Here is a 1,126,521-nt window from a genome sequence, read left to right on the forward strand (position 1 = left end):
TTAGTACAGTCTTTTTCCTTTCTTACTAGTAAGACACACTGCGTAAGTATACAAAAATGCTGCTTTTACAGAAATGTTACATCAGGTATATCACATGTTCAACTTTTCATCAATATCTATGCAACACTTTGTAAAACTATGCAACACTTCCAAAGTTCACCCGTGCCAGGATATGCATATTTGCTGCTCAAGAATAAAGGTATGAAAAAAACGTGACGTTGCTTTAAGTAAGACAGTGTCATGTAACATAATACCAGACATTAGCATAGCTTTCTCTTAGGGTGGAGCATTACTCAGGCTATATATAGAAGATTTCAGCTCTCAGCCAGCACACTATATATATGTTATGGATTATTTTACCCTGTTTCTGGGGGGCTTTGTGCTTCTTTTGTTGCTGCGATGGAAGTTGTCTCGGCCAAAGGGTTTCCCACCTGGCCCTTTAGCATTGCCTGTGTTGGGGAACATGCTACAGATGGATTTCACCAACCCCCTAAAGGATTTAAAATCGGTGAGCATTCCACCAAACATTTTATGTATACATGTCTCAAATGCTAACTTTCATTAAACTGTCAACAATAATATTCTTCTGTAAATATCAAGAATCAGATACTACCTTGATGCGGCAAGGTGTGCAATTCTAGTACTTCAACCGGCAAAAATATTCTAGTGTTTGATTGGATGTGCAGCTGACTAATTAGATGTCTCATCATGTCTTTTTTTACTCTCCTGCTTCCTTCTTCTCGTCTTATGATTTAGTACCAGTTCTCATTATCCAGAAAATGTCAAGTATGTACACATAGATGCAGAAGAGTTTTATATTGAATGCCGATGAAGATTTTTTATTACCTTTCAAAAATGCTGGGGATCATATTAACCACTTAAGCTCCGGAAGATTTTACCCCCTTCCTGGCCAGGGCCTATTTTGCGATTCGGCACTGCGTGACTTTAACGGACAATTGCGCAGTCGTGCGATGCTGTACCTAAACGAAATTGACGTCCTTTTTTTCCCATAAACAGAGCTTTCTTTTTGTGGTATTTGATCACCTGTGCGATTTTTTTGATAATGCCCTTAAACAAAAAAAATAGCGTCAATTTTGCAAAAATAACAATATTTTTCACATTTTTTATATGAAATTCCCCAAAAAAATGTAAAAATCTAAATTTTTTAACATTTTAGGCCAATTTGTTTTATGCTACATATGTTTGGTAAAAAAAATCGCAAAAAGCGTATTTTGATTGCTTTGCGCAAAAGTTATTGCGTTTACTAACTAAGGGAAAGATTTTTGTCATTTTTGTTGTTTTTTTTTTTAACGAGTAATGGTGGCGATCTGCGATTTTTTTTTTTTGCGGGACTGAGACATTGCGGCGGACAGATTGGACCCTTGACTGACATTTTTGACACTTTTGGGGTTACCAGTGACATTACTACAGTAATCAGTGCTATACATATGCACTGTTACTGTAAAAATGACACTGGCAGTGAAGGGGTTAACTTTTTTTTGAGAAGGAGGGGTTAAGTGTGTCCCTAGGGGCGTGCTTCTAACTGTGATTGGATGTGGCTTGAGGTGTAAGAACAGAGATCAACGGTCCTACATATCAGAACTGTATGATCTCCATTCTTACACAGGGGAGAATGACAGGCGGCTTTGTTTACATTAGCCGCCTGCCTTTCTCCCGCTGTAACGGACAATCGCGAGTGCCGGGTCCGCCGGGCACACGCGCGGGGGGGTCCGTGAGCGAGCGGGAGCGCACCTCCGGCGGCGCGCGCTCGCTCCCTAGAGCCTCACAGGCTAGCGACGTAGTCCTACATCGCTTTGCCTGTGAGGGGCTGACCCCCGCAGTAAATAGTCGTGCGGCGGTCGCCAAGTGCTTAAAGACACACCTTTTCTGAAAGACTGTTTGGGCTGTCATTGTCAATCCCCTTCTGAAGATGTTAGTTTTTGGTCAATACATTGCGCCAAACTTAGTTTAATAAGGTTTGAGCCACTTGCAGTGGCGGCTGGTGCATGATAATTTGGGGGGGGGCAAAACCAACACCCCCCTGGAACGGACGGACAGACGGATGGATGGCTGGCCAAACGGACGGACGGCTGGCCAGCCGTACAGCCAGCATCCTTACCTCTTCCTTCCCCGAGTGGCTGTGAGTCTCCTCTGGCCATGCGTCTTCTCCCTCTTCCTGGCCAATGGCTAGTAACATCACTTCTCTTTTCAGCCAATCGGGAAAGGGGACTTATTTCCTGATTGGCTGGGAGGAGAATCAGTGTGATAATAGCTAATATTTATTCGCTATTGTCATACAACTGGGTGGGCTCAGGGCGCAGTGCTCTGTGCCCCAAACCCACCCTTTTTTGAAGCCTATTAGAGCCTCTGGCTCTAATCAGGTGCTTAATAAAAAAAAATATAAAAAAACCCCTATTGAATCCATGCATCTGGCACCCTGCATGTAAATTAGGGTGCCGGAAGCATGGATGGGGGGCAGCGCCCCTGCGCTCCCAATGGACGGGCCACCACTGGCCACTTGCCAGAAACAAGTATGGATATACAGTGGGGAAAATATTTTTTTTGATCCCCTGCAGGTTTTGTAAGTTTGCTCACTTAAAAAGAAATAAAGGGTCTATCATTTTTATCATAGGTGTATTTTTAATAATAAAGACAGATTATCAACCATAAATCCAGAAAAAAAACACATAAAACAAATGCTATAAATTAAGTTGCAGTTCAGTGAGTAAAATAAGTATTTTATCCCCAAGCAAAACATGATTAAGTACTTGGTGGGGAAACCCTTGTTGGCAAGCACAGAGGTAAGACATTTCTTGTAGTTGGTTACAAGGTTTGCACACATCTCAGTAGGGATTTTGGTCCACTCACTTTTACACATCTTCTCTAAATCATTAAGGTTTCTTGGCTGTCTCTTGGCAACTCAAAGTTTCAGCTCCCTCCATAAATTTTCTATAGGATTAAGATCTGAAGACTGACTATGTTACCCCATGACCGTAATGTGCTTCTTCTTGAGCCACTCCTTTGTTGCATTGGCGGTATGTTTGGGTCATGCAGGAAGACCCATCTACAACACATCTTTTGTGTTCTTGCTGAGGGAAGTGCATTCTAATCCAAGAATTTACAGCACATGGCCCCTCAATGCAGCAAAGTCAGCCTGTACCTTTAGTAGAGAAACAGCCCCAATGCATCATGTTTCCTGACTGTAGGGGTGGTGTTCTTAGGGTCATAGTCAGCATTTTTCTTACTCCAAATAGAGTCTAATTATTGCTAGAGCTAAATTTTGGTCTCATTTGACCACAGGACCTTCTCCCAATCCTTCTCTGAATCATTTAGATGTTCATTGGCATGACTGTACATGTGCCTTCTTGAGGAGGGGGAATCCACGTGTTTGAAAGGAAAAAAATGCTGACTATGACTATAAGATCCCCTTCCCTACAGGCAAGCACAGAGGTAGAAACATTATGCTTTGGGGCTGTTTTTCTGCTAAAGGTACGGACCGACTTTGCCACATTGAGGGACCAATGGAGGGGGCCATGTATTGTAAAATCTTGAATGAGAACCTTCTTTCCTCAGCCAGAACACTGAAGATGGGTCATGGATGGGTCTTTCAGCATGACAATGACCCAAAACAAACCGCCATGGCAACAAAGGAGTGGCTTAACCACTTAAGCCCCGGAGGATTTGGCTGCTAAACGACCAGAGGGTATTTTGCGATTCGGCACTGCGTGACTTTAACGGACAATTGCGCGGTCGTGCGACGCTGTACCTAAACGAATTTGGCGTCCTTTTTTTCCCACAAACAGAGCTTTCTTTTGGCGGTATTTGATCACCTGTGCGATTTTTTGATCACGCGCTATAAACAAAAAAAGAGCGTAAATTTTGCAAAAATAGCAATATTTTTCCCTTTTTTTTATATGAAATTCCCCCCAAAAAAAATGTAAAAATCAAAATTTTTTAATATTTTCGGCCAATTTGTTTTATGCTACCTATTTTTGGTAAAAAAAATCGCAAAAAGCGTATTTTGATTGGTTTGCGCAAAAGTTATTGCGTTTACTAACAAAGGGAAAGATTTTTGTCATTTTTGTTGTTTTTTTTTTTAACGCGTAATGGCGGCGATCTGCGATTTTTTTTGCGGTACTGCGACATTGCGGCGGACAGATCGGACCCTTGACTGACATTTTTGACACTTTTGGGGTTACCAGTGACATTTCTACAGTAATCAGTGCTATATATATGCACTGTTACTGTAAAAATACACTGGTAGTGAAGGGGTTAACTTTATTTGAGAGGGAGGGGCTGTGTGTGTCCCTAGGGGCGTGATTCTAACTGTGATTGGCTGTGGCTTCAACTGTATGCAGAGTGATCAATGGATCTACATAGTAGATCCATGTGATCAGCTCTCATACGGAGAGGAGAATGACAGGCAGCTTGTTTACACAAGCTGCCTGACTTTCTCCCTCTCCCCCGCCGATCGCAGAGTGGCCGGCGGCGATCGGGTCCGCCGGTCACACGCGCGGGGGGGTTCGTGACCACGCGGGAGCGGGAGCGCGCCTCCGGCGGCGCGCGCTCGCTCCCTAAACCCTCACAGGCGAGCGACGTAGACCTACGTCACTTTGCCTGTGAGGGGCTGACCGCCGCCGTAGATAGTCGTGCGGCGGTCGGCAAGTGGTTAAGAAGAAGTACATTAAGGTCATAGAGTGGCCTAGTCAGTCTCCAGACCTTATTTGTAGAGGGAGCTTAAACTTTGAGTTGCCAAGCAACAGCCAAGAAATCTTAAGGATTTAGAGAAGATATGAAAAAAAGAGTGGGCCAAAATCCCTCCTGAGATGTGTGTCTGCCTCTATCATTTAAAATACACATACTGTATGATATAACTTATAGACTCTTCATTTCTTTGTAAGTGGGCAAACTTACAAAATCTGCAGGGGATAAAAAAAAAGATTTTTTCCCACTGTACGTGAAGTCAGGGGACATTTTCCTACCAAGATTTATTGTATTAGATTTCAGAGACAAAGGTACAATGGGCTAGGTATTGCCAATGGAGGGCGTCCAAAGTGGGGCACTTTGAGGAGTAGCTGCATAAGAACCTCTTTTTTCCTCATTTCCTGATGGTATAGCTGGATTTCCTTTGTTGGCCAACCTGCCTCTGATCCCCTAAACTAGGAGCCGCGTTAGAGGCAGTTATCTCGGTGCTAAAGTAGCATCCAGGCTTGCCTGCAGGCAACAATCACCTGCAGCATCTGCACCACATCATTGCTGACAAAATCAGCGTCTGGGATGAAGCAGCCAATCCCAGAAATGAAGACCCAAAGAACTATTGGGTGGACCTCAACTGCCAAATTGCTAATGCTTGTTGCTGGGTAGATTCTGTGTTGTGCCTTGAAGTTTGTGGCATATTCCATGGCTACAGCACCGTGAATGAGTTACGCAGGAGAGCATGTTTCTATTGCTGGACCTATTCTGGTACTATTTGGTATTGGTAAAACCAAGCTGCTTACATACTGTTCAGCTACTGAACAATAATTGTGGCTATTCTCTTTCAGACAATACACTCTAATTATGATTGAGAAAAATACCATTAGGTGTTCCCGTGCAGCTAACAATGAATCCCCCCTCCCTCACAGCTGCTTGCACCAATTTGAATTACACAACACAAAATTATAAATAAATGATCTAAATTGTGCAGTGCTCTGTGTAATGATTATTACATAAATACATAAATAAAAGATAAAGTGTAAGAAATTAAAAATACCACAACAAATGTGAACAATTCTATTTAGTTACTTTTCATACATACATATAGGGTACACAGTGCATTCCAATGCAATTTCAATCTTTCAAGTACTCATAAAAGCAATAAACTAAAGTCCATTTGTGAAACATTAACACTTGTCATTCAATCAACTCCTTCAGTGCAAGACCCCTCATCAACCATGATACCTTCACTCACACATACGGTTATATTCTCATTCTGCTTTTAAAAAACCCTAAGTGATAAGAGGTCTAATGTGGTTTAAAGATCTCCAGGTATAATATCCTTTGGTGCAAAGCATATCCAGCTACAGTCACTGTAAATATTTAGTAAATAAGTAGAGAAAACCATATAGTGCTCACTGCTCACCAATTCCACATTTTATTAAAGGTTAAAAGATTAAAAACACTCACATTAAAATCCAAGATCAAGCACTTTTACATAAACTGATAATCCTGCCTGTCCCAGGGAGCTCTCTAATCCCCAGTCACTTACCTATGCATCACAAAATATTGAACCTTGGGTAAATGGCAAAGTTGAATGGCCATCCATGAGATATTTGCCCTTTGACAAACACTGTCCGTAGTGGCTGTCTGTCACGTACTTGGTCAGAGGCTGAAGTGCTGAGAGGTCTTCCCTTGTGGCTGAGTGCAGGGCACCCCTGAAGATGGTGACAGGGAGTGCTATGACCAAAGAAGCAGGGGTTGGCATCTGCGACAGGCTGAGTGATGAGATGTCTGCTGCATGGCGGCTGAATGAGCAGGATGAACTACTGGGCAGGGGTCCCTCAGATGTACCAGATGAGACTTGCCAGGAGCAGGGTCAGGAGCCAGGCAAGTAGTCATACACTACATTTTAGCCAGGGGTAAGGCAGAAAGCAAGGTCAGGAGTAAGCCGGGGTCATGCACTGGTAATCAGGTAGCAGCGGAGTCCAAAGAGCAAGCCAGAGGTCAAACATGGGTCAACGGACAGGAGTGGAGTCAATGGAACAAGTCAAGGGTCAAAGCCAGGAATGGAGACAAGACAGGTCTAAGGCAAGCTGGGTCGGTAACAGGAAATCCTATAATAACAGGAACAGAAACTTGGTAATACATGGGGGAGCTGAAGATCATCCAGCAACTAGTGGCGAGGGGCGTGACCAGGCGGTGTAACCAGGCTGTGTAAGAGGAGTTTGGATTACCCAGAAGGCGCGGCGCCCACGGCGTGGAGCCTGGACATCATCTCCCGAAGGGCATCCCTCCCCTATTCGTGACTGTTTTTTTGCGTTTGATGACATACAAGACATGTGAGTGTGTTACCTTATGTTTTATTTTTATTTTAATAAAACCCTTTTAAACGGTATCACGCTATTGGGATTATGTTCTCTCCTCCCCATATGCTGTTGAGCTTTTTTTGACTGCGCTGGTGCGATTCCTGTTGTGGATACTCTGGACCAGTGACCATCATTATAAGCCTGAATGCTCAAACACGAAAGTGGGTTGGGCCACAGCATCTGGTGAGTGGGCAATTCTCCTCCCCCCTTGGAGCACGGTGGTGGTGGTGATCCTTTTGAGAAACACGTCTTCGTACATTATCATCCCAGGAGATAGAGTGAAGGATTATGGACTGTTTGAGTCATTTCTGAACTTTTTCCTGCTGCCTATGTGACATCTATTGCATTTCGGACTTTTGTGCAGTGGGCACAGTATTTTTTTGGCACTTGCTTCTTGACAAGTTTGCGCTACTATATATATATAGGGATATTGCTGAGTATCTATCTATTATATATCTTTCTCCATATGTTTAGTTAAGTAGCTGCATAGCCAATTTATTTATTGGTGAGTGGTCCTCATTTGAAGCGCTTGGGATAGCTTATACCTTTATTTGGTTTTCGTTGGGCATTTAAGCTGTCATATTATATAGTGGCTCATGCTGCTGGCTTTAAATAGGCCACTGGGCGCCAGAGTCTGTGCACAGTTGCACATTGCCCTTCACAACAGTTTGCGCCGTGCGCGCAATTGCACTATCGAATTACTATGTGCCAGTCTGCAGCTCGGCTGGGCATTAGCAGATGTGCCAATTCTTCTGCAAACCGTTCGTTGACACTGTCTATCATGGTGAGATGGACAGGAAACTATGGGAAGACTGTGGAAGTGGTAGACAGACCACTTCATTAGAAGGTTGGGAAAGGATTAGAACATGTCAGGTTTTTACTTCGTTTGCCTTCCTTACGTAATGACTCCTTCCTGTCATGCTTTGTTCTGCTATCACATACAGCAATATTCCCATTGAAAATAGCAAACTTCAATAAAACCTGACAGGTGTCATAACACTTCCTTACTCTCTTTAATTGTTGACCTCCACTGGAAATCTTACAGTTGGAACCTGATGGTTGACTAGCAGGACAGATAAATAAGTCAATGGTTTTTAGGAAGCACTATTGCCATGAAAATATGTACCTAGTTAACAATAGCTGATCTGATTTATAAAAACTTATAGAACTGTGTGCTACCACATAACAACCACAGGGAAAACGACAGATGTATTGTTTCGGTTGCAGGAGAAAAAAAAATAACAGCCAGACACAAAATGTTGACATTTTTGTGTAATCCCCTAATGGTGTGTTTTATGTTCTGTGTAACTCAATGTGAAAAGGTTACTGGGTGCAGCAACATCATTAGTATGACCAGTTATATCAGTAAAGGCAATGTGAACTCAAGAAATTCTTGGTTACCATGACTATGCATTAGAGCCTGCTATCAGATGATTGTCATGTTTTTCAAAGGCATACTTCTGTTTTCCCTCCACCCTCATGTCAGCTTTGTGCGTTCCCACCTAATGACTGCTCTGTTTAAAGAACATCTTTTGATCAAAGTGATAAATTAAAGCCTCGTACACACGCAACGATTATCGGCCGACCGATCGGCCGGCTTTTGTCCAGTGTTGTTGTGTTGGTTGAAATGTGCTCTAGACTGCACACAAATTTTCTTGGCCAACAAAAACCAACTTCAGAAGTGATGTCTTGTGCTGGTTTACTTTCCGTGTGTTTTTTCTTCTCTGAGCATGCCCAGTCTTGCTCATCTGATTTTTGTCTGCCGAAATCTGTACTGACTGACGGAAAATCGGCCATTCTGTTGATGGCCAACAAAAATTTTATAGCCTGCACACCAGATTTTATTTGGCCGAAAAGTCGGAGTCGGTTGTCGAAAGCATCATACCAACAAGCCGAAAATCGGCCGATCAGACGTTGGCAGAATATTCACGGCCAACTATCGATGCGTGTGTACGAGGCTTAAGTATTGAGCAGAGGACATGAAAACATTACTAGGAAAAGAAAAATAGCAAGATACAGAGGTGGGACCAAGCTGGGATCTCCATTGCAAAATCTCTTTGCAAAAACTATAAAGGGAGTTTTTAGTTTTTTCTTTTTTGCACATTACATCGTTATTAGGCATTTTCAGATATAACAAATACAGTATATTTTTAGAGCAGGTGATTTTCAATATTTTGGAAAATCACACTTCACAGACTGTGAAAAGAATAATTATCATAAAAATGTCAAACTTGAAATTCAGAAAGTAGAAAAGGTTAGAGGATAATTGCTAGTCCAAATCAACTGTTAAGTATCATGTCAATTAGCTAGTAAAGAAAAGGCTGACATGATTAAAAGGGAGAGGGATGACTGAAAGGGTGAGAAAAACATGTAACAAGTTGTCTGATCCCATATACTTACACAAACTGAGTAAAAGCCCGTACACACGATAAGAAAATCGGAAGGGAAATTTCATCCGACGACTATCTGTCGATTTTCGGATTGTTAGTATGGTGCGTTTTCGACAGCCAACTCCGACTTTTCGGCCGACAAAATCCTGATGTGCAGGCTATATAATTTTTGTCGTCCGTCAAAACAACGTCCAATTTTCGTCTCATTAGTACGGATTTCGACGGAAAAAAATCTTAAGAGCAAGACTAGGCATGCTCAGAGAGGAAAGAACACATACAAAGCAATCCAACACATGACATCACTTCTGAAGTAGAATTTATACGGGAAAATTCATATGAAAATAACCTCTTCACTTTCCACATCAGACTAGCATGCCACAAAAAACGGACAACAGATCGTTCGATAATCTTATCGTGTGTAGGGGGCTTTAGCCAGGAAGAGTATCTACCGAGAAAGAAAATGTACTTCTTGGATAGATCGCAGTGTAATTCTTCCTATGGCCTACTTTTATATGCTAGTAGTCTTGCAAAGTTGCCCTGTACATTGACATTAGATATTAGTTCCATTATATTTGGGGAAGAGTTGTTTTTACAGTTTCTAATGATAAGCTGTCTCACTATATTAAGGATAACTGTAAATAAATATACATACAAGCGTGTATATATGTCCGCGCTAATGGATGTGGTAAGAAATAATAAAAAAACTATGTGAAATAGTGAAGTTTTTAGGTGAGGTTGCTGCTCCTTTAAAAAGTGTGGTGCCTTAAATCATATATACTGTGTGTGTGTGTAGCAGAATCCCCAGCCATTTTGCTGGATGCGGGTCTGCCAGGGTTGCCACTAGCAACAACAGCACATTTAAGCATGTTCTCCAAGTGTGAGCACTGAGACAGGAAACAGTCCAGCATCTTTGGGTTTTGTATTTATTTAGGAACTTGGATGGGAGAAGGGAATGAGTGGGATACTCCTCTGGCTCAGCTATTTACAAAGTAATGGGACAACTGAGAAAAATGCCTCTTGACGCTGACTTGATGCCGGCTGAATGCCGGGTAATGCCAGTTGGCGCTTGTTAACGCTGACTTGCTGTCTGTTAACACTTAACTGACTTTGACACGCCCCGGTGACACAAAGTCCTTTGTACTGCTCCCTTTGGCCTTCCTGGCTGAGGTATCTACATGTAAACACTGCTGAAACTCTTAACTCTTCAGGGCCCACACTGGCACCCTCTTTACAGACTTCTTTTCAGGGCTTAGGCTCTGGCACCTCCTTTCTAAGCCCCCTCTACTGGCTAGCTGCCTCCTGGATTCCTCTGGCCTTTCAGAGTGGTCCCCCCTGGGCAGTTTACAGTACTCACTACACTGCTTTCCTGGAAACGTCCGCCCCCACCCAACACCTCCACTTGGTCCTCAGCACACTTGATCCCTTCCTGCAGCTCAGCTCAACCTGTTGTCCTCTAGGCCGACTGCCCAGGACACCTTCCTCATGCTGACAGGAGGAGAGACAGCTGTCACCCTCCTCCTGGGACTCTGCTTCCCACCAAAGACACTCTGTCATGTGCTCCCCTCAGACTTATACCCCCTCCCAGGAGGCCTTGCAGCATATTCTGCCCTCTGGGATAGATACAAGACCTGGTGTGCTATTGAGCAGGTTTCCTCCACTGTCCAAGGAGAGCCCCCATTGGACTCAGTGGGGAGACTCCCCAAGCTCAACAGGCACACCTGGGAGCACATGACAGCCTAGCTGAACAATCAAAGCCCATCTGATAAGCAGACAAGGCCCCCCTTATAGTTTGCCTAGCACCTACCTGTGAGGGTGCTACATGTGTAAAAAGGGCGCTCCCACTATGAAAACCTAATATGTGTAAACGGTAGCATAAGCTCATATATATATATATACACACAATTCAAAGTTCAAAAATCAATAGAAGTCAAAATCAATAAAAGTCCATCATATAGGGGAGAATTATTGCAGTTCTATCACATTTACAGTGGTGAGGTGCCAAATGCTGTAAACAAAATTGCTGCAATCCGTGCTCCCCTCCTGTGTGCCCCCTCACTCCCATAACAGAAGTCATGTGCGCTTGCAAAACATCTCACATGCTAGGATTAGTAGTCCTCCAATGGAGCTCCTGATAGCCTTTGATAACGTCCTGTGGAGGGATGAAACGCGCCAGTTGACGTCAGATGACGTGGTGACGTCTGATCCGGCTGATGACACGCAAGTGGCGACATACTTCCAGTTCCCGGTTTTATGCTTGTTTTACCTTGTACAAAAGTGAGTGCAATATTGTGTTTTTAGTATTATTTTAATAAACGGAATTATGCTATATATCCTTTATGTCTTCTGGTGTTATACTATACATGAAGGGAATCCACACCCACAAAGAAGGAGCTCTGTTGGAGGCCTACTAATCCCAGTACCTGCACATATGACTTCTGTTATGGGAGTCAGCATCTGAGATGTTTTGCAAAGCACACATGATCCCTTGCTGTTATGGGAGTCTATGGCAGCTGGTGACTGAGTGGGCACACAGGAGGGGAGCACGGACTGCACCAATTTTGTTTACAGCATTTGGCACCTCAGCACTTTAAATATGATGGAAATGCAATAATTCTCACCTATATGATGGCCTTTTATTGATTTTGACTATTAATTCTTGAATTTTGATATTGTGTGTATTTATATGAGTTTATACCAACGTTTACACCTATTAGGTTTTCATAGTGGGAGCGCCCTATTCAAACATATATATTAAGGATAATGACAACAAATACCCTAAAAGTGGGAGGCAAATTGACAACTCCAAGGCTCAGTAAAGCCAGCTGTGGGGGCAGGTATCAAAAAGTAGCTGGTGGCTACAGAAGTTTTTTTGAAAAACTGGTTTTCAGAAGCTGGTCAAACATGTTCAAGACCAAAAGACATGTACAGTGAAGGAAAAAAGTATTTGTTCCCTTGCTGATTTTGTATGTTTGCCCACTGACAAAGAAATGATGCCAAAATGACTAAACACATGCTGTGGAATACTCTTGTAATCAGGCCAGAACTGTAGTTATGATGTTGGGCAGAGATCAAGTGCATTAGTGAACATGCAAGCTTTTAAAAATGGCACATAATTGCACTTAATTTCATTGCTGAATGCTGGAAAGGCAGTACAGCTGGCACTGCTGTTCACAGAGATTTGGTGGTTTCCTGCAGCATCCCTGCAGCTCAAAGCACAGACACTCTTCCTGGTTAGGGGTTGCTAGGTTAAACCCTTAGGCCCCTTTCACACGGGCGTTCCGTATTTCCGTATATCACCCCATCCGTTTGCGGTTGATATACAGACATAATGCATGTCAATGTGATTGCGGATGTCAGCGGATGACCATCCGCTGACATCCGATTTGCGTCCTTTCAGTTCTGTTCCGTTTTTTGGAACGGAACAGAACCCTATTTTTTCTTCCGTTTAAAAAATCGGATGTCAGCGGTGTCATCCGCTGACATCCGCAATCCCATAGACATGCATTATGTCCGTATATCATCCGCAAACGGATGGGATGATATGCGGACATACGGAACGGATGACACAAATGTCATCCTTGTCCGTGAAGAAAAAAAAAAGTGCCGGAGCGGATCGCAATATGGTCCGCTCCGTGTGAAAGGGGCCTAAATATGGTTAACTAAAGAATACTAATACTTGTAAAGTTGCTTTAACTGATGTAACATGCAGATCAAAAGTCACCTATTATAAATTAATGGAATTGTAAATACACTGTAACAATTGTTACATTTTTATTACTTGCTGTCACTTGCGTTCTATCTACCAATGTCATTTATGCAGGAGTGGCTGCCTTTTGACAGTGGGAAACTGCTGGTAATAGCAGTGATATAGCTGCAGTAAGGGTAGAAGAGCAGGGCATGGATGCACCCACCTCTTGTATTTCTGCATTTAACTCATTGACAAATGAGGGGATTATATGTAAGGGTAGGAAACCCCTTAGGGAAATCATCATTTCTAGAAGGGTAGTTTCCAGAACATGTTTATTCAGGGTGCTGGGTGAGAAATTCATTATTAGGTCTCAGAAGAGAGGTTCTTCATTATATTTTGCCTAGATTTGGTTGGAAGAGGCAGGAGATCAGGGATAAGGATACTGCCTCTCATTGTTAACAAATAGATAAATTATTGCGCTCAGCCAAAGAAAATAATATGAACTGCTGGAACTCAAGTATCCTGAATACTGGGCCAATAAATAATATGAGAAAAAATTGGTGCGATGTACCTTTAAATCTCAAAAACAACAAGTTACTATTTCATGAATAAGTGCAAGTGTATAAACAAACGTGTGTGTGTGTAATGACACTTAAATCATACATAAATCAATGCAAACGAGCAGATGCAAATTAATAAATAAACAACAAAAAATTCTAAAATCATATGTGAAAAATGCAAGTGCAAATAAAAAATATTAGGTAGATCATAACGTGCAATATTTTTCAAAAAACACTGAAAAGTGACAACCCCACCACGCTGGCAGCACCACCCGGTCGCCAGGCACAAGCACCAAGCGATCCTCAGCAGAGAGGGAGAGGACCCCACCAGACTCACCACCCAGCACCCCCCCCCCGGCCCCCATCGCCAGCTAGCGCCCTGCCCCCACCCCAGGAGGTGGACCAAACCACCCAAACAGCCCCAGCATATGTGGAGGGGGGTAGGATGGGGGACACAGGAAAGGGGGGCTGCCTGAGGGAAGGAGGGGAACCCGGAGGTCCGACCGTCCCAAGGAGGAGCCCACATCCACCGCAAAACCCTCCAGGGGGAGCGGGGGATAGCTACTCACCCTACCAGGAACCAGACGGGCACCGCTCCAGACAGAACCCCTCTCCATCTAAATGGGGGCTGTCGGCCAGGAGGAATGCTGCATCTCGGGCCGAGACCCGGTCATATGCAACCTCGTGAGGCGTTTAACTCGCAGGCCAGCCCCTTGTCGAGCGGGGCCATGTCGCGGCTGACCTAGCGTGGAGCGGAGGTCTGCGCCCGCTCACTGGCCAGACTGGGGTGACTAGCCTGTCGCCCAGTCCAGCAGTTGATTGTAGATCTCACAGGAAAAATCCAGAAGAAAAAATTTCTATCTAAAAAGAAAATAAAATTGCTAGGACCAAAGATCCCAGCAGGGAACTAGGTCCTTATTTCTGACTAGGCACAAAAAGTGTGCCTATAGCAGAGAGAGGGAGTATACCCCTGGGACTGCTCATGGGCGTAGCCAGAATTTTTTTTCTGCCTAGTGTCCTACTCCTTTAGGGTGCAGTATAACCCAATGGTTAAAAATATCAGAAGCTGCGTGGAAATGAACGAAAGAAAAAAATTGGTGCCTCTTACCAAATGAAGTTGATCTCGAATTACAGAGATCAAAAGTGTACAAATTCCATCTCCAAAATGAACTTTTTTACTTGCCAAGGAACTTACGATATTGCACTGTCAACAATGGATTACATGAACCCACCTTTTGGATTCAAAAAGCCGCTCTCCACAAAGGTATCAGCAATCTTATGCGGTTACAGGCATTTGTTGCCCATCAGAGGTACAGTAGTTTGTTCACTTTTATTTCCCTCCTGTGTCACTTGATTTGTATACCCCTCCTGTGAGATGCTCTCCACTCCTGGTTCAAAGTATGAGTTAAAAGCTCTCTCAGCACTGCTGCTCTCTCATACTCATACTTTGAACCCATGGTGGAGCTAAAACAGTCACTTGATGTTTTTGAGATTTAAAAGGTACAGGGCACCAATTTCTTTCTAATATTATTTATTGCCCCAGTTTTTGGGATACTTGAATTGCAGCAGTTCATATTATTTTCTCCCTCATTATTGGTTGTCCCTCTTGAGCAGCTCTTTGTGTTTCTCTCCCTGCACCAGCATGTGCAATCTGTGCTGGGTGTAGAAGATGACTTGCCACTATTATGGCTGCGCCATAGATCTAGGTGAGGGAAAAATCAGTCAGCCTTCTCATCCTCCCCCAGTCCTTGCACGTCTTGGACATGGGGGGTGGGTAATCCGGCCCAGAGTGCCTACTGTGATCAGCAGGAGGCCATATTACACCTTTTTATTTTTTAACATTTTGGCTTTACCTATTGTAGCACCCTACAGGTAGGTGCTAGGTAAATATATAGTGGGCCTTGTCTGCCTAACAGCAGGGCTGTGATTTGTTAGGTAGGGTGTCAGGGCTTCCAGATGTGCCTGCTGAGGGGAGAAGTATCCCCACTGGCTGCTGTGAGAGGCTTCTCATAGGGCAGTGTGGGAAGCCCAATCAGGGGACACATCCCAGCTAGTAACTACCCCAGAAGGCAGATTAGGCTGCAAAGGATTCTGGGAGTGGGTATAAGTTTGGGGGAAGTGCGTGACAGGGTGTCTTTCGCAGGAGTCCCAGGAAGGAGAGTGCGGCGTCTCTCCTCCTGTCTGAGGAAGGTAAATGTCTCGGGGTGTCGCCTGAGAGTCCAGAGCGTGCTGAGCTGAGCTGAGGGGGATCGGGTGTGCCGAGAGTCTGTGGAGAGAGAGAGGGGGGTCCAGTCCCAGGAAAGCCTACACAGGTCATGAGTACTGGGGATTTCCCCTGGGGGTCTGCCTAGTCAGAGGGGACCACTCCGGAAGAGGTTCAGGGATCCAAGGTCAGCCAGCTGTAAAGGGGGTACCTAGGTTGAGGACCCTGAAGTGTAAAGGGGGTACATAGTCAATGGACCCTGAAGAGTTCAAGGAGCAAAAAGGGGGCACCAGCAGTCTGGGCCCTGAATTGTATTGTGTGTGCCAGTTACAGTGTTAGCTATTTGGAGTTCTACAAAATACTACCTCAAGCTGTACCAGACGGGGGGGAAAGTATTCAAAGACATACACTAAAGCAGTGTCAGGAGTTCTACAGTTCTCAGTTTTGGATCTACTGGACTATAGGTCGGGGATTTAACGCTTCTTCTGTTTTACAAAGTGTTCTCAGAGTCAGTGAGCGTTGGCTGGCGCTGGCTAGCGTCAAGGAAGCGCCAACAGGCATTTTTGCAGGATCAAGGTCCCAATTGTAATTAGTTCAAGCCGAGAGGAGTATCCCACTCATTCCCTTCTCCCATCCCCTTAAATTATAATAAAAAACCAAAAACAACGATGCCGGAGTTGTCACTGTCTCAATTGTCACACCTGGGGACTCAGCTCACATGGGCTGGAGAGGATTCCGGTACTAATGGCAGACCCGCATCAGGCCATAGGCCTGGAAACCTTGCTACACTATACTTTAGTGTGGACCAAGCATCAGCCAATTGTCCTGCAATTCCAAGCAACTTGTGATCATAAAAACATCATAAAAACAACCAAATAGATAAATGCAACCAACCACTACCAATTTCTGTCGACTTTGTGAAATAATCTACAGTGTTAGTGATTGGTTATGTTGATTGGTTTGATTGCTTTTATGATTGAAATTTGTATTAAACTAGTTGAAATTGCCTGACAATTCTGTGTGGCCAAAATTAGAGTATTTGGGAGGAGGATTGTAAACCAGTCAACATAGAGATTGAAGTTACCTTTTAAATACAGCCGTATTCCACATGGCCTTCAAATGTCAGTGAATTGGTTTGTTTGTGATATTATTCCACTATGCTTTGCACACAGCATAACCATTGTATTTCTGTGTCAGTTCTCCAAGGTGTACGGACCAGTGTTCAGCATCTACCTGGGGTTTACCCCAGCTGTGGTAGTTCGGGGACTTAAAGATCTAAAAGAAGTTCTAGTGAATAAAGGTGTTGATTTTGCAGACAGACCTCAGAACAGACTAAATGACCTTGTAGCTGGTGGCAAAGGTAAGAATGGCATTGTAAAATCATCTAGTTTATATGTTAAATCGAGAAATGATATGTTAAATGTTTCCTGGCTCAGGAAAGGCCTCCTAAGATGTAGGGCTTGGATAACGAAGCCTGTCCTCTTTTGCTTCACCTGCAGAATTGTGGGAATGGAAGACCACTTTGCCAGAGTTTGCTTTGCCACAATAAGCAAAAATGTCAGGGTGGTGTACACTAATTTGTACACACTGGATCATAACCTCTTTAAACTTATGACACCATACATGTGGGAAGCTGCCCAGAGAATGGCATCCCCAGGAACATTTGTCAGAAGAGGTGGGAATGAGCTTTGTGAAATGTTGTGGGACTAAATATCATTGCAATAAAAATTTGGAATTGATTTCTGTGGCTAATGCATTTATGGAGCAGTGGGCTACGGTCTGCCATATTTGCTTCCAGTCCTTCTGGTCCATACCATTCCCCAGGTTCTTCTCTCATTTTGCTATGCAAGCAAGAGGGTTGGGTACCAGCCTTTCTACAATTGAGGCATAAATAGTAGAAATAGTCGCTTTAGATGTGGGATACCATACAGAAGTATTTTCAGCTAAGGAAATATGTTAACTAGAGCCAAAATATTGCCACTCCTGCATTGCACCTGTATCATTGTTTTCCCTCAGGTGTGGTTCTTGCTGGCTATGGCCGCTCATGGAAGGAGCACAGACGTTTCACTCTGTCCATGCTGCGGAATTTTGGCCTGGGGAAAAAGTCCATGGAAAACAGGATCTGTGAAGAAAGTATATTCCTGATTAGGGAAATGAATAAAAATAAAGGTATGACTGCTTTATAACTGTATAACTGTTATATATATTTCCTATACTATTACAGTAAATATTTACCAAGAACCCAATTGGCATTACTGATACTTTTAAAGGTATAAGTATGAAGTGTGAGATAGAAGCCTCTTCATCATCAGTCCGAGGTCGAGGGATAAATTTGTTCCAGAGCAGTGAGCACACGGTACCATTGTGTCAGTAGTTTGTAATCATTCTCTTGTGTTTTAGAGAATAGAGCTAAAGTGTGTCAACCCGTGTAAGTGCAGCAACTGCTCCTCAGCAAATCCTAACTAGAGGTCAAGCTCTCATTCCCAAATGTGTGCTGGTTTCACATTGGGGGTGGTTGAATTAAGCATTTTATATAGTTCAGAGATCGTGTGTGGAATAGGATCCTTAGCCTTACAGAGATGCTAAAACTGTGTGAGATAAGACAGAGCTTGCGTAGAATGACCCTGGATGGAGAAAAATGGTGGAGTTGGTGATAGCGCCAGAAGTTCATAGGGAAGCTACCATACTGCTCCCCGAGGGTCTCAAGTGGGACCAGTCCCCTGTTCTCCATAAATTTACTGCAACATATGTTCCCATCATAGGTCAACAGACCAAAGAAGGCAAAACGTTCTCCAGGAGAAAACCACAGGTAGCCCCCTATTGGCACCAATAGAGATAAATAGTGTGCCAGGGAGAATAAATGGTTGAGTATATCCCAGACATTAAGGGTATGAGTCGTCAATAGGGATGTATTCTCGGAGAGATCTCCGGGGCAGCCAAGGGGCATAGGATGGATTGCACTACATTTTTTAACTGGGACTCAAAGTTTAGTAAGAGTGTGAAACTGCAAGTTCAGAATCCCCTGAAAGGCAACAACCTTGTAATATTGCTGTATGTCAAGTATACCGAATCCCCCTGATTGCTTGGAGCGTTTTAGAATTTTCATTCTGCTCCTTCCATACAAACTTCATGAACAGGTTTCGGGTTAGGGCAGGGGCACAAATACCATCTGCAGGAAAAATAGTATACTAGGTAATATGTTCATCTTAATTATACTAGTACACTCTAACCAAGTAAAGAAGGTTCTGTTTCAAGGCTGAACGTCATGCTGTACTGCACTCAGTAGGGAGGGGGGGGGGGGGCGGCATAGCTGGTCAGCAAGCTTAAACCCTAGGTTTTGTCAGAAAAAAGGATGCCAAGGAAAAAGGAAGGCTCTTTTAAGATTGGAGGCAAATTCAGAAAGGCAGGGTAAGGGGTAAAAACTCAGATTTAGAATAATAATTTTAAATTCAGAAACTGAGCCAATTTCCTGTAGTTCCCCCAGGTTAGGCTAAGAGACAAGGTGAAATAGAAGATCAACTGCATAATCCAAAAGCTTGTGTCCAACGGTGCCGACAGTTATACCCCTGCGGGGTAAAATGTACCATTAACCTTGACCGGGGGGGTAGGTGACTTATACAGAGCAGAGATCCTGCTTAGCATATGGGGTCCCAAATCAAGTTTCTCCAAGACAGCCATGAGATAGGTCCAGTCCACTCAATCGAATGCTTTTTCAGCATATGTCGATAAATAGAGTGGAAGCATTCGGTGTGCACACGCCCAGTGGATAACCCGGATAACCCTGGTAGAATCGTCCCTGGCCTCCTGCCCTACAACAAAGCCCATCTGGTTGGGATGTATCACCTTTGGGAGAAGACAGTTCAACCTGTTTGCCAATATTTGTGCAAAAATCTTCAAAGCTGCAGTGAAATAGTGAGGTAGTTTTGAGGCGGAGTGTGGTCTTTGCCCTCTTTCGGGAGTACCGTAATATATGGGCCAGGAGGGCTCCCTGCGGGGTCGAGCTACCTGAGGAAACAGAGTTGAAGTATCTGCACAGCAGCGGCAAGAGTAATACGCTTTGGTGTAACCATCGTAGCCATGGGCTCTTACTGTTAGGCAGGAATTTCACGGTTGCCGCCACCTCTGTGGAGGTGATGGGCAGCTCTAAGTGAGCCACTGTGATTAAAACGGTTCTTCCCCAGAGTTAGTGCAGAGACAGCCAGGCACACAGCAACATAATCAGTCTAGCGGATGTATTTTAGGATTTTTTATTTCTGAAGAACTTGTGTGGTTGTAGGAAGATATGGGTTACTCTAGATTCCCTGATTCTTTGCAGGGGGAGGCTCCACCTTGCTAAGTAGCAGTCTCTATGCAGGAACAAGTAAACATTGCAGGACTGAGCCCCCTTCTTAGAAGCTATCCCTGGCAGGAATACTACTGGCTTGTCCACCCAAGGGGTACAACACATAGTCACTAGAACCTATAGCCCAGGTCTGTACTCACAATGTCACAGGACCACAGGATGCATCCTTCCAGTATCCACCAGACACTCTGGGAAAGAATAATGCTTACAATGCCACAGAACAGCCAGACTCCTAACTTCCACTAGGAAGGATATATATATATGTGTGTATATGTATATGTATATGCTTGGAAGCCTACAGATCCCTCCCCACTTCGGAAGCAGCTGATTGTTCCGGTCCATTCCGAGAGCCATCCCTGCCAGCTTGATCAGTTGGGGACTTCTAGACACAACAAAGTATATGCTCACATCTCTCCACATTGTGGTAAGAGTCCACTCCTAACACTGGGTGTCCACATGTGTATATCAGGCCACTGAGAATCACTTTGGATCATTTTTTGGGACGAGGCCCCACCCACCTCCCAACACTCCCTCACCTTCACTCCAACTTGAAAAGAAAGACTTTTTTCACAGTTTTTGCACTTTTGTTTTGGACTGAATGCATATGATTTTGATATAAATCCGGATACCATCCATGTACCTTTGAACACTTGGTTCATTATTTGTTTAGCGCACTTTGGTAATGTTTTCTATATTGCCATCCTCTCACGTTTAATTCAAATTTCAGTGCTGCTTTCACTTCACTTCTCATCACTTCAGGACCGCGCACCTATTTTCTTTCACAATGTATTATACATGTTTGCCATGTTCAACTGTAAAGTTCTGTCAGCGGGTCAGTCCACATTGTCATTTTCAGGGGCGTGAGGGTGGTACGAGAAAGGAAATGTGCAGTGGACTCACTGCTCCACTTACCTGCCACCTCTGAAACCGATGTCCCCGGGCCTGCTCCTTGCGTGCTGGCTGTGTCTGGCTCCTCTGCTGCATGCTGCTGCCTCGCCTTACCGGTGACTCCACTGATGTTGTCCACACACTCTGGGCCTTCAATAGCATAAAGCATGAAACATTTGTGAAAAATTGGCCAAATAAAGACAAACATGAAATATTCCTGACAATGGGCATCAGTCACGAATATTTCATGTTTATATATTTGAAGGCCCAGAGCATGCGGACAGCATTAGCGGAGTCACCTGTAAGGCGAGGCAGCAGTACGCAGCAATGGAACCAGACACAGCGAGCACACAAGGAGCAGGCCCGGGGACATCGGTTTTAGAGGTGGCACTCGCACTAGTGGAGCAGTTCAGCTCAGCTGTAAAATAAATTCTGTCAGCATGTCAGCCCACATTGTATGAGGGTGGTATGAGATGCAAATGTGCAGTGGACTCAATGTGAGACCATTGCACATTTGCATCTCATACCACCCTCACACCCCTGAAAATGACAATGTGGGCTGACAGTGACATGCTGACAGAATTTTACAGCATTGTTCAGCTGTAAAATTCTGTCAGCTTCAGCTTGGCAAGTCAAGCACTGTCCACATTGACAATTGCTGGATGTGCCTGAGGGTGGTACAATGCATTACAAATGGCTGGGCTGGGCATTGACTCACCTCACAAATGGCCTGGCTGGCTCCTCAGTCGGCTCCTCAGTCACTCCTCCTGCATGCTCCACTGCTCCTCAATCTGAATCCTCCACTCCTCCTCTGCAGTGCCAGTGCTTGGCTTCCTTGCTCTTGCTGACTCTGCTGGGCTGGCCTAGGCCTTAGGCCTATGCTTGCTGGCTGCCAGTCCTGGTCCACTCCAGACTCCAGAGAGAGAGACGCCATGCCACTGTGAGTGTCTTCTTGCCTTCGGCCGCCTCGCGGCCTCACCGTCACCGTCTGGACTGGTCAGTGGTCCCGAGCGAGTCCCGACTCCCGACCGTCCCCGTCCTGGACTCCCGGTCCCCGACAGGACACAGACACTGTGTGGACTACACTGGACAGCCCGCCGCCAGTCACGCCACTCCCGTGCGCGCTTTCGGCCAGGCTGGGGCGGGCTGGTGCGCACTGCTCCCCTGATGTCATGCCGCTGAGCTGCTCCGCTGTGCACCGCCCCCTCCGCTCGCTCGTCGGTCCACTCAGCCCGCTCGCCGTCCTGCTCCTGCTGTGTGTTGGAGGCGCTGAGCGGCGGCGGCGGGACGATTAACGATTTGTGATTGTGTGTAACTAGTTGTTGTGCTCATAATTAATTGGGGGGGCACATGGTGGGGCACAGAATAATTTTGGAGGGGCCATGGCCCCCTCTGGCCCCACCCTAGTGACGCCACTGTCTACATCTGATCTCTGTGTACTGACTTTGACTTGTTCACCTGACCATCCCTGTCTGCTTGTTGCCCCGACCTTCGGCTTGTCCTTCTGACCATCTCTGTCTGCTTGTTGCACTAACCTTTGGCTTGTTCTCCTGATTATCCCTTGTTGCCCTGGACTGCTGCTTCCAATCATCCACCAGAGCCAGCCCTGAGCCTGAGCTGGGAGACCCTGGAGGCCGTGACCTGGAATGAGCTGAAGCCAACTCCATCCTCACCATCAGAGACTCTGGTGAAAGCCTGCTGGCTCTTAGACTCCCTTCCTTGGGGAATCTTATGCTCTAGCTCCCTGTCCAGGACCGTGGCTGTGACCCTGTATAGCTGCTTCTCTGAGCCATCGACCCTCAGCAATCAGCCGTTGGGTTCACAACCTCCATGGTGAGCTCCCTGTCACTTGATCCCGCAGGTGCTACTGACAAAAACATAATTTGGGAACTTTACCTCAAGCTTAGAAATCTTCAGTTTTAAATTGTTGTTCCTAATAGCTTTGTGATTTTCAATAATTTGACATTAGGATATCTGTACAGAGTGGGATTCAGTATATGACATTCATGGTTGATGCCTAGCAGCTATGTTACTGTAAGAATCTTTACAATGTGGGATTCATACCATGATCCTCCTGCACAAAGTCCATTTCAAAGAAGATAATGTTTAATATGAAACTACTAATATAATGTCTAAGCACATCCGAGCCTTATGTGGGAGCCTCTCTAATGGTTCTTCAGTTAGTTAATGGTAACACCATCATTCTGGAAATGGGCAGTGCTGTATTTAGGTTTTGTGCTGCCCTAGGCCTGACTAAACTTGTGCACCCCCTAATTTACATATGACCCACCCCTTCCTGTAAAGGCCACGCCCTTTACTGTTTACGATCTGCCCTGTCATCTGTGAACCACAGACCACAAGTCTATCAGGGCCCATCAGCGTAGCCTCATCAGCTCCCACACGTTCAGCCTCATTAGTGCTCATCTGTGCAGCCTTATCAGTGCCTCCTCATTACTGCCCATCAGTGCAGCCTCATCACTGACCGCTTTATGGGGGTGCCAGACCGATTTGCCTCCTGGACTCTGCCCTCTGGCCCAATTCACCAGATAAGACTGGCACTATATTAAAAGTGTAGTGCAAGCCGGCTGAGACCCTTTTCGTGCAGCTCCACTCGGCACTGCTTGGCCCAGCTCGGCTCAGTTTGCTTTTCCACTGCGTGGTACGATTCGGCACCTTTCAGCACTGTATAGGCTCTACTCAGCTCAGTTTGCTTTTCCACTAAGTAGTAAGTGGGTGGGATTACAATGATTCTCTGACCAATCAGTGGCTAGTAGTGACAAACAATCAATGCTGCATGCAAAGGATTGTGGGATATGGTATCGGTACGGCCTGCTTGGTACCCCAACCGAGGTGGTACTGTTTAAGCGAGCCGTACCGAGCCGTACCATGTAGTGGAAAAGCGCCGCTGTACCAAACCGTACCGAACCGTTCTAACACGTACCGTGCGGTACCATGCAGTGGAAAAGCGTCAAACCGAGCCAAACCGATCCGTACCATGCAGTGGAAAAGCGCCATTAGTTTGTTCCTGGTTTATAAACAAGCCAAATTAATTATAATTAGACACACAATAATGATTGGGTTTCAGAAATGGTATGTTTCCATCTGCTTACTGACTATTTTTAGTATTTTTCAGATACTCTGTATGAGCCGCACTTTGTCATTGACAACGCCGTGTCCAACATAATTTGTGCCATCGTATTTGGGAGGCGTTATGACTATGATGATTCAACACTCAGAGACATTCTTAACCTTGTTCATGAACACTTGAAGATGGTAACTGGGTTTTGGGCTCAGGTAAATCTATTAAATCATTCTTTGGGACAATATTTTATATCCTTGGAACCATTTTCAAAGTTACTGTGATGTAGTAACAATTCTTTGCCCTGACGTTTGTCTTTAATACGCGTCGCTAAGGCATCCTTTCCCAATCTTTTTGCCACAGAGGAACCCTTAAAATAATTTTCTGGTCTTGGGGAACCCCTGCTAAAAATGAATATACCTACAGCTCATGGTACATCAGTGTGATTAATAACTTGTAGTCAACTTTTAATTAAAATAATATATAATAATATGTATAACATATACATTAGATAGATAAATACATAAATAAATAAAAAGTGGTATAACTAGTGTATTGGACACTTTGGGCAGATAGTTTTTAACACTCCCTACCCATCCCAATCATTTTTTTCAGTAATGAGCATGAACAAAATGTATTAAAAAAACAAAACATATATGTTAAAAACTGTGATGTTCCCTACATTAAAACTGTTAAAGCGATTTTTATTTTTTTTCTGCAAATAAAAAATAAACATATCATATTTACCTGTTCTGTGCAACGGTTTTGCATGAAACAGGCTCGATCCTTCTCTTCTGGGGTCCCCAGCCAGCCTTCTTGGCTCCTCCTCTTTGGCAAGTGCCCCCATAGAAACCCGCTTTTAAAAGCACCCTGTTTACATTGGCTCATCCCCGCCCTCTGCTCCCTCCTCACAGAATTTAATTGACAGCATCAGAAGCCAATGGCTCCCACTGCTATCATTCTGCCCTGTGAGGAGAGAGACGCTGCTCTCATGCACAGCTTGCAGGCTCAGGTAAGCATCTGGGGGGGGGGGGGGGGGGGGGGATCCTGGACACAGAAGGTTTTTATATCTTAATGCATATAATGCATTAAGGTAAAAAAAAACTTTAGTCTTCAGAACCACTTTAAGTTTAGTGAAACATTTTACTTTTCTTGTTAGCCATTGTTAGGTAGTAGACCAATTAACCATTTCTCACTGCTTAAGGAACCCTCGGCAACTTCACAAGGAACCTGGGTTGAGAAAGGTTGCTCTAAGGCTAGATTCACACTATTGCGGGTGTGAGATTGCCTGTAAATCGCACACGTTTCTGCACCCGCAGGCACCCACAGCCAAAATTTGCTGCTTTTTAGCAAACACATAGGGAGGACATCAATTGTTAATGGCATCCACACACATTGGAAAACACTGCACATTTTCAGGTGTGTGAAACTGCATGGTGCCAAAGCACCATGCAGTTCCATATGGCCACATTTTAGAGAAGGAGTCGGGGACTTTTTTCCTGAGGGAAACGCAGGTACAGCAGCCCATTTAAATGAATGAGCTTCTGTGCCTTTGCAAACACACACTGCACCACCCGCACAGATGTGAACCTAGACTAAGGGTTTGTGTACATGTATAAGCGCCTGCAGAAAAACATGTTTTCAAGCACATTTAGAAACATTGGGCTGTGTTTAAAATGCAGACTTCTAGTTTTGTTCTGCTTCAAATCCTATCTCTAGACTATCTTTTCAGTTTTGGACAGAATAGGGAAGTAGTCAAACCCAGGGCTTTTTTTCAGCTGGAACTTGGTGGAACTCAGTTCCACCACCTCTGGCTCAAGCCCTCTCCTCCCTGCTCACCACTTTCATTTGTAAATACAGAAGGCTGGCTTCTGGGTTTACATGTGACAGCTTGTCTCCCAATGGCTCCCACAGATCTGATCTCCTGAGCGGCACCCACTGAGTGTAGGATGGGGAAAAGGGAGATGCAGGTGCCATGAGGATGCTGTCACCCCACTGGATGATCTCCCAGCAAGTGAGAGAGTTTGAGCCACCTACAGTGTGCAGGGAGGTACTAGAGCTGGCTGGATGCTGGGTGCGTCAGCAATAGAAATAAGACATGTGGAAGATGGTGGAGCTTTTAAGGAGAGGAAAAAAGATGGGGGCAGTCAAGGGGGATGCATTGCAGAGGTCAGAGGTAAAGAGGGGTGAAAGTGATGTGTGGATGGAGGATGTAGAGATAAGCAGCTGTGGAAGAAGAAGGCTGAACTCTGCATTCTGTATGCAGCGTACCCCTGAACTCTGCACTATGTACATAGTGCACCCCAAAAATTCTATACTTAGTGCACCCCTAAATTCTTCACTCTGTGTGTAACCCAGAACTTTGTACATAATGCACTCCTGGTATTTAATGCCCCTTTAAGACCCTCCCACTGTTAGTGAAATTTGACCATACCCACTATTTGATGTGGTTTGGAGGGTGTTTGTGGGGGGAGGGGAGTTGTAGGGGGTCGTAGTTGAGTTCGCTTCCCCCTTTTTCTGAGAAAAAAGCCCTGATAAAATCTTTGCCTTTTGCTGTCTTTTTGTTATTTTAAGGCAGGGGTCTTCAAACTATGGCCCACCAGTTGTTCAGGAACTACAATTCCCATCATGCCTAGTCATATCTGTGAATGTCAGTTTTACAATGCCTCATAGGATATGTAGTTCCACAATAGCTGGAGGGCCGTAGTTTAAGGATCCCTGTTTTAAGGAGACTTTCCCTAACTTTCTGTCCTGGTGACAATATTGTTAGTGTTGCAGGAAGTGAGAGGAAATATCTAATGGGAATAGAGAGAGCAATAAAAAGCCTGGGGGTCTATACTTGAGAGTTCTAGAGATCACTGCTATTACTGCCCCTTTAAAAATCGACACAACCGCTACTGACTGCTATGGTCCAAGTACTGCACTGGAAACACCAAAGTGCAGCAGGTTGCAGACTATGGTTTAGACATTACTGTGGCAGTGTTAGCAGACCAAGAGAAAAATAAAATACACGTAGCTGGAAAGCAAAGGTAGGCGATGGCCCGCTGTGATAACTGAGCTGTAGATATAGAAAGAATCATCAGGGTGGTAAACAGACAACCAAAGTTTGAAGACCCAACTCTAACATGCACTAATCCAATCTTTTTTAAATACAGTACAAGTGTTGACTGCTGACACACAGGAAATAAAAAAAAAAAAGTCTTTATATACATACACCAAAGATTAATGGGGCTCCTTCTGTCCCACGGGTAAAAGTGGTGAGGTGGAGATTCCAAGTAACTTTAAAATGTGTCAACAAACGGAAATAAAAAATATACACAAAATATAAAACCAATAAACTATTAAAATGCCATCTTAATTCTCTAAAAATGCCCAGTACAAATCCATATGCAAAAATTAAAAATAGTATATATTTTAAAATAACTCCACCCTAAGACCACTTACCACAACAACATCATAGCAAATTTGTAAGTACCGACAGTATATGGCTGCTAATTCCACCCACTATCCTTATTTTTCCTTCCTCAGAACTTCAAGTCCTATCAACTGCAATATACTATATATATATATATATATATATATATATATATATATATATCCCACTCTCTTTACAAGAAGGGGGCAATAATCCTGGACTCAACAAGCATTTGATCCCCCCACTTCTTGTAAAGAAAGTAGGATATCCCATACAATAAGAATATTTTTCGATAAGAATATTTTTCAAATACAGGTTGAGGTCTACATTATAATTAAGTTTAAAAAGCATCCATAACCGGTTGCCAACCGCCCACCACAGTTATACTGCAGCAGGCAGCCACTGCTGCGCAAACCGACGTAAGTATACGTCGGTCAGTGCCTGCAGCTAGGGGGCGAGCGCGCGCCGCCTCTGGCGCACTCTCGCCCCCGCTCGTCAGCAGGGAAGCCGATGCACGGGGCAGGCAGCGCTGATTGCCACCTGACACCCGTGATCGTTCCCCACTCAGAGAGAAGAACAGTCAGCTGTTGTAAACACAGCTGACCGTTCTTCTCCCTGGAATGATAACAGAGCGCCTGTGATCCTTCTATAGAGGAACACAGGTCTCTGTGATCATTTCACAAGCCACGCCCCCCACAGTTAGAGTCACTCCCCTAGGCTCACATTTAATCCCTTGATCACCCACAGGGCTAACCCCTTCCCTGCCAGTGTCATTATTACAGTAACAGTGCATATTTTTTAGCACTGATTACTGTAGTAATGTCACTGGTCCCCCCAAAAGTGTCAAAAATGTCAGTCAGGGGTCTGATCTGTCCGCCGCAATGTCGCATTCCCACAAAAAAATTGCAGATCGCTGCCATTACTAGTAAAAAAAAAAAACAATAAAAATGACATAAATCTTTCCCATAGTTAGTGGACGCGATAACTTTTGCGCAAACCAATCAAAATACGCTTATTGCGATTTTTTTTTTTTTTTTTTTTACCAAAAATATGTAGCAGAAAACAAATTGGCCTTAAATGTTAAAAAATTTTGATTTTTTTAATTTTTTGGGGGGAATGTTATATAGCAGAATGTGGAAAATATTGGTTTTTGTTTTTCAGAATTTTTTTTAATTTATAGCGCAAAAAATAAAAATTGCACAGGTGATCAAATATCACCAAAAGAAAGCTCTATTTGTGGGAAAAAAAGGACATTCATTTTATTTAGGTACAGCATTGCACGACCGCGCAATTGTCCGTTAAGTAACGCAGTGCCGAATCGCAAAATACGGCCTGGTCATTAAGGGGGCAAATCCTTCCGGTCCAGAAGTGGTTAAGCAGAGCTTAAGAATAAAATTAAAAATTCCACCTCCAGGAGTCTTTACATTTGAAGAATTCTTTCTACCCCCGAAAAAGGAGAATAAAGACCTACTCTATCTCTGATCTGTTCCTGCAAAAAATGTTAAGAAGCATGGGATGATAGGATGCTTTAGGGTTAAGTTCCCCACAATAGTGTTCACCTACAGTGTTCTTTTTTTATAGATGTGGTTCAAGAAATGATATATTAATGTACTTCTTAAGAGGGAAACCCCCACCTGTGACCATCAAATGGAGCCAAAAGAGTAAAATGTCACCATAGGAGATATCAAACTAAAAGGAATATGTATGGACCCAAATGTAGGGGCTTTCTTACCTGAGAACCAACTCCTCTTCCCTGGTTAAAAACAGCTGACGCAATTCCGCTTACAGCTTTGTTCACAGCATATTCACAAATGGAATGACCCTGGAATGGTGATTCCATTGTGACTATGCTGTGAACAAGGCTGTATGCCGAAACGCGTCAGACTTGTTAATCTTGACCTTTATGTACTGTAGTAATGTCACTGATACCCCCAAAAGTGTCAAAAATGTCAGTCAGGGGTCCAATCTGTCCGCCGCAATGTCGCAGTCCCGCAAAAAAAAATCGCAGATCGCCGCCATTACTTAAAAAAAAAAACAATAAAAATTACCTAAATCTTTCTCGTAGTTATTAAACACAATAACTTTTGCGCAAACCAATCAAAATAGGCTTATTGCGATTTTTTTTTTACCAAAAATATGTAGCAGAAAACAAATTGGCCTAAAATGTTAAAAAATTTAGATTTTTACCTTTTTTTGGGGGATTTTCATATAAAAAAATGTGAAAAAATTGTTTTCCTGACAGACTCCATGGCAGCATACGTTCGGGTAGGCCCCGCCTCCTCTCCTACCTCATAGGACCCCACTCCCATAAATCTTTGCTCCCTTTCAGCATCAGTGTTCTTTTTTCGTCCTCCTCATACATATGGTTTTATGTTCCTACTGTTTCAGTCCTATACCTGGAAGCAGAATGGGTCGTGGAGCCTCCGCTAAGCCCTGGCTATTAGCAGGGTATGGAGGGGGCAATAGAAGAGACCCTCAGCAGGAGCTCTGTGGTCTGGCCGAGAGAGCCCAGCTGCCACGGGTGGCCTAATTTTGCCCGAAGATACAGTCCGGTGGTGTACCTCTGGGACCCTTCTCTGCTTGGGCAGGGTGGTAAGCCCTGTTATAGGACCTTTCATTTGTTTATTCTTATTGTTGCGTTGCTACTTGTGTGCTAGTCTCATATGTCAGGCTATTTTACTCACTGTCTGGTATTTGGTCCGCCGTAGTGTCTTTTTCCTGCATTGTCCGGTGGCTCCCGGTCCCGCCGCGGCCGCGATCGCGGCCGCCGCTTCCGGGTTGCGCGTCGCTTCTGCGCATGCGCGGTAGCCGCCGGGCACTAGATTCGGTGCGCATGCGTGGGAGTGATGCGTGACGTCACTCGCGCATGCGCGGCAGCGATCGGCGGCCGCGAGGCGGCATATTTAAATCCCTCAGTATGTCAGAGCTGGTGGGAACATACATACATACAGCCTCCCCCAGACTCTGACTGTCGTTCTGAGAGGTAAGAATCCTATTTTAAAAAGGCTTATTGGCAGTTTTTTTGCTTGGGGTTAAAGCTTAGCTCTATGTGTATTCCTTTTTGCTTAGTTGTGAAGAGTTTCTTCGCCCCTTCTGTTGCATCAATAATGGACGCTTCTCCACCCCCTAGTGGCCAGCCCGCTCATACCAGGTATGTGCTGGGCATTGAGGTGGGGGGAGGGTCTGTGTGTTTTTCTCTTATATATCGCTACATGTGTCTGTCTCCAGCTCTTCCAGGTCTGAACACCAGCCTAGCGCACGCAGCGAAGACAGACATTCAAAGTCGCATCACCGGCACTCCTCGTCTAGGTCCAGGCGCAGCTCTCCCCATAGTAGGGGACGTGATGGCAAATCTTCTGGTTCAACACATCATGGCCGTTCAGAGCACCCGCATGGAAAAAAATGCTGGGGATGTGGTACCATGGTAACAGATGGCTCCTCTCTGTGTAAACCTTGTTATACCCAAGCCACGGGTGAAAGGGAGAAGTCAGACCATCATATTGAGGAAGTGGTGCGCAGAGTCCTCAAAGACTCTCTAGCTGAATTACAGAAGCCAAGTACTTCTGCAGGGCCAGAAAGAGATCTTCTGGTTCAAGATCCTTTTGAGTCCTCCCAACCCAGCCATCCTTCTATCCTTCCGTCAGAGTCCGAATCTGATTTAGATGACTCCGGTTCAGGATTTGAGTTCAGCCTTGTCTCCCCTCTAGTGAAGGCGGTGAGAGAAGCCCTTGAATGGGAAGAACCAGCTGTCTCCTCCCTGAAACAACGAAAATATTTCAAGCAGCTATGCAAAGAGCGCTTGGACTTTCCATTTCTAGGGGAGCTGGGAGATATAATTACAGAAGAGTGGAGCAAAGTGGAAAGGAAAAATTCCACAAAAAAATTGACCACAAAAATGTCGAAGTTGTATCCATTTAAACAAGAAAAGGTGAAGTACCTGGAATCTTCCCCAAGTGTGGATGCAGCTGTGATGCGTTTGGTCAAGCATGTCACCCTTCCAATGGAGGATACAGCCTCTTTTAGGGATCCGTTGGATAGGAGGATCGACGCTGACCTTAAACGAGCATATCTTTCGGCCGGCATGGCCTGTAAGCCAGCTTTGGCTTTGGCTACAATTTCTAAAGCCATGGAAGTCTGGATTAATGCCCTCGAGGGCACTCTCGGAGGAGTTTCGGAAGAAGTGCTCCAGAGCTTCCCAATCCAGGAGCTGAAGATGGCTGCGGGTTTTCTGGGGGAGGCATCTCTAGACACCATTCGCCTTTTGGCTCGAGTTATGCTGGCTTCTGTTACGGCTAAACGCGCCCTGTGGCTTAGGCCTTGGGTTGCTGATGCTGCTTCCAAACAGGCATGGTGCCGGATTCCCTTTGAGGGTTCTTCCCTCTTTGGGAAAAAATTGGATGCAGCCATATCTCGGGCCACGGGTGGAAAATCTGGGTTCCTCCCTCAGGATAAACGCCCAGGCGCTCAGAAGTGCTCTTTCCCGAGAAGACAAACCACCAATCGTTCCAGGGAAGCACGCAGCTACAGACCAGGCAAGTCCTATGGAAGAGGTTGGAAGTCAAGGCAATCCACCTTCCAGAAAGGCTCAAAAGGCTCTTCGTCTGGTGACCGGGAGGCCACCAAATCCTTTTGAGGTTGGGCCCGTCCAGGCCTTCCTGGTAGGGGCCAGGTTGCTTCAATTTCGGGATGTCTGGGCGGCCTCGATCCAGGATCCCTGGGTGTTAAACATCGTGTCCCAGGGACATTCGTGGGCGTTCGACAACGTTCCCAAACCCAGGTTTGTCGCAACCTCACTTCCTCCTTCGGCAGAGAAAAAGAAGGTTCTTCTCGCTTACGTGGACACCTTACTGGCTCAGCGAGCTGTTGTGCCAGTTCCCGATGCAGAACGAGGTTTGGGAGTCTATTCACCTTTGTTCCTCGTCCAGAAGAAGAACGGCACCTGGCGCCCGGTAATAGACCTTACATATCTCAACAGGTCTATCCATCAAGAAAGGTTCAAAATGGAGTCCCTAGTCACAATACAGCATTCGATTCTCCCAGGAGATTGGTTGACATCGATCGACCTAAAAGAAGCGTACTTCCACGTTCCTGTGGCAAAAGAGTACCATCAGTTCCTCCGGTTTGCTGTAGGTCATGCTCACATGCAATTTACGTGTCTTCCCTTCGGGCTCTCAACTTCGCCTCGCACGTTCTCCAAGACCTGCTGGCAGTTGTGGCTCTCATCAGGACCAGAGGCGTCAGATTGCATCATTATCTGGACGATCTCCTCCTTCTGTCTCAGGACAGACGTCAGTTACTCTTGCATCTGGAGCAAGTGATCTCTACGCTTCAGGAATTCGGTTGGATTCTGAATCTAGAAAAGAGCCATCTGGTGCCTACGCAGTCGCTGGTGTTTCTTGGGGCACTGTTCAACGCGGTGAAGTGCACCATTTCCCTACCAGAAGAGAAAATTCCAGTAGTCCAGAGCAGGGTGGCTCGCGCTCTCGCTGCCTCTCGTCTCACTGCTCGTCAGTGTCTAAAGGTAGTAGGGACGCTCGTAGCCACCTCACCCATGGTGAAGTGGGCTATGTGGAAGCTGAGACCCTTCCAGAAGGGGTTTCTCCAACAGTGGACGACGGAGAACTTGTCACAAGTTATTCACCTGACCCCATTCATGAAGGGATGCCTTCCCTGGTGGTTACGCCGTACAAATCTGACCAACTGCCACTCAATCGCTCCAATTTCCTGAATTACGATAACCTCCGATGCCAGCAGTACCGGTTGGGGAGCCCACTGTCTGTCCGAAGTGGCACAAGGCAGATGGAACTTTCCCGGTCACGGAGTGGTGTCCAACATTCTAGAACTACGAGCTGTCCTCAAAGCCCTTCAGGCTTTTCACCATCTAACGCAAGGGGCCTCAGTGCTGCTAAGGATGGACAACACCACAGCAGTGGTTAATGTCAAGAGACAGGGAGGAACGCGCAGCATGTCTCTCCTCCAAGAAACAGACCCGATTATGACATGGGCTCAGCATCATCTGGCCAATCTTTCAGCGGTCTTTGTTCCGGGAGTGTTGAATGTGGAAGCAGACTTCCTATCCCGTTTCCAACTAGACAACAACGAGTGGTCCCTCCATCAGGAGGTGTTCAACTGGGTGCTGTCCCTGGGAATTTCGCCAGAAGTGGATCTGTTTGCGAGTCCACGCAACAAGAAGCTTCGGAAGTACTACACGAGGTTCAGAGACCCTCGAGCCTTCGGAGTGGATGCCCTCACGGACAGATGGAACTTCCAGTCTGCTTATGCTTTTCCACCAGTACCAATAGTACTCCAATTCCTGTGGAGACTGAAGATGGAGGAAGTAGAAATCGTGGCAATAATCCCCTTCTGGCCCAACAGGCCATGGTTTCCCTTGCTGTCCCTTCTCAGCTTCAGGGATCCAATCCCTCTACCTCTCAGGTCGGACCTTCTATCTCAGGGTCCTACTCTGCATCCATGCCCTGCACGGCTGCACCTCAGGGCTTGGTTCTTGAGAGGGGGAGGTTGGAAGCTCTCGGATGTCCAGAAGAGGTGATCCCGACTCTCATGAGTTCAAGAAGACCTAGCACCAACAGGGTATATGAAAGGATATGGGCCAGGTTCATGAGTCATCAGGCCCAGAGGTCAGGTCCAGTAGGTACACCTACTATTCAGCAGATTCTAAGTTTCTTGCAATCTGGTCTGGATCTGTCCCTCTCAGTTAGTTCTCTCCGGAATTCAGTGGGCAAGTCATCATCTGATTCAGCAATTTTTTAAGGGCGCAGTCAGGCTCAGGCCTCAGAGAAGGCCGGGATTTCCAAAATGGGATCTTCCATTAGTTTTGGACTTTTTTTTCTTCAAAGGAAGTTGCCTCCATGTCAATCAAGGAGCTTACGTTGAAGACAGCATTTTTGGTGGCCATTACCTCCGCTAAGAGGGTTTCTGAGATACACAATTTAGGTTACAAAGAGCCTTTTCTGACCTTCTTTCAAGACAGAGTGGTCCTAATCCCTATGCTGGGGTCAAATCCAAAAGTGACCTCTGTCTTCCACGAAAATGCTGAGATAGTTCTTCCCACCTTCAGAACTGATGAGGAATCTCCAGTCCATCCTCTAGACGTGGGCAACACTCTAAGTCAATATTTGGAAGCCACATCCTCCTTCCGCCAATCGGATTTCCTTTTCGTTCTTCTCCATGGCAAAAAGAAGGGTATGCGTGCCTCTTCTAGAGCAGTGGCTGCGTGGATTGTTCAGGCTATCCAATGGGCGTATAGAGCAAAGGGCTTGGCTCCTCCAGAGGCGATTACAGCTCACTCTACAAGAAGCGTCGCTACGTCTTGGGCAGCTTCCAAACACGTCGCGCCTGACGTGATCTGCAAAGCAGCATCCTGGTCATCTGTCAATACCTTCCTTTCCCATTATTGTATTGAACCTGCTGCTTTATCTTCCGTTAATTTTGGCGTTCAAGTCTTGTCAGTTGACAGTGCCAATTAAAGTTTTCTTTGTTCAGCATCTTCCCACCCGGGAGTGTATAGCGAGTTATTTCCCGTACGTATGCTGCCATGGAGTCTGTCAGGAAAATGGAAAATTGATATCAAATACTTACCGTAATTTTCCTTTCCTGATGGACTCCATGGCAGCAGGAGTCCCCTCACAATTCCTGAGTAGGCTAGTTACAGAACACTGATGCTGAAAGGGAGCAAAGATTTATGGGAGTGGGGTCCTATGAGGTAGGAGAGGAGGCGGGGCCTACCCGAACGTATGCTGCCATGGAGTCCATCAGGAAAGGAAAATTACGGTAAGTATTTGATATCAATTTTCCGTTATTTTTTTTCAAAATTGTCGCTCTTTTTTTGATTATAGCGCAAAAAATAAAAATCGCACAGGTGATCAAATACCACCAAAAGAAAGCTCTGTTTGTGGGAAAAAAGGACGTCAATTTCGTTTAGGAACAGCATCGCACAACCGCGCAATTATCCGTTAAAGTCACGCAGTGCCGAAATCGCAAACTGGGCCCTGGTCTTTGAGCATCCAAATCCTCCGGGGCTTAAGTGGTTCAAACAACACATACAATCATTTAAAGGCTGGATGTTGTGTTTTGTGTGAGAAAACACTTGTGGTAGTTAAATGTTACATTTTGTATAGGAGTCTATGCTACGCACCAAAGTGGGGTACAACTGAAAAGAAAGAGGGATGCGACATTTGCTTTCCAAAGAGAGGCAGTTGAGAGCTATAGCTAGGCCCTTGTAAGCCACAGAGCAAGAAGAATTTACACTAACCCAGGCCTGTGCTGACATCTTTAAAAGCAATACAAAAAAAAAGATGGGAGGTTACATTTTAGAAAATTGATTGGTGTTTCTTGATCTATAGAGGTAATTTGATTAGGTCCTGTGGTTGCCTGTTTTCCAACTGTATTGAGTTGAGCATTGTTACATTATTTTCCTTCAGCTCTTTAATGCATTTGGATTTGTCAGACATCTTCCTCTACCACATCAGAAGATTTTCAAAAATGTAGAGACAGTTTTTGGGTTTCTCAGGAAAGTTCTAGAGGAACACAAGAGAACCAGAGTGCCTGGACAACCCAGAGACTACATCGACTGCTACCTGGAAGAACTGGATAAGGTAGAGTAATTATTTATTATCATGACATCAAGCTGACAATCTGTTATTTTTATGAGTTGGTATTAACATCTGGATTTCAATAGAATATAAAGCCTAAATATATTACTTGATTGCAGGGTTGTTTATATTATGGGGTGAGAACCTAGTGTTAGGTGGCATCTACTTATATGGCATAGATTAGAACAAAGCAGGAGATAACAGCACTGAGATCCTGACCTGGGTATCCTTTGGTGCAGATGGGGCAGGCTTCATTGCAGAGGATCCTTGCAAAAAAATAAGTAAATATGCAAACACAGGTTAAAGCGGTATTAAATCCAAAACCAAAAATGTAATGTATTTCAGCTTACCAATCATTAGATGTGGTGGTTGCATTGGTTTTCTTATTTTCTAATGCTTTTTTCCCTCTGTTTTCTCCTGGTGACCTGGTCAGTAACACACTTCCTGCATGATACAGACACCCCTCTGGATGAATGATCACAGGGGGTAGATCTGAGCAGCAGAATTATCAGTGTGGGGGGGGGGGGTGAAGTGTTAAATGTATTAGCAGATTTCAATACAGTAACAAATTGAAAATGAACTCTAGCTAATACTTTATAATCAGTTACAGCAAACAGCTTTTCCTTTTGGGATAAAAGTTTACATAAATAAAAGCTGATCATTTTAAGCATCCTTGCCAGTGTTAAATGATTTGTCTCACCCCTATAACTGCAAGAGAGCTTTTCTGTTTAAAAACAACAGACTTACTGGCTGTATCACCAGATGAAAATAAAACAAAGAAAGCTTTAAAAAGGAGTTAGAGTCAGTGTTACAGAGAAGGGTAGTGTCAGAGTTATAGGGTGGGTTACTGTGAAGGTTACAAGAAGGGTAAATGTTAGTTTTACAGTGTACTGAAAGGGTTAGTGTTGGGGTTACTGTGAGAATAAATGTTAGGATCGCAGTGAGGGTTAGCATTAGGATTACAGTGAAGAGGTTACAGGGAGGGAGATGCAGTGCTAGGGCAGGGCTCGACAAACCCCTGGAGCCAGGTTGCATTGGCGACTAGAATTAGCGGCCTGGCCTCTGGGCTACACTGTGGCAGGTGTCTTCTCCTCATGCCAGACATCCCAAGTCTCCCTGAAACCCGCAAGAACCGTGGGATATCCCACCTCTAGGCCTATCAGCTGTCAGAACAGAGCCGATGCTTCCTGTATAGTCCCGGTTCCGTCCTGTGACAGGCCAAATTATATCAAATGCACTCCGTCTGTGAGAGGAGAGATACAGGAAGCATTGGCTCTGTATGCTTCCTCCAGCGCCGTCCCTTACACTCCGTTGATGTCTCTCAGAGGAGCGAGCATTTACTGCCAGCAGTAACCATCAGCAGTACCCACAAGCAGTACTCGCCAATAGTACCAGCCAGCAGTACCAGCCAGCAGTAACCGCCAGCAGTAACAGCCAGCAGTACCCACCAGCAGTACCAGCCAGCACAACCTACCAGCAGTACCAGCCAGCAGTACCCACCAGCAGTACTCGCCAGTAGTACCAGGCAACAGTACCAGCCAGCAGTACCCGCCAGAAAGAACCCCCAGCAGTACCAGCCAGCAGTACCCACCAGCAGTACCAGCCAGCAGTACCCACCAGCAGTACCTGTCAGCAGTACCCACCAGCAGTACCCATCAGCAGTACCAGCCAGAAGTACCCGCTAGCAATTGAGTTAAATTGGTGGGGGAAGGGGAGTGCAGGGTGCCACCTCCCTGAAATTAGTTTTTGCAGGTTGGGATGTCTGCTATGCAGCCCCTGCCCGCAGGTGTAAGGACTAAGATGCCGCCAATTGTGGCCGCAGCTTTGCGGCCTGCTGGAATGAGACGCTTACATTGGGAAACTGGTGCCCTCTTGTGATGGCCGGAGCGGCAACAAGTAGTCACTGGCGGCGCTGAGGGCTTCCCCTGCCTGCACTCACTGCCCGCCCATCTCTTTCAAAAGAGAGGAGGTTGAAAGTGTTGAGGGCTCGATCTGGCACCCTGTTCTTACTGAGGAGTGGACAGGGAGTGTGGGGAAGCTGGTTGGAATGGCCTCAGTTCCATTTACAACCTCACAAAGATGGAAACAGTTTTTTATTATTATTATTTTTTTTTTCATGAAAATTCATTTTTCATTATTTTGCATTCTCTCCCTGTCATGCCACACAGCCGAAGGCCCCTTTCACACGGGCTGTCGGATCAGGTCCGCCTGTCAGTCTTTCAGGTGGACCTGATCAGACCCTTCAGTCTCCTCTATGGAGTGGCAGATGTTCGCTGACAACCTCCACCTTCTGATCCGGTCTGCCAAAAACAGACGGATAGTGGTCCTATTTTCAAATTTATCAAATTAGATGGCATCGGATGGAAATGGACAGGCAGTCTATTTCCATCCGATTGCCATATAGAGGAGAGCGGGACTGTGTTAATGTTTGCTCTGCATAGTGGAGCGGGCAGGACTTGTCACCCGCCTGCTCAGCTGGGATTAGCGGAGAAATCCCAGATGAGCAAGCGGATTCCGCTTAGCGGAGTTGCCCGCATAAAAAGGTGGCATGAGTTACTGGATCTCCCATCACCCCCACCTTGCTGCACTGTCCTTCCCTAGTGAGCCACTGCCCATCACACCTTAAAGCCAAGTACACATGGGACGAATGCCAGGCAACATCAGCCGTTTCAATAAAAACTTACCACCATTCGGCCCGTGTGTATGGCAGGCGGTCCGACAGAAGCCGGCCATTCTGCATGCGCGGAAAAAAAAATGGCTCCCAACTTTTTTAGCTGGCTCCTAGATTCCAAGCAAATTTGTCAAGCCCAGTGTTAGGGTGGCATGGAGGATGAATGTAAGGTTACAAGGACAGTTAATCAGCACAACTTTTTTTTACTGATAAACATGGAAAATTTACTGACAGAGCACATTTTTTACTGACATCCTGAAATATGCTAATATTATATTATTATTATTATTACTATTATTATAAACTAAGGCAATCCCTAATTAAGCAGTATAAACAATGAAAACTTCAAAGCAGAGTGACAAAATGTGAGCATGACTAGGTTTATGAAAGGCCTGGGCACCCTGGGATAAAATATAAAAACAAGTTCTGCGGGGTGTGTAGCACGGCGATCTGTATGCATGCCCAGTGGGAGGGTCTTAAAAGGGAATGAATAATCTGTAACAACATAAAAATGGTCATACTGGCGCATAGAAGACAGGAGCTAGCCCTCATAGGTGATAGAGTGGGACAAATAACAAGTTGATTGAATTATATAGTCCATCAAAGAGTCATTTAAAATAAAAATGTAATTATTCAGAGTTGATTGAAGATGTGTACTGGCTCTTTAAGATGGCTGCTCAGTGTGCAAGCAAGAAGGGGCTTGTGGATAACTGAGGAAGAAACACAAGCACCATACTTGAGTAAGAAAGGAAGCTTGTGGCATTGTGTGGCAATGTCCCCTGAAGGGAGGGATGTATAAGGATGGCTTCGGCGGCTGCAGCTGACCAGGACACGGCTGATGGATGTCAGCCCTTTCGTAGTATAGCAGGGAGTCCACACGGCTTCTCGTATCATCAAATTCCAGGTGCAGGGGGGTTGCCAAGGCGGTCTTCTTACGGCATGATACATCCCTCCCTTCAGGGGACATTGCCACACAATGCCACAAGCTTCCTTTCTTACTCAAGTATGGCGCTTGTACACGATTCCCCAGATTTCCCTCTTACATCAGAGTACCCAGAGTTCACCCTTACATCAGATTCCACATAGCCCCCCCCACCACCATCAGAGTCCACAAGGCTATCCCCTACGGTGCAAGAGGGAACACTGTGGACACTGATCTAAATGGGAGCACTGCGAACCGTGATGTAAAGAACTCTGATGACAGGGGGTCTCTGGTCACCACAGCCCCCACTTACACAAGAGGCCCCAAAGTTTCCCCTTCCATCTGATTCCACAGAGTTCCCCCTTACATCAGTGTGCTCAGTTTTCTTTTACATCATAGTCCACAGATTTCTCCCTTACATCAGAGTCTGCGGGGCAACAGTTCAATGGGGAACTCTGATGTAAAGGGGGATGCTGTGGACCGTGATGTAAGAGGGAATGCTGTGGACTCTGGTGTAAAGGAAACTATGATGTAAGGTGGTCTCTGGTCACCTTATATAAGAGTCTGCAGAGTTCCCCCTACATCAGAGCCCGCAGACTTTCGCTTTACATCATGGTCCACAGCGTTCCCCTTTACATCAGAGTTCCCAGTGTTCCCCATTAAATGAGTGTCTGCAGAGTTCCCCTTTTCATCAGAGTCCACAGAGTTTTCACTTGTACTGTAAGGGGGAACCCTGCGGACTCTGATGTAACGGGGAGCTCTGAGGACACTGATTTCAGGGGGAAAAATTGAAACTTCGATGTGGAGGGGGGAATCTGGTGACCAGAGACCGCCTTACATCAGAGACCGTGGAGTGAATGTGGGGGGGGGTTACTGATATTAGGCGGAACCTTTACCTTACCATAGTGTATTCACTCCCCCCCTTACATTAGTGACAGACCCTTTATGGCCTGGAGCTGTGACACTGACCTCCTCCTCTAGCAGTAGCAGCCTGATTTTATGCAGAGCCTGAGGCCAAGCCAAACTTAGCCAATTAATAATAGGCCGGCTCCAGAACTGTGCATACACAATGCCAGAGCCAGCAAGTGACCTTTTAACAGGCACTTTTCTGCTATTTATGGACATTTACAGACAGCAGAAAACTGCCAATGTTTTACAAACTGCCTGTAAATTTATGGATGGCTGGCAACCCTGTAGTTATTATGAGGGTTGCTGTCAGGGTTATGGGGAGTGTTAGTGTTTGGGAGACAGGGAGACTCAGTGTTAGGGTTATAGTATATAGAGGGTTAATGCTAGGATTACAAGGAGTGCTATTGTGAGGGTTAGTGTTGGGTTTACAGGGAGAGATAAGCGTTTAGGGTTACAGGGAGGAAAAGTGGAAGTTTTACAGGGAATACATGGAAGGTTGTAGGATACAGCCCTAGGATAGGGCATCACTATCAACACCACAAGCTGTTGCTAACAGCAGGCAAAACAGAATTCCCAGCATTAAATACTAATACTCATCTACTTATATACTGTATAATACTGAATTCTACTACTATACGGCATCAAAATAGGAGTGCTATGATACAGGTGCAATTTTCATTTTTGTCAGTCAGTGGTAGTCTGCGTGGCCTACTACAATCTCTGGAGAGGGATAGGAGGCATTCGTGTATGTGACAGACATTTCTACACCCACAATTCTGTATAGAAACCTTGTTTTCATTATTTGGATCATAAACCTCACTATTTGAGTTTTCTTGATTGGTTCATCATCATAGATGAGCACAGGAAAATAAAATGAGAGCTAAGCTAGACCACAGGCCACTTACCAATCTCACGTTTCATGACATGGAGAATGCCTCCAAAGAAGGAAGTCTTCTCATGTACTTGTAATATCTTTCTGTTTTCTACTCAGGAGAATCAAGATGGTTACAAATCATCTTTTGATGAAGAAAATCTGTTTACATGTATGGTAGATCTCTTTGTTGCTGGGACAGAAACCACATCTTCCAGCCTGGAGTGGACTCTGCTGTACATGATGATGTATCCAGATATTCAAGGTACAGATATTCAAGCCACTCTTTTGGTTATGTAAAAATATCACAAAATAAAACTATGTAAATAGCTATTAATGTGACCCACTGCGCTTCAGGATATATAGAAACCACAATCCCTTAAGGTAGAAGTGGTCAAGAAAAAAATAAATGAATCAAACTCTTTTGGTTATGTATATTTAACTAACTTCCTTCTCTTTAACCACTTGCCTACTGGGCACTTTTACCCCATTCCTACCAAGGCCAATTTTTTAGCTTTCAGCACTGTCGCACTTTGAATGACAATTTTGCGGCCATGCAACGCTGTACCCAAACAAAACTTTTATCATTTTTTTTTAGATGGATAGAGCTTTATTTTGGTGGTATTGAAACACTTTCTTACCGCTGGATGTCATATGACGTCCTGGGCTTTAAGTGGGGAAATCTGAATGATGCCTGCAGCTGCTCATTTTTTTTAGCCAGCGATTTACTTCACCATAAGAACAATGATAGCGGCTGTTCAGCCCTCCGGTGCGTCTACCGGCTCATCCGTGCGATTGGCGAGCTGGAGAAGGAATCCGCCAGCGGTGGAAGTACACCTTAGAGTATACCGAGGACCAGATGGTGCCCGGCAGTCTCAATGACTTTCGGAGGCCCAGGCGCGATGTTATGATGTTATATCTGCCCTGGCATTTGTAAATACTGCCGTGATCTCGGCTAGATAGCCGAGATAGTTTTGTTTTTTGCTTTTATTTCAAGCTTTCTAACATGTAGGAGAGATCTGAGGTCTTATTGACCCCAAATCTCTCCATAAAGAGGACCTGTCATGCACTATTCCTATTACAAGGGAAGTTTACATTCCTTGTAATAGGAATAAAACTGCTGAAAAATCATTTAAAGGGAAAGTGTAAAACTAAAAAATTAAATAAACAATAAAAAAAATTAAAATGCCCCTGTCTCAGCGTGCTTACACGCTGAAGACCTCCTCTGTAACTCTAAACTGGTAACGTGTAAAAAATTTTTGCCTATGTAGATCTTTAAGTACCGAAATTTGGCGCCATTCCACAAGTGTGCGCAATTTTAAAGCGTGACATGTTGGGTATCTATTTACTTTGCGTAACATCACCTTTCACATTATATAAGCAAACTGGGCAAATTTTAGTGTTTTTTTTTTTTAATTCGTGAAACAGTTTTTCTTCCAAAAAAAAAAACGCATTTGAAAATTGCTTTGCAAATACTGTGTGACATACAAAGCAATGACCGCCATTTTATTCCCCAGGGTCTCTGCTAAAAAAAAACATATATAATGTTTGTGGGTTCTGAGTAATTTTCTAGCAAAAAATTATGATTTTTACATGTAGGAGCGGAGAGCCAGAATTGGCCTGGTATGGAAGTGGTTAATCACCACTGGGTTTTATATTTTTTGCTAAACAAATAAAAAAAGACCGAAAATTTTGAAAGAAAAAGTTCTTGCTTTCTGTTATAAAATTTTGTAAAGTCATTTTTCTTCTTCACTGATGTGCGCTATTGAGGCTGCACTGAGTGGCACTGATAAGCTGCACTAAAGAGCATTGATAGGTTGCACTGATGAGGAGGCACTAATATGCAGCACTGTTGGGGACTGATAAGCAGCACTGATTAGAATCACTGATAAAGACTGTATGGCATCACTGCAAGGCACTTATGGACCTGCACGGATGATCGGTGCATTGGTTATCTGTGCAGATCTTCCCTGTGAGGAAATGTAGCTAATTGGCTTTCACACGCTGTCAAAGTAAGGGTAGGAATGCCGTTAACTGGCATTTTCTTGTTCACATGTGATCAGCTCTGATCGGACACAGCTGATCACATGGGTAAAGAGCCTCATCATCGACGGGATGCACAAGCGCAGTGAGAGTGTGAAGAACTCATATGACGTGGTCTCAGAACAAGAGTGTTCTCCCCAGCCCCACATTTGACAATACAGAGGGCGAGAAGCAGTTAAAAGAGAAGTCCATCCAAAGCTTGTTTGGCTTTACTTCTCCTGTGGATCACAGGAGTGCAGTTTGTTCTGCTCTCCTGTGACCCGTTTTCAGCATACAGTGGGCTGAAGCCCACTGTAGGCTGATGTCGCAGAGCTGGTCTAGGCTAGGTAAAGATCGGGATGATATGGTCGGGATTCACCCAGACGCCTGGACTAGAACCAGGCTTAGCCTCTCAATGAGCTCCCACCCCTCCACAGCCCAGCGCTCCAGTGAGTGCGGGGAGGGCAGAGTAGACAGCGGTTATTGACAGTCACCAGCTCTCTACTCACTGAGCAATGAAAACTGAATGAAAAAAACCCTGAAGAACTCAGGAGTAGTCGGGGGACTGTATTCAGTTGTTTGTGATGAACACACATTTCAGAATAGGCCTGTTCTTCAAGTAGTTAAAGTGGACAAAACCAAAAATGACATATATGATGTAGTCTGTCAGTAGCATGACAGTAGCTTCCTTCTCCCCATAACATGGTTTTATTACCTGTTGCTCCAGCCAGTAAGGGTAGAAATAGATGTGTATCTAAATATCCCTTGCCACTGAAGCCGAAGCTTCCAGATCATGCTCCAAAGACCACTTAGAGACAGTAAGGAAGCAATGCCATGCCTCCTCACTGCCTATATACAACCCATTTTTGCTGACAATGGTGCTGCAACCGTGAACAATGCACGCAGTTGTGGGGCATTTGCCGCAGTTCCCTATCGACTTGCATAAGTAGCTTTCAGCAGGCTTTGCCAATCACTACATGTCAGTTCATCTTAGCAATATAGTACCTCCCAAGTTTTTGAGATGGGAACAAGAGACACCCATTAGCAAAAGTATGTAGGCATAGGACACACCCCTGCCATGCCCCCTTAAAGGAGAATTCTACAAACAAAATGATTAGTTAAACCCACAACTGTTTTTTTACCCATACTATTCCTTAACCACTTTACCGCTGAGTACTGGAATAGTACTGCGGCAAAGTGGCTCGTTCCCGTCTGACGACGTAGACCTACGTCGCCAGACTCCTCCCCTGTAGGCGGCGCTCGCGCGCCGCCGGAGGCGCGCTCCCGCTGTTTTCATTCACAGCGGGAGTCGGGCCAGGTGAGGAGCAGCGGCGATCGCCGCTGCTCTGCCCCGATCGTCGGTGATCTAGTGTGGAGATCCGCCCGCCTGTGTAAACACAAGCGGGCGGATCTCCTCAGTGACAGGGAGTGACAGATCGGAGTGTTCAGCATAGCTGGACATCCGATCTGTCCCTGTCTCACTCAGTCACCTCCCCCCCCCCCACACATCAGTAAGCACCAGGCATACATTAACCTTTCCCTCTCCAATAAAGTTAACCCCTTCCCTGCCAGTGTCATTTTTACAGTAACAGTGCATATTTATAGCACTGATTACTGCAGTAATGTCACTGGTACCCCCAAAAGTGTCAAAAATGTCAGTCAAGGGTCCGATCTGTCCGCCGCAATGTCGCAGTCCCGCAAAAAAATCGCAGATCGCCGCCATTACTCGTTAAAAAAAAAAACACCAAAAATGACATAAATCTTTCCCTTTGTTAGTGAACGCAATAACTTTTGCGCAAACCAATCAAAATACGCTTATTGCGATTTTTTTTTACCAAACATGGGTAGCAGAAAACAAATTGGCCAAAAATTTAAAAAAAAATTGTTTTTTACATCTTTTTTGGGGGGAATTTCATATAAAAAAATGTGAAAAATATTGTTATTTTTTTCAAAATAAACGCTCTTTTTTTGTTTATAGCGCAAAAAGTAAAAATCGCACAGGTGATCAAATACCACCAAAAGAAAGCTCTGTTTGTGGGAAAAAAATGACGTCAATTTCGTTTGGGTACGGCCTCACACGACCGCGCAATTGTCAGTTAAATTCGCACAGCGCCGAATCGCAAAAAGTGGCCCAGACGTAAGACAGCAAAATGCTCTAGTGGTAAAGTGGTTAATAATGACTTTTGGAATTTCCAAATGCAACAACTAAAAATTGGATGAAAGGCAAACACTTTTTGATAGATAAGTAGTGCATTTTATATGCAACTATATAGATCAGACCAAAGTAAGGGACAAATGAGGAAAGAGGGACAGAGGGACTTTGTTCCAAATCAGGGGCAGTCCCTAGAAATTAGGGACAGTTAGGAGATATGACTTAGCAGCAGTCGCGAAGCATTGTGGCCACGCCATGTAAACATCTCCCTCCGCTGCCTACTGCTCAATTGCACACCCCCACAATCATTTACTTAATTGAATTCTGTGATATGTATTTACTATGCCCTGTCAGTAGGCACTGCTTTGTGGGAGGAGGAGTTTCAGGAGGCGGTGTCAGTGCAGGGATCAGTTCCTGCAGGCAGCAAGGTACCATGGGATATAGAGTCCTTAGAAACTGAAATTAAAAAGCAGAAAATAAGTTGCAATACAAGCAGCGTGCCAAAGGAAGTTGTAGAAAGAGATGGCCGGCAGACAGGTAGAACTGACAACATGAAATGAGATTTCAAGTATTGTATTGTCAAATAAAACTATTGTGTCAGTGTCATCTGCGGGACCATGTGATGGGCAGCGCACCGCGGAGGTTGTGAACCCATTGGCTGACTGCTAAGGGTTGATGGCTCAGAGAAGCAGCTACACAGGGTCACAGCCACTGTCCTGGACAGGGAGCTAGAGCATAAGATTCCCCAGGGTGTGGAATCTAAGAGCCAGCAGGTTTTCACCAGAGCCTATGATGGTGAGGATGGACTTGGCTGCAGCTGACTCCAGGTAACGGCCCCCAGGGTCTCCCAGCTCATGCTCACCGCTGGCTCTGGTGGATGGAGAGGAAGCAACAAGCAGACTGGGATTGTCAGGTTAACAAGCCAAAGTCAGTACACAGAGATCAGCTGTAGCGCACACGGCAAAAAAAACACTCAGGGAAGCCTTCACACAATTGTTGCTCAGGCAAAGCTGGCTTCAAGTGCGTGGGTATTATAGTGTTTCCTGCTAGAGGCTGGGTTGCAGCCATGCTGACAGAAGATTACTTAAACACACAGGTGTGATTGCACGGTCCCTAAAGCTGACACACAGACCAGAGAGGTAAGGCAGACAGTCACGCCATGAAACATTACTGCAGATTCATAGCCTATTGTTTGTATTATTACAATGCTGATATTTTAAAATGAAAGTGTATTCTCTCGCCATAAAACTCCTTTAAATAGGACACAGAATGTAAAAAAAACAAAAACTGACAGGGGTTGTAACCATTTTCTACTCTATCCAAGATGGGAAAAATGACTAATAGTTTCAGCCTGTATTTATGCCTGGAAAACCCAAACATTTTTGCTTTTTAGCAAGTAAATCTTGTATAAAAAAAAATTGATAGAGTGAATGAGAACTGTATATTGTGTAACATGCCGTCTCTTTACAGAGAAATGTCGGGAAGAAATAGATAAAATTCGAGGAGACAGAGACTATCTTGACTTTGAAGACAGGTTAAGGATGCCGTACACACAGGCTGTTCTACAAGAAGTCCAGCGCTTTGCCTCAGTGGTGCCACTAGGCGTCAATCACTCACCCATCAAAGACATGCAGCTGAATGGATACACTATTCCAAAGGTGAGCAAAGAATCCTCTGAAAAGCTCTCTGTAGTTTCAGAGGCGTTTGAAAGGTAAGGAGGTGATATGTTGCCTCCTCACCACCTGTTTTAACCCTGAAAATACTGCACCACTGCATTGCAACTGCATTGCATGTTGCAGGGTGGTTTTGGCACGGCCCCGTTACTAGAATAGGTTGTGTTTGGAGGCGGTACTGCCTGCCAAATGCAACAGGGGGGATTCATTTTACTGCAGCATGTGTACACCACCGTCTGCTGCTTTTGCAACTTAAGGTAGTGAGATTGGGGGAGGAGTGTTAAAAACATGGCTCAACCACTTGTTTTTGATGTCCCCCAACCATAAGTATAAATAAGGCCTAGGAGATTTTGAAGAAAAATGCAGATAACTGCACTCAAAAGACATGCTGGAAGGTTAATTGGCTCCTGTCTCAAATTGGCCCTAGTATGTGTATGTATGAATGTGAGTTAGGAACCTTAGATCAGTGGTTCTCAATTCCGGTCCTCGGGACCCACCAACAGGCCAGGTTTGCAAGATAACTAAATTACATCACAGGTGATCTCATTTGCTGCTCAGTGATTGCAGTATTCTAGTCTGCATCCCCCAAGGTAATACTTAAAATCTGGCCTGTTAGTGGGTCCCGAGGACCGGAATTGAGAACCACTGCCTTAGATTGTAAGCTCATTGAGGACAGGGACTGATGTGAAGGTACACTATACTGTATATGAAAAGTGCCGTATAAATTGATGGTGCTATATAGGTACCTGTAATAAATAATTTAAAAAAATTAAAAATCATAACATGAACAGACCCTATAGGAGATTGTGCAACATGTGGATTAATGTGTAGACAAAATAACTAAAAGTTAGGCCCATACTTAATACATTCTGTGTGAAAACTGGGAAGGGGGGGGGGTCCCATCTCAATCCCCCACAGGCAGCCTCTGGACTGAAGCAATGTTGTGACCTATGACCTTGTGATTCTTGACACAGTGTGCGGTGGTTGCAGGAAAGAAATTTGCAAGATTTCCCCTATCAACACAGGCAGTGTTGACAGGAGAATCTGCAATTTTCTTTTCCTGGTGTGGAGCGGCGGGGGAAAAGTCATCCCCTCTGGGAGAAGACAGTAAGTATTGCTAGTGGCTATAGCAGCAATGATTGCAAGAGAATCCGGTAGGCTGGTTGTACCCAAGTTGATACTTTCAGCCTGTCCATTAATGGTTTGAATCTCCAGCCTAAGTTATGCTTTGTTTACTCTGTTTACTGGTCCTCTAATGTATTTAGGTAGATGTTTGAATACACAGAAAGGAATCTTTAAAGGAACACTGCCATGATGGATGATAAGAGTTGCCATTTTAGACTTGTCTTTAAAGGTACAGTCAGTACTTTGTGTTTCACAGCCCTTGAATAAGCATGTGCCTTCCACCTTTGTGACTCATCAAGTAATGACAAAAGGATAAGGACGATGTTAAAACAAGTCAGTAGTGGAGTTCTAGTAATTCTATCTTTGCAGATTCCTTTAAGCCTGGTTCACACCTATGTGCGTTTTTAGTTTTGCAGAAACACACTACAGTCCATTTAACATGGTTTCCTATGGGTCATGTTCACATCTGTGCATCCAGCAGGTTATGTTTTTGGTTCCATAGACTTCAATTGATCAAAAACGCTTATTGAAAAACACAAAATGCACCTGGAAAATGTATCAACTGCAACCTGCATAGGTGTGAACCCTGCCTTAGGGTTCATTTATAGCAAAAGACTGCAGTAATATATAGTATTTCACAAAAGTGAGTACACCCCTCACATTTTTGTACAAATTTTATTATACCTTTTCTTGTGAAAACACAGAAGAGATGACACTTTGCTACAATGTAAAGTAGTGAGTGTACAGCTTGTATACCAGTGTACATTTTCTGTCCCCTCAAAATAACTCAACACACAGCCATTAATGTCTAAACCACTGGCAACAAAAGTGAGTACACCCCTAAGTAAAAATTGGCCCAAAGTGTCAATGATGTGTGTGACCACCATTATTTTCCAGCACTGCCTTAACCCTCTTGGGCATGGAGTTCACCAGAGCTTCACAGATTGCCATGGGAGTCCTCTTCCACTCCTCCATGATGACATCACAAAGCTGGTGGATGTTGGAGACCTTGCACTCCTCCACCTTCCGTTTAAGGATGCCCCACAGATGCTCAATAGGGTTTAGGTCTGGAGACATGCTTGGCCAGTCCATCACCTTTGCCCACAGCTTCTTTAGCAAGGCAGTGGTCGTCTTGGAGGTCTTTGGGGTCGTTATCATGTTGGAATACTGCTCTGCGGCCCAGTCTCTGAAGGGAGGAGATCATGCTCTGCTTCAGTATGTCACAGTACATGTTTGCATTCATGGTTCCCTCAATGAACTGTAGCTCTCCATTGTCGGCAGCACTCATGCGGCTGCAGACCCTGGCACTCCCACTACTGTGCTTGACTGTAGCTAAACACGCTTGTCTTTGTACTCCTCACCTGTTTGCCACCACACATGCTTGACACCCTCTGAACCAAATACGTTTATCTTGGTCTAATCAGACCTCAGGACATGGTTCCAGTAATCCATGTCCTTAGTCTGCTTGTCTTCAGCAAACTGTTTGTGGGCTTTCTTGTGCATAATCTTTAGAAGAGGCTTCCTTCTGGGATGACACTCATGCAGACCAATTTGATGCAGTGAGCGGCGTATGGAGCACTTACAGGCTGACCCCCCCACCCCTTCAACCTCTGCAGCAATGCTGGCAGCACTCATACATCTATTTCCCAAAGACAACCTCTGGATCTGATGCTGAGCATGTGCACTCAACTTCTTTGGCTGACCATGGCGAAGCCTGTTCTGAGTGGAACCTGTCCTATATAACCACTGTATGGTCTTGGCCACCATTCTGCAGCTCAGCTTCAGGGTCTTGGCAATCTTCTTATAGCCCAGGCCACCTTTATGTAGAGCAACAATTCTTTTTTTCAGATCCTCAGAGAGTTCTTTGCCATGAGGTGCCATGTTGAACTTCCAGTGACTGATATGAGAGAGTGAGAGCGATAACACCAAATTTAACACACCTGATACCTTGTAATACTAACAAGTCACATGACACCAGGGAGGAAATATGGTTAATTGGGTCCAATTGGGAAATTTATACTTAGGGGTGTACTCACTTTTGTTGCCAGTGGTTTAGACATTAATGGCTGTGTGTTGAGGTATTGTGAGGGGGACAGCAAATTTACACTGTTCTACAAGCTGTACACTCACTACTTTACATTGTAGAAAAGTGTAATTTCTTCAGTGTTATCACATGAAAAGATATAATAAAATATTTACAAAAATATGAGGAATGTACTCACTTTTATGAGATACTGTCTAGAGGAAAACAGATTTCTTTCTTCACCGTAAGAGCTGTGAAAACGTGGAATAGAGTCCCTTCAGAGGTGATTCTGGCTAGCTCACTAGATTGCTTTAAAAAAGGCCTAGATTCTTTCCTAGGTGTACATAATATAAATGAGTACTAAACATTTTTTTAGGTAAAGTTGATCCAGGGAATATCCGATTGCCTCTTGGGGGATCAGGAAGCATTTTTTTCCCCTGCTGTAGCAAATTGGATCATGCTTTGCTGGGGGTTTTTTTCGCCTTCCTCTGGATCAATTGCGGGTATAGGATTGTGTATATGGGATTGTATAGTTTGGTTTTCAATACAGTTTTTTTTTTTGGTTGAACCAGATGGACTTGTGTCTTTTTTCAACCTGACTAAATATGTAACTATGTATAAACACAATGAAATACTACACAAATCTGTACAAATTATTTCTATGAAATGTTATCTCATGATGTTGTATGCTACATACACCCAAAACAATTTTAGTTTTTGGTGGGTTGAATAATTTGTGGCCTTGCTATAGCTCTCAGTGACTTCACTTGTGCCTGCTCCTAGAGGTTGCTGTCTCAGAACTGCTTCATCTGTTGATTAAAGATGCCATTGTGTGTGTATGATGCTATAATCTGCTTGGTAATGTCAGACAGTTTTGGTAGAACTATGTGTGAATCATGTTTAACAAAGCACAAATATATTCACTTTATTATTATTTATTATTATTTTTGTCTCCAGGGAACCGTCATCATCACAGATCTGTCCTCAGTGCACTATGATGAGAGTACATGGAAGTATCCATATGAGTTTAATCCAGAGAACTTTCTGAACAAGGATGGAGAGCTGTTGAAGGCAGAATCCTTTCTACCTTTCTCTGCAGGTAAAATTGGTCACAAAGTATATGGTAACAGTGGGAACGGTTTACTAAAACTGGTGCACACAGAATCTGGGGCACCTGTGCACAGTAGCCAACCTGCTTCTTGATTTTATCGTCAAAGCTTAATTGGGCAAGCTGAAGTTAGAAGCCGATTGGTTACTATTTACAGCAGCATCAGATTCTGCGTTCACCAGTTTTAGTCAATTTCCCCCATTGGGTCAACAATGTTATAGACATAGCTGTATTTAGACATCTTGCTTGCCGCTTATGGAGCACAAAAAACTGACATGCACTGTGCACCTCACTGAAACATCACATGTTCATCTGGGTGGGGCTGATCAACTGCACGGTACTACTCACTATGTAGATCATATAAAAGGTAATTAGGTATTAACTTAGGCGCTGGTAGGTGAAGCAGGGTTGTGATTTAACATGGTGGTCTTCTGTTAGTTCATGGAGCTTGTGCAGGAGGAATGCATGTCAGGGTGGCTAAGCTGAGCCTCCAAAAAGCCATGGGCAATGCTATAGGTAGGAGCACATACTTTGAGTTTTTTTTTTTTAGGACAAATGTAAATATGTTTTACACATTTATTGCAGTCCTTTTTTTGCTTTACATTTTATTTTAAATGGATCACAAAATACCATGATTCTGTGAACTTCCTCTCCCATCTGGTCAGTAGTGGTACATCATTGGAACATGCTTCGTTCTTCCAGCAAACACTTCTTAAAGAAGAATTCCAGGTATGTTATATTTTTCATAGTTACAGTACATTGGTAAAGCTTGGACCAATGTAACTTTGCCTATACCATACCTGTGGGATTCTTGTGAAAACTGGAAATCGCTTTTTCTGAATGACCGCAAAACATTCTCTAGTTGGATGAGGTGGCACCATTGCCCCACCTCTCCGCCTCCAGTCAGAGAATTGTTTGCATGCTGAACTTCATGAAAACAATTAAAACAGCTAAATATCAAGTTAAAGTACATGAATATGGACTGTCAGATCTGGCAAAGGATTTGTAATTTTGTCCAGCTACTTCTGTAATTCATACCAATCTTTCAGACAGCACAACAAGTAGGATGACCCCTCTTTCTCTGTTAAAGTGAAGGAATGCAGGACCCTTAGGTCTGGTATGGATTTTAGGGGAACCCTGGGCCAATCTTGTTTTAAAATTCCATGGGGTCCCCACAAAAATCCATACTAGGCCCTTATCTGAGCTTGGTTGGTATGAATTAGGGGGAGGACATTTTTTTTTTAGGCCAACCAGCATGTCCATGTAGTGCATACTTTCCTGGGGTCCAAACTATCTTCTGCAACCAGTGTTTCCATAGTCATGTCATTAAGGATCTAAGCCCACTCCAAAAGGTGAAGGGATGTAAGAGATTTCCAACAATGAGATATGGCTACCCGGGCCACTAATAAGCAATGCCTAAGGATGCCCTATTTGATTTTGGAAATGGACCCAGGAATCATCGACAGTAGGGCGACCCTGGGAGAAGCTTGGATGTCAGATATAAACATAGAGCTAAAGGACATACATATGCTATGCCAGAATAGGGAGAGGAGCCTACAACCCCACCAAATGTGGCGATAGGAGCCCTCAGCCTCGAGCCCTCAGCCTCTAGACAGTGCCAACACAAAATAGACGTGCAGGGGTATATATGGTGTAGGTCAACTGGGGTCCGGTACCAAAGGGATATAGTCCTTTAGCTCTTCTCCTGAAAATAAGAAGACATGGATAATTTATGAGTGAAAATAAAACAATGTTTCCAATCTTCCTCAGAAAAAGAGGTGCCTAGAAACTTTTCCCACTTTGGAGGAGGGAACAGCAGGCCCCCTCTCTCCGAATGCCAGAGTTGTGACACCGTGTGAGTAGGAGGTAAATCCATCCTGGGAGAGAAAATATTCCAGGGAGTTGAGATCAGGTACTACTCGAGTGTCTTTCTTAAACCTGCAGAGAAAGACTGACAGTTGGAATTGCGTAAGCCAAAGTTGGCTATTTAAAATTGTTTAATGCCGGCATTAATTTTTTACATTCTGCTGTCAGCAGGGAATCCCGCTGACAGCAGATGAGATACGGTTGTTAAGGACAGAGCAGCTGCCCCCTCCTTAACAACTGGCTTCACAATGAATCCGAATGAAACTAAATTAACAAATGCATTTTGTTAATTTCATTTACATTTTTTTGGATTTGCTTACATTCATTATTATGTCAATTCGGAAATTTATATATATCCGAATCCCTGAAAAAATTTGATTTTTGACTTACCGTATAATCCATTTCTCTGATGTTCATTGACGGACACAGCTCCTGATCTTCTTAACCATTGGGTTATACTGCCCCCTACAGGAGTAGGACACTAGGCAGAAAAAAAGTCCAGCTATGCCTATGGGCAGTCCCAGGGGCTATACTTCTTCTCTCTGCTATAGGTGCTCAGTTTTGTTACAAGCAGTGTCAGAAGAATTACAACTCCACAGAAGGGTGGGTGCTGTGACCGTCAATGAGCATCAGCGAAATGGATTTTACGGTAAGTCAAAAATCCCATTTTCTCTTTCGGTCATTGACAGACACAGCTCCTAATCTTCTTAACCATTGGGACGTCCCAAAGCAGTGTTAAACATGAAGGGTGTGAACAGCGAAAAATAAATTCCCAAGGTTAACTATAGCCAACCAGGTAAACAGGAGCTCAACCAAAACAACTGGAGCTCACGTGAAAAAAACAATACACCCTTAAAGAGGACCAGATCCTCTAAACAGCAGCCTGCAAAAACCTTGCCAACACATCTGAGGTAATCCTCTTGCCAGTTTTCCACTCCGGGAATGTATACGGCGGAGAGTGTTGGAACGAACCATTCTGCCTACCTTAGAATGCCGACTACCTCCAGAGCCGCCCGAAACCCGTTTTGTGCCCCCCTGGTGACTGACATAAGCCACGGTCATGGCATTGTCCAACTGAATATGCACTGGACATCCCTGAAGATGATCTGTCCAATGTTCCAGGCACAGTCTGATCGCTCGGAGTTCCAAGACATTGATCAGTAGTCTGGACTCTTCTAGTGTCCAGATCCACTGAGCAGGATATTTGCCGAGGACGCTTCCCCAAACGAACGAGCTGGCATCTGTGGTGACCACTGTCCAATACAAGGGGAGGAACCAGAGACTGTGGATTCTTGTCCCATTTAGCTAGAATCTCCCTTGCAGGGATCTCGTATGGAACTGTGCAAATGGAATGGCCTCGAAGGTAGACACCATCAGGCCCAGCACCCGCATGCAAATCCGGAGGGATGACCACCTGCTGGACAGAAGCAGACGAATTGCAGCCTGTAGTTTCTGGAGTTTGTCCAGAGGAAGGAGCACTCTGGTTATGGTCGGTTCCAGAGTCAGACCAAGATATTCCAGCATGTTGACGGAACCAGAGCAGACTTCTGAAAATTCAGAATTCAGCCAAACTCCCTCAAGCTCGTATAGTGATTTACAGGTTTTCCACCAGAGCAGTAGGAGACTCTTCTCGCAGAAGGAGGACATTCAAGTAGCCCAATACCGCGATCCCCCATTGGCATAACAATGAAAGCACCGGGGCCAACACTTTCGTAAAGACCCAAGGAGCAGAGGCGAGACCAAAAGGTAATGCCACAAACTGAAAATGCTCCACTCCCAAGGCAAAGCGGAGGAAGCGCTGGAGACCGCTACATATTGGAATGTGAAGGTAAACGTCCATGATGTCGATGAAGGCAAGAAAATGCCCCTGATGCAGGGAAGCCACCACCGTGCGAATGGACTCCATTCTGAACTTCTGCACCCGCACAAAGCAGTTTAGCGTCTTCAGGTCCAGAATTGGACGCATCTGCCTTCTTTCCTGGGGACTATAAACAGGTTTGAGTAAAACCCCTGAAAACATTTCGAAGTCGGAACTAGGACTATCACCCGTAAAGAAAAGGTCTTGCACTGCCCCATAGAGCCTATAAGCAGACAAGGGACAGTTGCACGTTGGAAGGATGAACCCTACTGGAGGGTAAGAATGAAACTCGAACTTGTAGCTGGACCGAGTGACCTCGTGAACCCACTTGTTCTAGTACCAGGGGAGTCGTCCCCCCACCCCAGATGCGAATTGAGAGCGCACCTTCCTGCTGAAGAGGCCGTGTCTGCGGGTCTGGAGAAGCCCGCACTTGACTTGCCAGAGGAGGCCCCAAAGGGCTCCGATCCCATGTAAGTCGACCCTGAGGGACAAATCAACTTCCTATGAGCCGAAAAGAAGGGCCCACGTTTACAACGAGGGTCCTTGCCCTCAGTGGCCTGCAGAAGAAAGGTACTCTTCTCCCCTGTGAGACCTTTAATGATGTCATCCAGGGTAGCACTAAACGGGTGATCTCCTTGAAAGGAAAGATCATTCAAGGCCTTGTAAAGTCTGGTCCTTAGACCAGCATTTGAGCCAAAAGAACGCCGAAGGACCACTGCCGAATCAGAGAGCCAAGCAATTAGGGGAGCCACATCCAAAGAGAAATCACAGATAAACTGCAGCCCCTGGACCAGCTGGTCCACCAGCTCAGCAAAGGCAGGGGGGAGCTACTCCCCCTCCAGGTAACATCGTAAAAGCGTGTCACTCGGTCAGAGTCTGTGACACCAGGGCAATGGTGAACATTGGCCTCAGTGCTGAACCAGCCAAACTACGAGCCACAGCCTCCGCCTTCCTGTCAGCCAGGTCCTTAAAGGCCGGGGACTCTTCAACCGGAATCATGGTTGCCTTGTTTAATCTGGAAACCGGAGGGTCCCCCACCTGTGGAACAGTCCACTTCTTAAGAAGGGACTCCTCATAGGGGTATCACCTAGCAACTCACTTAGGGACCCCAAGGGGATGCTTTGGTCATCCTCACTCTTCAGTGACAATTCTGTCAAAATAGGAGGGGAAAGGGAATTCCTTTTCTGCTCTGGATGGCTTGTGAGTGCCAAAGGGAACTTGCGCCTCTGTCGCAGCTGCAGCTGCGTCCTCCAAGTTAAAGTCTCAAGCACAGATACAATCAGTGCATCCACCAGCGCCCTTACGTGCGGGGTTGCAGAAGCAGAGGAATCATTTGAGGATTCAGGGCGTGTGGTCGTAGACAAATGAGGAGACAAATGAGGCAGGGGAAGGGGGGGGGGGCTTTTTCATGCCAGCCCGTTGCCCAAAAACCACCTCCAACCAGGAACACAAGGGACTCCAGGACCGCCATCGGTGCATCGATGGATGGATGGAACCCCGAGGACCCCGCAGCCCCAGAGAGGGGATCAGGTGGGGAGATGTGCTCCAAAGACTCCATGAGTCACCAGAAGACCCCACCAGACTCACCACCCCACAAAAAAACGGGCACCGCAGCCACCAGGAGAATCTGCACTGCACGAGCAGCGATCAGGAAACTAAAGGATCCAGGAGTCAGCATCAGGGGATGAGGAGGGGCTCCCACCACCGAAATCGCCACGCAAATGCCTCCACTGTCATGGCTGCTGTTAATTTCAATAGCAATCCACTGCGAAATGGGCGCTGGACTACACAAACATGACCGGCGTGCATTGAAGCACAAAGGCTTTAAGAAAATGGCGGCACCACAAGGCTTCCTGGGACCCAGGAGGAATCCCTAGGCCTCAAGGACAGACCCAGGCAGGACGGGGAGCCCTGGAAGGAGCATACACCAGGTACCTCCCCCCCCCCCCCATGCACAGCCGATCGTCTAGTCGCCGGCCGCGCACCCCCTGCCCCCATCACCAGCATAGCGCCATGTCCCCTCCCCAGAAGGTGGCCAGCCCACCCACACAGCCCCAGGCTAAGTGGAGTGGGGATAGGATGGGGGGACAGATGAAGGGGGGTGCCTGACAGGAAGGAGGGGAACCAGAGGGTCCGACCATCCCAAGGTGGGTCCCATGTCCACCCCAAAACCCTCACAGGGACAGCTACTCACTATACGTATGCGACCTTGAGAGGCATTTAACTTGCAGTCTAGCCCCCTTCCGGTGGGGTTATGTCGCGGCCAACCTAGCACGGGGCTGAGGTTTGCGTGCGCTCGCAGGCCAGACTGGTGTGACCACTGGATCTAGATTATCCTCCCTATCGCCCAGTCTGGCAGTTGATTGTAGATCTCACAGGAAAAAAACAAGAGAAACATTTCTATCTAAAAAGAAAAAATTGCCAGGACCAGAGATCCCAGCCAGGAACTAGGTCCTTACTCCTGACTAGGCAGAAAAAAACGAAGTACCTATAGCAGAGAGAGGGCGTATACTCCCTGGGACTGCCCATAGGCGTAGCCAGACTTTTTTTCTGCCTAGTGCCCTACTCCTGTAGGGGGCAGTATAACCCAATGGTTAAGAAGATCAGGAGCTGTATCCGTCAATAAACGAAAGAGAAATGAAATTTGTGGACGAAAAACAATGCAAACGAACTGAAACGCACATCTCTAGTCACAGGAGTGCAGAATTAAGCACTCCTGTGACCCATACAAGAAGTATGGCCAAAAGAGTTTTGGCCATACAGTACTTCTCCTTTAATGTTTATACACAGCCCGAGACTGACTCATTAGAACCAGAGAAATTAAAATGAGAACACAAGGGAGGCTGTTGTCCATAGTGAATAATTAAACTGCCTAAACCACCCTGATGGGCCGTATTGACACTCTGGCTATTGAGTGCGGCTTGATCAGACAAGATACTGATTAGTTCAGGGGCCAGTTGTCTGCTGCTGAGTCCCAAATTTCAGGACACCACCCCCCGTGATATTGCGGGAATGCAACATACAGTGAAGCTTTTAATAGCCCATTCAGAAGACGCAAAAAAAAAGACTGCGCCAAAATAATGTGCGTGTGGTGGGACTCCCGGAGGGTTCGAAGGTATCAAATCCTGCTAGTTTTGCGGAAACCTTCTTTAAGGATATCCTGAAGCTGACGCAAGTGGCCTAAATTGTGGAACATGCCCACAGAGTCCCAATGGGTCCCAGACCACAGGAGTCACCACCGAGACCATTCCTAGTCTGATTCCTCAATTATCGGGACCGGGACCTCATACTTGCTGAAGCCAAGAAACAACCTCAGCTCAGGCAAAAAATACCACTCTCTATTTTTTTCCTGAGCACCAGAGGTGTCGGCATTCCTTCTTGGACGCGAGGAAACGGATGCATAAAAAAGGGATCTCCTGCAGTATGCTGAACCCCAGCATACTACATGTGGAGCATCTGGGATCTGTGAAGTTCTTTGAATAGCCATCGGATTTCTGAGTGGTTGGATACCCTCACCTAATTTTCTTCTTACCATGGCTGAGCGTCTTGTGCCATTACTTCAGGCATTATCTAATACCTGGAGGGAGGGGGTAATTGATTTCTTGCGTGCTTTCGCAAGCCTGGGCGACATGCATATACTGCGTAAGGGCACATATTATCCTTTTTTAATTTATCTACCTACCCCTTTTTCCTTTTTGTGGCCCTATGTCTCCTTTCATGGAACATTATGCGGGGTCCGGAGTAGTGTTCTGTCAGGTGATTTTTGTGGACTGGACTCTAAGACTTAAACTTTCCCCCTCCCCCTCTACGGTGTTCATGAAGTAACTCCTCAGCGGTGTATATCCACAGTTTTTTGGGATTCAAGTCCTCCAGCTTGTTTTTTCTTGTTTATCAAGTTAGTTATGCTGGCGAGGCAAGGGAGTAAAAACTTTTTTGTTGGGATTTTTTATGCTGACCTACGTTTTTTGCACTTGTTTGCATTTTCTACTAATTTATTCTGCTTATGCATTTTTTGCATATTAATAGGTCCCCTATGTTCATGGGGGAGGTTTTCTCAGGATTGATGGTTTTTCAAATGTTATAAGTGTCATTGTTTGCCTATGTTTCAGCACTGCATATGGATTTGTATGGCCATAAGCTCAATTTGTGGTCCTAGGCTCCCATCTAGTGGTTATAATTGGAATTACAGTCATGTCATCAGGTCATGACATCTCCTGGAATGTCAGGGGACTAAATTCTAAATTTAAAAGAGCTCTGTTATTGAAATATCGTCAGGCCCAACACTCCCACATAATATTCATTCAGTAAACCCATTTGATGTGTAACAAAATACTTGCCCTGCGACACCCTTGGATACAACGAGCCATACATGCCACATTTTCTTCTTATGCGAGAGGGGTCTCAATCTTGCTACATAAGTCTCCACTGTGCTTGATAGATGTGGTACTTACAGATCCTGGAAGTCCGTATGTGGGAGTAATTATTGTAGTCCACTCACATACATACTCAGTACCTGAGTGTCAGTGAGTACCTGAGTGTCAGTGAGTACCTGAGTGTCAGGGAGTACCTAAGTGTCAGTGAGTGCCTGAGTGTCAGTGAGTGCCTTGAGTGTCAGCCAAGTGCCTGAGTGTGAGAAAGTGGAGTTAGGAAGCTAGAAAACAGCTACACAGGACAGACTTAAATTTCTGAATCCCCATTAGAGTAGATAGTGGGTACAATGCCCGGTGGGTGTGGAGATGAAACTCGGTGTACATCTTGTGGCATGTATACGTTCCTCGATCAGGCGATCGAGGGCGAGTACAGCTGCACAAAATGTAAGCACATTGCTTCCCTGGAAGCTCAGGTCCTGAATCTAGGGAAGCAGCTGGCAACACTGAGAAGAATCTCCGCTGGCAACACTGAGAAGAATCTCCATACTGAAGGAGAGCTGTGAACGTACCCGTCAGGTGCAGCCAGGGGCCTGCACAGAGGAGGGTGGAGATACAAGGGTGCAGGCATTAGAGCAGAGTAGTTGGGTGACAGTTAGGAAGGGTAGAAGGGAACAAGGCAAGGAGGCTGGTCTGGGCTGGAGCATCCCAATAAATATGCCCTGTTGCGTGATGTTGGGGAAACCAGTCAGGGACCAGCATTCCTGGATCAGAGCGACACCCCTGGCTGCCAGGGGAAGAACTCCTCCAGTGAGGGCAGGAGCAAGGGAAAGGAAAGACAGGTTCTGGTGGTAGGGGACTCAATTATTAGAAGGACAGAGAGGGCAATCTGTTAAAAAGACTGTAAGTGCCGAACTGTCTGTTGTTTACCGGGCGCTCGGGTTCGGCACATCACGGATCTGGTGGACATATTATTGGGTGGGGCTGGGTCTGGGTACCAATAACAAAGTCAGAGGGAGATGGAGAGTCCTAAAAAATATTTCAAGGACTTAGGAGCTAAATTGAGGAGTAGGACCTCCAAGGTAGTATTTTCACAAATACTACCTGTACCTCGAGCCACGCCAGAGAGGCAGCAGAAGATTTGGGAAGTAAACAAGTGGCTGAGGAGCTGGTGTAGTAAGGAGGGTTTTGGGTTCCTGGAGAACTGGGCCGACTTCTCAGTCGGCTACCCGCTCTTTAGTAGGGACGGATTGCACCTAAATGAGGAGGGTGCAGTCATGCTGGATTAAAAGATGGCCAACAAGTTAGAGTGGCTTTTAAACTAGGTGATGGGGGGGAGGGTACAGATGTAGAATTAGCCAGCGGGGAGCAAGGTTCAGCGGGCACAAATGGAGACATTAGCAGTAGGGTGTTCAGAGTTCCTAAACCCAAGGTGGGTATGGGGAAAAATCGCAAGTTCAGCCTAAAAACAACATCAAACGTGGATATAGTATGCAACCGGACAAAATTACGAGGTTTGTATACCAATGCTAGAAGCCTGGCCAACAAGACGGGAGAGCTGGAGCTGCTGATGTATGAGGAGGACTTCAATTTTGTGGGGATTTCCGTGACTTGGTTTGACAGCACTCATGATTGGCGGGCGGCCATTCAGGGGTATTCCCTTTATCGCAGAGATAGAGAAGGTAAAAAAGGGGGAGGGGTATGTCTGTATATTAAGAACTGTGTACAGGTAAATATGAGGGACGATATTAATAATGGAGCTAAGGAGGAGGTAGTATCCCTATGGCTAGGTATTCAAAGGGAAGGCACTATGGGGAAAGTAATATTGGGCGTATGCTATAGGCCCCCAAACCGGAGGGGGGGGCTAACCTCCTTTCACAGATTGGAATGGCAGCAAGGATGGGAAATGTAATTATAATGGGGGACTTTAATTATCCAGATATAGACTGGGCAGACGGATTCATCCAAGACTCTGCAGTTCCTAAATGTTTTGCAGGACAATTTCATGGGTCAGATGGTGAACACACCGACAAGAAACAATGCGGTACTAGACCTACTCATTACCAACAATACTGACCTGATCACGGCTATAGAAATACAGGCAACTTAGGAAACAGTTACCATAGGTCAATTAGTTTCAGTATAAATTATAGTAATAGGAAACACAAGGGTAATATAAGGACACTGAATTTCAAAAGTGCCAGCTTCCCTAAACTGCGCTCTTTGCTAGACAATATCAAATGGGATAGAACCCTGGGAATAAAGAACATGGAGGAAAAAATGGGAGTGCTTCAAGAACATACTAAACAAAGGGATTGTCCAGTGCATTCCAAAGGGGAATAAATTTAAAGGAGCAAAAATAAACCCTGGGTGGCTAAACTCCAACATAAAAATTCATATCAATACTAAAGAAAAGGCCTTCATAAAATACAAGGCTGAGGGGTTATTGCCAGCATTCCAACATTACAAAGAGTGCAATAAGAAATGTAAAGGCGAAATCAAGGCGGCTAAAATAGAACACGAGAGACATATAGCGGAAGAGAGTAAAAAAAAACCCCAAGAAATTCTTTAAGTATATAAATAGTAAGAAAGCGAGACCAGAACACATTGGCCCCATAAAATACGACAAAGGGAATCTGGCCATAGAGGACAGAGAGAAGGCAAAAGTGTTAAATAATTTCTTCTCTTCGGTCTTCACAAAAGAATTTGGGGGCTACACCAACCCAGCTTGTAATGTTAAATTAAATAATACACCTCAGGAAGTACCCCCAGAAGATAGAGTTAGAACTAAACTAGAGAAACTTAACATAAATAAATCACCGGGACCGGATGGCTTGCACCCGAGGGTTCTTAAAGAACTCAGCCAGGTGATAGCCAGACCGCTATTCTTGATCTTTACGGATAGTCTACAGATGGGAATGGTGCCAGCTGATTGGAAAAAAGCCAACGTGGTACCAATATTTAAAAAAGGGCCGAGATACATCCCGGGTAACTATAGACTGGTCAGCCTAACATCAGTAGTCTGCAAGATTTTGGATGGGATGTTAAGGGACTATATACAAGACTTTAGTAATAAAAACGGTATCATTAGTAGTAATCAGCATGGATTCATGAAAAATCGTTCTTGCCAGACCAATCTATTCACCTTCTATGATGAAGTGAGTTGCCATCTAGATAAAGGAAGGCCTGTGGATGTGGTGTATCTGGACTTTGCAAAGGCATTTCAAACAGTTCCCCACAAATGCTTACTGTACAAACTAAGGTACGTAGGTATGGACCACAGGGTGAGTACCTGCATAGAGAACTGGCTCCAGGGGCGAGTCCAGAGGGTGGTGATAAATGGGGAGAACTCCAATTGGGCGATTGTGGAAAGTGGGGTCCTCCAAGGATCTGTCCTGGGACCAATTCTGTTTAATTCATTCATAAATGATCTAGAGGAGGGGGATATCTAGCACAATCTCAATATTTGTGGATGATACTAAACTAAGCAGGGCAATAACTTCTATGCAGGGTGTGGAAACCTTACAAGTAGACCTGAACAAAATAACCCCCAATGATGGGTTGGATAATAAAGACCTGAACGACACTTGTTACAATTTTTTTAATCTCAGTGAACAAAAATTATTAAGCCTGATAATTTTAAGGAGGATTGCTAAACTTAAAATCCTGGAAAACAAAATACAAGATCTTATGGAAATTCTTAACCCACATTTGGGGAGTAATGACTATAAGGATAAGATGAAAAATATTCAAGACCAAATATCCAAACTCAATAGAGATACGCAGAAAAAGAAAATAAAAAAGTTTCATAGAGATGTCAACGATTACAAACAAGTGAATGTATACAAATGGCAAGAGAATATGAGAGAGGATAATATGGACTCCAGGGACTCCTCACCAGAAAGGGAATTTATACCCAGCACCAATACTTACCCGGCAGAAACACCCAACAGAGGAGCCAATCCTAATATTTTTCCACATTCTAGTAGAGAGAATAGCAATCATTACTCTAACAATGGACAAAATAATTACTACACACCACAGTACAACATACCTACTCATAATAGGTTTAATCCCATTAGAACCTACACACCGTCTCCCAGACCGAGAGGCCCGCCTCAGAATAGGCCGTATGAACAACCATACCATTCCCCTTACAGAGGCCCTCCACCCCACAGACCATGTGATCGGCCACCCAATTCCCCATACCGAGGGGATTTTTGGGACAGAGGGTATGGGAGACCCCATTGAGGGGACACAGAGGGAGGGGAAATTATTTGGGCTCCCCACGGGGACAACCCCATTATTGGAGACCGAGAGGCCAATACAGAGGACATCCCGTAGCATCAGAAGAAAGAAGAGAGGATGTAGAGGAGGTAATAGGAAAATGGAAAAGAGAAACTTAGGCCAAGGAATTTTTTAATCTTAGCAAAGTGATTTTTAATGAAGAGGAATTGAAAATAATTGATCTTGGACTGAAATACGCACCACATAAAAATATGGATAAATTTAAGATTTTTATTGATTTACATAAATTTGTGAGGAAGTTGAATATCAAAAAATTTTTTTTAATAAGAAGACGATACCTGATGAACTAGAAGAATCCTATATACACAGTGAACTAAGAAATAGGTCAACCTTCAATCCGAAGAATAGCAACAACCAATGCTTGCATGTATTCAAACTAACGGTTGAACAAGATTTGGAGAACATCGATATACATCCGATTAGAGGAAACCGTATGGTCAAATAAGGGATTAGAGCACTAGAGAAAAAGAAGGATATTATTATCAGACCAGCTGATAAGGGGGGGGGGGCTTAGTGGTCATGGATAAAGAAGACTATATTGCTGAATTGAATCGTTTGGTAGAAGACAGAGACATTTATGTGAAATTGAGATGAGACCCGATCAATAAACTTAAAGCTATGCTAACTAAGAAAATTAAGAAGGCTCAGAAAGAGGGTATTCTAGACAAAAAACAAGCAGGATACTTAATTCCAGAGGCTCCAAGAATGCCTATTATACTGTATATCATAATCCAAAAATTCATAAAAGCCTTAGTAAACCCCCCAGGGAGACCTATTATTAATGGGGTAGATTCATTCTATGCAAGAGTTGGTGAATATGTAGATCACTTCCTACAACCACTGGCCCAGGAGTTTCCTGCGTACTTAAAAGATAGTAGAGACCTTATCAATTATATTAGAGGTTTAAAGGTCTCAGAGAACACTATCCTGGCCAGCATAGATGTGAATACGCTATATACAAATATCAAACAGAAGGATGCGATTAGTGCAGTGAAATGGGCTTTGAATAAAGATGGACAACTCCCCAAACAACAAATTCCGTTTATGTTGGATGTCTTAGAGACTGCTATGAAGAACAACTATTTTTGGCATGATAAGCAGTTCTATAATCAGATTAAAGGAGTTGCCATGGGAGCAAAGTATGCTCCCACGGTTGCAAATATTTTTATGAGCAAATGGGAACACGAGAGTATTTACCATATAGCTCATCAATGTTTTAAGGCATACAGACGCTACATTGATGATATTTTTATTGTCTGGGAAGGGTCAGAACAATCTTTTAAAGAATTTATTGAATATATTAACAGGAATGTTTATAATATCTCTTTTACTGCAAATTTTAGCACATTGGAAATAAATTATCTAGATTTAATCATTTTTAAGCAAGGTGATGAACTGTTCACAAAAACATATTTTAAAGATACAGATAGAAACCGTTATATCCCTACTAGAAGTGGACACCACCCGAAATGGATATCAGCGGTCCCTAAGGGTCAACTGTAGAGAATTAAGAGGAATTGTAATCTACTATCGGACTCTGAGGAACAGACCAATATATTGATTAATAGGGTTGCAGAAAAAGGATATAAGAAGTCCCATTTGGAAGAAGTCCAACACAATATCAGTAACATGGATAGAGAAGAACTGTTAAGAACTAAAACAAAAGGACAAGAAGAATTTGATATTGTCTTCTGTACGGATTACAATCAGCAATATCAACAACTTGAAAAAATCGTGAAAACCCACTGGCCAATTCTGTTGAGAGATACGATAGCAAAAAGTGTCCCAAACCCCCCCAAGAAACTGGTCACCTTCTTAGATAAAACTGGGTTTTTCAAATGTGGAAGATGTGTCACTTGTAGGACGTGCAAAAAGACAAACAAGAAAATCACACATTTTCAATCAAATTCTACTGCACGTAGCTATGAAATTACCCAATTTATTACGTGCCATAGCACACATGTTACATACTTGCTGGAGTGCAAGTGCAGACTCCAGTACGTAGGACGCGCCACCAGACAACTAAAAGTGAGATTAAGAGAACATGTCAAAAATATTAAAAAAGGCTTCCAACAACATAGCCTGTCTAACCATTTCATGATTTATCATAATAGGGACCCAAGCAAACTTTCATTCTGTGGAATTGATAAATATAATGCACATTGGAGAGGTCAGAATATGAAGCGTGCCATATCCCAGAATGAAACAAAATGGATTCACCAATTGAAATGTATGGCACCTGCAGGCTTGAACGTTGAACTGGATATCAACTGTTTTAATAATGATTTTTAATATGTATTTATTTATGTTTTTAAGTAGAGAGCCATATATTACATAGCCACACATATAGAGTGCAGGTACATATTTTAAGATATGTCGTCTTTGGTCCCAGATAAGAACAACAGTACGGTTCCTCACAAGTATTAGTTCCGGATAATAACAATAGTAGAATTTCCCACAAATAGGGGTGATATACTATATTTATACAGCCAAGATTAAGTTAAATATATTTTCAGAATTTTTAGTATATTCATTTTTTATTGATTAGTGTTGAGCGAACACGGACTGTATTATTCGTGTTCGTACCGAATAATTGGATTTTTTGTACCCGAACACGGACACGGACACTTTACTGTATGTTCGGGTAAAAATCCGTGTTCGGTCGTTTTATTTCCGGGTTTTGCATGCTTTGGCGCTCTTTTCATGGCGGGCTTTCAACAGCCAATCAACAATCGTTTAACTGGTGTGCCTTAAGCCATCCCAGCCATGCCTGCAAATGTCTCAGTAGCTGTGATTGGCCGTCTGAAGCATGTGACCAAGTCTTTATAAGTTCGAGGCAGCCGCAGCGGCGTCATTATGCTGCTTAGATTCAGGGACAGAGCACACATCAACGTGCTGGCTGCTGATTAGGGAAAGATAGGCAGGAAAAAACCATTTGTGTCCGGATAGAATTGAGGGACAGGTCGGAGTGTTTAGGCAGGGCGAGTTGTAGGCATTTTAGGGATAGAGTCTGCTGAATTATATAGGGTCAGTGTCTTCTACAAACTACAATCGATATTGCTGTGTGGGGGGTGGGGTCTGCACTCAATCCTGATCTACGATCTCTTCTCAATCCTGTTAGGGACAGAGTCTGCTGAATTTTAGGGAAACTGTGTTCTACAAACTACAATCGATATTGCTGTGTGGTGTGGGATTGGAGATAGGCAGGTGTCAGTGATCCACATCCATTTTTCTGTGTGTGAGCTGCAGTGAACACAATCTTTTTGGGCTGCAGTGAACACAATCTTTTTGGGCTGCAGTGAACACAATCTTTTTGGGCTGCAGTGAACACAATCTTTTTGGGCTGCAGTGAACACAATCTTTTTGGGCTGCAGTGAACACAATCTTTTTGGGGTGCAGTGAACAAAATCTTTTTGGGGTGCAGTGAACACAATCCTTTTTGGTGTGCAGTGAACACAATCTTTGTGGGGTGCAGTGAACAAAATCCTTTGTGGGGTGCAGTGAACACAATCTTTTTGGGGTGCAGTGAACAAAATCCTTTTTGGGGTGCAGTGAACAACATCCTTTTTGGGGTGCAGTGAACACAATCTTTTTGGGGTGCAGTGAACAAAATCCTTTGTGGGGTGCAGTGAACACAATCTTTTTGGGGTGCAGTGAACACAATCTTTTTGGGGTGGAGTGAACAACATCCTTTTTGGGGTGCAGTGAACAAAATCCTTTTTGGGGTGCAGTGAACAAAATCATTTTTGGGGTGCAGTGAACACAATCTTTTTGGGGTGCAGTGAACACAATCTTTGTGGGGTGCAGTGAACACAATCTTTTTGGGGTGGAGTGAACAACATCCTTTTTGGGGTGCAGTGAACAACATCCTTTTTGGGGTGCAGTGAACACAATCTTTTTGGGGTGCAGTGAACACAATCTTTGTGGGGTACAGTGAACAGAATCTTTGTGGGGTGCAGTGAACACAATCTTTGGGGGGTACAGTGAACACAATCTTTGTGAGGTGCAGTGAACACAATCTTTGTGGGGTGCAGTGAACACAATCATTGTGGGGTGCAGTGAACTCAATCTTTGTGGGGTACAGTGAACACAATCTCATACTGAAGGTTTGAGGGTGCTGCCTGTTCCATACTCCCCCTACTCCTCATCTAGCCTTTTAGGGGTACAAACAATAGTAATTGGGGCCTAGTGTGGTTGTGTACGTGTGATATACATACACTTTTTTGGGATCATATTTTCTATTCCGCTATTTAATCAAAAACCTTTGGGGATCAGTTAAATTGGGGGATAGTCTGTGTTGGTACGTGTGAGAGAGATCCACCTTTCCAAGTTGTTGGGGTTCATCTCATACTTCTGAAGGTTTGAGGGTGCTGCCTGTTCCATACTCCCCCTACTCCTAGCCTTTTAGGGGTACAAACAATAGTAATTGGGGCCTAGTGTGGTTGTGTACGTGTGATATACATACACTTTTTTTGGATCATATTTTCTATTCCGCTATTTAATCAAAAACCTTTGGGGATCAGTTAAATTGGGGGATAGTCTGTGTTGGTACGTGTGAGAGAGATCCACCTTTCCAAGTTGGTGGGGTTCATCTCATACTTCTGAAGGTTTGAGGGTGCTGCCTGTTCCATACTCCCCCTACTCCTAGCCTTTTAGGGGTACAAACAATAGTAATTGGGGCCTAGTGTGGTTGTGTACGTGTGATATACATACACTTTTTTGGGATCATATTTTCTATTCCGCTATTTAATCAAAAACCTTTGGGGATCAGTTAAATTGGGGGATAGTCTGTGTTGGTACGTGTGAGAGAGATCCACCTTTCCAAGTTGTTGGGGTTCATCTCATACTTCTGAAGGTTTGAGGGTGCTGCCTGTTCCATACCCCCCCTACTCCTCATCTAGCCTTTTAGGGGTACAAACAATAGTAATTGGGGCCTAGTGTGGTTGTGTACGTGTGATATACATACACTTTTTTGGGATCATATTTTCTATTCCGCTATTTAATCAAAAACCTTTGGGGATCAGTTAAATTGGGGGATAGTCTGTGTCGGTACGTGTGAGAGAGATCCACCTTTCCAAGTTGTTGGGGTTCATCTCATACTTCTGAAGGTTTGAGGGTGCTGCCTGTTCCATACCCCCCCTACTCCTCATCTAGCCTTTTAGGGGTACAAACAATAGTAATTGGGGCCTAGTGTGGTTGTGTACGTGCGAGATACATACACTTTTTTTGATCATATTTCCTATTCCGCTATTCAATAAAAACCTTTGAGGATCAATTGAATTGCGGGATAGTCTGTGTCGGTACGTGTGAGAGAGATCCACCTTTCCAAGTTGTTGGGGTTCATCTCATACTTCTGAAGGTTTGAGGGTGCTGCCTGTTCCATACCCCCCCTACTCCTCATCTAGCCTTTTAGGGGTACAAACAATAGTAATTGGGGCCTAGTGTGGTTGTGTACGTGCGAGATACATACACTTTTTTTGATCATATTTCCTATTCCGCTATTCAATAAAAACCTTTGAGGATCAATTGAATTGCGGGATAGTCTGTGTCGGTACGTGTGAGAGAGATCCACCTTTCCAAGTTGTTGGGGTTCATCTCATACTTCTGAAGGTTTGAGGGTGCTGCCTGTTCCATACTCCCCCTACTCCTCATCTAGCCTTTTAGGGGTACAAACAATAGTAATTGGGGCCCAGTGTGGTTGTGTATGTGTGATATACATACACTTTTTTTGGATCATATTTTCTATTCCGCTATTTAATTTAACTGGGCCTCCATGCGAGACCTGTGTGCCTTGTTGCGCTGTTTTGAGTACTCCACCAACATGGCCAGTGGCAATGACGCCGTTCTCAGCTTAACTATCCCACTTCCATGCCTCCTTGAAAAAACAATTCGGGCGATGATGGAAGAGGATGTGGCACAGGATGAGGAGGAGGAGGAGGATGAAGAGGTAACATTTCCAAGGCTTTCAGGGCAGTCATTCGCAAGGGGCTCCGAGGGTGGGTTCCTGCACACGCAAACGCCAGGGACGCAATTGTCCAGCAGGGGCACAGTTCTGGAGGATGAGGAGGATGAGGAGGAGGAGGAGCTGGAGGAGGAGATGGAACCATGTTCACAGCAGGGTGGCACCCAGGCCAGCTCATGGCCATCACTGGTGCGTGGCTGGGGGGATACAGAGGACACGGACGATACACCTCCCACAGAGGACAGCCTTTCGTTGCCTCTGGGCAGCCTGGCACACATGAGCGATTACATGCTGCAGTGTCTCCACAACGACCGCCGAGTTGCCCACATTCTAACTTGTGCTGATTACTGGGTGGCCACGCTGCTGGATCCCCGTTACAAGGACAACGTACCGTCCTTAATTCACTCACTGGAGCGCGATCGCAAGATGCGCGAGTACAAGCGCACGCTGGTAGACGCCATGCTGCTGGCATTCCCATCTGACAGCGGGGCCACAGTGGAAGCACAAGGCAGAGGAGGAGGAGGAGGAGGTCGCCAACGCAACCAGGGCACCGCCAGCACCTCAGAAGGCAGGGTTAGCATGGCTGAAATGTGGAAAAGCTTTGTCAGAACGCCACAACAAACAGCAGCACCAGCAGCTCAGATGGAACGTCTTAGCAGGAGGCAGCATTTTACCAACATGGTGGAGCAGTATGTGTGCACACGCCTACATGTAGTGAATGACGGGTCTGCCCCCTTCAACTTCTGGGTCTCCAAATTGGGCACATGGCTTGAGCTTGCCCTTTACGCCTTGGAGGTGCTGGCGTGCCCTGCAGCCAGTGTATTATCTGAACGGGTATTTAGCACGGCTGGGGGCGTTATAACAGACAAGCGCAGCCGCCTGTCCAGAGACAATGTGGACAAGCTCACGTTCATTAAAATGAACCAGGCATGGATCCCACGGGACTTTTCCGTACCTTATGCAGAATAGCAATGGATACCGACCTTACCCACCCATTGTTCCATTTTTGCTCTTTCTCACTCTTTTGGGGTGTACCCTCATTTAAAATTTTTGAAAAGAAGCAGTGTTGGCTACCTCGTCCTCCTCCTCAGGGCCAGATTAATGTAGGGGCTATTGGAGCTGCAGCTCCAGGCCCCTACCTTTTATATAGGCCCCGGGTTGGCCATATTCACTGTTACCGCTCTTCTGTCACTTGTAAACACAGAAGTCTGGCTTCTATGCTCGTTTCCCCAGGCAGCACCCTCAGAACCTCCCCACACAGCGTGAAGGCCGGACAAGGAGGGACAGTTGGCGATGCATGGATGTGTTTATGGGCTTCAGAGACAGCATCCCATGTTGAATTAGGCATGCATGGCTGCACCCTTCCTCCTCTGGGTGCATGGCAAGGCACGGCCCTTAAGGCCCTTCAAAATCCTCAGCACCAAGCCCATGATGCTGTTAATCCGGCCCTGGTCCTCCTCCACCGCCGCTTCCACCTACACCGCCCATAGGTGTGCGCAGCCTATTGCATTAAGGTGTGCACCCCAAAGTTGAAATACACATGCATGTGTTTGCCAGCAGGGAGAGTAATGTATCGGGGCCATGTACCTGTAGGCAAGGAGAAATAGAGCAGAGCAGGTCCCAGGGAGATCTTTCCCATCTCCTCACTGGCAATGCTATGTGCCCTAGGTGATTAGGGTGTGCCCAGGCACACCCAGCACACCCTGTGCGCACGCCTATGTCACCGCTAGGCTTGTGACGGTATCAGATTTTCATGCTGCGATTAATTGATTAAGGTTTTGCCACGGTATACGGTATTATCACGGTATTCTATTATTAAATTTAAATTATTAAATTTCCACCTCACTTCAATTTCATTGCTGAATTTAGGGGCTTTGGTTCACTTATGCACATTATTATATAGTCAGTCAGTACAGACTCTGTGAACCAGGCCTAAAATAGGTCATCAAGCAGTGTCTGGCCTAACTGGTGATAACTGGTTCTGGCGCTCGGCTCCGATCCGATGGCCTGGTCATTAAGAGGGCAAATCCTTGTGGTCAAGAAGTGGTTAAACCTGAAGGAGGTGTTGTTTATAAATTACTTTACTATTGCTTTAGGCCTGGTTCACATGTATGCGGGTTGGTGGTTCACATTTGCACAGGCATAGCAGCCCATTGATTTGAATGGGCTGCTATGCCCTCATTTTCCGCAGAAAAAAGGTGCATGCAGCATTTTTTTAAAATTCAGTGGCCTTGAAATCCATCCTGCTTTTGCACCATGCGACTAACCTGCAGTTCCTGCTCTGGCAAGCTTTCTGCATTTTTTGTATACGTGGGCACGGCATTTAAAAATAAACAGTTTGCGTGTGCAGCAACGGCAGGTAAGTCGCATGGTGCAAAAGAAGGATGGATTTCATGGCCACTGCATTTTTTTAAATTCTGCATGCACCTTTTTTCAGCTGAAAACGCAGGCATAGCAGCTCAAGCCCATTCACATCAATGGGCTGCTATGCCTGTGCAAATGTGGGCCCCCAACCCGCATACATGTGAACCAGGCCTAAAGCAATAGTAAAGTCATTAATTGGTTAAACCTGCAGGAGGACCGGTGTTTTTATCTATTAATGACTTTACTATTGCTTTAGGCCTGGTTCACATGTATGCGGGTTGGGGGCCCACATTTGCACAGGCATAGCAGCCCATTGATGTGAATGGGCTTGAGCTGCTATGCCTGCGTTTTCAGCTGAAAAAAGGTGCATGCAGAATTTAAAAAAATGCAGTGGCCATGAAATCCATCCTTCTTTTGCACCATGCGACTTACCTGCCGTTGCTGCACACGCAAACTGTTTATTTTTAAATGCCGTGCCCACGTATACAAAAAATGCAGAAAGCTTGCCAGAGCAGGAACTGCAGGTTAGTCGCATGGTGCAAAAGCAGGATGGATTTCAAGGCCACTGAATTTAAAAAAAATGCTGCATGCACCTTTTTTCTGCGGAAAATGAGGGCATAGCAGCCCGTTCAAATCAATGGGCTGCTATGCCTGTGCAAATGTGGGCCGCCAACCCGCATACATGTGAACCGCCAACCCGCATACATGTGAACCACCAACCCGCATACATGTGAACCAGGCCTAAAGCAATAGTAAAGTCATTAATAGATAAAAACACCGGTCCTCCTGCAGGTTTAACCACTTCTGGATCGCAAGGATTTGCCCCTTTAAAGACCAGGCCATCGGATCAGAGCGCCAGGACCAGTCATCACCAGGTAGGCCAGACACTGCTTGATGGCTATATAATAATGTAATGTGGGCTGCTAGGCGTGTGTGTGTGTATATATATATTTATTAGAGCTGCACGATTCTGGCCAAAATGAGAATCACGATTTTTTAGCTTGGAATAAAGATCACGATTCTCTCACGATTCTCTGTGTAACAAAAAAAAAAAAAATTGGGATAACTTTACTGTTACGTTTTTTTTTTTTTTTTTTATTCATTAAAGTCTAATCATTGCGTTTGAAAGACTGCTGCGCAAATACAGTGTGACATAAAATATTACAACAATCGCCATTTTATTCTGTAGGGTCTCTGCTAAAAAAATATATAAAATGTTTGGGGGTTCTAAGTACTTTTCTAGCAAAAAAAAAACTGATTTTAACTTGCAAACAGCAAGTGTCAGAAAAAGATCCAGTCTTTAAGAGGTTAAACTTCCTTTCTCCCTGGCAGAGGGAAGGAAAAGATACAAATGTAATCATTTTTGTTTATAGTTAGGAGACTTAATGCTGAAAGGTGTTAGCTGAGTGAGTGAATGAGTCATCCAGCTCACTGAAATGTATCAATTCACAAGTCAGGCAGACTTGACAGAGAAACTCGGTATTTTAAAAATGCCACAATAACAATACCGTGGCTATGCAATACCGCGATATATCGAATTACCGAAAACCGGCATATGTCTAGTCACCGCCACATCCACCACCACCTCAACCTCCCTCCTACTCCATATGGGCCTCGTCCTTCAGAGATGAAGAAGAACATTGTTTTATTTTTCTGTTTTTTTTTGTTGTTTTAAGTTATTTCCCTATCCACATTTGTTTGCAGAGCACTTGCCATGCTCTTAATTACGTTTTGCTGCCATTTGCAGCACTCTAGCCCTTTCCTTTGGTGTTTTAGAGCCATTTTAGTGCCTTAAAGTTCGGGTCCCCATTGACTTCAATGGGGTTCGGTGTCCGGGAAAAGTTCGGTAAAAGTCCGGGACACGGACCCGGACTTTTTTTTAAAGTTCGGCCGAACCCGTCGAACACGGACATCTAGGTGTTCGCTCAACCCTATTATTGATTTTATTATATTGAGTCTATGTGTAATCTATATAAGCTAACATGTAATAATTAGATGGTATGGTATGTTGTATTTAAAATGTATGATGGATTAATTTTGATGGCTTTGGTTTGGGTACCATGGCACATGGTAATTTAATGTAACTTAATGGAAGCAATATGGTTCTTTTAGTAGTTATCATAAGCAACTTGTATAGGTTTGGGGTTGAGACTATATATTGCTGACAGTACAGATTGTATGGAAGTAGAATAATGGAGTCCTATGGGTTTCCAGAGGAGTAATATGGCGGCGTATTCACTTCTGGTGGACGTTTTAGAATAATCTCCTGATGGTAATTAACCTCCCTGGCGGTATGATTATGTCAGGAATTCTGTACCAAAAGCGGTACAATTTTTTGCATGGAAATTTGGCGTTATGTATTATAGGCCTACAATTCTTAGTAATTACTGACTTAAACCTGACCAAAACAAGACTCTAGTAGACATCCCAGACGTGATAAATTTGAAACACAAACGCATGAACTATAATCTAATCAATAATATAATTTTATTATATAATATAATATATATATATATATATATATACATATATATATACATATATATGTATATAATATATATATATTATATTATATAACAAAATTATATTATTGATTAGATTATAATTCATGCGTTATATATTATATATATATATATATATATATGTGTGTGTATATACATATATATGTATATATACGTATATATATATATATATACATATATATAATATAAATGTTATGTGTTTGTGTTTTGTGCAACGTTCAACGTTTGAATTTCCCTCCCTAGTTCCGCTCCCATGCAGCATTGCTGCTGCAGGGAACGGAACCAGGAAGTCATCACACCGACGAACGAGCAGCGGGGATCATCGCTGGATCGCCAGGAGAAGGTAAAAGACACCGCTGAGCGCTTTGCACATCTACCCCGAGCGTGACTCGGGGATACCAATAACAGCATGGAAAATACACCCCGAGTCACGCTCGGGGATACCGCTAGGCAGGTTAAAGAGGTGGAGCAAGTGTAGTATGTCCCTATTTAAGTCAGACAGACGCATGACGCAGTAGCTTCAGAGGACGCCCAGTGGGAGGGGCGAAACATGTCAAGCTATGAGTTGTGCGTCTGACGTCACATCCGTTTCTGGTGGTTGGAGCGCAAGCGGTGTACGGCGTCCACCACTCTAGGAAGAAGCGCGATTAAGCACGGAGTGTTTGTGAGTTTTACCTTGTATCTTGTTTACAATAAAAGCTATTTTAAATATACTACACTATGGGAGAATTCTCTTTCTATGGCGTATGGTATATGGAGATGAGGAGGAGATGGTAATCCCGGAGCACAGGAGAATCTGAGGGGGACATACGGTGGAGTGATTGATATCCCTGGAGGAGGTACATTGCAGAATTGCCATTGTAATCCTATTGGGCTCATACCTTACCTATATCTGGTGAGTAGGGAGGAGAGAGGGGAGCACTGTTTACAGCACTGGACACAGTGAAGAGTGTGTTATGTCTGCACATTGCTGGTTTATAATTTAACCAGTTCAACTTCTGGTGAGTTTACCCAGGGAAGTTATATGAATACTGTGGTGGAAGAACTTTCACTCAAGAGCACTGAAAAGCACTTTATAATTGGATTATCAGCACTACTTTCACTTTGTCACTGGAAGATTATAACGAGGATTTTTATTGATGAACTTTGTGTTTTCATTTATATTGATTGATATGAAGCATTGCACTATATAAGCACTTTTCCTTTGATGTATGCACTTGCACTTTGTTATTTGAAGAATTTTTGATGATTTATTATTCATTTTGGTTTGAGAATTTCACAATCCATTGATCGTAATTATATAGTCACATCAGCACTTTAATCAATCTATTTATTTTCAATTTATATACATATTTTTCACAAAATATTATTATTTTTTTTTTTACCTTATAGTCATATTTTGAATTATAACACACTTCTAAATAGTAATTTTATACTCACAGTGGTTGCACTGATTTCAATCCTTACCCTATATCTACATAGCTTTGCTATGGTGTTTGGATGTACCTCTGTTTAAATTACTACTTAGTCAAAGCCTTTTTAATTTTTTACCACCCAAAAATTCCCGTGCGCTCATTCCTTCCTTCTCCCACTTGTCACTTTATTAATTGACGTTTTGCATAGTGATCGACCGATATTGTTTTTTCGTTGCCGATACCGATATTTTGCCGATCGCATATCGTTATCGGCCGATATTGGCTTATAATTTCACACATGTAAAAATTACCCCAAAAAAACACAAAATTCGACACAAATCTCTTAACAAACATGTTAATCTTTATTTATTGACATTTTTAACATTAAGTGCTCGTTCTTCACACCTTAACTGCATAAAAACTGATATGAAAACTTAAATTGCAAGGAGATGGACATTGGCATTTCACATCATCTGATTGTGCATTATGCATAATAAAGTGCTGCAGTAGTGGACTCACTAACTGCAATATAACATTTTTAATTCACTGCTGCAGTGCAGTCAGCGCAAAACTGCTAGGAAAAAAACTAGGCAACAAGAACAGCTACACAATACACATACACACTGCACAACTGCTAAAAAAGAGCAAGGCAACAGCTACATAATAAAATACACATTAAACACTGCACAACTGCTATAAAAAAAGCAAGGCAACAGATACACGTCACAGTGGATTGGACTGGACTGGACTCTGAGTCAGTGGAGGACTATCTGCACTGCAGTATGGCACTCACTGCAACTACTGCAGTGTGCAGTCAGTGCAATACTGCTAGAAGAAAAGCAAGGCAAGAAGGCAACAGCTACACATGTCACAGTGGATTGGACTGGAGTCAGCGGAGGACTATCTGCACTGCAGTATGGCACTCACTGCAACTACTGCAGTGTGCAGTGAGTGCAATACTGCTAGAAAAAAAGCAAGGCAACAGCTTGGGCACTCACTCATTGGAATCATTTTAAATCACTAATGCACTACTGCAGTACTAGTGATTTAAAATTATTGCAGCAGTGAGTGGCGTTATACTGCAGCAGTAGTCCACTGGCACTGACTCCAATCCACTGTCTATGTTTTTTTTCCATCACTTTTGCACTGACTGCAGCGCTGATATACACACACAATCATCCCTGAAGAAATCTTTCCTTTTTTATCAGCAGCAGCCCACATTAGCATTGTGCACTGGCATACAATTTAGAGCACTGCGCAGGTCCATTCTTTTTTTTTATATTTTTAGCACTGATTACTGTAATAATGTCACTGGTACCCCCAAAAGTGTCAAAAATGTCAGTTAGGGGTCCGATCTGTTCGTCGCAATGTCGCAGTCCCACAAAGAAAATCGCAGACCACCACCTTTACTAGTAAAAAAAAAAACAATAAAAATGACATGTCTTTCCCGCGATCATTTTTGCGCAAACCAATCAAAATACGGTTATTGCGATTTTTTTTACCAAATATGTAGCAGAAAACAAATTGGCCTAAAATGTTAAAAAATTTTAATTTTTTTACTTTTTTTTTTGAGAATGTCATATAGCAGAATGTGAATCCGTTAAAGTAACACAGTGCCGAATCACAAAATAGGGCCTGGTCATTAAGGGGGCAAATCCTTCTGGTCTTAAAGCGGTTAAAGTTACAGAAGATGTGTAGCGCTATAATTATTGCTCTTGCTTGTACGTTTGCGGCGATACCTCATATGTGTGGTGTGAACACCTAGGTAAGCGTTCGCTTCTGCCCGCTAGCACAGAGGGATGGGGGAGCTTAAATTTTTTTTTTATTTTTATTTTTTTTACACTGGCCCTTTAATTATTATTGTTTTTTTTTAGCACGTTTATTCCTATTACAAGGAATGTAAACATCCCTTGTAATAGAAATAAGGATGATAGGTCCTCTTTATGGAAAGATCTGGGGTTAAAAAGACCCCAACACTCTCCTGTACCTTTGAAAGCAAAAAATAAAAAAAAGATCTTTTACTTAAACAATGAAAAATTGCTTACCCTGGACTGGAAGTGATGCCATGATGTCGCTCCAGTCCTCCAAGGCCAAAGAGGTGATCAAAAAACTTCTAGTCTTTTATCGCTTCTGTGACCAGCGAGCCACACCAGCAACCGGTGGGAGGGGACGTCCCCTCCAGCCGCTTCTAAAATTATTCCAGCAGCTCATGAGCCGCTCGGAGCAGTTTCATGAGAAACCTAGCCGTCGGCTGAAGAAAGATACCGGGGATATGGCTGAGGGCTGATGGCTTACCATAACCTATCATACGCCACAACTTTGGATAATAAGTACCTCACATACTCATCTACAGGGCTGGTTCTCTCTGACCGACTGTACACTCAGAAGATTTAGGTTTTCACAATATCTTTTTCACAACACATAAGCTGATCAAATCCTGTGAGCAAAGAGTGGGGAATGGGACGGGCCGTGCTGTGTGTGTGTGTCAATAGACGCACACAGCCCTGCTTGAGATTGAGCCAACAAGAGGAGCAGCCAAAACCGCCCTTGGAGGGGACCCCAGAAGAGGATGTTCAGGGCCACTCTGTGCAAAACCATTGCAAAGAGCAGGTAAGTATGACATGTATGTTATTGAAAAAGAAAAAAAAATAAACCTTTAAAAACACTTTAATTTCCTGATCAATGTTCTGATCACTCAAATTTAAACTTTACAACTATGCAATAATTATTATTTTGCTCTCTTTCAGGTCCTCGAGTTTGCATTGGTGAGAATCTGGCCAGAATGGAGATCTTCCTCTTTTTTACTACTATGCTAACACACTTTGAATTCCACTTGCCAGACCCCAAGTCTCCTCCAGATCTCACCCCAGTATTTGGCGTCTCTCAGGCTCCTAAGAGTTTCAAGATGAGGCTGGTTCCTCGCACCTAAAGCTAATCATCTAGAGACAAACAGCACAAACAATCAACCATCTGAGTATCTCATCCTTCAAAATGCACTCAGACTCAATGTGCTATGGAACATACCAATGACTCTTTGCAGCTACTGTGTTGTTTTCAGGATCAGTAATGTTAAATACGATTTTCTCAAGAGTAAAGGGTATAATCAGATTGCACAAGTTCACCTAAAAAAACAACCCATCCTCCGTAGCCCCCTAACCTAATGGAATCTAAGAATTTACAAGTTGATATCAGTTTATAGCTGAATTTATATCACCACCTTCCTTCCAGTCAGTGTGGCTCAAACCCTATCACTTCTATTGTCCTCTAGGGTAGGGGTCTCCAAACTATGGCCCTCCAGTTGTTCAGGAACTACAATTCCCATCATGCCTAGTCATTTCTGTGAATGGCAGAGTTTTACAGTGCCTCATGGGATGTGTAGCTCCGCAACAGCTGGAGGGCCATAGTTTGAAGATCTCTGCTAATCAATAATAAATTGCATAAAAACATTTAAGGCATTGCAGTGGCCAAAACACTCCTTCGTCAGGGCTAACAAAAAAGACTATGACTTGAAAGGGCTCAAAAGAAACTATAACCAGATAAATCTATATTGGAATCAGGGGCGTCACAAGGGGGGTGCAGAGGGGGCGGACCGCACCAGGGTGTCCACCGGGGGAGGGTGACACCCAGACCCGGATTGGCCAATCGGGAGAATTCAGGACTGGTTGCTTAGCTGAGAGGAGGTGGGACGGAGAGAAGACATCCTCGGGTCTGAGAGGAGGCGGGACGGATTGCTTAGCTGGGAGGAGGCGGGACGGAGGTAGAGAAAAAATGTAATCAGCTAGCTCTGCATTATTACAATTATCCTCGACCTCTGTCCCGCCTCCTCCCAGCTAAGCAATTCGTCCCGCCTCCGCCCCGCCTCCTCTCAGACCCGCGGATGTCTTCTCTCCGTCCCGCTTCCTCCCAGCTAAGCAGTTCGTCTCGCCTCTGCCCCGCCTCCTCTCAGACCCAAGGATGTCTTCTCTACATCCTGCCTCCTCCCAGCTAAGCAGTTCATCCCACCTCCACCCCGCCTCCTCTCCGTCCTGACTGTCTCCTCCCAGTCTCAGCTAAGTAATCGGTCCTGCCTCCTCTGTCAGCAGTGACGTAATGGCGCCGGCGGGGCGCCATTTTTAAATCTCAAGTAAAATACTGCAGTGGCCCACGACGGCGCGCGCCTCTCATCACGGCCAGGTAAGACCCCTCCACAGCCTCTGACCACCTCCCCCTGTACCATGTCCGCAGCCTCTAACCATCTCCCCCTGTACCATGTCCGCAGCCTCTAACCATCTCCCCCCTGTACCATGTCCACAGCCTCTAGCCATCTCCCCCCTGTACCATGTCTGCAGCCTCTGACCATCTCCCCCCTGTACCATGCCTGCAGCCTCTGACCATCTCCCCCTGGACCATGTCTGCAGCCTCTGAGCATCTCCCCCCTGTACCATGTCTGCAGCCTCTGTCCATCTCCCCCTTGTACCATGTCTGCAGCCTCTGACCATCTCCCCCTGGACCATCTCCCCCCTGTCCCATGTCTGCAGCCTCTGACCATCTCCCCCTGGACCATGTCTGCAGCCTCTGACCATCTCCCCCCTGTACCATGTCCACAGCCTCTAACCATCTCCCCCTGTACCATGTCCACAGCCTCTAACCATCTCCCCCTGTACCATGTCCACAGCCTCTAACCATCTCCCCCCTGTACCATGTCCACAGCCTCTAACCATCTCCCCCTGTACCATGTCCACAGCCTCTAACCATCTCCCCCCTGTACCATGTCCACAGCCTCTAACCATCTCCCCCTGTACCATGTCCACAGCCTCTAACCATCTCCCCCTGTACCATGTCCACAGCCCCTAACCATCTCCCCCCTGTACCATGTCCACAGCCTCTAACCATCTCCCCCTGTACCATGTCCACAGCCTCTAACCATCTCCCCCTGTACCATGTCCACAGCCTCTAACCATCTCCCCCTGTACCATGTCCACAGCCTCTATCCATCTCCCCCTTTACCATGTCCACAGCCTCTAACCATCTCCCCCTGTACCATGTCCACAGCCTCTAACCATCTCCCCCTGTACCATGTCCACAGCCTCTAACCATCTCTCCCTGTACAATGTCCACAGCCTCTAACCATCTCTCCCTGTACAATGTCCACAGCCTCTAACCATCTCCCCCCTATACCATGTCCACAGCCTCTAACCATCTCCCCCCTGTACCATGTCCGCAGCCTCTAACCATCTCCCCCCTGTACCATGTCTGCAGCCTCTGACCATCTCCCCCTGTACCATGTCCACAGCCTCTAACCATCTCCCCCTGTACCATGTCCACAACCTCTAACCATCTCCCCCTGTACCATGTCCACAGCCTCTAACCATCTCTCCCTGTACCATGTCCACAGCCTCTAACCATCTCCCCCTGTACCATGTCCACAGCCTTCAGGGGGAGGTTAGGGGGGCCCTTCATGTTTTGTGCACCGGGGCCCTGAAGGTTGTAGTTACGCCACTGGCTATATGATATTGTAATTTAAAGGTCATTTTAATTCTCCTAGTTATTAATGTTGCTATTTCCATTACATTTAGTGTTATATGCTATGATTTACGGAAAAAAAAACAGAACAAAAAACATTATTAAAAGGGGTTGGGGTGACGCTGTGAGTTACCGCACCGGGTGACACCAACCCTAGTGACGCCACTGATTGGAATGAATTATAAACTAGAAGGAAATTTAGCAACCAGCATCTGTTGAGACAACAGATACTTTGGTCAGGGGTATTTAACATACAGTACAGCATAAAGATTCCAGCAGATATAATTATGGAATAAATTTCCCCTTACCTGGACATTGGAAGGGAAAAAATATTCCAGCGTATGTGGTTAGAAGGAAAAAATGTGTGGCTTTATTAGTTAGTGGAAGGAAAATGGCCATCGTTATTGGTCAGTAGAAAGAAGCCTTGTCCAAATGTTAGTGGGCGAAAAAGATCAGCATCCCTTAACACTCACATTCCACTTAACACTCAGACCAATCCGCCATCCTTCTTTAAATTCCTCTTTAGACCTCAGATCAGTCTCCCCGCCCCCCCCCCCCCTCTTATACTACCTTCAGACCTCAGATCAGATCCATCCCCCCAACCCTTTCAGACCAACACGGCACTTCAATTCACAGTGAGTGAGTCTATTCCCAGACTTACCTTGCGACCTTTTGTTTTTTGATTAGAAACAAAGTGAGGATAGATTTCCCCCACTCTTCTCTACCAGCAACATGCTGGTCAGGAGTCTGATACATCAGGTGGTGGAGCAAATAATAGTCATGTCTGTGCTAGGCATTCATGGTAGGCAACACATTACAGTCCAGTTTAAGACAGATTAACACAAAGCAGACCAGTTAGAGAAAATGCAGGTGGGTCACAAAGCCTCTAAGGCTTGGTTCACACCTATGTGTGTGACTGCGGGAATTGTAGCAATTCCCACACCCGCAACCACATGCAGTGAAAATGCCCTGCTCTGAGAAAACACGCGGGGCTGCCATTCATTCGGAACGGCATCCCCACCCATGTAAAGTCGCAGTGCATGTGCAGAAACTGCAGTGAAATTGCATGGTCAAAATGACCATGCGATTTTCATGCGGGCCACACTTTGAAAAAGGAGCATGCACCTTTTTCTGCGGGACACACAGGCACAGCAGCCCATTCAATTAAATAGGCTGCCGTACCCGCGCAAATGCGGCCCGCAGAAACCTACAGATGTGAACCTAGGTTCTAAAACTCTGTTAGTAAATGGGTATCAATAACTAGTCATAAAACAGTCTAGGGCAATACACATCTGTAGGTCTGGTTTAATTTATACTACAATTAAAATGTATTAGGTCGAAGGCTCTCAACTCTGGTTCATGTTACATAATTCCATGTGTAACGGAGATGTTGTCATAAAATGATTAATTAGATACCAACCACTCCTATGTTAGCAGGTTCAGCAGGCTAATGAAACACATTAATTCTCCTAAACAATATATGCATACAATTTAGATCATATTTGATGTCTATCAAATCAATCATACTTTTATTCTGTTCAAGAATACAGTATGATGGTTGCCAGATTGTGAAACCTGGTCAGATGGAAACAAAGTTATAGTTGGAGCAATTGGCATTAAGGGAATGTCCAGTGGGGCATAATAAAACACTTCAACACCCCTTCAGCACACCCTTCAAACCCTTTAATTGGTTGTATAATGTCTGTAAACCCCATCTTCAGAGACCACAAAAGATGACTGCGCTTGCTGTTCTGTAGCTCTCAAATTATATTAAAAACAGCTAAGGATATTGGGAGAGCCACATTTTTCATTTTGCAAATGAATTAGGCTCTACACAAAACCAAACACCAGGCAATCTTTGCTAAGTACTTTTCACGTATATTTTTACTGTTGTTTATTGTCTGCTTTCTTTTTCAATAAAATTATATTTAAAATTGTTTAGCAGGGATTTTGAAATGGAAATAAAAAAGGTTTGCCTCTGCGCTATGGTTGGGCGGTAGCTAACACATATAAGTAATATACCAAACTTGTAAATAATCTTGAGGAAAAATGTGTAGCGCCAAAAGCAACACCAATGAATTGTGAATACTGTGTTCTAAATGAACAGCACGTTGAAATAAAGTCCATAAATGTTCTTAAGTGAAAAAAATATATATAAGTCCAATCTTGAATGAAAATCAACAATAAAAACAAATACAATGAAAAATATAGATTTAAATGCACAGTCCCATGATAGGATCAGCAATATAAATGTTTTGGTGAAAGCAAGTTCAGTGCAAAGATGCGCACAAAAAATAGTGATGACTGGAAAAGTAAAAAAGTGATCGAGTATAAATCCAGTGCTCCAGAATTATCCACAGCATCACTGTGAAATGGACACTCTCCGGAAAAGGTGGCTGCCATTACAGCAGAAAACACCCACTCAGTATACAGGTCCCTCTCAAAAAATTAGCATATTGTGATAAAGTTCATTATTTTCTGTAATGTACTGATAAACATTAGACTTTCATATATTTTAGATTCATAACACACAACTGAAGTAGTGCAAGCCTTTTATTGTTTTAATATTGATGATTTTGGCATACAGCTCATGAAAACCCAAAATTCCTATCTCAAAAAATTAGCATATCATGAAAAGGTTCTCTAAACGAGCTATTAACCTAATCATCTGAATCAACTAATTAACTCTAAACACCTGCAAAAGATTTCTGAGGCTTTTAAAAACTCCCAGCCTGGTTCATTACTCAAAACCGCAATCATGGGTAAGACTGCCGACCTTACTGCTGTCCAGAAGGCCATCATTGACACCCTCAAGAAAGAGGGTAAGACACAGAAAGAAATTTCTGAACGAATAGGCTGTTCCCAGAGTGCTGTATCAAGGCACCTCAGTGGGAAGTCTGTGGGAAGGAAAAAGTGTGGTAGAAAACGCTGCACAACGAGAAGAGGTGACCGGACCCTGAGGAAGACTGGGGAGAGGGAAATGCCAAAATGCCTGAAGTCCAGTGTCAAGTACCCACAGTCAGTGATGGTCTGGGGTGCCATGTCAGCTGCTGGTGTTGGTCCACTGTGTTTTATCAAGGGCAGGGTCAATGCAGCTAGCTATCAGTAGATTTTGGAGCACTTCATGCTTCCATCTGCTGAAAAGCTTTATGGAGATGAAGATTTCATTTTTCAGCACGACCTGGCACCTGCTCACAGTGCCAAAACCACTGGTAAATGGTTTACTGACCATGGTATTACTGTGCTCAATTGGCCTGCCAACTCTCCTGACCTGAACCCCATAGAGAATCTGTGGGATGTTGTGAAGAGAAAGTTGAGAGACGCAAGACCCAACACTCTGGATGAGCTCAAGGCCGCTATCGAAGCATCCTGGGGTTCCATAACACCTCAGCAGTGCCACAGGCTGATTGCCTCCATGCCACGCCGCATTGAAGCAGTCATTTCTACAAAAGGATTCCCGACCAAGTATTGAGTGCATAACTGAACATAATTTTTTCAAGGTTGACTTTTTTTGTATTAAAAACACTTTTCTTATATTGGTCGGATGAAATATGCTAATTGTTTGAGATAGGTATTTTGGGTTTTCATGAGCTGTATGCCAAAATCATCAATATTAAAACAATAAAAGGCTTGCACTACTTCAGTTCTGTGTAATGAATCTAAAATATATGAAAGTCTAATGTTTATCAGTAGAAAATAATGAACTTTATCACAATATGCTAATTTTTTGAGAGGGACAACACTGAAGAAATGACATGTTGCTACAATGTAAAGTACTGAGTGTAGAGCCTGTATAACAGTGTAAATTTACTGCCCCCTCAAAATAACTCAACACACAGCCATTAATGTCTAAACCGCTGGCAACAAAAGTGAGTACACCCCTAAATGAAAATGTCCTATTTGGACCCAAGTAGCCATTTTCCCTCCCTGGTGTCATGTGACTCGTTAGTGTTACAAGGTCTCAGGTGTGAATGGGGAGAAGGTGTGTTAAATTTGGTGTTATCGTTTTCACTCTCTCATACTGGTCACTGGAGGTTTAACATGGCACCTCATGGCAAAGAACTCGCTGAGGATCTGAAAAAAAGAATTGTTGCTCTACATAAAGATGGCCCTGGCTATAAGAAGATTGCCAAGACCCTGAAACTGAGCTGCAGTACGGTGGCCAAGACCATACAGCGGTTTAACAGGACAGGTTCCACTCAGAAAAGGCCTCGCCATTGTCGACCAAAGAAGTTGAGTGTAGGTGCTCAGCGTCATATCCAGAAGTTGTCTTTGGGAAATAGAAGTATGAGTGCTGCCAGCATTGCTGCAGAGGTTGAAGTGGTGGGGGGGGGGGGTCAGCCTGTCAGTGCTCAGACCATACGCCGCACACTGCATCAAATTGGTCTGCATGGCTGTCATCCCAGAATGTAGTTTCTTCTAAAGATGATGCACAAGAAAGCCTGCAAACAGTTTGATGAAGACAAGCAGACTACGGACATGGATTACTGGAACCATGTCCTGTGGTCTGATGAGACCAAGATAAACTTATTTGGTTCAGATGGTGTCAAGCGTGTGTGGCGGCAACCAGGTGAGGAGTACAAAGACAAGTGTGTCTTGCCTACAGTCAAGCACAGTGGTGGGAGTGTCATGGTCTGGGGCTGCATGAGTACTGCTAACACTGGGGAGCTACAGTTCATTGAGGGAACCATGAATGCCAACATGTACTGTGACATACTGAAGCAGAGCATGATCCCCCTCCCCTCGAAGACTGGGCCGCAGAACAGTATTCAAACATGATAACAACCCCAAACACACCTCCAAGATGACCACTGCCTTGCTAAAGAAGCTGAGGGTATAGGTGATGGACTGGCCAAGCATGTCTCCAGACCTAAACCCTATTGAGCATCTGTGGGGCATCCTCAAATGGAAGGTGGAGGAGCGTAAGGTCTCTAACACCCACCAGCTCTGTGATGTTGTCCTGGAGAATTGGAAGAGGACTCCAGTGGCAACCTGCAAAGCTATAAGGAACTCAATGCCGAAGAGGGTTAAGGCAGCTCTGGAAAATAATGGTGGCCACACAAAATATTGACACTTTGGGCCCAATTTGGACATTTCCACTTAGGGTTGTACTCATTTTTGTTGCCAGCAGTTTAGACATTAATGGCTGTGTGTTGAGTTTTTTTTGAGGGGACAGCAAATTTACACTGTTATACAAGCTGTACACTCACTACTTTACATTGTAGCAAAGTGTCATTTATTCAGTATTGTCACATGAAAAGATATAATAAAATATTTACAAAAATGTGAAGGGAGGGGTATACAGTACTCACTTTTGTGAGATACTGTGTGTGTGTGTGTGTGTGTGTGTATATATATATATATATATATATATATATATATATATATATACACACACTGTTTTAGAATTAACACAAATCAGTGCTATATTCAGTCATCTGTACTTTGTGATGAGACTTCTATTAATTTACCAATAAACTGCGAATCATGTTTACTATAAGGTAATGGCAGTGGTGTACCTCATTTAAAGTCCCAGGGCATACTTTGTTTCTTCTAGGATATCATTCACTGTTGGTAGTGCATTTGAAAAGTTCATGAGGTTCATGAGACCTTATTCATATCCTCTAAACTTATGTCTGGCTGCAGTGCCTGGCTACCGGGTGAGAAATGTGTGACAGTGTTTTTTTTTTTACAGTTGGTTAATCTTATCACCTGGGCTGGGAGAAAAACAGATGGTCCTTAGTCCAGTGCCAAGGCTTATAGTTAATACATTTATTAATGGGCACTATTTCTGGTTAAATGTTTACTTTTGAAAAATGCTTGAGGTCCGGTTCACACTTATGCGATGCGGGAAGGCTGCGAATCCGCAGCCTGTTCCCGCATCGCACACGCACCCCCGGCAGTTCACACTGCCATATGCGATACGCTGGGGGTGTCAATGTAATCTTAACGACACCCCCAGTTTGATCGCATATCGCAGTGCGATCTTGCAGTTCGCACAGGATCGGATCGCACAAGTGTGAACCGCTGTGCGATCCGATCCTAATGCGGCTGCAAAAAAGGGTCCTGTGCGTGTTTGCTGCGGGTGCGGTGCAAGTTTAGCCATACAAAGTGTATGGCTAAACTCGCACCGCACAGCCGATCGCATGTAATGAAGGAGCAGTGCGCTCCGACATTACATGCGAACCCCGCACTGGCATAAGTGTGAACCGGGGCTAAAGGATACGTTTCCTTTTTTTTTTTTTAATTATGTGCCCCTAGTACTCTGAGCGCTGCTCACTAGGTTATATCCCTTCAGCCCCAATCCAGCAATCTTTACTGTGCGTCCCTACTCAGCCAAGCGTCTTTCTCCCAAAAATGGCCACTTTCTTCTGCAAATGAACAGTGCCGCCCCACTCCTTTGGTCAAGCTGTACTCCATGAAGTCAACTGAGGCTGCTGTGAGCACAGCTTTCCCATAGGAATTAATAGGGCTGCAGCACACATGCGTAGTATGAAGTGGCCTTTTCTAGAAAAAGGCTGTGCTGCTCAAATCGAGGTTGCACTGTGAAACTTGTTAGATTCAGACTGAAGATAAGTATAAGACCCAGCAGCAGCATTCGGGAGGGGGGCTTTGTCTGCTGGACACAACAGCTGAGATCATTTTTGCTTTACTCCAATGCAAGGTATCATGGCCATGACATATGTACAACCCCCCCCCCCTTCTGTCTTTGCAGTTTAAGGGGAGGAATTAAAGGGGACACGCTAATCTGCATTTTTATGCTCCCCCCCCCAAAAAAAAAAAACAAAAAACAAGTGTAAACGAGGCCATAAGTATATTTATCTTGTATTCAATGTCATTTTTTTTGTACAGTTTATTTATCAAGCTGAACGGTGGCACACTCTTACTTTTACAAAACAACAGTGTTCCACAGTTCTAAGAATAGATAAATAAATCTAATCCAAGTCAGAGCCTTGTGATCCACATGTGGCTGTAATGTAAAATTCTCAGCTTTATAGCCAATGACATCTGGGGCTCTTGGGGCTAGTTTAAATGTAAAGGTACATTGCTAAAATGTAAAGGTACTTTTAAAGTGACATTAAAAAATGTTTTTGTTCTACAAAAATAATCAATTTGGTTTATTAGTATTGGTTAAATTATTTAATTAATATTATTGATTTATTTTGTTAGGTTAGGGTTAGGATTTACTATTAGGGTTAGGATTAGGGGTTAATATTAGGGTTGAATATTAGGGTTAGCATTAGGGGTTATAAGTGTTAAGAATTAGGATTGATATTAGGGTTAGGATTCATTTTAGTGTTTGGAATTAGGGTTAGGGGTTAATATTAGGGGTTGGGGTTATTTTATTTATATTTTCATTCTTATTTATTTTATATGTATGTGTTTTATTTATTATGTATGTGTTTAATAATTATAGTTGTTTTGAAATATTTCATTTGAACAGAAAAAAGCACAAAAACGCAATAAAAAATGTAAAAATGCACAAATTAAGCATTTCCATGCGTTTCTTTGGAGCAAAAAAAACGCTTCAAAAATGCACCAATCTGCCCGATTTGAGCTAAAAAAAAAAAAAGATCCAGAACTTTTTTGAGCTTTATGCGTTTTTCTGCAGACAACTGGTAATGGAGATGTGAACCAACTTCATCAAGAATAATACATTTTTTTTTTTGCATCTTCAGTCTTTTGTAGTTTCTAACTACAAATCGCTGAGGTGCGAATGGAGCCTAAGTCAGCGTATCAGTCAAAAATGTAGATGATAAATAAAACAAAAATAATATCTGCACTTGGTAAATAGGTTAAATGGAGGCAACCAGCACCAATAGGTAAGATTGTGACCCACAAAGAAACAGTAAGCAGCGCCAATACATTTAAAATTAAAATTCTCAGTCCAATAAAGTAAAGTCCATGGATAGAAGAGGCGATCTCCACACCAAATACAGTGAATCTTAAAAGCACACGTCACCACGGTCAGGAGAAAATCCTTCTTACCAGAAAGTAATGACCCTCAAGCTATAGAGTGGTCAAAACGAGTATGTGGAAAGCAAATTACCTCAATCTGCAATAGAACCGGATTGACCCTGTATCCTCACAAAGCCAGCAATCGGTTCTCTTCTTCTCCAAAACTAGGGAGATCGCATACTAACAGGCAATCGAACCCACCTTACAGGCAAGAAGCACTCACATAGTGTAGTAGTTCTTATGGAAAATGTATTGCCTAAAAAAACAGCCAGATGCACTCACATGTATGCAGCTAATAAAAGACGTGTAAATGGATAAACAAGGATGGCCGTGGCATATCGTGCTTGCGCCGTGCCACTTACGCGTTTCGCTATCAGACGTCATTTCGATAATGTCTACTTATGACGAAACACGTAAGATGCACACAGCACGACGGTTGGTGTACGATCTGCCTAATGTTGAAGAGGAGAACCGATTGTTGGCTTTGTGAGGATACAGGGTCAATCTGGTCCTATTGCAGATTGAGTTCATGGGCTTTCCCCACACTTGTTTTGACCACTCTATAATTTGAGGGTCATTACTTTTTGGTAAGCAGGTGGTGACGTGTGCTTTCAAGATTCATGACATTTGGTGTGGGGATCGCCTCTTCTATCCATGGGCTTTCCTTTATTGAACTGAGCATTTTAATTGTATTGGCGCTGCACCCTGTTGTTTACTAAAGATATAGATGATACCTACATAATGATAGAGCTGTCCTTTTTAAGAAGAAAGCACATACAGGCATTATCAGGTTGAATACTGCGATCTCTGTTGAGATGTAATAAATATCTGTAAGTAATATATTTACACATATTACTTATCAAGCATGCATTTACATGTTACATTTAAATAATATATCTGTTGATTGGTTTGTTTCAACAGCTTTACCATTCTTAAAGTGATTGTAATTGATCACCTTTTGTAAAACTACCAATTTAGTTTAAAATAGAAATTAAAGGCAAAACATTTTTGTATAGATATAAAAAAAACATTATAAATACTTTTGTTTTCTCTTTTTTTTTTATAAATGATCACCTTCCCTCTGTTCTCAGCTGCATAAGAGCTGGGGGGAGGAGAATCAACAGCACACTGAGCTTGCCAGTGAATGGCTGTGCAGCAGGGGCGTGTCAGGACAAGTCTGATCATTGGAGGAGAGTGCACTGCGTTCCAAGTATAGCTAGAGAACTGACCACAGTATTAGTGCTTAGTGTGGTCAGTTTTAAATAGGAAAGCAGAGGGGTTGGCAGGAACACCAGGGACTTCACATAAAGGAAGCAAAACAAAGAGAATAGGATAGTTTCTCACACAAGTACATGGTACAGCAGGCACATTTCAGTTATACAGTACGAAGTGTTAGGGTAACAAAAGCTTTAACTGGCTAGGCATTTGATCATGTGGGTAGTACTGACATAAACTTACAGCTGAGCTTTCTCCAGGAAAGGTGACATATTCAACCATTCTATTACAGTGTATCCAGAAAGTATTCAAACCACTTAACTTTTTCCACATTTTGTTATTTGGCTAAAAATGATGATGTCAGCCCTGGAGACAGTATCTATACCCACATCCAAATAATTACAAGAAAGAAGAAAATAAGACAGGCATATCACACTATGACATGGTTTTAAGACCTAGTCGTGATATTGCCTAATGATTCAGGACTTTAAAGGCTATGAAGCTGTCAAAAAGCAGGCGAGCATATATAAAAAAGAGAATTTTATTGAAAATACAAATTTGCTAAAAACATTTCACCGCTGTAACATTTGAAAATTACATCATATGTACAAACTGTATGAACTGTAGACAGTGACATAATAAGCCGGTTCAACGCGTTTCGCAAATTGGTAATAACCAATAGCTGCTTCGTCAGGAACCATGAATATGGCTATATCATCTCTACAGACTTGAAGAAAAAGAGAGAATCCACAATAAATACAGTGCATTGCGAAAGTATTCACCCCCCTTGAACTTTTCGACCTTTTGCCACATTTCAGGCTTCAAACATAAATATAAAACTGTAATTTTTTTTGAAGAATCAACAACAAGTGAGACACAATCATGAAGTGGAACGGAATTTATTGGATATTTCAAACTTTGTTAACAAATAAAAAACTGAAAAATTGGACGTGCAAAATTATTCAGCCCCTTTACTTTCAGTGCAGCAAACTCTCTCCAGAAGTTCAGTGAGGATCTCTGAATGATCCAATGTTGACCTAAATGACTAATGATGATAAATAGAATCCACCTGTGTGTAATCAAGTCTCCGTATAAATGCACCTGCACTGTGATAGTCTCAGAGGTCCGTTTAAAGCACAGAGAGCATCATGAAGAACAAGGAACCACACCAGGCAGGTCCGAGATACTGTTGTGGAGAAGTTTAAAGCCGGATATGGATACAAAAAGATTTCCCAAGCTGTAAACATCCCAAGGAGCACTGTGCAAGCGATAATATTGAAATGTATTATTAGAGTATTAGACCACTGCAAATCTACGAAGACCTGGCCGTCCCTCTAAACTTTCAGCTCATACAAGGAGAAGACTGATCAGAGATGCAGCCAAGAGGCCCATGATCACTCTGGATGAACTGCAGAGATCTACAGCTGAGGTGGGAGACTCTGTCCATAGGACAACAATCAGTCGTATACTGCACAAATCTGGCCTTTATGGAAGAGTGGCAAGAAGAAAGCCGTTTCTTAAAGATATCCATAAAAAGTGTTGTTTAAAGTTTGCCACAAGCCACCTGGGAGATACACCAAACATGTGGAAGAAGGTGCTCTGGTCAGATGAAACCAAAATCGAACTTTTTGGCAACAATGCAAAACGTTATGTTTGGCAGGGAAGATGGTTAAAATTGTTGGGAAGGTGGATGGAGCCAAATACAGGACCATTCTGGAAGAAAACCTGATGGAGTCTGCAAAAGACCTGTGACTGGGACGGAGACTTGTCTTCCAACAAGACAATGATCCAAAACATGAAGCAAAATCTACAATGGAATGGTTCACAAATAAACATATCCAGGTGTTAGAATGGCCAAGTCAAAGTCCAGACCTGAATCCAATCGAGAATCTGTGGAAAGAACTGAAAACTGCTGTTCACAAACGCTCTCCATCCAACCTCACTGAGCTTGAGCTGTTTTGCAAGGAGGAATGGGCAAAAATTTCAGTCTCTCGATGTGCAAAACTGATAGAGACATACCCCAAGTGACTTACAGCTGTAATCGCAGCAAAAGGCGGCGCTACAAAGTATTAACTTAAGGGGGCTGAATTATTTTGCACGCCCAATTTTTCAGTTTTTTATTTGTTAAAGAAGTTTGAAATATCCAATAAATTTAGTTCCACTTCATGATTGTGTCCCACTTGTTGTTGATTCTTCAAAAAAAAAATTACAGTTTTATATCTTTATGTTTGAAGCCTGAAATGTGGCAAAAGGTCGAAAAGTTCAAGGGGGCCGAAAACTTTCGCAATGCACTGTATATATAAACATATTTCATACATCTTTTCCTTGAATATAATATTATTTAAAGGGTTATGAATCCAATAATACATAGATGCTCACCATGGAAAATGCTTAAAAACGTATATAACTGCGGTTATTAAGTCAAGCATATTCCACCAGCCCATTAAGAAGTCATAGTCTCCAAATTATCCCCACAGGAGGCATGGTGTACACCCACCAAAGGGACATTAGTTTCCTGATGTGAACTGGACCGTGCCTCAACAGGGTAAAGTGGCAAGCAGACAGCAGACACTGTAGACCCCATGGATGGCGAACCCCGTGAGATAAGCACAGTATCTGGGTAAATATATAATATACATGTATATCAATTCCATTTGGCCACATATATAAAAGTACAAATCAATATAGTCCCCACATAATAGATAGTGCCATACTTAATAGTAGGGGGCTAGAGGGTGTATAGATGTGGATAAAGATATTGATGCATTACAAGGAAAATAAACCTACTCCCCAAAATGCTGATTTTGTTAGAAACAAACAGGAATTGATACATCTGGAAAACTTTAATAAAAATCTTATACTTAAAATGGAGTTCCACCCATTTTTGGAACTTTAGATCTATGTAATCCCCTTTAAAATGGCTTTTACCAATGGAAACTTTTTTTTTTTGCTAGTAAATACCTTAATTTCTGCTTTATTCCTCCTCTCCTCACTTCCGGGTCCGATCGGCGATGACGTCATTCGGCGATTCGCAGTGTGTGCTGGGATGTATTACATTCCAGGAGCTGGAGCTGAGCTGTACTGAGCCGTGCCTGCCCCGCCTCCGCCCCGCCTCCTCTCATTGAGTTGTACTGTATGCAATGTATTCAGGCCGTTCTCTGCCCCGCCTCCTCTCATTGAGTTGTATTGTATGCAATGTATTCAGGCCGTTCTCTGCCCCGCCTCCGCCCCACCTCCGCCCCGCCTCCTCTCAGTGAGCGAGGACTGAAATCATTATATCCTTACTGAGCTCACTGAAAGGGGGCGGGGCTGAGGCGGGGCAGAGAACGGCCTGAATACATTGCATACAATACCACTCAATGAGAGGAGGCGGGGCAGAGAACGGCCTGAATACATTGTATACAATACAACTCAATGAGAGGAGGCGGGGCGGAGGCGGGGTGGAGGCGGGGCAGGCACGGCTCAGTACAGCTCAGCTCCTGCGAGATTTCTGGAATGGAATACATCCCAGCACACACTGCGAATCGCCGAATGACGTCATCGCCGATCGGACCCGGAAGTGAGGAGAGGAGGAATAAAGCACAAATTAAGGTATTTACTAGCAAAAAAAAAAAAAAAAGTTTTCATTGGTAAAAGCCATTTTAAAGGGGATTACATAGATCTATGTATTCCAACCTATTAAAAATGGATGGAACTCCGCTTTAAGAAGGATTATTAATTTCACAAAGATAAACTAGCTTTTGCAGGCGGATATGCATACAAGTGGCAGAGGGGACCCTGGTCTAGAATAGGGAAAGCTACTAAAACCAGGATTTTACAGGATTCGGATCTGTCAAGATCAGAATCAGATGTATCAATGTCTTCATCTGCCTCATCACAGAAACCTCAGTATACGGCACAGAGAGGTAAAACGGGTAGGGGACGACTACCCAAACGTGGGACTGGAGGGAGATCTGACCCTCAATACACGAGTAAACCCCAAAAACGTACGGTCTCACCACATGAAACCACCCCAAAACCGAAACAACCTAATAATATTGATAGGGGTCAGGGGAATCAATATGGACAGAGAGGGGAGTCAATGCAGATGTCCATGTTCAGTCCCAATGTAGGCCCACCCCAGTTACCGCATCATAATTCGGGAGCTATCCCTAAAAACAGTAAGGACTCCCCAGCTTTAGGACCTAATGATTCCCCTTTAGGCCAGCGCTGGCGGTATCATCCACACAGCCAGTGCTGGGAGAGAGGAGAACCGGGACATTGGACCCATACATGATCAAGCACAATTACTGTAGATGCCTCTACACTAGATGTCATTAATTTATCTTCCTATAAGCTATCTCAAGATGAAATTGACGTCCTGAAACTTGGATTGAGTTTTTGTCCCCTTGATAGGCTCAATAAATTTGAAATGATCAAGGACCTTCATTTATTTGCCAGGAACCTTACGTTCAAGTATTTATTTGACAAGGAAAGAGGTACAACATCCACAAGGGAGGAGGATCTCTATAAAGGCTTCAAGGTACAAGACTTCCGTGTTTTGAAAATTCTTATCCAACTTTTGGATGAGAACGAACAGAATATGGACTGTTTAGATTCTGAGTCCTCATCCTTCAGTGATGAGGAGGCAGAATCTATAGGCAGTCATGTCAAATTTAAAGCAAAATCCAAAAATTTCTCTAAATTACAAATTTTCCGGCAGTGTGGGCCTTCCTAAAACAATCCATGAAGGACATTGACAAATTGTTTACCTCCCTGCCTTTTGTCTCCAATCTGACGGTGGCGCAAAGAAGCCCACTTGACCAATTGATCCATAATGACCACATTATTATCAAACCCTCTGACAAGGGGGGAAATGTGGTTGTTATGAATCGTAGTCAATATGAATTAATGTGTATAACTATCCTGTCCAATCATAAATGGTATAGTCCAGTATCTCCCGACTTGATACAAGAAAAGGCAGCTGCATTCAGGGCTCTGATTGTGGATGCACTTTCTAATTGTGTGTTCGATCAAGATCTTTATGACTTTTTGAATGTTAAGTGGCCTTTTGTACCAACATTTTACTCACTACCAAAGGTCCATGAGAGTCTGGACCAACCACCAGGACGTTAAATCGTATTTGGGATTGGATGCTGTACCAACATTTTACTCACTACCAAAGGTCCATGAGAGTCTGGACCAACCACCAGGACGTTAAATCGTATTTGGGATTGAAAGCATAACTGAAATGGCCAGTAGGTACGTTCACAGCCAACTCCGACCTCATGTGATGAGGCTGCCCTCGTACCTTAAGGACACTCTCGAGTTACTAAAGATACTGGAAGGATTGAGGGTCCCAGAAAAATCTTTGATAGTTGCCATCGATATAGAAGCACTATTTTCGAGCATACCACATACGCAGGGGATAGAAACCATTACTATGTTCCTTCGGGAACAGGAGCGGTCCTGTTGGCCGATGGCAGACTTTGTGCCATGTCTGCTGGATCATATCCTTCGGTCCAACATTTTCACCTTCAATGGTGATACCTACCTCCAGGTACGGGGGTTGTGATGGGGACTTCCTGTGCCCCATCGTATGCCAACCTTTACCTGGGAGGGTGGGAGCGCTTCCTCTTCTCTAGTGACACCGCATCAGTGTTTCTTTATCAAATATTACTTTGGTAGCGATATATTGATGATGTACTGATGGTCTGGACCGGTTCATCTCAAGAACTCTTTGAATTCATGGAATTCCTGTCACATAACCAATTTAACCTTAAATTTACCATGCAATTTAGCGATACACATATCCCTTTTTTGGATATCACGATCTTTCTCAACAGAGACGGATCGATATATACTTCCTTGTATCGTACGAATACAGCAGGGAACACTATCCTGGATTTTGACAATGGTCACCCACGTTCTTTGGTACAAAATATACCATACAGCCAGTACCTAAGATTGCGTAGAAATTGCACAAGAGATGTTGACTTTGAACGAGAAGCAGGTGCGCGTTAACCATGGTGAGCATCTACGTATTATTGGGTTCATAACCCTTTAAATAATATTATATTCAAGAAAAAGATGTATGAAATATGTTTATATATATTTATTGTAGATTCTCTCTTTTTCTTTAAGTCTGTAGAGATGATATAGCTATATTCATGGTTCCTGACGAAGCAGCTATTGGTTATTACCAATTTGCGAAACACGTTGAACCGGCTTATTATGTCACTGTCTACAGTTCATATAGTTTGTATATATGATGTAATTCTCAAATGTTACAGATGTGAAATGTTTTTAGCAAATTTATATTTTCAATAAAATTCTCTTTTTTATATATGCTCACCTGCTTTTTGACAGCTTAATTTCCTTTAAAGTCCAAAATCATTAGGCAATATCATGACTAGGTCTTAGGACCATGTCATAGTGTCATATGCCTGTCTTATTTTCTTCCACATTTTGTTATGTTACAGCTTTATTCCAAAATATAATAGATGCATTATTATCCTCAAAATTCTGAAAACAATACCCGATAATGACAGTGTGAAAGAAGTTTGTTTGAAATCTTTGCAAATTTATAAAAAATTTAAATAAAAAAAAAATCACATGTACATAAGTATTTATAGCCTTTGCTTAATACTTTGTTGAAGCACCTTTGGCACCATGTACAGCCTCAAGTTTTTTTTGAGTGATGCTACAAGCTTGACACACCTATTTTTGGGCAGTTTCTCCCATTCTTTCCTTGCAGGACCTCTCAAGCTCCATCAGGTTGGATGGGAAGTGTTGGTGCACAGCCATTTCCAGATCTCTCCAGAGATGTTCAATCGGGTTCAAGTCTGGACTCTGGCTGGGCCACTTGAGGACATTCACAGAGTTGTTCTGTAGCCACTCCTCTAAACAATGATTATAACAATATGTGCAGCGCTACTAAATGATTACCCTTATGGTAGCCATTAATAAATCCTTAAACCATGTGTGAATTTCATATATGAAATAATCAAATGTTAAATCAATGTGGAAATAAAGAAATGTGTTAAGAATACCCATATGAGTATTAAAACATATATACTTCAATAAATGTGATAGCAAAATTGTGACACGACACAACAATGAAAGTGACATGACATTTAAAAGGTGCAAAAAGTAAAGTCCATAAATAAATCCAAATAAGTGTATATAACAGGAGCCAAATTGCAACCTGCAGCTTTGGGAGCTTGTCCCATGGGAGAAACACCCTTGCTGAGGCCAAGTCCAGAGGCAGACCCAGATAGTCAAACTTGGTGGACGGAACTAGAGCAGATTCTTGGAAATTCAATGTCCAACCAAACTCCTGCAGAGTACCCACAATAATCTCCAGGTTGTCTGTCAGAGCAGTCAGAGACTCTGCTCGCAGAAGATGATTGTCCAGGTACTCAGTACCGCAATCCTCCCCTGGCGCAATAATGCCAACAACGGGGCCAACACTTTATGAAGACCCGAGGAGCTGAGGTGAGACCAAAGGGTAATGTCATGAATTAATAATGCTCCTCGCCCACGGCAAATGAAGGAAGCGTGGATGACCGACATATCGGAATATGGAGGTAAGTGTCATTGATATCGATAGATGTAGGGATGCCATTACCATATGAATAGACTCCATTCAGAACTTCTGTACCCACACAAAGAGGCTCAGAGCTTTGAAGGCCAGGATTGGACGTACTTTATCTTCCTTCCTGGGAAATGTAAACGGGTTTGAAGAAAATGTTCAGATTCTGGAACCGGAACAATCCCCCCTTGTAGTAGCAAGTCTTGCATCTCCCCGAAGAGACCTTGCAGGCGGTCTGGGGGTAAACACAAGTTGAAAGGAAAAAACCCCTCTGGAGAATAAGCACGAAACTCGATCTTGTAGCCAGACCGCATCAGCTTGTGGACCCACTTGAGTTGAATCAGGGTGGTCCACAGGTACGGAAGGACCCGCTCTCGGCTTACCAGACCAGGTCCTATTGAAACCTCCAGGGGAGGTCCTTACAGACTTAGATCCCTTGTCTTGAGATCCTGCTTAATGACATCATCCAGGGAGCATCTGAACAGGTGATCCCCCCACAAAGGGAAGATCAGATAAGGCCTTCTTGGAAGTCTGGTCCACAGACCAGCATTTTAGCCATATCCTTCCCCCGAAGGACCACTGCTGTCATGGGCAGCCTAGAGACTAAGGGAGCTGCATCCAGAGAGACATCACAGATGAACTGCAACCCCTGGACCAACTGGTCCGCCAGCTCCGCAAGGCAGGGAGAAGCGGTTTCCCCTCCAGATCCTGGCGCAAAATCTTTGCCCACTTCAACAGAGTCTGAGACACCAAAGCTACGGTGAACACCATTCTAAGGACCAAACCGCCCACAGTAAATATGTGGCGGACCAATTTCTTGGCTCTCGTGTCAAAGGGATCTTTAACCACTTTACGTCTGCTCACAGTAATACTACTGCGGCAGAGTGGCTCGTTATCGTCTGACGACGTAGTATTAACGTCGTCAGACACTCCCCCTTCTGGGCGGCGCTTGCGCGCCGCCGGAGGCTCGCTCCCGCTGTTTTCATTCACAGCGGGAGTCGGGCCAGGGGAGGAGCAGCGGCGATCGCCGCTGCTCTGCCCCGATCGCCGGGGATCTAGTGTGGAGATCCGCCCGCCTGTGTAAACACAAGCGGACGGATCTCCATAGTGACAGGGAGTGACAGATCGGACTGTTCAGCATAGCTGGACATCCGATCTGTCCATGACTCACTCAGTCACCTCCCCCCCTACACGTCAGTAAGCACCAGGCATACATTAACCCCTCCCTCTCCAATAAAATTAACCCCTTCCCTGCCAGTGTCATTTTTACAGTAACAGTGCATATATATAGCACTGATTACTGCAGTAATGTCACTGGTACCCCCAAAAGTGTCAAAAATGTCAGTCAAGGGTCCGATCTGTCCGCCGCAATGTCGCAGTCCCACAAAAAAAATCGCAGATCGCCGCCATTACGCGTTAAAAAAAAAAAACACCAAAAATGACAGAAATCTTTCCCTTTGTTAGTAAACGCAATAACTTTTGCGCAAACCAATCAAAATACGCTTATTGCGATTTTTTTTTACCAAACATAGGTAGCAGAAAACAAATTGGCCAAAAATTTTTTAAAAAATTGGTTTTTACATCTTTTTTGGGGGGAATTTCATATAAAAAAATGTTAAAAATATTGTTATTTTTTCAAAATAAACGCTCTTTTTTTGTTTATAGCGCAAAAAGTAAAAATCGCACAGGTGATCAAATACCACCAAAAGAAAGCTCTGTTTGTGGGAAAAAAAGGACGTAAATTTCGTTTGGGTATGGCGTCGCACGACCGCGCAATTGTCAGTTGAAGTCGCACAGCGCCGAATCGCAAAAAGTGGTTAAAAGCCGGAAACTCCTCCACCAGAATTAGAGTGGATTTATTCAGCCTTAAAAGCTGAGAGTCCACCACAGGTGGGACTGTCCATTTATTTAACAGAGACTCCTTAAGAGATGCCATCTAGAAACGCTTAGGCACCGCCATATTGCGTTTAGGACAACCCCCCTGACTCGTGACAACTTTGTCAAAGTAGGCAGGAAAAGGGTACACCTTTGCCGCTTTTGAGGAGCTGCGGGTACCAAAAGGGGACCGGCGCCTCTGATGCAGCAGCAGAAGCTGCATCCTCCTCAATTTTTAAAGTTACCCACACCGATACAATCAGTGCATCCACCAGCGCCTTTTCATGCGTGGCTGTAGTAGAAGAGGAATCATCCTCACTATCAGAGCGCACACAGTGCGTGGACGCAGATCCAGTAGGGTCGCTACATACTAAGCTCACCCCAAAACATTATAATCAGGGGAGGCCGCCGACTGCGATCTTGCAAGAGAACACCGACCAAGGGTCCACAAATGGACCACCCATAGGACCTCGCAAAAAAAACAAGGGGATCGCCCTCCCGAGCCCACCAAAGAGGACATAATAGGACATAGCCCCCTTAAAGGGGGGACGCCCGCCGTGATGCGGACGCGTAGGCAGGGTACCTTTGCCCACACAATAATGGCGGCAAGACTGTCACTAAAAAAGAAGCGCCTCCACAGCTAACCTCACTGAGGCCGCCCCCAAACAGCGGCGCCGAATTTGACCGCATTGCCTAGTAGGCTGCAGCCTAGTAGGCTGCAAGCCATAACCTAAATTGTTTAGGGCGTCCAGCCGTCAGGAGGCAAGCCAGAGATGAGCTGACCACCCAGGGCAGCAGAGAGGAAGACGGATGCACAGGCGGAAGGCAGTGGCTTCAGTCATCCTCACAGGGGCCACCTCACACAGGTTCCAGTCAGCCACTTGGTCAGCAGCTCAGTCAGCAGCCCGGTAAGCAGCTCAGTCAGCAGCTCGGACAGCCGACAAGTAGGCCGCAAAGCTGCGACCTAAATTTTTGGCCGGATCCAGCCCATGGATGGTAAAACATCTGCTCCCTTAGCCCAACAACAGCCCATCACTGCCCTAGTCAGCAACCCCAGGATGATGCTCAACCCCCCCCCCCCTGTACACCAGGAAAACCCGGTCATTAGCAGCAACTCCAACCAGCCCCTCTGAAGAGCATGGGGCAACAGCCAGCTTATAACAACACCCATGAAGGGGGGGGAGGCCCAATGTCCCACAGTGGCCAAAATTTAGAGGGGCTGGGGGGAAGGGAGGGGAGCCCTGGGGTCCGACCGTCCAAGAGAGGGGTTCAAGTCCACCCCGAAAGGCCACCAGGGAAGGGGGGACACTACTTACCATACCATGGAACCGGGTGGGCACCACTCCAGGCAGATCACCTCTCCAATGGAATGGGGGTGCTGCGGGCCAGGAGGCACGCTGTGACTCAGGCCTGGACCAGGTCGTATGCGTCTTCGCGAGAAGTTTAACTCACAGGCCAGCCCTTGTCCATTGGGGCTATGTCGCAGCCGACCTAGCGCAGAACTGAGGTCTGCACGCGCTCGCTTGCCGGACTGAGGAGATCATAAGTATCTAGAATATTCAGTCTGTGGCCCAGTCCAGCAGTTGATTGTAGTTCGTACAGGAACAGAAAATAACAAAGAGGAAAAAAAACAGTTTAAAAAAAGAAAAAATGTTAGGACCAGAGATCCCAGCAAGGAACTAGGTCCTTACTCCTGACTAGGCAGAAAAGAACTGAATGCCAATAGCAGGAAGTGGGAGTACACCCCCTGGGATGCCCCATAGGCGTGATCAAGCTTTTTTCTTCCTAGTGTTCTACTCCTGTGGGGGGCAGCATAACCCAATGGTTAAGAAGATTCTGGAGCTGTGTCCGTCAATGAACAAAATAATTAATTTAATCCATTTTGGAATAAGACTGTAACATAACAAATTGTGGAAAAAGTGAAGCCCTGTGAATACTTTGCGGATGCACTGTACTTTGTTTATCCATCTCAGCAATCATTTTAACATTAGTGTACTGGTCCAATTTAACCAGGTATCCCAAGTCTCCCACGAGGTGAGGGAGCCTCCCGCATAATGCCTGCGGCTCACTGACAAGATATCCTGGCTGCACTTGTCAACCGTCAGCGAAGAACTGTCAGTGAGAAGAACTGAGCAGCGCCGCTGCTTCCTGTAAAGTTTGGCTCCTCCTGTCACAGGCAGAGTGATATTGCATTCCGCCTGTGACAAGAGGAGCCATAACGCGATTGGCTGAACAGAGCGCCACTGCACTCTGACACTTGCAGCTGTCATGTCAGTCCCCTACCTGGAATCTACTTCCACGTGCTGATAAGAGGTTGGGATGGGACCACAAGCATCCCAAGTCTCCCGCGAGGTCTGGGAGCCTCCCGCATAATGCCTGTGGCACACTGACAACCGCAAACACCCGCCACTGCACTCTGACACCTGCAGCTGTCGTGTCAGTCCCCTACCTGGAATCTGCTTTCACGTGCTGATGAAAGGTGGGGATGGGACCAGCATGTGAGCAGACCTGATGAAGAACACACAGGTAACCTAAGATGGGTCACCCTGTATTGGTTACATTTCAACACCTCTACCTAGGTAGCCAAGTCACCTCCTGTTCATGCCATGCCTCCTTCTTCATCATGCCTTGTCTCCTTCTTCATGCCATGCCTCCTTCTTCATGCCTTGTCTCCGTCTTCATGCCTTGTCTCCTTCTTCATGCCATACCTCCTTCTTTATGCCTTACTTTACTTCCTTCTTTATACCATGCCTCCTTCTTCATGCCTTGTTTCCTTCTTCATGCCATGCCTCCTTCTTTCTCGAACCTGTAGCACCCAGTGGCATTTGCCAACCTCCTTCTTATAATGACTATAAAGTGTGACTTACTCACCTTGTATTAATTATCACCATGATCATGGCATCACCTCTCCTTTTCCTGCCTGTAACTATTATATATTCAGACAGTGCTACAGGTACCAGGGCTACACAGTTCCAGTCTGATGAATGCAGCAGGTACAAAACTAGTTTGGCAGGCATAGTCACCCCAGGTCTTCTTCTTTCTCCTGGAATGCAGTAATAACCCAGCCAAGTCAGTACACACATTAAAGATGAAAGGGTCCAAGTTAAAGTATAATAAAATTCTGTCTGCTTTGCAGCAGGTGTAGGTGCCCTATACCGGTTTTAACTTTAAAGTTTGATCAATTAAACTGATTTGTTACTAATATGTAAGGAAATAAATATTTCAGCAGGTGTACTGCTGCTCACTTTCAGGGCTGATGATGGGAAATGAGAGGACGTAGCAGTTTACTAAGATTATATATACAGTATCTCACAAAAGTAAGTACACCCCTCACGTTTTTGTAAATACAAACCCGATTCTAAAAAAGTTGGGGCACTGTACAAATTGTGAATAAAAACAGAATGCAATGATGTGGAAGTTTCAAATTTCAATATTTTAGTCAGAATAGAACAGAGATGACATATCAAATGTTTAAACTGAGAAAATGTACCATTTTAAGGGAAATATAAGTTGATTTTAAATTTCATGGCATCAACACATCTCAAAAAAGTTGGGACAAGGCCATGTTTACCACTGTGTGGCATCCCCTCTTCTTATTATAACAGTCTGAAAACGTCTGGGGACTGAGGAGACAAGTTGCTCAAGTTTAGGAATAGGAACGTTGTCTCATTCTTGTCTAATACAGACTTCTAGTTGCTCAACTGTCTTAGGTCTTCTTTGTTGCATCTTCCTCTTTATGATGCGCCAAATGTTTTCTATGGGTGAAGATCTGGACTGCAGGCTGGCAATTTCAGTACCCGGATCCTTCTTCTACGCAGCCATGATGTTGTAATTGATGCAGTATGTGGTCTGGCATTGTCATGTTGGAAAATGCAAGGTCTTCCCTGAAAGAGACGATGTCTGGATAGGAGCATATGTTGTTCTAGAACTTGGATATACTGTACCTTTCAGATTTGATGGTGCCTTTCCAGATGTGTAAGCTGCCCATGCCGCACGCACTCATGCAACCCCATAACATCAGAGATGCAGTCTTCTGAACTGAGCACTGATAACAACTTGGGTTGTCCTTGTCCTCTTTAGTCCGGATGACATGGCGTCCCAGTTTTCCAAAAAGAACTTCCAATTTTGATTTGTCTGACCACAGAACAGTTTTCCACTTTGCCACAGTCCATTTTAAATGAGCCTTGGCCCAGAGAAAATGCCTGCACTTCTGGATCATGTTTAGATATGGCTTCTTTTTTGGTCTATAGAGTTTAAGCCGGAAACGGCGAATGGCACGGTGGATTGTGTTCCCCGACAATGTTTTCTGGAAGTATTCCTGAGCTCATGTTGTGATTTCCATTACAGTAGCATTCCTGTATGTGATGCAGTGCCATCTAAGGGCCCGAAGATCACGGGCATCCAGTATGGTTTTCCAGCCTTGATCCTTACTCACAGAGTATGTTCCAGATTCTCTGAATCTTTGGATGATATTATGCACTGTAGATGATGATAACTTCAAACTCTATGCAATTTTTCTCTGAGAAACTCCTTTCTGATATTGCTCCACTATTTTTCACCGCAGCATTTGTGGGAATTGGTGATCCTCAGCCCATCTTGACTTCTGAGAGACACTGCCACTCTGAGACGCTCTTTTTTTACCCAATCATGTTGCAAATTGACCTAATAAGTTGCAAATTGGTCCTCCAGCTGTTCCTTATATGTATATTTAACTTTTCAGGCCTCTTATTGCTACCTTTCCCAACTTTTTTGGAATGTGTAGCTCTCATGAAATCCAAAATGAGCCAATATTTGGCATAGCATTTCAAAATGTCTCACTTTCAACATTTGATATGTTATCTATATTATATTGTGAATAAAATCTAAGTTTATGAGATTTGTAAATTAGCCTATTCCTTTTTTACTCACAATTTGTACAGTGTCCCAACTTTTTTGGAATTGGGTTTGTATTTTATTATATCTTTTCATGTGACAACACTGAAGAGATTACACTTTGCTACAATGTAAAGTAGTGAGTGTACAGCTTGTATAACAGTGTAAATGTGCTGTCCCCTCAAAATAACTCAACACACAGCCATTAATGTCTAAACCGCTGGCAACAAAAGTGAGTATACCCCTAAGTGAGAATAACCAAATTGGGCCACAAATGTCAATATTTTGTGTGACCACCATTTTTTTCAGCACTGCCTTAAACCTCTTGGGCATGGAGTTCACCAGAGCTTCATTCACCAGAGCTTCATAGGTTGCCATCAGAGTCCTCTTCCACTCCTCCATGATGACATCACAGAGCTGGTGAATGTAAGAGATCTTGCCCTCCTCCACATTCCGTTAGAGGATGCCCACAGATGCTCAATAGGGTTTAGGTCTGGAGACATGCTTGGCCAATCCATCACCTTTACCCTCAGCTTCTTTAGCAAGGCAGTGGTCATCTTGGAGATGTGTTTGGGGTCATTATCATGTTGGAATACTACCCTGTGGCCCAGTCTCTGAAGGGAGACTGTGCTTTAGTATGTCACAGTACATAAATATGATAAAATTGCTGCGCTAAATCATAAATGTTAAAATAAAAAAAACAGTATAATCAATACCAGTAAGACTGTTAAAGGAAAGCAGCTGACACAAAAAGACAAGAGAACTATATCTTCAGTAAAATGGCATGGAATGGTGTCGCGCTAGTCCAAAATACACAGAAAATGTTGATATACAAGAAAAAGGCAAGTCCCAAGTGTACTGGCAAAGTCCACATAGACTGTAGATATGGAGGGGTGCAAAACAGGAGAATCCACCACCAAGCAGTATAATAGGGTACTCTTACCAACTTGATAGACCCCACAGGGTCAAAACACGCCCAGAGTATATTGAAGACAGTGGCAGGAAAGGACCGATCACATCCAAGCAACTCCTCTCACTAGCGACCAAATTGGGTAGCCCCAAAGTCCCCTTCAGATACTCGGGAAATATAAAGAGAGAATCCCCTCATGGTGTAGCATATCAAACAATTTATCAAGCCATAAACGAAAAGCAGCTTACATTTGGGTAGTTCAAAATCAGCAAACAGCAGTGAAGTTGTGTGGATATCCCACCATCAAGATGGCCGCCGCATCCCTCGTCTGCGCATGCATCAAGGCGCCAGCCAATCCCATCGGCCGATATTATGTACATTTAAAATTTTGAAAAATAAGACAATTTTTGACACAAATCTGGTACTGAACATGGTACTTTTTGTTTAATGCTTAATGGCTGGCTTGCAGGCATCCTGTGGTGGGTGGCTGGCTGGCACCCTGTGGTGGGTGGCTAGAGACCAAAATATATTAGGGAGGTTAAGTGCAGGGAAAGTTGTTCAAGCATTTCAGAGTTTTTTTATCAGAAAAACAAAGTCTGACAGAGAAGGGTGCTAGAGCTGAGGTGTACTTTACATCTTTCATTGTTGAGCATAACCTTGTCAATGCAGGTGTGTAAGGACACAGGCAAGCTATTCAGGAAAATGTTTCCAGATTCAGATATAACAAAAAATTATGCCTGCTCATAAACCAAGACAGCAGCTATTGTGAACATGGCACTGGAACCTGAATGTTCAGAAAATCTGTACAAGTTCATCCGGACAGAAAAAATACCATACAGTATTTTGGTTAACGAAAACAACGATATTATGTGTGGGAAGGAATGTGCCATTTTAGCCAGGTACTATAATGAAACTTTGAATAAGGTGACACTTGGATTTGTAGACATGCCATTGTGCAATGGTGCCAAAGCTGAAAACATATTCAACAGCATTGCATCAACAATGCATGACAAAGGCCTTGAATGGTCTAATTCTGTAGGATTTAGCAGTGACAACTGCAATGTGATGATTGGCAAAAATAACTGTATTGTCAAGAGTGAAAGCACAGGCCCCTCATATTTACAGTGTTAGCTGTCCAGGTCACCTGGTCAACATTTGTGCCAAAACTGCTGCTAAGGAACTCTCAGTGTCACCTGAGGAACTGCTCATTGACTACTACTACTTTGAGAAAAGTTCCATACAAAGAGAAAACCTAAAGAGTTTAAAGAGTTCTGCAATGTTGCCCAGCAGACATTCCAAAAGCATTGTCTTTACTTGCTGGCTTTCTTTAGGAAAAGGTTTTGACTATGTGCTCCACCAATGGCCAGCTTTTCTTTCATATTTTGAGTCAAACAGTGAGAATCAGAAGTCAGCTCATATTCAGAAAAGGCTGAAGGATCCCCAAATGAAACTATGCATGCTTTCTCCATAACGCCTGTGAGGGATTAGCTCGGTGGTAGGCTTGGATGACCCCTTGGGGGGTGCGTTTTCACAGAGAGATAGCCGAGAAGTGCTTGCAAACAATAGTTTGGTTTATTAATGCAATTTTCTTCACCAGACTGCAAGCGTCAAAAACAGCAAAATAAAATAGAACACCAAAATAAATCCTTGCCTCTGTGGGCGGCTACCTTCTCACACTGGAACCTACCTAAGAGTCTGTCCCCAACCTACTGTTGGGCAGACTTTCTTATCCTACAGCGGATACTCAACAGTCCATGTTTTATCTTCCCACAACAAATGTCCATTGAACAGGTCCCTTTACTCTTCACAATGAGAATGTCTCTTTGCTTGTCTCTTCACATGGCAAACATTCCTTTATTTCTCCCACATAGAAATAGTTCGTTTTCTCACCTTGAGAAGTCTTCACAACTGGTTACCCTCCTTAGCGCACATCACTTCAGGGGGTCTTCTCCCAGGCTCACACAGCTTGTCGGGAGGCACACATCTGACTGTCCTCCTTCTCCCAGCCCACACGGCTTCAGGAGACAGCTTCCGGAGGCAGCCCTCCATAGACTTCCCTTGGACAAATTATAGAGGCCTTAACTTCCTCATTCTGAACAGCTGAAGTCTGTTCAACGTCTTTAGACACTTCTGCTGGCTCCTGCAGCCGACACCCTATAGTAATTGGTGAATTGTATCTCCAATCTGCGACAACACTCACAGATTTACCAGACTTCCTGTCACATTTACTTGACGTCCTGTCACATATCCCCCCCCCCCCCTTTGTCTCAACCCTGGGGTTGGGACACAGTTTTCCAGGCACACATGTGTCTGGCACTGCTCTTGACTCTCACTGATAAGCCTCCTAGTATCTTCCCAAGTAATGTTCAGTCTATGCTTGACTCCCGATTCTTTACCTGTTTCAGCTGCCAGAGATACATCCTTCTGAGCAACCTGCTTTGCTTTTTCCATCAGCCACTGTTTTTTTATGCTGATCTGACTTTATTTCCCTCCCCAGTTCATTAACAACTGCTAACCTTTGTTGAAATGCTTGTAGGGGTGGCTCTTTCTTTAGGTCCGTTAGCTTGTCTATATACACTTGTTTTGGCTGATCCTCTTCATCTTCATATAGCCAATTCTCTGTATCTTCAAGCTTCAGGATAAAACTGTTTCTGTCATCTTCATTCACAGATTTCTCATATACATATTCCTCAACTGCATTTTTGGCATCATTTAGATCCTTCTCAAGTTTGTCCTGCATACCCATCTGTCCTATTCGCCATGGAGGACCGTGATCCATAGGCAACTCAATTGTGCTAGTCTTAATGTCTTCAATAGTCTTGAGCCGCCTTTCTCTGCAATCAATGAATGATTTCCACAAAACTTTGAGAACCTCTGCCTCACTTAGCTTTGTTCCAAGTAATTTCTGTACTTTTTCTGGTGGACCCGTTTTGTCTTTATCCACGCTGACTGTTCCCACTACTGTTTCTTTTAAGGTTTGAAGGACCCCTAGAGAGTCTGCATGTATTCTTAAGAATTCTCCTAATTTGGACAGGGACTCTTGACGTACCTCTGTGACTTGAATTGCCTCTCCATACAGCTGTACACAATCATTGACTTTTTGTTGTAAAAGGGAATGATCTTCCTTCTTGAGCTTGGCTTGCTCTAAGATGCTGTGCAGAGGATCTTCCATTTGCGACAACAGGCTGTCACACATTTCTTCAAAGTGACCCCTGTTCCTTTTTCCAGAGACATCAATATCACTCACCAAACATTTCACACTTAGAGGCAGATCTGAAGCATTTGCACTCATCAACTTCTTAAGCTTTTCACCCTCCTGAGCGAGTCGCAGTAAAGGCCTAATATTTGATTTGATATCCAGTTTATATTTCTTGCCAAACTCTTCACAGAAGTAGCCAACCAGATCATCATCAACTTTCCTTCCACCAACATATGGGTCAAAGGCAACAACACAGTCTATTACAGGTTTCTTCAATGCACTTTCTGCTACTGCACTATTTTTCCCTTGTGGCGTGATTTGGTTGAATTGCATATCTGCTGAACTATTTGACCGTTCAAGGTCACCTAGTTCCTTTTCTTTATCTGAATTCCCCATGGAATGCAACTCAGGATCACAATCAAACTTTTGCCACCTGTCTTTCACCAGTTCAATTTTGGAAATATTCCCGGAAAGGCACTTATTAATTTGCTTCACGTTTTCATCAACAGTCTTAGTTCTCTCCACTAGGTGGCGTTTGCTTTTTTCTCCAAGTTTTACATCACTTGCCTTCTCCACTAGACTTTCAGCCTGAACTGAGAAATCATCACATTTCTTACACAGCTCCTTTGTTTGCTGAAGTTCTAATGATGCATTTTCCAGTGCTTGAAGTTTTTGAAGGAACTGTTTATTCCAGAGGGGTGATTCAAGCAACATGTCATCAAATTTCTGATGCTCATTCAGGACCGACCCGAAAACACTGTTCCTTTTAAAAACTGTGTCAGGCACACTATCCCGTCTTTGGGAAAGATCCTTTGTCGCCTGTAATTCCTTTTCAAGGTCTTCCAACTGAGTCTTCATCACTTCTACTTGCTGTTCTAAGGCTCGCTTAGACTTTTCTAGCTCCTTAACGCTTTTCTCAACATCATCCTTTCAGCTCCTGAACGCTTTTCTCAACATCATCCTTGGAGCTGACCAAATCTTCCATCTCTGTACACATCTGTTTGTTAACTCTTTCTAGTTCAACCTTACACTCTAGAGCTTCCTCCAAGCAATGAGCCAAGAACAGGGCTTTGCTCTCTTTCTCCCGCGCCTCCGCTTCTGCATGCGTTTTTCTGCATATTTTGCAGACACAGTCTTCTCCTCACCAAGCATCTGATCAAACTTCTTTTTCACATCTTCAACATTTTCTAATGCAGCAACGCTTTCTTCCATGCGTTTTTTCATATCTCCTATCTGAGCTTGCAGTGTTGCGACTTGCTCTGATAGGTTTTTCTTTGCTTCCTCCTCCTCTTTTAATTGTTCCAGGACACCATTTTTCTCATCTTCCATTTGTTTGAGTTTTGTGCTAAAACTCAGCCTCTCTTCCTGTAAGAGCAGCTGCGATTCCAAGATAGAGAAATCTTTGGCAATTTCTCTAGATTTGCTGTCTGTTTGAAAAAGCTGATTTGTGACATTGTCCAACTCAACCTGCAGTCGGTTTGCCTTCTCTGACAGCTTAGCACCCAATCGGTCACTTTCTGACACCTTAACTTGCGATTCCTGCAGCTGTGCCTCTACTTTTTTCCTCTTGTGTTCAGAATCTCCTTTTCCCTGCATAAGAGCCTTCACCTCATTGGCTAGTTTCTGGGAATGAGACTGTAATTCTGCTACACAGGCTTCTTTCTTTTTTAACTACTGCTGGACACGTTGGGCTTCAGCTTTCCAATTTTCACAGTCTATACGTAATTCATCTACCACATTGCTCAAAGTGGTGAGCTCATACACAGTACTCAGTAATTTAGCCTCTCTCTCATTTTTCTCCTTGCCGCTGAGAGACAATGTCGTTTTCAGAGCGACATTCTGTTCCTGCGCCTCCTGCAGGTCTATTTTTGTAGCTTCCAAAGACTGAAGACTTTTTTTCAGCTGATTACGCAATTCCAACATATCACTCATACTTTGCTCCTGCAAAGTCTGAATTTCAATTTCCTTTTCCATGAGGATGATATATTTCTCCATTATAGTCTCTCTATGGCTTTTCAACTCGGAAAAAAAGAAGAGCAGTGGTTTCTTCCCACTGTAAGTGTACCTCCAGGGCTTGTTCCTTTTCCTCCATTCTCTGTTGCAAGGTTTCCAGCTCAGCCCTGCACACATACTCGGTTTCCTCCAAACCGAGGGCCTCCATCTGTTGCCAGTATCTCTGTTTCCAGTCTGCCATGCTCTCTTGGTGAGCCTGTTGTTGATCTGCAACGCTCCGTTGGAAATCTGCATTTGCCCCAGTGTTGCTAGGGATAACAACCTTTCTCTTTAGCCGATTCCGTTCAGGCATGGATGGGGCTGGTTCAGACGGTAGCATCCCCTCCATCCATAGAATCCGGTCTCTCATTTCAGCGATCTTTGCATCTTTCAGGCGTTTTGGTCGCCCCATCTTTAGTCACTCCACAAAAAAATGTTTTAAAGTCCAGCAAAACTTTTAAGACCACTGTCTCTTTAAAACTTAGTAGTTTTTCTCTCTCTTGCAGGATCTCCTTTCCTGTACACAGTTTGTGCAGTCTCATGCACCAGACACAACAAAGTTAAAAAAAAATGTTTTTTTTTTTTTCTTTCAGGATCTCCTCTCCTGCACACATAGATTGTGCAATCTCATGCACCAGACAAAGTTCATCAAACATATGCACTTCCTTGCAGGGATCTCTGCTTCTGCCCACTGCATACCTCCACCATATGTGAGAGATTAGCTTGGTGGTAAGCGTGGATGACCCCTTGGGGGGTGCGTTTTCACAGAGAGATAGCCGAGAAGTGCTTGCAAACAACAGTTTGGTTTATTAATGCAATTTTCTTCACCAGACTGCAAGCGTCAAAAACAGCAAAATAAAATAGAACACCAAAATAAATCCTTGCCTCTGTGGGCGGCTACCTTCTCACACCGGAACCTACCTAAGAGTCTGTCCCCAACCTACTGTTGGGCAGACTTTCTTATCCTACAGCAGATACTCAACAGTCCATGTTTTATCTTCCCACAACAAATGTACATTGAACAGGTCCCTTTACTCTTCACAATGAGAGTTAGCACACATCACTTCGAGGGGTCTTCTCCCAGGCTCACACAGCTTGTCGGGAGGCACACATCTGACTGTCCTCCTTCTCCCAGCCCACACGGCTTCAGGAGGCAGCCCTCCATAGACTTCCCTTGGACAAATTATAGAGGCCTTAACTTCCTCATTGTGAACAGCTGAAGTCTGTTCAACGTCTTTAGACACTTCTGCTGGCTTCTGCAGCTGACACCCTATAGTAATTGGTGAATTGTATCTCCAATCTGTGACAACACTCACAGATTTACCTGACTTCCTGTCACATTTACTTGACGTCCTGTCACACGCCACACAATGCTTTGACAAATTCAATTTGATTTTTCAAACCAAGGCACCTATCCTCCTCAAGTTGCATCTGAGTGTGCAAGAGCTCCTGCATGCCATGGCAAGCAGATTTATAAAGCCAAAGGTATTGAGAGAACAAAACATTCAGGAAATAGATGTAAGCAGCAACACTGAAATTCACCTCCCAGATGAAGAGCTTTTTATTGGGTACCTGGCAAGGAGGCAGTTGCTAAGTGAGGAAGGACAAGATATGCTCCCTTACAAGATAAAGCAGTTTTTTAAGATGTCAGAGCATTCTATGCTAGGAGCTTGAAAAAAATCTTGGAGAAGTTCCCAATGAAAGACCAAATTTTGAAGAATCTGTCTGTGGTCAATATGGAGAACCAAGATGAGGTGAATCCAGAGCAGATTTTGATTTTGGCAGAGAAATTTCCAAATGTGATCAAGACAGATGACAGAGAACAGCTCCACTTGGAAGTCCGGGATTATGTCTCAACTAACCTAAGGGACTGGTGCCAAACTACAAAAGTTTGCCAGTTGATGAATTCTTGGGGAAGCTGTGCAAAGTAAAATCTGTGAGCACAGGACAGTTGAGATTCAAAGAGCTCTACCAGTTGATGAAGCTGCTTTTGGTCATGCCAAATTCTAATTGTGATGCGGAAAGGGTATTCAGCATTCTATGTCACATTAAAATGGAATTCAGAAGTTAGCTGTCTCACAAAACTCTTGTAAATCTGATTTCTTGCAAAATTAACACATTTATTGACACAGACTGCTATGAGGTTGAGCCTTCCAGCAAAATGCTCAAATATGCTAAACAAGCAGCTGCACAGTACAATGACCAGGGGGAACGCAGTTCCGGCACCTCCAGGACTGAATGTATGTAATGGCAAGGGGTGCTGGAGGTGTGCTGCAGGGTCTGTTGATGCTGGTTGCTTGGGATCTATTGCCACTGGAGGGAATCTATTATTGCAGGGGGGGTCTGTTGCTGGGGAGATCTGTTGTTGCTGGCCTGGGATCTATTGTTGCTAAGGGTGGATCTTATGTTGCTGGGGGGGTCAGTCATTTCTGGGAGGGATCTACTGTTGAGGAAGAGGTCTATTGTTGCTGGCTGCTGGAAGACATGTTGTTGCTTCCAGGGGTCTATTGTTGCTGAGGAAGGGGTGGTATATTCTTATAGGAGGTCCATTGTTGCTGGGGGGGGGGGGAATCTATTCTTACAAAAGGGTCTGCTGATACTGGCTGCGAGGAGATCTGTTGTTGCTGCTAGGGAGGGGGTGTTTTGTTGTGAGTGGTCCATTGTTGCTGGCTGCAGGGGATCTATTCTAGTGCTTTTCTTGTTATCATTAACAAGTTCAATACAAATTAGTTAGTACCACAAATGTTACTGTATTATCTATAAGGGGTGGTCTTCAGAGGTGGGTAATGGGTGGAACCAAGAAACAGTGGTCGGAGGTGGGTAGGGGCGGAGACAAGGGGTGGCTTGAAAAGGGGGAGTTCTGGCACCTATTCTCTGAGACAAAAAGCCCTGACAATGACAGTCTAAAAAAGTTGTAGAAAAGGTATGTGCATTAGCATGTGTAAATTGTTGCAATGTATGTTTTTCAAAAGCTAGTTGTGTTCTGTTATAATAAAATATGTTTTACATACATGAACAAGGAATTGACATCTACTAGTTTTCCAGGGGGGAACTGAAATGAGTTTGCCATCTCCCTGAAATTCGTTTTTCCAGGTTGGGATATATGACTTTAACCCATACATACATGGCTCCATTATCATTACCGATGCTCTTGGTCACATTGATAGCACACATTGGGCCATGTATGGACTTCTTACAAACATCCTTCATTAAAATCTGCAGCTTATCACTGTTCTCTATTTTTCAAATACACTGGTGAGAACAATACCAAGGAAAAAAAGTGTTTCCTGGTGCCTTTGTGGTTATCTGCATAGCTGTTTGTGCCAGGTATAAGCTAATAAATCCATATCTGAGGACACGGAACACGTTATTCCACAGCTCGGTGCCAAGGACACTTATTGGTATAAGATGGACAGTTCCCATGCTATATTCCTCATTGTGCCAACATGAGACGCTGCGTCCTCCTGACTCTGCTCCTAGCAGGTAAGACTGATGAAAGAAGATTGGACTAAACACATATTTAAAATCAAAAATTTTATTGAAAAACAAATCATTTATGGGTAATACGAGTGTCTAGCATGCAAGTTGGCTAAATGTCAAATGGTATTTATTTTAAATTGGTTATACTGAAGAGAAGAGAACTTAAAGCAGCATTAAACCCACAGGAAAACATATGTATTGCAGCCTACCAATTCTTAGATGTGATGCCTGCGTTAGTTTTCTTTTTTAGGCTCTTTTTTTTTCCACCTGCTGATCCTGCCAATAAGTATGTTGTTTTTCAATAAAATAAGCTGTCCTGCAAATGTAGCAGTTAGGGGGTTGAGACAAACCATTTAACTCTTGACGGTGTTGCTTACCATAATCAGATTTTATGTAAAACCATTTATCCCAACAGGAAAAAAAAACTGTTTGCTGATGCCTGCGTTAGTTTTCTTTTTTAGGCTCTTTTTTTTCCACCTGCTGATCCTGCCAATAAGTATGTTGTTTTTCAATAAAATAAGCTGTCCTGCAAATGTAGCAGTTAGGGGGTTGAGACAAACCATTTAACTCTTGACGGTGTTGCTTACCATAATCAGATTTTATGTAAAACCATTTATCCCAACAGGAAAAAAAAACTGTTTGCTGTGACTGCTTTTAGTATTAGCTAGACTTTGGCTGCAATTTGTTATTTAAATCTGCTAGTCCATTTAAGGCCCCTTTCACACTATCTGTCCGTCGGACGGACTCCGTTTTTCTCATTTTTTTCTGAGCAGGAGAATGACAGCTGTTCTCTGCACTATGTGCAGAGAACAGCTGTCAGAGCCCCATACATCTCTATGGGGGAATCAGATAGGAACGGACCGTCGGTCCGTTCTAGTCTGATACCATCCGATCCGCTGGATGGATGGAAAATAGGGTTTCCATCCGTCCAGATTTGATGGATCGGATCGGATGTCAGCGGACATGTCTCCGCTGACATCCGATGCCCCATAGGAATGCATGGGGGGGACTGTTCAGATCCGCCAAAAAACTGACAAGCGGATCTGAACGGTCCGACTGTGTGAAAAAGCCCTAACACTACCCTTCCCCCAGACTGACAATGCTACTGTCCACAGGTGTCTCTATTGCTTCTTCATCCACAGTGTATGGAATAAAATGCAGGTGGTGTGCTACTTGCCAGATCACCAGGTGAAAACAGAGGGAAGGAAGCCTAAAAAAAAAAAAAAAAATGATTGCAGCTACCACGTCTAATAATTGGCAGGCTGCAATATATTACAGTTTTGGTTTGGGGTTAAATACTGCTTTAAGGCCCCTTTCACACTTGGAGTCTGTCGGCGGACTCAGTTTTTCTAAGCGGGGGATCGATCCACCGATCCCCGCTGAGCAGGCGGATGGCAGCTCTGTCTCCATGCTGTGTGCGGAGACGGAACTGACAGGTCCCGCTCTTCTCTATGGGGGAATCGGATGAGAACGGACCACCTGTCCCTTCCCATCCGATCCGCCAGACGGATGGAAAATAGGGTTTCCATCCGTCCGGATTTGACAGACAGGATCGGATCAGATGTCAGCGGACATGTCTCCGCTGACATCTGATGCCCCATAGAGATGCATGGGGCATCCGTTCAGATCCGCCTGAAACACTGAAAGGCTGATCTGAATGGTCTGCAAGTGTGAAAGGGGCCTAATTCACAAATGTATGGCATTTTTAATTACAATTGTAAGGAAAAGAGAGTTTTTTTTTAAAGTGGACCTTCACTCCAAAATGAAAGTGACGCTTTTACTCCTCCCCCCCCCCCCCCTGCACCTAACATTTTTAAGACAGGTACCCTCTCCCACTTCTCAATTCTTGCCCAGGCAAAAATGACTTTTGCTTCAGCCTGCAAATGCCCCCCTGCCACCTGAGATGTGTCACATTTCCCAGAAGGCTGCAGAATCAGTCCAACAGCTCTGCATTATCTCGTACATGCGCAGTCAGGAGCCAACTGTCGCTCCCAAATCCAAGATGGCAGTGCCAGAAACCCTGCAGTGGTGAGAGTTGGCTGTGGGAAGACAGCTCTGGACTGCAGACACTGGTAAGTACCTGATTTGTTTTATTGAATATTCGCACAAAATGTAAATCACTTTCAAAAAGAACAAAAAATCATCCCTAAGAAAAAGCTACCTGCTAGTGGCAGTTGTGGCAGAGTTATCCCTGGAGACTTGTTCAGAATAAAAAAGGGAGCCAATAGTGAAGTACTGTAAGGCTGATAATTTATTGCACAGTACGAAATATATTTACAAAAATGAAGATAAAAACGAGCAAGTTAAAATGCAAGGAAACTTCTGGGAACACCGTAATCCTCTGCTTGTCACCTCCATTGCAAATCCAAATAATATAGGGTTTATGCTTCCTTGTAGGATAATAAACACAGTAGAGCTACACAAATCACACCTTTATAACGTGGGTCTAACGGTGCATCCAGAATTGCTGGTCTACAGCCTGATATTACAAACTGCATATTACATAGTAGTTGAGTTTGAATAAAGACAATAGTCCATCCAGTTCAACCTGTGTAGGTGTGTGTGGCCGTATTCATTTCTCATACCCCTGAATGTTCTGATGCTTGAGATGTACGTCCAAGAGTCTTTTAAACGTAGCCATACTCCCCGCAGTTACTACCATTTGTGGCAGAGAATTCCATAGTCGTATAGCCCTTACTGTAAAGAACCCCCTGCATATACAAGGACTGTTTTAGGAATTTGGCCATCATCAATGTAGTGTTTGGAAGAATAGCTATGCATCTATAGAGTACAGCTGTTTCAGGCTTTTGGCCATCCTAGATGCAGTGCATTGCTTCTATAAAGTATGAAAAGAAATGTCTTTATAGAACAAGTAGTGTATGGGTAGTCCATCTGGCTCAACCAATAAAAAACAAAAAAAAAAATAGAGAAAACACAACCATACAATCCCATATCACAAAAAAATGTCACTAAACATAATGTCTATCTAGGTACATTTAGCTAATAGCATTTAGCAGCGCTGATGTGTCTCTTTAAGGGTCCATGTACATTGCAACTTGTAAACGGCCATTTAGGAGCAGTTGGGCGTTTTTTTCAGAAGCCCCTAAACCCTCCTCTATGTTATCTTATCTGTCCATGTACACAGGGTCGTTTACAATCATTTACAGGCAGTTGAGTTCAGTGTTGTTTTTTTGGAAAGCAATTATTTGCGTTCAGGATGTTCAGAACATGTGTTTACCGGCGTTTCAAACGCAAAAACGCGACCCAACGCGATCACCCGCGTTTAGCGCTCGCGTTTTTCCATTTTAAAGTGATTTTTTGACCTCTAGAAACGGTTCTGAGCGCAAATGCCCGCTAAACGCGGCTGCAAACGCGACACAACGGACGTTTTAAACGTCCTTTAAATTCCAGCGTTCAAGGGACTTTTTAAAACGTCCCGTGTACATGTAGCCTAACATGTCATCCCCATTTAGCTATAATGAGGTATAAACAAATAAGCAAAAAGCATTAGTAGACAGTTCTTATAGTCCATAACATTGGTGCTCATCCAGGTGTTTGAAATGCTATCACAACGGACAGGGTCTTCCTCCACCACACCATGTGTGCTCCCCTCTAAGGTAATGGGCACTCACCAAATGTTAATATACGCAATATTTTGCGCCCATCGGGACTCCCCTCCTCTGGGTATAGAACTGGCCACCATACCAGAAGTATTTATAGGAAAGGCAGAATTCTAATGCCATTCCCAAAAAAATCTTCTGGCTATGGGGGAGATCTGATCTTTGGCTAAGAGCCCAGTTTAAAGCCAGCAGAGCATCCTCGTGCTGTATGATTGTATAAAGGGACGGCACGTCCGCCGTTACTAGGAAAATGTCTGGTACATCAGGTAATATCATCCCTTTAAGTATACACAAAAAATCCTTAGTGTCTTTCAGATAGGCTTTTGTGCAGACTACACTTTCTTGTAAGAACCTATCAAGGTATTCACTGACCCTAGCTGTCACAGAACTTATACTGTTCACAATAGGCCTGGTGGGTGGATTTAACCACTTAAGCCCCGGAGGATTTGGCTGCTCAAAGACCAGGGCCTATTTTGTGATTCGGCACTGCATGACTTCAACGGACAATTGCACGGTTGTGCGACGCTGTACCCAAATTAAATTGACGTCCTTTTTTTCCCCACAAACAGAACTTTCTTTTGGTGGTATTTGATCACCTGTGCGATTTTTACTTTTTGTGCTATAAAAAAAAAAAGAGCGACAATTTTTAAAAAATAACAATATTTTTCATATTTTTTATATGAAATTCTCAAAAAAATGTAAAAATCTAAATTTTTTTAACATTTTAGGCCAATTTATTTTCTGCTACATATTTTTGGTAAAAAAAAAATCGCAATAATCGAATTTTGATTGGTTTGCGCAAAAGTTATTGCGTTTACTAACTACGGGAAAGTCATTTTTATTGTTTTGTTTTTTAACTAGTAATGGCGGCGATCTGCGATTTTTTTTGCGGGACTTCGACATTGCGGCGGACAGATCGGACCCCTGACTGACATTTTTGATACTTTTGGGGGTACCAGTGACATTACTACAGTAATCAGTGCTATAAATATGCACTGTTACTGTAAAAATGACACTGGCAGGGAAGGGATTAACTTTATTAGTGATCAAGGGGTTAAGTGTGTCCCTAGGGGCGTGATTCTAACTGTCAAGGGGCGTGGCTTGTGATGTAACCACAGAGACATACAATCCTACATAGCAGGATCGTATAGTCTCTGCAGTTACACCAGGGAGAATGACAGGCGGCTGTGTTTACATTAGCCGCCTGCCTTTCTCCCTCTCCAGCGGGAGATCGCGAGTGACCGGCGGACATCGGAGCCACCAGTCACTCGCGCAGGGATGTCAGGGAATGAGCGGGGGCGGGATCGCGCCCCCGGCAGCGCGCTTGCCCCCTAGAGGCTGGTAGGCAAGCGACGTACTGGTACGTCGCTTTGCCCTGGAGTGACAGACTGCCACAGTATATGTACTTGCTGCGGTCGGCAAGTGGTTAATTGATCCTTATGTACCTTTGGTAAAGTGTATATGGGGGGTTAAAATTCTTTTAACAAACCCAAATTCAATCAGATTATTCAGATCTTTTCTATACGCTCGAGTCGGATCCCTCTCAGGCAATCCATAAGTGGCGGTATCATTCAGCATATTAGACAATTATGTGTGGTAAAAGGATTTATCTAAAATCACTACACCCCCTTATGATTACTTCTTTTCGTTTCTCTAAGGCCTCAATGCCTTCTTGTATGTACCTTGGATTAGCATCTCTTCTAGGTTTCATTTTTTCAAGGTCCCTAATCACTAATTGCTTGAAGACTTCTACATGTTGGTTCGAAGATTGTGGAGGATTAAATAACGATTTGATCTTTAATCTGCTATCAACTCCAATTGTCTGTCTTTGATTTAAATTTGGATTCATATTTAAGCTTGGATTGGTATTTAGGAAATATCTTTTCATATTTATTTTTCATATATATTTCTGAATGTCCATATAGACATTGAACTTGTTCACTGGCTTTTTAATACCACACTTTAAACCTGCGTTTAAAACGTTTATTTCCTTTTCATTCAGGTCCACTCCTGCCAAATAATATATACCTTGTAGTCCATTTCCTTCCTTCTTTTGCTGGACCCTTTGTCCTGCACGACATCCCCTAAATGTTGTTCCAACTGGGGCCAATGTCCTTCCTGAGTTCTTTCCCAATGAGGATACTGCTCCTCGGTTGGTCCTCTTGGTGTCGGTTGAATTCCCCATGGTCTGCCTCTCTATGATCAGCCCCTTCTCCTTTGACCCCACCCCCTCCCGCCTCTCCCTAAAAAAGGACAGATTGGGGACTGATAGGAGTCCTCTATTCTCCTTAAGGGTTCATATCTATTGAATGTGTGCATCCTATCAGGATATTGATAGTATCCCCCATTATGTCTGTTTCTTCCATCAGGCTCCTGATTTTGAGAGTTTCTATAGTGAGGGTTGAGACTCCCATATACACAATCCTATACCCACAGTTGATCCAGAGGAAGGTGAAAAACACCAGCAAAGCATGATCCCATTTGCTCCAACAGCTGATCACCCGATGTAAACAGAAGCTTATTATGTGCTTTTTTTCTTCCCCTCATGCTGACAGAGGGAGGAGAAAAGAATAAAGCCGACACCGGCTTCTGTAAAAGGGATATTGGTCCCAACATTTGCCCAGCAGTGCCACCTACCAGTGCCCATCAGCACTGCTAATCACTGCTCACCAGTGCCACCTATTAGTTCCCATCAGTGCCTCATCATCAGTGCCACCTATCAGTGCCCTTCGGTGTTGTCTATCAGTGCCCATCAATGCCAGTTATAAGGGCAACCTCATCAGTGCCTTCTGATCAGTGCCACCTCATCAGTGCCCATTAGTGCCACCTATCAGTTCCTTTTACTGCCCATCAGTGCAGCCTCACTGGCACACATCAATGAAGGAGAAAAATTACCAGTTTGCAAAATTTTATAATAAACTATGAAAAGTGTTTTGTTTTTTTTCCAAATTTTCTGTATTTTTTTTGTTTGTTTAGAAAAAAAATAAAAACCCAGTGGTGATTAAATACCACTGAAAAAAGGTCTATTTGTGTGGAAAAAAATGATAAAAATTTCATATGGGTACAGTGTTGCATGACTGTGCAATTGTCATTCAAAGTATGACTGTGCTGAAAACTGAAAATTGGGCTATGCAGAAAGGGGGTAAAAGTGCCTGGTTAATCAGGGACTTTTTGTTAACAAGTTCCTGAGTAAACATCAGTAAATTATGACACCCGTGTGCAAGGGTCCCTAAAGATGCACTTACATGGCGCCCTCCACCGTGTGTACTAAGCGTCTATAGATTATGGGTTGGTAACAAGAAAGTATATTCAGATAAAGTAGGATGAAATGGGTCAAATCAAACAAAAGTTATATTCTTCCTCTCCCCCCCAAAACAGGACCAGTTTTGAAGCACAGCAGAGCTGTGTTAATGCAGAAAGCATCTTCTGGGCTGTAAATCAATCGTTCTAAATGCAAAGCTGGCCCTGGGGCACTTCAGATCTGTGATGGAAATGAGACATGTCTTAAGATGACACAACTGTGTTTTGCAATAAATACTTAAAGCGGAACTAAAATCATTGTTTTAACTGTTTCCCAAACCAGTAGTAATCAAGACATGTGTGAATTATAACTGTAACAGTTGCTTTCGCTCCCATTGGAACTGTCAAGCCATCAAATTAATGGTTTCATCACTGATCACGTGCAGTACCACGGCAACTGCAGATCAAAGATGGCAGCTTCATTGGCTGTAAAGGATAGGATGGTTTAGATCTCCTTTAAGTGTTATCAGGATACACATGGGATCCCCTATCTCTCTATAGAGCTATACAGAACTGGTTCACAGAGGCTGTAAAGGGAAATTAAATTTGAACATTCCCTGGCATAGTGGAGATCCAGGGCAGTGTAAATTGGGTCTGCATTGCACTGGCTTTGGGGTAAAATAGATAAAGGAAGGGGGCAGGGGAACCCATCAGGGCTGTCTTTAACACAGGGCAAAATGGGCAGCTGCCCTGGGCCCAGTCATTGTTGTGGAGCCTAAAGCAGCCGCCTGTTCAGCCCATGCTGCCTGCAAATATTTGATAAGTGGATTCAGGGGGGGCCAAGAAAATGTTTGCCCAGGGTCCAATCAATAATAAAAATGGCCCTGGAACCCAGACAGGGCTTTTAATACAAAGTTACACCTATACTTTGCTGAAGACTATTTCCTACTTTCATTTTATCTAACAAGCACTCTGATGCAAATTTTCTCTGCCTGAATTACTTGCTGTTTCCCATGACTTTGAATCTGGCACCTCCTGCCATATTCACGATAAATACAGGAAAATAAATAGTCACTAACAAGACTGAGATCAGGTAGTAATTAAGTAATTAAGGTGATTAGGGTAGTCAACTACAGGGAACAAGGACACTGTAGATATAAGTGGATTGTGATTCACCACACCACATTACTTTCCACTCAAAGGCTCAAATATTTGAGAGCACCTTATATCATTTGTTTGGGCTCACCTTCTAATATTAATTATTTTATTACCTAAATTTCCTGTTCTGTATCTGCAGTGTACCACCCACATTTCTGTTTACTTTTTCACAGTGACAACGGTCTCTGGCAGACCTCAGTCCAGGAATCTGCTTCAGTTCCGAAAAATTATCAAATGCACAATACCAAATAGTAAGCCACTGAATGAGTACAACGGATATGGTTGCTATTGTGGGCTTGGGGGCTCTGGCACCCCTATGGATGATTTGGATAGGTAAGTTTATTAATTCTATCTAAGCTATCTTTGCACATTTATTCTTTCTATCTAACATGGAAAGTCCTGGTTTGGCAGTCTGTAATATGTAAGGCCCTCTCGTCAACATGAAATCCTCATACGTACTTGTTTAAATTACTGTGTAAGTTCCATGTTTGGAACATTCAAATGCATTGGCCAGACCATTTAAAACAAACAGGGCTGCCCTAACACAGTGTCCTATAATGCATGATAACATGCAGCATTAGCGCTGGTGCGTTAATTAAGTTAGTCATTTACTTATAGCCCCAGTTTATAGAAATTGCAACTGTAAATAGTCTAAGTCCCATTCCAGTTAATTATTGCAACGGCATTGTAACACTTATAAACTGTACTAACAGAATAAAAGCTGAAATCTGAATGGATAAGACACAGGGTTACAGTCACAAATCAGATTCCCCTTTTTATTTCAGCACATCTTTTGAAAAAAAAATGGGTTTAAGTATTTTCAATAAAAAAAACACAGATAATTCTCCTTTTAGACACTTTGATCTAGCGTCCAGCATGCTTACATGTCACGGATATCCTTGTTCTCCAAAAATAATCCATACACTTCCACTACCTATTGCCTCTGTAATCTATTTTTCATTAAATTGTTTCTTACTCGGGCGGGAGGTCGCATCGCCCAGCACGGGCACAGCTTGTTCCCTTTACGGGGTGCCTGTGTGCCGGCGGCGACAGCCCCACCTCCTCTCATCCAGGTTACTCGCGGCTTGCTCTTGCAACCGCCTGTATGTACAGTTGGGTTTTGTATTTATGGTTCCTGTAACACCATGTTATTCTGCACATTGCTGTATTTATTCTTCTGTTCATTGTTCTTCTGACGCTTCTCTTCACCTGTAAACCTTAATAAAACGTTTGAACAAGAAAAATTGTTTCTTACTGTGTTTTTCAGACTTCTTGTAACTTCCTTCCTGAGCTCTTGAAACTCTTCTCCCCACTTGTGTTTGTTTAAAAGGAGCAGAGCATGTTATTTGTGGTCATGTACACTGCTCTGTACGGACTACACATCCCATAGTCCATAGTACCTAGTCCAACTTGGGAAAGAACAATAGAGGGTTGCCACCTCATCCCTTTAATTCAAGACACATATTATTTACACAGGTTCTGTGGCTGATTAAGGTGGTAATTAAACTCACTTAGTGCCTTATGTGCATTATATTAGCCTCAGAACCTGTGTAATAATATGTGTCCTGGTTTAAAGGGAAGATGAGGCAACCCTAGGGTGGCTACATTCCTACATACAGAAAAACCATGGAGAAGGAACGCAGCCACCCTCTAACAGGAAGGAATTTGGAAATTTGAAGGAGGCTGCGAACAGTAGAAGTTACCTGCTTCGATGAATGCATCCTTAACCACTTCTGGGCCGGAAGATTTTCCCCCTTATTGACCAGGCAATTTTTTTGCAATTCTGCACTGTGTTACTTAAACTGACAATTGCGCGGTCATGCGTCACTGTACCCAAATAAAATGGATGTCCTTTTTTTCCTACAAATAGAGCTTTCTTTTGGTGGTATTTGATCACCTGTGCGATTTTTATTTTTTTGCGCTATAAACAAAAAAAAAAAAGGCGACAATTCTGAAAAAAAAAAAAATAATAATATTTTTCAGTTTCTGCTATATAACATTCCCAGAAAAAAAAATGTAAAAATCAAATTTTTCATAATTTTAGGCCAATTTGTATTCTTCTACATATTTTTGGTAAAAAATCTCAATAAGCGTATTTTGATTGTTTTGCACAAAAGTTATCGCGTCTACAAACTAGGGGACATATTTATGTAATTTTTATTTATTTATTTATTTTTTTACTAGGAATGTCGGCAATCCGTGATTTTAAGGCTCCATGTACACGGGACGCTGGAAATGGCCGTTTAGGAGCAGTTGGGCGTTTTTTTCAGAAGCCCCTGAACCCATCTACATTTTATCTTATCTGTCCATGTACACCAGGTCGTTTACAGTCATTTGCAGGCAGTTTCGTTCAGGGACTGTTTTTAGAACGCAATTATTTGCGTTCGAACGTGTGTTTCCCGGCGTTTCAAACGCACAAACGCGTCCGAACGCGTCTGAACGCGTCCAAACGCGTCTGAACGCGATGACCCGCGTTTAGCGTTCGCGTTCTTCCATTTTAAAGGGGAATAATTTTTTTGACCTCTAGGAACGCTTCTAAACGCAAACGCCCGCAAACGCCCGCTAAACGCGGGTACAAACGCGACCGAACGGACGTTTCAAACGTCCTAAAAATTCCAGCATTCAAAGGGACTTTTAACAACGTCCCGTGTACATGGAGCCTTAGTGGGACTGCGACATTGCGGCGGACAGATCGGACCCATAACTGACATTTTTTACACTTTTGGGGGGACCAGTAACATTACTACAGTAATCAGTGCTAAAAATATGCAGTTACTGTAATAATGACACTAGCAGGGAAGGGGGTTAACCCAGGGGTGATCAAAGGGTTAAGTGTGAGCCTAGGTGATGTTTTCTATCTGTGGGGAGATGGGCTTGTGAAATCAACACAGGGACCTGTGTTCATAAATAGGAGGAACACAGGAGCTCTGTATTGATGCCTGTGAGAACAACAGTCTGCTGTGTTTACAACAGCAGACCGCCATTCTCTCTTCATGGGGAGCCCGCGGCAATTGCGGCCGCCTACCCCGTGGATTGGCTTCCCCACTGGCAAGAGGGCGCAATTGCGTGCCCCCAGGATCGCTTCCGCTAATCGCCGTACCTATATAACTGCAGGGGCTGGTCGGCAAGTAGTTAAAGAGGAAGTAAACTTCCATCTTTAAGTTTTTCCTATAGGTAAGCCTATGTTAAGGCTTACCTATAAGTAGTGTAAATATCTCCTAAACATGCACCATTTAAGAGATGTTTACTGAGTTAGCAGCCAGCTACGTCACTGGCATATGTGCTCTGAAGGAACCGCCACCTGTGCCGTTTCTTCAGAAGAATGTGCCGTGACTAGGGGTTCCCGCGCGCAGGTGCGGGAGTGACGTCAGTGCGGCTTCGGCCAGTTACGGAGCCAGAGCCGCGAACCCGGAAGGAAGATGTAGAGATGGACGCTGCCTTCAGCGATCGCATCGCTGGAACACTTCGTTTTCAGGTAAGTTTAACATAATGTGCTAGTATGCAATGCATCCTGGCACATTATGCATTTGCCTTGCAGGTAAGAAAAAAAAAAAGTGCAGCGGTTTACAACTGCTTTCAACAGACTTTTTTTAAAACCAGAGTGTAATGTTACTTTAAAACTCTTGATGTACGTTCCTATGAAAATCTGATAACTGTCTCTTCTTTTGTGTGCAGGTGCTGCCAGATTCACGATAACTGCTATAGTGAATGTAAATCCATCGCAAACTGTACCCCCATATTTGATAGTCCTTACACAGAGTTCTATGCATACCGTTGTGAAAATAACATTGTGACCTGCACAAGTAAGCTTTACAACAATTTTTTGCAATCTCCTCTTCACACAATTAAAAACATGCTTTAGGAGACCCTATGGCCAGAACTCTTGGGAAATAAAAAAAAAAAAAAACTAAGCTTGCAGTGCCCCCCCCCCCCTAAACTGCAAGGGTTAATTGCTCACCTGTGTCTAGAGTAATAATAAAGAGTTTTACTTGCCTTACCCTTCGCTCCCACAGGCTCCTCCTATCTGGGTAACCGGTCCCCTGAAGCCATTTCATTTTTTGAGCCCCATCTGTCAGTCAATCTCTGGTGTCATCATGTACAATGCAGGCCAGTCCTGCATTGTAAGTGAGGACACAGAGGGCCTGCCCACAACCCAGAGCATCAGAAAAAAGGGGAGTAAGGGATAAGGTAAGTTAAACTTCTTTTCAATATTCCCCTGGACAGAAATGAGCTGAACTTAGGGCTCCCCCTACACTGTAAGGGGAGGTTTTATTTTTTTTCTTTTTAAGAGTTCAGCTTTATGCCTTGTAACAGTAGTTTCTTAACCACTTTACCACCGGAGGATTTTCCTGCTTTACGTCCAGGCCACTTTTTGCAACTCGGCACTGCGTGACTTTAACTGACAATTGTGCGGTCATGCAATGCTGTACCCAAACTAAATTTACGTCCTTTTTTTTCCCACAAACAGAGCTTTCTTTCGGTGGTATTTGATGACCTCTGCGCTTTTTATTTTTTTGCAATATTAATAAAAAAAGAGCGAAAATTTTGAGAAAAAATGACATTTTCAACTTTGTCTTTTAAAAAATATCCAATATACTCAATTTATGTAATATATTTTGGCCAAAATGTATTTAGCTACATGTCATGGTGTAAATACTAGAATTTATGCAGCTTTAATTTCTGACTGCCTATCTCAATTCATGAAGTGCTAAAATGGCAGGGCAGTACAAACCCCCCCCCCCCCCCCAAATTACCACTTTTTGGAAAGTAGACATCCTAAGGAATGTGCTGAGAGGCATGTTGAGCTCATTGATATTTCATTTTTTTGTCACAGGTGTGAAAAATATTTTTTTTTTTTACTCAAAGTTGTACATTTTTCATTGCATTTTCTCACTACCTATAATTAGTATTAGAATATATTATATTTTGCCACAGGTTTTGGGAATATTACAGTTTTCTTTTTAATTTTTTTTAACACAAAGTTGTCACTAAAAGATAAATTTCTCACACATGCCATGGGTATATATGGAATGACACCCCAAAATACATTCTGCTGCTTCTCCTGAGTATGGGGATACCATATGTGTGAGACTTTTTGGGAGCCTAGCTGTGTACAGGACCCCGAAATTCAATCACCGCTTTCAGGTTTTCTAATGGTGTAAATTGTGCATTTCACCTCCGCACTACCAAATGACCCCACGCATGGTGAGTCCATGGAATATTTTATATTTTGCCACAAGTTCCAGGAAATATATTATTTTTTTTTGTTCTTTTACACAAAGTTGTCACTAAATGATACATTTCTCACATATGCCATGGGTATATGTGAAATGACACCCCAAAATACATTCTGCTGCTTCTCCTGAGTACAGGGATACCCCATGTGTGAGACTTTTTTGTAGTCTAGCCGAGTACAGGACCCCGAAAATCAATCACCATTTTCAGGCTGTCCAAGGGCGTAAATTGTTGATTTCACTCCTGACTACCTATCACAGTTTCGGAAGCCATAAAATACCAAGACAGCACAACCCCCCCCCCCCCCCCCCCAAATGACCCCTTTTCGGAAAGTAGACACCCTAAGCTATTTGCAGAGAGGCATTCTGAGTGTTTTGCAGATCTCACATTTTTTTTGTCACAAAGTTTTAAAAATGGAAAAAAATGCATTTTCCTGTTTTTTCTTCATTTTCCAAAAAAAATTAGAGCTGCAAAATACTCACCATGCTTCTCAGCAAATATCTTGGAGTGTCTACTTTGCAAAATGGGGTCATTTGGGGGGGGGGGGGGGGGTTTGTGCCATCTTGGCATTTCATGGCCTTCAAAAGTGTGATAGGTAGTAAGGAGTGAGATCAACAATTTACGCCCTTAGAAAGCCTGAAGGTGGGGAATGGTTTTCGGGGTCCTGTACGCAGCTAGACTGCCAAAAAGTCTCACACATGGGGTATCCCTGTACTCAGGAAAAGCAGCAGAATGTATTTTGGGGTGTCATTTCACATATACCCATGGAATGTGTGAGCAATATATCATTTAGTGACAACTTTGTGTAAAAAAAACAAACAAAAAAAAAAATAAATAATAATTTATTGACCAATATAACCGCAATTTATTCTTTTTTGGAATGCCCGTGTTAAAGGATAGGCCCAGAAAGATTCCAGGCGAATGGTCTGGCAAGGGGTGAATTTGGGTTGGCGGCGATGAATTGTTGTGCGTATAAATTTGATTGATCCACAATAGATCTGAAAAGATCTTCAGTGAAAAACAGCTCAAAAAAGTTAATGGGATTAAAACCAGCTGTTTCCACTCGAATTCTGGGTTGGGCAGTGAATGGGGGAAGTACTAGCGCTGTGGAATCTGTGGGCTGCCAATTAGGATATGCCAGTGCTTCAGGGAGGGCACTATGGGCTCTACGGACATGGTCAGTATACTTTAAGCCTCTTCACTACTGTACCAACGTTTGGTCATTTTAGTAACTAAATTTACCGGTACAGTAGTGTGACTAACAGGTAAAAAAGCACCTGGTTGTCAAGGACTATTTGGTCGCTACAAACAAAACTGCTAGTGCTAGCAGAGATCAGGCCTGACTCTGCTAATGCAGCGGTTTTGTGTGATTTGTGTTTTTTGGAAGTGACAGTAATCTATTGATTACTGCACTTGCCTGGGTAGGGTGGGCTGGGCGGAGGGGCTAAACGCAGGTGCTGGCAGGAATCGGTGCTGATTGTGCAAACACTGCGTTTTGGGAGCGTTTTGGGTTTGCTATAGGCCACCCAACCAAAGGGAGGAGGTAGATCTGGAATTTATATCACTATTGGGTAAAGTGGCAAAACTGGGATCAGTCATCATATTGGGGGACTTCAATTATCCCGACATTGACGGGGAAGAGGGGACTACACACTCACAGAAGGCCCGTCTATTCACGGAAACCTTCTAGGACAACTACATGTCACAGTTGGTGGATTCTCCTACTAGAGAAAATGCAGTCCTGGATCTATTGATCACTAATGACCCAGACCTAATCTCGGAGGTAGGAGTCCAGGACAACCTGGGCTCTAGCGATCACAGGATGATCGCATTTAGCGTAAATAACAATATAACAAGACAAGTGGGGAACATAAGAACCCCAAACTTCAGAAGGGCAAACTTTCCAAAATTGTGCTCATTGATGGAAAGGGTAAACTGGGACCAAATCCTGGGATCACTGACCACTTTGATAACGCCCAAAGTAGGCGGGCGAAATGCGTCGACGCACTTCCGAGCAGCGGAGCATCACGACGTCATTTCCTGAAACCACCGTGGAACGCATGCCGGCAGCGTACGCGGAAGTGGAGTGACTTACAGTGATTGTAAACCAATGCTGATTACAACTTCATGTTTGTGAGTACCATTCTTTTACTTATTACAATAAAACACCTACGGCTTCACCATGTTTGGCTTCTTCCCCTTCTTTTAAACATACCGTTGGGGAGAAATTGGAGAGGAGTCATTAGAAAGCTATTCATAAGAGGCTGTGTTGGATCCATCCATCCGTCCAGGGGATACTGTGTCTGCTTAAGGCTTGTGTTTATCCTTGATTTGGTGAGTGCATCCCCATAGGGGTTTTTTCTTCCTGAGAGCACCTGGGTACCTATGTGGATTACCTGAGCACCTTTCCAGCACTTTAGTTCCTCTGAAGGGAACCCTTTTTTTTTGGACTGCACCTTAATATATTTTCTGCACCTTGCATATGGTTGCACAATGGACACATGATTGCACTTTTTTCATGCACTTTAATATGTATAAATTTTGTATTTATTGATCACAATATGCACTTTATTTTGTATGTACCTCAATATTTTGATCACAGTATACACTGATGTATTTATTTATATATACCTGTTAGCGCTGCCTTTTGATTGATTTTTGATTACAGAGGCAGACAAAGACTGAAACTGCTCGGTCCTCCTCTATAATATAAGAAACAGTTCTGGTTTCCATAGGCGTAAACTGCACCATTTTTAAAAATAGAAAGCATTTGATCACATGGATCTTGTTGTGATCAGATGCTTTTAGGAGCAGAGGAGGGATCTGGGTTCTTATTGATCCCAGACCTCCTCATAAAGAGTACCTGTCACATGCCTATTGCTGTCACAAGGATGTTCACATTCCTCGGGACAGCAATAAAAGTGATTTTATAAAAAATTAAAACGACAGTGCAAAAATAAATTAATTAATTTTTATATTTTTTTTAAACCCCCCCGCACGCGTCAGTCACACACGCACACAACGATCTTCCCACAAATGTGAGGCATCACTGCGGATGTTAGATCATGGGCAGTAATTCTAACACCAGAACTCCTGTGTAATTGTAAGTGGTAACCTGTAAAGGATTTCAAAGTGTTGCCTATGTATAGTAAAATGTAAGCCATTTGCAGGCAGGTGCAGTTTTCAAACGTGGGATGATTAGTACTTATTTACTTGGTGTAACTTCTTTTATATTTTGCCAAAAAACTAGGTTATGTATTGTGTTTTTTTTATTAAAACAAATTCAACAAATTGTATTTTTTCAAACTGAGTTTTAAAAACTGCTGCACAAATATGATGTGCCATAAAAAAATGCAAAAAGGGCCTCCCCTTTAAAAAAAATTAATTTTTGTTTGGGAGTTCTAAGAAATGTTCTAGCAAAAAAGAAGAAAACATTAAAGGTTTAAGTTACCAAAAAAAAGTCAATTTTGTTTTTAAAAGCCCCAGACATACCTAAAAAACCTAAAAAAAAAAAAAAAAACACATCAACCCTTTACATTTTTTTTTTTTATCAGGAAAAGTAGATTGTCATGAGGTACAAATAGATTGGGACCCCGATTTAGTCCCTTGGACAAGTAGTTTTTTAAACAATTTCCACACCCCTGCTCTAGAGGTTGCTTGGAGCTGTGATTGATTGACCAACGCCATTTGGCAGAGTCAGAGGCATGACACCAATGATCTTCTCGTCTGTCTGTAAGGGTTGTATTCTGACCACCGATGTAAGGGACATTTTTTTTTGGACTTCAGACCCCCAATAATTTACTTCAGGAACTTACTTAATTACTTCAGGTTCCTGAAGATCTGAAATTTATTTCAAGGGTTCCTCTGCACTAAAATGTTGAGAAAGGGCATGCAATAGGCATTAGGCAATTTATACAAGCCTGTTAAAAGCAACCTCAAATCTAGTGCAAGGCTACACATGGTTAGCAACCCTTCAGTTGGGAGCCCCTTACTATAATACAGATGAAGAAGTAAGCATGGTTTTACCTTGTGTTTTTCCTCTCATGCAGATGATAACAATCCATGTGAGATGCACATCTGCGAGTGTGACAGGAAAGCTGCCCTCTGTTTCTCCAAAGCAACTTATAACGAGAGCTACAAGAACCTGGACAAGAAAAAATACTGCGAGTGATCGGAGGAAGGCACCGAGCAGTCAAATGTGTATTTATTGCATTCATTACACTGCGTATGTTATGTTTGGAACCGCCTATTTCTTTAAATTACAATGTACTGCATTGTCAGTATATCTCTTCTGCTTTTAAGCAACCAACATTACACTTACTTCTACCAATAAAAAGCAAACGTCAAATTCTTAAGCAGACAGACTTAATATGTCATAATTTTATTAGTTATATTAACAGTACATATTAATACTCCTAAGTTTGTGAAATTAGACAGAAGGACGTTATTTAGCATAAAACAAGGACACTTCTCCATCACACCCCTAGTTGTACAGACCATGAAGAATTATTACGCAGAAAATTATTAGTTAAAGCATAACTTGCGGTTCTAGAGTAATAGTATAATATGGCTCTTACTGTGCTAACTGCCACATAAATAGAAAGCTGCCAGAACATCAACCAACATATAGTTGTCACAATGATAATACAAATAAAAGTACAGCACTAAACAATAACTGATACAATCCAATGATCGTGTATCCAAGCATAAGAAAATAAAAGGAAATACATAAGAAACTTAATAATGAGTCCCAAGTGTTGAAAGGTAAAGCATAAACGTGGAATCATCCGACCTTGCACAGGTGAACAAACCAGGTAAGGATCCCCACACCAACAAAGTGAATAATAAAATCTGCTCACCAGAGGATGTGGACCCAAGTACCCTATAGCAAATGGGTCAGCAAAGCTTGATATGATCCATGGATTTCAAAATCTGTGGTTATCCCAAAAGGTGGTATTCAAAAATAGCAGTAAATCCCTGGAAGCAGATGGCTAGGTCTCCCAATGTATTAGCCATATGTAAAGGTAGATAACACAGACATAGTGTAATACCGCTTTACAAATATTTTATTAAAAAGGATTAAAGCAACTTACAAGCATTCATGTAAGATCAGCATAAAAATGACATGAGGATAGGAATGATGGCAGGTGGCAGATAACGTGGCCCTGGCGTGTTTTGTCATATGTGACTTCTTCAAAGGTTATTGAGTAGCCATCCACTGTAGTAGGTCTAAGAAAAACAAATAATAGAAACTTTTTTTTTTTTTTATAAATTCTTTTTATTGAAAAACATTTTTTAAGTACAAAACAAAGCCTGTGGGGCATACCCCGGCTTACACAACCACAACCAATAATAACTAACACTACTACCGACAAAAAACAAGTTGAGGGTCACAACTGTAACCACCCAAAATCATACTGCTCAATGCCCAACAAACTGATAATATAAACAACAGAGCACACATTATACATCGTCAGGAGACTACATTCCCTCCCCCTCCATTTTCCGCTGCACAATCCCACCAGGCCCGACAACTGGGATCAATGCCAGGAGAATTACCCACCCGGGCTCTAATCAATCAGCGCTGCCCATCAGAGGGCTATCTACCATGCAAACACCAGTCACAGAGTTTTGATCATCCACCGTCAGTGTAGACGCTATCCATACCTGCCAGACCTTTTCATATTTTTTGGGGCAACCCCTGGAAATGTAGGTCGCCTTGTACAATGGCACCACAGTGTTAACTAGTCCCTTCCAGAAACTAAGGGTCGGGGGGAGGGACTGAAATGGAGGTCAAGCTCGAAATGAACCGAGACACCTCCAGCCAGTAAGAAGCGATCAGAGGTCACTCCCAAAAAATGTGGGAGAAACCCGCAGAATCGCAAGTGCATCTCCAACAGGAAGCCGAGACACTAGGATAAATATGATGCAGCCACCGTGGAGTATAATAGATCCTATGCAATATTTTAAATTGAATCAAGACATCCCTGGTAGCTACAGATGGCTGAAACGGAAGGTCCCACATGTCCTCCCAGTCCTCATCATCCAATCCCTCCTCCTCCGCACACCACACCCCCTGCAGCCCATCCAGCCCGGCATGAACAGAGGGCAATAAAGCCTTGTAAATTGTGGATAAAGGCTTGTTCAAGTCAGGGTCCCACAGGATGGACTTTTTAGTAGGTTAATTTCCCAATAAGTGATAATGGGAGATGTGACCACGCCTTTAAGCGTTGTGTACACCACTGTACTTTAGGTTGTAGATTGAGTTTGATAAAATCCTTGGTGTCGGAGGAGATATGAATAGCAAGATACTTAATGGTATGGGCTAGCTTTAGTGGGGAGGAGGGATCCCAGAGGGCGGCAGCCCCCGCATCTATAGGCAAGACTAGGGACTTGTCCCAGTTAGTGTGCAAACCCGAGACGGTCGCAAACTGAGCCATGATCCGCAATCATTCAGCAAGCGAAGGACCGGGGTCCCCCAAGAAAAGGATGAGATCGTCCGCGTACAGCGCCAACTTTTCAACAGTGGAGCCAACACAGATCCCCCTCACCCACGGCGCCCTCTGTAACGCCCCCGCCAGTGGAAATAGTAGAAACTTTACCAAAAAAAGAGGAAACAAAATACCTTTCAACCTGCTTACTTTAGATGAGGGTAACGTCACTCAATATTCTGGAAGCCTGGAAAAGCTAAATATACCATATCTCTTAAAAATGTGCTCTTTGACCGTGTACATAATAGATAATTAATAATTTCTATAAAAAAAAAAATCTCACTCAGACTGAATTCTAAGATTTGGTTGTGCATTGGCTGGATTAAACACTGGTGACAATCCTCAGTAATGTGGTCATGCCATCCTCTCTGGATAAAATAGAGTTTGTGCTATTAATATGAAATGAAAGGCTACATTGTTCAGTGTGTAGCCTGGTTGAACAGCAGAGTGCTCCATGAGTCTGATCTTAACCAAAAAAAAAAGGCAAACGAGGAAAGGAGGGTTACTGTCATTGAAAACAGGGAGACGTACAATATTTAGGCTACAGACCAGACCCCTCAGGGTAAGGTGGAGTTTTTTAACCACTTGGGTTTGGTTTGTATATATTCCCTCATTACTAGGCCATTTTCCAGTTTTTAGTGGTGTTTAAGTTTCACTGACAATTACTTGGTCATGCAACATGGCACCAAAATGAATTTTATATAATTTGTTTTAAACAGTGAGAGCTTTCTTTTGGTGGAACTTTATAACTTTTTTTTTTTTTTTATACTATATAAAGAAAAAAATGGAAAACATTGGAATTAAAACAGTTTTCCTTACTTTCTGTTATAAAACATATCAAAGCAAAAATTCAAGGTAAAACAAACATCTATTCTTCGAAAAGTACACCCATCCCCAAGGTATTCTTGTTTTTTGCCACAAGTATTTGGAAATGAAAAAATATGTTGGTTTTGTGGTGGATAAAATCTCCTGTAGCTTACCCACTTGTTTAGGGATTTTAGGTTCAAAACTTGCCCGATGGTTTCTTCACCACGAAAATGTGTGAATAGAAACCTTGATTTGTCTCTTCTTGTGGCACCGGAACAAGGACCTGCTGATCCATCAGGTTGCCAATTTGAGACAGAAGTGCTGACGCCTTCTGAGGATCTCTGGGAGGGTAGGTCAAGAACCTCCTTGCAGGCGGAGTGTTCCTGAACTGGATCCGATAACCCTCTTTGATGATCCTCAGAATAAACCCATTTGGGGTAGCTTTTTCCCACTGTGGGAGGATCTGCCCCAACCTTCCTCCTACTGGGACCCCGTCACTTGAAGGAACACTATCATTGTTTAATTGTTACAAACAATGTAACAGAATATGTAAAAAGGAAATCACAGACGCAAAAATTCAAAATGAACGACAGATTGAAAAAGATAGTAGGGCAAACCCCAAGTAATTCTTCAAATATATTAATAGTAAAAAGGTTAGGTCTGAGCATGTAGCCCCTTTACAAAATAATCAGGAGTCGGTGACTGGGGACAAAGAGAAGGCAAATGTATTATATACTTTCTTCAGCTCTGTGTATACAAAGGAGCATGGGGGAGCTCATGACCATAATAAGGATGGTATCGACACAGCCCCAAATGATCCATAATGGCTCAAAAGTGATATGGTCCAGAAATATTTAGAAAGAATAAGGGTGGATAAAGCACCTGGACCAAATGGCATCCACCCACGCCTCCTAAAAGAATTGACCTCTGTAATTTCAAAGCCTATGTTTCTAATTTTTAGGGACTCATTAAGGACTGGAATAGTACCACTGGATTGGCGTAGGGCCAATGTGGTGCCTATATTCAAAAAGGGATCAAAGTCTTTGCCAAGTAACTATAGACCTGTCAGTTTAACTTCTATAGTCGGGAAGATACTGCAGAGCTTAATAAAATACCACATAGATGAGTTCTTGCTGTAAAAAATATTTTAAGCAACAGACAGCATGGATCCATGAAAGACAGAAGTTGTCAAACAAACCTGATTTCTTTTTATGAGGAGGTAAGTAAAACCTTCGACAGAGGGGTGGCTGTGAACGTAGTATACTTGGATTTTGCAAAAGCGTTTGACACAGTTCCCCACACATGGGTAATGTGTAAGGTAAAGTCTACAGGCTTGGAAAGATCAGTTTGTAAATGGATAGGAAATTGGCTAAAAGATAGAATTCAGAGAGTAGTGGTTAAGGATTCTTACTCTGAATGGTCTAATCAGGGGTGTACCCCAAGGTTCACTGTTGGGACCCTTACTTTAATCCCTTTATAAATGATATAGGGTCAGGAAATATCCGATTGCCTCTTAGGGGATCAGGAAGGAATTGTTTTCCCCTGCTGTAGCAAATTGGATCATACTTTGCTGGTTTTTTTTCGCCTTCCTCTGGATCAACTGCGGGTATAGCATTGTATATGGGATTGTATGGCTGGGTTTTCTTTACTGTTTTTTTATTGGTTGAGAGAGGTGGACTTGTGTCTTTTTTCAACCTAACTATGAACTATGTAACATACAGCATTCAGTGGTCATGAGTAGGTATAGGGAGACACAACCTACAGAACGCAATGGTCAGGAATATGCAACCTATGGCACAGCATACTGAGTGCAGCAGTCAGAAATATTCAATTGACGGCACAGCGTACAGAGTGCAAGGGTCAGGAATATGCAATTTACGGCACAGCATACAGAGTGCCAGGGTCAGAAATATGCAACTTAAGGCACAGCATAAAGAATGCAAGGGTCAGAATTTTGTAACTCATGGCACAGCATACTGAGTGCAGTGGTCAGGAATATGCAACTTACCAGACAGCATACAGAGTGCAGCGGTCAGAAATATGTAACATACAGTGTACATTACATACTACTGACTTCCATCATCTGTATACTGTACTCTATGTGACAACCACCTTACTGTTGTACTATACATAACTATGGCTGCTGCACTCTATACTTCATTGTACATTCCATGCTCCTGACTGCCATGCTCTGTATGCTGGGTTGAATGTTACATACGGCTGACAACTGCACTCTGTGTGTGATCTGTATATTACACAGTCTTGAACACTGCACTCTGTATATTGAGCTTTATGTTACATACTCCTGAGCAGCTCACAATGTATCTGTATGTTAAACTGCACTCTATGCTGGATTGTGTTTTCCATACTTCTGACCACTGCACTCTGTATTTTAGGCTGTATGTTGAATTTTCTTGACCCCTGCACTCCGTATACTTGGCTGTATGTTACATATTCAGAATCACTACACTCCTAACACTGGGCTATTAATGACATGATCCTGATCTGCATTCTGTAAACTGGATTGTACATCTTCACTCCATATACTGGGATGTTCGATATAGCTTCCTCCAATTTAGCTCTGAACACCTGGCTGTACATACTGCTGACTCCTACTGTATACTATGTGTTCAGGTCTACTGTATGTATTGCATAATCCTATTCACTGTTTGCTGTGTACTGAGCTATACAGTACATTACATACTCCTGACTTCTGCACTCTTTTATGCTTTATTGTAATTACATTCTCCTATTGTTTATTGTGACATGAGTTGCTGGTCAGTAAGTATTCCCTGACTGTTGTAATGAAGTTCTTCTTTCACTAGCTCCACTAGGTTTCACTTAGCTCCACTTTAAGGCCTCTTTCCAAAGTTATCCTCCAGGACAGTCACATGAGAGAGAGACAGGCTCCTCCTCCTGCAGGAAACTCAGGCACAGATATGTTTAAAATGGCTACCCACTGACTACCCCCCAGTTCTTGTGTTTCCTGTTCTTCATGTATGAGCTGAAGATGACATTCACCCCCTTTTTTTTCTACCCTGTCCATGGCAGGCATCCCTGGACACCTCCTCCCTCCTCCTGTATCCTGTATTCAGTGGTCATGAGTAGGTATAGGGAGACACAACCTACAGAACGCAATGGTCAGGAATATGCAACCAGCCTTAGGCTCTTGGGGTGAGCCCTGCGATCTTCACAGGACTCCCCTTCTTTTGCCTTGACTGCCCTTTTGCACCAGGGGGTGTTTATTTATTGCAGGGGTAAAGGGGTCTGGTGTCCTCTCAAGGCATTTTTTTCACTTACCTCTGCTCAGGCTAGTCTAGATTAGTGAGGAGCCCAGGGGTTCTTTTCAGCCAGCCGGAGGTCCTGTGTGAGGCTGCCCGTCACCCCTCTTGCTCAAGCTCGTGCACTGGGCTCCAGGGTCTGGGGATCCTGCGTGCAGCATGCCAGCTGGTCGTGTAAGTGACGTTTTCAAGATGGCGCTGCTACCGGAAGTAGCTTGGCGGCCATCTTGAATCTGAGAACGGCTGCATATCTGTAAAGGGGGAGGTCCCCTCTCTGAGATTAGCCAGCGGCTTTGCGAGGGGGGGGATTGGTCCGCCTCTCCATCTCTATTTTCCCCCTCCTCTCTATATATACTCTGGACCAGACACAAGATGGCGGCACAGTCTATCTTCAAAGGCTGGCATGCTACCTTCCCTCCAGGTGGTCCCAATGGCGGAGAACCTTGCCCCCCTACCCCCTGAACCAGGCCCCAGTCTTGCTGTGGTAAGTGGAGGGAAGGTAATGGTTGGAGTAGTACCTTAGGAGGCAGCTGCTCTGGGGGGGGGGGGGTAGCTTTTTTTCATGCTGACCTATTTTCCCTGCTGTCTGTTGTTCTTTTTACTCCCAGCTAAGTCACAAGAAGCTACAGAAGGGACAGACAAATCCAAAAAGAATTAATACTGCCGCACTTGTGGCGTAAAGATCCCCCCGGATACCGATAGATTTTTATGTCACAGATGCATAAAAAAGATTATTAGCAAAGAGACTAAACCATTATCGAAAGATTTTCTAGATTTCAAGAAAGAAGTAACCTCAACTCTAAAAACTCTGCAGGCATTCATTTGCGAGATTAAGAACATGGATCAGCCGTCCAATTCATTGGCCATCCCTAGGAGTGCACACCGAGAGAGGACAGTGAAATCTCCAGCCGTTCCTCTTCCGCGGCTTACCTCCTCTAACTCAGAGTCAGATGAAGAGGGGAGACTCCTGTTTCAAGACAGCTCTGATTCCAACGAACCAGACCGGCAGTGCCCCCTAAGATAACTAAACACTTGTTTCCAGCAGAAGAAACAGAGAAACTCCTTAAGGCTATCTATATCACAGAGGACATACAGGAGATCGAGATCCCTGACTCCATCGGCAACCGGTTATATAGAGGTCTGCAAGAGACCAAAAACAGATCCTTTCTGGTCCACCAATCCCTAAAAAGGATAATTAACAAGGAATGGGAATGTCCAGAAAATAAATTGTTCTTTTCTAAAACATTAAAGAGAAGATTTCCTTTTAGAGAGACGGAAGGGGTCCTGGCTGAATGCCCAAAGCTGGATGCATCTTTGGCCAGGGTTTCTAAAAAATCAGACTTGTCCTTTGAGGATATGGGTCATCTCAAAGATCCATTGGATAAGAAGATCGACGTGACGCTAAGAAGAGCGTACGAAGCAGGGGCGGCTGGTTTTCAGCCCAACATGGCTGATACCTGTGTAGCGTGGAATGTGGCTTTCTGGCTCCAGGGCCACCTGTAGAAATTCCCTGGAACGGAAGAGGCACAAGACTCCCTACTCTTAATTGAAAAAGGAGTGGCGTATATGGCCGATGCTTCTGCAGAATCTGTCACTTCACTTAAAGAAAGCCATGGAGGTTGCGGTCACGGATCTACTAAACGAGAAAGTGATCATAGAACTTCAGCCTTCCAAGCATACGTCGAGCTTCTACTGCAGAGTTTTCCTCAGGACGAAACCCTCAGGCAAACATCTTAAACCTAAAGGGTCTCAATAGTCTAATTCAATACAGGAAATTCAAGATGGAGTCGATCTTTTCAGTGAGATCCTTGCTCCCGAGGCAGCCTTTCTTGTAACCCTAAACCTGAAGGCTGCCTACCTCCATGTCCAGATTTACCCCAGTCATCAGGTATTTCTGAGGTTTGCTGTCTGTATGGAAAGGCAGATCCGTCTGTTCCAATACCAGGCTCTCCCCTTGGGGATTTCTTTAGCTCCTCGCATATTCACAAAAATTGTGGCATAAATCATGCAGGAGCTCAGAATGAAGGGAGTCAAGATAGTTCCTTATTTGGACGATTTCTATGGTCTGACAAAAGCAGAAGTATAAACAAACCTTCAAAAGTCTTTAGTGCTCAAGGCTCTCACCAAGGACCTTTTTGAACCTCTCGTGGATGCTTCTCAAATACCTTACGCTGCAAGCTCTGTCCATAAAGGAACCTTTCCTCACGGTTTTTCCAGATAAACTGGTACTCAATACAGACCCCCTGTTCCTCCCTAAGGTCACATAGGCTTTTCATCATTTACAAGCAGTGGTGCTCCCATCCTTTTGCTAAAATCCTTCTGACCAGGGGGAAGAACTTTTCGCTATGCTAGACGTCAGGAGGTGTGTCCTGCACTACTCGGAGTTTACTAAACCTTTTGGGAGGGCGTTCAATCTCTTTATATTGTTCAGAGGCGCTCACAACGGTAAAGCAGCTTCTAAAAGCTCTATAGCCAGATGGATCAAGTTGGCGATAGGAACAACCTACTCGACCCAATGTCAGACCAGTCCTCCAGATGTCAAGGCACATTCCACTCTCCCTGTAGCTACTTTCTAGGCAGAAAAGCCTGAGGCGTCTATTGATTAAATTTGCTGGGCAGCCACTTGGTCCAGTGAGTCTACCTTTGTGAGACACTACAGGGTTGATCTGGTCTCTGCCCAAAATCTGACCTTTGGTCGTAAAATACTGCAAGCGGTAGTCCCACTCTAGTTATGCATCATTGGGGTCCCATTATTACCTGATAACTCCCTTTCCAGGAATCCTCCAGGACGGAGGACCCCCGCTCTGTTTTATGGATAATTGTTAGGTAGTTATTTCAGGCTAAAAGCCTATGCTGTCCAGGTCATCTTTATACAACTGAGAGGAAGCCGGTGGGCGGCCATTTTAAACATATCTGTGCTTGTGTTTCCTGCAGGAGGAGGAGCCTATCTCTCTTTTCGTGTGACCGCTCTGGAGGATTCCTGAGAAGGGAGTTATCGGGTAATAACTCAGACTTTTTTTCTGACATCTCTAACCCTGTAGGCGGCTGTTTGAAGTCTATTAGGACACAGCAGCTGCATGGAAACAGCTGTTCATCCTAATGAGACAGGTGTGCAAGTGGGGGTGAGTGGCCCCAAACGCAGACAGTGCATTGTGTAGCTGCTGCATCCTAATAGACTCTAACAAGCTGCCTGCACTCGGCACCTGGGGGTTAGAGACCCTGGAAATAAAACAACCCATTCACACTATACAGGGCTCATCGCCTGCATGAACTAAGCCTAAGAGCTAAGCTTGCAGGGTCTTTAACCCTTTCCCGCCCAGCCCTATATATGTACTTGTAGTATGGTTTAGAGGTTTTCTTGTTATGTTGGCCACATCCCTATTTTGCAATCTTTACCAATAATTATAATTTCCCCATGGGTTGGTACTTTAAAGAAGAAGGTATTTTTTTCGTATATATATATATATATATATATATGTATACATTTTTAATAAATATACAGTAAAATTGGGTACACAGAACAATATTTAAAATTCCATATAGTAAAGCGCGAACACAGGATCATATAATATGATACATATAGACTAATCTTTATGCAGGTCTTGCATATTTTTTTCAATGCGTTTCAAAGTCAACCGCCACCATTGGAAAATGTCCCTGGGATTCCCCTGCTTCGGAGGGATAGCTGTTCACTTCCTGTTTTGGCTATGGGACAGAAAGTGAAGGGAAATCTCCTCAAAAGAACACAGAAGGCAAAAAGAAAACTGATGGGGATTATAACCCTACCTTACTCTATCCATATGGAAAGTTTTACCATTAGTTCTATGTTAAAGCAGAACTCCGAGCAAATTTTTTTCACATGCAGTGGGGCTGTGTCTGCACTGCAAGGGTTAATTGTTTCTTCTGTTCTAAGAAAGAAAACAATGGAGATATACTTACCTGAACTGCAGATCCTTCCCACACAAGACCGGTCCAGTACCCCTGGGTTCCAGCGGTCTTGAAAGTGGACTGTTCCTGACGTCAGCACACTCCATAAAGAGTAACATTCCACAGCTGGAGTGTGGGGAGCGTAGTTTCCCAGAGGATCGGTGGATCAGGTGAGCATGAGCTTTCTGCTGACCTCTAGAAAAAACAAGCAGTTGACCTATGCAGTGCAGATAGAGCCCCACTGCATGGGAAAATTAATCTTGCCCGGAGTTGAGGTTTAAGCGACAGAATAAAATAATAGGCTCAAGTTTGAAATTAAAAGGTAATCATAAAGTGACACCTAGTGAAAAGTATGAAAAATGCAGTGTAAATAGTATTTCAGATTATTGTATTTATTACGTTATCAATGAAGAGGAAAATCAAGATAAAACTTTTTTTTAATCATGGTGGAAAATTTATAAGAACAATGAACATTTTAGGAAGTGAAAATATTCAATATCAGCATGTTGAAGCAGTAGGCTCTTCAATGTGTGTTAAAATAAATCAATGCAAGTGTAAATGAGCCCTAAAGGATTTTAAGAAAGGTGATAGAAACTGTAATGTTTTGTGAGTTGTGTGTGATGCTCTTTTGACATTTGACCAATAGAAGTTACTTCATACTGCATCCATTCTTATCTAAGCATGGGGTTTTACCATCATATATAGAGTTAATATGCACGCGGTATCCCTAATTTTCTGATGGGTTTCACCTACTGATTTATTTACAGACTAGAAAGGGTTAATATGCAGGCATTTTATTTATAGGGGTCATATTGTACTGCCAGTTACCTTTATAACATACCAGGTTTTAGGTTGTTTTAATGTAGCCATTATTTTATTTAATCTCTTGTTTTAATATGCATGTTTGTTAGATTTAGATTAGCTATTACAGAGAGACAAGCGTAGTATATGCAGTAGATCACGCTGAGTGGCAGAGAAGACGTTACCATAGCAATGACAATACAAATGCCGAAAAGTTTATAATTCCGGTGTAACGTTAAAAAACCCTACCGCGTTAAAATTCTCTACCCTCGTCACTTCCTATTCACATACGGCATTGGACAGCTGAGCAGCTTATCAGTGCGCATGCTCACAGCTCCGGAGGGTAGGGAATTTTCGCGGGGTAGTGTTTTGTAACATTACAACGCATCACCTGTTGCCGCAGGTACAATAAATCATCTCCGCTGCAACATTAAATCATTTCCGCTTCTACCCCTGTGACTTCCCTGAACTCGGCTACTAAATGTAAAAGCGGCGGGTGTATGAAAATATAAATCACGGAGATCTCGGCTTGGTGATTTATATTTGCAAAGACCCGCCGCCGCTTTTACATTTAGTAGCCAAGATCAGGGAAGTCACAGGGGTAGGAGCGGAGGTGATTTAATGTTGCAGCGGAGATGATTTAATGTACCTGCGGCAACAGCTGATGCGTTGTAACGTTAAAAACCCTCCCCCATGAGAATTCCCTACCCTCCAGAGCTGTGAGCATGCGCACTGGTAAGCTGCTCAGCTGTTCAATGACGTATGTGAACAGGAAGTGACGAGGGTAGGGAATTTTCACAGGTAGGGTTTTTTCAAGGAACACCGGCTTCTGTCACTGAACTCCTGCCCTGAGAAAGTCTCGTGTCGAGTGACGCAATGCGTAGGAGGAGTGAGTGATGTCAGACTCAGCTGTTGTATTGCGATCTGACCAAGGGAGTCGGTGACCTGGGCTCCCTCGGGCACACATCAATAGGACAGCTTTTTTGATTAAAACCACTGGCTTTACACTTTATGCTAATAAATGGTTTTAAAAAGATACTGCACTATGAAATTATCTCTTTCATTTCCATAATTGTGGAGCTGTTCCACCTATAACAGAGGAAGGATTACAGGGAGATTTGAGAAGTCCTTTGGTTGGATGGAGATATATGCACAAACTCTTTGTGCCTCAAGTGAGCGCACACTGCACACTGAGGTGCAGTGCTAAATTACAGCGCAACAAGGTATTAAATAATGAATAAATATATAAAATTACCATAAATTAGTGGCTAATAAAGTGCAAAGTGCAGTTCATATACAAAGAATCATGTGGTGCCCCCACTCCGGGGTTACTGAAATAATGCAATAAGTGAAACTACAATAAATATATAAATAGTGCCAGTCCAATGTAGTAATATTCAAATAAATAAATAATATCATCAAAAGTCCCAAAAAGTGCTTGAGTGCCAAGAGAAAAGTGCAAAATCATGCCATCAATCCAGTGCAGTGAATAGTGCCGATCCTCCCCCTTTGAGTGTCAACTTACCGGACAAAAATTACCCCTGAGCTGTATAGCTAAAAGGGTCGGCAGAGCTTGTGTCACAGTAAGGAACCTGGTATGGAAATCCTTACAAGGTATCTGTGATTTTCAATGGTTCTCAATGACCCAATGCACATAAGTGGAGAAAGAAAAGATCACAATAGTGTAACTCCGATATAAACTTTTAATGTGTAAAAGCAAGAGTAAAACTCACATTAAGTAGCATAAATTCAGGCAGAAAGTGAATAAGGCAAGTCTGGAATCTTCCTGGCCGCGGTGTGCGTTCCAGCGTACCGGAAGTGACGTACCGCTAGCCGTAAACCGGAAATTGCGTCGACGCGTTTCGCCCTCCCCTTTGGGCGTTATCAAAGACGTATTTCTGGTCTGCGGCAATGGAGGTGATATATACAGTAATCCCCCGCTCCATCGCGGTTCCGTTTTTGCGGTCCCGGTAATTCGCGTTTTTTTTGTAATGTTATTTTACTATATAAATCATTAAAAATGAAATATTTTTGTGTTTTCCATAGCTCTTGCTCTGTCTCTTAGTATCTTTTATGTGTTTAAATTAGTTTCTATTGTTTTAAAAGTGTGTTTAAAGACCTTAAAATGCTTCTACACGTACAGTGACAGTAAAATAAACATGCCTACAATGCATTTTAATAGGGTTTTTCTATTTCGCGGAATTTCACTTTTCGCGGCTGGGTCCGGAACGTAACCCCCGCAATGGAGGGGGGTTTACTGTATACCTCCACAACTAATTAGCTAAATCAACTTCCTGTTCCTGTTGGGTGCACTAGGCTTCATTTACACCCAAAAACAACTGGTTACTGTCCACACCTGTAACTGGTCTCTGCAGCAAGGAGCATTGGAAGGGCGATGCATATAACAAGACAAAAAGATTTCCAAGCTCTCCTTACCGACCAATCTGCGACCAACCGAATTGACCTGTCCAACAGTACGCGTTAAAAACAGGGGTTTAGTTGCACATTTGCAAATACATGTGTAAGCCACAGAGCCCCGTGATTATGTTCCAGTCTAAAATGGTTGGACAGATTATGCTTTTTAAAACCATTTTTAATATTTGTTACATGCTCCCTTAGCCGGACCCTCAACTCACGAGTGGTGCGACCCACGTATGGGTGGATGCGCAAGTAATAAAATTATCTATTTTAAAACTGGTTCATTTACTAATAGATGAAAATTGAGTTGTTTTCCGAACTCGATGTTTGGAAACTTTACATATTGCACAACGCCCACATGAGAAAAAAACGGTTTGGTCAAGGAATGTCTTGGTAGCTATAGGTGGATTAACAACATTTTTGTCTAGTTTATTTCTTAAAGTTGTTGGTTTGGTGTAAACAAACTGTGGCTTTTTGGGTAATAATTTATCTAAAATGGGATCTTTTTGTAAAATGTGCCAGTGTCTTTTAATTATTTGTTTTCTAATTGCTTGTACTGTCTTGAAAAGCCAGTCATAAATGCCATTCCGTGTCTGTTGGTAGTATTTTTAGGACGAGTCTCTAACATTTCCTTTCTGTTATACCTACGAACTTCTTCTTTTATTCTCTGCAAAGAGCTTGACTCATATCCTTTCTCCTTAAATCTCCTTAGGATCGTATTTGCTTGTGTATCGTAATCCTCATCACAGTTGGGTCTAATTCTTATTAATTGGCTCTTTGGTACTGTATTGAGCCATCCTGGATGATGACAACTGTGTACCGGAATATATCCGCTGCGATCCACTTCTTTAAAATACATTTTTGTACAGAATTTAGTACCATTTTTGAAAATCCCGAGATCCAGGAAGTTGATATGATCTTTACTCCACTGGTCAGAAAAGGATATGTAATAGTCGTTAATTCTGATCTCTTCCATAAATTCTTGGAATGATTCAGCACTCCCATCCCAAACTATCAAAATATAGTCAATGTAACATTTATATAGACGTAACTGTGTTCTTGATTTGCTAAAAATTACCTCCTCTTCCCACTTACTGAGGAAGATATTTGCCACTAAGGGGGCATATTTTGCCCCCATTGCAACACCTTTGATTTGTTTAAAATAATCACCGTTGTGCCAAAAAAAGTTTTCACTCATAGCCAAATAAAGTGCTTGCAGTAAAATTTCTACTTGTTGTGGCTCCATATTTCAGCCTTCAATTTTTAACAATTATGATAATATATATATATTTTTACTATTTTAGTTTCCATTCGAGACATAATAATATATATATTTTTAGGATTTTAATTAACTAATTAATTAATTTTTAAATGTCTCTTATTTGTTGTATTTTTTGATTGGCCCATCATATATTCTAATCTACTTTTTAATTTTAATATTATATTAAGAGTTCATGTATTTATATTTCTATATTGGTGTTCCTATATTAATATGCCGGTTTGAGCTGGTAATTTATATTTATAAGGAATAAATGTCCCTAATGTTTGTTTTTATAATGTAATTATTTCAATTATTTTTGAATTGCTCCAGATTGTTTTTAAGTTTAATTTATTGAATCATGGCGGCTTCAGACTTCCTGTTGGGTGTAAATGAAGCCTAGTGCACCCAACAGGAACAGGAAGTTGATTTAGCTAATTAGTTGTGGAGGTATATATATCACCTCCATTGCCGCAGACCGGAAATACTTCTTTGATAACGCCCAAAGGGGAGGGTGAAACGCGTCGGCGCAATGTCCGGTTTACGGCTAGCGGTACGTCACTTCCGGTACGGTGGAACGCACGCCGGGACCAAGGAGAGATCCCGAGTGCACACCGCGGCCAGGAAGAATCCAGACTTGCCTTATTCACTTTCTGCCTGAATTTATGCTACTTAATGTGAGTTTAACTCTTGCTTTTACACATTAAAAGTTTATATCGGAGTTACACTATTGTGAGCTTTTCTTTCTCCACTTATGTGCATCGGGTCATTGAGAACCATTGAAAATCACAGATACCTTGTCCTTAAGGATTTCCATACCAGGTTCCTTACTGTGACACAAGCTCTGCCGACCCTTTTAGCTATACCGGTCATTTTTGTCCGGTAAGTTGACACCCAAAGGGGGAGGATCGGCACTATTCACTGCACTGGATTGATGGCATGATTTTGCACTTTTCTCTTGGCACTCAAGCACTTTTTGGGACTTCTTTGAACTTTTGATGATATTATTTATTTATTTGAATATTACTACATTGGACTGGCACTATTTATATATTTATTGTAGTTTCACTTATTGCATTATATCAGTAACCCCGGAGTGGGGGCACCACATGATTCTTTTATATGAACTGCACTTTGCACTTTATTAGCCACTAATTTATGGTAATTTTATATATTTATTCATTATTTAATACCTTGTTGCGTTGTAATTTAGCACTGCACTTTGAGGAAATTTGGTTATTACTATATTTTTTGAACAGCTGCATTTAGGTATAGCACGTTATATATCCATAGCGCGGTACACCTTTATTTTTGCACACTGAAGTGCTCAGCGGGTGAAAGGATTGGGCACATTAAGCACTATTATCTTTGAGTGAAGAAGCACTGCACAGAGTGGAAGAATCACAATATTTTATGCCAGATTATAATGAAAAAGCACTGCATGTGTTTAAAGACTCACATATTTTAGTTTATCATTCCAAAAGGGATTTTTTTCACAATGTTTCACTATGTGTTCCTGGATGTCATTAAGGAGCAGATTAAGCACTGAGAATTGCGTCTTTAACTAAATTCTTATGACTGATATTTGTAACCTTTTATTATTCCAATGAATAGCGCACTATTAATACACTTACACTAAAAAAGTGATTTTTTACTGCATTTTCTGATTCGAGGCATGAATTCGGGAGATGCAGGCAATCCACATAGTGGTAATATTTTTCCAGATTGAATGAGCAGGACCACTGCATGGATCAGTTTGCCATAGCGTTACAGACGCTCCTGATTTGTACTGCTCACCTGGATCCTCCCACTGTGGCTGTTCTAGTACAACAAGTGTTGCAGGCCTTCCCTGCTGCTACTCCAGTCACTGCACAGGCACCTGCCTCAAATATTACCTCTGTAAGAGGTATGTCTGGTTCCGCTCCACTTTCCCAGCATTTTGGGGGTGATCCAGCTCAATGCAGAGGGTTTCTCAACCAGGTTGGCATATACTTTGAGATGCTGCCCCAGGTGTTCCCCACAGACAGAAGTAAAGTAGGCTTCATTATTTTTTTGCTTTCTGATAGAGCCTTGGTCTGGGCAAACCCTCTTTGGGAGATGCAAAAACCCACTGTCCTGAGCTACCCAGAGTTTGTGGCTTCCTTTAAAAGGGTATTTGAAATTTCCACTAGCCCCACTTCTGCTGCCAAGAGCCTCATGTCCATCAGAGCGGGGAGCGATCGCGGGTGGCCGACGGCAATCCCGGGCGCCAACCCTGTGCATCGGCATCCTCGCTGCCTAGTGGTGGTGGGAGCGCGCCACCGGCGGAACGCGCTCACCCCCCAGCACCAGGCGTGTGACTGTCGGAGGGGCTGTCTGCCACAGTATAACTGCGCTGGGCAGTCCGTAACTGGTTAAATACCACCAAAAGAAATCTCTATTTGTGTGAAAAAAACAATAAAATGTGTATTTGCGTAAAGTGTTGCATGACTATGTAATTGTCATTCAAGTGTGACAGCAATGAAAGCTAAAAATTCTCCTGGGCAGGAAGGGGTTGAAAGTGTCCGGTATTGAAGTAGTTAAGGGGATGTAAACCCTAACAATTCATTTCTCTTATTTGCTTACTTTTGGTCTGTTAAATATACCAGTGAAAGGATATTATTATATCTGCTTGATAAATACATGAAAATGCCTGCTGATCTTGTCAGAAATTCAGTGATCTTATAACTTTGTCTACTCACTGTCTATGCTGCACTGAAACTCCAAGCAGTGTTGTCAGCCATGCCACTATCTCGGTAGACTATAGAAAATTTCTTCCTTATGTTATGGAAAAGAGGAGATAGGGCTCTTTCACACGGTCCGCTCCGTAGGCGGATCCGTGTTGCTCAGCAGGGACCGATCCGCAATCCCCGCTGAGCCGGCGGATGACAGCTCCGTCTCCGCTTGCAGAGCGGAGAGGGAGGTGTCTCAGCCCCCGCTGCCCTCTATGGGGGATCGGATGAGAGCGGACCGCTTGTCCGCTCTCATCAGATCCGGTCCGCTCCGATCACTGAACGGATGGAAAAATAGGGTTTCCATCCGTCCAGATTTCAAGCACAGGATCGGATGCGGATGGCAGCGGGTGTCAGCGGAGGTGTCTCCGCTGACACCCGCTGCCCCATAGAGCTGCATGGAGGATCCGATCAGATCCGCCTAAAAAACTGACAGGCGGATCTGATCAGATCGCCCGTGTGAAAGAGCCCATACAGAGGTTTTCTGTAGTTCCAATCAGGAGCAAGAGGCCTGGGATAACAACTTTGCCGCTTTATAGATACAAGAAAATTATGTAAGAGTTGTCACCCTGAGTCCAACAGCATGTTACTTGCAGAATCACCAGGTAAAAATAAAAACAATAAATAAAAATTAACATGGTCACCACATCTAATGACAGATAAGCTACAATTCGTGAAATTTTTGCTCTTGGGGTTAGCTACACTTTGAAGACACGACATTAAAATCATACCTTTTTACTGTTTTGACTAAAAGGAGGATCATATTGGCAGAAGACTCATTTTTAGGTTGCAGGTTTTATGCATACTGAAAAATGTAATATCTGCTTTCAATGTTTTCAAAATAGGTAAGACTTAATTGAGCTGAATACTTGGAACTAAATAAGGGAATTTGCAGCATAGTGAATTGTTATACACATCACAGTATATTGAACTCTGACTGCTGCTATATGAAGAAGAGGATAATGATGCCCTGAAGGACAAAGATACTACACAGTCTACATCAAGATGTGTTTTTTCACATATTGTGTTTAAAAGAATTTAGTGAATAGGCTGACCACATAATATTCTTCACCGGTGTACTAAAAACCACGATACTCCTGACTATACACTTGGCAGAATTTTAAATATATGCAGATATTGGATAGCATGTCAAATGAATTGTGGTTCTAAAAACATCTGCTTTATAGTGTATATTCCTATAACAATGGATTATCTTCAAGCATAAAAACATCTGCCATGAATTGCCGCATAGTTTACACTGTATGGCGATTTCTGAACACCTGCACTGTACATTTGCCAGATTTCTCAACATCACACCCATGGGCATTATCAATGTGTTGCTCTGTCTATTAGAACTGTTTGCTATACATCTGAAAAAAGAAAACAGTTATATGACCATCTGCAAAGGCTACAGGTATGTTTCATTATAGATTCATTTAGTTTCAGCATATGTGAAATCAAACAGGTATTAACCACTTTACCACCGGAGGATTTTGCTGTCTTACGTCCAGGCCACTTTTTGCGATTCGGCACTGTGTGACTTTAACTGACAATTGCGCGGTCGTGCGATGCTGTACCCAAACAAAATTTACGTCCTTTTTTTCCCACAAACAGAGCTTTCTTTTGGTGGTATTTGACACCTGTGCGATTTTTACTTTTTGCGCTATTAATAAAAAAAGAGAGTACATTTTGAAAAAATAAAAATATTTTTCACATTTTCTTATATGAAATTCCCCCAAAAAAATGTAAAAATCTAAATTTTTTTAAATTTTTGGCCAATTTGTTTTCTGCTACCTATGTTTGGTAAAAAAAATCACAATAAGCCTATTTTGATTGGTTTGCGCAAAAGTTATTGCGTTTACTAACTAAGGGAAAGATTTCTGTCATTTTTGGTGTTTTTTTTTTAACGAGTAATGGCGGCGATCTGCGATTTTTTTTGCGGGACTGCGACATTGCGGCGGACAGATCGGACTGACTTGACTGACATTTTACCAGTGACATTACTACAGTAATCAGTGCTATAAATATGCACTGTTACTGTAAAAATGACACTGGCAGGGAAGGGGTTAATTTTATTGGAGAGGGAGGGGTTAATGTATGCCTGGTGCTTACTAACATGTGTGGGGGAAGGTGACTGAGTGACACAGGGACAGATCGCAGGTTCAGCTATGCTGAACCCTGCAATCTGTCACTGTCTGTCACTTAGGAGATCCGCCCGCTTTGTTTACACAAGCAGGCGGATCTCCAAACTTGATTCCCCGACAATCCCTGCCGCTCCTCCCCTGGCCCGACTCCCGCTGTGACTGAATACAGCGGGAGCGAGCCTCCGGCGGCGCGCGTGTGCCGCCCACAAGGGGAGGAGTCCAGCGACGTAGGTCTACGTCGCTGGACGGGAACTAACCACTTTGCCGCAGTAGAGGTCCAATGAGCGGTCGGCAAGTGGTTAATAAGCCTTCATGTTCTTCTGAATTTAACTTTACTTAAAAAAAAATTATGTATGATACATGCACTAATGATAGTTGCCTTGTTTAGAAGGCAAGCATTAAAATGACCAGCTTACAAAATGAGGGATGATATATCTACAGATTAGAGTAGGAACTACATACCTTCTTTGTTAGAGTTAATATGGTTATATATGATAGTATAGATTCATATACAAAATGCAGGTATCCTTTACTAATACTTTGTACTTTTGGGTCCCGTATGGCTGCATAATTTGTACAGAAAAAATATGTAGGAACAGTAATAAAAGCTGTAGTAAACTGCACCTTTAAAAAAAAAAAAAAAAAAAAACCCTGCAAGACAATGGGATAATATACTAGTATGCATTGCATACTAGCACATTATGAAATACTTACCTTAGAGCAAAGTCCTCCAGAAGGCATGCTGTCACTGCTGACAGGGCTTCCATCTTTACCCAATCTTCTTTCTGGGTTTGATTTCTCCAGCCATCTGAGGGCCATGCCACAATGACGTCACTCCCTGGCATGGGCGCAGGAGTCGTGGCCTTGGCACAGGGCTCTAAAGGGACGGCACAGATATGCCGTCCCTTCAGAGTGCACGCACCGGTGACGTCACTGGGTGCAAGCAGTGTGAATATCTCCTGAACAGTGCAAGTTTAGGAGATAATCACGGTACCTACAGGTAGGCCTTATTATAGGCCTGACTGTAGGTACAAGTAGAAAAAGAGACTTTACTACCATTTTAAAGAAGTTTTTACCCTGTTTGAAAAAAAAAAGTTAACCGCTTCAAATACTGTAGCTGCTGACATATATTAAAAAGGACACTTACCTGTACAGGGGTCCAGCACTATGCCCACCTGGGCCAGTTCTTTACCGGTCTTCAGGTCCCTGGCACCAGCATGTTAAAGTGATACTAAACCTAAAAACGTTTTTTACCTTAATGCATTGCTTACATTAAGAAAAAAAAAAGTTTTTAGTTTCCCTTTTCCCCCTCCCCCAAACTGCTTGCCACGGGGACATAAAAAGAAGAAGAGGAGCCAAGATCGCCGCCAGGGACCCAAGAAGTGGAGGAACAGGGACGCTCTAAGCAATACCACTGCAAAGAGCAGGTAAGTATAAAATGTTTGTTATTTTAATTTAAAAAAAAATTTAGACTTTAGTGTGAACCTAGGCGGTTTTGGCAGGAAGGAAGGGGGGGAGAGCTTCTGGTGGAACCGTCTAGGAGATCCGACCGGAAATGGGCGCGGGTACTTGTCAAAATAAGGTACTCCCTCCTCTCCCCAAAAAAAAAAAGTTTCAAAAGAAAAAGGGTGGGGGGCATAAAGCAGAACTTCCCCTTTAGGGTGAAGTCCCAATTTAAGCTACTGTTTCCTTCAGGCAGGGGTGTCAAACCTTTTGACCTTCCTGGGCCACATTGTAAGAAGAGGAATTGTCTTGGGCCACACATAAAATACACTAACAATAAGGATAGCTTATGAGCAGAAAAAGTTGGACAGATCACTGATATAATGTACATATCCAAGTAATAAAACTTCATTTTTTGGAATATTTTTTATTGTAAAAGAGGGAGAAATAAAACTAGTGTGATATTTGATACTGGTTTTGATAAACTAACACATCAATATCTGGTTGGATGAATGTAGTAGCAATTCTCTACGTGTTCTTTAGTTATGTTGGTTCTAATTTTTTCCTTTGTGTGCTCTATCCTTGAAAATAGTTACTCACAAATATAGGTGCTGTGGAAAATTAATGACGTGAATAAGGCATGATTGTTAAGAGTGAGATACTTTTCTTTGTGAAGATAAAACTTAGAAAAGTCCAGTAAAGAGACACTAAAATATTTTTTCGCCCACATGTGTTCACTAAGTGTAAATGTATTTCTACAACCCCTCCCACCCCCCCCCCCCAAAATAAAATAAAATTAACATTTCTAAGAAAGTTTGCGATTTTGTGTTGGGCTGCAATAACAGATATTTTGGGCTGCAGGTTGGACACCCCTGCCTTAACCACTTAAGGACCGAGCCTATTTTTGACACATTTTGTTCACAAGTTAAAATCAGTATTTTTTCCTAGAAAACAACTTAGAACCCCCAAACATTATATATATTATTTTAGCAAAGACTCTGGAGAATAAAATGTCGGTCATTGCAATAATTTTTGTCACGCGGTATTTGCGCAGCGGTCTATAAAGCGCCATTTTTTTGGAAAAATTTAGAAAAATCACATTTCACTGCATTTAAAAAATACTAAACAGTAAAGTTACCCCATTTTTTTTGTATATTGTGAAAGAACATGTCACGCCGAGTAAATAGATACCCAACATGTTACGGTTTAAAATTGCGCCCCCCCCGTGGGATGTCGACAAACTACGGTCAATAGAGATCTCAATCTGCGACGCTTTAAATTTATTTAACGGTTACCAGTTTAGAGGTAGAGTGTAGCTCTTTTTTTTAAATTATTGCTCACACTCTGGCGATCGCGGCGATACCTCACATGTGTGGTTTGAACAGCGATTTCATTTGCGGCTCGACTTGCGTATACGTTTTTTTTTGTGCGCGAGCTAACGGTGACGGGGGCGGCTAAATTTTTTTTTTTCCCATTTATTTTATTTATTTTTTTAACTTTATTACAGTTTTAAAAAAAAAAAAAAAATCTGATCACTTTTATTGCTGTCACAAGCAATGTAAACATCCCTTGTGACAGCAATATGTCGTGACAGGTACACTTTATGGAGGGATCGGGAGTCTAAAAGACCCTAGACCCCTCCACTACACTTCCCTGTATGCAAAATGCCAAAAACGGCGTTTTTGCATACAGCCGATTTTCAAATTTGCCGCCTTTTGCGGCACAGTAACCCGGAAGTGACGTCATGGACGCCGCCTCCGGGTTACGTCAACGGAGCCCCGATCGATGCTGTTTCCGGCATTCATCGGGACTCCATCCAGCCGGCGGACGCGCCGGCTGGGTGCTCGGGGCTCCCGGTGGGACGGGAGCCCCGAGCAAAGCCACGGAAGGCGGCGGGAGGGGGGGGACGTCCCCTCCCGCCCCCCAGGTACCGATCGAGCGGCTCCCGAGCCGCATCGGTCGGTACCGACGGAAAGCCAACCGTCGGCTTCAAACCACGGTACCGGAATGATGCCTCTAGCTAGAGGCATCATCCCGGTACACTACCGCAAAGTTTACTGACGTAGACCTACGTTAGTATGCGGTAAGTGGTTAAGGTAGATACCGAGCTACAGCATGGAGTTTTGTAGGTCCTTTTTGTTTACAAATTGGGCACTGCTATTCTAGGCCACCACTGAATCAAGAGCAATCATCTTGTTTTTATTAATCAATAAGTAACTAAATTACATACAACGTCATCTACTATCATCATCAAGATTCTACTTTGTATACATGACTGAACATCACATGTCCCAAACAGCACCACATATATTTTAAATAAAACAATCATGGCAACCTAACAAAAGCAAAAACTGGGTTTTATTTTGGCATGAGGAACAATTAAAATGTATACACATTTTATAGTAAACATTGAACAAATAAACCAACAGAGAAGGCTCCTATAATATGGAAACCTGCCAGCAGCTTGCTACTTAGATACAGCTGTGTTTGCTGTCAGAGAGTCTTTCTTGGTGTACTTCAGTAAACAGATTGGAATGGCCTGAAAAATAAACAAAATTCAGTGTTGTTCTATGAATTTCTTTAAAAGCAATCACATTACACACAAGCAAGAACATAATTTACCAGAACACTTTACTAAAGGCAAAAAGACTGTTTGCAAGGGAAGTTGCACTTTGAAGGGGAATTTTCCCCAGAGCTTGGTGAATGATTTAAAACTCTGCTGACTTCCATCATCCATGTCCAAGCAAATATGCAGGTTTTTTTATTTTCCTTGAATGTGATTGGGAATTCTTTTCAAAGTGAAATTTCACCACATTCACTAAAGTCTAGGGCAAATTCCCTTGTACAGTGCAACTTCCCTTTGCAAGGTGAACAGCCTTTTTGCCTTTAGCAAATCAACCCTTTTGTTTCTATGTGTTCCAGTCTGCCCTATGTCACTCTCCAAGTCCTGTGAATGGCATGTTCACTTTTAACCTCCCTGGCGGTATGATTATGTCAGGAATTCTGTCCCAAAAGCGGTACATTTTTTTTCATGGAAATTTGGCGTTATGTATTATAGGCCTACAATTCTAGTAGACATCCCAGATGTGATAAATTTGAAACACAATAGCATGAATTATAATCTAATCAATAATATAATTTTATTATATAATATATTATATATATATATAAATATATATATATATATATATATATATATATATATATATTATATTATAAAATTATATTATTGATTAGATTATAATTCATGCGTTATATTATATATATATATGTATGTGTATATATATATATATATATATGTATGTGTATATATATATATATATGTGTGTATATATATATATATATATATATATAATATAAATGTTATGTTTGTGTTTGTGTTTTGTGCAACGTTCAACGTTTGAATTTCCCTCCCTAGTTCCGCTCCCATGCAGCATTGCTGCTGCAGGGAAATGAACTAGGAAGTTATCAGACCGACGGAGGACGGACGAGCGGAGGGGATCTCAGATGGCTGGCGATCACAGCAATGGGAGATCATCGCTGGATCGCCAGGAGAAGGTAAGACACCGCTGCGCGCTCTGCACATCCACCCTGAGCGTGACTCGGGGCTACCGATAACAGCATGGAAAATCCACCCGAGTCACGCTCGGGGATACCGCTAGGCAGGTTAAGCTTGACTTTCTCATGACATAAAACAGCAGTTAATGCAGTTATAAAATATTTTTTAACAGTCAGTACATTTATTTATTGCAGCCAGTGAGAGTGTCTGAATTGGCTCACTATCAGCCTTCAGCAATCCCCTACAAAGAAACTCTCAGACTACATGAACAGATTGTCTTAATTTGCCTGCCAGCTCATCAGCCATGGGGTGCAGGTGACTCTGGCTATATATTGCAGCGCTGTAAATGGTAAAAAAATTGAAGAACTATCTCCAATAAACAATATATGAAAAAAAACGTCTCTTGTGATATAAGTTCATAAAATTGATATGATGATATTCAGTGGGTGTAGTCCAGTGAACAAATGGAAACAATGATGAAAAGGAAATTGATTTCTCCACCACCAAAAACGAGTGAAATGCAAACTCACCAGAGCCAAATGCTGTCTAGATTTAGGACAGCAATAGAGTATTGTGCGACCAGTCTCAAGATCTTTAGGACATCAATGTAGTCAGTAACCTCCGGCCTCGTAGATAACCTCCAGTGCGTTGATTGACTCAGCACGTCATGCAAGGGTTAAATTGCAAAAATGGGAGAGGCCCATGGTGTAGTATGAAGTAAAAATCAATTTAATCAAAATAAAATAATGTGTATTACTGGTACAAAATACAGTGTACATAAAGAGTAATATAAAAACAAATAACAGTAACCGGAAGTGACGTTCCATCTCTAATCTCAGCAAGGATACACGTATAGTTTGATCGGTATAAATAACTATTACGGTATATAATTTATTCAACATACCGCTCACTCTACTAATATTAACACTTCTCATCTTCACATTTCATTGATTACTTTTACCTTATTAAATATCCACACTTTTAGCATAAGACTTCAACAAAATGGTGGCCAAAACTGGAAATGAGAATTCCTCAGTGACCCCAATTACCACATGTGGTCTGATGACCTAATTAAACACACAGATATATATATGTGCTTGTTTGAGATGATAACTGCAAAGCTACTGAGGACGCGTTGGACGTGAAACAGCCGTAGAGCTTGTTATCTCAAATACCTAAGGTCCAAGCCATCACTTTTCATTTTAGTGGTGGCTTTATATGTGAGTTCTTTTTTTACAGTTATTTGTTTTTATATTGCTTTTTATGTACACTGTATTTTGTATCAGTAATACACATTATTTTATTTTGATTAAATTGATTTTACTTCATACTACACCATGGGCTTCTCCCATTTTTTGCAATTTAACCCTTGCATAACGTGCGGAGTCAATCAGCGCACTTGAGGTTATCCACGAGGCCGGAGGTTGCTGACTACATTGATGTCCTAAAGATCTTTAGACCGGTCGCACAATACTCGATTGCTGTCCTATAATCTAGACAGCATTTGGCTCTGGTGAGTTTGCCCTTCACTCGTTTTTGGTGGTGGAGAAATCAATTTCCTTTTCATCATTGTTTCCATTTGTTCACTGGACTACACCCACTGAATATCATCATATCAATTTTATGAACTTATATCACAAGAGACTTTTTTTTCATATATTGTTTATTGGAGATAGTTCTTCAATGTTTTACCATTTATCAGCGTTGCAATATTTTCTTTATTCTTGTATTTGTGTGTATGTATATTTTACACTTTTTTGCTAGCTGTTTTTTCTAATCACAAGCGCTGATTCACTTTTTATTATTTATGACTCTGGCTATATGGCAACAAAGACGCCATAAAAAACAGGACTAGCCCTAACAGCCAGATCAGTGTCCTGATTTGTAACAGACAGGGCACCTATATTGTACTATAGCAAAATGTAAAGTAGGGGTACCTGCAAGTGACTGAAAATCACAAACTCTGTAGGCCACTTTCCTGGAATCTAGGAGAGAGGAAAAAAGAGAAGGGCTCAGAATGGACATGTAGTCTGCGAGTAAATAAGAAAAAATCATCCTACTACAAAGGACATAACTCAAGACATTTAGAAGAGGAAACTGGTAATTAATATGTATATAATCACAAGGGTATATTAGCTGCCTATTTGTTATTTATATAGACCTGTAGCTTAACCTGACTGATTTTCCTTGAAGTGAATGTAAAGGCATTTTTTTTTTTACTTTTTGGAGAGTAAGTAAGGGTCAGACATTTTGTCAAGTTTTTACTGTTGTCTTTGCCTCTGTTGAGGTGTGAAGAATCTCCAGAATGGGGGAAATAATAACCGGATGGGAGTTTTTTAAGCATTCTTTATTTTTGAATGATATAATACTGTGGTTACAGATTTAAATGGCAGCATTAAAGCAGTTACAAAATACTTTAGTGTATACCATTTGATAAGAAGTATTCCTGAGCAGTAGTATAAAACTTCAATAGGACCAAGTTAACATTCACATAGATCATGTTAGCAATGCTTCAAAGCATACCCGATAGAAGTTTTAACCTTTTCCTACTTTATCAACAAAAAAAAAGAAAAAAAGTTTTGGCTTTATATACACCTTAATACAACACATAGTAGGTGATGACTGAAGAGTTGAAAAGAGGAAAAGATTGCAGAAGCTCACCTGAATGGAATCAAACCCACTTGGTGGCGATGTCCTGAAAAATAACAAGATGCAATAATAGGCTGCAGTTATCACTAATTAACTTTCAAGTGTATTCAAATCTAGACAAACCTAACTGTGACCTACGTTAGGAAAGCTATACAGCTGTTCTGCAGTATGCACACTAAACTTACCTACCCTCCAATGCTGCACCAGAGATCTCTGCGTCCCCAAACCCAATTAGCCTATGTTTGGAGGCCTCTGTAGACCTCCACTGTGTGCCCAGAAACTTTAAATAAGTGATGTTATCACTTTTTACCATATTATGATATTTTTCTTCTGGGAAGCAAATCCCGGTACCAGCACTGCGGGTAGCATTTATAGACAAAAACTAAAATTCAGTTTTGTATGAGGACAGGTGGTTTGAATTATCTGTCAGCTTCTCAAAACTCTTGAGACCCCAAAGAAGAGATTTCCATTGAGTAATGTGTGTTTCTACTCCTTCTTTAAGGTGGAATGTACCACACATCATCAGTCTGCTTGCATTTGCCGTAATGATGAGGCAAAATTCAGAACTCTAATAAAGGGGTCCCTACACTGGAGACTCAGAGAAAATGGTCAGCATTAGTCAATAATGACAAAAACTGAATTATCAGGTGTAAGTGAAGCAAAGATCACTAGGTTATTATACATTTATTTGGAAAGAATTACAAAGGTAGAATTTTGCTTAAAAAAACATGGCTTCAGTCTGGGAAATTCAGTCTGAGAACACTGACTTAAAAGAAGATGTAGGAGGCTGGAGGAGAGTGACCAAGTTTCACGTTTACAAGTTTATTGTATATAGTTTCCACTGCCTAAATCTCTGAATCTACAAATTTTCAACAAGACATTTTCATTAACAGCAATCTCTGATTTTTCATGACATAATCCGTTTAAATTTCCCAAGTGGGTGATAGGTTTACTTGATTTCCTCTCTACTTTAAAAGAAGAAATGTAAACCAATTATAATGTGAAATCAGGATTTCATACCTGTTTGCTGACTTCACTCCATTAGTCTGTATCCTCCCAATATACACATCTGCTACAAGCACATGATGGGCCTACAGGGACAAACAAAATTGGTGTCATTAGAATTTTGTAAACACTGGAAGGGGAAAACCACTTTCTTTGACAATTGACAAATTGGTCTGTTCTCATCCAGTCCGATCCGATCCACTGGACGGATGGAAAATAGGGTTTCCATCCGTCCAGATTTGACGGATCAGATCGGATGTCAGCGGACATGTCTCCGCTGACATCCGATGCCCCATAGGGATGCATGGGGGGACCATTCAGATCCGCCAAAAAAACGAACAGGCGGATCTGAACGGTCCGCCTGTGTGAAAGGGGCCTTAAGCTTATATGGAAATGTCATAGCTCCTCAAAATTCTTCAATCTAACTATATATATGTAGTGGAGTTTCTGCTTATTGTAACCCACTTGAAAATAATATTTGACTGCTAACCAAATATTATTTACACTGCTTAGGATATTAGGTCTGCCTTTTCATATTGTGTACATCAGTTCCCATGGAGATCGAGTGTATGTTATATTACAAGTGCCATATGGCATTACTATGATTAAATCTTTTTCTCAAGGTCAACCTTCTACAGCTATATACAAATAAAAGATAACCAACCATTTACGAGTAATACAACAATTCTGATTCATATAGATCAAATTGTAACAAGATGTTTCTTTTTCATTTTGTTTATTTTTTTCATCATTAATTTTTAATTGGTAAAATATACTATATTATGTCATATGCTTATAAAGGCTGAGAGAGACTAAAGATTATATCTCTTATTCATTATTGTACTATTCAAGCACCCAGGGATAATTTGCTAACACTGGCAATTGCCAGAGCGGCAGACAAGCAATAAAATCCTTCTGCTTGTTAGCTTGGAGATACAAAGGCCAGGCAGTTAACTGTATGTCAAATAAGAACATTTTTAAGTTGCGAAAACAAATATAAAAGTGTGCAGAGAAATCCAGAACATACACTATATTGTCAAAAGTATTGTGACGCCTGCCTTTACACATACTTGAACTTTAATGGCATCCCAGTCTTAGTCCGTAGGGTTCATTATTGAGTTGGCCCACCCTTTGCAGCTATAACAGCTTCAACTCTTCTGGCAAGACTGTCTACAAGGTTTAGGAGTGTTTCTATGGGAATTGTTGACCATTCTTCCAGAATCGCATTTGTGAGGTCAGGCACTAGTAGTATTTAGCCACAATCAGCTAGACTAGAGCCTAGTACACAATATTCGTTTTTTATCGTTCCACCCAACGGGCTAAAAAAAAACCTGAAGAGCTCAGGAGGAGCTGCTGTACTAACTATCCAAAGTTAGTACAGTGATCTCCTCCGCTGAGCTAGTGTGTTCTCATGCCCACGCCAGAACATACTAGTCCGCACTCCCAGTCATTGGCTTCCAGCACTGATTGGATGCCGATCAGCAGACCTTTTTCGGTCATGTCCCTTCGACAGAAGCCGGTCAATCAGCTGTTGGACCAGCTGCCATACACATGGGCCGAGTGTTGTGTATTGTTTCTACTGAACTGGCCAATGCCACCAATATTTGACCCCAAGTATACGGCCCTTTATTCTTTAATGTTGAAGACAATTTGTAGCGTCTCCAAACCACTTTTTCAGTTCAGAACTGAAAAAGTGATAAAAAAGCTATGAATTGTCTTCAACATTATAGAATAAGTCTAGCTGAATGCAACTACTACTAGATATATTTTGACCTGGATAAATGAGAACCTTCACAGACATACTAGTTATCTGGTGGCAAATGTCAATTTCCTTGATTCAGACACATTGGATTTCTTATACACAAAGCTATTAAGCACAATTTTGTACTATTTTACTTTACTGCTTTATGGTAGTCCTCAAAGGAACTTACCCATGGTAACACTTCCTTACTTACTTTTGGATGTGTCTACAGAGTTGTAGGGTAACTGCCCCAAAATGACTTGAAAATGATCTAAAGCTTTTTTTTCAAGCCTAATTACAGCCAATACTTTCTTTTTTATTTATATTTATCCTCACTTTCTATATCAACACCCTATCACACCCTTATACAAAATGTGCCACCAGGAAAAAAGTCAAATCTCCAGGTTGGGGAAATGTACCCTTACTTCCTGTCTTAATGGCACCAAACGTCTGCAGCTACAGAATATTGTCATATGGGACCTGAGCTCAGCAGTAGCTGTTTGTAAAAGCAAACAGTTCTTTATTAGTTTCTCCCAAACAGGAAAGCGAATATAGATCCCAATGGCTTGTTGCTCAATAAACAATCCAGGGTTTTGGTTTTTAGTGTTTATTTTGGAACTTGGATGGGAGAAGGGAATAGTGGGATACTCCAACTGGAACTATGTATATTGGATAAGAACAACTCTCACTTGGCCTCACCAAGTTGCTTGTGGAAGCAGCTGCACTGCTTGAACCATACTGCCATATGTATGGAAAAGGTTAAGTTTCCTTGCTCTTTCTCTCCAGCAATAGACTTGGCAATCTACATTATCTTCAGGACACTCGTTAGCATCCCCTTTACTGACACCCATCCACTGACTCTTCTAGCTGCAGGGGTGGCCCCCCTCAGGTCAGGCCCCTTGACACAGATCTATACTCACTGTACTGCAGAATCAGATCCTTCAGTGTCTCCCTTTTCAGTCAGCTTCACAGGACCGCTGGGTTCAATTCCTCTCTAGGCCCTCAGGTTGACTATCTGAGGCCATATGGCACCTCTACAGAGGAGGAGCCAGCCGCCCCCTCTCTGTTATCAAGACGAAAGACCCTTAACACAATAGCACATGTGCTCCTGGCTTTTATACAGTATCCCAACATGCACCAAGGCACTTCCCTCTGACAAATCTCCAGGGTGGTTTTAAACGACTGTGCACTCATTCGTCAGGTTTCCTCCCACTTTCCAATATGCCTCCCTATTGGACCAGCGTGAAACACTCTGCAGACAGACTGAGTTGCACCTGAGCACATTGAGCAGACCTCACTAGCAGATCCTGCTCTCTGGTAGGCAGAGAACAATATAGATTTACCTGCAATCTCTCTGGTAAGCAGACAGGATCCAAAAACTATACTGTCTCTCTAGCACCTACCTAGAAGGGTGCTACATATATATATATATATATATATATATATATATATATTAATACTGTACACAGTACATGAATATTGTATATATTATAAGCTATTTATACATTACATGCAGATTCCTATATTTTTAAGACTTGCCTATATGCCAAAATACATTAATACATGTATTTCTTCTATTTGTAAAGCACTGCCATATTACACAGCACTTTACGGAGTGCATAAAACCATTTGCATTATTCCCTACACCACACTAATTTAACACCTATAAATCTATAATTATGTTTTGTTTAATGGGAGGAAACCAGGAGGTAAACCACATAAACAGATAGAGAACAGAATCAAATCTGTCAGGCAAGGGAACTAAGCACTTAGCCATCATATTTAAATTTTACAATCCTCTGGGGGAATACCACAAGCCACATCAAGCCAAAACATTAGCAGCAATATTATTATGTGATAACATCACTTTAGTTTTATGCATTAAGGCATTTATTTACCTTTTACCTACAAAGCAAACACTTCATTCACAAAGCTTTTTCATTTGGTGAAAGATATTTTTTGGTGCACCACAGTGCTGCTAGTAGACTAACAACTTCACTACTGTTTAAGAAAAGACAATATGTTGTGGCGCTTGCAATTCCTCAATACAACAAAGTAATACATTTCCTTCAGTGACACCATACACATAAGATTTACAATGCAAACACAATGTTTCAACTATACCAATCACTGTGCAATATAGTACATGAATAATGTACACAATATAAAAAAATAAGCAACACAGAAAACTGTACCACAATGCACCTACCTCAGCTACATCCTTAACCACTTCAGCTCCAGAAGGTTTTACCCCCTTAATGACAGGCCATTTTTTGCGATACAGCACTGCGTTGCTTTAACTGATAACTGCACAGTCGTGCAAAACTCTGTACCCAAATAAAATGTAAGTCTTTTTTTCCCCACAAGTAGAGCTTTCTTTTAGTGGTATTTTATCACCTCTGCAGTTTTTATTTTTTGTGCTATAAACAAAAAAAGAACCACAATTTTGAAAAAAATATATATATATATATTTTTTTTTCTACTATAAAACATTCCCAATAAAAACATTTAAAAAATTCAAATTTTGTCATCAATTTAGGCCAATATGTATTCTGCTACATATGTTTGGTAAATAAAAATCCTAACAAGCATATACTGATTGGTTTGCGCAAAAGTTATAACATTATAACTAGTGTTGAGCGAACACGGACTGTATTATTCGTGTTCGTACCGAATAATTGGATTTTTTTTACCCGAACACGGACACGGACACTTTACTGTATGTTCGGGTAAAAATCCGTGTTCGGTCGTTTTATTTCCGGGTTTTGCATGCTTTGGCGCTCTTTTCATGGCGGGCTTTCAACAGCCAATCAACAATCGTTTAACTGGTGTGCCTTAAGCCATCCCAGCCATGCCTGCAAATGTCTTAGTAGCTGTGATTGGCCGTCTGAAGCATGTGACCAAGTCTTTATAAGTTCGAGGCAGCCGCCGCAGCAGCGTCATTCTGCTGCTTAGCTAAGGGACAGAGCACACATCAATGTGCTGGCTGCTGATTAGGGAAAGATAGGCAGGAAAAAACCATTTGTGTCCGGATAGAATTGAGGGACAGGTCGGAGTGTTTAGGCAGGGCGAGTTGTAGGCATTTTAGGGATAGAGTCTGCTGAATTATAGGGTCAGTGTCTTCTACAAACTACAATCGATATTGCTGTGTGGGGGGTGGGGTGAATCTGCACTCAATCCTGATCTACGATCTCTTCTCAATCCTGTTAGGGACAGAGTCTGCTGAATTTTAGGGAAACTGTGTTCTACAAACTACAATCGATATTGCTGTGTGGTGTGGGATTGGAGATAGGCAGGTGTCAGTGATCCACATCCATTTTTCTGTGTGTGAGCTGCAGTGAACACAATCTTTTTGGGCTGCAGTGAACACAATCTTTTTGGGCTGCAGTGAACACAATCTTTTTGGGCTGCAGTGAACACAATCTTTTTGGGCTGCAGTGAACACAATCTTTTTGGGGTGCAGTGAACAAAATCTTTTTGGGGTGCAGTGAACACAATCCTTTTTGGTGTGCAGTGAACACAATCTTTGTGGGGTGCAGTGAACAAAATCCTTTGTGGGGTGCAGTGAACACAATCTTTTTGGGGTGCAGTGAACAAAATCCTTTTTGGGGTGCAGTGAACAACATCCTTTTTGGGGTGCAGTGAACACAATCTTTTTGGGGTGCAGTGAACAAAATCCTTTGTGGGGTGCAGTGAACACAATCTTTTTGGGGTGCAGTGAACACAATCTTTTTGGGGTGGAGTGAACAACATCCTTTTTGGGGTGCAGTGAACAAAATCCTTTTTGGGGTGCAGTGAACAAAATCATTTTTGGGGTGCAGTGAACACAATCTTTTTGGGGTGCAGTGAACACAATCTTTGTGGGGTGCAGTGAACACAATCTTTTTGGGGTGGAGTGAACAACATCCTTTTTGGGGTGCAGTGAACAACATCCTTTTTGGGGTGCAGTGAACACAATCTTTTTGGGGTGCAGTGAACACAATCTTTGTGGGGTACAGTGAACAGAATCTTTGTGGGGTGCAGTGAACACAATCTTTGGGGGGTACAGTGAACACAATCTTTTTGGGGTGCAGTGAACACAATCTTTGTGGGGTGCAGTGAACACAATCTTTTTGGGGTGGAGTGAACAAAATCATTTTTGGGGTGCAGTGAACAACATCCTTTTTGGGGTGCAGTGATCAAAATCCTTTTTGGGGTGCAGTGAACACAATCTTTTTGGGGTGCAGTGAACAAAATCCTTTGTGGGGTGCAGTGAACAGAATCTTTGTGGGGTGCAGTGAACACAATCTTTGGGGGGGTACAGTGAACACAATCTTTTTGGGGTGCAGTGAACACAATCTTTGTGGGGTACAGTGAACAGAATCTTTGTGGGGTGCAGTGAACACAATCTTTGGGGGGTACAGTGAACACAATCTTTTTGGGGTGCAGTGAACACAATCTTTGGGGGGTACAGTGAACACAATCTTTTTGGGGTGCAGTGAACACAATCTTTGTGGGGTGCAGTGAACACAATCTTTGGGGGGGTACAGTGAACACAATCTTTTTGGGGTGCAGTGAACAACATCCTTTTAGGGTGCAGTGAACACAATCTTTGTGGGGTGCAGTGAACAACATCCTTTTAGGGTGCAGTGAACACAATCTTTGTGGGGTACAGTGAACAGAATCTTTGTGGGGTGCAGTGAACACAATCTTTGGGGGGTACAGTGAACACAATCTTTGTGAGGTGCAGTGAACACAATCTTTGTGGGGTGCAGTGAACACAATCATTGTGGGGTGCAGTGAACTCAATCTTTGTGGGGTACAGTGAACACAATCTCATACTTCTGAAGATTTGAGGGTGCTGCCTGTTCCATACTCCCCCTACTCCTCATCTAGCCTTTTAGGGGTACAAACAATAGTAATTGGGGCCTAGTGTGGTTGTGTACGTGTGATATACATACACTTTTTTTGGATCATATTTTCTATTCCGCTATTTAATCAAAAACCTTTGGGGATCAGTTAAATTGGGGGATAGTCTGTGTTGGTACGTGTGAGAGAGATCCACCTTTCCAAGTTGTTGGGGTTCATCTCATACTTCTGAAGGTTTGAGGGTGCTGCCTGTTCCATACTCCCCCTACTCCTAGCCTTTTAGGGGTACAAACAATAGTAATTGGGGCCTAGTGTGGTTGTGTACGTGTGATATACATACACTTTTTTTGGATCATATTTTCTATTCCGCTATTTAATCAAAAACCTTTGGGGATCAGTTAAATTGGGGGATAGTCTGTGTTGGTACGTGTGAGAGAGATCCACCTTTCCAAGTTGTTGGGGTTCATCTCATACTTCTGAAGGTTTGAGGGTGCTGCCTGTTCCATACCCCCCCTACTCCTCATCTAGCCTTTTAGGGGTACAAACAATAGTAATTGGGGCCTAGTGTGGTTGTGTACGTGTGATATACATACACTTTTTTTGGATCATATTTTCTATTCCGCTATTTAATCAAAAACCTTTGGGGATCAGTTAAATTGGGGGATAGTCTGTGTTGGTACGTGTGAGAGAGATCCACCTTTCCAAGTTGTTGGGGTTCATCTCATACTTCTGAAGGTTTGAGGGTGCTGCCTGTTCCATACTCCCCCTACTCCTCATCTAGCCTTTTAGGGGTACAAACAATAGTAATTGGGGCCCAGTGTGGTTGTGTACGTGTGATATACATACACTTTTTTTGGATCATATTTTCTATTCCGCTATTTAATCAAAAACCTTTGGGGATCAGTTAAATTGGGGGATAGTCTGTGTTGGTACGTGTGAGAGAGATCCACCTTTCCAAGTTGTTGGGGTTCATCTCATACTTCTGAAGGTTTGAGGGTGCTGCCTGTTCCATACTCCCCCTACTCCTCATCTAGCCTTTTAGGGGTACAAACAATAGTAATTGGGGCCCAGTGTGGTTGTGTACGTGTGATATACATACACTTTTTTTGGATCATATTTTCTATTCCGCTATTTAATCAAAAACCTTTGGGGATCAGTTAAATTGGGGGATAGTCTGTGTTGGTACGTGTGAGAGAGATCCACCTTTCCAAGTTGTTGGGGTTCATCTCATACTTCTGAAGGTTTGAGGGTGCTGCCTGTTCCATACCCCCCCTACTCCTCATCTAGCCTTTTAGGGGTACAAACAATAGTAATTGGGGCCTAGTGTGGTTGTGTACGTGTGATATACATACACTTTTTTTGGATCATATTTTCTATTCCGCTATTTAATCAAAAACCTTTGGGGATCAGTTAAATTGGGGGATAGTCTGTGTTGGTACGTGTGAGAGAGATCCACCTTTCCAAGTTGTTGGGGTTCATCTCATACTTCTGAAGGTTTGAGGGTGCTGCCTGTTCCATACCCCCCCTACTCCTCATCTAGCCTTTTAGGGGTACAAACAATAGTAATTGGGGCCTAGTGTGGTTGTGTACGTGTGATATACATACACTTTTTTTGGATCATATTTTCTATTCCGCTATTTAATCAAAAACCTTTGGGGATCAGTTAAATTGGGGGATAGTCTGTGTTGGTACGTGTGAGAGAGATCCACCTTTCCAAGTTGTTGGGGTTCATCTCATACTTCTGAAGGTTTGAGGGTGCTGCCTGTTCCATACTCCCCCTACTCCTCATCTAGCCTTTTAGGGGTACAAACAATAGTAATTGGGGCCTAGTGTGGTTGTGTACGTGTGATATACATACACTTTTTTTGGATCATATTTTCTATTCCGCTATTTAATCAAAAACCTTTGGGGATCAGTTAAATTGGGGGATAGTCTGTGTTGGTACGTGTGAGAGAGATCCACCTTTCCAAGTTGTTGGGGTTCATCTCATACTTCTGAAGGTTTGAGGGTGCTGCCTGTTCCATACTCCCCCTACTCCTCATCTAGCCTTTTAGGGGTACAAACAATAGTAATTGGGGCCCAGTGTGGTTGTGTACGTGTGATATACATACACTTTTTTTGGATCATATTTTCTATTCCGCTATTTAATCAAAAACCTTTGGGGATCAGTTAAATTGGGGGATAGTCTGTGTTGGTACGTGTGAGAGAGATCCACCTTTCCAAGTTGTTGGGGTTCATCTCATACTTCTGAAGGTTTGAGGGTGCTGCCTGTTCCATTCTCCCCCTACTCCTCATCTAGCCTTTTAGGGGTACAAACAATAGTAATTGGGGCCCAGTGTGGTTGTGTACGTGTGATATACATACACTTTTTTGGATCATATTTTCTATTCCGCTATTTAATCAAAAACCTTTGGGGATCAGTTAAATTGGGGGATAGTCTGTGTTGGTACGTGTGAGAGAGATCCACCTTTCCAAGTTGTTGGGGTTCATCTCATACTTCTGAAGGTTTGAGGGTGCTGCCTGTTCCATACCCCCCCTACTCCTCATCTAGCCTTTTAGGGGTACAAACAATAGTAATTGGGGCCTAGTGTGGTTGTGTACGTGTGATATACATACACTTTTTTTGGATCATATTTTCTATTCCGCTATTTAATCAAAAACCTTTGGGGATCAGTTAAATTGGGGGATAGTCTGTGTTGGTACGTGTGAGAGAGATCCACCTTTCCAAGTTGTTGGGGTTCATCTCATACTTCTGAAGGTTTGAGGGTGCTGCCTGTTCCATACCCCCCCTACTCCTCATCTAGCCTTTTAGGGGTACAAACAATAGTAATTGGGGCCTAGTGTGGTTGTGTACGTGTGATATACATACACTTTTTTTGGATCATATTTTCTATTCCGCTATTTAATCAAAAACCTTTGGGGATCAGTTAAATTGGGGGATAGTCTGTGTTGGTACGTGTGAGAGAGATCCACCTTTCCAAGTTGTTGGGGTTCATCTCATACTTCTGAAGGTTTGAGGGTGCTGCCTGTTCCATACCCCCCCTACTCCTCATCTAGCCTTTTAGGGGTACAAACAATAGTAATTGGGGCCTAGTGTGGTTGTGTACGTGTGATATACATACACTTTTTTTGGATCATATTTTCTATTCCGCTATTTAATCAAAAACCTTTGGGGATCAGTTAAATTGGGGGATAGTCTGTGTTGGTACGTGTGAGAGAGATCCACCTTTCCAAGTTGTTGGGGTTCATCTCATACTTCTGAAGGTTTGAGGGTGCTGCCTGTTCCATACCCCCCCTACTCCTCATCTAGCCTTTTAGGGGTACAAACAATAGTAATTGGGGCCTAGTGTGGTTGTGTACGTGTGATATACATACACTTTTTTTGGATCATATTTTCTATTCCGCTATTTAATCAAAAACCTTTGGGGATCAGTTAAATTGGGGGATAGTCTGTGTTGGTACGTGTGAGAGAGATCCACCTTTCCAAGTTGTTGGGGTTCATCTCATACTTCTGAAGGTTTGAGGGTGCTGCCTGTTCCATACTCCCCCTACTCCTCATCTAGCCTTTTAGGGGTACAAACAATAGTAATTGGGGCCTAGTGTGGTTGTGTACGTGTGATATACATACACTTTTTTTGGATCATATTTTCTATTCCGCTATTTAATCAAAAACCTTTGGGGATCAGTTAAATTGGGGGATAGTCTGTGTTGGTACGTGTGAGAGAGATCCACCTTTCCAAGTTGTTGGGGTTCATCTCATACTTCTGAAGGTTTGAGGGTGCTGCCTGTTCCATACTCCCCCTACTCCTAGCCTTTTAGGGGTACAAACAATAGTAATTGGGGCCTAGTGTGGTTGTGTACGTGTGATATACATACACTTTTTTTGGATCATATTTTCTATTCCGCTATTTAATCAAAAACCTTTGGGGATCAGTTAAATTGGGGGATAGTCTGTGTTGGTACGTGTGAGAGAGATCCACCTTTCCAAGTTGTTGGGGTTCATCTCATACTTCTGAAGGTTTGAGGGTGCTGCCTGTTCCATACCCCCCCTACTCCTCATCTAGCCTTTTAGGGGTACAAACAATAGTAATTGGGGCCTAGTGTGGTTGTGTACGTGTGATATACATACACTTTTTTTGGATCATATTTTCTATTCCGCTATTTAATCAAAAACCTTTGGGGATCAGTTAAATTGGGGGATAGTCTGTGTTGGTACGTGTGAGAGAGATCCACCTTTCCAAGTTGTTGGGGTTCATCTCATACTTCTGAAGGTTTGAGGGTGCTGCCTGTTCCATACTCCCCCTACTCCTCATCTAGCCTTTTAGGGGTACAAACAATAGTAATTGGGGCCCAGTGTGGTTGTGTACGTGTGATATACATACACTTTTTTTGGATCATATTTTCTATTCCGCTATTTAATCAAAAACCTTTGGGGATCAGTTAAATTGGGGGATAGTCTGTGTTGGTACGTGTGAGAGAGATCCACCTTTCCAAGTTGTTGGGGTTCATCTCATACTTCTGAAGGTTTGAGGGTGCTGCCTGTTCCATACTCCCCCTACTCCTAGCCTTTTAGGGGTACAAACAATAGTAATTGGGGCCTAGTGTGGTTGTGTACGTGTGATATACATACACTTTTTTTGGATCATATTTTCTATTCCGCTATTTAATCAAAAACCTTTGGGGATCAGTTAAATTGGGGGATAGTCTGTGTTGGTACGTGTGAGAGAGATCCACCTTTCCAAGTTTTTGGGGTTCATCTCATACTTCTAAAGGTTTGAGGGTGCTGCCTGTTCCATACCCCCCCTACTCCTCATCTAGCCTTTTAGGGGTACAAACAATAGTAATTGGGGCCTAGTGTGGTTGTGTACGTGTGATATACATACACTTTTTTTGGATCATATTTTCTATTCCGCTATTTAATCAAAAACCTTTGGGGATCAGTTAAATTGGGGGATAGTCTGTGTTGGTACGTGTGAGAGAGATCCACCTTTCCAAGTTGTTGGGGTTCATCTCATACTTCTGAAGGTTTGAGGGTGCTGCCTGTTCCATACCCCCCCTACTCCTCATCTAGCCTTTTAGGGGTACAAACAATAGTAATTGGGGCCTAGTGTGGTTGTGTACGTGTGATATACATACACTTTTTTTGGATCATATTTTCTATTCCGCTATTTAATCAAAAACCTTTGGGGATCAGTTAAATTGGGGGATAGTCTGTGTTGGTACGTGTGAGAGAGATCCACCTTTCCAAGTTGTTGGGGTTCATCTCATACTTCTGAAGGTTTGAGGGTGCTGCCTGTTCCATACTCCCCCTACTCCTAGCCTTTTAGGGGTACAAACAATAGTAATTGGGGCCTAGTGTGGTTGTGTACGTGTGATATACATACACTTTTTTTGGATCATATTTTCTATTCCGCTATTTAATCAAAAACCTTTGGGGATCAGTTAAATTGGGGGATAGTCTGTGTTGGTACGTGTGAGAGAGATCCACCTTTCCAAGTTGTTGGGGTTCATCTCATACTTCTGAAGGTTTGAGGGTGCTGCCTGTTCCATACTCCCCCTACTCCTAGCCTTTTAGGGGTACAAACAATAGTAATTGGGGCCTAGTGTGGTTGTGTACGTGTGATATACATACACTTTTTTTGGATCATATTTTCTATTCCGCTATTTAATCAAAAACCTTTGGGGATCAGTTAAATTGGGGGATAGTCTGTGTTGGTACGTGTGAGAGAGATCCACCTTTCCAAGTTGTTGGGGTTCATCTCATACTTCTGAAGGTTTGAGGGTGCTGCCTGTTCCATACCCCCCCTACTCCTCATCTAGCCTTTTAGGGGTACAAACAATAGTAATTGGGGCCTAGTGTGGTTGTGTACGTGTGATATACATACACTTTTTTTGGATCATATTTTCTATTCCGCTATTTAATCAAAAACCTTTGGGGATCAGTTAAATTGGGGGATAGTCTGTGTTGGTACGTGTGAGAGAGATCCACCTTTCCAAGTTGTTGGGGTTCATCTCATACTTCTGAAGGTTTGAGGGTGCTGCCTGTTCCATACTCCCCCTACTCCTAGCCTTTTAGGGGTACAAACAATAGTAATTGGGGCCTAGTGTGGTTGTGTACGTGTGATATACATACACTTTTTTTGGATCATATTTTCTATTCCGCTATTTAATCAAAAACCTTTGGGGATCAGTTAAATTGGGGGATAGTCTGTGTTGGTACGTGTGAGAGAGATCCACCTTTCCAAGTTGTTGGGGTTCATCTCATACTTCTGAAGGTTTGAGGGTGCTGCCTGTTCCATACTCCCCCTACTCCTAGCCTTTTAGGGGTACAAACAATAGTAATTGGGGCCTAGTGTGGTTGTGTACGTGTGATATACATACACTTTTTTTGGATCATATTTTCTATTCCGCTATTTAATCAAAAACCTTTGGGGATCAGTTAAATTGGGGGATAGTCTGTGTTGGTACGTGTGAGAGAGATCCACCTTTCCAAGTTGTTGGGGTTCATCTCATACTTCTGAAGGTTTGAGGGTGCTGCCTGTTCCATACCCCCCCTACTCCTCATCTAGCCTTTTAGGGGTACAAACAATAGTAATTGGGGCCTAGTGTGGTTGTGTACGTGTGATATACATACACTTTTTTTGGATCATATTTTCTATTCCGCTATTTAATCAAAAACCTTTGGGGATCAGTTAAATTGGGGGATAGTCTGTGTTGGTACGTGTGAGAGAGATCCACCTTTCCAAGTTGTTGGGGTTCATCTCATACTTCTGAAGGTTTGAGGGTGCTGCCTGTTCCATACTCCCCCTACTCCTCATCTAGCCTTTTAGGGGTACAAACAATAGTAATTGGGGCCTAGTGTGGTTGTGTACGTGTGATATACATACACTTTTTTTGGATCATATTTTCTATTCCGCTATTTAATCAAAAACCTTTGGGGATCAGTTAAATTGGGGGATAGTCTGTGTTGGTACGTGTGAGAGAGATCCACCTTTCCAAGTTGTTGGGGTTCATCTCATACTTCTGAAGGTTTGAGGGTGCTGCCTGTTCCATACCCCCCCTACTCCTCATCTAGCCTTTTAGGGGTACAAACAATAGTAATTGGGGCCTAGTGTGGTTGTGTACGTGTGATATACATACACTTTTTTTGGATCATATTTTCTATTCCGCTATTTAATCAAAAACCTTTGGGGATCAGTTAAATTGGGGGATAGTCTGTGTTGGTACGTGTGAGAGAGATCCACCTTTCCAAGTTGTTGGGGTTCATCTCATACTTCTGAAGGTTTGAGGGTGCTGCCTGTTCCATACTCCCCCTACTCCTCATCTAGCCTTTTAGGGGTACAAACAATAGTAATTGGGGCCTAGTGTGGTTGTGTACGTGTGATATACATACACTTTTTTTGGATCATATTTTCTATTCCGCTATTTAATCAAAAACCTTTGGGGATCAGTTAAATTGGGGGATAGTCTGTGTTGGTACGTGTGAGAGAGATCCACCTTTCCAAGTTGTTGGGGTTCATCTCATACTTCTGAAGGTTTGAGGGTGCTGCCTGTTCCATACTCCCCCTACTCCTAGCCTTTTAGGGGTACAAACAATAGTAATTGGGGCCTAGTGTGGTTGTGTACGTGTGATATACATACACTTTTTTTGGATCATATTTTCTATTCCGCTATTTAATCAAAAACCTTTGGGGATCAGTTAAATTGGGGGATAGTCTGTGTTGGTACGTGTGAGAGAGATCCACCTTTCCAAGTTGTTGGGGTTCATCTCATACTTCTGAAGGTTTGAGGGTGCTGCCTGTTCCATACCCCCCCTACTCCTCATCTAGCCTTTTAGGGGTACAAACAATAGTAATTGGGGTCTAGTGTGGTTGTGTACGTGTGATATACATACACTTTTTTTGGATCATATTTTCTATTCCGCTATTTAATCAAAAACCTTTGGGGATCAGTTAAATTGGGGGATAGTCTGTGTTGGTACGTGTGAGAGAGATCCACCTTTCCAAGTTGTTGGGGTTCATCTCATACTTCTGAAGGTTTGAGGGTGCTGCCTGTTCCATACTCCCCCTACTCCTCATCTAGCCTTTTAGGGGTACAAACAATAGTAATTGGGGCCTAGTGTGGTTGTGTACGTGTGATATACATACACTTTTTTTGGATCATATTTTCTATTCCGCTATTTAATCAAAAACCTTTGGGGATCAGTTAAATTGGGGGATAGTCTGTGTTGGTACGTGTGAGAGAGATCCACCTTTCCAAGTTGTTGGGGTTCATCTCATACTTCTGAAGGTTTGAGGGTGCTGCCTGTTCCATACCCCCCCTACTCCTCATCTAGCCTTTTAGGGGTACAAACAATAGTAATTGGGGCCTAGTGTGGTTGTGTACGTGTGATATACATACACTTTTTTTGGATCATATTTTCTATTCCGCTATTTAATCAAAAACCTTTGGGGATCAGTTAAATTGGGGGATAGTCTGTGTTGGTACGTGTGAGAGAGATCCACCTTTCCAAGTTGTTGGGGTTCATCTCATACTTCTGAAGGTTTGAGGGTGCTGCCTGTTCCATACCCCCCCTACTCCTCATCTAGCCTTTTAGGGGTACAAACAATAGTAATTGGGGCCTAGTGTGGTTGTGTACGTGTGATATACATACACTTTTTTTGGATCATATTTTCTATTCCGCTATTTAATCAAAAACCTTTGGGGATCAGTTAAATTGGGGGATAGTCTGTGTTGGTACGTGTGAGAGAGATCCACCTTTCCAAGTTGTTGGGGTTCATCTCATACTTCTGAAGGTTTGAGGGTGCTGCCTGTTCCATACTCCCCCTACTCCTCATCTAGCCTTTTAGGGGTACAAACAATAGTAATTGGGGCCTAGTGTGGTTGTGTACGTGTGATATACATACACTTTTTTTGGATCATATTTTCTATTCCGCTATTTAATCAAAAACCTTTGGGGATCAGTTAAATTGGGGGATAGTCTGTGTTGGTACGTGTGAGAGAGATCCACCTTTCCAAGTTGTTGGGGTTCATCTCATACTTCTGAAGGTTTGAGGGTGCTGCCTGTTCCATACCCCCCCTACTCCTCATCTAGCCTTTTAGGGGTACAAACAATAGTAATTGGGGCCTAGTGTGGTTGTGTACGTGTGATATACATACACTTTTTTTGGATCATATTTTCTATTCCGCTATTTAATCAAAAACCTTTGGGGATCAGTTAAATTGGGGGATAGTCTGTGTTGGTACGTGTGAGAGAGATCCACCTTTCCAAGTTGTTGGGGTTCATCTCATACTTCTGAAGGTTTGAGGGTGCTGCCTGTTCCATACCCCCCCTACTCCTCATCTAGCCTTTTAGGGGTACAAACAATAGTAATTGGGGCCTAGTGTGGTTGTGTACGTGTGATATACATACACTTTTTTTGGATCATATTTTCTATTCCGCTATTTAATCAAAAACCTTTGGGGATCAGTTAAATTGGGGGATAGTCTGTGTTGGTACGTGTGAGAGAGATCCACCTTTCCAAGTTGTTGGGGTTCATCTCATACTTCTGAAGGTTTGAGGGTGCTGCCTGTTCCATACTCCCCCTACTCCTCATCTAGCCTTTTAGGGGTACAAACAATAGTAATTGGGGCCTAGTGTGGTTGTGTACGTGTGATATACATACACTTTTTTTGGATCATATTTTCTATTCCGCTATTTAATCAAAAACCTTTGGGGATCAGTTAAATTGGGGGATAGTCTGTGTTGGTACGTGTGAGAGAGATCCACCTTTCCAAGTTGTTGGGGTTCATCTCATACTTCTGAAGGTTTGAGGGTGCTGCCTGTTCCATACTCCCCCTACTCCTCATCTAGCCTTTTAGGGGTACAAACAATAGTAATTGGGGCCTAGTGTGGTTGTGTACGTGTGATATACATACACTTTTTTTGGATCATATTTTCTATTCCGCTATTTAATCAAAAACCTTTGGGGATCAGTTAAATTGGGGGATAGTCTGTGTTGGTACGTGTGAGAGAGATCCACCTTTCCAAGTTGTTGGGGTTCATCTCATACTTCTGAAGGTTTGAGGGTGCTGCCTGTTCCATACCCCCCCTACTCCTCATCTAGCCTTTTAGGGGTACAAACAATAGTAATTGGGGCCTAGTGTGGTTGTGTACGTGTGATATACATACACTTTTTTTGGATCATATTTTCTATTCCGCTATTTAATCAAAAACCTTTGGGGATCAGTTAAATTGGGGGATAGTCTGTGTTGGTACGTGTGAGAGAGATCCACCTTTCCAAGTTGTTGGGGTTCATCTCATACTTCTGAAGGTTTGAGGGTGCTGCCTGTTCCATACCCCCCCTACTCCTCATCTAGCCTTTTAGGGGTACAAACAATAGTAATTGGGGCCTAGTGTGGTTGTGTACGTGTGATATACATACACTTTTTTTGGATCATATTTTCTATTCCGCTATTTAATCAAAAACCTTTGGGGATCAGTTAAATTGGGGGATAGTCTGTGTTGGTACGTGTGAGAGAGATCCACCTTTCCAAGTTGTTGGGGTTCATCTCATACTTCTGAAGATTTGAGGGTGCTGCCTGTTCCATACTCCTCCTCCTACTGCTCAACCATCCTTTTAGGGGTACAAACAATAGTAGTTGGGGCCTAGTGTGGTGGTGTACGTGCGAGATACATACACTTTCTTTTTGATCATATTTTCTATTCCGCTATTCAATTAAAACCTTTGGGGATCAATTCAATTGCGAGATAGTCTGTGTCGGTACGTGTGAGATCCACCTTTCCAAGTTGTTGGGGTTCATCTCATACTTCTGAAGATTTGAGGGTGCTGCCTGTTCCATACTCCTGCTCCTACTGCTCAACCATCCTTTTAGGGGTACAAACAATAGTAATTGGGGCCTAGTGTGGTTGTGTACGTGCGAGATACATACACTTTTTTTGATCATATTTCCTAATTCGCTATTCAATAAAAACCTTTGAGGATCAATTGAATTGCGGGATAGTCTGTGTCGGTACGTGTGAGATCCACCTTTCCAAGTTTTTGGGGTTCATCTCATACTTCTGAAGATTTGAGGGTGCTGCCTGTTCCATACTCCTCCTCCTACTCCTCATCCATCCTTTTAGGGGTACAAACAATAGTAATTGGGGCCTAGTGTGGTTGTGTACGTGCGAGATACATACACTTTTTTTGATCATATTTCCTATTCCGCTATTCAATAAAAACCTTTGAGGATCAATTGAATTGCGGGATAGTCTGTGTCGGTACGTGTGAGATCCACCTTTCCAAGTTTTTGGGGTTCATCTCATACTTCTGAAGATTTGAGGGTGCTGTCTGTTCCATACTCCTCCTACTCCTCATCCATCCTTTTAGGGGTAGAAACAATAGTAATTGGGGCCTAGTGTGGTTTTGTACGTGCGAGATACATACACTTTTTTGGATCATATTTCCTATTCCGCTATTCAATAAAAACCTTTCTAGGGCAAGATCTTAAATTACAGAAATATGAGGAGACCGTCAAATAAGGGCCGTGGCCTGGGTCGTGGTGCTGCTGGTAGAGCTCCTGTTGCAAGGAGAGGACGTGGTCGATCTGTGCCAGCTACACGCACAAGTGAAACACCTTCCTCAAGTGTGAGTAGGCGACAGAACCTGCATCAGTATTTGGTAGGGCATCAAACGCCCCTAGAAGTGATGAGGCCAGAACAAGTTGAGGCGATAGTAGATTGGTTTGCTGCTGACAGTGCCTCCAGTTCCTTCACATTGTCTCCCACCCAGTCTACTGCAGAAAGGTCAGAGTTGGCACCTGCAGCCAATGTCCAACCGTCTTTCACCTCACCCCCTTGCAAATCAGGCCAGCAGTCTGAGCCCCAAGCCATACAGCAGTCTCTTATTCTTTTTGAGGACTCTGTCAGCAGGGTTTCCCAGGGACATCCACCTAGCCCTGCCCCAGAAGTGGAAGAGATTGAGTGCAGCGATGCCCAACCACTTATTTCTCAAGATGAGTACATGCAAGGATCATCGCAGCACGTCTCCGATGATGACGAAACGCAGGTGCCAACTGCTGCGGCGTTCAGCATTGTGGAGACCGACAAGGAGGGCAGGGGTGAAGACTGGGTGGAAGATGATGTGGAGGACGATGAGGTCCTCGACCCCACATGGAATGAACGTCATGCAGGTGACCTGAGTAGTTTGGAGGAAGAGGCGGTGGTCGCACAGAGCCACCAGCACAGCAGAAGAGGGAGCAGGGTGCAGAAGCGGAGCGGCCGTGCCCTAGACACTACGCCCGCTACTGCCCAACGCAGCAAGGGAACGAGCGCACCAAAGTCAGCTCAAAGGAGTTCTCTAGCGTGGAAGTTCTTTAGAAAATGTGCTGATGACAGGACACGAGTGGTTTGCACCCTGTGCAATCAGAGCTTGAAGCGAGGCATAAACCTTCTCAACCTGAGCACAACCTGCATGATCAGGCATCTAAGTGCAAAGCACGAGCTGCAGTGGAGTACACACCTTCAAAACCAAGAAACGTCTCTGGCTCATCCTGCTTCCTCTTCTGCTGCAGTCTCGGCCGCTCCAGCCACATCTGTAGTGATACCGGCACCTGCCACCCCGCAAACAGACGATCTGTCAGCAACACCACCACCTGGGTCACCAACAACCATCTCCACAATGTCCCGTGGAAGCGTTCAGCTTTCCATCTCCCAAACACTTGAGAGGAAGAGGAAGTACCCCCCTACCCACCCGCGATCCCTGGCCCTGAATGCCAGCATTTCAAAATTATTGGCCTTTGAAATGCTGTCATTCCCTCTGGTGGAGACGCACAGTTTTAAAAACCTTATGTCGGTGGCTGTCCCACAGTACGTCGTGCCCAGCCGCCACTACTTTTCCAGGCAAGCCATCCCTTCCCTGCACAACCAAGTGGGGGAAAATATCAGGTGTGCACTGCGCAACGCCATCTGTGCCAAGGTCCACCTAACTACGGATACGTGGACCAGTAAGCACGGTCAGGGGCGTTATATCTCCCTAACGGCACACTGGGTAAATGCAGTGGCGGATGGGCCTGAGGCGGATAGCAATTTGGCGCATGTCCTTCCACCACCGAGGATTGCAGGGCGCTTCAGTTTGCCTCCTGTTCCTAACTCCTCCTACTCCGCTTCCTCATCCTCTACCGCCTCCTCATCCGGACAGCGTAACACCTTCACCACCAACTTCAGCACGGCCAGGGGTAAACGACAGCAGGCAGTTTTACAACTTGCCTGTTTGGGGGACAAACCACACACCGCGCAGGAGTTGTGGAGGAGCATGGAACAGCAGACAAATGAGTGGTTGCTGCCAGCGAGCCTCAAGCCCGGCCTGGTGGTGTGCGATAACGGGCGAAATCTCATAGCAGCTCTGGGCCTAGCCGGTTTGACGCACATCCCTTGCCTGGCGCATGTGCTGAATTTGGTGGTGCAGAGGTTCCTTAAAAACTACCCCGATATGTCAGAGCTGCTGCAGAAAGTGCGGGCCGTTTGTGCGCACTTTCGGCGTTCTCACCCTGCTGCTGCTCGCCTGGCAGCGCTGCAGCGTAACTTCGGCCTTCCCGCTCACCGCCTCATATGTGACGTGCCCACAAGGTGGAACTCCACCTTGCACATGCTGGAAAGACTGTGCGAGCATCAGCAGGCCATAGTGGAGTTTCAGCTGCAGCACGCACGCGTGAGTCGCTCTGCGGAACAGCACCACTTCACCACCAATAACTGGGCCTCCATGCGAGACCTGTGTGCCTTGTTGCGCTGTTTTGAGTACTCCACCAACATGGCCAGTGGCAATGACGCCGTTCTCAGCTTAACTATCCCACTTCTATGCCTCCTTGAAAAAACAATTCGGGCGATGATGGAAGAGGATGTGGCACAGGATGAGGAGGAGGAGGAGGATGAAGAGGTAACATTTCCAAGGCTTTCAGGGCAGTCATTCGCAAGGGGCTCCGAGGGTGGGTTCCTGCACACGCAAACGCCAGGGACGCAATTGTCCAGCAGGGGCACAGTTCTGGAGGATGAGGAGGATGAGGAGGAGGAGGAGCTGGAGGAGGAGATGGAACCATGTTCACAGCAGGGTGGCACCCAGGCCAGCTCATGGCCATCACTGGTGCGTGGCTGGGGGGATACAGAGGACACGGACGATACACCTCCCACAGAGGACAGCCTTTCGTTGCCTCTGGGCAGCCTGGCACACATGAGCGATTACATGCTGCAGTGTCTCCACAACGACCGCCGAGTTGCCCACATTCTAACTTGTGCTGATTACTGGGTGGCCACGCTGCTGGATCCCCGTTACAAGGACAACGTACCGTCCTTAATTCACTCACTGGAGCGCGATCGCAAGATGCGCGAGTACAAGCGCACGCTGGTAGACGCCATGCTGCTGGCATTCCCATCTGACAGCGGGGCCACAGTGGAAGCACAAGGCAGAGGAGGAGGAGGAGGAGGTCGCCAACGCAACCAGGGCACCGCCAGCACCTCAGAAGGCAGGGTTAGCATGGCCGAAATGTGGAAAAGCTTTGTCAGCACGCCACAACAAACAGCAGCACCAGCAGCTCAGATGGAACGTCTTAGCAGGAGGCAGCATTTTACCAACATGGTGGAGCAGTATGTGTGCACACGCCTACATGTAGTGAATGACGGGTCTGCCCCCTTCAACTTCTGGGTCTCCAAATTGGGCACATGGCCTGAGCTTGCCCTTTACGCCTTGGAGGTGCTGGCGTGCCCTGCAGCCAGTGTATTATCTGAACGGGTATTTAGCACGGCTGGGGGCGTTATAACAGACAAGCGCAGCCGCCTGTCCAGAGACAATGTGGACAAGCTCACGTTCATTAAAATGAACCAGGCATGGATCCCACGGGACTTTTCCGTACCTTATGCAGAATAGCAATGGATACCGACCTTACCCACCCATTGTTCCATTTTTGCTCTTTCTCACTCTTTTGGGGTGTACCCTCATTTAAAATTTTTGAAAAGAAGCAGTGTTGGCTACCTCGTCCTCCTCCTCAGGGCCAGATTAATGTAGGGGCTATTGGAGCTGCAGCTCCAGGCCCCTACCTTTTATATAGGCCCCGGGTTGGCCATATTCACTGTTACCGCTCTTCTGTCACTTGTAAACACAGAAGTCTGGCTTCTATGCTCGCTTCCCCAGGCAGCACCCTCAGAACCTCCCCACACAGCGTGAAGGCCGGACAAGGAGGGACAGTTGGCGATGCATGGATGTGTTTATGGGCTTCAGAGACAGCATCCCATGTTGAATTAGGCATGCATGGCTGCACCCTTCCTCCTCTGGGTGCATGGCAAGGCACGGCCCTTAAGGCCCTTCAAAATCCTCAGCACCAAGCCCATGATGCTGTTAATCCGGCCCTGGTCCTCCTCCACCGCCGCTTCCACCTACACCGCCCATAGGTGTGCGCAGCCTATTGCATTAAGGTGTGCACCCCAAAGTTGAAATACACATGCATGTGTTTGCCAGCAGGGAGAGTAATGTATCGGGGCCATGTACCTGTAGGCAAGGAGAAATAGAGCAGAGCAGGTCCCAGGGAGATCTTTCCCATCTCCTCACTGGCAATGCTATGTGCCCTAGGTGATTAGGGTGTGCCCAGGCACACCCAGCACACCCTGTGCGCACGCCTATGTCACCGCCACATCCACCACCACCTCAACCTCCCTCCTACTCCATATGGGCCTCGTCCTTCAGAGATGAAGAAGAACATTGTTTTATTTTTCTGTTTTTTTTTGTTGTTTTAAGTTATTTCCCTATCCACATTTGTTTGCAGAGCACTTGCCATGCTCTTAATTACGTTTTGCTGCCATTTGCAGCACTCTAGCCCTTTCCTTTGGTGTTTTAGAGCCATTTTAGTGCCTTAAAGTTCGGGTCCCCATTGACTTCAATGGGGTTCGGTGTCCGGGAAAAGTTCGGTAAAAGTCCGGGACACGGACCCGGACTTTTTTTTAAAGTTCGGCCGAACCCGTCGAACACGGACATCTAGGTGTCCGCTCAACCCTAATTATAACATCTACATACTATAGGATACATTTATGGACTTTTTTTGTTTTTTACTGATTTTACTAGTATTGGCGGCGATCAGCGATTTTTAGCAGGACTGCGACATTGTTGCGGACAAATTTGACAATAAGTGACACTTTTTGGGGACCAGTGATCATTGCTAAAAATATGCACTGCTACTGTATAAATTACACTGGCAGGGAAGGGGTTAACACTAGGGGTGATCAAGGGGTTAAGTGTGTGACTAGGGAGTGCTTTCTAACTGAAGGGGGACTGGATTTTCTAGAGGAAAAGAGAGATCTTTTTTTCAGCTTAGCTGAAACACAAGATCTCTCTCTTCTTTTGTGACAGAACAGCGGTCTGCCTTGTTTACATAGGCAGACCCGTGTTCTGTCATTTTGCCAACCGATCAGTGGGTTCCGGCAGCCATTGCGGTCGCAGGACCCGTTGATTGGCTCCTGCTGTGTCCTGATGACGTCAAATGACGAAACGCATAGAGCGTCCTTCCGTCACTTCCGCTTGCTGTACCTGTAAACCGCATTTCCGGTGTTTGGAGCGCATCGCGTTCCGGAAGTAACCCGGGAACGGACCCACGCTATCTGTACTACTGCTTTCTTTTCACCGCTATATTGTGAGTAACATTTTAACCTTAATAAAGCAATTAATATACAGTACTTCACTATATGAGCCTTTCCTCCCCACATATGATCGGGACCTACATCTTATATATGACCGCTATATTATGAGGGTTATCACTGGACTTTACCTGCTTTTGAACTGCTGTTTTATTTTATTTAATATACTTTTCATTTTTATTCTTACACACCTGATATTTTATTGTTATATACAAGGGGTTGGCAGGAGGGAAGGTTGCCCTGGGCATTTCTTGCCCCATTTTTTTGGGACATATCTTTATACTTTTCTTCACCGTATCACTTTATGCGATTTGAATTCCTTCACTATTTGGCTCTTTTCCTTCTATTTTTGCCATCTCAGGGGGTGCCCCTACCCCCCATTTTTTTTCCACATAGGAGGAGTGTCACTTTTTCTCTCTTCTTTTGCTACTAATATATTTTTAGCACTAGTCAACTCACCCCACTTGCTATATCCTCTAGCACCTAAGTTTTATTATTGCACCTATCACTATTGCACTTTAGCGATTAATTTGGGGGTATTGTTTTTTTACTAATTCATCTGTTTATACATGTATTTATTGTGCATTGATTTTTAGGATTTTTTATCAATTTTTCTGTTTATTGCATTATATTGCACTCAGCAGTTTAACACTTACATCATTCCATTGCAATTTATCGATCAATTTGGGGACATTGTTTTTTACCAACTTATTTGTTTATACATGTATTTATTGTGCATTGATTTTTAGGACATCTTATCAATTTTTCAGTTTATTGCATCAAACTGCATTCAGCACTTTAGCACCTGCACCACTCCTTTGAGAGATACCTACACTTTTTATCAATTCCCTACATTTATTTACACCTTATCAATTTGGCAGCGCCCAAGACCTTCCCTCTCTTTCTTATCGAACATCTATAGCGGGCTTTCTCAACCTTTTTTCCCCAAAGTAACCCGTGAAATAATTTTTAAATCTTGAGGAACCCTTGCTAAAACCAATACATCGGAAGACAATGTTAAAAATGCTCCTCACATTTGTCACCAGTGGGAAGAATGCCCCCTGTACAGTGGTGCTCAGAATGCACTCGCTTACAGACAGTTAAAACGATTATTGGTGTCATGCAGCTGGCTTTGCCAAGTGGAGTTGGACCTGGAACTATGCATGCGCCATAAAAGGGTAGGTCAGCAACAGCTTGAGGAACCCCTGATAACCTCTAGAAGAATCATAGAGTTCTACAGAATCCTGTCTGAGAATGGCTGATCTACATTATATTCTGATCACTGCCTTACCATACTGATAGCTGCTGCAGGACTGGCTGAGAAGTATATTCCATTCCCATATTCTCCTTGCTGGAAATCTAGAGGAGAAAACAATTTATAATAGAGAATTACACATCCTTAAAGAGCAAAGTATTAAAGGTGATTACCAAGTATAATGGAAATTCCATGCACAGTAAAGAGGTTAGCAATAAATCCACTATTTGCATGGGGCCTTTTTCTGAGTAAACAAATAGGGGTCCTCACCTTCCACTGTTTTGTAACAGCAGTAAAACTCCTATGTTTCCTATGTTTGCAGTGCATGGTGAGCTAAAGTCTGACAATTAAAATACAATAATTGACATAACCATATCTTTAGGTCATGCTCAAACACACCACATTATATCAGCAGGTGGTACTGCAGATGACATCTAAAAATTACAGATTCACTTCCAAGAAGCTTCGCTCTTGAGGCAGGGCATCTTCACCACAGTGTCATAGATGTACCTCAGTTACTGGCCCCCTTATCCACATGTTGTGGCATTGCCCCAAACGTCACTGCTACTGGGAAAATATATTTACAACTGTTATTCCGTCAAGTGTTCAACTACTGTGGTATTAGATCCCAAATTTGCACTCCTGGGAATCATCCCAGAGGATCTACTTCCAGAAAAAAATGCATATCATGTGGATAAGATCCATATACTTAGCTCACAAACTCATATTACTGAAATGGATATCACCCACATCTTCAACACACAACCAATGGCGTGAAATTCTTAATTTCATATTACGGAGAGAAGAGTTAACTTATAGCGGGTGCCCTAGAACAGTGGTTCTCAACTCCGGTCCTCGGGACCCACCAACAGGCCAGGTTTGCAAGATAACTAAATTACATCACAGGTGATCCCATTTGCTGCTCTGTGATTGCAGTATTCTAGTCTGCATCTCCCCAAGGTAATACTTAAAATCTGGCCTGTTAGTGGGTCCCGAGGACCGGAATTGAGAACCACTGCCCTAGAAAGCCCCAAACAATATGGTCCTGGTGGTTGGACTGTAATGATTCGTCTCATACCCCCTGTCTTGGGCACAAAGGAAACCATCTAAGATAACATTGTCCATTAAGTGGATGGAGCCTGGATAGCGATTAATAAGTGACAGGCAGGCAGGATGAGTGGCTGGTTAAAGTCACAATGGTGACTTCATCTAAAAAGAAAATATTGTCTATGGTATTCTTAGAGGTGAAGTTGTGTTTTTCGTTGTATACTGGATTTCTTTTGTTTACTGAAGGATCTCTGAGTCATACCCAGCGTACAAATGCTTTACACACTCATTTGAGTATGTTCTTAATACATGTACGTGAAATGCTTTATTTGAATGTTTTTTGTTATTAGCTGTTTTTCCTTTTGTATTTTTTTGTTATTGTTTGATTGTCCTTTGTCTTTTGAAAATCTGTTTAATAAAAACTACCTGATTTAAAAAAAAAGAAAAAAAATTACAGATCACAAACCCAAGAGGTGTTTACAGGGAATACACAAAGAGGGAATTTCCAGTTGTTTAGGGAAACATAATAATCTAAAATAAACTTAGCTGGTAAAGACAATATCTTTCACATAAATAGCTGAAAATTTTCTTATTTTCTCTTGAATGTAATGTGCTTTTAAAATAATTCACTTTAGAACCATAAGAGACAGATATCTTACCATGATGTTTGTTAAATTGAGATACTCCACTGTGTAGCAGTTTAATAAGCTGCGATGAGGAGTGGAGATGGTTATTCCAAAACAAACAGCCATAAGGTGCTATAGAAGCACCCCACTGGTGGTTTGCAGGGCAGCCGTCAGAAATTTTGGGGCCCATTACACGAATTCAGGTCTGGGGGCCCCGGGGCCCCCCCCCCTGCCCACCCCCTGCCCCCCCCTCCCCTCCCGGGCCTGACTACTGACATTCTCCACATCCCGCCAGGCTCCCCCTAAACAATTTAAAGTCAGCAGCTACAAATACTGTAGCTGCGGACTTTAAATTTAAGGACACTTGCCTGACCAGGGATCCCACAATGTCCTCAACCGAAGCCACTGTTGGAATTTTGGAGGCTCCGTGTGTAGTAATGACATAGTAGGCGTTCCTGTGGTGTTCTATAAAGTCTCCTTAGAGAATTGTAAGGAAGGACACGCACACACACCTCAGAGGGGAGGACATTGAGAGAAGGACACACTGCCTTATAAAAGCTCTGTCACCTCAAGCACAGTCTCCATCCCTTATTTTACCTCAAAGGGAGCCTCCATCTCCTCACTCATAGCCTCCTCTCCCCTGACAGAACTTTTCCCTGCCATCTCAGAGCAGGGTTGCTGCGCTCCCATTAGACATACTTCATGAGATGATCAGAGACTGCAGATATATTACAGGAGATGATCAGAGACTGCAGACATACTACAGGATAACAAAAATGAGATAGAGAAAGATGGGGCTTTACGGGCCAATGGGAGTAGAAGGATCACACACAAAACCAGTTTATATAAAGCAATTTAACATTTTATTGAGTCAGAGATAAAAAACATGGGCAAACATGCACATGTTCACAAGGACAAATTGACATAGAAAGAAAATTCCTTATAAAATCAATCAATAAGAGTCATTACAAATATAGAAATACATCCCGTGAGGGAAAAACCAAAAGCCTGTGTAGGATGGAGAATAGGTCTCAGAGTGGAATGCGGTCAATGTAGGTCCCCAGCAAGCCGACGCGTTTCGCTCAAGGCTTCCTCAGGGCCTGAGAGACCAAAACAGACCGGTATTTCCTTTTTAAATGATTTAGAAGGGGGCAAGTTGTAGCGACACACAGAATAGTAAATATAACTTCTTCAGTATTCATATACAGCCTCCATATTGTACCTATATTCACATGTTTCTCTAGCCTCGCCATCACCACAAGAGCAACGCTTTTTATACTAGAGAGGCAATATATTCTAGCTTGATTGCCAAGATTCTCTGATATATTCAAATATTTTTGAGGGTATAGGTGACCAACACTAATAGCTGCACTTCATATATCCACCTATAGTTTCCTCTTCTTTTAAACGAGCCCAGTGGGGTAATAGTTTTGATATACACTTAGATATATACGGTGGTTACAGCCTATTATGGTACACAAGTGGCTTCAGGCAGGAAAGGATAGCATCACAGCATCCTATTTCAGGGAGGGGGAGAGGACAATATGTCCTGGACCCAACTAATCCTTTATGTGGTTCACGCCAGCGAGTCTGTCTCCCAATGAAAATTTTTTTCACCCCAAAAGGGTGTATATCGAATAGCGGAATAGAAAAAAGTATATATAAAAAGGTGTATCTCACACGTACCGATACAGACTATGCCGCAATTTAATTTTTTTCACCCCAAAAGGGTGTATATTGAATAGCGGAATAGATATTTTTTTTATAAAACGGTGTATCTCACACGTAAAAACACAGACTAGGCCCAATGGAATGGTTCACAAATAAACATATCCAGGTGTTAGAATGGCAAAGTCAAAATCCAGACCTGAATCCAATCAAGAATCTGTGGAAAGAACTGAAAACTGCTGTTCACAAACGCTCTCCATCGAACCTCACTAAGCTCGAGCTGTTTTGCAAGGAGGAATGGGCAAAAATTTCCATCTCTCGATGTGCAAAACTGATAGAGACATACCCCAAGCGACTTACAGCTGTAATCACAGCAAAAGGTGGAGCTATAAAGTATTAACTTAAGAGGGCTGAATAATTTTTCACGCCCAATTTTTCAGTTTTTTATTTGTTAAAAAAGTTTGAAATATCCAATACATTTCGTTCCACTTCATGATTGTGTCCCACTTGTTGATTCTTCACAAAAAATTACAGTTTTATATCTTTATGTTTGAAGCCTGAAATGTGGCAAAAGGTTGAAAAGTTCAAGGGGGGCGAATACTTTCGCAAGGCACTGTAAGTTAGCCCTACCACAACAGCATTTCATCTTTCCATCTATTAAATCCTCTGCCCTTGTTGTTTTACCTTTGGATAGTAAAACATTTTTTTTCTGCTAGTAAATACCTTATACAGCCTACTTCCTCTTTCTTGTCTGGTAAAAAGCCTAGGCTAATGCACAGCTCTCTCTCTCTCGTGCGAGTTTGCCAGCAAGGGAGGAGGGATTAGTCATAGGAAAGCCAATAATAGCTTCAGAGCTGGAGGGGGCTGGATGAGGGCGGAGATAACGAAGAGACTGCAGAGATCTATTAATAATGTGTAGGCAAGTGATGTGTGTGAGTGTGTCTGTCTGTAATATTTAACCACTTAAGCCCCAGCCCTATTTCGGACACTTTTTGTTTACAAGTTAAAATCAGTATTTTTTCCTAGAAAACTACTTAGAACCCCCAAACATTATATATATTATTTTAGAAAAGACTCTGGAGAATCAAATGGCGGTCATTGCATTATTTTTTGTCACGCGGTATTTGCGCAGCGGTCTTTAAAACGCCATTTTTTTGAAAACATTTTGAAAAATCACATTTCACTGCATTTAAAAAATACTCACCAGTAAAGTTAGCCCATTTTTTTGTATATTGTGAAAGATGATGTCACGCCGAGTAAATAGATACCCAACATGTTAAGGTTTAAAATTGCGTGCACCCGTGGAATGGCGACAAACTACGGTCAATAGAAATCTCAATAGGCGACGCTTTAAATTTTTTTAACAGTTACCAGTTTAGAGTTAGAGTGTAGCTCTTTTTTTTAAAATATTGCTCACGCTCTGGTGATCGCGGCGATACCTCACATAAGTGGTTTGAACAGCGATTTCATTCGCGGCTCGACTTCCGTATACGTTTTTTTTTTTGCGCGAGCTAACGGTGACGGCGGCGGCTAAAATTTTTTATTTTTTTTCCTATTTATTTTATTTTTTTTTAACTTTTACAGGTTTTTTTAAAAAAAAAATTAAATCTGATCACTTTTATTGCTGTCAGAAGCAATGTAAACATCCCTTGTGACACCAATATGCAGTGATAGGTACTCTTTATGGAGGGATCGAGGGTCTAAAAGACCCTAGACCCCTCCACTACACTTCCATGTATGCAAAACGCCGAAAACTGTTACCCTACGTCACTTTGCGGTAAGTGGTTAATGTGTGTGTATAACCAAAGAAAGAGAATATAAAACCAAAGCCCAATATCTCTATCACCCTGCGCTGGTAGGAGGATGTGGACGTGCTAAACTGTATAAATACAGTAAATTAGCAATATCTAGCAGCTGCCTTGATATATACAGATAGATAAAAGGATGTGAATAGCCTCAAAGTCTAAGACAAGGAAGTACCACATAAGCAGCGCTTAAAATTAAATGCATACATATACAATATGTGCAAATTCAACAATCAGGTGAGAAAGATGCACTAGCAGTCTGTGTAAGAGTCCATCTGACAAATCCAAAGGGATGACCCGTCACCATGAAGTGAAGCAAATATGGATGACAAACTTCCACCACACCTCGTGACCCCTTAGGTAGTCAACACTCACCAAATGCCTGCAAACAATGAGCCTTTATAATGACAGTATAAATCCCGGATCGCTCCACCGGATACTTAACACTAGCAGGTGTTCAGAAGGATCTCACTCGGGAATGGCTCAAAGATGACTGGAATACTCAGAGCGGCATCACATGTGTACATATAAAGGGAAAAACGCTCATAGGGCAGTAATTCTAAAACTCTTTATTGTAACAAACAAGCCCCATCCCCCTCACATTAAACTCACATGTTCAGTACAAAATTAGGCATGTAAACGAGTGGAGATGACCAGAAGCTGTGCGGCCAATAGCTCACCAGTGCCTAAACGTCCCCGGAGATGAATCCTGGATCGGGACACTGCCGCTACTCCCCGGACACTCAGACTACCTCGCTCGCCTAACTCCGCTCCGCTCCACTGTATTACGGACACTCCGTTGCTCTCGTCAGCGTTCGGGAACTTCCGCCTCCACCTCGCCGACAGCACGTAGTAGTTGGGGTGATAGCGTGCTCACGCCCTGACGCGTTTCGTCATTGGCTGACTTCAACTGAGGGCCTGTGTGTGTATGTGTCTGTATATATACATATATATATATATATATATATACAGTAATCCCCCGCTACATCGCGGTTCAGTTTTTGCGGTCCCGGTAATTCGCGGTTTTTTTTGTAATGTTATTTTACTATATAAATCATTAAAAATGAAAGATTTTTGTGTTTTTCATAGCTCTTGCTCTGTCTCTAAGTATCTTTTATGTGTTTAAATGAGTTTCTATTGTTTTAAAAGTGTGTTTAAAGACCTTAAAATGCTTCTACACGTACAGTGACAGTAAAAAAAACATGCCTACAATGCATTTTAATAGGGTTTTTCTATTTCGCGGAATTTCACTTTTCGCGGCTGGGTCCGGAACGTAACCCCCGCAATGGAGGGGAGTTTACTGTATATATATATATATATATATACACACAGTGGAGATCGAAAGTTTGGGCACCCCAGGTAAAAATTTGTATTAATGTGCATAAAGAAGCCAAGGAAAGATGGAAAAATCTCCAAAAGGCTGTAAATGACAGATTAGACATTCTTATCATATGTAAATTTTTCCTTCTACTTGTGAGATGTTCCCTGTGCCACTTGCTGCAATACAACCCCAAAGCAGGATTGATCCACCCCTATGCTTAACAGTTGGACAGAGGTTCTTTTCATTGAATTCTGTGCCCCTTCTTCTCCAAACGTACCTTTGCTCATGCCGGCCAAAAAGTTCAATTTTAACCTCATCGGTCCACAGAACTTGTTTCCAAAATGCATCAGGCTTGTCTATATGTTCATTTGCAAAGTTCAAACGCTGATTTTTGTGGTGAGGACATAGAAGAGTTTTTCTTCTGATGACTCTTCCATGAAGACCATATTTGTACAAGTATCTCTTTATAGTGGAATAGTGTACCACAACTCCAGTGTCTGCCAGATCTTTCTGGAGCGATCGTGCAGTCAAACGTGGGTTTTGAATTGTTTTTCTCACAATCCTGTGAGCTGTTCTGTCTGATATTTTTCTTGGTCTTCCAGATCTTGCTTTAACTTCCACTGTTCTTCATGACTGCCATTTCTTAATTACAGTCCGAACAGAGGATATTGACATCTGAAAACGCTTTGCTATCTTCTTATAACCTTCTCCAGCTTTGTGAGCATCAACTATTTTCATTTTCAGTTTTCTAGACAACTGCTTAGAAGATCCCATGGTGCTGATTGTTGGGGCAAGGTCAGATGAGTCTGGGCATTTAAAACCTTTGAGATTGACATCACCTGGTCTTCCCAGACGATGATTGAGAACAATCCATGACACTGGCAGGTCTCAGCCTTGCAAAGGGGGCAGTGCATGCAATAAATTCTGCAGGGTGCGCAATTTTTTCGTTTTCTGCAATTTTGAAAGTGTCAATGATGGAAATAAAATCTAACTTTTGTTGACATATTATAAGAATGTCTAGTCTGTAATTTGATGCCTTTTGGATATTTTTCCATCTTTCCTTGGCTTCTTTATGCACATTAATACAAATTTTTACCTGGGGTGCCCAAACTTTCGATCCCCACTGTGTATATATATATATATATATATATATATATATACACACACACACACACACACACACACAGTATCTCACAAAAGTGAGTACACCCCTCACATTATTGTAAATATTTTATTATAACTTTTCATGTGACAACACTGAAGAAATTACACTTTGCTACAATGTAAAGTAGTGAGTGTACAGCTTGTATACCAGAGTAAATTTGCTGTCCCCTCAAAATAACTCAACACACAGCCATTAATGTCTAAACCGCTGGCAACAAAAGTGAGTACACCCCTAAGTGAAAATGTCTAAATTGGACCCAAAGTGTCAATATTTTGTGTGGCCACCATTGGGCATGGAGTTCACCAGAGCTTCACAGGTTGCCTCTGGAGTCCTCTTCCAATCCTCCATGATGACATCACTGAGCTGGTGGATGTGGATGCGCTCTTCCACCTTCCGCTTGAGGATGCCCCACAGATGCTCAATAGGGTTTGGAGACATGCTTGGCCAGTCCATCACCTTTACCCTCAGCTTCTTTAGCAAGACAGTGGTCGTTTTGGAGGTATGTTTGGGGTCGTTATAATGTTGGAAATACTGCCATGCAGTAATACGGCCATGTGGCCCTGTCTTCAAAGATCATGCTCTGCTTCAGTATGTCAGAGTACATGTTCACATTCATGGTTCCCTCAATGAAGTGTAGTTCCCCAGTGCTGGCAACACTCATGCAGCCCCAGACCATGACACTCCCACCACCATGCATGACTGTAGGCAAGACACACTTGTCTTTGTGCTCCTCACCTGGCTGCCGCCACACATGCTTGACACCATCTGAACCAAGTTTGGTCTCATCAGATCACAGGACATGGTTCCAGTAATCCATGTCCTTAGTCTGCTTGTCTTCAGCAAACTGTTTGCAGGCTTTCTTGTGCATTACCTTTAGAAGATGCTTCCTTCTGGGACAACAGCCATGCAGATTAATTTGATGCAGTGTATGTTCTGAGCACTGACAGGCTGACCTCCCACAACCTCCGCAGCAATGCTGGCAGCACTCAAATGTCTATTTCCCAAAGATAATCTCTGGATTTGGCGCTGAGCATGTGCACTCATCTTCTTTGGTCAACCATGGCAAGTCCTGTTCTGAGTGGAACCTGTCCTGGTAAACTGCTGAATGATCTTGGCCACCGTGCTGCAGCTCAGTTTCAGGGTCTTGGCAGTCTTCCTATAGCATAGGCCACCTTTGTGTAGAGCAACATTTTTTTTCAGATCCTCAGAGAGTTCTTTGCAATGAGGTGCCATGTTGAACTTCCAGTGACCAGTATGAGAGAGCGACAGCAATAACACCAAATTTAACACACCTGCTCCCCATTCACACCTGAGACCTTGTAACACAAACGAGTCACACGACACCAGAGAGGGAAAATAGCTAATTGGGCCCAGCTTCAGCTGCCCACAGTTAAGATGGCTGCAGCCAGACTTAGTGGAGGGAGATTTCTGCAGCATATTTGGCAAGTACGGAATCACAGTATATATAAAATAATATGCAAAGTGGTTGGAGGTAAGCTTCAGAATAGCAAAGATGTTTTTATTACATATTATGTGAGCAGACTGCAATTCCCCTTTAACGGTTTCCGGACTGCCCGCCAAAGATATACTGCGGCAGGCAGCCCCACCTGAGCAAACCGACGTAGGGCTACATTGGTCGCGCGCCTGCAGCTAGGGGTGAACGCATGCCGCCAGTGGCACGCTTCCGACCCCACTCGGCAGCGGGGACAGTGGCAGCTGGTGCGTTGGGGCGCAGGGGCACTGCCCCCCCTATCCATGCGTCCGGCCCCCTATTGATTGATGGGGGCACACTGGTCATTCTGCATTGAAAGGGGGCACGCTGGTCTCTCCGCTTTGAATGGGGGCACGCTGGTCATTCTGCATTGAATGGGGGTGCGCTGGTCATTCTGCATTGCATGGGGGCACGCTGGTCTCTCTGCAATGAAAGGGGACACGCTGGTCATTCTGCATTGAAAGGGGGCACGCTGGTCATTCTGCATTGAAAGGGGGCATGCTGGTCATTCTGCATTAGAAGGGGGCATGCTGGTCATTCTGCATTGAAAGGGGGCACGCTGGTCACTCTGCATTGAAAGGGGGCACGCTGGTCATTCTGCATTGAAAGGGGGCACGCTGATCACTCTGCATTGAATGGGGGCACGCTGGTCATTCTGCATTGAAAGGGGGCAGGCTGGACTCTCTGCATTGAAAGGGGGCACATTGGTCTCTCTGCATTGAATGGGGGCACGCTGGTCTCTATGCATCGAAAGGAGGCACGCTGGTCACTCTGCATTGAATGGGGGCACGCTGGTCTCTCTGCATTGAAAGGGGGCACGCTGGTCACTCTGCATTGAAAGGGGACACGCTGGTTACTCTGCATTGAAAGGGTGCACACTATACCTTGATTACTGAAGGCCCCTTTCACACTTTTGTGACCTCAAAGTCACGCAATTTTTTACAGCGTTTTTTGCCGCAAAGCAATGCCTATTACATTTTTCTGCTTGCGCCCCCCCCCCCCAAAGATTTTGAGCACCAGCCGCCACTGAGCGGGGACCCCAACGCACAGGGCAAGTGGCTTTGATTGCTGCCTGACACCGGCGATCGCTCCCGGCTGAGAGAGAAGAATGGTCAGCTGTTGTAAACACAGCTGACCGTTGTTCTCTCTAGAATGATCACAGTATGCCTGTGATCCTTCTATAAAGGATAACAGGTCAATGTAATCATTTCACAAGCCCTGCCCCCATACAGTTAAGATCACTCCCCTAGGCTCACATTTAATCCCTTGATCACCCACAGTGTTAACCCCTTCCCTGCCAGTGTCATTATTACAGTAACCGTGCATATTTTTTTAGCACTGATTACTGTAGTAATGTCACTGGTCCCCCCAAAAGTGTAAAAAATGTCAGGTAGGGGTCCGATCTGTCCGCCGCAATGTCACAGTCCAGCTGGAAATCGCAGATCACCGCCATTACCAGTAAAAAAAAAAGTTAGTAGACGCGATAACATTTGCACAAACCAATCAAAATACGCTTATTGCGATTTTTTTTACCAAAAAAATGTAGCAGAAAACAAATTGGCCTAAAATGTTAAAAAAAAATTAGATTTTTACGTTTTTTTGGGGGGGAATGCTATTTAGCAGAAAGTGAAAAATATTGTTTTTTTTTTTCAGAATTGTTGCTCTTTTTTTGTTTATAGCGCAAAAAATACAATTTGCAGAGGTGATCAAATACCACCAAAAGAAAGCTCTGTTTGTGGGGAAAACATTTTTTATTTGGGTACAGCGTCGCACAACCGCGCAATTGTCTGTTAAAGTAACACAGTGCTGAATCGCAAAAATCGGCCTGGTCATTAAGGGGGCAAATCCTTCCGATCCAGAACTGGTTAAGCAGCTTCCCCTACATCAGGTATTGCAAGAAGCATCGGCGTACACTGTGTGGCATGTCATCAGGGGGCCAGCTGCTTAAATCTGAAAGAGACAGCAAGCACCATGATGTCAAGAAAGAAGATTGTGGCTTGAGACCCAGCATGCAGCCGCTGAGTGCAAGATCACTTCGGGACAACATTAGATTCACTGGGCATGTAGAGTATGTGAACTCATTAGCTCACAGCTCACTCCATTTAGCAGTCACTCAAAACATGCCCCACATTGTTCAACAATACATGCTGTGCTTTTTAGGATTTTGCCACACTACTTTATTTATACAATGTTGTGTACATTTTTTTCTGCACACTTGTTTGCGCTATGCAGTGCGTTGGATGTAATAACTTCACAGTTGTATCACAGTATACACAGTACACTGTTCTGGAAATGTTATACCCTGTTACATCCTGTAACCTGTTCCTCTAGTGCTTAGATGTGTTAAGCCACATTGCCTTGTTAAACTGAAATTCAAACATTTACTATGGGTTATTAAAGGGTTACAGTTTTCACTTTACTATTATGTTTGCTGCCTTGTTTATTTACTTCCTTGATGGTACAATAATTTAGTGTTAGCCAGGAAGTCTGTCATTTATTTGCTCTAAATGAGCTGTCTTCTTCTTTACAAACCTCCTGGAGAGAATCCTTTGTTCAATATATCCACCAATGGCTCCAGCTGACTTCTCCTGTCGCAGTAATACAGTCTCTGGTGCACACCAGTGTCATGCAGCTTTGACACGTAAGTTTTGATTCCTTCAAGGACTTGCCACGAGAGGGCAGTCTGACAACACAAAATAAATTTAGATGTTAATAATACTGGGCAGGAAGCTGTAGACATGCTTTCTACACCAACACTTTAAAGCTGAACTGTCTGTGGACATCTAAAAATGTCTTGCAGCTGGAATAGGTTTTATTTCTGAAAATGCCACCCCTTATTGTTTATTTGTTACTAGTACAAGTATATGATCTGTAAATATAATGCTGCTGTAAATTAAACTACATTGATGTCAAATACAAAGCCAAGCAAAAATACATTTCACAACATAAATTTGCAACAGAAATATAGATTATACATTTAGCGAAGCACAGGCTATAGGATTGTGGACCTGTGTCACCTATTTGTCACACCTAAACAGTGAGGAGCTTAGGGGTAAATGGCTGATTTGGAGAAATCAAATTTGCCGTTTACTTAAAATATTTGGAGGTTCTGTCCTGAGTCCTGGAACCTAAAGGCTTTGTAGAGCTTCGGGTGGGAATAAGGCTCCAGTCCTAAGTCCACATCGTACATGCTATCCAGTCCTTGTTATTGGTCTCAGCTGTGCACAGGCCCATGTGGGCTGATTAATGCTTAGGACTCTCCTGATGGCTCTCTTTGCTTTGAGATCCTGCTGCTGGGTGAAAACACTAGGTGCTAACAGAACACTAAACATGTACAATACATGTGTTACCTGTTTTAGTTGAGGAACCCATAAGGGGACACCCTGTTAGTCAGGAACTGACTGGAGTTTAGTTAGTTGTTCAGATACAAAAAGTAACTAAGTTCTGATAGGATTTCAAATGTCAATCCTTAATAATAGGTAAAAAAAGACAGGGTTATTGGGTATCTATCCCTAACTTTGAACAAAAGATGATCCTTGGGAGGGTCAGTTTATAGGGGAACAGGATTGTGCAATACCCAGACAATGTAAGTAATGAAATAATAACATGAAAGGTGAAAATATATATAAAAAAAGGTTTAGTATTTTTATTATACACAACATTAAAAAGGAGAATTACTCCCAAACAAGCAGTGAAAAACTGTTGTATATACAGTGGGGATCGAAGTTTGGGCACCCCAGGTAAAAATTTGTATTAATGTGCATAACGAAGCCAAGGAAAGATGGAAAAATCTCCAAAAGGCATCAAATTACAGATTAGAGATTCTTATAATATGCCAACAAAAGTTAAAATGTTATTTCCATCATTTACACTTTCAAAATAACAGAAAACAAAAAAATGGCATCTGCAAAAGTTTGGGCACCCTGCAGAGTCAATATCTTGTACTGCCCCCTTTGGCAAGTATCACAGCTTGTAAACGCTTTTTGGAGCCAGCCAAGAGACTTTCAATTCTTGTTTGAGGTATCTTTGCCCATTCTTCCTTACAAAAGTCTTCCAGTTCTTTGAGCTTTCTGGGCTGTCTGTCACATACTGCTCTTTTAAGGTCTATCCATAGATTTTCAATTATGTTGAGGTCAGGAGATTGTGAAGGCCATGGCAAAACCTTCAGTTTACGCCTCTTGATGTAATCCCCCGTGGATTTCGAGGTGTGTTTAGGATCATTATCCATTTGTAGAAGCCATTCTCTCTTTAACTTCAGCTTTTTCACAGATGGCATCAAGTTACCATCCAAAATTTGCTGAAATTTTATTGAATTCATTTTTCCTTCTACTCGTGAGATGTTCCCTGTGCCACTGGCTGCAATACAACCCCAAAGCATGATTGATCCACCCCCATGCTTAACAGTTGGACAGAGGTTCTTTTCATTAAATGCTGTGCCCCTTCTTCTTCAAATGTACCTTTGCTCATTCCGGCCAAAAAGTTAAATTTTAACCTCATCGGTCCACAGAACTTGTTTCCAAAATGCATCAGGCTTGTCTATATGTTAATTTGCAAAGTTCAAACGCTGATTTTTGTGGTAAGGATGTAGAAGAGGATTTCTTCTGATGACTCTTCTATGAAGACCATATTTGTACAAGTTTCTCTTAATAGTGGAATAGTGTACCACAACTCCAGTGTCTGCCAGATCTTTCTTGAGGGATCCGGCAGTCAAATGTGGGTTTTGAATTGTTTTTCTCAAAATCTTGCGAAAGATGGAAAAATCCCCAAAAGGCATCAAATTACAGATTAGACATTCTTATTATATGTCAACAAAAGTTAGATTTTATTTCCATCATTGACACTTTCAAAATTACAGAAAACAAAAAAATGGTGTCTGCAAAAGTTTCGGCACCCTGCAGAATTTAGAGCATGCACTGCCCCCTTTGCAAGGCTGAGACCTGCCAGTGTCATGGATTGTTCTCAAGCATCGTCTGGGAAGAACAGGTGATGTCAATCTCAAAGGTTTTAAATGCCCAGACTGATCTGACCTTCCCCCAACAATCAGCACCATGGGATCTTCTAAGCAGTTGTCTAGAAAACTGAAACTGAAAATAGTTGACGCTCACAAAGCTGGAGAAGGCTATAAGAAGATAGCAAAGCGTCTTCAGATATCAATGTCCTCTGTTCGGAATGTAATTAAGAAATGGCAGTCATCAGAAACAGTGGAAGTTAAAGCAAGATCTGGACGACCAAGAAAAATATCAGACAGAACAGATCGCAGGATTGTGAGAAAAACAATTCAAAACCCACGTTTGACTGCACGATCCGTATAGTTCATATTCCTATCGCACACCTTCCTGGTTTGTATTCTCGTGTATATTGGGTGCTGAAGCGATCACCAGTTGGCAACTGGATTAGTTACAAGTAAATACATATTCGCCAGCACACCAAGGATCTTGCAAAAGCAGTCCAAAAACTTTATTCAAGTTACGATCACATCAAAAAATAGTGCAACGTTTCGGAGCCGCACAGGACCCCTTCGTCAGGCATGTGATACAGTGCAGATTGTGAGCAGAGAATATATAGAGACATACCACCAATAGAAATAGTGCATAAAGATGACACCCACCTGTGATTACATCATTCTCCCGCCTATTGCACATAATAAACAGCATCTAATATCCAAAATCAGTGTTGTTATCACAAAATATAGAGATCGCCATACCTTGGCTAAATGTGGTGATAGATTGGTGCTGGTCTGTGCTGACAGCGACGGACGCTGTGCACTGGAGGGCGGACCATCCAGCACACATGTGACCGACGTGGCGCGCCGTGATTGGCTACTGCTGCGCAATGCTCTGCAATTACAAGACTCGGCTCTTCTTGTTTAAGGGGGATCGGGATGCATCCCTGTGATCAGCCCATCCATTCATCTGAATGTCATCTTTATGCACTATTTCTATTGGTGGTATGTCTCTATATATTCTCTGCTTTTGCAAGATCCTTGGTGTGCTGGCGAATATGTATTTACTTGACTGCACGATCCCTCCAGAAAGATCTGGCAGACACTGGAGTTGTGGTACACACCTCAAAATCCACGGGGGATTACATCAAGAGGCGTAAACTGAAGGTTTTGCCATGGCCTTCACAATCTCCTGACCTCAACATTATTGAAAATCTATGGATAGACCTTAAAAGAGCAGTGTGTGACAGACAGCCCAGAAATCTCAAAGAACTGGAAGACTTTTGTAAGGAATAATGGGCAAAGATACCTCAAACAAGAATTGAAAGACTCTTGGCTGGCTCCAAAAAGCGTTTACAAGCTGTGATACTTGCCAAAGACGGGCAGTACAAGATATTAACTCTGCAGGGTGCCCAAACTTTTGCAAACACCATTTTTTTGTTTTCTGTTATTTTGAAGGTGTAAATGATGGAAATAAAATCTACTGTAACTTTTGTTGACATATTATAAGAATGTCTAATCTGTAATTTGATGCCTTTTGGAGATTTTTCCATCTTTCCTTGGCTTCTTTATGCACATTAATACACATTTTTACCCAGGGTGCCCAAACTTTCAATCCCCACTGTACATATATCTATTTGGTAAGAACAAACACAACTTGTATACCCTACAGCATGCAGCAATATTATTAATCTGGTATGGAACAGAGCATGTGGACAAGGAGACTCCAGCGCGTTTCAACACAATGTCTTCTTCTGGGGGAAGGATGTTCACAATTTACCAAGGTCTGTAATTAACGTTTTTTTTTAAAGAAAACAATTAGTATCAAGAGCTTATACAGTCCAACCGCAGTTCATATATATATATATATATATATATATATATATATATATAGTATCTCACCCTTCACATTTTTGTAAATATTTTATTATATTTTCATGTAACAACACTGAAGAAATTGCACTTTGCAACAATGTAAAGTAGTGAGTATAAAGCTTTTCTAAGGAATCACTCCTATCAAGTCTGTGTTTCCATTATTGGCTGTTTGGTTGACCCAATTGTTTGGACACTAGAGACTATTATTTGCACGATTGACTTTGATTTAATTAAGAATTCGCTGTGATTTATTTGTTGAGCGCTACAAATTTATTCCTTTTTCACTTATCACGTTTTTCACGTTTATGTGGCAGCTTGCATTGTGGGAGATATTCCACCTGAATCAAGTTTTAGATTATTTACTTTATTCATTTGCGCAGTTTTTTGGTTCACCCATTTTTTTCACATAAAGCTTGTCTAACAGTGCAAATTTGCTGTCCCCTCGAAATAACTCAACACACAGCCATTAATGTCTAATGTCTAAACCGCTGGCAACAAAAGTGATTACACCCCAAGTGAAAAAGTCCAAATTGGGCCCAAAGTGTCAATATTTTGTGTGGCCACCATATTTTTCCAGCACTTCCTTTACCCTTTTGGGCATGGAGTTCACCAGAACTTCACAGGTTGCCACTGGAGTCCTCTTCCACTTCTTTATGACAACATCACGGAGCTGGTGGATGTTAGAGACCTTGCGCTTCTCCACCTTCCACTTGAGGATGCCACACAGATGCTCAATAGGGTTTAGGTGTGGAGACATGATTGGCCAGTCCATCACTTTTACCCTCAGCTTCTTTAGCAAGGCAGTGGTTTGTTTGGGGTCGTTATGTTGGAATACTGCCCTGCGGCCCAGTCTCTGAAGGGAGGGGATCATGCTCTGCTTCAGTATGTCACAGTATATGTTGGCATTCACGGTTCCCTCAATGAACTGTAGCTCCCCAGTGCTGGCAGCACTCATGCAGCAAGGTCTCTAACATCCACCAGCTCCATGATGTCATCATAAAGAAGTGGAAGAGGACTCCAGTGGCAACCTGTGAAGTTCTGGTGAACTCCATGCCCAAGAGGGTTAAGGCAGTGCTGGAAAATAATGGTGGCCACTACAAAATATTGATACTTTGGGCCCAATTTGGACTTTTTCACTCGGGGTGTACTCACTTTTGTTGCCAGCGGTTTAGACATTAATGGCTGTGTGTTGAGTTATTTTGAGGGGACAGGAAATTTACACTGTTATACTGTACAAGCTTTATACTCACTACTTTACATTGTAGCAAAGTGTAATTTTTTCAGTGTTGTCACATGAAAAGATATAATAAAATATTTACAAAAATGTGAGGGGTGTACTCACTTTTGTGAGATACTGTAAATATTTTGATGTGGGTGTCCTCAATGAGAGGGTTCAAACTTTGGGATATATCCTTATATATATATATATATATATATATATATATATATATATATACACTGGTAAACATATATCATCACTATTGTTTTTTTTTATATATTATTCTCCCTGAATAGGATTATGTTTTTCCTGTATGCCTTGCTGTCCCTTGTGTGGCCTTAATTATGGTCTAGGACCTCCATGCCCATCTTTGAGCCCTTGACATGCAGCCTTTTCTCAGTTAAATATATCACTATTCACTATACATGCTGTGATAGAATGTAAGTATATGTCTATATGATCTGTAAAATAGGATATTTTGTATATGAACTGTGGTTGGACTGTATAAGCTCTTGAAACAAACTGTTTTTTTTATAAAAAAAATTAATTACAGACATTGGTAAATTGTGGACATCCTTCCCCCAGAAGAAGGGGGGAAGGATGTTGGGGTTTCCTTGTCCACATGCTCTGTTCCATACCAGATTAATAATATTGCTGCATGCTGTAGGGTATACAAGTTGGGTTTGTTCTAACCGAATTGATATATCTTTATACAACATTTTTTCACTGCTTGTTTGGGAGTATTTCTCCTTATTAATGTTGTGTTTAATAAAAATACCAAATTTTTTAAAATATATTTTCACCTTCCGTGTTGATATTCCATTACTTACATTGTCTGGTTATCGCACAATCCCATTCCCCTATAAACTGACCCTCCCGAGAATAATTTTTGGTTAGTTGTTCGGATGTTTTATGCTATGGACATGCTGTACAAAGCCCTCCTGCACTGAATCCGTTTGTTTGCGGGTTTGCCTCATAAAAGTGCAGAACAAAATGCTTAGACTGTTCTTAGGTGTCCCTGTGTTTTGCATGGTTTAGGCTGGGTTTACGCCTATGCGAATTTGATGCGGGTTTCCCTGCATCCAATTCGCATGACAGGAGAGTCTGACTGGCTCACAATAGAGGGCCCCGTGCGTCTTTGGCTCCGTTTCAGGTCCGAATTCAGGCACAAATTCTGGCCTGATTCATCCCTGAAACAGAGAACAGGGATGCACCAGACCCGGTGTAATCCCAGCCTTACCGCTGCCACTGCTAGTTGAGCCTGCCCCCTTTACAACAGCCTATATATATATTTTTTCATACAGTGGTTGAAGATTAAAGCCTATTTAAAAACAAAAAGGCATAGTATTAAACATGCTGCATCTACATACAGCCATTGCCAAAAGTTTTGAGAATGAAACAAGGCTTCTTTGTCCTTTTCACGCTCCCTATCCTCCACTGAAGCACCTCACCACTACTAGTGTAGAGCGAGCAGTGCCATAATGTCTGGTCACATGCTCCACTCTATGCGTACTACAATTCCTAAATAGCTGAATGTGTCTGCAGGTAAATATGTAGTCCATTTTAGAGGCAAGCAGGAGAAGGTGGCTACTTTCACATACACAAGGGGCGCATAGAAAACAAACCCTAGAACAGAAAGTCTGAAAATTGCAGAAATAAAAGCTTGCATTTCGGAGATTAAACATAGGATGAGAAATAGAAGATGCATTCTACTTACATAAAAACATAATTTTATAAAAAATGTGAGTTCAGTGTCACCAAAGATCTGTGATCTCTGAAAACGATGCTATAGTTTTTAACTGCACGATTAATCACAATCTCAATCCCCCCCCCCCCCCCCCACTGATCTTAAAATGGCATGTCCTCGATTCTTACAGAGGTGTTCTGTGCTCACTCATAGCTGTCATAAAAAAAAAAAGAGTCGCCGGCAAATGGTTATCAACATTGTTAAGGCTGCTAGATAACTATAAACACAATGTTTTACAATGTATCATTTCGTTCTTGTAGATCAAAGGAAGGAACTTCCATCTGTTAATGAGGGCAGTTTAACCTCTTAAAGTGGTTGTAAACCCACCTTTATAACTTGTACCTATAGGTAAGCCTATAATAAGGCTTATCTATAGGTACTGTAAATATCTCCTAAACTTGCACCGTTTAGGAGATATTTACTGTATAGTGTGCCAATGACGTGTGCCATTTCTTCAGAGACCTGTGCCAAGACCGGCAGCTCCCGCGTGCATGCGCGGGTATGACGTCATACGTCTCTGCCCAGTAATACAGCCGTCAGCAGACCCGGAAAGAAGACAGGTGAAGATGGATGTGGCCGCCAGCGGGGACAACACGGGCTTTGTTTGCAGGTAAGTGTCACATAACATACTAGCACATTATGCATTTACTTTGCGGGGGGGGGGGGAAGAAAAAAAAAAACGGAAGACTTTACTTTCTCTTTAAAGACCAAGCCTTTTTCTGACACTTGTTGCTTACAAGTAACAATCAGTATTTTTTGCTAGAAAATTACTTAGAAACCCCAAACATTATATATAATTTTTTTAGCAGAGACCTTAGAGAATAAAATGGTGATTGTTGCAATCTTTTATGTCACACTGTATTTGCGCAGAAGTCTTTCAAATGCAGTTTTTTGGGAAAAAATACACTTTAATTAATCTTAAAAAAATTAAACAGTAAAGTTAGCCCAATTTTTTTATAATGTAAAAGATTATATTACACGGAGAATCGTGATCTTTATTCTAAGCAAAAAAATTGTGATTCTCATTTTATCCTTAATCGTACAGCTCTAGTTGTTACTGAGACAACAATCTCATCATTTCAACTCACAGCTGTAGTTACCTGAACAATTTCTTCCAAAACCAGCTTCTGACCTTCTACTTCAATCTCTTTAACAGCAATGTCTTGTATTATCACAGGCACATGATTTTCATTTTCCTTCTGCTCCCCTATTTAAAAAATCCAGAAACAGGTTAGAAAAACAGACTGGAGTGTAGATGTGCATAAACATGCTTTGCTACATTTTAATTTTCCAGTTAGTTTATTTTTCAGAAAGTGACTTAGACACTGAAATGGAGAAGGAAAACTGGCAGTTCCGGAAAGCAGATCTAAATATGGGAATTCCCTAGAGATAAAAACAGCCAGCGGATAGTTAAGCCCCGTACACACGTAGCGATCGTCGGCCGAACGATCGGCCGTCTTTTGTCCAGGGCTGTCCTGTCAGTTGAAAACTGCAAAAGACTGCACACGAATTTTGTCGGCCAACAACAGCCGACTGCAGAAGTGATGTCATGTGATGGTTAACTTTCCGTGTGTTTTTTCTTTTCTGAGCATGCCCAGTCTTGCAAATCTGCTGATTGTCGGCCGAATTCTGTACTGACTGGCGAACAATCGGCCGTTCTGGTGACGGCCAACAAATATTTTAAAGTCTGCACAACAGATTCTGTTCGGCCGAAAATGCGCTGTCGGAAGCATCATACTAACAAGCCTACAATCGGCCGATCGGTTCGGCGGCCGAATATTTGCGGCCGACAATCGGTACGTGTGTACGGGGCTTTAGGCTCATCATCATCTGCCCATAACTAAGGATACATTTTGGGTGAGTGTAACTAGTAAGGTGACACTGTAGGTAGCATATGTGAGTTTTATTGTGCCTTTACCAAGCAGATTGCAAAAAAATCTACATATAAAATGCACAAGCAGATGCAGTAAGTAAAACATTATAAAAATATATGACAATATGACAATGTTTAGGTGCAAAGAGATGGCTCTGTATTGTGATAAAATTAAATCTTAATGTTTCAGATGCTGTTTGTGCTCTCTTGTCCAAGAACATAAAATGCCTTGAGCACCAAAACGTCTTACCTAGCTGTAAGGCTGCAATGTTCTTTATTTCCATGATCTGGTGCTCAAGAATGTTCTTTTCTGTAAAAAAAAAAAAAAGAATAGGGGTGGGGGGACTAAAAAATAAATATGAGAACAAGGAGGAATTTACTTAAGTGTTCATGTTGCTCCAGTCATCCAATCTTACTTTTGTGTTACTGCACCCTATATGTAGATGTATTACATCTGTTAGAGCACCCTGCAACATAAACAATTGCCATGTTTTTTTGTTTTGTTTTTTTTATAAATTACTGTACTGTTTTAATTGTTTCATCCCTTGTAACATTAAAATGCTGTTGATATTCATCAGCCTTTTTGCAGCCACTTCCTACCTACATGCATGCACTGCAGCAATGGCATGGCATTTCTGAGGGCGGGATTACTAATGGTGACAACGGTATAATGTGTGTTAAAACACCCACTTGTAGTCTCCACAGGAAGCCCATGTGACAGTTTGGCAACATAGAAGCACAACCAGGAGACAGAAAAAGAGCTTCATCACCCCCATGATAGAGAGTGCCTTAACAAGGACCTTCATGGCAGGATTGCCAGGTATTACATTTAAAAAGGCTGCAAATTTAGGAACATTGAAAACTACAATTGGGTTTACACATATGTTTAGTGTTCATAGAAATTCCACTGCCCTTCATCCTACACAGCAGCTATTGAGAATCATAAACTAAAGATGATCTGAAGTGCTAGATCACAGTAACTAGCCTAGTCCACAGTCCACAAGATGACCCAGGAAAAATCATGGAGAATAATGGCTGCGCCTGGTGCATGCAGACAGATGGATAATCTATTCTAAGACATCTTCTAGCATATGCTAGTGTGTGTTGTCTTCAAATATTTATTACAGGTACTATAGTGCCATCAATTTATGCAGAGCTTTACACATTTATTATACATCCACATCAGTCCCTGCCTTCAGGAAGCCTACAATCTAAGGTCCCTAACTCACATTCATACACATAGTAGGGACAATTTAGACAGGTGCCAATTTACCTATCAGCATGTCTTTGGAGTGTGGGAGGAAACCGGAGTACCCAGAGGGAACCCACACAGACACAGGGAGAACATGCACATTCCATGCAGGAGGTGCCATGGTTGGGATTCTAACCGATGACCCTATTGCTGCTAGGTGGTAGTGCTAACCACTTTGCCACTGTGCTGCCCAAAATATTCATACTCATAAGATATGACTTTTCCTTTTCTTTCAGAGTAATTAGTTCAGAGTGAACAAATTAGGAGGGAAATCAGGACCCAGATTGTCCAATCCAGAAGCCAGCACCATTGATAGCAACTAGATAAAACCTAAAAAGTTGGGCACCAGTTGTAATTTTTAAGCAGCATTGGTGTAGCTTCCTGCTCAGTTAGTGTAGGTTGCCCGGTAAATTTAGTTTAGCTCCTCTGTAATCTTTGGTGCAGGGGTTGATTGTTCTAGTCTGTGTTTCACAGGCTGCTGGTCTAATTACTTAAGCATAAGCATGTATTTTAGAAAGTTCTAGAATCACAATGGGAGGAAGAATGGGAGAGCAGCTTGATTGTTTATGGGGACCTGGCCAATTCCTGAAGCGGTCAGTCCAGAAGGTGGTCTGAAACCTAGAGCCTAGGGGCTCTTTTTGGATCCTGGGTTTAGCCTTGCCAGAGGAGTCCCTTGTCTGAGAGGCTCTGCCCCTCTGGGCAGTCTACTGAAGATACTGCTTGGAGGTTATCAAGGTCCCAGCCATGGCAAAGGCTGAGGGCCTATTCACTTAAGTCTGGGTTGTCTCTTGTATGATCTGGAGAAGCACACTGCAGGATACCAGGTGGAGGATGGAAGAGGGTCCAGTGGTTGGTGGTATCGCGAGTCTGGGCCTGCTTTACTAAGAAGCATTCAGTTGATATCAGAAGGTGGCAGCTGATGGTCCTAAGGCCTTGTGAGTACTGACCTAAGTCCTCTGCCCTAGAGACAGTATGCAGTTCTCAATTCTACACAGAATCAGGTCCTAAACATTTCTTCGAACAAGTAGTAACTCTTTGGAAGTTCTCTGAAAGGATAGTGAGAATAGAATAGTCCTTAGTTATTTCAGGTCTTTTGGGGTATTCCATGTCTCCCCTATACCTATTCAAGTTATATCCAGCAATAAAAATACAAAAGATACCCCTAGACTGTTATTTAAGCCAGTGAGAGAGAAGAAAATACTGGCTATGTGTGCACTCAGTGGGGAGAAGGTACAATTCAAAGTCAGCGGCTCCTTCGGAGGTGCGCTACAGGTGGGGTTTCTCTTTCAGGATATTTCCCTTTATTAAACAAAGCCATTGCCATTAGTAACCATGATTTGATCGAGAACTGGAAGACTATTTCTCTTTCAGGCTCTTTCCCCTTAATAAACACAGCCGTTGCCATTAGTAACCATGAGTGAATCAAGAACTGGAAGACTACAGTTCGCCCAGTATATTCTTAGAGTGGGGGCGGATCTGCTTTTGTACAGTTTGCTGAGAGTGATTTATTTGAAACAGCTCAGTATACTGACATTCACTTAGACCAGAGATGGTGAAAGTGAGTTCCTTGTCGGAGAAGAAAGGGTTAATATTTGGCGCAGGAAGGCCCTGCTCTGCAGTAAAGGAAGCTGGAATCTCAGGGTGGGGCTGTGATGCATATTCTGGAGAGACAGTACACCCTGCACATGAGAAGAAGCAGCAAGATGGTCGCGCACATCCAATTTTTTAATGCAGAGCGGGGGTGGCTGTGGGGCAGACTGTCGAGGGATTGGAAAGGCCTGGAAAGGTCCAGTTGGTCTAAAAAGCGGATTTGCGCTAGGCATGGTCAGAGGATCGGCTGTATCTGATCTGTGGAGACTGTGGGAGACCAATAGCCATGGTGAGAACATGGGCAAGATGTGGACACTGCAGCAAGCTGCTTATGGAGCTGACACCAAGCAACCTGCGGCTGGTAACCTACACTGTAAACACATTGACCGGTTTCTATGCAAAAATATTATAGTCACCTGTTTGGCCGACATACAGTGTGAAGGGCACAATGATGTCAGTACTATGCTGCAGAAGAGAGTCAGCCTGGGAGTCAAGGCAAAGCTGGTGGTGAGGGAGTTCATCTGCGCTCAGGGTAGGAGACCCACTGCTGGCAAGGGAGAAGCATCGGTCCCACAGGAGTGAGGCACAAAAGCAAAAAAGGAACTCCAGGAAAACCGGAAGCTACAATCCACCCTGCTCAGAAGGAGTCAGATCCTACTATGCTAACAGGTGAGCCAGCGGGTGTGACAGTGGCAAGGGACAGATACGGGGTCCCTAAAGTTTGATGCAGAGTACGAGTCTCTAGAAGAGGAAATGGGGAACTGGGACTCGCCCAGTGTCTCAGAGAGAGTAGGACTAGGGGGATTGTTGGGGGGAACAGTAGGGACACTGTCAACAGAGTCACACAAAAAGGCAAGTAGCCCTGATGTGGCAGCAGACAGTGAGGCAACAGCACAACTTTTGAGGAGTGCCTAGGTGGTAAGGCTTGAGAAATCGTATGTGGATGGCTGGGTGCAGTCAAAGTCACCTGCTTCTTGGGCACGAGTAATGGCACAAAAACAGGCTTTTAAAGAACTGATCACAAAGTCATCCAAATATTGTGTCCCTCCAGACAGGGGAGATATTCATAAGCTGCCAAGGTTCTTCCACTTTCAGCACAAAGTACAATGAAGAGTAGCTTTGGAATATGGGCTTGAGTACCCATATGTACCTCCGCAAGTAATGGATGAGGCGGAGGCTAAACATCTTGAATGGGAAGAGGATCTCATTTTGGACTTCTTGAATATTCCAAGGCCTTTCTGGGCACCTCACTTCCCCAAGGTATGGGCTTGGTTCCATGACATCAAGAAGGAGTGAAGCCTGGGGCATTCGATCCATAAGGACAAGGTGGTAATTGTGAAAGAGGGAAGGAAGGACCGTAGCTAACTAATCAACGCCTTGGGCCCTGACAGATGCATGGTTCAGGTCCCAAAGTCAACCTATTATGGATAAGCTGGTCCACTCTTTACTTGTTTCTGCATTCAATTAACTAACTTTATGGTGGAGACCCCAGCTAATGAGTTGATAGCTCCAGAAAACAATTCCCAGAGAAGTCCCCCTGTGGAGAGGACCCTCTGCCCTTTCTTTTTTGGATTTTCTGATTAGCCCAACCCCCCCCCCCTCGTTTTGAAGAAGTTTTTGAGTTGGCGATAAAGTTGGAAGGGTGGGCATGCTTCGGTTTGTTGTTATCAGGGGGACATATGTTTATTTTCTATGCATTGCTTCCCCAAATTGAATGTTCTTGGACTCTGGGTCTGCAGAGCCATTACCTTGAAAAGAAAGACATTTATATATGCACCTATATCCTTGCCAATGGAGTATTTGTCAAGGTTTTACCTTGCCTTCCTGTTGGCAGCCATCTTGGACATGTGCAGACTGCTGTATCTTATAAACTCTGTTTGCATCATCACTTGCCTGCTGCCTGGGCGTCGCTCAGAGATGATGTTGCACACCTGACTATATATATCACCTGGGGCCCTGCAGTCCTTGTCCTTGTGTTTGTGCTCCAAGGTGCATCTATGTTAACAGTCTTCTGTTCTCCGTGTTCCTCCGTGCATGACCTGGCTTGGCTGATGACTTTCCTGGCTCTCGATTCCGCATCGGCAGATGATTCTGGCATCGGCAGACTACCCACTACTGGACTCAACCCCTGCTTGCATGACTACCTGCTTCTAGACTCGATCCTGACTTGGATGACTACCCGCTCCTGCACTTGACCCCAACTGTTCCTGATTTCGCTCCTTACTCTTGCTGTGCATTTATTGTTGTTGCCCTAATAAACTGCTAAACTGTTTTTTTACTTGCATCTTCATGTGGTCTGGTATCCTGGCACCTTGACAGTACACAAGGGCCATGAATCCTGACAATGCAGGTGCTCCTACGCTCTCCATAGTGGTTACCAGGCTCGAACAACAAGATCACCTTTTAGGTCACTTCACTCAGGCATTGCAGACATTGCTTGAACGCACAGCACGCCTTGCTCCTGGTGTTGCTAGGCCAGTGGTTCCTCCTGCTGCTGCTCTTGTTGCCGCTCCTGCAGCTGGAGTCGCTGTTACCAGAGGGATGACTGGTTCAGCCCCCCTCCCGCAGCACTATAGAGGTGAACCGAGTCAGTGTCGTGGCTTCTTAAACCAAGTGGGCATTTATTTTGAGATGGTTTCCCAGGCATTTCCCTCTGACAGGTCCAAGGTGAACTTCCTAATCTCATTGCTCTCGGACAAGGCCTTAGCCTGGGGGAATCCCTTATGGGAGAATGATAATCCTGTGATACTCGATTACCCGAGTTTTGTTGCCTCCTTTCGTAGGGTATTCAGTGTGCCTGCCCGCTCTGCCTCTGCTGTTAAGCAGCTCCTGTCCATTCAACAGGGTATACGCACTGTTGCTGAGTATGCCATCGAATTTCGTACCCTGGCAGCAGAGGTGGGCTGGAATAATGAGGCTCTGATGGCTGTCTTCTCTCATGGTCTCTCTGATGCATTGAAGGATGAGATTGCAACCAAGGATCTCCCTGACAAGCTCGAGGCTCTCATATCTTTCCTGATTTTGATCGATACCAGGCTCAGGGAGAGACCCTCATTTAAGGAGTGCCTGTGGAGACCTCCTACTAAATATCATGAGTATCAAGATGTATTTGACAAGGTGCGCGCTGGTACTCTTCCTCCTCATCCTCCCTACGATTGTGCCAAAGACTTGCAACCTGGTGCCATTCCCCCTCGTGGCAGGGTTTATCCTCTTTGGTTGCGGAGAATAAGGCCATGAAGGAGTACCTGGCAGATGCGCTTGCCTGGGGGTACATTCGCAAGTCCACTTCTCCAGTGGGTACCGTTTTTTCTTCGTAAAGAAGAAGGGGGTGAGTTGAGACCTTGCATTGATTATAGGGGCCTTAATCGCATCACGGTCAAAAATGCATACCTGATTCCGTTGAATACTGAATTTTTCGACCGCCTCAAGGGAGCAACATTACGAAAATCTAGTGATGCCCTTTGGCTTGTGCAATGCGCCCGCTGTCTTTCAGGAGTTCATCAATGATGTCTTTCGTGATATGTTGCAGCAATGCGTGGTAGTCTATTTGGCCAACATCTTGATTTACTCGGACTCCATTGAACCACATTACCTAGATGTCAGATGAGTGCTGCAACAATTGCAGCAATTGTGAGAATGGGCATTCCTGTAAGATTGAGAAATATGAATTCCACCTGCCTCAGGTTGCCCTTTTGGGCTACATCATTTCTGCTGAAGGGTCCTCCATTGACCCTCAAAAGGTTTTGGCTGTTCTACACTGCCCTCGCCTTAGTGGTCTCTGCTCCATTCAGCGTTTCCTTGGGTTTGCTAAATACTATCAGAAATTTATCAGGAACTTTTCCTCTTTGGCCAAACCTATCTCAGATCTGACTAAGAAGGGCAGCGATCCCCACAAATGGACGCCTGCTGCCATCCAAGCTTTAGAGGCCCTCAAGTTGCTTCAGCCCCTATTCTGTCTCATCCTAATCCTGGTTTACCCTTTGTCCTAGAGGTGGATGCGTCTGAGACGGAAGTAGGCATCCTCCTGTCTCAGCATCGGACACATGATGGACTCTAACTTCCTTGTGGGTTTTACTCCAAGAAGCTGTCTCCAGCTGAATGCAATTATGAAATTGGGGACAGAGAGCTCTTGGCCATTATCCTGGCTCTCAAAGAGTGGAGACACTTGCTTGAGGATTCTGTGGTTCCAGTTCTCATTCTCACCGATCATATGAATCAGACGTATCTCTCAGAGGCCAAGAGGCTCACACCCCGTCAGGCCAGATGGGCCTTATTCTTGTCTCATTTTAACTATATGGTCCCCTATTTGCCTGGCTCCAAGAATGTTAAAGCTGATGCCTTGTCTCGCCAGTATTCTGTGTTGTCCAGGCAGGACTCCGTGCTGACACCGGTCATACCTTCGGATCATATCCTGGCTGCCATCCGCACCAACTTAACCTCTCCTCTTGGAGAATAGATCTTGGCTGCCCAACCTGATGCTCCCACAGAGAGACCTGCTGGCAAATGTTTTGTACCTGAGGGGTTGCGCATCAGACTGTTGCGCACGTACCACAATTCCAAGACTGACGGTCATCCTGGTAAGAACCAGTTGTCCTGGGCTATTTCCCATCAGTACTAGTGGCCATCTCTCCGCACTGGTGTTGCTGCTTGTTCGGTCTGTGCCCAGCAAAAATCTCTGCGGCATCTTCCCTTGGGCCTACTAGATACCATTGCCCCTGGTCTCACCTGGCCATGGATTTTATTGTGGAACTTCCTGCGTCTCGAGGTTACACTTCATGGTTGTCGAACACTTCTCCAAAATGTGCCACTGTGTTCCGTTTAAGCGGCTGCCTACAGTTTAAAAGCTTGCCAGGGAGCATTTCCGCTTACACGGGTTGCTTAAGAAGATTGTCTCGGACCATGGGAGACAGTTTTTCTCTAGGTTCTGGCATGCCTTTTGCTCCCAGTTGGGTATTCAAATCTCCTTCTCCTTGGCCTACCATCCGCAGTCAAATGGTGTTGCTGAACCGTTTATAACCAAGCTCTGGAGCAATTTCTCGGCTGCTATATCACTAACCATCAGGACAATTGGATTGATCTGATACCCTGGGCAGAGTTTGCCAGGAATACTGCTATCAATTTGTCTTCTGGAATGTCTCTATTCATGGCCAATTATGGGTTCCATTCTGTTATGTTGCCTGAGTTGTTCTCACCACAGGACATACCGACTATGCAGGATCATCTTTGTGCCCTCCGTTCCTCTTGGGTGCAAATTCAAGAGTCTTTCCGGGTCTCTGCACAGCGTTAGAAGCTCCAGGCAAACCGCCGACATTTATCTGCTCCTTTGTACCAGGTCGGGGAGAGGGTGTGGTTGTTGAACCGTAATCTCAACCTCAGGGTGCCCACTCCTAAACTGGCACCACGTTTTGTTGGGCCTTTTCGCATCCTCCGTAAGGTGAACCCGGTAGCCTATGCCCTTGATCTTCCTCCTGGCATGCGTATCTCCAATGTCTTTCAGGTGTCACTTTTGAAGCCGCGGATTTGCAATCACTATACTTCTTCACTTCGTCGTCCTTGGTTAGTAGCATCTTGGATTCTCGTCTGTTCCGAGGTCAGGTTAAATACCTGGTGCACTGGAAGAGTTATGGTCCTGAGGAGCGCTCCTGGTTTCCATCCACTGATGTTCCTGCTCCCGCCCTGCTCTACGCATTCCACGCTTGCTTTCCTCAGAAACTGTTTTTTGCTCTGCGGAGAAGGGACCGTTGAGGGAAGGGTACTGTCAAGGTCTTACCTTGCCTTCCTGTTGGCAGCCATCTTGGACATGTGCAGACTGCTGTCTCTTATAAACTCTATTTGCATCATCACTTGCCTGTTGCCTGGGCGTCACTCAGTGATAATGTTGCACACCTGACTATATATATATCACCTAAGGGCATGCAGTCCTTGCCCTTGTGTTTGTCCTCAGGGTGCATCACTGCTAGCAGTTTTCTGTTCTCTGTGTTCCTCCGTGCATGACCTGGCTTGGCTGACAACTTTCTTAGCTCTCAATTCCACATCGGCAGACGACCCCCCATCAGCAGATGATCCAGCATCGGCAGACTACCCGCTACTAGACTCGATCCCGGCTTGCAGGACTACACACTTCTGGACTTGACCCTGGCTGTTCCTGATTTTGCTCCTCACTCTTGCTGTGTGTTTATTGTTGTTGCCCTAAAAGTGCTTTATTTTACTTGCATCTTCGTGTGGTCTGGTTTCTCGGCACCTGACAGCATTACTGTTGTGCAGGATTTGGCAATGCTGTAGATTGTTTGTAGAGTAGTTAGAATATTTCTTTCATATTTCTGATTTATTTTAGGGACCTGGAAGACAATGATGTGTCAGAATCAGTTGCACTTTTATTGATTGTCTTAAATTAGGTTCATTTGGGTACCTTAGTAACTTGGCCTCTAGGTGTCCATATAGTTATAAGCATTATGTTTATGGACTCTAGAACATAATGCTTGAGGTATTTGGGAAAAAAAATGTGTTAAACTACTGATTTGATGGTAGGATTATGTCTGCAGAGATAATACTCAAACCTTATGATGTATTGCAAAAGTATAATTAACTCTCTTTCCTTTCAGGAGATCAACCTGAAGACTTGTGCTGTGACTTGGTTTATAATGCACTAACCTCTTGTATATACGTAGATTGTGATAGGGCGTTTTCGTTTTTCCTAGGATTTCTGTAAATATGTTATGATAATCCGGATATCTGGGCCGGTTCTGATTTGATTTTCCATTTACCATGCGGAATACCATATGTCTGTTACTCTGTTTATTCCTTTTTTCCACTCCTCATCTTCATCATAATGGTATACGCTTGCTCTTGACAACAAGTGTCATTTCTGTGCCTGGGCCCATGAGAACAGTGCCTATTTTTTTAGTCGGGGGTGGATGTAACTCCCTCCCCAGTTAGTGTAAGTTGCTAGATACATTTAGTTTAGCTCTTCTGTAATCAGTGGAGCAGGGGTTGACTGTTCTAGTCTGCTCAGTGTTTCACAGACTGCTGGTCTGATTACTTCCCCATGCATTCTAGAGAATTTTAGAATCACAGTGGGAGGAAGAATGGGAGAGCAGATTGAATATGTATGGGGACCTGGCCAATCCATTGGAGAGGTTTGTCCAGAAGGTGGCTGGAGAGTCCATAAATAGGCTGAAGCCTGGAGCAGATGGGTTCTCCTTGGTTTCTGGCTTTAGTCCTGCCTCTGGGCAGTCTACTGGAGATGCTGCTTGGAGGTCATCAAGGTCCCAGCTATAGTTTAGGCGGGGGGCCTATTCTCTAAAAACTGGGGTGTCTCTTTTATGTTCTGTAGAAGCACGCTGAGAAGGATGCAATAGTTTGGGCCTTTTGTAATGTTAACATTTTGGCTGTGACTTCAGATGGTTTGTAAGTTTCAATAATATGTGTTACACTCTGTATTGTTATACAGTGGGGATCGAAAGTTTGGGCACCCCAGGTAAAAATTTGTATTAATGTGCATAAAGAAGCCAAGGAAAGATGGAAAAATCTCCAAAATGCATCAAATTACAGATTACACATTCTTATAATATGTCAACAAATATTAGATTTTATTTCCATCATTGACACTTTCAAAATTACAGAAAACAAAAAAATGGCATCTGCAAAAGTTTGGGCACCCTGCAGAATTTATAGCATGCACTGCCCCCTTTGCAAGGCTGAGACTTGCCAGTGTCATGGATTGTTCTCAATCATCGTCTGGGAAGACCAGGTGATGTCAATCTCAAATGTTTTAAATGCCCAGACTCATCTGACCTTGCCCCAACAATCAGCACCATGGGATCTTCTAAGCAGTTGTCTAGAAAACTGAAACTGAAAATAGTTGACGCTCACAAAGCTAGAGGAGGCTATAAGAAGATAGCAAAGCATTTTCAGATGTCAATATCCTCTGTTTGGAATGTAATTAAGGAAGTATCTCAGTAAAAATTACATTTTTGTTGCAGGGAATGCCTGAAATCTAATTTGTATCTTAGTGAATACTTCTGGGAAATCAGTGAGCCAATCATACAAGCAGGAAATGCTGTTTTTGGGGGCATTCTGTATACATTCTGTGTACAGAACACCTTCAGGTAACCATATTTCTTTGCATTTGCAGAAAATGACAGCACTGCAAATTGAAAAGAAAAGGTAATTTTTTAATAACCTTCAATTACAATACGACTTGTGTCGCAATTGTATACGCTTTATTATTTTTTTCGTTATTTGCTATTTTTTTTCTCCACAAAAGTCGATTTACTCTTTAAGACTTCATTACTCACGCAGCAGTTTTTTCTCCTTTCTTTCATTTTCTAAATCAGCTGTAAGCTTCAGAATTTCATTCTTCTGGGATTTTACCTAAAACATGGAACAAAAGTTGTAAGATGTTAGTGGTCACTGCTTACTTTTTGGTTCAGTTAGTGTTCCTCCTAATTACTTTAAAGTACACTGCCTGGCCAAATAAAAACTCACCCCGCCCCAAAAAAAAGATCACACACGTTGGACCGCCTTTATCAAAACTTCTAATTTTAATTGAATTTTATTTAAAAAAAAAAAAAACACATAAAGCAGAGATACCACATTTCCAGTGAATCAGAAATAATACATTGGCATTGAGAAAATGAGAAAATCTGCACATCATAAATCAACGTATGTAGAGAAACTGCCAAAAGTATAGCAAGCAGCTTGCAGAACCCAATATTAACCACTTGCCGACCGCCGCACGACTATCTACGTCGGCGGTCAGCCCCTCACAGGCAAACTAACGTAGGGCTACGTTGCTTGCTTGTGAGGGTCTAGGGAGCGAGCGCGCGCCCCCGGGGGCACGCTCCCGCTCCCGCGTGGTCACGGACCCCCCCGCGCGTGTGACCAGCGGACCCGATGTCCGCCGGTCACTCGGCGATCGGCGGGGGAGAGGGAGAATGTCAGGCAGCTTGTGTAAACAAACTGCCTGTCATTCTCCTCGCTGCAAAGACACTGATAAAACGGATCTGGTATGTAGATCCGTTGATCAGTGTCCTTACAGCTAGAGCCACAGCCAATCACAGTAGAAACCACGCCCCTAGGGACACACACAGCCCCTCCCTTCCAAATAAAGTTAACCCCTTCACTACCAGTGTATTTTTACAGTAACAGTGCATATGTATAGCACTGATTACTGTAGAAATGTCACTGGTAACCCCAAAAGTGTCAAAAATGTCAGTCAAGGGTCCGATCTGTCCGCTGCAATGTCGCAGTACCGCAAAAAAAATCGCAGATCGCCGCCATTACGCGTTAAAAAAAAAAACAACAAAAATGACAAAAATCTTTCCCTTTGTTAGTAAACGCGATAACTTTTGCGCAAACCAATCAAAATACGCTTTTTGCGATTTTTTTTACCAAACATAGGTAGCATAAAACAAATTGGCCGAAAATTTTTAAAAATTTTGATTTTTACATTTTTTTTTGGGGGAATTTCATATAAAAAAATGTGAAAAATATTGCTATTTTTGCAAAATTGACGCTCTTTTTTTGTTTATAGCGCGTGATCAAAAAATCGCACAGGTGATCAAATACCACCAAAAGAAAGCTCTGTTTGTGGGAAAAAAAGGACGTCAAATTCGTTTAGGTACAGCGTCGCACGACCGCGCAATTGTGCGTTAAATTCACGCAGTGCCGAATCGCAAAATACCCCCTGGTCGGAATGGGGGTAAAATCTTCCGGGGCTTAAGTGGTTAAAGGTCTCTGTACCCCGTGTGCCAGTTTTTGCAGTAGGTGTCATATAGACAGAGAAATGGAAAGAGCTGACCCGAAGGTCTTGAAAGGAATGGAGATAGCAGGGTAGAAGAAGAAAGGGGGAGGGAAGAGAGAGCAGAAAAAAATAAACTATATAAATAAAAAATGAATAAAAAAAAAACAAAAAAACAAAAAGGGGGGGTGTGGGGACCCAAGGATTTACCCTCAACATCTCCAGTCAGGAGAGCTTAAGTCAGTAGCTTTTTGTATTCCTCAAAATAGACAAATTTGTGCCAGTAGAACCATTTTTTAAGGAGTTTTTCCCATAGGCCTTTTTCCATGGCCACGAGGTCTTCCATCTCATTGATTTTGGCTACTTTTTTCAGCCAGACGGCTACCGAAAGAGGCTGCATCTGCTTCCATAAGAGCAGTATGCATCTCTTTGCTGCTATAAACAGTAAGGGTAGAATGGACTGCCTGTAGGATTGGTTCTGGAGCTCGTAGTGGTGCAGAAGGAAGAGCGCTGGGTCCAGCCGAAGCCTGTGGCCACTGAATTTTTAGGTCACACCTAAGACTGCAGTCCAGAAAGGGTTGAAGAAGACACCAAGACCAAAAAACATGAAGAAGGGAGCCAGACTCCTCTCCACATCTCCAACAGAGATCAGAGCATTGAGGGAACATCCTATGAATCTTAGTCGGTGTATGATACCATCAGGTCAAAACGTTAAACCCAGTTTCCTGATGTTTGGAACAAATAGAGGTTTTGTAAGGAATCCTCTCTACCTGTTTGTCTGTAAAGGTTAGTCCTAGGTCTCGTTCCCAAGCAGAGATATAAGGTGGTCTGTAGTCAGGATGCAGGGATATAAGCAAGTGGCAGGTCTGAGAGACAGCGTGGCGCAGAGATGATTGTTCCGAGCATAAGAGCTCAAACGTAGTCAGTCACCTTATGAACGCCGATGGTGGGGGTAGAGAGCCAATGAAGTGGGCTAGTTGAATTTTTTCCCAGAAAGAAAGTCCCACAAAAGTCGGGTCATTTATGATTTGCTGTCTGGAAAGTCGTTGTCCATTCAAGATGAAAGGTTGGGCCTGAAATGACCCTGCAAACTTCAAGTCCTGAAATTGAGAGTCTGCCAATCCAGGGCTAAAGGTCGGGTTGCCAACCACTGGGGTAAGCGGCGAGGGGCAGGGAGCTATAGAAAAGTACCAGCATGCTTTAGAGCAAGTCACCCCCACTGTGGGATGAGCAAGGACCCGGGTGGGAAAATTGGTTTGGCACCAAGGTAATTGCAATCCAGAGAGGGACTGCTCAATCTGTACTCACTGTTTGAGGGAACTGTTTGTAGGATAGTTACTGCATGCTTAGTTTAGTTAGTTGCTTAGTTAATTCCAGGTGGCGACTTTTTTTTTTTTTTTGGCCAGGCAGTGTATAACTTCACTTTTGCCAAGAGAAAAACAATTGCCTCTGAGTTATCCACATCTACATTGCAAGGATTTTAACAAACATATTTACAGATTTTCTGTTGTGAAGAAATAGCTGTTTGTTTTACCATGTCCTTTTTCAGAATGGGGAGAGGTCTGTGTTAATTATAAACACCCAAGCAAATCTCAGTGTTCTAATGAGGAAAGCTGCAGTGTTTGCATCTCTCTAGTAGACAAGCCTAGGGAGTAGCCCACCAAAAATGAAACTTCTATTGTAGGAGATATCAAAAAATAAGGAAGAAAATTACAAAAACAAGAAATATTATTTCTGGGGGAATTGTGTACAATATACAGAATTCCTCCAGGTTGCCATATTGCAATAAATATTTTTAAATTTTTAGAAGATTAAAAAAAAGAAGGAATTCTTAACATCACATTACAAAATGGTTTGTGTAGCAATTTTGTCTGCTATAATATTTTTGTAACAAGATTTGAGTTTTCCTTAAAAGTGTATATATTGCCAAAACTTTTTCTATAGTAAAATCACTTTGTGACAAAGGAAGAAGCTAAAGGAGCACAATATGTGCTATTAGCTTCAATGGAAGGCAGGTGCGATATCAGGGGTCTAAAAGACTCCTGATGTCTCATTAAAGACACAAAGAGTTTATATCACATAGGGACCTTTTTGTCTCTTAAGTGATATCAATTTTTAATGGAAAAATATCACAAAATGCACCGGGCACTCCCTACAGCTTTGTCGGTATTCCATTCTCCTGAAGGTGGCAGTATAACAAAATGTTTCAAAGTACTATCCTGTGTCCCATAATAATGTGTATGAATAGTACAACTGGATTTTTGTCTTAACATAAAATCCCTTTCTCTGAGGTTCACTGACAGACACAGCTCCATGTCTTCTAGACCCTTGGGCTTATGCTGCTCTCTCTTCAGGAGTAGGACTAGGCAGAAAATTTTTTGGCTATGCCCCTGAGGCAGTCCCAGGGGGTATACCATCGCTTCCTGCTATAGGACTTCAGTTTGTAACCAGCAGTGTCAGAGGAATACATAATTCAACCCAACAGAGGGGTGGGTGCTGTGTTCATCAGTGAACCTCAGAGAAAAATCCAGACATATGCCACTGCCGTAGCATTGTCTGATTGTATCCTCACCGGGCATCCCTGCAGAGGATCCATCCACTGAGACAGACAAAGTCTTATCGCCCAAATCTCCAGGATGTTGATTGGCAGTCTGGACTCCTCTCAAGTCCAAACACCTTGAGCCGAGTATATTCCCAAGACACTTCCCCACCCAGACAGACTGGCATCTGTGGAAATCATTGTCCAATACAGGGGAAAAAAGGACTTTCCCAGGCGATGCGCCAGAGAGCAGAGCCACCATATCAGAGACTCCCTCGTACCCCGATTCAACAGGATCAGATGGTCCAGCGACTGCGGATCCTTGTTCCATTTGGCAAGAATCTCTCTTTGCAGAGGTCTGGTATGGAACTGAGCAAACAGAACTGCCTCAAAAGTGGAGACCATCAGACCCAGCACTGGCATGCAAGTGCTGAGTGAAGGCTGAGTCCAACGTCAGGCCCAAGTAGTCCAGCTTTGTGGACGGAGTCAAAGCCAATTTTTGAAAATTCAGTGTCCATCCGAACTCCTGAAGAGTATGCACAGTAATGTCCAAGTCGGCTTTTCGAGCCGAAGAAGATTCTGCACGCAGAAGCAGATCGTCCAGGTAACCTAGTACCGCGATCCCCTTCTGCCATAGCAAGGCCAGCAGGGGCCAAAACCTTTGTGAACACCTGAGGAGCTGAGGTGAGACCAAAAGGTAACGCCACAAATTCATAGTGCTCCTTGCCCACGGCAAAACAAAGAAAACGCTGATGCCCGACATATATTGGAATATGAAGGTAAGCGTCCTTGAGATCAATAGAAGCCAGAAGATCCCCTTGATGAAGGAAAGCTACTACCGTGTGGATGGACTCCATCAGAAATTTCAGAACCCGCACAAAGTGGTACAGAGCCTTGAGGTCCAAGATCGGGCGAATCTTGCCTTCCTTCCTGGGAACTGTAAACATATTTGAATAAAAACCTTGAAAACGTTCCGACTATGGAACCAGCACAATGACTCTTTGTGCTAATAGGTCCTACACTGCCCCATAGAGGCCCTGTAGCCGACCGTGAGACAAGCGCAAGTTGGAAGGAAAGAATTTTGCCGAAGGCAAGGACCGAAAACTATGTTGTAACCAAACCAAATCAACTCGTAGACCCATTTGTCCTGAATGAACAGGGTCCACGGGTCCAAAACAAACCTTGAAAACGTTTAGCGAAGATGTCCCCCCACCCCAGATGCGGGTGAGGGAGCCCCTTCAGGCTGGGGAAGGCTTGCCTGCGGAAAAGGTAGTGCCCGCTTTTGACTTACCATTCCAGGGTCTCTTGAAGCCTCCCGCAAAAATCTCAAACCCTTTTTCTGCGATCCAGACAGACGAAAGGGCCGCTTGTGAGTCGAGAAAAAAGGACTACGTTTACGCCAAGGCTCCTTTCCAATAGCAATCTGCGGAAGTAATGTACTCTTACCGCCCATAAAGCCCTTAATGGTCTCTTCCATAGAGGCACTGAACAAACGGTCACCAACAAAAGGTAGATCCATCAGCACCATCTTAGAAGCCTGGTCAGCCGACCAGTACTTCAACCAAATCAAGCGGTAAAGAATCATCGCCATCACAGATACCCTGCTGGCCAAGGGGGCCATATCTAAAGGTGCATCACAAATGTACTGTAGCCCCTGGATCAACTGATCCACCAGCTCCGCAGGAATTTGACCCAATTCCAGATCCTGGCGGAAAATTTTTGCCCATTCCGTTAAAGTCTGGGATACCAAGGTGATAGCAAACACCGGCCTCAACATTGAACCTAACATGGTGTAAAGGTAACAGACCAGAGCCTCAGCTCTCTTGTCCACAGGATCCCTAAAGGATAGAGAATCCTCCACCGGAAAAAGTGTGGCCCTATTTAGCCTGGAAACCTGAGAGTTCACCGACGGTGGAACTTTAAGTTTCTTTAGGAGAAACTCCTTAGAGAGATATCTTCTAACGAAGCGCTTAGGTATTCCAACCATGCATTTTGGGGAACCCCAGTGACTAGTGACAATCTTGTCAAAATAGGCAGGAAAAGGGAACACGTTCGTCACATTGTAAGATCTGCGAGTGCCAAACTGCACCGGCATCGCCGACTCAGCATTAGCTGAGTCCTCCAACTTTAACCACTTAAGGACTGCCCACCGCAGTTATACTGCGGCAGGCAGACCCTCCTGTGCAAACCGACGTAGGTATACATCAGTCGCGCGCCTGCAGGTAGACTCCGATGCATGGGTCAGGCGGGTCTGATTGCCGCCTGACACCCGCAATCATTCCCCACTGAGAGAGAAGAACGGTCAGCTGTTGTAAACACAGCTGACCGTTCTTCTCTCTGGAATGATCACAGAGTGTCTGTAATCCTTCTATGTAGGATCACGGGTCTCTATGATCATTTCACAAGCCCCACCCCCATACAGTTAGAATCACTCCCCTAGGCTCACATTTACCCCTTAATCACCCACAGTATTAACCCCTTCCCTGCCAGTGTAATTATTACAGTAACAGTGCATATTTTTAGCACTGATTACTAGGGCTGAACGATAGTCGATATGATATTGACTATCGTTCTACGGCAGTAGGCGATATTCATATCGCCGAGGTCACAATATTTGCATAGGCAGGGGGAAGGGACTCGGAGGAGGACAGGAGGACTCACAGACTTCTGTGTTAGGCAGGGACTCGGAGGAGAACTCACACATCCATCCCACTGCAGGCTGCAGCCCGCCCACACGTTTAGTGAGTCTCACTCTCCGCCCTAGTTTTCTCAATGGCACATTCAGGGAACCAATCACGCCGTGAGCAGCTGCACAGCTAACCAATCACGCGTGCCTGCACCCTGAATGTGCCATTGAGAAAACTAGGGCAGAGAGTGAGACTCACTGAACGTGTGGGGCGGGCTGCAGTGCACGAGCGAGTCAGTGTATGCGGCTGTGCTCCTTTCCCGGCTCCTAGTCCACCGCTCCAGCCTCCTACCACCACTGCCAGTATATATGTGAAATACAACAAATAATCTATATTGACATGGTGTGTATACAAAAAGGGAAAAGTAGATGTATGTATGTATATGTAGAGGAAAATAAATTATTAATAATTCAGAGGGGATTTATATATTTATATATTAATATTTATATATTAATTTTATTTATTTATAATTTACACACCATGTCAATATAGATTATTTATTGTATTTGACATATATACTGGCAGCACCAATCACTTCCTCTTCCTTTTTATAATCTATTATATAACCCCTTCCAGGGTTATATTCTGAAGTGGGCTGCAGCCAACCTCCTTTATATTTCTCCATATAAAGGACGGGTCCCTCAATATCGCAATATATTTCGTTGGAAAAAAAATATTGCAATATATTTTTTTTCCAATATCGTGCAGGCCTACTGATTACTGTAGTAATGTCACTGGTCCCCCCAAAAGTGCCCAAAATGTCAGTTAGGGGTCCGATCTGTCCGCCGCAATGTTGCAGTCCCGCTAAAAATCGCTGATAGCCACCATTACTATTAAAAAAAAAAAAAAACAATAAAAACGACATGACGTAGTTAGTAGACGCAAAACTTTTGGGCAAACCAATCAAAATACGCTTATTGCGATTTTTTTTTACCAACAATATTTGGCAGAAAACAAAATTGGCCTAAAATGTTAAAACATTTTGATCTTTAATTTTCTTTTGGGAATGTTATATAGCAGAAAGTGAAAAATATTGAATATTGTTTTTTTTTTTCCAGAATTGTCGTCACTTTTTTTGTTCAAAGCGCAAAAAATAAAAATTGCAGAGGTGATCAAATACCACCAAAAGAAAGCTTTATTTGTGGGAAAAAAGGACACCAATTGTATTTGGGTACAGCGTCGCACGACTGCGCAATTGTCTGTTAAAGTAACGCAGTGCCGAATCTCAAAAAATGGACTGGTCATTAAGGGGACAAATCCTTCCAGTCCAGAAGTGGTTAAGGTTTCCCACGCTGACACAATCAAAGCCTCCACCAGCACTTTTATATGCGTGGCTGCAGAAGAAGAGGATTTGTCCTCATTGTTAGAGCACTCAGGGTGCGTGGACGCAGACCCAGTGGGCTGCCCCTCATCCGCGGTGGCCAAATCCACCTCAGACTCTGAGGAGGCAGAGGATACAGGTGAAGGCGGGGGGCGCTTTTTGGTAGGCCATCTTTGCAGGGCCATATCAACCTTTGACACAATTGACTTCAGGTTCGCCGTCATGGCTGCCAGGGCAGACTGAGACCCAGAGGGCCCTGCGGCTTCAAGGAGTGGGTCAGGTGGTGATACACTTTCCAGAGGCTCCATGGTTAATTGGAGCCGCACTGTGCACAAAAAGAATATGTTTTCTTTTTTTTTAACCTCCCCCTCACACACTGCTTGGAGCACCACAAAAATCAGCGCACCCGTAGCACTGTATATCCAGTCAGGTCCATAAATATTGGGACATCGACACAATTCTAATCCTTTTGGCTCTATACACCACCACAATGAATTTGAAATGAAACAAACAAGATGTGCTTTAACTGCAGACTTTCAGCTTCAATTTGAGGGTATTTACATCCAAATCAGGTGAACGGTGTAGGAATTACAACAGTTTGTATATGTGCCTCCCACTTTTTAAGGGACCAAAAGTAATGGGACAACACACACCTGGCTGTTCCATGGCCAGGTGTGTGTTATTCCCTCATTATCCCATTTACAATGAGCAGATAAAAAGTCCAGAGTTCATTTCAAGTGTGCTATTTGCATTTGGAATCTGTTGCTGTCAACTCTCAATATGAGATCCAAAGAGCTGTCACTATCAGTGAAGCAAGACATCATTAGGCTGAAAAAACAAAACAAAGCCATCAGAGAGATAGCAAAAACATTAGGTGTGGCCAAATCAACTGTTTGGAACATCCTTAAAAAGAAAGAACACATCGGTGAGCTCAGTAACACCAAAAGACCTGGAAGACCACGGAAAACAACTGTGGTGGATGACCGAAGAATTCTTTCCCTGTTGAAGAAAACACCCTTCACAACTGTAGGCCAAATCAAGAACACTCTCCAGGATGTAGGTGTATGTGTGTCAAAGTCAACAATTAAGAGAAGACAGAGGGTTCAGAGCTGGAGAGCGCCAAACAGACTGCCACACTGCGATCAAAAGGAAGAGGAAGCTCCAACACTGACACTAGAGGCCCCCGGACTATAAGAAAATGGCCGCCACTATTTACAGTGGGAAACCCAAAACATGGCCGCTGGACTACACAAACATGGACGCTGAAGCCAGTGAACACCATCTACGGCAAAAAGGCGGAGCCACGCGGGACCCCACTGGAACCCAGGGAAATAAGAATCCACCAGGGGGGAACCCCCAGGGGCCCCCCCCGCAGCACCAAAGGTACAGGCACCCCCAAAGGGGGGCCGTCAGCAACACACACCCACTGCCCTCCAGCCCGGCACTAGTGAAGCCCCCCCAACCTAAAAATCCCCCTTACCCACCATAAGGGGACTGGGGGGGCAGGTGAGGGCGATCAGCGCAGGGGAACCCTGCTGGGGGGGGGAAGTGTAAGGAGAGGAAGGACACAGAGGGGGGCCTAACATCCCCAGGGAGGGCCCGCGACCACCCCAACAATTCCCAGAGAAACGAGGGGGGACACTACTCACCATACCTTGGCATCAGGCAGGCCCCACTCCCAGCAGTCCACCACACCATCTTGGAATGGGGGTGCTGAGGCCCAAGGTATGCTGCCACTCTGTTCGTGACTGCTTTCGTGACCAGGGCTATGCGACCTCGTGAGGTGTTTTACTCGCTGGCCAGCCCCCAACCTAGAGCGGAGCTAATAGTTGGGTCGCACTCGAAGGCCAGACTGGGAAGACCATAAGGATCTAGAATATCCACTGCATCAACCAGTCCGGCTGTTTATTGTAGTTCACACAGGAACAAGTTGATTGTAGTTCACACAGGCATAAAAATAATAAAGAAAAGGGAAGAGAAAATACATTTAAAAAGGAAAAAATGCCAGGACCGCAGATCCCAGCAGAGAACCAATTCCTTACTTCTGACTAGGCAGAAAAAAACTGAAGTCCTATAGCAAGAAGTGATGGTATACCCCCTGGTAATGCCTCAGGGGCGTAGCCAAAATTGTTTCTGCCTAATCCTACAAAGCAGCATAAGCCCAAGGGTCTAGAAGACATGGAGCTGTGTCCGTCAGTGAACGAAAGATAAATCAGGTTTTTTTTTTCGTGCACTCAGCTTTCCTTATTAAAAAAGTTATTTTACTAACAAAATCACACTTCTAGCCAGAAATTCAAAGACACTGGAAGATGAAATCTTAGTGTAAATGTTTTGATAATATGGAACAGCACATGACCTGCAGCTACAAATGAAATGTGCATAGATGTTTGTGAAAATGTCTTTATAAGTCCTGCTGATGTGCACTTGAACCTTACCCTAAAATGTATCACAGCTGATTAACACACATTTTACTAAAATAAAGGCCATGAGGTGGTAATAATATGATTATACTTTCTATTACAAAGGGTCATTTTGTTCAAGATGTTTGTAATTAATTTTACTGCACCTTTAAATGAGGGTCGTAATTTATAATTGAATATAATAATTTAGCCCCTAGAGGACATTGTTTTAATGACATTCACTAAACAGAAACCCATACAATGACAGAATATATTAACTACTGCCTGTTAGGTTCATTCAAGTTTACTTACAAAAAAATAAAAAACATAAGCACTTATGATTGATATATTCAAGTAAAGATGTGGTGAGTCCCTTGAAGGCCATGTGCTATACTACTTCGAGGAAGACCTAATGAAAACGCAATATTTCATTTTTCATATAAATAAATCTTTGAAGTTAAGAGCAATTTAATGTCTACAAAGAAGCTAAAAAGCTCTATCAATTTAAACATGTTTCAGATTTTCCTTTTCTGTTATTAGGACCCGAATGAGACCTACATCTACACAGTACAAACATTAGCTAGATGTTACCGAGGGACTAGATGTTTTCAAACAGATATGTAGCCATAGCACCCAATTGTCCCTGGTTTCGAGGAACTGTCCCTCTTTTGGAGCAAAGTCCCTCTATCCTCCTCATTTGTCCCTAATTTTTTTATGATGTACATTCACCGGCCACTTTATTAGGTACACCTTGCAAGTACTGGGTTGGACCCCATTTTGCCTTCAGAACTGCCTTAATTCTTTTTGGCATAGATTCAACAAGGTGTTGGAGACATTCCTGAGAGATTTTGGTCCATATTGACATGATAGCATCATGCAGTTGCTGCAGATTTGTCGGCTGCACATCCATGATGGGAATCTCCTGTTCTACCACATGCCAAAGGTGCCCTATTGGATTGAGATATGGAGATTGTGGAGGCCATTAGAATACAGTGAACTCATTGTGATTTTCAAGAAACCAGTTTGAGATGATTTGAGCTTGTGACATGGTGCATTATACTGCTGGAAGTAGCCATCAGAAGGTGGGTATACTGTAATCATAAAGGGATCGACATGGTCAGCAACAACACTCAGGTATACCGTGGCATTTAAATGATACTTAATTGGTACTAAGGGGCCCAAAGTGTGCCAAGAAAATACCCCCCACACCATTACACCCCCAGCCTGAACTGTTGATAAAAGGAGGATGGATCCATGCTTTTATGTTGTTTACACCAAATTCTGAATTTTGCAGCTGAAATCGAGACTCATCAAACTAGGCAATGTTTTTCCAATCTTCTATTGACCAATTTTGGTGAGCCTGTGCGAATTGTAGCCTCAGTTTCCTGTTCTTAGCTGACAGGAATGGCACCCGGTGTGATCTTATGCTGCTATACCCCATCTGCTTCAAGGTTCAATGTGTTGTGCGTTCAGAGATGGTATTCTGCATACCTTGGTTGTAATGAGTGGTTATTTGAGTTACTGTTGCCTTTTTATTATCTCGAACCAGTTTGCCCATTCTTCTCTGACCTCTGACATCAACAAGGCATTTTCGTCCACACAACTGCAGCTCACTGCATATTTTCTCTTTTACGGACCATTCTCTGTAAATGTAGATGGTTGTGCGTGAAAATCCCAGTAGATCAGCAGTTTTTGAAATTCTCAGACCAGCCCATCTGGCACCAACAACCATGCCACGCTCAAAGTCACTTAAATCTCCTTTTTTCCCCATTCTAATGCTTGATTTAAACTTCAGCATGTCGTCTTCACCACATCTAGATGCCTAAATACATTGAGTTGCTGCCATGTGATTGGCTAATTAGCAATTTGTGCTACCAGGCATTTGAACAGGTGTACCTAATAAAGTGGCCTGTGAGTGTATTTACCTGCATAAAAAATGCACTATTAATCAATCGAAAAGTGTGTTACAATGCTAAACCTTTCATCCAATTTATAAATTGTTGCATTTATAGATTTCAAAACCTGGTATAAGGGAATAGAAGTAAAAAAAAAAAATGTGTGGGTTTAACCAAGTGTAGCACTGCCCCCTTGAGGACAGCTGGATATTACACTTTCAGGTCTCCTGGGTTACCGTTAGCAACTGCAGCATGCACGATTTAACTCTCTACTCTCTAGCTCAGTCAATGAACAGTCTAGGAGATGTAATTGTTTTTGTGATTTTATTAAAATTAAGGATGAAAGAAGGGAATAGTGGGATACTCCAAATTTAACTATTCACAATAGATGAGGACTCCTGTCTGAAGATGCAGCCAGGCTGCTGATTCACCTTGCCGCTTAGATTAATTTAGGATTATGTGTCAGGATGAATTATCTTTGGAATACACTCCTAGTACCCCCTTTCACTCCAACTGCTGACACCCGTCCTCTGACTGTCCTACACTGGGGTGGCCCCCCTCAGGTCAGGCCCCTAGACATGATCCCCTGTACTCACAATACTGTTTTTTTTCGAGGGTCTCCAGTGTCTACATGAGTCCCTTTTGATAGTCTATGACACTAGAGAATCCTGGAAGACAGCCCATCCCCTCCCCCTCAACCACACAGCAGGGGATTGGCTGCATCAAATGTTCATATTTTCCTATGAGACTGTGTAGATGGCAGTGTTTTCTTTCCCTCCACTCAGGTCTCAGATTACACTCAGCTTCCTGCTCTATACTGTCCAAGTGTTACATCAGATTCTGTCCCCCTGCCTTCTGAAACTCAGATATGCTGTGTAAAATCTGTACTTTGAATGGGTATAAAGGAGAGAGGCTGCAGATAAACGTGTACAACTTACGTAGGAGGATTTTTTTTGTCTCTGTGTATCACCTAAGGCTAGTCTCTTTAGTGTGTATGCGAAAGTGTTAACAATCACTTTGCTTATCCCTGTAATGAGGGTCTGGCATGGGGTGTGCCCTTTCCCTACATACTTTTTTGCTAATAGGTGTCCCTTTTTCCATCTCAGAAAGTTGGGAGGTATGATGTAGCTAATCTGCTCTGGTGCAAAACCATACCATGTGGCATCCTGTTTATAAAACCAAACACCAAAAGGTTTCACACAATTAAATGCATTTTTACTTATAGAATCCTTTGCAAGGCAAACCTATTGATTGTTCTTCTGAAAGTGACAATGTTTCTTTAAATAGGAGCAGGGCAGAGACCCCAAAGCTATGGTTTTAGTATTCGTGGCTACCTTTGATAGCCATGCCGAATCTCCACTGTTTTTGGATCTGGTGTAAAAAGACTACACCCTACATACCTGACTGGGACTCTGTACCAGCACAAAGGACAATAATAAAAGGTTATTAAATCAGACTGAGAGCAGGGTAGAGGCAGGAGAGGCATCTGCCTTGGGCACTGTGCTAGACTGTGCAGTTGGAGGAGGGGTTGCCCGGCTTCTGCATCAAGTGCTGTTTCAATATGACAGTTTATGGCAAAGCTCTCAGTGTAAATGGCAAAGCTCTGCTGTCAGTATGCCAGCCTCCTGCTCTGTATGAGATGTGCTGGCAATGAACCTTAGCTAAGATGTAAGAATAAATAAATAAATATATAGTGAAGTGACTGATAACTGGTGATGGGCTGCTGCTGATGACAAAGGTATGGAAATGTCCTGTACCATGCCCGCAGCACTGCATGAGGAAGTGCAGGCGCTGCGGAGGAGTCTTATTTACCTGTCGGTGAGGCGCCTTCGATTTAAAAATCGCGCCGCCCGGCACCAATACGTCACCGCGAGTGCGCCACCGATGCTCGGGAAAGCCTGTACACGTTCGGCTATTCCCGGGCATGCGGCGCATGCGCGGTGACATGTCGGCGCCGGGCGGCGCCATTTTTAAAAAGACAGTGATTCGAGTATAAGCCGAGGGGGGCTTTTTCAGCATGAAAAAACATGCTGAAAAACTCGGCGTATACTCGAGTATATACGGTATGAATATATATTTCAATAAATCAAATAAATAAATCAATGAATAAAGTGCCACATGCAAATACTTATATCTCAAATATGCTGATTGAAGATGAATGCTGTTGCTAACCCCACAGATATATCCTATTAAATATCAGTGCTACAAAATGTGTAATAAGGTGCTATACATACACATAACAATAAATAAATAGATAAATAAATCATATATAAATAAATCACATATGAATAAATAAATTGGTGAATAAAGTGCCAAGTGAAAAAAAGTCCTTATAATTCAAAGTTGATAGATGTGCAGATATATCAAATGAATTTGTTCATCAAAGTGCCAGTGCTTGGAATACAAATAATAGTGAGGCACTCTGTGCTCCCCTTTTGTGTCCCAACTCACCGGAAAAATGGGAAAGACCATTATGCTATATAAGCATTAAGAAGATGGTCTGTGCTCTTATGCTTCTTCCTAATAAGACATGATATGTATATCTCAATCGATTGCTGTTAAGGTATATTCGTACAATGAGTCCTTATCCATATGGCTCCCAATGTATATTCATGAAATGAAAAGAGAGATCTCCAAAGTGTAAAATCATAAGTGTTATTAAAATAGTAAAATCAATAAATCTACAAGTGATAAAGGTTAAGATCATCTTCTGAGGTCTCGTGGTGAGTGCCGCTTCAGCGTACGTTCCAACCACCTGAAGTGACGTCAGCCGTTAGTTACCCGCTTTACGCGTTTCGCCCATCCCACTGGGCTTCAGATGATGCTTGTCTTTCCCATTGTTCCGGTAAATGGGGACACAAGAGGGGAGCACAGAGTGACTCACTATTATTCAGATTCCAAGCACTGGCACTTTGATGAACAAATTAATTTGATATATCTGCACATCTATCAACTTTGAATTATAAGGACTCTTTTTCACTTGGCACTTTATTCACCAATTTATTTATTCATATGTGATTTATTTACATATGATTTATTTATCTATTTATTTATTGTTATGTGTATGTAAAGCACCTTATTACACATTTTGTAGCACTGATATTTAGAAGGATATATCTGTGGGGTTAGCAACAGCATTCATCATCAATCAGCATATTTGAAATATAAGTATTTGCACGTGGCACTTTATTCATTGATTTATTTATTTGATTTATATATATATATATATATATATATATATATATATATATATATATTCATAATTTATCTTATATCGTGGAGCAGCGCTGATACCTATATAGTTAATGAACCTTAGCTAATTTACTTAGGAGAGCCATTTCCCTTTGTAATGAGCAGACTAAAAATATAAATACATTAAAAAATAAAAATCAATAAAGTTACACTTTACCAATCTGGTTGCCAACTCAAGAATATGAGTGGAATGTGGCCATAAAGATAATGTCTACGGGGTTTGTTTTCACAGGGACCTGGAGACCAGCCTGATATAAAATATGTATTGGGCTAATGTAGCATGGAACATGGCTGTCATTCACCTGTTTCCTCAGAGCTTTAATTTCCTGCAGTATCCTCCTCATGAATATAGCCTGGGCTTCATGAGCTGCCATTGACTTTTCCCTCCTGAATAAAGCAGAAATAATATTTAAAATATGATAGAGAATATTTACACTTTACACTACATGTTAGTATAAGATCTAGTTTTTCAGACAAAAAAAAAATCTAAACATTTGCAAGAGCTTCTTCTTAAGTAGGGGAGATGTGGTATTTCTAATAAATATCTAACACTGTGCATGACTATCCCTTTCAGGGCCGCTGATGAGGCAGTACAGCTAGCTCTGCAGTACTGGGACCAGACCCCATCAGTTCAAAAGGGGGGCCCAGGCACCTACTGAGCAGGAGCGGCTGCTGTACTGCCTTATTGCCAACTCTTGTGGCTCCCTTTGCAGCTCTGCAGGCTTCTCCTCCTTTCTTTTTCTTCGGCTGCACTGCAGGGAGATTGGTATCTGCATCCCAACCCCCCTTCTGTCTGGGCCCCTCTCGTGTGTGACCCCCCCCCCCTCCCCTGCAGCATTACCAGCTTCCCTCCTCTCCTCTGCCACCAGCAGCTGCTGAGGGCACACAGGAGGATGTTTTAAGGATAGAGAGGGGGTGTACGCAGTAAATATTTCCTGAATTGACACAGCGTGCGATTGGCACCAATCACCCATTGCGTTCATTCATAACTGAAGCATAGTAAATTGTGTTTACTATGCTTCAGTTTGTGAATGAACAGGGGACCTCAGAGCGCTTCCCATTCATTCACCGAGCCTGCAGAGAAAGGAAATGGGGACTCTGTCCTCACTCCCTTTCCCTGTCTCAAATGTGAGCCATCAGTGGTCTGTTTAGACCCCAAATATTTCACCAAATGCCCCTCAAGGCTGTTAAAAGAATCTAAAAAAAAAGGGGGGGGCTGTTAGCTAGGCTGACAGAGCAGGTCAGGTACGCAGGACTAAAGTTAACCTCTTTGCTGCTACTAACAAAGCTTATGCTGGCAGCAGCAGGGGGTTTTACACACATCTGTAATAGGCAAGAATGTTTGCAAACAATAATGCCATACAATTGCTTCCAGAGACCCCCGGTATATGCAAACCCATCCCCCTTCCCCCGCATAACCTCCTCACCATATTTCCTAGGCCCTGCTAGCCCACCTGTGAGTCTAGGACTGGAAAGCGACGTGTATTACGTCACTTCCAAATTCGGCTGCCATTTCTCCAGCCATTCTGTGCTCCATTAGCTTCAGTGTAGAGCAGGGGAGACATTAGGGGGTCTAACAGATGAAAGCAGCAATTACAGAGGCTAACAGCTAACTGATGATATGTATTATGTCTAATATCATGTGACATTAAAAATAAAAACAACCACTATTTTTTTCTCCAGGATCTCTCCTTTCAGAAAATATATATTGGGGTTTTAACTAATTTTCAGGCCTGCAATGCAAAAGTGTTAAGAAACTAAAAATTGTGTGCAGTCAGGCTGTTTATTGCAGAAAAGACATGGTATGTACATCTTTTCTGCAAAGAAACAAACTTACCTGCCTGCTCATAATCTGCTCACTGCTCATTCTTGGCACTGGAATGAATAAACTCCTGTGCGCATGTGCACAAATTACATCATTCCTCAGCCAGCCATTTAGGACAGGTAAACACCCAGCACCCGGAAGAAGCAGGGGAGAAGAAAAAAGCGCCAGTGAGGAACCTCGTGGAAGTCACGTCATTAGAGTAGAAGTAAGTATTTGCAAAGTTTAGCTCTGTTTTTTTTTTAAATGTATTGAACCTTTCTAACTTTTACTTTCCTTTGGAAAGCAGTTAAATCGATGGGTTTAATTCAGCTTTAGGGTCCTTTCACATGGTCAGCTACGTTTTTTGTTCCGCTCAGTGACTTTTTTTTTAAATGAACACGGATGACACTTCAGTAGGGTCCGTTCCGTATGTCCCTTTTTCATCCATCCGTTTGCGGATGAAAAACGGACATAATGTATGTCTATGGGATTGCGGACGTCAGCGGATGACATCCGCTGACATCCGTTTTTGCGTCCGTTCCGTTTTTTAAATGGAAGAAAAATAGGGTTCTCTTCCTTTTCATAAAACAGAACTGAACGGAATGGACACAAAACAGATGTCAGCGGATGGTCATCCGCTAACGTCCGCAATCCCATAAACATACATTATGTCCGTTTTTCATCCGCAAACGGATGGGAGGAAAAACGGACATACGTACCGTCCGTGTGAAAGGACCCTAAGGGTCCTCAGTGTGTGTATAAGGGCCGGTTCACATTCTTGCGAGTGCGGCGATCGCTTGTAATATCGGAGTGCACTGCTTCTTCATTACATGCGATCGGATGTGCGGTGCGAATTCAGCCATACACTTTGTATGGCTGAAATTCGCACTGCACCCGCACAAAAGACGCACAGGACCCTTTTTTCCAGCCGCATCAGGATCGGATCGCACAGTGGTTCACACTTGTGCAATCCGATCCTGTGCGAACTGTCAGATCGCACTGCGATATGCGATCAAACTGGGGGGTGTCGTTAACATTTAATTGACACCCCCTGCGTATCGCATATGGCAGTGTGAACTGCCAAATGTGCGTTTGCGATGCAGGAACAGGCTGCGAATCCGCAGCTTTCCCGCATCGCACAAGTGTGAACCGGGACTAAGGGCTCTTTCACACGGGCGATCCGATCAGATCCGCATGTCAGTTTTTTAGGCGGATCTGATCGGATTCTCCATGCAGCTCTATGGGGCAGCGGATGTCAGCGGAGACAACTCTGCTGACACCCGCTGCCATCCGTATCCGATCCTGTCCGTGAAACCTTGACAGATGGAAACCCTATTTTTCCATCCGTTCAGGGATCGGATCGGATGAGAGTGGACAGGCAGTCCGCTCTCATCCGATCCCCCATAGAGAGCATCGGGAGCTGTGACACCTCCCTCTCCGCACTGCAAGCGGAGACGGAGCTGTCATCCGCCGGCTCAGCGGGGATCGGCGGATCGATCCCCGCTGAGCAGCACGGATCCGCCTACGGAGGCGGGCCGTGTGAAAGAGCCCTAAGAACCAAAAACTGCACTTTTGTTTTCATCGCAACAATAGATGTTTATTGATGTATGTGTTGCAGTGTGCTAATGCTGTTTGGACAGCCAAAGAGACACTGGTAGAGTCCCTAAAAAACAGGGACAAGCCCATCGCACTAAAATCTGCTCACAACTGAAATATTGGTTGAAAATTGCTTACCCTTTATTCCAATAAATATAAAGATAGCTTCAACCTAAAATTAAACCTGGCAATTTTGGATGGTAGTTTATTTAAAAAAAAGAAAAGAACATGATTGACAGAAGATACACATAAGATTCTATGATTCCTATTTTCCATGCCTAAATTAAGCTAGCAGTATTTGAACTAGGTCAGGAAAACACAATGTTGACCTTGGAATATTTCAAGTTATTATACAAACAGAAAAGCGTGACATATTTGGCCATATACAAGAACTATTCGCTAAAAATAAACACAGACAGGGCATTACTTAGATTTGACAAACATTTAAATATAAAAGTGCTAATTGCAACTTTCCACTGGGCAAAACTTAAATAACTATTCCGCTTAAAAAGGCTTTTTAGGAGAAGTAAAAATCTTTCTGTGTGGTAATAATAAGTCCTCCATCTGCATATCTCCATAGCTTCATCAAGTGCAGACTAATTACCGGAGTTGTATAAAGTACTCAAAACCCATACTTGAGTAAAAGTACAAGTGCTCGATCAAAAAGTGACTTGAGTAGAAGTGGAAGTGCTCGATCAAAAAGTGACTTGAGTAGAAGTACTAAAGTATTCAACATTTTTTGTATTTAAGTATTGCAAGTAGTTTTTTTAAAAATTTTGCTACTCAAGTACTGAAAGTAAAAGTACCAGTAGTTTTGAAAAAAAAAATTGCTACTCAAGTACTGAAAGTAAAAGTACAAGTACTGTGTTATGTAGCTATTAAAGAAAGAAGTCAAAAGTTTGAACATCATATAGTTTTTTGTTATTTCAAATGCAGCTATTATTTATACATACAGTAGCATTTATTTTCGTATATGCGCTGATAATACACATGTTTTGAGCTTCATGAAACCTGCCATTTACTGTTCTGGCAGTGGTAATTTTTATAATTGTAACGAGTAACTATGCAGCACAAAAAAAAAATATCGGAGTAGAAGTATTGAAATCATTGAAAAAATGTAGTGAAGTAAAAGTGGAAGTAGGAGAAAAAAATTCTACTCTAGAAAAGTACAGATACCGCCTTTCGGTACTTAAGTACAGTAGTGAAGTAGTTCTACTTAGTTACTATACATCTCTGCTAATTACAGCGATGACTATTGTTAAAATTTTAGAAGCATTATCATAAACAAAAAAAAATCTGAGAATTAATGTATTTCAAATTTTGTTCAAATAATGATGGCAGATGTCCAGCTGCTGTTTACAAATGTGACAAAACAGTAGGGCCAAAATTAGAGAAGGTAATTTCATTCTTAGTAATTTCTCCTAATGAAGTGGTCAAATTACAGAATGTTTACATTAGATTTATTCTGAGAGTTATTAATAGTATAACAAGTACTATTAACCCCTACGTACTAATGAGAGTCCTGCTCTGTTCTTCACGGGCTGTTGGCTAGCAACTAAATCGCTTGATTGTCTATACTAGACCTCAGTAACTGCCCAGTATAAAACACCACCACCCTCCTCTGAACCAATATACTACTCTGTATCTTTGCCAGCTGAAGGATTTAACCGCTTGCCGACTGCGCACAGTATATTTACTGCGGCAGTCGGCCCCGGCCAGGCAGAGTGACGTAGGTCTACGTCGCTCGCCTGTCACTCCTTCCAGAGCCAATAGCGGGCGGGCGCGCGCCCGCTGAGGCGCGCCACCGCCTCGGCTCGTTCACGGAGGAGTGCGGGAGTGTGACTGGCGGACCCGATGTCCGCCGGTCACACTACGATCGCCGGTGCAGCGGGAGAAAGACAGAGCGGCTTGTGTAAACAAGCCGCCTGTCAGTTCTCCCTGTGTAAAAGTGAAGATCAAACAGTTCTACTATGTAGAACTGTTGATCTTTGTTTTTACACTAGTAGACCTGTCCCTGCACAGTTAGAATCACGCCCCTAGGACACACTTAACCCCTCCCTGTCCAATACTGTTAACCCCTTCCCTGCCAGTGTCATTTTTGCAGTAACAGTGCATATGTATAGCACTGATTACTGCAGTAATGTCACTGGTACCCCCAAAAGTGTCAAAAATGTCAGTCAAGGGTCCGATCTGTCCGCCGCAATGTCGCAGTACCGCAAAAAAAATCGCAGATCGCCGCCATTACTCGTTAAAAAAAAAAACACCAAAAATGACAAAAATCTTTCCCTTTGTTAGTAAACGCGATAACTTTTGCGCAAACCAATCAAAATACGCTTTTTGCGATTTTTTTTACCAAACATAGGTAGCGTAAAACAAATTGGCCGAAAATTTTAAAAAATTTTGATTTTTACATTTTTTTTTGGGGGAATTTCATATAAAAAAAAGTGAAAAATATTGTTGTTTTTGCAAAAATTACGCTCTTTTTTTGTTTATAGCGCGTGATCAAAAAATCGCACAGGTGATCAAATACCACCAAAAGAAAGCTCTGTTTGTGGGAAAAAAAGGACGTGAAATTCGTTTAGGTACAGCGTCGCACAACCGCGCGATTGTCCGTTAAAGTCACGCAGTAAAAAATCGCAAAATAACCCTTGGTCTTTTAGCAGGAAAATCCTCCGGTGGTAAAGTGGTTAAAGAATTTGAGCCAAAAAAATAATAGGTAAGGGGAAATATAAAAAACATAATTACCTCTGTAAGACTAAAATGTTTCGCCAGCCAAAATGTTTCTTATTTGAGGATGGAGCGGGTACGGTTAGAACAGCTGTTAGCATTTTATTGCTGTATTTTCCTTTAAAATTGTTCCTCACTTCCTGTCCTGGTCAACTTTTTCATTGGAACAGGAATTAAGGGGAAATTTCAACAAAACCTCAGACAGTAATCCAAATCCGACAGAGGTTCTAAATTTTACCAACTATGTCCAAAACTACCAAAAAGGTTGGCTGGAGTTACACTTTAAAGTGGAGTTCCACCCATTTTAGTGACTTTAGATGTATGTAATCCCCTTTAAAACGACTTTTACCAATAGAAAGTTTTTTTTTTTTCTTTTTTTTTGCTAGTAAATACCTTCATTTCTGCTTTATTTATCCTCTTCTCACTTCGGGGTCCGGTCGACGATTACGTCATTCGGCGATTCGCAGTGCGTGCTGGGATGTATCTCAGGCCATGAAATCTCGCATTATTACACAGGATATGAGCTGTACTGCGTGCTCTGCCCCGCCTCCTCTCAGTGAGCTGTACTGAATGTATTGAGGCTGTTTTCTGCCCCGCCTCCGCCCCGCCTCCTCTCAGTGAGCGAGGACTGAAAGCATTATATCCTCACTGAGCTCACTGAGAGGAGGCGGGGAAGGGCATGCAGTGCAGCTCATCTCCTGTGTAATAATGCGAGATTTCATGGCCTGAGATAAATCCCAGGACACACTGCGAATTGCCGAATGACATAATCGCTGACCGGACCCGGAAGTGAGAAGAGGATAAATAAAGCAGAAATTAAGGTATTTACTAGCAAAAAAAAACTTTCCATTGGTAAAAGTCGTTTTAAAGGGGATTACATACATCTATGTAATCCAATTTATTAAAAATGGGTGTAACTCCACTTTAAGTATTACCTTCCAAACTACTTTTATTGAAAACTGTGTACTTCTGAAGCTCTGATACAACATATAGGTAGTTTTGGGTAGAGGACTTTTTTAAGAATCACTAAAACTGAAATAATGATTAAGTAAGTTATACACTATTATTTTTATACATTTGTAATTCTATACTATATCTACAAAATCCTACACAGAAAACTAGATGTGTATTATTTATTAAATATGTATCAGCAACTTAATCATCTATGTTTGCTGCTGGTTTAGGCTATAGGAAGCTAAATATTAATATTTAATATTTTATATTGCAGACATGTTGAAGTCTCTTAAACTGAAAGCTAAATGCATTAGGTCAGCTTCATAATAGGATGCTGTTTTTGTCTAGTAAGAGATTAGAATATTAAAACAACGCCTAACCTTAATAATAATACAAGAAAAAATGTGATGGACTGCTGGCCTGCACATTTTATAAGCAGGAAAATATGCCTTTGATTTTAGTAGCTGGCCAAAATTCCTCCTTAACTGAGCAAGGTTTGCATTGAAGGGCTAAAGCTGGCCCCAACCCAGTGGGCTGAATAAGAAAAATCTATTAATTCCCACAATAATGCTAAAAAGAATAGTTAAAACAGCGCCTGCACCTGATTGGATGAAGGTGGTATGTGGCCAACAGTTTTCTACCCAGCTCCATCACTTTTCACATTTGAAGGATTTCAGGCAGGAGGGTGCTGACAGGGCCACCAGCGGTTTGAATTTCATCTGGTACATCAGGAACCGGCTAACATTTGCTACATGTATAGCCAAATTAGGAGGGCTGCATGAGGCCCCACGAGCACCAGTTTAATAGGCCTGTTCTATGGGATTCCAAGACAAAAACCCAGCTGTGTTCTGGAAATGCCACTATGTATTTTCCATAAACCAACCTGTAATCTGTTTTATAGTGCTTAATGTGGATGTAAATGTTTTTAAATATGCATCACTCATTGACATAAAACCTGGTGACCAAGGCACAAAAGTGTTTGTTCTGTCACTTCTTTTTCAGGTTAGCAGTAATTTTCCTTCATTGTCACAATTTCAACATTACACAGGCATGGTTCACTATTGTCACCACCAGGAAACCTGCCCTGTGAAATGCCATGCAATCATCGCTGGAGTGCATGTAGACAGTAAGTGGATGCAACGAGGCTGCGGAAAATCTGCAGCCTTGTATTTAACCCAGCTTTATCCTGATCTCCTGTTGTTGATGTTGGTTTGTGTCCTATCTTTGTCTTCTGACCTCTGTTTTAGTGCTTCTGCTGCTCAACTGATATTTATTTATTTATTTATTGAAGGTACTTATATGTCAATTTACGCAACGCTTTACATATACATTGCACATTCACATCAGTCCCTGCCCTCAAGGAGCTTACAATCTAAGGTCCCTAACTCACATACATACACAGTAGGGCCAATTTTTATACAGGATCCAATTAACCTACCAGCATGTCTTTGGAGATTGGGAGGAAACCGGAGTACCCGGAGGAAACCCACGCAGGCACAGGGAGAACATGCAAACTCCAGGCAGGTAGTGTCGTGGTTGGGATTCGAACCAGCGACCCTCTTGCTGCTAGGTGAAAGTGTCAGCTGGCTTCTGACCCTTACCCTGGCGTCTTATTTGGTACCACTCCTACACGGGTGTTGCTGACTCTAGCTCATCTTGACGTAAGCTTTGCTGTCTGCACTTGGAAGCTCCTGTGCTCCACCTGTGTGCCACCATTCTGCACAAGCATCTGCAGCATCCAAACTGTAGTCTGACCACTCACCATGCCAGGACCTACAGCAGGCACCCTAGCCACTCCCTGACCTGCAACACCCTGTCACCAACTTCAGGGGCTATTAGGAAGTAGGTGTAAGTATAGCCCTTTCGTCAGCTCAGCCTTTACCATGTATAGAATGTGACACTAATCCTGGACTGTAAAGAAAGAAAAATTGCACAGACAAGGTATGTTCAAGCCAAAAGACCAGAAGGGTAACATCCAAAAGATAAGGTGAAACATCTTTAAGTGTTTGTAAAGGCTATTTATTTTTGTAACTAAAATACATTTCATACTTACCGGCTCTGTGCAATGGTTTTGCACAGAGTAGCTTTGATCCTCCTCTTCTTGTATCCCCTGCCAACGCTCTAGCCCCCCCCCCCCCCACGAGTGCCCCAATAGCAAGCTGCTTGCTATGGGGGTACTAATGCCTGCTCGCTTTCCGAGCCCTGCTTTCTGTGCCCAAAAAAACCCAGAGAGCATGTTATATCCTCTGCGCCCTGCTTCCTCCTCACCGACTGTGATTGACAGCAGCAGGAGCCAAATGGCTCTTGTGCGCATTGCTTGATCGAGATCTGGCTCGGTTAAGTATTGGGGGGGTGGGGCTGAGGAGGGTCGCTACACACTGAATGATTTTTACCTTCATGCATAGAATGCATGATGATAAAAAGTCTTCAGCCTTTATTTCCACTTTAATCCTTGGCTTCAGGGAAAGGGAGGTTGGATAAATAAGGTACAATATGTCTGAACAAGAGGGATAACCAATTAACAGCTAGAGGCCTAAGTGGAACACCCTTAACCCTTAAGTTTAGGAAGAGGGAAAGTTCGTAAAATTAAGAACGTACCTGACAAATAACACTCTACCTTGAGGATCACATCAGTGCTTAGCTCCCTCAGCCTTAACTGTGGTAAGATGGCAGTGGCAAGAATTTTACAATGATGCCCAATGGTAGCCCCCAGTGTTTCAGCCCGTCCAACTTTAATCTGTGTTTGAGCACTCAGAGATTGGGTCACACCAGAGACTGTACCATGGCTCTGAATCTGGAGAGTTCTCTGTGGCTAACAGTACATAGAGCTCTGAAAAGTACCACAATGCAGAGCCATAGGAACCTAGAATGCACCCATTGCATGAAAGTCACATTCCAGGCTAACCCTGCTATCTTCAATCTAGGGATCTGAGGTATAGCCTCCAAAGCTTTTGCTGAGGTTACTCTGACCTGGAAAACTGCTGTGTAGAAATCAGCTCAAGCAGCATTTCTCAAAATCTTTAATCAAGGTATTGAAGAAAAAATATTAGCGGAGCACCATAAATTATGAAAAAAAAATGTAAAAAAGGCAAAATAATAGTTAGAGCTTTTCTCAGCACAGCTGACCAAAAGGTGTCCAACCTCCTAGGACACCACCAAAAAACATTGACAGGGATTGGTTTAAACGCTTCTTGGTTGCACGTGTCCAAATCTCCTGAAGGTGTCAATATAACCTAAATGAGTAGGAATTACTACATTCCTGTGTCCTTCAATAAACGATAAAGACATTTCATTTTTGTATAATACAGAGTGCTTTAGCAAAATAAATGTTATTCATTTACAGTTTACATCTATTTTAAAAACCCAATCAAAGCCAATACTCTCTCTTACTGTAGTTTACAAAGTCAGTGTTAATTTCCCTTTCTTAGTTGCAGTGAAACTACTCATGATACCCAATACCATGTTACCAGTATGCTAGCCCTAAAGTACCCAGCATTCCCCTGTTAACATTACCACTGTGTCATCTCAGCTTCTAAATCTTCTGTATCCAAATGTGAGGCTTGGCCTGAAAATAAACACAGACTTTGAATATATTTAATGAAAGTTAAAGGGCCTTTCAACCAATAATTATTAGTTCAGTCTTGGTTGGATACCAGTTGATTACATAAACCACTGGCCTCCACAAAAGAAATGTATACCCATTTATACCCAACTTCTGAAACCATTATGGGGGAATTTCTGATTTTTCAGGAAATCCTATATCTCTTTATTGTAAACTCCTGTACAAGATTTGAAGACCTTCTTCGTGCATGAAAAGGACAATAGTTTCTAGATGCAGTAGGATAGAGAGGCCCTGTGTGTTGCAACAGGAAGACCAGAACTCTGTCAATAAAATGCTGAACCATCATTAAAGAGGAGCTCCAGTCATTTTTGTGTTTATTAAAGCTGAGTTCCGGCCACATTTTACACTTCCCATCATACATAGCTTTTTTACATGCTAAAAATGATTTGGCTATTTTTTTTTTTTTTTTCTTCTCAGTTACTTTACCTTATTTTTGCTGAAAAATCTATTCACTTCCTCCTTATTGTGCCGCGGCTGCCTACGTCACTTCCTGCTTTGCATTTGCTCCTGGGAGATGAGTGTCATCAATCCCAGGAGTCAGTGGGCATCGCTGGCTCGAAGCAAGCTGTGGGGCTCACTGCTACGCACTGTGCATGCGCAAAAACGGGAGGTCCTTTTTTTTATTTTCTCTCCCTCCCTCTCTTCCCCCCCTTCCCCTGTCTAATCTTCCTCCACTCCTCCCTCCCTCCTGCCCCCCCTCCCCATCTCCCTTCCCCTCCTCGTCCTCCGAAGCTGGGCCCGGACAACTAGCTCCCCCCTTCTCTGCACGACTTAGTGGCTTTTTCGTCATTCCCCCTCCCGGACGACTCCCCTGTCTCCCGTCCCTGGGTTTTGATCACCCAGGCTATGGGCCTCGACACGGACCTGCCCGACTTGTCAGCTTTGATCTCCTGATGGTTCGCTTCCCCTTTTGTGTCTAGTTCCTTTACTTCTACTTTCACCACCCGTTTCTTTCCACTTCAGATCCCTGTTTGACTAGATGCGCTTCGCAGGGTGGAGTTGTCCCAGTTCCCTTTGGTTATTAATGATGTTTGTTCTATGCAATTCTGTACTGTTTCTTTTGCCAACTTTGGCTGATTGTAAGTTTGTAACTTTATATTTTATGAACCAATAAAATATTTGAAAAAAAAAAACGGGAGGTGCATGCTGGTTAACCAGCATGCACGGAATCCCGGAAGAAGAACAGTGCAGCTTCAGATGCCAAGACTGCAGATGGCTGTGCTGTTTAGGAGAAGAATGAAGTAAGTGAGACATGCTGCACAAAAATAAAACAGGAACAGTTTACAGGATAACTTAGTGTAAATGCATGAGCCCTAACTAAATAAAAGTTCAGCTAGAACTTCGCTTTAAAAGTCAGCAGCTACAAAAATCTGTAGCTGTTGACTTTTAATAAACAAATACCTACCTGTCCCAGGATCCAGCGATGTGGTCCCCTGAGCCATCCCTTCCCTCAGTTCTCTCCCCCTGGCACAGCTAGAATTTCAACTGTGGGCATCTGGCTGTGACAGCTTGCGGTTTCTCAGCCGGGTGCCCACTGCGCAGGCTCGAGCCGCGCTGCGCATTGTGACTGGTCACGCAGTCTTCTGGAACCTGTGACGTGTCCCAGATGACTATGGAGGGGGAGAGAACTTCCAGTCAGATTGACTAGATGATCTGGGCGGAAGTGGGTGCCTGTCAAAACCAGGTACCCTCGTCCCCCCCCCCCCTCTTCACGTTTAGACCCAGTAACAGTTTTGGAGGAATAGGATATGCAAAATAGGTTTCCATAATCTCTCATCACCAGGTAACGCATTTGCATTGAAAGTAAAATACACTATGTTAATATGTTTCACAGACTCTTACCTAGAGAGAATGGAGGGAAGTAACTCATTGTGGTTGTATTTGTCCAATCCTGTGCAAGGTCTCTACAAATGTAAGAAAACAACTGTCAAATTTGTAATAAATGGTATGCACACTGTCTATAAAGGAAGGGCTTTGTAGCCTTCATTAACCAATTATAGCCTGTAATATTATGAGAACAGTTAACACAAAATTTCAGTCAAAAATAAGATAAAAATGAATGTGACTGCAGTGCAATAAAAGTAAAAAATAAAATACATTTTAAACATTTAAAAATGAATAATTATACAGTGTCACAACAGGCTTTGGAGTACCAGAATTGCAAATGTTCTTCCCCACAACTAGCCTCCAAGCTAGTAGTGGGAAAGCACAATTAACATGACTTGCAATATTGAAGACGTTATGTAGCTTCCCCAAGTCACTTCTTCAGTTCCAATGTCTGTCAGGAAGATAACCCAAAATTTATATACACACAGGTAACAAACTCCTTAATCCAATCACCATGAAATGTGTAGATGTTGACTGTCCAAGAACAGGATGAGAGGTGTGAAAGATGTGGAACCACCCTGTTCTAGTTAAATAAACCCATTCATATGGGTGGATTTACTAAAGGCAAAAAGACTGCACTTTGAAAGTGCAGGTACACTCATTTTGTCCAGAGCTTAGTAAATGTGGTAAAGCTCTGTTGATTTTTATAATCCAATCATGTACAAGCAAATATGTTTTTTTTTATTTCACTTGCACCTGATTGAGTATTTTTTACAAAGTGAACCTTTTCCACATTTACTAAGCTCTGGGGAAAATAAGTGCAACTGCACTTGCAAAGTGCACAATCTATTTGCCTGTAATAAATCCACAACTTAGTGTCAAGTAGTCTGCATAAATGTTAATTGTTTGATTTACATGGCTTAAGGTATGCATTGCTCTCAAATCACCAAGAGATGTAAACTACATTATATGTGAAAGAAAGATGGGGTTAGTTGACTAAAAGCAAATAGGCTGTTCACTTTGCTAGGGAACAATCACAATTTTCCTAAGCCTATTGAATGCGGTGAAGCACTAACTTCCATCCTCTTTTTATTTCCTTGCACGTGATATTCGCTGTAAAGTGAATTTTCATCACATTTACTAAGCTAAGGGAAAATTTCTTTGCAAATTGAACAACCTATTTGCCAATAGTAATTAACCCCATGGTGCGGACACCCCCCACACCATGTTCAGGGACAATTCTTCCAGTTTTAAGTAGATGACCTAATTCACGTCTCTTGCAAATGAGTTGTCCTCCCCAAAATGTGCATCTCATTGTCCTTAAAGGAGTGTCCCTTGTCTGAAGGTGAAGGAGCGAAAGGTCTCTAACATCCACCAGCTCTGTGATGTCATCATGGAGGAGTGGAAGAGGATTCCAGTAGCCAGGGGCGGACTAACCGGTTGCGCACTTCGGCCATGGTCTGAGGGCCCAGGGTCAGTAGGGGGTCCCATGAGAGGCTGCACATGTGTCACAGAGAGCAGGGGACTGCCGGTGAGAGGAGCTGAGGAGGCAGTGGCTGGACCCAGGGACACTGATGTAGGGGCCCCGGGCCAGCTGGCAGCTTCAAGTTATTTAATGCACTAATTAAGTTTTTTTTTTTTTTAACCGGAACCTTCAGCGCTGGCCCCTTGCATTGTTGCTCACTATAGCCACTTATAAAACACAGAAACCCGACTTCTGTGTTTTATAAGTGACAGCAATCACAGTGGCACACTCAAAAGGTAGTCCCCTCCCTCTCCCACCACCCCACCCCTCTCTCTCTCTTACTCCCCCTCCCTCTCTCACCCCCCTCTCCCACACATCCCCCTCCCTCTCTCAACCCCCCCGCCTCTGACCTCTCACTCTACTCTGACTCTCATCCTCCCCTCTGTCTCCCACACCCCCTCTCTCTCTCATCCTCCCCTCTGTCTCTCACCCCTCCTTTTTCTCTCACCCCTCATTTTTGTCTCACCCCCCTACATCCCTCCTCTCTGTCTCTCACCTCCCTCTCTGCCCCCCCCCCCTCTCTCCCACTCAAATTATGATCTCACAAACAGGCCCACTGCTTTCACAAAACACCTCTGGTTGCTTTATAAATATGGCTGCCATACGGCAGCCACCTCTTAACCTGGAAGTGCCCAGCGGATTCTATGGAAAGAAGCTGGGACCTTCCATGCAGGCTATGCTGTGTTAGATATTTATATGTCCCCTCTATGCATATGTAGGTGGGGCTTTGTGTGGGTGTGGCTTGAGTGTTGACAAAGGGGACGGGGCCCAATGATTTCCTATTGCCCGGGGGCTCCAGGAGTTGTTAGTCCGCCCCTGCCAGTAGCAACCTGTGAAGCTCTGGTGAACTCCATTCCCAGGAGGGTTAGGGCAGTGCTGGAAAATAATGGCGGCCACACAAAATATTGACACTTTGGGCTCAATTTGGACATTTTCACTTAGGGGTGTACCCACTTTTGTTGCCAGCGGTTTAGACAGTATTGGCTATGTGTTTTGGTAGAGCGCCGCACGACTGCGCAATTGTCCATTAAAGTAACGCAGTGCCGAATCACAAAAAATGGCCTGGTCATTAAGGGGGAAAATCTTCCGTTCCAGATGTGGTTAGACGAGGCTTCTTTCAGGGACGACAGCCATGCAGACAAATTTGATGCAGTGTGTGGCATATGGTCTAAGCACTGACAGGTCGGACCCCCCCCCCTCCCCCACCCTTTCAACCTCTGCAGCAATGCTGGCAGCACTCATACGTCTATTTCACAAAGACAACCTCTGGATTTGACGCTGAGCACGTGCACTCAACTTCTTTGGACGACCATGAAACCTGTCCTGTTAAACCACTGTATGGTCTTGGCCACCGTGCTACAGCTTAGTTTCAGGGTCTTGGCAATCTTCTTATAGCCTAGGCCATCTTTATGTAGAGCAACAATTCTTTTTTTCAGATCCTCAGAGAGTTCTTTGCCATGAGGTGCCATGTTGATCTTCCAGTGACCAGCATAAGAGAGTGGGAGCGATAACACCAAATTTAACACACCTGCTCCCCATTCACACCTGTAACTGTGTAACACTAACAAGTCACATGACACTGGGGAGGGAAAATGGCTAATTGGGCCCAGTTTGGACATTTTAACTTAGGGGTGTACTCACACTTGTTGCCAGCGGTTTACATGTTAATGGCTGTGTATTGAGTTATTTTGAGGGGACACCAAATTTACACTGTTGTACAAGCTGTACACTCACTACTTTACATTGTAGCAAAGTGCCATTTCTTCAGTGTTGTCACATGAAAAGATATATTAAAATATTTACAAAAAGGTGAGGGGTGTACTCACTTTTGTGAGATACTGTAAATGCTGGGGTATCCTCCTGACACTCATAGAAACTGAAGACATGGTTTGGAGAAGCTATGAAACATTACAGAACAAGTCAAGATGAATTTCACTAAGGCAGCCCGTGCATGAGGTTGAAGCAGGTTGAAGAATAAAAACTGACTTGATTCTAAAAAAAAAAAAACTGACCCGATTCCTCCATGCACACATTCGAAGTAGATGGAGGAATCCTCTCTCTAAACTATTGCATTATAACAACGGGAAGATTTGGCCATCGTCAGAATACACTGATTAACGCTGCAGTTTATAGCCTACAATGCTGATTTAGTATGGAAAATCCGACAGGAACAGTAGTACAGAGGTCGATCGGTAGATTGACTTCTGTACAACCACAGTGCCCGTCCATAGGTTTAAATACGGCCAGTTCTTGTTGAATCGACTGAGTTTGATCCATCCATGTATGGCCAATTTAATTACTACTCTCTATACCAAACCTGGATAAATGAGAACCTTTACAGACAAACCAGCCTCCAACCCTATTGTACTCTACTAATTCAGTAGAGAAACAGTTGTTTTTACCACCTAAAACACACCAAACTCACAAATACTTCACCTTATAAATGTGGCAAACTATGTTAAAAAAACATAAAAAATTCTCATAAACAATGAATCAAAAATAATTAGTTCTGAAAATAAACATTTATCAGTTTGTACACTGGGCCAAGGAGCTCATTTATAAAGCAGTGGTATGACATTACCGCTGCTTATCAAAAAAAAAAAAAGTCTCCTGACACATTTTAAAAGTGTAGCATTGTGTTTTACAAATGTGATTTTCATTTTTCTTGCTTCAGGACATTAAAAGCCCAATTCATTTTACTGTATGGGAAAAACTAAATGTGCCAGGAGGAGGAGGAAACCAATAACGACTTTGACAGGTCATGAGACCAGACCCTGCTCCTATCACCGAATGTTGTCTGCGTTGGTATTAGGGGAACACTCCAAAAGGACACCATAGGCTCCACAGTACATCCTGCATTTCATGAATGAATTATAAAATTCAGGCGCAGTGTGGAATATTACCTGCAGCGTTCTGCAAATCGATGTTTTTGCTCTCCGTTTTAAATAGGGCCTTAATCCTTTTCTTTGCTGCAAAGGTTGCTGGGTTATGCCTATGCTGTAAGTTATAACTATACAGTAAAACCTTGGTTTGAGAGTAACTTGGTTTAAGAGCGCTTTGCAAGACAAGCAAAAATTTCAAATAAATTTTGACTTGATATACAAGCAATGTCTTGATATACAAGTAGCCTCAAGTCACAGCTGAGTATAAAAAAGAAGAGAGGCGCCTCTAAATGTAGCACTATGGTTAAATTTAATGAAGGTACAACATTTAGCAACTCACATGGCTGATGATGGGAACAGGCACATCTAAGTATGCAGGCATCAGGGGTAAAGCTGTCCACATAGGACCATCCTCCGCACCGTCATCTACGTCATCCCTTCCATGCTACCCCTCGCTTTCAGATCGCTTTACTGCAGGGTGGTCTTCCCGGTCAGTATTACAGACTGGCAGCCGGCAGTGCAGAAGATGGTCTATGTGGACAGCTTTACCCCGAATGCCTGCATACTTAGATGTGCCTGTTTTATTCATCAACCATGTGAGTTGCTAAATGTTGTACCTTCATTAAATGGAACCATATTGCTACACTTAGAGGCGCCTCTCTTCTCTTTGATACCCTGTAGCTCCTGCTGGATTTTGCTTCCAATCCCCTTGTGGAAGCGGCTATTTGTGGATGGACATTTTATGGTTACACCACCTATCGCAATGCTATAATCTTTTTATATGGACTATAAATTGAAGGATTTATGAATAAATAGTTGTGAAACGAATCATCTGAGTTTCCATTATTTCTTATGGGGAAATTCGCTTTGATATAAGAGTGCTTTGGATTACAAGGATGCTTCCGGAACGAATTATGCTCGCAATCCAAGGTTTTACTGTACATGGAAATAGTTCTTAGAGGAGTTATTTCATTGAATTCTCAGTGGCAAATAAAAGAGCGTCCTCCTGTGAGCCTGATTGCTTGGTTAGAAAGATCCAGTGGTATGAAGATAGTCCGGCTGTGGGTAGGCACAGGAGATTGATTGTAAAGTCATATGACACTTCACCGATATGGGCACTACTGTACAGTTTTTCTACAGCAGTCCCTAACTGCGAAGGAGCTAGACACCAAACACAAATTTAACCTGGGGGGACGTTTTATTCATGTGCCAGAAGACCATATTTATATATTATGCCGCCCTAGGCACACCTAAATTGTGAACCCATTTTGTGCAAGTTCCATTCCTTCTGTCATGTGATTATTTTTAGAAGTTATTGCTGCTAAAATACATTATTTAAACAAGCAAGTGGTCTGTTTTATATTCAAGACTACTATCCAACTTTAAAGACTACAAACATAAGAAAAAAGAGATAATTTTAGGTTTTCTGCACTATGAAGAGCCTCCCAACAGCTCTCAACATCCCCTGCAGCACTTTTTTTTTAATATAATCTATATTTGAGTTTAAAAATAAAAAAATAAAAATAAAAACACAACAGAATAGCAATCAGGATGACAAGTATAGACAGTGTATTCCACAAATAAGAACATGTTTCAAGGCAGACTACAAGAGTCGTTAGCTCAACTTACTCAATAGGATCATTGGTCAGAACCCCAGCAGGATGAGCTCTGAAACAATGCCAGCATCTAGGGCAACCCTATGGACCAGATGCCCCCCCTGCAGGGTAAAGGGGTTAGAATAGGTTCTAATAAGGTCAGGGAACCAGTCAATAGGCCACTCAGTCAATAGGGGGGGTTTGCCCTGGCACATCCTGCACGGTCCACCCAGCCCCAGGATCAACACTAGAGTGCCAACACCACGCCACTCAGCGTATAAACACCCTAGGCTCCCAGGCACCTAATATCCCTTGGGTGCAGCTTACATATTGAATAGCCAAGGAAACTTAAATGTAGGAAAAGGGAAAAAGAGAGAGAAAAGAAAAATAAAAGAGGGGGAGGAGTAATGAGGAATGGGGGATAGGGATGAGGGAGATGAAGTAGCGGGGGGGGGGGGGATATCAGACTCATTATATACCTTAACATCTACGAGACCACTCACACTGGCATGTACTATTGAGCAAAGAATGGATTCAGTGAACAATGAGGAAGGTAACCCAAAGTTGGGGTCTGCTAGTTTCAACAAGGCTACATCAAGGCTGGATGAGACACAAACCATAGCTGTGGTGTGTTCTCGCCAGGCCGCCCAGGTGGTACAAAAGCATTCCAAGGTACATCTACAGGTGCAGCACCTTTTACCTACACTTCTCTGACTGAATGTGGTCACAAATGTTCAGAGATGACCACAAGAGGAAAAAAAATATACCACATTTTTTATATTTTAAGAACTGGTACCATCCCCCTAAACCAGCTGCCCAAGACACTGTCCCATAACTAACATTTAGGTAAATACAGCGGTTAGCTTGGACCCATTCATTGCTGGTGCAAAAAGCTGCACCTCCATGTGACACACAGAGAGAAAATCTATAAAATGTTGCATCACCTCACAGCAGGAATGGACAACAGTTCACACCAGTTTATGTCTAGGTCAGGGGTCTGCAACCTTTAAGACAAAAAAAGTCACTTGGACCCGTTTCCGAAGGAAAAAAAAAACTGGGGGCCGCAAAACCATTGCGACATTTAAAACAAATATAACACTGCATATATTGTTTCTTACCTTAATGCTATATATACAGGATCGTGCAGTCAGCTGTCAATCTGTCACTCCCCTTCAAAACAGTGACCAGTGTACATGCCCCCTTTCAATGTAGCGACCAGCGTACATGCCCCCTTTCAATGCAGTGACCAGCATACATGCCCCTTACAATGTAGTGACCCCCATACATGCCCCCCACAATGTAGTGACCACCATACATGCCCCCCACAATGTAGTGACCACCATACATGCCCCCTACAATGTAGTGACCACCATACATGCCCCCTTACAATGTAGTGACCACCATACATGCCCCCTTACAATGTAGTGACCACCATACATGCCCCCTTACAATGTAGTGACCACCATACATGCCCCTTACAATGTAGTGACCACCATACATGCCCCCTTACAATGTAGTGACCACCATACATGCCCCCTTACAATGTAGTGACCACCATACATGCCCCCTTAAGATGTAGTGACCACCATACATGCCCCCTTACAATGTAGTGACAACCATACATGCCCCCTTACAATGTAGTGACCAGCATACATGCCCCTTACAATGTAGTGACCAGCATACATGCCCCTTACAATGTAGTGACCAGCATACATGCCCCTTACAATGTAGTGACCAGCATACATGCCCCCTTACAATGTAGTGACCAGCATACATGCCCCTTACAATGTAGTGACCAGCATACATGCCCCTTACAATGTAGTGACCAGCATACATGCCCCTTACAATGTAGTGACCAGCATACATGCCCCCTTACAATGTAGTGACCAGCATACATGCCCCCTTACAATGTAGTGACCAGCATACATGCCCCCTTACAATGTAGTGACCACCATACATGCCCCCTTACAATGTAGTGACCAGCATACATGCCCCCTTACAATGTAGTGACCAGCATACATGCCCCCTTACAATGTAGTGACCAGCATACATGCCCCCTTACAATGTAGTGACCAGCATACATGCCCCTTACAATGTAGTGACCAGCATACATGCCCCTTACAATGTAGTGACCAGCATACATGCCCCTTACAATGTAGTGACCACCATACATGCCCCTTACAATGTAGTGACCACCATACATGCCCCCCTTACAATGTAGTGATCACCATACATGCCCCCCTTACAATGTAGTGACCACCATACATGCCCCCCTTACAATGTAGTGACCACCATACATGCCCCCTTACAATGTAGTGACCACCATACATGCCCCCTTACAATGTAGTGACCACCATACATGCCCCCTTACAATGTAGTGACAACCATACATGCCCCCTTACAATGTAGTGACAGCCATACGTGCCCCCTTACAATGTAGTGACCACCATACATGCCCCTTACAATGTAGTGACCACCATATATGCCCCTTACAATGTAGTGACCACCATACATGCCCCTTACAATGTATTGACCACCATACATGCCCCTTACAATGTAGTGACCATCATACATGCCCCTTACAATGTAGTGACCACCATACATGCCCCTTACAATGTAGTGACCACCATACATGCCCCCTTACAATGTAGTGACCACCATACATGCCCCTTACAATGTAGTGACCACCATACATGCCCCCTTACAATGTAGTGACCACCATACATGCCCCCTTACAATGTAGTGACCACCATACATGCCCCCTTCAATGCAGTGTGTGGGCCCCCCCCCCCCCCCCGAGGCATCACTTCACTTACCTCACACTGGTGCCTGGCGCGCTGCTGCTGACGGGAGTCTGGACGGACGTCATCTTCCTCCTCGACTAGGGTAGACCTGCATCCGCGCCGCTGCCCTCCGATCTGACAGCGGGCGGGAAGGTGACATCAGGACGGTACGTGACTAACGCACGCACCGCCCCCATGTGACGTCACAGCCAGTACAGCACCAGCCACAGTGGGGAGTACGCCTCCTCCCCTCGCTAGCATCCGCCCCGGAGCCGCGGCAAAGGTTTAAAAGAGCCACATGCGGCTCCGGAGCCGCGGGTTGCAGACCTCTGGTCTAGGTGTTAGAAGATTTACCAGTTGGTTCATTGAGCAAACACATAATTCGACCAAGCAACAGCTTACAGTGTTGATACTTCTCACAGGGGCTATACAGATTGTTAAAAGTATGCCCCCTCTCTACATGTAATACTGAAAAATCATAGGCTACTTTTAGCAAGGGTAGCTTAATGTGCTGCATCATTTATTTTGAACTGACTTACCGGAATCTGCTGTTCAAAATGATATCATCAGAAAAGTCACAGCTTGCAAATAGCTCAATAGCTCTGCTATCCGCATGAGTTACAATAGCATCATAAAAGCCCACCAGGGATACATCCTTCAGCAGCTGGAAATAAGAAATATATTGAATTAGATCACATTACATGACATATGACCTTTGACACCTTGATGAACCTGAAAACACAGAACCTCTTTCCAAATAGTTATCTATTACGTCTACAGTGTAGCATTTAATCGGCTTTACTTAGTATAAGTATCCTTTAAAAGTTTTCCTCTCCCCACCCCCAAATTTTACACTTACCTGCTGCCACTTCTTTGAGATCTTTGCTGCAGGGGCAGTAGAGAGCTGCACAGATGGTGCTTCAAAGGTCCCCTGGCTGGAATTCTTTTTCTGAGCATGTGTTTCCAAATCTGCATTAACTGTTACAGAAAGGCCATCCACCTTTCATCTCAATGGTGGATAGATGGTCAGGCCATGAGACTTAGTAGAGGTAACAGGTAGTGTAAGTGTACAACTTGGGAAGGGTGTAGGTGGTAGGACTTGCAAAAAATATTAATCAAAATGCAGTTATCTTTTATTATAAGGGGTAACTATTTTTGCAATTGTGTAAGATTTTTCTGTAAAGCCCAATTCCAAACAGAACCTTTTTATTGAGGCTTCAAATATTGAGGCAGAGTGTTAAAAGATCTGTCAGGTTTTTATTGGTTTGTTCCTGCTGGGAGATTTTCCCCCAACTCTGGCCTCCTGTCAATGAAAAGAGAGTGAATTTTCTCCAAATCAGAAACAACCAGTGATTAAAGTTAATGGTTTTGTTTGTAAAGAAGAGTTACAACATATGTCAGGTTTTAGGCCCCTTTCAGACAGGCTGACTCTGCCAGTGGATCCGCCTGCTCAGCGGAGCTTATCCCCGATGAGCAGGCAGATGACAGATCTGTGTCTGCTACACCGATGCAGAGTGGACACGGACACAGCCCGCTTTCCTGTATGGGCGGTCAGATAGAAACTAATCTCCTGTCTGTTCCCATCTGATTGTCATCCGTCATACAATCTGATCCACCAGATGGATGGGGAATTGATTCTCATGTGTCTGTTTTTAGCAGATAGGATCAGATGTCAGGGGGTGTCAACGGACATCCGCCACTTTATAGAGGCCAATGAGTGGTACGATTGGGTCTACTTAAAAAAATGGTCATCCATGTGAAAGGGGCCTTACTGTTGCCGAGTCTTGCTACTAGCTTCCTCTCGTCAAGCAAAAAGTAAGGGACACAGAGATTGTTCAGTAGTATTTGAAGGTTAAGGCAAATCTTGTTTCTTGAATTACACTTTTTCAGTCATATTGTAGTTGACGTTTTACAGATCTTACCAAGGAGTAAAAATAGTGCTGTGAACAGTAACAATCTTATGTACTCGTTATTCATTACTGGTGCTATAGAAAAATGATTCTGTGTCATATAAAATCAAAATTATTATTTGTGTGTTTTTCCTAACATCAGCATGGCAATAACTATACAAACAATAATGGGACTTTTGTCCCTATGGAGTACTGAATAGGGACTGCGACAGGATAATGCAGCTAATTCCGATACCCTGCAGGCCGAGGTAATAGCCACCAAGAATGTCCCCTTCTGGGATTAAGTAGGCAAGGGAATCTCCTGAATATTCTCAAATAGAGGTTTCTGGAGAACCGAAAGCACTAAATTTAAATCCCATGGTGGCAAAAGAGACCGTACAGGTGGAGCCACATGACAAACCCCCTGAATGAAAGTACGAACTAAAGAATGCATGGCTAGGGGTTGCTGAAAGAAGACTGCAAAAGCAGACACCTGGCCTTGATGATACTCAAGGCCACTTCTGATCAACGCCCTGTTGAAGAAAGGTTAAGATCCGAGACACAGAAAAGGATCGAAGATGATCACCAATCGACTCACAACAAGAAATGTACGCTTTCAATGTACGATAGTATATCTTGCTGGAAGACGACTTCCTTGCCTTCACCATAGTAGGGATCACTGATCAAGACAGACCTTTATCCCTCAGTACCTGGCTTTCAATAGCTAAGCCATTAAAACCAAACAACTGGTCTTCTCTGAGTGGAAGCCCCCAAGGGACGTTTACAGAAACCAGGATGATTGGAAGATCCTCGTTCTTGATTCCTCGCAGGAACTGCGGAAGATGCCTAAGCCGAGGATGATACTGGCCTTACCGTGGTCCTTGGACGCCTGCGGCGTCTGTCAGAGGATCCCATGACCTCGTCATGAACTTCGGTATCCTCCTGTGGAGCCGAACCTTCTAAAGGAGCTGCATGTAAAACTGTACAAACAGAACTGTCTTGAAGGTGGATATCACCAGACTCAGAACGTGTATGCAAAATGGGAGAGAGAACTATCTGTGTGACAGCAGCCGGTGAATCACAGCCTGTGGTCCCTGAAGTTTGTGCAGAGGAAGGACCACCCTGGTCAGAAATAGAATCAGACCTAGGTAAATGGATTCCCTGGACAGGGATAGGGGGACCTTAGGTAGTTCAGACATCACCTGGACCTTTGCAGGAATTAAATCCGCACAAGGAGACTCAGGACCTAAAAAACCTGAAAAAGCTAAGCTTTGTCCCCCTTTCTGGGTACCCCCAAAATAAACATTTTGTGGATCTCCTTGAAGCTCTCCAAAGAAGTCCACAGGGCCGGAAACCAGCGAAGATGTCCTCCCACCCCAATAATGGGTGAGGACAGACCTTCATGCTGAAGGAGTCTTGTGTGCTGGTCCGGGGAAGCTAGCTCTAGGCTTACCAGGCCAAGGTTGCTTGGAACCTCCCCGGGAAGATTTAAAAGATCTATTTCCCTTATTCTCCATCCCAGAAGCACTAAATTTTCTATGGGCTAAGAAGAAGAGCCCCCATCTGCGACAAGGCTCCTTCCCTTTCCTTGACTGTGACAGGAAGGTACTCTTCCCCACTGTGATACCCTTAATGATGTCATCCAGGGTAGCCCCAAACAAGCGACCACCTTGAAAGGGCAGATCAAGAGAGCTTTCTTATAGGCTTGGTCTGCGCACTAATTCTTAAGCCACAGCAGGTGCCTAATCACCACCACTGAAAAAGAAAGTTTGAACAGCACAGGAGCTGTATCCAAAGCTGCATCATAAATAAACTCCAGCCCATTGACCAACTGGTCCACTAAATCAACAAAAGCAGCGAGGATCTGCTCACCCCCAAGGCCCTGGCGCAAAAGCTTAGCCCATTCAGTTAGAGTCTGAGACACCAGGGCTGAGGCAAAGACTGGCTGCAATGCCGAACCAGCCATAGTAAATATGCTGCGTGCCATAGCCTCTACTTTCTTGTCAGCCGGGTCCTTTAAGGATGGGGATTCCTCTACTGGGACCATGGTTGCTTTATTCAACCTGGAAACAGGAGGGCTCACCACTGGTGGACTAGTCCACATTTTTAAAAGTGACTCCTTAAAAGGGTAACATACAGCAAAATGTTCGGGGACCAAAAAGGGTAATTCTGGTTGTTCCCATTCCTTACAGGAAAACCTGTCAAAATAAGGCACATAAGGAAACATCTTTGGAGTACGATGCGACTTATGCATACCAAATGATACAGCCACGTTCATAGCTACATCAGCTGCATCCTACATCTTTAAAGTCTCATGCACCACAGTAATAAGTGTGTCTACCAGCGGCTTTTCATTCGCTGCTGCGACCATAGAGGAATCATCCTATCGGATAGATCAGGGGGTGTGATATTAAGTCCCCCTGGATGGGCCGTGTCCACGGCGGCTTCCAGCTCAGAAGGTTTCCGAGAGACCTGCCACCTCCATGAGGGGGTCAGTGGGGGAGATATGACCCTGAGACTCCCTAAGGAAAGGAAGACCTTGCAGTACACAAAAACAATCTTTTAGAACCACCAAAGGATCCTCTCAAGGCTCAGGGTACGTATCAGCAGAGAGAGAAATAACAGGGATAACCAAAGACTCACCCTACCGACCGGAGGAGCGCCAAGAATTCAAACCCAGCATCATCATGGACACTATCCCTGTTCATATGTTCCGGGCACAGGAAAAGGAAACTAAGGAGGTAGAGGAGGCGCTTCAGCATCCCCACGAGGCTTCAGTTGTCTCCAGCATCTCCCAAACGAAGGGAAAATAGCAACTGTGACATCATCCAGATACACAAACATGGCCTGCCAACTGGAGACCAGCCTGAATTGCGGAAAATGGCCACCATCAACTACAAACACTGCAGTATGCTGCCAAGATCTTTCCTGCACTATACCAACATTGCACCTAGGGGTCTCCTACACTGAGACCCCTCCAGACTACCAGGGTGGGATACACACTATCCCAGGACCCTTACAGAGTGGGGATAGCGGGGGAGACCCCAGGGGGTCTCTCTGCTTCTGACCTAGAACCCCAAACTAGACTCTAGGTTCAGACAGGGGGGAATGGGAGTGGGGGAAGCCCAGCTCAGTGAGGGATTTAAGAATGGGAGGAGGGAACCTGCAAGCTCGTCCAACCGTCCCTGGAGGTTACCCGCATTCGCTCCAAAGAAAATCACCGAAAGGGGAGACCCTTCCATGGCGCAGGTAATGCTCCAGACAGAATGCCTCGTCACCAAAGTAGGGGAGCTGTTGGCCAAGGGACCGCTGCGACTCAGACCCACGCCCGGTTATATGCGACCCTGTGAGCCAGTCTCTGTCCGTGAGGCTATGTTGTGGCCAACCTAGCGTGTAGCTGCAGTCTGCACACACTCCCTGATGGGCACTATTCCTCCCACTGATACCAATGATTGCCACTATTCCTCTAGCTCCCACTGATACCAATGATGAGATACTATTCCCCCCAACTGATACCAATGGCGAGACACTGTTCCTCCCACTGATACCAATGAAGGGACACTATTCTTTCCACCGGTACCAATGACAGGCACTATTCCTCCCACTGATACCAATGATGGGATACTATTCCTCCCACTGATACCAATGATGGGACACTATTCCTCCCACTGATACAAGTAGCATGCAGCAGAATGGCTCCTGATGAAAATGGTACCTTGCTGCCTGCAAGCAGTGATTACTGTACTGACTCCTTTTCTCAAAATCTCTGGGAAACAGCAGTGCTTATCAACAGGGCATAGTGAATATGTGTCATATATATAAACGTGTGGGAATTTTCACAGTGTAAGTTTACAAACGTCAGTATAATCCAGTGTAGTAGGAGTAGACTGCAAATAACTCAAATGCAATCTGGAAATGAATATAGGATTTTACATTTTGTCCAGATATACTTTACATGTTTGTGTTCAGTGAAAACACATGGCAGTTGCTCATATGATATTCATACACTAGATGGCAGCAGGGTAATATCTGTACAAGGTATATAGCTTCTTGAATAGAGGCTGCTAAAAAATTGGAGTTGCACTCATCATTAGACTTAGCCTTTCTTTACAATCTAATTTTAAAATACGGTTAAAAGGTGCATTTATCAAATCTGAAAATAAATTCAGACATTACTTCTAGGACTTTATTTAGAAGTATACAGTAAATGCTGCTATTTGGTAAACAATCTACATTCATGTTTCCTGTAGTGCTAGCTCAGAACATCATTCACGTCGTACTTTGTTCTGCCAGGAAGGTATGTTGCCACCTAGCAACATCTGACGTGTTAAAGGCAACCTCTTTGAATTCTAGCTGGAAGCTGAAAATGATTGCAGCTCATAAGTCACTGAGTAGAGTCAGGCAGAGGACCTGGCAATCCAATCAGTGCTTAGCTGGTGTTTCTTTACTCTTTTAGAGTCTTATCAGATACCAGAAAAAGAGACCGAGTCATTCCAAACCTAAGAACAACTGTCTTGATGATGTTCCTGTTTTTATTTAACCACTTTACCTCCGCCCACAGTAATATTACTGCGGCAGAGTGGCTCATTATCGTCTGACGACGTAGTACTACGTCGTCAGACACTCCCCCTTCTGGGTGGCGCTTGCGCGCCGCCGGAAGCTCGCTCCCGCTGTTTTCATTCACAGCGGGAGTCGGGCCAGGGGAGGAGCAGCGGCGATCGCCGCTGCTCTGCCCCGATCGCCGGGGATCTAGTGTGGAGATCCGCCCGCCTGTGTAAACACAAGCGGGCGGATCTCCATAGTGACAGGGAGTGACAGATCGGACTGTTCAGCATAGCTGGACATCCGATCTGTCCATGACTCACTCAGTCACCTCCCCCCCCACACGTCAGTAAGCACCAGGCATACATTAACCCCTCCCTCTCCAATAAAATTAACCCCTTCCCTGCCAGTGTCATTTTTACAGTAACAGTGCATATATATAGCACTGATTACTGCAGTAATGTCACTGGTAACCCCAAAAGTGTCAAAAATGTCAATCAAGGGTCCGATCTGTCCGCCGCAATGTCGCAGTCCCGCAAAAAAAATTGCAGATCGCTGCCATTACGCGTTAAAAAAAAACACCAAAAATGACAGAAATCTTTCCCTTTGTTAGTAAACGCAATAACTTTTGCGCAAACCAATCAAAATACGCTTATTGCGATTTTTTTTACCAAACATAGGTAGCAAAAAACAAATTGGCCAAAATTTTTTAAAAAAATTGGTTTTTACATCTTTTTTGGGGGGAATTTCATATAAAAAAATGTTAAAAATATTGTTATTTTTTCAAAATAAACGCTCTTTTTTTGTTTATAGCGCAAAAAGTAAAAATCGCATAGGTGATCAAATACCACCAAAAGAAAGCTCTGTTTATGGGAAAAAAAGGACGTAAATTTCGTTTGGGTACGGCGTTGCACGACCGCGCAATTGTCAGTTGAAGTCGCACAGCGCCGAATCGCAAAAAGTGGCCTGGACGGAAGACAGCAAAATCCTCCGGTGGTAAAGTGGTTAATGGAGTAGGCTGCAAAACCACTTGATATTCATGCTTTTTTATCGTTATCTTATAACAAGGTTGGAGTTTTATTTGGTTTTAAAAAGGAAATTCTACTTAACTTTAAATAATCTTACATAAAATATCATTACCACTACCATGGTTGCTTGCAGACTTTGGTGAAGTTTGCACCCAGAACCTTGCTTCTATCATCACTTTCCTCTTTGCCTTGTCTTTTGCCAGGTTAGTGTTCTGCTTGATGTCAAAGCTGCCTGTCATTTCCTGTATGTCATGCACCCACTATTTTCTTATTATTATTTATTTATTACAGGTACTTATATAGTGCCCTGATTTACACAGCACTTTACATATTGTGGGTATAGAAAATAATCCCCCCCCCCCTTAAAATAATGACATCTGACCATAACACCTTTTTCCATGTAGCCTCAGAATCTTCAAGGTGAGTTTAAGGTAGTCAGATGACACTAAAATTTAATTATTTGGCCTCAACACCAAACAGTATGTCTGGCAGAAATCCAATACAGCTCACCATCCAAATAACACAATTTCTATAGTAAAGCATGAAGGTGGTAATATCCTGGTATGTGGTGTTTCTCTGCAGCAGGGACTGGAGCACTTGGATGGGGCAAAATGCCATACAATTCTTGAGGAAAATATGCGGCCCCCTGCCAGAAAGTTTTCAGTGGGAAGAAGGTTTACTTTCCAACATGACAATGACCTAAAGCACCAAATGACACAGCAAAAATGACCACACAGTGGTTGAAGGAGAAAAAAGGGAATGTCCATGCATGGCTTAGTCAGAGCCCATACTTAACCACTTCCGCACTGCTCACTAGAGCTGTACTGCTGCAAAGTGGCTCGATAACGTCTGGCGACGTAGTACTATGTCACCAGACATTCCCCTCTCTCGGCGGCGTGCGCACCGCCAGAGGCTTGCTCCCGCTGTATTCAGTCACAGCGGGAGTCGGGCCAGGGGAGGAGCGGCGGCGATCGCCGCTGCTCTTCCCCGATCGTCGGGGAATCGAGTGTGGAGATCCGCCCGCTTGTGTAAACACAAGCGGGCGGATCTCCTAAGTGACAGGCAGGGTCAGATTGCAGGGTTCAGCATAGTTGAACCCTCGATCTGTCCTTGTGTTACATAGTCCCCTCCCCCCACACACGTCAGTAAGCACCAAGCATACATTAACCCCTTGATCACCAATACAAATTAACCCCTTCCCTGCCAGTGTCATTTTTACAGTAACAGTGCATATTTATAGCACTGATTACTGTAGTAATGTCACTGGTACCCCCAAAAGTGTCAAAAATGTCAGTCAGGGGTCCGATCTGTCCGCCGCAATGTTGCAGTCCCGCAAAAAAATCGCAGATCGCTGCCATTACTCGTTAAAAAAAACACAAAAAATGACATAAATCTTTCCCTTAGTTAGTAAACGCAATAACTTCTGCGCAAACCAATCAAAATACGCTTATTGCGATTTTTTTTACCAAACATAGGTAGCAGAAAACAAATTGGCCAAAAAAGTAAAAAAATTTTGATTTTTACATTTTTTTGGGGGGGAATTTCATATAAAAAAATGTGAAAAATATTGTTGTTTTTTCAAAATTTACGCTCTTTTTTTGTTTATAGCGCAAAAAAATAAAAATCGCACAGGTGATCAAATACCACCAAAAGAAAGCTCTATTTGTGGGGAAAAAAAAGATGTCAAGTTCATTTGGGTATGGCGTCGCATGACCGCGCAATTGTCAGTTCAAGTCGCACAGTGCCGAATCGCAAAAAGTGGCCCAGACGTAAGACAGCAAAATCCTCCGGTGGTAAAGTGGTTAAACAATCATCATTGAAATTCTGTGGAATGACTTGAATACTGCAGTCCACAAATGCTCACCATCAAATTTAACTGAACTGGAGTAGTTCTGCAAGGAAGAGTGGGGAAATATTGCAAAGTCTAGATGTGCAAAGTTAGTAGAGACATATCCCAACAGACTAAAGGCTGTAATTAAAGCAAAATGTGGTCCAACAAAATACTGACATAAGGGGCGAGAGCCTTTTCCAACTCAGTGATTCTGTTTTTGATTTTTTTATGACATGTTGGTGTTATATCTTTCACTTGGATGTTTTAAGTCACACTAGTAAATACAGCTGGATAAAACAAAAACTGTGTCTGTCTTACTTCCAGGGTACAAAGCAACAAAATGTAATTCATTTAAAGGGGGTGAATCTTTTCTATACCCACTGTATATTATACATTCATATCAGTCCCTGCCCTCAAGGAGTTTACAATCTAAGAAGCCAATTAGCCTACCAGCATGTCTTTGGAATGAGGGAGAAAACCCATGCAGGCACAAGGAGAACATGCAAACTGCATGCAGGTGGTGCTGTAGTTGGGATTCAAACCAACAACCCTAGTGATGCTAGGCTAAAGTGCTAATCACTTAGCTATTGTTCTTCTTCTACCTTTCCCTTTCTTTACCTTGCTCTCGTTCATAATGTTAAAATCCTCCAGCGGTACCACAGCTCAATAGTTTTGATCTTCTGTTTTGAAGAAATTGTGGGATATTAGGCCTTTCTTAGTAATATGTCTGATTGGTGTAGACTGAATCCTTCCCTTCAAGTAACTTTACATACAGATATTGGCATTTTTACTTTAAAACCTCTAAGAGTCAGGTTAGAGGTGTCTTAAGGTATAAGGGAAGGTTTGGTTGATCAAGCTGGTTATGTTTGTTTTGGACAAGAATATTCTCTTTACTGCAATTCTGACAGACATTAACCAAGCCTTCTAAGGGAAGAGTTGATTGGACAAGTTCTACAGACAAACAGTCATCTGAAATTTGTAGGTTGCTACAGCACATGGATGAACTTGTGCATTCCTCCAGTCAATGCACGTTGGAGATTGTTACCAACCTACCAGCTGTTGTCAGGAAGCCTAGTCCTGTGGTAGTTTGCTGGTACTAGTCTGACATTCACTGTGAAACGTGGGTGTGAAATGTACAAACTCTTAGGCTTTGGACAGCCAGGGGGCATTAACAACAGGCAGTTGAGTTGTGGTTTTATTGCCCCAGGACCATCCAGAATATGCAGCTGCTTAGGGCTGTACACGTGCCATTGCCATAGCAAAAGTTATATTTTCTGCTGCATTTGGTTGGCATTGCTACCACCAGAAGTGGACTATTGAACTGCACTGCAAACAGTTGCAGTGTGGTGGTGCAAGCTTGTCAAGGATAAACAGATGGTGAGCAGCCAACATACTGCCTTCCAGCCACCTGCCATTCACTCATCCACTGCGGATCATTTTTCAAAGGGGTGGCAAGGGCTGCTGCAAATATGAACAAGCTGTAAGGGTCACTTTTGTTTCTAAAGGTATTAGACTACCATATAATCTCAGATAAGTCAAATATATTAATTAGAGAGATTTGACTTACTGGGGAGATAATCATACTGATATAAAATAGACACAAATACAATTTACAGGTGTAGTCATTTCAGAAAACCATCAGAACAGAAGCTACTAAAGATAAAGATCTGAATGTGGAGAAAGTTCTTAAATTACACACAGCTGACACCCTGTTTAATAATCCCACTGAACAAAGTCCAGTCCATCTCCTGACAGTTTAAAATGCCTGATGACATACAGCACTCCTGGGCAGATTTACAGAGTGTCATGAAGCAGTTTCCACATTTTCCTTGCGCTCTGCTTCTGAATTAACAACTGCAAAGAATTTACAATTGTATCTGCACAGTGTTCACTCCTATGTGCATATTCTGAATTTATATAATTCATGCTGAATACCAGACAGGCAAAGTCAACAGCATTTAATTCAATTACATATTTTATTCAAAATCAATAAATGTAGTTTTAAAGTGTATGTAGAGCCAAAACATTTTTTTTAGAATAAGTATAGTGAAGAATTGTTAAACATCTGTGATAGGAAATTCATAATTTTAGAATTGCCACAAGAGAAGGGATGGGGGAGGTCATTTTGAAATGGGGGAACTGTTCCAGTGGCTACTATGTACAGGGCTGCTGATATGGAGGGGGGGGGGGGTCAGTAGGGGGCCCATGCCTTGCAGGGGCTGCCTGTTGCAGTGCCCCCTGGGTCTACTGTATATTTCCTCCCTTCACATTCCCAGTCAATGCCCTGTGACTGACAGTCAGCAGGCATTCTCTCAGGGCACAGCAGCTTCTCCCCCAGGTGGGCAGATGTGCTGGACAGCGCCAGGGATGTGGCTGACTCCTTGTACAGGTGGCTACTTCAATTTGGCTTATCTTCCTTGCAGAAGATGGGGTGATACTGAAGAGGAACAGATATGGCAGCCCGGCAAGGCATCCACCTTCAGGCATGCAGTAAGAGACTTGCAAGAAGTGAGAGGCTTCCACCTGCAGGAATTCCCATCATCCTTCCTGCTCTGGGGCTGAGGGCTCCTGCTTTCTACACTGAACACAAATAGGGGAACCTCTGTTGCATCATAACTTCAGTTGGATACTGTTGACTGCACTGCTCACTGCTCTGCCCTGCCACTATATACTGCTCACTGCCCTGCACTGGCGTCCCACTCCACTCACTGTCTTGTACCGCCATTACAATGCTCACTGTCCTGCCCTTGCGTACTGTTCACTTACTGTTCTGTCACTGCCTGTACATACAGCTCATGGCCAGAACTACAGCACTGCCACTATGTACTGTCCCTGGTCCTGCACTTCCATACTACTACATACTTCTGAATGCTAAGCACTTCACTCTTGCTGCATACCCACACTCTTTAGTGCTTTCATTTTGCTCACTGCCCTCCACTGCATACTGCTCATTGCAGCTCCTTTATGTACTGCCCTGTACTTCCTGCACACCACTTACTGACCCTCACTACCACTGCACTATCTTGTATTGCATACAGCTTGATGTATTGCTACATGCATGGGACCAGTACTTTCATAGATCTCAACTGTCCCTGATTTTAAAGGGACGATTCCTGATTTGGAGCAAAGTCCCTCTTTCCTCCTCATTTTGTTCTGATCAATATAGCTGTATAAAAAATGCACTACATGGCTGCATTTCTAAATTTCAAAAGCCAGTATAAAGGAATAGTAGTGGTAGAAAAAAACATGTGTGGGGGTTTAGCTTTTTTTTGCAGAATTCTCCTTTAGGGGGCATGTCAGGAGGTGTGTCCTATGCCTACATCATGTTGCCAATAGGCGTCCCTCCTCCCCATCCCAAAGAGTTGGGGGGTATGTACTTATTATTAGATACATCTTTGCACTGAATGGTGCTAATCCATGCATGGCTGCCGATAGGGGGGGGGGGGGGGGTACAGGTAGGTGGAAAACACTGGCACTGACATTCACACAGAGTGAGAGAGGGGGCTCTGTTAAGTAAGTTGTATGGGCCCCATATTTTCTAATGGCGGCCCTAACTATCTTGCACGACATTTCTCATTGCTTTGGAAAGTCTTTGTTTTTTTGTGCTAGGCAGGAAGACTTGTGTGTCTAGGACAGGAAGCAAAGGGATTTCTCTATGACAAGGCAATAAAAAAAAAAAAAAAAAAAGGCCAGATTTGCCCTTAAGAGTCTTAACCATTCCCTAATATATTCAAAGCTAAAGGTAAAAAGTTTTTGCTTTACATACGCTTTATAGTACATGCCACTTGTGTCGGTACCTAAAAATGTCTTGATGTCAATCCCTGCACTGAAGTACTGCTGGACTGAAGGGGTAAGGTCTCCGAACCAGTTAGGGATATATTCTTTGCATTAAACTGAGGAATTGATTTATTAAAACTGGAGAGTGCAAAATCTAGGGCAGCTCTGCATAGAAACCAATCAGCTTCCAGGTTTTATTGTCAAAGCCTAATTGAACAAGCTGAATTTAGAAGCTGATTGGCTTTCATGCACAGCTGCACCAGATTTGCACTTTCCAGTCTTAGTAAATCAACCCCTTGACAGTCTAAAGCAGGCCATAGACAATTCGAATTTCGTACGATTTATCGTTCGATAAACGAAAGCGGCACTCGTGCACATCATCGAGTGTACCATCAATGTGAGCCGAAAATCGTAAGACAAAACACTATTTTTTGTGCCTTTTAACCACATCTCTACCGGACACACTCCCTACTGTTCTGTGTTTTGTTAGGCGAAATCATACAACTCCCCCACTAATGATACGAAATTCGGCCGATTTTCGCAAAAAAACCCAACATGTTGGATATGTGAATTTTTGCTGTCGTACGAAAATCGAACGTTTTACATACCACACTAACGATACGAAAATCGTTCGATAACACTGCCATTTACGATTTTCGAACGAAATTCGAATCGTCTATGGCCTGCTTAAAGGTCCACTGTAGGCCTCATAGTCCATGCTAACTTCTAATAGCTTTTTCAGTCACATAACAAGTTCTCATGGAGGATAACAAAAAAGGTCTTAAATGTTTTATGGTCTATACATACAGTATATCCTAATAAAATTTACTGACCAACTGTCTTAACAAATTGTAACTTTAAAGTGGAAGAAAAGCCTAACAATAATTTTTTTTAACCACTTAAGCCCCGGAAGATTTTACCCCCTTCCTGACCAGGCCCTATTTTGCGATTCGGCACTGCGTGACTTTAACAGGCAATTGCGTGGTCCTGCGGCGCTGTACCTAAACAAATTTGATGTCCTTTTTTTCCCACAAACATAGCTTTCTTTTGGTGGTATTTGATCACCTGTGTGATTTTTTGAGATCATGCGCTATAAACAAAAAAAGAGCGTAAATTTTGAAAAAATAACAATATTTTTCCCATTTTTATATGAAATTCCCCCAAAAAAATGTAAAAATCAAAATTTTTTAACATTTTTGGCCAATTTGTTTTCTGCTCCATATTTTTGGTAAAAAAATCGCAATAATCGTATTTTGATTGGTTTGCGCAAAAGTTATTGCATTTACTAACTACAGGAAAGATTTTTGTAATTTTTGTTGTTTTTTTTTAGTAATGGCGGCTATCTGCGATTTTTTTTTTGCGGGACTGCGACATTGCAGCGGACAGATCGGACCCTTGACTGACATTTTTCACACTTTTTGGGGTACCAGTGATATTACTACAGTAATCAGTGCTATACATATGCACTGTTACTGTAAAAATGACACTGGTAGGGAAGGGGTTAACTTTATTGGAGAGGGAGGGGTTAAGTGTGTCCCTAGGGGCATGTTTCTAACTGTGCAGGGATGTGGCTGTGTGTGTAACAGCAGAGATCAACGGTCCTACATAGCAGGACCGTTTGACCTCTGCTGTTACACAAGGGAGAATGACAGGCGGCTGTGTTTACATTAGCCGCCTGCCTTTCTCCCTCTGTAACTGATGATCGCGAGTGACCGGCAGACATCGGGTCCGCCGGTCACTCGTGCGGAGGTGTCCGTGAATGAGCGGGGGCGGGAGCGCGCCTCCGGCGGCGCGCGCTCGCCCCCTATTGGCTCACAGGCTAGTGACGTACCGTACCGGCTGACCCCCGCAGTATATGTACTTGCGGCGGTCGGCAAGTGGTTAAAATGGTTTTCTCAAATCATTTACTACCCATCCTTTGTAAAATAGATCTGTGTACCTATCCTGTTTAGTCTGGTACTGTGATTCAGCGGCTCTGGCTCCCCTGTGTTATGGAACGTGCAACAACAGCTGTGAATTCCAGAAGCAGTGAAATCATCCAAATGCTCCCTTGGCCGAGTCATTGTCAGCGCTCCCTCCTCTCCCCTGCAGCAGCTCCTCACTGACACAGGTGAGCTAGAGCTGCAGGATCACGTTACTGGACCAAAGCATAAATAAAAATAGAGAAGTACACATATTTTTTACACAGGGTATGCAAAATATGTAGGAGGAAAGAACGTTTTTAAGAATAGTTAGTCTTAGACTTTTCTTTAACTTTAAAATTAACTTTAATTACCATTGTACTGCTGTACTGTTGTAGTGGGGTATAAATACCCCTGCTTCTATGTATTCAGCACTCTCCTGTATTGAGCAGGGCTCATACACGTGTCAGCAAACTTATGTTTTTCCACCATAAATGGTATTGCCTGAATTCAGAGGAAACCCCTATTAGTGTGCTGCTGATCCTTTATTGTTAAATCAGAATGGTCCTAGATCATTATACAATTTTCCTTTAGATTTACCAAAACCATATAATATGAGGTCAAACCTAAACACTTTCAATTTGTATGCAATCAGACAGGCGCTTGCACTACATAGTTGATGCTAAAGGAAATTGAACAAGAAAATTGCATAGATTATGGTCTGAAGGGCTAAGATCTGACTAAGGTGAATAGTAGGTGTGTCTGGATAACAAATCTGGTGGTATGCAAAACCCTTTAGTTGGAAAAGTCTGTCTCTCTATAGTTCAGCTTTAAAGCTGATCTCTAGGATAAGCAACTATTTTCTAAATACAGGAGGTATGTGTATTCTTGCTTGCATCATTGTATGCTTTGTGTATTTCGTTCAGATCTGTGCAGTAATAAAGACCAGTCACTGCTGCTCTTTTACCCCGTAAAGGGGGCCTGGTCTCATATCTGCCCCCTCCTGTAGTTTTCTGAAGGGTAGCCTGTGGCAGGTGGGGTCTGATGGGTCCTTCCCATAGGTCTGTTCTCTGCATAGGCTATGTATAGCACAGTGATGATGTTACCACTACATTCGCAAGCGAATAACTGGGTTTTTAAAGGCATTTGGTGGATTTTATAAACAGTATAGATTTATAATATTTGTGGCTATTAAGGGATATACATTTAAATAAAGATTTTGTGCCAGGAGTTTAGTGTTAATTCAGCTTATTTTGAACTAGGTATCCGAGCACATCCTTTATTCCTACTCCACAATTGAAATCTTCCTTGTCTTTTCTTATAAAATGTATATATACACTATATTTACACACAAAGTAATGTGCAAAGGTTTTAGGCAGGTGTGAAGAAATGCTGTAAAATAGGAATGCTTCAGGCCATCCATTGCATACAATTGTGTTTCTAGCTGTGATTGGTCACAGTGATCACATGGTACAGACAGGACCAATCAGCCCATCTGTACTATGTGCTTAGTTGTGGCCAATCACAACTAATCACAACAAAACACACTGAATAAATCCACTTCATTATGTAAAAATGGTTGCTTATACCAGTGATTTTGTTTTCTTTAATTTCCTAATTTTCCAAAAAATTACAACTTCAAAACACTTGCCATGCCTCTTACTAAATGCCCTGGACTTTTTCTTTGTACTGTCCAGGGTGAGGATTGATTGATTTTCTGATATAAACCATTGTTTGTGGACTTTCCTACAGACTAAAAAGAATACATGGCTTTGGGTTATTTTCACCAAAAAAAAATGTATCAGAATACGTTTTGGCCTAAATATATTAAAGAAAGATTATTTAAGAAAATCTTATGACGAAACTGTGGTGATTAAATACTACCAAAAGAAAGCTCTATTTGCCTGAAAAAACATCTAAAAAATTTCACATAGGTACAGTGTTGCATGACTGCGCAATTGTCATTCAAAGTGCGACAGCGCTGAAAGCTGAAAATTGGCCTGGGCAAAAAGGGGGTAAAAGTGCCTGGTATTAAAGTGATTAAGAACACTCTTCAGTGTGAATAAGAACAAGGAGTCCTGGGAGTTATGGTTTTGCCCCCACAGAGCCCTGGTCTCAACATAATTGAGTCTGCCTGGGATTACATGAAGAGACAGAAGGATTTCAGGCAGTCTACATACACAGACAATCTGTGTTTAGTTCTCCAAGATGTTTGGAACAACCTACCTGACGAGTTTGTTCAAAAACTGTGCAAGTGTACCTAGAATAATTGATGCAGTTATGAAGGCAAAGGATGGTCATACCAAATATTGATTTGATTTGGATTTCTCTTCTGTGCATAGACTTTCCATTTTGTTAATTGATAAAAAATAAACTATTAACACTTCTATTTCTGAAAGTATTCTTAATTTACAGCATTTTATCATAGTAGTGTATGTGTGAATGTTATTAATTCTGCTTGGCATAATTATTTTTTTTTTAAATATGGAAAGCAAATTAACATTGGCAGAATCTCTCTACAAAACAACTTGTGAAATTATTTTACTTCTGTCAAAAATCATTAGAGACATTACCCACATCAGATTTATAAATAGGTAAAACTTTCCAAATCATTATTTCGATATTTAACCGCTTGCCGACTGCGCACAGTATATTTACTGCGGCAGTCGGCCCCGGCCAGGCAGAGTGACGTAGGTCTACGTCGCTCGCCTGTCACTCCTTCCAGAGCCAATAGCGGGCGGGCGCGCGCCCGCCGAGGCGCGCGCCCGCCTCGGCTCGTTCACGGAGGAGTGCGGGAGTGTGACTGGCGGACCCGATGTCCGCCGGTCACACTACGATCGCCGCTACAGCGGGAGAAAGACAGAGCGGCTTGTGTAAACAAGCCACCTGTCAGTTCTCCCTGTGTAAAAGTGAAGATCAAACAGTTCTACTATGTAGAACTGTTGATCTTTGTTTTTACACTAGTAGACCTGTCCCTACACAGTTAGAATCACGCCCCTAGGACACACTTAACCCCTCCCTGTCCAATACTGTTAACCCCTTCCCTGCCAGTGTCATTTTTGCAGTAACAGTGCATATGTATAGCACTGATTACTGCAGTAATGTCACTGGTACCCCCAAAAGTGTCAAAAATGTCAGTCAAGGGTCCGATCTGTCCGCCGCAATGTCGCAGTACCGCAAAAAAAATCGCAGATCGCCGCCATTACTCGTTAAAAAAAAAAACACCAAAAATGACAAAAATCTTTCCCTTTGTTAGTAAACGCGATAACTTTTGCGCAAACCAATCAAAATACGCTTTTTGCGATTTTTTTTACCAAACATAGGTAGCGTAAAACAAATTGGCCGAAAATTTTAAAAAATTTTGATTTTTACATTTTTTTTTGGGGGAATTTCATATAAAAAAAAGTGAAAAATATTGTTGTTTTTGCAAAAATTACGCTCTTTTTTTGTTTATAGCGCGTGATCAAAAAATCGCACAGGTGATCAAATACCACCAAAAGAAAGCTCTGTTTGTGGGAAAAAAAGGACGTGAAATTCGTTTAGGTACAGCGTCGCACGACCGCGCGATTGTCCGTTAAAGTCACGCAGTAAAAAATCGCAAAATAACCCCTGGTCTTTTAGCAGGAAAATCCTCCGGTGGTAAAGTGGTTAAGAAAAATGGCAGAATATCATGTAGCACTGTTTCTGTAGGGCTTGCTGTATGATGACTTGTTGGGCCTCCTTTGATTACCAGCACACAGTCATTTAGGGTGCAGTTCACACATTCATCCCTACTCCCAATGGCTCATTGTTCAATAAACAGTCTAGGGGTTTTGGTTTTTTGGTGTTTATTTCGGAACTTGGATGGGAGAAGGGAATAGTGGGATACTCCAACTGGAACTCTGTACATTGGACAAGGACTCACTTTGCCTCACCAGATTGCTTGTGAAAGCAGCTGCACTGCTTGAACCATACTGCCACATGTATGGAAACGGTTAAGTCTCCTTGCTGCAGGGGTGGCCCCCTCAGGTCAGGCCCCTTGACACAGATCTGTACTCACTGTACTGCAGAATCAGATCCCTCAGTGTCTCCCCTTCCAGTCAGCTTCACAGGACCTCTGGGTTTAGTTCCTCTTTAGCTCTCTCTAGGCTCTCAGGTCAACTACCTGAGGGCGGCATGGCACCTCTACAGAGGAGGCGGCAGCTGTCCCCTCCCTCTGGGACTCCGTTATCCAGACGAAAGACCCTGAGCACTAACAGATCCCGCTCTCTGGTAGGCAGAGATTTACCTGCAATCCCTCTGGTAAGCAGACAGGATTCAAAACTATACTTTCTCTCTCTAGCACCTACTTAAGAAGGTGCTACAATCACTTTTTATAAACCGATATGTAAAGCGGAGCTCCACCCTGGGAATACTTTTTTTTAATAAAAATACCCCCGGGACAGTCAGGGCTAGTACATTCCACAATGGCTAGCCTCTGATCTGTCCCGGGTTGCACTTACCTTTTAGGAGAAATACTTAGCTTGAAAAAGTATTGTCCAGCGCTGCCATCTCAGGTGTGGGCAGCTTGAAGCCAGCGCGATCCTCTTCTGCGTCCTCTTCCGTCTTCTTCGGTCCCACGATGCACTGCAACGGCCCCGCCGTCACTTCCGGTGCGCGCGCGTCATCCCTTCACAGCTTCTGGGCATGCCAGAAGCTGTTTAGAAGGGAATGACGTGCGCGCACCGGAACTGACGTCGGGGCCGGTGCAGGCACATTGATTCCTGGGAGCGATGACGTTCAGCTCCCAGGAATGATTGCAAAGCCAGGAAGTGACGAATTGCCGTGGCCGCCGAGGGGAGGAAGAAGGAAGTAAGGTAAGTATATATTCTTCTATACGAGGTAAGTAAAAAAAATAAAAATTGCGATTATCCATTTTTTTTTTCAGGTGACCCGGAGCGAGAAGATGGAGGTAAGTATAAATTTAGGGTGGAACTCCGCTTTTAGGCTGCATTCACATGTCAGCGTTTGGATCGCGGGCAGAACCGCCGCGGTTCCGCTCGCGATCCGGAGATTATTGCAAATCGCGGGACGCCTAGCTTTGCCCGTTGATTTGCAATAGCCCCCCAAACGCTGAGCGATGTTGCCGCGATTTCCGCCTGCCGAATCGCGGTAACATCGCGCAAACAAAATCGTGGGACGCAATACGCTCCAAAAAAGTACAAGAGCTTCTTTGGAGCGTATTGCGTCCCGCGATTTTGTTTGCGCAATGTTACCGCGATTCGGCAGGCGGAAATCGCGGCAACATCGCTCAGCGTTTGGGGGGCTATTGCAAATCAACGGGCAACGCTAGGCGTCCCGCGATTTGCAATAATCTCCGGATCGCGGGCGGAACCGCGGCGGTTCTGCCTGCGATCCAAACGCTGACATGTGAATGCAGCCTAAGTGTCTGTTTAAAGAAAAACTCCAGACAAAAGATGCAATTCAGCAATAAATTAAAAATAATAACAAAAAATGAATAGTGTAAAAAAAAAAAAAAAGATAAATCAGAATAAATGTATGTTCAGTATTACATTAAATAAATTCTAATAATGATTCAAAAATAAAACAAAAGTAACAATCAACAATATATAATTTCAGTAAATAATTAGCATAAAGCTATTTACATGTGTTTTTGTTGCTGGATGCACAGTTAGAAGGTAATATAAAACTAAAAAAATCCTGAGACAACCCTTTGTGTTACAGATAACAAATCTGCAAGAATGTTAATGCATCTTGGCATTTTATTTTTATATGCAAATATTGTATTAATATCTTTTTCCTACTGTTATATTTGCATTATTTTGAATACATTTTCATTTACTGAACAGAATATTGCTTACATTTTATTGATGTAATGAGCATATGGTGCATAAACTGTATATATATATATATGCAGGCCTTTTTTTCAGCGGGAACGTGGGGGAACACAGTTCCTCCATCACTGAATGTATGTAAAGGCAGGGGTGCAGGGTTTATTGATGTTAGCTGATAAGGCATCTATTTTTGCTGGGGGTGGGTTTTATGTCGCTTAGGGTCAGTTGTTGCTGGAAGGGGTCTTCTGTTTAGGGAGGGGTCTATTGATGCTGGCTGCAGGGAGATCTGTTGTTGCTGCTGGAGGTGGGGTATTTTGTTGCAGGTGGTCCATTGTTGGTGGGGGGGTCTATTGTTGCTGGCTGCTGGAGAGTCTATTGATGCTGGCTGCAGGGAGATCTGTTATTGCTGCTGTGCATCTTTTGTTGCTGGGGGTGGGGGTATTTTGTTGCGGGTGGTCCATTGTTGCTGGCTGCATGGGATCTATTTTACTGTATTTCTTGCTATCATTAACAAAATCCATACAAATTACTTTTTTACCACAATTGTCACTTGATTCTGTATTCTCGAAAAGTTGCAGTATTGGGAGGTAGGTGGGAGGTGGGGGTGGGCGGGACCAAGAAATGGTGCAGGAGGTGGGTAGAGGGTGAGTTCCTGCACCTATTGTCTGAGAAAAAAAAGGCCTGTATGTATGTGTGGATAAGTATGTGCATGTATTTTTTGCTGTTGTCAGACAGCTATCATGCAAAATGTAATTGTATAGAACACAATGATAATAAAGAATCTAATCGGACTTAAAGCGGAATAAAGGCCCTGCTATAACCTGTTTTTAAAAAAAAAAAAAGCTGTGTATACTCGCCTATTTTATATCAGCTCCGGTCCAGTCATGTGATCCTGCAGCTCGAGCTCCCCTTTGTCAGTGAGCGGCAGCTGCAGGGAGAGGAGGGTGTGCTGACAACAGCTGGGCCATGTGAGCCAATGGGTGACGTCACCATTCCTGGAATCACAGCTGATGTCAAGCCCTCCCTTACATTATTTATTATTATTATTTCAGGTACTTACATAGCGCTGTCAATTTACGCAGCACTTTACATATACATTGAACATTCACATCAGTCCATGCCCTCAACGAGCTTACAATCTAAGGTCCCTAACTCACATACATACACAATAGGGCCATTTTTTTTTATACAGGATCCAATTAACCTACCAGCATGTCTTTGGAGTGTGGGAGGAAACCAGAGTACCCGGAGAAAACCCACGCAGGCACCGGGAGAACATGCAAACTCCAGGCAGGTAGTGTCGTGGTTGGGATTCGATCCAGCGACCCTCTTGCTGCTAGGTGAAAGTGAACTGCAAGCTCATGTGACCGGACGGGAGTGAATTGAATTTGAATTGAAACATTTGGTTTTTTTCGTTCACTTTAATCTTATCCCCTATTGTTTTTTTTTTTTTTTTAAACATACTTTATTTTGGAAAATATTTCCAAAGATATTAACAATCTTAGAACCAAATGTATACAAAGTTTATTGATGGGGTTAAAGTATGGTCAGTGCAAGAGCAAGTTACAATTCCTGTATACCACACTTTCAAAGTATTTGTACACCAAAAGCAGGAAAGATGAGCATTGTACTCCACCCTGTGATCCTACACTTTCCGCTTGCCAGAAAATTGTTGTAATATACACTCTTTTAGGGATGGGCGAACGGTTCGGCCCCAGCATGAGTTCGGGCCAAACATTTGCCTGTTCAGCCGTTCGCCGAACACCCGAATTTGAAGGGTGTTTCTCCTGACGAACACCCTGTAACACCGCTGCACAGTGCATTCTGCACCCTGATTGGGAAAAGCTTTGCCCAATCAGGGTGCAGTGTAAGCTTGTTGTTAAGGAGCATGGCTCGGGATGCCGGCCGCGGTGTCCTTAACAATCACAACAATGGTAGCGCATTGGCTCTTTGTCTTTAATAAGCCTTCAAAATGGGCACTTTTGATTTCAATGGGGGTTGCCGTTCAGGCTAGAACATTTCCCCCTTTTCGGGAGTTCTGCTGCGAACCGAGCAGGGGGGTGTTCGGCCCATGTCTACACTATATTGTCAAAAGTATTTCTTTTTGTATTAATGTATTTATGGACTTATGAGTTAGCCATTCCGAGATATCATAGCGCTACACCATTTTATTTATATGCTATTTTAGATCTGTTTCTCTCATTCAGGATCAGGTGTTGGCAGCTTGATTGATTGATCTATGTTTATATTCTTAATTGTATGTACTCTCATTAAGCGCAGCAATTTCTCCACATAAAAGTATTGGAACACCTGCCTTTACACGCATATGAAATTTAATGGCATCCCAGTCTTAGTCTGTAGGGTTCAATATTGAGTTGGCCCACCATTTGCAGCTATAACAGCTTCAACTCTTCTGGGAAGGCTGTACACAAGGTTTAGGAGTGTGTCTATGGGATTGTTTGACCATTCTTTCAGAAGTGCATTTGTAAGTTGAAGCAAATGATGTTGGACGAGAAGGCCTGGCTCACAGTCTCCACTCTAAATCATCCCAAAGGTGTTCTATTGGGTTGATGTCAGGACTCCGTGCAGGCCAGTCAAGTTCCTCCACCCTAAACTCGCTCATTCTTGTCTTTATGAACCTTGCTTTGTGCACTGGTCCATATCATTTGGTGGAGGAGGAATTATTGCATGGGGTTGTTTTTCAGGGGTTGTGCTTGGCCCCTTAGTTTCAGGAAAGTCTTAAGGCGTCAGCATACCAAGACATTTTAGACAACTGCATGCTCCCAACTTTGTTGGAACAGTTTGGAGATGGCCCCTTCCTGTTCAAACATGACTGCGCACCAGTGCACACAGCAAGGTCCAAAAAGACATGGATGAGCGAGTTTGGGGTAAAGAATACCCTTATGAATAACAAGAGTGGAGACTGCGAGCCAGGCCTTCTAGTCCAACATCAGTGCATGACCTCACAAATGTGCTTCTGGAAGAATGGTCAAATATTCCCATAGACACATTTCTAAACCTTGTGGATGGCCTTCCCAGAAGAGTTGAAGCTGTGATAGATACAAAGGGTGGGCCAACTCAATACTGAACCCTACAGACTAAGACTGGGATGCCATTAAAGTTCATGTGAGTGTAAACGCAGGCATCACAATACTTTTGACAATATAATGTACTGTATGTTATAATTTTAGACCCAAAGAGAAAGAAAAGAGGGGTGGGTTACAACAGTAACATCTAACCTAAAAAAACAGAATAATTTACAGTGCCTTGAAAAAGTATTTATACCCCTTGAAATTTTCCACATTTTGTCATGTTACAACCAAAAACGTAAATGTATTTTATTGGGATTTTATGTAATAGACCAACACAAAGTGGCACATAATTGTGAAGTGGAAGAAAAACGATTAATGGTTTCACAAATAAATTTTACAAATAAATATCCTAGCAGTATTTGTATTTAGCCCCCCTGAGTCAATACTTTGTAGAATCACCTTTCACTGCAATTACAACTGCAAGTCTTTTTGAGGATGTTTCTACCAGCTTTGCACATCTAGAGAGTGAAATTTTTGCCCATTCTTCTTTAAAATAGCTCAAGCTATAGATTGGAAGGAGAGCATCTGTGAACAGGAATTTTCAAGTCTTGCCAAAGATTCTCAATTGGATTTAGGTCTGGACTTTGACTGGGCTATTCTAACACATTAATATGCTTTGAATTAAACCATTCCATTGTAGCTCTGGCTGTATAATTAGGGTCGTTGTCCTGCTGGAAGGTGTTCCTCTAAGATGGCCCTGTATTTTGGATTAATCCACAAAAAAAGATCTGGCGCCTGCTGAGGAGATGGTGGTGAAAAAGTGCAGCCTAAATAGTCTTTAGCTGCTCAGGATAGCCTCCATGGGAAGGAGAACAGTGGCCAAAAAATACATAGAACAAATGAGTGCTTAAAGGCAGGCTTGTAGGTGGAAAAACCCCGATTGGTGAAAGAATCATGGATAGTCATACAATAACAAGCAGATGGCTCCATTGTTGGTGATGTATATAAACCAGCTTTATTGACCAAAAGGGTACACAAACTAAAATCACAATTAAAATCCTTGTGGATGGCTGCCTAGATGCATAGCCTTACTGTCTCACTGTGTCTGTGTCCTTGTCACACAATGGAGAGGGATGGCCACAGGGGCCAGTGGAAGGGCAGGGACCAAGATAAATCTCCGGGCAGGGGACACACTGGATGTTCCAGGGGAATCTGATCAGCAGGTGAGCTGAGGCCGGAAGCCAGAAGAGGGGATTGAGCCCTGTTCCGGGTCTGCGGAACGCATTTAACAGCCGGATGATAACACAGGTGCCCAGTGATGACGTCAATCACCACGCCAGGAATTTAGACACCAGTCAAGGGAATGAGCAGGCAGTAGAGGGCAAGCCTATCCGAGTTGGTCCCGTCACTAAGGCAACATGTTTCGCGCAGCTTCGGCTTGTCAAGCCATGTGGTGGGACGGACCAATCAATCTTAAATGATGCAACGGGGGGGGGGGGGTGGACCTAAATAGCAGATTAAAAACGTATTAGTCTCTAACTGTCACACAGGGACACAGGCTCAGACAAAAAGCAAAAAACAAATCAAATATAGAACATCTATTATATTATAAATCATGAGCAAAGCAGCTCATATGCAAAAAAGGGTGATACAGACAAGATACAATAAAAAGTATGAATATATATATATATATATACACAAAAAGGAAAACAATATTTTATTCATTTACATTATATAATTTATTATTTATTTTTTTCCTTTTTGTATTTATATATAACATATATATATATATATATATATATATATATATATGTTCATACTTTTTCTTGTATCTTGCCTGTATCACCCTTTTTTGCATATGAGCTGCTATGCTCGTGATTTATAATATAATAGATGTTCTATATTTAATTAGATTTTTGCTTTTTTCTAAGCCTGCGTCCCTGTGTGACAGTTAGAGACAGATACCTTTTTAATCTACTATTTAAGTCCACCCCCCTTTTGGGGCGTGGCTTTCACCTCTTCTCCCCTCTCATTACATAATTTAAGATTGATTGGTCCGATTTACATTGTCATTTTAGTTTGTGTACCTTTTTGGCTAATTAAAACTGGTTTATATACATCACCTACCATGTAGCCTCCTGTTTGTTATTGTATGACTATCCATGATTTTTTCACTAATTGGGGTTTTTCCACCTACGAGCCTGCCTTCAAGCGCTTATTTGTTCTGTGTGTTTTTTGGCCACTTTATTTTGGATTGCCATTTCTTCCCCTTAGCTCTGACCAGCTTCCCTGTCCCTGCTTAAGAAAAGCATCCCCATAACATAATGTTGCCACCATCATGTTTCACAGTGGGGATGGTGTGTTCAGGGTGATGTGCAGTGTTAGTTTTTTGCCACACATAGAATTTTGATTTTAGGCCAAAAAGTTACATTTTGGTCTCATCTGAACAGAGCACCTTCTTCCACATGTTTGCTGTGTCTCCCACATGGCTTCTCGCAAACTGCAAACGGACTTCTTTTGGCTTTCTTTCAACAATGGCTTTCATCTTGCCAATCTTCCATAAAGGCTAGATTTGTGGAATGCAACCTGAGCTGTGGATCTCTGCAGCTTCTCCAGAGTTACCATGGGCCTCTTGGCTGCTTCTCTAATTAACGCTCTCCTTGCCCTGCTTGGATGGCCATGTCTTGTTAGGATTGCAGTTGTGCCATACTCTTTCCATTTTCAGATGATAGATTGAACAATGCTCCGTGAGATGTTCAAAGCTTTGGATATTTTATTATAACCTAACCCTGCATTAAACTTCTCCACAACTTTATCCCTGACCTGTCTGGTGTGTTCCTTGGCCTTAATGATGCTGTTTGTTTACTAAGCCTGGCCATACATGGGTCAAATTCTCGTTTGAAAATTAGAAATGTTGTGCATTTGTGATTCAATGGTGACACCATTAATTTCGAAAAATTCGACCAATCAAATTCGGCCTTCAATTTCACCTCTTGTTGCTACAGAAAAGAATTTTCATGGCTGGGAATCTTCTATTTTTTCCGGGAATTTTCTTTTCTTGCATTTGTATTTCGATTCGATTTCTCGCATGATTCTCCCATTATTGATTAGAAAATAATTGGTTTTTCAAAAATTTCCAACATGCCGATCACTCAAATTCGATGGCCGCATGTAAATCGGCCGTTGCTGCAACCCACTAATGGGCAAAATTCAGAAGAAAATTCTTAGATAAGATTTTCAAAAGAAAATTCTTTCGAAATTCGACCCATGTATGGCTAGCCTAAGGTTCTCTAACAAACCTCTGAGGGATTCATAGAACAGCTGTATTTATACTGAGATTACATTACACACAGGTGTACTCTATTTTCTAATTAGGTGACTTCGGAAGGCAATTGGTTCCACTAGATTTTAGTTAGGAGTATTTTCAGATATTTATTTGTAAAAAAATGTTGAAAACCATTTATCATTTTCCTTCCACTTCATAATTATGTGCCACTTTATGTTGGTCTACCACATAAAATCCCTATAAAATACATTTACCTTTTTGCTTGTAACATGACAAAATGTGGAAAGTTTCAAGGGGTATGAATACTTTTTCAAGGCACTCTAAGTGTCATTCTTATCTATACTGATGTGACTTCAGTGAGATAACATAGAGGTCTATGGGACCAAGTCGCACTGAGAGCCACACAAAAGCAGTGCAGGAACTATATTTTTTGTCACTGTGACTTTAATCGTGGCAATTAGGAGGCACCCATTGAAATACTTGCTTTGCGACTTGTCATGCGACTTCGAAGTCCAAAGTCATATGACAAGTTGCATTGATGTGAAACAGCGCTTAGGGTATTACCAAAAAAAAAAATTCACAGGTCCCTAGAAAATCTCCTGCCCCAAGCCCCAAGCTCACCCCACCTTGGACTCATCTGCAGATTCATGTTTATCTTTTAGTAATGTTTTCTTAGTCTGTACTTACATTGGAGAAGAAAAATCCACCATTAAAAGAGAAAGATAAGGAAGAGGGGGAGGGGAGATTTAACTTATTCCATATTCTGAGCTGTACATTCCCCATCACTTTATTCCGTATTCTGCACTGTGCATTCCCTTTTCTCCACCACTTTATTCATTACTCCTGTGATGTATGTTACATATTCTATACCTTTTTTTTTCCATATTCTGTCCTGCATGTTCCTTATTCCACACCACCTTATTCTATATTCTGCACTATGCCTTCCTTGTTCTCCACTAACCTCCCCCATATTCTGTGTTGTATGTTTCCCATACTCAACTGCCTTATTCGGTATTATGAACTGTGTGTTCCCTATTCCCCACCACCTTATTCCATATTCTGCACTGAACATTCTCTTATTCCCACCATCTTATTCCATAACTAAAGTGTTTGTCAGGGGTGTAGCTACAGCAGTTGCAATTGCAACCGGGCCCCATGCTCCAGAGGGCCTGTGTGGCTCCCCTGTACACCTGGATAGGAGGGGCGGCGGGGGCAGCATGTAGAGAAATCACTGTCCTCTTTTTTCCTCCTGTAGCTGCCCCCCTGCTTCTTCATCACTGGATTTGATTGACAGCAGCAGGTGCCAATGGCCCTTTTGATCTCATTATGTCCAGGGAGGAAGGAGAGAACAGCGCTGCTGGACTGAGATTGGGCTCAGGTAAGTATTAGGGGGGGCTGGGGGGGAAGCTGACAATAGAAGGTTTATTTTTACCTTAATGCAGAGAATGCATAAAGGTTAAAAACCTTCAGCCTTTACAACCACTTTAAAGTAGGATTAGGATGCAGAAAAGCATAATAATTCAAAAGTTTAATTATTTAAGTGAGCTTTTATACTGAGGTTTAATGTGTTGTGAGGAGTATTTTGTGTGTACAAGGGTTGTGGCATACATCATTGTCCATTAAACCACTCCCACTATTAGGCACATTCTGGTCATGCCCACCATTTGCAGCAGCATTCACCTGCACCCCAGAGTAGCTTTTGCTTAGTGTGCCTCTGGTCTGTTTTCTAAGTTGTCCGCCAAAGATTTTAATTAGGTTCTTTTTTAACGTAGGCCATATAAATGCCTGCATAATAATTTTGTTCTTTGGAAAAGGGAGTGGTGAGGCGGTGACTGGGAGGGGGGGCAGTGTTGGGGCGGTGCTTAGGACGCAGGACAGGAAAGTACCAATCTTTCTACTGAGGCTAAAAAAATGGACTAAAGATCATAAACTGATAAGATGTCAAGTAACTTCTTTTTATCTGTTTGGAAATTTACCTTGATGCTCATATTTTCAAATCATAAATTAGTTCAGTTCCAGAAAAACCAGCAGTACTCAGTCTCTTGATCTACGTTTTTTTTTTTTTCTATCTACAAATGTGAAATAAGATGCCTTTGATCTGGCCATCACTACTTGCATTACGCGGCCTGTTTGAAGTACCAAAACAGGCACTGGTGAGAAAGTGGAAGCCATGATGACAAAAGGCATGGTTCCATGACCTTAACCTCAATCATAGTCTAGAAATATTCTGTAGACCATAAAGTGTGGTGGCTGCAATCCAACAAGTTACAGTTCAGGCTCTTTGAAGAATGGCTTGCATTGTCCACATTGTCTACCGTAAAATAAACATACTTGTTCACGTCTGCTCAGGCACACCACTGGTAACCTCGGTTACTGTGGAACAGTGTTATATACAATACAATCCTGTATCCCATTCCAATGCTTCTGTATAACCACACCTTGTTCTCTGTGCTGTGCTGCATTTTTTGAAGGGGCACTAGTTACCATGTATACAGTAAGCACCCTGTCGCCTTAGCTGTCATGCATTTAAAGGGATATTGGTTATTGTACAAATGAGCACCCTGTCTCGTGCACTGTCCTGTATTTAAGGGACATCAGTTAGTATATATCTGCACCTTGTCTTCTTTATTGTCATGTGTTTTTGCTGGCATTCATTTAAAGGGGCATCAGCTACTGTATAATAGCACCCCATCTCCTGCACTATGGTTCATTTAAAGGGACACTAGCTACTTTATATTGGAACTTTGTCTCCAGGGTTGACATCTATTTGAAGGGGCATCGGCTATTTTATATCAGCGCCCTTGTCTTGCACTATGGTGCATTAAAAGGGACATCAGCTACTTTATATTGGCACTTTGTCTCCGGGGTTGACATGTATTTGAAGGGGCATCAGATACTGTATATCTTTTTTTTTTTTTATTTACTGTGTTATGCGACAGGTCTCATAATTCCCATCTCTACTGTATAAGTGACAGAATGAAGTTAAAGTGGAGCTCCAGGCCCTCCACCAAAAAATGTAAAGTCAGCAGCTAAAAATACTGCAGCTGCTGACATTTAATATTAGGACACTTACCTGTTCAGGGATCCCATGATTTAGGGCACCCCAGCCGATTTTTCAATCAGCTCTCGGATGTTGCCACCACCATTCCTTGCAGCTTCACAGCCGGTTGCCTTGCAGCTTCACAGTCAGTTCCCCACTGTGCATGCGCAAAGCACGCTGTGATTTGTTAATGGCCTGGCAGTAGGGGAAGGAGGAGGGGGGCCGAACTTCCAGGGGACCTTGCCAATGCAAGGTCATCTGGAAGTGGGGACAGGTACTTGTAAAAAACAGGACCGCTCCTCCCTTCCCCCCGAAAGGTGCCAAATGTGGCAGCGGGGGAGGGGGGACTTAGCAAACAAGAGGAGCCTCCCCTTTTGGGTGAAACACCGCTTTAAATGTATTTACTACTATTTTCAATGGAAAGCAACTATTTAAAGCAGGGGTGTCCGACCTGAGGCGCAAGTGGGCTATGAATGCAACCCAACACAAATTTTTTTTTTTTGTTTTTTGTAAAAATGCATTTACACTTAGCAAACATATGTGGCATAAGAAAACATTTACAGTGTCTCTTTAATGGGTTTTATCTTCCCAAAGAAAAAAATCCCAATCTTCACAATAACGCCTTATTCATGTCATCAGTTTTCGATAGCACATATATTTGTGAGCAACTATATTCAGGGATGAAGCACATGAAGGGCAAAATTAGAATCAAATATCTGATGAGCACCTTGAGAATTAATTGAATATTGCTACCACATCAATCGAACACGATATTGATGTGTTAGTTTATCAAATACAGTGTCAAATATCGCACTTGTTTTATGTTGCCCTCTTTTACTATAATAATAAAAAATATTTTTAAAAACTAAAGTTTTATTACTTATCTAGGTACATTATCTATATCAGTGATCTTTAACTTGTGATCTGCTCGACTTTTCTGCTCATCAGCTAGTCTTATTCTTAGTGTAATTTTAGTGTGGTCCAAGACAATTCCTCTTCTTCCAACATGGCCCAGGAAAGTCAAAGTTTGGACACCCCTGGTTTAAATCATGGAACATTTATTATGCATGGGCATCTTTTAGCAATGAAACAATTAACTATATCTAACTAAATAACAAATAAAATATGTTTTACAATGTCGTGAAATTTCAGTGTCTAAACTAATAACAAGTACAGAACTAGAACAAATTTTTAAAATTGTAGCTGGATCACCAGTCACATATTTTAGCTTATTTCTTTTATTGATTCCAGAAAATAGATATCTGAGTGTCAAAACAGAAGTATTCTATGGATATTTGTAAGCACTGACCTGTAACATGTACCTGGCAGCTCCACATCGACGATATCGTCTTCTAGTGGACAGCAGGGAAACTTCAATGATCTTCTCTTTTGATTTACTGTAAAACACAAAATCCAATTTTGTTAAGGAAAAAAAATGTGAAGTACATACTCTAGCTAAAAGAACATTACAGAGATGTTTCAGTATGGAAACCATTTGTTGCGAACACAAAAACCTAGCAGCAAGTGCAAAGTCCACTAACAGTAGTAAAAAAAATATATAAAAAAATTATATTTTTAAAATCTAGTCCAAATTTTTTAAATGAAGGGTTAGACCATTTATAGGTTTTATTGCTGTCTGTATCCACAGTGAGATGATTTTCACTAATTTTTTGTTCTGGTGATCGGTCACCATAAAAAATATATCGAGCAATCTAACGATCGGCTTCTGTCAAATAGAGAGGGCTATACGCAAATCAAAATTCGGCCAGTTCAGCAGCCATTTTGATCCGTGTGTACCCAGCTTAACTGTCACTGCCGTAATTCTATCAAATCACTAAGTATAGTTTACAACTAACCCTAATTCAATTACTTGGACTATCTAATCATAAAGCCTACTATTAACTAATCATTAGGGATGAGCATCGAGTTTGAGTCGAACTGTAAGTTCGACTCGAACATTGGCTGTTCACTCGTTTGTCGAATGATGAACAAATAGGCATCTTCGTGGGAACTTTGAGTTCCTGCATTATCAACGACTCTGACCTCTGATTCCAATAAATCACCTGCTGGCTGGGGGATTTGAACCCACAACCATCTCATTGCAAGCCTGGTATTCTACCAGCCTGCTTAACCTGAACACATTCTCCCTAACTTTTATCTCATCCACTGTGTGTAGGGTGAGATAGGACTTACATTTAAGCCTTTAAAATTAGGACTTTTGATTTTTCATGTTCGTGTCCCATAGACTTTAATGGAGTTTGCATGTTTGCTATAACATTTCCCCTGTTCGAGATGTTCTGGTCCAAACCGAACAGGGGGGTGTTCAGCTCATCACTACTAATCATTAGGATCAGCTAATCACTATCCCTAACCCTCTGGATTCTTTGTGCCTTACAATGCATATCATTTTAATTGGCACTCCAAAGCATACACATAGTGCATCACAACAAACATGCTTTTTTTCAGTAGCTTTCCACACAGATGTAGACCATCTACACATTGTGGTGCATTGTGCTGCAAAAAAGGTAGATGCAATAAAACCTTTGGTGCAAACCATTCATAACTTATTCAAAATGCAATCAACATTATTGTACTTTTTCACATGTATTCTGTTTTTTTTTTCCTTTGGTGTGCTTACAGAAAAACACAGACTTCAGAACAATTTTTTTTAAAAGTATCTTTAATTGAGGCATGCTGTGAAAGCCCAATTCGGTGTTGCACATTTGGAAGTCCCTTTGTCTCCTCTGGAATGCCTTCTGAATGATCCTAATCACGATAAACTGGTCAGTACATTCTATAATCTGTTACAATTTGAGGGCTTAAATCCCTTTGCAACCTCCTATAGGAAGTGGCTTTGCTATATCGCTACTCTCAATGATGATGACTCAAAAGAGGTTCCTGAAACATGCTTTAAAGATATCATCAGCACTGCTGATCACTTGATTCAGTTCAAATGTATCTGTCATCTCCATTACATTCCAGCAAAGCTGTATAAAATGTGGTGAGGAATCTGCAACTCTTCTGCAAATGTTTTGGGCCCACATATAGCAATCTTCTGGTCTGATTTCTATTCCCTACTGGAAATTAATCTGGATATTTTCAGCCCCTAAAACCCCAGAAGTGTGTCTCCTTGGAATCTTGGAGGCCTTTATTCCTCGCATGTATAGCTGCTCCATATTTCTTTTCTATGCAAGGAAAGCAATTTTAATATTCTGGAAAAATCCCTCCTAACCCACTATCCAGTATGTTAGCCATTTGATTAATATCGACCTGCCCAAATATGAAATAATTTATGAGGTTACAGGGCAGGGCTTGCCCAAAAAAGTTTGCTTGTATATGGCAACCATGGATAAATGCCCCAATGCCAATAAATCTTCCTCTCAGTAAGATATCTATTGTTACTTTATTACCCACTAGAGTGTGGAGTTTGCAGAACGGGTGTTTTTTTCAGATCTGTGTACTACTATTTTTTTTCCCATTATTTTGTATATATTTTGTACCATTAACACAACTCAAATAGTTTCTAGAGATGGGAGAGAGGAAAGAGTTTGTGTGTGTGTGTATGTATGTTTCTTTTTTGGTCCCCAGGTTGTTTTCTCCTCTTTTTGTACCACGCGTATATTTTATATGTTTCTATATACTGCAGTTTCTTTTTGTATTGTGACTATACTGGCTCTGCATAGCCTGGCCAAATCTAATCATCACTTCGTGTTTCATGGTGCTCTGTTTTGTACCTTTTGTTATTGACGGCAAAACTTAAAAAACAAAAAACAAAAAAGCAATGTGCGTAATAATGCACAATAAAACAAACACACTAACACACTGCAACAGTATTATTTTGCCATAAGACTAGCTTATCACTAGCGTAAACTCTAAATAATCACTAGCTAAGCAAATAATCACTAATAAGCAAAACAAATAAAATGAATCAGCCATCTAAAACGTAATAATTGACTGCTGTTTCTCAAAAAACTTTTTTCTTCTACCAAAAATTGCATTTGGGGAGCTGCCTGTCAAAATAGGGTTAATTTGGCCACACCAATGGTTAGTCCTTGGCTCATAGACTGTGATAAAAGTTGTGTAGTGACAGCATGAACATACCAGGGGGAAGAGAATAAACATGTGCATTGTGGCAGATGAAAACACCTTCCCTTTTTCTTGAAGTTCCCTCAACTCCTCCATTGGATGTTTGCATGCTGACACTGGATAATAGGGGCCTGTGGGAAGGGCCGGATTGGCCTACCGGGATACCGGGAAATTTCTCAGTAGGCCGGCAAGTCCGCCTGTCCTGGGGCTGCTTCGAGGGCAGCGTTGCCCGTAAAGATTCATGCTTCGGCATATTCGGCCATACAGCGCATGCGCAGTTCCGGTGACGTGATGGTGCCAAGCGGCGCCATTTTTAAATGTAGTTTCAGTCCTCTCTGTAATGGTGCGTGCCGGACAGCCAAGCAAGACTGTACCCCTCCAGCCTCTGGTCAGTGATCACCTGTCCATTCTGTTCTCTACCATACATTGCACAGCCTCTGACCACCTGCCATGTTTTGCTTTCATCTCCCATCCCATGCAAAGCCTCTGGCCACCTGTCCTGTGTTGTTCTCCTGTTCCATCCAATATGCAGCCTCTGACCACCTGCCCTGTGTTGCTATCCTGTACCATGTCAGCACAGCCTCTGACATCTCCTGTACCATGTCAGCACAGCCTCTGACATCTCCTGTACCATGTCCGCACAGCGCCTGACATCTCCTGTACCATGTCCACACAGCCTCTGACATCTCCTGTACCATGTCCACACAGCCTCTGACATCTCCTGTACCATGTCTGCACAATGCTTGACATCTCCGGTACCATGTCCGCACAGCATCTGACATCTCCTGTACCATGTCCGTACATCCTATGACATCTCCTGTACCATGTCCGCACATCCTATGACATCTCCTGTACCATGTCCGCACATCCTATGACATCTCCCGTACCATGTCTGCACAGCCTCCGACATCTCCTGTACCATGTCCACACAGCCTCTGACATCTCCTGTACCATGTCCGCATAGCCTCTGACATCTCCTGTACCATGTCCGCACAGCCTCTGACATCTCCTGTACCATGTCCGCACAGCCTCTGACATCTCCTGTACCATGTCCACACAGCCTCTGACATCTCCTGTACCATGTCCGCACAGCCTCTGACATCTCCTGTACCATGTCCGCACAGCCTCTGACATCTCCTGTACCATGTCCACACAGCCTCTGACATTTCCTGTACCATGTCCGCACAGCCTCTGACATCTCCTGTACCATGTCCGCACAGCCTATGGAATCTCCTGTACCATGTCCGCAAAGCCTCTGACATCTCCTGTACCATGTCCACAAAGAGTATGATATCTCCTGTACCATGTCCGCACAGCCTAAGATGTCTCCTGTACCATCCAATGCACAGCCTCTGACCACCTGTCCTGTTTTGCTCTCCTGTTCCATCCAATACACAGCCTCTGACCACCTGTCCTATTTCTGTCCTCTATCATCCATTGCACAACCTCTGACCACCAATAAATCACCGGGACCGGATGGCTTGCACCCGAGGGCTCTTAAAGAGCTCAGCCAGGTGATTGCCAGACCATTATTCTTCATCTTTAACCACATCCCGCCCGCCCTATAGCAAATTCATGGTGGGATTGTGGTTGTATTATCCTGACTGGACGTCATATGACGGCGGCAGGATAATACAGCTCGAGCGGTCGGTGATGCGAGGTGTCAGCCTGACACCCTGCATCTCCGATCTGACGTAGGCTCTTTACCATGTGACCAGCCATGTCCAATCACGGCTGGTCACATAATAAACAGGAAGAGCCGTTGATCGGCTTTCCTTAGTTCGTGCCTGACAGGCACGAGTAAAGGAGCGCCGATCGGCGGCTCCCCTGACGGGGGGGGGGTCGGCACTGGTAATCAGATCATTGATTACCAGTGCAGACCCTCGGGGGGGGGGTGCCACTAGAACCACCAGGGATGCCCACCCATGACCCCAGGGATGCCCACCATGACCCCAGGGATGCCCACTATGGCCACCAGGGATGGCAATCAGGGCTCAGGGAGCACCCCATTGCCCTCCCCATCAGTGCTGCCCGCCAGTGCCCTCCCTATCAGTGCTGCCCACCAGTGCCCATCATTGCCATCTATCAGTGTCACCCACCAGTGCCCATTATTGCCCACCAGTGCCGCCTATCAGTGCCCATTAGTGCCCATCAGTGCCGCCCGTCAGTGACGATATGTGCCGCCTATCAGTGCCCATCAGTGCCCACAAGTGCCGCCTATCAGTGCCCATTAGTGCCCATCAGTGCCACCTATCAGTGCCACCTATCAGTGCCCATCAATGCCACCTATCAGTGCCCAGCAGTGCCGCCTATCAGTGCCCACCAATGCTGCATATCAGTGCTACCTATCAGTGCCTATCAGTGCCGCCTATCAGTGCCATCTATCAGTGCCGCCTATCAGTGCCACCCATCAGTGCCACCCCATCAGTGCCTCCTCATCAGTGCCTGTCAGTGCAGTCTCATCAGTGCTCATCAGTGCAGGAAAAAACTTATTTATTTACAAAATTGTATAACATAAACAAAAAAAAATTTTTTTTTTCAAACTTTTCGGTCTTTTTTTTATTTGTTTAGCAAAAAGGAAAAAACCCAGAGGTGATCAAATACCACCAAAAGAAAGCTCTATTTGTGGGGGGAAAATTACAAAAATTTGGTGTAGGTACAGTGTTGCATGACTGCGCAATTGTCATTCAAAATGCAACAGCGCTAAAAGGGGAAAATTGGCCTGGGCAGGAAGGGGGTGAAAGTGCCCTGTATTGAAGTGGTTAAGGGTAGTTTACAGACGGATATGGTGCCAGCTGATTGGAAAAAAGCCAACGTGGTACCAATATTTAAAAAGGGGCCGAGATATATCCCGGGTAACTATAGGCCAGTCAGCCTAACATCAGTAGTCTGCAAGATTTTGGAGGGGATGTTAAGGGACCACATACAAGACTTTAGTAATGAAAATGGTATTATTAGTAGTAATCAGCATGGATTCATGAAAAATCGCTCTTGCCAAACCAATATATTAACTTTCTATGACGAAGTGAGCTGCCACCTAGATAAAGGTAAGCCTGTGGATGTGGTGTACCTGGACTTCGCAAAGGCCCTTGACACCGTTCCCCACAAACGCTTACTGTTTAAACTAAGGAAGGTAGGTATGGACCATAAGGTGAGTACCTGGATAGAGAACTGGCTCCAGGGGAGAGTGCAAAGGGTGGTAATTAATGGGGAGTACTCAGATTGGGTGGGTGTGGAAAGCGCGGTCCCCCAGGGTTCTGTCCTGGGGCCAATCCTGTTTAATTTATTCATAAATGATCTAGAGGAGGGGATTTCGAATAAAATCTCAGTATTTGCGGATGATACTAAACTAAGCATGCCAATATCTTCTGGGCAGGATGTGGAAACCTTACAAGCGGACCTGAACAAAATAATGGGGTGGGAAACTACATGGCAGATGAGGTTTAATGTTGAAAAATGTAAAGTAATGCACCTGGATGCCAAGCCGCTGCAAGCAAAGCCAACAGAATACTGGGATGTATAAAAATAAAATTCACTCCAAAAATAAAGAGATTATTCTACCACTCCACAAGACTCTGGTCCGGCCACATCTGGAGTATGCCGTCAAGTTCTGGGCACCGGTCCTCAGGAAGGATGTGCTGGAACTGGAGAGAGTCCAGAGAAGGGCAACAAAAATAATTAGGGGAATGGAGGACATCAGCTATGAGGAAAGACTACAAGCACTGAACTTATTCTCTCTGGAGAAGAGACGCTTGAGGGGGGATATGATATCAATGTACAAATATTGTACTAGCAACCCTAGCATATGGAAAAACCTATTCAGAGAAAGGAAATACAATAAGACGCGTGGCCACTCACTAAGACTAGAGGAAAGGCGGTTTAAACTTAAAACACGCAGGGGGTTCTTCACTGTAAGAGCAGTAAGGATGTGGAATTCTCTTCCACAAGCAGTGGTATCAGCAGGGAGCATTGATAGTTTCAAAAAACGATTAGATGGGCACCTTAAAGACCACAACATACAGTGGTATACAATTTACGGTTAGCAGCAAACACACACACACTTCATAGGTTGAACTGGATGAACTGGTGTCTTTTTTCAACCTCATTAACTATGTAACTATGTAACCACCAGCCCTGTGTTGCTATCCTGTAGCATATATTGCCAGAACATAGCTGTCTTATCTATATATAATACACTCTTCAAATGTGTTTTAAAATGCATGGTTTTCCCTTTTATGAACAGGAAAATAATGGCGCTATGCTGTTGGGCCGGTATGAAATTATTTCCAGGGTTGGTTTTTATTCCCAGTCCGGCCCTGCCTGTGGGGTAAATGATCCTTTGTCCTATTCTACCCCTGTACAAGTTTGTAATAACTCTATAATAACTCTCTGCACTGCTGTTCTCATCTCTTCTAGTGCCCATGTGCTAACACAGACAGTCCTCTTAACTGTAACAATGGTCATTACATTCTGGGGCTGACGGGGTAGCGGAAAACTCCTAGAGGGATATCGCAAAGCTGGAGCCTCCAAGAGATACAAGGCACTAATATGTACAGAAATTCAGGTCAGTGGTGTCCACAAGAACACCAAAATCTGTACTTCTGAATAGAAGAGCAAATGTCCTAAACAACAAGTTACAGAGATCTATTCATGCATGTAGTGGTACTCTAATACTATCTTTATTTACAAGAAGCCTCTGAGTATATGTTAGTGTATGTACACGAAAAAAAAGGAAAGAAAAAGTGCAGAAGCACCTCTAGTGGTGTCCACCAAAAACAAATATTAGTTTTGGACAGACTTAGCCTTTAAGTAACTATTGGCTGTTTAGAGAAGTTGTTTACTGTGAAAAGCAGTGTCCTTTGCAGATGCATCACAGCAAAGGGATCAGAACAGGGTTGCAAATCTGTCATTTTTCTTGTTTTATTAGTTTGGTATCATGCTCAATCTTGATAAGAGACTCTGGCATCCTGGAAGGAATTTCATTAACAAGCTATATTACATTTCATCCTGAGCAGTAATAGACAAATAAATAAAAAAAGATTTCCTCTCTGATTTCTGGCTGGTTTAAGGGAAAACAAAAACATGCCACAGGTATACAGGTTCAGTAATTGGACACAGATAAAATATAGCTAATAATGTAAAAAAATCAGGATGCTACCAGAGCATACAAGGTTGTGAACTTATCAATGCAGTAAACAAAAGTAAATTCTGAGCAGCTAATACAACTTCTGCCATATTACCCTTGTGATAGTTATAAGTAGTGTATAGTGATTTTGTACATGTTTTCTTTATTATATTAGGATTAAAAAAAAAAAAAAAATAGTTTTGTTTTGCTAACCAAATATGAAATATTGCATATCATAATTTTTAGTGCAGACAGAAGGCAGTGTTTTCAGATCATTTTCATATGTTTTCCCCTGATCATCATTATCTTTAAAAAAAAAAAACACCTTTGTTCACATAACTCAATAGCACAGGCTGTAATTTTTACAAACACACAAAACTGAAAGTAAAGTTAAGATTTGTTATGTTCTAAGAAAGATCTGAAAATGTTACTTGTGTCCAACCAATATACTGAAACCCTTTGGAATTTTCCCCAGAAAAATTCCTGGCTTGTGAAGGGTGCCTAAGCACCCCTGTGCCTACAACCTCATAGCTGTTCTACAGGATGCCAGGGATGCGTCCTGGATGGTAGATGTGTATCACTGTTGTTTGGGTTATGGTTCCTTTAAGGGGGATGATAAAGGTCACTTTTGAAGTACTCAGGAATTGTAGAAAAGGCCTGAAACGGGTGTAGGTAGCAGCCAGCAGGTTGATGAGGTGTGGTGTAGAGCACAGTGAGAGGGCTGTGGGCTGTTTGTCTGCTGCAGTTCTGTGACCCTTTCTGGATCTCTGGAGCAGGCAAAGCATCTTCAAAACCCTGTTGTGGACCAGTATTATGGTGGGGGTGAGCAAAAGCTTTGTATTTGTACCAAAATTTGTGGACTGTTTTTCACAACTGTATCCAGTTGGAGAGATTTACCCTAACTTTCTGTTCCCCGTTGAAAGATGTCCCCTCTAGTCCTATTCTGGTGACAACCCCAAATTTGGAATTTTCTTTGACTTTCATTCTCTCTAACAGGGACACAAGTAGCAATATAAACCTGACAGGTCTTCTAATCCTTCTCTCTAAATCTGAAAAAAAAGTTTTGCCTATAGCATAGTTATACTGTAATACTAACTCTTGAATCTTGCCCTGAGAAAACAGCTCTTGTATGCTCTTATATAACAATAATTTCAATTTGGAATTCACAAGGGAGCTTGTATCTACGTGGAGGCCCAGTTTTCTGTAGCTGAGATTGTGATAAATGTATCTCTTATATCTGCTAGTTGGAAGCATTACACATAACAATATTTTTGATATAAAGAAAAAGTCAGCGCTAGAGAAATTATAATAGTGGCAGCTGGTAAAAAGGTCAATATATAAGTCGCAAAGTATAGTATTTCCAAATGCCGTGCTCACAAATATATGAACCAGTATTACACCAATGCATTAAACACTATGTTAGTGAATAAAATAACATAAAATATACAAATATTTAGTGAATAAATATTCAAGACATTAATAAATAGGTCGCCAAAGTGAAAATAAAAATGATTTTATTATCACTTTGGTGACCTATTTGTTCATGTCTTGATTATTTATTTACATTTGTATATTTCACATTTTTTTATTCAGTAAAATATAGTGTTTAATGCACTGATGTGAAACTTGTTCATATATTTGTGAGTGCGGCATTTGGAAATATTTTTGATGGCTTTTACCCTCTGTAATTTAAAAGGCATACATAATTAGTTACGAAAAGGAGAAATGTTTTAGTAGTAGGATGCTAAAAAAGACAGTTGTCTGTGAATGTAAAAAACAGCTTGTGGATATAGACTGGATTGTGGATAACATGGGTAATGTTACATATGAGTTTACAAAATTATAATACTGAGTATTTTACAGGCCCCCTAAAATTATTGAGGAGATAAAGACCTGGGCCTTTAAATAAGTGTATAGGGCTGTACAAGCTGGCACCATGATAATAAATACATTTTTAATACATACTTACCTGTAAAATCCATTTCTTGAAGTACATCACGGGACACAGAGCCATAAATCATAAAATATGAGTTATATAGCCACCTACAGGTACCATTAGCAACCGGGCCGGTAACCCAGGGCAAAATCCCAGGTGAGCCCCCAAATGTAGCACTACTCCCTGGGGAGATGCTTGAAGCGGGTCCCCTGGGTTACCCATAGCAACAACTTAGCAATTCAATGTACTTTAAGCATTTGGCTCAGTCAGAAAACAGTCCAGGGCATGTGTTTTTTTGTTGGTTTTATTTTAGAACATGGATAGAAGGGATGAGTGGGATACTCCAAATGGATGAACTATGCACAATTTTAGGACTTGAGTGCGGCAAGGTTGCTGCTTCACCTTTCCAATGTAGTGTAGTATTTGATAAGCGAACTGTATAGTGAATTACTCTTCAGGGTCCCGCTTGGCACCCCCTTAACCCCTACTCTTCAGGGTTCTACTTGGCACCCCCCTTTACTCTTGCATACTATGTGAGCTGACCTTCTATCCTCTGAATTCTCTGGAGCGGCCCCCCTTCCTGGGCAGACCCCTTTGCAAGCCCCCTGGTACTCACAGACACTGTTTTTCCCAGATGACTCTGCCAGCAGCTCCAGGATCCTTCAGGCTCAGCTCCACACCTGGCTCACTAGGCCGACTGCCTGTGACCACCTTCCTCAGACAGCAGGAGGAGAGACAGCCGTCACCCTCCTCCTGGGACTCTGCTTCCCGTCAAAGACGCCCTGTCACATGTGCCCTTGGCTTTTATGGTCAATCCCAGGGTGCACTGCGGTAGTGCCCTTCCACTGGAACTGCCACAAAAGCCTGTTTGCCACTGGCCAGGTTTCCTCCACTGTCCAACATGCTCCCCTATTGGATACAGTGGGAACACTCCCTCAGACCAAGTGACTCACGCCTGGACACATGCAAAAGGTATGACTTACAGATCAGGCTCCCCTGATGAGCAGATGGAGCATAATAATGCTTTTTTCCTAGCACCTATCTAGGAGGGTGCTACATCATTAAGAAAATGCTTTTTCTTAATTGTTTTTTTTTTTCCAGCAGCTTAATAGATGCTACTTATCTATTCTTATGTGGTAGTGCAGTGTTTTTATGTAAAAATTTGATTTCGTTTTAGTCATAGGCTTTTAGCTATATTGTCATTTTAGGTTTAGTCGAATTTTAGTCATCTAAATTGTTTAAGTTTTAGTCATATTTTAGTTGACTAAAATAGTGTTATTTTTATTGACGAAATTAACACTTAGTACAGAAACTTTTCCAAACTCACTCCATGCTGGGTTGTATTAAAGTGAGTGGGCACCACTGAAAACAATGTGATTTCCATTGTCATGCGATTCTGTGCGATTCAAGTCACGTCTGAAATTGCACTTGGGTAAACAGAGCAGAGTAGGGTTGCCACCTCATTCCTTTATAACTAAACACATATTAGGTACACAGGTTCTGTGGCTGATTAAGGTGATGATAAAGCACACGTGGTGCCTAATTTGCATTGAATTAGCCTCAGAATCTGTGTAATTAATGTGTTGGGTTTTAAAGGGATAAGGTGGCAACCCTAGCAAGGTGTGTGTATTTTTTCCGAGTAAAATATACATTAACTTTATGAGCAACCAGTCTCCTAACACATCTGTCATACATGCACGTGATTCTGCTAACGATCACTTACCTAAGTTTTAGGGCCTCACTACCTCCTCTTAAGAAACTTACAATACCAGAGGTAGTGCAAATAGATTTGCCAACATCTGGTCCCACTGGTTACATACCCATGTCCTCGTGTTCTTCTGACAATATTAATTGGAACCTCTTTCAACATATCCTTTATATTTTCAATAACAATTGGCCCCACAACTAAAATAAAATTGTATTATGGTACACTACACCCAATTATGGGCATTTTGTACTGTATAAAGGAAGGTATTTCTCTTCTACCCCTTCCAGTTCTGAATTGATATACATGGGTGTTAACCTGACAGTATTATTTTGAACAGTGGATGGACAATGATGTTTTCTTTGGTTACTGTGTGTGATACATCTTTTCATGTTGCATTTTTTTTATAATCCCTGTATTCCCTCCCCTCTTCTCCTTGTTTAACTTTTTTGCTTTTGTGTTTTTGTAAAATTGCAATGATAAATAAAATCTAAGGAAAAAAAAATATGGCTCTCCTCATCTTAAATTAAATCTGTAGATAAATCAAAACTGAACTCCAGGTATGATCGGTATTGCATACCAACCTTGGTCCAGCTTGGACCACAGGAGGGGCCGCTGGGGTGCTACTACGGGGATAGCCATGACATTCCAGGTCCAGGGGGGGTCAGTTGCTTATCACTGCCATTATCTATAGATGGCCCTGTATTTTGTTAAACAAATACATATTGTTCTCTGATGAGACGAGTTTAGGAAGAAGGGCAGCAATGTCACATTTTCAGCTGTATTGCATTTTGAAAAATAAGACATGTCTTTTTTTCTGTGCATTTTTATGCACTGTGAGGCACAAATAAGTCTATGGTGCATTTTAATTTGTTTTCATGTGTTATCAGCCCCTGGAAGTAGATCCTTCCAATGTCCACAATAATGATGTCACCGCAGAAAATCAATCCTAATTGTCCAAATCAAAAAAACATGACATTAAAACAAATTGCATCACACCACAACACAGAATGAAAATGCTTGCAATTGCACAAAAAAGGCAGTAAATTGCATTACCAATTTGAACAAATCAGACATGGATAGATGTGAACCTGATCTTAGGGTTTCTGCCAATTGGCTTTGGGTTTGTGTTGACAGGCAAATGCAGTTTACTTTTGACATCACTTTGAGGCACGTATGAGATCACTCAGAAATTACTGCAGGTGCATATGACCTGCAGTTGACATCCTGGCAACATGTATTTGACCTGTATCAAGCTGCTTTTTCATTATAGACTTGCATGGAAGAGAAACAAAAAGTTAGAGAACAAAATCCAGCTCTAACCCCCTAACAACCAATCATGTTAACATGGCCAAATGCTTTAATTTAAAGACTGGCTGCAAACATCGTTGGCTAAGCCACAAAATACAGTTTAGGAATATAATGCACTAAACAGTTTCTCCCATTTTTTAAATGGAAAACATCCATTTCCTATGAAAAATATTTTGGTATACAATATCGTTTCCTGGGTGAAACACATTGATAAATTCAATATGCAATACACTTTAATGAGTGGAAACGTAAAGAAAAAAAAAAGAATAACATTTAGTAGCATCCTTTCATGTTTCAATGTTGCGTGGCTAGGAACCCTTAATGGGTAACTCCACTTTCGTGGGGAAAAAAAAAATCAGCAAATAAAAAAAATGATATAGCGAATACAAATGCGACACAAGTCACATTGTAATTGAATGTTATTAAAAATTACCTTTCCTTTTCAATCTGCAGCTGCTGTAATTTTCTGAAATTGCAATGCAATATGGCTACATGGAGGTGTTCTGTACACAGAATGTGTACTGACCACACCCCAGAAACATAATTTCCTGCTTGTGTGATTGGTTCACCAATTTTCCTATAAGTCTACCTAAGATATAAGTCAGATTTCTGGAATCCCCTGCAATAAAAATTTCATTTTTGGTGAGATACTCCCAATAGGAACACGTCAAAAGGGATGCAGGCTGAGCACATTTCCTCATTACAGCCCTGCAGTTGCATGGCTGATAGATAATTATGGAACCACTCCCATTTGACCCACTCAGCACAGAGGTACAAACAATGACTTAACGTAGGAATCTGCAACAAAGTTTGTTAAAATCCTTGGAATGTACAGAGATCACCCAGTGGAGAATGTTTTTTTTCTCAGCAAAAGTGGAGTTACGTTTTAAATCAGTAGTTTCCAATGAACAGGTGTCCTCTATTCCAATTTCATCCCAGCATCCTCACAATCTGGCTATTGCCACATTTTTACAACCTAAATTAACTGTAAATCTCAGCAATAATGCAAGAAATGCTGTGTCATGAGTTCATTGCTAAGAGTAATTAATGTTAAGTAAATGTACAGTAAGGGATCCAGGTTAATGCAGAACAATTTGTATAAGTGTGGAGGGAAATTGGATACTTCTTTTGTAGGTTTCCATATCTTACAGATGTGTTGCTTTTCATTGTGGTATTATAAAGCATCCATTACAGGATTTAATAGAGTTTAAAAAGCGCTTCAAAAAAGCTCAGAGCTACTTTGCACAAATAAGGAAGCAATATCGACATTACCCAAAGTGGACATTTAACTTCTTTTTACATTTATAATGTTCTGTTTTTTCTGTAAACATTACAAGTCTGTCCAACAGTAAATCTAGTAGCTATAAGCCCCAACCTCAGATTCTAATAAATGATTAGTTCAGACAGGGGATATTCTTTTACTGTAATGTGTGTATTCATAGAGCTCTTCCAATTTTCTCAATAGTGGATATCTTATTACTGGTCCAATAAGTTGTATTAGTCTATATTCTTAGCCAATGCATCCAATGGAGCAAGGAGTAGTATTCATAGGCTGGTAGGTACCTACCCAAAAGAATCAGGTAGAGGAATGCTAACTAAAGCAATAGGACCCACTGTGATAATCAACTGATGATAATGGCAGCACATCTGTTCTACTTAGATTATTTCAGAATATATTTGTGGTCACTTCCAGTTAGGACACACATGAACCAGTCAGCACAGTGGTTTATATCCAATATCGTAAACTGGCACCTAGACTGTGCAGAAGGCATTGTATTCATGTGAATCTTTACATTTATTTCTAAATCCTAGGAGCCCCAAAACCCAAGGTACTCTAGTTTGTCCTCTCCCAGTCTCTGTGTAACCCTATTGACCAGCGAGGTGGCCCATCATATTTAGTGGCTGATAGAGAGTTGTAGACCATCTGGCTAGGATTTGCTAAATAGTGATTCCTATGACTTCCAGAATATGCTAAAAAAACAACCTAATCCTTAAAGCTAATCCTCAAAAAGAGACTATAAAACTAAAACTAGCCTTAAAGTATTACTAAACCCACAACAGTAAAGTCAGTCTGTATATGCAGTAAAGCACCTATTTATACTTAGTGTGGAACCTAAGGGGTTTATTCTCCGCATTGTGTAAAAAGGCTGTTCGATCCTGTCTTCTCTAATCCTCCACTTTTACTGTCCCCAATCCATTTGCTGATAGTATGGAACCTTGGAGGCACTCTGCACATGTTCAGTTTGGTGTGTATTGCTAGAGAGTTTTTTTTTTTGGGGGGGGGGAAGGGTGCATGTGATTAGCACAGGGTCAATTAGCAATTTCCAGACAAAGGGTCAGGGGTCATGCAGCCTCATTGGACAGTCAGACGAGAATGAAAACTCCTCCTACAAGCTTTAACTAGTGCTCAGCAGGAGACTGATAGAAGTCACAAGGATGTTATATACTGCTGATGAGAAAAGGTATTTAGCAGTTTATATTTACTAAAATAATTGCATTTTCATGTTCCGTGTACTGTGAGAGACCAGATATAATGAATGCAGGGTCCTCGGTTTAGTAACACTTTAACCCTTAACCAAAACCTACCCCTAGGCCTAATGCTGTAACATAAACTAACACTATAACCCTAAGCCATGGTACAGTGCCTTGAAAAAGTATTTATACCCCTTGAACTTTGCACATTTTGTCACAACTAAACACGAAAATGTATTTTATTGGGATTTTATGTGATAGATCAACACGAAGTGGCACATAATTGTGAAGTGGAAGAAAAATTATAAATGGTTTATAAAACTTTTTACAAATAAATATCTGAAAAGTGTAGTGTGCATTTGTATTCAGCCCCCTTTACCCTGATATCCCTAACTAAAATCTAGTGGAACCAATTGCCTTCAGAAGTCACCTAATTTGAAAATAGAGTCCACCTGTGTGTAATTTATTCTCAATATAAAAACAGCTGTTCTGTGGAGCCCTCAGAGGTTTGTTAAAAAACCTTAGTGAACAAACAGTATTGTGAAGGCCAAGGAACACACCAGACACGTCAGGGATAAAGTTGTGGAGAGGTTTAAAGCAGAGTTAGGTTATCAAAAAACATCCCAAGCTTTAAACATCTCACAGTGCACTGTTCAATCCACCATCTGAAAATGGAAAGAGTATGGGACAACTGCAAACCTACCAAGACATGGTCGTCTACCTAAACTGACAGGCCAGGCAAGGACAGCATTATTCAGAGAAGCAGCCAAGAAGCCAATGGTAACTCTGGAGGAGCTGCAGAGATTCACAGCTCAGGTGGGAGAATCTGTCCACAAGACAACTATTAGTCGTGCACTCCACAATTCTGGCCTTTATGGAAGAGTGGGAAGAAGAAAGCCAGTGTTGAAAGAAAGGCATAAGAAGTTCCATTTGCATTTTGTGAGGAGCAATGTGGGGGATAGAGCAAACATGTGGAAGAAGGGGCTTTGGTCAGATTAGACCAAAAGTCAACTTTCTTTTCATACATCACAGGACACAGAGCCACAAATCATATGGGTTATATAGCCACCTACACGTGAAGGAAACTGGCAACCAATCAGAAAGGATGTCCCACACAGGAAGTACCTCAGTTTTTTTCGTAAGTGTCTAAAGGTGATGGTTACGGTGGAGAGTCTCTCCACATTTTCTTCAAAGGAGAAAAAAGAATATGCTATATACCCCAATCAAAGATCACTGAATCTAAGGGGATAGCTATCAGATCCATCTAAAACCGTTAGTGGACTAAAAAGATGGTACCTGAGCCTCGGTAAGCAGATACAAGGTTTTGCCTGTAATGTCCTTTTTAGGCGCTGGACCCAGGGATCCGGACCCTTGGTAATACCAAATTCCAAAGGCGATCCATGCAGGGTGCTCTACAGGTCCAATTCCGTGGCCCCTCTAATACAAGGGGACCCAGTTCTTGAAGGTCGCCAAGACAAAGGTCACTGTGATGGGTGAAGTTTGGATTCCTGTAGCTGGACTGGAAAGTCCAATTTAAAGTATTTACACATACAGCAAATGTAAATATTTTATGCACTGTTTTCTTTAGATAGCAGAGACTGAGTGTCATGTGAGTCTCCATATGAGACTATGGATGTTAAGCTATGCAAAATACATGTTGTTAAAACCTCTGGCTTTTCCTCGGGGGTTAAATGTGCCAATTGTATCAATTGTGATTGTATGCACTTGTGCAGTTGTGGAATTGATGCAAAGTTTGTTTAAACATTATTTCATTGCTTGTTGTTTGACACACTGTTTTTACTCTGGGCTGATCATTTGAACGGTATCAGCTGTGACACACAAAATTCAGCCTATGCTGCTCTCACCCCATATTACTATTTTTGCCTTGGCCAGGTCCTGTATCTTAGGATAATCAGTGCTGTGTGTGATAAGCTGTATAAGCTTGGCCCAACCTTGAGTACACTGAAGTTAGTACCTCAACTTTGTCTTGCTATAAAGCAATGTCTGCCCCAAAAAAGGGCTGAGGTTGGCACAGTTTGAAGGGACAGACACTGTGATGCCACCGTCAGGCCTTGAAGGTCCTAGCCATGCTTCCTCTTTGTCTACTCCCCCTGAAGAGCCAGAGGTGACTAGCCAATCTGAGCCATTACGGTTGTTTCCTATGGAGGAAAAGTTTACTAAGAAATGGAATATACCCACTGTGGATGCTGCTATTTCTTTGGTTAACAAGAGTTTAACCTGTCCTGTCGATAATACCCAGGTTTTTAAAGATTCAGCAGATAAAAAGTTGGAATCCTTATTGAAAGCCTCCTTTGTCATTGCAGGATCTGTGATACAACCAGCGGTAGCAGCCATATGAAAAAAGACCGTATGAAGCGATTGTCCAAGACAGTTCCTTCTCAAGGAGAGTCTGTGGAAGATCTGTCAGATCTTCCTCGCACTTTATGTTTTGGACTGGTCCATGTCTCTGGTACCAAGAGTACGTCAGAGTCTGAATTGGTGGTTGGTGACCAGAAATCTGGAGAAGGGGAAGTCCTTTCTTCCAGTAACCTGGAAGGTGGTGATTACAGATGCCAGTTTCTCCGGCTGGGGAGAAGTTCTGGAGGAAGCCACTGTCCAGGGGAAATGGTCTTGGGTAGAGAGCGGTCTCCCCATCAACATTCTGGAAATCTGAGCAGTCGGGCTTTGAAATACTGGATGCCCAGACTTTGGGGTCACCCTGTCAGGGTGCAATCCGACAATACACGACCATCGGTTATATCAGCCATGAAGGAGGCACAAAGAGTCAGTCAGCCCTGAAAGAGGTGGATATCATCCTGTCCTGGGCAGAGAAGTTTGTGCCATGCCTGACAGCAGTTAATAGAAAACTGGCAGGTGGATTTTCTGAGCTGTCAACAGATGTTTCCGGGGGAGAATGGTCCTTACATCCCGAGATTTCTCAATCAATCTGCCCACGCTGGGGGGTCCCAGATGTAGATCTGTTAGCATCCAGGTGCAACAACAAGTTGAAGAGATTTGTGTCCAGGACCAGGGATCCATTTGCATTTGCAGTGAATGCTTTAGTGACTCCTTGGAAGGAGTATTCCCTGATTTATGCCTTTCCTCCGGGACAGCTGAAACCGCGTCTGTTGTGTCATCTGTTGCGCAAGATCCAGCTAGAGGGGAAACAAGTATTCCTGGTAGCTCCGGCATGGCCGAGGAGGGTTTGGTATGCACAAATCCAGAGACTGGCATTAGGCCCTTCCACTGCATCCTACCTACTCTCTCAAGGTTCGATATTCCACCATGCTGGACAGTCTCTAAATTTGACGGCTTGGCTATTGAAGCCTTAATCTTGAAGGAGCGGGGTGTATCTGGCTCTGCAGTGTATAACCTGATAAATGCTAGGAAACAAATCTCTAGAAATATTTATTGCAGGATCTGGAAATCCTACATTACCTGGTATGAAGCCAGGAAATGGCATCACCGCAAATATATAAGGAGAGAATTCTAGCGGGAGAATTCTAGCTTTCCTTCAAGCGGGGGGGGGGGTAGATATGAAATTAGCCTTGAGCACTATTAAAGGGCAAATTTCAGCCTTATCGGTTTTCTTCCAAGAACCGATCGATTCCCATTCGTTGGTTCAGACCTTGTTCAGGGGAATGTTACGTTTGCTTCCACCTGTGGAGCTAACATTATGTCCTTGGGATTTAAATTTAGAGCTGGCAGTTTTACAAAAACAGCCTTTTGAGCCAATGGGCCAGGTTCCCCTGGTTCAGATGACCAAGAAACTGCTCTTTTTGATTGCGATAACTTCGGCTAGAAGGGTATTGGAACTAGCAGCTATTTCTTGTAAAGAGCCATTCTTGATTTTTCATCAAACAAACAACACCGGCCAAAGTCGGTGGATCAGCGCTCACTGATGCATGCCGATAATGATGGAAATTATTACAGATGACAAGAAACAATAATGAGTAATAAAAAATGTGTAAAAGTAAAATTCTTAAAACACATACAACACAATACAATTAAAACATGAGCGATAATGTCAACAGGCCTGAGCTGGCATATGTCCAGAATGAATGGAGGGGGAGAGAGGAAAATCCAGTACATATGGTGGCCAAGGCACTGTCACATGTGTCCAAGGAAGAAGGAACGGCGAACGGCAGCTCCTTTTCATCATGATAGGGTGATTCTACATCTACACCCAGGTTTTTTTGCCCAAGGTGTTGTCCACCTTTCATTTGAATCAGGACATTATACTACCTTCCTTTTTTCCAGATCCTCATTCTCTTGATGTAATGCATTCACTTAAGTTTTATTTGGAAAGATCAGCTCGGATTCATAAGACCGAGAGCATGTTTGTGCTGCCAGAAGGGCCCAGGAAGGGGTCGGCAGCATCTAAGTCTACGGTTTCTTATTGGATTCGCCAGGTTATTACCCAGGCATATGATTTAGAAGGGAAGGTTCCACCTTTTCCTGTAAAGGCACATTCTACCAGAGGAGTAGGCGCCTCTGGGCACTTCGCCATCAAGCCTCTTTGGCTCAGATTTTCAAGACCGCGACCTGGTCATCGGTGCATGCGTTCACTCGTTTCGATCGAGTGGATGTTGAGACCAAGGAGGAATCTGCATTTGGCCGCAGTGTACTGCAGGCAGCAATGTAATCTTTTTTGTGGTCGGATGGCGGTATTTTGTGGTGTCCCCCTCCCCTCAGATACATTGCTTTGGGACATCCCATATGTTATGATTTATGGCTCTGTGTCCCGTGATGTACAAAAAGAAAAAGTGATTTTTTAATACATATTTACCTATAAAATCCATTTCTTGAAGTACATCACAGGACACAGGTCCCTCCCTTCTTCTATGGGGCCTTTATGGCTTTCTACAAAACTGAGGTACTTCCTGTGTGGGAGGGGTTATATAGGGGGGCATCCTTTCTGATTGGTTGCCAGTGTCCTTCACCTGTACGTGGCTATATAACATATATGCTATGTTTATGGCTCTGTGTCCCATGATGTACTTCAAGAAATGGATTTTACAGGTAAGTATGTATTAAAAAATCTATTTTTTTGGCCTAAAAGCAAAACGCTATGTGTGGCGCAGTGTTAATTTTGGCATCAAATTTTGATTTAGTTTTAGTTATAGTCTTTTGGCAAAAATGCCATTTAAGTTTTAGTCCCATTTTGGTCATTTGGAATTGATTTTGTTTTAGTCATAGTCTTTGACTAAAATGCCATTTTAGTTTTAGTACCATTTTAGTCATCGTATTTAGGTCGACTGAAATCTCCAGTACATTTTACAAGAAAACAATGTAAAACTAGGGGCAGCGAAAAAATAAGGGGGATTTTAATGGTACTGTTCCCGGACAGGTAGTTAGACCAGAGGGCATACGTATAAAAATATCAACATTTTATTACATACAGAATAAACAGTGTACAAAAGAAAAAAATAAAATTTTCATCAAACACATCAAAATGAATAAGAAGCATTAAAATCAACATGTGTCATATACAACCCAGAGGGGAGGTAATCCCTCTGTAGTGACCTCCAGGTGTAGACTAGTGAAAGACTAAACATTCCCAGGAATTCCCGACATGTTTCGTGGATAACAGCTTCCTCAGGGGAATGGAAAAGAGACTAAGAATAGAGAAAATAAATATATACAGATGTGCAGATTTATTAACAGATCAAAACTGTAAAAATGTGTCCATAAAGACCAAGTGGTAAGACAAATCTTAGTGATAATAAAACAATAGTGTTACCTTGCATATAAAAGAGTGCTCACAATAGTGTTACCTTGCATATAAAAGAGTGCTCACTCGGCCAGTGCAGACAGGCAGCAAGGAAATGCCTCCTGGGCGGGCATGGAGGTAGCCCTAGAGCGGGGCAAGTGGCTCCACTGGGACTACACAAGCAGTAAACATAGAGAGTGATTATAGTATTAAAAATATATATATATATATATATATATATATATATATATATATATATATTCTCGGTATACAGTAGATCAACAACCTACCGTGAAAAAATCAGGTGGGTGATTGAGAGATACTGCAGCGTGGCTGGACATAAAAGGTAGCCAAATTATGGTAATAGATAAACACCAATGGGGAGTATAGAATGCATGTAGCTTATGGAGCTCATAAGAAACAACTAACCAGCATACATTAGAGGTCTCTAGAGAAAAAACAAGGATAGAAACCCATATATGTAGATTAATGGCCTTTGTGGTTCAAAATGAACCATATAAGTGCACTCCTTAGGAAAATGATGAATGATCCTCCAAAATAGACAGGATGATCTGAAGTAACAAACAAGACAAGATAAAATAAAACAAAAAAATCTCATAATAAAGGATTAATGAAAAAGTAAGACTCAAACTTAAGTGGAACAATATTCACAGGGGGTAGCATACCTCAAATATTACGTCCATGCATATACGCCGCAGCATACGGAGTGAGCCCAGGAGCAGCATTCTCTAAAAGGCACCTCTACCAGGAACTGCTCATCTGGTCCGGTCACCCGGAACATGACGGCGCGAGGTTCGCCATTCGAGCAGACATGCAGCAACTGGGCGCATGTACATTGCTATCTCTGAGGCCGAGAGAAGGCTGGGAGGCAGTTCACAGGATACCCGTAGGGACAGAAGCCACCAGCCGCTGCCAGAAGAGAAACCGAAAGGCAAAGGCAGCCATCAAACAAGGCCTGCATGCAAGGAGGAGGAGAGCAGGAGAGCCCTTTAACACCCCCACCAACGAAAGTCCAGTACATTTTAGTTGATTAAAATAATTTTAGCCAACTAAAATCTAATGTGTTTAGTTAAATTGTAATGCATTATATAAGCATTTCTGTAGAATTTCCAAACTCATATACTCCTGGAGTAAAAAAAATGAATATCCTGTTATTATTTATGCTATTAAGGTTTGAACAAACCCACAGATACAAATATAGCCACTCTGGATGGTCTGAGGAGGCCTGAAATGCTGCACAGTGCTCTGGATAGAGGTCTGAGGAGGCCTGTTATGCTGCACAGTGCTCTGGATGGTGGTCTGAGGAAGCCTGTAATGCTGCAGATTGCTCTGGATGGTGGTCTGAGTTTGCCTGTAATGCTGCAGAGTGCTCTGGATGGTGGCCTGAAGAGGCCTGTAATGCTGCAGCGTGCTGCATGGTGGTCTGAGGGATGGCCTGTAATGCACAGTGCTCTATATGCCCCCATGCTGGTGGTCACTGGTCAGATGAGGACTGTAATGCTGCACAGTGCTGGATAGTGGCCTCAGGTCTGAGGGTTGGTCTATAATGCACAATGCCATGGATGCCACTGCCAGTGGTCAGAGGAGGCCTGTAATAATGCACACACAGTGCTCTGGATTGACAACGGGGGGGGGGGGCCTCAGGCCTGCTGTAATTGTAATGTACACTAGTACTACACACTCACAGTCTGCTCTCTGCTCAGGACGTGGGCGATCGTCTCGTGGGTCGGGACTCGGGAGTGGGACAGTCTCGTCGGGACTCAGGAGGCCTGCCTGTAATGCACAGTGCTGCTCTGGTCTCTTGCAGTCGTCACGGACGATGCACACAGTCGCTTCAACTCGTTTTGCTTGCTGGGAGCGAAAGCAGGCGGAGCTCCGTGAAAACAAGAAGTTAGTTCACGAGGCTAAACATCCCTGCCTCACATTTTGTCCGATTTTCGCTCGTTAACTAAAACTGATTTGATTTTCATCATAGTTTTCATCAGTGGACAAAAATGTGCTGTACTTTTCATTTAATTTTCGTCACTGTAAAAATGTTGACAAAAACTTTGACAAAATTAACCCTGCTGTGGTGGAAAAATACAACTGCACCTCACCCTAAACACACCATTCCCACTGTGAAACATGGTGGTGGCAGTATCATGCTGTGGGCATGCTTTTCTTTGGCAGGGACATGGAAGCTGGTCAGAGTTGAAGGGAATATGGATGGAGCCAAATACAGGGCAATCTTAGAAGAGAAGCTGTTACAGTTTGCAAAAGACTTGAGACTGGGGCAGAGGTTCACCTTCCAGCAGGACAATGACCCAGAACATACAGCCAGAGCTACAATGGAATGGTTTAGATCAAAGCATATTCATGTGTCAGAATTGCCCAGTCAAAGTCTAGATCTAAATCCAATTGAGAATCTGTGACAAGACTTGAAAATTCTGTTCACAGACAATCATCATCCAATCTGACAAAGCTTGAGCTATTTTGCAAAAAAGAAGGGGCAAAAATGTTACTCTCTAGATGTGCAAAGCTGGTAGAGACATACCCAAAAAACTTGCAGCTGTATTCGCAGCAAAGGGTGGTTCTACAAAGTATTGACTCGGGGGGCTGAATACAAATGCATGCCTTGCTTTTCAGGTATTTATTTGTAAAAAAAATTTAAAAAAACATTTATCATTTTCCTTCCACTTCACAATTATGTGCCATTTTGTGTTAGTCTATCACATAAAATACATTTAAGTTTTTAGTTGTAACATGACAAAATGTGGAAAATGTCAAGGGGTATGAATACTTTTTCAAGGCACTGTGTGTATGTGAGCCGCTCAGGCTGCTAGCAAGTGTAGTCCTCTGCCTGCTACACACCCATGCTCCAAACAATGACAGATAGGAGCTGAAGATCCCGGGAGCCGCACGTCAGAACAAGACCCGCTGTCTGTAGACAAGTGGCAGTCTCAGCCTGGACCCCCACTAGGCCACGCCCCCAACACATTTCACTCCACCCACTGGAGCTTACTAATGGGGATGGTCATGGATCACTTAGAGGTCTTGTTCTGATGTGCAGCTCCCTGGATCTTCACTTTTTAACTATAGCCCTAGGTCTTTACTTGTAAGTACTTTTTTTTTTAGTTTTGGATAGCGTAGGTAAGGTTTGGAAACTCTGACAAGTTGTACTGCTATCAAGGGCTTTATCACTTCCCCCAAGCTGCTTGATGCAGAAAAAAAATGATTCCTGCCTTCATCGGGCAGTACCACCTGCTGAATGCAGCCGTAGAAGAAAATAGGGCTGCAGTGTGGTGCTGTAGGCTTTTAGAGGATAAGACAGATGGTGAAGAGGCATATACCCCCTAATACTTACCTGAGCCCCACCTCTGTCCAGCGATGTCCTCGAGTTCCTTGGCTCTCATTCCCCGAGACACAGCAGCGGCACCATTGACTCCCGTGGCTGTCAATCAAAGTCAGTTTGCCAATCAGGAAAGAGAGGGGTGGGGCCGAATAGCAGCTCCTTGTCTGAATGGATTAATGGAGCTGCAGCTCAGCTCAGTTGCCCCCAGAGCAAGCTGCTTGTTGTGAGGGCACTCGATAGGAGGAAGGGGCCAAAAGCAGCAAAGAGGGACCCAAGAAGAGGAGGATCCAGGCTGCCCTTTGAAAATACACTGCACATAGGAGAAAAGTGTAACATGTTTGTTATTATAATTGAAGAAAAAAAAAAAAAACAGACTTTACAATCACTTTAAGCTTTTATTCTGGATTTTGGTTTGCAGAGTTTCAAAAAGATTAAATTGTTCAGGCAGCATAGACATTTTAACCACTTCCCAACTTCCTGCCCCCTATTTACTGCGGCAGTGTGGCTCTCCTGCGCAAACCGACGTAGGTCTACGTCGGTCGCGCACGGGAAGCTAGGGGGCGAGCGCACGCCACTGCGGGCGCACTCCCGCCCCCACTCGGCATCGGGGAAGCCGATGCACAGGTCAGACGGCTCCGATTGCCGCCTGACACCCGCAATCGCTCCCCGCTGAGGGAGAAGGACGGTCGGCTGTTGTAAACACAGCCGACCGCTCTTCTCCCTGAAATGATCACAGAGCTCATGTGATCCTTCTATAAAGGATTACATGTCACTATGTTAATTTCACAAGCCACACCCCCCACAGTTAGAATCACTCCCCTAGGCTCACATTTAACCCATTGATCACCCATAAGGTTAACCCCTTCCCTGTCAGTGTCATTATTACAGTAACAGTGCATATTTTTAGCACTGTTTACTGTAGTAATGTCACTGGTACCCCCAAAAGTGTCAAAAAATGTCAGTTAGGGGTCTGATCTGTCTGCCGCAATGTTGCAGTCCCGCAAAAAAATCGCAGATCGCCGCCATTACTAGTAAAAAAAAACAAAAAAACAATAAAAATTACATAAATCTTTCCCATAGATAGTAGATGCGATAACTTTTGCGCAAACCAATCAAAATACGCTTATTATGATTTTTTTTTACCAAAAATATGTAGCAGAAAACAAATTGGCCTAAAATGTTAAAAAAAAATTTGATTTTTTTATTTTTTTTGAGAATGCTATATAGCAGAAAGTGAAAAATATTGTATTTTTTTCAAAATTTCACTCCTTTTTGGTTTATAGCGCAAAAAATAAAAATCGCACAGGTGATCAAATACCGCCAAAAGAAAGCTCTATTTGTGTGTAAAAAGGGACATCAATTTTTTTTGGGTACAGCGTCGCACGACCACGCAATTTTTCATTAAAGTAACGCAGGGCCTGGTCATTAAGGGGGCAAATCCTTCCGGTCTTAAAGTGGGTAACTAAAACACTGCCTTGCCACCTTTAACATTTCCAATAAATTGACAAAGGAACAAACAAAACACCTTGTCCTTGGCCTGGTCAGGCTTTCTTGTTTGTGCTTAACTGTGAATCATATAAATTGATTCTAATGGTTGTTTAAAAGTTAATTAATTCAATTTATTACACATTGGCAACCCATTATTTTGTTAAGCCCCAAACACACAGGCTAAATTTCGGGAGACATCGGCAGCTTTAAGAGAAAAAAAAAAACACCTGAAATCCGACCCATTTGTATGTCAGTCAGTCCAACAGAAGCCAGCCATTTGGCCGGCTTCTGTTGGAGAAGCATTCTGGAAAACCAATGGCTGAGAGTGCTGACCAGGTTGTTCTGGCTGGGGGGCCGCCTCCCTGTCAGAACACAACCGTTTAGCTGGGGAAATCACTGTACTAACATTGGATCATTAGTACAGCGTCTATGACCGGAGCTGACAGTTTTTTTTTGTTCAACCCAGCAGGTTGAAAAAAACTATTAGTGTGTACCAGACTTTAGCAGTAGCCTTCCACCCATCGATGAAGTCCATTGCTAAATCTAATAGAGGTCACTCAAAAGGATCTGCATTTTCACTGTATCACTTGTGTGTGAGAGACACAGTGATCAGTGAGGTATTTAAGCTGGCAAACCTTCCCAATGTTGGCAGGATAGACTGTTTAATGCTTGATCTGTCTGATAAATATCACCAAAAGACGAAAGACAACCATGAGAATGGTGGCCAATATTGTTTGGTGAGTTACCACCTGATGGGAGTGGGGTGTAAAGACACAAAGTGGTGGTGGAACAAAATGGTGACCCTATTCTAAAGATCTTCACTGGACTCAATATAACTTGATCATGTTTTTGCAATGTTTCATTTCCTCATGTAGACATTTATAATTCACACTTTTTTTATATATGTTTGTATTGATATTGATTGTCATTTTTTCACTTATCACTGAAAAATGGGTGATATTGGAATCACTATTCCTTTTCTATTATTAGTGGTGTATTGCACTACTGGTGTTGCACATATATTAATATTATGATAATATTATGATATATATATATATATATATATATATATATATATATATATATATATAATTTAGTTTTTGATACTGGATACTACAATGATTTTTTAGCGCGGGGATCACCATTTCCTATTCTCACATTGTGACTTGCTATACAACATGTCTGCCATACGATCCATGTATGCACATGAATCTCAATTAAACTGCCAGTATATTTCTGTGAATAGAAACTGGAGCACCCAGTGGAATCCAAGTTTCTACTGAACAGAGCATATCAGACATTACAGAGCTCAAAGATTTATGCATGTGTGTCTAAAGCTTTACATATACACCTGTCAACATGTTTAGTTTTTTCAGTGTGATCTATCCATTATATTACAAGCAAAGTACACCAACTGAACCACCAGAAAAAAGAATGTAGACAATTTATTTAGTATAGCAGGTCAAGAAGAAATAGGTATAACATTTTTAGAACCCAAAAGGATATACAGAGATGTATCAACAAACAAGGTAACACTAACCTACTTTAAACATTGGTGTCTTTAGGTGTGTTGTTAATATCAGGCAACCAGAGCCCAGCTTTCAATATTCCACTGGGGGTTACAAATAAAGAGAAAGAATCTTGCTGCTTTTGCAACACAGTCACGTTTTCCATTGATAGTTCTTAGGCACAAAAACATAGCACTTACATGCTATATATGTAAGTTTGGTGACCAATTAAAACTATCATAGGAGATGAGGGGTGGTGAAGTCTTCATACTCATAACATTCCAACTACCTCACTAACCTGGCTAAACAAATTAAAAATTAACATTTTGGCATTATTATACAGATCCTCCCTGGGCTGTCTTTCTTTTTGGATTTTTATCGCTTTGACCCTTTCATGGAAATGTAATCTCTCCATTTGTCCTAGTGACTATTGTCACCGGACTTAAAGTAAGGAAAAACACACATTTTGAGATGGCACTTGACAACTGTCTTAGGCCTCATGCAGCAATGTTAACCACCACCCTGAAAAGGCTTCTTTTTTTTTGTTTACAGTCGATCAGAGATTTTGTATGGGAATCCCACATTACAACTGAGGGCGCGAAGCATTGGCTTGCAGTTGTGGCACAGCCCCATTGACTTCATTAGTCGGTTTAACAGGTGACAAACTTGAAATGCTAAGTTAAAATCCCTGTAGCCATGGCAAGTGAACGAATGACTCCAGCTGCCATGTTGGGTTTAAGGGAAAGTTTCAGGGCGGTAAAAAAAAGCCTCTTTTACTTTATTTTGGAGGTACTTCCTTTTAGCTCCTGTTGTGTTTCTGAGATAGGAAGTGAAGAAAAATCTCCCCAATGGTGCACAGACATAAAAAAAAAAAAAAGTGACAAGAATTTTAACCAAACACTACTCAATTCAAAGCTACAAAAACAAAGTTCTAGCTTTAGATATACTAACCAGCCTGGGGACACATATTCAAGAACAGACATACTGCTTTGATCAGATAGCTGTGGGTACAAAATACAACGGTCCTGCATTGTATGTTAGGATGTTGAAGGTCCATCCATATTTCAATGTTTAAGCAGGAGTGGAGAACAGCGTCAGCTGATACTTTCCTGTCATGTCCCCCAAGACACACATTAGATGTTTAGTAAGAATGGGGGGAGGTGTATACCCAAATGCATTTTGTATAAGTTGTCCAGAGTTCAGCCTTTATCTAACTTCTGTCTGACTGCAGGTGTGTTTGTGTGTATTGATCATTGATGCTTTCCTGTACTAATTCATTATCCTATTTTTCTTTATATCTTTTTAAAACAGTAAACACATCTCATTTTACTTATTTTTTTTGAAAATGCATATTATTTGGAACTTTCCGCAAGAATTAAGAGAAACAGTTCCCTAGCACTATAGAGGGAGACCTTGGGTTGGGCAGCTCCCTCTTTACTAAAAACAAACAGCACTGAAAGTTAACATATTGTGTTTATTTGTCGCATACTTGGTTTGAGTCTGTGACTTAGAAGTACCGAACAGTTGAGAAAAGTGGAAAGATAGCGCTGGACCTGTAGGTTTATTTTACTCATATTGTTATCTTAAGGTATTACTGTTGGTGTAAATGATCTGGTTCCTGGGTGTCATGAATCTGCAGTAATGTTTCATAACCTGACAGTCCGCTTACCTCTCTGGTTGGTGTATTAGCTTTAAGGACCGTGCTACCACACCTGTGTGTTTAAGTAATCTCTCTGCATGGCTCCACCCCAGCCTCTAACAGGAAACACTACATCAACCTGCACACTAAAAGCCAGCTTTGTCCAAAAAACAATTGTGTGGAGACTTCCGTGAGTGTTTCTTGCCGCATGCTCTACGTCTGATCTCTGTGTACCGACTTTGGCTTGTTCACCTGACTATCCCTGTCTGCATGTTGCCCCGACCTTTGGCTTGTCCTTCTGACCATCCCTGTCTGCTTGTTGCCCCGACCTTTGGCTTGTTCTTCTGACTATCCCTTGTGGTCCTGTACTGCTGCTTCCTCTCCATCCATCAAAGCCAGCGGTGAGCGGGAGCTGGGAGACCCTGGGGGCCACGACCTGGAATCAGCTGCAGCAAACTCCATCCCCACCATCATAGGCTCTGATAAATACCTGCTGGCTCTTAGACTCCGCGCCCTGGGGAATCTTATGTTGTAGCTCCAGGTCCGTGGCTGCGACCCTGTGTAGCTGCTTCTCTAAACCATCGACCATCAGCAGTCAGTTGTTGGGTTCACAACCTCCTTGGCTTGTAGCATGATGTAAAAAGGTTTTAAATTGAAGTGCCAAACCACTGCTAAGAGGTCCAGATACAACTTTATTCCATTAAAGGTCAATTATGAAAGTTGTCAGCGTATTTCAGGGGTCTAAGTGCCCCCTTCATCAGGGTTTTCTGGTGTGAATTCAAAGGACAGGCATGTTCAGCAGCCTCTTTGGTAGCTGCCAAACAAGCTGCTGATTAGACCTGTGCTTTTAGACCCCCAAAGCGTGTTGGCTACTTTTTTAATTGTACTCCTGACCTTTAATGGAATAAAGCTGTACCTGGACCTCTTAGCAGTGGTGTGCCATTTCAATTTAAACTCTTTTTACATCAGAAGTACCAAAGTCAGTCATAGTCAAGCAACTAGTATTTTCCTAAAGAGGACAACAAGGGGCTCTGGATCATGGTTAACCTCATAGATTGACTAAATAGCACAGGGTTTTTCTTCTTCCCAATGCCAATGAACAGTGAAACTTATATAGAAACTAGTGGGACTTCTATAGTTGCAGAGTACATGATTGGGTTGTATTTTGACACTGTGTTTGCAGAGTCTTCCGAAGGGCAGGGTTTATCAGGAGCAGAAGTATTTTGGGGGAGAAGATATCACGTGGATCTGTTATCCACAGGTACACACTGATGCATTTATTGACATTTTTGGCAAAATAAATATTTTAAATAAATGCTGCAACAAGCCATGCAAGTTGCATTAGGAAGAACAGCTGTCATATAATTTACAGAGAAACATGAAGTGAGCTGGGCACAGTGATATTGTGTGCTTGTGTGTACCAAGGGTGGTGTGAACTGTTTCATATGCTTAGTTTCTGTTTAGCTTCAGCAATAGTCTAAAGCATGGGTCTTCAAACTATGGCCCTCCAGTTGTTCAGGAACTACAATTCCCATCATGCCTAGTCCTGTCTGTGAATGTCAGAGTTTTACAATGCCTCATGGAATGTGTAGTTTCGCAGCAGCTAGAGGGCCATAGTTTGAGGATCCCTGGTCTAAAGGTAGAAAAAAAAACTGGCAACTAAGGAACTATACAACTAACACTGATGCCAGAGACCAAGAGATATCCACTGTCTCCATCCAAAGCATTTAATGAGGTTTCACCACAATAAAAAGCATCTTGTAGATCCTCAGTACTGAACAATTTCTATGGCAACAGAGCTGCATAGTAAAAGAAGCAGTTCTATTTATGGCAGATATGCCAACACTCGTATCACACACACACTGAACAGACAGCTAAACTTCGGAACACAAATACAGGATAGAAGAGGGAGGATATAGCTACAACAAGACCTGACAACTCAGACCAATTGTCAGATGATACACCAAAAGAACTAAAGCTTTCTGTTTAATTATGAGATGAAAATGAGACGAAAATACTTCAAAGAGTTATTGCCAAAAACATTTATATTCACATCTAAGGGTAGGGAACCATTAATCCCTGGCTAAGAAAATAAGTTAAAAATATAGAGTATAATCAAACAGAGTCTAGCATGTGAAATTTTTTAAAGGTTTACAAACATCTACACTTTTTTTTAAGGACTGCCTTCTATTTTCCTCCTTTAATCTCTCTGCAATTTCCACTGAAATAGTCAGTGACTGCTATTTCTAGTTTAATGGTGGCTTTGTTCCCTTGGAGGGTTCCCCTGGAGTAGCCCTTTCTAGCATGCTCCTGTGTGGCAAAGCAACCTAACACATCCATGATCCACTCAAAGGCAACTCCGAACCCTATGATTGGCTGATTCTCTAGCTCATGGGTGCTCAACCTGTTGCCCTCCAGCTGTTGCGAAACTACAAGTCCTATCATGCCTTTGGTAGTCATGCTTGTACCTGCCAGCCTTGCAATGTCTCATGGGACTTGTAGTTCTGCAACAGCTAGAGGGTCACAGGTTAAGCACCTATACGTGCTCTTCTCCAGTTCCTCCTTCAGGGATTGATTGGCAGTTGAGTCAGTTGGGAGACCAGCTGAAATTCAATTCTGGTCATAAATGCTCTAGGGTGATTTGTTGTCCTGTTAAGGTGATACAGGCAATCATGTGATTGTGATGCTTACATTGTGCACCCACCCCACTGGATGTTTGAAGAAGCATCACTGGGGCATAAGGAGAAAGCACCTTTTAATAATAAATTGACTGGGGACAAGTTTTTTTTTTTTTTAAACATGCTCATATGTGTTTGTGGGATAGACCTGGATACTTCTTTTTTTTTCCGAGACACAAAAACAACATTACTAGGTGGTCCAGCACACGCAGGAGCAGGCCATTCTGGACACCTGGTGTCCTCTCCAACAAAGTCCCCAAGTGAGTATAGGGATAGGAATGGCTACAAAAAAAAAAAAACTGCCAAAAAGGGTGTAGCAAGGAAAATTTAAGTGTGTGTTGGCTCATGATAAACTCAATACCACAACAATAATAGCAGATGACCCAGGCCCCCGTTGATATCAGGATACAATTAAAGAGCAAAAAAGCATCATCTTTCCCATCCTCCAGTCCAGTCAAACTTATATACATGGACTATGCAGTGGTGTTCTCTTCCATCCATTTGGCCCAGATTTTTTCAAACTTCCAGTAGCAGCCCCTATTGGCATAGGTGGTTTTGTAGAGTGGTAGCTGGAAGTTTACTAGTTTTTTTCTAGAAAAACAATTTTAGGGGCAGAGGGTTTGTTTCCAGTGACCTGTGAGAGCCTTTCTAGTGTAAAAAAGTAGGAGTCCAATTAACGTCCTACCAGCATCAATACTGGAAAAGCCCTCAACCAAATCCATGAAGCAGATTTTCGGAGAAGGGATGGAAGGAATCTGTGCAACCTTGCTGATAATATCAACCAGAGCTTCCAAGAATGGCTGAATAACTGAACATGTCCAAAAGATGTGGAAGAAGTCCCCTTAGGCCCTGTCACACTGCCAGCACGTGGAAGGGATGTTAGGGTCAAGCCGATGAAGGGAGAAAAGTAGGCTTTGAGGAGGATTCTAAATTGTATTTGCCAGTCCCTGTGTGAGACCAATTGTTTGAATGAAGCATCCCAAATATCCACCCAGTCCTCATCATCCATTTCTGGTATATCAAGTAGCCACTTATTTCTAAGGGTAGTCAAATCGAGTAGTGCCACCATTAAAAGATGAGAGTACAGTATTTAGACTAGTTTGTCGAGAGAGTCTGAGCAAAGGAGGGCCTCTAGATCGGAGCATTATAAGTGAATGGACTGCTGAGAAAATTGGCTACCAAGGTATGAGCAAGCTGCAAGTGTCTAAAAAAATAGTGGGATGGAATAATATGTCCGGACTATAAGAGAGCAAAGGCCAGCAGCTCTCCGTTATCTACCATGTGTGAAATGGATCTAATATGGCATTTTGCCCAAATCTGTGGATCTGGCATGGTGTAGAAGTGGTGTAAGATGGATTGTTCCAGAGGGGAGTATGCGGGGACAAAATTAAGGGGTCACATTTTTCTAGACTGAGCCCCAAATTCCAGGCTTTTATCGTGGTCATCATGGAGGGGGTAAGAGGGGTACGGGCTCTTAAGTCCATGATACAATAACAGTTCCAAGGCCTCTAATGATCCCATGATAGCCGTTTGTAACATCGTACAAAGGTTACAAACCTCCAGCGTCAACCATCAATGGGCCTTTAGCAGTCTTGTTGTCAAGACGTACTTGTGACTAGTAGTGCCAGCCCTTGGACCTGGAAAAATCAGGAGGGTTTACTACAACTGTAAGATATACAGCACATTGATTCAGACCACAGATCAATTTGTTGAACAGAGATACAGCTATTTTGCTTCCCGTACTTACCTGCCTAAAGTGTGCATGTTGGCTAGTCACCTCCCCAACATGCATTGGAGCCAGAGATGAGTCCATCAGAATTGTGAACTTTAAACTCTTGATTCTGAATGTAGAGGTTTAAACAATGCAAATGTGCAACCTATATAGCTTGCTTTGGATTAGAGTACTTGTTTTCACCTTTTTTCTCCTATTTGCATGATAGACCTGTTGACCGCCTGCAGCGTAAATGCAGTCACTGCCTGCTTATATGCTTGCATTCCAGAAAAAGCTGCATGACATTCCTCAGAGCAGAAAATTCAGAAAAATTATATATTTGCTTTGCCACATCCGATGTCCAAATGTCTCCATCCCATAAAAGGGTAAACTACATTGAGAGGGGAAGTGGGACTTTTAGCGAGACAGATGGACATAAAAAATTAATTGAATGATTACATAAAATACAAGTTTACTATGAAAGTATTGTTTATGTCCACACACAGAAATAAACCAACAAATGATTGGACAATACATATTGCAACAATAAATGCATCAACATTAATGGATCACAATGGATCACTCATTACATTTCAAAGAATACAATAAAATAAAACTGTGTGTGTCAACGATCTTGCATAGTAACATAATTCATAGGAAAATTCATAAAATTGAGGTAGATATTGTAGGCTCGACGCGTTTCATGGACCAACGTCCACTCATCAGGAGCTTGAAAAATATGGGAATCTAGAAAATATAAATGGGTGTCATTGTATATTGGAAAAAATGGATACTGATGGGGGATAAGGAGTAAAAACTGGTGGAAAAACACTACCTTGAGCAGTGTCATGTATCCACGACCAATCCAATATTAAAATGGGAGACTAGAGCTGATCCTGATATGTCTCACCCGGGGCTGAGGCATGAAACCATCGACACACAGGGGCATCAGGAAGGAAAGGACCAAAGATGCAACGTGATGTGATATTGAAAGGCATTAATCCAGGAATTATTAATAATATAAAGGGCACCCTTCGGTGCAAAAAAGTTTTCTGAAAAACATATAAATTTGCATAAGCATGCTATAAAGACAATGGATGAATAAACTGATATAAAAGAATGAATGCAACCAATAAAGTGCAAGGGAACACCATGGAAGAATGCACCAGAATGAGTGATAAAAAGAAAAAATAGAATGTGAAAAGTGCATGGGAACCTCAATTGAGTGATCAGAGGAAAAGAAACTGCATAAGTGGCTGTGAGAGATACCGAATGGAAACATAGATGGAGTGGGTGAATGAGCAAAATTAGAAAGTAAAAGTGTAAAAGTAAATGCTGGCAGAGCAGTTTTCCTGATTGTGAAAGCAATAAACCATGCCTGTGTAATGAATGCACAAACAGCCACTTGTAAACTCTATCAGAGTGTGACAACACAGTAGAGTTATAGGGACAGAACATTGTCTTTCTTTACCAAGGATCTTCATTTTTATACCAAGGATATTTAGAAATACCGGAAAATACTTTTGCAATTATAGTAACATGTTAATGGTATACAAGATTTTGGGTCTGGTGTTACCTATACTTTGAGATGCTAGCTGCAAGGTTAACCTTTGTACTTCAATCTTTTTAGCCACTAACATGGAACAAGGGACATCTGACATTTCTCTGCTAACATGAAACAAAGGATGTCTGACATTTCCCCAACTTTACTTTTTATAATACTTGTTTTGGGTCATTGACCTATATCTTTTAAAATATGTCTTTTTGGTTCTCAGGTGGCCAAAATAATAAAACTCAATCACGACCTATGAACTGTATGCTTAGAGTGTAGGTAGGTAACAATAATCTTGCTACTGCTCAGATAATAGATTGTGTTGTGTGGGTCACTTGTTTAGATGCATAACTGTGCAGATGTTAGGTTGTATTTTGGCACCTTTTTGTATATAAACTGTGTCAGTTCATTTATATCTTTTGGATATATTGCTTGAATTTTTTTTTAGATGAGGCAACAACATGTCTATGGGGCTTAAGCCAGAACTTTGGATGCCATTCCAAAATATAACATTTCTGTTTTGCTTCAGAGTTTTTACATCTGCAACTCTAATTTTCTTAGAGTAAGAATTTTCAGAAAAAAACTTAAATGGATATTGAAGGGTATTTCTTTTTCTTTAAAATAAAAAAAACCGTCATTTCCTTGCGCGGTCCTTTACCAGCTCTTTGGCAGTCCCCAGCCGGTGCTGTATGCTCCTTTTTTCTTTGGGTGCCCGCTTAGCAAGCTAGGTGCTAGAGGGGAACCTATTCACCCACACTAGGACCAGGAAGTAAGAGGAGTGGTGCTGCACCTGGGACAGCTCTAGAGCAGTGGAAGTAGTCATGTAAGTGTTTAGGGAGTGGGTGGATAGAGCAGTTAGTTGGGCATTTTTTCCTAATTGCAGGGAAAGCAAAAAGCGGAACTATTCTCACCCCTTCAGTCCAACAATGCGGCGTCCTGAAGCTCCCCGATAACCACTGATATCTTCAGCCGGCTGGCTTCCGTGTATTGATTTCCGGCAGTGGGAGTTCAGTCAAGTCAGCATTGCCAAATCTGTACAATGAGTTGTGCGTGCACAGTTCACTGTATAGGTGTGGACAGGCAGGTGAGTATTAGGCCTCATGCACACTTGAGCTCAAAAACACTGCTTTTACAGGCGTTTGAGCTTTTTTTTTCTGTCTCTAAACACCCCTCAGCTTTTTTTGCTGTTGCTAAAGCATCAATAGAATACACAGTGCGTGAAGCCTAATGCAGAAGAGGCATAGCATTCTGCATTACAAATCCTGCCTGTTCACCCAATCTCCATTGTTGCCATACAGAGATACAGTTCAACTTTATATTTCAATTTTCTGTATTGAAAAGATCTGGTAACAACAGAAATAACACTGGAACAAAGCCAATTCTCAGGTTGTCATTAAGACACAGGTAAATAAGATATGAACAGTAAGGATAAGTAAAATCCAACGTCAGAAGAAAAAGGGCATACAACAGGCAAAGAATGGTCTCAGGTTACTATTCAAAGGTTAAATGTACTATCCATCATCATCAAGAAATAAAACAAAAAGATGTAGTCCTGAGCAATACTGGGACAGAGAGTAAACATTTCTTATCGGTAACCAGGGGTACAGCTATGTGTGATGGAGGGCAGGAACAAGGGCATAGTATGGGGGGAACAGATGGGGAGTAGAGGGGAGTAGTCTTTTATAATTAGCTTTGATTAGAGTCGTATTGATGGAGACTTTAGATAAATCAATGTCCTGCCACTCAGTCAGATCAAATGTAAGGTTCTAGTCCTTTTCCCATTAGTTCATATAAGTAAGTTTTGAGTTTGGCTCAGTAACAGAGGTATACACCGCAGATATACGCCCCCTTTAGAAAACCACTCGTTTGGGAAGATATTTTGAAATTTGTAAGTGTGAGGGGCCCTACTAGTAATTCGACTTTAGATCTGACAAAGGATGCAATTTGATTGTAGCACAATATTTCAATAGAGAGCATTTGCATCGCATTCAAGTGTTGCAAGGAATATACTTGATCTCCTTAAAGAGAGTTGACAATTCTTAACAGCCCCTTATTAAGCCACCACTGAAATGAGCTTGGTACCAGACCAGGCGGAAACTCTGGGCTACAAAAGATGGGAGCTAACGGTGTATGTGGGAACGATAAAGAGTTGCGATGACATATTCTGTCCCAAACTGCTAAAGAATGCGATAGAGAGGAACATAGTATAGGAGGACGTAGACGGCTAGGAAGCCACATTAATGATCCTACGGAAAAGGGGTGGCAAGAAAGTCCCTCAATAGAGACCCAAAGGGGAACAGAGCCTTTAGCAGTAGTGTAGGCTAATTGGGCAATTTGAGCTGCTTGAAAATAAGCCTGTGACGAAGGTCTTCCCTAAGTTTTTTAAACAATGGAGTAGTTTGCCTTACAAAGAGTCTCAATGGAGGATGTCAATTGAACTCCTAAGTATTGAAGGGAGTGATGTGCCCATTGAAAATTATAAGTATCCTGAAGGGCCTGTACCATGGTAAGGGATAACTTAACATTAAATGCCATTGTTTTTTGAGAATTCAGGGAAAAGCCAGGAAGTTGCGAAAAATAGTCCAGCAGTGACAACAAATTATTTAGAGTCACTTGAGGGTTAGTGATATACTTAAGGACATTGTTGGCAAATAAAGCACATAAATATGCTCCTGTTGTCCACAATTAAATAAATATTAGGGTGTGAACGAATTGCCATACCCAGGGGTTCAATTTCTAATGCAAAAAGTAAAGGGGAGAGTGGGCAGCCCTGTCTAGTGCCACGTCTAATAGAGAATGGTGATGATTTGTAACCTCTAATGGAAACCTGGGCTAACAGGGGAGCTATACAAGGTTTTTAGTAAGGAAAGAAATGTAGGACTGAAACCCAAGGTCTCTAAAGTAACAAATAGGTAATTCCAATCAAAAGCCCTATTGAGGTCTAGCGAAAGAAGCAAACGTTACCACATGAGGGGAGCATCCCAATTGGTAAGTACAGCTTAAATCAAACTTATAAACCTATGAATCTGATCTAGCGTTTGGCGCCTGACAATAAATCCTGACTGATCCTTATAGATATACAGCGCCAAAAAGGTATTGAGACAAGAGGCCAAAAGCTTTGTAAGAATTTTTAAATCACAGTTTATTGGGCGGTAATTAAGGACATCAGTAGTATCTTTTTTAGGTTTAGGAATAACGCTAATATATGCCTTATTTTCATCCAGAGGGACCGCTCCACCATCCCGCAAGGAATTAAAGTAAAGAGCCATATGTGAGGCCAGCTGAGAATTGTTTGTAATAAAAATTAGGAAGACCATCTGGGCCAGGTGACCTATGAAGTGCTAATGTTTTGACAGTATTACAAATCTCCTTAGATGTGAAGGGCTGGTCCATAAGGTCTCTTTGGGCCTCCGCAGTAGATGGGAAAGGCAGGTTCCCCAAAAAGTCCTTAATAGATGGAGGAGCAGCATCCCGGGATTACCCATATAGGTCAGCATAACATTTTTGGAACTCCTGAAGGATCTTCTGGGGGTCTTGGGAGATACGGCCTCCCAAAAGTTTAATTTTAGGGAGTGCCAAATGTGAGTGTCTAGGGGTGAGCTTGTTTGCTAGCAAGGATCCTGGGTGATCACGCCAAGTAAAGAACCTATGATTCGTCCAACGCAGTTGTTTATCGGCTATTGTGGTGAGATAAATGTTGAGCTCTAAACAGGATTATTCAAGTTTAGTGAATAGATTAGGGAACGGGGAGAATTAATGTTGTGTGGCTAGGGCTTCATACTCCCTAGTTTTGGCAGAGATCAACTCATTGCGAGCTTTATTAAGTCTGGAGGACAATTAAATAAAGAACCCTTTGACAGGAGCTTGTGTGCAGCCCAGTTAATTGCAGGAGAGGTATCCTCTGATTTATTAATATCAAAGTAAGTCTTCCAATGAAAGAAATATCAAGACAATCAGATTCATCAATGAGAAGGGATTAATTTAGGCACCAATGTGACTTCGCTATGCTGTTTGTCAGATACGAAAGCTGTATCATTACCGGATCGTGGTCCGACCAGAAAGTAGAAAGTATTTTGGCAGAATGTAATTTAGGTAATAGTCCTGAAAGGAGAAACACATGGTCTATACGGGGGTAGTAACCATGGGTTCACAAAAAATGAGAAAAATTTCTAAAGGTGGGGTTAGCTTCTCTCCAGGCATCTACTAGATCGTAGTGGTAAAGCAACTGTGCAAACTTGCGACATTGCTTAGGAGGGGATCAGAGCGAAACAGTGTGAGAATTGTCTCTTATAAGGTCTAAGGCTAGATTAGAGTCCATACAGTTCAACTTTATAGTAAAAAAACATTTTGTCCTAGCCAAATTTGTACCTGCTTATGTGATCATCTCCAAACTAGAATAACCCTGCTTTTCTAAAATATATTCTTGTGACGGACCACTTGGCACCCCAACTGGGTTCCTCCTCCAAGATACATCTTCCTCCACTCTGGAAACAAGTATTACAGCTGAGAACTGCAGCCAAGAACTAGATGAAACTAGCTTAAGTGCAAAATGGAACTCTCTTTATGGTAAGTTCACACAGAATTTAAGCCACAGAGCCACACAAAATCAGATAAGCGCTTGATCACTTTATCCTAAACAATGCCAACTTTAAACAGTAATATCATTAATACATCTAACAGTACATCTAATTAACAGCTAGCAGCTAACAGTAACCTGATTAAACAGTGCACTAATAAACCAGTAAGCTAATCAACAGGCAGGCACCCAGACAGCTTTGATTAGCCAGGGATTGCCTACCCCAGACTGTTGGGTAACAATTCTCCATCATTCAAGAAGACCCAGGGCTGTCCAAATCTCATTAACCCGCTTTCTTTTTACTTCCATCTTCACACTGAGTTTCAAGTTGGCAGAAACCATTGTGGCTTCCTTGACTGTTAAATGTGGTAATAACATATCATCTTACATTATGTAACAGGACATGTTCCTGAATGCTCTAAGCTCCCTCAAATGCCGGGGCCCATAGTCAGTAGGCAAGAGGCTACCCTGCAGTTCCTTTCAAAAGCCCCTGTCCCAGTTTTGTGTGTCACAGCCATGATAGGCCTATGTTGTACCTCAGTCCTGCTGTTTCTTTTATAGCAAGGCACATGTAACGCATGTAAAACACAACATCAATTTACCATTTCTATTTTTAATCTTTTTATTATTGTTTAAATCATTTATTCAGTAAATATATGATAATCATGCGTTCAGTTTCATTTTTTTGTTAAATAGGGCTGTCATTATATATCATTATGGCACAGAAACAGATAGAGTGGATTGGTATTAGATAACCTGTCAAATTGTATTGCTGTCTGTGTTAGGGGGATTCTCCCTCTCTATTTGTCCTGCTTATCATTATCACTGAAAGTGAAAGTAAAAGAAAATCCAGAATTTTGGGTTGACATCAGAACAGGAAAAGAAGGAAAATCTTCCAACGGGGACACTAGTTCTTGTGACCATGGTGACACCCCAGGATTCTATTTTTGAAGGGACTTCCTCTGACTATCTATTTTGGCTATGGGACAGGAAATGGGAGGAAAATATCCCGAATGGGACAACACAAAGTGTAAAAAAAAAAAAAAAAAAAAACAATGGGTTATAACCCCCATTAATCTATCCAAAATAAAAAAAAAAGATTTGCCTTTAGTGATACTTTAGGGACCCTAATACATTTTAACATACATTATTGCAACAGGCATCAATGCCCCATGGAGCTACTCAGTGCACTATATACTATACCAGTATTGGTCAATATACGCCACTGCAAACGGTGTGTTGTTGTGTGCCGTGGAAAAAAAATAAAGGAATAAAAAAAGATGCACATAGCACAACGGATAGTGCAAGTCTGATTGTGAAAATCTGAAAAATAAAATAAAATATATATATATATATATATATATATATATACCGTATATATATATATATAGCCACAACTGTGGCAATAACTATATATATATATATATTATATATATATACACAGTATCTCACAAATGTGAGTACGCCTCTCACATTTTACATAGTTACATAGTTAGTCAGGTTGAAAAAAGACACAAGTCCATCTGGCTCAAGCAATAAAAAACAAAAACAGTAAAGAAAACACTACCATATAATCCCATATACACAATTAGTGATGGGCCGAACACCACCCTGTTCAGTTCACACCAGAACATCTCGAACAGGGAACAGGGAAAAAGTTCTAGCTAACATGTGAACTCTATAAAAGTCTATGAGACACGAACATGAAAAATAAAAAGTCCTAATTTTAAAGGTTTATATGCAAGTTATTGCCATAAAAAGTGTATGGGGACCCGAGTACTGCTCTGGGGGACATATATCGATGCAAAAAAAAATGTTTAAATGTTTTTACAGAAGTAGTGATTTCAATGATGCCTAAACTGAAACAATAAAAATGCAAAATTCCTTTAAATATTGTGCCTGGGGGGGGGGGGGGGGGTTCCCTTAATGTGCCTGTAAAGTAGCGCATCTGTACGATGTGTGTAGCCAGCTGCAGCAATACTTACATTTCTAAAGGAAAAAATGTTATTTAAACTTTCTCGCAGCTGTAAAGTACTGTCAGCTCCCGGCAATACAGATAAAAAAATATGACAAAAAACAGTGAAGGGTCCCCCTCCCCCCCAGTCCATACTAGGCCCTTAGGGTCTGGTATAGATTTTAAGGGAAACCACACACCAAAATTTAAAAAAAAAGGCGTGCCCCCCTCCCAAAATCCATACCAGACCCTTATTCAAGCATGCAGCCTGCCAGGCCAGGATGGGGGGGGACGAGCGAGCACCCCCCGCTTGTACCATACCTGGCCACTTGCCCTCAAAATGGGGAGGTTGCTTTGGGGCTGCCTGCCGTATGCCGATCTTCAGCTTTGACAGCTCCTTTATAGGCAAGTGGCGGGGCCATCCGGTTACGTCACCTGGTGGCACCGCCCCCTTCTGACATCACATGATGTCAGAAGGGGTGATGTCATGCAATGTCGGAAGGGGCGGTACCACTGGGACTTTAGAAGAGACGAAGCGTTTTTGAAATGTTTTCTATTTTTCGGGTTGGCAGGCCGTGATTAATGATGGATTTACATCGAGGTACACTATTTTCTATTTTTTTTTCTTTTTAGTAAAGAACTTGTCAAAAACTGTGTTCTGTGGTTTTTCTTTTTTTACACTTTTTTGGTGAATGGGTAGGGGTATGATGTGCCCGATACCCATTCACATGAGGGGGGGAGGCGGGATCTGGGGGCCCCCTTGTTAAAGGATGCCAGCCTGTCTGGGTAGGGAGGTGTCTTGGGAGGGATTGTGCTCAGGGGGTTTGGACTCTGAAGAAGTCCAGCCTGTCGATCAATATCCTGGAAATTCGGGCGATCAGGCTTTGTCTGACCCAATGGACCAATCATCTGCAGGGGCGCCCAGGAAGGATCCAAACGGACAATGCCACGGCCGTGGCATATGTCAATCATTAAGGGGGCACCAATAGTGCTCTAGCAGCCCGGGAAGTAGCCATCAATCTAAGGTGGGCAGAATGCTTTGTTCCAGCCATCTCTGCTGTGCATATTCCAGGGGTGGAAAATTGACAGGTGGACTACCTCAGTTGGCAAACGTTGGATCAGAGAGAATGGTCTCTCCACCTGGAGGTGTTTCATCAACTGTGTCTCCGGTGGGGGACCCCCAATGTGGACCTGTTTGGCCTCTTGTCTCAACAGGAAAGTGCAGAGGTTCGTAGCAGGGTCTCAGGATCCTCTGGCCGACACCACAGACGCTCTGGTGGCCCCTTGTGGCCAGTAATGTCTGGTATACGCATTTCCTCCGTTAACTTCTGCAAGACTCCTGCAAGACTCCTGCGAAGAATAGAGGCAGAAGGGATTATGGTCATCCTGGTGGCCCTGAACTGGCCTCACAGGTCTTGGTACGCAGACCTGGTACGGCTGGTCCCCGATGTCCCTTGGAGACTCCCTCTCAGAGAAGATCTTTTAGCTCAATCTTTTATCCGATCTTAAAACCTGCTTTACAGTCGCTGGCTTTAACGGCTTGGCTGTTTAAAGCCAGTTGCTGAAGGATAAAGGGGTGTCTGGACTGGTGATTCCTATGCTGTTAAAAGCTAGAAAATCTACTTCTAGGAAGATTTATCATCGAGTCTGGAAGGCATACATTGCTTGGTGTGAGTCTCGGGGAGTCTCACCGCGTTCCTTTTCAGTGTCTCGTGTTTTGGGGTTTCTCCAAAGAGGTATAGATCAGCGTTTGGCCTTGGGTACCATCAAAGTCCAGATTTCAGCCCTGGAAATTTTCTTTCTTTGTTTGGCCACAAATTCCTTGGTTCACACCTTTGTTCAGGGGCTCTTTGTTTTGGTTCCCCCGGTGAGATCTTCATTACCTCCGTGGGACCTCAATTTGGTGCTGTCGGTTCTTCAGAAACTGCCTTTTGGAAATATTTGTGAGGTTTCTCTGCTTACTCTGTCACAGAAGGTAGCCTTTCTGGTGGCTATTACTTCTGTGTGCAGGGTTTCGGAGTTGGCTGCATTATCTTGTCGTTCACCCTATCCGGTGGTTCACAGAGACAAAGTGGTGCTTCGTCCCTGCCAGGCTTTCCTTCCTAAAGTCCTCTCTGGTTTCCATCTAAGCATCCTAAAGAGATTGCCTTACGATGTACTTGGCGGCGACTGAATCGTTCCGAAAATCAGATTCTCTTATTGTCCCTATGGATGGACCCCATAAGGGGCTGGCCACGTCTGCTGCGACCATTTCTAGATGGATCAGACAGATGGTGGTGCAGGCCTATTCTATTAAGAGTCAGGATCCTCCTTTCCCTGTTAAGGCACATTCTACAAGGGCGCGTACTGCTTCTTGGGCCTTCCGTCATTAGGCGTGGGTAGTGCAGGTTTTCAAGGTGGATCTGCTGGCATCTGCGGATGCTTCTTTTGGCCGCAAGGTTTTGCAGGCCGCTGTTGGAGAGGATGAGTCCTCCCTGAGGATGTTTTTTTGTCAGGTGAGCTCTAGTTGTTCCTTGGTTGTTTTACCTGGTTGGCTATGTTTAGCCTTTGGGAAGTGTGTTTTCTTGCTGTGTTCTTCCAACCCTCATGTTGACACTGCTTTAGGATGTCCCAAGGGTCAAAAAGATCTGGAGCTGTGTCCGTCAATGAACGAAAGAGATAACTGGATTTTTGTCTTACCGTAAAATCTTTTTCACTGATGTTCATTGACGGACACAGCACTCGCCCCTCTATTGAGTTGGGTTTTATGTTCTTATGACGCTGCTTGTTACAAAACTGAAGACCTATAGCAGGAAGTGGGAGTATACCCCCCTGGGACTGCCCTATAGGTGTAGTCAAACTTTTTTTTGCCTAGCGTCCTACTCCTGTAGGGGGCAGCATAAACCCAAGGGTCAAGAAGATTTGTCCATCAATGAACATGAACATCAGAGAAAATGATTTTGCAGTAAGACAAAAATCCAGTTTTCCTGGATATAAATAGTGCCCCCTTGTCCCCTGTGATGATCTTAAGTTGAATAACTCAACACCAAGTTCACTATATGGTCTCCTTATGTATTTATACATGTTGATCATATCCCCCTTTAATCTCCTCTTCTCAAGAGAGAATAAATTCTGTTCCTCTAATCGTTCCTCATAGCTGAGCTCCTCCATGCCTCTTATCAGTTTGGTTGCCCCTCTCTGCACTTTCTCCAGTACCCCGATATTATTTTTGAACTGCATATTCCAGATGAGGTTCTACTAATGATTTTTACAGGGGCAAAATGATATCTCTCTCTCTGGAGTCCATATATCTGTTAATAGAAGAAAGGACTTTGCTTGCTTCAGAAACCGTGGCATTGCATGCTATTATTAAGCTTATGATCTAAGAGAACACCCAGATCCTTCTCCACTATGGATTCCCCCAGTTCTACTCCCCCTAGTATGTATGATGCATGCATATTCGTTACATTTAATGAAGAAAAAGGTGCGCAAACCAATGTAAATATGTGTAAAAGCAGCACTGTGATAAAATTGAATAGGTGAAAAAAAAATGTAACATGTAAATTACAAAAGTGCGCTAATACGTGAACAAATAAACAAAAACATATTGTCCATAAGTGAAAAATGATCCAAATAAACCAACAATTAAATAAAAGTCTTTTTCATCTGGAAGAGAGTGTTCCCAAGGTAATACGTGCAGAAAAACCAGCTGGGACCTGTAGCAGCAAGGCTGGCTCCCCCCAACGCGTTTCTACTGATGAGTCAGCTTCTGGGATTGGAACTGAAAGCCGCGCTGCTGTTCTCCCTCCTTAAGTGGCTTTGTAATGAAGACTTCCGGGGCGGCCACGGTGGGGACCCGGAAGTGCGATGACGCACTTCCGGTCTTTTACCTACGTGTACCAGTGATCGTCTCAAAGTAAGGATGCACTTCCGGTGACGCCAGTATTGAACCGGAAGTGGAATAGCTACCCTTCCGGTATCCTGACGTGTTCCTGAAAGGGAACAAGCTAGGAGGTGCACCTATTAGTGGCAACACAGAGGCTCTTGGAAAGAAGTAAACATAAGAACCTCTCGCTGACAATGGTCCATCATTATACATTGTCTTTAATCATTAAAATGGTATATTAAACCGATAAATATTTTAAAAATTCATCTAGAAGTTAAAAAATCTTTCTCGATGAATACACTAATCAAAGCAAATGAAAAAATAATGAAAAATAAATGAAATGCGAAAATAAAAAAAAGTGATAATAAAAAATAAATAAATAATAAAAGTAAAAAATGAATAAAATTAAAAATACATAAAAATAAATACACATAAAATAAAAATAAGTATAAGTATGAAAATAAAAATGAAAATAAAATAAAATTAAATTAAATTAAATTAAAAAATAATAAAAATAAAATAAAAATAAAATATAAATCCAAATAAAATGAAAATAAAATAATTAAATCATTCCTAAAAATTCCGATAAAAATCGAATAGCCACACAGAATAAAACAGAATATCTCGCTCGGGCCAAAAAGAAACGAAAGTCTCCATTCATTGCCATATGTCCATAATTAAAATAATAAAAACATATATGTTTGTTTTATCCAATGTGGAAAGGGGGAATGGTGTCACATAAGGGAAATAAAAGTAGTAACCAAGAATACAGTATATATGAATGGCGCCTAAAATGTGAAACTACTGGTTGTTAATATGGGCGTTTATATCCCATTTTACATTCATACCCCAAGGTTGATAGCACTTTAATTCGTGTATCCAGAATGTCTCTCTTCTGGAGATATTTCACTTCATGTTACTCCCTCTCCAATGGGGAGAGTAACTCTCAATCACAGTAACTTTCAGCTTCGAATAACTCCTCCAATGACATCTATCGTGATGGGCCGAGAGACTGTGTCCTGGAAAACCTTGTTGTATTTTTGTGAGGTGTTCACCTATTCTGATGCTCGAAGTCCTGATGGTCCTCCCTACGTATTGTAGGCCACAACCACAGGTCAAGAGGTAAACAACCCCCTTGGTATGACATGTGATAAAATTCTTGATGTCATAATTTTTCTTGGTCACAGTGGAGCTAAAGGTTTTGGTCCTCTGTGTATTTAATTCCCTACATACACAATATTTTCTACACGGCAAAAAGCCTTTAAGATTTGCAAACATTCTTGGGACTGAGGGTTTCTCCACTGGAGTAGGAGCTATAAAGTCCCTCAAGTTCCTGGCTCTCTTAAAAATGATTGGAGGCTTATCAGGAAGTGTGGGACCTAGAACTTTGTCCCCTCTCAATATGTCCCAGTATTTTCGGAAGGTGCGATTAATCCACCCATAACCACTAGAAAATGTGGTCACAAAGGCATATTCAAATTTGGACAAAGCACCTTCTTTTTTCTGTTTAGGGACCAAGAGATCTTTCTGTTGCAATGCACTAACCTGAGAGATGTCTTGTTCCAAAATGTCTCTCTTAAAGCCTTTTTCCAAGAATCTGTCTTTCAGGACCTCACATTGTATTTTGAAATCTTGTGGATCTGTACAGTTACAACGGATTTGTCTAAATTGGCTCTTGGGTACCGATGATAGCCACCTCGGATGATGGCAGCTATCTATATATAACTAGGTCAAGAAAATTAATGGAGACGTTACTGAACTGATACGTGAGGCGAATGCCCCAATCGTTGCAGTTCAGTCTATCCATGAATGCATGGAGTGAGATAATGTCACCTCTCCACAATAGTAAGACATCATCTATATAGCTTCTCCAAAGGAAGATATTAGATTCTTTGTTGGTATAGAGGTTTCTATCCTCCCATAGCGCCATGAAAAGATTGGCGAGGCTGGGAGCAGATTTTGCCCCCATAGCCACGCCAGTCTTTTGTAGATAGAAATTCCCCCCATAATAGATATTCGTTACATTTATCAACATTAAACATAATTTTTCACATAGTTGCATTGAAGTCAGCTTGGAGACATCCTGTAAGGAAGTTATTCCACTGCAAAGCTTGGTGTCATCTGCAAAGACTGAAATGGTACTTTAAATCCCAGACCCTATATCATTTATAAAAGATATTAAAAAGTAAGGGTTCCAATAGTGAACATTGGGGTACACCACTGATAACCTTAGACCATTCAGCGTAAGCATCATTAACCACTACTATCTGAATCCTATCTTTTAGCCAATTTTCTATCCATTTACAAACTGATCTTTCCAAGCCTGTAGACTTTACCTTACACATTAGCCATGTGTGGGGAACTGTGTCAAACGCTTTTGCAAAATCCAAGTATACCACATTAAAGCCACCCCTCTGTCCAAGGTTTTGCTTACCTCCTCATAAAAAGAAAACAGATTTGCTTGACAACTTCTGTCTTTCATGAATCCATGCTGTCTGTTGCTTAAAATATTTTTTTCCAGCAAGAACTTATCTATGTTGTCTTTTATTAAACTCCCTAGTATCTTTCCCGACAATAGAAGTTAAACTAACGGGTCTATAGTTACTTGGCAAAGACTTTGATCCCTTTTTAAATATAGGCATCACATCGGCTCTATGCCAATCCAGTGGTAGTATATTTTTGTAAATATTTTATTATACCTTTTCATGTGACAACACTGAAGAAATTACACTTTGCTACAATTTAAAGTAGTGAGTGCACAGCTTGTCCAACAGTGTAAATTTGCTGTCCCCTCAAAATAACTCAACTCACAGCCATTAATGTCTAAACCGCTGGCAACAAAAGTGAGTACACCCCTAAGTGGAAATTTAAAAATTGGGCTCAAAGTGTCAATATTTTGTCTGGCAACCATTATTTTCCAGCACTGCCCTAACCTTCTTGGGCATGGAGTTCACCATAGCTTTACAGTTTGCCACTGGTGTCCTCTTCCACTCCTCCATGACGACATCACAGAGCTGGTGGATGTTAGAGACCTTGCGCTCCTCTACCTTCTATTTGAGGATGCCCCACAGATGCTCAATAGGGTTTAGGTCTGGAGACATGCTTGGCCAGTCCATCACCTTTACACTCAGCTTCTTTAGCAAAGCAGTGGTCATCTTGGAGTTTTTTTTGGGGTTGTTATCATGTTGGAATACTGTCCTGCGGCCCAGTCTTTGAAGGGAGGGGATCATGCTCTACTTTAGTATGTCACAGTACATCTTGGCATTCATGGTTCATGAACTGTAGCGCCCCAGTGCCGGCAGCACTCATGCAGCCCCAGACCATGACACTTCCACCACCATGCTTGACTGTAGGCAAGACACACTTGTCTTTGTACTCCTCACTTGTTTGCCGCCACACACGCTTGACACCATCTGAACCAAATAAGTTGATCTTGGTCTCATCAGACCACAGGACATGGTTCCTTGTACTTAGTCAGCTTGTCTTCAGCAAACTGTTTGCGGGCTTTCTTGTGCATCATCTTTAGAAGAGGCTTCCTTCTGGGATGACAGCCATGCAAACCAATTTGATGCAGTGTGCAGTGTATGGTCTGAGCACTGACAGGCTGACCCCCCACCCCTTCAACCTCTGCAGCAATGCTGGCAGCACTCATATGTCTATTTACCAAAGATAACCTCTGGATATGATGCTAAGCACATGCACTTAACTTCTTTGGTTGACCATGGCGAGGCCTGTTCTGAGTGGAACCTGTCCTGTTAAACCGCCGTATGCTCTAGCTCAGTTTCAGGGTCTTGGCAATCTTCTTATAGCCTAGGCCATCTTTATGTAGAGCAACAATTCTTTTTTTCAGGTCCTCAGAGAGTTCTTTGCCATGAGGTGCCATATTGAACTTCCAGTGACCAGTATGAGAGAGTGAGAACACCAAATTTAACACACCTGCTCCCCATTCACACCTGAGACCTTGTAACACTATTAAGTCACATGACACTGGGGAGGGAAAATGACTAATTGGGCCCAATTTGGACATTTTCACTTAGGGGTGTACTCATTTTTGTTGCCAGCGGTTTACACTTTTATACAAGCTGTACACTCACTACTTTTTTTTTTTTTTAATCAAGAAACACTCACTACTTTACATTGTAGCAAAGTGTCTTTTCTTCAGTGTTGTCACATGAAAATATATAATAAAATATTTACAAAAATGTGAGAGTGTACTCACTTTTGTGAGATATTGTATATATACCATTATACCATTAACCTACAGTTCTCTAGCAGATCATTGTAGGTAAGATCTAAAAACTATAGCTTACAGATATTCTTCAAGTGATTTAAAAGCACAATAACATGCACTAAACTAAATGCTGCAAAATATACTAATATTTTTTTGTTAAAGATTTCCTTTTTCCATTGTGCAAAGCAGTTAACATTACAATTGTTTAATCCTTTTTCATATTCTAATCTGTCTATGCCTGTTGCTATGGGGAGCCCTGGCTTGTACCAGATATTTTAATCAATGTGGTGATAAGGCATGTTATTTTTGGTAGTAATGTCATTTTGTTTGCTAGCTGCAGCTGCTATGTCTCAAGCTGGCTGCAGGCTTCTCTTTAAGCAATACAAGGTAAGCAGTCATTTCTGATAAATACATTCTGCATTAATTGGCAGTACATATAAGTAATGGTACCCACAACCATTACATGATTTTTGGCTGGGACTATTATAATGTCTTAGGGCCCTTCGTATATAAGCAGAAACCTCTGCCCAGCCAGCTTCTTAAGGGGGAAATGAATAGGGATTGAATTTTTCATGTTACTTGCTGGTGTTTCCCTGAGATAGTTTTGCCAGGGATCTCCACTTCTTAAGTAGACATTTACATCAGGAGCCTGAATGTGCCAACATATTCAATTTAAAAGTGTAGCGGTATTTCTTTATACATTTCTTCACTACAACTCTTTATAGTTCAGCATTTCCTAACCTTTTGAACACACCCTTGAAATAACTTTCAGAGTTCAGGGAAACCCTGGTTATATTTACTGTATCTACAGGGAACAGTAAATTAGTGTGATAGTCATTGGGAAGACTGTTCCTTACATTTCCAGTCATTGGGAAAAATCCACCCCTACAGAGAGCTAAAAAGATCGTTGTTATCAGTCATCTGAGAGGGAGAAGTTGCTCTTTGCTCATGGAACCCTTAGCAACTTTTGGATGGACCCTGGTTGAAAAAGGCTGGTCTAGCTGCACAACTGCAGACTGCTGTGAAGTTAGAATCTTTATTAAGAAACTCTTGAAGAATTCCTGTTGCAGACAGTTTCTGTAGCTGATGGTAGCCAACCATAATCATTTATTACTTCTGCCATACTACAGCAAAGCTGGCCATACATTATACAATTTTCCTATTTAGGTTCCTTTAAATTTACCTTCAACTACGTATCTAGTGCAAAGGCGATTAAAATTGTGAAACATGTTGAGCGGAATCCACCAGGACAAGTGATATCCAAACAGTTTAAGGGAAATGCAAGGCATATACATGTATATCACACTGAATGTAGTATACTACATCTTATCCTCGTGGGGAAGTTCAATTAGTCCAGAATTCTGTTTTTAACCTCACGTATACATATTTTCTATGGTCGTTATTGTAATATTGTGAAATTTTTTTAATGTGAACAATAAAATCTATTCATTTTATATTTCACAATTTTTATTGAAGTAATAAGACAGTGTCGTATAAGGCACAATCTTTTGAACAATAGTGCAAACAGATGTTAAACTGAACACAAATACAGGAATGTTTTTCCCTCAAAATATTCATAGACATAAGACCTAATACTAAACAGGGAGATCTCAACATTAAACAATCTTGGTAGGAATACCAATAGTGATAACAAAACAGTATAGCAAGATATAAATTATCTTTAATAGGGTCAAGGAATATACAGTATGTCCAATCCACTAGTGAGTGAATGCATAATATCCCATTGAGCCATTTCAATTTGTGATACTGGTAATAACTATGTCACGGGAAAAAGAGATAGGGGGAGAGAGAAAAGGGGGGGGGGTTGGGAAATAGGGAGGGGGAAAAAAGACCAGTAAGAGGAAACCCCAGTGTACAGTATCTCACATAAGTGAGTACACCCCTCACATTTTTGTAAATATTTTATTATATCTTTTTATGTGACCACACTGAAGAAATGGCACTTTGCTACAATGTAAAGTAGTGAGTGTACAGCTTGTATGTAAATTTGCTGTCCCCACAAAAAAATTCAACCAACAGCTATTAATGTCTAAACCTCTGGCAACAAAAGTAAGTACACTACTAAGTGACAATGTCCAAATTGGGCTCAAAGTGACAATATGTTGTGTGGCAGCCATTATTTTCCAGCACTGCCTTAACCCCCTTGGACATAGAGTTCACCAGAGCTTCACAGGTTGCCACTGGAGACCTCCTCCACTCCTCCATGACAACATCACGGAGCTGGTGGATGTTAGAGACCTTGTGCTCCTCCACCTTCTGTTTGAGGATGCTCCACAGATGCTCAATAGGGTTTAAGTCTGGAGACGTGCTTGGCCAGTCCATCACCTTTATCCTCAGCTTCTTTAGCAAGGCAGTGGTCATCTGGGAGGTGTGTTTGGGGTCGTTATCATGTTGGAATACTGCCCTGCGGCCCAGTCTCCGAAGGGAGGGGATCATGCTCTGCTTCAGTATGTAAAAAATATCTAAGTGTAAGGGGTCCCTCTAGCAAATAAAGTTTAGATCGTACAAAAGAAATAAGCTTATTGTACCAGAATATTTCACTAGAGGGCATTTGCAACAAATCTTTAAAATATTGCAAGGAGTATGGTTGATCCCCATTGAGGTAGTCACCTATCCTAAAAAGCCCCTTGTTAAGCCACCATAGAAATGACATCGGAGTCAGTCCGGGGGAGAACTCAGGGTTGCAGAACAAGGAGGCCAGCGGGATATGTGGAGATGACAGGGGTTTTCAATGTTTTACTCCATCTCAAACCACTAGTGAATGAGACAGGGTAGGACATAAGATAGGGGGGCGAAGACAACTAGGAAACCACATTAGAGAACCAATGGCAAAAGGGTGGCACTAATGAGCTTCAATAGAGACCCAGAGGCGTGTAGATCCCTTGGCCGTTGGGTAGGAAAGCTGAGGTATTTGAGCAGCTTGATAGTAAGCCTGTAAATTAGGGAGGCCAAGCCCATCGCTCAGTTTCGAAACATACAACTTTAATTTATTCATTCTGGTTTTTTTATTGCCCAAAATAAAGCGAAGGACTTCCGATTGTAATCGCTGTAGATCTCCCCTTGGGACAGCAATTGTTAAGGTTCTAAAATAATATAGGATCCTGGATAGAAATGTCAATTTAATAGAACTGATTCTGCCAAACCAAGATAAGGGATAGTCTGCCCATCGTCGAAGATCTTCCCGAAGTCGACGAAAGAGTGGAGGATAATTAGCCTGATAAAGAGTGTTGATCGAAGGAGTCAATTGGATATCTAAATATGGAAAAGAGCTTAACCCTCATTGAAAACTATAGGTATTTCATAAGGTCAGCACCGTTGAGGGAGGTAAAGAAATATTAAGGACCATTGTTTTTGGGTATTCAAAGAAAGCCCTGAGAGCAGGGAAAATTAGTGTAACAATGTCAGCAAATTAGGTAGGGTAATTTGAGGGTTAGTCAAATACATGAAGACGTCGTCGGCAAACAAGGAGCATTTATGTTCCTATTGCCCACAACATATGCCATTGTCATGGGTCTGCCACCTAAGGGTTAACTAAGTGCCGACTAATTTCAGTAATTGGCAACAGGCTGCCTTATTTAAACACCTCAGCAGCACTGTGTCTTTGCTGTCTGATCTGCAGCTTTACCTTGAGTTCTGTTCCTGTGTTTGTATTGATTCCTGTATTGATCTGGCTTGTCTGACTTTGTTGCTATCTCCAGTCCTGACCCCGGCTTGCCTTGACTCTGCTATACCTGCTTCCTGCCTGATATCCTGCTGCCAACCCCTGCCTGTACACCGACTATTCCCTGCCTGCTGCTTGAACTGTATTTGATTACCTGTGTCTGAAATTGGCTTGTCTGACCCTGCTCCAGTCTTTGCCCATCCAGCTTCTTCCAGTGCCTGGAGATGCTGTCCTGCATCCGCTGTGCATCCGCACCTCTGAACCTGCTTCTTCCTGCTGCTCAGCAATCCAGCTGTGTTCAGTGATTTATCAGCTACTCTTCTCAACTGCCAACAGATGACCAGCGCAGGCACTCTTACCTCACTGCGCTCTCGCATCCACTGTTGCAACTCCAGTGGTGCCTGAGTCAGGGCTGTACGAGAGGTCTCCCTCTGCACATCAGGCTCTGCTACAAGGTACGTGACAGCCATATACTAGGATGAGATTGAATTTCTGTGACTAAGGGTTCAATCGCCAACGCAAATAGCAATGGGGAAAGTAGGCAACACTGTCGTGTTCTGCGTTGAATATGAAACAATAATGACCTATAACCCCTATTGGAAACCTGGGCTGACGGATTGCTAAAAAGCATTTTCAATAGCGAAATAAAAGTAGAGCCAAATCCAAAGGCCTATAAAGTTGTAAATAATTAGTCACAATTTAAGCGATCAAAGGCCTTCTGAAGGTCCAGTGAAAGAAGTAATAATGCCCTGGAAGAAAAGGAGTATCCCACTTGGAACATCCCATAGACATCAATTCTACAGACCAACAGATCTCATCTAACGTTTATAAAGCTGGATTGGTCTTTATGGGTATATTGCATTAGAAACGTACCTAGACATAAAGCTAGAAGTTTTGTTAGAATTTTGAGGTCACAGTTAATCAATGAAATAGGGCGGTAGTGAAGGATGTTAGTGGAGTATTTTTTCGATTTGGGTATGATGCGAACGTAAACCCTATTTTCATCAAAAAGAACCTCTGCACCATCTCCCAAGGATTTAAAATAGAGACCTATATGAGGAGCCAACTGTTCAAGAAAACATTTTATAACAAATATTAGGGAGACCATCAGGACCAGGTAGTTTATACAAGGACAGCATCTTAATATTGGTGTGAATTTCTTCACCTGTAATGATCCATAAGTTTCCTATAAGACTCCATGAGAGAGGGTAGAGATAAGGTATTTAGGAAACTACTAACGGAAGAAGAAACAGGGCCCTGAGGTGGGTATGCGTGTGTTTAGAGGTAGGTTTATGTGCTAACAATTAACCTGGATGATCATGCCAGGAAAATGTAATCATTTTAGTTGAGGTGCCTTTAAAGTCCATTTTTGTTTTCTTCCAAATCTAAATTCCTTTCGCAGACAGTTTCTGTAGCTCATGGTAGACAACCATATTAAATTACTTTTGCCATACTAAAGCAAACTTGGCCATACATTATAACATTTTCTTATTTAAGTTCCTTTAAATTTACCTTCAACTACGTATGTAGTGCAAGGGCCTGCCTGATTGCATACAAATTGAAAGTGTTTAGGTTTGACCTCATATTATATGGTTTTGGTAAATCTAAAGAAAGATTGTATACTAGAATTTTATAATGTATGGCCAGCCATACATTACCTTTTGGATTCCATTCCCTGAACCCTTAAAGTATTTTCAAGGGTTCCACTGTGTTCAATGTATGACCTCAGCCTCTGAGGAAGAAGCTTGAAGCTTGGAAACACGTCCCTGTATCCTACTGCGCATGTAAACTTCGCTTAGGTCGGACGGACTCCACTTCCGGGGTTGTGTATCGTGACAGTGTACCTTCTGTGACAGCAGCTTTATTCCATCACAAATGCACTCTGATACCCTTGCCAGTGGCCAAGGCAGGGATCCTGGTTCACACTTTGTCATTCCCGGCTTCCAGGTGGCCCAGACTATTAAGCCGAGCACATGGCATTTTTATGAGTGCAGTTTTATCCATTTAATAAATTAATAAATGCTATTTTTTGCTTAATTTACTACACTATAGGGTTTTGCGCTGTTGTCTTTCCGTTTGTTTTACAGGAAGTAGGGGAGATATTCCTATATAGGGACACAGGTAGCAATAAACCTGTCAATGCTTATAACTTTTACCCAAGCTATCCAAAGGTAAAGAAATACAAGTTTGTATGGAGTTAAAGTTTTAACTACGTAGCTTATCAGTTCTGCAAGGCATCATGGCTGAATATTGCGTGCGAAGCCTAAAAAATAATAGTATTACCAGAAACAATAATAAATCCCCAAGTAGGCACAACAATCTATGATAAATGTAAATTGTACCTTACTGTCAAAGCTTACCACCCAGATACTACAGGCATGCATGGAAACTATTTGGGGCTCACTATAGTAATTTAAATCTTTAGCAACTTGTGATCAACTTGTAATAATGTACATCAAATCTATTTTTTCTTAATGCTTTACATTACTGTGCGCATTTGGTAGCATTCAAACATATTTTAAAGTCCTGAACTTGCTTCAGACTGGAAAACCAAGACCCAGACCACGCACATGCTGAACACTGAAATAAGATCAAGACGTACAGTGAGGGCTATGTTTACAGTCGCGTAAGATATATAATGCAGTTAGAGAAATTCTAACTATTTATATCCACTTGTTGAGCCCCCCGTCCCCCTCACCCCAATTTACACACTGTGGCAGAAACCCACAATGACTATTTTTCTCTGCATGGCCTGTCATTATTTTACTGAAAACGGCTCTTATGTATGTGGTTTGGAAACAAAGTAGAGACATGTATGCTCTGAAAATATAATGTGCTCAATTAAAAGGGTATGAACATGCACACAAATCATGTGCAGGGAAAATCTGTGTTGTGGGCAACAGTACAAACAATCCATGGCATCTTGAGACTAGCAAGTAAAATGAATAAGTGATCTTCTAATCCTATCTAGGAAATACTTCTGCTATTTTCATTTAAGTCTACTCAATTTAACATTTTACCACTAGAGGATTTTGCTGTCTTACGTCTGGGCCACTTTTTGCGATTCGGCGCTGTGCGACTTTAACGGACAATTGCGCGGTCGTGCGACCCCGTACCCAAACAAAATTTACGTCTTTTTTTTCCCCACAAACAGAGCTTTCTTTTGGTGGTATTTGATCACCTGTGCGATTTTTACTTTTTGCGCTATAAACAAAAAATAGCGTTTATTTTGAAAAAATAACAATATTTTTCACATTTTTTTATATGAAATTCCCCCCAAAAAAATGTAAAAATCTATTTTTTTTTAAATTTTTGGCCAATTTGTTTTATGCTACCTATGTTTGGTAAAAAAAATCACAATAAGCGTATTTTGATTTGGTTTGTGCAAAAGTTATTGCGTTTACTAACAAAGGGAAAGATTTCTGTCATTTTTGGTGGTTTTTTTTTTTAACGCGTAATGGCGTCGATCTGCGATTTTTTTTTTGCGGGACTGCGACATTGCGGCGGACAGATCGGACCCTTGACTGACATTTTTGGCACTTTTGGGGGTACCAGTGACATTACTGCAGTAATCAGTGCTATATACAGTGGGTACGGAAAGTATTCAGACCCCCTTACATTTTTTACTCTTTGTTATATTGCAGCCATTTGCTAAAATCATTTAAGTTCATTCTTCTTCCTCATGAATGTACACATAGCACCCCATACTGACAAAAAAAAACACAGAATTGTTGACATTGTTGCAAATTTATTAAAAAAGAAAAACTGAAATATCACATGGTCCTAAGTATTCAGACCCTTTGCTCAGTATTTAGTAGAAGCCCCCTTTTGATCTAATACAGCCAGGAGTCTTTTTGGGAAAGATGCAACAAGTCTTTCACACCTGGATTTGGGGATCCTCTGCCATTCCTCCTTGTAGATCCTCTCCAGTTCTGTCAGGTTGGATGGTAAACGTTGGTGGACAGCCATTTTTAGGTCTCTCCAGAGATGCTCAATTGGGTTTAAGTCAGGGCTCTGGCTGGGCCATTCAAGAACAGTCACGGAGTTGTTGTGAAGCCACTCCTTCGTTATTTTAGCTGTGTGCTTAGGGTCATTGTCTTGTTGGAAGGTAAACCTTCGGCCCAGTCTGAGGTCCAGAGCACTCTGGAGAAGGTTTTTGTCCAGGATATCCCTGTACTTGGCCGCATTCATCTTTCCCTCGATTGCAACCAGTCGTCCTGTCCCTGCAGCTGAAAAACACCCCCACAGCATGATGCTGCCACCACCATGCTTCACTGTTGGGACTGTATTGGACAGGTGATGAGCAGTGCCTAGTTTTCTCCACACATACCGCTTAGAATTAAGGCCAAAAAGTTCTATTTTGGTCTCATCAGACCAGAGAATCTTATTTCTCACCATCTTGGAGTCCTTCAGGTGTTTTTTAGCAAACTCCATGCAGGCTTTCATGTGTCTTACACTGAGGAGAGGCTTCCGTCGGGCCACTCTGCCATAAAGCCCCGACTGGTGGAGGGCTGCAGTGATGGTTGACTTTCTACAACTTTCTCCCATCTCCTGACTGCATCTCTGGAGCTCAGCCACAGTGATCTTTGGGTTCTTCTTTACCTCTCTCACCAAGGCTCTTCTCCCCCGATAGCTCAGTTTGGCCGGACGGCCAGCACTAGGAAGGGTTCTGGTCGTCCCAAACGTCTTCCATTTGAGGATTATGGAGGCCACTGTGCTCTTAGGAACCTTAAGTGCAGCAGAAATCTTTTTGTAACCTTGGCCAGATCTGTGCCTTGCCACAATTCTGTCTCTGAGCTCTTCAGGCAGTTCCTTTGACCTCATGATTCTCATTTGCTCTGACATGCATTGTGATCTGGAAGGTCTTATATAGACAGGTGTGTGGCTTTCCTAATCAAGTCCAATCAGTATAATCAAACACAGCTGGACTCAAATGAAGGTGTAGAACCATCTCAAGGATGATCAGAAGAAATGGAAAGCACCTGAGTTAAATATATGAGTGTCACAGCAAAGGGTCTGAATACTTAGGACCATGTGATATTTCAGTTTTTCTTTTTTAATAAATCTGCAACAATGTCAACAATTCTGTGTTTTTCTGTCAGTATGGGGTGCTATGTGTACATTCATGAGGAAGAAGAATGAACTTAAATGATTTTAGCAAATGGCTGCAATATAACAAAGAGTGAAAAATGTAAGGGGGTCTGAATACTTTCCGTACCCACTGTATATGCACTGTTACTGTAAAAATGACACTGACAGGGAAGGGGTTAATTTTATTGGAGAGGGAGGGGTTAATGTATGCCTGGTGCTTACTGACGTGTGGGGGGGGGGAGGTGACTGTGTGACACAAGGAGAGATTGAGGGTTAACTATGCTGAACCCTACAATCTGACCCTGCCTGTCACTTCAGAGATCCGCCTGCTTGTGTTTACACAGGCGGGCGGATCTACACACTCGATTCCCCGACGATCGGGGAAGAGCAGCGGCGATCGCCGCTGCTCCTCCTCTGGCCCGACTCCCGCTGTGACTGAATACAGTGGGAGCGAGTCTCCGGCGGCGCACGCGCGCCGCCGAGAAAGGGAAGTGTCTGACGACGTAAGCCTACGTCGTCAGACGATAACGAACCACTTTGCCGCAGTAGGCTCAACGTGAGCAGGCGGCAAGTGGTTAAATTAAAGGACCAGTACCACCCATATGGATGGTCTGGTGGACTTATTAACCAATAGATCTTGTATCCTTTCCCACCTACTGTATGGTGGATTTGTTGATGTTTCCACTTCTTCCACTTGTTGTATTTCTCTATAATTATTTAAAACATCCAACAGGGATAATGATATTCCATAAATACAACTCCAGCAGTTGTCTGGGCCTGAGCATTCAAACAATGGTCTTCCTATAGGAAATTCTTTGGTGGATTAACTCATCTAAGTCTACTGAAAATGGGAACATCAGCTCTTGGAGGACTGACCCTTTAAAATATTTAAAAAAAACTTTAAACAACCAGATTTAGCTGCTTTCTAAGAAGACCTCAGCAAGCAAGACATCAGTCTCTTGTTAAACAGTTACAGTCATGTGAAAAGGTGAGTACACCCCATGGAAATTGTTGAGGCAAACAATAGATTTTGATTCAAACTGTGCCTACAGATAAAGGAGTTGTTGTCAGAAAGGTAATGCCAGAAAACAGAATGGAACATCTGTACAAATATGCATGAGCAGGCTGGATTGTAGCTGCGCATTCTCGTGTGAGAATGTTTAAGGGCCTGTCACTAGTGCTGGTGCCAAATGGGATATTTAAACTGATCAGCTGCACATAGCCAATGCTTTCTTGTCTACAACTTTACCCATTAATCTTTGATCTGTCACTTTGTGCCTAATTCATTGTACCTCCAACGCTGATTTTGTTCTATTTTACCTCCATTTTGACTATTTTTAGGTGCAAATGCAATTCACTATAACACCATCAGAAACATTATGAGCAGTGTCAAATTCATTAAGATCAAATAACGTCAGGACTGGACTTAAAAACAGTCCAGCTAAAAGGTGGACTAATTTTCTCAAAATCACAAAATATGGCAGGGGGTTTATGTAATTTTCTAAATGTAATCTAATCTAAATCTAATAGATTTAGAGGGGGGGGAGGGGTTTGCTGGCATGCCTAATGACCCATATTGCAGTAAGTGTATTGTGTTGGATGAATACTTTTCATGCTCTAAATGTTTTGTATAGTTTTTGCAAAGTGTGTCTTTATGCACTATAGCTATACATGTGTTTTTTTTTTATTTTCATGCCTCTGTGTAGCTGTATGTTCTACTGATTTGATGGTATTTAAATAGAAAGACAGGCTCATGCAAACAATAAACATAAAAGTATGTTGGGTATGTTTTATGCTTAATACTAAGGTGTCTACAACTTATTTTGCTTGACTTTTGGATATTGTAAGCTATATCTATCCATCATATGTTGTATCTTTGCACTGTAATTTGAATAAAAATTACTTGATTTGGGGGTTTGGGGGGAGGGGGGGGGATTTCACATTTCACATGCCTGCTTGAGTGATTACTGATGTTTTATACATGTTCAATAAAGCTTATTCATTTGTACACAGCTCCTGTTTTTTTGTTTTCTTTTCTTCATATTTGTCTGGATGTAATTCAGATATCTTTTGTGTCTATTGAATGTAATCCATTTCTTGTATTTTTTGTGTGTGCAATGGCAGTACAGTATGAACATGGGTAGGGTTTCTCCCTTTACTCCAGCGAAGTGTGTGTGTGTGTGTGGGGGGGGGGGGGTTTTTGGTGTGTGTGGGGGAGGTGTGTGGGTGGGGGGGGGGAGGTGTGTGTGTGTGGGGGGGGGAGGTGTGTGTGTGTGGGGGGGGGGGGGGTGTGGGGGGAGGTGTGTGTGTGGGGGGGGAGGTGTGTGTGTGGGGGGGAGGTGTGTGTGTGGGGGGAGGTGTGTGTGTGTGTGTGGGGGAGGTGTGGCGTGTGTGTGTGGGGGAGGTGTGGTGTGTGTGGGGGGGGGGAGTGTGTGTGTGGGGGGGCTAAATTGTAAGAAATAATTAAAGTGTGTATGTATATATTTAGCTAAATATATATATATAAATTAAGGAATAATACAAAATTTCCATTCAGCCTCTGTGGATGAATGTAACTAAAACATTTAATAAAAAATCACTAAAAATTATTACTAAATAAAAGATTGCTACAGCGCTCACTCACCTTTTTAGTTGGCCTAGGTCAGTGATGATAAACCTTGGCAACACAGGTGTTTTGTAACATTTCCCATGATGCTCACCTACACTGCAGAGTACATAAGCATTATGGGAAATGTAGGGCAAAAACATCTTTGGGGGGGGGGGGGAGTTAAGGGTTACCATTACTGGCCTAGGTAAAACATTTCCAATACATTTTAGTTGTCTGTGTGCGCCATTTTTAAAATAAAGCAAAATCTCTTTACAATGAATTGCAAATGGCACATTGCCGTTCGCCCTGGACCAGACATGACACCGAATTGGCTTGCACACATTCCAGCAAGTGGTCACAATCAACTGGCTAATCATGGTGAGGGCCACTTTCATCTGTGAAGAAATGGCATTCATATGCAAAGTAAGTGTGTGTGTGTGTGTGTGTGTGGGGGGGGGGGTCTGTGCTTGTAATCAGAGCATTGATTACCAGTGCAGACCCTTGGGGGATGCCACTAGAGCCACCAGGGATGCCCACCCATGCCACCATTGATGCCAATCAGTGCTCAGGGAACCTGTTAGTGCCCCCCTCATCAGTGCTGCCCATCATTACCATCTATCAGTGCTGCCCACCAGTGCCACCTATCAATGCCCATCAATGCTGCATATCAGTGCCGACTATCAGTGTCTATCAGTGCTGCATATTAGTGTCTCATCAGTGCCTTCCAGCACAGCCTCATCAATGCTCGTCAGTGCAACAAAAAACATATTGATTTACCAAATGTTATTACATAAACAAAAACACATTTTTTTAGGGGTCAAACATTTAGGTCTTCTTTTTGCCAATAAAAAAAAAACCTTGCAGTGATCAACTACCACCAAAAGAAAGCACTATTTTTTTATGAAAATAGTGTCATACATTTGTATTAAGTACAGGGTTGCATGACTGCGCAATTGTCATTCAAAATGCAACAGTATAAAAAGCTGAAAATTGGCCTGGGCAGGAAGGGGTGTAACTGCCATGTAAGGAAGTGGTTAACTATTGAAACATGGGAATAAATATTCCAGGGGTAATCATGCTCAGCTCAATGGTTTAGTGCAGGACTTCCCAAACTGTGGGTCGCGACCCACTGGTGGGTCGCGAGCCGCATCTGAGTGGGTCGCTGACAGCGTTAGAGAAATCAGTTGAGCAGTGAAAAAAAAATTACCATTTAAAAGCCCACTAGGGGCGCTGGACGTGATGCTGGCTATGGGGGAGGGGGTGGGGTTCCCGGCTGTGACATCGTTGGGGGCGGGGCAGGGCCGGTACAAGGGGTGGGTGGGAGGGACGGCTCGGGAAGGACACTGGATGTCAGGTCGGGACTATACAGAGTTTGTTACAAACTCTGTATAGTCCCGATGATCTGACATCCAGTGTCCTTCCTGAGCCGCAATCTTTTTCCCCTTCTGCAGCCGCATCTCTCCCGAGCTGTCCGTGCAAAGGTTTAGGAATCGGCTTCTCTTAGGCTCCTCCTCCGCTCTGACATATGAAGAGGAGGAAGAGCCTCAGAAGAGGAGAATCACGGATCGATGTGCCGCGCTGTATCTGAGGTCTGCCTGCTGGTGCTGGAGGGAGAATTACACTGGGGGCACAAATCTTATCCTGTCACCTCCCAAATTCCCCCATAACAGCACAATCCCCCCCTCCCTCCCATATCGATCCCACCTAGAAGAAATCATCTTCTCCCCACCCCTCCTAGTACAAATTCTCTTATCCCCCCCCCCCCAAGGACAATCCCCCAAAAAGTATTTGTACTGGGAGGGGTGGGGAGAAGATGATTACTTGAGAGGTGACAGGATAAGATTTCTTCTAGCAGGGGAATTGGGGGGAGGGTGCTAGGAGGGGTGATTCGTGCTGGGGGGAGGATTTGGGGGTTGTCCTTGAAGAGATTATTGGGATGGGGTGGGGGGATTTGTGCCAGAACAGGAAGTCTTGGGGCTGGGGAAAAAGGGGTATTTGGGGGGGGGGTTGTGCCAGTAGGAATGATGGGGGGTATTTGTGCTAGGGGGAAATTTTTGATGGGGGGAGGATTTGACGGGTAAGATTTGTTCTAGGAGGGGACATTTTGGGGGGGGGGGTACTAGGAGGGTGATTTTGGGGGTTATGCTGAGGGGAGGATTTGTGCCAGGAGGGGGGGACTTGTGCGGTGGGGTTGGGGGAAGAGGATTTGTGCCAGGAGGAGGGATATGTGCTGGGGAGATGGGGGAAGAGGGTTTGTGCTAGGAGGGGGGATTTGTGCTGCTGGGATGGGGGGGAGGATTTGTGTCAGGAGGGGGGATTTTTGCTGTGGGGATGGAGGGAAGAGAATTTGTGCCAGGAGGGATATTTGTGCTATGGGAAGGGGGGGGAGAGGATTTGTGCCAGGAGGGGGATTTTTGCTGTGGGGATGGAGGATTTGTGCCAGGAGGGGGGATTTGTGATGGTGGGTGGGGGGGGGAGAGGATTTGTGCTAGGAGGGTGGCTTTGTGATGGGGGGGGGGTTTGGGCTAGGAGGGCATTTGGGGGGGGGTTGTGCTAGAAGAGGTGATGGGGGATTTATGCCAGGATGGGGAGTTTTTGGGCTGTTAGAAATGGGAATGGGGGGGATTTATGCTAGTAGGGATGATTGGGGGTATTTGTGCTAGAGGGGAAATTTGGGGGAAGGATTTGTGCTAGGAGGGGGAATTTGGTGGAATGTGCTAGGAGGAGGAATTTGGGGGGTTTGTGCTGGGGGGATGGGGGAAGAGGATTTGTGCTAGGAGGGGGGATTTGTGCAAGAAGGAAAAACATTTTTTTTGGGGAATGGATTTGTGCTACTAGGAAAATTGATGGGTATTTGTGCGAAGAGGGGATATTTGGTGGAGGAGAAGATTTGTGCTGGGAGGGGGGATTTGGAGAGGGGAGAATTTGTGCTTGGAGGGGAAATTTGAGGGGTGAGAATGTGTGCTAACGGTGCTTTTTTGAGTAGGGATAGTTGTGCTAGCAGGGAACATTTGGGAAGAGAGAGGCTTTGAGTTTAGAGAGGATGGGGGGAAGATTTGTGCTGGGAGGGAGATTTCAGCAGGGAGAGATGTGTACTGGGAGGAGGGAGAATATTTGTTTGTGGAAATATTTGGCTTGGAAAGGGAATGTATGCTCAGGGCCTAAGTGTGCCAATTAGTGCTCAATTTTATTTTTTTATTTTTTTTATATTGCTAAAACATTATGCTCCTACATCTTGTGGGGGGGGGGGGTGCAGTTTGGTGTCTTCGCCCTGGGCGCTGGATGGCCTTGTCCCGGCTCTGGTTGGGGGCGGTGCCGGTGCGTGCGTCAGTCACTGTCCGACTCCGTCACCTTCCCGCTGGTTCCCGCCTCCGTCAGAGCGAAGAGAGGAGCAGCGCGCCGTGGACGTCTCGGAGTGTGGAGTGACAGGAGTCGAGCCAGCCCACTGCCCAGGAGAGCAGGTAAGTGAACAGTGAGCTGCAGTGGGTAACAATCCGGGCACAGTAAGTAGCAGTGCTGTGCCATGCCTGTACCTACTGTGCCATGCCTGTACCTACTGTGCCATGCCTGTACCTACTAGTGTACCCACTAACTATGCCATGCCTGTAAATACTGTGCCATGCCTATACCTACTGTGCCATGCCTGTACCTACTAACCATGCCATACTTGTACATACTGTGCCATGCCTGTACCTACTGTGTCATGCCTGTACATACTGTGCCATGTCTATACCTACTGTGCCATGCCTGTACATACTGTGCCATGCCTGTACCTACTGTGCCATGCCTATACCATCACCTGTGCCATGCCTATACCATCTCCTGTGCCATGCCTATACCATCATATGTGCCATGCCTGTACCATCACCTGTGCCATGACCTGTGCCATGCCCTTACCATGCCCTGTGCCATGCCCTTACCATCTCCTGTACCATGACCTGTGACATGCCTGTATCATCACCTGTGCCATGCCCTTACCATGACCTGTGCCATGCCTATACCATCATATGTGCCATGCCTGTGCCATGACCTGTGCCATGCCCTTACCCTGACCTGTACCATGCCCTTACCATGACCTGTGCCATGCCTATCCCAACTCCTGTACCATGACCTGTGACATGCCTGTATCATCACCTGTGCCACGCCCTTACCATGACCTGTGCCATGCCTATACCATCATCTGTGCCATGCCCTTACCATGACCTGTGCCATGCCTATACTATCTCCTGTACCATGACCTGTGACATGCCTGTACCATGACCTGTGCCATGCCTGTACCATCATCTGTGCTATGCCTGTACCATCACCTGTGTCATGGCCTGTGCCATGCCCTTACCATGACCTGTGTCGTTAATTAAGTGTATTCAATAATAAATTGAAAAGTAGTAAATTGATATTTTTAATTCAACATCCCCCTCCCTTTAAAATATGCAAAATTATTATTATTATTTGCATTTATATAGCGCCAATAAATTCTGTAGCGCTTTACAATATTCAATTACAAGCAAGTGGGTCCCGAAAAAAATCTGTATTCATAAGTGGGTCTCGGCCCAAAAAAGTTTGGGAAGCCCTGGTTTAGTGGTTAGTGTTCCTGGCTATAAACATTGAGAGCATGAGTTCAAATCCCAAGTGTGCCATCACCTCCTTAAATTTTAGACAGCTGTAAAAAATACTGAAACTTGGCAAATGCATAATTGCACCCTGCACATATGCATGTCTGTTTCTTGAATATACATGGCCATTGACATGCAATTTTAGGTGATGTAGCCAATGTATTACTATGTAGCCAAAAAAAAAAAATGGCACACAGGGTGTTATCATGGTTGGGCCTTGAACTCATGACCTAGCAATCTTTGGCTATGAGCTTAGCCCACTACACCAAAGTGCTGAATATAATCAGATACGCCTGAAAGTTTCAGATGAATAAAGAATGAAGACTGCTAATTAGACAGCTGCGTAGTCTGCTATTAGTACATCTAAAGGTTAAAACACATAAGATACATAACTATACCTTAAAATTAAAATAAACCATAATAGATGACATTGCTGTGCAATAGTGATTCAGAATAGACAAATTTCCTTTTATGAAAAACACAACGGGAATTTGGTTAACTCTAAACTCAAATTCAGCCTAAGTTAACTCCAAACCCGAATTCAGTCTAAGTTAACTCCAACTCCAAACTCACTAAAGCACCTAGTTGAAGGTTTAACTCCAGCCACTTACCTAATTAGGATGCAATGAGTTTAGGCTGGAGTTATTTCTGGAGAAGTGAGCAGCTCTACTCCAAACTTATACTGAATTAGGCCCTTTGTGCCTGACTACTTGTTAGTGACCTGGATTTACCTTGACCTCCACTAGGTACGTGTATGATATATTTGAATAAAAACATAAGAAAACATTTCCTTTATTAATTTATTCAATAAAAAATATCAATAGATGTAATAGTTCAAGAAAGAAGTTGCAGCCAATCAAAGAACCGCTAAACCAAGTCCACATCCATACAAGTAAGACATTAGAACAAACAAGGGGTTTGTTATTCACCGGGTTGTGGGATAAAACTCTGCATGAATCCCCATAGTAAAAGGACTTTATTGGACTGGTAAAGCAATGGATGAGCAATACAGAAGTGTCACGGAACCATGAACCAGACGTACAACAACAGATAAGTGAAAATAAGAAGGCTTTATTGAAAATCAAGCTGTAAAGCAAAAGTCCAAACGGATGGCAAAACCGAAGCAGAGTCTTTGCGAAGCCAGAGGTCAGGAGCCAGGAGGGTAGTCAGATGAAGCCGGGATCAGGAACCAGCAGGGTAGTCAGACGAAGCCGGGATCAGGAACCAGCAGGGTAGTCAGACGAAGCCAGGATCAGGAACCAGCAGGGTAGTCAGACGAAGCCAGGATCAGGAACCAGCAGGGTAGTCAGACGAAGCCAGGATCAGGAACCAGAAGCAGCAGCAGTCTTAGAAGCATGTGAACACAGGAGGACCAAGCAAGGAACTGAAGCCACAGACCTCCTATATATATGAGCTGGGCATCCAGCTCCTCCCAGTGGGAAGGAGGAGCCGCAGGGTGGGAGGCTACAAGAAACCCAGAAACCAAGATGGCCGCCAGCACATGTCAAACGAAGGAGAACAGCAAGAAGGTAAGACCATGACAGTACCTCCCCCTCAAGGGCCCCTCCTCCGCAGAGTAAAGAACGGTTTCTGAGGGAAGCGTGCGTGGAAGGCTCGGAGCAAGGCAGGAGCATGGACATCTGCGGAGGGAACCCAGGAACGCTCCTCTGGACCATAACCACGCCAATGAACCAAAAACTGCACCCGACCGCGGACCAGACGTGAGTAAAGGATATTGCTCACCTCATACTCCTCACGATTGCCCACTTGGACCGGACGGGGCCGAGGAACCGAGGAAGTGAAACGATTACACACCAGTGGCTTCAACAGGGAGACATGAAACATGTTGGAGATCCGCATGCCAGGAGGAAGCGCAAGGGCATAGGCTACCGGGTTTACCCTGCGAAGCACTCGGAAGGGACCAACAAAGCGAGGCGCCAGCTTGGGAGTGGGCACTCGAAGGTTGAGATTGCGGGTGGACAACCATACACGGTCTCCGGCCTGGTAGGAAGGAGCAGGCGCTCGTCTGCGATCAGCCTGGAGTCTCTGGCGCTGTGCAGAGACCTCAAGGGACTTCTGGATCTGTACCCAAGAAGCACGTAGGACGGAAAGGTGATCCTCCACAGCCGGAATATCCTGGGGAGAGAATACCTCCGGTAACACGGCAGGTTGGAACCCATAATTGGCCATGAAGGGAGACGTCCCAGAGGAAGAGTTCACCGCCGTGTTCCTGGCAAACTCAGCCCAAGGCAGGAGGTCAACCCAATTGTCTTGGTGATCGGAGACATAGCAACGAAGGAATTGCTCCAAGGCCTGATTGGATCGTTCTGCAGCCCCATTGGACTGAGGGTGGTAGGCCGAGGAGAAGGAGAGATGAATCCCCAACTGGGAGCAAAAGGCGCGCCAGAACCTGGACACAAACTGACTCCCCCGATCCGACACAATCTCCTTGGGCAAACCGTGCAACCGGAAGACCTCCCTGGCAAAAATCGTGGCCAACTCCTGTGCAGAGGGTAACTTCTTGAGAGGAACACAGTGGCACATTTTGGAAAATCGATCCACAATCATGAGAATGACCGTATGGCCTCGGGATGCAGGGAGGTCCACAATGAAATCCATCCCCAGGTGTGACCATGGGCGCTCCCCGGTGGCTATGGGTAGAGATGTATAGAACTGTTCGCCGGCGAACAGTTCCCGGCGAACTTAGCATGTTCGCGTTCGCCGCTGCCGGCGAACATATGCGATGTTCGGTCCGCCCCCCATAAGACATCATTGAGGCAAACTTTGACCCTGAACTTTACAGTCAGCAGACACATTTCCAGCCAATCAGCGTACCTCCCTCCCACACCCTCCCACCTCCTATAAATAAGCAAGGGCAGCATCCATCTTAGATCATTCTGAAGCAGTGTGTGTAGTGAGAGTAGGGAGAGCTGCTGCTGCTGCTGCTGCTGTTAAGCTAGGGACAGTTAGTCAGTGTTCCTGGTCTTGCAGTGTTCTTGGTCCACTACTGCTGTAATATCAGCACCCCAAAAAGCCCTTCTAAGGGCTGGTATTTGTGTTTTTTTTATTTTTTATATATATATATATATATATATATATATATATATATATATATATATATATATATATACCTAGCGTCCCCAAAAGCCCTTTTAAGGGCTGGTAATTGAGTTGTTCTTTCATATATATATATATATATCTATATCTATCTAGTGTCCCCAAAAGCCCTTTTAAGGGCTGGTAATTGAGGATTTTTTTATTTATATATATACATATATATATATATATATAGTGTCCCCAAAAGCCCTTTTAAGGGCTGGTAAGGTAATAGATTTTTTTCTTTATATATATATCTATATATATCTATTGTACACTGCAGTTGCCTGCCCGCTGTGTGTGAGAGGCCACAGACCTACCACAGACTGTACTGTGTGCACACCACACTCATTTCGGGTGGCACAGGCACAGTACCTGGCATTTTAAAAAATATTTTTTTTTCCTCTGTCATAATTGCAGTGAGTGCTGTGTCAGGTCCACAGAGTGCACTGTACCCACTGCAGTGCACTGCCCACCACTGATATATATACGTTGGCACAGCATCTTGTTGCAATAAATTGAAAAAAAAAAATATTTTTTATTATTGCAGTTGCCTGGGCTGCCAGTGACTGTCAGGTCCACAGAGTGTACTGTGCCCACTGCAGTGCCACTGTGTGCCCACCCACCACTGATATATAAGGTGGCACAGCAGCTTGCAAAGTAAAAAAAATATATATATTTTTTTACATTGCAGTTGCCTGGGTGCCAGTGACTGCTGTCAGGTCCACAGAGAGTGTACTGTGCCACTGCCCACCCACCACTGATATATAAGGTGGCACAGCAGCTTGCAAAGTAAAAAAAATATATATATTTTTTTAAATTGCAGTTGCCTGGGTGCCAGTGACTGCTGTCAGGTCCACAGAGAGTGTACTGTGCCACTGCACACCCACCACTGATATATAAGGTGGCACAGCAGCTTGCAAAGTAAAAAAATATATATATATTTTTTAAATTGCAGTTGTCTGGGTGCCAGTGACTGCTGTCAGGTCCACAGAGAGTGTACTGTGCCACTGCCCACCCACCACTGATATATAAGGTGGCACAGCAGCTTGCAAAGTAAAAAAAAATATATATATTTTTTAAATTGCAGTTGCCTGGGTGCCAGTGACTGCTGTCAGGTCCACAGAGAGTGTACTGTGCCACTGCCCACCCACCACTGATATATAAGGTGGCACAGCAGCTTGCACTCATAGTACAACAGTAACAACACATTAAAAAAAAAATGACAGGCAGAGGCAGGCCACCCCGCAAGGGCCGTCGTGGTCGTGGTGCTGTGATTTCCTTAGGCCCTAGAATAATGCCCAGTGTTCAGAGGCCACCACAGACCCTGAACTCAAAAAATTCTGAGGCCATAGTTGACTGGCTTACACAGGACACCCAATCGTCTACAGCTTCCGCTCGGAACCTTAATGCACCATCCTCCTCCAGCTCAGCTTCGGGCACCTCTCAATTTACCACTCGCCAGCCCGCCGGCACCACCACCAACACTAGCACCACAGCCGCTTCACTTGATCCGTCAGAGGAGTTATTTTCACATCAGTTTGAAGAAATAAGTGATGCGCAACTATTAGTGCCAGAGGATGTAGATAACGGGGATATGTCTCAGTCAGGCAGCATTATACACATGGACGTACATTGTGATGATGATGATGTTGTACCTGCTGCTGCTGCCTTTGCTGAGTTGTCAAGTGAAGCGGCTGATGATGACGATGTGTCTGTGGATGTCACCTGGGTGCCTGCTCGAAGAGCAGAAGAAGAGGGGGAAAGTTCAGATGGGGAGACAGAGAGGAGGAGGAGACGAGTTGGAAGCAGGGGGAGGAGGTCATCGCAAGGAGCTAGTGGCGCAGTCAGACAGCATGTAGATTCGGCACCCGGGGTCAGCCAGACAGCATGCCAATCAACGCAAGCTGTTGCCACCACCAGAATGCCGTCCTTGCAAAGCTCAGCAGTGTGGCATTTTTTTTGTGTGTCTGCCTCTGATATCAGCGATGCCATTTGTAACCTGTGCCAAAAGAAACTGAGTCGTGGGAAGTCCAACACCCACCTAGGTACAACTGCTTTGCGAAGGCACATGATCTCACATCACAAACGCCTATGGGATCAACACATGAGTAAAAGCAGCACACAAACTGAAAGCCACCATCCTCCTCCTGGTCCAGCATCTTCAGCCACGTCAACCACTGCTGTCCTCCATGCCCCCTATCAACAACCCGCCCCTCCGCCTCTCACCTTCAGCAGTTCCTGCTCGTCACCTGCCCACAGTCAGGTGTCTGTCAAGGAAATGTTTGAGCGTAAAAAGCCAATCTCGCAGAGTCACCCCCTTGCCCGGCGTCTGACAGCTGGCTTGTCGGAACTCTTAGCCCGCCAGCTTTTACCATACAAGCTGGTGGAGTCTGAGGCCTTCAAAAAATTTGTCGCTATTGGGACACCGCAGTGGAAGGTACCCGGCCGAAATTATTTTTCACAAAAGGCAATCCCCAACCTGTACTCTATTGTGGAAAAGGAAATCATGTCACGTCTGGCACACAGTGTTGGGGCAAGGGTCCATCTGACCACTGATAGCTGGTCTGCAAAGCACGGTCAGGGCAGGTATATAACGTACACTGCGCATTGGGTAAACCTGCTGGCTATTCCACATGCCGGATACGACAGTGTCACGCTGTCTTGGGGTTGACTTGCCTGAAAGCAGAGAGTCACACCGGACCAGCACTACTGTCCGCCCTGAATGCACAGGTGGATCAGTGGCTGACCCCGCACCAACTGGAGATCGGCAAAGTGGTGTGTGACAACGGGAGCAATTTGTTGGCGGCATTGAATTTGGGCAAGTTGACACATGTGCCGTGCATGGCACATGTGTTGAATCTGATTGTGCAACGTTTTGTGCAGAAGTACCCAGGCTTACAGGACGTCCTCAAGCAGGCCAGGAAGGTGTGTGGCCATTTCAGGCGTTCCTACACGGCCATGGCGCACTTTGCAGATATTAAGCGGCGAAACAACATGCCAGTGAGGCGCTTGATTTGCGACAGCCCGACACGTTGGAATTCAACACTGCTAATGTTCGACCGCCTGCTCCAACAAGAAAAAGCGGTCAACGAGTATTTGTATGACCGGGGTGCTAGGACAGCCTCTGCGGAGCTGGGTATTTTTTTGCCACGCTACTGGACGCTCATGCGCAATGCCTGTAGGCTCATGCGTCCTTTTGAGGAGGTGACAAACCTAGTGAGTCGCACTGAAGGCACCATCAGCGACATCATCCCATATGTTTTTTTCCTGGAGCGTGCCCTGCGAAGAGTGCTGGATCAGGCCGTAGATGAGCGTGAAGAGGAAGAGGAAGAGTTGTGGTCACCATCACCACCACCAGAAACAGCCTTACCATCGATTGCTGGACCTGCGGCAACACTGGAAGAGGAGTGTGAGGAAGAGGAGTCAGAGGAGGAATGTGGCTTTGAGGAGGAGGAACACCAACCACAGCAGGCATCCCAGGGTGCTCGTTGTCACCTATCTGGTACCCGTGGTGTTGTACGTGGCTGGGGGGAAGAACACACCTTCAATGACATCAGTGAGGACGAGGAATTGGACATGAGTAGCTCGGCATCCAACCTTGTGCAAATGGGGTCTTTCATGCTGTCATGCCTGTTGAGAGACCCTCGTATAAAAAGGCTGAAGGAGAACGACCTGTACTGGGTGGCCACGCTACTAGACCCCCGGTATAAGCAGAAAGTCTGTGATATGTTACCCAATTACCGGCAGTCGCAAAGGATGCAGCAGCTACAAAATAAGTTAAAAACTATGCTTTACACAGCGTATAAGGGTGATGTCACAGCACAACGGGAATCCAACAGGGGAAGAGGTGAAAGTAATCCTCCTCCTACCACCACAACCACGCCGGCAAGGACAGGACGCTTTACAGACGTCTTGTTGATGGAGGACATGCAGAGCTTTTTTAGTCCTATGCATCGCCACAGCCCTTCGGGGTCCACCCTCAGAGAACGACTCGACCGACAGGTAGCAGACTACCTTGCCTTAACTGCAGATATCGACACTCTGAGGAGCAATGAACCCCTTGACTACTGGGTGTGCAGGCTTGACCTGTGGCCTGAGCTATCCCAGTTTGCCATTGAACTTCTGGCCTGCCCCGCTTCAAGTGTGCTGTCAAAAAGGACCTTCAGCGCAGCAGGAGGTATTGTCACTGAGAAGAGAAGTCGCCTAGGTCAAAAAAGTCTTGATTACCTCACGTTTATTAAGATGAATGAGGCATGGATCCCGAAGGGACTGACAGTGGGGGATGCATTTGACTAAAAAAGGCCTGGTGATGACTGAGATGCCTTGGCCTAAAAATGGTCCACACGCTGCTGTATATAATCATTCTCTGCATGCCGGATGACTTACGTGACGTCTCCGCCACCAACTACGGTTCAAGCCGCAATGTTTTAGTGCACTTTCTGCCTTAAAACCTCAATTTTTCAGGCCGCTGCTACAGCAGCGGCTGCAACAATACCTACTTTTTCATGCATGTGTACATGCCTAATTTTTCTGGCCTCTGGTGCTACACTGTGGCTGCAAAAAAACAAAAAACAAAAAAAAAGGCACATACATGTGTCAATTCCCCTTCGTGATCGTTACCTTGTCGTGGTGAAGGGGCTTGCGTATCACAATGAAGCGATCACCTCTAGGATTGTGTTGGCACACCCCAGATGATAAGGTCGTTGCTTCATTGTGTACAGACCAAAAGCGATCCGCAGGATAATTTTTCATAAAAAAAAACATTCATTTTCTTTCATTCTTTCTGCGGAGCTGGGTATTTTTTGGCCGCGTTACTGAATGCTCATGAACAATGGCTGTAGGCTCATGCGTCCTTTTGTGGAGATGACAACCCTGGTGGTCAATGGAACCCAAGGCAACATCATCGACCTCATCCCATATGCGTTTTTTCTGGAGCGTGCCCTGCGAAGAGTACTGGATCAGGCTGTAGATGAGCATGAAGAGGAAGAGTTGTGGTCCTCATCACCACCAGAAGCAGCCTTGTCGTTGTCAATTGCTGGACCTGTGGCAACGCAGAGAGAGGAGTCTGAAGAAGAGAAGTCAGAGGTGGCTTTGAGGAGGTGGAATACCAGCCACAGCAGGCGTCCCAGGGGGCTTGTTCTCACCTTTCGGGGACCCTTGGTGTTGTATGTGGCTGGGTGGAGGAAGAGACCTTCAATGATGTCAGTGAGGACAAGGAACGGGACATGGCTAGCTTGGTATCCAACCTTGTGCAAATTGGGAGTTTGCGGTTGTGCAAATGGACTGACTGTTAAACGGGGAGTTTGGTCTGTCAGAGTTTGGTCTGTCACTGTGAAGCGGGCGACGGGCGTAACCCTTACACTACTTGACCGATAAAACATCATACCTGATCGTATTCACACACTGGATGTTTTAGTGCTGGTTTACACTGCCGCTACCACTAAAGTAGCGTCGCTTCCAGTGCGACTTTGGCGCGACTTAGCGCGACTTTGGCGCGACCTCATCGCGAGGTGACTTTTTATTTGGCCAATCACAATATCATGTTTTGTGACCGTCACCTAATTTCCTTTTCCTGTTTTTTGTTTTACATATTTCCCCATGTGTGCAGTGTTGTCTGTGTCATAGCTCAACTGATAGGCATGTTTGCCTTGGCATATCATATTTCAGCTTGCCAGAAAGAAAAAAAGACAGCTGGAAAGACACTGCATTAGTTTTCTACTAAAAATCATAAGAAAAATGCTGTTTTTTTTGGGTTGTGGACATACTACAGAGCTGAAACTTGACAGGTACACTTTTTAGACCCCCCAGACACTAAATACAAAAAATGACATGCCTGCCTAAAAAAATGCCCGATAAATGCCTGCAAGAGAAAAAGACAGCCGCAGAGAAGCCGCATTACTGAAAATATAAGAAAAATGCTGTTTTTTAGGGGTTCTGGACATGCTACAGAGCTGAAACTTGACAGGTACACTTTTTAGACCCCCCAGACACTAAATACAAAAAATGACATGCCTGCCTAAAAAAATGCCCGATAAATGCCTGCAAGAGAAAAAGCCAGCCGCAGAGAAGCCGTATTACTGAAAATATAATAAAAATGCTGTTTTTTAGGGGTTCTGGACATGCTACAGAGCTGAAACTTGACAGGTACACTTTTTAGACCCCCCAGACACTAAATACAAAAAATGACATGCCTGCCTAAAAAAATGCCCGCTAAATGCCTGCAAGAGAAAAAGCCAGCCGCAGAGAAGCCGTATTCCTGAAAATATAAGAAAAATGCTGTTTTTTAGGGGTTCTGGACATGCTACAGAGCTGAAAATTGACAGGTACACTTTTTAGACCCCCCAGACACTAAATACAAAAAATGACATGCCTGCCTAAAAAAATGCCCGATAAATACCTGCAAGAGAAAAAGCCAGCCGCAGAGAAGCCGTATTACTGAAAATATAAGAAAAATGCTGTTTTTTAGGGGTTCTGGACATGCTACAGAGCTGAAACTTGACAGGTACACTTTTTAGACCCCCCAGACACTAAATACAAAAAATGACATGCCTGCCTAAAAAAATGCCCGCTAAATGCCTGCAAGAGAAAAAGCCAGCCGCAGAGAAGCCATATTCCTGAAAATATAAGAAAAATGCTGTTTTTTAGGGGTTCTGGACATGCTACAGAGCTGAAACTTCACAGGTACACTTTTTAGACCCCCCAGACACTAAATACAAAAAATGACATGCCTGCCTAAAAAAATGCCCGCTAAATGCCTGCAAGAGAAAAAGCCAGCCGCAGAGAAGCCATATTCCTGAAAATATAAGAAAAATGCTGTTTTTTAGGGGTTCTGGACATGCTACAGAGCTGAAAATTGACAGGTACACTTTTTAGACCCCCCAGACACTAAATACAAAAAATGACATGCCTGCCTAAAAAAATGCCCGATAAATGCCTGCAAGAGAAAAAGCCAGCCGCAGAGAAGCCATATTCCTGAAAATATAAGACAAATGCTGTTTTTTAGGGGTTCTGGACATGCTACAGAGCTGAAACTTCACAGGTACACTTTTTAGACCCCCCAGATGCTAAATCCAAAGAAATTTTTTATTTTTATATTTTTTTAATTTTTCCAATAATTGGCTCTCTATCAAAAAATTATAATTTTTAAGAACTTTTTTTTGCGTGATCCCTCTCCGGCATGCCACAGTCCAGGTGTTAGTCCCCTTGAAACAACTTTTCCATCACTATTGTGGCCAGAAAGAGTCCCTGTGTGTTTTAAAATTCGCCTGCCTATTGAAGTCTATGGCGGTTCGCCCGGTTTGCCGGTTCGCGAACATTTGCCGAATTTTAGGTTCGCGACATCACTAGCTATGGGTTGCAGAAGGCCCAACGGAAGGTGCCGAGGGGACTTACTCTGGGCACAAATGGAGCATGCCGCTACATATGCGGCGATGTCGGAACGTAGGGAAGGCCACCAGAACAGACTTGAAACAGCCCAGGACAGCTGATTCTTTCCAGGATAACCCGCGGTCTTGGAGTTATGGTAGGTTCGCAGCAACCGAGTGCGCAACTCCTCAGGCACAAAACATCTGCCGTTGGGTCTCTCAGAGGGAGCACCAGATTGAGCCGCCAAAATCTGCTCACCCAGGGGAGAGGTCAGGCTGGTGCGAATGGCGGCCAGGATCTGATTCGGAGGTATGACCGAAGTCGGAATCGACTCCTCCCTGGACAGGTCGGAGTACTGCCTTGATAAGGCATCCGCCCTGATGTTCTTGGAACCGGGTAGGTAGGAGACCACGTAATTAAAACGTGACAAGAACAGAGCCCATCTGGCCTGACGTGGTGTCAATCTCTTGGCCTCAGAAAGGTAGGTCAGATTCTTGTGGTCCGTCAGGATGAGGACCGGAACCACCGAACCCTCGAGCAAGTGCCTCCATTCTTTAAGGGCCTGCACGATGGCCAATAACTCCCTGTCACCAATCTGATAGTTGCACTCCGCGGGAGACAGTTTCCGGGAGTAAAACCCACAAGGAAGCAGAGGACCCTCTGGTGTTCTACGCTGAGACAGAAGGGCGCCTACTCCCGTCTCAGACGCGTCCACCTCGAGGACAAAGGGCAACCCAGGGTTGGGATGCGACAGAATCGGAGCTGACACAAAGGCGGACTTTAGAGCCTCAAAAGCTCGGATGGCCTCGAGCGGCCAGACCTGGGAATTACTGCCCTTCCTGGTCAGATCCGTGAGAGGCTTGGCTAGCATGGAAAAGTCCCTGATGAACTTCCGATAATAATTGGCGAAGCCCAAAAAGCGCTGCAGGGAGCGAAGACCACTGGGCTGGGGCCACTGTAAGACAGCCGAAACCTTCTCAGGATCCATGGAGAACCCCTCAGCGGAAATGATGTAACCTAAGAAGGTTACCTGGGATCGGTGAAATTCGCATTTCTCAAGATTACCGAACAGCTTGTTCTCTCGTAACCGTTGCAACACTCGTCTGACATCTAGAATGTGGGTCTCCATGGATTCAGAATATACCAAGATGTCATCCAAATAGACCACCACACACTGCTGCAACAGGTCACGGAAAACATCGTTAATGAATTCCTGAAAGACTGCGGGCGCATTGCACAACCCAAAGGGCATAACCAAGGATTCATAATGACCGGTCCTGGTGTTAAACGCGGTCTTCCACTCATCGCCCGCCTTGATCCTTACGAGGTTATATGCCGCCCTCAGGTCGAGTTTGGTAAAGACCGTGGCCCCTTTGAGGCGATCGAACAGCTCGGAAATCAAGGGTATCGGGTAAGCGTTCTTGATCGTAATGCGATTGAGACCCCTGTAATCGATGCAAGGCCTCAACTCACCGCCCTTCTTTTTCACAAAGAAAAATCCAGCCCCTGCCGGGGACGAGGATTTGCGAATGTGTCCGCGTGAAAGCGCCTCCTTCACGTACTCCTCCATGGCCTCATTCTCCGCTACCGACAGTGGATAGACCTTGCCACGAGGAGGAACGGCACCAGGTTGTAACTCGATGGCACAATCGTATGGGCGGTGCGGAGGTAGGGCAACCGCGCGCACCTTATCGAATACATCCCGGTACTCCTCGTATTCAGGAGGCAACAGAGAGTCCGAGGAAGTACACAGCAACTTGACAGGCCCATGGATGCAACTAGCCCCACACTGTGGTGACCACGAGAGGATCTCGGCCGATCTCCAATCGAAAGTCGGATTATGCTTCTGGAGCCAGGGGTACCCCAAGACCACCGAGTAGTGTGGAGACGAAATAACCTGGAAGCAGACCGACTCTCTGTGAACAGCACCAATGGCTATCCCCACTGGAAGGGTCTCATGAGTCACGTGTGGCGGCAGAAGGGGTCTGCCGTCTATCGCCTCAAGAGCCAGTGGAGAACCTCGGACCTGCAGAGGAATGGAATTGGCGGCAGCGAACACACTATCAATGAACAAACCACCAGCACCAGAGTCCACCAACGCCTGGGTCGTCACTGAACCCCCGACCCAGGAGAGGACAACAGTGATCAGTGGTTTGTCAACACGGGAAACCGGGGACGAGGAGACTCCACCCAAGATCTGCCCCCGACAGGATCTCAGGTGCGAGCGTTTCCCGGACGGTTCGGACATGCCAACCGAAAATGCCCACCGAGACCACAGTACATGCATCGGCCCTCGCGTCTCCGGAGTACCCTCTCCCCCTCGGACAGGCGAGCGAAGCCCAGCTGCATGGGTTCATCCCCAGCCAAGTCATCCCCAGGAGGCGTGGGAGGAGAGGGAGGCACGGGTGGGACAGCAAAGGTAGGCGCCAATCTGTTTGGAGGCCTCCGCAGACTCTCCTTAAAGGAAGGTCTCTCCCTGAGTCTGGTGTCAATCAAAATCAGGAAAGAAATAAGAGACTCGAGCTCCACTGGTAGGTCCTTAGCTGCAACCTCATCCTTCAAGGCATCCGAGAGACCATGAGAGAAAGCAGCGACCAGAGCCTCATTATTCCAGCCCACCTCTGCTGCCAGGGTATGAAACTCAATGGCGTATTCAGCTACGGATCGTGAACCCTGTCTGATGGACATAAGGAGCTTCGCAGCAGAGGCAGCACGAGCCGGCACATCGAATACCCTCCGAAGAGAAGCAACAAAACCGGAAAACTCGGAAACCACCGGATTGTTGTTCTCCCATAAAGGGCTGGCCCAGGCCAAGGCCTTGTCCGAGAGCAGCGAAATTAAGAAGCCCACCTTTGATCTCTCAGTAGGAAAGGCATGTGGCAGCAGCTCGAAATAAATGCCCACCTGGTTAAGGAAACCTCGGCACTGAGTTGGCTCTCCCCCAAAGCGCTGTGGAAGGGGGGCAGAACCGATCATACCCCGAAACACCGCAGGCGCAATAACAGGTGTCGGGGTAGACTCTGGCGCAACAACCGGAGCGGCAGTAGGAGCGGGCCCAGGAGCGACAACCGAACCATCGGCAACGGGAGCGAAATGAGCCGTGCGTTCAAGCAGGATTTGCAACGCCACGGCGAACTGACCCAACAGGTGATCCTGTTGATCAAGTCTGGCAACCAGCGTGGGTAGCGAGGATGGCCCTGTACCGTCAGAATTCATGGCTTGGTCCTAATGTCACGGAACCATGAACCAGACGTACAACAACAGATAAGTGAAAATAAGAAGGCTTTATTGAAAATCAAGCTGTAAAGCAAAAGTCCAAACGGATGGCAAAACCGAAGCAGAGTCTTTGCGAAGCCAGAGGTCAGGAGCCAGGAGGGTAGTCAGACGAAGCCGGGATCAGGAACCAGCAGGGTAGTCAGACGAAGCCGGGATCAGGAACCAGCAGGGTAGTCAGACGAAGCCAGGATCAGGAACCAGCAGGGTAGTCAGACGAAGCCAGGATCAGGAACCAGCAGGGTAGTCAGACGAAGCCAGGATCAGGAACCAGAAGCAGCAGCAGTCTTAGAAGCATGTGAACACAGGAGGACCAAGCAAGGAACTGAAGCCACAGACCTCCTATATATATGAGCTGGGCATCCAGCTCCTCCCAGTGGGAAGGAGGAGCCGCAGGGTGGGAGGCTACAAGAAACCCAGAAACCAAGATGGCCGCCAGCACATGTCAAACGAAGGAGAACAGCAAGAAGGTAAGACCATGACAAGAAGTCTTAAAAAGGTACAAATTTATTGATCATAAAAATATTTAAATACAAAAACATATTACAGCGTTATGAGATCATAACCAAACAGGAACAGATGATGCTAAGACTAGTCATATCATACACGCAATCATAGTGTTCGACGCGTTTCACCAAATAACGAATTGGCTTCTTCAGGAACCGATATGATCAGGTCATATATCCTCTAATTAAAGATCAGAAGGAAAAGAGAGAAACATCAAAATGTCAATCACATATACATATATTTGTTTTATATATATTTTTCATATTGCACCATTGGATCAAAACAAGGCGCTCATGAGTAACATTTAATCATCTTGCTCACCTAGTTCATAGACAGAGTTAGCTTGTTAGGACCCATGATGCCACATCAACTACAAGGACTGAGGTGGGAACCCCTCCAGACGATCCTATATGAAGGATCATATAAGCCTCAGACGAGGCATGGTGGACCGGACCTTCTCCATAGTTTCCCCAATGTGTGGTGACCATAACCGGATAGTCATCAGTTAAGGACTATAACCGGGTTAATATAATGGGGATCCTCATAGAAAAGGGAGGAACAGAAATAACTTGGGCGATGACTGGAAGGGGACTATGAATAAATGCCACAGGAACTCTGAAAAAGCAAGAGGGAGGAAGAAAAAAGAGAAAAAAATGGCAAACAGGTCTTAGATACATATCATAAGCCCATAGGTATCTACTAGTCAGCATAAGGAAAAACCCCCCAGTGACAATAGCGTAGATGTAATAGTAAAACCTAATCCATCCCAATTTAAGCATACAGAGAGGGGCTGCAGACAGCGGCAGCTTGTGCCGTAGGACCGGCGTCCGGACCTCTGTATGAGCATACTTCACAAGGAAGGTAATGATATGGGGAATTGTTTTTTATGGATACAACTCTCTTATGCCTCGTTATTATATCTAGATAATCCTCTTACTGTCTGCAGCCCCTCTCTGTATGCTTAAATTGGGATGGATTAGGTTTTACTATTACATCTACGCTATTGTCACTGGGGGGTTTTTCCTTATGCTGACTAGTAGATACCTATGGGCTTATGATATGTATCTAAGACCTGTTTTCCATTTTTTTCTCTTTTTTCTTCCTCCCTCTTGCTTTTTCAGAGTTCCTGTGGCATTTATTCATAGTCCCGTTCCAGTCATCGCCCGAGTTATTTCTGTTCCTCACTTTTCCTATGAGGATCCCCATTATATTAACCCGGTTATAGTCCTTAACTGATGACTATCCGGTTATGGTCACCACACATTGGGGAAACTATGGAGAAGGTCCGGTCCACCATGCCTCGTCTGAGGCTTACTGTACATGATCCTTCATATAGGATCGTCTGGAGGGGTTCCCACCTCGGTCCTTGTAGTTGATGTGGCATCATGGGTCCTAACAAGCTAACTCTGTCTATGAACTAGGTGAGCAAGATGATGAAATGTTACTCATGAGCGCCTTGTTTTGATCCAACGGTGCAATATGAAAAATATATATAAAACAAATATATGTATATGTGATTGACATTTTGATGTTTCTCTCTTTTCCTTCTGATCTTTAATTAGAGGATATATGACCTGATCATATCGGTTCCTGAAGAAGCCAATTCGTTATTTGGCAAAACGCATCGAACACTATGATTGCGTGTATGATATGACTAGTCTTAGCATCATCTATTCATGTTTGGTTATGATCTCATAATGCTGTAATATGTTTTTGTATTTAAATATTTTTATGATCAATAAATTTGTACCTTTTTAAGACTTCTGTATTGCTCATCCATTGCTTTACCAGTCCAATAAAGTCCTTTTACTATGGGGATTCTTGCGGAGTTTTATCCCACAACCCGGTGAATAACAAAACCCTTGTTTGTTCTAATGCAATAGATGTAATAGTGTACTGTATAAAAAGTAATCGCAACCCTCTGATCTGGCTCATCATTTACTCGAAACTTTCCTCCCTTACTGACCAAAATTCAGTAGGATCTAGACAAGTGTGACAAAATTGAGCTTTCCTGGTTCAGTAGAACAGCTACATTGAAAATTAAAATGCTGCCCAGACTCTTATGTGTTGTAAGCCATCCCTGTCAATCTGCCAAATGCTGTATTTTCTGTGTAAACTCTTCAGCTATTTCATCTGGAAAGGGACTACCCCAGAGGTTGAACCTGGTCCATTTTGTTTACATCCAAGTCTGGAGGTGGTCTAAGTGTCCCAGGCCCGCAAAAATATTTCAGGGCCTGTCAACTGACCAGAGTGGTTGACTGGCATGATCATGCAACCAGATCTTCAAGCTTGTTGTAAATTTGATGCTCCACCGCGGGCAGATTATTTACTCGGGGCTCTTTCAGTTCGCTCTCTCAGATCCAATCTCCAAACAACAACCTCTGCTTCCCATGTGGCCGTACCTTCCGATTTGACACTTTTTAAATGATCTCTCTCTCAATTAAAAAAAACTATATACAGCACAATCACCACAAAGGAAACGAATTTCGACTGTATATTCCATTATTACTGCTGCCTCTTTAGATTTATCTTTAAAAATGATTGACAAATGAGGAAAGGAACTTAAAGCCCCCTGACTACACAGGAGTGGGAAGATGTTTGCCTCCCAATACACAAAAGCTCTCAAAATGTTTTCACACAGGAGCACAAATATAAATGTTACTCTAGCTGGTACAGGACTCCCATGTATCTTTACAAAATGTATCCGGCAGTGTCATATAGATGATGGCTCTGTGGAAGTGCCGATGGTTTTATGCTCCACATATGGTGGCAATGTCTGGCCATTTCACTTGTACTATAATGATGTTGATTACATTCTCTACTCCCATTTCTACTCCCATTTCTTCTTCACCATTTCAAAGTTATGAGACTCTCCTTTTCTAAATCTTTTGCCATGCATATGATAAACACAGCTCATATGTTTATACTGGTTTATTGGAGACAATCACAGGCACCCTGACCTTATGAGATTGGTTCTCCTGTCTGAATAGAGTGGCAGGAATGGAAGAGCTTACTTTTATTTTGTAGCATCGATCATGATTATTTAATAAATGATGGGCTTGCTGGGCACATTTCAAAACTTCTAGTGAGTACCTTGCTATCATGTCCCTGAATTGCTCAACACCACTATCTGTTAAACAGATGAGCTGACCTGAATTATTTTTCTCTTTAAGCCCTCATACAGCTCAATCCCTGTGATGGATCTCATTCAGTATTCTTTCTGCAATTATGTTACTTACAGTATGTTTGGTGATGCTTCATGTCTTAGTGACAAAGGAAGGCTTAACAATGTAGTTTGCACCTCCAGCGAAATTCCTAAGACCTAATGCACTATTCCCCCCAGTCCCTCTTAGCTACCCCCTCCTCCCTTTCTTGTCTACACTGTCCTCAAACTCTTCCCCTGCTTCCTTCCCCTTCTCCCCTCCCCCTTTTTTCTATCTAATTTTTTTTCTTTCTTTCTTTACATTCTCTTTTGTTTGTTTATTCTCTTACTATGCCCCCTCCCCTCCTTTTCTCCCCTCTCTTGTCCTCTTTCTTTACCCTTAAAGCGTTTGTCACCCTTAACAAAAAAAAATACAAATATATATATATATTTTTTTTTTATCCTGTTCCTTTAAAGCATGTTATACAGCACAGTGCTTGTGCTGTGTAATTTGGATGCTTCAATCACCTAAAAAACCTGGCTGATCCTGCCAGTTTCTACCCTCCCCCTGTACACTGACCATGGCGTATCATGGCTGCTGAGTCCCGACACCGTGGTCAGTGTACGTCCCTCAATCATCCGTAACCCTGCTCTATGCTCACCTGTGTCTCCTCTGTCCTTCTCCCCCCTCTCTGCCTGTCAGCTCCGTGTCACGGCCCGCCCGTGCGCCCCTCCTGCTGCTCAAATAACTGTTGATATGTTATATAATTCTGTTTGTTTCCTAAGCCTGTGTGCCTCTGTCTTTGATTAAAAAAAAAATGCTGTATATACCTGATTGCCGTGTGCAGCTCGGCAAACACATGACCAGCTGGCTCTCTCTCCTCCCGAGTGACGTTAGCAGGGGAATCTCAGCCCCACCCCCTGTAGCTGTCAGACGGGGAGAGGAAAAAGCCAGTCAGTCATGATATCGCAGAACAGCACACTGAAATCAGGTATATACAGCATTTTTTTAATAAAACACTGAGACAGAGGTACACAGGCTTAGGAGGCAAACAGGATTATACAAAGTCCTGCAAGTGGCTTAACAACCACCTTAACATGTTTTTACTATGCCTTCCTGGTGATGTAATGCAATTCCCTAGATAGGTATTTTTCCCAGAGGGCCATGAACCCAGGCCTATGGTAGAGTAGACATAAATATTTTTGTGGGCTTTTTCTGGTTTGGGTAAGGTTCTGTTTTTTTTTTTTGGGGGGGGGGGGTCCATTCTGCACGTACACCCTTTGTCTTTAGGCTCAATAGCAGTCTTGGAAATAGTGAAGGCTGAAGGTTACTGCTTCCATTTTTTATTTACTCCATTTGCCTTTAGGTAACTTGTTTGGACTTACCATATTTTTGTCAGGTACATGCTTACAGTATGTGATCCAATCATCTATTATATTATCTGTATGACTATGTGCTGTAACTAACTCATTCTTGTTTTCGATTATATAAGTATATTACTGGATTGTTTACAGTATGCATAAGGCTCCATTCACACCTGGGCGTTTTTGAGCGTTTTTCAGCTCCAAAAACGCTCAAACAAAAACGTTCCAAAACGCCCAACAAGTAAAACCCCATTCATTTAAATGGCCCCTGTTCACATCTGAGCGTTTTAACCCCTGAAGCAAAATGCCTGTAGCTGAAAAAGTACATGAGCTTCTTTTTGGGTTGATTACCAGCATTTTTGATAGATGTCAATGCCTGCCTCCAAAAACGCCTGAAAAAAACGCCTGAATATCGCGGTAAAATTGCGGTTAAAATTGCGGGTAAAACGTGCAAAAACGCTATGCTCAAGTGTGAATGCAGCCTTAGACTTATGTCGCCATTCTTTTTTGTATATGACTTTGTTATAAACTAAATAAACATTATTAAAAAAAGTAAGCATCAGAAGTGTTTTTTTAAGAAACTGGTTTCCTTCCATGAGCTACCCATTTTGAAATCCCGATACAAAATTTCAATGGGAATCAAATCATAGCTTTGACTAGTGCCACATAATCACTTAGTTTTTCTTTTGAGACATTCCTTGGTGGTTTTTGCTAGTGTGCTTTGCCTCATTGTGTTGAAACCCATTTTCACTTCAACTTTACCTATTGAACAGATGGCCTCATGTTTTTATCAAACACACCTTGATATGATGGAGAATTTATAGTTGCCCAGAAACTGAAACAACAATCATAAACCACAACATTTTCATCACCAAGCTTCACATTTGGAATGAGGTTCTTCCGAAATGCTGTCTTCGGTTTGCGAAAAACATGTCTACTTTTATTGTGACCAACCAACTCTATCTTTGATTTATCAAGATAATTTGTCATATCATGAATTTTAAGTGGTGGTAAATGTAAGGTGTACCTACATTTTCCATAAGACAAATCTGCATTTTTGCTAGTTTAGATCAGGAAAATTAATAAACCATGTCAGCCTATCTTATATGTAATTTGTTCAAGTATATCACATTTATCTGTGCCACTATTTGAATCAAGGTCTAATGTTTGCCTGTTACAATATGTTGAAAAAGTTAAAAATTTTCATGTGGTGTACTTGCCTTTTCATGTGATTACATGTGCTATGCATCCTGCTTAGTGAAACTATAGTGGTTTCAGAAAAAAGGATGTTCTTAGAACCAAAGAGCACATTGACCTGTGCTTTGGCAAACCAGACAATAAAAATATGAACAACTTTAGGAAGGTAGACCGCAATGCAGTCAAAGACAGAAGATGGATGCATTGATGAATTTAGAGCCACTGTGCTAGTAGGGTGGGTGACCTAAAGGGAACAATTATCAGGGACCAAAAATTCAATTTTCTCTAGGTACTGTGAAATTCCTCTTTAAGGACCCCATGGCATGCATACAAGTACCCATAAATGATGAAAAAAAGGCCGCTACTGCAATTCATGCCCATTAGCCACAATGCTGTTTCTAGGTCACACACTAGTTATATTATAGATAGCACTAGAAGTCATCCAACAACATCAAACACACAGAATGCAATGTGGACTTTAGCTACTAATGAGAGATATTCATGTTATAAAAGGTTAACCAAAGACTTGTTCTTTTTTTATTTGTATTTCTGAACTTGCTGAAAAACTGTGTAATGATTGCTAGGTAAATTTAAATTTAGCTTGATTTATTATACCATTTTATTACATCTGTTAGTAACATAATAACATTAGCAACATAGATGCACTTTACAAATGGATAGTTGAATTACTGCTTTTGATTTATAGTTTCTAGTAACTATTTGTTGCAAAAGGAAAGAAGGTTGCAAAGAAAAATATATATGTGAAGCAAGGAGATTTATAGTATATTTCAAAATTCTGCAAAGTTGGACTTGGCCCCACAGAACATTTTGAGTTAACAAAACTTTATCTAGTTCACACAATAAATAGGTCCAGTGTGCACTGTCTGTTATCTCTGCACCTTTTCATACACTGATGGTCCAGTGTTTTTACAAGTGTATGAAACAACTGAGTGCTTCAGCACTCTCCTAACCTATCAGGCCTAAAACATTTTGAAACAAACACAAACTTGATGGCTTCTTTCACACACGTGGTCGGTGGGGGTCAGTAAAATCAGATGGTTTGAGCTGGTGGTCTTACTGCCCCTTGACTGCCCACCTGAACACAGACATGCAGGGATGAGATGCTGTGCATCACTGCAAAAATGAAACACGTCACATGTTGGGGCATTACTGCCACTGAGTGCGACTCGTGCAAGTCTAAGGGGGCCACTCCTCAGCCACATGCAATGCAAAAAACTGAAAATAAGCTAAATATATTACAGATACATCAAATAATATAGTCTCAGTGTCCCACAGTCAATGTTATTTCTGAAGCAGGTACAGCCTGGGTAGAAAAACCTCACCTCCTGCCAGCAGTGGGCCCCTAATATCTGTGGGGAAACCGTGGTATTTCTGCAGATGTTTAGCCATGGAATTAGCAAAGCTCCTGCTCCCTACTAATTAGAGAGTCCTGGCTCTGACTCAGCAGATGAGCTTTTGAACCTATACAGAAATGCTTAATTCCCCAGAGAGCAAGGGCCCCATCCTGCAGCTGCTGGCAGGGGCAGGCTTTTTTAGTCAGGCTGTGGTTGTGTTTAAAAAAAAACTGTAAGGCTTTATACATCTTTTGTTTTGATGCAGTTAGAATATATTTAGCAGATCTAAACAGAAGGTTTAAGTTGGGCTTTAAGAAAAAAGTGGGTCCAGGGAAAACATCTAGGACATGTTTTATATATATCTTGCTCTCTTTCTCTTTCTCTACAGTGCCATGAGTTGTATGGAATATCAGGAAAAGCAATGCTTGTTTGTACACTGGTGGTCTGGTGTTTTTGCAAGTGTAAGTAACAATTGCCCACTCTAAAAGGCCTCAGATCTCAGTAACAGAATATACCAACATTCATAAAGCATCTACTGCAGCTACATAACAGGAGTTCCAGCAGCTTCTTTTAGAGATGTGCAGGAATGCTTGCATGTAACTGGCTTGCCAAGATCTTAGATTTGATGGCTGAGGAGGAGTTGTTACATATACCAAAACAATGGCCTCCTAAATCTGGCACCCTAGGGCTTTTTTGCACCTCGCCCAGGGCTTGAATCAACTTGGATCTGGAAGGCCACACAATAAAAAAGAAAAAAAAGCTTAACAGGTAATACAGAGAAGGGATTACCTTTTCCATACTAAATACAATCACCATTTTGCCACTTACAAGAGCGAAAGGTATAGTGTTCTAACTTACCGCAACTAATTAGAGGTCATTTTGCTTTCTTCTAAATGCTCAAAACTGATAGAAAGTGAAGTGTAATTAGTTGCTTGCTTCATTTATCTCTCCTCCCCATCCCTAAATGTATATGCAGTAATGTCAAAAATCAAGCACACCCCATTGAAATTATACTCTTTCAAAATATTTGAATGAGCAAACATAATATATTTTTTCAGTGTCCAACAAAAATATCAATAGATAAACTGTGGAAAACATACGTACAACATTTGGTGTCAAAAGTTGGCATTGTACCCTTTAGTGGAAATAACTTTTTATAGGCATTTTGTATAACTGTCCAACAGTCTCTGACATTGACACTGTAACATTTTTGACCTGTTCTCCATTCAAAATTCCTTCATTTTCAAGATAGCTGTGGGTTTCCTTGCATGAACTGCCATTTCAAACTCCCACTACAAAATTTCATTTTTCAATGGGAACAAATAAAGGGCTTTGACTAAGGCAGACCATAACCTGCTATTTCAACTTCGTGAGACAATATTTTGCAGATGTGCTTTGGACCCTTATCATATTCAAAGACTCATTTCCAGTTCACATTCTCAAAAGGCACACTTTGATATGATGCATAATATATAATTGACTCCATGACTGCTAGCTGTCCAGGCCCTGAAGCAGCAAAGTGGCAAATATATCCACTGTTACTGTGACCAAACAACTCTTTTGACTGATCAGTCTTCAGCACATTGTTCCAGAAGGCCTGATTTTTGCCTACATGTGCAATTGAAAACGGTAATCTTGCTCTAACGTTTTTGGACAGCAAAGGACACACAGGCTGAATTGGTACAAACCCTTTCTGATTGTAGATGCATGCACTTAGGTCCCACGTGCTGCACCTCTTATGCAGGCTGAATTGATGCAATCTTTTTTTCTGATTGCATATGCATGCACTTTGACCCCAACTATTGTAAGAGTAAAGCTGGCCATGTACTAGTAGATTTTTAAACAAACATTCATACAAAATTACTTAAAAAAAACATTTGCTTTTAACATTTGATTTTGAAGTCAATGGACTCTCCTTGAATGAATACCACATACACTGTTAGAATTTTGTTAGTTTGAGAAAAGAAATTCCCATCCTGCTCTTTCAAACTTGTTCATCACTGCAGTCACAGTGAATTTCAATTTGACCCCAATAACAATTGGAAAAGTGAACAAACGTATTTTAAATGACAATTTTCAAACAAAATTCTAGTAGTATATAGCCAGCTTTACCGGAAAATCCTGGGATAAAATTGTGGGGTTCTTGGACACTTTGTTTGGCATTAAACTGTCAGCTATAGGGTTGAATTTGGTGGGCTAGCCAGACCTAGACAAACTAGCAGCTGTTTAAATCTAGGCCATTTGTAGATCTTTTTTCTTTTCAATCTTATTTTATTATAAAATACAAGTGTACAGAAGAAAAAGGGAAAACAGAAATTCTCTCCAGAACCATCTTACTTAATACCACTTAACATGATACCAAGTATTTCATGTTAATGTTAGAAATATAGATATCAAACATTTAATATCCAACAAACATTATGGCTACACAAGAGTACTTTATCTTATAAAACCTTAATATATTGTTAGTAAGACCAACTCATATCATGATTATAATCCAATAACTAAATGCTCCTCTGAATATATCACTTAATCCTGATTTACAAATACGTCAAAATGTCTTAGTTGGCTTAATGACTTGAACAGGAGGAAAAAGAAAAAAAAAGAAAAAATATATAAAAATAAACACAAAAAGTACAAAAAAACACAGAAAATACGCACAGAAAGTACGCACTCCGCTATGACGATATATCAGTGGCCCACTTAACAAACTCAGCTGAATCCCGAAACTCAGCCCACACGGACCAAGTATTCGCAAAACGTTCCAAATCATCAAGTTCTTGCGCAAGTAAACGTTCCAAGGCTTTAATTTTATCCACCTCTACCGCCCACTCCATGAGAGAGGGCACTTCTGATTGTCTCCAATATCTAGGGATCACATTTCTCATAGCAGCCAAAAAATGGTGTAGGCCCCGGTATCAAGGATAACAGAGCTATCTCAGGGGAAGGAGTCATTGTGGTCTCTGTCAACCTGCAGTGCAAAGCAAAAGCATTTTCCCATAACTTCAGGATTTGGGGGCAGTGCCACCATGAATGTAGCATTGTGCCCCTATCTGAGGAACATCTCCAACATACATCGGACGATGTAGAATCTATATATTTGATAGTAGCCGGGCATCGATACCATCTGGTTAGTAGTTTAAACCCCTTTTCTTGAATCCTAATATCCACAGAAAATCCATGGGTTAGAACAAAGCACTTATGCCAGTCCAAAGGGGAAAAAGCATGCCCGAGTTCCCGTTCCCACACCCTAGTGTAGGAAGGGATCTCTGGGCGAAAAGGCCTTAATCAGTAATCTGTATAAAGAAGAGAGTACATGCCTAGGAGGGTCTGTATGAAGAAGCATATCCTCAAGTTCCGATGGTTCCCCTCGGACATCTGCCAGGGAAGAAAAAGTATGTAGGTATGAAAGAACTTGTTGTCTCCACATCCATGCTGTCATCTTTTGAGAGAATTTTGAGGGGTCGAGGGGTCAATAAATAATAATGTAGGATCTGCGTGTAATAGGGCCACGCGACAATGATTCTTCTTATTCCATGGGCCAAATCGTTTACTCTTAACAGCCACCGGAAATTCTGGGGTCCCAAAGAATGGTGACATTGGTCCCCGAATCTTAGAAATTTAACCAGATTCCACCACATTGTCCCAAATCCGTAAGGTCTGACGTGTCATTCCAGCAAATAGAGATAAATCTCCTCGGTGAGTTGCTGGCACCCAGGGCATGGTTCGTAAGTCATAGGGGTTGATACATTGCTCCAATTGAACCCATAGCTTAGATGATAAGCCATGGAACCAATCTACTATTCGTGTCAACACTGCCGCTTTGTAATAAAGAGAAGGGTAAGGTGCTCCAGCACCCCCCTTATCTTTCGGGAGGGACAGGATCTCATATCGTAATCTAGGTCGGCTTGAGTTCCATATAAACCGAGAAAACAATCAACGAAATGTAATGAAATATGCAGATGGAATAGAAATGGGGATAGTCTGAAACAGGTATAAAAAGCGTGGAAGAACATCCATCTTCAAAACGTTTATCCTTCCAAACCAGGAAAGTCTTTTATTAGAGTAGGACAACAGATCCGTTTGAGTTTTACAAAACAAGAGCTCAAAATTTGTTGCAAAAAGCTCAAATGCCTTAGTGGGGAGGATAATCCCTAAATAACGAACCGAAGTAGAATTTGTCTTAAATGGAAAAGAACATGAAAGCTGCTGTAGGGTACTTATAGATAAAGACACATTTAGAAGTTCAGATTTGATAAATTTAACTTTAAAGTTGCTCATTCTCCCAAACTCCTCAAATCATTTTTACTTGCAGCATACTGATTAATGTAAAATCATTAGATAATCTTTTTAAACCCCTTGCAGGCTCATAGACATCCACAACTTTCATTTTGAGGACCTTTGAGAGCTTTATTGATCTTGTATAATAACACTACAGGGGTCAATTGCAAACAGATTACCAGACCCTAGATGTCTGAGACAGGTTCCATCTGTATTCTCCCTAATAGGAATGGGCTCAGGCGTGTTCAGGATCCCACCTGCCCGATCCCAGCAGGAAGCCGACACTGCACATGGCTAATCACAGGCAGTGAGACGTTTCCCAATCCGCAGCTGCACAGATCAAGAAATGTCTCACTGCTTGTGATTAGTTTGTGCAGTGTCGGCTTTCTGGCGGGATCCCGAACAGGCCCGAGCTCATCTCTACTCCCTAATGAGGTTCTAATCATTGCCACCTAATCTGGAACCTGCATTCTAATTTTATGGATTTGAGGTGGCGTACTTACAGCACTTTTATCATATGACAAATCTGTATTTTTGTTCATTTAGATTGTAAAAATGTATGTATCACGTACATTTTATGTGCCATTTCTTCAGGTACATCACCTTTGCAGCCACTATTTGAATTGGGACATTTTTGCCTGTTCATATATCTTAAAAAGTCACAGGAATGTATATGCTGTCTATGTAAGTGTATGTATGTGTGTGTCTGTATGCATAAGAAGTCCTTGAGCAGAAACATTAGTAAGTTAAGCTGGCCATAGATGGATCGAAATGTGACCAGTATAACAAGGACCAGTCTCATTTTCATCCGCATGTGACCGTGCCTGTTTAACAGAAGTTGATTGTTGGATCAACTTTTGTTGAACTGGCTTGTTGGAAAAGCTTTCTTGATCAGTGGCTGCTCAGTGTATTCTAACAGCAGAGAGTCCCAATGTCAGAATTCAACATCCTTGTAGAAGGATATCCCATCCACCTCACTTGTGCGGATGGAGGAATCTGTTTGTTTTTTTCGTTAAGCCTACTGGCTGAAAAAAAAAAGAGAATGATCTCCGGCCAGCTTTAGTGAGGTAGCAAAATCTTTATTGCTGTCCCATCTGACTGCGTGCACAGACACGCACACACACACGCACAACTATATAGTAGGGAAGAAGTACACCCTTTTATGGTGGACAGACAGCACGACCTGGTCCATGTCAATTATTAATGCTCTACATTGATAGAAATCAGAATCTAAATAGTCACGTTGGGTTATGTATCTTCCCATCAATTGAATTATATATATTTTGTGCATATATGTTTATAAACATATGTATGCATGTATTGTATATAAGCAATTTATGACCAGACTAACATTTTAGCCAGTGTACTTGTTGTTTTTGTCCTATTTAAACACATGTACTTTAGTTACCTACATGAAAGACAAACAAAGTAGGGCACTGTAAAAGGGTGTAAGGACTAAGGCTAGGTTCACATCTGAGCAAGTGCAGGAAGGCGTGTAAATATCCGAAACATAAGAAAACATCAAAAAAAGATAACCAATAAAGTTACTAGTAGGTGCCACTTGGGACCTGGCAGAGTAATTTTACAGATTTAAAAAGCAGATTGCTCCAGTGCAGAAAATTCTTTGGGCCTCCCTTTAGCTGGTAGCACTTTACCCAAAGAGTAGGCTCATTGATGTGCCGGTACATACCTCTCCTGTTACATGGTACTTCAGAATCTCTCAAACCGCCTATCAAGTACTAATACTCTGAAAGTCAGAACAGAAGGGCACCAATTTCTCACTAACTGCTCTGAGGCTTCAGCAATGCATTGTGGAATAGGAGTGGGTGTTTGCCTGTTTTCATTTTTAGAATTTGTATAGGCAGTTGAGAGGCTTCAGAGTGCACTTAGGAAGGGCAAAGGAGGCAAGCACTTTTTGCTGTTTGCTCTTCTAGAAAATAGATTCTTTATACCATTTTGCATGAATACAATGTATTTAATGGTATAGAATGTTGGTTAATAGCACACAGACAAAAATGTAGTTCCCAATATGCCTCCTTCAGTGCATATTTGTTCTCCAAACTTACAGGTGCATTTTTAGCAGCAGATGAGGTCAAATACTGGGTCTCAAGTTGTAAACTCATCAGCGTATGAGATATGAAAATAATTAATTTGCTATAAACAGCTAAATCATAATTAACAAAAATGTGAGAAATTTATAAAAAACACAAATTAAAAAAAGAAAATGTACTGAAGCAGCATACAATACAGCTATTACAACTAATGGATAATATGCCCCCAAAGGGGGAATAAACTCTGATGGTGTTTAAATTATTTATTGGCACTCATATTGCTCCTTGCTTGGGAAGTTACATGATTACTACTCATCTTGTCTAACTAAAAGACTGCACAGAACTGTAATCATCTGCTGGCTACAGGAAATACATTAATTATTCTGTCCATTCTGCTCACTGCTTTCTATGAAGCATGAATCGCTGAGTTCTAAAATGTATCCACCAACTACACATTTCATATGAACAGGGGATCAAGAGGTCACAACCACAGCTAGCCATAAGGGAGAAGCAGGCATGTTCTTCATGTCTTTATCATTACAATTAATGTTATATACAAAAGTCTAAAGTAAACTTATCCGTTTAATCAAAATGAACAAAATAACAAAAAAAAAATGTTGTGCCTGCAATTACATTTTTGGATTTGTAAATTGTTAATTGTTGTGCACCATGGGGACCCCTGTTACCTGAACCAGATCATTCACAAACGACTTACTAACAGCTAAAACCAACGGTCACTATTCCTTATTCTTACTCTTGCACCTCTCCGCTGCCTTTGATACAGTTGATTACCCCCTCCTCCTCAAAAAACTCAATTTGCTTGGTCTCCGTGGCTGCGCTCTCCGTTGGTTCGAATCTTACCTATCTCACCGCACCTTCAGTATCACTTACAACTCCACTTACTCCTCTCCAACTCCTCTTACCTTTGGGGTCCCCCAAAGTTCTGACCATGGACCTCTACTATTCTCGATCTACACCTCCTCCCTGGGTCAGCTGATAGCCTCCCATGGCTTCCATTACCATTTATTTGCTGATGACACTCAAATCAACCTCTCAGCTCACCCCATCAGTCTCCTCACAAATCACTGATTTACTAACAGACATATCAGCCTGGATGTCACACCACTTCCTCAAACTGAATCGTTCTAAAACTGAGCTCATAATATTTCCTCCTTCATGTGCCTCTTCCCCTGAATTCTCTGTCAAGATCAGTGGAACAACTATAAGTCCTTCCACACATGCCAGGGTGCTAGGGGTAACCCTGGACTCTGAAGTGTCCTTTCAGGCCCACATCCAACTTCTGTCCAAATCGTGCCGCCTTAACCTCCACAACATCTCTAGAATACGTCTCTTTTTAACCAACGACACCACCAAGCTTCTAATTCACTCCCTGGTTATCTCTCGTCTCAACTAATGCAACTCCCGCCTCATTGGATTACCTTCACATAGACTGTCCCCCCATCAGTACATAAAGAATGCTGCTGCAAGAATCATCCACCTTACCAACTGTTCAGTGTCCTCCACCCATCTTTGCTAATACCCAAAAAATAAAATTCAAAGTATTAACAATAGTTTACAACACATCCACAATTCTGCCCCCAGCTACATCACTAACCTGATCTCAAAATATCAACCAAGCCACTCTCTTCGGTCCTCCCAAGACCTCCTGCTCTCTAGCTCACTTGTCACCTCCTCCCATGGTCACCCCCAGGATTTCTCCAGAGCTTCTCCCATCCTTTGGAACTCCCTAACCCAATCTGTCCGACTGTCTCCTAATCTATCCATCTTTAGACAATCCCTGAAAACCCTTCTCTTTAAAGAAGCCTATCCAACTTCTAATACACTGTTTCACTTTTTCCATCAGCTCATCCCCCACAGCTATTAGCTTTTGTATCAATCAACCCTCCCTTTTAGATTGTAAGCTCTAACGAGCAGGGCCCTCTAATTCCTTTTGTACCAAGTGTATTGTAACTGTAATGCCTGCCTTCATTTTGTTAAGTGATGTGCAAACTGTTGGCTCTATATAAATCCTGTATAATATTAACAATAATTCACAAGCTAAGATAGGTAAAAGCATAGGGTCTGGTGGATGTCAAGAGTGCCCAGCTACAACCTTCATGCTCCTGCAGCATATTGGGCGATAGCACAATCTGTAAAAACTGTGCACGTGCCTGCTATTTCATAAGAGCATGCACTTGCAGGCAGTTGGTGTTTGATGGGTGGACCAGTACAGATAAGTATTGCAATCCTTATTAATGTCGATCAAAGCGATAACACTAAAGATGTGTTAGTAGTGCTGGACCTTAAATGGAAAATCATGTTTGATACAACGTGGACAAGAGATAGCTCTCAGAAACACGCGGTTACCCCATGGGTCCCTGGAATAGCCTAACACAATGCAGTGCAAAGGATGAGAGCACCACAAGTCTAGTGAAAATGTACTGTTGTTAATAAGACAAAGAAACAATGTACTTTTCTTAGTAAGACAAAGGAACAAGCCAACATGTTTCTGTGCTCAAAATCCCCCTCCATCAGGGCTAAGAATACATGAGGTCCAAAAATGTTAAAATTTGATGTGCAGTAAAATTATACATGCTAGGCACTATAAGGCACCATTCACACATGTGTGTAGCGGGAACATGAGTTTATGCTCGTGTTTTTTTGTGTATTTTTCACACGTCACACCTAGGGCAGCCCGTTTACTTGAATAAGCTGCCCTACATGCAATAAAAGCCCTAAAGTAGCCTCTAAATCTTTTCAGCTGCAGAGCGTCAGGTGGTTCTTCAGTGCACGTTTGTAGCGCATTTTGTTGCGTGTCTACTACTCGCGCTTGAGGTGCCATTAACAATTAATGGCACTGCAAGCACAAACCATGATTGTAATACGTTTCAGAAACACGTGGCAAAATGCACATTTTTGTGTGCTTTTAGGAAACGCATTGGTGTGAAGCCTAAAAGAATACCTTTAAAAAAACATTGAAATATCTACAACCGAGTATCACCAAAAGTACAAGGAAGTCGTGCTTTCTCCTATCTTGGCCCTAAAATATTTATATGTGTTAGTAACAAAACATTGTGATCTTCTTCCAAGGGCAGGGACTGACAGAACTAACTTGATCTACAGCATGTACTATGGAGATTGCTGTACAAGTATGGGAAATAAGGAAACCCTGATGCTTATCATTATGATCTCTACCCAGTAGTAGACTAATATATACAGCCACCTTCTATTTTAAAGCAGTAGCAGCTCAGCTTCAGGTCCTTAGAGTTTCACCATAAAGTATCATGCTATATTTTATGACTGTAAAATATCATACAAAATCCCCATGGGACTTTTAGGGCAGATAAGACAATTGTATATATTTCAATAAAAAGCTGGTATGCCAAATGTATTACAAAAGATTCACAGACTATACAGTTACATAACATACAAAGAGATATACAGTACTATATCAGTGTTATTATATAAATACGGGTAAAAAATGTTTAACCCCTTCCTGCCTATTATGATATGATGGCCGGGTGGGAGCCCTATTATCCTGGAGGATGTCATATGACGTGCTCCCAGGATCGGGCTTCATTCTGTCGCGATCTGTCACTGTTCTGTCTACCAGAAACAGCCGATGACAGATCACTGTACTGGCCCGCTGCCAGTACCATGTGATCACTATGGCCAATCACAGATCACATGACAATTGTAAACAATGAAAGGCTTTGTTACATGCCTCTAATTGTGTACTTTTGTGATGACCTCACAGTGGTGTTGTTGCAATATTGTATTTTTTGCACATATTTATTTAAACACTTATTTCTTTGAAGTGTTTTTGCACAACTTGTGGGAGTTTATTTTTCACACTTTTTTATGTAAAATATAATAGTTGTGGTAATGTCTATATATTGTCTATATATTTGGTCATTATATTGCCATCTTGTGGTTATTTTGGTTGTTGCCACTTGCCTTTCTGTCTCTCTCTCTTCTGTGTTCCCTCCTGTCCCCTCCCATTTATGATGTATTTCCTGTTCCTGCTTTTTTATGCTTGTGGGAATAGAGATGGCCACATCTGTCTAGGCCTTCACACAATCTGCTCGCATCCGGGAACACATTACCATGTTTTGACCTGCAGATACCATCTTTAATCATCTGCCACATTTTTTTGTCTGCTATAACCACTGCTTGCAATAAAACCTACATGGATGGAAAGAAACGGTTTCTGGTGAGTTCAGCTATCTGATAACGATTGTCCGCGGTGATTGCATCTGCTTATACAGGCCAGGAATAGGTCTCAGCAAGGGATAAGTCACTATTACAACAATTGGAGTCAGAATAGAACCAAAAAAAACATGTGGTTTTTTTTTTCAAAATGTTAGGTCTTGTTTCATTTATTTTGCAAAAAATTTAAAAAAAAAAACAAAAAAAAACCCAGCAAGGATTAAATGACACGGAATGAAAGCTCTACTTCTGTGATAAAATAAGATAAAAATGTCATATGGATACAGTGTTGCATGACCGCGCAATTGTCATTCAAAATGTGACAGTGCTAAAAAGCTAAAGATGGCCGGGGCAGGAAGGGGTAAAAGTGTCCGGTATTGAAGTGGTTAAAACCCACTTCGGGGTTGGGTTTTGTCCTGATGTATTTAATAAAGTGTAAGCCATGATAGGCATACTACAGTTATGTTTTATATACCATGGACGCATGAGGTTTAAAACTTTTTTTTTAGCTGTGTTTATGTCATAAAACTGATATAGTATATCTGTATGTTATTTAACTGTATAGCCTGTGGATCTTTTGTTATATATTTGCAAAACCAGCATTTTAGGCTGGGTTCACACTTAAGCGATGCCAGACATCGCATGTGATTTGCACCGCATTGCTGTGCACACCACGTGCGATGTCTGTGCGATGTGATGGCTGAAATGGCATTGTATTCACACAAAAATGATGTAGGAACCTTTTTTTGGTCTACACTGGAATCATATTGCATGGGTGTTCAGACCCATGCAATCCGATTCCATCCGATTGACACCCGCAGCAGTTTGCAGACAGCCGTGTGAACTGCCTGCGAGTCAGATGCGACTCACAAAGATCTGCACAGGAATTGCTGTGGTTTCCGCATTGCATAAGTGTGAAGTTGAACCCAGCCTTATATGTACAATATTTTAAAGTAAAGTGAGAGATGTTGGCAGTAAGAAATATCACCCACCCATTTTTTTAATTATATTTTATGACTGTGGGTGAAGATATATCAGCTTAGCTTATTTTTTATATAACAGACAAGTAGCGCTCCTGAAAGAGTATAGCCACTAACCAAATCAGCTTTGCCCTCTCACAATACCTATTGTCATCACTTGTGAACAGGACTAATGTCCTTCCTACAGCTGTCCTGGTACAGGTAACATAAGGCATCCAAACAAATGAGTAAAAATGAGGGTGGCACTTGGCACAAAGGAATATAAAAGAATTTAATAACAAACTGCCATTTCTGATGCTGTGTCCCTCTACCTTTAATTCTAGGCCATAAACGAAAAAGAGGAAAAATAAATCACTGTATAAAAGTGGCAGGTATTGTGTGCTTGGCAGTAAGTAAGCCATTCTGTTTGTGTAAAGATGGAACATAAACAAGCACTTTGGCATGAAACTTCACGGCAAAACATCTCAGGGAGTTTACAGAATGACATCACATTAAGTGGATTCAAATATTACTATGTAGAATGTAAAAGACAGATCCACATCATGGACAGAAATCTCAGCTTCAAAGCAAAATAACATGATCAATGTGCCCTGTTTGTTGTTTCTTTCTCTTTATAAACACATGCTTCTGATATATCTTAGACACTTTTTCCATATGTGGACCCCCTGCTACAGCAGTGTATGCATTCCTTAGGCTGGCCATACATGGTTCAAATCACAGTCGGTTCAGTGGGAGATTCGAAGCGTTAATAGGCAAGCTGAATGTACCAAGTTGATCGATCAATTAACTTGGGTACAACCAGCATGCCCTATTTTCTTATGATTATCGCTAGCGGCTGCTATAATCAGACAGTTGCTCGGCAGGAGGAATTCCCCTTGCAGCACTGTTTGTGTTAATGGGGGAATCATGCAAATTTCTTTCCGGTAACCACGGGTCTTTACCGTGTATAGCCTGCCTTACTCTCTTCAAACACCAGCATACAGTAACTGTATCAAAATATTGAGGAGCTGTGGCATGTGATTTCTAGAAAATACTATTTTAGGAGACATTCCAGTTAACCACTTAAGGTAGATTTTTAAAATAAAATCCGGATATATATATATATATATATATATATATATACACCGTATATATATATATATTTTTTTTATGACAAATGGTAAACTATTTTATAAGCATAATTTCTAAAAAAAATATATATGCAGCGTATGTGTTTATGGAATGATATATACGTTATTTCTTACAATTCGTCCATGAGATAAATAAAAGATACTTCTTAGAATTTTTTGGAATATGACTACTAGATGGTATGAAGATACATTTTCAATGCATATTTTGTTTCTTACCAAAGAAGCGCAGAGGTGCACTATGTACAGAGTGCAGAGTTAGGGGCTGCACCCAGAGATGGTTCTAATTTTAGCTGGTCCCTGCTAAACCAGGCAAGGTTCTAATCATCTATGGCTTGCTTAACTGAATAACTGACACTGATATCAACAGTGACACTAATATAATAATCAGCTATGGGAGAGGAGTGCAGAGTATATGGCAGTGGGTAGTATGTGCAGGAGAAGAGTGTGGAATATATTGAGGTGTGTAGTATGTGCAGGATGGTGTCAGTAGGGCAGTGGATAGTATCATTAGAGCAATAGACAGTGTCAATTTATTTTTGTTTATTAATTTAATTTTTATACATTTTTTACAATTTTTTTTGTATTCTTTTTTTTACAAACATTTTGGGAGGGCAGTGGACAGTGGACAGTAGAGCAGTGGATGGTGTCAGAAGTTTTTTTTTTATTATTATTTTATTTTGTATAGTTTCTTACAATTTTTTTTTTATTTTTTTTTCAAATATTTTTTTCAAAGTGCTTCAGGTGGGGATGGGGGTTGTGGACGGTTATGGCTGGATGGTGTCAGTAGAGCAGTGGAAAGTGTTAGTAGTGTTTTATTTATACATTTTTTACATATATATTTACTTATTTTTTTTACAATTTTATTGCTTATTTTTATTTTTTGACAATTCCTTTTTGGGAGGAGGAGGTTGGATCGTATCAGTAGGGCAGTGGATGGTGTCAGTAGAGAAGTGGTCCGTGTCAGTAGTTTTTTATTTTTTTTACAATTTATTTATTTATTTATTTTACATGACTTTTTTTGGGGGCGGGGGTGGAATTATTTTATTCTTTATTATTTTTACAGTGTAATTTGTAAATATTTTAAAATAATTATTACAGTTCTTTCTTCTTCTTTTTTTGTCAGCCCTGTTGGGGGGCTTTGGTGAGATATCAGTGGTCTAAACAGACCCCTGATATCCCGCCAGAGAACAGAGAAAGGGACTAAGGTCACACATTCCCCAGTACCTTTGTCTGCAGCCTCAGCTGCAATGAAGATGAATGGACAGGAGACGTAGGCTCCTGTTCATTCATAAACTGAAGCATTGTAAACATTGTTTACGATGCTCAGTTATGAATGAACAGTCAATGATCACTGACTCAGAAAAGGAAGGAGCTGGTAAATTACATATTTACTGGCTCCTTCCTCCACTCTCCATCCTGACAGATCCAGGACGAGGGGGGGGGGGGACCAGAGGAGCACAGAGGGGGACCTAGAGGTGCACAGAGGAGAAGCCAGAGGAGCACAGAGGCGAGCTGGAGGAGCACAGAGGTGGACCAGAGCAGCACAGAGGGGGACCGGAGGAGCACAGAGGGGAGCTGGGGGAGCACAGAGGGAAGCCGGAGGAACACAGAGGGAAGCCGGAGGAGCACAGAGGTGGACCGGAGCAGCACAGAGGGAAGCCAGAGGAGCATAGAGGGAAGCCAGAGGAGCACAGAGGGAAGCCAGAGGAGCACAGAGGTAAGCCAGAGGAGCACAGAGGTGGACCAGAAGAGCACAGAGGTGGACCAGAGCAGCACAGAGGTGGACTGAAGGAGCACAGAGGGGTACTGCAGGAGCACAGAGGGAAGCCGGAGGAGCACAGAGGTGGACCAGAGGAGCACAGAGGGGAGCTGGAGGAGCACAGAGGGAAGCCAGAGGAGCACAGAGGGGGACTGGAGGAGCACAGAGGGGGACCAAAGGAGCACAGAGAGGAGCCAGTGGAGCACAGAGGAGGACCTGGAGGAGCACAAAGGGGGACAGGAGGAGCACAGAGGGGGACAGGAGGAGCACAGAGGGGGAGCTAGAGGAGCACAGAGGAGAAGCCAGAGGAGCACAGAGGCGAGCTGGAGGAGCACAGAGGTGGACCAGAGCAGCACAGAGGGGGACCGGAGGAGCACACAGGGGAGCTGGGGGAGCACAGAGGGAAGCCGGAGGAGCACAGAGGTGGACCGGAGCAGCACAGAGGGGGACCAGAGGAGCACAGAGGGAAGCCAGAGGAGCACAGAGGGAAGCAAGAGGAGCACAGAGGTGGACCAGAGCAGCACCGAGGTGGACTGGAGGAGCACAGAGGGGTACTGCAGGAGCACAGAGGGAAGCCGGAGGAGCACAGAGGTGGACCAGAGGAGCACAGAGGGGAGCTGGAGGAGCACAGAGGGAAGCCAGAGGAGCACAGAGGGGGACTGGAGGAGCACAGAGGGGGACCAAAGGAGCACAGAGAGGAGCCAGTGGAGCACAGAGGGAGACCTGGAGGAGCACAAAGGGGGAGCCGGAGGAGCACAGAGGACTCAGGGAGCCAGAGGAGGACACAGGGAGCCGGAGGAAGAGGTGAAGGAGGACCCGGGGCCCAGAGATTAGCGACATTTGATGAGCATATGGGGATGATCTGTGTGGCAATGGGGGGAGTTACAAGCACCGATATCTCCGTGTGGCTTTCAATGAAGCAGCTGACAGCTGCGGGAGGGAGAGGAGGAGAAGCAGCTATCAGCTGCTTCACTGAAAGCCACACAGGGAGATCAGTGCTTGTAACTCCCCACATCCGCCGCACAGATCAGTGCCGGGGACATAACCGGGGACAGACTAGGTCCAGGGTCCTCAGTCCGGGGACGTTTGGTCGGCCTAATCTAAGGACCAGGCCAATTTCTGACACTTGTTGTTTACAAGTTAAATTAGTATTAAACATTATATATATTTTTTAGCATAGACCCTAGAAAATAAAAAAGGAGATCCTTGCAATATTTTATGTTACACCGTATTTGCGCAGCGGTCTTACAAATGCAATTTTTTGGGGAAAAAATTCTTTTTTTTTTAATTAAAAATAAGAAAACAGTAAAGGTAGCCCATTTTTTTTTTTTTTGTTTAATGTGAAAGATAATGTTACGCTGAGTAAATAGATACCCAACATGTTATGCTTCAAAATTGCGAACGCTGGTGGAACGGCGACAAACATTGGTATTTAAAAAACTCCATAGGTAAGGCTTTAAACATTTCTACAGGTTACCAGTTTAGAACTACAGAGGAGTTCTAGGGCTGGAATTATTGCTCTTGCTCTAATGATCGCTGTGATACCTCAAATGTGTGGTTTGAACATCTTGTACATATGTGGGCGCGACTTGCGTATGCTTTCGCTTCTGCGTGCAAACTCGGACGGACGGGCGCTTTAAATTTTTTATTCCTATTTGTTTTACCTTTTATTTTTACACTGTCCCTTTTTAAAAAAAATGTTTTGATCAATTTTTTTCTTATTACAAGGAATGTAAACATCCCTTGTAATATAAATAAGGACAGGTCCTCTTTAATGTGAGATCTGAGGTCAAAAATACCTCAGATCTCACATCTACCCTTAAAAACAAAAAAATAAAAAAAATTCATTTTATTTCAGCAAGAAAAAAAATGGGCCCTTTAAGGCCGTTGGGAGGAAGTATGACGTTGCTTCAGTCCTCCAAGGACATAGAGTCGAGTGGGGGCCATCTTGCCCTCACTTGGCTTCCTGCCTGGGATATGGAACAGTCGGATCATTTTCCCTACTACTGACAGCTCTGGTAAGCAAGGAAAATGACCAGGAAGGGGCGGGAGCATCACTCCTGCCTCCCGTAAAAATGATAAATTGAAATTTGATGTCAAAATTACCACTGCTGGCCAGATCACCAGGTGAAAATAAAGGAAGAAAAAGCTTTAAATAAAGAAAAGTAATACAGCTACAACATCTAATGATTGGGAAGTTGCAATATATTTCATTTTTGGTTTAATACTGTTTTAATTGCTATCCTTTTGTATTGTAACTACAGAAGAAAGTGGTGACATGGAGGTCAGCAGGAGGAACCAGTGGGGGCTGCAGGGGGATCAAGGAGGTCAAAATTCCTGGTTTTTATTTCCTTACTGACATGGGGGCTGAGATTTAAGGCCCCTTTCACAAAGGTGGAGCCTATTCTGATCAAAGCATAACGGTATGGATGTTACTTTTATGACTTTTATGCTTAGCTCCATATAAAAACCCGAGGCAGGGGGTGAGGTTGGATTTTTTTTTAAAAGTAAGCAAACAGAAAAAAAAGTAATTTAGGGAAGCGACGGTTCGCTTCAACTGGCAAGATTTGTGGCTGGTGTTTAGGACTAAAGTGTCAAAAGGCTTTTATTCACAAGTCTACGGGAATGTAAAAGCAGCATGAAGCAAATCAAATGCACCTGCCAATGAATTCTGAACAATCTCAAAAGCATCTCAAGCTGATGTAAAAAACAAACTGTATTTGACAATTGACACAAGCCCAAAACCTTATCAATGCAGGCTCTTAGTTAGATAAAACAAGTAGAGCAGACAAATTAAAGACACACTCCAGTCAAAAGTGATTTTAAAGTCTTGATTTTTGCTTTTTTAAGTAACAAACATGTTATACATACCGGCTCTGTGCAGTGATTTTGCACAGAGCAGACTGGATCCTCCTCTTCTCAGGGTCCCTTGCCGGCACTCCTGGCCCCTCCCTTCTGTCAAGTGTCCTTAGAGCAAGCAGCTTGCGCTGGGGACACCCAACCAGGCTTGCTCTCGAGCAGCAGCTCTGCATGTCAATTCACACACACAGAGCCGTGGCTTGGCCCCGCCCCCTCACGTTCCTGATTGACTTACTGGCTGTGATTGAGAGCAGTACGAGCCAATGGCTCCTACTGCTCCCTTCGCTGATGAAGAGTAAGAGTCCCCAGAGAGCTGAGACTCTTGTGCACATATCTGGATTAGGTTAGTATTAGAATGCATGAAGGTAAAAAACATAGAGCCACTTTAAACCTGAAATGGAACCACAGCCTTCTTAGGGTTTCAGTCTGTCATCCAGGCTTTGCTGTAATGGAAAAGTATTTCTCCTGCTCTCAAGTGGTATTCGGGAAGATGAGTGGTCTATGCGATCCTTAATATCACAACCTAAGGTCTTGCTGCCCCTTAAGGACCACGGGTATCCAAACATACTGCAAAACAACAACAACACACTCAGCACAGTCCTTCTTGGTGTAATACTGAGGAGCACTCGGCAAGCCATGTATAATTCTTTCTTATGTATACATCTGGTTGGGGTAGGCTTGGTTGCTCCTCCGAGACACTCACTACATTGGTGAATAGGACTGTCACTCACGGTGCGACCTCCGACGGAACCCGTGAATGACGTTGGGGCACACCCGGAAGTGACGCAATAGACAATGGAACACAGATCCGCCCGCACTTCCGGGTGTACTGACTGGGCGTGCGTTCCAAGCAAGTGAGATGCAGCTCGAAGCGCTCTTAGTGACATGAGCCCCTGTACGCAGATCTAATAATGGAGCTGCATATACTGGGAAGAAGTCAGGCAAGATCCTTGATACCAACTCACTATATAAAGTTTGGAGTATATGTGTATACATTCCTTTTTTTGTCTACATCCATATTCATGGTTTCAAAAGTTAATGTTCTGTGTAACCCTAGTAAGTATGGTTGCTGGTTCTGCCAATGGTCTACAGTGCACATTCTACACATTATGATTGTATTATGGTATTCCTTTTTACTGTTTTTAATTTGTATACAGCTGGTTTGAAAATACAGCGGTGGTGTTTTGTACTGCGTGACTTGCGCCACTCAATTTTGTGGATGCTGCAGACTATCAGTGAACAAACCCCACCACATACCTCTCATCTTCATTTCCTGTGGGGCGAGGCAGATCATTGAGGGTGGTACAGATTAGTCAGATATTACGATTTAAACCTATGGTGGGTCAGTAGTCCTTTTGGCTCTGAGGAAGAGGGTTCTTCCTCAAAACGCTTCAGCCAGGTTTTACATGAATGCCACCAGGTCTCCTTGCATCATTGGTGCATCCTAGCTGTAGGCATTTACTTGTGCTAAAGCAATAAATATATTAAAGCGGAGTTCCGGGCACAAAAATCAATATTTTTTTTTTTGTGCCCCTCCGCTAGTTAGACATCACCTGAAAAGGAATTGGATAGTTAGTTTTTTTTTTTTGTTTACTCACCTTGTAATTGAAGATCGTAAATACTCACCTCAGAGTACTTCCTCCCTCAGCGCTGCGGCTCACCCGTCACTTCCTGTCTCGCGATGATTCCTGGGAGCTGAACGTCATCGCTCCCAGGAATCAATGTGACGGCACCGGCCCCGCTCGTCACTACCGGGCGACGCCGCATTCCCCTGCTAAACAGCTTCTGGGCATGCCCAGAAGCTGTGGAGGAATGCGGCGCCGCACCGGAAGTGACGAGAGGGGCCGGTGCAGGCGCATTCTGGGACAAGAAGACGCGGAAGAAGACACAGAAGAGGACCGCGCCGGCTTCAGCTGCCCACAAGAGATATGGAAACGCTGTGGAAGAAATTTTATAAGTAAGTATTTCTTCTAAAAGGTAAGTGCGAACCGGGACAGATCAGAGGCTAGCCATTGTGGAATGTGCTAGCCCTGACTGTCCCGGGGGTATGTTTATTGAAAAATGACTTCTGTGCCCGGAACTCCGCTTTAAAGAGGAAGTAAACCGTCTGAAAAAAAATGTGAAAAAAAAAAAACCTGTAAAGACAAAGGCATAATGAGCTAGTATGCATCGCATTCTAGCTCATTACGAAGTACTTACCTAAAAACGAAGCCCCCCCCCCCCAGTGCCGCCCGCTCAGCAACAGGACGGCCAACATGTTCAGTCGCCCTGCTTCCTGGATCGCGTCCTCCAGCCATCTGATTAGCCTGTGCGCACGGGAGCCGCCGTTTACGGCACAGGGCTCTGAAGGAACGCCACGGGTGGCCGTTCCTTCAGAGCGCATGCGTCGATTACATCATTGACTGCATGCACTGTAAATATCTCCTAAACGGTGCATGTTAAGGAGATATTTATAGCACCTATGGATAAGCCTTAATATAGGCTTACCTATAGGTAAAAGTTTTTAAAGTGGGTTTACAACCACTTTAAAGGATGCTTAATCGTACGCTAATATTTATGTGCATACGACGTGCATAAGAAGCATCAAATAACATATACTGTACCATCACTTTATCATAAATATGTGCATTGATTCATATCCATCATAAATTACCAAAGAAAGCAAATAAAAATTGTCCCAAACCCACAATCTGTTGTGAAGATCAAATGCTGGTAATTTATCCACGTGTGCACCACAAATTAAATATTATGGCTTTTCCACAGTGTGCACCACTTCTCTGACCACTGCCACCATTCATGTATCGCCCTCACCTCCAATAGTAGACACAACCACTGTTCAGGTCTATAAGCACATTTCCCTTTTAACTGCAGACTCCTCCGTGAGGGCAATCATGCAGCTCAGAAGGAAAATATAAAAGACCTCAACGAATTTCAAACGTCTTCAAACTTTTATTTAAAAAAAGTTAAAACCACTCACATTAAATTGTGCACTATTACAGTTCACTACAGTAAAACTGTAGTAAGATACAGCACATCATCGGCTGAGGCATCAAGGTATCACTTCGGCTTTGCATATTTTTAATCAAAGTGCTTTCTCACTGCATCGGCTCTGTCATCTCTAGATAGATTTCCTGACCGTATGACTCATGGCTCCGCCCTACGTGTGTCATCATGAGTCACCTGACTTCTTCAGGGAATCCCCACACAGTCCCACTGTTATAGATAATTTTCTAGTTGCCCAGAGTTGAGCTTTAACAAAGATCTTTCTATGAACATGAAAGTTTGATTTAAGTGCACTAATGTCTAGAGAGGAAGGAGCGGGGAGTCACGACCTGCCAACCTATGTCAGGTGAAACAATAATCGATGACCAGGAAAACTTTCAATCAATATTCCCCCAAGCAGCCTAGGTCGGGAAGCCAAGGGTCAAGAAAGGGCCTATGATCTGATGAATTTTCCAGACTTAAAGCTGAGTTCCGGGCACAGAAGTCATTTTTCAATAAACATACCCCCGGGACAGTCAGGGCTAGCACATTCCACAATGGCTAGCCACTGATCTGTCCCGGTTCGCACTTACCTTTTAGAAGAAATACTTACTTCTAAAATTTCTTCCACAGTGTTTCCATCTCTCTTGTGAGCAGCTGAAGCCGGCGCCGTCCTCTTCTGTGTCTTCTTCCGCGTCTTCTTGTCCCAGAATGCGCCTGCACCAGCCCCTCTTGTCACTTCCGGTGCGGCGCCGCATTCCTCCACAGTTTCTGGGCATGCCCAGAAGCTGTTTAGCAGAGGAATGCTGTGTCGCCCGGAAGTGACGAGCGGGGCCGGTGCCGTCGCATTGATTCCTGGGAGCGATGACGTTCAGCTCCCAGGAATCATCGCGAGACAGGAAGTGACGGGTGAGCCGCGGCACTGAGGGAGGAAGTACTCTGAGGTGAGTATTTACGATCTTCAATTACAAGGTGAGTAAACAAAAAAAAAAAAAACCTAACTATCCATTTACTTTTCAGGTGATGTCTAACTAGCGGAGGGGCACAAAAAAAAAATATCGATTTTGTGCCCGGAACTCCGCTTTAACTCCAAATGTCTGGATAGGGTAAACATTCTCAAATTGGGGCAGTGTGTCTTCAGGGACCTTAGAGTATACAGTTTATTACAGTTGCTATAATCACATTTGATATATTTGTAGGCACCTTAAAATTCAATCTTTGAATGGCATTGGTGAGACAGCAAGCAGAGAGTTAAAAATGACACCACGCAGACTCTATGAAATTTTTTGTACTAAATAGGAAAAAAAACGTACAAAAATAGGTATAAGTTAATGCTATTTAGCTCAAAGTTTGTAATATTTTGCATCAATAATAACTCTTTTGTTCTCCGTTCTGGGCAGTGCTCCTATTGCCCTCTGAAACAGAACTGTATTTTAGGGGCTGTTACGTGTTTTGTGATCTTATTACCCTAATGGCATGTTTATGCTGACGTTACTGTTTTGCAATGTGTGCACTGATCATGATGCTGTGATTATACTGCTGTAACATTACAGTTAATTGCTCTCTGTATTACTGATCCCTGGGGTGGGTTAATCCTACTACAGCATCCACATCTGCATTATGCACTGCTCTCTCATCCTGAGGTCTTATCCGCTGTTTAAAACATAGGTTAAAGCCCAGATTAATTGATATTAAGGGAGGAAATAAAATATGAACCTCAAAAAAACAAGTCAATTTGTATAATAAATCCTAATGTGCAGATTCATAAAAAGGGGCTAGAAGCCAATCAGACTCTGCTTTCCTTTTCTAACTAGTGCTAAAAAATGTCTGTTTGCTATGATTAACGAAATCAACTTTTTATGAATGTAGCAAAATCAACTGTAAATACATAAGTTTCACTATAGATAAAAAATACTGTTTAGAGGGGGATGTGAAGGACAGAAAACACTATTTAAAATCATGGTTTTATCTAAAAATAGTGAAAATTTAAAAAGGGTCTAAGAATAAAAAAAGTCTGCTTTGCGAATGTCTCAGTTGTCATGAATATTATCCATAATGTTTGCAATATGTGTAAAATTTCAGTTTCAACATTTACAAGGCAAGTGTAACTTTCCCTAACATTTGATCCTAAAAGGAAAAAGCCTTAAGAAAATTCCACAGATACAGAAAATAACCTAACAATATAGGCTATAGGAGATCTCTGGTATGTGTACAATGCTTATGAGCTGCAGGTTTGTACACTGTTTGGGAGGTTAAATGAATGGGGTTTGATTATGCCAAATCTCTAGCGGCAGCAGGAATTCAAACATTTAGCAGCGTATTCTTGGCCAGCTGACAGGTAAATGTAATCAAATGAGGTTGGAACAATGGGAGAAAATGGCGTAGAGCCCCAAACGCACCTCCCACCCCAAAATGTATACCACACCATTTAGGTTTGATATGGATTTTAAGGGAGACTACCCCTCAAATAAAAACAACATAGGGTTCCCCAAAAAATCATACCAGGCCCTTCAGGTCTAATAGGGATTCTAGGTCCCCCCTCCAAATTTTAATCTAGACCCCCATTTTTTGTGTTGAGTTCCCCTAAATTCCATACCAGACCTAAAAACAGCAATACAGTCTCAATAATTTTTTATAACCTCTGTGACCCGTTTCTCTGTTCGTTTCTCTGTTCCTTTTTTTTGTAGAAATGACCTGTCTCACAAATCATTAAGCCTTCTTTATTCTCAGGAGCAATAATATGCAAAGCTCATCAAGCCTATGCAGCATTTCCACCACAGTGCGCATGCTCCCCCTCCCATAGCGGGTAAGCCACGTGTTACTGTATAGGTAAAATCCCCTCAGCTGGCCACATCAAAGTAGCAACACTTGCGGGGTGGATCAAATGCCTGATAGACAGCTCCACTCTGCTATGTAAAGCTTGGAGGGAGGGCGAGCGTGAGAAAGTTGAAGTGACATGACCAGGACACGTGATGTGCTACGGTTTCGCATAGTCTCTGACCCAGGCCATGCTGATAAGGAAAGAACGGAAATGGTCATGTGACCAACGCATTTAGGTATTTATCTTATTATTTGTAAAATGCTTTCTCTATAAACTAATCAATAGTTGTGTGCCCTAACTTTACAAGGTGAAAAAATAAGTGGTTTACAACCACTTGAACTCTTAAAACATTTTATTTTACCTTTTAAGAAAAAAATGAAAAAGTGAACTAACACTGTACATGCCCCCCCCCCCCCCCCCAGTCCCCTCTGTGCATACCTCTGTTGGTGATAACTTGTCAGTGCCCACGCAGCCGGAGTAGCGGTCCAGTACTGAATTCCCTGTACTTCTCCTTCTTTCTGCAGCGCTTCCGGAGGCATCAGCGTGATGTTCTGTGCCAGCGCTAGCCAATCAGAATCACTATGATTCTCTGGAACTCCAATTAAACAGTTGAATACACCAATGGTATACCTATATGAGAACTGTTCTACCAGTGAAGTGATTTGAGGTTCTGTTCATCCAGTCCTAAGACCACATTTGTCTTTGCTGCACTTAAGTAGCAACACTTACAGGTCATGTCCCTTCACCAGTTTGTGACTGGACAATAAAATGATAAGCAACAGACAGGTTATCTTTTTGCCACTCTGCTCTCCTCCTATTAGCATGTTCCTTGTTACCACATGAGCATTGCAACACAAATGATTGGCTTCTTATTTTACTTCTTCTTCCTGCAATCTTAGAAATAAAAATATAATTTATATGTGTGTAGGTACAGTATGTTATCAGGTTGTAGAATCAAAGTGATGTTATGTTATGTTTCAGCCACAGTCAGGCCCGGACTGGGGCAAAAAACAGGCCCAGGTATTTTAGCCTAAGCTATTTTTTCCAGGAACTAGGGAGGGGGGTAGGCATTCGCAGGAGCAGTTGATGACGGGATATTCACGGAGTCGGTCCTTCACACTGTAATGTAAAGGGGACACTGTGATATAAAGGGGAGTGCACTGTAAGGTGGCAATGTAATGATTAAAGTTCCCCTTTACACTGCAGTCCCCTTTATATCACAGTGTCCCCTTTGCCTTACAATGCCCCTAGCAATCACAGCCCCCCATTGCATTGCCTCTTGCAATCATGATCACCCCTCTTTCTCTCTAATCACAGTGCCCCCTTTTACTCTCCTGCTCACTGTGCAGATCTCCAGCTCCCCCTGCCCCCTTACATCAAAGTCCACACAGTCCCCCTACATTAAAGTCTGCAGAGCCCACCTTACATCACAATCCACAGAGCCCCCCTTACATCAGAGTCTGCAGTGCCCCACTTACATCAGAGTCCGCATAGCTCCCATTAGAATCCGAAGAATTTCCACACTGTAAGGGGGAGTTTTGTGTACTCTAATATAAAGGGGAACCCCGATGTAAGGGGTGGCTGTGATTTAAATGGAAACGCTGATATAAGAGGTGTTCTGGGAACCCTGACTTAAGGGAGAATGCTGTGGACTCTGGTGTAAAGGGGAACCCCGGCGTAAGGTCTCTGCTCATCAAAGCCCCCCCGTTGTATCAGAGCCTACAGAGCACCCCTTAACTACTTTGTGCAGGCACTTCCTAGCCCTTTAATGGGTTTCTGGTGCTGGGAGGCGGGGTGGGGTTTATGATCATGTGATCGATGTGATTGGCTGTCATGGTGGTCACATGATTGGAAAGCTCCCGATCGCTTACTTATATTCCGTTAGCCGTTGGTAATTGTGCCTGGAGGGTGCAGGGCGCATGCTCCCAGCACAGCTGTGTTTGCAGTGTGGCACGCAAATATGCGGCTGCTCGGTACCAAGGCCCACCCACCGAGAGGCTGCATATTTACGTACTGTTGGCTTAAATTAGTTTATATACTGGGAGGCAGGAGAGAGGGTGAGTTTACTCACCCAAGGATGGAGGCCCAGGCATAGGCTGTCAGCAGCTTTCCTATTCAGGCTTCAACCTTCTCGCCCACAAATCCCCAGGGAGTGTGGGTGGGGCAAACACAGGAGGAGAGGGACGGGAGAAGGAGGAGGAGAAGATGAGCTCTCTCTTCTCTCCCGTTCGTGCGAAGGGAGGGGGGAGAACTGTCAGCGCTGGCTCTGAGGCTGAGCTGTCTGTGAGCGAGACACTCAGCTCAGCGCTGCAGCCAGCCAGAGCAGACACAGGCATGGTCCCATATCGGGAGGTGAGCAGTGGCCACGGTCTGTTTTAGCCCTGTCTGGACTGCGGTTGGTGCTTATCTCCTGCTGTGTGGCCCAGTCATCAAAAGGCCAGGGAACATGCAGCCACAGTCCAACCCCCTAGTGCTACCAGGCTAAAAGACAAAAAGGGTGAAGGTATGAAAGAACAAAGTAAGCCTTAAAGCGGAACTAAACTGTATCTGAGCACTACTTACTGAAAAGGCTATTTAATTCACATTTATTATTCAGAGAAAACTCACCCATCCATCCATTTCTCAATGCTTTATTTTGTTGAGAAATTACTTTGAAAAACACCCCTTAACATCTCTTAAATAAGGGCAGATTACTCGTGTAGCATTTACTTCCTAGAATCCATCTGCCTTTAGCACAAGCATGCAGGCAGGAGAGTGTGCTTAGCTGGGAAAAAACCCTCCTACCCTCCTCTAGATGAGAGAAAAACAATTTGATTGTAAGCTCTAACGAGCAGGGCCCCCTGATTCCTTTTGTTCCAAATTGTATTGTAACTAATGTCTGCCTTCATTCTGTTAAGCGCTATGCAAATGGTTGGCGCTATATAAATCCTGTAGATGTCATGGACATGCAATAGTGTCCGGCAGCTTACCTTCTCCTCCATGTCTCCATTAGAGGCCTGACTCTCTTTCTGGCTGCCTTTTATCGTCTCTCCTCCCTGTATGGCTCCACCCCAGGCCATTCCAGGAAGTCTATATTAACTAGTGCACTGCAAGTCTGCTTTGCTGTTCAACTTTGTTTGTTAGCTTGTGTTCCTGTCTGCCGTGTGCTACGTCTACCTTGCTGTGTACTGATCTTTGGCTCATCTCTGACTACTCCTGTTTGCATGTGACCCTGACCTTTGGCCTGTCTTATGGTTACCCTTGTCTGCCTGTTTGCCCCGACCTCGGCTGACCCATCACTATCCCTTGTGTCCTGAGTGGCTGCTTCCCCTCTCTTCCTACGGAGCGTGACATGGGGGACTCCAGGGGCCGCGACCTGGGTTCAGCTGCAGCGAAGGCTATCCTCACTATTAGAGGCTCTGGTGAATACCTGCTCGGCCTTAGACTCCGTTCCCTGGGGAATCTTGGGCTCATGTTTCCTGTCCATCTGCAGCAGTCAGCTATTGTGTTCACTACCTTGTGGTGCACCCATGTCCCCGACAGGGTGCAGTTGTCACCTGGCCACAGGTGACCTGACAGTAGAATTATAATAAAAACAATGCTCATGAAGACTCCTTGGATGTATACCATCATTTTGGCTTAGGCCAGAAACCAGGAAACAACAAATATATATATATATATATATATATATATATATATATATATATATATATATATATATATATGTTTTAAATAAGTAAATATATTATGTCTTTGTATCTATTTACTACTGCTAGGCAGCATAAGGATTAAAAATAGTTAATGTTGATTGAGATAGTTTTGTTCCACTTTAACCACTTGCCGACCGCCGCACGACTATCTACGTCGGCGGTCAGCCCCTCACAGGCAAAGTGACGTAGGGCTACGTCACTAGCTTGTGAGGGTCTAGGGAGCGAGCGCGCGCCGCTGGAGGCGCGCTCCCGCGTGGTCACGGACCCCCCGCGCGTGTGACCGGCGGACCCGATGTCCGCCGGCCACTCTGCGATCGGCGGGGGAGAGGGAGAAAGTCAGGCAGCTTGTGTAAACAAGCTGCCTGTCATTCTCCCCTCTGTATGAGAGATGATCATACGGATCTACTATGTAGATCCGTTGATCACTCTGCATACAGCTGAAGCCACAGCCAATCACAGTAAGAATCACGCCCCTAGGGACACACACAGCCCCTCCCTCTCAAATAAAGTTAACCCCTTCACTACCAGTGTATTTTTACAGTAACAGTGCATATATATAGCACTGATTACTGTAGAAATGTCACTGGTAGCCCCAAAAGTGTCAAAAATGTCAGTCAAGGGTCCGATCTGTCCGCCGCAATGTCGCAGTACCGCAAAAAAAATCGCAGATCGCCGCCATTACGCGTTAAAAAAAAAAACAACAAAAATGACAAAAATCTTTCCCTTTGTTAGTAAACGCAATAACTTTTGCGCAAACCAATCAAAATACGCTTTTTGCGATTTTTTTCACCAAACATAGGTAGCATAAAACAAATTGGCCGAAAATGTTAAAAAATTTTGATTTTTACATTTTTTTGGGGGGGAATTTCAAAAAAAGTGAAAAATATTGCTATTTTTGCAAAATTTACACTCTTTTTTTGTTTATAGCGCGTGATCAAAAAATCGCACAGGTGATCAAATACCGCCAAAAGAAAGCTCTGTTTGTGGGAAAAAAAGGACGCCAAATTCGTTTAGGTACAGCGTCGCACGACCGCGCAATTGTCCGTTAAAGTCACGCAGTGCTGAATCGCAAAATACCCCCTGGTCATTTAGCACCCAAATCCTCCGGGGCTTAAGTGGTTAAAGATGAAGTTTACAAATTACATTAACACCTTTCTTACAGTAGGAATCAAATACTGAGATCCTCTCCTATCTTAGTCCTTCCATGTACTGTGTTTACCAGCAAACTACATGGGCACTTTATTGTTTAATCACACCTTTCAGCATGCCAGATAATACTAGTGGCTTGTTACAAGTTCACAACTCTTCTTTATGGTAATAACAAACACAGCAATTCCTAACATGGTCCCCAACTTGTTCAGTATTAATACAGCTTTGCATGCTCACTAGGCTGTAAAATACACAGACCTACAGCAACTCTGCATTGTTTCTGAGTGATGAAATGAGAGCTTATCACAAACAGTCCTGTGAGGAAGTCCAGGCTCCCACAATAATCCCTTGGTTGATAGATAGTCTTGAGCTGGGTGACTGAGCAAATTCCAACAAGACGAAAAAAAGGCAACATAGTTATTAATGCTTTACTTCATTATGTATGAACTTTATTTATTTTATTCATTTATACAGCACTAATAAATGCTGAAGCACTTAAAGTGTATCTATGATCGCAAGCTAAAAATCATTTATGCAATGAAGATTATGCGCTCCTGCTGCAAGCCTGTTTTCAACTTTATAATCACAACTGAACACATATAAAGCTTTTAGCTGATTATACTGCTTAACTGCAAAATAATTGAATTTCTTTTGAAGGGATGAATACTGTAGGTGAACCTGATATTCTGCAATCTTTTTTTTTAAATAACAATAAAGTTTGTTGAATTGTTACACCTCTAAGGACACATTTGATCAAGACTTTCCAGGCAAGCTTACAATATAGCGACCAGAGAATCCATTAAAGTTTCCTAGAGGACAGAACAGTGTTTACGTCAACAATTTGTTGAAGAGCCTAATGCATCATTAATGTTGTATTTAGAATCTTCTGCCTCATTACCAATGTAACACACACGCCATTAGGCACAATAACATTCGCTCAATCAATGCGAAGCTTCTACACAAAGCTGCCTGAACAGTGGTCACTTTATAACGTACAGGCATAGCCCTCAGCAGTCATTCTATAGGAACAGTCTCTTTATTACTGCAATACCTCTGCCTTGTTCTCTCCTTCATTGTCCTTCTTTTACATCAGATATGTAGTTCTGTATTTACAAATGTTTTAGTTCTCTACATAATTATTTTTTTAAAGCAGAATTACAGTCGAAAAAAACAAGACAGGATAAAAAGGAATAATCTATTTAAAGATGAAATACAAAAAAACAGTTGCAATATTTACGTTTAATCCAGAACTTTTTTTTTCCCCCACAAGATATCCTTGGCAAGATTACCAATTATATATAACCTATTTCTTCTGAGCCCAGTTCATCTGGGACCAGCCTGTGACTGGTCAATGTAGGAAAGGCAGCAGCTCATCTCTGTCACTCTGTCTCTTTATATCAGCATATTTCTTGTCAGCACATGAAATGATCGCTTCATCCTTTCAAATTCCAGCCCTGCTATCCTGAGGTTTATACCAGGTCAGATTAAGGTACTTACAGTGTTTGGATTTGCCCACTTAAAATCCAGCTTTAAGCATATATATGGCTGCTTGATTTAGGCCCTATGTCATGCTGCCACGTATATGCGTACATGGGTTTGTGTTGGGAGCGCACACAATTGCCGGTTTTGCAGGCTGCTTGGTAAGTGTGCTAGGAAATCCTTTGTTTGTTTGTGATGTGTATTGCCTTTCCATGTGAACCCTGAGGCAAAGGCCACTTATAGATTGGGGTGGCTGCCACTTTTTTGTACTCAATTGTGCAACCGCAGCATGGAGACTGAACTATCACCAATAGCTTCTGGTCTCAAACTAAGGATCAAGAGCTGGGAGGTCTGGCCTCTGATGGATGCCTTCTCTGCCATTGTGCTCTTACTGTGCATTGCATGAGTCCCTGTGCTTTTCAGGAGGGGTGGACTTCCCTCAGGCAAACCTGCCCTTAATCTATCCATTCCTTATGTGCTCCTACTAAAGAGGCTCTGGAAATTAAGAAATAGGACCACAGTATATACAGAGGTCCCTTGGCTTTGGCACTGTGGCTTACGTATATATTTGCAAATGTGTGCAAACAAAACCCTCCATTCTGAACTGAAAAAGGGAATCAACTCGGTAAAGGAGGAGTGCACATTTAAAAGAAGAAAAACTACCACAAGAGGACACAGTTTTAAATTAGAGGGGCAAAGGTTTAAAAGTAATATGAGGAAGTATTACTTTACTGAGAGAGTAGTGGATGCATGGAATAACCTTCCTGCAGAAGTGGTAGCTGCAAATACAGTGAAGGAGATTAAGCATGCATGGGATAGGCATAAGGCTATCCTTCATATAAGATAGGGCCAGGGACTATTCATAGGATTCAGATATATTGGCCAGACTAGATGGGCCAAATGGTTCTTATCTGCCGACACATTCTATGTTTCTATGAACGTAAACTGCTAGACAGGGTCAATTTGGTTGCTTTGCAGGCTGGTCGGTAAGTGTGCTGGAAAATCCTTTGTTTGTTTGTTATATGCATTGCCCTTCCATGTGCACCTTGCTGCAAAGGCCAGTTATAGGTTGGGGTGGTTGCCACTTTTTTGTACAGTTGCACTCAATTGTGCACCCCCAGCATGGAGACTGAGCAGTCACCAACAGCTTGTGGTCTCAGACTTCTGGTTTCAGCTGGGTGGTCTGACCCCTGATTACATGATCAATGTGATAGAATATCACAATGATCATTTATTTAAGACATCTCCCCAGTATCTCTTTCTCCTCTATGAGTAGAAAAGGAAACAGAGGGAGAAATTAACTACAACTGGAGCAGCCAGAATCTAAAGCAGTTGTGCTTAGTAACCAAACACATTCTAGCCCAGCTTGCTGAGTTAATCTTTGAAAATGAATGTTAGGGCTGACTGGTTGCCATGCACAGCTGTTTCAGATTCTTGCTGCTCCAGTCTTAGTAAATACCTCTTACTGCATCTTTGTGAAGGCTTTCTATAACAGCAAAAAAGCAAAATAATGATAAATATAAAATATTTTGATCAGGGCTAGATCTAAGCTAATGTCGGTTATTAAGAAAGGGCAGTATGTTTTATGCAGATATGTAAAATAGAATTTAAAAAAGTGCACTGTTGTTTCTGGGCCTTACTACAGACACAAACAACAAATAATGTACTCACATGGTATCCCCATGTATGTCAGGAGTAAGAGGTAACTAATACAAACAGCCTTGGTGGAATGGGCTGTGATAGGGAAAGGAAGAACTCTTTCCCTAGGGGCATAGGCTCTGGAGACAAGTTGCCTGGTATGCCAATGGTGGAGGAGGAAAAAGTATGTCCTCTATGAGGGCCCAAAGGCAGGAGAAAAAGGGACTCAGTCTTGTCAAAAGAGGTTGTGGCTGCTAAGAAGACCCTGACAGACCTGACCATATCCAAGCAGCGTAAGGTAGTTTAATTGTTCATGTTTTTAAGCAGGACAGAAGAACAATGTCCTCACTGAGGTCCAAATAAGAAACCACCTTGGGTAGGAAGGAAGATTTTGGTCTGGAAACCACTTTATCCTTGTGCAAAACAAGAGAGGACTCTTTACTGGAAAGAACAACCAATTCAAAGATATGCAGTGCAACACAAGTGAGTTTTTTCAACATAGTATCTCTATAAGGTTCAAAGGGAAATCTCTCAAGCACAGCATCTCTCAAACAGCAGGTTAGGATCCCAAGGAGACACAGATCAAATTTGGGGATTCAATTCTTGATTAGGTGTTGCGAAGCAAGCAATTTCTGGAATAGAATAGATAAAGCAGAAACCTGTACCTTTAAGGGTACTCAAGGCCAGACTAAAGAAAAGCTAGAGAATGTTCCATGAGACGTAGCTTCCTGTCCTCACACCAGGCAAAGTAAGTCTTCCAAATGCATTGGTAGATCTTATGGGAGCAGGCACTGCTCCAAAAACAGAATAGAAGACCTTTCTCCTGGTTCGGACTTTGCAATTTCATAAAGATGATGATCCTCCCAAAATTTTTATACTTACTCAGCTCCCTCTATGATCTTTTTGTTTGGCCTCTGCGGTTTTTACTAAATTTACTAAATGTTGGCGATGAAGAGATAACAGGCGGTCTTTATCACTAGTTTTCTGGGATTGTTCCAAACACTCTGACTTTTAAGATAAATTCAGGAGAAATTTCTGAACAATTAACTGACTTTCACATCCCCGCAGATCTATCCTTCTTTCTCCTCCATCACAATTCTATTCTTACAAAATACTTTTCTAAATCGATCCTAGAACACCTCCTTAATTCCATAAAGACCTGCATCCCTTTTTGGCAGGAAGAATCTCCCTCATCCTTCCAGATGTAGCCTTATGGAATAAGGAAATTGGAAAAGCTTACCCCTTCAAAAAAAGAACACTGCAGAGGTATTTTACATGTCAAACATGGTAACTCTGGCTTATGTTTAAAGCAAATCTTCACTGCATCTGAGTATTACAAATTAAAAACGCTTATTTAATTCATTTTTAATATTTAAAGCAAACTCCCCCATCCATCCATGTCTTTTTGCTTTATTTTGGTGAGAAATCACTTTGAAAAACATTCCCTAGCATTTCTACCTGTGGCAATCTTAAGTAAGGCAAATGATTCATGCAGAATTTACTTCCTCCTTAAGAATGCATGCATGAAAATGTGCTTAGCTGAGAAAACTCTGCCTCCTCTCCTCCTGAAGACTCCTGGGGTGTATGACATAATTTGCCTAAGCATGGAAACCAGTAAGTAACTTATTAAATGTAAAAAAACTATAATTTAAAACAAGTAACTATGATATACTTTCTATCTATTTACTAATGCTAGCAGCATGAGGATTAATAAATGTTGATTGGGAGAGTTTAAACAGTTTATTCAGATGAAGGAAAAAGCTAGATGTCCAGAGTGGAATAAGAGGCAAAGTCACTTTAAAGCAGAGTTCCGGGCACAGAAATGATTTTTCAACAAACATACCCCCGGGACAGTCAGGGCTAGTACATTCCACAATGGCTAGCCTCTGATCTGTCCCGGTTCGCACTTACCTTTTAGAAGAAATACTTACTTATAAAATTTCTTCCACAGCGTTTCCATCTCTCTTGTGGGCAGCTGAAGCCGGCGCGGTCCTCTTCGGCATCTTCTTCTCCCAGAATGCGCCTGCACCGGCCCCTCTCGTCAATTCCGGTGCGGCGCCGCATTCCTCCACAGCTACTGGGCATGCCCAGAAGCTATTTAGCAGGGGAATGCGGCGTCGCCCGGAAGTGACGAGCAGGGCCAGTGCCGTCGCATTGATTCCTGGGAGCGATGACGTTCAGCTCCCAGGAATCATCGCGAGACAGGAAGTGACGGCGGAGCCGCGGCGCTGAGGGAGGAAGTACACTGAGGTGAGTATTTACGATCTTCAATTACAAGGTGAGTAAACAAAAAAAAAAACCTAACTATCCAATTCCTTTTCAGGTGATGTCGAACTAGCGGACAGGCACAAAATAAAAAATTCCGATTTTGTGCCCGGAACTCCGCTTTAAAGTACCCATCATCTACTTTCAGCCCTTCTCTCAGTGGCTCTCCCTACATCCTCTCAGTGATTCCCTCCTTACTTTCTATCTGCCCCAGCCATTTAGCCTTCTCCCCCACACATCCTGTTTGCACCAGAATATCAGTTACATCCCCAAACAACCCCCTTTTTCCCCTCTCAATAAATTCCAAGTCCACCCCCTCCCTCCCCGCTCACAATATCGCCCTTAACCAAAGGATGCTTAAGCCCTTGACCCTTTTTCTTTTATCATCATGCATTCTGTAATGTGACCTACCATTCATATGCATGTTAGCTCAGCCCTCAAAATTTCCACTCACCTGCTCGCATTTGGCAAGTGGAAATTAGCTGGGGAAGGAAGAGAAGAGGAAGAGGAGAGTTGGCCAGATCACACAGAGAGGGTAACTTCGCTGTCAAACGAAGTCCTGCCTCCTGGACTGGCTTTTATGATAGACAGCACACTGGTCCAATGCCGGGAAATTGAAGTAGTATGACGTCTTCCCCTGGCCGATCACTGAGAGGAAAATCAGCTTCCATGAGGCTGCATTGTTGGGCACTGATAGCCTGCACTGACAGGCACTGATTTTATGCATTGATGGGCACTGATGAGGCTTCACTACTGGACACTGATGAGGCTGTGTTGATGGGCACTTATGAGGCTGCACTGATGGGCACTGATAGGCTGCATTGATGGGCACTGATGAGGCTTCACTGATAGGCTGCATTGATGGGTACTGATAAGGCTGCACTGATTAGGTTTCACTATTGGACACTGATGAGGTGGCACTAATGAGGCTGCACTGATGGGAACTGATGAGGCAGCATTGATAAGCTGCACTGATGGGAAATTACATGCTGCACTGATGGGCACTTATAGGTTGCATTGATGGACACAGATGAGGCTGCACTGATGGGCACTGATAAGGCTGCATTGATGAGGCAGCACTGATGGGAACTGATGAGGCGGCACTGATATGCTGCACTGATGGGAAATTATATGCTCCATTGATGAGCACTGCTAGATTGCATTGATTGGCACTGATGAGGCTGCACTGTTGGGCACCGATAAAGTTGTTGTTGTTAATATTTTTTTATGTAACCTAATTCTGCATAAAATATTTAACAGTGTCATTTCATGAGATAATTTACAAAAGCGTGTTTAGGGGTGGAATTAGGGGCAGGGTAGGGGTTAGGTGGGGCAACTGGTGGCGAGTAACTTTTAAGGCCTAGCTAGGAGCTCAGAATTAGAAATGTTGAGCCCTGTGTTAGCTTAGTGATAACCAAATTTAGAATTTGAAAAAAATCTTACGGGAGTTGGATTTTCTAGCTCTGAGTAAGGTAGGAATAGAAAAGGAAATAGAAAAATAACAATTCTGCTATCAACAACTAATAGAATCAATGTTCACCCATTCGTGTGCTCCTGCACACAAGCCAATGTACTGATGTTGCTTGCGTGGACATGCACAGGCAACCAGGGAATGCATGCAAAGTGGTGCTTGGAGCCAAAGAACATGTAGCCCCGAGGAGGGGAATCAAGCGGATTTTCCATGCTATAAGAAGTGATGAGTGTACTCTCCCCAACTGAAAATCTGGGGAAGTGGCGGGGGGCGTAGCCAAGAGCGGCATGTGAGCAGACGTGTCTCACAGAGCTCCCGCCAGCATCCATCCAAACTGATCCTCTTCCCGGTTCCACAGCCGGGTTACCCTGTAGCCACCAATACCCGATAGCCTCGAGGACGTCCGGCAGTCTTTAACTGTCTGTTTACCGGTTGATGTGGCGCTGCAAACAGCGGGAGGAAGCCGCAATGCCAGGAATCCAAGAAGCCACCACTCTGAGTCTATCACAGAAGTCCATCAAAGGAGACAAGCCTGCGAGTTCCAGCAAAGTCAGTAAGCTGCCTAAATCCACCTCCAAGGAAGTGCAACGTGACATGCGTTTTTTTACACAGAAATCCCCCATTCCAGCGGGGAAGGAGGTGAGTGCGGGGGAGGTGCATGAACTGGGCCCAGTGGAGCCCTCAGTACAGGGAGTGAGTGAGCCCATGGACACCACTATTGATACTACAGCAGTGGGGGTGCAGGATGGGGACCCCGGGGACACTGAGCAGCCCACCCTAGCTGATATATTTTGGGCAATACAAAAGTGCAATGCTTCTGTGGATCATTTACAGGCCCAATTTGGTAACTTGGCTGAAGCAGTCTCCTTGATCCATCAGGATCTGCAGAAGGTCAGCAAATGCACAACTACGGCTGAAAGCAGGATAAGTGATTAGGAAGATCAGCTACATCCTTTAACCACTTAAGCCCCGGAAGATTTTACCCCCTTTCTGACCAGGGCCTATTTTGCGATTCGGCACTGCGTGAATTTAACGGACAATTGCGTGGTCGCGCGACGCTGTATCTACACGAATTTGACGTCCTTTTTTTCCCACCTTTTGGTGGTATTTGATCACCTGTGCGATTTTTTGATCATGCGCTATAAACCAAAAAAGAGCATACATTTTGCAAAAATAACAATATTTTTCACATTTTTTTATATGAAATTCCCCCAAAAAAATGTAAAAATCTAAATTTAACATTTTAGGTCAATTTGTTTTATGCTACATATGTTTGGTAAAAAAAATAGCAAAAAGCATATTTTGATTGGTTTGCGCAAAAGTTATTGCGTTTACTAACTAAGGGAAAGGGGGGGTCCGCGCGGGGGGGTCCGTGACGGAGCGGGAGCGCGCCTCCGGCGGCGCGCGCTCGCTCCCTAGACCCTCACAGGCTAGCGACATAGCCCTATGTCACTTTGCCTGTGAGGGGCTGACTGCCAATGTAAATAGTCGTGCGGCGGTCGGCAAGCAGTTAACCAAGGATTTTCAGGACACTGCTCGGTTGACTAGGGCTCTGGAAGCAAGGGCTGAAGACATAGAGAATCGCCTTTGGCGAAACAATGTCAGGATTGTGGGTCTCCCGGAAAAGGTGGAGGGTAGGGACCCCACGGGGTTCATTGAACTTTGGTTGACTGACATCTTTGGTAAAAATGTTTTTTCCTCTCTATATGCAGTTGAGAGGGCTCACAGGGTCCCCTCTCGCCCCCTGTAACCAGGCTGCCCCCCGCGTACTATGCTTGCACGTCTCCTTAACTACAATGATAAAGAGACTGTATTGCATCTCGCAAGAGAACGCCGTGATGTGCAATATAATGGAGTAAGAGTTTCATTTTATCCAGACTTCTCGGCGGAGGTCCAAAGGAGTAGAGCGAAGTTCTCTGCAGTTAAACAACGCTTGAGGCAAATGCAGGTGATATATGCCATGCTATATCCAGCTAAACTGAGGATTACTGCAGGGGGCCAGAGTCACTTTTTTGAAAACCCTACAGAGGCCTCCAACTGGATTGACCGTAATGACCATCTCCTGCGCCCTCGTCCACCTCCACCTGAGGGTGATGGTTGAAGTAGGCATATCTACAACTGTGGACTAAAAGGTAGGCTGAAGTGGTGAATACTTATTTTTTTTTTTTAAATGTAACGCTGTGGAACCATGATGGGAACTTTTATTTATTTTTTCTATTTTTTGAGCTCAAGGGATCTGACCATACCTTGGACCTTTGGTTCAATTAATTATTTTCATTTTTTCATATAGACTATTATTTAACATTTTGTCTTTGATATGCAACTGCTGGGTTTGGTAGTTAGGAAAAATGAGGTGCAGCTTGTGCTGGAGAATTCTCCAGTCTTGAATGCTTTGGTGCTGGGTGGATTGGTCCCTGTGATCAGGGGCTTGCTTTGCAGCCCGGGGCACATTCCCCCTAGCACCTTTAAAGATATTAGTTTTAGGTTATGTTTATTGGTCCTGATGGCCATTACAGTTGTGAGTCCGACCGAGGCCCGCATCGGATATTTTCCATGCATAGATGGATATACTCCCTTTTATTATATACCTTGCAATTTGATGGTGACAGGATGGGACCTGTATTTCAGGCCCCATCGTTTCACTGCAATGCTTGCATTCCAGCCACCATGACATCATTACCAGTGGTATCATGGAATGTAAGAGGTTTGAGTGACCCGCTTAAACGCACAATGGTTTCCTCTGTGCTCCGGAGGCATCTACCGGCCATTTGTTCACTACAAGAGACTCATCTAACTATGGACTCTCAGTCTTGCTTACACTTTGCTTGGGTAGGGTGGGAATATCACTCTACACATACCTCCTATTCTAGTGTCAGTGTGTTGATCCACAGATCCCTGGATTATCAGGAACACCACTCTAAGGTGGATGGGGAAGGGAGATATGTTTTTTTTATATTGTAAACTATACACTGTGCTTTGCATATTGGCTTTCATCTATGTGCCACCACCTTTCCATAGTGGAATCCTTCTGGAACTGATGGCATATTTGATGAAACATCCTGAAGTCCCATTGTATATCATTGGGGACTTTAACTGTGTATGTGACAACAATTTAGATAGACACTCTGTTTCGACGGGGGGCGGGGGCACAGGCTGTACGATCCTGGCTAAAATTGCTGAGGAGATGGGATGGGTAGATCCTTGGCGACTTCGGTATATCATGCTTTTCCAAAACTCATATGTCGCTTTCCCGTATTGACCTGTGCCTTTGCTCCACGGATGCTCTCAGATATGTCTACAATATCAGATATGGACTGAGGAGTGTGTCAGATCACTCCCCACTCATCTTGTACTTAGAGGTGCGACCCAGTGCCACTTTGCAGAGGGCACCATGGAAACTGAATGCTTTTTGGCTAAATATGTTCCCGTCCCATGATAAAGTGAGAACTAAGCTTCAGCAGTACTGGCAAGTGAATATAGGAGAGGGTGATTTGGGTATTAGGTGGGAGGCCTTTAAGGCGTATATGAGGGGCCTATTTATAACTGAGGTTCAGTCCAATAAATGAAATACAGCTGCGCAGGGGGTTCAGGCCGAGCAATTAGTTGGTCGCCTGGAGGCTTGGTTTATTGCTGACCCCCGGCGATCAATCGTGATAGCTGGGTAGCGGCGCAGGAGGCTCTCCTGCGTATTAACACTGCTGGGGCTGAAAGGAAGCGATTTTTTAATCGGCAGGCGTTTTACGAGGAAGGGGAGTGTACAGGCCGCCTTTTAGCTAAAATTGCCCATTCTAATCAGTCCTCTCCCCCTATAGGTGCTTTAAAGGGGAGCGGGGGGAGGGTGGTCAGCACCCCGGATGCCGTTATGGATGTTTTAGTATCATACTATTCTACATTGTATCAGTCAAGACAGGCCCACTCGGATATGGACCTGCTGGAATATTTGTAGGCTATTCCATTGGTGTCCCTCTCTGAGTTGGAGAGGGAACTTTTAGATGCCCCCCTGACTCTAGTTGCAACATGCCACCTCTTTATTTCCTAACACTAAGGCCCCGGGTGAGGATGGAATCCCGATCAAAGTTTATAAGATATATTCAGAGGAGACATTACCACAGTTCTTGCAGACCATGCGACTGCCTTCCTCAATGCTTAAAGCTAATATTATCCTCCTTTTAAAACCAGGTAAGGACAAGCTGGACCCGGGATCATATAGACCTATTTCACTGTTACAAAGTGACATTAAAATATTAGCGAAAGTGTTGGCGCTACGTTCTAATAAGGTGATTGCCTCCATTGCCCACTCGGATCAGGCTGGGTTTATGCCCCAGAAGTCTACCTCGATTAATCTTCACAGACTTTATTTGAACCTGCAATCTCCGGTGGACAATCGCGGCGATCGTGCATTACTGTCTTTGGATACACAAAAAGCATTTGACAGCGTGGAGTGGGACTATCTGTGGGTTGTCATGCGTAGATTTGTGTTTGGGGAAGAATATATCTCCTGGGTTCAACTTTTGTATTATTTACCGGAGGCAGCTATTAGGGAAAATGGGCGCGTGTCATCCCCATTTTCATTATATAGGGGCACTAGGCAGGGATGCCCTCTATCCCCGCTATTATTTGCGGTGGCTATAGAGCCTCTTGCCGCCCTAATAAGAAACAACAAGAAGATAGTGGGTTTTAGATATAGTATAGTGGAGGAAAAGTTCCTGCTTTATGCAGATAACACCATGCTGTTATTAGGAGACATGTCCCAGTCCTTGGTGGAGGCGATGTCTGTTATTACGGACTTTGGCTCTTACTCTGGCCTCTTGATTAACTGGACGAAGTCCTCATTGATGTTTATTAATGAGTCACCTGTTGGCAGGTCCTTATCCGATACGGGTATTCCCGTGTCAGAGGAGTTCCGATATTTGGGTATACAGATTACTCCTAAATTTTGTAGGCCTTAATGTGACCCCCTTGTTGGTTAAATTTCGAGAAAAAGTTAGGGTTTGGTCCCGGCTTCGTATGTCGTTAGCAGGCCGGGCCAACCTAATCAAAATGATCCTTATGCCACAGCTGTTATATGTTCTTCATAATTCCCCGATGCTTATACCTCTGAGAATATTTCGCATCATTAATTATATTTTTAGGTCCCTTCTATGGCTGTCTAAAAACCCTAGGATCAAGCTGGAGTATCTCCAGCAACCGAAAGATCTTGGGGTGGCTGGCACTCCCAAATCCATGGCTTTATTATTTGGCATCTCAGTTGCAGCATATAGCCAGGTCCATGGGATGCGGGAGGGGGGAGTCCGCTGCCCTACTAATGACCGATACAGTGGGCCCAGGTGGGTTAGCTGCTCTTCTGGAATCCCAAATCTACAGCAAATCTAATAAACTCTTTCCCACGTAAGCTCTTATCCAGAAGGTATGGAACAAAGCCTGTCAGTTTCAACAGGTGGTAGGGTTTACTAGTTTCAGCCCAATTTGGAACAATTCTAGGTATTCTGAATTGGCCAAGGAGCCCCACGGGGCTAGGTAGCAGTCGCATGGTGTTACCCTCCTAAAACAAATCATTTGCAATGGCCCTGTCAGGTTCTTTGATGACCTGAGGGAATCATATCACCTAACAATATACATGAAGTTTTACTATTTGCAGCTTAGGCACACAGTTAGAGCCCAGGGAGGGGTGGATATATGGGTGCAGTCTCCCACCCCTGTCTTTCACTTTATGTCAGAAGTGGACTCTCTTAAAGGGTTTATATCACACTGCTACTCATTGTTACTGGGTTCCCTTCTAGATCAACACCCTTTACGTATGATTGCCGCTTGGGAGTGGGATGTTGGATCTTTTGAGGAAAAGCAGTGGGGGGAAGCTTTGCAGGCGGTACAGGCGAGTTCTTTGAATGTGGCACAAAGGCTGTCTCAGTTGTATATACTCCACAGGGCTCACTATACTCCTGCACGATTGCATAGAATGGGTAGACATGACAATGCCCTGTGCACTAGATGTCTGAGGGACCATGGGGATCTGATACATCTATTGTGGAGGTGCCCGAAGCTTCACATATATTGGAGGGAGGTGCTTTGTACATTGTCGAGGGTGTTCGGAATTACATTGCAACAGGATCCTAAACTCTGCTTGTTGGGTATTTTGGGGAAGATACAGGTTCCTGAGATCACTAAACAGGCCATTTTGCGGACACTGTTTCAAGCCCGGAAGTTGATCTTGAGATACTTGATCTCTCCAAACCCTCCGACAGTCAAGGAATGGATTACTCAAGTGGGGGAAACGATAAGGTTGGAGAAGTACATTCATCAACATAGGGGAAATCTGGGCAAATTTGACAAGCTGTGGGCCCCCGGGCTAGCTATGCCGGGGTTGGCACCGATGGACCTGGTATTAGATAGGCTGCTGGTGGGTGGTGGGCAAATGTAGGAGAAAACCTAAGTGAAAGAGGATGTTGATAACCAGTATGGTGGATGAGGACTGGTGGGTCTCGACACTGCGGGTTGTTATTTGATGCGGCAAAAAAATATAAAAAAAAAGGGAGAGGTACTAATTATTGGTATTATGTATAATTGCTGATTGGGTGTTGGAGGGAATTGACATCTGTATTATTTGTAAGCAATTTGGGGGTAAACCGGTCTGTTATGTTTTTTATGTGAATGTTCAATAAAGTCTTTCTTGAAAAAAAAAAAAAAAAGAAAATCTGGGGAAGTGGCACACAGGAATCCAAAGGCTATGATGGTGAACACTACAAATTGGAAGTTGCACAGTGTACTGTAGGGGATATACAGAGACTGAACAGGTACATCTGGCAATACACTAAACCATTTTCACAACGTGACTGATCAAAGCATCACTGACCATACCTGGCCACTGGTGTAATTATACACAATAAAAACAAGTCCGAGTTGGGGGACAAAAAGGAAAAATAAATTCAGGTGTACAGATACTAATAGTGTTTTATAAACAAATAACAATTTTTTTGTTAGGTGGTGGTTAAAGCTCTATGTTTTGCCTGTAGGCCTAACTGGTAAAAGAGCCACTGCCTAGTTTTCCAATAAAGTTTGGTAAAAGACACACTGCCTACTTATATTATTTTTCAGTTCAATAAGACATGCTAATATCTTCAGCTGGCATCCTGGCGTCTTTCACATCACATACTGTTGCCATGGCTACAGCTAAACCCAAATTCACTGTTAGACTGGCAGAGTTTAACTCGTTAACAGCCCACATGGATCTCTGGAGTTTATTCTGCTTTGCATTGCTTTCAGGAGGAACAATGTTGAAGGGACAGTGCACCTACTGTAAATTCAAAGTTATTTGAATTATTTCTATACACAAACACGTTTCAGCAGCCTCCCAAAAAGTGGTCATTAGTTCACCCTGTTGTCCTAAAGTGGAACTATGGTTAATATAAACAATAATATATACTATATGTGATGCAGTCTGTTACTATCATTAACACCCACACCCACACAGTTCTATTACCCTTCTGATTCTGCCAGTAGATCTGTTACTTCTTAGTTCCCATAACAGGGTTACAGCACTGCTCATTTTGCCGTGAAATTGCATCTCATGATCACACAATGGACAAGGTAGTCTTAGATGCAATTTTAGTTTTTAATGCAAAACTTTTTTGCCTGGATTTTTTTTTGACTGTCTCCATTACACAAAATAAGCATTTGGCAGGCCATTCTGACGTCAACTAAGCATCTCTCATGTAAAGGGTCTGACGGTGTGTACTGAGCTGAAAAGTTCAGTGCTACGGAGCTGAAAAGTTCAGTACGCACTTTTACATTTGTCACGCTTCACATAGCTTCCCACCAGCTTGAACATAGTACCCTATGCCATTGATGTACATCAAAAGTCCCAGAGAGCACCAGTGGCGGCCGGCCGATAGGGGGCGCAGGGGCGCCAACCCCCCCCCAAAAAAAAAAAATATTTAAAAAAAAAAAATTAAATTTTTAGCCCACTAGGGGCGCCGGACTCATTGGTGGCTATGAGGGGGTGGAGTTTTCCACCCAGCGGAGGCGCAGATTGGTGGCCTTCTGGGGGGTCATCTGGGCGCAGAGCACTGCGCTCCGACACTTCCCCTTTTGTGATGTCCTGGATCATGATTGGTCCAGACTCCAGCCTGGACCAATCATGATTCAGGACATACCTGCTGACCTCGTTGGGGGCAGTGCCGGTGCGTGCATCAGTCACTCACGATCACCACCCGGTCACCTTCCCGCCGCCGCAGAAGAGGACGGAGTCTCGAGGAGAGAAGAAGCCGCCGCCGGGACTGAAGAAGAAGCCACGCTGGGACTGAAGAAAAAGCCGCCGCCGGGACTGAAGAGAAGCCGCCGCCAGGTAAGTGCATCGGTCTCAGGGGGAAGCCCACACTGCAGTGAAGGGAGAACGCACGCTGGTCCCTGCATTGATTGGGGGCATGCTGTGGCGCTCTGCATTGATTGGGGGCATGCTGTGGCGCTCTGCATTGATGGGGGCATGCTGTGGCGCTCTGCATTGATTGGGGGCATGCTGTGGCACTCTGCATTGATTGGGGGGCATGCTGTGGCACTCTGCATTGATTGGGGGGCATGCTGTGGCGCTCTGCATTGATGGGGGCATGCTGTGGCGCTCTGCATTGATTGGGGGCATGCTGTGGCACTCTGCATTGATTGGGGGGCATGCTGTGGCACTCTGCATTGATTGGGGGGCACGCTGTGGCACTCTGCATTGATTGGGGGGCATGCTGTGGCACTCTGCATTGATTGGGGGCATGCTGTGGCACTCTGCATTGATTGGGGGGGCATGCTGTGGCATTCTGCATTGATTGGGGGGCATGCTGTGGCATTCTGCATTGATGGGGGCACGCTATGGCACTCTGCATTGATGGGGGCATGCTGTGGCATTCTGCATTGATGGGGGCATGCTGTGGCACTCTGCATTGATGGGGCATGCTGTGGCACTCTGCATTGATGGGGCATGCTGTGGCACTCTGCATTGATTGGGGGGCACGCTGTTGCACTCTGCATTGATTGGGGGCACGCTGTGGCATTCTGCATTGATTGGAGGCATGCTGTGGCACTCTGCATTGATTGGGGGCACGCTGTGGCGCTCTGCATTGATTGGGGGCATGCTGTGGCACTCTGCATTGATTGGGGGGCATGCTGGTCACTCGTTTTTGTTTGCGCCCCCCCAAAAAATTTTGAGCACCAGCAGCCACTGGAGAGCACACTACTACGAGCGTGGTCAGAGTGTGGTCAGAGTGTGGCCTAAGCACAGGCACTGGATATTTGGCCTAGGGTGCAAGTACCCGAGAAGGCCCAAGCTTGAAGCAGCCCTGTGTGTTTGTTATGAGGGGTAAATAAAAAACAGCACAAGATGATAGTACATGAGACAAGTCTCCCCACCCATTGCACATACAATTATTCTATCTGCAAGCCTAGATATTGTCATAAAAGGCACATAACTATAGTAGCACTGTCCCAATAGGGCTTGCTGTATGATGACCTGTTGGGCCTCCTCTGATTACCAGCACACAGACACCTAGGGAACAGTTCACACATCCCTCTTTACTCCTGATGGCTTGTCACACAAACAGTCCAGGGGTTTTGGTTTTTAGTGTTTATTCTGGAACCTGGATGGGAGAAAGGAATAGTGGAATAAAGGAATAAACTCCAAATGTAACTATTCACAATGGATAAGGACAACTCTCACTTGGCCTCACCAGGTTGCTTGTGCAAGCAGCTGCACTGCTTAATCCCTACTGCCACATGTTTGGAAATGATTAAGTCTCCTTGATCTTTTCTCTCCAGCAATAGACTAGGTGAATCTCGCTAGCATCCCCTTTACTGACACCCATCTACTGACTCTTCTAGCTTTAGGGGTGGCACCCATCAGGTCAGGCACCTTGACACAGATCTGAACTCACTGTACTGTAGAATCAGATCCTGCAGTGTCTCCCCTTTCAGTCAGCTTCACTGGACCTCTGGGTTCAGTTCCTCACTAGCACTCTCCAGGCCCTCAGGTCGAGTACCTGAGGCCGTATGGCACCTCTACAGAGGGAGAGGCAGCCGCCCGCTCCGGGACTCTGCAATCCAGTCAAAAGACCCCAAGCATATGTGCTCCTGGCTTTTATACAGTATCCCAGCATGCACCTAGGCACTTTCCCTCTGCCAAATTACCAAAAGCCTGTACACTCATTTGTCAGGTTTCCTCCCACTGTCCAATATGCCTTCCTATTGGACCAGTTTGAAACACTCTGCAGACAGAACGAGTTGCACCTGAGCACAATAAACAGACCTCACTAACAGATCCTGCTCTCTGGTAAGCAGAGAACAATATAGATTTACCTACAGTCCTTCTGGTAAGCAGACAGGACCCGAAACTATACTTTCTCTCTAGCACCTACCTAAGAGGGTGCTACACTATGCTTGTGCAAAATGTCCAAAAAGTCACCATTGCATCTGGTTTTTCAGGGCTCCATGTGGCCTGAGGAGGAATAGAAGGTACTTCCTGACAGCCTGTGCTGTAAAGCTGTTTAAAGAGGCCCTCTCAACTTTGCAACGGCGTCCCACCAATCCAACATGCTCACTTTTCCAGCACTCTCCCATCACTCCTTCCTCTGGTGCAGCTGGGTAAGGGGGAGCATGTGACACTGCTTGAGACTAGCAGTCAATTACTAGGTCTGAGCGCTGTCATATGATGTGTGGGAGATTAGCTCGGTGGTGGGTGTGGATGACCCCTTTTTGGGGTTCGTTACACAGGGAGATAGCCGAGAAGTGGTTGCAAACAACAGTGTATGGTTTTATTCTTGCAATTTTTCTTCACACAAGTGCAAGCATCAAAACATCAAAAATAAAATAAAACACAAAATAAATCCTTGCCACTGTGGGCGGCTACCTTCTCACACACAGGAACCTACCTAAGGAGTCTGTCCCCAACCTACTGTTGGGCAGACTTTGCTGATCCTACAGCAGACACTCAATAGTCCATGTTTTTTTCTCTTCACACAACAAATGTCCATTGATCATGTCCCTTTTCTCTTCACATTGAACATGTCCCTTTTCTCTTCACATAGAACACATTCCTTTGTTTTTCTCTTCACCCAGCAAATGTCCCTTTTCTCTTCAGAAATATTTCATTTATTTATTTTCACATAGAAACAATCCCAGACCTCACCTTGAGTAGTCTTCAGTCTTAATTCATTTTCCCTTCAGAGAGGAAATGTCCATTGGTTTCTTTTCACATAGAAACAATCCAAGACCTCACCTTGAGAAGTCTTCAGTCTTTTTATCCTCCTCAGCGCACATCACTTCAGGGGGCATTCATCTGACTGCTCTCCTAACCCCAGCTCACACAGCTTCATGGGGCAGCACTCAATAGACTTCCTCTGGACAAATTATAGAGGCCTTGATTTCGTCATTCTGAATAGCTGTCGGTTTTTCAACTTCCTCAAACCTCCCTGGCTACCTTTGCAGCCGACACCCTATAGTAATTGGTGAATTGTCTAAACCAAGCAGAAGTGTATCTCCCATCTGTGACAACACTCACAGATTTACCTGACTTCCTGTCACAGATGGTAGAAGTGATGTTACCGCTCCCTCTAGCATCTGACATTATAGATTTTAGTGCAGGCTGTAGCAGAGAAAAGAGCAGCAGGGGAGCACTGTGAGGTCTCCCTATAAGATCTCATGTACACAGGGCATATTTCCTTCATTCTTCCTTACAAAAGTCTTCCAGTTCTTTGAGATTTCTGGGCTGTCTGTCACGCACTGCTGTTTAAGGTCTATCCATAGATTTTGTTATGTTGAGGTCAGGAGATTGTGAAAGCCATGGCAAAACCTTCAGTTTACGCCTCTTGATGTAATCCCCCATTGATTTTGAGGTGTGTTTAGGATCATTATCCATTTGTAGAAGCCATCCTCTCTTTAACTTCAGCTTTTTTACAGATGGCATCAAGTTACCATCCAAAATTTGCTAAAATTTTATTGAATCCACTTCTCCTTCTACTTGTGAGATGTTCCCTGTGCCACTGGCTGCAATACAACCCCAAAGCATGATTGATCCACCCCCATGCTTAACAGTTGTACAGAGGTTCTTTTCATTAAATTCTGTGCCCCTTCTTCTCCAAACGTAACTTTGCTCATTCCGGCCAAAAAGTTCAATTTTAACCTCATCGGTCCACAGAACATGTTTCCAAAATGCATCAGGCTTGTCTATATGTTCATTTGCAAAGTTCAAACGCTGATTTTTGTGGGGAGGACGTAGAAGAGGTTTTCTTGTGGTGACTCTTCCATGAAGACCATATTTGTACAAGTATCTCGTTATAGTGGAATAGTGTACCACAACTCCAGTGTTTGCCAGATCTTTCTGGAAGGATCGTGCAGTCAAACGTGGGTTTTGAATTGTTTTTCTCACAATCCTGCGAGCTGTTCTTTCTGATGTTTTTCTTGGTCTTCCAGATCTTGCTTTAACTTCCACTGTTCCTGATGACTGCCATTTCTTAATTTCATTCCGAACAGAGGATATTGACATCTGAAAACGCTTTGCTATCTTCTTATAGCCTTCTCCAGCTTTGTGAGTGTCAACTATTTTCAGTTTCAGTTTTCTAGACAACTGCTTAGACGATCCCATGGTGCTGATTGTTGGGGCAAGGTCAGATGAGTCTGGGCATTTAAAACCTTTGAGATTGACATCACCTGGTCTTCCCAGACAATGATTGAGAACAATCCATGACACTGGCAGGTCTCAGCCTTGCAAAGGGGGCAGTGCATGCTATAAATTCTGCAGGGTGCCCAAACTTTTGCAGATGCCATTTTTTTGTTTTCTGTAATTTTGAAAGTGTAAATGATGGAAATAAAATCTAACTTTTATTGACATATTATAAGAATGTCTAATCTGTAATTTGATGCCTTTTGGAGATTTTTTCCATCTTTCCTTGTCTTCTTTATGCACATTAATACAAATTTTTACCTGGGGTGCCCACACTTTCGATCCCCACTGTAGCTTATTTCTTCATAACAGATTTGGAATACTCAATAATATGAGCTAACCAGGGACTTATGCTCACCTTTCTACATCATAGGTATCAATGTCAATGAGACTTTCCATCATTCCACCATCGAATAGCTATATAGCTTGTTTTTCATCAATATTTTTTTTTTTTAAATCAGGCAAAAACTTTATTAAAGATGTCAAACAAAACATCAACACACAAAAAAAAAAAAGAACAGAAATACAGAGTCCAGAACACGTACAGTACTCAAGTGCATGAAAAAGCTTGCAGTAATAGCATACATATTTACCAACATAAATCCCCATATGTGACAGGAAAATATACAATAGTCCGACCCATCTGCCCCGCACCCCCACCAGATACAACAACCACAAGCAGAGTAGACATTGATCTCTCGTGTAACAATGGTCCCCGGGCCTCACCTCACCCCCGCCAGAAGATTGTTCAGGACCAACTCCACCGGGGCAAGCCCCGGCACATCCAGCCACGGAGCCCACAGGCGGTCAAATTTACCCACGCTGCCCCTATGTTGATATATATACTTCTCTAATCTAAGTGTGTCACCCATAGCTGCAACCCATTCCTTAACCAGTGGGGCCCTTGGTGAAATCCATCGCCTCAGTATCAATTTCCTTGCCTGAAACAGAGCTCGCCCGATGGCCTGCAGGGCCAGCTCCGGGGCCTGAACTCCACCAAGAACACCCAACAGACAGACCTTAGGGTCCTCCGGTATCGTAACCCCGAAGGCCCCTGAGAGCGTCGAGAGTACTCCCTTCCAATAGACATGAAGTTTGGGGCAGCGCCATAGAAGATGCATTAAGTCTCCGTGGTCCCGCATACATCGACCACAGGTGGGAGAATCTCTCCTCCCCATCCTGAACAGCCGGGCTGGTGTGTAATGAGTCCTGTACAAAATGTAGAGTTGAGACAATCTCTGAGCCACATTCAGAGAGCTCAGCTGCACAGCCTGTAGAGCCTCCTCCCATTGTTCATCCTCAAATACCCCCACATCCGCCTCCCACCGGGGAACCACTCGAAGAGGATGCCGATCCATGAAGGAGCTCATTAGGAGGGAATAGCAATGGGAAATAAACCCCTTAAAATCAGAAACCGTAGACATAAAGTGAAATATCGGGGCGGGAAAGTGAGTCCAAAGATCTTCCCCCCCCTGGGCCTTAACGGCATGCGCCAACTGTACATAATAAAAGTGCATGGACCTGGGGAGACGAAATTCCTCCCGAAGTGCAGCAAAAGATCTGAGCACCCCACCGCTGAAGATATGGGTCATATGAGAGATGCCATGTCCCAGCCACTTAGCCCCGTACGGCAATCCAGCCAGCTCCGGGTATCTGGCATTCTTCCAGATAGGGCTATAGTCCGTATATCCCAGTACCTGCTGCAGCTGACGAGCCTTGTTCCAGGTCTTTTGCATAAGGACATAGGTTGGATAGCGCTTACTAGACTTCCCGAATCGCAAGGATTCCAATTGGGCCGCCACATCTCCCCTGCCCACAATGTGGGCCACAAGGCCTGCAATTGACCCCTCTCCCTTCTCACTCATGACCCGTGCAATATGCTGAAGTTGGGAGGCTAAGTAGTACAGCCAGGGATTTGGAACTGCTAGACCCCCAAGCTCCTTAGGTCGCTGAAGGTGCTCCAACTTTATACGAGGGCTCTTGCTCAGCCACAGAAATGATCTAAAAATGGTGTTGACAATCTGGAACAGCCTCAGGGGGACCACGACCGGGGAGTTGTGAAGGGCGTAGAGCAGCTGGGGCATGAGAATCATTTTTATGAGGTTGGCCCTGCCCACCAGTGACATGCGCAACCTCGACCAGACCTTTATCTTATCCCTAAAGCGGGCGAGGAGGGGAGATAGGTTAAGATGGGCAAAGTCTAAGGGCTGTGGGGTCACCTGCACCCCCAAGTAACGAAACTCAGTGGAGACAGGAATCCCCGTTACCCCCACTTCCTGGGAACCCTCGGGATCATCGAGCAGCATCAAGGAGGATTTGGACCAATTAATAAGCAGGCCCGAAAACGAGCCAAACGTAGTAATAACCTCCATAGCCTCCTTCAGAGAACCAGAGGTATCACCTAACAGAAGCATGGTATCATCCGCGTATAGCATGATCTTTTCCTCCAAGGGGCCGTATCGGAATCCCACTATGTTCTGATTGGACCTAATCAGGGCAGCTAGAGGCTCTATCGCCAGGGCAAAGATTAAGGGGGACAGGGGGCACCCCTGCCTAGTTCCCCTAAACAGGGAGAAGGGATGGGAAACCCCACCACCCTCCCGGATAGCGGCCACCGGGGCCTGGTACAACAGTTTTACCCATGAAATAAAGTTCTCACCAAAGACAAACTTGGACATGACCACCCACAAGTAGTCCCACTCTACACTGTCAAATGCCTTTTGCGCATCGAGCAATGCCCTACTGCCCCCATTGTCCGCCGGGGATTGTATGTTCAGGAATAAGCGGCGCAGGTTAATGGACGTCGACTTGTGCGGCATAAAGCCCGATTGATCAGCATGTACAATGGAAGCAACTACCCGGTTGAGTCGCAGCGCAAGAGCCTTCGCCAGGATCTTAATGTCACTCTGCAGGAGCGAGATAGGACGGTAGGACCCGGGGTCCAGACCGTCCTTCCCCGGCTTCAAGAGGAGGATAACATTAGCCCTACACATAGAAGGCGGCAACCTCATATTCCGCTTGGCCTCCAAAAAGGCCTCCAGAAGATGCGGCAACGTCTCCTCCGCATACTCCTTGTATACCTCCATTGGCAGCCCATCCTCCCCCGGCGCTTTACAGTTAGGGAAGGAAGCCGACGCAGTCTGAAGCTCCTTCAGGGTAAGGGGAGCCTCCAGTTCAGCTCTCTCCAGATCTGACAAGCAGGGCAGGGAGATGGCATCTACATACTCCGAGAGTTCAGCAGCAGTGTGTCCCTGTCTAGACTGGTATAGGGTAGCGTAAAATGCCCTCAACACCTCCATAACCCGATCCGGGGTGTTCACAACCCGGCCCCCATCACCCATGAGTGCCCCAATGGACGGCAACGTTTGATGAGAGTGGGCAATCCTGGCCAACAACCTGCCCGTGGTTTCCCCCTCCTCATAGTACGCCTGCCGTTGAAAGAACCTCCTACGTTCAGCCCCAGAGGAATTAATACGAACCAGAGCCTCCTGAGCAGCCAGCCAGCCCTCTCGGTTAGTCTCAGATGGGTCCGCAATATAGCGGGCCTCCAGCTGAGTCGCCAAACCCTCAGCCTGCTCCCCCAGAGCCGCCGTGTTCCTCTTGATGGCCTGTACCTCCCTGATGAATAAACCCCATAGATAGGCCTTAAAAGCTTCCCACTGTACACCCCGCCCCCCCGCAGCATCATGTACCTGCCAGAACTCCCGCATAGCCTCTCTAAGCCTATCATGTGAGGGGAACAAGTGCAACCAGAAGGCATCAAGTTTCCACGGCGCCCTCTGCAGGGTAGCGGAGGGGCGCACAGCTAGACACAGCACCAGAGGGGAATGATCTGAGACACCCCTGGGGGCATATTCAACCTTGTCAACATATCTAATGGCAGAGGAGGAGCAGAGGCACAAATCGATACGTGATAAAGAGGTGTGGGTTTTGGAAAAGCAGGAGAAGACCCTGGTCCCCGGGTTGCGGAGTCGCCAGATGTCCGTCCAACCCACTTCCTCAGCGAATTTCGCCAAGGCCGATCGGCCCATGCCTCCACTCCCCAGTGCAGAAGAATGTCGGTCCAATACACAATTAAAGTCCCCCAGTACATATACCGGAACCTCCGGGTGGCTCAGAGTATAGGATACAAGCTGGCGAAGGACCTCCCCATGGAACGGGGGCGGAATATAAATAAAGGCCAGAATACAGTGTAAGGTATACAATTTACAGTATATAAATACAAACCGTCCCTCCCTGTCAACTAGACTATGATGTTCCTGAAAGTCAAGGGACCGATGGACTAACACACTCACCCCACGAGAGTAGGAGGTGTGCGTGGAGTGGTATTCCCAGCCCGCCCAGGCATAATGCAACCAGGATCGCGACTCAGCATCCAAATGAGTCTCCTGTAACGAACAGATGGCTGGAAAATGCCTGCGCAGGGTCGAGGAAACCATGGAACGCTTAAGTGGGTCCCTCAGCCCCCTAACATTCCAGGAAATAACCGGGACAGCCGACATGGTGGGCGACAGAGCAGCACAAGCCCCGACGGGGCTGGGACACCGATCAGCGGACATCGCACAAGATAGGGTACAAAATAGGGATCTTGGCTGTCACCAGGTAAACATACAGTAAAGGTACAATTCGGACTCCAATTCAGGGAGGTCAACAGGACCATCCAACTAAACAGTGCAAAAAACCGAGCACCGTGCCGAGGGCGCCCCAACCAGCCACAGAGAGTCCAACTGCCAAGGCCCTCGGACACCGGTGTCGCAGACATAGTCCCTGGGGAGCACCCCAGCTCAGCCTCCCCTCCCGTGTAGAGGACAACAGGTCTCATCCACACTGGTGAGGAAGTCAAATACTGTCCAAGAGGGGATGAGAAAAATTACCCCCCACAGAAAAATAAAAAAGGGAGGTGAGGGAGAAGGAAAAAAAAACAAAAAAAAAAACCATCCAAAAAGGGGGAGAGAAGTCACAAGTACTTACAGGAACCCAAGTTTCTGCGGAATGGACAGAACCTTACAGCTCCAAGCTAGCAAACAGTAGTTCGAGTCCCAACGGTCTCCAGGATATTAGCACCTGCAAAACAGGGGTAGAACAGGGGAAGGAAAAAACAAAAACAGGGGGTAGCAGGAGAGAGGAAAAAATCACAGGTACTTCCATCTCCAGGCTGGGGGCAGGGCCCCCCAAATAGCATCCACCGGGTCATCATCGCAAAAGGGCACCGGAGAAAAATCTTCAGGCCACACCATCTTCCGGAGGCAGCTGACGAGGACGAAGGGAATGCTCATTGTGGTCAATCCACGAGGAAGCTTCCGACGGATCCTCAAAGAAATGATGTTGACCCCCAGCAATAATATGGAGCTTCGCAGGATACAGCATGGCATAAGAGGCATGTAGTTTCTGCAGACGCTGTTTGACCGCGAAGAATTTCGCCCTGCTCCTCTGCACTTCAGCGGAGAAATCCGGGTAAAACGAGACCCGCACCCCATTGTACTGTATATCCCGCCGCTCTCTCGCCAGTCTCAGGATAGTCTCTTTGTCTCTATAATTAAGCAAGCGGGCAAGCATGGTCCTTGGCGGGTGGCCCGGTTGCAGGGGACGAGGGGGAACCCTGTGGGCCCTCTCAACGGCATAAAGAGGGGAGAAGGCATCCCCACCAAAGGTTTCTTTGAGCCAAGAGTCCACAAAGTCCGCGGGGTCTCTCCCCTCCACTTTCTCAGGCAGACCCACAATGCGAACATTGTTCCGCCGAAGGCGGTTCTCAACATCCTCAGCCCGCTGTTCTAGGGCCCTGGTCATGCCAGCAGTATGGCGGGACTCCCTGGTCAGGGGGGGTAGCTGGTCCTCCAAGTCACTCACTCTCCCCTCCACAGCCGTGGTGCGCTCCCTGACCTTCTGGAGGTCTTGCCGAAGAAGGGACACCGCTTCTGTCAGGCCCCCAAATTGCTTTTTGAGGTGGTCTACATTGTTGTTGCACCTGTTAACTGCCCGCAGGATATCTGCAAGGGTGGGCTGCTCCTCCACTTCCCCGTCACCCTGCTCCATCTCCTCCTCACCCTCAACAGCACAGTCTTCCACTCCAGGGCCACCCACACCCGGGCTGACAGGGCCAGAAGCACCCGCACTGGTACTGGCGTCTGGGGGTCTCCCTTTCCCCACCGAGCCAGGGGACTTCTGTGCATAGTAGCGCATATCGCGCTGCGGCTCTTTGGGTGGATTTTTCGGGGGCTTGGTGGACTTACTGGAGGTGGCGGGCTTCTCGGAGCCTCTCGTCCGCTGCGGCAGGCCGTGCGCGGCGCCATCTTGGGGCCCAGACATCCCGGAGTTCTCCCGCAATTTGCGGCAGTGCATCGCCCGAAGACCAGCCGGAGGGATCACAGGCGTGTGCCCGATGGTACAAGGATGCTGTCGGTACCCGGTGAGCAGCTTAGGAGACCGGGGAAAGGATCGGTGTACGGATCAGAGCGGGAGCTCAGTGAGATGCGTCCTCTCACATGCCGTTCCTGGCCACGCCCCTGTTTTTCATCAATATTGAACTTCTCCCTTTCATAGTTCTACCTCCCATATATGGGTATACCATCACCAATTTAAGTATTTTTGGTTCATTCATACCTTGACTGTCTTACATACTAACACACATGGGCCCAAATGGTTATATGGGGTATTAGAGGTGGTTTTATGTATGTTTTTAGGTGTGTGTGATGTGCATTCTGGTACCATTTTATAGTTTACATTTTTTGTAGAGACTCTTTGTTTTGTGATATATTTAAATCAATAAAGATAGAAATTTATTATAGGCCAGTGAGTATTGTTTATATACAGTGCCTTGCGAAAGTATTCAGCCCCCTTGAACTTTTCGACCTTTTGCCACATTTCAGGCTTCAAACATAAAGATATAAAACTGTAATTTTTTGTGAAGAATCAACAACACAATCATGAAGTGGAACGAAATTTATTTGATATTTCAAACTTTTTTAACAAATACAAAACTGAAAAATTGGGCGTGCAAAATTATTCAGCCCCCTTAAGTTAATACTTTGTAGTGCCACCTATTGCTGCGATTCCAGCTATATGTCGCTTGGGGTATGTCTCTATCAGTTTTGCACATCGAGAGACTGAAATTTTTGCCCATTCCTCCTTGCAAAACAGCTCGAGCTCAGTGAGGTTGGATGGAGAGCGTTTGTGAACAGCAGTTTTCAGTTCTTTCCACAGATTCTCGATTGGATTCAAGGTCTGGACTTTGACTTGGCCATTTTAACACCTGGATATGTTTATTTGTGAACCATTCCATTGTAGATTTTGCTTTATGTTTTGGATCATTGTCTTGTTGGAAGACAAATCTCTGTCCCAGTCTCAGGTCTTTTGCAGACTCGATCAGGTTTTCTTCCAGAATGGTCCTGTATTTGGCTCCATCCATCTTCCCATCAATTTTAACCATCTTCCCTGTCCCTGCTGAAGAAAAGCAGGCCCAAACCATGATGCTGCCACCACCATATTTGACAGTGGGGATAGTGTGTTCAGGGTGATGAGCTGTGTTGCTTTTACGCCAAATATAACGTTTTGCATTGTTGCCAAAAAGTTTGATTTTGGTTTCATCTGACCAGAGCACCTTCTTCCACATGTTTGGTGTGTCTCCCAGGTGGCATGTGGCAAACTTTAAACGACACTTTTTATGGATATCTTTAAGAAATGGCTTTCTTCTTGTCACTCTTCCATAAAGGCCAGATTTGTGCAGTATACGACTGTTTTGCGTGCGTTTATCTAGCGCGGTTACTTTGCGGTACAACCAAGGAAACTTAGACCTTTGTGGTGTATAAATATGCTTTACTATGCAAAAACAATCTGTACATACAAAACTATTACAATATTTAGGAGCATAATACAAGACTAACAGATACAGATAAAGATAAAGCAAATATACTTAACTAAAAGAAGTATGCCGCCATGGAGTCTCATTCCAATGCACATGGCTCAGGGAAGTCAGGTTTAGCTTCTTGCTTCATGGATGTTCCTGTGTGAGACTGACTTCTTGCAGCTTTGAGCAGTCATTTAGACTTGTGATTAAGGAATATACCATCCCCCCAAACCAACACCATTTGTTCTGAGGACAAAAGGGCTGTTTTGTCCATTGTACAGTGACTTTGAAGGGGGGGGGGGGGTTAGGCTTGGCCAAACTTCCTTTCCAAATCTTTACAAAAGAAAGGTATCATTTAGTGAGCCACTGTTAAATATGCAATTTCCACAACACTAATGACATAATGCCTCCAACTTTACATAAAGACATCTAATAATTCTCCCACCCCCTGGTTTATCTTAAATAAAACACAATGGGGGAACTAACTAAAATACAACCCCCTCCTATAACTATGAAGGTATTTCAGTCTTTGGCTAAAAGTTCATTAGAAAAGTCCAATCTAACGTTCTTTAGAAAACAAGTCCAGGCTTGTAATACATCAAAAGGCCTTGCTCTCCATAGCTCTTGCGGTCTTCCATCATTCTGTCCATCATGTAACCACTTTCTCTGGTTTTCCTATGGATCAAATCGGAGACAGCCTGTGGAGTGGAAAACAAAGCGGATTATCTGTTCCTTCTAATACTACATATACAGTAGACCCCGGCCCTTCAGCTACAATCTCTCCTCTAACTGACTTCTTGCCTGGATCTCTGACCAACACTTTTCCACCTGCCTGTATCCACTTCTGACCCTCCCAAAGAACATCAATAGGGAGGAGAGGAAATATACTGATATTTCCTAGAAGATCACTGCTGTTTATTTTGGAAGGTTTGATATTATAGAGCCTCAGTTTCCACTCTTGCTGGGAAGTATCCACTAACCAATCAGAGTCCCAGCCAGTGTCCTGAAGCTCATCTGCCAATGCAAATATAACTTCAAACCTTCCTGCCAGATTCCCTCTCATTCTTAGATAGGCTTCAGCTTCAGATACTTCACTCTTGGTTTCTATGTCATGGGAAGCAGTAACTTGGTACCTGTTAAACCCTGTTCTTTCAGGAACCTTGTGTAAATACTGAACTCTGCACTCTAGCTGTGGAATCTGCACCCCAGCCTCAACCATCCTTTCATATGGTGTGCTTTTGGCTAATGGCCTGGAATTTAACAACATGACTGCCTGTGTGAGGACCCGATCCCACCCCCTTAGTGTACGTGTGGGTGTAAGTTTGCGTATCTGGTCCTTCAATAGCCCATTGTATCTTTCAATCAAACCAGCTGCCTGTGGATGGTATGGGATGTGGCACAACCAGTACACTCCAGAATCTTTGGCCCATTGCTGTACTGTTGATCCGGTGAAGTGTGAGCCATTATCACTTTGGACTTGTTTGGGACAGCCATACGCAACAACAATTTTCTGTAGCAGTTGAAGTGTTGCGGCTTGATCTGCCCGTTTGCAAGGATGAACAAACAAAAGTCCTGAATAGGTGTCCACTGCAGTGCAACAATACCTCAGTCCATTGTTTCCCCGGGGCAGGGGACCGATGAAGTCAATCTGCCAAATCTCTGCAGGCCTCTCTCCCCTCTTAATCGACCCGGTGGAGTACTTTTGCAATGGCCATTGTCGCACTTCTCCACACACTGTACAGTTGCCTATTACAGTCCTTATCATGTCCATTGATATGGGCAATCCTCTTTGCTGTGCCCATTCATATGTGGCTTTCTGCCCCAAATGTCCAGATTGTTTGTGGGCCCAGTTGGCCAAGTTCATCAAGACAGGATCAATTGGCACAACTGCATTCACCTTGGCAATTTCGTCTGCCACTCTGTTATAGTTCTCAAAGTCTGGGACCAGGGGCACATGTGCATCAACATGCCCCACTTTTATGGTGCGGGAGTGAGCTTCCTTCCAGATGAAGTCCCAGACTTCCTTGCCTCCCCACACCACCTTTCCATGAATCAACCATTCATTGGACTTCCACGTGGGCATCCAAGTTGTCAGTCCTTTAAAGACCGCCCAGCTGTCAGTGTAGATAGTGACATGGGAAGAAAGATCCTCCTGAAGAGTCATCACTACAGCTTTCAACTCTGCATACTGACTGGACCCTCCAATTCCGGTCTCCTGCAGGACTGTGTCTGTACTCGGGTTGTAGGCTGCTGCTGTCCATTTATGACCAGACAAGGTGACTATGGCTGAACCATCAGTGAACCATGCTGACTCCTTCATCTTATCTGACAGAGACTCAAATGGTGGAGCCTCCTGAATGGGGGATAACTGCAGCACAGGAATTTCTTCTTCTGTATGGGTGCTGGTAAAAGTGACAAGCCCAGCCAACTGTTTTGAAATGTCTCTGACATCCCCAGCTGCAATACCCCCTCTTTCTTGAAGGTACCACTTCCATTTCATCAGTGTTTGGTTCTGGGCTACAGCTGCTCTAGTGGTCAGTCCATTATCTCTCACCCATCCTGCTATTGGCAATGCAGTATGGATGGTGACTGTGTCCTTTCCTGTAATGGTTTCTACGTGTTGAAGTGCTGTGTAGGCCCCAAACAGGTTCTTCTCTAGGGGCGTGTATCTCTTCTGTGCCCCTGTAAGTTGTTTGGACCAAAATCCAATGGGTATCGCTCTCAGTCCCTTCTTTTCATTTGGCTGCCACAGACTCCAAGATATTGTACCATCCTGCTCAACTACATCCAGCTGAAATGGTACTCCTTGTCTCACAGGTCCCAATCCTTGATGCTGCAAAATGGCTTCTTTAGCAGCCAGGAATGCGGTCCGCTGTTCTGAACCCCATGTGAACTCAGTCTTTTTTCTTGTGACATTGTATATAGGCCTCAGAATCAGTCCAAGATGTGGGATGAATGATCTCCAGAATCCCACAACTCCAATGAACTTCTGTGCCTCCTTTTTGGTAGTAGGTGGCAACAATGCCTGGATAGTTTGCACAACTGTCTCTGGAATTTTCCTCTGTGGCCCAGTCCACATAATTCCCAGGAATTTCACCTCTGTGGCAGGTCCTTGGATTTTGTCTCTGTTGATAGCCCACCCTCTGTTCTCCATGTGCTGTATCAGCAGGTGCAGTGCTTCAGTTACATCTTCCTTTGTTCCAGAGATCATGATGTCATCAATGTAGTCAAACACAGCGACTTTTAGATTTAGGGTGCTTATATCTCGGGCAATCAGTCCATGACAAATCGTTGGAGAATGAAGGTATCCTTGAGGAAGGACAGTGAAAGTGTACTGGCGGCCATTCCACACAAAGGAAAACTGGTTCTGACACTCTGGGTCTATTGAAATCGAAAAGAAAGCATGATATTCTCCTGCCTCTTTAGCAATTTTCTCAATGATTGAGATCATATCCGGTACAGCTGACTTTAATGGAGGTGCCACTTTGTTTAGACCTCTGTAATCCACAGTCATTCTATATGTCCCATCAGGTTTCTTTACTGGGAACACCGGAGATGAGAATGGACTTACAGCAGGTCTAAGGATCCCTACTCTTAACAGTTCCTGAATAGTCTCCCCAATTTCTTTGTGGCCTCCAAGAAGTCTGTATTGCTTGAGACAGACTGGCTTCTCTGGTGGAGGAATAAAGACAGGGGTCCATTTTGCATGACCTCTGACCACAGCCTTCACCGCCCTGACCAGATACGTTTTATCAGGATACCCGAATGTGAATGTACCTTGTTCAGTCTGAATAGACTGACCTTGAAGTACATCCATCCCAAGAATATTTTCAGGTAACTCTGATACCAAAACATTTATCCAAAATCCTGGTCCCTTGCCAATAGCCAATTTCACCCGTGTCCTAACTGCTGGTGTGGTTTGCCCTCCCAAACCTTCTACATAAATCACTTCTCCTTTGTGATGGGAAGGATCTCCTTGCAAAAGTGTAACTTCAGCTCCAGTATCCACTAAAGCCATGACATGTGTAGGAGGAGACGACTTCCCCCACCATATAGTGACAGGTGCATATGGGCGTCGGTCTTCTGCTGTCACTGTTCTTATTGCTATTACAGGAGACCCACCTTCCCTTCATAAAGAATAAGGAACCTCCCAATCCCCTTTTCTAATTCTCTCTAACTCCTCCCCAGGATAAAGGGATTTGGGTTTGGGTTCATGTTCAGTTTTGGGAATGGGTTTGGGACTAACAGGAGGGGTCTGTTCTGTTGTCTCTAAATCTAGGCTGATGTTATCTTCACTAGGAGTAGTGTTTCTAACCCTGACAGTTTTCCCCCGCTTCAAAATTTCTGCAGTAGAGATGCCATCTATCTCACTTTTAGGTACTCCTGCCTTTAATAGGTCCACCCACATTTGTTTCCTAGAGATAACTAGCCTGGTTTTCTCTTCACCTCCTGTCTTCTCTCCCACATTCCCTTTCTTCTCTTTAAAAGTCCTTTTCAGCCTGTTCTCTGCCTGTCTGACCTTATCTACTGCCCTGACAGGTTTTGTTTTAGCCTCCTCTAGCTCCCCCAACTGGCTTAAAAGGGTTGTTGCTTCATGAATTTTGCTGTTTAAACCCAGGCCTCCCAGCAAAGACAATAAAGGAGCCCTGAGATTAAATGGTGCAGACTTCATTAGCTTAGAGCGCAGAGCAGACGTGAAGGGTTCCATATCTGGACCCATCCATTCTGGAAATGTATTTATTCCGGTTATACAACCCATCTCACGTAACCTGGAAATACCTTCTCCTAATGTTCTCCACGAGTAGGTATTTTCCAGGTCACTAGGATTAGCGTACACTCGGACTATACCATCTCTCACGAGGTCTAAGAGTGAAAAATTCACACTAAACTCTCGGGCTTTTCGCATGGCCTGACGCAATTGTGGATCATGGGTTAACACTCCCAAAGCCACTGCTTCCTTGCCTGACAAAACAACACTGTCCGCCCCTTCATCCCACAAACGTAAAAGCCAACTCAATAGGGGTTCCCCGGACCTTTGTTTGTATTGTTTTGCCAGCTCATGGAGTTCAGTTTGTGTAAACTCCCTGACTTCTTCAAATTCAACATCTCTGGGGTTGCGATAATGCACCTCCCCATCTGTCATATCCTCTCTATCATGTTGCCTTTTCCTATGCTTAGTAATGAGAGGTCTGGCACACGTTTTCTTTCCCATTGGATGATCATCATCAGAAACATCAAACACTATCTCCTCATCCTCACTATCATTGGAGGAGACATCCTCACAATCCCAGTTTTGGGATGTGACAATGGCATGTACCCTGGCTTTACTAACAGGTTTACGTCCCTTTCTTTTCCTTAAGGCATTAATTGATTTGGTCATGAGGGCTGCACACCGCTCTTGCAAATCATCAGCCCTACTAGCAGTTGAACGCACACACTCTGAAGCAACTGCTAGCTGGTCTTTCAATAACTTAACTTCTGCCTCTGCCTTCTCCCTTCTCTTTGATTCTGTATAGAGAGCATGAAGAAAATACCAGCCCACTGTGGAAACTGTCCTCTTCTCTGCTTTACTTAAATCCAACCCAGGCTAAAATCTACAAAATGATCTGAGATTTTATCACCCCAAGTCTTATTCAAAGGATAAGCATACTTTGCAAATTCTTTAGCAAGAGACTCCCACTCATTGTCTCTGGCCCAGATAGGTAAACTGCACATTTCCTTCTGGACAGCAGAAACCTCTGCAGCCTTGCTTTTCCTAAACAGCTTACGCAGCATTTTTTACCTAGCACAAGCTACACAACACCCCACAGAAAACAGGTCTGTTTCAGTTGAATTTATAGCGCAATCGCGGACAAGCCCCCAAATGTTTTGCGTGCGTTTCTAGCGCGGTTACTTTGCGGTACAACCAAGGAAACTTAGACCTTTGTGGTGTATAAATATGCTTTACTATGCAAAAACAATCTGTACATACAAAACTATTACAATATTTAGGAGCATAATACAAGACTAGCAGATACAGATAAAGATAAAGCAAATATACTTAACTAAAAGAAGTATGCAGCCATGGAGTCTCATTGCAATGCACATGGCTCAGGGAAGTCAGGTTTAGCTTCTTGCTTCATGGATGTTCCTGTGTGAGACTGACTTCTTGCAGCTTTGAGCAGTCATTTAGACTTGTGATTAAGGAATATACCATCCCCCCAAACCAACACCATTTGTTCTGAGGACAAAAGTGCTGTTTATCCATTGTACAGTGACTTTGAAGGGGGGGGGGGGGGGTTAGGCTTGACCAAACTTCCTTTCCAAATCTTTACAAAAGAAAGGTATCATTTAGTGAGCCACTGTTAAATATGCAATTTCCACAACAACGACTGATTGTTGCCCTATGGACAGAGTCTCCCACCTCAGCTGTAGATCTCTGCAGTTCATCCAGAGTGATCATGGGCCTCTTGGCTGCATCTCTCATCAGTCTTCTCCTTGTATGAGCTGAAAGTTTAGAGGGACGGCCAGGTCTTCGTAGATTTGCAGTGGTCTGATACTCCTTCCATTTCAATATTATCGCTTGCACAGTGCTCCTTGGGATGTTTAAAGCTTGGGAAATATTTTTGTATCCAAATCCGGCTTTAAACTTCTCCACAACAGTATCTCGGACCTGCCTGGTGTGTTCCTTGTTCTTCATGATGCTCTCTGTGCTTTAAATGGACCTCTGAGACTATCACAGTGCAGGTGCATTTATACAGAGACTTCATTACACACAGGTGGATTCTATTTATCATCATTAGTCATTTAGGTCAACATTGGATCATCCAGAGATCCTCACTGAACTTCTGGAGAAAGTTTGCTGCACTGAAAGTAAAGGGGTTGAATAATTTTGCACGCCCAATTTTTCAGTTTTTTATTTGTTAACAAAGTTTGAAATATTCAATAAATTTTGTTCCACTTCATGATTGTGTCCCACTTGTTGTTGATTCTTCACAAAAAATTACAGTTTTATATCTTTATGTTTGAAGCCTGAAATGTGGCAAAAGGTCAAAAAGTTCAAGGGGGCCGAATAAATACTTTCGCAATGCACTGTATGTATGTGAGATTAGTTGTAAATCTTAGAGTGCCTGAGTTTTTTTATTTTTGTAATTAATTTTTTATACAGCTTTTACACTCCTCTCAATGTTATACTATGTGTCCATGCACACTATGGCTTTCAGAAGTGTTAGTGGCAGAGGCTGTTAGAGGCAGGAAACAAACCTACAGCCAGTGCCTCCAGGAGCAGCAGAGCTTGGACAGATTAAACGCTTCACACAACTAAATGCTGCTAGAAGCTGCTAAAAGCACCTAAATGCTAGTGCTTGAGCAATAATTAATTTCAATGGCCAGAATAAATAAATTAACGCCCAAGAGCTTGATGCCTGTAAAAGCTTCTAAAAGCTTGTAAGAGCTTAAGGGCTCATGCACACTGTAGCTCAAAGAAGCTCAAAGAAGCTGCTCCTAAAGGCTTTTGAGCTTTTTTGCGGTCACATTTTTTCTGCCTGAAAACTCCCCTCCATTTTAGCCAATGTGTCCATGCACATTGTGGCTTTTTCAGGAGTTTACAGGCATATGCGTTTACAGGCAGAAAAATACCCCCCACCAAACTTGCGTTTTTGAGAGGAGCTTTCTAGTGCGAATGAGCTAGAAAAAGCATAAAAAGCTCAAAGAAACGTGGAGGGTGTGTGAAAAAAAATATTTATGCTCAAAAACGCTCAAAGAAGCTAAAGGGAGCCCAAAGAAGCTCATTAAAAAGGTGAAAAAGAGCCCAAAAAAGTACAAGCTTTTCAAGCTGAAATAAAATCTGAAATGCCTGTAAAAGCAGTTTTTTGTTAGCTGCAGTGTGCATGAGCCCTTGGACACATAAGCGTCAGGCATTTTTTCTGCAAAAATGCTGCTGGCTTCTAGGAGAGTTAAACAACCTGTGTGCACGAGGCCTAAGGCATGTTAAGGTACACACAGCTTCATGCACACTGCACCGCAAAGAAGCTAAAAGAAGCTGCTCCTACAGTCTTTTGAGCTTTTTTGAGCTCTCATTTTATCTGCCTGGAAACTCCCTGTCAAGTTAGACAGTGTGTCCACACCATGGCTTTTTTGGGAGTTTACCAGCAAATGCTCTTATGCCCCGTACACATGTGCAGATTATCTGAAGACTTTTGTCTTCAGATTTACCTTTTCTATGTAGTGCAAGGGCCTGCCGGATTGCATACAAATTGAAAGTGTTTAGGTTTGACCTCATATTATATGGTTTTGGTAAGTCTGCAGACAAAAGTCTTCAGATAATCTGCACGTGTGTACGGGCATTACAGACAGAAAAAACCCCCCACCAAACTCACAATTTTGAGAGGAGTTTCCAAACAAAAAAGATGCCTAAGTGCCCAAAAACGTGTGGAAAAGCATGAAAAAGCAGGTTGAAAAAGCTTGAAAACTCACAAAAAATAGGAAAAATTTGCTGGGGGAAGGGTTTGTGAAAAAAAAATGCTTAAGCTCAAAAATGCTCAAAGAAGCTCAATAAAGATGTGCAAAAGAGCACAAAAAAGCACAAGATTCTTAAAGCTTTTAGGCAGAGAAATAAAAGCTCACATGCCTGTAAAAGCAGCATATTTTTTGAGTTGTAGTGTGCATGAGCCCTAAATGTATTCTGTAACATTCTTAAAATTATGTCTGCACAAACCAGCAACAAATACTCCTTAAAGTGACCCAAAACTCTGGTTTAAAAAAAATGATATTCAAGTATGTACAGTATTTTTAATCACTGGGTAAGTAGGTTAATGGAACAGGAGCTCCCAGTGTCAATCATTGTAATTTCTCATTTCTAATTTTCATTTTTCATTTTTTAATTTATTTTTAATTTTCATCAGACAATATGCCATACATTGTTAGGCAGTGCAAGTATTAAACATAGTCCATGTATGCTGTCGGCTGGCATAGGTACCACTTGGCCCCACCCAGTGTACACAGGGAAGGGGGAGGAACATGTGTAAGTGCATTTGGTATAAATTTTGGCCTTCTGAAAGAAACACCAGCTCAGAGGAAGGGAGCGTGCCTCCCAAAACGCGACAGCAGTCCAAATACATAAACGTTCATTTCCACATGTGGTGGACTCATTCCATGCAATTTATACTATACATGTCTGGCAGTATGTTTTTGGCATTTTAATAAACATTTTAAAGGTGTCCAATGGTAATGCACTAGGTGTTTGCACCTCCTTTTCTCTTTCATGTGTGTATTTTTTGGAGTTCCCCGCCTGAGGAGAGCGGCATGCCTATCATTCCCATCGGAGTGAGCGTTTGGGTGATTCAGTTGTTCAAAGTATTTTTAGTGCCTTCTATTGCTCTGAGCCTCTTTCAAATCTCCAAATTCCTTGTTTTTGTCTGATGATGTGATCTGACTTCCTGTTAGAGGGTGGCTACATTCGTTCTCCACAATACCATTGTATGTAGGAATGTAGCCACCCTCTCTTGCTTGCTCTTCAGATGGACTAGGGAATATGGACTATAGGATTTGTAGTGTGCAGAGTACTGCACTGCTTGTATGAAACAAACAAAGTGAGGGGGAAAATTAGGAGTCCATGGAGGACATTACACGAAGGCAGAAAAACACAATAAGAAAACATTTCATAAAAATAGTTTACCAAATGCCGCCCGCCTACTGTCAAATGAGCGGTGCGGCTCTCGTTCTGGGAGGATGTCATATGGCAATGTCCCAAAAAGGCCGCTCCGTGTTCCTAGGACCCGGATCTTGGTAAAGAGTCAATGACGTGGCTCTTTACCCATGTGATTGGCTGTGTCCAATCACAGCCAGTCACATGTAAATGCGGTAGCACCGTTTATCGGCGCTCCTCACCTCACACTGTCAGAGTGTGTGGCAAGGAGAGCCGATCAGCAGCTCCTCCTCAAAGGGGAGTCCAGGACAATTAATCAGTGCACTGATCAACAGTGTCCTGATTACACTAAAGCAAAAAACACCAGCATCAGTGCCCATCAATGCCCATCAGTGACACCAATCAATGCCCATCAGTGACAACAATCAGTGCCCATCAGTGACAACAATCAGTGCCCACCAGTGACCTCAATCAGTGCCCATTAGTGATGCCAGTCAGTGCCCATCAGTGTCGCCCATCAGTGCCACCCACCAGTGCCCATCAGTACCACTTATTAGTGCCACCTCATCAGTGCCCATCAATGCTGCCTCATCAGCACACATCAGTGAAGGAGAGTAATTACTTATTTACAAAATATACTGACAGAAACCAAGAAAAACTTTTTTTTCCCCAAATTTTATGTATTTTTTCTTCTTTTTTTTTTTTTTAGGAGAAAATTAAGAACCCAGTGGTGATTAAATACCACCAAAAGAAAGCTCTATTTGTGTGAAAGTGATAAAAATTTAATTTGGGTACAGCACTGCATGACCCTGCAATGGTCATTCAAAGTGTAACAGTGCTGAAAGCTGAAAATTGGCCTGGGCAGGAAGGAAGTGAAGTGCCCTGTATTGAAGTGGTTAAAAGGCCATTAAGTGGTGGATGTGCATGGATTATTTTTGGAGAATAATGATATTGTTTAGTATCACTTTAGGAACAGTATTAGTATATAGAGTTTACTTTATCTTATTCACATATACCTGTATATCATAATCACAAAAGCACAGCACAAAAGTACAGCAAAGTACAGTGCATATTTCATATATCTTTGTACCGAGCAGTGACTGAATCAGTTTTGTTCATCTCAGGCTCAGTGCAAGGGAGTAATAATAAACTGTGTGTTTCACTTGTCTTTGATAAACAAAACTATCAATGTCCATTAGTCTTTGCGATTAGCCACTTCCTGACAGAATATTAACAAAACAGAGATATTGTAGAAAAAGGAAAGCACTTAAGAAAAGGAGATTTGTCCAGTAATGGTGTTTCTTTCTTTGTTGCTGTTTTAAAGTACATATAAAAGTCAATGTTGTGTTTATGCAGAGATTTTTCTGTTAAAGTAAAGCATGCCATTTCCCTTCCATTCCTATATAACAGTATCTGTGAAGAGAAGCTGGGTTAAAATGTTTATTATTTTCACTCTCATGTCACAGACCTTTATCAATTCCTAGATAGCAGCTGTGAAATTGCATGTTATGGGCTCAGCCTTTCAGAATCTTTCAATATATTCCATGTTTTTACAGTAATCTACATAGTTATTGAATTATTGACCCTTTAACAAGTGTCTTCATTCATGAAATACAAATCTAACACTACATTAGCCAATAAGTCTTGTCCAATAATATCATAATTTTCTTTCAACTGTGCAAAATTTCCAGAACTAAACAGCACAAGGGTAGAGGCGTTCCTGGGTACCAAAGAATTGTGACAAGTTGATGTTGTCTTCTCCATAGCTACTAACTTAAGGATAAATTGCTTAATAATGTTGGGTGCACCTACATAGAAGCAAGAAGCATTTTATTAATGCTTTAAACCACATGTGTTAAACACAAGGCCTGCAGGCCAAATCAACCCACCGGGCCATTTCAAGTGGTCCTTGCACATCTCCTGCAGCTGCGCAACATTTTCTCTCCCACCTTGTTTCAGTAGTCGGCACCAAAGAGGACAGAACTCCTCTTTCAGATCCTGCACTTTTCTGTGCAGCTTCAGAGAGGCTCATCTCTACCCCCTCCCACCCCTCCTCTCAGCCGTCGGCAGTAGAGAGGGCAGAACTCCTCCTACAGATCCTTTTCTCTCTTTTCTGCCTCCCCTGGTCTCAGCATTCAGCATACACCAGCAGCTGACTACAGCCTTCTTGAGGTCCTCCTCCAGAACCTGCAATTTCTGCTTCCCAGCTCTGCTTCAGCAGCAGCACAAGGCAAAGGGAGCGCACTGTATTGTAGGGGAGGGTGGGGGACTCTTGAATTCTGATAGTGGGGGGCTCCTGACATCTGGTGTATGGGGGGGTGCTCTGGACTTCTTGTCCTACAGATACAATCAGCCCTTTGAGGGTGATCATTATGCTGATGCGGCCCTTGATTAAATTGAGTTTAACACCCCTGCGTTAAACTGTTCAGGTAGTTACCTGGAGTGGGCAGCACTCTTACATGCCAGATTTGTCGGAGGAGCCAGAATTGTAAAAAACATTTTTAATAAAACTTCTATGGAATGAGCACACTCATCTCTTAACATTCTACTAGGAGGTGAGCTGTGAGCTAGATAGGGGGAGACCAGTGGACCACTCTAGACCACTGTTCCTGATCTTTACTGACAGTATTATGACAGGAAATGTACCAGGGGATTGGAGGAAAGCTAACGTGACACCGGTATTCAAAAAAGGGCAGAGGCATGTCCCGTGAAATTATAGGCCTGTCAGTCTGACATCGATAGTATGTAAACTTCTGGAGGGGATGATAAGGGACTATATCGTAGAGTTTGCTAAAGACAACAACATCATCTGCAGTAATCAGCACGGGTTTACAAATGGGCGTTCTTGTCAAAGCAATCTCTTAACATTCTACGAGAAGGTGAGCTGTGAGCTAGATAGGGGGAGACCAGTGGATGTGGTGTACCTGGATTTCGCTAAGGCATTTGATACAGTTCACCACAAGCGCTTAATTTATAAAATAAGGTCTGCAGGCATCAACTGCAAGGTTTGCTTTTGGATACGGAACTGGCTAAAAGGGCGTGTCCAAAGGGTGGTAATAAATAGCGCATGCTCAGACTGGTCTGAGGTGGTAAGTGGGGTCCCCCAAGGCTCAGTCCTGGGACCAACCCTGTTCAATTTATTCATAAACAGCATTTAGAACAGGATCAGTAGTTCTATATCAGTTTTTGCAGATGACACAAAATTGGGCCGGGCAATCACTGCACGGCATGAAGCAGATATCCTACAGAATGACCTGGACAAAATAACAGAGTGGGCAACGACATGGCAAATGAGGTTTAATGTGGAGAAGTGTAAGGTTTTGCACTTGGGGACTAAAAACATAAAAGCACAATACACTTTAGGGGGGGGGGACCTTTGGGGGAATCAAAAATGGAGAAAGATCTGGGAGACTTGGTAGAGGATAGACTAAAAAACAGCATGCAATGTCAAGCGGCAGCTGCCAAAGCCGGCAGAATATTAGCATGCATAAAGAAAGGGATGTATTCCAGAAATAAAACTATAATCCTGCCACTTTATAAAACTCTGGTCCGACCGCATCTGGAGTATTTTGTCCAGTTCTGGTCGCCAGTCCTCAGGAGGGATGTGTTAGAGCTGGAGAGAGTCCAGAGAAGGGCAACTAAACTAATTAGGGGATTGAAGGACCTTAATTATGAAGAGCGTCTGCAATCACTTGATTTATTCTCCCTGGAGAAGAGACACCTGAGAGGGGACATGATAGCAATTTATAAATACCTCAATGGTGATCTCAGCATAGAAAAAAATCTATTCAGTCGAAAGGATTGCATGAGGACTCGAGGGCATACAATGCGATTAGAGGAGAAGCGTTTTAACCTCAGGCAACACAGGGGGTTCTTTACTGTTAGGGCTACAGGATTGTGAAATTCTCTACCACAAGAGGTTTCTGCGGGAAGTTTGGTTGCTTTCAAAAGACTCTTGGATGTACATCTCAAGGATCAGAACATTCAGGGGTATGAGAGATGACTACGGCCACACACACCTACACAGGTTGAACTGGATGGACTATTGTCTTTATTCAACCTCAACTACTATGTAACTATGTAACTATAAATATTTCTAAATAGGTGTACCTAGTTCAGGGCCTGCTGCACTGTGAAAGGGGCTCACAGATTCACCAGACCCCCACAAAGGGTGTCTGCAAGTGTTTTCTTTACATGCCAGGTTCAACAAACAGTACTTGAGCCACAAAATTCTCAGCATCTAGACGGGGATGAAGACCCACCCTAGACATCTATTGAAGGGCATCATCCAGACTGTCCATGTAGTGTCGCAAAGCACAGGGAAAAAACTCCACACACTAAAGTATTGAAGGGTCCTTGAGAACAGAGCCTGGGCTTTGGAGCATATGTCAAAACCAAACTGCAAGGATCACAGATTTCCATGGCTGCAATACCAACTACATGGCAGGACCAATTAACACACAGGAAGCCCCAAGGAGAGAATCCATTCGCTTGTCAATTTAATCTTTAAATAACAGCCTTTTGGCTAAGATCAAGTGTACTATCTGTTCTTATCAGTTGGTATGGAACCTGATGGTTAGTATCGGTGGGGGCCGAAATGAACCAGGGCGCTCCGGAACAACCGGGGGACTGGGAAGTAAGCCACATCAGAGAAAGCCGGAGGGGTCCATTGCCTTCTGATTTGAATGGGTCCGCCCCTACCAGTTTGAAGGGAGCAAGAGGGCTGGTTCGTCATGGACGTCTAGAAAATTGTTGCAATTACAAATGTTTAGGCATTCTCGTGTTTATTTCTTTTGTTTGTATTGGCATGACACAATAAATTAGAGAAACAAAAAGCCAAATCTAACACTTTCCATGCAAAACTCCAAAAATGGACTGGACAAAATTTTTGGCAGCTTCTCAAAATTTTAAGAGAGAATTGCATTCCAAGGTTGGTATGCTCCTGTAATTTGTAATTAAACTCACCTGTATCAATGGCAATATAGAAATCACACCAGCAACCAGGTAAAATGACTCAAACTTCCTTTTGTGTGCCACATGGAGAAGAGAAAGAGCAGCAAAAAATTGCCTAAGGGTTTCAGAACAAAAATTGTGGAAAAGCAAAGAAAATCGTAAGGTTACAATTCTATCTCCAGAGATCTTAGTGTTCCTGTGTCCACTGTATGCAACACTGTCAAGAAGTTTACAGCCCATGGCAATGTAGCTAATCTCCCTGGGTGTAGACTAAAGTGAAAAATTGATCAAAGAGTTTCCCAAAACTTACATGAGGAAGCCAAAATAATTTTGTGATAATGTGCTGTGGACAGACAAAACAAAATTACACCTTTTTGGTAAAGCCATCATTCTACTGTTTTCAGAAAAAGGAATGAGGCCTTTAAAGAAAAGAATATAGTCCCTACAGTCAAACATGATATTTTGGGGTTGCTTTGCTGCTTCAGGCATTGGATGTCTTGACAGTGTGCATGGCATTATGAAATCTGAAGACTACCAAAGAATTCTGGAGTGCAATGTAGGGCCTGGTGTCAGAAAGTTGGGTCTCCTTCAGAGGTCATGGGTCTTACAGAAAAAACCCAAAGCACAAATAAAAAGCACCCAGAAATGGTTTAAGACACAGCGCTGGAGACAGCGACTGAACTGGCCATCAATGAGTCTAGATCTTAATCTTAATAATAAGCAGTTGGGAAAAGGAACCCTTCCAATCTGAGAGACCTGGAGCAGTTGGTGAAAGAAGAGTGGTCCAAAATTCCAGTGAAAAGGTGTAAGAAACTCATTGATGGTTACAGGAAGCAATTGGTTTCAGTTATTTTTTTCAAAGGGTGTGCTACCAGATATTAATTTGAGGGTGTGTAGTATGTAAAATCCGTGCTTAGGATATTCTTAAACTTTGTACTGATGATGGCTGCAGCCCACCTTTAAACTATATTCCAAGGGAATATAGTGAAAATGGGGAGTAAAGGAAGGTGCGTGGCGCTGCCAATAAATACTTAATAATCCATATACCTCTCAAAGGTGCTAAACATATAAACTGTGACAAATCCGGTGTGTGTCTCTACAGTAATTTGTAAACATAAATATTATATAGAAGAATATAAATTGGGTGACATGTGATTGGATAATAAAAGGTTCATAAAGTGCCAAGTGCAGCAGTGTGGTGTTCTGGGTGATGAATAAATAATTACATAAAACTATAATATGTGACCCAACTCAGGGTAAAATCCACTCAATAAATTGAACTAGATAATAAATGGTTCATAAAGCGCCAAGTGCAGCAATACTGTATTTTGAGTGACAGTAATTAAATAAAATAATACGTGACCCTACTCAGGGTAAAATACACTAAATTAATTGTGCCAAATCAAAACACAAATGTGAAACAAAAATGCGGATCCTAATTGGTATAGGCTGTGTAAGATATATGGTGATATCGCAACCTATAAGAAATAAATGAATATATAAACTGGCAACAGTGATAACATATACTGTTGAAAGGTGAACCACTGTGTATATCCTTGGGTGTGTCAAATGGATACAACAATTTTCATCATATGTTGGCAGGGAAATATATATGACTATATATGACACTTAAAGCTGGTAAATGGGACGGTATATATCCACCATAAAAAATATAGAAAATAGTAGCAACAATAATCAAGGTTCCAGAGAAATTAATAGTCCATAAATAGCCTAAAAAACTAAAAACCAAAAAAAGAGGATAATCCCACAATTAAAATTAGTCCATAGGATTATAGTGCAAACAAAAGTGACTTCAGTGCAGGTGCTTCTAAATAAGATTGTTGAGGATGCCCGGACTTCGGTGATCACTCTGTGCTCCCCGCACCCCCAGGACCGCACTCACCAGAGTTGATCACCCCTGCAGGGGTATCAAGCCTTGGGTATATACTCTTTAAATCCCCCTCTCTGGTCTCTATGGATAGGAGCGTTGTCCAATGACCTGCCCGAGTCTTTCGTCACACTGTCCTTGGAAATGGGGTGTCCACGGGTATGTATGGGAATAAAGGCTCACATAGGGCAGTACCGTTTTACAACACTTTATTAGGTTAAAAAATGGTACTTACAAACGGATATATATCAATCGTCAGGTAAAATCAATTGCGGTCGCGCACTTCCAGGACGCGCGTTCCACAGACTGGATGTGCGTTCCAACCAGGCGGATGTGACGCAATGACGCTCTACGCGTTTCTTCCTCCTGAAGACGTCACTCTGACGAAACGCGTATTATTTATTCATCACCCAGAACACCACACTGCTGCACTTGGCACTTTATGAACCTTTTATTATCCAATCACATGTCACCCAATTTATATTCTTCTATATAATATTCATGTTTACAAATTACTGTAGAGACACACACCGGATTTGTCACAGTTTATATGTTTAGCACCTTTGAGAGGTATATGGATTATTAAGTATTTATTGGCAGCGCCACGCACCTTCCTTTACTCCCCATTAATTTGAGGGTGCCAATAATTTCGGCCAGTCAATTTTTGGAGCTTTGCATGGAATGTATCAGATTTGGCTTTTTGTTTCTCCACTTTTTTGTGTCATACCAATACAAACAAAATAAATAAACATCAGAATGCCTAAACATTAGTAATTGCAACAATTTTCTGGGGCGAAGTGACAGGAATGCAGGGGTGCCAATATTTTTGGCCATGACCGTACAATTTTTTGGAAAACAAGATGGTATAAACTATAATTACCATTTAATCATTATTACACACATTTAAATACTATATAATGTGAGTATAGATAAGAAGTATCAGACATTATCCTGTATCCTAAAAATACCATGAGCATACATAGTGCACATCTTGAATTGCTGCACACAAAGACATTGAAATATCAGATCACAAAGAAAGACACTTTTATTCTCTGAGATGTGACAATCACAGGCATTTTTGTTGCCTGCCTGCAAGAAGCCAAGTTCACAAAGCAACTGCACAGTAAAAGCTCCTATCAGATCTGATCTGGTGTCATTAACGCTGTTTTAATTTATGCCGCCATCGCTGAGGTTAAAATTAGACTGCAGGAAAATAAGCCTACTTGGTGGGATGCGGCTTTCAAATTAAAATGAGTCTCTGGATGTTATTCAGCTTGATGAAAAGACCTCGGCTAATTTCCTCCTGACCGCCGCACACCGCGAATAAAATGAAGAGGAGCGCTGGGTTCCAAACACTTGGGACACACAATATTTATAGCTCCTTAATCCCATGAATGGATAGAATGATATTAAATATGGATTACCTTTGACTGTGCTACAGATAAAACAGGAGAGATGAAAAAACAAAATCTAACAACGAGGTACACTTAAGTGGGAAAAAAACAGGAACTGACTTCACAAGTGTGATATAACATTGTGTATTTAATAAAGTGGATGTTTAAGCAGCTATATGTCTCCATGAATGAATTCCTGACATGGCACAATATACAGCAACAAAAGTGTTTAAAAAAAAATCTACATTTTTACCTTTAAAAATCTGTTTCTGAACTGGAGGCAATTCACCCTGCCTAGGCTACAATTGTGTAATCAGTCTGCTTCAGGCAGGAGGAAGCATTTCTTTAGGACCCATTCTCATGTGTGGCAGCCCTTGCCACCTTCTGGAAAGTGATCCCCAGTGGATTGCTTTTCAGGAGGACAGTTGATAGGGGGTTGGGAGGTGATTTATGTTGCCTTCTCATCACTTGTTTTAACCCTAAAAGGCCCAATCCTCAAACAGCAACCTTGTGCATTGCAAGCGGTCGCAATGCCGTAGCAGCGCAACTTATTAAATTTATAAGGAGGCATTCAACAGCGATACCATCAGCTGAATGCAACAAGGGGTTTAATTCTTGTTGTGGCTGTGTAGGAATGCATCATGGCTGTGGCATGTGTAAAGCCCCTGTTGGTTACATGTCTTATGTAGGTAGGTGAAACCATTGATCAACCATTGTCCTCTGCCTGGGAGACTGAACAAGCCCTTACCCAGCATTCAGACTGCAACCCTGTAACATTGTAATAGGTCAAAAGGTGAGAGGCTGCAGCAGAGCATATTTGTTTTGTATGTTTGTCCCAGCCAAACAGGTGAACAGGCATCAAAATGTAAATAATTGTGCCAGCTTTGTGAAAGCAATTCAATCCAGGAAGTAGATGATAACCCTTGACAGTATCTGAACAAACATGATACTATCTTTCTGTAGAGAAGAACACATGAAGACATGTCAAGAGGAGCACTATGATCTCTGCGGAAGGTTGTAATTACCTGTAAGTGTTACAATTACACATTATTTAGCATATGTACATTTAAATGATCAGTTCACCTTTTAAAACAAATAATAAATGCACATTTTTTTGCAGGTAAAGCTTAGAAAGCATTGCAACAGCGATCATCAGACCACTGATGTCATGCAGGTCTCCTGCAGACTGTCAGTGTAAGGTGTCTGTCCGTACCTCGTAGGGGCAGGCAGTTTCACTTTGACAGAAAGAATGAATGAACTAACTCAACAGCGCCGTGGTAGGTGACTGAGAACCACAAGCCGACAGCAGCAAAGGCTAATTGTAGTCCATTCATTACATAGTTACATAGTTTGTGAGGTTGAAAAAAGACATCAGTCCATCCAGTTCAACCTATGATGTGTGTGTGTTTGCTGTTAACCATACTTTGTATACCCCTGTATGTTGTGGTCTTTAAAGCGGAGTTCCGGCCACGAAAATGTTTTTTCACTAAAAATACCCCCGGGACAGTCAGGACTAGTACATTCCACAATGGATAGCCTCTGTACTGTCCCGGGTCGCACTTACCTTTTAGAAGAAATACTTACCTTGAAAATTTCTTCTCCAGTGCTGCCATCTCAGGTGTGGGCTGAAGCCAGCGCGTCCTCTTCTGCGTCCTCTTCCGTGTCCTCTTCTCCCAGAATGCGCCTGCACCGGCCCCGCTCGTCACTTCCGGTGCAGGCGCGTCATCCCTCCACAGCTTCTGGGCATGCCCAGAAGCTGTTTAGCAGGGAATGAGGCTCCGCACCGGAAATGACGAGCGGGGCCGGTGCAGGCGCATTGATTCCTGGGAGCGATGACGTTCAGCTCCCAAGAATCAATGCAAAGAGGAAGTGACGGCGCGGGCCGCGGCCGCAGAGGGAGGAAGTGGAAGAAAGGTGAGTATATTTTTCTTCAATAACAAGGTAAGTAAACAAAAAAAAAATCGTAACTATCCATTTATTTTTCAGGTGACCAAAAGCATGCGGATGGCCCAAAATCGACTATGTCGATTTTGTGGCCCGAACTCCGCTTTAAGGTGCCCATATAATAGTTTTTTTTAAACTATCGATGCTCCTTGCTGATACAACTGTTTGCAGAAGAGAATTCCACATCCTTACTGCTCTGACAGTGAAGAACCCCTTACGTATTTTAAGGTTAAACCGCCTTTCCTCTAGTTTTCGTGAGTGGCCACGTGTCTTATTGTATTCCCTTTCTCTGAATAGTTTGTTCCTTATGCTAGGGTCGCCAGTACAGTATTTGTACATGGATATCATATCCCCCCTCAATCGTCTCTTCTCCAGAGAGAATAAGTTCAGTGCTTGTAGTCTTTCCTCATAGTCCTCCATCCATTCCCCTAAGTATTTTTGTTGCCCTTCTCTGGACTCTCTCCAGTTCCAGCACATCCTTCCTGAGGACCAGTGCCCAGAACTGGACAGCAAACTCCAAATGTGGCCACACCAGAGTCTTGTAGAGTGGGAGAATAATCTCTTTATTTCTGGAGTGGATCCCCAGTATTCTGTTGGCATTGCTTGCAGCGGCTTGGCATTGCATGCCACTGCCAAGCCTGTTGTCTACCAGTACCCCCAGGTCCTTTTCCCCCCCAGTGAGTAGCTTGCTTTCATGTTTCTGGCACCCAAGTGCATTACTTTACATTTTTCAACATTAAACCTCATCTGCCATGTAGTTGCCCACCCCATTATTTTGTTCAGGTCCGCTTGTAAGGTTTCCACATCCTGCATAGAAGATATTGGCATGCTTAATTTAGTTTCATCTGCAAATACTGAGATTGTGCTAGATATCCCCTCCTCTAGATCATTTATGAATAAATTAAACAGGATTGGCCCCAGGACAGAACCCTGGGGGACCCCACTTTCCACACCCGCCCAATCCGAGTACTCCCCATTAATCACCACCCTTTGCACTCTCCCCTGGAGCCAGTTCTCTATCCAGGTACTCACCCTATGGTCCATACCTACCTTCCTTAATTTGTACAGTAAGCGTTTGTGGGGATCGGAGTCAAAGGCCTTTGCAAAGTCCAGATACACCACATCCACAGGCTTACCTTTATCTAGGTGGCAGCTCACTTCATCATAGAAGGTTAATAGATTGGTTTGGCAAGAACAATTTTTCATGAATCCATGCTGATTACTACTAATAATACAATTTTCATTACTAAAGTCTTGTTTGTGGTCCCTTAATATCCCCTCCAAAATCTTGCAGACTACTGATGTTAGGCTGATCGGCCTATAGTTACCCGGGATATATCTCGGCCCTTTTTTAAATATTGGTACCACGTTGGCCTTTTTCCAATCAGCTGGCACCATACCCGTCTGTAGACTATCCTTAAAAATCAAGAATAATGGTCTGGCAATCACCTGGCTGAGCTCTTTAAGAACCCTCGGGTGCAAGGCATCCGGTCCTGGTGATTTATTTATGTTAAGTTTCTCTAGTTTAGTTCTAAGTCTATCTGCTGTTAGCCATGGCGGTACTTCCTGAGGTGTATTATTTAGTTTGGCCTTACAAGCTGGGTTAGTGTAGCCCCCCGATTCTTTTGTGAAGACTGAAGAGAAGAAATTATTTAACACTTCCGCCTTTTCTCTGTCCTCTGTTTCCTTTGCCGACTTTTATGGGGCCAATGTGTTCTGGCCTCGCTTTTTTTTACTGTTTATATACATAGAATTTCTTGGGGTTCTTTTTACTCTCTTCCGCTATATGTCTCTCGTGTTCTATTTTAGCCGCCTTGATTTCATCTTTACATTTCTTATTACACTCTTTGTAATGCTTGAATGCTGCCAATGACCCCTCAGTCTTGTATTTTTTGAAGGCCTTTTCTTTAGCATTAATATGCATTTTATGTTGGAGTTTAGCCACCCAGGGTTTAGTTTTGCTCTTTTAAATTTATTTACCTTTGGAATGCACTGGCCAATCCCGTTGTTTAGTATGCTCTTGAAGCACTCCCATTTTTCCTCCGAGTTCTTTGTTTCCAGGGTTCTATCCCATTTGATATTTTCTAGCAGAGACCGCAGTTTTGGGAAATTCAGTGTCCTTATATTACCCTTGTGTTTCCTATTACTATGATTAATACTGAAACGAATTGACCTATGGTCACTGTTTCCTAAGTTGCCCCATATTTCTATATCCGTGAGCAGGTCTGTATTGTTGGTAATCAGTAGGTCAAGTACCGCATTGTTTCTTGTCGGTGCATTCACCATCTGACCCATGAAATTGTCCTGCAAAACATTTAGGAACTGCCGAGCCTAGGCCGAACTGGATAATTAAAGTCCCCCATTATAATGACATTTCCCATCCTTGCTGCCAATCCTATCTGTAAAAAGAGGTCCGCCTCCCCCTCCTCCCTCTGGTTGGGGGACCTATAGCATACGCCCAATATTACCTTCCCTATAGTGCCTTCCCTTTTAAGTTCTACCCATAGGGATTCTGCCTCGTCCATAGCTCCATTATTAATATTATCCCTCATATTTACCTGTACACTGTTCTTAATATACAGACATACCCCTCCCCCTTTTTAATCTTCTCTATCCCTGCGATAAAGGGAATACCCCTGAATGGTCACCATCCAATCATGAGAGCTGTCGAACCACGTCTCTGTTATCCCCACAAAATCTAAGTCCTCCTCAAACATCAGCAGCTCCAGCTCTCCCATCTTGTTGGCCAGGCTTCTGGCATTGGTATACAAACCTCATAATTTTGACCAGTTACATATATACTCATTTGATGTTGTTTTTAGGCTGCTCTTGTGATTTTTCCCCATACCCACCTTGGGTTTAGGAGCTCTGAACACCCTACCGCTACTGTCCCCATTTGTGCCCTCTAAATCTTGCTCCCCACTGGCTAATTCTACATCTGTACCCCCCCCCCCATCACCTAGTTTAAAAGCCCCTCTAACTTTATGGCCATCCTCTCACCCAGTACGGCTGCACCCTCCCCATTTAGGTGCAATCCATCCCTACCAAAGAGCCGGTGGCCGACTGAGAAGTCGGCCCAGTTCTCCAGGAACCCGAAACCCTCCTTACTACACCAGCTCCTCAGCCACTTGTTAACTTCCCTAATCTCCCGCTGCCTCTCTGGTGTGGCTCGGGGTACAGGTAGTATTTCTGAAAATACTACCTTGGAGGTCCTAGTCCTCAACTTAGCTCCTAAGTCCCTGAAATTGTTTAGGACTCTCCATCTTCCTCTGCCTATGTCATTGGTACCCACATGTACCATGAAAGCTGGGTCTTCCCCAGCCCCACCCAGTAATCTGTCCACCCGATCCGCGATGTGCCGAACCTGAGTGCCCGGTAAAAAACAGACTGTTCTGCGCTCACGGTCTTTGCGACAGATTGCACTGTCTGTCCTTCTAATGATTGAGTCCCCTACCACCAGCACCTGTCTTTCCTTTCCCTTTCTCCCGGCCTCACTGGAGGAATTCTTCCACTGGCAGAACACTGGGAATTAATGAAATATCCAGGGAGGCAGAGACCTGCACGGCAGCGTTTTCTGCAGATTGTGGCGAGTGGGGGGAGAAGATCCCCTGCTGGCTGCCAAAATGGGGGACCGGGGGTGTGCGGGGGCCGGTACATTTGTAACCTGGCAAATATTACAACCTGAATATGGGTGTAACATGTAACATGTTACAAAAGGTGAATTTATTCTTTAAGGCAGACTTTTTCACCCTTTCAGTAAAAAAATCACATCAGCATGCAGCTTTGTGTAGCACTGCCCCCTAGAGGACTGCTGATAAATAACACTTTATAGATTCCCCTGGGTTACCCTTAGCAAGTGACAGCAGATAAACAGCAATGAAAGTTCTTGGCTCAATCAATAATCAATCCAGGGGATATTGTTTTTGTATTTTTATTGAGAACTTGGAAAGGAGAAGGGATGAGTGGGATACTCCAACTATTAACTATTCACAGTCTTGAGGACAGCTAACTGTAGAATGCGGCAAGGCTTCTGCTTCTGGGTTCTAAGCTTGGCACCCCCTTTACTCTAACTGCCTGCTGCCTGTGTGCTGACACCTGTCCGCTGACTCTAGCTTCTGGAGTGGTCCCCTTCCTGGCAGACCCCTGGGCAAGTTCCTCTGTACTCACGGATACTGTTTTTCCAGAGTCACCATTGCCTCTAAACTCCATCAGTCAGCCTCAACCAGACCTCTGGGTTCAGCCACACTTTCTGGTTCACCAGGCCGACTGCCTGTGACCACCTTCCACAGCTTCAGAAGAGGAGACAGCCATCACCCTCCTTCTGGGACTTGGCTTCCTGCCCAAAGATCCCCTGCCACATGTGCCCTTGGCTTTTATAGCATATCCCAGGATGCACCACTTGTCTGTGCCAACCCCCTAAGACAGCTACAAAAACCTGTGTGTCACTGGCTGGGTTTCCTCTACTGTCCAACAGGTCTCCCCACTGGATACAGTGGGGACACTACCTCAGCCCAGATGAATCACACATGGAACAGGCCTAACTAACAGATCCTGCTCCCTGTGAAGCAGGGAGCACTTAGATTTGCCTGCTGCTCTGCTGTTAAGAAAACAGAGCCAAAAATGATTCTGTCTATCTAGCACCTGACTTGGAGGGTGCTACATCTGCATCCTGATAACAAATCACGTCTGGCTCTCTTGTCCCATCATTTTACATGTGGAAATAGTAAAGGCAATATCCCATAGTGCAACACTGTATAATTTCTTTATTGTAAACCGATCCAAAAACAGAGTGGGAGAAATCGGATAGTCAAAGAGGACTTGTGTTTCTTCACCAGTCTCTTAGACAGATGCAGTAGACATGCCGCAGGGTTGTCCACTGAAGTAAGAAAGCCTAATTTTTGGGCATTGCCAAAAAATATGTAGCATGGATCCCCTCTCCCCATCGCATCACCAACAAACACTCGGGATTTGAGGCAATATACCATGAGAGTCGTTGGAACTCTGTACCACATCGTAAGAACCTTATAGTTGGTCAGACAGATGAGAATATCCACAAGACTGGAATAGTTGAAAATGTTTGTTAGAATAACCCGGTACAAACCCTGGATTGTCAACTCCAGTACAAACGCTGGATTGCCAACTAGGCACAATGGAAGAGGGAAGAGGCAAAACCCAGGAAGCCCAGAAAGCCTCCCAAGACACCACCAAGTTGCATCCTAAAAGAGGGTGTTCGCAGGGACCATTTGGCAGCGGTGAGGAAATCCAAGGTCAGCTTATGGCCGTGGCCTGAGAGCCTTCATGTTCCATCACGACCCAATGTTTAGCTGGATCGTGACAATGGCAGTCCACCAACCTTGTCAAATGCACTGCTCGGTAGTAGGCACTGATATTCGGAAGACCCACTCCACCCTGTACTTTAGACAGAACCAAGCCCTGAAATTTTAGACAATGTTTCTTATATACGAAGGCCCTAAACATGGAAATGATTTGTTTAAAAAAATGAGGATGAATACAGATAGGTAGGGACTGTAGCAAAAAGAGCACTCAAGGTAGCGTGGTCATTTTTAATGCATTGCAATGGCTAAATAACGTCAGGGCCAATGTGTGCCAATACAACAGGACTCCCCTAATACTCTGTAAGCAAGTTTCAAAATTGGCAGAATACAGGTCCTTAAGATCCAGTGTAATGTTTGCACCCAGAAAGCGGATCAAATACCGGGCCAAAGGAAAGGAAAAAAAAAAAAGGCCAGAGACGATGAATGGTAGTGGATTCAGTGGAAATGTTTAGGGATCCAGACTTCACAAGGCTGGTCTTAAAATTCAAAAAGAGTTGTGCTCTCTGAGAGCCTGCAGGAAATTGAGTTGTAACGGGGTCCATCACAAAAGATTTCTGAGGTTTTATGCTGCTACTTGCAGGTGATTGCTCACTAGAAACTTTTGCTAGGGCCTCCCCTAGACTGTACCCATACTGTATAACCCCACCTGTTCTATGATGGTGCCAGTCTTTTAGAAAGAAATAGGAAGTGATCAAGACATAGAGAGGAGGGAAGTGTGTCCTGTACTGTACTCCAAAATAAGGAATTTACAGGTAAGTCAAAATAACTAATATCTTAATTGTACAGTACAGGAATGGGACATACCTAAGCTATAAAACGAATGGATGGGAAATAACACAGCGACTATAACTGCCAACAGGACCACAAGAAAAACAAGGGTTTACAGAACTAAAAACAAACGCTTAGATAACAGCTTTAGGCACCTTGTGGTCAAAGCTTGCAACAGCTGAGGCCTGAATGTTCACCATGTAGAATTTGGAGAATTTGTGATGGATGGCAGCCTTCTAAATTTGAGATAGGGATGCTTGATGCTAAAAGAGGAGAAAAAACAGCTTTGGTGAAACTGGCTTTTATGGGAAAGCGAGGAATCTTTTTCTTAAGGGGGTAGGCCCAGGAAATGAGTCACCTAATCGGCCTGGCAATAGTGGAGCAGGAGGTCCACAGGCAGAACAAAGAGGGACTGAAGCTGGCCATAGGTGGGTCAGCTTTTTCGTTCAGCCAGTGGTTTGAATGTAAAAAAAAAAAAAACTGACACAATCCCCTCATCTACACATTAGATGTGAATGCGGGAATCCTCACCGCTGTATCATTGTATTCTGACAGCAGCACTCCCCCGCCTTCAGAATACACTGATCAGCACTGCAGCCCATTGGTTGCAAGCACTGAATGAATGGACATCTTAAAGCAGGACTATTAATGAGAAAACTTCTCATGAAAATAAACAGCTATAGATAGACCAAAATGTAGCCTGTTCCTGGGAACTGGCTACATTTCTATTCATGTACTGTATGGCCAGCTTTAGTCTTTTAAATAGAGGCAGTAGCTTTCACATAGACCATGACAGTCCTGGCCACATCCAGGCAATTTAATGCAAATTCCTTGCTATGTATTGGGGCAGAACAGGGGGAAGAGAGCACAATGTATTGAGGTAAAAGGAGACAATTTCAGGCAAGAATAAAGGTTTTGATCTATGGAAAAAAAAATTATTCTTGTGCAAAAAAAGAAAAGGCTTTTTACAAGAGAAACTCAGAAACACGCCTTACAGATTTGATGGCAACAATGAATGCAACCTTAAAGCCCAAGTGCAGCCAAAAAACAACAACAAAAAAAAAAAACAAAAGAATCAGCTAATCAATGAACGGAGGGGGCATTGCTTTCCATTCATAGAAGCTGTAGCAACCACCTCCATGAATGAAAAAGCTGGGTAGAACAGGCAGGCATAGTCAGGCTCTCTTTTTTTTTTTTCAAATTCTTTATTGAAGTAACCAAAAATGCAGTAAATACAAACATGAGGCATACTCAGTATGGATCAACATGTTAAGGCACAAAAAAAAAAACAAAAAAAAAAAAAACAGGCATCAAAGGAACGCAACACAGTATAAAGAATGAGTACTCACTGAATTAAACAACAAGAGAGACATGTCAATAACAGTTGTCACAACCGGGGAGGCAATTCCCCAAACAGTGGCATAGGGTCAAGAAGAAATCTTAATCTGATTGAATAGTCAGGCTCTCTTAATGAGAGCCTGTAACAGTTCCCTAGTTGTTTTAAATGGTTTTAAAGCCTAGGTGTTTTTCCCTGCATTAATGTAAAAAACACTCCACTATTTTCGCTCCCCCCCCCCCCCTCTAAACACTCACTTACCTGAGATGGCCAGTGATTCAGTTTTGAATCAACTTCAGGTCTTCTCTCCCCTCTCTTCCTCTTTTCACAGGGACTCAAGCAGCAGTGGAAGTCATTGGTACTTGCTGCTCTCAAACAAATGCTGTGAGGAAGCAGGGCTAACCCACGTTATGTGTATCAATGGACACACACAGAGTGGTGTGCCCTTAGCAAGTGGAGTCGGCAGAGGACTCCAGTAAAGGAGGTCCGGAGCAGGCAAGTTTAAAAATGTTTGTTATGGGGGGCATGGGAAATGAAGGATTAAGGCTATGTTCACACTGATTCGACATGAAAGTCGCACGGCTTCCGATCCGACTTTGCCCTGCGACTTCATGTCCAACTTTAATGAACAGGGTCTGATTTAAGATGATTGCAACCTGTCCTTTGACCAATCAAAACAATTCCCTTGGTTCTGGTATGGATAAAACATCACGCCAAATGTATTATTTATTTAAAAAACCATACCAGACCCTACAGTCTGGTATAGATTTTGAGGGGAAACCCCATGACAAAAAAAAAAACAAGAAAAAAAAAAACGGCTCGGGGTACTCCCAAAATCATTTCCCGACCCTTATCCAAGCATGCAGCCTGGCAGGTCAGAAATGGGGGGGGGGGGTGAAGCAAGCATCCCTCCTCCTTCTAGACCATACTAGGCTACATACCCTCAGAGTTATTCACCTTAAGGTCATCACAGAGGACAAGGGGGCACTCTTAACGTCTAGAGGAAAAGAGATTTCTTCTCCAAATACTGAAAGGTTTCTTCACAGTAAGAGCTGTGAAAATGTGGAATAGACTCCCTTCAGAGGTGGTTTTGGCCAGCTCAGTAGATTGCTTTAAAAAAGGCCTGTTTTCTTTTCTAAATAAATATAATACAACTGGGTACTCACATGTATAGGTAAAGTCGATCCAGGGAATATCTGATTGCCTCTCTGGAGCTAATTGGATCATGCTTTGCTGGGGTTTTTCACCTTCCTCTGGATCAACTGTGGGTTTAGGATTATGTATATGGCATTTTATGGTTGTGTTTTTTTTTATTGGTTAAAACTAGATGGACTTTGATCATTTTTCAACCTATGTAACTATGATGATCCAACTTGGATATCACTTATATTCAAATCAATGGGCTGAAATCGTGCCGTAGTCGGACCTAAGTAGTGTAGGAACCTTTTTCAAAATCAGACCAACACAAGTTGGACCAGTTAAGATGGCTCTCATAGGGAACCTCTGATTTTGACATGTCATGTGACTTGTGCACTCCAGGTCAAAGTGCATGTTGGACCAGTGTGAACAGCCAGGCCGTTAAAGCCAGTGATTGAAAAGCAGAATTGAACAGGTCTTGAGTCAGTAAGTCTGTTCTGTTTGCAAGAGGCTAAGGTTCAACCACCTGAAATAAGTACAGTATCTCAGAAAAGTGAGTACACCCCTCACATTTTTGTAAATATTTTATTATATCTTTTTATGTGACAACACTAGAGAAATTAAACTTTGCTACAATGTAAAGTAGTGAGTGCACAGCTTGTATACCAGTGTAAATTTGCTGTCCACAACACACAGCTATTAATGTCTAAACCACTGGCAACAAAAGTGAGTACACCCCTAAGTGAAAATGTCCAAACTGTCAATATTTTGTGTGGCCACCATATTTTTCAGCACTGCCTTAACCCTCTTGGGAATGGAGTTTACCAAAGCTTCACAGGTTGCCACTGGAGTCCTCTTCAACTCCTGCATGATGACATCACGGACCTGGTGGATGTTAGAGACCTAGTGCTCCTCCACCTTTAGCAAGGCAGTGGTCATCTTGGAGGTGTGTTTTTGGGGTCGCTATGTTGAAATACTGCCCTGAGGCCCAGTCTCCGAAGGGAGGGGATCATGCTCTGCTTTAGTATGTCACAGTACATGTTGAAATTCATGGTCCCCTCAATGAACTTTAGCTCCCCAGTGCCGGCAGCACTCATTCAGCCCTAGACCATGACACTTCCACCACCATGCTTGACTGTAGGCAAGACACACTTGTCTTTGTACTCCTCACCTGGTTGCCGGCACACATGCTTGACACCATCTGTACCAAATAAGTTTATCTTGGTCTAATCCGACCACAGGACATGGTTCTAGTAATCCATGTTTTTAGTCTGCTAATTTGGACATTTTCACTTAGGGGTGTACTCACTTTTGTTGCCAGCGGTTTAGACATTAATGGATTTGTGTTGAGTTATTTTGAGGGGACAGCAAATTTACACTGTTATACAAGCTGTAGACTCACTACTTTACATTGTAGCAAAGTATCATTTTTTCAGTGTTGTCACATGAAAATATTTACAAAATGTGAGGGGTGTACTCACTTTTGTTAGATACTGTATGTCTGTGTACCATGTTCTTCTGGGCCAATGAGAATAACAAGGATCCTTTTTCCCCTCTATTTTGAACAGCAGTCGAAGAAGGGAAGGCATAAACCAGTTGGAATTGAGTCAAAGTATTCACCAGAGCATCTACTGCTCTGGCTAGGTGATCTTTGTTCTTGGCTAGGAACTTGTTCCGCTTATTATTGAACCTGGAGGCCAGGATGTCCACATCTAGTTGTTCCCACCCGTGGCAGAAATTTTCAAAGAATTCTAGGTGCAGAGACCCCAGGGTCTATACATAGGTGGCTTAAATATTTTGGAGTGCCCTGAGTGGACATTTGTCCACTCCCCAAATGTGGACTGCTAAGAGAGCTGGAATGTAAGTTTCTGCGCATACGAGTATTAGCCTAATTTCTTTCAGGGTCGTTAGGCTTCTGGTGCCCCATAGATGGCTTATGTAGGCCATCTATGCCTGATCGCACTGTGACTGAGTGACCTTGTAGAAGGGAGGTCCAATGCTGTTGAGACAGTCTAATGGCTCTCAGTTCCAGAATGTTGATGGGTAGTTGTGACTCCTGTGGCGATCATGTCCCATGAGCATTTAGGGAGTTGGAAACTCTGTCCCAGACTGTCATTACAGTCTTGCGAAAGACAGACTTTCTAATTTCTAGGGCAGGATTGGGGATCCACCATGCCAGGGAGATATTTGCTTGGTTAGACCGAAGCTTTGGGTTATGCAGGGATTGATCTGCTTGTTAGGGTGTTGGATTGATGGGGTCTGGAATGAAAATGTGCAAAGAGAACTGCCTCAAAGGAGGCCCAGAACCCTCCTGTAGAAGGGAACTGAGGACTAATGGTGTGACCTGAAAGTCTGAGAGCTGGACTTTAGGGAGGCAATCTTTTCCCAATGGAAAAAAAATCTGGCCTGGGTTTCACCCAAGATTAGACCCAAATACTCCAGATGATGTGAAGGCTGGAAAGCAAACTTTAGCAAGGTGATTATCTAGCCAAAGGAAACTCTATGGTTCTTTGGACAATTGAAAGATAAAAAGTCCTTCAGTAGGACGTCATCCAGGTAACCTGTGACAATAACGCTCTGGGATCATAGAAGAGCCAGAAGCGAGGAAATAATTTTTTTGAATAATTGGGAAAAACAGAGGAGCAGAGAAATAAAACAAATGGCAGTGCTACAAACTGGTGCTAGTCTCCCACTGCAAAATGCAGGAAGCATTGGTGTGATAGGAAAATAGGAATATGTAGATCAACATCTTGTATGTCTACTGATGCAAGAAATGACCCTTGTCTGATGGAGGCAGTGACAGATCTTGTAGATTCAAACCGGAATATTGGAACAAAAAAAAAAAACTTGTTTAGGGATTTTAAGTCTAGTATTGGGTGGATGCCCCCATTTTGGGACTGTGAATAGGTATGAATAGAAACCTGGAAAACATTCTTCGGAGGGAACTGGTACAACCACTCCTGCCTGAAGTTGATGCAAGGTGGTAAACAAATCTGCCTTCTTTTGGTTTGAAGCTGCCAGGCTGGAAGTTTAATGGTGGGGGGGGGGGATAGAAACTCTTTTTTGTACCCTAAAATACAGATTGAATCCAGAGGTCTAGGAGCAGTGGGGGCACCCCTATATTGTAAAGAGAGCTTCCGGGAAGGCTTGGTGGGCCAGGGCTTAAGCCTTGGTTTTGTTGATGATGCCTTGAGGGAGAATGGAAAGATCCCTTTCTTTGAGTAGAGGTAAGAGATGTTCACCATCACAGGGCATGTGTAGAAGACATATCTTACAAGCATGTTTAGTAAACCAATTGTTTAGCCACAAAACCCTGCACATGTCCACAGAGCAGCAACACAAAATAGGAGGGCTAAAGGCATCAGTTGTAATTGTTTTAGGAGAGCAGGGTCTTCAAAGGCAGGTTTTTCATCTCTGTGTATGCATCTTGACCAGTTAGCAATAGCACGTCAAATAGACAGGGCAGTAATTGTCGGCTATAGAGCTGGACTTGCAAAAATTGCTTTTAAAAGGGCTTCAAAATGCCTATCAACAGAATACTTAAAGGAGGGAATTTCCTCAATAGGAACTGTAAGTCGTTTATTACCTGAAATGACAGGGTCCACTACCAGAATAGACCATTTATTTTTAAAATCCTTTTCAATAAAGTAATCAAATATCTTTTTTTTTTTTTGATCAAAAAGGAGTTTATTAAGCCACCATACAATAAGAAAAATATATTCATTTACAGTAATCTCTTTTCTTTGAAGAGTACAATTGTACAACATATGAACATAGTAGGGAGTATACAATAAAGTAAATGAATGGTCAACAATCAGTCTAGCATTAACAAAATTAAGAAACAAATTACAGAAATTACCAGTTTAGTGGCATTATTCTCATCTCACTCAGAATTTCAAAAAGAACATTCAATAACTTGAATAGAAAATAAAAAAAATAAATATAAAAAAAACAAACCAACCAAATAAAATTTATAGGAAAATGGATACTGGTCCTATACCCAACCCAGATCCTCTAACTGCATCTTCTTACCAACTAGTTTGGTATGCTGTTCACCACCAGAATGGGTCAATAGGAGGAAAACGTGTAAGCATTGATTAATGTTTATTAAATGTTTGGAGCAAAATATCTAACTGTACATCTGTAGTAATCTATCCAATACCAGCTGAGCAGGAGCAAGTTCCGGCGTATCTAGCCAGGCCTGCCATATGGAGTAAAATTTGCAGTTTGCATGCCTATGTTGATATGTCAGTTTTTCTCTTATAAATAAAGAGTTGACCTGATCAATCCACTGTTTGACCGTGGGAACATGAGGAGATAGCAACATTTTAGCAAGCTGTTTGCGGGCTACATATGATAACCTTATGATCATAATATAAAGTGGAGCAGGATGAAGTCCTTCACCAATTGCCCCCAAATTCAGATCAGTGGGTCTAATGGTATTTTAAGAGATAAGACACTAATGTTTATAACCCCTTTCCAATACCTTTGGAGCTTTGGGCATCTCCACAGCAGAAGTATCAGGTCACCCTCTTGTCTTTCACATTTGGGACATAAGAAAGAGTCTCATCGGCCCCAGCTGTGCAGCTGTACTGGCATACGATAAGACCTATGCAATATGAACAAATGTAATAGCTTATGTGAGGGGATACTGAGCTTAAGGGCAAGAACTGTAGACACAAATCCCACGTATCCCCATCAAAACCACCCAAGTCCTGTTCCCATCTATTCTTGTAGGGCAGCCTAGTCGGGTCATGGATACTAGCATGGATACTAGCAGTGAGGGTCGAATATACTCTGGATATCATACCCTTTTTGTTACTGGACCCCATCACATCCTCAACCAGGGCATGCTTCACTAGCACCAAAGAGGTAGAACGAGCTTGGGTCTGTAAAGCATGTCGCACCTGGAGGTACTGATAGAATTTAGTTCTAGGTAAATCGAATTCCCCCTGTAGCTCCACAAAAGGTCTCAGAACATTCTGACGTTAAATTTGAGAGAAATATGTTATTTCAAAAGCCCTGCAGGACTGAAGTCCCTCAAGTGTGAAGAGCTCTTTATAAGATGGATTATGCCATAGGGAAGTCTCTTTAAGAAATCCTGTGATTCCTAGATATTTTTTACTACTACCCCACACTTCTTGCATTAGTGTAAAAGTGGGACCTCCTTGTGGGATATTAGCAAATTTTCCTTCTAATAGGGATAAGAGTAATGAATTAGAGGAGTCTCCCAATAAAAACCTGCCTATGGTATCTGTAGGGTCTGGAAGTCTCCATCCGGCCATGTGTTGTATCTGAGAGGCAAGAAAATACATTTTAGGGATAGGGATAGGTACTGCCAAGCCTCCCTGATCTTTGCTATATTGTAAGGTAGTTAGTCTAATTCTGTCTGTTTTTTTATGCCAAATAAGGTCACGGAACAAGGTATCTATATGCACAAAACCAACGGCGGGGTATCCGTTGTGGAGCAGTATGTCATATGTACTCAATCAAGTGGGGGGCCCAAACCACTTTGATTAAGTTCCCCCTGCCAATTACAGTGAGGGAAGCTTACACCAAATGTTGCTTTTAAGCCTAAATTTTCTAAGGAGAGGAAGTAGATTAAGCTGTAAATACTCCATTGGATCTGCAGTAAACTGTAACCCCAGGTGATTAAATGAGGTAACTATCTTAAGATCTTGAAGAGCCTCTTGAGCAAGTAAGAGGGGGCTGTTTAAAGGAAGCAGGACCGATTTGTTCCAATTAATAGAAAATCCAGAGTGTGCCGAACCTTTCAATCAAATTCATGGTGTTGTGAAGAGAGGCATCCATATCCCCAAAATATAATAGAGTGCCATTGGCGTACATGGACACCTTATCCTCACAAAGGCCACATTTGAACCCCATTATATGAGGAAAAGCTCTAATGGAAGCACCAAGTGGTTCTATAGCTAGTGCAAAAAGCAGGAGCAACAGCGCACACTATAGAGTGGAAACGGATCCATAAGGTCACTATTAATTCGAAGTCCTGCGACTGAAGCAGACTAAAGTAATTTTATCTGCCTAATAAAGCCATCCCCCAAATCTCGCTATTATCTCCCAAAGATAGGGCCATTCAACACTGTCGAAATCCTTAGCCGCATCAAGCGACATAATTGCACATCTACCAGGGACCTCGACAGGTATCTGGACATTATAAAATAGACGGCATATGTTTAATGCCATAGAACTGGTGGGTAAAAATCCACATTGGTCTCCATGAATTAGTTTGGTTATCACTTTAGCTAACCGGGTTGCAAAAATTTGTGCTAATAATTTAACATCAGTTGTTAGCAAGGGGATGGGTCTATATGAATCTGGGAACAGACTGTCCTTTCCAGGTTTAAGTATAAGAACTATAATTGCCTCATTCATCGAGGAGGGGAGGTGTCAAAATTCTAAAGCCTCTAGGAAAACCCTGCATAGCCTGGGTAAGGGGATCCTAGCATATCTCTTGTATACCTCTACTGGCAACCCATCTTCACCCGGAGATTTAGCAGGGGCAGAAAGTGTTAGTGCGTCACTCAGCTCATCTACTGTAAGGGGAGCATTTAATATGGCCCTGTCAAATGGGCACAGGCAGGGAAGTGGGCTTTCAGAAAGAAATTGGTTGATTTCCTCCAGCGTAGGGGAGGTTTTAGAGGAGTATGTACCAATATAAAAATTTCTAAAGGTAAGTAAAATATCTTCGTGGGAAGTGGTAAGCTCGCCCGTGCTTTTAGTAAGAGCAGGAATAAAAGAAGGACCTCTGTTTGCCCTCGCCATCATAGCTAGCATATGACCTGTACCCTCCCCTTGCTCAAAAAATGTCTGTTGTTGAAAAAATTGCTTATTTTCAGCTTTTGTCTGGGAGACCTGTCGCGCCATATTCTGCGCCTCTAACCATGTCGGTTTAGTAGTATCGTTTGGTTGTGCAATATAATTGGATTCTGCTCTAGCAGCCTCTCGTGGTACAGTAGACTCCCATTACTTAGTTCCTGTTTTAATAGTGGAAATAATGTGAATAAATTGTCCCCTGAGAAAGGCTTTTATAGCATCCCACAATATGCAAAAAAATGAGTTATCGCTTCAACTACTAGATCTGGGTTAGGGAATAATTCAAACCAGAAGGGATTAATCTTCCAATACATTCTTTCTGATACCCCCTGACAGCTAGCTTAATCCAGAGGGGAATGATCAGAGATGGTTCTCGGCTCATAATCGGCCGAAGATACCACTCGAAGCATCTCCTCATTAGTCAGGCCCATGTCAATCCTAAAAAGCCCACCTTGTGTTGCAGAGTAACATGACACTTTTTGCCTCTTAGGGTTCAGAATTCTCCATACATCACAAAGTCCCATTTCAGTCAGGAGTCCTGCAAACAATGAGGAGCTCCGAGCTGATCCGGACAAGGTGGCAGGCCAAAACCTGTCCAGAGAAACATCTAGCACATTGTTAAAGTCGCAAACCACCAAAATGGGCACCCCGGGGAAGCTCGCCAAGGAAGAAGCCATCAGCAAGACCTCCGCAGAGAATGGCGGAGGGAATGTACAGATTAATGAGGATACACTGCAAGCCTTCAAGTACACATCGCATAAATATATAGCGACCCAAAGAATCAACAATGTGGTTTATACATGAAAATTGAATATCCTGAGGAATCAACATGCTGACTCCTCTTGCAAATGAGGAGTAGCCAGAGTGGAACTGGTGGCTGTACAGCCTCTGCTAAAACGGGGAATCTTCTCCAGGCGAGAAATGTGTCTCCTGGAGACAGGTCCCAGACGTTTTATAAAGTTTGGAACAGCGCTGTACAGCCAGGCGCTTCACCTGAGAGCCCAGACCCCTCACATTCCATGAAGAAACAAATAAGATCATTAGCCATATAATTCACTAGGAAAATTAGATAATAGGATTAACCACAAACAATTCAACAAGCCCCAATACAAGGGCCATTTGACTCCATAATGTGGGATCGGGCAACAGATTAATATCAAAATAGACCTTACAAAAATGAAAAACTGTTTAAAGGTAAGTACATAGTCAGTCACGTTCCGCAGTGAATAGAGCAGTAGGCAAAAATAATGTAGATCACAGGTAGGTAGAACCAATATGAAGGGAACTAAAAAGACCAACCAGGTCCAAGTCAACAAAAATGGCACAAGGCCGCATCCTTTTGGGGGTACTTTCGGGGGCTAACATCTTAGCTAGCCATAGAGTCTCAGCAATACTGAGTGTAAGTCAGTAAGGAATTTCGTAGAGGGTCACCAGGTTCTACCTTAACTCCGCTTCAGCCAAGGAGCCTGGGGCACAGACTTGAAAGAAAGCGTCCCCTCCTCCAAGGAGGGATAGCATGCTTAACCGGGTTCAAGTAGGCTGTTTGCAGTATAGTCCCACGGGGTGTTCTCTTCCCGATCTAACCATTGCTGGACCAGGGATGGTTTCTCAAAGAAGTGTGCCTCACCTTTTGCGACCACACGCAGCCTGGGCGGGTATAACTCAGCCAAATATAGGTCTAAGCTCCTCAATCTTTTCTTGATGTCATTAAACTGGGCCCTTCTCTTTTGTACCAGGAAAAGCCAGGAAATAAGGAGATTTTGGAATTAATCATTACCATATTAGGACCCATGCCTCTGGCTGTGGAAAGAATTATGTCTCTGTCCTTGTAATTTAACATTTTAAAGAGAAAAGGACGGGAGGCGCCCGGTGGCAGTGCGCGCTGGGACCCTATGTGCTCGCTCTACAGAAAACATAGGAGTGAAGGAATCCTTCCCAAAAGTATTAATCAACCATTGTTCAATAAAAGTCACTGGGTTTTTCTCTCCAATTTTCTCAGGAACTCCTATAACCTGTACATTACTTCTTCATAGACTGTTTTCAAGATCCTCTAGTTTTGCTGTGTGTTGGGTTACTGTTGTGGAAGTTCAAGAGACCTCAAGTTGCAAAGGGGCCCATTCATCTTCTAAAGTGTTCAATCGGCCTTCCAAGGCAGCAGTGCGGTCTCCAAGTTTCTGCATGTCCTGGCGTATAAAGGACACTTCAGCTCTGACCCCTAAATATCAGTGGCCAGGGAAACAATAGAGGTATTAAAGGCTGTGACCGCAGATAGTATCTCCCTGAGCGTGGGCTCTGGCTCAGCTTCCTCAGAGTGTGGGGCCTGTGCAGTGTGCATGGCATAATTATCTGCCTGTGTACTCACTGTGTCCCAATCCTGCAGGGGGATAGCAGAGGTATCCAAGGGTGCTGTATCATCAGCCTCCGAGTGTTCTCCACTATAGTCTCCTGGAGAGGAGGATTGTGGAATCAGAGCCTTGGGAGCTGATTTACAGAAGAACTTCTGTGCTGCTTCACGGTATGTGTCCCTCACCTGCCAAGATGGGGGCCCGCCATCTTGGGCCGCATGGTCCGTGGTCGATCGGTTAGAGGAGCCCCTCTTAGACATGACCGATACTCATCTAGATACCAGCTACAGATAGCCAAAGGCTCGGGTAGTTCGATTCTGTGGGTAGTGTCACCCGGTATAAGGTAGCGAAGGTGCTAGGAGGATAAAAGTCAGGAGTCTCAGCAGCGAGGGCTTTCCACGTGTCCATCTACATCCGCTGCCAAGCCACGCCCCCAAATATCTTTAAAAGTTAAAAACCTTATCAAGGCATAGCAAAACCTCATAAAGTAGAGTGTGAGTGTGTGTGTGTTTGTGGTGTGTGTGTAAAAAGTGTTTTAAGACTTAGCCAGGTTTTTAGTACCCATTACAGTCAATTTTGGCTGTAGAGAATCAGGTAGTGTTAGGAAAAGACTAGTGTGGTCCACATCAATTGGCATGTCCACAGTGGCGTGAACAATAGCAAGTACCTCATAAGCTTCAGGGAACAGAAAATCCTCCACTGTCTCTGCTACAAAATCAATGCCCTCAATACTGTCCCCCATAATATCCTCAGGTACTGTAAGTGAGGCTCCACTTTTGATTCCTGAACAGGGTCAGAAGAAAAAAAGGATGTTTACATTTTTGGCCTCTGAAAACCGAAGATTCTAGAAGTGCTGAAAGTTTTCAAAGAATTCAGGCAAGGTAACAAAGAAATCTGGTTTTGTCAGAGGGACTGCATGGAGTCAGATGAGGGGAGCAGTGTAAGAACAGAACATTGCTCCAGGACATGGGAACAGCTATCACCCTGAGCAGTGTTCTGTGTCTCCTGTGGGTTGTCTGTGAAAAATTTATTATTAGGCCCTTTTTATCCCAGCTACCTTGCGCTTGTGATCCGCCATTGCTTGTGTGGGGTGCAAAATGGACAGGGTTTGTGTGTTTGGAAAAGGAGCTGCTAAACCAGGTGCGGGCTGAGTTCCTCTGTCTGTGTTTTAGTAGAAAGCATTAGAGACAAAAAAGCAGGGGTTACACAATAAAGTGAAAAACACCCAAAACCTCTGCCTACTAAAGCTGTGGACAGTGTTTTTAAAAACCAGGAACCGAAGTCCATGTACAGGGAAACCCTCTGTTACCTTATCCACGATGCTTTGCCCGCCACAGATAGCATACCCCCAAAGGGTCTTCAGGGTCTGGAAACTATAGGAATGGACCATGGCTCTGGACCTGTATAGCTCCTTGTAGCTAACCTTGTGCCAAGGTGAGGACCTAATGTAAGATACAGTGCTCAAGGCAAACATTACAGGCCAGTCCCCATGGTCTGTCCTTGGGGTACACACCAAGGGTAACCAACCCAGAAACTGATATGTAGCGCAGGGCAACAGGTAGTCAGAAGGCAGATGTTGGTAGAAGACTCAGATCAAAAATCCTCAATGGTTTAAAAATGTAAAACAATAAGTTCTCGGGGAGGCCCTTGGAAAGGTTTTTCCAGTGTCCAATCACCTGAAGGTAGAAGCATATAACCCATAGTCCATGAATACCAGTCCTGTGCCCTATACTGTACGATTAAGGTATAATGTTTGCAAAAAATTAAAAGCTGTAAATATCCATAAATACGTAACTGTTTGTAGACTGGCATTACTAAACATTTCTAAAGGTGCCTTTGTTGAAATTTTTAAGATAAGGGTGAATTTCATCTTGAAAAATGTACAGTTTATACTAGATCCACATCACTAAAAGTACAAGTGGCAATCTGAAAAATTTTAACCCATATAACACCCTTATACTTTTTGTACAGATTATCCAATTTTAATCACTTGGTCAGGTCAGGGCTTAAAGCAGACAAACCTGTAAGTACCACAGCTGATTTTGCCATTGCTTGCAACAATCAAATAGTGTACGGATGACATTGCCAGCAATAGAGCTTGAAAAAAAAACTTCGGAAGTGCATGCTATCGATATTGCAGCATGTATGTCTGTGACTGAAGAATAATTTTTATCTTTCCTCTATGGAAAAGGCAATAATCATTTTACTGTGCTTGCATCAGAGCTCAAGAATAAAAGATTGTTGTGGGTCCAGCAATGTGGGGATTGTGCTAAAGATTTGCCTAACTCTCAAATGCTATTGCTACTGATTATGGATATGACCATCTATAGGAAGTCTTAGTATCTTTCCTCCTGTACTGGTGCCCAAATGAACATAAACAACCATCAGCATTAGGGGCAGTTGGTCAGTGTAGGAGAAGCGGGTTTCAAGGCTCATCTATTGTCTTTGGTTAGTTAAAAATACTGTCAGGTTGTTCTTCTGCTTTTGACCCCATTTGGCTAGGTTCACACTATTGGGGGTTCTGTGTGCCACATGGGTACAAATCAATGGACTGCTGTGCCTGCAGAAAACGCAGGAAAGAGGTACCCAATCCTTTTTCAAAATGCACCCACAGAGGAGACACAGCCTGCTAGATAGCAATGAGGCTGCCGTTTTGCTTGAAGCTGCTAAAAAGACTGAAAGGTTGTAATATACAAAGTTTTACATAATGTACATTCACTTCATTTGAAGTGCTCTTTTGGGCATTTACTGTATTTCCAGTGGACTTTTCTGAGTTGATTACACTTCCTTCATACAGTACATAGATCTTTGGAGTACTGTTCTCTTGTGGTCAATGGAAGCGCCTCCTCTTGTTTCCACCTTGTTAATGCTGATCTCCACGTAATTACATATGGATGGTTTTTGTTTATTGTTTACCCACCACTAACTCCTGAAGAAGTTGGAAACCAAAGACACACTCGATTGCTCATTTCTCTCCAATAATGTCACAATTAAGCTATAAATGGATCTTTAGAAGTCAGTGTTTTCATTACTTATAATATAGCAGACAGATATCAGCATGGTGGGGTAGTATTTTACTATGCCAAAAACAACAAAAAGCCTAACAGAAGGGTGTTTGGTTCACCTCTCTACACTCTCCCTGGATAGACCAGTGTTTCTCAGCCTTTTTTCAGTCAAGGCACCCTTTAAAATTATGGACAATCTCAAGGCACCCTTTAAAATTATGGACAGTCTCGAGGAGGCCCATTGTAAAATGTAAAAAACTGTTCATTTTTATTTACATAATGCAGCAACATCCACAAGTAGGACACCCAATATTAGAGGTGATTTATTCTTCCAAAGCAAATACACTTTTGCACACTAGTACTGACTAGTATTCCAATGTTTCTCTTCTCCCTCAATTTCTCTCCATCAGTCAGCTAATGTCACCCCAGTGCTGAGGGAGAGAGGCACAGGAGGGTCGAACAAGAATGCTGTGGAGGCAACAGACATCTTCCTTATTAACTGATGACATCATTGTTAGGATGCCAATGTCTAGAAAGTCATAATGGTGCAAAACCAAACCCAGAGGCTTTGTTTAACTAATAGGCAGGCTTAATCCACCTACTGGCTTGTATACAATTTTTGATACATTTTACCGAGGCACCTCTGAAGAAGCCCTAAGACACCCCAAGGTGCCTGGACACCCTGGTTGAAAAAGGCTGGGATAGACTGTAACAAACCATAAGGCTATATGTGACATGAATATGGCCTTAAATTATAAATACAGCAATTAATAAATGATGTGAACTACTGAGTGGTTAGCCCAACACCTAGACGTACAACTAGGAGAAGTGCTGCTGTAATCACGAAGAAGGAACTCCACTTGTGAAGACAAAAGCAAAGGAAAGAGAGAAAACAGTGCAGACCTCTGGGCTCTTTCTCGAGGACTATATGTGTTCTCTCCAATTTTATTTTGAAGTATATAACATGTTGTTTTTAATAAAGCTCCTTGATTTTTTTACTACACTAGCGGTCTGCGCTGTTTTCCCCCTTCCTTTGCTTTAGTATTTTACTACGTGTGAGTCTTGTAGTATCAGGCTTGAGTATGTGCTATCTTATGATTTTCTAAATAAAAACTAAAATTTTTATTATATTGTTTGCACTTTATGACTCTTTCTGGTACCCTAGAGCGTTATTAAACCCAAAAGCAAGCATTAACTATATTGCAGTTTACCATTTCTTAGAAGTGATGGCTGCAATCTTTTTTTTAGGCTTTCTTTCTTCTATTTTTACCTGGTGATCCAGACAGTAAAGCTATTGATTTTTAACAGAACAAGCTGTCCAACAGAATGTATCAATTACAAAGATGAGGCAAACCATTGAAGACTAGCAGGGGTGCTTACAATGATCAGCTTTTATAATTTTGTAAAACCTTTATTCCAAAAGGAAAAAACTGCTTGCTGTAACTGCTTATAAAGTATTAGATGGAGCTTGGCTTCAATTTGTTAGTGTATTTAACTCTGCTAGTACATTTAATGCTACCCCCCAGATCACCAAGTTAAAACAGAGAGGAAAAAGCCTAAGAAAAGAAAACTGATGCAGTCACCACATCTAATGATTGGTAAGCTGCAATATATTACATTTTTGGTTTCGGGTTTAATATCGCTTTAAAAGTCCCTAAGGCCCCTTTCACAGGGTGGAGTCCGTCAGCGGACTCTGTTTTTCTCAGCGGGGGATTGATCCACCAATCCCCCGCTGAGCAGGCGGATGGCAGCTGTGTCTCCGCGCTGTGTGCAGAGACACAGCTGTCAGGTCCCGCTGTTCTGTATGGGGGAATCGGATGGGAACGGACCGTCTGTCCGTTCTCATCCAATCCCATCTGATCCGCTGGACGGATGGAAAAATAGGGTTTCCATCCGTCCAGATTTGACGGATCGGATCGGATGTCAATGGACATGTATCCGCTGACATCCGATGCCCCATAGAGATCCATGGGGCGTCCGTTCAGATCCGCCAAAAAAACGAACAGGTGGATCTGAACGGTCCGCCTGTGTGAAAGGGGCCTTACTCTGTTACTCCTATATATATTGTTTATACGTCGGATGTTGGTACCATTAGATGCATTAAATATTTGCAGAAGTCATTTACACTATTTTTGGATTAAAAAGATAGGTCAGATGGCACTCTGAAAAAAGTCTGACAATAACAGAGGTTTGCACATGCCCATATAGCATAAATACTTCTTTGGAAGTTATTGAAAATTAATCTATATATAGTGTCAATTGTGATAAACAAATGCATGATACTGTAGCCATGTTTTTGCTCAGCAAAAGCCTCTTTTAGACCTGTAAGAAGCCTATGATACTAGAAACTACAAATTCCATTTTTAAAGTGTCTGAATTTCTAGCTGCTCTTTTCATATGACATCCACACTGAACCAAAGTACTTTTGTTCCTTTAGACCAGGGGTAGGAAATCTTAGAGTGGCGTAGATCTAACAACATGGGAGAAATCAAAGATCACTGGGCACAACGCACTATTTTTGGGAGCAAACCTAGCAAGGCCATTAAAAAGTAAGGCAGTTTTGAAGAGAACTTGGGGCCAATTCACTACTGGATCACATGGTAATGCAGAACACACTCCTGTGCATTTTTCAAATTTTCCCGTGTGGTGCGTTTTGAGAGCCCATGCTGCAAATCACACTGGAATGCAGAAAAATTAATGCATGCATTACTTTTAAAAGCACACTGCAGCAAACAGCATTGTACTGCAGAACAAGATTTGCAATCTGCATTTGGTGTGCTGTTACCAATACGTTAGCACCTGCATGCAGATCAGAAAGGCAGTGTGGTCACTGGCAGTGCGGAAAACAGGTAAAAAATGCATCTTTCCTGCACCGCATTCTGGTGTGAACCAGCCCTTAGAAAAATATAATACAAATGTCAATGTAAAAATATAAACTTATTCAGGTCAGGAGTAACTAAAGTTCACCAGCGTTGTGGGGATGAAGCCCTTGTCCTCATCAACATGAGGACAAGGTGCTCTGGGGTGGGGGGGCACAGCGTTCACAGGTCGAATTTATTATTGCCAGTCTTGTTTTGTTTACATTTCAGCTCTCAGTGGGGAAGCCAGTTCCCGACCCGCTGCCTAACAACCAGCTATTCTTCACACAGAATTCAAATCGGTTGATCACTTTTCAACCGATCCAAATTCTAATAATTCTGAAAATTAGAAATTTGTTAGAAAATGTATAAATGAAATGAAAATTTAACGAAAACGAAACAAAATTTAACGAATTACGAAACCACACTAAAACGAAATCCAAAACTAAACGAAATTAGTAACATAATGAATACATACGAAACAAAAAAAAAAAACACAGGTCAGGGGTATACAGCACAGCGTTCACAGATCAGGAGTATATAGCGCAGCATTCATAGGCCAGGAGTATATAGCCTAGCATTCACAGGTCAGGAGTACACAGGTTGGAGTTCCTGTGTAGATCCTGACGTGTCTCCTGTGCCCAGGTGTCAGTACCCCCCTTTCAACTGCTCCAGCTGTAATAATGCAGCCTTTGCTAAAACTACTGGTTTGCCCTTTCCTAAAGATCAGTTCCTTACTCGCCTGTTCTGACATACTGCTTTCCATCGCCTCACATCTATATAGAGTGCCTGTATGTGATGTAGAAAATAGGCAGGATGGATGTGAGGGGAGAATCACAGAAGACAGTGTAGCCAGGCTGCAGAGCCAGCTGCGTCTGCGTGTGACTCTGCTCCGGAAGGATTTGTTTTGACAGCGGGGTCTAGCCGTCAGCCTGATCGAAGGGTTGCCGACTCCTGCTTTAGACCCATAAAAAAGGCCTAATGCCATAAGTATTTAGGGGCAAAACTATTTGCTTGGTATGTTTTTTTTTTTTTAACCCCCCCTGACGGTATTCCCAAGTGTGGCTCCGGGTTAAGTTTCAGTACCAAAAGCAGTAACCCCGAGCCTCACCCCAGAATGTTACTCACCTTCCCTGCGATCCCCCGCCGTCCTCCTCGGCATCCTCACACTCTCTCCCCGCTCTGTGCACGACCAATTGCCAGCACTTGCCTTCCGGTTCCCTTCACAGCGCTCGCAGGGGGGTGGAACCGATGGCTAATTCATAAGTGTAAATACACCAATGACATGATACAAAGCTGTGATCCTAACGGATTAAACTGTATCATGCCATTTCACCACAGGATTGCACCTGGTGACTTTTCCAGTTCTTTGTGCGTTGAAAATTTTGAACGACCATGGCGTCCAAAAAGTGTTCTTTTTGCGCAAAAGCGCTTTTAGATGAACTGGAATACAGCCACAGCAAAACTGAGTTACTTGAAGAACTGAGTGATAGCGATTCATGGGAAAATTCATCATCAGGTACGGAAAGTGACGACAGCGAGGATTCGGATGTCTCTTTCTGGCACAACTCTTTCTTCCAACTCCTATTGACTGTTATGGGTTACTGTACCGTTCAACATCAAGGCTATTGAATCAGTTCTCTGTGAAAACATTTATTTATAAAGGGAGTGCTCTGTGACTAATTTATTCTTTTTTTTTTTCACCCTTTTTTCATGACTATGACAAAAACCTAGTAATATATTTCAGCCCCATAGTAATTCAATCATCTGTGTTGAAACTGTTGGTGTATCAAAGTAACACAAAAATAATCTCAGCATATTTGTTTTGAGTGTTACAGATTAAAAAACACTTTGTTCTTTGGATTATGAGTGTCCTTGGCTTCAGTCTAATGCCATATGTCTCTTGAACCACAAAACAAGACAAAATACTATTTTGAAGTAAAGTTGCTATTTTAGGAAGGGCTGGAGTAATGTGGTGTCTACAAAGCAACAATTAAATTTAAATTCAAAGAAAAGTACAACAAAAAAACCCCAAAAAACTCAAGCTGTTGTCACCAATTGAAGAAGTGCCTTATCCCCTGCGCTACTATGTGCACACAAATAGATTGTGTAAATGAAATGTTTAAATTGAACAAAAAAGAGATTTAAGATAAAGAGAAAACCTAAAGTGAATATATGTGTATGGGTCTGCTGCTGAATAGCTGCTAATATTCTAATTGATTATAAGCAGGAATAAAAATTAGATGTGTGGTACACTGCGTTCCCCACTAGTACTGCATAGTAAGAAACAATGATAATGTATATTACAACACACTAAGAGCACACTACATGTGAGGTCCTATACATCATTAGAACCAAATACATTGTGTGGAATATATAAATAATAAGCAACAAAAGATTGTTGTCACCAATAAAATACAAATTTGACAATTTATTAAGGTGTGAAAAACAGTCATAGAAGCTTATTGGTATGCATAGAGTCTAACTACAGAGTGTGTGTGTGAGATTAGAGTCAATTATGAAAACCTGCATGACATTTTTCATTTTTTTTGTGCTTTTATTTAATCAAAGACCTTTGAATCACAGAGAAAACCAGTAGTTTGCATGTCAAGTCCTCTGACCCTTTAACTACTTCAGTACTGGGCACTTCCCCCCCCCCCCCTCCCTGCCCAGACTAATTTTCAGCTTTCAGTGCTGTCGCACTTTGAATTACATATGCACGGACATGCAACACGGTACTCATATGAAATTTTAATTTGTAGACAGATAGAGCTTTCTTTTCGTGGAATTTAAGGTGTTAATAGACAAAGGACCCTTCATTCACTATATCTGGTCTCACACAGTACACAGAACATGGAAATGCAATCATTTTAGTAAATTTAAACTGCTACCTTTTCTCATCAGCAGTTAGAGCAGTGTTGTGACTTCTTAGGCCCCTTTCACACGGCTCCGTTCCATTGACGGAGCCGTTCTGCTCAGTGGGGGATCGATCCGCCAATCCCCGCTGAACAGGCGGATGACAGCTCCATCTCCGCTCTGTTTGCGGAGACGGAGGTGTCAGATCGCGGCTGTCCCCTATGGGGGAATCGGATGAGAACGGACCGCCTGTCCGTTCTCATCCGATCCAATAGAAAATAGGGTTTCCATCTGTCCGGATTTGACGGACAGGATCGGATCGGATGTCAGCGAACATGTCCCCGCTGACATCCGCTGCCCCATAGAGATGCATGGGGCATCCGTTCAGATCCGCCTGAAAAACTGACAGGCGGATCTGTACGGTTCGCATGTGTGAAAGGGGCCTTAGAGTGTCTGGTTAAAGCTTGTAGGAGGAGCTTTCATTTTCCCACAATTGTCCTTTGAGAATGCAGGACCCCTGACCCTCTGTCTGGACAGTGCTGATTGGCCCTGTGCCGATCACATGCACTCTACCAAGAAAAACAACTCTCTAGCAATACACATCAAACTGAGCATGTGCAGCCTGTCCCCTTGCTCTGTAAATATCAGGATTTCAATTTCAAGACAGGATTGAACAGCGTTTTTACACAATGCAGAGGATTAACCCCTTAGGTTCCACAGTGAGTATACTAAGTATGCTTTATTGCATTTACAGACTGATTTTACTGTTCTGGGTTTAGTATCACTAATCACCACTGGGTGTTTATTTTTTGCTAAACAAACAATAAAAGACTAACATTTTGGAAAAAAAAAAAGTTTTTCTTAGTTTCTGTTATTACATTTTGCAAATAAGTAATTTTTCTTCACTGATATGCGCTAATGAGCGGCACTAATAGGCACTAATGGGCAGCAACGATGAACACTGATGGGGCTGCACTGATAATCACCTGATTAAGAAAGTAAGAATGGCCGGTTACCGGCTCTCATTTTCTCACGCTGTGATTGGACACAGCTGATCACGTGGTAAAGGGCCGCTGTGATTGGCCCTTTACCACAATCTGTGATCAGCTGTGTCCGAAAGACACGGCGATCATTGAATGTTCTGGATGTGTGTTCCAGGGGGCGTGCATATTCACGTTCACCATTTTTTCAGGCTGAAAGTTTGAAAGACGATACTGGAACCATCAGTAGTGTAACCTAACCCCTATTTGCCTAACACAACTGAACCTACTCTAAAAGATGTTTATATCGCAGTTCAAAGAAAAGAGAATTGCAATATAATGCATTTTTGGTTTTGGGTTTAATACCACTTCAGTGTTATTTAGACTGGGTGGCAGGGCTGGCCCAAGACATTGTGCTGCCTGGGTCCAAGAATGAAATGCTGTCCAACCCCCCCCCCCCAAAAAGAATCGTGCCCACCAAAAGGCACCCATATCGATTATTTTATATAAATATAACATTTAGAAAATATTATATATACTGTTATCTTCTTCCATGACTTACCACCAGACCGGTCCACCCAACACCCACTGTCTGTCCTGAGTCCTCCTGTCACTACTGTGCCTGCCGCAACCACCGCCCTAGAAGATCCAGCCTACCCTATGTAAGATGGAGTGCGCTAATGTCTGACATCATTGCGCATACCATGATCACGCAAGGGAAGTTCCCAGGAGGAGATGCTCCACCTCCTCATACTCATCAGTTTGCACTACAGGCGGCAGTATGAGATGGGGAAATGCCGCCCGTAATGCGCCGCAAACTGGGGACACAAAAAGCTGCTAAAGAAAAAAAATCTTGGGCGTCAATTTACCTCCTCTCTCAAAGTGCCAGCTGGGGCCACCCTGCTGGGTGGCTATACTTTTAAAAATCATATTGGTATTGCACAGCAGCCCCAAACTTCCTCTTCTGGGGTCTCCCACCAGCAATCTTGGCTTCTCCTCTTCTGTGTCTGCCTCCCATTACAAGCCCTTGCTATGGGCGCAGATGTGCGGGCTCGACCCCAAATCGGGCAGTGTGCGTCCATTGACACACAGCGTGGCTTTGCCCGTGCCCCTCACTCTCTGCTCATAAGATTTGACTGACAGCAGCAGGAGTCAATGGCTTCCACTGCTGTGAGCCAAGCATGTGAGAGCAGGGAGAGAGGAAAGAAGACCGTCAGATGGGCACAGCGCTCTGTCGATACAGGGGAATGCATTAGGGTAAAAATTGTTTTACCTTTAGAACCACTTTAAAGGTTAAATTCACCACTGGAACACCTTTTCCACTAAAGTGAATGTGCAAACCAAGTAGGGTAAAGCACACTGATCATCTTTTAAAAATATTGATTAATGTACGTAGATGCCATACCTGTAGGCCATGTTCTGTCCGCCTGAAGCCTGGCTAAAATACTTCAATCTTTGTTTAGATTCCAGTCCTGCTAAGTTTCCTGGACACAGCAGCCATTGGACGTTTGGACGTCCATCTACCACAGGAGAAAGCATCTCCTTATTTGAAAAGCCACACTTGCTCCTTTAACATAGCAATAGACTTCAGAAAGACAGAAAATGGCCCACGAGTATGGCAAAACAATATTGTTAAAAGCTGATCAGTTTGTTTTAACCTACGGGGCAAATTGTCTGCATGGTCACTCTATTGTGTCAAAGGTGAACTTAACCTTTTAAATAAATGTGGCACTACTATAATGTTAGTAAACAGGCTGCTGAACAACAATGAAGGATCCTACCTCTAGATACCCTATAGATGTCTTCTAAAGCTTCCCAGTGTCCTGAAACCTAGGATGCTCTAGTTCAATTTTCAGCACCCTCTAGTAAGGTTGGGAGCTAGATCATTCCCTTCTACGCCTTCACGTTGGCCAGATAAACTGTCGATTATGGTAATGGGTCCATAGAAAGGTAAGGGAGGCGTTTGCTTTTTTGGATTTGAATGAATGGTAGCCTCTTAACAAACAATCCAGTTTACTGCAGTAAATGTTATCTGTCAGAGGTAGAGACTTTAGAGTTTACTTTCATAGGTTTCTACCTCAGCTTCAGGCCAAGACAAATAATCAGATTCATGATTTATGGAGCCCATTGCAGAAATAAATTAAACTTAAAATACAGACTGATAAATAAGACATAAATTAACGCAGCTATGCAACATTAACGTACATGTAAATACCAACTTTTTTTTTGTTGTTCTTGATAAAATTTGGAAGGTTCAGGACCTCAATTTGGTGTTTTTTGTCTCCCCACTGGTGAATACTGTCTCTGGTAGAGAAAGGGATGGGAAATCCAAGAAGAGGTTTTCGTAGGAACAGGAATAGAAAATAAGTATTTCAATGGGCTGATCTCTACTGCTGACAACTATCTAAGAGGGGATATCCCCTCTCTTTAGAGAGCTCTCCTTTGAACTTTCTGCTGTGTTTTGGGACCTGAAGTGAAGGAATTCTTCCAGATTGGATGATACAGACCAAAATAAATTAATAAATAAATAAATAAAAATAAAAAATTGGCTCTACATACATTCGAATAAATCAATCAATTTATTTTTAAATGCAACTAGTATAAATACCTGAATATGACATATCAACCCTTGCAATCCCATATAGAGCAGCATTCTGGGAGAGGGAGAGGGAGGGGCAGCTCTGCGAGCTTCATGTAAATATGCTGAAAGGAGTCATCATCCTAACATAAATCAGAAAAGAGTGGTGAGATCTTCTCAGCACTCCAATGCTGCAATTTCACAGTCAGCATGCTGGGAGTGGAGAAATTACACCACTGTATATCTTAAACTTCTTGGCTGTGCTGTCTGGCATGTGCTGTCTGTAAGTGTAAATATAAGGCCTCATTTACATGGGTGTTCTGATCCATTCACCCATCTCAAGGGCAGTTGGAATGCACAGATCTGCACAGATCTCCAAGCACATCCTTGACTGTACATTCGTGCAGGTCCAATGCATGAAACAGAATGCAGACAGATTACATTTTGACTTATGCTCCATTCTTGCACAGATTTACATTCGAGGATGTGTTTGGAGATCCATGCAGCCCCCTGCCGGTCACTGATTTGTACAGGCTGCTTGGTCATCATCACAATACCTGTGCATCCCGTGTGGGCTAAGACAGCCCTTTGAAAGGGTTTTTTAGACTGGTTCTGTGAATGAGGTCTAAGGGAAGGACAGACAAAAATAAAATCCTTTGGCAGATAAAACACCTTTCCTATATTTATTTCATCAGCATATTTTGAAATTTGCCTGGAGTTCAACCTTAACTCCTTATAGGGCAAGTTTCAGAAAAGTTAGAAAATATAGCATGTAAATGTTTGATGTCCCTCATGAACCTAAATATTGTGTGATATGGGGTCTTTACGCTCAATGCAGTATATGTGTTTTAGCGAGACATGTCAGTCTGAACTTGCGGAGAGCAAAGTCTTTACACAACAGTTGCCCATGCAAGGAAAATCAGTTTTTCACAGCAAAACAATCAACCAAAAACGCTAGCCCATCTGGCACTGCTGCTATTAGTACTGGTCCCCTAGATCACCGACTCTTAAGGCTTACTCTGCCTCAGTTGCAGTACCTCACTACACAGGCCCAATCCTTGCCTCTAAATAGGGTTCTCTAGCACCCTTAAACTTGCTCACTCCCCCAGAGACTTCGAGACTGCCTCCAGCCCCCCTGGACTCACTAGCCACCTCAGTTTCCTCAGTCTCCCAGAACCTTTCTTGGTCTCCCAGACTATTGTAGCTGTCCCGACTTTCCCAGCCTTTGGGCAAGGAATCCCCCCCAAAATAGATTCAGTCTCCAGCAGGAATACCCATCCCTCCTTATAGGGCTCTGTCTGGAAATGGCAGCCCTAAGCTATTTCAAACTTGGTTTAAAACAATCCACAGGGTGCAGCCATGCACAAAACCTAGACATAGGATTCAAGCTTCCATCTTATCCTAGACGTTTTGGAACATTCTAGCTCAAGGGCCTGATCCGGGATTACAAAACACAGAGGAAGCTCAAAATACACCTATCTCCACTCACAAACAATAGCATTGAAATTCATATTAAACATGAATGCGAATCCTGTGTCAATTCTAACTCCATTTTCTAAACTCACGTAGTGGCAGGGCCTCGCACTGTCACATTTGGTTTTAGATGGACATAGCCTTAAATATATTGCATAGGGTCATTCAAGGCAGTGAAAAGAATGCTAATGATGCACAAAATGAAATTATCCATAGCAACCAATAACATTTACCTTCTCTGGAGCCAGATCAATTAAATATTAATTTTGGCTGCTTTTGCTTAGAGTACCTTGCCTTAATACGTCTGTATTCCTTAGCTCTATAGCTCCATACGGCATGCATCCCTACATGAAGCTGACATCATCTAAACAGTTTTAAATATTTATGAGAAAGTGTGACCTGTTTATTGGCACAAAGCTTTCTCTTGGTGCTTCTTGAAATCTTCCATGGGCACTGGCACATTTTTTGGGAAACATCATTTTACTTGCTACTACCTTATAAACCATCAGCATTTTCTGGGTTTACAATGTCTAAATTGTTAAAATTCTAAAACATTTTTGAACAGTGTGAAAAATTGTTGAACAATCCATTTTTCCAGTAATGTACTTCTCCTTGTCATACATGCGTATTTTAGAAAACAAAATTCTCTAATCTTCCTTTTTTTACACATATTTTTAGTTTGCTCCTTGTTAACCCTTTGGTATCACCTCATTACCTTGTTTAAAATAATAAAAACTAAAATGTTCAAAAAAGTTATCCTATCAGATGTACAGAGAAGAGTGATGGTGGAGTTAAGGGATAATAAAGCTGGCAATGCACATATCACGTACACAGATCTGTTAGTCAAAGGAGCCGGGAGGAAAATTTGCAGACAAACAGTGATTGTAGCCAATCAGCTGCCATCACTGTTTAGATATTCTGTCAGCAGTGAGCTGTCAGAATACAATAGCCAGCAGGGAAGATTTGCCTATCCATGTTGTTTAGCATGAATGGGGAAATCTGTTACATTTATTTTGTAGCGCTCATAAGAATGAAAGAAATCGATGCATGTTTGGTCAGCTTTAGTGTAAGCTGGTCCATGGGCTCACATTAGAGCGCATTGTTGCTTTGCTATGCATTGGCAAAGTGTGGGTTTACTTTGAAGGCCCATAATGCAAAATTCCAGGAAACTCTACTTTGGGAGAGATGTATTCATATATTATTATGCAGACCGTATGCCTTAAGTCTACCTCTATGTTGTACTCTTCATTCTAATGGTATTGCTAAAGACAGACAAGACAGTAAGGAAAGACAGAGATGCATCAACTGCATCTGAAAAAAAAACAGAAATCCGCAGGCAGGCTTCCTTGCACAGACTGATACAGTTGTCATCATCCGCTGTAAAAAGGAACTAAACTGCAAGCAACTGTACAGTGTAACATGAGTTTTGGCTAGAGTGGATCTAATGCAGCACATAAGGGCTAACTGGTAATAACTGCCATATTCAAATTTTTATTTTTTTTTCTTCCCCCACAAGTCCAGCAGAATCATATCTCCCCATATACACCTATGCTCTGATGTAGTCTGATATAATGAGGATGGGGTTTTTTTTTTTTTTTCTACAAGGCTTTTTAAATGACTACTCAGTAAAACTGCATATGTAGTTTAACCTTAAAGTTCCCCCGTTGTAGCATATGTTCAGTATGGGAAATGCTATGTGTTAACCTCAGACAGGCAATGTGTAATTTGAGAAAGGACAATGGTGAATAGCATATTACCCATCACTAGATAAGCTGCTCGGTGATAGGTCTGCACATTTTGGAGGGCTAAAATAATGCAGCAACATAAACAGAAAGTGCCTCTGTTAATTAAGCAATGTACCTTTCAATAAATGTATTGAAAAGAAGAAAAAAAAAAAAAAAAAGGAACTAAACTGTGGAAGCTGTGCAAAAAAGGCAGGCAGGGCACAAAGGAATAGCCACCAGTACTGCCTGTGGTCACCCTGCAGTTTCTCTTTTTCCCATTACTGACTTACCATGCATTAGAAAACTATTTGGCAACTGGGAGGAAGGTATAAACACTTCCTACCGAAAGCTATCTCACGCATTTCTTAGAGATTACTATTCGTCCCTTTATAACATCTCCCCTCCATAGACGCCCATCTCTCCTCCACACATCTTACGCGTCTTACTTCACCTGAAAGACAGACCCTCAAGACCCCCTTTTCCATAGAGGAACTGCAAACAGCGATCAAATCCACCAAATTGGGTAAAGCTCCTGGTCCAGACGTCTCACCATTCAGTATTACAAAACCCTTCAACCCTTATTATGCCCCTTTATGCTTAAGCTGTTCAATGGTCTTGGACAGTCCTCCCCCTTCACAGTAACCCTGCTGGCCCACATCTCAGTCATCCCGAAGGAGGGTAAAGACGCTTCCATTTGTAGCAACTATAGGTCGATCTCTCTGCTTAACGCAGATCTAAAACTTTTTACCAAACTAATAGCCACCAGACTGCAGCCTTTGCTCCCCAGACTGGTCCATTTAGATCAATTGGGCTTCATTCCCTCGAGGGAGGCAAGGGATAATACCGTTAAAGTCCTTAATTTAGTCCATCTGGCCAAACACAAGCGTTCCCCATGTGTCTTCTTAAGTACTGATGCAGAAAAGGCCTTTGACAGGGTCAACTGGGACTTTATGTTCGTGGTTTGACGCGACATGGGCTTTGGTACGAGAATGCTCCAATGGATATTAAGTATCTATTCAACTCCACGGGCCTCGGTAAAGGCTAATGGAGTTTTTCAGATACTTTTGAAATTACGAATGGTACCCGCCAGGGGTGTCCCCTTTCTCCTCTACTATTCGCACTGTCCCTAGAGTCCTTCCTGTCCAACATTCATGCTAACCCGGATAGATCTGGCATTCAAGTGGGGGAACACACCCATAAAATCTCTGCATAAGCCGATGACCTTCTCTTCTCCCTCACGAACCCTCATATTTCCTTGCCAAAAGTTTTAAAAGAGTTTGACCGATATGGTGCAGTCTCTAACCTATATGGAAAATACATTTCTCCAAATCGAAAGCCATGGGAGTGGCAATCCCCCCCTCATTAAGCCAATCAATCCAACTCAACTTCGTTTTTAAATGGACGCCCTCTGCCTTAAAATAACTGGGAACTTTGATTTCACCCAATCCCACTGAGGTCTTTAGTTTGAACTTTCCACCCCTACTATGCAAAGTGCACGCCCTCCTGGATGGATGAACCTCGAGACCTTCACTCCTGGTTAGGACGTTGTAATATCATTAAGATGAGTGTCCTACCAAAGTTCCTTTATCTCTTCCAAACATTACTAATCTTTATCCCCTCGTGCTTCTTCAGGCAAGCCAATGCACTCTTCACCAGGTTCATATGGGCCGGTAGCACCCCAAGCTCTGCAGCCGTCTTCTGACTTTACCTAAATCTCATGGTGGCGTAGCCATTCCCGATACTCTCAAATACTACCACGCAGCCCATTTGAGCAGACTAGTCCACTGATGTAGACACGGACAGTTTAAACTGTGGATGTCTAAAGAACAATGCAGCAGCCCAGTGCCCCTGGCCATGGCACCTTGGTGCTACAAAGCCCTCCTCCTGACCCCTCTCAAGTCACACCCCTTCATAGGCCCTACTCTCTACATTTACTGCAAGATGAGTAACCCTTAGCTCTCCTCCCCTTGCTCCACGCTCTTCCCCATTTTGGGAAACCCCGATTTCCCTCCGGGCTGCGAAAAGGGAGCATTCTGCAATTTGATAGAGCAAGGCTACTTCCAGGCCTTTCACTTTTAAGAATCAAAGTCCTGGCCCTCATATCACATTCTGACTGATCCTCATGGGCGTTACAAATTGACCCTATGGCAAGCACTCCAACTCCGACATTACCTTACCTCCCTAGGACCAACACCTCCCTTTTGCCTTCAGCAGATGTTATTTGAAGAATATTGCTCAAACAATGACCCCTTCCCCCGTGCCCTTTCCAAGATAAACTCCCTTCTCATTGTCCCATCGGTTAATTATATGATACCATGTATTGCTAAATGGGAGAGGGTACTCGCCAGAACCTTCACGCTCGCCCAACAGCAAAATATCATCCATCTTGCTTTAAAGTCATCCACCTGCACCCGTATGCAAGAAACAAACTAAAAACTGTTGACACACTGGTACTATACCCCGACAGCCCTGTGCAAATACATTCCAGAAGTCTCAGACAATTGTTGGAGATGCCGACAGTGTCCGGGGACCATTCTCCATATTTTTTGGAGCTGTCCCAAACTCCAACAATATTGGAAAGAGGTGTGTTGGATCTCCCAAAGGTTTACGGATTTCTCAATCCCAGACGATCTTGCCTTCTTGCTACATTGCACGCATATCCCATTCAAACAATACTTAACACTGCAAAGGCCTGCATCAGCCTTTCCTGGAAAAGCACTGAACCTCCTATCGTTATGTGGCTGAATAAAGTCAGAAATATTAATAGCCTGAAAGACCTGGTTCTGACGTCACAAAATAGAAGAGAGCAGTATACTAAAACTTGGTCTCGTTGGAACATGTTCATCTACTCAAATGAAGGTAAAACTCTACAAGGAGACTTCCTGGGGGATTGAATACATAATACCTTGCCCATTGGGAGAGGCAGTACACACCTTCCTCGACCCAGGTGCCCCCCCCCCCAATAATTCTCCCTTATTTTTACCCCGCTCGCCTTCCCTCCTCCCTTTGCCTCACCACTATCTCCCCTAGCTCCACTCCCCAACATGTTCCTCCCCCCCTCCTTCCTTCTCTCTCTCCTCCCTTCCAACCCCACCTTGAAAATCTTTCCACTTTGTGTCTGAATGACACTCCCTTTCTACCCCTTACAAACCCTTATTGCTTTATATATCTCAAAATCTATAACATCTGGAACTTGCAGGTCATGACAGTTGAATACTTTGGCTCTGCCATTTCCTCACTTACAATCGCTACTTGTACCCACATATGTAGCTCTTTTTTGGATGTATCCTTTTGTACATGTACAATTGTTTTGACTGTCAAACCTTTGCACTTGATTAAATAAAGTATTTGGAAAAAAAAAATTCTGGAGATACATATCTTATTCCCATACAAATTAATTTGTGTATCACATCGTGCTTTGCTCATCATCCATGACCTATTAGGATGATGAGTTGCTTGCTGAAACTTCTACACATTTTGCGGGTCAGCAGCTCACTTAATCAGGAAGGCACTGGTCCAAATCATTTGGTGGAGCAAATGTGCTTCTGGAAGAATGGTCAAAATGGTCAAACATTCCTATAGACACACTCCTAAACCTTGTGGACAGTCTTCCCAGAAGAGTTGGAGCTGTTATAGCTGCAGAGGGCTAACTCAATGTTGAACCCTAAGGACTATGATTGGGATGCCATTAAAGTTCATGTGCGTGTAAAGGCAGGCATCACAATACTTTTGGTAATATAGTGTATGTGCTTTCAGACTTCCTAAATCTCAACATAAGTGCTAGTATCTTCTCCTCCTGGTCAGAGCTCATTGCTAGTTGGAGCGAGTACCTAACAGCAGGAAGTAAAAGACTTCAAATCCCAGCAGGCTTTGTGGCAGGAAGGTGTCTGGGTGACTATAAATAAAATGTTTTTCATTTTTGATACTAAATGGAAAAAAACAGTGTCCTGTATATTGCTGGATGCAATTTCCAGATCAGAGTCAGCCAGCAATGAACTTCAAACTGACAGAGGCAAACTGGGGATCAGGAGAGTCTCAGAAGGCTGGCTGTATGATATATAATCGTCAAATCTACCAACAACTATGTAGTGCATGGGCCTGCTTGTCTGAATACAAATTGAATAGCTTGCTTAGATATGTCTCCATATTACATACTGTAGGTTTGGAAATGGCCCCTTCACATTGCTCAGTTGAAAAAACACAGTAAAAACATTGAGCGGAGGTCCTACCAGATTTAGCTGAAGTCAGAGAAAGCTTGCGGTTGCCCCAAAGATATATTAAAATCTGTTTTAGATGGGTGGATTCACAGGATACTCTGAAAGCCAGTTAAGAATCAGGAGGTAGATGTGGATATATGTGAAATAACCTTGAGAAGATAGGAAGGTGACACTGGATTTTAGGGTCATTTGGTTCAGATGTTTCCTGGGTACAACAGACTGGGGTAGTGTACTACCAGGGGGGGGGGGGGTTTCCCACCTTTCGCCACATGCAGAAGTTGTATACACTCCACGATTTGCTTCATTGTTCTTAAAAGTTTTATTTTTTATTCTACTGTTTTAGTTCACAGTATTCATTGTACTCTTTACATATACGGCTGCGATACAACTATAACAGCCGTAGATACGTCCTTTGTCATCGGATGTGATGAACTTTGCTGGAAGTGCGTAGTTATATTGTATTTTGTGGTTGCAGGACTCCAACAATGCACCTGTAAAATGTGGACATGTGACTAAACAAAATGCACCAAAAACACAACCATGGTGCATTTGTGATGCGTTTTGCTATAATTTCAATGGGGAGGTGTGTTTTTGGTGCGCTTTGTAAACATGCACCATGTAGGACTTTTAAAAAGGTACCGGTGAAAAGAGTATCATAGCATTTAAAGGGATACATTTTTCATGCATTTTTGGCCAGCTTTGTAAATGCCAAAAGTGCATCATAAACTGTGTGAAAGGGACCTAAAGCTAAAGGATATTGTACAGAGACTGTACAATCAGATTGTATAGGGTATGGCCAGCTTAAAGTATTACTAGACCCAGAACCTGCATTCACTATATCTGGTCTCCCACAGTACACGGAAATGCAATTATAAAAATATAAACTGCTAAAGACCTTTTCTCATCAGCAGTATATAGCAGTCTTGTGACTTCTATCGGCTGCACTTCCGCCCATTTGCTTCCACGCACCCCTGGTAATGGTGTGCCACCCAGTAGAGGGGAAGGATCAGAGCGGACACACATTCACTCTCCTCGCCTCCTTGTTGCTGACCCAGAAAATGACGTGTTTGACATCACTTCTGAGTCCTCCTCTCGGTGTCCCCAAAAAGCATACACAGTAAAGAATGTAATGCAATGCGATCTGCATTGCATTACATTCATTGGAGCACAGGGGAGAGAACCTGTCATCAAAAAAACAAAAAAACATCACATAGGGGACTTTTTGTCCCCTATGTGATGAAAAACAAAAGTTAAGTAAATAAATATTTTTTTATTTTGTAAAAGTTTAAGCTGGTGCATCGATCACTGCCCTAGGTTTGGCAGGGGGCAGGGTGGCTCCTTTCTCTTGCAGCATCACATAGAGCCACTAATGCATACAGGGACTAGAGTTGAGTCTCCATACACTGTGTGCATCAACAGACACACACGTCTAGGATGGTAAGGTTTCTCCCTTGTCCTCTTTCTCCAAGCTAACTCCAGACAGTATGGTTCATATTTAACTCTTTCTTGAGAAGACAGGAAGGTAAGGGAAGCAGCACTGAGAAAGCAGGAATCAGAAGCATTGAAAGTGGAAAACTGCAAGTGCCAGGTTAAGCATTTTCACCAATACTTTAGTGGGGAATGTTTATTTTATTGTGCTTAAAATGTAACTAAAGGCAAGACTTTGTTTTTTTCATTTTGGATAGAGTAGGAGAGGGTTATAACCTCTGTCAGTTTTTTGTTCCATCTGTGTCCCAAAGAGAAGATTTCCCTTCCTGTCCCCATAGGCAAACAGGATCACTAGAACTAGTAAACAATAAAACTGACCGGGGTTCCAATTCCTCTCTATGCTATTCAAAACTAAAAAAAAAAAGTTTTGCCTTTAGTTACACTTTAATACGTTAGCCTAAAAAACGCTTAGGGTTTAATACTACTTTAAGACTTGCTACATTTTCAATCAATGCTAGAGGCTATAAATCCTATGCCATGCTGAATTATTAGCTGCCATTTGGAGAGTGTGGGGATACCTGCTTCTGATATTTTTACTATGTGGCCCTGTCTAATTCTGCAGAGTTTTTTTCTTCAAAACAAATCACAGACAAGCCAAGTGCTTGCAATACACCTGTTCCACAGTCTCTGTTCATTTCTCTGGGCCAGTACAGTGAGAGTGAGTATGTGGATTTGACAGGTATCCGCTCCCACTTCCTGCTGAGTTTACTGTGGCAAACTCAGCCGGAAGTGCAGTCTTCACCTTAGCTGGCCTCTTGAGAAAGTGCAGCGCGATTCGGGCATGCGCAGTAGCAAACCGGCTGTGAAGCTGCAAGGCTTCACTGCCGGTTTCCTTTACTCAATATGGTAGCACCAGCACCTGAGAGACGATTCAAAAATTGGCTTGGGTGAGGACACTGCGGGATCCTTGGACAGATAAGTGCCCTAATAGTACAAGTCAGCAGCTACAGTATTTGTAGTTGCTGACTTTTAAATTTTTTGTTGGGGGGCTGAATCTATGCTTTAATTGCCCCCATAGTTCCCCATATTGCCTTGAATTGCTGTGCCAGATCTGTAATTTATGTGGGTCAATATGTTTCTATGCTGCTGGTTTGGTTTTGGTGAAATGACAATTCTTTCAGATAGCTGCAATTCTTTTCTGTTGGAACATATCTGTTTTTGGTGTTCTGATTATTATGTATGCTTGCTGAATAAAGTTTTCTTAATTCAAAAAAAAAATAGTTCTGTGTAAGATCCCAGCCCATAAAAATGAAATCAGCAGTTCAATGCAAGGTTTAATTCAACTAATATAATCTGCTGTGTTTTGAGATTTCCAAACACCACTGCTTAGAGCAGGGTTTCCCAATTAATTCCTCCCTTGGAACCCTTTGACGTGGTAGTGCAAAACTTTGGAACCCCAACAAAAAAATGTTTGCCGTAGAGTAGCGCAGCGCAAACCTTTGAGCAGAGTGTATGCCCCTCAAAGAGTCTTTCAATGCCCCTGATAGAATCTTTCAATGCCCCTGACAGAGCCTTTTAATGTCCCTTAGAGAGCCTTTTAATGTCCCCTAGCAGAGAATTTCAATGCCCCTCAAAGAGTCTTTCAATGCCCATCAAAGAGTCTTTCAATGCCCCTGACAGAATCTTTTAATGCCCCTGACAGAGCCTTTTAATGTCCCTTACAGAGCCTTTCAATGTCCCTGACAGAGCCTTTCAATGTCCCAAACAGAGAATTTCAATGTCCCTAACAGAGAATTTCAATGTCCCTGACAGATTCTTTCAATGTCCCTAACAGAGAATTTCAATGTCTCTAACAGAGAATATCAATGTCCCTAAGAGAGAATATCAATGTCCCTAACAGAGAATATCAATGTCCCCACCTAACAGAGCTTTCTAACTGACAATAACAGAGCTTTAACAATGAACTCCACTCTCTATCACTCCTCTACCACGAGTAATGGAAAATGGCTGACGGCAGGGATGGCTGGATGACTGCTGGGTGGGTTGGCTGATGGCTGGGCGGGATGGCTGACGGCTGGGTACACTCTCTCATGGACGAGTGGCTGGCTGATGGCAGGGCTGACGTCAGGGTGGGATTAAAATCACGCTTCCACGATCTCTTGTGAGATCAAGGTTGCAAAATCTATGCTGTTTCCGACCTTCCGGGAACAGCAGTTAGCGGCAGCCATCTTGGATGGGGCAAAATGCTGCAGAACCCCAATTTTGTTCTTGCGGAACCCTAGGGTTCTGCGGAACACCAATTGGGAAACACTGGCTTAGAGGGAAAGCCGAGAAGGTTCCCTCCTGTAACTTATAAAAAAAGCCAGCATCATATTTGCCACTGACAGATTCTGGTTGTGTCAACTGCAAAAAGAAAACTCTGTACAAGGCTTTGTGTGAATACTGGCTTAACAAACAAACAGACATGAAGCTACATACAAAACCTCCAAAAATCTGCTAATTGTCTAAACATGACATTGATGAATAGACCCTTAAAGTGCTGAAGGGAGATGTATTCACATAAATGAGATGAAGTGGAACAGCAAAAGATCAACGAAAACTGAGTGTCTTGACTGACAGAGGGAATTGGCATCATCTTCCAGAGAGGATCATTAAAACAGAACAGATGGTCCAAGACTTGAATGAGGAAAGAGAAGCAAAGAAATAGTAATCTTCCACTTGTGCTATTTGCAGAGTTAAAATAGCATAAGTGGTATCATGCAAAGTACAATAATGTGTACACAAGATGTTTGTTTGAACATGGAGTGTTAGCCAGACCAAGGTGACCTCTACAGCTTTAAGCACACCTAGTTTTCAGTAGTAAACATCGTACTACACAGAAAAAGGTAAGGGATAGAAGAAAGTGACATCAGACCTTTCATTAAGGTTTTCGTGTATATGCTTACTTGTATGTCCTTTGTACAATATTCTTTGTACTTTGTGTTATCATGCCAATGCAAGGAGGTTAAGTTACAGTTAAATGGGGGAGATGATGATGAAAAAGAAGCCACAGAGATTCTATGATGCAATACTTGTTGAACATTTTCAAATTTGTCACCCGATATTAGTCCTGGTTTCTTCATCCAGTTTTCTTCTTAGTAGCTTGTAATCGTTTCCGATTCAGTAAAAAAAACATCACTGCAAATGACACCTAATTCTCATATAACCTAAACTTTTAGAGTTGCTTAGGTAATATACAAAGAAACTAGGAGTTAATGGCATTAGAGGTATAAGACCATAATCTGTATATTAACATTCAGCAGCAAATATAAAAGATAAATAATTTGTAGCTTTGTAATCAATAATGGTATATACAATATATATTAAAAATGTTATATCAATTTCAATATGATCAGGCGCCAGCAGAATGTTGTGTGCATCTATTTCCAAAAATTTACCAGTGAAGGCCAATAGTCCGTAGCAGCTAGAGAGTACCATTGGGAAGGAATAACAGCAAAAACTTGAGAGTTCTCTCAGAGACAGCTTTAGGACATGTTGCTACACTTGTGGCTTAAGACATAAAAAGTAATGTAATCAGTCATATAATTGAAACCAGCTTGCTTAAAAAATGAAAGACAGTTTATTCCATAAGCATGAAGTACAAAAAATGATAAAAATTGAGCAAGTTCCAAAAACCTTATTACTACTGGATAAAAATGGCAAATTGCTACAGTCACCGCTCTTCCTCTCTTATAACAACAGCCACTGGGCAGTCTACTTGCCTCCTATATAAGATGTAGCTGACAATCCTGAGGTTGATGAGCTGTAGCCTGCGGCCGTGCTACTCACTGCAGACTTGCACAGAGTCTATGAATGGAGTAGCTAGAGGTGTCAAAAGCAGCCCGACCCTAAGTAAGAGCTGCTCGGCTTCACGGTGCAGCCAGAGGAGACATCTCTGCCTCGTGCCGGACTGGCTGAGCGCAGAGAAGGAATGGAGATCCAGGAAGCCGATTCGCTTGGCAGCCGTCAGCAGGAGAAGACGTCATAGGCAGCGCCGTGGCTCGGGGCTGTGTGATGTTGAGGAGGGGGGTTCCTCACAGGGGCCTGTAAGGTGGTCACAAGACACATTTCGCTCAGTAGAGCCTTGTCAATTGTGATTTTATCATTTTTTGTACTTCATGTTTATGGAATAAACTGTCTTTCATTTTTTAAGCAAGCTGGTCTCAATTACATGACTGATTACATGACTTTTTATGTCTTAAGCCACAAGTGAAGCAACATGTCCTAAAGAGCTGTCTCTGAGAGAACTCTTTTAAGTTTTTAAAAATGTTATATACCTCCCCTGGTTCTCCTGGTCTCATCTCTACCATATATGCATCTCTAAATAGTAGAGCATCCCCTACATTTTGGCATCTGAGATAGACCTAGCAGACTGGAGCAAGGTCTGGTCCTCCGTAGCAAAAATAGAATTTTTGTACGAACTTACCGTAAAATAATTTTCTCTGACAGTCGCCACCCATCCATATTAGCATTCACTATTGGGTAATGGCACCCTCTGCAGGAGTAAGCTAGGCAGTTAGAAATGTTAACAAAAAACTTTTCTATACTTAGACACACCTCTACGGGGCCGTCCCCAGCCATTATCCTGATGCAGTTACAACTGGTCCTCAGTTTGTAGCAAGCAGTACCAGAAGGCAATAACCCCCAGATCCAAAAAAACAGAGGGGCGGGAACTGTCAGAGGACTCAGAGAAAATAATTTTACGGTAAGTTCTTACAAAAATTCTATTTTCTCTTATGTCCTCTGACAGTCGCAGCCCATCCATATTAGCCTTCACTATTGGGATGTCCAAAAGCAGTTCAGGTGTGAGGGGTGGGAAGACACAACCAACTGAAAGGGTAATGAAAAAACACCCCAAGGAAGAGACAGAAAGAAATATGGCTCTGCAAACAACCGCCGCACTCAAAACTTTGCGGCCAAAGGAAGCATCCGAGGATGCCAATACATCAATTCTGTAGAATTTTGTGAAAGAGTGCACAGCGACCAGGTCGCTGCTTTGCACACCTGAGCTACAGAAGCCAGATGGCGAAAAACCCAAGAGGCGCTGACGGCTCTAGTAGAAAGGGCCTTTACAGGGAAAGGAGGAACCTGGCCCTCGACAGAATAGGCCCAAACAATCGTCTGTCTGATCCACTTAGAAATGGTTTTGCCGTGGATGCAGCCAAGCCTTTCCGAGGTCCCTCAGGAAGAACAAACAGGGAATCAGACTGCCAAAAAGATTCCGTGGCAGACAGGTAAACCCTGACCGCCCAGACCACATCCAAGGAATGCCAGCCACCTCCTTGGGATGCTTGGGCTTTGCACAAAGCGAAGGCAACACGATATCCTCGTTGAGGTGGAACAAAGAAACCACCTTGGGAAAAAAAGACTGATTGGGTCGCAGAACTACTTTATCCCCATGAAGCCCAGAGAATGAGAACGGCAAGACAAAGCCGTCAATTCAGACACTCTGCGAACAGACGTGATAGCCCCCAGAAAGGAACCTTCCTGGGCCAACACAGGCAGAGGAATATCTCTGATAGTCACAAAGGGTGGTCGTGGTAACACAGACAACACCATACTCAGGTCCCAGGGAGGCAAGGGAGCCTTCCTCAGGGGAACCAGAAGCCGCACCGCTGGAATGAAAGTGCGAATCAAAGAATTTGATGCCAAGGGGTGCTGGAAAAGGATGGCCAAGGCCGACAACCTACCCTCAACTGTGGTCAGTGCCAAACGCTGATCCACCCTTCCTTCAGGAAGGCCAAAACCTTCGCCACCGAGTAGGAGCGAGGACAGAAACCATGCGACTCGCACCAGGCAATATACGGTGTCCAGGTGCGATGAGAAATCTTTCTAGAAGTAGCTTTACGAGCCTTCAATAAGGTAGGGATGACCGCATTTAGAAAACCCATATCTCTCAAGGCCAGGCTTTTAACAGCCACGCCGTTAAAGCCAGAGACTGTAAAACAGGATGGAAGATCAGCCCTTGAGATAGAAGATCTTCTCTCAGCGAAGCCGTCAACCACCTGAACCGCATCCGCGTACCAGGACCAACGTGGCCAGTCTGGGGCCACCAGAATGACTGGAATCAGTTCCAACGCCAACCTGCAGAGGAATTCGGACAACAGTTGAATCAGAGGGAAAGCATACATCAGCCAATACCGGTCCCAAGGCACCACTAACGCATCTGTGGCGTCCGCCAGAGGATCCCGAGGTCCGGCCACAAACTTTCCCACCTCATTGTTGAGACGGGACGCAAACAGATCCACTTCCGGAGTCCCCCACCGGGCACACAGGAGGCGAAACACCTCCGGACTCAGGGACCATTCTCCCCAGTCCAAGGTCTGGCGACTCAGATAGTCCGCCAGCCAGATTTCCACACCTGGAATGTGAACAGCCGAAATTGCTGTAACGTGCGATTCGGCCCAAGACAGGATCTCGGCCACTTCCTTGGCCTCACGGGCACTCTTGGTGCCCCCTTGGTGAATGATATAAGCCACAGCCGTGGCGTCGTCCGTCTGTACTTGAACTGGACACCCCTGAAGTTGAGATTACCAACGTAACAGAAAATGCTTGATCGCTCGGAGCTCCAAGACGTTTATCGGCAAGGAGGCCTCCATTGCCGACCACGTCCCCTGGGCACAAAGCATGCCCAGAACACCACCCCAGCCCGACAGGCTGGCATCTGTGGTGAGCACCGCCCACAGAAGAGACCGGAAGGACTGGCCTTGTGTCAGGGTCAGCGACCGGAGCCACCACAAAAGATCCGACCGTACTCGGTGGCTCAGAAAAATCCTCCTGTCCAAAGACTGAGGCGTTCTGTCCCACCTGGCCAGGATCCCCGCTTGCAGAGTCCTTGTGTGAAATTGAGCAAACGGGACGGCTTCGAAAACCGAAACCATCAGACCCAGAGGCCGCATACAGGTTCGTAAGGAGAAGAGATAGTTGTCCCTGAGGGACCTGATCTCGTCCCGCAGGGTCTGGAGTATTTCCCCAGGAAGGAAAACTCATGCCTGAGCCGAGTCCAGGACCATCCCCAGGGACTGAAGATGAACTGAAGGAGTCAACGCTGACGTCTGAAAAGTGATGGTCCACTCGTACTCCTGCGTTTGAACCGTCACGGCCAGATCGCTTGTCAAAGTTGCACACGAGCTCGACCTTAAGAAGAGGTCGTCCAGGCAACCGAGGATCGCAATCCCCTTGAAACGCAGTAAAGCCCGCACCGGAGCCAAAACCATGGTGAAAACCCTAGGAGCCGAAGCGAGACCGAAGGGTAACGCCACCAACTGGTAGTGCTCCCCAGCCACCGCGAAGCGGAGATATCTCTGATGACCCTCGTGGATAGGGATGTGCAGATACGCATCCTTCAAGGTGACAGAGGCCAGAAAGTCCCCCGGACTCAACGACACCAGTACCGACCGGATGGATACAATCCGGAACGTCTGTACCCTCACAAAGTTGGTCAGAGACTGTAGGTCCAGAATCGGACGCACTTCACCCTCTCGACTGGACACCGTGAGCAGGTTGGAATAAAACCACAAAACCCATCCCGTGAAGGCACGGGCACAATGACTCCTTGCGCGAGCAGATTTTGCACTGCCCCCATGAGATCTCTGAGACGATCAGGAGTCAGCTGGAGGTTGGACAGAAAGAACCTGTCTGCGGGGCGAGATCGAAACTCGACCTTGTACCCTGAACGAATCAGCACATAAACCCACCTGTCCTGAATGCTGGACAACCAGGGTTCCAGAAAGCAACGCAGACGTCCCCCCACCACGAAAACGGGTGAGGGCGTCCCTTCAGGAAGAGGTGAACTGGGCCGCCGAACCAAACTGACCGGCCTTTGGCTTACCCAACAATGGCTTCTTGTGCCCACCGGAAGGCCTCAAGGATTTGCCCTTGGCCTGTTTACGGAAGGCACGAAAGGACCAACGCTGAGCATGGAAGGAAGGCCCCCTCCTAGAGCGGGAGGACCTACCTGTAGTGACCTGGGGCAACAGAGTACTCGTACCCTCCGTAAGCCCCGTAATCAACTCATCCGGTGTGACCCCAAAAAGACGACTCCACACATAAGGAAACATCAGATACCGTCTTTTTGGAAGAGTGGTCAGCCGAACAGCTTGTTTGCCAAGCATGCAGGGGATTGCGACCCTGACCGCAGATAACCGAGTGACTAACGGAGCCTCGTCCAAGGCCGCGTCACACAGGAACATCCCAGTCTGAGCAATCTGATCCACCATGTCAAGGGCAGTCAGAGAGGCTGACTCCGCCACCAGGGTGCTCCGAAGCACCTTGGACCATGCCGTGAGAGCCGGAGAGGCCATCACCGAGGCAAACACAGGTTTAAGCAGGGAACCCGCTACCAGGTAAATGTGGCAGGAAAGCGCATCAGGGCGTCTATCAGCTGGATCTTTGAACACCGGGGAGTCCTCCACTGGCATCAAGGTGGATTTATTCAGTCCAGAGACAGTGTGGTCCACTTTAGGGGACACCGCCAAACGTTTGTCCACGGCCTCCCAAAAAGGGATAGCAGTGGGAAAAAACGCTTAGGCACCACCAGCATATGTTTAATGCGACGCCACTGGTCATTTACAATTTTGTGAAACTCAACATGGCAGGGAAAAACCTGACCTGACTTCTGGGAAGTTCGTAACCTGAAAGCAGCCTGTTTACTTGACTGAGAGGGCTCATCGTCAAGATTGAGAGTTTCCTTAATGGTGCTAATGAGGGCAGCTATCGTAGCGCGTTCCCGCACTACCGAGGAGGAAGATTCCACCTCCTCCTCCCCCTCAGAAGCGGAGGACTGAGACCCCTCAGGAGGGATATCGTCCATGGCAATCAATTCAGGCTCAGAGTCCGAGGACTGGAAGGGCATAGGCCGTTTTTTTGGAAGAGCGCTCAGCAGATTCACTGTGGACGCAAAAAAAATGCAAGAGCAGCAGATAATGGAGACCATTGAAGAGGTTTCAGGAATACCCGAAGCCCCCACCAGGCTTGCGGGGGAATTGTTAGTCTGGGAGTCCAGAAAGCCAATTTAAAATAAATGGGACGCTGGTCCTTTAAATTGGCGGTTCCCCGCGGAACCCCACCGCAGCCTGCACTATTTGAAAGAGCCCCTTCAGATAATGCAAAATCCACAAAAAAATAACAGTTTTGGCAGAAAAATGCCCTTGGCATTAGTAAAAATCCCCCCACAGTGTCAGAAACTGTCACACTCTGCTCAGTGAGAAAATGGAAGGAAAGGAGGAAGTGACCTCATGCCCCTAGAGGCCTAGCCCTTGAGCCATAATAAAATGGTGCCTAATAAAACTCTATGTAAAAATTTACAGGCAAGATGGCCGCTTGCCCTTAATAGGCATGTGCCCTTACCCTAGATGGCGCCCGATCGGCATCAGGACAGTATACATAAAATGTCTGCTGCCCACACACAGAGCCCAGGCACCTGCCCTCACCTTAAATGGCGGCTGCGCTAAAACAGCCCCAAAATAAGCGTACACGCACAGTCTGGCCACCACAGGGAACCCCAGGGAGACCCCTCACTGCTATGGAGCCCCCACCCCCCACCCCCCAGGTACCACAAGTACCCACACACAGCGCCCACAGCAGGGCCAGGGAGGGAGGGAAATAACACCAAGTCAGCCAGAAGGGGGATCCCACAGAGACCACCAGCCCTGCCATCCCCTAAGAGTGGGCCCACAAACCCCTGTAAAAGTCCCCAGGGACAAGGGGGTATCAGTACTCACCAGTCCAGGAAAGCGGGCACCGCTCTGATACGGGAGACCTCCCACCCTAAGTGGGGGTGCCGTCAGCCAAGGAGGGATGCTAGCAACACACGGGCATTCCAGAGTTGAGACACCCTCAGCAAAGACGCAGCTCCGCAGGCTCGTCCCCATTCCAAGGGGCACTGTCGTTGCGAGGCCTGGGCGCACCAATAACCTGCGACGCTCGTTGACAGGCTGGGACTCCATAAGGATCTATATTACCCAGTGCGAGGCCCAGCTCTGCAGTCACTTGTAGTCCTCCAGGAAAAAGTCCCTGACTAACTAGTGATAGTGAGAGAAATAAAAACCTATTTTCAGAAGAAAAATACATATTTTTAGAAAAAAACAAAGAAAAATCCGAGACGCTAGGTCCACCCATCTAAAAGGATGCTAAATTTGCCCTGCTGCACTGCCCCATCCCAGGCCTCTATGCTCGTCAGCAGAAGTCTGCAATATATTTTTGTCTGCCACAAGGACAATTGCCCAGGCCTGGAGGAAGCCTACAGTTCCCTTTCAGGGTGTTAGAGATCGTATGACAGCCATAATGCTCAACGCACAGCATTCTCAAGGGATCTCACGCCAATATTTTAAAGATTTGGGAATCTTGGCTCCAATACGCCTTCCCCTGACTTCCTCCAGGTAGCATCGAACACATGTGATAGATCTGCCTGGCGATTCCGAGTCCATATATCCCCTTTGCCCTTACTTTCCTTCTTTGCTTTCGGTTGGCTTCTCTCTTGTTCCCCCTCTCCTTTCTCTTTTGTTTTGTTATCTTTTTCTTCCCTTTCCTTGTGGGGTTCGAGCCCCCTTTCCTTTTCTTTGTGGTTACCTTGCACTCCCTGAGTGCATAATTACATGGTATTACTCTCAAGGTTGACATTGACAATTCGCAAGGATGTCAATGTCAACCTTGAGAGTAATACCATGTAATTATGCACTCAGGGAGTGCAAGGTAACCACAAAGAAAAGGAAAGGGGGCTCGAACCCCACAAGGAAAGGGAAGAAAAAGATGTATTAATTACATGGTATTACTCTCAAGGTTGACATTGACATCCTTGCAAATTTTCCTGGACCATACTTCAACTTTCTTGGTTTTGCATATAACCAATGCCACTGCTTTCTTTTTGTTTGGTTGATAGTATGTGAATTCTTCCTCAGAGTTATGCTGCCACTCCAAGCCTCTGTGTGGGCAGTTTTAATGCTTCTTTGTTATTCTTTTAAAAAGTGAATAAAATATTTGTACCAGAAAAATATGTTACATACCACATACAACAATACAATATAATACAATCAACAATACCTAATTATATGTATTTTTTAAATGCAAGTAATGTAAGTACCTGAATTTGACCTGGTATCAGCCTCTTCCAGTCCATGTACACCAGAGCTCAGACTGGGTTAGGGAGAAGCAGCACAATCAGCCAATCAGTTGTGCTCCAGAATAAGAAGCATACTGACAAAAGCAGAGAGCAGATTGACAGTGTGATGAGGTCATTACAGTGCTGCTTCTCGTTTCACTGTCCAGTCACAAGCTGGGGGGTAGGGACCATGTTGACCCTGGCTCAGAGGAAAATTGGATGATGCTGGCCATTAGAATGAGTATATCTGCTGGCATAACAAAAAGTACCCAGAAGGGGAAATTTTCTGGATTGGTAAACATTGCAGCAAAAGCTGGTTTTATTTGATCCTTTAATGAGCTATTAAATATTTTTTCTACTTCCTACTGGAGGTCTGCTTTAATCTGCTTTCTGTTCTAAACCTAGAAGCATTCAACAGTGTTCCTAGCTGTGAGACTGCACTGTCACTGGCAAGTCCTGGTCTAGATGTGTGTGTTATAAGGCTAGACCAACAGAATTGAATTTTTTTTCCAGTGGATCTACCATAGTAATTTTTTAAATAATTTCTTTCATAGAAGTAGAGCCGTGGTTGAAATATATTATGGGTGGATCCTGTCCTGGGCCTACGCTGCTATTTCTCAGATACAGACGGAGGAAGTGCTTGTCAGACAGTAAATTCATGTATGTGTACTGAGGAGCGCTTGTACAAAAGGCTTGAGCAGTCAATATTATTAGAATTATGACAGAATGCACTAGGGAAACTGTGTGAAGGCTTATGAAGACTAACATCTCCTGTCAGCCTTAAAGGCAGCCGGCTCAGTGAAGTTATTTTTCCTACTTCCTACTGGAGTTCTGCTTTATTCTGCTTTCTGTTCTACACCTAGAAGCATACAACAGTGTTCCTAGCTGTGAGACTGCACTGTCACTGGCAAGTCCTGGTCTTGATGTGTGTGTTATAAGGCTAGACAAACAGAATTGAAAATTGGTTCCAGTGGATCTACCGTAGTGATTTTCCCTTCATAGAAGTAGACCAGTGGTTGAAATATATTATAGGTGGACCCTGTTCTGGGCCTACGCTGCTATCTCTCAGATACAGACAGAGGAAGTGCTTGCCAGACAGTAAATTCATGTATGTGTACTGAGGAGCGCTTGAACAAAAGTTTATCTCACATGAAGGACTTTTTTGAATGTTTAATGATTAAAAGTATCAAATGCAGTCAACGCTTTTCGGGGGAGGGGAGCCTTCACCTTCACCATGGCTTCAGCAGTCAATAGTAATAATACCATGACAGAATGCACTAGGGTAACTGTGTTAAGACTTATGAAGACTAAACATCTCCTGTCAGTATTAAAGGCAGCCGACTCAGTGAAGTGAAGTCTTGATCTTTGCTAATGATCGGAAACCAATAAGTATATTTCCAGAGCATGTGATCATCATGTCAGCTATGACATGATGATCACATATATAGTGCATTCTCTAAAGAGCCGCTTGTAGATTGAGCCTATTTCCTCCCCTTAGCTCGCACACAGCCAGGCATACAGCATTTCTAACAGTCTCTCAAGCTCAAGAAGTGGTCTAGGGGTTTCTTTTTTTGTTGTTTTTATTTTTGGGTAGAACTTGAAGGGGGTAGGGAGCATGGGATATCCCGGAACTGTAGAACTTGAACAAGTTGAGGACTAATAACCTTCTGGCTGCACTTGATCACTTATGTACAAAAATACCACAAGAAGGCTTGTACAACTCCTGATGGTATTGTATTGCACCCCTGCTTGGCTGTACTGGCACACTTCAGACTGTACTTTTCTCTTGCAACAAGTCCCAAGGTATCTCCCAGCTGCCTGTGATCCTGTCTTCTTCACAAGACTAAAACACCAAACAGTTGTCTCCTTACGATATCCAGCTGGATCTTTCCTTGTGACAAAAACGCAGACTCACTCGGCCTCCTAGAGAACTTTGGCTCTCTCCCACAGCTTCCTTCCTGGTTTTCCTCCTGTAAGCTCTCTCCTGACCCCCTGGATTACTGGAATTATTTCTATTCAGGTCCCCCAGCTAGGCCTAGCTGGGACCCTCTTTGCCTTTTTGTGGCTCTTCCCTGGCTTCTGCCCAGGAGGGCAAAGCCCCTCAACAGGGGTCTATGCCCTGGCTGGACCCTCCTAGAATGCTTCCTTACTCCAGCATGATGCAGACTCCCCTTGCTGCTCAGGCCCAAACAGTTTATGAGATCTCCCCCCACTTTCTGAGCATGTCTCCCTAGGGATTGGTGGAAGTAACAAATATTCAGGCTGAAGCCTCTGTCCTCCCACCCACTATGCTCTGGAAACCTCCAGAGAGTTCTAAAAGCCTGTGAAACCCTAAACTAAGTTTACCTGTCAACCTTTCCAAAACCCTATTATATCAATAATAATCAACTGACCTCTATCTACTCCTGCGTATGGATACAAAACAGAACTGGATGGTGTATTTTGTAACTTAAACCACTTAGCAATAATGTATAGTTTCCTTACAGGTGTCTGGCTGTGGAGTGCAAAAATAAGTAATATCGTTGCTCACCTGATGACTAAACAGCACCTACTTTTACATGCTCCTAATTTTTTAAAACAATCTAAAATGTTACCTCAATATTTCAATGTGAAGAAGCGACTAGGCAGTGTGGAACTTGCCCAGTCTGATATGTTCTACAGACAGTATACACATCCTGAACATATTCCACTGTGGAATATGACTCAGGTGTCACATTTATTTTAATTTTAATTTTAATAAGTACAATGAGGCCTTCAGCAAAGACACCTCACTGATTTAGGAGGTACCTTTATTAGACCTAAAAATATCATGATTTCTGAAATTCACACTAATTGGGATATTGCCCTACTAGAGAAATATTTGGAGGACAATATGGTCCCATGTAGCCTCAGGTGGGAGGTTAACCCGCAGGAGGATGAGAAAGATCTAGCTCTTTGGTTTACAATTTTTAATGATAGTGGTCTAGACATGGTAAGGTTTTTGATACCACGAAAGAGGAATAAACTCACTAGATTAGAGAAGGGGATCACTACCCTTAAATCACAAATGTTACCTTTTATGGATTCTGGGGAATTTAAGACCAAGTCAGATGATCTTAAAAAAATTTTGGAGAAGGAGGAACAGGATCAAAAAGTTAAAAAACTGAAAAAATATCTTAGAGATGTTGGTGATTACAAAAGTAATTCTGTCTTTAAGCGACAAAAGAAGGAGGAGACTGGATTAAAGGGTGGTATTGCATGTTCCTCTGTATCTCATGTTGCATGTTGCTGGAGGCATGAAGCCTTACCCCCCTTCTTTTCCAGCTCTCTCCCTTCCACCTTCGAGGAACTATTAGATGCCTCAGGGTGGTTGGGAACATACATCTAAAAGATGGCCTCAATATAAGTCCCCTTTTAGAAGGCCAGGTCCCTCTTACCATGGAGATGTACCTCCTGGTCAGGACACCAATGATTTTATTCCGGGGTTTTATCGACCCTCTACACCGAGGGTGATTGTAAATACTAGAGGTGGACAGTACGTGCAACATGGAAATGGTGTACCTACATATAAAAGATTCAAACCACTTGACATGGAATCTCCAGGGGGTTATGAAGATTATGATGACCGGTAGATTACCAATCATCCTTTGAATACACCGATTAGGAATACCCATCCTCAAGGGAGTTGGTATGGTCCCCCTTGGAACTCTGATTTCCAACAGAGACCCTGTTTTTTTCAGGAAGGTGGGCCCAGACACAAATAAAATTTTGATCAAAGAGAGGGTCCAGAGGGGGGAGGAGGAGCAGAAAAGAAAAGAAAAGAAAAAGGGTTTCGGTAATTTAGGTATTTTTAATTTGAGTAACACCATCCTCACTGATGATGAGAAATGTGTTCTCAACCACGGTCTGAAGCATGCCCCCTCTAAACCTTTGAATAAATTTGGAGTATTTATGGATGTACAGAAGTACATCCATAAACTAAATGTTAAACGATACATGATCTCTAACTCTATTAGAGAAAGTGTGATGATAGCAGAAGGGATTAGACATTCTGGATTATCTAATGCCTCTCTGTTTACTCCTCCTGGCACATTGGCCCCTTCACTGGGTGTCTTCAGGGATCTAGTTCTTATGGATCTTGAGTCACTTAATGTTAAGCGAGTAAGGAGCGATAGGAGATTCAAGCAGGCTCTAGATTCTCTTAAGAAGAGAAGTGATATTGTAGTACATCTGACAGACAAAGGTGGAGGTATTGTCATGTTAGACAAGCCTGCCTGTCTGTCAGGGTTGACTAGGATTTTATCTGACCATGAAACTTCTATCTCTTTACCATCTAATCCCACTTCTAGGTTTAAAAAAATAATTGGTTAAGCTCATTGATCAGGGCTATCAGGATAAGATCTTGACAAAGGAAGAGATGAGCTTCTTGGTTGCTGTGGCCCCAAGGGTTCTGGTAATATATTATCTCCTGAAGGTTCACAAGGATCCAGTCAATCCCCCTGGGCATCCTATTATCAGTGGACTGGATTCAGTGACCTCTAGGGTGGGTAGATATATTGATGGATACCTTCAACCCTTGGTAAAACAGACCCTTTCGTACTTACGTGATTCCACCCAGGTACTTCAATTACTTGAGGGAGTAGAATGTAAGGATGGCTATGTTTGCTGAAGACATTTGCTGAAAATGACGAGACTATAGGCTCTGGACCTAGAGACTGGCCTGGTAGGTCAGGAAGGACCATGAGGCCATATAAAGGACTGGGTGGAGAACCCATAAAATGTTTTCGTTGCCATGAGTTAGGACATATTGCTGCTAATTGTCCATTGATTAATGAACCTATGCAATGTGAAAATGTTATGTTTGGAAAACGCATGTCTTTCTCTGCACAAGAGGGTGTGTACTGCATCATGTCAGGAACGTATTGAGAGACTAATGTGTATTATTTCAGTTGATGGAAAGCCAGTTACAGCTCTGCTAGATTCTGGTAGCATGGCAACTCTGGTCAGAGGTGACTTTATCAGTCGCATCAGGTACCACCCTAGCACTATTGAGGTTATTTGTGTACATAGTGACACACATGACTACCAAACCGCTGTAGTTGAAATTGATACCCCATGGGGCTCTGTGAAACATTCTGTGGGTATAGTGCTCCATGAGGCTATAGTGCAGAGAGATTTACCACAATTTTAGAGACTTTGGGAAAATAAAGAGGTTCAGGTGGTTAGTGCTCCTCCTACAGGTGAACCAAGGGAACTTAGTCCAGAATATTTTGACTGTAAAATGGAAGAGGATATTGTGGGTGTTTCTGATGAAGATGTTATGCCTTTCCCTCTTTCTGTGATGGTTGGGGTGCAGAAGTAGGTGAAGCCTGACCCAGAGGTTGTGAATAATGAGTAGGATGTTGTGCCTGGCTCTAGTACTGAAAGTGGACAAAATTATATGCCTGACTTAGAAGTCAGGAAGGAGGATTTCCATACAGAACAAATAAAGACTCCACACTGACTAGCCAAGGAAAACATAAAAATGATAGTGGGGAAACCCATTGATCTTGATGCGAGGATGTCTTTCCCCTACATGGCACAAAAAAATGATTTGATGTATCAGGTGGTAAAGCAAGGAGAGGACGTGGTGGAACAATTAGTAGTCCCAAAACCATACCGTACCGCAAGATGGTACTGGATCTTGCTTATGGTCATATAATGGGTGGACAACTGGGTGTAGAAAAAATTAAGGAAAGAATAAGCCAGAGATTCTTTTGGCCAGGTTTACATGCAGACGCAAAGGAATATTGTAAGTCATGCCCAGAGTGTCAATATTCAGCACCATCACCCCATTTCCTAGTCCGCTGGTACCTTTGCCAATTATTGAGGTCCCCTTTGAAAGAATTGGCATAGATCTGGTGGGTCCAGTGGTTAGGTCCCCCTGGGGGCACCAGCATATACTAGTAATACTGGGCTATGCTATGCGGTATCCTGAAGCTATCCCCTTACGTAATACCTCAGCTAAAACTATTGCCAGAGAGCTGGTTCAGCTATTTACTCGCGTGGATATTGCAAGGGAAATTTTAACGCATCAAGGCTCGACATTTATGTCTAGAGTGACTAGGGAGTTAAGTAGGCTGTTCAAAATCTCACACTTACGCACGTCTGTCTACCACCCTCAAACTGATGGACTGGTAGAGAGATTTATTAAGACACTTAAAAACATGCATCCTAGAGGCCTTCTAGATATTGCTAAAGAAATATGGGAGGGTGAAACCACGCCCTATAGAAGCGTCATCAAGCATATCTCGATGATGCAAGACCGAATTGCGGTTGTCATGCCCCTGGTACAGGAACATATGGACGAAGCACAGGAATCACTGAGGATGGTTTATAACCAGGGTGCCAAAGTACCTAGATTTAATCCCGGGGATAGAGTCCTAGTCCTAGTCCCAACACTAAGTAAACTATAAAATTCACAAGCCAGGAAAAAGAAAACCCAAGCAAATTTATCATATCAACCTCTTAAAACCCTGGAAAGACAGACAAGCCCTGGTGGTTATCCCAACCCCTCCAAAAGATACAGGCCCCTCCACACCTGAGGTCCCAATAGCTGAAACCTTATCACTGTCTCAACATAATGAGGTAAAAGAGTTTGAGGGAAAAAAATGATTTTTTTCTCTGAAAAGCCTGGATTGACCACAACCATACAGCATGACATAATTACCGAACCCAGGTGTTCGTGTAACTATAAAGCCGTATAGAATACCTGAAGCTAGACGAGAAGCTGTCTCGGAAGAAATAAAGAAAATGTTAGAACTGTGGGTGATCGAAGAGTCTCATAGTGATTGGTCAAGTCTGATTGTGCTGGCTCCAAAACCAGATGGAAGCATAAGATTTTGCAAGGATTTTATGAAAGCTAAATAATGTGTCCAAATTTGAAGCTTACCCAATGCCTCGGGTGGATGAGCTCATTGACAGACTGGGAACTGCTCGATATATAACCATGTTAGATCTGACTAAGGGATACTGGCAGATATCCCTGATAGACCAAGCAAAAGAGAAGACAGCTTTTTCCACTCCTGAGGGGCCTGGCACTATAAGAGGATGCCGTTTGGTTTGCATGCTGCCCCTGCCTCTTTCCAAAGAATGATGGATAGAACACTGAAACCACATCGACAATATGCAGTGGCTTATTTGGACGATGTAGTCATACAAAGCATAGACTGGCAGTCTCATTTGTCAAGGGTGCAAGCGGTAGTAAACTCTTTTAGGAAGGCAGGACTCACAGTCAACCCCAAAAAAATGTGCCATGGGGTTGGAGGAAGCAAAATATTTGAGTTATATTATTGGTCTGGGTTTAGTTAAGCCTCAAATCAATAAGATTGAGGCGAACCAAAAGTGGCCCCAACCTATAAATAAAAAACAAGTGAGAGCATTTCTTGGGATCACGGGCTACTATCGGCGCTTCATCCCCAATTTTGCCACCATTTTGGCTCCACTGACTGATTTGATGAAGGGTAGAAGGTCAGTCATGATTACTTGGAATTCTGAGGCGGATGAGGCATTAAAGAGGTTGCAGCAAGCTTTGTGTGCTCAATTGGTGCTTCTGACCCCAGATTTCAAAAAAAGAGTTTGTAGTGTAGACAGATGCCTCTGATGTGGGTCTGGGCGCTGTACTGTCCCAATCAGAGAGGGGGAGGAGCAACCTGTGGTCTATCTCAGCAGAAAGCTTAACAAACACAAGAGGAATTATGCCATTGTTGAGAAAGAATGTTTGACTACCAAATGGGCCCTGGATACCCTCAAGTATTACCTATTGGGTACACAGTTCAAACTGGTCATTGACAATAGCCCCCTCAAGTGGATGTGTGAAAATAAAGAAAGAAACAGCCGAGTTACAAGGTGGTTCTTGGCTTAACAAGCATTTAAATTTACAGTGGAACACAAATCGGGGAAGCTTCAAACCAATGTAGATGCCCTCTCGCGTGTCCATTGCCTCTCCATGGCAGTTGCTCAACCACGGTGGCTTGAGCAGGGGGGGGGGGATATTTGACATAAGGAAAGGGGAAGTCATCGAGGGGCGATACTTCCCCTCGCTCTCTGTCCTATGTACAGGACTAGTGGAACCCAGACCAGGTTTTCGAGATGACTTTGGGTCTGAACAATCCAGCTCGGGTTTTGTGTCTCTCACCTGGATTGTTAATTGCTTAATGATTGGTTATTCAGGTGAGATAAAAGGGGAAGGCTGAAGCATGATGTTGCTCTGCCTCTGGCCTGGGACTGGGAGAGGCATTCTGAGAGAGCTACAAGTTGGACGTTTGTGAGTAAAAGGTTGCTAAAGTACTTTTGTTTTGTGAGGTGGCTGGGAGAAGCTCACCACCTAGTAGAGAGGAAACCTGCCTGTGATGTCAGAGCTGTGATGGCAAGGATTTATTTTCTGTTTTATTTTTGTTTTGTTGCAACCTTGTTTTTTTTGTTAATAAAAACTGACTGCTAATCAGCTTGAAAAGGAACTTTGCTGCCCAGGGAAGGTGATCTCCATTTGAGCTGTTCCCCCACACTAGGTATGTAGAGATTGTGTTCATTTATGTTTGATTATTTTGAGATGTGATTTTTGTTTAGAATCCACTAGATGGCGCTTCACTGTGTGTCATATCATTAGATTCATTTGAGTTCTGTGGCACAGATCGGTGGTCGAGCTACTATTAGAATCTAATGTAGGTTCCATATGGATATTTATTAATTTATTTTATTTCTTTTGATTAAAATAATTTTTTCGTGTCATTACACAATGGTAACCACTTCTTGTTCTTCCCATATGGAGTGGTATTCTTATTTCTTACCAATTATGAGTGTTTTCCACTTCCTCTGTATGGAGCGCATTGTGAAGCGCAAGCTAGTGACGTATTTCCGGTGCCGGTCATTTCCAGGCTGAGTTTTATTTAAAGCGTGCTTGCGATCATTTGACATGCCTCTGATGACATAAATTTATAAAGAAACGCGATATTGGATGACATGACGCAAGCACGCTATACGCCGCGGCCATCTTTGTTTACACGCTGACATGCTTTTAATGCTTTCTTCAAATGTAAGTGCATCTTATTTTAAATAAATTGATTTTAGTATAATTACTACACTATGGTAGCGTATTTTTATCCCTGAGGTTAAGTTATTGGTCCTGCCTACCGCTTCCAGATTGGAAGCCTATTGAAGATCGAGTGTTGAGTAGTTTCTTGCACTGGGACCATTGTGGAGGATATATTATATACCTGGCCCAGCAACAGATCGATTGAAATTTGGCTTTCCACATGTTTTTATTGACCTCTAAATAACTTGAGGGTCAATGTGATCTGGTAAGCAGGATTGCCCTCTCCCTCACGGTGGTGATGTGTGTTTCTAGCTCACAACAGTCGGTGTGGGGATCTTTTCCAAGAACAAATGTCTTATAAGCTTATGGACTTTGTTATGTTTTCACAGGACTTTATTTGAGTTGGTGCTGCACCCTCTTGTTATATATTTTTACTGTGGGTGTTCGATCAAGCCTATTGGTGCTGGCTGCCTATTTTATATTGTTATCATAACCAAGCGCAGATATCATTTGTTCTTTACAGTATCTATCTAGACCCACATTTTGAGATGAGGATATTATAAAATTCATCAGGCTCAATACTGCATTAATATGAAAGTGCAATGCTGCTTTAGGCTAAATGTACACGGAACGTTTGTAAAACTCCTTTGAACGCTGGAAACGTTTGTTGAGTTGCGTTTGAATGCCGCGTTTAGCGGGCGTTTGCACTCAGATCCGTTTTTAGAGGTCAAAAAATTATTCCCCTTTTAAACAGTAAAAACGCAAGCGCTAAACGCGGGTGACCGCGTTCGGTCGCGTTTTGCGTTTGAAACGCCAGTAAACACGCGTTATGAACATCCTGAACGCAAATAATTGCTTTCCAAGAAATGACACTGAACTCAACTGCCTCTAAATGACTGTAAACGACTCAGTGTACATGGACAGATAAGATAACATAGAGGAGGGTTCAGGCGCTGCTGACAAAAACGCCCAACTGATCCTAAACATCTGTTTATCAGCAGCAGTGTACATGAGGCCTTAATATGAAAGTCCATTACTGGTTTAATATGAAAGTTCAGTGCTGCTTTAATATGCATGCTCTATGAGTAGACAAAACAAAAAACTCACTCAGTGACCTGTAATTTTTTTCTCACACAGGGAAGAAAATTGCCCTCTTTCCCCACCAAGTCCTGTGAAATGATACAATCCCTGTACTAATGCATTTAACCCATAAACACAATTTCTCTTCAACAGGCATCAAATCCACACCTAAAATCAGTTAAAATGCTTGCCTTTAGCAGATATTTACAAAGCCACATTACCCTTATGGCAACCATGTATAGTATGTAAAGATCTAATCAGCTGATAAAGTACCAAACCATCAAGGTGACCCTACACACCAAAACTAAATTATCCTCATTTTTATAAAGAAAATTCTGGAGATTTATAATTTATAATAACCTTTAAATCAATGAATGATCATTCTAAATGACCAGGAAACAGCAAATGATCTCTTTTGATTGCTTCAGAGATCACTTGAGCCTTATTTTAACACGTTTTATAAAATGGACTGTTTTAATGGTTATCTGAATCAATTAAAAAGATATCACCTGTATGCTGACACTCAAACTTTGATATATTAATCTTAATCTGTCTAAATCAATCAGCAACCAAGTTAAAGTTAAAAAGTGTTGCATGGAATTCTGAGGGTGCTATCTCTGATCAGTTCTGTGTTAAGCTATTGTTCTGATCCTGTGTTCTAACTCTTGAACTTGGGTATTGGGAATGCAATTTATGGTTGCTGGCCTCCTGAATTAAGTTATATAAAAAAATCTATGTACTGTGATTTAGGGTATATAAAACAACATGGACAAATTGGTAAAACTGGGTCAATATATGTGTAGAATCAATGGTGTTCCATGTGTAAATCAAAGCATCAAAAAATCTTAAAAACTATAAAAAACCAGCATATACATACAATGTGTACAATCGGTGGGTATAAAGTGCAACAAAAGAGTGCAATAGTGGATATCAGGAGTGAAATGATAAAAAATTATTTAAAAATATCCAATCATAAATAGGCAACCGTATCATCACAATCAATAGATATAACCATAAAAATTCTAATAAATATAAGTGCAAATAGAGTGCATATATATATAGCTGCCAAAAAATACGTGCAAAGGTGCAAAAAGGTGAAAACGATCAAAAAGATCTTTCTGCTAATACAGCTGTGCAAAAGAAACGGCAGCACAAAAAATTGAAGTGTCCTTATAGATTATGAAGCAAATAAATCACAACACATGTGCAATCTCGGTGATTCTGACAGATCCAGAGAAGTCCTAGATTGTATAGTCCATATATAGTGATTATGGTGCTCTTTTCTCTATGCCCAGAGTGTGGTGAATGGGCAGAAGGAAGAAGTGTTCCCCTGAGCCTGGGGTCCTGCGCTTACCAGATTCCCTTACCCCTACAGGGGTAAACAGCGGGTTGATAATAAGGGATCGCTCCCATACACTGGCAATCAAGGATGTCCCCAGATCTCGATCTCTCTCCTTTAATAGTGTTCAGGTGTCAGCTCAGTAGATATAATGAATTCCAATTCAGTACCAGGGTATGTAGAAGAAAAGGGAAGGAGCCTCCGATAGTGTAATATCGTTTTAAAAGACACTTTATTGTTAAAAAAAGTACATGTACTCACATAAAAGTGTAACCTATCGTATGCCCGTCTGGCATAGGAACCGCAACCTCCTCACTTGCGGTGCACGCTAGGGGATGGCGTGCGCGTCAACCGCCGGATGTGCGTTCCAGGCCTCGGGTTCGGAAAACGGAAATGACGTTTTACACTATCGGGGGCTCCTTACCTTTTCTTCTACATACCCTGGTACTGAATTGGAATTCATTATATCTACTGAGCTGACACCTGAACACTATTAAAGGAGAGAGAACGAGATCTGGGGACATCCTTGATTGCCAGTGTATGGGAGCGATCCCTTATTATCGACCCGCTGTTTACCCCTGTAGGGGTAAGGGAATCTGGTAAGCGCAGGACCCCAGGCTCAGGGGAACACTTCTTCCTTCTGCCCATTCACCACACTCTGGGCATAGAGAAAAGAGCACCATAATCACTATATATGGACTATACAATCTAGGACTTCTCTGGATCTGTCAGAATCACCGAGATTGCACATGTGTTGTGATTTATTTGCTTCATAATCTATAAGGACACTTCAATTTTTGTGCTGCCGTTTCTTTTGCACAGCTGTATTAGCAGAAAGATCTTTTTGATTGTTTTCACCTTTTTGCACCTTTGCACGTATTTTTTGGCAGCTATATATATATGCACTCTATTTGCACTTATATTTATTAGAATTTTTATGGTTATATCTATTGATTGTGATGATATGGTTGCCTATTTATGATTGGATATTTGTAACTAATTTTTTATCATTTCACTCCTAATATCCACTATTGCACTCTTTTGTTGCACTTTATACCCACCGATTGTACACATTGTATGTATATGCTGGTTTTTTATAATTTTTAAGATTTTTTGATGCTTTGATTTACACATGGAACACCATTGATTCTACACATAGATTGACCCAGTTTTACCAATTTGTCCATGTTGTTTTATATACCCTAAATCACAGTACATAGATTTTTTTATATAACTTAATTCAGGAGGCCAGCAACCATAAATTGCATTCCCAATACCCCACCAGGCAGCGCCGATTACTTCTCCCTTTTTTTCTTATTCATTCAAATGCCCCCCTTTCAGGGTTGCATTTTTTGAAGTGGGCAGCAGCCAGGTGCGGTATCATATATATTTTTCCTTATATACCCCCTATCCTAAGCGCGGAACCACATAAATCCTTTCTAACTCTTGAACTTGCCCAATAGATTGTAACAGGGGATGGGACTTTATGGTTCTGAACTTTTCCCTTGAGACTATCATCTCCCTCCCACCCTTCTTCAGGAACAAAGCCACTGTATCAACACTCAACGGTAAAAAAGCCACATGTTGTTAAATTCAATTACAACAATAGTTATCTCCCTTCTTTTCCCTTTCTATTCCTATTTTCCACCTTGAGTTTCCAGCTGTCACGCCTGGTGAAAATATTTTGGCTGATAAGTACATGTCATTGCCTGATATCCTCCACCTCTCCGCTTCCTTTCCCATTCCATTCCACTAGTCAATCCCTTCTGATCTCCCTTTTTGTCCCCCCTCATCTGTGTTCATGAGCAGAATAAAGTTTACATCCCTGAATGCCATAGGCCTTAAATTGCATTAGAAATAATCCAGACTCCTTGCTGATCTTAAAATGTCACATACACAGGTAGAATTTCTGCAAGAAATGAATTTTAAATATGACAACATTCCAAAACTCATTATTAATTTTTTTTTCCCTGCCATATCATAGTTCCTCTCCCCTTTCAAAGCTAAAAGTAGTAAGTACAAGTTTACTGAGGAACTCTTGCTGTTGGGTGGAGATTTCAACTTTGTGCTAGATCCACTTTTGGATATTTCAAGGGATTCATTCCATATCTCCTTCTCATACTTAAAAACAAAATTGAAGACAGAATTACCGGTACTTGTGGAACCCTGGCGATTATTGCACCCTAACGAAAGACATTTTACAATTCTACTTTTTGGTACATTAAACCTATTCTAGGCCTAATTACGTCTTCATGCAATATTAATAGACCTAACTGGAGTCACATCTTCCCAAATTGATGATATATCCCTGTTTGACCAGGCTCCCATACATTTTATTTTTGGACTTGGATTGTTTTATGCTGAGGCCATCAACATGGAGACCTAATGAATCCCGCAGAACCTTGATTAAGATAGGAGCCAGAAAGAAAAAAATAAATCCCTATTGGATGACAATTTACCGTCTTGCATCTAAAAGCTTAAAACAGTACACAAACAGAATGTTTTAACAAAAAATAAATAAATGCAGGTAAAAAAATGGAAAGCATTGTACCAGCGATTAGCAGATCGCTGATGCCATGCAGATCTCCCGTAGACTGTTGTCTAGCTTTTACATTGTATGGGCAGGCAGCTTTACACTGAAAGGAAGAATCAATGAACTACCAAAGCGCTCAATAGCACTGTGGTAGTTACATAGTTAGTCTGGTTGAAAAGACACAAATCCATCTAGTTCAACCAAAAAAAGAGGGAAAAAAATTCATACAATCCCATATACACAATCCTGTACCCACTAATGACCCAGAGGAAGGCAAAAAAAAAAAAAAAACCCCTGCAAACAATGATCCAATTTGCTTCAGCAGGTAAAAAAAAAAACCCTTCCTTATCCCCCAAGAGGCAATCGGATATTCCCTGGATCAACTTTACTTATGATCTACCAAAACACCCAGATCCTTCTCTACCACTGTTTCCCCCAGTTGTACTCCCCCTAGTATGTATGATGCATGCAAAAATTTTTGTGAGTATATTTCAAATTTTTTTTTAATAATAATTCACCTTACGTTATTACACTATGTGATTATTTCTTTTTTACCTTATGTCAACCTGAAGGATTGATGATCTGGAGGAAGGAGCAGTGTTTAAAAGAAAAGCCTTAGGGAATACCAGCAGATCCTGGAATGCATAAACTGTGTTCGCCTAATCTGTCAAAGGATAGGCATGTGCTTTTGGTAAGTGCGTTTCCTGAGGGCAGTGAAAGGGACACGTTTTTCAGGGACTTCTCAGAAATTTGAAGCGTCACATGATGGAGGAACGTTTCTGATCATACATCATTGGACTTTATTAATTTTACCATTTTTATTATAAATATATTTTTTGAGATGGTGATGTAAATTTCTGATTATTCACTATTTAATTTATTTTGTTATATGTACATCTTGCTCGATACTTTGTGCATGATTTTTTTTTTTTTGGCATTGTTTGAAATGTGTGAATATTGGTAGTTTAGCTGCTGTCAATTAAAGTCAGCTAGCCAATCAAGGGAGAAAGGGGGTGTGACAGGGCCGGGCGGGGCTCTGTGTTTGAATGGACACAGGGAGCTTTGACTTGGCTCGGGGGCCCCCATAGCAAGTTGCTTGCCGTGGGGGCAATGAACAGGAGGGAAGGGCCAGGATCGCAGAAGATGGAGCTGAGAAGAGAAGGATCTGGGCTGCTCTGTGCAAATCCACTGCAACAAAGGAGGTAAGTATAACATGTTTGTTATTTTTATAGGGAAAAAAATTAGACTTTACAATCACTTTATTGTATCAGTCTCACAGAACGATATTCAGTTCCTTTGACCACAGTTTCCTTTTTGCTAGGCTGATAAGGAAATTAAATACTTAGGTACTAATATCACTAATGACCCGCACATATCTTCCATTGCAAATTTTGTCCCTGTATTTTGCAGAATTAAATGTGACCTCACATCCTATTCATGGAAGACCTCACCTCCACCCTGCGCAATTCCAAAGAAAAATTCAGGGAGGCATGGAGGCTTTGGCTCTGCTGACTTCCATCACCCAATCATTTGCAAGCCAAAATGCCTTTTTTTTTAATTTTCCTTGCACGTGATTGGCTATTCTTTGCAATATGACGCTTGATCTCATTTACTAAGGCCCCAAGCAATGGCAACTGCACTTGCAGACTGTAACTGAACTTGCAAAGTGAATAGTCAATTTGCTTTTAGTAAATTAACCCCATAGTTAAGTGCGGTCAACTTGGATTCAACTTCTAGCGACTTGATGAATGAGAGATATATTTTTATATATCTAAAGTCTATTATGTGTTAGTCTGGAAATATATTCCAGTGTCATCCCCACAGCTGTAGCCAATGGGGTTTATTTACTATAACTGGAGAGTGCAAAATCTGGTGCAACCCTGCATAAAAACCAATCAGCTTCCAGGTTTTTTTTTTTCATTGACTTCCATGCACAGCTACACCAGATTTTGGACTCTCCAGTTTTAATAAAACAACTCCAGTTTGTCCATCAATCTAGTGGCGAGCCTCCCTCTTCGCCTTGTTCCTTCGATCTTCCCAAACATTTTTATCTTTTATACTTTTTATCTTCTATACAGTAGTGATTTCTATCTTCTGACAGTGTGACCAAAATAGGACATGCGTAACTTCATCATTTGGGCTTCTCATGACAAAGCTGGTTTGATCTCTTTCAAAATCGATCTGTTAGTTCTACTGGCAGTCCAAGGCACACATAAAATCCTTCTCCAGCAGAAAAACTCAAATGTGTCAATCTTTCTGTTCTGTTTCCATTGTGTCCAACTTTCACAGTCCTAATTAACATTTGAGGAAATAGGTGCAAGGATGAGTCTGATCTTCATTTTACGTGTAATTTCTTTACCTTTGCACACTTTATTGAGAGCCCTAATTGTGCAGCTACCAAGTGCTATTCTCTGCAGTATTTTGTCACTACTAATTGCTTCCTTGTTTATGAAAGAGCCCAGGAGATTAAAATGCTTTACAACTTCTATTCTATTGCCATCAATTTAAAAATTGTTGTCATTTTCTGTGTTCATGATCTTCATCTTTGTTAAATTCAGTTCTAATCCCATGTTACGTCTTTTGGCTTTTACTCCCCATAGTGTGTTATTATTAAAAAGAAATGTTTTCATATAAAGCTGTAATTAAATATGTAAAAGCTATGCTACACAATTGTTTTGCTTTTCTGCTTTGCACTCCATAAAGCGGAACTTCCCCTCCCTCCATCCCTTAATAAACCACCAGCATTATTGAAATATACATATGAAAAAAGTCACTAACATTTACACATCCCTTTATTCTGCTTGTTCCTGATGCCCCTGGTCTACCCTGCTCATGCTTCAAAACCTGCACTGCCATTGTAAAAAAAAAATACATTGGTAGACAGCTTCTTCCTCCTTTCGTTCTGTTTGTCAACCCACCGATAAGGTTTATGCCAGATCTTGCACATGCACTGAATGGGATCTGGCACAGTGTGTCAGTGTGTTATTGTTTATTTGCTGCCGATGTTTATGTCCTTACACCACTCACATTGCTCAAGTCATGGCAATGTAAAAATCTTGCGAAAGAAAAAAAGGCCTTTTCCCCAAAATCTTGCAAGATCTTGGGAAATTTACCTTCCCCCCCCCCCCCCCCACAGTTGACAACAAGAACCCTGGAAGGCACAGGTGACATAGCCTTCCCAGGGGCCAGCTGTAAGCCATATTTCTAGTGCCTCAGAAAACCCAGTAGTATTGTTATTTAAACATATAAATGCAATATCTTTTCTATTAAAGTACAACTTTAGGCAATTCATGTTGGATAGAGTAAGAGAGAGTCATAACCCCTGTCAGTTTATTTTTTGCCATCTGTGTCCCATTAGGGAGATTTCCCTTCACTTCCTGTCCCATAGCCAAAACAGGAAGCGAGAGGAAATCTTTGCAAATTAAGGGAATTCCACGGGAACCCCCAGGGTACCAGAACTAGTGTCCCAATTGGAAGATTGTCCCTCTATTACTTTTTTGGGGACAACCCAAAACTTGGGATTTTCTTTTACTTTCACTTTCAATGACAATGGTAAACAGGACAAATAGAGAGGGCGAACCTCCCTAAAGGGGGCACAGACAGCAATAAAAACTGACAGGTGTTCTAATCTATCTCCACACTCAGAGGCGTAACTAGAACCTTTAGGGCCCCGGTGCAAGAAACCATGAAGGGCCCCCCAGGCCCCTGGCCGGGGCCCTTCCCTTCAAGCCTGGGGCTCTTCCCACTGATCCTGGGGCCCTTTTACTCTCATTGCGGGGCCCTTTATTACAGTCCCGCAGCGGGTCCCTTTCACAAGTTCTGCAGTGGGCCCCCTTCCTGCCATCTTGGGGCCTCCCTACGGTGGTGGAATGCCAGGGCCCGGTCGCAAGTGTGACCTTTGCGATCCTGGAAGTTCACCCACTGGTGTCAGTAGTTTTTATTTTTTGGTATTTTAATTGTATTATTTTTTATCATTTTATTTTATTTTTTTACAATGTCACTGACTATGACTTCAGAAAAGGAAGGAGCTGGTAAATAACATATTTACCGACCTCTTCCTGGTTCTCTATTGTGACACATCCCCTGCAGCACCCAGCAGGAGAGGGGAGGGAGCACAGTGGGGGGGGGGGACCAGGGGAGCACACAGGGGCCCAGAGACAGAAGAACACAAGTGAACAGGATAGGAGGAGTGGCGGGGGCAGCATACAGATGAACCAATCTCCTCCATTTTCCTCCTGCAGCTACAGGAGGAAAAAGGAGGACAGTGATTCCTATACATGCTGCCCCCACCACCCCTCCTATCCAGGTGTAAAGGGGAGCTGCATGGGCCCCCTGGAGCATGGGGCCCGGTTGTGATTGCAACCCCTGCAACCCCTGTAGTTACGCCCCTGTCCACACTTTCCAAAACTAAAAAAAAAAAAGTTTTGCCTTTAGTAGTACTTTAGGTCAAAGTACTGTCTTTGACCTAAAGTACTACTAAAGTAGTACTTTAGTAGCTGTCTCTAGTGAATAATGTGCACCATTAACAAAATTATGTGTTCCAGTATACCAGTAAAAGTTGCAAATTCAGAAAAAAAGAAAAAACAATTTAGGAATAGCATTTCAATAATAACTCATAATATATGGTAATATATATAGTACTACAAACACAAGATATCATTTTCCTTAACAACCAAGGTTTAAAACATTGCTCTGCTGCATGTTTGTAAAAATTCTCAATGGAAATACTTTTTTTTTTTTTAACACTCGAGGACCAGCTTGGTACACTCTCTTCCTGTCCAGGCCATTTTTCAGTTTTCAGCGCTGCGATAGTTTGAATGATAATTACAGTATTTCGTCATGCAACACTGTACCCAAATGGATTTTATATAAAGTATTTAGACCACCTTCACTTTTTTCAATTTTGTCATGTTTCAGCCTGATACTACAGCTGGTAAAATGCATTTTATTTCTCATTAACCTACATTCAGTGCCCCATAATGACAATGTGAAAACATCATTTTAGAAAGATTTGCAAATGTATAAAAAAAGAAAAGCTAAAATATCACATTGGCATAAGTATTCAGACCCTTTGCAACACACACTTGACATTTAACTCAGGTGCCTTTGATTTCTCTTGATCATTGCTGAGATGTTTCTACACCTTGACTGGAATCCATCTGAGGTAAATATGTAAATTGATTGCACATGATTTGGAAAAGCACACACCTCTCTATTAAAAAAAGTCTCACAGCTGACAATGCATACTGTATCAGAGCAAAAGCTATGAGGTCAAAGGAGCTGCCTGCAGAGCTCAGAGACAGGATTATTGCAAGACACAGATCTGGGAAAGGCTACAAATAATTTCTGGAGCACTGAGGGTTCCCAAGAGCATAGTGGCCTCCATAATTCTCAAATGAAAGAAGTTTGACACAATCAGGACACCTCCAAGAGCTGGTTCATCAGGCTAAACTGGGCAATTGGGGGAGAGGGGCCTTAGTAAGAGAGGAGACCAAGAACCCGATTGAGCTCCAGAGATCCAGTGAAAAGATGATTAGGGGTTAATATGCAGATGTGCAGGATAAGAGAGGTGAGGGTCAAATCTGAGAGAGAAAGTTAATATACAGGTCAGATCAGAGACAGATTAGAGCCGACTTACTTTATACTCAGAGCAGATGCAGGGATTTTTGTCTACATAGGCAAAGGTTCATTTTGCTGCCCCACCGTCCTCCAGCAACCCCCCTCCCCTCCATAATGCACGTGTTGTCACAGCCCTTTATGCTTCAGCCCCAGTGTGGATCTGCTTATCGATACAGGGGAGCAAAAGCTGTGTGATCATAAGAAGAGTTAAAAAAGGTATTTACTTTGTGATTTCTTACAAATAGTATGCAGCATTTACTTACTGTATATACCGTATGAGCAGAGAGAGGGAATGTTTTAAATCTTGGTTATTTTAACCTTTTCTCTACAGACTTACCTTGCAGACTTCTTGTAGGTAAGAGCAGCAACTATGCAGCATTCAAATCCAATAGCTTCTATTGTGAAGTTGGGCTGTCTCCTCTGATGGCGCCTTTCTGTGAGCGAAGACAGAAATTCCTCCAAGCTGCTGTGAAATCTTTTACTTTCCTCCCTGAAACATATAAACAACAATGGATAAGCAAATAACATGAACCAAGCCAGGCATTTTTTTTTTCAGATTTAGGCCGGATTCACACTAGCCATGGTTCACAGCAAGGGGTCCGGTGCGTCCCTATTCTCCATTTCAGGTGCGAATCAGGTCTGAATTTTTGCCTGAATTCGGACTTGAAACAGAGCCAAAGACTCACAGGACCCTTTTCCAGTGTGGACCACGGCCGCCCAGAGGTGTGTGAACCGGCTCCATTGAGAGCCGGTTATACTCTGTCATGCGAAATTAATGCGGGTAAACTCTCATCCAATTTGCATAAGTGTGAACCCAACCGACATAGGGGATGGGTGACCTCATCACACTTGTAACCCATTGATAGTTTCTATAGCTCCATGGCCAAAGGTCCGTACTGAGACTGGCCTGGAGGAACAGCCTACAGAAGCCTAATCGCAGTTGTAATACTTTGCAGGTTCCAATGCAAATAAATAAATAAATAATGCATTTTTTAATTTGGGTGCATTATCTTTCTTTGCAAAAGGTGGAATTAGTCTTTAAGGAAAAGATTTTCAAGTTTGTTTGTTTGCCAGTTTTAGAAAGTCATTGTGTCTGCAGACGACTGTGGAAAAGTCATTTTTTATTAACGTTAAATTACAAAAGAGCTTGTGCAGCAGATATAAATATCAGTGTTTAGAGAAAATGGAGCTTTTTACATAGCCAGGTGAATTGTTCATAGTGCTGTGGGATCTTATCTTACTGAATTTATCCTTTATACTGTATGTCACAGCACAGGGGGAGCAAAGAACAGGAATTCGCATTCATAAAAACAATACATTTGCGTGCATGGAGTAAAGGTTACTCTGACACACAGGAATCCAAATCAAAGGATTTTTGTAAATGCTCAGAATGCTGCCAGCCTCTTGAGAACTAAAGTACGACTTTTCTAGGTAATGAAATAAAGTTACTGTAAAAGCAAAAGGCACAACTTGAAACCTGCAAAAACTGAAAATTATTTTAAGATATTATGGTGTCTGAACAAACAATAAAGAGTATAATGCCATCTTATCCCCCAAGACTTTTGTATTGTGACCCCAAATACAGTGATACACAGTGCCAACACATAACATGAAAACACCAGGGCTTCCAGGCTGGCTCACCTTTTTCATACTTTTTCAAGGGAGCACGTGGAATACAATGGACATTTAGGGCCCTTTCACACTGGTGCACTAAAAAACGCAATAATAAATAAACCAGCCGCGCTTAGTCACACCCAGGATACAAAGATGAATAAGGTTGAATCACGAAGGCTGCCAGTACATAAAAATAAAGTCAGAAATATAAATACAAAGTACAGCGCCAGCATAAGAAACACAATAGCTGAGGATTTCTGTATGATAGAAAGTCCAACAAATGCAGGTAATATAGGTCCAAGGTTGAAAGTTATAGTCCAACACCAGAGATTAGAATCAAAGCAGCTGGAAAAATGATCACCGCATGCACCAAATGGAAGGGATGTCTGCTTACCAGAACCTCATGACCCCCGGTTAGGGTGGGTCAAATGAGCATGTAGTGAAGATATCCAATGGGGTTCTCTGGGATAGATGGAACCAATCCAATGAGATCCCCGAAACAGGCAAGCCTCCAATAATCAAACAAAGCAGTGCAGTGGTGACAGCCTTGGCATACCATATACCTCAAAATAAATGGGAGAACTCCAATGGCATAGTAACCAAATCTTTAATAAGTAAAATACATAAATTGGCAACTCACAAGTCCATCCAAATCAATGCGCATGGAAAAGTATGGAGCCTGAATCAGCAAGTAGGTAGTCTACTCAGGACTTTCTCAAAGACATGTCCTGAGTAGGACGAAACGTCAGGCACGCCTACACGCTGATACGCTACATAATAAAAATCATATACATTCAAAATTCATAAACCATCATGTAAAAAAATAACCATTTAGAGTTGCTGTAAACCCTTTCATATACCCAGTGAAGTGAACAGCCTCCGGAGATACACAGAGATTAAAGAAATCACTCTACATAATTTTTACTTGTTTATCTGCAGGTTTCTCTTGTCTACAGCCCTTCAAAAGAGCACAATTGTGATAAATCATTCTGCATCTGTGAGGAGTACAGAGGAGGGGGTGGAGAGCTGCAGTTACAGCTCTTATACAATATACTGTGTGAGAGCTGATTAGAGGAAAGGGACAACCCCCCACCCCTCCTTCAAATAGGCAGAGGAACAAAGGAACATGCAGAGCAGTATTCTGAATAGACAAGCTGTGTACTTATTTCCCTCCCCGTCACAAATTTTATCTCTTGTGTTAGGAAAACTTCTCAGAAGTGACTAATGCTGATAACAGAGGAACAAAGCACCAGAGAGAAACGACACTTAGAACTTTGGAGAGAGACAAGTAAACACTACAGGTACAGTGTATATGCTTTGTTCACATTTCATCTGAGAGTCCAAAAATCAATATAAAGTGTCCCGTCCTTCAAAATTAAAGTGCATCATTTTATTTGCATCCAAAAAGTGTTCCAAGTGCAAAAAATGTGCATATGTCTTGAATATATTCAATCTTCTATCTTCAACCACAATGTGAACACTCTTGTGTTGCCACCACCTTTTTAATTTAGCAAATCACCAAAAGGACTTTTATAGCTGGTGTTTTATTGACTTATACCCTTGATTCATGCTCCTGCAGCCTCCAAAGGATTTCTCCCTTTTTAACACAGATACAGTATATCCTCAGCTATAAATTAATATCCTAGTGAAGAACCCAGACCAACAAGCAAAGAGAAGCTTCAGTCGTATAACATCCTTATTTTATTAAAACAGTATAAAATATTGCACTTACATGGTATGTGTGTCAAAACCTAAACTTAGGAACAAAGACACTTCATTATAGCTTTAAACTGTTCCAGCTTCAGCCGCAATACACAGGCTGCGAGCTCAGTCATGGGAATGCAGGATTACATCACGGCCAATAAGCCCCGCCCTTGGCATTTCAGCTGATTGACATCTTCAGGGAACAGTTAGGAATCCACTACCTGAAGATGTAAATCAGACAAAATGCATAGGGTGTGGCTTATTAGATGTGACATCATCCCACACGGCTGTGGCCGAAGCTTGCAGCCAGTGTATTGTGGAGCCAGCATGGTTTAAAGCTATATATGAGTCGTCATTATTATTGTTATCCACTTGAACTCCAGAAGATTTACCCCCCCTCCCCCCTTCATGACCAGGCCATTTTTTGTGATACAGCACTGCATTACTGTTCTTATTTTTTTTTTTTTTTTGGGGAAAATGGAATTATTGTAATTTTCTAGACATTCAAAAAAAAAAAAAACCACGACTAAAAAAAACAAACTAACACTGTAGGAATGAGAAGAATGTGCCACCCACGCAGGGGTAATGTGTTGACATTATCACAAATATGACAATTTAAGCACAGGTGACACATTAAATATCAAGGTGCTGTTCAAAAAGAGTATATTAAGTTAAACATTACTTTCAGTGTTAAAACAATAACATCGCTGAGTGGGGGCGAGCACTCCTGTGAGTGGCCCAGAACTAGTGGAAGCACAAGAAACACAAGGATGATCATAACCGTGGCAACATAAAAAACAGTTATGGTGATGCTGTAGTGGGATCATCCAACCATTTAGACCATACCTTTTGGTACATCATAGGACAACCCCTGTTAACATAAGTGTCCTTGTAAAGTGGAGGACTATTGTTTACTAAGCTTTTCCAAAAGGAGATTGAGGGGGGCGCTTGCTTCTTGCTATGGAGTGCGTTGGCTTTTCTAGTGTAGAAAAGAAGACCCACCAGTGTTCTTTCAGCCACAGTAGTATTCATATTTTTTACCAAACCCAATACACAAATCTTCATAGAGAGAGTTATATTAGTTAGTGACACTGAATTAACAGAACTTCTGACCAAAATCCATCAATAATCAAACACGACCAGAAAATGTGGGAGAAATCACCCAGGGAGTGGCCACATCTCCAGCACTCTGGAGAATAAGAAGGACACAATATATGTAATCTGGAGGGTGTATTATAGACACTATGGACAATTTTGAATTGAATTAGATTGTCACGTGAAGAAATCAGGGTGCAAAACAGAAGATCCCAAATGTCATCCCAATCATCATCTTCCAGATGCTGAATGTCACGCTGCCACTTAGCTCTTGGGCCAGACAGGATGGGAAGAGATGTAACAAGTAAATGGGCATATAGGTGTGAGGTGGGGTTTTATATACAGTCAGTACGAAGCACTTGTTCAAGGGCTGATTAAACAACTACAGGGGAGGCTTGTGGAAATTGACTGGAAAAGGCATAGGAGAGCTGCAAGTACAAACAAATATGATGGGGGGAACATTGAACTCCGATGATAGTTGCAACAGGGGCTTAAGTGAGGCACCAAAAGAGATTTTTAAGATAGATTTAAAGCGGAGTTCCGGGCACAGAAATGATTTTTTGCTAAACATACCCCCGGGACAGTCAGGGCTAGCACATTCCACAATGGCTAGCCTCTGATCTGTCCCGGTTCGCACTTACCTTTTATAAAAAATACTTACTTAGAAAATTTCTTCCACAGCGTTTCCATCTCTGTTGTGGGCAGCTGAAGCCGGCGCGGTCCTCTTCTCTGTCTTCTTCCGCGTCTTCGTGTCCCAGAATGCACTGCACCGGCCCCGCTCGTCACTTCCGGTGCGGCGCCGCATTCCTAAACAGCTTCTGGGCATGCCCAGAAGCTGTTTAGCAGGGGAATGTGGCGTCGCCCGGAAATGACGAGCGGGGCCGGTGCCGTCGCATTGATTCCTGGGAGCTATGACGTTTAGCTCCCAGGAATCATCGCGAGGCAGGAAGTGACGGGGTGAGCCGCGGCTCCGAGCGAGGGAGGAAGCAGTCAGAGGTGAGTATTTACGATCTTCAATAAAAAGGTGAGTAAACAAAAAAAATAAAAATAACTATCCAATTCCTTTTCAGGTGAGCTCTACCTAGCGGAGGGGCACAAAAAAAAAAAATCGTTTTTGTGCCCGGAACTCCGCTTTAATGTTGTATTTGGTCCATGCACCTGGATCCGGTAGCATATTTAAATGAGGCATGGACAAGTTTAGCAAGAGAAAGTGCTCCTACCGGGAGACGTTCGCACTTTAAGGTCCTCTGACCAGGCTCTGATGGTAGTAAGCATGGATGGGGTGAGTGGGTATGGGGCTTTCAGGTCTTTGAACAAATGAAAAAAGAAAAAATGTGTTATGATATTCTGAGAAACACCGACTGGTATAAACCAGTGTCCATCCCATTTACACAGTCAAGTGTGGTCAGGTTTAGAAAACTTGTGACCACGGCCTTTCAACGAGGTTTAATAAATGCTGACACCTTCAAATTTCTCAACACGCCTAATCCCAAAATTCCTACATTTTATGCCCTGTCCAAAATTCATAAAAGTATAACGTCTCCACCAGGTCGCCCGATCATTTCAGGTTGTGGGTCACTTACGGAAAATGCATGCTCTTTGGTGGATGAATACATCCACCCTCACGTTAAGGCATTGTTTTCATAGGTCAAAGACACAATTTGACTGAAAATTATTGATGGTCTCCAAGTTCCAGAAAATGCCTGGCTTGTAGCCATCGACATTGAGGCACTATACAACTCAATTCCACATGTTCGTGGCATTCAAGTTATTGAGGAACTACTGAGGGAGCGTAAAGAAAATACCCACAACCGCTCTAAATAGAGAAATTATGAATAACCCAAGCGCTTTAGGAGATGACAAACCTAAAATTATGCTGCTACTTAAACTAAATAAACTGAAAGAAAAAAGGATCCTCTGCTAAAGAAAAGCACAAAATCAGTAGCGCAATAGTGGTGACACCCTCCTGCCACACTTTAAGCACACAGTGCCTAATAAATGAAAAAAATAAAAAAAAAAGGATCACAGAGTATCCCTACTAATCCTTGGTATGTTATATAAACAACATAAAATGAACATAAGAAAAAATACTTATTAAAAGCATTTAAACATTAAAACATTGAACATTGAGATCCATGCAATCTGCACATAATGTCCATAAATGTCCATACATCAAGTGCAGAAAAATAAAGTGCAGAGAAAATATTCCAAGGAGAGTTCTTAATGCTGTGTGTGAACTTTATCGGTCACCAGTTTCCACCACCACCGTGCAGGGACAGCTGAAAAACACACTCACTTGTGTGAGCGTCGTGCCGTCTGAGTCACGCCCCCGGTGACAAAGTCAGATGAGACGAAACGTACGTCGGGGTGTGACTAGACGGTGCTCAGCAGTGTGGGAGTGAGGAGCGTTTGGACATCTGATTGGTCGGTCCTCCACGGCGAGGAGCCTGGGGACAAGGCTTTGAAAGGCTGCCATCTCCTATTGTTATGATGTGATATGCGTGCTTATATCTGGAACCAAGTGAGTGCAACTATGTGTGATTAACAATAAATGCTTTTTTAAAACGTTATTGCACTAGTGGGGCTGTGTTTTCTCTCCACATATCCGGTTTTCCTGCTCAACCACTTTATCTGGGAGCTGATCAGTGTGTTCCTGGGACACTTGCTTTGTTGCTTAATTGCGAGAGTGATTAAGCCATATCAGTTGGTGAGTGTGTTTTTCAGCTGTCCCTGCACGGTGGTGGTGGAAACTGGTGACCGATAAAGTTCACACACAGCATTAAGAACTCTCCTTGGAATATTTTCTCTGCACTTTATTTTTCTGCACTTGATGTATGGACATCTATTTATTTTATTTTCATTTATTAGGCACTGTGTGCTTAAAGTGTGGCAGGAGGGTGTCACCACTATTGCGCTACTGATTTTGTGGTTTTCTTTAACTGAGGGAGCGTGGTCATGAAGCCTGTCCCTACAATAAATTTATCACACAGATCTTGGAATTTGTCCTTACCAATAACATTTTTCTTTTCAAACGCTCCCACTACCTCCAGGTGCAGGGTGTCGCTATGGGAGCCAAATGTGCTCCCTCATATGCGAGCCTGTACCTGGGGGGGGTGGGAGCATGATCTTTTTTCTGATGATGACAGGATGAAGTACATTACTAACATCATATCTTGGCATCGTTATATTGACAATGTCTTTATGTTGTGGGCAGGATCAAAATGTGATCTTGACAAGTTTCTCAATAGCCTCAACAATAATACATACAACTTAAGATTTACTCACACATGTCATCCCAAGCGAATTACCTTTCTCGATGTCGAGAATTTTATTGATCACTCTGGCCATCTATGCTCCACTTTATATAGGAAACCATCAGCCGGGAATACAGTATTGCATGCATTAAGCTCCCATCCAGCCCCCCTAATAAAAAGTATTCCTTATAGCCAATTCCTCAGACTCAAGAGAAATTGCACTCTTGAATCTGACTTAATTAAAGAAGCCAATGCCTTACGAGATCGCCTATTATGTAGAGGATATACCAAAACCAGCCTAAGAAAGGCATTTAATCGAGTGAAAACTCGAGATAGAGCATCACTCATATACAAGCCCAATAGAGATCCTACCCTTGATACAACCAGGGTAATCACCACTTACAGCAGGCAACACAATAAAATAAGGAATATTTATCAAAAATATTGGTATCTGTTAACCTCGGATGAAAAAAATCAGTAAACACATTAAAAATCATCCTGAAATAACATATAGACGCTCAAAATCCCTAAGAGACAGTCTGGTGAGAAGTCACTATACAACCAACACTCCCAAAAACCTTGACCCAGTAGGTACTTTCCCATGTGGAAGATGTAACTACTGTCACTTCATTAAGACAGGCAGCTCTATCCAACTCCCAAATGGGTCTATTTGGTCCCCCAAACACAAAATAACCTGTCAGACTATAGGAGTAATATACTTCTTCAAATGTACCTGCGATGCTTTTTACGTGGGAAAGACCAAACGCCCATTTATGAAAAGAATAAGGGACCATGTATCCCTGATCAGAAACAAGAAAATGGAGACCCCCCACAAGTCGCCATATGGGGCTCTACCATAATTTTGATTTGAAATCTTGCGGGGTTTTTTGGGCTCGAAAATATCCCCTCGTATGAAAGAGGTGGCGATATTGTTCTCTGCTACAAATTGAGACCAGGTGGTTTTATTTGCTACAGGCCACGAGGCATCCTGGCCTCAATGAGAGCATCAGTTTTAAACCTTTTCTTTAACCCCTATTCTGCTTTCTTCTCCCTTTTTTTGCTTCTTTGCCTCCCCTTTTTTCACTCTCGAAAGGGTCACACCACCACATACAAAGTGCTATATTCATATATCCCTGGTGAAATGTTTTCAGGATCACTAGAAAGTATCTAGTATTCTTCCTTTTTCTACAATGTGATGTAATTACAACTCACTATGTAACCTTATCTCTTTTTTTCTCCTATAGTTTTTGTCTCCTCTTTTGAGGTACTATTTTGAGTCATTTCCTTTTGATAATCCTAGCAGAAGTTATATGTATTTACTCATTATGTAACTTTCTTTGGTTTCTACTTGTTATCTAAATGTTCATGTATTTCTGTACCACCCGCCCTGTGGACTCCATATTTCTTTCATTTACATTATCTCAACCAGAATTAATTTCCCTTTTCCTCGTTTTTATCCTGCATTCATGTGTGATCCCCCCTTTTTTATGTGAGACTGAGACCGGGCACTCGTAGGCGATAGTTGCGTGTGGCTCCTGTATGGACGCCCGAGGTGTCATAGGCTCCCATGGCAACCCTACCTTGTTGGGTCTAGACGACGCCCCCTTGACTGCGTGGTCTTGCCACACCGGAGACATGACGTGCACACCGGATCCCGCTCTGGACCCGCCCTCTCCTCCTCCCATGCCTTTGAGGTGGTGGGGAGTGTCCGTGGGCGGAGCCGGCGGGAGACGGACGGCGGCGCTCCTCGGTCTTCCGGCGGCATGACACGCCACCCAGCCAGTCACGTCCGCATTCGGTTTTGACGCTTCTGCGTCGACAGAGTGGAGGGGGGTATAAAAGGAGCTCTATCTTCCACATGCAGCAGAAGCCCTTGGCTTGTGGTCTGGAGCGGAAATCCCGATATTTTGTGGTAAACGGTATGTAGCAATATTCTAATGGGGGGTTGGCAGATTGGCGGCCTCCCCACCCATTTACTTGTATTTCATGATACATCTTTTTCCTGATTTCCTTTCTCCACATTAACCCTATGCATTTGGGCTTTTGTCTGTTTCAGGTGGACAGGGTCTACCATGGCATTTTTGTCCTTTTTATAACAGGGACAATTTGAATACATCATTTTTGGGTCCTATACTGCTTACCATCAGCAGCACATACTGAATGGATCTTTTTGTCGTTTTCACTCTTTGGCATTACTTTGGAGTTTTTTGATATTATAGAGGATGAAGGAAACCCCATGCAAACTAAGACCTCTTTGAATCCCGGCTCCAACTAGAACCTTAATGGCCCAACCTGTGATCAATAAATATCTTTCCTTATTGCATTGAACATAACCAGTTACTTTGGCCCAGTAAGTTATTCTGAGTATATATATATATATATATATATACTCATTACTCTATAACTCCCTTTAAATGTAGTTAATTGCATTCATATTACGGGCTAATTAAGTACATATGTGATTTATTAAGATACCGATTCCACATTTTGGCTCCTATACCACCCCCCTCTGCGGGAGACCAATAGCAGCCGAACCTGCGTGGTCCCTGGACATCCCGCAAAACTTTGGGCTCACATACATTCACTCTCTCTATATCTGCTCCAATTACAGGTTTGGATCAGTTTGTATACATTGGGTTTCATTGGGAGGGATTTGGTCATTAAACATGAACATCAATGTTTTTTGTTGTTGCATTTAATGTATATCTCTGCTTAAAATGTATCATTTTGTTTGTAATGACATGTGTATGTTTTATTTGATAGAGGGACTCCTGTTTACGCTAAATTTTCTGAAGAAACCTAATTTGGCGAAACCGGTCAAACCCCATAGCGTTCAAAAGCCACCTATACTTCATGACTCCTGCTACTATTATATACTAAGTGTTTTTAACGTATTTACTTAATAAAATTGGAAAACTTTCTTTCCTTTTAAAAACTATGTGTCCTTCTCAGTTTTGATACCAAAAAGAAAAATACGCACCTTTAAAGTCCCATGACACTCCTCTTTCCTTTTTTCTAAATATACTACAGGGATGTTGGTGCACTACTTAATTCTTATTATATTGGCTCCATTCTTTTGATTTTTTCTTTGAATAAGAGTAGCTGTAACGCCTCTAAGAAAGATATCATTGCCACCTCCAGTATGGTGGAAGTATTAGAACAGTCAGGGGAAAACCACCAAGCTGTGGTCACCAGCTGCTTGACAAGAGGGGGAATAGCAAAATAAGTCTGTGAATTTGGGGAGGATTTTCATTTTGACCAGGTTCATTCGGCCTAAAATGGTAGCGACTCTTATGCCTTTAACTTCCATTTGGTCTCCTGCACTATCGGGGTAAGGTTTAGAGTGAGATAATCTGAGGCCTTGCGGGAAACCTAAACCCCCAGGTATTTCAATTCTTCCACCCATAGGAGCAGCAGGTCTGGTGGGGCCAAGTCACGAACCTCTGGGTCAAAAGGAAACAAAAAGGATTTAAGCCCTGTGACCGTAAAGCAGGAGTTCAAGTGTTGTAGTGCACCCTAAAACGGGGGCCCACGTCCTGAAGGAAGTAGGAGATAATCCGCGAAAAGGACAGCCCTCTCCTCCAGATAGCCAACACAAAGCCCTTTGACGTCAGAAGAAGTGCAAAGTGCTGCTGCCACCGGTTCAATTGCAATGGCGAAAAGGGCCAGAGAAAGTAAGGGGGAAGGGTGCCAACAAACCCCCACCCAACCTGACTGAGGGCATGAGGCAGTTAAAAGAACTTGGAAAACCCGTATGTTTAAGTACCTCCCACAGAAAGGGCCACTCTACTGCCTGACAGAGGTTAATGTCGGGGGCTTTATGTGCCATAAAACCAATTTGGTCTGGTTCTATGATTGTTGGCAACATTGTCTGTACCCTTAAAGTAATGAGTTTGGTTAGAATTTTTAAATAATTGTTGAGCAATGCAATCGGCCTGTAGGAGGCACATGCACTAGGGTTTTTGGAAGATTTATAAATTAGGATAATATAGGCATGACACATAGAGGGGGGAGGGCCCCCTCAGCCAAACAATGGGTGAATAAATCAGCTAGGATAGGGGCCAAGAATGCACAATGGGTCTTATAGAAATTTATAGGGAGTCCATCTGTTTTCCCTGCAGGAAATGACTTAATGGTCGCTTCTTTCATTTCATCTGAGGTGCACTACATTATTTTAACTAACAAATATGCTGTCATGTGCAATGCTGTACCCAAATAAAATGTATGTCATTTTTTCCCCACAAATAGAGCTTTCTTATGGTGGTATTTGATCACCACTGTGTTTTTTTATTTTTTGCGCTATAAACAAAAATATAAAAAAAGGCCAACAACTTTGAAAAAAAAAACAAAAACGTTTTTTACTTTCTGCTATAAAACATTTCCAACAAAAAAAAAATGTCTTCATAAATTTAGATCAACATTTATTCTGCTACATATTTTTGGCTAAAAAATCCAAATAAGCGTATATTGATTGGTTTGCGTAAAAGGTGTAGCATCTAAAAACTATGGTATATACTGGAATTTTTATTTATTAATTTATTTTTATACTAGTAATGGCAGCGATCAGAAACTTATAGGACTTATAGGGACTTTGTTCCTAAGTGTCAGGATTGACACACAAGCATTAGAAATCCGACAACCACACATATCTGTTGCAGGACCATCAATGCAAACATTATTTGGTGGAATATACATTTGATAACCAACCCTGAATCTTAGGCCTCATGCACACTGCGCATTTTTACAGCTGCTGTTTTTGGCTTCAGGCATATTTTTTTGCAGCCAATAAATTCCCCAGCATGTTATCCTATGTGTCATGCACACATATGCTTTTCTCAGTGTTTTATGGCTGGGGAGTTTTCTGGCTGGAAACAAAAACCTAGAACTAGTGGGTTTCAAGAGTTTTTATTTGTTAAGAAGCCTTAACTCTGAAAAAAAAGTTGAAAACGTGGCTATTCTGCGTTCATGAGCATTTTTTGACCCATAAGCTTTTGAGGGAGTAATGTTTTGCTAAAAAAAATGCTGAAAAACGCTACTGCAAAAACATGTGCATGAGGCCTTAAGTTAGAATGGTGCTTGTCATATTGAGCCAAAACACCTTCATAACATATCTGGAAATGATTATCTTACTGGTCTGATTCAGAATCATCCTCTTCCTCTGTGCTCTCAGGGTCACTGAACACAGCTGAGAATGTGCTCGCACACTCTTCCTCATTTATAGATTCAGTGGGAGATGTTTCTAGAGGACCCTTGGGCCAGACGTTGTCTTGATACTCTTTTAGCACATCTACAAATAAAAGATATTTGACTTATACATAATAATAATAATAATACAAATCAAGTATTACCTTGCGTTTAACAGTTTATTTTTTAACATAGCGTGGAGAGTAGTTGTGCAGTAACATGTTGCAACCAAACAATTATAAGCATTTACTCTTCTGATTTTAATAAATTGATAACACTTTTTACGAATTACAAGACATCAATACTCTTAAGCTACTTATAGGATAAGTCAAATTGTTGTTTGATTTGGACACAATATACCAATCATCTGTGTATGATCAAACATGATAATAGTCAACCTTCTTAATGTCTGCTAGACAAACTAGAAAATATTCAGCAACTCCTTTGATCTCTGTTGAATAGGAGATCTCTGCTGATTAAAGAGAGATAAGCATTGGTGACTCATGTACTGCTTTATTGCTAATTCACTATAAATCAGGTGTGCAAATTGGATGAACAAACAATTGTTCAAGGGTCTGGATTGCAAAGCATCATGTACGGATATTTTACATTATTAAAGCATAAAATATCAAAAAAATTAAAAAGTCCATTAAATAAGAAATGCACTTCTTGCTGCAATAGTCACCTTTGACAACTTTTGGAAGGCCCCCTTCGTGACAGGGGTATTATTTGATATTCAGCACTGTGCTACTTTAACTGGCAATTGCTTGGTTATGCAACCCTGTATGCAAATTACATTTATAGCATTTTTTTCAAACAAATAGAGCCTTCTTTTGGTGGTATTTGATCACCACTGGGATTTTTTTTTATTGTATAAATGAAAAATGACTGAAAATGTTAAAAAATAAAAATGTTATTTTCTACTTTCTGTTATAAAATATATCCAATAAAAAATCGAATTTGTTCATAAATTTAAGCCAAATTGTATTCTTCTATATGTCTTTGGTAAAGAAAAAAAGTGTATATGAATTGGTGTGTGCGATTCTACAAACTATGGTATATACAGTATCTCGCAAAAGTGAGTACACGCCTCACATTTTTGTAAATATTTTATTATATCTTTTCATGTGACAACACTGAAGAAATTACACTTTGCTACAATGTAAAGTAGTGAGTGTACAGCTTGTATAACAGTATAAATTAGCTGTCCCTCAAAATAACTCAACAAACAGCCATTAATGTCTAAACCGCTGGCAACAAAAGAAAGTACACCCCTAAGTGAAAATGTCCACATTGGTCCCAATTAGCCATGTTCCCTCCCTGGTGACATGTGACTCGTTAGTGTTACAAGGTCTCAGGTGTGAATGGGGAGCAGGTGTGTTCAATTTGGTGTTATTGCTCTTATTTTTCTCATACTGGTCACTGGAAGCTCAACATGGCACCTCATGGCAAAGAACTCTCTGAGGATCTGAAAAAAGAATTGTTGCTCTACATAAAGATGGCCTAGCTGATAAGATTGCCAAGACCCTGAAACTGTGCTGCAGCACAGTGGCCAAGACCATACAGCGGTTTAACAGGACAGGTTCCACTCAGAACAGGCCTCACCATGGTCGACCAAAGAAGTTGAGTGCACATGCTCAGCATCATATCCAGATGTTGTCTTTGGCAAATAGACGTGTGAGTGCTGCCAGCATTGCTGAAGGGGTGAAGGGGTGGGGGGTCAGCCTGTCAATGTTCAGACCATATGCCGCAAACTGCTTTAAATTGGTCTGCATGGCTGTCGTTCCAGAAGGAAGCCTCTTCTAAAGATGATGCACAAGAAAGCCTGCAAACAGTTTGCCGAAGACAAGTAGACTAAGGACATGGATTACTGGAACCATGTCCTGTGGTCTGATGAGGCCAGGATGAACTTATTTGGTTTAGATGGTGTCAAGCATGTGTGGTGGCAACCAGGTGAGGAGTACAAAGACAAGTGTGTCTTGCCTACAGTCAAGCATGGTGGTGGGGGTGTCATGGTCTGAGGCTGCATGAGTACTACCGGCACTAGGGAGCTACAGTTCATTGAGGGAATCATGAATGCCAACATGTACTGCGACATACTGAAGCAGAGCATTATCTCCCTACATTTCGAGACTGCGATGCCGGGCAGTATTCCAACATGATAACGACCCCAAACACACCTCCAAGATGACCACTGCCTTGCTAAAGAAGCTGAGGGTAAAGTGGATGGACTGGCCAAGCATGTCTCCAGACCAAAACCCTACTGAGCATCTGTGGGTCATCCTCAAACAGAAGGTGGAGGAGCGTAAGGTCTCTAACCTCCACCAGCAGCATGATGTTGTCATGGAAGAGTGGAAGAGGACTCCAGTGGCAACCTGTGACGCTCTGGTGAACTCCATGCCCAAGAGGGTTAAGGCAGTGCTGGAAAATAATGGTGGCCACACAAAATATTGACACTTTGGGGCCCAATTTGGACATTTTCACTTAGGGGTGTACTCACTTTTGTTGCCAGCGGTTTTGACATTAATGGCTGTGTGTTGAGTTATTTTGAGGGGACAGCAAATTTACACTGTTATACAAGCTTTACACTCACTAATTTACATTACAGCAAAGTGTAATTTCTTCAGTGTTGTCACATTAAAAGATATAATAAAATATTTATAAAATTGTGAGATACTGTATACTGTTTTTTTTCACAGTTATAGACGCTATACTGTATTTGTGGTGATAAACAACTTATAGTAGGACTGTAATAGGGTGGCGGACAATCTAGAGCTAACAGACACTGACCGGGAGGGTCACCAACTGACATTGACGTCGCTAGTGTCACCAATACACTGTACTAATGATCCCTGCTGGGAAGGGGATTACATCTAGGGCAATCAAGGGATTAACTGAAATGCCCAGATCACTGTTCCCTGTACACAGAGTTTTGTGTTTTTGTAAACACAGAACTCTGTGTGTGATTGGACACAGCCAATCAGCAGGTTTCAGCTGAATTCATTAGCTAAAATCTGCTGCCAAAATCATAAAAGAAAGGTCAGCATTGCTGTTACAGAGATTTTCCCTTGCTTTCTCTCAACCTTTTTACCTTTAACCCTGCCCTGACAGCCTCCCATCCTCTAGCGCTGCCATCTTTGTAAGTTTGGTACCTATTAAATGCGCTGAAGAGCTCTGCCTGGCCTTTGGGTCCTGGTTAAAAGATGCATTCAGGCTCAGACCTCCATCCCTAGCCGCATGTAACTGCTGAAAGTGAAGCTACAGGCGAACAGCTATGGCTTTTCCAGTATTTATTACTATTTTAGTCGACTGAAATACGACTAAAACTAAAACAAATCAGATGACTAAAATACGACTAAAATTAAAATGGCATTTTAGACACGATACTTTGATTAAAACTAAATTGAAATTTTACGTAAAAATGAAAACCGCACTGCCACATAAGAATAAGTAGGGGGCATCTACTAAGCTGCTGAAAGAAAACAAAAATAAGAAAAAGGCCTAATATTTAATATTGGTAATGCAATCAGGTAATATGTACAATGGCATTACAGCCAATGGAGTTTATAGTTTTTTTTTTTATATTTTATTTTTATTTATTTCAGGTACTTATATAGCGCTGTCAATTTACGCAGCGCTTTACATATACATTGCATATTCACATCAGTCCCTGCCCTCAAGGAGCTTACAATCTAAGGTCCCTAACTCACATACATACACAGTAGGACCAATTTTTTTTATACAGGATCCAATTAACCTACCAGCATGTATTTGGAGTGTGGGAGGAAACCGGAGTGCCCGGAGGAAACCCACGCAGGCACAGGGAGAACATGCAAACTCCAGGCAGGTAGTGTCGTGGTTGGGATTCGAACCAGTGACCCTCTTGCTGCTAGGTGAAAGTGCTAACCACTACACCACTGTGCCACCCCATTTTAAAGTTGCACTTCTGTTTGGCAAAAATAAATATGTTTTTTTAGTTTATGAAACTTTTTTTTTTTATAAAGACATTATATCACAATGGCTAAATCTGTGTCTGTAGTGCATGTTCAAACTTTAAAGGAAAGGTTCACCTTTGGTAACATGTTACATGTTATACCCATATTCTGGGTGTAACATGAAACATGTTACAAATGGACCAGCCCCCGCATCTCCCTGATCTGACAGCTAGCGGGGTTCTTTCCCCCCCCCCTCCATTAGCTGTCACAATTTGAAAAAAACTGGGCCGAGCAGAACTCCACATGCCCGGCTGCGCCACTCATTCACAGTGTCCTGTGATTTGAAAATTACAAGGTCCGGCAGCCTTTACAGCTGTCAGTTTGTAGGTTTCAAGGAACTACCACGGCCCTGTGGAGTGCCGTGGTGGTTCATTCATGCTTTCTGTCAAATTGTATCTGCTTACCCATATGGGATGTATTGGCAAACAGATACACTGGCAGATCTGCCGGAGGCCTGCATCACAATGCTTTACGGGCTCCAAAAAAAAAAAGATAAATACCCATTTTTTTTTACATGCAAAAAAATATGCATTTAATATTTTTTCCAAAAAGTCAACTTATCCTTTAATATCATATATAATAATAATATGTCAAATTTTTATCCCAGAAATATACGAGTTTGACAATTCTAGAGAAATGCTTAAATAATGCATTACAATTTAACTAAATCCACATGATTTTAGTTGACTAAAATATGACTAAAACTAAAAAAGCATTTTAGTCAAAAGACTATGACTTAAACTAAATCAAAAATTGTTGCCAAAATTAACACTGGGCTCCTCTCAGCCTGCCTTTATTTGCTATTCACATACACCAGTGACCCCAGTCACAAGAATCTGCTGTATGTAAGAAATTGCTCATGTGAAGGTCGTCTTCTCTCGCCATACGTGTCTAGGAGTAATGCAAAACCAGCTTGAAGTTGGTCGAAAGCAGGTCAGATAGTGGTAAAGAGCAGATCAAAAGCAAGTCAAAAAGTTCTAAAGGATTTTTTAGCAACATCTCAAAACTAGTATAGATCGATGTGATATTGACACAAGCCCAAAGTTTGTTGACACAGACCCTCAGTTTAAATCATTAGAATAAGATATACATGTATATTAGCATGCTTTCAAATGAAGAAATAATAACAGCATAAATACCTTGATGGTCCCGTAGTAGAAGAATGGTCTTTGCTCCTTGGGCACACACAGTAGATCTTAAATTCTCCACTCCAATATCAGGCAAGCAAACATCATATAGAGCAATAACAGTGTTAAGTAAGTCCCAATTGGATACCTGGATAAAAAATAAATATTTTACAGGTCATTGACTCAATCTCTAGGTGTGTCTGCACTGACAGGTGACCGCAGAAGGCTCTCCTTAGGGATCTCCAATCATTTATCACTGGTAGGACAGCTAAACATAACCACTCAGGTAAATAAACTTCAGAATGCAACATGGTACTGCATTTGGGAACCCCAAGAGAGGTAAAGACATCATAATATTACTGTACAGGTGCTAAAAGATCCAGTCATTTTTAAGAATAAACCCCTACTTACGGATGAAACGCTATTTGTAATTCCTGTGAATAATTCAGTTTTTATTTTATTAATATGGATACACAAATAAATCAACATGCCTTTTTATTCACGCAAAACTACATTCTCTGGAGAGAGAATTGTTTTTTTTGTTGAAAATAAATGACTGACTTAAATGAAAGAGGATTTACTGGTTGGCATTGCACTGCCTGATACTGTATACTGCTGACCTCCACTGGCAACAAATATGTAAGGGAAAGATTACTATATAAAATATTAACCAACATACAAGCAAAATATGAAAAGCTTGCTTTAAACATTTAACATTTGTTACAAAATTATACAAAACTGAAAAGCAATTACAGGCAACATGGTAATTTAATTTCAAAGGTAACTTTCAAAATATTTAAGGTTCAATGCATACAGGGTATATGTTTTTATGTACGATCTTGCTGGTATTTAAATCTTTTCTGTACACAGTATGCATGTAAACTTGTGCTAATGTTTATATGCATAAAGCGTACATATATGTACCTTACTGCCACAGCCCAGGGCGGATATTCAGATATTAACAATGTGTAGTCAGTGCCACTGATTAATAGGCCCCTGCCACCTAGTGTCCTTGGTTGCTAGGACGCAGGCTGCCATTCGGGGCAAACATCAATACTGTTTAATCAGCAGCGCAGGCACCACTGACTGCACATTAATTTTTACATGTAACCTCTAAGCAGCAGCGGCTGCTAAAGTCCTTAGTCGTTGTAAACCTCAGACATGAAATATGAACAAAGCATATCCCTCTATAGTGTGTACTTGTCTCAATAAAGGCACTGAGGGTCATTTCTGTCTGTTGCTGCAGCATGAGTCACTTCTGACAAGTTTTCCTGACACCAAGAGAATAAAGGTGACGGAGGAGGGATGCCCAGTTGATTGACAGCCTGTGTGCTGTTTACAGGGGGTGTGTCCCTTCCCTTCAATCAGCTCTCAGAGTTCCCTTCACTGAGCTCTGCAGGGTGTAACTTCAGCTCTCCGCCCCCTTTTCCCTGACAGTTTAGACAAGATTTATAAATGTTGCACTTTGAATGGATGTAGAGAAGACTGCATATAAACAGGTACAACTTATGAAAGAGGATTTGTTTCAACTCTGTGTATCGTCTAACGTTAGTCATTTTACTGGGTATATGTAAGGGTTTACAACCACTTTAAAAGCAGAATTTTCCATTTTTGATTTATGCAGATTTACAGGTCCTGTGCTAAGCAATTACCTGTTTCATCCTATACACAGGAAGCGCCCAGCACAGGCACCATTTACAGAGTGCTTTGCACTTCTTAAATAAATGCAAAGCGTTCTCTGAATGGACAAGGTGGAGGTGGAGGTGGGGCAGTAAGGCAGCACGCAGAACCTAAAAAGAATTGGAGATCACTGGAGTAGCAGTATCTGATTCAGTGATTTCCAGCTTCCAGGAGCATTGACCAGGTATGGCATACACAAAGTTACATTTGGTCCAAACTGACTCAATGTAACTGAGTAAAAAAAATATCAATACCTGGAATTCATTTTTAAAGGAATTGTAAAGGCAGAAGGTTTTTTTTTTTTTTTTTATTATCTTAATGCATTCTATGCATTGGGATAAAAAAAAACTGCTGTGTGCCGCAGCCCCCCCCCCCCCTAATACTTAACTGAGCCCGCCTTTATCCAACAATGTTGCAGGAGTGTCTAAGCTGCCTGGGACTCCCCCTCTCATTGGCTGAGGCAGCAGTGATTGACTCTTGCTGCTGTCAATTAAAATCATTCAGCAAATCAGGAGAGGGGGCAGGGTCGGATTGCGACTCTATGTCTGAATGGACACAGGGAGCTGTGACTTAGCTCAGGTGCCCCAAAAGCAAGCTGCTTGCTGTGGGGGCACTTAACAGGAGGGAGGGGCCAGGAGAGCCGAAGCTCGACTAGAGAAGAGGAGGATTTGGGCTGCTCTGTGCAAAAAACACCTGCACAAAGCAGATACGGTAAGTATAACATGCTTGTTATTTATTATAAAAAAAAAAAAAAAAACAATACTTTACAATCACTTCAACTAGTAATTTCTATAAATTATTGTTTTGGTTCACTCTGCACATCTACTGTAGTTTAGTGCTTTAATTTTTCTTGCATAGAAAACCAGTAGGCATAAAAAGGTTTTTTTGGTGCACAGATCAATGGAGATCAATGTCCCCAAAATGCCAAATAGCCACTATTCTGTGTTCCCTATATTGAGGATATTAATATTTTCTTAGAGGGTCTCATAGATGCATGTGGAGGCAATGAGCATTCAGGAACGACTGTTGATCACCTTAATTGTATAAGCTTTATGGTATCTTTCTCCTGCAATCATGGATGTTTGTGAAAGGCCTTCACTCTGTGCAGAAAACACTATCCAACCAAGCTACTCAAGATGACATTATTTATTTATTGTGTTGAAGTCATGACAGCTACACAGTCAATGCTGGCAACTCTCTGAGAACGCATAAAAAAAGAACATATGCTAAACGCAGACATATAACTATAACATGTCATAAAAGGGTACATCCACCTAAGAAGTAATAGTTCAATTTTTAGTAGATTCCACTGCATTCAAAAATCAATAACATCTTTTATCTCTAAATGACTAAAGCAATATAATCGACTTGATGTTGTTCAAGGCTATGCTGTCCTACAGCAGCAGAACTCCAGCTGCACTTTCTCTAATTCCAAGTTTACACTAGCAGCAGCCCTTGCCGCCTCTCTGAAAAGTGATCTGTGGTGGATTGCTTTTGAGAAGGCTGTTAACAGGCAGCTAGGAGGCAGTAAGTCACCTCCTCACTGCCTGTTTTAACCCTGAAAAGTCCACACCACCACACGGGCTACCATGTGCATTGCATACGGTTCCGGGATGGCCCCATTTGTTTGGCGGCAGTGAACATGAAGGTGGTATAATTCTTGCCTCAGCCATAAAGCAAAGCGTTACAGCTGCAGCATGTGTACAACCCTGTAGCGGAGTAGCAGTACGATCCACGATATCTCCACTGGTAGTCAGGCACAGCATACAATAATCCTGGTAGCGTATAATATTCCCAACCCTCCAATAACCAGCAGACACATAGCTTGGAGGTCAAAACTAGACTGCCTTGTTTATTGAAAAACACAGGGATCTACACTCAGCCAAAACCCCTCCCTCTTCGAGACATTCCACACACAAAACTGAACATCCCATAATACCTTACTCTGCCAGACAAACAATAGGACAATAGGAGGCAGGAATTTAACAATAACAAACCCCCACCCATCTCCTGAGGGACACTGCTCAGACATATGATAGTCCCAAGTGAAAGAGTTCTCACTCTCTCCACATAAACCACACTCCAAACACTTGTTACCTTAAAAGGTATATACATGCAATAAACATAAGGCATATACAAAGGACAATATCCAGTGGCTGTGTTTGCCACAAACCCCCTCCTGCTACTGTGTTGAGTTAAGGGGGTAGTAAAACTGCAGCTCATCCACTTATTTTTACCACCCCCGGCCACAAGTGTGCAATAATTCTTATACAAAATAAACAAGGGATACAAAAGTGAGATCTTCTTGTAACAGCCGAGACATGCTGATAGAGCTGGGAAATCAAGCACAGATCTCAACATCAGAGTTCCTGAGACTTAAAAACATGAAATATCAGTGTCATGGGCATTGACTCTATTAGGTGGATTTGTGGTGTTGCGCATGTAGGGTAACACAACAGGTTCACTTTAATGCCACAGACTCATATACTTATCTTCCTTTACTGCTCTACCAATCTGTTCAGCCACTGGGAGGAAAAAAATAAAACTCTATGTAAGCTATATCAGCAAAGTCATAATCTCTCCAGGCGATATCTTGCTACTTGTATGCTTGCTGCAGTACTTATCTTTTCTGCCACTCCTTATTGGCCCTTTGATTGTTCATCTACTATGCTTCCATCTGAGCCCATCCAGCTACTACTTGTTACCGACCTTTGGCTTGTTTACTGATTAAGGTTCTGTACCCGACAAAAAAGAAGAAAAATTTGCGGACTTTATTGGTAAACATGAGATGACACATATAATTCATAAAATTCTACATTCTATTTTATTATCTTAACCACTTACCACAAAGTGACGTAGGGCTACGTCAGCAAACTTTGCAGTGTTATACGGGGATGATGCCTCTAGCTAGAGGCACCATCCCGGTACTATGGTTTAGAGCCGCTCGATCGTTACCCGGGTGAGCAGGAAGGGACGTCCCCCGCCCCCCCCCTCCCGCCGCCTTCTGTGACTTTGCCCGGGCCTCCCGTCCCACCGGGAGACCCGAACATGCAGCCGGCGCGTCCGGCTGGTTGAAGTCCCGATCTAAGCTAGAAGCGGCTTCGATCTGGTCTCCGATGACGTAACCCGGGGGCAGCGTCCATGACGTCACTTTCGGGTTACTCTGCTGCAAAAGGCGGCAGATTTAAAAAAACGACTGTATGCAAAAATGCAGTTTTTGGCGTTTTGCATACATGAAAGTGTAGTGGAGGGGTCGAGGGTCTTTTAGACCCTCGATCCCTCCATAAAGAGTACCTGTCACTGCATATTGGTGTCACAAGGGATGTTTACATTGCTTGTGACAGCAATAAAAGTAATCAGATTTTTATTTTTTTTTTAAAAAACCTGTAATAAAGTTAAAAAAAATAAAATAAATAGGAAAAAAATAAATAAAATTTTAGCCGCCCTTAGCTCGCGCACGAAAGAAAACGTATAAGGAAGTCGAGCCACGAATTAAATCACTGTTCAAACCACACATGTGAGGTATCGTCGCGAACGCCAGAGCATGAGAAATAATTAAAAAAAAAGAGCTACACTCTAACTCTAAACTGGTAACCGTTAAAAAATGTTAAAGCTTCGCCTATTGAGATTTCTATTGACCGTAGTTTGTCGCCATTCCACGGGTGTGCGCAATTTTAAACCGTAACATGTTGGGTATCTATTTACTCGGCGTGACATCATCTTTCACAATATATAAAAAAATGGGCTAACTTTACTGTTAAGTATTTTATAAATGCAGTGAAATGTGATTTTTCCAAAAAAAAATGGAGTTTTAAAGACCGCTCCGCTGACAAAAAATATTGCAATGACCGACATTTTATTCTCCAGAGTCTTTGCTAAAAAAATATATATAATGTTTGGGGGTTCTAAGTAGTTTTCTAGGAAAAAATACTGAATTTAACTTGTCCGAAATAGGGCTGGGGCTTAAGTGGTTAAAAACTATATCCAAAAAGGTTTGGTATTGCGTGGTTCACAATATCTTCTCACAATTTCCAATGATATAATAACTGTACAATTACAATAAATGCACAGATTACACAATTTATACTTTGTTTAGATTCCCAAGGTCAATGCATTTCTCATATCTAGCTTCTTCAGGACTACCCAAGGATCCAGAGAAGAGATTTTGAACCTAGCTAGTAGAGAACATACAAATCCATATATTTTTGGTATGTGTCTAAAAACTATCAATATCTACCAATTAATGTACATGATTGTTGTTGGGGCAAAAAAGAGGGGAGGCAGCCAGAGATGGAACACACTATTTTAAAAGGAACACACTTAGGTAATATTAAATGATGTAATATTATCATTTATAAAACTCAATAACTAGCTAAAATATTTTTTTTTCAGTGCCCCTAGTTACCTCCAGCTTTAGATAAAAAATAAATGAGTGAGATTGTCTTTTTTTGCAACACAGAGATTGCTGGATGTTCTAGAGACTTAAGGCCCGTACACACGTACCGATCGTCGGCATACAAACGTCGGTGGACGAAGGATCTGCCGATTGTACGCGTGTTAGTATGGTGCCTCCGACAGATGTCTGCGCACAATCCGCGGACAAAAGTCTTTCGTGCAAACATGAAAATATTTGTATGCCGACACCAGAACGGACGATTGTTCGCCTGTCAGTACACAATTCGGCCGACAGACCGCAGATTTGCAAGACTGGGCATGCTCAGAAAATAGAAAACACAGGGAAAGTTAACCATTACATGACATCACTTCTGCAGTCGGCGGACAAAATTCTTGTGCTGTCCTTGTGCTGTCTTTGCACTTTTCAGCAGACACCGACATCCCGGGGAGAAAAGAGGAACATTTGTAAGCCGACCATCGGTACGTGTGTACGGGGCTTTAATATAATTTTAATGGACGTACTGTATAAATGGACTTCTAAAACATGGAGGTGGGTAATTCAATAATATGTTAGATATACAATTTAAATAGACTTAAAAGCCTAAAATGAATATGTCTGTATGGTCAATCTAGATTACTCACTATGAAGCTATATGGGTTTATATATGGCAGAAGGAATTATGAGTTTGGCTATCTCTGAGCCCTTTATGTGTTTTAGTCATCTGTAAGTCCCTTGTGTGATTCTGAACTGGGGGTAAGGGGCTAATGAGATATTTATATTTAAGGTGTGTTCTCTTTTTCTATATGTATTGAGTTGAATATTCTTGGTTGGGCTTGTTGTGCAGGTCTGAAATGGCCTCCTTGTCCCAGTTTCCGCACCAGGAGAGTAATCCTCCTCTGGCTACCTCCCTTCTTTTTAGCCCAAGGAACAGTCATACACATTGTTGGGTTGATATTGATAGTGTTAAGACACATATACCAAAAACGTATGAATTTGTATGGTTAATAAGCTGTTCTCTATTAGCTAGGTTCAATATCTCCCCTTTGGATCCTTGGATGGTCCCGAAGAAGTTAGATATGAAAAACACGTTGACCTTGGGGATCTAAACAAAGTATAAATAGTGTAATCTGTGCATATATTGTGATTATAATGTTATTATCTTATTGGAAATTGTCAGACGATATTGTGAACCATGCAATAAAAAACCTTTTTAGATACGGTTTGAAATTAAAAAAATGGAATATAGAATTTTATGAATTCTAGATGTCATCTTATGTGTACCAGTAGAGTTTGAAAAGTTTTTCTTCTTTTTTCTCATGTATAGTGATATTGGTATGTGGTACAGTGGTGATGGTCTATATATGCTATGTGACTACAATTCTGCTTGATTCCTATCTGCTACTGAACCCTGGCTTGCTCACCTCCTGGTGAGGCGATTCTGAGGACCATGGCCTGGCACTAGCACATAGCAAAACCCATTTCCACCATCAGGAGCTCTGGTGAACAGCAGCTGGTACTTGGAACCCACACCTCAGGTGAACCCTCATCCACTAGGAGGATCTGCTAGTATACTTCCTGCTGACTACTCATGAACCTCTCCACTGCTACAGCCATTGGCCTCCAAGCCTGATCGTAGACCGTGACTCATGTTTAATGCCTAGTCTAGTCCATTTAATACTACGGTAGTGCCAGCAGATGAGAATGACAATAAGATTTTCCCCAATATTTCAGTGTCTCCGAATATTATTGTGACACCAGACTCATCCACGAAATACCCTGCTGGCAGTGAGTGATCATAAATTGTAAGTTCCAAAAAAAAAAAAATGAAGAAGTGAACACCCCACAGTCTCCCCAACCCCGGCTCCTGTTGTACCTCCCTCCGCGGGTGATGAGCTGTCAGTGCCCAGGCAGCCAGTGCAGTGGTCTGGGGATTTAAAATCTCTGTTCTTCTCCCCTTCCTATTTGCAGAGCCTCCAGAATGGATCAGAGCAATTTTGATTTGCCAGTGCCCGCACAGAGCATCACTCTTATCCATCCCAGAAGCCATGCAGAAAGAAGGAGAAGAGGAGGGACCCCAGTTCCGTGAAATGCTGCACTGGCTGCATGGGCACTGACAACGCATCATCCACTGGGATAAGTACAGCAGAGCCCCGGGTGTGGGGCAGACTGTAGGACGTTAGTTCACTTTTATTATTTTTGAAAGGGTTGATTAACTCCCAAAAGAAAATGCTTCAATGTTCATCACCCCCTGTTTAAAATATTCAATTTTTTTTTTTTTTGATATTTGGGATGAGATAGGGGTCAATATTTGTTTTCCCTTTTTTTTTTGCACTTGCTATCAAGCCGCTAGTACCAGATAGCACCACAATATTGAAGGCTCCAGAAAGAGGGATACTAATAAAAAATAAGCCTTCATGGTGACAACCTATTCTTACATCAGTTTGATTCTGGTTAACTATTCTACCCCTGGATTTAGGATTTAGAGATTCAAGCCAATGCATATGAGCTGCATTTCCGGAGAAGTAGTGCACAAGTTAAAGTGGAATTCCAGCTTACTTCTAACTAACTTTAAAACTGTCCCTTCCCCCATCCTAACAACTTTAGTAACTAACCTGTGTAAGAAAGATGCATACATTTACCTATTTTCAGGCCAATCTGGTCTGGTCATGTGATCTCCCCTGTGTCAGCCAAGGGACAACAGCTAGTAAAGCCTGAAGCAGTGACTTCACCCATAATAGATTAATAGAAGGAAACAGGATTAGCATAAACTGCAAACAATAGTGCCCAAATAAACAAAACATGATGATACCTGAGGGACAAAGGCTGATAAAAATGTATGTATACCTGTAATTCCTGCTCCCCAGCTTCAAATTGATTGAAATCTTAGAATGACAAATTAGGAAATGAAAATGTGAATAAATTCACTTGTATGTGACACCTTTCCCCCCCGGGTGCAGGAAAAATAGATTTTTGTAAGAACTTACCGTAAAATCCTTTTCTCTTGAGTCCATTGACAGACACAGCTCTTATGCATCTTATACCATTGGGTTATGCTGCTCTCCGCAGGAGTAGTACTAGGCAGTAGAGATGGCCTTGCGGTTCACCCAGCGGTCGGTTCGCGGCGAATTTTGCTTGTTCGCTACCCGCCAAATTTACGAACACATGGCGTCGTTCTCGGCGGCCATATTAGTTTACATCGGGGAGAACTTTGACCCATGACACAGCCGTCAGGTGGAACGGGACAGCCAATTGAAACATTTCAGCACATGGACATGCCCCCTACCCTATAAATAGACCTGAGCTGTCAGCCATTTCACATTCCGCTTTCTGCCAGTGTAGGGAGAGGTCTGCTGTGCTTATGATGGAGAGTTTGCTAGACACAAATAGCTCTGTGAAGATCCACAAAAGTCCTTTTTTAGGGCTGGTATTTCGGTATAGGTCTACTAGTATCTTTTCAGTTTAGGGACAGGTATCCAGTCGTTGCTTTAGGGGCAGTTAGAGATCGGCTGCAGTCACACAAATCGCTGTGCAAATGTCCACAAAAAGTCCTTTTCAGGGCTGGTATTTCGGTATAGGTCCAGTCTCTCTTCAGTATAGGGACAGGTATCCTGTCTGTGCTTTAGGGGCAGTTAGAGATCGTCATCTGCAGTGACACAAATCGCTCTGTTAATGTCCATAAAAGTCATTTAAAGGGCTGCAATGTCGGTATAGGTCTATTACAGTCTCTTCAGTATAGGGAACAGGTATCCCGTCTGTGCTTTAGGGGCAGTTAGAGATCATCAGCAGTGACACAAATCGCTCTGTTAATGCGCACAAAAGTCATTTAAAGGGCTGCAATGTCATTATAGGTCTATTACAGTCTCTTCAGTATAGGGACAGGTATCCCGTCTGTGCTTTAAGGGCAGTTAGAGATCGTCAGCAGTGACACAAATCGCTCTATTAATGTCCACAAAAGTCATTTAAAGGGCTGCAAATTTTTTGGTATTGCTGTGCAGTGCACTAAAAATAACTATAGTATATATTTTATATGCGGGGGGGGGGGGGGGGTAATCCACAATATAATATACTTTGTAGAAAGCATATTATAGTGGATTAGTAGTATTTTTGTGCACTGTGCAGCATTGTGACAGGTGTGGTGACTGAGCGTTTCTGCAGCAATACCACACACAGTGACAAAAGCACTTATAATGTATTATAACTGGTGTGATAGACCAATTGCCCCCCCCCCCCCAATATCACATATTGAAGTGGGGTGTTATCTGAGTATACTTTTACATGTTTATTTGTGTCCTGCAACAATATTGCCTCTTTTGCTGAGTTAAGTCTGATACACAGTGCCAAACTCACTGGCCAATTTTTTTGAACTGCTGTGATAGACCAGTGTCCCCCCAATACCACATATTGAAGTGGGGTGTTATTTAACAGTATAATTTTCTAAGAGTGTATTTTAGTCCTGCAAAAATGTGGCCACTTGCTGTGTAAACAGTGCTACACACAGTGACAACAGTTACTGGCCAATTATTTGTAGAAGTGGTGTAATAAACCTGTGGCCCCCCAATACCACATATTGAAGTGGGGTGTTATCTGAGTATACATTTACAAGTGTATTTGTGTCCTGCAACAATATTGCCTCTTTTGCTGAGTGAAGGCGGGTACACACAGTGCCAAACTCACTGGCCAATTTTTTGAACTGGTGTGATACACCAATGGCCCCCCAATACCACATATTGAAGTGGGGTGTTATCTGAGTAAACTTTTACAAGTGTATTTGTGTCCTGCAACAATATTGCCTCTTTTGCAGAGTGAAGTCTGATACACACAGTGCTAAACTCACTGGCCAATGTTTTGAACTGGTGTGATACACCAATGGCCCCCCCAATACCACATATTGAAGTGGGGTGTTATCTGAGTAAATTTTTACAAGTGTATTTGTGTCCTGCAACAATATTGCCTCTTTTGCTGAGTGAAGTCTGGTACACACAGTGCCAAACTCACTGGCCAATTTTTTGAACTGGTGTGATACACCAATGGCCCCCCAATACCACATATTGAAGTGTCTTGTTATTTAACAGTATAATTTTCTAAGATTGTATTTTAGTCCTGCAAAAATGTGGCCTCTTTTGCTGTGTTAACTGTGCTACACACAGTGACAACAGTTACTGGCCAATTATGTGTAGAACTGGCGTGGCGGACTGACAGACCGGCAGATAGGTAGGAGAGGCAGGCAGAACTTGCATTGCACAAGAGGTACAAAGCAGACTGCAAATATATCAGGAGCGTGCCATCAACCATGTACAGTCACATCTGGCGCTCCCAGGACGCCGGCACATGGCTCCGTAGTGTGAGCTTTTTTTTAATGTGTCCGTTGCTGACAACAGTGTTGCCATCTGCAGCCTTTGCAGTGAACGCATAAGTCGGAGTAAGCCCAACTCTCACCTAGGGACCACTGCCTTAAGAAGGCACCTGAAATCCCATCACCGAGCCCAGTGGGAGCAACACTGTCAGAACCCACAAAGCCACACTAAAGGCTCTCACCGTCCAGCCTCTTCTCCTTCCTCCCCACAGTTGTCCAACACTCCACCTTCCATGATGCCTTTGTCACGTTGTTCTGGAAAAAGGCAGGCTCCTGTGGCTCAAATGTTGGAGCGTAAAAAAAAGGTGTCCGACATGTGTCCGATGTGGACGCTCTGAGGAGTGATGAAGCCCTGGACTACTGGGTGGGCAGGCTTGACCTCTGGCCAGAGCTTGTACAATTTGCAATGGAACTGTTGGCTTGCCCCCCGTCCATTGTCCTGTCCGAAAGGACGTTCAGCGCAGCAGGGGGGATCGTGAACGATAAGCGCACTCGCCTAGCTCATGACAGTGTAGACTACCTCACATTTATAAAAATGAATGAGGCATGGATCTCTGAGGAATTCAACACATGTGACCATTGGACGATGTTTCATTGAAATTCCTCATCACAGGCCACAAATATCTGCCAGACCGCCATCCACCCACAATTCCTGGTCCTTGTCTTCGCTAAATACAGCTGCATAAAAGGCATTTCATGTCCATAATTTTTGGTGCCTATACAGGCCGACACTTACTGTTCTGTATACTATGAATGCCTAATGTACCTCCAGCCTTTAAATACAATACGTTCTTTGCTGTCAGTTAAACCCATGTGAGCTTACTTTTGGAGCCTATACAGGCCAACACTTACTTCTGTATACTGTGAATGCCTACTGTACCTCCAGCCATCAAATATACTACGTTCTTTGCTGTCAGTTAAACCCATGTGAGCTAATTTTTGCAGCCCATACAGGCCGACACTTGCTTCTGTATACTGTGTGAATGCCTAATGTACCTCTAGCCATCAAAAAGTAAGTTCTTTGCTGTCAGTTAAACCCATGTGAGCTAATTTTTGGAGCCTATACAGGCCGACACTTACTTCTGTATCCTGTGTGAATGCCTAGTGCACCTCTAGCCATCAAATGCTACGTTCTTTTCTGTCAGTTAAACCCATATGGGCTAATTTTTGGGGCCTATACAGGCCGACACTTACTTCTGTATACTGTGTGAATGCCTAATGTACCTCTAGCCATCAAATACTACGTTCTTTGCTGTCAGTTCAACCCATGTGAGCTAATTTTTGGGGCCTATACAGGCCGACACTTCTGTATCCTGTGAACGCCTACTGTACCTCCAGCCATCAAATACTACGTTCTCTGCTGTTAGTTCAACCCATGTGAGCTAACTTTTGGAGCCTATACAGGCCGACACTTACTTCTGTATACTGTGAATGCCTACTGTACCTCCAGCCATCAAATACTACGTTCCTTGCTGTCAGTTCAACCCATGTGAGCTAATTTTTGGAGCCTATACAGGCCGACACTTACTTCTGTATACTGTGAATGCCTACTGTACCTCCAGCCATCAAATACTACGTTCCTTGCTGTCAGTTAAATCCGTGTGAGCTAATTTTTGCAGCCTATACAGGCTGACACTTACTTCTGTATCCTGTGTGAATGCCTAATGTACCTCTAGCCATCAAATACTATGTTCTTTGCTGTCAGTTAAACCCATGTGGGCTAATTTTTGGGGCCTATACAGGCCGACACTTACTTCTGTATACTGTGTGAATGCCTAATGTACCTCTAGCCATCAAATACTACGTTCTTTGCTGTCAGTTCAACCCATGTGAACTAATTTTTGGGGCCTATACAGGCCGACACTTCTGTATCCTGTGAAAGCCTACTGTACCTCCAGCCATCACATACTACATTCTTTGCTGTCATTTAAACCCATGTGAGCTAATTTTTGCAGCCTATACAGGCCAACACTTATTTCTGTATCCTGTGTGAATGCCTAATGTACCTCTAGCCATCAAATACTACGTTCTTAGCTGTCAGGTAAACCCATGTGGGATAATTTTTGGGGCCAATACTGGCCAACACTTACTTCTGTATCCTGTGAATGCCTAATGTACCTTCAGCCACAGAATACTACATTCTTAGCTATCAGGTAAATGCATGTGGGCTAATTTTTGGGGCCTGGAATGGCCGACACTTACTTCTTTATCCTGTGAATGCCTAATTTTTCAGACTGGAATTGAAAATCAATGGGTCTGTAAAGGTTCTGCCAAATTGTGGAATGGATGCAGACCCATTTTACAGATGTGTGAATGGACCCTATATGTATTAGACATGTATTTACCTGCTGCTGTCAGTTCTGGCTGATTTATGAAAAAAATATATATATTTTTTGCTGTAAAAAAAAAAAAAAATTTATTGCAATACTTCTGTTATGACATTGTCCATGTGCTGGGACTATTTGTGCACAGCTAGTACGTCTTTTATGGCTGCAAATATGACTTAAATGTTTTTAAAATTCGCCTCCTATTAAAGTCAATGGGGCCCGCCGCGAACTCGCGGTTTGCAGACTTTTGAGAAAATTTGCGGCTGACGTTCACGAACCGCCCTGGCCGATGTTGGTCCATCACTACTAGGCAGGGAAAAAAAACAAATTACCACGCCCACGGGGGCTGTCCCTATAGGCATAACCCTACACACCCTGTTCCAGCAAACCACTTTCATTGTAAGCAGTTAAAATAAATCACAAACCATCCCCATATCAGAGGGGCAGGTGCTGTGTCTGCCAATGGACTCAAGATTAAAGGATTTTATGGTAAGTTCTTACAGAACTCCAGTTTTCTCTATTGTCCATTGGCAGATGTAGCCCTTATGTTTCTTATACCATTAGGACATCCCAAAATAGTGTAGGCATGAGGGGTGGGGGGAACGCAACCAGATAGTAAACATAAACTCAAAAGCCTAAACTTAGCCAACTGGGTAACATGAAGCTCAACCAGGAACAACAGAAGCTCACCCATGAAAGAAAAAAAAGTGTGCACAGACGACCAAGAAGCTGCTTTACAAACTTTCACTACTGAGGCCTGATGGCGAAAAGCCCAAGAGGCACTAGTAGAATCCCAGGGAAAGGAGGAAACTGACCCTTCAGTGAATAAGCCTGAACAACCATCTGCCTGATCCATCTGGATATGGTCGCAGCAGACGCAGTCAAACCTTTTCGAGGTCCTTCGGTAAGAACAAAGAGAGAGTCTGATTTCCTAAAAGACTCAGTTACCGTCAGATAAACCCTTATCGCCCGAACCACATCCAGAGAGCGCAAGGCAATTTCCTTGGGATGCTTAGGCTTAGGACATAGGGAAGGCAACACAATGTCTTCATTGAGATGACAATCCAAAACCACCTTAGGAAGAAAAGATGGATTAGGTACCACTTTATCTCTGTGGACCAACAAATAAGGTGAACAACAGGACAGCGCCGCCAAGTCAGACACTTTGCGGGCTGAAATAATTGCCACCAGAATAGCAACCTTCCATGACAAAGAAAGCAGAGAAATCTCCCTAATGTTCTCAAAAGGAGGCTTTTGAAGAACAGACAAAACTAGAGTGAGGTCCCACGGAGGCAACGGGGATATCCTCGGAGGAGCCAGATGACGCACACCCTGAATAAAAGTGTGAATCAAGCTACAGTATTAGTAGCCAACAGACATTGGAAGTAAATAGCCAAAGTGGACACTTGGCCCTTGAAAGCCAACCGCTGCTCAACCCCTTTTTGTTAAAAAGCCAAAACCCTAGCTATAGAAAACAAGCGGTGGTGCAGCTGCAGCGATTCACACCATGAAATTTCCACGTACGATGATAGATCTTCCTGGACGTCGACTTCCTGGCCTTCAATAGTGTAGGAATCACCAAGTCAGAAAGACCTCTTTCCCTCAACACCTTACGTTCAACAGGCATGCTGTTAAAGCCAGCGACAGTAAAGCAGGATGGAAGATCGGTTCCTGGGACAGCAGATCCTCCCGCAGAGGAAGCCTCCACGGAGGATCGGCGATCAATTTTACTAGGTCTGCTTACCAAGACCGATGAGGCCAGTCTGGGGCCATCAGAACGACCGGAATTCCTTGTACCTCCACCCTGCGGAGAAACATCGGTGGCAGGAGTTTGATCTGAGAGAAGGCATAAATCAGCCGACACTGGCTCCAAGGAGCCACCAAGGCGTCTGTGGCGTCGGCCAGAGGGTCCCGAGACCTGGGCACAAACCTCTGCACTTTTTTGTTGAGGCGATACGCAAACAGATCTACCTCCGGAGTTCCCCACTGGACACACAGGAGATGAAACACCTCCAGAAGAAGGGACCATTCCCCTTGATCCAGCATCTGACGACTCAGGCAATCTGCTTGCCAATTCTCCACACCCGGAATGTGGACTGCGGAGAGAGCCGTAACATTGTCTTCCGCCAATACCAGAATCTTGGCCATCTCCATGGTCGCCAGGATGATTGATATAATCCACAGCTGTGGCATTGTCCGATTGGATCCGAACCGGAGAACCGCATAGCCAATTCGTCCAGTGGAACAGGCAAAGCTTGATCGCTCTGAGCTCCAGAATATTGATCAGTAAGGAAGACTCCTCTGTTGAACCAATTCCCCTGGGCACAGATCTTCCCCAGCACTCCACCCCAGCCTGATAGGCTGGAGTCTGTGGTGACCACCGTCCAAAACAGTGGCAGGAAGGACTTGCCCCGACACAAAGTTGGCGACTGGATCCACAAGGATAGAGCAGACCTTGTGATGTGGCTCAAACCTATCATCTTGTCTAAAGACCGTGGATCCCTGTTCCATTTTGCAAGAATCTCTTTTTGCAAAGTTCTCCAGTGAGACTGAGCAAACGGAATGGCCTCGAAGGTTGATACCATCAGACCCAGGGCTCTCATGCAAGTAGGCAGGACCGATCGGTTTCCAACAGCAACCTGATCGCCCCCTGAAACTTCTGAAGTTTTTCCAAGGGAAGAAATACCCTCACATAGGCAGAGTCTAGAGTCAGCCCCAAATAAGTCAACCGTACTGAGGGCGTCAGAGCAGATTTTTTTTAAATTGATCGTCCACCAGAATTCCTGAAGGGTCTGAACTGTAATTGACAGGTCGCCCAACAGAGCCAAGTGAGAGTCTGCTCTTAACAGGAGATCGTCAGATATCTCAGGACCTCAATCCCTTTCCGACGTAACAAGGCCAAGACTGGGGCAAGAACCTTGGTAAAGACTCTGGGAGTGGAGGAGAGACCAAAGGGTAACGCCACAAATTGAAAATGCTCCTCTGCCACCACAAAGCAGAGAAATCGCTGGTGTCCCCTGTAGATGGGGATGTGCAAATACGCTTCTTTGATATTGATGGAGGCCAGAAAATCCCCCTGATTCAAAGATGCCACAAACCGAATAGACTGCATCCGTACAAAATGGTTCAGAGCCTTGAGGTCCAGGATTGGACGCACCTTGCCCCCTTTTCTGGGCACCGTGAACAGGTTGGAAACCTTGAGAGCATTCCTGCGGAGGAACCGGCACAATCACTCCTTGAGCAAGGAGATTCTGCACCGTGTCCCGAAGATCCTCCAAACAACCTGGAGACTGGCGAAAGTTTGACTGGCTGGGACCGAAATTCGATCTTGTACCCAGAACAAATCAGTTTGTGAACCCATTTGTCTTGAATAAAGGAAATCCAGGGTTCCTTAAAAAAGTGCAGATGTCCCCAGAAACGGGTAAAGGGCGCCCCTTCATGCTGAAGAGGACTTGTCCGCAGAACCAGACTGACTGGTCTTGGTCTTGCCTGATCAAGACTTCTTAGCCCCTCCAGAAGCTCTGAATGGCTTACCTTTATCTTGCGCCCCTGAGGCACGAAATAAACCGTCTATGAGCGGTGAAGGAAGGTCCCCGCCTATTACGGGGTGCTTTACCTCTGGAGGATTGAGGAAGAGGAGTACTCTTCCCACCAGTTAGACCCTTGATCAACTCATCCTGCGAGTCACCAAAGAATCGCTCTCCCAAAACCTTTACCCATTCTGTAACCATCTGTGATACCAAAACAGACACAAAAACCGGTTTCAGGATTGAACCCGCAAACACTTGAAGGTGGCGGGAAAGAGATTCCACCCGCCTGTCCACCGGATCTGTAAATACCGGGTAATCTTCCACAGGCACGATAGTAGATTTGTTCAACCTGGAAACAGGATGATCCACCTTAGATGGTACCGTCCAATTATTTGAAAACCATCTCAGCAAAGGGATAAGGGCGTTTGAAGGGCTTAGGCACTACTAGCACATGCTTGATGTGCAGCAATTGGTCATTAACAATAGCATGAAAACAGGCGAGGCCTAGTGCGAGACTATAACCTGCTCACGCTCGTGGGCCAGGCTGGGAGACCTTAAGGATCAAGATTACCCAGTGAGAAACCTCAGCTGGCATTGCTTGTATATCACCAGGAGGATCCCCCTGAACACTAACTAGCAAAGTGGGTAAAGATAAATAAAACAAAATATTCTTAAAAGAATAAAAAACTGAGACCGAAGTCCCAGCAGGAAACCTAGGTCCTACTCCTTCACTAGGCAGAAACAAACTGGTTTGCTGGAGCAGGGCGTGTAGGGTTATGCCTATAGGGACAGCCCCTGTGGGCGTGGTAAATCATTTTTTTTTTCCTGCCTAGTACTACTCCTGCTGGGGGCAGAATAACCCAATGGTATAAAAGCATAAGAGTTGTATTTGTCAATGGACGATAGAGAAAGCAGAAAATGTACGTTAGAAATAAAAAAATGCTTATCACTATCTATGTGCAGGGACCCTACAGCTTACACTCATATTTATTCAGATGATACAATCGTCCAACACGACTAAGCTCAAAAAGGACCAAGTACTATAAATTTCCAAGTGTTGGGTAAGTGGGCTAGAAAGGCCACAAACTAAATTTGAAACCATGCACTTAACCCTTGGCTTCGGCACATCCCGACCCTTTAGGCAGTCAAGGCGATCACATGATCAGAAAGCTCCCGATCGCAAGCGGAATTCGGTAGCTTTCCATTAGCGCTGGTAACTGACACAGCTGTGTTTTTTTTTTTGTTTTGGACAGGGTAAAGAGGGATTGGGTCACCTTGTCAGGTTTTTTTTGCAGTCTGTGCCCCAGTTAGGAAATTTCACCCTCTCTATTTGTCATGTTTACAGTTATATTTGAAAGTGAAAGCAAAAGAAAATCCGAAATTAGGAGTTGTTCCAAGAACAGCAATAGAGGTGAAATCTTCCAATGGGGACACTAGTTCTGGTGACCCTGGTGACGACTAGGGATTTCCTCACTTTGGTGGGATTTCCTCTCACTTCCTGTTTTGGCAATGGGGCTGGATGTAAAGGGAAATCTCCCCAATGGGACTCAGATGAAAAAAAAAACTGACAGGGATAAAACCCTCCCTTACTCCAAAATAAAAAAAAAAAGTTTTGCCTTTATTTCTGCTTTTAAGTGATATTAAAGACACAATTTTTCTTTTTAAAAAAAGAACAAACGTGTTAATACTTACCTGCTATGTGCAGCGGTTTCGCACAGAGCAGCCCTGATACTCCTTAGGTCCCCAGCCAGTGCTCCTGGCCCCTTCCTCCTGACAAGTGCCCCAGAGCAAGCAGTTTGCAATGGGGACACCCAAGGAGGCTTGTTGCCGAGCTGCTGCTCTGCATGTCCATTCACACATGGAGTCCCGGCCTGGCCCCGCCGCCTTAATGACTCCTGCTGCTGTCTCAGCCAATGAGAAGGAAGAGTCCTTGGAAGAGCCGAGACATGTGTGCAATGGAGCTCAGGTATTAGGGGTCTGGGAGGATGCTGCACACAGAAGGTTCTATGCATGAAGGTAAAAACCCTTCAGCCTTTAGAACCACTTTAGGTTTTGTAGTAATTGTAGTATGTTTTAGTAGATGTCCTCGATCATAGTTCCTCAACTTCAGGGTTCCTCCAGAGGTAGCTAGGGGTTCCTTAAGCAATGCAATTGCTGCCTCTCAGATAAGTTTCCACTGACCTTTTTACCTATCTGTAAGGGGAAATTCTTCCCAACAATTCTTCCCAGTGACCAGCACTGACTGTATCATGAGTTGTAGTTAAAGTACATTTTTGCAAAGGTTCCCTGAGACCAGAAAGTTTTTTTCTGGTTCCTCTGTATTGAAAAGACTGAGAAAGGCTGTCCTAGACACATATTTTTACAGATCAGAGGTTGCTTCCCCATATCAGCAAAATTTAAATCCACTGCAACCATTGTCAAAACATGAACCTAGTAACATAAAGGGTTTACATGCAAGCTGGTTAGTTTGATATATTTATTGTTATTTACTGAAAATCCTAAAGAGTTGGTGCTTTGCCCTAAAGCAGGGTTCTTTTAAAGCCCAGTTCCAGTTTTGGCACTTACATGGGGCTTTCCCTCTTCATTCCTAATATAGTAGCAGGAAGGAGGCGGAAGCATTGTCTGCAAACTGGAAGTGGAGCATTTTATTTCAGGTTATTAAAAAAAATGTTTAAGAAAATCCCTAAAAAAACGAAAAACAAAAAAAAACGAAAAACAAAAAAAAAACTCCCCAAAAGACAAAAGGCTCTTGCTGCAATACTCCTATTTCTGGAGCTGTCCCTCAAAAGACTCTCTACCACAGATTCTGATGCTCTTCCTTACTTGAACCCTGGACATCAAGGCCTCAAAACCTGAGGGCGCTTCATTAGGCCACTCACCGCAGAACTTGATGGCCCCCTTGATGATTGACATATGCCACGACCCTGGCATTGTCCGATTTAATCCGTACTGGAGACCCTTGAAATTGAACCATCCAATGGGCCAGACAAAGTCTTATCGCCCGCAGTTTCAGTACGTTGATTGGTAGCATGGACTTCTCCATAGTCCAAACCCCCTGAGCACAGTCTGTGCCCAAAACACCTCCTCACCTGTACAGGCTGGCATCCGTGGTGATCACTGTCCAGTACAAGGGAAGGAAAGATTTTCCCTGTAGATGAGCCGGAGAGCGAAGCCACCAAATCAGGAACTCTCTGGTACCCCGGCTCAACAGGGTAAGATTTTAAGAGACTGCAGATTCTTGTCCCACTTGGCAAGAATCTCCTTTTGCAGAGGTCTCGTATGAAACTGTGCAAATGGAACCGCCTCGAAGGTAGACACCTTCAGGCCCAGCACCCACATGCAAGTCCGAGGAAACAACGACTGCTGGACAACAGAAGACGAATGACATCCTGCAGTTTCTGGGACTTGTCCAGTGGGAGAAACACCCTGGCTGAGGCTGAGTCCAGAGTCAGACCCAGATAGTCCAACTTGGTGGATGGAACCTGAGCAGACTTCTGAACATTCAATGTTGTCCAGGTTGTCCTATAGAGCAGTCAGAGTCTCTGCTCGTAGAAGAAGATTGTCCAGGTACCCCAGCACCACAATCCTCCGCTGTCACAACAATGCTACCTCCGGGGCCAAAATTTTTGTGAACACCAGAGGAGCTGAGGTGAGACCAAAGGGTAACACCACAAATTGATAATGCTCCTCACCCACGGCAAAGCGAAGAAAACGATAATGCCTGACATATATTGGGATATGAAGGTAAGCGTCCTTGATATCGATAGGGGCCAGAAGATCCCCTTGATGAAGAGATGCCACTACCGTTCAAATGGATTCCATCCGGAATTTTTGTACACGCACAAAGCGGTTCAAGGCCTTGAGGTACAGGATTGGACAAACTTTGCCTTCCTTCCAAGGAACAGTAAATAGGTTTGAATAAAACCCCTGAAAGCGTTCTGATTCTGGAACCGGTACAATGACCCCTTGTAAGAGCAGATCTTGTACCGCTCGAGGAGACCTCGCAGGCAATCTCGGGACAAATGTAGGTTGGGAGGGAAGAACCTTGCCGGAGGCCAAGACCGAAACTCGATATTGTAACTGGACCAAATTAGGAAGGTCCACAAGTCCAGAAAGAAGATAAGATGTCCCCCCACCCCAGATATGGGTATGGGCGCCCCTTCAGGCAGAAGAGGACCCACCCTTATCTTACCAGACCATGGCCTCTTTGAACCTCCTGAGGAGGTTCGAACTGGTTTTAATGATCCCTTGTCCTGAGATCCTGAGGAACAAAAGGGCCGCTTGTGAGCCGAGAAGAAAGGGCCACGTTTGTGGCGAGACTCCTTGCTCCTGGAAGCCTGTGGGAGAAGAGTACACTCCCCCCCTGTAAGACCCTTAATGATCTCAACCATGGAAGCTCCGAACAGGCGATCACCTACAAAAGGGAGATCAGACAGGACCTTATTGGAAGCCTGGTCTGCAGACCAGTATTTGAGCCATATCATGCGCCGAAGGATCACTGCTGTTACAGATACCCTGCAGACTAAGGGAGCCACATCCAGAGAGGCATCACAGATGAATTGCAACCCCTGGACCAACTGGCCCCCAAAGGTTAGGGGGAATCTGTTCCCCTTCCAAATCCTGGCGCAAAAGCTTTGCCCATTCTTTTAAGGTCTGGGAAACCAAAGTTATGGTAAACACTGGTCTAAGGATGGAACCGGCCATGGTAAAAAGGTGTCAGACCACAGATTCAGCTTTCTTGTCAAAAGCGTCTTTAAAAAATGGAAAGTCCTCCACTGGGACAAAGGTGGCTTTATTCAACCTAGAAACCTGGGAATCCACCACAGGCGGTACCGTTAGCTTTTTTAATAGGGACTCTTCAAAAGGATACCCTCTAGCGAAACGCTTAGGCACCCCGACAGAGCGTTTAGGGAAACCCCACTGACTCACAACAATTTTGTCAAAATAGGCGGAAAAGGGGAAACTTAACATTTTAGGCCAATGTGTTTTCTGCTACATAGGTTTGGTAAAAAAAAAAATCGCAAAAAGCATATTTTGATTGGTTTGCGCAAAAGTTATTGCGTTTACTAACTAAGGGAAAGATTTTTGTCATTTTTTATTGTTTTTTTTAAAACGAGTAATGGAGGCGATCTGCAAATTTTTTTGCGGGACTGCGACATTGCGGCAGACAGATCGGACCCTTGACTGACATTTTTGACACTTTGGGGGTAGCAGTGACATTACTAAAGTAATCAGTGCTATACATATGCACTGTTACTGTAAAAATGACACTGGGAGGGAAGGGGTTAACTTTATTGGAGAGGGAGGGGTTAAGTGTGTCCCTAGGGGCGTGTTTCTTACTGTCATTGGATGTGGCTGTTTGTGTAACAGCACAGATCAACGGTCCTACATAGCAGGACCGAGTGATCTGTGCTTTTACACAGGGGAGAGTGACAGGCGGCTTTGTTTACATTAGCCGCCTGCCTTTCTCCCTCTCTACCCGACGATCGCGAGTGACCGGCGGACATCGGGTCTGCCGGTCACACGCGCCAGCTTCTTCAGGTACGAGCTGGGGCGGGAGCGCGCCTCCGGCGGCGCGCGCTCGCCCCCTATTCGCTCCCAGGCTAGTGACGTACTGGTACGTCACTTTGCCTGGGAGGGGCTGACCGCCGCCGTATATAGTCGGTCGGCGGTCGGCAAGTGGTTAAGGATTTGCGGGGACCAAAATATACCGGGGTCTCTGATGCAGCAGCAGCTGCGTCCTACAGTTTTGAAGTTTCCTTGCACCAATACAATCAGCCCATCCACTAGTGCCTTTTCATGCACGGCTGTAGTGGAAGAGGAATCATACTCACTATCAGAGCACTCGGTGCGTGGACGCAGACCCAGTAGGGATACTTGTGTCTGTGGCGGCCAGATCAACCTCAGAATCTGAGGAGACAGAGGATGCAGGTTAAGGCGGGGGACGCTTTTTGCCCATTCTGTTTCTCAGGACCATATCTGGGATACTAGTGACTCTAGGACCGCCGTCATAATAGACAAAGCAGACTGGGACCCAGAGGGCCCCGCAGCCTCTGAGAGGGGGTCAGGTGGTGAGACATGCTCCAGGGACTCCATGGATTAACCGGGGGACCAGTAGCAAAAAAAATAAATAATACTGCTAACAAACCCCCCACCACTGCACAAGCATCACAAGTCTTAGCGCACCAAGTTGCTGCTATAGCAGAAAGAGGGAGGCCATTTTGCACCCACAAGGATTTACCATCACCGACTCAGGTATAGAGCAGAACGCCAAGCTGCACGTTATGCGGCAATCAGAGAAAAGGGAAAGATGAGAAAAGAACACTAGAGGTCCACTGCCGAATCACTGCCCCTTAGGCTACAGAAACATGGCCGCCACTTTATATCAATGGGAAACTACAAGAAAGTAGCCGCCAGACTACCCAAACATCGCTACCAATATATACAGCAGCCATCCACAACAAAATTGAAGCTACATGTGGTGCCGGGAATCCCAGAAATGAATGGGCAGTAAGGAAGGGCCCTGGCAGGAGCCCCCACCAAGACCATCCTTCCCCCAAAAAACAAATTTTTAGCAGCTGGCGGAACGCCCCCCCTGGCCCCTATCGCCCGCTCAACACCCCCACACAGACATAACATGTATGGCCACCCCTGGGGGGAAAGGAGAGGGGAGCTAGGTGTGGGTAAATGGGGGGTGGTCCACAGGGGACCTCGTTAAATGAGGGGGGAGGCTATGTGGCAAGGAAGGGAACCCGGGGGTCCAACCATCCCAGGGAGGGGCCATGTCCACCCAAAAAGGCCAGCAGTGGAAGGGGGGACACTACTTACCACACCATGGAAACTGGGTGGGCACCACTCCAGACAGACCACCGCACCATCGGAATGGGGGTGCTGCAGGCCAGAGGCACGCCGCGACTGCGGTCCTGACCCGGTCTATGCGTCCTTGTGAGATGTTTAACTCGCTGGCCAGCCCCTGTCCAGTGGGGCTATGTCACGGACGACCTAGCGCGGAACGGAGGACGGGTTGCGCTCGCTGGCCGGACTAGGGAGACCATAAGGATCTAGAATATCCAGTCCTTCGCCCAGTCCAGCAGTTGATTGTAGTTCTCACAGGAACAGAAATGGACAAAAAAAGGAAAAAAATCAGTTTGAAATAGACAAAAATGCTAGGACCAGAGATCCCAGCAGGGAACTAGGTCCCTACTCCTGACTAGGCAGAAAAAAAACTAAGTGCCTATAGCAGAAAGTGGTAGTATACCCCCTAGGACTGCCCCTTAGGCGTGGTAAAGCTTTTTCCTGCCTAGTGTCCTACTCCTGTAGGGGGCAGCATAACCCAATGGTCCGTCAATTAACAAAAAATAAATATTGCTTTTTTTTCTTCAAAATTGGTGGTATTTTTTTGTTTATAGCGCAAAAAATCAAAGCACATAAAAAAATGCCATCAAAAGAAAGCTTTATTTGTGGGGAACAAAATTACATAAATTTTATTTGGGTACAGAGTTGCATGACTGCCTAGTTGTCAGGTAAAGGAATGCAGGCCGTACCGCAAAAAGTGGCCTGGTCATGAAGGGGGGTAAATCTTCCAGGTCAATGGAGAAAAACCTGCACTATTTACTACATCATGCTAAATGACAGTACAGCTCATGCAACATCAGAAAGTACATGTAGCTTCATGGCAAGAAAGATTGTAAGAAAGTTTTTAAAGTTCATTTTTTTTCCTACTGATCATACTGTGTGTGCATGCATATACTGTATACTCCATAAATGCACAGTATATAGAATATCTTCTTTTACTTTTTATCTAAGTATTTTCACTTGGCTAATCCACAGATGGAAAGAACAGTCAAACATATGGCTTCTTCTAACCTCAAATCTACAAGAGGCTTAGAGTAGGTGTTTTGTTCAGCAGTAAAAAAAAGTATAATCACAAGAGACTAGGTTACCAGGGATTAAAAAATGTCTGCTTTGTTGTTCAGACAAATCCCAAAGGCTGTGGTAGAATTCTTCTCATGTATGAAATACCTGAACATAGTGACACTGGTAATATGGAAATCTTCAACAATAGAAGAAACTGTAGGAGATTTGACAGCAATGTTCGCATATGCTAAGGAGCTCAACCAAAGACTGAATTATACTCTGAGAATAAATTCTATTATAACAAAGAAAAAATATGGGGGCAGTGTCAACATGGATTAATTGTCAAAAACAACTCCAGAGCTGAAAGAAATCAAAATAATTACCTGACTGCTTATTAATATAAGTAAACCTTATAGAACAAAAATTCTAATGGAAACAATATTCTTGTTTCTCATGACAACCAACCAGATTTCAGTTTTGCAACTGAGTACATCAAATAGAAAGTGAATAAGTGTACTGAAAGATAGGTGGGAGCATGCCTGACTCCACATACTAAAGGAGTTTTACAGTGTTTCAAATAAGGATTCTGGCTTTGGACTTTTCTGTACACAGTATGCCCCATCTTACCGCCAGCATGGACTATGATAACATCAAGAGATGCTCTGTCCAACGTGCTTGGGGAAACCCCTCAAAACAAATATTATGGTGTTCCAATGACCACTGCCATTATCAGGACCTGGGTGTGAACCTGGAACCTCTGCTGTGTCAGGCGATATCTCTTACTGCTGAGTTAACTTACTTGGAGTGCTGGGCAGTTCCCTGGACAGTTCCTTGAATGATCCTGTATTGAACCTGGTCTGTCTTGAGCCCTGAACTCTTTGCTCCTCCCATGAACTTCCTGATTTAAGCCAAGTTTTTGCACTTCCTGTTTGCCAGATTATTTTACTCTCTTAGCCATTATCTCGCTTTTGTCTGCTGCTGTCCAAATTTTGTTACCACTTGTTATCGACCCTTGGCTTGTTCCTCGACTATGCTTATGCCTGATCCCACAAGGGTCCCTGATCCCACCCCACCAGGGAACATTGCCAGGGCCTGAGATCAGAACATTGCCTATGAAGAAATGATCCAGAGAGTTTACACCCCATTTTCTCCACCAGGGAGAGGTAACCAGAGGACCCTTCCCAGGCTATCTAGAATACAGTGCTGGATGCAAAAAAAGGGAGGTCATGCTGCTGGTGGAAAAATTCAGGGACTGGTGGAGTGATGAGCTTATTTGGGACTGTTTTTTTGTCCCCAAGCCATATAGGGACTCCCCAGAGGAGGGATTGAAAGAAAATTTTACTAAAGTCAAGGCTCAGTGGTTTTACGGGAGCTCCATTTATGTTGATAGGGTGGAGGTCCGCATTCCGGATGGCTCGAGACATGCTTGGTCCATCCGGGTCAAGAATGAGAACGGAGAATATGTTCAAGTGCTTCCTCCAGAGTATTACATCTAAAAGTAAGACTCTTCAGTACCTCACCAAAAGTGGGAGGAGGTCAGGAATGACTAAGACAAAGGAAAATTTGTGTGGCCGGCCGCCTACCACAACTGACCAAGGAAATTTTTTGTTGAAAAATATAATGCTAACTTTGAATTGCATCTGTTGAAGTGAAATAGACCCTTTTGGGCCATCGGGCCAGGGTCTTTGGAAAAGAAAGTCAAATGTTGCATTGCTAGACCTTTTTGGGCCATCGGGTCTGGGTCTTTGGAGAGTTATGGTAATTTTTGTGTGCTAGATCCTTTGGGCCATCGGGCCGGGGATCTGTTGTGGATTACAAATGGCTGTGTGGGACTTCATCCACAGTCTGTACAGAAGAAGAAATTGCTGCAAAGTTTGTGAGTGGTCAAGAACTTTGGTGTGGGGTGCCCTGCTGGACCCCTGTGATGTTTCCCTGACTCAGCAGGACTGTGGGTCCTGATAGACTGTGACCTGCCCTGTTTCCGCACTGAAGTGCTCTTAGGGACAGTGGAGGGTGCTGTGATTCACTTCAACAAAGAGGACTCTGTCTAGACAGCTAGTGTTAGGAAACAAGCTCCTTCGAGTTAAAGGAGGACCCCGGCGTTTCAAGACACTGGTTGACAGAGGCAGTCAGGGAGGGAGTGGAAAGGTCGCCCTTGAAATTTTGGAGGAGGCTCTTTCTATTCAACTGTTCAGTAAGTTAGAAATGTGATTTCTATGTGATGTGATGAGATTGACTAACCTTTGCTTTCTTTCTCTATACAGGTGGGACCACCTTATAGTTAGACAGTCAGGATGCTATAATGCCTGTTTCTTCATTGTTCTCCACCAAGTGAGTTTATTTGGTGGGGGGTGCATCAGTTTTCATGCACCTTAAAATGTGTATATACTGTACATGTACAGCAGATTGTAAAGATATATTTTTTCACGCTAATTTATTTTCCAGGTTTGTGGGATACTCCTGATTTTTGGCAGATTTTTTAAAGGAGGCGGCTGCCTCAGAGTCAGAGGGACCTGACTCATTTTGGTGTGGGGTGGGTGTAGCACCCTACAGGTAGGTGCTAGGTACAACTATAGTGGGCCTTGTCTGCCTAACAGCAGGGCTGTGATTTATTTAGCTAGGGTGTCAGGGCTTCCAGATGTGCCTGCTGAAGGGAGAAGTATCCCCACTGGCTCCTGTGAGAGGCTTCTCATAGGGCAGTGTGGGAAGCTCAATCAGGGGACACATGCCAGCTTGTTACTACCCCAGAAGGCAGATTAGGCTGCAAAGGATTCTGGGAGTGGGTATAAGTTTGGGGGGAAGTTTGTGGCATGATGTCTTTGGGGGGAGCAGAGTCCCAGGAGGGAGAGTACGGCTGTCTCTCCTCCTGTCTGAGGAAGGTGGATGTCTCAGGGTATCGCCTGAGTGTCCAGAGAGTGCTGAGTTGAGCTGAGGGGATCCAGTGTGCCGAGAGCCTGTGGAAAGCGAGAGGGGTCCAGTCCCAGGAAAGCCTACACAGGTCGTGAGTACTGAGGATTGCCACTGGGGGTCTGCCTAGAGTCAGAGAGGACCACCCTGGAAGAGGTTCTGGGATCCAGTGTCAGCTAGCTGCAAAGGGGGTACCTAGATTGAGGACCCTGAAGTTACAAAGGGGGTACATAGTCAGTGGACCCTGAAGGGTTACAGTCAAGGGGGCATCTGCATCTGGGCCCTGAATAGTATAGAGCTTGTCAGTTGCAAGTACAGATTTGCAGAGTTCTACTTCATACTACCTCAAGCTGGCCAAAGCGGGGGACAGTATTCAGTGAATTGTACAGCATAACAGTGTCAGGAGTTCTACAGTTTCACAGTCCTGGATCTTCTGCACTTTCAGTCGAGGATTCAGCACTTCTATCAAGTTGCTGTGTGTACTCAGTGTAAGTGAGCGTTGGCTGGCTCCGGCTGGCATCAAGGAAGCGCCAACGGGCATTTTCAGGATCAAAGTCTCAATTGTAATTAGTTTGAGCCTAAAGGAGTATCCCTCTCATTCCCTTCTCCCTTCCCCTTTAACTTATAATAAAAACCACAAACAAAGATACCGGAGTTGTCGTTGCTTCAGTTGTCACACCCAGGGACTCAGCTCATATGGGCTAGAGAGGATTCCGGTACTAATGGCAGACCCACATCCGGCCACAGGCCTGGAAACCTTGCTACACTTAAAAATGGATCATAGAAAAAAAAGGATTTAACAACATAGCAACATTCAGTGCTTGTAAACATGGATGTTGCTAGTACAGATCACACAGTGCTCTAACAACACATAGAGGACTACAAGAAGATTGTGTTTTGTCAAACACAGGTACTGTATATAGAATTATGCCTGTGGGGCTTCACAAACACAAAGAGTGAACAACTCTGTAACTGCCATACATATAAGCCATATCTGATGAGCCATACGCTGATGTATCCAAATTACTGCATCTTGTACTGTATATGCTGCTGTCCACATGGTTAAGATAAAGTATTAACTGAATGTGCAAACAACCTCCATGTCTGTGAAGTCCATTCAGCTTCTAAATCCATACCCTGTTTATAGTAATTCATTAGCACTGCCTACACCAATGATGCTTTATACACCATTCCAAACAATGCAGTCAATGACCAGGTACACACACACACACATACATGTAACTGGGCTGACTGACCTGACTTCCATTAAGTCATTTAAGCTCGAGGTAGATGTAAATGTTTTCTATCTATACAAAACCTCTGTATCTTATTTACATTGTACTGAGATTAAAAGACTCAGCCTTCTAAGCATATACAGTAGATGATGTCCATATGCGTCTACATAATTTGACCTATCTGTTATATATCCTAGCAAATAATGACACCATTACAAGTTAGTCGAACTTATTTGCCATGCTGCATACTACTAAGTCACGAACCCCTGAAAGGATTCCTCCCGCTGTGTCTCTTTAGCGGTGAACATTGTCACGGCTCTTAGCTGTATGTGAGCATGTATATTTTTATACCTTTGCCGTCTGACTTTTCAGAAAACTGATTAACAGCATGCTTATTAAGTGCATTATGAAGAGAGATGGTATTATGCTAATTTATCTTTATTAACTGGCTCTATGGGGGCAGGTAATGTGCAGAACGACTTCATCCTTTCAATCACACAGTAAGAGGAGAGGAAACTAACTATGGGGTTCATAAAAACAATGACAAGCAAAAAGCCTGTGGGCTGTTCTTTAACTACCATGTGTCAGTTGAGATTGTTACAGATCAAACTAACAAAAATAATCTTCAGGATTTCATATATAATTTAAACGCACCCAAGATTATTTAATAAAGAAGGGCATGGAACAACGGATCGTTGCAACCCAAAATAAAAAAACTTCAGCTGCCAACCATCCAAAGTAGAAAGAAAATGACAGATTACTTTATATTGGTTGCAATTACATACTGCGCTTTGTATATAATGATTTGTCTTATTTATTTCTGACTATTCCTAGATGCAATATACAGTATAGTCCGATCACTTCTAGGATCTAAAAATGCAAATCCTGTAATCCTGCATACCTCTTTCAGTTTCACTGCAAAATTTTACTTTCTGGATATCAGCACATCTGGATTCAATGGGGTTACTAAAAGCGGAGAGTGCAAAACCAGGTGCAGCTGTGAATGGTAGCCAATCAGCTTCCATTTTTTTTTTTTTAAACTTAATTGAACAAGCTGAAGTTAGAAGCTGATTGGCTACCATGCACAGCTGCACCCGATTTTGCACTCTCCAGTTTTAGTAAATCAACCTCAGGGTTTCTCATCGCTCTTCTTGTTTTACCACTTCTGGACCGCCCCATAGCAGATTAACTGCTACAGGGTGGCCCTCCTGCACAGAATCACACATATACTGTATATATATATATATATATGCGATTCTGCACTTCCAACTGCAGGGGGCGCTTGCAGACGATTAATAACCGCAGAATCCCATCTGCGGTTGCCGGGCACTGAATGTATGCCGGCATCCGCTGATCTCGGGCAGGGACTCAGAACGGTGCTCTGCCTATGTTAACAAGGCAGATCTCTATTCTGACAGGGGGAAGGGATGGATGTTGTGTCCCTACAAAGCAGGGAATACAATCCAATACTTTCCTTACTCTGCTTAGAGATACTCAGTTTTGTAACAAGCAGTAACAGAAGCATAAAAACCCCTTAGAGGTTGTCTGCTGTGTCTGTCAATGAACTCGGACAAAAGAATTTTACAGTGAGTATAAAAGTCCTATTTCCTCTTTTGTTAATGGGCAGACAAAACACAGCTCCATATTCTGTACCATAGGGACATCCCAAAGCAGGGCCAAACATGAGGGGTGGGAATAACAAACCCAAGGCTAAACACAAGCCAATCCAGGTAACAGTAGTTCAACTAGAACAGGAGCCCAACCTGAAACACACCCTCAAGAGGGAAAAACAGACCCTCTAAATCGCAGTCTGCAAAGCTTTGCGGCCAAAGGAGGCATCCGAAGAGGCCAAAACAGCCACTTTGTAAAACGTTGAAAAAGTATGCACCGACGGCCAAGTGGCCACCGTGCACACCTGTGCCACTGACGCCTGATGACGGAAGGCCCAAGAAGCACTAAGAGTACAAATAAAACTATTTAAGCCTAGGTCACCATCTCTCTGATCCATTTGGAAATGGTAGCAGAGGAAGCAGGAAGCCCCTTCTGAGGCCTGTCCGTAATCACAAAGAGCGGCTCTTACCTCCAAAAGGACTCAGTGGCTTCCAAAAAAACCCGAATAGCTCAAACAATATCTAGAATATGCAAGGCAAATTACCCAGGATGAGCTGGCCTGGGACACAAAGACGGCATCACAATGTCCTCATTCAAATGGAAATCAGAAACAACCTTCGGGAGGAATGACGGCCGTGGTCGCAGGACCACCTTATCCCTGTAAACCACTAGATAGGGAGAAGGACAAGACAAAGTCGCCAACTCTGACACCATGCAAGCAGAGGTGATAGCCACCAAAAAAGCCACATTTTGTGAGAGCGTAAGTAAAGGGATCTTCAGTATGTTTTCAAAGGGTCGGTTTTTGAAGAACCGACAGAACCAGGTTCAAATCCCACAGTGGCAGAGAAGAACGTACAGGCGGAGTAAAATGACAAACCCCTTGAAGGTATGTACGCACCGATAAATGGGAAGGCACAGGTCTTGAAAAAAGACTGCCAAGGCACTTAGCCTTTCACAGTGCTCAAAGCCACCCCGTTGAGTAAGGCCAAAACCTGAGCCACCAAAAAGGAACAAGGATGGACTTCTCAAACCTCACACCAGGAAATGTACGCCTTCCACGTCCGATAACAAAGCTTTCGAGATGTAGATTTCCTTGCCTTCAACATGGTCGGAATCACCGAGCCAGACAAGCCCCTGTCCTTCAGCACCTGGCTCTCAACAGCTAGGCCATCAAAGCCAACGACCATAAAAGAGGATGAAAGATTGGCCCTTGAGACAACAGATCGTCCCTGAGAGGAAGCCTCCAGGGAATGTCGGCGACCAGTCGCAGCAGGTCGGCATACCAAAACTGTGAGGCCAGTCTGGAGCCACCAGAATGACCAGAATTCATTTGGCCTCGATCTTGCGGAAGAAGCTGGAGCGGAGGAAAGGCGTAAATCAGATAGTCCCAGCTCCATGGAGCCACCAGAGTGTTCGTGGCATCTGCTAAAGGATCTTGTGAACTGGCCACGAACCTCAGGAGCTTTCTGTTGAGCCGAGATGCCAACAGATCTACCTCAGGGGGTGCCCCACCGCAGAAAAATCTGATAAAACACGTCCGGGTGAAGGGACTGTTCCCCCTGGTCCAACGCCTGACGACTATCAATTTTCTATGCCAGAAATGTGCACGGCGGAGATGGCCTGAACAAACCGTTTCCCACCGGAGAATGCCGGACACCGCCAGGGCCGCTAACACACTCTTTGTGCCACCCTGGTGATTCACATAAGCCACAGCCAAGGCATTGTCCAACTGAATCCACACTGGGAGCCCCCGGAGCTGCTCTGTTCAATGACCCAGGCAAAGCCTGATCACTCAAATTTCCAAGACATTGATGGGCAATCTGGACTCTTCCAATGCCCAACAGCCCTGGGGCGAGTTCAGCCCCAGGACCCCTCCCCACCAGGACAGGCAGGCATCTGTTTTGACCACAGTCCAGTACAAGGGGAGAAAGGACTTACCCAGTAGCAATGTCGGGGAGCGCAGCCAACAGACCATAGAACTCGCCCAACATTGTCCAGCGAATTGGGATACTTGTCCCATTTGACCAGAATCTCCTTTATGACGGAGTTTTGTGTAGAACTGTTTAAAACGGAACCGCCTCGAAAATTAACACCATCAGTCCCAACACTCACATGCATAGACTGAAGGGACAACCACTTGTGAGCTAACAACAGTTGAATCGCAGAATGCAACTTCTGCAACTTTTCCAGAGGAAGGAACACTGTGGCTAAAGCTGAATCCAGAGTAAACCCCAGATAATCCAATCTCCTTGTCGGAACCAGGGCAGACTTCCGAAAATTCAGAAGCCACCTGATCTCCCGCAAAGTCTGCAGAGTAATTTCCACATCGCCCGTCAGAACAAAAACGTCGCCCATACTGTCAGTGTCCGAGACACTAAAACTGAGGCCAAAACAGGCCGGAATAAGGCACCAGCCATAGTAAACATGTAATGGGCCTTAGAGATGGTTGCCTTATTTAACCTGAAAATAGGGGAACCCACCACCGGTGGGACCGTCCACTTCCTCTGAAGCGACTCTTCGTAGGGATACGGGACAGCAAAGCATCTTGGAACCATCAGGTCATATTAGACGTACCCAGCCCTTATAGACACAATTGTGAAAATAAGCTGGATAAGAGAACCTCATAACCGCATGGGATGGCTTAGATGGCTGCGAAACGGTACAGATATGTCCTTAGCAGCCTAAGCACACCAGCATGGTTCTCCTTAACCCTGTGCTTGCTGAGGGAGCACGCAGTGGAAGGAGAAGCACAAAGTGTTGGCAGGGGACTGCAGAAGAGAAGGTAAGGGAACGCTCTGTGCAATACAATTGCACAGAGCAGGTAAGTATAACATCTTTTTTATTTTAATGAAAAATAAAAAAAATTTGCCTTTGCAATCACATTAAGGTCCTGTCTGCCAAGCAGGGTACTTGTTTTTAACACATACTGTTAGACAGAAACATTTGGTTGGTTACATGCTGGTTGGTAAATTTGAGAAGGTAATTTCTCTGGTTTTGCTTTGCATGCGTAGCCCTTCCATGTGTTCCTTGCTGCAAAGGCCAGTTATAGATAAGGGTAGTGGCCATTTGTTTGTACATCACATGCTTGACGAAGGGGTCCTGCGTGGCTCCGAAATGTTGCACTATGTCTTCTGTGATGTGATCATTCTTTAATAAAGAATTTGACGTATTTGACGATCCATGATATACTGGTAAATATGTACATTCAATCTGTGATGTTTCCAGTTCAAGCTGGTTGTTGCTACAGGACCTGCTACTCCTAAAGTCCTATCTAGGAAGGTATGCAATGGGAATATCAATACTTCTTGTTTGTACTATAATTGCACACTGCCTGGATCAGAAGCACACTGAACTGGGTACCCCCTTAATACCGTGAGATCTGAGGGGGCGCGCAGTGGAAGGAGAAGCAGAAAGTGTTGGCAGAGGACTCAAGACGAGGAGGTTAGGGACCGCTCTGTGCAATACAGATGCACAGAGCAGGTAAGTATAATATGTTTTTTATTTTAAAGAAAAGAAAATCAGCCTTTACAATGACTTTAAGGCCCTGTCTGCCAAGCAAGATACCAAACAGTTATCAAACGTAATTCAATTCAGTTTACTAGGGGACTCGTTATTCTAAACAGGCCATGATAAGCAAGACTTGCCCCCAGAGGGCTTTGCACCTTTGTTTCCTTTGTAACTTGTAACTATGTAACTTCTTTCCATTGTATCTTGTAACTTTGTAGCTTCTGTTTCAGATACTAGTAAAGCTAACAAACATGAAGTGCACCCAATTCCCGTGTTTTATAAATTTGCTGGTGATTTTCTTTCCAACTAGGGTCAGTGACTACTACAAAAAAGATAAAAGAAAAAAAATTAATAAATGAAGTACTCCTCGCCTCTTTCTGGTCCTAAATTCCTTTCAAGGTGTAATAAATCACAAACTGTGTAAGTTTTACAAATGCATGCACTTTGCCTTCCTTCCTTCCTGGGGACTGTAAACAGGTTTGAGTAAAAACCCTGAAAATGTTCTGAAGTCGGAACCGGGACAATCACCCCTTTTAAGAACAGGTCTTGTACCCCCCCAAACAGGCCCTGTAAGCGGTCTGAGGACAGGAAAAAAACACTTGCCGGGGGACAAGAGCGAAACTCGATCTTATAGCCAGACCAAATGACTTCTTGGACCCACTTGTCTTGCATTAGGGAAGTCCATGGGTTCAGAAACAAGGGAGGATGTCCCCCCCCCCCACCCCCACCCCTGATATGGGTGAGGGCTCACCTTCATACTGAAGGAGACTTGTCCACTGGTCTGGAGAAGCCGATCTTGGCTTGCCAGACCAGGTTAGTTAGGATCCCCCTGAAAAGGCCCTGAAAGGCATCGAGCCCTTGTCAGTCGACCCTGAGGGACGAAAAAACTTCCTTCTGAGCTTAGAAAGGAGTCCCACGTCTACGACAAGGTTCCTTGCCCTTAGTAGCCTGCGGATAAAAAAAGTACTCTTCCCTGCTGTGAGACCTTTAATGATGTCATCCAGGGTAGCTCAAAACAGGCGATCTCCTTGGAAAGGAAGATCAGTCAGGGCCTTTTTTGAAATCTGGTCTGCAGACCAGCACTTGAGCCAAAAGATACGCCAAAGGACCACTGCCAAAACAGAGAGGGGAGCCATCAGGGGAACCGCATCCAAAGAGGCTTTACAGATAAACTGCAGCCCGTGGACCAGCTGTTCTCCCTCCAGGTCACGGCGTAAGAGCTTAGCCCACTTGGTCAGAGTTTGTGACACTAAGGCAATGGTGAATACTGGCCGCATTGCCGAACCAGCCAGAGTGTACATATGGCGGGCCACAGCCTCCGCCTTCCGGTCAGCCAGATCCTTAAAGGCCGGGGACTCTTCAACTGGAATCACGGTTGCCTTGTTTAATCTGGAAACTGGAGGGTCCACCACCAGTGGCACAGTCCACTTCTTAATAAGGGACTCCTCCTAGGGGTAACGCCTAGTAAAGCGCTTAGGGACCCCACGGAGATGCTTTGATCGTTCAAACTCTTTAGCGACAATTCTGTCAAAATAGGCAGGGAAAGGAAACACCTTTGCCGCTCTGGATGGCTTGTGAGTGCCAAAGGGTACCTGCGCCTCCGTCGCAGCTTCAGCTGCATCCTCCATCTTCAGGGTCTCATGCACTGATACAATCAGTGCATCCACCAGCGTCATTTTCGTGTGCGGAATGTTGCAGATGTGGAGGAATCATCCTCACTATCAGAGGATTCCAGGCACGTGGTTGCAGACCCAGCAGGGTGACCCACTTCCGTGGCGGCCGAATGAGTTTCAGGATCTGATGAGAGAGATAAGGCAGGGGACAGCGGGGGGGCTCTTTTTGCTAGTCTGACGCCTGCAAGCCACCTCCACCCGGGACACAAGGGACTCCAGCACTGCCGTCAGTGCATGGATGGATGGTTGGGCCCCACAGCCTCAGAGAGGGGATCAGGTGGGGAAATGTGCTCTAAAGACTCCATGAGTCACCAGGGGGACCCCACAAAGAAGTGAAAAAAAACTGCTAATGGACAACCCCCAAACCCCACGCCAGGAAAATGTCCAGACCACCCAAACAGCCCCAGCGTATGTGGAAGGGGGGGCAGGATGAGGGACTCGGCAAGGGGGGGTGCCTGCAGGAAGGAGGGGAACTGGGGGGTCCGACCTTCCCAAGGAGAGGCCCATGTCCACCCCAAAAACCTTCCAGGGGGAGAGGGGGGACAGTTACTCACCATACCAGGAACCAGGCAGGCCCTGCTCCAGGCAGAACCCCTCTCTATCGAAATGGGGGGCTGTCGGCCAGGAGGAACGCTGCAACTCCGCCCTGACACGGTGATATGCAACCTCACAAGGCGTTTAACTCGCAGGCCAGCTCCCGTCCAAGGGGGCTATGTCACCGCTGACCTAGCACGGAGCGGGGTCTGCGTGAGCTCGCTGGCCAGACTGGGGTGACCACTGGATCTATATTATCCAGCCCGTCGCCCAGTCCGGCAGTTGATTGTAGGTCTCACAGAAAAAATCCAGGAGGAAAAAAATTTCTATCTAAAAAATGTTGCCAGGACTAAAGATCCCAGCAAGGAACTAGGTCCTCACTCCTGACTAGGCAGAGAAAAACTGAGTGGCTATAGCAGAGAGAGGGTGTAGCCAGAATGTTTTTCTGCCTACTGTCCTACTCCTGTAGGGGGCAGTATAACCCAATGGTTATGAATACCAGGAGCTGAACGAGAGAGAAACCTGAATTTGTTTTATACTGGGGGAAATCAGATTGTCCTTTTAACGGAGATCAAAAACACACTAGAGGAAAAAATGTGTACATTGAGAATATCTGCTGTAAAGCCCCGCCGTGTGTGCTTTATCTTTTTGACACAGATGCTTCTGTTTGTTCTCCAGCCATAAAAAAAGGAGATCTACCAACTTCAAAGGAAGCATAACTAATAAAACCTGTACTTCCACACCTACAGGAGGACTAGCACTGCATAAAAATGACAATGTATTGAGATAATGATGTACTGTGCTAGTATTGCCCAAGTGCTGGAGTGCAGTAAGTATACAGTATATCAAAGATGCACAAAGCTATGTAGAATTGACGAGCAGAGAGGATGGCTAAGAATTTTCAAACAGATATTAAGAGTAAAACCTAACAGAAAAATAATATTTACATGCATCACCTACTGTGCTCAAAGTAATACTGTGGCCAGGATATGAACAATTAAATATTCAGTGCCATCTTAAGAGCATTATAGGCCCCCGGTCAATGCAGTGCACTGGGGACCTGCCTACACAATCACCCACGAGAATAAAAATGCAAATTTTCGATAAGGCTATATTTATTGGTAACTCAAACAAAATCAGTGTTTAAACATTAACACAACGTTTGGACAATACAACACAAGCTTGAAAAACAATAAATTGAAAAACAAGAAATTACAGACTGAAATGGCGCAGTACGAAAGCACTATTAATTATTTATTAAATTTGTGATACTTCTTTGTAGAGAATTCTTTTATAATTGGCTTGAAGTTAACCTGCTGCCATCCGCGTTACAGCCTATATACGGCTACATCGCGGACTCGAATTTTCGGGAGGCCGTTTTTAAACGGCCTCCAGTGACACGCCCCCCCCCCCGCGCGCTCCCGCGAGCGCGCAGCGGGGAAAATCTGTGTCGGCCGTGTCCCTTGGACACGGCCGAACACAGATCGTGGTGAATGGCCAATCACAGCGGCCATTCACCACGTGATCGGGCCGTCCAATGAGCGATGATCTCATATGTAAACATATGAGATCATCTCTCATCGCCGGCGCTCCTTCCTCACTGCAGTGTGAGGAAGGAGGGGGAGCCTCACAGCGCCGGGGACACACAGCGATGTAATCAGGGCACTGATCACCAGTGCCCTGATTACTAAAAGGTAAAAACATACACACAGCGCCCCCTCATCAGTGCCCACAGTGGTCGCCATCAGTGCCCCCATCAATGCCCACAATCAGTGCCCATAGTGCTGCCAGTCAGTGCCCATCAGTGCCTGCTCATCTAGGCACTGATGAGCACTGACTGGCAGCACTATGGGCACTGAGTGTGGGTACTGATGGTGCTGCCCATCAGTGCCGCTCATCAGTGCCACCCGTCAGTGTCCAGTGCCATCCGCCAGTGCCCATCAGTGCCGCCCGTCAGTGCCGCCTCTCAGTGCCCAGCAGTGCCACCTCTCAGTGCCACCTCTCAGTGCCCAGCAGTGCCACCTCTCAGTGCCCAGCAGTGCCGCCTATCAGTGCTCATCAGTGCCGCCTATCAGTGCCGCCTATCAGTGCTCATCAGTGTGGCATATTAGTACCTCCTCATCAGTGCCCATAAGTGCCACCTCATCAGTGCCCATAAGTGCCACCTCATCAGTGCAGCCTATCAGTGCCCATCAGTGCCGCCTCATCAGCGCACATCAGTGAAGGAGAAAAATTTATTTTCAAAATTTACTCGCAGAAAATAAGAAAAACTTTTTTTTTTTTCAAAATTTTCTATCTTTATTCTTTTTTTTTGTAAGAAATAAAAAACTCAGAGGTGTTTACATACCACCAAAAGAAAGCTCTATTTGTGTGAAAAAAATGATAAAAATTTCATATGGGTACAGTCTAGCATGACCGCGCAATTGTCATTCAAAGTGTGACAGTGCTGAAAGCTGAAAATTGGCCTGGATGGGAAGGGTGTTTAAGTGCACAGTAGGCAAGTGGTTAATGGTCTTCAGACATTTTCTATACACATGAGTGAAAGCCAGTTCAAATGCTGCTGCCCCATCGGCTGCAAAGCTCATATTTTATTACACAGCCCCCCCATGGACCCCTTTACATTACACAGCTCCCCACCCACACCTCTGGACCCCTTTACATTACACAGCCTCTCCCATGGACCCCTTTACATTACACAGCCTCCCCCCATGGACCCCTTTACATTATACAGCTCCCCACCCCACACCTCTGGACCCCTTTAGATTACAAAGCCTCTCCCATGGACCCCTTTACATTACACAGCCCCCCATGGACCCCTTTACAATACACAGCTCCCCACCCAGCTCCCCACACCTCTGGACCCCTTTACATTACACAGCCTCTCCCATGGACCCCTTTTAATTACACAGCCCCCCATGAACCTCTTTACATTACACAGCCCCCCATGGACCCCTTTACATTACACAGCCCCCCCCCCCCACCTACCTATGGGCCCCTTTACATTACACAACTCCTCCCAGCTCTCCCTCTTCCTACCTTATTTGGGAATGCTGCATGCAGAGTGGGAGACACAGGGGAGGGGATAAGGAGGCATTAAGGTGAACTAAACCACAGCCCTGACTAGACAGCACGAGCTGCCGGAGGTAACTTTCCACGTAAACAGCAGGTGATTGGTTGCTAGGGGGTCCTAAGGGATCACAATTTAGTGTTTGCAGCTTTATCACAGATTTATTTTTGATATTGTACATTTATTGCGCTGATAGATCTTTACACTTTTGGGTTTATATTTTAAAACAAGCCCTGATTGACCTCTATTTCTGCAGGCACAGTGGCGTTATTCATCCTGAAGCTGGACACATCGACGATTATACTATAGTGATCATAACCTGTGATCACCCACTAACTAATAGCTAGTGATTGGTACACATTGGAAAATGTAGTGTACAATGTAAAAGCGATCAATCACCTTAAATTGGCTACTAATAACCAAAAATTGCTACTACATGCTACACTCAACTGTAGCCCTATTCACATTATGACACACAGGTGTGAAGACGGCTTTAAAACATACCCTTCCCTCCACCCTTCTAACTAAATGTTCCTTACTTAGCTAAATCCATAGACACGTGGCCACGTTCCGACTGCATGATGTGGAGACTTCCTATTGGCTTCCTCTTGGCTGTGCAGAGTGCTTAAAGAACTCCAGGCAAACAGCTAAATACACAGATCAAATATATATATATAGGAGTGGTTTTAGATGCTAGGGGATTTGTATTTCTCTCCATCTAGTCAATTGATTTACAATGTTCTGCCACAGTACAGTCTTGTATAGCAGGAAAGAGACTGCAGAGAGTCTGCAGTTATTGGCTCCTGTCTAAATTGGCTCTAGTATGTGTATGTATGAATGTGAGTTAGGGACCTTAAATTGTAAGCTCCTTGAGGGGAGCGACGGATGTTAATGTACAATATATGTACAATATATGTGTAAAGCGCTGCGTAAAATTGATGGCACTATATTCGTACCAGTGATATAGCATGGGAAAACAGTACTGACAGGGGACATGGACAGCTGACTTAACCACTTCCCGCCCGCTCTATAGGGAATTGACGGTGGGAAGGTGGCTGTGTTATCCTGCCACGCCGTCATATAACGGCAGCAGGATAATGCGCTCTGCGCGCCCCCTAGGGAGCGAGCAGAGGGGCGGTCAGTGCTGCGGTGTGTCACTCTGTCACCGCGTCTCTGATCTCAGTAAAGTGCCTACTGACGTGGGATCTTTACCATGTGACCAGCTGTGTCCAATCACAGCTGGTCACATAGTAAATAGGAAGAGCATTGATTACCAGTGGGGGGGGGGGGGGTGCCACTAACTAGAACCACCAGGGATGCCCACCCATGACCCCAGGGATGCCCGCCAATGACCCCAGGGATGCCCACCATGGCCACCAGGGATGGCAATCAGGGCTCAAGGAGCCCGCCAGTGCCTTCCCCATCAGGGCTGCCCACCAGTGCCCTCCCCATCAGTGCTGCCCACCAGTGCCCATCATTGCCATCTATAAGTGCCGCCCACCAGTGCCCATTATTGCCCACCAGTGCCGCCCATCAGTGCCGCCTATCAGTGCCCATCAGTGCCGCCTATCAGTGCCCATCAGTGCCGCCTATCAGTGCCCATCAATGCCGCCTATCTGTGCCCATCAGTGCCGCCTATCAGTGCCCACCAATGCTGCATATCAGTGCTACCTATCAGTGCCACATATCAGTGCAACATATCAGTGCCGCCTGACAGTGCCGCATATTAGTGCCACCCCATCATTGCCTGCTCATCAGTGCCTGTCAGTGCAGCCTCATCAGTGCTCATCAGTGCAGGAAAAAAACGTATCTATTTACAAAATTTTATAACATAAACAAAAAACTTTTTTTTCAAACTTTTCGGTCTTTTTTTATTTGTTTAGCACAAAAGGAAAAACCTTGCGGTGATCAAATACCACCAAAAGAAAGCTCTATTTGTGGGAAAAAAATTACATAAATTTGGTTTAGGTACAGTGTTGCATGACCACGCAATTGCATTCATCCAAATGCAACAGCGCTAAAAGCTATAAATTGGCCTGGGCGGGAAGGGGGAAAAGTGCCCGGTACTAAAGTGGTTAAGTATGTAGAGAAATTCTTCAGTAGGTATTTAAACAATAATAAGCACTGCTGAATAGGTGGGTGTGTGTGTTGGGGGGAGAGGAGAGTTTAATGTTTTGGCAAGGGATGGGCTTTAAAGCTTATTTATTGCTTACCTTTGCATTGATTCAACTTTAAAGTGTAACTTTAGTCGTAAAATGAAGTCCTGCTAGATCATTGTAAAACAATAAAAGTTAGTGCCTATTCATTGAATAAAGTTTACTGTTTCACCCTGCTCTGCACATGCTCAGTTGCTCTCCATTTTTGGCATTGTGCAGAAAATCAGAGCCATTAGAGGCCAATCTGCTGACAGCCTAAAGATTTACTGCAGCTTTGGGGTTCTGGGCTTCAGCAAAATGGCAGCCTCCAGCTCCAGAAACAGGAGCAATGCTGGAGGTAATTTACAGCACACACTAATTTTGATAGCATACTTATTAACCACTTAAGGATAACCCTATAGCAGATATACTGCTACACGGCGGACCTCCTGTGCAGAATCAAGTGATTCTGCACTTCTGCCTAGGCAGGGCACATGTGCCACCGGCGAGCCGCTTCTGCTGTGATTACTCACAGCAGAAGCCAATCTGCTGGTGTCGGGCACTAGATGGCCACAGGCACCTGCCAACTGTCAGAGAACAAGGCAAAGCTCCGTTTGGACAGGTGGAAAGTGATGGATTTTGTGTCCCTGCAAAGCAAGTAATAAAATCCATCACTTCCCTTTGTAAAAGCAGTACACAATTTACACAAAAACACTGGCTAGGCACACAGTTAACCCTTTGATTCCACTAGATGTTTAACCAATTCCCAGCCAGTGTCATTAGTACAGTGACAGTGCACATTTTTAGCACTGATCACTATATTAGTGTCACTTGTACCCACAAAGTGTCAAAAGTGTCAGTTAGTGTTTGATAGTCTGCTGCAATATTGCAGTCCCCCTGTAAGATGCGGATCACTGCCATTGCTGGTATATATATATATATATATATATATATATATATATATATATATATATATATATATATACACACACACAAATCCAATTACAAAAAAGTTGGGACACTGTACAAATTGTGAATAAAAACAGAATGCAATGATGTGGAAGTTTCAAATTTCAATATGTTATTCAGAATACAACATAGATGACATATCAAATGTTTAAACTGAGAAAATGTATAATTTTAAGGGAAAAATATGTTTATTTTAAATTTCATGGCATCAACACATCTCAAAAAAGTTGGGACAAGGCCATGTTTATCACTGTGTGACATCCCTTCATCTTTTTATAACAGTCTGAAAACGCCTGGGGACTGAGGAGACAAGTTGCTCAAGTTTAGGAATAGGAATGTTGTCCCATTCTTTTCTAATACAGGCTTCTAGTTGCTCAACTGTCTGAGGTCTTCTTTGTCGCATCTTCCTCTTTATGATGCGCCAAATGTTTTCTATGGGTGAAAGATCTGGACTGCAGGCTGGCCATTTCAGTAACCGGATCCTTCTTCTACGTAGCCATGATGTTGTAATTGATGCAGTATGTGGTCTGGCATTGTCATGTTGGAAAATACAAGGTCTTCCCTGAAAGAGAAGACATCTGGATGGGAGCATCTGTTGTTCTAGAACTTGGATATACCTTTCAGCATTGATGGTGCCTTTCCAGATGTGTAAGCTGCCCATGCCACACGCACTCATGCCATACCATCAGAGATGCAGGCTTCTGAACTGAGCGCTGATAACAACTTGGTATGTCCTTGTCCTCTTTAGTCCGGATGACACGGCGTTCCAGTTTTCCAAAAATAACTTCAAATTTTGATTTGTCTGACCCCAGAACAGTTTTCCACTTTGCCACAGTCCATTTTAAATGAGCCTTGGCCCAGAGAAAACGCCTGCGCTTCTGGATCATGTTTAGATATGGCTTATTTTTTGGCCTATAGAGTTTTAGCCAGCAACGGCGAATGGCACGGTGGATTGTGTTCAGACAATGTTTTCTGGAAGTATTCCTGAGCCCATGTTGCGATTTCCATTACAGTATCATTCCTGTATGTGATGCAGTGTCATCTATGGGCCCGAAGATCACGGGCATCCAGTATGGTTTTCCGGCCTTGACCCTTACACACAGAGATTGTTCCAGATTCTCTGAATCTTTGGACGATATTATGCACTGTAGATGATGATAACTTCAAACTCCTTGCAATTTTTCTCTGAGAAACTCCCTTCTCATATTGCTCCACTATTTTTCGCCGCAGCATTGGGGGAATTGGTGATCCTCTGTCCATCTTACTTCTGAGAGACATTGCCACTCTGAGAGGCTCTTTTTATACCCAATCATGTTGCCAATTGACCTAATAAGTTGCAAATTGGTCCTCCAGCTGTTCCTTATATGTACATTTAACTTTTCCGGCCTCTTATTGCTATCTGTCCCAACTTTTTTGGAATGTGTATCTCTCATGAAATCCAAAATGAGCCAATATTTGGCATGACATTTCAAAATGTCTCACTTTCCACATTTGATATGTTATATTGGGTTTGTATATATATATATATATATATATATATATATATATATATATATATATATAAACTCCAGTATATATACTATAGTTTGTAGGTGTCATACATTCTGTACAAACCAAACAATATACGTATATTGGGATTTTTTACCAAAAACATGTAGCATAATACATATTGGCCTAAATTTATGAAGAAATTTGATATTTATTTTTTATTTGAAATATTTTATAGCAGAAAGTAATAGTTTCTTATAACGCAGAAAATAAAAATCGCAGTGCTGAGCAAAGACCACCAAAAGAAAGCTCTATTTGTGGGGAAAAAGATTACATAAATTTTATTTGGATACAGCCTTATATGACCCTAAGAAAAACATGATTCCTAAAAGAAAATAGCTAAAAAAAGGAAAAGATCAATGAAAGAAATGAAGTTATAAGGGGACAGCTGGGTAGGGGAAGTTAGGCTGAGTGACATAACAGAGTAAAAATAAAGGAACATTAAACATTAAAAGAAAGAAAGAAAGCAAAAAAGACCTAAATATGAGAGTAGAGATATAGGGAAAAGAAATTACTTTGTAATACGGAGGGATGGGACTCCTTGGGGCTAATGAGGGGTGTATGTCCCAACAGGCGTGAAGAGGCAGAGCTTGACCTTAAGGGCCGAGATTCAACAGGTAGGGAAGTACAAGATGGAGGAAACTGTGGTTGACCTGATGGCCAGAGTAGGACCAAAATCCCTAATAATAGGGAGGGAAGAGGGGAAGGGGGAGGGAGTATTTGGGAGATTGGGGGAGGAAGGGAGTGGAAAACCGTTGATACACGTTCTGGAGTTTCCCCCACGTTTCTTTTTCTCTTCTTCTCTTTTATCTCCTTTCCCTGCTACCTTTTTCCTTTTTCCTCCGTAAACTCTCCTAAACCCCTGGGCCCACCATTGAGGAGGAAACAGAAACCTCCCCCACTTAACAACCCATATCCACAGGTACAATCATTACTTCCCTCGTTCCACCCTGCTAGTATTAATGAGGTTGCTGGACTTTTATCTAACACCCATCTAACCACCTGCCCCCTGGATCCTGCTCCCTCGCACATGCTACGCTTACCCTCTGACTCTATTCTACGCTCTCTACCTCACATCTTAAACTTCTCCCTCTCTTCTGGCATCTTCCCTAATTCTCTAAAACACACGCTAGTCACTCTAATCCTTAAAAAGCCCTCACTGGACCCCACCTATCTTCACAATCTATGCCCCATCTCCTTTCTTCCCTTCTCCTCCAAACTCCTTGAACGATTGGTCTACAACCGACTGAGCGACAATCTGACTAAGAACAATCTTCTTGATCCCCTTCAGTCCGGATTTTGCCCTCGACATTCCACTGAAACTGCTCTCCTTAAACTCACAAACAACCTACTAACAACAAACACCAATGGACACTATTCTGTACTACTCCTCCTGGACCTCTCTGCTGCCTTTGACACAGTAGACCACCCCCTCCTCCTCAAAAAACTCCACTCCCTTGGCCTCCGTGACTCTTCATTGATTCTTATCCTACCTATCCCAACGCACCTTCAGTGCTACTTACAACTCTACTACCTCCTCTCCTCTTCCTTTCTCTGTCAGGGTCCCCCAAGGTTCTGTTCTTGGACCACTCCTTTTCTCAATCTACACCTCCTCCCTGGGTCAGCTGATTGCCTCCCATTGCTTTCAATATCATCTCTACGCTGATGACATCCAAATCAATCTCTCCACCCCTCAGCTCAGTCACATCACTTCCTCAAACTCCACCTATCCAAATCCGAGCTCATGATATTTCCTCCCCCACGTTCCTCTTCCCCTGATTTCTCTGTCAACATCAATGGTGCAACTATCAACCCGTCCACCCATGCCAAGGTCCTAGGTATAATCCTGGACTCTGAACTATCCTTTCAGCCACACATCCAGTCACTGTATAAAGCTTGCCGCCTCAGCCTCCGCAACATCTCCAAGATACGCCCCTTCCTAACCAATGATACCACAAAGTTTTTAATCCACTTCCTGGGTCTCTCTCGTCTCGATTACTGCAACTCCCTTCTCATTGGCTTACCTTTAAATAGGCTATCCCCCTTCAGTCCATCATGAATGCTGCTGCCAGGCTCATCAACCTTGCAAACCGCTCTGTGTCTGCTACCCCTCTTTGCCAATCCCTCCATTGGATGCCACTCAACCAACAAATTAAATTCAAGTTACTAACCATAATTTACAAAGCCATCCATAACAAAATACCAACCAACTCGTTCTCTCTCTTCGTTCCTCCCAGGACCTCCTGCTCTCTAGCTCCCTTGTAACCTCTTCCCGTGCTCGCCTCCAGGACTTCTCCCAAGCCTCTCCCATTCTCTGGAATGCTCTACCCCAATCTGTCCGACTAGCTCCTACTTTGTCTACTTTCAGACGATCCCTGAAGAAAACACATCTCTTCAGAGAAACCTATCTGGCATCCACCTAACAAATGTACTTTTATTTTCTCCATCAGCCCATCCACCAAAGTTATTACCTCTTGTATCTCTTGACCCTCCATCTTAGATTGTAAGCTCTATTGAGCAGGGCCCTCTGATTCCTACTGTATTAAAGTGTATTGTATTTGTGTGAGAAGAAAATCAGTGTGAGAAGAAAGGTGAAACAAACCATAACTTCTTCATGGAGAAAGATCCTGTACTTGGTCTGAATAATTACCTCGGTTGGTGAGGGAATCTGAATTGGAGGATCGGTGTATTTATTGGATCAATATGTCTATGTGACCCCCTATAATCAAGGGGTCATATACTTCTGGTAAGAAGTACCTTGTAAGAGCACTGGGTAAAAGTTTGGAGGTGGGGGCTTTAATCACTCCTATCAAGTCTATGCTTTTATCAAAAATTGTTGCTGCTGATCGTTGGATTTTTTTATTGATATTGAGCATTTTAGAGACTTTTTGCACTCCTATTTTTATTTAATTAATTATTTATTTATTTGCACTAGCACTTTATTGATTAACACTTATGTGTTGAGCGCAATTTACTCACCGTTTATAAATTGTATTTGTACTGTCTACCCTCAAGTTGTAAACTGTCGGCACTATATAAATCCTATATAATAATAATAATAACAGGGGCAGGAGAGGGAAAAGGGTTGGGGAGGAAGAGAAGATGAAATATAGGAATTCAAGATGACAACATTGAATTTTCTATCCTATGATGCAGTGGTCCCCAACTCCTGTCCTCAGGGCCCACTAACAGGCCAGGTTTGCAAGATAACTGAAATACATCCCAGGTGATATCATTTGCTGCTCAGTGATTGCAGTATTCTAGTCTGCATCTCCCCAAGGTAATACTTAAAATCTGGCCTGTTAGTGGGCCCTGAGGACCGGAGTTGAGGACCACTGCTATAATGTACAAGGATTAAGCACCCCCCAGGGAAAAGACATAAAAATTCTAAAAAAAACTTAAACAATATTCTGCAGGTGTAATCTTTTTATAAGATACACATATCTCTCTCGACACAAACTTAAAGATATATCCAAAATATTATCTGTCATGATACTATGGGGACTCCACAATCAATAGAGCAAAAGGAGTAGCTATAAAGATGGCCAGAGAGGTACAGTTTACCCTAAAAGAAAGAATGGTTGACCCTGAAGGTTGGTTTTTATTTTTAAAGGGAAGGTTATATAAAATTGACTGCACACTGGCAAATAACCCGACCAGTTATTTGAAGGAAGCTCTGGGGAAATTAATGGATTTTAGGACAGGTAATCTGATTTTTCAGACCTGGACTTTTGCATGGATCCGCAAGTGGATAGTACGTCTCAAGCACAAGGAAATGGGAATCAAAAACTTAAGATGATTAAGAAGATGTTGTACCAATGTCAAATGATAGATGTAAGGAGAGTTCAACATCCTAAAGTAAAAGATTATACATTTCATTCCCCTGTGCATGGGACATACTGTACTCAAGGATCGACTACATACTGGTGGAACATAGACTATTGGGCTTAGTAGTCAAAACAAATATTGAAATAATTTCATTGTCAGACCATGCCCCAGTGATAATGAATATGAGGATATTAGGAGCCCAAAATAAGATAAGTACATGGGGATCAAATGAGGAACTGATACAAGATAAATAAGTAGAAGGAAAAGAGCTAGAACAATACTTTCAACTAAATGAAACCCAAGGGGTATCATGGCCACAATATGGGAGGCCCATAAGGCCTACATCAGGGGCATCTTGATATTCATGGGAGCTCAAAAGAAGAAGGAAAGAGCGAATAAAATGAAAATGTTATCAAAAGAAATATATGAACTAGAACAACTACATAAAAAGAAACCAGACTCAGAGATACAACATGTTCTAGTGTTAAAAAGGCCAAGAAAAGATACCAATGGGTAAATAAACAAGGAAAATATCTAGCAAGAATATAAAAAAAAATCAGTAAACTTAATAGGGAAAATGAAAAATAGTACAGGGGAGATGGTGTTCTCCACTTCAGAAATTGCTGAGGTATTTCAAAAATACTATAGTGCATTATATTTTGTAAATCAAAAGGGACAACAAGAAAAAAAATTAAATAGAATAGAGAGGATAAAAGAAAATTTGAAGAAGGCTAGACTTCCCAAAGTATCAGTGGGAAAATTATTAGTTCTGGAGGAGCCCATAACAGAAGAAGAGATAAATATATAGCTATAAAAGACTCGGCAAAAGGGAAGAGCCCTGGACCAGATGGGTTCACAATCCATTATTTTAAGACGTTTAAAGAACAGTTAACACCAAAGTTATGCTCATTCATGAATGTGTTAGGAGAAAGCTTTGAGATGAAAAGGGTATCACTATTGGCCCCTATTACAGTTATACCCAAAGAGGGAAAAGACGTAACCCTATGCTCTAGCTACAGACAAATATCATTGTTAAATGCAGACACAAAATTATTTGCAAAGGTTTTAGCCACCAGGATGGAAGAACTGATGCCTGAATGCATACATGCAGACCAGGTCGGGTTCGTCCCTGGGAGGGAGGGTTGCAAATACTTTGTGGAGAAAACCCCCCAGCGCTATTTCTGTCAATAGATGCCTAAAAGGCATTTGACAGGGTAGACTGAGGATTTATGATGACCACTCTGGAGGCAATGGGAATTGGTCCGAGGATGGTCCAATGGATTAAAACATTACATAATCACCCCACATCGACAGTAAAGATTAATGGGACTTTGTCCCCACCCTTTGAAATGTTTAACAGAACAAGGCAGGAGGACCATAAAGTAGCGGTATACGCTCACAATATTTTGTTCTATATCTCCAGCCCCAGAATAACACTGCCAAACCTAATGAAGCTGCTGAAGCGCTATAGAAAGCTATCAAACTTAAAAATGACCCTCTTAAAGTCAGAGGTTTTGAAAAAAAATATGGGTAAGAAAGAAGAACAAGCTTTACAATGGAAATTTCTATTTACATAGAGGAAAACTGAATTAAAATATTCAGGAATAAAATTAACAGCATCCTTGAAAAAAATGATCAAGTAAATTATATCTCGCTACTAAACAAGATAAAAAAATGAGAAAAAAAAAAACAGCAAGACCACTCACTCTCTTAGGAGGATGGATAAATATTGTGAAGATGGTGATACTACTGAAAATCCTGTACAAATTTCAAATGTTTCAGATCTTTCTACCCCTGACATATTTTAAGACACTAAAGGCAATGATATTAAGGTATATGGCAGAAAAGGAAACCAAGAATACAGTTCTTAGTATCGTGTAAAGGCAAAACACAAGGGGGACTAGCGGTGCCAGACATTAACAAAATAATGCAAAGCTGTATTGCTAGCGTGAATGATAAAGTGGACAAAAAAAAAAAAACTGGGAAAAAAGATGGGTGAAAATAAAGAACATGATTAGTAATGCACCTTTAACCAAAATTATATGGATTCCACAACAATATAGAATGTTAGATAAGAATACACATGTTTTTACATGGAACATATTCGGGTTTGGGATTCAATTCACAAGCAAGCAAAATGGGAGTATAACTCGCCTGCAATTTCGCTTACAGAGACAAATTATTTTCCACCTGTAAAAGGGGCATTATTTGGGAACTGGGTAAAATATAAGAATGCCCAGTTGAAAATTATAATGAAAAAAGGAAAGATTTTTACACTTCAGGAATTGAGGCACAGGAGGGAATTAATGGTGATAGATGAATGGCAATATTTTCAGTTAAGGTATTTTGTTACAACAATGCCACAGCCAATATAATCAGAGGAGGACTTATTTCCACGACATGGAAAAATGGGAAAAAAGGAATTAGGGGCACGTGTGAATGAACAGCAAATAGGAAAAATTCTGGGAGTGGTACATAGCTCAGCAGTAGATTCAAATACTATAGAAATGAATTATAAATGTCTGGCAAGATGGTACACAACAACAGATAAAGCGCATAATTATCAATCAGGAAAAACATAATTTTGTTGGCTAGGATAAAAATTTGTAGGAACCATGGCCCATTTATGGTGGGAATGCCCAAAAATAAAGGAATACAGGAGGGAGGTGTTGCAGATACGAGAAAATTACAAATATGGAAATTCCCAATGACCTGTTTGGTTTATTCCATGATACAAAAAGTACAATAAAGCATTATAAGAATACAGTGATACCACATCTGATGAATGCAGCAAAAGGGTTGATACCACGATACTGGCAAGAACCAGAGAGCCCTACAATAAGGGATTGGGTTAAACGAGTGGAAAATACATATAGCATGGAACATTTACATTGTAGTGGGGAAGATGAGATTGAAAAATGTACAGTGCCTTGCGAAAGTATTCGGCCCCCTTGAACTTTTCGACCTTTTGCCACATTTCAGGCTTCAAACATAAAGATATAAAACTGTAATTTTTTGTGAAGAATCAACAACAAGTGGGACACAATCATGAAGTGGAAAGAAATTTATTGGATATTTCAAACTTTTTTAACAAATAAAAACTGAAAAATTGGGCATGCAAAATTATTCAGCTACTTTAAGTTAATACCTTGTAGCGCCACCTTTTGCTGCGATTACAGCTGTAAGTCGCTTGGGGTATGTCTCTATCAGTTTTGCACATCGAGAGACTGAAATTTTTGCCCATTCCTCCTTGCAAAACAGCTCGAGCTCAGTGAGGTTGGATGGAGAGCATTTGTGAACAGCAGTTTTCAGTTCTTTCCACAGATTCTCAATTGGATTCAGGTCTGGACTTTGACTTGGCCATTCTAACACCTGGATATGTTTATTTGTGAACCATTCCATTGTAGATTTTGCTTTATGTTTTGGATCATTGTCTTGTTGGAAGACAAATCTCCGTCCCAGTCTCAGGTCTTTTGCAGACTCCATCAGGATTTCTTCCAGAATGGTCCTGTATTTGGCTCCATCCATCTTCCCATCAATTTTAACCATCATCCCTGTCCCTGCTGAAGAAAAGCAGGCCCAAACCATGATGCTGCCACCACCATGTTTGACAGTGGGGATGGTGTGTTCAGGGTGATGAGCTGTGTTGCTTTTACGCCAAACATAACGTTTTGCATTGTTGCCAAAAAAAGTTCAATTTTGGTTTCATCTGACCAGAGCACCTTCTTCCACATGTTTGGTGTGTCCCCCAGGGGGCTTGTGGCAAACTTTAAACGACACTTTTTATGGATATCTTTAAGAAATAAAGGCCAGATTTGTGCAGTATATGACTGATTGTTGTCCTATGGACAGAGTCTCCCACCTGAGCTGTAGATCTCTGCAGTTCATCCAGAGTGATCATGGGCCGCTTGGCTGCATCTCTGATCAGTCTTCTTCTTGTATGAGCTGAAAGTTTAGAGGAACGGCCAGGTCTTCGTAGATTTGCAGTGGTATGAAACTCCTTCCATTTCAATATTATCGCTTGCGCAGTGCTCCTTGGGATGTGTAAAGCTTGGGAAATCTTTTTGTATCCAAATCCGGCTTTAAACTTCTCCACAACAGTATCTCGGACCTGCCTGGTGTGTTCCTTGTTCTTCATGATGCTCTCTGCGCTTTAAAACGGACCTCTGAGTCTATCACAGTGCAGGTGCATTTATACGGAGACTTGATTACACACAGGTGGGTTCTATTTATCATCATTAGTCATTTAGGTCAACATTGGATCATTCAGAGATCCTCACTGAACTTCTGGCGAGAGTTTGCTACACTGAAAGTAAAGGGGCTGAATAATTTTGCACGCCCAATTTTTCAGTTTTTTATTTGTTAAAAAAGTTTGAAATATCCAATAAATTTCGTTCCACTTCATGATTGTGTCCCACTTGTTGTTGATTCTTCACAAAAAATGACAGTTTTATATCTTTATGTTTGAAGCCTGAAATGTGGCAAAAGGTTGAAAAGTTCAAGGGGGCCGAATACTTTCGCAAGGCACCGTACTTATACTTGGGAAAGTTGGACAGAGTTTAGGAACACAAGGAAAAATGTTTAAATATGAGGAATATAAGAGATGAGGAGGGACACAGAGGGTAAGAAGGAAAGGGAATAGAAATAAGGAGAGTGGGAAGGGGAGAGGGGAGAGAGAGGATTGGGAGATAAGTAATTATAATATTTCATGTTTTGTATTTGGTATATTGGAAAAATGAATAAAGATATAATTAAATTTTAAAAAAAGGATAAACTTCAAGGAAGTATTAAATTCTGCAATTATTTTTAATGAGCCCCCAGGAGGTCTTTCGTATAATGTGCTAGTATGCACCACATTATGCACATTATGCACATTATGGCAGACTTACCTGTCCAACCAGCCCTTCAGTGCTGCGCTGTCACCACTACAGCTAGCATGAGGCTCTTTCATTTTTTCCCCATTTTCCTTCCAAGATCGCTCTCTCCAGCAGCTTGAATGGCTGGGCCACAATGATGTCACTCCTACATATGCGCACAGGAATATCATCATCACAGCATAGAGAGGGTGCCGTAAATGCGGTCCAAGCTGTGTATGTGATTACATTACTGCTGTCAGGACAGGAGAGGCATTTATGACCAAAGAGACCACTAGAGTCTCTTCTGTTAAAGAAAAAAAACTGCCTGTCAGCGTTTTTTGTTTAATTTGACTTCAATATCATTTTAATGTGTTCCATGTATTTGACTCAGTTCCATTATAGCTTCCTTACCTGGCTATATTAAAGCAGCTAATGTGTTTTAAAGTGCACATTAATGGTTCTTACTTGCACACCCTTTCTCTGCACTTGTCAAGATTTGCAAGGGTCATGTAAAAGCTTTACTTTCACTTCATTTAGGTGAATCTGGAAAATTATTTCCTGCATCCTCAGGCATTCCAGGATCTGTCATCTGTGTGTCTCTAAGAGTAACTGTACTCAAGTTTCTAGATGCAAATGAATGAAACATCATGCCTTGATACTGACAAGGCTCCCATCTGTATCAAATATCTATTAATCTTAAGTGCTCAAGGCTTCCAGTGACTCCCCATTACAAAATACTCAATGTAAACCCAAAGCAAACCAATTAATAAGGGCTTTGATAATGTCAGATCTTTGCTGCATGGTAAATTATTCATTCTAAGTAAACACCCTTAAGCACCGAGTAGAATTTGAGTTGCCAGAATAGTCTATATCAAAGGGAAAAAAGAGGTTAGGAATCTTTTTGCGAGACTGGATCTGCAACAAGGAAACCTTTCTGAAACTTCTCTCTCTATCCTCAAAGGTCCCTTGGAATAGAATTACCATAATGCCTAATCCAAGGGAAACACTGATGAACGGATTTTGCTGCAGCATAGCCAATGGAAAACTACAGTAATGCTTGCAGAAGTCTTCTGTGTGTATGTGGCAGTAGCAAATAAAAATTGTAGAGGAAAAAACATTGCACAAGCTCTTAACTTTAGCAATAAAATGCAGAATAATGAAAATCGAATTTTCATCTAGGCAACTGCTTTTACCTCATTTTACATGCATGTCTTACATAGGATTGCAGCTCTCTTCAGAAAAATATCAGTTGTCAGTTCAATTTCTGTCCCTCTTAATTAAACTGAAACTCCAGCCTACTAACTAAATACATATATGCAGAGCTTTTTTCTCAGAGAATAGGTGCAGGTACAGTACTCCCCCCCCCCCTTCCGAGTCACCTCTTGTCTCTGCCCCTCTACCCACCTCCGAGCAACATTCTTTGGTTCCACCCCCTAACCACCACCAAATACGGCAAGGTCACTTTTACAGAATACAGCACCAAGTACCATTTTGTGGTGTTAAGTATTTTGTATGGAATGTGTTTATAATAAGAAAAGCAGAAAAATAGTTCCTCTGCAGCCAGCAACAATAGAACCCCCCCCCCAAAATGATCCTCTTCCCCAGCATCAAAAGATTTACCCCAGAATTGTAAGCAGTACATAGAAAAATGATTCTCTAACCTGATGTCGTCTAACTGTCAGTATAGGAGATTTACTAATACTGGATCACTCAGAATCTGGTGAATCTATACATGGTAGCCAATCAGCTTCTAACTTCAGCTTGTTCAATTAAGCTTTGACTATAAAACCTGGAAGCTCATTAGTTTCTATGCAGAGCTGCACAAGATTTTGCACCAGATCCACTCCAACTTTAGTAACTCTCTCTCAATGTCCTCCCAAGAACACCAGTCAATTCAGCATCAGAGTACAAGACCTCCCATGATTCCAGGAAGAAGGGTTCATGTGCTCTTGTCCCTTTAATCTTTTCTAATCATGATAGTATAAGTAAGAATCAGCACCCATTCACAAATTATTTTTTAACATGTTAAGTAAGGATAACAATAACCAGCCACTCCAGTGGCCATGGGTCCTCACAGTTGCCTTTTAGAGAAGTAATAAAAAGTCCACTTGTAGGAAGGATTGCTTAAGGGCTCTTTCACACGGTCCGCCTCCGTAGGCGGATCCGTGCTGCTCAGTGGGGATCGATCCGCCGATCCCCGCTGAGCCGGCGGATGACAGCTCCGTCTCCGCTTGCAGTGTGGAGAGGGAGGTGTCACAGCTCCTGCTGCTCTCTATGGGGGATCGGATGAGAGCGGACCGCCTGTCCGCTCTCATAAGATCCGATCCCTGGACGGATGGAAAAATAGGGTTTCCATCCGTCCGGATTTCACGGACAGGATCGGATACGGATGGCAGCGGTTGTCAGCGGAGGTGTCTCCGCTGACATCCGCTGCCCCATAGAGCTGCATGGAGGATCCGATCAGATCCGCCTAAAAGACTGACAGGCGGATCTGATCGGATCGCCCGTGTGAAAGAGCCCTAAATCAGAGGCATCAGTTGCAAAGTTTGTTCCGCCAAGGCCACGAGTGCAGTTTTTAAGCAATTTCAAACACTTTTAACCAGCATTCATTTAAAAATATGACAAAAGAAAAACAGTCAAAACTGTTTGGCTTGGGAAGTTTAGTCATTTTTCCAATCAAAATCTGGATCAAACTATTTGAAAGAGTTTAAAAAATGGATATGGCCAGCACAACATGACTATCCACAATGTAGGATATATTATTCAAACAGCCCTAGGCTGACAGCCACAACAACCTTTGCATAATGATAAATACTATCATCTCAGCTGGAGGTTTCCAGTCTGCCAGGAGTCTTCAATCCACATTCTAGAATAAGTTAGCGCAGTTTTCTTTTTATAGCAGCCATTCTTAACCCTGGGTTCTTTCAGCCCCGCACCGATTGGGACGGTGCCATTGCCAGCAAAAGGCTGCAATTTGACCTGTCAAATCGTGCCGATGTTAAAGGGGGCCTAAAGGTTGTTAGAGGTTCCTTGGGCAGAGAGCAGTGGCAGACTGACCTCCTACCTCAGACCTGAGCAAATTGCAGCCCCAGGGCCACATCTGACTGCTGTCAGTCGGATGCCTCTGTGCCTCCACTGTCAGCATGCCTCTCTCAGCCTGTAAGCGTACTCACTGAGAATCAGTGAGGCATGCTGACAGATGTCTTTGGGGAGAGCTGCATGGACTGGAGAGAGCCCAAGGAGCTGATTGGTACAGCGAGAAGGCTCAGTTCTGCTGGGAGAATGTTGCCTAGCAGACAACCTGAAGCTCTCCCAACACTGTGCTACCCAGCCAAGTTTTTCTTGTGTTAGCGCCTACACACTACAAACCCCAGGAATCATGCACATGAGCTTCACTCCAGGCCAGGATCCACAAAAATCCCCGATTGTACCAATCACAGGCTCTCTCCTTGCAATGACCAGCAGAGGACATTTCTTCACTACTGCTTCTTATAATAGTAAGTGTGCATGCAATTTCATGATCAGTTGTACCTATCATTTCTAATGCCAGGTGTTTGTTTTCTATATGCTTAACGTATCTCACAAAAGTGAGTACACCCCTCACATCTTTGTAAATATTTTAGTTTATCTTTCAATGTGGCAACACTAAAGAAATTATACTTTGCTACAATGTAAACTAGGGAGTGTACAGCTTGTATAACAGTGTAAATTTGCTGTCCCCTCAAAATAACTCAATATACAGCCAATAATGTCTAAACCGCTGGCAACAAAAGTGAGTAAACCCCTGAGTGGAAATGTCCAAATTGGGCCCAAAGTGTCAATATTTTGTGTGGCCATCATTATTTTCCAGCACTGCCTTAACCCTCTTGGGCATGGAATTCACCAGAGCTTCACAGGGTGCCACTGGAGTCTTCTTCCAAATCTCCATGACGACATCACAGAGCTGGTGGATGTTAGAGACCTTGCGCTCCTCCACCCTCCGTTTGAGGATGCCCCACAGAGACCCAATAGGGTTTAGGTCTGGAGACATGCTTGGCCAGTCCATCACCTTTACCCTCAGCTTCTTTAGCAAGGCTATGGTTGTCTTGGAAGTGTGTGTGAGATTGTATCATGCTGAAATACTGCCCTGCAGGCCAAGTCTCCAAAGGGAGGGGGATCATGCTCTGCTTCAGTATGTCACAGAATATGTTGGCATTCATGGTTCCCTCAATGAACTGTAGCTCCCCAATGTCGGCAGCACTCATGCAGCCCCAGACCATGAAACTCCCATCACTATGCTTGACTATAGACAAGACACACTTGTCTTTGTTCTCCTCACCTGGTTGCCGACAAACACACTTGACACCATCTGAACCAAATAAGTTTATCTTGGTCTCATCAACCACAGGTAATGTTTCCAGTAATCCATGTCTTTAGTCTACTTGTCCTCAGCAAACTGTTTGTGCGCTTTCTTGTACATCATCTTTAGAAGAGGCTTCCTTCTGGGACGGCAGCCATGCAGACCAATTTGATGCAGTGTGCGGTGTATGATCTGACCACTGACAGGCTGACCCCCCACCCCTTCAACCTTTGCAGCAATGCTGGCAGCACTCATATGTCTATTTCCCAAAGACAACCTCTGGGTATGATGCTGAGCACATGCACTGAACTTCTTTGGTTGACCAAGACGAGGCCTGTTCTGAGCAGACTCTGTCCTGTTAAACCGCTTTATGTTCTTGGCCACCATTCTGCAGCTCACTTTCAGGGTCTTGGCAATCTTCTTATAGCCTAGGTCCTTTTTATGTAGAGCAACAATTTTTTTTTTTTCAGATCCTTAGCGATTTCTTTGCCATGAGGTGCCATGCTGAGCTCTGTTGGAGTCTGCCTGTTCAGCAGGGAATCTGTCCGCTGATCCACGCTAAGCAGGCAGATGGCTAGTCTGTGTCCACTCTGCTTATGCAGAGCGGTCACAGACAAAGGCCGCTCACCTCTATGGGTGGTTGGATGTCAACAGATCCCCTGTCTGTATACTTGACTGCCACCTGATCCAATCCACCAGATGGCTGGGGAATGTCCCCATCCATCTGTTTTTAGCAGATAGGATCAGATGCGTCTCAACGGACAAACGTCTGTTGACACCCGCCTCTCCATAGAGGAGACTGGGGGGTCTGCCTGAAAAGCTGACAGGCAGACCCAGTTGGTTCACTACTGTGAAAGGGGCCTAAGGCTGCTAGTTCTCATAAAATATTTTTACTAACATATTTTTCTGACATTTGCGGTCAGCAGGTGGTGCTGTTGAATTTGTCAGGAAAGAGGCGCGGAGTTCAGCGTGGTGTGTGAGGAGTGTGGGAGCTGCAGACTGTGACACCCCCCCCCCTCCCCTACTGAGACAGAGAGAGGCCCGGGAACATGAAGACCAGGAGCGACGGCGGTGCGGAACATCAGAAAGAGTGGGAGTGACTGTGGACAGTGTCACACCACTGAGTCTGACAGACTCTGGCAGAGGAGACGAGGCGGGCGAAACCAGCGGGACCAGGGGGTGACAGACTAACCGGGAGAGGCGGTGGATTAGTGTATCCACAAACCAGAGGGGGAGTGTGACAGGCAGGCTAAGGAAGCGGGCAGAGCAGGGAGAGACAGGCTGACTGGAGGAGAGTGAAGAAGCTGACAAGCCCTACAGGAGACAGTACAGGGGAGGCAAAACTAATAAAAAACATTGACTGTGACAAGCTGACTGAGTGTAGTGGGGAAGCTGGCTGAGGAGGGTAAAGTGTGGGTACTGCTGAGTACTGTGAAGTAACTGAGTATGTTAAGTAGCTGAATACTGTTGAGTACTGTTGAGTAAACAAATACTCTTGTGTACTGTTGAATAACTGAGTACTGTAGAGTAACTGAATACTGTTGAGTGACTGAGAGTGACTGAGTACTGCTGAGTGACTGTGAGTAATTGAGTATAGAGTATATACCAGCCGTACCAATAGAAAGCTGCTAGAGGACCCCCGGAGTACAGCATCCGCAATACACTGTGTAGGCTAGAACAGAGCTATTCAGGAGAGGGGCAGAGTGTCCCAAGTCTTATAACCGGTCACATGGCAAGGTGGAGACCGTAAGCACCCAACTGTATGTTGTTTACCGGGCGCTCTGATTCGGCACATCACGGATATGGTGGACAGATTACTGGGTGGGGCTGGGGAGGACCCAGCTATCATGGAACACGTGGGTACCAATCACAAAGTTAGAGGAAGATGGAGAGTCCTAAAAAACAATTTCAGGGACTTAGGAGCTAAATTGAGGAGTAGGATCTCCAAGGTAGTATTCTCAGAACTACTACTAGGTACCTCGAGCCACGCCAGAGAGGCAGCGGGAGATTAGGGAAGTTAACAAGTGCCTGAGGACCTGGTGTGGAAACAAGGGGTTCCTGGAGAATTGGGCCGACTTCTCAGTCGGTTACTGACTCTTTATCAGGGATGGACTGCATCTAAATGGGGAGCGTGCAGCTCTGCTGGGAGAGAAGATGGCTGAAAAGTTAGAGGGGGTTTTAAACTAGGTGATGGGGGGAGGGTCCAGATGTAGAGCTAGCCAGTGGGGAGCAAGGTTTAGCGGGCAATATTGGGGCATTAGCGGTAGGGTGACCACAATTTGAAAACCCAAGGTAAGTTGACAAATCCAAATTGCAGCCTCATAGCATCTAACAAGGATATAGTATGCAACCGGACAAAATTACGAGGTTTGTATACCAGTGCTAGAAAAACTGGAGCTGTTAATGTATGAGGAGGATTGCTATTTTGTGGGAATTTCAGAGACTTGGTTTGACATCTCTCATGTTTGGCTGGCAACCATTCAGGGGTATTCCTTTTATCGCAGAGGTGGGAAGGGTAAAAAAGGGGGAAGGGTATGCCTGTATATAAAAAATGATGTGTAAGTGAATATGAGAGACGATATAACTAATGGAGCTAGGGAGGAGGTGGAATCCTTATGGGTAGAGCTTTAAAGAGGAAAGTAATACTGGGCATATATTAAAGAATGAGGTGCACAAACAAAAAATTAATCTCCAGCAGCAACCAAAACTTTAACCTTGATAAAGTAAACGTGTGATGTGCAAAAAATGGGTGCGCTAGATGTGAGCAATGTGTGTTAAACCAAAGGCAAAAACACAATGAACAAAATACCTAATAAATATAAATATACACAGATATTATAAATGGTGCACAATGTGAACAAAAACGTGCTATGGAGATATGTGCAGTCCAAAACAAGTCCAAAATGAAAAAAGGCTGAAATCTTCTTGATGGTGAATGAAGGTGAAGAAGAGGATGTGCAAACACCAAATCCCTCTTGGCATCCACGTGTAAAGAAAAGAGAGGCAATACCCTTACCAACTCAACATAATAAAACACTTGAGAAGATGACACCAGCCAGTGTAATAGATATAAAGTCCCAACCTTTCACTCTTCCACCCGATATGTGGTATATCAAAACTCTTACCAAAGGCAACTATTTCACAGGTCAGATGGTGAGTGATAATGTTCTCCAAATCATCAGGCAAACTATCCAGACTAGCAGGCAGTGAATTTTCTTGTAAATCTTATTCTGACTCCTGTTGCTGTATGGGGGTTGGTCTCTCTCCTGTACCCCTCACACTCAGTGACAGATAGTGCCCCAAAAAGAATGGAACAGGCAATAGTGCATTACCTCTTAAACAACTTTATTAGGAAAAGGTAGAACACTTACAGTTAAGTTGAATAAATAGGCGAATGCAAATTCAACCGTGGCCGCTCTGCAGCGCGGACCACGGGTGGTGATGGCGCAGGTTTCTCCCCCCAACGCGTTTCCCCTGATGAGGCATCGACTGGGAATGTAATCCTACCAAAAATAACCTATAAATTCCAAATGTTACCTATTTCGATCCCTCAGTTATACTTTAGAACTTTGAAATCTCTAATAACTAAATTTATCTGGAGAAGAAGTAAACCCAGAATACAATAAGCAGTATTAATAAAGGGCAAAATCCAAGGGGGCCTAGCTGTACCAGACTTCAAAAAATATTACGACGCAACACTACTGGAATGGGGGAAAATAAAAAGCGAAAAAAATTGGGTAAAAATACCTAGGGAAAATTATATGGATACCTGCACAATATAGGAATTTGAGTCCTAATACACACCCGATCACAATTCAAGCACTTAGAATTTGGGACTTAACACACAAAAGAAATAAGTGGCAATATAATTCACCATTAATCCCCTTAAAAGGCACTAATTATTTCCCACCAGGACAAGAAAAAATGGGAGGAAAGTGGATAGGAGATGAGGATGCACGTTTGAAGGATATCATAGACAAGGATCAAATACACACACTTGAGGTATTAAAACAAAAAAAGAAAAATTGGAAAATCGATGAGTGGCGGTATTGCCAGCTGAGGCACTTTATGGCCTCTCTGCCATAACTGCTGAGAAGGGGAGAAGATTTGCTCCCTTTTGAGTGGATCTGCTCCTCAGAGAAACATGATAATAAAATATCAAATATATACAAAATTTTGGTGGAATTGACAGGACCGGCGGTCCCGCCATTCATTGATAAATGGGAGAGGGATTTGGCGACACGAAATAAGGATTTTCAGTTTAAAATTAATACATAGTTCTACAGTAGACATGAACACAGTTGAAATGAATTATAAATGTATTTCAAGATGGTATATTACCCCCGTCAAGGCTCATAATTACCAAAAAAAAAAATCAAAAAACTGCAATGTGGCCGCCCGAAGCCTTGGTTCTCTCCCCCTCCTCTTCCTAGCATCACTAGTGTGGACACCCGGCTGTGACAGCTTGCGGCGTCACAGCTGGGTGTGCGCACTGCGAATGCGTGAGTCGCGCTGCGTGTCCTGAATGGCCGAGCAATCTTCTGGGACCTGTGACGTGTCCCAGAAGATTGCAGGGAGGGAGTGGGAGAGGAGAACTTCTGCTCGGGCCGCCTAGGTACCTGTCAAAACTAGGTACCTGCCCCCCCCCCCCAAAAAAAAAAATGACATGCTAAATGAGGCACGTCAGAGGGTCAGAAGTCCTTAAAACAGAACTTCCACTGTCAGTTGGAACTCTTTAACACTTTAAGTATATAAATAGTAAAAAGTGAGGCCAAAACACATTGGCCCCAAAAAGGATGATGAAGGGAATTTGGCTACAAAGGACAGGGTGAAGGCAAAGGTTCTGAATAAATTATTCTCCTCAGTCTTCACAAAAGAAACAGAGGGATTTAGTAACATAGACTGTAACGATAATGGTAATAAATTTTCACAGGAACCACCCTCATGGTTAACAGAAGACAGACTCAGAAATAGACTTGAAAAACTTAACATATATAAGTCACGTGGCACCAATATTTAAAAAAGGGCAGAGATACAGTATCTCACAAAAGTGATTACACCCCTCACATTTTAATAAATATTTTATTGTACCTTTTCATGTGACAACACTGAAGAAACTACACTTTGCTACAATGTAAATTTGTGAGTGTACATCTTATATAACAGTGTAAATTTTCTGTCCCCTCAAAATAACTCAACACACAGCCATTTTTGTCCAAACTGCTGGCAACAAAAGTGAGTACACCCCTAAGTGAAATGTCCAAATTGGGCCAAATTAGCCATTTCCCCTCCCTAATGTCATGTGACTTGTTAGTGTTACAAGGTCCCAGGTGTGAATGGGGAGTAGGTGTGTTAGAGTTGGTGTTATCGCTCTCATTCTCTCATACTGGTCACTGGATGATCAACATGAAACTCTCTGAGGATCTGAAAAAAAAGAATTGTTGATCTACATAAAGATGGCCTAAGCTATAAGAAGATTGCCAAGACCCTAAAACTGAGCTGCAGCATGGTGGCCAAGACCAAACAGCAGTTTAACAGGACAGGTTCCACTCAGAACAGGCCTCCCAAATATCCAGAGGTTGTCTTTGGGAAATAGATGTATGAGTGCTGCCAGCATTGCTGTAGAGGTTGAAGGGGTCAGGGGTCAGCCTGTCAGTGCTCAGACCATATGCCGCACACTGCATCAAATTGGTCTGAATGGCTGTCGTCCCAGAAGGAAGCCTCTTCTAAAGATGATGCACAAGAAAGCCCGCAAACAGTTTGCTGAAGACATGCAGACAAAGGACATGGATTACTAGAACCATGTACTGTGGTCTGATGAGACCAAGATAAACTTATTTGGTTCAGATGGTGTCAAGCATGTGTGGTGGCAACCAGGTGAGGAGTAAGAAAAAAAAAGTGTGTCTTGCCTACAGTTAAGTATTGTGGCAGGAGTGTCATGGTTTGGGGCTGCATGAGTGCTGCCAGCACTGGGGAGCTACAGTTCATTGAGAAAACCATGAATGGCAACATGTACTGTGACATACTGGAGCAGAGCATGATCCCCCTCCCTTTGGAGACTGGGCCGCAGGGCAGTATTCCAACATAACGACACCAAACACACCTCCAAGATGACCAATGCCTTGCTAAAGAAGCTGAGGGTAAAGGTGATGGACTGGCCAAGCATGTCTCCAGACCTAAACCCTATTGAGCATGAGGGGCATCCTCAAACGGAAAGTGGAGGAGCGCAAGGTCTCTAACATCCAGCAGCTCCCTGAGGTCATCAAGGAGGAGTGGAAGAGGGCTCAAGTTGCAAACTGTGAAGCTCTGGTGAACTCCATGCCCAAGAGGGTTAAGGCAGTGCTGGAAAATAATGGTGGCCACACAAAATATTCATACTTTGAGCCCAATTTGGACATGCTCGCTTAGGGGTGTACTCATTTTTGTTTCATCGGTTCAAACATTATTGGCTGTGTATTGATTTATTTTGAGGAGACAACAAATTGACATTGTTATACAAGCTGTACACTAACTACTTTACTTTACATTGTAGCAAAGTGTCATTTCTTCAGTGTTGTCACATGAAATGATATAATAAAAAATTTACAAAAATGTGAGGGGGGTACTCACTTTTGTGAGATACTGTTTATCTCTGGGAACTACAGGCCGGTTAGCCTAACATCAATAGTCTGCAAGCTATTGGAGGGGATAATAAGGGAATATATATAAGATTTTAGTAATGAAAACGGTATCATTAGTAGTAATCAGCATGGATTGATGAAGAATCGTTCTTGCCAAACCAATCTATAAACCTTCTATGAAGAAGTGAGCTGCCATCTAGATAAAGGAAGGCCTCTAGATGTGCTGTATCTGGATTTTGCAAAGGCATTTGATACAGTCCCCCATAAACGTTTACTGTACAAAGGTACAGTAAACATACAGTACGTTTACAGTACGTAGGTATGGACCATAGGGTGAGTACCTGGATTGAAAACTGGCTTCAGGTTCAGGTGTGAGTCCAAAGGGTGGTGATAAATGGCGAGTACTCAGAATGGTCTGGTGTGGACAGTGGGGTCCCCCAAGGATCTGTCCTGGGACTAATCCTGTTTAATTTTTTCATAAACTATCTAGAGGATGGGATGAATAGCTCAATCTCAGTATTTGCGCACGATACTAAGCTAAGCAGGGCAATAACTTCTACGCAGAATGTGAAAACCTTACAAGAAGACCTGAACAAAATAATGGGGTGGGCAACTATATGGCAATTGATATTTAATGTTAAAAAATGTAAAGTAATGCATTTGGGTGCCAGAAATACGGATGCAAGTTACTCACTGGGGGGCGAACCTCTGGAGGAATCTAGGATGGAAAAGGACCTGGGGGTCCTATTAGAAGACCAGCTCAGCAATGTAATGCAATGCTAAGCTGCTGCAAGCAAAACCAACAGAATACTGGCATGTATTAAAGGGGGGAATCACTCCAGAGATAAAATGATAAATCTCACACTCTACAAGACTCTGGTCCAGCCGCATCTTGAGTATGCCGTCCAGTTCTGGGCACCAGTCCTCAGGAAGGATGTGCTGGAACTGGAGAGAGCCCAGAGAAGGGCAACAAAGCTAATAAAGGGACTGGAGGACTTCAGCTATGAGTAAAGACTACAAGCATTGAACTTATTCTCTCTGGGGAGGAGACGCTAAGGAGGGGATATGATATCAATGTGAAAATACCGTACTGGTGACCCTAGCATAGGAAACAAACTTTCCATCGAAAGGAAATTTAAAAAGACACGCAGCCATTCACAAAAATTAGAAGAAAAGCGGTTTAACCTTAAACTGCATTAAGGGTTCTTTACCGTCAGAGTGGTAAGGATGTGGAATTCTCTTGCACAAACAGTGGTAACAGAAGGGAGCAACCCCTGCCCTACGCAATAGTGCCTGTATAGTTCTAGGGCCAACTTTATTAAAACAATGGCATGTGATTGATTTCGGAGCACATGCCATCATCCAATTTTGGTTATACAAATGTTATTTGTATGAATACTTACCTGTTTGTTATTAACTTTGATTGCCTCTTGTTCTCGGTAAGAAATGAACAGCGAAATGTGTTGAGACCGATTGGACACCATACCTAAAAACTTTGCTACATGAAATTCATCATAAATGAGTGAATGAAAAGTTTCTATTTATACCATATAGCTATGTTAGGTGGCGATGAGCAAGTTAGTGTTGACATGTTTTACTATGTACGATGTTCTGGGGATGTATTGTAAGGACACAAAAAATGTGTGTATGCAATATAATAAAGATTATGATTTATTTTATGTAACAATTTGTGTGACATGTTTTTGCCACCTAATTGTCCATAACCCGCTAAAGCAATGGTCCTCAAACTACTGCCCTCCAGCTGTTGCAGAACTACACATCCCATGAGGCATTGTAAAACTCTGACATTCACAGACATGACTAGGCATGATGGAATTGTAGTTCCTGAACAACTGGAGGGCAGTAGTTTGAAGACCCCTGCGCTAAAGGATATTTAGTAGTATGCATTTTATATAGGAATGTCCTGCCGGATGGCCCCTTTACCAACACATTTTAATGTAGCTCCATACACATCTGAATTAATATAGGACAAGTATTATATAACTAAAACTAATTGGTCAAAATTAGCTGTATGATCAACAAGTATTAATAACTCATGAAGTTAGAGTGACTGGCAGAGCTATTTGTACATTTGTTCAATATCCCTAATGCAGATAAGTGCTGTATTCCACAGAGTGATCACTATGGTAATGGAACAGAGATGATGTCATTATTCTGATTTACTCAACCTAAGCTGGAATTGCTCTGGAATCCATGCCGGTTTCCCCACTATCACTGACCTCAGAGCCTTCCCATGGAGATGTAGAACGCGGAAAGCAGATCATTAAAATCTGACTTCTAATCTGAATTGTGACTGAGTCACTGGCTCCCCTGTGAATTTGTCATATTGATCACTTTGCCTTTTAATTCCCGTGCCAAGTGATGCAATCAGTTTGATTTCCCCTGTGAATCATGGCGGCAAGTGATTCAAACTTTCTAATGAATTGTGATTTCTACATAAAACAGAAACTCATAGGCATACGTTTATAAGGCTGCATAGCAGAAATATTATGTTTCTTCATAAAAGAGGCATCCTTCATCACCTGCACTCCAAATGATGACAAAATCGATGCATTGCCAGAGTCACCAGAGTTCTGGTTTAATTTTCAGATCTGCACTAAAAGAAGGTCAAAGATGTTGGTTGCCATGGACAATACCTCCAATTTTCTTTATCATTTTTTTTTACCAATGAGACCGAATAGTTTTCAGGAAAATGAAAGTAAAGGGAAAGTAGCCTGAATAAAAATGGAGGGCTGCAGATAGTTATCGAGGAGAAATGTTTTAAAATTCCAAGCCATTCAAAAAATTGTTAGGGTCCTTTCACATGAGTAGTCTGCTTGGCAGACTCCGCTTTGCTCAGCGGATCGATCCGCTGATCCCTGCTGAGCAGGCGGATGACAGGTGCATCTCTGCTTACTGTGCTGAGTCCCGCTCTCCTCTATGGGAAGATCGGATGAAAACGAAACGTCTGTCCGTTTTTATCCAATTCCATCTGATCTGATCTTCCAGACAGATGGAAAATAGGGTCAGCATACGTCTGAATTTGGCGCACAGGATCGGGTTGGATAGCGGCAGGTGTCAGCGGACATGTCACCGCTGACGTCCGCCACTCCATAGGGGTGAATGTAGGGTCTGATCAGGTCCGCCTGAAAAAAGTTTTTCAGGCAGACCGGATCGGAAAACCCATGTGAAAGGGCCCTTGCTGCGCTTATCCTCAACTCTAGCAGCTAAAAGTGGTACATACTTCCACCAATCACTATTAGATCAATGAGCTAGCAGCGCTCAGGTACATACATATTCACCAGCACACTGTGGATCTTGCAAAAGCAGTCCAAAAGCTTTATTGCAAAAAAGATCACATCAGAAACAGTGCAACGTTTCGGAGCCACGCAGGACCCCTTCGTCAGGCATGTGAAGTTGTCCTGCATGGCTCCGAAACGTTGGACTGTTTCTGATGTGATCTTTTTTGCAATAAAGCTTTTGGACTGCTTTTGCAAGATCCATGGTGCGCTGGTGAATATGTATGTACCTGTGATAGATCCAGTGTCCAGCTGATGATCGCTTCAGCACCCAATACATATGTGCCTATATCCAGGAAGGTGTGCGATGGGAATATGAACGTCATTCTAGTAGCGCTCAGAACATTCAGGAATTAAATGTACAGTACGTATGGATAAAAATCCAATTTCCAAATGTTCTAAGTTGATGCATATAAGAGAAGGATCCAGAAGGGTTTAAACCAGGAAGAAAACTTCTTTCCTCCACCAGACAGTGCATACCTCCCCGCTCACTGGAAGTACTCTTAGGGCTCTTTCACACGGGCAATCAGTTTTTTGGCTCCGCTCCGGTGCTTTTTTTTTTTTTTTTTTTACAAATGTCATCCGCTCTGTATGTCCGCATATCATCCCATCCGTTTGCGGATGATATACGGACATAATGTATGTCTATGAGCATTACGGATGTCAGAGGATGACACCGCTGACATCCGATTTTGCTTCCTTTCCGCTTTTTAAACGGAACAAAAATAGGGTTCTGTTCCGTTCCAAAAAACGGAACAGAACTGAAAGGAAGAAAATCGGATGTCAGCGGATGGTCATCCCCTGACATCCGCAATCCCATAGACATTCATTATGTCCGTAAATCATCCACAAAAAAATAGGATGATTTGCGGACATACGGAACGCCCGTGTGAAAGGGCCCTTAGGGTTTGGGTCACACTGAAACACATGCGTTTCTGGATCGTGCAGATATTTAACATTTATTAAACATAAAAACATAAATAATTCACCTTTAAAACTGAAACAAACACTCTCGTGGAAGCATTAATGTCACTTGTCCCGATTCCACCCAATGCTTTTCGACCAATAGGCTACCATCAGGGACTGGAACCATTGAGTCATAAAACGTATATGCATTTTTACTCATAGTACATTATGTTTTTGGCACGTTGTGTTAGAAGTCTCTAGCAGGATCAACAGGTATTTTTTTGGATTTATAGAATAGATAAAACAAAACGCTTTCAATGGCACGTTTATTAGACCTATAGAAAGTTCACTGATAGCGTTTACATATACTGTACACTATATACTTTAAAGTAGAACTAAAAGACAATACTTTTTTTCATTTTGGATCTAGTAAGGCAGGGTTATGTCATGTTCTTTTTACCACCTATGTCCCATTGAGGAGTTTTCCCTTGATTCCCTGTCCTACTGCCAAAACAAAAAGTAAGAGGAAATCCCTTCAAAGTAAGGAAATCTCTGGTTGTCACCAGGGTCACCAGTGTGACATAAAATAATGCAACAACCACCATTTTATTCTCTAGGGTCTCTGCTAAAAAAAATATATATAATGTTTGGGGGTTCTAAGTAATTTTCAATTTTCAAAAAATACTGATTTAACTTGTAGGCAACAAGTGTCAGAAAAAGGCTTAGGCCCCTTTCACACGGGCGGTGCGCCCGACGGACTCCGTTTTGCTCAGCGGGGATTGATCCACTGTCAGAGCCCCGCTTTCCTCTATGGGAGATCGGATGAGAACGGTCCGCCTGTCCGTTTTCATTCACTCCTTTCCGATCCTTCAGACGGATGGAAAATAGGGTGTCCATCTGTCCAGATTTCACGGACAGGATCGGATCGAATCGGATAGCAGCGAGTGTCAGCGGAGATGTCTCTGCTGACATCCGCTGTTCCATAGGGCTGCATGGAGCATCAGATCAGGTCCGCTTGGAAAACTTTACAGAAGGCTTTTTTTTTTTTTGACAGCTGTGAGTGAGCAGAGAGAACAATCGAGATCGCAATTTTTTTAAAGGATAATCATGCAGCTCTACTATACACAAACATTGATTCGGATCAGGCAGGGCGAGTGGCGGTTCCCATTTTTGCTATTGACACTACTGATATCTCACGCTGGCACCTATATTTCTGAGCACCAGCGGGAAAACACATCTTATTCTTGCTTAGAGCGGCACTAAAAGATACATGAAGGTTTCAAGGAAGACAGGTGTTTATAAACGTTCCATCCAAGCTATTCTGCAGAGGAACAAACAGGCAACTTTAAGGACCAAAAAAAAAAGGTCAGTCAATGAAACAATGCAAAAGATGAGAGACATCTTGCTAACTTCCCTTTGCAATCCGAACATGTTTCACCACTAGCCCAGACTTGGCAGACACCAGTGGGGCCTTGATGCCACCCATCTACACCCCAGTGACTTTTGAGATCAATAGCATATCAGTCTCTCTCCCCGCATGCCAGGGTGCTACGTGTAATCCTGGACTCAGAACTGGTTTTGGCTCCACCACCAATCACTGTCCAACTTCTGTAACATCTCCAAAATATGCCCTTCCTTAACCAATGACACCACAAACCTACTAATTCACTCCCTGGTTATCTCTCACCTTAACTTTTGAAACTCCCTCCTCATTGGCCTACCTATAAATTCATCATGAATGCTGCTGACAGGCTCATCCACTTTTCCAACTGTTCAGTGTCTGCTAGTCCTCTCTGCCAGTCCCTCCATTGGCTTATGCTCACCCAATGAATAAGATGAAAAATACTAACAACAATCTTCAAAGCCATCCAACTCTGCCACCAGCCACATCGCCAAACTCTTCTGAAAATACCAACCAAACCATTTTCTTCGCTCTTCCTAACACCTTCTTCTCTGTAGATCCATTGTCACCTCCAGGATTTCTCCAGAAGCTTACCAATCCTCTGGAACTCTTTACCTTATTATGTCTGACTATCTTCTATTTCATCCACCTTTAGGCGAGACCTATCCCACCGTTAACTAATAAACAAGCATGGCCCTCTGATTCTTCTTGTATTGGCATCATATAAATCCTGTATTATAATAATAATAAAGCAGCTTTAAAAATGTACCTTCAATAAAAAAGGTATTTTTTAATTCCAATGCTGCAACCTCTGAAAAATCAAATCACTTCCAGAATCCAATAGGTGCTTATTTTCCCTTATTTTCTGTTTGTAAAAGCTGTGGCCACTGTGTCCACTCCTTTGCCAGGAAACTCCTTTCCCACTCCTTTTCCAGTGTATAGTCCCCTGAGAAGTTCATATTTTACCAGTGGTGACAAAGTTATGGTGCTGTTGCCTTAGTGGGTGAAGCCATGCATCGCAGACTCTCAGTCTGTCCCGCTCACTTAGGATTGGCTACGATCCCGCCCACATTGACAGCTACAATTCCAAATGCATGATGACAATTGCAGTTTGTTCCATTGACACCAGAAATGTTTTTACATGTATTTTGGGATGGAGGCGTGCTTGGGTGGGAACCAGACCATTGCCCTCTTTGCGCTTCATTGATACCGCTTCCTGCTGTCCACTCATAGCTGTATTTTCTCTGGAACAGGAGTGATGTCATGGGCTATATTTCTTCTATACCATTAGCAGTTCATTGACTAGCTTTACTTCTTACAGCAGTGATGGTCATGGACTTACCTGTAGGTACAGTAAATATCATCTAAACGTGCACAATTTAGGAGATATTTACTTTACCAGCGCCAGTGAAGTCACTGGCGCATGCACACTGCTCTCTCAATGGAAGGCGTGCCAATCAAACGGCAGCTGCCAGGAAGGAAGACCGGGTGAAGATGGAAACCCTGTCAGCATTGACAGTGCGCCACTGGAGGACTTTTAGATATTTGGCTAAAACAGAAGGCAGTTGGTCCACTAAAGGCCAGGACAGCAAAACAAGGATAGGTGTCTGCAGGCAACAGTAGAGCATAGTCATCTGATGGTCCCATATGTATTCTCCAGCAGGACAATGACCTCAAACATACAAATCATAAAGAAAAATTTTCAGGAAAAAGTAGAACAGGGAGTCTTGGAAAAGATGGTATGGCTGCCACAGAGCCCTGATCTCAACTCCATTTAAATCTACTGCCGATTAAATGAAGAGACAGAAGCAACAGCGACAACCTAAAGTCACAGAGGAACTGTGGTTAGCTCTAGATTTATGGAAAAACCTACCTGTCAAGTCCCTTAAAAACTGTGTGAAAGTGTACTCAGAATTTATGGTATTTTAAAGACACAGGGTCGTCAAATATGACTGAATTTCGTTTTTCTCTTTTTATTCCCTTTGATACAGTTGTCTTTGTACTCCTCATCTGGTTTCCGCCACACACGCTTAACACATCTGAACCAAATAGGTTTATCCTGGTCTCATCAGACCACAGGACATTGTTTCAGTAATCCAAGTCCTTAGTCTGCTTTTCTTCAGCAAACTGTTTGCGGGCTTTCTTGTGCATCATCTTTAGAAGAGACTTCCTTCTGGGAGGACAGCCATGCACACCGATTTGATGCAGTGTATGGTCTGAGCACTGACAGACTGACCCCCTACCCCTTTAACCTCTGCAGCAATGCTGGCAGCACTCATACGTTTATTTCCCAAAGGCAATCTCTGGATATGACACTGGGCATGTGCACTCAAGTTCTTTGGTCGACCATAGCAAGGCCTGTTCTGTGTGGAACCTGTCCTGTTAAACCACTGTATGGTCTTGGCCACCATGCTGCAGCTCAGTTTCAGCATCTTGGCAATCTTATTGCCTAGGCCATCTTTATGTAAAGCAACAACACTTTTTTTCAGATCCTCAGAGAGTTCTATGCCATGAGGTGCCATGTTGAACTTCCAGTGACCAGTATGAGAGAGTGAGAGCAATACCACCAAATTTAACACACACGCTCCCCATTCACACCTGAGACCTTGCAACACTAACGAGTCACATGACACCAGGGAGGGAAAATGGCTAAATGGGCCCAATTTGGACATTTTCAATTAGGGGTATACTCACTTTTGTTGCCAGCAGTTTAGACATTAATAGCTGTGTGTTGAGTTATTTTGAGGAGACAGAAAATTTACACTCTTATACAAGCTGTACACTCACTACTTTACATTGTAACAAAGTCTAATTTCTTCAGTGTCGTCACATTAAAAGATATATTAAAATATTTACACAATTGTGAGGGGTGTACTCACTTTTCTGAGATACTGTATGTAACTTTAGTTGTATGTATAGCTAAAACTTTTTTTTTAGCAAATAGATTTCTGTGTCCTATTGGGGAGATTTCTCTGTCCTTCCTGTTCTGGAGATGCATCCGGAAATAAGAGAACATTCCTAAACAGTGAGGGGGAAATAGGTGTCTCCACTGGATAATGTACCCTTACTTCTTTTTGTGGTGACAGCTATAAAATCTTAAATATTCCATCACTTTCTGCCATCCTAGGAATTGTCACCAGGATAAATCAACACAGCAGGGTCACAGAGAGCAATAAAAAGTGTAAAGGGAAGCAAATATGGTGCGTATTCAAATATCTGAGAAAGGAGTATATGTATAATTAACTATATCGTCAAAACCCTTGTTTCTAATGCCTAAACATTTGTAGTAAAAGAGAGGAATTTAACTAGAGTGTGGTTTGAGAAGAAATATAATCACCTTTTTTGAATTCACATAAAATATAAAAGTCCCCAAATGTATCAAATGAGCAGATTATGACTTTAAGAAGGGTACTTTGAAAAAGAGCTCATACTTACTTGTAAATACCATCAATGAGGATCTAAAGATGGCAGTTCTCTGGCAAAAATGGAGGATAAGGAGACGAATTTGCACCAGGCGCCTCTTTAAACAGTCCACTGCTCAAAAAGATATATGTGGATCAATCATAAAATGTCAAGTGATGGATCAATTAATGTCAACCTGGAATTGATCCATCACTTGTTTGTGATTGTTTGATGCACATATAGACTGTATCTTCTTGAGCAATACACTTTTGAAGGGGCTTCTGGTACATTTTTCAGCAATTTTTGTCCTTATCTTCCAGTTTCATCATGGAACTGTAATTTCAAGATCCTTATTAATGTTATTTGAGAAATCTGTAAGCTCCTTTTAAATGTATTCTGTTGATGTTAATAAACGCTCATAGGATCGTGTTTTTTGGAATACCTTTACATGATTTTTACTAACCCGTTGTCTACTACCTAGGTATGTTTATAAATTTCCTGGTATTCAAGAGGTTAGAAAGAGCTCACAGCTGATGTTGCAGGCATTAACTTGGTATTGTTTTTTTTTAAGCTGGCAATTGACTTTCATGTAAAAGTGATCCAGGCAATTCTACAGCAGACCATTTTCACAATACCAAGCAGGTGTTGCCTTGCCCCTCCAGTGCAGGCTGCAGTGGTTTCCAAGCTTTACTGTTCCTCTTGGGAATGGTAGATCCCAGGAAAATATCCATACATAATATGTAGGAGGCGATCAAGGGACAGTTAATCAAGCATGATCTATTCCTCCCAGGCCTGTGGTTGCTCTGCACTCCTTCTACCAAAATGTGTCCCATGGAACCAGCCTTGTGCTCACACTGTTAGATGGTATATATCAACAAAGCTATGCTCCCTCGGTGCACACAAATCACTGCCCCCCTCCCAACTCCCCCCTTTTCCTGTCACCTTAGTGCACATTTTTCACACCCCTCCAATTACCCCCTTTCTGTATCCACAGTATGAACATGCCAGTATCCTGCTCCCTCTTCCTGTCTCCTCAGTGAGCACATGTCATCCCCCCATTAACCACTATTCCTGCATTCTCAGTGCGCATACACCACTCCCCGTCTTCCTTACCTGCTGTGTTCTCAATGCACTAACCTCCCTACCTAAAGTTCAGGGAAGACGCGCAGATCAGTCTGAAGATGGCACAGTGAGGGGCTGGGTAAATGTAAATGTTGCACACATTATTTTTAAATCAAGAACTTGGGTTTATTAAGAAAAATAATTCAGTACAATTCCAGAGCAGGCAGTTTACAATACCACAAACACAGGTAGGCATTTGGCAAGAAAATTGGGCAAATTGGAACAGCGATTTTATCACCTTTCAATGCAAAATTGACATTTTTCACACAAATTAAAAATGGAAGTGAAGATATAGCAAAAGTATAGCTGCTATAAACTCATAACAGCAAGTGCAAGTAACGCTATTAAAGGAGTCTGCCAAACACCAAATTGAGTGGAATAAGGCTTGAAGTATCAAGCACACAAGTTCTCAGACTTGTCCAGGCACCACCTATGTTGGTAAATATATTTTTCTAATCTTAGTTACATAGTTAGTGAGGTAAAAAAAAGACATCAGTCCATCCAGTTCAACCCAAATGTGTGTGTGTGTGTGCGCGTTTGCTACTAACCGTACATTGTATACCCCTGTATGTTGTGGTCTTTAACCACTTAAGCCCCGGAGGATTTTCCTGCTAAACGACCAGGGGGTATTTTGCGATTCGGCACTGCGTGACTTTAACAGACCATTGCGCGGTCGTGCGACGCTGTATCTAAACAAATTTGGCGTCCTTTTTTTCCCACAAACAGAGCTTTCTTTTGGTGGTATTTGATCACCCGTGCAATTTTTACTTTTTGCGCTATAAACAAAAAAAGAGCGTACATTTTGCAAAAATAACAATATTTTTCACATTTTTTTATATGAAATTCCCCAAAAAAAAATGTAAAAATCAAAATTTGTTTGGTAAAAAAAATCGCAAAAAGCGTATTTTGATTGGTTTGCGCAAAAGTTATCGCGTTTACTAACAAAGGGAAAGATTTCTGTCATTTTTGGTGTTTTTTTTTTTAACGTGTAATGGCGGCGATCTGCGATTTTTTTTGCGGTACTGCGACATTGGGGCGGACAGATCGGACCCTTGACTGACATTTTTGACACTTTTGGGGTTACCAGTGACATTTCTACAGTAATCAGTGCTATATATATGCACTGTTACTGTAAAAATACACTGGTAGTGAAAGGGTTAACTTTATTTGGGAGGGAGGGGCTGTGTGTGTCCCTAGGGGCGTGCTTTCTACTGTGATTGGCTGTGGCTTGAGCTGTAAGGACACTGATCAACGGATCTACATACTAGATCCGAGTGATCAGTGTCTTTACAGCGAGGAGAATGACAGGTGGCTTGTTTACACAAGCTGCCTGACATTCTCCCTCTCCCCCGCCGATCGCCGAGTGACCGGCGGACATCGGGTCCGCTGGTCACACGCGCGGGGGGTCCGTGACCGCGCGGGAGCGGGAGCGCGCCTCCGCGGGCGCGCGCTCGCTCCCCAGAGCCTCACAGGCGAGCGACGTAGACCTACGTCACTCTGCCTGTGAGGGGCCGACTGCCGCAGTAAATATACTGTGAGCAGTCGGCAAGCGGTTAAGGTGCCCATCTAATAGTTTTTTGAAACTATCAATGCTCCCCGTTGATACCGCTGCTTGTGGAAGAGAATTGCACATCCTTACTGCTTTGTGTACGATGCGTGTGAAGTGGGGGAATGGTGCAGACGAGAACTCCAGAATGTAGGTAGTCACCTGCGTGGTGATCCTGTGGACTTCTTTCCAGAAAGTAAATAGATGTGGGCAGGACCAAAGAATATGTAGGAGGGTTCCATTGTCTGTAAGGCACCTCCAACACGTGGAGGGCAGAGAAGGTGAAATTTTATGTAAAAGTGCCGTGGTGCGGTACCATCTGGATACAATTTTGTAGCCATTTTCTTGCGTGGTCACATTCAGGGAGCCTTTGTGGTTCTTAATGAAAATTTGTTCCCATTCTTCGATGGAGAACGAACAGGAAAGTTCTTTTTCCCAAGCCTCACATCTTTTACTTTTATGTTGACCTGAGTGTTCAAATAAGAGGGAGTGTGTTACAGAAATGAGTTTACGGAGTGGGCATTCCTGCTGACAGAGCCCGTCGAAATTGGTGGGGGGATCTTTGCAAGGGTGCGTGTGCGAGAGCATTTTAACAAATTGGCTAAGGAGAAGAAAAGACCAAGACGGTATAGGCGGTCTTTTCACTTTCATCGCGATGGATGAGGCGAAGAGAATCTCGTCACCATCACAAATGTGATGGACACGCAATTGGTCCCGAGGCCAGTTCTGCGCTAAGTAGTTGCGGTGCTTGCACGGCGGAAAGTCAGGGTTGAGCCTCAAGGGGATCATCGGACCCGGGATTGCAGAGATGGCCCTTGTTTTGCACATCGATTGAAAGGAGCGAATAGTTGGACCTATCAATGGGTGGGTCTGGAGGACAGGAGGTATATGAGTAGCATTAAGCCACGGTACCATGTGTAGGTCTAGATTGGTGTAACCCCCCTCGAGGGATACCCAATCTTTGTGGGATTTGTGGACATTTCAACCAACCACCCGCGTGAGGTGACACGCAGCGTGGTTATTGCGGATGTCCGGGAGTCCAATGTCCCCTTTACTTTTGGGCAAGGAAAGGTGGTCATAATGAATGCGAGGCTGTTTGTTATTCCAAAGAAAAGCAGAGATCAATTGCTTGTACTTGGGAAAGAACAACACTGGAATTGTTACAGGGATTGTTTGGAGGACGTATAGCAATCTCGGTAGGACATTCATCTTCAAGATTGCGGCCCTGCCCAATCAGGAGAAGGTCAATTTTGTCCAGGAAAGTAGATCCTGTTTGATCTTGGTGAGTATCGGGGGAAAATTACGGTCAAACAGATGTTGTAGGTTACTCGGAATCTGAATGCCTAAATATGTCAGGGAGTCTTGTTTCCACACAAACTGGAAGTTGTCCATACAATGTAGCACCTCCTGAGGAGACAGGGAAACATTAAGGGCGAAAGATTTAGAGAAGTTAATCTTCATGTTGGACAAGGTTGCAAACTGGTGAAACTCCCTCATGACCGATGGGAGCGTCGTGATGGGTTCCGTCAGGAATAACAAGAGGTCGTCCGCGTATGCGGCCACCTTGTATTCTGTGCCGGCAAACTTAACACCGTGAATGGCCTCATTGGTTTTGAGGCTATTCAGGAAGGGCTCTAACGTGAGAACAAAAAGCAGGGGGAATGGGGGCACCCCTGTCTAGTACTGTTGTGGATGGGGAAGGCATTTGATAGGGTGTTGTTAACCCTAACACGGGCTCGCGGGTTCACATATAGGGACATGAGGAAGCCCATTATACGCGGGCCTAATCCCCAGGCAGAGAGAGCAGCTTCCATATAATCCCACGAGACCCTATCGAATGCCTTCTCCGCATCCAGGGAGAGCAATAACCCCGCTGTTTAGTAACAGAAAGGGCATGATGAAGATTAATAGCCTTTATGGTGTTATCCCTGGCCTCACGGCCGGGGATAAAACCAACCTGGTCAGGATGAATCCCTTTGGAAAGAAGTGGGAGCAATCTGTTTGCCATAATCTTCGCAAAAATCTTCACGTCCACGTTCAATAAAGATATTGGTCTGTAGCTGGACGGGGAGGAAGGATCCTTCCCCTCTTTCGGAATGACAACTATGTGGGCCTCGAGCATGCATGGGGATAATGGACTGTCTGAGGAGAGGGAATTAAAGGCTGCCTAAAACGGAGAAGCCAAGGTATCGGCAAAGGATTTATAATATACGGTGGTCAAACCGTCCGGTCCCGGACTTTTATTGGATTTAAGTTGTTTGAGTGCAGTCGTCCATTCAAGTTGGGTAAGAGGAGCATCTAGTGTGGATTTGTAGTCAGGAGTCAAGTTCCTGTTAAGAAAGGAGGCTTGAGTCAAGTTCCTGTTAAGAAAACCGGCTATAGTGCTGGCTCTCGGGGAGGAATGAGAGGGGTGAGGGTCTCCCTGTGGTAGGTTGTATAGGTGACGGTAGTAACGTTCAAACGCCGCTGCAATTGCTCTGTTGCTCGTCACCCTCGTCCCAAAGTCAGAGGTGGTGAACAACAGTTTTAACCTTCCGGGCATGCAACGCTCTCGCCAGAAGACGGCCACTCTTGTTGCCGTGTTCATAAAACAACTTTTGGGACAGTAAAAAGCTTCTATGCGTCCTCCTGTCCAGTTCTGTCTGGAGTTTTTCTCGAATCTCCAGTAATGTGGAGTGCGTGGCCTGTGCCAATGTCTTTTTGTGTGTCTGTTCTAGTTAGCCAATTTGTTTTAAATAGTCAGAGATAGTCGCTTCTCGTTGTTTCCTGAGGGCCGAGGAAAGTGACAATAATTTACCCCTAACGACGCACTTATGTACTGCCCACTGAGTCACTAAAGACGTGTCGGGGTAGAGTTGAGCCGAAAGTAGTCTACAATAGTGGAGCGAATTTCTGAAACTTGAACGGGGTCTGTCAGCAGGGAAGCATCCAATCTCCAAACCCTGTCTCTGGGGGTGGAAAGCGGCAAGAACAGTGTCATCGTGACAGGGTTGTGATCAGAAAGGATAGAGGGTTCAATCGTGGCCTCGGTGAGATAAATCAGGTCTTTTTGGGATAGGAAGACATAGTCTATCCTAGAGTACTTGCAATGAAGCAGAGGGAAGAATGTGAAGTCTTTGTCACGCGCATGCATGGTGCGCCAAAAGTCATGAATCAGAAGTTCTTAAAAACACAACTTGATTTGTTTCAATGCCCGGTAAGTGAGGCAAGAAGGGCCAGAGGAGGTATCCAGCAGGGGGTCCAAGGGGACATTAAAGTCACCCCCGAGAATCAGAGTGCCTTTCTGGAAAGGCAAAAGTTCCGCAACCACAGATCTGAAGAAAGGTACTTGTGAGGAATTAGGGCTATATACAGTATATTCGCGAGTGTGAGTAACGTATTATTGAGTTAACCAGTTAAAAAGAGATAGCGGCATTGGGTATCCGCCAAAGAGTCATTAAGATCATTAAGCCTTTCGTTTTAGAGTCTGCGGAAGTGGCATGGAAGACGGTGGGGTAATGTTTGTTATGGCAGAGAGGGATGGCATCAGAGCGGAAATTAGTCTCCTGTAGGAAGATAATATCTGCTCCGAGCCTACGCATATGCATTAAAACTGTGGACCTCTTTTGCGGTTATTGAGACTTTTGGTGTTGAAGGATACAATTTTCAGCCGTTGAGTGGTTGGTTGGGCCGAGAGGGTACGCGGCATAGTGGAGGCAGGGGAGGGGGCACAGAAAAAAAAAAGGGGGGGAAGAGAGAAGCAAGAAAGTGGAAAGAAGCTAGAAAAAAAATCAAAGGAAAGAGTATATAGAGGGAGCTGCGTGTAAGTGATCGGGGGGGGGGGGAGTAGGTATATTCCGTGGATGCATATAGACCCGTTACGGCACCCGATAGGGGGAACATGGGGGGGAAGTGATCGAAATAGGTTTGGGAGAGGCTAAACCTCAACCGTTGGTGAGTGTGGAAGAAGGAGGACCAAAAATGGGAGTCAGCACCAAACACCTGCTTGGCCATTAGTAGTAGGAGAGATAGCCCAAAGATAGTGGACAAATATGGGGGAAGCGTGTGCGAGGCAGGTATGAGAGCAAGACAAAGCCTAATACCCTCCGGGGGAGGGGGACAGCTAGGCAGTATGGGGACTCCAGTGTAGAGAGACGGTGGCGTATTGGAGCCTGGTGGATAAGGAGGACAGGTAACAATGAGGGAGGGGCAATTGGGAACCCCTGGGGGCTTTAAAAGCCTTACAGTAGGATTATGGAGAATGATAGGAGGGGGGAAGAAGAGTAATACAAGTGGAGCGTAGGTCTGTACATGTAGAGGGGGATTTCAACCCCACAAAGTTAAGTGCAGAAGTGTAAAAATCTGACTCATCAAATGAGGGGTAGGGAGGGGGGAGGGAGGAGGACCTGTCAGAGCCCAGTGGCTCAAAGATGGGACATGAAAGCAAAACATAGAGACCAAAACTTTTGTAGGGGAATCTAAGCATAATCATAGGAACATAAACTGACACAAAAAATGGAGCAACCAAGTCACCAGCCCTATTCTGGAACATGCCCAAGAAACCCATGAGACCCTGACAATATCACCCATGGAAATCCATCCTATAAGAAAGGACATGGAAGAGGAAGAGCCCTACTAGTCTGTGACCGACCAGTCCGCGCAATGACAACGAGTCCGTCACCGCATAACCGCTGGCAGAGACACAGTAGTGCAATAGTATCCCCCAGTCAGGGGGAAGGCTTGAGATGTGTGGGGGGGGGGGGTAGAAAGACAATACCAAAAGAGACCTATCCCCGCACCCTCCCCCACCCGCCATAGCACACCCAGCCCCCGCAGTGTATGCAAGGTTACTCCTCCATCCAGGGTACACATTTCTATAAAACAGGCATTAAGGAGCAAAGCCAAAGCGTAAAACATTCTATACTTAGACGTGTGTGGCTATAACTTAGCTACCGAGCATGGAGAACAGGATAAGGAAGCATAGTAGTAAAAATAAGCAAACAGTAAGAGCACAATACTCCCTGGGAACCTACTTAAGTAGTTCAGTAGCATGGGGTCACTGCGCAGCACGAGGGATAGGCATGGTACCGAGATCCGTTCGTTCAACAGGTAGAAAGAAGCGTAGCAGGTGAAAGAGTTCTAAAGGAGGGAGCCTGCGGAGGGGGCAATCAATCTGCAACAGTGGATGGGTAGCACATCATCCGGGGGATCAGTGAAGGCAGTGGCCAGAGCTGTTACAGGTGCCGAAATAGAAAGCGCACAGGTCCACATGTGCGGCCAGCAGGCGTGGGAGGGGGGTGGGGGCAGTTTCAAGCAATAAACCGTCAACTGCAGATCAAAGCTTTCTGCCAGAAGGCCCCCAATAGCGTCACTGGCAGGGCCATCTGTACTCCGTGTGGTGAGATGGGCAGACTGGTCTCCAGAATAATCCAAGCCTTGGGATGAACTGGTGGGAATTCAAGTGGGTAGGGCAGGGTCCCAAAACAGAGGTAGGTGATGGCAGTAAGGCACAGTTCCAGGTAGAACAGGAGAAGGGGCCAAAAACTAGCAAACAGCTTCAGTCAACGAGAAGACAACAGTGTAAGGCACTGGGAGAACAGGTACTCACGGACAGAAGGATCATAGTGGTCACGGTGTGCGTCTCGCCCTCCTGTGGTCGGGAGACGCCGTCGGACTACCGTTGCGAGGGGCTCCATCTCTTCCAGCAGGAGGTGGGGAGAACAGGTACGCTCTGCGTCTGCCAAGGACATAATTTCCAGCCGGTTGGATGCCCTCCATGGAGGTAGCCCTGTGCAGTGGCGAAGTGCGGAACTCGCTGTACCAGTCAGGCAGGTGGATATAAGGGATGGCGAGGGTGGCACAGAAATGCTCTAAATCCTCCAGAACCCGCAGGAGTGCCGTGCGGCCTTGTGAGGTGGCAGAAAGACCGAAAGGGAACTTCCAGCGGTATATAATTGCCCTGGAGCGGAGTTCATCCAGTAAAGGGCGCAGTTCCCTTCTTCTCGAGCGTGATATTAGATAAGTCCTGGTATATTTTGACTTCAGTTCCCTGAAAGGCGATATGCTGTCTGATTCTAGCGTTCCTCAGCACGTTCTCAAGATGGAAATCAGTCAGGCAGCACACAACATCCCTCGGCGGGTCAGTTTCTCTCCCCCTGGGACGGAGGGCTCTATGGATATGTTCCACCATAACAGGGGAGTCAGGGGGTCTACCCAGCAGGTCAATACAGATCGAGGAAACAGCCTGAGGTAGGTTTTGATGTTCCATGCTCTCAGGAATGCCCCTGACTCTCAGATACTTCCGGCGGCCCCTAATATCTAAATCCTCTACATGACGGTTAAGGTCACTGAGAAGGGCAGCGTGAGACTCCGTGACCTGCTGTACCTGGCAAAGGGATGCATCATATCGGGCAGTGGTAGATTCCACTTCTTCCACCCGCAGCACCATAGCTTGAAAGTCGCTCTGGAGCTCTGCTATCATGGCGGAGAGGGTGGATTTGATGTCCAATTTGATGTCAGCGGCCACCAGCTGGGGGTCAGCAAAAGATAGCGAGGATGGTTGCCTGGGTGTATCGGAGGCAGACGAGCAGGCTCTCGCAGCAATAGGGGCTCTGCTCGGCGAGCGGGATCGGGTTTGCTGGGAGGGAGATGGAGTAGGCCGCGGCGTCTCTCTGGGTTGCGTGCGGAAGATTTCCGGGATGTTGCGGCTGATTTGTGTCTCCGGCTCCCGGGGGGAGCAGGACTGAGTAGCTGAGGTACTCCTGGAGGTGCTCCCCATATTCGCAGAGGTAGTTAGAGGGGTTTCGCAGGCTGTGCAGGTGAAAGATCAGGCCTCGAGGTGCAGGAGCTCAGAGCTAAGCAGCCATCTTGGATCGGGACCACAGGAGCCCCCTGATGAATGGCTTTTGACTGGAAACATGTCGGGCTAGCCGCCCACTGAGGAACTCTATCTGTTACCTTTGAGGAGCACCAGAGTATACCTACATGTGAGTGGCTACTTTTATTATTGCTTTTCTGCTACATTTTAATAAAGATACTTTCCATTTTATTGTGCATTGATGGTGACTGTCTAACAAGAGGTTGGGAGAAGATTCTGGGGTGCTTGGTGTTATCCGTTTAAGGCTGTACCAAGATCCTTGCTGGTCCATCATATCAAGCGTGTGATCTTTCAGTTCTGGTGAGTTTGCACTGCATGTGGGGTGGAGGTAGTGTGCTTTCACTGTGTCTATTCATCACTGGTGAACCCCCTCCATGTGGATGTGACATACTCACTTTGATATACTGCACCATGATTTTCTTTTCCCTAATCTTTTTATCGGCATACACTTGATTAGACTTCTCATCTGAGGATTACTATCACATGTAACATCAGGCAGATTTTATCCAGGGAGCCAGTGTTCTGTGTCATATCGTTTGGTCTTCTGGGACTGACGGATATATTTTTTAACTGTTCAAGCGCTGCAATACTCTATTATTACTAATATAAGTGGGGACACTGATGAAGACCCTGATGCATGGGGGGACTCTGATGGGTTTTTTCTTTTTCCTATGAATAATTTTAAAGTATACAATGTGGCTATCGCATTGAAAAGTTTGGAGACCTCTGAACTACAGTATAGTTGTTATGTTTTGTCTATATCATTAGTAGTTCAGTGACTGGCTTTACTTCTTGCCTAAAGGTGTTCTTTAAAAGCAAAAACATGTACCTCTCTATAACAGGTCAGTTTTAAATTATATCAATAATAACTACACTTTTTGTAAGAACAGATAGAGAACACAGTTTTAAATCAAAAAGGTTGAAGTAACGTAAGAAAGTCTCTGTATTTTCATTGTCAACGGAAATATAGCAGACAGAGCAGGCTTAGCACTCGCAGTTCAGAGGAGCCTTTGAAATGTTGCTGTACCCTTGAATATCTAAATTTAACTAGAGAAAATAGGAATGTCTGTCCTGTACTGTGTATTTATGAGATCCACAGCCAGGTTCAGCCCTTCTTCTGCACAGTTAAATAAAGCCAAGCCCGCAATTAAGGGTTACCACACTGCTGAACATTACTTACAAATCATAGCAAAATAGTTACTCTCAAATTAGATAGAGGGCTTCTTTTCACAGCAACCCCAAATATCAAGTTAAAAGAGTTTTGTTTTTAGGCTAATGGTTACAAGTGGCATGCTGCAATCGTGTACACTGTTGCTCATTTTGGCTTTTTTTTTTTTTTTTAAGAATCAAAAATATCAACAAGTTACTGGGTAAAAACTGAAATAAATTAATTTCTTAAAGTGAAATCACAGATTTGCTTATAAAAAACTGATTGCTTCAGCTCTGGGGAATAACACAAATACCCATTCCTCATTTCCTTCTGAAATTAGTAAAAACGAAAGCTAGATGGCAAGTTTTGAATGAAAGATGAAATCCATTAGTTATGAATCTGAAAATAAAACAAAACATGCACAGTCCTTTAGTGCTTTCAATCTCTTTGCTGTTGGTAATACAGCCTGTATGATTAGCATTCTGTAGGAGTTTTATTTATAGAGAACACATGTACAGTATATAACTCAGCAAAATTTACTCCCTGGTATCCCTGGAGTTCTGTTCCGGCTATATACTGCATATGCCACAAATGGAAAGAAAGTAGAACTATATATATATACTGTATATTTTTATATATATATATATATATATATATATATATATATATGTATATGTTGTTCTGTGCAATAGATATTTGCGCAGCAGTTTTTCAAACGCAATTTTTTGGGGAAAAAAAACACATTCATGAATAAAAATAAAAAATAAAAAAAACAGTAAAGTTAGCCCAATTTTTTTGTATAATGTGAAAGATGATGTTATGAGTAAATAGAATACCCAACTTGTCATGCTTTAAAATTGGGTCTGCACGTGGAATGGTGGCAAACTACGGTGCTTAAAAGTACCCATAGGTGACACTTTCAACGCCTTTACAGGTTACCAGTTTAGAGTGACACAGGAGGTCTAGTGTTTGAATTATTGCTCTCATGACATTGTCATGTCTCATGACAATACTTCACATGTGTGATGTGACCACTGTTTATATATGCGTGCGAGAGTAACGTAGGCGCTTGCATTTCAACGTAAGCATAGTAGGACAGGGCGCTTTACATTTTTTTATTTTATTTATTTATTTTATTTATTTTTTTTGTACAAACTTCATTCCTATAACAAGGGATGAACAACAACCCTTGTGATAGCATGGGCAGTGACAGGTCCTCTTTATGAAGAGATTTGGAGTCTATTAAACCCCAAATCTCTCCTCTGGCCCCCTATTCAGCCAATATTACCGAGATCGGTCCGTCTGATTGGCTGCTTCTCTGGTCACTGGTAGCCAGGTAAACAAAAGGGCAGAACCGAAAGTGACGAATATTCGTCTCTCCGGGTTTTGAGGGATACAGAGAGAGGGGAATGATGTCAGTTCCTCTCTCTTTGTCCCAAGCAGCCATTGCTGCTGGCCACATCGCTTCCAGCCTCCGCGATGGGCCCGGAGAGCCCAGGAGAGGCAGCGGCGGGAGGGGGTGGCCACTCGGATCATTTCTGCCTAAAAGGGGATAGCTGTCTGCAAACAATGATTCCAGGATGATGCCTGTAGGTGCAGGCATAATCCTGGTATAACCACTGAAACCCAAGGACGTACGGGTATGTCCTTGGGAGGGAAGTGGTAATTTGCAACATTTATTCCTATAACTTATACATGATGATTGGCCACGTCAGTTAACAGACACTGTTGCCAGGTTACAAGAGACCTGTCAATAAATATAAAGATTGTCATGGAAGCTGTAGGTTTTCAGAGAGATTGCTACATGTAACCAGAAAGAGCGCTATGAGAGCTGCATGTAATCAGAGAGAGTGCTATTACTATGAGAGATGCATGTAACCAGACAGAGCACTGAGAGTTGCATGCAACCAGAGAGAGAGTACTGTAAAAGTAGCATGTTACCAGAGAGAGCGCTATCAGTGCTAAATGTAACCACAGCACTATCTGAGCTGCATGTAACCAGAGAGAGCACTATGAGAACTGCATGTAACCAGGAAAAGAACTATGAGTGTTGCATGCAATCAGAGAGCACTATTAGTGTTGCAAGAAACCAGAGAGCACACTAATGAAATCAGAATGTTACCAGAAAGAGAAACATGTTCTCACAAATTATGCTATAAAAGTTGTAGGTTATCAGAGAATGCTATGAGACCTGTAGATAACCAGGGGAAGGGCTAAGACAGATGCATACTGTATAACTAGAGAGTGTGCTATGGAAACTGCATGTAACCAGAGAGAGCACAATACCAGCTTCATGTAAGCATAGCAAGTGCTATGAAAGTTGTATGTAACTAGAGAGATAGATATGAGACCTGGATATTACTACAAAGGGCCCTATAAAATATGTAGGTTTTTAGTACTATGAGACCTGTACATAACAAGATGGAGTGCTATGAAAGCTGCAGGTCATCTGAAAGTTCTATGAGAGTTCCATGTATCAAGAGGAAATGCTATAACAGCTGTACAGTACCAGAGCATGCCAACAGAGCTAAAGTGTATCACTCTATAAAAGTTATAAGTTATCAGGGAGATTGCTATACATATACTGTATACAGTATGTTATTAGACATGACTGCAACTAGAGTGAATCTCCTTTTCCTGCATCTGTCATATTATTTTATGTGATGTACTTTCCAAAGCTGCCAGGAAAGATACATGTCACAGCCTGGGGAAACACAATATACAACGTCTCTGAGTAGCTCTACAGTAATTTCAGCAAAAACACCATTGTATGAACAGTGGTAATGTCATTCTAGAATTCCTTCATCACTGCCACATTGGGCCTTACAACTCCAGCCATACCTTCTATCTTGTACAGTATATTTGTAAAGGCTTCTCTTGTGTACTGAAACTACTTCCTCCAATTTTACTGCACACTTGAAGCTTCTCACAGTGTGCTTTAGAAGCAGCAGGAAGTCAGGCAGAGGCCCCCTTATTTCCTGGGTAGAGGACATCCAGCATTCTCTATCTCTTTTTTCCCTAGCCCACCCCTTTCATTGTTTTGAGTTCAGTTCTTTCAATCATGGAGGCTCAGCATCACCTGTGGGCAGTACCACTGTTTGGTATTTTTGAGAAGCTGTGTACAGCATTCTACTTGCTCCTCCCACTAGCTCCCACATGATCTCCCTGCATTGCATAAAGAAACAAAAAGACCTAGTGATGTCAATGAGTCTAAAAAGTGGTTACCATCCTCAGTCTTTATGTACCCTCAATGTCATGTTTCCAGGATTTACTTCATCTTGCACAGGTGCTTTAAATCAATATCAAATGTGTTATGTGAGTTATGCTGCCACCTGCGGGAGTAGTCTAGGCAGTACGTTAGTACAAAGTTTTAGCATATACGCGCCCACGGGGCTGTCCCTCCAGACATAACCCTCACAGACACAGCCCAGCACATCAGTTTAGTTGCAAGCAGGGAAGATAAAAAAAACATCCCCAATTCAGAGGGGCGGGTGCTGCGTCTGTCAATGGAGATCACAAAAAAATATTTTACAGTAAGATCTTACAAAAATTTTATTTTCTCTATCGTCCATTGACAGACGCAGCCTCATCTTCATGAGCTGTGTGGGACGTCCCAAAGCGGTATAGGCATGAGGGGTGGGAAAACGCAACCAGAAAGTAACGTAAATTCCAAAGGCTAAACCTACTGGGTAACATGAAGCTCAACCAAAACAACATGAGTTCACCCAGGTAAAAGAGAATAAGAAAAAAACATTCTCTTATAAAACAGCCACCTGCAAAACCTTGCAGTCAAAAGAGGCGCCTGAACAAGCCAACAAATCCATCTTGTAAAATTTGGTAAAGGTGTGCACAGACGACCAAGTCGCTGCATTACAAACTTGTACAACCGAGGCCTGATGGCGAAAAGCCCTAGAAGCACTCAGTGCTCTAGTAGAATGAGCCTTCACAGGGAAAGGAGGAACTTGACCATTGAGTGAATAAGTCTAAACAACCGTCTGCGTGATCCATCCCGAAATGGTCGCAGCGGACGCAGCCAAACCTTTGCGAGGACCATCCATAAGGAGAAAGAGAGAGTCCGAGTTTCTAAAGGACTCAGTAACCGTCAGATAAACCCTTCTCGCCAGAACCACATACAGAAAGTGCAAGGCAATCTCCTTGGGATGTTGAGACTTAGGACATGAGGAAGGCAGCACGATGTCTTCATTAAGATGAAAATCCAACACCACCTTAGGGAGAATAGACTGTTTTGGCTGAAGGACCTCTTCATCTCTGTGGAACGCCAAATAAAGCCGGCGACAGGATAGCACTGCCAACTCAGAAACTCTGTGAGCAGAAGTGATAGGCACTAGGAAGGCAACCTTCTGTGACAAGGAAAGCAGAGATATCTCCCTAATATTCTCAAAGGGAGGCTTTAGAAGAACAGACAAAACCAGACTGAGATTCCCCCGGCGGCAACGGGGATCTCCTCGGAGGAGCCAGATGACGCACCCCCTGGTTGATAGTGCGAATCAAGCTATTAGTAGCCAACGGACATTGGAAGTAAATAGCCAAGGCCGACACCTGGCCCTAGATAGTACCCAACGCCAGCAATGCTCAACCCTTTTTTGTAAAAAGGCCAAAACTCTAGCAACAGAAAACAAGCGAGGGTGCAGTTGCAGCGATTAACACCATGAAATGTACGATTTTCACGTACGATGAAAGATCTTCCTGGAAGTCGACTTCCTGGTTTTCAAAAGAGTCGGAATTACCGAGTCAGAGAGACTTCTATCTTTAACAACTTGCTTTCAACAGCCAAGCTGTTAAAGCCAGCGACCGTAAAGCAGGATGGAAGATGGGTCCTTGTGAAAGTAGATCTTCCTGCAGAGGAAGATGCCATGGAGGATCCACAATCATTTTTTTAGCTCTGCTTACTAAGACCGCTGAGGCCAGTCTGGTGCCACCAGAACGACCATAATGCCTTCCATCGCCACCCGGCGAAGAAATCGCAGCAGGTGTATGAGCGGAGGAAAGGCATAAATCAGCCGATACTGGCTCCAAAGAGCCACCAGAGCATCTGTGGTGTCGGCCAGAGGATACCGAGAACCGGCCACAAACCGCTGAACTTTTCTGTTGCAGCGAAACGCAAACAGATCCATGTTTGGGGTCCCCCACCGGACACACAGGAGATTAAATACCTCCGGATGAAGGGACCATTTCCTTTGATCCAACACCTGACAACTCAGGTAATTGATCGGCAAGGAAGACTCCTCCGACGCCCAAATCCCCTGGGCACAGATCTTCCCCAGCACTCCACCCCAGCCTGACAGGCTGGTGTCTGTGGTGACCACCGTCCAAAACACCAGCAGGAAGGACTTGCCCTGGCACAGGACAGGAGACTGGAGCCACCAAGAAGGAGCTGCCTTTGTAAGATGGCTCAAGCAAATCATCTGGTCCAACGACCGAGGATACCTGTTCCATTTTGCCAGAATCTATTTTTGAAAGGATCTCGAGTGAGACTGAGCAAACGGGACTGTTTCCAAGTTCTAAACCATCAGACCCAGGGTCCGCATGAAAGGAGGAGTGATCGGTCTCCATCAGCAACCTGGCTGCTTTTTGCAGCTTCCGAAGTTTGTCCGGGGGAGAAAGACCCTCGCCAGAGCAGAGTCGAGAGTCAGCCCCAGATAAGTGACCCATACTGAAGGCATCAGAGCAGATTTTTTTTAATTGATCGTCCATCCGAATTCCCGAAGGGTCTGAAACGTGATAGAGACGCTGCCCAGCAGATCCGAGTGGGAGACTGCTCGCAACAGGAGATTGTCCAGATATCCCACAATTGAGATACCTCGCTGATGTAACAAGGCCAGCACTGGGTCGAGAGTTTGCTGCACTGAAAGTAAAGGGGCTGAATAATTTTGCATGCCCAATTTTTCAGTTTTTTATTTGTTAAAAAAGTTTGAAATATCCAATAAATTTAGTTCCACTTCATGATTGTGTCCCACTTGTTGTTGATTTTTCACAAAAAATTACAGTTTTATATCTTTATGTTTGAAGCCTGAAATGTGGCAAAAGGTCGAAAAGTTCAATGGGGTCGAATACTTTCGCAAGGCGCTGTATATTATGTGTGATGCAGGAATTAATTCCCTCACATGTCAGCTCTTATTATACCTACCTGTTTTAATTGCAATCTGACCTATGTTAAATTATGTTGTTTGCCATGAAATGTATAATCATTAATATCTTTTGTATATTCATTTATCTTAAATTGAAGTAAACCTTTCCTACTGGTATAATCCAGTTGTTACAATGGGAGGCCATTAATGGACCATAATATTAAAATGTTTATTTCATATAATCAAGGATCAATTTGCCTCATTTAATGTCCCGCAAACGCTATGTAAAGTATTTTTGTACAATTTTGGGATGGAGGCTTGTTTTTTCCAATATGTGGGTGTGCTACAGAACATAATATTCTCTAATTATGCAAATATTGTGTGGAAGACACCTGGGTTCTATATGCTCTGTTATGCACAAACCACATTCATTTATTGATTTGTTCAAGATTGTTTAATATCCGCAACTATGTTGTTTACAAGTGTTGCATCATCTTTTTTCATGAGTTATGAGGAGCGTCCAGCTCTAGAGATGATTTGTGGGTTTTTTTAAGCTTGTCCTGTCCCGGGGTTGCGATGCATGGCCAGACATCCCCTCCCTATCCTTGCCATTGGCAATTTGGGTGGTGGTGGGGCTGTCTATCCATGCATCGGCATCATGCCCACACACTTGACCCGTTGGATCGGTGTGCGTTTTTCATGACGTTGGTGGGAGGGCTGACCCCAAGCTTGCAGGTATAGGCTGAAAAGGGCCAGGTTATCAGGGAGGTTGTTACTACATCAGATGCAATTAATTGAGACTCAATTGGACACCTTTATATCACATGCCAGATGGAGGCACACCTTCATTACTATCACTCACAACCATTCCTTCATTGCAGAGGTACACTTTACTTAAGTTACCCCTTTTTTTTGTTTTTCCATCACTTTTTTTCTTTTATTTCTTATCACTTTCTTGTCCTTTATTTATGAACACTGGAAACTGGATTCTTGGTCACGGTATCTGTTTTTGGTGTCCTAGTTTTTGGTTTCTGTCTACCTATGGTCCCTCCTTGGACCCATTTGTCTCATGCTATTCACTCCTTTATTTCATGCTATTCATTCCTTTGTCTCATGCGACTCACTCCTGTGTCTCCTGCGACTCGTGTCTCATGCGATTCACCCGTTTCATGCTATTCACTAAGCATTTGCAGTCACTTTTTATCTCATTGTGCATCATTTCAAGTTTGACATACATTTCATATAACTTTATATATCCCTAGATAAACGGATGATACTAGTTTCTACATATCATGAATTGGGAAATGGCTTCTCATAGACCTGGCTTGTCTTGGCTTGTTTCTCTATGGCTGGGGCTGGTCTCTCCCATCTCAGCCCCGGGTGAGACATATGATTGACGCCCCCATTTATCTCTGGAGCTGGTTGCTTTTTGAGCTGACCTGTGGGTAAATATTTTATTCTATACATTTTTGTTTCATGATCTACTTATTAGGGAGCTATTGCCATCCCCTGTGGCATGTGGAATCTTTTCTAATATTCTTCTATTATATTTTTAGATATCTTTATTGCATCTCACTCCTGACAAAGTGGATACAGTACCACGAAATGCATTGAGTTATATGGATGCCAAGATATCATGCTTTTGAATGCCATATCAGATGCCAATAACTCTATGTACCATCTAATATATATTATGTGCGATGCAGGAATGAATTCCCTCACATGTCAGCTCTTATTATACTTACCTGTTTTAATTGCAATCTGACCTATGTTAAATTATGTTGTTTGCCATGAAATGTATAATCATTAATATCTTTTGAATATTCATTTATCTTAAATTGAAGTAAACCTTTCCTATTGGTATAATCCAGTTGTTACAATGGGAGGCCATTAATGGTCCATTTTATTAAAATATTAAAATGTTTAGTTTATTTCATATAATCAAGGATCAATTTGCCTCATTTAAAGTCCCGCAAACGCTATGTAAAGTATTTTTGTACAATTTTGGGATGGAGGCTTGTTTTTTCCAATATGTGGGTGTGCTACAGAACATAATATTCTCGAATTATGTTCGGTTTCGTGTGTATTGCTAGAGAGTCTTTTTTTTTTTTTCAGAACTGTCGAGATAGAGGGTCTGGGGTCCTTGCAGACTCAAAGGACAGTCAGAGTAGAATGAAAACTCCTCCTGCAAACTTTAACCAGACACTGACAGAAATCACAAGTCTGCTATATACTGCTGATAAGAAAAGGTTTTTAGCAGTTTATATTTACTAAAATAATTGCCTTCCCACGTTCTGGGTACTGTGGGAGACCAGATATAGTAAATGCAGGGTCCTGGGTTTAGTATCACTTTAGGTAGGTCTAAGGTATGTAGTAGTTAACCACTTGCCGACTGCCTAACGACTATTTACGTCGGCAGTCAGCCCCTCACAGGCAAAGCGATGTAGTACTACGTCGCTAGCCTGTGAGGCTCTAGGGAGCGAGCATGCACCGCTGGAGGCGCACTCCCGCTCGCTCACGGACCCCCCCTCCGCGCGAGTGACCGGCGGACCCGATGTCCGCCGGTCACTCGCGATTGGTGGTTACACCGGGAGAAAGGCAGGCGGCTAATGTAAACAAAGCCGCCTGTCTTTCCCCCCTGTGTAACAGCACAGATCATACGGTCCTGCTATGTAGGACCGTAGATCTGTGCTGTTACACACACAGCCACATCCAATCACAGTAAGAATCACGCCCCTAGGGACACACTTAACCCCTCCTTCTCAAATAAAGTTAACCCCTTCCCTGCCAGTGTCATTTTTACAGTAACAGTGCATATGTATAGCACTGATTACTGTAGTAATGTCACTGGTACCCCCAAAAGTGTAAAAAATGTCAGTCAAGGGTCCGATCTGTCCGCCGCAATGTCGCAGTCCCACAAAAAAAAATCACAGATCACCGCCATTAATTGTTAAAAAAAAAAACAATAAAAATGACAAAAATCTTTCCCTTGATTAGTAAACGCAATAACTTTTGCGCAAACCAATCAAAATACGCTTTTTGCGATTTTTTTTTTTACCAAACATATGTAGCAGAAAACAAATTGGCCTAAAATGTTAAAAAATTTTGGTTTTTACATTTTTTTTTTTTTTGGGGAATTTCATATAAAAAAATGTGAAAAATGTGGGAAAAAAAGGACGTCAAATTGGTTTGGGTACAGTGTCGCACGACCGCGCAATTGTCCGTTAAAGTCACGCAGTGTAGAATCGCAAAATAGGCCCTGGTCAGGAAGGGGGGAAAATCTTCCGGGGCTTAAGTGGTTAATATATACAGTATGTCGTAATAATGGTATTCTGATATATTTGCAACTGGTTCACTTTTCTTGCTAGGACTGAACACTATCGTATCTTCTGGATGAAATCACTTTTAACTGGAACATCTTTTACAAACCAGGTGCATCTCTCTCTAAAATGTCTGAAAATAGTAGTTTACTTCTAGGTGAACACACAGACGAATTTTAGTCAGTCAGATCAAAATTTACTAAGAACTAAAGTAATTACACAATACCATGTTTAAAAACACTGTAATTAGATTTTTTTTTAAAACCATGTTTTACTGCAGTGCAGTTATTTCTAACTGTGTTTTTCTGTGATAAAAAGCATGACTGTTTTTAATGGGAAAATCTAGAAATGTGAACAGGTCCTAATAGCTACTACACAGATAGCAGTTGCCTCTATCTTAAGAGTGGGGCTGGGCACTGGATATAATCGCTGTGTTATACATCAAGTCATAACATGAGGGCATTTTGCTGGCGTGGGAGAGGATGCAAGCAGGAAAGTGACAAATTAAAGTTACAAACAGAAAGAGGAGTCTACCTGAAGCTGTGCCCCATCCTAATTTTCTTAAACAGCAACAGGTTACTGGGCATCATGAAAGCAGAAGCTGCAGCTTATAGGATAAAGAGATTATCTCTAACATAAATGATGCTTAACTAGCCGTATTATACAACTAAGCAAGATGCCTGCAAAGCAGCAATTCTCCTAAAGTACACCAGCATTCTGGTTTGCCTTGGCACTGGACACATATGTGTGCTGGCAGGCAATCTCACATAGCCTCTATCTCACAAAGATTCAGAAGTGTTCCTCTCGCTATCCTGGAGCTATATATTTTATAGAAAGCCCTGCTGGCAGGAGCCATAGAAACATCATTAGCAAATTTGGAAGCCATCCTGAAAAATAGCTCCCGCCTCACAGAGCGTTCACTGTCCAGTTCAACTTCACTACCCACAAGCTAACACATTCCAGAGGAAGAAAAATATAGCCTAGCTGGTAAATATCACACAAGTAGCATACTGTGAATTGAGCTTCCAGCCTTGCAGGCACAGTAATCAGAGAGATCTGAAATAAATAAGGATATGTTAATATAATAACAGTCTGAAACAAGAAAGATTTGTGCTGCCTATACCCACCAATCACAAACATCCTTTCATTCTTATATATATTACATGTTGTTTTAAGCATAAGTACATTTTTTCCCTTACACAATTAAAACCCAACTTCATTGGGTGCCATTCAACCTAGAAGCGGACTGGCTTTGAAACGGAGTGTCTGCAGTAGACAGCACTGGAGGAAGGTGAGTATTACCATAAAAGCAACCAGGTAACATTAAGGGTTTAACAGAAGAAGCCATGTGCCCATGTAGTCTAATCAGAAAAGGAATAATTTTCACGGTAACATAGAGAACCCAACTAAGAGGGGTATATAGTATTTGCAAGTTCCCCCTTAGGGAACAAGGGACTATGCAGATCACTGTATTAGTGTCCCTTGTGACTTCAGTTAGTGGTAGTCCTAAATAGGTTTAGGGTCCCAGCCATATATCCCCCAATAAAGATTTAACCCCCTAATCACCCCCGTTAACCCTTTCACTTCCTGTAACAGTGTACACGATTTACAGTATACAGGCAATTTACTGATCACCGTATTAGTGTCACTTGTGACTTCAGTTAGTTTGTAAGACAGTTAGTGGTAGTTAGAGGCAGTCCCCCATAGTTTTAGGGTACCCGCCATATATCCCCTAATAAAGATTTAACCCCCTGATCACCCCCAGTTAACCCCTTCAGTGCCCTGTCACAGTGTCACTATTATAGTGTACATATCTTTTTCTGATCACTGTATTAGTGTCACAGGTAACATCAGTTAGTTAGCTTCAATTCAGGACAGCGTCAGATTTCCTGCCACATATTTAGTAATACATTTTTACCCTTTGATTGCCAATGACACACACACACACACTAAACATTTCCATTACTAGTTTAGTGTCTGAATGGATCAATATCTTTGATCTGATCAGAACTATACTAGCGTCCCCAATAGTTTAGTGTTCCCAAAAAGCAGCATTAGCAGGATCAGCCCGACACCTGCCAGCACCTGCGTTTAGCCCCTTCCCCCCCCCCCCCCCAAGAGGTGCAGGATGAGCAAATTACTGTCACTTCCAATACACAGCACACTAAACCACAGCTTTAGCAGAGTCAGGCCTTATCTCTGCTAGCACTAGCAGTTAAATTTTTTGGTAGCGGTTCAAACAGTCTTTGACAACCAGGTGCTTTCTTACCTGTGAGTCAAAACTAGGTACCTATAAATTTATTGGCCAAAATGTCCAAACAGAGGTACCCTAGTGATGAGGCCTACAGGATACTGAGCATTACAGATGAGAGTGGGGAAGCCTCACTGTCAGAATCAAGGTCAGTATTTGAACCTGTAGAAGGCAGCGGCACCCTGACAGATAGCTCTGACGATGGAGTAGTGGTCCCTGCTAAGGTCAGGCATACCCAATCCCGTTATTCTGTTGCTTAAGTGCAACATCCACAGGGTTCTCGTATGCAGCAGAGTGTCATTACTAGTGCCGCTCACCCTTCTGGTGAACTGGCAAGCACCAACGGCCTAGTACAACCTGGTCATAGTAAAACCATCACTGCAGTAACACTTGGTGACGATGGTGCAGTGGCTAGCATAAGTAGCGACCCGCAGCCACCAATAATTCAAAGACAGTCCCATAGAGCTCATAGTGTCCTTCCGGATGCACTTGCAAATCCTGATTGGGAGTCCACCACTTCTGCAGCGCCGTATATCACCCATTCACTAACCAACCCGGAATTCAGGTGGAAACAGCCAATTTTACTCCCCTTGATTTTTATGAGCTGTTTTTCACAGAAGATCTTTACAGATCTATTGTGGACCAAAGCAATTTATATGCCAATCAAGTAATCGCCGCAAATCCAAATTTGACCCTTGCCAGAGAATTTGCATGGAAACGTATAACAGTTTCCGAATTTAATTTTGTTCTGGGCCTATCCCTCCTCATTGGCATAACTAAAAAGTGTGAGTTGTGGTCATATTGGTCCACTGACCCAATTCACCATATGTCCCTGTTCTCTACTGCCATGTCCAGGACTAACTACGAGCAAATCTTGCGGCTCATGCACTTCAGTGACAATGAACTCTGTTGTCCTTGGGGTGACCTGGATATGACCGGCTCCACAAAATTCAGCCCCACATAAACCACTTCAACCAGAAGTTTGCAGCCTTGTATAAGCCTGTATAAGTAAAAGCTGTCTGCGTTGAGGAGTCCCTGATTAAATTTTCTGGCCGCCTTGCTTTCAAACAGTTTCTCCCCAGCAAGCGTGCCAGATATAGGGTCAAGATGTAGAAGCTCTGTGACAGGGCAACAGGCTATACATGTAGTTTCCGGGTTTACTAGGGAAAAGATAGCAATGTGGAGCCCCCCAACTCCCCGGACTACATGGAGAGCAGTGGCAATATTGTTTGGGACTTGGTGTCACCCTTATTCGGAAAGGGGTACCATTTATACGTGGACAACTTCTATACAAGCGTGCCACTTTTTAGACACCTTTTTCATTTTGAAGTTGGCGCATGTGGCACCGTGCAACCTAATCGCCGGGGCTTCTACCAAAAGCTTGTAGATTTCCGACTTAGATGGGCGGAGAGAGCCTGCTTGAAATCTGATAAATTGTTTGCAGTGAAGTGGAGGGACACACGGAATGTTTTTGTTCTGTCCTCCATTCACGCAGATACGACAGTCAAATTGCAACGACGACTGGTGTTGTTGGGAAGCCCCTCTGTGTCCATGAATACAACCTTAACATGGGAGGGGTGGACTTCAATGACCAGATGATGGCGCCGTACTTAGTTGAACGTAAGGCCAGGAGCTGGTACAAAAAAGTGTCTGTATACTTATTTCAATTGGCTCTGCTGAACGCTTATGTGCTATACAAAGCGTCAGGATGAAGTGGATCCTTCCTAAAATTCCAGGAAGAGATCAGCACAGCCCTTCTGTACCCAGGAGGGGCTGTGGCCCAAATTCACAATAAAGATGCAGTGAGCCGGCTGCATGAGAGACATTTTCCGGATGTCCTTTCTAGTACCCCTACCCAAAGAGCACCCCAAAGAAGATGTCGTGTCTGCAGAAAACGTGGATTTAGGCGTGAAACCCGCTATTTTTGTCCCTCCTGTCCTGGCCAACCTGGTCTCTGCATCGGGCACTGTTTCCCTTGCTACCACACACTACCAGTAGTAGAGTACTAGTATAGGGTACAGCACGGCACAGTCTAGGGCACACTTTTTCACACAGGGTCTCGAAAAACGTTGGCTATCGCATTTTGAGGGACCCTAGCCTGGAATAGTTGTTTTACAGTTACAAAAAAAGTTACAAAAAAATAAATAAATAAATAAATAAATAAATAAAAAAGCCAAAAACAGTTGTCGTTTTATTGAGTTAACTTTCTGTTCTTACTCTACTTTTCTACTTTTACTGTACTTTATAATAACTGTTATACTATAATGTTTTGTTGTTACTGAGTTTTATTGTTAACCATTGTTTGCTTTGCAGGTACACCCATCAGCTGCAGCACTGATTTGTTTATTCGGCATATACGTAATCAATGATTGTAGCGCTGTAGGAGGTGATTTCACCACAGCAGTTAAAAAAAGAGCATACATGGCGAAGCATAGGGGGTGGGGTGGACACAGACAGAGGATCTCCTCTATGCTTCGCCATATTTTTTTTAACACTTTTCTTGGCAGAGATTTCTTCATCCACATTGATCGATGCGAATGGAGGAATCTGTCATGTTCTTTTTTTTTCATTCAGCCCATGGGCTGCAGCTGGTGGTTTCGTCAACTGGCCATAGAGCTGATTGTAGACCAGAATGGTCTCTCATCTCTATAGCCTAAGATACAGGAAGCTACAAGCATTTCATTACTTCGGTTTTGCCAAATATAAACAGCGCAATTAAGAAATTGGGAAAACATCTTATCACACCAATCTTGGTGTGGTCAGATGCTTTAAGGGCAGAGGAGAGATCTAGAGTCCAATAGACCCCAATTTTTTTAAATAAGAATATATATCTGTCACCACCTATTGCTTTCATAGTGGATATTTAAATTCCCTGTGGTAACAATAGAAATGATTTAAAAAAAAAAAAAAAAATGAAAGGGAAGGTGTCAAAATAAAAAAAATAAAACAAAATAAATAATAAAAAAAATTCAAGCACAGCTGTCTCCCTGCATTTGCGCGCAAAGGCGAATGCAAGCATCGGTCTGGTGTCATATGTAAACAGCATATGCGCCATTCATGTGAGGTATCGCCGCGAATGTCAGATCAAGGGCAGGAATTCTTGCAGTAGACCTCTGTAAATCGAAAGTGGTAACCTGTAAAGGCTTTAAAAGGCTTTTAAAAATGTACATAGATTGCTGCCTGCTGCACGGGCGTGGGCAACTTTAAAGCATGTCATGTTTGGTATCTATGTACTCGGCATAAGATCATCTTTTAAATTTTACCAAACAATTGGGCAATATATAGTGTATTTATGCATTAAATTAAAAAAAAGTTTTTTTTTCTCCAAAAATTGGGTTTGGAAAATCTGTGCACAAATACCGTGTGACAAAAAAAATTGCAACACCCACTATTTTGTTCTGTAGGGTCTCTGCTTTAAAAAATTATATAATGTTTGGGGGTTCAAAGTCATTTTCTAGTAAAAAAGAAATAAATCACGTAAACAAAAAGTGTCAGAAAAGGCATGGTCTTAAAGGGGTTAGAAGAGTGAGTGATGTGTGGCATAAGCTTCTAATATTGGGCATAAAATGTCAGAACAGTTTCAAACACCCCCCAAATGACCCCTTTTTAAAAAGTAGACACCCCAAGTTATTTGTGAGGCATGTTGAGTCCATGGAATATTTTATAATTTGCCACAAGTTTTGGGAAAATTACATTTTATTTTTTTTTTACACAAAGTTGTCTCTAAATGATATATTGCTCACACATACCATGGGTATATGTGAAATGACACCCCAAAATACATTCTACTGCTTCTCCTCAGCTATTTGCTGAGAGGCATGTTGAGTCCATGGAAAATGTTTTTCTTTTTTCGCAGAGTTGTCACTTAAATGATATATTGCTCAAACATGCCATGGCTATATGTAAAATGACACCCCAAAATACATTCTGCTGCTTCTCCTGAGTACAGGGATATCACATATGTGAGACTTTTTGGCAGTCTAGCCCTGTACAGGACCACTGAAAACCAATCACTGCCTTCAGGCTTTCTAAGGGCATACATTGTAAATTGTTGAATTCACTCCAGATCACAGTTTTGGAGGCCATAAAATGCCAAGATAGCCTAACCCCCCCCCCCCCCCCCGTTTAGGAAAATAGACACCCCAAGATATTTTCTAAAAGGCATGATCAGTATTTTGCATTTCTCATTTGTTTTGGAAAATGAAGAAAGAAAAGGAAAATGTATTTTATTTTTATTTTTTCAATTTTCAAAACTTTGTGACAAAAAGCGAGATTTGCAAAATGCTCAAAATGCCACTCAGATGCCGCTCAGCAAATAGCTTAGGGTGTCTACTTTCCGAAAAGGGGTCATTTGTGGGGGGGGGGGGTTGTTTGGTCTTGGCATTTTGTGGCCTCCAAAACTGTGATAGGTAGTGAAGAGTGAAATCAACAATTTCCGCCCTTAGAAGGCCTGAAGGCAGTGATTGGTTTTTGGGGTCCTGTATGCGGCTAGACTGCCAAAAAGTCTCACACATGTGATAACCCCATACTCAGGAGAAGCAGCAGAATGTATTGTGGGTTCTCATTTTACATATACCCATGGAATGCGTGAGCAATATATCACTTCAATGACAACTTTTTTTTTTTTTGTCATTTTTCAAACACCTGTGACAAAAAAATTAAATATTCAATGGGCTCAAAATGCCTCTTAGAAAATTCCTTGGGGTGTCTACTTTCCAAAAAGGGGTAATTGGGGGGGGGGTTGTACTGCCCTGCCATTTTAGCACTGCAAGAAATGAGATAGGCAGTCAGAAAGTAAAAGCTGCGTAAATTCCAGTATATACACCATAGTTTGTAGACGCTATAACTTTTGCGCAAACCAATAAATATATGCTTATTGAGATTTTTTTTTATCAAAGACATGTAGCTAAATACATTTTGGCCTATATGTATGAAAAAATTGAGTTTATTGGATATTTTTTTTTTTTAAGAAAAAGTAGAAAATTTAATTTTTTCTTGAAATTTTCGGTCTTTTTCAATCAAATACCACCAAAAGAAAGCTCTATTTGTGGGGAAAAAAGGACGTACATCTTGTTTGGGTACAGCATTGAATGACCGTGCAATTGTCAGTTAAAGTCATGCAGTGCCAAATTGCAAAAAATGGCCTCGTCATTAAGGGGGTAAATCCTTCTGGTCCAGAAGTAAGTAAATATTATGGATAAAGAGAAGAAAAGACAAAGAGGGGGAAATGGTAAGTGGGGGAGAGTGAAGGAAAAAAAAAGAAAAAAGGAGGGGGAAATGTTGAGAGGAGCAATATTGGTACAATGGAACATCTGTAGGTCTTCTCCAAAAGATGGTGATGAAGCAGGAGAAAAAAGGCTGGGTCCCATGGTATAACGTGATCAGTATTTTTCTGAGTGACGCACCGCTGACCAAAGGCATGCAGAGAGCAGCAGGACCAAAAGATGTGAAGGAGAGAGCCAGTCTCCTCCTTGCACCGCCAACACACATTGGGACATTAGAGAAACATCTTATTGATCCAAACTGGTGTGAAATACCAGCGCATTAACAGTTTGAACCCTGACTCTTGGTACCTCTTGGTACCTGGAACTGATAGAGTCCATTCAATTTCACGGTTTGAAATCTTTGAAAGCAAGCCAGGGCTAAAGGCAGGGTTTCCCACTATAGGGGCGAGGGGTCCGGGGAAAGGTCAGAGGTTTGAAATATCTTAGAACTAACTTTTCAAGTTTTTCCATAAGTGGGGTGAGTGCGGACGGAGACCAGGAGGTTTGTTCTACACCACGGCAGTAATTCCAGTGGTATTTCCACAATGGCTTGTTTCAGCTGCACCCATTGCTTAGTAGTGCCACGACGGCACCAATCTAGTTCTCTAGTCAAATGACAAGCCGTATGATAATGGGATATATCCGGCAGCGCCATCCTTCCCAGCAACTTTGGGACTCAAAGTATAGTCTGAGGAAGTCAAGGAGGAGACATTAGAAATGTTCTGTTGACTGTGTGGAGGAAAGAACTCGGGATACGAAGTAATAGAGCCTGAAAGGGATATAGCAATTGAGGCATGATTTTTATACTTTACTACTACAGTGCCCAAACCAAGAGAACAAGCTGGTCTGCTAGGCCTTAAGATCCATTTTTATCGAGTAAAGGAGGGGTGGGAAGGTTAGCCCAAAGGCATCCTCTAGCCTCCAGGGAAGGTAAATACCCAGATACTTGATATGGGGGAGGCCCTTTTAAAGGCATAGTCGGTCTTGAGAAGAGCAGTTAGAGAAGCAGGGACGGAGATGTTGAGAGTCTCTGATTTTTGACAGTTGATAAGGAATAACGACAAGGGCTCATAGCACTTCAGCTCTGACATCAGGTTCGATAGCGAGATAAGGGGATTAGATAGAAAACAAAGCAAGTCATCCGTGTATGCTGCAACCTTCTGGAACATAGACAGGCCTATGCTTAGGCCATAGATGTCCGGGTTGTTTCTGACCTTTTCGCAAAAAGGGCTCCAATGGCAGGATGAAGATTAGGGGGGCAGGGGACAGGTGCCCCTGCCAAGTCCTGTTTGTTATTAGAAAGGGGGTAGAGAGATGTCCATTAACTTTCACTTGAGCAGAAGGCTGGGAGTAAATAGCCTGGATCCAATGCAGCCTCCATTGGCCCAAACCAATGTGTCTGAGGCTTTCTGTCAAAAAATCCCAGTTAACCCTATCAAAACGCTTTTTCAGAGCAGGTTGAAAGCAGCAGCATCAGAATCCTTTGAGAATGGGGAGGTCAGATCAGCCCCAGGGCTTTGGTGGTATTATCCCCTGCTTACCTTGTGGATACAACCCTACCTTATCCATGTGGACCAGAACAGGGATTGATTCAATCAGACGTGTAGAAAGTATTTTGGTAAACAGTTTGAGGTCTGTGTTCAGTAGTGAAATGGGTTGATAGTTGGCAGAGTGAAGGGTCCTTGCCCTCCTTCGCGATCACCGCGATATGAGCTTGTAGAGTGTCCTCCGGGAAGGCAGTGCAGGCACCTACATCATTATAAGCTGAAAGGAAGTGTGGGGTGAGAAGGACACCAAAGGTCTTATAATAAAATAGAGAATAATAAAGTAGAGATTATCCATCTGGGCCTGGCACTCTTCCAGACTGTGTCTGGGAAAGAGCCAAAGCAAATTCCTCAGCAGAGATGGGGGCTTCTAGTGAAGTAATGGTGGCGTCTGATAGATGGAGTAATCCTGAACCCTGTAGATATGCCTGGATATCCATTAGCTGCGATGTGTCAGCCCCAGGCAAGTTATACAACGATTCATGCCTGAAAGACCTCAGCAAGCTCCTCAGTTGCATGGACCTTGTGTTGAGCTTCATCCATAAGTTCAAGAATAAAGGAGCGAGCGTGCTGGGCACGGAGAGCTTGGGCTAATAGCTTGCAACACTTATTCTCATGTGTTTATAAAAAGATCTCTTACAATTGACAATTGTGGCTTTGTCTCTCTCTAGTGCAAGAGATCTAAGTTGGTCCCGCGGAACCGTCAGTTCCATAAGCCTGCCCCCTGGATTTTTTATGCATGGACTTCAGCGTTCTGATTTTGCAAAGGAGTTCTGAAATCTATTTAGCCCTATGTCGTTTTAGACGCCATCCAGCCTTAAATAAGACTTCTTGATATATGCCTTAAAGCATAACTCCACTTTTGTTGAGAAATAAACATTGCCCTCTGGGTGATCTATTTACATTACACGAATTTTAACAAACTTTGCTGCAGATTGCTACCTTATCGTTATTCTGAAGAAATCCATGTTTGTTCCTCTGTTCTCCTATGCCGAGTGGGTCTAATGGGAGTGGTTTCCTAATTATCAACCAGCTGTGGCAGTTGCAGGGCACTAATGAGAAAAGCTGCTGGGCCTGCATCCCTTTAGACATGTTCCTTTTGGAATTATCTCACCAAAAATGGCATTTTTGTTTTAGGGGATGCCAGAAATCTGACTTGCATCTTAGGCAGACTTCTGAGAAAATTGGTGAGCCAATCACACAAGCAGGAAATTATGTTCTGGGGTGTGGTCAGTACACATTCTGTGTACAGAACAGCTCCAGGTAGCCATATTGTATTTGCAGAAAATTTCAACAGCTGCAGATTAAAAAAGAAAGGTAATTTTTAATAACATTCAATTACAATATGATTTGTGTCACAATTGTATACGCTATATCGTTTTTTCTTTATTTTTTTCCCCAAGAAAGTGGAGTTACCCTTTATGCATTTCCCAGATTGTCACGGGCGCACTGTCTAGTGTCATGTTAGTTGAGAAGAAAAATTGTAGCTCTCTAGACACCTCTTCCTTAAACGAGGGTGATTGGATCAGTGAATCTTTGGGCTTCCACAGCAAAGGTCTGGGCGTGGCGGACAGCAAGTCCATGTCCATGAAAACAGGGATATGGTCAGAGAACGCAATAGACCCAATAGACGCCAAAACAATCTTCCACAGAAGCGACTGAGAAATCAAAAATAAGTCAATTCTGGAACACGAGTTGTGGGAGTAGAATGTGTAATCACAATGATCTGGGTGGAGGATTTGCCAAATGTCTACCGAATGAAAGGCATGTAGGCCCTTTGGGCGTTTTAAATGCATATGAAATGTGAGAGACAGTACTGGAGATGTCAAGGATAGGGTTCATCATAAAGTTGAGGTCTCCTCCCATGATCACAGAGCCTTCTGGGAATTCTCCCACTTTCGCAAGAATCGAGAAGGAGATCTGGTTTGAGTTTGGAAGATATAAGTTCACCATGGTGAACATAGAGCGGCCGATGGTACCCTATATGAACAGAGTACATCCTTCAGCATTGCACCATTGATCCAGGAGGGACCACTGAACGGAATTGTGAAGTAAAATGCTCACTCCTTTAGATTTGGAATCAGTACAGCAGCCGTGGTACACTGTAGGGAAGAAATGGTTATGGAGTTTTGCTATTTTGTCAGCATGAAAGTGTATTTCCTGGAGAAAACAGAGATGGGCCTTCAGATGTTTCAGATTGGAGAGTACCATAGAGCATTTTTTAGGGGTATTTAACCCTTTAACATTAATGGAAGCGAGATGGGTAAATCCCAACTGTCTGGGCACCATGGTCAGGAGATGAAGGAGGAGGCCTGGGAATGGGAGGACAAGTAAGAAAAAAAAATAGGAGGGGGAAAGGGGGGCTTAAAAAAGAGGGAGAGGGAACCCTCAGTGAATCTCTAGAGAAAACTATCACGCCAATAGCGTAGGAGAGAAAAATTCTCAAGGCATCCAAAATACAAAAAAAAACCACCAGAATAGGCAGACTGCCTATAGGATGCAGGCCTATGTGGGAAAGAGAGTGGAAACAGAGGGAAACAGAGACTCTAGAAACTGTAACCTTAATAGTAAATATAATCAAAGCAAAAATAAAATAGAACTAAGAAGCCGGGCACAGTAGACACTGTCATCTCACCAACAGAACATGCAAACCAGTGTGTCCAGGCCTAAGTCAGCCATAGCATGTTTCAGCCCTAAGCATAACCTATACACATACGTAGCCATCCCAACCCTTTGAGAGGTGTGTATCTCAAAGGTAGCTAACTTGAAAGCCAATATCTTATGATGGGGCAAAAGGCTACCCCCAGGAGCGTGTAGAGGAGGGGGAAACAATAGGGAAGTGTGACAGGGAAGGAAGGAAAGACAAGAGGGGAAGAAAGGAGAGTTAAGGAAAAGGACAAAAAAAAACAGGAGGAGAAGGGGGAAGAGAGAAAGACCACGTCCAGAGGCAACCTTCGTACCACCGAAAAATACATTCTATATCAACATCATATCAACTAAAGCATGAGGCATACAAGAAAGATCAATGCAAGAACAGAAATCAGGACCAAGTGGTGCAGCATAGCATTAACATTACAACTGACTTGAAATTATACACAACAGTAATGCAGTAAGCAGCAATAACAGCCAATACGTGTGGTTGAGCTCTCCGGGAGAAAAAAACCTCCAAAAAAGGGGATTCATAGAAAAGTCCAAAGCTCCCAGGTCCTTATCACTATAGTATGCAGAATTAGGGAGTGTACTGGAGGTGGGCACGGTAGAGCACCGACACCCCTCTGACCCACACCCAACCACGTTATAATACTGATACACTAAAAAGTACCTGTGAGTCTAGAGTGAGCACAGATAGAGACAATTTATGCATAGGCTAATCTATGACATCCCTGTAGCAACACATGATGGTATCCAAAACAGCCAGCCCTCCTTTCCAAGCCCCCGGGGGAAAACAGAGCATCCGGAGGCCTGGACAGAGGGGCCAGTGATCTAAAGGCAACTTTTATTAGAGGCTAGCAGGCATCCCAAGGTAATCAATACATAAGCAGTCATGACACCCCCTTTAGTTTGAGCCATGTAAATTTTAGCTCCAATCCTCCCCCTGCGAACAGGAGAGAAAAGTAAAGTGGGGAGTCAAAAGGGAAGGTATAGATTAAAAAAGTAAATCTCAACTGCCCAATGGCAATATTTTGGAATTGGAATGCGAGAGTGAGATAAGGGACTTTAAATGTGTCATAAGTGAAAAACCAGGAAAAAAAATGATTACATTATATATAAACTTTATTTTGCATCGCAATAAAATCCTAGTTTAAAAATATAGACATAAAGTCTGATATATACAGAACCCAATCAGTTCAAAAACCATATAGCAATGTGTGACACATGATCAGCTACTGTTCACAAAAGATGAGCATGCAGGATTAACGCGCTTCGCTTTCCAGTGCTTCATCAGAATAAATAGCAGCAGTAAGGAAAAGAACAACTGTATATATTAAAATTAAACATTAGAATACCATATAATAGCATTATAACAAAAGATATATACAGCAGTAAAAGAATTACTGGGGGGAGGGGGAAGGGACAAAAAAAAAAACCCCACATTACTTCTTGCCATAAAAGGGGTGTATGTTTGGATGGGGTCAAGGGGGGACAAACTTGGAAAAAAGGGCCCATGGCAGTCCAAAAATAGAATAAAGTAAAATAAAACGTGAAATGACGGGGATAAAAAAAAAAAAACCCCAAGATATATTGTATGGTGTACATCTTGGCTATCCAGGGAGGATGAGATTGAGCAAGGGTCTCCTGCACTTAGACAGGGTCCATTTCAAGGCAGGCAAAGAGATCCGGCAATCCAGCATGGTGTTGCAGAAGGAATGAAGAGCCCCCTCTGTGGACAGTTAGTTGGAAAGGCAATCCCCATCTGTAGGCCACATTCATCTGGCATAGCTTCTCCAGTAGAGGTGTTAGCTGGACTGGGCTTATCGGGCAATATGGAGATCCATGCACCGTCAAAATCTACCAGGCCCATTGGCCATTCTTTGTGGAGGACCAATTCCTTCTGGATGTATCGAAACAAATGGCAAATTAGATCTCGAGGACGGTTCGGGTTAGCAGGTTTAGGCCCACGCGCTCAATGTACTCGGTCAAATTCAAAATTAGCAGGCAGGCTGTAGTCTAACACAGTATGCAGGATCACTGTAACCGTGTCTTGGAAGTTTTCCGGGACGGTCACTTCAGGGATGCCCGGAGCCACAGGTTGTTCCGGCAGCTCAGATTCTCCATGTCTTCCATGTGGAGCTGGAGTTCTGCCAATTGTTGTAAGTGGGCTATGTGTCCCTGCTCCAGTGTGGTCACTCTTTGTTCCAGGGCAGATACCGAGCTCTTACCCTTAGACAGACAATCGTCCAGGTGGCGAACCTCATTGTGTAGCTGTTGGGAGTCGCGACTGTGCTGTTCTTCAAGTCTAAGCACCAGTGCGTTAATGTCTGCTTTAGTAGGGCCTGAATCATGGCCCTTAATTCCACATTGTCCTCTGTGAATTGTGTGGACTGTCCACGACCAATGGAGGGCTGTGAGCGGGGTCCAATAAGGCAGGTACACCCACAAAGGAAGTAGGCACCATCTGCTGTGGTGCAGCCATAGGGGGAAGAGATGACAGAATGCAGACTGCAATGCGCCACAAGGTTTCTCAGGCTTTCTGGGAAAAATTGTTTGATCTCTGCTCTAGAGGAAGCCTTCCCAGTGCTCTTAGTCTTCTGGCGTTTTGTGAGGCTCATGGCAGGTGGAATAGTGGCATTTCAGCTAAAAAAACTAAGTGGGATTTGGGAGCTTAAGCTAGAGATGTCTTTACTTCTCCATGTCAAAGCCACACCCCCTCATTTTCATATTTTATATAAAGCTGCAGTTGGGCAAGTCCTGGGATTGAGCGCTGGATTGTATTTTTGGTTTGTCTGCAGTTGGGTTTTAACCAATAAATAAGGATCAGTACACTTAAAAAGTAAAAAATGCCTACCTCTACATCTAAAACATGCAGCCATACAGTCCTCAAATGTAGTCTTCTAGCCTGCTGCACTGTTCTGCCCCTCATGGGCCACAGAAGGCAATCTTTCTTGTCAAGTATATAGGCCAGGCTCTGCATACATACAGTAGAGCAGTCACACATCTTGGTTTCTAACGAAAACATTGCACAGTGCTTGGGTAGCAAATGCTGCATTTTTTTATAATTCTTAATTTTAAACTTTCTTTTTTTTTTTTTTTTTTTATAAAAGTTCAGTTATGCTTCAAAAGCTAAACTTGGGGCAAACTAGGTACACACTAAAATACATGAAGTTGTTTTACCTGCAAAGTATTTGCAATCATGTTCAGTCAATCTTGTTATCCAATCTAACCTAATCTTGTTATCCACATTGGATCATAATGTTAACTCTAACCTATATCCCCAGAGTGTTGTTACATTTTGCCTACATAACTCCTTTAAGGCAAAGTATAAGCTTTTCTACAGATTGGTGCCTACGGCAATTGACTTTACTCTCAATCTAGTGCTGTTAAACAAACTTGTATAGTGAACCTAAATGAACCTATGCTCCTAACATCCAGAGAGGAGGCCATGCTCACTATCGTATGATGTATTTAATTTGCATCTCCATTGGTAACTAAAATATGCAAAGATGCTATCACAGCAATATGCGTATAATGTGAACACAATTCAAGCACATGGATCATAGCAATAGTGTCCATAGTCTGAATTCGGTTTCACATTGAACGTAACAAGATACACTGCTGCTTTGATGCACAATCAGTTGATTTGACCCACATATCAATTACCATAGAGTGCTGTAAATAAACTATATGGAGGCCCCTAGGCAGTTAAAACCCTGGGGCCCTCCTCACGGGATTCTGGAAGTTTCTTGTCAACACCCTCTAGTAGGATAACATTGAGCTAAGTAGTGTGCACATCAGCCGCTAGATAGAGATGACCATCACTATTGTACCTTAAATGTACGTAGGTTGCACCAAATTTTTTTTACAAACTGACAGCTGACAGAAGATGAGCTTTTAATAGATAAACTGTAATGTGAACCTGATGTCTATGGTTTATGTACTTTAATTTGTTATTGGGTACATTACATTAATACAGTATTTTATCTATAAAGTCTTTAATGTAAAGTTGGTTTCTTTGAGTTGATTTATTTCTATTCATTTGTTCTATCTTTTGTAAACAATTTAAGAAAACTTGATAGAAATTTTCTATCAAGATCAACCCAATATTATTTTGATCCGTTGTCACAGGACTCCTAAACAAAGTGGGGTCCATAGGCCAGTGCCTACTCTTTATTTTTGGTAATCCGGCACAGAGTAGAGGTAGATTGTAATGAATCATCTGGCACCCCGACTGGGTACCTTTGTTGACGGATGCTCTTAGTGCTTCCCAAGGGCTCCAAGCACTCCACCAGACACATCATAACCACCTCAGACCCCACGAACCGCCGCAGCTTGGTTGTGGTCTCGCCGTCTCCTACCCACCCCGGACCTACGACAAGGCTCTAGGTTCCAGTGGGTGAACCTCACTTTCCTCAGAGAGTGCAGCAGGAACAGGAACAAGTTCTTACAAGAGCTTAGTGATGATTCAAGGGAGTATGAAGAGCACAGCAATCCCTTGTAGCAGATTCCCCCAGTAAGAGACAGGACTCTAGATGGAGGATGAAGTAGAACTCTTTATTGAACAGTCACACAGAGTTTATATACAGCATGGACCTCCCCTCCTGATCATATTACCACACACAGGTCAGGGGTTGCATGATTACATGATCATATGCAGATGAAATTGTACACAGAAACAGAATTAACCTGAACTAATTATCTAGCCATCTGGACAGAACAATGTGAGGTCATTAACATTTAACAATGGAACAGGCAGACTTAACACAATACACATTCCATCTCAAAACAGACAATAGGACAAGACTGCAATGGCAGTCTGTGTGTCTCCTTCATTGAAATACATGGAATACACATCAAGCAATGCTCTGACCATTAGGAGTCACATACTTCATGGCAACAGGCTATATGTCTCACAGTGTAAAGTGGGACCAAATCCTCAAACTTCAGGAGAGATGTTGCTGATAAATATTACTGTCCCACTTGAAGCAATCCAAATCATTAAGTATCTGTCTTTTACTCATAGTGACGGTTAGTACCGTCACATAGATGTAGCCCAGAACATTAATACATAAAACTATACATAAAAAGACTTCTTCAATATGCCAGTGTTGGGGCCCTTAAAATGAAGTCAAGAATTTGCATTCCATCTAGCCACAAGGAGAAATCTACAATATCTCGGTGCTCAATAGTCAATTAATCTGTAGCAGGATGATGCCAATTCACTGTCCAATATCTATATGCAAGTGGAGACAGGTGACTCAGAAAACTACAAAGCTATACCAAAATACCTGGTTTGTCACAGGCCTAGTTGTGCAGAGGCGTGGCAGAGGTGTGAAAAACAGAATTAAAAATCCTGTTTCTGTAAATAGTTTATATTTAATCTCAAAAAAAGGTGTCTGAAGCTTAAAACCACATCCACCCGCCCGGCGCTCACGGATAGTATATATGAGTATTTAGTGTTAAAATTTATAAATATCTAAAACCTTGCAATTAAAATATTAAAATCAATATATGTGTATCCCTGGTATACACTAGCAGCCACTGTAAACAAAAAACTCTATGTATAAAAATGTAAACAATGCAAATCACCGTGTCCGAATTCTATTCAAGCATTATGCACATTCAGCGGCGCATAAACATATTCTTTGAAGGCATGTTATAAAACGTCTGTCCACATATCATAAATAGTTCATAGTGTTCAGAATATGAATGTCCGATCTTTATGCAGGAGAAACAGATAAAAAGTGCAGTCTTCTTCAGTTTAAAGGCACCAGTGTTCTTAAACAAAGGATCAATCACCTCCACCACACCTTCTGTGCTCCCCTATGAAATGGACACTCACCACATCTCACAGTAATTAAAGCCTGTATGCATCAGCTGCATGAGCCCTTGCCCCCGGATAATCAGCAGTCTCCAGTGAATTTTCTTAACCAGGACACTTTCAAAAGCTTTCTCCAGCACAGGGTCAGGCACCGTATCTCAGCCAAATTTGGCCCCTTCACTGAAACATGGAGGTCACCACTTCCTGCAGTCCTGGTGTCGACCATGAAATCAGCAGTTTCTCCAATCCAGACACCTTTGGGCTGCAAGCCACGTCCGCTGGTGTGACAAATGTTTGGGTTGCAGACTTCAACTTCAGTGCGTAAACGACATTACCATGAGTAACCGGACTAGGTAAGGAGCAGATGTACCCCTATAATCATGACAGTGCCTTTAAACTGAAGAAGACTGCACTTTTTATCTGTTTCTCCTGCATAAAGATCGGACATTCATATTCTGAACACTATGAACTATTTATGATATGTGGACAGACGTTTTATAACATGCCTTCAAAGAGTATGTTTATGCGCCGCTGAATGTGCATAATGCTTGAATAGGATTCGGACACAGTGATCTGCATTGTTTACATTTTTATACATAGTTTATATTTAGGTGTTTCAACTCTACATTTAAGCTGGCCATACACTAGCCGAAAAATCGTTCGAACTGATTTTCGAAAAACGAAAAATCAGCCGTGAGAGCAGACGTTCATGCCATCATGTAATGACTGAATTTTGAACGATAAATCGTTCGATGGACGTTTTTCGTTCAGTTTGTCACATATGCCTAGTGCAAACAGTTCGCACAGAAACACATTAACCTTTCAATTTATCGTTCAATCGGCAGAATTTTCCAAACTATTCCTTCGATTTTTCGGCTCTGAAAAGTTAAAAACGATTTTCTATTTGTGCCCATTAACTGGATGAAAAATGAACGATCGGACCAAATGACAGATTTTCAAACGATTTTTCGGCTAGTGTATAGCCAGCATTACTGTCATGTGAGCAAGTAAGTACATCTCATGGAAACTGTTAAGTTTTTCAACTTAAAATGAACAGGAAAACTTTGATTCAAATAGTGCCTACAAATAATGATATACTTGAACAAATGACACATTTGAAATTTTGCAAAATTTACATTTTTTAATTTAATGATCCAAATGAACAAAAATACAGATTTTTTCTATTGAAAACATAAATAAGTATACCTGTACATTTACCATCACTTCAAATCAATGAAATTAGAATTCAGTGTTCAAGGTGCCAGTGATTATTACCTCTGTAGGGAGTATGCAGGTGGAACCTTTCTAATTTAAACTTCAGATATCTAGGGCCTGGTGTTCTCTATGCTATTGACATGTGTGGTGTCATCATGCCAAGATCAATAGAGTTCTCTCTAAGGCCCTCGGAAAGAAAGTTGTGGATGCCTATGAGTTGTAGAATTTATTTGAAAAGCTCACCAAATAAATTGAAATGTATCAGGCCTCTGTAAGGAAGTATTCTACAAATTGCATATAATTCAAACAACTGCAAATTTGTCCAGTACGGGCCAGCCCAGAAAATTCAGTGAACATTAGAGCAAGACTACAGTATGACACTGAACATGTAGATGCTAAAAACGTATTTAGCAAAGATAGAGCTGTTTGATCACAGTAGCAGTAAACATGTTTGCTGCAAACTGAAATCAGTATTCCCTGAGAAGAACCTCATAACAACTGTGAATCCTGGTGGTGTACATGTTATAGTTTAGGGTTGTTTTGCTGCTTTAAGGCCTGGAGAGCTCACAGTCATTGAGTCAACTATATATTCTGCATTTAATAAAAGTGTGCCTGCTGAGAATGTGGAGCCATCTTTCAAAAATGTAATCAGAAAGGAGTCTTTCAATGCTATAATGATTGAAGCACCCTAGCAAATCAAGCAAAGGATGGCTCAAAAATCAGAAATAGATGGTTATGGACTGCCCTATACAAAGTTCATATTTGAAATTTAGTAGGGGGATTTTGAAACTGTTGGTTTATAAACCCCCAAACATCTTGCAACCTTAATGAATTGTGTGTGGAGAAGTGGTCATAATTCTAGTTGATGTCAGAGACTAGTTTGCAGGTATGCAAATGCCTACAAGTCATTTCTGCTACAATTACTGTGCAATGGGGATGAAGACACTGCTAACTATAACCCCCAGGATACCTGGAAGCAAGAGAAGAGAACTGAGAATTTTTTCTAGGACAATATGTGAAGATCTGGGTAGACAGTACAGGAAACCAGAGCGTGCAGACCTGTTGCTGAATGTGCCTACACTGGGAGAGAGACTTGTAAGAGCCGGAGAGCTGCAGACTGAGCCATAAAAGTTTCTTGCTGCTGGGGACTGGAGAGGTGCATATCTGCTGCCTGCATATGTCTGTGTCCACCCTAGATGGAGCAGCCAGGGACCAGAAAGCCGGAGCTGAGCCTTGATCGTGTGGACTTAGTTATCAGGGCCAAGGTTCTTGAAGACAGCAGACTGTCAAGCATTCACTACAAGGTTCTTTGTGTACCAGGACATGTTAGCCGATTTGCCTTTGCTTGTGCTCCCTTTGGTAGTGACACAATACAACCGGAGACTGCCTGTTTTGTAATAAAGCCCAAAAGTAGTACACTGTATGAAGTCTTAAAGATATAGTAATAAGTGCACCACCGTAAAGTTGGGTCCCAATGATAGCCGGCTGAAGAAACAGGTCTAGCACCATATACTGAAAAGTTACTTTATAGGGGCAACCAGGTTTTAGGAATGTTTATATATATATATATATATATATATATATATATATATATATATATATATATATATATATCCCTGCATATATGTGAGGGGGAAATATATATATATATTTCCCCCTCACAAATATATATTTTTATATACACACTGGGACCGTTCTAATAGGAGCGACACAAGTCGCTCCGACTTAGAAAAAGGGTCCGGAGCTTCTTTGGGGCGACCAGGAGGCGACCGCCATAGACTTCAATGTTATGAAGTCCGTGGCGGCCGCTCCGAGGTCATGGCGTGCTGCTCGCACCGCGACCTCGGAGGTCGCGGTGCGAAGTAGCGTCGCCCCTATGTGAATGGGGGCTAAATCTCATTGATGGAGGCACAGAACGCAATAAAAACTGAGAAGGCTTTTAATTCCTCTGTACTCTATCCAAAACGTAAAAAAAAGTTTTTCCTTTAGTTACACTGTAACTTAGCCTAGGGTAATACCCCATGCAGAAGAAGTCAGACAAAAAAGGGAGAGGAACAACACTTGTTCTGGATTTACAAGCAACATGCCAACAGGAAGAGTGAACAGAGTTATGAGCTCATAAGAAAGATGAAACATCACCAGCACTCTGATGCAAATAGTATACACTTTTACCGCTGCAAAACCACATACGTCATGTGTGGCCAAGATTTGAGGCAATGCAGGACCCTTCCTGAAGGTGACATAGTGAAGTGACCTTGTATGGACTCAAAAATGTACTTTGTAGCAATAAAGGTGTATACTGTTTGCACTGGAGCGCTGCTGACGTTTCATCTTTCCACCATGATCTATGCAGCGCCATTCACTGTTGTCACTACAGACACTCATCTGCAACCAGGGTAGAACACTGAAAGGAGTGCATAAATACATCTTGTGGTGAGCTTATCAGCCTGTTACTGCGCCTTTACTATCCAGTCATATGCTAGAGGTGACCCAGTTGTGTTGCCTGACTGCAGCTGAGAAAAGTAAGGTCACCTGGCTGACTGTATTGTAAAGCAGGGCTGGTTTACATCTCCGAACTGGAAAAATGCAGCCTAAATTATTACTTGGTGACCTTGTATTGAATGTCCTAGTTCTGACACTTTATGTTATGGGGTGACAACTGTCCGCAAATTGTGCTTTTGCAATGTGACTTTCAAAGAGCTGTGAAAATGTGGTATGGGTTCTAGCTCAGTAGATGGTTTTAAAAAAAGAGATGGATGCGTTCCTAAATGCACAAAAAGTGGATTCTCACACTTAAAAGTAATAACACCAGGGGAAGCCAAGACAGGAAATATCAATTTACCTCCTGGGGGATCAGGAAGGATTTTTTTCCCCCTACTGTGGTGAATTGGATCATGCCTTATTGTTTTTTTTTCTGCCTTCTCTGAATAAACTGTGGGTATAGTATTGTGTATATAGAGGTTTTCTGTTAGTTTTTTCATTTCTATTGGTTGAACTAGATAGACTTGTGTCTTTTTTTCAACCTGACTAAATATGTAACTGTATGCCCCTGGTGAAGCTAACAAATGACACATGGCTTCAGAACAGTTAGCAATGTCAAAATCTGGAAGCCCATCCAGAACAATGGCCAGGAAATGGCTGAAAGAGGCTGGAGGAACTCAGTACCAGTGAGATGCAATAATAAAACGTTTGAAAACAGTGTTTTATGGAACAAAAACACGGTAACCATTTATGATGTACAGTATTTTGGTAACAAAATTGCATCACCTCTAGAATTGCACTGTGACACGTGCCTTTTGGGATCAAGTCCTGGCATCTGCTCAAAAAGTCAAATCTACTCAAGACCCCCTGCTCTGCCAATTCAGTCATGTCCCTCATAGGGAATCCGAGTTCATCTTCGGGAGTGCATCACTTGGCTCAACGGGTCCATCTATGATTATTAACGGCCCACAGGGCTATTCTAAAGACATGGCTATCATCTTCACCCCCTGCTCTTTGTACTGTGATACGTGAACTTAAAGGGTTTCTAAAGTCACTATGTGACTTTCCATGTATCCCCTCTGGAGTATGCTGCCATTAACAATAGTGTAAGTGTTTTTTTTTTGTTTTTGTTTTTTTAAATGTAAAGGCTGAATACCTTTTCTAACACCGCAGCTGTGCGATCAAGTGATCCCCCTCCACTGGTCTTTCCCGATCTATGGAGAGAAATGGGAGGGGCCGAGATTCTCCTATGACGTCAGCGAGCACAGTTGGATTGCATGACTGCACAGCAGTGGTGTGTAAAAAGGTATTTGGCCTTTTCATTAAAAAAAATAAATAAAAAAATCACATACACTATTGTTGATGGCAGCCTAAACAAGATGTATATAAGCTGCATATTGCAGCTAAATAGAGGTGGGAGGGGAGGATAGCTGCTCTCAGGCTGACAGGGAGGAAGAGGAGAGAGACTGTCAGAGCAGACCAGCGGGATGACGGAGACACATAACCTGACCACGGTAATCATGGATCAGCAGCCATGATTACCGTGGTCAGCGCAGACAGAGGGACACATAAACTAGTAGGATCAACCAGGTTTTTTACAAGATAGGAAGGAAAAAATTGCATAGCACGAGCACTGTGTTATGCAGCATACCTTAAAGAAACAGGATCTTATTTTTATTTTTTTTAGGGTACAACCACTTTAAGTCACTTCTTTATCTGGAAAAGTTGGATACCACAATTCAGAACTATATCACCACAAAGAGCTTTTTTTACCTGATGAAAACATTTCAAGCATGCTTTCACCACCTCAGATATATCTCAACTCAAGATATAGCTCAACGCCAAGGCCAACCTATCAAATTCACTGTGAAAACTAAAGCTCCTTCACTGGGAAAACAAAAGCTCCTGCCTATGGAAGACTCCACTGGGCCTTCGGCCCCCTGACATCTGTGCAATCATTGACAATTTGGTAGCTTATTCTTTGTTATGCTTTGTTTTCTTTCTTAGTTGCGCAAGCTTTTCCTACATCTCCTTATCTCGGTGGTCAAGCTTCAAGCTTTATTCTGTAAGCCTCTAGCTTAGTTACATCTACAACATAAAGTATGCTCTGATTTGTTCTGGTCATGTGGTGCAGACCTCAAGGGCAGGTACTGTCCATACATTATCTGTTTGTTTCACACTCTAATGCTAGAATTGCTTGCCGCCATGCGCAAGATGGGGGAATTGGACACACAACGCAGAATGATGTCCTAATGATCTTTCATTAGTGGAAAGCTTATGACAAAATGTTCCTTTTGTTTTTATTTTATATTTCTTTCCGCTCATTCTCTTGTTTGTATATTTGATATAACTTCAAATAAAAAATGTACTGAAAAAATAAATAAATATCATGCAGTAAGGTTTAGATCTACTTTAGGAAATTATTGGGTATTTTTTTTAATTTCTTCAGTTACTTCCTAGTACCAAGGCCTAGGCAAATTATGTCATACATCCCAGGAACCTTTAGGAGGGGAGGAGGGGTTTTCTCAGTTAAGCACACCCTCATTCCTGCATGCCTGAGTTAAAAGCAGATGGACTCCAGGAAGTAAATGCAACAATAATCATATGCCCTTATTAGGACTATGCTAAGGGGTTGTTTTTCAGTGTGATTTCTAAACAAAAAAAAACATGGAGACATGAATAGATGTATGAGTTTGCATTGAATTTAAAAAAATGAATTAGTGTTTTTGGTTCGTTAATGCTTATCACTGCGCTATTTTAGTTCTCGGGTGCTATTTAAATTTTTGCCTGAAATACTAAGTGCTTGGAATTTGTACAATATGTACTCTCTTTTTGTATTAATTGGGTTTCCCATGGAGTTCCTGATCCTATCATAATCTAAAACCAGACCAATACATGAATTGGCTCCAGTCCAAACTATCCCTAAAATGTGTATGTATATGCTATAGACATTACAGTGTAATGTACTTAGGCAGTATTGAATGAGATGGATTCGGGGTCTAATTTGTGCCTCTGGGCAATCTATTTAGCTCTTGAGGGCAGAAGAGCAGAATTTCCACCTCCGCAAAAGTTTATTTTCATTAAGGCCCAATGTTTTATTTGAGCATGTGGAATACCTAAACAGAGACATTGAATAGAGACTCAATTAAAATACTTGCTCTGGATGTTAACGATTAGCTAAAATATAAAAAATAAAAATATGTTTTCAAAAAAAAAGATTAGCTAAAATGTCTCAAATCATGACCTTACATTTTAAAAGTTTGAGCATCACAATTTCAGCATCAAGTCTACAGAGCTGTTCGAGGTTTCAAAAGGAGGTAATCTAGTAGATGTACAATAAAATAGACCAGAACATACCCGGAGCCCCTTATTAAAACATCTGTTCCCTGAATGGAAATGGGAGATAAGTGACTTTGGTCATAATAGCAAACTATTGGGACACAGTAGAAAAATTAGAGCCTAACTCCGGGCAGTTCCTAAATCATTAAACGGTCGTCAACCCGAGGCCACGTTTCCAAATCTCACTGAACTTAACTAAAAAGAATTATCACTTTTTTTAAAATTAGGTGTGTAAGATTTTTTTAATTGAGACTAATGTGTCCTACTCTTGGCTTCACAAAATATAACACCAGAAATCCAGGCAGGGATAACTCTTCTGTTCATGGTAAATTACCAAAAGCAGTGAAATATTAACACATCTGTCAATTACTGAAAAAATATGAATCCCGATTCTAACAACAATGGCATGATGGCTCAATGTGTGGCAACATGCCTTCAGAATAAACTGATACACAACATCCAAAGAGAGTCAAGTTCAACTACCAATACCATGCAGTCGTGCAACACTCCTATATTTGCTCTATCAGCTAGGACACCATGCCCTATAAGAACCTTGCAACATCACTGCCACAATGTATGCCAGAGTGAGGGCTGGTTCAACACAGTAATGAACAGGACTTTGTTACTGTATGACCACTAAATGTACACCATACAAGGGGCGCCAAGCTTTGCAATCTGTTAGTGCCAGTTTTTAAGTTATTTGTACAGATATCCATACTTAACTGGTTTAGTTTTTCTACCATGCTGCAAACATCAGCATATTTTTAACCAGGCTATTTTTAAGGCCCACTACCTAACAGTGAAGGACCTTGTCCTGTGTATTCCCAGGCTGATGCATTTTTTATTCAGTCCAAATGAAGCTGTGCGTCCCACGGTGGAGCTGTTGACATGGTTATCTCATGGAATGATGGAGTGGGCCAGGAAAATTTCTTCCAATTATCCTGACCTAGCAAACACACTCCTCATCTTATCACTCTGAATGGAGACGAAGACGTGCAAGGCCTTGTAATTGTACACAAAGCATTAAAAAAAACATATGCAGCAAAAATTATAAATACATTCCAATAAACACTTTTAATGAAATAGGAGTGCTGGTGGTAAGTTTAACCCATAATTGTAGGAATGTTCAGGAATAAAGTTCAGTTTCCCTAAATAACGCAGCTAAGCACTAATTGTATTTAAGATAACTGCTTAACATAAGCTCATGCCTATAAAGGTACTGTACATGTGTACAACTATGAGCTTGCAATGTTTTCCACTGACTAAAATGTCGTAGATACAGCCCTCATGCATCAGATGTACTGTCAGCCTACATGACATAATGAGACGGGGGACAGATACACAGTTAAGTATGGAATCCGGTACTAAAGCATTGTAAAACAAGCAGACCAGGTGAAATTGAAAGTGTTAGTTCACTGTTCTCAGTGACTTCAAAAGATTCTCAGTCTAAAGGAACAATGCTTTTTGACTAGAACACATTTTTCTGTGATAATAAATAATACAATTGGACTTTAAATTCTAGATCCCACAACAATACACATAAGTGTTGATTAAAGAGTGCAAAATCTGGTGTAGCTGTGCATGGTAGCCAATCAGCTTCTAACTTTAGCTTATTCAATTAAGCTTTGACAAAAAAAAAAAAAAGAACGGAAGCTGATTGATTTCTATGTAGAGCTGCACCCGATTCTGCACTCTCCAGTTTTAGTAAACCAACCCCATTGCACATGTAGACACGACATTTCAATATAACAAGATCCTTAAAAATATAGTATTTTATTTAACCACTTCCCGCCCGGCTTATGGAGAATGATGGCCGCAGGGTGGTTCTGTTATCCTAACTGGGCGTCATATGACGTCCAGCAGGAAAAGCCGCTTGTGTGTGCCCCCGGGGGTCCGACACATCGCATCTCTGATCTAGTTAAAGAGCCTGTCAAAACACAGCGGATTACATGGTAACCAGGAAGTGCCCTTTATCGGCTTTCCTCCACTGGTGCTGCCAAGGCACTTGTAGAGGAGAGCCGACCAGTGGTTCTCTTGACAGGGGGGTCTGCGCTGATAATCAGTGCATTGATTATCAGTGCAGACCCATCAGCAATTCCCACCAGTGCCCGCCAGTGATGCCCATCAGTGATTCCCACTTGTACTCACATGTGATGCCAATCAGTGCCCACCTGTACCCACAATTTATGCCAATCAGTGCCCATAAAGGATACCAATCAGTGCACATTAGTAATGCCAGTCAGTGCCCATCATTAATGCCCATTAGTGCCTCCTCATCAGTGCGGTCTATCAGTGCCATCAGTGGCGCCCATCAGTGCCTATCATTACCACCTATAAGTGCCCATCAGTGCAGCCTATCAGTGCCCAATAGTGCCAAAATTCAAGATCTTAAAAAAATAAAAAAAAGTGTACAATACAATACAGTACAATACAATACACTGTTCTACTTTCAGACCATAAAGGAAAACATCCAACATGTTTAAGACATGTTCTATTATTACTTTGGGGTTGATTTACTAAAAATGGATAGTGTAAAATCTGGTGCAGCTCTGCATAGAAACCAATCAGCTTCCAGGTTTAAAGTTTTAATTTGTGAAAGCTTAATTGAACAAGCTGAAGTTAGAAGCTGATTGGCTACCATGCACAGCCGCACCAGATTTTTCACTCTCAAGTTTTAGTAAATCAACACCTTTGTGTCCACATATACACTTTGTATTGTTTTAAGATCTAGAATTTGAAGTCCCACTTTATGATTTAATTTTGTAGTGTGCTTTCTGGGATACCATCACATTGTAACAACCTAGTTGGGTATTACCCTTTTAATTTTTTTGATATTTTGTAAAAACACAATGATGAAAAGAACAATAATACATGGCCTCTTATGGCTACAGATCAGGCTTCAGAAATGTTATTTAGTGTTATCAATAAAGTATTAATTCTGTCTGGTTGCCAGCATTTGCATGCCTTTTCAGAGTCACATTTTGTCTGGCTGACATTCTAAAAGTGGTGCAGCAGGAGCTAAATTCAAGTACAAATTCTAGACATGTATATTAATTTGGCACATTCTTCACCACTTTTAGAGTGCATAGAGTCACTTTAGCAAAATCTGCCTTCCCCAGCCTTTATGAATTCCAGGGAATGTGTGTTTTACTAGGCAATTTGCACTAGCATCCAGACCGCTTTATGCAACACCCACAAGTGACATTGCCTGCATTATATAACTCCTTGCAGTCCAGAGAATTATAGGGACCGTTCCCGCAACAGCCAAGCCGTAGTGGAAGGAGCTAGATGTCATCCCTTCTGGAAGTCAGTCAGCTGCCATGGCTGTAATAAAACTTTGGGAGGAGATTGAGACCAATCAAGTGGTATCAGAACAAAAAGGGACAATATATGCTAAGCACTTCTCCTTATCCCTGCTCCCTTAGACATAATGGCCATTTATTGTATAGGGTTTTATTTTTCTGTTGTGCTCATAGTTGGAGATTTAGATTCTTACATATGAATATTCTTTTTTTAATTTTTTTTTAAAGCAAATGAAAGTCAGCTCACCCGACAGACAAATAACGGGGGACAGTGTCAAATACATTTGCCTTAGAATTTTTTGCAACTAGAAAATTGTAGGCAAAACCATCGTCATGGAAGGGAATGACAGAATGCTGAGACAGGTCATAGCCATAGCCAGGGTCGGACAACATAAAATAGATTCAAGAGGCTAGTCTTGGAACTGAAGCCAGATGATATGAATAAAGTAAAAGCTCTATCTATAATCAAATACCAGGCTGCCTTTAATAGCACGTGACTTCAGTTTTTTTTCAAATATAACTACGTATTATGGTTGGTTTAATGTATGAAGCCTGTATGGAATGGCATCATTAACCACTTGCCTACTGTGCACTTAAACACCCTTCCCATTCAGGCCAATTTTCAGCTTTCAGCGCTCGCACCCTTTGAATGACAATTGCGCGGTCATGCTACACTGTACCCATATGAAATTTTTATCATTTTTTTCACACAAACAGAGCTTTCTTTTGGTGGTATTTAATCATCTCTGGGTTTTTTATTTTTTACAAAAAAAAAGAAAAAACACAGAAAATTTTGAAAATAAAAAAAAAGTTTTTCTTATTTTCTGCGAGTAAATTTTGAAAATAAATTTTTCTCCCTCACTGATGTGTGCTGATGAGGCTGCACTGATGGGCACTGATAGGCTGCACTGATGGGCACTGATGAGGTGGCACTTATGGGTACTGATGAGGTGGCACTTATGGGCACTGATGAGGTGGCACTTATGGGCACTGATGAGGAGGTACTAATATGCCGCACTGATGAGCACTGATAGGCGGCATTGATAGGCGGCACTGATAGGCGGCACTGATAGGTGGCACTGCTGGGCACTGAGAGGTGGCACTGCTGGGCACTGAGAGGTGGCACTAAGGGGCGGCACTGATGGGCACTGATAGGCGGCACTGATGGGCACTGGCGGATGGCACTGATGGACACTGACGGGTGGCACTGATGAGCAGCACCATCAGTGCCCACACTCAGTGCCCATAGTGCTGCCAGTCAGTGCTCATCAGTGCCTAGATGAGCAGGCACTGATGGGCACTGACTGGCAGCACTATGGGCACTGATTGTGGGCATTGATGGGGGCACTGATGGCGGGCACTGTGGGCACTGATGGGGGGGCAATGTGTGTGGTTTTTTTACCTTCAGTAATCAGGGCACTGGTGATCAGTGCCCTGATTACATTTGTCTGTGTCCCCAGCGGCTGTCGGCTCCCCCTCCTTCCTCACACTGCAGTGTCTGTGTGAGGAAGGAGCGCCGGTGTTCCGTGAAAAAACCATACCCGTGAGAAAACCATACCCTCGTCACTTCCGGAGGGTATGGATTTCTCACGGCAGTGTGTTTAACGTTATACTTGCAGCCGTTACATTAAAACAGCTCCTCTGCACTATGAGTGATCTCCGCTCCTCTCCCTCTCACTTCCCTGATCTGGGGTAATAAATATAAAAGCGGATCACGGAGCCGACATTTACATCTCATACACCCGCCGCCGCTTTCATATTTATTAGCCCACATCAGGAAAGTTACAAGGATAGGAGCGGAGATGCCTCATAGTGCAGCCGCGCTGTTTTATGTAACCGCTGCAAGTTTAACATTACTTTCACTACCGTAATTATTTCATACCTTCTGAGCATGCGCACTTGTCATCTTCTCTGCTCTTCCATGATGTTTCCGGCTCTCTGAGCATGCGCACTCCTTCGCTGCTCAGCTGTTTCTCACAGGAAGTGACGAGGGTATGGTTTCTTCACGGGGTATGGTTTTTTAACGTTACACCGGCGATGAGAGATGATCTCATATGTTTACATATGAGATCATCTCTCATTGGACGGCTTGATCACGTGGTGAATGGCCGCTGTGATTGGCCATTCACCACGATCTGTGATCGGCCGTGTCCAAGGGACACGGCCGACACAGATTCTCCCCGATGCGCGCTCGCGGGAGCGCGCGGGGGGGGCGTGTCACTGGAGGCCGTTTAAAAACGGCCTCCCGAAAATTCAAGTCCGCGCTGCAGCCGTGTATATAGGCTGTAGCGCGGATGGGAGGGGGTTAATCATGTGTGCCTAGGGGAGCGTGTTCTCTACACCCAGACCTGCTAATAATGCACATGTGCACTTTCCAGTGTTGTTTTTGTGACTAGTTTGTATTGCTTATGATGTTTGAGGAGTCAGTATAGTCATTCTCTGAGCATTATTAGTGTGTTTTATTATTATGAGTCTGAAGTATTGTCTTAATTGTTTTCCAGCCTTTTCACTTTTTTGAGATGAATGCTCCCCTAAAACTGTCCCTCCTGGCAAAAATATAAATTAATCAATGTAATCATTATTACTGCTAGCATCATAGAAGTTACTGACGGTTTTTCCAGTAAATCCATCATGAGCTTGTGACAAACCATAGTAAATGTAAAAACAAGCAGCACACAATACTTTAATACTTCTTCAGTCACAGCCAGTTCCAGGACAAAATCATCAGGTGCTCTGGGTGAAAAACTGTGCCTCCCCCTCCCTCCAGGTTCATTGCAAATGAGTCAGTGTCTTTTCAAGACAATAACATATTTAAAACATTAAAAATTTACTTTGATTTAATAATTCAAAACAGAATTCACCCATACATTTTAACAGTAATTAGTTTAGTAGTTCCAGTGCTCCAACAATCTTTTTAATCCTGTTCTACTTGTGTGGATGCATACTATGCTGTAAAATATAATTCCTTCGGAATTTTTTACCACAAAACACACTGAAAAGAAAGCAGAAGTAAAATAAGCCCCATTGTTGCAGCAATATTAACCCCCTGCATTGGTGCCTGTGTAGGCAATAAAAACCCCCAGCATTGGTGCCAGTGTGGGCAATAATAACCCCCAGCATTGGTGCCAGTGTGGGCAATAATAACCCCCAGCATTGGTGCCAGTGTAGGCAATAATAACCTCCAGCATTGGCGCCAGTTTACACAGTAATAACCCCTAGTATTGTAGCCAGTTTACTTAGTAATGACCTGAATTGGTGCCAGTTTATGCAATAATAACCCCCAGCACTGGTTTCAGTAATTGCAATAACCCCACCCCCCCCCCCCACTGGTGCCAATTTACATAATAATAGCATATACATTGCTGGTGGTATGCTATGAAAACTCTGTTTATTGGTAACCCCTTAATCTTCCTGCATTGATGGTCAGTGGCGGTGGCATTTAAAACATCTCTCCCTTTTGGTGGTCAATGGTGATTTTAACTGGCTAGTGGCAATGTTAGTTAACCCACTCACTCCCCCACTGGGTTAACCATTTGACTGTACAAAGCTGATGTTTCCTCTGCTGCTGCACTCTCACTTGTGCTTACACACCTCCATTCTGCTCAGTGCCTGAAAACGACATGTGGGAGCACCAGGCCGGGGCTAACTTTCCCTTGTTGGGTGGACATCCCTCCGCCTAACAGTAGTGATGTTTCATCGTGCCAAGTGCAGGAGCACAAAGAGAGCTCTGGCACTCGGCACCCTACTGCCACTTCGCAAGGTGAAGTGCTGCTAAGTCTGCCCTGATGATTTATTGAGCAATATCAGGACACATTTTACCAGCAGTTAGTAATGCTGCACAATAAAAACCCTTTGTATAACAAAAAAAGACAGGCATGATATACTCACTAGCTTGTTGACAAATTTTGGGCAACTTTTAGGCACCCCTGAAGAACCCAGAAGGCACTTCATGGAGCCACAGCACCCTGGTTGAAGAAGGCTGATCTGGGGGAGGGGGGGCTCGTGAGCAGCAAACCAAGATGGCCGCATGTTAATCCTGCTCCTCGCCACCTGGACACATCAGCTAACATTTATAATACCTAGAGGGCATACCCAAACCTCCTTCCCTTTGCTTCATTCTAACAACCCCAGAGCTTCCGATGGTGAGAAAAAACTTTACCAACCATGCGTCCGGCGCCATCTTTAAGGCCCCGACCACGAGTCAGGACCTGTACCTAATTTCGCTTACCAAGGATTCAGAGCAGCCGCCTGAAAATCGGGGACAGCCTGGAGGTCCCCACGGCCCAGCCGCTGCTTACCCTGCGAGATGCTGATCTGCTGGTCCGATTCAAGATCATGCTGCAGTGGGAGCTCTGTGCAGCCACCTCCATACTAGCAGCACACCTTACTAAGGAAATTAGGGAGCAAGGCAAACGATTTGAAGGAAAAGATGGACACTGCAGCAACTGTCCTGGAAAACCACAAACAGGACCTATCTGACCTGAAGAAGGAAATAGAGGCAGTTCTCTTGCGCATGGAGGACTTTGATAACCGGTCCAGTAGAGGTAATTTGCGCCTTTGGGGCCTCCCCCAGTCCATTAAGGACCTCAACTCTACTGCTACTGCCCTATTTCAGGAGCTGGACTATACCTCTGGACCAGCTCAAATTCAACCAGATACATCCAGCCCTGGGCCCCAAAAGACCAGAAGGCCCCCCTCGTAATATCATGATAAAATTCACGTACTATCACACCAAAGATAGTCTCTTTAGGGCGGCTCAAGGTAAAACCCACCTCTCCTTCCAGGGCCACTGCTACCAGATTTTTGCTGATTTATCTCCCATCACCATCCAGAAGCACTGGCTGATGAAGCCCTACATGATGGCTCTCCTAAATCATCAAATTCGCTACCGTTGGGGATTCCCTTTTAAATTACCCTTTTCCTACCAAGGCCTCTCTTACACCATAACCTCCTCGGAAGAAACCAGAAGTGTCCTGGAAAACCTCTATCTGATGCCATTAAGCGAGTGTTCCCATAATGCCTAATAAAGAGATTCAGGAGTCGATTGAAAGGGGGGAGCTGGCCCAAAAATTGGGGTTCTGTGAGGCCTACACAAAAAGGGTCTCAGACCTAACCCCACCCTCAAACTATGCCTGGGCTCGGGATCAGAATGAGGCATACAGCTCCCTAATCAGAAGAGAGGAGACCCCTTTTTCTTTGCCTGGGAGAGGTAATAGGAAGACCCTCCCCAGGCTCTCACAGATGCAAAGATGGATGTAATGCAAAGTAGCAATGGAATATGGATACGATTATCTGTATGCTCCTAGGGAGGTCATGTTGAATATCGATGCAAAAAGAGACTTCTGGTGTGATGAAGCCATTTGGGATTTCCTGTTTGTCCCCAAACCATTCCGGGATTCACCCAGAACTGACCTCAAAGAAAAATTCAATGCTGTAAAGACACAGTGGCTGTATGGATGGTCTATATACATTGACCGGGTGGAAGTTCATCGTCCGGACGGTTTCGGCCAGGCTTGGTCCATCCGAGTGCTGGACAGCCAGGGAGCCCTTTTGAGGGTCCCCCACCCAGAGTACTATATTTAAACGGAGTTCTCCATTTAAAAGACTGTAACAGTAAGGCTGGCTAGCCATTGAAAAAAAATATAATGCTGAATTTGAAGTTACAGTTCGAGTTGTTACCCTTTTGTTTGAAAGAAACTGTTGTTCTACAAACCCCTTGTGCCATCGGGCCAGGGTCCTACAGAGGAACTTCAACCTCACAGATCCCTTGGGCCAACGGGCCAGGATCTTTGGATTACAATTACCTGTTTGAACAAGAACTGGATCACAACTGGTGGTCGTCACAGTGATGGGTGGTGCATCCAGAAAGTTTAGTGGAGTATGCTCTAAATGATCCCCAATGTTTTCCTGACTCAGCAGGACTGCATGCCACTCAGGCTCCAGTGGTTTGCCCTGTTTCCAGAAGGAGAAGTGTCATGAGAGACAGCAGGAAGATGCTGTAGTGGTCTTCTCCAAGGACTCTGCATAGATAGTCAGTGGTAGGGCACAGTTTCCCTCAGGAGAAAGGGGGAAGATTGGACTTGACGTGTCAAGCACTGAGTAGCAGAGGAGTCAGGGCCTGGAGTGGTAAGGTCGCCCCTGCGGGGAGGGTCTTCTCACTCAACTGTCAAGGTAGATAGTCATGCTACAGATTTGACTAAAATGTGACTAACTTTTCATTCTCTCTACAGGTGGGCGCACAGTAGAGGCAGATAGTCAGGATATGTATATTTGCTTAATCCCCACCAAACTGAGTTTGTTTGGTGGGGGGTGCATCATTTCGTGCACCTTAAATAATCTGTATATGTGTACAGTATAGAGATGTATATCTATATATATTTTTTCACGTACATTATTTGTATATTTGTTTCTCTTCCTTTTCCCCCTTTCCAAGTTTGTGGGATACTCCTGTTCTTTTTTTGTTTATGGCAGATTTTTGTAGGAGGCGGCTGCCTCAGAGCCAATGGGGACATGGCTCATTTTGGCGGGGGGTGGATGTAGCACCCTCCTAGGTAGGTGCTAAGAAAAGTATATTGTGGCCCTGTCTTCTTATCAGGGGGGCCTGATCATTCAGCTAGGCTATCATGTGTTTCCAGGTGTGTCTATTGAGTCTGGGGAGTCTCCGCACTGTGTCCAATGAGGGCTCTTATTGGACAGTGGAGGAAACCTAGCCAATAGTAACACCAGGGCTTGTATCTACCCTAGAGGGCGGGGTCTGCCGCAATGCACCCTGGGATGGGGTATAAGTCTGAGGGGAGCACATGAAAGAGAGTCTTTGGCAGGAAGCAGAGTCCCAGGAGGAGGCTGACGGCTGTCACTCCTCCTGTCAGAGGAAGCAAGTGTGTCCTGGGGGGTTGGCCTAGAGGACCGGAGGTTGAGCTGGGCTGCGGAAAGAGATCCAGAGTGCTGTGGACCGGGTGGAGCTGCTGGGCATAGGTTTCCAGGAAAAACAGGGTCGTGAGTACTCAAAACTGCCCAGGGGTCTGCCTAGGATAGGGGACCACTCCAGAAGGTCAAAGGGATCCGGGAGCCAGCTAACCATTAGAGAGGTTTAGAGAAAGGGGGTGCCTGTATCTAAACCCTGAAGAGAAGTGAGAGAAAGGGGAAGCCATTGTGGGCCCTGAAGGGTTCAGCAGCACAGCAGTATATACAGATAGCTACCTCAGCAAGGAGTGCCTAAGGGAGCATAAAGAGGACTTCTTTATGCAGAAAAGCAGTCACAAGTCAGCTCTGCATTACAGGCATCAGGTCAGCGTTAACCGGCATCCTGACAGCATCAAGTCAGCGCCAATCAGCATTTTTCAAGTGTCTCCGCCGAGTTGTGCATAGTTGAACCAAAGGAGTATCCCACTCATCCCTTCTCCTATCCAAGTTACAAAATAAATACAAAAAACCCAAAGATACTGGACTGGTCATTGTCAGTGCTCACACTTGGAGAAACATGCACAAAGCTACTTTTGTTGCACCCGGTGAGCCAGGGGGACCCATTTCTAGAAAAACGGCTGGGAATTGTGCTACACTAAGATGATGCCCAAGTCAAAAAAAGCTCAGGCCCTTACCAGAGAAGAACAAACATACATTTCCCTATATTGATGCTAGTATGTATAATGTCTTAGAGTGAAAATTTGGCAGCCATATATTTTTAACTACCTCAATACTGGGCACTTAAACCCCCTTCCTTCCCAGGCCAATTTTCAGCTTTTAGCGCTGTTGCAATTTGAATGACAATTGCGCGGTCATGCAACACTGTACCTAAACCAAATTTGTGTCATTTTTTCCCCACGAATAGAGCTTTCTTTTGGTGGTATTTGATCACCGCCAGGTTTTTTCTTTTTTGGTGCACAAATAGAAAAAGACCGAAAAGTTTGAAAAAAAAAAAAAGTTTTTTCGTTTAGGTTATAAAGTTTTGTAAATAGATATGTTTTTTCCTGCACTGATGAGCACTGATGACGTCACACTGACAGGCACTGATAAGGAGACACTGATGGGGTGGCACTGATGGGGTGGCACTGATATGCAGCACTGATGGGCACTGACAGGTAGCACTGATATGCAGCACTGATGGGCACTGATATGGGGCACTGATAGATAGCACTGATGCAGCATTGGTGGGCACTGATAGGCAGCGCTGATGGGCAATGATAGGCAGCACTGATGGGCACTGATAGGTGGCACTGATGGGCGGCACCGATGGGCAATGATAGGCAACACTGGTGGGCAATAATGGGCACAGGTGGGCGGCACTGATAGATGGCAACAATGGGCACTGGTGGGCAGCACTGATAGATGGCATTGGTAGGCAGCAGTGATAGGGAGGGCACCACTGGCAGGCTCTCTGAGCTCTGTTTGCCATCCCTGGTGGCCATGGTTGGCATCCCTGGTGGTCATGGGTGGGCATCCCTAGTGGCTCTAGTGGCATCCCCCCCCCCCAGGGCTGCACTCGTAATCAATGTTCTGATTACCAGCACAGACCCCCCCTGTGATCAGTGAGTAATTAGAAATACTCACTGATCCCCCGGCTGCAGTACAGATCCTCTCTTCTTCTCAGGATCTGTCAGGAGGAGAAGAGATCGAAGCCGCTACAACGGCTGTGTTTACATTACATGACGGCTGTGATTGGACACAGCCATCATGTGATCAGGAGGGCCAATCACAGGGCCCTCCTGCCGCATCTTGTTGCTCTGTGTCCGAGGGACACAGGCACATCGAGATAGCGCCGCTGCGCGTGCCCGCGGCAGCGCGATCTCGCTCCTTCTGAAGGACGTTCCGGAACGTCCGATCAGAAGGACGAGACTCCCACCCGGCCGTATATGTACAGTGGCCGGGTGGGAGGTGGTTAATGTCTAAGGCCTCAAATACACTGCTGCTGATGAACTCTCCTCTAGGTTATCCTATATGTCCATGTACACTAAGTCATTTATAGCCATTTAGAGGCAGTTGAGTTTAGTGGATTTCTTTTTAAAGCAAAAAATTGCGTTCAGATGGAAGTTAATTGGCATTTGAAATGCCAAATGCTTGTAGAAGCACACAAACGCATTTAAACGTGGTAACTCACCTGTATAAGCTTTTTGTTTATAGGTGTTTTCAATTGGGATACATTTCTGACCATTTTACAATACAAAAATGCTTCTAAACGCAAACGTGCCTAAACGCGCATAAACGCAGCATGCATATGCGGCAAAACAGACATTTTTAACCGTTGGTTACTAGCAGTCAAGTTCCAGCGTTCAGGAGAGGTTTTCAAACGTCCTGTGTACATGAGGCCTAACAGTGAATGCGTCTTTTTAGAAACTGCATTGTTATCACTGCAGACAATCCTTTAGCTCTGCTAAACAATTACTTCTTTTTCTCCTTGCATAACAGGTAAATAATGGAATGCAATGCCTCGTCTCTCCAGATCAGTGTTATTATGATTGTGTGCACTGTCTTTAAATCATCTACTTTCCTCTAAGAGCTAATGAGGAAATTGGAGGCTTCTGCCTGCTTTAAATCATGCATAATGAATTCTTAGGAGCTGAGTAACAGATTAAATTCTGCCTGCAGTTGATGTTCATGAGTCTGGCATCTACCAGCGTTACCGGAATTCGGATAACAACTTTTTCTATGTGCAGCGACGTGTGGTCAGTGCGGTTGGAATCCATTAATTTACCTTCCTCAAAAAAAAGACACATGATCAATTACTGCGAAAAAACGGAGAATGCACTGAAGACTGAACTCTAGAGATAAACACAAGTTCTCATTCTTTAAATAATCTGAATATAAGCTCCCCAAATCACTCAACCTACAGTATAAAACAGTATAACATCTGACAAGTCTCACCTCACATGAGTATCCTTAGGCTTAAAGTAGAATTACGGAATTTTTTAAATGTATTTTTAGATTTCCCCCGTATAAAAAATTGTGTTTCCAAGCTCAAACACTGTTTCTTATTTCCTCCTTGGTTTAGTGCTGGAAGTCTTCTTCAGAGCAGAACCATACTCTGTCATTCTGCCTATTTTCTGTAAGGCCAGGATGTTGTTTACATGCTCTCTCTCAGGGAACACATCATCACACAGACTAGGCTCAAAATACTCCATAACTGAATGGCGCTTACACATCATTGTACGAGGACTGCTCAGTCCTGGAGGAATGCCCCCTCAAATATCAAGCCGGAAGAATAAGAACTTCTTGTCATAACAACCCACCAGCCAGAAGGCTTTCGAAAAAAGGTATGTGTATGGGTTAACTCTGCCGCTGTCACCAATGTAAGGCATACGTCAGTGGCAGCACCAACCTCTAAACAGACTAATGGCAACTATAGCACCTAGGGGTTTCTTTAAATTTTCTCTGTAGGCTGTCTGCTGTTTAGTAGAAGTGATTCAGGAAGCTGTAAAGCCACTTACCGGTAATCACTACATGCTGTGGAAGGAATCACACCCCCTTCCATCTGCCATTTTTCCATACCTGCTCTTCCCAGATGCTTGTACCATTAGGGAGAGTATCAAGATGGGACTATGATTAGACATCAGTGAACATCTATTTGCTGATCGTCCCTCTGATAAATGATACCGCAAGCGATTCGCTCTGATTGTTTCCAGGCTCAGCTCTGTCATTCCCTTGCCTCTGTGACTGGGGAAAAATACCAGACAAGCACAATCTGAGTTTGTTTAGTTCCAAGGAGTGCAGAGGTGAGATTAGGGGTCTAACAGAGAACCTGTCATTTGAACTTTGCTATTACATAGATGCCTTATCAGTTTCCTTGTGAGAGACATAAAGGTAGGTAAAAAAACAAAATGAAAAAGCCCAATCTGGCAATGCTCTCTCTCACCTCACAGGAGGGACTGGGGGGAAGGGACCGAGCCACACTATGTGTGTCAACAGACGCACACAGACCGGCTGAGGATCAAGCTCAAATGTGTGCCACCATAGGAAGTGACTTTTTATTGTGCCACACAGAGTAGTGGAGGAGCAAGGAGTGCCGGCAGGGGACCCCAGAAGAGAAGGATCGGAGCCGCTCTGTGCAAACACATTGCACGAAGCAGGTAAGTGTAGCACTGTCCCCATAGGGCTTGCTGTGTGATGACTTCTTGGGTCTCCCTCTGATTACCTGCAGATATTCACTAGGGGATTTTTCACACATCCATCCTTACTCCTGTTTGCTCATTACTCAATAAACAGTCCAGGGTATTTGGTTTTTGTATTTATTATGGAACTTGGAAGGGAGAAGGGAAAAGTGGGATACTCCAACTGAACTAGTCACAGTAGATAAGGACAACTCTCACTTGGCCTCACCAGATCATTTGTGGAAGCAGACACACTGCTTTAACCATACTGCCACTTGTATGGAAGAATTAAGCCCTCTTGCTCTCTCTAGCAGAAGGCTTAATGCAACTAAACTGGGAGACTGTGAGTGTGTGCGACAGGAGTGTTGTGCGACTGACCGGGTGGTGCGACTGGGAGTGGCGTCAGACTGACCGGGCTGTGAGATTGTGAGTGTTGTGCAACTGAGTGTCAAGTGAGGGTAGCGGAGTACCAGAGGGTTAGAAGGTAGAGTTAGGAAGCCAGGAAATAGCCACATAGGATAGACTTAAATCACTGAATCCCCATTAGATAGATTAGTAGGTACAATGCCCGGCGGGTGTGGAGATGCGATTCGGTGTACATCTTGTGGTATGTATACGTTCCTCAATCATGAGATCGAGGGCGAATACAAATGCACAAAGTGTAAGCACGTTGTTTCCCTGGAAGCTCAGGTCCTGAATCTAGGGAAGCAGCTGGCAACACTGAAACGTATGTCCATACTGAAGGAGAGCTGGGATTGTACCCGCCAGGTGCAGGCAGGGGTCTGCACAGAGGTGGGCGGAATGACGGAGGTGCAGGCAGCAGAGCAGAGTAGACATGTGACAGTTAGGAAGGGTAGAGGGCAAAAAGGCAAGGAGGCTGATCCTGGGCTGGAGCAACCCAATAAATTCGCCCTGTTGCGTGATGTTGGGGAAACCAGTCAGGGACCAGCATTGCTGGAGCAGAGCGACGCCCCTAGCTGCCAGGGGAAGAACTCCTCCAGTGAGGCTGGGAGAAAGGGAAAGGAAAGACAGGTGCTGGTGGTAGGGGACTCAATTATTAGGACAGACAGTGTAATCTGTGACAAAGAACGTGTGTGCCGAACAGTCTGTTGTTTGCCGGGCGCTCGGGTTCGGCACATTGCAGATCGGGTGGACAGATTATTGGGTGGGGCTGGGGAAGACCCAGCTGTCATGGTACACGTGGGTACCAATGACATGGGCAGAGGAAGATGGAGAGTCCTAAAAGATTTCAGGGACTTAGGCGCTAAGTTGAGGAGAAGGACCTCCAAGGTAGTATTTTCCGAAATACTACCTGTACCTCGAGCCACACCAGAGAGGCAGCGGGAGATTAGGGAAGTTAACGAGTGGCTGAGGAGCTGGTGTAGTAAGGAGGGTTTTGGGTTCCTGGAGAACTGGGCCGACTTCTCAGTCGGCCCCCGGCTCTTTGGTAGGGATGGATTGCACCTAAATGGGGAGGGTGCAGCCGTACTGGGTGAGAGGATGGCCAAAAAGTTAGAGGGGCTTTTAAACTAGGGAATGGGGGGGAGGGTACAGATGTAGAATTAGCCAGTGGAAAGCAAGTTTCAGAGGGCAGAAATGGGGGCATTAGCGGTTGGGTGATCGGAGCTCCTATACCCAGGGTGGGTATGGGGAAAAATCAAGTGAGCAGCCTAAAAACATCAAATGAGGATAAATGTAACCGGTCAAAATTAAGAGGTTTGTATACCAATGCCAGAAGCCTGGCCAACAAGATGGGAGAGCTGGAACTGCTGATGTTTGAGGAGGACTTTGATTTTGTGGGGATAACTGAGACTTGGTTTGACAGCTCTCATGATTGGATGGCGACCATTCAGGGGTATTCCCTTTATCGCAGAGATAGAGAGGGTAAAAAAGGGGGAGGGGTATGTCTGTATATTAAGAACAGTGTACAGGTAAATATGAGGGATGATATTAATAATGGAGCTAAGGACGAGGCAGAATCCCTATGGGTAGAGCTTCAAAGGGAAGGAACGGTGGGGAAGGTAATATTGGGCGTATGCTATAGGCCCCCCAACCAGAGGGAGGAGGGGGAGGCGGACCTCATTTTACAGATAGGATTGGCAGCAAGGACGGGAAACGTCATTATAATGGGGGACTTTAATTATCCAGATATAGACTGGGCAGAAGGAACCGCACACTCAGCCAAGGCTCGGCAGTTCCTAAATGTTTTGCAGTACAATTTCATGGGTCAGATGGTGAATGCACCGATGAGAAAAAATGCGGTACTTGACCTACTGATTACCAACAATACAGACCTGCTCACGGATATAGAAATACGGGAGAACTTAGGAAACAGTGACCATAGGTCAATAAGTTTCAGTATTAATTACAGTTATAGGAAGCAGAGGGGTAATATAAGGACGCTGAATTTCAAAAGAGCCAATTTCCCAAAACTGCGCTCACTGCTAGAAAATATCAATTGGGATGGAACCCTGGGAACAAAGAACACGGAGGAAAAATGGGAGTGCTTCAAGAGCATACTTAACAAGGGGATTGACCAGTGCATTCCAAAGGGAAATAAATTTAAAAGAACAAAATTAAACCCTGGGTGGCTAAACTCCAACATAAAAATGCATATTAGTGGTAAAGAAAAGGCCTTCAAAAAATACAAGACTGAGGGGTCATTGGCAGCATTTAAGCATTACAAAGAGTGTAATAAGAAATGTAAAGACGAAATCAGGGCGGCTAAAATAGAACACGAGAGACATATAGCGGAGGAGAGTAAAAAGAACCCCAAGAAGTTCTTTACGTATATAAACAGTAAGAAAGCGAGGCCAGATCACATTGGCCCTATAAAAGATGATAAGGGAAATATGGCCACTGAGGACAGAGAAAAGGCGGAAGTGTTAAATCATTTCTTCTCTTCAGTCTTCACAAAAGAATCGGGGGCTACACAAACCTAGCTTGTAAGGCCAAACTAAACAACACACCTCAGGAAGTGCCGCCATGGCTAACAGAAGATAGACTTAGAACTAAACTAGAGAAACTTAACATAAATAAATCACCGGGACCGGATGGCTTGCACCCGAGGGTTCTTAAAGAGCTCAGCCAGGTGATTGCCAGACCATTATTCTTGATCTTTAAGGATAGTTTACAGACGGGTATGGTGCCAGCTGATTGGAAAAAAGCCAACGTGGTACCAATATTTAAAAAGGGGCCAAGGTATATCCCGGGGAACTATAGGCCGGTCAGCCTAACATCTGTAGTCTGCAAGATGTTGGAGGGGATGTTAAGGGACCACATACAAGACTTTAGTAATGAAAACGGTATTATTAGTAGTAATCAGCATGGATTCATGAAAAATCGTTCTTGCCAAACCAATCTATTAACCTTCTACGATGAAGTGAGCTGCCACCTAGATAAAGGTAAGCCTGTGGATGTGGTGTATCTGGACTTTGCAAAGGCCTTTGACACCGTTCCCCACAAATGCTTACTGTACAAACTAAGGAAGGTAGGTATGGACCATAAGGTGAGTACCTGGATAGAGAACTGGCTCCAGGGGAGAGTCCAGAGGGTGATGATTAATGGGGAGTATTCGGATTGGGCGGGTGTGGAAAGTGGGGTCCCCCAGGGTTCGGTCCTGGGACCAATCCTGTTTAATTTATTCATAAATGATCTAGAGGAGGGGATATCTAGTACAATCTCAGTATTTGCAGATGACACTAAACTTGGCATGCCATTATCTTCTATGCAGGATGTAGAAACCTTACAAACGGACCTGAACAAAATAACGGGGTGGGTAACTACATGGCAGATGAGGTTTAATGTTGAAAAATGTAAAGTAATGCACTTGGGGGCCAAAAACCAGAAAGCAAGCTACTCACTAGGGGGGGAACCTCTGGGTGAGTCTAGGATGGAAAAGGACTTGGGGGTACTGGTAGACAACAGGCTTGGCAGTGGCATGTAAGGCCAAGCCGCTGCAAGTAAAGCCAACAGAATACTGGGATGTATAAAAAAGGGGATTCACTCCAGAAATAAAGAGATTATTCTTCCACTCTGGTCCGGCCACATCTGGAGTATGCTGTCCAGTTCTGGGCACCGGTCCTCAGGAAGGATGTGCTGGAACTGGAAAGAGTCCAGAGAAGGGCAACAAAAATAATTAGGGGAATGGAGGACATCACCTATGAGGAAAGACTACAAGCACTGAACTTAGTCTCTCTGGAGAAGAGACGATTGAGGGGGGATATGATATCAATATACAAATACTGTACTGGTGACCCTAGCATAAGGAACAAACTATTCAGAGTAAGGGAATACAATAAGACACGTGGCCACTCACTAAAACTAGAGGAAAGGCGGTTTAACCTTAAAATGCGTAAGGGGTTCTTCACTGTGAGAGCAGTAAGGATGTGGAATTCTCTTCCACAAGCAGTCGTATCAGCAGGGAGCATTGATAGTTTCAAAAAAACTATTAGATGGGCACCTTAGAGACCACAACATACAGGGGTATACAATGTACGGTTAAAAGCAAACACACACACACATCATAGGTTGAACTGGATGGACTGTTGTCTTTTTCAACCTCACTAACTATGTAACTACTTTATCTTTAGGACACTCTCTGGCATCCCCTTTGATTTGCATCTGTCCACAGACTCTTCTACTTGAAGGCATGGCCCGTACATGACAGGCCCCATGACACAGATCTGTACTCACTGTAGGCAGAATCAGATTCTTTCCAGTGTCTCCCTTCCAGTCAACTCTGCAGGAAATCTGGGTTCAGCTCCTATCTGACTTTCAGACCCTCAAGTCGACTACCTGAGGCCACATAGCAGCTTCTACAGAGGAGGGGCAGCCGCTTTGGAGTCCTTGCAGGGATCCTGTAAAGGTTTGCTGATATTTAATGTAGGTAAACCTTACAGCTCTCTTTGAAAAGGCTGATTGATTTGTTCACCCATTAGCTTAAATGCTTTCTGAGTCTCTGACTTACAGCAAGTATACATATCAGGAAAGTCAGAATGCATATTTGTTCTGGGTCACTGATTGAAAGTATTAATGCAAGAACCGAGTGACTTCCCTTTTTTAGAATTAAGAGTGTAGCAATGACAAAATTCATTTTTCTCTCATAACAGGTTTATATTATTGTATCAAAGTCTAATATTAGCAGATTACAAGACAATGAGGTGTGACTTAGGTCCATGCCATTCTGGCAATCATAAATCGCAGATGTGCAGCTACTCCAACACTGACTGGAATACTATGAATCTTGATCATCAATGAGGGAGCAGTGGTGTTGCTCCTTCACTATGGTGTTGTTTCCTCAGGGCTATTAGCTGCAGTTGCAGTGTCCACCAGCAGGTGTCTCCCAGCAGTCAGCTAATTCCAGCAATATGCTCCACCTGGCCACACCTGCTGGGAGGGTACTTAACCTCCCCCCATCTGCGCTACAGCCTATATACGGCTGCAGCGTGGACTTGAATTTTCGGGAGGCCGTTTTTAAACGGCCTCCCAGTGACACGCCCCCCGCGCGCTCCCGCGAGCGCGCAGCGGGGAAAATCTGTGTCGGCCGTGTCCCTTGGACACAGCCGATCACAGATCGTGGTGAATGGCCAATCACAGCGGCCATTCACCACGTGATCGGGCCGTCCAATGAGCGATGATCTCATATGTAAACATATGAGATCATCTCTCATCGCCGGCGCTCCTTCCTCACACAGAGCCTGCAGTGTGAGGAAGGAGGGGGAGCCTCACAGTGCCGGGGACACAGAGACATGTAATCAGGGCACTGATCACCAGTGCCCTGATTACTAAAAGGTAAAAACATACACAGAGTGCCCCCCATCAGTGCCCATAGTGCCCGCCATCAGTGCCCCCATCAATGCCCACAATCAGTGCCCATAGTGCTGCCAGTCAGTGCCCATCAGTGCCTGCTCATCTAGGCACTGATGAGCACTGACTGGCAGCACTATGGGCACTGAGTGTGGGCACTGATGATGCTGCCCATCAGTGCCGCTCATCAGTGCCACCCGTCAGTGTCCAGTGCCATCCGCCAGTGCCCATCAGTGCCGCCTATCAGTGCCGCGCCACCTCATCAGTGCCCATAAGTGCCACCTCATCAGTGCCCATCAGTGAAGCCTATCAGTGCCCATCAGTGCCGCCTCATCAGCGCACATCAGTGAAGGAGAAAAATTTATTTTCAATATTTACTCGCAGAAAATAAGAAAAACTTTTTTTTTTTTTCAAAATTTTCTGTCTTTATTTCTTTTTTTTTGTAAAAAATAAAAAACCCAGAGGTGATTACATACCACCAAAATAAAGCTCTATTTGTGTGAAAAAAATGATAAAAATTTCATATGGGTACAGTGTAGCATGACCGCGCAATTGTCATTCAAAGTGTGACAGCGCTGAAAGCTGAGAATTGGCCTGGATGGGAAAGGGGTTTAAGCGCACAGTAGGCAAGTGGTTAAAGCGTTTGTTACCCTAAAGAAAAAAAAAAAAAAAAAGGATCTTGTTCCTTTAAAGCATAAATACCAGCACAGTGCTTGTGCTGTGTAATTTGGCCCCTTCTATCACCTGAAATACCTGCCTGATCCTGCCTGGTTCTGCCCTCCCCCTGTGAACTGACCATGGTTTATCATGGCTGCTGAACCCTGACACCATGGTCAGTTTAGGTGCTGCCATCATCCGCTCTTTCCTCTGTCCTCCTCTCCCCCCCCCCCCCCCCGCCTGTCAGCTCCTGTGTGTGAGCCGCCCCTCCACTCCACTCCCAGCACCGTTCGGAGCAGTATAAAAATTACTGCTGACAATTATTGCCAGCCCCTCTGCTAAGATAACATGTACTAAATAGTGTATATTATTTTTTAAAATTGTTCTTCTAAATACCTTATTTCTCCTCGCCGATCAGCGGTCACGTGACCGTCCGACAGACGTCAGAGAGAGATCTCGGCCCCTCCCTCTGTAGTGCATACATCGGAGGAAGAGTGCGACAGGCGGTCACGTGACTGCTGATCGGCGAGGAGAATTAAGATATTTAGAAGAAGAATTTTAAAAAACTACATACACTGTATAGTACATGTTATCCTAGCAGAGGGGCTGGCAGTGATTGTGTGCACTCCCTTAACAACCCCTTTATGTTCCACTTCTGCTATAGCTCCTTGCCTTAGTGTTTTGGCTGCGTCTGCCTTGTTTCCCGTTTATCGTGTTGCTACCAGACTCTGTTGCCTTTTAACCTTGATCTTGACCTGTATCCATTACCCTGTTGTCTTGTTTCTTTCTCAGTCTTGTTTCTCTTCTGCCCATCTGCTCCCCAGTTTTATCCCTGCCTTGTATATTTCACGTGTATATATATTTGTATATTTCGTTTGTTGTTAGATTTCTGCATTTTGGTTGCTCAGTTTTGATTTTTATGTGTTCTCATATTTATTGCTGTTGGGGTGTGGTTTTTTTCACTGTAAAAGAAATCTCACTTTAAAGATATATATATATATATATATATATATATACATACACACATGGTCTGGTCTCAGTTTCTAGGTGTAGCTTCATATATCAGGTCTTCCAGCTGCTGATTTCTGACACTAGCTGGGCCAGTAAGAGAAGATGTTGGTCCAGCAAGCAACATGTTGGTCTAGCTAGTAACAAAGCAACACCATAGTGGAAGGCTAGTAGACGCTTACTAATTATGTTGCTGGCATGTTGTCACAAGTAACAGAATTAGTATTGTGTGACATGGACCTAAGGGCTTATTTACCCTCCGTTTATAAAAAGTATTTACCTAATTTTTCCTATATGGTTCTTATGACAAGTGAATGCCAAACAAACTAGCAACACAGTGGTAAATCCAGCCTAGAACTTAGCAATAAAAATAGATTACAGATGATCGCGCCCTCATAAATATTTAAAAAAAATAGAAAAAATACTTAGCTTTCCCCATGTGAGGGGGCATTTTTCCACTGGTCAACATTGTAGGAGCACACCTCTCCCACTGAGCACCAACGTAAGGGTGTGCTACATTTACAACCAATGTAAGGGGCATTTAATTTCTGGCCAATTTTATCTGTGTCTGTTTTGTTACAGTTACTGAAAATAATGTTGCTGTATAGAGCAACTATGAGTGTCCAATACACTGTCACAATACTTATTCTTTTCTTTATTTTTGTTTCTCAGCCTATTAATCATGCTCATGTACCATGAGCTGTAGCTATACTAATTATTAGCAGGAGTTCCCTAATACCTAAAAGTAATTTCAAGGGTTCTTTCATGTCAAAAAGGTTGAGAAAGGCTGCTCTTCATACTTTGCTGACTTCCAAATGTAGAGACTTTCTGGTAAGATGTCACCAAGGTAAGAAGGTATGCACAGATATGGAGGGGAAAAAAACTATAATCAAGATGGCCAAAAATGTTCCCTGCACATAAGCCAACTTGAATCTGTACATGGAACTGCTCATGGACTAGAAAACAGCTATACCTTCTGTTAATGGGGTATTTCTGTGTAAACGTCATGCTTTAAAAAAAATTAAAAAATACAAATTGAATTTACAGAGAGGTAATGATGAGCATTTATCAAAAAGTCCCCTTGGCAGGCTCTTACAGAAGTCACTGAAACATACTAAAATATTGAATTGTTTTCTAAACAGCTAACATAACAATTGCAAGGTTGCTGAAGTCCCCATCCTTCTTGTTTCATTTGATACAATCTAAGATGTCATGGATCATGGTTAATGAAAAATTAACTGTTATATTGAATGATAAAATATCTTTATACGATAATATATGGCAACCTTGTATACACGGTCTTTCAGATGAACAATGAAAATGTAGATGGTAGAGATTTAGTTCATCTTGTATTGCCTCCTGCCCTTTCTTTTTCTTCGCCCGCTTATTCTCTTTTACGCATTTTTCTTCTTTTCTCCATCTCTACATTATTCTCCAGGGTTGGTTAAGAGATGCTCAATTTTAATATTATGGGACACGTGACTTTTGATATGGAGGGTTGGCTGTGTCTTTTTTAAAATAAGAAATTTCTGTTTGAGAAATTGCACCATGCATCCTTCCATATCTGCATACTGGAAGTACCCAACTGCAAACAATATATTATCCTTAGTCTTTCATATAATTTACTTGAAAGGGCACAAGTATTATTGTTAAGCTGTCCTAGTATTGCCAAATTTAAAACAATAAAAACCATTGGAAGAGAACTTTTGCTCAAACTAAAAGATAATAGTAAGGACATTGATGAGCAGCACATATACTGTAATTGCACTTTGGGTAAGGATACTTTATCAATGGTTTTCCATAGCAAGTATCATTTAATATTCAGGAATTGAATTTGGGAGGACCAAGAATACTGAAGAATGAAAGTTTATGCTTTCTGAACAGCAGCAATGAATACATTTTAAATATTCCATGCTTCAGATGTAAAACATAAAGTAACTTCTGTATAATGGATTAGTTGATTTTTAAAGGATGAAGGATAAAAGTGGAAGCTTAAGGTAATGACCTTTCAAAAAGAAAATGTGTTTTTTAAATAAAAAATCACTAAGGTTAAACATTTCACTGGGTTTTTATGTCTTACATCTCTCACGATGAACAAAATGGTAGGTAAGAGGTGAAAAGGCACGGTAATGCCACTGTCTCAAGTTGTTCATGTTCCTTTTTTGACTAATGCTAATAGCTTTCTCAGGTAATTATTTAACCCCTTTATGATGAAATGTAAAACAAACTTTAATGCCTGAACCCAATTTTGCAATCTTGACGCATGTTAATACAACCCCAATTCCAAAAAAGATGGGACACTGTGAAAAATCTATATACAGCAGAATGCATCGATTTGCAAATCTCATAAATCCATATTTTATTCACAATAGAAAATAGAAAACATATCAAAGGTTTAAACTGTAAAAAATGTACCATGTTAAGAAAAAATAGGATAATTTTGAAATTGATGGCAACAACATGTCTCAAAAAAGTTGGGACAGGGCAACAAAAAGTGGTACAAAACAAACAAAGTGGTACTAACAAGGAAGAGCTGGAAGAACACTGTGCAACAAATTAGGTTAATTAGCAACAGGTCAGTAACATAATTGGGCATTAAAAAAAGTTATCTTAGAAAGTCATAAAGATGGGCAGAGGTTCACTAATCTGTGAAAAGCTGCATCTAAAAATTGTCAAACAATTTCAGAATAATGTTCCTCAATGTAAAATGGCAAAGACTTTAAATATATCATCATCTACAGTAAATAATATTAAAAGATTGCAAGAATCTGGAGAAATCTCTGTACAGAAGAAACGAAGACCAAAACGCAATATTGAATGACTGTGATCTTCAGACCCTCTGACGGCACTGCAATAAAAATAGCCATGATTCTGCGATGAACATCACTGCATGGGTTTAGGAACATGTCCAAAAATCACTGTGTGTGAACACAGTTTGCCGTGCCATCCAAAAATGCAAGTTATTATTCAAAGAAACCATATCTGAACGTGGTCCAGAAACGTTGTCTTCTCTGGGGCAAAGCTCAGTTGTAAAGTGGAGAACTGTTCTGTGGTCAGACAAATCAAAAATCTGACATTCCTTTTTTCAGAGGGACTTTCTGACTTGTTATCAGTGCTGAGTTCAAAAGCCTGAAGCTCTGATGGTATGGGGGTGCATTGGTGCACATGGATAGGCAGTTTGCACATCTGGAAGGGATAAAATATATATCCAGGTTTTATAACAGCAAATACTTAGGCAAGAATGGGACAACATAGAGGGGGGAAAGTTTTGGTGCCTCAGGCCAAAGGAGAAGGTGGGACTTTTACGGGCAAGTAGGTTTAAACACAGTTTGTAAAAGATAGTCAGATTTATTTAAAGAAATATATAAAAATTTCCAATTTGGGTACAATTAGGTACATATATCCAGTGCATAGGTGTTTGGGTTATAGACCCAAGGTGTATATTTTCTAAATGCACCTTGGGTCTATAACCCAAACACCTATGCACTGGATATATGTACCTAATTGTACCCAAATTGGAAATTTTTATATATTTCTTTAAATAAATCTGACTATCTTTTACAAACTGTGTTTGACCCTACTTGCCCGTAAAAGTCCCACCTTCTCCTTTGACCTGAGGCACCAAAACTTTCCCCCCTCTAGATAAACAGGGACGGAGGCAAAAAATACTATTTAGCTTTATAAAGGATCAAACTAACCCCTTCTATAGAATGGGACAACATTTCTTTCCCAAAATTCCAGCAACTGGTCTCCTTAGTTCTCAGACGTTTGTTACAGAGTGTTGTTAAAAGAAGAAGGCATGCTACATCATGGTAAACATGGCCCTGTCCGGGTAAGGACAGAGGAGAAATGGAGTGGCACAGATGTGCAGGGAAGTGAATATTAACAGGTTAGGGTTGAGGTTTAAAGGGATTCTGTTCCATTGTCCCTATAATTTTTTGTTGACGTTCCCTTTAATGGGGCTTGTAAATCTCAGACATGCAACATAAACTAAGTATGTCCCTCTATAGTATGTACTTGTTCCAATCCAGAGCACTAAGTGTCAGCTGCCCTGCTCCTCTGTTATCTGCATGAGTTTCTGCAAGGTTCCTGACAACAAGAGAAAAAAGGGGACAGGGAAGGGATCTCCATCACACAACCTATGATTGACAGCCTCAATTCTGCTCCTGTATGCTATGTAAAGGTGTGTGTGTGTCTGTGTGTGTGTGTGGGGGGGGGGGGGGTCCCTTCCCTTCCCTTCAATCAGCTCTCAAAGCTCTCCTCACCAAGCTCAGCTGTGTGTAATTTCAGTCACTTTGATGGGTTTATGTAAGGACTTACAGTACAACCACTTTAAAATTCCAAACCTTCAGATGCAGATCAAGTGACCAACTTCAAAGCAAGGAGTGCTGAACTGGAAGACTTGTGAAGCAAAGGTGACTTTTGCGCACCCACCTTTTACTATTCTTACATTTAGACTTTTTTTTTTACCCTAATATAGGCCAGCTTTACGAACAGAATAAACAACATTGTTTGAGTTTCCAAGAAGAAAAAAAAAATAGTCCAGTTTTCCAAGTACCAATGTTTTACTATGTGCTAAGAATGACAGAATGTCTGATATAATTTTCCTATTACCCCTGAATGGCAGCCCCCTAAGCTGTAGTTATACGGGCATCTGCCTATGGTTAATGCTTTGTGTTGCTGATATACTGTACAAGAGGCAAGATTTATGGCTGCTGTGTTTAACCGATTGGCAGTAGGTAATGAAGATCATACATTATACCTTGCTTGAGCCTGCCATACACAATTTGCAGGCATCCTGCAATCAGTATTTTACTAGCTGAGCCATTTCAAATGCCAAGCCACCTATTTCATTATTTTTTGTGAAATGCTGAAAAATAAACTAAAAGTAAAATATAGTCCCTTCACAATGGATTTTACAAGGATAATATTTGTTCACAAAGAAAACAACTTTTCTTAGAGACTGTATATATCGCCAATACCTGCATTATATTTTAACCATACATAATAGCAAGTGTTACGTCTGTCACTGTTTACAAACCCAATTCAAAAAAGTTGGGATGCTGTGCAAAATCTACATGAAAACAATGCAATGATTTGTAATACTCATTAACCTATATTTTATTCACAATAAAAAAAAAAAGAAAACATATCACATTTTTAAAATGGGAAAAAAATAGGGTAATTTTGAAATTGATGACAGCAACATGTCTCAAAAAAGTTGGGACAGGACCATGTTTACCACGGTATAGCATTCCCTCTTCTTTAACAACATTTTGTAAATGTCTGGGAACTGAGGACAACTAGAACAACTAGTTGTTGGGAGTTTTGGGAGACAAATGCTTTCATATTCTTGCCTGATTTAGGATTCTTACTGTTCATCATCCTGGGTCTTCTATGCTGTATTTTTCGTTTCGAGATTCCAATTGAATATTTTCAATTGGTGAAAGGTCTGGACTGCAGGCAAGCCAGAATAGGACCCGGGCTCTTCTACTATGAAGCCATGTTGTTGTCATAGATGCAGTATGCAGTTTAGTATTGTCCTGCTGAAATATGCAAGCCTTTCCTTGAAAATGATGGCATCTGGGTAATCCGGGAGCAAATGCTGCTCTAAAACCTGGATATGTCTTTTAGCATTGATGATGCCTTTCCAGATATTCAAGCTGCCCATTCCATACACATGAATGCACCCCCATACCATCAGAGATGCAGGCTTTTGAACTGAGTGCTGATGACAAGCCAGAAGGTCCCTCCCCTCTTTAGTTTGGAGGTCACAAGCCCCATTGTTGCCAAAAAGAATTTCATATTTTGATTTGTCTGACCACAGAACGGTGTTTCACTTTGCAACAGACCATTTTAAATGAGCCTTGCCCCAGAGAAGACAGCAGCATTTCTGGATCATGCTAAGATATGGCTTTTTCTTTGCATGATTGAGTTTTACCTTGCATTTTTGGATGGCACAGCGAGTTGTGTTCAAAGGCAGTGATTTTTAGGAAGTATTCCTGAGCTCATGCAGTAATGTAGATCACAGAACCATGCCTGTTTTTATTGCAGTGCCATCTGAAATCCCGAAGATCACAGGCATCCAATATTGCGTTTTGGCCTTGTCCCTTGCACACAGAGATTTCTCCAGATTCTCGGCATCTTTTGATGATATTATGTACTGTAGATGATGATATTTTTAAAATCTTTGCAATTTTACATAGAAGAATACAGTATTATTCTGAAATTGTTGGGCAATCTATAGATGCTGCTTTTCACAGATTGCCTATCTTTACTTCTGAGACACTCTGACTCTCTAAGATGCTCTTTTTATACCTGTTGCCAATTAACTAAATTAGTTGCAAAATGTTCTTCCAGCTCTTCCTTGTTTGTACCATGAATGCAGGCTATACATGGGTGGAATTCAGAAAATCAGAAATTTTGTGCCTTTTGTAATTTGATGTGGTGTCACCAATGATTTAAAAATTCGACAAACCAAGTGTTCATATTTCATTCATGTTGCCACAGAAAAAAAAAAAAGTTGTGGCCAGGAATCTTCTTTTCATTCCAGGTCACAGCTCATGCGCATTTCTTTTTCGATTATATTTCTTGCACAGTTCTCCCACCATTGAAATTATAAATTTGTTTGTTTTTAAAAAGAATTTAACATTCTCAAACACTCAAATTCGATGGCCGCACAAAACAAATCGCCCATTGCTGTGGCCCAATGGTGTGAAATCCAAACTAAAATTCATATTTGCGATTTTCAAAAGAAAATTTGTTTGGAATTTGGCACATGTATGGTTGATGTCACTTTGTTAGCATTTTCTTGCCCTGTCCCAACTGTTTAAACATTTGATATTTTTTATACTTTCTATCATGGATAAAATATGGGTTTATGAGATTTACAAATCATTGCATTGTTTTTATGTAGATTTTACACAGCGTCCCAACTTTTTTGGAATTGGGGTTATAGAAAAAAAAATATAGTGCAAAGGAAAAAGGAAAGTAGACATGGGACATCTAGTGCCTCAATTTATGCAGCACTTTACATATATGTATATATATTGTACATTCACATCAGGTCTTGCCTAAGGAGCTTAAAATCTAAAATTCCTAACTCACATTTATACATACACATATTAGAGCCAATTTAGACAGGATTGAATTAACCTATCAGCATGTCTTTGGAGTGTGGAGAAAACCAGAGTACCCTGAGAAAACCCACACAGGCACAGGGAGAACATGTAAACTCCAGGCAGCTGGTGTCAAGGTTTTGAACCAACAACCTTAGAGCTGCTAGGTGGATATGCTAACCACATAGCCACTGTGCTGCCCTACTGTATTTTTAAAGGGTGGTTTTGATAGAGAAATTTTTTTAAAAAGTTCAATAATAAATATGTCTTTTTGAAGCAGAGGAAGAATTTTTCCACTTCATTGAAACCAATCAAATCTTAACCCTTACTGGAAGGCGACATTTGAAGGGTGAAAGGTTAAATGAAATTGAATGATACGAGTTCCCTGAGATAACTCTTCTCTCATTTCCTGTAGTTCTGTTATAGAAGAAAGAATCTGAAAAGGAGTTTTTCAAGTATTATAAAAGAGTAGGCTTACCTTTAAAAGTTTTATGTTTTTTATTTATGAATCATAAGTCTAAAAGTCCCTTGCGTTCTGAAAGTAGTAACCATGTTCACTGCCAATAAATTCACTCTCGTAGATAAACATATCACCATTAAATATAGAGCGCTGTAGTTTTTTTTACATTTCTGTTAAAGCTAAACTCCGGATTAAGAAACGATTGACTAAAAAAACAAGAGGTAATTCCTTAATGCTGCATTTTTGGTGCGCTTTCTGAAACCGCACATTATAGTCTACGGGACAAAGCAAAGCGGGACGACACCGGGGCAGTGTGAAGCCCCCCTTAAACTAGTGCCAGTTAACTGTGCATGGATATGTGAATAGATGATCTGGCAAAAGTGGTCTGAGATTACAGGGAACCTGTTTCTTTATAGGTACTATTGCGACCATTGGGTATGTTAAGAGTAATGCACCTTAGATAACTGCCTTTAAAAAAGTCTGGTGGGCGTGGCTGTAATGAGCAGATCAACCAGGGTATAGACTGTGTCTATTACCTGGATGGAATGTCTCTTTTTATGCTCACATATAAAACAATTGTAAAAGTGTTTTTTGTTACATTTTTTCAATCAATAAAAAAGCAAGCACTATGAGCTTTTTCTGTATTCCTATCTGAGTTAAATTGTGACCCAGTACCGAAGGAGAGTGGTTATGAGAAGCTGATGTGGAGGAGTCCTGTGGAGGCTGATTCTAATATATACTGTAGATAACCTCTCTAAAAAAACTGAGGTCCATCTAAGGAGTTGAGGGCACATCTCAAGGATACTGTGGTAGTAGAAGGGGATATTCCGTGTGAAGACATTTAAACACACGTGCACAATCATTTTTTAGAACTTTTTTTATAGGTTATGAGGACTATGATATATAATTCTATGGGTTTTTTTTAAGAACATAAACTTGTTTTACAATCCTATACACTTAAGAGGTTGGGAGATATGATTGTAATTTATTTTGTTCATTTAACATGAATTGTTCACAAATGAAACTATAAACAGGTGTGCTGCATATGGATTTTTAATTTATAATCTCACTATTGTGGTTGGTGGTATACAATTGTGTTAGCAGCTTAATATCATAATAAAGTTTTTCATATATTTCATAATCTGGTCTAGGATAGAGTGAAATATTCCATTTTTTATTTCATTCCCTCTAAAGGGTTTTCAAGAAATTGGTTGAATAGAGATGCACCCTGCAGCTGACCATACGCATTGCACTAAGTGCAAAAGCGAGTGTCCATGCTGGATCCAGGTGGCTGGAGCAACAACACAGGCTATCTTCAAAACGTGGGGTCTGGGTATGGTTCCCGGAGTTTACAAAGGTTGCGCCAATCTGGACACACTGCTTTTATTTGTGGCATCAGAAGACAGTGAAGAGTTGAGTGAAGAATTTGAAGACAAAATAAAAAAATAACTGGTTAAGAGTGATTTATCCGTGAAGGAAAAGTGGTCCATCAACTTAAGTCAACTTAGGTTACTAGCACAAAACTGAGGACTCACAAAGGGGGGTAGGGTTATGGGGAGGCTCCCAGGGGGTGTGACCTCAAAAGCTTTCCCAGTGTCCAACCACTATAGCCCACGATCCATGAATATTCAGTCTGTGTTCTGTACTGTACTGTAAACCCATTTTTGATGCATTTTGTGTTTTTTGGGAAGTTTGTTGTTAGGAGGTGGTGTTTGTTGTCATGTAGGTGAAAAATGCAAAACGCACAAAAAATGCATCAAAAACACAAAAGTTGCATTTTTGATGCAGTTCTACTGAAGTCTATGAAAGCAAAGACGCAAACTGTTGTGGGTAAAAAAGTCCCTGACCCTTTAGAAAAAAAACGCAGGGACTATAAATGCTCAGATGTGAAGAAGAGCCTTAGGAAATCATGTTAAATGGACTGTAGTGCGTTTCTGCAAAACGCTTAGGTGTGAACCTAGCCTAAGGTATTACCGTAGTGATGTAGAGGTTAGTGGAAGGAACCACAGTGACCAGCAGGGGGTCATGCATCTGGCACACCTAAAAGTGTCATATACCATCAATGGTTGAAGCTATCGAAAAGAGCAGACTAGACACACCATATGCTGGAGGAATAAGTATTAAAGCATTTTTACAGGGTACCTTTTATGTAAATTAGCAAGGGGGTTGTTTCAAAATATAACAGGTAACACACAGATTTATAGAAAAGAAGCAGAAGATTTAGTCTGTCCAGAATAATGAACATATAAAGGAGAGTAAGAAGTTAGGAGTGTGGCTCTCTGTCCTCTGGATTCAGGCATGACTCACAACAATCCATCTGAATTCAGCTCAACAAGTCTTTTCCTTTTGTGTATTTATAATTGCTTTTTATGCATTGTATGGGTCATACGTACTGCCTTTCAACACAATGATTTCATTTTCTCATTAATTTGGAACCGTTTAATACACTACGCTTCAGAAATAGAACAAGGAACATTAAAATGCAAATGTCTTCTTTGCAAAAGTCCTGCCATCTTGCCAAGGCTCAAATAATGTTATTAAATTTCAAGTACATCCCTTAGTATTTATTTGGCTCTACCATGCTGGCCACAAGGGTCACTCGACAATCAGCTACCTAGTCCTTCAGAATAAAAGGTGTAATTATATAACATTTCCCTTCTTTTCACCCCTCTTCTAGTTATCCTCTGTCATCCTTCCAAACCATTAGGCTCGTTCACACCGGTCCACGCAGTCCCAAACCACAGACAATGCAATTTGACTTACTTCCTTTTGCATTGCAAACTGTTATCATGCAATAGAGACTTCATGAAAGCTGGCACAGGTGTGTCTTCCATCACGCACAATGCAATGCCATTACCTGCAAAAAGACACAACATGCAGAGATACAGAGGGAAATTGTGCCTAAAGTACCTGTATTTGGTAGCTTGTATTTTCACATACTGGTTTTAAGAGGCTTCCTCCATGCACACTGGAAGTAGGTGCTAGAAAAGTATGGTCTTACAGATGTATTTCCTATGGAAAGCTTTAAGACAACGCTGGATGTTAGGAAGCAATGAATTATCAATTAGACAAAATGACCTCAGATTCTATAAAACATTAAAAGAGGTGGCAGTTTGGCAGATCCGTTCCCAGTCATCCTGCTTTACACAAAACTCATCTAAATTTCAGTAAAAGTGATTGCAGTAGCACAGCCACAGATCAAGAGAAAGCCTAGATTGGGTTCGACAGAGGTAGACAAATCATTAGCTACCAGCTGTCTAAATGCTCGTACACAGGATAAGAATATCAGACAAATGATACTCTGTTTTTATTTATTTATTTTTTTGCATGCTAGCCTCATATCGAAAATGAAGAGGTTACTAAAGGTGCAAAAATTCTCGTACGACAGAATACAACTTCGGAAGTGATGCAATGTATTGTATTGCATTCCTGTTTCCGAACATGCATGGTCGTCCTGGTATCGCATGAGAAATATTTTCGTAATTGTCCCTTTGGATAATTTCACATGAACTGTCGTGATCGGCTCTCGAAAACTGTACCAATGATCAGATTATCGTACGATAGCTTTGAAAGCGGTATTTTTCTTTTGTGTGTACTTGGCAAAAGGGCTCGTTCACATGGGATTTTTAGTCACAGCTGCAGCATGAATCCATTGTATTCTTGCGGCTGCATTCACAGGTGGATGCAAAAAGTTGCAACCACTCAGCACTGACAGTCTGACAGCAGATACTGCTGTCCACGGGTATTCGGATGTAATTGCACATGGACTGATTATCTGCAGTAAGGGACAGATGATTGTCCCTGAATGCAAGCTATTTCTAAATGAAAAAACAAAACTAAATTTTGAAATCTATTGAATGTCATTCTTGCACCTTTCCTATGTTTCCAAGGGCTTTGTATTCCCTCACTTTCTGTTCCACACACACAGGAAGTGAGGAAATATGTCCAAAATGAGGAGAAATCCCCTCTTAGACAGTCATCCCCATTGGATGATTTCTCCTCATTTCCTGCTCTGGTGGCAACCATAAAATTCTAGATTTCCCAGAGGGAGTGAGCTTCCTGCACTAGAAATGCCCGCTGCAGCCCGCACCATACAAAGAACTGCACACCACTCACAGAGCCTCACTCCTCTGCCCAGCCGCAACACATGTCCGCCAAAATCGCCACCACAACAGAGAGACCCAAAGGGGAGCCAACCTACTGGAGTCACCTATCAAGTACCAGTGCAAAATCAAAAAAGGGGAAAGCCTTCTGGAAACACAAAACAAGTGAGGTACAATCACATCTTGTTGGTTTCATTTCAAATCCATTGTGGTGGGGTATAGAGCCAAAAAGATTAGAATTGTGTCAATGTCCCAATATTTATGGACCGGACTGTATATAGCGCCAACAGTTTTCACAGGGCTTTGCAACTTGTGGGCAGAAAGTAGTTAAAATACTATTCAATACAAGAGGAATCAGAGGGCTCTGCTCGTTAGAGCTTACAATCTAAGACAAAGGGTCAAGTGATACAAAAGGTAATAAATGTGTGCAACACAATTCTTTAGACCCCCTCTAAAATGAGTGAGCTTGTACTTTTGACACTTTATGAATAAATTCTTCATGATCTCTATGTATTTGGTCTGGCTCTCCTGTTTGCCCTCTGCTTACCTTTTGTTGTGACCACTGTCATTGAGAAGAGAAGTGATGGGAAAATACAGAATTCCCCCTCATCTTCTAGGGCAGCTTGCTTGAGAGATGAATGGGTCTGCCCTCTACAGGAAACACAAAGCAGCCCCCGTTCACATCTGTGCAATTTTAAATGCGATTTGACATTTGAACCTGCACAGATGTCTTTCAAGTCTCCCACGACTGAAATATGGCTTTGAAATCGTGTGACTTCAGATGAAGTTGCATGATTACAAAGCTGCGTTCAACGTGATCAAGGGCTCAAAGAGAGTTTGCAGACTTTCAGCTTTAATTTGAGGGTATTTACATCCAAATCAGGTGAACGGTGTAGGAATTACAACAGTTTGGAAATGTGCCTCCCACTTTTTAAAGGGACCAAAAATAATGGGACAGTTTAACAATCGTAAATCAAACTTTCACTTTTTAATACTTGGTTGCAAATCCTTTGCAGTCAATTACAGGCTGAAGTCTGGAACGCATAGACATCACCAGATGCTGGGTTTCATCCCTGGTGATGCTCTGCCAGGCCTCTTCTGCAACTGTCTTTAGTTCCTGCTTGTTCTCGGGGCATTTTCCCTTCAGTTTTGTCTTCAGCAAGTGAAATGCATGCTCAATCGGATTCAGGTCATCTGATTGACTTGGCCATTGCATAACATTCCACTTCTTTCCCTTAAAAAACTCTTTGGTTGCTTTAGCAGTATGCTTCGGGTCATTGTCCATCTGCACTGTGAAGCGCCGTCCAATGAGTTCTGAACAAGAAAAATTCCCCTTGGGTGGGACTTTGAAGGCACTAATTGTACAAACGCATAGAATAAAATTATTTAAACTTTATTGAAATTATACAGAAATGGATAAAATCGTAAGGCAAGCTTTGGCATACGTCACTTTATACAGTAGAACATAGACCACTGAACCCCCCGGGTGTTCACCCGACGCGTTTCGGAGAAAAACTCCTTCCTCAGGGGTGCCCTTGGAGGGTGGTCTGTAAATAATTTATATACATAAGTGTTATAGACATAGAAAAATCAGTTTAATCATAATTCTTTTACTTAAAAAAGGAAAAGAGAAGAAAAAAAGTCAAAAACACTTACAACGTTTACTGTAGAGACTGAGAAGAATTGCCTGCCTATATGCATTAAAAACAGGGAGCCAGCGTGCCAACATGAGCCATCTGGGATGCTGTACGATTGTCCAGGGTGTTGAATTTGAGGGTATGACTTCTTAGATGTTAGTTTGTCGAGATTGCTTGCTGGCCAGTCTTGAAAAAAGGCTGGTCAGGAGCAGCTGAAACCCCAAATCAGCAATCCTGCTGAACAGAAAGCCACATGGTAAGTGAATTGAGTCCAAGAAAAATAAAATCAAGGACTTGCCCCTAAGGGTCCTATAATGAATTGTAATATGGAGTCTTGTCTAGGTAATTGGGGTATCAAGGAATCCAAATGCCACAATGTATCAACAAGATTTCAGTGTGATGGCCAATTTAGATTATAAAGGTAAGGGAAGAATCTACATTCAATCAGAATGTGCAGCTAAAAGGATACAGGTAGAGGGTCAACAATTAAACTCCACATAGGGATTTCATATATAAAAGCCTATGCGGTGGCCAATCGAGATTGGGCTACCAATTCAGCCTAGACAACGTACAGAATAATATGAAATATCTTCGGGATCCAATTCATCCAGACAATGGTCATAAAGTGGCAGGTACAGGTGTTTCCGCGTGTCCGGCACAAGAGCGTGTGTGTCAAATTCCGGACATGCGGTGAAAATAAAGGGGTTTAGATCAGCTGAAACCAGTTTAGTTTGTCGAGATTGCTTGCTGGCCAGTCTTGAAAAAAGGCTGGTCGGGAGCAGCTGAAACCCGAAATCAGCAATCCTGCTGAACAGAAAGCTGGCAGGCCTAGACTCCACAAAGCCGATACCTATGGATACGGGCGTTTCCCTCAGAAAGAAATCTGATAAATTCCCTCAAACATCCAATCCCCACGTTGCCGCCTTTGTTAAATTGGTGACAAAAGAAGTTGAAAAACTCAACATTAAAAAACCTACAAAGTCGAATATTACTTTTACACAAAGACAGGCTATTGAGAAACTCAAGGCAAATTCCTCAATCACCATTAAGCCAGCTGACAAAGGCGGCAACGTGGTGATTATGAATAGTTCCCATTATGTCACTATGTGCCAAAAAATCTTGAGGAACTTGGTACAGGAAAATTTCAGCTGACATTACCATCAAATATCAACTGGAGTTCTACAAGCTAGTTGATACAGCTTATATGAATGCAATCATTCCAAAACACACTTGGGAATTCATTCGTACACCCTTTCCAATTACCCCCACTTTCTACGCCCTCCCCAAAAAACACAAGGACGCCACTAATCCACCAGGGCGTCCTATTATTTCGGGCAGAGGGTCGGTAACAGACAATGCTAGCAGACTCATTGATACTTTTTTGAAACCATTCGTGATCCAATTACCATCTCACGTACGGGACACCATACACTTTTTACAAAGAATACAGGATTTACAGGTCCCTGCCAATTGTCTCTTGGTTACAATAGACGTTGAGGCACTTTATAGTTCCATCCCGCATGATCGGGGCCTTTCGGTAGTCAGGCATGTATTATTGCGGGATCAGCACTTGGATGCCTATGCAGAGTTCATGTTGTCACTTCTTCAGTTTATACTACTACATAATGTATTTACATTTGATGGTTCCCACTACCTCCAGGTGCAAGGCGTAGCGATGGGCACATGTTGTGCCCCATCCTACGCCAATTTGTACCTGGGGGAGTGGGAACATGCCCTTTTAAATGATGACGCAATGTCGATGTACACGGACCACATCTTGTTGTGGGTCCGTTACATCGATGACGTGTTCATGCTTTGGCACAGGTCAACGGAACTCCTTAATACGTTTATGGACAGAATGAACAAGAACGATTTCAATTTAGGTTTCACTATGAACTGTGATGCATGTCATGTTACCTTTTTAGATGTAGAAATCTTTAGGGGGGGGGGGGAGGATGGTGTTTTACACAGTGGGCTTTATCGTAAGCCCACTGCTGGCAACACCATCCTCCATGCGTCGAGTTTCCATCCACAGACACTGGTGCGATCTATTCCGTTTGGCCAGTACCTCAGAGCCAGACGCAATTGCACAGATCTTGCTAACTTTCAAAAAGCAGCAAACGACTTAAGACAAAGACTTCTTGCCAGAGGCTATACCTCCACCACTCTTAAAAAAGCATATAAAAAAGCCTTAGCAAGTGATAGGACCACACTGCTGGCCCCAAAGACTTTGAAACCGGCTGACCAAACTCTGAGGATGATCTTGAAATACTCAGAACAACATTCGGATATAAAAAGAATTGTGACTAGGTATTGGCACATGCTTTCCCTCAATCCGATCGTCGGCAAGCATGTCCCTGCATTCCCCCAAATTACTTACAAGAAAGTCCCGGCTTTAAAAGACCAACTTGTACGCAGTGAGTTTACTGCCAACAATGGAAAAGATCCCTGTAAAGCAAAAGGGACCTACATGTGTGGGGCATGAAAGTATTGTAAGTATATGCATACGACCAGAAACCCCATTCTACCGAATGGACAAACGTTCAGACCAAAGCACTTTGCCAACTGCCGCACCCACGGGGTGGTATATTTACTCCTCTGTGGGTGCGGCTGTTTTTATGTTGGCAAAACTAAATTAGATTTCACCAAACGTGCATGCAGGCACATAAAAAGTATGAGAACCTGCGATCCAGATCTTCCTCTTGGACGTCACACTAGTCTGGTCCATGCAGGTAGATTTCCTAAAATTTAATTTTTGATTTTGGATAGGGTCCACCCCAGCTCCAGAGGAGGGGACTGGAACAAGACCCTCCTCCAACTGGAGCTGCGGTGGATTCATTACCTCAAAGCGACAGAACCACCAGGGTTGAACGATATGGTATCGTTCAAACCTTTTTTGGATGGCTTTACCTCTGGCGGTATGGAGAAGTAACAGAGTGTGTGGTTTTTTATACTCAATCAATCTTTTTCATCACCTCCCACATATAATTCATGTTTTTTTCTTTTTCTTGTTCTTTTCTATTTTCTTTTATCCTTTTTTCCTTTCCCTCCTCCCTTCCCCTCTTCCTTTCCCCCCCCCCCTTTTTTACATCCTTTTCTTTTGTGTATGAATTTCCGATAGGGATTATAGCTTTGTTATAATATCTTTGCAATTTTTCTGTACACAGGGTTGCCAGCCTGCCTCTGATGCCACAACTGTGAGATAAGACCGCTTCATGTCCTTGGTCATAATTTTGAAGTAATCATATGAGTTCATGTATTCATTCCCTTTCTTGTTTGAGATATATCTTACAGTACAATCAAAATTGTCTTTCTGGCACCCGCAATTTTGGCATCCGCCGCAGTGATCTAGCTCACGTTATGAGCTCTTCGGCGCCTGCCTAATAGAACCTGCCTTGCGTTCCACGCGGACGGAAGTCTATCACCGTGTCGGTGGGACGCATAGGCCGACCTCACTTCCGCCGGATCATTTCCGGTTGGGGGTTTGCCCGGCCTACGTTTCCCAGGGAACCCCCCACGCTACCAGCTGAACGCAATGGGCACTCAGCTGAACTTGGTTTCAGCTGATCTAAACCCCTTTATATTCTCCGCATGTCCGGCATTTGACACACACGCTCTTGTGCCGGACACGCGGAAACACCTGTACCTGCCACTTTATGACCATTGTCTGGATGAATTGGATCCCGAAGGTATTTCATATTATTCTGTACGTTGTCTAGGCTGAATTGGTAGCCCAATCTCGATTGGCCACCGCATAGGCTTTTACATATGAAATCCCTATGTGGAGTTTAATTGTTGACCCTCTACCTGTATCCTTTTAGCTGCACATTCTGATTGAATGTAGATTCTTCCCTTACCTTTATAATCTAAATTGGCCATCACACTGAAATCTTGTTGATACATTGTGGCATTTGGATTCCTTGATACCCCAATTACCTAGACAAGACTCCATATTACAATTCATTATAGGACCCTTAGGGGCAAGTCCTTGATTTTATTTTTCTTGGACTCAATTCACTTACCATGTGGCTTTCTGTTCAGCAGGATTGCTGATTTGGGGTTTAAGCTGCTCCCGACCAGCCTTTTTTCAAGACTGGCCAGCAAGCAATCTCGACAAACTAACATCTAAGAAGTCATACCCTCAAATTCAACACCCTGGACAATCGTACGGCATCCCAGATGGCTCATATTGGCACGCTGGCTCCCTGTTTTTAATGCATATAGGCAGGCAATTCTTCTCAGTCTCTACGGTGAACGTTCTAAGTGTTTTTGACTTTTTTTCTTCTCTTTTCCTTTTTTAAGTAAAAGAATTATGATTAAACTGATTTTTCTATGTCTATAACACTTATGTATATAAATTATTTACAGACCACCCTCCAAGGGCACCCCTGAGGAAGGAGTTTTCTCCCAAATGCGCCGGGTGAACACCCGGGGGGTTCAGTGGTCTATGTTCTACTGTATAACTGTATAAAGTGACGTATGCCAAAGCTTGCCTTACGATTTTATCCATTTCTGTATAATTTCAATGTTTAAATAATTTTATTCTATGCGTTTGTACAATTAGTGCCTTCAAAGTCCCACCCAAGGGGAATTTTTCTTGTTCTGTACATATTTGGGATGTGGCACACATGGGACCACCCCACATGAACACTGTATTTTGATCCAATGAGTTCTGAAGCATTTGGCTGAATATGAGCAGATAATATTGCCCGAAACACTTCAGAATTCATCCTGCTGCTTTTGTCAGCAGTCACATCATCAATAAATACAAGAGAACCAGTTCCATTGGCAGCCATATATGCCCATGCCATGACACTACCATCACCATGCTTCACTGATGAGGTGGTATGCTTTGGATCATGAGCAGTTCCTTTCCTTCTCCATACTCTTCTCTTCCCATCACTCTGGTACAAGTTGATCTTGGTCTCATCTGTCCATAGGATGTTGTTCCAGAACTGTGAAGGCTTTTTTAGATGTTGTTTGGCAAACTCTAATCTAGCCTTCCTGTTTTTGAGGCTCACCAATGGTTTACATCTTGTGGTGAACCCTCTGTACTCACTCTGGTGAAGTCTTCTGTTGATTGTTGACTTTGACACACATACACCTACCTCCTGGAGAGTGTTCTTGATCTGGAAAAACTGTTGTGAAGGGTGTTTTCTTCACCAGGGAAAGAATTCTTCGGTCATCCACCACGGTTGTTTTACGAGGTCTTCCGGGTCTTTTGGTGTTGCTGAGCTCACTGGTGCATTCTTTCTTTTTAACCCCTTGCCGACCGGTCACGTTGACCGTACTGCGGCAAAGTGGCTCGATTCCGTCCAGCGACGTAGACCTACGTCGCTGGACTCCTCCCCCTGTAGGCGGCGTGCTCCCGCTGTTTTCAGTCACAGCTGGAGTTGGGCCAGGGGATGAGCGGCGGCGATCGCCGCTGCTCTTCCCCGATCGTCGGGGAATCGAGTTTGGAGATCCGCCCGCTTGTGTAAACAGAGCGGGCGGATCTCCTAAGTGACAAGGAGTGACAGATTGCAGTGTTCAGCATAGCTTTCAATTAACCCCTTCCCTGCCAGTGTCATTTTTACAGTAACAGTGCATATTTATAGCACTGATTACTATAGAAATGTCACTGGTACCCCCAAAAGTGTCAAAAATGTCAGTCAAGGGTCCGATCTGTCCGCCGCAATGTCGCAGTCCTGCAAAAAAAATCGCAGATCGCCGCCATTACGCGTTAAAAAAAAAACACCAAAAAATGACAGAAATCTTTCCCTTAGTTAGTAAACGCAATAACTTTTGCGCAAACCAATCAAAATACGCTAATTGTGATTTTTTTTACCAAAGATAGGTAGCAGAAAACAAATTGGCCAAAAATTTAAAAAATTTTAATTTTTACTTTTTTTTGGGGGGGGAATTTCATATAAAAAAATGTTAAAAATATTGTTATTTTTTCATAAATAGCGCAAAAAGTAAAAATTGCACAGGTGATCAAATACCACCAAAAAAAAGCTCTGTTTGTGGGGAAAAAAGGACGTATATTTTGTTTGGTTACGGCGTCGCACGACCGCGCAATTGTCAGTTAAAGTCGCACAGCGCCGAATCGCAAAAAGTGGCCTGGACGTAAGACAGCAAAATCCTCCGGTGGTAAAGTGGTTAAGGGTGTTTCAAACAGTTGATTTGGCCAAACTTAATGTTTTTGCTATCTCTCTGATGGGGTTTGTTTTGTTTTTTCAGCCTAATGTTGGCTTGCTTCAATGATAGTGACAGCTCTTTGAATCTCATATTGAGAGTTGACAGCAACAGATTCCAAATGCAAATAGCATACTTGAAATGAACTCTGGACCTTTTATCTGCTCCTTGTAAACGGGATAATGAGGGAATAACACACACCTTGCCATGGAACAGCTGAGCAGCCAATTGTCCCATTACTTTTGGTCCCTTAAAAAGTGGGAGGCACATATACAAACTGTTGTAATTTCTACACCGTTCACCTGATTTGGATGTAAATACCCTCAAATTAAAGCTGAAAGTCTGCAGTTAAAGTACATCTTGTTTGTTTAATTTCAAATTCATTGTGGTGGTGTATAGAGCCAAAAAGATTCGAATTGTGTCGATGTCCCAATATTTATGGACCTGATTGTAAATCCTGTATAATAATAATATCAATAACAGGCAAAACACAAAACTCCTGTAGAAGCAGCGTTTTTTAAGTCCAGTGTGCATTGACCCTTACCTTGAGTTTACTGCACACCTCGACCTTCTCACAGTGTGCATTAGAAACTGCAGGAAGTCAGCCTCATTTCCTGGCTGGAGGACATCCAGCATCATCTAGCACTTTCCCAATTCATAAACCTGACTGTCCCTACCCGACCCAATTCCATTCAATTCAATTGGATTTCAGTTCATTCAATCATAGGGGCTCATCTAGGGCAGTTTACATATGGTATGTAAAAAATCAGAAAGGTTTTACTAAAGAAAAACTGAATTTTTGTAAAATCTTACCTGTAAAATTCCTTTCTCTGAGTCCTCCGACAGTCGCCGCCTCTTCATATTCGTCACATATGGGGTATTAGACTTTGCTCCGAAGGAGTAGCTAGGCAACAAAAGCTTTTAACATATCCCACCCTCAAGGGGTGGTCCCCTCAGTCAATACCCTCCTACTTCCTGCAACCATATCTCAGTTTCAGTGGAATAGCAGTAGAGTATACAACCAAACCCCAAAAGAGGGGCGGGGGCGGCGACTGTCGGAGGACTCAGAGAAAGGAATTTTACAGGTAAGATTTTACAAAAATTCCGTTTTCTCTTACGTCCTCCGACAGTCGCCGCCTCTTCATATTCGTCACATATGGGGACGCCCCAAAGCAGTGCAAACATGAGGGGTGGGAAACGCATCCGCGCCGAAAGGCAACGCAGTCTCCGCATCAAAGAAAGGAACCTTACCAAAGGAAGGAAACCAGCTGGGCTACAGGAAAAATAATTGCTCAACAGGAGCAACAACCCAGGAAAAGACAAATAACCAGGGAATAAAAAACTTATCCCAACAGCCAGAGGTCCCCAACAAGGGACCCTAGGGAATTGCCGCACTAAGAACCTTGCGGCCAAAGGAAGCATCCGCCGATGCCTGAACATCTACCTTGTAGAATTTTGTGAAAGTGTGCACGGTCGACCAGGTCGCCGCCTTACACACCTGGGCTACAGAAGCCCCATGACGACAGGCCCAAGACGTACTCAGAGATCTAGTAGAGTGCGCCTTCACAGGCACAGGGGGAACCTTCCCCTGCAAAGCATAGGCCTGTTCAATGGTCTGCCTGATCCATTTGGCGATGGTAGAGGCCGACGCCGCCATGCCCTTCCGAGGACCCTCTGGAAGAACAAACAAGGAGTCCGTCTTTCGAAAAGACTCAGTCGATTTAAGGTAAACCCTTATCGCCCGAACAACATCCAAAGAATGTAGTCTCACCTCCTTTGGATGTTTAGGCTTCGCGCACAGCGAAGGCAAGACAATATCTTCATTAAGATGGAATTCCGAAACTCGCTTCGGAAGAAAAGAAGGATTAGGTCGCAAGACCACCTTATCCAAATGAACAACCAGATACGGAGACTTGCAGGACAAAGCCGCCAGCTCCGATACTCTGCGAGCCGAAGTGATCGCAACCAAAAAGGCGACCTTTTTGGACAACATAGACAACGAGATCTCCCTGATCTGTTCAAAAGGACCACGTTGTAACACAGATAGAACGAGATTCAAGTCCCAAGGGGGCAGAGGATCCCTCCTAGGAGGAACCAGATGCCGCACTCCCTGAACAAAAGTGCCAACCAAGGAGTTAGAAGCCACGGGACGTTGAAACAGAACGGCCAGCGCAGACACCTGACCCTTTATCGTAGCCAGCGCCAAACGCTGATCGACAGCCGTTTGAAGGAAGGACAGCACTCGGGAAACCGAGTACGTGCGGGGTGAAAACCCCCTGGACTCACACCAGGCAAAATAGGCCTTCCAAGTACGGTAATAAACCTTCCCCGAGGAAGAATTCCTCGCGTTGATCAAGGTATGAATGACCTCTGGGGAGAGACCCTTCTCCTTCAGGACCTCGGTCTCAACAGCCAGGCCGTTAAAGCCAGCGACTGTAAAGCAGGATGGAATATCGGGCCCTGAGACAGGAGATCGTCTCGAAGAGGCAGACGCCACGGGGCATCGACCGCCAGATTCACGAGGTCTGCGTACCAGGACCGGCGAGGCCAGTCCGGTGCCACAAGAACCACCGTGCTGCGTTCCGAGTGTAACCTGCGAAGGAACCTGGACAGCAACTGAATCGGTGGAAACGCGTACATCAGCTTGTACTGATGCCACGGGGCCACTAACGCGTCCGACGCGTCTGCCCGAGGGTCGCGCGTCCTTGCCACGAACCTCCTCACCTTGTTGTTGAGACGAGACGCGAACAGGTCCACATCTGGAAGACCCCACTTCGCGCACAACATCTGGAAGACAGCCGGGTGGAGAGACCATTCCCCCTGATCCAGGGTCTGGCGACTCAGATAGTCCGCCTGCCAGTTCTCCACCCCTGAAATGTGAACCGCCGTTATCGCCGGGACATGAGTCTCGGCCCAAGACAGAATGTCGGCCACTTCTCGAGCCGCTCGGGCACTCCTGGTGCCCCCTTGGTGGTTGACGTAGGCCACCGCCGTGGCATTGTCCGTCTGCACCCGAACCGGGCAGCCCTGCAGCCGGTCCGTCCAGCGATGAAGACAGAGTTTGATCGCACGCAATTCCAGAATGTTGATCGGAAGGGAGGACTCCCCCTCCGACCAAGTCCCCTGGGCGGACAGAACGCCCAGAACACCACCCCAGCCCGACAGGCTGGCATCCGTGGTGATTACCGTCCACGAGATAGGACGAAACGACTTGCCCCCGGACACCATCGGGGACTGGAGCCACCACAGAAGGTCTCTTCTGGTGCGATGACTCAACGAGATTTGAAGATCCAGAGATTGAGGTCGCCCGTCCCACATGGACAGGATCTCCGCTTGGAGACCCCGCGTGTGAAACTGGGCGAAGGGAATCGCCTCGAAGGCCGAGACCATCAATCCCAGACATCTCATGCACGTCCGCAGAGACGAGTGCGGAACGTCCCTGAGGGACCTGACTTCCTCCTGAAGAGTTCTGAGTTTGTCTTCCGGCAGGAAGACCTTCGCCTGCACCGAGTCCAGAATCATTCCCAGGTAGGGAAGACGAACCGACGGACTCAGTGTCGACTTTGGAAAATTTATCGTCCAACCAAACTCCTGCAGAGTTTGCATCGTGACAGACAGGTCCTTCTCCAGACCCTGGCTGGTCGCAGACCGAACCAGAATGTCGTCCAGATACCCCAGGACAGAAATGCCCTGGGCCCTCAATAATGCCAGAACCGGTGCAAGCACCTTGGTGAAGACCCGCGGAGCCGAGGCGAGACCAAAAGGCAACGCCACGAACTGGTAGTGATCCTCCGCAATGGCGAATCGAAGGTACCTCTGGTGACCCTCGAAAATGGGGATGTGAAGATACGCATCCTTCAAATCGATGGAGGCCATGAATTCCCCCGGAACCAGGGCAGCCACCACCGACCGCAGGGATTCCATGCGGAACTTGCGAACCCGCACAGAGCGGTTCAGAGCCTTCAAGTCCAGAATTGGACGAACCTTGTCCTCCTTTCTGGGCACGGTGAACAGATTGGAATAAAACCCCCGAAATCTGTCCTGATGAGGCACCGGAACCACCACTCCCTGAGCCCTCAGGTCCCGCACCGCCAGGTACAGGTCCCGTAAACGCTCCGGAGACAGTTGAAGATTTGAGGGAAAAAATCTGCTCTCCGGCCGAGAGAGAAATTCGATCTTGTAACCAGATCGAACGATCTCCTGAACCCATCTGTCCCGCACGCGGGCCAACCAGGGTTGAAGAAAACCGAGCAAGCGTCCCCCCACCCCAAAACTGGATGAGGGCGCCCCTTCAGGCCGCACTGTTATGGGCTGCGGATCCGGATTGACCGGACTTCTGTTTCCCAGACCAGGGCTTCTTCTGAGAGCCTTGACCTTTGAACGGTTTGCCCTTGTAGCGCGACCGAAAGGCACGAAAGGACCCCTGAGGGGGCCGAAAATTAGCATGCTTCTTCCCGGAAGCCCCCTTAGTCTTGGGGAAATGGGGCAAGAGAGTGCTCTTACCTCCGGTGATCCCCTTAATCAACACATCCAAGGACTCCCCAAAAAGGCGAGACCCATCATAAGGCAGATTGGCTAAGGTCTTACGTGAAGATTGGTCCACCGACCAACATTTTAACCAAACCAGACGGCGAGACAACACCGCCACGCTGTGCACACGTGCAGCCAACGGGACTAGGTCCAAGTCCGCATCACACAGATACATGACACCCTGGTGGATTTGATCCACCATATCCAGGGTCGCCTGCGAGGCCGAATCGGCCACTAGGACACGCCTAAGCATCTGCGTCCAACTTGCGACAGCCTGGGCCGCCATGAGAGAGGCAAACAGAGCCTTAAGCATAGAACCCGTAACAGAATAAGTTTGACGGGCAAGAGACTCCAATCTCCTATCCGTGGCATCACGGAACACAGGGGAATCCTCTGCAGGAATCGCAGTGGATTTGTTTAAAACCGCAATTGCGTGATCCACCGGGGGTGGCACACGCCACCTTTCATCAGTGGAAGGCGAGAAAGGATAACGCAGCTTGAACCTACTTGGTACAGCAAAAGGTTTGCGTAGATTGCGCCATTGTTCTTTAACAGCGCGCTGAAAATCATCATTGCAGGGAAAAACCTGCGGCGTCCTGCGTTTTCTCTGCGTCCCATAAGCCGCCAAGGCAGCGGGGGGACACACTTCATCCTGCAAACGCAGCGTTTGTTTTATGGAAGCAATCAATTCATCCATGATTGCAAGCTCTTCAGGCGAGCCAGGGGGAGAATTATCAACCCCTTCAACTTCAACCTCCACCTCGGACCCCACTAGATCCAGGGAAGAGCGGGACCCCGATAAGGAGGCTCCCGCCATAACAGCCCCATCACCTTCACCCTCAGAATCAGAGGAAAGAGAAACTCTGGGTCTCTTATGCCTCGTTTCCACTGAGCGGAACGGTTCGGGTCGGTACAGTTTGGAAGGGTTAGAATGGTCCGGTCTATTCAGGTGAGCGTTTCCACTGCAAGTCGGGCCACCAGGGACCATGCGGGGTTTACACCAAATGAGGTGTTTGTTTTGCTCTTTCATTTGATGTGAGCATTGATGGTTTCCTGTCCGCCAATCAGAGGACTCTATCGTGTGACGACAGTAGCTCCGCCCTAACCGTACCGTACCATTTCCTATGGCCCTACATCTGAAGCAGGACCAGGAATGGTGCGGTTTGGTTCGGTTGTATGGGCCACTTTCATAATGGAAACACTCAAATTAGCGTACCGTACCGAACCGACCCGAACCGATCCGCTCAGTGGAAACGAGGCATTAGTAGATTGAGCAGCCACCAGCATCTGCACCTGAGCAGCAAGGCCAGCCACAATAGTGGCTAAATCCCCCCCTGGGGGGGAAACAGCGGTCCCCTGGCTTTCCACCAAGGCGGTAGGAAATTTGCCCTCCTGAGAATCCATTGCCCCAATTACAAATGCCGGATAATAAAGGGTTAACTGCCCCTTTAACAAGCGCGGCGAGTGCAGCCCACCGCACTACACACAAGCACAATGAGACCCCCACAGGGACAATAAAACTGACACAGGCAATGGATAAGAAGGATATAACCTGAGGAGACCCTCGCCGCTGCTGCTGCCTCGATCGGTGTATCCTGGAGAAGAGGAAGTGATGCGGCCAGGGCGCTCTATTAAAGCCTATGGGAGGCTACAAGAAAATGGCCGCCATGCATGTAGAACATGCGGCCGGAGCGAGTGTAGGCAAAATGGCGCCGTTTGGCGCCGAAACCGCCGCTCCACAGTACAGTAATGCACACATGTTATCCATGTATAAAAAAACATGTTAGATCGCCGCAGCGATCGCTGTATAGTGCCCAAACATGCCACAAAACTTGCCCCACAGCACACAGCTTCTCACACTGACAAAGCTGACACAGATAGTGTCACACAGCTCCCCCCCCTTGCAGCCCACAGCATGCAGCAGAGTGATAGGGAGACAAACAGTGAGAACAGAGGCAGGTTACACAGTCCCAGACTGACACCCCCCCCCAGACAGACAGGTCCCCACATAGATAAACTTACCTCTCAATGGTGTGGGGGACCCGCACAGGCGAACAAGCCGCTGCACATGAGGCAGGGAGAGTCGCATACAAGACACACAGAATGGGGGTTAAGAAACCGCACAGCGTCCAGTGAGGTAGCCACCTCACCAATCATCCCTGCACCGAACAGGGATGGGTCGTTCACCGTGCCAGGAGCGTTACCTGGCTGAACGCTCGATGGCAGGCTGGGAAGCCACTGACCCACGACCAGGGGGATCAGCCCGAGACCCAGCCCGCATAATCCTCTTCATCCAAAGAACTAACTAATGCTGACAAAAAGAACAGCTAAGTAAAGGTAGAGAGAAAACTCAAACAAAAAATCAAAAAAGAAGAAAGAGTCTGGGGCACAAAGCCCCAGCACAGAGAGAGCCAGCCACTCCTGACAAGCTAGACATTAAAACTGAGATATGGTTGCAGGAAGTAGGAGGGTATTGACTGAGGGGACCACCCCTTGAGGGTGGGATATGTTAAAAGCTTTAATGTTAACATATTCTGTTGCCTAGCTACTCCTTCGGAGCAAAGTCTAATACCCCATATGTGACGAATATGAAGAGGCGGCGACTGTCGGAGGACGTAAGAGAAAATTCTTTAGCATGTTGATGTTGGGGGCAGAGGGGAGGAATCGGGTTAGGCAAAATATACAGCAAGCAGACTAAACTTCAGCTTTAAACATCGCCTGTCACTTGTAAAGGAAGAACACACACAATATATCTTTTAATATACACAATAATTTGGTGGAGGAATACACCCATAATTCTTTAAGGAGGAACATTGCGACACACAATTTGCATTAAACCAAATATATTAAAACCTCTGAGCATTTGAGAGAAAGAAACAACCCTTTCTGTAAAAAAAAAAAAACAACACTATTTATTGGAGAGTCATACACAAATAGTAGAAGTAGAAGATGAATAGTACTCCATCTACTCAGTATGTTATAGCTTAGTAATGCTGGCCATACACTGTATGAAAAATTGTTCAAACCCGTTTTCGAAAAACAAACAGTCGGCCGTGAGAGCAAATGATAGTGCCATCATGTAATGACCATTAAATCGTTCAATGAACATAAAGTAATCTGTTTTTTGTTCGTTTTTTTCACATTTACCTAGTGCAAACAGTTTGGACGAGAAACACATTAAGCTTTCAATTTATCGTTCATTCGTCAGAAAATTTCCAAACTTGTCCTTTGTTTTTTCGCCTCAACAATGGCACAACTGATTACCGATTTGTGCCCATTAACTGGTCGAAAAACGAACAAACTGTCCAAATGACCGAATCTTGGCCGATTTTTGGTATAGTGTATGGCCAGCATTAGTCTAGATACACTGGACAGCAAATACTGTGCTTCTTTATCACTTTGGGTGTATCTTATACATTTTTGGATGATGATCAAAAAAATAAAGCCGGTCACAGATGGTTTAAATCTTGGCCGATTCAGCAGTGATCGACCAATATCGGAATTTCGTTGCTGATACCAATATTTTGGCCAATGAATATTGGTATCAGCCGATATTTTTGTACATTTAAAAAATGTTTTTACACTTGACAGGTACTTTTGTGGAGGGACCGGAGGGTCTAAAAGACCCCAAACCCCTCCTCTGCACTTAAAAACATTCAAAACAGCCAAGTTTGGCTGTTTTGAATGCTGTAATTTTTTTTAACTTGGCGCTGAATACCCAGAAGTGATGTCGTCATGACATCACTTCCGGGTTTTTACATGGAGACCCGATCAGAGCCGAATGCGGCTTTGATCGGGTCTTCTCTTTTGCGGCTGTGCAGGTAGGATGCCCGGGTCTCCCGGTGGGATGGGAGACCCGGCCGAGCCGCGGTAGGCGGTGGGAGGGGGGGGACGTCCCCTCCCGCTCCTTGTAATGACAGCCGAGCGGCTTCTCAGCCGCATCAGTTGTCATTACAAGACAGCCGAACGTCGGCTATGGACGCTGGTACCGGGGTGATGCCTCTAGCTGCAGGCAACACTCCGGTACAGCACTTTACCGAAATATCAGCAATATCGGTAACCTCAGAGGCCAATTCCGATATATATAATATATGTGCAGATCGGCCCTCGATATATCGGCTTTGCCGATAATCAGTCGATCCCTAATTTAAACCATCTATAGGCAGGCTGAATGTAACCAAGTTGATCGATTGATCAACTAGCAATAATCACTGTGTGTTCGCCTGGATGATTTAACCTATCACATACTATATAAATTGTCTATTTTTTGCAATTTCCTTTTATATATATTTTAAGTTTACTAATTTTTGCTTGCTTTATAAGATGCTTTGTGTAGCTCAGCCATGTTCAGGCATGCATGCAATGTATATTGCATGACATTTGTGGAACTGGTATAGCTTGGGCATGCCTAAGGATGCTTAGGCTGGATAGATGCTGCCTTGGAAAGGCTATAAAAGCAGCTTGCATGCACAGATTCCACTTATTTAATTGATATCAGTTTCTATGCATTTTTATGTGATTGTTTCAAGGCATAGCATTGTCCACGTACATAACAAGTAAGTCCGTTATAGCCTTGCTATTGGACGATTGGTGACAGCAGAAATGTCTTACCAATGTCAGAACAGTCGTGATACATTCTGCTACATTTGTGGTGAGTACATACTTAAGCCTCACAACATGAGACACACCATGACTGGAATTAATAAGAAAGCTTATGAACTGTATTTTGGTTGTAAAACTGGTGTTCAAGACAAGGTCTGGGCTCCTCCTGTTTGTTGTGCAAGATGCACCGAGCTTGGCTTAGAAGAACTCCGAAGTCAATGCCGTTTGCTTTACCAATATGGCGAGAACAGAATGATCACGTAACAGACTGTTACTTCTATGTGACTAATGTCGCTTGTTTCTCTGCTAAAAATAAAAAATCAATTGAATGCCCCAAGCTGCCTTCAGCCATGAGACCAATGCCACACAACGACAATCTACCAGTACCAAAATCACCAGAGAAATGGAGCTTAAATGAAAATAAGAAAATGCTGAAATGCACCAGCCAGGCATGGACAGTGACAATGATCAGGATTTAGAACTGTGTGTGTCTGGTGAGCCTCATCTCATAACACAGTCAGAGTTAAATTACCTCTGATTTGATAAAGGGGCTCTCCTGTCTGCCCTGAAACTTGTAGCCACATCCCCTCCACTTCCTGTCATCATCACCCAGCCGAGAGAGGTGCTATTTGGAGCTGCAGCCATCTTGCTACTTGTGGAAGCTGCTGTTGCTTATGTTTCAGACTAAAGAATGACAGCTATATTTCCATCCAGAACTCTGCTTCAACTAGCCACATATCTAATGTCTACAGAGCTCTGCAGCCTCACATGATCCTATGGAGATCTATATGGGTTTTTGACAAGCCTTGATCCAATTTTAACTAGTGAGTGCATTTTTAATCTCTTTTATACTTTTTTTTAATAAATCGCTACATCTAGATAGAGGCGCCCTCTTGCATTTGTTTTTTATATGTGCATTAGGATCTTAAGACCTAATCTGAGAGGAGCTGCATCCACTTCACCTGATGTTTCCTACCACTCTCCTGGCCCTCTTATGTGCCCCATTAAATTACTATTTGGTTCTAGTCAGCTCGATAGTTTATTCATTTTCAAGAATAGGGCCCACAACGCAGGCGGAACATATGAAAACATTAAGAACAGATATAAAAAGCGGAATCAAATATTATACCACCAGTTATTTCAGACACAAAGGGTTGCCATATAAAGTAGAAATTCAACATAAAGAAAAAAGGCTCTTATAAAGCAAAGTCATTTGTGTAAAATCTGTTGGATGGAGAGCACGTGTGACGTCATTATGGCAGATTAGATGGGTGATACCCTTGTCAGCTTTTTTCATGCTCAATTTTACTGCTTTCTCGTTTCTCATAAGTGTACATCTGTTTATGTTTTAATACATAAAAAAGAAAAATATGGTCTTAGGCATACAAAGAGACATGACTCCATCCCTAATTATACATACAAACACATTGCAATGGTCATGGGACTTTAAATGAGGCAGGTCACTTAATAAAGTACAGATTTATTAAAAGTAGTAATAGTAACACATTCCATGATTTACATAAGTATATTCAATCCATTTCCAAATATAATACAGACATATGTTATAAAAGAGCTGATATAGGAAACATTTCATATAGTTATAAACCAAATTCATATTATAATGATGTTAAGACATATAAAGGTACATGATCGACCTATGATGTGGCAAATAAAATATCTTAGCATCTCTGGGACTCTACGCATTTCGTGGTTTCAAAAAATGTCCACTCATCGGGAGTTTGGTGCAGAAGGATATCTACAAATTTAGGTATGTATTAGAGAAAGACAATCCCAAAGGTACAGGGGGTATGTTACATTACTCCCCACAGCAAGAAGGGGGGGGGGGAGGAAGGGTTTAAATGGCCTTACTACTTACATATCAGCTTAAAGAATGGACCCAGCATCCGGGAGGGGAATGGGGCACCAGGACAAACGTCTATCCCAGGGCTGTGGCGGGAAGAGCCATCCAGGCCAAGGGGTTAGCCAAGGGGGCAGTCAAAGAGCAGACCAGGACATCAAGGTGCAATTAAATGGAGTGTATTGGGTGATAAAGACAAATATAGACCATGCTGATTTAAAAAAAAAAATGATATATATATATATATATATATATATATATATATATAGTGTATATCATGGTATAGCATATATTCAATGAGAGTAAATAATAATGTCAGAGTGGTATGTCTAGTAAATCCACGAGAAAATATTCCAAAATAAAATTGTGGAAAAAGCACCAAAGCCCCAATGAGACCAAGAGGAGTAAAGGAATGGGACTGTGTGAATAAACTGAACAGAGGAGGAAGGAAAGAAATAGTCAATAGTCATGTGCCAAATCAAATAAAGTACAACTGCTCAGGAGTGAGTGAAAAGTGAATCCAGTGAAAATAGAGATAGCCCCTCAAAAAATCTTGCCTATGGTATTCCAAGTTCATAGACGTGATCCCAGTATCTACAACAAGTGTCGGACAGACATGTGAATTGAGGTCCTGTCTGTGCTCGGCTTTATAGCCCAGTGGCTGCAGATGGATCCCCGCCAGCGTCATGCAGACGCCAAACAGATGAGGGGAGACGGCAAAGGACAATCCCACATAATTTTTATGGATTCATACTATGAGGCTTCTCCCTATTTCATGTTTCGCCACATGATGAGCTTATTCCATTTGATGTATGCTGTGGCTATTGGGGTCTATTGACATCAGTGCCCAGGAGACTCGTTGCAGTCTTCCTTTGATCTCTGTAATCGGGATCAATACACTGTGGTAAGAAACCATCCACTCCCAATTAAGAGCACCTCACAGTAGAGCACCTGTGGAGTTTTTTAATCGCGGAGTACAGAGCACTCTTCAACTGGCACGTTTCAGTAGACTATATGTTTTTTTGTGCATGTTTTCATGTATATTTATTTTTCACATCTATTCATTTGCACTCAATAGAATATGCACTTTGTTGTGGTTTATATTGCCATTTTTCAGTGGATTGTATGTTTTTTGCAAGTTTTTGTGCATTTCTATTTTTCACACCCTTTTTTGATATTTAGTTATATTTGCACTTCATTGTGGTTTACACTGGTATTTAGCACTAAGTGATACGTGCGCCGCCAAGCACTGCAGCATTTAAAGGAACATTTTGTTCACATTGCATTTATTTTCTATCCCAAGATTTTAAGGAACAACGCAACATTTTTGTACGTCTTATAAATCAAACAGCAATCCCACTCAGAAAACCCCCGCTAGGAGAAATATTAGAACCCATACTTTGCCACCACCCACTGACACGGACCATGAGTGTACATAATGTGCAACAACAAGTGCAAGCCGCACAACTAAATGAAAAAGGAAGTGCAAATTCAAGAAAGGAAAGAGAAGGAGGGGGGGGGGGGAGAACTAAAAGGAAGAAAAGACAAAGAAACTGAACAGAAAAGAAGAAAAAAATTAACTTAACCCAAGGATACCAAACACGGTCAAACTTAGCAGTTCTATCCTTCAAGATACTTACTAGCCTTTCATTGAGCATGATCCATATCAGTTTTTTTTTCATAATAGTTAGATCTACCACTGGTTTCGTCCAAGCGGTCGCTATATTGCCGCGAGAAACAGAAAGTGGATTAAAGTCTGAGCATGCTTGAGAGCATCGATGACAGGCTCGTTAAGAAGAGCTACCTTAGGGTTTTTAACTATATTGACCATTGTCACAGAATAGATCAGGGAGCGAACTCTAATCCAAAACTGGCCAACCTTGGCACAAGTCCACCATATGTGGAACATCGTACCAGGTTGACCACATCCCCGAAAACACAGAAAGTAAGCCCCCTGGTACATTTTTGAGAGGCTGTCCAAGAACCATCTAGAAGGCAGCTTACATCCTCCCTCTGCCAGGGCTGTATTCATAATACCCTTATATGTACAAGGAGACCACTTCCACCAGTCTCTCAAATTAATCTCCTCCCCTAAGTCCTACTCCCATGCCAGCATTTAGGCAATTTTGCAGGGAAAACAAACAATTTGTACAGCATCAAAATGCCCTCCCTCTGGGCCTCCCCCCGGAAACATCTGGATTCAAAAGCAGTGGGCGTAGTAATATCAGCTGTAGATCTCTGCAATGACAGCAAAAAATGCAGGATCTGCTGCAAATGGAAATGCTCTAATCAAGGCACATTCAACTGGTGTACAAAGTAGGAGACAGGACAAATTCCTTTGTGGTTAAGTAAATTACCTATTCTATATAGGCCCTTATTAATAGGAGAAAGAAAGGAACAGGATCCACATCAAAAGGTCAATGGGAAGAGGCCTGCAAGCCAGCTCCTCCAGGGCCACCCACTCCGGTCTTGCACGGGGAGGAATATATCTGAGCCAACTGGGCCACCTGCGCCACTCTATAATATTGTTTAAGGCCCGAGACCCCCAGGCCCCCAAGCTCACGCAAAGTATACAGAGTGCATCAGGCCAATCTATGCCCTCCAGGGCCACAAATAAACCTAGATTATTCATTTTCATTGCCAGAAGGAGTGCTTTGATCTCTTTGAAAGGCAATATTTAGCTGCAAACGTTGCAATTATGTTATACTTTCAATGACTTAACATAAAAATGATCTCTGAAGCAAAATTTTACTAAACCAGTACAAGCACAAGCAAACAATTCTTCTTGGTCTCTGGTGTAAGAGCAAATTTGCATATTAGCAGCCCTCTTCCTTTTTAGACAAAAATGTGTTAATAGTTTATATTCAAAGATCTAAGCATTAATGGTATTGGGAAGTCTAGTAAAATTAAGTCGATGGAAATTCTTTACAGACTGCCATAATAGCTTTGAAAAAAAGGTCTTGCAGTCAGTGAGCTAAAGGATTCGTCAGGCCAACTCTGTAGTTTTTAAATGGATGAGCAAGTACATTTTAACTTCTCTGTGAAGAATTTTTAGCAATATAATTACACAGTATGAGGCCTCCAGCTGCTTGATTACAGGACGAATGATGTGTGGTACAAATGTTTTGGGTCAATGACCTGCTCTAAAAGCCTTCTCAATATGTACATAATAACAGACATATGTTTTAATGACAGTCATAAAATTATAGAACATCTTATAGGTCATTTCTGGAATAACAGTGTTATTGACCACTCACCACATTGCAGACAAAATGACAAGACAACCCATGATCCCAAGAGGCTGGCTCAGGCTGGGAATGTGAGTGCTATGGCAACGCTGACATATATTTTATGTGCACATACGTTTATAGGACTACCTTCTCGTGAATCGTCAAACAGTTAAAATGTTAAATCAAATACAACCATGTATTTTAAACGTTACTTTCTTAATAAAAGTTCAGATCAAATGCATATACCAAATTAATTGACAATTTGTTTTACTCTGTTGATCAACAAATCTGAACCCAGTATGCATACTAACATTAAGCAGGAGGGACCAAAATTAGAAACACGTCACTTTGATTTCGCCACATGAAAGAGATAAATTTGTTCTGGATGTTATATTAGCTGGAAAATCAGAATTCTTCAGTATTTAACTTAACTAAAAACATGCTCTAAAGACCCTGTGGGTTAGCCAAATGCTAAATTAATTGGTTTATTAAGTTCCTTTTAAAATGTGATACGGGTACCCGACGACATAATGATACAGAACAGCTCTGTACTGAAATGTTTAAAGTGACCCTGTCTCCAATCTAAAGTGAAATAAAATTAACTGTAAAGAAAAGACTGAATACTTACCTTTCCTGCTGCCCAGTTGCCTAACACCACTCTATTCCGTAGAAATGGTCACTCATATGCCTCACTGGTTCCTCCATCTTTACTCTCCTATAGTGAAGAGGAACTCTCCGGGAAGTTTCCCAGAATACTTTTGGTAAGCATTTCTTCTGCATGGAGCATTGTATGGTGGCAAGGTCTGCAGATGACGTGTTATTAGGTAATGTGATAACTAGTTTCAAGTGGTTACGCATTAAAGACATTGCTACTCGGTCACTCGTTGAATTCTTTTTTTTAAGGGCTTCTCTTGTCCATTTTTATTAAGGCTGCATTCACATGTCAGCGTATGGATCGCGGGCAGAATCGCCGCGATTCCGCCCACGATCCAGGGATCATTGCAAATCGCGGGACGCCTGTGCGTTGCCCGTGATTTGCAATAGCACCCCAAACGCTGAGCGATTTTGCCGCGATTTCTGCCTGCCGAATCGCGGTAACATCGCGCAAAAAAAAAATTGCGGGACGCATTACGCCCAAAAAAGTACAAGAGCTTCTTTGGAGCGTATTGCGTCCCCCGATTTTTTTTGCGCGATGTTACCGCGATTCGGCAGGCGGAAATCGCGGCAACATCGCTCAGCGTTTGGGGTGCTATTGCAAATCATGGGCGACGCACAGGCGTCCCGCGATTTGCAATGATCTCCAGATCGCGGGCGGAATCGTGGCGATTCTGCCCGCGATCCATACGCTGACATGTGAATGCAGCCTAAAAGTAAGTTCATAAAACAAAACATGAGTTTTCCTTGCAGGGGTTTTCAGAATTTCCATTCAAAGAAATCCACATTCAACCTCTTGCCGCCCCGCAGCCAGTGGCTGATTGCGCTCATTGGTGTATTCTGTCTGGGGGGGGGGGGGCAGTCACCCTCAGAACACAATAGCTTAGCGGGGATGATCAGTACACTAAGGCTGCATTCACATGTCAGCGTATTGATCGCGGGCAGAATCGCCGCGATTCCGCCCGCGATCCGGAAATCATTGCAAATCGCGGGATGCATGTGCGTTGCCCGTGATATGCAATAGCACCCCAAACGCTGTGCGATGTTGCCACGATTTCCACCTGCCGAATCGCGGTAACATCGCGCAAAAAAAAATCGCGGGATGCATTACGCCCAAAAAGAGCTTCTTTGGAGCGTAATGCATCCCGCGTTTTTTTTTGCGCGATGTTACCGCGATTCGGCAGGCGGAAATCGCCGCAACATCGCACAGCGTTTCGGGTGCTATTGCAAATCACGGGCAACGCACATGCGTCCCGCGATTTGCAATGATTTCCGGATTGCGGGCGGAATTGCGGCGATTCTGCCCGCGATCAATACGCTGACATGTGAATGCAGCCTAAAATCACTTAGTTAGTATGGTGATCTCTCAGTTTTTTTTTTCGTACAGCCCACTGGGTTGAACGTAAAAAAAACTTTACATGTGTACCCAGCCTTAGCCTTGGGAATCCCGAAAATAATTAATAAACATAGGCTGAACTCTAGGTATAGAAATCAACTGTAAAAAGTGCAACTTACATGAGGAATGATAGTAGCAGAGTCCTGTTTCAGCAGCCTATAAAGCTCCACCCCCACTAAAAAAGCACTGAATGTCAGTTTTCTTGTGTTTCCATGTTCCCTTCTTGTAAAGGTCTGGGCTGGAAGAGTGCACAAGAGTTGCTCTGATGACATCATCATTCTCAATTCAGCCTTCTCAGACCCTATACATGGGCAAAAACAATTCGTAAACAAGACAGTAAGGTTCAAAATAAATGGTAGTTAAAACAGATATATTTTTATAAATGTGTGCATTACAAACCAGGACACATGATGGCCACTATGTTTTAGGCTGAAAATACTGTTTAATTTCATTTTATAAAGGGTTTGTCCATTCAAAACTTCTAATTACTACAGGAGGAGCTGCAACACATACAAGTGGACACCTAAAACTCTTAGGGCCTGTTCACACTGGGAATCACACAGGAACTTGCTGTGTATTCCTTCTGAATAAGCTGGACCACACCACACCAAAAGTAGTAAATGCACTTCTTTTGTAAACTCACTGCAGCCACATTGCATGGTACTACTGTACCATGCGATCTGGTGTGAGCAAACGCACTGTGTTTGCGACCTGTGTTTGGGGTGTCAATAACTTAATACTGACACCTGCTGCAGATCGTAAATGCAGTGCGTTTTGAACGTGGTGCAGGAGACATGCACGGAATAAGGGTTTCCCGCACTGTGTGCTGGTGTGAACCAGCCTTTACATCAGGAGAAGAGTCAGTAATTATTGGAGGAAGATCCCACCTTTTAGACTGCTAATGGACTTTTTCCTTTAGATTTACCAAAACCATATAATATGAGGTCAAACCTAAACACTTTCAATTTGTATGCAATCTGGCAGGCCCTTGCACTACATAGAAAAGGTAAATCTGAAGGAAAAAGTCTTCAGAAAATCTTATAGTGTGTATGGCCCTTTAGACTTAGAAGAAGCCAGAGGCTGTAAGGGATTCCCAGGCCAGCCATATTGATTGTCTAGGCTGGTCATAATTCCCACCCAGGTGCATCAGAGGTAATTCATCCTGGAACCCAGCAGATGCTAAGATCGTACACTAAGTTGAGCATGTACAGATCAGTGTACAGTATAAACAGTTTATGAAAAGGAGAGTAAGAATCCTTTAGGCTCCGTTCATATCTAGGCGTTTTGGGGCGTTTTTGGGGCGTTTTTCTGCTCTAGGATCAGCTCTCAAAACGCCCAACAAGACAAATCCTATTCATTTCAATGGCCCCTGTTCACATCTGAGCGTTTTGACGCTGTATACAAAACGCCCAAGGCTCAAAAAAGTACATGAGCTTCTTTTTGGGCAGATTACAGGCGTTTTCCATTGATCTCTATTCAATCTAAAAACGCCTGCACAAAAATCGCGGTAAAAATCGCGGTAAAAAACGCCGCAAAAATCGCGGTAAAATCGCGGTAAAAAACGCGCGAAAAACGCTACGCTCAGGTGTGAATGTAGCCTTATTGCAGAAAAGACATAAACAGAAGAGAGTCTTTTCTGCAACAGAAAAAACCTTCTTACTGCAAATTGTGGATTTTTAACTAAACTTCTGTCATAGTACGTGTTCTCTATATGCTGGATTGCCTATTTAAAGTGATATTAACCGCTTCCATACAGAGCAGTTAGACACCCTTCCTGCCCAGACCAATTTTCAGCTTTCAGCACTCTCACACTTTGAATGACAATTGCTCAGTCATGCTACACTATAACCAAACAAAATTTTTATCATTTTTTTCACACAAATAGAGCTTTCTTTTGGTGGTATTTGATCACAACTGGGGTTTTTTTTTTTCGTGATATATGCAAAAAAAGAGCAAAAATTTTGAAAAAAAAACACTTTTTTTTAGTTTCAATTATGAAATTTTGCAAAAAATAAATTTTTCTTCATACATTTGGGCCAAAATGTATACTGCTACATGTCTCTGGTAAAATTAACCCAAATTAGTGTATATTATTTAGTCTGTGTGAAAGTTATTGAGTCTAGAAGCTATGGTACCAATTACTGAAAATTGATCACACCAGATGTACTGACTGCCTATCTCCTTTCTTGAGGCCCTGAAATGTCAGGACAGTACAAATACCGACCAAATGACCCCTTTTTGTAAAGTAGACAGTCCAAGGTATTTAGTAAGAGGCATGGTGAGTGTTTTGAAGTTGTAATTTTTTCCCACAATTCTTGGGAAAATGAAGAAAAAATTTTTTTTTTCTTTTTTTTCCCACAAAGTTGTCAATTTATAAGCTATTTCTAACACATAGCATGTACACAGCAAAAATTACACCCAAAAATACATTCTGCTACTCCTTCCGAGTATGGCGATACCACATGTGTGAGACTTTTACACAGCCTGGCCACAAAAAGAGACTCCACGTCCAAGAAGCACATTCAGGCGTTCTAGGAGCATAAATACACATAAAACTTTCTTACTACCTATCACACTTTTCAAGGCCCTAGAGCACCAATACAATGGAAAAGTCCACAAAATGACCCCATTTTGGAAAGCAAACACTCCAATGTATATTCTATGAGGCATTATGGGTCGTTTGAACATATCATTTTTTTCCACAGGTTTTTGGAAAATGTGGGAAAAAAATGAAAACTTTTTTTTTTTTTACACAAAGTTGTCAATTTATAGGATATTCCTAACACATAGCATGTACACAGCAAAAATGACACCCCAAAATACATTCTGCCACTCCTCCTGAGTATGGCAATACCACATGTGTGAGACTTTTTCACAGCCTAGCCATATAGAGGGGCCGAACATCCAAGGAGCATCATCATGCATCCTAGCCACTTGCCTAGGCCTATTTTTGACATTTGGTGTTTACAAGCTAAAATCAGTTGTTTTGCTAGAAAACTGCTTAGAACCCCCAAACATTATATATTTTTTTTAGCAGAGACCCTAGAGAATAAAATGGAGATTATTGCACTATTTTTTATCACACCGTATTTGCGTAGCGGTCTTCCAAACGCAGTTTTTTTGGAAAAAATTCACTTTTTTTAATTAAAAAATAAGAAACCAGTAAAGTTAGCCCAATTTTTTTCCATAATGTGAAAGATAATGTTACGCCGAGTAAATAGATACCCAACATGTCATGTTTCAAAATTGCGCACGCTCACGGAATGGTGACAAACTTTGGTACTTAAAAATCCCCATAGGCGACAATTTAAAAATTTCTACAGGTTGCCATCTTTGAGTTACAGAGGAGGTCTAGGGCTCAAATTATTCCCCTTGCTCTAACGATCGCGGCGATACCTCACATGTGTGGTTTGAACACCGTTTACATATGTGGGCGGGGTTTCTGTATGCATTCGCTTCTGCGCGCGAGCTAACGGGGACAGGGCGCTTTAATTTTTTTTTTTTTTTTTTTTTACTATTTATTTTATTTATTATTTTTTATTTTTACACCGTTTAAAAAAAAAAAAAAAAATTGATCATTTTTATTTCTATTAAAAGAAATGTAAATATTCCTCGTAATAGAAATAGGCACGACAGGACCTCTTTTTTGTGAGATCTGGGGTCAAAAAGTCCTCAGATCTCACAAGTACACTAAAAGATAGAAAAAAAAAAAAAAAAAATAATAGTTATAATATAAAATGAAAAAAAAAAAAAAAAGGACCTTTAAACTGGTTGCTAGGCAACAACATTTTCCGTAGCTCCGGTCCTCCAAGACCATAGAGTCAAGTGAGGGCAAGCTTGCCCTCACTCGACATCCTGTCTGTGAGGATTCGGGACCGGATCGTTTTCCCCGCTGCCGGCGGGTCCGGTAAGCGGGGAAAAGGACCGGAACGCGTCGGGAGGGGGGGGGCGCCTCTTCCGCCATCCCGGAAGGGTGATCCCACGGCGAATCCGCCGCTGGGACCACCCTTATCGGAAAGCCAACCGTCCACCGTTTAAAAAAATACCAGGGTTATGGCAGCTATCTGCTACCATAACACCGGTATTTAGGTTTAAACGGACGACGTATATAAACCTTTTTGGACTTGGACATGGTGGCTGTATGAAGGGTGACAGGTACTCGGGTACTTTGTTGGGCAGGTGACAGGTACTCTGGTACTGATGAGCAGGTGACAGGTATTCGGGTACTCTGATGGGCAGGTGACAGGCAGGTGATAGGTACTGATGAGTAGTACTCACTGACTGATAGGTGATAGGTGATACTGTACTGATGGGTACTGATGATCAGTACTGATACGTGATAGTTACTGATGAGTACTGATGAGTAGTGATGGGTACTGATGAGCAGGCGGCAAGTACTTGGGTACTTCAGGCGTCAGGTACTCTGATGAGCAGGTGGAAGGTACTCGGGTACTCTGATGGGTAGGTGACAGGTACTCAGGTACTCTGATGACGGGTACTCCGTTGACAGGTACTCAAAGTACCCGAGTACCTGTCATCAGAGTACCCGAGTACCCGTCATCAGAGTACCCGAGTACCCGTCATCAGAGTACCCGAGTACCTGTCATCAGAGTACCCGAGTACCTGTCAGAGTACCCGAGTACCCGTCATCAGAGTACCCGAGTACCTGTCAGAGTACCCGAGTACCCGTCATCAGAGTACCCGAGTACCCGTCATCAGAGTACTCGAGTACCTGTCATCAGAGTACCCGAGTACCTGTCATCAGAGTACCCGAGTACCCGTCATCAGAGTACCCGAGTACCCGTCATCAGAGTACCCGAGTACCTGTCATCAGAGTACCCGAGTACCCGTCATCAGAGTACCCGAGTACCCGTCATCAGAGTACCCGAGTACCCGTCATCAGAGTACCCGAGTACCCGTCATCAGAGTACCCGAGTACCTGTCATCAGAGTATCCGTCATCAGAGTACCCGAGTACCTGTCATCAGAGTACCCGAATACCTGTCACCAGCCCATCAGAGTACCCGAGTACCTGTCATCTGAGTACCTGATGACAGGTACTCGGGTACTTTGATGGGCTAGTGACAGGTGCTCTTTATTGGGGGGGGGGGGCAATCAGTGTGGTTGGGGTGCACTGTAGTTGGTAACTAGCTGTTACCACAATCTCCTCCTCACACAGGATCAGTGTGTGAGGAGGAGAAAACGGTGACAGCTAGTTACCGTGTTCTCTGTTGACATTTGTGACTGGCTGTGATTGGACACAGCCGGTCACGTGGTAAAGAGCCAATTTCATTGGCTCTTTACCTAGATCGGGGATCGACTCTGTCCGAGGGACGAGCCTCGTCCCCGATCGCTGCTCTGCGCGCCCCCGGGGGCGCGCATTGCAGAGAGAACGAGCGGCTCGTGCTGGAGCCGCTCATGTGATCGGCTGTGATTGACACAGCCGATCACGTGGTAAACAGCCAATTTCTATTGGCTGTTTACCTTGATCAGTGATGGGCTATGTCCGAGGGACGAGCCTCATCCCTGATCGCGCCGCTGCGCGCCGCCGGGGGCGCGCAGTAGCAGCTAGAACGGGCCGACGTCATATGACGGCGGCCCGGATCTAGACAACCACCTTGCCGACGTCATTTTACATGACTCGGTAAGGAAGTGGTTAAAGGCTAAGTATACATACAGTGCCTTAAAAAGTATTCATACCCCTTGACTTTTTCCACATTTTGTCATGTTGCAACCAAAAACGTAAATATATTTTATTGGGATTTTATGTATAACAAACAACAAGTGGCACATAATTGTGAAGTGGAACACAGTGTTCTAATTTAACCACTTAATGCAAAGTGACGTAGGGGTACGTCGGCTGTCTTTGCGTGGTTATACCGGGATGATGCCTATAGCTAGAGGCATCATCTCGGTACCGTTGTTTAGAGCCGGCGGTCAGCTTTCCGGGTGTAACGACCGATGCGGCTCGGGAGCCGCTCCATCGTTACCCCGGCGAGTGGGAGGGAACGTCCCCCCCCCCCTCTCGCCGCCTTCCGCAGCTCTGCCTGGGTCTCCCGTCCCACCGGGAGACCCAAGCAACCAGCCGGCGCATCCGCTTGCTGGATGGAGTCCCGATGTAAGCCGGAAGCGACTTCGAACGGGTCTCCGATGACGTAACCTAAATGCGGCATCCATGACGTCACGTCCAGGTTACTCGGATGCTAAAGGCGGCAAATTCAAAAAATGTTTGTATTCAAAAATGCCTGTCACTTAATAATATTTTAAATAATAATTAAAAATAATTAATAATAAATGGGCTAACTTTACTGTTTAGTGTTTTTTAAATGCAGTGAAATGTGATTTTTCGTAATTTTCCCCAAAAAATGGTGTTTGAAAGACCGCTGCGCAAATACCGCGTGTCAAAAAATATTGCAATGACCGCCATTTTATTCTCCAGAGTCTTTGCTAAAAAATATATATAATGTTTGGGGGTTCTAAGTAGTTTTCTAGCAAAAAATACTGATTTTATCTTGTAAACAAAAAGTGTCAAAAATAGGCCTGGGGCTTAAGTGGTTAAAGGAGAAGTAGGGCCAAAGCTTTTTTGACTATACTTCATCTGTGGGTCACATGAGTGCAGTTAGTTCTGCACTCCTGTGACCTGTTTTCAGCCGACAGCGGGCTAAAGCCCACTGTAGGCTGACATCACAGACCTGGTCCAGACTCTAAAAAAATCCCGACCGTATGGTTAGGATCCACCCAGATGCCTGGACCGGGGAAGCTGGCTCGCTGCACATTGGTAATTATGATTGTTTTTTAAGTAGCATTTTTTTTTTTTGCAGTTTTTTTATAAAGCATTATTAACCACTTAAGCCCCGGAAGATTTTACCCCTTTCCTGACCAGGGCCTATTTTGCGATTCGGCACTGCGTGACTTTAACGGACAATTGCGCGGTCATGCGAAGCTGTACCTAAACGAATTTGGCGTCCTTTTTTTCCCACAAACAGAGCTTTCTTTTGGTGGTATTTGATCACCTGTGCGATTTTTTGATCATGCGCTATAAACAACAAAAGAGCGTCAATTTTGCAAAAATAACAATATTTTTCACATTTTTTTTATATGAAATTCCCCATAAAAAATGTAAAAATCAAAATTTTTTTAACATTATAGGCCAATTTTTTTTTTTTTACCATATGTTTGGTAAAAAAAAAATCGCAAAAAGCGTATTTTGATTGGTTTGCGCAAAAATTATTGCGTTTACTAACAAAGGGGAAGATTTTTGTCATTTTTTTTTCTAAACGCGTAATGGCGGCGATCTGCGATTTTTTTTTGTGGGACTGCGACATTGGGGCGGACAGATCGGACCCTTGACTGACATTTTTGGGGTTACCAGTGACATTACTGCAGTAATCAGTGCTATACATATGCACTGTTACTGTAAAAATGACACTGGCAGTGAAGGAGTTAACTGTATTGGAGAGGGAGGGGTTAAGTGTGTCCTAGGGGCGTGATTCTAACTGTGATTGGCTGTGGCTTTATGTGTAAGAACAGTGATCAACGGTCCTACATAGTAGAACCGTTTGATCACCATTCATACACAGGGGAGACTGACAGGCGGCTTTGTTTACACTAGCCGCCTGCCTTTCTCCCGCTCTAACGGACGATCGCGAGTGCCCGGCGGGCATTGCACAAATGCGCGGGGGGGGGGTGCGTGACTGCGCGGGAGCGCGCATCTGGCGGCGCGCGGCACGCGCTTGCTCCCAAAACCCTTACAGGCTAGCGACGCAGCCCTTTGTCGCTTTGCCTATGAGGGGCTGACTGCCGACGTAAATAGTCGTGCGGCAGTCGGCAAGCAAACATTTATTATATTGCAGGGTGCCAATTCTTAGATGTGATGTTTGTGTTAGTTTTCTCTTTTAGGTTTTCTTCAATTTTTATCCAGTGATCCAGCCAGTATGTCTGTTGTTTTTCAACAGAAAAAGCTCTATTGCAGTTTCAGGGATGAGACAGACCTTTTTAATATTGACAGGGGTGCTTAAAAATATTAGTTTTTATTTCTTTATGTAAAACATTTATCCTAAAATGGAAAAACTGTTTGCTCTAACTGATTATAAGGTATTAGCTGAAGTTTGTCTTCAATATGTTAGTGTATTTAAATCTGCTAATCCATCAAACATTCCCCTCCCCCCAGACTGACAATGCTGCTGTCCAAAGATGCCCCCTATGCTCCTTCATCCAGAGTGGGGGCCCTCTAATACAGGAGGTGTATTACTGGCCAGATCACCATTAGAAACAAGACAGGGAAATGCCTAAAAAAGCAAACTAAAGCAGCCACCGCATCTATGATTGGTAAGCTGCAATATAATACATTTTGGTTTTGGGTTCATTATCACTTTAAATCCTGCACTTCTCTTTTAAATCTAGGTGAATTCACAATCATTGATAATGTGAATGTCATGTTCACCTATTCCACTACCTTAGGCCCCTTTTACACTTGTGCGACTTGTCCTGCGACTAGGGACTAAAAGTAACGTGACAAGTTGTACTCCGTGATTTCAAATGAGTATCGTTCATATATGTGCGACTTTAGGTCATAACGACTTCAAAGTAGTCCCTGCACTACTTTGGGCAGATTTTAATGTGTTTTGAGGTCCACAGACATAGCCATTGCTTCAAGTCCAGTCAAAACTGCAGTAACATTGCGGTAACATTTTGCGACTTTTAGGTCACATAAGGCCCCTTTCACACTTATGGGACCTAAAAGTAGTGTGATTTTACTGCAATTTTTTTGCCGCGATTTTAACTGGACTTGAAGCAATGCCTATGTCTATGGACCTCAAAAAGCATTAAAATCGGCCCAAAGTATTGCAGAGACTACTTTGAAGTCGTTGTGACTTGAAGTCATACAGATATGAACGGTACTCATTGGAAATCATTGAGTACGACTTGTCATGCAACTTTGAAGTCCCAAGTGGCAGGACAAGTGGCACAAGTGTGAAAGGGGTCTTATTCTGACTGCCAGCATGATTCATATAAGATCAGAGCTCCCGATGCGTCACGAATCCCAAACATGTTATACTGGTCCGTGCAAACACAGCCATGACACGCTATGGAAGGGTAGCCACACACAAGAAGTATGTTGTGCTGTGCTGTGCATGTGTACCCTGTAGGTAGCGACAAAGACACTTGTTTATTTTTTAGAATGTAATTCCATCATGTGGCCATATGAGATACAAGTATGCTTGCTGGAGTTTGTCTTTAACCATAATGTAAGCAAGCAAAAAAGCTATTACCTTGCCAATATCTAACAAGCAGATGGGGTATATGACAGGGAACCAGGTTTATTTCTACATATGCTTGATATAATTTTGGCAAATACATTTCATTTTTCAAAATGATTTTTCAGGGAGAAACTTCAAATTCTAGGATTGTTCAGAATGTAAAACGCAACAGATCTAAAAAAAAAACAAACGAGCAGTCTGGACTTGCACTGGCTGCATACGTCTTGGGTTGTTAGTGATCAGGGACCAATGATTCTTTGTGTTCTGGGCATTTATTCTTAGGCACTCGGCACAGCATCCAGTTGCAGCTTTTTTCAGCCTTGTACATTTTTATAGGCTGCTGGCAGGGCTGTACCATGCACCTGTGCCTTCCACCCGCAAGAAAAGGCCAGAGCCTTATGCCTCGCACACACGCATCGATAGCTGGCCGTGAATTTTCGGCCAACGTCCGATCGGCCGATTTTCGGCTTGTTAGTATGATGCATTCGGCCGAACAAAATCTGGTGTGCAGGCTATAAAATTTTTGTTGGCCGTCAACAGAACGGCCGATTTTCCGTCAGTCAGTACAGATTTCGGCAGACAAAAATCTGATGAGCAAGACTGGGCATGCTCAGAGAAGAAAAAACACACGGAAAGTAAACCAGCACATGACATCACTTCTGAAGTTGATTTTTGTTGGCCGAGAAAATTTGTGTGCAGTCTAGAGCACATTTCAACCAACACAACAACACTGGACAAAAGACGGCCGATCGGTCGGCCGATAATCGTTGCGTGTGTACGAGGCTTTAGGCACAGGGGCTAAATGCCCAGTGTAGAGGAGGTTTAAACAGCATACTTACAGTGGATACGGAAAGTATTCAGACCCCCTTAAATTTTTCACTCTTTGTTATATTGCAGCCATTTGCTAAAATCATTTAAGTTCATTCTTCTTCCTCATGAATGTACACATAGCACCCCATACTGACAGAAAAACACAGAATTGTTGACATTGTTGCAGATTTATTAAAAAAGAAAAACTGAAATATCACATGGTCCTAAGTATTCAGACCCTTTGCTCAGTATTTAGTAGAAGCCCCCTTTTGATCTAATACAGCCAGGATCTAATACAAGCTGCTAAAAGAAAAAAAATTAGGAAAGACTTTTCTTTTCTTTTTTTCCGTAATATTTAATGTTGGTAATATATTCAGGTAATATGTGCAATGGCATTACAGCCAATAAAGTTTATAGTTTTTTTGGAGTTATACAGTAATCCCCCGCTCCATCGCGGTTCAGTTTTTGCGGTCCCGGTAATTCGCGTTTTTTTTTGTAATGTTATTTTACTATATAAATCATTAAAAATGAAATATTGTTGTGTTTTCCATAGCTCTTGCTATGTCTCTCAGTATCTTTTATGTGTTTAAATGAGTTTCTATTGTTTTAAAAGTGTGTTTAAAGACCTTAAAATGCTTTTACACGTACAGTGACAGTAAAAAAATCATGCCTACAATGCATTTTAATAGGGTTTTTCTATTTCACAGAATTTCACTTTTCGCGGCTGGGTCCGGAACGTAACCCCTGCAATGGAGGGGGGTTTACTGTATTTTGTTTTGTTTATAAAACTTGGTTTCATTTATAAAGACGTTATATATCACAATGGCTAATCTGTGACTGTAGTACATGTTCAAATCTTAATAACATAAATAATAAAATAATATTAGATTTTTACTCCAGGGGTATATAATGAGTGTGGCAATTCTAGAGAAATGCTTAAATAATGCATTACAATTTAACTAAACCCATTTGATTTTAGTTGACTAAAATACGACTAAAACTAAAACAATTCAAATGATTAAAGTACAACTAAGACTAAAACGCCATTTTATTTAAAAGACTATGAGTAAAACTGAATTGAAAGTCGATGTAAAAATGAACACTGCTGGCCAGCAGAACACAATAAATACTGCCAGTGGCTATAGCCGCCAGCAGTAATCTTATATAAAAAATCTGACAAGCTGGTTGTACCCAACTAGATCGGTATCCAGGTTGATCGATGGCTTATCTTGGGTACAATCAGCCTGCCCATCAGGGATCCAATCTCAGCCTGGTTTAGCAGGGAATTTCAATCCATGTATAGGCGGCCTAAAGTGATTGTAAAGTCTTGTTTTTTTTTTTTTCTATTAAATACCAAACATATTAGTGTCCTTTCACACGAGCGATCCGATCAGATCCGCCTGTCAGTTTTTTAGGCGGATCTGATCGGATCCCCCATGCATCCCTATGGGGTAGCGGATGTCAGCGGAGACATGTCCGCTGCCATCCGCATCCGATCCTGTATGTGAAATCCGGACGGATGGAAACCATATTTTCCATCCGTCTAGGGGATCGAATGGGATCGGATGAGAGCGGACAGGCGATCTGCTCTCATCTGATTCCCCCAAAGAGATGCATGGGGCTCTGACAACTGTGTGCAGAGAGGGAGCTGTCATCTGCCTGCTCAGCGGGGATCTGTGTATCGATCCCCCGCTGAGCAGCACGGATCCGCCTACGGAGGTGGACCGTGTGAAAGAAGCCTTACACTTACCTCCTCTGTGTAGTGGTTTTGCACAGAGCAGCCCGGATCCTCCTCTTTGGCGCTCCTGGCCCTCCCTCCTGTTAAGTGCCCCCACAGCAAGCAGCTTTCTATGAGAGCAATTGAGCCGAGCTGCAGCCTCGTGAATCCATTTAGACACAGAGCTGCCATTCGGCTCCGCCCCCTCTCTCTCCTGAATGACAGTCAGCGGGAGTCAATGGCACCGCTGATGTGTCTCAGTCAATCTGGATGGCAGAGGCACTAATAGACATCGCTGGATAGAGATGGGGCTCAGGTAAGTATTAGGGGGGCTGACAGGGGCTGCTTTACACAGAAGGCTTTTTATCTTAAAGCGGAGTTCAACCCAAAAGTTGAACTTCCACTTTAAGTGCTGCTGACCCCCTGACATGCCACATTTGGCATGTGATTTTTTTGGGGGGGGGGCTAGCTTTGACAGGTACCCGCTCCCACTTCCGCTCAGGCCGCCTAGGCAGCTCGAGCGGAAGTTCTACTCTCTCCCTCCCTCCCTGCAATCTTCTGAGTAACGTCACAGGTCCCAGAAGATTCCCCGGCCACTAATGAAGCACAGCGCGACTCGTGCATGTGCTGTGCGCACCCGGCTTTTAAGCCGTAAGCGGTCACAGCCAGGTGCCCTCACTTGCGATTCCGGCGCCGCGGAAGCGGCGCCGCGGAAGAGGGAGAGAACTGAGGCTCCTGCCGGCCACATCGCTAGATCGTGGGACAGGTGAGTGTGTTTATTAAAAGTCAGCAGATACACTTTTTGTAGCTGCTGACTTTTAACCACTTGCCGACCGCCGCAAGTACATATACTGCGGCGGTCAGCCCCGGCCAGGCAAAGTGACGTACCGGTACGTCACTAGCCTGTCACCGGCTTGTGAGCCAATAGCGGGCGAGCGCGCGCCCGCTGAGGTGCGTGCCCGCCCCGGCTCGTTCCCTAAGAAGTCAGTGCGTGTGACCGGCGGACCCAATGTCCGCCGGTCACTCGCGATCGTTCGCCGGGAAGGGAGAAAGGCAGACGGCTAACGTAAACAAGCCGCCTGTCATTCTCCCCTGTGTAAAAATGGAGATCAGACGGTTCTACTATGTAGGACCGTTGATCTCTGTTTTTACACTAGTAGCCATGTCCCATCACAGTTAGAAACACGCCCCTAGGACACACTTAACCCCTCCCTCTCCAATACAGTTAACCACTTCCCTGCCAGTGTCATTTTTACAGTAACAGTGCATATGTATAACACTGATTACTGCAGTAATGTCACTGGTAACCCCAAAAGTGTCAAAAATGTCAGTTAAGGGTCCGATCTGTCCACCGCAATGTCGCAGTCCCGCAAAAAAAATTGCAGATCGCCGCCATTACTCGTTAAAAAAAAAACACCAAAAATGACAAAAATCTTTCCCTTTGTTAGTAAACGCGATAACTTGTGCGCAAACCAATCAAAATACGTTTTTTGCAATTTTTTTTTACCAAACATAGGTAGCATAAAACAAATTGGCCGAAAATGTTAAAAAATTTAGATTTTTACATTTTTTTGGGGGGAATTTCATATAAAAAAATGTGAAAAATATTGTTATTTTTGCAAAATTGACGCTCTTTTTTTGTTTATAGCGCATGATCAAAAAATCGCGCAGGTGATCAAATACCACCAAAAGAAAGCTTTGTTTGTGGGGAAAAAAGGACCCAAATTCGTTTAGGTACAGCGACGCATGACCGCACAATTGTCCGTTAAATTCAGGCAGTAAAAAAAAAATCGCAAAAAACCCCCTGGTCAGGAAGGGGGTAAAATCTTCCGGGGCTTAAGTGGTTAATAAACACCAAAAACGGCTGGAACTTCGCTTTAATGCATAGAATGCATTAAGATAAGAAATCTTCTGACTTTACAACCCATTTAAGTCTGATTTAAGCAATGGCTGTGTCTGTATAGATCGTTTGATAATTGAATATCAAAAAGTGTCAGGATCAATAAAACACCCAAAGCCAATTAAATTGTGAAGGATTTGTTAACAATCTTTGTAACATAAGCTAAAAAAGGACATGTCCACAGAGTTACATTTAATCAAACATTCTTACCTGACTAACACTAACAGTAAATTGGTGGGTTTAGTTCTAATAAAAGAGTAATAAACAATAATAATAAGGTGTACTGGATTTGTAGTCACCATAAAGATGACTTGTCTCTACAATGAACTGCTATGAATGCGTATTAACCATTTTCAAATAAAAGCTGACTATCCACCTCTCAAATGTTTTCATTTAGATTGTAGGCTGAATGAAAGAAATCGAACAGTTACTTCCATTCACGCTAAACAGGACTGATGGCCAAATCTTTTGTTGCAGCTGTTGTATCCAGACAGTCAGTGGTGCCAAATGTCAGAATACCCAAGCAGTGCCTTCATTTGTACTTGTGCAAATGCTAGGTCATCTGAAAGCGATACCTTTGCGGTGCAATTTGAGCCCCAAAAAAAGGAATAGGCTCAAATTGCCCTGCAACAAATCGCATGTGGTTTGAACAGGAATGCGGTGAAATTTATTTGTAAATCCCATGCAGTTTCCCCCACTACTCCTGTGTGAACCCTGGCTTGTTATGGTGACTTCAGCCTGGGTTTACACAGGAGTGGTGGGGGAAACCGCATGCAATCTGGACAGGAATTGCATTGCAATCCTGTTCAAATCGCATCGCATTCTGAGATATTAGTATCGGTGAGTACTTGACCAAAAGTATTGGTACTCGTACTCGCCGGTAAACACACGGTATCCATGTTTAGCGGCTACACAGCCAATCAGTCCAGGGGTATTTGTTTGTTTTGTTGTTTATTTTATAATGTGGGATAGGAGAAGGGAATAGAGGGATACTCCAATTTAACTATTCACAGTATTTGGCCTCTTGCACACGATACTCCTGTTTGGGCATCTTGCGGCTTAAAAATGCTCAGTACAGCTTTTTGAGCTAAAATACAGCCCATTAATTGTAATGTGCCTATGCACACAGGCGCTTAAACAAGCGCTGTGTATTCTTCAGTAAGAACAAAATAGAAAAATCTGCATTTTTGGTCAGTAATTTAAGCCTCAATACTCGCGAATACACGCGAATACTCTCAAATACTCGCAAATACATACAAGAAAAAAGGTCTGGAAAAAACTGAATTTTTGTAAAATCTTACCTGTAAAATTCCTTTCTCTGAGTCCTCCGACAGTCGCCGCCATCTTCATATTCGTCACAATGGGGTATTAGACTTTGCTCCGTAGGAGTAGCTAGGCAACAGAATATGTCAATATTAAAGCTTTTAACATATCCCCACCCCAGGGGGTGGTCCCCTCAGTCTATACCCTCCTGCTTCCTGTTTCATACTTCAGTTTCAGTGGAATAGCAGTAGAGTACCTAAACCCCAAAAGAGGGGCGGGGGCTGCGACTGTCGGAGGACTCAGAGAAAGGAATTTTACAGGTAAGATTTTACAAAAATTCTGTTTTCTCTTACGTCCTCCGACAGTCGCCGCCATCTTCATATTCGTCACAATGGGGACGTCCCAAAGCAGTGCAAACATGAGGGGAGGGAAACGCAGCCGCGCCTAAAGGCAACGCAGTCTCCACAACAAAGAAAGTAACCTTACCAAAGGAAGGAAACCAGCTGGGCAACATGAGAAAAAACTTGCTCAACGGGAGCAATAACCCAGGAAAAAACCAAAAACCCAGGGATAAAAAGAAATCCCAAACAGCCCAAAGGTCCAAAACAAGGGACCCTAAGGAACCGCCGCACTAAGAACCTTGCGGCCAAAGGAAGCATCTGCCGATGCTTGAAACTCCACTCTGTAGAATAGAGTGAAGGTGTGCACGGTCGACCAAATCGCCGCCCTACACACCTGGGCCACAGAAGCCCCATGACGACAGGCCCAAGACGTACTCAGATATCTCGCAGAGTGCGCCTTCACAGGCATAGGGGAAACTTTTCCCTGCAAAGCATAGGCCTGTTCAATGGCCTGTCTGAACCAATTGGCGACGGCAGAAGCCGACGCCGCTACGCCCTGCCGAGGACCCCCGGAAGGACAAACAAAGAATCCGACTTGCGAAACGATTCAGACGATTTTAGGTAAACCCTAATCGCCCGAACAACATCCAAGGAGTGCAACTCCACCTCCTTCGGATATTTAGACTTCGCGCAAGGCGAAGGCAAGACAATGTCCTCATTGAGGTGAAATTCCGAAACCCTCTTCGGAAAAAAAGAAGGGTTAGGTCGCAAGACCACCTTATCTAAGTGAATGACCAGATACGGAGACTTGCAGGACAAGCTGCCAGCTCCGACACACTGCGAGCCGAAGTGATCGCCACCAAAAAAGTTGACCTTCTTGGACAACATAGACAACGAGATCTACCTGATCCGTTCAAAAGGACCATGGTGTAACACGGACAGAACAAGATTCCAGTCCTAAGGAGGCAGAGGCACCCTCCTAGGAGGGACCAGATGCCCCTGAACAAAAGTGCCAACCAAGGAGTTAGATGTCATAGGACGTTGAAAGATAACGGCCATCGCAGACACCTGACCCTTGATCATAGCCAGCGCCAAACGCTGGCAACACCCTTTCGAAGGAAGGACAACACCCTAGACACCGATTACGGGCGAGGTGAAAACCCCCTGGACTCACACCAGGCAAAATAGGCCTTCCAAGTACGGTAATAGACCTGCCCCGAGGAAAATTTCCTCGCGTCGATCAAAGTGTAAATGACCTCAGGGGAGAGACCCCCATCCCTCAGGACCTCGGTCTCAACAGCCAGGCCGACAAAGCCAGCGACTGTAAAGCAGGATGGAATATCCGCCCCGGAGACCGGAGATCTTCTCGAAGAGGCAGACGCCACGGGGCGTCGACCGCCAAATGCACGAGGTCTGCGTACCAGGACCGGCGAGGCCAGTCCGGTGTCACAAAAAAAAAACTGTGTTCTGGTTCCGAGTTCAACCTGCGAAGGAACCTGGACAGCCATTGAAACGGTGAAAACGCATACAGCAGTCGGTACTGATGCCACGGAGCTACTAACGTGTCTGACGCGTCTGCCCGAGGATCGCGCGGCCTTGCCACGAAGCCTTTTCACCTTGCTGTTTAGACGAGACGCGAACAGGTCTACCTCCGGAAGACCCCACTTCGCGCACCACATCTGGAAGACATCCGGGGGGAAGTGCTATGCAACACAGGGCGCTCTATGAAAGCCTATGGAAGGCTACAAGAAAATGGCCGCCCGCAGTGAGACCATGCGGCCGGAGTGAGCGCTGCCAAAATGGCGCCGTTTGGCGCCGAAAACGCCGCTCCTCCACCTCAGTGAAGTGGAGAAAACACACCACATGTATTAAAACATGGCGGACCGCCGCAGCGGTCGCTGTAATGTGCCATAAACATGAAATAAACATGCCCCACAGCACACAGCCATTCACACATTCACAGTCTGACACAGATAGTGCAGCACATCCCCCCCTCCTCGCAGCCCACAGCATGCAGCCAGAGAGATAGGGAACTTAACAGTGTGAACACAGGCAGGGTAACACAGTCCCAGACTGACACCCCCCAGACAGACAGGTCCCCACACAGATACACTTACCTCCTAGATGGCGTGGGGAACCCGCACAGGCGAACAAGCCACTGCACATGTGACAGGGAGAGTCGCATCCAGGACGCAACAAAAATGGGGTTGAGAAACCGCACAGCGTCCAGTGAGGTAGCCACCTCACCATAGCATCCCTGCACCGAACAGGGATGGGTCGTTCAATGCGCCAGGAGCGTTACCTGGCTGAACGCTCGAAGGCAGGCTGGGAAGCCACTGACCCACAACCTGCTAACAGGGGGATCAGCCCGAGACCCAGCCCGCATGATCCTCTTCATCAGAAGAACTAACTAACGCTGACAAAAATAACAGCTAAGTAAAGAGAGAGAAAAAACTCAAACAAAAATCAAAAAAGAATAGAGAAAGGCTGAGACAAAATGCCCCAGCATAGAGACATCCAGCTACTCCTGACAAGCTAGACATTGAAACTGGAGTATGAAACAGGAAGCAGGAGGGTATAGACTGAGGGGACCACCCCCTGGGGTGGGGATATGTTAAAAGCTTTAATATTGACATATTCTGTTGCCTAGCTACTCCTACGGAGCAAAGTCTAATACCCCATTGTGACGAATATGAAGATGGCGGCGACTGTCAGAGGACGTAAGAGAAAAGTAGATGCTCAAACAGGAGTATTGTGTGCAAGAGGCCAAAAGGAGATGCTCAGGCAGGAGTATCGTGTGCAAGAGGCCTTTGAGGACTTCTATTTTCTTTACTTCACTTATCAGTATGGAACAGCCAAGCTGTGAATTCATCCTGCCACTTTAGATGAATGAGATAAATCTCTTAAGGATTAAGTCTCTTGTTTCCTTTAAGACGACTTGGTGAACACTCTCTTATCTTCAGGACACTCTCCCTAGTATTCTCTCTCTCTGCTGACACCCGTCCACTGACTATCCTACTCCTGGGGTGGCCCCCCTCAGGTCAGGCCCCTTGACACGAGTTCCTGTACTCACGATACTGCAGCCCACAGGGCCTCCAGTGTCTCCCCTCTCAGTCAGCTTCCCTGGACCTCTGGGTTCAGCTCCTCTCCACCGCTCCTCTGGCCCTCAGGACAACCTCCTGCGACCACATGGCACCTCTACAGAGGAGGAGGCAGCCGCTTCTCCCTTCGAGACTCCGCTCTCCAACTAAAGACCCCGAGCACATGTGCTCCCGTTTTTTATACAGTATCCCAGCATGCACCGAAGCGACCTGCCCTCTGCCAATCATCAGGACTGTATCAAAGCCTATGCACCCTTTCGTCAGGTTTCCTCCCACTGTCCAACATGCCTCCCTGTTGGACCAGCGTGAAACACTCGCTAGACTGAATGGATCGCATACTGAGCACATGGAGGAGACCTCACTAACAGATCCTGCTCTCTAGTAGGCAGAGAGCAATTTAGATTTGCCTGCAGCTCTTCTGGTAAGCAGACAGAACTCAAAACTACACTCTCTCACTAGCACCTACCTATGAGGGTGCTACATATTAATAAACATTTTGTTTGAAATAAAAAATAACACGGTATTGGTACAACCCTGATTGAATATACAAGGAGTTTTCTATGAATATTCATTTGAATGTTCGTTCAAAAATCTATCAGTGTATAGTCAGCTTTTTTTTGTTGAAATGACACTTTAACCACTTGCCGACTGCTCACAGTATATTTACTGCGGCAGTCAGCCCCTCACAGGCAGAGCGACGTAGTACTACGTCGCTAGCCTGTGAGGGCTCTGGGGAGCGAGCGCGCGCCCGCGGAGGCACGCTCCCGCATGGTCACGGACCCCCCCGCGCGTGTGACCGGCGGACCCGATGTCCGCCGGTCACTCGGCGATCGTCGGTGGAGAGGGAGAAAGGCAAGCGGCTAATGTAAACAAGCCGCCTATCATTCTCCCCGGTGTAGAAACAGTGATTATACGGTTCTACTATGTAGGACCGTTGATCACTGTTCCTACACCTCAAGCCACAGCCAATCACAGTTAGAATCACGCCCCTAGGGACACACATAACCCCTCCCTCTCAAAAAAAGTTAACCCCTTCACTGCCAGTGTAATTTTACAGTAACAGTGCATATTTATAGCATTGATTACTGTAGTAATGTCACTGGTAACCCCAAAAGTGTCAAAAATGTCAGTCAAGGGTCCGATCTGTCCGCCGCAATGTCGCAGTACCGCAAAAAAAAATGCAGATCGCTGCCATTACGCGTTAAAAAAAAAAACAACAAAAATGACAAAAATCTTTCCCTTTGTTAGTAAACGCGATAACTTTTGCGCAAACCAATCAAAATACGCTTTTTGCGATTTTTTTTTACCAAACATATGTAGTATAAAACAAATTGGCCGAAAATGTTAAAAAATTTAGATTTTTACATTTTTTTGGGGGGAATTTCGTATAAAAAAATGTGAAAAATATTGTTATTTTTGCAAAATTGACGCTCTTTTTTTGTTTATAGCGCATGATCAAAAAATCGCACAGGTGATCAAATACCACCAAAAGAAAGCTCTGTTTGTGGGAAAAAAAGTACGTCAAATTCATTTAGGTACAGCGTCGCACGACCACGCAATTGTCCGTTAAAGTCACGCAGTGCCGAATCGCAAAATAGGCCCTGGTCAGGAAGGGGGTAAAATCTTCCGGGGCTTAAGTGGTTAAAAATGCTCAGTACAGCTTTTTTTTTTTTTATGAGCTAAAATAGAGCCCATTCATTCTAATGTGCCTATGCACACAGGCGTGCAAATGAGCGCCGCGTATTCTTTAGTAAGAACAAAATAGAAAAATCTGCATTTTTGGACAGTAATTCACGCCTAATGCGCACAAATGCGTGCAAATGCGATCAAATGAACGCACAGGATCATACTGTTGATCTGAAAAAAAATTAGCATATTCAGAGGAGCGAATTTACGTGAATTTGCAATACGTGCAGATGCGCGCTTTTCAATGAGACAAAAATTACAGCTGAAAAAGGAGATGCTCAAACAGGAGTATCGTGTGTAAGAGGCCTTATGTTTTCACAATTTTAGTCATCAGTAAGCCTCCATTTTTTATTGATAGTCTATATATTACTGGATGTTTGGCAGCACTGGCTCCAGCTCTCTCCTCCTCCCTTCTGTTGCTAAGCGGGGTTACCGAGGATGCAAATGCTTTTCCATTGCTGTACAGTTCTGCATTGTGAAGAAGACTTGACAATTAAAGGCCCTTTCACACTGATACATTTTTGGTGCATGTTTGGTGTGGTAAAAAAAAAAAAAGTATCATAAACACATCTCATCATTAAAATTAATGAAAAACGCATCAAAAATGCACCCGTGGTTTTTCACAGGTGCAAAATGCATCAGAAACGCAGCAAAAAATATATGCGTTTTTACCTCATTTTTGCAACAGCAGTGTGAAAGCAGCTTTACATTATTATTATTATATTTATAGTTACCCAAAGCAAGTGTGCCTAGTGCAGATTACAAAAATAATCCAAATACCAAAATTACTAATATGTACCCTAAGGAGAACATCTGGGCAGCCTTAAAGTGGTTGTAAAGGCAAAGAAATAGTACTGCCAGCCCCTCTGTTTTATCAATCTGTCCTACTCATTTACACATTTTTTTTAAAACGATGCCTGTAAATACCTTATTGCAGATCATTTACGGCCGGTCACGTGACCTCAGTCCGCTCTTCTCCAATAGAGGGGGTACAGAAAGCGGGGCCAAGATCCCCCTCTGACATCAGTCGGGGAGGTCACCTGACCACTGTGCTGGGCACTCAGCCCCTCCCGCTGTAGCCCTTAGATGGGGGAGCAGAGCAGCCAGAGGTCACATGACCAGCCAGAAGAGATCTGTCATAAGGTATTTACAGGCATCGTTTTATAAAAACATGTATACAGAGTAGGACAGATTGATAAAACAGAGGGGCTGGCAGTAAAATTGCTTCGCCTTTACTGCAAGCTACTAATAGCGGCAGGAGGGGGGTAGGGAGGGGGAGAAGAGAGCAGCAGGATGACAGAGGCCCGTAAACTGACCACAGTAATCATGGATCAGAAGCCATGATAAACGTGGTCAGTTTACAGAGGGGAGGGCAGCACCAGGCAGGATCAGCCAGGTATTTTACAGCTTAGAGAGGGACAGATTAGACAGTACAAGCACTGTGCTGTTTAATCTGCTATAAGGGAACAGGATCTCTTTTTTTTTTTTTTACAACCACTTTAACCCCTTCATGACCGAAGTCAACAGAACTTAAACACAGAAAAACAATTTTGCAACTTTGGTATGTGTTAGCCCCCTTTTATATAACATTACATGTCCATTTTTCAGGCGGATCTTATCGGATCCTCCATTGTCCTCTATGGAGCAGCGGGTGTAAACAGACATGTGTAGAAATGAATCAATGATGTGAACCTCTGCGCTGTGTGAATGGAATATAAATTGTAAAAATAACCAAATAAAGATGAATGTAATGTGTACTGTTAACAATAAATGTTCTTAATGGGTGTATAGGTTGCTGCAGCCCCTGTTTCCACAATGTAATAAAAGATAAAGCTTGATATAGGGTTGCGCATTCTCGCACATATGCAGTTCAAACTCACTAGTGTTAAAGCGGTAGTATACTCCGCTATATGACTTTTACCTACAGGTAAACCTATAATAAGGCTTACCTGTAGGTACAATAAATATCTCCTAAACCTACTTGGTTTAGGAGATATTCAACCTGCATGCAGCCACTGACGTCTGCTGCGCATTCGCTCTGAAGGTCCGGCGGGCCTTCAGAGCAACTTTCCGGATTTTGTTGGAAAATATAACTCCCGCGTGCATGCGCGGGAGTGATGTCATCACGGCTCCGGCCACTCACGGCGCCGGAGCAGCCGAACCAGGAAGAGACGCCGAGGGAGCATGTCAGCTCCCACAGCGTTGTCCAGACGACCGTGCCGGGGCTTCGTTCTAAGGTAAGTATTTCATAATGAGCTCGTACGCAATGCATACTAGCTCATTATGCCTTTGCCCTGAAGGGTTTTTTTTTATTATGGATATACAACCGCTTTAAAACAGTGAACACAGAAATTAGAGTAGTGCATACTCAATATATGAATAGCACATATAAAGTCCAGTATGAAGTGCAAATACTTTTAGTGAATTTAGTGAGGTCATAAATGAGCTGAAAAGAAGTCCAATCTTCAAATGTGATATATGCCAACCACCTTCTTCTAATCAGATGATATCCACGTGTTTTCATAAAGAGGAAGTAAACTCTCCTCTGCAAGTTGTACCTATAGCTGATCCTATGATAAGGCTTACCTATAGGTACTGTAAATATCTCCTAAACATGCACCGTTTAGGAGATATTTACCTTACATGCAGCCAGTGACGTCACTGGTGCATGCGCTCTGAAGGAACGGCCGCTGGTGCCGTTTCTTCAGAGCCCCGTGCCGTGACCGTCGGCTCCCGCACGCGTGCGTGGGAGTGACGTCACCGCAGCTCCGGCCAATCAGATGGCCGGATGCCGCGATCCCGGAAGACGGGCGACTGGACATGTCGCCCGTCATACAGGTAAGCGGGCGGCACGGCGGGGGGCTCGTTCTATGGTAAGTATTTCATAATGAGCTAGTATGCAATGCATACTAGCTCATTATGTGTTTGGGCTCTTTCACACGGTCCGCCTCCATAGGCGGATCCGTGCTGCTCAGTGAGGATCGATCCGCCGTTCCCTGCTGAGCCGGCGGATGACAGCTCCGTCTCCGCTTGCAGTACGGAGAGGGAGGTGTCACAGCTCCTGCTGCTCTCTATGGGGGATCGGATGAGAGCGGACCGCCTGTCCGCTCTCATCCGATCTGATCCCTGAACGGATGGAAAAATAGGGTTTCCATCCGTCCGGATTTCACGGACAGGATCGGATACGGATGGCAGCGGGTGTCAGCGGAGGTGTCTCTGCTGACATCCGCTGCCTCATAGAGGTGCATGGAGGATCCGATTAGATCCGCCTAAAAAACTGATCAGACCGCCCGTGTGAAAGAGCCCTTTCTCTTTCAGGTTGTAAAAAAAAAAAGTTAAACGAGTTTACAACCTCTTTAATAAACAATAACAAAATCTGCATAGGCGGAGTGGGCACAGACCTGTCATCCGCCTGCTCAGCAGGAATGAGGAAAGATTAGCTGAACCGAGTTTATACTCTTTTGAGAAGAGAAGATTAAGGCAAGGTATGATCAACAAGTATAAATACATTAGTGGTCTATATAGTGAACTTGGTGTTGAGTTATGCACTTTAAAGGTCATCACAGAGGACAAAGGGGCACTCTTTACGTCTGGAGGAAAAAATATTTAATCTCCAAATACGGAAAGGTTTCTTCACAGTAAGAGCTGTGGAAATGTGGAAAAAACTCCCTCAAGAGCTGGTTCTGTCCAGCTCAGTACATTGCTTTAAAAAGGCCTGAATTCTTTCCTAAATGTACATAATATAAATATAAAATATAACTGGATACTAACATTTATAGGTACGGCTGATCCAGGGATTATCTGATTGCCTTTGGAGTATCAGGAAGGAATTTTATTTTCTCCACTGGAGAAAAATGGAACAAACTTTTTTTTTTTGGGGGGGGGGGGGTTCTTGCCTTCCTCTGGATCAACTGTTGGTATAGGAATGTGTATATGGAGGTTTCTGTGTGTTTTTTTTTTCTGTGGGTTGAACTGGATGGACTTTTTTTCAACCAAAGTAACTATGTAAATACTTAAAATGGTAGAAAACTCTTTTTCCCATCCACATTCACTAGCCAGGGGCACTGATTGATCAGGAAAACCCGGCTGGTTGTACAGACTGGTTGTACAGAAGTCGATTGGTATATTGACTTCTGTACAACCAGGGTGGTCATACATGCTGAACCGGACAATATTTGATTCATATATGGCCAACGTACAGTGTTAGTAAACCGTTGCATGAAAAAAAAAAATCCTCTGCAAGGCAATAGTACAATGTGCCAGTATGCAACTTATACTACCACATTATGAAATACTTACCTTAGAACAAATTTTCAATGGGGTGCTATAAACGCTGACAGGGCTTCCATCTTTCCCCCAGTCCTTCTTCCGGGTTTGCGAGTTCCGGCTGTGTGGCCGGGACCGCAATGACGTCACTCCAGCACAGGGTGCTGAAGATCTGGCCTGGTGTGCGGAAACTTCAGAGTGCATGCGCCAGTGATGTCACCGGCTACATCCAGTGTGAATATCACCTAAACAATGCAAGATTAGGAGATATTCACTGTACCTACAGGTAAGCCTTATTATAAGTTCACTGGTAGGTACAATTTTGAAAAATTTGGCTTTTTTTTCCGTTCAACCTACTTGTTGAGCCAAAGAAAAATGGAATGTATGGGCTGTCTTAGTGTTCCCAGGTAGATTATACCTTTTTTTTCAGGATAGATTGGGTTTTCATTTGGTGGTTAATGTTAATGGAAATCTCCTGGTTTTGCTTTATTATCAAAACAGCCAGAGTACCTGTGTAAATAATGGCCGGAATACACGATAAGAATATCGGATGAAAATTTCCGTTCAGCGAGCGATCGGCCGATATTCTACTTGTTAATGTCCAGCCATCAATGAGCGATATCGATATAGTGAACGAAAAATACAGTTTGAAAAACCCGAAAAAAAAACCCGAAAAATGCTGTCGTCTCGTTTGCGAAAGAACGATATTCTATACGTTGATGTTGAGGTCGTTCAGTTTAACCTCATCACGCATGTTCGAAAATATTTTCCCGGAAATGTTTGTTGACCCGGAAGCATTGTACAATGTTAAGAAGTTTCGTAAACACGAATGAAAAAAGCTAAAGAAGTCCTCTCAGCCAAGATATAGCATGGAATGTCAAATATACATGCACATTACATCACTTCCGCTTAAACGTGAAACGTGAGGATTACGTATCTAATCGATTGGTCTGTAACGTTTTTTTTTGGATCGTTGATGTTGGCAACGTTTTCGACCGACGAACACTGTTTCGATAGTCGGCGGGCACCGGTCGGGCGATATTTGGGCCGTGTATGTTGGCAACGTTTTCGACCGACAAATACTTTTTCAAAAGTCGGTGGTCGAATGATCGGGCGATATTCTAATCGTGTATTCACATCATAAGTCCATATGCCTAGTACATACAATATAACCGTCCCTTTTTTTTTGTTTTTGCATGCTAGTCTCATATTGAAAACCATTAGAAGACTAAAGTTACAAAAATTCTCCTACAACAGAAGACAACTTTGGAAGTGATGTAATGTATTGTATTGTAATGTATTCTTTCGCCTTGGTCACACAATTCTTTTCATAGAAATACTATACTAATTACACGAAAATCGTTTCTTCTGTTATCATAGGAGAAACATTTTTGTGCTTGTCCCTTTCAGGCCTGGTTCCCACCTATGCAGGTTGCAGTTTGCATATTCCAGGTGCATTTTGTGTTTTTCAATACATGTTTTTGATTCATTAAATTCTATGGAACCATAAAACAGAAAAAAGTCTCTGGCCCTTTACATAGAATGAATGGATGTGAACGTGTTCCACGGGAAACCATGTTAAATCGACTGTGGTGTGAACCAGGTCTAAAGCCCCGTACACACAATCAGATTATCGAACAATCTGTCGTCCGTTTTTTGTGGCATGCTTGTCTGATGTGGAAAGTGAAGAGGTTATTTTCATACAAATTTTCCTGTGCGAAAGAATTCTACTTCAGAAGTGATGTCATGTGCTGGATGGTTTTGTATGCGTTTTTTCGTCTCTGAGCATGCCTAGTCTTGCTCTTAAGATTTTTTTCCGTGGAAAACTGTACTAATGAGACGAAAATTGGACGTTGTGTTGACGTACGATAGAAATTTTATAGCCTGCACATCAGGATTTTTTCGGCTGTCGAACGAACCATACTAACAATCCGAAAATCGGCAGATCGGTGGTGCGACGAAATTTCCCTTCAGATTTTCTTATCGTGTGTACGGGCCTTAAGGTAATTTTGCATCAACTGTCATGATCATCTCTTGAAAGCTGTGTACTAATGATCAGATTATTGAACGATCACTCCTCCGAAAGTGGTGTTTTTCAACTGATTTTCTCATTGTGTATACTATGCATAAGGGCTCATTCACACGTAAGGCCACCAAAAGCTACCCTCATTAGCATCAGAGGTGGGGGTGTTCACATGTCACAGAACAATTTTATACTTCGCAGTCATTGCAGAAATGAGGAAAACAAGGCACATGTGAATGACTCCTTCATTTATTTTTCAAATTACTTTTTAGAAATCAAATTTTTTTTGGGGGGGGGGGTTATTTACATTTTTTAACTACCCTGTTGGGGGGGGTGCTTTGGAGGAATATCAGGAGTCTAAACAGGCCCCTCATGTCTCACATTTGAGACAGAGAAAGGAGTTGAGGAAATAGATTGATCAGTCCCTTTCTCTGCAGTCTCAGCTGCACAGCTGAATGAATGTTCATTAGCAAAGTTTACTATGCTTCCGTGATGAATGCACACAGATGCGATTGGTACTGATCTCTGTGTCCATTCAGAAAAGGAAGGGGCTGTTAAATATTACATATTTACTGGCCCCTTCCCCTGCTCTCTATCCTGAAACCGATCCCTCGCTGTGCCTGCAGCAGCTGCCTGCAGGAGAGGAGGGAAGCCGGCAGTGCTGCAGGGAGGGGCACACACAGGGAGGCCTAGACAAGAGGGGGATGAGGGCTCAGATGTTAGAATTGATCCCCCTGCAGAACATATGTTGGGGGAAGTAGGAGGAGAAGCTGACAGAGCTGCAGGGGGAGGCAGTACTGTCATTTTGAGGGGACAGCAAATTTTTACTGTTATACAAGCTGTACACTCACTACTTTACATTGTAGCAAAGTGTCATTTCTTTGGTGTTGTCACATGAAAAGATATAATAAAATATTTACAAAAATGTGAGGAGTGTACTCACTTTTGTGAGATACTGTATATGTTTTTTTTTTTTGCCACTGGAGGATTATTTTTAAAACGCAGGCGTTTAACCCATCACTAGTCGGTAAGTAAGGGCACATAATGAGGGGAGCACAATGGCACTTGTTGGAACATATTGGCACTGGAAAAATAAGATAACCAGCGCCTTAAAGGAATTCTTATTCATGCGCAGTTTTTGCACTGATTGCACTTACATTTTTTAAAAGTATTATGTATTGTGATTTAAATATTATGTTTCTGCACAAATAATGAATAGAGCTACATATCAACGCAGAGTCCCACACAAAAGTGGGACTTCTGCTTATCTGTCTCCTCCCCCCCTCCAGTGCCACATTTGCAACCTATCGGGGGGGTAGCTGTTTTTGACAGGTACCCTATTCCCACTTCCATCGGAACTCGCTGTGGTGTGGTATGTCAGAAGTTCGGCCCCCTCCTCCTCCCTCCTCTGCTTCCAGGCCAGTAACCAAGCGCAGCACGCTTTGCACATGCGAAGTAGGGACCCGGTCGCGAAGCGGCAAGGCTTCACTGCGGGGTTCCCTAACTGGCAATGGCAGCTGCAGCATTTGGCATCTGATGGAAACATAGGCTGTGGTGCTGACCTCGCTGGCTTCCAGGACATGTAAGTGTCCTCATATTAACCGGTTGCCGACCACCGCACGACTATATACTGCGGCGGTCAGCCCCGGCCAGGCAGAGTGACGTATAGGTACGTCACTCGCCTGTCATTGACTTGTGAGCCTATTGCGGGCGGGCGCACGCCCGCCGAGGCGCGCGCCCGCCCCGGCTCGTTCACTGACAAGTCAGTGCGTGTGACCGGCGGACCCGATCATCCGCCGGTCACTCACGATCGCTCCGGTGAAGGGAGAAAGTCAAGCGGCTAATGTAAACAAGCCGCCTGTCATTCTCCCTGGTGTAAAAATGAAGATCAGTCGGTTCTACTATGTAGAACCGTTGATCTCTGTTTTTACACCAATAGCCATGTTCCTTTACAGTTAGAAACACGCCCCTAGGACACACTTAACCCCTCCCTCTCCAATACAGTTAACCCCTTCCCTGCCAGTGTCATTTTTGCAGTAACAGTGCATATGTATAGCACTGATTACTGCAGTAATGTCACTGGTAACCCCAAAAGTGTCAAAAATGTCAGTCAAGGGTCCGATCTGTCCGCCGCAATGTCGCAGTACCGCAAAAAAATCGCAGATCGCCGCCATTACGCGTTAAAAAAAAAACGCCAAAAATGACAAAAATCTTTCCCTTTGTTAGTAAACGCAATAACTTTTGCGCAAACCAATCAAAATACGCTTTTTGCAATTTTTTTTACCAAACATATGTAGCATAATACAAATTGGCCGAAAATGTTAAAAAATTTTGATTTTTACTTTTTTTTGGGGGGGGAATTTCATATAAAAAAATGTGAAAAATATTGTTATTTGTGCAAAATTGAATCTCTTTTTTTGTTCATAGCGCATGATCAAAAAAATCGCACAGGTGATCAAATACCACCAAAAGAAAGCTCTGTTTGTGGGAAAAAAAGGACGTCAAATTTGTTTAGGTACAGCGTCGCACGACCACGCAATTGTCCGTTAAAGTCACGCAGTAAAAAAAAAAAAATCGCAAAAAAAACCCTGGTCTTTTAGCAGCCAAATCCTCCGGGGCTTAAGTGGTTAAAAGTCCGCAGCTATGTGTAGATGCTGACTTCATTTTTTGAGGGGAGGCCGGAACACGGCTTTAAGCACTTTATAGGTATACACATAAAAATACCTGAGAGGAATATACACCTTACATCCCAGCAGCAGTCTTTTAAACGCATTCCACGCACGCAGTGCGGGGAATCACAATATCCTAATTAAATCCTATGACAAGTTAGTGGGCGGGGGGTAAGGCAAAACCCTGCTGTCTGTGTCTATTGATATAGGTAGCCAGGCTCTGGAGTGAGCCCGCACGAGTATCCACCTTAGCAAGCAGCTTACTAGGGGGATACTTAGAAGGGAGGAGGAGTCAGGAGTACAGGCAGGGGACCCTGAAAGCAGAGGCTCGGGGCTGCTTTGTGCAAAACCATTACACAGAGCAGGTATGTATGACACATTTGTTAAAAAAATAATAAGGGTTGGAAGCACTTTAATTAGCACTGTACGGGTAATGGGTACGTAAAGACATATCATATTACAGCATGGAATGAAGTTTAAGCCTATGTTGCATTTACACTATAGCATTTCACGAACACGTGCAAAGTTGAAGCGCGCATGAATTGCACATCACGCTTTCATTGTCATTCACTGTTAATGGCACCCCAAGCGCAGCCAGCATCTAGTCTGAGGGCTTGTACACACCATGTGCGGTGGGGGGGGGGGGGTGCAAATTTAAGTGTTTTCCCGCACCATGCAAAAACACACTGCCTTCTGCAGACACCTGCAAGTGTCAATAGTTCTTAACCACTTGCAGACTGCAATACAGTGGGTACGGAAAGTATTCAGACCCCCTTAAATTTTTCACTCTTTGTTATATTGCAGCCATTTGCTAAAATCATTTAGGTTCATTCTTCTTCCTCATGAATGTACACATAGCACCCCATACTGACAGAAAAACACAGAATTGTTGACATTGTTGCAGATTTATTAAAAAAGAAAAACTGAAATATCACATGGTCCTAAGTATTCAGACCCTTTGCTGTGACACTCATATATTTAACTCAGGTGCTTTCCATTTCTTCTGATCATCCTTGAGATGGTTCTACACCTTCATTTGAGTCCAGCTGTGTTTGATTATACTGATTGGACTTGATTAGGAAAGCCACACACCTGTCTATATAAGACCTTCCAGATCACAATGCATGTCAGAGCAAATGAGAATCATGAGGTCAAAGGAACTGCCTGAAGAGCTCAGAGACAGAATTGTGGCAAGGCACAGATCTGGCCAAGGTTACAAAAAGATTTCTGCTGCACTTAAGGTTCCTAAGAGCACAATAGCCTCCATAATCCTCAAATGGAAGACGTTTGGGATGACCAGAACCCTTCCTAGAGCTGGCCGTCCGGCCAAACTGAGCTATCGGGGGAGAAGAGCCTTGGTGAGAGAGGTAAAGAAGAACCCAAAGATCACTGTGGCTGAGCTCCAGAGATGCAGTCAGGAGATGGGAGAAAGTTGTAGAAAGTCAACCATCACTGCAGCCCTCCACCAGTCGGGGCTTTATGGCAGAGTGGCCCGACGGAAGCCTCTCCTCAGTGTAAGACACATGAAAGCCTGCATGGAGTTTTCTAAAAAACACCTGAAGGACTCCAAGATGGTGAGAAATAAGATTCTCTGGTCTGATGAGACCAAAATAGAACTTTTTGGCCTTAATTCTAAGCGGTATGTGTGGAGAAAACCAGGCACTGCTCATCACCTGTCCAATACAGTCCCAACAGTGAAGCATGGTGGTGGCAGCATCATGCTGTGGGGTGTTTTTCAGCTGCAGGGACAGGACGACTGGTTGCAATCGAGGGAAAGATTAATGCGGCCAAGTACAGGGATATCCTGGACAAAAACCTTCTCCAGAGTGCTCTGGACCTCAGACTGGGCCGAAGGTTTACCTTCCAACAAGACAATGACCCTAAGCACACAGCTAAAATAACGAAGGAGTGGCTTCACAACAACTCCGTGACTGTTCTTGAATGGCCCAGCCAGAGCCCTGACTTAAACCCAATTGAGCATCTCTGGAGAGACCTAAAAATGGCTGTCCACCAACGTTTACCATCCAACCTGACAGAACTGGAGAGGATCTGCAAGGAGGAATGGCAGAGGATCCCCAAATCCAGGTGTGAAAGACTTGTTGCATCTTTCCCAAAAAGACTCCTGGCTGTATTAGATCAAAAGAGGGCTTCTACTAAATACTGAGCAAAGGGTCTGAATACTTAGGACCATGTGATATTTCAGTTTTTCTTTTTTAATAAATCTGCAACAATGTCAACAATTCTGTGTTTTTCTGTCAGTATGGGGTGCTATGTGTACATTCATGAGGAAGAAGAATGAACTTAAATGATTTTAGCAAATGGCTGCAATATAACAAAGAGTGAAACATTTAAGGGGGTCTGAATACTTTCCGTACCCACTGTATGTACCTATATGTTGCGGTTTACAAGTTGTTTACTGGGATTATGGCTGAAGATATCAGCCATACCCTGGGTATTGTTTTTTGTAGAACCGCTGGAACGGTTTCCCCCTGCCGCTTGCTGGTGTTTCTCAATGTACTGATTCCGCCGATTCACCCGAACTGACGTTCTGACATGGCGCCCAGCAGCTCCCTTAGGAGATTAAAGAGTAGATACTCTTTGATTGACTCTATGGCATTGGAGGACTGGAGCGACGTCCTTTTTTTAAAAAAATTAGATTCTTTTTTTATGCAAAAGATCAAAAAATGTTTTTTGCTTTTTTTTTTTTTTAATCTTTTGCTTATAAAGGAAAGGAAGAGATTTGAGGTCTTTGTGACCCACGATCTCTCCATAAAGTGGACCTGCCATCATTAATTCTATTACAATGTTTAATTAAAGCGGAGTTCCCCCCTGGGAAAGCTTTTTTTAATAAAAATACCCCCGGGACAGTCAGGGCTAGTACATTCCACAATGGCTAGCCTCTGATCTGTCCCGGGTTGCACTTACCTGCAAGAAGAAATACTTACCTTGAAAAAGTATTGTCCATCTCAGGTGTGGGCAGCTTGAAGCCAGCGCGATCCTCTTCTGCGTCCTCTTCCATCCTCTTCAGTCCCACGATGCACTGCACCGACCCCGCCTTCACTTCCGGTGCCTCAGCATCATCCCTGCACAGCTTCTGGGCATGCCCAGAAGCTGTTTAGCAAGGTATGACGGCGCCTGAACCGGAACTGACGTCGGGGCCGGTGCAGGCGCATTGATTCCTGGGAGCGATGACGTTCAGCTCCCAGGAATCATTGCATGCCAGGAAGTGACGAAGAAGAGATTTGGGGTCTTTTTGATGCAATTTATCTCTATAAAGAGAACCTGTCATCCTTAAATCTATTACTAGGGATTTTACAGAAAAAATGTAATGCACCCCCACGCGCACAAGCGAACGCATATGTAAACAGTGTTCGCACCACACATGTGAGGTATCGCTGCGAACGTTAAAGAGGAAGTAAAGTCCCTAAAAAAAAAAAAAAAACAAGAAAAAAAAGCCCTGTAAAGAGAAAGGCATAATTAGCTAGTATGCATCGCATACTAGCTCATTATGAAGTACTTACCTTAAAACAAAGCCCCCGCCGTGCCGCCCGCTCAGCGACAGGACGGCCGACATGTCCGGCCGTCCTGCTTCCGGGTTCGCATCCTCCAGCCATCTGATTGGCCGGAGGCGCGATTACATCACTCCCCGTGATGAGCCGCCGTTCACGGCACTGAGCTCTGAAGGAACGGCACGGGTTGCTGTTCCTTCAGAGCGCATGCGCCTATGACGTCATTGGCAGTATGCACTGTAAATATCTCCTAAACGGTGCAAGTTTGGGAGATATTTATAGCACCTATAGGTAAGCCTTAATATAGGCTTACCTATAGGTAAAAGTTTGTGAGGTGGGTTTACAACCTCTTTAAAGCGAGAGCAATAATTCTAGTGCTGAACCTCCTCTGTAACTATAAACAGGTAACCTGTAAAGACGTTTTAAGTGTCGCCTATGGAGATTTTTAAGTAGTTTGTCACCATCCCACGAACGTGCGTAATTTTGAAGCGTGACATCTTAGGTATATATTTACTCAGTATAACATCATCTTTCACATTATATAAAACATTTGGAGTATATATATATATTGTGGGTTTTTTTTTTCATTATTTAAAGTGTATTTTTTTTATAAATTGCATTTGCGCAAATATCGTGTGACATAAAAAATTTGCAACAAATTGCCATTTTATTCCCTAGGGCAGGGATGGTGAACCTTGGCAGCCCAGATGTTTTGAAACTACATTTCCCATAATGCTCATGCACTGTATTGATTGTAGGTGAGCATCATGGGAAATGTAGTTCCAAAACATCTGGGGTGCCAAGGTTCCCCATCACTGCCCTAGGGTGTCTGTTAACAAAAAAAATATATAATGTTTGGGGGTTAGAAGTAATTTTCTAGCAAAAAAAATACTGATTTACACTTGTAAACAAAAAGTGCCAGAAAAAAACCTGGTCAGCAAAGCACTCCAGGCACCTGGCAAACACGCTTGCGTTCACGCCTACCAAAATGTATGGTGCTGCAGTACCGTGCGTTGCGGTGTACCACAATCTGAAAAATTGTGCCTGCGCCTTTCACACGTATAACGGGCTGCCCTAAAACTAATGTAAAAAAAAAAAATTAAAACTGCGCACTTTAATGCACCTCATGTTGTAAATGAGCCCTGAATGGTAAAGAACAGAAAATCCAACCAAACGTCACCCTGTCACCACACAATGACTTGTAAACTACACAGCATGTGCTCTCCATGTCCTCTCTGTACACAGGCTCGGCCTGGCAGTGAAGGAGCTCCATATTCCGCTATTATAGAGGGAAATGCTCTTTAATAGAGGCTAGTCAGGACATTTATAATGATCCAGTCTCACCTCATCACCTACTGCCTCCTTTCCCCGCTCTCACGGCGCCCTACCGTTGCTACAGCAACGCATGAGACACTTCCGGTCTGCTCGCCGAGGATGCCGGGAAATGTAGTTCGGTGCCTCAGATACTGCTCCCTCAGACTGAGCGGAGTGTCAGGTGTTCTGTCACCGAACTCTACTCTGTTCGGAGAGTCGTAGAATACTTCATAAAGCTCTCTAAATAATTCCACAGTGTCACAAATACCTATTAAAGCTGACCCACCCCTAAATACACACCGACTCTACCCTAAATTCTCCTCTCTCTTACATTTGGATATTTTTTGTACTCAGGAAGGTTTTTACCCCCTTCATGACCAGGCCATTTTTCTGCTATTTAGCGCTGCCCTACTTTAACCACTTTACCACTGCTTTCCTGCTTTACGTCCAGGCCACTTTTTGCAACTTGGCACTGCGCGACTTTAACTGACAATTGCGCAGTCATGCAACGCCGTTCCCAAACGAAATTTACGTCCTTTTTCCCCCACAAACAGAGCATTCTTTTGGTGGTATTTGATCACCTCTGCGCTTTTCATTTTTTGCGATATTAACCACTTGCCGACTGCCTAACGCCGATCTACGTCGGCAGTCAGCCCCTCACAGGCAAAGTGACGTAGGGCTACGTCACTAGCTTGTGAGGGTCTAGGGAGCGAGCGCGCGCCCCCGGAGGCGCGCTCCCGCTCCCGCGTGGTCACAGACCCCCCCGCGTGTGTGACCAGCGGACCCGATGTCCGCCGGTCACTCGGCGATCGGCGGGGGAGAGGGAGAATGTCAGGCAGCTTGTGTAAACAAGCCACCTGTCATTCTCCTCGCTGTAAGCCTCGGTTTCCACTAGTGCGGCTACGAAGTCGTGCTACTTCTAGCACGACTTCGTAGCAAAAGTAAACCGCGGCTTCAGTTAGACTTGTCCCTCATATATAGAGGGAAGTCGCGCTCAAAAGTAGTACACGATTTACTTTTGAGGTCGCGGCAACTGAAGCCGCGGCAGTGGAAACGGTCCCCATTGAAAACAATGGGTTTTGACTTGCTGTGCGACTTGACATGTGTCAAGTCGCACCGCAAGTCGCACTAGTGGAAACCGAGCCTTAAGACACTGATCAAACAGATCTAGTATGTAGATCCGTTGATCAGTGTCCTTACAGCTCAAGCCACAGCCAATCACAGTAGAAAGCACGCCCCTAGGGATACACACAGCCCCTCCCTCCCAAATAAAGTTAACCCCTTCACAACCAGTGTATTTTTACAGTAACAGTGCATATGTATAGCACTGATTACTGTAGAAATGTCACTGGTAACCCCAAAAGTGTCACAAATGTCAGTCAAGGGTCCGATCTGTCCGCCCCAATGTCGCAGTACCGCAAAAAAAATCGCAGATCGCCGCCATTACGAGTTAAAAAAAAAAACAACAAAAATGACAAAAATCTTTCCCTTTGTTAGTAAACGCGATAACTTTTGCGCAAACCAATCAAAATACGCTTTTTGCGATTTTTTTTACCAAACATATGTAGCATAAAACAAATTGGCCGAAAATTTAAAAAAATTTTGATTTTTACTTTTTTTTTGGGGGGAATTTCATATAAAAAAATGTGAAAAATATTGTTATTTTTGCAAAATTGACGCTCTTTTTTTGTTTATAGTGCGTGATCAAAAAATCGCACAGGTGATCAAATACCACCAAAAGAAAGCTCTGTTTGTGGGAAAAAAAGGACGTCAAATTCGTTTAGGTACAGCGTCGCACGACCGCGCAATTGTCCGTTAAAGTCACGCAGTGCCGAATCGCAAAATACCCCCTGGTCAGGAAGGGGGTAAAATCTTCCGGGGCTTAAGTGGTTAATAAAAAAAGACCGAAAATTTTGCGAAAAAAATTGACATTTTCTACTTTGACAGTTAAAAAATATCCAATATATTCAATCTTGGTCATATATTTAGGCCAAAATGTATTTAGCTACATGTCTTTGACAAAAAAATCCTCAATGAGCATATTTTTAACCGCTTTAAGACCGGAAGATTTTACCCCATTTCTGACCAGGCTATATTTAGCGATTCGGCATTGCGTTGTTATACCGCGCGGTCGTGCAACGCTGTACCCAAATTAAATTTATGTCCTTTTTTTCCCTCACAAACAGAGCTTTATTTTGGTGGTATTTGATCACCTGTGCGATTTTTAATTTTTGAAAAAAAGAGCGACAATTTTGAAAAAAAAAATATTTTTTTACATTCTGATATATAACATTCCCAAAAAAATGTATACATCAAATTTTTTTAACATTTTAGGCCAATTTGTTTTCTGCTACATATTTTTGGTTAAAAAAAAAATCACAATAAGCGTATTTTGATTGGATTGCGCAAAAGTTATTGCGTTTACTAACTACGGGAAAGATTTTTTTTACTAGTAATGGCGGCAAGCTGCGATTTTTTTGCAGGACTGCGACATTGCGGCGGACAGTTTGGACCCCTGACTGACATTTTTGACACTTTTGGGGGTACCAGTGACATTACTACAGAAATCAGTGCTATAAATATGCACTGTTACTGTAATAATGACACTGGCAGGGAAGGGGTTAACACTGTTGGTGATTAAGGGGTTAAATTTATGCCTCATGTTTACTGATATGTGTGGGGGGAGGGGATTGTGTGACACAGACACAGATCACAGGTTCAGCTATGCTGAATCCTGTAATCTGTCCCTGCCTGTCACATAGGAGATCCGCCCGCTTTGTTTACAGAAGTGGGCGGATTTCCTCACTCGATCCCGACGATCGGGGAAGAGCGGCGGTGATGAGCGCCGCTCCTCCCCTGGCCCGACTCCCGCTGTGACTGAATACAACGGGAGCGAGCCTCCAGCGGCGCGTGCGCGCCGCCGAGAGAGGGTAGAGGCTGGTGACGTAGGTCTATGTCGCCAGATGATAACGAGCCACTTTGCCGCAGTACCAGCTCAGTGAGCGGTCGGCTCTGTCCCGCAAAACAACGTAACTGTACGTCTCTTTGCGGGACCACGAGTGGGGGCGCATGTGCCCATTCGCCACAGGGGAAGCTGATCTGCGGGTCCGGTGGCCAGGATTGCCGCCGGGCACCCGCAATCGCTCCCTGTGGAGACAGAACGACAGTCTGGCGTTGTAAACATGGCAGACCGCTGTTCTGTCAGCAATGAACGCAGGGACCCTGTGTTCCTCCTATTTAGGAACACAGGTCTCTGTGTTCATTCCATAAGTACATCCCCCACACAGTTAGAAAGTACCCCCTAGGGACACATTTAACCCTTTGATCGCCCCTGGGTTAACCCCTTCCCTGCCAGTGTCATTATTACAGTAACAGTGCATATTTTTAGCACTGATTACTGTAGTAATGTCACTGGTCCCCCCCAAAAATGTCAGTTAGGTGTCCGATCTGTCCGCCACAATGTCACAGTCCCGCTAAAAATTGCTGATCGCTGCCATGACTAGTAAAAAAGAATTAAATAAATAATAATGACAAAGATTTTTCCCCTAGTTTGTAGATGTGATAACTTTTGCATAAACCAATCAATATACTCTTATTGGGATTTTGTTTACCAATAATATGTAGCAGAATACATATTGGCCTAAAATGATGGAAAAATTCGATTTTTACATTTTTTTTTAAGAATGTTGTATAGCAGAAAGTGAAAAATATATATATATTTTTTTTTTCATAATTGTCGCACGTTTGTGTTTATAGTGCAAAAAATAAAAAGCACAGAGATGATCAAATACCACCAAAAGAAAGCTCTATTTGTGGGAAAGAAAGGACATCAATTTTTTTCTGGGTACAGCGTCACATGACTGCGCAGTTGTCAGTTAAATTAACACAGTGCCGAATCGCAAAAAATGGGGGAAAACCTTCCGGTCCAGAAGTGGTTTTACAAGTTTTAATCAGCATTTTTTGCTGGAAAATTACTTATAACCCCCAAACATTATATATATATATATATATATATATATATATATATATATATTTTTTTTTTTTTTCAGAGACACTAGGGAATAAATCAGCGATCGTTTTTTTTTAAGCCACATGGTATTTACGCAGCAGTTTTTCAAATGCAATTTGAATGAATTAAAAAAAAAATGACAACAAACTACAGTACCTAAAAATCTTCCGTAGGTGACATTTAAAATGCCTTTACAGGTTACCTGTTTAGAGCTAAAGCGCCGTACACACGTACCGATTGTTGGCCGAACGATCGGCCGTCTTTTGTCCAGGGCTGTCTTGTCCGCTGAAAAGTGCAAAAGACTGCACACGAATTTTGTCGGCCAACAACAGCCGACTGCAGAAGTGATGTCATGTGATGGTTAACTTTCCTTGTCTTTCTTCTTTTCTGAGCATGCCCAGTCTTGCAAATCTGCTGTCTGTCAGCCGAAATCTGTACTGACTGGCGAACAATGGGCCGTTCTGGTGTTGGCCATCAAAAATTTTAATGCCTGCAGGACAGATTCTGTTCGGCCGAAAATGCGCTGTCGGCTGTCGGAAGCATCATACTAACAAGCCTACAATCGGCCGATCGGTCGTCGGCCGAATATTTACGGCCGACAATCGGTATGTGTGTACGGGGCTTTAGTCCCTTTCACATAGGTTTTCCTGATTAGATTCGTCTGCCAGTTTTTCAGGCGGACCTGATCGGACCCTCCATTCACCCCATGGAGTGGCGGATGTCAGGGGTGACATGTCTGCTGACACCCGCCGCTATCTGATCCAATCCTGTCCGCCAAATCCAGATGGATTGGATCAGATGGGATCGGATGAAAACGGGCAGGCAGTCTGTTTTCACTCGATCTCCCCATAGAGGAGAGCAGGACTCTGACAGGTCCGTCTCTGCACAGTGAGCAGAGACGGACCTGTCATTCGCCTGCTTAGCGGGGATCAGCGGACCGATCCCCGCCGAGCAAGCAGATTCCGTCAAACGGATCTGCCCCGTGTGAAAGGGCCCTTACAGAGGAGGTCCAGTGCTGGAATTATCACTCTCCCTCTAAGATAGGGATAATGTGTGGTGCAAACACTGTTTACATAATCATGCACAACTTACTTATGAAATCCCTTCTATTCGCAGGAGATGGGGGCTCTTTACGTTTTTCTTTTTTTTCCTATTTATTTTATTTTTTATTGTTTAACTGTCCCTTTAAATAATTTTTTTCCTCACTTTTATTCCTATAAAAAGACCCCAAATCTCTTTTTTACCTTTAACCACTTGCGGACCGCTCACGTTGAGCCTACTGCGGCAAAGTGGTTCGATTCCTTCCAGCGACGTAGGACCTACGTCGCTGGACCCCTCCCCTTGTGGGCGGCGCACGCGCGCCGCCGGAGGCTCGCTCCCGCTGTATTCAGCCACAGCGGTGATCACCGCCGCTCTTCCCCGATCGTCGGGGATCGAGTGTGGAGATCCGCCCGCTTGTGTAAACAAAGCGGGCGGATCTCCTAAGTGACAAACAGTGACAGATTGCAGGATTCTGCATAGCTGAACCTGCGATCTGTGCCTGTGTCACACAGTCCCCGCCCCCCATACACGTTAGTAAGCACCAGGCATACATTAACCCCTTGATCACCAATAAAAGTTAACCCCTTCCCTGCCAGTGTAATTTTTACAGTAACAGTGCATATTTATAGCACTGATTACTGTAGTAATGTCACTGGTACCCCCAAAAGTGTCAAAAATGTCAGTCAAGGGTCCGATCTGTCCGCCGCAATGTCGCAGTCCCGCAAAAAAAATTGCAGATAGCCGCCATTACTAGTTAAAAAAAAAAAACAATAAAAATTACATAAATTTCCCATAGTTAGTAGCTGCGATAACTTTTGCGCAAACGAATCAAAATACGCTTATTGCGATTTTTTTTTTTACCAAAAATATGTAGCAGAAAGCAAATTGGCCTAAAATGTTAAAAAATTTTGATTTTTACATTTTTTTGGGGGAATTTCATATAAAAAAATGTGAAAAATATTGTTATTTTTTCAAAATTGTCGCTCTTTTTTTGTATATAGCGCAAAAAGTAAAAATCAAACAGGTGATCAAATACCACCAAAAAAAAGCTCTATTTGTGGGGAAAAAAAGGAAATAAATTTAATTTGGGTACAGCATCGCACGACCGCACAATTGTCCATTAAAATAACGCAGTGCCGAATCGCAAAATATGGCCTGGTCAGGAATGGGGTAAAATCTTCTGGTCTTAAAGCGGTTAAAAATACGCTCATTGAGAATTTTTTTGTCAAAGACATGTAGCTAAATACATTTTGGCCTAAATATATGACAAAAATTGAATATATTGGATATTTTTTAGCTGTCAAAGTAGAAAAATATTGTTATTTTTTCAAAATTGTCGCATTTTTTTTATTAATATCGCAAAAAATGAAAAGCGCAGAGGTGATCAAATACCACCAAAAGAAAGCTCTGTTTGTGGGAAAAAAAGGACGCAAATTTCGTTTGGGTACGGCGTTGCATGACCGCGCAATTGTCAGGGGTTTGTCCCCCCTATTGTTGTGCATCCATCTGGTGATTTTCATCTCATGCCCATCTGGTGTATGACCGCAATAGGAGAGATCTTTCTGGCTCCTCCTGGAATATATTCTATTGCGGTCATACACCAGATGGGCATGAGATGAAAATCACCAGATGGATGCACAACAATAGGGGGGACAAACCCCCGACATGCACCTCAGAGGGGGCCACAAACACAGTACCAAATGAGAGAAGTGTCATCATAAACATATGGTTCAAAAGGGTATGTAACGTATTACTAACTGCACATCCAACACCAGGCAAATGGGCTACTCTGAAGGCAAGATGTCTGTGAACAAGCTCCAATGGTCTCCTGCCTCAGAGAAACTCCAAACAAAGCCTCCATCTAGTTGCCTCATTTGGGACTGTGTCTGCATCTCCCTCTGAGGTGCATGTGGGGGTTTGTCCCCCCCTATTGTTGTACATCCATCTAGTGATTTTCATCTCGTGTCCATCCGGTGTATGATCGCAGTAGGAGAGATCTTTCTGGTTCCTCCTGGAATATATTCTATCTCATATTCCTGCAACCCTTTCTTACCACACTCCTCTGAGCCTTTGAAGAAGCCAACAAGGCGAAACGCGTCGGTATTTCTATTGTGATCATTTTAATATTTTGATAACACTATTTTACACATAGTGGAAGGGATAACGACCTTGAGGGGTGCTGTTGAAGTGGAAAAGAATTTGAGATGGACCTTTTTGATTTTAAGGCATATGTATCCCTAATGTACATTTTTAGTGATGTTTGTAACAATAAAATTACCTTTTAACTTATGTCTGTGCTCAGATTATCATTCTGAGAGGAGGTCTCTACAACTTTAACCACTTCCAGGCCAAGGACATCATATGACGTCCTGGGCTTTGAGTGGAGATATTTGAATGATGCCTGCAGCTTCAAGTATCATTCAGATATCTTCTTTTGCAACCGGTGATTTCCTGCACCGTAAGAACAATCATAGCGGCAGTTCAGCCGCTTGATCATTCTTACAGGCAGCAGGAGGGGATGTCCTCCTCTCCCGCTGCTGTCCGGTTCTCTACGGGCTCGCTTGTGCCATCGGCGAGTCGTAGAAAGAATCCACCAGCGGCGGAAATTTACCATAGAGAATACCGTGGACCAGATGGTCCCCGGCAGTCTCTATAAATCTCAGAGGCCGTTGTAAATACTGTCGTGGACTTGGCTGAAAAGGCTGAGATCGTTTTTGTTTTTTTGTTTTTTTTATCTCTTTCCAGCCTAGAGGAGAGATGTGGGGTCTATAAAGAAAGAAAACCTGTCATGCCCTATTCTTATTACAAGGGATATTTACATTCATTGTAATAGTAATAAAAGTGATAAAAAAATAAAAATAAATTAAAGGGAAAGTGTAAAAATAAAACAATAATACATACGTTCGTCGCACCCACGTTTGTAAACAGCATTCAAACCACACATGTGAGGTATTGCAGCGAACCCTAAAGCAAGAGTAACAATTCTAGCCCAAGACTTCCTCTGTAACTCTAAACTGGTAAACTGTAAAAAAACGTTAACGCGTCACCTATGGAGAGTTTTAAAACTTGAAGTTTGGCGCAATTTTAAACCTGACATGTTAGGTATCTATTTACTCGACGTAACATCATCTTTCACATTATACCAAAAAATTGGGATAACTTTAGTGTTTTTTTTTTTTTTTAATTCATAAAACCATTTTTATTTTCCCCCCCAAAAAGAACGTTGCGCAAACACTGTGTGATATAAAAAGTTGCAACAAGCGACATTTTATTCCCTAGGGTCTCTGCTAAAAAATATATAATGTTTGGGGGTTCTAAGTAATTTTCTAGCAAAAAAATGATGTTTTTCACATGTAGTAGAGGAGTGCCAGAATAGGCCCAGTAGGCAAATGGTTAAAGGCCCACCCTTTTTTCCTTTGTTGTTTGTACTTGCATTTGGGAAGTGGTGTTAGGGATTTCAACTGAGCTCATGTTTTTCTTCCTTGTGCATAACTTATAGTGGGACTGTGCTAGTGCGGCGGTCAATCTGACACTAACTGATGCTGGCTGAGAGCTGCACTAACTGCCACTGGCATCACCAGTGACACTAATACAGTAATCAGTGATAATCCTATACACTGTCACTGTACTAATGACACTGGCTGGGAAGGGGTTAATATCCAGGGGAGATCAAAAGGTTAATGATGTGCCTAACAATGTGTAATGTGTGCTGATTTTTACTACATACCTGTATGTTCTTTCTCCTGGGACCTGCCGACTAAATCATGCTATGTGGTGTAATCACAACGGGTGTTGGCGGGGGGGGGGGGGCGTGCTTGTGTGCAGAAGCTCGGTAGAGGGCAGGGAAGTACAGATACGTTGCTGTTCCCACCTGTGTGCCCATTCGCAGTACAATGCAGGCAGTCCTGAAGAAGTTAAAGCGGAGTTACACCCATTTTAATAAGTTTAGATGTACGTAATGCCCTTTAAAATTGCTTTTAACAATGTAAACTATTTTTTTTTTTGCAAGGAAATACCTTTTTTTCTTTCCCGGCCACCTATAGGCGATTACGTCACTCGGCGATTCGCAAGGGCTCCCGGGATAGCGGCGTCATGTATCCCAGCATACCTTGCGAATCGCCTAGTGACGAAATCTCGCATTATTACACCGGCACCAGCTGTACTCAGGGATGTATTGCTTTGAACCCACGCTCCGTCTCCTCTCAGTGAGCTCTACGGGATGTATTGCTTTGAGTCTGCACTCCGCCCCGCTCCGCCTCCTCTCAGTGAGCTCTACGGGATGTATTGCTTTGAGTCTGCACTCCGCCCCGCTCCGCCTCCTCTCAGTGAGCTCTACGGGATGTATTGCTTTGAGTCTGCACTCCGCCCCACTCCGCCTCCTCTCAGTGAGCTCTACGGGATGTATTGCTTTGAGTCTGCACTCCGCCCCACTCCGCCTCCTCTCAGTGAGCTCTACGGGATGTATTGCTTTGAGTCTGCACTCCGCCCCGCTCCGCCTCCTCTCAGTGAGCTCTACGGGATGTATTGCTATGAGTCCGCACTCCGCTCCGCCTCCTCTCAGTGAGCTCTACGGGATGTATTGCTTTGAGTCCGCACTCCGCTCCGCCTCCTCTCAGTGAGCTCTACGGGATATATTGCTTTGAGTCCGCACTCCGCTCCGCCTCCTCTCAGTGAGCTCTACGGGATATATTGCTTTGAGTCCGCACTCCGCTCCGCCTCCTCTCAGTGAGCTCTACGGGATGTATTGCTTTGAGTCCGCACTCCGCTCCGCCTCCTCTCAGTGAGCTCTACGGGATGTATTGCTTTGAGTCCGCACTCCGCTCCACCTTCTCTCAGTGAGCTCTACGGGATATATTGCTTTGAGTCCGCACTCCGCTCCGCCTCCTCTCAGTGAGCTCTACGGGATATATTGCTTTGAGTCCGCACTCCGCTCCGCCTCCTCTCAGTGAGCTCTACGGGATGTATTGCTTTGAGTCCGCACTCCGCTCCACCTTCTCTCAGTGAGCTCTACGGGATGTATTGCTTTGAGTCCGCACTCCGCTCCACCTTCTCTCAGTGAGCTCTACGGGATGTATTGCTTTGAGTCTGCACTCCGCCCGCTCCGCCTCCTCTCAGTGAGCGCGGACTGAAAGCATTACATCCCGTAGAGCTCACTGAGAGAAGGCGGGGCGGAGGCGGAGTCACTGGGTGAGTGGAAGTCAGTGAAGGGATTGAAAGACAGGAGTAGCAGACACTGAGCGATTGGTAAGATGGATGATTTTGGTAGCAGCATTCATGATGGATTGAAGGGGGGATAGCCTATGTAGTGGTGGGGGGACCTCTGATGTGATAGGGGGATCAGATGTGACGGGAGATCCTGATGTTATGGGGAGGACATCTGATTAGATGAGGAAATATAATGTGATGGGGGGACCTTTGATGTGATGGGTGGGGGGGGGGGCTCTGATGTCATGGGGAGGACCTCTAATGTGAAGGGGGGACTTTAGATGTCATGGAAGGACCTCTGATGCGATGGGGGAGGAAGTTTACCTCCTCCACTTTCTGCCCTCTGTCACACTGCTGGAGCCAAAAGGTAGGACTCTATGTGTAGAGGGACCGTGTGATTAGAAGAGGGCTCTGTGATAGGGACTGTGTGACTGTGGGACTCTGTGATGGAGGACTGTATGATGAGGGGATACTGCAGTGATGGGGGGGGGGGGGGTGCTCTTATGTGAAGGGGAGGCTTTGATGTGAAGGGAGGACTTCTGACATAAAGAAGGTTCTAATGTGATAGGGGAAATTTGATGTGATGTGGGGACCCCTGTTGTGATGGATGGGGGACCTCTGATGTGATGGGGGGACCTCTGATGTGGGGACCCCTGTTGTGATGGGGGACCTCTGATGTGATGGGGGGACATCTGATGTGATGTGGGGTGCCCATTAATGTGATGTGGGGACCTCTGATGTGATGGGGGACCTCTGGTGCGATGGGTGGGGCTCTGATGTGATGGGGGCCTCTAATGTGATGGGGGGACCTCTGTTGTGATGGGGGGACATCTGATGTGATGTGGGGTGCCCATTAATGTGATGTGGGGACCTCTTATGTAATGGGGGGACCTCTGTTGTGATGGGGGGACCTCTGATGTTGTTGGGGGACACCTATAATGTAAAGAGGGACCTCTGGTGTGATGGGGGTACTCTGATGTGATGGGGGGGACCTCTGATGTTATGAGGAGAAGATGGAAGTTTTACCTCCTTCACTTTCTGCCCTCTGTCACGCTTCAGGAGCCAAAAGGTAGGACTCTAATTTGTACAGGGACCATGTGATTAGAGGGCTTTGTGATAGGGACTGTGTGAAGGTGGGGCTCTGTGATGGAGGACTGTATGATAGGGGGATATTGCAGTGATTGGGGGGATTAGGGGGGACCTCTGACATGAGGCTCTGGTGTGATGGGACATTTTATGTAATGTGGGGACCCCTGATGTTATGTGGGGACCTCTGATGTGATGGGGGAACTTCTGTTGTGATGGGGAGGGGGCTCTGTGATGTGGAGACCTCTGATATAATAGGGGACCTCTGTTGTGATGGGGAGACCTCTGATGTAATGGGGGGCACCCCTGATGTAAAGGGGACCTCTTAAGTGATGTGGGGACCTCTGATGTAATGGAGCAACACCTCTGATGTGATGGGGGGACCTCTGATGTAACAGGGGGGGACCTCTGATGTGATGGGGGTACTCTGATGTAATGGGGGTACTCTGATGTAATGGGGGGGGGGGGACTTCTGATGTGATGAGGGACCTCTGGTGTGATTGGTGATTGGGGTACTCTGATGTGATGGGGGTACTCTGATGTGATGAGGGACCTCTGGTGTGATTGGGGTACTCTGGTGTGATGTGGGGCCCTCTGATGTGATGTGGGGACCTTAGATGCCATGGAGAGACCTCTGGTACAATGGGGGGGGGGGGACCTCTGATGTGATGGGGGACCTCTGGTATGATGGTGGGTACTGTGATGTGATAGGGGGACCTCTAATATAATGTGATGGGGACCTCTAATATGATTAGGGGTACTCTGATTTAATGAAGGAGTCTTTTATGTGATTGGAGGACTCTGATATGATGGGGGAGGGAATCTCTGATGTGATGTGGGGACCTCTGGTACCATGGGGGACCTCTGATGTGATGGGGGACATTAGATGCCATGGAAGACCTCTGGTACAATGGGGGGGGGACCTCTGATGTGATGGGGGACCTCTGGTACGATGGTGGGTACTCTGATGTGATGAGGGGACCTCTAATATGATGTGAAGGGGGACCTCTAATATGATTAGGGGTACTCTGATTTAAGGAGGGGGGTCTTTTATATGATTGGAGGACTCTAATGTAATAGGAGAGGAACCTCTGGTATGATGGGGGACCTCTGATGTTATGGTGTGGGACCTTAGATGCCATGGGGGGACCTCTGGTACGACGGGGGTACTCTGATGTGATAGGAGAGGGACCTCTGGTGTGATGGGGGACCTCTGATGTGATGGTGGGACCTTAGATGCCATGGAGGGACCTCTGGTACGACAGGGGTACTCTGATGTGATATGAGAGGGACCTCTGGTATGATGGGGGACCTCTGATGTCATGGGGTACTTTAAATGCTATGGTGGAACCTATTGCATGATTGGGAGGGACCTCTGTTGTGATGAGGGTACCTTAGATGCCATGGAGGGATCTCTGGTACGGTGGCGGGTACTCTGTGATGGGGGGGTACTCTGATTTTATAGGGGGGACCTCTAATATGATGGGGGGACCTCTGATGTGATGGGGGGGACCTCTAATATGAAGGGGGACCTCTGATGTGATGGGGGGGACCTCTAATATGATGAGGGGACCTCTGATGTGATGGGGGGGGGAACCTCTGATGTGATGGGGGGGGGGAACCTCTGATGTGATGGGGGGGAACCTCTGATGTGATGGGGGGGGGAACCTCTGATGTGATGGGGGGGAATCTCTGATGTGATGGGGGGGGGGGAACCTCTGATGTGATGGGGGGGAACCTCTGATGTGATGGGGGGGAATCTCTGATGTGATGGGGGGGAACCTCTGATGTGAAGGGGGGGACCTCTGATGTGATGGGGGGAACCTCTGATGTGATGGGGGGGGGAGCTCTGATGTGATGAGGGTACCTTAGATGCCACGGAGGGATCTCTGGTACGATGGGGGGTACTCTGTGATGGGGGGGTACCCTGATTTGATATGGGGACCTCTAATATGAAGGGGACCTCTGATGTGATGGGGGGGGACCTCTAATATGATGGGGGACTTCTGATGTGATTGGGGGGACCTCTAATATGAAGAGGGACCTCTGATGTGATGGGGGGGGGGGGAGCTCTAATATGAAGGGGACCTCTAATGTGATGGGGGGGGCCTCTAATATGAAGGGGGATCTCTGATGTGATGGGGGGGGGACCTCTGATGTGATGGGGGGGGGGACCTCTGATGTGATGAGAGATGTCTGATGGGACCTGAAAATGAAAAGTCACATTTATCGTTTTTTCCAGATTTTGGATACATTTGAAGGAGCCGTGCTATTATATGAAGGCTGATTATTCGGGTATTGATGATCTATTCCTGGCTGCCCCTCTCATAGCTCGGAGTGATCCCCGCAGTAATGTAACACATTGGTGCAGACATTTCCAGGGTTGACCCCCGCCCGGCATTCCCGGCCTCCTGACAGCTCTCCGTCTTCTGCTTCTTCCCAGACGAATCCCAGCAATCCTTCCTCCCAATCTACATCGTCCTGCGCTCCCCTCCTATAGGGGGCGGAGCAACACAACACTCCCACCATTATCCAGTTACAATTGGTGGAAGCGTAAGAAAGGGCGTCTCCCTATGGAGTTGCGCACTGCCTCCAAGCCCACCTTTCCTCCTCTGTGATTGGGCCGGTGCGGGAGCGCGGTGTCTGAGGCCGTGAACGCGCGGAGGGGGCGCGCTGGTTGGGAGCTGTTCTCAGCAGCAGGTGCTGAGGATAGAGAGAGGGAGGGTGGGAGAGAGCGGAGGAGAAGGGAGGGAGGGAGGAAAGAAGAGGAGGGTGGGAGAGGGAGGCAGAAAAGAGACAGACTGGAGAGAAAGGGGGAAAAAAGACAGAGGCACAGGGAAGCAGCCCGTCTTCTTTATCCAGGGGAGGAAATCCCTTTAAGACTTTGGTTCATCCTGGAATCAGCAGCAGGTAAGCCTGGTTTTCCTATGATTTTCTGTGTATTCATTGCTGGGAGATCAGTCTGGGGGTTCGGTGCCATAGCATCAGGTTGTGCCATGTAGAGGATGCCCTGTGAACTCTGGGCACAGATCACACCCCCTGTCCAGGATCAGACCTGGAAGAATGGAAGGATAATCCCAGCAGTTTCCTTCCATCAGACCCCCCCACCTGTCCACCCTTTCCCTTCCCTTCCAGGGGGGATCTGATGACCCCAAGACACGAGCAGGTGACATAGGATCCAGGTTTGAAGGGTCACACCGGATTCCATCCCATCAGATCCCCATCACCATCTTCCTTCGCCTTGTGTCGGGAGATTCAGCGCTTTGATCTAGTAAGAGATACGATTTGGGGGGGAGAAACAGATGGTGTGCCCAGGATCTGCCTAGGAACATAATTCTAGGAATGAAAAAATATACCCAGAGGCCACGCAGATCCATTGTATTACCGTGGTTTCAGGATTTTTACTTGGATTTAATTTTTCATTTGAAATTTTAGACATCTGGACCCCATGGAAGCAGATCGTTCCCTTATTATCGTAGCGAGAGGCTTGCACTCTGTTGAAAAAAATTCTTTCTTTTTATTTTTAGTCTCCTTTTTTTTTTTCATATGGGAATCCATCAACCAAGCAAAATCATTCATTAAGGTGATTTCACACAGTGCAGCCAATTAGTGCTTTGCTCATTAGTTGTATTTTACATTTAACACACACAACTCTCCATTATCACACCGTTATGGTCCGGGTTCTCTTGTGGTTTTGCCTGATTTTGTTCCTTTGTTATATATTTTCTCTAATTTATTTTGTAAACATAAATGGTAATTTGTAGTATTTTGTATTATCATTAACTAAATGTAGTAAACATGAGGTCAGTCTTATGCCTTGTTGGTTTTGCACTCTATGATAATGGGAGTGTCCCTGTACCGAAGCCACTACACTCTTCTAAAATATCTTCCGTCTGATGCCTTCGCTGTCTTTGTATGGCTCATTATATATTCCTGCAGACGCTAATTATTTAAACTTTGGAAGACTGTGGAAATCTGTTGTTCTCCATCTGTTGTGGAACTACAAGTCTCAGCATGCTTAGGCTTTATTTCCTGGGACAGTGAGTCTTTCAGGTAGCCGTAGCCTGATGGAGCGGGCCTTATTGCATGGGCACAGTTTAATTGCAGTCGTTGGAGGATGAGTTGTGTGAACTTCAATGTAAAAAAAAAAAAGAAAAGAAACGAGGAACTTGCACGATCCAGATGTGGCATTGTGATATGATAACATCTGAAGTTTAGCAGCAATAATACAGTCACAGGAAGCAGAAGTAGGTGGTTGTTTTTTTATAAGGCAGCACGGGGAGCTCTGAGGATGAACAAATTGCAGCAAACTGTTGCAGTAATTAGATCTCAGCTAAAACAGAGGCATTCTAATAGGTTGCTATGGGATACAGCACTTTGCACATGCATCTTGGTCTCAGCAAATAAGTCTTTAAAGCAGAATTTTGGGAATAAGATCAAATCTAACTTGCACTGGCCCCCCCTCCATCCTTGCAAGGGCTAATGGCGCTTTTCCACTGCATGGAACCGAACGGTTCGGCTCGCTTTTGTGCTTTTCCACTGCTGGTACCGCATGGTATGGTGTTGGAACGGTTCGGTACGGCACGGCGGCGCTTTTCCACTGAACGGTACGGCTCTCAAAAACAGCACCACCTCGATTGTGGTTCCAAGAGGTACCATACCCGGTACCATATCCCACAATCCTTTGCATGCAGTCACTACTAGCCACTGATTGGTCAGAGAATCCCACCCACTCCGTTGTTATCCCACCCACTTAACTTTAGTACTACTTTAGTGGAAAAGCAAACCATACCGTACCGTACCGAACCGTTCCAACCAGTGTTAATTTCGTCGACTAAAACCGACTAAAACGTTTTCGTCTACTAAATTAACACAATTTTAGTCGACTAAAATACGACTAAAACTAAAACAATTCAGATGACTAAAATACAACTAAAACTAAAATGGCATTTTAGTCTTAAGACTAAAATACGACTAAAACTAAAATGGCATTTTAGTCTTAAGACTAAAATACGACTAAAACTAAAATGGCATTTTAGTCTTAAGACTAAAATACGACTAAAACTAAAATGGCATTTTAGTCAAAAGACTATAACTAAAACTAAATCGAAATTTGCTGCCAAAATTAACACTGGTGCATGCTCAACGCTTAATACCATAAATAATAACCTATTCGATTTTTCACTCCAGGACCAGCAGTAGTATATAATGAGTTTGGAAATTGTAGAGAAATGCTTAAATAATGCATTACAAATTACAATTGAACTACACCCATTCGATTATAGATGACTAAAATGAGTTATAGTCGACTAAAATGTAGGACGTTTTAGTCGACTAAAATGTACTGGAGTTTTAGTCGACTAAATACAACTAAAACTAAAACACTTGCAGAAGACTAAAATGGGACTAAAACTAAAATGCCATTTAAGTCCTAAGACTAAAACTAAATTGAAATTTGCTGCCAAAATTAACACTGGTTCCAACACCGTACCATGCGGTACCAGCAGTGGAAAAGCAAACCGGGCCAAGCAGGGCCGAGTAGAGCCGAGCCGGTACTTGCAGTGGAAAAGTGCCATAAATGTTGGGGTAGTCCATGTGTGCAGGGATAAGGTGTAATACTTACCTTATTCTTCACTGCGGCAGGCTCCCTCTATCTAGTCCAGAATTGCCACCTCTCTAAGGGGCTTCAGGCCCCTGTCACAAGCTCTCCTGCTCATGTAAAATACAGATTTAATAGCCTTGCATTATATGTGATGAGGCCAAGAGACTACCCACAGCCTGGAGCAAGGGATGGAGTAAGTACAACACCTTACCTTTGCACCTCTAGGCTAAACAAGCATTTAGTGCCGGTTCATATTTGTGCGCTGCGGGAACGCTGCGAATATGCAGCATGATCCCGCATCGCATCCGCACCCCTGGCAGTTCACACTGCCATATGCGATACACAGGGGGTGTCAATTAAAAGTTAACGGCACCCCCAGTTGCGATCGCATATCGCAGTGCGATCTGCAAGTTTGCACAGAATCGGATCGCACAAGTGTGAACCTCTATGCGATCCGATTCTGCTGCGGAAAAAAAAAGCCTCATGTGCGAGTTAAGTGCGGATGCGGTGCAAATTCAGCCATACAAAGTGTATGGCTGAAATTTGCAGCGCACATGAGCTCGCATGTAATTTAGGAGCAGTGCGCTCCTAATTAAATGCGTTCTCCGCGATCGCACTAATGTGAACCGGGGCTTAACCCCAGCAATGTGTGTGCATGTGATGGAGGCAATGGTAGAGTTTGACTTATTCTTGGAGTTCAGCTTTAAAGAGATAATAAACCCCTAAACCCAATTTTTAGATGTGTTGACTGCATCAGTTTTCTTTTTAGGCCTCTTTCACACGGTCGGTGCGCCCGGTGGACTCTGTTTTGCTCAGCGGGGATCGATCCGCCGATCCCCACTGAGCAGGTGGCTGACAGCTCCGTCTCCACTTACTTTGCAGAGACGGAACTGTCAGAGCCTCACTGTCCTCTATGGGAGATCGGATGAGAACGTACCGCCTGTCCGTTTTCATCCGATCTGATCCTCCAGACGGATGGAAAATAGGGTTTCCATCCGTCTGGATTTCACGGACAGGATCGGATCCGATAGCAGCGGGTGTCAGAGGAGATGTCTCTGCTGACATCCACTGCCCCATAGGCCTGCATGGAGCATCCGATCAGGTCCACCTGAGAAACTGACAGGCGGACCAGGTCAGAAAGCTGTGTGAAAGGGGCCTTAGGCTTTTGTTCCCTTATTTTCCCCTGGTGATCCTACCAATAGGCCTGTATTTTTCAACGTCCTTTAACAGAACAAGCTGTTGGGTAGAAGTGTCAGGTAGAGGGTTGATACAAACCATTTACCACTGACAGGTGCTTACAATGATCAGCTTTTATTCATTCATGTAAAACTTGTATTCCAAAAGGTATAATAAACTGTTGCTATAACTGCTCAAAGTAGAGGTAAAGCTAAGTTTTGGAAAACTGGGAGCAGGCAGCTCTTTATTGCAGAAGAATTATGCTATGTGTATTCTGAATTAATACACACTTACCTGCCTGCTTGCAGTTTTTTTATTGAGTGTACACTGAGCTGTGCATATGCAACTCAGCGTGCATTCCCGCCACACTCTGGCTGTGCCAAAATGACGGATTCCCATGCGCATATGCGGGATGACGTCATCTCACACTGGCCAAGCAAGAGGCTGAAGACCTGACTCTTGGGGAAAAGATGACAGCGGCTAGTGAGGGATTTAACTGTTGCAAGATTGGAAGATGGGGATGAGTACATTTTGGTTGTTTAGTTCTGCTTTTAATAGGTTTTAGTTGGAGTTTGGCTTTAAAGGAGAAGTGTGGGATTTCAAAACAACAAACATATATACTCACTCATGTGGCTGCAGCATTAGTCTGATGTTGGAGCTGTCCCCCGCCAGTTTTAATAGCGAGAACTGAGCAATCACATGACTGCTGATCACTCAGTTGTCCGTCTTCATTGATTAGAGAGTGGTGGCTATCAGTTACCTACTTTCTGCCCTGCCCCTCCAATATTTACTGGAGCTCCAGGCTGTGGAGGGGCAGCACGTTTAGAGGCTGATCAGGCATCTGGGTGGATCTCGACATGATTGTTGGGATCCCTCCAGAGTATGGATCAGCCCTGTGACATTAGCTGACAGTGGGCTTTAGGGTCACAGGAGTGCTGAAATAAGTGCACTGCTGTTGCCCACATGAGAAGTATAGGTAAAAAAGCTTTGGCCATACTGTACTTCTCTTTTAAATTGGTTATAAAGCCAAGACATTTTTTTTTACCTTAAAGTGGTTATAAAGGCACAAGGTTTTTTTTTACCTTCATGCATGAAGGTAAAAAATCTTCTGTTTGCAGCAGCCCCCCTTATACTTACCTGAGCCCCCTCTTGATCCAGCGATGTCTGCGAGAGCCTTGCCTCTCCTGGGACTCGCACTCCTGATTGTTTTTTGGCAGCAGTGAGGGCCATTGGCTCCCACTGCTGTCAATCACAGCCGATTGTTTTTTGGCAGCAGTGAGGGCCATTGGCTCCCACTGCTGTCAATCACAGCCGGTGACTCAATCAGAAAACGGAGGGGACAGGGCCACACAGAGCCACTGATCTGGAGCACACCTGCTTGGGTGTCCCCATTACAAGCTGCTTGCTGTGGGAGTACCCGGCAGAAAGGAGGAGCCAGGAGCACTGGCGTGGGACCACTGCACAGAGCAGGTAAATATAACATGTTAGTTATTAAAAAAAAAAAACAAGACTTTTCAATTACTTTAATTCATTCCCTGCATTAAGATAAAAAAATGTCCTATATATTTAGCTGAGTCCGATTTTGATCCAGTGATGTGCCCGTCCGCATTGATGCTGGCTTGTATTCCTCTCCCCACAGGACACAGAGGCAGCGGTGGGAGTCATTGGCTCCTGCTGCTGTCAATCAAATTCTGTTCAGGGGTGGGGCTTAGCCATGCTGTGTGTGTCTATGGACATGCACACAGCCCAGCTCAGGAGCAAGCCCACAGGTGTGCCCCCATAGAAAGCTGCTTGCTATCGGGGCACACACAGAAGAGGAGGTGCGGCGAGCACCAGCGGGAGACCCCAGAAGAGGAGGTTCGGGGCTGCTCTGTTCAATACCATTACCATTGCAATAATGTGTATTATTTTAATAAAATAAAAAGTTATCCTTTACAACCACATTAATTTGATAGTCAAATCCATTTACATCTGCTAGTGAACCTAACAGTATCCTCTCCTCAGCCTTTCTCAACCTTTTCAACACAGAGGAACCTTTGAAATAACTTTCTAGTCTCAGGGAACCCCTGCTGAAAATGATTATATCTACATCTCATGATACATTAGTGTGATGGTCAGTGGGAAGAATGCTCCTTACACTGGTGGCCATTGGGAAGAATTCCCCCCTTACAGATAGCTAAAAAGATCAATGTCATTGGGAACTTATCTGAGGGGCAGAAATTGCTCGTTGCTCAAGGAACCCCCAGCAACCTCAGGAGGAACCCTAGTTGAGAAACCCTGCCTCAGATTGACTATGCTGCTGTCTAGGGGTGTCTCTGTTTCCCTTCCAGTGTACTGGAGATACTCTAAAGACAGGGAGTGTGTTACTGGCCAGATAAGCATGTGAAAATAAAGGGAAAAAAGCCTAATAAAAGAAGACTAACGCAGCCACCACATCTAAGAATTCGTAAGCTGCAATATATTACATTTTTGTTTTTGTTTTGCATGTTTAATACTGCTTTAGCTGCTCTGTTACTGGAATTTTTTAATTTTCTAAAATCGCATATTATGAAGGCATACATCCAACGGGAGAATCTTCACATCCAACACTCACAGCCCCTAAGTCAGGCATATCCAAAGTCCGGCCCGCGGGCCATTTGCGGCCTCCAGGCCGCTTTAATACGGCCCCACAGATAATTTGGAAAAATCTATTGTTGTGGCCCCTGTGAATCCCAGAGCGCTGCTCAGGACCGCTGGGATCTCTGGATCTTTCAACACCCATGTTACTTGTGAATCAGTGTTAATTTCGTCGACTAAAACTGACTAAAACGTTTTCGTCGACTAACATAATTCAGATGACTAAAATACGACTAAAACTAAAATGGCATTTTAGTCTTAAAACTAAAATACGACTAAAACTAAAATGGCATTTTAGTCAAAAGACTTAACTAAAACTAAATGAAAATTTAGATTTTGAATATTAGATTTTTCACTCCAGGACCAGCAGTAGTATATAATAAGTTTGGAAATTGTAGAGAAATGCTTAAATAATGCATTACAAATTACAATTGAACTACACCCATTCGATTATAGATGACTAAAATGAGCTTTAGTTGACTAAAATATATTGGAGTTTTAGTCGACTAAATACGACTAAAACTAAAACACTTGCAGAAGACTAAAATGGGACTAAAACTAAAATGCCATTTTAGTCCTAAGACTAAGACTAAGACTAAAACTAAATTGAAATTTGCTGCCAGAATTAACACTGTTCACACTAAATGTTAACATCCACCGCCCATCCCCACCAGCTTTATATCCCTTGCTCAATATGGCCTCAGACTTTAGGCCTGTACACCCGATACGAAAATCGGAAGTAAAATTTCATCCGACGAACGATCTGCCGATTTTCGGATTGTTAGTATAGTGCTTTCAACAGCCGATAACGAATTTTCGGACGACAAAATCTGGATGTGCAGGCTATAAAATTTTTATCATACGTCAACACAACGTCCGGTTTTCCTTTAATTAGTACAGTTATGGTCCGAAAAAAATCGTAATAGCAAGACTAGGCATGCTCAGAAATGAAAGAAAACATACAAAACAATTCAACACATGACATCACTTCTGAAGTAGAATTCTGTCGTACGGGAATTTTCATATGAAAGTAACCTCTTCACTTTCCATATGAGACAAACATGCAACAAAAATCGGACGCAAGATCGTTCGATAATCTGATCGTGTGTACGAGGCTTTAGCCTGATAAGGGAGCACTAAAAAACACAAATAAATTTGGCGCTAGTATGACAGGACCAGCGCTCTCTCCATGATAACTGGCATAACACCTGTTTAGATTTGTCATCCATGTGACGAAATTAGAAAGTATGCCGTTTGCAATAAACTTTGCATAAAATAGTTAATTTGCATTTCATTTTAATGGTCCAAAGAATGTCAGGCAAAATGGTCGGCCCTCATGCATGTTCACTTCATCAATCTGGCCCGCTTTGAAAAAAGTTTGGACACCCCTGCCCTAAGCCATTACAGGACATGCTAGTGATGTAGGGGCACAACGAATGACCGGGCACCGTACTCACCAAGCAGTGTGTCGGATGCTGAAGAGTTTTTTTATCATTTGTAGATTTTCAGCAAAGCAAAGATCAGAGTCATCACCCACTGGAAAAGTAAGAATGAACAGTCTACTAATTCAGGGGCTCTTTTTTTAGATACACATTGCTTAAAAAGAGCTAAAATTAAGAAAACTGAGGTCTGATTGGTAACATAGGTTATACCACACTATAATTGTATGATATTAAAAATGTCTAGTTTTAGGAGCTGCGTTATTTCAAAAAAGGTGTTGACAGATGCTTAAGACATGTCTAACCCTCTTGGTTCCCCACTAACCACAATGCCAGATTGTTTGCGCTTGAAATATATGCTACACAAAAGCCTTCTTTCAGGGATCATTCGGTGTATTCATATATCCTTGGATAAAGGTAGGTGTGATCCGCCTCCGTATCCACCATTAAAACATGAAAGGACCACACATAGTGAAGTATGATTTAACAATTTATTGCCAATCAAGAAGTCAAAAACATACTCACAAACATAGTATTTAGGTATCGCATGTATCACAAGCTCGTGGACGCCGCAAATGGCGTGCGTTCCACAGTGTGACCAGGAAGTGTTTGAGCGTCTCGTCTGTAGCCGGAAGTTGCGTCAACGCGTTTCGCCCTCCTCCTGGGTGTTTTCAAAGACCCTATCACCTTGGAGCACCTTAGAATTATTTTTGCACCTGAGCACTTTATTTGGATCACTTCACAAGGACTCTTTTATCCATTTATTTTCATTTATATCAATTTATTTATTTATACTATATCACTTGAATTGTTATTGTAGTTTTTTATACCAGCGCTGCTTAATTTTGGTTTTATATATTTTCCTTAGATTTACTTAGAGTTGCAGCAGCTGCATATCCTCACTTATTTTACTATTTATACTTAATTAATGTTCATTTTTTATATATTTATGTACACCTATTTTCAAGGAAAGTATTTATTCATTATTGTTAAAAAGTTTGATATACCTATTTGATTCACTAGCGCGGGAATTAATATAGACATTTCACATGTCTAAGCCTTGCCTGTGCTGAGATTGTACATTTTTCCAAATACTTTGCTAAAACTCAATAGAACACGATCCTTCTGAGATGCTTTGGCTGTACAAGCTGGGCTCAGATGGCCCCTAAAAGAGCCGTCTACACTCATACCATAATGTTCTAGACCAGCCTTTCTCAACCTTTTCAACACAGAGGAAACCTTTCAAATAAATTTCTGGTGTCGGAGACCCCCTGCTAAAAATTACAATTCTACAACTCATCACAAAGTCAGTGGGAAGAATTACCTCCTTACAGATAGCTAGAAGGAACAATGGTGTCATTGGAAACGTATCTGAGAGGCAGATATTGCCCATTTCCCAAGAAACCTATAGCAACCTCAGGAGGAACCTTAGGGTTCCACGGAACCCTGGTTGAGAAACCCTGTTCTAGATGCTGCTGTTCATTGAGCTATTCGACTTTGCTGATAAAGTCACTTTTAATCCTTCCTTTAACATACCTCCCAAATTTTTGAAATGGGAACAAGGGACACCAAAGTGTGTAGGCATAGGGCACACCCCCTGCCACGCCCATTTAAAAGGAGAATTATACAAAAATAAATGAGTCAAACCCACAAGTTTTTTTTTTTTTTTTTTACCACTACTATTTTTTTTATACAGGCTTTTGAAATTTCCAAATGCAACAATTTAGAAATTGTATGGAAGGTATAGCACTGGGAAACACTTTTTGAACGATAAATAGTGCATTTTATATACAGTACCACTGTATAGGTCAGACCAAAATGAGGAGGAATGAGGGAAAGAGGGACGTTGTTCCAAATCAGGGACAGTTCCTTGAAATCAGAGAATGTTGGAAACTATGAGAAAGAGTTAAAGCTTAACTTCAGGTTTAACCACTTCCCACAAACCGACGTACCTGTACATTGGCTTGAAGAAGTGGTTGCACCGGGGTGATGCCTGCAGCTAGATGGCGGTCGGCTTTCTTTCGGTCGGCTTTCTGGAGATAACAACCGATGTGGCTCAGCAGCTGCTCGGCTGGTATCCCAGCGAGTGGGAGGGGACGTCTCCCCCCTCCTGCCGCCTTCCGCCACTCAGCCCGGGTCTCTTGTCCCACCAGCTGGTTAGAGTCCCGAATGAATCTTCAATTGGGTCTCTGATCATGTAACCTGGAAACTACATCACAACGTCACTTCCGGTTTACTCGGCTGCCAACGGCGCTGATTTAAAAAAGTGTCAGTATTCAAAAATGCAGATAATACCTTTAAGTGCAATAGAGGGGTCTGGGGTCTTTTAGAGCCCAAATCTCTCCATAAAGAGTACCTGTCACTGCCTATTACTGTCACAAGGGATGTTTACATTCCTTGTGACAGCAATAAAAGTGATCATATTTTTTTTTTTTTTTTTTTTAAAACAGTGTTAAAAATAAAATAAATAAATAAAAAAATTTTTTAAAGCGCACAGTCCCTGTGAGCTTGTGCACCAAAGAAAACACATACGTAAGTCGTGCCCGCAAATGTAACCAGTGTTCAAATCACACATGTGAGGTATCACCGCGATTGCCATAGCGAGAGCAATAATTCTAGCAAAAGACCTCCTCTGGAACTCTAAACTGTTAACCGTTAAAAGTTTTTTAAAGCGTCGCCTATGGAGATTTTTAAGTACGGTAGTTTGTTGCCATTCCATGAGTGTGCGTAATTTTAAACCGTAACATGTTAGGTATCTATTTACTCTGCATGACATCATCTTTCACAATATACAAAAAATCGGGCTAGCTTTTTTGTTTCGTTATTTTTTTTAACTTTTTTAATGTACAGTTTTAGCAAATTGTGTTTGAAAGACCGCTGCGCAAATACCGTGTGCCAAAAGAATAATTGCAACAACTGCCATTTTATTCTCCAGAGTCTTTGCTAAAAAAAACCATATATAATAAATGGGGGTTAGAAGTAATTTTCTAGCACAAAATACTGATTTTAACTTGTAAACAACATGTGTCAGAAATAGACTTAGTCCTTTAAGGGGTTATTATGACTCTACATCGTTCATTTGGGCCAAGCTGGTCCAAACAAACTATTTCTTTTACTAACATTTGCGCCAGTCTGTATGAACTGTATCTTACGGTATCATCAGCTACATACAGTATACTATACAGCACTGTGTCTACCGTTCAAAGGAAGCCTTGAATTGGAGATTGTGACATCATCCACCGCTATCTTCCAGCCAATCCGAGGATTATCCATTAATGAAATACAACGCTTCCTACAAATGGCTGAGCAGCTCTCAGCCCAACTCGACTTTGTTCCTAGAACGGGGCGGGAAGTCCCGGTCCCACTGCTGAAACACAACGCTGATGCTACATACAGTTTATACAGCACTCCCAGCGGGCGCATTCTGATTACTACAATTTTTTAAATATGCATTCTGATTGGTTGCAATAGGTTACTGCACTTTCTCTAAAAACTTCAAAAGTCACTCTACTCAAAGTTGATATTTCATTCATTTAACAATAGTGGGCAGATTGTATGGCTGCATTTGTTTTGCATTCGGACTAAAGTCGCACAGGACCCTTTTTTTTGGTCCACACCAGAATCGGATCGCATGGGTGTTCACACCTATGCAATCCGATTCATGTCCGAATTGACAGCTCGCACTGCCATATGCAAACTGATCTGGGGGTGTCGTTAACTTTGTATTGACACCCCCAGCGATTTGCATATGGCAGTATGAACTACATGCGAGTCGAGTGCGTTGCGGGGACCACGCATCGCATATGTGTGAACCGGCACTAAAAGACAACTTTTTCAGATTCCCATCATGCAATGAATATTAATCTAGATAATGTATGAGAGCAAGACTTTTGCCAAGAAGTCACTTGGCTTTTCTAGAATCTGACTTCTCTGTTTTGTGTAATAAGTGACACAGGTTGGCGGTGTGGAGATGTTCCGGTCACAGTATATTCGCTATGAAATCAGCCATGTTTGTACCGTGGGCTCTTGGAAGTAATCCTGTCACATCCCTTGTCAGCAGGATGAGAGGAGGCCGGCTTCACATGGCAGTTTGATGTAGTCAGCTTCAGTGCAGAGCAGGCGAGGTCGATGATTTAACACTTTGGAAATGAAGAGAAGCAAGTTCAGATCTCTACATAGAAACAAGTTACTTTAGAACAGACACAATGTATTCATCTCTGCTTTCCCCAGTACTCAAATGCAAAAGTGTAGAGGGATAAAAAATCACAGCAATCAATCTAAAACAGTATTTTATTCTGTGAACTGACAAAAGGGCAGTTCTGATTGGCTGTTATAGATGACTGTATTTGAACATAATTTTTCCTTTATAGTTTTTGAATTATGTAGGAAAGGATTTGATGCTCTTTTTAGATCTGTAGTACTAAACTTGTCCTCATTGGGCAGATATCCCTGCCCTGTAACATGTTAGAAATTGCTAAGAGCTTAATTTACTGTTTCCGCTCCATGGAACGATTTCTCTATACACTGTATTCATATGAAGAATCCACTAGATAGTCAGTGATACCCTCACCATAGCCTAGAGCAGAGGTGTCAAACTCAATTTCATCGCAGGCCGCATCAGCAGTATAGTTGCCCTCAAAGGGCTGATTATATCTGTAAGACTTTGTATCTACTCTTTTATTATTCAGGAATATACAGGCACATACAGAGTGCAGAGTTTAGGAGTACGCTAGGTACAGAGTGCAGAGTTTAGGGGTGCGCTGCATACAGAGTGCAGAGTTCAGGAGTACGCTGCGTACAGAGTTCAGGAGTACACTGCGTACAGAGTGCAGAGTTTAGGGGTGCGCTGCATACAGAGTGCAGAGTTCAGGAGTACGCTGCGTACAGAGTGCAGAGTTTAGGAGTACGCTACGTACAGAGTGCAGAGTTTAGGGGTGCGCTGCATACAGAGCACAGAGTTCAGGAGTACGCTGCGTACAGAGTTCAGGAGTACGCTGCGTACAGAGTTCAGGAGTACGCTGCGTATAGAGTGCAGAGTTTAGGAGTGCGCTGCATACAGAGCGCAGAGTTCAGGAGTACGCTGCGTACAGAGTGCAGAGTTTAGGAGTACGCTACGTACAGAGTGCAGAGTTCACGAGTATGCTGCGTACAGAGTTCAGAAGTACGCTGCGTACAGAGTGCAGAGTTTAGGAGTGCGCTGCATACAGAATGCAGATTTCAAGGATACACTGTGTACAGAGTGCAGCATTTAGGGGTGTGCTGCGTACAGAGCGCATAGTTCAGGAGTGCGTTACATACAATGTGCAGGGTTTAAGGGTGTGCTGCATACAGAATGCATATTTCAAGGATACACTGTGTACAGAGTGCAGCGTTTAGGGTTGTGCTGCATACATAATGCAGAGTTCAAGGACACAATGTAGAGAGTGCACAGTTTAGGGGTGCACTATGCACTGTGTGCAACATTAACCCCCCCCCCCCAAAGCTTCCTTGCATCTCTACTCTCTCCTACCTCTCCTTATGTAGGCGGCTTTAGTAAGGCCCTATGCAGGTGACTCTCTATTGCCCTTGTATTTGGCTCTGTTATACCACCCTGTGTAGGTAGCGCTGCCTTGCAAAGAGATCGTTTTTGCTCGCAGATTCTGGAGAGCTGTCCACACTGTTCCCCACTGTGAGGAATCTGTTACATTGTCAGGGTCCGGACTGGCGGCAGGTGACGGCACTGGAGGTGGATCCTCTGTGTCAGTGAGGGATTGGCGTGGACCGTACCAGGGGACCGGTTCTACGTTACTACCGGTTTTCACCAGAGCCCGCCGCAAGGCGGGATGGACTTGCTGCGGCGGTAGCAACCAGGTCGAATCCTCCGGTAACGGCTCAACCTCAAAGACAGCTGATTCAGGCGCGGTACAGAAGGACAAGGCAAAGGCAAGGTCAGACGGAGCAAAAGGTCAAGGCAGGCGGCAAGGTTCGTAGTCAGGGGCAACAGCAGAAGGTCAGATACACAGGCAGGGAACGATACACCAAAAGCTTTCTCAAGGTACCAAAGGCAACAAGATCCGGCAAGGACAGGAAGGGGAAGTGGGTTTTTATACATTTTGGACTGATTGGACCAGGCACCAATTAGTGGTGCACTGGCCCTTTAAATTTCAATGCAGTGGCGCGCGCGCGCCCTAGGGAGCGGGGCCGCGCGCGCCGGGAGGAAGACATGCCGGGACCCGGCGTGCGCCGGGGGACAGAGCGGAGGGAACCCGGCGGGTGAGTAGCAGAGGATGCGGGGGAGCAGCGCTCACGGTCGGGGACCATGACCGGAGCACTGCAGCCCGCGGGACGCCTCGAGTGCTCCGGGGAAGCCCCGGGACCCGGAGCACTCGGCGTTACATACATCTGAAAGCTGCTGAAAGAAAAAACTGTCCCATGAAACCACCAAAGGCTGCTGTGTTTACAAGTGACCACAGGGAGCAGAGGATGAGAGCTTAGGATGGTGGAATGGAGTTCCGCCATGATCCGGCTGCAAAACTGGGTGGGAGGGCCACATGACAAGGCCTGGATTCTATAAAGCACCATGTAGAGCAGCCATTCTGTGGAATCCTAGAGTTCCTCCAGGTTTTGCATGGGATTACCTGAGTTGTGACTGACTGACCTTCCATCTGACAATGCCTGGCATCATTCTGGGCCCAGTGCCACCTTGCAGAGTCAGCTACACAATACCAATAATCTTTTTAGCTGTCTGTAAGGGTTGCATACTGACCATCACTGTAAGGGTTACATTCTTCCAACTGACCACCAATGGAAGGAACCTTTTTTTCCACTGACCACCAATGAATTGGTTTAAGTAAGCATTCCCTGAGACCTGAAAATCATTTTAGGGGTTCCTCCCCAATAAAAAGGTTGAGAAAAACGAATGTAGTTAATATAGTTCAAACAGGGGATAAAGGAAGTACAGCCTACATAAATCCTCTGGGTGTCATCAGAACACAAAGTAAGGGGAAAACCTACTCAATAGCGGCTTGACTGGAGCTTCACTGTTTGTATGCCATAATAGTAGTGTACAGGCGGTCCCAAGGTTACAAACATCCGACTTACAAACGACTCCTACTTACAAATGGAGGGAGGCAACAGGAAGTGAGGAGAAATCTCCCCCTTAGAAGGGAAATTCACTCCTGTAAGAGTCCTCATGGGAAAACGGTGTCTCCACTGAAGCTTTATCACTAATCCTGGTTTCCACAACAACCCAAAATTTTCAAAATCCAGTTGACATAGGGATAGAAAATGAGGTGAAATCTGCTGAACAGAGGTACAGACAGCAAAACAAATGGTACAGGGGTGTTAACCCTTCCCTATGCTATCAAAAAAAAACTTAAAAATTATTCTTTTGAGTGGAGCTACACCTAAAAAATGTACATGTTCCGACTTACAAACAAATTAGACGAAGAGGTTGTAAACCCATACAAACATTTTTTTAGTTTTTTCGACCTGAAAGAGAAACACATAATGAGCTAGTATGCATCGCATACTAGCTCATTATGAAATACTTACCTTAGAACGAGCCCCCGCCATGCCGTCCGCTTACCTGTATGACGGGCGACATGTCCAGTCACCTGTCTTGCGGGATTGCGGCATCCGGCCATCTGATTGGCCGGAGCCGTGGTGACGTCACTCCCGCGCACGGGAGCCGATGGTCACGGCACAGGGCTCTGAAGGAACGGCACCAGCGACCGTTCCATCAGAGCGCAAGCGCTAGTGACGTCACTGGCTGCATGTAAGGTAAATATCTCCTAAACGGTGCATGTTTAGGAGATATTTACAGTACCTATAGGTGAGCCTTATTATAGGCTTACCTATAGGTAAAAGCTGCAGAGGAGGGTTTACTTCCTCTTTAAGAACAAATCTACAGTCCCTATCTTGTTTGTTACCCGGGAAACGCCTGTAATGCACTGTTATCGAGTCCCTACTGAACCGGCCGAGATTCGATCGATCTATGGTGAGCTTTAGGCATTGTCAGGAGAAGTACTCTGTTCTCTGTGAGAGGTAATGAAGTAATAAAACCTCTAAGAGATAAACACACACATTACTTAGGTTGCATGCACTTAAAATGAGAAGTTTTATCTGATGCTAGGTCCATAATAAATAATTAGAATACAGCAGCCCCTGTTCCAGTTTACAAGGCAACAATCTAACTTTCAGAGTCGGTGGTTACAAGGAGATTGAGAATTTAGTTTTTTCAGTTGGGGATGTCTCACTATTAATTTGCAGTGAACACCATGGGATCTTAGACTGGGCCTGCATGCATATTCATGTTCGAAAATTAGGAGATTATACTTATGTTTGGTCTGCCCAGATGTAATATTTCATTGGATCATTGGATTCAAAAGAATGATCTGACTATCTGGGGGCATCTAATACAATTTCAGAGGGGTGGTAAGCTCACCACCAGCGTGAATGAGGCCTAAAGTTTCCATAATGCATAATGTACTTTAACCACTTGCCACGCGCCAGCACTGTGGGCGTGCGGCGGCTGTAGAAAAAGTGACGTACATGTGCATCACTGCCTAACTCCGGGTTTAGGGCGCATGCGAGCGTACCACCCCCCCCCCTCGCCCCGTCTCCTGACAGCAAGTCCCGGCCAATGATTCATGGCCAGGACCTACTGATCAGCTGTGTCCAATCACAACCCAGAGCTCTGTGTTGGTAAACACAGAGCTGTGTACCGAGGAAGCGATCTCATGGTTTTTGAGAGGTCATTAGTGAAAAGCAGCACACTTTACACACATTACACATAGTTAGGCACACTTTTAACCCCTTTATCTCCCTAGATGTTAACCCCTTCCCAGCCAGTGTCATTAGTGCAGTGATAGTGTAAAGTATTAGCACTGATCACTAGGGATGATCGAACTTTTGAAAAGTTCGGTTCGACCAGAACACCCGAACTTCACGAAAGTTCGGCCCGGATTTCAGAACCCCATTGAAATCAATGGGACCCGAACTTCTGTAATCAAAAAACACCATTTTTAAGCCCTAAAACCCAATAAATGCCCCTAAAAAGTGCCTAGGGTTCTGGGTCATGCCCCATTAACTATTAATCACACAAAAAAAAGTTCTTAAAAATTGTCATTTTTGATAAAAAAGCCAATTATTGAAAAATTAAAAAAAAAAAAAAGAGATTTTTTTGATTTTTACGTTGGATTTAGTATCTGGGGGGTCTAAAAGGTGTGCATGTGAAGTTTCAGCTCTGTAGCATGTCCAGAACCATGAAAAAAAAAAAGATAATTTTTCAGTAGAACAGGGATGTGGTTCGGGAGCCTCCTTTAACTTTAACACCTATATGATCTTTTTTTCTGGTTCTGGACATGCTACAGAGCTGAAACTTCACAGGTACACCTTTTAGACCCCCCAGACACAAAATCACACAAAAAAAGTTCTTAAAAATTGTCATTTTTGATAAAAAAGCCAATTATTGAAAAATTAAAAAAAAAAAAAAAAAAAAGAGATTTTTTGATTTTTACTTTGGATTTAGTATCTGGGGGGTCTAAAAAGTGTACATGTGAAGTTTCAGGTCTGTAGCATGTCCAGAACCAGAAAAAAAAAGATCGTTTGTATTAGAAAACTTTAAGCACAGGAATATGGCTTCTCTGCTGTAACACCTTGCCGGTTTAATAGCAGGCATTTTTTTGGGTTCTTTGCAGTCAGGAAAAACATCTGAACTTGTGTATAGTAGTACTGTGCACAAGTTCTGATGTTTTGCCTGCCTCCAAAATTCCCCAAAAAATGCCAGCAAAAACACACCTGGGCATTTTTTTTTTTGACGCTAGCGTTTTTTTTTGGCATTTTTTGGGGTTCTTTTGAGGCAGGCAAAACATCTGAACATGTGTATAGGGGGGATATATAGACATATATGTCTGAATATATACCCCTAGACATATATAGGTGTGATAGTAGCAGAAATAAATGCTTGCGCTAATGAAATCATTTACAGTAATATATTTCTGCTACTATCACACCTATATATGTCTAGGGGTATATATTCAGACATATATGCCTATATATACACCCTATACACATGTTCAGATGTTTTGCCTGCCTCAAAAGAACCCCAAAAAATGCCAAAAAAAACGCTAGCGTCAAAAAAAAAAAATGCCCAGGTGTGTTTTTGCTGGCATTTTTTGGGGATTTTGGAGGCAGGCAAAACATCAGAACTTGTGCACAGTACCACTATACACAAGTTCAGATGTTTTTCCTGACTGCAAAGAACCCAAAAAAATGCCTGCTATTAAACCGGCAAGGTGTTACAGCAGAGAAGCCATATTCCTGTGCTTAAAGTTTTCTAATACAAACGATCTTTTTTTTTCTGGTTCTGGACATGCTACAGACCTGATACTAAATCCAAAGTAAAAATCAAAAAATCTCTTTTTTTTTTTTTTTAATTTTTCAATAATTGGCTTTTTTATCAAAAATGACAATTTTTAAGAACTTTTTTTGTGTGATTTTGTGTCTGGGGGGTCTAAAAGGTGTACCTGTGAAGTTTCAGCTCTGTAGCATGTCCAGAACCCCAAAAAAAGATCATATAAGTGTAAAAGAGGGGTCCCACCATCCCTGCTCTACTGAAAAATTATCTTTTTTTCTGGTTCTGGACATGCTACAGAGCTGAAACTTCACAGGTACACTTTTTAGACCCCCCAGACACTAAATCCAAAAAAAGTCATGCCTGCCTCCAAAAATGCCCGATAAATGCAAGAAAAGGGCCGTAGAGAAGCCGTATTCCTGTTCTAATAAAAATTATAAGAAAATGCTAATTTTTGGGGGGTTCTGGACATGCTACAGAGCTGAAACTTCACATGTACACTTTTTAGACCCCCCAGATACTAAATCCAAAGTAAAAATCAAAAAATCTCTTTTTTTTTTTTTTTTTTTTTTTTTTTTTTAATTTTTCAATAATTGGCTTTTTTATCAAAAATGACAATTTTTAAGAACTTTTTTTTGTGTGATTTTGTGTCTGGGGGGTCTAAAAGGTGTACCTGTGAAGTTTCAGCTCTGTAGCATGTCCAGAACCATAAAAAAAAAGATTGTTTGTATTAGAAAACTTTTTTTTTTTTTTTTTTTTTTCTCAATATAAAACTTTTATTCGTGAAAATGAACAAACAAGTAAAAGTATGCATTACAATAGTAAAGTGCATGTTAAGTTTAGACATTTTGTTCAGTAACATTCAGGAAAGACTGATGAACATTCACATACGGCATCTACAATCCAGTCTCAATGAGAAGGTGTGAGATGCATAAATGAAAACAAACTTGCATATAAATTTCCAGATGTATACACTTTATAAGTATATAGTCTATAAAGAGGAGTGTAAATCGGTTACTGTTGTGATATTATCAAGCAGACGAGTCACATGGCGTGGCTCGTCCATATAACAAAGAGAGAATATAAAAAGGGAAGAAAAAGAAAGATTAGAAATGAAGGATATAGAGGAGTGAGAAGTAGAGATATTAGAAGAAATGGGACGGGGTGGGAAGGGAATAGGGTGTGGGGTAGGGGTGGGGTAAAAGTTGTTAACGTGTCCAGATTTAAGTGAATGACCTATCAAGTCTTATTGAGCTGCCATAAGGTCTTTGTACTCTGATGAGACCGTAAATGTTTGCCAGTGGGACCACATTTTTTGAAAGATATCGTTTCTCTCCAGTTTTATAGCCAAAGTCTCCTCCATTTCATATATGTAGCCAACCCTGGCCAGCCAGTCTTTTGTCGTGGGAACCACTTTTGTATTCCAATGTATTGGGATGAGGGATTTAGCTGCGTTAAGCATATGTCTTGTCAAAGATTTTTTGTATTTTCTATATGGAAAATGATTAATATGTAGTAGACAGCATGCTGCATCTAGAGTAAGCGTAGTTTCCGTGATATGTCGTATCCATTTGGAGATTTCTTTCCAGAAACCTCCTATGACAGGACAGTCCCACCAAATGTGGAGGAATGTGCCTAGAGATGAGCCACAACGCCAACACGCACTAGAGTTTTGTTCAGACCAACGGTGAAGGACAACAGGTGTACGATACCATTGGGTCCTGATTTTATAGGATGTCTCCTGTATTTTCGCACTTAGAGAACATTTATGAGAGAAACAACAAGCTTTCTCCCATTGAGCTGATGTGAATAAACAGCCCAGTTCTTGTTCCCATTTTTCTTTATATGGGTCGGTAAAATCTGGCGACGTCGTGATAAGCTTTTTGTACGATTGAGACGTGGCTCCCTCAATCCTCTCTCCTTTCATGCATTGTTCTTCAAAGTCTGTTAGTGGCCTGTAGAGGAGTTCCCTGTGTTTAGTGTGCGAAATGTAGTCGTGCAGTTGTAGATAGGACCAGAACTTTAAGGGATTTTCGCTCGAGCAGTCCAGCTTAAGATTATCAAAGGATTTAAACGTATTATTTCGGAAACATTGGTAAACCCTCAACGGAAGCAGCTGGCCATTCTTTTTTAGTAGAAAAGAGTTGTTCTCAATACCAGGCAAGAAGTCTGGATTTTTGTGAAGTGGTACAAGTGGGCTTGGAAAGGAGGATATCTTTTGCGCTAATGCTACATTTTTGAAAATGTTAAGGGTATTACTTATAAGCGGGTGTGCCTTGATTTCTGCGGGATAATTTCGTTGGTCAGTCCATAGAAGGTGGTGTGAAGGTACAAAGCTCCAGTCAACCTCCACACCCACCCAGTCTTTGCTGTTAGAGTGGCAATGCCAGTCTAGTACTCTTGTCAGGTGTGTTGCCTGATAATATTTTTGGAAGTTTGGTAACGCTATGCCACCACTCAGTTTAGGCAATTGTAAATAGCTAAGTTTAATTCGTGGTTTTCTGTTTGCCCAAACAAATGTTCTTTGTAGAACCGTTAATTTGCGGAAAAAAAGTGAGGGTATCTTGACTGGGAGCGTGTGGAAGAGGTAGAGCAACCTCGGCAGCACCGTCATTTTTATGATGGACGCCCTGCCAAACCAGGAAAAAGTCCTCACATTCCATTTTTTAAGATCACTTGCTATTTGTTTCAGTATGGGTGTAAAATTTGCTTCGTATAGGTCAGCTGTCTGTTTCGTAAGTTTGATGCCTAGATATTTCAACGCCTTGGGTTCCCATCTATATGGGCAATTTTCTTTCGTTAGTTTGAGGAGATCATTAGAGAGGGTCAGATTAAGAGCTTCGGATTTACTGTGATTAATTTTAAAGTTAGATAGGTATCTATATTTATTGAATTGGTTGTTTAAATTTGGAATGGAGATGTGTGGTTGGGATATGAAGAATAGTAGGTCATCTGCGTAAGCTGAGAGTTTAAACTCTCTAGTTCCTCTTTGGAATCCATGAATATCTGGAGAAAGGTTTATAGTACGAATTAGGGGTTCAAGGGTCAAAATAAACAAAAGTGGCGATAAGGGACATCCTTGTCTTGTACCATTTCTCAGTGGGAATGGAGAAGATAGGTTGTTGTTAACCTTAACCCTTGCTGTGGGGTTTGAGTACAAAATTTGAAGCCAACTTATCATATTCGGTCCCAGACCAATATGCCTACATGTGTGCATTAGGAAATCCCACGCCACTCTGTCGAAGGCCTTCTCCGCATCTGTGGAGAGTATCAGGCCCTCGACAGCAGTGTCCCGCACTCCATGGATCAAGTTTATCGCTTTTATGACACTATCTTTGGCCTCCCTTCCCTGCATGAATCCCACCTGTTCCGGCCCTATGACATGATGTAACAGTGTACCCAGTCTGGTTGCCATTATTTTAGTTAAAATCTTTAAATCTAAATTTAGGAGCGAAATTGGCCTATAGCTTGCACAAAGAGTAGGGTCTTTGTCGGGTTTGGGGATGACTGAGATGTGTGCCATCAAAAAATCCCTGGATGGGACATGTTTTCCAAGCAAGGAATTTAATGCATTTGTGAGATGAGGCGCTATAGAGTCTATATATATTTTATAATACTGGGATGTAAAGCCGTCTGGGCCGGGACTCTTCCCTGTTTTCAATTCTCTTATTGCAGTCTTCGTTTCATCTAATGAAATCTTTTTTTCTAAATCATCCAATGCATCTTTCGGTAGGGTTGGTAATCCACTGTTGATCAAGTAGTCCTGAATTAGCTCATCTCGGGATCCTTCCAGCCCTTCGGGTTTTTTCTGCAGTGGGATATTATATAATTTGGAATAGAAGGATCCAAAGCTGTCTGCCATTTTATGTGGGTCTCTTATCAATTCACCATTTTTGCCTTTGATGCAATGGATGTTATTGTCAAGTTGGGTTTCCTTTAAAGCCCTAGCTAATAGTTTACCACCCTTGTCCCCCTGTTCATAGTAGATTGATTTTTTGAGGAACAGTGACCTTTTAATCTTAAATTGTAGAATATCATTCAAAGCCTTCCTTTGTGTTATCAGTTCTTGCTCTACTTTTTGCGAAGTACTGAGTTTGTGCTGCCCTTCAAGTTCAGAGATTTTCCTTATCAGGGTTTCGGTGATTTTTTCCCTCTCCTTTTTACATATTGCTCCATGTCTAATGAGCTCTCCTCTGATCACACTCTTGTGTGCTTCCCAGAGCAATAGGGGTGAGATGTCCTCTGAGACATTTTCTTTAAAATAATTTGTTATGGTATTCTGGATATCATCTTGAATGTTTTTTTTCACCAACAATGATGAGTTCAATCTCCATGTGAACTCATTTCTAGATGGTGTGTCTAGCATAAGCGAAATGGAGATCGGTGCATGATCCGAAAAGGAAATAATGCCTATGTCAGCATTAGTCAGTTTGAAAAGATCTCTTTGGGTTATGTAGATATGATCTATCCGAGTGTATCGCTTGTGTGGGGCTGAGTAAAACGTGTAATCTTTTACCGTCGGGTTGAGCGCTCTCCATGTGTCAATAAGTGTTAGAGATCTGAGGAGTGTTTTAATTTTTTTAATGATTTTGTATGTGATACAAGATTTACCCGAGGATGTGTCTTGCAATGGGTCTAGGGGCACGTTAAAGTCCCCCCCTAATATTATACATCCTTTTGCATGTTGTTTAAGTTCATCTATGATCAGATTACAGAATGTGATGTGTGCTGTATTTGGGAAGTAGACGTTCGCTAACGTCGTCGGGCTTCCGTTAAGGGTTCCTATCAAGAGCAAGTATCTACCATCTGGGTCTGATATCTGCTCGTCCAGTTTGAATTTGCAATTCTTATGGAGCAATATTGTCACTCCTTTTGTTTTGGCTTGAGTATTGGTTGCGTGAAAAGTCTTAGGATAATATCTAGTATTTAATTTGGGTATGTTGTCGCTACGGAAGTGTGTCTCCTGCAAATAAACAATTTGGGCTTTAGATTTTTTAAGCTCATATAAAAGACGACTTCTTTTTTCTGGGATGTTAAGGCCATTTACGTTATGGGATATAACAAAGGGCACCTTGTCTAGCCTCGAATAGGCCATATTGCAATATTTGGGAGGGGGGAGGGTGGGATGGGGGTAAAGAAAGAGGCAGAAAAGAGAAAAGAGTGAAGCACAAGGAAAGTAGAGAAAGAAGATACCAAATAGGTAACAACGACCACCCGTGACTAGTTAATCCAGGTGGGATATCAGTTTCAGAGGCTACCGTAGTATAAAATGGCTCCTGCTACACCTTAAAAGACGGTGAACAGTCTGCCAGCCTCTGTCTAGGGGACAAATGGATGGCACATCCAAGAATGACCACTGCACTCAAAAGAGAAAACACACCAGGAATTGGAACCAAGAGTAAGTTCTCCAGGTGTATTAAGTTCTATGAATAAGTCAGTCACTCCAGGAGGCCCTCCTACTCCACTTAAAAGAATAATCTTAAACAGTGAAAACAGGTATACTATAAGAAGCATACCTTTAAAATACTTACAGCTTTTTAACAATAATTTGGGTACTTTTGTTGAAAAGATCGGCAACTGAAAGAGAACTCACATTTCGGTACCCCTATCTGCTAGCTCCTGTGAGACCGCATTTTAGCCTGACTACGATGGTCATCTTCCGTTGTGGGTACTCGCGTGCGCATTATGACAACGATATGGGTACATGGAGCACTCGTCCAGTACCCAGCAAGGGGATCCCCAACATTGGATCCGGTAGTGACACTTCCCTGTATAAATGTCCGCTAGGGATCATTAGTCACCTTGCGCACGCGAGCAGAACAAGGAGAGTTCTTGCATCAACAAAAGAAAACTGTGATATCAAATAAGACTGAAAAAATGTAACTTATCATTAATAGATGTCTATGAACTAGGGCGTTCAAGGAAGTATATGTCACTACACATTTCCACGTCTCTACTGTAAAGTCCAACACATTCACAAGGATGTTGCCTAAAGACTAATGGCTTAATTCACTGTTAATTCTAACTGCATTATGTTAGCATAATAACTGCAGCCATCTGGTTGCGCAGTCGTGTACTACCGTTCCATCAATCAACAGTTATGAAAGTCAATTCTTATAGTTTAAAGAAGTGTATATAAACAATTAACCTATAAAGAGAACATTAGCGGTAGAAGATAATGATGATGTCTTAAGAGAGGTTCTCCAGTGCGTTGTTCTCATTCTCATTGCTATGGTAATCACAACCCTATTTTTAATGACCAATCGTCATAAATCAAAATAGAATAGTGGTTTGTAGTCTCCACAGCAGCACGAAACTGGTATAAATGTGAATGTGTCTCAGCTTCACGCAAAACCGTGGATCAGGAAAGTATAGGGGTGCGTAGACTCCGCTGAAATAAGATAATGGTATAGTTATGAATGTGTCTCATCATCCCATATATCAGTACTCCCAAACAGTTTGAGTCGTATTTTTGAGTAAAGACATCCATTTTTTAGGAACAAAATTGGATTCAAGGTAAGGAAAAGTCATCCTCATCCAGTCTGGGCATGAGTGGAACTATGTGGTCGATCACCTGTATTCATCACTTATCAAGGATGCGGCCATGTGGGCAGAGGGTGACAAAGTTCATGTAGTACTGTCATTTATGATCTCTTATTCTCGGCGTCCTAGGTGGAGACGAGAACAGATTTCCAGGATCACGGAACTTTTGCCTCTTTCCACTTTTCCCGCCTGGGGTCCGCGCTGGCGAGGGGTTAGGGGTTCTTTGGTTACCCATAGGATCCGGAGGGAGCAAAAATTCGGCATACCAATCTGGAAGAGAGATTGGCTCAAGGTGTAAGGATTCACAGAAGGCTGGCAGATCGTCCGGGGTTTTGAGCATATATTGTCTGCCCCCTGAGCTGGCCTGAAGGGCAAAAGGAAATTTCCAGCGGTACGGTATATGCTTAGCCTGTAAAATTTCCAGTAGTGGTTTCAGTGCCCTTCTGTTTTTTAGCGTGATAGGGGACAGATCTTGGAATAAGAGGATTGGTTGCTCGTTAAAGATGATCTGATCATTTTGGCGTGCCTGTTTTAGAATCTCTTCTTTCAAAGGATGACTGCTTAGACAGCATATGATGTCACGAGGAGGGGTATTATCGGGGGCTTTAGGTCTAAGGGCCCTGTGTGCCCTGTCAAAATCAATTGGAGATTCCGCGGGTCTGCTTAAGAGGCCGTTAAAGATCGAGCACAGGGCCGGTTTCAATCGCTCACTATCAACTTCTTCTGGTACCCCTCGCACCCTGATGTTATTTCGTCTACCCCTGTTGTCCAGGTCTTCTAGTTGACGATTCATCATAATTAGATGTGATGAATGCGAGTTGGTCACCTCCTCAAGCCGTTGTATAGCTCTGTCTCTTGACCTACCGGCCTTCTCTCCAACTGCCATTTGTTCCTTAATCCCCATAATGTCAGTCTTAAGGTCAATTAGTGCTGCAGCAAATGACCCCTTGATGTCTGCTGCGATGGCAGTCATGTCATTGAAAGTCAATGTGCGGTCTGGCCTAACACAATCACCTCCCAAGTCTTCTGACGCGGCCAATGACTCTAGATCATCTTCTTCTTCCCCTGTTGGGGCCGGGACTTGTGCTGTTTTGGAATTTGCCATTTTATTTTTGCTCTTAAACTGAGTCTTGAAAAGATCTGGTATAACCTTACTACCCTCTGATTTTCCGGACCGTAGTTGTTTTGAGTGTAGTCCAGGCTTTGAGAGCTTGCCCATTTCAGGAGCGGGTTGCTATAGATAAAGCTGTATAGCCGTGGAGCAGGAGGGCCATCAGCGGAATCGCTCTAGCAGGCGGCCATTCTGTTTGTGTGCCAAGCCACGCTCCCACACGTCATGTATGTAAAAAGTAAAGTCTTATGTCCCTTTAATAATATTGGTGTGTGCTGCTATTGAAAGGGTTTCTATGATATTGAGGCAGTTTTGCAGTACACTGGGGGATCAGCCAAACAGTGTAACAAGGACCAATTCAGCTTGGAGGGCGAGGATGATTGTGGCAGAGTATGGGTTAAATGCTCAGTGCCTCTTATATGAAGTAAAGCTGTGCTTGAAGGATATGGACAGTCTGCTTTCAGCAGTGTTGTATCTACTGATTCCTTTAGGATGGCAGATGGTGCGGCCTGTAATGAGCTCCTGAGTCACCACTGGAGTGTCTGAATGGGGTAGTGGATGGCAGTATTGTTGGGGGATGTCTGAGAGTTAGTTGGAGTGCTCAGTACTACAATGCTAGGATTAATGAAATCTCTTGTGCATGCTAGGGTGCTCCCCCTCAGGCAAGGCTGCAGGCTCAGGTGATGTCTAGGCCGCAAGTACAAAGCCCCTCTGTTCGGTCTTTCAAGTGGTCTAGGAGGGTCTGGCTGGGACTTGTAGTCCTTCAGGTGTACTTTGCTGGATTATGCTGGCCACTAGTGGTGAGAGGGATGCCGCCGAACGGCTCCGGGCCTAGGCCAAGATGGCGGTCGCGGCCGTGGTGGAAGGAGTCGGCACTAAGCCCTGGGGTCCCCACTGATAAAATCCCGGGCTGTGTGAGGTGTCGGTGCCTACCTCCTTCCCTATGACTTGGTCCCGTACTGCGCGGATGACGTCGGCGCGCTCGCGGTCGGATGCCGCCGTACTCGAGTCCGCGGCTTCTGATCCGGCCTAGGCCGCAAATGTCGATCCTCCACGGATGGCCCGATTTGGAAAATTTTTGGCCGGGTATGATGTCCAGGGGTTGTGGAAGCTCGATGGGCACTTTTGAACCCCGTCGGTGTAGGCAAATCCGAGGATTACTTTAGATTTACCCGAGGGATCGGCGGAGCTCTTGACTTTCACTTCTGCCTCGGTCCCCTTCCGGTCACGCCCCCTAGAAAACTTTAAGCACAGGAATATGGCTTCTCTGCTGTAACACCTTGCCGGTTTAATAGCAGGCATTTTTTTTGGGTTCTTTGCAGTCAGGAAAAACATCTGAACTTGTGTATAGTGGTACTGTGCACAAGTTCTGATGTTTTGCCTGCCTCCAAAACCCCCCAAAAAATGCCAGCAAAAACACACCTGGGCATTTTTTTTTTTTGACACTAGCGTTTTTTTGGCATTTTTTGGGGTTCTTTTGAGGCAGGCAAAACATCTGAACATGTGTATAGGGGGTATATATAGGCATATATGTCTGAATATATACCCCTAGACATATATAGGTGTGATAGTAGCAGAAATATATTACTGTAAATGATTTCATTAGCGCAAGCATTTATTTCTGCTACTATCACACCTATATATGTCTAGGGGTATATATTCAGACATATATGTGTATATATACCCCCTATACACATATTCAGCTGTCATGTCTGACATCAAACATGTCCTCAAAAAAGCACTGGCAGTGGCAGCCCCTGCAGCATTAAAAAATGCTTGCTGGTGAGAAGCCACATACCTGTCCCGAAGCAGAGAAATGATCATTTCTCTATAGCGGTCACCCTGCTATGGAAGGGTTTTGTCACCCTGCCATAGCAGTCACTGTCAGTTAACCCTACACTACACTACGGTCCCCTGACACTTAACACTTTCCCTACAGAAACTAAATTTTTGAAGCTAACTTAAGTGTAAAGGAGCACTCTAACTACACTAGATATCCCTTTCCTCACACTAAAAATAGCTAAATGACACTTTTAAAGTAAAATTAACAGAACTGCTTCCACTCTCTTCCATGTCCAGTATAACAATGCTGGGAATATGGCGGGGGCGATCTTATATACTGGGGGGCGTATTCACTAATGATTGGTCTAGGGACCCCCTAGTCACTCCAATCACATTCCTAGCATTCTCCTGCCCCCTCAATTGGCTTTTGCTAATGGTTCTGGTCCAATCACGGGCTTTTAAAGCCCATTTCCTGAACCATTGCATTTTGGGCGGTTCTGGTTGCCGAATTCCGAACTTTTTGGGCAAAAAGTTCTAAATTCGGCCGAACCTCGAACACCCAATGTTCGGGCCGAACCGATGGTGGACCCGAACCGTTCGATCATCCCTACTGATCACTGTATTAATGTCACTGGTGATGTAATTGGCAGTCAGTCAGTTCCCCCTCCAGCGTTAGTTAGTTTCAGATTCACCTTCGTAGCATTGCAATCCCAATATAAATTGCTGATCGCCACCATTTAAAGTATAAAAAAAAAAAAGAAAATTCCAGTATATATATATAATTGTAGGCACTATAACTTTCATGCAAGCCAATCAATAAATGCTTATTGGGACTTTAAGAATACATTTTGGCTAAAATTTATGATTTTTTAAAAAAAAAAAAATATTGGAAATGTTTAATGGCAGAAAGTTAAACATATTTATTTTTTTCCAAAAATTTCTAGGTTTTTTCATTTATATCACAAAAAAATAAAATATCCAGCAGTGATCAAATACCACCAAAAGTAAAGCTCTATTTGTGTGAAAATAAATGATATACATTTTGCTTGGGTACAGCATTGCATGACCGCGCAATTACCAGTTAAAATAGCGCAGAGCTGAACAAAAATGGCCTGGTCAATAAGGGGGTAAAATCTAGCGCAGCTCAAGAGGTTAACTGTTTTTTGAATCATAAGGATTCTCTGCATGATCATACCTGAAATCAAAGTACAGAAATCAGCTTGGTCCAAGTTTTGATTGCACAGAAACAGTGGCAACCTTACTAGTTATAATTAACTTATGCATTTGTGGATTGTCGTTTTAATATAAAAAAATATGATGAAACATGATTTATCATAAATACACTTTCAGATATAATGCCCTTTTTTTTTTGCCCCCTCTGCTGCCCGTAATAGATCCCAGCTTCCACCTTCACAGCTGCATACTTACTTGGATCGAACCCCCGCAGCCTCCAAGTCTTCTCTCCCTTACTGTGCCTGAACAGAAATATATGGGGCTTGTCTCCATACATTTCCTTACTGGGAAGCTAGGGTAGATGAACCCCATAGAAGTTTGTGACCAAGAAGTAAGGACAATAAGGGGGAGATTTACTAAAACTGGGGCACACAGAATCTGGGGCCCTGTGCATAATAACCAATCAGCTTCTAACTTCAGCTTGCTCAATTAAAGCGGTAGTATACTCAGTACTTGCATATCTCCAAAATCCAAACAACGCCAGTAACATGTAATGTTGAATTAAATAGCATGTAAGCAATCAATTATAAGTTTTCCTTACATTTTTATTTTCATTCGTTCCAGTCGGTATTTTGTGAAGTTCGGCGCCTCCATCCTTGTTGTGGATTTTGTCTTCTTATCAGTGCGGTATTTCCGCCCACAGTATGTCTACTGTTAGGAAATCCCGCGCATGCGCAGTAGACGATGAAACCAAGCCTCGTTTTGGTTTCATAACCATTTGGACAGCCAATAGGAGGCTATCCACTATCGCCCTTACTACTCCACTAGCACCCCCCTGTGACGTAGCAAGTCACATGGGGTAGTGGAGAATTTTTTTTCATGCGGAAGGTCGGAGTCTCGCGGGAGCACGGGGCTGACGTCAAGCAGAGGAAATGACGCAGCCCCGCCATAGACCCTGCAATATTCCGGCAGCATAATTAGCTTGCCGGAAAATCAGGGTAAACGGAGCATGCGCAGGTGACGTCATTGACCAAAACGAAGTAAAAAGAAAGAGAACAGCTGAACTGACAGCCAGCAGAAAAGGTTAGTGATGCAATATGGACACAGATAATGTATATGGCTCAAAGTAGCAAAAACGAGTATACTACCGCTTTAAGCTTTGACACAAAACCTAGAAGTTGATTGGGTTCTATGCACAGCTGCACCCCATTCTGTGTGCACCAGTATTAGTAAATGACCCCCTAAAAGTGCACTTATTCTTTAAAGTGTAAGCTCAGTTTTTTAGAAAAAATGAAAAGATGAACCCACACTATACACCTTACCTGCTCTCGCTGTACTTTCCTCCATGGGTGATGAGCTATCAGTACCCATGCAGCCGATGCAGCGGTCCAGGGATTTTAAATCTCCGCTCTTGTCCATCTTCTTTCTGCAGCTCTTCTGGGTAGGATCAGAGTGATTCTTTTTGGTCAGCGCCAGCACAGAACATTGCTCTGATTAGCTCTGGAAGGGCTGCAGAAAGAAGGGGGATTTTAAAACCCCAGACCACTGTACCAACTGCGTGGGCACAGACAGGTCATCACCCACGGATGTAAGTATAGCAGGGACTGGGTGGCGGGAAGGGTGTGCGATGTTAGTTCACCTTTTCATTTTTTATGAAAAGGTGAACTAACCCTTTAAGCTGTTCAGTTCATATATACAGTATATGTTTATGTAACGTAAAATTAAGCTATTGATATCTTTTAAAGCATTTTTTTTTACCTGCAATGTAAAGGCATAATGTGCTAGTATTGCATCGCATCCTAGCACATTAAGTAAAACTTACCTGAAAACTAAGTCTTCCAGCGATGCAATGTCATAGCTGGAGGCCGCTTCCATCTTCAACTGTCGTGAGCAGATGCTCACGGTTCAGGGCTCTGAAAGAATGGCACGGGTGGCCGTTCCTTGAGAGCGCATGTGCCAGTGATGTCACTCGCTGCATGTACAGTAAATATCTTCTAAACAGTTCATGTTTAGGAGATATTTACACTACCTTTAGGTAAGCCTTATTATAGGCTTACCTATAGGTACAACTTTGTGATGGAAGTTTACTTCCTTTTTAAAATTAAACTGGTACCTAGTGGCATTGGTGATGATGATTTTTACAGCCTGGCAAAGGGGGTATGGGGATTTATTGGGCAATCCACTAGGGAGTCTGCAAATGTTGGGAACCCTTGAGCTAGTGTTTAAAAGAGAAGTATTGTCAAAGCTCTTTTGGGCTTATTTCTCCTGTAGGTCACAGGAGTGCACTTCTCTCTGCACTCCTGTGACCTGTATTCAACCAACAGCAGGCTAAAGTCTGTCTGTTGGCGTCACTCTAGACTCTGGAGAGATCCTGACTTTAATGTCAGGATCCACCCAGATGCTTGACCGCAGGGGCAGCCCGTCTATTAGGGGCGCAGGGGCGCCGCCCCCCCATCCATGCGGCCGGCTCCCTAATCTACATGCAGGGCGCCGGACGCATGGATTCCAATGTTTTTTTTTTTTAAGCAAAAGCGCACTGCTCACCGAGCCCACCCAGTTGTGTGACAATAGCGAATTAATATTCACTATTGTCACACAGATCCTCCTCCTGGCCAATCAGGAAGCGGGTCCTGAGACACGTTTCCCAATTGCCCAAAAGGCGAAGCCATGCCACTGGCCCAGGAGGAGGAGGGAGGACTCAAGGAGATGCAAAAGACTGAGGAGAAGCTGCCGCCACTGCTGCTGCTGCCTGCCTGCCCTTCACGGCGAGTGAGCTGGCGACCGAGGGGGGGGGGTATTGGTGTGGGTGCTGGTGTGGTCTGGGGGGGTATGGTGTGGTCCATCTGCCGCCCCCCCCCCCGGCCCATGGAGCACCAGCCGCCACTGCTTGACCAGCTGCTGGCTCAGCCTCTCAGCGCACCACTGGGAGCCTGAGCCAGCTGTTCCCGGCCCCTCCACAGCCTGGTGCTCCAGTGAGCACTGGAGGGGCAGAGCACAGAGCCAGTGACTGACAGTCATTGGCTCTCTGCCCACTGAAGAAAAGAGAACTGAGTGATTAGCAGTCTTGAATTGCTCAGTTCTTGGTATTATAGGTGGCAGGAGACAGATGAAGCATCGGATCAATGCTGCATCCACCTATGTGAGTATGTAGGTTTTTTTTTTTTTTTTTTACATCTAGGATGTAAGATGTATAAAACAGTACTGTATATGGGTATGCAACAGTTGTCCAATAATGGACATTTCCCATAACTCACCTTTATTGCTAGCATTGTGAATCTAATGTGTAGAGTGGGGAAAACCCATTATATAACTACACCACAATCTTGAATGAAGGCTGATCAGGGCAGTGAGTGGTAATCATGGCTGTGGTCTAATAAAAGCTGGCAGGAGGCTTGTGCTGTATCAGAAATTGGAGTATTTTTACACTTAACAGAATCCTAGCTTAGAAACGTGACTGGTCTGGTAAAACTCTCCATTTAACGTACCAATATAGCTGCATCCTCCTGAAATGGCAGGACAGAGGCAGTGCTTTCAAATTGTTATTGCTGAAAACATAACTCAGCCAAAAGGTATCTTCAGCAGCGTAGGCCTATAAGATCAAATAGAATGCAGAATCACAGGAGGACTTGTTAGAAAACCGAGGAGACATTGGTTCTTTGCAAATGGGTTTTAAATGGATTTTTAGAGATGCAATCATTGCCTGTTAGTCAACAGTGTTTTTATCAGGCAGCCAAGGATGATACAGTAAGAATGGACATACAGCTGCATTCTACTTGCTAATGTGTACAGAACTATCAAAATCAATCTATTTGTAATCTCTCTCAGCAAAAAGCGGTTAAGGTTTACATATCACAATAAATAAAAAAGTGATATGTTATCGCAAACCACAAAAAACGATTATTCTGTAAACTGCTGATACTAACCAAGAAACATCCCCACAATTTCATTCAAATAATGTAAAGGTACACTCCAGTTAAAGTGGTAGGCAAGTCAAAACCTAACGAAGCTTAACCACTTCTGGAACGGAAGGATTTGCCCCCTTAATGACCAGGCCATTTTTTGCGATTCAGCATTGCGTTATTATAATGGACAATTTGTGCGACACTATACCAAAATAAAATTGATGTCCTTTTTTTCCCCACAAATAAAGCTTTCTTTTGGTGGTATTTGTTTACCTGTGCGATTTTTATTTTTTGCGCTATAAACAAGAAAAGAGCGACAATTCTGAAAAAAAAAATATATATATATATTTTTTTTTTTTCACATTCTGCTATATAACATTCCCCAAAAAAAATTTATAAAATCAAAATTTTTCATCCTTTTAGGCCAATTTGTATTCTGCTACATATTTTTGGTAAAAAAAATCGCAATAAGGGTATTTTGATTGGTTTGCGCAAAAGTTACCGCGCCTACAAACTAGGGGAACGATTTATGTCATTTTTATTTACTTATTTAGTTTCTTACTAGTAATGGTGTCGATCTGCGATTTTTAGTGGGACTGCGACATTGCGGCAGACAGATCGGACCCCCTAACTGATATTTTTGACACTTTTGGGGGGACCAGTGACATCACTACAGTAATCAGTGCTAAAAATGTGCACTGTTAAGCCCCGTACACACGTACCGATTGTCGGTCATAAATATTCGGCCGACGACCGATCCGCCGATTGTAGGCTTGTTAGTATGATGCTACCGACAGTGCACTTTCGGCCGAAAAGAATCTGTCGTGTAGACATTAAAATTTTTGTTGGCCAACACCAGAACGGCCGATTGTTCGCCAGTCAGTACAGAATTCGGCCGACAATCAGCAGATTTGCAAGACTGGGCATGCTCAGAAAAGAAAAAACACACAGAAAGTTAACCATCACATGACATCACTTCTGCAGTCGGCTGTTGTTGGCCGACAAAATTCGTGTGCAGTCTTTTGCAGTTTTCAACAGACACGACAGCCCTGGACAAAAGACGGCCGATCGTTCGGCCGACGATCGGTACGTGTGTACGGGGCTTTACTGTAATAATGACATTGACAGGGAAGGGGTTAACCTAGTGGGTGATCAAAGGGTTAAATGGGAGCCTAGGGGAGTGTTTATTAACTGCGGGGGGGAGGGGCTTGTGAAATGACCATAGAGACCTGTTATCCTATATAGAAGGATCACAGGCGCTCTGTCATCATTTCAGAGAGAAGAATGGTCAGCTGTTGGGCTACGTTGGTTCGTGCAGGAGGGCCAGCCTGCCGCAGTAAATGTGCAGCAGGCAGTCCGGAAGCTGGTTAATTGTTAAAAAAGTCAGATTTTTTTTTTTTATTAAAATATTCAGGAAACAGGAAAAATATCTGTGCAGTGGTATTGCACAGAGTTGCCCTGATCCTCCTCTTTTTAAGTCCCTTACAATGATCTTAGCTCCTCCTCTTCTTTTTTCTATCCCCATAGCCAGCCATTTGCTATGGGGACACGCGGTGCATGCCAAGCTCCATAGACTTACACAGCGGGACTTAGGCCCGCCCCCCACTTCCTTTTCACTTCATTTGATTGACAGCAGCAAGTGCCAATGGCTCCTGCTGCTGCTCGAATGCTGTGTGAAGAGGAAGAAAGGGGAGAATCGATGCAGCCGTGCACCGCGCTGATCTCTTCTCCTCTCTCTTCCTTCTCATACAGGGAAAGGGGGACACAGGGAAAATCAAAATGTTTTTTACCTTAATGCAAACAATGCATTAAGGTAAAAAACGTTTTTAGGTTTTACAATTTAACTAAGCTAAGTGTAACTCCACTTTTGTTGAGAAAAAAACATTCCCCTCTGTGTGATCTATGTACATTAAAAGGATTTTAGAAATCCCTGTGTCTGTATCCATGAGGGAAAGTGATTCTAATGGGAGTGGGTTCATAATTATTAATCAGCTGTGCACCTGCAGGGCTCTAATGAGGAAAGCTACTGGGGCAGCGTCCCTTTAGATGTGATTTCCTATTGGGAGTATCTCACCAAAAATCCATTTTTGTTGCAAAGGTTGCCTGAAATCTGACTTATATACTTAGTATCTTAGTGTAGACTTCTGGGAAAATTGGTGAGCCACTCACACAAGCAGGACATTATGTTTCTGGGTGGGGGGGGGGGGGGCATTCTGTGTACAGAACACCTCCAGGTAGCCATATTGCATTGCATTTTCAGAAAATTAAAGAGCTGCAGATTGAAAAAGAAAGGTAATAATAATAACATTCAATTACAGTATGACTTTTGTCTCAATTATATATGTTTTATTCGTTTTTTATTAGCGATTTTTTTCCCCCTTGAAAGTAGGAATTATCCTTTAAAGTGGTTTTAAAAGCTCAAGGTTTTTTCACCTTCATGCATTCTATGGTAAAAAAAAAAATCTGTGTTCCGCAGCCCCCCTTATACTCACCTACGTTCCCTCTTGATCCAGCGATGTGCACCAAAGCTGAGCTTCTCCCTGGCCTCTCATTCTTCATTAACTGAGACAGTCAATCACAGCCAGTGAGCCAATAAGGAGAGAGCGGGGGGCAGGGCCGAGCTGCGGCTCTGTGTGTTTTGTGGATGTATAGAGCAGGGCTCGGGAGCAAGCACGTACCAGTGCACCCAGAGTAAGCGGCTTGCTATTGAGGAGACTGGCCGAAGAGAAGGAGCATAAGTGGGGGAGCTAAAAAGAGGAGGATCAGGGCTGCCCTGTGCAAAACCACTGCACAGAACAGGTAAGTATAACATGTTTGTTATTTTATTTTTTATTTTTTTATGAACCGTTAATGTTGCTTTAAAGATGTTGTAAACCCAGTGAAGTGACTGGCCTCAGGTGATTAAACAAATCCTCCTACATAAGCTGTACCTGTCTATCTGCAATCTTCTCTTCTTTACATCCATTTAAAGTGCTGACTTTATAAAGTTTGTCTGAGAGTTCAGAAAAAGGGGGCGGAGAGCTAAAGTTACACTCTGCAGAGCTAAGTGAGGAGAGCTCTGAGAGCTGATTGGAGGGAAGCTCCTAAAATTCTCATGGACTGTGGAAAATTATGCATTCAATTTGGAAATCAAGGTCCCAGATTCTGAAGAGTGGAGAAGCACAGAATCCAAGTTGCATGAGGTCCAGTGTGATGTTTTCAGTCAATGATGATTTGAGGAGCCGTGTCATCTGCTGGTGTTGGTCCACTTGTTTTTACCAAGTCCAAAGTCAGTGCAGCCCTCTACCAGGAAATTCTAGAGCACTTCATTATTCCCTCTGCTGACCAGCTTTAAAGAGATGGTGATTTAATTTTCCAGTAGGACTTGGCGCCTGTCCACACTGCCAAAAGTACCAATACCTGGTTTAATGATCATGGTATCACTGTGCTTGATTGGTTAATAAATTCACCCGACCTAAACCCCATAGAGAATCTGTGGGGTATTGTCAAGAGAAAGATTTGAGACACTCCAGACCCAACAATGCAGATGTGCTGAAGGCCTCTATCAAAGCAGCCTGGGCTTCCATAACACCTCAGCAGTGCCACAGGCTGATCGCCTCCATGCCATGCCGCATTGATGCAGTAATTCATGCAAAAGGAGCCCCGACCAAGTACTGAGTGCATACTACACTGTACATAGACAAACTTTTCAGTAAGCCAACATCTCTGTTTTAAAAATCCTTTTTTTTTATTGGTCTTATGTAATATTCTAATTTTCTAAGATAATGAATTATGGGTTTTCACTAGCTGAAAGCCATAATCATCAATATTAAAAGAAAGAAATGCTTGAAATATATCACTCTGTCTGTAACACATCTGCATAAAATATATGAGTTTCAGTTTTTGAATTGAATTACTGAAATAAATTAACTTTTAAAAGATATTTTAATTTTATGAGATGCACCTGTATGTAATGTGTAATCTTCATACTAATAAACGATAATTTATACTTCTTTGTATTAACTTTCCCCGTACATATCTTTCTGCTATCGCAATGTCCATTTTACCCCAGTAATAATCCCTTTTGGGATTAAAATTTTTTTGCACAATTAACTCTGGGATAGATACCACAATTTGCATTATAGAATAGAACTGAGCATCTTTTCTTTCACCTGTATGTATATATACCATACCTGGCCGATCCCTCTAGAAGCTGGAAATCATTAAAGTAGACACCACTACCCCAGTGATCTCCACTTGCTTCCAGGTCCCATGCTGAGTGACCGACCTGCTTTGTTTAAACACAAGAGGTCGGCCAATAAGCACAGGTGCCATTCAGAGAATGCTTTACGTTTTCTGAATAGATGCAAAGCATTCTCTGATTTGACAAGGTGAAGAGCTTGACATCATTGTCCCACTTCGCTACCCCATCTAATCAGAGAACCCTTTGCATTCATTCAGAAAACGCAAAGCATTCTTTGAATATGTGCCCTGCTGAGCAGTCAACTTCCGTTGTTCAGAAAGCTTTAGGCCGGCAAATCAGCATGGGACCTGGATTCAAGTGGAGATCACTGGAGTAGTGGTGTCTACTTTAATGATTTCCAGCTTCCAGGGGCATCAGCTGGGTACATTCATGGTTCATGCTGGACCAATGTAACTATGTATAAAATATACCATGCCTGGAATTCATCTTTAAGGTATAGTATATATACTAACTTTGTTTCTATAGGGGCACTGGAGGGAACAACAAAGTGGAGTTAGGCTTTATTCCTTGTCCACACGGAGATCAGTTTTCTGTACAGAAATTGAGGACAGGAGCGTAACTACAGGGGTTGCAGGGGTTGCAATTGCAACCGGGCCCCATGCTCCAGGGGGCCTGTGCGGCTCTCCTGTACACCTGCATAGGAGGGGGCGGCGTGGGCAGCATTTAGAGAAATCACTGTCCTCTGTATGCTGCCCCCACCACTCCTCCTATCCAGTTCACTTGTGTTCTGCTGTCTCTGGGTCCTGTGTGCTTCCCTGGTCCCCTCCCCCCCCGCACTGTGCTGCCCCCCCCCCCCACTGTGCTCCCACCCCTCTACTGCTGGCTGCTGCAGGGGATGTGTCACAATAGAGAACCAGGAAGGGTCGGTAAATATAGAATTTATCAGCTCCTTCCTTTTCTGAATGGACAGGGTCATAGTCAGTGACATTGTAAAATATAAAATACAATTATAAAAAAATAATAAAATTAAAATACCAAAAAATAAAAACTACTGACACCAGTGGGTGAACTTCCAGGATTGCAAAGGTCACACTTGCCACCAGACCCTTGCATTCCACCACTGTGGAGAGGCCCCAAAATGGCAAGAAGGGGGCCTACTGCAAAACTTGTGAAAGGGTCCCGCTGCGGGACCGTAATAAAGGGCCTCGCAATGAGAGTAAAGGGCCCCAGGATCAGTGGGAAGAGCCCCAGGCTTGAAGGGAAGGGCCCCGGCCAGGGGTCCAGGGGGGCCCTTCATGTTTTTTTGCACCAGGGCCTTGAAGGTTCTAGTTACGCCTCTGACTGAGGAAATACACTTTACTACCTTTGATAATTTAGGCCTCATTCACACAGGGCATTTTGGAAACTCTGGTCAGCATATTGGATTATGTTACCTCTATGATGTTTAAATAAATGTTTTTCATCAAGGAAGCTGTTGAGTTGCCAGCTTTTATTTGTTGTAGATTCACTGCGAATTTAATTAGCCAAAGCACCGACTACTCTGTACACATATCGCACTATACAGCAGTAGAGCTTGGGTGAGTTTTCTCTTGTCACATTTTGCAAACTCCCCTAGAAGCGTTTCCTCCTTTGGCTGGAAAAAAAAAAGGCTTATAAAAGTGTGTAACGCTTTTGGATGCGTTTACAGCCGTCAAGTGCTTGGGTGTTAAATCATTTTATTGGCCAGAATAATAATTTATTCTGGTCATTGAAATAAATTAACCCTGAAGGGCTAAATGCATCTAGTGTTAACAGCGCAAAGCGTTTTTTCTGCCAAAACTCTTCTGCTCCTGGACACACTGGCAGTGGGGTTTTTTTTTCCTGCCTCTAAAAGTCCCTGCTACTAAAAGCCTATCTGTGCATGGACACATAGGCTAACATGCAGGGGAGTTTAGAGACAGGAAAAAAAAAATGCCTGACGCCTTTAGAAGCAGCTGCAAAAACATTTAGGGCCCTTTCCCGCACGGAGTCCATCAGGCGGTCTCCGTTTTTCTCAGCGGGGGATCGTTTCGCCGATCCTCCGCTGAGCAAAAGGATGACAGCCGTGTCTCCGTGCTGTGTGCTGAGACACAGCTATCAGGTCCCCATGCATCTCTATGGGGGAAATCGGATAGGAACGGACCGTCTGTCCATTCTCATCCGATCCCATCCGATCCGCTGGACGGATGGAAAATAGGGTTTCCATCCGTCCAGATTTGACGGATCGGATCGGATTGGATGTCAGCCGACATGTCTCCACTGACATCCGATGCCCCATAGAGATGCATGGGATGACCTTTCAGATCCGCCAAAAAAAACTGACAGGCGGATCTGAACGGTCCGCCTGTGTGAAAGGGGCCTTAGTGTGCATGAGGCCTTAAGGCTCGTACACACTATAAGAAAATCAGGCGAACATTTTTAGTTCAAAATCATTTTCGTACGATTTTCATATAGTATGTAGAGAACTTTCTACAGACGATTCAGAATTTTCGTAAGAAAATTCTCGAAGGGACAAACTCTAAAATATTTCTCGTAATGGAAAAAACAAACAATTTTTGTTTAATATGTACTGTTTTCGTAAGATTTTTGCACAATTAAAATCAGAAAAGAAAGACTGCGCATGATCAGAAACAATAAACAACAAAAAAAAGCCTTTGTCGTACGAGAATTTTCGTACAAAGTTTCTCTCATCGATTCCGATTTGCTGTGAAACAACGAGGAATATCGGACAATCGTTCGCCCGATTTTCTCATAGTGTGTACCCAACTTAAGAAACCATTCTTTTTTTACCTGGTTCACTCGAGGGGTTTTATTCTGCGGTGGCTGTATTTGTTTCCTTTTTTCTAGACTAAGTGCAGTTTTGATATATTCTGCAGTTCTAACATAATTCTTATCCCCGGGGGATAATGTTGCTTCCCTATAGACATAAGTGAGCGCAGTCACCCCACTACAGGAAGTGTTACTGGCAGGAATGATGAACAGTACAATGACTGAAGGGATTCTAATTCTTACCTTGCAGTGCATAGGTCTTCTGTGGAGTTTTTAACTGTGGAGTTTGCAGTTTTTAACTGTGTTTTATTACATATTCTACTGGTGCTTCAGTTCTATATTGGACTTATTCTTTGTTGGACTTATTCTATGTTGGACTTATTCTATGTTGAACTTATTCTATGTTGGACTTATTCTTTGTTGGACTTATTCTTTGTTGGACTTATTCTATGTTGGACTTATTCTTTGTTGGACTTATTCTATGTTGGACTTATTCTTTGTTGGACTTATTCTTTGTTGGACTTATTCTTTGTTGGACTTATTCTTTGTTGGACTTATTCTTTGTTGGACTTATTCTATGTTTGACTTATTCTTTGTTGGACTTATTCTATGTTGGACTTATTCTATGTTGAACTTATTCTATGTTGGACTTATTCTTTGTTGGATTTATTCTTTGTTGGACTTATTCTATGTTGGACTTATTCTTTGTTGGACTTATTCTATGTTGGACTTATTCTATGTTGGACTTATTCTTTGTTGGACTTATTCTATGTTGGACTTATTCTTTGTTGAACTTATTCTTTGTTGGACTTATTCTATGTTGGACTTATTCTTTGTTGGACTTATTCTATGTTGGACTTATTCTTTGTTGAACATATTCTTGTGCCAAAAGCAATCCCATATCTAAACCCAAGAACAAAATTGTAATACAGTATATTGCAACTTTCTTCTCCTTTGATGTGGTGTCTGTAAGAGTTGTCTTTTACCAGGCAAAGTGCAATTTTAGCATGTACCAAAAATACCTGTTGAGCCAGCCAAAAATGTTGTATCCGTGCACTGATCTGACTTCTCAAACAATGTTATCAGCGTTCTTAGCAATCTTCGGTGAACTACAGGTCATGTAATGGAGATGGTATGAGGGAAAGTGTTTGCATTCCAAATCAGGAGAGCAGCCTATTGTGACAATGCTGCTCCTCCATAGATACAGAACAGTGAACATAGCTCCCAACTGTGCCTGATTTCGAGGGAGTTTCCCTGGTTTGGAAACAAATTCCCTCTGTCCCTCTTTCCTTCTCATAGATAGATATATGTAAAATGCAGTATTTATTTTTGAAAAAGTGTCCCCCAGTGCTAAACCTTTCATTCAATTCCTAAATTGCTGCATTTGTAAAATTCAAAAGCAAGTATAAAGGAATAGTAGTGTCAAAAAAGTAGATTTAAATTATCTTTTTTTTTTTTTTTATTCTTCTTTAAGGGGACGTGGCAGGGGGAGTGTCCTGTGCCTACATCTTTTTTGCTAATAGGTGTCTCTAGTTCCCGTCTCAAAAAGTCGGGTGGTCTGCAGTGAGTGATTGTTGTAACCCTAGGGCAGGAAGTGTGTTATGGGTGGGAATTAGCAGGTGAAAATGAAGCATAAAAAAGCCTAAAAAAAAAAAACAGTGCAGCCACCAAATCTAAGAACTCATAAGCTTCAGTAAATACCATTTTATTTTATTTTATTTTTTGGATTTAGATATACTTTGGGCCCTTAAATCTGTCTTAGGCTCCATGCACACAGGGCGTCATAAAAACGAGCTCCAAAGCTGTTTCTTGACGCCGGGAAAAAGCAGTTGTAAAAACGTGCTTTCAGTAGCTTTTTCCATTAGCGTTATTGCACGTTTGGCCACGTAGCTTTTAGCAGCGTTTTTTCTGCCTCCATTCAAAATAAATGGTTCCCTATGTTCCCTGTGAGAATCTTGAGGGGGAACTCCACGCCAAAATGGGGAAAAAAACGGCATGGGGTTCCACCCCAGGTTCCAAACTAGGCCCTTCGTGTCTGGTATGGAATTTGAGGGTAGCCCCACGCCAAAAAAACGGCGTGGGGTCCCCCCCAAAATCCATACCAGACCCTTATCCGAGCATGCAGCCCGGCAGACCAGGAAAGGGGAGGGGACAAGCGAGCGGCCCCACCCCCCCGGACCATACCAGGCCACACGCCCTCAACATGGGGGGGTGTGGGTGCTTTGGGGCAGGGGGGGCTCTGCACCCCCCACCTCAAAGCACCTTGCCCCCATGTTGATGAGGACAAGGGCCTCATCCCCACAACCCTGGCCGGTGGTTGTGGGGGTCTGCGGGCAGGGGGCTCATTGGAATCTGGAAGCCCCCTTTAACAAGGGTGCCACCCCAGATCCCGGACCCCCTCCCTATGTGAATGGGTAGGGGTACACTGTACCCCTACCCATTCACCCCATAAAAGGCAGTGTGGGTAAATAACGACAGGAGACATTTTGAAATGTTTATTAAAAATCTTCATCTGGTCTTCTCCCTCTCCGGTCTTCTGCTCTTTTGCTGTCCTCTCTTCTTGTCTTCTCCTCTCCGGTCTTCTCCTCTTTTGATGTCCGCTCTTCTTGTCTTCTCCTCTCCGGTCTTCTGGTCTTCTGCTCTTTTGCTGTCGGCTCTTCTTCTTCCTCCGGTCCTCCTCCGACAATGTCTTCTGTGATTATGCCGGTCTCCGGTCTCTGCAGCTTATTATATAGCCATTAGGGGCGTGGCCGCCAGATGACGTCATCGGGAGACCCCCCCCCCCTTATGTCACAGATGACATCATTCACATAGGGAGGGGGTCCGGGATCTGGGGGCCACCCTTGTTAAAGGGGGCTTCCAGATTCCGATGAGCCCCCTGCCCGCAGACCCCCACAACCACCGGCCAGGATTGTGGGGATGAGGCCCTTGTCCTCATCAACATGGGGGCAAGGTGCTTTGAGGTGGGGGGTGCAGAACCCCCCCTGCCCCAAAGCACCCACACCCCCCCCATGTTGAGGGCGTGTGGCCTGGTATGGTCCAGGGGGTGTGGGGTCGCTCGCTCGTCCCCTCCCCTTTCCTGGCCTGCCGGGCTGCATGCTCGGATAAGGGTCTGGTATGGATTTTGGGGGGGACCCCATGCCGTTTTTTCGGCGTGGGGCTACCCTCAAATTCCATACCAGACCCGAAGGGCCTGGTTTGGAACCTGGGGGGGAACCCCACGCCGTTTTTTTCCCCATTTTGGCGTGGAGTTCCCCCTCAAGATTCTCACAGCGCAAGCCGCGCCGCAAGTCGGATCATCCTGATCCGACTTGCGGTGCGACTTCCATTCAAATCAATAGGCTCCCATAGGGAACCATTGATTTTGAATGGAGGCAGAAAAAACGCTGCTAAAAGCTACGTGGCCAAACGTGCAATAACACTAATGGAAAAAGCTGCTGAAAGCACGTTTTTACAGCTGCTTTTTCCCGGCGTCAAGAAACAGCTTTGGAGCTCGTTTTTATGACGCCCTGTGTGCATGGAGCCTTAGAGTTTCCACAGAAAGAAAGGTACACCAATAGGGATAAAATAAACACACAAACAAAACACAAAGACAGCAACTAATAAATTAAAATAAAATACCCTAAACAAATAAAAAAAAAAAAGAATAGATCTTGGCCAATCAAATAATCAATATTGAAGATCCTGTTCTATGCTGTAATAGAGTCACCGAAGCGGTTCTCCAGACATGCAGCACAGGCAGAGCGGAGGGTCGGTGATTTCCCAGCATTCTTTGCCAACATTTACTAGAGGAGTTGTTAATATGACTTCATTTGAACAGGGGTCTATTTTTCTTTCTGTCGGCAAAGTGATTAACTGAAATTAAAAAGCATTATCCCTGACGCGCATGCTTTTCAGCTTCTGTTCTGCTAATCAAATGTTATTTATGCCAAACCTCTGTTACTAGGAGCCCAATAATAGCAACCTTCTTTAAGAATGCGCTGGGGGAAATTTAATTTTCCTGATGGATCACACTGCAGCATCACTTACAATAAGTGCAGCCACTTACATCTTTAGATTCAGACAAAAAGACAAAAAAAAAAAAAACATAGCAGGCATACACAATAAATGCATCTTTATTTTGATTCTTTCTCATTTGATATATATTTTTGTTCCTTATATATTGAAGTAAAACACACACATATATATATATATATTATTTTTTTTTTTTTTTTACAAAATAATCCTCTACAGGTCAGAACTATGCACATTAAGGATTTTTAGCAAATGTTCTAACAACATTTTATAAGCCTTGACAGCTCTTTTGGCAGTGTCTGTTAAGTAGGAGGGGCTTGTGCTTGCTATACACACATAATCAGTCAGTGGTGCAATAGGAATAGCTGTAATCCTGCCATTACTTTACTTTACTTGCATGAAATCCTTTAAAACCCAGTTCCGGGTTGCTTTAAATGTTCCTATGCAGTACCTACTGTGTTCCTCACCCCTCTGGCAGCTGGTGACCTCCTAATGTCTGATGCACCAGGCTGTGGATGGGCCCTTGACATCCTCCCCTACAATGCAGGACTGCTTGCCCTGCATTGTACGTGATCACATGGAAGAGCTGCAACCGGCTGGGCAGCGAAGTGAAGCGGCTTTGTGGGACCTGTTGCACATAGTGGAAGAAGCCTGCAGGAGTATAGAATAAGGTATTTATACTTATTCCTAGTTCCCCCTAACTAAACAAACATTTAACATCTGCAGTGCAGGGAAGTGGGAGGGAGGACCCCACCCAGGGTTGCTGTTAGAAATTACAGGGCCCCGTACAACCTACCTGGCAGAGGCCCCCCCCCCCCCCCCCAATACATCAAGACAATATTTTCACTAAAATTAACCCTTTATTAATTGTTTTTTACATTTGTTTTAAAAAAATATATGCATTTATTTTAAATGTTAAAAAAAATTGCAATTATTATGTTTTACAATTTTTTAAATTATTTATTATAGTGTTTAATTATTATTATTTTTTACAATCTATTTTTTACAGGACAGGGAAGCCTGCAGCGCTTGCGGGAGGGGGGCACAGTGAAAGGGGGGCACACGGGGAGGGGGGAATCAGAAGCAGGCAGAACAGGGAGGGGGGTCGGTGTCGGAGAAGCAATTACAGGAACGATGCCCTGTGTCTGTGTCTCACTCTGCAGCAGCTGAAAGCTGGAAGGAGGGGAATAAACTGGCTTTAAGATTCTGCAGAGAGCAGCCCAGGGCTGCCTTCTGTAATTGCCCCTTCGCCCAACAGCACTAATTCCCCATGCTGTTGGGGCCCCCCTGTGTGCCTGGGCCCCCTACAGGAGGACTGGTGCCCCCCCATCAGCAGCCCTGACCCCACTGCATGGTTACATTTGAAGGCAACATAGAGTTGGGCTTTAAAAGTAACTTGCCTAATGAGAAACACCAATCGCAGGGGATGTATTTAATTGGACATCAAGTTCTAGGAAGTTTCTAAGAAAAGCAGATGTTGGGGGTGGTAAAAACAGGTGGCTGAGCTGTGGTTTTAGGAGGTTTAAAATATATGATAATGCACATGCGATGTGAACCAGAATTAATGCTATTACACTCAATTTGATCTATTTCCACAAAAACAATATTCCACTGTACTGCTGTCCTATCTGTTTCAAGCCCTCTACTGACATCATGTATTATCGCTCTGCAGACCACTCCAAGCTCCTGCACCAGATTCAAAAAGCTCTACTACCAGTTTTGAAAAGTGAAATGTGCAGCAAATTTGGGTAGTTCCTAATAGGGATCGACTGATTATCGGTGAGGCCAATTATGGGAAACAATATTCACATTTTTAGAAGTATCGGTCACAAACTTACCAATATGACCGATATTGCTTCAAGTGGTTGTAGCGGAGTGATGCCTGCAGCTACAGGCAACACCCCAGTACCGTTTTTTAAAGCCGATGGTTGGCTTTCTTGTATTAACAATAACAAATGCAGAGGAGGGGTTTCTGCGTCATATAGACCCCAGATTCCTCCATAAAGAGTACCTGTCACTGCCTATTACTGTCACAAGGGATGTTTACATTCCCTGTGACCGCAATAAAAGTGAAAAAAAAAAGTTAAAAGGACAGTGCAAACTTAAAAACTTTAAATGTGCAGGATATTGACATCTAATATCAGCTATCAGCCTGAAGGGTGGCTGGAAAATCGGTATCGGCCCTAAAATAATTATATCGGTCGATCTCTAGTTCTTAATAGCATCACTTTTACAAAGTGGTGCTATGGTTGCACCAAATTCAAAATAATTACTTCTGGTTTGTAGATTTGATGAAACTGAAGGTAACCAAGACAAAATCTGTGTGGCATACAGAGACAGGCAGAGTGCCTCTTGCTGTATGCTGTGTAGTAGGATCACTTGTTTGCCGCTGCTACCCCTTCCCCATTTGTCACTGGTTGTCAAGGATGCTGTTGGCTTCACAGTTGACAGGCCCCTAGCAATCAGTGGTGCTGATAGTAAGCAGAGTGTGGGAAGCTGAGAGACTAGCTCTCAATCAGGTTCACTGTGACCCATGGTATCTTGGTGTTCTGCTCAGGCTCAGTTGATGTGGGGTATATATGTGGGTTTTTCCGCATCCGCTGCTGGGAGTTCTGGTGAGGGATGGAGCCCATCCTGACTCTTATAGTAGCTCAAGGGAGAGAAAAGAGGTTTTTTCTGGTGCCGTACATCCGTATGGTCCTCTGGTGGTAATTAGAGTGGCAACCTCTGCCTGGACTCCAACCAGGGGCGCATGGCCTGGTTGGAGTCCAGGCTGAGGTTGCCACTCTGATTACCACCATAGGACCATACGGATGTGTGATCACCTCTTATCTCCCCATCATGTGCACTCTCTGTGACTGACAGAAGGCAGTGGGCAGACTCTATAGCCAACAGCAGACTGTCTAGTGGCTATGGATCCGCCATTTGCCTACTGTCATTCACAAGGGGCGCGGACCTGATGGTGAACTAGTCTCTCTGAATCCCTGTCAGGCTCTGTTCAACCACAAAGATCCTTGGCTACTGCTCTGTCACATTTGCAACTGCAGTGTCAGAAATGGAGCTCTAGCCAAACATAGAAGGAAGGGAAAAACCGCTCCGCTGTGTGAATATCCTGACAAGCAAACAGGGTGCTGGTTAGGTCCGCAATCCCGGCAGCTGTACAAATTAGAAGTAGGCAACCGCACTCCGGATTGAAAGTATGAAATGCATAAAATCAGTTTATTGAAGAACGATTATGACTAAGCGAATATCATTTTGTGAAACGCGTCAACTGTATTTGTCCCCTGTCTCTGATTTTTGTCACTGTGGACTTTTTGGATCTTCAATAAACAGATTTTATGCATTTCATACTTTCAATCCGGAGTGCGGTTGCCTACTTCTAATTTGTACAGCTGCCAGAAATGGAGCTCTGCTGCACCTGACTAGGGTATTAAAGATGATTTGTCTACATAATGCTCTGACCATCGCTCTCTTTACCCCTTATAAGTACCCACATGACCACAAGCTGGCATTAAATTGCCATAGCAGCCTTTTATTAACAAACTGTATACATAACAGATAAATAACACGCTGAAACCAGTTTAACTGGGACCTCAAGGTCCTAGTAGGCATCAAAGAAGAAAGTACCTGCGTCCAACTTAATTAGGCCTTCTGCCGCAACAGCAACGACTCGGAGACAACCAGTCGCAGATACCAACATACCAATTACTGGGAGCCATACCTCAGACGGGTCCCTACCTTTAACTGGGGCCTCAAGGTCCTAGTAGGCATCAAAGAAGAAAGTACCTGCATCCAACTAAATTAGGCCTCCAGCCGCTGCAGCACCGACTCGGAGACAACCAGTCGCAGATACCAGCATACCAACTACTGGGAACCGCACCTCAGACAGGTCCCTACCAAGTATATGTTTGCCCCGTAATAACCTACCACTACCTTGTACATCTCTTGCTGCCATGACAAGAAACCACATAAAAAGCAAAAAACTTCCTTAAAAAACAAAAAGGAGGGGGAGGGGGGTTCCCCAGAAGCAAAATCCAGAAACAAGAAAAGGGAGGGAGGGTGGGAAATTTTCCCCAACGCACCTTTCCTCCGATTGAAGACCTAAGACTCCTAGCTTGACCACTCCCTGCGGCTCCACCCATTCCAGGCCTAGACACCAATCAAGTGAGTCCTTCAATCCACTATTACCTATCAGACTAAGCTGAAACCCCCGCTAGTCCCAAACCCCTTTAAACCCTGTCATGCTGGCCCTCCGTCCATGCAACTGTGTGCATTAAACATGGTTGCAGTGTGGCCCCATTTACTTGAATGAGTTGCATTCTGCCTTATGACTGTTCCTGCGAAGCACCTCGGCTGGGCCACATGTACAACCCTGAAGGACTGGATCTACTCATTAACTTGATCTCTGGAAGATTTACCCCTTTCATGACCAGGTTATTTTTTGGGATACAGCACTGTGCTATTTTAACTGAAAATTGTGTGATTGTGTGACACTACCTAAATAAAATTTGTAATTTTTTCCCCACAAGTAGAGATTTTTTTGGTGGTATTTGATCACCATTGTGTTTTTTATTTTTTTCACTGTAAACAAAATAAACCCAACAATTTTGAAAAAAAATATATATATTTTTTTTTTATTTTCTGCTATAAAACATATACAATAAAAAAATTGAAACAAAGCTAATTTCTTCAAAAATTTAGGCCAATATGTATTCTAAAAAATCCCAATGAGCATATATTGATTGGTTTATGTGAACTTTATATTGCGTCTACAAACTATGGGATATATTTATGGATTTTTTTTTTTTTTATACTAGTAATTGTGGCAATCAGCTTTTAGCGGGACTGTGAAATTGCACGAACATTCAAACACTGACACTTTGCCTGGAACCACTGACACTAAGCGCCGGTTCACATATATGCGATACGGGAACCCTGTGATTCCACTGTGGGTTCCCACATCGCATTTAAATCACAGGCAGTTCACACTGACATATGCAAATTGCTGGGGGTGTCAATACAAAGTTAACGACACCCCCAGATCAGTTCGCATATCGCAGTGCGAACTGTCAGTTCAGACATGATTTGGATCGCATAGGTGTGACCCACCTGTGCGAGTTGTGTCCGAATGCAATGGAAATTCAGCCATACAATCAGATGCCATATCTGTCATCGCACTAATGTTAACCGGGACTCATACAGTGATCAGTGATAAAAATATGCACTGTCACTGTACTAATGACACAGGCTGGGAAGGGGTTAACATCAGGGGTGATCAAAGGGTTCACTGTATGCCTAGCCAGTGTTTGTGTGTTAACTGTGTGCTGCTTTTACTAGGGAAAGTAATGGATTCTAGTCCCCACTTTGCAGGAACACAGAATCCATTCCTTCGCTCCTGTCAGAACTGAGCTATGCCTTGTTTACATATGGCGCTTTTCCACTGCATGGTACGGCTCGGTTTGGTTCTTTTCCACTGCATGGTGAGGCTCGGTTTGGCTCGGTTTGGTTCTTTTCCACTGCATGGTAACGCATGGTACGTGTTAGAACGGTTCGGTACGGTTTGGTACAGCTGCGCTTTTCCATTACATAGTACAGCTCGGTACGGCTCCCTTAAACAGTACCACCTCGGTTGAGGTTCCAAGCGGGCCGTACTTATACCATATCCCACAATCCTTTGCATGCAGCCTTGATTGTTTGTAACTACTAGCCACTGATTGGTCAGAGAATCGTTGTAATCCCACCCACTTACTACTTTAGTGGAAAAGCAAACCGAGCCGAGTAGAGCCTATACAGTGCTGAAACGCGCCGACTCGTACCACGCAGTGGAAAAGCAAACTGGACCAAGCTGGGCCAAGCAGTGCCGAGTGGAGCCGAGCTGGTACTTGAAATGGAAAAGTGCCAATAGTCATATCTCAGTTCTATGTGTATTACCGAGGATCGTTGGGTGTCGGAGGAGATCGAGTCCCTGGCACCCGCAGATCGAATCATCTGGCACACAGCTGTAGCAGTAAAACTGCTATGAGGCGGACGGCAAGCGCTTAAGGTGGGCATTTGGGGGGCAGTAAAACTACAGCTCAACTGGCTGCTTTAATGCCCCCCTGACCGCAGGCTTGAAACAGTCCTTAATGAATTCCCCTGAATATGTTTAGTCTAAACATATAATTCAAGAAAGTGCATTAGCACAGGACTGCTTCTCTAGACCATGCATTAGATTTTATGGAGCAGGAAAGCCATTTACAGGCAATGCACAATCCTCTTGAATTAGTTTCACACACTCATGCACAATTGACTGCAAATCACATTGCGCTCCAGTCAGTGGATATCCTCCCATTTGCTGGAATGGCTCATCAGCCCAGCACCTTTGTGAATTAGAGCACTGATTCTCCTTCCCCCTCTCCCCGCGTCGGCCCTGTTCACTGAAAGAAACTGCTGTTATTACAGAACTCCAGGAATCAGTCATATGTGAAATAACATTTCTGCCTGCCAGCACAGGAGGATTTTCCACACAGAACCATTATAGCTCTGTACGGTCTCTCTTTGGGGCATGATGTGTTAATAATTCTACTGCTGTATAAGCAAAACAGAGAAGCCTTCTCAGGAGATTGCTAAAGGGTTAATGTTGTGGTCAAAAATATGCGTATCACAGTATCACTTATTAATGCTTGTTTTTACACTATGTACACGGCTCTCCACACCTGTCAATCACAGAGCTCACGTCCTGGTATTTCTGCGACCAGTAATAGTACCCATAAAATGCAATCACAAGGGGTACAGAGGCCCATAGTCAGCTGCTATGGGATCAAATGAAACCTATGAAATGTTTTTTTTTCATAATAAAGGATAATTTTACCTTTTGGAAAAAAAATAAAGTGATTCTAAGGCAGAAGTTTTTTTTTTTATTATACCTTAAAGCACAGGTAAAAGCACAACCACAGGTGGCCATTTTATGTGGCCCTCGCACCCAAGGCTTTATTTTCAGCTAGAATGTGGTGGAACTATGTTCCGCCATTGCCGGCTCTTGCAGATCCCTGCCTACTCTGCATGCATTCACAGCCGGGCACAGCAGTTCCGACGGGCTGACTGGCAACTTTTGGCCCAGGGGGCAAGTATAAACCAGAGGCCCATGCTGCAGCGACTTGGCCCCCTTCCACTCTCCCTCTTACCGGCCTCCTCCTGATCCCCATTCCAGGCTGAAGCTCCTCTCCAGGTACTCTCTACTCACAGGATGAAACCGGGTTCCTGACCTGGCCAGCAGAGGTGGTTGGGGGGAACTGGGACAGCTCGGTTGGGGCTCCAGTGGGGCATGGAACCGGCCTCTGCTCAGACACAGTTTACACCATCCATGCTGGGGGGAAGGCCTGCGCTCTGTCCTTTTATTCAATCTGCACTGAATAGGTCAGCAGTGGGGACTTTTTACTTTTATTCACCAGGATCCTTCAGGTATGTCTGTAGCAGAAGTGGTGCAGCCTTTTCACGGGGGATTAGAGTGGCCCAGGGGGCAATTGCCCCCCCTGCCCCCTGGCCCAGTCCTCCCCTGAGTGCCGACCAGTGATCTCCCTTCAATGAGAGAGAGACGCGGAGCCACCTACACTGCCGAGAGGTACTAGAGCCAGGCAGATAAGATGAAAGGAAGTTTTCTGGGGGGTGTGGGGGCACTCTGTACTCCGCACACTCCTGAACTCTGCACACCACGTACTTCTTATTTCTGCACTCTGTACATAGCGCACTCATAAACCCTGTACTCTGTATGTCATACACTCCTCAACCCTGCAGTCTGTACATAGTGCACCCCTGAACTCTGCAATCTGTATGTAGCACACTTGTGAACTCTACACTCTGTACACTGCATACTTCTAAGTATCTACTGTAAGTAGATGCATAGTCTTACAGATACAACCTGCCCTTTGAGGACAACACTAATGGTGATGCGGCCCATGATGAAATTGAGTTTGACACCCCTGCCTTAAAGGATAAGTTCACTTTTTAGAAAAAAATAATAAATGCACATTTTTAGGTTGCCTACCTCTAGCCTATGCGAATGACGTACAGGGGCAGCGGGCCAAAAAATTCACTAAAGGTAAAATGTAACTGGAGGATGGAAGGAGGGGGTGGGGAGAAGGGGTCATTTATTTGAGGGTTTAGATCTACTTTAAGCATGTGAATAAGGGTTTCTGTGTTTCGTGAGAGTCTGGTGCAGTCAGCTATTGTTAATGTTTCCATCGCACACATTCTTGGATAAAGGCACATCTATAGCAGGTTCTGTAGCAATCACAAGCTGGGCATTGGATATATCACACATACATATACATGCCCCCCAGCACACCATGGATCTTGCATTGCAGTCCAAAACTTTTATTGCAAAAAGATCACATCACAACAGGGTAAGTGCAACTTTTCGGAGCCACCCAGGACCCCTTCATCAGGCATGTGAAGATCCATGGTGTGCTGGCGAACATGTATATGTATCTGTGGTTCTGTCAGCTGTCCTACGGCCCAAGCTTTAAAATTTCAGGGGAGTGCTATATACCGTATGACAAATTGGGTAAGTTTATGGGTCAGTAAGAATGATATTGTGGGAAAAATTTCCAGAGCCTTTTTCTCCTGCTCCAACTCATATGGACCAATATCTTCCTGCTCTCAGTACATTTTAGGGTACTGCCAAGGTTGGTAGTGTGTAAGCGAGTATATAGTATATCAGCTATAGGGCCCTATTTTGTCTGTAGTGTGGGCTTTCTGGGAGAGCAACAGGGAAAGAATAAAGTTTACTGAAACAGTACAGGATTGTGCTTGTAAAGCGTGTTGGAGTTGGGAATACTGGAAAAAGATGTGTCTGGTGAGAGAGAACTCTTCCTGTAGGGTTTAGGAGTAATTAAGGCCATCCTTCTGATAAATCTGTTGATGTATACATACAGTATACCAGCTTTCTTCCAGTTCTTAAAGCCGCTTAGGTTGAGGAATTTGGAAGTTAATAGTTTTTGTGGATGTCCATACTTTATGTAAAAGAGAGAGAGTTGGATGTTGTTAGCCCTTCTGGCAGTAGCCAGCCTCCAGAAGAAGAATTAGGGGTCATGAAGAAGGGCAGCCATTATCACCTTCTGTAATTGCTTGTTGTAGCTAAAAGGGTAAACCTAGACCTCCTGGATTTTTCAGAAGTTGAAATGGTGAAGCTCAAAGTGGTCTAAAGGCTGAAGGTTTTTTACTTTCATGCATTTTAAACCCTAAGTTGGCAGCCCCCCCCCCCCTCAGCTATTCCCCCCCTCTTATACTCACCTGAACCCGATCCAGCATATCACAACATAGAGAAAGTATGGGTTTTAAGGGTCAGTTGGAAAAAGGAAAACCAAGGATTCATAATTTATAAAATAAAACATTTTATTAAATTGATTCCATAAAAAGTATCATGTGTACATGAGGGATCACTAAAAAACATGAGAATCCCCATATATTCATCAATATCATTAAAAATAACAGCACAGAAATATATCCCTGGTAGGGAAATAATACATGCTTCAAGCTGATGTTGGTGCAAGAAGTCTTTGTTGATATTCGGTTTGAAGGTCCCAATGAGCCAACGTGTTTCGCATCAGGCTTCGTCAGGGCCAGAGAGACTGAGCAACACCGATATTTCTTGCTGTGTGTGGGGGCATTGATAGTAGGTAGGAGAGATAGGCTTCTATATTAGTAGATATCTTGTGATAACGGCTGGTGATGTAGACCAGTCTAGGTATTATTTCTTCAGTTGATAAAGATCACCGATATTACAGCAGTAGTCTTTTTCACTCTATATATAGGTATCCCCTCCTAGTGGCTAATACCAATCAGGACAATGCCGTGTTCTGGCTAATTAGTTCAGTGTCAAAGGTATAATTCTCTATCCCATAGTAGGGGCCCAACTTAATTGGAGGAGACCTGACACGCCACACAATACAGGAATGTGCTATAATGTAGTCCAAGAGAGGATGAGGAGACAGGACATTGGGTGGTTCCTAGTGTATATCATTCACCGCCATGATATAATATACATGACTCACGGACCAACCTTCCAGGGTGGTGGTAATGCGCATAGCCTGCCAGAAGTTGAAATGGTGAAGCTCAAAGTGATCTAAAGGCTGAAGGTTTTTTACTTTCATGCATTTTAAACCCTAAGTTGGCAACCCTCCCTCCCCCCTCAGCTCTTCCCCCCCCCTCTTATACTCACCTGAACCCGATCTAGCAATGTCCACAAGAGCAGAAGCACTGGTGCAGAAGCACGACCAGATGCCTGGATCGACACCTAGCTCAGCCTCTCAGCGATCCGCTCAGATCCTAAGACAAACCACTACCCCCCCCCCCGTCCTGTGCCGTCCCGTCCCCACAGCCCAGTGCTCCAGTGATCGGTGAAGGGGAGAGCAGAGAGCCAGTGACAGACAGTTCCCAGCTCTCTGCTCAGAGTGGAGAGAGAACTGAGTGATCAGCGGTGTTTGATTGCTCAGTTCTTACTGCAGAGCTGGCAGGGGACAAAGGCAGCATTGGATCTACGCTGTATCCACCTAGGTGAGTATATATATATTTTTTTTTCCCAAGCTTTACTTTTAATTTTCCAGACAACAAGTCAATCCATTCAATCCATTTTCAGGGATCCACGCAGGGGTGTTATATGGGGTGTATAATATTTGAAACATCAGGACAGGGTTTTTAGTACATTTTAAATTATTTCAATTTCTGGGACTTACCTTACATTTAATTTTAAAAACCCTTTTAAAGTAACCAAGTACACAGGATTTCCAATCCTCACTTTCTAAAGCTCAATGTGCAAGTTATTTGAAAGGACGTCACTTTTTCTGGCATTCACTACATTCCTATCTGACACTTTTCAACGCTAAGACATTTTATGCATGTCGTGTTTCAGACAAGAGTGTCACAGTTAAGAAATGAGTTGCCATTTTTACAATCCACCAGTATTCAATTCGCTCCGATATAAATTTTTTAGACAACTTTTTTGAAAGGTGGCATAACAGAAATGAATGGTCAATTTATTTCTGTCTGTCACTCTTTATAAACAGGCGCTGCACATGGATTTACGTTAATATAAAATGTTACAGATGCTGGAAAGCTTACGTGTAACATTAAATTACAAACTGTCTCATGTAGAAATTGTGTGGAGTGGGAGGAGGGCAGATTTATCAACTTTGCTAAAAGGCAAATGAGAAGTGCCAATACAAATTAAAACCAACTCCAGGATAATAAAAAATATCCATGTGTTTTATCTGTTGCAAATCTTTTTTTAAAGCGGAAAGTAACGCTATTGTAGCACATTAATTATATGAGAAGATATCAGTTCTAAGGATAGCCATCCACAGCCACATCCCTGTTCATAAACATAGTAAAAAATTTGGAAAGAGAAGGACCCGCCTGGGTCCATGTTAGGAAGGACCTGCATGGACGATTTGGGAGGTATTTTGCTTTACATTGATCCTCTCATAATGGGATTTTAAGTGCCGGTTCACACTAGTACGACTTGTCAGGCGACTTGTCAGCCTGACAAGTCGCGGTCCATTGTGTAGTACAGGAACGGTTCTAATAGGAGCGACAGAAGTCGCTCCGACTTAGAAAAAGGGTCCTGTACTACTTCGGGGCGACCTGGAGCGACTTGCATAGACATTCATTTTATGAAGTCAGTGCAAGTCGCGCCAAAGTCGCGGTGCACGCGACTTCCCAGGTCGCCCCCGAAGTCGTGCCGCTGCAGTGTGAACCGGCACTAAGTGCCTGTGGGGTTGTCATACATAGAAAGTATACAGTGTTAATAAAACAACATCTTTATTATTTTCCATCAATACAAAAATAAAATTGTGAATAGTTTGGACTCTTTAGTACTATATCCACATGATACCTATCCAGGCAGTGATGCCAACACTATGGTTGTAATTAGTGATTGACCAATATAATTTTTTTAATGCTGATACCGATATTTTGGTAATCGTATATCAGTATCGGCCGATATTTTCGGACATGTAAAAAAATTTTTTTTTCACAGGTACTCCTTGTGGAGGGATCTGGGGGTCTAAAAGACCCCAAACCCCTCCTCGGCACTGAAAAGCCTTCAAAACGCCAAGTTTGGCTTTTTTGAATGCTGTCAGTTTTTTTTATTTAGCGCCGAGTACCCGGAAGTGATGCCATGACATCACTTCTGGGTTTTTTACATGGAGACCCAACCAGAGCCGAATGCGGCTTTGTTCAGGTCTTCGGCGGCCATGCAGGTAGGATGCCTGGGTCTTCTTGTGGGACGGGAGGCCCGGGCGAGCCGCGGGAGGGGGGGGGACGTCCCCTCCAGCTCCTTGCAATGACAGATTATTGGAGAATATGCCTTCAGACCGCAGCAATCTGGGCACATATATTGTATTCTGGGTGGTGCCCCTATCCTTAATTAATTATTCAAAATGGAAGGATTGGGAAGACAAGGATTTCGGGCACACTATGTCTATAAAATCAATTTTTTATTTTAGATTCAATTAAAAGCAAAAAAATCATACATACATACATGCACTGCAGATGAATGAACAGGAGACAGAGGCTCCTGTACATTCATAAACTGAAGCATAGTAAACACAGGGGGGAATCTGATAGTGGACAGAGCTGGGGATCAGTGTGGTCTGTGGAAGAAATAACTGGAACCAATCTTTTGTGGCTGTCCCTGCAGCAGCTGAAAGCTAGCAGGAGAGAGGGGGAGATGTCAGCTTTCAGCTGCTGCAGGGACAGCCACAAAAGATTGGTTCCAGTTATTTCTTCCACAGACCACACTGATCACCCGCTCTGTCCACTATCAGATTCCGCCCTGTGTTCACTATGCTTCAGTTTATGAATGTACAGGAGCCTTTTTTCCACCCCCCACACTAATCACACATTCAGGGTACACATGCGATTCCTCTTGCTGGGCAATGCCCGGGGGGCCCGTGCAAATAGACAGCCTTGCTGACAAGGTGCCTACAAGGGGAGAGAGCAGTAACATGCTTATAGGAGGAAAGAGCAGAGAGATGGCCTCATAAGTCTGTTGCTGTAGCTTCACTGACTAGTCACATGCTGATGGCAGGAAGAATGGGTGCTCAACCTGTGGCCCTCCAGCTGTTGCGGATCTACAAGCCCCAATATGCCTCTGCCTTTAGGAGTCAGGCTTGTAACTGTCAGCCCTGCCTCATGGGACTTGTAGTTCCACAACAGCTGGAGGGCCACAGGTTGAGAACCCATGCTCTAACGCAGTGGTTCTCAACTCCAGGCCTCGGGAACCACTAACATGCCAGGTTTGCAAGATAACTGAAATACATCCCAGGTGATATATTTTGCTGCTCGGTGATTGCAGTTTTTCTCCCCATGGTGATACTTAAAATCTGGCCTGTTAGTGGGCCCTGAGTACCGGAGTTGAGAATCACTGCTCTAACGCATCATAGAAAAATCAGAATATCAGGCAGACTTTGCAGCAGAGTTGTATAAAACCTTAGTGGTGGATGGACAGAAATGTAAATCCTTCAGCAGGTAAGGAAACTCCCGTATACTGTATGTATATCATCGGTGTATTTAAACTGTCTGCCTGGAGTTCAGCTTTGAGCCCTGGTTCACACTGGTGCAGCTTTGAAATTGCGCTACATCAGTGCGATTTCAAAGCCGCACATCAATGCAATTTGCATTGCCAATTCCATTGCAGATTGCGGCTTTATTTAACAAAAGTCTACGCAAGTTGCAATAAAATTGGTAAAAAGTAGTGCAGGAACTTTTTACATAATCGCTGCGACATGAGTCGGGATATGAACGGTTCCATTGCTGGCAATGGGGAGCGAATTGTCATGCGATTTGGAACTGCCAAATTGCATGACAGGTCGCTCCGATGTAAAAAACTGAAGGGCTGAATGAAAGACACTTTTGTTTATATTGGTAACTTGCTTTGTTATGTCCCCACTCTTAATGCTTATAGCCAGGGCTTTTTTTCTCTTAGAATAGGTGCAGGAACTCCTCCTTTAAAGTCACTGCTTGACTCCGCCCCTTACCCACCTTCCAGTACCACCCCTTTTAGTGAATACAGAACCAAGTATCATTTCGTGGTGCCAAGTATTTTGTATGGCATTTGTTTACTGATAGCAAGAAAGGCAGTAAAATAAATCTAGCAACAATAGACAGACCAGCGACAATAGATCCACCTCAGCAATGGACTCCCAACAGCCATCATCAAAAGACCCCTACCTCAACAGCAGATCCCCCCCCCAGCAACGATTGACCCCCTGCAACATAACACCTACCCCCAGGAACAATAGATCCCCCACCAGCAACAACAGACCCCCTTGAAAAAAATAGATCCCCTCCAGCAACCATAGACTCCCCGGCAGCCAGCATCAATAAACCCTCCAGCAGTCAGCAATAATAGATTCCCCCCAGCAACATAAGACCCACCCATCAGCCGCAATAGATTCCCCACCAGCAATAGACCATCTTCCTCCGCAAAATTATATCCCCTCCAGCAACAATAGATTCCCCAGCATCAATAGACCCTTCAGCACATCCCAGCACCCCTTGCCATTATATACATTCAGTTCTAGAGGTGCCGGAACTGCGTTCCCCCACGTTCCTGCTGAAAAAAAGCCCTGCTTATAGCATTATGAAAGAAGCTGCAATTAATTGTTTAGCGTTATGAAGCAAGCTGCAATCTTATTGTAAATCTTCCTCATAATCTGTCTCACTGCTCCTTTGTAGTTCTTCCTTACTGCGAGACAAAACTGATAAATCTCCCTTATGGTTTTCCTATAAAGAGTAAATTAGTTCTGGTTGGATGCCAAAACATTTAGTCACCTAACGGCTTCTTAAAGAGGTCCTTCCAGCCTTGGTTCTCTGTTTTCTGCACTGCAGTAAGATATAACTGGCAAATTGAAATGCTTTGTAATTACTGAATCTTGATAAATTGAACATTCGCAACTCTTTGCAGACCAACCCACTGTTGTTTTAATAGGCTACATGTTGAGTTCAAGAGTCTGATGTGTTTTCTTCCTTCAGATGCTTCGGTCTGTTTCAAGCTATTGTTTGCACATGAGGAGTTCTTGCTTTTACATGAATAGGAGGCAACAATGACATTTTTGTCGGGGTTCACACTGTTAACCACTTAAGCCCCGGAGGATTTGGCTGCTCAAAGACCAGGGCCTATTTTGCGATTCGGCACTGTGTGACTTTAACGGACAATTGCGCGGTCGTGCGATGCTGTACCCAAATGAAATTGACGTTCTTTTTTTCCCACAAACAGAGCTTTCTTTTGGTGGTATTTTATCACCTGTGCGATTTTTACTTTTTGCGCTATAAACAAAAAAAGAGCGACAATTTTGAAAAAATAACAATATTTTTCAAATTTTTTTATATGAAATTCCCAAAAAACAAATGTAAAAATCAAAATTTTTTAACATTTTAGGCCAATTTGTTTTCTGCTACATATTTTTGGCAAAAAAAATTGCAATAAGCTGATTTTGATTGGTTTGCGCAGAATTTATTGCATTTACTAACTACGGTAAAGATTTATGTCCTTTTTATTGTTATTTTTTTTAACTAGTAATGGCGGCGATTTGCGTTTTTTTTTTTTTTTGCGGGACTGCGACATTGCGGCGGACAGATCGGACTCTTGACTGACATTTTTTTACACTTTTGGGGGTACCAGTGACATTACTACAGTAATCAGTGCTATAAATATGCACTGTTACTGTAAAAATGACGCTGGCAGGGAAGGGGTTAACTTTATTGGTGATCAGTGGGTTAAATGTATCCCTAGGGGCGTGCTTCTAACTGTGGGGGTGTGTGGCTTGTGATGTAACCACAGAGACATACGATCCTACATAGCAGGATCGTATGGTCTCTACAGTTACACCAGGGAGAATGACAGTCGGCTTTGTTTACATTAGCCGCCTGCCTTTCTCCCTCTCCAGCGGGAGATCGCGAGTGGCCGGCGGACATCGGAGTCACCGGTAACTCGCGTGGGGATGTCGGGGGAACGAGCGGGGGCGGGAGCGTCTCTGGCGGTGTGCACCCTATGGACTAAGACTGGGATGCCATTAAAGTTCATGTGCATGTAAAGAAAGGTGTCCCAATACTGTTGGTAATAAAGTGTATGTTGCCAAGGCACGTAACCTGCGTTACTAAAGCAAAAGAAATTCAATTGGCTCTTACAAGGTACACGCTCATAAATGAAGGTTGAGTGGGCCGATTTCTTTAACCATTAGCCCTCTGGAAGATTTACTCCCCTTCATGACCAGGCCATTTTTTGCGGTATGGCTCAAGCTCTCAGCGCACCCCAACATTTTTTGATGGAATTCCTGCAGAGCCTGGACCAGCTGAGAGAGCCTGAGTCAGCGGTGGGCTGAATCTGAGGCACAGGAGTACAGAACTAACTGCACTCCTGTGACCCACATGAGAAGTATGCCCCAAAAAAGCTTTGGCCGTACCTCTCCTTTAATGAGAACATGTAACAAGTATAAAGTAGTTGTCATCCCAATTTCGCTGCAAAAGTGGAAATACACTTTAACTGGTTCAGGTCCACCCTATAGCAGTTTTACTGCTACAAAGCGGCACCTGTGTGCAATACGTGATCCGAAACTTCCGGGTAGGGATCGCGGGGGAGCTGTTTTATCACTGATATAATGATCAGACCCTGTATATACTCCTATAGGAATCTGGCAGCGAACAGTGACTACGTTTAGGTTAAATCATACCTTGACTGCCGATTCACATACATGCGATGCAGGAACCCTGCGAATCCACTGCGGGTTCCCGCATCGCATTCAAATCGCAGGCAGTTCACACTGCCATATGCAAATCGCTGGGGGTGTCAATACGGAGTTAACAACACCCCCAGATCAGTTCGCATATCGCAGTGTGAACTGTCAGTTCGGACACAAATCGGATCGCATAGGTGTGAACCACCATGCGATCCGATTCAACTGCGGACCCAAAAAAGGATCCTGTGCAGGTTGTGTCTGAATCCAATGAAAATTTAGCCATACAATCTGGATGGCTGAATTAGCATCGCACGGACATCGCATGTGATTTGTAGAGCAGTACGCTCCGAATCACTTGCGTTGTCTGTGAACCGGGCTGAAAGATTTCTGCTCAGCTGCAATCTTTGCTAGACGTCTCCCAGGACTTTCCTTTAATTATGGATAATGCTGTGGGCTTAGCAATACATGAAATGTTTGTGTTGAGAAAAATCCTATAAACTGTCATGCGTTTGCTTCTGCTCTGTATACACTCCTTCTGTTTCATGTGTTAATCTATAGGGCACAGAGAGCTGAATAAGTAAGACTAAGAGCAAAGTTTATTTCCCCCTGCTTAAATTATGTATTTACTGAGGGACCAAGAAGACGGGTAAAATCTGTGCTTTTAATAGAGATATTTGATTATAATGTAATAATGGATCTCACGTCTATTTAGCCGCCAAAGATCATAGTTGAAGCTCAACAGATGACAGAGCGCCAAAGCAATGAATCAATGAAACGGTGTCTGGTGTTAAAATGTAGACATTGCAAGATTATCAACACCAGCTACCATTTTTTGCTGTCTGCTTGCTGGCATTATTTAACAGTGTTTCTAGTTTCTATTAACAATTTGTCACATTATATTAGATAGCATGTGTCTGCTTGTCAGCCCTAAATAAATGGGATTTGTGTAACTCCTGAAACCTGTTGGATATTAAAGTTAATTTGAAAATTATTTTATTATACCGGATTGTCCTATTGTTCCATTCCTTTAGCACAAGGGTCTTCAAATTATGGCCCTCCAGTTGTTCAGGAACTACAATTCCCATCATGCCCAGTCATGTGTGTGAATGTTAGAGTTTTACAATCCCTCATGGGATGTGTAGTTCCGCAACAGCTGGTGGGCCGTAGTTTGAGGATCCCTGCTTTAGCGCTTTGTCATCTGTTGTACTTCAGTCATTACCTAAGGGCCTTCAGTGGTGGGTAGGTACCTCTGGCCCAAAAGGCTGCCTAATACCTGCATTGATGAATCAAAGCTACAACATCAAACAGAGCTCCAACCCAATTTGCCATAATATAGTTACAGTGCCTTGCGAAAGTATTCGGCCCCCTTGAAATTTGCGTCCTTTTGCCACATTTCAGGCTTTAAACATAAATATATAAAACTGTAATTTTTTGTGAAGAATCAACAAGTGGGACACAATCATGAAGTGGAACGAAATTTATTGGATATTTTAAACTTTTTTAACAAATAAAAAACTGAAAAATTGGGCGTGCAAAATTATTCAGCCCCCTTAAGTTAATACTTTGTAGCGCCACCTTTTGCTGCGATTACAGCTGTAAGTCGCTTGGGGTATGTCTCTATCAGTTTTGCACATCGAGAGACTGAAGTTTTTGCCCATTCCTCCTTGCAAAACAGCTCGAGCTCAGTGAGGTTGGATGGAGAGCGTTTGTGAACAGCAGTTTTCAGTTCTTTCCACAGATTCTCAATTGGATTCAGGTTTGGACTTTGACTTGGCCATTCTAACACCTGGATATGTTTATTTGTGAACCATTCCATTGTAGATTTTGCTTTATGTTTTGGATCATTGTCTTGTTGGAAGACAAATCTCCGTCCCAGTCTCGGGTCTTTTGCAGACTCCATCAGGTTTTCTTCCAGAATGGTCCTGTATTTGGCTCCATCCATCTTCCCATCAATTTTAACCATCTTCTCTGTCCCTGCTGAAGAAAAGCAGGCCCAAACCATGATGCTGCCACCACCATGTTTGACAGTGGGGATGGTGTGTTTAGGGTGATGAGCTGTGTTGCTTTTACGCCAAACATAACGTTTTGCATTGTTGCCAAAAAGTTCAATTTTGGTTTCATCTGACCAGAGCCACTTCTTCCACATGTTTGGTGTCTCTCCTAGGTGGATTGTGGCAAACTTTAAACGACACTTTTTATGGATATCTTTAAGAAATGGCTTTCTTCTTGCCACTCTTCCATAAAGGCCATATTTGTGCAGTATACGACTGATTGTTGCCCTATGGACAGAGTCTCCCACCTCAGCTGTAGATCTCTGCAGTTCATCCAGAGTGATCATGGGCCTCTTTGCTACATCTCTGATCAGTCTTCTCCTTGTATGAGCTGAAAGTTTAGAGGGACGGCCAGGTCTTCGTAGATTTGCAGTGGTCTGATACTCCTTCCATTTCAATATTATCGCTCGCACAGTGCTCCTTGGGATGTTTAAAGCTTGGGAAATCTTTTTGTATCCAAATCCGGCTTTAAACTTCTCCACAACAGTATCTCGGACCTGCCTGGTGTGTTCCTTGTTCTTCATGATGCTCTCTGCGCTTTAAACAGACCTCTGAGACTATCACAGTGCAGGTGCATTTATACGGAGACTTGATTACACACAGGTGGATTCTATTTATCATCATTAGTCATTTAGGTCAACATTGGATCATTCAGAGATCCTCACTGAACTTCTGGAGAGAGTTTGCTGCACTGAAAGTAAAGGGGCTGAATAATTTTGCACGCCTAATTTTTCAGTTTTTTATTTGTTAACAAAGTTTGAAATATCCAATAAATTTCGTTCCACTTCATGATTGTGTCCCACTTGTTGTTGATTCTTCACAAAAATTAAAGTTTTATATCTTTATGTTTGAAGCCTGAAAGGTGGCAAAAGGTCGCAAAGTTCAAGGGGGCCGAATACTTTCGCAAGGCACTGTATGCATGCACTGGCAAATTTAACATGCTCTGTTTCCATACGTTTCACATCTGTAACTGCTAGCAGAAGGATGGGGATGGGTCTGTCCTCACACTGGCCATACACCAGCAGAATTTAATTTGAAAGTTTGTTAAAGGGGTTCGTAAAGGTTCAGGTTTTTTTAAAATAAAAATAACAAACATGTTAAACTTACCTGCTCTTTGTAAGGGTTTTTCACAGAGCACCCCCGAACCCCTTCTTTTGGGGAGCCCTGTCGGCGCTCCTGGCTCCTCCTCTTCATCGAGTGCCCCCACAATGAGCCGCTTTCCATGGGGGAACCCGTGCGGGGGTGCTCCTGAGTCCCACTGATGCGTCTATTGACACAGACAGCGGGACTCAGCCCCGCCCTCCGCTCCCGTGGCACTGGATTTGATTGACAGCAGCAGGAGCCAATGGCTCCCGCTGCTATAAATCTTTCCATTGTGGACAGAGACAGCAGCTGGAGCCGCTGGGCTCATGCATATTGCTGGAAAGGATGGGCTCAGGTAAGAATAAGGGGGGCTCTGGGGGCAGCTGCAACAAAAAAAGTTTTTTCACCCTAATGCATAGAGGTGAAAAGCTTTAAAACTTTACAGTCCCTTTAAGAAACTAAGAAAAAACATTTGACAGAGTATTGCATAGTACCATTATGGAATTGAAAAATTTTGTATGAAAACCCTGAAAATTTTAATTCAGTTGCCATGGCAATGTTTTGAATTCTACGTTTGATATAAGGACATGCATCTGCATTTCAATAAGTTTGTTTTTTTCCCACAAAACCATATTCACATTTAGAATTATATTGGTTCGTGAAAAATTTTACATCCTATCTCTGAGATTTTCCTTGTCACTACGGTCAAAAACAATTTTGACCCTCTTGAACCACTAGAAAATTGAATGATAGTTCCCAGAAAACCCCAGGGATACAAAAAACCAAACATAGTGTACCCAGTGGTGTATTTAGGTTTTGTGCTGCCCTAGGCCTGATTAACTTGGGCACCCCCTAATTTAAATATGATCCACCCCTTCCTGTAAAGGCCATACCCATTTCTGTTTATGACCCGCCCTGTCATCTGCAAACCACAGACCACAACCACAGTCTATCAGTGCCCATCAGTGCAGCCTCAGCAGTGCCCATCAATGCAGCCTTATCAGTGCCCATCAGTGCAGCCTCATTACTGCCTATCAGTGCAGCCTCATCAGTGCAGCATATCAGTGCGGCCCCATCAGTGGCCATCAGTACAGCCCCATCAGTGGCCACCAGTGCAGCCTATCAGTGCCTCTTAGTGCAGCCTAACAGTGCATCATATCAGTGCCCATCAGTGCTGTCTTATCAGTGCAGCCCCATCAGTGCAGCTTATCAGTGCCACCTCTTCAGTGGCCATCAGTGCAGCCTCGTCAGTGGCCATCAGTGCAGCCTCATTAGTGCCAATCAGTGCAACATATCAGTGCCCATCAGGGCAGCATATCAATGCAGCCCCATCAGTGAAACGTATCAGTGTCCACCTCATGCCCATCAGTGCAGCCTCATCAGTGTCCATCAGTGCTGCCTTATCAGTGCAGCCTCATTAGTGCCCATCAGTGCAGTTTATCAGTAGCCACCGTTGCCATCAGAGGCCATCAGAGCAGCATATTAGTGCCCATCAGATCAGCCTATTAGCGTCCATCAGTGCAGCATATCAGTGCCCACCAGTGCAGCCTATTAGCGCCCATCAGTGCAGCATATCAGTGGCCATCAGTGCAGCATATCAGTGCCCATCAGTGCAGCATATCAGTGCTGCCTTATCTGTACAGCCCCATCAGTGCAGCTTATCAGTGCCACCTAATCAGTGGCCATCAGTGCAGACTTATCAGTGCCTATTTGTACAGCATTATGTCACTGGATTAGTAAAATGACTCCTTTCTTATAAGATATTTGGACTTGTGTTTTTTGCCACTGATTATAATCATAGGATTATTTCACGTATTTGTATAATGACTTGGAAGACCAGAGTCATAATACAAATAAGTGAAATAATCAGTGGCAGCAAACACAAGTCCAAATATCTTATAAGATTGGAGTAATCTTACTAACCCAGTGACATATTGCGATAGCACATATGAGGTGAGCAGGTCCAAAATAATATTGCCATCATATACAAGTAAAGTCTTAATTGTATATGATGCAATTCAATATGCTTGCTCAAGGACAAGGATGTTTAAAGAAATGAAATGATATTATTGACATAAAGCCTGCCATACCTGGGGGCGGAGGAGGGTATGCAGAGTATTAGGCTTCAGTGCTACACTTATTAGCATTGGCGGCCGTCGGGCCAGTTGTATTAAGTGTGGTCGGCGGCCTGCGGTCTGTCCGAATGTCCTCACCGGCATATCATACCGGCAGGTAGCAGTGTGACCGCTCTGGCCCAATTCGCCCCATAAGACTGACACTATACTAAAAGTGTAGCACAAGCCAACAGCGACCCTTTTCGTGTGGGAGCCGGTTGGAGGTTGTTTTTTTTTTTCATGCAGGGTGCAGCTTTTTGCTGCCCCCATGCAAAGTGCTGCCCTAGGTCTGGGCCTAGTTGGCCTAGGCCAAGATACAGCACTGAGTGTACCTATGTAGATGCAGCATTGATCCAATGCTGCTGCTGTCCCTTGCCATCTCCATACTGAGAAATGAGCAATCAAAGAGTGCTCTGCCCCTCCAGTGCTCACTGGAGCACTAGGCTGGGGAGAGGGGTGAGAGTGGCTGGCTAAGGCTCTCAGCAAAATGCTGAGAGGCTGAGCCAGCTACCAGGCAGGCATGTGTGCAGATCCCGACATTACTGTTGGGATTCCTGAAGAGCCTGGAGCAGCCTGCTGTCAGCTGAAACTGGGTTACCACAGTACAGAACTAAGTGCACTTCTGTGACCCACAGGAGAAGTATGGCCAAAAAAGCTTTGGCTATACTTCTTTAGGAAAACAGTTGAAGGTTCCACCACTCTTCTTTTTCCCTTTGACCAATTCTATTGGTCTGGTTGGAGAGATCATTTGTAAATGGTGGTGCTTTACTGGTGTATGGCCAGCCTAAATAAACTTTCAAAGGCTCCACCATTGTTCTTTCTGCTTGTGACCAATTCTACTCATCAGGGTAGAGAGATCACAAAGTAACGTGTGTGTGGTGCTGATTAAAATCTCTACAGAAGCATTAAGGTTGATGTATTAAAACTGGGGACAGCAACATCTGGTGCATCTGTGTATAGAAAGCAATCAGCTTTTTTTTGTCAAGCTTAATTGAACAAGCTGAAGTTAGGGTCCTTTCACACAGGATTTCCGCCCGCTGGACTCCGTTTTGCTCAGCGAGTATCAATCCGCCAATCTTTACTGATCAGACAGGTGACAGGTCCCTCTCCTCTCTGTGTGCAGAGGCGGACCTGTCAGATCCCCGCTCTCCTACATGGGGAGATCGGACCGCCCGTCCATTTTCATTCGATTCTATCCGACCCGATCCTCCAGATGGATGGAAATAGGGTTTCCATCTGTCCGGATTTCATGAACAGGATCAGATTGGATAGCGGCGCGTGTTACCGGACATGTCACCACTGACATCCGCTGCTCCACAGAGATGCATGGAGCCTCCGATCAGGTCCGCCTAAAAAAAAAAACCGACTACCATGCACAGCTGCACCAGATTTTGCACTCTCCAATTTTAGTAAATCAACCCCATTGTCTGGTGTTATTTAGATGCTAAGACTTTATAAAAGTTCCAGGATGGCTTTAAAGTTTAGTGTCTGATATAACAGAGTATCAGTCATGTACAGCTAACTCACTGCCTTCTTATCATTTTTAGTTAAATCTTCTTTATTTTTTCTTTATTGTATACATTCGTTCTAATGTAACAGCAATGGCTTATCTCTGAAGATTACCTGGCCACTATGCACCTATCTATGTCAAGCACAGTTTACAAGAATATGATGAACAACATACCCTCCAGAGCTTTTTATTCAGGACAACTTGTAGTTCCCTGGTTTTTCCTTACAAAGTTCTATAAATCATTAAAAGAGAACAATAGTCAAAGCTTTCTAGTTAGTAAAAGTGTTAGTACCACTGTCAGATTTATATTGTATTCTGATTTAAGACAATAAGGTTAAGTTCACACTGGCATTAAAAGCAGGTGTTTGAGGGGGTATTAAAAATGCCCCTCAAATGCCTATGTAAATGATACAATGGACAGCACACATTGCTATTCATCATCAAAACATGAAGCGTTAGCGTTGCGTCGCTTCAAAATTGAAGCTTCATGTCTAGTCAGGAGGCCTTTGAAGCCTTTTAAACCCTTCCATTTAATAGCTGATAAACGGCACTTCCTGGTTACCATGTGATCAGCCGTGATTGGACACAGCTGATCACGTGGTAAAGAGCCTACGTCATAGACTCTTTACCTAGATCGGAGATGCGATGTGTCGGATCGACACACCACACCACCGATCACCGTGCTGCACGCCCCTGGGCACGCCCACGAGCGGCATATATGACGCCACGTCAGGATAACAGAATCACCCTGCGGCCCTCATTCTGCATACGGCGGACAGAAAGTGGTTAATTTGCAGGGGTTTAATCCTACTTTCCATTTGGCTATGGGACAGGAAGTAAAGAGAAATTTCCGCAATGGCACACAGATGGTGGAAAAAAATCTAACAGGGGTTATTACCTTCCCTTGCTCTATCCAAAATTTAAAAAAAAGTTTTGTCTATAGTTCTACTTTTTGACTGTTGAACAAACAAAAATAAATGATCACATTTGTTGTTATAAGCCCACAATGGACCCAGGCAAATCCTTACACCTAGTCTTTCTCTAAAAGGGAACATTCTCAAAAAAAACACATCAGAAGAAACGTATAAGAAGAAGATAGCGTAAAAATGTATTTTATTTTATTTGAAACAAATAAAAAACAGTAGGAAGGCCCGTTTGGTTGTGCTTCACCCAGCACTTGAAAAATCGCAAATCAAATCAAGTAGGTTCCGGAGCTCCATACATCCTGGCCAGTAGTCTCCCTAGCTTAATGTGGAACAGAGTGATAATACATGCATCCACTTGATGTGTTTCATCTTATAAAGAATTTCTCAAGAGGTGAATGTGGTGAAGGTCATTTTCTGTTTAAGCATAAGTGAACCCCTGTGCACAAAGCCAGCTCCATAAAGACATAGTTTGATGAGTTTTTTTGTGGAGGAACACAAGTGTTCAGCACAAAGCTCTGGCCTTAACCCAGTTGAACACCTTTGGGGTAAAGTAGAATGCTGATTGCAAGTCAGATCTTCTCCAACCTTAAAATCTAACCTCATTATCATGTACCTGATCAGGGGCTGAAGTGCTGAGAGAGCTTGCCTTGCAGCTGAGTGCAGGGCACCCCTGAAGGTGGTAGCGGAGTGCTATGCCCAAAGAAGCAAGGGTTGTCAGTTGCGACAGGCTGAAGTGATGAGATGTCTACTGAAGGCGGCTGGGTGAGCAGGATTTACTGCTGGGCAGGAATCCTTAGATGCACCAGATGAGACTTGGCAGAGGGGAGAGCCGGAAGCAGGGTCAGGAGCCAGGGCAGTAGTCGTACACGGAATATCAGCCAGGGGTAAAGCAGCAAGCAGGATCAGGAGGAAGCCAGGGTCATACACTGGTAAAAAGGATTCTACCAGTACAGCTAATCTATATGATTTAGCCTCTAAGTACATATTTTTTAGCTACAATTATTTCCTTTTCCTAAAAAAAAGTATTTTTTTTTCAAGTAATTTATCTCAATTACACGTCATTTATAGAAGCAGCCTAAGTTTCTGATGTGACTTAGAAACCAGGGGAAAACCTTTCACACATGGAACAGACAAAAGAAAGATGTATGTAACATAAAGCACATTGCATAATTCTACTTTAAATTCTGCATATGTGCAAAAAACTTACAATTCATTGTTGTTTCTAGACATGGTGACTTATCCTTGAAAAAGCCTAATACCTATACAGCCGAAACGCGTAGGATAATCTCCTGGACATTTTCCTCTGAACAAAGTTCCAAGCCTGAAATACACACATGGAACAACAGAGACGAATGTTCCTCAAAAGTCACCATTTTTCACCTTGTCACCTACCTTTCTAACTTCTTCACTTCTCTCACCGATGGACCTTAAGCCCATCCACGACAACTTGTCTATTACCTTGTAAAACTTTTTTGAAAATAAACCGTTCAATTTTTATTCTATGATACATTACTTTGTTTACTCTTGTCCTTAAAGTCCCAACAACCTTGGTTTGAGGCACCAAACCCAAAACACAACAATTTCACAGGGACGGTGGAAAAACCTTACTATAGGGCATCCTAGAGATCAAAACCCCTTTTCCAATACACTGGTAAAAAGGCAACAGTGGAGTCCAAAGAGCAAGCCAGGGTCAGCAGGCAGAAGCGGCTCAATGGAACAAGCCGAGGGTCAAAGCCAGGAATTGGGATAAGACAGGTCAAAGGCAAGCTGGGTCGGTAACAGGAAATACAATAACAATCAGGAACTCAGAAACTCAGTTCCTGAAAAACTGTTACGCATTGCGTGCGCTTTGGCATACTTGCACAGTTTTAGAGACCATTCGTTCCCGTGCACACATGCACATTTGCTTTTGTGCCAATCTGCAGTGCCATTGGGCATTAACAGTTGTGCAAATTCTTCTGTGAATCGTTCTCTGACACTCAAATGCTTTTTGGTTAAGGGACACACATTGCCATAGGCAGGGCCGAGAAGGGGGAAGGAGGGGTGGCTGCCAAGGCAACGGTTGTACACTGTAAGGTGGGGAGGGGGAGGGGTGCTGTGGTGAGCTCCTGCCCCTGCAAACTGACAGGAGAATGCATTAAGATAAAAAACATAGAATGCGTTAAGATGAAAAAAATCACTTTAAATAGATTTGATGTCCAGATGTCGACTAACATTTGGCCATGTAGTGTGCGCAGAAATAAAATGTGCCAGAGGTTATAACCCATCTCACCCTGTCAGAATAATAAAATAGTCCGAATTTGTGCTTTAAATGTGAAAAATGCATGGTAGTGGAATAGAAAGGAGTTAGCTGTATGTCCAAACCCAAATCAAGGTTGCATTTATGTCTTGATTTCCATCAAAGTCTTTTTACCATTTGCTGCTACGTCCTTCAGACCAAAGTGTCTCCACTCTTCCTACTTCAAACTATAACTACATAAGTATCTGGTACAATGGGCTTAACAAAGTAGGGCATTTAGGGGTGGAGACAGGTACAGAAGTCAGGATCAGAAGCCAGATACCACAGAAGCAGGATAACAGAGAAACAAAAAGGCCAGAGGCCACACCTGGCACCCTGCCATGGAGCTAAGAAATGGTTGCAATCTGGGCAATCTGTGTTACCTTTAACCGCCATCTTTCTTGTTGAACTTGATGTGTTTGACAGTAGTCAGGGTCTTCCAAGACTTTCCAAAAATTGGTTTAGAATGTAATTGCAAATAAAAAATTAAATGTTGCCGAGCTTGGTTTTGGCAATACTTATCCTTTCCTAATTCTTATAATAATACTTATACTTAACCAGGAAAGACCTGGTTGATGAATTGTGTCGAGTGTAAGGGGTGATATCATTGCATCCTTTAAGAGCCAGCTTTGTTCTGGTTAATACCAGCATAATAGCAATGAATGACGCTCTGTGTTCTGGCTGCTTAGCATTATTAGTTGTTATGCTGCTGGCGGGCTGGCCCGCCTGCACAATGGAAACACATGATGCAGAAAGAGGATAAGTTGCTGGGGGCAAAGTAAAATCTTGTAGTGGGTCGTAGTTTAAAGATACAAAATCAGACATAATGGCTAATTTCCTTGAGCGGAGCAATCTCTAGACCCCTTGCTGTTTGATTGTTACCATCTTTAGAGTTTTTCTTACTTATATAGGTGAAACCCATTTTTTTTTCTCTTTTTACCTTAGATATTGATAGGTTCTCTATTACCTTGTTGGTACTTTACATTTCTGGCCTCCCTGTGATTTCTACAGGCCTGTCTGTACCCCGTTTGTATCTGGCTGTTTACTCTCTTTTTTTTTTCTTTGTCCTTACATACCAAATGTTTGTAATTTAATCTCTAAAATTGTTGAGTAAAAAAGTATTTGACCATAAAATCCAGAATCCAAATACTGTATAGAATCAATAAATCAGAAGTGTAACCCAAAAAGAGACCAGGTCAGAGCAAGAGGAAAACTGGCTCTATGGGGCAGTACAGAGGCAGATAGTCGTAACTGGTAGCAAATCATTTTAGACAAGAAAAGGTACAAGACCAAACCAGCAAACCAGGAAAGGTGTAGAAGTCCATGTACACACAAGTTTAGACAGCAAATGTGGATACGCAGGCAGGTAGGGGACAGAATCAGGGCACTAACAGAATAGTATAATAACAGTATATGCAAATGTTTGGCTGGGTTGCAGATTAGGATAACAAGGAAGCCCGGCTATGTAACTGCAGTGTCTGTGTCCAAGAAGATTTCTCATAACTCAGAGCAGGGACAGGCAAGGAGAAGGTAGACAAAAGACAGGCACAGAGTGGGCTGACACAGAGCAAATAAAAAGAGACGCAACGTGAGCAGACAGCACAACGAGAAAAAAAGGAAGGAGAACCCATGAGATCACAGGACCAAACTTTGACCAAACTCAGATTCATGACAGTGAGGAAAATGCAGCACTTTGGGTTTATGTGGCTGTATGATCCAACAACTTAACATCCAGTCCAACAAAAGATTGTTATGCCTCGTTTTCCACTGAGCGATACGATTCGGTTCGGTTCAGTACGGTACGCAATTTTTGCAGTTTCCATTGTCAAAAGTTGTAAATGGTACCCTAATTCCAAACCGTACCGTACCACTTTTTTGGAACCTTTCGTTTGGGTACCAAGAAAAATTGTACCGTACCAACAGGGTGGAGTTACACTCCGCAGAACATTGATTGGTTGACCATTGGTTCACCACACCTATCAAGTGACGTCGATCACTACTTTTCGGCTACACTACGCCTATCATGTAAGGGTACTGTTGGTGGTAGCAACGCAAGCCAGATCAAGGTGTATCGTTCCAAACCTTACTGAACTGTACCGAACCGTACCGTACCGCTCAGTGGAAAAGAGGCATTAGAGACCATAGACATAATATAGGAGTTTGTCAGGGTGCTAAATATGTCGTTTTAGACTGAGGACATTTTACCTGAAACTGCTATCGATCCAGCTGCTGACAAGACCTGTGCTTGTAACCACACTGAAAGAAATTCAATTAATAGAGTAGGTCACATCAATCTCAAGCCTCCATGAAGGGGGTATTATTGAACCCCGAAATATGTGTTGCTACTCATTGGATTTTTCCCCCAGACTTTTATTGTAATAAAGTCATATCTAGACCTTTTAGCAGCAGTCTAACTATACAATTTATATTTTTGTTACATTACACTACAAGTAGAGCTGCACGATAAATCGTTAAAAAATCGCAATCAGAGCTGACAACAAAAAAAAAAGGTTATCACAACATTGCTCAGCACTGAGATAAAAAGAAACATTGTATCATTTGGTTCTTTTAGTCAAAGGGATGAACTTCGTCTGTAAATGAGGGCAGTTTAACTACTTAAAGATCAGGCCTTTTTCTGACACTTGTTGCTTACAAGTTAGGCCTCATGCACACAGGGTGTTTTTACAGCTGCTTTTAGGAGCTTCAGACGTTTTTTTGCAGCTTAAAATTGCCACTCCATGTTATTCTATGGCCTCATGCACACGCAGGCTTTATAGGAGCTGTAAGTGGCATAGGCGTTTTCAAGCTGTAAGAAAAACTCAGGGCCACTGCATTCTGGAGCACCAGCGTTAGGCTGCGAAAACACCTGACGCTACTAAAGGCTACTAAAAGCTACAGTGTTAGGCCACGTCAGACGTTTTCAAGCTGTAGTAGTTGGGTTTGAGGTTGGAAAATAGAAGAGTGCAGAGAAAGGCTGCGAAACATTAATGCTGATAAACGTGGCTAAATCGTGCATTAACTCCAATACAAATCGCTTCTAAATACATGTTTTTACAGCTGCTTTTTCCTGGCGTCAGAACTGGCTTTGCAGCTCGTTTTTTTCAAATGCCCTTTGTGCATGAGGCCTAAAAATTTGTATTTTTTGCTAGAAAATTACAACATTTTCACTTAGGGGTGTACTCACTTTTGTTGCCATCAGTTTAAAAATTATTGTCTGTGCGTTGAGTTATTTTGAGGGGACAGCAAATTTACAATGTTATACAAGCTATACACTCACTACTTTACATTGTAGCAAAGTGTAATTTCTTCAGTGTTGTCACATGGAAAGATATAATAAAATATTTGCAAAAATGTGAGGGGCGTACTCAATTTTGTGAGATACTGGATATGGAATATTATTTTGCCATAGTACATTTACTTTTGACAGCTGATCAGTTGTCTGGTTGCCAAATGACACTGGATAATGATCTTAATAAGCCCCCAGAGATGCTTTTTTGTTTAAAATAGGCATATGTGATTTGTTCAGCTCAATTTAATCTATGAAGTAGGACAGCAGCCTGAGGTCTTGCCTGTACGACACTACCCTCTCGTTTTGTGTAAGAGTGCGATCAGTTAATGTATTGTATACAGTTTAGATGCTTTTAAGAGATTTCACTGACCTGCAGCACTTTACAGTGTGGAAAGAATGAGTTCTTCCTGGCTCATCTATGGGGATTATCAAAAATGGGATAGTAGCCTTTGATGGGTTTATGATTTGTTTTTCAGTGACTGCATATAGCTATCCCGGATTGCCGGACAAAATCATTCTGTTTCCTAACACATCTTTTCACAATGACAAGGATAATAAAATATTTATCCTTAATGTTTCCCTGGAAGAGTCCATTCACACCGATGCATTTTTCATTCAGCTTTTCATTGATTTGTGATATGAACGCATTAAAGCCATGTGAAGTCTGAATGTAAAATTGTAGTAGTGGATTGCTGAAGAGCTGATTCAGAAGACCTTAGCCTTTGTCACTGTATAAAATGATTAGTGGGGTTATAACTTTCTACGAGGAGGTAAGCTGTGAGCTCGATAGGGGCAGACCAGTGGATGTGGTGTACTTGGATTTCGCTAAGGCGTTTGATACAGTTCCCCATAAGCGCTTAATTTATAAAATAAGGTCTGCAGGTATCAACAGCAGGGTTTGCTCTTGGATACGGAACTGGCTAAAAGGGCGTGTCCAAAGGGTGGTAATAAACAGCGCATACTCAGACTGGTCTGAGGTGGCAAGCGGGGTGCCCCAAGGCTCAGTCCTGGGACCAACCCTGTTCAATTTATTCATAAACAGCATTGAGGTCGGGGTCAGTAGTTCAATATCAGTTTTTGCAGATGACACAAAATTGGCCAGGGCAATAACTGCACAGCATGAAGCAGATATCCTACAGAATGACCTGGACAAAATAACGGAGTGGGCAACGACATGGCAAATCAGGTTTAATGTGGAGAAGTGTAAGGTTTTGCACTTGGGGACTAAAAACATAAAATCACAATACACGTTAGGGGGGGAACCTTTGGGGGAATCAAAAATGGAGAAAGATCTGGGAGTCTTGGTTGATGATAGATTAGGCAATAGCATGCAATGTCAAGCGGCAGGTGCCAAAGCCGGCAGAATATTAGCATGCATAAAGAAAGGGATGTATTCCAGAGAGAAGTCTATAATCCTTCCACTTTATAAAACTCTGGTCCGACCGCATCTGGAGTATTCTGTCCAGTTCTGGTCGCCAGTCCTCAGGAGGGATGTGTTGGAGCTGGAGAGAGTCCAGAGAAGGGCAACTAAACTAATTAGGGGATTGGAGGACCTTGATTATGAAGAGCGTCTGCAATGGCTTGATTTATTCTCCCTGGAGAAGAGACGCCTGAGGGGGGACATGATAGCAATTTTTAAATATCTCAATGGGGATCTCAGCTTAGAAAATAAGCTGTTCAGTCGAAGGGATTGCATGAGGACTTGAGGGCATACACTGCGATTAGAGGAGAAGCGTTTTAACCTCAGGCAACGTGGGGGGTTCTTTACTGTTAGGGCTACAAGATTGTGGAATTCTCTACCACAAGAGGTGGTTTCTGCGGGAAGTATGGTGGCTTTCAAAAGACTCTTAGATGTACATCTCAAGGATCAGAACATTCAGGGCTATGTGAGATGATTACAGCCACACACACCTACACAGGTTGAACTGGATGGACTATTGTCTTTATTCAACCTCACCTACTATGTAACTATGTAACTATGTAACTATAACTTAACGTCAGGCAGGTATAACAATACTACAAACTTCAAATGTATTGCACTTCACTGGCACCAAGGCAATTGAATATCTTTGCAAATTATGTGTATATCTGCAAGGGCCAAATATATACAGTGGGTACGGAAAGTATTCAGACCCCCTTAAATTTTTCACTCTTTGTTATATTGCAGCCATTTGCTAAAATCATTTAAGTTCATTCTTCTTCCTCATGAATGTACACATAGCACCCCATACTGACAGAAAAACACAGAATTGTTGACATTGTTGCAGATTTATTAAAAAAGAAAAACTGAAATATCACATGGTCCTAAGTATTCAGACCCTTTGCTGTGACACTCATATATTTAACTCAGGTGCTTTCCATTTCTTCTGATCATCCTTGAGAATGTTCTACACCTTCATTTGAGTCCAGCTGTGTTTGATTATACTGATTGGACTTGATTAGGAAAGCCACACACCTGTCTATATAAGACCTTCCAGATCACAATGCATGTCAGAGCAAATGAGAATCATGAGGTCAAAGGAACTGCCTGAAGAGCTCAGAGACAGAATTGTGGCAAGGCACAGATCTGGCCAAGGTTACAAAAAGATTTCTGCTGCACTTAAGGTTCCTAAGAGCACAGTGGCCTCCATAATCCTCAAATGGAAGACGTTTGGGACGACCAGAACCCTTCCTAGAGCTGGCCGTCCGGCCAAACTAAGCTATCGGGGGAGAAGAGCCTTGGTGAGAGAGGTAAAGAAGAACCCAAAGATCACTGTGGCTGAGCTCCAGAGATGCAGTCAGGAGATGGGAGAAAGTTGTAGAAAGTCAACCATCACTGCAGCCCTCCACCAGTCGGGGCTTTATGGCAGAGTGGCCCGACGGAAGCCTTTTCTCAGTGTAAGACACATGAAAGCCCGCATGGAGTTTGCTAAAAAACACCTGAAGGACTCCAAGATGGTGAGAAATAAGATTCTCTGGTCTGCTGAGACCAATATAGAACTTTTTGGCCTTAATTCTAAGCGGTATGTGTGGAGAAAACCAGGCACTGCTCATCACCTGTCCAATACAGTCCCAACAGTGAAGCATGGTGGTGGCAGCATCATGCTGTGGGGGTGTTTTTCAGCTGCAGGGACAGCACGACTGGTTGCAATCGAGGGAAAGATGAATGCGGCCAAGTACAGGGATATCCTGGACAAAAACCTTCTCCAGAGTGCTCTGGACCTCAGACTGGGCCAAAGCTTTACCTTCCAACAAGACAATGACCCTAAGCACACAGCTAAAATAACGAAGGAGTGGCTTCACAACAACTCCGTGACTGTTCTTGAATGGCCCAGCCAGAGCCCTGACTTAAACCCAATTGAGCATCTCTGGAGAGACCTAAAAATGGCTGTCCACCAACGTTTACCATCCAACCTGACAGAACTGGAGAGGATCTGCAAGGAGGAATGGCAGAGGATCCCTAAATCCAGGTGTGAAAGACTTGTTGCATCTTTCCCAAAAAGACTCCTGGCTGTATTAGATCAAAAGGGGGCTTCTACTAAATACTGAGCAAAGGGTCTGAATACTTAGGACCATGTGATATTTCAGTTTTTCTTTTTTAATAAATCTGCAACAATGTCAACAATTCTGTGTTTTTCTGTCAGTATGGGGTGCTATGTGTACATTTATGAGGAAGAAGAATGAACCTAAATGATTTTAGCAAATGGCTGCAATATAACAAAGAGTGAAAAATTTAAGGGGGTCTGAATACTTTCCGTACCCACTGTATGTAAAAATAAAAACAAAAGCAGGTCGCACTGCAACAGCACAACACTTTTAAAAGTAAAAAGGAAAAATGTGAAAGTGACTTAACGAGTGCATGTCCCCAAATCAAATTGTCCAAAGAAATGACAGGTCACGCCAACAGATGCAAAAGTAGAATGCCCTTGATCGATTTATGATTTGTGGCACTGAGGGACACCGGTGGGCAGCACCAATGGGCACTGGTGGGCAGCACTGATGGGCACTGCTTGGCAGCACTGTTGGGGCTGCACTGATAATCAGGACACTGATGAAAAAAGCCCTGATTATTAGTGTAGATGTCCCCTGTGTGGATTGCTACTTACTGGCTCTCCTCTCCTCACATGTTGTCAGCGTGAGGAGAGGATTGCAGATAACCGGCAAATCCTGTCTACATTGTGATCAGCTGTGATTGGACACAGCTGGTCACATAGTAAAGAGCCCCTGTTATTGGCTCGCTACCCTGATCTGTGATTAGATATGTCGAAAGGACAGAGCGATCACAGATCCCTGCCAATGCACACTGCAGGATGCGCGAGGGAAGCATGATCACAAGAGAACATCAATAGACCCCCTCCCGGAAATGAGCGACCTCGCTGTAGCTATAGCCCAGTTGGGAAGAGGTTAAACACGAACAAGATATAGTTACCTGCTCTTTGCAATGGTTTTGTACAGAGCAGCCCCGATCCTCTTCTTTTTGGGTGCCCCACTAGCAGTTTTGGCTCCTCTCCCCTGCCAGCATTGTCCATTATCTCCAAGAGCCAAATATACAGTACTGTATATGTAAAAATAAAAATAGAAGCATGTCGCACTTGGTTGCAGGTGCAGGAAAAAAACAACTGATGCAAAAGTAGAATGCTGGCAGTAACAAAAGAAGGAAATCAAGATGTCTGTTTCAAGGTGGACAAAGGAAGGACCATAAAGAGAGAAGCAAAGCTGGTGCAGAAGAGGGACCAAATCTTTGTCTTAGGTGATGCAGTACTTCCACTAAACTGACATGTTTTGGGACCCATGCCTCTTTTTCAGAGTGAAGGAGTGAAGTACTCAGAGCTTTAAATAGGTTCCTATGAACAGGAATGGTGCCCAAAATTCACTTCAAAGTGTAACGGAACCAAGGCGGAGGAAGTCTCAGAGCAAGGTAGCACGTAAAGTAAATGGGCCATCAGAACTCTCATGAGGGTGGTCTGCTAAATACATCAACAAATACGTTATATCATATTTGTTCAATAGGTACAAAAAATATCTGTTGATCATATAGTTACATAGTTAGTAAGGTCGAAAAAAGACATCAGTCCATCCAGTTCAACCTATGATGTACATGTGTGTTTGCTGTTAACCGTACATTGTATACCCCTGTATGTTGTGGTCTTTAAGGTGCCCATCTAATAGTTTTTTGAAACTATCGATGCTCCCTGCTGATATCACTGCTTGTGGAAGAGAATTCCACATCCTTACTGCTCTGACAGTAAAGAACCCCTTTGCATATTTTAAACCGTTTTGCCCCTAGTTTTAGTGAGTGGCCACGTGTCTTATTGTATTCCCTTTCTCTGAATAGTTTGTTCCTTATGCTAGGGTTGCCAGTACAGTATTTGTACATTGATATCATATCCCCCCTCAATTGTCTCTTCTCCAGAGAAAATAGGTTCAGTGCTTGTAGTCTTTCCTCATAGCTGATGTCCTCCTTTCCCCTAATTATTTTTGCTGCCCTTCTCTGGACTCTCTCCAGTTCCAGCACATCCTTCCTGAGGACCGGTGCCCAGAACTGGACAGAATACTCCAGATGTGGCCGGAACAGAGTCTTGTAGAGAGGGAGAATAATCTCTTTATTTCCGGAGTGAATCCCCTTTTTTATGCATCCCCGTATTCTGTTGGCTTTGCTTGCAGCGGCTTGGCATTGCATGCCCCTGCTGAGCCTGTTGTCTACCAGTACCCCCAGGTCCTTCTCCATCCTAGACTCACCCAGAGGTCCCCCCCCTAGTGTGTAGCTTGCTTTCTGGTTTCTGGCACCGAAGTGCATTACTTTACATTTTTCAACATTAAACCTGATCTGCCATGTAGTTGCCCACCCCATTATTCTGTTCAGGTCCACTTGTAAGGTTTCCACATCCTGCATAGAAGATATTGGCATGCTTAGTTTAGTATCATCCGCAAATACTGAGATTGTACTAGATATCCCCTCCTCTAGATCATTTATGAATAAATTAAACAGGATTGGTCCCAGGACAGAACCCTGGGGGACCCCACTTTCCACACCCGCCCAATCTGAGTACTCCCCATTAATCACCACCCTTTGCACTCTCCCCTGGAGCCAGTTCTCTATCCAGGTACTCACCTTATGGTCCATACCTACCTTCCTTAATGCTACCTTTCATGCTAGAAATTCAGTGAGCTCTTAATTTGAACTCTGCAGCGTTAACTCTGGAAGTTCATCTTTGTGAACAGAAGAACACCTATGTTATGAAGATTAGAGGGAGGTATCCTGTAATCCTGTCCTAGGGTCAGAACACTGCTTCTCCATAAATACAATACAGTAACTGAGTGTCGTCAGTACAGGTAGTGTTACTGGTTGGAAAGTAACTGATAAAATATTGAAAAAAAGAAAACTAATGGGGCCACTAAATCAAAGGGCTGGGGATCTCCTTTATATTATATTTTTGTTCTTGGTATTGAAAAAACACTTTGATCCACAAGGCCATCTATCAGAGTTATAGTTAGAAAGTCTTTCACTTTAATTGGATAAGGAAGATCCAGGGTGCCAAACAGAAATGAGATTTGGGTGTGCCGCTACCATGGGTTCTAGGCAAATCCTGAAGGTTTGAGATTTGTGGTCCTGGCAAATTTATGAGCACAGGAGAATCGTTTTTGAAACCATAATGCACTGCATCCCCTTTGAACTATGGTCAGCAGGCTTGGAAAGGCCAATAAGCTCGCTATAAAGGACAGGGATTGGGGGGTTCAGGGCACAGGACAGCCTTGGTATCAGTGAATTGGAAGCTGTTGTAGGTAAAAGATAGAAAAAGCTGAAAAATGGAATAGGGAGAGGTTGGGATTTAATTCTGATTGCTAGCTCTTTCAGCAGTCTCCTTTTTATTATTAATATTGGGGGCTTTTTTCTGTCTTTATTTTTATGTTGAGGTCAGCAGTTTTTTACATCAAGGCTTCCCTTTAAAAACAGTAGGTCTATTATTTATTCTTTTATGTTGATATGGCTTTTTTGTTTTTATTAAACTGATTTTTTTTTTTTTTTTTTAGCAGTAGCAGTAAAGCTACTTTTTAAGAAAACCAGGCTTTTGTTTCAGGGGGGTACAATTTTCAATTAATTTATTTTTTGATAAGTCTTTTTTTTCTAAGCTCGGGGTGCTTAAAGCGCAGCATGCACTTGGTTAGTGACCATTTATTCTTGGAGCATACCGGTGCATCATTTGACAGAAAGAAAAACTGAGCGTACTTAAACCACCTCACATTTTATCACTCACATTGATCTTTTTAAAGGAGAAGTACAGTAGCAGAAAACAAATTGGCCTAAAATGATGAAAAAATTTGATTTTTAAATATATATATATTTTTTGGGAATGTTCTATAGCAGAATGTGAAAAAAATATTGTTTTTTTTTCCAGAATTGTCGCTTTTTTTTTGTTTAGGGCGCAAAAAATAAAAATCGCAGAGGTGATCAAATACCACTAAAAGAAAGCTCTATTTGTGGGAAAAAAAGGACATCAATTTTATTTGGGTACAGAATCGCACGACCGCGCAATCTTCCGTTAAAATAATGCAGTGCCGAATTGTAAAAAATGGCCCTGTCATTAAGGGGGCAAATCCTTCCGGTCCAGAACTGGTTAAAGATAACCTCAGGAGACCCTCCCAAATGCCTACAATGCATAAAAAGCAAGTAAATTATTAACTACATCAGTCATTCTGTGAGAGTAGAGAGAGCAGTGTGCCTGTAGATAGCTGTCTTATTTTTGTGTTTTCACTATGGATCCCATCATGAGCATGTGTGAGGAAATGCTCCTAATGTTGCTGTTGCTGAGGCTCCGAAGACATAGAAAATTGCGTGATATCCCCTTTAGAGCAGGGTACCCATAGATCCCCCTTTAGAGCAGGCCAGGCCAGGGTCCCCATAGATCCCCCTTTAGAGCATGCCAGGGTCCCCATAGATCCCACTTTAGTCTTACCTTTTCACCTATATTCCCGTGCTATTAGGTTTTCCTGCACCACCAAGAACTCCAGGCTCTCCCTGCAAAGAATATATATATATATATATATATATATATATAGCCAACATGACTCCCTTTAGAGCAGGCCAGGGTCCCCATAGAGCCTCCTTTAGAGCAGGCCAGGCCAGGGCCCCCATAGATTCCCCTTTAGAGCAGGCAAGGCCAGGGTCCTGCATAGATCCCCTTTAGAGCAGACCAGGGTCCCCCATAGATCCCCTTTAGAACAGGGTCCCCATAGATCCCCCTTTAGAGCAGGCCAGGCCAGGGTCACCCATATAGATCCCCTTTAGAGCAGGGCAGACCAGGGTCCCCTATTAAGATGATCCCCCCCTTAGAGCAGGCCAAGGCAGGTTCCCCCATAGAACCCCCTTTAGAGCAGGCCAGGCCAGGGTCCCCCATATAGGTCCCCCTTTAGAGCAGGCCAGGCCAAGGTCCCCCATACAGATCCTTCTTTAGAGCAGGCCAAGGTGCCCCATATAGATACCCTTTAAAGCAGGCCAGGGCAGGTCCTCCATAGAACAGATCCCCTTTACTTAGTCTTCTTACTCTTATTACCTTTTTTCACCTGTATATAGAATCCCCAGGCACCACACTCCAGGCTCTCTCCGGCCTCTCCCCCTGCAAATAATTTATTGTATCATATATATATATGATTCAATAAAGTGGGCGGCGTCCGGCCAGATCTACATCTCAGTCTGGAGCTGAGCGGCCGAGCTGAGGCCCGAGCTATCGCATCAGAACGGGGTGAGTGAATGCTTGAGGGAGAGATGTTCTCGTCTCAGTGAGCTGTCAGAGTGAGCAGCAGACTAAGAAAAACATCAGCGGCGGCCGCAGCGGACCCTGCAAGGACCATTCATGGACACCAGTGCCCGTGTGTGGACACCTTGTTGATCCCTGCTACAAACAAGAGTTACTCCCTAAAGACTTTAGTGGGGTTCACCAGCTGTCACGGTCAGGGATCAGGCTCAGAGACCAGTAGCTATAGCAGTAGAGAGGCTCCCAAAGACTGCCCCAAAGACTGCTGAATGAGCACAAGCAGGTCACCCGAGTTGCAGGGTTTAAGCACTAACCAGTATTCACCAGAGCTCCTTATGGTGGAGATGGGTTTTGCTGCATGTTAGTAAAAGGTCACAGTCCTCGGGATTGCCCCACCATGAGGTTAGCAAGCTGGGGTCCAGTAAAAGATATAGCATGTGGGGGCAGAAGCATAAACAAGCAAAAGAAAGGTAACGAGTGGTAGTAAAGATATGGATGGTAGCAGGAGAGACAAGAGCAAGATATTGGCTGGAGAGAGCGCAAATTGTTTGCTAATATTTGCTAATGTAGCAAACAGGAAGCGCAGAGACATTGCTTTAACTGGAAGCTCATAGGAGGAGCAAAGGGTTCAAGGTTCAGGACAAACAAAACACAAGGCAACATTGTCTTAAGAGATCAGCCAGAGAGCTGACTAGCATCTCAGGTGGCTCAGCAAGAAGAGACATTGCTAGACACAGCTGAGGTCGCAGGTTCAGACCTTGGTCCTAACACTGGCATTCTGGCTCACTGAATCACAAACAGGAGTTTCTGAGCCCTTGGCAAATCAAACCTGTGCAGATTTGCCTATCCCTTGTGCCAGGGCAACAAAGAGAGACAGTAAAATTAGGACAGATACTAACTGTCAAACCAAACTTGGCCTGTTTTTTTTTTTTAGAGATGTAGATATTATTTGCCTATGTGTTCCTCACATACATGATAAGGTGAAGACAGACTAAAACTGGAGTTCCCCATAACTACCACATTGAATCATAGGGATTGACTTTAAAAACAATTCTGGTGCTGTTCTGCATAGAAACCAATAAGCTTCTGTTTTTTTTCAAAGCCAAGCTGAATAAGCTGAAGTTAGAAGTTGATAATTTAGGTGTTTTTCTTCTATCTTATAGAACCCCCCTCACACTATTAAAGGGCTACATTTACCATGGCAGCTCGCCTATGAGCTCACTGGGCCAGCTAAAAAGAAAGCAGCTGCCAGGACAATCTGAAGCAGGTGGTCAGCGTAACTAAAATCAGCTTTCCTGGCATTTTTCCGAGCCATTTTTTCTGGGATTATTGTAATTATTTTGGGCATCTTTGGCAGATAAACGATTCTGTCTGTATACTAAATAGAAACCTAATCCACTTTAGTGGAAGATTGCCGACAAGTCCAATACAAGGACCAGGCAGGTAGCTAATCTGGGGGGGATTATAACAGGTCGCTCCACAACAAAGTAATATTTTAATCAGTTGCTGAAACGTTGGCTGTTTACTCCATAAACTAGAAAAGGATTACTGGGGTGACTTAATGTGCACAGTTATAAACTGTTTATAAAATTTGGACACATAAAATGTAACGCAAACATATACAGTATGTCACAAAAGTGAGTACACCCCTCACATATTTGTAAATATTTTATTATATCTTTTTATGTGACAACACTGAAGAAATTACACTTTGCTACAATGTAAAGTAGTGAGTGTACAGCTTGTATAACAGTGTAAATGTGCTGCCACCTTAAAATAACTCACAGCCATTAATGTCTAAACCGCTGGCAACAAAAGTGAGTACACCCCTAAGTTAAAATGTTCATATTGGGCCCAAAGTGTCAATATTTTGTGTGGCCACTAATACCTTTATTTTCCAGCACTGCCTTAACCCTCTTGGGCTTGGAGTTCACCAGAGCTTCACAGGTTGCCACTGGAGTCCTCTTCCACTCCTCCATGATGACATCATGGAGCTGGTGGATGTTAGAGACTTTGCGCTCCTCCACCTTCCGTTTGAGGATGTCCCACAGATGCTCAATAGAGTTTAGGTCTGGAGACATGTTTAGCTAGTCCATCACCTTTACCCTCATCTTCTTTAGCAAGGCAGTGGTCGTCCTGGAGGTGTGTTTGGGGACGTTATCATGTTGGAATACAACATGATGATGCACAAGACTCCCTGTCTATTGCCCTGCTGACCCCTGTCTGCTGCCCAGCTGACCCCTATACACTGCCCAGCTGACCCCTATACACTGCCCTTCAAACCAATGGCCTTTGTACAATGCCTTACAAACTGTTGACAGTATCCTCTTCACTGCTGACCCCTTGTACACTGCCATCCAGGCTCTCATACAATGCACTGCTAACCTCACATCCTCTGCCCCCTGATATTTTTTATTGCACCCCACGTCCGACAGGCTAGATATGGCCCTGCAGCACAGTAGTAAGATCACCAAATCTCACTTCAAATCTCCTAGCACACAGATGCATTCAGAGGTAGCTGTGCCTTAGATTTACACTGCAGATATACAGCATAGCTATGAGGCAGAACAGGACATGGTAAATCAGTAATGAGGAAAGATAGTCCATTGACATGGTTGAAGGTATGAACTATTGTCAGATTGCTAATTTAGAGATGATAAAATTGCATTATATGTGGATGACAGATACATGTCAGAACCCTCCACTCCTGTTTAGGGATGTTTGTTTCTGTTTGATGAAGATCAGGGGTGTCAAACTCTATGTTTGCCCTTAAAGGGCTGGTTGTATCTGTAAGACTATTAAAAATTTATTCAGGGCTTTTTTTCTCAGAGAATAGGTGCAGGAACTCAACCATGCCCACCCCGCCGAACCGCATGAAACTGTAGGTGTGGCCACATTTCATTAAAAGTGGGAGGATCTTAAATAGATAATAAATACCATGAGTGCTCTATGTGAAGAGTTCATGGATGTGCTATGTACAGAGTGCAATTTCAGGGCTGCCCTATGCAGAGGGTGCCCTGGGTGTGAGGGTCACATACAATGGCCTGGTGGGCTGGATCCAGCCCGCAGGCCTCGTGTTTGACACATGTGATAGATGACCTCTTTCACATTTCCCTTTCTGTTCTCGGACAATCAACATCTTGACACATTCCATGCTGATTACATGCCCATGTGGATATAAATTCTGGAGTATGTTCCTGACTCACCAGATTGAATTATGGCTGACCACTACTGGCTATACCATGACCTGGATAAATAAGAATTTTCAAATATCAGAGCTCTGTTGTTTACAGGTATTATAAATTGTTATAAACCAAACTTAAGACAGACAGCCAAGTGCACAGTTGATATATATATAAAAATATATGAATATATGAAATTTACAATTTAGTCTGCAGAAAGGTCCATGGCCTTAATATACTGTTTGGCAGGGGTTGCCTGGATTAGAGCACCGGCTGAGCATAATTATAGATCGTTTAACAATTAAAGCAGTGTACACACACCTAATCAGCACAGTAAGAAGAAAGTTAGTTATGCTACTTCTGGTTTTCTTTAAGGAATTTGCCCCCATTTTAGTTCTTGTGCATCAAAGATATATACTGTATGTGGTGTTTATTGGTAACTCTGGTTATCCATTTAATGCTCCAATTCATATTTCATTACTTGGAAAGTCTTGGCAATAATTTGTCACCGGCACCACAATGCCATTTAACACATTATACTAAGCACATGTTACAACCACTTATTATGTTAATAGTGACAAGGACCTACAAGGATTAGTGCTGTTAATTGCTGTTGTACCTAATTAAATAAATAGGCCTACTTGGAAAAACATGTAATTATCTTGAATAGTAACACATAAATATAGAAGCACCCAGGAGCACCCATTAAACAGAGATAGGGCTGCTGCTGCATGCATAAATAAAAATATGTAAGATTGATTGGCTGGTCTTAAAATTTGAGGACTTTCAAGATCAGATCTTGCTTACTCTTTTCTAATAGTCCAGTTTTCTTTTACCACCCATGTGACCATAGATCTTTGTGACGTACCCCCTTTCTAGGCCATGAGTTGGTAACACATAATCTTTGTCAACATTTTGACAATAACTTTAATCCCTAACAGTGTCATAGTTTCCTTACTCAGGCCTTTTAGGATCAGCCCTTTCATCATATTAACCTTGGCTACAATGAGACTTTTTTCATTGGATGGTACTATAAACTCTATGACTAACCTGCAATATGGAGAAATTGGGTAGTTCTCAGTCTAAGTCAGTGTCTAGAAGTACCCATAGACCTGGGGTACCAGTTGGCTAATCCATTGATTCAACAATTTCATGTCTATAGACAGGCAGACAAATGATCATTTGGATATACTAGCAAACTCATCTTTCCACCCAAGATAAACAGAGCATGTGACTACTCCTCATTCTTCTCTACCTTTCCTAATCTTAAAAGAAAATGCTCAGCCAAACATTTGAGTTAATGAACGGTGCAGCAGAAATACATACTAAAGGGTAGTCAAATAATAATCCATGTCTTTCTGCCCTTTTGTGTCTATGGCCACTCTTACTTTTGTCCAACACGGGGGACACTATCAGGAGTAAAATCTACTACTGGAATGGTTCTAAGGGTCTTTCCATCATGCCAGGCACGCCAACTGTGAAAAAAAATGATTTAATTGAAAAAGTGGGAAGATTTGGGGTGCACCCTCCCTCCCTGGTATGCACCCTCACCCCCCCCCCCCCCACAACAGGCAGCCACTATAAAAACACAGAAGATTGATGGCAGAAAAATACCAAATGGTTTCCCCATATCTTCTGAGTATAGATCTTTGTTTGTGCCAAGCATGTTTACATTCACTTACTGTTGACTGACTCACAGCCTCAGTCAACATTACAGATTTGGACATGCTTGGGGCAAACATAGATTTGTAACAGAACAAAAAACAAATACAAAAATAAAAAAGGGACAGACTTGATGTACCACCTGGTGTTTTTCTTCTGTCATTCTTCTACGTTTCTATACTGACCGGTTGAGGGAGAATAAGGGGGTCTATAGTAGCTGGTTGGGAGGTGCATCCTAAAGTTATTCATGCTTTTTTAAGGAAACTATGATTTACAGTTGGTTTGCCTGTTGTGTTAAGAAATACTGTACTTGGAACTATATTAGTAGTAGCTTTTGGTCCTTGTAGGGTCACCCAAGTTGGAAACATGTAAGTGTGGTCATAGATACATAAAAGCATATAGGGTACTATGTGATGTCACACAGAGCATAGAGGGTGCTTTAAGACTGCACTGAGCATAGCTCATAAGGTACTATGTGACTGTGCACAGAGCGTAGCATATAGGGTACTATGTGACTATGCAAAGAACATAGCATATAGGGTACTATTGGCACTTTTCCACTGCAAGTACCGGCTCGGCTCTACTCGGCCCTGCTTGGCCCGGTTTGCTTTTCCACTGCTGGTACCGCATGGTACGGTGTTGGAAGGTATGGTACGGTATGGTTTGCTTTTCCACTAAAGTAGTACTAAGGCTAAGTGGGTGGGATAACAACGGGGTGGGTGGGATTCTCTGACCAATCAGTGGCTAGTAGTGACTGCATGCAAAGGATTGTGGGATATGGTACCCGGTATGGTACCTCTTGGAACCACAATCGAGGTGGTACTGTTTTTGAGAGCCGTACCGTTCGGTTCCATGCAGTGGAAAAGCACCGCCGTACCGTACCGAACCGTTCCTACACCGTACCATGCGGTACCAGCAGTGGAAAAGCACAAAAGCGAGCCGAACCGTTCGGTTCCATGCAGTGGAAAAGCGCCATATGTGACTGTGCACAGAGTATAGCATGTAGCAGTGGTCTCTAAACTGTGGCCCTTTGCTGGCCTTTATCTGGCCCTCCAGCTGACACCAATGATGTCAAATGATGTCCTCCAACTGAGTGGAGGCAGCATTACTCCCACTGGTACCATCGATGGGACATTGTTCCTCCAACTAAAACCAATGATGTGGCATTGTTTATTCCCACTGACGCCGGGGCATTTTCTACTCCCACTGGCCACAGTCTGGCACTCTTAAAGACTGAAGGACAGAAAGCTGGCCCTTTGTTTACATAGTTTGGAGACCCCTGGCATATAGGGTACTATGGGATTGTGTACAGAGGAAAAAAAATATGAGTGCACAAGCAAGAGACCTTCCATTGTACAACAAAATTATATTTTCACACTTTTAAAAGCATACATTCATTTATAGAGGTGCTACAAGATAGCATCTGTTCTGCTATTTTATTACTGTCAACGCTTAGCTATTGCTTGTAAAAAGTTAGCTACTGTCTGCCTACAGCCACTGTAGCAGTGGCATTATATTAACAAGCTTTACTGTCCAAAAATTGATTTTATTTGCTGTAAAATTTTACCTGATTTGTTCAGTATATTTTAATGTAAAGCTTGTTCAGTTAGATAAGCATTAAAAAAACAAAATTTCAACCCTAATATGCATTTTTTGGGGAAAGAATGAGTTTGTTTGAAAAAGCTGATGATGAGTTTATTAAAAAGACAGTGCTAGGTCTACTTGCATGGAAAATGAAAGGTTCGCTTTACACATATAATTTTTGATGGAGAGAGTTTATTTTTGGATGAAAATGATACATATGCCTTTTGTCAGGCCATTTTGTGTACATGTTAGCAAGGTGCATTGGGGTGCCATTAGGAATGAATGGTAAAAGTAACGCAGTTTTTTTTCTTTTTATGTGCATTGTGAAAATGCAATTTTGCTATTTTGAACATGCTCAGCAATGCACAATTGTGGACCAAGCACAATACCTGCTTGATATATGGAACTGCCGGTAGCAGAATGCAGTTGATGCCAGGCTTCACTTCCTGCTATAGGCCAAAATTGTATAAAAGATTTTTGTCTTCCATATAGTGCTTTCAGAAAACAGAAAGGGGTAAGTTTACATTTGCTTGTTATAGTTATATTTGACTTTTGTGTTTTGTCTGTAGTGCCCTTTAAATCGTAGGTGCAATAATTGTGAAAGTTGGGTTTGAAGCATCTTTTTATGTGAATAAGCTGAATAGAAAGGTCAGTTAAAGTACACGTCATTCACAAGTGAACCAAAAAGTATATGTTTATTCTCTTGGCCAGGCCCCCTACGGCAGGGCTCAGGATCACTGGTTTAGAACAAGTAATTCATCATAGCTGCCAGCGAAATATAATATCAAGTATACAGTATATTTTGTGTGGCACCCTAAAGATGGATCATGGGCAGTATACCAGCTTTCATGGCATACTCATTAGATGTAGTTAGATTTAATCATTGTATTGGGACATAGTTATGCTGGATATTAGTTATAAGGTTTCTTGACATAAATTAATGCTGTTTTACTCTCTCAGAGTGTTTCTGTCGGAATTAATTCCCAAGATCTACACATCCAGCAAGGAGATTTGGCTTTTCTTTTCTGCAGTAAATTTATACAGTTTTCTTATTCCCCAAAAATAATCCATATAATAAAACCGATGGATTCTGACGTTAAGGAGTTTGGTAAGTATTTTAGAATCACACTTCTCAAGGGCTATGGGTCTGTAGAAGGAGCAGAGTGTTGGGTTTAGAGGACTTTTATGAATCAGTATAATGTGGTCTTTTCAAATAGAAGGGAGCGATGAGCCATTAATTAAGCACAGATTGTACAAAGACTCCAGTTTTGGGGACCAGAAAATCAGTTTGTGCCTTAAGAAATCCATGGGGAGATCATCAGATCCAGGAATCTTGCTGTTAGGAATGGAGGGAATTGCCATCAACACTTCCTCTGATGTAAACTCTTTCATAAGCATATGCTTGTCTGAGTCTGATACCCAGTCTAGCGCTTGGAAGCCTAAAAGAGCAGGAGTAGAGGGGTTAAAGTCAAACTGCAGTGAGGAGGTATGTAGAGTAGAAGGTATGTGGTAAATTCTGCTAGAATCCACTCCTGATAGGAGATCATAGTGCACTCCCGCATACGAACTTGGGATAATGTTGAAAGGCCTGTCATGTTGCGCTAGCATGGCATGGAATCTGCCATTTTATGTTGACTTGTTAAAAAAACTCTTGATTGCGTCTGTAAAGATCTGATTTAAAGACCTTAGCTAAGTGTAAATGGAGTTCTCTCCTGGCAGACATAAGTTGTGCAAGATTAGCAGAGGATGCATACTGCTGCACCCTCTCATCCACATTGTTTTGCAGGGTTTGTGTGGTTAAAGTTATTCAGAGCATATAGCTGAAACCAATGAAATATAATGGCCCCTGGTGGAGGCCTTAAGCACTTAAGGACCACCCCACGTACATTTACTGTGGCAGGGAGACCCTTAAGCGCAAAATCACGCACCTGTACATGATTTCTTCCATCAGTTCTGAGCCACCCGCGATCGTTCGGAGGAATGACAGAACTGATCGCCGACATTACTAATAAATACAATAAATTAAATAAAAAGTCAATAAATCTTTCCCATTGTTTGTAGATGCTATAACTTTTGCCAAACCAATTAATATACGCTTTTTGGGATTTTTTTTTTTTACCAAAAATATGTAGCAGAATACAAATTGGCCTAAAATGGAAGAAGAAATTAGATTTTTTACATTTTTTTAAAAAAAAAAAAAAAAAAACAAAAACACAGAGATGATTAAATACCACCAAAAGAAAGCTATATTTGTGGGGGAAAAAAGGACATCCTTTTTCCTTCCGGGGCTTAAGCAGTTAAAGTGATACTAAAGTTTATTTTTTTTGTTTAAAAATACCAAACATGTTATACTTACCTGCTCTGTGCAGTAGTTTTGCTCAGATCCTCCTCTTCTTGGGTCCCTAGCTGGCGCTCCAGGCCCATCCCTCCTACCGAGTGCCCTCACAGTAAGCAGCTTGCTATGGGGGCACCCGAGCCGAGCCGCTGTTCTGTGTGTCCACACTGCTCACCCCACTCCCTCTCTCTCCTCATTGGCTCACTGGCTTTGATTGACAGCAGCGGGAGCCAATGTCTCTTGTAGCAGAAGAATATAAGGGGCATGCACTTTGAGATAATGAAACATCAGCATGATTTTATATTTAGCATTAGGACCTCCAACATTCCATGACAGTAGTTTAAGGTATTTAAACTACTTGTTAGTCATGGACAGTAGGAAAAAGAAGCAAAAGAACTAATTGGGAAAATAAGAAGTCAGGGGGGGGGGGAGGCAAAATGTACAGGAGCCAACACACTTTCAAAACCATAAAAAAGAAAAATCCCTGAGAAACAACAAAACTCCCTGCCCAAACACTGCACAGTGAAAGACCCACTGGCATTGACCCAACAGTAGAACTTGGAGCAGTGCAGTCTGTTCAGGGAAGATCTGGGAGGAGAGTCCATCTCAGTCCTTGTTAATGTAGCCAAAAGAGTCCTGGAAATATTGGGACAAAATCCAAAAGAAAAAAAAAACAGAACAGTCCACAAAGCATCCAGACTCCAGTACATAAAGCGCCAGTTAAATGATTTCGAATGTATGGTCATGGAAGGAGTACTCACAAGAATGATCCAGTGGATGGTAATGAGATCTGGCAACAGCTGGTGGACACTTGCTGAGATCCTCCGGGTATACACAGAGAAAGGGAGCCCCATGATTCCTGATGCTAGAAGCAGGCCAGACAATGGTGACCAGGTCCATTGCCAAGTACGTAAGTGAGAGGCACTTTAGTGGGTGTCCAGCCAACTTGCAGCTGTGGCCAGAGTATCAAAAAAGCGAACTGAGCCACCATCCAAGATTCATAGGTGACTGGGATACATCAGGCTGTACTTGATCCCTTTGTCACAGAGGCATTTACAGATCTCTATAAAGGAATGCCTGCATTACCAGATCTCAGGAGAGTAGTCAGGAAAGAAAGGATTTTAGCATTCTCGTAACAAAAAACTCCTGAGAATTTTTAGCAACTAGAAGCTTATCTAGATTCCTGTAGTTTAGGACCTTAATAACAAACGGGCACGCCAGGGCTCCCGGGATAGAAGGTATGGGGGGGAACCTGGTGTGCCACTCCATCACAAATGTAAATCTTGTAGGCCCAGCAGGTTGGTTAGGAAGGATACCACAAACTCTGCAGACTTAGAGCCCTCAACCATTTCTGGAATACCCAGGACCTTTAGATTGTTGCAATGTAGTCGGTTTTCTGTGTCAATCATTTTCTCTAACAGGACATTACTTTGATGCTGCAGAGCATGTATCTCTGTAGAGGCGGTCTGGACTGTGTCTTCAAACTGGGAGATACTTCTCCAAAACATATATAATGAGGGTGATGTCAGTTGACAAGGAGTTGATCTGGGTGATAGCTGCTAATAGATCCACTTGGCGACAGCCCGGTTTCCCCCATATCTCCAGGGAATGTCTGTGTGGTAGCTGATACAGACTTACGGGGAAACCGCTGATCCAAGATCGCAGAGAACGAACATTGCCACCCTCCATAAGGAAGTTGGATCAGAGCAGAAATAAAAGAGGAATTTGGAGATTTGGAGGAGGCTGAGAGCAATACAAGGTACTTTTTTGAATTAAGAAAACATACTTGAATAGATTTTTTTTTTTAAACCAGCGTCCAGCCACCAGATATTTCAGCCTATCATTGATGCTGCTCTCTTCTCCTATCAACATGTTCCTTGTTAACACATGATCATTAAAGAGGTTGTAAACCCTTTTTTTTTTCTTTTTCACCCTGAAAGACAAACACATAATGAGCTAGTATGCATTGCATACTAGCTCATTATGAAATACTTACCTTAGAACGAGCCCCTGCCGTGCCGCCCGCTTAGCTGTATGACGGGCAACATGTCCAGTCGCCTGTCTTCCGGAATCGCGGCATCCAGCCATCTGATTGGCCGGAGCTGCGGTGACGTCACTCCCGCGCACGCGCGGGAGCCGACGGTCACGGCACGGAGTTCTGAAGGAACGGCAGCAGCGGCCGTTCCTTCAGAGCGCATGCGCCAGTGACGTCACTGGATGCATCCAAGGTAAATATCTCCTAAACGGTACATGTTTAGGAGATATTTACAGTACCTATAGGTAAGCCTTATTATAGGCTTACCTATAGGTACAAGTGTCAGAGGAGGGTTTACTTCCTCTTTAAAGCACTACTGATTGGCTTCTTGTGCAGCCCCTTCCACTCCCAAACTGCGCTCTGTTGTACAAGGATTGAAAAACACCGGTACCAAGTCAAAATCAGGAACCTACACTAGTTGCTTTTATAGATACACTTAGGGCTCATGCACATGGGCATACTGCATTAAAACCTAGGAATTTGGAGACGCAAGGGATGCACAGGTGAAGAGTAAAGCCTGCTGTCAGTAACCTGTCAAAATCATTGATGGGCTTAAATGGGTGGTGCTGTACACTGTTCAGAGCAATACTTACTTTTAAGGCCGTATGTTTTTAGGGACATATACCCTAACCGTGGCATACGTCTCTCAATGCATATGGCCCTAAATGCAAGGACCACTCGTAACAGCTTCCAACCACAGCCACCATGTTTTTCAGCTTATCATTGATCTTTACAGGCTGCTGGCAGCAGGCTATATTTTGCACCTGTGTCTCTCTTGAGTTCAAAAACTCCTGACCTTTACTCTGTATTGTCAAAAATGAGGAAAAAATGGGAATGGACTTTATAGGCACAGTGAGATTGAAGTAAAAAACTTGTTTATGAATGACATAAAAACAGGGAAAGGAACCCCCTAGACCAGGGGGATGATGGTTTGACAAAATACATAGAAAATTCAAAAACAGCACAACAAAATGCAACTAGCCAATAAGCATAGACATACAGAATGGTTTACAATAGTTGTATAATGTAAAAGTAATAGTGGACGAGGATTCTGTACGTTACATCCTAGCTGACCCGAAGGCGATGTCAGGGATAACGCAGAGCGTCCTCTACCGTAGTCAGTGAAGCTTTACGCATAGAAAGAGGTTCATGTAGCCAGGTGCCCTACATGTTTCGCTTAAAAATTCAAGCTTCTTCCGGAGCTACTGGTACACAAATTCCCTGTAGAGGCGAATGTGTGCTCACATTAGCCAAAATTTGAACAAGGAAAAATAAACCAAATATAAAGCATATACGGGGGATGATCTGCTGAGATGGGTCTGATAGCCGATGGGACTGTAGACGGATTTAGGTAAGATGCTTGTCTTAGTGAAGGCAGAGACCAAAAGGAGGTAGCCAGTAAGAACCAAAAAAGAGAAGCCAGGAATATATGGATCAATCCATGATGGAGATAGTCCCTCTGGTAAAAGGAAACATGCTGGTGTCCTCTGGAATGCAGGCTCGCAGTTCAGCAGATCAGTGCCCCCGGATGGGGATAAACCACCAACATGGTACCCATGTGCCTGAGCCCATGCTGTTTTTTTTTTTAATTCAGAAATTAGTGTTTTTATCTGTCTAATGTTATTCTATAGGAGATACCTTTATATTAAGACATAACAATGATCTATAAATTAAATAGGATATTACAATGTGATACTGTGCTATTCTGCAGGCACCTGCATGAGCTCCACGCCTGCAGACATCCACTAGCTCTGATCTCTGTCATCAGCTAACAACAGACCTCTCTTCGTCTATTTGATAATTAGTGGTTACTGAATATGTCAGTACAGGCCAACATATCAACAAACACAATATAAAGACAGTTGCATTTTGTTTCACCCAAGAACACAGGGGCAACACTAAAAGAGAGCTTACTTGCTCAAGATGGGTTTTCCTTTCAATTCACATATTGCAATGACCACATTCCATCAGGTATTACCAGCATTCGTTGGTCTTTGAGGACCAACCAGCGCAAGATGGGTTTTCCTTTCTTTTCACTTATTGTAATGACCACATTCCAGCAGTTATAAACAATTATTACTAATGTTTGAGGGCCAACCAGCTCAACATGGGTTTACCTTTCATTTCCCCATATACAATGACTACATTTCATTAGGTATTACCTGCATTCACTGTTCTTTGAGGACCAACCAGCTCAAGATGAGTTTTCCTTTAATTTCACCTATTACAATGACTACATCCCATTAGGTATTACTAACATTCACTAGTCTTTGAGGGCCGACCAACTTAAAATGGGTTTTCCCTTCATTTCATCTACTGCAGTGATCACATTCCATTAGATATTACCAACATTTACCAGTCTTTGAGGGCTGACCAGCTCAAGATGGGTTTTCCTTTCATTTCAACTATTGCAATGACCACATTCCATCAGGTATTACTAACATTCACTGATCTTTGAGGGCTGACTAGCTCAAAATGTGTTTTTCCTTTTATTTCACCTTTTACAATGACCAAATTTCATCAGGTATTACCAACATTCACTAATCTTTGAGTAACAAACATTGTGAAGAAAACATGCCAATGCATTACTGGGTTTTTCACTAATTCCCGAAGCAGACATTCTACATTTAATATCGATTATATAGACTTTAACAGATCATTGTTTTAAAAGCCCAGATGTTTCAACTATGATTTCTGAATGGTGCTCCAAATGAACAGGATAACGCACTTACATTTTTCACATTGTGATACACAAATTGGAGACATCTAAGTGGTCTGATTATAAACTGTTCCTTATGCTAATGCTTAAGCGCTTACAAATAATCGCTGTAATGTATGAAACTTATTTATTTCCCATTATCGTCAGCTCCATCTAATGGCCATAGTGTAGTATTTTCTTGAAATACCTCTATCAGGAAGATAACACATTATGGCCACTAGATGGAGCTGACAATAATAGGAAATTCACATAATAGATGAATTAAGGGTATTATTAGTGATGGCTGTGTGAATTCACACAGTGTTTTTTTTTTTACTAGACCCCTATGTAATGCATAAATTAAATGTAATGTAATGCATCAATTAAATGGACCCTAAAACTTTAAATTACACAGAAAATGTGCAGTACCACAGTTGTGCATGATTAATCTTTAATTTATGATTTAGTTTGTGCCATAAGGGATTTATTGTAATGCATGGTAGCGATTAATTGCTGCTCTTCTGCAGGTGGTTTTATTAGCAGGATTAAGCTACTGAAAATAGTCTGTGTAGTTTAGGCCTTAGATTGTTATGCTAAGAAACTTGCAAAGTGATAAATCTAGCACTGTTAATCATGCAGTAATATTTTATTTGACTTGTATTAGTGTTAATTAAGATCCCGAGGCATTTTGAGTCTTTTTTATATACATGAATAATGAATGAATTTAGTATTTTAATATCCATGTAAATGATTTTATATTATTTATGCCAGATCCAATTAAAAGTGTGATGGTTGAAACGGCGATAAGTGTATTTTATGATTTAATAACTTAGTGCAAAAAGAAAAAGGATGCATTTACACAATAAGTAGCAACCAATCACATTTCTGCAGTCATCAGTTTATAACAGAACACTATAAAGTGGTCTTTTGGTGACTGTGTTTTTGCTAATTTCTGTAGACAAATGAAATCAATGAATGCCTATGATTAGAAAAGTCTCTCAATGGTAGTGCCTTCACTGAATGCTATAATTAGAGGAAAGGTAGAAAGCTGGATTATGTGGTGCTTTTAATCTGTATTGACCTGCTGCTGAAATAGCTTAAAAGAGAAGTATGGTCAAAGCTTTTTTTAGCCTTAATTGTCTTGTGGGTCACAGGAGTTCACTTGTCCTCTCCTGTGACCCAGAATCAGTTGACAGTGGGCTAAAGTCTGCTGTTGGCTTACATCACAGACCCACTCCAGTCTCTGGAAGAATCCTGACCATATTGTTGGGATCCACCTAAATGCCTGACCGGCAGCTGGTGCAGCTGAGAGCCTGAGACAGCCGCTCCTGACCCCTCTCTTGCTCTGTGCTCCAGTGAGCACTGGATGGGCAGAGCAGAGACCAGTGACTGACAGTCACTCCTCTGTGCGCAGAGTGGACTGAGAGCTGAGCAATCAGTGGTCATGTGATTTCTCAGTTGTTGGGATTAGAGGCGGTGGAAATCAGCTGCAGCATCACACCAATGCTGAATCATGGAGGTGAATATGTGTGTTTGTTCTTTTAAGACCCCAAACTTGTCCTTTAAAGTGTATTTCAACTTCTGCAACCAAATTAGGATAACTCCTACTTTGTGTTTATTACATGTTACCATTAACATACCATAGCGTAAAAAAGTAAAGATTGTTGGTACCTTTTTAACCGCTTGCCGACTGCTCACAGTATATTTACTGCGGCAGTCAGCCCCTCACAGGCATAGCGACGTAGGTCTACGTCGCTAGCCTGTGAGGCTCTGGGGAGCGAGCGCGCGCCGCCGGAGGCGCGCTCCCGCGCGGTCACGGACCCCCCCGCGCGTGTGACCGGCGGACCCGATGTCCGCCGGTCACCCGGCGATCGTCGGGGGAGAGGGAGAAAGTCAGGCGGCTTATGTAAACAAGCCACCTGTCATTCTCCCCGGTGTAGAAACACTGATCACACGGTTCTACAATGTAGGACCGTTGATCAGTGTTCCTACACTTCAAGCCACAGCCAATCACAGTAAGAATCACGCCCCTAGGGACACACACAGCCCCTCCCTCTCAAATAAAGTTAACCCCTTCACTACCAGTGTATTTTTACAGTAACAGTGCATATGTATAGCACTGATTACTGTAGAAATGTCACTGGTAACCCCAAAAGTGTCAAAAATGTCAGTCAAGGGTCCGATCTGTCTGCCGCAATGTTGCAGTACCGCAAAAAAAATCGCAGATCGCCGCCATTACGCGTTAAAAAAAAAACAACAAAAATGCCAAAAATCTTTCCCTTTGTTAGTAAACGCGATAACTTTTGCGCAAACCAATAAAAATACGCTTTTTGTGATTTTTTTTTACCAAACATATGTAGCATAAAACAAATTGGCCGAAAATGTTAAAAAATTTTGATTTTTACATTTTTTTTGGGGGGAATTTCATATAAAAAAAGTGAAAAATATTGTTATTTTTGCAAAATTTACGCTCTTTTTTTGTTTATAGCGCATGATCAAAAAATCGCACAGGTGATCAAATACCACCAAAAGAAAGCTCTGTTTGTGGGAAAAAAAGGACTTTAAATTCGTTTAGGTACAGCGTCGCACGACCGCACAATTGTCCGTTAAAGTCACGCAGTGCCGAATCGCAAAATACCCCCTGGTCTTTTAGCAGCCAAATCCTCCGGGGCTTAAGTGGTTAAGTGCTTTTTACTTTCTTAAAAATCCTTCCATGCTCTCTCTGCTTTGTAATGTATAGGGTACAAACTAGGGATTGACCTATATCGGTTTTTCGTTACCAATGCCGATACTGATATTTTGGCCATTGCATATCGGTGTCGGCCGATAGGGGCCGATATTTTGTACATCCTATGTCAGGGTCCGAGACTAGTCTTCTCCTCCTTCATCCATTAGGTGGTGATGCTCATGTAAGGGTAAAATGATGTCACATAGCATAATTCTGTTTACAAATGTTATTGAATATGCCACTCACATATGTATAAATTAAAGATATAAGCAATTCGACATTAGCAGATCTGCTGGCAGATCGGTATCTCTCACCCACTTGCCTTAAGTGATACCCTGGTGATACTGTTCCGTTCGGCATCCACTCAAATCTGCTCTTTCACCTGCTCCATCTCCCACCCACCCGATACTGATCAGTCTCGGAGGTCACGTGGTCACGCCGGGCGTGACCATGCACGTGACCTCCGAGATCATATGCCGGACGGAGCGGTGTCACCCGGGTGTCATTATGGCAAGTGGGTGAGAGACGGATTGTATCGGGTGGGTGGGAGATGGAGCGGGTGAGAGACAGAGCAGTATTGAGTGGATGCCAAATGGAGCGATATCACCCGGGTATCACGGCAAGTGGGTGAGAGATACCGATCTGCCAGCTTATATCTTTAATTTGTACATATGTGAGTGGCATATTTAATAACATTTGTGTAGCAGGTTTTCCAGGACTGTGGCCTGATGTGGGTCTGCCATTGTTACCGGTTACCTCTCCAGCCCATGTGAGCTGCGACCCTGGGTGTGAGAACTGACACATGGACGACTCCGGCATCTTGGTATTTGTGGTTTTTATTGTAGAAAAGGGGATGGGAGAAGGGAATGAGTGGGATACTCCTTTAGGCTTAACTAATTACACTTGGGACTTAATCCTAGAAAAATGCCCGTTGACGCTTTCTTGACGCCAGCCGACGCATCCAACGCTCACTAACACTGAAGCTTGTAGTAGAGCTGCATGATTCTGGCCAAAATGAGAATCACGATTTTTTAGCTTGGAATAAAGATCACGATTCTCTGTGTAACAAAAAAAATTGGGATAACTTTACTGTTACGTTTTTTTTTTTTTTTATTCATTAAAGTCTATTAATTGCGTTTGAAAGACTGCTGCGCAAATACAGTGTGACATAAAATATTACAACAATCGCCGTTTTATTCTGTAGGGTCTCTGCTAAAAAAATATATAAAATGTTTGGGGGTTTTAAGTACTTTTCTAGCAAAAAAAACTGATTTTAACTTGCAAGCAACAAATGTCAGAAAAAGATCTAGTCTTTAAGAGGTTAAACTTCCTTTCTCCCTGGCAGAGGGAAGGAAAAGATACAATGTAATCATTTTGTTTATAGTTACTGGGAGACTTATGCTGATAGGCGTTTGCCGGGAGGCTTTTTTTTTTTTTTTTTTCACAGCTGTTCTCTCTGCTATGCAGCTATGCAAAGAATCGAGCATATCTCAGGTTTAGATTGTCAGGGGGGGTGAATCGAGATCGCGATTTTCGTACGATTAATCGTGCAGCTCTAGCTTGTAGCTGTAGCTTGATAGAAGTGCTGGATCCTCGACAATAAGTTCAGAAGACCCTAGACTGTGAATTGTAGAATTACTGACACTGCTGTACTGCAAAGTCTCTGAATACTCCCCTCCCGCCTTGCACTGGCTTGAGGTAGTACGCTGTAGATTTCTGTAAAGCTGCAACTCTTAACTGTCACACGCTGTCCAATCCAGGGCCCATATGCAGGCGCCCCCTTTAACCTTGAACTCTTTGGGATTCACTGACTATGCACCCCCCTCTGTAACCAGGGTCCTCAAGATAGGTACCCCCTTTCAGCTAGCTGGCACCGGATCCCAGAACCTCTTCCGGAGTGGTCCCCTTTGACTCTGGCAGACTCCCAGGGGCAATCCGCAGTACTCATGAGTGTAGGCTTTCCATGGACTGGGCCCCTCTCATGCTCCTCAGGCTCTCTGCACACCAGATCCCCTCAGCTCAGCTCAACACTCTCTGGATTCTCAGACGACACCCCGAGACATCCACCTCCTCAGACAGGAGGAGAGACAGCCGTACTCTCCCTCCTGGAACTCTGCTCCCGCCAAAGACACCCTGTCACGCACTTCCCCCAAACTTATACCCACTCCCAGAATCTTTTGCAGCATAATCTGCCTTCTGGGGTAGTTACAAGCTTGGATGTGTCCCCTGATTGGGCTTCCCATACTGCCCTATGAGAAGCCTCTCACAGGAGCCAGTGGGGATACTTCTCCTCTCAGCAGGCACATCTGGAAGCCCTGACACCCTAACTAAATAAATCACAGCCCTGCTGTTAGGCAGACAAGGCCCACTATGCATTTACCTAGCACCTATCTGTAGGGTGCTACATTTGTAAACTGAATTATGCTATGTGACATCATTTTACCTTTACATGAGCAATATTTGGAATATCGGCAATATCTGCCAGTTCCGGGGCCGATACAGATATATCGGCAAAAGTCAATATCGGCCCTCAATATATCGGCCTTGCCGATAATCGGTCGATCCCTAGTACAAACAAACAAATAAGAAGAGTGCACACTAAGTGCAGTAGATTTAAATACTTTAATTTTAAAATCAATTACAAATTGGCCACTCACAAAATTAAAATAGAGAAAGCATACACTCCCAGCATGGACACCTCTCTGTATTCACACTTGTAGTCTTGGATAGCAGTGCTGTTAGATGGAGGAATACTGTAGCTGCAGCTGGAGGGCAGACCAGAGGTCTATACACAGGCATAGTGTGTTACAGGGGATCTCCTGGTTGATGTAACATGCGGGCGCAACAGATTTACTGACCAGGCCATTTTTTTTTTATACGGCACTGCGTTACTTTAACTGACAACTGTGCTGTCATGAGACGTTGTACCCAAATAAAATGTATGTCCTACAAATAGAGCTTTTGTTTTGGTGATCCCCTTTTTTTATTTGTTGCGTTATAAACAAAAAAAGGCCGACAATTTAGAAAAAAAAATAATAATATTTTTTACTTTCTGCTATAAAACATATCCAATAAAAAAAAATTAAAATCAAATTTCTTTATCAGTTCAGGCCACTATGCATTCTGCTAAAAAATCCCGATAAGCATATATTGATTGGTTTGGGCAAATGTTATAGCGTTTACAAACAATGGAATTTATTTATTTATTTTTACTAGTAATGGCGACGATCCGTGACTCATAATGGGACTGTGATATTGCGATAGTTTGGACACTGACTGACACTTATTTTGACCAATAACATTATTACAGTGATCAGTGCTAAAAGTAAGCACTGTCACTGTACTAACTACACTGGCTGCAAAGGGGGTTAATATCAGGGGTGATCAGTGGGTTAAATGTGCTCCTAGCCAGTGCTTGTGTACTGTGGGGGAGGTGCTTTTACTAAGGGAAGACATAGATCTGTGTCCTTGCTTTGCAGGAACACAGGATCAATGCCTTCCCCAATGACAGAACAGCAATCAGCCTTGTTTACATAGGCAGATCACCTTTCTGCCTGTGTACTGAACAATCAGCGTGTGCCGGTGGACATCGAGTATGCACTACAAGCCGCTGGGCTCCCGCTGTGTGTGTGATCACAGCAGAAGCGAGCCGCTGGTGGTGCGCATTCGCATGCCCTGCCCAGGGGAGCCGTGATTACGTATATATACATGATCCCGCGCACAGGTGTCGCACTGCAGCAGTAAAACAACTATGGGGCGGACCTGAAGTGGTTAAAGGCCAAGTTCACCTTTGGGAATATGTTACATGTTCCACACGTTTTTAAGATAGAACATGTAATATGCTCTCACTGCTGCAGCATTTCCCTAATCCACTGCCTGCAGTGACAGCAAGCTGGGGATATTTTTTCTGATCTCACTGTTACATTTAAAATTTGGCTGCACCTGCCCGTGATGTCATTCATTCACAGTGTTCTGTGAATCAGAGAACTATAAGTATCAATGGCCTTTGCGGCTGTTGGCTTGTAGTTCTCAATAAACTCAGGGCACTGTTGAGCACTCTAGATAGTTCATTGAGGTACGAGGTATAAGCAGACAGCTTACAGACAGTCTGCAAGGCACTGTGATGCCACCATCAGACCTTGAAGTTCCTAGCCATGCTTCCTCTGTATCTACTCCTCCTGAGGAGCCAGAGGTGACTAGCCAATCTGAGCCATTACGGTTGTCAGGCATAGTAGCTGCTCCAAGTACTTCTGCCGCAACCTACGTCACTAAGGATGATTTGGCATCGGCATTAGCCAGTCTTGAGGGTAGGATTGCTGGCATTCTTGCAGCATCACAAGGAGGGAGGAAACATGATAGATCCCCCTCTCCTGAGTCACCTCCTGAATCAGTTCAGGATAAAGCAGAGGATGTGGAAGAAGTAGCTGATGGTGACCCTATGGAAGGTCAAGCTGAGGTTACTACTTCTGGGGAGTCAGGGTCAGAGGAGTCTCTATCAGCCTCTCAAACTCACAGATCGTTAGATCAGTCTCTCGCTGAAATGGTCCGGTCTGGATACAAATTTCCTCCCTTAGAGACAGCTGAAGTCTTTTTTTCCTCTCTAGGCTCATTGCGCCCTCCTCATAGTCCTCGGACATTTCCCATACATCCGCTCTTGGATCAAGAAATGTATAATGATTGGGACCATCCTGATAGGGTTTTTGTTCCTCCTAAAAGGTTTTCTCTATTGTATCCTGTGGAGGAAAAGTTTACTAAGAAATGGAATATACCCACTGTGTATGCTGCTATTTCTTCGGTTACCAAGATTTTAACCTGCCCTGTGGATAATGCCCAGGTTTTTAAAGATCCAGCAGATAAGAAGTTGGAATCTTTATGAAAAGTCGCCTTTGCGGTTGCAGGATCTGCAAAACAACCATCAGTAGCGGCCATAGAAGTTTGTCTTAAAAGACCGTATGAAGAGAGTGTCCAAAACAGTTCCTTCTCAAAGAGAGTCTGTGGAATATCTGTCAGATCTACCCCCCACTTTATGTTTTGCAGTGGTTGCTCTTATAGACTCCATAAGAGAAAATGTCACGAGTTGCTCTGATAGTGCATATGCACAGAATTCTTTGGTTAAAGAGCTGGTCTGCAGAATTACCATGTAAAAAGTTACTGGCTGGCTTCCCTTTTCAGGGAGAACACCTTTTTGGTGATGATCTGGATAAATATATCCAAAAGATCTGGGGGGGGGGGGGAGAGTACGTTGCTACCTGTGAAAAGGAAGAGCAAGTGTCCTTCTTTTAAGATCCCCAGCACTCATACCACCAGTGCTTCTAATTACAGATGGTGGCGACGGCCTCAACCATCTGGGTCCGGAACCAAGCCTTCAGGGCAGGGTCAGAAAAAGCCCTGGGCCCAGAGACCAGCCAAGTCTTCCTCTAAGCCTACTCTGTGAAGGGGTGCCCCCACTCACTTTGGTGGAGGGAGGGCTGCTGCAGTTCTCAAAGGTTTGGGTGGAAATGATCCAAGACAACTGGGTTATCGCCACCATTTTGCAGGGGTACAAAGTGAAATTTCGGGTGTTCCCGTATCCTCGGTTTTTAAGGTCAAGTATACCGACAGATCCCTAAAAATAAGGTCTCTCTGTCTGGCGTTGGACCAGCTAAGGGCTCAAAGAGTGATAATGGAACGAAAGTTCAGAGGTTTTTACTCAAACCTGTTCATAATCCCAAAACCAAGCGGGGATGTGGTTCTGGATCTCAAAGCTCTGATATTCTGATATAGCTCAAATATTCTGGATCTCAAAGCTCTAAACCAGTTTATGAACGTTCGTACTTTCCGTATGGAGTCAATTCGCTCAGTCATATTCTCCCTTAGTCATAGGAATTTCTAGCATCCAGAGACATCAAGGATGCATATCTTCATGTGCCTATATTCCAGGCTCATCAAAGGTTTCTACGCTTTGCAATAGAAAAACGTCATTTTCAGTTTGTGGCCCTGCCCTTCGGGTTAGCCACAGCTCCAAGAGTGTTCACAAAGATCCTAGCTCCAGTATTGGCCTTTCTAAGGTTCCGAGGGATATCTGTAATAGGATATCTGGACGATCTATTATTAATAGATAGATCGGCTTCGGCTCTAAGCCCAAATGTCCTCCAGACAGTATAGTTACTAGAACGTCTGGGTTGGTTACTGAACTTGGCAAAGTCAGCATTACAGCTGGTCTAGCATCTGGAATATCTGGGTCTTCTTGTGGACATGGTACAGGCAAAGATATTCTTGCCAAGAAAGGTCACATACCTGAAGGATCTGGTTCAGTCCGTAGTAAGGCTGCGATATCCTTCTATATGTCTGCATTATGTTACTAGGGAAGATGACGTCCGCATTCAAGGCAATTCCCTGTGCTCAATTCCATGCCAGACCCTTACAGAACAACATTCTGTCTACATGGACCGGGAGGGTTCAGTCTCTGGACTGGTCCATGTCTCTGGTACCAAGAGTACGTCAGAGTCCAAATTGGCGGTTGTTGACCAGAAATCTTGAGAAGGGGAAATCCTTTCTTCCAGTGACCTGGAAGGTGGGGACTACAGATGCCAGTCTCTCTGGCTGGGGAGCGGTTTTGGAGGAAGCCACTGTCCAGGGGAAATGGTTTTGGGTAGAGAGAGTTCTCCCCATCAACATTCTGGAAATCCGAGCAGTCAGTCAGGCTTTGAAATACTGGACGCCCAGACTTCGGGGTCACCCTGTCATTGTGCAATCCGACAATGCCACGGCCGTGGCTTATATCAACCATCAAGGAGGCACAAAGAGTCAGTCAGCCCAAAAAGAGGTGGATATTATCCTATCCTGGGCAGAGAAGTTTGTGCCATGCCTGACAGCAGTTTTTATTCCAGGAATAGAGAACTGTCAGGCAGATTTTTTGAGCCATCAACAGAAGTGTCCGGGGGAATGGTCCTTACATCCCAAGATTTTTCAATCAATCTGCCTATGCTGGGGGGTCCGAGACATAGATCTGTTGGCACCCAGGTTCAACAACAAGTTGAAGAGATTTGTGTCCAGAGTTCGAGATCCTCTCGCAGTCGGAGTGGATGCCTTGATGACTCCTTGGGAAGAGTATTCCCTGATTTATGCCTTTCTTCTGGTGCAGCTGATACCGCATCTGTTGCGCAGGATCCAGCTAGATGGGAAACCAGTAATTCTGGTGGCTCTGGCATGGCCGAGGAGGGTTTGATATGCACAAATCCAAAGGTTGGCAGTGACAAGGGCTCTTCCACTGCATCCAGACCTTCTCTCTCAAGGTTCGATATTCCACCCTGCTGTACAGTCTCTAAATTTGACGGCTTGGCTATTGTAGCCCTAATCTTGAAGGAGCGGGGTGTATCTGGTCTTGCAGTTTATATGCTGATAAATGCTAGGAAACAAGTCTCTAGGAACATTGGTTTACAGGGTCTGGAAATTCTACATTGCCTGGTGTGAAGCCAGGAAATGGCATCCCCGCAAATATATATTCGGGAGAATTCTAGCTTTCCTTCAAGCAGGGGTAGATATGAAATTAGCCTTGAGCACTATTAGAGGGCAAATTTCAGCCTTATCGGTTTTCTTCCAAGAATCGATCGCTTCCAATTCTTGGTTCAGACCTTTGTCCGGGGAATGTTACGTTTGCTTCCACCTGTGAAGCCACCGTTGTGTCCTGGGGACTTAAATTTGGTGCTGGCAGTTTTACAAAAACAGCCTTTTGATCCTCTGGGGCAGGTTCCCCTGGTTCTTTTGACCAGAAAACTGGTCTTTTTGATTGCGATAACTTCAGTTAGAAGGGTATCGGAACTAGCAGCTCTTTCTTGTAAAGAGCCATTCTTGATTTTTCATCAAGATAGGGTGATTCTACATCCACACCCAGGTTTTTTTCCCAAGGTGGTGTCCGCCTTTCATTTGAATCAGGACATTATACTACCTTCCTTTTTTCCAGATCCTCACTCAGAGGAAGAAAAGTTATTGAATTCTCTTGATGTTATGCGTGCACTTACGTTTTACATAGAGAAATCAGCTCGTATTCGTAAAACCTAGAGCTTGTTTGTGCTGCCAGAAGGGTCCAGGAAGGGGTTGGCAGCATCTAAGTCTATGATTTCTCGTTGGATTTGCCAGGTTATTACCCAGGAGTATGATTTAGAAAGGAAGGTTCCACGTTTTCCTGTAAAGGCACATTCTACTAGGAGTAGTAGGTGCCTCTTGGGCACATCGCCATCAAGCCTCTATGGCTCATATTTGCAAGGCCACCACCTGGTCGTCGGTGCATATGTTCCCTCGTTTTTATCGAGTGGATGTTGGGGCCCAGGAGGAATTAGCATTTGCCCACAGTGTTTTGTAGGCAGCAATGTAATCCTTTTTGTGGTCGGATGGCGGTATTTTTTGGTGTCCCCCTCCCCTCAGATGCATTACTTTGGGACATCCCATATGCTATGATTTATGGCTCTGTGTCCCTTGATGTACGAAAGAAAAAAGGATTTTTAATACAGACTTACCTGAAAAATCAATTTCTTGAAGTACATCACGGAACACAGAAGTCCCTCCCTTCTTCTATGGGGCCTTTATTGCTTGCTACAAAACTGAGGTACTTCCTGTGTGGGAGGGGTTATATAGGGGGGTGGAATCCTTTCTGCTTGGTTGCCAGTGTCCTTCACCTGTAGGTGGCTTTATAACCCATATGTTATGATTCATGGCTCTGGGTCCCGTGATGTACTTCAAGAAATGGATTTTACAGGTAAGTCTGTATTTAAAAAATCTTTTTTTTTGGTATTGTGCGTCCCTGATACAGGAATAACAGTCTGAATCTGTGACACAGAGGGGAAACCTTCTTCCTACAGATCTTTATATATAGAATTACCTTTTTCTTTGCTGAGCCACTTTATTATACTCAATCTCTTCCTGAGCCTGAAAGGTAGTAGAAAAATATTTCATTAAAAACCAATTAACATATAGGTTATTTTCATTTTCATATGAAAGGTTTTTCAATATGAAGCAGTTTTTTTTCAGGGGTCATTTAATCACATAGAGATATATTGATATTGTGCTGCTAGTTACTGTATATTTCAACCTATAAATGTAATCAGTGCAATTGTAATTCAGTTAGATTGTATTCACACTAATGCAAATCGGATGTGGGTTTACCGCATCCAATTCGCATGACAGGAGAGTGTGACCGGCTCTCAATGGAGGTGGTTCACACAGCTCAGGGGTGGCCACAGTACAAATTGCAGAAAGGTTCTGTGCGTCTTTTGGTCCGTTTCAGGTGCGAATTTTGCCCAAAATTTGGACCTTATTCACACCTGAAACGGAGAACAGGGACACACCAGACCCCTGCTGGGACCCGCGGCCGCAGCTAGTGTCCTGAGTTTAAATATACATGCATATAGTAACATTTATCTGCCCCAAAACACACAGAATCGTAATTGTTGTAAGAGTTTTTTTTAGGAGTTCTACTTTTTTTTTTTATCTTAAAGTAATATTTAAGTCAATTAAAAAAAAAAAAAAAAACACTTCATACTTACCAGCTCTGTGCAGTGTCTGTCTCTATTGTTCCTGGTGAAAGAAAAAGGAAATCCCAAATTTTCAGTTGTCACCAGAACAGAAATAGAGGGGAAACATTTGAAATCTTCCAGTGGGGGGACACTACATGGGGATTTCCCTCACTTTGAAAAAAACTTTATATTGTGGCTATGGGGCACAAAGTGAAACCACCCCAATGCCCCAATGAGAAAGCAGATGACAAAAAAACGTATTAGTCAAGGGATGCTCTGGCACCTCGCTCCAGCAGGTTCCTTCCATCAATGCAAGTGGACCATTTCTTCCTTCTCTCTTAGCTGCTCTTGGCCAAGGTCACACGCTCTCCCCCACAACGTATAACATAGAATCATTAGCCCTGCATTGTACATGATGATATCAAGGGACCATCCACTGATCGGAGCCCCAGGAATAAGAGAACAGCACCGGAGCCAGCCAGAGCAAGAAATAGGGTAAGACATTACGAGCATTTAACCCTTGCATTGGGCTCCCCTCATCTAATTCCCAGAGTTGGGCTTTAATAGCAGGGGAAGGACTGGGCTTCATTTCATTTCAGCCTGGGTTTTGAATCCAGGGTCTTCTCCAGGCACAGAACGACTGGTTTGAAGTAATGTTAGTTAATACATTTTGGCAGACATGATATGATTACCTATAGGCTTAGGTTCCATGTACACGGGATGCTGGAAATGGCAGTTTAGGAGCAGTTGGGCGTTTTTTTCAGAAGCCCCTGAACCCATCTACATTTTATCTTATCTGTCCATGTACACCAGGTCGTTTACAGTCATTTGCAGGCAGTTGCGTTCAGGGACTTTTTTTAGAACGCAATTATTTGCGTTCGAACGTGTGTTTCCCAGCGTTTCAAACGCACAAACGCGTCCGAACGCGTCTGAACGCGTCCGAACGCGATGACCCGCGTTTAGCGTTCGCGTTTTTCCTTTTTAAAGGGGAATAATTTTTTTGACCTGTAGGAACGGTTCTAAACGCAAACGCCCCTAAACGCCCCTAAACGCGGGTACAAACGCGACTGAACGGACGTTTCAAACGTCCTAAAAATTCCAGCATTCAAAGGGACTTTTAACAACGTCCCGTGTACATGTAGCCTTAAGGTGATACTAGAGCTACAATTTTTATTTTTTAAAATAAAAAAACATATCTACCTGCTCTGTGCAATGGTTTTGCACAGAGCAGCCCAGATCCTGCTCTTCTCAAGGTCCCGTTCTGGTGCTCTGGCTCCTCCCCTCCTCCATTCGCTATGGGGGCACACAGAATGGGGCTCAGCCCTGCCCACCCTTCCCTCTTCAGTAGATGTGATTGACAGCAGCCGAAGCCAATGGCTGTGTCCCAGCCAATGAAAAGGCAGAGAGTCAGGAAAACAGCAGGCCTTGTGCAAATCGCTGGATCAAGATTGAGCTCAGGTAAGTATTAGGGGGGAGGCTTCACACAGAAGGTTTTTTACCCTTCATCCATAGAATGCAGGAAGGTAACAAAAAACTTTCAACCTTTAGAACTACTTATTACCTTTCTATATTTGAGCTGCTGTTTCTTTGAGCTATACCTGTAGCCCACATACTCACAAGGGATGAATGACCGCACTAAAGCATTATACACCCTGTGCCTCAGGTCTGTGCAACATTACTCTTGAATGGTGGATGAATAGGCTGATTATTGGTCTAGCATATAAATGATATCCTTTCATTTTTGCAGATGCCAGTTTCATTGTTACAAGAAGAAGAATTATGAACTGGACAAGTTATAATATATCTCCTTAAATTTATTATTAAAAAGAGATTTGAACCCTACTTGATTCTCTAAACAAACACCGTTTTCTGCACACGACAGAGCTCACGAATCCCGGAGAGACTGCTTTCCTGCTTCTCCACATGCATTATTAAGTTAATTACCTCCGCAACTCATTCATTTCCCTTCCTTCTTAATGAAAAACAGAGCCATGCGTGGCCACCAGGGGACAGAAGCCATTAGGAAATGGTGCGCTGAGCGCTTGGCGTTGCTGTGTAGAGCTGGAGGCCCACTTAGCTGGCAGCATTATGGACAAAATGCTGAACTGCTGAAGTTTCTGTTGTTTTATAATTAACTATTGCAGAAATACATAACAGTCCAGGAGCCCCTGGGTGCCCGAAAACATCAGAATTTAATGCACAGGGACCAAACCGCCCACGTGCATGTAGCTTAAGTGCTCATGTGGCCATTGACTATGTATATTAAAAATATTGATCAGTAGTGTATTTCCATAAAGCTGATGTCCAGGCTGCTGATTTACCACCCCCACTAAACAATCACTAAATAAATAAAAAATAATTGCAAAAAAAAAAAAAAACCATATACTCACCACTCAAAATGGATGGCAGTGAATTGCAACACACTTAAAGTAGCACTATCGTTCATTGACGGACGCAGTTCTCTCTGATCCATATCAGTAGTCGCCAGAACTAGTGTCCCCATTGGAAAATTTCCCCTTTATTAGTTTTCTGGGGACAACCCAAAATTAGAATATATTCTTTTACTTTCACTTTAAATGATAATGTTAAACAGGACAAATAGAGAAAGTGAATCTCCTAAAGCAGATTCCCCACCTGTTTTAAAGTTGATTAACCACTTTACCACTAGAGCATTTTGCTGTCTTACGTCTGGGCCACTTTTTGCGATTCGGCGCTGTGCGACTTTAACTGACAATTGCGTGGTCATGCGACGCCGTACCCAAACGAAATTTACGTTCTTTTTTCCCACAAACAGAGCTTTCTTTTGGTGGTATTTGATCACCTGTGCAATTTTTACTTTTTGCGCTATAAACAAAAAAAGAGCGTTTATTTTGAAAAAATAACAATATTGTTAACATTTTTTTATATGAAATTCCCCCCAAAAAAGATGCAAAAACCAATTTTTTTTAAAATTTTTGGCCAATTTGTTTTCTGCTACCCATGTTTGGTAAAAAAATCGCAATAAGCGTATTTTGATTGGTTTGCGCAAAAGTTATTGCGTTTACTAACAAAGGGAAAGATTTATGTCATTTTTGGTGTTTTTTTTTTTAACGAGTAATGGCAGCGATCTGCGATTTTTTTTGCGGGACTGCGACATTGCGGCAGACAGATCGGACCCTTGACTGACATTTTTGACACTTTTGGGGGTACCAGTGACATTACTGCAGTAATCAGTGCTATAAATATGCACTGTTACTGTAAAAATGACACTGGCAGGGAAGGGGTTAATTTTATTGGAGAGGGAGGGGTTAATGTATGCCTGGTGCTTACTGACGTGTGGGGGGGGGAGGTGACTGTGTGAGACAGGGACAGATCGGATGTCCAGCTATGCTGAACAGTCCGATCTGTCACTCACTGTCACTGAGGAGATCCGCCCGCTCTGTTTACACAGGCGGGCGGATCTCCAAACTGGATTCCCTGACGATCGGGGCAGAGCAGCGGCGATCCCCTGGCCCTCCCCGGGGAGGAGTCTGGCGACGTAGGTCTACGTCGTCAGACCTACAAGAGCCACTTTGCCGCAGTAGTACTACGGTACTCAGCGGTAAAGTGGTTAAAAGTCAGCAGCTACAAAAAGTGTACCTGCTGACTTTAAATAAACACACACTCACCTGTCCCAGGATCCAGCAATGCAGCTGCACAAAGCCTCGCTCCTCTCTCTCGCCTCTCCCTGGCGCTGGCATCACAAGAGCTGTGACTCCTCAGTGGCCGGGCTATCTTCTGGGATCTGTGACATGTTCCAGAAGACTGCAGGGAGGGAGGGGGAGAGGAGAACTTCCACTCTAGTTGCTTTGGGTGGACGTTGGAGCTGGGTACCTGTCAAAACCTGTCAAAAAAAAATGACATGCCAAATGTGACATGTAAGGGGTGAGGAGTGCTTAAAGCAGAAGTTCCACTTTTGGGTGGAACTCCGCTTTAATGGAGGTACAGACAGCAATAAAAACTGACAAATTTTCTAATCCCTCTCCACTCTATCCAACAATAAAAATAAAAGTTTTGTCTTTAGTTATACTTTAAATATGTTTTAACGTGTTTTTCAGTAAGAAAGAAAAAACCATGGTGCCCCCTTATAATGCTAAATGGTACTGAAAATGTATCAGAAATCGTTTTTTTTTTTTTTTTCAAATATGGAAGGTCTGTGTTTCTGTTAGGGAATTCATCCCAAATAAAAATAGAGATATTTGTCGTGATGACCATTGCCTTTGCCTAAAGTGTGAAAAACCCACATTTTGCATTGTCATAGGAGCAGGAATTGAGTTGCACATTTGCTCTGGTGATGGCTCTGAAGGAGAGAATTTCCCTTCCTTTGAAGAGATTTTCTCCTACTTCCTGTTTTGCCACAAGACAAGAAATGAAGAAAACAGGTGCAAAAAAAAAATGTGGTGCGATCCCTGCCCGAATCACATGCACTTTCACCTATCGCTCCCATGTGAACCCAGGCTTGTCATATGGCACTTTTCCACTGCAAGTACCGGCTTGGCTCTACTCGGCCCTGCTTGGCCCGGTTTGCTTTTCCACTGCTGGTACCGCATGGTGCGGTGTTGGAATGGTTCAGTACGGTATGGTATGGTTTGCTTTTCCACTAAAGTAGTACTAAAGTTAAGTGGGTGGGATAACAACGGGGTGGGTGGGATTCTCTGACCAATCAGTGGCTAGTAGTGACTGCATGCAAAGGATTGTGGGATAGGGTACCGGGTATGGTACCTCTTGGGACCACAATCGAGGTGGTACTGTTTTTGAGAGCCGTACCGTTCGGTTCCATGCAGTGGAAAAGCGCCACCGTACCGTACCATACCGAACCGTTCCTACACCATACTATGCGGTACCAGCAATGGAAAAGCACAAAAGCGAGCCGAACCGTTCGGTTCCATGCAGTGGAAAAGCGCCATATGTCAACTGGAACTGACCTAGGGCACCAAGCTGGCATTGACGAGTACTTGACTAAAACACCGGTACTCATACTCGCTGGCAAAAAATGGTATCGGTGCAACTCTTTTTTGTCATATCACTAAGCCCTAGCTCACATTTAAAGCTCTTCAACTCTAGATGTGAGGATTCCAGGTGTACCCTAAGATGCCCATCAACATCTAAGCATCGTGTTGCATGAAGCTTTTTGCTTGAAGCTTAAAAAAGCACATAAACATTTTTGGGGTAGACCCACATACATCTGGTTCCTATAGACTTCGATAGGTGCACCTGAAAAATGCCTGAAAAAGCGTGTTTTGAGTGATTTCTTGCCTCTCGTTACATAGTTACATAGTAGGTAAGGTTGAATTAAGACAATAGTCCATCTAGTTCAACCTTTGTAGGTGTACGTGTGTCAATGTCAGTAGTTATTTCCCATATCCCTGTATGCTGTGTTCTTTAAGATGTACGTCCAATAATCTTTTAAAAATATCAATACTCCCCACTGCCACCACCAATTGTGGACGAGAGTTCCACATTCTTATCGCCCTGACAGTGAAAAACCCCCTGCGCAGTTTAAGGTTAAACCACTTCTCTTCCAATCTCATTGTGTGGCCCGTGTTCTCTTACACTCCCTGAGACGGAATAGTTTTTTTTCTGCATTGGAATCACCATTGAGGTATTTGTAAATCGCTATCATGTCCCCACTCAAGCGTCTCTTCTCAAGCGATAATACATTTAGCGCCTGTAGTCGTTCCTCATAATTGAGGTTATCCAGTCCTCCTATTAATTTTGTTGTCCTTCTTGGGACACTCTCCAACTCCAGCACATCCCTTCTTAGGACTGATTACCAGAACTGGACAGAATACTCCAGATGTGTCCTAACCAGAGTTTTCCTTCTAGTAACTAGCTTTCTGTTGGCGAAAAACACGTTACAAACCTTCATTAAAAAAAAAAAACTACAAAAAACTTGAAAAAGCTCAAGTTTGACCCTAGTCTATTGCTGCCTTTTGATCTACTGGCTGCTAGTGATGCAGATTAGACATGTGATGTCTTTATAAAATAAGAGAGACTTTCAAATATTAGTTATTCCATAGTTTCTGAATGGAATATTTTATTCAAGTAGAACAATGGGTCAGTTTAGGACGGTTGTGTTATTGTAGGTGGTATGTTGCTTCTAATTTTGGATGAAACATTCTGCTTTTTCTTTTAAGAACATTGCAATATTATTAGGTACACTGTCACATATGGTGTTCGTTCAGTCTACAAAATAGGCCCTTAAATAGGCTTATAAGCATAATATTGTCATTTTCTGCATAATTATCTTATCATCTGTCATTGGCAGCTGTATTTGCTGCCAAAACTTTTTAAACTTTATGGATTCTAGACGTGGATTATATTTCTTCAACTATTATACTGTAAAAGCTTATTCTCACTTGTGGCAGCCATTGCGGTGGATCACTTTTCGGAGGGCGTTTGACAGGTGGTGAGGAGGCAATATGTCGCCTCCACACCACCTGCTTTAAAAGGGCTACCAAATATGACAGTTTAATTTTTTTCATGGTTGTGAAGCAAAGCATCATGGTCACGGCATGTGTGCTTTAGTGAAACTTTCCTCTTTATTTTTTTTTTTACTTCCCTTTAGTAGTGGAGAGTGTCCTAAGTAGATATTGACATCTTCTGTGCTGAAGAGCATCTTCTTCTTCATGCAGAGCTCATTGGAAGTCCTCACTCACCAATTGACTTCTTGCAGACTAGTTCTGGATTAGGCATAATACAAGCTTTTCCTGTCCATTCACAAACACACCCTCCTGTAATTTTTTTGAGGATGACAGTAGGGACAGCATGGCATGACGTCCAAACACAAAACTGCCATACACCTCCAGCAGCTGTGACACACATAGCTTATTAAGTCCCTAAGAAGCTGTGCACATCAGTGACATCAGGCCAGTTTGTGCCCCCTCTCCTACAACTCGATCTGAGTGGGCTGGAAATGGAAAGTAAGGATGCAATGTTCACGTGACTACTAAAAAAATTGATTTACAAAATGGTACATGGATTAAAGGCATGGGAGAACCAGGGACATGAATTTGTTTTGTAGCTGCAGCATTAAATCTGTAATTGCTGACCTTTAACCTGTTGGGCTTTCCATCTCTTTCCTCTCACTTGTCCTGTCCTTGTTATTACCCTCTAAACCCAGAGTGTTCCTCTGTTCCTGGGTATGTTTTTGCCCATGCTTTAGTACCAACCTGAGCTTTGGTTTCGCCCTTGAATGGACTGCGTTACTTTTTTTTTTTGTTACTCTTTGCATCACTTCTATTCAGCTGGAGCTGACCTTGGTTTGTTTGACTTTTCTATTTTTCCTTCCACAAACTTGCTAGGGAGCAGAGGCTCATTGTTAAAGATGACATATACCTAAAAATTCTTCAAGGTGTCCTTGTGCAGATAGCACTTGTCCCCATTAAAATCTGAGCAGTAAAAGTTAACACCTTCCTGCCCAGCCCCAGTGGCCCTTTAAATGGGTCTATATGCCCATGGTCCAGGCAGGACTTCCAGATCATGTATCCATTGTGATAGGCTGTCACTGTGGTGATATGTTTAGGACCTGATTCAGATTACGGCTTAAAAACCAAGAGCTGTTTATGGCTGGGAGCACAAGTTGAGCACACTCTCGGCATAAAAAACCCTAACCATCCATGGACACCTATGTGTAATGTGGAATAAAAGGAAAAAGGTTGGTAAAGGGCGCTACCTATGAATATATTTTAAAAGGTACTTAATATAGGTTGTGCATGAAACAATTCCCCAATAGGTGCTCAATATACCAAAATGCTGTAATGCCTCGGAGCTTGAGCCGTGGAACGTGGAAGCTTCCCGGCTATAACACTGATCTCTTTTGCATTTTAACCTGTGCACTCTTAATCTAATTTTTGAATTTGAACACCTGCACTATATAGTATTTATTATTTATAATAAAGTTTTATCACCACTTGTGCACTTGTGCCTTATTTATTGCCTATTGCACCTCATTCTGCTCACGTTACAGCATTTTGGTATATTGAGCACCTGTTGGGGAATTGTGAGATTTACCCCCTTGTTATTGTGGTACACTGGCACTTGTGCACTTTATTCTAATTTTAATTTCACTATTTTGTTTTATGCACAACCAATATTAAGTACCTTTTAAAATATATTCATAGGTAGCGCCCTTTACCAACCTTTTCCCTTTTATTCCATATTTCAACCCCTGTTATTCAGGGGTTGGTTGGTGGTAGCTTACACCTATTTTATTCTACTTTGAATTTCTATTTATTGTTTTATATACTCCATAGCGCTGGTCATCCCTGTTTTTAATATTACATATGTGTAATACATGGGCATTAAAGCCTACCTTCTTTGCTGTACACATACACATTACATGGGCAGCAAGAGGTTACATAAAATAAATCTTGGTTTTTCAAAACAGTTGAACATTCCCCTGTGGGGGAGCCAATACTGGGCCTTGCCCCCTCTCTACTCTGCAGCACTTGTCTTTTAATCTGCCCTGTTCAGTACACACAGATTGTGGGTCGGCAGCCTGTTATTCAGGGCACAGAGAGTAGAAACTGTCAGCTTGTGTTGCATCTGGAGAAAAAGAGCTTTCATTCACAAAAACACAAGCTGACAATAGCACACACCAGATACCACACTAGTCTGAGACAGCCTAGTGTAGTACCTGGCTTGTGCTGTTGTCAGCTTGTGTTTTTGTGAATGTAAGCCATTTTTACAGAGGCAATGTTTCACAACACAAGCTGACAGTTTCCACTCCCTCTGTTCCCTTGAACAGTTGACTGCATTGTAAACTAAGGAGGCAAGATGAGAATACAGCTCAGCACAGCGCTGTTCTGTCTGGCAGCTTAGGAGGAGGGGGACTGTGCAGACTCTGTGTGCAATGCCTTTCATACCCCCTCTTTTTCTGAGTTGTCAACCAGAAACCCCCCTCCATTCCTCAGTGTAATCAGATAGCCAGGCAGGTGGGTGGGGCTAGCTATCCAATACCACAGCTCAGCAACCCCTGCATGGATTTATATGGGGGGGGGGGGGGTTTGGGTTAGCAAGCAGTCTTTTCTTCTGGTGATAGACCTATTTTAGGATCAGATTAGTTTTTTTATTCATTGTTGTGAGGGCTAAAAAAGTAAACATTTTGAACTATTCATCTTTTTCTTTTTTTTTAAGCCAGCCATACATTATACAATTTACTTGTTCAATTTATTTTAGATTTACCTTCAACTGTGTAGTGCAAGGCCTTGCCTGATTGCATACCAATTGAAAGTTTTTAGGTTTGACCTCATATTATAAGGTTTTCATAAATCTAAAGGAAAATTGTACAAGAAAATTGTATAATGTATAACCATTCTAAAGGCTCGTACACACTATGAGAAAATTGGGCAAGAATTTTCATCCAAAGAACTTTCGTATGATTTTCGTTAAGTGTGTACACAACTTTCGACAGCCGATTTTGACTTTTCAAACCGAAATTCCCGAAGGGACAAACTCCAAAATGTTTCTCGTATGGGAACAGACTGAACGATTTTCGTTTAATGTGTTGCATTTTCATATGAAAAATCAGAAAAGAAAGACTGCACATGATCAGAAACAATAAACAACAAAAAAAAAAAGCATTTGTCGGATGAGAATTTTCGTTCTTCAGTTTTGATTTGCTGTAAAACAATGAGGAAAATCAGATGATCGTTTACCCGATTTTCTTATACTGTATACCCCACTTAAGTAGGAAATGGTTGATATAATGTAGTTTTCTATCTATCCAGCAGGTGGAACTCTAGTCTCCCTTGCACATGTTATGCAGTATTACTCTCAGCTTACATGTGCTTTAAATGTTTGTTTATATATAATGAAAAAAAACTTAGTATAAAGCAATTTTAAAAATGACTTGCAAACGGTGAAGCATGCCACAACCGTCAAGACTGAATGTGATAAAACATTGATGAGAAAAATGCATGAGCGTACTCCTGTAGTCAAGCTATGGCCAGACTTCAGTAGATGCCCAATTTAGGAAGGCAACACATAAACTCTGTTATAAAGGTCCCTAATAAACACTTAAACTCTTCCGTAACAAGTAGCTATGAGAGTAAATCATTACTGATGTACCATTTAATTAACAAATGTTTATTTATGGTGACATAACTGTCTTTCAAGTTAATCTTTCAGTAAACGGCTTCATGATCAGCAGCAGTGACAGCTGCAGGCTATAAAAAGTTACTATCCAACATGTTGAAGAATAAGAGTAATTATACATGCAATCAAAACTATTTTTCCTAATTAGATCAATAATAACATTCAACAATATTTAATTTGATTTTCCCTTATCTAAGTAACTAAATAAATAAATAACCTATTGCTTGCTGTCAGTAGGGTTATACTTCATTCTATGTTGCCCTAAATTTGTACTTTTATGAGTATATCCACCCATTCTTCAGAACAAGACAGTGAAGATCACAGAATTAGCACCATCATAATGAGGAACAAGCGATGTATCAATCATTACCACAAAAGGGGATTAAAGTGAAATACCAGTTTAACAAAAATAAATACATTAAATAATTAAAAAGAATAGTCCAGCATTTTGCAAAAAAAAAAAAAAAAACCCTCTTGCTGCAATACTGACCTCCCCTTCAGCCATGTCCCCCACAGAAATTCCACTACACTACCAGCCTCTTCTGGGTTGAATGACCGCTGTCACCATTCAGCCTATTTCCTGTGAGTTCAAACTGTCATGGATTCACTTTCTGGGGATGTGTACCCCCCACAGTCCCTTGGCCCACAGTGCAATTCCGAGAAAGAGATGCTGATGTTATTGTACAATGTAGTACAATCAAGATATGTGGGGAAAAAAGATTGATATAGGTCTTGTTCTTGATCAAAAGTGTGTTGCCACTAATTTCAACAAAGATATTACCTTTTCTTCCACAATTGGTTGAGAGATAGTCCTACTCAATATAATACTACCCTGCAGATAAAAAAACAACTGTACCACGGAACCACCACCATTTGTTGATTAGCTAGACCGCTCATCGGTTTCCAGTTGGCAAGTTTCGCTTAGTTTATGATATTGTTTTCTGAGGAGTCATTGCACCCTTTTCTTTACATTTCTCTTTGCCCTGTTTCCTTCATGTCTAATTTCTATCTTCTTTTACTATCTTTTCCCCTACTTTTCTACTTTCCGTCTTAAGCCTATAATGTTTCTCTTAATGTTAGCCAACTGGAGGCTGTGACGGTATATACTGGAGCATCGTCTCCGTAAGTTATAATGTGTTCTGCGGCAGTAGACATACTCTATGTGCTTATTTGGCCAATTTGTACCGCATTATGGCTTTTGCTTTTGTTTTATTATCTCTCTCTTACCTGTATTGCTGTTATTTCTCTGCATTAAACTAAAATAAAGATTACTTAAAAAAAACAACTGTACTACTAATGCAAAGAGACCCATGAATAGATTATTTAGCCTGACAGTAAAACATGGATCTCATGCTTTTTCAACCTATGGCAGAGGAGAAGGTATGCTGTACATGTTACCCAAGAAGGCCCTTAAAAGATGTGACAGGTTACCTAAGAAGGCTCTTCAAAGATGTGACAGATTACCCAAGAAGGCTCTTCAAAGATGTGACTGGTTACCCAAGAAGGCTCTTCAAAGATGTGATAGGTTACCCAAGAAGGCTCTTCAAAGATGTGACAGGTTACCCAAGAAGGCTCTTCAAAGATGTGACAGGTTACCCAAGAAGGCTCTTCAAAGATGTGAAAGGTTACCCAAGAAGGCTCTTCAAAGATGTGAAAGGTTACCCAAAAAGACCAGATTTCTCAGTAGGGATAACTGCAACATATGCTAAAATGAGTGCAGTAAAAGAAGAAGGACCAGCTTTAAGGTCCATCTTTCTGTCATATTGCAGTTAGAGACCCATACGGGAGGTTGTTATCCAGGAAGAAGTAGACATAAGGGTCAACAGTTTGGTGTAGATGTTGAGAAAGAAATGATGCCACCGACAGTGTGTCCTGAAAAAAAAAGCACTTTTGAAGACATGCCACTCGTTAGCCTGGTGATAACAGTGATGGTGCTTTCCTGTAGGTGATGAAAAACAAGGCGGCTGTAACCTCAGACATGCTGGCAGGCTTAGCAAGTGATATGCTGGCTTGTTTCCAGACTGACATGTATATAATGGATATTAAAGAGATGGTTGACTCTTGGATAGTCACGCTTTCAGATCCTCGCTAATATAGAAAGAAATAAAATGGGGATCTTTTTAATCCTTGGGAATAGGCTGTTAAATGAAGGTATCAAAATTCAGAATGAAGATTGCACCCAGCTTGTGGCAGCCAAAATCCACGCCAACAGCTGCTAGTCTTCCTTATTAAATGCATTTGACCTCATGGAAGTTCTTTCAAGGTACAAAACCACAAATGGACCCAGTGGACCTCTGGCTATGAATTCTGGGCCCAATATATCTTTTGGTAATGGAGAATTGAACAGGAAGAGTGAGACTAGTAAATGGTGCACATAAATACCTCAGAGCAGAACTAAGAACATACAGTATGCAGAAAGTTCTTCCACATGTAGTCCCCAAGAGATATAGGAAGCCACTAAGTGATTCAGACTACCAGACTCCACATATAACTGAAATATCAATTTTGTGCAGTCTGATCTCTTGATCTTTTGGCTGAAGACCTGGTTAAACTTGACATGTTCCCCACTCCCACTGCTGATGTTTTTTGCTGACCCCTCTGTACTAATGCTCTGAGATTGCTGAGTAAAATGTAGAACGTCTTGTTACAGACCTACATATGCTCTTCGCCTCACTCACCATAAATTATTCATTCGCATTTCCTGTGCTGTTTAGTAGCCTGATCTCATTAATTCAGCCTTTTTGAACTTCCAAACAAATGAATATGTTATACATAATTAATTCTACCCCTGAAAGCTCTGCATATCCTATCTTTGGTTACCTGGTGTGGATGGCAGAGCCAGTGAATGCAGATCAAGTGAATGTGTATCAGATAGATTGGTATGTGTAGAAGCAGGCTTGAACTCCTGTTGGCATACCCATCATTTTCAAGGGAGTCACAACTAAGCACACTCCTACTTTATCTGCTCTATAAGGGGCACATGGGTGTATAGCAATAATACATTACGTTTATAATGCATTATTAATACACATACCTGGGCGAAGTATGTACGTGTTTGTTCTAGGGTCACTGCAAAATAAAGGTAACAGAAATGGTTAAAATTTTCAAAAATATCCCTTCCACCACCCTATGATCACATTTACCTTAAAAAAAAAACTTTTCTTGTTGGACAGACATATTTGCATGCATTTTCCGAGTAGGATTCTCTGAATAAATTATCCCAACCTGTACAAAATGTTTGTAATAGAGTGTATGTAAAGCCGAAACTTTTTTCTTTAGTTTTAGATAAAATGTCCAATGGTTAGAACTAGTGATCGACCGATGTAGTTTTTTTAATGCCGATACCGATATTTTGGTCGTCGGATATCGGTATCAGCCGATATCGGCTGATATTTTCGGACACGTAAATTTTTTTTTTTTTCTAAAGGTACTCCTTGTGGAGGGATCTGAGGTTCTAAAATACTACAAACCCCTCCTCGGCACTGAAAAGCAGTGTTTTGAGTGACTGTTTTGAATGCTGTCAGTTTTTTTAATTCGGCGCCGTGTACCCGGAAGTGATGTCATGACATCACTTCCGGATTTTTTACATGTAGACCTGTGCATGCGCATTTGCTGCAGGGATACCAGCTTTCACGGTATACACCGGGTCTTCCCTTCGGCGGCGGTGGAGGTAGGGTGCCCGGGTCTTCCGGTGGGACGGGAGACCCAGGTGAGCTGTGAAAGGTGGCGGGAGGGCGGGACGTCCCCTCCCGTTTCTTGTAATGACAGCCGAGCGGCTTCTCAGTCACATCGGTTGTCATTACAAGTCAGCCGACCGTCGGCTATGGACACCAGTACCGGGGTGATGCCTCTAGCTGCAGGCATCACCCCGGTACATGCACTTCCCCTAAATATCTGCAGTATCGGTAACCTCAGGGGCCGATTCTGATATATTGGGGAAAGTGCATATTGGACCCTGATATATCGTTGTCGCCGATAATCGGTCAATCTCTAGTTAGAACCTCTGTCTCCGGTATAGAAAGTGATGGAAAATTGGAATTGTTTGGGCTCATTCACACGTCTTGACTGCCCAACTAAATTAGGGCATGCAGTGCTGTAAACCCACCCTGATTGGTTAGCACAGTCACAAGGCTGCACTGACCAATGAGTGCCTGCCACTGTGAGCTTGATGGATACACACTCCAGGGCTTTGTATTGTGACATACAGTGTACTGAGCACTACTCCGGCAATACTGGGCATCACGGCTGCGTGTAATGGAGTTTAGGCGCAACTATGATATTTGGAGTTAGATCACCTTTTCATTTGTTGTTGAAAAGGTGAACTTACCCTTTAAAACACATAGGTTTGAATGGCTCCCTAAAGCTAAACTCTTGGATCAGCAAATATTTTCTAAATACAGGAGTCATGTGCATTCTTGCTTGAATATTGATGTTCTTTGTGTATTTCTTCCAGATCTGTGCAGTAATCCAGTGTGAACCTTAATCTCTGTGCAGGTGCTACCTATAATAAAGACCGGTCACTCCTGCTCTCTCTCCTTGTGTATGGTGACTGGTCTTGTCTCCGCCCCCTCCTACAGTTTCCTGCTGGCAGCCTGTAGTGATTTGGGCCTGCTAGGTCCCTCCCACCGCTCTTCTCTCTGCACAGGCTATGTACAGCACAGTGATATCACTGCTACTTTTTCAAGGTCATTTCTGGGTTTGCAAAGGAATTTTATGTGCATAAAGTGGATTTATATTCTTTGTGGCCCTTGAGGAATAAATTATAAGAAAATTTTGTGCACCTGAAGTTCAGTTTTAAAGGACATTAATTGCAAATTTTACTGAAGTGCCAAGTGTTAGTTGGGGCAGCCCTGTCTGACCCTGCGTATGATATGTGTCATTAGTGAAGTCATTGTGTCCCAGAGGAGAGTCTATAGAGGCTGCATGGACACACTCCTGTCTCTTCAGCAGATCTCAAAGGTCTTTCCTACTGGCTAACGAATCCCACACTAATGATTTTACTACCGTTCTCTTCATTTTTAGTATTTTCTTGTCCTGTTGCTGTCTCTGCTGTAAAGAATACATTAATATGACAGTTTTGTGGAAATACAGCATGTAATAGATTTCTTTATAAGAAATTATAAAGTCTGAAAGCTTCTTCTATATTAATGCTTGAGATAAATTTGACAAAATTAATATTTATAATAGTTCTTCTTTAACTATATTCAAGTAGTGCAAAATGAATTTTAATGTGTGTTTAGCAGTTGCACAGTGCAAGAAAATGGTATAATATGAAATGCATAATAATATGTCACTAACAAAGTAATGGTATGCATGCTCACTAAAACATTTCTCAGACATATTATTTTGGTGACTAATTCAAGGTTCTTAAACATTTTGCTAGACTGGTATTCAATCCTCAACCCCCCACTTAGTGCTTCTCAATAGCCTGTTGGTTTGCAGTTTCTTTTAACATTTTCAAATATAAATTTGTAAATTTGGGGAGAGACAGTTGTAAGAAATACACCGCTTCACATCAGAAATATTGTGAACTGCGACTCTGCATTGCATTTTACTAAAGCCTTAATCGCTATATTCCCCAAAGTAACATTAACATTCAAAAATATATAGCTGCATATAGTGTATCCTGTAATGCATGTCGGTGGGGGGAATTAAAGCGGAGTTCCGCCCGTTTTGGTGTTTATTAAGAGTCAGCAGATACAAAAAGTGTAGCTACTGACTTTTAATAAACACACACTTACCTGTCCCACGATTCAGCAATGTGGCCAGTGGGAGCTTCGGATCTCTCCCTTATCCCTCCGCAGTGTCGGCATCTCTAGTGCGGGCACACAGCTTTGACAGCTTGCGGCTTCACAACCGGGTACGCACTGTGCATGCGCAAGTCACGCTGCTCCTCGTCAGTGGACGGGCAATCTTCTGGGACCTGTGACGTGTACCAGAAGTTTGCAGGGAGGGGGAGAGGAGAACTTCTGCTCGAGCCACCTAGGCGGCTCAAGTGGAAGTGGGAGTGGGTACCTGTCAAAACTAGGTACCTGCTTCCCCCCCCCCAAAAAAAAAATTACATGCCAAATGTGGCATGTCAGGGGGTCAGGAGAACTTAAAGCAGAAGATCCACTTTTGAGTGGAACTCCGCTTTAAGCAGAGGCTTTGCCTAATGGGCACTGCAAATACGGGCATATTTATTCCCCTATGCTTGTGTGCAAGAGCCTTTTAAATGTATCTAAAGCCACATATTTTTCACTTTTTGGATAAAAATAGGGAATAATTGGACAGGCAACAGTTAGAACCTTGTAAGTTTTTTTTTATATTTTGCTGTCTCCTCTGGGAAGACTCACCATCTCCATGAAGAAATACTGACACTTGAGTGTAGATCAGCAAAGCGGTAGTTCTATATAAAAATGGGGATATTGCTGCGCTAAAATGTAAAGATAAAAACATACATGAATAAAAAGTCAACAGACCATATGAAAGCAGCCAGCACCTGATCTAGAATCAGAAATACCAGATCTAAATAGCAATATAGAATGGGATTGGTGCAGCGCTAACACAATTGAATCCACAGTCCATACAAATGTTCAAATGGATCAAATACAAAAGTGCAGTAAACAAAAGTTCATCAGAGAGTGCTCCAATAAAGAAGGGAAACTGTCCACCACTTCAAACTTGGAAAAAGCCCCGAGTGCAGGAACCGCCACCAAGATAATAAATGGCCTCTTACCAAATTGCAATGACCCCCATTACAAGGATCAAAGACAGCCTGTGTGATCAAATCAGTGCCCAGATCGACATGTATCGATTCCCAGTGTTCCCTCAGCAGCTCCGACCGGAACAAGTGAACATAAGGAAAAGAGGGACAACTCCAATAGTGAAGTACGTTCACAGGTTTATTCAGTAAAAGCAGAGTGGCAACTCACGTTTGCATGAAGAAATCACAGCATGTCTCGGAGCTATACTCTCAGAACCTTTGTTTCCAACCAATAAAATGGCCGCCGTGTCTCCTTGCTGGCCTCAGCACGACGAACCGCAGGCTCCTCCTCCGACCGGTTTCGTCAACACGTGACTTCGTCAGGGGGTGTGGCCTATGGCAGAACGTCTTTCCTTATATGCTGGGTGAGACAGGGCGGAACTCACTGCGTCCAATCCGGAGCCAGCAGGAAGAGGTCATCCCAAACCATCAACAGGAAGGAGACCAACGACCCGGAACCGGAAGTGTGACCTTTGAATGTCAACATCCGGAGCTAAACCCGGAATTGGAGACCGCAAACAGCGATAAACCGATCAAATATTAACATGATTGCACAAGAGATCTATGTGCCTTATATTTCAAAGGACTTCTAGTGCATATTTGATCTTAAGAAAGAAACCTTATTTAAAAGAGCTTCAAAACGGGGGAAACCTATAGGTAACCCGGGGAACAGTGCTCTACTCTAGCCGTGCTAGACTTTGCAGGGAAACACCGCCATCTAGCGGCCAGAAACAAAAATTCCCGAGAGTGCTCCATTACATAACTTACATTGACATGAAGGGAAAATTATAATTGTAACTAAAAATGTGAACTAAATATGATACACAATATGACAGTTTAATAGCATCACAAAAAAATATAGAATAAAAACATTTAAAACTATCCCACAAGTAAAAACAAAATAAAATTATGATAACCAACAGTGCAGAACATACTGAAAACCCCTTCATCAGGCATTATTGATAAAGGAATTAATATCCCAATCAATATTTAACCCGTGAGGGGCGTAGGTCTTCAACCGATAAATCCAGCTGGTCTCTAGTTGTGAGACACCTCTGGTACGGTTACTACCCCTCCAACTGCCTGAAAATTTATCAATGCCTAAAAAGACAGTGCCTTTGGGGTCATTCCCATGACATTCATCATAGTGTCTAGAGACACTATGTTTTGGGAATGCCTTCAGTATATTCGCCACATGTTCCTGCAACCGCACGTGTAACTTTCGTATCGTCCTACCCACATATTCACGGCCACAAGGGCAACGTAGTAGGTAGACGACGTGCCGTGTGGAACATGTGATGAATGGCTTGATTTTAACATTACGTTGTGTGGCATTGGAAAAGAACGTCTCAACCCTCCTAGACCTACAAGCATTAACCTTGCAGATGGCACAACCTCTACATGGATAAAAACCACCCCTCTCCTGAAAAAAAGAGATGGTCTTAGGTGGATCCACAATGTTGGGGGCCACTTGAAGCCTCAGCGGAGGCACACCCCTAAAAATGACTTTAGGAGCTTCCGGTAGTACAGGGCCCAGGAGGCTGTCGTTCTTTAGGATGTGCCAATGCTTCCTGATCAATTTTTTAACAGAGAAATGCTGAACGGAGTATGATGAAAAAAAGGCAAACTGAAAATCATCATTACTCTCACGTTCTCGTGGTACCAACAGGTCAGCCCTATTACGGGAATCTGCCTGCATAAGGGCTGTTTCAAGATCCTGTTCTTTATACCCCTTCTCCAAAAACTTGGACTTCAAGGAGCTAGCCTCCTGCAGGAAGTCCGCTCTATTGGAACAGTTCCTCTTGAGTCTGAGGAACTGACTGACAGGAACGGATCTAAGCCACGACACATGGTGGCAACTAGATGTGTCAATAAATCCGTTCCTGTCAGTCTCCTTGAAGAAAGTAGAGGTTTCAAGGGAACTACCAACCACTTTAATTTTAAGATCTAGAAAATGAATTTCAGATCTACTGCATTCGTGCACCAATCTAATTCCTCTGTCATTGTCATTCAGTGCAGAGATGAATGATTCAAGGGACTCAGAGTCACCATCCCATAGGAGGAGGATGTCATCGATGTACCTCCGCCAGAGAACTATCTCTGGTCTCGGAACGTCACCGATGACATCCTCCTCCCATTTGGCCATGAACAGATTGGCCATACTTGGCGCAAACTTCGCGCCCATGGCCACCCCCTTATTTTGTCTGTAATAAGTGCCATTGAACCAGAAGAAATTATGGGCCATAGCATAATCCAACAGGGATAAGATGAATTGACTCTGAAGACCTAACAAAGTGCTCTGACCCAAGAAATACTCAACAGCCTCCCTTCCATGCTGGTGTGATATAACCGTGTAAAGGGATGAAACATCAGCAGTGGCCAAGATGTAGGTGTGCTTCCACTCTATATCCTTAAGTATATTAATGACTTGCATAGAGTCCCTCAAAAATGAGGGGGTCTTGGTCACAAGGGGCTGGAGAAAAAAGTCTATGTATTTACCCACCCGGGAGGTAACCGAATCAATGCCACTAATGATTGGCCTCCCGGGTGGGTTCACCGCATCTTTATGCACCTTGGGTAGATAGTACATTATTGGCACCCTTGGGGCGGATGGTACCAAAAAGGATTTCTCCTTCTTGGTAAGGAGTTTGCGCTGAAAGCCGTCCTCCACCAAGTCGACAAGATCTTTTTTGTATGATGTCGTAGGGTTACCCCTCAGGGGAATATAAGTGTCCCGGTCTGACAATAACCTATTCTTTTCCACATTATAGGCCACAGTATCCAGAATGACTATTCCTCCCCCTTTATCTGCTGGCCTCACAATTATGTCCTTTCGCTCCTTTAAGGAGCGAAGTCCCCGTTCAAACATATGTGTTTGATGGACTTTTTTGAGGCTAAGCTTATCCAAGTCCTTGGCAACCAAATCTCGGAACACAGTCAGAGTGGGAGCCAAAGGACCTGGGGGGTTGAATAGTGAGGCATTGGAAAATGAAGTGGACTTGATGCCCATATTATATTCCACTCTGGGGGTGATGGGGTTCCCCATCATATGCCTTTTAATGCTCATTTTACGCACAAACTTTTGAAGGTCTATGAAAGTGTCGAATTTGTTAAGAGGTCGGGGGGGAGCAAACTTGAGTCCATGATTTAACACATGCTTCTCTTCAACTGAAAGAGAAGCTGAACTCAAATTAAACAAACCCCGATCCCTCAACGCCGACTTCTTTTTGTCGCGGACCCTCCGCCCCCCTCTAGTCCTATATTGTAAAACAGTGAAATACAGCCAAAAAGAACTACCAACGTGTTTCAGCCACTCAGGCCTTAGTTATGACTAAGGCTGAGCCCCTAAAACACATTGTATTCTTTTTGGCTGTATTCCACTGTTTTATAACAATAAATTACCGTTTTGCTGATCTACACCCAAGTGCCAGCTTGGTTCATAAATTAGTCAATCGTTTTGCACAGAGCAGCCCTGATCCTCTTCTTCTGGGATCCCCTGCCAGCGTTCCAGGCCCCTCCTCCTCATCAGGTGCTCCCACGGAAAGCCGCTTTCCCTGGGGCAAAGAAAACTGGAAGGAGGGGTGGCGCATAACAGTAATGTGGAACTGATACTTCTGAATAGAGAACAATCAGTACATGATAATAATTGAAAAGTTTTATTGAAAAAGGAATGATAAAATCCACAAACCAGGCACCGACCAGGTGATCCTTGATGTAACATAAGGATGCTGTGGGGGTCCTGCGCGGTCTGGGGGGATGACACTAAACCAAATCCTGGGAGGGATAGGGAGTGGAATCCCGGTGGATGCGGAGTCAAGGAAGGAGATCCGCCCGGCGTGTGTATCGGCCGGTGTACATAGACGCCGGACTTCACGTCACTTCCGGGATCCCCGTGTGGCGCTCGTCACAGGATGCAGTGAGCCATAGGCGGAGTGAAGGGCGGGTCGGCGTGGAACTCAAGCTTCTTGGTTGCCGTGACTAAATGTTTCGCGCACATGCGCTTTGTCAAGGCTTTCCCTGGGGCACCCGGGCGGGCTCGCTCCGGAGTCCCGATGCTGCATCCATTGCCCTGCCCCGGCCCCCGTGTCACTGGATTTGATTGACAGCAGCCGGAGCCAATGGCTTTGAACTTTTTATAAAGGAAGCCATACTGAGAGAAAATGCTAATTCCCTGGCTGTTTTGGCTTCACTATTTTCTGAATCACTTACCTAGAAAAACTATGAAGCATATTGAGTTAGATGTAAAGATGAAACTCTCATATAGGTTATGGGTCAGCAACTCAGAAACTATAGAATCCATTGGATCAGAAGGAGAAGACAACCATGCCAACCCTTATAGCAGTTAGTACAGGTTTCCCTTAATTGCCTTTATGTTCTAGTTCACTAGCTGTTTATGTACAGCATGGGAGATAGAAATGCGTTTCCTTTATGTTACTAACTTCAGTGGAATCATTTCATTCCATGTTCTCTGTGTGTTGAGAGATATATCGTTTGCTGTGGATGGCTAGAGTGTTGTGCGACACTGACATTTTAAAATTGGTACAGACTTTAAGACTAGAAGATCAAAGGAAAACGGCTCCTCCGCGCCCGAGAATTAGAAGACAACAAAACTCCAAATTCTTCTTCATCTGCAGCTAAAGCTCTTCAATTTACTGTTGCTTGCTAAATCTCTTGCTTCGATTCAGGAGGAGCTCTCCTGAGAAATGTCAGCAAACCTTCAGTTCCGATCTACAGGCAACTTATTTTTTTTTTGTGTGCCAGCACCTAATCCTTATTTAATCTCTGTTGGCCTTCATAAGTGCAAGCAAGTGCACCTTTCTATATCAGGCAGTAAATCACCAGATCACAGCGAGCCAAGGCCAGAGAATAAAGTAAATTGATATTGTTCATGACTCATGTAAGTTAAAATAACGTTGCATTGTTACCTAAAGGGTAATGGAAAAAACATTGTATATGTATCTGTTATCCTTTGTATAGTTATATTATGCAGGCTGGGTCTTATTTAGAATTTAAGAGGTTTTTTCTGAATCAATTTATTACTAAACCATTGCGCTTTTTGTCACCTAGAGGGACTGCATTAATGGATTTTTCTAACAGAGAAGGAATTCAAAGAAGTTTTGATCTTATTTTTTTTGATACCCATTTACGGTTAAAGCTGAACTCCAAGCAACCAGCTAAGTACACAGAGGAAATACATGTATAGGAGCTGTTGTACCCGCCAATTGATTTTTATTGCTGCCCATTGAGTCCTTAGAATTACACAGCTCTGCCCCACATCACATCTCTGGCTGGCAGGTGGGTATACCTGATTCTTCTCTTCTGCAGTTCAGATTAGGGATCAACCGATTATCGGTGAAGCCGATATATCGAGGGCCGATCTGCACTTTCCCTGATATATCGGAATCGGCCACCAAGGTGACTGATATTGCCGATATTTCGGGAAAGTGCTTGTACCAAAGTGATGCCTGCAGCTAGAGACATCACCCGTTACCGGCGTCCATAGCCGATGGTCGGCAGTCTTAAAATGACAACCAATGCGGCTGAGAAGCCGCTTGGCTGTCATTACAAGGAGCGGGAGGGGACTCCTTCCGTGGCTCGCCCGTGTCTCCCGTCCCAATCGGGAGACCGGGGCAACAAGCCTGCACGGTCGCTGAAGATCTGATCAAAGCCGCATTCAGCTCTGATCGGGTCTCCATGCAAAAACCCATAAGTGATGTCATGACATCACTTCCGGTACTGGCGACAGATTAAAAAAATGACAGCATTCAAAACAGCCAAACTTGGCGTTTTTAATGTTCTTAAGTGCAGAGGAAGGGTTTGGGGTCTTTTAGACCCCCAGATCCCTCCACAAGAGTACCTGTCAAAGAATTAAAAAAAAAAAAAAAAAATGTTTTAAATGTACGAAAATATCGGCCCATATCGGCCGATCCCGATATGCATTGACCAAAATATCGGTATCGGCAACGAAAAACCAACATCGGTCGATCACTAGTTCAGATACACCTCTAGGTCTTGTTCCTACCCCACTCTGTGATTGGACATTGAAAAGAGAATCAGCTAACTGAGTAGTTCATCTTTCTGTCCCTGTTCTCTCTCTTCCTATCAACATGCTCCTTGTACTGCAACACATCTGATTGGCTCCTTGTGTTGCTTCTCACTCCCACATTTTAAAGTTTTACTAAACCCACAACAGGAAAATCAGTCTGTATATGCAGTAAAGCATGCTTGTTATACTCACTGTGGAGCCTAAGGGGTTAATCATCCGCATTGTGTAAAAAGGCTGTTTGATCCTGTCTTCTCTGATCCTCTTCTTCTTTTACTGTCCCCAATCCATCTCCTGATAGTACAGAGCCTTTGGAGTCACTCTGCACATGCTCAATTTGGTGTGTATTGCTAGAGAGTTTTTTTTTTTTTTTTCTTGGGAGGGTGCATGTAATCAGCACAGGGCCAATCAGCACTGCCTAGACAGAAAGTCAGGGGTCATGCAGCCTCATAGGACAGTCAGAGGATAATAAAAACTCCTCCTACAAGCTTTAACCAGTGCTCGGCCGGTCACTGATGGATGTCACAAGACTGCTATATACTGCTGATGAGAAAACATATATAGTCGTTTATATTTACTAAACTAATTGCATTTCCATGTTCTGTGTACTGTGGGAGACCAGATATAGTGAATGCAGGGTCCTGGGTTTAGTAAAGCTTTAAGAACTTCACTACATTGACTGCAAGAGCCTGATGCCAAATCAAATTCAGATACTTACACAATACATTTAAGGATAAATTAATTAATACAGAGAAGCATTGATTTGTGTCTTGTAAATCTGCCTGGAGATTAGTCTTAAGTCTGTCTAATATGAATTACCCAGTTCAGGACTGTGGCAATTGAAGTAATTAACGGGCTTGTGATAGATATTTGGATTCCCAATGATGTAATCTTTTTCCTTCCACTACCTTTATTACAGTCTTAACTTACATTACTCAGCTATATGGAAAGCATTGGTATCATAGCATTACATTTATCATATATTTCTAAGTAGAATGCATCATGTTATACCAGTGATTGGTTAATTTGTGTTAATGACACAGCAGGGGAAAAAGTGAGAATCTTAAATTTTGAAAGGGCTTATTCAAAAAAGAACCCAAAAAAATGTTTTATTCTAGTGCATTCATTTTTCAAAAAGACAAAATGATGGATCAGTACACAAACATACAAACTATATGTAACGGTACATTATGATGATCAGCCCAAAGCCTTCTCTATTTGCTGATTGTTATTCAGCTTTGCAGATTGGTTCTCTGAGGTACACACCTGTCTTATTTAGGATTGCCTCAATAGACTGCTGAATATTCAGCCTGTGTCTAACCAACATATTGGTCTGTCTGCTCATGCTGTAAATAGATGTCTGTCTAAAGCCCCGTACACGCGCATCGAAAATTGGCAGGGAATTTTCGTCCAGTGGCCGATCTGCCGATTTTCTGCTTGTTAGTATGATGCTTCCGACAACCGACTCCGACTTTTCGGCCGAAAAAAATCTGGTGTGCAGACTATAAAATTTTTGTTGGCCGTCAAAACACGGCTGATTTTCGTGCAGTCAGTACTGATTTCAACAGGGAAAAATCTTATGAGCAAGACTGGGCATGCTCAGAGAAGAAAGAACACAAAGAAAGCAAACCAACACATGACATCACTTCTGAAGCAGATTTTTGTTGGGCGAGAAAATTAGTGTGCAGTCTAGGCACATTCCAACCAACAAAACACAACTCTGGACAAAAGACGGACGATCAGTCGGCCGATAATCGTTGTGTGTACGGGGCTCTACTCTAACTTCCAATTAATTGAGCTGGCCATGGATAATTTTCTCTTGTTTTGTCTGCTCTTGATCTGACCATTGGCCTGCTGACACTGCTGTGGTATCTGTCCTGCCTTCTATGGTCACCGTGATCCACCAAACTTCTTAACATACACCCCCCCCCCCCTTGTAAAAAGGCAATCAAATGTCAAGACTGTTGCATGTTTTGAAACAGTTATCCTACTACACTATTCGAAGAACAATGAGGCTCTGTAACTTCTCAATGCCTAAAAGGAGAACTCTGGTCAAAAACGTTTTACATGTCCTTGTTGCTGATCTCCTACCATCACCGAATATGCCATCCAGCTACTTGTTAGCTCAGTGGCTGCTTTGAAAAAAGCCTGATGATTTTCAAATAAAACCGCTGCTTCCTAGGGGTTTCCTTTGTGTAAGCCCTGTGGTTGCTATGCCTCCTATTCCCTCAGCCACTGGAAAGGTTTTTTTGTATTTTTTGGAAGCTCTTTTTGTATTTCAAACATCATAAGTATGGCATTCCTTTCTCTGATCAAGGCCAATGATCACAAGCAGATATATTATAAAATATGAAATTATTGCCATACATGTGCAAACATGTATTTCATACCAGTATTTGCATATATTGTATTCATTACATTAAAAAAATGTATATATATATAACTCTGGGGCTATAATAATTAATTATGCTGATGCTGTACTTAATTTGTCCACATTATCTGTTGAAAAGTGTATTTTGGACTGGATTTTACAGCTTGTCAGGCCCAGGTTTGGATATTTTATCTATGAGTAAAATAATAATACAAAATGTGGCTAGAGTTCTAATGTAAACTGGTTATAAACATTGGTATAAGGAGTAGTACCTTCCATGTGTATGACTGTTAGAAGCATGAGCATTACATACCCATTTTTGGAGGACAACTTGATCAAAACTCATACTCCTTTCCTATAGGTTGAATAGGGCTATGGTGCACATGTGCAGAATAAAGAGGATCTGGTGAGGGAGCTCTGTAAAGAAAGGCTGTACAGCTTTGCCTAGTGCAGATCACTGGAACAGATATCAGAGCAAGTAGGCTGCACTCAAAAGAAGGGGCCTTGCCTGAAAGGTCAACTTATATCAAAGGTACAGTTGTCCTTCACGGGTTGCCATTTTTCTGTTTACAGTTTTTAAGAAAGTATGCGGATAGATGTACAATATGCAGATCCCTCTGTGCAGTTACTGGTTTAAATATTAAAACTTTATTCAATAAATTACTTCTTGACCTATGACTTGGATTAAACCTTTTATGGGAAAAGTGTGGTGCATATGTGAATTAACTGAGGAGAGCAGGCCTGCACTTAGTTGATCCCAAAGTCCCACCGGCCAATCCTAGATCCCTTATAAGTGTAATGCCCCGTACACACGTACCGATCGTCGGCCGAAAATATTCGGCCGACGACCGATCGGCCGATTGTATGCTTGTTAGTATGATGCTTCCGACAGCCGAACAGAATCTGTCGTGCAGGCATTAAAATTTTTGTTGGCCAACACCAGAACGGCCGATTGTTCGCCAGTCAGTACAGAATTCGGCCGACAATCAGCAGATTTGCAAGACTGGGCATGCTCAGTAAAGAAAAAACACACGGAAAGTTAACCATCACATGGCATCACTTCTGCGGTCGGCTGTTGTTGGCCAACAAAATTCGTGTGCAGTCTTTTGCACTTTTCAACAGACAAGACAGCCCTGGACAAAAGACGGCCGATCAGTCGGCCGATGATCGGTACGTGTGTACGAGGCATAAGTGACTATTTGTTACCTCTAAGCCTGAAATGGGTCAGCTTTGTCATATAAGATTGCAGATCTCCAGTTTCCTCCTCCCTTCCTCCAGAGAGGAAGAGGACTCTGCTGCTGTATTTACGGTCAGTGAATCCAGAACAGGGATGTGCTGATACCACTCATTACCATGTAGACTCCATGAGACTCCATCAGAATGTAGATTGGTAAATGATTCCATATAAAGAGCTTTGTTAGGACTATAGTGGTTTGGAACTCCGGATCTGGGACGGTCTGGGACGGGAGACCCGGGCAAAGCTGCAGAAGGCGGCGGGAGGGGGGGGGGGCTCTCGAGCCGCATCGGTCATTACCGCCGGAAAGCTGACCGCCGGCTCTAAACTACGGTACCGGGGTGATGACTCTAGCATCACCCCGGTATAACCCCGCAAAGTCTGCTGATGTAAATATACGTTACTTTACGGTAAGTGGTTAAATTCTATGTATGTCTTCACACTTACACTTCTGTTGTGGTGTTAAAAATCCTTTTTATTTTTTTTTTCCAAAAACGCACCTTACCTTGAAATGCATTGAAATTGCAATAACACATTAATAACGCACCTATGTTAGGTTTTTGATGTGTTTTTTGAATCACATGACCTATAAAAAACACACCATAGCATAGTAAAGTCGTGCCAAAGTTGTGGTAAAGTCGTACCAAAGTCGCGTGCATTTTCGGTGCCATTATCACCTTTTTCTCTTATCAGCAAAATGCTAATAGCACCATTTTCAGGCAATACGTTTTGGCCGTCAAAATTTTGTGCATCTCTAGAAAATAGGGGACAGGGGAGGGACCTCCAGCTGATTGACAGCCTCAGCTCTGTTCCTGTGTGATTTCAGCTGTCTGTCCCCTTTTTCTGACAGCTCAGACAAGCTTTAAAATTCAGCAGTTGAATGAATGCAGAGAGAGATGGCGGCAAATAAACAGATACAACTTATGTAGGAGGATTGGATTCATCTCACCTGAGGCCAGTCACTTCACTAGGTATATGGAAGGGTTTATAACCACTTTAAGGTACAAAGGTAGCAGATGGGGGTGTACACCTGCCGTGATGCTTTGCAAGAGTTAAACCTCATTGCATTCGGCAGGCAGTTTTTATTTTATTTATGAAGGCATTAGTCCGTGGCCCGCTGGGGCATTGGCTTATCAAAAGATTTAAATGATCAAAAAAACTATCAGCGCAAAAATGTGATAAATAATCTCTATGTGCTAAAACCTTAAATATATGTGTAATAAATAAACAGAGTGCACAGGTAAATCACATCCGGCTGCAAACACTTAGGCCCCGTTCACACTGGGGCGATCCGACTTGGGGGGGGCGACCTCCGAGGTCGCGGTGCGAGCAGCGCGCCGCGACCTCGGAGCGGCCGGCACGGACTTGATAACATTGAAGTCTATGACGGTCGCTCCGGGTCGCCCCAAAGAAGCTCCGGACCCTTTTTCTAAGTCGGAGCGACTTGTGTCGCTCCTATTAGAATGGGTCCGCAGCTTCCCTATGGAAGGCGACCTACGGCGACCTGTGAGGCGACCAGGTCGCCTCACAGGTCGCCCCAGTGTGAACGGGGACTAAAAGTGCTTACACCTTCACAATCAAATACCAATAAAAAACAAACAGTGTTGTGCCAGAAAAACAACTGTGATATAAGTGAAATTCATAAATCACAAATAACAACTGTGAAGATGATTAGTGCCGGTTCACACTGGGGCGACCTGTCAGGCGACCTGGTCGCCTGACAGGTCGCCGTAGGTCGCCTACCATAGAGAAGCTGTAGACCCATTCTAATAGGAGCGACACAAGTCGCTCCGACTTAGAAAAAGGGTCCGGAGCTTCTTTGGGGCGACCCGGAGCGACCTGCATTGACTTCAATGTTATGAAGTCCGTGCCGGCCGCTCCGAGGTCGCGGTGCGAGCTGCGCACCGCGACTTGTGAGGTCACCCCGGCAAGTCGGATCGCTCTAATGTGAACCGGCTCTAAAAGTAAATAGACTTTCAAAATGTAAATGACTAAACAAAATCATATATAGTGCAATATATGTGAATACATGTAAGGTATCCTCTTCACAGTTGTTATTTGTGATTTATGAATTTATGAATTTCACTTATATCACAGTTGTTTTTCTGGCGCAACACTGTTTGTTTTTTATTATCAAAAGATTTGATGGTGGAAGTGCTTGGACTGCAGGCTGGTGGGCAGTGCATTCTTTAATTTAAAAAGTTAAAAACTATATTTAACATAATATAATTTTTAGCTCTAAATAGTTGTATCCAATTAATTCAAGTTAGATCCGCAATTTATTTGAAATGAAATAAATAAATAATTTTTAACAAAGGTATCGGGGGCCCACTAGAGACAGCTTTGCCATGGCTTCATTTTTGTCTTAAAATGCTCTTTGGAACAGGCAGAGTTTGACTCTGACTCATTACCAGTGATTTTAAAGCATGGCAACATTTTCAACAAAATACTCTGGGTGTCTTGTTTTAGGGCTGGTTCACCACAGAACGCGGTGCGGGAAAGATACATTTTGTGCGCATGTCCCACACTGTATTCAAAATGCACTGCCTTTATGATCTGCTCTGGGTGCCTATACATTGTTGAAAGCACCGCCAGCACGGATCGCAAACGCAGATCGCAAACGCAGTGCATTTCCGGGCACCAGATCAAAGCGTTTTTCAAAAGTAGTGTATGCACCACTTTATGTGTGTTCTGGTTAGATTGGAGTACAGCTTTAATAAAAACAAATCAAAACTGAAAATGTGGTATGAAAAGGAAAGGCATATGAAAATAGTTATTACCACAAATATGAGTTTAGTTTATTTTACAAGCCCCCTACCTGGAAATGCCAAATCACCTACTTGTTCATGATTTGGCGCAGAAGAGCCGCTGGCCCGCAGTATATCTGCCTGGGCCAGTCAGCAACTGGTTAAAGCACATCTGTTACTTTGGCCAGATGGCAACTTTCCCTTACCTTGTGAAGCCAGATCTAAATCCTTACACCTAAACACCTAAATTCCCCCTCCAGGTCTCTGTCTCTGCCAGTTCTGGGTGCAGGGGGAAGGGGAGTAGGAGGTAGTGTTAATTTTGACGATAAATTTCAATTTTGTTTTAGTCATAGTCTTTTGACTAAAATGCCATTTTAGTTTTAGTTGTATTTTAGTCATCTGAATTGTTTTAGTTCTAGTCATATTTTAGTCGACTAAAATCAAATGGGTTTATTTAAATTATAATGCATTATTAAAGCATTTCTATAGAATTGCCAAATGCATTATATACTCCTGCAGTAAAAATCAAATGCTAATAAAATTATTTACAGTATTAAAGTGTTACTTAACCTGCAACAGTAAAATCAGTCTGTATATGCAGTAAAGCATGCTTGTTATACTTACTGTGGAACCTAAGGGGTTAATCCTCTGCATTGTGTAAAAAGTCTGATTCTGTCTTCTCCAATCCTCCCCTTATTCCACAGTCCCCAATCTATCTGCTGATAGAACAGAGTCTTGGGGGCACTCCGCACATGCTCAGTTTGGCGTGTATTGCTAGAGAGCATGTGATTAGCACAGGGCCAATCAGCACTGTCCAGACAGAGGGTCTAGGGCAGTGATGGGGAACCTTGGCACCCCAGATGTTTTGGAACTACATTTCCCATGATGCTCATGCACTCTCCAGTATAGTTGAGCATCATGGGGAATGTAGTTCCAAAACATCTGGGGTGCCAAGGTTCGCCATCACTGGTCTAGGGTCTTGAAGCCTGATAGGACAATTGTTGGAGAAATGAAAACTCCTCCTACACGCTTTAACCAGACACTGATAGAAGTCACAAGACTGCTATATACTGCTGATGAGAAACTGTATTTAGCAGTCTATATTTACTAAAACAATTGCATTTCCATGATCTGTGTACTGTGGGAGACCAGATCTAGTGAATGCAGGTTCTGGGTTTAGTAACAGACACAGATTTAGCCACTATGATATAATGTCTTCGTAAATAAAACCAAGTTTCATATACAAACAAAAATGTAGCTTTTTGACAAACAGAAGTGCAACTTTAAAATATAAAAAAAACTGAATATGTTACCAACATTAAATATTAAGGGAAAAAAATAAGAAAATCCCTTTTCGTAATTTTCTTTTCTTTTAGCAATTTAGTAGATGCCCAATACTTATTCTTATGTGGTAGTTCAGTGTTCATTTTCAATTTAGTTTTAGTAATAGTCTTTTGACTAAAATGCCATTTTAGTTTTAGTTGTATTTTAGTCACCTGAATTGTTTTAGTTTTAGTCGTATTTTAGTCGACTAAAATAGTGTTAATTTTGTCAAGGAAAATATTTTTTATCGGCGAAATTAACACTGGTTGGAGGCCACGAATGCAACAGTGCATTGATCCCAGGGTGAGGCTTTAAGTAGGTTATACCAGGTATGTCAAAGTATGGACTGATAACTGAGACTCCCTCTGCCTCCCCTCAATTAAACCCCCAGTGTCTTAACAGCCAGTAGCAAGGCCTGACCACTGTCGCATAGGGGTGGGGAGAGTGTTCATAGCCCAGTGTTTAGAAAGTTAAAACTTACACAGGAAATTTTAGGTAGTGTGGTCAAGAATTGGGACACATAGGAGATCAGGAAAGGTAACTACTGTATACCAAAAGTTCCTCCTGTAAAGTCAAAGTATACTAGTATGTGCAAAGTACAGGTCCACAGTAAAATAACTAGTAAGAAGTGGTATCTTGTGAGCTGTCCATGGTACTCATGTACTTGATGGGTAAAGCCTTTCTACTTTTTACACATTTTTTAAAACCCATTTTGGTTTTGGAAGCCTAGTGAAAGAATACAGTTCAATATACTGCAATAATTTTTTTTAACATTTACGCCATTAATATGACCTTTTTTTTTTAATTTTAAAGTGGAACTTTAGTGAGAAAATTAAGTCCTGCTCAATCACTTCAGGCTGGTCCCTTTTGCAGGTATAGTTATGTAAAACATTAAAAATAAGTGTCTATACTTTTTAAAATCCAATAATCTCACCCTGCTCTGCACATTCTCAGTTGCTCTCTATTTTTCGGCACTGTGCCGAAAATGTAAAGGCCAATCTGCTGACAGTTTAAAGATTTACTGTTCCTTAAGGCCCGTACACACGTACCGATCGTCGGCATACAAACGTCGGTGGACGAAGGATCTGCCGATTGTACGCGTGTTAGTATGGTGCCTCCGACAGATGTCTGCGCACAATCCGCGGACAAAAGTCTTTCGTGCAAACATGAAAATATTTGTATGCCGACACCAGAACGGACGATTGTTCGCCTGTCAGTACACAATTCGGCCGACAGACCGCAGATTTGCAAGACTGGGCATGCTCAGAAAATAGAAAACACAGGGAAAGTTAACCATTACATGACATCACTTCTGCAGTCGGCGGACAAAATTCTTGTGCTGTCCTTGTGCTGTCTTTGCACTTTTCAGCAGACACCGACATCCCGGGGAGAAAAGAGGAACATTTGTAAGCCGACCATCGGTACGTGTGTACGGGCCTTTAGGCTCTGAGCTTCAACAAAATGGCAGCCTCCAGCAAGAAGAAACAGAAGCAATGCTGCAGGCAGTTTACAGCACACAATTACATCAACAAGAGTTGCGCTTAAATGTGATCTAAATTAACTGAATCAACCAATATAAAAAATAAAGAGATTCCTAATGAAAAAATATATAAAGAGTCCAATGTATGAAAGAAAGATAATCCTCTTCCATGTTCAAATACAACACACAGATTCCCTCTATGCGGGACTTTGCATCGCAAACTAGCACATTATGTGACACTTACCTGCAAACAAAGCTCTCGTCATCCCCACTGGAGGCCGCATCCATCTTTGCCCATCTTCCTTCCTGGTCCATGTACTCCAGGTGTGACTGGACAGTCACTCACGCGCATGCGCACACGAGCCGCCGGTCACGGCACAGGGCTCTGAAGAAATGGCATGGGCGGCCGTTCCTTCAGATCCCATGCACCGATGACATCATTGGCGCGGTATACAGTAAATATCTCCTAAACGGTGCAATTTTAGGAGATATTTATAATACCTATAGGCAGGGCTTCTGTTAGAAATCCTGGCAGGGCCCCCCAAGAAAATATTAAAGATATATTTAGCTAAAATTACAACAAAATCACTATTAGCAGACACAAATATAACATAACTTGCATAATTCCTGCTAAATCTAAAAAAAAAAAATATGTTAAATAAAAAAGAAGATGAGATGAGAAAAATATACAGGCTGGGCAGTTGGAGCTCAGTGTTCAGTGAGACAGAGAGAGAAACAAAGTTACAATTTACAAATAAACTCCTGAGCAGAGATAAGTGCAGGGAGGGGGGCCCACACAAGGGAGGGGTATTAGTGAGGGACGACTGTCTCTTTCTCAACAGATAAGAGCTGATAGTAGGGAGAGGGACAGATCAGATTCAGGTGCTGGAGGAAGATTTCTGTATTTGTTGTCTATCACTAATCCCCCTCTCTGTGTGCCCCCCCCCCCTGTGAGCTCGGGCCCCCTTCAAGAAGGCTGGTGGTCCCCCCCTATCAGCGGCCCTGCCTATAGGTAAGCCTTATTATAGGATTACCTGTAGGTACAAACATTAGAGGGAAGCTTACTTCCTCTTTAACCACTTAAGGCCTGCCCGCCGCAGGCAGGCTGGCCCTCCTGCGCGAACTGACGTAGGTATACGTCAGTCACGCGCCTGCAGCTAGGGGGCGAGCGCGTGCCGCCACCAGCATGCTCCCGCCCCCACTCGGCAGCGGAGACTCCGATGCACGGGGCAGGCGGCTCTGATTGCCGCCTGACACCCGCGATCGTTCCCCGCTGAGAGAGAACGGTCAGCTGTTGTAAACACAGCTGACCGTTCTTATCTCTGGAATGATCACAGATCCTTCTATATAGGATCACAGGTCTCTATGGTCATTTCACAAGCCCCGCTCCCATACAGTTAGAATCACTCCCCTAGGCTCACATTTAACCCCTTGATCGCCCACAGTGTTAACCCCTTCCCTGCCAGTATCATTATTACAGTAACAGTGCATATTTTTAGCACTGATTACTGTAGTAATAACACTGGTCCCCCCAAAAATGTCAGTTAGGTGTCCGATCTGTCCGCTGCAATGTCGCAGTCCCGCTAAAAATCGTAGATCGTCGCCATTACTAGTAAAAAAAAAAACAATAAAAATTACATAAATCTTTCCCCTAGTTTGTAGACGCGATAACTTGTGCGCAAACCAATCAAAATACGCTTATTGCTAATTTTTTTTATGAAAAAGATGTAGCAAAAAACTAATTGGCCTAAAATGTTAAAAAATTTTGATTTTAAAATTTTGTTTTTTTGAATGATATATAGCAGAATGTGAAAAATATTGTTTTTTTTTTTCAGAATTGTCGCTCTTTTTTTGTTTATAGCGCAAAAAATAAAAATCGCACAGGTGATCAAATACCACCAAAAGAAAGCTCTATTTGTGGGAAAAAAATAACATCATTTTAATTGGGTACAGCATTGCACGACTGTGCAATTGTCCGTTAAAGGTAATCAGTGCCAAATTGCGAAATATGGCCTGGTCATTAACCACTTGCCGACTGCCTAACGCCGATCTACGTCGGCAGTCAGCCCCTCACAGGCAAAGTGACGTAGGGCTACGTCACTAGCCTGTGAGGGTCTAGGGAGCGAGCGCGCGCCCCCGGAGGCGCGCTCCCGCTCCCGCGTGGTCACGGACCCCCCCCGCGCGTGTGACCGGCGGACCCGATGTCCGCCGGTCACTCAGCGATCGGCGGGGGAGAGGGAGAATGTCAGGCAGCTTGTGTAAACAAGCCACCTGTCATTCTCCTTGCTGTTAGGATACTGATCACTCGGATCTAGTATGTAGATCCGTTGATCAGTGTCCATACAGCTCAAGCCCCAGCCAATCACAGTAGAAAGCACGCCCCTAGGGATACACACAGCCCCTCCCTCCCAAATAAAGTTAACCCCTTCACTACCAGTGTATTTTTACAGTAACAGTGCATATATATAGCACTGATTACTGTAGAAATGTCACTGGTAACCCCAAAAGTGTCAAAAATGTCAGTCAAGGGTCCGATCTGTCCGCCCCAATGTCGCAGTACCGCAAAAAAAATCGCAGATCGCCGCCATTACACGTTAAAAAAAAAAACAACAAAAATGACAGAAATCTTTCCCTTTGTTAGTAAACGCGATAACTTTTGCGCAAACCAATCAAAATACGCTTTTTGCGATTTTTTTTTACCAAACATAGGTAGCATAAAACAAATTGGCCGAAAAAGTAAAAAAATTTTGATTTTTAAATTTTTTTTTGGGGAATTTCATATAAAAAAATGTGAAAAATATTGCTATTTTTGCAAAATTGACGCTCTTTTTTTGTTTATAGCGCGTGATCAAAAAATCGCACAGGTGATCAAATACCACCAAAAGAAAGCTCTGTTTGTGGGAAAAAAAGGACGCCAAATTCGTTTAGGTACAGCGTCGCACGACCGCGCAATTGTCCGTTAAAGTCACGCAGTGCCGAATCGCAAAATACCCCCTGGTCGGAATGGGGGTAAAATCTTCCGGGGCTTAAGTGGTTAAGGGGGCAAATCCTTCTGGTCCAGAAGTGGTTAAGGCAGTTTTGAAGGAAAAAGGGGGTCCAACCCGGTATTAGCAAGGTTTACCTAATAAAGTGGTCGGTGAGTGTATGCTCCTTGCAAAAGAACATTATATTTTAAGTTTTTATGGGTAACATTCCGCTTTACCTTAGAAATTAATTTTTTTGCACAGTGAAAAAGCTTTTTAGAACAGTTCATAAAAAATTGCAAGGGAAAAAATGTAATGTCCTAATAATACTAAAATGTTTTAATCTTTTAGCAATTGCGCGTTGCTATGACGTGATAATAACACTTGCTATTCCACTTTTAACATGCAGTATCTGTGGCTGCAACCTGATGAATCGGGCTCATGGTAATATTACTATTATATCTAGCTCATAATACTACCTTAAACCATCAACGTATGCCTAGATAAAAGTCTTCACTACAACAGAGTCTTCTAGACATGAAAGCGTTAAAGCAATCTCTGTAATCTTATTTAATGCAGCGTGGGCGGTAGTTAATTTTCTGCTGAATTAATATAAATACCATTAGGAGACAAATCTGCCTTTCCCTGATGAATTTGTAGATGTTCAGTCTTGGAATATCTTCTCAACCCTACTTCATATTACTGATGGCTGCACTTCTGGCCCTTCACAAGCCTTCATATCTTCAATATTTAATGCTGCTCATCACCGTGGCCCTCTTTCTGACATTTTACAGAACATTATGATGGAAATGATGCTGACTACTGTTTTTTGTTTTTTTTCTATTTTGTATACTGTTATATGCAGAGTCAAAAGCTCTACAGCACTTCAGAGAAAAACATTGCATGACCAATGTACACCCTTTGCTTGAACAGTATTTAATTATTACTTGATTTCCTATGAAATGAATAATTCCTTTGATACTGGTCTATCTATACCTAAAACCTGAAATCGTTCTGCTAAATAGCAAGCCAGTTAAGGGCCCGAAATCACTCCTTAAACTGATACATTTCATGTTGCTGGGTGCTAAATTGTCTTTAGCTCATGCATGGAAACAACCCTCAGTTTCCTTGATGGCTACAAAACGCTAAGAGCCGGTTCACACTGGGGCGACTTGTCAGGCGACCTGGTCGCCTGACAAGTCGCCGTGGGTTGCTTGCCATAGATTAGCACAGGACCCGTTCTAATAGGAGCGACACAAGTCGCTCCGACTTAGAAAAAAGGTCTTGAGCTTCTTTGGGGCGACCTGGAGCGACCTGCATTGACTTCAATGATATGAAGTCCGTGCCAGCCGCTCCGAGGTCGCGGTGCGAGCTGCGCACCGCGACCTCACAGGTCGCCCCGGCAAGTCGGGTCGCTGCAATGTGAACCGGCTCTAAATCTCGTGGATTATGGCTCAGGAAAAGGTAGTTAGCATCTTCTTAGCAAAACGTGAAGATTTTGAGACAGTATGGGAATCTTGGTGCTCTTATCTTCATCAACCACTGTAATATATATTGTTACACTACGTTCTTTTTCTCCCTCCGGTACCTACTCTTTCTATCCTTCTATCTTTATCCTTTTCCTCCCATTTCTTTTTTCTCTTTTCGTAACCTCCTACCTGTCTTCCCAATATCCTGTCATATTATGGTTCAATGATTCTGACTTTGTTCTACTGTTATATGGGTACCCTATTTTAAGTTTAGTTTCCCACGTTCCAACTCCTGAACATGGGACCCAACATAATAGGGCAGCTAGTTTTACAGTTAGTAATAAATACATTCAAGTTGTTTTTAGTCTACCGTTACTGACTCTTGGACCTAATCTTCTATAGCAACAAGACCAACAGAGTCTGTCCCTTCATGTGGGGGATACCATTACTATACTAGACATCTTCGTGTCCCTCACATGTACTCCGGAAAGTCTGCATACGTCTCTTTTTCAACTTACTATGTATATCTCATATTGTGCCCTATTTCAATGATGAAAAATAATTGGCTGCACTCCAGATGAGGTCAAAATCCAGATTTATTGACTGGACATCCCAACGTGACAATAGTGACAAGGTAGACGCGTTTCACACACTACAATGTGTGCTTAATCATTGGTACCTTGTCACTATTGTCACGTTGGGATGTCCAGTCAATAAATCTGGATTTTGACCTCATCTGGAGTGCAGCCAATTCTTTTTCTTCATTGATTATCCAAGGAGGCGAGCCGGGGCGTGCACCGGGGTGTGTCATCAGGCTTTAATACCACCTTGAGCAGTGAGTTCCTTTTCTTTGATTGTTGTACCCTATTTCAACCGGCTCAATTCTTCTTCTTATTTTGATATGGATATTGTGATACTCTTTGTTTCATTTATGTCTTATAACTTGTTCTTGTTAAATTCTTAATAAAAAATATTGCAATAAATAATTCCTTTGAACGGGGCCTACTAGGGTGGCAACCCCAACAAGACAATTGAAAGTAATAGAATTTGAGGTGGTCGGCTCTAATGGAGCTTACATCTCAGCACTTTTTATTGTTTTCTTCCTAATGAGAGAGTTTAACTTCCATTGTAGGTTGTAAATAGGTTTCTTAAGAAAAAAGACTACATTACATTTAAGTCAATGAATTTCCTGCAAGATCAAGAACTTGAAGTGGGTCCTCAAAACAAATTACCTTGCTCTGCACCCCTCCTCCACTTCATTATACAAATTTGTCTCTCTTTTTTTTTTTTAGCTTTTGTTTTTTTTTTTAATTAGGAGATATTGGTCCAGCCCCCATGCTTGTCAGTAGCCTAGGCGAATGACATGCACTGCATTCCCTGTGCTTCCTGGGATATGCACATCACATATCCCCGGAGGCATAGTCTCTTTCATTCACAATAGTAGGAGGCAATGTGCCTAACGGCACATCATCAACAGGTTCACAGGCTGAGCCTGAAAGAACCAGCAGCCCTTTCTATGATGTCACACTAGAAAACGACAGCCTTGAACTTGAGTGGTAGCAGAAGAGAAGAGGATCTCAGCAGGACAATGCTTGATCCGCTGGCTGGGTGAATATCTGAACTGGGCATAGCAGGGGTTAAAAAACATTTGGGGAGTTTGAAAATCTGCTTTAGGTTACATTAGAGACATAGATGCCACCAGCACAGTGGTGTGCCTAAAAGGCACACAGCCCCTGTACAGTAGTGAATGAGACTAAATGTGGGCCAGGGCGTGTTGTTATATATCTGTTCAAAAATTGGTGAAAAAGCTTATCAATAAGGAGGGGGAGAATAAGTTGCTCTCTATGTCACTGTGTTTCATGTACATTTCAGGTAAATATATTTGGTAGGAGCTGTCCAGTTACCTCCAAGGGATTGAACAAAAGCAGATAGCCAAGCATATGACAGGCCTTTGTGAAATGGAGCTTAGAATGGAGATAGTCATTACAGTAGTTCGACTGCTAGAATTAATGGTCAATTACATTATGACCAGAATACGCAACAAATTGACAAATTATCTTAGCAGTTCTGCCTAAAAGTTGTGGTGAGAGAAATGCAAATAAATGGGGTAAAATGCCTTTAGAAGGTGAAAATAGTCATTCAAATTGAGGAGACCTTAACCATCAAGGTGCATTACTCTTGCAAAATGACAGGACCTCCGCTTAGATGAAAGGAATGTTTGGGGCAGGTGTGTAAGAGAGTGTGTCTCCTTTCAGCCCAGGAATCAGGCCTCAGAATTGTTCTTACTTATGGAAGCAAAGGGTATATGTGTGCAATTAAACAGGATGGAAAACACCATCTGCATGCTAGCAGAGTGAAGAGATTGGCTCCTTTCACACAGGCTTTCCAATCAGGTCCGCCAGTCAGTTTTTAATGCACCTCTATGGAGCAGTGGATGTCAGCAGTGACATATCCACTGCCACCCGCTGCTATCCAATCCTGTCTGTTAAATTCGGATGGATGGAAACCCCATTTTCCATCCGTCTTGAGGATCGGATAGGATCGGATAAAAACAGACAGGCGGTCTGTTTTCACCTGATCTCCCATAGGGGAGAGCTGGGCTCTGATTGCTCCGTCTTTGCAAAGTAAGCGGAGACGGAGCTGCCATCCACCTGCTCAGCGGGCATCGGCAGATCGATCCCTGCTGAGAAAAACGGAGTCCGCAGGGCGCACCGCTCGTGTGAAAGGACCCATTGTTGTAGTTCCAATATTTCTTTTGCAAGGTGCTGCAAAATGGTGAGAGTAGTTCCATAAAATTGTGGGAGAGTCTTTAAAAGTTTCTTTCAGCTGATTTGTCTTTGCCAAAATGGATGCAACATATTATATCTCTGGGGGTGTCTGAAGACAGGTGATGAGGGCACTATGCCCTGTATGTTTGATCAAAGCACAACGGAGCAGTCCCCTGATTGTCAAGATTTGTGTTGACAATGCCAGGCAAAGTGCCCTCCAGGTCATTATTTCATGTAACTGTAGTACTAACCCTGCAGGGGCCTAAGATGACTGGTTTCCCACTCCTGCAAAGCCAGGCAATAAGCATTTCTGAATTTCATGCAGATACAAGGAACAGTCTTTAAGCTTGGTTTTTATTGTTTATTAGGGGTAATAACGTGGATGGGGATTAGGAATTATGGGATGGCCAGCTTGACTGCAACAATAAATGGGCCATGCATACCTTACAATGTTGTAGTTCGTTTGATTGTTTGAAAACAACATGATAAATGCAGTAAATTCCCTTTAAGATGTCATATAGTAATCCACAGCAATAATTTGAAACATTTCTTAGTAGGCCAGTGGCGTATCATCAGTAGGCCAGTGGCGTATCATCCATGTGTGTAATGAATGCGGTGCACATGGGCCCTGGGGAAGGGGGGGGCCCACAGTGCTCTGACACACAATGCACACATCAAGGAGCTGCCCTGTGCTCCAGAATGCTCCCCTCTGCTCGTATGTGCCTTTCCCCGGTAGCACCAATCTTCTGTGGCTCCCCTGCAGCTTTTTGCTTCTCTTCCTCTTCTCCCCTGCCAGCTTTGGGTGCTGCAGAGGAGCTACAGGGGGATTTACCACACTTCTCCAACCGACCCCCACACACTGCATTACTCTTCTGCTTGGCATACCCAAAGGTGCCTAAGGCCTTTTACTAGGGTTGGCACCTCATCTCTTTTAAAACTGAACACATATTAATTACAGAGGTTCTGTGGCTGATTAAGGTGGTAATCAAACTCAATTGGTGCCTTATCTGCGCTAAATTAGAACCTGTGTAATTAATATGTGTTAGGGTTTAAAGAGATGAGGTGGCAACCCTACCTTTTACAATCCTAGGACAACCCTGGCACAATGAAATCCATGCCCGCTCCTTACTGTGGCTCTTCACTAAAACACACCTCTTTTTTTATTGAGCAATGAGGCCCAACTTGCATAGAGGCCCACTTATTTCATAAAACGCCTCTTTAGTAGTCTGTCTACAGATGGCTGCCAAACAGTGATCTTTTGTATTCAAGTAAAGTGAGACGGCGCTCAAACTATAACCAAATAAATCAAATACATTGAAATAAATCTGTGTTAAATAAATGTGATATAAGTCCAATGTGAAAAAAATAGTAATATTAATAAGTTTCCGTGTCCAAAAAAGAGATTCCCCTTGTGTCTCGTCTTCCACAAGTGAGTGTGCTAGGTTAACAGTTTTTCCATAGCCAAATTTACATTCAAAATAGTGGGCATGTGCTCTCCTTCACCAGCACCACATGCACAGCCCACTTACCAGATACTCTTGAAATATAGCAGTATATTGTATTCCTTCAAGGATCCACTCGATGTCAATCAAGGAACCAACCATATGCATACGGCATTCCGGATTTGAACTCTCTGGTTGGTTTTCATGAATATAAATTGTAAGTCGCCATTTGTTAAATAAATATTATTACTACACTATGAGCCTCTTCATCCATTTCCTTGTATATGGTTGGGTCCACATACTAGTTTTTCCACATTGGACTTATATCACATTTATTCAACACCAATTTATTTCAATGCATTTGATTTATTTGGTTATAGTTTGAGCGCCATCTCACTTTACTTGAATATTTAACACACTTGTTTAGACGAGCTGCTCAGCATGTTCAAAATTGCACATTGTTTATTTGTATGAAATCACCTATTTTCATTGAATCACATATATTTATTAATTAATTATTAATTTCATCAATTTATACAAATTTATCACCTTTATAATATCACTATTATCCTGTGCGCAATTGCTTTGGTTTTTTTACACAAATTTTTAGTGATCTTTTGTGACTGTGGTTTACAGTAGGTCTCTCTGTTATGTCCATAATAATGTAATTGGCTATTTAACGGAGGGCAAGGTGTGCTGGGACTTTTGGCTTTACATACCCAGCAACAAACTGTCTGGTTTGCTGTAATGACTTTTTTTTTAATCTGAGCATGTTAATCCTTAGTGGCAGATCTACTTGACACCACACGCTGCTTTCCTGTCTCTTGCTTGTATAAATGGCAGGTGCTGCTGTATCAAGAAAATTAGACATGCATACAGAAAAATGCAAATGCAATTATCACAGCTGCATTATGTTTATTCACTGTACATCCCATCCACATTTCACATGTCTCTCCTGGCACTGACACTATAGAGAAGTGTGACTCACAGGATTCTACTTATCCGATTCTCTCCTTCAGTGTCATTTTACATAACTGTGCAAATATTTTAGTAATTTTTATTACCCTGTCAACAGCAATCAAAGAAACCTGAAATTTGATGGCAGATCCTCTCACTCCCTGAGAGCAGATCACCTTTTTCATCACCTCTAATTACCTGTGAAAACTTGCCTTCATTTTCAGAAGTAATCTTTGTTTATTTAATATAGGCATATGTTAGATACTTTCCAATGGAACATAAAATTTATATATATTTTACGCATGTAAATTTAACTCTATACACTTAATAAAATCTCTGTTTATGAACCATTTAATCACTCTATGCACTTAATAAAATTAAGCATTTAAATCTGTCTTTTTTACCAGTTTACCTGCATAGTAAGCCTAATTCAGGCTCTTCTACGTTGCACTGTATCAAGCTAAATCCAGGAGCTTACTGACAGCAGGAAATTGCATAGGGATTACTTTATCAGTGTGCCCACTTACTGTACCATCATCTTTACTGTGGGTTAGTGACCAAGCTGTATTGCTTGTTTGCAGTGGAGAAAAATAAGGTCACCATATGGCATGGTCTTAGGTCACAAAATTAGCTGAACAGAATTACAATTCTATTGGCAAGTAGAACAGTGCTCTTATATGTATTTTAGCATTAGCTGTTTGCTTAGAATTCAGACGAGTTGCTGAAATACGTTGTTTTAATGTTTTGTTTCTTATTCACCTCTCCTTGTTCCAGCATGGCACACTGATAGTTGCCTTCTCCCCTCTACTCTGATTCCTTGTAGAAATTGGTAGTTTCTAGTGGTGCACTGAAATTTCGGCAACCAACATTTTCGGCCGAAAATGGGCCTATCCCATTTCGGTCGAAAATGGGTCATATATGCTGAAAATTAATTGCCGCCGCAGCAGCAGCTTTCACTTTAACTTATATGGTGAATGACCGGCCGCAGCCGGCTGTTAGGAATGCATCCTGAGCACACTGATGTGCTGTCATGAGTCTGCAATCTAAAGGGTTAACCTAGAGCAGACTAATTGCAGTAATTGGCAAACAGGCTGCCTTATTTAAACAGCTCAGAAGCACTGTGTCTTTGCTGTCTTGTCTGCAGCTCCTCCTGTGTTCCTGAAGCCTGCTTCCTGTTACCTGTTTGATATCCGTTTTGACCTTTGGCTTGTTCCTGACCTTGTTGACCTGCCGCCCGTCCTGACCCCCGGCTAGTTTGACCATTCTCTCGGATCTCCCTTGTCTGCTTATCTGCCTTCGGATCTTGACCGGTTTCTCCCATGGTGGGGCGACCCTGAGGACTGCGACCTGGTATCCACACGCAGCAAAGTCCATCCTCATCACTAGAGGCTCTGGCGAAAACCGGTGGATACTTCGATTCCGCACCTCAGGTTAGCCTGTGTCACTTACCTTGGGGGTTCCCATCTAAGCTCCGCCCTGCGGCTCACGTGGGGCCTTCCTCTGCCATCAGGCTACCACTTGTATCCCTAACACCGGCTCTCGAGACCCGCCGTTTGTATCTCCTCGCCCGCCCTGTGTTAGACTGGTTGCTAGAATCGCCAGCCGCCTGGCGTCTAGCAACCAGTGATGTCACAGTCCTGAGAGGAAAGTGAGGCCGAGAAGAGGACCCAGCATGCAGAGCGGAGGAGGATCTTCCTCGTCCTCCTCCGCGCCTATTACTGACTCTCTGGCTCCACCCACCTCCTCCCTCCATCTTCTACTGTATGGCTGCTGCAGATAGGAAGGACAGGAGCAGAACCAGAGTCAACCTGCTATCTGTGGGGAGCAGTGAGTGACAACATATTATGTGTTATGATGTGCATCATTGTTTCCCTATACTTAGCTACCCCCTGGCACTATACCTGAATAATACAGCTATGGGACAGGTATATAGTGCCAGGAGCATCTATATACAGGCTGTAACTATTTTAAAATCATTTGGGGGAAAAAAGTCATTTTCGGTTTCGGTTTTCGGCCAAGGGCATCCTGAATTTTCGGTTTCTTTTTCGGCCCAGAATTTTCATTTCGGTGCCTCCCTAGTAGCTTCCATGGTTGATAAAATAATATATAAAATAAGACAGTGCTAGTATATCATATATGAACATGCATGATATAAAACAATAACAAAAATGATCCAAATAAACTAAAATGTCCAAAAAAAATTTGCTCATGTGTACTTCCCATAAAGTTAAAAGTTATTGGATTGTATAACATAATTTCTTATGGGTCCACCGTCAGTAAACAAATCACCCCAAGCACTTGCGTGACTCTCCACAACACACCACACTCACTAGATGATATGTGACCCCTTGTATACACAAGTAAGTTAATTATGTATGCACTTCCCAGCACCCAATGTGCTCCAACACTTGCCAAATGTCCTCAACTCTTACAGGTACTCTGTGGGTAATCTGCCCCTTTAAGGCTCAATATACTCTATCAAGTTGCTCAGTAGGACTCATAGTGCAAACTGAACCATGGCAAACCAAAACAAGGGATCCCTCATAGTGCTTACCATTTATTAATTAAAATAAATTTAAAGCTTTCATATGCACTCATAATTGAACCTTTGTGACAAGCATGTAATGGTCGAGCATGAGTTCCAGGCAAAGTGAAAATTACGTACTAAAAATTCCCTCCCAACGAATTTCATTGTCACCATGTGATGTCCTCAGGATCTGGGGTTCACATGGTTGCATTGGACCACCTGTTTTTCCCAGATCATTAAAGAGCTGTCCTAGTCCTCTTAGCAGGCCAAAGTAGATGTGCTCTTTTGGTACACTGCAACACATTGAGGAGTATGGGGTTCAGGAGTTCCAGGAATATCAAGTCAGCAAGGAGAACATAAAACAGAGATTAATTTCATCATCAAACGCTTGTGTTAATTGCTGCTCCTCTCCGAACTTTAATCAAACAGGGAACCTTTGAATTATTTTGTTGATTTTAGGAATGGACTCAAAATATAGTATATTTTGGACATAAAGTGGTACTAAACTATTTTATTTTTCTTTATTCTTTATCAGTTTTTACGTCATACAGGGATTATAGGAGCCTACAAACAACCAAGCAACATGGGCGAGGAGCATGGTACACATATAGAAATAAAGTCAACAGTATATATGAAGTCTATCAAATAGTAGCTGTGTAGCTCCCTTTGTCCAAAGACTCTTGACGAGCTTATATCCCGTATAGCATTTTCATTACAAATGGAAAAAGACTAAAAATGAGAAAGAAAGGAAAAGTATGGAGAAAGGAAAGTCAGAGAAGAGGAAGGGAAAATAAAAAATAAAGGGGGGGGGGTGTCAGGGTTAGGCAAAAGAAAGCGAGTGCACTGCCAGATTAGAGCTGGCTCAAGGAAGTCTGTTGGGGTCAAAAGGAAACACGGGTGTCATGGTTGAGAGCCAGAATATCCTAGTATTCAGATGTGAAAGTAAACTCCGTCCAGTAAAATCATATTTTACGAACCCCTTCCTGTTTATGGTATGCCACAACCATGAGATCTTCCATTAGTTAAACTTTATTGATCTTGGCAAACCAAGTCCTAATGGAAAGGGATGTGGCTTTTTTCCGGGACAATGGCCAAAATGTTCTAGTATAGACTGCATATTAGCACAATGTGACACAGTTACCTGTCAAAGGAAGCCCTCCAGTGCTGCGCTGTCAGTGCTTTGGCGTTTCTATCTTCTTTCCATCTTCCTTCTGGCTTCTGTCTTTCCGGTCGCCTGAATGGGGTGCATGTACATGGCAGTCGCATCATTGCAACATCACACATGCGTGGCTCAATGTACATTACAAGTGACAGGCCAAGGGAATCATTTATAACAGAAGTGATCGAGAGTGTCTCTTCCACCATAACAAAAACTTGGCAATTTTTTTTTTAAAGTGAGTTTAATATTTTTAAGGGCCAAGAATTGTTTGTTTCAGATTTTCAACTGGACATTTGCTATATGAGGGGGAAATGGCTTTTATTACAGCTCTGTAAAATAGAGGATATGGGGATCAGAATTCGATGAATAGAGAGTGTCAATGTGCTTGCCGTACATTTTGCACCTGCCTGATCCAGTGGCTCTATACCCAGCATGCTCTTCTTTACACTCAAAGCAGAGGAAAGGTTGGGCATAAGTGCAGATCACGCAAACTACTCACCATCTCCTGATCCCCTTATTGTATTATTTACGATTTGTATTTGCTCAAATACAATGGTCGGTCTTGCCGACTTATCCATGTTTAGAAGGGAAAGGTGTTGGTAGTTTATTTAAAATATTAAACAGTGTTTTTTCCTTGTGACTTGTTTGAGATTGATATGCATTGCTTTAGCCATCCAGTTAGCAGGTATAAGAGATCGTTGATTCAGCATATGTAAAATGTGGATATCCCACATTTTGTAGACTACCCATTTTGTAGACTACCCATGATACATCTTATTGAGGAATGGCTTTTAATTTTTTTTCCCCCAGAAAGAAACATATCATTGAAAAGCTCCATCAAATTTAATATTCCAATATTTTAGTTCTGTTAGTTGTAAGTTAAAATTACAGGATACATGTATTAGTATTGTATCTTGGTTGTCTGTTATTACTGATTTGGCTTAGTCAGTTTGTTGGGTTAACCTGATGGGCTTGTACTGGTTATTTTAGTTGACCGGGAACCAGGAGAATAAATTCTATTGTCTATATTTATGATGGCTAGTATATACTTTTGTATGACAAAATTACCCCTACCCTTATTTCATCCTGTATTTGTGATTGTATGCCCCCCTTAGACCAGCCATACACACTTCTAATCTCGGCCAGTTCAGCAGGAACAAGCCAAAAATCGAACCATTAATGGGCAGACTGAATGTACACAGTTGATTAATCAATCAATTTAGGCATAACCAGCCTGAGGAATTTGCTTCCGATTATCGCAAGAGATTGCTATAGCCACTAGCGATAATTATTGTCTTCTCCTGGCGGGAATGGCTTCCCTCGCCTTGCTCCGCCCCCCCCCCCCCCCCCACTGAAAGAAGACAATGGCTCGGCAGGAGGGATTCCCCTGTTGTCACCGCTGTCTGTGCTAAAAGGGGAATTGTGCCAATTTTTTTCCTGCAACCCGTGGCTGCAGAAAATAAATTTGCACCGTCTATGGACAGCCTTAGTTTGGTTGACACTTCACATTTATGCGCTTTTTTAGATTAGACACAACTACCGCATGCTTGCTTTGTATATTTGCGTTTGATTGGTAAAGTTTATGTGAACCCTTACATGTTAAAACAATCCACTCATTTTTAAATTGAAATGCAAGGCAAAACATTAGTGTTCATATATTGAATATATAAGAAAACGTTACAATTCCTTTTTTTTTTCCTATTTGACTTCATGACTTCTGTTCTCAGCTGGAAAAATGGCAGAGAGAGTTGGATACTGCCGGAGGTGTGTAAACAAGAGAAAGAGCAATACACGGATCTTCCCAGTGAATGGGTGTGCGGGGGGGGGGGGGGGCGCATGTCAGCACTAGTCTTGGCCGTTGGAGAACAGGCAACAGAAAACTTACCACAATGAGATGGATGTGTTCTTATGCCTAGTGTGATCAGTTTGCAATAGGAAAGCAGGGGGACTGGTAAGCTTGCTTCTCTGTGTAACAGACTAATAGGAATGCGTACTCTTTAAAGCCCAACTGAACGTTTAGTTTAAGAATGTGTCAAAGTATTTCAGTTTTTTTTCTTTAAAAAGGAAGCCACAGTGTGTGTAGAAAAGCTTGTCCCCTTCCAGAATGCTGCAAAGAATGTCCTTGCTCTTTGTGTGGAAGCACTGGACTCTCTGCAGAGATCCAACACACCTCTTTTTAATAAGGGCTAGCACTCTCCATTAACAGGCAACCTGAGTTTTTCTGATTTCAGAGCTATAGCTCTTACTTAGCAGGGGACATGACATGCTGAAACTCTGCAGAGACTGCTGCTTCCTAACAGAGAGCAAGCCCACCCCACAGCAGGTTTACAGGGGCAAGGCTTTTCTTCTCAGGATGTGGCTGCTTTAAGATAGAAGTATGGGATGTGTTTTTGTTTTTTTAATCATACTTACCTAGCTGGATGCAGCATCGGTCCGATACGGCATCTGTCTCCCGCCGGCTCTATCACTGAGAACTGAGTGATCAAACACTGCTGATCGCTCGGTTCTCACAGCTTTGTGAGCAGAGGGCTGGTGACTGTCAGTCACCCGCTCTCTGCTCTGGCCCCCTGATCTTACTGTAGCGTTGGACTGTGGAGGGATGGGAGCACCCGGCTCCGGCTCTTGCTGAGAGGCTGAGCAGGTCCCAGGCGTGTGGGTGGATCCCAACCATATGGTCACGATCTTTCCCGAGCCTGGACCGGCTCTGTAACATCAGCCGACAGCGAGCTTCAGCCCGCTGTCTGCTAAAAAGGGGTCACAGGAGTGCAGAACGAACTGCACCCCTGTGATCCGCAGGAGAAGTACAGCCAAACGAGCTTTTGCTGTACTTCTTTAAAGGAAAAAAAAAAAAAAACAGTGAGACTTTAGACGCCTTTTGTGTTCATGCACCTGGAATGTATTTATGTGTTCAAAACTGAAAGTTTAATTAGGCTTTAAAACGCTGAATGACCTAGTATTCCGACAAAATGTAAAAAATGTTATATAAACGCTTAAAATAACTTTCATATTCAAGAATGACACAAAGCCCAAAGGATATTTCATATCTGACATATACATACATTTCCAGGCTATTTAATATCAGCACATAACATTGATATAGCTATATGGATCTCTCTAATGATAATTTGCCGTTTTTCTTTCTTCTTTCCATTCCTTATCATTGTTTTGGCCGCTCTTGTTTCCATCCCATCTTTGCTAATTGATTTATTGCTAATTGACAATCTTGGTGTTCAGGACACTGAGCCGCCATCACTCTTCTACATGGCTTTATTGAATTAGGTAGCTCATTACCTCCTGATGTAAAAGCTAACCAGGTTAGGGTTTTCCTGTGATGTCATCATAGCGACCAACCGGGAACTCACAACAGAAATCTGCTCTGAAATGTGGAAAACCTTTTCCCTGGTATAAATAGGAAATCCATTACATGAAATGGCGTAACGATGGAAAAGTAATTTACTTTGCGTTGTCAAAATAAAAGGAGCTAATAAAAATACATATTGTATTTAATCATGATTGCAGTTAAAGAGATTTTAACAGGATATATACACAATTACAACATGTAAATGGTATCTTATAGCTTGTTCTCAGCACTGCATATACAGCAGTTAGTGGAACTGAGCTCAAAGAAAGAGAAACAGAATGAACTGGGTGCATGTAGTCTAATTTTAGAGCATCTTACTAATGCTGTTAGACATCTCAATCTTTTACTACATTATCTGGCTTTCAGTATACCTGTAAAAGTGCATATGCAGTGAAAATAGAAGCGAGAGATGGGCTCTGTGTGTGGTCTAGACTGCATTGAATTATGGCCAGGCTGACACAGACCATTTCCCTCCACTCATCCTCTCTGTGTGACAATATAAATACTGCACTGACTTGCAGGGACTGGTAGTTGGAACTGGACTTTACCCTGTTATACTGTATCTAGCTAATAAAGCAACATAAGATTTTTAAGGTGTGGTTGTCCTTTAAATAAACACATTTTAACCACTTCAGCTTCGGAAGGTTTTACCCCCTTAATGACCTGGCTGTTTTTTGCGATTCGGCGCTGCATTATTTTAACTAACAATTGCGCAGTCGTACGACACTGTACCCAAATACAGTTGATGTCCTTTTTTCCCACAAATAGAGCTTTCTTTTGGTGGTATTTGATCACCTCTGCGGTTTTTAGATTCTGCGCTATAAACAAAAAAAATAGCAACAATTTAAAAAAAAACACAATTTTTTACTTTCTGCTATAAAACGTTCCCAAAAAAAGAATTTAAAAAATCTAATTTTTTTTTATCAGTTTGGCCAATTTGTATTCTGCTAAATATTTTTGGTAAACCCCCCCCCCCCCAAAAAGCGTATTTTAACCACTTTAGCCCCGGAAGATTTGGCTGCTCAAAGACCAGGCCCTATTTTGCGATTCAGCACTGCGTGATTTTAACGGACAATTGCGTGGGTGTGCCACACTGTACCCAAATGAAATAGACATCCTTTTTTTCCCACAAACAGAGCTTTCTTTTGGTGGTATTTGATCACCTGTGCGAATTTTATTTTTTGCGCTATAAACAAAACAAATGCGACAATTTAAAAAAAAAAAAAATTTTTTTTTTACATTTTTTTATATGAAATTCTCAAAAAAATGTAAAAATCAAAATTTTTTAACATTTTAGGCCAATTTGTTTTGTGCTACATATTTTTGGTAAAAAAAAAATCGCAATAAGCGTATTTTGATTGGTTTGCGCAAAAGTTTACTAACTCCCGGAAAGATTTATGTCATTTTTATTGTTTTTTTTTTTAACGCGTAATGGCAATGCGATTTTTTTTGCGGGACTGCGACATTGCAGCGGACAGATCGGACCCCTTACTGACATTTTTGACACTTTTGGGAGTACCAGTGACATTACTACAGTGATCAGTGCTATAAATATGCACTGTTACTGTAAAAATGACACTGGCAGGGAGGGGGTAAACTTTACTGGTGATCAAGGGGTTAAGTGTGTCCCTAGAGGCGTGATTCTAACTGTCAGGGGGCGTGGCTTGTGATGTAATCACAGAGACATGCGATCCTACATAGCAGGATCGCATAGCCTCTGTGATTACTTTAGTGAGAATGACAGAGGGCTGTGTTTACATCAGCCGTCTGTCCTTCTCTCACTGCAAAGGGAGATTGCGAGTGGCCGGCACACGCACTGACTCCCCAGCCGACGAGCAGGGGAGGGAGCGGCACGCGATTGCCCCCTAGCTCCTCCCAGGCCAATGCTGTACATGTACGGCACTTTGCCTGGGAGCGCCAGACTGCCGCCGTACAACTGTGGCGGGCGGTCGGCAAGTGGTTAATTGGTTTGCACAAAAGTTATAGAGTTTACAAACTACGGGATAGATTTTTTTTACTTTTTATTTATTTATTTTTTTTTTTATTAGTAATGGCGGCGATCAGGGATTTTTAGCGGGACTGTGATGTTGCGGCAGACAGATCGGACCTCTAACTGACATTTTTGACATTTTTTGGGGACCAGTGATATTAATACAGTAATCAGTGCTAAAAATATGCACCGTCACTGTATAAATGACACTGGCAGGGAAGGGGTTAATTACTGGGAGTGATAAAAGGGTTAAATGTATGCCTATGTGTGCTTACTGACTTTGGGGGGGGGGGGGGGCTCTGTGACAGGCACATAGAGATCGGTGTTTCAGCTCAGTTTACATAGGCAGGCGGCTCTTCTGTCAGTTTCTGTGAAGATCGCAGGAGGCCTGCGGCGATTGTGCCCGCTCCTCCCGCGGTCTGGCTCCCTTTGTGTCTAATCACAGCGGGAGTGCTGCTCCGGTGTCGTGCGCGCGCTGCTGAGACCGCGTGCACATAATCACGTAGATCTACGTGATTATGCGCAGCTGAGCCGCCTTCTGCAGTAAATCTGCGTGGGGCGGTCGGCAAGTGGTTAATTATAAAATACTTAAAGTGATAGTAAACCTACAACAGTATCAGTCTTTATATGCGGTAAAGCATGCTTGTTATATTCACTGTGAAACCTAAGGGGTTAATCCTCTGCATTGTGTAAAAAGGCTGTGTGGTCCTGTCTTCTCTGATCCTCCCCTTCTTCCACTGATTTCTTATAATTTCTTGATAACACAGAGTCTATGGAGTCAGGCTGCACACGCTCAGTTTTGTGTGTATTGCTAGAGAGCAATGGGAGGATTCATGTGATCAGCACAGGACCAATCAGCACTGTCCTGGCAGAGGGTCAGGGGTCTTGCAGTCCCATAAGACAGTCAGAAAACTCCTAAAAGCTTTAACCAGTGCTTGGCTGGACAATGATAGAAAGTCACAAGACTGCTATATAATGCTGATGAGAAAAGGTATTTAGCAGTTTATATTTACTAAAATTATTGCATTTCCACGTTCTGTGTACTGTGGAGACCAGATATAGTGAATGCAGGATCCTGGGTTTAGTAACACTTTAAAGTTAAAAAGTTCTTCATAATAAATATGTTGTGCCTTTCCAAAAGACTTTGCTTGTTTTTGTATTGTAGTTTTGTAGTTTTCCAACATGTTTGGCTATATTATTAATGGGTTGGTACTCCCAGGACTGATATTTTAGCAACCACTGAGCTTTACCTTCAGTTGATGGATGTTTCTACTTTTGATGATGTGTAAAAGCCAGGCGAAAGGGGATGTAAGTGTAATGGCCCTGACAATCATTCACGCATACAGTTTATATTTTGTTTTCTGCATCAGAAAAGCTATGGTTGAGATGTAATTGGTTTCAAAAGCAACACCTCCATTTACTTTTCCTCTAGTACACATGAGCATCCCTCATGGTGTTATTCAGCCTTTAAGGTCTACTTTTTATTTTCCCACATTTATAATTGCTGAATTTCAGTACATTTTGACTACAGCAGAACTCCATCCAAAAATAGGTTAAATTGCCTAATAAAAGATAAATTGAAAAATCATCTTTTGCTACAGTACTCGCTGGAGCTGTCCCCTGCAGTAGTTCTTTTTGGCCACTAGAAGTCCAGGTTAAATGAAGGCCAGCATCATTCAACCTTCTGATTTAGAGTCCAGTCCAGCACTGGCCTGCCCCAGCTGGTGACTGGACAGTGAAAAAGAAGCAGCACATTGATGACCTCATCTCTATGTCACTTCCTTTTATTGTACTATCAGTTTGCTGCTTTTTAGCACATGAAATGGTTGGCTGTTGGTGTGCTGCTTTTTCCTCTCCCGTTCTGAGATCTGATGTACAAGGACCAGGGCTTTTTTTCAGCGGGAACGCGGGGGAACGCAGTCCTGGCACCTCCAGTCTGAATGTATGCAATTGCAAAGGGGTGCTGGGGTCAGAAGGGTGAGCTCAATGGCCTATTGATTCTGGCTGCTGGGGGATCTATTGTTGCTGGGGTGAATCTATTGTTGCTGGAGGGCATTTTGTTTTCTCGTGGGGGGGGGGGCTATTGTTTATCAATACCAATTTTTATACAAATTACCTAGAACCACAACATGATACTTGGTTCTGTATTCTCTAAAAGGGGGGGTACTGGGAGGTGGGTAGGGGGTGAAACCAAAGGACAGCGCTCGGAGGTGGGTAGGGGGTGGAGACAAGGAGTGACTCGGAAGAGGGGAGTACCTGCACCTATTCACGGAGAAAAAAAGCCCTGACAAGGACTGTAGGAGGCTTTAAGACAAGGCCATATTTAGATACTCACACTGCTTGCATTTAAAGGGTTTATTGACCTTTTCATAAAAAAAAAAAAAAATAAATAAAAGTTGAACTAACACCCTATACAAGTGATGATCAGAGCCAGATTAAGAGCATCATGGGCTTGGTGCTGAGGATTTTGAAGGGCCATGCCTTGGCATGCGCCCTGAGGAGGAAGGGTGCAGCCGCGTAGGCCTTATACAACTTGGGATGCCCTCTCTGAAGCCCATAAACACATCCATGCATCGGGAACTGTCCCTCTGTGTCCGGCCTTTGTGCTGTGTGGGGAGGTTCTGAGGTAGCTGCCTGGGGAAGCATGCTTTTACTTGTAGCACAGAAGCCAGACTTCTGTGTTTACAATTGACAGTAAAGAGCGGTAACAGTAAATCTGCTCAGCCGGGCCTATATTAAGGTAGGGGCCTGGAGCTGCAGCTCCAATAGCCCCTACATTAATCCGGCCCTGGTGATGATGAACCTTGGCACCCCAGATGTTTTGGAATTACATTTCCCATGATGCTCATGCACTCTGCAGCGTAGTTGAGCATCATGGGAAATGTAGTTCCAAAACATCTGGGGTGCCAAGGTTCGCCATCACTGCCCTATACCCACCCGTGCCGTTCCTTCAGATGTCAGTGCCGTGAACGGCGGCTCCCGCGTGCTTGCGCGGGAGTGATGTAATCGCGCCCCCGGCCAATCAGATGGCCGGAGGACGAGATCCAGGAAGAAGGACGGCCGGACATGTTGGCCGTCCTGTCTGCACTGAGGGGGCTTCGTTTTTAGGTAAGTACTTCATAATGAGCTAGTATGTGATGTATACTAGCTCATTATGCCTTTGTCTTTACAGGTTTTTTTTTTTTTTTCACATTTTTTAAATGGGTTTACTTCCTCTTTAAAGTTTATGTGCATGTACAGGCAGGCGTCCCAAATCTTTTGACAATATAGTGTACGTTTTTTAATGTATTAATAAATAAAGAACTGCATTAACGTGTGTCTTCTATATCTGCCAGAATTCATCTTTATGCTAGCAGCTTGGATTCTGTTGAGCCTTCAACCAATAATAGTTACTCCGTCGCTCTACTGTGTTTTAGATTGATAGTAATAAATCAAATTTCAGCCGTCACAAATGATGTAGCCAGAACAGTGAAAAATGATTTATAATTGGTTTATTTAGGCTGCTACAATATAAACATTGCTTTTCACCATATTAAGTCATACAGCTGACTATTTGGAATTCTGAAATTGTGCATTAACTCCTTTATTTGTCATTTTCAGATACGAGCAGGAAATTGGGTGATGCGATAAAACCCTCCGAGGGCATTGTGGAATCCATCCTGGCCAGTCGGTGGTTCATGCCGGTGAGTTACTTTGTGTCTTATCGCTTATATTGAGCCAGAATTATCTTATACTTAGTTTCTGACACTGGTTTAATGTGAAAGATATTGATCTGTCATCCTCTTTATCCTGTAATGTCGTTTATTTTGTCTTAAAACAGTCCTAAATCAGTTTGCTAAACTTAATCTATTCTTTATTGCCCCTCTCTAACCTAATATGCAAAAATGTAATTGTTACTGAAGGAAAAAAAGCAGATAGCCTGGCTTTCAATTCTCAGCTGTCAAGGTACACTCGGCCCCATGATTGGGAGTTGCAAGTAGAGGACGAATATAGGGAGTATCCAATGAAATAGCTCAAAGCGTAACTCCACTTTTGTTGAGAAAAAAACATTCCCCCCGGGTGATCTCTGTACATTACAAGGATTTTAAAAAACTGTGTTGCAGAATCCTACCTTTTGTTATTCTGAAGAAATCCCTGTTTGTTTCTCTGTACTGAGTGGGTAAAATTAAAGTGGTTTCATAATTATCTATCAGCTGTGGCAGTTGCAGAACTCTAATGAGGAAAGCTGCTGGGCCTGCATCCCTTTAGACGTGTTCCTATTGGGAGTATCTCGCCAAAAATGACATTTTTGTTGCAGGGGATGCTAGAAATCTGACTTGTATCTTAGGCAGACTTCTGGGAAAATTGGTGAGCCAATCACACAAGCAGGAAATGATGTTTCTGGGGTGTGGTCAGTACACATTCTGTGTACAGAACAGCTCCAGGGAGCCATATTGCATTGCATTTTCAGAAAATTATAACAGCTGCAGATTTAAAAGGAAAGGTAATTTTTAATAAAATTTAATAACAATATGATTTGTGTCGCAATTGGGGGTCAGAGACTTGCAAAAATATATGTTAGGCTTGTAACCCTGAGTAAAGATTTTGCCCCATTAAATCAGAGTGGAACTTGATTTAATGGGGCAAAAGGAAGTTATACTGCATTATCAAGGTCTATCCCAGGCAACAATTTCAAAGCAGACTTGGGTTGGAAGATGTGCTGTTCAAGCTCTTTTGAAAAATCACAAAGAAACGGGCACTATGGGGGATCATAGACGCAGTAGTTGGCAAAGGAAACTTAATGCAACAGATGAAAGACACATCATGCTTACTTCCCTTCAACATTGGAAGATGTCTAGCAGTACCATCAGCACAGAACAGGCATAAACCAATAGGACCCATGTACACCTATCTACTGTCCGGAGACCTCTGATTAGAAGTGGTCTTCGTGGAGCAATTGCTCCCTAAAAGCCATACCTTCAAATTGGAAACAAGGCTAAGCGACTCAGCTATGCATAAAAACAGAGGAAAAGGGGTGCAGAAAAATGGCAAAAGGTGTTCTGGACTGAGGAGTTAAAATCTGATATATTTGACTGTAGCAGGAGGCAGTTTGTTCACCCAAGAGCTGCAGAGTGGTACAATAATGAGTGACTGCAGACAACAGTGAAGCGTGGTGGAGGAACGTTTGGTGCTACATTTCTACAAATGAAGTTGGAGACTTTGTCAGGGTCAGTGGTGTCCTCAATGCTGAGAAATACAGGGGGATACTTATCCATCATACCATACCATCAGGGAGGTGTATGATTGGCCCCAAATTGATTCTGCAGCAGAACAACGATCCCAAACTTACAGCCATTGTCATTAAGAACTATCTTTAGCGTAAAGAAGAACAAGGAGTCCTAAAGTATAACAGGCCAAACAGATCTGCTGCAGCCAAAACTCAATAGTGGTATATCCTGGAAACAAATGGTTGGACAGCTGACGCATTTTGGAGGTTATGCCCCTTTTTTTAGGACTAACCAACCTAGAACCAAATGGTCTTACAGTATATATAGTAACAGAATATGGAACCCCTTCAAAAGGAAATCAATACATGCCAAAAAGGTTTCCTCAACTCGTGGTGAAATATATATAGGTAAATACATAGAAGAGTGTGTCACTGTGGCTGATAACAAACAAATTACATAAATAAAAAATACAAAAATTAATAAAAAAAAAAAAAAATATATATATATATATATATATATATATATATATATATATATATATATAAATAATAAATTACTACTAGACATCTTATGCCGCCATGGTCCCCATGCATCCGATGCAGAATGTCATGACAGAAAAGCAAAACGTCCCTTTGGATGGCAGCAGGCAGAAGAGTAGTTGGGTCCAGGCAGGGGTCTTGGCAGACAGGAGAAAAGTCAGGGTAAATCCGGGTTAGCAATGGCCAGGCACTGCTGTAAGCCCCCGACAGGGATTCTGAAAGACCTGAATGTGATTCCGCAAGTGCCTATGAGTTTTTTACTTGCCTCCTCTTCCCATACCCTTAAATAGAAAGGGAAATGCACATCAATTCATAAGGAAGTGCTTTTAAAACGCAGTTTAAAAACACGCTGCAATACAAAATACAGAAATGGAAATCCAGTCCAGTGATTGTTGGAAAGGGTTATTGTTGGATGGATTTGCTTTGTGTCCAGTAGCTAGTTGTGTCTGCAGCCTACAAAAACAGAATACTGATAGAGGCTCCATTGCTTGCTGTAGGCTCCAAACATTAGGATACATTATTTTTTATTTTACATGGTACAGCTAAAATGAAAATAACAGCTAGAGGTATACTGCATTTAAAACTAAACTCCAATAAACAATAATTTTGTATTAGTACAACAGTTGTTTCCCTGCCAGTCCCAATCCTTTTATCATTTTGTCAAATCTTACCTGATTTTAGTAATTCAATTTACAGTATGCCATGAATATTGCAGAGGGACTGCATTCAATACAGTCACCACTACTCTCTCCCCATGAGTAGCGTTATTGTGTTACCATGGCCTGCCCTTGGAGTTCACAAAAGGTTGTGCTGGCGGTCTGCAGGTTTGTCCCAGCCCATGAACTTCCACTTTGATGGCCAATTCATGTATAGCCTGTGAGGTGCACCTACGCCCAATGGATATAATATAGGCCACCACAGTGGTCCCCCCTCCCAGCATCCTGAACATTACAGAGACATGCAATGATCCCCCCCCCCCCCATTGTGTTTGGCACTTAACAGCAGAAATTCATCAACTGTTTTTAAAAGAATTTCCCATCAATCTTTATTTCAATTCTTTTTAAAACAGTTGATACATTTCTGCCATTAACGACCCAAACAAAATGGTGGGACAATATTTATAATTTGTCTATATGTATAGGGATGCTGGCAGGTATCAAAGTACACCTCTGTTGATCAGTAAGAGTCAAAGTCATCTTTATCCACAAGTAAGTGATTTTAGATTTTTTTTTCATTAAAACAGAGCTCTATTCTAACAGGGGGGAAGTGATGGATTTTTTTGTCCCTGCAAACCAGATAATAAAATTCATCCCTTCCCTGAGTAAAAACAGTTTTCCAGCACTGCCTTAACATGGACATGGAGTTCACTAGAATTTCACAAGTTGCCACTGGAGTCCTTTTCCACTCCTCCATGACAACATCACGGAGCTGGTGGATGTTAGAGACCTTGCGCTCCTCCACCTTCCGTTTGAGGCTGCTCCACAGATGCTCAATAGGGTTTAGGTCTGAAGACATGCTTGGCCAGTCCATCACCTTTACCCTCAGCTTCTTTAGCAAGGCAGTGGTCTTCTTGGCGGTGTGTTTGGGGTCCTTATCATGTTGGAATACTGCCCCGCGGCCCAGTCTTCAAAGGGATCATGCTTTGCTTCAGTATGTCTTGGTACATGTTGGCATTCATGGTTCCCTCAATGTACTGTAGCTCCCCAGTGCTGGCAGCACACATGCAGCCACAGACCATGACACTCCCACAACCATGCTTGACTATAGGCAAGACATACTTGTCTTTGTACTCCTCACCTGGTTGCCACCACACACGCTTGACACCATCTGAACCAAATAAGTTTAATTACATGGTTCCAGTAATCCATGTCCTTAGTCTGCTTGTCTTCAGCAAACTGTTTGCGGTCTTCCTTGTGCATCATCTTTAGAAGAGGCTTCCTTCTGGGACGACAGCCATGCAGACCAGTTTGATGAAGTGTGCGGCGTATGATCTGAGCACTGACAGGCTGACCCACCCACTCCTTCAACCTCTGCAGCAATGCTGGCAGTCTTCATGCATCTATTTCCCAAAGACAGCCTCTGGATATTATGCTGAGCACTCAACTTCTTTGGTCGACCATGGCGAGGCCTATTCTGAGTGGAACCTGTCCTGTTAAACTGCTGTATGGTCTTGGCCACGGTGCTGCAGCTCAGTTTCAGGGTTTTGGCAATTTTTCTTATAGCCTATGCCATCTTAATGTAGAGCAACATTTCTTTTTTTCAGATCTTCAGAGAGTTCTTTGCCATGAGGTGCCATGTTGAACTTCCAGTGACCAGTATGAGAGAGTGAGAGCGATAACACCAAATTTAACACACCTGCTCCCCATTCACACCTGAGACCTTGTAACACTAATGAGTCACATGACACGAGGGAGGGAAAATGGCTAATTGGGCCCAATTTTAACGTTTTGACTTAGGGGTGTACTCACTTTTGTTGCCAGCGGTTTAGACATTAATGGTTGTGTGTTGGGTTATTTTGTTGGGACAGCTAATTTACACTGTTATACAAGCTGTACACTCACTACTTTACATTGTAGCAAAGTGTCATCTCTTCAGTGACGTCACATATATAATAAAATATTTACAAAAATGTGAGGGTGTACTCACTTCTGTGAGATACTATATATATATATATATATATATATATATATATATATATATATGTATATATATATATATATATATATATATATATATATATATATATATATTTATATATTATTATCATATACTTATGTATTTATTTCTAAATCCTGTGGGCATGGACAGCAGTGCATAAAATTTCCCTACATCCATCAGGCAGTGGTTCAGCTTTTAGCACCAAGTAGAAGGGGTAGGAGCACCAAGTAGAAGGGGAAGGACTAATGGGCCGTACACACTATACAACTTTTGTTGTTAGATTTCCTTTAGATTTAAGCCCGTACACATGCACCGATTGTTGGCCGTAAATTTTTGGCCAACGTCCGATCGGCCGATTGTCGGCTTGTTAGTATGATGCTTCCGACAACCAACTGCGACTTTCCAACTGCCGAACAAAATCTGATGTGCATGCTATAAAAGTTTTGTTGGCCGTCAGCAGAACGGCCGATTGTTCCTCAGTCAGTACAGATTTCGGACGACAAAAATGCGATGATCAAGACTGGGCATGCTCAGTGAAGAAAAAACACACGAAAAGTAGACCAGAACATGACATCACTTCTGCAGTTGGTTGTTGTTGGCCGACAAAATTTGTGTGCAGTCTAGAGCACATTTCAACCAACACATTTCTGCCAACAATCGGTGCGTGTGTACGAGGCTTTACCTTCAACTATGTAGTGCAAGGGCCTGCCTGATTGCATACAATTTGAAAGTGTTCAGATTTGACCTCATATTATATGGTTTTGGTAAATCTAATGGGCCATACACACTATACAATTTTCTTTAGATTTTTTCCTTTAGATTTACCAAAACCATATAATACAAGGTCAAACCTAAACACTTTCAATTTGTATGCAACCAGGCAGGCCCTTGCACTACATAGTTGAAGGTAAATCTAAAGGAAATCTAACAACAAAAGTTGTATAGTGTGTATCCAGCTTAAAGGATAAAATCTAAAGACAATTGTATAGTGTGTATGGCCCATTAGACGGAAGTATTGGTGGTGTGTCCCAATGGAAATGTATCTCAGTTATGGAATGACACCCAAAATGTGTTAGTGTACTAGATTCTAGCCTTACTACCCCAGCCAGGGCTTGACATTGAACAAAGTGCCACTTCAGGTTGGTGTATTGAAAGTCTGGGCCATGTACCTTCATGCATGAATTTGTGTTTTGCATAGAGTTCTCCTTTAAGCCATTGCCTAAAACATTACATTTAATGCTTGTGTTTGCGTGCACTCAGACTCTGCCGCCCTGTGAGAGTCTGCCGGGAGGTCAGACCACAGTGTTCTCTCCTTGTGTTAAGTGATACCTGTTTGTGCTGATTGATGAGATATGCAGAGCTGCTGTTTCTGAAACACTTAAATGGAGCTAAACGCCTTTTACATCCATTTCCTACAAAAGGAACTCCTCTGGGATCTTGCAAGATTGTTTATGAGATGTCTAGTAATGCTTTGTGTGTGGATTAGCTTGCAGAATTGTATAAAATATTGGTGTCTTGTTGTACAATTAGCTTTCCCCGAGTATTTGTGTGTGCGAAGGGAAGCTGTAGGCGACTGGGATGACTTCAGATCAGAGCTCATTCCACGTATTTTGCTCTTGTCATTGACTAATGCATTAACTGCAGATGAAATGGCAGGGGTTAACGCCAGCGTGTGTGATGATGTCACAATTTGCACACGCTGTGTCTTAAACAGCACACGCTCACCTAAAAATAATCCCTTCTAGTAATGAAAATAACAGTAATTAGCATTTTTGATCCTGTTCCCCTGAGATAAGTCTAATGCACAATATTTATGTGTAACATTCCATTTTCAAACTGCTAATGCACTCGGTATTAAGTCACTAATGCAGCAATGACTGGGTTTCCAACAGACTTCTGTACCTCCGTGTCTAGAAGAAGGAGGTGATACTAATGGGACATAGCATTTAACTTAATGCTTCAAGAAGCCAGCATGTGATTAAATATAAAAGAATTCATTGAGCAGAAACCTAAAATATTAGTTTTGAATGACTGTACAATACAGTATATACATAAAAATACATTGACACTGGCAGGCAAGGATTGTGCATGGTGTGCATACTTCACCTAGGGTTCTCACCTACGCATGGTGAATTGCTCCAGGGTTTGTGACTGGTTTTGAGAAAACAAAACAAAAAAAGTTTTCTCAAAATAGTAATGAGTTCTTTTTTGGGTCCAGGAACCCAGAAACTTTATAGAGACTTTGATGGGATAACACCTCTACTCCTATGTCCACATCTTACCAGGTAGCCAGACCTCATTAATTAGCCTTATCTGTGCACATGGCTTTTGTTATGTGAGCTCATTAAAGGCTCCTACACACGATCATAAAATTGGACAAAAAATACTGCTTTTGATTCCTTGTCTCCTCCTGTTCTGATTGCCATTGATCAAACATTAAAGTGATTGTAAAGGGTAAAAGAAAATGTTTTAAAAATAACATGTATTAACCACTTTAGCCCCGGAGGATTTGGCTGCTCAAAGACCAGGCCCTATTTTGTGATTCTGCACTGCGTTATTTACCGGACAGTTGCGTGGTCGTGCGATGCTGTACCTAAACGAAATTGATGTCCTTTTTTTCACACAAATAGAGCTTTCTTTTGGTGGTATTTGATCACCTGTGCGATTTTTATTTTTTGCGCTATAAGCAAAAAAAAAGCGACGATTTTGAAAAAAATTACAATATTTTTCACATTCTTTTATATAAAATTCTCAAAAAAAATCTATATTTTTTAACATTGTAGGCTAATTTGTTTTCTGCTACATATTTTTGGTAAAATAAAATCACAATAAGCGTATTTTTACTTACTTACTTTTTAGTTACTAACTACGGGAAAGATTTATGTCATTTTTATTGGTTTTTGTTTTACTAGTAATGGCGGCAATCTGCAATTTTTTTTGTGGGACTGCGACATTGCGGCGGACAGATCAGACCCCTAACTGACATTTTTGACACTTTTGGGGGTACCAGTGACATTACTACAGTAATCAGTGCACTGTTTGCACTGATTACAATATGCACTGTTGCTGTAAAAATGACACTGGCAGGGAAGGGGTTAACAGTATGTGTGATCAAGGGGTTAAATGTGTCCCTAGGGGCCTGATTCTAACTGTGGGGGGGGGGGGGGGGCTTGGCTTGTGAAGTAATCACAGAGACATGTGATCCTATATAGCAGGATCGCATAGACTCTGTGATCACTTCAGGGAGAATGACAGACGGCTGTGTTTACATCAGCTGTCTGTCCTTCTCCCTCAGCTGCAGGAGATCGCGAGTGGCCGGCGGCCATCGGAGCTGTCGGTCACACGCACTGGCTCGCCAGCTAATGAGCAGGGGTGGGAGCGCGCCGCCAGCGTCTCCTGGAGTCTCCTGAGCGAGCGACGTAGTATAACGTCGCTTTGCCCAGGAGCGGCTGTCTGCCGCAGTAAAACTGCGGTGGGCGGTCGTTATGTGGTTAACATGTAATACTTACCTGTTCTGTGCAAAGGTTTTGCACAAAGCAGCCTCAATCATCTTATTCTTGGGTCCCCCTCTAATTCTCCTGGCTCCTCCCCTTTGCTGAGTTCCCCCATAGCAAGCCATTTGCTATGGGGCACTTGTGCAGACTCGATTACAAGCCCCACTGTGTGTGTTTATTGACACACACACCACAACTTGGCCCTGCCCCCCACTCTCTCCTCACTGGCTGTGATTGACAGCAGCAGGAGCCATTGGTGCTTCTGAGCCAGTGAGGATAGAAAGAGAGAGAGCAGTGATGCTACTCTCCGCCAGAGTGCTGGATCTGGATTGGGCTAAGTTAAGTATGGGGGGGGGCTGCACTAGCTGTGATTGACAGCAGCAGGAGCCCACTGCGCTTCTGAGCCAGTGAGGGGAGAGAGAAAGCAGCAATTCTCCTCTTGGGCACAGAGGATCTGTGCAGAGGTAAATAAGGGAAGGGGAGGGGGGCTGCACTGATTTCAGAACCACTTGTTCTTAAAAATTCTACATAGGATTCACATGTACATCTATAAAGTGGTGGGAGTTGGACAACTTTAATGAGTTGGGGGCTTTAGGATTTGGAATTGGAGGCTAAGTGTTTGTACAACTTAATCATGGAGGGATAATACAGGTACATCTACAGACTGCAGCAGATACCCCTTTGTTTTTTTATGTTAACAGCAATGAAGAACGTAGAGGAAACCAATGCCTAGAAATGACAGAAAATAGCACAACATCAACAAATATGCTAAACAGCCTTTTAAATGAAGATTATTGCCTAACCCCCAAGCATCCCGAAGCCACCTTTGGGATAGCGTGACAGTGTTTTAGCATAAAGCTGGTGAATACATTGTGTACAGGTGGCTGTCAAATCTCTGACTTGGAAAATATCGGCTTATTTAGACAATGTCCCGATATTCTGGACGGCTGCCCGGCAACGGGGCAATTCGGGGACAGACTGTTCAGCTCTCACTGCTGTTCCTCAATTGTATTAACCCATTAGCCATCTGAGGTTCATGGAAACATGGCAGGTGGCAGTAGATAAGAGCTGTGCACCCACAGGCTTGTTTTCTTTCCAGACTGTAAAACTTAAGGCTGCATCCATCAATTGTATACTTACTGCTCAGTGTCAGCCTGATTTTACATCCATGTTTTTTCAGTGTTCCGCCTGCAAAACCTCAACCTTTAGTTATCAGTCTACAAAAGAGTTTCAAGATTTATGCGTTGGAGATTATGGTTTATGACTAGGCAAATCCATGACAGAAATCGATTTCAATGCTATAAAAAATTGAATACACACACTATAAAATTTGAATTGTGATAAATTTACAAAAAATGTATTAAATAATTTTCATGTCAATCCTTCTATTTCAATATTTTTATTAAGGTTTTCTGAAAAAAAAAGGAAGAGTATACAACTCGTACACAAATAGTAGTATTAAAATAGAGGGAAGATAAGGTCCCAAAGTGCAAGTGGGTGATATCAATATATCAATGGCAAACATATCCAGCAAAATAGCATATCGTAATATCAACTTCAACCATTAATTAACCACTTTAAGACCGGAGGATTTTGCTGCTTAATGACCAGGCCACTTTTTTCAACTTGGCACTACGTGATTTTAACTGACAATTGCGCGGTCATGCGATGCTGTACCCAAACAAAATGTACGCCCTTTTTTCCCCCACAAACAGAGCTTTCTTTTGGTGGTATTTGATCACCTCTGCGCTTTTTATTTCTTGCGATATTAATAAAAATAGAGCGAAAATTTTGCGAAAAATTTACATTTTCTACTTTGACAGTTAAAAAATATCCAATATATTCAATTTTTGTCATATATTTAGGCCAAAATGTATTTAGCTACATGTCTTTGACAAAAAAATTCTCAATGAGCGTATGTTTATACACTTTAAGACCAGAAGATTTTACCCCCTTCCTGACCAGGCCATATTTTGCGATTCGGCACTGCGTTACTTTAACGGACAATTGCGTGGTCGTGCGACGCTGTACCCAAATTAAATTTACGTCCTTTTTTTACCCCCCACAAATAGAGCTTTCTTTTGGTGGTATTTGATCACCTGTGCGATTTTTAATTTTTGAGAAAAAGAGCGACAATTTAAAAAAAAAAAAACAATATTTTTCAAATTCTGATATATAACATTCCCCAAAAAAATTTAAAAATCAAAATTTTTTAACATGTTAGGCCAATTTGTTTTCTGCTACATATTTTTGGTAAAAAAAAAATCGCAATAAGCATATTTTGATTGGTTTGCGCAAAAGTTATCGCGTTTACTAACTACGGGAAAGATTTATCATTTTTATGATTTTTTTTTTTTTTTTACTAGTAATGGCGGCGATCTGCGATTTTTTGCGGGACTGTGAAATTGCAGCGGACAGATCAGACCCCTAACTGACATTTTTTGACACTTTTGGGGGGACCAGTGACATTACTACAGTAATCAGTGCTAAAAATATGCACTGTTACTGTAATAATGACACTGGCAGGGAAGGGGTTAACACTGTTGGTGATCAAGGGGTTAAATGTGTGCCTCATGCTTACTGACGTGTGTGAGGGGAGGGGGTTCTGTGACAGAGACAGAGATCGCAGGTTCAGCTATGCTGAATCCTGTGATCTGTCCCTTTCTGTCACAGAGAAGATCCGCCCGCTTTGTTTACACAAGCAGGCGGATTTTTCTCACTCTTTCCCCGATGATCGGGGGAAGAGAGATGGTGATCGCCACCTCTCCTCCTCTGACCCGACTCCCGCTGTGTCTAAACACAGCGGGAGCGAGCCTCCGGCGGCGCGCTCGCTGCCGAGACAGCAGGGAATCGTACGTACGTACGTAGGTGTACGTCGCTGGACCCAGGAATGCCACTGTGCTGCAGTAGCAGCAATGTGAGCAGTCTTAAAGTGGTTAACAAACACAAGAACTTGTCTGTCACACAGAAATAAACCACCCTACCAGGGCCCTCGGAAAGTCTACGCAGGGGACATAGAAAGAATAGCTCAGCATTTCCATAACCCACCAGCCAGCCGACGTGGGTCACAATAACTTCCAAGTACTACATACCAAATAGAAAATATGAAAACCATACAAATCTAAAGCAAAAACGGGAAAGGAAGAGAGAAATGAAGAGGTCCATCAGAGAGCCCACTGCCCATACCCGCACTCTTTAAGTGTCCGAAGGTTGGAGGTATTCAAGCCAAGGGTCCCAAACACGATCAAACCTAGCGGATCTGTCTTTCAGTATACTGCCCAGCTTTTCACATAACATGGTCAAGTCAACTTACGTTTCATAACCGCCAAGTCAACAACTGGTTTCTTCCAGGTAGTGGCTATAGGGATTTTTGCCACAAGAAACATAGAATAGATGAGAGCCTGGGTATGTTTGTGATTCTGTGATTCCTTCTTTATGTTAATCTCTGGCAGATTTTAAGTTTTTATTTCAGGAAAAGAAAATATTGTTTTTTTTTTTTTTTTTTTTGAGTGAGTAGTATTTGTTACATGTTTCGATCCCTTATATCACTATGTGCTTTGTGCCCAGTGGGATGTGTTTACATATTGTTTTTTGCCTTGTGGGAACTGTAGATAGATAGAATTCTGTGCCTCCGGGGAGTTTCTGTTGTCAAATACATACTTTTGCAGACATCTGGGGGCCTAGGGTAACTGCAGATAGAAACATAAGCGATTACCAGTGCTAAACCAAGCATCATACCAAGAGATCCAGACAGGACAAGGCAACAACACTGATACCAAGGAACAGAAAACAGTGGTTCCTGGGCAAAAAAATCAAGAACAATTGCTGGCTAGGCACGCTCTTCTGACAGTAGCAGCCCCCTTTTTGTTGAATTCTGTTTAGCTGTACCAAGGTCTTACCGCTTGATAGAGCCAATTCTGGATATGTGGAAGCCAAGGGTTCCAGTATCTTGAGGGCAGAAACATAGAACTAGAAGAAAATACTAGACTAGAAACTGAACTAAAAAGACAGAAAGCATAAAGCCAGGAACATTAGGAGCTGTGGAATAAATCACGGCTAAGAGGAAGCTGGGTAACTGTTAAAGTGGTTGTAAACCTCAGACATGAAATATGAACAAAGCATATCCCTCTATAGTGTTTACTTGTTTTAGTCCAGATCACTAAGCATCATTTCTGTCTGCTGCCTCCTTTCCCTGCTTATTGCATGAGTCACTTCTGAGGAATTATCCTGACACCAAGAGAAAAATGGTGACAGGGAGGGATCTCCAGCGGATTGGCAGCCTCAGCTCTGTTCCTTTGTGCTGTGTGAAGGGGTGTGTCCTTTCCCTCCAATCAGCTCTCAGAGCTCTTCTTTAGTGTGTAACTGCAGCTCTCCGCCCCCCTTTCAGATCTGAGAGATCCTGTGTAAATTCTTCTCTTTGAATGGATGTGGGGGACAGATGGCTTTAGAAAAACTGGTACAACTTATGTAGGAGGATTTGTTTATTATTTGTGTGTCACCTTAGGCTATTTACTTCACTGGGTATATGTGAGGGTTTTTAACTACTTATAGGGCAGGAGGAGCTAGAAATAGCAGTAAAATGCATCAGAGGAGTGCAGGACATAGAACAGAAGGTTCAGGAAAGAAGGTGGCCACTTATCAATGGGTCCAAACTAGGTGCAGAAGGCTCAGGGAAGAAGGTAACTATTTAGCAAGAAACCAAATTAGACACAGAAGGAATAGGGATAAGGGTAGCCGCTTAGCAAGGAACCCAAACTAGATACAGAGCGCCTAGAGAAAAGGTGAGCCACTTAGCAAGAGCACAAATTAGATACAAAAAGTGCAGGGAAAGGGGAATCCACTTAGAAAGGTGCTCAGACTAGATACAGAAGGCTCAGGGGAGAGAGTAGCCACTTAGCAAGGAGCCCAAATTTGATACAGAAGCTCAGGGATAAGGGTAGCCACTTAGGAAAGAGCCCAAATTAGAAACATAGGGCTATGGATGAGGGTAGCCACCTAGCAAGGAGCCAACGCTAGATACATGAGAACTAATAGAAACATAAGTCAAGTCAATGGCAGGGTTAGGATCACTAGAGGCAAAATGGCACGTTTTTTCCAAATGGGTTTTTCGAAATTTTTTTATACTGTATGTACAGTGCCTTGCGAAAGTATTCGGCCCCCTTGAACTTTGCGACCTTTTGCCTCATTTCAGGCTTCAAACATAAAGATATAAAACTGTAATTTTTTTGTGAAGAATCAACAACAAGTGGGACACAATCATGAAATGGAATGAAATTTATTGGATATTTCAAACTTTTTTAACAAATAAAAAAATGAGAAATTGGGCGTGCAAAATTATTCAGCCCCCTTAAGTTAATACTTTGTAGCGCCACCTTTTGCTGTGATTACAGCTGTAAGTCACTTGGGTATGTCTCTATCAGTTTTGCACATCAAGAGACTGACATTTTTGCCCATTCCTCCTTGCAAAACAGCTCGAGCTCAGTGAGGTTGGATGGAGAGCGTTTGTGAACATCAGTTTTCAGTTTGGACTTTGACTTGGCCATTCTAACACCTGGATATGTTTATTTGTGAACCATTCCATTGTAGATTTTGCTTTATGTTTTGGATCATTGTCTTGTTGGAAGACAAATCTCCGTCTCAGTCTCAGGTCTTTTGCAGACTCCATCAGGTTTTCTTCCAGAATGGTCCTGTATTTGGCTCCATTCATCTTCCCATCAATTTTAACCATCTTCCCTGTCCCTGCTGAAGAAAAGCAGGCCCAAACCATGATGCTGCCACCACCATGTTTGACAGTGGGGATGGTGTGTTCAGGGTGATGAGCTGTGTTGTTTTTACGCCAAACATAAAGTTTTGCATTGTTGCCAAAAAGTTTGATTTTGGTTTCATCTGACCAGAGCACCTTCTTCCACATGTTTGGTGTGTCTCCCAGGTGGCTTGTGGCAAACTTTAAACTACAATTTTTATGGATATCTTTAAGAAATGGCTTTCTTCTTGCCACTCTTCCATAAAGGCCAGATTTGTGCAGTATACGACTGATTGTTGTCCTGTGGACAGAGTCTCCCACCTCAGCTGTAGATCTCTGCAGTTCATCCAGAGTGATCATGGGCCTCTTGGCTGCATTTCTGATCAGTCTTCTCCTTGTATGAGCTGAAAGTTTAGAGGGACGGCCAGGTCTTCGTAGATTTGCAGTGGTCTGATACTCCTTCTATTTCAATATTATCGCTTGCACAGTACTCCTTGGGATGTTTAAAGCTTGGGAAATCTTTTTGTATCCAAATCCGGCTTTAAACTTCTCCACAACATTATCTCGGACCTGCCTGGTGTGTTCCTTGTTCTTCATGATGCTCTCTGCGCTTTAAACTGACCTCTGAGACTATCACAGTGCAGGTGCATTCATACAGAGACTTGATTACACACAGGTGGATTCTATTTGTCATCATTAGTCATTTAGGTCAACATTGGATCATTCAGAGATCCTCACTGAACTTCTGGAGAGAGTTTGCTGCACTGAAAGAGGCTGAATAATTTTGCACGCTCAATTTTTCAGTTTTTTATTTGTTAACAAAGTTTGAAATATCCAATAAATTTCGTTCCACTTCATGATTGTGTCCCACTTGTTGTTGATTCTTCACAAAAAAATTCAGTTTTATATCTTTATGTTTGAAGCCTGAAATGTGGCAAAAGGTCGCACAGTTCAAGGGGGCCGAATACTTTCGCAAAGGCACTGTAGAGTTTCAAGTTAATAAGACAGGACAATGCGCAATGATCCATAAAAAGCTACAAGGGTGCAGCATTCAGACCAACTTCAAACTAACCAGGAGTGCAGGGCAGAGGATAGAAGGCTCAAGAACAAGTCAGGAACTAAGGGAGACAAACCAGATATAGATGAACTAACTCAAAAAGTCAAAAGTAACAACAGGATCTAGATCACAAGAATGGATAGGAAGAACAAGAAGCAACCTAATAGCAGGAGATGAATCAGAAGAATGACAAATCATAGTCACAGGTAAGATATTCAGGAAAAGGTCTTGGAGTTATATAGACTGAGTATACAGGTGCATCTCATAAAATTGTGTCTCTATGAAGCTGGTCAGCAGAGGGAAGCATGAAGAATTTCCTAGTAGAGGGCTGCACTTACTTTGGACTTGATAAAAGACAGTGGACCAACACCAGATGACATGGCTCCCCAAATCATCATAGACTGTAAAAGATTTTGCATTTCATTTGGAAATCAATGCCCCAGAGTCTGGAGGAAGAGTGGAGAGACACAGAATCCAAGTTGCATGAGGTCCAGTGTGAAGTTTCTATGGTCAGTGATGATTTGGGGAGCCGTGTCATCTGCTGATGTTGGTCCACTGTATTTTATCAAGTCCAAAGTCAGCGCAGACCTCTCCCCGGAAATTCTAGAACACTTCATGCTTCCCTCTGCTGATCAACTTTATGGAGATGCTGATTTCATTTTCCAGCAGAGCTTGGCACCTGCCCACACTGCCAAAACTATAAATAACTGATTTAATGATCATGGTATCACTGTGCTTGATTGACCAGCAAACTTGCCTGACCTAAATGCCATAGAGAATCTGTGGAGTATTGTCAAGAGGAAGATGCCAGATACCAGTCCCAACAATGCAGACAAGCTGAAGGCCGCTATCAAAGCAACCTGGTTTTCCATAACACCTCAGCAGTTTCACAGGTTTATTGCCTCCATGCAATGCCGCATTGATGCAGTAATTTGTGCAGAAGGAGTCCCAACCAAGTATTGAGTGCATACTATACTGTACATGAACATACTTTTCAGTCAGCCAACATTTCTGTATTAAAAATCCTTTTTTTTTTTCATTGGTCTTATGTAATCTATTTTTCTGAGATTCTGAATTCTGGGTTTTTACTAGCTGTAAGCCATAATCATCAAAATTAAAAGAAAAAAATGTTTTAATATATCACTCTGTGTGTAATGCACCTATATAAATTATATGAGTTTCACTTTTTGAATGAAATGACTGAAATAAATTAACTTTTTGATGATATTCTAATTTTATGAGATGTACCTGTATACAAAGAAGCAGGAATGCATGTTAGTAGTAGGCATTCTTAACCGCTTCCCGACCGCCGCACAACTATTTACTGCGGCGGTCAGCCCCTCACAGGCTAGCGACGTAGTACTACGTCGCTAGCCTGTGAGGGTCTAGGGAGTGAACGTGCACCCCTGGAGGCGCGCTCCCGCTCCCGCGCAGTCACGGACCCCCGGTCACTTGGCGATCGTCGGTGCAGAGGGAGAATGGCAGGCGGCTGATGTAAACAAGCCGCCTGTCATTCTCCCCTGTGTATGAATGGTGATTATATGGTTCTACTATGTAGGACCGTTGATCACTGTTCCTACACCTCAAGCCACAGCCAATCACAGTTAGAATCACGCCCCTAGGGACACACATAACCCCTCCCTCTCAAAAAAAGTTAACCCCTTCACTGCCAGTGTAATTTTACAGTAACAGTGCATATGTATAGCTAGTCACTAGTAACCCCAAAAGTGTCAAAAATGTCAGTCAAGGGTCCGATCTGTCCGCCGCAATGTCGCAGTACCGCAAAAAAAAAAACACAGATCGCCGCCATTAGGCGTAAAAAAAAAACCAACAAAAATGACAAAAATCTTTCCCTTTGTTAGTAAACGCGATAACTTTTGCGCAAACCAATCAAAATACGCTTTTTGCAATTTTTTTTTACCAAACATATGTAGCATAAAACAAATTGGCTGAAAATGTTAAAAAATTTTGATTTTTACATTTTTTTTTGGGGAATTTCATATAAAAAAATGTGAAAAATATTGTTATTTTTGCAAAATTGACACTCTTTTTTTGTTTATAGCGCATGATCAAAAAATCGCACAGGTGATCAAATACCACCAAAAGAAAGCTCTGTTTGTGGGAAAAAAAGGACGTCAAATTAGTTTAGGTACAGCGTCGCACGACCGCGCAATTGTCCGTTAAAGTCACGCAGTGCCGAATCGCAAAATAGGCCCTGGTCAGGAAGGGGGTAAAATCTTCCGGGGCTTAAGTGGTTAAACATGCTTAAGTGAAGCTCAGGTGATAGTAGGGCCGAAATACAGAGCAAGAGATGGACAACAGATGGTAATACCAGATGCAAGTTACTGAGAGTCTGATTAGAACAGAGGAGAGAAGGAGTCTCACCTTATAGCTAGAGGCCAAAGCTAAACCAGATCCTGCCAATAGTATACTGTGTAGGTAATCAAAGCTGTTTTCAAACCTTATTAATTCTCAGCTCTGCCCTGCCCTATCTGAATGGTCCTGCATTTGTACTCCGATCAAGACACAATTCACTAGTAAACCATAGGGTATACTTCTTATGTATTGTTCTTCTTCTGTGAATATGAGCCCTGGAAGAACACAGTAAAATTCAGTTTCCTCCAGCAGGTATGCAGAGATTATAGTCAGAAAATTGCAGGGACTTAACGCTTGAGCTCTGGATGGAATTACCGGTATATTGAATAAAATTACAAGCTGTTTGCTTACTGTATTATGCTGCATTTTGTTATTTCAAGGGTTATATTAGAAGTTCACAACCATCTTCCATTCAAGAAAACAAATGTTTATTTGTGTCTGCATATTTGCTTGATGAAAAAAAAAGAAGTTCGCAATTTTTACATTTTTTTTTTTTTACAATCATGCTTACCTAGGTTGATGAAGCGTCAGGGGACGGGATTGGCAGGCTCAGCCTGGCAGTCGAGGGTTGTAGGTGGATGCCCACCATATTGTCACGATCTTGCCCCAGCCTGGACTGGCTCTGTGATGTCACAGGAGTGCAGAATTGCGCTGCAAACTGCACTCGTGTGATCCACAGGAGAAGTACAGCCAAATGAGCTTTGACTGTACTTCTCCTTTAGGCTGGATTCACACTTATGCAAATTGGATGGGGATTTCCCCGCATTCAATTTGCATGACTGGAAACTGTGACCGGCTCTCAATGAAGCCGGTTCACACACCTCCAGGGTGACCGTGGTTCGCACTGGAAAAGGGTGTCTTTGGCTCCATTTCTGGTCCAAATTCAAGCAAAAATTCGGACCTGATTCGCACCTGAAATGGAGAAGTGGGGCACACCGGACCCCCTGCTGTAAGCCACGGCCGCAGCTACTGTGAACCCGGCCTTAAAGTAGAACCAGTAGTTGAAGGAAATGACCTGCCAAAATAACTATATAATGTCTAATTTCAGTATTTTGTCTTTTAAATTACTCAGTGCAAGGGTATGGGAAATAACAAAGCTTTTGAAAAAGAAACAAATATGGCTTTTGTTTTCATGGGCTTAGTCAACAACGCCAAAATCCACATTTTTTATAGGAGCGTTTTTTTTTTTTTTTTTCATGTATGGGACGTAGTTTCTTTGTTTTCTTTAGTGGATTCAGATGTTCACTAGCTGTAGCGTGTTGCCAGTGAATCATCAGATCATCATCTTGCTATTCTAAATTTTGCTAAGGATGCAAATTGCATTCTTATGCAACCTATATCTAAATTCAGGAGAGTAATTAATAAATAGGCCACTTCTATAAAAGTGTAACATTGAAAAAGATATGTGGTGATAGACAAGGGGTTCCTATACTAAAAACTTGCAAAGCTATCATTCTACAAATCTGCATGTACGTTCATTGTGTGAATGAGGGCAAATTTGAATGTTACTAGGGTAATTTCTCTAGGTTGAATGTTGTCCATTCATAAAAAAATAGAATGAATGGGGTAAATATTGTATTATGCCCACTGGATGGAGCTAATGATTATAGGAACAAAATACTTTATTTTTTAAAACTTATTTTATTGCATATGTACAATAAAAATGAACCTACATTCACAAAGCAGTGTTCCATAAATCAAACATGTATTAGGATTATCTTACAGGATAACAGCGGATCAAGTACCAAAAATTGGTTTGAGCATGTGTAACAGATAGGCCTTGCTCGACCTCCTCTATTGCTGGCTCTGGGGCAGGGCAGTCAGGTACGGTCCTCTTCTTCTCCAGAGTCCACACCACGTCCAGTCCTCCAATGACACAGTCCCTAGCGGGACTCCCCCTCCAGTAATTCATAAAAGGGTTCACCGGGTGCCTAACCCCCATCCAAGCCCATCTGAGCCTGGCCAGCTACGGAATTGCGTATGCGCAGTTACAAAGCTGGCCATGCATATTTTTTACAGACATTTACTTACAGTTTGTAAATTTCCTGATTTTTACAAACTGTCTGTAAATTTAAAGATGGTTGGCAACCCTGATTAATAGATGTGTACAGTATACAGGGCTTTTTTTCAGCTGGAACTTGGTGGAACTCAGTTCCACCACCTTTGGCTCAGGCCCTCTGCTCCCTGGTCACCACTATCACTTATAAGCACAGAGGTTCCTGGCTTCCTGTGTTTTCCAAGTGCAGTATGGGGACAAAGGAGTTGCCGGTGCCTGGGATGCAGTGCGAATGCTGACACCCCCACTGGATGATCTCACTGCAAGTGAGAGAGGTGACGCCATCAACAGTGTGAGGGGAGGTACTAGAGAAAAAGAGGGATGCAGAACTAAGCAGCTTTGGAAGAAGGATGAACTCTGCACTCTGTGTGTAGCCCACCCCTGAACACTGTACTCAGCACACCCCTGAACTCTGCACTATGTACGTAGCACACTCCTGAACTCTGCACTATGTACGTAGCACACTCCTGAACTCTGCAGGTAGCACACCCCTGAACTCTGCACTCTGTGTGTAGCCCACCCTTGAACTCTGTACACAGCACACCCCTGAACTCTGCACTATGTATGTAGCACACTCCTGAACTCTGCACGTAGCACACCCCTGAACTCTGCACTATGTATGTAGCACACTCCTGAACTCTGCACGTAGCACACTCCTGAACTCTGCACGTAGCACACCCCTGAACTCTGCACTCTGTGTGTAGCCCACCCCTGAACTCTGTATGCAGCACACCCCTGAACTCTGCACTATGTACATAGCACACCCCTGAACTCTGCACTCTGTGTGTAACGTGCCGAACTCTGCTCTCTGTACATAATGCACCATTGATATTTGATGCCTCTTTAAGACCCTCCCACTGTTAGTGAACATTTTGACCAGTTTTGGTAGGGGGTTGTGGGGGGGGGGGGGGTCGTGATTGAGTTCCTGCACCTTTTTTCTGGGGAAAAAAGCCCTGACAATATATAACACATAAAAAAAATTGATAAGAAAGAGGTTTCAACAGAACCAAAATAAAAACCTCATACTAAAATATAATATAAAAGAACTAGGAAATAATCTATTACTAGGATTTATCAGTTCAATCTAGAAAAACAGGTTTGGTAACTGTTTCCTACTCTATCCAAATATAAAAATTAAAAAACAATGCTTTGACTTTCACACCGGAATGGCACAGAAACGTGCCCTGCTCAGTGTGATGCAATTTTCAGCCCATTCAGTTGAATAGGCTGAAATCGCACTGACTCACAGCAAAAGTAGTGCATGCACTATGTTTAAAAATGCACTGTACCTGGATCGCATGGGACTGCGGTACCATGTGATCCAGTGCAGGCAAATGCTCCGCCTTTGGGGTGCTGGAATTACATTGACACCCACAGCATTTGCACTCTGAACATTTTGAATGTGCTGCAGGAAATGCGCATGGAACTTGAAGTTCTGGCACCGCATTCTGGTGTGAACTGGCTTCCTAAGCCTAACAATGGAGGCTTATATTGCAATTTACAAATTAAGGCATAAGGTGTTAAATATCAAATGCTGAATTGATTGAGTTGAGAAAAAGAGCAGCCAAACAGAAAGACATCATAATATAAAGGGGATGTTTTTCTGCAAAATCAGACGTTCGTTCCGTCCCCAGTACTTACTGTGTTATTGGCACCAGAATCTGCTTTCTGGCACTAATCAGGTAGATTAGGATTCATCTCTGTAATCAGGCAGCCCTGTGTGCGACAGGTGGCTTCACTACTTCTTCCAGTGTATCGGACAATGTATCACCTGGCCCAGTTACGCAGGACATAAATACAGCGTTAATCCCGCAGGCCAGCAGTTTTATCCTTGCTATTCATAGCTCAGAAAGCTTGTTCTGTGGGGCAGGAATGTCACACTCCTACAGATTTTCCAACAACGGAGCAAAAAACGGTCACCTTATTGCATCTATCAGCATAGAACAATCAGTCCATGCTCTGAGCAAACAAAAACCTAAAGACCCTGATTGCTGGTGAACTGTAAATATGTAGCATAGGGCAGATCTGTCTACAAACCATTTTCCAAAACCAAATGCTTGCCCCTTTAAAATGTGATTTTGGTTTGATTCAGTGGACCAATAACAAGTCAATAAAATACAAAAGTGTATTTAAACACCACCCCCCCCCAAAAAAAAAACAAAAATAAAATGTAATAGATCAAATTTCCTAATTTCATCCAAAAGGGGGCATTCTGCTCCTCCTTCTCCTCCCCCTCCCCAGCCATATTTGGAATATTTTCTTCTTTTGGGGAGTGGGTTCCTTGTTTTTACAGGTACAGGCTCCCACTTCTGCTCAGATTGCCTAGGTTGGTTGTACAGAATGGCAAAATGTAATTGCCTACTTGTGTGATTGGCTTGCTGATTTTCCCAGAAGAAGCACTAAGATACAAGTCAAATTTCAGGTATGCTCTGCAACAAAAAAATCATTTTTGGGGAGATACTTCCTGAAGGTTAAATACTTTTAAAGGGATACAAACACAATAACTTTTTTAATCAGATTACCGAGAGTACACCAGTTGATTATAATGAACCATACCCTCCCATTCAGATCCAGTATTAAAAGGACATGGTAAAAAACAGCTATTTCTTCAGAGTAGAAACATGCAGGAATATGCAAAAAAAGTTTATTAAAATCCCAGCAATGTACATTGATCACTCCAAGGGGATATTTTCTTTCTTAATAAAAGTGTTGAGTTACTCTTTAACCTAAAAGGAACAAAAAAAGAGAAATGTATTGTTAACCTGTTCCCGATGGTCATGCAAAGGCAGGACAGGTGGGCCTTACGCTAAGTCATCACACGTGTCCATGGGGAATCCTTATTATGTGCTTGGAGTGTGTGGTGAGCACACCGATTCAAACAGCTCCCAGTCATTGTTTTCAATCAGGAGCTCCAAATCATGTGACCTATGACAATCACAACAGTCACATGACTGGGAAGCCTGCTTCCCCCTCCTATAATTTTTGCAGCATAGATATAAACATTTTAGCTATAGCAAGGTCTTCCTTGAGTGGGCATGAAGGTGAAATAAGCCCTTCTCCTTCGAAGATTTAAGAATGCAGAGGGACATTCCCTTGATTTTAAAGCACTAAAGGGACATCTTCATCATGTTGGGATTCAAAGGGACATCCCCACTTCCCTGAAGTGCTAAGGAAGTTGTCTCCACCATCCTAGAGTGCAAATGGAGATGTCCCCACCACCCTAGATTTCTAGGGCAGAAATCTCCACCACCCTGTGGTGCTAAAAAGTATGCCCTACCACCTTACAGTTCTAAGGAAGCTGTCTCTACCACCCTAGAGTGCTAAGGGATATGTCCCCACCACTCTAAATTGCTAGCAAAGTCTCAACATTCCTGGAGTGCTAGGGGAGATTTCCCCACCACACTAAATTGCTAATAAAAAACAAAACACAGAGCGCTACGAAGACCTCCAGCATATGAAGGGTGGGTGAACAGAACTAATAAGCAGCTGAATCCAGGGAGGGGGGGGAGGGGAGTTAAGGGAAAAAAAAAAAAAAACACAGGCAATAAAAAAGGTTGTAGCTGCAAATAGACATAGGCATAAAATGGTACCATACAATAGGGGACAATGGGATACCATAAATAGGTTGATGATCCTAAAAGGGATAAAGTCCGTGGGCACTGAGCTGCTCTTCCACAGATGAGGAGGAAGAATCTGTATAGACAAAAAGAAGAGGGGAGAAGCGCTCTAAGTGCAGACAATTTATTGCAGATAACAAGGCAGGTGATATACACTCACTAGACATGAAGACTGAAAAGCTGTATGTGTCAAAGCAATCCTGCAGCCATCCTCTGGAGGGTGTCCTCTGGTCACAGGAAGCCGTATGCAGTACTGTCACTGGCGGTGGGAGGGAAGAAAGCCGGCTGTCTCCCACAACATCAGCGGTGAGCGGTCAAGCGGCTCGGATCTGTGGTTCCGTGTTGCGAGTGATGGATGGAGGCACTCTCACCCACAGGGATGGTGGGATCTGTCCGATGTGTTACGGCATGCACGACGCGTTTCTGAGCATGCGCGGGGTCCTCTGCACCCGGCGCGCTCTTTCATCAGGTGCACCTGATGAAAGAGCGCGCCGGGTGCAGAGGACCCCGCGCATGCTCAGAAACGCATCGGACAGATCCCACCATCCCTGTGGGTGAGAGTGCCTCCATCCATCACTCGCAACACGGAACCACAGATCCGAGCCGCTTGACCGCTCACCGCTGATGTTGTGGGAGACAGCCGGCTTTCTTCCCTCCCACCGCCAGTGACAGTACTGCATACGGCTTCCTGTGACCAGAGGACACCCTCCAGAGGATGGCTGCAGGATTGCTTTGACACATACAGCTTTTCAGTCTTCATGTCTAGTGAGTGTATATCACCTGCCTTGTTATCTGCAATAAATTGTCTGCACTTAGAGCGCTTCTCCCCTCTTTTTTACACTAAATTGCTAGGGAAGCCTTCACCACCCTAGAGTGCTAAGAGATAAGTCCCTACCCCCCTAGAGTGCTAAGAAAGATGTCTCCATCACCCTACAGTTCTTAGGGAGATATCTGCACCATCTTACAGTGCTAAGAAAGATTTGTCCACCACCGGAGTGCTAACGGTGATGTCTTCTGCCAAGGTCCACTGAAGTGAAACAAAAAAGGACATGGGGGGTAAGAAGTTACTTGACAACTTTTACATTACATGATTTTTCTTGGTATTCCTCCCACATAGCATCAGATTTAAAAGATTTGGAGCTTTAAGAGATGGCTGTGTGGACACTGGAGAGTGCAACATTGGTGATTTATGCTTTAGGGGCCCATTCTAACTGCTAACACTGCAATGCATTTTGCTGTCATTCACAATGCAGGCAGAGAGTAAGGACAAGTGGAAATCTATTATTTTCTAAAGGTCCTGCTTTATGTGCTTTTGGTGCATTGCTCTTCTTTGTCCAATTCAAGTCAATTGTGATCTTATCTTTTCCTGTAATGGGTATAATTGCTTACACGTGTATAGGAAATGGTTTGACAGCACTCCAGTGTCAGCGGATAAAAAGTCTTTATTTCTCCAAAAACATGACAGCACAATGAACAGATGTCTCAAACGGCAGACGCGTTTCACAAATCAGGTTCACTTATTCATTGCAATGTCGTTACTTCCATGGTCCACGGACTAGACGTGCACCCAGCACAGATTGGATACTTATCTCTCACCTGGAGCGGCATCAACCCCTTTGTATAATTGCTTAAGCCACAACTAACCATACCTCAAAGCTGGTTGTTTACTCTACATCACTTTCCTTTTAACCTAAAAATACATGGAGTCGTTGTTTAACATGCTTTGAACGCATGTTAAATGCAACAGAAAGACATAGTAATGCTACAATATAGGCACATGGTTCACGTTGATGTCCGTGTTAGAATTCTTTGTAAGTGTGAGTTTAAGTTGGCCATACATGTATTGAAATTTACCTGGTTCAGCAGCAACCAGCCAAATTTCAATCCTGGTTTGGCCATTCCTTTTCATGAGAAGTCAATCTATCAATCAACTTCTCATAAATGGAAAATGTATTCTGATGTCAGGGAGGTGGGAGTCTCCTCCGCTGTCAAAATACAAATACAAAACAGTGAAGGTTTCTACTTCTACACTGAGTGTGTGGATGGTGGAATAGGTTCAGTTTCTTCACTCATCTGACTGACTGGAATCGTCTATAGTCTATGGGGTCCGCCCCACCTCCCCTTGCATGTCAATCGCCTTGAGCAAATGACGCCCACACTGCCCACTGTTCCCCCTGGGATATGTCACATATCCTAGGAGACATAGGCTTTCATTGACGAAAAGGAGGAGGGGACTAGCCTATCGGAGTGTCATTGAGAGGCCCACCCACTGAATCCAGAAGAGCTGGCGAGCCTCTCGATGATGTCAAAGAAAACATGGCTTCATAGGACTAAGCTGTGGCCGGGCATGAGATGATCTCAGCGGCTCAATGATGGATTTACTGGATGGATGAGTATCTGAAACACCAACATCAGGTAAGCGCGCCAAAAAAAAAAATGTGGGGGTCAGCCGCAGTTTCTCTTTAAGCCAGGGCCGGCACTACCACTAGACGAACTAGGCAACCGTCTAGGGTGCACTGCTGCCTAGGGCGCAGCCACAACCATTGGTTTCCCCAGGGACGGGACGGGGGGGGCACAGGGGGAAGTTGCCCTGGAAGAAGCCAGTCTATAGGGAGGAGGGGGCCAGTGGCCATAGGAGGATCTAACACCGGGGCTTCCCTGCCATGCTCTGCTACAAGTGGGCTGTATAGCTATTTTTTTGTTTTGCCTTTGCCGAGGATGAATCCCTGAGTAGAAGAATAAGAGGTGTCCTCCCTCTCCAGCCTCCTCCCATCACATGCAGCAAATGTCGAGCCTGTCCCAGCACCCTGATAGATATCTGGCTTGCCCCTTACTGTGCCATACGTGCCGGGGGGGCAGCTGTCATTTAGCAGCTTGCTGGATCCCCTACCTGGAGATTATTTGTCCTGGAGCAATATGACACCAGTCATGTCCCATGCCTAATAATCGTCCCGACACTCCGATCTCCTGGCCGGATCACTTCTGTCGGATTGGAGCTGGAGCCTGCTTGAAGCTAGGTTAGATCTCCACACAACAACACTGCTTCCCGCAAGGAGGACACAGGGCACTGGGGGGGCTGCACCCTGGCTGCATGTGCAGTGCTGGGGGATCAGAGGCTGGGGACCCCTTACATGTGTATTACTGAGTGATCAGAGGCTGGAAACACCTTACAAGTGTTTTGTTGGCTGATCAGAGGCTGGGGACACCCTACATAGTGATGGGCTTGAGCGTGTTTGATTCAAGCCCGCCAGAAAGGCTTCACTGCACACCACCAATCATAGGCAGTGAGGCATTTCCCGACCGGCAGCTGCACATACACATGCTGCCTTTGACTGGTGGTGAGCAGTGCTGGCTTCCTAGCGAGCTCGATTCAAACACACCCGAGCCTATCGCTAACCTTACATCATGTTTTTTTATTTTAATATTTTCTACTGTTTTTCTTTTCTTAATTTTTTTTTTTTTTTTTGGGGGGGGGGGGGGTTAGGGTTGCAAGCAGCTGGTCTTGCCTAGGGCCCAAAATAGTCTAGCATCAGCCATTCTTTAGGCCTTAGGGTGCATGTACAAGCACGTCCCATTTACAAGTGAGGTAAATATAGTATGATTTGAGTTGCTTCTGACTTGCTTAGAGTTGGTGTAACATTGCACATTGGCTTGGAAAAAAATGTTTTACTAATGCGAATGTGCATGCGTTGCATCAATTTTCTGAACCAATGCAGACAGTCGATCTTGCATGACAGCTGAGCCTGTCCCATGTGCATATAAGCTCCTGTTCATTGCTGATGATGGCCCCTTAAAGGAAGGACATGGATTGTGTTTGTGTGACAAGCTCTCATTCCCAAGTCATGTGCTAGAAGAATCTTTACGGAAAGTAGCAACACCAAGTGACAACCTGCCTAGTGTATTCCTGCAGTCAGATGACATTTTCTAGGTTTTCAGCCAGCGAGGTAATTGCTGCAATGGCTGATTGATCTGCTGTTATGTGGGCTGAGATCAGCTGTGAGCCCGTGGCCATTACCAGATCTTTGCTCATTCTGTGCTTATCCCCAATAATGTTCACAGTCAGTTAATCTTTTACATTCATACATGTTGGCTTCATGTCCTATTTTGGTTTCTTGTGTTCCAGGAATGCATTTTATGTTTTTTTCCCTCTAAGACTTGCTTGTCTTTATAAGAACACCAGCAGCAGCAATAGACATCTGCTTATTCCGTTCATCACGTCGCTCATTGTTAGATGTATGCAGAAAGTTAGATGGCTGCCTTGATTATAAGGAAAAGCACTGCTGGCAGCAAGGATAGCAAAGGGTTAACATTGTAAAGTAATGTTACTACTAAAATCCCCCCCCCCTCCCCTCCCCACTGAGCGACCTCATAGCAAGCCGCTCTCTATTGGGGCACTTGTACACGCTAGCTCCCAAAACCCGCTCTGTATATCCACAAGACACACAGAGCGTGGCTTGGCCCTGTCCCCACTTCCCCCTCACTAGCTGTGATTGACAGCTGCCGACACCAATGGCTCCCAATGCTGTATCTGAGCCAATGAGGAGAGAGAGCCAAGAGCCTCTGCTCTCGTGCATATGCATGGATTGAGATTGGGCTCAGGTAAGTAAGGCTGGAGGGGAGTGGGAGGGGGTTGCTGCATGCAGAAGGTTTGTTACCTTATTGCAGAGTTATGAATTAAGGTAAAAACTTTACAAGCCACTTTAAATATAATAAGGACCTATAATAATAGGTCGGATGGGATTTTAAAGGAGCTGTTTGAGTCCACAAACCAAGGTATTATAAAAAAACAATATTTTATTTGTACAAAAGTTAAAAACTGAAAACATGTAAACATATATTATGAAAAAACTTTAGACCAAAGCTTGCTAAATAATGTTTGATTCAAAATGCGCTAACATCTTCTACATATTTCGCCAAACTGGCTTCTTCAGGGGAGGGGGTATTTAAAGCGATTGTTAAGTCTCGTTTTTTTTTTTTTTAAATAACAAACATGCTATTCGTACCTCTTCCGTGCAGTGGTTTTGCATAGGGCAGCCCAGATCCTCCTCTTCCTGGGTCCCTCGTTGCTGCTCCTGGCTCCTCCCTCCGGTTGTGTGTCCCCCACAGCAAGCAGCTTGCTATAGGGGCACCCGAGCCAAGCAGTAACTTGGACATGGAGCTGCTGTTCGGCCCCGCCCCCATATCTCCTGATTGGCTGACTTTGATTGACAGACACGGGAGCCAATGGCGCTGCAGCTGTGTCTCAGCCAATCAGGAGAAAGAGTCCCGGACGACCGAGGGACTTGTGGACATCGCTGGACAGAGATGGGGCAGTACAACTCCTTTAAGTGAGGATAACATTACAAAGCTCCCAAAGGTTGCACCGAGATGGAATCAAGGGCCAGAGATGGAAGGGAAACAATCCCAGAGAGCCAGAGGGAGTAGAAAACCACCCAAAGGCCCAAGGACACAGCCCCAAATCCCCCACACACACACGCTTTGGGTCAATTGCAGAAGGGGCACAAGCGACACAGGACAAAATTGAGTTAAAATCAAATTATTAACACTAGTGCCTGGGAAGATGAAACAGCCCACTTCTGCGGTCAGAATGATCCACTGATATAGAAGTCCAAACTGGATCTATTTGGATAAGAATCACCGCTATCTTCACGTGGAGAGGCTTCCCAGGCTCCATCCAAAAACTGCAAACTACATGTGCATCTGCAGTTTCCTTATAGTCCCCTTGCAAATTCAAACAAGCAAAGGAGTCTTTTTTTGTTTAATTTATGAGGCTTGTGCATTACTTAGTAACTGGATTTGGACCTTTAAACTGTCATACACGAGCCTTTAAACGAACATTAAAAGTCGCATGTCTGGCTCTTTTAGTAGAATTAGTAAAAAGTAAATAGGCTTTTATAATAGCACATTGATTATTTTCCCAGTTCAAATGAGCATTCAGCACATTAGTAATAGACTCTCTGTTCTCCTGACTGCCCCCACCAGCATGTCAAACAGAGGTGACTTTGCTGTTCTATGTTTTTTTTTCAAGTGTTTTTTCAGAGAAATTTTACATATGAATATTATGCTATCTTCTATCTGGCCAGTAGGTGGAACTGTGGGTTTCCTCCCACATGTTTTCCTCTGTTTCTCTACCTCCTGGTTTTAAAAAGAGCATTGTTTCAGAGCCTAATAGTCCAAGCTGATATTTACGCATTGCAATGAATTATTCCAAATCAGACAGCTTGATTGGAAGTTTTCAATAAGACAGCAAGCAGAAAAGAAGTAAGCTTCTACTGTGCTTTTTCTTTGGTTAACTGATAGGAATCCTGTGTCATATATCCATTAATATTTATAAAACAAAAATTGCATATTTATAAAAAGACACACACACACACATATATATATATATACATATATATATATATATATATATATATATATATATATATATATATATATACTGTATATATATGTATATATATATATATATATATATATATATATATATATATATATATATATATACTGCTCTAAAAAATAAAGGAACACTTTGAAAACACATCAACTCTCAATAGGGAAAAATATCATGCTGGATATGTATACTGATATGGACTGGGTAATGTGCTAGGAACAAAAGGATGCCACGTCATTTGATGGAAGTGAAAACTACCAACCTACAGAGGGCTGAATTCAAAGACACCCCCAAAATCAAAGGGAAAAAATGAGGCAGCAACTCAAAATGGTACTCTGGTAGTTTGTATGGCCCCCACGTGCTTGTATGCATGCCTGACAATGTCGGGGCATGCTCCTAATGAGATGACAGATGGTGTCCTGGGGTATGTCCTCACAGATCTGAACCAGGGCATCACTGAGCTACTAACCAGAGTGAGCTGCAACCTGGCAGCGTCGAATGGACGAATTATACATAATGTCCCAGAGGTGTTCTATTGGATTTAGGTCAGGCGAGCATGGGGGGCATTCAGTGTTATCAATTCCTTCATTATCCAGGAACTGGCTGTATACTCTCGCCACATAAGGCCGGGCATTGTTGTGCACCAGGAGGAACCCAGGATCAACTGCGCCAGCATAGGGTTTGACAATGGGTCCAAGGATTTCATCTTAATACCTAATGGCAGTCAGGGTGCCATTGTCTAGCCTGTAGAGGTCTAAGTGTCCCTCCATGGATATGCCTCCACAGACCATCACTGACCCACCACCAAGCCGGTCATGCTGAATGATGTTACAGTCAGCATAACGTTCTCCGCAGCTTCACCAGACCCTTTCACAGCGGTCACGTGTGCTTAGGGTGAACCTGCTCTCATCTATGAAAAGCACAGGGGGCCAGTGGCGGACCTACCAATTCTGGTGTTCAATGGCAAATGCCAATCGAGCTCCACAGTCCCGGACAGTGAGCACAGGGCTCACTAGCGGACGTTGGGCCCTCAGGCCACCCTCATGAAGTCTGTTTATGATTGTTTGGTGAGAGACAGTCACACCAGTGGCCTGCTGGAAGTCATTTTATAGGGCTTTGGCAGTGCTGATCCTGTTCCTCCATGCACAAAGGAGCAGATACTGGTCCTGCTGATGGGTTAAGGACATTCTACTGCCCTGCCCAGCTTTCCTAGAGTAGCTAGAGTACCCCCTTCCTGACCAGGCCCTATTTTGCGATTCGGCACTGCGTGATTTTAACGGACAATTGCGCGGTCGTGCGATGCTGTACCTAGACGAATTTGAAGTCCTTTTTTCCCACAAACAGAGCTTTCTTTTGGTGGTATTTGATCACCTGTGCGATTTTTTGATCATGCGCTATAAACAAAAAAGAGCGTAAATTTTGAAAAAATAACAATATTTTTCAAATTTTTTCACATATGAAATTCCCCCCAAAAAAATGTAAAAATCGAATTTTTTTAACATTTTTGGCTAATTTGTTTTCTGCTACATATGTTTGGTTAAAAAAAATCACAATAAGCGTATTTTGATTGATTTGCGCAAAAGTTATTGCGTTTACTAACTACGGGAAAGATTTTTGTAATTTTTGTTGTTTTTATTTTTTAACGAGTAATGGCGGCGATCTGCATTTTTTTTTTTTTTTGCGGGACTGTGACATTGCGGCGGACAGATTGGACCCTTGACTGACATTTTTTACACTTTTGGGGGTACCAGTGACATTACTACAGTAATCAGTGCTATACATATGCACTGTTACTGTAAAACACTGGCAGGGAAGGGATTAACTTTATTGGAGAAGGAGGGGTTAAGTGTGTCCCTAGGGGCGTGTTTCTAACTGTGATTGGATGTGGCTTTTCATGTAACAGCAGAGATCTATGATCCTACATAGCAGGACCGTATGATCTCTGCTGTTACACAAGGGAAAATGACAGGCGACTTTGTTTACATTAGCCGCCTGCCCTTCTTCCTCTGTAACTGACGATTGCGAGTGACCGGCGGATATCGGGTCCGCCCGTAAACTCGCGCGGAGGTGTCCGTGAACGAGCGGGGGCGGTAGCGCACCTCCGGCGGTGTGCGCTCGCCCCCTATTGGCTCACTTTGCCTGCACGGGGCTGACCGCCGCAGTATATGTACTTGCGGCGGTCGGCAAGCGGTTAAAGTGGAAAAAAGTAGAGCAAGCTATTCTTTTTTCAGTACAATGCAAAGCAGCTTATGGTAACGTGTGTCAGTGAGATACACCTAAACGCACAGGAAAAACAGCAGGCCAGCACAAGTTTAGACCCTTTACATGTTCCAGGAGACATGTTAAAACCCAATGCAGAGTGCTATCTCACATCAACACACATGCATTTACTTGTGCACAATACACACTTTGCAGCAAGAAAAAAAAAACCCTAAATCTGGGCTTACCAAACCCCAGTGATCATCTCTATAAAGAGGTAGACATATAAAGTAAAGCCTATAAGGAACAAAATAGGCAAGGGAGTCGTTGTAAAAGAGAGACAGTGAATCGGTATAAAGGAAATGCTTCCACTGTCTCTCTTCTAGTGCTGAAAGGGTTACCAGCAAGATACAGCTGAATGGTGTCCCGCAGAACTGACGTAACACACTGGTACATGTGGGAGTTTTCCATACTTTCTTCTCTAGCACAAAATAATTGACTGTGCATTATGAAATTACTGAGCTATAAAAAGAATGATAGGAAGGGGGGCTTAAAAAATGATTCAAAATGAACAAACATTGGGTATTATTAAAAAGACTTTTTCAGTGTAAAATAAAGTTGTACCCCTGCGTTGGACTCTTCTATATAACATATACACCAGATTTAATTGTAGGCACAACTTGCAGGTGAAAACTGGCATTGCAAGTTGACCTTTAGAGAAAACCAGTATTGACTGGGCTACACAAGAATCTGCGGCTACAAATCCTGTCGTCCTTACCTGGGCTAGTTAGTTCTTCACTAGTCTCTGGGTTCCCGGTGCGGGCATCTTTAGTGTGGGAAGCCGGCTGTGACAACTTGCGGCTTCACAGCCGTCCTCCAACTGCACATGCATGAGCTGCACTGTTCTTTGTGAATGGTCCTGCAGCCTTCTGGAACCAGTGACATTACCCAGAAAGCTGCAGGTGAAGGGGGGAATGAAATTCTACTTGGATCGCCTAGTGGGAGCTGGTACCCATCCAAAAAATGACATGCCAAATGTGGTAGAGGAGGGGAAGAAGGACGTTAAGTGGAATTTCACCGTTATCCTGGGTGGACGTCATATGATGTCCTCCAGGTATGCACCTTGTGCAATCTGTCACCTGCTATTTCCACTGGACACAGTGAAAGACAGATCATTGGGTTGACCCTGGTACCATGTGATTGTTGTGACCAATCACAGCGATCACATGCCAATAGTACAACATAGCTTTCATTCATAGCCATTCATTGTGCACTTTTGTGATCTCTGTGATTAATTACAGTGATCACATGGTACAGGGGCAGATCACAGTGGAACTTTACCATGTGATAGCTGTGGCCAATCACAGCTATCACAATAGTACACAATGGCACATGAATGGATGCCATTCGTAAAAATGATTGCTTGTAACATCAATCAGATCATGACTGTAATAAGCAACCACAGTGAAAAAAAAAACTGATCACCTCCCTAAAGCAGTGCAGTGTCACTATGGTGACGTGACTATGGTGACACCTTACTGCTGTGGTCACAGTATATAAAACAATTGTTAAAAAAAAAAAAAAAAAATTAAAACAAAATAATATTTTTAATGTTTTATTTTATTTTGTTTACAAAATGTCCCTGATCACCACCACACCGGTCATATGATGATGCTGTACTGCTCTAGTGACAGTATGCAAAAAAAAAAAAATAGTAAAGAAAAGAAAACTTTTGTTTAATTTCTTAATTTTACAATTTACAAAAAAAATTACAACTTCAAAACACCCCTTGACGACGTCCTTTGATGACGAAACGTGCGTCGGGTGGCGCTCTTGGTGACGCGTGCTGCAGCGTGGAGGGGACGTGGCGGCCATCTTTTTGGTTGTCGACGCGAGGAACGCCGAGGAACACCCTGGGGAGGTTCACAGACACTGACCAGAGATGCGAGATTACACCATATACTCTGTAAGTGTGATTTTATACATGTGGGAATACATTTTAAAGCAGTCTGCGCTATGTGAGTGTCCCTGCTCTTTTCATTCCATATTGTACCATCCATTGAGCTTGCCAGTTCGGGATCTGAGAGTGAGAGTCTTCGTTCCTAACCTGTTTTCTGGGCCTTTGTGATCTCTGTTATGGGGGTCAACTTCAGTTGGTAAGCAGTGGTGATATTGGAGTGCTTTTTGGTGGCGGTTCTTTGACTTTGAGGTCACCTCATCTTTCCTCAGTGTGGAGCTACATTTTTATGGACTGCTTAGTGCTCATTTATTTGGGACAATTTTACAGGGTTTAGCGCCACAGTTATTGTTTTCTTATGTTATGATCTGTTATTTTCCAGATTAGTGTGGCTGCTTTTCCCCTTTTTTATGTCATTATTGATTATTATTTTATTTCTTATCTTTAGCGCAGCAATATTGTGTTCTTCCAAACACTCACCTTGGACCTTGTCTACTTTCCAAAAAGGTGTAATTTGGGGTGTATTTGTACTGTCCTGGCATTTTAGGGCCTCATGAAATAAAATAGGCAGCCAGTCGGTCACCAGGATTGATCAATTTTCATGTATAATGTTTATTGATATTTCATCAAACAGTACAAAGTAAGGATAGATCAGTTTTTATATATATATATATACAGTATATACCATAGTTTGTAGACTCTGACTGAAGAATATACATTGATTTTGGTTATTTTTAGAGAAATGTAGCAGAATACATTTAGCCCTAAGTGCCGGTTCACACTACCGCGACTTGTCAGACGACTTGGTTGCCTGACAAGTCACGGTCCATTCTGTGCTATGGGAACCGTTCTAATAGGAGCGACTCAAGTCGCTCTGACTTAGAAAAAGATTCCTGTACTACTTTTGACAGAAGTCGGAGCGACTTGCATTGACTTTCATTATGTGAAGTCTGTGCAAGTCGCGCCGAAGTCGCAGTGCACGGCGACTTCACTAGTCGCCCCCGAAGTCGGATCGCCATAGTGTGAACCGACACTTAATGTAAGAAGAAACATTATTTATTTGAAACATATTATAACAAAACAAAAGAGAAACAAAGAGAGACGTGATCATGCCAGTAACACCCTTTCTATATTAGAGTGCCCCCAACTCTGGATAAGGGGGCACAGGGGGCTCCTTTTAGACGTCAATATTGTAAGTAAGGGGAGGGGAGTGTAAGATGTACTTTTTATAATTTTAACCACTTCAGTTCCAGAAGGTTTTACCCCCTTAATGACCAGGCCATTTTTTTGCGATTCGGCACTGCATTATTTTAATTAACAATTGCGCAATCGTGCGACGCTGTACCCAAATACAATTGATGTTCTTTTTTCCCCACAAATTGAGTTTTATTTTGGTGGTATTTGATCACCTCTGCAGTTTTTAGATTATGCTCTATAAACAAAAAAAGAGTGACAATTCTGAAAAAAACACAATATGTTTTACTTTCTTCTATAAAACATTACCAATAAAAAAATGGTCAATGGTAGATTTGGTAACTGATACATCCATGGGAGAGGCTGTTCTTTTAAAATAAAATAACAGACTCACTGGCAGAACCACCAGGTGAAAATAAAAGAAAGAAAGCCTAAAAAGAAAATGGATTCAGACACTACATCTAAGAACTGGTAAGCTGCAATATACTGTTTGCTTTTGGGTTTAATACTGCTTTAACCCTGCCTCTAAGACTTTTTATTTTCTATATTTGTACACTGAGCTTGGAACCTGATCTCTCCATGTTCCAGAGACTGCCAAAGTGATACACTGATCGTACAGAATTTAAAGAACGATTGAGTCACAGAGATTAACGCAACTATATATCCTTCTGAGGGTGTACTATACCCCCCACACATTACACACCATGGGTCTCCTGGCCAAGCTGTTATGCACCAGATGTAAACGAGATCACAGTGATTTAATTAACCTACTGTGGAGGTGTCCAAAACTGCACTCCTATTGGAGGGGGGTGGTGGACACCCTGAAGAGGGTGTTTCAGTTGTCTCTTACTTAAGATCACAAACCATGCCTGTTTAATTTACTGAACGAATTTGAATGGGAAAACCATGCTAGAGCAGCAATTGTTAGGACCCTATATTTAGCTGGAAAGTTAATAATGTGACATTGGGAGTCGGAGAATCATCCCACGGTCAAAGAGTGAATCACTGCTGTGGGTAATACACTTTGAATGGAAAAGATTATTTATCAGCATGGGGGATGCTCGCGAAAGTATGAAAAACTCTGGGATCCATGGCTGTACAGTGCATCTGGAAAGTATTCACAGCGCTTCACTTTTTACACATTTTGTTATGTTACAGCTTTATTCCAAAATGGATTAAATTCAATATTTTCCTTAACATTTTACAAATAATACCCCATAATGACAACGTGAAATAAGTTTGTTTGAAATCTTTGCAAATTTATTAAAAATAAAAAAGGAAAAAAATCCCATGTATATAGGTATTCACAGCCTTTGCCATGACACTCAAAATTGAGCTCAGGTTCATCCTGTTTCCACTGATCATCCTTGAGATGTTTCTACAACTTGATTGGAGTCCAAATGTGGTAAATTCAGTTGATTTGGCATGATTTGGAAAGACACACACCTGTCTATATGAGGTTGAATAAACTATGAATAAACTAAGCAATGAAGTCCAAGGAATTGTCTGTAGACCTCCGAGAAAGGATTTTATCGAGGCACAGATCTGGGGAAGGGTACAGAAAAAATTCTGCAACATTGAAGGTCCCAATGAGCACAGTGGCCTCCATCATCTGTTATTGGAAGACATTTGGAACCACTAAGATTGTTCCTAGAGCAGGCCACCTGGCCAAACTGAATGATCGGGGGAGAAGGGCCTTAGTCAGGGAGGGGACCAAGAACCCAAAGGTCACTCTGACAGAGCTCCAGTGTTTCTCTGTGGAGAGAGAGGAACCTTCCAGAAGAACAACCATCTCTGCAGCACTCCAACAATCAGGCCTGTGTGGTAGATTTGTCAGAAGGAAGCCACTCCTCAGTAAAAGGCACATGACAGCCCGCTTGGAGTTTGCCAAAAGGCCCCTGAAGGACTCTCAGACCATAAGAAACAAAATTCTCTGCTCTGATGAAACAAAGATTTAACTCTTTGGCCTGAATGGCAAGTGTCATGTCTGGAGGAAACCAGGCACCACTCATCACCTGGCCAATACCATCTCTACAGTAAAGCATGGTGGTGGCAGCATCATGCCATGGTGATGTTTTTCAGTGGCAGGAACTGGGAGACTAGTCAGGATCAAGGGAAAGATAAATGCAGCAATGTACAGAGATATCCTTGATGAAAACCTGCTCCAGAGCGCTCTACACCTCAGACTGGGGCAATGGTTCGTCTTCCAACAGGACCACAACCCTAAGCACACAGCCAAGATAGCTACGTGACAACTCTGTGAATGTTCTTGAGTGGCCAAGCCAGAGCCCAGACTTGATCCCGATTGAACATCTCTGGAGAGATGTGAAAATGGCTGTGCACCAACACTCCCCATCCAACCTGATGGATCTTGAGTGGTCCTGTGAAGAAGAATGGGAGAAATTGCCCAAAAATAGTTGTGCCAAGCTTGGAGCATCATACTCAAAAAGATTTGAGGCTGTAATTGGTGCCAAAGGTGCTTCAACAAAGTATTGAGGAAAGGCTGTGAATACTCATGTACACGGGATTTTTTTTATTTTTAATTTGCAAAGATTTCAAACAAACTTCTTTCACAGTGAAGTGAAAAAGTGAAGCTCTCTGAATACTTTCAGGGTGCACTGTATGTACCTGTCCTTGCCCCGTTTGCAGGGCCGTAGATACATTTTTGTCCTGAAGGGGGGTTCAGCAGTATTTACTAAGTAAAAGTCTTTTTAAATAAAACAAATTGCGCCAAATTAAAAAAAGCTGGAAAAAGTAAAAACTATGTGTTGCTCATAGTAAGCAATCAGATTCTTAATTCTATTTTCATTTTCTAATTTCAATTTTGCCTTCCAGTTCTTATGAACATTGCCCAGTTTGTTTGGCTATTGTCCAGTCTAAAGCTGGGTACTGCAACAGTTCTCAATACAAACAAATAGAATGACATATATGATCAGTAAATGTGAAAATCTGTAACTGAATACAAACAAAAAAGTCCATATAGAGTTCACAATGGTAAGTGCAAGTGGAGTAATCCAAAACAGAGAGGTGAACCTTGATACTGATATCCCATCACCAACACCAAATAAAATTGCGCTCACCAGATGCTGTTGACCCTGAATACCATATAGCATGAGGGTCAAAAAGGCTGTTAGGATGGTATTGGATTCCTGAAAAGATCTGCAACCACGGATGTCTCCCAGGTGTATATCCAGCAGGGTAGGTAGAAAGGATCACTCACAGAAATCCAGACCCATGTGGAAATAAACCAAAGGAAACAGACATAGTGTAAAACCCAAATAAAAAGTTTATTAAAAAAGGGGAATAAAACTCACAAAATTTCCAATGGTAAAGGCAGAGACAAATGCAAGTCTGGCTAAACAGGTAGGATCGTGCCTGTTTAGTAAAAGAACAGAAGAAAAAAACTAAACTCCAACTGTTCTAGTAACCCTGAACTTGATCCATGGTTGATGTTCAGATCTAGAACACAGCACAGAGAGAGAGACACACCTGGTGGTTGTTGGTGACCTGTCCTCCTGGAGTTAAGGTTAAGGTCCAGACTCCAGCAAAGCACAGCAGCACTTCAGAGAAAATTGAGACGATCCTTCCACGTGGTACTGGCAAGCAGGCAGGCAGGCTCAGCTGAGCTAACAGCACTCAGACTCAGGCAGCTCCTTCCCCAAGCGACAGCCAAAGGCAGCAAGTGGCAGCTCGGAGAGAGGAGGAGCCGATCTTTTGTGTCAGTGGGCGGAATAGGTGCTACCCGCTCCCTCCTGCTCTGCTCTCAGTGCTGCTGTCCTCCTGGAAGCTTTTGTAATTGGCTGGACAAGTCAAGACATGTCTCTGGAGTCTCAGTCTGGACTAGAGAGGAGGTGTGGAGGCGGAGCAGACAGGCGAGAGCACTGTCAGCCAGAGCCTGCCTCATCCCAAGCCAAGCCTACAGCCTGGGTGGCGCTCCAGGTGGTCAGGTGGAGTAACAACAGCAATGTATATTTTATACTGATGCTCCGGGGGGGGGGGGTTTCAACCCCCCTACCCCCCCCCCCCTTATCTACATTCCTGCCCGATGGATCTGGTCATGGACAGGCTTCTTGGGTTTAATGCCAGATGACAATTCACAGTAAAATGATGATGCTTATAATTGTCATGGAATGTTCCTATGTATGTTAGATCTTTTTATAGGAGGCATGCTCTTAGTGGTACTTGGTACTCCGTAGTTAGAGGTGTGCTCAACCTTGACTATTTTGCTATTGTGGTTGGTTCTGTTGTTTTGGGCTGCATTGTAAACAATAAAAGCTTTCTTTGGATTAAAAAAAAAAAAAAAAGGACTGAGTCTTTTCTAGCATGTCTTGATGTTTATTGTAGTATGGATATAGGTTCAGGGTTAAAAAGAGGGTCATGTAGACGGATTACTGAGTGTAATTGTACAGGGGCAGTATTAATGACATAGATAACTGTTATCGTATTGCCATTAGTTAGGCATGGAATAACAATTACTTTCAGAACTAAGCAGTACCAAGATTTGCTCACATTTAGCTTGCTACATTGAACACAAATTAGCATTAGATGTGCATAGAATTTAGGGAGAAAAATAGATTCCTTGATGCTGTATTTTTATTTATTTTTTTATTAAACTTGGCATGTTGTTAGGATGTGGTAGGCTTGCCTAACCCAGGGAATATATATAGACAACATCTGTTTAAGGGAAATGGAAGGACAGGGAATGGGGTAGGAAATACTTTAGGAGGTTAAAGCGGAGTTTCCATCGGCTGTCGGGTGCTCTCGCCGCCATTGCCGGTCAGGGAACCCGGCAGTGAAGCCTTGCGGCTTCATGGGTGGGTCCCTACTGTGCACTGCACATTCGGATTGGCTCAGCGGTGGAGGGTAGGAGGAGGGGGTCCTCACTTTGCCGCGGCGCCATTCCCGGAAGTGGAGAAGGGTACCTGCCAAAAACAGGTGCCCCCTCCCCCCTGAAAGGTACCAAATGTGGCACCGGAGGGGGGGAGGAAGCAAACGAGTGGAAGTTCCACATTTGGGTGGAACTCTGCTTTAAAGACTAGTCTTTTCTAGTCTTTTCATGAACTTTGACCAGACACCAGAACTTTAGAGACACTGAAAAAGTTGAGACAAATACAACATTGGAAAGCACAATTACAATACTTACCATTAGCGTGTAGATTGACTCTAGTCTTTGCTCCCTTCCCAAGCTAGAGTTACAGTCTTCAGTATCTGACACTGTCCAATGCCGGCATCAGTCTGCCACCCATTGTTGCCTCTACCATCAACCACTACTTCACTAGTCTCTCTCTTAAGTTCCTATTAGAATAATAATACAATTCTTGTTGATGATGTTTTTGTTGTTAATACTACTATTATTCTTGGTTAAAGAGGACTTGGTATTTCCTAAGGATCCCTCTCAGTTACTCATTCCTAGGCTGCAGTGCTCAGATTTTCCCCACTGATGAAAGCTGACAGGTGAACAGAAGCAAAGTTCACAGTCAACCTACAGCATCATAATCTCAAGAAAAGCCGAGGTCAGGCAAACTGAGACACAGACTGGGATCAGGGCTGGTGGCAAACAAGGAGAGGAACCAGAGATCAGGCAAAGGTTGTAACCCTGATAGTGGGATCAGAAGGCACATGTTCCGTACATCAGTTTGGCTAATGTTTATATACACAGGATCAGATACTCAAGAAACACTGATAATGGACAGGATAAAAGAAATTGGGGCCTGAACATAAACTTTTACTCAGGTACTGACAGAGTACACTGATTAGACTTTTAAAATAGTCACATGATGATATTAAAGTTGACTTTTTTAGATGAATACATTCCTGAGACTTTTCCTAATTGCCTGTACAATAATGCTGTGTATGAATGTTTTTTTTCTGCCAAAAGAACTGGTGTTTTGTTTAAGGCCAGTCTGCATGGATCCTTATGATGTATTTTGGCTAGTCACATGGCAGTCTGGGACTTCTTGCTGTGTACTATTCTTGGGTTCCCTTGAGCACAATTTACTTTGAGTAACTGAAAAAAATAATAAAATGTCCATACCGTTTACCTAATTTGATTCTAATAATCTGTCTCTCAGACACAAATGGAGTAGTTTCATCATGGAGGAAAGATATACTTGTAATGTTAATACCTTTGACCCTCCTCCTACACATCCATAGCATCCACACAATAAAAGTTAGACCTTAATTACTCGGTTCTAATAGAATTCCACTTACATCTCTAAGAGGGATTAACTAGACTATATACATTTTAAAATATAGCTTAATAGCCTGCCTGGTGGCCCAGCAATACTGGACCAAATATCTTTTCTGCTTCGTACCATGCTTATGGGCCAAGTGATTCCCTGTAGACCAAAGGTCACTCTTCTATGTGTCAAACCCCTTGACATTCTCAAAGGCCAGTTCAAGTTTGTGTTCCATGTTCTCACTGCTACTAAGCAAATGATTAGTAAAGTTTGTAAATCCTCTACCCTTTTAGTAGCTGAAACAGGTCAAGAATCACAAACAATATTCTACATGAGAAAAAAGAGGCCAGAATATTGGAAATGATGGGGAATTACATGACTATCTGGTGCAAGGGGTTCGCACATTTTCTTTCCAGTGGAACAGATGTTGGCCTATTAGACCTTTGAATAGGGCCTGACCACATCCATTACCACCTACTCCCTTTCCCCCATGCTATGACACCTCTGTATATACTGTAATATGATTGATGTTTAGCTCAGTGGTAGATACATTTTAAGGTGAGCCCACACCAGTCCGAACTGAAGTTTTAGGGCTTGCTGAAATAAGTGCAAAAGGGTTGAAACGGCGCTACCTTTCAAGTGATTGAGTGCCAAGTGAATAATATACCAGGTAAATAAATAGTGTATCAAAATAAACAGTGATACTTAAATATGTTGTAATAATTAAGTCAAAAATAAAGTGCACAAGTGACTTGCGGTCTGGGAAATGGCCAGTTTTCCTTGACCTCAGAATAAGGTACAATAATGAAGTGCAAAGTGCTAGTGCAATAAATCAACAAAGAAAATTAGAGAGACAGTGAATTGTATTCCAAAAGAACGAATGTTATACAGTGTGATTAAACCAGTGGGGACTTGTGCTTTGTAACTAATACATTTTATAGTGAAATAAATCAAATCAATAGATGAAGAAAAACTCTTTTTAAAAAAGAGTATTTGTGCAAACAAAAATAAAGAAAAAATTCCAATAGGAAGCCAACCCAAATGAAAGAAATTCCAAATGAGTGAAAAGACTTGGGTTGCATCCACCAGTGTGGCCACTAGGTGCCGCACCCTATATACAACCTGCTTTTTGTAGCTTCTGTGGAATAGGGAAGGTAATGCCCAGGGGTTCCTCCGGTGGGATAAACATTTTGCAGGCTTTCTAATTCCTCAAACAAAAAGAGAAAGGAAACCCCATGGTGCTGTATACAATGCAATCGAGAATTTTGAAGGTAGTAACTCACAGGTTAGGCTGTCCGCGATCAGTAGTTTAGCCGGGAAGCTTCCGCGTTCCACGGCCCTGGCTCCAAGTGCCGGAAGTGATGTAGTGACGTAATAGACTCCACCCTACGTGTTTTGTCAGAGGACGTCTGCTGGAGCCGCCAATGCTTTTAGGGCTTGCTAGCCCACTTTTATTGGAAAATGAGAAGAAAAGTTCACACAACTCGCCCACACAAGATTTTTAGTTTCACACAGCACATCGCTGGTCTTGTTACTGGTTCCCTCAGGCCAGCTTCAAACAACAAAAGGAATGACCGCACTTCCGATAAGTTTCAAAAAAGGAGTGTCTTTATTCCACATCAATCGAATTGGCAAATACAGATACACACTGTGAGTGCAGGACAATCGATGGACGCGTTTCACGACTGGATGTGTCGCTTATTCATCGATATGATGAATAAGCGACACATCCAGTCGTGAAACGCGTCCACCGATTGTCCTGCACTCACAGTGTGTATCTGTATTTGCCAATTCGATTGATGTGGAATAAAGACACTCCTTTTTTGAAACTTATCGGAAGTGCGGTCATTCCTTTTGTTGTTTGAAGCTATCCTGGATTGCGGATCCGACCGGCACCTGACTCCAGCCTCACCTAGAGCGGTCTTCCCTGTTTGGATTCTACTGGTTCCCTCAGGCCATCTCACCAGCTCTCACCAACCCTTGGGTCATTCAGCCTGTAGTCACACTATCCAGCTGCATTGGCCCACTCCTGACATCCCAGACTATGTCAATCCACAGAGATCTCAAGTTTCCCTCAGTCTCCTGGACACTCCTAGTTGCCTCCAGATTCTCCCAGCTGTCCTAATTCTCTCAGCTCAATGGACATGGAATCTCTCCAACATGGAGTACTGTCTCTTCGGTACCTTGGTCTCCAGACAGGACCACACCTGTCAAACTGTTCAAACATGAGCACACCTCCCTCCTTTTTGGAGCTCTGGGCTATGCCCAAGCCTTCATTATAAGGGCTCTCTGCACCTGGACACACACCGTGCTGGTCTTCAACGAGACCTGGACAAACAACGTGCTGGTCTTCAACAAGACCTGGACACCGGGTTGGAGATTTCTTCCCTCCCAAAGCACTTTAAAATCTCCAAACTGTGGAGCCCAATCCAGGAATACCATAACCGAAAGAAAGCTGTAAAACAGTTTTCTTTGCTTATAATCAATACACTGGATTCCACACTCTGCATACGTTTGAACCCTGTGTGGATTTTACAACCATTTATACAGTGGCAGTGTCACAATACCTAATATATTATTCTTCATCTTAATCCCCTATCTCTCTTCCCTTCTTTCTCTCTCCTCCCCTTCTACCACCATGACTACCCCAAAGGGGACATCATTTGTTTTGTCAACAAAATCTGTTCCCCTTACATTTAGCTATACTTATAGCCCAACAATGAGTACATTTAAAATTATACCTTTGCATTGGGGCTGTGCAGGGGTTAATTGCTAATTTTTTCAAGGGGAGAGAAGAAACAGTTTTACTTACCTGATCCTTCGCTTCCCCAGCAGATGGCGCTCCCCATGCTCCAGAGGTGATATGTCCCTGGCATCAACAGGGCTATGAGCCCTGCTTTAGTCTCCTAGATCACTGGAGCATGGGGAAACGGCGTTTCAGGGACAAGTCTAGCAGCGGGGAGGAGTGGAAAATTGGGTCAATAAATATTTTATTGCTACCCCAGACATAAATGAACAATTAACCCTTGACATGCAAGCATCATTTTCTAGTTACCTGGAGTTGGGCTTGAATGCAACACCAATGACTGATATTTCCATTTATACACGACCAACCAGTTGTTAGGTCACTATCTGTTACTCTTAATTTTATGAAAGGCATATATTTCCATTATTGTTCCCAATCTGTATAATATAAGGTATATGATGAAATGTAAAACAAAACCCAATAAAAAACGGAACCATAAAATAAAGCAATACGGCAACATTTTAACAAAATAATATAGGATAACATAGAAAAAAAATGATTGTGTCTGTTGAAATGGCTGCAGCCTCCGCATCATAATGTGCAGCAGATAAGGGCAAGGCTATTTCTGCCGTCTGTTCTGAAGCATAGGGACTGTGATCTTCTGTGTCACGGCTGGCAGGAAGCGAGACATACTTAGCAGTTGTTCCACTCACTCCCTGTAATATAATGCGATATCTACTACATGTAGAAAACCTAGCCCTGTGTTTTTCGTAAAATGAGCCTTTTTTATATTCCCTGGGGAAATTCAAAGATGAGAGCGACACACTTTTCCGAGATAATAGGAGAAGGTCCTTGGTGTGTGAGCAGTGCGCACTGTCAGTGTCCGATTGATCAGCGCAGTCCCCTAACAGATTTTACAGAGGCGAAGCTGCTTGCTGTGCAGAGCTGTCCCATCACTGCACAGTCACTCATCAGCACTCTATGGGAAGAGAACTCGTATCTTCAAAGTGCTTGTCTCGTTGTTTTTAGTCCCACTGCTTCTGCATCGGAAATGATTGTTTGAAAGATTTGTGATGTATAAAACATCACAGTAAGGTTAAAAAGAACCTTACGCTCTATTTATACAGTCCAAAAGGAATCCTCTTATTATTATAATTCTCTAACTTTATTACTTGTAGACTTTAAAGGGAATTTTTTGCATTATTGGCAAAACTTATTTTCTCTGGGTTTCTGCATATGTTCATTCAGTTCTTACCTGTACATTGTCATTACATAAAGAGAATCTAAATGAGATTCCCATCTTTTGATTAAAGTGTATTTATGGTGAAAATTTAAATTCATATATTTATTTCTGTACTGTATTCTTTTTTTTTTTTATGTATTTATTGTTTTCAAAAAGAAAGGATTGCATACAAATATATTTCACACAATAAAACATCCATTTTCAATAGTATAACTTCTCCCTTCCCATATTATTCCCTCTTTTAGCCCCCCCCCCCCTATCTTTACTAGTTGTCTTTCTCTTTTTCTCCACTCCATTTAGTGTATTCTCTCGTTGTCTTAAACTCCCTCCAGGTTTCCCACATGTCACCCCATTCCTCCGTATCCCCTTCTTCCCAATCTCTCAGATATTCCAATGTTCTTATTTTCTCGACTCTTTGTATCCAGTCTCCAGTGGACGGGGCCTCTTCCTTTTGCCAGAATAATGGGATTAACACTTTTGCTGCATTCATCAGGTGGGGTATTAATGTTGCTTTATATTGCCTAACGGAATTTTTAATTCCGTGAAATAGGCAATACCAAGGATCTTCCGGGATTTCTATTTTTGTGATTTTTTAAATTAAATCCAGGATTTCCTTCCAATACTTTTTAATTTTTGGACAGTCCCACCATATATGCACCATTGTACCTACTTCTGAGCAACCCCTCCAGCAGTTCTTTGATTTTTCTTTTTGATAATTATGGACTTTGTCGGGGGTAATGTACCATCTTGCAATGCATTTGTAGTTCATTTCAGCTGTATTTATATCTACTGTAGAACTGTGTATTAATTCTGTACTGTATTCTAATTATTTCTAGCTTTCTCCTATTATTCCTAAAGTAAAGTCAAAGCTCATTTGGCTGCACTTCTCCTGTGGATCACAGGAGTGCAGTAAGGCTGAGCAACGATCGCAGCAATATGGCCAGGATCCTCCCATAACCCTGCATTGGCACCTGGCTCAGCCACTCAGCCAGCCGATCATGCCGCTTCCACAGCCCAGCGATCCTGTGAGCTGGGGGGGGGGGGGGGGAGAGCAGACAGTGGTGACTGACAGCTGACAGTTGACCGCTCTCTGCTCATTGAGCTCTGAGAACCGAGTGATCATCTGAGTTTGATTTCCCAGTTCTCAGTCTTGGAGCCGGTAGGGAACAAATGCAGCATTGGACTGATGCTGCATCCACCTAGGTAGGTATGGTTTTGAAAAAAAAAATCCTGAACTTCTCTTTTAAATAGACTTGCTTTGTGAAGATCCCTATATATTTACTTCCTTAAATTCGGCAACATGTGTTCAAAATGCCTTGTGAGTAGGCACTGCTGTGTCACAGAATTCACAGAATCTACCTTCAGAACTACAGAGATGTTGAAAGGAGGGGTTTCAGGAGTCAGTACAGGAATCACCTGGTACCATGGGACATGTAGTCCTTAGGATTTGAAAGTAAGCCACAGGAATGAGCAGAGAAGCAGCAAAGTATGCAAGAAACCCAGGAAGTCATAAAAAGAAAGAGACAGCAGGCAGGTAGCAGTCACAGCATAATAGGATATTTCAAGTAAGTGTATGATGGATTGCCAAAAACTATTGTTTGTGTTTTTATTAGAATACTGATGTTCTAAAATAAAAGTGTATGATGTGACCATAGATATCCTTTAAGGTTGCTATTGCTTGACTTCTGGGAACAGTGTTAGCTCCAGGTCAGGCATGTCAATGTATGTGATGCTATCCCCTAAAAAATAGAGCCTTGAGGGGTTTGGGGGAACTTCAGTACAGCTATGACAGGTAAATGCTCTTCTGTGCAAGATATATAAAGAGGCCCCAAAACTTAAAGCCCATGCTCACTGCTCCATATGTAACATCTCCAACACTATTTACTCCCCCTGCAGTCAACAATCCCAACCTATTACCTCCTGTACATAAATCCCCAACCCACCTAACCTCCAGCTTGCACTTTATGTCCCCTCTCCTCTTGTAGAAGTGATTAGCTTCACGTTTGCACCGTGTGATAGTTATGGAAACAGAATTTAGATATCACAAGGGAAGACCCTGTGGGTCCTACAAGCAGGGGTCATTTGCATCAACAACCTCTGCTACCCCTGTTCCTGTATCACTGCTGAAAAGTTCACATCTTCAGCCAGTTAGACAACTTTACCTGCAGCTCAAAAACACCTTAATATGGTAGTTAAATATGCAATTTTTTTTTTTTTAGGGGCACCCACATGCGTTATGCCATAATATGCTAGTATGCACAGCATATTAGCATGTTATGGCAAGTTTACCTGTCAAACTGTGCCCTCCAATGCTGCGGTGTGATTGATTCGATGAGCCCCTGTGCTTCAATCTTCGCCTGGTCTTCCTTCTGGGTTCTGTGCCTTTGGCTGTTTGAATGGCTGGGCTGCGATGATGTCACTCCCGAGAAATCGTATTGGAGTCATGTCGCTGCAGCACAGATCTGGGGCAATACATTTTCCCTGAGCTGCACATACGGGGCTCAGTGTATATGACGGCTGTCAGGCAGGAGGAAGCATGTATGACAGAAGAGACTGATAGGGTCTCTACTGTCATAAATACCCTGCCTGTCAGCAGTTTTTTAAAAATTAAGTTTATTACTACTTTAACAGAACATGTTGCACCGCCACAAAAACGCACCACAGGTCAAACACAGTCTCCCACATGTCATGTGTACTTTACAGTTAAAGTCAATGGCAATTTGCTAACCTGCGTTTGAAAGCACATAATAAAGGTGGGGAAACATAAGCCCTTATCTTGTTTATGCGTATATTTCTTTTACTAATGGAATGGAATGCTGAATAGATATTAGAATTAGTATTTTGAAATCCATGTAGCCCGCTGTAAACGCAGGGCTGGCCCAAGACATTGTGCTGCCTGGGTCCAAGAATAAAATGCCCCCCCCCCCCGCCCAAGAAAAAAAAAAACACCAAACAAAAGGCCCCCCACATCCATTATTTTATATAAATATAAAATCTAGAAAATATTATATATACTGTTATCTTCTTCCATAACTCACCACCGGACCGGTCCACCAAACACCCACTGTCTGTCCTCACTCCTCCTGTCACTCCTGTGTCTGCGATGCCCACCGTCCTAGAGGTTCCAACCTGCCCCGCGTGAGATGGAGTGCGAAGATGCCTGACGTCATTGCGCACACCACAAACACGTGGGGGAAGTTCCCCGGAGGAGACACTCTGTCTCCTCATACTCATCAGTTTGCACAATGGGCGGCAGTATGAGATTGGAAAATGCCATCCGTAACAAGCCGCAAACTGATCACACACAAAACTTCTGGAAAAAAAATATTGGGAGTCAATTTGCTGCCCCTCTCCAAGTGCTGCCTGGGTCCAATGGACCCAGTGGGACCCATGGTAGGGCCAGCCCTGTGTAAACGGTCTACAGTAGCTGCCTTAAATGTCTTCCATGCAGGGGTCAGACTGGAGTACATGAGGTCTACAGTCTCAGTGGAGATAATTAGACAGGTACACCAGATCCACAAATGGGCCTTCAGCAACCAGAAACAGAAACCGTATGGAATATACCATTGCAATGCTGAGAGAAAGCACTAATGCACCAAATCTGGCCAATTAGGGAAGCCACCTCAACACATCATTGGTTGCTGTAAATATGAATTGCAATTGAGAAAAAAAACACTCCATAGAACATACCAGTCACAGGACTATAGGTGCTGCTTAGACATGGCCAAGGTTGTGATGGTGGTAAACAGTGGATTAAATATGATCAGCAGACAAGACAGAAACAGTATTTACAGTGAAAAGTAATTTACTTGTATTTTTTTGTGTCTTTTTGCAAAGGTTGGAAGAAAAAAATGTTTTTTTTTTTAAAGTTTGTAGCAGAAACTGATCCGTGACATGATGGTGCCATTGTATAGTCATAAACCCATTGGAGATCAAGTACTGATAACATATGGGAGCAAAGTTGCTCTGCTGTCCATGGTGCTGAAATTGTTTTATCTAGGGCAAGTTCTGTAGTATCAGATAAGCATAGAGATTGCTATAGCATACTGTTAAAGTGTTTCTAAAGAAAGATTTTTTTATTTTAAACCAAATGTTATGTTTACCTGCTCTGTGCAATGCTTTTGCTCTTCTTTTTGGGTCCCCCACCAGTGGACCTGGTGTTCCCCCCTGCCGAGTGCCCCAAATAGCAAGCCTCTTGCTATGGAGGCACTTGAGCTGGTTTGCTCCCAAGCCATGCTTCTGTGCATGGTCATTGTCCCAACCACCGCCCTGTCCTTATTGGCTTACTGGCTCCTGCTGCTGTGTGAGCCGATGAGGAGAGAGAGACCCTGGATCCAGATGGGGCTTAGATAAGTATAAGGGAAGGCTGAACAGAACATTTGTTTACCTTAATGCATACATTGCAATAAGGTAAAAAAAAAAATCCTTCTGCCTTGAGAACCGATTTAAAGTGTATCTATGGTCAAAATGTAAAACCATGTATTCATTTCCACATGTACTTCCATTATTTCTAACCTACTCCTATTAATCTGAATGATCTTAAATGTTATAAACTTACTTTGGGAAGATCCCCACACATTTACTTCCTTGAATTCTATGACATATATTCACTATGCCCTTTGAGTAGGCACTGCTGTGTCACAGAATTCATAGAGCCTGCCTTCTCAACCACAGAGGTGCTGAGAGGAGGAGTTTTAGGAGGCGGAGTCAGTAATAATAATTTTTTTGCAGGCAGAAGGATACCATGGGATATGTAGTCCTTAGAAATTAAAAGTAGTTTACGTATTGCTATTACAATACAGATGCTAAAGAATGAAAGTGTATGATGTAATCATAGAACTCCTGTAAAGGAATAGTAAAGCCTAACACTAGCTTTTCTTAAAAACATTCCCTCCCTCCTCTTCTTCCTCCTACCTATCCTGTATACCCTGTAGAAAGGTCTGTAGACTTACCTTTTATTAATTCTCTCCAGTCCAGTCATGTAATCCCCTGTTTTACAGTGACAGTGGCTTTGAGTTCTGGGAGCAGTGATGTCACTTATAGGCTCTCTTGGCCTAGCCATTGTCAGCACTCCCTCCTGTCCCCTGCAGCAGCTGCTTACTGAAACAGGGGAGCCAGAGCTGTGGGATCGCATAACTGGACTAGAGAGGATTAAAAAAAGATAAGTATACACACAAATCCAGGTAACAAATCATAGAAATCATAAGGCATGGTCAGATATGGCAGCCCCTTGAATTTAGCTTTTTGCTGGTTTACAGTAAAAGTGGTGCTTATCTCCACTGTGTTCTGTGACATTTTGTGATTTCACGAGTGGGATGACAGCTTTGTTACACGTATTACTAATTATTGACACAATTATATCTTTTTTTATAAGATAAAATCATTGCTTCTGTTATGATAACATATTCTACCCACTGCATTACAATGAGACATACTATTTATTTTGAAACTGGTTTCTCGGGGAATTGTAATTTCCAGGTTAAGAGTATGATTTCCTTTGTGTTACTCTGTATAATAGAAAAAGGGAGTTCATTGAAAGGCTGTATGTTTTATGTTATGCTGAATCAATAGAAAGGAAATCCAGAAAAAGCCTAAATTTGATAGATTTATGTCTCTGCTTAGCCTCCCCAGTCAGGGTGTTCTGAATCCCTGCAGTGCTAATGGAGTCCTGCTTCTGACAGTACTAAAACTCTATTGATTATCACAAGCATGTCAGGCATTAATAACACAGATGCATATACTGGCCGGTTGCCAGTGCATTGCTAATTGAATGATTATCACAGGTTTTAACACATTTGTTTTGCCATTAGATCAGTGTCGAAGTTCAAACGTGGAAGAGGCCGTCTGGGGGCTGACCAATGCCGTTCCAGAAAGCCGGCATCTTGTCAAGAGACATTGATATGCCTGGCAGGGATTGCAACTGTTTGTTTTCCTGTCTGTTTTTGCAGTAACCATTAACTAGTGCTCTCTAAACTTTAGCTGGCCCTGTTCTACCACAATGACTTCTGTATAAGTGGCATATCCAGTGCTCAATTCATTAAGCTACTAAACTAGTGTAAGGATACTTGTTTTCCAAAAAAATGACAGTTATATTTAATTGAGCCTAATAAGATATGGAAATGACAGTTGCATGGGTAAAATAAATATACTTATCCTTGTGCTGAAGCTTTGCAAATTGATGCTCCAATTTTTATTAAGAGTGGAGTACTTGTTCAATACTTAATTTGGCTCTTCCAGTTTGAGTGTAAAGGTTAGTGACTTGGAATCCTTAGTTAGGTATGGGGACCTTACTAAAGCTTTATCCTCTATTTTTAAGCAGTTGTTCATGGATACCCCTAGGGTTCTATTGTCTTGTCGCTCTGCATGGGTAACGGCTTTTCCACAACTAGACGGTTAGGGCTGGGGTGGCATTTGGGGGCCTACCTTTTCTAGGTTGGTATAAGCACAGGATCATCTTATCCAATCAAGTTTCTGCACAGAATGTATACTCCTGCTAAATTAGCGAGAATTTTCTCAACACAATCATCAAATTGCTGGAGATGTGCTGCTCCTGGGGCGGATTTCGTGCACATATTTTGGCACTGTCTCAACAGTTTTAGTCAGAGGTTGTAGGGGGCAAAAATTCGGTTACGACTATTGGTGTAAGTCCCTCTGTTGAAGTCTGTTAATTAGGCCGGATAGATTCTTTAGCACCAAAGAAGGTGATCTGATGCGGCCGAGAAGCCGCTCGGCTGTCAATACTAGGAGCGGGAGGGGATGTCCCCCCCTCCCGCCGCCTTCCGCGGCTCGCTAGGGTCTCCCGTCCCACCGGGAGACCCGGGCAACCAGCCTGCAAAGCCGCCAAAGACCAGATTAAAGCCGCATTCGGCTCTGATCGGGTCTCTATGCAAAAACCCGGAAGCAGAGATGTATAGTAACTAAGTAGAACTACTTCACTAATGTACTTAAGTACCGAAAGGCGGTATCTGTACTTTCCTGGAGTAGAATTTTTTTCTCCTACTTCCACTTTTACTTCACTACATTTTTTCGACGATTTCAATACTTCTACTCCGATATTTTTTTTTGTGCTGCATAGTTACTCATTACAATTATAAAAATTACCACTGCCAGAACAGTAGATGGCAGGTTTCATGAAGTTCAAAAAAATGTGTATAATGTCATGTGTAAATCAGCACATACGAAAATAAATGCTACTGTATGAAAAAAAAAAAATGGTCTACATATCTGCTGTTAAGGGGAAAGAGAACCTCCCCCAACCAAGGAGAGTCACAAGCGTACACAGACCTTTTTTCTGGTAAGAGACTGATTTTGCTTTTTTCACTGGAAGTTGAGAGCACAGGTTATGCAGTTTTGTTTCACTGGAAGAGTCTATTTGGATATTATTTTGCACTTACCTTCATCCGCCAGGTAAGGGGGAAATCCTCAAGGTGGTGGGAGTTTGCACCTATTATTTGGAATAGCACCTGTTTGATTCCTGCACCTTTGAAAATATATTCATCTTGTTTTGTCACATATATAATATATGGTATTATGGCATTATATATATGGACTTTTTATTGACTTTGATTTCATACACTCTTCCTTTATTTCATTATTGGAATATATTGTTGTATATCACATTGGTATATATATGATTTTGCGCACCAATAAGCTGTGGAGAAAAAAAAAACATGCAGGGAAGAGAAGGAGGGATGCTTTAAAGGGGAAAGGGAGGGAAATACTTTATCTGTTTTTGTTTACAAAAAGTTACAGCCAAAGGAATTGTGATTGTCCTTTTGGTTAATCATTTGAAATAATAAAAAACAATATGATGTTCAAACTTTTGACTTCTTTCTTTAATAACTACATACACAGTACTTGTACTTTTACTTTCAGTACTTGAGTAGCACATTTTTTAAAAAAACTACTGGTACTTTTACTTTCAGTACTTGAGTAGCAAAATTAAAAAAAAAAACTACTTGCAATACTTAAGTACAAAAAATGTTGAATACTTTAGTACTTCTACTCAAGTCACTTTTTGATTGAGCACTTCCACTTATACTCAAGTCACTTTTTGATCGAGCACTTGTACTTTTACTCAAGTATGGGTTTCGAGTACTTTATACAAGTGTGCCCGGAAGTGATGTCATCACTTCCGGGTACCTGCGCCAGATTAAAAAAATGACAGCATTCAAAACAGCCAAACTTGGCGTTTTGAACGCATTTAAGTGCAGAGGAGGGGTTTGGGGTCTTTTAGACCCCCAGATCCCTCCACAAGAGTACCTGTCAAGAAAAAAAAAAAATTTTTTTAGATGTACAAAAATATCGGCACATATCGGCCGATACCGATATGCATTGGCCAAAATATCGGTATCGGTAACGAAAAAACGATATTGGTCGATCACTAATCTGTATGCTACTTACCCTACTTTTTTATTATGCATGTAAAATATTTATTTTGTCATGGAAAAAAAAACAGTGGCTCCTACTATCTTGGCATTAAAGGCGTTGGTAAAAAAAAAAGCATTAACGTTGTATAAGGCCACATATGCCAGTAGAGGTGTACCTTCTAAATTTGAAAAGGTATGAGGAGGCTGGATAAATGATAAATCCACTGTATCTGACTGATTGTATTTTGATCTGTTTTTTCGAGGGAATGGTACTAATTTTTTGAGGGTCTTGGTACAAGGTTTGGTGTAAGTCAGGGGAACTATTATTGTGGGATGCAATTGCCTATGATATATTTTGTTGTTGTTTCCTTACATGATAATGTTACTATATTCAATGGGAGTCACATTGCTCACTGGTGATGATGCATTGCTGTGCTGACTATTGATGACTGTTTTGGGGTTTTTGGAACTTACAAATGAAAATACCAATCAAATGAATAGAAAAAAAAAGAGTGGAGTGCTTGTGAGCTACACACACCAGCTCTCTACAGCAGCCATGCTCAACGGGGCTCCTTCTGAGGTTGCTATTGACTTCTTGAGAAGTGGCTAATTGGCCTCCCATTTATGGTGCCAGCATTGTTCCAGGGGAAAATACCCTTTGACAGTTCTAGCAGCAGGACACCAGGGATCTGCTGGTGCTTGTAGCCGTGCGTAAGGTTAACATTTTGACCATCACTGTAAGGGGGGCATTCTGCATACTGACTTCTAATGAGTTTTTTCCTTCACTGACTCCCAATGAAGGGGTTTCCTGACTCCTGAAAGTTAGTTTAAGGTGGAACTTCACCCAAAAGGGGACGTTTCGCTTTAAGTACAGCCCCCCTCCCCTCCCCCCCCCCCTCCACATTTGGCATGACATTTTTTTTTGGGACACATCACAGGTCTCAGAAGACTGCAGTGCGTCTCAAGCATGTGCAGTGGGCAGCCCACCGTGAAGCCACAAGCAGCACAGCCAGCTGCCCACAGTTAAAATGCTGGCGCCGGGAACCCAAAGGCTAGTGAAGAACTAGGTGCGGACGTCATTGGATCGGGCAGATAAATGTCCTGTTATTAAAATTCAACAACTACAGGATTTGTAGCTGCTGACCTTTTTTTCTTTTGTAGCTTGAAGAACCTCTTTAAGGTCTCATGCAAACAGAACTTTTTTTTCCTCCTATGGATGTCTTTGCTACAGGGAGGAAAACGCAGCTTTAAAAAAAACACCTAAAGTTGCATTTTGCAAACGCGTTTAGGTGCTTTCAGGCACATCAAGTGTGCCATTGGGCACAATATTCACTTATTCTGCCCATTAAAATTAATGATCGCTTACGCGTTACACGTGTCTAGTGTTTAGGAGTATTTACAGGTATTTAGACTTGATTCGCATTTCTTTCAACAAAACGCTCTTCTCCTGAACGCTCAAATAGTGTTTTTTTTCGGCCTCTAAAGGCCTGTAAACACCTATGTGTGCATGGACACATAGGGTAACATAGAAGGGTGTTTAGAGGCAGGAAAACAAGTCAAACCCTTGTAAAATTGGTGTTTTTTACAACCAGCATGCATGAAACCTTAGGGTTCCTCTGGGGTTAGAAGGCTGAGAAAGGCGGCTCTACACTGTGGCAGCTAAATGTTTTTCTCTGCCTGCTAACATTGACGCTTTAATCTATTCACGCTCTCTCTAACTGACTATCCTCCTGGACCTGTTGTGAATCTTGAACCATTTATACTCTTCATAAAGGAAATAGCGGATGACTGCACTCCAATAAAATCAACTTCTTTGTAGTACATCCATAAAAACAGTACAATACAGCAGGAGAAGTGAGACTGCTAACGCATTTTGCTCTATAGAGAGCTTAATCATAGCATGGCATGTCCCAATCTTGTGACTTTTACTGGTAATGGGCTTTGTTTCTTCTTTGTTCATTTACAGAACTTTAATTCAGTTGCATAGTTAGCAGAGTTGTATAAAGTACTCGAAACCCATACATGAGTAAAAGTACAAGTGCTCGATCAAAAAGTGACTTGAGTAGAAGTGGAAGTGCTCGATCAAGTAGAGTAGAAGTACTAAAGTATTCAGCATTTTTTGTACTTAAGTATTGCAAGTAGTTTTTTAAAAAATTTTGCTACTCAAGTACTGAAAGTAAAAGTACCAGTAGTTTTGGAAAAAAAATTGCTACTCAAGTACTGAAAGTAAAAGTACAAGTAGTGCGTTATGTAGTCATTAAAGTCAAAAGTTTGAACATCATATTGTTTTTTATTATTTCAAATGCAGGTTTTATTTATACATACAGTAGCTTTTATTTTCGAATGCGCTGATAATACACATGTTTTGAGCTTCATGAAACCTGCCATCTACTGTTCTGGCAGTGGTAATTTTTATAATTGTAACGAGTAACTATGCAGCACAAAAAAAACATATCAGAGTAGAAGTATTGAAATCATTGAAAAAATGTAGTGAAGTAAAAGTGGAAGTAGGAGAAAAAAAATTCTACTCTAGGAAAGTACAGATACCGCCTTTCGGTACTTAAGTACAGTAGTGAAGTAGTTCTACCTAGTTACTATACATCTCTGAAAGTTAGTAAGGTTCCATAAAAGACACAAGTCCATCTAATTCAACCAATAAAAATAAATAAATACTTACCTGGCAGGGGACATACCATGACCATGAAGGTGGTTCTCCCAGGGCGAGGCTCAGCCATTGCACTCCGGCTGTGCTGACCCCTGCGATTTCCCCAAATGTGGGAAAATCGACTGCATAATTTGTGGTAGTGGGGGACTGCGTGGAAAAAAATAAATAAATACATAAATAAATAAATAAATAGATAACTTCTATATACAGATTTCTATACCCACCCTAAGACTTCATTCACATGTGAGCGTAGCGATCGCGGGCAGAATCACCGCAATTCTGCCGGCGATCCGGAAATCATTGCAAATTGCGGGACGTCTGTGCGTTGCCCGTGATTTGCAATAGCACCCTAAAGGCTGTGCGATGTTGCCGCGATTTACGCCTGCCGAATCGCAGTAACATCGCGCAAAAAAAATCGCGGGACGCATGACGCCCCAAAGAAGCTCTTGTACCTTGTTTGGGCGTCACGCGTCCCGCAATTTTTTGTGCGCGATGTTACCGCGATTCGGCAGGCGCAAATCGCGGCAACATCGCACAGCGTTTGGGGTGCTATTGCAAATCACGGGTAACACACAGGCGTCCCGGCGATTTGCAATGATTGCAGAATCGCGGTGATTCTGCCCGCGATCGCTACGCTAACATGTGAATGAAGCCTTAATGCAGAGGAAGGCACAAAAAAAAAAAAAACGAATAAAGCATGGTCCAGATGGCTCCAGCGGGGGTAAACTAGTTCCCTCCTGATCCCTTAGGAGGCAGTTGGATATTCCCTGGATCAACTAGCCCTTGTTCTGTTTTCTCCTTGCTGACCTCAGAGTTTCAAACCCAGCACAGTGCACAGTTGTAAAGTACATTGTCTTAAATTTTAAGTGTGTGGTGGTTGGTTTTTTTTTTTTAATTATTTTTCTATTCGAGCAGCGGAATGGCCGCTGAGCAATCTTCCCACTGCTTTTTAAATGGGCCTCTTAGCGCATCCCCCACACAGTTAGAAAGCACCCCCTAGGGACACATTTAACCCTTGCCCCTGATGTTAACCTCTTCCCTGCCAGTGTCATTAGTACAGCGACAGTGTATTTTTTTTTTAGCACTGATCACTGTATTGGTGTCACTGGTCCCCAAAAAGTGTCAGATTTGTCTGCCACAATGTCGCAGTCCCGCTAAAAGCCGCTGATCGCCACCATTACTAAAAAAAAAAAAAAAATAAGTAAACCTATCCCATAGTTTTTAGATGAAATAACTTTTGCACAAACCAATCAGTATATGTTAATTGGGATTTTTATTTTTTTTTTTATCAAAGACATGCAGCAGAATACATATTGGCCTAAATTGATGAAGAAATAAGCTTTTTTATATTTTTGTTGGATATGTTTTATAGCAACAAGTGAAAAATATTGTTTTTTTTTTTCAAAATTGTCGGCATTTTTTTGTTTTTAGCACAAAAAATATGAACCGCAGAGGTGATCAAATACCACCAAAAGAAAGCTCTGTTTGTGGGAAAAAATGACATCAATTTTATTTGGGGCTAGCGTCGCATGACTGCACAATTGTCAGTTACAGTAGCGCAGTCGAATAATGTAATAACAATTACAGAGCTGCGTGTATCTTGGTCTTTTATGTCTGTTTTGAATTCATCTCTAAGGTAAACACTAGAGATGCACCGAAACTTCGGCAGCTGAAACATATCGGATGAAAATGGTATTATCACCATTTTGCCGATAAGAGAAAAAGGTGCTAATAATGGCACCGAAAATGCATGCAGCTTACCTGCAACTGTGCCGTGATTTTGACACAATTTTACTGCAACTTTATAGTGATTTTACCGTGCTCAGCATCATATCCGGAGGTTGTCTTTGAGAAATAGATGTATGAGTGCTGCCATCATTGCTGCAGAGGTTGAAGGGGTGGGGAGGTCAGCCTGTCAATGATCAGACCATACGCCGCACACTGCATCATATTGGTCTGCATGGCTGTCGTCCCAGAAGGAAGCCTCTTCTAAAGATGATGCACAAGAAAGCCCACAAACAGTTTGCTAAAGACAAGCAGACTGAGGGCATGGATTACTGGAACCATGTCCTGTGGTCTGATGAGACCAAGCTAAACTTATTTGGTTCAGATGGTGTCAATTCTGTGTGTGGCGGCAACCAGGTGAGGAGTATAAAGACGAGTGTGTCTTGCCTACAGTCAAGCAGGGTGGTTGGGGTATCAGGGTCTGGGGCTGCATGAGTGCTGCCGTTCATTGAGGGAACTATGAATGCCAACATGTACTGTGACATACTGAAGCAGAGCATGATCCCCTCCCTCCCTCCCTGGGCAGCAGGGCAGTATTCCAACATGATAACGGCCCCAAACAAACCTCCAAGATGACCACTGCCTTGCTAAAGAAGCTGAGGGTAAAGGTGATGGACTGGCCAAGCATGTCTCCAGACCTTAACCCTATTGAGCATCTGTGGGGCATCCTCAAATGGAAGGTGGAGGAGCGCAAGGTCTCTAACATCCACCAGTTCCGTGATGTCATCATGGAGGAGTGGAAGAGGACTCCAGTGGCAACCTGTGAAGCTCTGGTGAACTCCATGCCAAAGAGTGTTAGGGCAGTGCTGGAAAAGAATGGTGGCCACACAAAATATTGACACTTTGGGCCCAACTCAGACATTTTCACTTAGGGGTGTACTCACTTTTGTTGCCAGCAGTTTAGACATTAATGGCTGTGTGTTGAGTTATTTTGAGGGGACAGCAAATTTACACTGTTATACAAGCTGTACACTTACTACTTTACATTGTAGCAAAATGTCAGTCTTCAGTGTTGTCACATAAAAAGATATAATAACATTTTTTCAAAAATGTGAGGGGTGTGATATATATATTTTAAAAACTGTAACTTTCGTTTTCGGTTTTCGGCCAAGTGCATCCTGCATTTTCGGTACCAAAATTTCCATTGGGTGCACCTCTAGTAAACACTGCATTAATATTTTGTTTGCTCACTGAAAATATACTGTGCGTTCCCTTCAATATGTTGATATAATGTAACCAGATGGTGCAAACTTGAAGCCAGCCCCAATTCTGTTAAAAAAATGTACAGCCAGACCTGTCAAGTGTCAGACATGTTTGTCACATGTTGTATAACTGCCAAGCCTACAGTGGTGGCCCAGCTTTGTCAGTAATATGTTAGCCAGTGAAGGCTCCCGGGAAAGATATTAAATGGTGTAAAATAGCAGGGGCATCTGGAAAAATAATTATAGCTCACTAATTATACATTACCAATTAGTAACGCATGGGAAACCTTTTGAGAAAGGCTGATTTACGGTGTAAGAGAATTAGAGTTTGCAGAAATGGTGCATAGAGACAGGGAAGGATTTCAGAGGGTTTTAAAGTGTAGTGTTAAACAGTAGAGGAGGATTTTTTTACGGCAAATCTGTGTTGGATCTAAAATAACCACATAAAATGATCTTGCATTAATAACTGCTATGTTATAGGGAATATTTAGAAATTTTAACTGTGCCCAAACAATACCCTAAAAAATCTTAATCAATCCTTAAAGGGTAACTCCACTTTCATGGGTAAAAAAAAAAGCAAATTAAGAAAAAATAATATAGCGTATACAATTGCGACACAATGTCATTCAAAATTACCTTTCCTTTTCCTGAACCTCTGTAATTTTCAGAAAATGCAATGCATTATGGCCCTAAAATACAAGTCAGATTTCTGGCATCCCCTGCAACAAAAATTTCATTTTTGGTGAGATACTTCCAATAGGAAATCACGTCATATGGATGCAGACCCAGCAGATTTCCTCATTGGGCCCTGCAGGTGCACAGCTGAATGATAATTATGAAACCACTCCCATTAGGCTTAGTTTCCCACATGGATACAGACAAACACAGGGATTTCTTCAGAATAACTATAGGTTGCTAGTTACGTTGGGGGTGGATTGGAGGGCCGTGATGATGATACTGTTTCAGGCACTGTTGTTGGGGGTTGTCTGCTTCAAGGGGGGGTTGTGGTGTATTTGTTATGCACACTATTCTTTATGAGGTGATGGTGATTTCATTTTACTATGCCTGTACAGTGTATTGCAGTTTTAATGTGGTGCTGTGATTTTCTCTCAATAAAGATGTTTTCTGATTTAAAAAAAAAAAAGAATAACTATAGGTAGGAATCTGCAACAAAGTTTGTTAAAATCCTTGTAATGTACAGAGATCACCCAGAGGGGAATGTTTTTTCTTAACAAAAGTAGAGTTACGCTTTAAGGCCCCTTTCACACTAGTGCGACTTGTCCCGCGATTTTGGACCGCAAAATGGCATGACAAGTCGTTTTCCATTATTTTCAATGAGCCCCATTCATATCAGTGCGTTTTGAAGTCGCACCGACTTCAAAGTAGTTCCTGCATTACTTTGCCACAATTTGATTGCGTTTTGAGCCATAGCCATTGCTTTCAAAATCGCATGTCAAAATCGCGGTAAAATCGCGTTGCATAAGTGTGAAAGGGGCCTTAGGGACACAGGATGGATATTCTGAGATATAGGGTTATCCTGCCACCTTCAGGAGGTTGAACACTAGTACAATAAAGCTGCAAGGACAGGCTATTATAACCCCTGCCACTTCCAGCATGTTCTTCTAATGCACAGGTGTCAAACACAAGGCCCGCGGCCGAATGCAGCCCTCCAGGCCATTTCCTGTGGCTCTCAAATCTATCCTGCAGCTGCAGCACACCCCTAGCCTCTGCTCCCACCTTGTCTCTGTAGTTGGCAGCAGAGAGGACAGAACTCCTTTGCCAGATCATGCAGTCCTCTGTATCACCTGCAATACCTGGGTAATCCTGTTTGGTTCTGCCCTCCCCTCTGTAAACTGACTATGGTTTATTATGGCTGCTGAGCCCTGACACCGTGGTCAGTTTACTTGCCTCTGTCATCCGCAGCTCTCCTGTCTGCTCTCCCCTGTTCTCTTTCCCCTCCCTCCCTGCCTGTCAGCTCGTCCTTTCTCCAGCCCTCCCCTCCTGCTGCTAAAATAACTGTTTTCTTTATATAGTTCCCTCTGTTAGATAACAGTGTGTGTGTGTGTTTTATAAAAATATGCTGCCTTATACCATTTTTCAGAGCGCTGCTCAGCGCTCACGTGACTGCCCCGCCAGTCTCCTCCTCTCCTTTCCTTTTCCCGGCTGATGTCAGCAGGGAATTCTCAGCACCTCCCCCTGCAGCTGTCAGATCCAGAGAGGAGACCAGCAGGCAGTCATGTGAGTGCTGAGCAGCACTCTGAAAAATGGTATTAACCACTTAAGCCCCGGAAGATTTTACCCCCTTCCTGACCAGGGCCTTTTTTGCGATTCGGCACTGCGTGACTGTTACGGACAATTGCGCGGTCGTGCGACGCTGTACCTAAACGAATTTGACGTCCTTTTTTTCCCACAAACAGAGCTTTCTTTTGGTGGTATTTGATCACCTGTGCGATTTTTTTGATCATGCGCTATAAACAAAAAAAGAGCGTCAATTTTGCAAAAATAACAATATTTTTCACATTTTTTTATATGAAATTCCCCCCCCCAAAATTTTTTTTTAACATTTTCGGCCAATTTGTTTTATGCTACATATGTTTGGTAAAAAAAATCGCAAAAAGCGTATTTTGATTGGTTTGTGCAAAAGTTATCGTGTTTACTAACAAAGGGAAAGATTTTTGTTGTTTTTTTTTTAACGCGTAATGGCGGCGATCTGCGATTTCTTTTGCGGTACTGCGACATTGCGGCGGACAGATCGAACCCTTGACTGACATTTTTGACACTTTTGGGGTTACCAGTGACATTACTACAGTGATCAGTGCTATAAATATGCAGTGTTACTGTAAAATTACACTGGCAGTGAAGGGGTTAACTTTTTTTGAGAGGGAGGGGTTATGTGTGTTCCTAGGGGCGTGATTCTAACTGTGATTGGCTGTGGCTTGAGGTGTAGGAACAGTGATCAACGGTCCTACATAGTAGAACCGTATGATCACTATTCCTACACAGGGCAGAATGACAGGCGGCTTGTTTACATTAGCCGCCTGCCTTTCTCCCTCTCCACCCGACGATCGCGAGTGACCGGCGGACATCGGGTCCGCCGGTCACACGTGGGGGGGGGGGCATGACCGCGCGGGAGCGCGCCTCCGGCGGCGTGCGCTCGCTCCCGAGACCCTCACAGGCTAGCGACGTAGTACTACGTCGCTTTGCCTGTCAGGGGCTGACCGCCGCAGTAAATAGTCGTGTGGCGGTCAGCAAGCGGTTAAGCAGCAAATTTTTATATTTTTATAAATCACATACATTGGGCAACATCATGTTATCCAACAGAGGGAACTATAGAAAAAAAAAGTGGCTTTACAATCACTTTAAGTTATGACTAATTGTGGGCTTGTTCACGTTTTGTTTGCTATATTGCCCATCCCTTGCTTTGAGAAGTCTTCACATCTCAAAATATGCATCTTGTGTGCCCTAATGAATGATTAAGAAAGCAGGATTGACTTACCATAAAATGCTTTTCCTGGGGTTCATTAGGGGACACAGGTCCCTCACCTCTGTTTCCATTATCCACTTTTAGTATTGCTTGCTACAAAACTGAGGCATGCTGGGAGTAAGAAGTAATATGCTGCTCTGTCCTTTCAGCTTTGTTATACTAGTGTCCAATCTCCTGAAGGTGCCAGTATAACCCTATGACACAAAATATTCATTCTGTGACAACTAATGAACTCCAGGAAAAGGATTTGGCAGTAAGTAAAAAATCCAGTAATACAACAGTACTACTGGAAGAAGGGAGAACATTGAATATGAACCCTACCTACAGCAGTATGATTTACTAAAGGCAAATAGACTGTGCACTTTGCAAGTGCAGTTGCTTCAGAGCTTAGCAAATGAGAGGGAGCTCTTCTGACCTCCACCACCCAATCATGTGCAAGCAAAAATGTTTTTTTTTTTTTTTATTTTCTTTGCATGTAATTGGCAATTCTTTGTAAAGTGAAGCTTTAGCACTAGCTTAAAAGATGTTCCTAGCAGAAGCTTTTGAGCATTTTTTTCTGCTCCTGGGAGCAAATAGTGTTATCATATGTGTCCATGCACACTATTTTAGTCTAGAAGCGTTTTTGAAGCTTCAGCTTCTTGGCAGAGACATTTTTTTTTTTTTTTTTGTGCATTTTTGAGAGCACAGGGAATGAGATACTAAAGGCAAAAAGACTGTGCACTTTGCAGTTGCTATAGAGCTTAGTAAATTATGTAAAGCTTCACTTTGCAAATAATACCTAATCACATGCAAGGAAAATAAAAAAAAAACTGCATTTATACTTACACGATTGGATGATGGAAGTCAGCAGAGTTTTTGCTTATTTACTAAACTCTGGAGTAACTGCACTTGAAGAGTGCAATTGCACTTTGCGAAGTGCACAATCTGTTTTCCTTTAGTAAATCAACTTCCTAATATCTGGTATGGAGGATGCAGTTGCAAGTGGACTGTATAATTACATTATTCATATTTGGTCCTTGTGGAAATTCTTCTCCAGCCCCATGCATGATGTGGATGTTTAGGGAAGGTTTTGAATATCTGTTTCAGTGTCCTGAGCTGTCAGATTTGATTCACACAATTAATCGAACACCAAGCAATGTTGTAAATTGTAGCTACAATTATATGTGGTGCTATAACCAACGAATACAATTGGTTCAAGAGAAACGTAAATCTGAAAGCCATGCCCATGAAAAGTCAAACACACAAAATTTGTGTGACGGAACACAGCAGGAGAAATACCAAGTGGATGAAAGTGGTAAGCACTTGGGAGACATGCTGGAAAGAATATGGCTGCGGTAAGACCTGGCCTCTTCTAAAATGATAGTGTTCTGGCTCTCGTGTTGATCCATCAATTTGAATGCTTTCCGAGTCACGGAAGCAATAATGCAGATCAGGAGATTTATCTCCGCTCTGATTTAACTTGCTGCATACTTTTTCCAGGTTGGTAACTCAGACAGTATTGGAAATAAAAGATCAGCGTAACAGCTATACAAGTAGCGTAGCCCTCTTTTTTTTGGGGGGTGGGGGGCTATGAGAAGTGGCTCTCCCCAAACAGGGTCTTGCGTTAAGTTGGCAGTACCTTCAATAAGGACAAGGCCTCTGCGAACAGATACGGTTGCCTCCCTGGGAAATTAAACTGTAATCTAAACAAAGTAATTGGGAGCAGAACTACTGCAATCAGGATAGAATATTAACCATAAGTATATAAATACACACCAGTATCGAAATAATACAAGATTTATGTAAGAAAAGATTAAAAATAGTACATATATCCAATGTACAAACAGGTAATATCAGCAAAGGCACCAACAGAAGTCCTGGTGGAATTGTTCAGATATACCCAGGTATATATAGTAAATAATACAGATACCTTCACATAAATGTTGCAGCAAAGTCCAGTTGCAGAGCCCTCGAGGATGATGTAGCATCTGTCATTTTGTCAGAGACCCGAAGACAAGATCAGCAGCCATGGGGAGATCCTCTAACTGTTGTCCTACCAGCCTGGAATGGAGCTTCTCATCGGCAAAAAGTGCGGTGTGCCATTGTCCATGTGAGATAAGAATAGAAGAGAGGCTAGTCTGTCACTAGGATTATGATATACACTCAAGAAGGTATGGGCAGCTGCAGGTAAACTATTTGGACATAGGAATACTTGCATAATAGTCTCTGCTTCCGATTTGGGAGAAAATATAGCAGCAGTAGCATCCCCTGTGGCTCAGTTCTCTGTCTTTCTCTTCACTTCCTCCTTCTGGGGTTTTTAAAGCCCTGAGACAGGGAGTGTTAATATGTAATTATAAATAACACTGGGATAGTAGTAGCTAACAGGAGAGGGCATCAGATGCCGGCACTAGTATTTTTAAAGGGACAGAGCAATGGTAGCCTCCATATTGCTTTTGACACAAGTTCCCTTTACAGCCTGATGAGCATAACTAACAAATAATTAAGGCTGTATGGTTTAGGTCAGCTATTCTGCATAATAATATCTCTACCAACGAAATCCTGGCAGTCCCAACAAATACAGTTTTGAGTTTTTAGGAGGATACAAAAACTTAAGAACCCTCTTCATCCCCCATTTATAGTTGAACATTTTTTTGGTCATTTCCCTATGATTGTCTACTCATTGCCCCTGGCCATGGAATCCCAGTCTTTCTAATTCACCTTCTGCACAATTGTGTGGTCAGTCTCCCTATGCTGTATGCTCCAGGTGTAAAGATATGAGCTTTTTTTTAACATATTCAGACATTTTTGGTCTCATAGACATCAATGTGAATGCCTGTAAAAGCATGACACATGCATTTTTGGGAGGGTTTTTTTTTTTGCGTGTTTTTTGAGCAAAGAACTTTTCTCTTCCTATAGAACTGCCCTCTTTCCCTTGCACAGCCAAATAAACTCCTAAAGATTGATGTGAAAAAATGCCTGTAAAATTACAAAAAATGCCTGAGAAAAAGGCTTTAATGTCACCAAGAATACGCTCTGCTCAGATATGAAGGCAGTCCTATAATAACGCATTGTCAGTTGCACGTGAGATTTTTTTGCTCGTTTCCCTACACCTGACTTAGTTCAACATTGAGAATCCCATGCTTTCCAGTTGTCCTTGTTCTCATATGTAGCTTCAGCCTCCTCTCGCTTTAGGCTAAAAAAAGTACATGAGTGTTTTTTATAGCGCATTCAGGTTTTTTTGTTCCCATAGACTTCAAGGGGAGCCTTTGTTAAGCATAGACATGCGTTTTCACCTGCCCAGCCAAGGAAATAAACTGCTGAAGCTTGATACATGTGCAAAAACGCTTGTAAAATACCTATAATACGTCTGAAAAAATGCTTCAAATATTACCAGGAATACGCTTTGCCTGGTTGTGAATACAGACTTAGGAGTAAGCGCTGTGCAATGACTATTGAGAACACTTTATGGAATAACCATCATGTAAAATATAGTCTCTCTCTCAGCCAATAATGCACAGGTAAGTCATTTCAAGGATATTTGACAGATATTGAAGTGACTATAAATCTAACCATCTACCAAATGGCAATATATAACTGCGTATTGATTTCCACATTGCATAGATTTTTTTTTTTATGCATAGATGAAAACTTAGCGGTTGTTTGACAACCTTATCAATAAAGCTAAGATTAATTACAGAGATGTGAAAAATTAGAGCCTCGTGTACATGGGCTTGTGTAACAGCCACTGTTTTATTACCTTGATAAGTATCGCATTAAATTACATACATTTTGTGCTAGGCAAGAAGGGAGTGAAATATGTCTTCATTGCTAGGATTCGGCATGACTAGGGTATTAAAGAGGATTTGTCTCCATTCTGCTCTGACCATCACTCTCCTCCTTCATTATAAATAAACACATGACCACAGGTTGGAGTTAAATGGCCATAGCAGCCTTTTATTAACAAACTGTATACATAACAGGTAAATAACACATTAAATCCAGTTTTTTACTGGAGCCTCAAGGTCCCAGTAGGCATCAAAGAAGGAGGAACCTGCATCCGACTTAATTAGGCCTCCAGCTGCCACAGCACGGGCTCGGAGACAACCGGTTGCAGGTACCAACATACCAACTACTGGGAGCCATACCTCAGACGGGTCCCTACCAAGTATAAGTTTGCACCATCTGGGAGCCGTACCTCAGGCTTGGTCCCTACCAAGTATAAGTTTGCACCATCTGGGAGCCGTACCTCAGGCGGGTCCCTACCAAGTATAAGTTTGCACCATCTGGGAGCCGTACCTCAGACGGGTCCCTACCAAGTATAAGTTTGCACCATCTGGGAGCCGTACCTCAGACGGGTCCCTACCAAGTATAAGTTTGCACCATCTTGGAGCCATACCTCAGGCGAGTCCCTACCAAGTATAAGTTTGCACCATACTAACCTACCAGGACATTGTACCCTGCTTGCTGCCATGACAAAGAACCACCTCAAAAGAAGAAAGCCTCTGTAAAAACAAAAACCAAAACGAGGGCGGTGGCCCGCAAAACCAAAAGGCAGAAAAAACAAGAAAATGGGAGGGAGGGTGGGAAAATTCTCCAATGCAGCTTTCCTCCGACTGAAGACTTCCTAAAGCCTCCGGCTTGACCTCTCCCTGTAGCTCCACCCATTCCTGGCCAAGACACCAATTAAAAATCCCACCACCTATCTCTTCTATCGTACTGAGCTGAAAACCCCTTCTTGTCCCAAACCCCTTTTAACCCCAGTCATGCCGGCCCTCCATCCATGTCTCTTCTCTCCTTTACTCTGGGCCTCTCCCTGCTGGGACCTTTTGTGTTTTTTTTACCCCCCCCCCCCCCTTTGCTAACACCTTGATGCTGACACCATGATGTTTGAAGAACCATTCTTTTTACTTTATAGAAAAGGAAAATAATTTTGATGTCCAGTATTTTAGAGGATCTGCAAATGATAACAAACCCTTTCAACTGGGTCTTACATGGCTCTTGAAACCAATTGTAACCATCCTGGATTTATATGGCTTTGCCTTTGACACTCTATTTGTAACGCTAGTGAAAATAAAGAAAATCACTGTAATTCAGCATTATTTTTACTGCTTTCATTTACCTGGGTAATAACTTATTGCAAGACATTTATGTTTCTAATTATTTTCTACTAAGAGTTCCTACAGCTGCTGTTTAATTAGGATTGATTTTCTATCATTGCCTTGAGCTCCTGCATAAGATAAACCCATCTATCCCAGATAAGGCCGCTTTCACAGGGGCGGTTGTTGTGCCGCTGGTAAAAGCATGTTTTAATATTTTGAAATTCCAACACTCCTGGCACAAAGATTATTCACATTTGTACATTGTGATTATGTGCAATTATTTGCGTTTAGCTGCGATAGTAAATTATTACCTTTTATATATCGCTCCTGGTCCTGGACGCTTTCAACTTTATTGTTCTTAAATGCACAAAACCGTATGTTATGAAAACGTTGCTAACCGCAGTGTATGAATGGGAGCATAGGGATGCATTGTCTGTAGGGTTGAGCGGACACCTAGATGTCCGTGTTCGACGGGTTCGGCCGAACTTTAAAAAAAAGTCCGGGTCCGTGTCCCGGACTTTTACCGAACTTTTCCCGGACACCGAACCCCATTGAAGTCAATGGGGACCCGAACTTTAAGGCACTAAAATGGCTCTAAAACACCAAAGGAAAGGGCTAGAGTGCTGCAAATGGCAGCAAAACGTAATTAAGAGCATGGCAAGTGCTCTGCAAACAAATGTGGATAGGGAAATAACTTAAAACAACAAAAAAAAACAGAAAAATAAAACAATGTTCTTCTTCATCTCTGAAGGACGAGGCCCATATGGAGTAGGAGGGAGGTTGAGGTGGTGGTGGATGTGGCGGTGACATAGGCGTGCGCACAGGGTGTGCTGGGTGTGCCTGGGCACACCCTAATCACCTAGGGCACATAGCATTGCCAGTGAGGAGATGGGAAAGATCTCCCTGGGACCTGCTCTGCTCTATTTCTCCTTGCCTACAGGTACATGGCCCCGATACATTACTCTCCCTGCTGGCAAACACATGCATGTGTATTTCAACTTTGGGGTGCACACCTTAATGCAATAGGCTGCGCACACCTATGGGCGGTGTAGGTGGAAGCGGCGGTGGAGGAGGACCAGGGCCGGATTAACAGCATCATGGGCTTGGTGCTGAGGATTTTGAAGGGCCTTAGGGCCGTGCCTTGCCATGCACCCAGAGGAGGAAGGGTGCAGCCATGCATGCCTAATTCAACATGGGATGCTGTCTCTGAAGCCCATAAACACATCCATGCATCGCCAACTGTCCCTCCTTGTCCGGCCTTCACGCTGTGTGGGGAGGTTCTGAGGGTGCTGCCTGGGGAAGCGAGCATAGAAGCCAGACTTCTGTGTTTACAAGTGACAGAAGAGCGGTAACAGTGAATATGGCCAACCCGGGGCCTATATAAAAGGTAGGGGCCTGGAGCTGCAGCTCCAATAGCCCCTACATTAATCTGGCCCTGAGGAGGAGGACGAGGTAGCCAACACTGCTTCTTTTCACAAATTTTAAATGAGGGTACACCCCAAAAGAGTGAGAAAGAGCAAAAATGGAACAATGGGTGGGTAAGGTCGGTATCCATTGCTATTCTGCATAAGGTACGGAAAAGTCCCGTGGGATCCATGCCTGGTTCATTTTAATGAACGTGAGCTTGTCCACATTGTCTCTGGACAGGCGGCTGCGCTTGTCTGTTATAACGCCCCCAGCCGTGCTAAATACCCGTTCAGATAATACACTGGCTGCAGGGCACGCCAGCACCTCCAAGGCGTAAAGGGCAAGCTCAGGCCATGTGCCCAATTTGGAGACCCAGAAGTTGAAGGGGGCAGACCCGTCATTCACTACATGTAGGCGTGTGCACACATACTGCTCCACCATGTTGGTAAAATGCTGCCTCCTGCTAAGACGTTCCATCTGAGCTGCTGGTGCTGCTGTTTGTTGTGGCGTGCTGACAAAGCTTTTCCACATTTCGGCCATGCTAACCCTGCCTTCTGAGGTGCTGGCGGTGCCCTGGTTGCGTTGGCGACCTCCTCCTCCTCCTCCTCTGCCTTGTGCTTCCACTGTGGCCCCGCTGTCAGATGGGAATGCCAGCAGCATGGCGTCTACCAGCGTGCGCTTGTACTCGCGCATCTTGCGATCGCGCTCCAGTGAGTGAATTAAGGACGGTACGTTGTCCTTGTAACGGGGATCCAGCAGCGTGGCCACCCAGTAATCAGCACAAGTTAGAATGTGGGCAACTCGGCGGTCGTTGTGGAGACACTGCAGCATGTAATCGCTCATGTGTGCCAGGCTGCCCAGAGGCAACGAAAGGCTGTCCTCTGTGGGAGGTGTATGGTCCGTGTCCTCTGTATCCCCCCAGCCACGCACCAGTGATGGCCATGAGCTGGCCTGGGTGCCACCCTGCTGTGAACATGGTTCCATCTCCTCCTCCAGCTCCTCCTCCTCCTCATCCTCCTCATCCTCCAGAACTGTGCCCCTGCTGGACAATTGCGTCCCTGGCGTTTGCGTGTGCAGGAACCCACCCTCGGAGCCCCTTGCGAATGACTGCCCTGAAAGCCTTGGAAATGTTACCTCTTCATCCTCCTCCTCCTCCTCATCCTGTGCCACATCCTCTTCCATCATCGCCCGAATTGTTTTTTCAAGGAGGCATAGAAGTGGGATAGTTAAGCTGAGAACGGCGTCATTGCCACTGGCCATGTTGGTGGAGTACTCAAAACAGCGCAACAAGGCACACAGGTCTCGCATGGAGGCCCAGTTATTGGTGGTGAAGTGGTGCTGTTCCGCAGAGCGACTCACGCGTGCGTGCTGCAGCTGAAACTCCACTATGGCCTGCTGCTGCTCGCACAGTCTTTCCAGCATGTGCAAGGTGGAGTTCCACCTTGTGGGCACGTCACATATGAGGCGGTGAGCGGGAAGGCCGAAGTTACGCTGCAGCGCTGCCAGGCGAGCAGCAGCAGGGTGAGAACGCCGAAAGTGCGCACAAACGGCCCGCACTTTCTGCAGCAGCTCTGACATATCGGGGTAGTTTTTAAGGAACCTCTGCACCACCAAATTCAGCACATGCGCCAGGCAAGGGATGTGCGTCAAACCGGCTAGGCCCAGAGCTGCTATGAGATTTCGCCCGTTATCGCACACCACCAGGCCGGGCTTGAGGCTCGCTGGCAGCAACCACTCATTTGTCTGCTGTTCCATGCTCCTCCACAACTCCTGCGCGGTGTGTGGTTTGTCCCCCAAACAGGCAAGTTGTAAAACTGCCTGCTGTCGTTTACCCCTGGCCGTGCTGAAGTTGGTGGTGAAGGTGTTACGCTGTCCGGATGAGGAGGCGGTAGAGGATGAGGAAGCGGAGTAGGAGGAGTTAGGAACAGGAGGCAAACTGAAGCGCCCTGCAATCCTCGGTGGTGGAAGGACATGCGCCAAATTGCTATCCGCCTCAGGCCCATCCGCCACTGCATTTACCCAGTGTGCCGTTAGGGAGATATAACGCCCCTGACCGTGCTTACTGGTCCACGTATCCGTAGTTAGGTGGACCTTGGCACAGATGGCGTTGCGCAGTGCACACCTGATTTTTTCCCCCACTTGGTTGTGCAGGGAAGGGATGGCTTGCCTGGAAAAGTAGTGGCGGCTGGGCACGACGTACTGTGGGACAGCCACCGACATAAGGTTTTTAAAACTGTGCGTCTCCACCAGACGGAATGACAGCATTTCAAAGGCCAATAATTTTGAAATGCTGGCATTCAGGGCCAGGGATCGCGGGTGGGTAGGGGGGTACTTCCTCTTCCTCTCAAGTGTTTGGGAGATGGAAAGCTGAACGCTTCCACGGGACATTGTGGAGATGGTTGTTGGTGACCCAGGTGGTGGTGTTGCTGACAGATCGTCTGTTTGCGGGGTGGCAGGTGCCGGTATCACTACAGATGTGGCTGGAGCGGCCGAGACTGCAGCAGAAGAGGAAGCAGGATGAGCCAGAGACGTTTCTTGGTTTTGAAGGTGTGTACTCCACTGCAGCTCGTGCTTTGCACTTAGATGCCTGATCATGCAGGTTGTGCTCAGGTTGAGAAGGTTCATGCCTCGCTTCAAGCTCTGATTGCACAGGGTGCAAACCACTCGTGTCCTGTCATCAGCACATTTTCTAAAGAACTTCCACGCTAGAGAACTCCTTTGAGCTGACTTTGGTGCGCTCGTTCCCTTGCTGCGTTGGGCAGTAGCGGGCGTAGTGTCTAGGGCACGGCCGCTCCGCTTCTGCACCCTGCTCCCTCTTCTGCTGTGCTGGTGGCTCTGTGCGACCACCGCCTCTTCCTCCAAACTACTCAGTTCACCTGCATGACGTTCATTCCATGTGGGGTCGAGGACCTCATCGTCCTCCACATCATCTTCCACCCAGTCTTCACCCCTGCCCTCCTTGTCGGTCTCCACAATGCTGAACGCCGCAGCAGTTGGCACCTGCGTTTCGTCATCATCGGAGACGTGCTGCGATGATCCTTGCATGTACTCATCTTGAGAAATAAGTGGTTGGGCATCGCTGCACTCAATCTCTTCCACTTCTGGGGCAGGGCTAGGTGGATGGCCCTGGGAAACCCTGCTGACAGAGTCCTCAAAAAGAATAAGAGACTGCTGTATGGCTTGGGGCTCAGACTGCTGGCCTGATTTGCAAGGGGGTGAGGTGAAAGACGGTTGGACATTGGCTGCAGGTGCCAACTCTGACCTTTCTGCAGTAGACTGGGTGGGAGACAATGTGAAGGAACTGGAGGCACTGTCAGCAGCAAACCAATCTACTATCGCCTCAACTTGTTCTGGCCTCATCACTTCTAGGGGCGTTTGATGCCCTACCAAATACTGATGCAGGTTCTGTCGCCTACTCACACTTGAGGAAGGTGTTTCACTTGTGCGTGTAGCTGGCACAGATCGACCATGTCCTCTCCTTGCAACAGGAGCTCTACCAGCAGCACCACGACCCAGGCCACGGCCCTTATTTGACGGTCTCCTCATATTTCTGTAATTTAAGATCTTGCCCTAGAAAGGTTTTTATTGAATAGCGGAATAGAAAATATGATCCAAAAAAAGTGTATGTATATCACACGTACACAACCACACTAGGCCCCAATTACTATTGTTTGTACCCCTAAAAGGCTAGATGAGGAGTAGGGGGAGTATGGAACAGGCAGCACCCTCAAACCTTCAGAAGTATGAGATGAACCCCAACAACTTGGAAAGGTGGATCTCTCTCACACGTACCGACACAGACTATCCCGCAATTCAATTGATCCTCAAAGGTTTTTATTGAATAGCGGAATAGGAAATATGATCAAAAAAAGTGTATGTATCTCGCACGTACACAACCACACTAGGCCCCAATTACTATTGTTTGTACCCCTAAAAGGCTAGATGAGGAGTAGGGGGGGTATGGAACAGGCAGCACCCTCAAACCTTCAGAAGTATGAGATGAACCCCAACAACTTGGAAAGGTGGATCTCTCTCACACGTACCGACACAGACTATCCCGCAATTCAATTGATCCTCAAAGGTTTTTATTGAATAGCGGAATAGGAAATATGATCAAAAAAAGTGTATGTATCTCGCACGTACACAACCACACTAGGCCCCAATTACTATTGTTTGTACCCCTAAAAGGCTAGATGAGGAGTAGGGGGGGTATGGAACAGGCAGCACCCTCAAACCTTCAGAAGTATGAGATGAACCCCAACAACTTGGAAAGGTGGATCTCTCTCACACGTACCGACACAGACTATCCCGCAATTCAATTGATCCTCAAAGGTTTTTATTGAATAGCGGAATAGGAAATATGATCAAGAAAAGTGTATGTATCTCGCACGTACACAACCACACTAGGCCCCAATTACTATTGTTTGTACCCCTAAAAGGCTAGATGAGGAGTAGGGGGGGTATGGAACAGGCAGCACCCTCAAACCTTCAGAAGTATGAGATGAACCCCAACAACTTGGAAAGGTGGATCTCTCTCACACGTACCGACACAGACTATCCCGCAATTCAATTGATCCTCAAAGGTTTTTATTGAATAGCGGAATAGGAAATATGATCAAAAAAAGTGTATGTATCTCGCACGTACACAACCACACTAGGCCCCAATTACTATTGTTTGTACCCCTAAAAGGCTAGATGAGGAGTAGGGGGGGTATGGAACAGGCAGCACCCTCAAACCTTCAGAAGTATGAGATGAACCCCAACAACTTGGAAAGGTGGATCTCTCTCACACGTACCGACACAGACTATCCCGCAATTCAATTGATCCTCAAAGGTTTTTATTGAATAGCGGAATAGGAAATATGATCAAAAAAAGTGTATGTATCTCGCACGTACACAACCACACTAGGCCCCAATTACTATTGTTTGTACCCCTAAAAGGCTAGATGAGGAGTAGGGGGGGTATGGAACAGGCAGCACCCTCAAACCTTCAGAAGTATGAGATGAACCCCAACAACTTGGAAAGGTGGATCTCTCTCACACGTACCAACACAGACTATCCCCCAATTTAACTGATCCCCAAAGGTTTTTGATTAAATAGCGGAATAGAAAATATGATCCCAAAAAAGTGTATGTATATCACACGTACACAACCACACTAGGCCCCAATTACTATTGTTTGTACCCCTAAAAGGCTAGGAGTAGGGGGAGTATGGAACAGGCAGCACCCTCAAACCTTCAGAAGTATGAGATGAACCCCAACAACTTGGAAAGGTGGATCTCTCTCACACGTACCAACACAGACTATCCCCCAATTTAACTGATCCCCAAAGGTTTTTGATTAAATAGCGGAATAGAAAATATGATCCCAAAAAAGTGTATGTATATCACACGTACACAACCACACTAGGCCCCAATTACTATTGTTTGTACCCCTAAAAGGCTAGGAGTAGGGGGAGTATGGAACAGGCAGCACCCTCAAACCTTCAGAAGTATGAGATGAACCTCAACAACTTGGAAAGGTGGATCTCTCTCACACGTACCAACACAGACTATCCCCCAATTTAACTGATCCCCAAAGGTTTTTGATTAAATAGCGGAATAGAAAATATGATCCCAAAAAAGTGTATGTATATCACACGTACACAACCACACTAGGCCCCAATTACTATTGTTTGTACCCCTAAAAGGCTAGGAGTAGGGGGAGTATGGAACAGGCAGCACCCTCAAACCTTCAGAAGTATGAGATGAACCCCAACAACTTGGAAAGGTGGATCTCTCTCACACGTACCAACACAGACTATCCCCCAATTTAACTGATCCCCAAAGGTTTTTGATTAAATAGCGGAATAGAAAATATGATCCCAAAAAAGTGTATGTATATCACACGTACACAACCACACTAGGCCCCAATTACTATTGTTTGTACCCCTAAAAGGCTAGGAGTAGGGGGAGTATGGAACAGGCAGCACCCTCAAACCTTCAGAAGTATGAGATGAACCCCAACAACTTGGAAAGGTGGATCTCTCTCACACGTACCAACACAGACTATCCACCAATTTAACTGATCCCCAAAGGTTTTTGATTAAATAGCGGAATAGAAAATATGATCCCAAAAAAGTGTATGTATATCACACGTACACAACCACACTAGGCCCCAATTACTATTGTTTGTACCCCTAAAAGGCTAGGAGTAGGGGGAGTATGGAACAGGCAGCACCCTCAAACCTTCAGAAGTATGAGATGAACCTCAACAACTTGGAAAGGTGGATCTCTCTCACACGTACCAACACAGACTATCCCCCAATTTAACTGATCCCCAAAGGTTTTTGATTAAATAGCGGAATAGAAAATATGATCCCAAAAAAGTGTATGTATATCACACGTACACAACCACACTAGGCCCCAATTACTATTGTTTGTACCCCTAAAAGGCTAGGAGTAGGGGGAGTATGGAACAGGCAGCACCCTCAAACCTTCAGAAGTATGAGATGAACCCCAACAACTTGGAAAGGTGGATCTCTCTCACACGTACCAACACAGACTATCCCCCAATTTAACTGATCCCCAAAGGTTTTTGATTAAATAGCGGAATAGAAAATATGATCCCAAAAAAGTGTATGTATATCACACGTACACAACCACACTAGGCCCCAATTACTATTGTTTGTACCCCTAAAAGGCTAGGAGTAGGGGGAGTATGGAACAGGCAGCACCCTCAAACCTTCAGAAGTATGAGATGAACCCCAACAACTTGGAAAGGTGGATCTCTCTCACACGTACCAACACAGACTATCCCCCAATTTAACTGATCCCCAAAGGTTTTTGATTAAATAGCGGAATAGAAAATATGATCCCAAAAAAGTGTATGTATATCACACGTACACAACCACACTAGGCCCCAATTACTATTGTTTGTACCCCTAAAAGGCTAGGAGTAGGGGGAGTATGGAACAGGCAGCACCCTCAAACCTTCAGAAGTATGAGATGAACCCCAACAACTTGGAAAGGTGGATCTCTCTCACACGTACCAACACAGACTATCCCCCAATTTAACTGATCCCCAAAGGTTTTTGATTAAATAGCGGAATAGAAAATATGATCCCAAAAAAGTGTATGTATATCACACGTACACAACCACACTAGGCCCCAATTACTATTGTTTGTACCCCTAAAAGGCTAGGAGTAGGGGGAGTATGGAACAGGCAGCACCCTCAAACCTTCAGAAGTATGAGATGAACCTCAACAACTTGGAAAGGTGGATCTCTCTCACACGTACCAACACAGACTATCCCCCAATTTAACTGATCCCCAAAGGTTTTTGATTAAATAGCGGAATAGAAAATATGATCCCAAAAAAGTGTATGTATATCACACGTACACAACCACACTAGGCCCCAATTACTATTGTTTGTACCCCTAAAAGGCTAGGAGTAGGGGGAGTATGGAACAGGCAGCACCCTCAAACCTTCAGAAGTATGAGATGAACCCCAACAACTTGGAAAGGTGGATCTCTCTCACACGTACCAACACAGACTATCCCCCAATTTAACTGATCCCCAAAGGTTTTTGATTAAATAGCGGAATAGAAAATATGATCCCAAAAAAGTGTATGTATATCACACGTACACAACCACACTAGGCCCCAATTACTATTGTTTGTACCCCTAAAAGGCTAGGAGTAGGGGGAGTATGGAACAGGCAGCACCCTCAAACCTTCAGAAGTATGAGATGAACCTCAACAACTTGGAAAGGTGGATCTCTCTCACACGTACCAACACAGACTATCCCCCAATTTAACTGATCCCCAAAGGTTTTTGATTAAATAGCGGAATAGAAAATATGATCCCAAAAAAGTGTATGTATATCACACGTACACAACCACACTAGGCCCCAATTACTATTGTTTGTACCCCTAAAAGGCTAGGAGTAGGGGGAGTATGGAACAGGCAGCACCCTCAAACCTTCAGAAGTATGAGATGAACCCCAACAACTTGGAAAGGTGGATCTCTCTCACACGTACCAACACAGACTATCCCCCAATTTAACTGATCCCCAAAGGTTTTTGATTAAATAGCGGAATAGAAAATATGATCCCAAAAAAGTGTATGTATATCACACGTACACAACCACACTAGGCCCCAATTACTATTGTTTGTACCCCTAAAAGGCTAGGAGTAGGGGGAGTATGAAACAGGCAGCACCCTCAAACCTTCAGAAGTATGAGATGAACCCCAACAACTTGGAAAGGTGGATCTCTCTCACACGTACCAACACAGACTATCCCCCAATTTAACTGATCCCCAAAGGTTTTTGATTAAATAGCGGAATAGAAAATATGATCCCAAAAAAGTGTATGTATATCACACGTACACAACCACACTAGGCCCCAATTACTATTGTTTGTACCCCTAAAAGGCTAGGAGTAGGGGGAGTATGGAACAGGCAGCACCCTCAAACCTTCAGAAGTATGAGATGAACCCCAACAACTTGGAAAGGTGGATCTCTCTCACACGTACCAACACAGACTATCCCCCAATTTAACTGATCCCCAAAGGTTTTTGATTAAATAGCGGAATAGAAAATATGATCCCAAAAAAGTGTATGTATATCACACGTACACAACCACACTAGGCCCCAATTACTATTGTTTGTACCCCTAAAAGGCTAGGAGTAGGGGGAGTATGGAACAGGCAGCACCCTCAAACCTTCAGAAGTATGAGATGAACCCCAACAACTTGGAAAGGTGGATCTCTCTCACACGTACCAACACAGACTATCCCCCAATTTAACTGATCCCCAAAGGTTTTTGATTAAATAGCGGAATAGAAAATATGATCCCAAAAAAGTGTATGTATATCACACGTACACAACCACACTAGGCCCCAATTACTATTGTTTGTACCCCTAAAAGGCTAGATGAGGAGTAGGGGGAGTATGGAACAGGCAGCACCCTCAAACCTTCAGTATGAGATTGTGTTCACTGTACCCCACAAAGATTGAGTTCACTGCACCCCACAATGATTGTGTTCACTGCACCCCACAAAGATTGTGTTCACTGCACCTCACAAAGATTGTGTTCACTGTACCCCCCAAAGATTGTGTTCACTGCACCCCACAAAGATTCTGTTCACTGTACCCCACAAAGATTGTGTTCACTGCACCCCAAAAAGATTGTGTTCACTGCACCCCAAAAAGGATGTTGTTCACTGCACCCCAAAAAGGATGTTGTTCACTCCACCCCAAAAAGATTGTGTTCACTGCACCCCACAAAGATTGTGTTCACTGCACCCCAAAAAGATTGTGTTCACTGCACCCCAAAAATGATTTTGTTCACTGCACCCCAAAAAGGATTTTGTTCACTGCACCCCAAAAAGGATGTTGTTCACTCCACCCCAAAAAGATTGTGTTCACTGCACCCCAAAAAGATTGTGTTCACTGCACCCCACAAAGGATTTTGTTCACTGCACCCCAAAAAGATTGTGTTCACTGCACCCCAAAAAGGATGTTGTTCACTGCACCCCAAAAAGGATTTTGTTCACTGCACCCCAAAAAGATTGTGTTCACTGCACCCCACAAAGGATTTTGTTCACTGCACCCCACAAAGATTGTGTTCACTGCACACCAAAAAGGATTGTGTTCACTGCACCCCAAAAAGATTTTGTTCACTGCACCCCAAAAAGATTGTGTTCACTGCAGCCCAAAAAGATTGTGTTCACTGCAGCCCAAAAAGATTGTGTTCACTGCAGCCCAAAAAGATTGTGTTCACTGCAGCCCAAAAAGATTGTGTTCACTGCAGCTCACACACAGAAAAATGGATGTGGATCACTGACACCTGCCTATCTCCAATCCCACACCACACAGCAATATCGATTGTAGTTTGTAGAACACAGTTTCCCTAAAATTCAGCAGACTCTGTCCCTAACAGGATTGAGAAGAGATCGTAGATCAGGATTGAGTGCAGACCCCACCCCCCACACAGCAATATCGATTGTAGTTTGTAGAAGACACTGACCCTATATAATTCAGCAGACTCTATCCCTAAAATGCCTACAACTCGCCCTGCCTAAACACTCCGACCTGTCCCTCAATTCTATCCGGACACAAATGGTTTTTTCCTGCCTATCTTTCCCTAATCAGCAGCCAGCACGTTGATGTGTGCTCTGTCCCTGAATCTAAGCAGCATAATGACGCCGCTGCGGCTGCCTCGAACTTATAAAGACTTGGTCACATGCTTCAGACGGCCAATCACAGCTACTGAGACATTTGCAGGCATGGCTGGGATGGCTTAAGGCACACCAGTTAAACGATTGTTGATTGGCTGTTGAAAGCCCGCCATGAAAAGAGCGCCAAAGCATGCAAAACCCGGAAATAAAACGACCGAACACGGATTTTTACCCGAACATACAGTAAAGTGTCCGTGTCCGTGTTCGGGTACAAAAAATCCAATTATTCGGTACGAACACGAATAATACAGTCCGTTCGCTCAACACTAATTGTCTGTATTTAGCTGCGGTAAATAAGTTCCTCTTTCTGCAGCTAAAAGCTGAATTCTAACTGTTCGTGTGAGAGGGGCCTAAGTGTTGGAGATGCCTCCAGGCAACATGCACTTTGGCCCATATTTAGGGAACGTGTCCCAAGATTGCTCCTTTTTGGGATATTAAAGCTGTATGAAAAGATGGTAGGAGACAAATTTCCAAATATGCCTCAAATTACTGTCCTCGCTATGCTTCCTGGTACTTGCAAACAATTCAAGAAAAGCTTGATAAGACACTTTCTGACAGCTGCAAAGTCTGTAATTGCCAGACACTGGTGGAACACTGAACCCCCTTCCCTGCCTGAAAGGGCATGCAAAATGGACAAAAATGACCATATGAAACATTGCTAGGGAAAATTGGTCATATAAGCTCATGTTGATGGTCCCACTTCCGTTTTTCATCTGACTTTGACTCCTTTGGGTCCTGAGCATAGGTTGGGGAAGCCTAAAAAGACAATTTCTGTGCCCAGGAGAATGGATAGCTGCACACCTCCTTACCCTTCCCTTTACCTTTGTTTGCCCTCCTCCTTTCTTTCTTTTTTTTTTTTTTTTTCTCCTTATTTCCTTCATTTTTTTGTTGATTGAATTTATGACTAATGTATTGGTTCACAGTTTGGTTTCATTGCTTACACTATTCACTGAGCAGACCTCTAGTGTATGATGTATGATTGTTAGCAGTGCTCAAGTGATACTAGATATGTCTGCTTTTTAGACATTCAACGATTGTCTTTAACTGCCACGCCGTACTATGACTATCTTGTTATGCCTTGTTTTTCATGTGTATGAGGATTCTGTACTTGCACTGATTCTTGTTCACTTTTGTAAGCTTTGTATTGTGCTTGTTATCTGTGTATGCCAATTTTGTCTTACACCTGCGGGGCTTAGTACCTTTTTGTTGTACACTTTTGTAAACTTTAAAAAGCTTGATTTTTTTCCATGCTAAAATTTCTATGCAAAAAAAAATGCTCAGACCATCCAAAATTGCTGGTTGGTGGAACCTGTCCAAAACAGTAATTCACCTGCGCTCAAGTGGCATGGAAGGTGAGTATTATATGTGGTCCTTGATATCACAACCTAAGGTCTTGCTGCCCCCTGAGGACCATGGATAGCAAAATACACTGCAAAACAACAAGAGAAGGGCGCACGACCTAGTGCATTACCACTAGAAGTTTATTACAATTAAAAGAACAGCATACATTATACTCACAAACTTATGATGTATACACACATATCAATAAAAGTGGAGCCAGTCGCCCCAGAGCGGCTATGAGGAAGAGGGTTCTCCCTTGAAATGCATCAGCCAAGCCTACATGGACGCCACCAGGTCTCCTTGCATCATCGGTGCATCCCAGCAGTCTTGGAGGTGATTGGTCCACTTTTATTGATATGCGTGTATACATGATGTGTTTGTGAGTATAATTTATGCTGTTCTTTTAATCGTAGTAAACTTCTAGTGGTAATGCACTAGGTTGGTGTGCTTTTCTCTTGTTGTTGTTGGTGGGAACCTGTGCCTTGGTTTGTTAATGAACCATGTACTGGGCCACATTAAGGTCTGATGACACCCTTGGACAAAATATTGTGTGGGGCTAACCACTCCTTTTGGACAGAGGGAAAAATAGAAAAGAATGATGAAAGGACAGTCTACTGAGGACTACGTTAACAAAGTCTTGTTACACAGGATTCTCTTTCTATTTTACTGGTTTATTTGTTACATGAAAATATGACATAATATCTGGAGAAATAATGGGATGGTTTGATAGCGACTTTTTCAGGGGAGGTTAATATGTGGTAATATGGTCCAGAAAACAGACAGCACTGGTCACAAGTACTAAGCTGTGGGTATATATAGGCAAATGTGGCAATACCCAGTCAATACATTGGCACTTATAACAATATATGGGAAACATACTGACAAGCCTGACAATATATGGGTAAGAAATGTGGGCAACACACTGGCAATTGTGGAAATATGTGGGCAACAACTGGCAATTGTGGAAATATGTGGGCAACAACTGGCAATTGGGGAAATATGTGGGTGACAACTGGCAATTGTAGAAAAAAGTGGGTGACACACTGGAAATTGTGGAAATATGGCAGTTGTAGCAACATTTTGAAAACATAGTGGCAGTTGTGGCAATACATTGGCAACAGAACGGAAGAACACGTGTGGCACCATATAAACCAGAGCACCATATTTAATGATATATTGCCAAAAATCAATACAATATTTACAGATAGACAACGACCAATCTGCCATAGTTCTTTGCCCATAGTTACAACTTGGTACCCACAATAAAAATAAAAAAAAGTAATACTACCAAGAAAACAAGAAAGTTCACTTCAGCATAATGTCATAATGTATAACAAAAAATAGGTTGAATAATGTATGACATTAAATATACTCTGTAAGATCATTTAGTTGGGTCTGAAAAGACAACCTAATTTGCTTGGGTGTCACTTACTGTAATTGAAAGTCTTGATTTGTCTTTCCCCTGTACTGGGGGTCCTGACATTGATGTACGATTTAGATGTATTCTAAACTGTCTGCCAAGCGAATGTGCCAATCTTACTGGCTTGTTGTTGGCATGTCGCTTTCTTCCTGGCAGAACACACAAGAGAGAGCAGCAATGTATAGATAAGAAGCAAAGGAAGGAGGGGAAGGTGAAATATGCTGAAGGGATTGGAGAGGGGTAATACCAGGTGGATGATTTATAGGAAGGAAAAGCTTTATGGTAAATGCTAGAGGTAAAGGAGAGTTGCAGTACAATTGGGCACTAGAGATGTAGAAGAGGTGAAGAACTAATAGGGCATTAGAACAGAACATCAGCATTCATTATTACAGGTATTATACTACCCGAATTCCAGAAAAGCTGTGAAAAATCTACAAATAATGCAATTATTTATAAATCTCATAAACCCATATTTTATTTACAATAGAAAACATATCAAATGTTTAAACTGAGAAAATGTTCCATTTTAAGAAAAAAATTAGGTCGTTTTAAAACTGATGACAGCAAAACATCTCAAAAAAGTTGGGACAGGGCAACAAAAAGTTGGAAAAATGAATGGCACCAACAAAGAGATGCTGGAAGAAAATTTTACAACTAATTAGGTTAATTGACAACAGATTGGTAACATGATTGGGTATACAAAGAGCATCTTAGAGAGTCAGAGGGGTTGATTTACTTAAGGAAAATAGACTGTGCACTTAGCAAAGTGCAGTTGCTACAGAGCGTAGTAAATGAGCAGAAGCTCTGCTGACTTCCATCACCTAATCATGTGCAAGCAAAAGTGTTTTTTTTTTTTTTAATTTCCTTGCATAAGATTGAGTATTCCTTGCAAAGTGAAGCTTTACATCATTTACTAAGCTCTGGAGCAACTGCAATGCAGAGTGCAACTTTGCAAAGTTCAAAGTCTATTTGCCTTTAGTAAATCAATCCCAGAGTGTTTTAGAAGTAAAGATAGGCAGAGGTTCCCCCATTTTAAAATCTGCATCTAAAAATTGTCGATTTATTTCAGAATAATTTTTCTCAACGTATAGAAGACAAGAAAAAGAGAATGGGACTTTAGAGGCAGCCACTCATAGCCCCGTGGAGAAAAAGAACTCAAGTATTTAGATAAAAAATACATTTTTTTCAAACATCATTAAAAAATCAATTAATCAATTGCACCGCATTCGCACCAAAGTGGTGCAGGACCCTTTTTTTGTCCGCACCAGAATCAGATGCCATGGGTTCACACCCATGCCATCTGATTTTTCAAATCATGCTGCTTTTTGAAAACTGATTGGGGGTGTCATTAACTTAACATACACTCCACAATCGGTTTGCATGGACGGGTTGCGATTTAGATGCGGTGCAGAATCTGCAGTGAATTGGCTGTGAAATCGCACCGCATCTAGTGTGAACCCAGGCTAAATATTTGATATGTTTTCTATTTTCTTTTGTAAATAAAATATGGGTTTATGAGATTTGCAAATCCATGCATTCTGTTTTATGTAGATTTTACACAGCCTTCCTCCTTTTTTGAAATTGATGTTTATATGGCTGACAATTTATGCAACAATTTACATAATTAGTCCCTGCCCTAAAGGAGGTTACAGTCTAAGGTCCCTATCTCACATGCATGCATTCATGCACTAGAGGACACAGAGGACCCATACAGCAGATCAATGAGTATACCTTGCTGTGTAGGTGACCTCTGAGGAAATGCTGTAACTTTGCTGAGATCTCAGAAGTGTCAAGATCTTGTGTTGAAAACACCTGATCTGATATGTGGATTTGTCCCAACCTTCCATTAAGTTTTTTCTCATAAGAAGAGTCTAAGGTCTTGTCATGTTTACCCCTAATGCAGGTGGTCGGACACTATAGCTAGCTTCTGTGTTCTTCGCCTATAGCAGCCTCCTTTCCCATAAGGCAAGCAGGTCCCTAGGAAAAAAGTGAGCAATTGAAACAGGTTGTTGTGGTTGGCAGACAGGCAGAGTGGGTTTAATGACAGTCCGGGTATAAGGCAGGCGGAGTTTAGAGAATAGTCAATATCCTATCCGGGGGACGTCAAGGGAATCAAAACAGCAGAGCAGGACAGACAAACAGGCAGGTTGAAGATATATAACAAAGGCAGGCTTGGTTGGCTTAAATCAGGTTTGGTCTCCACCCAGAGTCTGTCCAAATCGATTGCCTTGCAGGTGGACGGACAGACAAGGAGAATGCCACAGCTAAACCCAGGATGCTCCTGACAACTCTTTATAATTTTAAAAAGAAATACACATCTTAGCGTGCAATTGAGACCCTTTCATAAGAGTCACAACACATGAGTTAAGCTGGGAACTAAGGTGTAGAGATTTATCATATTAGGGATATTAGAAGGCACTGCTGGGCAATCTAACCCCCAAGCTTCTGCCAGCCCTGAGATATTCAATTTTCAGGAGACTGACCCTTGCAATTGTAAAGTGTTGAACATTTTATTGTGGAGGACAATAAAATGTAACACGATCATCAATAAATTACCGGCATCACAGCAGCAGCATAGGTCCGAGCACATCCACCGCATGTACTTTTCAATGATTGCATTAGTAATTGTAGACAATTATAAAAATACATCTTATTTGTCATAGGCTTCCTTCCAACCTTTAGTAAAAAGTCCTGTCATTAGAAGTAATTACATTTGTGTATAAATGTAACATTACTACATCATCAAGTAGAAGACCTAACCTAACCCGTAGTCTTTCTGTCTCATAGCAATTTGTGTAATGTCATCTGTGTGCCTGTGATCTACGACTAGCCTCCAGTCCCCCTCCCATTTAATAAAGGAAGGTACTTGTCTTATGTCTGTAAGGACCTCAGATGATGTTGCTTCATGACATTAGCAGTGCACCAGAAAATTTTGTTGTATGTCTATTACATTGTGAACAGCAGATCCTCGCTTTACTGCTTATTAGTTTTAATCTGTGTGAGTAAGATAACACAGGGCAAAAAGACCATTTATTTTCATTAGTATTGTTTGTTCATATAGAGTTGCATAGTAAAAAAAAAAAAAATATTGAGATACATTACACGCAGCACCAGTGGCACTATAGCACCCTTACTACACAATCAAATTAGAAGTGACATGATAGCCATTGTGTAGTGCCCTGAACTGCATCTTCTGTACACTGGTCAAGCCTTGAGCATGCTTTTTCTATTTTTAGCTTGTTCAGTGTACCGAGAACATAATGTAGACGTAGACTACATCATTTTTCTTAGATATCATTGTTTTAAGTTCAGCACAGAGCAGTTCATACTCCATGTTACCCCAGGAATATGTAAATGATAATGATCATCTAAACAAGCTACACCCAGGGCAAAGATGCCAAACTGCGCCCCCCCTTCCCTTTGGGTTAAAATCAGGGCGTCCCCATTCCTGCAATAAACCATTGTGGCCAGGTCAGCTGCCCCTTCTGCCCACCCCATGTCCCGACCCAGGCTACACCAATATTTTTACTACAGCCACTGCATAAAAAAAAAATTGCCCCAGGAGGTAAAGCAACACTCTTATATCTAGGTCTAGTCTTCGTGGTCACTGTTTCCAAGCCATATAGTTAATGTGGTCGAAAAAGGTCTATCCAGTTCAACCAGCAGAGAGAAAAAAATTAAGAAAACCAACACTCAAACAGCGATGAAAAGATCGGGAGATAATAAGGTAATCAATCAAGCATCAGTTTACTTTAACCCTTACTAGGAAGGGTCCCTGAAACGGAGTCACTGACACTAATTCGTTTTAACTTTTGTGTGCACTGGCAGCCGGCAGGGCTGTCCTGGGAAAGGCGGGGGGGGGGAGCCGGGATAACGTCATCAATGCATCGATGCGGCCGTTCCTCAGCATCGTATTCAAATTGTTTAAGGCCGCATCGCGATGCATCGATGCAACGATTATTTTCAACACCCCTACTCTCCAACATGTCAGCCTCCTGGACAGTGAGGAATAGCAGCACAACAACCATAAGTTATCGCTCTGCAAACTCTGCCCTCTCGTTCCACCAGCATTTTCTCTGTCTGTGGACGAGTATATATAGCAGAGAATGGTTCTTCCACTCCCTGCTGAGTGCTACTGTACAAGTCACTCACTGCATTTACTGAAAAATTGTTTGATATTCAAAGCACGTTAAAAAATATTTTTGTAAGTAGTATATTTGGACAGGATTTGACTTTTTTTTTATTTCCAATTAGAAAAGATCAAATTTTGTTTTTGCCATTTGTGGAAGCCATGGAGACTGTGGAAAGTTTTGCCCCATTGCAAAGTCATCTGTAAAATGTATATGAGCCAATATGGTGTCATGCAGATTTTGACCATTTCAGACTGGGCACTTCTAGTACTTTAAAAATCTGTATGGAAATAGTGGACCAAAACAGACGTTGAGTGCCTTTTGAAAAGTTTATTTCACTGCCCTGCTTTTCAGTATCAATTTTTTTTCCTATGGATTAAACATTCACAGTTCATAGCTTCCGTTGAAAACCTATAAAGAAATGGATTGGGTCTGTGATTTTACTCCCAAGTCTCTCTGTGCTATCCTGTTGGTCTTAAATAATTTTCTTCTTTGGATGAGAGAATTCACATTGATCTGGTCTATTTGTTAGAGGCTCTGCAGTGCCCAGATTCTCCAAAAGCTGGCCCGTGATCAGGCATGATTTGTGCTTCATCTCTAGAGGCTTTTGAAGGAGTAAGGTGAGCTTTCCCTTGAGTATGTAATGTAATAGGGGGAAACAAGCCTTCCCAGCAATGCCTGCTCCCTTCCTGTATGATTGTGGTTACAGACAGTTAACCTCTGAAAGCCCCCCCGACATAGTCTAATAGAACAAAGCATACAGCATTTTTTCCCTAAAAACCAAATCACCTGTGCCTAGAGTCTGAGCTTGTGACCCTAAGAGAAAGTGTTGGGGGGAGGGGAGGGGGGTTAAGGCTTTGTTAGGTACTGGGTGCAATTTGTGGATGATCATTTCCATGTCTTGGTGGGATCTGGTACTTAGGCTTTTGCCCTCTCACTTTTTCTTGTTAAAGTGAAGTGAACTATTCTAAATTCTGATCAAGTTTTGCTTTGTGTCAAGAGCACTGGCCAGGACTCCACTTTGAAAATGTTATCAGTCTTTATTCCTAAATGCATTGGGGGAGATGTACTAAAATTGGTGTGCACAGAATCTGGTGCAGCTGTGCATAGTACCCAATCAGCTTCTAACTTCAGCTTGCTCAGTTAAGCTTTGATAATAAAACCTGGAAACTGTTTTTTTTTTGCAGCAGTTTTAGTAAATCTCCCCCATTACAACAATATTATTACATTGTATCATGGCTACTGCTTTTGTGCAAATAAAAATGTAAAAGTAGAACAAAGAGTGCACCGATGTAATGTAAATTCCTTGATGAAACTTTATTGAATAAAAGTATTGTACTCTCAAATAAATTGATATGTTGCCATGTCATAATTCATAGTGTCTCTGATCAATAGGTATAACTGTCCAACCATCAGAGCATTAAGTTCCAACATGGGCACAACCTTAATGTTAAATAATGGTTTAATTTATTTTAAGGGTGCACCCTCATCATCTACTTCCTCACAGCAAATTTGTCCCATTTTATTTTTAGTGTTTACCAATGATCTCTTTATCCTAGAGAAATTAGCAAGGCTGTGAAACCAACTGCATTTGGTTGCTTTGTGAGAGATACATTTTTTGGATGGCATTGATTTGACACTTTGGTATGCTATAGACTTGAGCCTAGACTGTATTCTGCTTGATTCAGATCAAATATGTATCCTTTTATCTACACATAATATCAGCTCTAGCAACTCTCTCCCGCTCAAAAAATAAAAGGTATTCCCATCTTAAGATAGCACCATATTATCACCTTTCTCCTCTTCTCCCCATTGCTATTTTCTGCTATACAATGTAAGTAGCAGTTTACTCACTATAATCTAATTTGTTTCTCTTCCATTCTGAAACAGTTAAAAGGATACGTGCCTCGTGTTGAGCTAAATCCCTGTAGGTGATCAATATAAACATATAGAATGTCAGTACTAAACAGATATCCTTAATTCATCTACACAATGGTCAGAAGATAGAATCAATATCCCCTGAGATTGTTCTGTGCTCTTCTTTGGGAATCATGTGAGAGTACTATGCTGCATGGCCACAAATTCTGTAAATGTGCTGTGCTTTATACCTAAGTCCTACTATCCCATCACCAGCCTAATCGACATTGCCCCCTAATCACTATAGAATAATAGGCTACTGGCAATTGTAAGATCCTTCTGATGGAAGACCGTGGCATAAACATGCCTATTTGCAAGGGGTGAATTTGTAGCCATGGAAGAGGAAGGAGGGAGGACGTGATTAGAGACTAAACTCAGGGGAAAACAGAAATCATTGGAAAATCCATCCCAGCCAATCACTTGAGAGAGCTTGGCCTGGCTCAACCTGGTCGTGTGAAAGACAGCAGATATTTGAACATTTCTTGATCCAATTCGGAAAGGTTCTCTTCTGTGTCTGTACACATCTTTATGCATAGTTATACAAGAAATGTGCACAAGCAGGCCATATAATATAACGTCTGTGTGCCTTCGCTGAATGAAAATACAATGAGGGAATTCTAAAAGGTTGTCCATTCACTTTTCTGCCTACTTTTAGCTTCAGAACAGGTCTTCTGATCACACATACACCTTTCCCACAGCATTTGTCTCATCTTCTACCACAGTACACAATTCTGCTCTTCATCTGCCCCCCAACCTGCAACTCTTCTATTCTTTAACTTCATTCAGCACACAACCCTTACCCCAGGACACCACAATCTCTCAGGCCTCTTCTCGCCTTCTACCACTGTACATAACTCCTTTCTCCTGCAGTAATATATACTTGTTCTCTATTTTTGTTGTGGCACACATTTTTTCCTTACACTGGCCTGGCACATAACTCTTCTTCTTCCCCTTCATGTATCTCTTCCTTTTACCTTCCCCAGCAGACATCTTGTTGCTTCTTCTTCCAAAGCACACATCTCATTGCTTAGTCTTGTCCAGCACTCATCTCATTACTACTTCTTCAACAGCACAGATCCCATTATGTCCTTTTCCCCAGCACTCATCTTATTACTTCCTCTTCTCTAGTTCTTACATCATTGCTTCTTCTTCCCCAGCACAAATCCCAATACTTAGTCTTCCCCAGTACTCATCTCAATACTTATTCTTCTCCAGCACTCGTCTCATTTCTTCCTCCTCCCCTCCACATATCTCATTGCTGAGTCTTCCCCAGCACACATCTCATTATATCTTCTTCCTTAGAACTCACATTGTTGCTTCTTCCCCAGCACACATCTCATTGCTTAGTCTTTCTCTGCACACATTTCCATGCTTAGTCTTCCCCAGAACCTCAATAATCTCATTACTTCTTCTTCAGTACTCACGTCATTGCTTTTTCTTCCCTAACACACGTCATTACTTCAACTTTCCCAGTACTCATCCCATATTTCTTCTTCCCCACTCATCTCATTGCTTAGTTTTCCCCAACACTCAACCTGATTGCCTACCATGCACAACTGAATCTGAGTTTGCACTCTCCAGTTTTAGTAAATCAAGCCCAATAATTACTACTAGCAGCTATAGCAGCCGGCAGTAATCGCATGTAAAAAAAATCCATCAGGCTGGTTGTACCCAAGGCTATCAATAGAATGACCTGGGTAAAATCAGCCTGCCCATAGATAGATCGAATCTCGGCCGGTCCTTGCTGAACCAGCTAAATTTCGATCCATGTATGGCTGGCTTTATTATTCCCTAGCACCTATCTTATTATTTCTTCTTCCATAGCACACATCTAGTTACATTTCCCTAGCTTGTATCCAACATTTTTTCTTTCTTTGTTCCTTTAGGCCAACACTAAACTATTTTATTATATCCCATTACCCAACTCATCTTCTCCCAATATACAGTTAGTCCATTAACATTTATTCACCAACACACAACTTCTATCCTGCTCCATGAAGCACATCTGTTGTCTGCAGTCCTCCAGTACAGTTTTGATCAAAAAGTTTAGTTGGCTTGTATAATTTTATTTTGGTTGAAATTCTCTGGAACTTATCACTAACCATTACATATTCGTATAATTTTATGCACGATAATAGCTGAATTAGAAATACATGTAAATCTTTCTTACAATAACGTCTTATCTAAGGATTTGTGTGTTGAGATGTTTCAACTCTTTTTAAAAAGTTACTGATTGTCCTCAAGATACATTCTTCTCTGCCTTACAGCACTTGTAACCCCAGAGCTTTTCTGGCAGGTATTAATGAGCACCCAGAACCACTTTCCATACTGTGTGCAGCAGAGGCTAATGAGAGAGCAGAAAAGACCAAGGCAGGGATTTATCAAAGCGGCTGCCTTTTAACATACTGCGCTTCCTGTTCATGCACGCTGTGGTTAAGAAGTGCCAAACCTTATAATCTTTTGATGAACGTGGGGAAGTACAGATTGCAAAAATATACTAAATTAGAAAAATGAGAAGAATGCAGAAGGGATGAAACCTGCAGAGAGCAGAGGAGGACAAACAAAGAGCTATGGGTAAAGAACAGACAAAAAGATGACATAACTATAAAGATGACACTGATGCATCACGTTTCTTGGATTTTCTGGGAGTCAAATGTGCCTTGTTAATACTTTTTTAGTTAAAAATACAAACAAAAAAACTGAATGCTTTATTGGAGTAGAAACACAAGGATAATGTACACAACAAAAAAGTAAACAATCTGTGACATTACAGTACAATGAAAAACAGAAGGAACATCGTAACACACAATCTACCAAAGATAGGGTAGGGGCGATGAAGTGGGGGGATATAGTAATGGAATCCTGGGTACCCAATCAATGGTTACATCAAAACCTAGAAAACAGTGGGTTGGACAAGCCCAAGAAAACTGGGTAACACCCATGGTGCTAGAGTAGCACACCTTTGGAGGGGGTCATTCACATGTGCCTGGATGCTGTAGTTATTGAACAAATATTTGATTATATTTGTATGGACAACCCCTATGAATGTAGATAAGCTTTTTGTATGACAAAGTAGAATTTATGTCCTGAATTCAGGAGCCAAGTGTTGGAGGAAAGGCTCTCATCCAACCACATGCTATCAATTTTCTTGCAATGATAAGGGTTTGTCTTGTTAATATTTAATATTTATGGACAAGAGATTTGGAAAGCATTTTGGTTTTGACTGGGCACTTACGCCACTTTTCATGTCTGTAACCCCCTCCCACCAGCTCCTTTTCTTCTTCCGTCTGATGTCTTTGATAGCTACCAGCATTTCAAAATTCAAAAGAGGACATTTCAATCCCTAACCCTTATGCATATTTGGATAAAGCACACCTTTTTTTTTAACACTCAACCCTCTCGTAGAGGTTTAAAAAACTAAAATGTATAACTAAAACAACCTAAAGCAGACCTAGACTCAGGAATTCTTATCCATTAAACAGTGCTGTAAAATTCAGTTGTGAGTGATACAGCACTTAACATAGACCACATCCCCTGATGACACCATCATAAGTGATCTGGTGATCAAAAACAGGAGCTTGTCTAGGCATAGACATATCACATGTGCTGTTGAACAGATGAACTTTAAAATAAAGGTCCACCCCTCTGACTTGAGGGGGGTGGTTCTCTTTGGGGCGGATTCAAATGTTGTCCCATACTCTATTTTGGACAACACCAGAAAACCATTGTCCTCCTCTAGACATTATCCCAAAATTGGGTCCAAACTGGCGAAAATGTTGCATTATCACAACTTAATTGATGTCTGGCGGGAACTTAACCCTTCCAGGAAAGACTACACATTTTTTTTCCACGTTCACCACACTTACTCCAGAATCGATCATTTTTTGACAAACCCTGATACGGTGCCCCTCTTCCGGGTTAGCAAAATAGTAGACCTAACTTAGTCAGACCACTCTTTGCTCTGGACCTCATGTGATACTTTAACAGTGAAAAGGGGTCCAACCCCCTGGAGACTGAATAAATCACTTCTGAGTAACCCATCGGTCTGTATTATTATAGAACAACATCTCAAGGAATATTTTACTTCAATTGACCCCCAAGGACACTTCCCCGGTGATTAACTGGGTGGCACACAAAGCCACGATCAGGGGTTATTTGATTCAAATAGTGTCATATCTCAAAAATAACTCAAACTCTCTTATACGCGATAAAGAAAAAGAGTTGTCTGACCTGCAGACCCAACATAAACAAAACACAAATTTGGACCTTAGAGACAAAATTGATTTGGTCCGGCTGGAACTGAATTTTTGCTTGACGACCAAGGCAGAGAAAAGTCTTAGCTGGGCAAAAGCCTCCTTTTACACGTTAAAGGATAAACCAGGTACCATGTTGGCCCGTAAACTGACACCTCGATTCCACCGAACGGCACTCCCTAAGATTAGACAAGCGAATGGCACACTGGATTTGTTTCCTGCCTATTTTTCTTCCATATACAGTGAGCGGGGACTCCGTCATCTGGGGCCAGGGAATCGCTTTCTTAAAGATCTCACTCTCCCTTCTCTCTCGGCCTCTCGAAGGCCCCAGGTCCAAACGGCTTTTCTGCCGCATACGATAAAAAATCCGCTACTCAGTTGGCACCCACCTCCTTCAGTTTTTCAGGATGATAAAGGACGGCCGCGGCCCCTGATGTAGACTCTAACAGAGTGAATATGTGTTTAATACCCAAACCGGACAAGGACCATTCTGATGTGGCTAATTATTGCCCAATATCCCTGATCAATAATGACTTGAAATTTCTAACCAAAATGTATGCAAACAGGTTGAATAACTTCCTGATGAAATATATTCATGTTGATCAGGTTGGATTTGTCCCAGGGAGACAGGCCGCCGATCAGATTAGACAAGCAATAGATTTGATCACTGTGTTACGATCTAACTGGGATGCCGAGGGTCCCAGACAGGGTATGCTTTTATCACTGGACTTACACAAGACCTTTGACTCTCTATCCTGGCCTTTCCTTTTTCATATATTGAGAAAATGGAACTGTGGACCCAAATTTCTTAATCTTCTAAGTGCTTTGTACTCAAACCCATCGGCTAACATTGTTGAGCATGGTCGTACTTCGGGATCCTTGACAAATCCATAGAGGAACTAGGCAGGGATGTCCTCTCGCGCCACTCCTCTTCATGATAACCCCAACATACATGGAGTGGAAAGCGGTGGCAGAACCAATAAGTGTGGCCTATTTGCCGATAACATGCTGCTATTCATAACGGATCCTGTTTTGACCTTGCCCAAATTATTTGCCTTACTGTTCGATTTCGGAGCCAATTCTAGGCTAAGGGTCACAAACGCTCTCCATCCAACCTCACTGAGCTTGAGCTGTTTTGCAAGGAGGAATGGGCAAAAATTTCAGTCTCTCGATGTGAAAAACTGATAGAAACATACCCCAAGCGACTTACAGCTGTAATCGCAGCAAAAGGTGGCGCTACAAAGTATTAAGTTAAGGGGGCTGAATAATTTTGCACGCCCAATTTTTCAGTTTTTTATTTATTAAAAAAGTTTGAAATATCCAATAAATTTCGTTCCACTTCATGATTGTGTGCCACTTGTTGTTGATTTTTCACAAAAATTACAGTTTTATATCTTTATGTTTGAAGCCTGAAATGTGGCAAAAGGTCGAAAAGTTCAAGGGGGCCAAATACTTTTGCAAGGCACTGTATATATATATATATATATATATATATATATATATAACAAAACAAGAAAAAAAATACCTTAAATCCAACTTCTGCCCATTTCCCTAGGTTTCAATAATGCCATTCAGCATTCCCATGGCTTCATGGGAAAACTGAAGACCCCAAATCCCATGTACAGTGCAGGAAAGCATTCTTTCCATATTTAGGAAAACTAGTGTACAGGGGTAGATTTCTTTGCCCTGACACCCCGTCATGACCACAACTAATGGACAACTCCCCCACCATGATTCAAGACAAATGTACATATGCAAAGACTTCTCTTCCCAAACCTTTAAACATTGTGGATGAATAAGGAAACAGATACCTGAGCCTAGTGATACCACTAACCTTTGCAGTAATAGCAGCTGATAAGTTGTTCCCAATTACTGCAGACCAAGGTGTATATGCTACATCCTAGCAATAGCAATAGTATTATTAAGTCCCCTCTGCTTGTATTTTTAGCACTTATGTCAGGGTCCAGGCTCAGAGACCAGTAGCAGGATAGGTATACAAGCAGGTCACCTTGCTGGATGACCGGGGCTCACCCAAGGTGCGTGGTCTAAGTACTAACCAGTATTTACCAGATGGTGGAGATGGATTTTGTTGTGTGTTAGTACCAGGTCTCCGTCCTCAGGATCGCCTCACCAGGAGGTGAGAAAGTCAGGGTCAGGTAGCAGATATAGCAGGTAGGGATCAAGCAGAAGAATAGTCAGTAAAGAAGCCAAAAGTTGGTAAAAAGTAGTTGCAGGTTGGGATCAAGCAGAAGTGTAGTTGAGATAATAATAAACCAAAGGTCAGCAATGAGTGGTAGCAAAGACATGGGTGGCAGCAAGAGTGACAAAAGTGAGATATTGGCTGGAGAGAGCACAATAATCTGGATAACAGGAACAACCAGGCACAGCAGAGGTCCCAGGTACAGATCCAGGCCCCGATGACTTATTTTATTGTATGCAACTGCTGTAAGAGAAAATGATTGTTGTTCAATGCAGATTTGTGGGAAAAGCTACACCTCAAAGAGTTCCAAGTGGCATGCTCCAAAAAAATGCACCTGACAGATGCAAGTTGGTGTAAGCTGAACGTGACTACATATCCAGGTCAATTTATAAGTATTCATCAGTTTATGAGTAGAAATCTGAACTAGAACCACAGTGTGACCTTTCACTATATATATATATATATATATATATATATATATATATATATATATATATATATATATATATATATATATATATATATATATATAATATATATATATATATATAAACCCAAGGCTAACAGGACAGCAGCAATAAAAAAGTGACAAAACCTATTTTTGAAATGAGCTTTGGTATAGTTCAAGGATTTTGCTTGTTTTTTATGTCTTGCCTGTTGATTTGAGATGAGTAGGCGTTCAATACATTGGTATGAACATACCACCTACACAGATACTAATTTGGGGCAGAAAAAAAAAGCTTCAAATATCGTGTAGTGAGTATGAAATGAATTAACACTGCAAAAAATAAAGTATGAATGTATCTCTTAGTTAAGTAATCTGCATCATTAGGCTGAATGAATGATCTTCTGTTGACCCAGATGGACTGGGCCTTATAAGAAGGAACTTGCATAGGAGAGCCAATGTGATTTTTGTTGTGGGGTCCTAAGGCAGGGGAGGTGAATCTGTTATTAAACAGTTAGTTCATCTTTGTGAAAAAAATTCATACCCAGATAAGGGCCATGTGTAGATAAAAACAAACTCTGCAGCTTTGACCAAAGTTGAATAATGACCTTATATAGGAAGAAAATGGTCACACACCACCACAGAATCCAATGAAGAAAAGTTCCTTTATTCACATAAGTGGTACAAGGTACAGCAGGGTAGGACAGTAGACGCTTTTGGATTCTGTGGTGGTGTGCGACCATTTTCTTCCTGTATGCTTCCCTGGTGGTGAGCCGAGGTTCAGCACCCACCTTGAATCATGGACTTTGACCAGCCTGAGTGGTGTTATCTCTCTTCATTGAATAATGACCTTGCTATAGGTGTTGGCCATTGACTTACCTCATTAAGCCTGGCTGAAAACTCCCAGGACATTGCTAGAACGTTGCTAAGTGAGGTCCAGCTATTACTGTTTACTTCCAGCTGTTTACTTCCAAAAAGGACTACACCGCTGCCTGCAGAACACTACGGCCAAATGCAGATTCCTCCTGGGTCCCAACATCCACTCGATAGAAACGAGTGAACGTATGCACCGACAAACAGGTCGCAGCCTTGCAAATCTGAGCCATAAAGGCCTGATGGCGAAGTGCCCAAGAGACACCTACTCCTCTGGTAGAATGTGCATTTATGGGAAAAGTTTGAACCTTCCTTTCTACATCATATACCTGGGTAATAACCTGGGGAATCCAATGAGAAATTGTAGACTTAGATCCTGCCAACCCTTTCCTGTACCCTTCTGGCAGCACAAACAAGAGATTGGTCTTACGAATCTGAGCTGATCTTTCCAAATACTTAAGTGCATGCATTACATCTTGAGAATGCAATAACTTTTCCTCCTCTGAGTGAGGATCTGGAAAAAAGGAAGGTAGTATAATGTCCTGATTCAAATAAAAGGTGGGCAAAATACCTGGGTGTGGACGTAGAATCACCCTATCTTGATGAAAAATCAAGAGTGGCTCTTTACAAGAAAGAGCTGTTAGTTCCGATACTCTTCTTGCCAAAGTTATCGCAATCAAAAAGACCAGTTTCCTGGTCAGAAGAACCAGGGGAACCTGCCCCATGGCCTCAAAAGGCTGTTTTTGTAAAATTGCCAGCACCGAATTTAAATTTCAAAGAAATAATCGTGGCTTCACAAGTGGAAGCAAACGTAACATTCCCCGGATGAAGGTCTGAACCAACAAATGGGAAGCGATCGGTTCCTGGAAAAAAACGATAAGGCTGAAATTTGCCCCTTAATAGTGCTCAAGGCTAATTTCATATCTACTCCTGCTTAAAGGAAAGACCCTGTAATAAATGCTTCTAGAGACTGGTTTCCTAGCATTTATCAGGGTATAAACTGCAAGGCCAGATACACCCCACCCTTCAAGATTAAGGCTTCAATAGCCAAGCCATCAAATTTAGAGACTGTAAAGCAGGGTGGAATATCGGACCTTGAGAGAGTAGGTCCGGACGCAGTGGAAGGGCCCAAAGCTTTGTCACTACCAACCCTTGGATTTGTGCATACCAAACTCTCCTCAGCCATACTGGAGCTACCAGGATTCCTGGTTTCCCCTTTAGCTGGATCCTGCGCAACAGATGCAGTATCAGCTGCACCGGAGGAAAGGCATAAATCAGGGAATACTCCTTCCAAAGAGTCACTAAAGCATCCACTCCGACTGCAAGTGGATCCCTGGTCCTGGACACAAAATCTATGTCTGGGACCCCCCAGCGTAGGCAGATTGATTGAAAAATCTTGGGATGTAAGGACCACTCCCTGGAAACATCTGTTGACAGCTCAGAAAACCTATCTGCCAGTTCTCTATTCCTGGAATAAAAACTTCTGTCAGGCATGGCACAAACTTTTCTTCCCAGGACAGGATGACATCCACCTCTTTCTGAGCTGACTGACTCTTTGTGCCACCTTGATGGTTGATATAAGCCACAGCCATGGCATTGTTGGATTGCACCCTGACAAGGTGACTCCAAAGTCTGGGCATCCAGTGTTTCAAAGCCCGACTGACTGCTCGGATTTCCAGAATGTTGATGGGGTCTACCCAAGACCATTTCCCCTAGACAGTGGCTTTCTCCTGAACCACTCCCCAGCTGGAGAAACTGGCATCTGTGGTCACCAACTTCCAGGTTACTGGAAGAAAGGACATTTTGGCTTAGAGCCAAAGCCGATCGATCTATAAGTAATAGATCGTCCAGATATCCTATTACAGATATCCTTCAGGACCTTAGAATAGCCAATACTGGAGCTAGGATCTTTGTGAAAACTCTTGGGGCTGTGGCTAACCTGAAGAGCAGGGCCACAAACTGACGGTTGTCTACTGCAAAGTGTAGAAACCCTTGATGAGCCCGGAATATAGGAATGTGAAGATATGCATTCTTTCTGTCTATGGATGCTAGAAATTCCTCTTCCTGCAGGGAGGCTATGAATGAACGAATTGACTCCATACGGAAAGTACGAACGTTCGGAAACTGGTTTCGAGCTTTGAGATCCAGAATAGGTCTCATATCCCTGTTTCTTTTGGGGATTATGAACAAGTTTGAGTAAAAACCTCTGAACCTTTCACTCTCTGGAACCACCGTTATCACTCTTTGGGCCCTCAGCTGGTCCAACGCTAGAAAGAGGGATCTTCTTTTTAGGGGATCTGTCGTATACTTGACCTTACAAAACGAGGATACGGGAACACCTGAAATTCCAGTTTGTACTCGTGCAAGATGGTGGAGATAACCCAGTTGTCTTGGATAGTTTCCACCCAAACCTTCGAGAACCGAAGCAACCTTCCCCCTCCTAAGTGAGTGGGGGCTCCCCTTCACAGAGTAGGCTTAGAGGAAGACTTGGCTGATCTCTGGGCCCAGGGCTTTTTCTGTCCCTGCCCCTGAAGGCTTGGTTCCGGCCCCGGATGGCTGAGGCTGTCGCCACCATCTGGAATTAGAAGCACTGGTAGTATGAGTGCTGGGATCTTAAAAGAGGGACGCTTGCTCTTCCTTTTTACAGGTACAGGTTCTCTTCCCTCCCTGAGATCTTTTGAATATATTTTTCCAGATCGTCACCAAAAAGGCATTCTCCCTGAAAAGGGAAGCCAGCCAGCCACTTTTTACAAGGTAATTCTGCAGGCCAGCTCTTTAACCAAAGGATTCTGTGCATATGCACTGTCATCAGAGCAAACCGTGACATTTGCCATATGCAGTCTGTAAGAGCTTCAACTGTGAAACATAAAGTGCGAGGCAGATCTGACAGATCTTCCACAGACTCTCCTTGAGAAGGAGCTGTCTTGGACACTCACTTCATACGGTCTTTTAAAGACTGACAAACTCCTATGGCCGCTACTGCTGGTTGTATCGCAGATCCTGCAACAGAAAAGGAGGCTTTCAATAAAGATTCCAACTTTAGATCTGCGGGATCTTTAAAAACCTGATCATTATCAACAGGGCAGGTTAAACTCTTATTAACCGAAGAAATGGCAGCATCCACAGTGGGTATTTTCCATTTCTTAGTAAACTTTTCCTCCATAGGATAGAATAGAGAAAACCTTTTAGGAGGAAGAAAAATCCTATCAGGATGATCCCAATCATTATACATTACTTGGTCCAAGAGCAAATGTATGGAAAACAAGGAGGGCACAATGAGCCTAGAGGAAAAAAAAAGACTTCAGCCGTCTCTAATGGAGGAAATTTGTATCCAGACCGAACCATTTCAGTAAGAGACTGAACTAACAATCTCTGAGTTTGAGAGGCTGATAAAGATTCCTCTGACCCTGACTCTCCAGAAGTGGACACTTCAGCTTGACCTTCCAAAGGGTCATCATCAGCTACTTCTTTCACATCCTCTGCCCAATCCTGAACTGATTCAGGGGGTGGCTCAGGTGAAGGGGATCAGTCACGTTTCCTCCCTCCTTGTGAGGCTGCAATAATGCCAGCAATCCTACTCTCAAGGCAGACTAATGCCGATGCCAAATCGTCCTTAGTGACCTAGGTTGCAGCAGAAGCACCTGGAGTAGCTACTATGCCTGACTACCGTAATGGTTTAGATTGGCTAGTCGCCTCTGGCTCTTCAGGGGGAGTAGACACAGAGGAAGCACTGCTAGGACCTTCAAGGCCTGATGGTGGCATTACAGTGCCCCTTCCAACTGTGCCCCCCCAGCCCTCTTTCGGGCAGACATTGCTTTATAGCAAGACAAACTTGAGGTACTAGCTTCAGTGTACTCAAGGCTTGTGCCAAGCTTATACAGCTTATCACACACAGCACTGATTATCCCAAAGATACAGGACCTGTTTGTGCCAGTACATACACCCACAGTGACTCACGCAACCCAGCTACTGCTGCTCTGTGTCCCCTTCAGCCTCTGACAGAGGCTAGCGCATTGGAAACAGTTCCTGATAATTTGCACCAATATATGCTGTATTGTGCATGCGCGGCATGCTACGTGGTGTCCACGTGCAGGCCAATCCTGTTCAAACACGCCCTTCATGTGGTGTACGCCATTTTTAAAAGGCGAAGATTCGCGGGCGCTTTCTCGCCAAGGCGAATACAACAACATGGGGTGAGAGTAGCTTAGGTCGAATTTGGTTTGTCACAGCTGATACCTTTCAGGTGATCAGCACAGGATGAAAACAGTGTGTTAAACAAATAAGCAAAGAATAATGTTTGAACAATCTTTGCATTAATCCCACAACTGCACAAGCTCATATTATCACATTTGGCGCAATTGGCACATTTAATCCCTGAGGAAAAGCCAGAGCTTTTAACAAGATGTATTGTGCATAGCTTAACATCCATAGTCTCATGCAAAGACCCGCATGGCACTCCGTCTCTGTTATCTTTTAACAGTGCAAAAATATTTACATTTGCTGTATGTGTAAATATTTTAAATTGGACTTACCAGTCCTGCTGCAGGATTCTGTTTGAAACAGGAATCCAATCTTCACCCATCATGGTGAGCTTTGTCTTGCCGACCTTCAAGGACTGGGTCCCTTTGTTTTAGAGGGGCAACGGCCTTGGACCTGTAGAGCACCCTTCACGGTGCGCCTTTGAGGCTTGGTAATACCAAGGGTCCAGGTCCCAGGGTCCAGCACCTAAAAATGACAACTTTACAGGCAAAACCTCTAACTGCTTCCCGAGGCTCAGGTACCATCTTTTTAGTCTGCTGACTTTTTTAAATGGATCTGATAGCTAACCCCTTAGATTTAGTGATCTTTGAAGGGGTATGTAGCATAATCTTCTTTTTTCTTCTTTGAAGAATATGTGGAGAGACTCTCCACCGTGACCATCACCTTTATACACTGCCTAAAAAACTGAGGTACTTCCTGTGTTGAAAGGGGTTATATAGGGAGATATACTTTCTGATTGGTTGTCAGTGTCCTTCACCTGTAGGTGGCTATATGACCCATATGTTATGATTTATGACTCTGTGTCCTGTAATGCATGAAAACAAAGAAAATCCCACATATTGGGTAGTCCCCAGAAAAGTTATAGAGGGGAAATCTTCCAATGGGAACACTAGTGCTGGTGACCTGGGGGTACCCAAGAAACTCCCATAATTTCCAGGCATTTCCTCTCACTTCCTGTCTGGATATGGGACAGGGAAATGTCCTCAATGGAACTAAGATGGCGAAAACAAAATCTGACAGGGGTTATAACCCTCCCTTACTGTATCCAAGAAAAAACATGTTTTGCCTATAGTTCTACTTTAAGTGTCAAGATCAGGCTAGGGTTTCTAGTAAAGCCCATCTTCAGCCAAAGCTTTTATCTTTCTTTAGTTTAGAGTAGGGAAGAGTAATTTTTTCCATCAGGTGTTTATGTTTGTCTGTGACCACATTGGAGAGGCTATCTCTTTATACCTGTCCTAATTCTCATAAAACCAATAAGGGAGGGGGGTGGGGTGGGGGGGTAGTGCAGTTGTCACTGGGACAGGAAGACACAGTGCAAATGAGACATCACCAAAAGTTCAAATCCTTCCTCACTTATCTAAAAATTGTGTTTGTTTTTGTATCTGTGTGCCCATTGGTGAAAGTTGTCATCACTTCCCATCCTAACAGTAAGTAAAGGGAAATCTTCCCGACAGGTACACCGATGGAAATGAAGCAGCCTTCCCTGCTCAAAATTTTGGCTAGTCAAGGATTATAAGCTTTAGTTTTAATGGACACTACCACTACTAGTACTGGTTAGTTAGACATATATAGTGAATTTACCAGCTTCTCATTTTTAAAGTGGACCTTCATCTTCCCCATCCACTTTCTGTCACTATTCCCCATCCTCCTCTCTCACAATTAGACATTTTTTTTTTAAATGTTAATCCCTCTATGAGAAATGCATCCCCTCTGGTCCTGGATTGCCACGTAGGTGAGAATGACTTTTTCAGTTGCCTGCAACCTCCTGAGATACCAATGTCACCCATCTCTGGAGGCCTTAGGGTACTCTACCATACCTCCCAGCTTTCTGAGATGGGAATGAGGGACACCTATTAGCAAAAGTATATAGGCATAGGACACAGCCCCTGCCAGCCCCCTCTAAAGGATTGTACAAAAAAAATGATTGGTTAAACCCACACATGCTTTTTTATCATAACTATCCCTGAGATACCGATGTCACCCATCTCTGGAGGCCTTAGGGTACTCTACCATACCTCCCAGCTTTCTGAGATGGGAAGTGAGGGACACCTATTAGCAAAAGTATATAGGCATAGGACACAGCCCCTGCCAGCCCCCCCCCCCCCTAAAGGATTGTACAGAAAAAAATGATTGGTTAAACCCAGAGATGTATAGTAACTAAGTAGAACTACTTCACTACTGTACTTAAGTACCGAAAGGCGGTATCTGTACTTTCCTAGGGTAGAATTTTTTTCTCCTACTTCCACTTTTACTTCACTACATTTTTTCAATGATTTCAATACTTCTACTCCAATATTTTTTTTTTTGTGCTGCATAGTTACTCGTTACAATTATAAAAATTACCACTGCCAGAACAGTAGATGGCAGGTTTCATGAAGCTCAAAACGTGTATTGTCAGCGCTTACGAAAATAAATGCTACTGTATGTATAAATAAAAGCTGCATTTGAAATAATAAAAAACAATATGATGTTCAAACTTTTGACTTCTTTCTTTAATAACTACATAACACAGTACTTGTACTTTTACTTTCAGTACTTGAGTAGCAATTTTCTTTTCAAAACTACTGGTACTTTTACTTTCAGTACTTGAGTAGCAAAATTTTTTTAAAAAAACTACTTGCAATACTTAAGTACAAAAAATGTTGAATACTTTAGTACTTCTACTCAAGTCACTTTTTGATCGAGCACTTCCACTTCTACTCAAGTTACTTTTTGATCGAGCACTTGTACTTTTACTCAAGTATGGGTTTTGAGTACTTTATACAACTCTGGTTAAACCCACACATGCTTTTTTATCATAACTATCCCTGAGATACCGATGTCACCCATTTCTGGAGGCCCTAGGGTACTCTACCATACCTCCCAGCTTTCTGAGATGGGAATGAGAGACACCTATTAGCAAAAGTATATAGGCATAGGACACACCCCCTGCCAGCCCCCCCTAAAGGATTGTACAAGAAAAATTATTGGATAAACCCACACATGCTTTTTGTATCACTACTATTCTTTTATATTTGGTTTTGGAATGTACAAATGCAGCAATTTAGAAATTGGATGAAAGGTTTAACACTAGGAAACACTTTTTGAAAGATAAATAGTGCATTTTATATACAACTATATAGATCAGACCACAATGAGAGACAAATGAGGGGGAAAGAGGGACAGAGGGACTTTGTTCCGAATGAGGGACAGCCCTTTGAATTCAGGGAGAGTTGGGAGCCTTGCTCTACAGCTGTGATGGCAAACCTTGGCACCCCAGATGTTTTGGAACTACATTTCCCATGATGCTTATGCACTCTGCATTGTAGTTGAGCATCATGAGAAATGTAGTTCCAAAACATCTGGGGGGCCAAGGTTCCCTATCACTGCTCTACATGTATGCAGCACGTAATCAGGGGGCTAGCTGTTTCTTCCAGGTTCTTTCAGCTGGCTTCTTGATGACTCATCTGCTTCATCAAGGGACCAGCTGCAAGAAGCGGAAAGGGACAGCTGGCTCCTGATGACGTCAGAGAAGAGGATGGCGGTGCAGGACTTGGTGAACATAATACCTCTGAATCCACTAGATGAGACCATTTTCTTTTGTGGATAAACCAGGGAGAAAAAAAAAGTTATCAGGGGGATATATGGGGGAGTGAAAACAGTATCCTCTTTTTTGATGAGACCCTTCGTGTTCCATGAATATATAGAGTTATTTAAATTGTGTTGTATTTTGTATCTTAACGATCGGAATCACATTAACTAGAAAATAAATGGAGAATCAAGCTGTCAGGAGGCTGGGAGAGTGGACTTTACGCAGCGTCTGCAGAGATTGATAGATATTTGCAGAGAGCACCAATAAATCTCTGTTCCTGCACACAGGCAGCTCCGCTGTAACAGAGTTGTGGCCTCCGGGAGCAGACTCCCCCAAACACTGGCAGACTGAAGGTGCACAATTGATCTGTACTTCTTCTTCTCAGTGGAGTTGTCACAGGAAATAATGGTTATTGTTCTGTCCTGGGAAAGATAAATGGCTGCTGGCTAAAAAAAGAGAGTTAATGGAGTCCCAGGGAGAAAACACTTCATGTTTATGTGAAAGAAATATCTCTTTCACACTATGATACTGTTGGGTGATCAGCAGGCAGTTCTAGATGTAGGTGATGTAGGAGTGTACAGTATAGCAAGTAAAAAGCATCTTGGTACTGCCTTCTATTACTGCCCCTGCCTTTAATGTCTGACCATGTGGCTCCTTACTGCTATTGTTTTTTTTTTTTAACTTGGTAGCCTACTGTCATACCATGCAAAGGTTAAAGTGGTTTCAAAAGTCGTTTTCAATATGTTAAATTTGCAGCTTTCATTAAAATAATACCTGGATGTTCCTCCTCAGGCACCTCCTGGTATAGGATGACAACGTCTGTTCCTGTCACCAAATTGTAGTCAGACGTTGTCACCCTGTACCACAGGATTCCCAAAGAGGCTATAGTGGATGTTTTAACATACATTGCACAAGACAGGAATGGTTCACTGTTATTGCATCGGGAAACCCACCCCGAAAACAACTTTGCAGCTGCCGCTGGAGTGCATGCATGCAGACAGAAAGAGGCCCCAGATAAGTAGCATGGAGTTGCAATAAAGGATGAAAAAAGGTTAACTCTATGCCACCCAGCCCCAGCGTTCCTTTAACCACTTGCCTACTGGGCACTTTTACCCTCTTTCTGCCCAGGCCAATTTCCAGCTTTTAGCGCTGTCGCACTTTGAATGATAATTGCGCGGTCATGCAGGACTGTACCCAAACAAAATTATTATTTTTTTCACACAAATAGAACTTTCTTGGTGGTATTTAATCACCACTGGGTTTTTTATTTTTTGCTAAATAAACGAGTAAAGACCGAAAAAAAAAAAAATGTTTTCACAGTTATAAAATTTTGCAAACAGGTAATTTTTCTCCTTCACTGATGTGCGCTAATGAGGCTGCACTGATGGGCACTGACAGGCTGCAATGATAGACACTGATGAGACGGCACTGATAGGTGGCACTGATGAGCACTAATAGGTGGCATTGATGGGCAGTGATAGACTGCACTGATGGGCACTAATAGACGGCACTGATGGGCACTGGTATGCAGCAATGATAGGTGACACTGGCAAGGAGGCAATGATGGGCACTTACTGACAGCACTGATGGGCACTGATTGGCAGCACTGGTGGGAACAGATTGGAAGCACTGGTGGGCACTGTTTGGACTGCACTGCAGAACAGTGCCCTGTTTATCAGTGTACATGTCCCTTTTATAGAAGCCAGTTATCTGCTCTCTTCTCCTCATGCTGTCATCATGAGGAAAGGAGTGCCGATAACCGTCTTCTATTTACATCCGTGATCAGCTGTGATTAGACACAGCTGATCTTGTGGTAAAGAGCCGCTGATTGGATCTTTACTTCAGCCTGTGATCAGCAGTGTCCTCCGGATTACGGAGCACCCCAGCCGTAGTGGGCAGGTGGCGGGGCGTTATTATGGGAGGCTGTAATATGATAGCCTCCCAGAACTAGCCAGCCGCGCTGTAGCCGTCATTCGGCTATAGCGCGGTCGGCAAGTGGTTAACTGGGGATTTACACCCTGGGGGTGAGAAGGACTGCCCAATAATGTGACCACCATGATTGGCTGTCACAGTGGTCACATGATCGAGAGCCAGTCCCACTGGCTCGCAATCGTTACTAAAGTCCAGGAGCTGCCTGTGACGGCTCCGCCACTGTGCTGGGTGTGAGCAGTGAGCATGCTCTCAGCACAGAAACCTCGGCTGTGCATTGATTCATATGTGCTGTGTGTGCACAATAAAGCACCTTATGCTGCCACACATAAGCACTATGTGGGTGGCAAGAGGTCAAGGCCTTATTGTAGAAGAAATTGTTCATGTTCTCGGTGCCTTTTATCAAATTAAATAGCATTCCATTCAGGTTTGCTACTGTATGTTGCATTTAACGAAAATCTCACTTCTATTTACTGTTTATTAAGGTATTATGTTCCCCAAAGGACAAATTACATGTAGTACTTTGTGATGTGATGTTCTATATGCTGTCTAATGCTGACTGTGAAGTCAAGACAGGGTGTTCCCCATCTCCTCACTGCCGCCTAATATGCAGCTAGCAAAGGAAAAGCTGCTTGGATCTCCAAGCCCGCTTACCTGTAACATTAAGGTTGACAAACCCCCCTTCGCCTGCATTCCTTGTGGGACGCTTGTTTGGGGCAAGTGATTGGAGACAAAGAAAAGTGGTATCTGTCAAAGCAGCGGTCGCCTTGCTAGCTGCGTTATCGAACAGCCGGGAAGGCAGAAGGGGTGCCCTTTCAGACTTTTCAGCTAGCCTTCTTTAATTCTATTTTCTATCTGAGAGCATGGACTATTTTAGGGTGGGGGTCTTTACTACAGACAAATCCCTATTTCTCCTCCAGGATGACCAAGAACCTGAGTACAAAAGTGATAGAGCCCTGAGCAGCCATTTAAAATGTTTAGAGTTCCATCTTTTCTGGGCCGCTAATTACTACAACTCTGCAAGGCATACCAAGAGTTCCAAACAGATAATATAATGGAAAACAAATGTTGTGCACCCCAAATCAATTTTAAACTGATACTTGGGTTCCACAGCTTCTTCTGGTAAATGTGTGCATTAATACAAAAAGGTTCGCCCCTTCTTCATTTCCCTTCTATATAACAGAAGACGTTCTTATCTCTTTTGCTTTGGTTTATTGGACACATAAGCTTTTATATCTAAATAGTCTGGCCGGGACTCCACATTTTATCTGTAGTTACAAACAAATTAATTAATGGTAAAGTTGTCTAAAGATAGTTTTGGATAAAGTATGGGAGGGTTATAACATCTGTCAGGTTTTTATTCTTTGACCGTTGTCACCAGGACTAAAAGTAAGGGAAAACTCAAACAAGATCAGAGCAAAAGCCTTTCAATAGGGACACTTGTTTTATTGACAATTGCCCTAGGTCAGTGATGGCGAACCTTGGCACCCCAGATGTTTTGGAACTACCTTTCCCATGATGCTCATGCACTCTGCAGTGTAGTTGAGCATCATGGGAAATGTAGTTCCAAAACATCTGGGGTGCCAAGGTTCGCCATCACTGCCCTAGGTGGACTTTCTCTGTCTCGTTTTGGAGAGATTGTCTTACACTTCCTGTTGTATCTATGGGACAAATAGTGAAAGTAATTCTCCCCAATAGGACAAAGTTGTCAAAAAAACAGACTGGGGTTTTAACCACTCCCTACTCTCAAATAAAAAAAAGTTTTTGCTTTACTTTATTTTTTTACTGTTGTGAATTTTAGTTAAAAAAAAAAAGGAAACAGTTGGTCACATGGTTATGCCAACCTTCATTTTTCTAGCACATTTAAAACCTGTTCTTGATCATATATTACCAATCTTGTTCCATTTTGCTAATACAGGATTTCAAATCAAAAGTTCTGTTTTTGAGAAATATTATATTTTAGCTTCTGTGAGGTAGTTCTCCCTCATGATTTCCCCCCTTACAGCCTACGTATTTATACTAATGCTAGGAGTTTACAAGCATGATTACAAAGGGCAACTGTTATATGTAATACATGTAATGATACTGTAATCATGGTTTACCTTGACGGCTGAAAACGAGAGAAATGATTAAATAAATGAAATTATTTATTGATCATCTTTATAGTAAGGATCATTTTTACATTACTAAATTAAACATTGTTCTTTTTTTTTTGTAGGCTTTTTGACCCGCGGTATGAAGATTTGTAGGAAACAATGAGAATACAATGACACCGTACACATCTCAAATGCATCCTGCTCATAGATATTCTGGCTTTTCTGGTGATATGTCAAGGTGATATTTTTGGAACTGTAAATTTCTCCCTTTGGGAGGGGGCTTAGAGGTGGATCCTGCCTCCTGGTCCTTCATTGTGATTATTAAACTAGTGACATCATGCAGAAGCTCCCATGAAGAAGACACCACTGAGCTGAGATGGTTTTGCACACTTCCCCCTTTCCCAGTAGCTTCCTCTCTTTCCTCAACTCCCTGTCCTGGGCATTGATTTTCCCTTGTTTCTGGCTCGGAGATCGCCTCCTGGCCTCCTTCTTGCCTACCACTTATGAAAAACGTCAGAGATCTGATGACCCTTGTTACTTCCAGGCACTTTGTATTATCATCACTACTCCAATTTACTTGGCCTTGCTAGTCTCTTCTCTTCCCTTTGCGCTTATTGGCTTCCTGGTATGGTCACCTCTTCAAGCCGTCCGTAGACCTTACATCTATTCCCGCCTGCAGGATAAGGCCAGGGTTAGTGGAGCCAACTTGTTGACTGAGTGGAGAGCAACAGCAAGTTGTAAGAGTTTCTGCTTTGGATCTGCCAATGTCTGCTTGTTGCCTGATTCACTTGCAAGGTTTACAAACCTCTTTAACACTCAGGCACGGGCTAAGGAGATTGGAAGAAGAATACGAAATGGAGCCAGTAGACCTCAAATCAAAATTTACATAGATTCTCCCACCAACACCTCAATCAGTGCTGCAAGCTTCAGTAGTCTTGTGTCTCCACAAGGGACAGATGTTACCCACCGAGCAGTCAACATGGGCATGAAGAGAACAACATCCATGGAATACAAAGGAGACAATTCTGGGGATAACGGCAGTGAAGAGGGTCGGGATGGGAAGAATGGAGGGGACATGGGGGATGGGGAAGACAGTCCATGTATTATCCGCATCAGTGGGGATGACAGCGGTCACATATCGGACTCTGATCCTGATGCCATGGTTGGGCACGTAAATGTGGCATGCTTGGCTGACACAGAGCCAGACTTCCAGAAAAGTCCAACCTCTAACCACAAGCACAGGGAGGGGGATGGAGGGAGCCTGGACAGCTGTACCACCTCACGTGAGTCTTTAGTTAAGGGCAGGGTGGTAGATGGAACTACTGACCAAAGTGGCATTAACAACAAACTTCTATACAAGGCATCCATCATTAAAAAAGCTGCAGCCCGCAAAAAAAAGCATACAGACGATATCTTAGATCATGAAATATCTGCCTTCTTCCCAGCCAACCTGGACTTCCTGTGCCTGCAGGAAGTATTCGACAAACGAGCTGCAGAAAAGTTGAAAGAACAACTACACTACTATTTTGAATACATTCTGTATGATGTGGGGGTATATAGCTGCCATGGCTGCTGTGGCTTTAAGTTCCTAAACAGTGGGCTCATGATCGCCAGCCGATACCCCATACTGGACGCTACCTATCACTGTTATCCCAATGGGAGAGGAATAGATGCGCTGGCCGCCAAGGGAGCTCTGTTTGTCAAGGTGAGCAACTGGTATGTTTTATTTGAACTTTTTAGGATTTATGCTTAAAAATACATCAGAGAGGAATGTGTAGTGCATTAGTTAGTAACCTGCTAGTTTTTCAAGGCCAGATATTTGACTCTTAGTGCCATTGAGGCAAACCACTGTTTATTTAAAACCCTAAACTGTAGGGAGCCGTTTAATAGACACCTAAAGGTGCCTGCATGGAATTTTATCAAACACCTTTATAAACTTCCCAAAGTCAATCTTGGCCCAGCATCCTCATCCTTCATACCTCATTATTGGTCAATCCTTGTGACTGACATTCTCACTGACCAATAAACGTGCAGGAGGTGTAAGAAGAAGAACCACAGTTTGGGGAACATAAGTAGCTATTTGCAAGAACCTCTGAGGACTATGCTACAAATTATGTTACCATATGTGCAAGTACCTTTAGCCTTCGGTCATACCAAGTACGATTTAAATTAGTGCGATTTAAAGTCCGACTTCAACAATACTTCAGCACTACTTCTGTGAGATTTATAACGATTTGATAAGACTTCAGTGCTACTTCAGCGAGAGAGGTTGTCCATGTCACTGGGAGGAACAGTGATGTTATGAACAAAATTTTAACTAGCAAGGGGTTAATATTTACTTCTTTCAGAGTTCAAGTAGTGCTGATATAGACAAAGTAACGATTTGCAGCATGATTTACATTATAGTCTATGGCAGTGAAATTGTGCTGCAGTGCTGAAAAAGTAATACATGAACTACTTCTCAAGTCGTACTACTTGAAATCGTATCTATTAAAGAGGTTGTAAACCTATACAACATTTTTTTTTTTTGCAACCTGTAAGAGAAAGACATAATGAGCTAGTATGCATCGCATACTAGCTCATTATGCAATAATTACCTTAGAACGAGCCCCCGCCGTCCCGCCCACTTACCTGTATGACGGGCGACATGTCCAGTCGCCCGTTCTCCGGGATCGCGGCATCCGGCCATCTGATTGGCCGGAGCCGCGGTGACGTCACTCCCGCGCACGCGCGTGGGAGCCGACAGTCACGGCACGTGGCTCTGAAGAAACGGCACCAGCGGCCGTTCCTTCAGAGAGCATGCGCCAGTGACGTCACTGGCTGCATGTAAGGTAAATATCTCCTAAACGGTACATGTTTAGGAGATATTTACAGTACCTATAGGTAAGCCTTATCATAGGCTTACCTATAGGTAAAAGTGTCAGAGGAGGGTTTACTTCCTCTTTAAGACACTGCCATAGAAACGCATTAGATGCTACTTCAGGTACGATTTGTAAATTTTATGTCATGCCTGAACTCGTATTGGTGTGAAAGAGGGCATAGGTGTCTGCATTAAATGTATGCCTACATATATACACAGAGGAAATACATTTGTATTTATCAATTAAAGCTTGCATAGCCCTGTAAGGAAACTAAGCCAGTCATTTCTCTGTTACAATAAAGGTATCACTGTTCCTGCTACCTACCCTGTTTTCTCCTTCAGTCAGTGTGTTCACTTTCAACCTTTTGCCTGCAACTTTTTGCCTGCAGCTCACTCTATTGCCTGCCAGCGCTGCCCCTCGCTCTCCCAGCCTGACTGCTGCTGGACAGAAATGAAGCTGATATCAAGATAAATTCAGCTGCATTAAAAAAAAAAAAAAATATATACAGATTTATTAATGAATACAGAGCTACCCTAATGGGTGTCTTTTATACTCAACTGGAAATCAGTTAAACAAAAACAAGTAAAAGTTATGCCTGTTAAGATTTTAGCAACGGTGACCCTATAATTCACTTCTTTTGCCAGGCCCATTTTTACAAAATTTGTTTAAAAAATACTTAAATGACACCTGAGGTGTTTTTTAGGCTAGGGAATAGACCAATGTCCTTTTAATAATGAAAGCTTCAACAAATATGTATGTAGGACATTATGTTCCTCTTGCCACGCAATGATACCTTATCCCTTTTCTATATGCATATTGGCATGGCAGCATTGAGTGGAAAGTTTACGGAGTTAGCTGTTTATGTTTCCAAACTATTTTTGTTGAAAAATTGACATTTTACAAGGGCTACAAAGCAGTACGTTGAGTAACAGAGTACAGAGACTGACAATAATGAATACATTGGGGGAGGCAGGTTAGGGAAGACAGTCCTGGGATCCTAGAAAAGAGCTGGAGTTGACTTTGCAGTTGAGGTACAAGTTCATTAGAGTGTTTCTCACACATGGTGAAAGTAAACCTAGGTCTTCCACTACCCCTGTTCTTCCATCTTACCAGGTCTTCCAGCTGGAGCAAACCCAGGGGCAAGGGACAGTGTAAAGTGTATGCGAAAGTCTGCTAGACGAAGTTGGGTACTGTCCAAGAATGAGGTTGGAGGCCTTTTAATGTAGGTTTAGAATAGGATAGGAAAAGGAAGGGATGAGAGGGAGATAAGTGGTAGTATGGTGTGAATATTAGGTGTCTGAGAGAAAAAGGTTATGGGGGAGGGGTTGAAATGTACGATCTCCAAAAATATTTGGATGGTACGGTATGGGGTACGGGTGGTAAAGAAGTTGAGGGAAGGCTAGAAAAATGGGAGAGACAGGACTTTGTGGAAATGCCCCTATATCCCAGCGAGGAAGACCCCAAACTCCCAAGCATGCCTTGACGTATTTTTCATAGCTGTTTTGGGTTGTGGTTAGTTGAGCGCTGCTGTGAGTGAATGTTGTCTTGTTTTAGTCAGCACGGAGTGAGTGAAGGGGTTGGCTGATAAGGTAAACTAGGGTGGAAGTTGCATTATGTAATTGTATGCAGCAGAGTATTTGTAGAGATGCCATCTGATCCAGATTTTAAAAAATCTGGTCCTATTATCTTGGCTAATATGGATCAGTGCTTCCATGGTTTATCCAGGACTGCCAATCTCAGGTGGTTGAGGATATTGTGATTTCCAGTGTTGGCGTTTTTGACTTTGATGCTCGGGAAGTCAGAGGCACTAGCTGAAGGTGGAAAATAACAGTTTTCTCCCTTATGCATACTTTCTCTTTCCAAGGTTACCAGTTACCAGCCAGTCCTAAATATCTCTTACCTAATCTCCTAGTGATGCCTTGGTAATATTCAAGCAACGTGTATTAATCTGTACTAATAGTTAATCTGCCAGAATAGTAATGTGGGAGTTGTCATTGCTGACTAATGGTAAGCCACTGAGCTGGGACAAGCAAATACATGTCAGTTGACCCACGAAGTACTGGAGCACAGATGAGGATCATGGTCCTGAAACATGTTTCCCTAAAAACAAGTCCACAATGCCAGCTTCCACAGCTCTGTCCTGACAGGTTGTCCTAAGGATTTCCACTTCATATCGTGTTTTCAAACTATACAGATGTGTCAAAACTGCCACTTTGGAATGGCTGTGACAAATTACACACCTTTGTTATTGTTATCTGCGGCCTTGAACCCATTGTAAAGTTGTGAAAGTTTATTTCTGGTGTGTGAGAGATGACAGGCTTGGTGAAGTGTTTCTTGTGCTTAGTGATGATTTAACAACGCAAAATGTAAATTCTGCTCAGTTAGAGTGAATTATAGCATGAAAAATGTGCAGGAGAAGACTTTTATCTTTTTAACTATAAAGAGGTACAGGAAGGTATGGAAAACTCTACCAGTAAAACATAAAATCTCTTTATGGTGCACCCTTCACAGATTCACTAAACAAGAGCCAAGCACAGCATTTCCCTTTTAGTCCGTTTCCATTACAGCATTATTCCCGTTACTTTAATGACAGATGTACCCTAATGTATTTTATCCAAGCCTTCCCTGTATTCCAAGCTGCAAGGACAGGCCAGAATAGCCCAGGGGTAGGCTTAAAGTGTTGCATGCAGGCCCTGGGCCACCAGGCAATCATGTCATATTATTTATGTTGAAATACATAACCATTGCTCTTGGTATGGCTTACAGCACCTAGACAGTGGGACGCCATCCTATACTGCGTAAGTGGAATAGACAGATACAAAAAGGTCTTTATGTTGATGCATGTGCCTCCTAATTAAATCTGAATACATTCATTATGTCAATTTATGAAGGTGAAGGTTGATAGGCCCATATATCAAATCTTTCCATAGAGCATTATACAGTGTTATGGACATCATTGATCATCCCTATTATTTTCAGTGTACCATTTTGATTTTAGCTTTCATTGCATTTTTACATGGCAGCCAAAGAACAAGCTTTCTGTTGAGTATGAAAAGTATCTGTCTGTAGTATAAAAAAGTATTTAAAAAAATTATATTTGGATCATGAGTAAAAAAGAAGAGAGGAACTGTAATAATTTTAGGACACATAATTGAGCAAAATATTTGTACCCAAGTATCAAACTTTATATGGAATGGAAGGCAACTGAGACATCAGGGGTCTAAAAGACGTCTCATTAAGAGAACAAATCTTAAAAAAAAATCTAAAAAAAAAAAGTTACACCCCAGCACTAAACCCCCCCCCCCAAAAAAAAAAATTCAGCCCACCCCCACGTATACACACACGTGTGCGAATGTAAAGCCTGCATATGAAAACGTCACTTGTGATACATATGTTATATATTGTCGTGCATGATGGAGTGATAGCAATAATTTTAGGACCAATATTCACGGTTACCTCTAAACTGATTACCTGTAAGGGCTTCTAAAGTGTCGCCTATGGAAAATATAGGGGACTGAAGTTTGTTGTCAATTTGCAGTCATGCCCAAGTTTCAAGCTTGACATGTTGGGTATATATTTACTGGGTGCAAGCTCTCTTTTAATAGTTTATTAAAAGATTGTATTTTTGTCCCCCAAAATTAACCACTTTAGCCCCGGAAGATTTGGCTGCTCAAAGACCAGGCCCTATTTTCGGCACTGCGTGACTTTAACGGACAATTGCGCGGTCGTTCGATGCTGTACCCAAACTAAATTGACGTCCTTTTTTCCCCACAAACAGAGCTTTTTTTTGGTGGTATTTGATCACCTGTGCGATTTTTATTTTTTGCGCTATAAACAAAAAAATAGCGACAATTTTGAAAAAATAACAATATTTTTCAAATTTTTTTATATGAAATTCTCAAAAAAAATTTAAAAAACAAATTTTTTTTAACATTTTAGGCCAATTCATTTTCTGCTACATATTTTTGGTAAAAAAAATTGCAATAAGCGTTTTTTGATTGGTTTGCGCAAAAGCTATTGCGTTTACTAACTACAGGAAAGATTTATGTCATTTATATTGTTTATTTTGCCCCCCACCCCCATTCTAAGCCTATTCTACCTACCCTGTAAAGAAAACATGCTTATACTTACCCATTCTGAGGGCACTCTGGTCCAGTCACATGATCTCCCCAGCATCTAGCTTTTTTTTTTTAACAGAAAAGTTTTTATTTATTTCACAAATTAAATAATGTACATACATCAAACAGAAAAAAAGCAAAAAAAAATGGAAAATCCTGAGGCACAGAGTACAGTACAACACAATTAAAACAATATATAGCTCTAAAGTTCTAACCAGTATAGACAAAGTACACTAAATTCTGGGTAAGAAGTACAACAGGCCTAAGCAATTATTTGTTAACCAAGCAATCAGAAACATTAAGCAGGTTTGCTAACCAGGGGGAGAATGGGGAGTGGACTAGGAGTGAAAGGAAGGGTGGGAGACTAGGGGAGGGGAAAGAAGGGCGGATTTAGAAAGTTCAGGGCTGTGGAGTAGGGGAGTGACATCATATGTATAAAAATAATACCTGTTATGCCAGAGTACCTACAGTCCCTTCAGGATTAGGCCTTTGCCCAAGATCCCCAGACCTTATCAAAGTTCTTAGGGCATTTTCAACTCATATATATAAGTTTATACAGGAGTTAAATTAACTCAACCATGGACCTCCATTGTGAAACCGTGGGGGAGTCTGCTTGTTTCCATTTGGATTGAATGACCTTTCTAGCATAGAACGCTGCAAATTTGTTTGTGCTTGCTGAAGGAAACCAATTCACAAATATGCAGGAGGAGTATTCTAGGGTCCACCTCAATGGAAAGATCTGTTATGATTTTTATCTCAGTTACCACTGTTTGCCAGAAGTTTTGAATATGTGGGCAGGACCACACAACATGTATAAAGGTACAAATCTGATCCTGGCATTTAGGGCATTGGTCAGACTGAGTAGGATATATTATTGAAAGCCTCTGAGGGGTGTAGTATGCCCTGTGAATAAATTTAAGCTGAATATATCTATCCCTGACTGATATCATCAGGATATATTGTTGAAGCCCTTAGTCTTAATCCTTAAAGATAAGGCTAGGTATGTCCTCCTTCCAGATATGAAAAAGTTTGGTGCTCCGTCCAGTATCTCTGTGTAATGGTGCTGGTGGCTGAGCCTGATGTGCAGAGGTAGCCTCGTGGGATCTGGTACAACAGGAACATGGACGGGTCACACTGGTAGACACGGGCTAGTCTGAGGTGCGGAGTCTAAGTGCTAGCTGGTTTTCACTAGAGCCCCTGATGGTGGGGATAGACTGCGCTGCAAGCTAACACCAGGTCGCGGTCCCCAGGGTTGCCCCACCAGGAGGTGAACACGTCCAGAATCGGAAGCAGATAAGCCGACAAGGATAAGGCAGGAGAGTGGTCACAGGAACGAGCCAAGGTCAGGGCGGGCAGCAAGCAGACGAAGTAGTGGACAAGTCGGGAGGTCGATCAGGAAGTCAACAGGAAACAGCAGGTTCAGGATCAGGAAGTACAGGTAAAGCTGCAGACAAGACAGCAATGGCGCAGTGCTGCTGTGGTGTTTAAATAGGCCAGCCTTTTGCCAATTAGTGCAATTAGTCTGCACTAAGTTAACTCTTAACTGGCAGATTCATGACAGCACTTCAGTGTACACAGGGAGTGTTCCTAACACTCTGCTAGAAATTCTAAGATAAAGAGATGACAATATATGATTTGCATTATTGGTAATAAGGAAGCGCTCTCCCACATGTGGGGCCACGTTTACCTCAGCTAGGAACTGCGTGATTTGCATGTCCTTACTGTAAATAACGGAAAAACATCCACGTGGGAAGAATAAACATGGCTCCTAAGTTATTAAATGGTATTAATCGTCCCTATAGCATTATGTGCTGTAACTTCTTAATATCATACCTGGCCCATAAGCTAGGTTCAGGGATGGATTGAAAGTATGGCAATCGGCGGTTACCCCAGAGTGGAGTATGAGGAGAGATAGCGTTACCAGCGTTACCTTGTTCACCACCACAGACACCTGCCCCACACCTTGACTGTTGTGCGCATCGACGTTGTCATTCTGGGGTGCACCTTCGGGGCCCTAAACACAAGGTTGCCTAATCTGGAATAATAACCGACCACGGCAGCCTCCAAATTAACCACTGGAATAGATTGTGATTGGGTGAACCACCAAAGTACTGTTACCAGTACAGCCACCCAGTAATATTGAGGAAAACATGGAAGTGCCAGCCCCCAAGGGACAAGGGCATCTGTAAAGTGGTTTTGGCGAACCTAGGGGCAGATCCTGCCCAGATAAATGTGGTCACAATTTGATCTAGTTTGTTGAAGAAGGAGCTAGGAATATTGACCAGGGTATTGCGAAAAACGTATAGAATTTTGGGGAGGAATGTAATTTTGAGAAGATTAACCCTGCCCACTGCTGAGAGTGGTAGAGACTTCCACGTCTGGCACCTGAAAGTTAACTGTTGTAATACTGGGTACGTGTTATCAATTAGGTAATGTGAATGATCCCTCTGGAGCTCTATCCCCATGTAGCGAAACTTGGAGACCCAGGTCAGGGGCAGCGAGGCTACCGTGGGGGGAGGTGTCTGAGAGAGGGAGAATAGAAGTGATTTACTCTAGTTGATGCGAACACCAGAGAAATACCCAAATTGATTTAAAGTCTCCAGTACTATGGCCAGAGAGTCAGATGCATCAGGTAGGTATAGGAGGACATCATCTGCATACAAGGAGATCTTTACTGTTAATGGGCCTACTTGAAGACCCTTACCTGCAGAGGAAGATCGAACTAGGATAGCCAAAGGGTCTATCGCTAAGGCAAAGAGTCCAGGGGACAACAGGCATTCATGTCTGGTGTCTCTTTGCAAGCTGAAGGAAGGAGGCAAACTATCATTGGTGCAGAGCCTGGCCGTGGGAGCCCTGTATAGTTGCTGTATCCAGGATATAAATTTAGGCCAGAATCCAAACCTTGAGAGCACCCTCCACAGGAACCCCCACTCCACAGGGTCAAAGGCCTTTTCCACATCGAGAGAGGTCATGACTCTCGGAGACCCATCTCCATCTATATAGGACAGGTTAGTATACAGAGGACGGAGATTAATGTCGGTGCCCTTGCCTAGCATAAAACCGAATGATCTCCATGCACCATAGACAATATAACCGAGTTAAGGCGGTTGGCCAATATTTTTGCAAATATCTTGGCATCTACATTGATGAGGGAGATTGGCCTATAGGACACATACAACTCAGGATCCTTGCCAGACTTGGGCACCACCACATTTACCACCTCTGCCATTGATGGCAGTATACAATCCTCCTCCAACATAGCCTAGCATCCAGCTTTCGTGAAGAGTAGAGATTGCCGACAACAACTGTAGAGCCTGGGCAATGATGTCACCCATAGACTTACTATATGGCATCCATTGTCGGCTATCCCTCCTCTACATTGAAGCCGCTGCTGGGAGCCAATCATGTGACCAGACCAAAGTGCTGTAAGAATAGGTGAGTATAGACATCTTTCCTTTACAGGGTAGTTAGAATAAAATTTCAAAGGGGTGGGACCACATTTAAGTATAGTTAGTTTTTGACTGGACTTCTTCTTTCAGACTGGGGAGGTGGAGTGAGGGCTGATGTCAGTAAAAGGTACGAAGCCATGAATATTCAAAATGTTATTTGTTATAAATATATATATTCCCTTATTGTATTTTTGTATGTATGCTTTCTTCTATAAATAATAGTGTGTGAGGCCTGTGAGTGTGTGTATCTGTCATACACAACTGAGTAGCACTTAAACTCCCATGCATAATTTTTACCTATAGGTAAGCCTATAATAAGGCACTTTTAGCGGTGACAACGCACTGCTGGAGGGCTTCATTCTAAGGTAAATTTCACATAATGTGCTACTACTAGCACATTAGAATGTCGCCCTGCGGGTTGCAAAAATAACTACTGCTTAAAAGGGATGCATAAACTTTGAATGATGCTAAATTTAGTAGTCTTTTTTTTTTTTTTTTAGGGGTCACTGCTAACTAAGCAGAGAAATATTTTTTGTCCATCAATCTACTGAAGCTGAGAGCATATGTCTGTTACTATTACCTTCATTTTATTAAAAAGGCATTTTTGTACATTTTAATTGCTTATCTTTCTAAAAATAAATTATATTGGCAAAAAAATATTACAGTAAAGTGCAATATACTATCAGGCATACTGTAAGGAAAACTATAAGGCTGCATTCACAAGACCGTAAAATTTTTACTGATGCAAAAGTTCCTGCACAAATGATACTTGCTTTTAAATTCAGCTTTTAAATGCGTAAAAATGTCCTATTTTTTTTTTTTTATTATTATTATTTCAATACCAGAATGCATACACATCTCATTAGACACAGATTTTTGGATTTTGTGTTATGGATTTGAATGCAGCACATTTTTACGCACCTATGTAAGTGTTTCCATTGAAAGCAATGCAGCTGCATTCAGATCCACATTTAAATGCTTTATTTTACAGTCAAGTGAATGAAGCTTAAGGCCTCTTGCACACAATCGTAATATTTTACACATGTTTATACTCGGGATCTTGTTGACAGAAAGATCCTGAGTAAAATATTCCGTAAAGACCTTGTGTAAACATGTGCGTGTATATATATAGTAAAATCCTTCTTCATCCTCTTCCAGTTGTCAGCGTTGCAGTATATGCACACATACTGTACATGCATATACACACGTACTGCATGCGTGTAAATGACTGTACTCAAATGTCACATTTTCTATTTTTATTTTACAGCTCTGTACTCAGCGCTGCATTACTGATCTTTATGCTGCTGTTCAATAAGCAATACATGTAATGCACCTGTGTTCAGATCAGTAAAAAACATTTACTTTTTTTACTGCCATATGCAAAAGGCCTAATATTTGTAGGTTTATAAAAAAAAATGTGCTATTTTTTAATATTTATTTTTGCAAATAAGCATTTCATGGAACATATATTGTATAAAGATAATAATAAAGCCCAGCTCTGCTGGCTTTGTGACTGCTTCTAATGGAAAATCCATTCATCTACATAAGGCAGCAGATGGAGGGGAGGTGTCCTCACTATATCTTATCAGTTGTGTGTGTGTGTATTGTAAAGAGCCCTAAATAGCAGGAGGTGAAAAAAAGGCTAAAGGCTATGCACAGCATAGTAATACATCACTCTCCAAATCCAATGAAGAACAGATTCTAGTGCATCACCTGCAGGCAATTTATATAATTGTTCACCAAAGTGAAATTATTTTATATGATTTAATGTGTTCGTTAAATGTTTTAGGTGATTTTAGTCCTGAACATATTAATTGAATTAAGCAGTAAATAAGCCTTCTAATACAACATAGATTTTATTCCGATTCAGAATCCTTTATTATAATCCCAAAGGGAAATTATTAGGATACAGTTGCATTCAATGAAGACAACACATTTGAAACAAGTCACAATAACAACAAAAAAATTACCAATTATTGCAATTCATACCAAATAAAACCAAATTAATACTATACTCTAATAAACAATACCATCCTATTAAAATACTACATAGCATAAATAACACAGATTGAAAAATAACAGAAAATCAAATATGTATTTGTTGATATGTAATCAGCAAATATGACAACATTTATGATAAAATCATAGAAGCCAAAAAAATTAGGTTTTGAGTTAATGGCAGCTGTTTGAATTATCTGCCATCGTAATATACCAGAGTCTCTATTACTTCAGTTGGTAGAAGACGCTCTAGTATTTTACAGTGGAATGACTATAAGTGGAGTATAGACCCAGAAGAGTCAGGGTTCCAGCACTTCAGCATTGTTATTAACTTAGGGACTTTTAAGGCCCAGTGTGTTTTGCTTTAATAGGGAGCCATAGCCATATGCAGCAGTGAGGGGGACATCGCTAGTAGCTCCCTGCCTCCAAAGAGTTATTTATCTCAACAATATGTATTTTAACTGGGGCATCAGACTTGTTTTTTTCTTTTTGAAAATTTTTGAAATACATCAAAATTTTGGAATAGAATGCTTTTGAAGCACTACAAAGGAAACAAATACATTACAGACATTTCCTTTATATCTGCTCAATTTACAGAAATTTGGTTTAAAGGATTTTATAGCCAAACCTTGAATGTTAGGCTGCATCCCTCTAGTCATTTTATCCTGGTTTTCTCTATGGGTTCGTAAGAGCTTGGGACCTTTGGAATGCTTGTAAGAGTAAATTGTATCCCTAATATGTGTACAGTCTTCTTCAACGCCTCCCTATGACTTCAGGAATGGCACGATAATGCCATTTTTAGTTTTTAGAATGGAAATTATTTTAGTAATCAATCTCAGGATGGCGACTAAAGGATTAGTTGCTCTACCTAATCTTAGTCTATTAGAGTACTACTGATCCTTCCTCACATTCGTGGCTTTGGGTTTTTTGGTCACTGTACAGGAACACAGGTACCAGTTAATGACTGTTCGCCAACCCAAACCAGACCTATACCACCGAATCTGGATTAGTGGGAAGATGGCATTATACTATGTGTAATCTAGGGTTTTAATGTTTTCAAAGTGACATTCAAATGGATGGCTAATATAAATATTATTTTAGGCTTTACCAGTAAATGGAAAGTTTATTCGGATTAGATCAGGCAAGGACTTTAGAGGCACAATTGTTAAAAAAACACAATTTATTTAAGAAATTATTAAAATCCGATTAATTCGATTTTAATAATTAATTCGATTTTAATAATTTCTTAAATAAATTGTGTTTTTTTTAACAATTGTGCCTCTAAAGTCCTTGCCTGATCTAATCCGAATAAACTTTCCATTGTATTTGGGATGTGCCACATTCCTTATTTGTAAAATACCCCTATCCCTTTGGCGATCAGAGTACTGCTATCTGAAGGTGCCATATTTGCTTCAAATTTACCAGTAAATGGACCACCGTAGACAAATAAATTACAATTAAATTCCTAATCTAAACTTTAGCGTGAGTTGAGTCCCAGTCTTAAGTTCAAACCAGAATCCTCAAGCCCATCTTTGTGAATATATCCTGAGAGACTCTGGAGGTGGTCTCAGATGTGCGTCATGTTAAGGTCCTTTAATTCTTCAGGCAGATATCCCACGGTGACTGCTGTGTGAAGCCCACCTGCTCATTGATTGATTTGTCTCTCTAAAAAGAGAAGAGACGTGCCTGAAAGGAAGTTCAAGCTCTAGGTGTTTAATGTGTGGCATATAGCATCAAGGTGACGTGGAAGTGTGAATGGTCAGCTATTTTAAAGTATTTCTGTTAACTCTGTGATTGTCAGGGCATTAGGAAAAAACAGGAACAGAGCAGGCTAGTTCTTATACAAAACAGATAATTTCATCACAACCAACCAAATATAAGCTTTGATCCATCTGGAGCGAATTATAGATCTTTAAAGAAAATGCCTCATATGATTACAGCACACTTATTCAATTTGGTTCTTGATTATCAAAGGGCTTTTCTCCTCAAGGCCCATCAGGATAAATATATGGAAGCTGCCATTGCTGCATTGTTTGAAAAGTTGTAAGCTCTGAGGTTGTCATTCTTATCCATCCTTCATTAACTGGTGTGTTAAGCTGGGTATACATTAGTAAAATTCATTAAAAAATTCTTAGAGAATTTTTTAGAGCATTCTAGTGCCGTTTGAAAGCTTTTGTTTGCTTTTTATTTTTTTTCAATAATCTTTATTAGAATTTTTCATAACTAACATGCAAACAGAAAAAGAACATAACAATAAACCCCACACAACCCCCCCCCCCCCCCCCAAAAAAAAGGAGTAGTATTACTTAGTTTCTCTCCCTCTCTTCGGTCAGTATAAGCACATCATGTACAATGACATTTTTTCATCTTCCATTACCAATTATTTATTTGTCCTTCATCATAGTACATTAAAAAACTTTTAACATCAATTTTGAAATTAATTGACTTTCACATTTTTGTTAGAAATTCGTATATTCAAGAGAAATTTTTTATTCTGCTCCTTCGAATTTTCTTGTCACTGCGGTAAAAAAATAATGTTGATTTGACCCCGCTAAAGATTAGAAAAACAAGCAAATGTTCTTGCAATGCTCATACAACGAAAAATGTTGAACTAAATTCTTCTAGTGTATACTGAGCTTTAATAACCTAGAATAGGAGTGTTCCTGTCTGGATGCCTGGACATTTAATGTGCCTGTTTTTGGACGGTAAATGAAGGATATTTTTGAATATTGAGCCTACCCTCTATTGCAAAATTAAAAGCTCAACACAAAAAATTCCTCTGCAAAGGATAGTTACTACTTACCTTTCCAATTGCCCACACCACCAATCTGAACTGTTATGGGAAATTTCCAATGTAGTTAGAAACATCTGCTGAAATGAGAAACTTCCACTGTAATGAGTCCAACTTTGGGCAGTGTTGATTTTCTGGGTCCACATTGTGCTCAGTGGTTCAAATACATTCAACTGGATAAAATACATTTCACAGCTTTAGGCCTCTGCCAGGGGTAAATGTACCCACCTTATACTCTATATATCATCTGAAAATTCATTCTGTAGCCTGTATCTATAGACAAGATTTTAGTGGGCTTTACTAGACTAAGGAAATCTGATCTATGCTTGGTTGCTACAGTATATAACCATATGTATGTACTGTATACATACTGTATATGTTTTTCAGCACAGCATGTTATTAAAGACTATCCTCCCCAAAACGTGTTTCAGCTTTGGGTGGAAGGAGTTGAATTACCCGCCAGCCTGTTCTGTTTCTTGGGAACTCTGACTTCAAGACCCCCCCACATTGATTTGTATCTTCACATTCTTACAAAAATGTGTTTTCTTTTATTCATTTATTCAATATTGTTGATCATCCTGTATATTTATGATTGCCGATCTCTGCAATGAAGCCTGTACAAGAAATACAGTAATAGGTCAGGAAGGCATTTGATTTGTAAGTGACCAATAATAAACTAAACAAAATCAGTTTTGGGTGGACTTTTTTTATAATTTCTCTATGTTCTTTAAACACGTATAAGTACTTAGAGTCTAGACAGAACAGAGCAATATTTAATCAATGTCTTTGTTCATAACTCAGTCCCTGCAGAGGGCCATCGTAATTTATTGCCTTGAGATATTGTCATAAACACTAGGATGACCTGCACTGCGAGATTGATGATATTTTGCATCTTACAATGAATCCAATACCAGTACCCTGCTCTCAGATCTAATAGCTTATTTGGTAAAATATAAATATCATTTTAACAGATGCATTAATGATGGATATTAGTATTAAAAAAAATAATTCATGCCTCCAAACCGAACATGAGAAAGAGGGACACCTTTTAGAATAATTTATGTGAGCAAAAAACACATCCTTGCCACTCCCCAAGTTACGTGAACCATGAACATCATTGGTCAAACCCACAAGGGTTTTTTTTCGGCAACACTTTTCATTTACACTGATTCTTCAAAATAGCAAATGCAATTATTTGGATGTTTAATGTAGTAAAACTTTTTTTGGGGAATTAAAAAAATTCCAGGTATGGATCATTTTAGATACAGTGTCTTGAAAAAGTATTCATACTCGCTGAGATTTTCCACATTTTGTCATTTTACAACCAAAAACGTAAATTACTTTTATTGGGTTTTTTTTTTATGATAGACCAACACAAAGTGGCACATAATTTTGAAGTGGAAAGGAAAATGATAAATGGTTTTCAACACGTTTTACAAATAAATATCTGACAAATGTGGTGTGCATTTGTATTCAGCCCCCTTTACTCTGATACCCTTAACCAAAATTTAGTGGAACCCATTGCCTTCAGAAGTCACTTAATTAGTAAATAGAGTCCACCTGTGTGTAATTTAATCTTACTATAAATACAGCTGTTCTGTGAAGCCATTAGAGGTTTGTTAGAGAACTTAAGACCCCTTTCACACACGGAGTCCGTTCACATTCACCTGTCAGTTTTTTGGCAGATCTAAACGGTTCCCCTATGCATCTCTATAGGGCATCGGATGTCAGCGGAGACATGTCCGCTGACATCCGACCCGATAAGTCAAAACCGGACGGCTGGAAACCCTATTTTCCATCCGTCTGGCAGATCGGATGAGAACGGACAGACGGTCTGTTCCCATCCAATTCCCCCCATAAAGAAGAATGGGGACCTGGCAGCTGTGTCTCCGCACACGGCGCGGAGACATAGCTGTCATCCGCCTGCTCAGCGGGGGATCGGCGGATCGATCCCCCGCTGAGAAAAACGCCTGACGGACTCCGTGTGTGAAAGGGGCCTTCGTGAAGAAACAGCATCATGAAGGACAAGGAACACACCAGACAAGTCAGTTATAAAGTTGTGGAGAAGTTTAAAGCAGGGTTACATTATAAAAAAAAGCTTTAAAAATCTCACAGAGCACTGTTCAATTCATTATCTGAAAACGTAAAGAGTATGGCACAACTGCAAACCCACCAAGACATGGCTGTCCACCTAAACTGACAGGCTGGGCAAGGAGAGCATTATTCAGAAAAGCAGCCAAGAGGCGAGGCCCATAGTAACTCTGGAGGAGCTGCAGACATCCACAGCTCAGGTGTGAAAATCTTTTCACAGGACAACTATTAGTCATGCACTCCACAAATGTGGCCTTTTATGGAGAAGTGGCAAGAATAATGCCATTGTTGACAGAAAGCAAAAAGAAGAAAGTTTACGAGAAGCCATGTGGGAGACACAGCAAACATGTGGAAGAAGGTGATCTGGTCAGATGAGACCGAAATTCAACTTTTTGGCCTAAAAGCAAAGCGCCATGTGTAGGGTTGAGCGAACACCTAGATGTCCGTGTTCGACGGGTTCGGCCGAACTTTAAAAAAAAGTCCGGGTCCGTGTCCCGGACTTTTACCGAACTTTTCCCGGACACCGAACCCCATTGAAGTCAATGGGGACCCGAACTTTAAGGCACTAAAATGGCTCTAAAACACCAAAGGAAAGGGCTAGAGTGCTGCAAATGGCAGCAAAACGTAATTAAGAGCATGGCAAGTGCTCTGCAAACAAATGTGGATAGGGAAATAACTTAAAACAACAAAAAAAAAACAGAAAAATAAAACAATGTTCTTCTTCATCTCTGAAGGACGAGGCCCATATGGAGTAGGAGGGAGGTTGAGGTGGTGGTGGATGTGGCGGTGACATAGGCGTGCGCACAGGGTGTGCTGGGTGTGCCTGGGCACACCCTAATCACCTAGGGCACATAGCATTGCCAGTGAGGAGATGGGAAAGATCTCCCTGGGACCTGCTCTGCTCTATTTCTCCTTGCCTACAGGTACATGGCCCCGATACATTACTCTCCCTGCTGGCAAACACATGCATGTGTATTTCAACTTTGGGGTGCACACCTTAATGCAATAGGCTGCGCACACCTATGGGCGGTGTAGGTGGAAGCGGCGGTGGAGGAGGACCAGGGCCGGATTAACAGCATCATGGGCTTGGTGCTGAGGATTTTGAAGGGCCTTAAGGGCCGTGCCTTGCCATGCACCCAGAGGAGGAAGGGTGCAGCCATGCATGCCTAATTCAACATGGGATGCTGTCTCTGAAGCCCATAAACACATCCATGCATCGCCAACTGTCCCTCCTTGTCCGGCCTTCACGCTGTGTGGGGAGGTTCTGAGGGTGCTGCCTGGGGAAGCGAGCATAGAAGCCAGACTTCTGTGTTTACAAGTGACAGAAGAGCGGTAACAGTGAATATGGCCAACCCGGGGCCTATATAAAAGGTAGGGGCCTGGAGCTGCAGCTCCAATAGCCCCTACATTAATCTGGCCCTGAGGAGGAGGACGAGGTAGCCAACACTGCTTCTTTTCAAAAATTTTAAATGAGGGTACACCCCAAAAGAGTGAGAAAGAGCAAAAATGGAACAATGGGTGGGTAAGGTCGGTATCCATTGCTATTCTGCATAAGGTACGGAAAAGTCCCGTGGGATCCATGCCTGGTTCATTTTAATGAACGTGAGCTTGTCCACATTGTCTCTGGACAGGCGGCTGCGCTTGTCTGTTATAACGCCCCCAGCCGTGCTAAATACCCGTTCAGATAATACACTGGCTGCAGGGCACGCCAGCACCTCCAAGGCGTAAAGGGCAAGCTCAAGCCATGTGCCCAATTTGGAGACCCAGAAGTTGAAGGGGGCAGACCCGTCATTCACTACATGTAGGCGTGTGCACACATACTGCTCCACCATGTTGGTAAAATGCTGCCTCCTGCTAAGACGTTCCATCTGAGCTGCTGGTGCTGCTGTTTGTTGTGGCGTGCTGACAAAGCTTTTCCACATTTCGGCCATGCTAACCCTGCCTTCTGAGGTGCTGGCGGTGCCCTGGTTGCGTTGGCGACCTCCTCCTCCTCCTCCTCTGCCTTGTGCTTCCACTGTGGCCCCGCTGTCAGATGGGAATGCCAGCAGCATGGCGTCTACCAGCGTGCGCTTGTACTCGCGCATCTTGCGATCGCGCTCCAGTGAGTGAATTAAGGACGGTACGTTGTCCTTGTAACGGGGATCCAGCAGCGTGGCCACCCAGTAATCAGCACAAGTTAGAATGTGGGCAACTCGGCGGTCGTTGTGGAGACACTGCAGCATGTAATCGCTCATGTGTGCCAGGCTGCCCAGAGGCAACGAAAGGCTGTCCTCTGTGGGAGGTGTATCGTCCGTGTCCTCTGTATCCCCCCAGCCACGCACCAGTGATGGCCATGAGCTGGCCTGGGTGCCACCCTGCTGTGAACATGGTTCCATCTCCTCCTCCAGCTCCTCCTCCTCCTCATCCTCCTCATCCTCCAGAACTGTGCCCCTGCTGGACAATTGCGTCCCTGGCGTTTGCGTGTGCAGGAACCCACCCTCGGAGCCCCTTGCGAATGACTGCCCTGAAAGCCTTGGAAATGTTACCTCTTCATCCTCCTCCTCCTCCTCATCCTGTGCCACATCCTCTTCCATCATCGCCCGAATTGTTTTTTCAAGGAGGCATAGAAGTGGGATAGTTAAGCTGAGAACGGCGTCATTGCCACTGGCCATGTTGGTGGAGTACTCAAAACAGCGCAACAAGGCACACAGGTCTCGCATGGAGGCCCAGTTAAATTAAATAGCGGAATAGAAAATATGATCCAAAAAAAGTGTATGTATATCACACGTACACAACCACACTGGGCCCCAATTACTATTGTTTGTACCCCTAAAAGGCTAGATGAGGAGTAGGGGGAGTATGGAACAGGCAGCACCCTCAAACCTTCAGAAGTATGAGATGAACCCCAACAACTTGGAAAGGTGGATCTCTCTCACACGTACCGACACAGACTATCCCGCAATTCAATTGATCCTCAAAGGTTTTTATTGAATAGCGGAATAGGAAATATGATCAAAAAAAGTGTATGTATCTCGCACGTACACAACCACTCTAGGCCCCAATTACTATTGTTTGTACCCCTAAAAGGCTAGATGAGGAGTAGGGGGGGTATGGAACAGGCAGCACCCTCAAACCTTCAGAAGTATGAGATGAACCCCAACAACTTGGAAAGGTGGATCTCTCTCACACGTACCGACACAGACTATCCCCCAATTTAACTGATCCCCAAAGGTTTTTGATTAAATAGCGGAATAGAAAATATGATCCCAAAAAAGTGTATGTATATCACACGTACACAACCACACTGGGCCCCAATTACTATTGTTTGTACCCCTAAAAGGCTAGATGAGGAGTAGGGGGAGTATGGAACAGGCAGCACCCTCAAACCTTCAGAAGTATGAGATGAACCCCAACAACTTGGAAAGGTGGATCTCTCTCACACGTACCGACACAGACTATCCCGCAATTCAATTGATCCTCAAAGGTTTTTATTGAATAGCGGAATAGGAAATATGATCAAAAAAAAGTGTATGTATATCACACGTACACAACCACACTAGGCCCCAATTACTATTGTTTGTACCCCTAAAAGGCTAGATGAGGAGTAGGGGGGGTATGGAACAGGCAGCACCCTCAAACCTTCAGAAGTATGAGATGAACCCCAACAACTTGGAAAGGTGGATCTCTCTCACACGTACCAACACAGACTATCCCCCAATTTAACTGATCCCCAAAGGTTTTTGATTAAATAGCGGAATAGAAAATATGATCCAAAAAAAGTGTATGTATATCACACGTACACAACCACACTAGGCCCCAATTACTATTGTTTGTACCCCTAAAAGGCTAGATGAGGAGTAGGGGGGGTATGGAACAGGCAGCACCCTCAAACCTTCAGAAGTATGAGATGAACCCCAACAACTTGGAAAGGTGGATCTCTCTCACACGTACCAACACAGACTATCCCCCAATTTAACTGATCCCCAAAGGTTTTTGATTAAATAGCGGAATAGAAAATATGATCCAAAAAAAGTGTATGTATATCACACGTACACAACCACACTAGGCCCCAATTACTATTGTTTGTACCCCTAAAAGGCTAGGAGTAGGGGGAGTATGGAACAGGCAGCACCCTCAAACCTTCAGAAGTATGAGATGAACCCCAACAACTTGGAAAGGTGGATCTCTCTCACACGTACCAACACAGACTATCCCCCAATTTAACTGATCCCCAAAGGTTTTTGATTAAATAGCGGAATAGAAAATATGATCCAAAAAAAGTGTATGTATATCACACGTACACAACCACACTAGGCCCCAATTACTATTGTTTGTACCCCTAAAAGGCTAGGAGTAGGGGGAGTATGGAACAGGCAGCACCCTCAAACCTTCAGAAGTATGAGATGAACCCCAACAACTTGGAAAGGTGGATCTCTCTCACACGTACCAACACAGACTATCCCCCAATTTAACTGATCCCCAAAGGTTTTTGATTAAATAGCGGAATAGAAAATATGATCCCAAAAAAGTGTATGTATATCACACGTACACAACCACACTAGGCCCCAATTACTATTGTTTGTACCCCTAAAAGGCTAGGAGTAGGGGGAGTATGGAACAGGCAGCACCCTCAAACCTTCAGAAGTATGAGATGAACCCCAACAACTTGGAAAGGTGGATCTCTCTCACACGTACCAACACAGACTATCCCCCAATTTAACTGATCCCCAAAGGTTTTTGATTAAATAGCGGAATAGAAAATATGATCCCAAAAAAGTGTATGTATATCACACGTACACAACCACACTAGGCCCCAATTACTATTGTTTGTACCCCTAAAAGGCTAGGAGTAGGGGGAGTATGGAACAGGCAGCACCCTCAAACCTTCAGAAGTATGAGATGAACCCCAACAACTTGGAAAGGTGGATCTCTCTCACACGTACCAACACAGACTATCCCCCAATTTAACTGATCCCCAAAGGTTTTTGATTAAATAGCGGAATAGAAAATATGATCCCAAAAAAGTGTATGTATATCACACGTACACAACCACACTAGGCCCCAATTACTATTGTTTGTACCCCTAAAAGGCTAGGAGTAGGGGGAGTATGGAACAGGCAGCACCCTCAAACCTTCAGAAGTATGAGATGAACCCCAACAACTTGGAAAGGTGGATCTCTCTCACACGTACCAACACAGACTATCCCCCAATTTAACTGATCCCCAAAGGTTTTTGATTAAATAGCGGAATAGAAAATATGATCCCAAAAAAGTGTATGTATATCACACGTACACAACCACACTAGGCCCCAATTACTATTGTTTGTACCCCTAAAAGGCTAGATGAGGAGTAGGGGGAGTATGGAACAGGCAGCACCCTCAAACCTTCAGAAGTATGAGATTGTGTTCACTGTACCCCACAAAGATTGAGTTCACTGCACCCCACAATGATTGTGTTCACTGCACCCCACAAAGATTGTGTTCACTGCACCTCACAAAGATTGTGTTCACTGTACCCCCCAAAGATTGTGTTCACTGCACCCCACAAAGATTCTGTTCACTGTACCCCACAAAGATTGTGTTCACTGCACCCCAAAAAGATTGTGTTCACTGCACCCCAAAAAGGATGTTGTTCACTGCACCCCAAAAAGGATGTTGTTCACTCCACCCCAAAAAGATTGTGTTCACTGCACCCCACAAAGATTGTGTTCACTGCACCCCAAAAAGATTGTGTTCACTGCACCCCAAAAATGATTTTGTTCACTGCACCCCAAAAAGGATTTTGTTCACTGCACCCCAAAAAGGATGTTGTTCACTCCACCCCAAAAAGATTGTGTTCACTGCACCCCAAAAAGATTGTGTTCACTGCACCCCACAAAGGATTTTGTTCACTGCACCCCAAAAAGATTGTGTTCACTGCACCCCAAAAAGGATGTTGTTCACTGCACCCCAAAAAGGATTTTGTTCACTGCACCCCAAAAAGATTGTGTTCACTGCACCCCACAAAGGATTTTGTTCACTGCACCCCACAAAGATTGTGTTCACTGCACACCAAAAAGGATTGTGTTCACTGCACCCCAAAAAGATTTTGTTCACTGCACCCCAAAAAGATTGTGTTCACTGCAGCCCAAAAAGATTGTGTTCACTGCAGCCCAAAAAGATTGTGTTCACTGCAGCCCAAAAAGATTGTGTTCACTGCAGCTCACACACAGAAAAATGGATGTGGATCACTGACACCTGCCTATCTCCAATCCCACACCACACAGCAATATCGATTGTAGTTTGTAGAACACAGTTTCCCTAAAATTCAGCAGACTCTGTCCCTAACAGGATTGAGAAGAGATCGTAGATCAGGATTGAGTGCAGATTCACCCCACCCCCCACACAGCAATATCGATTGTAGTTTGTAGAAGACACTGACCCTATAATTCAGCAGACTCTATCCCTAAAATGCCTACAACTCGCCCTGCCTAAACACTCCGACCTGTCCCTCAATTCTATCCGGACACAAATGGTTTTTTCCTGCCTATCTTTCCCTAATCAGCAGCCAGCACGTTGATGTGTGCTCTGTCCTTGAATCTAAGCAGCATAATGACGCCGCTGCGGCTGCCTCGAACTTATAAAGACTTGGTCACATGCTTCAGACGGCCAATCACAGCTACTGAGACATTTGCAGGCATGGCTGGGATGGCTTAAGGCACACCAGTTAAACGATTGTTGATTTGCTGTTGAAAGCCCGCCATGAAAAGAGCGCCAAAGCATGCAAAACCCGGAAATAAAACGACCGAACACGGATTTTTACCCGAACATACAGTAAAGTGTCCGTGTCCGTGTTCGGGTACAAAAAATCCAATTATTCGGTACGAACACGAATAATACAGTCCGTGTTCGCTCAACACTAGCCATGTGTGGTTGAAAACTAACACCAGCATCACGTTGTGGGGATTCTTTTCTTCAGCAGGGACAGGGAAGCTGGTCAGAGTTGATGGGAAGATGGATGGAGAAAAATACAGGGGAATCTTGGAAGAAAACCTGTCAGAGTCTGCAAAAGACTTGAGAATTGGATGGAGATTCACCTTCCAGCAGGACATCGACCCTAAACATACAGCCAGAGCTACAGAGGAATGGTTTATCTCAAAGCATATTCATGTGTTAGAATGGCCCAGTCAAAGTCCAGACCTAAATCCAATTGAGAATCTGTGGCAAGGCTTGAAAATTGCTGTTCACAGATGCTCTACGCCCAATCTGAGCGAGCTTGAGCTATTTTGCAAAGAAGAATGGGCAAAAATTTCACTCTCTAGATGTGCAAAGCTGGTAGAGACATGCCCAAAAAGACTTGCAGCTGTAATTGCAGCGAAAGATAGTTCTACAAAGTATTGACTCAGGGGGGCTGAATACAAATGCACGTGATACTTTTCAGATATTTATTTGTAAAAAAATTTGAAAACCATTTATCATTTTCCATCCACTTCACAATTATGTGCCACTTTGTGTTGGCCTATCACCAAAATCCCAATAAAATATATTTACCTTTTTAGTTGTCCCAAAATGTGGACACTAGCTAGTTTTCATATGAATACTTTAAGGCACTGTAGGTACATTGGCCCAGCTTGGGCCAATGTAACTTTGCATATACCATACCTGTGGGACTCATTGAGAAAATGCAAAGTGTTCCCTAAATGGCTCCCGTGCTGAATGGGCAACCTCCTGCGTTGGCATGAGACCCAGATGTTAATGCAGATCACCAGAGTAGAGGTGTCTACTACAGTGATTTCCAGCATTCAGGTATGAACATAAAAAGTTACATAAAGCTGTGTTAAAGTATACATACCTGGAATCTTTTTTTAAATAATTAGTGTTGATAGAAATTTATAAATTAGACCAAAAAGAGGACAACTGAAGAGAAAGAACAATATAAGATTACCATATATACTTGAGTATAAGCCGACTTTTTCAGCATGTTTTTTTATGCTGAAAAATCCCCCCTCGGCTTATACTCAAGTCACGGCCTCACTTACCTTTTCCCCGCTCAGTGCGCATGCGCCGCTGCCGCTTGGGAAAGCCCGTACACCTCTGGCTATTCTCGGGCAGACGGCGCATGTGCAGTGACGTATTGGCGCCATTTTTAAATGTAAGGCGGAAAGGTGAGTGAGACTCCTCCACAGCCCCTACATCACCTCAGGAGATGCAGGTGCTGTGGGCATGGTACAGGACATTCTCCTGTACCATGCCTGTACCATCTGTGCCATGCCTGTACCATCTCCTGTGCCATGCCTGTAACATTTCCTGTACCATGCCTGTACCATCTTCTGTACCATGCCTGTACCATCTCCTGTACCATGCCTGAACCATCTCCTTTACCATGCCCACAGCCCTGCATCTCCTGTACCATGTCCACAGCCCCTGCACCATGCCCGCAGCCCCTGTTTTGGGTCTCGTGGTGGTCCAGTTGGGTCCAGTTGCTGTTGCATTTCCCACCCTAGGCTTATACTCGAGTCAATATGTTTTCCCAGTTTTTTGTGGTAAAATTAGGCGCCTCGGCTTATATTCGGGTCAGCTTATACTCGAGTATATACGGTATACATATATATATATTTATACATATAAATAATATACTGTAGAATACTTAATTTATATATATATATATATATATATATATATATATATATATAATCTGCATAAATACCTAGGGGAAAGCCCATGTGGCTCGGGTTAGCCAAAGATAAGTTTGCTAGTTCTGTTTTTTCTTTTTTTTTTCCAGGATAGCCACCCTCCAGTAGCACAGAGTGCCCCCCATTGGATCATCCAATAGCTCTAATGTTCTCTAATGTTCTCTCTCTAGCTACATTTTAAAATGCTATCTGCAATGCCACCTACTATTGTCTTCTGAACTCTGGGACCTGGTATATTTGGAGCTTTCAAAATACCAGTAGCAAATACTTATAATAATCAATGTTTTAGATCAATGTTTTGTAGATTCAGGTAATGTATTTTTACTAACTACTTCTTTAGTTGCTATTAATAAGGAGCACATCAATAACTGTTTACTTAGAATGCTAACAATGGTTTCTATATTCGTTCATGGCATCACAAATGATCTGCCTTCACCAGGGCTGTATTTAAATTGGTCTCAACCCTGTTAGTAATGACAGCAGGACTGAGGTTGTTGTTGGACATTGCTGACTGTATAGTATATAAAACAAGTTGGAGCTTTAGAGCAAGGGTCTCCAAACTTTCTACATAAAGGGCCAGTTTATTGTTCTTCAGGTTCTAGGGGGCCAGGCTGTGGTCAGTGGTAGTAGAAACATCCCAAGGATCAATGTCAGTAAATTATGTCCCATCACTGATTGTAGAGGGAGCAATAGTGCCTCATCATTGGTGTCAGTTGAAGGTATGGTGCCCAATTTATGTGATGAATAGTGCTCTATCATCGGTGTCAGTTGTAAAAATACACTATTTTATCAAAAGTATTGGGATGCCTGCCTTTACACGCATGGGAACTTTAATGGCATTCTAGTCCTAGTCGATAGAGTACATAATTGAGTTTGTCCACCCTTTGCAGCTATAGCAGCTTCAACTACTGTCCACAAGGTTTAGGAGTGTGTCTATGGGAATGTTTGACCATTCTTCCAGAAGTGCATTTGTGAGGTCAGGCACTGGTGTTGGATGAGAAGGCCTGGCTCACAATCTCTGTTCTAATTCATCCCAAAGGTGTTCTATTGGGTTGAGGTCAGGATTCTGTGCAGGCCAGTCAAGTTCCTCCACCCCAAACTCATTCATCCGTGTCTTTGTGGACTGGTAAAAATATTTGGTGGAGGGGGATTATAGTGTGGGGTTGTTTTCAGCAGGGGTTGGGCTTGTCCCCTTAGTTTCAGTAAAGGGAACTCTTAAGGCGTCAGCATACCAAGACACTTTGGACAATTTCATGCTCTCAACCTTGTGGGAACGTGGGAACAGTTTGGGGATGGTCCCTTCCTGGTCCAACATGACTGCACACCAGTCATAGCTGCAAGGGTGGGCCAACTCAATATTGAATCCTACAGACTAAGACTAAGACTGGGATGCCATTAAAGTTCATGTGCGTGTAAATGCAGGCGTCCCAATACTTTTGACAATATAGTGTAGTTCCTCATCAATGGTGTCAATGAGAGGAATAGTGCCTCATCATTGGTGTCAGTTGGAGGAATAGATCCCCATCGATGGTGTCAGTGGGAGTAATATTGCCCCATCATTGGTATTTGTTGGATGAATAGTGCACCAAGGGCCAGATAAAGGCAAGCAAAGGGCCGCTTCTGGCCCCTGGGCCACAGTTTGGAGACCGCTGCTTTAAAGTGATCTGAACAGCCAAGAAAAGGCAAGGACATGCATGCTACAGAGTATTTTGAATAATAAAGGATTGCTGTACCCTTACAATTAATTTTTTGTTAAAAATCTATAGTGCCCATTATGGATTTTTAAAATAATTTTATTGTTAAAGCATAGAGATCCTTTATTGTAAAGAATACTCTGTATTATACACTTTACTTGCCCTTTCTCAGCTGTGAAATCAAGTAGGTTTGGAGCCAAAGAGATCTTTAACTGAATGGAGCAGAGCTTCAAATCTTGTGGGACATTTCATTGGTTTCAAGCTGCACACCAATATCACACGGATTGTTTAAACAGGTAACAGAAATGCTAATAAATGCTTAAAGGAGATCTAAACCTAGTCACTAAAATCCCATACAAGCTACATACATGTTAATGCAATTAAAAGTTCTTTCCAGTTTTTTTTTTTAATCTGCAACTTTCAATAAAAAAAATACCTGGTGATCCACCAACACACATTGTGCAAACATGATCCACCATTGTCTCTATTAGGTAGCCTATCCAGAACAATGATGTGCAGCTGCCACTGGAGTAAGTGATGATGAAAATTCTGTAAAAACTGTATTTTATAAAGGAAATGGCAGTTGTTTATGCAAAAAAGGTAATCGATTTAGGGTTTAGATCTACTTTAAGAAATGAAAACTGATTAATCTGCAATATAAAATGAGTAAATGGTTGTGTGTCTAATTTTGTAGGTGCAGGTGGGGACCACTCCTCAGGACCAAAGAATTGTGGGATATGTCTCCTGCACTCACCTGCATGCTTTGTCAGGTAAGCCATCAGACTTGATACTGTAAATGAATTCTATATTCATTCCTACAGCCATCTCTGCTCATAGCTAAGATTTTAGTACTTGGCAGGCTTTGCTTCCTTGCACCATCCTTTATCTCTTGGAGACTCCAGAGAAGAGATGTTCCTGTATTTGTGTCCCCTCTCTCTCAAAGGCTATACCAAAAGTATTACTCTCTTACAAGTGGATTCCCATTTTTAGTTGTCCTGTATAAACTCAATCATTGGCTCCTGATGTCAGTTGTTTTAAATTAAGACTTTGCACTGTCCTTGATCTTCCACCTCACTCACCATGTCCTATGATACCCAATGTGACTGCTGCATGCTGTGCTGATGCTGGTCCATGTGCCCCAGCTGGGGAAGCGACATAAGCTGGAGATTCCATTGGGAATGCTTCTTGGAGGAAATAGAAACCAGTATTTTTTTCAGTTGAGGTCTGGTAAAAACCCAATTCAATTGCCTGTTTTTACCACCCACCAAACACAAGGGTAAATTAGGACTATCTGACAGCACAGGTCAGAGCCGCTGTACTAACAATCCGATGTTAGCACACCGATCTCCCCGCTCAGCTATTGTGTTCTGACAGAGGGACAGCCCCCCCCCCGTCAGAACACACCGGTCAGCGCTATCAGCCATTGGCTGAAATTGCTTATCGGGAGTCGGTCAGCTGCTGGTTTTCCAGCATGCTTGTCTAAGAGAAGCTGGCCAAATGGAAAGCTTCTTTTGGACCAACTGCCATACACACGGGCCGAATGTCGGACGTTTTTTATTCAACCGGCCGATGTCGTCCGACATTCGGCCCGTGTGTACTAGGCTTTAGAGCCTGTTATGATGGGCTTTAGTTCCCTTCAAGTAAGTTTTGCATTCCCATACATCTCTACCAGAATACAAAACCTCCTTGAAACAGGTCAACTGAAGATTAAAAGAAGTTCAACTGCTGCTGAAATGCACCTGTCAATTCATTCTGAATGATCAGAGAAGCATCTCAAACTGATGTTAGGCGTTCACCAATGCCACAAGCACAATGTTAACTGGAAGTAGGGTAAAATTGGGTGAACATTGCAGTGTGTATGTACAGCATTAGTGGTCTGTTTAAGTGTTTATACACATTACCCCATTACAGATTGCTACCATGTATACATATACCCTTTATTGTTACATATGTATCAGTGTATATGTATATACAACGTATATACATATACAATGTATATACATTATCAATGTATATGCATTAACTATTTTATTTAAAAAAAAAAAATTGAATTTGCAAAAAGTCACACATTATAGTTTAATGTTTGTAATATATGTGCCAAACAGCCTGCAATGCACTGTGTATTCTGTGCCCTGAGGCACAGTGTATGCTGGTTAAGGAGCGGGCGTGGCGTCCTTAACCCCTTGGAGCCTAAGCCTTTTTCTGACATTTGTTGCTTACAAGTTAAAATCAGTATTTTCTGCTAGAAAATTACTTAGAACTCCCAAACGTTATATATATTGTATATATTTTTTGTAGCAGAGACCCTAGAGCAGGGGTGTCAAACTCAATTTTATCGCAGGCCACATCAGCGTTATGGTTCCCCTCAAAGGGCCGGTTATATCTGTAAGATTAGATGTCCAGGGAAACCCCACACCCCCTTACAACCCTTACATGAGATGTCAAGAGCCCCCCCACCATCCGAAGTCAAGAGTCAAGAGTCACCCACCCTTCCTTACATCACAAAGCACCCCCTTACCTTGTGCTGCTGCCAAGAAGAAGATGCAGGTGGTTCTGGGATGAAGAAAGTGCAGGGTCTGGAGGTGGACCAGAGGAAGGCTGGAGTCAGCTTCCGGAGTCTGCTGAATGCTGAGACCAGTGGAGGCAGAGACAAGGTGGTGTTGTGGCTGCACAGAGAGGTGCAGGATCTATAGGAGGAGTTCTGCCCTCCTCTCTGCTGCAGACTGCTGAGAAGGGGGGTGGGCAAAGACGAGCCTTTCTCCAGCTGCAAAGAGAAGCGCTGGATCTGGAAAGGAGTTTTGTCCCCTCTGCTGCTGACTACTGAGACAGGGGTGCTGCAGGAGAGGTGCGAGGGCCCCATGAAATGGCCTGGGGGGCCGCATTCGGCCCGCGGGCCTTGTGTTTGACACCTGTGCCCTAGAGAATAAAATAGCGGTCGTTGCAATATTGTATGTCACACGATATTTGTGCAGCGGTCTTTCAAATGCAATTATTTGGGAAGAAATACACTTTCATGAATTGAAAAAAAAAAAAAAGTAAAGTTAGCCCAATTTTTTTGAATAATGTGAAAGATGATGTTACACAAAGTAAATAGATACCTAACATATCATGCTTTACAATTGCGCACACTCGTGGAATGGCGACAAACTTCGGTACTTTAAAATTCTCCATAGGCGACGCTTTAAAATGTAACGGTTACCTGTTTAGAGATACAGAGGAGTTCTTGTGCAAGGAATTATTGCTCTCGCTCTAATGATCGTGGCGATACCTCACATGTGTGGTTTGAACACCGTTTTCATATGCAGGTGCGACTTGCGTATGCGTTCGCTTCTGCGTGGGAGCATGGAGGGATAGGGGCACTTTAAATTTTTTTTTCCTTATTTATTTATTTTTAAACTATTCTTTAAAAAAAAAAAAAATGTGATCACTGTTATTGCTGCCAAAAGGAATGTAAACATCTCTTGTGACAGTAATAGACAGTGACCCCAAATCTCTCCTCTGCACTTAAAAGCATTCAAAACGCCAAACAAAGTTTGGTTGTTTTAAATGCAGTAATTTTTTTTTTTTTTTTATAAATCTGGCACCTTTAAAGCTCCAGTAACTGGAAGTGATGTCATGATCACTTCCAGTTACTGGAGCCTTCCGGGTTTTTACATCGGAGACTCGATCAGAGCCGAATGTGGGTTTGTTCAGGTCTTCGACCACCCGGCGGACGTGCACCGGGAGACCCAAGCAAGCCGCGGAAGGCAGGGGGAGGAGGGAACGCCCCCTTCTTCTCCTTGTAATGACAGCCGAGCGGTTGCTCAGCTGGATCGGTTGTCATTACAAGAAAGCCGACCGTTGGTTCTAAACAACGGTAATACCCCTTAAAACCTAAAGGCCGCATATTTGCTTTCCGCCGGCGCTAAGGGGTTAACAGCTGATGAGTCATCAGCCTTCGATGGGTTTCCCCGCTAAAAAAAAAAAAAAAACACGGCATGGGGTCACCCCCAAAATCCATGCTAGACCCTTTTCTGGGCATGCAGCCTGGCAGGTCAGGAAAGGGGGGGAATGAGTGAGCGCCCCACCCCCTCCTGAACCATATAAGGCCACGTGCCCTCAACATGGTGGGGGGTGTTTTGGGGCAGGGGGGACCTGGCCCCCTACTCCAAACTACATTGTCCCATGTTGGGGACAAGGGTCTCTTCCCAACAACCCTGGGCGGTGGTTTTCGTGGTCTGTGGGCAGGGGGTCTTATCAGAATCTGGAAGCCCCCCCTTAACAGGGGATCCCCCAGATCCCACCCCCCCCCCATGTGAATGGGTATTGGGGACAAAGTACCTCTACCCATCCACCAAAAAAGTGTACAAAAAAATAAATAAAAACAGGAGGCAAGTTTTTGACAAATCCTTTATTAAAAAATAAAAAACAGTGTCCCTCCATGTAAATCCATCATCAATTATGCCGCCGTCGCACCGCCAACCCAAAAAAAACAACTCTCCACCTTCTAGAATGGCCGCCTGCCGAATGCCTCCTCAGAGCTTTGACAGTACTTATACCCAGACACGGCTATTAAAAACTTAAAGAAAAAAATGGCCAGGTGGCCCCGCCCCCCTTGTAACCTCACGGACTGGGGCATGGATCTGGTATGGACTCACACCTTTTTTTTCTTTAATTTTTAATTAGCGGTGTGTCTGCATTCGCAAGCGCGAGTCAATTTATATGTGATTTGACTCGTTTTTCTTTTTCTTTAGAAATGTCATTTTTGCTGCTGCATGTTATATACACAGTACAGATGTGCCACTTTACAGGCAGACTAAGGGGACCCCCCAGGCACTATATTTAAAGGGAATTTTAATTGTTGCACTTTAAGCATCATTAAAATCACTGCTCCTGAAAAAACGATTGTTTTTAAAAAATGTTTGCATTGACACATGTCCCCAGACCCCCATAACCCTTTCATGGCCAATTAATTTTTCACCGTTCGGGAGTTCTGCTGCAAACCGAACAGGGAGTAGTTCAGCCCATCTCTAACAATAATTTAAGAATTCATGCACAAAAATCACAAATTTCATTTTATAATACTATATCCTTAAATAAAGAGTGAAGATTTACAGGGATTTGAAAGCACCTAAATCTTCATTTGTGAACTTTATTTGCGATAATTCCACAATTAGAAGAAAGAATTTTCTTTTATGAACAGAAGGAAGAGAGAGGGTGGCCAAGCCGACCATAGTAAGCGAGTTTATTGTAAAGATTAAAAAAAAGGTAAAAGTTGCACTCACAAATAAAAGTAGATAAAAGCATGTCTCATAAATCAGTGTGCAATCCAGACATCTGTGGAGATGAAAGATCAGAGCGCAGCTCCCTTCGTGGCTGCTATACCAGAGCCGCTGCAGCCAGGCACTATAGACAGGGGAAGAACTGCCACTGTGGGAAACAGAAAACACACCGGATGATTTGCTCACACTGCCAGGACTCTTTTATGGACACAGTATTATGAATTTAAATTTATAATTTTTGTTCATTAATTATTGTACAGTGCCTTGAAAAAGTATTCATACCCCTTGAAATTTTCCACATTTTGTCATGTTACAACCAAAAACGTAAATGTATTTTATTGGGATTTTATGTGATAGACCAACACAAAGTGGCACATAATTGTGAAGTGAAAAGAAAATAATAAATGGTTTTCCAATTTTTTTACAAATAAATATCTGAAAAGTGTGGCGTGCATTTGTATTTGCATTTGTATTCACCCCCCCCCCCCCCCCCCGAGTCAATACTTTGTAGAACCACCTTTCCCTGCAATTACAGCTGCAAGTCTTTTTGGGATGTCTCTACCAGCTTTGCATCTAGAGAGTGACATTTTTGCTCATTCTTCTTTGCAAGCTCTGTCAGATTGGGCAGAGAGCATCTGTGAACAGAAATGTATGGAATTTATGTGATAGACCAACACAAAGTGGCGCATAGTTGGATGGTTTTCATAATTGTTTACAAATACATTTTTGAAAAGTGTGGCATGCATTTGTATTCAGCCCCCTTTACTCTGATACCCCTTAACCACTTGCCGACTGCCTAACGCCGATCTACGTCGGCAGTCAGCCCCTCACAGGCAAAGTGACGTAGGGCTACGTCACTAGCTTGTGAGGGTCTAGGGAGCGAGCGCACGCCCCCGGAGGCACGCTCTCGCTCCCGCGTGGTCACGGACCCCCCCGCGCGTGTGACCGGTGGACCCGATGTCCGCCGGTGACTCTGCAAATGGCGGGGGAGAGGGAGAAAGTCAGGCGGCTTGTGTAAACAAGCTGCCTGTCATTCTCCCCTGTGTATGAAGGATGATCATACGGTTCTACTATGTAGAACCGTTGATCACTCTTCATACATCTGAAGCCACAGCCAATCACAGTAGAAAGCACGCCCCTAGGGACACACATAGCCCCTCCCTTTCAAAAAAAAAGTTAACCCCTTCACTGCCAGTGTATTTTTACAGTAACAGTGCATATGTATAGCACTGATTACTGTAGAAATGTCACTGGTAACCCCAAAAGTGTCAAAAATGTCAGTCAAGGGTCCGATCTGTCCGCCGCAATGTCGCAGTACCGCAAAAAAATCGCAGATCGCCGCCATTACGCGTTTAAAAAAAAAACAACAAAAATGACAAAAATCTTTCCCTTTGTTAGTAAACGCGATAACTTTTGCGCAAACCAATCAAAATACGCTTTTTGCGATTTTTTTTACCAAACATAGGTAGCATAAAACAAATTGGCCGAAAATGTTAAAAAATTTAGATTTTTACATTTTTTTGGGGGGGAATTTCATATAAAAAAATGTGAAAAATATTGCTATTTTTGCAAAATTTACGCTCTTTTTTTGTTTATAGCGCGTGATCAAAAAATCGCACAGGTGATCAAATACCACCAAAAGAAAGCTCTGTTTGTGGGAAAAAAAGGACGCCAAATTCATTTAGATACAGCGTCACACGACCGTGCAATTGTCCGTTAAAGTCACGCAGTGCCGAATCGCAAAATACCCCCTGGTCAGGAAGGGGGTAAAATCTTCCGGGGCTTAAGTGGTTAATAAAATCTAGTGGAACCAATTGCCTTCAGAAGTCACCTAATTAGTAAATAAAGTCCACTTGTGTGTAATTTATTCTCAGTATAAATACAGCTGTTCTGTGAAGCCCTCAGAGGTTTGTTAGAGAACCTTAGTGAACAAACAGCATCATGAAGGCCAAGAAACACACCAGACAGGTCAAGGATAAAGTTGCGGAGAAGTTTAAAGCAGGGTTAGGTTAAAAAAAAAAAGGTCCCAAGTTTGGAACATCTCTCTGAGCTTTCAATCAAGCTTCAATCCATCATCCGAAAATGTAAAGAGTATGGCTCACCTGCAAACCTACCAAGACATGGCCGCCCACCTAAACTGGAAGGCCAGGCAAGGAGAACATTATGTGGGGGACACAGTAAACACGTGGAAGAAAGTGCTCTGGTCAGATGAGACCAAAATGTAACTTTTTGGCCAAAAAGCAAAACGCTATGTGTGGCGGAAAACTAACACTGCTTATCACCCTGAACACACCATCCCCATTGTGAAGCATGGTGGTGGCAGCATCATCTTGTGGGGATGCTTTTCTTCAGCAGGGACAGGGAAGCTGGTCAGAGTTGATGGGAAGATGGATAGAGCCAAATACAGGGCAATCTTAGAAGTCTGCAAAAGACTTGAGACTGGGGCAGAGGTTCACCTTCCAGCAGGACAATGACCCTAAACATACAACTACCATGGAATGGTTTAGATCAAAATATATTCATGTGTTTGAATGGCCCAGTCAAAGTCCAGACCTAAATCCAATTTAGAATCTGTAGCAAAATGTAAAAATTGCTGTTCACAGACGCTCTCCATCTAATCTGACAGAGCTTGAGCTTGTTTGCAATAAAGAATGGGCAAACGTTTCACTCTCTAGATGTACAAAGCTGTACAAAGCTAGCATGTGTCTTCTATGACAAAGTGTTTTATAGATGATTTTAGTTTCTATTTAGTGCCTCGGGTTGCAGGAAAGCAAATTGCCAAATTCCCCCGTCGACACAGTCAGTGCTGATGGGGGATCTCTGGAGTTATTGTGTTCTCCCAAACGGTAAAAGGTTAGGGAGCCATCATTGCCCGGAGAACACACAGTTAATATTGCTAAAGGCTATAGCCGATGGCAATAATTGCATGAAAAATCTGGCATGCTGGCTATACCTAAGTCGATTGATAGATGATTTGAATCTTGGCCAGTCCCTCCTGAACCGGCTGAGATTCTAACCATTTATGGCTGGCTTAACCACTTTGCCACTGAGTACCATAGTACTACTGTGGCAAAGTGGCTCGTTATCGTCTGACGACGTAGACCTACGTCGTCAGACAATCCCCCTTGTGGGCGGCGCTCGCGCGCCGCCGGAGGCTCGCTCCCGCTGTATTCAGTCACAGCGGGAGTCGGGCCAGGGGAGGAGCAGAGGCGATCGCCGCTGCTCTGCCCCGATCGTCGGGGATCTAGTGTGGAGATCCGCCCGCCTGTGTAAACACAAGCGAGCGGATCTCCCAAGTGACAGGGAGTGACAGATCGGAGTGTTCAGCATAGCTGAACACTTCGATCTGTCCCTGGCTCACACAGTCACCTCCCCCCCCACACGTCAGTAAGCACCAGGCATACATTAACCCCTCCCTCTCCAATAAAATTAACCCCTTCCCTGCCAGTGTCATTTTTACAGTAACAGTGCATATATATAGCACTGATTACTGCAGTAATGTCACTGGTACCCCCAAAAGTGTCAAAAATGTCAGTCAAGGGTCCGATCTGTCCGCCGCAATGTCGCAGTCCTGCAAACAAAATCGCAGATCGCCGCCATTACGCGTTAAAAAAAAAAAACACCAAAAATGACAAACGCAATAACTTTTGCACAAACCAATCAAAATACGCTTATTGTGAATTTTTTTACCAAACATATGTAGCAGAAAACAAATTGGCCAAAAATTTTAAAAAATTTTCATTTTTACTTTTTTTGGGGGGAAATTTCATATAAAAAATTTGAAAAATATTGTTGTTTTTTCCAAATTTACGCTCTTTTTTTGTTTATAGCGCAAAAAGTAAAAATCGCACAGGTGATCAAATACCACCAAAAGAAAGCTCTGTTTGTGGGAAAAAAAGGACGTAAATTTAGTTTGGGTATGGTGTCGCACGACCGCGCAATTGTCAGTTAAAGTCGCACATCGCCGAATCGCAAAAAGTGGCTCAGACGTAAGACAGCAAAATGCTCTAGTGGTAAAGTGGTTAAGAAAGAATTTGGAAATGCCAGGATGAAAATCCAGATTTTGTCTTAGGAGTCAGGGGGTCAGGTGTATTGTTGAGAGATAGGGCCTTACATGTGATGCGAAAACTATGCACGGTAGTCCTAATAGTCAGTTAGACTTTTGACGACTGCCTATGGAGTAATCCATGAGCCTGTGTCAAGGGACCAATGTGTAAAAGATTGTTCCTAGGTCACCTAATCTTTCACGGATCAATGCAGGTTCCACTCCACTAAGCCAAAAAAGTAATGCTTTGTATCTAAGTGCTTGATTGCCTCTTTTTTGAATTATAAGAATATGATATCATATGAATATGAAAAGGAGTCTATGCATAGTTGCAAAGAACGCAGATGGCAACTTTATTGGAATCGCAGAACATATACATTTTTAGGGGAATATTCATCTTTAGAATGGATGCTCTGCCATTTTTTTTTTTTCTAATTCAAAGTCTTTGTTAGTTACGAGAGTACAATTCCAAAATGTTAGTTGGCAGTTGTATCTTCAGGTTTATTACTGCATCATTCTTCCAGGTAAATGGAAAGTTACGTTGACAGGCACCAATTGTATTAGCCAAGAAGAATATGTTTATGGCATTTTATTTTGTGGCGTTCATTTTTAATATTGGAGAGATGTCTAATAAATTCAAGTTCCTTTAATAAGTTTGGGTGTGTGATGTGGCATTACGAGAGAAAAAGAGGCACATTATCTGCAAATACGATTAATTTTATATGTTAACCACTTGCCTTCTGTGCACTTAAACACCCTTCCCATCCAGGCCAATTTTCAGCTTTCAGCGCTGTCACACTTTGACTGACAATTGCGCGGTCATGCTACACTGTACCCATATGAAATTTTTATCATTTTTTTCACACAAATAGAGCTTTCTTTTGGTGGTATTTAATCATCTCTGGGTTTTTTATTTTTTACAAAAAAAAAGAATAAAGACAAAAAATTTTGAAAAAAAAAAAAAGTTTTTCTTATTTTCTGCGAGTAAATTTTGAAAATAAATTTTTCTCCTTCACTGATGTGCGCTGATGAGGCGGCACTGATGGGCACTGATGAGGTGGCACTGATGGGCACTGATGAGGTGGCACTTATGGGCACTGATGAGGTGGCACTTATGGGCACTGATGAGGAGGTACTAATATGCCGCACTGATGAGCACTGATAGGCGGCACTGATAGGCGGCACTGATAGGCGGCACTGATGAGCACTGATAGGCGGCACTGCTGGGCACTGAGAGGTGGCACTGAGAGGTGGCACGCTGGGCACTGAGAGGCGGCACTGCTGGGCACTGAGAGGCGCCACTGACGGGCGTCACTGATGGGCACTGAGAGGCGGCACTGATGGGCACTGGCGGATGGCACTGATGGACACTGACGGGTGGCACTGATGAGCACTGATGGGCGGCACTGATGAGCACTGGTGGGCAGCACCATCAGTGCCCACACTCAGTGCCCATAGTGCTGCCAGTCAGTGCTCATCAGTGCCTAGATGAGCAGGCACTGATGGGCACTGACTGGCAGCACTATGGGCACTGATTGTGGGCACTGATGGGGGACACTGATGGCGGGCACTGTGGGCACTGTTGGGGGCAATGTGTGTATGTTTTTTTACCTTGCAGTAATCAGGGCACTGGTGATCAGTGCCCTGATTACATGTCTCTGTGTCCCCAGCGCTGTGAGGCTCCCCCTCCTTCCTCACACTGCAGGCTCCGTGTGAGGAAGGAGCGCCGGCGATGAGAGATGATCTCATATGTTTACATATGAGATCATCTCTCATTGGATGGTCCGATCACGTGGTGAATGGCCGCTGTGATTGGCCATTCACCACGATCTGTGATCGGCCGTGTCCAAGGGACACGGCCGACACAGATTCTCCCCGATGCGCGCTCGCGGGAGCGCGCGGGGAGCCTGCTTCTGGGAGGCCGTTTAAAAACGGCCTCCCGAAAATTCGAGTCCGCGCTGCAGCCGTATATAGGCTGTAGCGCGGATGGGATGTAGTTAAGGCTCCATGTACACGGGACGCTGGAAATGGCCGTTTAGGAGCAGTTGGGCGTTTTTTTTAGAAGCCCCTGAACCCATCTATATTTTATCTTATCTGTCCATGTACACCAGGTCGTTTACAGTCATTTGCAGGCAGTTGCGTTCAGGGACTTTTTTTTTAACGCAATTATTTGCGTTCGAACGTGTGTTTCCCGGCGTTTCAAACGCAAAAACGCGTCCGAACGCGACCGAACGTGATGACCCGCATTTCTTTTTTTGACCTCTAGGAACGGTTCTAAACGCAAACGCCCGCAAACGCCCGCTAAACGCGGGTACAAACGCGACCGAACGGACGTTTCAAACGTCCTAAAAATTCCAGCTTTCAAAGGGACTTTTAACAACGTCCCGTGTACATGGAGCTTAACAATTGTATTTACTTCATCAACACACCCTCATGGCCTCCATTGGTCAGCCATACCTGATCTCCCCCACCTGACTCGAGGCACCAGATTGCATAAATCATCCTAGCTTGTTCTATGTACAGTACAAACACACTTTTGCTAGTTTACTGTTTTTAATGTTATACACTTTGAATTCTCCAGTAAATCCAACCACCTTTAGTCAGCTTTTGGTGTGAAAATGTCCATTCAGATTAAAATAAGCTACCATCAACAGATTTTATAACAACTGTGAAACGTAAATACGTAAATAGAATAGAATGCAAAAAGCAATAACCGGAAGTATAATTTCAGTTACACAACACTTGAAGATACTTTAGGTTGTCTAAAATGTTCACATTGTTCAATATGTTATATTGAGTGTTGGTTTCTGGTGAGTTTATGGTGTTTGTGATGACTATGTTGCATGATGGAGTAGTAAACTTTAACTGCTACATTCTGCATTTTGAAAAACTTTGTGTGCAGGTCCAGAGGTTCTTTGAAGGAAGTTGCAGGCAGCTTGTAAATTTAACTTTAAAATAAATTTATATCTATTTCAATACACTTCTAAGTTAAGGTGGCGCACACAGGGAATTGCACAGGAACGCGCTGTTATTCACATGCAGTTCTGTGCACTGAGATTTCAGCCCATTCATTTTTAATCGCACTGCATCCCACCAAAAGTACTGCATGCACTACTTTTGGTAACTCACTGCAACTGCATCGCATGGTACTTGTGTACCATGCGATCCAGTGTGGGCAAAAGCAATGCATTTGCGACTTGTGTTTGGTGCATCAAGTTATGAACCTGATGCGGGAGACTGGCCCTTACAAAACTCAGACAAGTACATACCCTCTAAAGAGTAAAACTGCTCTCATATGTTACTTGGTCCTATACTGTAAAACAGTGGTCTCCATACTGCCCTTTGCTTGCTTTTATTTCGCCCTTGGTGCACCATTTCATCCACTGATACTAACAATGGGGCATAATTCCCCCACTGCACTGATGAAGGGGCACAATTCCTCCCAATGACACCAAGGATGGGGCACAATTTCTCCCAATAACACCAACGATGGGGCACAATTCCTCCCAATACCACCACTGATGGGGCACAACTTCTCCCAATGATACCTACAATGCGGCACAATTTATCCCAATAACACCAAGGATGGGGCACAATTTCTCCCAATGACACCAACGATGGGGCACGATTCCTGCCAATAACACCAATGATGGGGCACAATTCCTCCCAATGACACCAACGATGGGGCACAATTCCTCCCAATACCACCACTGATGGGGCACAACTTCTCCCAATGATACCTATGATGGGGCACAACTTCTCTCAGTGACACCAACGATGTGGCACAATTTCTTCCAATAACACCAACAATGGGGCACAATTTCTCCCAATGACACCAACAATGGGGCACAATTCCTCCCAATAACACCAATGATGAGGCACAATTCCTCCCAATGACACCAACAATGGGGAACAATGCCACCCAATAACACTAACGATGGGGCACAATTTCACCTAATGATACCTATGATGGGGCACAATCCCTCCCAGTGACACCTACGATGGGGCACAATTCCTCCCAATGACATCAATGATGGGGCACTATCCCTCCCACTGAAACCATTATTGGGGCACTATTCCTCCCACTGACACCAATGATGGGGCACTATTCCTCCCACTGACACCAATAATGGGGCACTATTGGAGGGAGGGAAATGTAATTTACCACTGTATATATACCCACATATGGGACTCTATAGTCATGTGGGCTGCACAGATAAGAAAAAGGAGGAAATTAAGAGTTTAGAAGGGAACTGAAATTGAGCCTGCTCAGCAAATGACAACAGATGGTCTGCACAATCTCAGCCTGCAGTGGGAACACAGAGAAGATGGGAGGGACAGCTGAACGCAAGATGTGTATTTTACTCTACACCAAATGAATGCTAGTGGCTTTGGAGTATGAAAATTCTGTTTTATAGCATTGAGAGTTGTTCATAGTCTAGGGTTAATAACACTTTAAGCCTTATGAAAAGATGTGCATAAAACATCTAATATTTAACTATTGAAAGTATTCTAATTTCATTCAATTATAATCCAACCTCTAGATTATGATACTGGTTATTTTACTATATGTATATTGGTTTATGGTGTATCCTATCTCTATTTTCTATTTTTTAAAACTGTTTATCTAAAGAAAGGCAGAGGGAGACAAACACATTATGGGCCATTTTAACTGAGGTGTAGCCAATTTTAAATTTTAGTTTACAAAAAAAGAAAACACATCTACCACATCGAAACAGAAAAATAGAAACCATTTTCATGTTTTTTTTTAATACACATTTACATGTGTTAGTAGTATATGTGATATATTGTATGTGGTATATGCAATATGTACTGTATACAGAGTTGTATAAAGTACTCGAAACCCATACTCAAAAAGTGACTTGAGTAGAAGTGGAAGTGCTTGATCAAAAAGTGACTTGAGTAGAAGTGGAAGTGCTCGATCAAAAAGTGACTTGAGTAGGAGTACTAAAGTATTCAACATTTTTTGTACTTAAGTATTGCAAGTAGTTTTTTTTTTAATTTTGCTACTCAAGTACTGAAACTAAAAGTACAAGTACTGTGTTATGTAGTTATTAAAGAAAGAAGTCAAAAGTTTATTAAAGTTAGTTATTAAAGAAAGAAGTCAAAAAAAGTACACATGACATTATACACATTTTTTTGAGCTTCATGAAACCTGACATCTACTGTTCTGGCAGTGGTAATTTTTATAATAGTAACGAGTAACTATGCAGCACAAAAAAAAAATATCGGAGTAGAAGTATTGAAATCATCGAAAATATGTAGTGAAGTAAAAGTGGAAGTAGGAGAAAAAAATTCTACTCTAGGAAAGTACAGATACCGCCTTTCGGTACTTAAGTACAGTAGTGAAGTAGTTCTACTTAGTTACTATACATCTCTGACTGTATATATAATATCGATATACTGGATACAGACATGGGGATGCTGCAGAGTTTTACAGCTGTTAAGACTTTCCTGCTAATGTTTATGTGAAAGGTATTTCTGCTTTTTACTGGATATGAAGAGAAGAAGAGGGGCTGTCTCGTAAATTTCACATTAGGATCTAGTAATCTACAGTCACACCACTCTCCAAAGCCAGCAGCGGTGTTTGGTTAATGTGTGATAGATGATTTAGATGTGTATTTACATTAGCGGCCCTGTGCTGTGACTTTGTTTGAGTTTTCCATGTGAAATATGAACAGTGAACCGCGTGAATGATGTTCATGGAGCTATGGTTTGTATTTGTGTGTGGTCTGGACAGATCAAACCTGGGACTGAGGAACAGGTCAGTATGCAGAGCCTCATCAGTTATGTGGGCCTACTGACTCATCTATGATTAAAGAAATCACGCAGTGCAAGATCTGACTGATCTCCTATATACTGACAGTCGTCATGTTAAAGCAGAAATTATTTTGCAGTATCAAAAGAAAAAGACCCTCCAATGGTGAGACTATTAATAGGCACAATCGGACACCAGGCCCAATGGCCAAAATATATAAAAACATATATATTTATTTTGAATATTACAGTATAAAAGTACCCACAAAATTGTGGAGATGAGGGCTAAAAAAGTATATAAATAATTGGAGAGTACAAGAGGAACTTTTACACTGTGTGTAAAAACTTTTCCTTTTGTGTAGACGTTCCTCTTGTACTCTCCAATTATTTATATACTTTTTTAGCCCTCATTTCCACAATTTTGTGGGTACTTTTATACTGTGATATCCAATAAAAAATAAATAAATATATATATATATATATATATATATATATATATATATATATATATATATATATTTTTTTTTTTTTCATATATTTTGGTCATTGTGCCTGGTGTCTGATTGTGCCTATTAATAGTCCCACCCTTGGAGGGTCTTTTTCTTTTGTTCTATGATTGGGATGACGGCAGCCCCTCACCACTTCTGCTTTTTCTTTATTTTGCAGTATCAGGCTAGATACTGGTTATGTCCCAATGTTCAACAAAATGTTCAGAAAAATGGTGACAGGGGAGGGACCTCCAGCTGATTGACAGCCTCAGCTCTGTTTTTGTGTGCTCTTTGAAGGGGCGGGGGTGTGTCCTATCCCTCCAATCAGCTCTCAGAGCTCCCCTTACTGAGCTCTGCAGTGTGAAAATTTAGCTCTCCACCCCCTTTTTTTCTGACAGCTCAGACATGCTTTATAAATTCTGGACTTTGAACAGATGTAGAGAAGGAAAAACCACAGATAAACAGGTAAAAAGTACGTAGGAGGATTTGTTTAATCTCTGTGTATCACCTGAGGTCAGTCACTTTACTGGGTTTTTGTAAGCGTTTACAATCACTTTAAGAAGATTCTTTTTGGCTGATTGATGTGAATCACTGCGCTTTTTTTATAGCTATATTGAAAGCTGTGGACCTGTTATCCTGGCAGTGATAATGTTCTACTATACACTACACATGCTGTGGATCCTTTACAATGCTGGTAATGTTTTGATTCTGTTAAGAATACATTATAAATGTTTCTTTTTTCTTTTTCTTTTAGGAGATGCATCAATCCGATGTGAGCAGCTAGACTTTCTTCAGGAGTGGGCATCTGAATTCCGTAAATCTACCTCCTCCTCCAGTGCCGCAAATCCGGAGGAGCTGGTGGCCTTTGATGTTATTTGTGGGGACCTCAACTTTGACAATTGCTCATCAGGTATGAAAACTCAAAGAAAGGTCCTTTGTATATTCAGTTTGCCAGTAAATGATCATGGCATTGGTTGCTGCATTCTGCCTTCTGTTTATGAAATGGGTGCTAAAGGGTTTATCAGCCATTCTCAGCATAATATACACGAGGGAAGTATTGACTTCCTCCCATCTTCGTATGGCAGGCCATAGATGGTGGGATTTTCTTTCCTGCAACCACAGTCAGTGTTGATGGGGGAATCCCTCCCAGGGAGCTATTGTGTTATCCTGGGGGGAAGATGGGGGTGTGGGGAGACATCCATGCTGGGAGAACACAGTGATTATTGGTAGCGGCTATAGCCGCTGGAAATAATTGCATGACAAAAATTCAACATGCTGGTTGTACCAAAATCCATCGATGGATCAACTTAGGTACATTCAGCATGCCCATAGATAGTTAGAATCTCAGCTGGTCCCTGCTGAACCAGCAGAGATTCTAACCAATTATGGCAGCTCAAAGCAGTAGTAGACCGCAAAAAAAAAAGTCTTCTCCCTGCAAATGAATGTCAAAATGTGCTAGTATGCATCTCATACAAGCACATTATGAAGGACTTACCTGAAAACAACTAATTGAAAAGGATTAAGAGAGGTGCATGGAAGCCAGGCAGCCCCCAGTCTGATATACTCACCCTCCAGTCTGCCACCAACCAAGTAGACCTGTCTCATGATATAAATAAAGAACAGGGGTTTAGTTGACACGCATTTGCAAACGCATGTGTAAGCTGCAGAGCCATGACACGGCACCCTGTTTTATCTGCAGTCCTAACACTTTTAAATTTGAGTGTCTCTACTCTGGGAGCACATGGCTGCTAATGGATGGATAGGAGGCAGGTGAGAGGGAGCAGCCCAAACTTCCCCCATCCCACCTCCATCCATGACTGGTCTAGTATCTCAAAACTCTAATAGCAATGTTCTTAAGATGGTACAAACTGAAAACGACCAGCTGAGAAGCATACACCTCCAACCCCTTGGTGGATGCAGTGTAAAACACAGATTGGGACTTTATGTGAGGCAATTTCCCTGTATAGCACAGTGCCTCCATCCCTAATTTCATAAAATATTTGGGACTTTACATGAGACAAGCAGGTCATGCTATGGTCTCCATCCCAGTTTACGAAAAAACTGGGGTAAAATTAGACTGCATCCACCAAAAACACACGAAAATCACACTGTGGTACTTTAAATGAAGCACCAGCCTGTAGGCAAGGTGCCTCCATCCCTGGTTACATAGGCAATGTGGGCTATGTGGGACTTTAAGTGAGACACCAGCAGGTATGCCCAGCGTCTCCATCCCTGTATCGGAAACAAAGCCCTCCAGCAGCGTGCTGTCACCAATAACAGAGCTTCCACCTTCACCTAATCTTCTTTCCTGGTTTGCAGGCTGCGGCTGTAGGACTGGCCAAGCTGCGATGACAACACTACCACTTTGAAGCTTATTACATAAGGGGTAGTAACTCCACTTTCGTGGGGAAAAAATAGCAAATAAAGAAAAAAATAATATAGCGTATACGATTGAGACACAAGTCATATTGTAATTGAATGTTATTAACCACTTTACCCCCAGCCCTATTTCGGACACTTTTTGTTCACAAGTTAAAACCAGTATTTTTTCCTAGAAAACTACTTAGAACCCCCAAACATTATATATATTTTTTTAGCAAAGACTCTGGAGAATAAAATGTCGGTCATTGCAAAAATTTTTGTCACGCGGTATTTGCGCAGCGGTCTTTAAAACGCCATTTTTTTGGAAAAAATTGGAAAAATCACATTTCACTGCATTTAAAAAATACTAAACAGTAAAGTTAGCCCATTTTTTTTGTATATTGTGAAAGATGATGTCACGCCGAGTAAATAGATACCAAACATGTTACGGTTTAAAATTGCGCCCCCCGTGGGATGGCGACAAACTACGGTCAATAGAGATCTCAATCTGCGACGCTTTAAATTTATTTAACGGTTACCAGTTTAGAGTTAGAGTGTAGCTCTTTTTTTTAAATTATTGCCCACGCTCTGGCGATCGCGGCGATACCTCACATGTGTGGTTTGTACAGCGATTTCATTTGCGGCTCGACTTGCGTATACGTTTTTTTTTGTGCGCGAGCTAACGGTGACGGGGGCGGCTAAATTTTTTTTTTTTTTTTTTCCTATTTATTTTTTCTTTTTTTTTAACTTTATTACAGTTTTTTTAAAAAAAAAAAAATCTGATCACTTTTATTGCTGTCACAAGCAATGTAAACATCCCTTGTGACACCAATATGTGTGACAGGTACACTTTATGGAGGGATCGAGGGTCTAAAAGACCCTAGACCCCTCCACTACACTTCCCTGTATGCAAAACGCCGAAAACGGCATTTTTGCATACAGCCGTTTTTCAAATCTACCGCCTTTTGCAGCACAGTAACCCGGATGTGACGTCATGGACGCCGCCTCCGGGTTACGTCATCGGAGACCCGATCTATGCCGTTTCCGGCATTCATCGGGACTCCATCCAGCCGGCGGACGCGCCGGCTGGGTGCTCGGGGCTCCCGGTGGGACGGGAGCCCCGAGCAAAGCCGCGGAAGGCGGCGGGAGGGGGGGGGACGTCCCCTCCCGCCCCTCCGGGTAACGATCGAGCGGCTCCCGAGCCGCATCGATCGTTACCGACGGAAAGCCGACCGTCGGCTTCAAACAACGGTACCGGGATGATGCCTCTAGCTAGAGGCATCATCCCGGTATAACCACTCAAAGTCAGCCGACGTAGATCTACATCGCTGGTCGTTAAGTGGTTAAATTGACCTTTCCTTTGCAGCTGTTGTAATTTTCAGAAAATGCAATGCAATATGGCTACCTGGAGCTGTTCTGTACACAGAATGTATACTGACCACACCCCAGAAACATCATTTCCTGCTTGTGGGATTGGCTCACCAATTTTCCCAGAAATCTGCCTAAGATACAAGTCAGATTTCAGGCATCCCCTGCAGCAAAAATGTATTTTTTGGTGAGATACTCCCAATAGGAACACGTCTAAAGGGATGCAAGCCTAGCAGCTTTCCTCATTAGTGTCCTGCAGGTGCACAGCTGATTGAGAAAAACACACAGGGACTTCTTCAGAATAACAAAAGGTAGGAATCTGCAACAACATTTGTTAAAGGGTAACTCCACTTTTGTGGGGAAAAAAGAGCAAATAAAGAAAAAACAATATAGCGTATACAGTTGAGTCACAAATCATTTTGTAATTGAATGGTATTGAAAATTACCTTTCCTTTTCAATCTACAGCCACAGTAATTTTCTGAAAATGCAATGCAATATGGCTACCTGGAGTTGTTCTCTACACAGAATGTATACTGACCACACCCCAGAAACATAATGTCCTGCTTGTGTGATTGGCTCACCAGTTTTCCCAGAAGTCTGCCTAAGATACAAGTCAGATTTCTGGCATCCCCTGCAACAAAAATGTCATTTTTAGTGAGATACTCCCAATAGTAAATCACCTCTAAAGGGATGCAGGCCCAGCAGCTTTTCTCATTAGTGCTCTGCCGCTGCACAGCTGATTGATAATTATGAAAGCACTCCCTGTAGACTCACTCGGCACAGAGGGACAAAAAGGGATTTCTTCAGAATAAAAAAAGGTAGGAATCTGCAACAAAGGTGACTATAATCTTGCAATGCACAGAGATCACTCAAAGGGAATGTTTTTCTCTCAACAAAAGTGGAGTTACGCTTTAAGCCAAGATGTTTAATGTAGTTCAGGGTGGAACACGCAAGACTGCATAAATATTCTTTGTAGGCTGTGGTGGTTGAGATATGCCAGGGATGATGGGTAATGAGTTTCCATACAGATTTATGCCATATTTACTGTCATCCTAAAAACACAGGAAGGGGCTACCAGAATGGTGGTGCTGTCTTGTACGTCTCCTACTTACACATTCTCGCTTGGCTTTAAAGCTGATCACTGGGTATGAACTTTATTTCATATTTACATATAAGTATGCATATTAGGGATCAACCGATTACCGGCAAAGCCAATTATCGGGGGGTCGATATCAACTTTTCCCCGATATATCGGTATCGGCCCCGGAACTGGCCGATATTACCGATATTTACGTGACGTCATTCTGCCTTCTTAGGCCACCTCCCTCGCATTGGACAGCCTCGCCTGGAGTCGGGACTAATCTCGTGGGAGTGTATCACAGCCATATACCCACCCACAGCAGCCCGGTGCCAGCCACCCACACCCACAGGCCCTGTACCAGCCAGCCAGCCACAGGCACTGTACCAGCGTGCCAGCCAGCCCTCCACAGACCCAGTACCAGCCAGTCACCCACAGCCCCTGTGCCAGCCACCCACCCACCACAGGGTGCCAGCCAGCCAGCCACCCACCACAGGGTGCCAGCCAGCCACCCACCACAGGGTGCCAGCCAGCCAGCCACCCACCACAGGGTGCCAGCCAGCCACCCACCACAGGGTGCCAGACAGCCAGCCACCCACCCACCACAGGGTGCCAGACAGCCAGCCACCCACAGGTCCTGTACCAGCAAGCCAGCCACCCATAGGCCCTGTACCAGCCAGCCACAGGCACTGTACCACCCAGTCGCCCACAGGCCCTGTACCAGCCAGCCACCCACAGCCCCTGTGCCATCCAACCACCTACTACAGGGTGTTAGCCAGCAAACCACCCACCACATACCGATACGTTGTAACCAAAATATCGGTATCGACCCTGAAAAAAACCATATCGGTCTATCCCTAATGCATATTTCATACCTGAGGGGCCGCTGGGAAAGCTGGAAATCACTGTAGTAGTTGGCGTTGCTACAGTTTTAGCCAGAATCATCCAGGTGAGCAGCTTCCCCACCACACACTGACCACAGTGGATTGATCACTCGACAGTGCTGCAATTCACGCGCCCCTACTTCATCTCATCCATTCGGAGAATGCATTGTATTAGTTGAAAAAAATTCAAGGCGTTCTATGAATGGCGGCAGTGCCAAATAAATGGCCTTGTGCTATCAATGTGCACAGAAGCCACTCACACAGAACCCCTGAAGACTGCAGCTAAAACTGTAGCAGCTGCAACTACTACAATAAGTGTCAGCTTTCCCATAAATAGAATGCTTTGTATTATTTATTCAATGAATACAATGCATTCTCTGATTGGACAAGAGAGGATGCCTCTCGCACAGCACCGAGAAGATCCCTGCTAGTTCCAGCTACAACAGTAATTGTCAGCTTCCCCAGCAGCCCCAAAGGTATGAAATATGCATACCTACTGTGCCAAGCTGGATTAATGTAGGTATGCAATACAGATCATATCCGAAGATCAGCTTTAAAGGGTTTTTAAATGCAGTTCTTTATATTTTCATAAAAAAAGAAAAAAGCGTTGTACTCACATGCTCTGTGCAATGGTATTACACAGAGCGGCCTCGAACCTCTTCTTCTGGGGTCAGCTGCCGGTGATCCTGGCTACTCCTCTTCTGTACAATGAAGAGAGATAACACTGCTCAGGCTGGTCAAAGTCCACGATTGAAGGTGGGTGCTGAACCTCGGCTTACCACCAGGAGAAGCTTAAAAGAAGAAAATGGTCGCACACCACCATGGAATCCAATGAAGAAAAGTTCCTCTATTTACATAAGTGGTACAAGGTACAGCAGGGTAGACGCATTTCTCACAACTGCTACATGCTTGCTCACTACCAGTGAACTTTTCTTCATTGGATTCCGTGGTGGTGTGCGAACATTTTCTTCTTTTATACTCTTCTTCTGTGTCTGACCCCATAGCAAGCCACTTGCTATGGGGGCAGACACATGGGCTCGCTCCCGAGCCGAGCTATGTGCTTCCATTGACACACATGGCGCAGCTCGGCCCTGCCCTCACTCCCTCCTCACAGAATTTGATTGAGAACAGCAGGAGCCGATGGCTCACGCTGCTGCTCGATCCTCCTGTGAGAAGAACTGACAACGAGCACAGCGTTGGATCGATACAAGACTCAGGTAAGTGTTTGGGGGTGGCCACAACAAAAACGTGGCAAAAATGTTTACCTTAAAGCAGGGAATGCATTAACTTAAAAAACGTTTTAGTGTTCGAACCACTTTAATAAGTGCTGGGGTAGAGAAAATATATATTTTTATATATTACATGAACTGCTGAGAGACTTGTGACTCCTCTCAGCAGCCTCTGTGCCTCAACAACAATTAGATCAGTTGACGAATTTGCCTACAATTGTCCAGTGGCTGGGCAAAAATGGAAAGTAAAATATTTGAATTCTTTCTGTATTGCCCTGTGGCAATACAGAATGCCCTAACCGCGGTCCCTTGTGGTTATCAAAACTCTTATCGTATGGGGAATTCCGTTGACTGATCTCATACACTATGGTGGTAATCTTCCTGCCAAGATGTTAACATATTTTTAAGAATTTTAGGTGTCAAGCTAATACATTTTTTTTTTTTATTTGGTGATGTGTGCAAATGCAGAGCGTCCAAATCTTATTTGCTAGGGGACATTTAAAACTAACACTGTGCTCATAACAATAACCAGGATATGTTCCTTGTTTTCTGGTGCAGAAGATAAGCTGGAGCAGCAGCACGGCCTGTTTACACATTATAAGGATCCGTGCAGACTCAGTCCTGGAGAAGAGAAGCCATGGGCAATAGGTGAGATGTATTAAAATACATTATTGTTTTCTACCAGTGCCACCTGCAGGCAAGTCTGCAAATTGCAAGTGACCATCAAACTGGGAATTAAGATGATCAGTGTCTGGACCGGTACAATTGATTTTATTATTTTTATTTTTTTGTAAATTTCCATTTATTGATTTTAAACAAGAAAAATGCATAACACAACATAGATGCCATGCAGGGCTAACACAAAAACAGAAAAACAGCTGACAATTCATTTTATTATTACTCACTTCTGGACCGGAAAGATTCGGCACTGCGTTACTTTAACGAACAATTGCGCAGTCGTGTGACACTGTACCTAAATAAAATGTCCTTTTTTTCCCCACAAATAGAGCTTTCTTTTGGTGGTATTTGATCACCTCTGCGGTTTTTATTTTTTGCGCTATATGCAAAAAAACAGTGGCAATTCTGAAAATATATATATATATTTCCCATTCTGCTATATAACATTTCCAAAAAATGAAAAAAAAATGTAAAAATCAAAATGTTTTAACATTTTAAGCCAATTTGTTTTCTGCTACATATTTTTGGTAAAAAAAAAATCACAATAAGTGTATTTTGATTGGATTGCGCAAAAGTTATCGTGTCTACAAACTACAGGAAAGATTTATGTCATTTTTATTGTTTTTTTTTACTAGTAATGGCGGCGATCTGCGATTTTTAGCGGGACTGCGACATTGTGGCGGACAGATCGGACCCCTAACTGACATTTTAACACTTTTGGGGGGACTAGTGACATTACTACAGTAATCAGTGCTAAATATGCTTTAATAATGACACTGGCAGGAAAGGGGGTTAACACTGCGGGTGAACAAGGGTTTAAACGTGAGCCTAGGGGAGTGATTATAACTGTATGGGGAGGGGCTTGGAAATGATCACAGAGACCTGTGATCCTATATAGCAGGATCACAGGAGCTCTGTGATCATTCCAGGGAGAAGAACGGTCAGCTGTGTTTACAACAGCTCACCGTCCTTCTCTCTCAGCAGGGAACGATCGTGGATGTCAGGCGGCAATCGGAGCCGCCTGACCCGTGCATCGGACTTCCCGCTGATGAGTTGGGGAAGCTGCAGGCGCACGACTGACGTATACCTATGTCGGTTTACGCAGGAGAGGCTGCCTGCCGTAGTATAACTGCGGCGGGCGGTCCTTAAGTGTTTAACAGGTAATGAAAAAGAAGGGTTATAGTTTATTAAAAAACAAAACAAAAGAAGAACAAAAAAACAGCTTTGGCAAATAGAACACGTCCGCTCACACGTATATAGTATATGTGACTAAACTTCGGCAAACTTGTGGCTCAGTACAATACTAATAAGTACTGCTGCTCCAGGTTTGTCCACTACTGTCCACAATTGCAGGGTGCAGGTCCAGCTCATTACTGAGAGGCATATAATCACAAACAAAAAAATGGATGGCAGCCTAATGTCAGATGCATTTTATTTCATTAAAATAAAGTATATAAAGTGAAAAGCACCTGTGCCAATTTATTATATAAAAAAAATATATTGGAAAAATTGTGTGTGAGTTCTATGAAGGAGAACGCAGCTGCTACACTTTTGCCATAAAGGAAAAAGAAGAGCTTTAACACCATAAACAGCAGCGCAGTAGTCCTATTGCATGTAAATCACCCTACTCCAATCATACAAATAAATATATATATGTGACCACACCATATACACACAACTAATGTGCAATAAATAAAGTGCAATAAATCTACCGCTTAGCAGCGGTATTAAATATTAATCATCAATTAATAATAATAAAGTGCATATATCTGTAATGTACCTTACACTGATATTGTTTACAGATCTATGCACTTTATTATTATTAATTGATGATTAATATTTAATACCGCTGCTAAGCGGTAGATTTATTGCACTTTATTTATTGCACATATTGCACATTCGTTGTATCTATATGGTGTGATCACATATATATATATATTTATTTGTATGATTGGAGTAGGGTGATTTACATGCAATAGGACCACTGCCCTGCTGTTTTTGGTGTTATATTAAAATAAAGTACAATGTGATCTCATTTTCCTTTTTTACCCCATTTTTATGAAATAAAGAAGAATACATCTGTCATTGGAGAGCCGTCATCACTGTTGCTCAATAATGTTCATTCAGAAACATTTAAAGCTGAACTTCGGGCACAAAAACCTTCATTTAAATATATTCTTTAATAGCACAAATGATATATATTCTCTTTATGTACATCAAATGCCTTTGGAAGCCCGTTTCAACCCTGTAAAACTAGTGGTGACATCATCACTGTGTTGTAGCCTATCAGAGATCAGAGCTGTGGGAGGGACCCAACAAGCCCACTACATGTTGCCTACAGATAACTAGAGGGGAGGGGAGTGGAGGGGCAGAGACGAGACCAGTCATCCTGCACTAGGAGAGAGAGCAGCAGTGACTGGTCTTCATTACAGGAAGTTATGCATGGGTGCAAAGTTTTAAACTGAATTACTGCACAGATCTGGAAAAATACTTAAAGAACACCAAGGTGCTAGTAAGAACACACATGACTTGTTTTATTGGCACTACTGTCAGCCTATTACTGCTGTGTTAAACCAAAAATTATTGAAGCTATAATAAACCTTTTTTTTTGGGGATAAATAAAACTCGCAGCACACAGAGACTCACAAGTACCCTGCTAGATTACAGCCCTTCATTGCCCCCCATGTATAAAGGCAGCACGTACATATGTGCTTCATGTATAAGTATTTAAAGGCTTTTTGATAACTCCAGGCAGATATAAAAAACCGTCATGTAATCCAGTTATGAAATAAAATTTTAGAGACTGCTTCTTGTACTGCTTTTTAGAAGACCAGAAAGCTTAGCACTGAGTTTTAGGGCCCACGCACGCTCGGTTCAGTTACCTGTGTTGGAAAAACACAGGTAACTGCAATGACACATAAAACAATAGTTTTCTGTGTTGTATGTTCAGACCAAAACGCAGTGCAAATGAGATCACCTGTGATGTAATTTAGTTATCTTGGAAACCTGGCCTGTTAGTGGGCCCTGAGTTGAGGACCACTGGCCTAGGCTATAAGAAGATTGCCAAGCCCCTGAAACTGAGCTGCAGCGTGGTGGCCAAGACCATACAGCAGTTTAACAGGACAGGTTCCACTCAGAACAGACCTTGCCATGGTCGACCAAAAAGTTTGAGTGTGCGTGCTCAGCGTCATATCCAGAGGTCGTCGTTGGGAAATAGACATATGAGAGCTGCCAGCATTGCTGCAGAGGTTGAAGTGGTGGGGGGTCAGCCTGTCAGTGCTCAGACCATATGCTGCACACTGCATCAAATTGGTTTGCATGGCTGTCATCCTAGAAAGAAGTCTCTTCTAAAGATGATGCACAAGAAAGCCCACAAACAGTGTGCTGAAGACAAGCAGACTAAGGACATGGATTACTGGAACCATGTCCTGTGGTCTGATGAGACCAAGATAAACATATTTGGTTCAGATGGTGTCAAGCGTGTGTGGGAGTACAAAGACAAGTGTGTCTTGCCTACAGTCAAGCATGGTGGTGGGAGTGTCATGGTCTGGGGCTGCATGAGTGTTGTGGCACTGGGGAGCTACAGTTTATTGAGGGAACCATGAATGCCAACATGTACTGTGACATACTGAAGCAAAGCATGATCCCCTCCCTTCGGACACTGAGCCCTGGGGTAGTATTCCAACATGATAACTACCCCAAACACACCTCCAAGATGACCACTGCCTTGCTAAAGAAGCTGAAGGTAAAGGTGATGGACTGGTCAAGCATGTCTCCAGACCCAAACCCTATTGAGCATCTGTGGGGCATCCTCAGATGGAAGGTGGAGGAGCGCAAGGTCTCTAACATCCACCAGCTCCATGATGTCGTCATGGAGGATTGGAAGAGGACTCCAATGGCAACCTGTGAAGCTCTGGTGAACTCCATGCCCAAAAGGGTTAGGGCAGTGCTGGAAAATAATAGTGGCCACACAAAATATTGACACTGGGACACATTGGGCCCAATGTAGACATTTTAACTTAGGGGTGTACTCACTTTTGTTGCCAGTGGTTTAGACAATAATGGCTGTGTGTTGAGTTATTTTGAGGGGACAGCAAATTTACACTGTTATACAAGCTGTACACTCACTAATTTACATTGTAGCAAAGTGTCATTTCTTCAGTGTTGTCACATGAAAATATATAATAAAATCTTTATGAACATGTGAGGGGTGTACTCACTTTCGTGAGATACTGTATATATATTCCCTTTAGGAAACTCAAGTGCACTGTGAGCATTGGAGTAAATGTGTCTTTAAAAGCACAATCCTGGTATTTCTTCTAGGTTAGGCGATGTCTGAATGGCGGGGGATTTTTGTTTGGTCACTTTTTGAGCTTGACTGTCTGGAAATTTGAAGTGCCATTAAGTATGCAGTGATTATAGAGCAGGTTACAGCAAGCCGCCGGGGAGCACCAGACAAACACAATAGCTTCAGATTACATTCAATTGCTTTAATGTTTGTGTATGCTTTTCAGGAACGCTTCTGGACCCAGAAGGCCTGTATGATGAGGAGGTGTGCACCCCGGACAATCTGCAGAAGTGAGTGACTTTCATATAATCATAAAGAGGCAATGTCATGGTTGTATACTATAAATGAGAATGTTGGTGAGTGTGTGCATTTAAACTAAGTAGCCATGGGGGGGCTCTCGTAGCCTCACACATGCCTTCAGAAACACCAACTCCAGTAGCCATCTCCCAAACGAATCGTTTATTTAAAGCTGATCTCCAGACATGACCCAATTTCACCCCCAAACCTCCCTATCCCCCTCTACATCATGTCTAAGCACTTATTGTTTCCTTTAACTTGTTCTTGTACTAAGAAAGAGCTTTTATTACTTACGGTAACTGGGAGGAGGGATCAGCTTGGTGCCCTAGGTCAGTTCCAGTTGACATATGGCGCTTTTCCACTGCATGGAACCGAACGGTTCGGCTCGCTTTTTTGCTTTTCCACTGCTGGTACCGCATGGTATAGTGTAGGAACTGTTCGGTACGGTACGGTACGACCGCGCTTTTCCACTGCATGGAACCGAATGGTATGGCTCTCAAAAACAGTACCACCTCGATTGTGGTTCCAACAGGTACCATACCCGGTACCATATCCCACAATCCTTTGCATGCAGTCACTACTAGCCACTGATTGGTCAGAGAATCCCACCCACCCCGTTGTTATCCCACCCACTTAACTTTAGTCAAGCAAGCAAACCATACCGTACCGTACCGAACCGTTCCAACACCGTACCATGCGGTACCAGCAGTGGAAAAGCAAACCGGGCCAAGCAGGGCCGAGTAGAGCCGAGCCGGTACTTGCAGTGGAAAAGTGCTAATAGAGATGTCCCCTAGATCTACATCTCCCAAGAACCATTTCCCTACACACAGTATTTGTACAGGTTCTCAGGAGTCAAGGCAGCAGCTTTGCTTTCCTGTGAAAGAAATGAATGTACACATATAGAGATGGACGAAGATTTTCCAGGTTTAGGCAGAATAGTGTAGTCCAGGAGCTGACAACGCTGCTTGGGATTTCAGGGCAGCAGAGGCAACAATGTCAGCCCACAACAGTAATTTAGGAACTCATTGATTTTCTGGCAGGGTTAACAATCAATTTTCTGTACTTGCAGCATTTTAAACTTGCAAATCATAAAAATGACAATGTATTGCAGAAATGTTATTAAATTTTTTTTTTTTTTTTGAGCTTGAGCGGGTTGTAGCTTTTAGAGGAAAACATATTATCTAAGACAATAGCTGCCAGATGTCCCTGATTAGAAGTGGCAGTCCCAGGACATGACATTTTCTCTCCTAAAGGATCTTTGTACTTGCACATCTTTTTTATTATGTCTTAAAACGTTCTTGAAAATATACTGAAACAGAAATTTTGTCCTCAGAAATCTCCCTTCCTGGTTTTCAAATTCAACCATCCTCAGACCTACATTTTTTTTTCCAGCAAGTTGGGTCTATTTCTTTCTTTCTTTTTACCAATTTTCCATGGTATTTATCATTAGTATTTTTAAGTCTGTAAGTTTAAATGCAAATGGATCCTATAAACCAGACATCACTAAATGGCGCAATGCGGTACGGATCCGGACCAAGTGACGGTCACATCCAATGCACAGAGGTTGTGACACTTAGGAGCCTAATCTCTCTTTCGTCTGGCCACCCTGTAGATCTCTGTCTGTTCATTCCCCCCCCCCCCCCCCCAGCTGCAGCTGCTGTCATCCTCACAACAGGGTGGAGGGCAGGATGCACGGCAGTTCTGGACGGAGGGTGGGAGCTTCCCAAGCGAACATTTCAAGTTAGCAAGCCAATTGTTGGTTGCTAGGACATAGGGCAGTCCTAGCAACCAATCACGGCTTGTAAGCATGAAAAGTTTGCTAGCTCCTGCCCTCAATAAAAACCTACTGCACTTTCCATCCTCTGCCCCGGGGAAAGGTAGGACTGTGAAGGTAGCTGGGGACATGGTGTGAGGGGGATTTGTTATGTGAAGGTGGGGTGCTGTGAAGGGAGTTTTTTTGTGACGGGGCTGGGGACACTGCTGTGAAGGGGAGTGTGATGTAAAGGAGGGCTTAACACCTATGAGTGACATCACAGGCCATTAGAACTGCTAATGTATAAAATCTTTAGTATTTAACTGTATGTCTTCATATCAGATAAAATTATTTGTTATGTGTATGCGGCCTACACAATCTTGGGGGGCATACTAAATTTGTCTGCCTTCCAGGGTCCTGGAAAACGAGGAGGGTCGTAAGGAATATCTGGTATATCCCACCAGCAAGAACCACTGCCCCAACCAGAAGGGAAGGAAGGTTCCATTGAAGGGTAGCGGACGAAGGATTGATTATATGTTGTATTCTGAAGAGGGACTCAATATGGAGTGGAAAATGGTTAGTGGTCTTTTATCACTTATGGCCATTTACATTCAGTAATTTGTTTTTATACACTTTGTTTGGTCCAGATATGGTTTACATTGTTTTTCTAGAACACATAGACAGTGCATATACCTATATAACAAGATGTAATTGGATGGTAAAGAGGTGTTTACCTCTCTAGGAATCAAATCATCATTTGTGCTTATTAGAGAATTGTTGGCTTTCAGTGTTTTCATAGATGTATGTCATTGGTTTGAAGTAAGACATACCCTCACCTCTTGCTCTGGTGACAACTCTTAAAATTGGTATTTTCTGTCATTTTCTAACCCAATGACAACAGTCACCAGGACAAACCGAGAAGATGAATTTCCCAAATTGGGACATAAATAGCAATAAAAAGCTGGTCGGGGTTTTAAACCTCACCTGCCAAAAACATCTTGTTTTATACATACAGGGGTATATAATAAGACATGCATGTTGGTTGAACATGTTTTTGGACATTCACGATTGATTATGGACTCATATTTTGATATATTATTTTAAGATTGTTTATCACCTTGGAATTTATTCCTCATATAGATTGTAATTTGGTGTTTTTTTTTTTTTTTGTGCTAAAGGGTTTGTCCTTTCACCTGCTCACCATTTTTGTTGAGTTGTCACCATATGATTATATATTTGACATATTATTTATAAGTTTAGCGCATCTGATTTACATTTTCTACATCACATATATTTTCTAAGGTTGCAGCTTTTCTTATTGTTCCAGCGCACTTTTTTCTACACAACAATATAATAAGACTCCTGTATGTATAAAACATCTTGTTTTATACATACAGGGGTCTTATTATATACAGATCACTTATAGCAACCAGTGAAACTTGAAAACCTAAGAGGCCAGGAGTGGAAACGATTATAGCAGAATTAGGTCCTAAGTGATGTTGTGGCTTTGGCTCTATCATCTCCCTTCAGCTGATCTTGATAGGGATTGCAAAAACCTCAAAAATGCTGTCTAATTTTCATTGTGTGTATTTGGCATGGCCCATCAAAAGCAATCTGCCTACAATTGCATCCCCCCTTCCAAAGTGACAGATATGTGCACAGTTTTGACCGATTGTGCTATCCCGTGGTTTACTGCATGAAGGTTGTAGGTGGCCTCCCGGGCATCCACCAGGTCCTAGACTCCTGTTTAAGTTGCCTTCTAGGTGAACAGGCTTTGCCCAGACGGATATAACAGGGGAACAACCATAAAAAGGAACACAAAAAGTTAATGATATAGTAAGGAGAAAATAAAAAATTACACCAAATAGGGTAAAGTACAACTAAGGGCTCCTGTATGACCATCTAAACCAAAGTCAGTACAAAATCCAGTTGCTATGTGATATACAAGGCAGAGAGGGGGAGGCGCTAACTAAGTAGTATTAAAAAGTAGTCATTTGCACAGGATTAATAAGACTCAAAAGAGGTAGAAAAAAATTTGTGCCCGTCATAATACTATGCAGTCCCAGTGGTCTTTGCTGTCCTTAAGGCTCCACAAATGGTGTCCAGATAGGGAAGGAGGAGAGCCGTATAGAGTATCTGATCATCCAGTGATGGACGGGGCCTCCAGGCTAACCAGCGTGGAACGCGGATGCGGAGATTATATCACCGGTGCATGGCGGACGTCCGAACCAAGGGCTGTCAATCAAAGAGGCTATGCGCTCAAAGCTCACAGCTCCTTCTACTAGCCTCTATGAGTGTGTGAGGCCAGTAAAAGGAGCTCTGAGCTCAGAGTGCAGAGCCTCTTTGATTGACAGCCCTTGGCCTGGACTTCCGCCCTCCACAGGTGACTTAATTTCTTCATCTGCGTTCCACGCTGGTTAGTGTGGAGGCCCCGTCCATCACTGGATGATCAGACACTCCCTCCGGCTCTCCTCCTTCCCTACCTGGACTGACTTCCCTACCTGGACTTCCCTACCTTGAGCCTGCTGGATGGTCAAGACCACTGGGACTGCATAGTATTATGATGGGCATAATATTTCTGCTACCTCTTGTAAGTCTTTTTAATCCTGTGCTAATAAATGACTACTTTTCAATACTACACTTAGTTGGCGCCTCCCCCTCTCTGCTTTCTTCATGTTTTACAGAGTCCCTGGACATACTCTGAGGATGGCTGCCTTATTCTAGTGTTCTTTTATCTATCTGCCTGAACAGCAGACTTTTATTATTTTAATTTTAGCAGTCCAATTTTTTAGAGACATACACAATTTAGAAGTGCCAGATCCCCACTTTATATATTTTATGTGATATACAGTACAAGTCTCCAAAATAATACAAAAAACTTTCTTTACTTTCTCTGAGTCAAATCCTCCTTCATTTGTGTCTCACATGAGACTCCCAGACACTGCAGTTGACAGTGGGAGTGTACAGGACTAGGTGTGGTTAGGAGGTGATTGATAAGCTACAGGCTTGTTCATTGGCAGTAATATTGTTCCTGATAGGTTTTCAGCCCACTGTAATGCAAGCAGACACAGCCTACATGAGAGTGGCAACTCTGCTCTGAATTCCGGATCAGTGCAGCCTCGTTGCCACACCATTAGCGGAAGCTGCATTAGATAGACTTCGTTGGCAGGATTAACAAGTATTTGTTGAACTTTGCAGGGGGGCTAAGGAAAAACTGTATGTATAGATGCACTCAGAAATAGATGCTGCAGCACACATATTTAAGAAGTGGCCATATTTTTACTTTAACAGTTGAATGTAAGAAAAATTAACTTGAACTTTAAAGGCCGAGAGAAATCTTTCATAAATAATGTGTGTATATTTCTTCTTCTCCTAGGAGGTTGAAGAGTACAGTTTTATCACACAACTAGCTGGACTTACAGACCACGTGCCAGTAGCAATGCGACTGACCGTTTCTACAGGGGAAGAGGAATCATAAGCAGGACTATGGACTCTGCCAGTATTAATGGGGAAGTACATGTGGCCCAGGGGTTACTCAAAGCCTCAGAATCTGGTGCAGGGGGATTTCTCCAGCGTCCTATTGGAGCCACAAAGAGTCCTCCACCATTTGGACTGCGTGATGGAAGCAGACAGGAGGAATGAGTTCAGAGGTTTTCTCATTGGTGCCACTCCTAGGCACCAGACCAGGTCCCACAGTGGGCCAGCTGCGCCCTCTATTGTATACCGGAATGTGAGGAACCTAGAACGGATTCAGTGCCATTCTTACCAAGATGTTTTTATACCACTATATAGCACAATATAGTTTGTAACCGTGAGATGCTGTTCATTGTTTCTTTTTCCTTATTTTTTTTTTGTTCTTTTTTGCATTTTTTTGTATATCTAAAGGAACAGAAGGACCATTAATCTTTTTACTTTCTAGGCTCTTGTTGTAGTAACGAACAGCTCCACTAGCATGCGCTATAATTGCATGAGGCTCTGCATTACAAATGCCAATATCACCTGGAACACCTAAAGAGAGGGAATCCACCGGGAATGTCAGTTTAAATAGGTAAAATGGGGGTTTCCTTGATTGGCTAATACCTTTTTAATGGCTTTGCGGGATTTTCTTTAGTTTTTTTTTTTCTTTTTTTTTTCAATTGTATTAGAAATTACACAATAAAATATCACCTTGCTTTTATCAATCTTGTGTTCCCTAAGTACTTTTAAGGTCTTAAAAAAGGGCTGCTGCCTTTCTAGCTCCCTTGTGAACTAAAATGGGTGTAAGCCGGCTGCCTTCTCCTGAGAGTTCACTTTAAAGTTGAACTTCCACTAAAGTTATACCGGCCATATGATATCTTTGTTATTACTGAAGTGGGCGACAATTCCCACTTTACTTCTAGGCCTGTAAAATTCTAACTAAATTGGAATCCTACCTGTTACCTACACAGAGTAATAGCTGTCCCTGATTTGGAGGGACTATCCCTGATTTGGAACAAAGTCCCTCTGTCCTTCTTTCCTCCTCATTTGTCCCTCATTTTAGTCTGATCTATATAGTTGTATATAAAATGAACTATTTATATTTTAAAAAGTGTTTCCCAGTGCTAAACCTTTCATCCAATTTCTAAATTGCTGCATTTGTAAATTCTTAAAGCCAATATATAGGAAGAGTAATGGTAAATACAAGTACTTGTGGGTTTAACTAAGCATTTTTTAAATAATTTGCCTTTAAGGGGGCATGGCCTGTGTATGTGTCCTATACCTACATACTTTTTCTAATTGGTGTCCCTCATTCCTATCTCAAAAAGTTGGGAGGTATGGTAGACTTAAGCCCCGTACACAGGCGTCGAAAATTGGCAGGGAATTTTCGTCCAACGTCCGATCTGCCGATTTTCGGCTTGTTAGTATGATGCTTCCGACAACCAACTCCGACTTTTCGGCTGAAAAAAATCCGGTGTGCAGGCTATAAAAATTTTTTTGACCGTCAACATGTTGACGGCCGATTTTGGTGCAGTCAGTACAGATTTCGACAGGGAAAAATCTGATGAGCAAGTCTGGGCATGCGTAGTGAAGTAAGAACACAAAGAAAGCAAACCAACACATGACATCACTTCTGAAGTAGAATTTTGTTGGCCGAGAAAATTCGTGTGCAGTCTAGGCACATTCCAACCAACAAAACACAACTCTGGACAAAAGACGGACGATCGGTCGGCCGATAATCGTTGTGTGTGTACGGGGCTTTAATCACCACATACACTATTCTTTGTAGACACCCTCCAAATTGTTGAGTTCAGGTGTTACCAGTAAAGGGTACGTCGTTGCCTAGCAACCGGTTTAGAGGGCCAATTTTTTTTCAACAATTTTTTTTTTTTTTAGTGTAGTTGTGAGGTCTGAGGTCTTTTTGACCCCAGATCTCACAATAAAGAGGACCTGTCATGCCTATTTCTATTACAAGGGATGTTTACATTCCTTGGAATAGGAATAAAAATGATCAAAATTTAAAAAAAAAAAACTGTGTAAAAAAGAATAAATAAAATAAATAGGAAAAAAAAATGAAAGCGCCCTGTCCCCTTTAGCTTGTGCGCAGAAGCGAACGCATACGCAAGTCCTGCCCACATATGTAAACGGTGTTCAAACAACACATGTGAGGTATCGCCGCGATCGTTACAGCGATAGCAATAATTTGAGCCCTCTGTAACTCTAAGCTGGTAACCTGTAGAAATGTTTAAATTGTCGCCTATGGGGATTTTTAAGTACCAATGTTTGTCGCCATTCCACGAGCGTGTGCAATTTTGAAGCATGACATGTTGGGTATTTATTTACTCGCCCTAACATTATTTTTCACATTATGGAAAAAAATTGGGCTAACTTTACTGTTTTCTTATTTTTTAATTCAAAAAAGTGATTTTTTTCCAAAAAAAGTGCTCTTGGAAGACCGCTGCGCAAATATGGTGTGATAAAAAATATTGCAACGATCTCCATTTTATTCTCTAGGGTCTCTGCTAAAAAAAATATATAATGTTTGGGGGTTCTAAGTAGTTTTCTAGCAAAAAAAAATGATTTTAGCTTGTAAAACCTAAGTCTCAAAAATAGGCAAAGTCTTAAAGTGGTTAAGATAAAAAAAAACCTTCTGTGTGCAGAAGAGCCCTCAGCCCTCATACTTACCTGAGCCTCAAAAATAGGCCCAGTCTTAAAGTGGTTAAGATAAAAAAGAGTCTCGGCCTTGTTGGGTGAGACAGCAGTGAGCGCCATTGGCTCTCGCTGCTGTCAATCAAAATCTGTGAGCCAATGAGGAGAGAGAGAACGGGCGGAGCCGAGCCACGGCTCAGTATCTGAATGGGCACACAGAGCAGAGGCTCGGCTCCGGTGCCCTCATAGCAAGCTGCTTGCTGTGGGGGCACTTGGCAATGGGGAGGGGTCAGGAGTGTCGACGCAAAGGGACTTGAGAAGAGGAGGATCGGGGCTGCTCTGTGCAAAACCACTGCACAGAGCGGGTAAGTATAACATGTTTTTAAACAAAAAAAAACAAACTAAGACTTTAACATCACTTTAAAGCAGAGTTCCGGGCACAAAATCGACCTAATCGATTTTGTGCCCATCCGCTTGCTTTGCTTCACCTGAAAGGGAATTGGATAGTTAGGATTATTTTTTTTTTTTTTACTTACCTCGTAATTGTAGAAAGAAATACTCACCTATTTCCCACTTCCTCCCTCTGTGGCCGCGGCCCGCGCCGTCACTTCCAGTTTGCAATGATTCTTGGGAGCTGAACGTCATCGCTCCCAGTAATCAATGCGACGGCACCGGCCCCGCTCGTCACTTCCGGTGCGACGCCGCATTCCCTGCTAAACAGCTTCTGGGCATGCCCAGAAGCTGTGTAGGAATGCGGTGCCGCACCGGAAGTGACGAGAGGGGCCGGTGAAGGCGCATTCTGGGAGAAGAAGACGCGGAAGAGGTCGTAAAAGAGGATCGCGCTGGCTTCAGCTGCCCACAACAGAGATGGCAACGCTGTGGAAGAAATTTTATAAGTAAGTATTTCTTCTTGCAGGTAAGTGCGAACCGGGACAGATCAGAGGCTAGCCATTGTGGAATGTACTAGCACTGACTGTCCCGGGGGTATGTTCATTGAAAAAATGTTTCTGTGCCCGGACCTCCGCTTTAACTGCTCAAATAGGTCTAGGCGAGAGCAAAAGCATTTTACTTACTCAATCCACTCCCCTGGCAGATGATGCCCCCCCATTCTTCGGCTGTGGACTGACCCTTGTGCCCTTGATTAAGTTTAAATAGAACATTATCATGTTTGACTGAAGTCTCTGTTTAATCATTGATGGCCATTCCGATTCGTGCTGTGGTTAAAGCATCATATGTATTTACTCTAAATTGCTTATTTATTCCTAATCTTAGTCTCGCCTGATTTGTATCAATCTGGCCCATGGGGAAGATAGCGGGTTAAATAAATGTGAACAGATGGTAATGGTGGGTGAGATGCTACATGAGCAAAACAGCATGAATATGTTAATATTACACAGGAGAAATCTTGCTAGTAGTAAAAATGAAATCCATGGTACATCCTGCCAAAGGCAGATTGTAGAACAGGAGCATCATTAGACGGACATGTCACGTTAGTTTAATGAGACAGTCAAAGAGTAATGATGAGTACATAGTGGAGTAGCCTTTAGCGACCAATCAAAAATGACTCCTTAAAATGAACCTGTACTACATTTTAAAGAATATATAGTTGTGCCTGCTGTACCATGTACTTGTATGAAAAAGTATTCTGTTCTCTTTGTATTGCTTCCTTTGTCTGAAATCCCTGCCCCTGCCAGCTTTCCTAAACTGAGCACACTAGGCTCCATTTTCTGGCTGTGCTGGGAATTCCGCCTGCTCTCCTCCAATGATTAGACTTAATCATTCACTGGAAGACCAGTGCACTGCTGTTTCTCATCCTCTAGCTATCTAAACTTCTTATGCAGCTGAGAACAGAGGGGATGTGATCACTTATAAAAAAAATGGGAAAAAGGCATTTATTTTTTTTTAAATCTAGACGCAAATGTTTAGCCTTTTTTTTCTATTTTAAATTGAGTGGGTTGTTTTACAAGGTGATCTTTTACATATAGTTTACGAGTCATTTTTTTTTCTGTAAGCAGACGGTGCATCACACTTGCTATTTCCTCTATTAGCCACAGACTTCTTTTTTGCCCCTCTCTGAATTAGTTTTACTTTATTACTGGGGCTGAATTTCCCCAACTTGGTGGCCAAGACTTGCCAACTGCTATTCCAATGACCAATCAGAACAGCAGGGAATACACTTTGGACAGTGGAACGGCAGTGAGTGGAGCTTGGCCATGGAGTCAGGGAAAGATACATAACTGGTTAACTGTTAACATGTGATCTCCAGGAGCCATTGATTCAAGAAATGCTAAGGACCCATTTGAGCTAGTGATCGACTGATATCGGTTTTTCATTGCCGATACCGATATTTTGGCCAATGCATATCAGTATCAGCCGATATTTTCGTACATTTAAAAAAAAATGTATTTTTTACTTTTAGCACTTGACAGGTACTGTTGTGGAGGGATCTGGGGGTCTAAAAGACCCCAACCCCCTCCTCTGCACTTAAAAGCATTCAAAACGCCAAGTTTGGCTGTTTTGAATGCTGTCATTGTTTTTAATCTGGCGCCAAGTACCCGGAAGTGATGTCATGACATCACTTCCGGGTTTTACATGGAGACCCGATCAGAGCCGAATGCGTCTTTGATCAGGTCTCCGCGGCCATGCAGGCTTGTTGCGGAAGGCTCTGTAACCTCAGGGGCCGATTCCGATATATCGGGGAAAGTTCATATCGGCCCCCAATATATTGGCTTTGCCGATAATCAGTCGATCCCTAATTCAGACCTATGCATTCTATGGTTCAATAATGCATGTTGCATTCAGACAACAAATTAATCTGAATGGGATGTCATTGTGCCCCGCTTTATGTAAAATCAGAACTGAACTTTTTTTAAACAATGCACCACAGCAAATGATGGTGCATTACTATGCGTTGTGGTGCATTGTACCGCAAGGGCATTGTGTTACTGTAATCTGGTGTTAAAGAAAATGGTCAGCAGGTGGAGAGCGTGCAAAAGGAAGCAAACACAGATCTGAGTACTTGAGCAGGTATTACCTGTACTTTGGACCCTAGAGGCTTCCATCTGGCAAAACTACAGTCCTCTCTACAGTAAGGAGGACTTGTAAAAACAGGTGACTGGCAGCTGACCTGCAGTTCTAGCACCCCCCTGGTTGCCCACTGGAATGCTAACATTACAGCTTGCTACACATGCCATGCCTATGACGCTTTGCTTTATAACCACTGCATCTTTTACTTGGGCTGCAGAGTTTGACAGACAGCACCATAATGAAACTGAACTTTGAATATACATTATATTACCAAAAGTATTGGGACGCCTGCCTTTGCACTGACATGAGCTTCTCCACCCCAAACTCGCTCATCCATGTCTTTATGGACCATGCTTTGTGCACTGGTCCAAATCATTTGGTGGATGGGGGATTTAATGTGGGGTTGTTTTTCAGGGGTTGGGCTTGGCCCCTTAGTTCAAGTCAAGGGAACTCTTACTTCAGTGTACAATTACCAAGACATTCTAAATGATTTCATGCTCCCAACTTTGTGGGAACAGTTTGGCGATGGCCTCTTCCTGTGCCAACATGACTGCACAACAGTGCATAAAGCAAGGTCCATAAAGACATGGATGAGCAAGTTTGGGGTCGAGGAATTTTACTGGCCTGCACAAGTCCTAATCTCAACGCGATAGAACACCTTTGGGATGAATTAGAGCTGAGACTGTGAGCCAGGCCTTTTTGTCCACATCAGTGCCTGACCTCACAAATGTGCTTCTGGAAGAATGGTCAAACATTATCATAGACACACTCCTAAACCTAATGGACAACCTTCCCAGAAAAGTTGAAGCTGTTATAGCTGCAAAGGCCAACTCAATATTGAACCCTACAGACTAAGACTGGGATGCCATTAAAGTTCATGTGCGTGTAAAGGCAGGCATCCCAATACTTTTGCTAATATAGTGTATTTGTATCCCCGCAGCTAGGGAGGTGGGTGCCCTGCCAGACTCAATGACTAGGGCCTGCATTGTCCTTCTACTTAAACCGGGGAAGCCCGAGACGGATCCAGGTTTATATAGGCCCGGTGGGACGGGAGACCCGGGCGAGGCGCGGAAGGCGGCGGGAGGGGGGGGGGGCGTCCCCTCCCGCTCCTTGTAATGACAACCTAGCGGCTTCTCAGCCGCATCGGTTGTCATTACAAGACAGCCGACCGTTGGCTATGGACGGGGGTGCTGCCTCTAGCTGCAGGCATCACTTCGGTAAAACCCTTTCCGAAATATCGGTAATATCGGTAACCTTAGGGGCCGATTCCGATATATCGGGGAATGTGCATATCGGCCCTGCCGATAATCGGTCCCTAGTTTTAGTAAATCAACTCATTTGGTTTAATGCAAGTTTGTGTGAACAGGGGTTTACAGTGATTATTTCTTTTCACTGGAGTTCTTCTTTAAGGCCTGCTGTACACAGTAGTCCCATGAAAACCCATGTGAGCAAGGTGTTTCTGTGATTCTTTTTACGTTTACTGGAGTTCTCCTTTAAAGGCTTACTAGCATGCATTGAAGGAGATGATTCCAGCTGTCATTCTTCTATGGTGATAAGGAAATGAAAGCTATTTAGTAGCTATAAGTAACACTGCTGCGCTATGTATGCATATAAGCCCCATTATAGCTTCCAAATGACATCACCAGCCAGCAATTACATCACATTCAGGCACAACGCCCAGAGGGGGGAAGAACAGCTGCCAGGCTTATGAATAATTCAGGACAGCTCCTCAGAATTAATTCCCATCGTTACTATTAATAATAATTCAATCAGAAGCTCAACAGAAAGATATTATATTCACGGACAGATCAACCATTGCCGGGTTTCATTCCATTACTGAATCTTTCATTTCTGCTACGCGCAATTTAAATCCAGTTTTCTAAAGCATTGCCAAAATAATTTATTTCCAGGAAAATGTTACCTTTAAAGGTTCATTCACCTGATGCAAATACATTTTAGCTTATAAAACAGACAGAAGGAATTTATTAGAACGCTGATTGGAAATGAAATCTAATAGGTATGATGGATTTCAGTGACGTTTACTGAAATGCAGCATTTGTTTGACTTTCAGAGGTCTATGAATGGGTTTCTGCTAAAGATCCCATATCCATACACAAACTACATACTGACAAGTGAGTCTCCCAATATCCCGCAGGTGTTTTGTGTACAAGATTCATCCACTGCGCAGCATTTAGGGCGCCGTTCATAGGCAGAATCGCTGCGATTCTCCCGCCATCCCAAATCACATGGCAATCGCAGCACAATGTCATAATCTTTTAATGGCACCCCAAATACAATGCGATTCTGCTGATAGGATCGCACAGCAATCGTGGCAAACTGCACTTTCACAAATTGCGTGAAGCTTGTCGCTCGAAAAGGGAACTCGATCATGTGAACAGGGCCTTGATGGAGCTTGCCACCCCTGACCATTTTCTAAAATAATGGCTTGGTTGGCATGTTGATCCTGTGTCTTCAATTCTCTCTAAAGGTTTGTTCACATGGGCAGCTGAGGGTGGTAAAAGAAGGTGGATGAGAAGCAGTTTTATCTCCCCCCATCCCAGTATTCCCAGCTTCCACTCTTCTGGGAGAAGGCTGTCCGCAAGGTTTAGGAGTGTGTCTATGGGAACGTTTGACCATTCTTCCAGAAGCGCATTTGTGAGGTCAGGCACTGATGTTGGAGGAGAAGGCCTGGTTTGCAGTGTTCTATTGAGTTGAGGTCAGGACTCTGTGCAGGCCAGTCAAGTTCCTCAACCCCAAACTCGCTCATCCATGTCTTTATGGACCTTGCCTTGTGCACTGGTATGCACTGGTATGTAGTCATGTTTGAACAGGAAGTGGGCATCGCCAAATTTTACCCACAAACTGGGAGCATGAAATCGTCTAAAATGTCTTGGTATGCTGATGCCTTAAGAATTCCCTTCCCTGGAACTAAGGGGCCAAGCCCAACCCCTTACAAACAATCGCACACCATAATCCCCCCGCCACCAAATGATTTTGACCACTACACAAAGCAAAGTGCATAAAGAAATGCATGAGAGCAAGTTTGGGGTGGAGGAACTTGACTGGCCTGAATCAATCCGATAGAACACCTTTGGGATGAATTCGAGCGGACACTGCGAGCCAGGCCTTCAACATTAGTGCCTGACCTCACAAATGCACTTCTGGAAGAATGGTCAAACATTCCCATAGACACACTCCTGAACCTTGTGGACAGCCTTCCCAGAAGAGTTGAAGCTGTTATAGCTGCAAAGGGTGGGACAACTTAATATTGAACCCTACGGACTAAGACTCAGATGCCGCTAAATTCCATGTACTTGTAAAGGTAGGTGTCCCAATACTTTTGACTATATAGTGTGTGTATATATAAGGGGGTGTGTGTGTGTATATATATATATATATATGTGATCTGATCATCATCTAAGTCACAACAATAGACAATCACAGTCTGCTTAACCACTTTACCGCTGAGTACCGTAGTACTACTGCGGCAAAGTGGCTCTTGTAGGTCTGACGACGTAGACCTACGTCACCAGACTCCTCCCCCTGTAGGCGGCGCTCACGCGCCGCCGTAGGCCCGCTCCCGCTGTTTTCATTCACAGCGGGAGTCGGGCCAGGGGAGGAGCGGCGGCGATCGCCGCTGCTCTGCCCCGATCGTCGGGGAATCCAGTTTGGAGATCCGCCCGCCTGTGTAAACAGAGCGGGCGGATCTCCTAAGTGACAGGGAGTGACAGATCGGAGTGTTCAGCATAGCTGAACATCCGATCTGTCCCTGGCTCACTCAGTCACCTCCCCCCCCACACGTTAGTAAGCACCAGGCATACATTAACCCCTCCCTCTCCAATAAAATTAACCCCTTCCCTGCCAGTATCATTTTTACAGTAACAGTGCATATTTATAGCACTGATTACTGCAGTAATGTCACTGGTACCCCCAAAAGTGTCAAAAATGTCAGTCAAGGGTCCAATCTGTCCGTCGCAATGTCGCAGTCCCGCAAAAAAAAACGCAGAACGCCGCCATTACTCGTTAAAAAAAAAAAACACCAAAAATGACATAAATCTTTCCCTTAGTTAGTAAACGCAATAACTTTTGCGCAAACCAATCAAAATACGCTTATTGCGATTTTTTTTACCAAACATGGGTAGCAGAAAACAAATTGGCCAAAAATTTTAAAAAAAATTGGTTTTTACATCTTTTTTGGGGGGAATTTCATATAAAAAATGTTAAAAATATTGTTATTTTTTCAAAATAAACGCTATTTTTTTGTTTATAGCGCAAAAAGTAAAAATCGCACAGGTGATCAAACACCACCAAAATAAACCTCTGTTTATGGGAAAAAAAGGACGTAAATTTTGTTTGGGTACGGCGTCGCATGACCGTGCAATTGTCAGTTAAAGTTGCACAGCGCCGAATCGCAAAAAGTGGCCCAGACGTAAGACAGCAAAATGCTCTAGTGGTAAAGTGGTTAAACTAATAACACACAAAGAATGAAATGTTGCCATGTTTTTATTGGACACACCATGTAAACATTCACAGTGCAGGTGGAAAAAGTATGTGAACCCTTGGATTTAATAACTGGTTGAACCTCCTTTGGCAGCAATAACTTCAACCAAACGTTTCCTGTAGTTGCAGATCAGACGTGCACAACGGTCAGAAGTAATTCTTGACTATTCCTCTTTACAGAACTGTTTCAGTTCAGCAATATTCTTGGGATGTCTGGTGTGAATCGCTTTCTTGAGGTCATGCCACAGCATCTCAATCGGGTTGAGGTCAGGACTCTGACTGGGCCACTTCAGAAGGCGTATTTTCTTTTGTTTAAGCCATTCTGTTGTTGATTTACTTCTATGCTTTGGGTCATTTTCCTGTTGCAACACCTATCTTCTGTTGAGCTTCAACTGGTAGACAGATGGCCTTAAGTTCTCCTGCAAAATGTCTTGATAAACTTGGGAATTTAATTTTCCTTCGATGATAGCAATCCGTCCAGGCCCTGACGCAGCAAAGCAGCCCCAAACCATGATGCCCCCACCACCATACTTCACAGTTGGGATGAGGTTTTGATGTTGGTGTGCTGTGCCTCTTTTTTGCCAAACATAGTTTTGTGTGTTTCTTCCAAACAAATCAACTTTGGTTTCATCTGTCCACAGAATATTTTGCCAGTACTGCTGTGGAACATCCAGGTGCTCTTGTGCAAACTGTAAACGTGCAGCAATGTTTTGTTTGGACAGCAGTGGCTTCCTCTGTGGTATCCTCCCATGAAATCCATTCTTGTTTAGTGTTTTACGTATTGTAGATTCGCTAACAAGGATGTTAGCATTTGCCAGTGACTTTTCTAAGTCTTTAGCTGACACTCTAGGATTCTTCTTTACCTCATTGAGCAGTCTGCGCTGTGCTCTTGCAGTCATCTTTACAGGACGGCCACTCCTAGGGAGAGTAGCAGCAGTGCTGAACTTTCTCCATTTACAGACAATTTGTCTTACCGTGGACTGATGAACAGTAAGGCTTTTGGAGATACTTTTATAACCCTTTCCAGCTTTATGCAAGTCAACAATTCTTGATCGTAGGTCTTCTGAGAGCTCTTTTGTGTGAGGCATCATTCACATCAGGCAATTCTTCTTGTGAAAAGCAAACCCAGAACTGGTGTGTGTTTTTTATAGGGCAGGGCAGCTGTAACCAACACCTCCAATCTCATCTCATTGATTGGACTCCAGTTGGCTGACATCTCACTCCAATTAGCTCTTGAAGATGTCATTAGTCTAGGGGTTCACATACTTTTTCCACCTGCACTGTGAATGTTTACATGGTGTGTTCAATAAAAACATGGCAACATTTCATTCTTTGTGTGTTATTAGTTTAAGCAGAAATCCATATCATTCCAAAGGGTTCACATACTTTTTCTTGCAGCTGTATATATGTGTGTATATATATATATATATATATATATATATAAATATATATATATATATATATATATACAGTAGATACAGATATATACAAATTTAGAAATATATGTAGACAAACATTTTAAAATGTAAAACATGGACGTGGGTGTCAATAGGGCATTGGACAATGTCCGTAGAGCAGGGGGAATCTGTGCCGCACAGGGTGATTAGGGTGTTTCCAGGCACACCGGCACACCCAGTGCCCACACCTATATATTCATATAACAGCCAGTTTGCAATGGCAAACCAATGCATTTTTTCCCTGAAGCCATGTCGAATATATGCATGCAAATAAAACTCTGAGGGTTCAGGTGCATTATTTGCCACACAATGGGGTGGTTACCCAGAAGATCAAATATCTATGGGAACATTCATATACTATGTGCCATCGCAGGCTGGTGCATTAGGCAAAATATCCATTGCGACAGATTCTATAGAGGTACCTATAGCCGCATTCCTGTAGGTTTATTAAAGCAGAGCTTGCTTATCTCAGACTGCACCCTCATTTTATCAGGAATACACACTCTTACACTAAGCTTGGGGAAACATAATAGGTCAGAAAAGCAAATTGTCTACGTAAATGAATTCAACTGGCGCCTTGTTTTTATTGTCAATGGAAAAACACCGTAAAGACTCCTGTAAGCTTATGAGATTAACAGCTGCAGAATTCTGAATTAATTTGTTCCTGGTTCATGTTCATATGGGAATCTGGACCAGTTTAGATTAATAGAGAGAGTACATAGGGGAAGAAGGAATAAGCAAGAGGCTAACAGTTGGAGATAAATTCACACAATGGGCAGACTAGGACAAAGACAGAGGAGCGCATGTGGGCTGATCTGTATGGAAACAGTAAGACATCCTTTAAGACAGATCTGGGTATCACCTCTACTACAGGTGTATGGGCAATCCACTGGAGTTCAGCACCTATAGAAGCGTTGCCACAGAAGGGTCTGGTTGCAGAATAGGCTAATTTTGTCAATGGGTATCTACTTTTAATCATAAATGTAGAGGTTAGGTTGCTCTAAGGTTACAGAAATGTTAGCAGAAAGCTACTCCACTTGTCCAGATGCTGGGAGAAACTGAGAGCCAAAGCTTTAAGGAAGATCACTTGGAGAGGGTGCGGGATGTGCTGTCTCCTTCAGCAGCACCTGTATATGGCCAACAAAAGGACATGTGTGGCCAGAGGATGATACAAACTATTGCTTCTATGTTGCCCACACATTGTCACAATTGGCAAACTGTTGTCCAGATCTTGTCACATCCGACTGCTTGACCATATTTTCCCATTTATTGCCCACGTACTGTTATGGTTGCTTGCTTGTTGCCCACCATAGCCAAATTTGTTGCCCAGATATCGTCACAGTTGTTCATTTGTCGCCAACATATTTTCACAATGATGCATGTTGCCCACATATAGCCACAATTGCCCCTTTTATTGCCAACCAATTAATATAATGTAATGATAGGACATGTTATGCACGCATTGTCTTTAAATTCCTGTTTATTTGCTGAGTTTTGTCATGATTTACAGTTTGTTGCCCTCTTATTGTTATAATTGTCATTGGGTTATCTACATATGTTGGATATGTAACACTCTGTAGTGTGCTACTAGGGGTAGTGCAGGTAAACTATAGTCTGGTCCAGGGCTAAGCCTAAACCATATAATCTGGGTCAGGTTTATTAGAGGTTAAGGCTCTCTGGTGCCCCCCCAGCTCTAGAACATTGAAGAATATTCTAGAAACTAGTGGGCAGCAGCTAGGAGGGATGTCTTGCATATTTAGGGGCCCTTAGCCAATCCCTAGGAAGTGGGCCTGGCAGGGAATTAGGGAGTCCCTAAATAGACGTGTCATGCCAGCAGGGGAGTCAGATGGATAATGGAGAAGCAGTGCTGAGGGAGTCTGTTGGTGGCACTTGCCAGGGAGAGGTTTTACATCAGGCCAGAGTTTGGGTGGCTGCCCTGGAAGGATCCTACCACAGGAGGCAGTTGGAGGAAAAGTTTTCTGGAGAGGCAGCAGGAGCAAAGAATGACATAGATTAGCACGGAGAAGGGACAGACAAGGGGGGAGACTGGCATCTGTAGCAGGTCTCTCTTGAAGACAGCGGTGTGCATACGTTTTCATCCAACCTTGCCCTGGGAGATCTCCAGTGTGTCAGTCGGGTAGACTGGAAAGAAGAAGCAGCAGCCAGGTGGGCTGATGAAGCGGCAGCCAGGTGGGCTAGCATTTCTGCAAAGAGTAGAGCTGGGATCAGTGTCAACAGGGAAGCAGAAGGTGTTACAAGAAACAGTTCACTCCACATGTGCTACTTTTCCTAGGGACTGAAAGTTCCTAGCCTGTAAGGGGCTGTTGCTACGCTAACAAAAAGAATGTTAGCTCCTAAAGGAGTGAGCCAAGCACAAAGGGTCAAGAGATTGTGGTGCAGGAGGATCGAGTGGAAGCTGTTAAATAGGAAGTTGTTCCTGGTTCTGTTATTACTGTCAAGTTGGGCATTCCATAATCCCTAATCCCATCCAAGTCATCATCCCCTAATAAAACAACAAAAATAAGTTCAAAGACTGTTTTTCTGTGTCTGGAAGCAAGAAGGAAATGCTATGTGACTGGCTGTGCAGCAGTGGGGAACCCTGACATTTGCAACTCCCTTGGGGTTAGTGCTACAGGTATATATTGTCAGAATGGCCATTGTGTTGCTTGCATATTGCAAAAATAAAGGGGTATTAGTCCCGGTTGACACTGGGACAACTTGTCAGGCGACTTAGCCGCCTGACAAGTCGCTCTCTATTCAGTGCAATGGAACCGTTCTAATCAGAGCAACTCAAGTCGCTCTGACTTAGAAAAAGGTTCTTCCACTACTTTGGGGGCAACTTTGACTTCTATTAGAGAAGTCGTTTGCAAGCCCCGCTGAAGTCGCGCCGCACGGGGCGGCTTCAGAGTTGGGCGACTTTGAAGCTGCCCCAGTGTGAACCCAGGCTTAAACCTAAGATCAAAAATGTAATATATTGCAGCTTACCAATCCTTAGATGTGGTGGCTGTATTTGTTTTTTTTTTGTTTTTTTTTTTGAGGGGGGGGGTGCTTTTTCCTCTCTGTGTTAGAGTGTTCCCACTCTGGATGAATGAGCACAGGGGGCATCTTTGGACAGCAGCATTGCCAGTCTGAGGGGAGGGGTGGGATAAATGGACTAGCAGATTTAGATACATTAATGGATTGAACCCAAACTCCAACTCACACTGCAGTTACAGCAACATTTTGGGATAAAGGTTTTACATGAATAAATAAAAAATTATTATCAGCACCCGCGAGCGGCAAATGGTTTGTCTCAACATCCAAACCAATACATTTGCAGAAGAGCTTGTTCTGTTGAAAATCAACAGACATACTGGCAGAATCACCAGGTGAAAAAAAAGAAAGACAGCTAAAACAATAAAACGAATGCAGCACTTCGCTGCATTATAATAAATGTTTGCTTTTGGGTTTAATGCCGCTTTAATATGTGTATTGTCAGTTTAGTACTTTGGTGCCATCTGTATGTAAACAATGTGGAGCTTATTTTGAGCACTATATTATTTTTATGTATTACACAGTAGCCCCTCCCCTACAGGCCAATTACAATCAAACCATCCTAAAAACTCATGTTTTGGGCATGCCTTCAAATTGCTTCATGTGCTGAAGTGGCTCTGTCCCATTTTCATAGGGCTCATAGGGATTATCAAAATTCCTAGCCATTTACTTGGTGTTGGTGTGTGACCCTCATCTCATGTCACCCCCTATTTGTGCATAACATAAATGGCAGCGTGTTATTGGCCTATTTGTCCTTTACCAAATTCTATATCTGTGCTCTCATGATAGCCCAACTAAAGTAAAAACTAAAGTAAAAACACGTAAAAACAAAAAGGAGAAACAAAACGCTACTACTTATTAAAAACATTTTATAAAATGAAAAACAATTAATATGCACTCACATTTACAAAATATTAAAAAGCTACACCCGAAACGCGTAACTATACCCCTGTGAAGAGAACTCTTAAGGCGTCAGCCTTACATGGACAATTTCATGCTCCCAACTCTGTGGGAACAGTTTGATGCCTTAAGAGTTCCCTTCACTGAAACTAAGGGGCCAAGCCCAACCCCTGAAAAATCCCACACCATAATTTCCCCTCCACCAAATGATTTGGACCAGTGCACTAAGCAAGGTCCATAAAGACATGGATGAGCGAGTTTGAAGTGGAGGAATTTGATTGATCTGAACAGAGACCTGACCTCAACCCGATAGAACACCTTTGGGATTAAGTAGAGCGGAGACTGTGAGCCAGACCAACATCAGTGCCTGCACCACAAATGAGCTTCTCGAAGAATGATCAAACATTCCCATAGACACACTCCTAGACCTTGTAGACAGCCTTCCCAGAAGAGTTGAAGCTATCATAGCTGCAAAGGGTGGGCCAACTCAATATTGAACCCTACGGACTAAGACTGGGATGCCGGTAAAGTTCATGTGCGTGTAAAGGCCGGTGTCCTAATACTTTTGACAATATAATTTGTGTGTGTATATATATATATATATATATATATATATACATACATATACATTCTGCAGTAGGGCTTTATATGCATTATTAACCCTTCCTACTTGCAGCTTTTGCTTTTTGCCGGCATAGGATGTGCATCGATCATGTTGTTTTATATTTGTTGCCTTGTACACACAGCCTATAGAAGACAAATCTTCATTTCTCTTACGTTCATTGATGGACACAGCTCTTCTGAATTCCCAACTATAGGGTTATATTGCCACCTAGAGAGTAGGATACAGAATACAGGATATTATATTATTAGTATTATTATTATTATTAAAATTATTAATATTAAAATAAATTATAATAATAATATTAGTTATACATTATAATTATTATATTATATTATACAGAATGCAGGATATTATATGATTATTATTATAAATTATTATAATAATAATAATAATTATAAATTATAATTATTATAGATTATTATAGGATACAGAATACAGGATATATAATTCAAACGAGAGTAACAAGAAAATCCCATTATTCCTATGTCAGAAGTTTCTGTTTGTGTTCAACCATGAAGCATGCAACCAGGCGCTGCATAGATCAATGCATGACATCTGTCTGTAGTCTGAGGGCTACTATTTTCTGTAAAGAAACTACACATCCCACAATTCCTGGGTTTTTCAGTCTAGTGTTCTGCAGGTGAGAGCTAAACAGTGACTAATCAGGCACATACAGGCACAAGAAGGCAAGGTCATTAGCAGAGAGATCTCCATACAGCTGGAAGATGTTTTTTCATCACATTAGCACTGCAACATTTGTGGTGCAGGAGAGGAAATGGTGAGGCATGGATTGGATGTCCTGACACAGAACAAGAAGTTGCCTGTTTCTTTAGTGAATAGGTGAATGAATACATTGTCATAGAGGAATTGATTGGCCATAAACCTACAAACTGCAGCCACAGCAAGTGAGTCAATGATGGTAAAACCAACAAACAACATAGGGAATACAACAACACCAATGCCTAAAATTTTGAAAGAGTACAAAGCCTTTAAAGAAAACTCCCCTCTAATGTTTGTACCTATAGGTAAGCGTATAATAAGGTTTAAGTATAGGTACTGTAAATATCTCCTAAACCTGCACTGTTTAGGAGATATTAACTTTATACTGTGCCGATTACATCATTGGCGCATGCGCTTCGAAGGAACAGCCGCCCGTGTCATTTCTTCAAAGCCCTCTGCTGTGACTGGCGGCTCCTGCGCGGGAGTGACATCACACGGCTCTGGCCAGTCACACAGCCGGTTTCTGCGGACCCAGAAGGAAGACGGGCCTCTAGCAGGGACAATGGGGGCTTTGTTTGCAGGTAAGTGTCACATAATGTGTTAGTATGTGATTTTGCCTTGACTTTGCAGGTAAGAAAAAAAAAACGGAGTTTATGTCCTCTTTAACAGCTTTCCGACCACCTTCCGCACATTTACTGTGGCAAGCTGTCTCTTCTGCGTGAACCAACGTAGCCCTACGTCGGTCGCGCATGTGGTGCTGGGGGGCCGAGCATGCGCAGCGCTCCCGCCCCTACTAGACAGCGAGGAAGCCGATCCACGGGGGCCGGCATCTGCGATTGCCGCCGGGCACCCGCGATCGCTCCCCTCTGAGAGAGAAGGACGGTCAGCTGCTGTAAACACAAACTGAGCATTGTTCTCTCTAAAATGATCACAGAGCGCCTGTAATCCTTCTACAGTGCCTTGCGAAAGTATTCGGCCCCCTTGAACTTTTTGACCTTTTGTCACATTTCAGGCTTCAAACATAAAGATATAAAACTATTTTTTTGTGAAGAATCAACAACAAGTGGGACACAATCATGAAGTGGAACGAAATTTATTGGATATTTCAAACTTTTTTAACAAATAAAAAACTGAAAAATTGGGCGTGCAAAATTATTCAGCCACTTTACTTTCAGTGCAGCAAACTCTCTCCAGAAGTTCAGTAAGGATCTCTGAATGATCCAATGTTGACCTAAATGACTAATGATGATAAATAGAATCCACCTGTGTGTAATCAAGTCTCCGTATAAATGCACCTGCACTGTGATAGTCTCAGAGGTCCGTTTAAAGCGCAGAGAGCATCATGAAGAACAAGGAACACACCAGGCAGGTCTGAGATACTGTTGTGGAGAAGTTTAAAGCCGGATTTGGATACAAAAAGATTTCCCAAGCTTTAAACATCCCAAGGAGCACTGTGCAAGCGATAATATTGAAATGGAAGGAGTATCAGACCACTGCAAATCTACGAAGACCTGGCAGTCCCTCTAAACTTTCAGCTCATACAAGGAGAAGACTCATGAGAGATGCAGCCAAGGGGCCCATGATCACTCTGGATGAACTGCAGAGATCTACAGCTGAGGTGGGAGACTCTGTCCATAGGACAACAATCAGTCGTATACTGCACAAATCTGGCCTTTATGGAAGAGTGGCAAGAAGAAAGCCATTTCTTAAAGATATCCATAAAAAGTGTAGTTTAAAGTTTGCCACAAGCCACCTGGGAGACACACCAAACATGTGGAAGAAGGTGCTCTGGTCAGATGAAACCAAAATCGAACTTTTTGGCAACAATGCAAAACGTTATGTTTGGCGTAAAAGCAACACAGCTCATCACCCTGAACACACCATCCCCACTGTCAAACATGGTGGTGGCAGCATCATGGTTTGGACCTGCTTTTCTTCAGCAGGGACAGGGAAGATGGTTCAAATTGATGGGAAGATGGATGGAGCCAAATATGGGACCATTCTGGAAGAAAACCTGATGGAGTCTGCAAAAGACCTGAGACTGGGACGGAGATTTGTCTTCCAACAAGACAATGATCCAAAACATAAAGCAAAATCTACAATGGAATGGTTCACAAATAAACATATCCAGGTGTTAGAATGGCCAAGTCAAAGTCCAGACCTGAATCCAATCAAGAATCTGTGGAAAGAACTGAAAACTGATGTTCACAAACGCTCTCCATCCAACCTCACTGAGCTCGAGCTGTTTTGCAAGGAGGAATGGGCAAACATTTCAGTCTCTCGATGTGCAAAACTGATAGAGACATACCCCAAGTGTAATTGCAGCAAAAGGTGGCGCTACAAAGTATTAACTTAAGGGGGCTGAATAATTTTTCATGCCCAATTTTTCAGTTTTTTATTTGTTAAAAAAGTTTGAAATATCCAATAAATTTCGTTCCACTTCATGATTGTGTCCCACTTGTTGTTGATTCTTCACAAAAAATTACAGTTTTATATCTTTATGTTTGAAGCCTGAAATGTGGCAAAAGGTTGAAAAGTTCAAGGGGGCCGAATACTTTCGCAAGGCACTGTATATAGGATCACAGGTCACTGTGGTCATTTCACAAGCCCCTCCCCCACAGTAAATAAACACTCCCCTAGGCTCACACTTAACCCTTTGATCACTCCTAGGTAAACTCCTTCCCTGCCAAAGTCATTATTACAGTAACAGTGCATATTTTTTTAGCACTGATTACTGTAGTAATGTCACTGGTCCCCCCAAAAGTGTCAAAAATGTCAGTTAGGGGTCTGATCTGTACACCGCAATGTCGCAGTCCCACAAAAAAAAATCACAGCTTTACTAGTAAAAATAAAGAAAGAAAAATGACATAAATCTTTCCCCTAGTTGGTAGACACGATAACTTTTGCACAACCCAATCAAAATGCACTTATTGGGATTTTTTTTTTACCAAAACTATGTAGAAGAAAACAAATTGGCCTAAAAGGATAAAGAAATCTGAGGGGGGTGGGCTTATTGGATCAACACAGGGACCTGTGTTCCTAAATGTTTACAACGGCAGACCGCCCCCTTTTTTTTTGGGGGGGGGGGGATGTTATATAGCAGAAAGTGAAAAATATATATATTTTTTTCAGAATTGTCGCTCTCTTTTTGTTTATAGCGCAATAAATAAAAATCGCACAGGTGATAAAATACCACCAAAAGAAAGCTCTATTTGTGGGGAAAAAAGGACATCAATTTTATTTAAGTACAGTGTCGCTTAACTGCGCAATTAGCAGTTAAAGTAACGCAGTGCCGAATCGCAAAAAATGGCCTGGTCATTAAGGGGGCAAATCCTTCCAGTCCAGAAGTGGTTAAAGAAAGATGGTAAATAGTTAACTCCAAAAACACATAATCTAACAATATTTCTACTGAACTGAGAGAAATATGGGAAAGGCTGTTGGGACTGATGTTCCAGTATGAAAGGAATACATTTTCAGCAATAAAGGACGCTTCCCTGAGTCCCTGTAGATATTTTTCCAAACAAAAAGTAGCCACCATCATTTTAAACTTGGACACAACCGAATCTCTACAGATTGCAGAAGCAATTTTGGCCTCGGAAAACGAGGTTATTTTATTCTAACATCAAATAAGGTTTAGCAGTCCCATGAAAAAGATCTGGAAACCGCTGCCTGTTACTGTGTTGTTTAATGGCAGCATTCAGCATTGGGGCTTTTGTAATGCAGATAGCTGGATAAGTTCCTCCTGCGAGCGGCCATCTGGACCCCGCGCTATCAATAACAAGACAGGAGAACGGACGGATTTTAATATTCAACACTTGTCACCCACACAGCCCATCTGTTTGACAACATTCCGGGAGATGGAAGTTTGACACACAGGAGATCTCCAGAACAGTAGGAAAACAAGGCCTAGATTAGCTAAATCATCTGTTATCAGAGCCGTGGGATTTAACACCTGCCGTACCAGGGGATCTTACACAACACGGCGCGGCATATGGTACGGACGCACTGTCACCTGACAGCCCATTCCACAATCACCTGTGCCTACAGCTGACTGATGTGCCTTATATTCCTGACCCCGAAATTTAACTACATAAGGACCAGAAGGTTTTACCCCCTTAATGACCAGGCCATTTTCTGCCATTCGGCACTGCGTTACTTTAACCTCTTCAGGACCAGAAGGATTTTCCCCCTTAAAGCGGAGTTCCGGCCTCGGGGGTGAAATTTAGATAAAAATACCCTCAGGACAGTCAGGGCTAGTACATTCCACAATGGATATCCTCTGTACTGTCCTGGGTAGCACTTACCTGTAAGAAGAAATACTTAACTTGAAAATTTCTTCTCCAGCGCTGCCATCTCAGGTGTGGGCAGCTGAAGCCAGCGCGTCCTCTTCTGCGTCCTCTTCGGTGACGTCGGAGTCCCAGAATGCCCTGCACCGGCCCCGCTCGTCACTTCCGGTGTAGGGGCGGCATCACTGCACAGCTTCTGGGCATGCCCAGAAGCTGTTTAGCGGGGAATGACGTGCCTGAACCAGAAATGATGAGCGGGGCCGGTGCAGGCGCATTGATTCCTGGGAGCGATGACGTTCAGCTCCCAGGAATCATTGCAAGCCGGAAGTGACGGCGCAGGCCGTGGCCACAGAGGGAGGAAGTGGAAGGAAGGTGAGTATATTTCCACCTATAACAAGGTAAGTGAACAAAAAAAATTGGGAGCATCCATTTCTTTTTCAGATGACACTCAGCAAGCGGATCAATTTTTTCGATTTTGAGGCCGGAACTCCGCTTTAATGACCAGGCCATATTTTGCAATTTGGCACTGCGTTACTTTAAAGGACAATTGCGCGGTCATGGGACGCTGTATCTAAATAAAATTGATGCCCAAAGCCCACCCAGTTGTGTGACATTAGCAAATTAATATTCTCTAATGTCTCCCTGTTTCTGCTCACCGCCAATCAGGAAGCGGGTTCTGAATCCCAATTGGCCGGGAGTCCTAAGACCCGATTGGCCACGAGTCCTAACTCCTGATTGGCCGGGAGGAGAATTGAATGCCAGGACTCCAGAGGAGACACAGGGGTGAAGACACCACCTGCATGGGGTAAGTGCAGGGGCTGACGGGGGGCCTAACAGGCAATCAATCGATCGAGCGATGGGGAGTTATGTGGCTGGCTGGCTGGGGGGCTAAGAGTAAATTACTGTAAGCACCAGCCGCCACTGATCACTGCTAAAAAAAAATGCACTGTTACTGTAATAATGACACTGGAAGGAAAGGACTTAACCTAGGAGTGATCAAAGGGTTAAATGTGGGCCTAGGGGATGTTTTCTAACTGTGAGAGGGTGGGCTTATTGGATCAACACAGGGGCCTGTGTTCCTAAATGTTTACAATGGCAGACCGCCGTTCTGTCTTCCCAGGGAGTGATTGTGGGTTCCCGGCGGATCAGCTTCCCATCTCGGGAATCGCCGCATGTGGCTCCCGTGCTCGCTCCCAAGGAGCGACGTATGGGTACGGCGATTTGCGCAGCCGAGCCATCCTGCCGCAATATATCTGCGGCAGGCAGTCGGCAAGTGGTTTAGAGCAGAGCTTAACCACAAGAGCTTGCTTAACCACTTGCCGACTGCCCGGGCACTGCAGGGCAGCGGCTCCTACAGACAAAATCATGTACCTTTATGTGATCACCTTTTCCAGTTTTGTGGCGCTCACGCGGGCCGTGGGCGACCAACTCCCACTGTGATTGGACACAGCGGGAGCCAACCCGATGTCCGCTGGGACCTGCGGATCGTTCCCGAGAGGCACAACGACGGTCTGTCTATGTATACAAGGCATATCGCCATTCTGTGACAAGGGAAGACAGAGATCCTGTGTTTCTGCTAAGCAGGAACATGGATCTCTGTCTTCCCACAGTACAAGCACCCCCCCACAGTTAGAAAGCACTCCCTAGGAACACATTTAACTCTTTGATCACCCCTGATGTTAACCCCTTCCCTGCCAGTGTCATTAGTACAGTGACAGTGCATATTTTTTTTTTAGCACTGATCACTGTATTGGTGTCACTGGTCCCCAAAAAGTGTCACTTAGGGTCCGATTTGTCAACCGCAATGTCGCAGTCCCACTATAAGTCGCTGATCATTACTAGTAAAAAAATATAAATTCCATAAAAATATCCCCTAGTTTGTAGACGTGATAACTATTGCACAAACCAATCAATATACGCTTATTGGGATTTTTTTTTTGTAACAAAAAACATGTAGCAGAATACATATTGGCCTAAAGTGATGAAGGAATTTTACATTTTTTATTGGGTGTGTCTTATACCAGAAGGTAAAATATTGTTTTTTTTTGTTTTTTAAATTGTCGGTCTTTATTTGTTTATCGCAAAAAATAAAAACTGCAGAGGTGATCAACTGCAAAGGTTCTCACCGTGTGCATCAGAAGCTGCAGGAAGTCACATAGAGCCCTAATTTTTTAGCTTAAAATGTCCATCATCTAGCTCTTCCCTGTCAGCCTTACTGTTCCTGAAACCCATTTCATTCAATAAATTTCAGTTCTTTCAATCAGGGAGGCTCAGCATTACACGTGGCATTACCTAGGGCAGTCTGCATAGAAACACAAACAATGTAGGGTGACCACATTTCCTAACTGCCATTCAGGGACACTTACTTTCCCAAGTGCATTTCGTCAAACTTATACGTGAGACTGGCAAAAACATATCTGTCTGTGCATTTTTCAGTATTTCTGCACACTTTAACTGGCTACTTTGATATCTCTGAAGATTCACGTAGCAGTTGGTTCTGATCAGAAGACAAAGACAACAGAAGAGATACTTTTCCGGCTCTCTGACATCATGCCTCCTAACAGTCCAGATTTTAGGTACCTGTGTCCCGCCATCCCGAACTTGTTCCCTGGTGTCCTGATTTTGGAACCAAGGAACTGTCCCCAAAAACTGTAGCCACACACACACACTACATCCATGTAACTCCAAGCAGAAGTTCTGGCGCTAATCCAAGATTGGAAAATCCTGAAATGTCCCTTCGCAGAGAATGCACAATAGCATATGAAGAAAATATCTGTAGCAACACTGTTCGCCCAATCCCAAACACAGGACAGCATGTAGGTAAATTTGAAAGAAAATGAGGGATGGCGCTCAGATATGCATAATGCTCATGCTGGTGAAATTCAACCTCAATGTGGACTTCAATAGACAGTCTCATAAAGATTTATTGAATAGATCCAATGGTTAAAACAATATAATAGATTAATAATGAACAGTCCTACCACTCCTTGAAGACTCTGTGCCTCCTCACTGATTGTTTGTTGAAATCCCTAGTATGTTCTTAGGGACCTGGTAATCGATGTAAAGGGTTGTGGCTGGCAGATGCAAAAACGGATTGGGTCAGAAGCGGGGGGGCTCAAACGGTCTGGTGTGTGGCCGCCTTCCCAGACCGGAGCCTCTGCGTTGAGCTCCCTCGGTGCCTACCGTGTGAGCACCAGGAGGCGCACGCTGATCATGACGTCACCGCACAGGACGGGACCAGAAGTCCGTAGATGGCCACCCGGAGGAGTCACCCGGAAGCCGAGAAGAGCGGAGGACTGGATACGTTCGCTTCTGTGGAGCCTCCCGATTGCCATGCCACAACGACATGTTTCGCATGATTGTAGCTTTGTCAAGTTGTGGCTGAACTCTGAAGGCAATCGGAGGCTCTAAGAAGCCAAGTAATGGGCGGGGTTAGACTCACTGGCCAATGGAAAAAACCCCAATAGGCTGAATCAAAGAAAAATACCCAAATGATGACACATGTTAAATCATAGAATTAAAAAATAGATAAATAAATAAAAAAATATATATATAAAAAAAAAAATCATTCCGGGACACTGCATTGTCCCGGAATGAGGGTGACCGGGACCCGGGACAGACTCTCCAAATGCGGGACTGTCCCGGGCGATCCGGGACACGTGGTCACCCTAAAACAATGTGCAGCGCTTTAACAAGGTAATATAACAGCGAAAAATCTGTATAATACAGCCCAATAATCATAATAATGTGGAAGGTTGTGATTGAGAGCAAAAGTCCATATAAAGGAAAGTTCTTCCAATACACAGTTGACAGTAGTACTAAAAGTAGGAGATATTACCGCATAGCATAACATCCATTAATTCTAAATAAAGGATTTGTCAACAACTCGTCTCTTGTGTTTATTACTTTTCTGGGTTGTGGGGAAGAGACCCCTATCCCCATTAACCACTTGCAGACCGCCCACCGCAGTTTCACTGCGGCAGGCTGGCTCAGCTGCGCAAAACGATGTAGGGGTATATTGGTTGCCGGAGTGGTGCTGGGGAGGCGAGTGCACGCCGCGGGCACCCGCGATCACTCCCCGCTTGTTCTTTCTGAAATTATCACAGAACGCCTGTGATCCTTCTATATAGGATCACAGGTCTCTATGATCATTTCACAAGTCCCTCCCCCCACAGTTAGAAAACACTCCCCTTGGCTCAAAATTAACCCTTTGATCACCCCTAGGTTAACCCCTTCCCTGCCAGTGTCATTATTACAGTAACAGTGCATATTTTTAGCACTGATTACTGTAGTAATGTCACTGGTACCCCCAAAAGTGTCAAAAATGTCAGTTAGGGATCCAATCTGTCCACCGCAATGTTGCAGTCCTGCTAAATTTAAAAAAGCCATTACTGATGTAGCACCCTCCCAGGTAGGTGTTAGGAAAAGCATACAGTATGTGTGACCCTGTTCTGCTTATCAGGAGGGTCTGATCTGTTAGTTAGCCTGTCACATGCTTCCAGGTGTGACCTGTTGAGTCTGGGGAGTCTCCCCACTGTATCCAATGAGGGACCTTGTTGGAAGGTGGAGTAAACCTAGTCAATAGCACAGCAGGGTTTATGACTGTCTCAGTGGGTGGGTGTTGCTGCAATGCATCCTGGGATTGGGAATAAATCCGGAGGGGGCATGTGACAAGGTGTCTTTTGGCAGGAGCAAAGTACCAGGAGGAGGTGCACGGCTGTCTCTCCTCCTGCTGATGTGAGGAAGGTGGTCCAGGCGGTCGGCCTAGGGACCAGGGGTTAAGCTGTGCTGAAAGGATCCAGTGTGCTGACCAAGTGGAGCTGCTGGGCAGAAGACTTCTGGAAAAACAGTATCGTGGGTACTTAAAGATCTTTCCAGGGGCCTGCCTAAGAGAGGGGACCACTCCAGAGAGGTCAAGGGGATTAAGGAGCCAGTTAACGCCAGAGTGTTACAGTAAAGGGGTGCCTAGTTGTTAAGCCCTGACGTTTAGGGATAAAGGGGGCACCAGGAAGGGCCCTGAAGTTGTTCAGCAGTACAGTCTACCTCAAGAAATAGCTTGCCTTAGGACAGAATTACCCCAGGAAGCTTAACCACTTAAGGCAAACTGACGTAGACCTATGTCGGCTGACTTTAAGTGGTTGTACCAGGATGATGCCTCTAGCTAGAGGCATCATCCCGGTACTGTTTTTTAGAGGCGGCAGTCAGCTTTCCGGCGGTAATGACTGTTGCGTACGCTGATGTCCATCCGCCACGATACTGATCAGCGTATGCCATACTGCCAAACTGTAAGTGGATATTGTGTTTTATTCAATAAAATCCTGGATATACTACACTATGGTCTGCCTGCTATACCTTTCCATGTGAGGGACGAATGATCCGGAGGAACGTCCTTATTGCACATAAGGCCTGACACCCCTGCAGGGGTATGTCTATGCGGTGAGTGCAATACCTTAGGGGGACAGCACGGATAGCACGGCATAGCCTTGTATGCACGGCGGAGCATGGAGGAATAAGCACTACTGTCAACCATTGGTTCCATCATTTGCCATCACTGCGGGATCACTAAAACACGGATTTTATTGCATTTAGATCTTTGGACTGTGAATTTTATTTGTCATGTTTGACACCATCACCAATTTATGAGAAGATTTTGTCAATATATGTATGTTATTTATGCACTAAGCACTTTATATATTAGCACTTCATAAGTTTCTTAAGCATGTAGAAGCTGGTACTGAATGATCTCATACAGATTAAAATTTTAAAAAATATATATACGGATATTTATATATTTTTATTTTTAGTGGCACTCCCACGCCTTGTTTACAATTGGCACACTTGTCACCTTCATTCAAAATACTATATCATTACTATTTCTAACTGTAGACACTGGAAAAATACTTATCCTAGTGGAGGAACTAGGTACTTATCCAGTAATTGTTTCACATCACGGATAACACTTTAGGTGGAAGATTCATATCACTAAAGCACTGGTCCCCTTTTATATTTAATGAATACCCTTATGTAATTTTGAAATGTAAAAGAAGATTTTTATTGCACACACACTACCATTGGACTTCCATCCATAGAGTAGCGCCTACCCCATATACTTGATCACTCACATATCCAGTTCCCCCATAAGGAACATAGGAGTGGCAGCAACTCCACATTACACATCCACATCAATTAACTTATTCATTGCTTATATAGTTTCTGTTGCGCGGGATACTTTTTTTGAAATTCCTTGCAGTGAAAGGATGATGGACAACTTCTGTATTATAGTTACAGTTTATAGCTTCTGTACACAGGTGCCCCATAGGAAGTCACTGACCTGTAAAACCGTCCATCCACAAATTCCCCCTTTTGAAAAAGTGATCTAAAACACTTATAGTGTATCCATCACTGCTACATTAGACTTATTTATGTAATATATAAATGTAGCACCCTCTAGTGTGCTAGACGTACATAGTTGTTAGTGTAGGTATATTAGCCTGGCTGAGAACCAGGCCTGGGCTGAATCTGGGTCAAGGATGAGTGACTCAGGGAGGCTGGGTGACTTATCAAACAGCACCCCTGGTAACTCCCCCTACTCTCTGGAACCTTGGAGAAGCTACCAGAAGTAAAGGGCAGAGTCTAGGAGGAGCTGCTTGGAGTATTGATGAGGGCCCCAGAAAAATCCCAGCAGGGGTCATGCCAGCAGGGGCAGTCAGGTGGAAGATGGAGTGCTGAGGAGTCGGTCAGTGGCTCTTGAAGGTGCCCCCTAGTTTGGGGAGGGGGATGATCTCAGGCTTGGGGCCCATGTGCTCTACAACAGTGGTCCTCAACTCTGGTCCTCAGGATCCACTAACAGGCCAGATTTTAAGTATTACCTTGGGGAGATGCAGACTAGAATACTGCAATCACTGAGCAGCAAATGAGATCACCTGTGATGTAATTTACTTATCTTGCAAACCTGGCCTGTTAGTTAACCCCGAGGACAGGAGTTGAGGACCACTGCTCTACAACACACGGAGGAATCCTTCTTGGAGGCACAGGAGCAAGTGTGAGGACAGCGGGAGTCAGCATGTCCAGGAGATCTCCAGGAAAAGTCAGCAGGGTGGGCTGGTGAGTGTCAGTCTTGGAGGACTGTGGAGATGTAGCCAGGAGGGCTAGTGAAAAGGGCAGTTGTAGCCAGACGAACAGTGCCTGAAGAGGTGGTGCTGGGATCAGTTGCCACAGGAATGTAATCTGGACACAGCTTTGCTACACAACCAAAGGTGCTCAGCGTCCCTGCCTGTAAAGGGCTCTTAACTCTAATCTTGCTAAGTGCTCTGCCAGAATTATTAAAGTTTCCCAGCTGAGTCTGTTTTTCTGAAAGCAAGTGAAGTGCTGGAGGATGTATATAGGAACAATGTCCCTGAAGAGTTGTCTGAAGTCAAGTGGGCATCCCATAATACCCCTACTCCCCATCCAAGTTTTATCTCCTCAATAAATACAAAAAAACAAAGTACTGGACTGTTTTCTGACTCTGAGAGACTGTGAAATTTCGGTGTGCCTGGCTGTGCAGGATGGGGAATTCCAGTTCTACTTCCGTCTCCTACGTGTGGTGTGCTACATAAATATCTTTGTACTTACATCTAGTAATAATCCAGTATAACTACAATTTTTTATTACTGTATTTCTGAAATGGCATATCCTAGTTTACCTGTATGTTGGGGCTAGTTGGTTTAGTTCTTAGATTAGGAGTGTCAAACTCAATTTCATTGCGGGCTGCATCAGCATTACGGTTCGCCCTCTGAGGGCCTGTTCTATCTGTAGCCCACCACAATCAGAAGTAAAAAGTCCCCAACCCTCCCTTACATCACAGTGCACCCCTCTACCATGTGCTGTTGCTGGCAAGAAGCTAAGGGCAGAGCTGGGAAGCAAAAACTGCAGGGTCTGGCAGAGGAGTTCTGTCCCAGAGGTGCAAAGGTCACATGAAATTGCCTGGAGGGCTGGATTTGGCCTGCAAGCCTTGTGTTTGACACAGGTGCCTTAGATACACTGCTCTCTTCTTCCTCATGTTCCCTCAGTTAGTTACCAACATTCATAGTGGACACAGGGCTTAGAAGATCATTGTCACTTTGTACTGCACTATACAAAGAAAACTATGTTGGATTAAATTGGCATGTCTTTGTCTGTCGAGGGCAGTTATTTAGCAGGTGACCATACTGACTGGATGGACCAAGGTCTAGATCTAGAGGAAGTATATCAATGTTTAAAGCGGTGCTTGAAACAGAAAAAACAGTCACAGGCATAAATACAATAAAGCTGTCAAACCACCCTTGCTGGAACTACTCTGTTTTTTTTTCATTATCGCCTTTACCAGACACAAAGGGGTCTATTTATCAAGAATTATTTTGTGTGATTCCCACAATTGTTTTCTGGACGTACAATACTGTGCAAATGTTTTAGGCAGGCGTGAAAAAATGCTGTTAATTAAGAATGCCTTCAGAAATAGAAGTGTTTATAGTTTATTTTTTTTATCAGTTAACAAAATGGAAAGTAAATGAACAGACAAGAAATCCACATCAAATCAATATTTGATGTAACTACCCTTTGCCTTCAAAACAGCATAAGTTCTTCAATTCTTCTAGGTACACTTGGACAGTTTTTGAAGAAGCTTGGCAGGTAGATTGTTCCAAAAATCTTGGAAAACTAACCACAGATCTTCCGTGTATGTAGGCTGCCTCAAATCCTTCTGTCTCTTCATGTAATCCCAGACAGGCTCATAGATGTTGAGATAAGGGCTCTGTGAGGGCCAAACTATTACTTCCAGGACTCCTTGTCCTTCTTTGCGCTGAAGATAGCTCTTAATGACATTGGCTGTATGTTTGGAGTTCTTGTCCTGCTGTAGAATACATTTGGGACCAATCACATGCCCCCATTATGGTATGGCATGATGGATAAGTATCTATATATTCTTTAGCATTGAGGACAACATTGATCGGACAATGTTAAGTACCGTAGACGTTTTGTTCGGCCAATGAATCTTATTGTCTTTAAAAATCATTGAATTCAATAGTTGAATGTTGTAAAATACAAATGGATGAATGTCCAGAAAACATTTAACAAATCGCTCAGATCCAAAGATTTTGTGTTGTGCAGTTATGATCCCTTGGCAGGAGGCTAAACCTACTGAACCATCTGGGCAGCATAGAGGATTAGTGGTCAGCACTTCTGCCTTGCAGCACTAGGGCCCTCCGTTCAAATCCCAAACAGGACACCCCTTTCATGGAGTTTGCATGTTCTCCTTGTGCTTGACCAGGTTTCCTCCCAAGATCCAAAGACATGCTGGTAGGTTAATTGACCCTAGTATGTACTGTACATTGTATGCATGTGAGGTAGGGACCTTAGATTGTAAGCTCCTTAGTGGCAGAAATGCAAATGTAAAGCCTTATATAAATACAATAATAATTATAAAAAAAAAATCATGGCTGCCTTTGTATCTTTCCAACAGTCTATTATCTGTTCCCCTCTGATTGCACCCCACCATTCCACAAGCAATCAGCATTGCATTCCCTTCATAAGCCTATGCATCAATAACTTGGTGGTTTCAGGGGCTCCCAGCAGAGATACAGGAATAAAAAAAGAATATAAACGTCAAAAGCAATCTTTACCATTTTACAGCTGCACTAAAGAATCCATCACTTTACTGAGTGCCTGTTTGTACCGAACCATTCTGGTCGATATATTTATACTGCAGCTCCTGCTAGGGAGACATCAGACAGCTATAGGAAAATGCTGTAAGTTTACATTTGTGGTACAAGCTCTTACAAGCTGAAGGAAACGCCAAACCAAATACAACATTTTGGGCCCGAGGAGCTTTTTTTCCTGTGCTTAATATACACGTTTCCACATTAGGGAAGCGAAGGGGCATCAAAGTTCCCCTCCATTGCTTCCATCTTCTGCTAGACTTCTGGGTTTGAACCCTTCAGTCTCTTGCTTGGCTGGGCCTGGATGATGTAACTCCTGCACATGTACATTGGGGTTCTTTCTTCCTGGCACAGAATCCTGCCAAGACTGTACACTGATCTGCACATGCTTGGTTCAATGTACAGAAAAAGTTAGGAGAAACAGCTATTAATCTCTTCTGTCATTAAAAAAAGCCTACAGTCAGCACTTTATAACCTTTTTTTTTTTTAATGCTTTATTTAGAAGAATCAGCGTTGACAGTGCAGAAGTCAAAACATTTAGGCATAACACAGGGCTCCTCAAACGCCAAGAAGTTTCGTCCTGGCATCTGGGGTGCCGCCCAAATTTTCCCGGCACTGCACGCACACCTCGCGCTATGTGTTCCGGGCTCCGCTTGCCCATCTGCTGAAACCTGCGTAGCGGGTCCTGCAGGGAGGAAGGAGAGTTGTTGACCTGTGATGTCATTTCAGGATCCCATTCAGAGTTTCCCTGGCCATTAAGGCCGAGAAAGAATGTAATGCAGTGCGATGTGCATTACATTACATTCAGTGGAGCACAGGTGAGACATACAGAGTCTTTTAGGCTGGGTTGACACTGGTGCAATGCGGGAAACACAGCAATTCCTCTACGGGTTCCCGCACCCCATCAGAATCGCAGGCAGTTCACACTGCACTCTGTGAACAGCTAAGGGTGTCAATATAAATGAATCAAATCGATTTGCAGAATGCAATGCAAACTGTGGAATTGGATCACATGGGTCTGAACACGCATGCGATCGATTCCAGTGATGACATAAAAAAAAAAGGGGTCCTGCACCATTTTGGTCTGAATGCAATGAGATTTCAGCCATATAAACATGTTCAAAGTAAATGCACCTGACCCTTTCAGATGAAAAAAATAAATCAGGTACCCATAGGAAATCGATGAGCTTGTTCAAAAAGCAGAACTTTCTCTACTGAAAAACAGATGCTCCCAAATGTTGCCAGTTATTGAAAGATTTTCCAGGTAAAGAAAATGCTGATAAAACAAGCAGACATGAAAAGATATTGAATAAGAACTACTCCAAAATTCTACTTCTGCATAATGATCTGAAGATTGTGCAACTATATACAGTATTTAAGATAAATGATCAATTCAAAGTCATTGACCTGTGCCTGTATGCTCATGTACTCCTCTACAGCATGGTACATTAACTTAAAGTAGAACTCTGGGCAAGACTTTTTTATCATTTTGGATAGAGCAAGCAAGGGAGGGCTATAACCCCTGTGAGATTTTTTTTATTTTTTTTACACCAGCTTTGTCCTATTGCAGAAATTTCCCCTCACTTCCTGTCCCATAGCCAATCAGAAAGTAAGAGGAAATCCCTGCAAATTAAGAGAATTCCTTGGGGACCTCCAGGTCAACAGAATTAGTGTCCCCATTGGAAGATTTCCCCTCAATTACTTTTCTGGGGACAACCCAATAATTGGGATTTTCTTTTACATTCACTGTTAATGATAATGGTAAACAGGACAAATAGAGAGAGTGAATCTGCTTAACAGGGCACAGCCTGCAATAAAAAATGGCAGGTGTTCTAATCCCCTCTGCAATATAAAAAAAAAATAGTTTTGACTTTAGTTATACTTTGAAATATAACTGATGTCCTTTTTTTTTTTATTAGGTTTTGAATAGAGTGGAGAGGGGTTAGAACCCTTCTCGAGGTTTTTTTCCTGTCTGTGTTGCAGGTAAGTAGATTCATCCTCTCTGCTTGTCTTTATGACTGTTATCACTGAAAATGATTGTGAAAGAAAATCCCAAATTTTTTGCTGTCACCAGAACAGAAAAAGAAGAATATCTGTCAATGGGGACATTATTTATGGTGACTACCAGCGGTTTCCCTTACTTTGAGGCTAGGTGTACACAAATGCGTTTCTTATGGGTCACATGCATTTTCCAACAGGTGCATTTTTTGGAAAGGGTCAGGGACTTTTTTTCCCACAGCAGTTTTATTTTTTGGTTCCATAGACTTCAATGGAGATGCATCAAAAACAGGGTGCTATAGTTATAACCAACACACAATTCCATGTCTCTAAACCCCTTTGGGACAGGTTAGAAAACATGTTTGAGCATAATTGTTACCCTAATGACAAAGTGTTACCGACAGCATTTGTCAAATCAACAATCGTGAAATTTGAGCAAGGTGATCAAGAGCAGTTCCCAAGTGTCAGGGATATGGAGAAGAACAAGGTACCTCTAAGTGCAATATAGACCATTTATTGGAGCATAGAAGGATTAAAACAATTTACAAGAAGTTGAAATCAAAACAGGATGTCTTAGAAGCCAGAGGAGCCGATGCTCAGTAATCCAGTGTTCGGGAGACTGCTTCATGTGTCGGCATGCACACAGCATGGTAGGCCTTCTGGTAACCAAGCTGGAACGCACGCAGTTGAGAGTCAAAAGCGGGTGGGCGGTAACATGTTTCAGAGCATGCGTAGCTCTTATCAGACCTCCCCAAGTGTCAGGGAACCTGACGACCGTTAGATACGATCAACAATACCTGTGCATTTGATAAATGTCTGCATAAAAAAAGACAAAAGTAAGGTGTTGGAGTGGCCTAGTCAAAGTCCGGACTTAAAAGAGGTGTATGGGTTTGTTTTTCGTTTTATTCATACTTACTTAGGTGGATGCAACATCGGTCCGATGCTGCATCTGTCCCCTGGTGCCTCTACACAGAGACCCAAGCGATGGAACACTGCCGATCGCTTGGTCCTGACAGTTCCGTGAGGCAGGGAGCTGCTGACTGTCAGTCAGCAGCTCTCTGCTCTGCCCCCTCTTCACTCACTGGAGCGCTGGGCTGTGGAGGGGCCTGCTCAGGCTCTCAGCAGCTCGCTGAGAGGCTGAGCCAGATGTCGGTTCAAGGATCTGGCGGATCCGTGATCGTGATGATGCGGAGCCTGGACCGACTGTGACGTCAGCAGAGAGTGGACTTCAGCCTGCTCTCTGCTGAAAACGAGCTTTGGCTGTACTTCTCCTTTAAATCCAATTGAGATGCTGTGACATGACCTTAAACAGACTTTTCATGCAGGAAAACCCTCCAATGTGGCTCAATTAAAACAATTCTGCAAAGAAAGAGTTTTCCAAAATTCCCCCACAGCGATAATTGCAGTTGTTGCTGCCGAGGGTGGCATAACCAGTTATTAAGTTTAGGGGGCAATTACATTTTCACATAGGGCCAGGCAGGTTTGTACAACTTTTTTTGTTCATAATAAATAAAATCATTTAAAAACTGCATTTTGCATTTGCTCGGGTTATCTTTGTGTAATAACTGGATTTTTGTCTTACCATAAAATCCTTTTCTCTGATATTTATTGAGGGACAGAGTTCAGTTTTGTAACAACCAGTGTCAGAAGAATACCTAACCAAACTCAACAGAGGGTGGGTGCTGTGTCCGTCAATGAACATCAGAGAAAATGATTTTACGGTAAGATGAAAATCCAGTTTTCTCTTTCGATTACTGACGAACACAGCTCCATATCTTCTTTAACCCTTGGGATGTCCCAAAGCAGTGTCAACATGAGGGGTGGGAAAAAACACAGCAATAAACATTTCCCAAAAGGGCTAAACATAGCCAACCAGATAAACCAGAAACAACTGAAGCTCACCTACCAAAAACAAATACACCCTCAAGAGACAGAAGCCTCTGCAACTGCAGCCTGCAAAACTGTGGCCAAAAGCAGCAGATGCGAATACATCCACCTTGTAAAACGTTGTGAATGTGTGCCAAGACGATCAGGTGGCCGCCTTGCAAACTTGGACCACTGACTCCTGATGACGGAAGGCCCAGGAGGCACTAAGCGCCCTCGTAGAATGCACCTTAACAGGAAAAGGAGGAGCCTGACCCTTGATGGAATAGGCCTGCGTCACTGTTGCCTGATCCATCTGGAAATGGTCACAGCAGATGCAGTCTGCCCCTTACGAGATGCATCTGTAAGGACAAACAAGGAATCTGATTTCCGATTCAACTCAGTTGCCGCAAGGTACACCCTGATTGCCCGAACCACATCCAGGGAATGTAAGGCAATCTCTTTAGGATGCTAAGGACACAAGGAAAGCAACACAATGTCTTAATTTAAGTGAAAACCCGAGACGACCTTAGGAAGGAACGACTGGCAAAGTAAGTTCACAAATATTTTCAAAAGGGTGGTTTTTGAAGAACTGACAATACCAAATTGAGGTCCCACGGAGGCACCGGGGACCTTACCATAGGAGCCAGGTGGCGTACCCCCTGAACGAAAGTGTAAAGCAAGGAATTTGTGGCAAAAGGGCGTTGGAAGAAGATTGCCAAAGCAGAAATCTGGCCCTTGATGGTGCCCAGGGCCAAACCCTGAACTACACCTCTTTGTAGAAACTCCAGCAGACGAGACAATAAAAAGGAACGGGGGGAAGCCCCCCAAGACTCACACCAAATAATGTACGCCCTTCAAACTCGATAAATCTTCCTAGAAGTAGATTTCCTAGCTTTCAACAGTGTAGGAATTACCAAATCTGACAACCTTCTGTCCCTCAGTACCTGGCTTTCAATATCCAGACCGTTAAAGCCAGTGACCGTAAAGCAGGATGGAAGATCGGTCCTTGAGACAAAAGATCTTCTCTGAGAGGCAGTCTCCAAGGGAAATCAGCAACCAGTCTTACTAGGCCTGCGTACCAAGACTGGTGAGGCCAGTCCGGGGCCACCAGAATGACTGGAATCCCTTCTGCCTTGATTCTGCGCAGAAGTCTCGGCAGAAGTTGTAATGGAGGAAAGGCATATATTAGACAATACCGACCCCAAGGTGCCACCAGAGCGTCTGAGGCATCGGCCAGAGGATCCCGAGACCTTGCCACAAACCTCTGAACTTTCCCTTTGAGAAGAGAGGCCAACAGGTCCACATCGGAAGTCCCCCACTGAAGACACAGTTGTTGAAACACCTCCAGATGAAGAGACCATTCGCCCAGATCCAGCGTCTGCCGACTGAGGTAGTCCGTCTGCCAATTTTCCACCCCTGGAATGTGAACAACAGAGAGGGCTGGAACAAAGCGTTCTGCCCACCTTAGAATGCCAGACACTTCTCTGGCCGCCAGGGCACTTTTGGTGCCCCCTTGGGGATGGACATATGCCACAGCCGTGGCGTTGTCCGATAAAATCCTTACCGGGCGCCCCCCCGCAGACTGGGCAGAAAAACTGGAGTCCTACAGCAGGAAGTGACATCCCCAGGGGCGTAATCAAAACGTTTCCGCCTAGTCCTACTCCTGAAGAGAGAGCAGCAAAAGCCCACTGGTCTGAAGAACTGAAGCTGTGTCGGTCAGTGAACGAAAGAGAAAATGGGATTTTTTACTTACCGTAAAATCTCTGATGTTCATTGGCAGACACAGCTCCTGACATTCTTAACCATTGGGTTATACTGCCCCCTACAGGAGTAGGACACTAGGCAGAAAAAAAGTCTGGCTACATCTATAGGCAGTCCCAGGGGGTATACTCCCTCTCTCTGCTATAGGCAGTTTAGTTACAAGCAGTCACGAGAATTACAACTCCACAGAGGGGTGGGTGCTGTGTCCATCAATGAACATCAGAGAAATGGATTTTACAGTAAGTCACAAATCACATTTTCTCTTTCGTTCATTGACGGACACAGCTCCTGATATTCTTAACCATTGGGAAGTCCCAAAGCAGTGTAAAACATGAGGGGTGGGAACAGGAAAATGAAATTCCCAAGGCTAAACTATAGCCAACCAAGTAAACTGGAGCTCAACCAAACCAAATGGAGCCCACCTGTAAAAAAACAGTACACCCTCAAAGAGGATCAGGTTCTCTAAACAGCAGCCTGCAAAACCTTGCAGCCAAAAAAAGCATCCACAGATGCCAAAACATCCACTTTATAGAACTTTGTGAAAGTGTGCACAGACGACCAGGGGGCTGCCTTGCAAACCTGCGTCACTAACGCCTAAAAATGGAAAGCCCAGGAGGCACTAAGCACCCTAGTAGAGTGCGCCTTGACAAGGAAAGGAGGAACCTGACCCCTAATGGAATAGGCCTGAATCACCATCTGTCTGATCCATCTGGAAATGGTCGTAGAAGAAGCAGACAACCCTTACGAGGTCCATCCATGAGCACAAGTCTGACTTACTGAAAGACTCTGTAGCTGCCAGGTACACCCTAATTGCCCAGACCACATCCAAGGTA

The 1,126,521-nt window shown here is 43.1% G+C and overlaps 4 protein-coding genes across 4 annotated transcripts; 3 read left to right on the plus strand and 1 right to left on the minus strand.

Moving 5' to 3' along the window:
• The first annotated feature begins 342 nt into the window (after window positions 1–342).
• On the plus strand, window positions 343–79,393 carry LOC309565120 (cytochrome P450 2J6-like). Its single transcript, XM_082269902.1, has 9 exons — window positions 343–508; window positions 17,103–17,265; window positions 17,922–18,074; window positions 24,269–24,429; window positions 36,071–36,244; window positions 41,735–41,879; window positions 47,259–47,446; window positions 51,567–51,708; window positions 79,127–79,393. The coding sequence occupies exons 1-9, from the start codon at window positions 347–349 to the stop codon at window positions 79,306–79,308; spliced, it is 1,470 nt and encodes a 489-aa protein (XP_082126028.1). The 5' UTR covers window positions 343–346; the 3' UTR covers window positions 79,309–79,393.
• A 35,461-nt stretch (window positions 79,394–114,854) lies between these two features.
• LOC309565721 (phospholipase A2, minor isoenzyme-like) lies at window positions 114,855–132,584 on the plus strand. The gene is made up of 4 exons (XM_082270701.1): window positions 114,855–114,959; window positions 123,148–123,307; window positions 126,650–126,777; window positions 132,259–132,584. Exons 1-4 carry the CDS (start codon window positions 114,923–114,925, stop codon window positions 132,378–132,380), a joined length of 447 nt encoding a protein of 148 aa, XP_082126827.1. The 5' UTR covers window positions 114,855–114,922; the 3' UTR covers window positions 132,381–132,584.
• Window positions 132,585–155,831: 23,247 nt separating this feature from the next.
• Window positions 155,832–710,594, minus strand: LOC309565115 (uncharacterized protein). The gene is made up of 18 exons (XM_082269892.1): window positions 710,416–710,594; window positions 535,054–535,189; window positions 529,866–530,022; window positions 517,406–517,558; window positions 285,464–285,551; window positions 254,555–254,679; window positions 245,246–245,307; window positions 243,295–243,346; window positions 233,003–233,087; window positions 217,163–217,238; window positions 206,274–206,333; window positions 205,251–205,357; window positions 196,900–197,050; window positions 185,280–185,347; window positions 160,758–160,828; window positions 159,750–159,783; window positions 159,026–159,073; window positions 155,832–156,068 (listed from the first exon to the last, which is right to left on the minus strand). Exons 1-18 carry the CDS (start codon window positions 710,572–710,574, stop codon window positions 155,997–155,999), a joined length of 1,704 nt encoding a protein of 567 aa, XP_082126018.1. The 5' UTR covers window positions 710,575–710,594; the 3' UTR covers window positions 155,832–155,996.
• Window positions 710,595–1,028,702: 318,108 nt separating this feature from the next.
• SMPD3 (sphingomyelin phosphodiesterase 3) lies at window positions 1,028,703–1,089,917 on the plus strand. Its single transcript, XM_082270823.1, has 7 exons — window positions 1,028,703–1,030,279; window positions 1,056,922–1,056,997; window positions 1,072,554–1,072,709; window positions 1,079,279–1,079,368; window positions 1,083,913–1,083,976; window positions 1,086,150–1,086,312; window positions 1,089,113–1,089,917. The coding sequence occupies exons 1-7, from the start codon at window positions 1,028,951–1,028,953 to the stop codon at window positions 1,089,212–1,089,214; spliced, it is 1,980 nt and encodes a 659-aa protein (XP_082126949.1). The 5' UTR covers window positions 1,028,703–1,028,950; the 3' UTR covers window positions 1,089,215–1,089,917.
• The last annotated feature ends 36,604 nt before the right edge of the window (window positions 1,089,918–1,126,521 follow it).

The sequence above is a fragment of the Pelophylax lessonae genome, assembly GCF_965119305.1.
Source record: "Pelophylax lessonae genome assembly, chromosome: 10".
Lineage (NCBI taxonomy): Eukaryota > Metazoa > Chordata > Amphibia > Anura > Ranidae > Pelophylax > Pelophylax lessonae.

Bases quoted from the DNA above. Each gene is read 5' to 3' on its own strand.
- LOC309565120 (XM_082269902.1), top strand. From the start codon at position 347: ATGGATTATTTTACCCTGTTTCTGGGGGGCTTTGTGCTTCTTTTGTTG. The intron at 18,075-24,268 runs GTATGACTGCTT...AGTATTTTTCAG, and splicing joins GGAAATGAATAAAAATAAAG to ATACTCTGTATGAGCCGCAC. The intron at 36,245-41,734 runs GTAGAGTAATTA...TTTTCTACTCAG, and splicing joins ACCTGGAAGAACTGGATAAG to GAGAATCAAGATGGTTACAA.
- LOC309565115 (XM_082269892.1), bottom strand. From the start codon at position 710,574: ATGATGATGTCATCAGAGCAACTCTTGTGCACTCTTCCAGCCCAGACC. The intron at 160,829-185,279 runs GTAAGGCAGTGA...TTGTCCCTGTAG, and splicing joins CTGCAGCAGCTATCAGTATG to GCCCATCATGTGCTTGTAGC. The intron at 159,074-159,749 runs GTGAGCTTCTGC...CCTCTCTCCTAG, and splicing joins GTGGGTTTGATTCCATTCAG to ATTCCAGGAAAGTGGCCTAC.
- SMPD3 (XM_082270823.1), top strand. From the start codon at position 1,028,951: ATGGTTTTGCACACTTCCCCCTTTCCCAGTAGCTTCCTCTCTTTCCTC. The intron at 1,056,998-1,072,553 runs GTAAGCCATCAG...TTTTTCTTTTAG, and splicing joins TCACCTGCATGCTTTGTCAG to GAGATGCATCAATCCGATGT. The intron at 1,072,710-1,079,278 runs GTATGAAAACTC...TTTCTGGTGCAG, and splicing joins CTTTGACAATTGCTCATCAG to AAGATAAGCTGGAGCAGCAG.
- LOC309565721 (XM_082270701.1), top strand. From the start codon at position 114,923: ATGAGACGCTGCGTCCTCCTGACTCTGCTCCTAGCAG. The intron at 123,308-126,649 runs GTAAGTTTATTA...TTTTGTGTGCAG, and splicing joins CCTATGGATGATTTGGATAG to GTGCTGCCAGATTCACGATA. The intron at 126,778-132,258 runs GTAAGCTTTACA...CCTCTCATGCAG, and splicing joins TAACATTGTGACCTGCACAA to ATGATAACAATCCATGTGAG.